The following is a 1122230-nucleotide window of genomic DNA, read 5'->3' on the forward strand; positions in this document are numbered from 1 at the left end:
AACACCAGCCCCTATTTCCTAATGATTATTCTAAATATACTGTGAATACAGGAGAATGCTTTTTAAAGCAGTGTTGTTTTTCTCAAGTCACTTCATTTGGTTGATTCCCACAAGTAAACTGGGTAAATAGTCATTGTGCATTCCTAAGGGTTCATCTCCCTTCACCCTGGACTGGATCCCATGTTTAAGGCAAAATGAAATGACCATATTAATGGCCATACCAGTCATGGCAAAGTTCCCATGAATAACTATTTTCAGAAGAAGAATAATTTTCCATCACTGCTATCTCCTAACTAACCTGATCTTCAACCTAATTTCTAACTGCCTCAATGAGCCCAGTCCTACAGAGGGACAATTCCATGAGTGTCTCTGCAACCTCTCCAAGGGCTTTGAAATAGTTCCCCTAGAGCACAGAGTCCCCCAAGTTGCTGGGTACATATGAAGAGGGAACAAGAAATCAGACATTGCACTCACTGGCTACCAGACAAGTGATTTAAACTCTGGTACTCAACGGTCCCTGCAACAAACTGGTATGAATGTACCGTTGCACTTTTCTTGGCTCGTGAAAAGGACTGGCTAATTAGTTCTCTGTTGCTTTGGAATAGCGCTCAATGGCAAGTCACCAAAGTCATGCAAATTCTGTCTTTCCAAGCCATTTTTTAATGAGTCTATGTGTTTTTTGTTGTTGTTGTTGACTGAGAAAGATAGCAAGTTGTCATGTTCACAAAGATGACCTAACTTGAGCTTCTGTGGTTTGGGATCCTGCCTGCCTGTGTTTCACACCCTCTTTTGCCTCCAAGGCAGGAGCCTCCAGTCTCAGAGCCAGGAGATTGTGGTTAGTTTCCTGGCCTCCAACTGAGGTGGGGACACACCTGCACCCCTGAGGGAAGGAGAGCCTGTGGAGGGTCCATGAGGTTGGGGTTGAGTCATTCACCCAAGAGACATGTCAAATGGCATTAGAACATCAGTTTGGCATTTAAGGAGCAAGAACCCACAGAAAAATTCTTCTGTATGTTAACAATCCAGTCCATTTTTAAACTAAACCAAGAAAAGAAATTGACATTTGGTGTCACCTTACTACAAGTCTGAGGTTTACTCTTCATGTGAAATCACTCCCAAAGGAAACCTCAGCTTCACTCACAAATCTAAGGAAGGTGAAGGGCCTCCACCTGATAATATATCTTCCCACAGGTCCCTCTCTTACAACTTCCCACACTTCACAGTCCTGTTCTAAGCCCATGCAAATTCAGAAAACCCCACTGTAAGCCACTGTCTTGGATTTTTCTACTCAAACCAGTTTCCACTCTCAGAAAATGACTTGAAATGTAATTTGAATAAACCTGAGCCTTCTTCCTCCCTGATGAAGGTCCATCTTCATGTGTATTCAAAAGAAACACAAGTTGGGGCACCTGGGTGGTTCAGTCAGTTAGGTGGCTGACTCTTGATTTTGGCTCAGGTTGTGATCTCATGGTCATGAGATTAAGCCTCAAGTCAGTCTCTGAGCTCAGTGTGGAGCTTGCTTGAGATTCTCTCTCCCTCCCTCTCTACCCCTCCCCCCCACTTGTGTACTTTCTCTCATAAATAAATATTTTAAAAAGAAACACAAGTTGAACTCCAAATGCCTTAAAGCATAAATCTTTGCTAAGCTTCTTGAAGAAGTGGCCATTTTTCTCACTCAAAATCCCACTTGAGAGCTATACCCAGTGCATTCTCTCTCCAGAAAGTAGCTTCATACTTTTTCCTGTATAAATCAATACAGCCTATGGATTCTCATTGTCCATCCATCCTAGCCATCACCTTAATCCAGCCACAAGAATGGGAGGCCAAGCAGCTCTGAATCCTCTCAAAGAAGGCTAGTGGGGGAGAAAGGCTGTAAGTACCTGTGCCTCCCGGGCTCAATCCCAAAAGTAAAAATGGGGAACAGGAGCAAAAAAATGTTGAGAGCACTGTGAGAACCTGAGGAACTTTCTCCATCCTTAAGATGGTAGCCCTTCAAATGGAGTTGCCTTGAAGGGAGCTAGCTGCCTTGATGCTCATCAGCACATGCAAGGCCATCAGTAAAATCCTCAGGACCCACCATGGGGTCCCAGGACAACTTTACCCAAACAGGGATAGGTCAGAACAATCTGCATATGTTTGCCTCTCTGGGAAGAGCTTTTGAAGGACTCAGAAGGTTTTGATATAAAATAGTGTGTGACCAAAAGAGAAAAAACATGGTTTACATCAAGTTTGTTTCTCATTCCAGTAAACCATTTGAAATAAAGGAGGCAAAGTTTTTCCAGAGATGGCTTCTATGATTCAGAATAATTGGGTCCAGTTTAATTTGGTACACAATGGAGTTAAAGAGCTACATGGCTGCAAAACTGTGTTTTGCAGTTCCCAGCATCACCAATTAGCTCTATGACATAAAGGTTAATGAGATAAAACATCTATAAATCAAGTTGATGGCTGATTCAAGAAGAAAGCCCCCAACTCCTGCTACACTGTGATAACGCCATAATTTCACTCTTTCAGGCTATTTATTTGATTAAATTTGATTATGTGTGAAGATATACAAATGTATAATTATAAAATTCATACTTAAATTATAAACTACCTTGCCAAAGCTCCTTTCTAAATTCAGTTACTCAATACCCATTAGAAAATAAATCAACTGTTACCAGCATTAATCATATTGGAATTAACTAATTTGATGAGAAGTTTTGTAGTGACCCCCAAAGAGCTAAAGTCTGTTATATTCAAAAACTATGTTCCTTAAAATATGGAAATAAAATAAGCTCCTAGAAAATAAAGTTGTGGATTTTATTGACTGAAGTTATAGGGGAATTTGGAATTTAGAGAACATTTTGGGGAATCCTTTTATAATTTGAAGGATTCTATCTCACTTAAATCCTTTATTTGCATAGGTAAGTTTTCCAGATGCTTCTGAGAAGAAGAAAAAAACAGCTCAGAGTCAGGGGAACCAGATTAACATCTCAACCGCTTAACAGCTCTGTGTCCTTAAGCAAAGTTACTTAAGTATCTGTGCCTCAATTTCTGTACCTGTAAAAAGGGATGATAATAGACTCCAACTCCTAGGATTTGAGGATAATATGTGAGAATTCATGTATATTGCTCAGCACAATGTCTGGCACATTATAAATGCAAAGTAAATTATGATGATTATGAGTCACATAAGGCCTAAATGTACTTAGACTATACTTCTTGAGCCTAGTGAGCAGAATGTGCAGCCTTGAAGCATGAGTTTAGTAAGACAATGTTCTTTTATTTTCATTTATCATGAAACTATAGTTACTCATTATCAAGCTAGTTTGAGCGTAATATTTAGTAATTTTTCCTTCTGTCAAGGACTTGATAAAGGATTTGATGCACCTTGTTTTTTTTCCCCTTGCAGACTTTGTTTTAATTTTAAAGATTAAAAGATGGGGATCCCTGGGTGGTGCAGCGGTTTAGCGCCTGCCTTTGGCTCAGGGCCGATCCTGGAGACCTGGGATTGAATCCCACGTCGGGCTCCCGGTGCATGGAGCCTGCTTCTCCCTCTGCCTGTGTCTCTGCCTCTCTCTCTCTCTCTCTCTCTCTCTCTGTGGCTATCGTAAATAAATAAAAATTTAAAAAAAATTAAAGATTAAAAGAGTTATATTGTGTCCAAGGCATGCAGATCCCTGGGAGATAGGCAAGTAGCTCAGAGTCTCATTTATTTGATACATAGGGTCTTGAATAGAAATGGCATTGCCTAGGCCTATTTTGATACTTTGGCTACATAGGAATTTTCCAGATCTTCTGACACTCTCTCATCCTTCTGACTGACCCTACTTTCTCAGAAGAGCAATGGGAGCACATACTCAGAACAACTATCTCACTTCCGGATGCCCCCACTAGGCAGGTGCATGTGTGTGTGCGTGTGTGCATGTGTGTGTGTGTGTGTGTGTGTGTGTGTACTAGCAGGCAAGGATGTTCTCTGCAGGTTAGAACACCACAAGTGAATGGATGTGAAGAGACTCTAACCAATAGTATCAACTATTGGCTCTGACACCAGAGAGTAAACTCCATTCCAAGAGAGAGTCAAGGTTGAAGAAGGAGCCTCGGTGTCCATCGAAATATGAATGTATAAAGAAGCTGTGGTCTATGTATACACTGGAATATTACTCAGCCATTAGAAACGACGAATACCCACCATCTGCTTCAATGTGGATGGAACTGGAGGGTATTATGCTGAGTGAAGTAAGTCAGTCGGAGAAGGACAAACATTATATGGTCTCATTCATTTGGGGAATATTAAAATAGTGAAAGGGAATAAAGGGGAAAGGAGAGAAAATGGATGGGAAAAATCAGAGAGGGAGACAGAACATGAGAGACTCCTAACTCTGGGAAACGAACAAGGTGTAGTGGAAAGGGAGGTGGGCAGGGGGATGGGGTGACTGGGTGATGGGCACTGAGAGGGGCACTTGGCGGGATGAGCACTGGGTGTTATGCTAAATGTTGGCAAATCAAACTCCAAAAAAATATATATAGGAAGGAAGGAAGGAAGGAAGGAAGGAAGGAAGGAAGGAAGGAAGGAAGGAAGGAAGGAAGGAAGGGAAGGAAGGGAGAAACTCTGCAGTTGCAGCCTAGGTGGGCCGGCCCAGCTGACCTTTGCTCTGTCTTCGAAGAACCACACAGGCTTGCACCTGTCTTCTATTGCATCAGCTTCTGCCCATCTGCCCTTCCCCTCCCCGCCCTGGGAAGTGGTAAGGAGGGTGAAGTAACAGTCTATGAGGCAAGCACTCAGGCAGGGGGAAATCTGGGGGAGGCTGGCTCATTCCTTCCAGCCAGGTCCCACCCAACAGGCGCTCCTTAAACTTTAGTCCATGAAAGGCAAGTGCTCAACTGGCCCAGAGTCCTCCCCACTGTCCTGACACTGCATGTGCTCCCTTCCAGCTCCACTTGGGCATGGGTGGGGTCATGGGCAGGACCTCAGATCGGAGCCTTCTGTTTTAGGCAGGTTGGGCTCCAGGATTTCAGAATGTTAGAGCAGGAGAACCTGAGAGGGCATCTGAATCAACATTTTCCTTTGACAGATGATAAAAGTGAGGCCCAGGGAAGTAACATAATTTGCAGGGGGAAGGGTGGAGTGGGTGGAAGGGGGCCCACACAGCTAGATTGCACCAGCTTATTCCGACTCTGGCCCACACCTCCTTGCTCTAGCACCACTTCAGGAACAGCTAAAGAACCACGGTGTTCCGACTTGGCCAACCTGCGGATGGAAGACAGCACCAGAAATGAATGTTCAGAAGTCACATAAGCTGGCAAGTAGGATGCTTAGAAGATTCTAAAGAGTGAAGCTGACACACCTTCTGAACATATGCAGAAGAGGAGGAGAGGGAGATCTCACAGGAGAACAGGCCAACATCAGGCTGAGTTGGGGCAGGAACAGATTGTGATAGAGAGGAGGGACCCATTCTGAAGCAGTCCCAGTGAGATGACACTATGCCTGGATCTGCCCAGGCCCTCAAGCCCCCTGGATCCTGGGAGGTGCCAGGACCACTGAGGCAGACTGGCAGTTTCCAGATTGCACTTCAACTATCAGGGCCCCTTTGACAGGGCTCAGAATGGAGTGGAAGGGAGTAGCCATCCACAGAAAGTGTTCACACGGGACTCCAGGGAATTGAGTGGAAATCAGCCACTACTGACGAGGTGTGCTGATTTAAAGGGTACATTAGAACTGCACACAAATTCACACACGTTCTTTAAAAAAAAAAAAACACTTAGGCACAATTAACATATAAAAACCAAAAATACTTCATGTATACTTGGTGAGTTTGGAGAATATACGTATTCTTTACTAACCTGCATGATTCCACTGATGCCCAATCTAGGAGGGATCCAGCTTCACTGAGCTACCTGCAGCCGAGGAGTACAGCCTCAGTAAGCTCCTGTCCTTTCTGGGGCCCTGTTTAATAATCACCTTCTTTGGCTTTTAACCTAAGGACTTGGCAACACCTGACATCCTGCATTTTAAGCTTTTCCTGGACTCTGGAAAACTCACACTGAAAGTCTGAGTGTGATACTGACACTCAGGCCATTTATCTGGCACATGTGATTATGCCAAAGGTGACATACTATTTGGCTGGTTTTTAAAATTGCCCACCTTCTCATAGCCCCCCAGACTTGAGAGTTCAATCATGCACTCTTGCTGACTACCCACCTCTCTGATTCAGGGTTCTACTTTTACAGTACAATTACTTGTCTCAAATTTTCATAATCATCTCAAAGGGGCAAGAAACAATCTTCCTTTTTTCATCCTGATGTATAAAGGTTTTCCAGTTGCCAGTAAATACTGGGCCCCACCAGGTACCATGTGGTACCTATGGGCCCAGCCCATCCACTATGGGGGGGCTCCAGGGAAGGCCCTCAGGTCCATAGGAAACCAGGAAGATAGGGCTTCAGCGTGACCATAGGACTCCACCTTGGGCCATCGAGTCCCTGGCACACCTAGTAAGTCACCCTGACACATCATACCTCACCTTCCTCAAAAAAGTTGGATAAGTGAGAGCCTATGAGTTGGGCAGCCCCATGAAAAGGGGTAGGAAATGTACACAGGCTCACTAGCGGAACAGGGAGATGGTCCTGTGAGCAAGAGGGTATGGGAGAGTCACAGTGGGGAAGCAGGTAACAGGAGAGGGATCAGCGAGGGGGGAAGGCCCATGTGGAGGAGCCTCAGTGGAAGGGCTCCAAACCAATACCATCAGACAGTTTTCTATTTTTTCGCCTAATGAAGTTTCATGAGTCGACTCAAATGTTTGCTCTGAACTTTCTGCCCCTAAGGAGGAGAAGGTAGCTAGTCCAAGCATTTGGAATTTGGGGCTGTTGATTTCCAAGTATGGGAAAAATCCATTAAAAATGAGCACTCATACTCTGTCTTCGTTCCATTCCTAACATAGACAACATATTATTCCAAAGAAGGAGAGCTGAATAACAGAACATAAAGAACATAAATTTGAGATCAGCTAGTCAACATCCTCATTTTACAGATGAGAAAACTGAGACCCAGAGAAGTGCTCAGAATCACTCAACTAATAATTGCAGAGCTGGTGGGATTAGAACTCTGTCTCCTAACTCAGTCCTTGCCTTTTCTTCCCTTCTACCCTGACTGCTACTTGCCCTATCCCAGCTGCCGCGACTGCTTTGAGGTGAAAGTTTGCCTTGGAGCGCCCTCCTCTGGCTCCAGCTCTGGGCTGCTGGCACAGTTGTAGTGTAGGCCAGGGTTCTTGAACTTGAAGAATGTAACAGAATCACCTGCAGGGCTGGTGAAAACAGACTGCTGGGCCCATCGCAGGAGTTTCTGATTCAGTAGGTCTAGGGCAGGGCCCAATAATTTGCATTTGCAACAAGATCCAAGATGATGCTGCTCTGATTCAAAGACCATTTACTGAGAATCTCTGGTATAGGCAGAGGTCTTGTGGATCTTGCAGCCAGAATACCAGGGTTTAAGTCCCAGCTTTGCTCTGTAGGTACTCTAACCTTGAACACAATGTTAATCACCTGACATCTCAGTCTCTTCATCTTATGATGGTAACTATAATAATCACCCAGAGAGTTAATGTATAAAATAAAATCAGATGTAAAATTACCTGAGGATTGCTGTACTGATGCTGTGTGAATATTCAGATTCACAAATATATTACCTTTGTCTGGAGAGATGGCACTATGGGCCAGGGAGACCCATGGTGACAGAAGTGTTCTCTTAATGCCACTCAAAAATACCACAAATCCAGCAGAAACGGTATTGGGTGTTCATTCTTACACAGATATTGCCTGAGGAATTATTGGGGCCCTGCACTGGATTTACAAAGGTGAATGACATAGTCTTTGCCCTGAAGGAGCGACTAGAGTAAGATAAACATGCAAATCCTAATAAGTACTTACTGGGTGATGAGCCAGGAAAGGGAACCCTATGCCTTGGAGCACAGAGCAACCAATTCTGTCTGGGGAGTCAAGCAAGCTTTGAAGAGGCCTCTGACTTTTGAACAGGGTCTTGAGGAATGAGTAGGAGTTCAAAGAGAAGTGGCAGGGGGGGGCACTCCAGACAGAGGAAATAGTATATGCAAAGTAGTCACAGAGATGTGAAAATGCATAACATTTTCAGGGGAATAACTGTAGTTCCATGTAACTAGAGCCCAGCGGGTCTGAGGAGAGATAGCAGAAGTTGGGATTGGCAAGGAAAGCTGGGGCAAGATTCTGCAGAGTCCTGGATGCCATGCTAAGAAGTTTAGACCCAATCAGGGGTCTGGTGGGAAGCCACTAGAAGACACCCACCTTCTCCTTGGAGGATTCTCTGGCGAAAAAAATCCCTAATGTATCCCCAAGATGAAAATTTATGGGCCAAGGTATTTTGCCACCCTCTGCGCCCCCAGTGCCTCTGAGCTTCCCCTGCCAGGAAGCCAAGCCCAGAAATGCCTCCTGAACTGGGTGGGGGCCCTTGAGAACAAACTCCCCTGGAAGGCACGGAGCAGAGGAGCAGCCTCTTACCTTCATCAGATAGGATACACTTTCCTAAGATTTCCTCATACCCTCTCCCCTTGGGTGTGGAGTCACTGGGAGAACAAAAGACTGTTATCTTAAGCTAAGAAGCCTTGGGAGGGGAGGAGGGCGGTGTAGGCACTCTGGGGTGGGAGGGCTGCACTCTGGCAGCACTGAAGCAAACTGGGAAGAGCCCAGTGGAAACCTACAACTGGGGAACAAGTCCCTTGCCTCACTGACCTCACTGAGCTAAGGAGACTTTTGGAGCAGGAAGAGCCAGGAGAGGTCATCTGTTCCAGGTGCCTCCTTTACATTTAGAGGTCACCAGAGATCCCGGAGTTCCTGGCTAGCTGACACCTTGAGCGCTCCCTCCCCACATCTGACTCCAAGATTTAAAGCCCCAGTCTCGGGAACACTGGTGGTTTCTTTGGCCACTGGCCTGCTGCCCCTCTCCTGGGTCTCTGGCATAGTCCATAGTCCCCAGCCAGCCAAATCCCTGCCCTCTTTCAGAGTCAGACTTGTTTCCAAACAGGCAGACAGCGGAGCATACAGAAAGTGGGCGCTGCTGTTTCTGGAAGCAGCAATGGCAAGAAAAGGGGCCAAACAGCTATTGGAAACTGCATGGGCTGGGGTTTATACCAGTTCCTCTGTCTCCTGCGGAGGGGGAAGCAGATTGCTCTGGTGGGAATAATCCCTTTTGTTTTCAGGAAAATATTTTAATAGGTCTTTGGGTTACGCAAGGATAAAATTTCAATCTATTCTAGAAAAGAGACAAAGCAATTCGGTATGATGTGAAGTTAGGGGCCCTGCATCTTAATTGTAGAAGGTATTTTCCTATCTCTTTAGGGTTTAGGGGGAGTTTTGTTAAATGCTGCAGCCTGGCTTTAGCTGTGCCTTGGGGAGTTGTGGGAGGGGCCCCTTTGGGCTGTGGAAAAGAGGACTGAGGTCCTAGCCAGCTGGGAGGGCCTCCTTGTCAGTGTGGGATTCCCAGGAGGACTCACAAACCCTAGAGGAGGAAAGCCAGGGAAGGGTTGAGCCAGGCCCCGGGCTGTTCCTTTTCTGTTAGGGGGTTGTGATCTGTTCCTCTCTCTGGTGGGGCTACTGAGACCATCAAAGCCAGTGACAAGCCCACTGAGCTCTTTCCGAAAAGACCACAAAGTCATGTAAAACTGGCACATCTACCCCTAAACCCCCTGCCACAGCCCACCCAGAGTGGAGTGAGAACCCCTCTGGGAGAGCAGGGTCTCCCCACCTTTCAACTTTGTTCTGTTAGTAGCCTCAAGGTCTGCTGGGATATGGACAAACCAGTAGAACCTTTTAGTTGCTAAATGTTTAGTTGCTAAAATTTAGTTGACAATTTTCTTTTTTCTCAATACTTTAGTTTGATAAGGTAAAATATTCAATTTTGAAAAAGTTGTTCTAGGAAATTCGATCATCATGGGATCAAGCATGCATGTCCTGCCAGCCATAGGGAATTGGGTTTAAGGCAGTAACCAAAGAAAGGAATAAATGGGTATTTGCACTTCTGTCTTACATTAGTGTAAAAATTACATTTATCTATTATTTATATAATAATATACTACAAAGATAGTAAATATATTACTATGTATTTATATTATTTTATAACATAAATATATTATAATTAAAAACAGTAATTTATAACAGAAAAATTCATGTTAATATAAATGTAATATACTACTTTATAGAAAATATAAATAATACGTAAATGGTAAAAGCCATATTAACAATAATTGCGCCTCGGATAAACTTCATTGGTTACGATACTACCATTGCACAAAGCGAATGCTAAAAGCCATAAATATTGGGATGCCTGGGTGGATTAGCTCAGGGTGTGATCCCGGAGTACCAGGATCAAGTCCCACATCAGGCTCCCTGCATGGAGCCTGCTTCTCCCTCTGCCTGTATCTCTGCCTCTCTCTCTCCGTGTCTCTCATTAATAAATAATTAAATTATTTTTAAAAATAAATACATAAATATTACCAGTTATCCCACCACCAAAAATTAATCGATGTTAACATTTTGGAATATTCCTTCAGAGCTTCCTCTATGCATATAGAGGAAAAGCAAACAAACAAATAACTAGATATACTGAACACCCACTGATACTTATTTTACAATCCAAAGAAAAAGAGAACATGCTTCTTTTTCAATATTTCTAGTAATAATCCCAGGGCCAATTCTCATTGGCCCAGCTCGTGTCATGTGTCTATCCCTGAATCTAGACCCCACAAAAGCCAATTTCACATATAAGATAGTTTAAGTGAGTATGCTTCTTTGAGTTGTTATAATTAATGGATAAGTGAGACCATGAATTGGAAGTTTTTTGCACATGCAATTATGAAGTCATTGATTATAAACATTATTAATTTTTTTTTAATTTTTATTTATTTATGATAGTCACACGGAGAGAGGGAGACAGAGGCAGAGACACAGGCAGAGGGAGAAGCAGGCTCCATGCACCGGGAGCCCGATGTGGGATTCGATCCCGGGTCTCCAGGATCGTGCCCTGGGCCAAAGGCAAGCGCCAAACCACTGCGCCACCCGGGGATCCCATAAACATTATTATTAATATTACAATCCTTTCCCCACCATTCTTCTTCCTTTCTTCTCCTTGCTTTATCTGTTCTTCTGCTTTCTCCTCATCCTACTAAGTCCCATCACATCTGGGTTAACTAGGCTGTGGTGGACTGGTGAGGAGACCAAGTACTATTTATAGCAGTGTTTCCTTGGGCAATGTGGTATGTGGTAATATGGGAACACACCATTAAACAGATACTTTCATCTCTCACTGCAGCCAAAGTGGCTTCTGAGAACTTTGTCTAGACAAAGACAAATCTAGACAAGAGAGTCAGTTCAGCATCTGGGGATGATTGAAAGTGACTGAAGGAGAGGTAACTGAATTAATAGAGTAAGTAAAACTAAGACTCAGAAAGGCCTGGAGAGGGAACTGATGGGGATGATGAAGCAGGTTCTACCCGTACAGCCCAGAGAGATGGGGAACTCAGAGGCAGAGGATTTTGCAAAAGTGGGTTTGAAGCATGGGCTAAACACTAGGGAATTGGTTGGAAAAGATATGTGGAGAAAATGACAACTCTAAATCCCCTCTTAATCCCATACAGTCAGACAATTATGTCCCTACAAGAGACTAGAGGGTTTTTTTCTCTAGAGAAATTGAAACAGAGAATCTCCAAGTTCAGTGATTCCAGCAACAGTAGAAATGCAGCTGCCTGGCTGTAAACAGGGAAATCGAGTGTAAGTTCACTGGTTAATATTGGGACCCTCTGCCAGACTTCTTCCGTTACCCCATACCCAGAAAGAGAATGACAGGTATATGTCCCCTGGGTAGAAGACTGGAGGATTCTTCACTGGAAAATATTTACTAGCTCCAGAGAGAAATCCCCTAAGTAATGACTTTTCTCTCAATGAAATGATCTCCCAGTGAAATGGCCTAAGAGTGAAGCCTGCCAGTCAAATAAATCCCTCTTGCATCTCCACATTGATGCCTCTGTGTTTTAAAGAACTGTATAGCCCAGGATCACCACAAATTTGCAGGAAACAACCCACATGAAAGAAAGAGACCAAAGCAAAACAAACATTAAAAACATAAAATGAACTCAGAGGAAACAGATGAAGAGAAGAAAATATTTTTTATATATCCCTTTAATTAATGGCCTCAGATCTAAAAGAAGATGCACTTCCATGCAAAAAGAATTGGGTAGTTTGAAAAAGGAATCATCAGAGGATGAGCAAAAACAATTTGAAATTTAAAATGTGATAGATAAATTAAAAGATTCAATAAAAGGGCAGAAAAATAAAGTTGAAGAAATCTCCCAGAAAGTGGAATAAAAACATCAGTGAAAATTAGTTTTGGAGAAAAGAGTTTTAGAGGATTATTTAAGGTGTTCTGACATCAGTATTCAGTTTCAGAAAACAAAATATAGGAAATTATTATTATTTTTTTATAGTAATAATGTAAGAAAATTTCCTGGAAGTAAAAGACAGAAATCTCCAAATTAAAGGTATCCTCTAAATGTTTAGGAGAACGGAGGAAAAATACCAAGGCAATAATTTTAAATTTCAGAATGCCAGGATAAAAGACATAACCTAATAGCTTCTAGAGAGAAAAATCATGTTGCGTATGAAGGTGTAAGAAGCTGTGGAATCAGACATCTCAACAGCAGTGCAGGATGCTGGAGGACAGTAGTGTTGGGCACCCTAAGTTCTGAGTGAAAATCATTTTTATCCTATACTTCTATACTTATCCAAATAAAGGACAAGTGTGAAATAAAGATATTTTCAGATACGTAAGAACTCAAAATTTGTACCTCCCACACACCTTTTCTTAGGAAGATAGTGAAGGATATGATTCAGTGAAATGAAAGACTAAGCCAAGAACTGGGAACAACGGGATGCCAGAAAACAGAGAAACAATCCAAAGGATAAGACTGATAAAAGGAAGTCCTAAGATGACTCCTGAGTCCCAGGTATAAAGAGCAACCCAACCAAATTGAAGCAAGATGACAGAGGGCATAAAAGGGAGACCTCCAGGGGTGGATGACAGGAAAGATAGTCATAGATTATTTGATATATTTGGACATTTGGAAAGAAACATCACTAGATGCTTAACAGATACCTAGAAAACATTCTTTAAATATTAGCAATAGTTATTAAAAAGAAACTAAGCAAAAGAAAAACTATGGCAACTGTTAACTACAAAAAAACCCAAAAAGTTGGAAGGAATATAATTTGTAATATTGTTCAGCAGTAAATAAAATTTACAGTCATAATAAAATAGACATTGACTACCGATTTAATTTTTAAAAATCATATTGTACTTATACAGGAACATGAAAGAAGGGAAAATGTAAGAAAACTAAAACTTTTATTACCATGGAGGAAATCCACAAACAGTACCTGTCATGTTCATGCATGGGAATCAAGGCAAGGCCAAGACCTGATTGATTCAACCAGTAAAGATATAATGGGCCACTTTTAGATTTAGACAATTTATTATTCACATAGACAATGAAAAGAAGAAGCCAAAGGTGTCAGCTGCCTGTGATCCTGGTCCCAGACACTAAAAGGGATGACACTGAAGGAAAAAGGGACAGATGACTGAAATGTGAGTTGTGGGTACCTGTTGCTGAGGGGCCAATTCTAAACTGTGGATAAACAGTTTCATGTTCCGCAACTCTAGTCTGAAGTAGATTTTAGTGATTTGGAATATGGAAGTGAGGAAGTCTCCTAGATCATAGCCAGAAAGATAAAAGATATGGGATTAAAAAAAATAAAAGGGATTGCCTGGGTGGCTCAGTGGTTGGGCATCTGCCTTTGGCTCAGGGCATAATCCCTGAGATCTGGGATCAAGTCCTGCATCGGGTTCTTTGCATGGAGCCTGCTTCTCCCTCGGCCTTTGTCTCTGCCTTGTTCTCTTTCTGTGTCTTTCATGAATAAATAAATAAAATCTTTAAAAAAAGAAAAGACGAGGCAAGATTCCTATAATGAGAATTCTGGGATAGAAATTTTTTCTTAAATGGCAGGGAAAAAAAGCCAAAATATATCATTAATCTCAATAAATATAGATTTAATATATTAATTACAAATTAATACTTCCAGTTAGATCTCTGAATCAAAATGCAGCTAGATACTGTATAAGAGAAGAATAAGCCTTGAAGCAATGATATAAAACAGATGAAAATAAAGGGATGGCAAAAGATAAACCAAGCAAATATTAACCAATAAAAAGCTGGTTTTAATTCAATATTATTGTCAAATAAAATGGATTTTTAGCTTTCTTTTCTTTAGTTTTTTTCTTCTGTGTGGTACGTTTATTACTCCAGCAAAGCAGATACAGAAATTGCTACATGGAATTGAGATGCTGCCATACCAAAGGAAAAAGGGAAAGGAAAAAGAAAACATTACAATATGTGGTATTGGCTTTGGAGTTGGGTAAAGGGTAGTGAGGAAAATTTTACTGGAAGCCGAAAAAAATGGTGGCCTACGTGTCGCGGTGGTGCAACATTTGAAAAGCTGTCATTTGTGATCATTTGGAAGGTTTAGGTACCTAATGAACTTGTAGATTCAAGTGAAGAGGCTGTGAAACAGGATGTTTAGTAGTGTATCTTGATTATTACTACAGGCATTTGACAATGTTCCACAAGACAGAAAAAGGTTTAGAAGATGATTAGCTGGTTTTCAAGAAGGGATGAAAGATTAACAGGGAATCCAGAATTTGGGAACTTGGAGGGTTGAAAGATCAGCAGAAATAAAGCAGCAAAATCCTGCATGCAACAAAGTCAATTAAGACACAGCTTTTGGGGATCCCTGGGTGGCACAACGGTTTAGCGCCTGCCTTTGGCCCAGGGCGCCATCCTGGAGACCCGGGATTGAATCCCACATTGGGCTCCCGGTGCATGGAGCCTGCTTCTCCCTCTGCCTGTGTCTCTGCCTCTCTCTCTCTCTGTGACTATCATAAATTAAAAAAAAAAAAAAAAAAGACACAGCTTTTGGGCAAAGATTTTTGTTAAAACTGCTAAGTAGAACTAGATGAAGAGCCAATGAGAACAGGCAGTGGACCCAGCTCCCAACCATGCTTCCCCCATGAGAGGCTGCTTCCTTAAGGGAGGCACAGAAGAGCTCCAGTTGTCATAGGGGTCACCTACAGATCTGATGCCACCACTCCAGGAGTGTGTCTTTGGACCCATCCTCCTGCCGCCGCCTCCTCCTCCTCCTCCTCCTTCTTCTTCTTCTTCTTTTCTTCTTCTTCTTCTTCTTCTTCTTCTTCTTCTTTTTAAGATTCTATTTATTTACTCAGGAGAGACACACACACACAGAGAGAGAGAGGCAGAGACACAGGCAGAGGGAGAAGCAGGCTCCATGAAGGGAGCCCGACATGGGATTCGATCCCAGGTCTCCAGGATCAGGCCCTGGGCTGAAGGCAGCGCTAAACCACTGAGCCATCCAGGCTGCCCCATCCTCCTGCCTTCTAAGACTCCCCAGGATTTCAATCTGAGCTCAAGGCCACATCTGGGCTCAAGAGGCCAAGACAAGAGGATGAGGAAGGTGGAGACCCCAGCACACCAGTTAATGGTCTGCTCTGCCTATTTTGCTTCCTGTTCTACAGTGCCAGACTTCATGGCCCTGTATCAGGACTGGAAGCAATACTGGTAATTAATGCAGACCTGTAGAGAGCACATGCGTGAACACAGGCAAGGCAGTGGGAGAAACTTCAGAGACCCAAACCACCTATTCATATAGGAAGTCTGCATAAACCAGCACCCAGAGAGGTGAGTGGGTGATGAAATCCTAATATGGAAGGTAGGCCAGGAGGGATCAAACTTGGAGATAGTCTTTGGGCCAACAGCCATGGGTTTGGACATGACCATTGAGAAGAGCTGCATGTTTTCTCTGTCACCTCCCAGCCATCCCCACCCATCTTGTTCCACCAATATTGCCATGCAAAACAAAGAGTTGGGTTAAGGGGTGCTCCCCCACCTCACTGAGTACTGAAGTAACTACAAGGGCATTTTAATTTTAAAAGTAAATTCACAGTCTAAGGGTAAAACTGGTTACCCGAATAAGTTTTCATTTATCAGTTCAATGGCATGTTTTTCCTTAGACCCTCCCATGGGCCATCATAGCACACTGGAAACATGTGATAAATACCATGACCTCTCCCCTTGAGCCATTTAGAGTTAGAAAAGATAAAGCAACTAACTTTTTTTTTTTTTTAAGATCTATTTATTTATTCATGATAGACATAGAGAGAGAGAGAGAGAGAGAGAGAGAGAGGCAGAGACACAGGAGGAGGGAGAAGCAGGCTCCATGCCAGGAGCCCGATGCGGGACTCGATCCTGGGACTCCAGGATCACGCCCTGGGCCAAAGGCAGGCACTAAACCGCTGAACCACCCAGGGATCCCCCAGCAAATAACTTATTTGAAGGAAAAGGTTAAAAAAACAAACAAACCCACAAGCCAACAATTCTAAAGAGAACAAGGTGGCCCCCAGTAAATCCTTTCAGTTGGACAAAAAAGAGAGTATAAACAGGATTCTATAGAAGCTGATTAATCAAAATACTTGCAGTGAAATCTAGAAAGAGGCAATTCTCCAAAAATTTTATGGGAACAACTATGGACATACAGAGCTCCCTAAAATCAAATAGTTTTTTTTTTTTTTTAAGTTTTTGAGAGAATTGCATTATCAAGAGTCACCAACCTGTACTAAAAGAAATTGACCATTTGAGATGTGAAATGAACTTTGAGCCACCATCCAGCACCTGAGAGTGAGTACCTCCCTAAATTTTGATAATGAGATTTGGAGAATTGTCCACACAGAAAAGCTGACTAACACCTTATAGAAATTTTCTGACACAGCAAGATAGAGAAAATAGTATAATGAGACTCCATTTATCCATTATTCTACTTCAATAATTAGGGAATGTTATTTCAACTATATCCCCACCCACTCCCCTATCTTTTTCTTGGGTTATTTTGAAGCAAATCCAAGATCTCTTATCATATAAACTGTGAATATTTCAGTATGTGTCTCTAACAGCTAAGAGACTCTCTTTAAAAATAACCACAATGTCATTATAACACTTAAATTTTTTTTTGCCTTGAACCTATTTTTTTAAGTTGTGGTAAAAAATACATAACATAAAATTTACCATCTTAACCATTTTTAAGCATACACTTCAGTAGTGTTATGTATATTCACATTGTTATGAAACAGATCTCCAAAACTTTTTCATTTTGCAAAACTGAAACTCTGTACTCATTAAACACCTCCGCTTCCTGCCCCACCCCCATTCCAGTCCCTGGTAACCATGTCTACATTCTGTTTCTATGAATTTGACTACTTTAGATACTTCATACCAGTGGAATCATGCAATATTTGTCGTTTTGAGACTGGCATATTTGACTTAAAGTAATGTCCTCAAGGTTCATCCATGTAGCATGTGACAGGATTTCCTTCCCTTTTAAGGCTGAATAGTTTCATTGTACGTGTATATGATATTTTGTTCATCCATTCATCCATCAATGGACATTTGGGTTGCTTCTGCTTCTTGGTTATAGTATCACATTTAAACATTCTTTACATTAGTTTTTAATATTAAACTGCATTTATTTGATATATCTTTTAAGTCTCATTTAATTTTCAGGGTCCCTCCCTTTTTAGTCTATATGTATATATTAAATATGACATATGAATATATTAAATATTATATATTATTAAATATGTATCTATATCTATCTATCTATCTATCTATCTATCTATATATATATGGAACTGTGTCATTTTTTAATAGAATTTCCCATGGTCTGGATTTTGCTGATTGCCTCTTTGTAGTGTCAAAAGAAAACCACAGGTCCAAGGTGGAGTAACTCGCCCCCAGGACAGCAAACCAAGATTTAATTGCAGTTTCGACCTCTCCAGCAGTGGAATTTTAAACCAATCCATCTGGAATTTTTTGGTCAGCACCAATGAGGTAATCTGTCATATGGTCCCTCTCCTTCCTCCAAAGGAAGGTGAGATAATCCGCAAGATAAGACCCCCAGCCCTTCTCCCTAAAGAAAGGTGACCTTGCCTGAAACAATGCTTTCTTTTCTATTCCTAATAGCTGTTTGCCCCATGCTCCTTTCCTATAAAAACCCTCCATTTTGTATAATTCCTGGAAGCACTCCTCTATTTGCTAAATGGAATGCTGCCTAACTCATGAATCACTTAGTAAAGCTAATTAGATCTTCAAACTTAGGTGAATTTTTGTTTTTTTTTTTTTTTTCAGGTGAATTTTTGTTGATTAACAGTAGCGTTGTTTACATCTTTCTTTATACCCTGTATTTCCAGTGAATTGGTTAATATGTGGCATTTTTATTTGATTCAGGTTCAGCTTTTGGCAAGAATACTTACTAGATTGTGTTGTATACTTCTATCAGGACTCACATTATATCCAGATATCTCTCTCTGTGATTTTTATTGGACATTGATCATGGCCTTTGCTAAATCTATTATTAGTACTTTATGAAATGATATTCTAAATCTCTTACTCCTTTTTTATTTATTAGCAGGAATATTTCATCAGCCTTTTGGTCACCCTGAGATACAGTTCATATAAGAAGGAGGTTAAATGCTTAATTTTTTTCTTTTACCAGTTTTCAGAATTATGAGCTGTTTTCATAGGATCCTCCCAGGGTGACTAATTATTTTTTTGACAATAATATTAACTCAGGCTTTAAGATATTTTCTGTGTTTTAATCCAGTAAAGCTATCATTGCTATTGACACTTAAATTATCCCATCTTTGGCCAACGAGAGCCTCTTCAAGTTGATGCTGTAGTTCTTTTGAGAAGACCCTAATTGTCTTTGACAGTTTCCTTCTATCTGGTTTGGCAAATTTTTCCACACTGTACATTATCCTCCTATAATCAGCCATTTCCTCCAAGGAGCCCTGGTCTTAGTAAAATGTGGTATTTAGAAGTCACAGTCTAGGAATTAGGGTGCTCATTGTTACTGGGTTGGTTATTGTTTCTAGGACTTCTCAGTTGACCTCACTGGGAAATTATTTTAAATTGATTATAAGTCCAGGGATGCCTGGCTGGCTCGGTTGGTAGAACATGTGACTTTTGATCTTGGGGTTGTGAGTTTGAGCCCCATATTGGGTCTTTTAAAAGTAAAATCTTTAAAAAACTAAGTAAATAAGTAAACTGATTATAAGAACATACTTATATTTACAATTCAAATTTTGGATTTTTGCTTAATTTATTAGATTTTTTAAAAAGATTTTTAATTTATTTATTTGAGAGAGAGTGAGAGCCAGAGAGCTCACAGAGGGAGAGGGAGAGGGAGAATCAGACTCACTGCTGAGCAAAGAGCCTGATGCGGGGCCCAATCTCAGGACCCTGAGATCATGACCTGAGTGGAAGGCAAATGCTCAACCAATGGAGCCACCCAGGTACCCCTTGATTTTTATATTTGTGTCTATCTTTTCTCTTACCTGGAAAATCTTGGATGCTAATGATTTTAACATAATTGTTTATTTGCTTCATCTTATGTATATATAGTAGTATCAGAATAATCTTAATAATATTACTAACTATATAGTTAGTATATGATTACCCAAAAAAGTTTAATATTGTTACAAGGCTTTTGGTTATTGTTCCATAGTATGTCTTCTTCTATAGTCATATCCTCAAACTTTGGGGTTTTAAAGTCTCTTGAAACAATTCCCTGAGTTTTGCCCCCAATTTGATACATGGTATCATTTCCTTTTTTTTTTTTTTTCTTTTATTTATTATTCATGATAGTCACAGAGAGAGAGAGAGAGAGAGAGGCAGAGACATAGGCAGAGGGAGAAGCAGGCTCCAAGCACCGGGAGCCTGATGTGGGACTCGATCCCGGGTCTCCAGGATCACGCCCTGGGCCAAAGGCAGGCGCCAAACTGCTGCGCCACCCAGGGATCCCTCATTTCCTTTTTTTAAAATTACTTTTTCTATTTTAATTTAATTGTTTTATAATTATGTAAATATTTATATGGCTCCAAAGTCAGGGCCATAACATCATGTATTCAAAGAAATCTAGCTTTGGGCACTTGGCTGGCTCAGTTGGTAGAACATGCAACTCTTGATCTCAGGGTTTTGAGTTCAAGCCCCACATTGGGTATAGAGGTTACTTAATTTTTTCTTAAAATCTTTAAAATACAAAACAAAAAAACAAAGAAGTCAAGCTTTTATCAGTGATCCCTGTGCTTAGTCTCTCTCCCAGAGAGAACCATTTTAGTTTTTAATTTATTTTTTTAATATTATGGTTTATTCTCCTTTTTAGAATATAGGCAAACACATACAGAGACAAAATTTTTTTTAGATAAACAGTAGCATACTGGAGCAGCCCAGGTGGCTCAGCGGTTTAGCACCGCCTTCAGCCCAGGGCCTGATCCTGGGGACCCGGGATTGAGTCCCATGTTGGGCTCTCTGCATGGAGCCTGCTTCTCCCTCTGCCTGTGTCTCTGCCTCTCTTGTGTCTCTGATGAATAAATAAATAAAATCTTTAAAAACAAAAAACAAAAACCAGTAGCATACAATACATATATCCTCCACTCTACTGTTTCATCTTAACAACATAAGCTACAAATCACTCTAGAGAAGCATATAGAGATGGCACTCATTCTTTTTCATAATTGTATAGTACTCCATCGTGTAGATATAACACAAATGATTCAACTAGTCCTTTACTGATGGGCAAAATAAAATAAAATTTAAGATAAAAAATATTGTAAGGGTCAAAGTGGGACATTTCATACTGATAAAAGGAATGATTCACCGAGAAGACAGAATAACTGGAATTTGAATGTATTTAATGCAGCCTTCAAATAGATAAAGCAAAATCCAAAAGTTACAGAGAGAATTTTACAAATCCATAAAGACATTTTGTTCATTTTTCTCATAAAAAATGGCTAACAATATCTCACCAGGGTCTTAGAATGCTTTGTAGATGCAATTGTTGCATACCTGACCTTCCTACTGCTGTCTTATCTCATCTAATCAATTCTCCATACTGAAGCCAGAATGATTTCTCTAAAACATGCATTGGACCATGCTTAAAATGATTCCATAAGGTGCTAGAAAGCCTTGCTGCTCTGGCCTCATGTTTGTTACCAGCCACCTTTGCCACATTCCCACTCTTACAGGCAGTCACACCAAACTGGTTTGTATCCTTAGTATGGACCATGGTTTCCCTTGCCTTGGGGCTTTTGCACATGTTATTTCCTCTACCTAGAACATGGCTCATCTTTTCCATTCCTCTTCCTTCTCCTCCTCCTCCTCCTCTTTCTTCTTCAATATAATTCTTTCTAATCATTTAGGACTTGGTTCAGGCATCACCTCCTCCAGGGAGCCTTTCTGGCTCTGCCAGACTGGTGCTTCCTTAGATGCCTGACATTGCCTAACATAACGTGTATTCACCTGCTGGCCTTGGGCCTGCCTTTCTCCACTCCGGATTGTGAGTTGAGTTATGCTGATTTCTAACCACTGTACTTGCAGCCTCTAGAACATGCCTAATATATGGAAAGGATCAATGTTTATTAAACAAATGAATAGTAGGGGCTCAGTAGGTGGCTCGTCCAACTCTTGATTTGGGCTCAGGTCATGATCTCATGGTCATGGGATCAATCCCTGTATTGGGCTCCATGTTCAGGGAGAAGTCTGATCCAGGTTCTCTCTCTCTCCTAAACTCTGCCCCTCCTCCATCTTAAAATAAATAAATCTAAAAAATATTAAAAATATAAATATAAATGAATAATGGGCAGAGGTAGGAATTATATTATCTTTGTGTTACTGGGGAAGAACAAAGACTCAAAGATGGGCAAGAAACAAGTCAGAATCAGATGAACGTAAATTCCCTAAAGTTCTGCTCTCTTAGCCAAGGCTCTGGCCTCCAGGTCTCATGGACCCATAATGAGCTGTCTACAATAAACAAAACTAACAATGTCTCTCACATGTAGAAAACAGATGATGTCTGGGAGTTTTACAAGCAAAGCAGTGCAAATGGGAGCTTCTTGGAGTTCCTGATTCTGGAGCATCAGTCATACCTGAGCTGGGTGGCCAAAAACACGTAGGATGGTGAGAGAAGTGCTCCTCACACAAGCCCTTCCCTCCTGGGCTTCTACTCAAAAACTCCACACTTAGTATTTGCTCAGGTGACCCTGGAAAGTTGGAAAGTGTTCTGTGCTCCCCAACCTTTTCTACTATACCCTACAGAGTGAAAGCCAGTTTTCTGGAGCAGAAAGCTCCATCCTGGGGTGGAGGAGGGTGTTGGGAGGAGGGGACAGTGCAGAAGGGCAGGGGGATAACAGATGAGGCTAAATTAATTTTGGAAACCATTAAATCTTTGAAAAGAGAGCATGTTTTCAGCAGGGACAGTGAATCACTGTGATTTGCAGAAACAGGCACAAAGCAATTAGCCATCTGGATGCTGTGGCTTCCAGCCCCCCAACGGAAACTTCAAGTGAGCGGAAGGCTGGTCATTACTCGGCCCAGGCCCAGCTCTCCAGGCCCCATAGATAAGTCTGTGCCTCCAGCCGGCTGGGAGCCCAGAGGCCTGGGACAAAGGGCAAGTTGGCAGGAGTCACAGAAAAATGGGCAGGAAATGCAACACCAGCCACAGGGAGCCAGCACTACTTCCTTCTTCCTGTGAGCTGCTCTTAAAAGGCATCATGACTGAGTGAGCAGTTCATTCACTTGACAAGCATTTGTTAATCACCTACTATCTCGCAGGCCCTGTGCTGCTGGTGCATAAATCATGTCACTTAATCTTCACAACATACACATGAGGAGTTTCATGCTGTGAACAATTGCAAGGGGGCCCATCACATAGTAGCAAGGAGACCTATCTCTTGGTACTTAATGTGAATAGCACTCCCTGGAGTTATAAAGCAGAGTAGCCTTGCCTGGGAGAGATTATTATCTTTTTTAATCAAGGAGGAAATAGGGCACCTGGGTGGCTCAGTTAGTTAAGCATCTGCCTTAGACTTAGGTCATAATCCCAAGGTCCTAGGATCAAGTCCCAAGTTGGGCTCCCTGCTCACAGGGAGCCTGCTTTTCCCTCTGCCTACAGCTCTTCCTGCTTGTGCTCTCTCTCTCTCTCTCTATCTCCCTCCCCCTCCCTGTGTCAAATAAAATCTTTTGATAAAATCAATGAGAAATAAAAGCTAAGAAAGATGAAGTGAATTTGCCCAAGGTAAGTAGCAGAATTGAGAAGGTAACTCAATATTCTGTGCCCTTTCCGTAGATGATCATATTTGCCAGTTCTACCCTGTCTGGCTCATAAAATTATGAGAATGAAATACATATGGATGTGAAATGGTTATATAGAGTGTCATACACAACTGAACTATTCTCATTAGCAGTTACCCTGCCTCCTCTGATGCCCCATGACCCTAAGGTGCTGCCCCTCCATTCATTCCTAGAAACTGCTAGGGTGGACTGGCCAAGCCCATCTAAGAAAAGAGTCAGCCAGCCTTTCCGGGAGGAGAATATACAATGGAAGAGAAAGAGTGCTTTGCTCAAGGAAGCCTCACTGGACTGGACTGTGCTGTGATTTACAGGCTACAGTGGTTCTGGCACTGTTGAGCCATCAGGATGCACCATGTGTGGCCGAAAGGCCAAATGCAGAAAAATGCTGCCAAAGGGAGTCTGTTTCCAGAGAAGAGAGAGAAGCCAGGAAGGGCAACCACCAGACTGACCACAGAGAGGTCAATGCCCCCATGCCAAGGTGCCTGAGGCCTCTCTCCTGTCCATATTTGCTGTGAGACCATTGACCAAGCACTTCCCGCTCCAGGCTCTGGTAAAGCACTGCCTCTCCAGAGGCTCAGCCAAGAGCTGTTTAGCCAAGCTCAGGACTCTGCAGTGGCCTAGGAGGCCCCAGATCTGGGTGGCCAGATTTTCATTTGCCGTCTACATCTGAAGTCCATCCAACTGCTGCTGGGAATACCAGCTCTTTGACCAGGAAGAAAAGGGGTAAGACTCCCAGCTCTGTCTCTCCCTGGCTATGACCTAGGGCCATACGCTATTGACCTCTCTCCTTGCTCTTTTCATGTATAGAATTGGGTTAATGTTCTTCAACGGGAGTTGGGAAGGCCTGAATGAGATCACAGGTGCTCTTGGGGGAACAGGCAGGTGATGGAACTAGTGATGAGAATTCCCACAAAAAGCTTTCCTGACTCAGTCATGGCTGCCATGTGGAACACAGGCTCAGGGCTCCCAGATCTTTTTATTTGTCAGAAAAATCAGAAATCTGTATTTTCATGTGAACTTTTCCAATTTTCTGTGAGGACAGAATAGAGCATGTCTGCAGGATATCTGAGCATCAACTCAGAAAACAATGACGTTCCTACAGGTCTCCTGACACACTGTGTGCTTGAAGTATGGGTTTCCTTCCTCCTCTCCCTGTTTTAGTCCTTTCTTCCTGGCTCCCTAAGGCTCTGCCTTTTCCCTAGTGGTGTCTGTCACCCACATTGTAAACCGAGCTGGGGTTAGTTCAGCCCTGGGGTGGTCTGAACCCAAGGCCGTGGGTGGGGCTGAGGGGGGACAGATGTTCTCAACAGAAGCAGGCCGGTGCAGGCCTGCCACTTGAAAGCCCCACTAAGCCTCTTTCCCAAGAGGGAGAGGGAAGATGAGGAACAGGGATCTTCAACCACAAAATGAATGAATGAATGAACTAAGAACAAATGAAAGAGGGCTGACTCAGGTAGAATTTTGCTTGGCAGCTGTGGGGCAGGACTAAAGATTATGCTCTTCTCAATAATGTTGACAGAACTCTGAGAAGACCTCTTGCAAAGGTTGGTGGGGCCTTTGGCTGGGAGTCCTTGTGGAGCAAGCAGGCTCAGAGCCAAGCGAAGTAAACTGCCTTCCAGCTCCCAATCTCTATCTCGTGCTCTGATTAGAATCAGGCTGCAATCTCCTCCCCCAGGAGCCTTCCAGAGAATCAAGCTGGGGCTGCCGGAAGCAAGAGTGCAGGGCGAGGCTGAGGGGGTGGGGGTGGGTGGGCACTTGCATCAGGGTCCTTCCCAGAAGGGGCAGGTCCTTCCTAGCACTGGGACTGCTGGTCTCCCCCCTCTGCCCTTTCCCGGACGTGCTGGTGTCCCTCACTGCAGTCTTTTTCAGGCTGGGCTCAGACTGGTTAGCCCTCAGGAGCCCTGAGTGCAGCCATGAGGAAGCACATGGTCAGGAGTCATATCCCTCCCTCTCTCAGGTGCTCCTTAGGAAGGCTGAGGGAGAACCCCCCACAAAGCCTCTTTTCTTTCCTGAGGCACTTCCCAGCAGATCCTCCAGGGGAGGAATTTTCCACACAGTTAAGGTCCCTGCGTCCAGGTCTGACTACAAGGGTCAGGTGTGTGCCCAGCCGTGTTTCCTCTCTTCTGCAGCTACACAGCTTGGCCTCAGTGCCTACCAAATGGACAATGGAAACTCATCCACCCAAACCTCAGAAACAACTAAACTGAGGGCTCTTTCCAGAGCAACAGAAAGAGAACAGAGCCAAGGGACTGTTTGGGACTAAAGAAGGCTAAAGAGGATGACCACTAAATGCACTGGGTGACCCTGGACTGCATCCAGATCAGAGGAAAAACTGCCATAAAGGAAGTCATTGGCAAAATTTAAATAGGGACTATATCATAGATGGTAATATTATATTGGTGTTAAATTTCCTAAATTTGATTATTGAAATTTATGATAAAAATGGGGAAAAAAAGTTCTTGGTTTGTTTTCTCCAAAGTATTTGGATAAAAGGACACATCTGCAACCTACTCTCATAAGGTTTAGAAATAATAATTATAGGGGCACCTGGGTCTCACCATTGGTTAAGAGTCAGACTCTCGGTTTCAGCTCCAGTCATGATCTCATGGATCATAGGATGGAATCCTGTGTGGGGTTCTGCACTCAGCACAGAGTCTGCTTGAGTTCCTCTCTCCCTCTCGCTCTGCTCCTCCCCAACCCCTCCCCCTCTGCTCTCTCTCAAATAAATAAATAAATCTTAAAAAACAAAAAGAAATGATAATTATATTATCATTCCTTAAACAGTTAACATATAGTTAGCATATGACCCAGCAATTCCACTCCTAGGTATATGCCCAAGAAAAATGAAAACATGTGTCCATACAAAAACTTGTACACCAATGTTCAGAGCAGTATTATTCCTAATAGTCACAATGTACATGCTGAAATGTCTATCAACTGGCAAATGGATAAATAAAATGTAGTATATATATATATATCTGTATACTGGAATATTATTTGGCTCTAAAAAGGAATGAAGTACTGATACAAACTATAATATAGATGAATCTTGAAGCAATTACACTAGTGAAAGAACCAAGTCACAAAAATGACATATATGATTCTATTTATATGCGATGTCCAGAATAGGCAAATAAATCTATAGAGACAGAGAGTAGATTCATGATTTCTTAGGGCTGGGGTGAGTTGGGGGGAGTTAGCTAAAGGGTACAGAGCTTCTTTTTTGAGGTGATAAAAATGTTCTAAAATTGTGGTGATGGCTGTATATATCTGTGATTACACTAAAAGCCATTGAATCATACAGCTTAAATAGGTGAGTTGTATAGAATGTGAATTATACCTCACTAAAACTGTTATAATAATAATATGTGGGGGCACTTGGCTAGGCTCAACTCTTGATCTCAGTTTTCTCATCTGTAAAATGGTAATTATGCCAATAGTACTTATCAAAGAGAACTGTTGTATTAGAATCAGTACATGTATGGCTCTTAATCTTTGTATATAGCTCTCAGTTTATGTGGTAAATGCTCAATAAATATTAGCTTTATCCATTCAAAAATACTTTACAAATAATTTATTTTTCCTTTTGTATTATTAAGGTAATACATGATCAGTACAGAAATTTTGGAAAATACAGACATGCAAAAAAATAAAAACCACCTGTAACCCCCAAATTCTGTGAAAATCATTGTTAACATTTGGGATTGATCTGGGTGGTGATATATTTAGAGTAAACATAATACAATATTTAGTATACTGTGTATATATTTTTTAAGATTTTATTTATTTATTCATTAGAGATACACACAGAGAGAGACAGGCAGAGACACAGGCAGAGGGAGAAGCAGGCTCCATGCAGGGAGCCCAACATGGGACTCAATCCCGGGACTCCAGGATTATGCCCTGGGCCGAAGGCAGGCGCCAAACCACCGAGCCACCCAGGGATCCCCTGTGCATATTATTTTGTAACATACTTTGTTCACTATACATAACAGACATCTGCTGAGTATTTACCACATATCAATTGCTAGGTTTAGTGCTGAGGATTCTGAAATGAATGGCAGACATCTAGCCCTTTGGAGTGAAGTCTAGGAGCAAAAGAGACTTAGCCAATAATTGGAAGGCAAAATGATAAGAGCCACTTTAAAAAAATAATAATAATAAAAAAATAAGGAGACTACCCACCTCAGTCTACAGATGTTGGAGGGGTTTTTTAGAGGTTCTCAGTAGAAAAAGAGATATTTCAGAAAGAGAAATGAGGAAGTGGTATCCGGGTAGAGGAAACAATATGTATGGACCAGCTGGGGCATGTTCACAGACTGTTTAGGCAGTGGATCATAGTGGTAGAAGGCAGGGAGGGATAGCCAGGTGGCTGAGATCAGATCATAGGAGAACCTAAGACTCCATGTCAGTGCTTCTAGACTACAGCACAGCCTTCCAGGGTTAGATAGACCTTCAACCTTCTAATTCTCCCTCTTATAACACAGTATTTAAAGTCTCAATTCAGGAGGCAGATTGGCTGTGTTTAAATTCTGGTTGTATTGCTCACCAGCTTTGTGACCTTGGGCAAGTTATTTAACCTCTTGGAACTTTGATTTCTCATATGGACAATGGAAAAAAATAATAGAACCAAGCTCATTAGGTTGCTGTGAAGATCCCATGAATTTACAGTTAAGTTGCTTAGAGCAATGTCTGGTGTGTAATAAGCACTAAGTATGTGTTACTATATTTGACCTAACATCACCTCAAGCCTCCCTTCCAGTAGCTGAATTTTCAGTAATTTATCTGCAAGAAAGTGTTCTAAAGAACAAGGTAGATGCCTAGGGTCCTGGGGATCACAGGAGCAGACCATCTGTCAAAGCTAGAGACTAGAGCCCCTTCTAGCCTAGTGGGGTGAGGGAGAAGGCAAGAAAGGAGACTTCTTACTTCTGGGAGCCCTTGCTAATGTATGAATCCCTCCAGCAGGAAGTTGTCCGCTGGGGCTGGGGCTGGGCTTGTCCTTCAAGGGGAAAGCTGTGATGGGAACACTTTTCCCTAGGGAGGAAATGGGCAGGGAATGACATTTGTATCCCTACCAGTATGCAAATCATCTTGTGAGACAAATGATTTTGCAGGAAAACACATCCTGTTCTCTGCAGAACATTTCCCCTGATGTCTGGGAGGAACCAGTCAGGTAGTCAGGGTCAGAGCAACTGTTCAAGGGACTCCTGACCACTGGCCTACATCCCTGAGGGGGCAATAAAGTGGTGGAAAAGGAGGCCTGTAGGCTGGGCAGCCCCAGGTTTGACAGCTGAAAAGGGAACTGGCCCGGGACCCCTCTCCAGCCAGGTTCTCCCAGCCAACAGGGAAGGCAGAAGAAGCCTGGTGGAGCAGTGCTTGGGGAGCCAGTGGTCCGGGCATCAAAGGCTGACTCAGTCCCTAACCCACTGCATGACCCTGGACAAGTAATTTCTCTCTCTAGGTCTGAGTCTCCCCATCTACAGAATGAGAAGTTTAAATCAGATAAACCATTTACAACTTGGGAAACAAAGATGTTTAAATCATAAATGGGGGATGCCTGGGTGGCTCAGCGGTTGACCGTCTGCCTTCGACCCAGGGTGTGATCTTGGGGTCCCGAGATTGAGTCCCACATCGGGCTCCCTGCATGGAGTCTGCTTCTCTCCCTGCCTGTGTCTCTGCCTCTCACTCTCTCTCTCTCTGTCTGTCTGTCTCTCATGAATAAATAAATACAATCTTTAAAAAAAGGTAAATGGGCTTCCAGGGAATTTGCCACCTTCAACAGTAGGCAAATTTCCAAGCATGCTGTGTTTTTCTGGGGAGGTGTATAAAGCTGTCATCAGTTCAGAGAGGGGTCTATTACCCAGCCAAAGTTTTGGTGATCCCTCTCGTTCCTTGAGCTAGCTTCTGTTTAGTTGCAACCCTCTTAAGGACAAGGATATGTCTTGTAACACCAGCATAACATAGTGTCTGGCACACAGTAGATGCTCAATAAATATTTGTTGACAGAATGAATGATACTCATCAAATGCTGGGTAATGACCATAGCAAAGGGTGGAGGTGTTTATTGGTGCAGAATCTCAGCTGTGGGATGATGAGGTGATCAGTGATGACAGGGCTGATGAGGGGACAGAGCACTGGGGAGTGAAGGACAGGCGTCTGAACATGTGTCCTGGGATCTGCTTAGTTAATAGATTGCCTGGCTTGGGTTTCTAGTTTCAACCAGATATGCACACCTCCAGCTCCCATTGGTTTCTTATGGAAGACTCAGCCAAGCCAAATTCAGCCCAAGATTCAAAGGGTCAGCAACTAGATCTGTTTAGTGGCAACACTTTAAATTCTCATGATTCTCCAACCAGAAAATCCACCAAAGCTGAAGAATGTGGACTCACTGCCTGGTCTGTAGGGGGTCCCGAAGCTCAGGAGTGAGAGTGAAAGGTGTCCTGCCTCCTGATCCAGGACACCTCCAGCCCTAACTGCCCTGGTGCCCTCTCTCCCAGCTCAGGCTCCACTTGGGCTCTTGCCTGACCTGTCACCCTGCATCTCTAAGCCTCTTTTTCCACTCACACCTCCTCCTTTGCCTACAAATACACACTGATTTCCATGCTGGTCTTTCCTGGCCTTAATTAAAATGCCTTCACACGTTTTCTATGACCTGGAAAAATGATTCTGATTTGGCATTCTGTGAAAAAAAGGTGGGGGAGGGATACAAAATTGTATCTCTATGGTAAAGTCTCAATCCCCAAATATAAAACATATAGACATGTATATTATACCATTTATAAATTATACATTTATGTAGATGTTTATATAATACTTTGTTTGCTTTGTCTTAAGATCATCCTATTTCTCCACTCAGGAAAAGTGCTCAGATGAGAGGCATTCTGGAAACTCTGTAGCAGAAGAGGCACGGGGCTTGGGGGTACCTACTTGGCAGGGGAAAGACCCAAAAAGAGTAAACACATGGCCCAAGATACAGAGGGGTCCTGGAGCAGACACACTCTGGACCTGGCTAAAGGAAGCTCATCTGCCATTGGGCCCAGGGAGGCCAGGCTGGGAAGAAGGATTCTAGCTGGTCACCCCCTTCCAGGCAGCATCTCAGGCTATTTGGAATAGAGGGGTGGGGTGAGTGCAGGACCCAGCAGGATCCAGTTCTCTTGCAGAGGGGGTGATGAGGGCTGGGTCAGGCCTGAGGCTTGGAGCTGAGTCTTCCATGCCTGCAGACCTGGGGCGACCAGCTCTTTCCTCAGGCAGAGCCAGCACCCAGGAGGAGAATGGAAGAAGGGGAAGGACTACCCAGTCTTGGGAAGTGGGGATAAGAGAACTGGAAGCCATTTCCTTCTTGCCACTTCTGCAGGCTGGCTTCCAGCTTCACTCATTTGTTTTCTGGAAGCATTTTCTTGATAGAGAGGCCTCCTTCTGACAGCACCAGTGATAACACTGCTGGTGCCCCCTTTCTGGAACCCTCTGCATCATTAGCTTCCCTGACCTTAAGCTCCTGGTTATTCTTCCCCTGAGGCCACCTATTCCTCCTTCACTGTGCCCTTTACAAGTCCTTCCTTCCCTGCTGGGGGCACCCCCCAAGGCTCAATCCTTGGGACTCCTTTCACCATGGTGGGCTCTCTCAGGAAAACAAGACCTCTCAGGGTTTCAGCTGATGCCTCTATGTTTACCAATGGATAATGGAGGGACATGTTTACCACTGGTTAAGGGAGAGATTCTTTATGATATCATTCGCACTTTGCAGATAAGGAAAGAATTCAGATAACTTAAGTGGCTCCCCCAAGGGTCACCCACCCTGGGTAACCAAGCCATTTTGCCATCTTCTCTTCTACTGTGGCCCCCATCTTCCACGCCTGGTGAGGCTATAACACAGGCTAAGAGAGCATTTGCAAAGTGAGTAGCCTGGAAAGGAAACACTACTTAACCATGAGAAGGATGAGTGCCTGGGCTGCAGACATTCCCCCTGAACAACCCCCTGCCTCTGTCAGGTCCTTGCCAAACTGTCCCAGGTGTGTGTCCTGGTGACTCCCTGGCCTTGGGAGGAGTCCTGAGCTGGCAATTTGACTTCCTTTTCCTTTTTCCCTCTGTCCCTACTGAGAGCATTTGGGGGAAGTTGTCTCTGTCAGCTGGTCCATTTGTAGATTACTATTAAAATAATCATAGATGATAATAGTGGTATCTCTATTCAACCAATATCTGCTAGGCCAAGCAACTACTATATAACCTGAACTTTCACGAGTTCTGGAAATATAGCAGTGAGAATACAAATCCTTATTCCACACTGTAATAGAAATATATTGAATGAAGCATTTTAGTCTTTGATGGCACATACATGAATCCATATAGATGATGCTGGCCCAAATGCTTTCACTACAGAGATTTACCATTCTGTCTGCCCAGAACAGCACCTCCCTTCTAAAAAAAAAAAAAAAAAAAACAAAGAACAGCATCTCCCTTCTTTGAGGGAATGGGCTCTTCCCCACTACAATATGTAATTATAGAAGGAACTGTCAATCATGAGTATTGTCCCAGTATTCACAGGGGTGAACACCCCAGCTGGGGCGCATCACAGAACCTTAGGAGCTCCTTGGCCACTGATTGGTCTAGGAATAATCACATGATCCAAGTTACACCAATTAGGATGCTTCCATCATTCTTTCCTCTTCAATTTTAATTTTATTTTTTTTTTTTATAAATTTTTTATTTTTATTTTTATTTATTTATCATAGTCACAGAGAGAGAGAGAGGCAGAGACACAGGCAGAGGGAGAAGCAGGCTCCATGCACCGGGAGCCCGACGTGGGATTCGATCCCGGGTCTCCAGGATCGCGCCCTGGGCCAAAGGCAGGCGCCAAACCGCTGCGCCACCCAGGGATCCCTAATTTTAAATAAATTATACACTAATACACTATCATTGAAAAACTTCAAACCTGACAGTTTCCTTCAATTTCCACCCTAATCTTAGTTCCTCATCACTTTTTTGTAAGCGTTTGGATACAGTTTGAAATATATGTGGAAAAAAACATACAAATAACACATATCTATTATTATTTCGAGGTCTTGTTTTCATTTTCATTTATGCTTGAGTGATGCCATGTTATATGCATCATTCTGTAAGTTACTTTTCTTATTTGCTAAGATGTCTTAGGGATTTATGTCAGTACATATTTCAACAAAACAGTCAACTCACAAGCAAGAGAGAACAATCTGTGAGGTATCCATGTGTGCACATCTATTCTATCCTTTAGTATCCCCAGGATCTAGAATGGTGTCTGGCACCATTTTTGGAGTATAAAATATACTACCACAGTCCATCTTTAGATGGACATTTAAGTTATTCCTATTTTTGTTCTACAAATAGCATTTCAAGAAACATCCTTGCATTTATTTCCTTATGCACATGTGTGAGATTTACTAATCTGGATTTTTGGGAAGTGGCACCATCAGATCAATAGTACCCACATTTGAAATAATAATACATAGTGCCACATTTCCCTCCAGAGTGGCTGGGACAACCTACACCGCCCTCCAGCATTAATGTCCCCATTTCCTCATCCTTTCACCAATAGTTGAGATCATCGAAGTTTAACATTTTTGAAATCCAACAACTGAAAAATGATATGTCACTGTTTGCTGGAGCCTCCTACCTGAAGCTGGTGGGTAGATCTCTCTCTTCTCTCTCTGGCACAGCCCTGAGAGCTGTGGATGAACCAACACCCAAGAGGGGAAGGCAAGTCCCAAGGGTGTCCACTCCCGGAACCCAGTTGTTCCTTCTCTGCTCCATAGTCAGCCTCTGTGAGCCAACACCTTATCCCTGGGGGCTCAAGCTAATTAGAATGGTTCCTGTTACTTTCAGCCAATAGACCAAACTTTTTTTTTTTTTTTTTTAGTAACCTCTACACCCAATATGGGGCTCACATTGCTCACCAGAGGCACCACATTCAGGGTCCAGATCACACTGCAGACCTCTGAGGGGACGGCAGGGTAGACAAGTGGCTAAAACCCCCAGCAACAGCAGAAGGAAGGAGAGCATTTGCCGGGCTCCCCAGTTAGAGCCTTTGCAGTGTGAGCACCAGCACTCTTGGAATCCAGTTTATCTACCTTGACCTTGTCAGAGATGGCCAAGGTCAAAAATTTTTTTTTTAAGATTTAATTTATTTATTCACGAGAGACAAAAAGAGAGAGGCAGAGACATCAGCAGAGAGAGAAGCAGGCTCCTGAGCCACCCAGGTGTTCCCCAAGGTCATATTAACAGACAGGTCAACACCTCTGTTTTAAGGAAGAAAGAGAAAAGAAGAAAAGGAAGAGAAAGCAGGATTGAAAAGACACAGTAAAAGAATCTGCTCTCCTTTTTTTTCTTAATTATCATAATCCCCAGCACTGAGGGAAAACTCATTTTGTTAAAAATCTACATTGCAGTTGCTGCTTTAGTGACAGACACAACACAAACACATAAACACAGGCTGTCAATGTTCTTTTGATGGTAGTGTGTGTTTATTGTTTTATTAACAAGAGTGAGAACAAGGTGCTAAACCCCATCTAATCTAAAATAAAGGGAGCCTTTACTCCCATAAGGACAATCATCTCCTGAGTTTAGAAAACACGAGGGCCTGGTCTTCCCCAGGCTGATCTAATACTGAGCAAGATGCCATCAAGTGTGTCTCTGGCTGACCTGACCCACAGTGCTAGAGATCTGAGGAAGTCTTTCCATATATAAGCTCATTTCACTTGGAATAATTCTGAGAAGTGGAATGGAAATGGGATAGAGACAACATCTCTACATCAGAAAGCAGGGGTCCCTGCAGATCGAGGCCATGTCCTTCAAGGCCAAACAGTGAGACAAAAAAGAGACAAAAATCCTTCCCTCCCAAGACTGGGGTCTGTGTGAAACTGCTGGAGAAAGGCTGGCCAGATGGAAAGCTAGGGTTGGGAGGCAGAGGGAGGGAGGTATGGGGCCAGGGAGCTGCAGGGCCAAAGGGGGCCTTGGGAGAAGATTTCACACAATGAAACATCTTTCCTGCCCTGTTGCAGGAAATCTTCAGTAAAACAAGCCCCCCACCCATGTTTGGTAGAAAAGGATTTTTTTCTGGAAGCTGGTAAAGGGGCTCAATTCCTCATTACATTTGCTGAGGTCAAAACAATCAATTCACAAGCAAGAGAGAACAATCTGTGAGGCATCTGTGTGTGCACATCTATTCTATCTTTTAGTATCCCCAGGATCTAGAATGGTGTCTGGCATACAGTGGATGCTCAGAAAATATTTCTCGAATAAATACATACAACTCCTCACATATGCAGTTTCAGCCACACACACCATTGTGTCTTCCTCCTTCAAAGTCTGGCTCAACATTCACTGAGACTCTGCTGTGAATGACCCACATCCTCACTTACAGTACTCAGCACCCATCCTGCTGCCTCAGGGAGGTCTTCTCCGCTGCCCACTGCATGCCCAGGAAGGGGTATAGATATGTCCTAAGGAAGCCCTCCAAGCTCTTCAGTGAGAGCTGCCAGCCTGCCTTTTGTGCTTAGGGCCAGAGTAGGGCTGTGGCCTTGTCCATCTAGTTTTTAGAGCATGGCCTCAGGTCTGCCCCCTACCGTGAAAATGGAAGAACTTCACCAAGAGTGCCAACTCCCATACTTTTTTTTTTTTTTTTTTAAGATTTTATTTATTTATTCATGAGAGACAGAGAGAGAGGCAGAAACATAGGGAGAGGGAGAAGCAGGCTCCCCACAGGAAGCCCAATGCAGGACTCAATCCCAGGACCCTGGGACCATGCTCTGAGCCAAAGGTAGACACTCAACCACTGAGCCACCCAGGTGTCCCCAACTCTCATACTTCTTGAAGCAGCAGCCTGGGTGATCACTTTGCTCTATGCTAAGAGGAGCCTGAGCTCTCTGGGCAGACTTAATCTCTCAGCCCATTTCCTCATCTATAAAGAAGGCAGCTTCACGTACCCTCCTTGCTCACTTGACAAGGACATGGTGAGGATCAAATGAGGTCAGACATGTGACAGCCCCTCAACTCTGTGAAGCCCAGGCCAGGTGTGGTGTTTCCTATCAGGAAGCCTCTGAAACATCTCCCCAACCTTGACCTCCTACCTTCATCCCCTAGACCCAGGGCAGAGCTTACATATTGGGCCACCTCCTGGGCCGGGATGTGACACCCTGGCAAATGCTGCTGACCAAAGGACAGCCCTGGTACCTCATTTGTTAGGTCCCATGATCGGAAGCAGCAGGATGTCCATCCAGGTGGGAAGCCATAGTGGCTAGGCTGAGCCAGAAGCTGGAGGCTACTGGGGACAGAGCTTATCTCCTCAGGTGACCTAAGCCCCAGGCAGGCTTAGGGATGCAGAAGTTGTTCTTAACGTGGTCTCAGGCAGAGGAAAATCCCCAAGGCCCTGGTACGCAGTGGCAGTGAGGCACCCCCAACGGTTGCCAAATTTAGCAAGTAAGAAAATAGGACAGACATCCAGTTAGACTTGAATTTCAGATAAGAATCAAATACTTTAAAAATATAAGTATATCCCATGGAATATTTTTAAAGATTTTATTTATTTATTTTGAGAGAGAGAGAGCAGGGGGAGGGGCAGAGGTAAAGACTATCTTGAGCAGACTCCACGTTGAGCACAGAACCCAATGCAGGGCTCAATCTCCTGACCTGAGCCAAAATCAAGAGTCAGGCACTTAACCAACTGCACCACCCAGGCACCGCCCTCCCCTACCCCCAGGAATGTTTGACAAATACTTACACTAAAAATTATGTGTTATTTATTTGAAATTCAAATTCAACTGGGCATCCCATATTTTATCTGGAAACCTTACCCTTCCCGAAATCTCCAGGGTTAAAAGGGCTCAAGGAATCCAGCCCCTTTTCAGAGCCTGCAGCTACAGCCCACTGGCTGTTCTGGGAACTCTTCTGAGAAGCCACTTCCTGGCTGCCTGCAAAGGCTGTGTTCTTACTTCCTGGGTGGTGACCCATGCAGCCAAGCATTGGGTGGCAGAAGGATCATGACAGAGGGAAGAATGAGAGGTCCGCTCAGGTCATTTCACCTGTGAACCTCTATGAGACAAGAGTAACCTGTCTCTTTCACAGCGTCTTGTCCGTAAGAATGGAGGGCACTGGTGGGCAGGTGCCCTAACATTACACCATGTGCTCCTCCTGTGAAAGTACTGCCACAGGGGCCGTACCTGCCTTTGCTCAGCTCTTAAGTGTTGGGGTCCATAGTATTCCTCCCTCTTCCTTGAGCCTCCTCATCTACTGCCCTGTTCCAGTCACCATCTATTGAGAGCTCTGGCCCTTTACCGTAGAAATCAGCATATACAATTTACTCAGGGGTGACATCATCCCAGAAGCTGCTGTCCACAGGCAGACCACCAGCTCTCACCTCCATAGCAGACAGCCTACTAGCTTGCCCTGCTCCAAGTCCCTGCCACACCACATTCAGGGTCCCTTGCTTAAAAACCCTCAATGCTTTCCCACTGGTCTCAGATAAAGTCAAAACACCTTGTCTGTCTTCTGCCCCCATGCAGCCACATTTCTTGTTGTGTCACAAACCAGCCAGGATCATCCCTCCTCCCCAGCCCACTGTCCACCCAAATGCCTTTCAGTTCCTTTGCAGGCTCTGTCTTTTCCTCAGCATGCCTCTGTTTACCATCTCCATGCCCTTCACTCTTCCTTCTATTATGTCCTTCACTTTGGCTTTCCATGTCCTTCCCTGCACAATGGTGATAATTTGCCACCTTGCCAGGCTTTGTAGGTCTCAGAGAGAATCAGTTGAGAAAAGGGATGCAAAACTATCTTGTAAACTGAAAAGTTTTATGAGAAGTAAAGAATAGAATGGCAGTTAGGTGGTGTGGAAGAGTCTTATAAGCCTCCTTAAGGCTAACTTCAGATGAAATTGTGGCAGTTGAAGCAGGGAGGTGTGGGGATGTGGGTGGGTAATGCCTGGGTAGGGACCTTAGTGGAACAGCCATAATCTATGCATGAGATCTGGGCTGCATGGGAACCCCTGGAGAGGCAGGGGTGGTGATGAGGGTGCAGGATATAGTGGGGCTTTGGCCCCTTCCTTCCAGCTCAGCAGGACTGAGTCATCTGGAGGTGCTGGCCTATATCTCGCCCTCCTCCACTAGAAGCTGGGCTGAAATGGTCCAGAGGATGTGCCCAGAGCATGGAGACGGCAATGCAGAGAGTGAGTCACAGAGCTGAGTCAGAGCCCACTCAGCCCTTTTCGGGGCTCTGACGAAGGCTGTGCCAGCAGAGAGGTATTCCAGCCTTGCCCCTTTCCAAACATACCACACACACACACACACACACACACACACTCTCTCTCTCTCTCTCTCTCAATACTCTAAATCCATGAACTCACCACATGCTTCTTCTGACTGCTAGCCTCACTTATTTCAAAGCCTCACTGAAATCCTCAGCCGCCCATTTGATGGATCTTCTTCACTCTATCTCTCATTCATTCATTCATTCATTTATAGTTCAGATATCAGGGATAAAAACCTAATTCTTACCTAAAAGGAGCCCTCCACCAAGGAGGGGAAACAGTTTCCATTCAGGCCCTGCACTGCAGAGGAGTGGGCCAGTATGGCCTTGGGAGAGCTGCCGCACACACCACTGGCATCCTGGGTCATAGGAGGGGGAATGAGGGACCTCATTCCCTAGACACAGCCCTTCAATGTTGGGATGGGCCAGGAAGTGACTGCTCAACATCTAGTCCCAGGACTGCCAATTCTGGGGCTCCCTACTCCCCATGAAAACACTGAGCCTAAGCATACATCTACATAGATTTAAATAACATTCTTCTTCTTTGAATGAAAATGAAGACTTTGACATATGCAATCATAGCTTAAGCTAATGGTTACAAAACAGGTTCTTGTCTGATCTATCCGTTTTTGGTGTGAAGACTGACTTTTGGCTTCAAATCTGTAACAGAAAAAGCCACCTGCTTCTATCAGAGAATATACAACATCAGAACTGGGATGAGTTAGCAGTCCTTCCTAGTCTAACTCCTTCTTTTACAGAAAATGAAACTCAAATCCAGAGAGGAGAAAGGAAGCAGAGTTCTTTGACAATTTCCATCCATTTTCTGGCCTTTAAATAAATATAATTTTTGCTATAAAAAAAACCACATTACAGAAAGAATGAAAAACAAAAACCACCCTAATCCCAACACTGTAATATAACCATTGACATCATTCTGCTACTATCTCTTTATGGTTTCTTTTTACACAATTATAATCACCTATACATGTAACTGTGTGAACTTTCTTTTCATTAGACTTTACATTCTAAGCATTTCCAGGTTACTAGTCTTCATAACCATCATTTTTAATGACCATATAGTATTCCCACAAAAAAGATGGCTGTCATTTTTTTTCCTAGTTATTATTTAACCATTCTCTTATTGGAAGATATTTAAGTTATGCCCAAAGTTTGGCTCTCATGATGCTAAATATTACTTTTTCATTTATTAATTTGTGTGGGTTAGACTCCTATAGGTGGAATCATTCTGATTCACAAAGTGTGAACATTTTTAAGTCTCCGGACACATGTCAACAAACTGTTTTCTCTAAGATTGTATTCATTAAACTGCCACTAGCAATGCGGGGCCTATTTGCACTGCATCTTCACCTCTCACTGCATACCATGGCTTAAAATAAAACCACAACTTGTATATTTCAATGAGTGACCAAAATATAAGTGTTCATAAATTCTGGCCCACCGATTCCCCACTGGAATTTTGAAAAGATAATCAAGTGTGTACTGCCCACACACAAAGATGTTCACTGAAGAGCATGATAGTGTGATACCAGGCATCTTAAAATGTAGAAGTGTGTCAAAGTCAATGCAGAGGTACATTGTGGGGAAGGATTTCTATATTTTACTTTGTACACTTCTGTGTTGTTTTAATTCTTCACAGTGAGCATATTACTTGTAAAATTAGCATGATGACAAAGATATTTCCGGATATTTTTGGAGGAAAAAAAGCTTGCAAAAACTAGCACCTCCTTTTAATCTGCAGAGTGCTGGTTCAGTGCACTGAGAACCTCAAGCCCTAAGCCTTTCCCCGACCTCGAGTTTTCTGTCAAATGGTGCTGATACTACTAATGCCATAGGGTGATACTACTAACATAGGTTATTGTGTTACAGTGAGATCATTCCTGTAAAATGCTTAGGATAATGCCTTGCATTTAGTAAGTATTAATAAATGTTAACTACATTGTTATTTCATTCTGACATTTTAGTCTCCTTCCCACAACCTTACCCACTATTTCTTACCATTTATTCCAATCATTCCCAGTCTCCCGGGAGCAAAGCCCATGTGAAGCCACGTTGGCCACATACATTTCCCGAGATTTGTGTTTGGCAAATCATGAGCGACTAAGCCCAGAGCAACACAAAGGCATAATGCGGGAGGGAACCAGTGGCGCATGTATGTGTGTGGGCAGTGCACTTGAGCACGAATGAATGCCCATTCCATTCCAGATGGTGATGAAGATGCACAGCATTTGAAAATGGCAAAAATGAGAGCACTTATTTTCAGTAGAGGAACAGCTGGGGGGGAAAAACACCCAGAGAAGTAAAAATAAGAATATCTGATTTTTTTTAAGCACTGAAATCTCCAAACATCCATAATGCTTAGAATCTCAAATACCTTATACTTATTTTCAGGGGAAAAATAATTAACAAAACAAAGATCATTTTTAGAAAGAAAAGCTGAGTAGAAGGGCACTAAGCTAAGAGGCAATAGCATGTGAAATTTGGCTGAAGGGACCCCATAGTCAGGCCCCTGGGGCCCAAATCCTGACTCTTCCATCCAACTATCTCTGTGAACATGGCCAAGTTAGTTCACCTTTTTGTCTCAGTTTCCTCATCTGGAAAATGGGAATAACAAAAGTACCTACTTTTCTAGTGGGAGGTTGTTGCAAGGACTGAGTTAATATATAAGTGCTGGCCAGGTACTATTTTTGCATGTGGCTGTTGGTCTCAGGCAGCATTGTAGCAGCGGGCCCCTTGCTTGGTAAACCTCACAGGCAGTCCAGGAACCTGTATGAGGGTCCCCTCTGAGGATGTGTCCATGGAAGGAGGGCCAGTCTGGGTCTGTAGGCAGAATTTTTGCTACTGCTCAACCCCTCTGGAGGCAGTGGTCCAGGTGAAGCAATGACTTCCCTGCCAGCCTTTCTGCAGGCACCAGGCTCTGACAGTCTCACAGATGTGGGGATGCTGCCTGGGTCAGGGGTGGTGGAGGGGTCATGCAATCACACAGAGGGAGGCTGACCTTGAAGGCTGTTGCTGCTAGAATGACCTCTGACTGGACTGCCTAGGAAGACACCAAGGCCTCCAGGCAGCTTCCTGGGTAAGACAGCAAGGTGCCTGAAACCCAGAGGCCAGGAGCAAAATGGGCAGTGTCTTGGGGGAGAGGGTAGAAATTGAGGGGCTGGTGTGGGAAAAACCAGAAGAGGAGGGAAGGGAGGATTAAGGGAAAGGTAGTGGGTGGGGAGGAGGCTAGAGGCAGTGGGGAAGGTGGAAGACCAAAGTTAGGGAGGGGAGCTTGTCGAGGAGAGGAAGGAGGAGGCAGCTGAGAAGGAACTAGCAGGGAAACTAGTGGGGCTCCAGGCCAGAAAGGGCAGCTCCGCCTTCCCATCCCCAGTGTGACTGTTTACTGAACAGTGAGTCCTCCTTCCTCAGCAGAAACAGCAGCCTCGGCCTTTCTGGCCTATTCTGGCCTCTTCTGGCCTGATTGCATCCACGCACGCCTCCGAAGCACTAGTCAGGCAGCCGCTGGGGAGGACTCGGCAGGAGCCTCAAATGCCACCTACTCCCCGGCCTCTCTCCCAGTTGATGCTTCTATTTTAGGCACCACATTATTTCCTGCTGTGATTTTTTCAGCCTTCTAATTCGGGCTCTGAGGTAAGCCGTGACATCCGCTTCAGCTCCCGCAGCCTCCCCCTCCCGCCCCCTGGAAGCACCAACTCGACCCTTCCCTGGGTGGCCACCCCTGCACCCCAGAGACTTTGAGGGAGTCACTCTGCCACAACTGCCCCCAAGGAGGCTTTAAGAGGAGGGCCTTACACCCCTCCTCCCTGCCCTGTGCCCGATGAAAGGCTAGTTAGAGTATTTCTGGGCAAGGATTTAGAAAAAAATGACGGGGACCAGGTATAAATTATACCACTGTGTCCCCTGTAGCTTTGCAATCAGTGGTTTTCAATTTTCTCTTGGACAAAAGCCCCTTTGAGAATCTGATGAAAGCTATGTACCCTTCTCCCAGAATGTGTCCATATGTAACCTCCCCCCTCCACACACAGACCCTGCAATTGTGATTATAATGTCAGAGTTGGGTATGCAACCCTAGGGGTCCCAGGACCCCAGGTCAAAAGCTTCAGCTCAGAGGCCCCCAGTATCCCATAGATCAGTTCCTCTTGCCAGTTTCCTCCCAAACAAACTCACTGTTCCCTTCTTCCTCTCCTCTCCTGTGATCTGCCTCTTTATATTCAAAGTGTGATCGATTTATTTATTTATTTATTTATTTATTTATTTATTTATTTAAAGGTTTTATTTATTTATTCATGAGAGACACTGTGGGAGTGGGGGGTGGGCAGAGACACAGGCAGAGGGAGAAGTAGGCTCCATGCAGGGAGCCTGATGTGGGACTTGATCCGGAGACTCCAGGATCATGCCCTGGGCTAAAGGCAAGCAGGCGCTCAACTGCTGAGCCACCGAGGGATCCCCTCAATGTGTTTTAAAAAGTCGCTTTGCATGTGCAAGGATTTCACCCCCAAATGGCCATGGGAGGTCAGTGTGTAAAGTGCTTACTTGGGATGGGTGGGCACGCCTCTGATCTCCAGTCTAGTTCATTCCCTGGGTCCTGCCAAACTGGTGGTAGAAAGGACATCACACTTGGACTTGTGGAGACTTGCACTGGAATCCAACACCTAGTAGCTTTGGCGCTTTGGCCTCCCTGAGCCTCCACTTGATTTGCACAATGGGAAGTCTATTAATCAAGCTTCCCTCACAGAACTACATGAGCTAGTGCAAAGGGAGGCAACTCTCAAAGGTATTTCCCTGTCAAGGGAGGAGCCCATTTACTTCTCACTGAATCACTTGGACTTTGTCTGCTGCCCCTCAGAGCAGGCAACACTCGATGAAGTTTCTGTCTTTTTTAATGCCAATAGGAAAAATGAGTCCAAAATAAGGAAGTGATGGGAGATGAGTTATCTCCAGAATGATGAGTGAGAAGTCAAAAGCCCATCGCCAGGCAAACAGAGCAGCTACCGTGGAAATCAGTCTTTGAAATCTGGCTGCTCTTGATTCCCACAAGTGTTAAAAGGGATCCTCAATCTCTTCCTCTCCGATGAAACCTTCCCTACCACTTACAGACATGCCTCCCTCCCCTCTTCCTTGTTCCCTAAGGTACCCTCTGCATCCCCCCTTAGCTCTTTCTCCTAGCCCTGTGCAATGTCTCTAGAGTGCGAGAGTCATGTCTACTGCCTAAATATGCATTCTTAGCCTGATGGCCTCCTCATTGTCCAGTTTGGGGACCTTTTCTCAGTCTCTGCTCTCTTAACTTCTGGATGTGTTTTCTGACACTACAGAGGGCCATTCTCAAGCTCTCTTACAGTAATACCCCAGCTTAGCTCTCTTCCCACCTCTTATTGCTCCTTCTCCATGCTGGCTCCCTTCCTCCTCTATGCCTTTGAAAGAGTCGCTGTGCCTAGGGCTCATCACATCACCATCAGTTCCCCAAGGTGTGCCCTCTGCCCTTTGGTGGCACTGACCCTGGTGGTTTCAGCTATCTCCTCTACCAGCTCTAACCTCTCTTGAGCTCCAGTCTGTTTCATCTGTCCACTGGGACAGTAAATGTAAGCCCTGTTATGATCTAAAAATGATTTCTTCATCTTCCCCCAAGTCAGCTCTCCCTCCTTTTTTCCCTTTTCTGTTTGAGGCATAACATCCCCCTGGTCACCCCAGCACAAAGGTGCCATCAACTTGGTACTCTTCTCTCCTCTCCTCCCACCTCCATGCCAGCACCAAATCCTGTCTTTCTCCCCTTTGGGATCTCCCTGGCATCCAGCCCTTCCTTCTCTTTCCCACCTCCACTCACTTGAACCTAGCTTTCAGCTTTGATGGTTGTAGTAGCTTCCTGGCTAGTTTTTCTACCCATAGTCTCTCTGTTCTGTTAACTTGGGAGTCAAGACCTATCTCCATTATAGCTTTCTCAACCATCTGAAAGGCTTTAGGACATCTTGCCTGTTCTAGTCACTTTGCCAGTACATCTTATCTTGCCAGGTGATCTCTCTCCTATTGTAACTTCATGTTTTACATTTTTCACCTAAACGGAAAAGACCCTAGAGCTCTTTCTCAGCCCCTGACCTAAGCTTGTGCAGGATGAGCCAAGACCTCTGGTGTTGCACCTTGGTATTTAACACAAGTGCTTCTGACTCCCCTATTTGGTCTGTACCACTTCAGCCCTCTTCTTTATTAACCAAGGAATGCCCTCACCATAAAGCAGAGAACCCAAATTCCAATGCCTAGAGGGGCCAGTAGGTCATGAAATGGATGAAATAGGCCAGTTATACAATGACAGGGTGAAAGGAGATGGCATCTACATCCCATATCCCTAGTTAGAGTGGTTGCTTCTACTCAGTCCTCATTCATTGCCATTGGGCCAAGTATAACTAGATTTTCCAGCTTTTCAAAAGAAACAGATTTGGATTTTTATGAGAAATTTCCCAACTTTTAAAACACCGTGCAAGCCAAACAAAACATGACCTCAGGCTAAATTCAGTCTATAGGTAACTCCAGACATAAAGGCTTCCTGCTTTATAATTATTCTTGACACGGGAGAAAGCACTGTGGCTGGGAGTTTCTAAATTACAGTTGTGTCAGTAACAAGCTGTATACCCTTGGGCCTCAGTTTTCTCATCTGTACATGAAGGATCCTACTAAATGATCCCAAAGCCTTTTCAATTTGGTAATTCTGTGGTTCCTCAGCTTATCCTAAATGGTGGCGGAAATGCTGTTTAATTGAATTGTCTAGTTATTGAGATTTACTATACAATTTTTAAAAATGAGATTTACCATAAAAACACTGAACAGGGCTCCCGGGTGGCTCAGTGGTTGAGCATCTGCCTTTGGCTTAAGTTGTGATGCCGGGGTCCAAGGATCGAGTCCCACATCAGGCTCCCTAGAGGGAGCCTGCTTCTCCCTCTGCCTATGTCTCTGCCTCTCTCTCTCCCTGTGTTTCTCACAAATAAACAAAATCTTTAAACACACACACACTGAACATAGATTACCATATTTCAAAGAACTAGACTACAGTAAGATATTGGTTAACAGAAATTCTCCAGGGTTAACTGGAAAATCCCCTTTTCATCAAGCTTATTGTTTAAAGACTTTCTAAAGTACTGGAGTTCAGTTTCCTGCCTTTCTAAGCACAGAAGATATAGCAATGCTGAGTGAGGGGAACTGATGACTCAATGTCTGGGGATGGCTCTGCCACCTGGGCTAATGGGGGATGGCTACAGAGCAGGCCAGGAGGTCCTCTCAGGCCACTCCCAGCCAAGGAACTGTTCACGGTCTGCAATCCCTGGCTGAGGCCAGAAGATAACTACACTGGGGCCTCACCAGCCTCTTTGCAAGACTCGGATCCCCAGGTTTAACATCCACATTGGGAGCCTAACCTCATCCATAAGGTGGGAATTGGGCAGAAAACTGATCTGCCCAGAATGTGTGTCAAGGCTAAATGTCATGACCTCACCGAGCTTCTTCTTCCCAAAAAGAGTAAGAGTTTTGTAGCCCAACACATCTTAGTTGGAATCTAGACTCTTCCACTTTTTAGCTGTGTGACTTTAGGCTAATACCCAGCCTTTCTGAGACTTGGTTTCCTCATCAGTAAATTGGAGGTAACATCATAGACTTGTTACAAAGGGCTAGTGACAGTGTCTGCCAAGTAGCTCCAATGGTGTTTGGAGTTTAATAAGTGCTACATAAGTGGAAATCATTCTTTTATTAGGAAGTAACATCTTTTATCATTTTTAAAAGAGATTATTTATTCATGAGAGACACACAGAGAGAAGCAGGGACATAGGCAGAGTGAGAAGCAGGCTCCCCGTGGGGAGCCCAATGCGGGACTCAATCCCAGGACTCCCAGATCATGCCCTGAGCCAAAGGCAGATGCTCAACCAGCCACCCAGATGACCCCAGACTGTATTTTAAATGATAAAAGATTGGGATGCCTAGGTGGCTGAGCCTTTGGCTCAGGGCATGATCCTGGAGTCAGGGGATCGAGTCCGCATTGGGCTTCCTGAGGGGAGCCTGCTTCTCCCTCTGCCTATGTCTCTGCTTCTGTCTCTCATTAATAATAAATAAAATCTTTTAAAAAATCCAATCTGATTCTTTAGTTTTTTAGTTAGCAGGGTTAGAAAGTAAATACCAGTCATCTTCTATTTTCCACAATAGACATTTGAGAAACTAACTCTTTACAGAATTAGATGTTGTCTCCAGCTCCCTGTCTCCCTTCCAGCCTATCCTATCATCCTGAAATAAAGATACCAGCCTTACAATCAAAACCAACATCTCCGTTTTGCAACTGCCATACTAATCATTGATTCAGTCAAGAATCATCAATGGATGGAAAAGTCTAGTGAGAGCAGAGTATGCACAGACTTAAAATATCTCACCTTAAATTACTTATTAATTATAAAGGGAGATTCACAGAGCTGGAACAAAAATCCTAAGATTTGTATGGAACCATGAAAGACCCCAAATAGCCAAAGGAATGTTGAAAAAACAAAACAAAAACAAAAAAACAAAAAACAAAGCTGGTGGCATCACAATGCCAGATTTCAAGATATAGTACAAAGCTGTAATCATCAAGACAGTATGGTACCGGCACAAAAACAGACACATAGGTCAATGGAACAAAATACAGAACCCAGAAATGGACCCTCAACCCTGTGGTCAACTAATCTTCAACAAAGCAGGAAAGAATATCCAATGGAAAAAAGACAGTCTCTTCAACAAATGATATTGAAAAAATTGGCCAGCCACAAACAGAAGAATGAAACTGGACCACTTTCTTATACCATTCACAAAAATAAACTGAAAATGGATGAAAGACCTAAATGTGAGACAGGAATCCATCAAAATCCTAGAGAAGAACAAAAGCGGCAACCTTTATGACCTCAGCCGTAGCAACTTCTTGCTAGACAAGTCTCCAAAGGCAAGGGAAACAAAGGCAAAAATGAACTATTGGAATTTCATCAAGATAAAAAGCTTTTGCACAACAAAGGAAACAGTCAACAAAACCAAAAGACAACCTACAGAATGGGAGAAGATATTTGCAAATGTCTTATCAGATAAAGGCTTAGTATCCAAAATCTATAAAGAACTTTCCAAACTCAGCACCCAAAGAACAAATAATCCAATCAAGAAATGGGCAGAAGACATGACCAGAGATTTCTCCAAAGACATACAAATGGCTGACACATGAAAAATGCTCAACGTCACTTGGCATCAGGGAAATACAAATCAAAACCACACCACGTCACACTGGTCAGAATGGCTAAAATTAACAAGTCAGGAAATGCCAGATGTTGGCAAGGATGCAAAGAAAGGGGAACCCTCTTAGATGGGAATGCTAAATGGTACAACCACTCTGGCAAACAGTGCGGAGGTTCCTCAAAAAGTTGAAAATAGAGCTACCCAGCAATTGCACTATTAGGTATTTATCCAAAGGATACAAACATAGTGATTTGAAGGGGCACCTGCGCCTCAATGTTTATAGCAGCAATGTCCACAACAGTTAATATATGGAAAGAGTTCAGATGTCCCTTGTCAGATGAATGGATTAAGATATGGTGTATACGTTCAATGGAATACTACTGAGCTATCAAAAAAAAGAAATCTTGACAATTGCAACTACATGAATGGAACTAGAGAGTACTATATGCTAAGCAAAATAAGCCAATCAGAAAAAGAATTATGATTTCATTCATATGTGGAATTTAAGAAACAAAACAGGAGCATAGGGGAAGGGAGGGGAAAAAAAGATGAAATCAGAGAAGGAGACAAACAATAAAAGACTCTTAATCATAGGAAACAAACGGTTGCTGGAGGAGAGATGGGGGGATGGGCATTAAGGAGGGCACGTGATATAATGAGCACTGGGTATTATATAAGACTGACGAATCACTGAACTCTACCTCTGAAACTAATAATATACTATATGTTAATTAATTGGATTTAAATTAAAAAAGAAAAAATTATAAAGGAAGAGAAACAGTAACTTTACAGTGGAGAAACCTGGCAGACACTTCTTTAGCCAAGTGTTTGAAGTTAATGTCACCAACACCGAAACAAGCAAACATCAAGTGGTTCCTGATAGGATGCACTACGAAAGACATAGCATCACATTTGTGAGACTCCTGTCCACAAATGCCTAACCTGAATCTAATCATGAGCAGACATCAGACTAGACCAAGCTGAGGGACATTCTACAAAATGACTGGCCTATACTCTGGAAAAATATGAATGTCATGAAAGAGAAAAGAAAAGCTGAAGAATTGTTCTGAATTAAAAACAAAAGGGATAAGACAGTTAAAAGGAATGTGTGATCCTGGGTTGGATCCTGGACTAAAAAAGTATCATTATAAAGAACATTACTGGAACAACTGGACAAATTTAATATGGGTTATATATTAAGTAGTGGCATCATATTGATGTAAATTCCGATTTTGATTTTGTGTAAAACAAAATTCTTGTTCTTGAGAAATTTACAATGAAGTGTTTAAGGGCAAAGATGTATAATGTTTGCAATTCACTCTAAAATCATTCAAAAAAGGAAAATCAGTATAAACATGGAAAAACACAAGCCAGGAGAGGGAATATTAAAACAAATATAGCAAAATGCTCACATCGGTGGACTTGAGTAAAGAGGACACAGGAGTTCTTTGTACTAGTCTAGATTTTTGGTCAGTTGAAATTATTTCAAAATAAAAAAGTAAAAAAGAAAAAAAAAGTCAGAGCCTCGTGTGAAGTCCAAAGAGACTGACATGAGATGAGGTCCAAACCCAGCCCTGTCAGCTGCAAGATGCTTAACATCCCTAGACTCTGTCCCTTCACTAAAATGTACAGAATAATAATGCTCTTCTCTTAGGGTTGTCAAGAGGACTAAATGAGGTAGTCTATAAAAAAAATCTGGAACATGTCAACATTTTGGTCTCAGATTCTACAAGTATATGCCGCTAAGAGTCCAGAAGTGATAAATACAAACAGAATTCTTGCTCTTCATGCAGCTTATACTGTAGTCAAAACAGTGGCAAATAAATAAATGAACAGGCAGACATAGCACTACAAACTGCCATAAATTCTATGAGTAATGGAGTGGCAGGAGAGCTGGGGAACCCTACCACATATACAGTGGTCAGGGAAAGCCTTATCAAGGAAATGACATCTAAGCCGAGACTGAAAAACAAAGAGGGAGGGGTTGGCAGTCTCGGTGGTGGGAGCAGCAGGAGCACAGGCCCTGAAGTGGGCAAGCACTCAGCACATGCAAGGAACTATGACATTCTCTCCTCTGCTAGAGCATTTAGGACGCTGTGAATGCCCCTGAGGGACTGGGGCAGCAGAATATCCAGCACAGATTGGTCACTCCGTGTTTGCTGAGTAAACAGGGGAAGAGATATCCCTTGGTTTCAGTATCTGCCATGGGGAGATCTTCCCTTTCCCAGCCCTTAGCTATACCATGTAAAAGGAAGGTTTCTTTTGAACTTGCAATTCAGACATTTACCCCTCTGTGGGCAGTTTGCTTAGATCACAGAGCTGGAAGGCACCCTAAAAATCCCATGCTCCCACCTCTCAAGTTGGAAGGAAGAAGCAAAGGCCCAGGCTCAGAACAGACTTGCCAGAAACCATGGATCCAGTTGGGGGCCCATGTCTGGTGCCTTCCCCAGCCCTGCAAGCCTGCCTTGTTTATTTGTTCAACAAGTTTGTTTCAGCCATGGCACAGCCTGTTCTGGCTCTGGAACATTTATGAGATGAGCCAAAAAATCACAGAAAAATGGTCTGCTATTGGAGCAAAGGGGTGGGGCAGCCAGGGTGGGAGACAGGTTTCAGGCCAGCTCTGGGGCAGAGTTTTGGCTTGTTCTCTGCTGTCTTTTTCCCTTCTGCCCTTGAGAACCAAAGAGACTCCAGTGGGATTTCCTGCCTCAGTTTCTCTAGAACCATGATGTGGAAAGACAGAACATTTGACCATAAAATTTTCAATTCTCATCTCCACCCTCATTAGCTCCATTCCCAAACCCACTTCCACTCACTGAGTTCATGCCACAGCCTGATCCACTCCATTGGCCCAAGGGCAGAGAAGGTACACCAGCAGTGTGGGGCTGTTTGGCCCCTCTCCTGGCAGCACCCTCTTTATCTCTGCTGAACTCCTGCTTCTTTCAAAAACCCGTGGTTATGTTGCCACTTCTAAAACGTACTCCTCAGGTAGTTGGCCAGCCACTTTCCAAATTTTAAAAAGCTCAACCAGGATAAACAAGATAGCTAAAATGTTGACTGCTTTTGTCTGACTGGATACTTACTCGGTGTAGTAATGCTAGTTATTATCTTGTGTTGATCAAACGCATTTACTTATTTGCAGTTACATAAATAATCACCAAAAACTTAAAAGTAAATAATTAATAAATGCAGTTTTTGGTGACAACTTAATTTATTTAAACCTTAATTAAGTCTAGGGTGGAGAGCGGATCGGTTAAGGGTGACAAAAGGAATTCTAGTGGTAACAATGTGACCCTAAGGTCCTATGCAGCCCTTTGGTACACATGGCTGCTTCATTTCCCCAAAAAGCCTGGTACATAGTAGGTACTCAGAAAGTGTTCACGGAATGCATGAGTGTGTGAGGATGATGATCCTTCCTGGCCCCTGGGGTCATTCTTCTTCTGCCCTTTTACTCCAGGCAGCTCCCCAACAAGCAGAGTCTGGCCAGCTGTGGGAGGTGCTGTTCTCCTTCATTTCCAAGATTAGCTCAGACCTTAAAAATCACAGCCCAGCGCCTGCTCCTTTTATGCCAAGGAAAACAGTAGATGTCAGAAGCCTCCTTAGGTATCTGGAAGAGAACAGCTCCTTCTGCTCCCTCCCTTCCTTGTATGAGGTCATTGAATCAGGATGACAAAGCAAACAGTGACATGTGTTGGGGCTTGTTTCTGCCCTGATTCCAGGCTTCTCCAGCCTCTCCCTCCTCCTGATCTTTAGAATGGCAGCCTAGGTGTGGACAACTAACTGAACTGAACTCAGTCCTTGGGATCCTGGGAAATGGATGCTAATTAGGAGGCATCCTCTGCAGCAGTAAAGAGAAGGTCCTGGGGCACCAGGGTGGCTCAGTCAGTTCAGCATCTGACTCTTGATTCTGGTTCAGGGATCGTGGGATTGAGCCTGAGTGGTTGGGCTCCGCACTCAGTGGGGAGTCTGCTTGCGATTTTTTCCTTCTGCCCCTCCACCTACTCACACACTCATACACTCTCTCTCAAATAAAAAATAAATATTTTTTTAAAAAGAGTGAGGGGATCCCTGGGTGGCTCAGCGGTTTGGTGCCTGCCTTTGGCCCAGGGCACGATCCTGGAGTCCCGGGATCGAGTCCCATGTCGGGCTCCCGGCATGGAGCCTGTCTCTCTCTCTCTCTCTCTCTCTCTCTCTCTCTATCATAGATAGATAGATAAATAGATAGATCGATCTTAAAAAAAAAAAAGAGAGAGGGGAACCTGGGTGGCTCAGTGGTTGAGCATCTGCCTTTGGCTCAGGTCATGATGCTGGTGTCCTAGGAAGGAGTCCTGCATCAGGCTCCCTGTGGGGAGCCTGTTTCTCCCTCTATGTCTCTGCCTCTCTCAAGAATAAATAAATAAAATCTTAAAAAGAGAGAGAGAGAGAGAGAAAAGATCCTAGATAAACCTCAGTAAAACAGGGAATTGGGATATTAGCACCACTGAACATTTGCACAGGGGTTTCTCAGGCTTCAGTGTGCTCTCATTAGTTCTCATTTGAGTTAAAGAGGGCTAGAATTCTTTTCCACCTTTGCAGATGAGAAAATAGAAGCTCATTCAAGGTCAGCAATTTAATCAGGGTTATGTGGTTTGAGGGTCACAGAGCCAGACTTGAATTGTGTGACTCTAGTTACATCTTCTGACTTCACAACATTTCCTTGAATTTGAGTGATTGATACACCTGCTTCATGCTTTTTGACTACTGTATACCACCATATATTACTTATTTAACACTCTTCTTTAAATAAATTCACTTTAGAAATTGACTTTATTCTAAGCAACAATATATGTGCATCTGTATCTATGCATAAGTAATATGTGTATATATTTATATGTGTAGCTACTAAAATTAAACATTTTCATTCTCATATCTTAAAGTCAATTCTCATAACACCAGGGATGCCAATGCACTCTTTGAGAAACTGTCCAACTGTCCTACATCAACTCTGCATTACTAAGGATAGATCTTCACAGACTGGCAGCCAAGTGGCTGCCCTTGTTGAAATGGCTATGCCTCAAAATCACAAAGTTACTGAATCATGGAGGATAAAACTGAAATCATGGAATCCAACTCCTAAGGGGCAGGACCTTATACAACACACCTAATCACAGTCCTAAAAATTAAAGGGGACACCATTCAAAGACATAAAGATGAATCAGATATAGTCCTTGCTCTTAAAAACTCAGAATTTACAAACATAAACAACTGAAAACTATAAAGACTGAGAAAAGGATCTGGGATCAGAGAAACTCTAGACTTGGTTCCACCATGAACTTGGCATGCCTTTGGGCAAGTCACCTCATGTTTCTGAGTCTCAATTTCCTTAAACAGAGATGATAATATCTCTTCTTGTTACCTTTTAAGACTGACAAGAGATTCAGATTTTTAAAATGGGCATAATATATGAAAACATCAAGTTGTTCACCTCAATTATATACAATTTTTGTCAATTATATCTCAATAAAGATGGAGGGAAATGGAATGAAAAATCCTCTGTAAAAAACCATAAAGCTGTAATACAGTGTGTTAAGAACTAAATAGGCAATGCCCAAACTCCTCCATAGAATATTTTCATTACCACTGGAGAATGACTTTCTCAAGGTGAAATGACGGACCAGCAACAAGTCTGGGAAGAGATTTGAGGAGTACCATTTGGTCTTACCAGCATCCGTGACTAACTTGCTGCTCTCGGGTCTTGGGCCCAGGAAGACACTGGTGACCCAAGCCAGCTTGCTGACTAACTCTTTCAGAATTTTTATTTTTTTCTCTGATTTGTACTCCTTTTTCTGCTTTGAAACATTTTCTTCTTGCTTCCAGCCCAGCACGTAACTTGATGGCATAGTAATGGGTCTCTACTGCCCTCTTGTGGTCATTTTCTGACACTGCGGCATTAACTTTCGAAGGGATGTGCGTGACAGCCTGAGGAAATCAGAGCCAACCCTTAAGATCAAGATTTTCCAGGCCCAGCAGAGGACTTAAAGCCCAAATTAAAGCCAGCTGCCGGAATTCAGAGCTCTTTGACGGGAAGGGGTAGTTCTGCCTGGTTTTGCCCCAAGTGGGACAGGAATCTAGGCCCTCTCCATTAACGGACTACTAAAATGGTCAATTCCTGGATTGTCCAGTTTGTCTGGAGCAAGAGCTTGGAAATGAAGGCAGCTCAGAGGTATCCTTTCTCTGCCTGGAAGACCCAGAGTAGAGTAGAAAGGGCCAGGACCAGAACTTCCAACCCCCACTTATTTAAAACAACCATAAATTGAGTCCATTTTTGTGAACTGATAGGTGCCAAGGGGTGAGAGTGGGGTACAAGATATATCATTCCTGTCCTCAAAAACTCATAAAGCTTACAAATGTAAATAACCCAAGCATATATATAATTAATGGAGATCAGGCCAAAGGAGTAAGGGCCATTATAGAAGTAAAAAACAAAATGCTACAAGGCTGGTGGGAAAGGAGAGATTCATGACGACCATGGGAATCATAGTTTTCTGAAGGTACTGAGACTCAAGCTGGACTTAAAAAAAAAATAACAGGCATGAGCAGTTATGAGCAAGGAAGACCACAGTGATACTAATAATAGCTACATTTGGAAGGAGTTGATTATGCATCAAGACAGCTAAGAGTTTTATAAACATCTGTTATTTAATCTCCATAAACTATGAGGCATTATTTTCTCAATTTGATAGACCAGGAAACTGAAGCTTAAGGCCATATACAGCAGGGCTTGATAGAAAATATAGGAAGAAGTAAAAGCTAAAAGTGTTTGGGGAAATAATCAATTACTAGAGCATCAGGTACACCTGGCCAAGTGGCAGAAAGGAAGGGACAAGGGTAATATGGGGTGTATGATCATCAGAAAGTACAAGACCTTACAATCCAGGATTTTAAAGCCTCAAATGAATTTAGACCTCACCCTTTGGAGACTGAAGAACCTTTGAGATTTTTCTTTTTCTTTCTTTCTTTCAGACTTTATTTGAGAGAGAGAGAGAGAGAGAGAGAGAGAGAGAGCATGAGCAGTGGGGAGTAGAGGGAGAAGCAGATTTCCTGCTGAGCAGGATGTGGGATTCGATCCCAGGACCCCAGGATCATGACCTGAGCCAAAGGCAGACACTTAATCAACTTAGCCAACAGGGGCCCAACCTTTGAGATATCAGAGCACAGGATCCTACTCAGGGATGCATTTTAGGATAACTCGGGTGTGTGGAGAAGAGTGTGATGAGGCAGGGACAAGAAGAAAGGACCTCTGTGAAGCTTGGGTCAGGGCAGTGGGCAAGTGAAAAAATGAATCTTAAAACCTTTACATGCAGAAATAGTTAAAACTGACTTGGAAGATGAAGAGAATGGAGCTACCTTTGGGGGGGAACTACTGTCCCTTCCCATGTTGTCCCCTCCAACCCACCTCCATCAATGCCAGGTCTTACTGTGGGAAGGGAAACTTCTGGTCTCCCATGGAATGGAAGCCTCAGTCTCACCCTGGACTAAGGTTGTGCCAAACCTCTAAGACCAAACAAAACAGAGTAAAGTCTGCTGTGAGACCAGAGAGGAAATCTTAAAAATTGTTCTCAATGCCCACAACAAGCAAGGAATCTCAGGATCAAAGAGCACCCTGTCACAGAAGAGATCAGGCCAGTTTAATGCTGTGACCCACTTCCCAAAGGTCAGGGAGAGTATTTTATGTCATTTCCCAGTAGTCTGTTGAACCTGGTTGGGTCCAAACAGGGTTGGATTAGACCCTGTATAGGAAGGCAGCTGCCCCCCAGGGGCTTGAATTCCTGCTTTTGACTACAGCAGGGCTGGGCTGGCAGGGTTCCCTCTGGTTCCCCACTCTCAGGAAGCTGGCCACAGCTGCTGGCTACTTGTCACACCCTATCTGGAAGGTGGCAGCATTTCAATGGTAAAGCAACAGATGCCCAGGCAGTAGCTAAGAGCCTCAAGTTTGTTGGGAATTGTGTCATATTTCCCAAAAGAGCTAACTCCATCCAGTTTCGACAAAGTGGTAACCGGTAAAGGTTGGGCTACAAGGAGACAGTGAGGCTTCATAATTCCTATCCTAGATTGGGGCAATTCCAGGAAAAATATTTAAGGCAGGCACTCAACAAACATCTGAATGTACCAGGCACTGCAAACTCCTCAGAAATTTCCTAAAGCAAAGAGACTTGCCTTAATGTTAAATATATACTTCTTTTTCTCTCCAGTACGCTGCTTACTGTTGACACTTTACCTTTTACCTCCAATAAATGAGTTTCCATACCAAGAAAAAGTGCTCCCAATACCAAAAAAAAAAAAAAAAAAAAGGGCAATCAGCTATCCAAAACTGAGGTGTGCTGTAAACTCCTTGCCTGCCTACTGGTCTTTAAACCCCTCCTGACTCTTAGGCTCACCTGATAGAAGTTGTTGTCCAGCCTTCTCTCTTGAGATCCAGACTTCTGAATCCACTGCTTTCCTGACATATTTCCTTAGATGTCTCAATGGGACATCAAGCTCAACTTGTCCAAAACTGAACTTTTACTCTCCTCTAACTCCACCCCCTCCTCCCACCAATCCATCACTCAGTCTCAGCTATTCCACTTTTCAAGATATTGCTAGGACCCTTGTACCTCTTTGCATTTGATCTTTACTTAGTGCAAGCTGCTACAATCTCTCACCTGGACTTCTGTAGCAGACTTTTTTTTTTTTTTTTTAATTTTATTGATTCATGAGAGACATAGAGAGAAGCAAAGACATAGGCAGAGGGAGAAGCAGGTTCGCCCCAGGGAGCCTGATGCAGGACTCGATTCCAGGACCCCGACCTGAGCCAAAGGCAGATGCACAACCACTAAGCCCACAACCAAGTGCCCCTGTAGCAGACTTCTAACCTGTCTTCCTGCATCCTCTTGTCCTCTTCCCTCTTTCCTCCACACTGTAACTTTGAATGTTCTCTTAAAAACCCAAATCTGATCATTTCACCATCACTAACACCCAAATGGCTTCCCACTGCTCTTTAAATCTAGAGAAGATGTCCTGGGGAGACCAGGACAGCTGACCAGGGACACCTTGCATTTAGTTAACATATTATGTTCTTGCTGTTACGGTATTTTTTGTAATGACTAAAAAGGAGACGGGATTACCTTGATTTCTGGTGATCATAAAATTGCAACGTCCCAGTTTAGGAGGGGATAATTAGCCTTTTGAACAGAAACTTTTCAAGTGTCTGTGAACGGAGGCATACATTACTTCTTAAAGTCCTTGTAAACACCATGAGCCTGATGGGTCCTTGAAGATGAATTAGCCTAGAGCAGGGGTTAGCCAATGATACCTGCAAGCCAAATCAGGACTCCAACCTGTTTTATAAATATTTATTGGAACACAGCCATACTCATCCATTTGTGTACTGCCTAGGCCATTTGCCCTCCAATAGCAGAGCTGGGTGGTTGTAACAGGGACTGCATGTTTGCAAAGCCTAAAGTTATCTAGTCATTAACAGAAAAGGTTTGCTGACCATGCTGTAGAGTTTAGGCTGCACATTAAAATCATCTGGAGTGCTTTTTATTTTTCTTTTTTTAAGATTTTATTTATTTATTCATGAGAGACACAGAGAGACAGGCAGAGACATAGGCAGAGGGAGGAGGGAGAAGCAGGCTCCACTCAGGGAGCCTGACGCGGGACTCGATCCCGGGTCCCCAGGATCACGCCCTGGGCTGAAGGCAGCACCAAGCTGTTGGGCCACCGGGGCTGCCCGCTGGAGTGCTTTTTAAAAGAGATCACATCAAAGATTCTGATTAAACTGATTTAAGGGGGCACCTGGGTGTCTCAGTCAGTAAAGCATCTGCCTTTAGTTCGGGTCATGATCCCAGAGTCCTGGAATCCAGCCCCACATTGGGCTCCCTGCTCACCAGGGAGCCTGCTTCTCCCTCTCCTCCCTGCTTGTACTATTTCAGGCACTATGTCTGTCTCAAACAAATGAATAAAATCTTAAAAAAAAAAAAAAAAAAAAAAAAAGATTTAAAGTGGGATCCAAGTATTAAAATGAAAGACTTAACAAATTTCCCTAAGTGATTCTAATACGCAGCCACAGTTGAGAATCACTAATTTTATCCAGTCTCTTGCCTCAGATGAGGAGCCAGGCCCACAGGTCAGGATTTGTCTCCTGTTTGTAATGAGTGACAACTACTAGTACCTTCAAAGCCCTGTACTACATTATCTGATTTGACCCTTAGAACAAATCCAAGGTTCAAAGAACAGGAAGCATTACTGTCCCTGCTTCACACATAACAGAATTGAGGCTCAGGGGACTTAAGTGATGTCCCCAAAGTCTCCTATTTAGTAAAGGGAGTAAAGATTCATGAGCACATCTTTTCAACCAAATTCAACTGACCACTGATGTTCACTGTACAAGTAACAGATTTATGTTTTATTTTGGCATATGGATCGCTTCTCGTCCTTTTGGCTAAGATCAAGTGTATTTTGGCATATGGAAACCTATTCACTTTCGGGGTCTCCAGAACACTTAGAAATCTGCCTTCCTAAATAGATGATGCTCTGTGAGCCCCTAGGATTCCTTAGGAACACCGTGAGGGGAGAGGGAGAGGATGCCTGTGGGTGTGTATCTATATAGAATCTATAGATCCCATCTCCAAGGCCACACTTAAACTAGAACAGATGTTTTTATCTGTTCAAGCCTAAGGATCCCACACACGATTTTGTTTGAATGAAGAGTTCCACCTCTGAGGACCAATAACATGGGACCTAAGATGGCATGGTCACTCTGCCCCCAAATTCCTGTCAGTTCTTATATCAAGTTCTTCCCTGTTGGTCTAAATGAAGTCCAAAATTATAATAGTTTCTCATAATACAATATTGGTATTGTTCATTGAGAAATGAAAGGCATCACTTTCAGTAGACCGGACCTCCTATATCTGTCAGGGTAACTGAAGTTTCTTATTACTGCTCCCTGCCTATTTCATGCATGCCATATAATGGAAAAAATATATGCCACATTTTATATATGCCATATAAAAGACAGAAAACATCACCCTCATCCACTTTCTTGCTGGGCCACAGAGTTTCTCCTGCCTGCTCACTGGATCTGCCTCCAGCCTAATCTACAAACTTTCCACCTTGCTGCCACTCTTAGGCTTTCATTCATTCCCTGTGGAAGTGAAGCCTTCATTAACCTTTGAGGGGGAAGAGGGTGGGGGGGCGGGAGGGAGGGATGATATTTTCTCACATTTCTTTGTATTTCAAGAGAGGAAGAACTTTTATTCTCCTCTCCATAGAAGTGAGAAGCCTCACGCTGGGTAGAACACATCCAACTTTTCATTCTATGACCTTATTTGCACCTTCGCACGGGAGAAGGAGTGACTAATCTGATTGGTCAGAGTACAGGACATGCAAAGAACTGAGTTTGTATCAAGACTAGTGCCTGAGTGCACAAGATGGTACTAAGGTCCTAACTGTGTCCTGATAAATCAGGGTCTGTTCTCAAACCTGGCAGGAGGATGATAGTAGGAGGGAGTAGGACGCCCCCACTCTGTATCTACTTTTAGTTCCAGGAATGACTGGGGCACCCAGGGTCACACTATGGCATGACCTCATATTTCAACACTTGTTTGAGGAAACTGTATCAGTGAAGCCTAGGGTCTAACTGACAGAAGCACCCTATTCCTCAAGTGAAGCACAGTCCCTAAAACTTAATGAAAGACACTGTGGCCTTACCCAAACGTGAGACATCTTCTCCTTCTCTTTTAATAGAGTTATGTCTCTCACTTTACCAATTCTCAAATATATGTTTTTTACATACATACACAAACACTTTTAAACATAAATGCCAAATTCAAGGGCATCAGATGAGTAGATAAATTTAGAGAGCCAAGAGTGGAAGAAAAGGCCAGTCACCAGATTTTACAAAAGATCACCTGAACTCCTTCTCTGGATATTCAACTTGATATAGTACCCTAAATATCCTATGTCACATGGTCCACAAGATCTTCCTCTAGGATTCTGAAGCAGTCAATAGCCATACTTGTCATTCAGATGGGTCCTGCCATCTCCACTTTGGCCTAGATCAGAGTATAAAGAAAGAAAGAAACACATTCACTTTCCCAAAGTCAGGAGGGAAAAGATACCCAGACATTAGTGGGCTAAAAAGTAAAAGTTTCTTCTATTCTAGAACTCTACCTTTTTGCATATATGACTTCAAGACATGGTCCTCTTTTCACTTCTATCCTTACATTTATTAGCCAATAAAAAGCAAACATTTCTTGTAACAAAATTTCTATTAACTACTAGTATATTAGAAACCTGATCCATAAAAAAAGCAACCTATGATAACCATATGGAGAGCAAGCATCTCATATACTGCCTTAAAAGTGTGCCTGAACTGTGTTCTGAAAAATCAGGGTCTGTTCTCAAACAGATCTTGAACATAAGCTGTACAGTCTCTATAGAATGAAATTTATAATGTCTTAAATATGTTTATAGCCTCTGATCCAGCATGTTAACTTTTATGGTTTTTCTACACATGAACCTCTACACTTGCAAAAGTATTTCAGAGGTTACTTATTGCAGAATTTTTTTTTTAATTCAATTAACATATAATGTATTGGTTTTCAGAGGTAGAGGTCAGTGATTCATCAGTTTTATATAACATCCAGAGCTCATTACATCATGTGCCCTCCTTAATGTCCATCACCCAGTTACCCCATCCCCCTACCCCGGTCCCTCCATGCAGAGTTGTTTATAATGGCAAAACTGGAAACACAGGAAATATTCATTGAGGGAACTGAATAAATAAGTAATGGTATTATCTATACCATAAAAAAGAACTATGGAAGAAAGGAAGAAAAGATGGAAGGAGGGAAGGAAGGAAGGAAGGAAGGAAGGAAGGAAGGAAGGAAGGAAGGAAGGACGGACTAGGGAAGGAAGGACAGGGAGGGAGAGAGGCAAAGAAGGAATCTATAAATAGCTATGGAAGGATCTCCATATAGTGTTAAGTGCAAGACAGCAAAGTATAGAATATGCTTCTATTTGTGTAAGAACAATGGTGAAATATTATGTATTTTATTGCTCACATAAGCATTTTATGTGACATATATAAGAACTCATAAGAAAGGGATACTTGGCTGGCTTTAGAGGAAAACACTGAGTAGCTGAGGCAAAGCTAGCAGTTGTTTTTTTAACTGTAAAGAAAATGTGAAAGACATGCAGAAGTAAAGAAAAAATTGTAATGAACCTCCATTCATCACCCAGCTAAAACAATTATCAATATGTGGCAAGTCCTACTTTATCTATTACCCCCTCCATGCTCCCTCATCCTCTATCTCTACAGGATTATCTTAAGGCAATACCAAATACCATTCCATCTGTAAACATTTCTGTACTTAGTCCTAGAAGATAAGGACTTTTCCTAAAAAACATAACATCACCTACACTTTAAAACAATTAATAATTTTCTAGTATCATCATATATCTGGCTAGTATTCAAAATTATCTGACTGGTATATAATTTTTTAAATGGCTGTTTGTTCAAATAAGGATGTAAGCAGAATCCACAAATTATATTTAGTAGCTATGTCTTTTTAGATCTTTTACTCTGTTTCCCTAGAAGGAAGAACTTTCCCACTACATACTCTTTTAAGATTTTTTTTAAAGATTATTTATTTATTTGAGAGAGAAAGAGAGCACGACCAGGGGAAGGGGCTGAGGAAGAAGGAAAAGCAGACTCCCCCCTGAGCAGGGAGCCAGATGTGGGGCTCGATCCCAGGACCCTGAGATCATAACCTGAGCCAAAGTTAGATCCTTAACCAACTGAGCAGCCCAGGTGCCCCTACTTATTTGAGAGAGAAAGAGAGAGAGAGAGAGGGAAGGACAGAGACAGAGAGGGAGAGGGGAACAGGGAGAGAGGCAGAGAGGGAAAAAGAGAGAGGGAGAGAGAGAGAGAGAATACGAGAGAGTGAATGGGAGGCAGAGGCATAGGGAGAAAGAATACCAAGCAGACTCTGCACTGAGCAAGGAGCCCTACATGGGGCTTGATTTCACGACGCTGATATCACAACCTGAACTGAAACCAAGAGGTGGACACTTAACGAACTGTGCTACCTAGGCGCTCCATCTTACCATATACTCTTATAAAACTTTATTTTGAACCTTAAACATACATTACCTATTCAGAAATATAAATATGTAAGTCTTAGAAGAGAAGAAAAGTAATAGAAAACAATCTACCTTCAGGTGGGACCCACACACAGTAGTCTGGGTCATCTTCTGGATATTTGGAGGAAAGTGTTGCTGGAAGCTGTGAAGAAAAGATAGGTTATTTTACTCAAAAGAATTTTAACTCTAAGAATTATTGTCCCTATGCCTATCAGCAAATAAAAATTAAGAGAGAAAAGCTTCCATTAATTAACTTGACATAAGTAACCAAAAAATGGCAGCATACTCTCTCTCTGAACCTTAACTTTTTCCTGTAAAGCCTCAACAAGCTGATTCTCAGCCAGTGAGAGTGAAGTGATGTTTTTTACAAGGGACTGTTAACAGAGGTATGAGTTCTAATGGTATAACCCTCATAGAGGGAAATTTGACATTTGTATTTTGATCGAAGTACAGAAAAGACTTAACAGGGCAAGCCTGACTGCTATCCCTTGAAAGGCCTATTTACAATGCTGGCCTTCACTTGGTATCTGAGGATTTGGATTTCAGCAGGGTTCTTACTACCTGATAACCTTAAGTGGCTCACTGCGCCTAAACTGTCTATAAAAACAATATGACTCATGCTGAACATCTACTTTCCTTTTGGGAAAATGGAATTTGAGTACATGTCAGGCAGAAGATGCCTTTGTGATCAGTCCCCAGTAAAAATCCTGGGCACTGAGTCTCTAAAGAGCCTTCCTGGTTAGCAACATTTCATAAGATGTCACAACTCATTGCTAGGGGAATTAAATACATCCTGTGTGACTTCATGAAAGAGAGCTCTTGGAAGCTTATGCCTAGTTTCCTCAAACTTTGCCCCATGGCCTTTTCCCTTTGCTGACTGTGCTTGGTATCCTTTTACTCTAGTAAATCATAGCTGTGAGACAACCACGTACTGAGTCCTGTGAGGCTTTCTGTGAATTGCCTAGCCTGAGGGTCTTAGGGACCTCCTGACACAATCTAGCAATCCCACTTTTGGGAACTTACTGTATCCATACAAAATTATGTATACACAAGATTACTCATTATAGCACTGTTACAATGAAAGACTAAAAACAACCCAAGTATCCACCCACAGGGGATTGGCTAGGTATCCACATAGTAGGAAGCTCTTGGTGTACTGATGACCAGTGATTTCCACAATGGGTTAAAAAAAAAATTCCTGCAAAAAAAAAAATTCCATGCAGTACATTACATTCTATCTTCTATGTAATAAACAGTCAAATTAGAATATATTATGTGAACATCTTTGTATGGCATAAAAGGATATGAACAAAGATTCACAAATTCATCAAAGAGGTATATGTACAGTAGTAGAGAACCATGTGGATGGAGACAAAAATAGAGAATGCAAAACATAAAAATTCAAAAATAAAAGAGAGCCTGGATTTCTAGATTAGGCAATTGGGAACTCCACTAAGACAATCCCTAAAAATTCACTCTTCTGAATGTGGTCCATGACAAGGGGATTCACTTTTATTTCTAGAGAGATGAAGATTATGGCTAAGTACTTACTTTGCCTGGACCAGGAGCTTTTTTTTCCTTCAGTTCATCTCTGTTTTTCTCATATTTATTCTTTGATGCTAATTTGAGAAAAAGAAAAACAAGAGGCAATAGCTATTTCAGAATAAGTCAAACAGAAAAGAAAAAATTCCCCCTAAAAGAGCATTATAAAAATTGAAGCAAACATGTAACAAATTCTCAAAAATTTCTTCTATTGGGGATCCCTGGGTGGCTCAGCAGTTTAGTGCCTACCTTCGGACCAGGGCATGATCCTGGAGTCCCAGGATCAAGTCCTGCATCAGGCTCCCTGCACGGAGTCTGCTTCTTCCTCTGCCTGTGTCTCTACCTCTCTCTCTCTGTCTCTCATGAATAAATAAAATCTTAAAAAAAATTTTTTTCTTCTATTATAAAGACTATCTATCTTTAGAGAATTTTCTCTCTGCTAATAACCCTAGTTTTCAAATCCTAAGGCTGTTCTACAAGCTTGAATACAACTGCACCATTTGAAAAGGGTGTCTTAGCTGGTTAAGTGTTTGCTTTTGGCTCAGGTCATGACCCTAGGGTTCTGAGATCAAGCCTCACGCAGGGCTCTCTGCTCAGTGGGGAGTTTGCTTCTCTCCCCCAGTCCCTCCCCCAATTTGTTCATGCACTCTCTCTCAATCTTGCTCTCAAATAAAAAGAATCTTTTTTAAAAAGGGGGGCAAGGAAAATGGGGCTGATTTTACTATTCTACAGTTCAACCATTACAGTTAAAAGCAGTAGAAAACTAGTCTCTTTTTTTTTTTAAAGATTATTTGAGAGAGAGAGAGCACGCAAGTGAGGGAGAGACAGAGGCAGAGAGTCTCCAACAGACTCTGCGCTGAGTGCAGAGCCTGACTCCAGCTCGATCCCACAACTCGCGAGATCAGGACCGGAGCTGAAACCAGAGTTAGACACTCAACCAACTACACCACTCAGAGGCCTCAAAATTGGTCCTTTTGATAGGACAACCTTTCAACCAACTTCTTTAAATAGTTTTGGAATTACTGCCAAGATAGGCACAGACTCATCTCTGGGAGATGGAAAATTATGGAGGGCCTTGCATGGACAGAGGGAAGCACAAAGGCAGTAGGAATTTTGTAGGTCAGGGAGATGGAACCCCAAGAGGCAGAAAAAGGAATAAAGAAAGGCAACTGGGATGGCACCACACATAACCTCTCATATATTCCAGTATTGTCGAAGGCCCTTGCAAGAGCATCTCCCCAGTGTCTGAAAGGCCATTCTCCTGCTGCTTCAGCTCAGCTGCCAACTTCTCTCTGACACCAGCTGGTTGCTTGTGTGCAGAGCAGCAACAGAGTCGGCTACACTACTTGCCTGAGGGTTCCTCACATGATGCAGCTGTTTCACTAATCTCTTGATAATCTTTAATCTGTTCCAGTTGGGTGAGTTGAGACATGTTTTCTATAAAATGCAGAACCAGAGCATATTGTTATTATTTAATTCATAGTGGGGAACCAAGAAAACAAAAACAAAAGCAGGAAAAGCTAAGTAAATACATAATCATCCAGCTTTACTATCATTAGCTTCAATAACCTTAATTAGATTTGCAAAAAAATGTGCCTCCATATGTTTAACAGAGAAATCAGTTTTCCACTTTAAAAACTGGCCAACTCTGAGGTAAAACTTTTCAGCACTACTCACCAAAAGCCTTAAAAATGTACATATTCCTTGGCCTAGAAATTCTAATTCCAGGAACATATTCAAAGAAAATAATCAAAGACGGATACCAAGATTTATTATACACAATATGTTTATAATAGCAAAATTTAATAAATAACATACAGGCCTAACAATAGAGAGGTGATTACATAAATTATGGCACTTGCATGTGATGGACCACTATGCTCCTTATTGACTCCACATTTTAAAAGAATATTTTAAGACAAAAAAAAGAGAATATTTTAAGACATAGAAAAAAAAAGGTTATAAAATAGCATGTACAATATGATCCTAATATTGAAATAAAAAAGAGGCCTAGAGTAATCCCTAAGCAGTTGCAGATTTATTCATTAATGTATCTTTACCAAACTTAAAAATCTACCATTTTTATACATACACATATTTTCTTTGGTCTCTTAACAAAAAAAATTCAACACTTATTACTCCCCCTCCTGCTAACCTTACATGCCACCCTCACAATGTATGGATCAAAGACTGGACTCTAAAAGAGTATGTGTAAGTACCTTGTTTGAAAAGGCTAAGCATTTTGCCAATAACTAAGCAAAGGAGAACACAAAAACAAAAGATCTCTCACAGATGAAAAAACAGAAACTTTTCTCAACCAACTGAGGATGATTCAGGAGAAGGCCTCCATACCAGGCCTGGCACTTTATGCAGACAAGCCTGGTTTGTTCTGGAAGTAGACATGGCATGCATTCCCATAAATATTTAATGTCAGAAAAAAAAAAAAATTTAATGTCAGTTTCTGTTCTGTTTTTCCTCATGCTCCCTATTTTCTACAAAGTGTTAACAATTCCAAGCAGTTTGGCCACCCTGCAGGGAAATAACTCCTGCAGTTGACAAGGGACAAGAGGATACTAAAAAATGAACAATGATCTCTGGGGATGAGATTGCAGGAGAGTTCTCTTTTCTTCTTTGGACTTTTATGTAGGATCTGAAGTTTCTAAAATGAATACATCTTTCTCTTATAATCAGAAGAAAACATAGTTAAAACCAACCAATTCCCTCTTTTGTCATTTGTCATCAAGCCTTGGCGGAGATGAGTGAAGACTGTGCTGGGTTCTCTGCCAGTACCATGGGCAAAAAGATGAACAATGCATCATACTTCCTAGGAAGTGTGTTCTGTGGGCACAGGTATGCTTAGCCTCCATTTTAGGGATGGGGAAAACAATGACTAAGGGGAGGTCTACACTGAGACTACTGATTAGGCTCCATCAAGCACCCTCTTCTACTGCCCTCTAATCACACAATGGCAGCAGCTCAGGATTGTTCCACAGCAGCTGTGGTTTCAGATTCCACAGCTTTCAGTGCTCCATAATTCTGGAATAGACAGGAAATGCGTGCCCTCCTTATTTGGCAATGATAAATAATGACTGACAGTCAAAGAGCAAAAAAGTATGTTTCCAGAGTCCACTGTATTACATATCATCAAGTGCCACAGAGTCAAAATGCACAAGCAAGAACTGGCTTGGCTTTTCAAAACAATGCACAATTAATGAAAATGCCCTACTGAACACCAAAGGAAGGAGAAGAAAAATATTACCATGGGTTTTTGTTTCTTTAGAACACATGAGGTCAGTAGGAGGCCTTGTGTCCTGCACTGCTTCTTCCAGCTCTGTCTCCTGCTGCAGCCTACTGCTTCCAGTCTCCATGTCCCCCCTTTCATCCCTCTCCTTTTCCTTTTCCTCTTCCTCCTCCTCTTCTTCCTCCTCTTCTACTTCAGGCTCATCCTTCATTCTCATCAGAGCTGCAGGGAGTTCAGGACGCTTGGGGGGTAACTTCTATTAACAAAAAAAAAAACCATGAAAAAATAGTTCCAAATAATGACAAAGAAACAAATCTCTTTAAGGAGGTTAAGCTAAATGTGTATATCTAACCTCTCTAGGTTGATGAACCCTGCAGAAGTCTGCCAGAAGTAGGACTTGCATATGAAATTTTATCCATCTATGGACCCTTAACACACAGGTCTATTAGTTTCTAGGGTCAAAAGAATATTAAGTACAGAACACTTAAAACAGCTTGTAGGGAACAAAAACATTTATTGCAGGTGAATGTCAGCTGCAAGAATTCTGTCCTGTTACCCCTCATGGTGTTAAAGGATCTTAATTCATCACAAAATTTTGCAGAGGAAAATCAGACACACATTTTTAAGAAACAGATTATTTGTGGAGCTTTTTCATTTTAGATTTAGCACAATTTCGGGATCCCTGGGTGGCGCAGCGGTTTGGCGCCTGCCTCTGGCCCAGGGCGTGATCCTGGAGACCCGGGATCGAATCCCACATCGGGCTCCCGGTGCATGGAGCCTGCTTCTCCTTCTGCCTATGTCTCTGCCTCTCTCTCTCTCTCTCTGTGTGACTATCATAAATAAATAAAAATTAAAAAAAAAAAGATTTAGCACAATTTCAAAGAAATAAGACATGTCAATCAGTAAAACAGATTGTGAAGACATTTCTTTTTCTTTTTAAGATTTATTTATTTATTTTAAAGAGAGATAAACAGAGAGAAAGAGACAGGAAGAGAAAGAGCAGTAGGGAGAGGGAGAGACTCTCAGGCAGACTCTGCACTGAGCCCAGAGCCTGACGCTGGGGCTTGATATCACAACCGAGATCATGACTTGAGTTGAAACCAAGAGTTGGATGCTCAACAGATTGCACCACCAAGGCATCCCCTAAAGACATTTCTTTTTTTTTTCCCCTAAAGACATTTCTTGAAGAATAAAAAGCCAAGTATTCTAAAAGACCTTTTAATAAAAATATTAGAAAAATTTGATTGGAGCTTAAGGAATAGAGAAAAAGTACCAAAGTATATACTGAACACATCTTTTTTTTTCATTTTTTAAATATAGGATTTAATTCAGTAAACCTTAAAGAGAGCTTTTATTTATTTATTTTATTTTTTAAAGATTTTTAAAATTTATTTATGACAGACACAGAGATAGAGAAGCAGAGACACAGGCAGAGGGAGAAGCAGGCTCCATGCAGGGAGCCCGATGTGGGACTTGATCCCCGGTCTCCAGGATCACACCCCGGGCTGAAGGCGGCGCTAAACCACTGGGCCACCCGGGCTGCCCAAGAGAGCTTTTTAGTAAAGACTTTTTCCTCTAATTAAAACACAAGTACCTCCCTTCCTCCACCTTCACAGAAAAGCCTGCATCTCAGGTCAACCTGCGACTTCAGGCTTCTGCCACCAGGGGGCAGTTTGCCCTAATTCAAGGTGCTTGGGGCTGAATTCTGGCCCCACAAAATTCATGAAGTTCCAATCCCCAGTACCTCAAAAGGTAACCATATTTAGAGATAAACTCTTTAAAGGTGTACGTTGAAAGAAAGCGTTAGGGTGGGGCCCTAATCCAAGATGACTGGTGTTCTTCTAAGAGGTACAAGTGCACAGAAGATGCAGGAAGAGGGCAACCATCTTCCAGCCAAGGAAAGAGACCTCGGAAAACCAACCCTGCTGGCATGCTGATCTGGGACTTCCAGCCTCTGGAACTGTGAGAAAATAAATTTCTGTCGTTTAGGCCACCCAGTCTGTGGTTTGGTTAGGGCAGCTCTCACACACTAATACATAAGGTTCAGCTCTTTAGGTGATGAAGATCTTTTAAAAGCTGAATCTCTGAAAAGTGATGTACATAAAGCAAAAATATTCACCAGTGAAGTATTAGAGGTTGGTAGAAAGATGATGAAACTCAAGAAACAGTGGACCTGGATCTGACTGCCGGTCTAGTCACTTAATGATGATGTGATCTCATATTTAACCTCTCTGACCCTGTTTCCTCACCTGTGAAAGGTTATAATTCCCACACATCACGAAGTGTTAGAGGGATTAAATGAAGTAGGGAACATCATATGGCAGGGCCAGGTGCAGGGACTATGTGACTCACATATGTTAGCAGAGTCTAAATGCCACAACATCCACTCACTAGGAAAAGAAACACTTCTTAAACGCAACATTTGTCACTAATTAATAAATTGATGGTCAATGTACCTATCAGTTAATGCAAACTGACTTGAGAGCTAAAAGTTTAACACCATGACCCACAACTTACCCCTACTGTTCCCGTTTTTAATTTGAATTTGCTTCCTCCTTTCATGGCACCAAAAAGAGGCAATGTAAGCTTTTTAGCTTTGTTTTCCACATCTGTAGTCTGACTTTCAGTCCTAAGAAGAAAGAACAGTTATACGTATCTATTCTGGCAAGGCCAAGATTTTATCTAAAAACACCCTGGACGATGACAAACTTTTGGCAAAACAAAAATTTCCAAAAAATGAACATCTAAGCATACAAATGGGAAAAGGCCAAGAGAATCTGAATGCTGACTCTCACAGACAGGGCTATTCAGAGCAAGATGAGGGTCTGACTTTAGTAAGTTGTAACATGCCACGACTTCACCTTCACCTTCATAAAATGATACTGACTACAAAGGTCATTGACAAAGGGGCAAGACCCCATTCCTTGCCACCGAATGGCAGGATGAGTCCATGGTGTAAAGCCCTATTTTCCACCAACCTCTCAAGAGGATTCATAGTGTCTTACTTACCTGGAGTTCACACTTATAACCACACACAAAAGCTCTGATCACAGAAGTTTAAAAAAAAAAAAGTGTGTGTAGGAGCTACACTGCATGATAAGTAATGACAAAGACATATGAGAGACCTTACAACTAATGAGCTTGTCACCATTCTCAATGGCCAAAGAGAGGGTTGTTTTGTTTTGTTTTGTTTTGCCAAAGAGTTCTAATAGCTGAGACCACTAGGGTAAAGCTGAAAAAGAGCAAAAACAAGAGATTGTAGAAATTAAGAAAGAGCAGAGGGAAACAAGAAATGAGCAAAAACAAAACAGATAGCAGTTGAGTTGACCAGACACTCAGAGAGTAGGCGAGATAGCATGAGGAGAGAGAGGGAAGGACAGGCCTGCATTCTGGAATATAGGGATCGAGATGGCACTCCAGACACACAGGGACCCATATGAGAAACTGACCTTACCGTTCCATGCTAAAGCCCCATATGCCACTACTGCCTTCTTCTACCTAAGTCCTATCCCCTCAGCAGTGTTCCTGAGCGTAGCCTTAGCCGCATGCTCTCTACCACAGACACACCCATTGCCTTGCTAAGGCCACCAGAAGAATTCTGCCTGGCTGGCTTTAAAGACTCTTTGACAAATACTATCCTTCACAGGCCCTCTTCAAAGGCTTCAGGAAGATTCTGGCATACAAAGACAAAGTCAAGAACAACACAGATATTTTTCAGCTCTATTAAATAGCTTGGCTGGTCTGGAGGATGAGCAAAGACACCCCAAAGATATGAAAAGACAGAAGATGGGATCGCAATCAAGAGCTACTTGGGTCAGGCGGGAAAAATGTTAGATAGAAAGTTTGGAAGTTCAACCCTCAAGTCAGAAGAGGAGAGAGAAGGTATACACATCTAAAGGACAGATCTAATGTAGGAAAGGGAGGAGAAATTAAGCAGACACGCAGACAGCATGAAGGGAGGCTCTGGAGGAAGTTGGCATACCCTCCCTCACAGGGATGACTTACCAAGAGAAACGATTTTGGAGTTAGAATTAAAACTCAATGTTAATGTTCACCTGTTCTATGTCTTGGGAGTTTTTATCCTTTCTCCATAAACACAATGTTATAAATAGCTGCTAGGTATAAGCAAAATAGGACAATGATGACAATAATAATACATACATGCCGGCACTTTGTCAAGTGCTATTCATGTTATCTTCCTTTTTTTAAAAAGATTTTATTTTAGTAGAAAAAAAGAGAGAGAGAGCACCATGAATGCGAGAGGGGCAGAGGGAGAGAGAATCCCAAGCAGACTTGCTGCTAAGCACAGAGCCTGACGTGGGGCTCAATCCCATGACCCTGAGATCCTGACCCAAGGCAAAACCAGGAGTAGGATGCCCAACTGACTGAGCCACCCAGACACCTCTCTTCATGTCATCTTTCAACATCATTAGTACTTCTAATTTACAGCTGAAGGAAGCAAAGGTCAAAGAAATTACATAACTTGCCTCAAAATGCCCAAAGAGCTGAGAATGAAAAGAACTAAGAATGAAAGCCATGGAGTCTAACTTGAGTGCTAACTCCCCTCCTTACTATTAGTAAATGAAATACTACTTGGGTCATAGACTTTTGTGGACTGACCTAGGAATCACTGTATGAAATATCCAAACTATACATACATCTTTTAAAAATCTGCTAATAATTTGGGGATTAATTTTCTGTACAGATGATCAAGGGCTCCAAAAACATCTCTATTAAAAAAAAAGGTGCCTTCTAATATCTAGATACTTATCTATGCAATGTCCCTAGCATCAAATTATAGGCTTTGTATATGGGAAAGGGGCTGCCTAAATGCTTACACAATCTAAAGCAGCACTGTCCACGGGGCACTTGGTGGCTCAGTCATTTAAGTGGCCAGCTTTTGATCCCAACTCTGGTCTGGATCTCAGGATGGTGAGTTGAGACCCAAGTCGGGCTCCACGCCCAGCATGGAGCCTACTTAAAGCAGCACTGTCCAACAGAACTTTCTGCAATAATGGAAATGTTCTACTTCTACAATGTCCAATACAGAAGCTACTAGCTACAATGTGGCTACTGAGAACTTGAAATGTGATTACTTCATTAAAGAACTGAATTTTTAATTTCATTTAATTTTAATGTCACAGGAGACTATTGGGTGCTATATAGGACAGCACAATTTTAAATAAAATAAGAAACTTTCCAGAGTTAATTATCTTCATAAATGAGTCATCCCACCCAGGCAATACCCAGTTTTTGAGATGTCTACCTGGATTGTGCTCATTGGGAATTGCTCGTTTCCAACAACCTACTCAACATTTTCAAAATTTGTTGAGACCACATAGAACAAAATTTGAAAATACTGTCAAGTTGAAAGGTTGGATCTTATTCTCACTCTCTCACACACATACACACACACACACCACGTATACATTCATACACTCACAAATACAAGCCGAGTCTGGGAAAAACTATTCCCAAAATCCTATTTACAAATTACTCAAAAATTTTCTAGATTTCTGCAAATGGACTTAGGTTAATTTCTTCCAATAATTTACACAAAAATCAAAGTTAACCAATAAAATCAACTTTAGGGGATTATGCCTTCCCCCATTTTAAAGGAAGAAAGTCCACTTTAAAGTATTTAAATATAGGGGGGCACCTGGGTGGCTCAGTCCAGTGGGCATCTGGCTCTTGATTACAGCTCAGGTCGTGATATCGGGGTTATGGGATTGAGCCCTGTTATCAGGGCTAGGTCCTCAGTAGAGTCTGCTTGTCCCTCTCCCTCTGCTCCTCCCCTGCCTTGTGTTCTCGCTCTCAAATAAATAAATAAATAATATATTTTTTACACAGTATTTAAATATATTAAAGTTATCAACCGGTTCTTAGGAATGACAAATCAAGTGCTAAAATGACAATCTGTACTTTTATTTCCTCTGGGGTTTTAAAATCATAGATTAGGGCAGGCCGGGTGGCTCAGCAGTTTAGCGCTGCCTTCGGCCGAGGGCGTGATCCTGGAGACCTGGGATCGAGTCCCACATTGGGCTCCCTGCATGGAGCCTGCTTCTCCCTCTGCCTGTGTCTCTGCCTCTCTCTCTCTCTCCCCCTCTCTCTGTGTCTCTTATGAATAAATAAGTAAAATCTTTAAAAAATAAAAAATAAGATAAAATCATAGATTAAAAAATTACATTATTATATTTGTATTTCCCTTATGAGCAAGATTGAGCACTTTTTTTACATTGTTAAGAGCTATGTTTATTTCTTTCTCAGTGGCCTGTCAGTTAATACCCCTTTCCCATTTTTCTCTTTGCTAGATGGTTGTCTACTCATTCAAAGGTCTTTATATATTGGGGATACTAATCTTTTGTGCATGTTGCTCTTTAAAGAAGTTTACTCTGCATTAAAAGATTAAGTAAAAAATTCAGAGTCTTCCAATGAAACAAGAATCAATAGAGTTTTCTCTAAAAATTCCATAGCAGTCTATATTTCATAAATGAAATGGGTTTTGACTCTGAAATCACTGTCTCCTGTGCTTTAAAGGGCCTCTTACATTCTATTTCTATTCTGTAATGATTATGTAAGAAAACAATGATATAATTCAAAATGTTATCTATTCAAACATGCCTTCTTAAAATTTTAATTATAATGAAGACTTACTTTTTCAGCTCTGGAATCTCTGCTGGTTTTACAATTTTTATCAACCCTTTAAGTCTCTGTTGTTCTTTCCTAAGTTCAAAAGTTCTCAGGTGAAGTTTCTTCCGGGACACACCATCCAATGCACTCCCTGATTTCATTTCTGACATGAATGCATCTAAAGAGTCCTGAGATGGTGACTCTGATAGAGCTGTCCAAGAAAGCATAATACATGTTCAGAAAAATGGCCTCAAATATTTTAAAATTCAGCCAAAGTTTCCATAGAAAAGTCACTAACAAGGGCACCTGGGTGGCTCAACAGGTTAAGCATCCAACTCTGGATTTTAGATCAGGTCATGATCTCAGAGTCATGAGATCAAGCCCCATGTCAGGCTCCACACTCAGGAAGGAGTCTGCTTAAGATTCTCTCTCCCTCTGCCCACTCTACTCTCTCTCTCAAATAAATAAATCCTTTTAAAAAAAATCCACTAACATAAAGCTGGATAGAGGACATTATTCATATTAGGAATAAGAAAACAGGTGATAATTTGAAGACCTTGGGATATCACTTTGCCTCAATGGGCTTCATTTTCATCATCTATTACATAAAGGGCTTAAACCAAATAATTTATAATGTTCTTTCTCATTCAAAGATGCTATGTTGCTCCTTAGAAAGGCTCCAGGGACACCTGGGTGGCTCAGCGGTTTAGCGCCTGCCTTCCGCCCAGGCGGCGTGATCCTGGAGAACTGGGATCGAGTCTCACATTGGGCTCCCAGGATGGAGACGGCTTCTCCCTCTGCCTGTGTCTCTGCCTCTCTTTCTCTCTGTGTCTCTCATGAATAAATAAATAAAAATCTTTAAAAAAATTAAAAAAAAGAAAGGCTCCATATTTTGTATATCTTATTAGCCTCAGTGCTGACAAGCATATAGTGTATAGTACCTATGATAGACGCCCAATACATGTTTGTTTAATAGGTCATTAACTTACCTTTGCTTGAGGCTTTCAGTTTCTCAGAAATTTCAGAGAGTTCCTTTTCAGCATCATTTAATTTTGCAACCTGTAATACCCAAATTAACAGGGTGAACAAATGTTTTTCTTCTCTCAAAATATGGTAGCTTTCCTGTCTTCCTCCTATTTTCACTATTGTTACAAGAGGATTTTTTTGTTTGTTTAAGAGGATTAATTCAGAAATCCACTTAAATCTGAATTTTATGGAGCTAACATTTTTCACGTGTTTAATTTGAATTAATTTCTGAATTAATTCATAATTAAACTGAATGTACAGAATATAGACTTGTTACTCAAAAGAAAGAACTCAAGGCATTTGTTTTCATTGGTGAATCAAAAAATAGATGTTAGGTAATGTTTTAAAGCTCTCAATACTACTTAATATAGTGAAAACACATGCCATCTTATGACGAATTCATAACGGATATACTGTTTAAGACTATTAATAAAGTATACTCCTCAAAATTCCTTTCACAATTCTTGACTGCCAAAAGTCTGAAGTTGATTTCACTTCAGAATGTCTAAATTTTCCTTTCTTTTTGGATATGCTGTTAATCATATTCAAAGAAGGTTCATTAATAAATCAGTATCTACCTAGAGGTAGACAGAGGCTAGCAGCAAGCCAAACTTTTTTCCAACCTGGATAAGACTGGTTATTACTAACAAATTGACAGATCAAGAAAGTTATACTTCACTACCAGATTTCAATGCTATTGCTTTTTTTTTTTTTAATGCTATTGCTTTAAAAATTAAAATTTTGAAACAAATTTAAATAATATATTATCTTATATAAAAATTGAACCACCACAGCTATTTCTATAAGTAAAACTTGCCAATGATTCAAAGGTCTCTGGCTTCTCATCAATCTTCCCAGCCTTTTTCATTCGGTTCAGACGCTTCTTTTCAACGAGGCCAGTCCGATCAAGAAATGTGTCATCATCACTATCATAAAAGTCTTCATCCTCCCAGTTCTTGGCTTTCCTTTTTCGAGATACTAGGAGATAAAATAAATGGTAATGAAATGAGTTTTTTTTTTTTTTTTTTTTTTTATGATAGTCACACACAGAGAGAGAGAGAGAGGGGCAGACATAGGCAGAGGGAGAAGCAGGCTCCATGCACCGGGAGCCCGACGTGGGATTCGATCCCGGGTCTCCAGGATCACGCCCTGGGCCAAAGGCAGGCGCTAAACCGCTGTACCACCCAGGGATCCCCTGAAATGAGTTTTAAAAAAAGAAAAAGGCAAGTAGGTAAGCAACTTAAAATATCAATTACTGCAAGACTCAATAAGCTGTCAAACTACATATAAAAACAAAGGGTTGAGACTTTATGCTAAGTGAAATAAACCAGACACACATGATTCCACTTATAGGAGTTAATTAGAGTAGTTCAATTCACAGAGACAGAAGGTAGAATGGTAATTACCAGGGGCTGGGGGAAGGAAGAAAAGAAGTTAGTGTTCAGTGGGTACAAAGTTTTAATAGGGGAAGATGAGAAACTTCTGAGATGGACAGTAGTGATGGTTGCACAAGAATGTGAATGTATTTAATACACTTAATACTTACAATGGTAATTTTATGTGATGTATATTTTACCACAATGAAAGAATTAAAACAAAGGGCTAATTTATTTAGTGAACAAGAAGTTCTCAAAAATCAATGAGTTAAAAAAGGAAAAAGGTAAACAAAGAAAAGGCTAATAATCCAAAAGAAAATTTTAAAAATAATGAAAGCAGTTCACAGAAAAAGAAATCCAAATGGTGAAAAAAAGATGTTAAACATTTTTTAATAATTAAAAAATACAAATTAGGGCAGCCTGGGTGGCTCAGCAGTTTAGCACCGCCTTCAGCCCAGGTCGTGGTCCTAGAGACCCGGGATCGAGTCCCATGTTAGGCTCCCTGCATGGAGCCTGCTTCTCCCTCTGCCTGTGTCTCTGCCTCTCTCTTGTCTCTCTGTGTAGTGTCATGAATAAATAAATAAAATCTTTAAAAAAGAAAAAAAATACAAATTAAAATAATGAGATACCACTTCTCACCTATATATTAGAAAAAAGATTAATAATACCCAATTTGGCAAGGGTATGGGGAAATGGAACTCTCAAACAACTGTTGGGAATATACATTAATACAACCTTTTTGATGGTCAATATCACAACATCTGTCAATAATAAAAACACAACTGACCAGCAATTCCACTAGAGAAATTTATCCTATAGATATCAATGCAACATTGTTTGTAACCATGAAAATGTATAAAGCTTATAATAGGGGACTACGGGACCTATTACTTTCTTGTCTACCCTATGCCATCTTATTCCCCTTGTTCTGGTAAAAGTATCCCTTTTCTTCTAGAAAACTCCTCCCCCATTCCATCTGGATTAGGGGTACTCAAGTGACCAAAGCCAAATCAGTAAGAATCTTTCCCTTATATTTATATTTAGATATAAGGAAAAAAAGACTCTCTTTCCAATGAAGTTAGGAAAGAGGGAAGATATAAATTCAGGCTGTGAGCAGTCAGCTTTTCTGCATAGGATAAGAATCTATCTGTAAAATAAAACCATGGACTCATAAAACTGATCAGATTTACACATACAGCTTTTATAGTATCCTGGTGATACTGACAGTTCTAGTTTGATAGGACCAGAATTTAAAAGTCCTGGTTCACGCAGTTCTTCCTTCAATGCTGTAAGCTACTCTTCCCACCTTCTAGAGCCAATAACTTTTCTCCCTTAAGCTAGTTTGAATTGGGTTTCTATTACTTACAACCAAAACAGTCCTTATTAATATAAACTTCGTAATTTCCAGGTTAAGATGGTACATTAAACACACATCTCTAAGTTTACTCTCTCCTCATATCCCACTAAAGCTGTAGTAAAGAGATCTTTTTAAAAAACACAAATTTAATAAATAAATAAATACACTAATATACTGGGGCTGCTGGCTGGCTTAGTTGGTAGAGCACCTAACTCCTGATCTCAGGGTTGTGAGTTTGAGTCCAATGCTCGGTAAAGAGCTTCCTTAAAAAATAAGTAAACAAAAAGATAAAAATACTAAACCTACAAATCAGACAGAATGAGAGAAGGGATAGTAACATTTCATTTTTGGAAATTATTAAGTAGACAGACAGGTGGAAACTAACTTAGCAGAACTAATAAAGATGAACTCTAAACCAATAGTGAGGAAAGCTGAGAACCAATCTGATGATACTGCAGAATCTACAAAAGGATCTGGAACTGAGGATGGATAGTAGTGCTAAAATAAGCAGAACAGAGTAAAAGCTAGTTGAGAAATAGATTCTCCTCCCTGCCTGCTCACTTCCTTCCCATCCCCAGAAAAAAATCCAGAAGTTAATCTCTAGAAAGGGTAAGATGGAAAGTCTGCATTGTGGACTGACCAGTTGACAAGAGCATGGGTACTATATTCTAAAAATAGTACCGTCCTGAAAATAGCTGGATATTGAGAATCTGCTCAGCTATCTTCCAGCCTCTAGCTCCAGGAATTTCATGCAGGAGATTGGAATAATATTCTCTGAGGAATCCTGCCAGCAGAAGAGGAAAAACCTAAGGACACTACATGAGGAATTCCCCAATAAAGGGCCCACCAACATCATTCTATTATTATTGCTCAAAGTTAGGAAGTCTCACCTATATAATCCAAGCTGTCAAGCACCTTTTTTGTCCCTAAATAAGAATCTACAACCAAGAACTATACAACTGAGAAACACCTCTAAAACTTTAAAAATTTTTTAAAATTATTTATTCATGAGAGACACAGAGAAAGGCAGAGACATAGGCAGAGGGAGAAGCAGGTTCCCTGAGGGGAGCCCGATGTGGGACTCGATCCCAGAACCCCGGGGGGATCACGATCTGAGCCCAAGACAGACACTCAACCACTGAACCACCCAGGTGCCCTGAGAAACACCTCGAATGTGCAGGATAGAGACCACACACAAAAAAGAAAAGCAATCTGAAGGACACAGATTAGCAGTGTGATGAGATATTTACAACCCATGAAACGATAGCATATTATGTTTTTAAAATGAATATTCAGGGACATCTGGATGGCTCAGTTAGTTAAGCATCTGCCTTTTTTTTTTTTTTTAAGATTTTATTTATTTATTCATGAGAGACACAGAGAGAGGGAGGCAGAGACATAGGCAGAGGGAGAAGCAGGCTCCATGCAGGGAGCCCAATGTGGGACTCAATCCCAGGACCCTGGGATCACACCTTGAGCCAAAGGCAGATGCTCAACTGCTGAGCCACCCAGGCATCCTGAACGTCTGACTCTTGATTTTGGCTCGGGTCATGAGATAAAGTCCTGTATCTGGCTCTGTGCTTAGTGCTGACTCTGCTTGAGATTATCTCTTTCTCTCCCTGTCCCCCTGCCCCTCCCCTTGTTCGTACTCCTGCCTGCACACTCTCTCTCAAATAAATAAATAAAATCTTTTCTAAAAAATGAATGTTCAAAGGACAAAAATGAACCTTGGAAATTAAAATCTTGATAGCAAACTAGAGATAGAAAGATAAAGCTGCAGAAATCTCCCAGAAAGAACAAAAAGACATTGAGATAACAAAGCAAAGAAAAAAGAAAACTTATATGGTCAGTCTAAGATGTTCAATATCTAGTAACAAAATTCCAGAGAGAAAGAGAAAACAGAGGGATTAAATGACTAATGGCTAATTTCAGAAATGTTTCTGAACAGTATCAAGAGTAAAGCTAAAATAGTTATATTTTCAGAATGGAGAATTTAATAAAGTTTACTTGCTATACATCCTTTCTGAGGAATCCACTAGAGGATTTCCACCAAAATGAGAGTAGATCAAGAAAAATGAAAGATGTGAAATCCACTGAAGACTATAATCATCCATGCCCTCTACTGTAGTACCAGCTTTTTAATCTGCTAAAACTATAGAAAGAAATACTCCAATAAAACAAGGAATACACCAAGAAACATGAGAATCTGGGAATCAAGAAACAGAAAATTTAACCCTGAAAAAAGACAAAGGAAATCTCAAGGATAACAGCAAAGTAAGGTCCAGTTGACAGTCCTGCAGCAATTCAGAGAGCACTAAGTCCTAAAAAAATAGTGCTCTTTAGGAGAAATGTTTCCAAAAAAGTCAGAACTGATCAATTATTTAATGTGATTGACGATGTGAGAAAATATATTTAAAGGTTATTGAAAGGTGTGGGAAGAATGATCAAGAGCTATAAAATCCAAATACATAAAAAACACACATAATTATTAACTTTAGGAAAAACAAAAGAAAAAACTGCTGAGTTATGACTAATATTTGCATAAACATAATCATGTAAATACTAACTACTAATATAACAGAGTCAGTAGATGTTTAAAATAAATGACTCAAAATAAAGCAGCACATTCTTCCTTTTTAGAAATATGGATATTTTTAAATGCCAAAAGGAATAACTGAAAGAGTTAAAAAGCCTTCTAAAGTTGAAGACTGAGGAGGGGCAGGGCAAGGAACAGGTGTATTCTGTTACGAGTCATTGGTAGTCTTATTTTTTTTTAATGTTTTATTTATTTATTCATGAGAGACACAGAGAGAGAGAGTGAGGCAGAGACACAGTAGTGAGAGAAGCAGGCTCCATGCAGAGAGCCCGATGTGGGACTCGATCCAGGGTCTTCAAGATCCCATCCTGGGCTGAAGGTGGCACCAAACCACTGAGCTGCCCGGGCTATCCAGTGCTTACTTTTATTAAAGGACCTAATTTTTTTTTTTTAAGATTTTATTTATTTATTCACGATAGACATAGGGAGAGAGAGAGGTAGACACACAGGCAGAGGGAGAAGCAGGCTCCATGGCGGGAGCCCAAGGCAGGACTCAATCCCAGGACTCCAGGATCGCGCCCTGGGCCAAAGGCAGGCGCCAAACTGCTGAGCCACCCAGGGATCCCCCTAAAGGACCTAATTCTGAACATATATCTATACCCATAAAAAAATGTCTAGGAGAATATATACAATGGCTTCCTTTGAATACTGAGATATGGAATCTTTTCTTTTCACTACAGAATTCTATACAGTTTACACTTTCCCCTGAAAGATATTTTATTGCCTTGTGTTAAATTTTCCTTCCTTTTCTCTTTCTTTTTCTTTGTCTCTGTCCATCTCTATCTCTTTCCCCCCCTCTTCCTCCTTCTCCCTCCCTCTCTGTCTCCTCTGCTTTCTTTCTTTTAAAGAAAAAAAAGACTTCCACATACCTGCCTCCTGCCGCAGCAATCCCAAAGTATCAAGGATTCGACAAGCTTCCAGTGAACATTGGATCATTGCTTCTTTTTTCTTTCCTGAATGAATGGCCTCAGCTACCAGTTGTTTTCCAGTTGAATCATCCACAGGTAATCTATATTGGTTTGGAGGGAATCACAGCACAACACTAAGCTCTAATTTTCACCAAAAAAACTAATATGCTGTGATAATAGTTATTTTTTGACATGCTTTTATAATCTCTCATTCATCTTGTTCTATCTTGCCAAGGTTGGACTTCAAATCTTTTCCTCATACCTCTGACCCATCCCACTCCATTTGCCAAATTATCAAAGCCCAAATTCAGGTATACCCTAAAAATAAGACTGAAGTTACTCTTTGGGTTTGTTGTCTACAACCTGAAATTGGCCACTTTCAGAAATGGACATTAATGAGAACAGAACATACCTCACCCTGCAGAGCCAAGTGCTATGCCCCTGTTCATCAAATTCATATTCTAATTCTTCTCCTGTGGGAGGAAGAAAGGCAAAACAATTTTAATAACATCTGAAAACTATTAGTTGAGACAAAGGGAAAAGAGAGGAAGAGTTAAATAAGAATATCAAATTCCCATGCCACACCGAATACTAAATTTCAAAGCATTTCACTTCTTATTCCTAGGGATTATCATTGAATAATAAAATTAAGATGAACTTGGGGACCCTGGGTGGCTGGCTCAGTCAGTTAAGGGGCCAACTCTTGATTTCAGCTCAGGTCATGAACTCAGGGTCTGGGATAGAGCCCTGCATTAGGCTCCACACTCAGCAGGGAGTCTGCTTCAGGAATCTCTCTCCCTCTGTCCCTCCCCCTACTTGCTCTCTTTCTCTAAAATAAATAAATATTTTTTAAAAATTAGGATGAGCTTGAGGCAAAGAAAAGCAAACTCAGATCGGGGTGCCTCGGTGGCTCAGTTGGTTAAGCATCTGCCTTCAGCTCAGGTCATGATCCTAGGGTCTTGGGATCTAGCCCCATGTCGGGCTCCCTGCTCAGCAGGAGCTTGCTTCTCCCTCTGTCCTCTGCTCGTTCGTGCTCTCTCTTGCTATTTCTATCTCTCTCAAATAAAAGAATAAAATCTTAAAAAAAAAAAAAAAAAGGCAAACAGATCAAAACTCCCCCAAAATGGCTTTATCCACTATATAGCAGCTTTCACACTTATTTAAGTTGTAGATGTAGTTAATTTCTCATAACTGCCTGGTTTTTAGAAGCATAAATATTAAGTGCAGAATGTATCCAGTTCACATACATATTCATAAACACACAGAGATATTCTCTCAAAGCATCACTACTGAAACAATCCTCTGTGGAAACATCCCTTACATAATATAAAGTGAACATTCATGTTAAGGATTATAAAAGATCAGATGAATTAGAAACAAAAAAAATTTAAGACGTTAGGACAATCTCCCCACCACCCAAGTCTAAGATCTTTTGAGAAGAATGGGACAAGTCAAAAAAAAAAAAAAGTAGTCTCTTTTTCCAAGATGGGAAGAACTAACAAGACTTTTACTATTTTCAAAATAAACCTGAAGCGATCGACCATAGGGCAAGAACTGATTAAGAGGAACAGCAGAACAGCAGATAAAATACAGCATTTCTAAGTACCCTGAAGATCTATAAAACAACACTGCAATGGATACCTTTTACTGGCAGGGTCAGAATCTGTTTACGTACCTTCTCGGTCAAAAAAACCTTGGAGAGCCTTTTTTGGATCCTTTATATAAAAGGCCTCCCTTTCCTGCTGAAACTCTAAGACAATGGGGTTCTCTTCAGCCTCATCCTCTACAGCATCTTCTCCTACAGGACATGGGAAAGAACAGACAGACATAAGAAGAGACTATCTTAATGACACCCACTTTCCATTCAGCCTGCACAAACATACAGTTATCAATGAAAAGAAAGGTGAGGGGTCGGGGAGAAGGGGGCAAACACAAAAGCACTAGTATAAATATCTTTAGTTTTTCTAAATTGTGGGACAAATTAAAACTTGCTTTCATGGCATCTTATTTTTTTTTCTCCATCACTATATTTTATTTTTTTATTTTTTAAAACGAAGTCTTTTTTTTTTTTTTTAAGATTTTATTTATTTATTCATGAGAGACACACAGAGAGAGAGAAAGAGGCAGAGACACAGGCAGAGGGAGAAGCAGGCTCCATGCAGGGAGCCCGATGTGGGACTCGATCCCGGATCTCCAGGATCACGCCCTGGGCTGAAGGCAGTACTAAACCGCTGAGCCACCCGGGCTGCCCTCCATCACTATATTTTAAAAACAAAATTACCTACCACATTGTCCATGGAAAAAAACCTAAGCTTCTTGCTCTAGTATTCCTGCTCTCTAACAGCTGGGTCTAATACTCTGTATCCATTATAATTTATTAATATTTACCATATCTGCCATATAGGCTGGTCTACTCATTACTCGGTTAAAATCATCAATCCCGGGGGCCTGCGTGGCTCAGTTAGTTAAGCTTCTGCCTTCAGCTCAGGTCATGATCCCAGAGTCCTGGGATTGAGTCAGGACCCTGCTCAGCGGGGAGTCGGCTTCTCCCTCTCCCTCTGCCTGCCACTCCCCAGGATTGTGCATCTCTCTCTCATTCTCTCTTTCTCTGTGTCAAATAAAAACACAAATAATCTTAAAAAAAAAAAAAAAATCATCAATCCCTGCCCTGAAAACGATCCTCAATACTAAGCTTCCTGGGGGCTAATTTTCTTTTCCTTCAAATTCCAGGTCAAGACACATCTGTTTGTAAACTTAAAAACTTTCTCAAATTTAAAGTCAGTGTTGCCCAACAGCAATATGAAAGCCACACATGCAACTTTTTATCTTCAGGGTGCCTGAGTAGCTCAGGTGGTTAAGGGTCCAAATCTAGATTTCAGCTCAGGTCATGATCTCAGGGTAGTGGGGAGCCTTTATCCGGTTCCACACTCAGTGCAGAGTCAGCTTGAGATACTGTCTCTCCTTCTCCCTCTCTCTCTGCCCCTCCCCCGGCTCACACCTGTTTTCTCTCTAAATAAACACAATCTTTAAAAAAACTTTTTTTAGGGATCCCTGGGTGGCGCAAGCGGTTTGGCGCCTGCCTTTGGCCCAGGGCACGATCCTGGAGACCCAGGATCGAATCCCACGTCGGGCTCCCGGTGCATGGAGCCTGCTTCTCCCTCTGCCTGTGTCTCTGCCTCCCTCTCTCTCTCTCTGTGTGTGTGTGACTATCATAAATAAATTAAAAAAAAAAAATTTATTTTCTAGTAGCCACATTAAAAAGGGGAATCAGGGCAGCCTGGGTGGCTCAGCAGTTTGCTGCTGCCTTCAGCCCCGGGCGTTGTCCTGGGGACCTGGGGTCGGATCCTGTGTCGGGCTCCCTGCATGGAGCCTGCTTCTCTCTCTGCCTGTGCCCCTGCCTCTTTCTCTGTGTGTGTGTGTGTGTGTGTCTCTAATGAATAAATAAATGAAATCTTAAAAAAAAAAAATGGGTGGGGGAAATCAGGTAAAACTATTACCATGTAATCAATATGAAAATAATACGAATATTTTATATTACTTTTTCACAGTAAGCCTTTAGTGTGTATTTTACGTTACAAGTCAGTTTGGACTAGTCATACTTTAAGTGTCCAATAACCACATATGGGTAATGGCTACTATATTGGACAGTGCACGTCTAAGTCCTCAGTGATTACTCCCTTCTCTAAACCCTTACTTTAGCATATTTAGGGTTTCTAGCTTTGTTTTACACTTACGAAGTAATTTCATCATATTTATCCAATCTTCCCAACACTACATTAAGATGATCTTCTTTTTATATTCCTAGTTCCTGAATACCCATCCTCCAAACTGCCTGGCATTATAGAAAACTCCATTTATTCTTCTGGCCAAGGGACAAGCTTTCTCTGATCAGCTATTTCACATTTCAGGGAATTTACATACATAAAGTACAAAAAAAATGAGGCACTATCCTACACTGAACATTCCATGGTTTTTGATTGAATGTAGTTCCAGGGGATCCCTGCGTGGCGCAGCGGTTTGGCGCCTGCCTTTGGCCCAGGGCGCGATCCTGGAGACCCGGGATCGAATCCCACGTCGGGCTCCCGGTGCATGGAGCCTGCTTCTCCCTCGGCCTATGTCTCTGCCTCTCTCTCTCTCTCTCTCTCTCTCTCTGTGACTATCATAAAAAAAAAAAAAAAAAAAAAATTGAATGTAGTTCCAGCCCCTCCAGTGATGATAATCAGGATCAGAGCTCTATATACATACCACTTGTAGTGAATTTACAATATTAGGTTCCGGCAGCAATTTTAATCTCTTACCCATTCCCCAGGTACAGCCCATTTCATCATCTTGACTACTAGTATTTCTCTTCCTTTCGGTGGTGTCCACTTCTTCCTCATCCGAGTCTTCTCCCAACATCTTCTTCTCCAACATCATTTGCTGCTGCTTGCGCAATTCCTTCAGTTGCGTTACGGTCAGCTCGGATTCTGCCTCTCGGTCCTCCTCTGGTCCCTGATGAACCAAGCGAAAGAATTCTTTCAGAGTTCAGGAGTGTGGGAGTCACTTTCAGAAATATGGCAACGGGGACACGTGTCCGCAGAGGAGCCAGATTCCCCCACTTTGTCCTCGGGGACGGGGAGAACCTCCTTCTTCACAGAAAGCGTAAGCAACTCTGGAACCCAGGCCGGTGCACTCCAGAGATTTCCGCATTACGTTGTTCTACTTACCTGAAGAAGAAAGAGCCGGGTGCTGCCTCCAAAGCGAAGAACGTGCCCGACGTGGACGCGACGATAGGTGCGGGGTGGGATGCGGGTTTTGTTAAGAAAAGTGCCGTGGGTGCTTCCCAGATCGTAAAGGTAGAAGCCCGGCCCTTGGCCGTCGCATTCTCCTTCGAGGCCGGCCGCCCTGTGCTGCAGCACGGCGTGGTACCGGGACACCGAAGGGTGCTCCAGGCACACGTCGCAGCTAGACAGCCTCCCGAAGAGGCAGCAACTCGTCCCTTTCAAGCTGCGGGTGCCAAGGATGGTGCCGCCCTTGAGCGTCTCTAGGCTGTAGGGGGCCGAGGCGGGGCCGCCCCACGGCGGCTCCCGGTAAGGGGGAGCCCGGGCCGGGCCGCCAGCTGAAGGAGCCGCTGAGGGGGGCCGCGGCTGCTCCGTCGGTGGACTCCTGGTGTCCCCGCTGTCGGGCTGGACTGGCGGGACGTCGGGCTCCCCGGGGTCGGGCTCTGGCAGCGCCGTGGGCCTTTCCTTCTTTACCTCCTCAGGGTTCGAAGGACTGGTGGCCGGAGCTTTGCCCCGCACGACCGGGGGCACCGGCAGGGTTGGTTTCTTGAAGTCATCACTGCGCTCTTGCGAAGCCAGCGACTCGGACGGAGAGGGACTATCAGCCATCCTCGGGCGGGTGCACGCTCAAAATCTGTTCCTGGGAAACCTACCCCCGCAGTCTCTAAGTTCCTCTCTCCTCTCCCTCTCCGCCTCTCCGCCTCTCCTCTCTCTCTCTCTCTCTCTCTCTCTCTCTCTCTCTCTCTCTCAGCTCCCAGCGGCTTCTCTGGGCAGCGATGGCGGAGTTGCTCCTTCACCACCCACACACGACGTTACGAAGAGGGCAACATCACGGGAAGGGAAAAACAGTAAAAGGAGACCGAGGGGCTGTGAAAATGGGGACATCTTTAGAGGGTGCAACCTGTCGTAACAGCTTCCTGTGGCATATCCTGCGTGAGGAGAAGCGCTTCCGACAGCCTAGGACCACCCGTCACCTAGCCAGCTTTCGCGGGCCTGGCGACCCTCGCCTCAGGCCTTTCCGAGTCGTGCAGTCTTCCAGCCCAACTCCCGTGACGCGGCAGTGAATAGTCGCGCTTCCGTGCCACGGTCCAGGCCCAGACCTCCTCGTCTCCGAGCCGCCCCGCCCGGCATCAATGACTCCAGGCCCTTGCGCCTCCTCACCCTGACTGGGAGCTGCCGAGGACCGGGGCTTTCTTTGAACTTATTCTTCGTGTTCTTTTCGGTGAAATGAAGGTTTTATTTTGTTCTGTTTGGTCCCTTCGTTGACCCATTTCTTTGTTCATTTTGTTTTTTCGGAAGCCAGTTACTGAGACTGCATAGTGTAGTGGTTAGGGGCGCAGACTCTGGAGCCTGTCTTGATTTTCTCCCTCCGTCATTTGCGACGTTGGGCAAGACGGTGGGCGTCAGCTTCTGCCTCTGAAAAATGGGATAGATGTGGAGATTGAATTAAACAGTAAAGACAAAGCCTGGCACATGGTAATCACGCAACAATGCCAAATATACTGTGCGCCAGACACTGTACAAAGATCATGGGGGTAGATGGAAGGATAAACTCGACTGAGAGAAGTCTTAGTTTCAATCCAGGTATAAATGCTGTGGTGAAGACATGAGAAGTCCTGTGAGAATATAAGGAAGGGAGATTTCCTGGGGCGGTGATGGAGACTGGTGACCTAAACTATACTTAAATACTATACTTATAAACTATACTTAAATCGAATACAAGTCTGCCAGGGATGTAGTGCGTGGAGGGGCATTTCTGGCAGAGATCACCACTTAAAGGGTCAACTGGAAATACATGACATGCTCAAGAAACTGAATAGTCATGATACGGTTAGAACCAGGGTGGAAATTTCCTCCAGGAAGCTCCTTCTTTGTGCTTTCACTGCACCAGGTCTGTGTCTCTAGAACAGCCCTTACCATACACTTCCATATTGAAATGTTCTGTTTATATATTTCTCTCCCTCACCTCAGGTCAGGGATCTTGCAGTGGTGTTTGTCTTCTTCCATAATGCCTGGCATTTGATAAACGTTTGTTGAACTTGAAGAGACATATGGGCAACGAATCCGGAAAGGTGGGTTAAGTCAGATTGCAGATTTTGATGAATGGTAGCTCCAAGACTCCTGGCTGACTTTTTCCAGTAAGCAAAGAGAAGTTGTTAGATGGGAGTCTTAAAAAGATGAAGTCTAGCAGCACTGGAGCATAGATTAGATACAGGGAGATACTGAAGTAAGGGATACCAATTAGGAGGCAGCAGAAATCACTGAGATTCTTCTGTATATATGTCAGAGGTTGAATGCGTAAGGCCATTTAGATTACTGGTCAATAGATTTTTTCATCGGGACCAGGGAAAAGGTTGCCTGTGTTTGACACACATAGTAAGAACCACCTCTTCCTATCTTTAACTCTACCCCCCACCCCACCCCCCTTTCTCCTACTGATTCAGGACGGATGTGTCGAGATACCCTGAGAAATACTCCAGGTCTCATTTGAGGATCTTGCCTTGCAGATTGTTCAGGATTGAGCATGATGGTAGTTCTCGTAATGAGTTAGTGGGGTAATATTGAAAACATGGACACTAGCCCTCCCAATACCATTGCAGCTTTTAGTCTACTAATGACCCAAATTCCACCTGTGGTTCAGTCCAGTAGGAATTGTCATTGTATGTGACTGTGATGAATGGCATCTAACAGTTATATTTCTCTTAATTTCTTCAGGGAGAACATCTTTGGTCCTACAGTGTTGCTGACATTGACATTTTCTGAGTGGTCTTGAACAGCCTACTTTCTATGTAAATAACTGGCTAGACTTCACTTTTTTTTTTTTGTTTTTTTACTATAGAAGCCTATAACCTAGAGATTTAAAAACACTGCTTTTAGGTCACTACTACATTTATCTAGAAGGTTCTTCCTTTCTTATTCCAAAATGTTGAGATACTGGGGAGAGATACCCATCTCATCAAGCCAGACCAACAGAAGTTCTTTTGATTTGCTCCCACGGGAGTTCCGTCTAGTGGAAGTCCATGACCCACCACTGCACCAGCCCTCAGCCAACAAGCCCAAGCCCCCTACAATGTTGGACATCCCCTCAGAGCCATGCAGCCTCACCATCCATACTATTCAGCTGATCCAGCACAACCGACGTCTGCGCAATCTCATTGCCACAGCTCAGGCCCAGAGTCAGCAACAGACAGAAGGTGTAAAGACCGAAGAGAGTGAACCTCTTCCCTCTTGCCCTGGGTCACCTCCTCTTCCTGATGACCTCCTGCCTATAGATTGTAAGAATCCCAATGCACCATTCCAGATCCGGCACAGTGACCCAGAGAGTGACTTTTATCGGTAAGACAAGGCTTTGCTATTTCTTTTTTCCAAAAAGTCTTCGCAACAGCACTGTTAAGCATGCAGTCCTAATTCCATGAGGAAACGGAGTATAAGAGTAATCGACATGGCCAAAGTTACTCAGGTAATTGGAAGGAAGTCTAAGACTTGAATCCTGATCTTCCATATCCGGAGTCTGTGTCTTTTCTTTTGAGGTAACAAATATTTATTGAGTGCCTGTTACATGCCAAACATTTTACTAGGAGCAAGATACTGCACTAGTATGTTAAAGAAGCCATGGCCTCAGTCCTCAGAGTTTAGTCTTTCTGTTTGATTTAAAATGTACATTATGGGTTTAGGTTAGTATCCTCAAGTTGAGATTCATGGATTTACTCTCATATTATTAGGAATCCATAAGTTCTATACAAGAATTTTTAAGTTGTGTACAGTTGACCCTTGAACAACATGAGTTTAAATTGTGTGGGTCCACTTACATGTGGATGTTTTTACAGTACAGTACTAGAAATGGATTTTCCTTACGATTTTCTTTTTTCTAGCTGACTTATTGTAAGAATACAGTATATAATACATATAAACATACAAAAGAAGTGTTAATCAACTTTATATATTATCACTAAGGCTTCCAGTCAGTAGTGGGCTAGTATAAATCATTGGGGTGCGTGGCTGTTTCAGACAGAAGAGCACGTGAAATCTTGATCTCGGGGTCATGAGTTCAAGCTCCATATCAATATAGAGATTACTAAAAAAATAAGGTAAAATACACTTTTAAAAAAAGTTGGCTGTTAATCATTAAGTTTTGGGGAGTCAGAGCTGTTTGTGGATTTTCAACTGCACAGGGAGTTGGTGCCCCTAACCCCTATGTTGTTCAAGGGTCCAGCTATATTTTCATTGTGATAACATCACTTTAGAAGTAATGTAAAAATGTTCTTGATCCTTGCTACTCAAAATCTGGTCTCAGACTAGGAGCATCAACATCACCTGGGAACCTATTACGAATTCAGAGTTTCAGGCCCTACCCAGCCTCCTGAATCAGAATCTTCATTTTAGGGACGTCTGGGTGGCTCAGTGGTTGAGCATCTGCTTTTGCTCAGGTAATGATCCTGGGGTCCTGGGATTGAGTCCCACATTGGGCTCCCCAGAGGGAGCCTGCTTCTCACTCTGCTTGTGTCTCTGCCTCTCTCTTTGTCTCTCATGAATAAATAAATAAAATCTTAAAAAAAAAAAATTCTTCATTTTAACAAGATCTCCAGAAGATTCATATGTGTATTTAAGTTTGAGAAGCCCTGCTCCATATCCTCTAAACGACTGCTTTATGATATAATGCTACTACTGCATTTCAGTGTGTAAGTTTGCATCTGGTGCCAAAAAATTATTTTTCATTTTGAAATTTGTCAGACCAAAGAAAAATTTAAATAATAGTACAAGAAATGGCTAAATACTCTTTACCAGGATTCACCAATTGTTAACATTTTGCCACATCTGTTTTCTCTCACATGTGTATAAGCATGTATACACACACATACACACATAAATAAATGCATAACAATTGTAAATATATACACGTACAGTCTTTGCCAAATATTTTAAAGTTGCACATATCTCAGTATTTCACCCCTTAATTCTTTTTTTTTTTTTTTTTATGTAAGTCACACAGAGAGAGAGAGAAGCAGAGACACAGGCAGAGGGAGAAGCAGGCTCCATGCACCGGGAGCCCGATGTGGGACTCGATCCCGGGTCTACAGGATCGTGCCCTGGGCCAAAGGCAGGCGCCAAACCGCTGCGCCACCCAGGGATCCCTCACCCCTTAATTCTTAAGTATTCTTCCACCCCTAAATTGTTCACTTTAACCTAAGAATAAAGAAAATTTCCTACATAACCCCAATACCAATATCACACCAAAATAAATGAACACTAATTATATAATATCAATTATTAAGTCCATATTCAGATTTCTCCAAAATATCCTTTATAAATAAATTTTCCTCTAATCCAGAACCTAAAAATGATTTTCATTTAGCTGTTTAGTGTCTTGTTTTTGTTTATGTTTTTGTTGGAGAAAGCGTGTGAGCAGGGGAAGGGCAGAGGAAGTGGGAGAGAGAATCCCAGAACAGACTCCCTGCTGAGTGCAGAGCCTGACTTGGAGCTCCTTCCTGAGATCCTGAGATGATGACCTGAGCTGAAATCACGAGTGAAACACTCAACCAACTGGGCCACCCAGGCGCCCCTATTTAATGAATTTTAAACCAGAAGAGCTTCCTGGGCGGCCCGGGTGGCTCAGCGGTTTAGCACCGCCTTCAGCACAGGGCAGGATTCTGGAGACCCTGGATCGAGTCCAATCCGGTGTCAGGCTCCCTGCATGGAGCCTGCTTCTCCCTCTGCCTGTGTCTCTGCCTCTCTCTCTCTGTGTCTCTCATTAATAAACAAAAATCTTAAAAAAAAAAAAAAAAACTAGCTTCCCCTTTTTTAAAACACAGGATACTAATCTTTAAGAGTTCAGGTCATTTAGATGTAGAATGTCCCACTCACTGGGTTTGCTGATTATTTCCTCAAGATTAGATTGAAGGTTAAATATATTTGGAAAAAATATATGTAAGTAATATTGTATACCACTTAATTTCATCTGTTATTGATAATAGTTACTACTATTTTAATTGTCCCAAAGTAGTGAGAAAAGAACAGAAATGGACTTATTACTATGTAAGGGTTGCAGTTCCAGTTGACCAAATGATGTCCTGGTGCACACTGTATAATTGAAGGTTCTGAAGTCCTTGGAATAGTGAAAAAGGTAGGGGTAACTATCATTACATGCATCTCACATGTTCATATAGATACAGCTTCAAAAAACTTGCTCTGTAGTGATCAGTACCATATTTACATTTGGAAGGCAATTTAGTTTTAAGAATATTGCCATCATATTAAATTGATGCTGTTATTTAGAATTTTGTAGTTTTGCATCAAACTTTCTCATTTTTTTCAAGTTTTTACTTAAATCCCAGTTAACATACAGTGTAATGTTAGTTTCAGGTGTAGGATTTAGTGATTCATCACTTAACATTCAGTACCCACTGCTCATCACCAGTGTCCTCCTTAATACCCGTCGTCTGTTTAACTCATCCCTTCGCCTGCTTCCCCTTCAGCAACGGTTTCTTCTCTATAGTTAAGAGTCTGTTTTATGCTTTGCCTCTTTCCTTTTTTTCCCCTATGTTCATCTGTTAGGTTTCTTAAATTCCACATATGAGTGAAATATGGTATTTGTCTTTCTCTGACTTATTTCACTTAGCAAAATACTCTCTAGTTCAATCCATGCCATTGCAAAGGCAAGATTTCATTCATTTTTATGGCTAATATTCCACTGTGTGTATATACGTACATATATAAATATATATCACATCTTCTTTTTTTTTTTAAAGATTTTATTTATTTATTTATGATAGTCACAGAGAGAGAGAGAGAGAGGCAGAGACACAGGCAAGGGAGAAGCAGGCTGCATGCAGGGAGCCCGACGCGGGACTCGATCCCGGGTCTTCAGGATCGCGCCCTGGGCCAAAGGCAGGCGCCAAACCGCTGCGCCCCCCAGGGATCCCTATATTACATCTTCTTTATCCATTTGTCAGTCATTGGACATTTGGCTCTTTCAGTAATTTGGCTATTATTGATAATGTTGCTGTAAACATGGAGGTGCATGTATCCCTTCGAATCAACATTTTTGCATTCTTTGGGTAAATACCTAGTAGCACAATTGTAAGGCAATTCTCTTTCTAGCTTTCTGAGGAATCTCCATACTGTTTCCAGAGTGGCTGCGCCAGTTTATATTCCCACCAACAGTGTAAGACGGTTCCCCTTTCTTCACATGTCTCCACCATGTGTCCTGTGGTGTTAATTTTAGCCACTCTGGCAGGTGTGATCTGTATCTCATTGTAGTTTTGATTTGTATTTCCCTGATGATGAGTGATGTTGAGCATCTTTTCACGTGTTTGTTAGCTATCTGTATGTCTTCTTTGGAAAAATGTCTATTCATGTCTCCTGTCCATTTTTTAACTGAATTATTTGGTTTTTTGGGTGTTGAGTTTTAGAAGTCCTTTAGAGATTTTGGATGGATACTAACCCTTTATCGGATATATCATTTGCAAATATCGTCTCCCATTCCAAAGACTGCCTTTTAGTTTGGTTGTTTCCTCCACAGTGAAGAAGCTTTTTAACTTGATGAAGTCCCAATGGTTTATTTTTTATTTTGTTTCCCTTGCCTCAGGGGATATATCTAATAAGTTGCTATGGCCAATGTCGAAGAAGTTGCTGCCTGTGTTCTCCTCTGGGATTTTGATGGTTTCCTGTCTCACATTTAGGTCTTTCATCCATGTTGAATTTATTTCTGTGTATGGTGTAAGAATGTGGTCCAGTTTCCTTCTTTTGCATATTGTTGTCCAGTTTTCCCAACACCGTTTGTTGAAGAGACTGTCTCTTTTCCAATGGATATTCTTTCCTGCTTTGTGCAAGTTTAGCTGATCATAGTTGTGGGTCCGTTTCTGGGTTTTCTATTCTGTTAATCTATGCATCCATTTTTTTTTTTTGTGCCAGCACAATACTGTCTTGATCACTACAGCTTTGTAATATAACTCAAAGTCTGGAATTGTGATTCCTCCAGCTTTGCTTTTCTTTTTTAAGCTTGCTTTGGCTACCAGAAGTCTTTTGTATTTCCATACAAATTTTAGGAATGTTCTTTTTTTTTTCTTTCAAGATTTTATTTATTTACTTGACAGAGAATGAGAGAGAGAGCATGACCAAGGGGAGCTTGGGGCAGAGGGGGAGGGACAAGCAGGCTCCCAGATGAGTAGAGCCTGATGTAGGAACTTGATCCCAGGACCCCAGGATCATGACCTGAGCCGAAGGCAGATGTTTAACCCACTGGGCCACCCAGGCATCCCTGCTCTAGCTCTGTGAAAAAATGCATGTGATATTTTGATGGGGATTGCATTAAGTGCGTAGATTGCTTTGGGTAGTATAGTTATTTCAACCATGTTTGTTCTTCCAATCACAAACTTCTAATTTTAATTCAGAAGAGCTGTTAACATCAGAAGTTTATACTAGTTTGTTTTATACATATTTAAGAAACGTTTAGCAAAAATAATTTGCATCAGCTATGGGGTGCTGAAAGAATTATTTTCCTTTGAAGTAAGTCCATGTGTTACTCAAATAAAGCAATACTGGTTTAGCTGTTTATTAGGCATTTCTGAGGCCTTTTGCTTTTGGCCCTTTTAGCTTTTGGAGACTGGCTATAGGAAATGATGGTGGAAATAGTAAATGAACAGTTATTTGGGGGGCACCTGGGTGGCTCAGTCAGTTAAGTGTCTGACTCTTGGTTTCAGCTCAGGTCATGATCTCAGGGTTTTGAGATGAGCCCCATGTTGGGCTCCCTTCTCAGTGCAGAACCTGCTTAAGGTTCTTTCTCCCACCCCCTCTGCTCCCCCCCACCCCCCACTTGCTCACACACACTCTCAAATAATCTTTGAAAACTTATTTGGCAGTTGGTTTTCTTGCTTTCCAACTATTATGTGGACTGCAGTAATTGCTTCTGAGCAGATAGTAGTAAAGTGGGTACACAGCTCCTCTAGCCCTCTTGTACAGCACATAGTGACACATGCCAAGTATGGACCAGGGAAAAGATTTTTTTTTAAGGTTTTATTTATTTATTTATTTATTTATTTATTTATTTATTTATTCATGAGTGACATGCACAGAGAGAGACAGACAGAGACAGCGACAGAGAGAGGCAGAGACACAGGCAGAGGGAGAAGCAGGCTCCATGCAGGGAGCCCGACGTGGGACTCGATCCCGGGTCCCCAGGATCAGGCGCTGGGCTGAAGGCGGCACTAAACTGCTGAGTCACCTGGGCTGCCCAAGAAATCTTCTATACCTGATTTTATCCATTTTCTTATTTGTCAGAGGGAGGCAGAAGATAGGAATTTTCAGGAGACAGGTATTGATTAGAAATGTGTTAAAAGTTATTTTTAGGAGGTCAGAGACCTTTTTGAAGTTATTTCTTAGATTAAGATTTCTACAGCAGTGATTAGGAGTAAAATGGTGTATTATGAAGAACATGGTATCTGAAATCAGAAGCTCCACCTTCTGATAATATCGAAACAACTTCCGGCAGGTCCGCACCTCTGAACCTCAACCTCTGAAACCTGCAGCCAAATGGGAATCATAATATGGATCTACTACCCACTGTGCACAGGATAGGATAAAAATGCTTTGTAAACTGTATACATTTTAAATTGCTTTTATGAAATTGAGTTGCTTGTCCAGTTTTACAAATGGTCTGTTGTAGTTGTATAAGAATCTCCTAATTGGGACTGAATTTCTGAAACTCCGTGTATCATCCAGCGTATGAGGAAGCTATGTGGTGAAATAATTAGAGCGCTCTTGAACAGTGCCTGAGCTATAAACTTTTTTTCATCCTGAAAGTAGTCAAAACTGAGCAGTTGATAAAAGAAACTTTATATTCACCTGACACTTTTATATTGTTTATTGTGGACATGTATTGTCTATTAAGACTTTTATGTAATTGGAGGAGCTCAGAGATATGATCGTGGGTTGTTGAGACATGCCCTGTGTAGCAGCAAGATAAACCGGGCTCTGTAACTGCATAGAATTCCCCTAGAAAGCTGGGCCAGTGGTTTGACTAAAATTGTAAAACTCCTAGGGAGACAGGATGGGTCAGCCCTTTGCAAGAGCACTAATAACACTGCCATGTCTCGCCTTTCAGCGGGAAAGGGGAACCGGTGACTGAACTCAGCTGGCACTCCTGCCGGCAGCTTCTCTACCAGGCAGTGGCCACAATCCTGGCCCATGCAGGCTTCGAGTGTGCTAATGAAAGTGTCCTGGAGACCCTTACTGATGTGGCACATGAATATTGCCTTAAATTCACCAAGTTGCTGCGCTTCGCTGTGGATCGGGAAGCCCGGCTGGGGCAGACTCCTTTCCCTGACGTTATGGAGCAAGTATTCCATGAAGTGGGCATTGGCAGTGTGCTCTCCCTCCAGAAGTTCTGGCAGCACCGAATCAAGGACTATCACAGTTACATGCTACAGGTGAGGTCACCCTGTGAGAACTGGGTGTAATCTAGGGGTGTTCAGCAGGATCCCATACTTGCCCTAGGGAACAGAGCACAGGGGCTTGGAATAGAGTGGACTTGACCTGCTCTCCTCATGGCCCTAGCTGTGTTTTCTTGACTTCATCACTGACCTGGCCAGACCCTGGGGCCTCCTTTAGTCAATGAGCGGCCACATTTTTTGATAACACTTCTGCTGGAAAAAAAATTATAGACAGGAATATGGAGTCTGAGAGAATATGGTTACCATGCTTTATTCAATAAATATTTATTGAGTGCCTTTTGTGAGTGAGGCATATGTGAGACAGCAGCAGTTAATAAGGTAAGTCCCTTGAGCGTGCATTCTTAAAGAGAGAAACAAAAACAAGTAAATAAAAAGTGATCAAAACAATTTCAGGTGGCATTAAGTGCTATAAAAAGCAAAACCAAACAGAGTGAAGTGATACTGCCCAAGGGCAGAAGAAGGGATAGAGATACCATTTTTGGTTGCAGCCAGAACTACCTAATCTCTTCAAACCCTGTGGCCTTAAGCAAGTCATTTGTTCATTGTTTTGGTTTCCCCAAATCTAAAATACGATTAGGGATTGTTAACACCTGACAGTCTTTGCTAAGTGATCCAGATTTCCTATACCCTTCATTATCCACCTAGGGGACAGATCTCAACTATTAGTTTTTACAGCCAAAAATGTGATCTTTTGTCCCCACTCTGATTTGTCTTTAACAAAGTCTCTTTTACCTTTATGCAACTATTTATTAATTAATAAGAAACTCTCTGCTAAAACAACTTTTCTTCATTGTGTCTCTCTCATTTACAAATGCAAACTCAGCACCTTCAACAAATTCCTTCCATGTGTCTGCTGTGCTCAAAAAAAAGTAAAAAACAAAACAAAAAATCAGGGGATACCTGGGTGGCTCAACGGTTTAGCACCTGCCTTCAGCCCGGGACGTGATCCTGGGGTCCCGGGATGGAGTCCTGCGTCGGGCTCCCTGCATGGCGCCTGCTTCTCCCTCTGCCTGTGTCTCTGCCTCTCTGTGTGTGTGTCTTTCATGAATAAGTAAATAAAAATCTCTTTTAAAACAATGAAACAAAAAACCAGTTCTTTCCTTTGGCAGTGGTTGCTTTACTCATATTATGTTGGTTTTATGTGCGATGCCACAAGCTAACCATCCACTTTGCTTTTAACATTTCTTTGGAAGATTGACTCTTGCTTGCCAACAGATTAGTAAGCAACTATCTGAGGAGTATGAAAGGATTGTCAACCCTGAGAAGGCCACAGAGGACACTAAACCTGTAAAGATCAAGGAAGAACCTGTGAGCGACATCACATTCCCTGTCAGTGAGGAACTGGAGGCTGACCTTGCTTCTGGAGACCAGTCACTGCCCATGGGAGTCCTCGGGGCTCAGAGTGAGCGCTTCCCATCTAACCTGGAAGTTGAGGCTTCACCACAGGCTTCAAGTAAGAAAACAATTGACTGTGATTCTGGGATATCTGCCAATGTCAGCACTTCTGGCATTTTGGAATCAAACTGTGGAGAGGAGAGGAAAAAGTGGGAGGGGGCAAGAAAATAGAAAGCCTAAAAAAACAAATACAGCCTCACTGATCTAGATATGTCAACATTCTTCTTTGTAATTAGTGAAGGGAGGACTAGCACAACTTTACAGGCATTCTTTAAAATAATTCCGAGTTAGGGTGTAGATGCAATAGGTGTTCTATTGTTGAGTACTGGAGCTAATTTAGCTGACCCAGCTGGGTGGGCAGATGTCCCCTTCATCCCGTACTTAGTGTGCTGTATTTGTCTTTCCTGATGCTTGTACTCAGTAAGACAACTTCCACACAGATGAAGGAAGGCTAATTGCTCAAGGCTGTTTGAATAGTTGGGCTTCCTTGCTAGAGTACCCCCAAAAGATTCGACCAGAAAGGGACTGAAATAGGGCTATCCAATCCGACGCAGCTGGCCTTTTCCAGACAGTCTCTGTGATCACCCTAGGAACCAGGATACTTGATCCTTCTGTCAGATTGCAAATTAGTTTCGATCCTCAGTTCTACTCAAATATAAATTGTCACTTCATCAATGCACAAATGATACAAGTAACAAATCCTAAACAGAATCAGGCCACATTATTTTTTTAAAACATTTTAAGCTTTTATTTGAGAGGGCGCACACATGTACACAAGTGGGAGGAGGGGCAGAGGGAGAAGCTGACTCCCCACTGAGCTGGGAGCCCAATGCTGAGTTTGATCCCAGGGCCCTGAGATCATGACCTAGCAAAGTCAGACACTTAACCAACAGCCACCCAGGCGCCCAAGGCCACATTTTTTAGTGTTGGCCAGAGAGCCTTTCACCATGAAAGAGGTAATAACCACAGAAGAGCTTTGCTAGAACAGAGACAGGAGGGCCAAAGAGAAATTGTTACAGATTTAGGAGCCATGACACTCTTCAGCAGTCTAGGAACTGCTGCCAGCATTTTGTAGTAATCGTTAAGTTCATACTGTGAGAGAGGACCGGGGACCCAAACAAAAGGCAGGAAAACAGGACAGCCTTATAGAAGGAAGGAGGGAAAGAAGCAACTTAACACCTGATTAAGAGCCTGTGGTTGTGCCTGCCTTTGGGCCATGAGACAGGGAATCTTTCCACCTACATAGTTTTACTTCCCTGATTTAAGGGAAATGGCTGGTGGGTGAGGTGGGGTTAAAGTAGGGGAGGAAGTGGAAAGCAAAATACTCAGAATACTTAAAAAAAAAAAAAAGAAAATACTCAGAATTATTAGTTTTAGGAACAGAGGATGACCACCTAACCTTGACTCCAGTCAAGTAGACTCAGACTGAAGACTGAGCTCAAAGGCTAGGAATCTGCCCCGATGAAATATTTGTCTGCTGTGTTCCAGCCTTGGCTTACCACTGGTTGTATTTTCTTCCATTGCCAGGCACAGAGGTAAATGCTTCCCCTCTTTGGAATCTGGCCCATGTGAAAATGGAGCCTCAAGAGAGTGAAGAAGGCAATGTGTCTGGGCATGGCGTGCTGGGCAGTGATGTCTTCGAGGAGCCCATGTCCGGGATGAGTGAAGCCGGGATCCCTCAGAGTCCTGATGACTCAGACAGCAGCTACGGTTCCCACTCCACTGATAGCCTCATGGGGTCCTCCCCTGTTTTCAACCAGCGCTGCAAGAAGAGGATGAGGAAAATATAAAAGGTAAAGGGGAGACTTTCTCTCCAAGCTTCATGTATTACATTTGTTTCCATAAAAGGTGACGTGACTCTTACTCTTAAACACAGTGAACTTTCCCGATTTCATTGGAGCTGACTTTAACCAATTAGGTTTGCGTTTTACTTTTACAGCTAGTTTTTGTAGTTTTCTACAACCAAGCCACCTTTCACAGACACTTCACAATACCGGGATGGTAACCGGGAGACCAATGCACTGTCCCGGACTGTTGTCTTTGCACAACTGAGAAGAATCCTGCTGCTTGGCTCTATATTGCAGGGATATCGTACAGATTGAGATTATCAAACCTCAAAGCTATGCTTGAAGAGATTCACAAGTAAATATATGCTGATGTTAAATGTCAGTGTTTTCACTGAACTTGCTTCACTTTGGGGCCAAATCATTGGGAACCTGGTACTAAAACCTAACAGGAAATAGCTAATCCCCCTTTATCGATCAGTAGTCTTTCTGAAACACGTTTTGCTGTGCATGATGTCTCACAAAACCAGGGGTCTGTGGTGTTTCTTCAGACAGCCCTCATCTCGTCTGCGTCGTTTCTTTTTTGTTCAACTAAGCTTTACCCCTCAAACTCACGACCCCAGGTTCAAGAGTCACATGCTTTCCTAAGCCAGCCAGGCGCCCCTCTTCTTCGTTAGACTTCACTCCATCTACCCTTATTCTGTCATTTTCTTATTTTTCCATTCAGATTTTTAAAAATATTTTACCATGTATGTTTCCTTCATTTTCTGCATTGGGAACAAAGCAAACAGGACCTGTCCAAGGACAGACTGGTGCTAGTTACATTTGTTGCATCTACTTGGCCGTCAGAGGACAATAGTCCATCCCTTTACCAGAATTCAGCATCTGCACTGTGCTCCTGCTGGCTAGGCAGCTAAAAGGCTAGCGGTACACATCTCTCTCCTTTACATCATGTCTTCAACCTTACATTGTTACCCATCACAGGATCAGCCCTGCTTGGCATCTGATGGTCTCAGTCATTTGTTTATTAAGTGAATGATTAGCACTGGAATTGTTAGCGGTAATTAACAAATGTGTGCTTTATGCCTTGATAGCGGGTACCAGCATTTAAGTACTGCTCAAGTTTGCTTTTCGGGTGCAGAATACCAGTCTTTTGAAATCTGCACACTCTTTTAAATGACCAAAATCAATGCACAGCTTTAATTAGTATATTCCTGAATGCCTTAAATGTCTGAGGCACTGAGAACAAAGATGAATGCAGGGTAACCTAGGTAGCTTTCAAGCTGTTAAGCATCTCACTTTGACTCAGGTCATGATCTTGGGGTCCTGAGATCAAGCCCCGAGTCTGTTTTTCTCTGCCCCTCTCCCCACCCAAGCACGCACATTCTCTAATAAAAACTTAAAAAAATCTCAGATAATTTATAAATTTGCTAATTGCACAATCCTGAACACAATTCTCTAAACTCCCATCCACACCTAGCTTCATCTTTCCCTATTTATGAAAGCAGATATCAGGCAGTTTCCATAAAGTAGTCATCTAGCATTTAATTCATTCAGTTGGCAGACACTTATTGAACACCAATTATGTATTGGTTTTTGTACAAGGTATACAAAGATAAGGAAGACTTTCTCTCTGTCCTTATAAAATAGAGCTTAAGGAATAGGGCTTTTTTTTTTTTTTTTTTTTTTTTTTAAGTAAGCTCCACACCCAGTATGGGGCTTGAACTTACGACCCTGAGACCAAGACCTGTGTTGAAATCGAGTCAGATGCTTAACCAACAGAGCGACTCGGGCACCTCCAGACAAATTATTTTTTAAAGAAGTATTCAAAGGCACTAAAAGGGGAAAACCAAGTATGTTCAGAGTCTTGCTTTGCAGATGGTTTCCTTTTGAACCGTTCAAAGTTTTAGCCTAGTGGTTTCTAGATATAGAATATTGAAATTAATATCTCTAAGTATAGATACCTATAGATCGATATAGGCTTATAATCGACAGGTATAGAACACTGAAATTAATACTTAATGGCAAAATAAAATACTTTTTGGAATATTTACATTGGAGAATAGGCACCAGATGGTTAAGGTTAGGTACTCTGATATAGCAGGTCGTTTTGAGATACTGGAGATTCTCAAGGCCTGGAACTGTCACAGGCTATGGTAGTTAGGGCAGTGGTTCTCAAACTTCATGTACATGGGAATCCTCTGAAGGACTTATTAAAACAGATTTCTAGGTTCCACACCCATAGTTTCATTCAGATCTTGAGTGTTGTGTCTCGTAACAATTCCCCAGGTCATGCTGATGCTTCTGATCCAATGACCACACTTGAGAACCACTGAACTGGAGTACAGGTTAGGCAGGGATAAACTTTCCTGAGAGAAACGCAGTTTTACTGTGTCCTGTGAAGAATGTGGAGGCAGGGCAAACCCTACCAAGGCCATTATTTATATATGGAATATGCACCTGACCCAAATCCATGGCCTTTGAGTAAATTACAAAAGATACTTTGCCTTAAGGTTAATGTATAATACAAACAGTGCCTGGCTCTGTACTCAGTTACTTGGTTTATTTACAAGAGAGACTTTAGTAAACATCCCCTCTTTTACTGAGACAGGTTTGGACACGTGGCTTTAAACCTCTGTGTTGAATAGAAGCGAACCTACTTGCAATTACATAATTTTCTTATTTGAAATTATGACAGGCAGACTTAAAGTTAAAATTTAAAACTCTTTATCCAAGTCACCATCCAAAGCAGGATTCTTATTCATTAATCCTATGTTTTGCTCACCTTCTTCAATGAACCTGTTATTCTACAATGAGGTACTTCGTGTGAGGCACCTTTTGTAGCCAACATTGACTGGTTGCCAAGCAGACTGCTGCCACCCCGGGGAAGCTCATGATTCCTCTCGCCCTTTCTGCTAAAAGGAGGGGAATTCATGGTACAGGGTCAAGGGCAAGACGGGAGAGTAGAGTACAGATCCAGCCTAATAGAGATTTGAGGTGAATAGTAAGTTCTCTCTGTTCCATCCATCAGCAGCAAAAGTACTTAAGTTGAAATGATAAAACGTGAAGCCTGTTAGGTCCAATGGTCTTGTATCCCTGGCTGCGTCTGAGTCAAATTTCCCTATAAGAGAAACAGTGCTACTCTGAACAAAATTGTCCTTTATAGTAGCCCCCATCAGAGGTTAGGATAGTTCCTTCAGGGTTCCAAAATTTCAGACTTCTAGAAACTACTTGTTGTTTCTCTTCCAGTACTGTGCCATTGATTCTTGCATAAAATTCTGGAATGCTGGCTCTTCACGGCTTTCCTCTGTAACTGCAAGGAAAAAAGGTCAATTCTTAACTTTCCCATTAGAAAGGTATCAGATAATGGTAGATTAGAGCTGCTGTCACTAATCCATCAGAAACAGTACTCTGCTTCTAATAAACTAAGTGTTTACTTCTCCCAAAGAAGAAATATCTTCTACAAGCATGCTCTATTTATCATGTTGCCCAAAACGTACAATTTCTTTCATCTATGAGTGGGGAGAATACCTCCCTCATAAAGTAACTAAAATGAGGTCCCGCTCCTAGGTATTTTTAACCAAGAGAAATATATACAGCAGCTTTATTCGTAACAGCTAAAATCTGGAAACAACCCTAATGGCAATCAGCTGATGAATGGATAGACCACTCATGGTAAAAGGCATATCATGGCATATTATTATTCATCGGTAAAAAGAACATACTTCTGACACAAGGATGGACTGCAAGAGCATTACACTGACTGAAAAAAGTCAAACGCGAAAAGCTAAAACACTGCGATTCCAATTATACAACATTCTAGAAAAAAGCAAATTACAGTAATAGGAATCAGATTAGTGATTGCCAAAAACTAAGTGTGCAGAAAGGGAACTGAATAAAAACAAGCATGAGGAACTTTTGGGGGTGGTGGAAGTATTCCGTATCTTGACCTATGATGGCTGTTACTAATGCACATATATTTGTTAAAATTCAGCAAACTAAAAACTCTTAAAAAGGGTGGGCTTTACTGTTTGTAAATTATACCTCAATAAGTCTGAGTCAACGAGCCATTTGATGTTAGCATCCAGCATACTGGACGGCAAAGAGAGGTTTGCTCTTGGTCGTAGCTAGAACCGAAAAATGTTTCAAGAAACGGATTCTGATCACAGTCCATAAACTATGCCAGATGGAACCCTGCTGAGGCCACCTTATGCATTCTTGCCCCTCACGCCCTAAGTGTTCTTTTTTTTTTCTTTTTTTTTTTTAAAGATTTTATTTATTTATTCATGAGAGACACACAGAGAGAGAGGCAGAGACACAGGCAGAGGGAGAAGCAGGCTCCATGCAGGGAGCCAATGCGGGACTCGATCCCGGGTCTCCAGGATCACACCCTGGACTGAAGGCGACGCTAAACCGCTGAGCCACCCAGGCTGCCCCTCACCCCCTATGTATTCTTAAGAGAGTATTTACAGAAAACAAAAATTCTAGATTTCTCAAATGGATTTCGAGCTAAAGATGAGAAGACACAAGACTAATTAAAAGCCTGTAATGAGCTCAATGTTGACCGTTCAGTAGAGGCCAGGAACTCTCAATACATGAACTCTTTCCTGCTGCTATATCCAATGCCATCTCTTCTCTCCCCTATCACTGGCTGCATGTGTAAGGTTTCTCTGAATAAGAAGCTCCCGAGCAAACATGATGGGGATGAGCAGCTACTCTCTTCATGAGCCACTTCAGCCACCTCTCACCTCTGTGATCAATATCATCAGTATCACTGTCGGCTTCGTCATCCTCTTCATCCAAAGTTCCCCGAGTCAGGATCAAGTCAGAAGGGTCAAGTGCAGGAGATAAGCTGTCTACAGAGAAAACACCAATCAGTAGCATGTCATGAACCTATATGTCCTCAAAAAGATGATTCTGATTCAGTGACTATGGTTATAAATTGGCAGGATGAAAGTGGTCGTGATAAATATAAATGCAGGATTTTACCTTTTCTAAATGTATTATTGTTAATACCACTTAACTTTTACAGTAGTATAGTTCACAAAATGCTTCCAGGATCCCAGTAACCGCAAGGTGCTCTTTTTAAGCTGAAGAAAATAATTTTCAAGTAGCTTGCCCTCTTTCATTCTTACTAGCTCCTAGAAGAGGCTATAGTTTTTCTTATGAAGACTAAGGACATCTGAGCAGATGCAGTGTGCTGGGGAGTCAGGGTAAAGGAAGATCCAGATGGAAATTTAAGTTCTGAGGGTCTGAAGAGAACAGATGGTAAAATGGCAGGCAGCAAAGGAGCCCAGATATTATTCAAGAAAAAGAGGGAAGGAGGAAAATGGGAAACTGAATCTACTCTTAGAGACTAATTTCCTACTCCGAGAAACTCAACTAGGGCTAAGTCCCAAGTAAAGTCGAATTCAGCCTGCGAGGGTTGGGCTTTACAAGAACCTCCATGATGCCACATATCCTAGAGCCTTCAGGAGGCTCATCAGAGAAAAGTCAGCTGGGGATTGAGGAGGCCAACAGTGACAACAGCAAGAGACACAGATCTCTGGGGGCCTGCGGCCCTGAAGACGGACGGTGGCATGGCGTGTTAACAGTCAGAGCTTCAGTCGGTGCCTAACTATACTTGGGATGCTCCCCCAATAATTTACTGCAAGTCTTCAACCTTTAACAGGTTATCTGAGTGTGAAAGACCTTTTGCAGCAGATTGAACACTTACTGCTTCACATATTTTTTTAAGATTTTTAATTTATTTGTTCATGAGAGACAGAGAGGGAGAGAGAGAGGCAGAGACACAGGCAGAGGGAAAAGCAGGCTCCATGGAGGGAGCCTGACATGGGACGAGATCCCAGGTCTCCAGGATCATGCCCTGGGCTCATCAGCTCAACCGCTGAGCCACCCAGGCTGCCCTGCTTCACATATTCTTGAGTGATTCAAAGGAGCGCAGCACACAGATGCTTATGTCGCTGAGGTGTGCAAGGATGGCCAGGCCAGTTCACTTAACTGGGAAACGAGCCACAGTCCAGCACCTCCCCCTCCAAGCTGCTTTGCATTGACTATCGAAGATACAGCAACAGCTTTCATGAGTAGTACTTCATTCCTTAAAGGTCAGTCCATCCATAAGTGTGGATGGGTGGGGGTGCATACATACGAAATATGAGCGCCAATCTAGAAGCCCCTAAGAATCAATGACAAAATGAATTCAAACAATAAGAAAATACAGGGGCGCCTGGGTGGCTCAGTCAGTGGAGTGCCCGATTGTTGGTTTCAGCTCAGGTTATGATCTCATGGGTCATGGGCTCAAGCTCCACACTGGGCTCCTCACTCTGTGTTGAGTTCATAAACTGAGCTGAAACCAAGAATCGGGCGCTCCACCGACTGAGCCACCCAGGCGCCAGCTTCCAATTCTTTCTTCCTCTCCCTCCCCCTCTGCCACTCCCACCTTATGCGCTTTCTCAAATAAACAATCTTTAAAAAAATTTAAAAACAAAAAAATTCATAAAAGGGGCCAAATAAAAAGACTAATATATGGAAATAAAACACCTTCAGGGGATCCCTGGGTGGCGCAGCGGTTTGGTGCCTGCCTTTGGCCCAGGGCGCGATCCTGGAGACCCGGGATCAAATCCCACATCGGGCTCCCGGTGCATGGAGCCTGCTTCTCCCTCTGCCTGTGTCTCTGGCCTCTCTCTCTCTCTCTCTCTCTCTCTGTAACTATCATAAATGAATAAAAATTAAAAAAAAAAAAAAAAACACCTTCAAATACACAAACACAACCCATTACAAGATACAATGGTTCAGAAAATCCCATTTCAACACTAGAAGAAGATAAAATCCTTGGAAAATTTTAACAAGAACTATGCAAAAATCACATGAGGAAGAAACTCCTGAAAAATACAAAAGTACACTTGAAAATATAAACATAGTCCTTGTTCCTGGATAGGGGGACTCAATAGGACAACTGTCAGTTTTCCCTATATTAATGAACATAATGCAAGACCAATAAAAAATACCAAAAAGTTTTGTTTTTTTTTGTTTGTTTTTTTAGCAAGCTAAATTAGTTGATGCTTAAGTTCACGTGGAAAAATAAACATGCAATAGCCAAGGAAATGCTAAAAAAGAAAAATATGAAAAAGGATTAGCCAAAGCAGACATTAAAACATTCTATAAAGACCCTAGATAATTATAACAGTGTGGTACAGACCCAGACAGTCCAGAAGAATAAGACAGGGAGTCCAAAAATATACCCAGGTACACATGGAACTTTAGTATTCCATCTCAGATCACTGGGGCAAAGGCAGACTTTTTGAGAAATAGGGCAGGTACAACTGTTTATAAAAAAGGTAACACAGACCTATACTTCACACCATCCACAGAAGAAACTCTAAATGGAACGCGGATCTAAAGGCAGAGAACGAGGGCTGCCTGGGTGGCTCAGTCGGTTAAGCCTCTGACTCTTGGTTTCAGCTCAGGTCATGATCTCAGGGTCGTGTGACTCAGCTCCATGTCAGGCTCCATGCTCAATGCAGAGCAAATTCTGTCTCTCCTCCTTTTCCCTCCCTCTTTGCTCCTACCCCCTACTCACACTGGTACGTTTTCTCTCTCTCTCTCTCTCTCTCTCTCAAATAAATAAAAATCTTTAAATGTAGACAATGATTCCATATTAAGTACTACAATAAAACGTGAGTGAATTCCTCTTTAACACAGTATAAGTAAGGGATTCCCAATTATCACTCAAGATCCAGATGCAGTGAAGAGAAGGCAAGTAAATTTGACTACATCAAAACAAAACAAAAATTTTCACCAGGAAAAATAACACCATGGACAAAGTCAAAAAACGAGCGACAAACAGCGAGAAGATATTTCCAACATGCATCACAGAAAACGATACTATCCCTATTAGATTAATGGATATTAAAATTAGTGGGTAAACATGTGAGAATTAAAAGGACATTCGTAGGGTCTCAAAGCATCACCCACAAAATACTTATCAAGGGAAAAATAACTTTTCATAGAAAAACCTGGCAGACACCACTTTGAGTACTTAAAATTAACATCACCAACAATGGGACAAATCAACATCATGTGTCTCCTGATGTGATGCATGGAAAAGTCACAAATTCCACTTCTGTAAAGTTCTGCCAAAAAGGAGCCACCTGAATTGAGTCCTGAGGGAATATCAGTCAAACCCAAGCTGAGGAACATCCTATAAAATATCTGTCCCACATACTTGCAAATTATCACTGCTGTGAAACACAAAGTCTAAAGAAACATTCCAGATTAAAGGAGAGAGAGACAAGACAACTAAATGCAATGCAGATCCAGGATTTTCTCCTGCTGTACAGGGCAAACAGCTACACCTAAATAAGGATTACACACTATACGACAGTAGCAGTGTTCATTTCCTAATTTCTAGTAATGAGCTTATATAAAATATCCTTGTTTTAGGAAATACAGAAGTATCAAGGATGATATTGAAAAATAAGTGTATAACTTACAGGACTCTGAAAAAAGGAACATGTTTTGTTTACAAATGTATACGTATATACAAAGTCATACATCATGAGAAGAAGACAATGAAGCAACGTGGTAAAATGTTGACATTTTGTGAATCTGGTTGAATGCTACATAGTAATAATTCTACTAGCCACACAATTTTTCTGTTAATCTGAGAGTAGGTCAAAATAAATAGGAAACAAGGGAGGAGAGTGGAAGGCAAAAAACGTATTTAAGAAAACTGATGGGATCCCTGGGTGGCGCAGCGGTTTGGCGCCTGCCTTTGGCCCAGGGCGCGATCCTGGAGACCCGGGATCGAATCCCACGTCGGGCTCCCGGTGCATGGAGCCTGCTTCTCCCTCTGCCTGTGTCTCTGCCTCTCTCTCTCTCTCTCTGTGACTATTACAATTAAAAATAAATAAATATTAAAAAAAAAAAAAAAAAAAGAAAACTGAGTGGGGGGATGGGGTAACTGGGGGACAGGCGTTAAGGAGGGCACTTGATGTGATAAGCACTGGGTGCTATTATGCAACTGATGAACCACTAAACTCTACCCTCAACTTCTTAATACACTGTATGTTAACTAATTTAGGTTTTTTGTAAAGTGTTTAAGAAAATAGAGAAGACATCAAGTATCTAGCTGAAGTAAAGCAAAACCTACCTGAAGAGGAAGAACTCAAAGTGGTATAGTTAAATACAACGTCCAGTTTACCTTTGCAAATCACACACAAAACAAAAGCGGTAGAATAGATAGATAAATACATTGATCAATCTCAAACACATTATATTTTTATCCTTTTCTCGCTCTTAAACAGAAGTATCTTCCTGCTCAGTGGAAATACGCACATCATCCTTTCAGTTCCTAACACCAGGAGACCCTCCAGTACCTGTGGCAGTCCCTGTGTCCAAGGCTACAGAGCCCATATCTTTCCGAAGGCGTTCCAGTTGTTCCTTCTGATGCTGGCTCTGTGCATTGGCCTGTACACACAAAGAAAAATATCTTCATATTAAAAAAGGAGTCCTAGGGGGTGCCTGGGTGGCTCAGTCCGTTAAGCATCTAACTCTTAATTTCGGTTCAGGTCATGATCTGTGTAGCTGAGCATGGAGCCTGCTTAAGATTCTCCCTCCCTCCGCACCCTCCCCACCCAGGTAACACCCTCTCTCTCTACAAAATAAATATAAATCAAATAAAATCTTTAGGGAAAAAAAAATAGGAGCCCTGAATTAGACGCCAGACTTGTAACAGGAGATGACTAAGTATACACACAAACACTAGAGGCTATTTAGACATTGAGGCAGGTAAGAGATAGCAGATACAGAAACACCAAGCAGTGTGGATCAAGATAGCACAAGTTCAGACTGGAGGGCTCTGCAGAATGAATTAGGGGTTGCAGAAGTTAGTCACAAGAACCCATCAAAAGAACCGTCAAGCAGACTCAGCAGTGATAAGGGGCCCAATGGAGCTGAAGGGGGCAGGCCAAGCGATTATTTGGAATAAGCACTGTGAACCACTTTTTTCTTAAAATTCTATAACCAGCTCTTAAATGCAGCTTAGAGTAGGAGTGGGGTGGGGCCCAGGAAGTGCTTAGCAAATCTAACAGGAAAAATCAGACTTTAAGAAATTCACATAAAGAGAAGAAAAACAATTAAGGGGCCCTCCTGCATCTAGACAGCACACCTACAGGTTTACTAATTTAAAATAACAAACACGTAGAACATACACTGATAGCCCCCCAAAAAGTATTTATGGCAGGAGGATTAGTGCATGGTTTAAAGTTCTTTTTTAGTGGCCCAAAACATACACATAGCCTCCTCTCTTACCAGTGACTTCTTCAGACGTTCATATTCAGGACGATACTCCCTGGAGAGAGAAAACACTTTCTAAATTCCTGTGTTTAATAATCTGTCCTGCCCGCCTCCACATCATTTCCATGTTCCTAGGGCTCTGACAGTAACAGAAGACCTTACTTTACTGAATGTTACATGGAACAAGTCTTAGTCACTGATATTCTATCCCTATGAAATTAAAAGTCAAAGTGCTTGTCCCCACTCTGAAACCAGCAAAGAGACAAAAAACTGCTGGCCGGGAAAGATGAACTCTGTGGAGTTCATGTCTGATGAGCTCATCATTTGTTTGGATAAACACAGTGATGAATAAAAGAAGGTAGGCCTGTTGGGCTCAGGAAGCTCAATGTGTAATTATGTGGCTTATCTGGGCAACAACAAAAGGGTCTGTCCTGAGGCTTTGGTAACACACAGAAAGACCCCTTCTCTGATGAATCAAAATCAAAATAATGTGTCTAAAAATCACCATGTGGTTGTTAGAATCTTGCTAACAAATGAAGCCAAAGGAAGCCAATTATCATGCCACCCCCCAAGGAAAGTGTTCGGATTACATTTTCCTTTAAGTAAACAGAATTCCAGTATTAACCTGATAACAGTAACAACAATCCTTTATGGTAAAATGTGCTTGCTATGTGTCAGCCATTATACTAGGTGCTTCAGATATATTTTCTCAAATAACGCTCACAACCTTAACAATAAAATGCTACTATCCCTGATGTACAAATGATGAACACCTGCTAAGGCCACCCCTTTATTCAGTGGAGAAAACAGAAATCCAACCCATGTCTGTCTGACTCCACAGGCTATGTTCTTAATCCAGGGTCAGCCAATGTGGCAAACAGGCCAAATCATGCCTATTTTTGTAAATAAATTTTATTAGGACACAGCCATGCCCATTTGTTTGCAAACTGTTTATGGATGCTTTCGCCCTACAATGACAGTTGAGAGTTGCAACAAAGATCGTAAGGCCTACAAAAGCCTGAAATATTTACAATCTGGCTTTTTGCAAAAAAAAATGTATGGGGCGCCCGTATGGTTCTGTCCGTTAAGCATCTGCCTTCAGCTCGGGTCATGATCCCAGGGTCCTGGGATCAAGCCCTGCATTGGGCTCCCTAATCAGCGGGGAGCCTGCTTCTCTCGCTCCCTCTCTGCCTGCAGCCTCCCCTGCTTGTGCTGTCAAATAAGTAAATAAGATCTCTTAAAAATTTTTTAAAAAACAAAAAATGAAAAGTCTGAAGACTCTTGCTCTTAATCAGTAAATACAGTGAAAGTTGTACACTATGTTTAAAGAAGGTTAATGGAGACTTCTTATCCCTAAGTGTACACACACAGATCCAGTACACATCCAAATGACAAATGTAATACCTACACTGTGAAACCCAAATGCTTTGCCTGGCAAAACTGCTATCGTATCAGATTGTGGGTTACTAAAAATATCATCAAGAGGATTTTTCCTTCATCCTCACCTTTCATATTCTTCTGCAGCACTGGTGACTTGCACGAAGAGTTCATCTAAGCCTGTACCCAGAACAGCAGACACACCCACCACCTGCCAAAAGCATCAATGCCACTGAGCAAACAACTGTGTATTTTTAAATGGTGTAGATATTACTTTGTTCAAATAAATCATAAAATCTTCATAAAAGAAGTTTAGATACCTCAAGAAGTCTCTGGCAAAGGGTGAAGCTAAAACAAAACAGCACACATACTCAAAAGCCATGGAAAGAAGTTTATGGAAAAGAGAAGGCTGGATAAAAAGAAAATCAGGAGAAACACACAGCGAGGCTTCTCATCTATTCCCTGTCAAATCTAACCACTGCTTGTTCTCTATAAAAATTATTATCTCGGGTGCCTGGGTGGCTCAGTCGGTTCAGTGTCTGCCTTTGGCTCGGGTCGTGGTCCAAGATCCTGGGATGGAGCCCGGCATTAGGCTCCTTGCACAGGAGGGAGTCTGCTTCTCCCTCTCCTGCCCCTTCCCTTGCTCATGTTCTCCCTCACTCTTTCTCTCAAATAAATAAAATCTTTAAAAAAAAAATTAGTATCTCAATGCCTTTGCTTGAGCAATTACCATCCTCCCTGCCATCCCGACTCACATTTGCTTATGTAAATCATACCCTTCCTTCAAAGCATACCTCTAATGCTATATCCTCCAAAATCCCTCATTTCAAGAGTGATCTGCCCCTCAGCAGCATCAGGCCCAACCTCCAATCTTAGTAAGATCTTTACCACAATATATTATGTTTCAATTCTGTATGTACCCTTCTCTTTGAACTAGATCATAAACTCTGAAGGTAGGGTCACTATCTTATTTATCTTCTTTTTTTTTTTTTTTTTTTTTTAAGTAAATATCCAATGAGGGGCTCGAACTCATGACCCTGAGGTTAAGAGCCAGCCATGGGGTACCTGGTTGGCTCAATAGTTTGGGCATCTGCCTTCGGCTCAGGTCATGATCTCAGGGTCCTGGGATAGAGGCCCATGTCGGGCTCCCTGTTCGGCAGGGAGCTGGCTTCTCCTTCTCCCTCTGCCCTTCTCCCTGCTCATGTGCGCTTATTCTCTCTCAAATAAATAAATAGAATCTTTTAAAAAAAAAAAAATAGCCAGCCACCTCTACTTTATCTTTTAAACTTCCAGTTTTAAAACTGGAAAGCAACATGCAAAAGAGGTGGGAAAACCTCCAATTTTTAATAAGTAATGCTTTAAATGCTTTGTGAAAATACCAAACTTCTTTTCTAAGACAGGTTCAACGCCAGCCCTATGGTTAAGAGGATGTCTGAAGGGACTGTCAGTATAAGCAGTGGTGAAAGTTTACCTTAAGTGAGCTGTAAAACTCATCCAACACCAGGCTCATTGAACGAGTCAGGTTACTGACGTATGTAGTCTCTTGATTCAAGGCATCTTGGAAAGCTTCAAAATCTTGCATCCATTCCACTGCAAAGCTGTGATCAATGATGTCAGTCTGTACCAAACAGAAGACAATTATCAGCAATCAGAGATGTGTTTAGATACCAAACAACGTCAAAATAATTTTAATTAAATGCCAACCACAAAGCAACTATTCATATTTTTTTTCTCTGCTTCCCTCATTTCCTCCTCCACTACAATAAACCATAAAGGACCACGGCTACTGTAAATAAATGAACATATGTGTTCTCTTGGTTGAAGCCGACCCTTCACTATCCACTGCCAAGTGACCATGACCACAGTAGATGCCAGCACATTCTAGGCTCTGAAGTCATGTACTCTCTTGAATCCTTGCTGTCGACTCAAGAAAAGTGAAGTTTTCTGTTTTAATTGCTCTGCCAATTAACAAGCAGTCCCTCCCCCATATACATAGTTGTGATTCTGAGGGATAACCTATACACTATGATTGAGGGGCTACTCTATCCAGTTTTAAATTACTCTGAGGAGAGCCAGTAATAAATATTCATTTAATTCGACTGAATCTTTTTCCTACAAACGCTCATGACTTTGTTTCAGTTAAGTTTGAATCTATTCTCCGACATGTGAAAATCCTCACCTACCCAAACCCCTAAACCTTCCAATAACACAAGGTTCTGATGAAAAAGAAATACTAAACCACAAAAGGAAGGAACCACTTACTTTATTCATAACCACAATGAAAGGCAGCTTGGTTTTGTACAAGATGCTGAAAATCAAACATCAAGACGTTATCAGTGAAAGCACTTAAGCTCTTGCTTACCCAAGTGTCAGTCTGCTAGAACCGAGTAACGAGAACTGGAATGGGTTCAGACGCTACATATAGCTATCCATCCTGACACAGCCCTCACATTCTACTCTCCCAAGAGGAAGAGGTACTTCACCGCTACCATTAGGCAAACAACACACATACGTTCTCTTTCTTTCTTGGAGTAAGAATGCTTTGATATTCATCTGGTTTTCTGTGTATGGTTTTTTGGTGTGGTTGTTTCTACCAAATAATTGTCTCTTTTAAACAATATATATGGAAACAACGCTGTCAGACATCAGATTTCTATTTGGACTACAATTTATTGCATCTACCAAGAAGGTATATCCCTAGTCTTAGGAGAAGGCACAAATGCTGGTGATGGCTTTTATGTATCCACCAAATAAAATTCTCTCAAATTTCATAATAATTTCCCTTGCTCTATGTCGAATGCACTCACATACCCTAGTAAGCCATGTCTCTCTGTCCTTAATGACACCAAGTTGGGGCAAACTTGTGCTTTTTGGAATCATAGATAAATCTCTTTATTCACAATCTCTCATTTTATAATTTAAGTCTACATGTCATAACACAGAAAAGGAACATTTAGATCAGAGGGCTCTATTCTATTTAGACTCGTTTCATTCAACTGCGAGCAACTACCAAAAGGTTCGTGTTCATACACTACCTGTTTCTGTAACAAGCAAAGGGGGAAGATGAGAAGCTGGTCAAAGAGAATGCTAACACATATGCCTCTTTTCTCATCTAATCTCTCCCCAGCTCACAACTACTAAACTGAGGGGCACATCTGAATGAGCACAAATCCAGGTTGGTAAGCACTCAGGACTCAAATATAAAAAAGAAAAGAGGAGGCCTCCTACCTTGATGTAATACCATGGCCCACCAACAATCCATTACCTGCAGGCATAGAGCATATTGGACATGAAGGTCACTGGATTGGTACTTCTTGATGTATCCATGACGTATATGACAACTGTGGGAAATGAGGAGGCCTAAAGCCACAAAATAATCACAGCCTTAGTCAAAGGACTCAAGACCTATCTCCAAACTCTTTTCCCACCTTCCTTAGCAAGGGAAAACCACTTTAGGCAGGGTGCCAAGAGCTTCCACAACTAACTTCCCATATAGCATCCCACTCAATAAAAAGATGCTTAACCAGTTTAGCTCTCCAGTTAGTCTAACAAGTCCTTGAATACTCACCAGGGCTTCAGTGATGATTGTCCCAGAAGCTGACCACGTGAAAACCTCAATCTGTCCAGGTGTGTCAATCAAGACATATCTGTATCAAGAACAACCATTCGAGAAGTATCACACCTGTGAAATACTGAAAGCTATTCCAGCACACGTAACACTGAACATCTGCTTATCCAAGAAGAAATAACCTCTTCACACTGTCAAGTCTAACTTCCTCCCACTGCCCTTAAAACATATACTACCTGTCCAGTATTCATGATACCAGGCAGGAGTAGCAGTCTACAAATTGCTGCAAATTATCACAGAAGAAACTATGATCGTTTTAGAAACACACTGTGTTAAAAATGAGAGATAAACAAAACCAGAAGGCAAATCCCTTGGGGAACCATCTGGTTTCTTGGGGTCGTGGTGGGGGGGTTGAAGGAAGGTTTTGAATTCTCTATAATGAGCATATAGTCTTTTATTTTTTTTAAAGATTTATTTATTTCTTCATGAGAGACACAGAGACATAAACAGAGGGAGAAGCAGGCTCCCTGCAGGGAGCCCGATGCAGGACTCAATCCCAGAACCCTGGGGTCACGACCTGAGTCAAAGACAGACACCCAACCACCGAGCTACCCAGGCGCCCCTGAAGATTTATTTTTAAACAAGGGTTAGAAAGGTACTTCAGAGATTTTAATGCCAACAAATGTGTTTTCCCAAGAGAAGGCAGGGAGACAACTGAATTTGGACAAAGTCTTAAAACACCTCCTGGGAAGCCGTGGGCATATATGACAGTGATTGGGGGTAGGATACTATTGAATTTAGCTCATCACTGTAGAGCATCTTAATGATTTCTTTTGCCCACCTTTTTGTTTCACTTCTAATGGTTTCATCTCTATCTACACCCTTTCAGAGCCCGATGGTATCCTGAAATCCTTGAGACACGTCAACTACAGAGTAATAAACAGGTGTTAAGCCAAAAGCACTTACTTAGACATGTTCTGGGCCTTCTCAATAAATTTCATCACCTGAAAGAAAAAAGATGCCAATTAAAAACAGGATCCATCTTCAATACAAAAATCACCGTTTCCAGGGCGGCCCACCTTATAAGCAACTATCAACTACTGAATCTCTAATCTCTGTTCTCAGTCTTAGGACACCAACTAATAAACTCCATGAACTAAGGAAACACAGTCACATCAGCAGCACTGACACACCCCAACACCCCAGAGTGTACTGCAGGGTCCTGAGAAGCTGAAGACGATCTCTCACTTTCAGGTCATATCTCTTAGTACTTTGGTATAAAATGTTTAACAGCCTGTCTCTTGGAGTGACATGAGGGTAAAAAATTCATGATTACAAAACACCACTCTTGTAGAAGTAGGAGAAAAACCTAAACAGTGACAATTATCTGTCACATGTAAAAAAGCCCCATTATCTTTCCATTCCATGCCTGCTACCCCTCCCACTCCCCAATCCTTCCCTCCATCCTCAAGGTGACACTATAAGCCAAGATCAAGAAAAGAACCTAGATTTTTGTTTTATTGGCCATCACCAATATTAAATGTGAAGTGTCTCACAATACTGATTATCCTGTCATAACTTACTTCTCTATCAAAATGTTTACTTATTTTCCATATGTATATCCAGGTTTATTGCTCTTCTTTCCCAATGTGAGCAAGCTAGGCATTCAAAAGTCAGAGGTTTTTGGGGATCCCTGTGTGGCTCAGCGGTCTGGCGCCTGCCTTTGGCCCAGGGCGTGATCCTGGAGTCCCAGGATGGAGTCCCACATCGGGCTCCCGGCATGGAGCCTGCTTCTCCCTCCTCCTGTATCTCTGCCCCCACCCACCCCCCTCTCTATCAAAAATAAATAAATCTTTAAAAAAAAATAAGTCTGTCATCTGTTTAATAAAAAAAAAAAAAAGTCATAGGTTTCTACACAGTCATGTCTATAAAAGTAAAAACAGACATACCTGATCAAATCTGGTAGCAAAGAGATTGAGTGAGGTCACTATACCGCCGTTTGGCCCAAGCCCGTACCTGGACACCAAGTTGAGGATTTAAATTACTTACAGATCAATTTAGGTGATGAAACTCACACTTAGGATATTATTCACACACATAGCACCGTAACCTTAGTGTTCCACAAATGGAAACTGGCAGCTAATCCTTGACTAGTATATACCACACAAACTTAACCTCACAAGGAATTTTCATTATCAACATCTTCCTCATTCCTTTATCATTCTGGGGATGCCTAGGCAAAATGAAGAGATTAAAGTGACCAAAATCTAACAGACAGATGCACTTGGCACTGACAGCTTAATGGTATTAGACGCTAAGGTCTTAAAATATCACTGAAGATATCACACTCCTTGCTCTGATCCTCACTGGTCAACCTGCTGATTATTATTGGTCTACCCAGCTACATCTACCTGCAAGGAAAGTACACATTTCATACAGCATGTACTAACACTCAATGCTCTTAAATAAACCTACTCATTTGAGTCTCCCAATCAGAGGAGGCAGTGGCCTCCAGGGCAATACTACTTTGTGGAAGCAAGGCATGGCACCAGCTACCCAGCCTCCCACTCTGGGTGCTTTCTAATTACAACAGCCCATAGTCTAGAAAGATGGTAAGAAAATTGAAACCACAAGGTGTAATAGTCTAATCACCTATAATACCTCTCCTCACTCATCTTTCTATCCTCTTAAGTAAATTGCTTTAAAGCAGTTAAATGCTTTTGCTAGTATATTTCACAAAGAAAATGCAGAATACTCTCAAAGCCACAAAATACAGACAGTAACTAGTTAGGGATGACTCAATGAAGTAGATGCAGAAAAGGATACTGTTTCATGACTTCTTTATACTTCACAGTGTCACGAATATCTGGGAGGGGGGGAGAAGAATTCAATGGAATTTAACACATAGAAACAAGGGAATCCCTGGGTGGCTCAGCGGTTTAGCGCCCGCCTTCGGCCCAGACGTGATCCGGAGATCCCGGGATTGAGTCCCACGTCGGGCTCCTTTCTCCTGCTTCTCCCTCTGCATGTGTCTCTGCCTGTCTCGCTCGCTCGCTCTCTCTCTCTCTGTGTCTATCATGAATAAATAAGTAAAAAGCTTAAAAAAATAATCTTACAAAAAAAAAAAAAAAACCCCACATGGACACAATATAGTTTGAGACACTCCACCTATAACATCCTTAGACAATGGGCCTCTCAAGTCATCTCTGCTTCCTCTGAGGAAAACAAAAATAAGTTTTTCTCTCCTGGTATCTCAGTTACTTTTCAAGTCGATTTTCTAAAGTTTTAAGCTAAGGTCACTGAACTGTGATACAGAAAAAAGCAAGATCGTTAAGAGAAGAACGGAAAGGCAGAAAGTGCCCTGCAAGTATCTTCCTACCAACAAGAAGCTGAAACCAGCCTTTCAGGCTTCTCTTGTCTGCATTCTCTTCTACTAATCCCCCCAGCTTCACATTGGTTTCCTTCCTTACTTGGTAACTGGCAAGCAATCCATGAAAAATGTTAGGCTACGGGCTCAGAAGTTATGGTAGAAACAGTCTGAGACGAGGAGAGAAGTTTTGTGTGTGTGTTTAAGATTTTATTTATTCATTAACGAGAGAGAAAGAGAGAGAGAGAGAGAGAGAGAGAGAGAAGCAGGTTTCATGCAGGGAGCCTGACGTGGTACTTGATCCTAGGTCTCCAGGATCAGGCCCTGGGCTAAAGGTGGCGCTAAACCACTGAGCCACCTGGGCTGCCCTGTGTTGTGTGTGTTTTTAAGTAATGTAGCCAAGTTGGTTTTTTTTTTTTTCTTCTCTAAGATTTTCTTTAAGATTTTATTCATTTATTCATGAGAGACACAGAGAGAGCAGCAGAGACATAGGCAGAGGGAGAAGCAGGCTCCCTAAGGGGAGCCAGATGTGGAACTCGGTCCCAGGACTCTGGGATCATGCCCTGAGCATGAAGGCAGACACTAAACCACTGAGCCACCCAGGAGCCCCAGGGGAAAAGTTTTATACAACTTAAGTACCTTAGCAGTGATCACACGCAAAGAAAAAGGGAGCTAAATCAAGAAAAAACGTTTATTTCTTACTAACTGCCTACTGGTAGCAAGGGGTAATGCAGACCTGATTTTTCAAAGGGAATTAATGCATCCAATAATATCTAACTGTCTAAACCTGTCTACCAGCCTACAGACTCTACCAACTATTTGAATTCCATCTTTTCTAAAATTTAGGTGTAACTGACATACAGTATCTTACTAGTTTCAGGTTTACATCATATTGATTCAATATTTTTATAAATTTGAAAATGATCTCCACAAGTCTAGTTACCATGCGTCATCATACAAAGTTATCATACTATTAATTCTATTCCCTAATCTGTAAGTTATATCCCTATGACTTATTGTGTACCTGGACGTTTGTACCTCCTAATCCCCTTCACCTATTTCACTCACTCCCAACTCCTCCCTGCTCTGGTAACCAACAGTTTGTTTCTTATATCTGTGAGTCTGTTTCTGCTTTGTTTTTTAGATTCCACATGTAAGTGAAATCATAAGGTATTTGTCTTTCTCTGTCTTGGCTAATTTCACTTAGCATAACATCCTCTAGGTCCATCCATGTAGTCCCAAATGGTAAGATTTCATTCTTTTTTATGGCTGAGTAATTTTACAAAAAACATATATTTATATACATATATGTATATTATTTACAAATATATATATATCTTCTTACCAGTCAGATATATATACACACACACATATATATCTTATCTAGTCATCTATCATCAGATAGAAGTCCATCCTTTAAGCAAGAAGATACTTTTTCCCCAACTTCCCAAAATGACCTCTGCTCCTGAACAAGATTTTCCTTTATTAGTATGATTAGGGTCCAAGTAGCTTAGCAGAATTAAGAGAGAAAAAATGAGAGGATTAGCACAGTGACAGCCTGAAAATCAGGAAGCTCCTAGATTCTTTTTTTTTTTTTTTCAAGATTTATTTATTCATGAGAGACAGAGAGGCAGAGACACAGGCAGATGGAGAAGCAGGCTCCATGCAGGGAGCCTGATATGGGACTCCATCCCGGGACTCCAGGATCATGCCCTGGGCCGAAGGCAGGCACTAAACCGCTGAGCCACCCGGGGATCCCAGGCTCCTAGATTCAATCAAGAATCATGACAATGCATCATATTCACCCTTAATTTCTGTCAGAGTCACAGATTTCTCTGGAAGTCTGATGATAACCGGAAACCTTTCCCCAAAACAATGCATATATGCATATCTATGTATATGCCTGTGTCTCTGCCTCTCTCTCTCTCACGAATAAAGAAAATCTTTTTTTTCTTCTTTTTAAAGATTTTATTTATGTATTCACGAGTGACACAGACACGACCCCGGGGGTTGCGTGCCTCCAGGGTCACGCCCTAGATTGAAGGCGGCGCTAAACCGCTGAGCCACCAGGGCTGTCCAAGAAATAAGATGTTTAAAAAATACAAATGAAGTAACAATAGCCTGCCACCCTCGGATCAGAACGAGCGGAGACACGAGAGTGAGAGGTAAGGAAACTAATATACTTAGGGAAAGGAGTCAACAAAGAAAATGGTTTAGAAGTCTTAGGAAATTCAAGGAAAATGAAAGATAGTTTAGAGAAAACGAAAAATGAAAGCATTAGAGATTTGCCCGGCTGGAGGCTTTTGGTTTTCTGAAGAACTTCAGAGTTCTGTTCCAGTTTACTCACCAATATTGGCAGGAAAGGGTACTTCATGTACAGCCGGGTCCAGATTAACCACATAAGGTGGAGAGCCTCGGCTATGCAGATGTCCAGTAAGCCTCTGCAGAGACGCGAGAAGAGCGGTGGAGTGAGGCCGAGGGAATGATAAGGGGCCGAGATTCCTTTATGGATCACAGCTGAAGACTTCTGCACTACGTGTCCCTCCCTCTACCTGAAACGCTCGTCCCCAGGATCCGCCTCCAGCATTCGACTCTCAGGTGAAATGCTTTCTTTTCTTGATCATCCCGCCAACAGGGCCTCCCCTACTGTCGGTCGATCACTTAATCACTTGATTCGTGTGAGGTTTCTCCCCATCACTCCCATTAAAACATCAGCTCCGATAAAGCGGGAACCTTGTCAAATTCGATCGCGGTCTCTCCAGCGCTCGAGACGGAAGAGCCGCGCAAGAAGCCACACCGTAGTAATCCCCACCCAGGGCCTGGGCGCCAGCACCGCACTAACTGCCGGCGACGTGGGAGCCCCCGCCTTCCAGGGGGCGGCAGTGTCAGCGGCAAGACGATTCCAGAACAACGTGGCAAGCTGTAGCAAATACGAACTGAGGGTGCGGAGAAGAGAGCCCTAACCGAACCAGGCTAGAGCCCGAAAAGGCTCGGGGCCGGACTGCTGGCGAGGTCCTGAAAGCCCCACGCGGATCCCCTTCAACTCGCGAGCGCGTCCTCCAGGTCCCCCTGGCCTTCCGCCCACCACTGACAACCTCTCGAGCGCACCTCCTACTCCCGCGCCCTGTACGTCACCTGTACAAAGGTGGTCTTCCCAGATCCCGCCATTCCTAACACCAACAGACACACTGGGGGCCGAGGACCCCCCGAAGCCCGCTCCTCAGCGGCCTCCGCGGGCGCCGCCATCTTCCTCGCGCTCCGCCCGCTCCACCATAGAGACGCCGCGCACCTAGAGAGGCTTCCGTGCCGCCGCGGGCCGCGCAAGGGACGCTAGAGCCTCCGCCGCGCGGCCGGGGAAGGCCGAGGGGCGGGCCGCTCGCCAGAGCATCCTCGCCTCCGGGCCAACCAGGGGCAGGGGCGGGGAAATGGAGGGCAGGGGAGGAAGGGGAGGACCCGGGGGACAGGCGCTCACCGCCGCAACGGAACGAAGGGTCTGGGAGAGACGACGCTCTGGTCCCCAGGAGGGCAAGACGAGATGCGGTCCCCAAGGCAGGGCGCCCCCAGGTCGCAAATGAGGAGAGTGCGCTTCTCCTTCCGCCCCCAAGGAGCGGGGGACGGAGCCGCCGGGGAACTGGCTGCTGGGTCTTATTCGGCAGCCGACGAGGTTCAGGAGCTCAGGGCTGGACAGGCTGGGACTGGGGCGGAGTGCGACCCCGGGGCTTGCTGGGCGGCGCCGACCCCCGTGGAGCACAGAACCGAGCAACTGCGGAAACGTTCCGCAAGGGGGCGCCGCGTCCGCGCGTCGGGGGCCCCTGACTCGAGCGCTCCTTCCTTGGCGGTCCCCCTCGGTGAGCCTCACCGTCGCCTTGGAGACGGACGCTCGGATTCCGGGAGCAAGTAGGTACTGAAAGGGGCGCTTTTCCCTCCACGGAAGTGTCCCCGGATACCGGGAAGGGGCTGGAAAAGCCAGGAAATGTATTGCTGCTCTCGCCCACCTCAGCGGGTCCCGTCGCCCTTTGTGGCTACTGCAGTGTTCAGTGAATCTTAAAATCGAGGTTTCACACCCACGCGCTGCCACTGCTGGCGTCGTTTAAATTCTCTGAACTTGTTTTCTCCTCTCTAAACCGGAGGGAATGCCTTACGGGGGTTGTAGTGAATGCGTGCTTGTAAATTGTAAGCCACATTCATTCATCTCTACCCTGGTGCCTCGCAGAGTGCAGAACCATAATAGGTACTCAAAAAATATTTTCTCATGTGAATTAAAGTATACTTGTGCATTTTGTGTTTACTAAACTTTCATTAAGAATTGATGGGGAGGGGCAGCCCGGGTGGCTCAGCGGTGTGGCGTCGGCCTTTGGCTCCAGGCACGATCCCCGAGTCCCGGGATGGAGTCTCAGGTCAGGCTCCCTGCGTGGAGCCTGCTTCTCTCTCTGCCTGTGTGTGTGTGTGTGTGTCTAATGAATAAATAAATAAAATCTTAAGAAAAAAAAAGAATTGATGGGGGAATGTCTTACTTGTTCTTCCTTCAGGTTTGCTAAGGACTCTAGGAGTTCCTCTCCACCGTATCTTAGTTTAATAAATGATTTTTTCAAGCCAGAGAAGCTAAGCAAGTCAGAGATGAGGTTTAAAGAAAAGGCAGTGGTGGAAATGACAAAGCTGAACAACCAAATAAAACAAGCTCAAAGCCAGCAAGAGTCACTAATGGAGGAAACCAAGCAGCTATATGCTGAGAAGTTACTTGTCCAGACTGAAAACAAATTCTTCCTGGAATATCTAACCAACAAAACTGAAGAGTATAGAATGCAGCCTGAAAAGCTGTGGAACAGCTATTTACAAAAAAGTCAGGAGATTGAACAAAGGAGACGAGACTATGCCTCCAAATATGCGAAACAAACTTCAGTGTTTAAAAGGGAGCTTTTGCAGAAGGAAAAGATCCAATGCAACTTAAAGCAGCAGTTGCAGACACTGAGGAAAATTTCACTGTTAAAGGAGAAACAGGAGAGAGAAATCCAGATATTACAGGACGAGAAAAAGAAAACCCCAGCTGAGACAGATGCCAAGAAACAGGAAATCCAGGTCCAGTTACTCCAGGAAAAAGCATTTCTAGAGAAACAACTGAGTGAGCCAGACATGGGGCAGTTGGGAAAGAGGAAAAGAAAGGAGCTTGACGGGAAGACCCAGGCCTTGGAGTTGGAAGCAAAGCAGTATACTTTTGAGTTCTACCGTGGCATCAGGAGAGAGAACCGGGAGTTACGGAAGAAGTTACTGCAGCAAACTCAGCAGTGCCAGGAGTTGCAAGCTACTAAAAGCCAGTTAGAAAATCAGAAGCAGCAGCTGCAGCTGGAACAGTGGTATGTGGAGGGCTTAATCCGGGCGAGGCAACGATTGCAAAGAAGGCGTAATTGGTGCCCAGGACAGGATGCTCCAAGGACCACATTAACACCTCTGAGTACCAAACCAAAGATTAATCCAAACCAATTCCTAAAATAACACTGCGTAAATAAAGACTGGAGCAAGTATTCTTATAAACCGATGGCTGCATAAACTTAGTTAGGAAGGCTTTAGGATCTCAGATTGCTATGGCAAAGTATCCATCATGATGTGTTAGTGTGAAATATTAGGTGCATTTTTCCAGCAGTACTGCTGGATATTTGTGCCACCAGCTTCCTTTAATTAGATTTTTCCTTAATTAGATCTTGTTAATAAATGGGATGTTCCTCAAATCTCTAGATAACACCATTTCCCAAACACCAGTACATTAAACTAGCTCAAGAGACCACCTGGAGGTAGTGAAAGAAAGACAGTGGTGTGATTTATTTCTTGTGGCCAAGTTAGATTTCTAAGAGTAGCATTTCAGATTGACTTTATATAATACCTTCCTCTCTGTAAACAAACTGCTTATCCTCATGCCTCCTGGCCAGCTCCACACAGAAAAGGGAAAGTGATCAAAAAAAAAAACAAACAACAAAAAAAAAAGGCAAAGTGCTTTTAAGGTCTTTTTCAAGTTTGCACCACTGACCAGGCAGCTGCTTCTATAGTTTTGTCAAGAGTGGAAAAGTAATTTAAGCAATATGTTCATTAAGAGCTAGGCAAAAAAAAAAAAAACACTGGGCAGAATGACCTTTTGTCTAAAGCTCAGCCCCTACAATTTTAGCTTTGAGTAAATTAAGGGAAGAGCAGATATTAGGTCAACTCTTAACTTTTGAAAAACCTTTTCTGTCAAGAAATACATCTAGCATTAATGAGGTAACTGAATGCCTCTACTTATTTCAGGAAAATATGTGAAAAACGTTTTAAAATATTGGGACAACTGTAAAGAGTCTTGTGCCGTCTATTTCCCTAACAACATTCTGAATTCTAAGACAACGAGTAAGATTACTTAAATATAAGTACTTCAGGTTTAGGTCACTTCTACATTTTCTTACTATGTGTGTACCTGATAGTACATTTTGAAATGCCTTTTATAATTAAAAGTGCCTTATATTTATGTCTATTGAGAAGAACAAGCTTTGTGCAGTGGCAGTATCAATCATAGCCAAAGAAGTTTATTGCTAATTTAGAAGAACTGGAAATAATATTTTTAATTAGTAAGACTTTTATGGTAGTTTTTAAAAAGTTTTTTGCACTGAGGACATATAGACGGTTAGACTAGTTATTTATTTGCATGCTGAATCCTAGTACAGAAATATAATCCCACATTTTAACATTGCTCCTCTATGGGAAAATAAAGTCAACTTTATGTTTTCCAGAAATTGTCAGTGATTAAAAACTTCAAAATAATTTTCCTGAGTTTTCAGTTTCATGCCTAGGTAAAAATGAATTCCTTTAAAATTGTGGAGTAAAACGTTTTTTCTCCCTCAATGCCTTCACCGTCTACCTTTAACAATGTTTTTAATGTGTAGCTTATTAGAAATAAAAACCTTAGATTATACTGTATCCGTTGACTTTTCCCCAGTAACGGATTTCCTGTTTCATCACTTTTCTCTTACTACTGCTTCTGTATATCTCATTCATACTAGTATGGATATAATAAAACCAATTTCAATACAGAAAGTAGAATTTTAGATAGTATGCAGGTAACTTAACCTTCAGTTCTTGAGCCGAAAATACAGAAAGACTGAATCTGAAAACTATGGTAACCAACACAAATTTGAAGCCTTATTCTCTGTAGATGCAAAAATGTGCCAAAAAGCGTAGGAAAATACATACCAAGGCTCGATAAGGAGTTAGAAAGCAAGAGGGATTTAGAATCTTAGTATTCTGCTGTTAATTTCCCTCCTGCCTTTGCTGTCCCAGTTACCTAAGTGGGGAGTGGATAATTTCCATCTCATACGTTTCTTTTTCATTCCTATTATCCCAGATCATGTATCTGGTGTATTGCTGCTTTACGTCTGTCCCTTTCCAAGTGAGGCTTTGAGAGCCTGAAGACTATTTAGAGAGTGAATCATCTGATAAAGATAATTTGAAATGCATACCTGCAAGTGAGCAGTAGGCTGGCCAACTAATACTTCAATCTACTTTGAATCTGCTTTGCAATGAAGAAAACTAAACACAGTGATGTTACAGAAAGTGCATTTAGGTGGAAAAGGACCTCCGAGGTGAAATGTAGGTTAAGACCTAAATGATACAATGAAGCCTACCTTGCAAAGCCCAAGGAAGAAGCCATTCCAGGCAATGGGAACAGTGTATGCAAAGGTCCTAAGATGGGAATGAGCTTACTAGGTTCCAGGAACAAAAAGGTCAATATGGCTAAAGGGTAGCTGGGGAATGGTCAGAGAACAAAGGAGTAGGGGAAGAAGAGGCTAAATGGGTTGGCAGGAGGAGGAGAAGGCCTTGTGGGACAAGGAGGGAGTGACTTGGATTCTAAGTGGAATGGGAAACCAGCAGGCTTTGAGCTGGTGAACGAGCTCTGATTTACAAGTTTAAAAACTCACTAAGGCTGTTATGTGGAGTGTATCCAAACCAGTAAAAATCAGAAGGAAACAATTAGGAAACTTATAGTCTAGGCAAGAGGTGATGATGGTTTGGAGTAGGGCGGCTGAAATAGACGTAAATAGAAAGAAGAGCAGACTGAAGGGTGAAGGGAAAATGAAAGGTTAAGACAAGTAACATTTCTAAGGTGTTCCCTATTAAAGGAGGTGAGCAGAACAGTTTGTGGGCACTGATTTTTTAAAAGAAGTATTTCAGACACAAAATACAGAAGATCAGAACAAACTCACTATCCACCTTAAGAAATAAGAACTTAAAAATTCACTTGTAGTCCTTCTGAGTCCCAGAAGCACTGTCCTAAATTTGGTGTTTATCATTCCTGTGCATGTTTTCATGCCACGTATACATATACATATGATATTAAACTATAAATGTATACTACATACACATATTTACATATATAGCATATAAATATATTTTTATATATCCATAAACCATATAGAGCATTGTCTTTAAGCCTTTTATAAATGGCCTACTTCATGTATTCTGTAACTTGCTTTTCCCAGGAATTATTTTTGAGATGTATTCATGAAACAAGGAGCCTTAATTTTATCGCTGTATAGTATTTCAGTATATAACTGTATCCCGATTTATCCCTTCTCCTGATGGAAGTTTTAAAGTAGGTTAACAAAGAGACCCAAGAAGGTATAGTTCCTCAAATAACAGATCTTTTTTCTCTTCAGATAGATGTTCCTGGTTGGTGATTAGTTCTTCATGGGGTGATTCGGGGCATCAACCATTTTCCATTTTGTGCTCTGCCACCCTCTAAAGCCATTTTATCATCTGCATCTGGCCCAAGGAAGGGGGAAAAGAAGCATAGAAGTACACTCATTTTCTTAAAAATTCTAGCTTGGATGTGACACCCTCACTTCCATTCACATTCTACTGGAGAGAAGTGAGTTGGCTACCCCTTCGATACAGGGGCAGGGGGTTAGAGAGCTGGGAAACATAATCTAACCATTTGTCCTGTAATCCTATAACTCTGCAAGGTGAGAGCAGATTATGGTGGACAGCTATTCGTCTCTGCTATGTGGTATCAACCGTACTACAGTATCATTCTTTGTTTATGTCTCCTGGTATACCTGGGCAGGAGGATTTCCCTCTGTATATACCCAGGAGTAAAACTGCTGCATCTTAAGGCATATTTTCAGCTTGACTAGATACTAACAAATCGTTTCCAAAGTGATTGTACCATGTTACATTCCAAACCGTGCATGAGAGTTCACATTCGCTACAACCTGGCTATGTTCGATATTGTCAAATTTGTATTCTAATGAACTTTGTTTAAAAACTTAAAAACTCAGTAGAATGATTATGATACTCTCTACTGAGACTTGCTGAGACCTGGCCTCAGGAAGGAAAAATTTTTTTTCACAAATTTTCTTTATTTAAGAGAAGGAGAGAGAGAGATAGAGAGCATGAGCAGGAGGAGGGGCAGAGGGACAAGCAGACTCCCTGCCGAGTGAAGATCCCGACGTGGGGCTTGATCCCAGGACCCCAAGATCATGACCTACACCTAAGTCAGGTGCTTAACCAACTGAGCCACCGAGGCACCCCAGGAAGGAAAATTTTTTTAAAGTGCCTACAATGGCACTAGATGAGACTGGACAAGTTTCCTATACTAATTCACTTTAACCTCAAACAAATTACTCGTTTTAGCCAACACATTTCAGGAACTAAAAAACTACTGAGACACCGCATTTGGTACTTATTTCAAACCCACTCCCATGTCTAGCCATCTTCTTATCCCCATACACTGTGTCGGCAAGGAGTCGGGCAGCAGGTTGGAGTCAATGAACACCTGGAAACATCATTCTAACCGACAGTCATTTATTTCTTTTGTCATTGCCCAACATTCCCCAAGTCTTACTCACCAGAAATTAATATAGCTTCTTCATTTCTCCTCCCTGACAATCCTCACCTACCGAAAGGGTTTCAAGGGTGCAACTGCCAATGAAAATGAAAAGGTAGACTGGACATACCACGTCATTGACCTGTTTCAAAACTATCTATCTGGCAGTATCCAAATCTGGTTTCAGTGCTCCCTTGTTTGAAAGTGGTCTTCACAAAAGCCCACATTTTAAAGCTATGTGGAGCAGCACAGAATACAGAGTTAAAGAGCAGTAACAGCCTTTCAGAATTTGAAAAGGTAGTATTTATCCATATCAGGGTTAAGGGCCCTTGCTTTTTATGTGGCATATGCCACAAAAGTTGGCAAGAATATATAAGACCAATATTTATGCAAGAGGGGAAGAGAATCTAGAAACACAACAGAGCTGTTCTAAACAATGCTCCAGAGAAAGCCAGCCTTGAAGAAGAAAAGTAGCCCACTAGACATTACCAGGTAGGCATGAGGTACAGAAAAGGAATTTTTCTTTCCAACACCAGAGAAATACCTACATCTGGTGTCAAGTCTCAAGATATAAAGAGGATAAACGCCACATACAAAAGAGGACAGAGGACGATATTCTCAGAAAACTCCAAAAGACAAGACGTCGGCTAAGGGGAGGAATAAGGACTTAGCGTGGTGTAGACGAACAAGTGAGGTCAAGCCCAGGGGAGACGGAATGTGCCCCTTGGCTGCCAGTCTATGGCATTACTAGGAACACTAGGATTCTGTGTCAAAACATCAAGTGCGATGCGGTAATTCTTCATCCTTAAAACTGGGGGTTGGGAGTTGGGGGGTTGGGGGTGGGGCACAAGCGCCCAGAGGACACTGATCATAGCAACAGATGAGGACTCAAGCCCTAGGAAAGTCAAGGCAGTATTTATTGCTTCGTCTACTTCCTGCTTTCCAATCATTTTCATGTTTGGGACATTTTGATGTTTGGGCTGCTTTTCATGCTTGTGGGTCTAGCCAGTCACTGCTACTTGGGACAAACGAAACACTTCCCAGTAAAACCAGCATAGAGAGGTTCTAGCTTTTTCATCTTAAGTCCATTTTCTTACTTTCAATCCTAAAACCACACTGAGAGAGAACAAACGGCCTCCATAAAATCTGTTACCCAGGGAGACAGGATAAGCTTATTACATGAGTGACAACAGTTCTAGCTTCTAGGATTGTTATATCACAAATACAAAATGATAAATCAGTATGATTCTTAAAAATTAATTTGGAATTGTTTTATAAGCGAAATGATGGAATGACTAATCAGTGGAGAGTCCGAGAACATTCTATAGCCCGGGAAGGAAAAGGACAACCAAATGGGTTTCTCAGTTTTGTACAGAGCAAGAATGGCCCACAGTTGGCCTGAAGAGGGAGCTCTTTGGGCAAAATGAGAGAACAACAAGAGGACTCCAATGAGGAATAGCAGGAACACCTACCCAAGAGGGGGTGGGGGGGGAGTGGGGTAAAAGTGAATAAATAGAACAGTGAAATTTACACAGGAGGAAGGAGCTGAGAAAGTCACAGCCTTACACAAACAAAAGAGTACATTTCTCCTCGCTCAGCCCCAGTGACTCAGTCCTCCCAGCACAGGTCCCCGTGACAACAGCATCCCATTTGCTCTCCTAGGAGCTTTCACACTGCCTGCCTATTTCCTTCCTCGTTTATGATGAGTCTTTGGGGGCTTTACTTTCTGGAACTGTGCTGGCACTGGCTCCTGCTCCGGTTCCTTATAGGAGGTCGACACTAGCAATTCCTCGTTATTCCTCCTCTGATCCTTCCCTACTCTAAGACTCAGTTCCGCCTCAGGCAGCTGGATGCCTGGCTGCTGCAGCCTTCGCAGAGACCTTCTGCTCCTGTGCTGCTGTCTCCGCTTTTCTTCTTCCTGCTGCCGCTGCTTTATCTTCATTAGCTTTTCAAAGCTTTTGGTGGTGGTTGGGTCTACGACGAACCAGTCCTACAGAGGCAAAATGGAAAAATTATCCAGTCAATACACAGTAGAGAGCACAAGGAATGGGTTTGGGAAGAAATTCTTTCGTTTTTGAAAGATTTACTTATTTATTTGACCGAGAAAGAGAGCACGAGGAGGGGGAGGGGCAGAGGGCAAGAGAGAATCTCCAGCAGATACCCACCCCTCCCACCAAGCATGGAGCCCTAGGCTGGGGCTCGATCCCGCGACCCTAAGATCATGACCTGAGATGACATCAAGAATCCCATGCTCAACCGAGTGAGCCACCCAGGCGCCCTGGGTGCGAGAAGATTTTCTAAAAGGCACGGCTAGGGCAGAACACAGTAAGAAGGAAACGGATAGGGAACCAGAGCTTATAATTCTGTACTTTAAATGGGAGAAATTCAATACAGAATAGTGAGTAGTCATTATAAGCATTTATTGTGTAGCACACGATTTGGGGTACTTCATACTTCAGTAAGTGAACTACAAAGTCTGTTCACTTAGCATCATCCTACTTATTTATCTCCTTTGTAAAAATCTCATGAGCTATAAAGCTTCGGGCCATAGGACATTTTTATTTCATGAAAGTATAGTGGTTAAGGGCATGCATTCTACAGCCAGACCGTCTTAGTGCAAATCTCAGCTGTTTCTGGCTCTGTGACCATGGGGAAATTACTCAACCTCTCTGAGACTCAGTTTAAAAAATTAACAGTTGAGGAACATGCAATCCAATTATGAAACACTCTTGGGGAAGGAAGGAAGGAAGGAAGGAAGGAAGGAAGGAAGGAAGGAAGGAAGGAAGGAAGGAAGGAAGGATTTCAATGGAAATCAAGTGATCTGATCAGTCTTCTAGGTCTAACTACCGATTCACAGGAAATACCCTGAGAGAGGACCACCACCACCACAGGAATGCACTCAGCAAAATCCAAAATGTGTATACATGTGACAAATGACCGTTTCTCCAACATATAAAAAGGGGGAGTAGGGGAAACTTCTAGACCTGCAATTGAGATATGCTTTCAGGGATCCCTGGGTGGCGCAGCGGTTTGGCGCCTGTCTTTGGCCCGGGGCGTGATCCTGGAGACCCGGGATCTAATCCCACGTCGGGCTCCCGGTGCATGGAGCCTGATCTCCCTCTGCCTGTGTCTCTGCGCCTCTCTCTCTCTGTGACTATCATAAATAAATAAAAAATTAAAAAAAAAAAAAAGAGATATGCTTTCAATATAAAAAATACACATTGTATTTCAAAGACTTAGTATGAAAAAATGTAACGTATCTCATTAATTTTTATTAACTACATGTTTAAAAGATAATATTTTAGGTATACTAGGTTAAATAAAATATATTATCAACATTCATTTCACCTATTTTTATTTAAAAAAATTTTTAGAATGTGTGTACTAGGAAATCTGAAATTATATACAGACTCACATTACATTTCTATTGGATAGCACTCTAGATTAAGATATACAGTACATGGACATTTTTTTTTCTTCCTCCTGAACAAGCCAACTCTGAAAAAAAATTATGAGGCAATCAAGGAAATTTAAATAATTTCAATAATGACTAGGTATATGATGATATTCAAGAATCATTCTTTGCTAATTTTTTATGTTGGTTGTGCTTATACATTTTTAGAAGTCCTTATATTTTAGACACACACATCAAAAGAAGCAGTGACAGTTGACATGGTATGTGGAATTTGCTTTAAAATAAGCCTTTAGGGGACAAGAAAAGTGGGTGTGATTATAAAGGAAAAGAAGATTGGCCACACACTGATGTCTGTTAGGCTGTTCATTATACTATTCTGTCCATTTTCATGTATTTGAAAATTTCTGTTGAAGAAAAGTAGCTTCAGAATATGTGAGGCAGAGAGGGAGGAACAGAGTGAAAATCTTTTACCACCACGTATAATTTATAAATATAGGCACAAATCATTGAACTAATAAGACTTGGAGAACAAACTCCAAACCAAGTGAAATTTGTTGTTTCCAACTTTTTAAGAAGAAATTGGAGAAATAGGCTCACTACATAAAGGCTGGATTTTGTTAGGAGATTAATTATCTTTTAAATACTTCCTGAAGTATTTACACTATTACTATGAGAAAGATATGACCGACTGCCTTCCAGAGGAAATCTCAGGTATAGAAAGCGATTCCCAAAGCTTAAACCTGTAAAACAACAGAGACCACATTTCATGACACTAACTATAGCCCATAGCGTTAAGAACTATTAAATGTGAGGGCAGAAAACAGTTGACGGTGTTTGCTCTTTTTCCTTATTAGGCCACAATAGCTTCTGCGGTAAGATATTCCAAGAGAATGCACACTCTACTCCTTAAGCTTTTGAAATACAGGTATTTAATTACACAGGAAACAATTTCTCTATTGACCTGTATAACTAAAAACTTGCCCCAAGAGAAACCTCTTGACTTTCTGTACTTAAAGTATTTTTATGCAGAATTGATTTTTTTATTTTTTATTTTTATTTATTTATTTATTTATTTATTTGCTTATTTATTTATTTATTTTTTGAGAGAGGCAGAGACATAGAGGGAGAAGTAGGCTCCCTGTGAGGAGCCTAATATGGGACTCCATTCCAGGACCCCAGGATCATGACTTGAGTGAAAGGCAGACGCTCAACCACTGAACCACCCAGGCACCCCAGATTGATTCTTTAATTTTGAAAATTTACAGACCTTAAGAAAAGTGACAAGAATTCAGTGAATCCTAGATTTACCACTGCCTACCTCTCTTCCCTTTCTTCCTTCTTCTCTTCCTTTTGCTGAACCATTTGCAAGTTATTTGTAGACATATTTCATCCCTAAAAACTTTAGCATAGATCTGCCTGAGAACAAGGGCCTTCTGCACAGCTACAACACAATGATCACATTTGGGAACATGAACATTGACTCATCACTGTTATTTAATAGAGCCAGTATACCAATTTCTCCAGTTTGTCTCACTGATGTCCCTTATCGTCGTTTCTTTGCAGTATTTGAAACATTAAAAACAGATTGCTCAAAGGCCTTAGAATAGGAGAAAACAGAAGTATAGAGACTGCTATAAAACAAGAATTCTACAGCTATAAACTCAGCCCAGTGCCCAAACTCTTGGTTTAACTGAATTTATTTTTATTTTATTTTTTTTTAATTTTTATTTATTTATGATAGTCACAGAGAGAGAGGCAGAGACACAGGCAGAGGGAGAAGCAGGCTCCATGCACCGGGAGCCTGACGTGGTATTCGATCCCGGGTCTCTAGGATCGCGCCCTGGGCCTAAGGCAGGCGCCAAACCGCTGTGCCACCCAGGGATCCCGGTTTAACTGAATTTAAAAGAATCACAAGAGCTCAGGGGTGCTCACACTTACAGTGATTTCAAATGCTTTCACATAAAAATACAATTACACATCTAATTTCACAAAGTATTTTAACTCTGTCTCTGGTAAGCACTTTCAAATTCCTTTTCTCAACAGTCCCAGCCCATAAAAACGCACAAAATCCACTTTTGGGGGCGCATACGTATGGGTTCCACAGGATCACAAAAACATGGCGGGGAAAGCAGGGACCTCACCTCAGCATGGACAGAGTTGATGTGATACTTGACACCACTCTCTGACACAAATTCTTTTTGACACAGAAGACACTTGTATTTTCCAGCCACAAAGTTTCCCTGTTTTCAAGAGAGAAAGAAAAGGGAATTACTCGTAAATTCAGGAACACATACCTGAGCCATGTGGGAGATTGTTAAGAGACAGAAAGGGCGGGGATTTTACTTCAGCAAAGAAGGAAGAAAATCCAAAACAGCAATACATTTAGGAAAACTCGGTTGGGCAGACTATCACCACTATAAATCTATCCTACTTATAATTCTATACGTAATACCCCCACCCATTCAACACAAACTGAGGTTCTCCTTCTTTTGCTATAAAACATGTCACACTTTTCTAACTTCCTTGTTTCTTTCCCTTCCTGGTTCTCTTGGAATGACTCTTGGACTCCTGAGGTTCACCAGAGGCACCAATGCATATAATTCTTCCCACCATAATCCACTGTTTCAAAGAGTGCCTTGGACATCCAGAATTCGAGAAGTATCATCTGCAACACCTAGGTTAAGGACTCTGAAACTAAGATCATGATGACAAACTCCTAAGCATTCCTGGACAGATGGGGTTTGGATGTCTACACTCCCGTGCTGCCTTGACTCCTGAAGCCCTGAGTGCCCATGGGGCTCCTTTTGTGTGAAGAGATATTTCTGAATGGGAATTAAAAAGTTACAGCAGTTTGTAGGGCACCTGGGTCAACACAAAAAAGATTCAGTGAGGTGAACAGCCATCGGCCTGACAGCAGATAGAGCCTACTTCTCATCCCCAGAGGCCAGTATAATTCAGATGGGAGTAGAGGATCTTCAACAATCCAGATAAACACATGTAAGTTGATTCAAGAAAGTTTAAGGCCCGATAAGATAGGGAAGCCCCAAGGCAGGAGAGGCTCAGGTGGAAGATGTTAAATCCCTGGTAGAGACTAAAATTAATAATATATTTCTCCAAATTCCTTAACTGATAAGACTTCAGGCTATGTTGGCTTTTCCTGTATCTTGAACATATCCGGGCATCCCCTCTAATAACAGACCAAGCATCTTTAGGACATGAAAAAACTAAGCCAGCCTCTGAAGATAATGGCAAACAGGACAACTAGCTCTTCATCTAAACTGAATTCTCTTCCATGTCAGACTATTTTAGACGTCATGTTAAGATAAATAGTTCAGAAAGTTACAAACCAAGGTACAAGAGCCTAGGTGAGCTTTAAGGCCTGATACACTACTGTAGACCGCTTCACAACCCTGAAAAAGAGAAGAAGAAATCCATGAAAACTATAGCAAACCGCATCCTTCTCTTAGCAACCTGGCCATTTATTTACACTGACCAGCCCTACATTTGGAGGAAGAAGCCCAATAAATCACGTTACAAACCAAACAGGAAAAAAATTCACACACAAGCCACAAAAGCAAAAAAGAAAAACCAAAGAAAGGTTTAAAAACAAATGGTGAACAAGTTGTTGAGAAAAGCTTAAGATATTCTCTTCCCTGCTACTTTTTCTCTGACACTCTGAGAAACAGAAAATTGCAGTTAGATATTTTTTTAAAATCTGCCTTCTTGGGATCCCTGGGTGGCGCAGCGGTTTGGCGCCTGCCTTTGGCCCAGGGCGCGATCCTGGAGACCCGGGATTGAATCCCACGTCAGGCTCCCGGTGCATGGAGCCTGCTTCTCCCTCTGCCTGTGTCTCTGCCTCTCTCTCTCTCTCTCTCTGTGACTATCATAAATAAATAAAATTTTTTAAAAAATTAAAAAAAAAATCTGCCTTCTTCAGTACAAAGGTGTCTCCTATTTCTTGTGTATTTGCTTCTTCCCATAGTTCTGCATATATGGTTGTGGTAGAGTAGAAGATGGCTGGAAATTCTCTGCCACTCTTTCCTGCAAGAAGTGGAGGCTACTTACCCTCCCTTTGAATCTGGGTGAACCCTGTAATTCCTCTGACCAATAGAATCCCATAGAAATGATGTTGAACAAATTCTGAAGCTAGGCCTTAAGAGATCTGCGGCTTCGTGTTCCTGGGATACTCTGAAAAGTCAGTTGCCATGTGCCCTGCTGGTAACCCACTACACCCTGATGGAGAGAGGCCATGTGGACAGCCGAGCTCCCAGCTCAATTGGCTGCACAGAAGCCATCTTGGACATCAGGTCCCATCTGCGCTTGCGGCTAAATACAACCCACGAATGATCCCACTTGATGCCACGTATGACAGGAGAATGTTCTTTGAGCCCTGGCAGAATTACTGATTTATAGAATTCTGAACAAATAAAATAACTGAGGTTTTAAGCCACTGAGGTTCATGTACTTCATCATGACGGAATAAATAACTGAAACAGCAGTTTGATAAACATTTACGGAATAAAAAAATGAGAAAGAACCACCTGGTTAGGGCACTGAATGCAATGGTATTTCTTAATATCTGACTTCCATTTGTGTAGCACTTCCTGGCTGAAGGTAGGCAGCCCAGGGCGAGTATATTTTAACTACGAGACAAGAAATATTTTATTGGAGGAACCCAACTTCCAACCAAAATACCCCAAAAGTTTCACACCCAACTCTTCAGGTTATGTAATTCTGGAGTTCGACAAGCATTCTTTCACGTGCAAAAAAACTGTAGTAGGTATGAGCCTTTAAGTACAAATTTACCCAACACTGGTAAGTATAATTTTCTATAATTTAATCTTAGAATAGTTGGATTTTTAACAGAGGGCAGGAGATTTTCAGATATGGCACTTCATCTATAGTTTGAAAAAGCTACTGACAGAGCATTTATACAGCTAAAACACTTGTTACAAAAAAACCCCCCAGGGATACAAATATGTACTACATGTAAATTATACTTATTATTGTATACTTAAACACAGGGTACATACATACACGCACATATATAATACATTTGATAGAAATATATGTAAATTGGGAAAAGGCTAGGTTATAAATCAACACGTTAACAGTAGTCATCTCTGGGTGGTGGAATTTTGAGTGGTTTTAATGTCTGTTCCCTGCTCCTCTGCATTTCTCCTTTTTCTTCAGAAGTGTCACGTTAATTCTGGGTATTTTTAAATTCAAACACAAACACTGAGATTCAACCTAAAAATGTGAAACATTTTAAAACAAAAATGTGAAAATAAAAGATGTGAGAGAACTCAGGGGATGGAATACACTATCTTTCCTGATACTGCCTGAGACGAGAATTAACTATTCCTCGCACTTGCCTTCATGTGCTTTGACACAGGTTAGTCTCTTCGCAGAAGTACCGCGCGCTAACGATTGCGCCAGGTTAGCGCTAACTGGAGCTCCAGGTTAGTCTCTTCTTAAAACAACAACTGTGGTTTCCAGAAAAGAGACAGCTGGCACTTGGAGAGACAGTTCTCACAAAGCCCACCACAAGTAATAGCTATGTTTCCAGTGAGAAAACAATCCTCCTGCTTGAAAAATTTAAGTATCTGAAACAGATACTGAGATAGAAAAACAGAGCCAAAGCCCATAGAGGTCAGGGGAAGTAAGGAAGTCACCTTCAGGAAACGCTGACAAATCTATAAAAGCAATCAGAGCACAGAGCTGGCTTCATTTGTAAGTACCTCCTCTCCTCTGCAGCTAGTGTATATGGGACCATCTAAAATCCTTTTATAGCGGGGCAGCCCGGTGGCTCAGCGGTTTGGCGCCACCTTCAGCCAAGGGCCTGATCCTGGAGACCTGGGATCCACTCCCATGTCAGGCTCCCTGCGTGGAGCCTGCTTCTCCCTCTGCCTGTGTCTCTGGTTCTCTCTCTCTCTCTCTCTCTCTCTGTGTCTCTCAGGAGGAAATAAATAAAATCTTTAAATAATAAAATAAAATCCTTTTATAGTGATAGCAGAATATTTACATAAGCTATTATATTCATAAACTATCATATTTATGCAGAAATGAGAATAATCTATGAGCACATATGGAGTGATTTCTAGGACAGACTTTTAAGTGAAATAAAGCAAAACACAAAAAAGCATCTATGTAAGAAAGAAAAGAATATAAGAAAATATGCATTATCTGGTTATCCATCCCATAAAAATATAAGAAGGATAAACCAGAAACTACTGAGCATGATTATCTTTGCAGGGAGCAGGGTGGGAACGGGATGGAAATAGAAGGGTATTAGGAATGGGACAGCTGGGAAGAGGGCAGTAGCCCTTCTCTAAGAAGACTTTTGGTACAGGTCTGACTTTTAGAACCACGGCAATGTTTCACATACTCCCAAGATAAATTACTCATTTCAATTAAATGGGATGTAGGGGGAACCCAAAATGTAGTAAGAGTAACACATGAAGCTAATGATGATAAATGAGAAACCAAATGAAGTGAGGAAGGAGCCAATCTAAGTAACTGTAAAATAGTACTTTGACTATATACTGTAAGGCTAAAGATTAAAAGAACTATAACAAATATTGTTCTCTAGGTAGTAAATCTGTTTTTACAGGGGTATGGGTTAACAATTGTGAAACTAGGTTATACTAGAACTAAGCAAGTAAGTAAATATATTGTACACTATGAGAGGTCTCTCACTGTTGGAGAAAGAAGTTAGAAATAAGCACAGAGGAAGGCAAGAATGAAACTTGTGTTGGATTGGAATTGAAGGTATCATGGCCTTAAATCTGTACGCTGATACCCAGACAGACATGAACACAGAGGGGAGCGAGTGAGTAGCTCAGTCAGTTACGCATCCGACTCTTGATGTTGGCGCAGGACATGATCTCAGGGTCATGGGATCAAGCCCACGTCAGGCTCTGCACTCAGCATGGAGTCTGCTTATCCTTCTCCCTCTGCTCCTCCCCCTGCTCTCTCTTTCTCTTCTCTCTCTCTCTCTCCCTTAAATAAATGGATAAATAAAATCTTTTTAAAAAAGAACAGAGTGTGTGCATGTATCCATGAATATACATATAGATCCTAGCTCTATCCACTAAGAGGGCCCAGAAACAATGACACCCTAGCAGGAATGAGTACACCTAGCATTCAAATCTTGGTTTTTATTTTTATTTTTTTTAAAGATTTTATTTATTTATTCATGAGAGACAGAGAGAGAGAGAGAGAGAGAGGCAGAGACACAGGCAGAGGGAGAAGCAGGCTCCATGCAGAAAGCCTGACGTGGGACTCGATCCTGGGTCTCCAGGGTCATACCCTGGGCTGAAGGCGGCGCTAAACCGCTGAGCCACCCGGGCTGCCCCAAATCTTGGTTTTTAAATATATTCTCCAATAAAAGAAATCAGGATTCCTTAGAGAAAGGGTTGATTCCAGGGCTGGGACAGGGAATATATGAGATGACCCTATAGCATCTCGAGGTGTCAAAACAAAAAAAAGGGCTCAAAAAATGATAGAAGCATTTCAAAAAGACATAGGAACCCACTTGGAAGAGCTCTTGATGGCCAAATCTGAGACAATTTGAGCTATAAATTGAACAACAATAATAGCACTGGATGATAATGCTACAATAAAATATCCATGAGTCCATATGGATATAAACAGATTAATAGAATAAAAGGACATATCTTTCTCACAGTAGAATTCCAATTAATAACTATGGAAGAAATAATGGAAACACTAACCATCATTAGGCAAACCACCATAATAATAATTATAATTATTGCAGACAAGAATCACTGACGGATGCTATGGTAAGTGGGCAGAAGTATGATAAGACACAGGCTAGTTGCATACTGTCAATCTCCCCCCAAAATATTCACTAATTAAAGAGGGGAAAGTATAATTTTGCCTTGGAGAAAATTGGGCAACACCCTCATCAAGTGATCAAAGTTATCAGTAAAAAGACACATCAATATCACGTACCTCCTGATACGGTGTAACACTGCTTCAGTGGTATTCTTGACAAAAACATATAACCCTCAATCTAATCTCAAGAAAACACTAGACAAATCCATTTGAGGGATAAAGTTTGGCACTTTCAGACCAATTCCCCATTCTCTGGAAAGGCAAAGGGGCTAGAAATGGAGTTAATCAATCATGCCTATGTGATGAAACCTCCCTAAAAATCCCAAAATTATGGGGTTCAAAGAGCTTCTGAGTTGATGAACATATATATGGCCAAGAGGGTGATGCACCCCCAACTCCACAGGGCCGGGAGCTCCTACTGTGCTTGGGACTCTTCCAGACCTCACTCTATATAAATTTCTTCATCTGATTTTTCATCTGTAGGTTTTATTATATTCTTTATAACAAACCAGTAAATGTGTTTCCCTGAGTTCTGTGAGCCATTCTAGCAAATTACCAAAACCAAGGATGGGGTTATAGGAACCCCAATTTATAGCCAATCACTCAGAAGCACAGGTGGCAAACTGAGACTTGCAATTGGCATCTGAAATTGGAGCAGTCCTGTGGGACTGAACCCTTAACTTGTAGGATCTACCACCAAGTCCAGATAGATAATGTCGAACTGAATTATTTGTAGGATGTCCAGGTGGTGATAGAAAATTGGTCTGTATGGGACAAACCCACACATCTGATGTCAGAGCTTAAGTAGCGTGAGAGTAAAGGAAAACACAAGAGCTTCTCCTAGACAATATTGCTTGTGTTTGCATCAAGAAACATTGGCAGGAAAAAAAGAAAAGAAACATTGGCAGGACACAGAAATCAGTGAGAATGGTTAACCATGGAGACAAGACAACAAGGATGGGGTGAGAGTGAGATACCTCAATGTTAATCATCATTTTGACATTAATGACAACAATGTATAATCTATTCAAACAAATTAATATCTTATTTTATTTTATTTTATTTTATTTTATTTGGGAGGGGCAAATGGAAAGGGAGAGAATCTTACGCAGGCTCCATGCCCGGTGCAGACCTGACATGGGGCTCGCTCAATCTCACAACCCTGAGATCATGACCTGAGCCGAAATCAAGAGCTGGACACTTAAGAATGAGCCACCCAGATTCCCCTAAAATTTTCGTTTAAAAAAACAAAATAATTCCCTTAGCCTACACAAAGTCAAAACATAAAACAGATGATTTTAGTAAAGTAGCTGCTAGATAAGACTATCAAAACTTATCAATGAGCTAACAAATATTTATGTCAAATTCCCTACCACAGACCATGCACAGATGAGACTATAATATCACAATGTACTTACCAATGTATAAAATTCACATTTAAACCGAATTTAGATAACCATATACTTTAGTCTGTGGCAGGAAATATCAATAAGTCTGAAACAAGACAGGATGCCTTGATATTCAATTACTCCTTGGACTGATTTTTAGGCCAAATAAGAGGTATCAACTTCTGAGATTTGACAAATTTTCACATAACTTACGACATTCCCATCGCATGAGTGAAAGCCCTAGGCCAAATCTAAACTATTCTTAAAAAAAAATAAATAAATAAACTATTCTTGTCCATACCATGGAGATGGATAGGTCCTTAGCTCTAATCTTAATCCTTACTGTATATCCTCCAAGCTCTCGAATGACTACTCCCATTAAGTCATATACCCCTTGTCTCCTCTTGGCCAAATAATGTTCCTCTGGTCTTTGATCTGTTTTACACCAAAGGCTTCCAGGGGCACCTGGGTGGCTCATTCCTTTGAGCGTCTGCCTTCAGCTCAGGTCAAGAAGATCCCAGAGTCCTGGAATTGAGCCCCATATTGGGCTCCCTGCTCAGTGGAGAGCCTGCAACTCCTTCTCCCTCTGCTGTTCCCCCTGCTTGTGCTCTCTCACTTTCTGTCAAATACATAAATGATTTAAACAAAAAACAAACAAACAAAAAGCCCCAAAGGCTTCCAAGCTGGGTTCTGTACCACTCACAAGTACACTTGGAACCATGGAGGTAATGATAAAAGTATCAAGGAGAAGGCCAAGTAGACAAGGCTTTGGGCTCACTACCTCTAGTTATTTGGAGTGACTCCATTTTCAGTTATTTCACATACTGGTGTTTTAGATAAGCTTTCATTTGGAAAAAAGAGTGCGTGGGGAGAGGAGTTCTGTGGCTAGAAAAACAAATGGAAAGCATTAACTAAATATAGACTCCCACACGTGAACTAACAAAGTGGAAACATGCTGGGCAACAACTAAGCAAAAGACTAATCTGGGAATTCTGGTTCCCTCGGGAAGTAGACCAGAAATAATGGGGTTCCTTAAGAAACTTCTGGAACAGACTGTCTCTCTAGGACCCACATGAATCCAAACACTGAAAGTGGATTAAACATATCCCATCTCTAAAAATAAAGAAGCAAAATATCATTTATCATGTACTCAAGTGCATTTACTTTTCCGTACATAAGCACAGTATTAGACATGGTTCTAAATTAATACAAGTTTCTACTTTACCTTCCGATCATCAGGTACCAAATCCTGAAGCACCTTCCTCTTAGGCCATTCCTTGGCCAGTTCAGCAGAAGCCAGCTCCTGCAGGTGGTACACAGCTATCTTGACAGAACGCCTCTGAACTCGACCCCCACTCTTTGGCTCTAGACTCATCTCTTTTAAGCACTCTGACTGTCCTGACTCTGGAAAGAATGAGATCTGCAAGAATGAGACATAGCAAAACACAGGCCTGAGACCTGTGTAAGGCCTGTGTTAGGTCTATGGTTTAGAACAGTCACTCTGAATGCTATATGGAAGATGAAAAGAAAAAAAAAAAAAGGAAGATGGCCCATGGAGGAAGAGTGAATAAAGGAAGAGGGGTTAACAGTACAGGGAAGAGGTAAAAGGACGACTTGAACGAGGGTTTGGTAGTATAGGTAAGTTGGCAGATTCAAGATAACACGTTAGAGGTAGACCAGATAAGAATCACATAGAGGTTTGTGGTAGGAAGGAGTTGGAAGTAACACGATGACCTTTCTTAAGAAAATCTATACATAAAAAAAAAAAGAAAATCTATACATAAAATGTGATATATGTCTGTTATGGAATAGTATGTAGTTGTTGGAAGCAACAAACTTTCTCTTTTTTTAAGGATTTTATTTATTTATTCATGAGAGACACAGAAAGAGAGAGAGGCAGAAACATAGGTAGAGGGAGAAGCAGACTCCCTTCAAGGAGCTCAATGCGAGACTCGATCCCTGAATCCCAGGATCACACCCTGAGCCATCCACGCGTCCCAGCAACAAATCTTTTCTATACATAAGACATGAACATAACTGAAAAGCATACTGGTGAATGAAAAATAGAAAACAAGGGTGCCTGGGTGGCACAGCTCATTAAGCATCTGACTCAGATTTGGCACAGGCCCTGACCTCAGGGCTGTTAGATCGAGCCCTGAGTCAGACTCACTGCTCAGCGCTGAATCAGCTCGAGACTCTCTCTCCCTCTCCCTGTGCCCTCTACCCTCTACCCCGAGCATGTACACACATGCACGCTCTCTCTCTCCAAAAATAAATAAATCATTAGAAGAAAAAGGAAAAAGTAATAGAACAAGATTTAACTTCAATGTGGTAAATTAAAAACTAGTATACATGTAAACAACACTAGCTACTTTACAAGGATTCATAAATATTTAAGGACAAATATCAAACTCGCTAACTCCGTTGTCTTTGAAAGGGAATAGAAATAAAGAAAACAGAAAATACTAGGGACTGATGATGTCAGTATGCTATGAACAGGGAAGAATGATTTTCAGTTCTTTGCACATGAGATCCAAAATTACAAAAAAGTTTAATACAGTGAAGTTATCATTCTGCCGCAGTGCATAAGGCCACTACGACCCATCCCTCCTGCTGATCACAACTGAAAATCCTCGACTCCGAAAAGTAAACAAAGCACGTGGATTGTGGAGGGGAATCAAAATCAGGAGGAGTGACTCATATTGAGTGTGTTTCCCCATTTTTTGTTTTTCCTCACGTGGCTCTGCAATTAAGGGTGGGCCCCGTTTGCAGAGCAGCATAGGCAGCCTAAATTCTAATAGAAACTCTAGAAACTCTATCTTTCTGGCAAGAGAAACCTGGAAAAGGGATCTCCATGGACAAACCTGTGTAAGAGAACTGTGGAGAAGAGACAGACAAGGAGGATGATCTCATAATTCTCTGTATGAATCTACACAAATCATGGCTTAATTCCAAATCTCATTGTGTGGAGCATACCCAAACCAGCTTAGCAAAGGCTTTGAAAAATGAAATAAGATATGAACAAGCTGCACACCAGATTAACCTGCGAGCTGCTAGTAAAAGACAGACCCAAACCAATGTATCAAAAGCTTGGAGAAATGAAACAAGACTTGAAATACCTGAAAAAGTCTCAGACGAACCCCTAAGCAATTTAAGCAGAGGTAAACCAACATAGCAAAGACTCAAAGAATGAAACTAAGACTGAACCAATACCCTCAGAAAGCAAGACAGAACTATGGTCTGAACAGGTTACTTGCTAAAAGAAAAACAGCAATGATCACCCAGAAGATTCTTTTTTATTTATTTGAATTCAATTAGCCAATCCCCCAGAAAATTATAAAAAGACCCAAAGTCTATACAAATAACATTCACTATCTTAGGAATAAATTCCATAATGATGTAATACACAAAAAATCGGAAAATGTGCATAATTCTGAAAGGATAGGAAATGAACAAATGTCAACCCCAAGATGATCCAGATGCGAGAAGTATAAAAAATTTCGGGCAACAATTATAACTGTGCCCCATGCAATACAGGAATACACACTTGAAATGAAGGACAAGGTAGAAATTCTGAGAAAAATAAAAACCATAAGAAAGAACTACTTGAATTTTTAAATATATTTTATTTATTTATTTGACAGAGAAAGAGAGACCACATGTACAAGCAGGGAGAGCAGCAGGCAGAAGGAGAGGGAGAAACTCTCTCTCAGCAGAGAGCCTGATGTAGAGCTCGATCCAAGGACCTTAGAATCAAGACCTAAGCTGAAAGTAGATACTTAACCACCCAGGCAAACTACTAATTGAAATTTTAGAACTGAAAAATACAATGTTTGAAATAAAACCAGAATGGGCTCAATAATAGAATGGAGATGACAAAGGAAAGAACTTGAAGACAAATTATCCAATCTGAAAAACAAGGAGGAAAAAGGTTGACAAAGAGTAAACAGAGCCCCAACCACCTGTGGGTCAATACCAAAAGGTCTAACTTAAGTGTAGCCACAATCCCAGAAGGAAAGGAAAATGAGACTGTGGCACAAAAATACATTTGAAAAATTTATGGTAGAAAATCACCGAAATTAATGAGACATAAATTTATAGATTCTAGGAGCTCAACAAATACTCAACACGATAAACTCAAAGAAAAACACACCTAGACACATCTTAATGAAAATGTTCAAAACCGGGATGCCCGGGTGGCTCAGTGGTTGAGTGTCTGCCTTTGGCTCAGGGCATGATCCAGGGTCCATGATCGAGTCCTACTACGGGCTCCTTGCAGGGAGCCTGGTTCTCCCTCTGCCTGTGTCTCTGCCTCTCTTTCCTCGTCTCTCATGAATAAATAAATTCAATCTTAAAAAAAAAGAAAGAAAGAAAGAAAGAAAGAAAGAAAGAAAGAAAGAAAGAAAGAAAGAAAGAAAGAAAGAAAGAATAGCTGGGTAAATACATTAACAATGACAACAACAGAAAATCCTCTTTAAAACAAATTTTTAACATTCTCTGGTAAGGTTTTCAACATATGTAAATGTAATACTTATGATAGCTATAACTTATTGGTCAGCAGGCAGGGGTTAAACAATCTATATGGTTATAAAGCTTCTACATTTAAGCAAAGTGGTAGTAGTATATTAACTCAACGCTATGAAACAATAGGTATGTATATTATACTTCCTAGAGCAACCACTACACACAAGAGAAAGAGAGAAAAGAGAAAGAGTCAAAAATCAGTAAACTAAAATCAGACACCAAATATTCAAATAATCCAAAAGAAGGTATAAAGGAACAAAAAAACAGGGTACAAAGACACATAATCAAATGGCAGACCTAAATCCAACCATATCAATAATTAATTCAATTGTTTATGGTCTCAACACTCCAGTTGAAAAGTCAGAGATTGTTTAAGAGTGAATAAAAAGGCAATACTCTAGTACTCTAGTAATACTCTTGAACAACACAGGTCTGAACTGTATGGATCTACTTATACATGGATTTTATTTAATATACAGTACAGTATTGTAAATGTCAATAAATAAATAAACTTTTTTAAAAAGATTTTTTATTCGTGAGACACACAGAGAGAGGCAGAGACATGGGTAGAAGGAGGAGCAAGCTCCCCACAGGGAGCCCGATGCAGGACTTGATCTCAGGACCCTGGGATCACGACCTGAGCCAAAGGCAGACAACCACCGAGACACCTGGGTGCCCCCTTTTCCTTGTCATTTTAATAATATTTTATCTCCTCTAGCTTACTTTATTGTAAGAACACCATAGTATATAATATGTATAACACACAAAATATGTGTTAATTGACTGTTCATGTGATCAGTAAGACTTCCAGCAACAATAGGCTATTAGTAGTTACTTTTGGGGGGAGTGGATTTTCATCTGTGTTGTGGTCAGCATGTGTTGTTCAAGGGTCGACTAAGTGTAAATTGTGCCAAAAGTGGCAGACTTTTTTTCTTTTCTTTTCTTTTTAAATATATTTAAGTAATCTCTATACCCAATGTGGCCCCTGAACTCGTGACCCGGAGATCAAGAGTCAAATGCTCCTCTGACTGAGCCAGCCATGTGTCCCCACACTTTCAGTGTAAAAACATGTAGATACTGGAAATAAATGGATGAAAAAATTAAACTACACAATCAGCAAACAGAAGTCTGAAATGGCTATTTTGATACCAGATACAATGGACTTCAAGACAAGAGTATCACCAGAGATAGAAATAGACACATATCATAACGATAAAAGTAACAAATCATCACAAAGACACAATTCCTCATTTTATGTGGCTAGCAGTAGAGGATCAAAGTACACAAAGCAAAACTGATAGAATTAAAGCAAAAAAATAACAATTCTACAGTCTTAGAAGGAAATTTTAAGACTTCTTCTTTCAGGAAGTGATAGAACTAGACAAAAATTCAGTAAAGACATAGAAGATCTGAACAACAATATTAGCTACCTTATTCTAGATCACTTTATTGAACACCACATTCAACAACTACAGAATATGCATTCTTTTCAAGTAGACATTGTGCATTCAACAAGATAGAGCATAACTCTAAACTTAAAAAGAGGAAAATCGGGCAGCCCCCGTGACTCAGTGGTTTTGCGCCGCCTTCAGTCAAGGGCCTGATCCTGGAGACCCAGGATCGAGTCCCATGCCCGGCTCCCTCCATGGAACCTGCTTCTCCCTCTGCCGGTGTCTCTGCCTCTCTATCTCTCTCTCTGTCTCATGAATAAATAAATAAATAAAATCTTTAACAAAATAAAAAGAGGAAAATCATACATGTATTCTCTGACCACATCAGAATTAAATTAGAAATCAAGATCAGGGGATCCCTGGGTGGCGCAGCGGTTTAGTGCCTGCCTTTGGCCCAGGGCGCGATCCTGGATACCCGGGATCGAGTCCCACGTCGGGCTCCCGGTGCATGGAGCCTGCTTCTCCCTCTGCCTATGTCTCTGCCTCTCTCTCTCTCTCTCTCACTGTGTAGCTATCATAAATAAAATAAAATAAAATAAAATAAAATAAAATAAAATAAAATAAAATAAAATAAAATAAAATAAAAAAGAAATCAAGATCAGTAAGATATTTAAAATAAAAAAATAAATCATAATTAAATAATCTCCTTGTAAATAATTCATAGGTCAAAAAGAAATCACAAGAGAAATTCAAAATATTCTGGAGTAATAACAAAAATACACATATCAAAATTTGTGGATTGCATCCAAAGCGGCACTCAGAAGGAAACTTAAAGCTCTAAACACTCCTATTAGAAAATTAGACCTAAAATCTAATTTCCTGACAAGACTTCATCTTAAGATACCTTACAAAGGGCAAAGTAAACCCAAAATAGAAGGAAAAATATAACAAAGAGGAGGAATTCATAAATTAAGACAACACAGAAAATCTGGTTCTTTGAAAAGATCAACAAAATTGACAATCCTGTGGCTAGATTGACATACTAGCAACAAGCAACTAGAAATGAACTTATTAAAAGTTATTATTTACAGTAATATTAAACACACACACACACACACACACACACACACACACAAAACACCTAAGAACAAATCGAATGAGAGATAACCAAGACTTTGATAATGAAAACTACAACATGTTGGTGAGAGAGAAGTTAGGGATCTAAGAAAAGGAAAAATACGGCATGCTCATAAGTCAGAAAACTCAGTATTGTTAAAATTGCAATTTTCCCCCAACTGATCTACTGATTCAATATAATACTCATCAATACTCCAGCATGCTTCTTTTTATAGAAATTGACAAACTAACTCTAGAATTTATATAAAAAGACAAAGAACCCAGAATAGCTAAACAAATTTTTAAAAAGAACAGTAGGGGGATCCCTGGTGGCGCAGCGGTTTGGCGCCTGCCTTTAGCCCGGGGCACGATCCTGGAGACCAAGGATCGAATCCCACGTCGGGCTCCCGGTGCATGGAGCCTGCTTCTCCCTCTGCCTGTGTCTCTGCCTCTCACTCTCTCTCTGTGACTATCATAAATAAATAAAAATTAAAAAAAAAATTAAAAAAAAAAAAGAACAATAGGGCAGCCCGGGTGGTTGGGCAGCCCGGTGGCTCAGGGTTTAGCTCTGCCTTCAGCCCAGGGTGGGTGTGATCCTGGAGATCCAGGATCGAGTCCCACATCAGGCTCCTTGCCTGGAACCTGCTTCTCCCTCTGCCTGTCTCTCTCTCTCTCTGTGTCTCTTATGAATAAATAAATAAAATCTTTTTAAAAAATAAAAAAAAGAACAATAGAGTTAGATGACTTACCCCATCTGATTTCAAGACTTACTCTAATCTCACAGTATCAAGACAGTTTTAGTATTGGCAAAAAGATAGATATGATATATACACCAGCAGAACAGAATAAGAAGTCCAGAAACAGACCCACACATATATACGTTTACGTAATTTCTGACCAAGGTACCAATGCAATTGAATAAGGAAAAGAAAGTCTTAACAACAGAATTTACAAAATTTAAAGAAATTGACATTCTTAGGACACACCATGCACAAAAAATTAACTCTAAATGAGTCATAGACCTAACGTAAAATCTAGAAAAAGTCTAAGTATTTCTTCACTTTGGTTAATAATTGATTTATATATTTGGCAGCTCCCACATTCGGGGCATATATATTGAGGATTGTTAAGTCCTCTTGTTGAATAGATCCTTTAAGTATGATATAGTGTCCCTCTTCATCTCTCACTACAGTCTTTGGGGTAAATTTTAGTTTATCTGATATAAGGATGGCTACCCCTGCTTTCTTTTGAGGACCATTCGAATGGTAAATGGTTCTCCAACCTTTTATTTTCAGGCTGTAGGTGTCCTTCTGTCTAAAATGAGTCTCTTGTAGACAGCAAATAGATGGGTCCTGCTTTTTTATCCAGTCTGAAACCCTGCGCCTTTTGATGGGGTCATTAAGCCCGTTCACATTCAGAGTTACTATGTTGAGATATGAGTTTAGTGTCATCATGATATCTATTCAGTCTTTGTTTTTGTGAACTGTTCCACTGAATTTCTTCTTAAAGGGGAATTTTAAGAGTCCCCCTTAAAATTTCTTGCAGAGCTGGTTTGGAGGTCACATATTCTTTTAGTTGCTGCCTGTCTTGGAAGCTCTTTATCTCTCCTTCCATTTTGAATGAGAGCCTTGCTGGATAAAGGATTCTTGGTTGCATGTTCTTCTCATTTAGGACCCTGAATATATCCTGCCAGCCCTTTCTGGCCTGCCAGGTCTCTGTGGAGAGGTCTGCTGTTACCCTAATACTCCTCCCCATAAAAGTCAGGGATTTCTTGTCTCTTGCTGCTTTAAGGATCTTCTCCTTATCTTTGGAATTTGCAAGCTTCACAATTAAATGTCGAGGTGTTGAACGGTTTTTATTGATTTTAGGGGGGGATCTCTCTATTTCCTGGATCTGAATGCCTGTTTCCCTTCCCAGATTAGGAAAGTTTTCAGCTAGAATTTGTTCAAATACATATTCTGGCCCTCTGTCCCTTTCGGCGCCCTCGGGAACCCCAATTAAACGTAGGTTTTTCTTTCTCAGGCTGTCGTTTATTTCCCTTAATCTATCTTCATGGTCTTTTAATTGTTTGTCTCTTTTTTCCTCAGTTTCCCTCTTTGCTATCAACTTGTCTTCTAGGTCACTCACTCGTTCTTCCACCTCGTTAACCCTCGTCGTTAGGACTTCTAGTTTGGATTGCATCTCATTCAATTGATTTTTAATTTCTGCCTGATTAGCTCTAAATTCTGCAGTCATGAAGTCTCTTGAGTCCTTTATACTTTTTTCTAGAGCCACCAGTAGCTGTATAATAGTGCTTCTGAATTGGCTTTCTGACATTGAATTGTAATCCAGATTTTGTAACTCTGTGGGAGAGAGGACTGTTTCTGATTCTTTCTTTTGAGGTGAGGTTTTCCTTCTAGTCATTTTGCTCAGTGCAGAGTGGCCAAAAGCAAGTTGTATTGGGAAAAAGAGAAAAAGAGAGGAGAGAAAGAAGGAAAGAAAAGAGAAAGGGAAAAAAAAGGGAAGAGAAAAAAAAAACGAAAGAAAAAGAAAAAGAAGAAAAAGAGAAAAAGAAAGGAGAAAAAAAAGGGGGGGGTGGGGGAAGGAAACAAATCAAAAAGCAAAACAAAACAAAACAAAAAAACAAAAAACAAAACAAAACAAAACAAAACAAAACAAAAAAAAGAACCACAGGGGAGTATCTTCTGATTCTGTGTTCTTTAAGTCCCTTGGCTTCTCCTGGAAGTTGTCAGTCTAGCTGGTGTTCTGGGGGAGGGGCCTGTTGTGCTGATTTTCAGGTGTTAGCAGTTGGGGGAGCTGCTGTGCCCCTGCCTGGTGCAGGGCTCAGTGGGGGTTGTTTACCCCGTGAGGCCGCAGGAGGAACAGCCCCAGTGGCGGGGCAGCTCTGGAAACCTGGATTCAGCTCCGGCAGGAACTCCGTCTGCAGGGCCTGGAGGCTCCGGGGCCGGGCCGCTGATCTGCTCAGCTCGGGGCAGGGGCGTCCTCGCTGTCCTGGGCCCTCCCGGCCTCTGCCTGTCCCGGGGGGAGGCGGGATCCTGGGCTGTGTCCCGGCGCCCTGTGCTCCGGAGCCTGCGCTGTTGGATTCGCGCTCCCGGGCCGCGCAACCCCCTCCGCGAAGCTGCCGCCCGAGCCCCTCCGAGCTGCTCCTGGAACCGCGCAGGCCCCTCTGCACGGAGCCTCTTCCTCTGCCCGAGCCCGGCCGAGCTGCTCCCGGGGCCGCGCAGCCCCCTCCGCGCAGCCCCCTCCGCGGAGCCGCCGCCCGAGCCCCCCGAGCTGCTCCGGGTCCCTCCGTGCGCGCTGCAGCCCTTAGGGAGCTCGGCGCACTCTCCTGGGCGCGGAGTTGCTGTTACTGTCCCGGGGAGCCAGAGGGTATCCCCTCCCTCCTGGGTCCTGCTCCAACTCCCCGCGAGCCCCTTTCCGCCCGGGAAGGTCGGTGCAGCTCCTGCGTCTCCGGGACGGGGCTCTCCTGTCCTGGGGACACTCGCCCCGGCCTCTGCCCGGCTCCTCGCGGGGCCCCTCCCCCTTGGAGGCCTTTGTTTCTTTATTTCCTTTTCCCCGTCTTCCTACCTTGATAGAAGCGCGAACTCTTCTCACTGTTGCATTCCAGCTGGTCTCTCTTTAAATCTCAGGCCGAATTCATAGATTTTCAGGATAATTTGAAGGTTTTCTAGGTAGTTTGGTGGAGACAGGTGATTTGGAGACCCTACTCTTCCGCCATCTTGCTCCCAATTCTAGAAAAAGTCTAGAAAAAAAAGGAGAAAATCTTTGCAAATAGGGATGGCAAAGTTTTCTCAAATAAATCCAAAAAAAAAAAAAAAGCTGACATATATAGAAGGGAAAATAACGTTATAACTATTTTTGATAATAAATTAAAACCATTGGTCTTCAAGGTGCCTCGTGCTCAGTTAATTGAGTGGCTTCAGCTGAGGTCATGATCTCAGAGTCCTGGGATAGAGCCCCAAGTTGGGCTCTACACACAGCTGGGAGTCTGCTTCAGAATTCTCTCCCTCTGCTCCTCCCCTTTCTCAGTAAACTAAATAAATAAATCTTTAACAAATAAATAAAACTATTGATTTTTAATTAATTAAGTTTTTAAATTTAGTGTATATTTTTTATTGGAGTTTGATTTGCCAACATATAGCATAACACTCAGTGCTCATGCTGTCAAGTGTCCCCTCAGTGTCCCCTCAGTGCCCATCACCCAGTCACCCCAACCTCCTGCCCGTTTCCCTATCTACCACCCCTTGTTCATTTCCCAGAGTTAGGGGTCTCTCATGTTCTGTCACCCTCACTGATATTTCCCACTCATTTTCTCACCTTTCCCCTTTAATCCCTTTCACTATTTTTTATATTCCCCAAATAAATGAGACCATATGTTTGTCCTTCTCTGACTGACTTACTTCACTCAGCAAAATACCCTCCAGTTCCATCCACGTGGAAGCAAATGGTAGGTATTTGTCATTTCTAATGGCTGAGTAATATTCCATTGTATATATAGAGCACATCTTCTTTATCCATTCATCTTTCAATGGACACCAAGGCTCCTCCCACAGTTTGGCTATTGTGGACATTGCTGCTACACACATTGGGGTGCAGGTGTCCTGCCGTTTCACTGCAGCTGTATCTTTGGGGTAAATCCCCAGCAGTGCAATTGCTGGGTCATAGGGTAGCTCTATTTTTAACTCTTTGAGGAACCTCCACACAGTTTTCCAGAGTGGCTGTACCGGTTCACATTCTCACCAACAGTGCAAGAGGGTTCCCCTTTCTCCACATCCTCTCCAACATTTGTTGTTTCCTGTCTTGTTAATTTTCACCATTCACCCTGTTGTGGGGTGGTATCTCATTGTGGTTTTGATTTGTATTTCCCTGAGGGCAAGTAATGCGGAGCATTTTCTCATGTGCTTGTTGGCCATGTCTATGTCTTCCTCTGTGAAATTTCTGTTCATGTCTTTTGCCCATTTCATGATTGCATTAACACTATTGATCTTTAAAACACACCATTAAAGGGATGCCTGAGTGGCTCAGTGGTTTAAAAATAAATAATATTTAAATGAATGAATGAATACACCATTAAGAAAAATAAAATGCAAATCAGAGACTGGAAGAAAATACTCAAGACACATCTATCAAAGATACGGCATTCAGAATATAATTTTTAAGAAATACTACAATTCCGGGCAGCCCCGGTGGCGTAGTGGTTTACCGCCACCTGCAGCCCAGGGCGTGATCCTGGAGACCCTGGATCGAGTCCCATGTCAGGCTCTCTGCATGGAGCCTGCTTCTCCCTCTGCCTGTGTCTCTGCCTCTTTCTCTCTCTCTCTCTCTCTCTCTCTGCATTTCTATGAATAAATAAAATCTTTATAAAAATGCTACAATTCCATAGCAAGACAGACAACTCAACATTTAAAAATGGGCCAAAGAGGGGTGCCTGGGTGTCTTAGTTGGTTAAGCTTCTGACTTCAGTTCAGGTCATGATCCAGGGTCCTGGGGTCGAGCCCCCAGTCAGGCTTCCTGCTCGGCAAAGAGTCTGCTTCTCCTTCTACCCCTCTCCCTACTTGTGTCCGTTCTTTCTCTCATACTCTGTCAAGTAAATACATTAAAAAATCTTTATTTTTTAAAGATTTTATTTATGTATTCATGAGAGACACAGAGAGAGGCAGAGACACAGGCAGAGGGAGAAGCAGGCTCCAAACAGGAAGCCCAATGCAGGACTTGATCCCAGGATCCTGGGACTCAGGGATTACACCCTGAGCCAAAGGTAGACGCTCAACTGCTGAGCCACCCAGGAACCCCAAAAACAAAATCTTTAATTGGGCAAAAGATATGAACAGGTGCTTCCCAGAAGATATATGAATGGCTAATAAGCACATGACAGATGTTCTATATCATTATTCATCAGGAAAATGTTAAAATGACAGTGAAACACCACTATACACCCTTAAAATTGGCTAAAATTAAAGACTTATTCCTATACACTGCTGATAGGAATATAAAATTATACCACCAATTTGGAAAACAGGCAAATTTTTAAAAAAAGTTTAACACACTCCAGACATATGACCAATCAACCTAAGATGGCATATCTTGGTAAAACAATACCATCTCAGGTATTTATCAAGAGAAAAAGAAAAAAAGGGCCAGCCCGGGTGGCTCAGCAGTTTAGCGCCGCCTTCAGCCCAGGGCGTGATCTGGAGACCCGGGATCAAGACCCACATCGGGCTCCCTGCCTGGAGCCTGCTTCTCCCTCTGCTTGTGTCTCTGCCTCTCTCTCTGCATCTCTCTGTGTCTCTCGTGATAAATAAATAAAATCTTAAACAAAAAAATTCCCACAAAGAAGTGCACATGGATGTTCGGAACAGCTTTATTTTAATACTCCCAGAAGGCAAAGAACCCAAATGTCTCAAGGAAGATGGCTAAACAAATTATGGTATTTGTATAATGAAATTCTATTCAGCAATAAAAATTAGTTCTCATTCAAAACCACTATTTTGAATGAAAAAAATCATGCAAAAATAGAACATACTACCTGATTTCATTATATAAAATCCTAGAACATGCAAACCACTGTATGGTGACAGAAAGAAAGGGCAGTGCTGTCTGGGAACAGGAGTAGGGAAAAGAATGGATGACAAAGGAACCCAAAAAAACTTGGGGGAGGGATAGTGACTGTAGTGACACTGTTATGGTTATTTACACATGTCAAAGCTAATCAGTATGGTTTCACTCATACATGGAATATAAGAAATAGTGAAAAGGATTATAAGGGAAAGGGGAGGGGAATTGAGTGAGAAAAATTAGGAAGACAAACCATGAGACTCCTAACTGGGAAATAAACCAAGGATTTGGGAAGGGGAGGTTGGTGGGAGCGGGATAGGGTAACTGGGGGACGGGCAATGAGGAGGGCACTTGATAGGATGAGCACTGGATGTTATAATCTATATTGAAAATTTGATTTAAATTTTAAAAATGTAAAAAAAAAGAGCTGATCATACTGTATGCTTTAAGTATGTATACTGTAAAGATGCATTCTATTGTACTTCAATGATACCTCAATAAAAGTATAAAAAAATTTTAACAGGAATTAGCAGTACTCTAGGACCAAAACCCACCATCCAAAACAATGGGAGAAATCTCTACTTGGAAGACTTGCTAGTATCAGGAGGCCAATAAGAGTCAAGTCCCCTCTGACTCCTCTTAGTAAACTGTCACCATAGGAATTTCATCACTGTCAGTGTAAGACTCAAATATACCCATATCCCTTCTCATGAATAAGCATAAGCACATTAAAAACAATAATAACAACAACCAAAAAAAAACAATACTTCATATGATCAGCATGATTAACATCTTGGGAATTAATCAACATGGTTAAGAAATCACTCCCCCTAGGTCTCTTTTATTTTTCAAAGTTTCAACAAAAACGATTGTTTTACAATACTTGTCAAATGAGGGTACTTGATTGCTCACAAAATCTCAGATTAATCCTAAACTTCGATGGCTCCTCTCAGAGGGACTGCGACATCTCCTCTCAGAGGGACTGCGACATTTCCTCTCAGAGGGACTGCGACATCTCCTCTCAGAAGGGCTCCGATGGCTCTTTACAGAGAGACTGTGATAGCTCCTCTCAGAGGGACTGTGATGGCTCTTCTGAGAAGGACTGCGATGGCTCCACTGAGAGGGACGGTGATGGCTCTTCTGAGAAGGACTGCGATGGCTCCACTGAGAGGGACGGTGATGGCTCTTCTGAGAAGGACTGCGATGGCTCCTCTCAGAGGGACTGTGATGGCTCTTCTGAGAAGGACTGCGATGGCTCCACTGAGAGGGACGGTGATGGCTCTTCTGAGAAGGACTTCGAAGGCTCCTCTCAGAGGGACTGTGATGACTCTTTTGAGGACTTCGATGGCTCCTCTCAGGGGGACTGTGATGACTCTTTTGAGAAGGACCGTGATGCCTCCTCTCAGAGGCACTGTGATGGCTCTTTTGCGAAGGACCACGATGGCTCCTCTCAGAGGCACCGTGATAGCTCCTTCCAGAGAGACTACGAGGGCTCCTGTCAGAGGGACTGTGATGGCTTTTTTCAGAAAGACTGTGATGGCTCCTCTCACAGGGACTGTGATGGCTCTTTTGAGGAAGACTGCGATGACTCCTCTCAGAGGCACTTTGATGGCTCCTCTCAGAGAGACTGTGATGGCTTTTTTCAGACAGACTGTGATGGCTCCTCTCAGAGGGAATGTGATGGCTCTTCTGAGAAGTACTTCGATGGCTCCTCTCAGAGGGACTGCGACATCTCCTCTCAGAGGGACCGCGATGGCTCCTTACAGAGGAATTATATGGGGTTCTCTCCCTTAAGAAGCCGTGGTTTTGCTTCTTGGGTGCGAGTTTCTCTTTAAGGTGGCTGTGTGAGGTTCTGTGAGGTGAACCATGTAGATTTCTCCCTCCGACTTGAACTCCGGTTCCTGTTTTGGAGTTCTTGGACTCCTGGCTAGAGATTTCACTTCTGTAGAGCTTTTTCTTACCTTTGCTGCTAGAGTCATTTTGAACAATACCCATAGGCTGTCCAAGTGAACTGGTTTTGAAAGCGGCACTTCCTTGGGAAACTATGGGCTTAGGCAGTTGGGTACGTCTGAGTTGGAAAGAGCTATCTCTTTCTGGTGGTTGAGCTGATCTGAATTGCTCTCTTTCTTCCCATAACATGTTCTGCTTAGTGGTTATGTCTACTGGCTTTACCTTAACAACTGACATCCTGTCTCTTTTGATATCTCTTGATAGGTAATCATTTCTGGCTCTTTGTTTTAGATGCTGGTTTTTGCTTGACCACGAATGGTCTGGCCGTGGCCTGTCCACGGGCTTCTGCCCAGCAGAAGTCATAATTCTGTGTGCTGTCTGCAATGCTTGCTTTAGGCCTTGAAAAAGCAGTTGAATGAATTTGGGTTGGGAGGATTTCTTAGATTGTCTTCTTAAAGACGCAGAGGTAGTTTGAGATGTTCCAGTCCTCTTGCTTCTTACCTGGGCTGGTAATTCCCTAGAAGGACTCTGTATTATGCTTCTACCGTTTGTGTAGAGTTTTGTGTTTTGTGTTCTGCTTCCCTTGGTGATTCTTTTCATTGGGTATGGGTATTTTGGATTATGGGTCTTTTTGGTTTTCCTTTTAGCCCATTTTACATTCTGATTGCTTTCAGAGACACTCTCTGGTAGAGAGTGAACCTGACTAAATTCATAGAGCCCCGGCTTTCTAATTTCTGTCTTTCCTACTAGGTCAGGGCCTCTATACTGCCTTCGCCTGATGTGGACTCGTACAGGAGAAGGAGACTGGGAAGATCCAGACTGGAAATATATCGTAGAAGTAGGACTCTTGGAAGCTCGAGTATAGACTTTCGCTGACCTTAGCGATGGTGATATAGGACTTCGTGGTGTGATGGGTCTGTCTCTTCTGTGGTACTTTGGGACTTGGGGTCTTTTCCCAGTTTGCAACCTAAAGCCGAGTTGCAACCTAATCTCTCCGTGGCCCTCAGGAGTGCGTACAAGGTGGAGCTGTGGATAGATAAGAAGGTAAGGTCCGAAAGTGCCCTGTAATTTATGACAGCAATTAAATCCTGCACATCGGCCACACTGTAAGCAGATAGGGTATTTTAAAACCAGACCTGAAGTTAGAGGCGGAGGTACATTTGGGGGTATTTGACTCCTTAACAGTTTTGCTGCTATTTTTAGCTGCAGATCTTGTAGCAACTGGAACTGTTCTGAGAAGTCAGTCTTGGCCTGGTGGGGAAGATAACTTGGCTTGAGACTGTGTTGGGACTCAAAACTCAAAGAGTTCTCACTCTCTTCCACTGGAACAGAATCTTTCCTGGTGAAAACTATATTGAAGGAAGACTCTAGCTGTACTGGGGCAGGAGGCTGGCCCTCTGATGTGCTGAATGGTATGTGCTGAAAGATGTCCTGGGATATATCAGTGAGCTTTGAACTTTTCTTTAATCTCACTCTAGTCCCAGAATATTGCTGTATTATGGAGGACATGGAGCTACGTGTCCATATTCTTAAGGCTGTTCTTTGCTCGTGACCACGACATGAAGTGTGCCTCTGAATGTAGTTTCTGGCCACTGAAGGCTGAGGAATAACACCTCGACCTTTCTCTAGCAGACTCTGGGAAGGCTTCATCAGTTCAGCTGGAACCCCAAATAAATTCTGGATAGATTGACGGATATCTCTAGTGGCTCTTTCCATTAAAGATGTTGGAGAACAAAGCTTCCTTTCCATCGTGGTTCCCAAGACATCCCCCAACATTAGCATATTGGAGAGATATTTTCGAGGTAGTCGCTGTCTCCAGGAGTGATTCTCCCAGACGTTCTGTTGTCTGCCCAGGACAGAGCTGGTAAGGCCTCTTTGAATTCTTGAGCCTGAGTGGAATGTCCTAGGTGGTGATCTCCAGCTTTGTGGTGGATGTTGGGATAGGCCCTGGAGTGAGTTCCCTAGCTCTTCCACCTGCTTCTTGTCAGTCGTCTTAGATATGACACCCACTCCTGAGATCTCAAAATGTGGAGTTTCTACAATGTTAGCTATCTTATCAGAGAGTTGATTGTGAAGGGAAAAGGGAAGAGTTGAAGATTGTATCATAGTAGGGTCTATAAAGGACTCTTCAGGCTGAAAAATATCTGTCCCAATGTTTCTTATATCCAAGGCCCTTGATACTTCTGGCACCTCAAAATCACAAAGGCTTCCGAATTCTGTTTCACCAGAACTTGTGATGAGGGAGTTGGAAGAGTTATGGAGAAATCTAGAGAAATAGTTCCCTATTTGTAACTCCTCTCTTGATGTAAAATCCTCACATTCCCTATTCTGATATACCTGTCGTAGATTCAAATCCTCAGATTCCATCATTTGAGGAGGCCTTATTTTTATCCCTATTGCTTTCACAGCCTGAAGCCCTTGTTCATGAGTGAACACTGCAGGCTCCTCAAAGGGACATGCTGGCTGTGAGAGTAATTCTGCAGATTTCACATGGGTATTTGGCCTTGGAGTTAATTCCACGGGTTCTACCATTTCTTGAAGATTGAAGCAATCTATTACTTCTATCGCTGATCCTAATGCTACTCCTATTGGTTCTACAACCTGAGGAATTGGCCCTGGTGCTAACTCCTCAGATTTTACAATTTGAAGTGGTGGCCATGGGATTAACACAGTCTTTACAATCTGAAAGCCTGTCAACTTCATTATGTCCAAAATTTGGTGTGTTGGCTCTGTGGTTAATTCTTTAGATTTTACACTTTGCAACCACAGCTCTGAGGTAAACTCAGAGGGTCTCACATCTTGCAGTTTTGGGGTCAGCTGAACATAGTCTATCATTTGAAAGGCTGGCCCTGGGGTTAATGCTACAGACTTCACAACCTGAAGTGGTGGCCCAGGAGTCACTTTCACATACTCAGTAACTTTTTGGGGGGCTCCCGGGGTTATTCCTATTGAGAGCGCAGCTTGAAGCTGTGTCTTTGTGGATCCTGGGACTTGATCTAGTGGCTTTGGACTAATCCTCATAACTTCTGTAATTTGAGCCCGTACTCCTGGAGCTCTCTGTGAATATTTTATACTTTGATTCTGTGACTGTGGTAGCCCTACTGATCCATTCCCTGGCTGCCATGTCTCAGATGTGAGCTCTACAGACTCTGTGTGTCCTACAGCTTGACCTGTTTGCTTTTGGAGCAACGCTAAAGATTGTCTCCTTTGAAGCCACTGCCTAGAGGTTAAACCCACAGATTCAGGAACTTGATATCCTAGCCCTGATGTCATTTCTGGAGATTCTGGAACATGATGCAACGACTTTGTAATCAGTGCGTCAGATTCTCCTCTTTGCAGTCTTTTCTCAGAGATCACCTCCACAAATTCTAGTGCTTGAGGATAGGGCCTAGGACATCTCTCTGAATATCCAGTGGTTTCACTTACTGGCTTTGGGGTCACTCCGAGGAATTCCTTCCCTTTTTGCCTTGCCTTGGAGGTCAATCCCACAGTTTCTGTAGTGTGATGCCTGGGCTCTAGTGTAATCTCTTCAGATCCTACAGCTTGCTGCAGTGGCCTTGTATGTAACTCTCTCAAATCTCTAAGTTGAGGCCGTGACTCAGAGAGCAACTCTAGAGTTTCTGGGATTTGGTAGCTTTTCTTTAGGGTTAATTTCGGGGATTTAGAACCTTGATTCCTTAGCACTGGAGTCAGATCAACAGATTCTGGTACTTGAAGATCTAGCCTTAGAGGCACTCTAGAAGAATCCATGGCTTTACTTGTTGGCTTTGGGGTCAACTCCACAGATTTTTCTGTGGTTTCATTGCCTTGATGTGCCAACCGTTCTGTGATGTGATAAACTGGTATTGAAATCAAATTCATAGATTTAGGGACTTGATGCTTTGGTGTCGGGATCATCTCTGCACATTCTACAAACTGATGCCCTGGCCTAGGGATTATCTCAGAGTCTGTGATTTGATAGCTTCTTTTCCGATTTAGCATCTCAGCTTTTGTTCCTTGAAGCAGTGCCCCCGGTGCTAACTCTACAGATTTTGTATCTTGCTGTAGAGAGGCTGAGGACAATTTCACATGTTTTATACTTTGCAACTTTGGATCTGGAGTAAACTCCAAAGATTTCTCACCTCGTTGCTGTGATTCCGGAGACCAATCCGAAAATTTAACGCTAGTCAACAATGGTCCTGGTGCAAACTTTTTAGTTGCCTCTGGTGCCAACACCACCGATTTCATACCTTGCCATCCTGAAGTCAGCTCTCGACAATTCGTACCTTGCTGTTGGAACCCTGGTGTCAATTCTACCGAGTTCATATCTTGAAAACATGGCTCTGGTGCAAAGGCCTCAGAGTTAGCATGTGGTGACTTGAGGCACGTTGACAACCCTAAAGAATTAGCACTTTGACAATGTGGCAATAGGTTTGATTTCAAAGATTTCACATCTTGAGAACGTGGCTCTGATTCAAACATCACAGATTTCTGCCAGAGGCAAGAACTCAAATCCTTAGAATTCACATTTTGAGTTTGCGGTCCTGGTTTCAACTCCAGAGATTTCACATCTTGAAAACACAGCTTTGGTGCAAACACCACAGATCTCACACTATGTTGTCTAAGGTGTGAGGGCAACTCCTCAGAATTCATACCTTGAGGATGTGGCCCTGGATTTAACTCCACATATTTCATTTTTTTAAAACATGGCTCTAGTGCAAACATCTCACATTTCAAGTCTTGCAACTCGGAGCCTGAAATCAGTTTCACAGAATTTGCACCACAAAGCAGTGGCTCTTTGTTCATCTCCACCGACTTTACATCGTTCAGCAGTGGCTCTGGTAAAAATAACACAGATTTCATACCATTTAACGGAGAGCCTAAAGTGAACACCGACTGTACAACTTGTGGCTGTGACCCACAGTGATTCTCCAAAAACTGGATTTCTGGAAACTTTGTCCCTGGAATTAACTCAGAAGATTTTACACCTTGCCAATATGCTCCAGCATTGAACAGAACAGATTTTGTACCTTGATATTCTGATGTAGGGTTAGTTTCAGAGGGCTTTGTGCCGTGCATCTGTGGCCCTGGATTAAACTTTATGGAATTTATGCATTGAAGTTCTAACCCTGGTTTCAAATCAGAAGAATTCATGCTTTGCAGCTGTGGGCCCCAGTTGAACTCCCGTGATGTTATACCTTGAAACTGTGTCCCTGGAGTCAATTCACATTTCACATTTTGTAAATGTTGCATAGGGTTGAACATAACAGATTTTACACCTAGAACTTCTGTTCCCAGATTCAAATCAAAAGGTCCCATACCTTGACATTTAATCCCTGAAGTCAACTCAAAAGATTGTATACCTTGCAAAGGCGGCCCAAGTTTGCACCCCGTAGAATTTACACATGGTAATTTTGACTCTGGATTCAACTCAGAAGAATTTACACACTTCACCTGTGGCCCAGGGTTGCATTCCATAGGTGCTACACCTAGAAACTTTGACCCTGGAATCAATTCAGATTTCAAACATTGCAAATGTGATTCCAAGTTGAACACCACAGATGTCTCACTTTGCTTCTTAGTCCCTGGATTCACCTCAGATCCCATACCTTGACATTTTGTCCCTGAAGTCAACCCAAAAGACTGTACGCCTTCCAAAAGTGGCCCACGTTTGCACCCCATAGAATTTACACATTGTAATTTTGGCTCTGCATTCAACTCAGAAGAATTTACACACTTCATCTGTGGCCCAGGGTTGCATTCCATAGGTGCAACACCTAGAAACTTCGACCCTGGAATCAATTCAGATTTCATATCTTGCAAATGCCGGTCAGGGTTGAACACCATAGATGTCTCACTTGCAATCTCTGTCCCTGAACTCACTTCAGAAGACTTCATACCTTGAAGTTTTGAAACTAAAGTTAATTCAGAAGGGTTTATACCTTGCAAAGGTGGCTCAGGGTTGCATCCAAAAGAATTTACGCACTGCAGTTTTGGGTTTGAAATAAATGCAGAAGAATTCACACCTTGCACATGTGGCCCAAGGCAGAACACCTGAGATTTTATACCTTGAAGCCCCGGCTGAGGATTCAACTCAGATTTTACACCTTTCAATTGTGGCCCAGTGCTGAATGCCACAAGATTTGTACACTGAAGCTGTGGCCCTGGATTCAATTCAGAGGATTTCCCACCTTGTAATTTAGGCTCCTGCTTGAATTCCAGAAATTGCTCATATGGAAGCTTCACATCTGTGCACAACTCAGATTTTATCTCTTGTAGCTGTGGCCCAGGATTGAGCTCAAAAGACTGCATACCTTGAAGCATACCTGTTCCCTTGCCTAACTCGGGAGATTTCACATCTTGCAACTGCTGCTCGGGATTGAATTCCATAGCTTTCACATCGTGAAGCTTTGTCTCTTTGCATAATTCTGAAGATTTTATATGTTGCAGATGTGGTCCAGGATTGTATACCATAAATTTCATACTTTGAAGCTCTGGCCATGGTTTCAACTTACAAGATTTCTCTTCTTGCCACTGTTTCCCAGCTTTGAACTCGGAAGATATCACACTGCAAGTCTTTGATTTCAAGGCTAACTCAGAGGGGTTTGCAACCTGAAATTCTGGGTCATGTTTGACTTCTGTCGTTTTCATTATTCGAAGGTTTATGGACTCAGGAGATTTTGCACCTTGCAACTTTGCCCCGGGGTTGAATTTCATAGATTTCACACCTTGAAGGTGTGCCCCTGGTGTCAACATATGCAGTTTCCTGTTTTGTAACTGTGGGGCTGACCCAAACCCCAAAGATTTCACATCTTTGACCTTTGCACCTAGAGTCAATTCAAGAGATTTCATATCTTGCTGCATGGGTCTGGCAAGGAACTCCACAGATTCTCCACTTTGAAGCTTTGTTTCTGGTGCCAACTCAGAAGAGGTTACACCTTGTAACTGTGGAACAGGTTTTAACTCAACAGATTTCAAATCTCGAAGCCTGCACTCAGGTATCCAATCAGATTTCTCACCTTGTCTCTGTGGTCCAGGGTTGAACTCCACCGGTTTCATACCTTGAAACTTCCTCTTCTGGGTTAAATTAGATTTCCCACCTTGTAGCTTTGGACCATGGTTGAACTCAGAGGATTTCACTTCTTGAAGCTTTGACCCTGGGATCACTTTAGAAGACTTCATACCTTGAAAGTGTGATCTAGAACTGAACCCCGTAGATTTTGTATCTTGAAGCTTTATACCCATGATCAACTCAGAGCATTTCACATCTTGTAACTGTGGGCCTGATTTCACAGCTGGAAACTTCCTCCCCAGGGTCAAATCAGAAGATTTCTCACCTTGTAACTTTGGATTAGGTTTCAGTTCTACAGATTTCATACCTTGAAGCTTTCCCCTTGGGATCACTTGAGAAGACTTCACATCCTGCAAGTGTGGTCCAGACTTGAAATTCGTAGATTTAATGTCTTGAAGCTTTATGCCCATGATCAACCTAGAAGGTTTCATATCTTGTAACTGTGGGGCTGACTTGAAATCCACTGATTGCACCTTTTGAAGCTTTGTCCCTGATATCAGTTCGGAAGATTTCATACCCCTCAACTGTGGCCCAGGTTTGAACTTCACAGATTCCACATCTTGACACTCTGTTTCTGAGATTAACTTAGAACATTTCTCTCCTTGAAACTGTGGCTCAGGGCTGGACGCCAGTTTCATATTTTGAAGCTCTGATCCAAGGTTCAGGTCCGAGGATTTCACAACTTGCGTCTGGGGACTGGGGTCGCTTTCTTTATGTTTTACACTTTGAAGCTTTGACTGTGAGGTCCCCTCAGCAGCATTCACACCTTGTAACGATGACCCAAACAAATCTGTAAATTTGGCACCTTGAATCTTTGTCCCTGCAGTCGGTTTAGAAAAGGTTATGCCTTCCATCTGGGAACTTGGATTTAACTCAATAAATGTCATATCTTGGGACTTTATCTCAGGTGATAACTTAGAAGATTTTAGATCTTGCCACTGTGACCCGGAGTTGAAATTCTCAGATTTCACACCTTGAAGCTTTGTCCGAAGAGTCAACTCAGATGACTTCATCCTTTTCAAGTGTCGTGGGGAGTTCAGCTCTATAGTTGTACCACTTTGTAATTGTGACACTTGGCTTAATACCCCAGATTTTGTGTCAGGAAGCTGTGGCTCTTGCGCAAGCACTAGAGACCTCACACCTTGAAGCTGTGCTCTTGGGGATGACTGTAAGGATTTCACTTCTTGAAGCTTTGGTCCTGCAGTCAATTTAGTAGATTTCCTATCATGCAAGCAAAGCCTAGATTTGAATGTCATAGATTTTATATCACAAAACTTTGACTTTGAAGTCAGGTCACATGATTTCACACTTCTAACCTGTAGACAAGGTTTCAAATCGAAACCTTGAGGCTGATGTTCCTGGAGTGATGACGAAGATTGTATATCTTGGAGCTTTGGCCTTGGAGTCAATGCAGATGACCTTCTATCTCTTAACTGTTTCAAAGCTTTCAACTCTACAGACTTGACACCTTGAGATTGTAACCCAAGATTTAACTCTACAGATTTCACAGCTTGGAAATCAGGTCCTGGTATCCACTGAATACGTCTCACAGTTTCAAGCTGTGGCTCTCTTTTGAACCCAATAGTTTTTACATCTTGAAGCTGTGGCTCCGAGGTGGATGCCAAAGCCTTCCCTTTTTGCAGCTGTGGTCCTGGTAGCACCTCAGGGGATTTCACATTCTGCAGCTGTGGCCCAAAGTTGAACTCTGTATATGTTGCACTTTGAGGTTTTGGCCCTGGAGTCAATTCAGATGACTTCACATCTCTTAACTGTATCGAGGATTTCAACCCTGCAGATTTAACACCTGGAGATTGTGACCCAAGATTTAACTCTACAGATTTCACGGCTTGGAAATCAGGTCCTGGTATCCACTGAATACGCCTCACAGTTTCAAGCTGTGGCTCTTTTTTGAACTCAGTAGTTTTTACATCTTGAAGCTGTGGCTCCGAGGTGGATGCCAAAGCCTTCCCTTTTTGCAGCTGTGGTCCTGGTAGCACCTCAGGGGTTTTCACATTCTGCAGCTGTGGCCCAAGGTTGAACTCTGTATATGTTGCACTTTGAGGTTTTGGCCCTGGAGTCAATTCAGATGACTTTACATCTCTTAACTGTGTCGAAGATTTCAACCCTGCAGATTTAACACCTGGAGAATGTGACCCAAGATTTAAGTCTACAGATTTCACGGCTTGGAACTTAGGTCCCGGTATCCACTGACTACATCTCATACTTTCAAGCAGCGGCTCTTGTTGTAACTCAAGAGTTTTTACACAAAGCTGTGGCTCTGAAGCTGACTCTGAGGGTTTTACTTGGTGCAACTGGGGCCCTGGGGTCAACTTAGGAGATTTTAGGCTTTGCAACTGTGGTTCAAGTTTGAATTCCTTAGGTTTTAAACCTTGAATATTTGATTCAGGAGTCCAATCAAGTGATTTTATATCTTCAAATCCTAACTCAAAATTGAGGTCTTCTAATTTTCTGCCTTTAAATTTTAGTTCTGGAATTAACTCCAAAGACATCCCATCTTCTGCCTTAAGCCTTCTCTTCAATTGCTCTGAATTCTTCCATTGCTGCTTTGATGAGATTACAGATATCTTGCCATCCTGTTCTGGCCCAGAAGTGAAATTCATGAGTGCCATCCCTTGAAACTGTTGGCTTGGGGCTAAGTCTACAGAGTTTACTCCTTGAAACTTTGCTCTTCTGGTCACATTCCCAGATTTTACTTCCTGCTTCTTTACCCGTGGGGTCAATTTCACAGATTTCACATGTTGCAGCTCTGAATCTGGAGTTTCCTCTACAGATTTTAAGCTTTGATGCTTTCCACATGGGGTACTGTCGACAACCTTCCTATCTTGCGTTTGTGGCTCTAAAGTCAATTCCTCAGGTTTCACATCTTGCGGTTCAGACTTTTGGAGCAATGGTCCTGGTGCAAAAGGCACAGGTTTCTCACCTTGCATCTTTAGCCCAAAGTTCAGTTCCACGGTTTTCACATCTTGCGGTTGTGTTCTCGGGACCATCTCCACTCCTTTGAATTCTTGAATTCTTGCATGCAGAGCCAAGTCAGGTGTTGCAACTTGAAGCTTAGTATCTTTGGTGTCTTTCACAGATTTGACATGTTCTATCCCTTGCACTGTGGTTGTCTCCATAGATTTCTCACCTTCCAGCTGTGGACTGGGGGTTAACAACATAGATTTCATACCTTTTAGACACTGTCCTGTAGCTAAGGCCACAGATTTCACATCTTTCAGCTCTGAGATCAACAACTCAGATTTTAAACCTTGACGTTTTGAGCCTGGTGTCAGCTCCATTGGTTTCACACCTCCCACGTGTGGCCCTTGGATCATTTCAGAAGATTTTATAGCTTGTAAATGTGGTCTTCTAGTCGACTCAGAATAGTTTACTCTTGGCAACTGTGACTCAGGAGTCAACTCCATAGATTTTGCATCTGGTTTCTGTGGTTGTGAGATGAATTTATAAGGACCGTTACCTTCCAAGTTAGACATTTGGCCCACCACGAAATGTTTTATGCCTTGAAACAATGTCTCTGGTACTAATACCTCAGGCTTGACCACTTGCTTTTGAAGTCCTGGGGACAACCCCATAGATCTGATTCCTTTCATCTTTGGCTTTGGGGTCAACTCAAAAAATTTCACATGCTGTAGCTGTGGCCCTGAGTTTAACTCTGAAGATTTCACACTGGAAGGTTGACTTCTTGATGTCAGATCACAAAATTTGATATCTTGTAGCCATGGCCCTGAGCTAAGCCCCACCTGTTTTAGATCTTGAAGCCCCGAAGACGTCTTTGCTAATTTAGAATATTGAAGCCCTAATTCTGGGTTCATCTCCACAGAATTCACACCTTCAAACACTGATCCTGGGGTTTGCTCCCCAAATTTGACACCTTGAAGCTTTGGCCCATACGTCAATTCAGAAAATTTCACCTCTTGCTGCCTTGGTCCTAGATTCCGTTCCTGAGACTTCACACCTTGATACTGTAGTTCTTTGGTCAATTTCATAGATTCCATGCTGTGAAACTGTAATCCTTCAATAGGCAGAAGAGATTTCATATTCTCATTCAAGAGCCCTTGGTTTGATTGCAAAGATGATTCTGTTTCAAATCCTACGGACTGTATATCTTGAAGCTGTGTTCCTGGTACACACTGCACACGTTTGAAACCTTGATGCTTTGGTTCTGAGGTCAAATCTGAAAATCTGACATCTTGCAAGCGTGGTCTTGAGTTTTGTTTCACAAATTTCATACTCTGAGTTTGTGATTCTGGAGTCAATTGTACAGACATAACGCTTTGATGGTTTGGCCCTGGGGTTAAATCTAAGGATTTCATCTCTTGCATTGGTGAACCTGGGGTCAGTTCATCAGATTTCACACTGTGATGTGGGGATCCTGAGATTAAATCTACAGGTTTTTCTCCTTGAAGAAGTGGCCCTGGGGATAACTTTGAAAATCTGACACTTTGTAAATGCGGCCCTGGGGTCAATTTCACACCTTGAAGCTGTGCCCCCTTAGTCAAGTCTTCTGATAGTATACTTTGTAGTACTGGTTCTTGTACCAGCTTCTCAGATCCTACCACTCCAGTAGTAGCTAGCTGTTGAATTACATTAACATATTCCACATCTTGTAATTGTGGCTCTGGCTTCAGCTGCATAGACTTTACTCCCTGGAGCTGTGGCTCTGCGGTCAACTCCATAACATGTCGTTTTGCTCCTGTGATAAATTGTTTAGATCCTTCCATTAATGGGGATGTTCCAGGGGTTGACATCACAGATTTCAAATTTTGCAGTAGTGGCTCTGATTTCTCATATTGCATGCCTGGTCCTAAAGTCAATTCCGGAGATCCTTGTACTAAATATGGTGGTACTGGCATTGTCTCCTGGATATTTTCAACTTGAAGCAATGCCAACCCAAAATTTTCTGTATTTTCATGTTCTGACCTTACGGGCATCTCTGAAGGCTCGGTAACTTGACAATGTGGCTTTAGAGTCATTCCTGTAGATTCCATAACTTGACCTGTTGGTTTTTGTGTTAATGCCATTTGGAGCAAAGCCTCAGAAGTCAGCTGCGCAGTTTCTGTGCCTTGATGGCCTGGTCCCAAGGTCATCTCTGAAAACTTTTGAAAATGTGGCCTTGGCATCATCCCAGCAGTTTCCGTGACTTGCTGTGGGATTAACTTCACAGATTCCTCCTCTTGTGGCCAGATCTCAGAAGCTAAAGCTGCAGAGGCTGTGTCCTGATGCCTTGATCTAGAAGTCGAACCCAGAGATTTCATTGCTTCTAAGTGTGGTTCCATGGTAACTTTCCTTGATTCAACATGTAAGTGTGTTTCAGGAATTAACCTCCCAGATGCTTCCAGTGGTACAGTTAAATCCACAAATTTATTATCATGCATTAGTGGCCCTAGAGTCAACGTCTCAGGTTTTGTACGTTGGGGCCCTGGTCCTGGGGTCAATGGCACAGATTTCACACTTTGAAATTGTGGTTCTGAGGCCAACTCCTTAGAGTTCATAAATTCTGAATATGGTCCTAGATTCAGATGAACAGACTTCATACCTTGAGACTCTGGGTTCATCACTTCTGGGGTCAGATCTTGAATCTCTGATCCTGGTACCAACTCTGGAGATTCTTGTATTGTGTGTTGAGACATCCGAGTCTCCAAGGCTTTTACGCTTTGGAGCATTGTCTCAAGAGCACCTTGGAATGGCATTGAGTTCATCTGCATAGATTCTAAAGTCTGGCTCAATGGCCTTGGAGTACTTCCTAAAGATGATTGTTTCAACTCCATAGATTCTTTCCTCTGGTGACAAGTGTCAGAGGTCAACTCTGCTTCTGCTCCTTCGTATCCTGGCTCTGTGATCATTCCTGAAGATTCTAAAGCTTGATGCCATGGAGTCAATCCTTCGGGATCTATGGCTTCATGATTTGGCTTGAGGTTGAGCTCTGCAGATTTCACTGCTCGAATGCGTGCCCCTGAAATCGGCTCCTCGTATTTCATACCTTCCACCTGTGTTGTAGGAATCAACCTTCTGCATTCTACCATTCGAGGAATTTTCACATCTTTAAGTAAGAGTGCTGGAGCTATCTCCTCTGGTCTTTCATCAGGTAACCGTGGCTCTGGGGCCAACTCCATGGATTTCATGTCTTCCTGTAGTGGTCTTAGGGTCAACTCCGCAGCTTTTATATCTGGAAACTCTGGTGGCACAGCCAAATGAACATATTCCAGACCTTGCAACTGTGGACTGGAGGTCAACTCCATTGATTTGCTATTCTGTAACTGTGGTGCTGGGGCTAACTCAGCAGATTTTCCACTTTGTTCTTGTGTTCCTAGAGTTAAACGAATAGATTGCAGACCTTGAAGCTGAGACGTTGGGGCTAACTGCACAGAATTCCCACTTTCCAGCAGTGGAATGGGTGCCAACCCATCAGAGTTTACAACCTGCAGTTGAAGTTCTGGGGCCGATTCTATGGAGTTCACAGTTGGGATCAACTGTCCATATTTTGCCATTTGTGGGATTGAACCTGAGGTTCCGTCTATAGGTTTTACATTTTGTAATCCTGGGGATAACTTCATGGAATCCACAACCTTAAGCTGTGGCATTGGCTTCACCCCCAAATATTCTACATCTGGCAGTAGTGATGTAGTGGTCAATACTGCAGAATCTGTGACTTGATGCAGTGGCTCTTGATTCATTCCCTCAGATGCTGTACTTTGACCCAGTGACCTCGGGACTGTACCTAAAGATTCCATTATTTGATGAGGTGACTGTGTCAACTCAGTTAGATTTGTGACTGTGGGATCAGAGGCCAACCCTCTAGTCTCTATAGTTTGGTGGCTTTGCCTTGGACTCATCTCTGAAGGTTCTAAGATTTGATCCCACGGGGTCATCCTTGAAGACTCTATGACTTGATGAGATAGGCCTGGGGTTAATGCCATAGTTTCTGTGCGTTGATGATATGGTTGTGGAGTCATCCCCACAGAGTCCAGCACCTGAATCCATGACCCAGGGGTCAACTCCAGAGGTTCTTTGACTTGAGATACTGGCCTTGAGGTCAAATCCGGAGTTTCCACAATTTGTGATTGTGATGCTATGATCATTCCCATGGGTGACCCCAGGGCTACTGGAGTTACCTTTAGAGAATGTACGGATTGATGTGATGGCATTGGAATCACCCCTACTGATTCTGTGACTTTAGGTGGTGGCTTTGGAGGTAAACCCACAGTTTCTACAACTCCAGGTGAACCAATAGTAGTAGGAGAGCCGGAAGTCAAACCATCTGGTTGAGTCACTCCTGGGGTCAATTTTGCAATTTTAGACTGTGAATCTCCATATTCTATAACATGTGACTGTGCTGATGGAATTATCCCCATGAAATCCACAGCTTGTAATAGTGCCACTGGAGTTACTTTTGTGTAATCTGTAACTTGATGCAATGGAGTGGAGATCATTTCCAGGGATCTTGTGTTTTGACACACTGGTCCTGGAGGAATGTTCAATGGTTCTATGGCTTGATTTTGTGGCCTTGAGGTTATGTCCACGGATTCAGCAACTTTAAACTGTGGCCCTACAGTCATTTCCACAGTTTCCACAACTTCATGTCCTACCTGTGGACCTATCTCTCCTGGTGGCATGACTTCATGATCCAACGATGTGTTTATATCCCCAGACTCCATGGCTGGATACTGTGTTCTTGGGGTTATTCCCTCTGATTCTATGATATGTGAATGTGATTTTTTAATCATCCCGATAGAATCCATGACTTGAAGCAATGCTACAGGAGTTACCTTCACATTATCTGTGACGTGCTTTGGTGATCTGGAGGTCATCTTTGATTTCATAACTTGATGCTGAGTACTTGATGTTACCTCCACTGATTCAGTGATTTGATATGATGGTTTTGTGCTTACACTCACTCTTTTCATCGTTTCGTCTGGTTTCCCAACTTCATCTGGTGGCTGCGGGAACAAACCCACAGATTCTGTCACTTGTGAATGTGATTCTGGGATGATCCCCATTGAATCCATGACTTGAAGTAATGCCAATGGAGTTACCTTTATGCTATCTGTAACTTGATATGATAGCCTTGGGGCCAACTCCACTTTAGTCACTTGGGTCTCATGCTGCTGCATCCTTTTTTCCGGAAGACCTATGACCCTCTGCTCTATACTAAGCTCTAGGATGTGTTTTGGCTTCTTCTGCAGGAAATTGGTTTCCCCTTGAACTATGTCAACTCCTAAACTTTTGGGAGGTGGAGTGCCCAGTGATGTAACTAAGGGCCTGGATTCAACGATTTGGGGGCCATCCCCCAGTTGTGACAGCTTACCTGGGATAAGTGACTGTGAAATTTTTGTTTCTGTTCTATTCAATCCAGATTCCACTCCAATATTCACATGGAGCTGGAATGATGGACAGTTTGGGGATTTATTGTTGATACTTTGTTCAGTGCTTTGATGGGTAGGCATAGATACCTGCATTTGAGGTTTCTCTGGTTCAGGGACTACTCCTCCTCGTGCCTCAGTTAAATAATGCAGCATTTCCCATGATTCCTTCACAAGCAGAGGAACTGTTTGTTCCTTCAAAGTACAAACCTTCCAAGCCATATGTCCTTCTAACTTCCACCTAGCCAAAGGAGAGAGCTGGAGTGGAGCCCGCCCTGAGAATCGTGGTCTTGCCTTGCAGATAGAACTTGACCCATGATCCAATGTCAAATGACTCTTGCTCCCTCTCCCATTCTTTGTTTGTTCTTGTTGACAGAGATCTGGGGATTCAAAAACAGAGCTGATAAAAGAGCTTTGAGACCTTAATGGTGAAAGAGCTGCCAAATCCTCCAAAAGATTTGATTTCCCAAGCTGTGAGAGTTGAAAAGGGGGCAGGGATGTGCCTTGGTTCCTGAGCACAGAAGACTGGTTTTTGGGTAAAGTAGGTAAACTAAGGCTCTGGAGTTGACAGGTTGTTCCTTCAGAAATGACAGAAGGGTGTGACAGGCTGGAGCTGTTGCATAATGATCCAGAGGAGATGCTGTGATCAGTAGAATGTTTTGCCTTCTTACAGCCACAACAGGGTAGAACAGGCTCCTGAGACACAAACACAGAGGAGGTGGAGGAAGAAATCATATCCGAAGATTCTTGCAAACACGAGTGCATAAGACTTGATCTAAGAAATAAAGAAAAATTCCATTTGCTTTGAAGCAGGAGAAGGTAGGAAAAGTAGGAAAAGGGAAAGATAATGGCCATTTCAAATGTAAAATATTTTGACCTGAGGGAGTACAACAACAAAAGAGGTTGCTTTCCCCAACTTCAATTACTTATAGAAAGAATTCCTCTACCAGGAGGAAAGGGAGGCCATTGTCTCCACTGCAATCAGAAATGATTCATAAACCAGTTGTTCTTAAACCTTTGAACTCAGAATTTATCCCCACTATCAAAACTAACCAACCAACCAACTAACAATCTCGCTTTTCCCTCTCTCTTTCCCTCCCCTCCTTCCCTCTCTATAACCCTTCTTCCCTTCAGTCCCTTCCTTCCTCTCTCTTAAAAGTTCTACCAGCTTGGGGGTACCTGGCTGCCTCAGTCAGTATAGCATGGAATTTTTGATCTCGGGACTGTGAGTTTGAGCCCCACATTGGGGGTAGAGTTTACCTAAAAAAAAAAAATACCAAAAACTTCCATCACTTTCAACCCCCACCCAGAAACTACCTTCCCTGACCTTGTGCATTCCAGATGTTTGAAGATCTGTTGAAGACTTCTGTTCATTGACCAGAGTATATATTCCTGGGCCCATCCCACAGGGAGTCTTGAAAAGCTGGATACAACAGAGTGTGTCAGTGTAATTGAAGTGATATTAAAAGTACTAATAAGGAAACCAATAAGAAGAGTGGCTTAAGTTAGAAAGGAAACTACTATCACAGTCAGAAAAGTAAAACAGTACTAGGTATCTTTCTCCTAACTTTACAGGGTTTATCAGTAGGGTAGGCTGAAGAAAGAAAGAATAAATAGTGACGATCAATTTTACTCACTTTGTCAGGTTAGCTTCAGAGCAACCCATTCTGAGATTTTCTTCCCACTGGGAAGCTGGGAGCAGAGGTAAAGAATCTGTTAGAATCATAATTATTGATACCACCTAGTTCAAGCCACTTGTTTTACAAAGAAGAGATCGAGGGTGAAATCATGTCCAGAATCATAAAGTTAAGTAGTGATAGAGCTCAGACGTAATGTAGGTCTAAGTTTTTATATTTTAAAATATACTATGCCACCTTTACCATGTAGTGGATGTAAGTCATTGGAAACAGCTGGAACAATCACGGTAGTAGGGAGTTGGAGTAAGGGAAATAAATCTGTAATACATATTTTTTCCTTCAAAGGAGTCTATTCAGCGTCTATGGCAGGGGAAAAATGTATCGAAACTTCCCCCACTAAAGATCTCATCAAATTTCTTTCCTGATACTTTGAGTTTTGCATAAAAGGAAATTAGGAAAGAAAGCATGAGGAACAGAAGCATAGAAAGAACTATAAATCAGTTTACATCTCTTTGGAAGTTACCAGAAAGAATTCAGCATCTTTGCAGATGTTAGGAAGAATAGGCACATTTCTTTCACTTATACAATCTTTTTCAACCTCCCTCCCTCTACCTGTTATTAAAGTCTACAGTCTAAAAGCAGACCCACTGTTGATTTGTCATTAGCCTTGAGCTAAAGAATAAAGTATAAGATCTCTCTGACCTGTGAATTTCTGGATCTTTTTCAATTTATGCTGCCTTGAAGTCTAGAGGGGCACAAAAAGGAAAAAAATAAAACCAGAAAATGTTCTAGGTTAGAGAATTTATCAACAGCACATTTCGTCTTACAGATACAATTATTGATCCAGTTGGTAACCATAACCACAGCAACAATTACCACCCCATTCACTTATTCATAAATCATCTAATGAGCGCTTACTAACTTCTAGGCATTACGTTAGGTGCCAGGACTACAAAAGTAAATGAGATCCCTGTATTCTGGGAACTCCCATTACTGGGGAAAACAGAGGTCTAAACGCCTAAGTTACAATATCATGTGGTAACAGAAATATAAAGGTTAGGGAATAAAGAGGACAGTGGTTAACTGCCTGGGAAAAAAGGAAAAAATTACTCAAGAAATTGCCAATTGAACTGGAGTTTAAATTATCACCAGAAGATTTTTAGGTAAAGAGAGAGCATTCCAGCCAATGGGAACATCACCAAGAAGATTATAAAGTCATGATTTGTTGGGTGTACTTTTGCTAAGTAGTGAGAGATGAAACTAAAATATAGGTGGAAGCCAAGTTGTTCCAGGTCATTTTATTTATTTATTTATTTATTTATTTATTTATTTATTTATTTATTTGACAGAGAAGAGAGCACAAGCAGGGGGAGTGGCAAACAGAGGGATAGGGAGAAGCAGGTTCCCACTTGAGTGGAGAACCTATTCCATCCTAGAATCCTAAGATTATGACCTGAGCCAAAGGCAGACACTTAATCAACTGAGCCACCCAGGCACACCCCAGATCATTTTAAAGACAGAAGTGATATGTGTTGCCACTTCAAATAAAATAATTTTTATTTCTTCCTTTTGATTCAGGACATCAGTCTCTGAGAGTATATTAAAACAGTCTATACAATTTCATTCATAATATTAGCAAATGTTTTAGCTAAGCAATCCGATGTTGGACAGAAGTGTTGAAAGTAAGATCTCCCAAGAACACTAAGGTGGTTTAACCTAAGAAAGTAAACCAATGTGATACACCACATTAATAACACAAAGAGAGCAGCACCTGGGTGGCTCAGTGGTTGAGTGTCTGCCTTTGGCTCAGGTTGTAGTCCCAGGGTCCTGGAATCGAGTCCCCCATCAGGCTCCCCATGAGGAGGCTGCTTCTCCCTCTACCTATGTCTCTGCCTCTCTGTGTGTGTCTCGAATGAATGAATGAATGAATGAATGAATGAATAAAACCTTTAAGAAATAACATGAAGAGGAAAAACCTGAACAATTATGTCAACTGATGGAGAAAAGGCATTGGCAAAATCCAACACTCACTCATGATTTATAAAAAATAGAAACACTCAACAAACTAGGGTTCGAAGGGATGTCCTCAATATAGTAAATAGTATTTATGAAAAACCCTCTGCTAATATCATTCTTCACAGTGAAAGACTGAAAGCTTTGCCTTTAAGGGGGGGAACAGACAAGGATACTCACTTTCACTACTTTTCTTTAATATTGGACTAGAAACTTCAGAGCAATTAGGTAAGAAAAATAAAAGCCATCTCAATTGGAAAGGAAAAAGTTAAACTATCTCCATGTCTATTCACAGATGACATAATCTTGTTGTCAGAAAATCCTAAGAATACACACACAAAAACCCAATTAGAGCTAATAAACGAATTTAGAGAAGTTGCAAAATACAGTAAATCAGTTGCATTTTTAAAAAGATTTTATTGATTTATTTGTGAGAGACCCAGAAAGAGAGAGAAAGAGAGACAGGGGCAGAGACATAGGCAGAGGGAGAAGCAGACCCCCACAAGGAGACTGAGGTGGGACTTTACCCTGGACCCCGGATCACCCCCTGAGCTGAAGGCAGACGCTCAACCGCTGAGTCACAAAGGCGTCCCTGACATGTTGTTTTTAACTTGCTTTAACTTCAGAGAACAAACTGATAGTTACCAGAGGGGAGGTGGGTGGGGTATGGGTAAAAACAGGGGATTAAGAGTACACTTATCTTGACAAGCACTGAGTAATGTACAGAATTGCTGAATTACTATATTGTAAACCTGAAACTTATATAACACTGTATGTTAACTATACTGGAATTAAAATTTTTAAGTAATAAAATAAAATTTTCTGTTCTGAAGAAAGAAAGTGGTCTGTAGCCTAACAGCAGTAACAGAACCTGGGAACTTGTTAGAAAGGCAGACTCTCCGGCAGCCCCGGGGGTGCTCAGGGGTCTAGTGCCGCCTTCAGCCCAGGGCGTGATCCTAGAGTCCGGGGATCCAGTGCAGGGATGGAGTGCTGGGATCAAGTCCCACATTGGACTCCCTGCATGGAGCCTGCTTCTCCCTCTGCCTGTGTCTCTGCCTATTCTGTCTGTCTGTCTGTCTGTCTCTCATGAATAAATAAATAAAACCTTCAATAAAAATAAAAGAATCACAGGGTTAACCAACTGAGCCACCCAGGCACCCTCTGCCATTTTCCTTTTTTTTATATATATTTATTTTTTATTGGTGTTCAATTTGCCAACATATAGAATAACACCCAGTGCTCATCCCATCAAGTGCCCCCCTCAGTGCCCGTCACCCCCACCCCCCGCCCACCTCCCCTTCCACCACCCCTAGTTCGTTTCCAAGAGTTAGGAGTCTCTCATGTTCTGTCTCCCTTTCTGATATTTCCCACTCGTTTTTTCTCCTTTCCCCTTTATTCCCTTTCACTATTTTTTATAGTCCCCAAATGAATGAGACCATATAATGTTTGTCCTTCTCCGATTGACTCATTTCACTCAGCATAATACTCTCCAGTTCCATCCACGTCGAAGCAAATCGTGGGTGTTTGTCGTTCCTAATGGCTGAGGAATATTCCATTGTATACATAAACCACATCTTTATCCATTCATCTTTCGATGGACACCGAGGCTCCTTCCACAGTTTGGCTATTGTGGACATTGCTGCTAGAAACATCGGGGTGCAGGTGTCCCGGCGTTTCATTGCATCTGTATCTTTGGGGAAAATCCCCAGCAGTGCAATTGCTGGGTCGTAGGGCAGATCTATTTTTAACTCTTTGAGGAACCTCCACACAGTTTTCCAGAGTGGCTGTAGCAGTTCACATTCCCACCAACAGTGCAGGAGGGTTCCCCTCTCTCCACATCCTCTCCAACATTTGTGGTTTCCTGCCTTGTTAATTTTCCCCATTCTCACCCCTCTGTCATCTTTCAATTGCATATGGGAATAATATTTATCAGAAGCATTCAGCCTGGCATTCAAAGCCCTCTACAATGTCATCTCTACCAATTTTCTAAAATTTTCTCTCATTGGGCTCCCTATTCTACGCTCCATCCTCATAGGTGTCCTCTCTACACACATCCAACACTCTTCAACTTCCCATGCTTTTTCTCAATCCATTCCCTACAACAGGAAAGTCTTCACTACTCTCTTCCATCCACACTATCCACCTTCAAAGCCCTACCCTTCCTCTGAAGCATAATTCAAACCCGAGCGTTCCAGAGGCATTTTATAGATCTCCCTGCTTCAAAACACTCCACCTCCAACGTCTGCAGCAATATTTATACTTCTGTTAACTCATCACGTTCTCTTTCCTTGGATTATATATACAGACCCATTTGATCATCTCCCCCAGTTCACCTCGAGCTCCTAAAAGGTGGGAGATGGTGTTTTATTTTTCTTCAATGTCTAGTATGCTACCACATATAATAGGTGCTCGAGGTTTTTGAAACAAACTGAAAGGAACAGGATCGAGCATGACTTGTACTTATCGAAAAGACATGCATAGGAACGATCTCAACTCCCCTCTTTCCCCAGCCAGTTCCTCTCATGGCCCAAGATGTGGGAGTTGCCATGGCTTCGGGGGCAGAGACAGGGAGCAGTGAATTTCAAGGGAGGGTTGCATTACATACCTTGGAGTCTGTCTTGGTTGCCACCTGCTTCCTGCTCTGTTTCCCAGAAAAGAATATCCAAAGTCCCCATGCAAGGAAACCAAATAATAGTAGAAGGCTGACATACGGTGGAGGCGGCATGGCCAGCCCCCAAATCAGTGCCATTATTCAACCCAATGCTCCTCTCAACCCAATGCTCCTCTCAGCTCCTCTCCCTCAAGGCTGTGTGTGACCCCATATGACGTCACAATGGAAATTTCAAGGTAAACCTGACAGGGCCCAGCCAATGTCCGAGCTGCTGGCCTCTCTCCTCTGAGCCATACCCATCTGCTGCCCTTTTCTGCACCTGCTCACGGGTTCTGTCCTGACAATCAATGCTCAAGGAAGCCTCCTTTACAATTCTACTAGGATTTGGCTGGACAACTTGTCATAAAGTAGAGAATGTGGAGTCAAATTTCAAAGGCTCCAAGTCACCTCTCTTGCACTATAGCATCTTCTCTGGAACCAGTCATTCCTTAGAGGTTCAGGTATGGTGTCATATGTTCCCAAATCACAAATTAGAATACAGAGTCAAATACATTTAAGAAAGCTTGGATATCTTAAGTAAACACTCTCAGAAAAATGTGATACATATAATTTCCTACTCCAAGGCTTAACCCATTTCTTAGTTGCTATAGCACTGAAACAGAGAAGAGATGTCACGTAGGGAAATTAAATAATCTCAGAGGATCACTCTACTCCAGAATCCAGGGTCTCATTTTCTAGAACATTTATTATATCATTACACCCAGAGCTACCTGGATTTTCTATGCTAATTCACTGTAAACAAAATTTACAAGGAATCGGCCTATGCTATAATAAAGATAAATAAAACTGGCCCGGGTATTTTTTCTTATGCCAATGTTAATCTGGAAAATCAATTCAATTAAATAACTGTTGAATAGCAGGCACTGTTTTTGAAAAAGGCAATTATGGTTCTCACTTTATACAATTTTCAGTCTATTGGTGCAGTCAAAGTAATATTCTCAGAAAGCCCATCAACAAGGAAATGGCTAAATAACATATGGTATGTCCAAATTATGAAATACTTTACAGTCACTATAAAGATAATTATAAAGAGCCATACTTGTCAGGCTGAGCACACATTATGTGGCAATACTACTATATGCCAGCCTGGAGAGCTAAGGTTAGGGCCGGAGGTACAGTTTTGGTTCTTAGAATACATTTGCACGGTTTGACAAGGACTTTTTAAAAAAAGATTTTATTTTTTTAAAGATTTTATTCATTTATTCATAGAGACACACACAGAGAGAGAGAGAGAGAGAGAGGCAGAGACACAGGCAGACGGAGAAGCAGGCTCCATGCAGGAAGCTCGACGCGGGACTCGATTCCGCGTCTCCAGGACCACGCCCTGGACCGAAGGCGGCGCTAAACCGCTGAGCCACCCGGGCTCCCCAAAGATTTTATTTATTAATTTATTTATTTGAGAAAGAGAGAGATCAAAAGCGGTGGAGGGGGGAGTGGCAGAGGGAGAGGGAAAAGCAGGCTCCTCACTAAGCAGGGAGCCCAATGCAGGGCTCTATCCCAGAACCCCAGGATCATGACCTGAGCCAAAGGTAGACACTGAAGCCACCCAGGCACCCCACTTTTTTCTATGCGTATATAAAAATATATATTCTTAGTGTCTTGAATATTTACTCACCATTATGTTTGAGCCATCTATGCTCTTTGGTACACCTAGGATTCATTTTTATTATTTCATTACACTGCATAACTACTGCATAACTTATTTTCCAATTACGATATTGACGGACATTTGGCTTGTTTTCCATGTCTGGCTATTATAAACAGTGCTGTTAAACACATCCTTGCCCATGTATCTTGCTGGATATATATTCCTAGTTCTTTCCGGTAGCGGTTCTCAAGCTTTAATATACACCAAAATCACCAGGAGGGTTTGTTAAAACACAGACTGCTGGGCTCTCCCCCTAGTATTGCTGATTGAGTAAGTTTGGAGTGGATCTTAGGAATTTGGCATTTTTAAGGAGTTTCCAGGTGCTGCTGATGCTGCTGTTGGACCAAGGACCGCACATTAAGAATCCCTGATCTAGGGCAGCCCCTGTGGCTCAGCGGTTTAGCGCCGCCTACAGCCCAGGGCGTGATCCTTGGAGACCCGGGATCGGTGAATGGCATTTCTTCCTGCCTCTTTTTCACACCAACGTGTGGTATTGTCAGGCTGTTTCATTTTAGCCAATCGGGTATATGTGGTAACGGTATTCCATTGCTTCACTTAAATTTCTCTGGTTACTAATAATTACTAACTTGTGAACACACTTTCATGAGTTAATTGGGCATTTTGTTTTTAAACATAATACTGTATTCTAGCTGCTAATATTTTGTTTAGGATTTTTGTTACCTATTTTCATGAGTGAGGCCATCCTATAATTTTTCTCTCTTGTTCTGTCTTTGTCAGGCTTTTGGTATGAGGGTTGTGCTAGACTCCTGAGTTGGGGAATGTTGTTTTGTCTTTTTCTGTAATGCCCTGAAAAAGTTTGCATCAGACTGGAACTACTTGATCCTTCAACATTTGCTATAATTTGTCGGCAAAGCCATACAGGCCTGGAGGTTTCTTTGAGTGAAGTTGTTTTTTTTTTTTTTAAGATTTATTTATTTATTCATTCAGAGAGAGCAAGAGAGAGGCAGAGACACAGGCAGAGGGAGAAGCAGGCTCCACGCAGGGAGCCCGACGTGGGACTCGATCCCGGTCTCCAGGATCACATCCCGGGCTGCAGGCGGCGCCAAACCGCTGCGCCACCGGGGCTGCCCTTTGAGTGAAGATTTTTGACTAAAGATTTCATTTCCTTGCAGGTTACAATGCTATTGAGAATGTGTAAATTTTTTGAATCATCTTTGGTGTGTTATATTTTTTAGTGATTTTTCTTTTTTTTAAGATTTGTTTATTTATAAAGACACACACAGAGAGAGAGAGGCAGAGCGACATAGGCAGAGGGAGAAGCAGGCTCCCTGCAAGAAGCCTGATGCAGAACTCCATCCCAGATCCCAGGATCAGGACCTGAGCACAAGGCAGAAGCTCAACCACTCACTGATCCACCCAGGCGTCCCTCTAGTAAGCTTTCTATTTAATCGACACTTTCAAATGTATTGACATAAAGTTATTCAAGCACAGTTCTGTCTCCTTGGTTTTATGATATTGGTTATTTGTGTCTTCTTGCTGAAGATATGTCAGTCTTAATTCTTTCAAAGGACCAATTTTCTGTATGTTTTCTTTCTACTTCAAGAATTTCTCTCTTTGTCTTTATTATTGCCTTACTTCTACTTTCGTTTTTGCCCCAGTTTTATTGGGACAGTTCTACTTCCTTTGGATTTATCTTGCTGTTTCGTTCCCCTAATTTCTTGAGATAAATGCCTAGATCATTCACTTTTAATCCCTTTTCCCTAACATATGCATTTGAGAGTATAAATTTTCTCCTAAGTACTACTTTAGCTTCATTCCACAAGTTATGATATGTAAAAATTTTATCATTCTCTTTCAACTGTTTTCTAATTTCCGTGATGATTTCTCCTTTAATCCATGGGTTATTTGGTAGTTCATTTTAAGTTTCTAAGCACAGGGGGATTTTCTAGTTATCTAACAAAGTTGCACTGTGGCCAGAATGTAGACTTTAATTTCACTCCCTTGAAATATTCTAAGACTTTATTCCCACACCATGGTCAGTTAAAAAAATTATTTGCTTAAAAATACAATGTATTCGGCAGGTGTTAAAAATAGTCTCTTCAAGGACACCTCAGTCGGTTAAGCACTGGAATCTTGATTTCTGCTCAGGTCAAGATCTCAGGGTCCTGGGATGGAGGGCCACATCGTGCTCCACCCTCAGCAGGGAGTCTACTTGGGATTCTCTCTCTCTCTCTCTCTCCCTCTGCCCTCCCCTTGCACTCTCTCTCTCTCAAATAAACAAATCTTTAAAAGAAGTTTCTCCAGAGTTTTCCTTTGGTGGCGGGGGTGGGGGGAGCGTCTCTATGACCATTTGGTCAATTCTGTTCATCTCAGTGTTTTCAAGTCTATATTATTCCTTAACTTTTGTCTGCTTTTTTCCCACTAGTTACTAAGACAAGTATGTAAAATCTTTCATAATGATCGTGGGTGTATTTCCCCTTTGAACACGGAGGTGTTTTGCTTTATGTATTTTTAAGTGTTATTTAAAAACATTATTTATTCCTGGTGAATTAAATCTTGTATCACTATGAAGACCCTCTTTAACAATACTTTTAGCCTTTACTTCTTTTGTCTGATACTAATATTGCTATAGCAATATTCTCTTGACTGATACTTGCATAGTGTATCTTTTCCCTTTCTTTTACTTACAACTTTTCTATATCTTTTTGTTTTAATGTTGGATAAACAAAATCTAAATATATGCAATGTGCAAGAGACACATCTAAAACAAACAGATTTTATTGGAGCACTGATAGAGTAGGCAGTTAGGTAGACAGAAGCTGGAGGCAAGGATGGTGATAAATGGTTACACATTAGAAGCCTGAAGGGGGCACAGCATCTTGAAGTTGTGGCTTCCAGGACCCCTTGGCTAATAGGCCAAGAGCCCCAGATGCAGGACGGGCCACTCTCCTCTCCCACCTCTGCTCCAGGGTAACCCCCAGACTCATTATAATGCATTCACGTTGTGTTTTAGCCCTACCCCCAATCCCAAGAGGGAAGGTTGCCCTGACGGTTCTGGGACAAACTTTGTAAAGTCAGAAACTAACCTCTCCCAACCTGTGGAAGGAGTCCCACAAAGGATTGGAAGCCTCCATTAGAGACCACCCCATACACACACACACATAAAAAGAAATGACTCCTGTAACCTCGGGGCAGTTGCCACCACTGAGCCGGCCCACTCTCCCACCTTGAGGGTTTACTTCCTTAACAAACTGCTTTGTTCTTCCTACTTTCTTCTGTCTTCGTTTTTTAATTTTTTTTAAGTTTTTATTTTTTTAAAATTAAAAAAAAATTTTTTTTAATTTAAATTCAAGTTAGTTAATATATAGTGTATTATTCATTTCAGGGTGGAGTTTAGTGATTCATCAGTTGCATACAACACCGAGCACTCATTACATCACAGGCCCATCACCCAGTTACCCACCTCCTTCCCAACTGTCTTTATTAGAGTATGGATCCTCGTGGAAATTGTTCATAGGAAACCCAACAACTGAGACCTCCATTCATACAACACAGACTCTCCCACCCTGAACATCATGTATTCCATTTGCAGTTCCATTACATGTTCCATTATATTTAATGTCATCACTAAAGCATGAGATTCAAAATTACCCTTTTACTTGGCACTTTCTGTTTCACCCTGTTTTATATTTCGTTTTTTTTTCTCATTTCTTGCCTTTTTGTTAGATAACTAGGTATTTTTAATGAATTACTCAATTTTTTCCCTTTATTCATTGGAAGATAAACTCTGGTCTTGTTCTTTTAGTGCAAGGATTGACAAATTATGGCCTGTGGGTCAAACCTAACCTGATGCCTGTTTTTTGGTAAATAACAATGTATTCCAGCACAGCCACACTCATTTTGCACATTGTCTATGTCTACTTTGATGCTATGACAGTAGGTAGTTAGAGCAAACACCACAGGGGGTCTGCAATGACTAAAATATTTACTATCTAGCCCTTTACAGATAATTTGCAACCCCATTTTTAGTGGGTATCCTTTGAAATGCAATGTATATATATACATTTTTTCTTAACATACCAAATTCTTAAAACCTCCTCTTTATGGATGATAAATCAAGTCCCTCAAAATCTTTTTTTGTTTTTAAGATTTATAATTCATGAGAGACCCAGAGAAAGAGAGGCAGAGACATAGAGGGAGAAGCAGGCTCCCAACAGGGAGCCTGATGCAGGACTCGATCCCAGAACCCAAGGATCATGACCTGAGCCCAAGGCAGATGCTCAACCACTGAGTCACCCAGGTGTCCCCCTCGGAATATTTTAATTATATTTTCCCCTTCCCGCATAGACATTATTGTACTCAGGAATTTTATTTTCTTAATAAACTCTGTTTTGGAATCATTTTAGATTCACAGAAAAGTTGCAAAGATAGCGGTGAGTCCATGTATGCCCTTCACTCAGCTTCACCTAACGTTACTGTAGAACGTTGGTACATTTGTTAAATCTATGTGATAACATTGGTACATTTACTTTTAACTAAATGCCAAACTTCATTCAGATTTCACCAATTTTCCCACTTACATCCTTTTTTTTGCCTAGGATCCAATCGAGGGTCCATGTTGGATTTAGTTGTCATGCCTCCTTAATCCCCTTGGTCTATGACAGTTTCTCAGTCTTTCCTTGTTTTCTCTGACCGTGACAGTTTTGAGGAGTACTGGCAGGTTCTTAAATTTAGGTTTCTGTTTTCTGTATGCTTAGACTGAGGTTCTGTGTTTTGGGGGAAAAAAACCACAGAGGCGACATGCCCCTCTCATTACATCACATCAGGCAGTACATGAGATCAGCTGGGTGTTGCTAATCTTCATGACCTGGCTAAGGTTGTGCTGGCCAAGTTTCTCCTGCATGGAGCTCTCTTTTTTCTCTTTCTATTCTAAGTGCTTTGGCAGCAAGCCCCTAAGTGGAGCCTACATTGTGGCTGGAAGGAGTGAGAGGTGGAGTGGGGTATATCTACACAATGTTGTTGTTGTTTTTTTAAAGATTTTCTTTATTTATTCATGAGAAACAGAGAGAGAGAGAGACAGAGAGAGAGGGGCAGAGACACAGGCAGAGGGAGAAGCAGGCTCCATGCTAGAAGCCCCATGTGGGACTCGATCCTGGGTCTCCAGGACCACTCCCGGAGCTGAAGGCGGCGCTAAACCGCTGAGCCACCTGGGCTGCCCTATCTACACAATGTTATTTGGAATTCTTGTATAGAGAAAATTTGTCTCCTCTTATTTGTTCAATTCTTTTGTTATAGCAGTACAAACTCATGCATACTTATTTTGTACTTTGTGTTTTAGTCCAATACAACATTATTTCTTTTGTTGCTCAAATTGTTCCAACTTTGGCCTTTGGGAGCTCTCTCGGGTTGGCTCCTTTTTCCTTTCAATATGACCCAATCCTTTTGTTTTTATGGATGCTTTTTACTTTCTGGCCTTACAAGATGCTCCTGGCTCCCCTGCCTGTCTCTTTCTCCCATGACAGAGCAATGTAGTCACTAGTTTACAGGTAAGCCCCAATCTTCTCTCTTCCAGGAAAGAAATATTTTACACTGCCTAGATTCAGTGCCTGAGATTGACCCACCTGTCCAAATTATAGCTGAATTGGGATCAGATATTAGACATTTGCTGTGTTCCATCCCTGGAGCCACATTGGGGCCCCTTAATCACCGGCCTTACTGTTCCACGTGCCTGGCCCCAGCCTATCTACTATTCAAGACCAACTACGTTACGAAAAGAACAGTTATTTGGAGGAGAGATCGTGGGCTCCAGTTTTTAATATAGTAAGTTTGAAATATATGCAATATCCAAATATCTTCCACCCTTACCTCTTACTTGTCTTCAAGCAATTGAGTATAGCAGGAAATTGTTGACTTCGTCTTCCACAATCCAATCTTCTGGGACAATCCCAGTCTTCTGGGACAAATCCTTCCATCATTTCAGCAGAATTACTGCCTTGTGTTGTTGATAACAGATTACACCTTTCTTATCTCAGAAGTTTACTTTCTCCAAAATAATGGTAAATGTTGTCATCCTACCATTTGTCTCTGCATAATTCTAAAAAATCTTTGAATCTCTTTAGCTCTGCCTAGAGGTCAGATTCTATTGACAATGACCTGACTCTCTGATATTGGAACCACAACAGTGTCCGAACATTTCCAAGTTTTCTTTGGATGTTCCATCACCCTACCTCAACCTCCTTTCTTCCAAAATTTTCCTTGACTCTTGGCCTACCTTATAATATCCCCCCAAATAATTCTGGCAGCTCTCCGTACCTAGCTTGCTGTTCGAATCCACTTCAACTCTCTCTGTCTTGTGTTGGAATTGTTCCTATGTTCTCATGAATTCCTGGGGGTGGGCATCAGACCATAGCCATCTTATCTCCTCCATATGCTTGACTGTCTCCAGCACCTACTCCACCTAGTTCGTTACACCTGAACATCTTACACAACTGTCCAGCAGTTGAATCAACTTGATAGCATTGCACCATTCAAGTACATGGCAAAAAACCAAACCAAACCTAACCAAACCAAAACAACCTCTGGACTTCTACAGTCCTCCTGCATCCATCCTTGGGGAAATATGACCCTGAACCATATCCATTCCACATGTGGAAGTGGGGCTACTGCACATGCTGGCATCATTGACAGGATCAAGGGGGTACTTTTCCCTCTCCAGTACTAGAAAGCTGGGTATCTCTTCTACCCTGACCCAGCTGTGATGCCAAGAAGAGAGAGGAATTTACCCAAAGAAAACACAAGCAGGAGAGTTCAGGGTAAAAAGAAGCAGAGAGCTTTTGCAGGAAGACCCTTTCTTCACTGTACACATTTTGAGCCATAGAGTTAGGAAGAGGCGTTTTGGAGGATGAAAAACAAAGGGATGACACTGAGAAGTCAGGGGAGTAGTGGCTGAGGAAAGTGGCACTGCTTAAGGATCTAAGGTCCAATGTAAATGTACAGCAGGAAAAGAGAGCTCAGATAGAGGCTGGAGGCACACAGACATTTAGAGAGCACTTACAGCTGCCTTTGAGAAGTGGGTTACTCGGGATCCCTGGGTGGCTCAGTGATTTAGCCGCTGCCTTCCGCCTACGACAAGATCCTGGAGTCCTGGGATCAAATCCCACATCAGACTCCCTGCATGGAGTCCGCTTCTGCCTCTCTCTCTGTGTCTCTAACTAATGAAGAAAATTAAAAAAAAAAAAAGTTGGCTACTCTATGCTTATAAAACTAAAATCTGTTTGGCTTCTTGGAAGCCACTCTAGTGCCTCAAGTTTCCAGAGAGCTTCAGAGGTTTTACATGTGTGTACTTCTCGGGCACAAGGGGGAGCCAACTCTCTATTCTCAGAATCGTATATCCTAGGCACCAAACAGCTGGCATGGGTCTGGGATGAGCAAGGTTTGCCTTTGATATATCAAAACAGGTGACAGCTGATGTCTAAAATGGACAGAATACGGCTTTATTTCTTTTAGATTTTATTTATTTCTTCAAGAGAGAGGAGAGAGAGAGCATGAGCAAGAGTGGGGGAGAGCAGAGGAAGAGGGAGAAGCCGACTCCTCACTGAGCAGGGAGCCTGACCCAGGGCTCGATCCAGGACCCCAGGATCATGACCTGAGCTGAAGGCAGACACTTAAAACTGACTCAGCCACCCAGGCACCCCCAGACAGGACACATAAAACTGACTCAGCCACCCAGGCACCCCCAGACAGGGGCTTCTGAGTGTTTGTCATGTCTCACCACCAAAGGCTCTTCAGCACCCCAGAGTTCCTTATGTTCCCCTTACACACTTGGGCAGGGTCTAACCTGTGGATGTAGTTTTCATTCTAGTGATAAGGAACCTGTCCTGCCTAATTGGGATTCTTTTTCTGGGTGTCCTATGTGGGGGACACAAGTTTTTCCCTCTTCCTCTGGAATTATCTATGTTCCCCGCTCTCCTTCTTTGTGTGATTCTGTGCAGGTGCGCACACACATGAACCTAGGTATTGGAGATGAGGATACAGAGAGGTTGGAATAAGGTCTGGATCAGTGGCCAGTGAAATGGGCTTGGTGGGGACAGAGGGAGGAGTAAAGAAACAAACCGGTTGTTGGGACCAACCATGCCACTCATCTTCTCCCACCTCTAATTTATTGATTCTGATCTACTGAGTGAGGAAGGTTAACTTTCCAAAACAAGGCATTTCACTTTATTTCTGAAGTCAGAACATGCCAGTAACAGTGGAGACCGCTAAGAACTTCCCCAAGATAGAGAGGCTCTTTCTCCCCATCCTGGGCTGCAGGTAGCACGGGGACTGGGCCTCTCCTCCCACCACACGTGCTGCTAGTCCAATGGGCCTCCGAGGGCTTCACCGCCCAGAAACACCAGTTCACACCAGTTCACAGCAGGGCAGGCTCTAGTGCTTCCAAGGGGTCCGTGCTGCGCTTGCGCCCTGGCCCGGTGAGGGCGCTCCTGACAGCCTCACAGACTGACGGAGCTGCAGCCAGGTGCGCCTGCGCCTCAAGGATGGAACACTGGAACAGGAGGCTCAGCAGGGCTATGGGGATATCACCTGTGGGGAAGAGGTCGGGACACCTGAAGCCCGAGAGAGTGAGGCCATGGGGAAGGAACCCTGGAAGACCCAGAGTGTAGCGTGTGGGAGGGAGTCAGAAGCCACTAGGTTGGACGCTAGGATAGAAGAGAGTTACCAACACCAGAAATTGTAGTGAGGTGGGTTAAGAACAGAGAGAAGCCTTCACCCGGACCCGAAAACTCCTATTCATCTTTAAGACCCAGTTCGAAGGCCCCCTTCCCCCTTTCCTGACTCCCCTCCTAAGCAGAACTGAAGGCCCCATTTCTGCACCCCTCTGACGCCATTCGCACGTCTGTGCCTCCTGTCACAATCACGTCTCCCTCAGGAACAGGGAGCTTCTTGGCAGAATGTCACTGAGCCTTGTAAACCCAGTACCAAGCAGAATTTCTCCTACATACAAAGGACTCGCTAAATGTTTGCTGAATGACAAGCTGCCGGCAGGATACCTGTTCCTTCTCGTGTGCGGTCTGGATGTGGACGGAGATCGGAGAAGCCCGAATATCATCCGACAGTGGCTGGGGGAAGTGGATCACCTGGAGGAGGGTCTCGATGCACCGAGCCTTGGGCTGTCCAGAGAACCGCTGTGGAAGAAGTGGGAAGGTCAGTGCTGGGCTAGGAAGCCAGGGGGAGTGGAGAATGGAGTCGAGGAGGAGAAAGAAGTGGGAGATGGGACAGGTGCATGGGATCCTGAAGACTGGCCATGGAGGCTGTAGAGAATTGGTCCCTATAGGTGATCCCAAACTCACAGTCCCCAGGTGTGAAGAAAAAGGGTTAGTGGTGGGCTTTGATTGGCTAGGTTAAACTGAAGGACTTTTTAAAGATTTTATGTATTTATTCATGAGAGATACAGAGAGAAAAGCAGAGACATAGGCAGAGGGAGAAGCAGGCTCCGTGCAGGAAGCCTGATGTGGGACTCGATCCTGGGACCCTGGGATCACGCCCTGAGCCAAAGGCAGATGCTCAACCACTGAGCCACCCAAGCGTCCCAAACTGGAGGATTAAGAGCAAATTGGTCATACTTTCAGCCAAATCGCCAGCAGCCCCTCCTGGTTTCTTCCTTAACCCCATCCATCTTTTACACCTCTGCCAAGACTGCTCACCTGCCAAAGCTGATCCTGTTTTGTCACCACCCTTTCCCTCTGCTAGCTCAGCACTGCCCAACAGAAATATAATGTGAGCCACATATGTAATTTAAGATTTTCTAAGTGCTGCATTAAAAAAGAAACAGGTGAGGGCTGCCTAGGTGGCTCAGTTGGTTGGGCATCTGCATCCAGCTCATGTCCTGGGATCCAGTCCTGCATCAGGCTCACCACTCAGTGGGGTCTGCCTCTCCCTCTCCATCTGCCTCTGCCTCTTCTGCCAGCTCATGCTCTCTCTCTCTCTCTCTCTCTCAAATAAATAACAAAATCTTTAAAAAGAGAGAGAGAGAGAAAGAGGGGGAATTAAAAAGAAACAGAGGGCAGCCCTGGTGGCTTCTGTTTTGCTCTAGTACATTTGAACTGGACGTTCCTTGAAATTCTACTGGACTTCGGCAAGGATCATACAGTTAGACACTTCATTGTTCTTTTTTCAATGTAGGTTTTGTCTCTCCTCCACTAGATGAGCCACTCTGGAATGGCAAAGACTGGATCATACTCTGGATCTATCTCTGATTTCCCCTAAACATACCAACCCCAGGAACTAAAAAAGCATAAAGCACTTTTCTTTTCCTGGTTGGTTGGTTCTACTCATTTGAGAAGGTTGTTTTAGGGATGCGGCGGGTGTTCACTAAATGCTCATTGATTGACTGATTCCCTTTATGTAGAGTTCTGAGACTTAGCAAATAAAAATACAGCAAAATAGGAATTTCAAATGAATAATGAAAAATATAGGATTAGTATGCCTCAACTCTTGCACCGGACATACTTATACTTAAAAAAAAAAAAAAAAAAATCCTTTCATGACCATCTGTTGTGCTCTCTGCTCAGCAGCCATTCCTCATCCTCCTAGTACCAGCACCTTGATCTTCCTCTGGGGAACTATGGCTCTGCCGTTCTGAGGCCATGCTGTTTGTCTGAGGCTCCCTTCCCACCCTATTCCTCCAGTGCCATCCCATGGCGAGAGCACATGAGCCAGGCCTGGGTAGAGAGCTGCTTTCCCCTGGAGAATAGTGACTGGCTCAGGAATGGCATGTGACCCAAGACAAGCCAGCAAGAGCCCTTCCTGCCAGGCATTCGTGGGAATCACAGGGACAGATAAACTCTCCTTCCACTTGGGTTGCTACCTTGGTGGGATGCTAGGCTGGCACTGCTGGCGGCCAGTTATGCCACCTACTGGAGAAAACCTGCCTGAGAATGAGAGGGACACAGAGGAAAGTAAAGGGCTGACATTCTGGAGCACATTGCTTTGAGTATCTGGATCCAGCTCCCCTGAGACTTCAGTTACATGGGCCGGTCATTTGCCTTGTTTAGCTTAAACCACCATGAATTAGACTTCTGTCACATACTTGTAACTGAAATAATCTTGTCTGATAGTTATAATCTCAGACATTTACCCATGCATGCACATACACTCCCTAGAGTGGAGGATGACTCTGATAGGAGGAAGTGGAGGTGCAGGAGAAAAGTCAGCCCTTAGCCCCACGTGTCCCCTTATCTCTGTGGCAGTCTAGGCATGAGACCAGGCCCAACACAGCCCCACACAGCCCCGACCCATCATGGCCTACCTGCAGCATGGCCAGCGCCCGCCAGAAGAGCTTAGATTGCAGATGCGGAGGTCCAACATGTGGTTTTGGAGGATCTTCCCAAGAAGCACATGGGCCCCTGTGCTCACAGTATTCAGTATCCACTTGGTGCTTAGCTCATGCTGGAACTTCTAAATAGGGCACACATACGGGGGTAACGTAAATTAGAGGAGGGTAGAGCAACAGGGTGAATAGGGCCCTATTGTCTGTCACGTGGGAATCCAGGGATCAAAAAAGAGAGACCCAAATACAGACGTAATTTGTTTCAGCAACCCAGAGTTTAGATATTAGGATAGTCCCAGTCAAACCTGGTGGTGTCCCACATTTATGGTTTTGATCCCTAGGTACACAGATATCTTCTCTGAGTTCTTCCACAGAAGGGTTTTGCGCGTATCAGAACTTTCCTTCTGCTCTCCAGGTACCTGATACGAGCAGTCAAAGTCCTGGGCATCGTTCCATGAAACCAAAGGCCTCTCGGGAGCAGATAGTGTCTTATTCTGCTCCAGAGCCCCAATCTTTTTGATAATGGCTGATACATGGTTACTGATCAATACATGTTTGTTGAGAATTAATTCAATTTAACAATTATAACAACCTAATGAAATAGGATTTTCTATCCTCATTTTTACATATGTGGAAATTAGAGGTTAGAAATAAAGTAACTTGAGGGCCTGGGTGGCTCATCAGTTAAGCATCTGACTCTTGATTTTGGCTCAGGTCATGATCTCAATGTCGTGGGATCTAGCCCTGTGCTGGGCTCCACATTCAGCAGGGAGTCTGCTGGACATTTCTTCTCCTTCTGCCCCTCCTCCCACTGCTGATTCTCCCTCTTTTCTCTCGCTCCCTCTCTCAAATAAATAAACAAATCTTTAAAAAAAGAAAAAAAAGTAAAGTAACTTGAATAAGTTTATATGATAGTGAGATGCAGAATCAGGACCTAAATTCAGGTCTTCTAATTGGTGATGAGGGCGTTTCCTACTTGGCCACAGTCATCTCCTGGGTGAATAAGATAATGTATGTGAAAGCACACTGAAAACTAAAACGCTGCACAAACACATAGTACTGTGAGTATAAACGCCACCTGTCCTTAGCCCTCATCTCTTGCTCTTATAACATCTATTACTGCGCTTTGCATCTATTACTGTAACAGGAGTCCAGACAAGGAATTGAGAGGATTAATTACTGGGTCCTGGCCAGGCAAGGGAACAGGCTACCACTACTTCTGCCTCCTTCTGGCATTCTACAAATAGCAGGTCACACACACCCCTTGCAGAGGGTATACTGAAAATACTTAACAAGGGATTGACAAGGACATGAGTACTGTATAAGTACATTTGCAATGATGGGGATGGAGCTAGAGACTATTATTCTAAGTGAAGTAAATCAATCAGAGAAAGATAAATACCATATGATTTCACTCATGTGGAATTTAAGAAACAAAACAAACAAGCAAAGGGAAAAAAAGAGAGAGAAGAGAGACAAATCAGGAAACAGACTCTTAACTATAGAGAACAAACTGATGGTCACCAGAGGGGAGGTAGGTGGGGGATGGGTTAAACTGGTGATGGGGATGAAGGAGTGCACTTGCTGTGATGAACACAGGGTGTTGTCTGGAAGTGCTGAATCACTATACTGTACACCTGAGATGTATATGACACTAGATTAACTGACAGGAATGAATGAATGAATGAATGAATGAGTTTATTTTTTTAATTTTCTTTTTCATGAGAGACATAAAGAGAGAGGCAGAGATGTAGGCAGAGGGAGAAGCAGGCTCCATGCAGGAAGCCTGATGTGGTCCTTGATTCCGGGACTCCAGGATCATGCCTTGAGCCAAAGGCCAACGCTCAACTGCTGAGCCACCCAGGTGTCCCTACTGACAGGAATTTAAATAAAAACTGAAAAAAAGAAAAAGATATTGTGGCTCATTTGGCTAAAAGAGAAAGACAAAGAGCACGGAAAATCGACCAACCAGAATGAAGCTAGCTAGAATGCAGTACACAGATTGTCCAGTGGGAGAGAGAGCAATCAAATCTGAGTTATATCATTTATGTCACTAACCATTAGATAACCATTCACACCACTATCATTAACACAAAATATTTTAAAAACGGACGCCTGTGTGGCTCAGCACTTGAGCGGCTGCCTTTGCCTCAGGGCATGATCCCTGGGTCCAGGATCAAGTCCTGCATTGGGCTCCCTGTGTGGAGTCTGCTTTTCCCTCTGCCTGTGTCTCTGCCTCTCTCTCTGTTCTCTCATAAATAAATAAGTAGGGAATCCCTGGGTGGCGCAGCGGTTTGGCGCCTGCCTTTGGCCCAGGGCATGATCCTGGAGACCCGGGATTGAATCCCACATCGGGCTCCCGGTGCATGGAGCCTGCTTCTCCCTCTGCCTGTGTCTCTGCGCCTCTCTCTCTCTCTCTGTGACTATCATAAATAAATAAAAATTAATAAATAAATAAATAAGTAAAATCTTAAAAAAAAAACAAAAAACAAAACAATTTTTAAATCATCAATCTCTGCCCTGAAAACCATTCTCAATACTAAGCTTCCTAGGGGCTAATTTTCCTTTCCTTCAAGTTCCAGCTCAAGACACATCTGTTTGTAAACTTAAAAACGTTCTCAAATTTTAAGTCAGTGTTGCCCAACAGCAATATGAAAGCCATACATGCAATTTTTTATCTTCAGGGTGCCTGAGTAGCTCAGGTGGTTAAGGCTCCAACTCTTCTTGATTTCAGCTCAGATCATGATCTTAGGGGTGTGAACCACAGGGTTGAGCCCTTTGTCCGGTTCCACACTCAGTGCAGAGTCTGCTTGAGATACTGTTTCTTCTTCTCCCTCTCTCTCTGCCCCTCCCCTGGCTCACACCTGTTCTCTCTCTAAATAAATACAATCTTTAAAAAACTTTTTTATTTTCTAGTAGCCACATTAAAAAGGGGAATCAGGGCAGCCTGAGTGGCTCAGCGGTTTGGTGCCGCCTTCAGCCCCAGGCGAGGTCCTGGGGACCCCGGGTCGGATCCTGTGTCGGGCTCCCTGCATGGAGCCTGCTTCTCTCTCTACCTGTGCCGCTCCCTCTCTCTCTCAATCTCTCTCTCTCTCTGTGTGTGTCTCTAGTGAATAAATAAATAAAATCTTTAAAAAAGGAGGGGGAGGGGATCAGGTAAAATTATTACATGTAATCAATATGAAAATATTGGGGGATCCCTGGGTGGCTCAGCTGTTTGGCCCCTGCCTTCAGCCCAGGGCGTGATCCTGGAGTCCCGGGATCGAGTCCCACATCGGGCTCCCTGCGTGGAGCCTGCTTCTCCCTCTGCCTGTGTCTCTGCCTCTCTCCCTGTGTCTCTCATGAATGAATAAATAAAATCTTTAAAAAAATAAAAAAATATGAAAATATTACGAATATTTTACATTATTTTTTCACAGTAAGCCTTTCAATCTAGTGTGTATTTTAGGTTTATAGTACAAGTCAGTTTGGACTAGTCATACTTTAAGTGTCCAATAACCACATATGGGTAATGGCTACTATATTGGACAGTGCACGTCTAAGTCCTCAGTGATTACTCCCTTCTCTAAACCCTTACTTTAGCATATTTAGGGTTTCTAGCTTTGTTTTACACTTACGAAGTAATTTCATCATATTTATCCAATCTTCCCAACACTACATTAAGATGATCTTCTTTTTATATTCCTGGTTCCTGAATACCCATCCTCCAAACCGCCTGGCATTATAGAAAACTCCATTTATTCTTCTGGCCAAGGGACAAGCTTTCTCTGATCAGCTATTTCACATTTCAGGGAATTTACATACATAAAGTACAAAAAAAATGAGGCACTATCCTACACTGAACATTCCATGGTTTTTGATTGAATGTAGTTCCAGGGGATCCCTGCGTGGCGCAGCGGTTTGGCGCCTGCCTTTGGCCCAGGGCGCGATCCTGGAGACCCGGGATCGAATCCCACATCGGGCTCCCGGTGCATGGAGCCTGCTTCTCCCTCGGCCTATGTCTCTGCCCCTCTCTCTCTCTCTCTCTCTCTCTCTCTCTGTGACTATCATAAAAAAAAAAAAAAAAAAAAAATTGAATGTAGTTCCAGCCCCTCCAGTGATGATAATCAGGATCAGAGCTCTATATACATACCACTTGTAGTGAATTTACAATATTAGGTTCCGGCAGCAATTTTAATCTCTTACCCATTCCCCAGGTACAGCCCATTTCATCATCTTGACTACTAGTATTTCTCTTCCTTTCGGTGGTGTCCACTTCTTCCTCATCCGAGTCTTCTCCCAACATCTTCTTCTCCAACATCATTTGCTGCTGCTTGCGCAATTCCTTCAGTTGCGTTACGGTCAGCTCGGATTCTGCCTCTCGGTCCTCCTCTGGTCCCTGATGAACCAAGCGAAAGAATTCTTTCAGAGTTCAGGAGTGTGGGAGTCACTTTCAGAAATATGGCAACGGGGACACGTGTCCGCAGAGGAGCCAGATTCCCCCACTTTGTCCTCGGGGACGGGGAGAACCTCCTTCTTCACAGAAAGCGTAAGCAACTCTGGAACCCAGGCCGGTGCACTCCAGAGATTTCCGCATTACGTTGTTCTACTTACCTGAAGAAGAAAGAGCCGGGTGCTGCCTCCAAAGCGAAGAACGTGCCCGACGTGGACGCGACGATAGGTGCGGGGTGGGATGCGGGTTTTGTTAAGAAAAGTGCCGTGGGTGCTTCCCAGATCGTAAAGGTAGAAGCCCGGCCCTTGGCCGTCGCATTCTCCTTCGAGGCCGGCCGCCCTGTGCTGCAGCACGGCGTGGTACCGGGACACCGAAGGGTGCTCCAGGCACACGTCGCAGCTAGACAGCCTCCCGAAGAGGCAGCAACTCGTCCCTTTCAAGCTGCGGGTGCCAAGGATGGTGCCGCCCTTGAGCGTCTCTAGGCTGTAGGGGGCCGAGGCGGGGCCGCCCCACGGCGGCTCCCGGTAAGGGGGAGCCCGGGCCGGGCCGCCAGCTGAAGGAGCCGCTGAGGGGGGCCGCGGCTGCTCCGTCGGTGGACTCCTGGTGTCCCCGCTGTCGGGCTGGACTGGCGGGACGTCGGGCTCCCCGGGGTCGGGCTCTGGCAGCGCCGTGGGCCTTTCCTTCTTTACCTCCTCAGGGTTCGAAGGACTGGTGGCCGGAGCTTTGCCCCGCACGACCGGGGGCACCGGCAGGGTTGGTTTCTTGAAGTCATCACTGCGCTCTTGCGAAGCCAGCGACTCGGACGGAGAGGGACTATCAGCCATCCTCGGGCGGGTGCACGCTCAAAATCTGTTCCTGGGAAACCTACCCCCGCAGTCTCTAAGTTCCTCTCTCCTCTCCCTCTCCGCCTCTCCGCCTCTCCTCTCTCTCTCTCTCTCTCTCTCTCTCTCTCTCTCTCTCTCAGCTCCCAGCGGCTTCTCTGGGCAGCGATGGCGGAGTTGCTCCTTCACCACCCACACACGACGTTACGAAGAGGGCAACATCACGGGAAGGGAAAAACAGTAAAAGGAGACCGAGGGGCTGTGAAAATGGGGACATCTTTAGAGGGTGCAACCTGTCGTAACAGCTTCCTGTGGCATATCCTGCGTGAGGAGAAGCGCTTCCGACAGCCTAGGACCACCCGTCACCTAGCCAGCTTTCGCGGGCCTGGCGACCCTCGCCTCAGGCCTTTCCGAGTCGTGCAGTCTTCCAGCCCAACTCCCGTGACGCGGCAGTGAATAGTCGCGCTTCCGTGCCACGGTCCAGGCCCAGACCTCCTCGTCTCCGAGCCGCCCCGCCCGGCATCAATGACTCCAGGCCCTTGCGCCTCCTCACCCTGACTGGGAGCTGCCGAGGACCGGGGCTTTCTTTGAACTTATTCTTCGTGTTCTTTTCGGTGAAATGAAGGTTTTATTTTGTTCTGTTTGGTCCCTTCGTTGACCCATTTCTTTGTTCATTTTGTTTTTTCGGAAGCCAGTTACTGAGACTGCATAGTGTAGTGGTTAGGGGCGCAGACTCTGGAGCCTGTCTTGATTTTCTCCCTCCGTCATTTGCGACGTTGGGCAAGACGGTGGGCCTCAGCTTCTGCCTCTGAAAAATGGGATAGATGTGGAGATTGAATTAAACAGTAAAGACAAAGCCTGGCACATGGTAATCACGCAACAATGCCAAATATACTGTGCGCCAGACACTGTACAAAGATCATGGGGGTAGATGGAAGGATAAACTCGACTGAGAGAAGTCTTAGTTTCAATCCAGGTATAAATGCTGTGGTGAAGACATGAGAAGTCCTGTGAGAATATAAGGAAGGGAGATTTCCTGGGGCGGTGATGGAGACTGGTGACCTAAACTATACTTAAATACTATACTTATAAACTATACTTAAATCGAATACAAGTCTGCCAGGGATGTAGTGCGTGGAGGGGCATTTCTGGCAGAGATCACCACTTAAAGGGTCAACTGGAAATACATGACATGCTCAAGAAACTGAATAGTCATGATACGGTTAGAACCAGGGTGGAAATTTCCTCCAGGAAGCTCCTTCTTTGTGCTTTCACTGCACCAGGTCTGTGTCTCTAGAACAGCCCTTACCATACACTTCCATATTGAAATGTTCTGTTTATATATTTCTCTCCCTCACCTCAGGTCAGGGATCTTGCAGTGGTGTTTGTCTTCTTCCATAATGCCTGGCATTTGATAAACGTTTGTTGAACTTGAAGAGACATATGGGCAACGAATCCGGAAAGGTGGGTTAAGTCAGATTGCAGATTTTGATGAATGGTAGCTCCAAGACTCCTGGCTGACTTTTTCCAGTAAGCAAAGAGAAGTTGTTAGATGGGAGTCTTAAAAAGATGAAGTCTAGCAGCACTGGAGCATAGATTAGATACAGGGAGATACTGAAGTAAGGGATACCAATTAGGAGGCAGCAGAAATCACTGAGATTCTTCTGTATATATGTCAGAGGTTGAATGCGTAAGGCCATTTAGATTACTGGTCAATAGATTTTTTCATCGGGACCAGGGAAAAGGTTGCCTGTGTTTGACACACATAGTAAGAACCACCTCTTCCTATCTTTAACTCTACCCCCCACCCCACCCCCCTTTCTCCTACTGATTCAGGACGGATGTGTCGAGATACCCTGAGAAATACTCCAGGTCTCATTTGAGGATCTTGCCTTGCAGATTGTTCAGGATTGAGCATGATGGTAGTTCTCGTAATGAGTTAGTGGGGTAATATTGAAAACATGGACACTAGCCCTCCCAATACCATTGCAGCTTTTAGTCTACTAATGACCCAAATTCCACCTGTGGTTCAGTCCAGTAGGAATTGTCATTGTATGTGACTGTGATGAATGGCATCTAACAGTTATATTTCTCTTAATTTCTTCAGGGAGAACATCTTTGGTCCTACAGTGTTGCTGACATTGACATTTTCTGAGTGGTCTTGAACAGCCTACTTTCTATGTAAATAACTGGCTAGACCTCACTTTTTTTTTTTTTTTTTTTTTTTACTATAGAAGTCTGTAACCTAGAGATTTAAAAACACTGCTTTTAGGTCACTACTACATTTATCTAGAAGGTTCTTCCTTTCTTATTCCAAAATGTTGAGATACTGGGGAGAGATACCCATCTCATCAAGCCAGACCAACAGAAGTTCTTTTGATTTGCTCCCACGGGAGTTCCGTCTAGTGGAAGTCCATGACCCACCACTGCACCAGCCCTCAGCCAACAAGCCCAAGCCCCCTACAATGTTGGACATCCCCTCAGAGCCATGCAGCCTCACCATCCATACTATTCAGCTGATCCAGCACAACCGACGTCTGCGCAATCTCATTGCCACAGCTCAGGCCCAGAGTCAGCAACAGACAGAAGGTGTAAAGACCGAAGAGAGTGAACCTCTTCCCTCTTGCCCTGGGTCACCTCCTCTTCCTGATGACCTCCTGCCTATAGATTGTAAGAATCCCAATGCACCATTCCAGATCCGGCACAGTGACCCAGAGAGTGACTTTTATCGGTAAGACAAGGCTTTGCTATTTCTTTTTTCCAAAAAGTCTTCGCAACAGCACTGTTAAGCATGCAGTCCTAATTCCATGAGGAAACGGAGTATAAGAGTAATCGACATGGCCAAAGTTACTCAGGTAATTGGAAGGAAGTCTAAGACTTGAATCCTGATCTTCCATATCCGGAGTCTGTGTCTTTTACTTTTGAGGTAACAAATATTTATTGAGTGCCTGTTACATGCCAAACATTTTACTAGGAGCAAGATACTGCACTAGTATGTTAAAGAAGCCATGGCCTCAGTCCTCAGAGTTTAGTCTTTCTGTTTGATTTAAAATGTACATTATGGGTTTAGGTTAGTATCCTCAAGTTGAGATTCATGGATTTACTCTCATATTATTAGGAATCCATAAGTTCTATACAAGAATTTTTAAGTTGTGTACAGTTGACCCTTGAACAACATGAGTTTAAATTGTGTGGGTCCACTTACATGTGGATGTTTTTACAGTACAGTACTAGAAATGGATTTTCCTTACGATTTTCTTTTTTCTAGCTGACTTATTGTAAGAATACAGTATATAATACATATAAACATACAAAAGAAGTGTTAATCAACTTTATATATTATCACTAAGGCTTCCAGTCAGTAGTAGGCTAGTATAAATCATTGGGGTGCGTGGCTGTTTCAGACAGAAGAGCACGTGAAATCTTGATCTCGGGGTCATGAGTTCAAGCTCCATATCAATATAGAGATTACTAAAAAAATACGGTAAAATACACTTTTAAAAAAAGTTGGGTGTTAATCATTAAGTTTTGGGGAGTCAGAGCTCTTTTTTGGATTTTCAACTGTACAGGGAGTTGGTGCCCCTAACCCCTATGTTGTTCAAGGGTCCAGCTATATTTTCATTGTGATAACATCACTTTAGAAGTAATGTAAAAATATTCTTGATCCTTGCTACTCAAAATCTGGTCTCAGACTAGGAGCATCAACATCACCTGGGAACCTATTACGAATTCAGAGTCTCAGGCCCTACCCAGCCTCCTGAATCAGAATCTTCATTTTAGGGACGTCTGGGTGGCTCAGTGGTTGAGCATCTGCTTTTGCTCAGGTAATGATCCCGGGGTCCTGGGATCGAGTCCCACATTGGGCTCCCCAGAGGGAGCCTGCTTCTCCCTCTGCTTGTGTCTCTGCCTCTCTCTTTGTCTCTCATGAGTAAATAAATAAAATCTTAAAAAAAAAAAATTCTTCATTTTAACAAGATCTCCAGAAGATTCATATGTGTATTTAAGTTTGAGAAGCCCTGCTCCATATCCTCTAAACGACTGCTTTATGATATAATGCTACTACTGCATTTCAGTGTGTAAGTTTGCATCTGGTACCAAAAAATTATTTTTCATTTTGAAATTTGTCAGACCAAAGAAAAATTTAAATAATAGTACAAGAAATGGCTAAATACTCTTTACCAGGATTCACCAATTGTTAACATTTTGCCACATCTGTTTTCTCTCACATGTGTATAAGCATGTATGTATACACACACATACACACATAAATAAATGCATAACAATTGTAAATATATACACGTACAGTCTTTGCCAAATATTTTAAAGTTGCACATATCTCAGTATTTCACCCCTTAATTCTTTTTTTTTTTTTTTTAATGTAAGTCACACAGAGAGAGAGAGAAGCAGAGACACAGGCAGAGGGAGAAGCAGGCTCCATGCACCGGGAGCCCGATGTGGGACTCGATCCCGGGTCTACAGGATCGTGCCCTGGGCCAAAGGCAGGCGCCAAACCGCTGCACCACCCAGGGATCCCTCACCCCTTAATTCTTAAGTATTCTTCCACCCCTAAATTGTTCACTTTAACCTAAGAATAAAGAAAATTTCCTACATAACCCCAATACCAATATCACACCAAAATAAATGAACACTAATTATATAATATCAATTATTAAGTCCGTATTCAGATTTCTCCAAAATATCCTTTATAAATAAATTTTCCTCTAATCCAGAACCTAAAAATGAATTTCATTTAGCTGTTTAGTGTCTTGTTTTTGTTTATGTTTTTGTTGGAGAAAGCGTGTGAGCAGGGGAAGGGCAGAGGAAGTGGGAGAGAGAATCCCAGAACAGACTCCCTGCTGAGTGCAGAGCCTGACTTGGAGCTCCTTCCTGAGATCCTGAGATGATGACCTGAGCTGAAATCACGAGTGAAACACTCAACCAACTGGGCCACCCAGGCGCCCCTATTTAATGAATTTTAAACCAGAAGAGCTTCCTGGGCGGCCCGGGTGGCTCAGCGGTTTAGCACCGCCTTCAGCACAGGGCAGGATTCTGGAGACCCTGGATCGAGTCCAATCCGGTGTCAGGCTCCCTGCATGGAGCCTGCTTCTCCCTCTGCCTGTGTCTCTGCCTCTCTCTCTCTGTGTCTCTCATTAATAAACAAAAATCTTAAAAAAAAAAAAAAAAAAAAAAAAAAACTAGCTTCCCCTTTTTTAAAACACAGGATACTAATCTTTAAGAGTTCAGGTCATTTAGATGTAGAATGTCCCACTCACTGGGTTTGCTGATTATTTCCTCAAGATTAGATTGAAGGTTAAATATATTTGGAAAAAATATATGTAAGTAATATTGTATACCACTTAATTTCATCTGTTATTGATAATAGTTACTACTATTTTAATTGTCCCAAAGTAGTGAGAAAAGAACAGAAATGGACTTATTACTATGTAAGGGTTGCAGTTCCAGTTGACCAAATGATGTCCTGGTGCACACTGTATAATTGAAGGTTCTGAAGTCCTTGGAATAGTGAAAAAGGTAGGGGTAACTATCATTACATGCATCTCACATGTTCATATAGATACAGCTTCAAAAAACTTGCTCTGTAGTGATCAGTACCATATTTACATTTGGAAGGCAATTTAGTTTTAAGAATATTGCCATCATATTAAATTGATGCTGTTATTTAGAATTTTGTAGTTTTGCATCAAACTTTCTCATTTTTTTCAAGTTTTTACTTAAATCCCAGTTAACATACAGTGTAATGTTAGTTTTAGGTGTAGGATTTAGTGATTCATCACTTAACATTCAATACCCACTGCTCATCACCAGTGTCCTCCTTAATACCCGTCGTCTGTTTAACTCATCCCTTCGCCTGCTTCCCCTTCAGCAACGGTTTCTTCTCTATAGTTAAGAGTCTGTTTTATGCTTTGCCTCTTTCCTTTTTTTCCCCTATGTTCATCTGTTAGGTTTCTTAAATTCCACATATGAGTGAAATATGGTATTTGTCTTTCTCTGACTTATTTCACTTAGCAAAATACTCTCTAGTTCAATCCATGCCATTGCAAAGGCAAGATTTCATTCATTTTTATGGCTAATATTCCACTGTGTGTATATACGTACATATATAAATATATATCACATCTTCTTTTTTTTTTAAAGATTTTATTTATTTATTTATGATAGTCACAGAGAGAGAGAGAGAGAGAGAGAGGCAGAGACACAGGCAAGGGAGAAGCAGGCTGCATGCAGGGAGCCCAACGCGGGACTCGATCCCGGGTCTTCAGGATCGCACCCTGGGCCAAAGGCAGGCGCCAAACCGCTGCGCCCCCCAGGGATCCCTATATTACATCTTCTTTATCCATTTGTCAGTCATTGGACATTTGGCTCTTTCAGTAATTTGGCTATTATTGATAATGTTGCTGTAAACATGGAGGTGCATGTATCCCTTCGAATCAACATTTTTGCATTCTTTGGGTAAATACCTAGTAGCACAATTGTAAGGCAATTCTCTTTCTAGCTTTCTGAGGAATCTCCATACTGTTTCCAGAGTGGCTGCGCCAGTTTATATTCCCACCAACAGTGTAAGAGGGTTCCCCTTTCTTCACATGTCTCCACCATGTGTCCTGTGGTTTAATTTTAGCCACTCTGGCAGGTGTGATCTGTATCTCATTGTAGTTTTGATTTGTATTTCCCTGATGATGAGTGATGTTGAGCATCTTTTCACGTGTTTGTTAGCTATCTGTATGTCTTCTTTGGAAAAATGTCTATTCATGTCTCCTGTCCATTTTTTAACTGAATTATTTGGTTTTTTGGGTGTTGAGTTTTAGAAGTCCTTTAGAGATTTTGGATGGATACTAACCCTTTATCGGATATATCATTTGCAAATATCGTCTCCCATTCCAAAGACTGCCTTTTAGTTTGGTTGTTTCCTCCACAGTGAAGAAGCTTTTTAACTTGATGAAGTCCCAATGGTTTATTTTTTATTTTGTTTCCCTTGCCTCAGGGGATATATCTAATAAGTTGCTATGGCCAATGTCGAAGAAGTTGCTGCCTGTGTTCTCCTCTGGGATTTTGATGGTTTCCTGTCTCACATTTAGGTCTTTCATCCATGTTGAATTTATTTCTGTGTATGGTGTAAGAATGTGGTCCAGTTTCCTTCTTTTGCATATTGTTGTCCAGTTTTCCCAACACCGTTTGTTGAAGAGACTGTCTCTTTTCCAATGGATATTCTTTCCTGCTTTGTGCAAGTTTAGCTGATCATAGTTGTGGGTCCGTTTCTGGGTTTTCTATTCTGTTAATCTATGCATCCATTTTTTTTTTTTTTGTGCCAGCACAATACTGTCTTGATCACTACAGCTTTGTAATATAACTCAAAGTCTGGAATTGTGATTCCTCCAGCTTTGCTTTTCTTTTTTAAGCTTGCTTTGGCTACCAGAAGTCTTTTGTATTTCCATACAAATTTTAGGAATGTTCTTTTTTTTTTCTTTCAAGATTTTATTTATTTACTTGACAGAGAATGAGAGAGAGAGCATGACCAAGGGGAGCTTGGGGCAGAGGGGGAGGGACAAGCAGGCTCCCAGATGAGTAGAGCCTGATGTAGGAACTTGATCCCAGGACCCCAGGATCATGACCTGAGCCGAAGGCAGATGTTTAACCCACTGGGCCACCCAGGCATCCCTGCTCTAGCTCTGTGAAAAAATGCATGTGATATTTTGATGGGGATTGCATTAAGTGCGTAGATTGCTTTGGGTAGTATAGTTATTTCAACCATGTTTGTTCTTCCAATCACAAACTTCTAATTTTAATTCAGAAGAGCTGTTAACATCAGAAGTTTATACTAGTTTGTTTTATACATATTTAAGAAACGTTTAGCAAACATAATTTTCATCAGCTATGGGGTGCTGAAAGAATTATTTTCCTTTGAAGTCCATGTGTTACTCAAATAAAGCAATACTGGTTTAGCTGTTTATTAGGCATTTCTGAGGCCTTTTGCTTTTGGCCCTTTTAGCTTTTGGAGACTGGCTATAGGAAATGATGGTGGAAATAGTAAATGAACAGTTATTTGGGGGGCACCTGGGTGGCTCAGTCAGTTAAGTGTCTGACTCTTGGTTTCAGCTCAGGTCATGATCTCAGGGTTTTGAGATGAGCCCCATGTTGGGCTCCCTTCTCAGTGCAGAACCTGCTTAAGGTTCTTTCTCCCACCCCCTCTGCTCCCCCCCACCCCCCACTTGCTCACACACACTCTCAAATAATCTTTGAAAACTTATTTGGCAGTTGGTTTTCTTGCTTTCCAACTATTATGTGGACTGCAGTAATTGCTTCTGAGCAGATAGTAGTAAAGTGGGTACACAGCTCCTCTAGCCCTCTTGTACAGCACATAGTGACACATGCCAAGTATGGACCAGGGAAAAGATTTTTTTTTAAGGTTTTATTTATTTATTTATTTATTTATTTATTTATTTATTCATGAGTGACATGCACAGAGAGAGACAGACAGAGACAGCGACAGAGAGAGGCAGAGACACAGGCAGAGGGAGAAGCAGGCTCCATGCAGGGAGCCCGACGTGGGACTCAATCCCGGGTCCCCAGGATCAGGCGCTGGGCTGAAGGCGGCACTAAACTGCTGAGCCACCTGGGCTGCCCAAGAAATCTTCTATACCTGATTTTATCCATTTTCTTATTTGTCAGAGGGAGGCAGAAGATAGGAATTTTCAGGAGACAGGTATTGATTAGAAATGTGTTAAAAGTTATTTTTAGGAGGTCAGAGACCTTTTTGAAGTTATTTCTTAGATTAAGATTTCTACAGCAGTGATTAGGAGTAAAATGGTGTATTATGAAGAACATGGGATCTGAAATCAGAAGCTCCACCTTCTGATAATATCGAAACAACTTCCGGCAGGTCCGCACCTCTGAACCTCAACCTCTGAAACCTGCAGCCAAATGGGAATCATAATATGGATCTACTACCCACTGTGCACAGGATAGGATAAAAATGCTTTGTAAACTGTATACATTTTAAATTGCTTTTATGAAATTGAGTTGCTTGTCCAGTTTTACAAATGGTCTGTTGTAGTTGTATAAGAATCTCCTAATTGGGACTGAATTTCTGAAACTCCGTGTATCATCCAGCGTATGAGGAAGCTATGTGGTGAAATAATTAGAGCACTCTTGAACAGTGCCTGAGCTATAAACTTTTTTTCATCCTGAAAGTAGTCAAAACTGAGCAGTTGATAAAAGAAACTTTATATTCACCTGACACTTTTATATTGTTTATTGTGGACATGTATTGTCTATTAAGACTTTTATGTAATTGGAGGAGCTCAGAGATATGATCGTGGGTTGTTGAGACATGCCCTGTGTAGCAGCAAGATAAACCGGGCTCTGTAACTGCATAGAATTCCCCTAGAAAGCTGGGCCAGTGGTTTGACTAAAATTGTAAAACTCCTAGGGAGACAGGATGGGTCAGCCCTTTGCAAGAGCACTAATAACACTGCCATGTCTCGCCTTTCAGCGGGAAAGGGGAACCGGTGACTGAACTCAGCTGGCACTCCTGCCGGCAGCTTCTCTACCAGGCAGTGGCCACAATCCTGGCCCATGCAGGCTTCGAGTGTGCTAATGAAAGTGTCCTGGAGACCCTTACTGATGTGGCACATGAATATTGCCTTAAATTCACCAAGTTGCTGCGCTTCGCTGTGGATCGGGAAGCCCGGCTGGGGCAGACTCCTTTCCCTGACGTTATGGAGCAAGTATTCCATGAAGTGGGCATTGGCAGTGTGCTCTCCCTCCAGAAGTTCTGGCAGCACCGAATCAAGGACTATCACAGTTACATGCTACAGGTGAGGTCACCCTGTGAGAACTGGGTGTAATCTAGGGGTGTTCAGCAGGATCCCATACTTGCCCTAGGGAACAGAGCACAGGGGCTTGGAATAGAGTGGACTTGACCTGCTCTCCTCATGGCCCTAGCTGTGTTTTCTTGACTTCATCACTGACCTGGCCAGACCCTGGGGCCTCCTTTAGTCAATGAGCGGCCACATTTTTTGATAACACTTCTGCTGGAAAAAAAATTATAGACAGGAATATGGAGTCTGAGAGAATATGGTTACCATGCTTTATTCAATAAATATTTATTGAGTGCCTTTTGTGAGTGAGGCATATGTGAGACAGCAGCAGTTAATAAGGTAAGTCCCTTGAGCGTGCATTCTTAAAGAGAGAAACAAAAACAAGTAAATAAAAAGTGATCAAAACAATTTCAGGTGGCATTAAGTGCTATAAAAAGCAAAACCAAACAGAGTGAAGTGATACTGCCCAAGGGCAGAAGAAGGGATAGAGATACCATTTTTGGTTGCAGCCAGAACTACCTAATCTCTTCAAACCCTGTGGCCTTAAGCAAGTCATTTGTTCATTGTTTTGGTTTCCCCAAATCTAAAATACGATTAGGGATTTTTAACACCTGACAGTCTTTGCTAAGTGATCCAGATTTCCTATACCCTTCATTATCCACCTAGGGGACAGATCTCAACTATTAGTTTTTACAGCCAAAAATGTGATCTTTTGTCCCCACTCTGATTTGTCTTTAACAAAGTCTCTTTTACCTTTATGCAACTATTAATTAATAAGAAACTCTCTGCTAAAACAACTTTTCTTCATTGTGTCTCTCTCATTTACAAATGCAAACTCAGCACCTTCAACAAATTCCTTCCATGTGTCTGCTGTGCTCAAAAAAAAGTAAAAAACAAAACAAAAAATCAGGGGATCCCTGGGTGGCTCAGCGGTTTAGCACCTGCCTTCAGCCCGGGACGTGATCCTGGGGTCCCGGGATGGAGTCCTGCGTCGGGCTCCCTGCATGGCGCCTGCTTCTCCCTCTGCCTGTGTCTCTGCCTCTCTGTGTGTGTGTCTTTCATGAATAAGTAAATAAAAATCTCTTTTAAAACAATGAAACAAAAAACCAGTTCTTTCCTTTGGCAGTGGTTGCTTTATTCATATTATGTTGGTTTTATGTGCGATGCCACAAGCTAACCATCCACTTTGCTTTTAACATTTCTTTGGAAGATTGACTCTTGCTTGCCAACAGATTAGTAAGCAACTATCTGAGGAGTATGAAAGGATTGTCAACCCTGAGAAGGCCACAGAGGACACTAAACCTGTAAAGATCAAGGAAGAACCTGTGAGCGACATCACATTCCCTGTCAGTGAGGAACTGGAGGCTGACCTTGCTTCTGGAGACCAGTCACTGCCCATGGGAGTCCTCGGGGCTCAGAGTGAGCGCTTCCCATCTAACCTGGAAGTTGAGGCTTCACCACAGGCTTCAAGTAAGAAAACAATTGACTGTGATTCTGGGATATCTGCCAATCTCAGCACTTCTGGCATTTTGGAATCAAACTGTGGAGAGGAGAGGAAAAAGTGGGAGTGGGCAAGAAAATAGAAAGCCTAAAAAAACAAATACAGCCTCACTGATCTAGATATGTCAACATTCTTCTTTGTAATTAGTGAAGGGAGGACTAGCACAACTTTACAGGCATTCTTTAAAATAATTCCGAGTTAGGGTGTAGATGCAATAGGTGTTCTATTGTTGAGTCCTGGAGCTAATTTAGCTGACCCAGCTGGGTGGGCAGATGTCCCCTTCATCCCGTACTTAGTGTGCTGTATTTGTCTTTCCTGATGCTTGTACTCAGTAAGACAACTTCCACACAGATGAAGGAAGGCTAATTGCTCAAGGCTGTTTGAATAGTTGGGCTTCCTTGCTAGAGTACCCCCAAAAGATTCGACCAGAAAGGGACTGAAATAGGGCTATCCAATCAGACGCAGCTGGCCTTTTCCAGACAGACTCTGTGATCACCCTAGGAACCAGGATACTTGATCCTTCTGTCAGATTGCAAATTAGTTTCGATCCTCAGTTCTACTCAAATATAAATTGTCACTTCATCAATGCACAAATGATACAAGTAACAAATCCTAAACAGAATCAGGCCACATTATTTTTTTAAAACATTTTAAGCTTTTCTTTGAGAGAGGGCGCACACATGTACACAAGTGGGAGGAGGGGCAGAGGGAGAAGCTGACTCCCCACTGAGCTGGGAGCCCGATGCTGAGTTTGATCCCAGGGCCCTGAGATCATGACCTAGCAAAGTCAGACACTTAACCAACAGCCACCCAGCAGCCACCCAGGCGCCCAAGGCCACATTTTTTAGTGTTGGCCAGAGAGCCTTTCACCATGAAAGAGGTAATAACCACAGAACAGCTTTGCTAGAACAGAGACAGGAGGGCCAAAGAGAAACTGTTACAGATTTAGGAGCCATGACACTCTTCAGCAGTCTAGGAACTGCTGCCAGCATTTTGTAGTAATCGCTAAGTTCATACTGTGAGAGAGGACCGGGGACCCAAACAAAAGGCAGGAAAACAGGACAGCCTTATAGAAGGAAGGAAGGAAAGAAGCAACTTAACACCTGATTAAGAGCCTGTGGTTGTGCCTGCCTTTGGGCCATGAGACAGGGAATCTTTCCACCTACATAGTTTTACTTCCCTGATTTAAGGGAAATGGCTGGTGGGTGAGGTGGGGTTAAAGTAGGGGAGGAAGTGGAAAGCAAAATACTCAGAATACTTAAAAAAAAAAAAAGAAAATACTCAGAATTATTAGTTTTAGGAACAGGGGATGACCACCATAATCTCCAGTCAAGTAGACTCAGACTGAAGACTGAGCTCAAAGGCTAGGAATCTGCCCCGATGAAATATTTGTCTGCTGTGTTCCAGCCTTGGCTTACCACTGGTTGTATTTTCTTCCATTGCCAGGCACAGAGGTAAATGCTTCCCCTCTTTGGAATCTGGCCCATGTGAAAATGGAGCCTCAAGAGAGTGAAGAAGGCAATGTGTCTGGGCATGGCGTGCTGGGCAGTGATGTCTTCGAGGAGCCCATGTCCGGGATGAGTGAAGCCGGGATCCCTCAGAGTCCTGATGACTCAGACAGCAGCTACGGTTCCCACTCCACTGATAGCCTCATGGGGTCCTCCCCTGTTTTCAACCAGCGCTGCAAGAAGAGGATGAGGAAAATATAAAAGGTAAAGGGGAGACTTTCTCTCCAAGCTTCATGTATTACATTTGTTTCCATAAAAGGTGACGTGACTCTTACTCTTAAACACAGTGAACTTTCCCGATTTCATTGGAGCTGACTTTAACCAATTAGGTTTGCGTTTTACTTTTACAGCTAGTTTTTGTAGTTTTCTACAACCAAGCCACCTTTCACAGACACTTCACAATACCGGGATGGTAACCGGGAGACCAATGCACTGTCCCGGACTGTTGTCTTTGCACAACTGAGAAGAATCCTGCTGCTTGGCTCTATATTGCAGGGATATCGTACAGATTGAGATTATCAAACCTCAAAGCTATGCTTGAAGAGATTCACAAGTAAATATATGCTGATGTTAAATGTCAGTGTTTTCACTGAACTTGCTTCACTTTGGGGCCAAATCATTGGGAACCTGGTACTAAAACCTAACAGGAAATAGCTAATCCCCCTTTATCGATCAGTAGTCTTTCTGAAACACGTTTTGCTGTGCATGATGTCTCACAAAACCAGGGGTCTGTGGTGTTTCTTCAGACAGCCCTCATCTCGTCTGCGTCGTTTCTTTTTTGTTCAACTAAGCTTTACCCCTCAAACTCACGACCCCAGGTTCAAGAGTCACATGCTTTCCTAAGCCAGCCAGGCGCCCCTCTTCTTCGTTAGACTTCACTCCATCTACCCTTATTCTGTCATTTTCTTATTTTTCCATTCAGATTTTTAAAAATATTTTACCATGTATGTTTCCTTCATTTTCTGCATTGGGAACAAAGCAAACAGGACCTGTCCAAGGACAGACTGGTGCTAGTTACATTTGTTGCATCTACTTGGCCGTCAGAGGACAATAGTCCATCCCTTTACCAGAATTCAGCATCTGCACTGTGCTCCTGCTGGCTAGGCAGCTAAAAGGCTAGCGGTACACATCTCTCTCCTTTACATCATGTCTTCAACCTTACATTGTTACCCATCACAGGATCAGCCCTGCTTGGCATCTGATGGTCTCAGTCATTTGTTTATTAAGTGAATGATTAGCACTGGAATTGTTAGCGGTAATTAACAAATGTGTGCTTTATGCCTTGATAGCGGGTACCAGCATTTAAGTACTGCTCAAGTTTGCTTTCCGGGTGCAGAATACCAGTCTTTTGAAATCTGCACACTCTTTTAAATGACCAAAATCAATGCACAGCTTTAATTAGTATATTCCTGAATGCCTTAAATGTCTGAGGCACTGAGAACAAAGATGAATGCAGGGTAACCTAGGTAGCTTTCAGGCTGTTAAGCATCTCACTTTGACTCAGGTCATGATCTTGCGGTCCTGAGATCAAGCCCCGAGTCTGTTTTTCTCTGCCCCTCTCCCCACCCAAGCGCGCACATTCTCTAATAAAAACTAAAAAAAATCTCAGATAATTTATAAATTTGCTAATTGCACAATCCTGAACACAATTCTCTAAACTCCCATCCACACCTAGCTTCATCTTTCCCTATTTATGAAAGCAGATATCAGGCAGTTTCCATTAAGTAGTCATCTAGCATTTAATTCATTCAGTTGGCAGACACTTATTGAACACCAATTATGTATTGGTTTTTGTACAAGGTATACAAAGATAAGGAAGACTTTCTCTCTGTCCTTATAAAATAGAGCTTAAGGAATAGGGCTTTTTTTTTTTTTTTTTAAGTAAGCTCCACACCCAGTATGGGGCTTGAACTTACGACCCTGAGACCAAGACCTGTGTTGAAATCGAGTCAGATGCTTAACCAACAGAGCGACTCGGGCACCTCCAGACAAATTATTTTTTAAAGAAGTATTCAAAGGCACTAAAACGGAAAAACCAAATATGTTCAGAGTCTTGCTTTGCAGATGGTTTCCTTTTGAACCGTTCAAAGTTTTAGCCTAGTGGTTTCTAGATATAGAATATTGAAATTAATATCTCTAAGTATAGATACCTATAGATCGATATAGGCTTATAATCGACAGGTATAGAACACTGAAATTAATACTTAATGGCAAAATAAAATACTTTTTGGAATATTTACATTGGAGAATAGGCACCAGATGGTTAAGGTTAGGTACTCTGATATAGCAGGTCGTTTTGAGATACTGGAGATTCTCAAGGCCTGGAACTGTCACAGGCTATGGTAGTTAGGGCAGTGGTTCTCAAACTTCATGTACATGGGAATCCTCTGAAGGACTTATTAAAACAGATTTCTAGGTCCCACACCCATAGTTTCATTCAGATCTTGAGTGTTGTGTCTCGTAACAATTCCCCAGGTCATGCCGATGCTTCTGATCCAATGACCACACTTGAGAACCACTGAACTGGAGTACAGGTTAGGCAGGGATAAACTTTCCTGAGAGAAACGCAGTTTTACTGTGTCCTGTGAAGAATGTGGAGGCAGGGCAAACCCTACCAAGGCCATTATTTATATATGGAATATGCACCTGACCCAAATCCATGGCCTTTGAGTAAATTACAAAAGATACTTTGCCTTAAGGTTAATGTATAATACAAACAGTGCCTGGCTCTGTACTCAGTTACTTGGTTTATTTACAAGAGAGACTTTAGTAAACATCCCCTCTTTTACTGAGACAGGTTTGGACACGTGGCTTTAAACCTCTGTGTTGAATAGAAGCGAACCTACTTGCAATTACATAATTTTCTTATTTGAAATTATGACAGGCAGACTTAAAGTTAAAATTTAAAACTCTTTATCCAAGTCACCATCCAAAGCAGGATTCTTATTCATTAATCCTATGTTTTGCTCACCTTCTTCAATGAACCTGTTATTCTACAATGAGGTACTTCGTGTGAGGCACCTTTTGTAGCCAACATTGACTGGTTGCCAAGCAGACTGCTGCCACCCCGGGGAAGCTCATGATTCCTCTCGCCCTTTCTGCTAAAAGGAGGGGAATTCATGGTACAGGGTCAAGGGCAAGACGGGAGAGTAGAGTACAGATCCAGCCTAATAGAGATCTGAGGTGAATAGTAAGTTCTCTCTGTTCCATCCATCAGCAGCAAAAGTACTTAAGTTGAAATGATAAAACGTGAAGCCTGTTAGGTCCAATGGTCTTGTATCCCTGGCTGCGTCTGAGTCAAATTTCCCTATAAGAGAAACACTGCTACTCTGAACAAAATTGTCCTTTATAGTAGCCCCCATCAGAGGTTAGGATAGTTCCTTCAGGGTTCCAAAATTTCAGACTTCTAGAAACTACTTGTTGTTTCTCTTCCAGTACTGTGCCATTGATTCTTGCATAAAATTCTGGAATGCTGGCTCTTCACGGCTTTCCTCTGTAACTGCAAGGAAAAAAGGTCAATTCTTAACTTTCCCATTAGAAAGGTATCAGATAATGGTAGATTAGAGCTGCTGTCACTAATCCATCAGAAACAGTACTCTGCTTCTAATAAACTAAGTGTTTACTTCTCCCAAAGAAGAAATATCTTCTACAAGCATGCTCTATTTATGTTGCCCAAAACGTACAATTTCTTTCATCTATGAGTGGGGAGAATACCTCCCTCATAAAGTAACTAAAATGAGGTCCCGCTCCTAGGTATTTTTAACCAAGAGAAATATATACAGCAGCCTTATTCGTAACAGCTAAAATCTGGAAACAACCCTAATGGCAATCTGCTGATGAATGGATAGACCACTCATGGTAAAAGGCATATCATGGCATATTATTATTCATCGGTAAAAAGAACATACTTCTGACACAAGGATGGACTGCAAGAGCATTACACTGACTGAAAAAAGTCAAACGCGAAAAGCTAAAACACTGCGATTCCAATTATACAACATTCTAGAAAAAAGCAAATTACAGGAATAGGAATCAGATTAGTGATTGCCAAAAACTAAGTGTGCAGAAAGGGAACTGAATAAAAACAAGCATGAGGAACTTTTGGGGGTGGTGGAAGTATTCCGTATCTTGACCTATGATGGCTGTTACTAATGCACATATATTTGTTAAAATTCAGCAAACTAAAAACTCTTAAAAAGGGTGGGCTTTACTGTTTGTAAATTATACCTCAATAAGTCTGAGTCAATGAGCCATTTGATGTTAGCATCCAGCATACTGGACGGCAAAGAGAGGTTTGCTCTTGGTCGTAGCTAGAACCGAAAAATGTTTCAAGAAACGGATTCTGATCACAGTCCATAAACTATGCCAGATGGAACCCTGCTGAGGCCACCTTATGCATTCTTGCCCCTCACGCCCTAAGTGTTCTTTTTTTTTTCTTTTTTTTTTTTAAAGATTTTATTTATTTATTCATGAGAGACACACAGAGAGAGAGGCAGAGACACAGGCAGAGGGAGAAGCAGGCTCCATGCAGGGAGCCAATGCGGGACTCGATCCCGGGTCTCCAGGATCACACCCTGGACTGAAGGCGACGCTAAACCGCTGAGCCACCCAGGCTGCCCCTCACCCCCTATGTATTCTTAAGAGAGTATTTACAGAAAACAAAAATTCTAGATTTCTCAAATGGATTTCGAGCTAAAGATGAGAAGACACAAGACTAATTAAAAGCCTGTAATGAGCTCAATGTTGACCGTTCAGTAGAGGCCAGGAACTCTCAATACATGAACTCTTTCCTGCTGCTATATCCAATGCCATCTCTTCTCTCCCCTATCACTGGCTGCATGTGTAAGGTTTCTCTGAATAAGAAGCTCCCGAGCAAACATGATGGGGATGAGCAGCTACTGTCTTCATGAGCCACTTCAGCCACCTCTCACCTCTGTGATCAATATCATCAGTATCACTGTCGGCTTCGTCATCCTCTTCATCCAAAGTTCCCCGAGTCAGGATCAAGTCAGAAGGGTCAAGTGCAGGAGATAAGCTGTCTACAGAGAAAACACCAATCAGTAGCATGTCATGAACCTATATGTCCTCAAAAAGATGATTCTGATTCAGTGACTATGGTTATAAATTGGCAGGATGAAAGTGGTCGTGATAAATATAAATGCAGGATTTTACCTTTTCTAAATGTATTATTGTTAATACCACTTAACTTTTACAGTAGTATAGTTCACAAAATGCTTCCAGGATCCCAGTAACCGCAAGGTGCTCTTTTTAAGCTGAAGAAAATAATTTTCAAGTAGCTTGCCCTCTTTCATTCTTACTAGCTCCTAGAAGAGGCTATAGTTTTTCTTATGAAGACTAAGGACATCTGAGCAGATGCAGTGTGCTGGGGAGTCAGGGTAAAGGAAGATCCAGATGGAAATTTAAGTTCTGAGGGTCTGAAGAGAACAGATGGTAAAATGGCAGGCAGCAAAGGAGCCCAGATATTATTCAAGAAAAAGAGGGAAGGAGGAAAATGGGAAACTGAATCTACTCTTAGAGACTAATTTCCTACTCCGAGAAACTCAACTAGGGCTAAGTCCCAAGTAAAGTCGAATTCAGCCTGCGAGGGTTGGGCTTTACAAGAACCTCCATGATGCCACATATCCTAGAGCCTTCAGGAGGCTCGTCAGAGAAAAGTCAGCTGGGGATTGAGGAGGCCAACAGTGACAACAGCAAGAGACACAGATCTCTGGGGGCCTGCGGCCCTGAAGACGGACGGTGGCATGGCGTGTTAACAGTCAGAGCTTCAGTCGGTGCCTAACTATACTTGGGATGCTCCCCCAATAATTTACTGCAAGTCTTCAACCTTTAACAGGTTATCTGAGTGTGAAAGACCTTTTGCAGCAGATTGAACACTTACTGCTTCACATATTTTTTTAAGATTTTTAATTTATTTGTTCATGAGAGACAGAGAGGGAGAGAGAGAGGCAGAGACACAGGCAGAGGGAAAAGCAGGCTCCATGGAGGGAGCCTGACATGGGACGAGATCCCAGGTCTCCAGGATCATGCCCTGGGCTCATCAGCTCAACCGCTGAGCCACCCAGGCTGCCCTGCTTCACATATTCTTGAGTGATTCAAAGGAGCGCAGCACACAGATGCTTATGTCGCTGAGGTGTGCGAGGATGGCCAGGCCAGTTCACTTAACTGGGAAACGAGCCACAGTCCAGCACCTCCCCCTCCAAGCTGCTTTGCATTGACTATCGAAGATACAGCAACAGCTTTCATGAGTAGTACTTCATTCCTTAAAGGTCAGTCCATCCATAAGTGTGGATGGGTGGGGGTGCATACATACGAAATATGAGCGCCAATCTAGAAGCCCCTAAGAATCGATGACAAAATGAATTCAAACAATAAGAAAATACAGGGGCGCCTGGGTGGCTCAGTCAGTGGAGTGCCCAATTGTTGGTTTCAGCTCAGGTTATGATCTCATGGGTCATGGGCTCAAGCTCCACACTGGGCTCCTCACTCTGTGTTGAGTTCATAAACTGAGCTGAAACCAAGAATCGGGCGCTCCACCGACTGAGCCACCCAGGCGCCAGCTTCCAATTCTTTCTTCCTCTCCCTCCCCCTCTGCCACTCCCACCTTATGCGCTTTCTCAAATAAACAATCTTTAAAAAAATTTAAAAACAAAAAAATTCACAAAAGGGGCAAAATAAAAAGACTAATATGGAAATAAAACACCTTCAAATACACAAACACAACCCATTACAAGATACAATGGTTCAGAAAATCCCATTTCAACACTAGAAGAAGATAAAATCCTTGGAAAATTTTAACAAGAACTATGCAAAAATCACATGAGGAAGAAACTCCTGAAAAATACAAAAGTACACTTGAAAATATAAACATAGTCCTTGTTCCTGGATAGGGGGACTCAATAGGACAACTGTCAGTTTTCCCTATATTAATGAACATAATGCAAGACCAATAAAAAATACCAAAAAGTTTTGTTTTTTTTGTTTGTTTGTTTGTTTTTTTAGCAAGCTAAATTAGTTGATGCTTAAGTTCACGTGGAAAAATAAACATGCAATAGCCAAGGAAATGCTAAAAAAGAAAAATATGAAAAAGGACTAGCCAAAGCAGACATTAAAACATTCTATAAAGACCCTAGATAATTATAACAGTGTGGTACAGACCCAGACAGTCCAGAAGAATAAGACAGGGAGTCCAAAAATATACCCAGGTACACATGGAACTTTAGTATTCCATCTCAGATCACTGGGGCAAAGGCAGACTTTTTGAGAAATAGGGCAGGTACAACTGTTTATAAAAAAGGTAACACAGACCTATACTTCACACCATCCACAGAAGAAACTCTAAATGGAACGCGGATCTAAAGGCAGAGAACGAGGGCTGCCTGGGTGGCTCAGTCGGTTAAGCCTCTGACTCTTGGTTTCAGCTCAGGTCATGATCTCAGGGTCGTGTGACTCAGCTCCATGTCAGGCTCCATGCTCAATGCAGAGCAAATTCTGTCTCTCCTCCTTTTCCCTCCCTCTTTGCTCCTACCCCCTACTCACACTGGTATGTTTTCTCTCTCTCTCTCTCTCTCTCAAATAAATAAAAATCTTTAAATGTAGACAATGATTCCATATTAAGTACTACAATAAAACGTGAGTGAATTCCTCTTTAACACAGTATAAGTAAGGGATTCCCAATTATCACTCAAGATCCAGATGCAGTGAAGAGAAGGCAAGTAAATTTGACTACATCAAAACAAAACAAAAATTTTCACCAGGAAAAATAACACCATGGACAAAGTCAAAAAACGAGCGACAAACAGCGAGAAGATATTTCCAACATGCATCACAGAAAACGATACTATCCCTATTAGATTAATGGATATTAAAATTAGTGGGTAAACATGTGAGAATTAAAAGGACATTCGTAGGGTCTCAAAGCATCACCCACAAAATACTTATCAAGGGAAAAATAACTTTTCATAGAAAAACCTGGCAGACACCACTTTGAGTACTTAAAATTAACATCACCAACAATGGGACAAATCAACATCATGCGTCTCCTGATGTGATGCATGGAAAAGTCACAAATTCCACTTCTGTAAAGTTCTGCCAAAAAGGAGCCACCTGAATTGAGTCCTGAGGGAATATCAGTCAAACCCAAGCTGAGGAACATCCTATAAAATATCTGTCCCACATACTTGCAAATTATCACTGCTGTGAAACACAAAGTCTAAAGAAACATTCCAGATTAAAGGAGAGAGAGACAAGACAACTAAATGCAATGCAGATCCAGGATTTTCTCCTGCTGTACAGGGCAAACAGCTACACCTAAATAAGGATTACACACTATACGACAGTAGCAGTGTTCATTTCCTAATTTCTAGTAATGAGCTTATATAAAATATCCTTGTTTTAGGAAATACAGACAGAAGTATCAAGGATGATATTGAAAAATAAGTGTATAACTTACAGGACTCTGAAAAAAGGAACATGTTTTGTTTACAAATGTATACGTATATACAAAGTCATACAGCATGAGAAGAAGACAATGAAGCAACGTGGTAAAATGTTGACATTTTGTGAATCTGGTTGAATGCTACATAGTAATAATTCTACTAGCCACACAATTTTTCTGTTAATCTGAAAGTAGGTCAAAATAAACAGGAAACAAGGGAGGAGAGTGGAAGGCAAAAAACGTATTTAAGAAAACTGAGTGGGGGGATGGGGTAACTGGGGGACAGGCGTTAAGGAGGGCACTTGATGTGATAAGCACTGGGTGCTATTATGCAACTGATGAACCACTAAACTCTACCCTCAACTTCTTAATACACTGTATGTTAACTAATTTAGGTTTTTTGTAAAGTGTTTAAGAAAATAGAGAAGACATCAAGTATCTAGCTGAAGTAAAGCAAAACCTACCTGAAGAGGAAGAACTCAAAGTGGTATAGTTAAATACAACGTCCAGTTTACCTTTGCAAATCACACACAAAACAAAAGCGGTAGAATAGATAGATAAATACATTGATCAATCTCAAACACATTATATTTTTATCCTTTTCTCGCTCTTAAACAGAAGTATCTTCCTGCTCAGTGGAAATACGCATATCATCCTTTCAGTTCCTAACACCAGGAGACCCTCCAGTACCTGTGGCAGTCCCTGTGTCCAAGGCTACAGAGCCCATATCTTTCCGAAGGCGTTCCAGTTGTTCCTTCTGATGCTGGCTCTGTGCATTGGCCTGTACACACAAAGAAAAATATCTTCATATTAAAAAAGGAGTCCTAGGGGGTGCCTGGGTGGCTCAGTCCGTTAAGCATCTAACTCTTAATTTCGGTTCAGGTCATGATCTGTGTAGCTGAGCATGGAGCCTGCTTAAGATTCTCCCTCCCTCCGCACCCTCCCCACCCAGGTAACACCCTCTCTCTCTACAAAATAAATATAAATCAAATAAAATCTTTAGGGAAAAAAAAATAGGAGCCCTGAATTAGACGCCAGACTTGTAACAGGAGATGACTAAGTATACACACAAACACTAGAGGCTATTTAGACATTGAGGCAGGTAAGAGATAGCAGATACAGAAACACCAAGCAGTGTGGATCAAGATAGCACAAGTTCAGACTGGAGGGCTCTGCAGAATGAATTAGGGGTTGCAGAAGTTAGTCACAAGAACCCATCAAAAGAACCGTCAAGCAGACTCAGCAGTGATAAGGGGCCCAATGGAGCTGAAGGGGGCAGGCCAAGCGATTATTTGGAATAAGCACTGTGAACCACTTTTTTCTTAAAATTCTATAACCAGCTCTTAAATGCAGCTTAGAGTAGGAGTGGGGTGGGGCCCAGGAAGTGCTTAGCAAATCTAACAGGAAAAATCAGACTTTAAGAAATTCACATAAAGAGAAGAAAAACAATTAAGGGGCCCTCCTGCATCTAGACAGCACACATACAGGTTTACTAATTTAAAATAACAAACACGTAGAACATACACTGATAGCCCCCCAAAAAGTATTTATGGCAGGAGGATTAGTGCATGGTTTAAAGTTCTTTTTTAGTGGCCCAAAACATACACATAGCCTCCTCTCTTACCAGTGACTTCTTCAGACGTTCATATTCAGGACGATACTCCCTGGAGAGAGAAAACACTTTCTAAATTCCTGTGTTTAATAATCTGTCCTGCCCGCCTCCACATCATTTCCATGTTCCTAGGGCTCTGACAGTAACAGAAGACCTTACTTTACTGAATGTTAGATGGAACAAGTCTTAGTCACTGATATTCTATCCCTATGAAATTAAAAGTCAAAGTGCTTGTCCCCACTCTGAAACCAGCAAAGAGACAAAAAACTGCTGGCCGGGAAAGATGAACTCTGTGGAGTTCATGTCTGATGAGCTCATCATTTGTTTGGATAAACACAGTGATGAATAAAAGAAGGTAGGCCTGTTGGGCTCGGGAAGCTCAATGTGTAATTATGTGGCTTATCTGGGCAACAACAAAAGGGTCTGTCCTGAGGCTTTGGTAACACACAGAAAGACCCCTTCTCTGATGAATCAAAATCAAAATAATGTGTCTAAAAATCACCATGTGGTTGTTAGAATCTTGCTAACAAATGAAGCCAAAGGAAGCCAATTATCATGCCACCCCCCAAGGAAAGCGTTCGGATTACATTTTCCTTTAAGTAAACAGAATTCCAGTATCAACCTGATAACAGTAACAACAATCCTTTATCGTAAAATGTGCTTGCTATGTGTCAGCCATTATACTAGGTGCTTCAGATATATTTTCTCAAATAACGCTCACAACCTTAACAATAAAATGCTACTATCCCTGATGTACAAATGATGAACACCTGCTAAGGCCACCCATTTATTCGGTGGAGAAAACAGAAATCCAACCCATGTCTGTCTGACTCCACAGGCTATGTTCTTAATCCAGGGTCAGCCAATGTGGCAAACAGGCCAAATCATGCCTATTTTTGTAAATAAATTTTATTAGGACACAGCCATGCCCATTCGTTTGCAAACTGTTTACGGATGCTTTCGCCCTACAATGACAGTTGAGAGTTGCAACAAAGATCGTATGGCCTACAAAAGCCTGAAATATTTACAATCTGGCTTTTTACAAAAAAAAAATGTCTGGGGTGCCCGTATGGCTCTGTCCGTTAAGCATCTGCATTCAGCTCGGGTCATGATCCCAGGGTCCTGGGACCAAGCCCTGCATTGGGCTCCCTAATCAGCAGGGAGCCTGCTTCTCTCGCTCCCTCTCTGCCTGCAGCCTCCCCTGCTTGTGCTGTCAAATAAGTAAATAAGATCTCTTAAAAATTTTTTAAAAAATAAAACAAAAAATGAAGTCTGAAGACTCTTGCTCTTAATCAGTAAATACAGTGAAAGTTGTACACTATGTTTAAAGAAGGTTAATGGAGACTTATCCCTAAGGGTACACACACAGATCCAGTACACATCCAAATGACAAATGTAATACCTACACTGTGAAACCCAAATGCTTTGCCTGGCAAAACTGCTATCGTATCAGATTGTGGGTTACTAAAAATGTCATCAAGAGGATTTTTCCTTCATCCTCACCTTTCATATTCTTCTGCAGCACTGGTGACTTGCACGAAGAGTTCATCTAAGCCTGTACCCAGAACAGCAGACACACCCACCACCTGCCAAAAGCATCAATGCCACTGAACAAACAACTGTGTATTTTAATTTTTTTTTTTTTTCTTTTTTTTTAATTTATTTTTTATTGGTGTTCAATTTACTAACATACAGAATAACACCCAGTGCCCATCACCCATTCACTCCCACCCCCCGCCCTCCTCCCCTTCTACCACCCCTAGTTCGTTTCCCAGAGTTAGCAGTCTTTACGTTCTATCTCCCTTTCTGATATTTCCCACACATTTCTTCTCCCTTCCCTTATATTCCCTTTCACTATTATTTATATTCCCCAAATGAATGAGAACATATAATGTTTGTCCTTCTCCAATTGACTTACTTCACTCAGCATAATACCCTCCAGTTCCATCCACGTTGAAGCAAATGGTGGGTATTTGTCATTTCTAATAGCTGAGTAATATTCCATTGTATACATAAACCACATCTTCTTTATCCATTCATCTTTCGTTGGACACCGAGGCTCCTTCCACAGTTTGGCTATCGTGGCCATTGCTGCTAGAAACATCGGGGTGCAGGTGTCCCGGCGTTTCATTGCATTTGTATCTTTGGGGTAAATCCCCAGCAGTGCAATTGCTGGGTCGTAGGGCAGGTATATTTTTAACTGTTTGAGGAACATCCACACAGTTTTCCAGAGTGGCTGCACCAGTTCACATTCCCACCAACAGTGTAAGAGGGTTCCCTTTTCTCCGCATCCTCTCCAACATTTGTTGTTTCCTGCCTTGTTAATTTTCCCCATTCTCACTGGTGTGAGGTGGTATCTCATTGTAGTTTTGATTTGTATTTCCCTGATGGCAAGTGATGCAGAACATTTTCTCATATGCATGTTGGCCATGTCTATGTCTTCCTCTGTGAGATTTCTGTTCATGTCTTTTGCCCATTTCATGATTGGATTGTTTGTTTCTTTGGTGTTGAGTTTAATAAGTTCTTTATAGATCTTGGAAACTAGCCCTTTATCTGATATGTCATTTGCAAATATCTTCTCCCATTCTGTAGGTTGTCTTTGAGTTTTGTTGACTGTATCCTTTGCTGTGCAAAAGCTTCTTATCTTGATGAAGTCCCAATAGTTCATTTTTGCTTTTGTTTCTTTTGCCTTCATGGATGTATCTTGCAAGAAGTTACTATGGCCGAGTTCAAAAAGGGTGTTGCCTGTGTTCTTCTCTAGAAATAAGATCTCTTAAAAATTTTTTAAAAAATAAAACAAAAAATGAAGTCTGAAGACTCTTGCTCTTAATCAGTAAATACAGTGAAAGTTGTACACTATGTTTAAAGAAGGTTAATGGAGACTTCTTATCCCTAAGGGTACACACACAGATCCAGTACACATCCAAATGACAAATGTAATACCTACACTGTGAAACCCAAATGCTTTGCCTGGCAAAACTGCTATCGTATCAGATTGTGGGTTACTAAAAATGTCATCAAGAGGATTTTTCCTTCATCCTCACCTTTCATATTCTTCTGCAGCACTGGTGACTTGCACGAAGAGTTCATCTAAGCCTGTACCCAGAACAGCAGACACACCCACCACCTGCCAAAAGCATCAATGCCACTGAACAAACAACTGTGTATTTTTAAATGGTGTATATATTACTTTGTTCAAATGTCATAAAATCTTCATAAAAGAAGTTTAGATACCTCAAGAAGTCTCTGGCAAAGGGTGAAGCTAAAACAAAACAGCACACATACTCAAAAGCCATGGAAAGAAGTTTATGGAAAAGAGAAGGCTGGATAAAAAGAAAATCAGGAGAAACACACAGCGAGGCTTCTCATCTATTCCCTGTCAAATCTAACCACTGCTTGTTCTCTATAAAAATTATTATCTCGGGTGCCTGGGTGGCTCAGTCGGTTCAGTGTCTGCCTTTGGCTCGGGTCGTGGTCCAAGATCCTGGGATGGAGCCCGGCATTAGGCTCCTTGCACAGGAGGGAGTCTGCTTCTCCCTCTCCTGCCCCTTCCCTTGCTCATGTTCTCCCTCACTCTTTCTCTCAAATAAATAAAATCTTTAAAAAAAAAATTAGTATCTCAATGCCTTTGCTTGAGCAATTACCATCCTCCCTGCCATCCCGACTCACATTTGCTTATGTAAATCATACCCTTCCTTCAAAGCATACCTCTAATGCTATATCCTCCAAAATCCCTCATTTCAAGAGTGATCTGCCCCTCAGCAGCATCAGGCCCAACCTCCAATCTTAGTAAGATCTTTACCACAATATATTATGTTTCAATTCTGTATGTACCCTTCTCTTTGAACTAGATCATAAACTCTGAAGGTAGGGTCTTTATCTTATTTATCTTCTTTTTTTTTTTAAGTAAATATCCAATGAGGGGCTCGAACTCATGACCCTGAGGTTAAGAGCCAGCCATGGGGTACCTGGTTGGCTCAATAGTTTGGGCATCTGCCTTCGGCTCAGGTCATGATCTCAGGGTCCTGGGATAGAGGCCCATGTCGGGCTCCCTGTTCGGCAGGGAGCTGGCTTCTCCTTCTCCCTCTGCCCTTCTCCCTGCTCATGTGCGCTTATTCTCTCTCAAATAAATAAATAGAATCTTTAAAAAAAAAAAAAAAAGCCAGCCACCTCTACTTTATCTTTTAAACTTCCAGTTTTAAAACTGGAAAGCAACATGCAAAAGAGGTGGGAAAACCTCCAATTTTTAATAAGTAATGCTTTAAATGCTTTGTGAAAATACCAAACTTCTTTTCTAAGACAGGTTCAACGCCAGCCCTATGGTTAAGAGGATGTCTGAAGGGACTGTCAGTATAAGCAGTGGTGAAAGTTTACCTTAAGTGAGCTGTAAAACTCATCCAACACCAGGCTCATTGAACGAGTCAGGTTACTGACGTATGTAGTCTCTTGATTCAAGGCATCTTGGAAAGCTTCAAAATCTTGCATCCATTCCACTGCAAAGCTGTGATCAATGATGTCAGTCTGTACCAAACAGAAGACAATTATCAGCAATCAGAGATGTGTTTAGATACCAAACAACGTCAAAATAATTTTAATTAAATGCCAACCACAAAGCAACTATTCATATTTTTTTTCTCTGCTTCCCTCATTTCCTCCTCCACTACAATAAACCATAAAGGACCACGGCTACTGTAAATAAATGAACATATGTGTTCTCTTGGTTGAAGCCGACCCTTCACTATCCACTGCCAAGTGACCATGACCACAGTAGATGCCAGCACATTCTAGGCTCTGAAGTCATGTACTCTCTTGAATCCTTGCTGTCGACTCAAGAAAAGTGAAGTTTTCTGTTTTAATTGCTCTGCCAATTAACAAGCAGTCCCTCCCCCATATACATAGTTGTGATTCTGAGGGATAACCTATACACTATGATTGAGGGGCTACTCTATCCAGTTTTAAATTACTCTGAGGAGAGCCAGTAATAAATATTCATTTAATTCGACTGAATCTTTTTCCTACAAACGCTCATGACTTTGTTTCAGTTAAGTTTGAATCTATTCTCCGACATGTGAAAATCCTCACCTACCCAAACCCCTAAACCTTCCAATAACACAAGGTTCTGATGAAAAAGAAATACTAAACCACAAAAGGAAGGAACCACTTACTTTATTCATAACCACAATGAAAGGCAGCTTGGTTTTGTACAAGATGCTGAAAATCAAACATCAAGACGTTATCAGTGAAAGCACTTAAGCTCTTGCTTACCCAAGTGTCAGTCTGCTAGAACCGAGTAACGAGAACTGGAATGGGTTCAGACGCTACATATAGCTATCCATCCTGACACAGCCCTCACATTCTACTCTCCCAAGAGGAAGAGGTACTTCACCGCTACCATTAGGCAAACAACACACATACGTTCTCTTTCTTTCTTGGAGTAAGAATGCTTTGATATTCATCTGGTTTTCTGTGTATGGTTTTTTGGTCCGGTTGTTTCTACCAAATAATTGTCTCTTTTAAACAATATATATGGAAACAACGCTGTCAGACATCAGATTTCAATTTGGATTACAATTTATTGCATCTACCAAGAAGGTATATCCCTAGTCATAGGAGAAGGCACAAATGCTGGTGATGGCTTTTATGTATCCACCAAATAAAATTCTCTCAAATTTCATAATAATTTCCCTTGCTCTATGTCGAATGCACTCACATACCCTAGTAAGCCATGTCTCTCTGTCCTTAATGACACCAAGTTGGGGCAAACTTGTGCTTTTTGGAATCATAGATAAATCTCTTTATTCACAATCTCTCATTTTATAATTTAAGTCTACATGTCATAACACAGAAAAGGAACATTTAGATCAGAGGGCTCTATTCTATTTAGACTCGTTTCATTCAACTGCGAGCAACTACCAAAAGGTTCGTGTTCATACACTACCTGTTTCTGTAACAAGCAAAGGGGGAAGATGAGAAGCTGGTCAAAGAGAATGCTAACACATATGCCTCTTTTCTCATCTAATCTCTCCCCAGCTCACAACTACTAAACTGAGGGGCACATCTGAATGAGCACAAATCCAGGTTGGTAAGCACTCAGGACTCAAATATAAAAAAGAAAAGAGGAGGCCTCCTACCTTGATGTAATACCATGGCCCACCAACAATCCATTACCTGCAGGCATAGAGCATATTGGACATGAAGGTCACTGGATTGGTACTTCTTGATGTATCCATGACGTATATGACAACTGTGGGAAATGAGGAGGCCTAAAGCCACAAAATAATCACAGCCTTAGTCAAAGGACTCATGACCTATCTCCAAACTCTTTTCCCACCTTCCTTAGCAAGGGAAAACCACTTTAGGCAGGGTGCCAAGAGCTTCCACAACTAACTTCCCATATAGCATCCCACTCAATAAAAACTGCTTAACCAGTTTAGCTCTCCAGTTAGTCTAACAAGTCCTTGAATACTCACCAGGGCTTCAGTGATGATTGTCCCAGAAGCTGACCACGTGAAAACCTCAATCTGTCCAGGTGTGTCAATCAAGACATATCTGTATCAAGAACAACCATTCGAGAAGTATCCCACCTGTGAAATACTGAAAGCTATTCCAGCACACGTAACACTGAACATCTGCTTATCCAAGAAGAAATAACCTCTTCACACTGTCAAGTCTAACTTCCTCCCACTGCCCTTAAAACATATACTACCTGTCCAGTATTCATGATACCAGGCAGGAGTAGCAGTCTACAAATTGCTGCAAATTATCACAGAAGAAACTATGATCGTTTTAGAAACACACAGTGTTAAAAATGAGAGATAAACAAAACCAGAAGGCAAATCCCTTGGGGAACCATCTGGTTTCTTGGGGTCGTGGTGGGGGGGTTGAAGGAAGGTTTTGAATTCTCTATAATGAGCATATAGTCTTTTATTTTTTTTAAAGATTTATTTATTTCTTCATGAGAGACACAGAGACATAAACAGAGGGAGAAGCAGGCTCCCTGCAGGGAGCCCGATGCAGGACTCAATCCCAGAACCCTGGGGTCACGACCTGAGTCAAAGACAGACACCCAACCACCGAGCTACCCAGGCGCCCCTGAAGATTTATTTTTAAACAAGGGTTAGAAAGGTACTTCAGAGATTTTAATGCCAACAAATGTGTTTTCCCAAGAGAAGGCAGGGAGACAACTGAATTTGGACAAAGTCTTAAAACACCTCCTGGGAAGCCGTGGGCATATATGACAGTGATTGGGGGTAGGATACTATTGAATTTAGCTCATCACTGTAGAGCATCTTAATGATTTCTTTTGCCCACCTTTTTGTTTCACTTCTAATGGTTTCATCTCTATCTACACCCTTTCAGAGCCCGATGGTATCCTGAAATCCTTGAGACACGTCAACTACAGAGTAATAAACAGGTGTTAAGCCAAAAGCACTTACTTAGACATGTTCTGGGCCTTCTCAATAAATTTCATCACCTGAAAGAAAAAAGATGCCAATTAAAAACAGGATCCATCTTCAATACAAAAATCACCGTTTCCAGGGCGGCCCACCTTATAAGCAACTATCAACTACTGAATCTCTAATCTCTGTTCTCAGTCTTAGGACACCAACTAATAAACTCCATGAACTAAGGAAACACAGTCACATCAGCAGCACTGACACACCCCAACACCCCAGAGTGTACTGCAGGGTCCTGAGAAGCTGAAGACGATCTCTCACTTTCGGGTCATATCTCTTAGTACTTTGGTATAAAATGTTTAACAGCCTGTCTCTTGGAGTGACATGAGGGTAAAAAATTCATGATTACAAAACACCACTCTTGTAGAAGTAGGAGAAAAACCTAAACAGTGACAATTATCTGTCACATGTAAAAAAGCCCCATTATCTTTCCATTCCATGCCTGCTACCCCTCCCACTCCCCAATCCTTCCCTCCATCCTCAAGGTGACACTATAAGCCAAGATCAAGAAAAGAACCTAGATTTTTGTTTTATTGGCCATCACCAATATTAAATGTGAAGTGTCTCACAATACTGATTATCCTGTCATAACTTACTTCTCTATCAAAATGTTTACTTATTTTCCATATGTATATCCAGGTTTATTGCTCTTCTTTCCCAATGTGAGCAAGCTAGGCATTCAAAAGTCAGAGGTTTTTGGGGATCCCTGGGTGGCTCAGCGGTCTGGCGCCTGCCTTTGGCCCAGGGCGTGATCCTGGAGTCCCAGGATGGAGTCCCACATCGGGCTCCCGGCATGGAGCCTGCTTCTCCCTCCTCCTGTATCTCTGCCCCCACCCACCCCCCTCTCTATCAAAAATAAATATTTCTTTAAAAAAAAATAAGTCTGTCATCTGTTTAATAAAAAAAAAAAAAAGTCATAGGTTTCTACACAGTCATGTCTATAAAAGTAAAAACAGACATACCTGATCAAATCTGGTAGCAAAGAGATTGAGTGAGGTCACTATACCGCCGTTTGGCCCAAGCCCGTACCTGGACACCAAGTTGAGGATTTAAATTACTTACAGATCAATTTAGGTGATGAAACTCACACTTAGGATATTATTCACACACATAGCACCGTAACCTTAGTGTTCCACAAATGGAAACTGGCAGCTAATCCTTGACTAGTATATACCACACAAACTTAACCTCACAAGGAATTTTCATTATCAACATCTTCCTCATTCCTTTATCATTCTGGGGATGCCTAGGCAAAATGAAGAGATTAAAGTGACCAAAATCTAACAGACAGATGCACTTGGCACTGACAGCTTAATGGTATTAGACGCTAAGGTCTTAAAATATCACTGAAGATATCACACTCCTTGCTCTGATCCTCACTGGTCAACCTGCTGATTATTATTGGTCTACCCAGCTACATCTACCTGCAAGGAAAGTACACATTTCATACAGCATGTATAACACTCAATGCTCTTAAATAAACCTACTCATTTGAGTCTCCCAATCAGAGGAGGCAGTGGCCTCCAGGGCAATACTACTTTGTGGAAGCAAGGCATGGCACCAGCTACCCAGCCTCCCACTCTGGGTGCTTTCTAATTACAACAGCCCATAGTCTAGAAAGATGGTAAGAAAATTGAAACCACAAGGTGTAATAGTCTAATCACCTATAATACCTCTCCTCACTCATCTTTCTATCCTCTTAAGTAAATTGCTTTAAAGCAGTTAAATGCTTTTGCTAGTATATTTCACAAAGAAAATGCAGAATACTCTCAAAGCCACAAAATACAGACAGTAACTAGTTAGGGATGACTCAATGAAGTAGATGCAGAAAAGGATACTGTTTCATGACTTCTTTATACTTCACAGTGTCACGAATATCTGGGAGGGGGGGAGAAGAATTCAATGGAATTTAACACATAGAAACAAGGGAATCCCTGGGTGGCTCAGCGGTTTAGCGCCCGCCTTCGGCCCAGACGTGATCCGGAGATCCCGGGATCGAGTCCCACGTCGGGCTCCTTTCTCCTGCTTCTCCCTCTGCATGTGTCTCTGCCTGTCTCGCTCGCTCGCTCTCTCTCTCTCTGTGTCTATCATGAATAAATAAGTAAAAAGCTTAAAAAAATAATCTTACAAAAAAAAAAAAAACCCACATGGACACAATATAGTTTGAGACACTCCACCTATAACATCCTTAGACAATGGGCCTCTCAAGTCATCTCTGCTTCCTCTGAGGAAAACAAAAATAAGTTTCTCTCCTGGTATCTCAGTTACTTTTCAAGTCAATTTTCTAAAGTTTTAAGCTAAGGTCACTGAACTGTGATACAGAAAAAAGCAAGATCGTGAAGAGAAGAACAGAAAGGCAGAAAGTGCCCTGCAAGTATCTTCCTACCAACAAGAAGCTGAAACCAGCCTTTCAGGCTTCTCTTGTCTGCATTCTCTTCTACTAATCCCCCCAGCTTCACATTGGTTTCCTTCCTTACTTGGTAACTGGCAAGCAATCCATGAAAAATGTTAGGCTACGGGCTCAGAAGTTATGGTAGAAACAGTCTGAGACGAGGAGAGAAGTTTTGTGTGTGTGTTTAAGATTTTATTTATTCATTAACGAGAGAGAAAGAGAGAGAGAGAGAGAGAGAGAGAGAAGCAGGTTTCATGCAGGGAGCCTGACGTGGTACTTGATCCTAGGTCTCCAGGATCAGGCCCTGGGCTAAAGGTGGCGCTAAACCACTGAGCCACCTGGGCTGCCCTGTGTTGTGTGTGTTTTTAAGTAATGTAGCCAAGTTGGTTTTTTTTTTTTCCTTCTCTAAGATTTTCTTTAAGATTTTATTCATTTATTCATGAGAGACACAGAGAGAGCAGCAGAGACATAGGCAGAGGGAGAAGCAGGCTCCCTAAGGGGAGCCAGATGTGGAACTCGGTCCCAGGACTCTGGGATCATGCCCTGAGCATGAAGGCAGACACTAAACCACTGAGCCACCCAGGAGCCCCAGGGGAAAAGTTTTATACAACTTAAGTACCTTAGCAGTGATCACACGCAAAGAAAAAGGGAGCTAAATCAAGAAAAAAACGTTTATTTCTTACTAACTGCCTACTGGTAGCAAGGGGTAATGCAGACCTGATTTTTCAAAGGGAATTAATGCATCCAGTAATATCTAACTGTCTAAACCTGTCTACCAGCCTACAGACTCTACCAACTATTTGAATTCCATCTTTTCTAAAATTTAGGTGTAACTGACATACAGTATCTTACTAGTTTCAGGTTTACATCATATTGATTCAATATTTTTATAAATTTGAAAATGATCTCCACAAGTCTAGTTACCATGCGTCATCATACAAAGTTATCATACTATTAATTCTATTCCCTAATCTGTAAGTTATATCCCTGACTTATTGTGTACCTGGACGTTTGTACCTCTTAATCCCCTTCACCTATTTCACTCACTCCCAACTCCTCCCTGCTCTGGTAACCAACAGTTTGTTTCTTATATCTGTGAGTCTGTTTCTGCTTTGTTTTTTAGATTCCACATGTAAGTGAAATCATAAGGTATTTGTCTTTCTCTGTCTTGGCTAATTTCACTTAGCATAACATCCTCTAGGTCCATCCATGTAGTCCCAAATGGTAAGATTTCATTCTTTTTTATGGCTGAGTAATTTTACAAAAAACATATATTTATATACATATATATATATTATTTGCAAATATATATATATCTTCTTACCAGTCAGATATATATACACACACACATATATATCTTCTTATCTAGTCATCTATCATCAGATAGAAGTCCATCCTTTAAGCAAGAAGATACTAACTTTTTCCCCAACTTCCCAAAATGACCTCTGCTCCTGAACAAGATTTTCCTTTATTAGTATGATTAGGGTCCAAGTAGCTTAGCAGAATTAAGAGACAAAAAATGAGAGGATTAGCACAGTGACAGCCTGAAAATCAGGAAGCTCCTAGATTCTTTTTTTTTTTTTTTTCAAGATTTCAAGATTTATTTATTCATGAGAGACACAGAGACAGAGACAGAGAGGCAGAGACACAGGCAGATGGAGAAGCAGGCTCCATGCTCCCATGGATATGGGACTCCATCCCGGGACTCCAGGATCATGCCCTGGGCCGAAGGCAGGCACTAAACCGCTGAGCCACCCGGGGATCCCAGGCTCCTAGATTCAATCAAGAATCATGACAATGCATCATATTCACCCTTAAATTATGTCAGAGTCACAGATTTCTCTGGAAGTCTGATGATAACCGGAAACCTTTCCCCAAAACAATGCATATATGCATATCTATGTATATGCCTGTGTCTCTGCCTCTCTCTCTCTCACGAATAAAGAAAATCTTTTTTTTCTTCTTTTTAAAGATTTTATTTATGTATTCACGAGTGACACAGACACGACCCTGGGGTTGCGTGTCTCCAGGGTCACGCCCTAGATTGAAGGCGGCGCTAAACCGCTGAGCCACCCGGGCTGTCCAAGAAATAAGATGTTTAAAAAATACAAATGAAGTAACAATAGCCTGCCACCCTCGGATCAGAACGAGCGGAGACACGAGAGTGAGAGGTAAGGAAACTAATATACTTAGGGAAAGGAGTCAACAAAGAAAATGGTTTAGAAGTCTTAGGAAATTCAAGGAAAATGAAAGATAGTTTAGAGAAAACGAAAAATGAAAGCATTAGAGATTTGCCCGGCTGGAGGCTTTTGGTTTTCTGAAGAACTTCAGAGTTCTGTTCCAGTTTACTCACCAATATTGGCAGGAAAGGGTACTTCATGTACAGCCGGGTCCAGATTAACCACATAAGGTGGAGAGCCTCGGCTATGCAGATGTCCAGTAAGCCTCTGCAGAGACGCGAGAAGAGCGGTGGAGTGAGGCCGAGGGAATGATAAGGGGCCGAGATTCCTTTATGGATCACAGCTGAAGACTTCTGCACTACGTGTCCCTCCCTCTACCTGAAACGCTCGTCCCCAGGATCCGCCTCCAGCATTCGACTCTCAGGTGAAATGCTTTCTTTTCTTGATCATCCCGCCAACAGGGCCTCCCCTACTGTCGGTCGATCACTTAATCACTTGATTCGTGTGAGGTTTCTCCCCATCACTCCCATTAAAACATCAGCTCCGATAAAGCGGGAACCTTGTCAAATTCGATCGCGGTCTCTCCAGCGCTCGAGACGGAAGAGCCGCGCAAGAAGCCACACCGTAGTAATCCCCACCCAGGGCCTGGGCGCCAGCACCGCACTAACTGCCGGCGACGTGGGAGCCCCCGCCTTCCAGGGGGCGGCAGTGTCAGCGGCAAGACGATTCCAGAACAACGTGGCAAGCTGTAGCAAATACGAACTGAGGGTGCGGAGAAGAGAGCCCTAACCGAACCAGGCTAGAGCCCGAAAAGGCTCGGGGCCGGACTGCTGGCGAGGTCCTGAAAGCCCCACGCGGATCCCCTTCAACTCGCGAGCGCGTCCTCCAGGTCCCCCTGGCCTTCCGCCCACCACTGACAACCTCTCGAGCGCACCTCCTACTCCCGCGCCCTGTACGTCACCTGTACAAAGGTGGTCTTCCCAGATCCCGCCATTCCTAACACCAACAGACACACTGGGGGCCGAGGACCCCCCGAAGCCCGCTCCTCAGCGGCCTCCGCGGGCGCCGCCATCTTCCTCGCGCTCCGCCCGCTCCACCATAGAGACGCCGCGCACCTAGAGAGGCTTCCGTGCCGCCGCGGGCCGCGCAAGGGACGCTAGAGCCTCCGCCGCGCGGCCGGGGAAGGCCGAGGGGCGGGCCGCTCGCCAGAGCATCCTCGCCTCCGGGCCAACCAGGGGCAGGGGCGGGGAAATGGAGGGCAGGGGAGGAAGGGGAGGACCCGGGGGACAGGCGCTCACCGCCGCAACGGAACGAAGGGTCTGGGAGAGACGACGCTCTGGTCCCCAGGAGGGCAAGACGAGATGCGGTCCCCAAGGCAGGGCGCCCCCAGGTCGCAAATGAGGAGAGTGCGCTTCTCCTTCCGCCCCCAAGGAGCGGGGGACGGAGCCGCCGGGGAACTGGCTGCTGGGCCTTATTCGGCAGCCGACGAGGTTCAGGAGCTCAGGGCTGGACAGGCTGGGACTGGGGCGGAGTGCGACCCCGGGGCTTGCTGGGCGGCGCCGACCCCCGTGGAGCACCGAACCGAGAAACTGCGGAAACGTTCCGCAAGGGGGCGCCGCGTCCGCGCGTCGGGGGCCCCTGACTCGAGCGCTCCTTCCTTGGCGGTCCCCCTCGGTGAGCCTCACCGTCGCCTTGGAGACGGACGCTCGGATTCCGGGAGCAAGTAGGTACTGAAAGGGGCGCTTTTCCCTCCACGGAAGTGTCCCCGGATACCGGGAAGGGGCTGGAAAAGCCAGGAAATGTATTGCTGCTCTCGCCCACCTCAGCGGGTCCCGTCGCCCTTTGTGGCTACTGCAGTGTTCAGTGAATCTTAAAATCGAGGTTTCACACCCACGCGCTGCCACTGCTGGCGTCGTTTAAATTCTCTGAACTTGTTTTCTCCTCTCTAAACCGGAGGGAATGCCTTACGGGGGTTGTAGTGAATGCGTGCTTGTAAATTGTAAGCCACATTCATTCATCTCTACCCTGGTGCCTCGCAGAGTGCAGAACCATAATAGGTACTCAAAAAATATTTTCTCATGTGAATTAAAGTATACTTGTGCATTTTGTGTTTACTAAACTTTCATTAAGAATTGATGGGGAGGGGCAGCCCGGGTGGCTCAGCGGTGTGGCGTCGGCCTTTGGCTCCAGGCACGATCCCCGAGTCCCGGGATGGAGTCTCAGGTCAGGCTCTCTGCCTGTGTGTGTGTGTGTGTGTGTGTGTGTGTGTGTGTGTGTCTAATGAATAAATAAATAAAATCTTAAGAAAAAAAAAGAATTGATGGGGGAATGTCTTACTTGTTCTTCCTTCAGGTTTGCTAAGGACTCTAGGAGTTCCTCTCCACCGTATCTTAGTTTAATAAATGATTTTTTCAAGCCAGAGAAGCTAGGCAAGTCAGAGATGAGGTTTAAAGAAAAGGCAGTGGTGGAAATGACAAAGCTGAACAACCAAATAAAACAAGCTCAAAGCCAGCAAGAGTCACTAATGGAGGAAACCAAGCAGCTATATGCTGAGAAGTTACTTGTCCAGACTGAAAACAAATTCTTCCTGGAATATCTAACCAACAAAACTGAAGAGTATAGAATGCAGCCTGAAAAGCTGTGGAACAGCTATTTACAAAAAAGTCAGGAGATTGAACAAAGGAGACGAGACTATGCCTCCAAATATGCGAAACAAACTTCAGTGTTTAAAAGGGAGCTTTTGCAGAAGGAAAAGATCCAATGCAACTTAAAGCAGCAGTTGCAGACACTGAGGAAAATTTCACTGTTAAAGGAGAAACAGGAGAGAGAAATCCAGATATTACAGGACGAGAAAAAGAAAACCCCAGCTGAGACAGATGCCAAGAAACAGGAAATCCAGGTCCAGTTACTCCAGGAAAAAGCACTTCTAGAGAAACAACTGAGTGAGCCAGACATGGGGCAGTTGGGAAAGAGGAAAAGAAAGGAGCTTGACGGGAAGGCCCAGGCCTTGGAGTTGGAAGCAAAGCAGTATACTTTTGAGTTCTACCGTGGCATCAGGAGAGAGAACCGGGAGTTACGGAAGAAGTTACTGCAGCAAACTCAGCAGTGCCAGGAGTTGCAAGCTACTAAAAGCCAGTTAGAAAATCAGAAGCAGCAGCTGCAGCTGGAACAGTGGTATGTGGAGGGCTTAATCCGGGCGAGGCAACGATTGCAAAGAAGGCGTAATTGGTGCCCAGGACAGGATGCTCCAAGGACCACATTAACACCTCTGAGTACCAAACCAAAGATTAATCCAAACCAATTCCTAAAATAACACTGCGTAAATAAAGACTGGAGCAAGTATTCTTATAAACCGATGGCTGCATAAACTTAGTTAGGAAGGCTTTAGGATCTCAGATTGCTATGGCAAAGTATCCATCATGATGTGTTAGTGTGAAATATTAGGTGCATTTTTCCAGCAGTACTGCTGGATATTTGTGCCACCAGCTTCCTTTAATTAGATTTTTCCTTAATTAGATCTTGTTAATAAATGGGATGTTCCTCAAATCTCTAGATAACACCATTTCCCAAACACCAGTACATTAAACTAGCTCAAGAGACCACCTGGAGGTAGTGAAAGAAAGACAGTGGTGTGATTTATTTCGTGTGGCCAAGTTAGATTTCTAAGAGTAGCATTTCAGATTGACTTTATATAATACCTTCCTCTCTGTAAACAAACTGCTTATCCTCATGCCTCCTGGCCAGCTCCACACAGAAAAGGGAAAGTGATCAAAAAAAAAAACAAACAACAAAAAAAAAAGGCAAAGTGCTTTTAAGGTCTTTTTCAAGTTTGCACCACTGACCAGGCAGCTGCTTCTATAGTTTTGTCAAGAGTGGAAAAGTAATTTAAGCAATATGTTCATTAAGAGCTAGGCAAAAAAAAAAAAAAAAAAAAAAAAAAAAACACTGGGCAGAATGACCTTTTGTCTAAAGCTCAGCCCCTACAATTTTAGCTTTGAGTAAATTAAGGGAAGAGCAGATATTAGGTCAACTCTTAACTTTTGAAAAACCTTTTCTGTCAAGAAATACATCTAGCATTAATGAGGTAACTGAATGCCTCTACTTATTTCAGGAAAATATGTGAAAAACGTTTTAAAATATTGGGACAACTGTAAAGAGTCTTGTGCCGTCTATTTCCCTAACAACATTCTGAATTCTAAGACAACGAGTAAGATTACTTAAATATAAGTACTTCAGGTTTAGGTCACTTCTACATTTTCTTACTATGTGTGTACCTGATAGTACATTTTGAAATGCCTTTTATAATTAAAAGTGCCTTATATTTATGTCTATTGAGAAGAACAAGCTTTGTGCAGTGGCAGTATCAATCATAGCCAAAGAAGTTTATTGCTAATTTAGAAGAACTGGAAATAATATTTTTAATTAGTAAGACTTTTATGGTAGTTTTTAAAAAGTTTTTTGCACTGAGGACATATAGACGGTTAGACTAGTTATTTATTTGCATGCTGAATCCTAGTACAGAAATATAATCCCACATTTTAACATTGCTCCTCTATGGGAAAATAAAGTCAACTTTATGTTTTCCAGAAATTGTCAGTGATTAAAAACTTCAAAATAATTTTCCTGAGTTTTCAGTTTCATGCCTAGGTAAAAATGAATTCCTTTAAAATTGTGGAGTAAAACGTTTTTTCTCCCTCAATGCCTTCACCGTCTACCTTTAACAATGTTTTTAATGTGTAGCTTATTAGAAATAAAAACCTTAGATTATACTGTATCCGTTGACTTTTCCCCAGTAACGGATTTCCTGTTTCATCACTTTTCTCTTACTACTGCTTCTGTATATCTCATTCATACTAGTATGGATATAATAAAACCAATTTCAATACAGAAAGTAGAATTTTAGATAGTATGCAGGTAACTTAACCTTCAGTTCTTGAGCCGAAAATACAGAAAGACTGAATCTGAAAACTATGGTAACCAACACAAATTTGAAGCCTTATTCTCTGTAGATGCAAAAATGTGCCAAAAAGCGTAGGAAAATACATACCAAGGCTCGATAAGGAGTTAGAAAGCAAGAGGGATTTAGAATCTTAGTATTCTGCTGTTAATTTCCCTCCTGCCTTTGCTGTCCCAGTTACCTAAGTGGGGAGTGGATAATTTCCATCTCATACGTTTCTTTTTCATTCCTATTATCCCAGATCATGTATCTGGTGTATTGCTGCTTTACGTCTGTCCCTTTCCAAGTGAGGCTTTGAGAGCCTGAAGACTATTTAGAGAGTGAATCATCTGATAAAGATAATTTGAAATGCATACCTGCAAGTGAGCAGTAGGCTGGCCAACTAATACTTCAATCTACTTTGAATCTGCTTTGCAATGAAGAAAACTAAACACAGTGATGTTACAGAAAGTGCATTTAGGTGGAAAAGGACCTCCGAGGTGAAATGTAGGTTAAGACCTAAATGATACAATGAAGCCTACCTTGCAAAGCCCAAGGAAGAAGCCATTCCAGGCAATGGGAACAGTGTATGCAAAGGTCCTAAGATGGGAATGAGCTTACTAGGTTCCAGGAACAAAAAGGTCAATATGGCTAAAGGGTAGCTGGGGAATGGTCAGAGAACAAAGGAGTAGGGGAAGAAGAGGCTAAATGGGTTGGCAGGAGGAGGAGAAGGCCTTGTGGGACAAGGAGGGAGTGACTTGGATTCTAAGTGGAATGGGAAACCAGCAGGCTTTGAGCTGGTGAACGAGCTCTGATTTACAAGTTTAAAAACTCACTAAGGCTGTTATGTGGAGTGTATCCAAACCAGTAAAAATCAGAAGGAAACAATTAGGAAACTTATAGTCTAGGCAAGAGGTGATGATGGTTTGGAGTAGGGCGGCTGAAATAGACGTAAATAGAAAGAAGAGCAGACTGAAGGGTGAAGGGAAAATGAAAGGTTAAGACAAGTAACATTTCTAAGGTGTTCCCTATTAAAGGAGGTGAGCAGAACAGTTTGTGGGCACTGATTTTTTAAAAGAAGTATTTCAGACACAAAATACAGAAGATCAGAACAAACTCACTATCCACCTTAAGAAATAAGAACTTAAAAATTCACTTGTAGTCCTTCTGAGTCCCAGAAGCACTGTCCTAAATTTGGTGTTTATCATTCCTGTGCATGTTTTCATGCCACGTATACATATACATATGATATTAAACTATAAATGTATACTACATACACATATTTACATATATAGCATATAAATATATTTTTATATATCCATAAACCATATAGAGCATTGTCTTTAAGCCTTTTAAAAATGGCCTACTTCATGTATTCTGTAACTTGCTTTTCCCAGGAATTATTTTTGAGATGTATTCATGAAACAAGGAGCCTTAATTTTATCGCTGTATAGTATTTCAGTATATAACTGTATCTCGATTTATCCCTTCTCCTGATGGAAGATTAGATTAGTTTTAAAGTAGGTTAACAAAGAGACCCAAGAAGGTATAGTTCCTCAAATAACAGATCTTTTTTCTCTTCAGATAGATGTTCCTGGTTGGTGATTAGTTCTTCATGGGGTGATTCGGGGCATCAACCATTTTCCATTTTGTGCTCTGCCACCCTCTAAAGCCATTTTATCATCTGCATCTGGCCCAAGGAAGGGGGAAAAGAAGCATAGAAGTACACTCATTTTCTTAAAAATTCTAGCTTGGATGTGACACCCTCACTTCCATTCACATTCTACTGGAGAGAAGTGAGTTGGCTACCCCTTTGATACAGGGGCAGGGGGTTAGAGAGCTGGGAAACATAATCTAACCATTTGTCCTGTAATCCTATAACTCTGCAAGGTGAGAGCAGATTATGGTGGACAGCTATTCGTCTCTGCTATGTGGTATCAACCGTACTACAGTATCATTCTTTGTTTATGTCTCCTGGTATACCTGGGCAGGAGGATTTCCCTCTGTATATACCCAGGAGTAAAACTGCTGCATCTTAAGGCATATTTTCAGCTTGACTAGATACTAACAAATCGTTTCCAAAGTGATTGTACCATGTTACATTCCAAACCGTGCATGAGAGTTCACATTCGCTACAACCTGGCTATGTTCGATATTGTCAAATTTGTATTCTAATGAACTTTGTTTAAAAACTTAAAAACTCAGTAGAATGATTATGATACTCTCTACTGAGACTTGCTGAGACCTGGCCTCAGGAAGGAAAAATTTTTTTTCACAAATTTTCTTTATTTAAGAGAAGGAGAGAGAGAGATAGAGAGCATGAGCAGGAGGAGGGGCAGAGGGACAAGCAGACTCCCTGCCGAGTGAAGATCCCGACGTGGGGCTTGATCCCAGGACCCCAAGATCATGACCTACACCTAAGTCAGGTGCTTAACCAACTGAGCCACCGAGGCACCCCAGGAAGGAAAATTTTTTTAAAGTGCCTACAATGGCACTAGATGAGACTGGACAAGTTTCCTATACTAATTCACTTTAACCTCAAACAAATTACTCGTTTTAGCCAACACATTTCAGGAACTAAAAAACTACTGAGACACCGCATTTGGTACTTATTTCAAACCCACTCCCATGTCTAGCCATCTTCTTATCCCCATACACTGTGTCGGCAAGGAGTCGGGCAGCAGGTTGGAGTCAATGAACACCTGGAAACATCATTCTAACCGACAGTCATTTATTTCTTTTGTCATTGCCCAACATTCCCCAAGTCTTACTCACCAGAAATTAATATAGCTTCTTCATTTCTCCTCCCTGACAATCCTCACCTACCGAAAGGGTTTCAAGGGTGCAACTGCCAATGAAAATGAAAAGGTAGACTGGACATACCACGTCATTGACCTGTTTCAAAACTATCTATCTGGCAGTATCCAAATCTGGTTTCAGTGCTCCCTTGTTTGAAAGTGGTCTTCACAAAAGCCCACATTTTAAAGCTATGTGGAGCAGCACAGAATACAGAGTTAAAGAGCAGTAACAGCCTTTCAGAATTTGAAAAGGTAGTATTTATCCATATCAGGGTTAAGGGCCCTTGCTTTTTATGTGGCATATGCCACAAAAGTTGGCAAGAATATATAAGACCAATATTTATGCAAGAGGGGAAGAGAATCTAGAAACACAACAGAGCTGTTCTAAACAATGCTCCAGAGAAAGCCAGCCTTGAAGAAGAAAAGTAGCCCACTAGACATTACCAGGTAGGCATGAGGTACAGAAAAGGAATTTTTCTTTCCAACACCAGAGAAATACCTACATCTGGTGTCAAGTCTCAAGATATAAAGAGGATAAACGCCACATACAAAAGAGGACAGAGGACGATATTCTCAGAAAACTCCAAAAGACAAGACGTCGGCTAAGGGGAGGAATAAGGACTTAGCGTGGTGTAGACGAACAAGTGAGGTCAAGCCCAGGGGAGACGGAATGTGCCCCTTGGCTGCCAGTCTATGGCATTACTAGGAACACTAGGATTCTGTGTCAAAACATCAAGCGCAATGCGGTAATTCTTCATCCTTAAAACTGGGGGTTGGGAGTTGGGGGGTTGGGGGTGGGGCACAAGCGCCCAGAGGACACTGATCATAGCAACAGATGAGGACTCAAGCCCTAGGAAAGTCAAGGCAGTATTTATTGCTTCGTCTACTTCCTGCTTTCCAATCATTTTCATGTTTGGGACATTTTGATGTTTGGGCTGCTTTTCATGCTTGTGGGTCTAGCCAGTCACTGCTACTTGGGACAAACGAAACACTTCCCAGTAAAACCAGCATAGAGAGGTTCTAGCTTTTTCATCTTAAGTCCATTTTCTTACTTTCAATCCTAAAACCACACTGAGAGAGAACAAACGGCCTCCATAAAATCTGTTACCCAGGGAGACAGGGTAAGCTTATTACATGAGTGACAACAGTTCTAGCTTCTAGGATTGTTATATCACAAATACAAAATGATAAATCAGTATGATTCTTAAAAATTAATTTGGAATTGTTTTATAAGCGAAATGATGGAATGACTAATCAGTGGAGAGTCCGAGAACATTCTATAGCCCGGGAAGGAAAAGGACAACCAAATGGGTTTCTCAGTTTTGTACAGAGCAAGAATGGCCCACAGTTGGCCTGAAGAGGGAGCTCTTTGGGCAAAATGAGAGAACAACAAGAGGACTCCAATGAGGAATAGCAGGAACACCTACCCAAGAGGGGGTGGGGGGGGAGTGGGGTAAAAGTGAATAAATAGAACAGTGAAATTTACACAGGAGGAAGGAGCTGAGAAAGTCACAGCCTTACACAAACAAAAGAGTACATTTCTCCTCGCTCAGCCCCAGTGACTCAGTCCTCCCAGCACAGGTCCCCGTGACAACAGCATCCCATTTGCTCTCCTAGGAGCTTTCACACTGCCTGCCTATTTCCTTCCTCGTTTATGATGAGTCTTTGGGGGCTTTACTTTCTGGAACTGTGCTGGCACTGGCTCCTGCTCCGGTTCCTTATAGGAGGTCGACACTAGCAATTCCTCGTTATTCCTCCTCTGATCCTTCCCTACTCTAAGACTCAGCTCCGCCTCAGGCAGCTGGATGCCTGGCTGCTGCAGCCTTCGCAGAGACCTTCTGCTCCTGTGCTGTTGTCTCCGCTTTTCTTCTTCCTGCTGCCGCTGCTTTATCTTCATTAGCTTTTCAAAGCTTTTGGTGGTGGTTGGGTCTACGACGAACCAGTCCTACAGAGGCAAAATGGAAAAATTATCCAGTCAATACACAGTAGAGAGCACAAGGAATGGGTTTGGGAAGAAATTCTTTCGTTTTTGAAAGATTTACTTATTTATTTGACAGAGAAAGAGAGCACGAGGAGGGGGAGGGGCAGAGGGCAAGAGAGAATCTCCAGCAGATACCCACCCCTCCCACCAAGCATGGAGCCCTAGGCTGGGGCTCGATCCCGCGACCCTAAGATCATGACCTGAGATGACATCAAGAATCCCATGCTCAACCGAGTGAGCCACCCAGGCGCCCTGGGTGCGAGAAGATTTTCTAAAAGGCACGGCTAGGGCAGAACACAGTAAGAAGGAAACGGATAGGGAACCAGAGCTTATAATTCTGTACTTTAAATGGGAGAAATTCAATACAGAATAGTGAGTAGTCATTATAAGCATTTATTGTGTAGCACACGATTTGGGGTACTTCATACTTCAGTAAGTGAACTACAAAGTCTGTTCACTTAGCATCATCCTACTTATTTATCTCCTTTGTAAAAATCTCATGAGCTATAAAGCTTCGGGCCATAGGACATTTTTATTTCATGAAAGTATAGTGGTTAAGGGCATGCATTCTACAGCCAGACCGTCTTAGTGCAAATCTCAGCTGTTTCTGGCTCTGTGACCATGGGGAAATTACTCAACCTCTCTGAGACTCAGTTTAAAAAATTAACAGTTGAGGAACATGCAATCCAATTATGAAACACTCTTGGGGAAGGAAGGAAGGAAGGAAGGAAGGAAGGAAGGAAGGAAGGAAGGAAGGAAGGATGGATTTCAATGGAAATCAAGTGATCTGATCAGTCTTCTAGGTCTAACTACCGATTCACAGGAAATACCCTGAGAGAGGACCACCACCACCACAGGAATGCACTCAGCAAAATCCAAAATGTGTATACATGTGACAAATGACCGTTTCTCCAACATATAAAAAGGGGGAGTAGGGGAAACTTCTAGACCTGCAATTGAGATATGCTTTCAGGGATCCCTGGGTGGCGCAGCGGTTTGGCGCCTGTCTTTGGCCCGGGGCGTGATCCTGGAGACCCAGGATCTAATCCCACGTCGGGCTCCCGGTGCATGGAGCCTGCTTCTCCCTCTGCCTGTGTCTCTGCGCCTCTCTCTCTCTCTGTGACTATCATAAATAAATAAAAAATTAAAAAAAAAAAAAAGAGATATGCTTTCAATATAAAAAATACACATTGTATTTCAAAGACTTAGTATGAAAAAATGTAACGTATCTCATTAATTTTTATTAACTACATGTTTAAAAGATAATATTTTAGGTATACTAGGTTAAATAAAATATATTATCAACATTCATTTCACCTATTTTTATTTAAAAAAATTTTTAGAATGTGTGTACTAGGAAATCTGAAATTATATACAGACTCACATTACATTTCTATTGGATAGCACTCTAGATTAAGATATACAGTACATGGACATTTTTTTTTCTTCCTCCTGAACAAGCCAACTCTGAAAAAAAATTATGAGGCAATCAAGGAAATTTAAATAATTTCAATAATGACTAGGTATATGATGATATTCAAGAATCATTCTTTGCTAATTTTTTATGTTGGTTGTGCTTATACATTTTTAGAAGTCCTTATATTTTAGACACACACATCAAAAGAAGCAGTGACAGTTGACATGGTATGTGGAATTTGCTTTAAAATAAGCCTTTAGGGGACAAGAAAAGTGGGTGTGATTATAAAGGAAAAGAAGATTGGCCACACACTGATGTCTGTTAGGCTGTTCATTATACTATTCTGTCCATTTTCATGTATTTGAAAATTTCTGTTGAAGAAAAGTAGCTTCAGAATATGTGAGGCAGAGAGGGAGGAACAGAGTGAAAATCTTTTACCACCACGTATAATTTATAAATATAGGCACAAATCATTGAACTAATAAGACTTGGAGAACAAACTCCAAACCAAGTGAAATTTGTTGTTTCCAACTTTTTAAGAAGAAATTGGAGAAATAGGCTCACTACATAAAGGCTGGATTTTGTTAGGAGATTAATTATCTTTTAAATACTTCCTGAAGTATTTACACTATTACTATGAGAAAGATATGACCGATTGCCTTCCAGAGGAAATCTCAGGTATAGAAAGCGATTCCCAAAGCTTAAACCTGTAAAACAACAGAGACCACATTTCATGACACTAACTATAGCCCATAGCGTTAAGAACTATTAAATGTGAGGGCAGAAAACAGTTGACGGTGTTTGCTCTTTTTCCTTATTAGGCCACAATAGCTTCTGCGGTAAGATATTCCAAGAGAATGCACACTCTACTCCTTAAGCTTTTGAAATACAGGTATTTAATTACACAGGAAACAATTTCTCTATTGACCTGTATAACTAAAAACTTGCCCCAAGAGAAACCTCTTGACTTTCTGTACTTAAAGTATTTTTATGCAGAATTGATTTTTTTATTTTTTATTTTTATTTATTTATTTATTTATTTATTTACTTATTTATTTATTTATTTTTTGAGAGAGGCAGAGACATAGAGGGAGAAGTAGGCTCCCTGTGAGGAGCCTAATATGGGACTCCATTCCAGGACCCCAGGATCATGACTTGAGTGAAAGGCAGACGCTCAACCACTGAACCACCCAGGCACCCCAGATTGATTCTTTAATTTTGAAAATTTACAGACCTTAAGAAAAGTGACAAGAATTCAGTGAATCCTAGATTTACCACTGCCTACCTCTCTTCCCTTTCTTCCTTCTTCTCTTCCTTTTGCTGAACCATTTGCAAGTTATTTGTAGACATATTTCATCCCTAAAAACTTTAGCATAGATCTGCCTGAGAACAAGGGCCTTCTGCACAGCTACAACACAATGATCACATTTGGGAACATGAACATTGACTCATCACTGTTATTTAATAGAGCCAGTATACCAATTTCTCCAGTTTGTCTCACTGATGTCCCTTATCGTCGTTTCTTTGCAGTATTTGAAACATTAAAAACAGATTGCTCAAAGGCCTTAGAATAGGAGAAAACAGAAGTATAGAGACTGCTATAAAACAAGAATTCTACAGCTATAAACTCAGCCCAGTGCCCAAACTCTTGGTTTAACTGAATTTATTTTTATTTTATTTTTTTTAAATTTTTATTTATTTATGATAGTCACAGAGAGAGAGGCAGAGACACAGGCAGAGGGAGAAGCAGGCTCCATGCACCGGGAGCCTGACGTGGGATTCGATCCCGGGTCTCTAGGATCGCGCCCTGGGCCAAAGGCAGGTGCCAAACTGCTGCGCCACCCAGGGATCCCGGTTTAACTGAATTTAAAAGAATCACAAGAGCTCAGGGGTGCTCACACTTACAGTGATTTCAAATGCTTTCACATAAAAATACAATTACACATCTAATTTCACAAAGTATTTTAACTCTGTCTCTGGTAAGCACTTTCAAATTCCTTTTCTCAACAGTCCCAGCCCATAAAAACGCACAAAATCCACTTTTGGGGGCGCATACGTATGGGTTCCACAGGATCACAAAAACATGGCGGGGAAAGCAGGGACCTCACCTCAGCATGGACAGAGTTGATGTGATACTTGACACCACTCTCTGACACAAATTCTTTTTGACACAGAAGACACTTGTATTTTCCAGCCACAAAGTTTCCCTGTTTTCAAGAGAGAAAGAAAAGGGAATTACTCGTAAATTCAGGAACACATACCTGAGCCATGTGGGAGATTGTTAAGAGACAGAAAGGGCAGGGATTTTACTTCAGCAAAGAAGGAAGAAAATCCAAAACAGCAATACATTTAGGAAAACTCGGTTGGGCAGACTATCACCACTATAAATCTATCCTACTTATAATTCTATACGTAATACCCCCACCCATTCAACACAAACTGAGGTTCTCCTTCTTTTGCTATAAAACATGTCACACTTTTCTAACTTCCTTGTTTCTTTCCCTTCCTGGTTCTCTTGGAATGACTCTTGGACTCCTGAGGTTCACCAGAGGCACCAATGCATATAATTCTTCCCACCATAATCCACTGTTTCAAAGAGTGCCTTGGACATCCAGAATTCGAGAAGTATCATCTGCAACACCTAGGTTAAGGACTCTGAAACTAAGATCATGATGACAAACTCCTAAGCATTCCTGGACAGATGGGGTTTGGATGTCTACACTCCCGTGCTGCCTTGACTCCTGAAGCCCTGAGTGCCCATGGGGCTCCTTTTGTGTGAAGAGATATTTCTGAATGGGAATTAAAAAGTTACAGCAGTTTGTAGGGCACCTGGGTCAACACAAAAAAGATTCAGTGAGGTGAACAGCCATCTGCCTGACAGCAGATAGAGCCTACTTCTCATCCCCAGAGGCCAGTATAATTCAGATGGGAGTAGAGGATCTTCAACAATCCAGATAAACACATGTAAGTTGATTCAAGAAAGTTTAAGGCCCGATAAGATAGGGAAGCCCCAAGGCAGGAGAGGCTCAGGTGGAAGATGTTAAATCCCTGGTAGAGACTAAAATTAATAATATATTTCTCCAAATTCCTTAACTGATAAGACTTCAGGCTATGTTGGCTTTTCCTGTATCTTGAACATATCCGGGCATCCCCTCTAATAACAGACCAAGCATCTTTAGGACATGAAAAAACTAAGCCAGCCTCTGAAGATAATGGCAAACAGGACAACTAGCTCTTCATCTAAACTGAATTCTCTTCCATGTCAGACTATTTTAGACGTCATGTTAAGATAAATAGTTCAGAAAGTTACAAACCAAGGTACAAGAGCCTAGGTGAGCTTTAAGGCCTGATACACTACTGTAGACCGCTTCACAACCCTGAAAAAGAGAAGAAGAAATCCATGAAAACTATAGCAAACCGCATCCTTCTCTTAGCAACCTGGCCATTTATTTACACTGACCAGCCCTACATTTGGAGGAAGAAGCCCAATAAATCACGTTACAAACCAAACAGGAAAAAAATTCACACACAAGCCACAAAAGCAAAAAAGAAAAACCAAAGAAAGGTTTAAAAACAAATGGTGAACAAGTTGTTGAGAAAAGCTTAAGATATTCTCTTCCCTGCTACTTTTTCTCTGACACTCTGAGAAACAGAAAATTGCAGTTAGATATTTTTTTAAAATCTGCCTTCTTGGGATCCCTGGGTGGCGCAGCGGTTTGGCGCCTGCCTTTGGCCCAGGGCGCGATCCTGGAGACCCGGGATTGAATCCCACGTCAGGCTCCCGGTGCATGGAGCCTGCTTCTCCCTCTGCCTGTGTCTCTGCCTCTCTCTCTCTCTCTCTCTGTGACTATCATAAATAAATAAAATTTTTTAAAAAATTAAAAAAAAAATCTGCCTTCTTCAGTACAAAGGTGTCTCCTATTTCTTGTGTATTTGCTTCTTCCCATAGTTCTGCATATATGGTTGTGGTAGAGTAGAAGATGGCTGGAAATTCTCTGCCACTCTTTCCTGCAAGAAGTGGAGGCTACTTACCCTCCCTTTGAATCTGGGTGAACCCTGTAATTCCTCTGACCAATAGAATCCCATAGAAATGATGTTGAACAAATTCTGAAGCTAGGCCTTAAGAGATCTGAGGCTTCGTGTTCCTGGGATACTCTGAAAAGTCAGTTGCCATGTGCCCTGCTGGTAACCCACTACACCCTGATGGAGAGAGGCCATGTGGACAGCCGAGCTCCCAGCTCAATTGGCTGCACAGAAGCCATCTTGGACATCAGGTCCCATCTGCGCTTGCGGCTAAATACAACCCACGAATGATCCCACTTGATGCCACGTATGACAGGAGAATGTTCTTTGAGCCCTGGCAGAATTACTGATTTATAGAATTCTGAACAAATAAAATAACTGAGGTTTTAAGCCACTGAGGTTCATGTACTTCATCATGACGGAATAAATAACTGAAACAGCAGTTTGATAAACATTTACGGAATAAAAAAATGAGAAAGAACCACCTGGTTAGGGCACTGAATGCAATGGTATTTCTTGATATCTGACTTCCATTTGTGTAGCACTTCCTGGCTGAAGGTAGGCAGCCCAGGGCGAGTATATTTTAACTACGAGACAAGAAATATTTTATTGGAGGAACCCAACTTCCAACCAAAATACCCCAAAAGTTTCACACCCAACTCTTCAGGTTATGTAATTCTGGAGTTCGACAAGCATTCTTTCACGTGCAAAAAAACTGTAGTAGGTATGAGCCTTTAAGTACAAATTTACCCAACACTGGTAAGTATAATTTTCTATAATTTAATCTTAGAATAGTTGGATTTTTAACAGAGGGCAGGAGATTTTCAGATATGGCACTTCATCTATAGTTTGAAAAAGCTACTGACAGAACATTTATACAGCTAAAACACTTGTTACAAAAAAAACCCCCAGGGATACAAATATGTACTACATGTAAATTATACTTATTATTGTATACTTAAACACAGGGTACATACATACACGCACATATATAATACATTTGATAGAAATATATGTAAATTGGGAAAAGGCTAGGTTATAAATCAACACGTTAACAGTAGTCATCTCTGGGTGGTGGAATTTTGAGTGGTTTTAATGTCTGTTCCCTGCTCCTCTGCATTTCTCCTTTTTCTTCAGAAGTGTCACGTTAATTCTGGGTATTTTTAAATTCAAACACAAACACTGAGATTCAACCTAAAAATGTGAAACATTTTAAAACAAAAATGTGAAAATAAAAGATGTGAGAGAACTCAGGGGATGGAATACACTATCTTTCCTGATACTGCCTGAGACGAGAATTAACTATTCCTCGCACTTGCCTTCATGTGCTTTGACACAGGTTAGTCTCTTAGCAGAAGTACCGCGCGCTAACGATTGCGCCAGGTTAGCGCTAACTGGAGCTCCAGGTTAGTCTCTTCTTAAAACAACAACTGTAGTTTCCAGAAAAGAGACAGCTGGCACTTGGAGAGACAGTTCTCACAAAGCCCACCACAAGTAATAGCTATGTTTCCAGTGAGAAAACAATCCTCCTGCTTGAAAAATTTAAGTATCTGAAACAGATACTGAGATAGAAAAACAGAGCCAAAGCCCATAGAGGTCAGGGGAAGTAAGGAAGTCACCTTCAGGAAACGCTGACAAATCTATAAAAGCAATCAGAGCACAGAGCTGGCTTCATTTGTAAGTACCTCCTCTCCTCTGCAGCTAGTGTATATGGGACCATCTAAAATCCTTTTATAGCGGGGCAGCCCGGTGGCTCAGCGGTTTGGCGCCACCTTCAGCCAAGGGCCTGATCCTGGAGACCTGGGATCCACTCCCATGTCAGGCTCCCTGCGTGGAGCCTGCTTCTCCCTCTGCCTGTGTCTCTGGTTCTCTCTCTCTCTCTCTCTCTCTCTGTGTCTCTCAGGAGGAAATAAATAAAATCTTTAAATAATAAAATAAAATCCTTTTATAGTGATAGCAGAATATTTACATAAGCTATTATATTCATAAACTATCATATTTATGCAGAAATGAGAATAATCTATGAGCACATATGGAGTGATATCTAGGACAGACTTTTAAGTGAAATAAAGCAAAACACAAAAAAGCATCTATGTAAGAAAGAAAAGAATATAAGAAAATATGCATTATCTGGTTATCCATCCCATAAAAATATAAGAAGGATAAACCAGAAACTACTGAGCATGATTATCTTTGCAGGGAGCAGGGTGGGAACGGGATGGAAATAGAAGGGTATTAGGAATGGGACAGCTGGGAAGAGGGCAGTAGCCCTTCTCTAAGAAGACTTTTGGTACAGGTCTGACTTTTAGAACCACGGCAATGTTTCACATACTCCCAAGATAAATTACTCATTTCAATTAAATGGGATGTAGGGGGAACCCAAAATGTAGTAAGAGTAACACATGAAGCTAATGATGATAAATGAGAAACCAAATGAAGTGAGGAAGGAGCCAATCTAAGTAACTGTAAAATAGTACTTTGACTATATACTGTAAGGCTAAAGATTAAAAGAACTATAACAAATATTGTTCTCTAGGTAGTAAATCTGTTTTTACAGGGGTATGGGTTAACAATTGTGAAACTAGGTTATACTAGAACTAAGCAAGTAAGTAAATATATTGTACACTATGAGAGGTCTCTCACTGTTGGAGAAAGAAGTTAGAAATAAGCACAGAGGAAGGCAAGAATGAAACTTGTGTTGGATTGGAATTGAAGGTATCATGGCCTTAAATCTGTACGCTGATACCCAGACAGACATGAACACAGAGGGGAGCGAGTGAGTAGCTCAGTCAGTTACGCATCCGACTCTTGATGTTGGCGCAGGACATGATCTCAGGGTCATGGGATCAAGCCCACGTCAGGCTCTGCACTCAGCATGGAGTCTGCTTATCCTTCTCCCTCTGCTCCTCCCCCTGCTCTCTCTTTCTCTTCTCTCTCTCTCTCTCCCTTAAATAAATGGATAAATAAAATCTTTTTAAAAAAGAACAGAGTGTGTGCATGTATCCATGAATATACATATAGATCCTAGCTCTATCCACTAAGAGGGCCCAGAAACAATGACACCCTAGCAGGAATGAGTACACCTAGCATTCAAATCTTGGTTTTTATTTTTATTTTTTTTAAAGATTTTATTTATTTATTCATGAGAGACAGAGAGAGAGAGAGAGAGAGAGGCAGAGACACAGGCAGAGGGAGAAGCAGGCTCCATGCAGAAAGCCTGACGTGGGACTCGATCCTGGGTCTCCAGGGTCATACCCTGGGCTGAAGGCGGCGCTAAACCGCTGAGCCACCCGGGCTGCCCCAAATCTTGGTTTTTAAATATATTCTCCAATAAAAGAAATCAGGATTCCTTAGAGAAAGGGTTGATTCCAGGGCTGGGACAGGGAATATATGAGATGACCCTATAGCATCTCGAGGTGTCAAAACAAAAAAAAGGGCTCAAAAAATGATAGAAGCATTTCAAAAAGACATAGGAACCCACTTGGAAGAGCTCTTGATGGCCAAATCTGAGACAATTTGAGCTATAAATTGAACAACAATAATAGCACTGGATGATAATGCTACAATAAAATATCCATGAGTCCATATGGATATAAACAGATTAATAGAATAAAAGGACATATCTTTCTCACAGTAGAATTCCAATTAATAACTATGGAAGAAATAATGGAAACACTAACCATCATTAGGCAAACCACCATAATAATAATTATAATTATTGCAGACAAGAATCACTGACGGATGCTATGGTAAGTGGGCAGAAGTATGATAAGACACAGGCTAGTTGCATACTGTCAATCTCCCCCCAAAATATTCACTAATTAAAGAGGGGAAAGTATAATTTTGCCTTGGAGAAAATTGGGCAACACCCTCATCAAGTGATCAAAGTTATCAGTAAAAAGACACATCAATATCACGTACCTCCTGATACGGTGTAACACTGCTTCAGTGGTATTCTTGACAAAAACATATAACCCTCAATCTAATCTCAAGAAAACACTAGACAAATCCATTTGAGGGATAAAGTTTGGCACTTTCAGACCAATTCCCCATTCTCTGGAAAGGCAAAGGGGCTAGAAATGGAGTTAATCAATCATGCCTATGTGATGAAACCTCCCTAAAAATCCCAAAATTATGGGGTTCAAGAGCTTCTGAGTTGATGAACATATATATGGCCAAGAGGGTGATGCACCCCCAACTCCACAGGGCCGGGAGCTCCTACTGTGCTTGGGACTCTTCCAGACCTCACTCTATATAAATTTCTTCATCTGATTTTTCATCTGTAGGTTTTATTATATTCTTTATAACAAACCAGTAAATGTGTTTCCCTGAGTTCTGTGAGCCATTCTAGCAAATTACCAAAACCAAGGATGGGGTTATAGGAACCCCAATTTATAGCCAATCACTCAGAAGCACAGGTGGCAAACTGAGACTTGCAATTGGCATCTGAAATTGGAGCAGTCCTGTGGGACTGAACCCTTAACTTGTAGGATCTACCACCAAGTCCAGATAGATAATGTCGAACTGAATTATTTGTAGGATGTCCAGGTGGTGATAGAAAATTGGTCTGTATGGGACAAACCCACACATCTGATGTCAGAGCTTAAGTAGCGTGAGAGTAAAGGAAAACACAAGAGCTTCTCCTAGACAATATTGCTTGTGTTTGCATCAAGAAACATTGGCAGGAAAAAAAGAAAAGAAACATTGGCAGGACACAGAAATCAGTGAGAATGGTTAACCATGGAGACAAGACAACAAGGATGGGGTGAGAGTGAGATACCTCAATGTTAATCATCATTTTGACATTAATGACAACAATGTATAATCTATTCAAACAAATTAATATCTTATTTTATTTTATTTTATTTTATTTTATTTGGGAGGGGCAAATGGAAAGGGAGAGAATCTTACGCAGGCTCCATGCCCGGTGCAGACCTGACATGGGGCTCGCTCAATCTCACAACCCTGAGATCATGACCTGAGCCGAAATCAAGAGCTGGACACTTAAGAATGAGCCACCCAGATTCCCCTAAAATTTTCGTTTAAAAAAACAAAATAATTCCCTTAGCCTACACAAAGTCAAAACATAAAACAGATGATTTTAGTAAAGTAGCTGTTAGATAAGACTATCAAAACTTATCAATGAGCTAACAAATATTTATGTCAAATTCCCTACCACAGACCATGCACAGATGAGACTATAATATCACAATGTACTTACCAATGTATAAAATTCACATTTAAACCGAATTTAGATAACCATATACTTTAGTCTGTGGCAGGAAATATCAATAAGTCTGAAACAAGACAGGATGCCTTGATATTCAATTACTCCTTGGACTGATTTTTAGGCCAAATAAGAGGTATCAACTTCTGAGATTTGACAAATTTTCACATAACTTACGACATTCCCATCGCATGAGTGAAAGCCCTAGGCCAAATCTAAACTATTCTTAAAAAAAAATAAATAAATAAACTATTCTTGTCCATACCATGGAGATGGATAGGTCCTTAGCTCTAATCTTAATCCTTACTGTATATCCTCCAAGCTCTCGAATGACTACTCCCATTAAGTCATATACCCCTTGTCTCCTCTTGGCCAAATAATGTTCCTCTGGTCTTTGATCTGTTTTACACCAAAGGCTTCCAGGGGCACCTGGGTGGCTCATTCCTTTGAGCGTCTGCCTTCAGCTCAGGTCAAGAAGATCCCAGAGTCCTGGAATTGAGCCCCATATTGGGCTCCCTGCTCAGTGGAGAGCCTGCAACTCCTTCTCCCTCTGCTGTTCCCCCTGCTTGTGCTCTCTCACTTTCTGTCAAATACATAAATGATTTAAACAAAAAACAAACAAACAAAAAGCCCCAAAGGCTTCCAAGCTGGGTTCTGTACCACTCACAAGTACACTTGGAACCATGGAGGTAATGATAAAAGTATCAAGGAGAAGGCCAAGTAGACAAGGCTTTGGGCTCACTACCTCTAGTTATTTGGAGTGACTCCATTTTCAGTTATTTCACATACTGGTGTTTTAGATAAGCTTTCATTTGGAAAAAAGAGTGCGTGGGGAGAGGAGTTCTGTGGCTAGAAAAACAAATGGAAAGCATTAACTAAATATAGACTCCCACACGTGAACTAACAAAGTGGAAACATGCTGGGCAACAACTAAGCAAAAGACTAATCTGGGAATTCTGGTTCCCTCGGGAAGTAGACCAGAAATAATGGGGTTCCTTAAGAAACTTCTGGAACAGACTGTCTCTCTAGGACCCACATGAATCCAAACACTGAAAGTGGATTAAACATATCCCATCTCTAAAAATAAAGAAGCAAAATATCATTTATCATGTACTCAAGTGCATTTACTTTTCCGTACATAAGCACAGTATTAGACATGGTTCTAAATTAATACAAGTTTCTACTTTACCTTCCGATCATCAGGTACCAAATCCTGAAGCACCTTCCTCTTAGGCCATTCCTTGGCCAGTTCAGCAGAAGCCAGCTCCTGCAGGTGGTACACAGCTATCTTGACAGAACGCCTCTGAACTCGACCCCCACTCTTTGGCTCTAGACTCATCTCTTTTAAGCACTCTGACTGTCCTGACTCTGGAAAGAATGAGATCTGCAAGAATGAGAAATAGCAAAACACAGGCCTGAGACCTGTGTAAGGCCTGTGTTAGGTCTATGGTTTAGAACAGTCACTCTGAATGCTATATGGAAGATGAAAAGAAAAAAAAAAAAAAAAAAAAAAGGAAGATGGCCCATGGAGGAAGAGTGAATAAAGGAAGAGGGGTTAACAGTACAGGGAAGAGGTAAAAGGACGACTTGAACGAGGGTTTGGTAGTATAGGTAAGTTGGCAGATTCAAGATAACACGTTAGAGGTAGACCAGATAAGAATCACATAGAGGTTTGTGGTAGGAAGGAGTTGGAAGTAACACAGATGACCTTTCTTAAGAAAATCTATACATAAAAAAAAAAAAAAAGAAAATCTATACATAAAATGTGATATATGTCTGTTATGGAATAGTATGTAGTTGTTGGAAGCAACAAACTTTCTCTTTTTTTAAGGATTTTATTTATTTATTCATGAGAGACACAGAAAGAGAGAGAGGCAGAAACATACGTAGAGGGAGAAGCAGACTCCCTTCAAGGAGCCCAATGCGAGACTCGATCCCTGAATCCCAGGATCACACCCTGAGCCATCCACGCGTCCCAGCAACAAATCTTTTCTATACATAAGACATGAACATAACTGAAAAGCATACTGGTGAATGAAAAATAGAAAACAAGGGTGCCTGGGTGGCACAGCTCATTAAGCATCTGACTCAGATTTGGCACAGGCCCTGACCTCAGGGCTGTTAGATCGAGCCCTGAGTCAGACTCACTGCTCAGCGCTGAATCAGCTCGAGACTCTCTCTCCCTCTCCCTGTGCCCTCTACCCTCTACCCCGAGCATGTACACACATGCACGCTCTCTCTCTCCAAAAATAAATAAATCATTAGAAGAAAAAGGAAAAAGTAATAGAACAAGATTTAACTTCAATGTGGTAAATTAAAAACTAGTATACATGTAAACAACACTAGCTACTTTACAAGGATTCATAAATATTTAAGGACAAATATCAAACTCGCTAACTCCGTTGTCTTTGAAAGGGAATAGAAATAAAGAAAACAGAAAATACTAGGGACTGATGATGTCAGTATGCTATGAACAGGGAAGAATGATTTTCAGTTCTTTGCACATGAGATCCAAAATTACAAAAAAGTTTAATACAGTGAAGTTATCATTCTGCCGCAGTGCATAAGGCCACTACGACCCATCCCTCCTGCTGATCACAACTGAAAATCCTCGACTCCGAAAAGTAAACAAAGCACGTGGATTGTGGAGGGGAATCAAAATCAGGAGGAGTGACTCATATTGAGTGTGTTTCCCCATTTTTTGTTTTTCCTCACGTGGCTCTGCAATTAAGGGTGGGCCCCGTTTGCAGAGCAGCATAGGCAGCCTAAATTCTAATAGAAACTCTAGAAACTCTATCTTTCTGGCAAGAGAAACCTGGAAAAGGGATCTCCATGGACAAACCTGTGTAAGAGAACTGTGGAGAAGAGACAGACAAGGAGGATGATCTCATAATTCTCTTTATGAATCTACACAAATCATGGCTTAATTCCAAATCTCATTGTGTGGAGCATACCCAAACCAGCTTAGCAAAGGCTTTGAAAAATGAAATAAGATATGAACAAGCTGCACACCAGATTAACCTGCGAGCTGCTAGTAAAAGACAGACCCAAACCAATGTATCAAAAGCTTGGAGAAATGAAACAAGACTTGAAATACCTGAAAAAGTCTCAGACGAACCCCTAAGCAATTTAAGCAGAGGTAAACCAACATAGCAAAGACTCAAAGAATGAAACTAAGACTGAACCAATACCCTCAGAAAGCAAGACAGAACTATGGTCTGAACAGGTTACTTGCTAAAAGAAAAACAGCAATGATCACCCAGAAGATTCTTTTTTATTTATTTGAATTCAATTAGCCAATCCCCCAGAAAATTATAAAAAGACCCAAAGTCTATACAAATAACATTCACTATCTTAGGAATAAATTCCATAATGATGTAATACACAAAAAATCGGAAAATGTGCATAATTCTGAAAGGATAGGAAATGAACAAATGTCAACCCCAAGATGATCCAGATGCGAGAAGTATAAAAAATTTCGGGCAACAATTATAACTGTGCCCCATGCAATACAGGAATACACACTTGAAATGAAGGACAAGGTAGAAATTCTGAGAAAAATAAAAACCATAAGAAAGAACTACTTGAATTTTTAAATATATTTTATTTATTTATTTGACAGAGAAAGAGAGACCACATGTACAAGCAGGGAGAGCAGCAGGCAGAAGGAGAGGGAGAAACTCTCTCTCAGCAGAGAGCCTGATGTAGAGCTCGATCCAAGGACCTTAGAATCAAGACCTAAGCTGAAAGTAGATACTTAACCACCCAGGCAAACTACTAATTGAAATTTTAGAACTGAAAAATACAATGTTTGAAATAAAACCAGAATGGGCTCAATAATAGAATGGAGATGACAAAGGAAAGAACTTGAAGACAAATTATCCAATCTGAAAAACAAGGAGGAAAAAGGTTGAAAAAGAGTAAACAGAGCCCCAACCACCTGTGGGTCAATACCAAAAGGTCTAACTTAAGTGTAGCCACAATCCCAGAAGGAAAGGAAAAAGAGACTGTGGCACAAAAATACATTTGAAAAATTTATGGTAGAAAATCACCGAAATTAATGAGACATAAATTTATAGATTCTAGGAGCTCAACAAATACTCAACACGATAAACTCAAAGAAAAACACACCTAGACACATCTTAATGAAAATGTTCAAAACCGGGATGCCCGGGTGGCTCAGTGGTTGAGTGTCTGCCTTTGGCTCAGGGCATGATCCAGGGTCCAGGATCGAGTCCCACTACGGGCTCCTTGCAGGGAGCCTGGTTCTCCCTCTGCCTGTGTCTCTGCCTCTCTTTCCTCGTCTCTCATGAATAAATAAATTCAATCTTAAAAAAAAAAAAAAAAAAGAAAGAAAGAAAGAAAGAAAGAAAGAAAGAAAGAAAGAAAGAAAGAAAGAAAATAGCTGGGTAAATACATTAACAATGACAACAACAGAAAACCCTCTTTAAAACAAATTTTTAACATTCTCTGGTAAGGTTTTCAACATATGTAAATGTAATACTTATGATAGCTATAACTTATTGGTCAGCAGGCAGGGGTTAAACAATCTATATGGTTATAAAGCTTCTACATTTAAGCAAAGTGGTAGTAGTATATTAACTCAACGCTATGAAACAATAGGTATGTATATTATACTTCCTAGAGCAACCACTACACACAAGAGAAAGAGAGAAAAGAGAAAGAGTCAAAAATCAGTAAACTAAAATCAGACACCAAATATTCAAATAATCCAAAAGAAGGTATAAAGGAACAAAAAAACAGGGTACAAAGACACATAATCAAATGGCAGACCTAAATCCAACCATATCAATAATTAATTCAATTGTTTATGGTCTCAACACTCCAGTTGAAAAGTCAGAGATTGTTTAAGAGTGAATAAAAAGGCAATACTCTAGTACTCTAGTAATACTCTTGAACAACACAGGTCTGAACTGTATGGATCTACTTACACATGGATTTTATTTAATATACAGTACAGTATTGTAAATGTCAATAAATAAATAAACTTTTTTAAAAAGATTTTTTATTCGTGAGACACACAGAGAGAGGCAGAGACATGGGTAGAAGGAGGAGCAAGCTCCCCACAGGGAGCCCGATGCAGGACTTGATCTCAGGACCCTGGGATCACGACCTGAGCCAAAGGCAGACAACCACCGAGACACCTGGGTGCCCCCTTTTCCTTGTCATTTTAATAATATTTTATCTCCTCTAGCTTACTTTATTGTAAGAACACCATAGTATATAATATGTATAACACACAAAATATGTGTTAATTGACTGTTCATGTGATCAGTAAGACTTCCAGCAACAATAGGCTATTAGTAGTTACTTTTGGGGGGAGTGGATTTTCAACTGTGTTGTGGTCAGCATGTGTTGTTCAAGGGTCGACTAAGTGTAAATTGTGCCAAAAGTGGCAGACTTTTTTTCTTTTCTTTTTTTTTTAAATATATTTAAGTAATCTCTATACCCAATGTGGCCCCTGAACTCGTGACCCGGAGATCAAGAGTCAAATGCTCCTCTGACTGAGCCAGCCATGTGTCCCCACACTTTCAGTGTAAAAACATGTAGATACTGGAAATAAATGGATGAAAAAATTAAACTACACAATCAGCAAACAGAAGTCTGAAATGGCTATTTTGATACCAGATACAATGGACTTCAAGACAAGAGTATCACCAGAGATAGAAATAGACACATATCATAACGATAAAAGTAACAAATCATCACAAAGACACAATTCCTCATTTTATGTGGCTAGCAGTAGAGGATCAAAGTACACAAAGCAAAACTGATAGAATTAAAGCAAAAAAATAACAATTCTACAGTCTTAGAAGGAAATTTTAAGACTTCTTCTTTCAGGAAGTGATAGAACTAGACAAAAATTCAGTAAAGACATAGAAGATCTGAACAACAATATTAGCTACCTTATTCTAGATCACTTTATTGAACACCACATTCAACAACTACAGAATATGCATTCTTTTCAAGTAGACATTGTGCATTCAACAAGATAGAGCATAACTCTAAACTTAAAAAGAGGAAAATCGGGCAGCCCCCGTGACTCAGTGGTTTTGCGCCGCCTTCAGTCAAGGGCCTGATCCTGGAGACCCAGGATCGAGTCCCATGCCCGGCTCCCTCCATGGAACCTGCTTCTCCCTCTGCCGGTGTCTCTGCCTCTCTATCTCTCTCTCTGTCTCATGAATAAATAAATAAATAAAATCTTTAACAAAATAAAAAGAGGAAAATCATACATGTATTCTCTGACCACATCAGAATTAAATTAGAAATCAAGATCAGGGGATTCCTGGGTGGCGCAGCGGTTTAGTGCCTGCCTTTGGCCCAGGGCGCGATCCTGGATACCCGGGATCGAGTCCCACGTCGGGCTCCCGGTGCATGGAGCCTGCTTCTCCCTCTGCCTATGTCTCTGCCTCTCTCTCTCTCTCTCTCACTGTGTAGCTATCATAAATAAAATAAAATAAAATAAAATAAAATAAAATAAAATAAAATAAAATAAAATAAAATAGAAATCAAGATCAGTAAGATATTTAAAATAAAAAAATAAATCATAATTAAATAATCTCCTTGTAAATAATTCATAGGTCAAAAAGAAATCACAAGAGAAATTCAAAATATTCTGGAGTAATAACAAAAATACACATATCAAAATTTGTGGATTGCATCCAAAGCGGCACTCAGAAGGAAACTTAAAGCTCTAAACACTCCTATTAGAAAATTAGACCTAAAATCTAATTTCCTGACAAGACTTCATCTTAAGATACCTTACAAAGGGCAAAGTAAACCCAAAATAGAAGGAAAAATATAACAAAGAGGAGGAATTCATAAATTAAGACAACACAGAAAATCTGGTTCTTTGAAAAGATCAACAAAATTGACAATCCTGTGGCTAGATTGACATACTAGCAACAAGCAACTAGAAATGAACTTATTAAAAGTTATTATTTACAGTAATATTAAACACACACACACACACACACACACACACACACACACACAAAACACCTAAGAACAAATCGAATGAGAGATAACCAAGACTTTGATAATGAAAACTACAACATGTTGGTGAGAGAGAAGTTAGGGATCTAAGAAAAGGAAAAATACGGCATGCTCATAAGTCAGAAAACTCAGTATTGTTAAAATTGCAATTTTCCCCCAACTGATCTACTGATTCAATATAATACTCATCAATACTCCAGCATGCTTCTTTTTATAGAAATTGACAAACTAACTCTAGAATTTATATAAAAAGACAAAGAACCCAGAATAGCTAAACAAATTTTTAAAAAGAACAGTAGGGGGATCCCTGGTGGCGCAGCGGTTTGGCGCCTGCCTTTAGCCCGGGGCACGATCCTGGAGACCCAGGATCGAATCCCACGTCGGGCTCCCGGTGCATGGAGCCTGCTTCTCCCTCTGCCTGTGTCTCTGCCTCTCACTCTCTCTCTGTGACTATCATAAATAAATAAAAATTAAAAAAAAATTAAAAAAAAAAAAGAACAATAGGGCAGCCCGGGTGGTTGGGCAGCCCGGTGGCTCAGGGTTTAGCTCTGCCTTCAGCCCAGGGTGGGTGTGATCCTGGAGATCCAGGATCGAGTCCCACATCAGGCTCCTTGCCTGGAACCTGCTTCTCCCTCTGCCTGTCTCTCTCTCTCTCTCTCTCTCTCTCTCTGTGTCTCTTATGAATAAATAAATAAAATCTTTTTAAAAAATAAAAAAAAGAACAATAGAGTTAGATGACTTACCCCATCTGATTTCAAGACTTACTCTAATCTCACAGTATCAAGACAGTTTTAGTATTGGCAAAAAGATAGATATGATATATACACCAGCAGAACAGAATAAGAAGTCCAGAAACAGACCCACACATATATACGTTTACGTAATTTCTGACCAAGGTACCAATGCAATTGAATAAGGAAAAGAAAGTCTTAACAACAGAATTTACAAAATTTAAAGAAATTGACATTCTTAGGACACACCATGCACAAAAAATTAACTCTAAATGAGTCATAGACCTAACGTAAAATCTAGAAAAAGTCTAAGTATTTCTTCACTTTGGTTAATAATTGATTTATATATTTGGCAGCTCCCACATTCGGAGCATATATATTGAGGATTGTTAAGTCCTCTTGTTGAATAGATCCTTTAAGTATGATATAGTGTCCCTCTTCATCTCTCACTACAGTCTTTGGGGTAAATTTTAGTTTATCTGATATAAGGATGGCTACCCCTGCTTTCTTTTGAGGACCATTCGAATGGTAAATGGTTCTCCAACCTTTTATTTTCAGGCTGTAGGTGTCCTTCTGTCTAAAATGAGTCTCTTGTAGACAGCAAATAGATGGGTCCTGCTTTTTTATCCAGTCTGAAACCCTGCGCCTTTTGATGGGGTCATTAAGCCCGTTCACATTCAGAGTTACTATGTTGAGATATGAGTTTAGTGTCATCATGATATCTATTCAGTCTTTGTTTTTGTGAACTGTTCCACTGAATTTCTTCTTAAAGGGGAATTTTAAGAGTCCCCCTTAAAATTTCTTGCAGAGCTGGTTTGGAGGTCACATATTCTTTTAGTTGCTGCCTGTCTTGGAAGCTCTTTATCTCTCCTTCCATTTTGAATGAGAGCCTTGCTGGATAAAGTATTCTTGGTTGCATGTTCTTCTCATTTAGGACCCTGAATATATCCTGCCAGCCCTTTCTGGCCTGCCAGGTCTCTGTGGAGAGGTCTGCTGTTACCCTAATACTCCACCCCATAAAAGTCAGGGATTTCTTGTCTCTTGCTGCTTTAAGGATCTTCTCCTTATCTTTGGAATTTGCAAGCTTCACAATTAAATGTCGAGGTGTTGAACGGTTTTTATTGATTTTAGGGGGGGATCTCTCTATTTCCTGGATCTGAATGCCTGTTTCCCTTCCCAGATTAGGAAAGTTTTCAGCTAGAATTTGTTCAAATACATATTCTGGCCCTCTGTCCCTTTCGGCACCCTCGGGAACCCCAATTAAACGTAGGTTTTTCTTTCTCAGGCTGTCGTTTATTTCCCTTAATCTATCTTCATGGTCTTTTAATTGTTTGTCTCTTTTTTCCTCAGTTTCCCTCTTTGCTATCAACTTGTCTTCTATGTCACTCACTCGTTCTTCCACCTCGTTAACCCTCGTCGTTAGGACTTCTAGTTTGGATTGCATCTCATTCAATTGATTTTTAATTTCTGCCTGATTAGCTCTAAATTCTGCAGTCATGAAGTCTCTTGAGTCCTTTATACTTTTTTCTAGAGCCACCAGTAGCTGTATAATAGTGCTTCTGAATTGGCTTTCTGACATTGAATTGTAATCCAGATTTTGTAACTCTGTGGGAGAGAGGACTGTTTCTGATTCTCTTTTGAGGTGAGGTTTTCCTTCTAGTCATTTTGCTCAGTGCAGAGTGGCCAAAAGCCAGTTGTATTGGGAAAAAGAGAAAAAGAGAGGAGAGAAAGAAGGAAAGAAAAGAGAAAGAGAAAAAAAAGGGAAGAGAAAAAAAAAACGAAAGAAAAAGAAAAAGAAGAAAAAGAGAAAAAGAAAGGAGAAAAAAAAGGGGGGGTGGGGGAAGGAAACAAATCAAAAAGCAAAACAAAACAAAACAAAAAAACAAAAAACAAAACAAAACAAAACAAAACAAAACAAAAAAAAGAACCACGGGGGAGTATCTTCTGATTCTGTGTTCTTTAAGTCCCTTGGCTTCTCCTGGAAGTTGTCCGTCTAGCTGGTGTTCTGGGGGAGGGGCCTGTTGTGCTGATTTTCAGGTGTTAGCAGTTGGGGGAGCTGCTGTGCCCCTGCCTGGTGCAGGGCTCAGTGGGGGTTGTTTACCCCGTGAGGCCGCAGGAGGAACAGCCCCAGTGGCGGGGCAGCTCTGGAAACCTGGATTCAGCTCCGGCAGGAACTCCGTCTGCAGGGCCTGGAGGCTCCGGGGCGGGGCCGCTGATCTGCTCAGCTGGGGCAGGAGCGTCCTCGCTGTCCTGGGCCCTCCCGGCCTCTGCCTGTCCCGGGGGGGAGGCCGGATCCTGGGCTGTGTCCCGGCGCCCTGTGCTCCGGTGCCTGCGCTGTTGGATTCGCGCTCCCGGGCCGTGCAACCCCCTCCGCGGAGCCGCCGCCCGAGCCCCTCCGAGCTGCTCCTGGAACCGCGCAGGCCCCTCTGCACGGAGCCTCTTCCTCTGCCCGAGCCCGGCCGAGCTGCTCCCGGGGCCGCGCAGCCCCCTCCGCGCAGCCCCCTCCGCGGAGCCGCCGCCCGAGCCCCCCGAGCTGCTCCGGGTCCCGCCGTGCGCGCTGCAGCCCTTAGGGAGCTCGGCGCACTCTCCTGGGCGCGGAGTTGCTGTTACTGTCCCGGGGAGCCCGAGGGTATCCCCTCCCTCCTGGGTCCTGCTCCAACTCCCCGCGAGCCCCTTTCCGCCCGGGAAGGTCGGTGCAGCTCCTGCGTCTCCCGGACGGGGCTCTCCTGTCCTGGGGACACTCGCCCCGGCCTCAGCCCGGCTCCTCGCGGGGCCCCTCCCCCTTGGAGGCCTTTGTTTCTTTATTTCTTTTTCCCCGTCTTCCTACCTTGATAGAAGCGCGAACTCTTCTCACTGTTGCATTCCAGCTGGTCTCTCTTTAAATCTCAGGCCGAATTCATAGATTTTCAGGATAATTTGAAGGTTTTCTAGGTAGTTTGGTGGAGACAGGTGATTTGGAGACCCTACTCTTCCGCCTTCTTGCTCCCAATTCTAGAAAAAGTCTAGAAAAAAAAGGAGAAAATCTTTGCAAATAGGGATGGCAAAGTTTTCTCAAATAAATCCAAAAAAAAAAAGCTGACATATATAGAAGGGAAAATAACGTTAAAACTATTTTTGATAATAAATTAAAACCATTGGTCTTCAAGGTGCCTCGTGCTCAGTTAATTGAGTGGCTTCAGCTGAGGTCATGATCTCAGAGTCCTGGGATAGAGCCCCAAGTTGGGCTCTACACACAGCTGGGAGTCTGCTTCAGAATTCTCTCCCTCTGCTCCTCCCCTTTCTCAGTAAACTAAATAAATAAATCTTTAACAAATAAATAAAACTATTGATTTTTAATTAATTAAGTTTTTAAATTTAGTGTATATTTTTTATTGGAGTTTGATTTGCCAACATATAGCATAACACTCAGTGCTCATGCTGTCAAGTGTCCCCTCAGTGTCCCCTCAGTGCCCATCACCCAGTCACCCCAACCTCCTGCCCGTTTCCCTATCTACCACCCCTTGTTCATTTCCCAGAGTTAGGGGTCTCTCATGTTCTGTCACCCTCACTGATATTTCCCACTCATTTTCTCACCTTTCCCCTTTAATCCCTTTCACTATTTTTTATATTCCCCAAATAAATGAGACCATATGTTTGTCCTTCTCTGACTGACTTACTTCACTCAGCAAAATACCCTCCAGTTCCATCCACGTGGAAGCAAATGGTAGGTATTTGTCATTTCTAATGGCTGAGTAATATTCCATTGTATATATAGAGCACATCTTCTTTATCCATTCATCTTTCAATGGACACCAAGGCTCCTCCCACAGTTTGGCTATTGTGGACATTGCTGCTACACACATTGGGGTGCAGGTGTCCTGCCGTTTCACTGCAGCTGTATCTTTGGGGTAAATCCCCAGCAGTGCAATTGCTGGGTCATAGGGTAGCTCTATTTTTAACTCTTTGAGGAACCTCCACACAGTTTTCCAGAGTGGCTGTACCGGTTCACATTCTCACCAACAGTGCAAGAGGGTTCCCCTTTCTCCACATCCTCTCCAACATTTGTTGTTTCCTGTCTTGTTAATTTTCACCATTCACCCTGTTGTGGGGTGGTATCTCATTGTGGTTTTGATTTGTATTTCCCTGAGGGCAAGTAATGCGGAGCATTTTCTCATGTGCTTGTTGGCCATGTCTATGTCTTCCTCTGTGAAATTTCTGTTCATGTCTTTTGCCCATTTCATGATTGCATTAACACTATTGATCTTTAAAACACACCATTAAAGGGATGCCTGAGTGGCTCAGTGGTTTAAAAATAAATAATATTTAAATGAATGAATGAATACACCATTAAGAAAAATAAAATGCAAATCAGAGACTGGAAGAAAATACTCAAGACACATCTATCAAAGATACGGCATTCAGAATATAATTTTTAAGAAATACTACAATTCCGGGCAGCCCCGGTGGCGTAGTGGTTTACCGCCACCTGCAGCCCAGGGCGTGATCCTGGAGACCCTGGATCGAGTCCCATGTCAGGCTCTCTGCATGGAGCCTGCTTCTCCCTCTGCCTGTGTCTCTGCCTCTTTCTCTCTCTCTCTCTCCCTCTCTCTCTCTCTCTCTCTGCATTTCTATGAATAAATAAAATCTTTATAAAAATGCTACAATTCCATAGCAAGACAGACAACTCAACATTTAAAAATGGGCCAAAGAGGGGTGCCTGGGTGTCTTAGTTGGTTAAGCTTCTGACTTCAGTTCAGGTCATGATCCAGGGTCCTGGGGTCGAGCCCCCAGTCAGGCTTCCTGCTCGGCAAAGAGTCTGCTTCTCCTTCTACCCCTCTCCCTACTTGTGTCCGTTCTTTCTCTCATACTCTGTCAAGTAAATACATTAAAAAATCTTTATTTTTTAAAGATTTTATTTATGTATTCATGAGAGACACAGAGAGAGGCAGAGACACAGGCAGAGGGAGAAGCAGGCTCCAAACAGGAAGCCCAATGCAGGACTTGATCCCAGGATCCTGGGACTCAGGGATTACACCCTGAGCCAAAGGTAGACGCTCAACTGCTGAGCCACCCAGGAACCCCAAAAACAAAATCTTTAATTGGGCAAAAGATATGAACAGGTGCTTCCCAGAAGATATATGAATGGCTAATAAGCACATGACAGATGTTCTATATCATTATTCATCAGGAAAATGTTAAAATGACAGTGAAACACCACTATACACCCTTAAAATTGGCTAAAATTAAAGACTTATTCCTATACACTGCTGATAGGAATATAAAATTATACCACCAATTTGGAAAACAGGCAAATTTTTAAAAAAAGTTTAACACACTCCAGACATATGACCAATCAACCTAAGATGGCATATCTTGGTAAAACAATACCATCTCAGGTATTTATCAAGAGAAAAAGAAAAAAAGGGCCAGCCCGGGTGGCTCAGCAGTTTAGCGCCGCCTTCAGCCCAGGGCGTGATCTGGAGACCCGGGATCAAGACCCACATCGGGCTCCCTGCCTGGAGCCTGCTTCTCCCTCTGCTTGTGTCTCTGCCTCTCTCTCTGCATCTCTCTGTGTCTCTCGTGATAAATAAATAAAATCTTAAACAAAAAAATTCCCACAAAGAAGTGCACATGGATGTTCGGAACAGCTTTATTTTAATACTCCCAGAAGGCAAAGAACCCAAATGTCTCAAGGAAGATGGCTAAACAAATTATGGTATTTGTATAATGAAATTCTATTCAGCAATAAAAATTAGTTCTCATTCAAAACCACTATTTTGAATGAAAAAAATCATGCAAAAATAGAACATACTACCTGATTTCATTATATAAAATCCTAGAACATGCAAACCACTGTATGGTGACAGAAAGAAAGGGCAGTGCTGTCTGGGAACAGGAGTAGGGAAAAGAATGGATGACAAAGGAACCCAAAAAAACTTGGGGGAGGGATAGTGACTGTAGTGACACTGTTATGGTTATTTACACATGTCAAAGCTAATCAGTATGGTTTCACTCATACATGGAATATAAGAAATAGTGAAAAGGATTATAAGGGAAAGGGGAGGGGAATTGAGTGAGAAAAATTAGGAAGACAAACCATGAGACTCCTAACTGGGAAATAAACCAAGGATTTGGGAAGGGGAGGTTGGTGGGAGCGGGATAGGGTAACTGGGGGACGGGCAATGAGGAGGGCACTTGATAGGATGAGCACTGGATGTTATAATCTATATTGAAAATTTGATTTAAATTTTAAAAATGTAAAAAAAAAGAGCTGATCATACTGTATGCTTTAAGTATGTATACTGTAAAGATGCATTCTATTGTACTTCAATGATACCTCAATAAAAGTATAAAAAAATTTTAACAGGAATTAGCAGTACTCTAGGACCAAAACCCACCATCCAAAACAATGGGAGAAATCTCTACTTGGAAGACTTGCTAGTATCAGGAGGCCAATAAGAGTCAAGTCCCCTCTGACTCCTCTTAGTAAACTGTCACCATAGGAATTTCATCACTGTCAGTGTAAGACTCAAATATACCCATATCCCTTCTCATGAATAAGCATAAGCACATTAAAAACAATAATAACAACAACCAAAAAAAAACAATACTTCATATGATCAGCATGATTAACATCTTGGGAATTAATCAACATGGTTAAGAAATCACTCCCCCTAGGTCTCTTTTATTTTTCAAAGTTTCAACAAAAACGATTGTTTTACAATACTTGTCAAATGAGGGTACTTGATTGCTCACAAAATCTCAGATTAATCCTAAACTTCGATGGCTCCTCTCAGAGGGACTGCGACATCTCCTCTCAGAGGGACTGCGACATTTCCTCTCAGAGGGACTGCGACATCTCCTCTCAGAAGGGCTCCGATGGCTCTTTACAGAGAGACTGTGATAGCTCCTCTCAGAGGGACTGTGATGGCTCTTCTGAGAAGGACTGCGATGGCTCCACTGAGAGGGACGGTGATGGCTCTTCTGAGAAGGACTGCGATGGCTCCACTGAGAGGGACGGTGATGGCTCTTCTGAGAAGGACTGCGATGGCTCCTCTCAGAGGGACTGTGATGGCTCTTCTGAGAAGGACTGCGATGGCTCCACTGAGAGGGACGGTGATGGCTCTTCTGAGAAGGACTTCGAAGGCTCCTCTCAGAGGGACTGTGATGACTCTTTTGAGGACTTCGATGGCTCCTCTCAGGGGGACTGTGATGACTCTTTTGAGAAGGACCGTGATGCCTCCTCTCAGAGGCACTGTGATGGCTCTTTTGCGAAGGACCACGATGGCTCCTCTCAGAGGCACCGTGATAGCTCCTTCCAGAGAGACTACGAGGGCTCCTGTCAGAGGGACTGTGATGGCTTTTTTCAGAAAGACTGTGATGGCTCCTCTCACAGGGACTGTGATGGCTCTTTTGAGGAAGACTGCGATGACTCCTCTCAGAGGCACTTTGATGGCTCCTCTCAGAGAGACTGTGATGGCTTTTTTCAGACAGACTGTGATGGCTCCTCTCAGAGGGAATGTGATGGCTCTTCTGAGAAGTACTTCGATGGCTCCTCTCAGAGGGACTGCGACATCTCCTCTCAGAGGGACCGCGATGGCTCCTTACAGAGGAATTATATGGGGTTCTCTCCCTTAAGAAGCCGTGGTTTTGCTTCTTGGGTGCGAGTTTCTCTTTAAGGTGGCTGTGTGAGGTTCTGTGAGGTGAACCATGTAGATTTCTCCCTCCGACTTGAACTCCGGTTCCTGTTTTGGAGTTCTTGGACTCCTGGCTAGAGATTTCACTTCTGTAGAGCTTTTTCTTACCTTTGCTGCTAGAGTCATTTTGAACAATACCCATAGGCTGTCCAAGTGAACTGGTTTTGAAAGCGGCACTTCCTTGGGAAACTATGGGCTTAGGCAGTTGGGTACGTCTGAGTTGGAAAGAGCTATCTCTTTCTGGTGGTTGAGCTGATCTGAATTGCTCTCTTTCTTCCCATAACATGTTCTGCTTAGTGGTTATGTCTACTGGCTTTACCTTAACAACTGACATCCTGTCTCTTTTGATATCTCTTGATAGGTAATCATTTCTGGCTCTTTGTTTTAGATGCTGGTTTTTGCTTGACCACGAATGGTCTGGCCGTGGCCTGTCCACGGGCTTCTGCCCAGCAGAAGTCATAATTCTGTGTGCTGTCTGCAATGCTTGCTTTAGGCCTTGAAAAAGCAGTTGAATGAATTTGGGTTGGGAGGATTTCTTAGATTGTCTTCTTAAAGACGCAGAGGTAGTTTGAGATGTTCCAGTCCTCTTGCTTCTTACCTGGGCTGGTAATTCCCTAGAAGGACTCTGTATTATGCTTCTACCGTTTGTGTAGAGTTTTGTGTTTTGTGTTCTGCTTCCCTTGGTGATTCTTTTCATTGGGTATGGGTATTTTGGATTATGGGTCTTTTTGGTTTTCCTTTTAGCCCATTTTACATTCTGATTGCTTTCAGAGACACTCTCTGGTAGAGAGTGAACCTGACTAAATTCATAGAGCCCCGGCTTTCTAATTTCTGTCTTTCCTACTAGGTCAGGGCCTCTATACTGCCTTCGCCTGATGTGGACTCGTACAGGAGAAGGAGACTGGGAAGATCCAGACTGGAAATATATCGTAGAAGTAGGACTCTTGGAAGCTCGAGTATAGACTTTCGCTGACCTTAGCGATGGTGATATAGGACTTCGTGGTGTGATGGGTCTGTCTCTTCTGTGGTACTTTGGGACTTGGGGTCTTTTCCCAGTTTGCAACCTAAAGCCGAGTTGCAACCTAATCTCTCCGTGGCCCTCAGGAGTGCGTACAAGGTGGAGCTGTGGATAGATAAGAAGGTAAGGTCCGAAAGTGCCCTGTAATTTATGACAGCAATTAAATCCTGCACATCGGCCACACTGTAAGCAGATAGGGTATTTTAAAACCAGACCTGAAGTTAGAGGCGGAGGTACATTTGGGGGTATTTGACTCCTTAACAGTTTTGCTGCTATTTTTAGCTGCAGATCTTGTAGCAACTGGAACTGTTCTGAGAAGTCAGTCTTGGCCTGGTGGGGAAGATAACTTGGCTTGAGACTGTGTTGGGACTCAAAACTCAAAGAGTTCTCACTCTCTTCCACTGGAACAGAATCTTTCCTGGTGAAAACTATATTGAAGGAAGACTCTAGCTGTACTGGGGCAGGAGGCTGGCCCTCTGATGTGCTGAATGGTATGTGCTGAAAGATGTCCTGGGATATATCAGTGAGCTTTGAACTTTTCTTTAATCTCACTCTAGTCCCAGAATATTGCTGTATTATGGAGGACATGGAGCTACGTGTCCATATTCTTAAGGCTGTTCTTTGCTCGTGACCACGACATGAAGTGTGCCTCTGAATGTAGTTTCTGGCCACCGAAGGCTGAGGAATAACACCTCGACCTTTCTCTAGCAGACTCTGGGAAGGCTTCATCAGTTCAGCTGGAACCCCAAATAAATTCTGGATAGATTGACGGATATCTCTAGTGGCTCTTTCCATTAAAGATGTTGGAGAACAAAGCTTCCTTTCCATCGTGGTTCCCAAGACATCCCCCAACATTAGCATATTGGAGAGATATTTTCGAGGTAGTCGCTGTCTCCAGGAGTGATTCTCCCAGACGTTCTGTTGTCTGCCCAGGACAGAGCTGGTAAGGCCTCTTTGAATTCTCGAGCCTGAGTGGAATGTCCTAGGTGGTGATCTCCAGCTTTGTGGTGGATGTTGGGATAGGCCCTGGAGTGAGTTCCCTAGCTCTTCCACCTGCTTCTTGTCAGTCGTCTTAGATATGACACCCACTCCTGAGATCTCAAAATGTGGAGTTTCTACAATGTTAGCTATCTTATCAGAGAGTTGGTTGTGAAGGGAAAAGGGAAGAGTTGAAGATTGTATCATAGTAGGGTCTATAAAGGACTCTTCAGGCTGAAAAATATCTGTCCCAATGTTTCTTATATCCAAGGCCCTTGATACTTCTGGCACCTCAAAATCACAAAGGCTTCCGAATTCTGTTTCACCAGAACTTGTGATGAGGGAGTTGGAAGAGTTATGGAGAAATCTAGAGAAATAGTTCCCTATTTGTAACTCCTCTCTTGATGTAAAATCCTCACATTCCCTATTCTGATATACCTGTCGTAGATTCAAATCCTCAGATTCCATCATTTGAGGAGGCCTTATTTTTATCCCTATTGCTTTCACAGCCTGAAGCCCTTGTTCATGAGTGAACACTGCAGGCTCCTCAAAGGGACATGCTGGCTGTGAGAGTAATTCTGCAGATTTCACATGGGTATTTGGCCTTGGAGTTAATTCCACGGGTTCTACCATTTCTTGAAGATTGAAGCAATCTATTACTTCTATCGCTGATCCTAATGCTACTCCTATTGGTTCTACAACCTGAGGAATTGGCCCTGGTGCTAACTCCTCAGATTTTACAATTTGAAGTGGTGGCCATGGGATTAACACAGTCTTTACAATCTGAAAGCCTGTCAACTTCATTATGTCCAAAATTTGGTGTGTTGGCTCTGTGGTTAATTCTTTAGATTTTACACTTTGCAACCACAGCTCTGAGGTAAACTCAGAGGGTCTCACATCTTGCAGTTTTGGGGTCAGCTGAACATAGTCTATCATTTGAAAGGCTGGCCCTGGGGTTAATGCTACAGACTTCACAACCTGAAGTGGTGGCCCAGGAGTCACTTTCACATACTCAGTAACTTTTTGGGGGGCTCCCGGGGTTATTCCTATTGAGAGCGCAGCTTGAAGCTGTGTCTTTGTGGATCCTGGGACTTGATCTAGTGGCTTTGGACTAATCCTCATAACTTCTGTAATTTGAGCCCGTACTCCTGGAGCTCTCTGTGAATATTTTATACTTTGATTCTGTGACTGTGGTAGCCCCACTGATCCATCCCCTGGCTGCCATGTCTCAGATGTGAGCTCTACAGACTCTGTGTGTCCTACAGCTTGACCTGTTTGCTTTTGGAGCAACGCTAAAGATTGTCTCCTTTGAAGCCACTGCCTAGAGGTTAAACCCACAGATTCAGGAACTTGATATCCTAGCCCTGATGTCATTTCTGGAGATTCTGGAACATGATGCAATGACTTTGTAATCAGTGCCTCAGATTCTCCTCTTTGCAGTCTTTTCTCAGAGATCACCTCCACAAATTCTAGTGCTTGAGGATAGGGCCTAGGACATCTCTCTGAATATCCAGTGGTTTCGCTTACTGGCTTTGGGGTCACTCTGAGGAATTCCTTCCCTTTTTGCCTTGCCTTGGAGGTCAATCCCACAGTTTCTGTAGTGTGATGCCTGGGCTCTAGTGTAATCTCTTCAGATCCTACAGCTTGCTGCAGTGGCCTTGTATGTAACTCTCTCAAATCTCTAAGTTGAGGCCGTGACTCAGAGAGCAACTCTAGAGTTTCTGGGATTTGGTAGCTTTTCTTTAGGGTTAATTTCGAGGATTTAGAACCTTGATTCCTTAGCACTGGAGTCAGATCAACAGATTCTGGTACTTGAAGATCTAGCCTTAGAGGCACTCTTGAAGAATCCATGGCTTTACTTGTTGGCTTTGGGGTCAACTCCACAGATTTTTCTGTGGTTTCATTGCCTTGATGTGCCAACCTTTCTGTGATGTGATAAACTGGTATTGAAATCAAATTCATAGATTTAGGGACTTGATGCTTTGGTGTCGGGATCATCTCTGCACATTCTACAAACTGATGCCCTGGCCTAGGGATTATCTCAGAGTCTGTGATTTGATAGCTTCTTTTCCGATTTAGCATCTCAGCTTTTGTTCCTTGAAGCAGTGCCCCCGGTGCTAACTCTACAGATTTTGTATCTTGCTGTAGAGAGGCTGAGGACAATTTCACATGTTTTATACTTTGCAACTTTGGATCTGGAGTAAACTCCAAAGATTTCTCACCTCGTTGCTGTGATTCCGGAGACCAATCCGAAAATTTAACGCTAGTCAACAATGGTCCTGGTGCAAACTTTTTAGTTGCCTCTGGTGCCAACACCACCGATTTCATACCTTGCCATCCTGAAGTCAGCTCTCGACAATTCGTACCTTGCTGTTGGAACCCTGGTGTCAATTCTACCGAGTTCATATCTTGAAAACATGGCTCTGGTGCAAAGGCCTCAGAGTTAGCATGTGGTGACTTGAGGCACGTTGACAACCCTAAAGAATTAGCACTTTGACAATGTGGCAATAGGTTTGATTTCAAAGATTTCACATCTTGAGAACGTGGCTCTGATTCAAACATCACAGATTTCTGCCAGAGGCAAGAACTCAAATCCTTAGAATTCACATTTTGAGTTTGCGGTCCTGGTTTCAACTCCAGAGATTTCACATCTTGAAAACACAGCTTTGGTGCAAACACCACAGATCTCACACTATGTTGTCTAAGGTGTGAGGGCAACTCCTCAGAATTCATACCTTGAGGATGTGGCCCTGGATGTAACTCCACATATTTCATTTTTTTAAAACATGGCTCTAGTGCAAACATCTCACATTTCAAGTCTTGCAGCTCGGAGCCTGAAATCAGTTTCACAGAATTTGCACCACAAAGCAGTGGCTCTTTGTTCATCTCCACCGACTTTACATCGTTCAGCAGTGGCTCTGGTAAAAATAACACAGATTTCATACCATTTAACGGAGAGCCTAAAGTGAACACCGACTGTACAACTTGTGGCTGTGACCCACAGTGATTCTCCAAAAACTGGATTTCTGGAAACTTTGTCCCTGGAATTAACTCAGAAGATTTTACACCTTGCCAATATGCTCCAGCATTGAACAGAACAGATTTTGTACCTTGATATTCTGATGTAGGGTTAGTTTCAGAGGGCTTTGTGCCGTGCATCTGTGGCCCTGGATTAAACTTTATGGAATTTATGCATTGAAGTTCTAACCCTGGTTTCAAATCAGAAGAATTCATGCTTTGCAGCTGTGGGCCCCAGTTGAACTCCCGTGATGTTATACCTTGAAACTGTGTCCCTGGAGTCAATTCACATTTCACATTTTGTAAATGTTGCATAGGGTTGAACATAACAGATTTTACACCTAGAACTTCTGTTCCCAGATTCAAATCAAAAGGTCCCATACCTTGACATTTAATCCCTGAAGTCAACTCAAAAGATTGTATACCTTGCAAAGGCGGCCCAAGTTTGCACCCCGTAGAATTTACACATGGTAATTTTGACTCTGGATTCAACTCAGAAGAATTTACACACTTCACCTGTGGCCCAGGGTTGCATTCCATAGGTGCTACACCTAGAAACTTTGACCCTGGAATCAATTCAGATTTCAAACATTGCAAATGTGATTCCAAGTTGAACACCACAGATGTCTCACTTTGCTTCTTAGTCCCTGGATTCACCTCAGATCCCATACCTTGACATTTTGTCCCTGAAGTCAACCCAAAAGACTGTACGCCTTCCAAAAGTGGCCCACGTTTGCACCCCATAGAATTTACACATTGTAATTTTGGCTCTGCATTCAACTCAGAAGAATTTACACACTTCATCTGTGGCCCAGGGTTGCATTCCATAGGTGCAACACCTAGAAACTTCGACCCTGGAATCAATTCAGATTTCATATCTTGCAAATGCCGGTCAGGGTTGAACACCATAGATGTCTCACTTGCAATCTCTGTCCCTGAACTCACTTCAGAAGACTTCATACCTTGAAGTTTTGAAACTAAAGTTAATTCAGAAGGGTTTATACCTTGCAAAGGTGGCTCAGGGTTGCATCCAAAAGAATTTACGCACTGCAGTTTTGGGTTTGAAATAAATGCAGAAGAATTCACACCTTGCACATGTGGCCCAAGGCAGAACACCTGAGATTTTATACCTTGAAGCCCCGGCTGAGGATTCAACTCAGATTTTACACCTTTCAATTGTGGCCCAGTGCTGAATGCCACAAGATTTGTACACTGAAGCTGTGGCCCTGGATTCAATTCAGAGGATTTCCCACCTTGTAATTTAGGCTCCTGCTTGAATTCCAGAAATTGCTCATATGGAAGCTTCACATCTGTGCACAACTCAGATTTTATCTCTTGTAGCTGTGGCCCAGGATTGAGCTCAAAAGACTGCATACCTTGAAGCATACCTGTTCCCTTGCCTAACTCGGGAGATTTCACATCTTGCAACTGCTGCTCGGGATTGAATTCCATAGCTTTCACATCGTGAAGCTTTGTCTCTTTGCATAATTCTGAAGATTTTATATGTTGCAGATGTGGTCCAGGATTGTATACCATAAATTTCATACTTTGAAGCTCTGGCCATGGTTTCAACTTACAAGATTTCTCTTCTTGCCACTGTTTCCCAGCTTTGAACTCGGAAGATATCACACTGCAAGTCTTTGATTTCAAGGCTAACTCAGAGGGGTTTGCAACCTGAAATTCTGGGTCATGTTTGACTTCTGTCGTTTTCATTATTCGAAGGTTTATGGACTCAGGAGATTTTGCACCTTGCAACTTTGCCCCGGGGTTGAATTTCATAGATTTCACACCTTGAAGGTGTGCCCCTGGTGTCAACATATGCAGTTTCCTGTTTTGTAACTGTGGGGCTGACCCAAACCCCAAAGATTTCACATCTTTGACCTTTGCACCTAGAGTCAATTCAAGAGATTTCATATCTTGCTGCATGGGTCTGGCAAGGAACTCCACAGATTCTCCACTTTGAAGCTTTGTTTCTGGTGCCAACTCAGAAGAGGTTACACCTTGTAACTGTGGAACAGGTTTTAACTCAACAGATTTCAAATCTCGAAGCCTGCACTCAGGTATCCAATCAGATTTCTCACCTTGTCTCTGTGGTCCAGGGTTGAACTCCACCGGTTTCATACCTTGAAACTTCCTCTTCTGGGTTAAATTAGATTTCCCACCTTGTAGCTTTGGACCATGGTTGAACTCAGAGGATTTCACTTCTTGAAGCTTTGACCCTGGGATCACTTTAGAAGACTTCATACCTTGAAAGTGTGATCTAGAACTGAACCCCGTAGATTTTGTATCTTGAAGCTTTATACCCATGATCAACTCAGAGCATTTCACATCTTGTAACTGTGGGCCTGATTTCACAGCTGGAAACTTCCTCCCCAGGGTCAAATCAGAAGATTTCTCACCTTGTAACTTTGGATTAGGTTTCAGTTCTACAGATTTCATACCTTGAAGCTTTCCCCTTGGGATCACTTGAGAAGACTTCACATCCTGCAAGTGTGGTCCAGACTTGAAATTCGTAGATTTAATGTCTTGAAGCTTTATGCCCATGATCAACCTAGAAGGTTTCATATCTTGTAACTGTGGGGCTGACTTGAAATCCACTGATTGCACCTTTTGAAGCTTTGTCCCTGATATCAGTTCGGAAGATTTCATACCCCTCAACTGTGGCCCAGGTTTGAACTTCACAGATTCCACATCTTGACACTCTGTTTCTGAGATTAACTTAGAACATTTCTCTCCTTGAAACTGTGGCTCAGGGCTGGACGCCAGTTTCATATTTTGAAGCTCTGATCCAAGGTTCAGGTCCGAGGATTTCACAACTTGCGTCTGGGGACTGGGGTCGCTTTCTTTATGTTTTACACTTTGAAGCTTTGACTGTGAGGTCCCCTCAGCAGCATTCACACCTTGTAACGATGACCCAAACAAATCTGTAAATTTGGCACCTTGAATCTTTGTCCCTGCAGTCGGTTTAGAAAAGGTTATGCCTTCCATCTGGGAACTTGGATTTAACTCAATAAATGTCATATCTTGGGACTTTATCTCAGGTGATAACTTAGAAGATTTTAGATCTTGCCACTGTGACCCGGAGTTGAAATTCTCAGATTTCACACCTTGAAGCTTTGTCCGAAGAGTCAACTCAGATGACTTCATCCTTTTCAAGTGTCGTGGGGAGTTCAGCTCTATAGTTGTACCACTTTGTAATTGTGACACTTGGCTTAATACCCCAGATTTTGTGTCAGGAAGCTGTGGCTCTTGCGCAAGCACTAGAGACCTCACACCTTGAAGCTGTGCTCTTGGGGATGACTGTAAGGATTTCACTTCTTGAAGCTTTGGTCCTGCAGTCAATTTAGTAGATTTCCTATCATGCAAGCAAAGCCTAGATTTGAATGTCATAGATTTTATATCACAAAACTTTGACTTTGAAGTCAGGTCACATGATTTCACACTTCTAACCTGTAGACAAGGTTTCAAATCGAAACCTTGAGGCTGATGTTCCTGGAGTGATGACGAAGATTGTATATCTTGGAGCTTTGGCCTTGGAGTCAATGCAGATGACCTTCTATCTCTTAACTGTTTCAAAGCTTTCAACTCTACAGACTTGACACCTTGAGATTGTAACCCAAGATTTAACTCTACAGATTTCACAGCTTGGAAATCAGGTCCTGGTATCCACTGAATACGTCTCACAGTTTCAAGCTGTGGCTCTCTTTTGAACCCAATAGTTTTTACATCTTGAAGCTGTGGCTCCGAGGTGGATGCCAAAGCCTTCCCTTTTTGCAGCTGTGGTCCTGGTAGCACCTCAGGGGATTTCACATTCTGCAGCTGTGGCCCAAAGTTGAACTCTGTATATGTTGCACTTTGAGGTTTTGGCCCTGGAGTCAATTCAGATGACTTCACATCTCTTAACTGTATCGAGGATTTCAACCCTGCAGATTTAACACCTGGAGATTGTGACCCAAGATTTAACTCTACAGATTTCACGGCTTGGAAATCAGGTCCTGGTATCCACTGAATACGCCTCACAGTTTCAAGCTGTGGCTCTTTTTTGAACTCAGTAGTTTTTACATCTTGAAGCTGTGGCTCCGAGGTGGATGCCAAAGCCTTCCCTTTTTGCAGCTGTGGTCCTGGTAGCACCTCAGGGGTTTTCACATTCTGCAGCTGTGGCCCAAGGTTGAACTCTGTATATGTTGCACTTTGAGGTTTTGGCCCTGGAGTCAATTCAGATGACTTTACATCTCTTAACTGTGTCGAAGATTTCAACCCTGCAGATTTAACACCTGGAGAATGTGACCCAAGATTTAAGTCTACAGATTTCACGGCTTGGAACTTAGGTCCCGGTATCCACTGACTACATCTCATACTTTCAAGCAGCGGCTCTTGTTGTAACTCAAGAGTTTTTACACAAAGCTGTGGCTCTGAAGCTGACTCTGAGGGTTTTACTTGGTGCAACTGGGGCCCTGGGGTCAACTTAGGAGATTTTAGGCTTTGCAACTGTGGTTCAAGGTTGAATTCCTTAGGTTTTAAACCTTGAATATTTGATTCAGGAGTCCAATCAAGTGATTTTATATCTTCAAATCCTAACTCAAAATTGAGGTCTTCTAATTTTCTGCCTTTAAATTTTAGTTCTGGAATTAACTCCAAAGACATCCCATCTTCTGCCTTAAGCCTTCTCTTCAATTGCTCTGAATTCTTCCATTGCTGCTTTGATGAGATTACAGATATCTTGCCATCCTGTTCTGGCCCAGAAGTGAAATTCATGAGTGCCATCCCTTGAAACTGTTGGCTTGGGGCTAAGTCTACAGAGTTTACTCCTTGAAACTTTGCTCTTCTGGTCACATTCCCAGATTTTACTTCCTGCTTCTTTACCCGTGGGGTCAATTTCACAGATTTCACATGTTGCAGCTCTGAATCTGGAGTTTCCTCTACAGATTTTAAGCTTTGATGCTTTCCACATGGGGTACTGTCGACAACCTTCCTATCTTGCGTTTGTGGCTCTAAAGTCAATTCCTCAGGTTTCACATCTTGCGGTTCAGACTTTTGGAGCAATGGTCCTGGTGCAAAAGGCACAGGTTTCTCACCTTGCATCTTTAGCCCAAAGTTCAGTTCCACGGTTTTCACATCTTGCGGTTGTGTTCTCGGGACCATCTCCACTCCTTTGAATTCTTGAATTCTTGCATGCAGAGCCAAGTCAGGTGTTGCAACTTGAAGCTTAGTATCTTTGGTGTCTTTCACAGATTTGACATGTTCTATCCCTTGCACTGTGGTTGTCTCCATAGATTTCTCACCTTCCAGCTGTGGACTGGGGGTTAACAACATAGATTTCATACCTTTTAGACACTGTCCTGTAGCTAAGGCCACAGATTTCACATCTTTCAGCTCTGAGATCAACAACTCAGATTTTAAACCTTGACGTTTTGAGCCTGGTGTCAGCTCCATTGGTTTCACACCTCCCACGTGTGGCCCTTGGATCATTTCAGAAGATTTTATAGCTTGTAAATGTGGTCTTCTAGTCGACTCAGAATAGTTTACTCTTGGCAACTGTGACTCAGGAGTCAACTCCATAGATTTTGCATCTGGTTTCTGTGGTTGTGAGATGAATTTATAAGGACCGTTACCTTCCAAGTTAGACATTTGGCCCACCACGAAATGTTTTATGCCTTGAAACAATGTCTCTGGTACTAATACCTCAGGCTTGACCACTTGCTTTTGAAGTCCTGGGGACAACCCCATAGATCTGATTCCTTTCATCTTTGGCTTTGGGGTCAACTCAAAAAATTTCACATGCTGTAGCTGTGGCCCTGAGTTTAACTCTGAAGATTTCACACTGGAAGGTTGACTTCTTGATGTCAGATCACAAAATTTGATATCTTGTAGCCATGGCCCTGAGCTAAGCCCCACCTGTTTTAGATCTTGAAGCCCCGAAGACGTCTTTGCTAATTTAGAATATTGAAGCCCTAATTCTGGGTTCATCTCCACAGAATTCACACCTTCAAACACTGATCCTGGGGTTTGCTCCCCAAATTTGACACCTTGAAGCTTTGGCCCATACGTCAATTCAGAAAATTTCACCTCTTGCTGCCTTGGTCCTAGATTCCGTTCCTGAGACTTCACACCTTGATACTGTAGTTCTTTGGTCAATTTCATAGATTCCATGCTGTGAAACTGTAATCCTTCAATAGGCAGAAGAGATTTCATATTCTCATTCAAGAGCCCTTGGTTTGATTGCAAAGATGATTCTGTTTCAAATCCTACGGACTGTATATCTTGAAGCTGTGTTCCTGGTACACACTGCACACGTTTGAAACCTTGATGCTTTGGTTCTGAGGTCAAATCTGAAAATCTGACATCTTGCAAGCGTGGTCTTGAGTTTTGTTTCACAAATTTCATACTCTGAGTTTGTGATTCTGGAGTCAATTGTACAGACATAACGCTTTGATGGTTTGGCCCTGGGGTTAAATCTAAGGATTTCATCTCTTGCATTGGTGAACCTGGGGTCAGTTCATCAGATTTCACACTGTGATGTGGGGATCCTGAGATTAAATCTACAGGTTTTTCTCCTTGAAGAAGTGGCCCTGGGGATAACTTTGAAAATCTGACACTTTGTAAATGCGGCCCTGGGGTCAATTTCACACCTTGAAGCTGTGCCCCCTTAGTCAAGTCTTCTGATAGTATACTTTGTAGTACTGGTTCTTGTACCAGCTTCTCAGATCCTACCACTCCAGTAGTAGCTAGCTGTTGAATTACATTAACATATTCCACATCTTGTAATTGTGGCTCTGGCTTCAGCTGCATAGACTTTACTCCCTGGAGCTGTGGCTCTGCGGTCAACTCCATAACATGTCGTTTTGCTCCTGTGATAAATTGTTTAGATCCTTCCATTAATGGGGATGTTCCAGGGGTTGACATCACAGATTTCAAATTTTGCAGTAGTGGCTCTGATTTCTCATATTGCATGCCTGGTCCTAAAGTCAATTCCGGAGATCCTTGTACTAAATATGGTGGTACTGGCATTGTCTCCTGGATATTTTCAACTTGAAGCAATGCCAACCCAAAATTTTCTGTATTTTCATGTTCTGACCTTACGGGCATCTCTGAAGGCTCGGTAACTTGACAATGTGGCTTTAGAGTCATTCCTGTAGATTCCATAACTTGACCTGTTGGTTTTTGTGTTAATGCCATTTGGAGCAAAGCCTCAGAAGTCAGCTGCGCAGTTTCTGTGCCTTGATGGCCTGGTCCCAAGGTCATCTCTGAAAACTTTTGAAAATGTGGCCTTGGCATCATCCCAGCAGTTTCCGTGACTTGCTGTGGGATTAACTTCACAGATTCCTCCTCTTGTGGCCAGATCTCAGAAGCTAAAGCTGCAGAGGCTGTGTCCTGATGCCTTGATCTAGAAGTCGAACCCAGAGATTTCATTGCTTCTAAGTGTGGTTCCATGGTAACTTTCCTTGATTCAACATGTAAGTGTGTTTCAGGAATTAACCTCCCAGATGCTTCCAGTGGTACAGTTAAATCCACAAATTTATTATCATGCATTAGTGGCCCTAGAGTCAACGTCTCAGGTTTTGTACGTTGGGGCCCTGGTCCTGGGGTCAATGGCACAGATTTCACACTTTGAAATTGTGGTTCTGAGGCCAACTCCTTAGAGTTCATAAATTCTGAATATGGTCCTAGATTCAGATGAACAGACTTCATACCTTGAGACTCTGGGTTCATCACTTCTGGGGTCAGATCTTGAATCTCTGATCCTGGTACCAACTCTGGAGATTCTTGTATTGTGTGTTGAGACATCCGAGTCTCCAAGGCTTTTACGCTTTGGAGCATTGTCTCAAGAGCACCTTGGAATGGCATTGAGTTCATCTGCATAGATTCTAAAGTCTGGCTCAATGGCCTTGGAGTACTTCCTAAAGATGATTGTTTCAACTCCATAGATTCTTTCCTCTGGTGACAAGTGTCAGAGGTCAACTCTGCTTCTGCTCCTTCGTATCCTGGCTCTGTGATCATTCCTGAAGATTCTAAAGCTTGATGCCATGGAGTCAATCCTTCGGGATCTATGGCTTCATGATTTGGCTTGAGGTTGAGCTCTGCAGATTTCACTGCTCGAATGCGTGCCCCTGAAATCGGCTCCTCGTATTTCATACCTTCCACCTGTGTTGTAGGAATCAACCTTCTGCATTCTACCATTCGAGGAATTTTCACATCTTTAAGTAAGAGTGCTGGAGCTATCTCCTCTGGTCTTTCATCAGGTAACCGTGGCTCTGGGGCCAACTCCATGGATTTCATGTCTTCCTGTAGTGGTCTTAGGGTCAACTCCGCAGCTTTTATATCTGGAAACTCTGGTGGCACGGCCAAATGAACATATTCCAGACCTTGCAACTGTGGACTGGAGGTCAACTCCATTGATTTGCTATTCTGTAACTGTGGTGCTGGGGCTAACTCAGCAGATTTTCCACTTTGTTCTTGTGTTCCTAGAGTTAAACGAATAGATTGCAGACCTTGAAGCTGAGACGTTGGGGCTAACTGCACAGAATTCCCACTTTCCAGCAGTGGAATGGGTGCCAACCCATCAGAGTTTACAACCTGCAGTTGAAGTTCTGGGGCCGATTCTATGGAGTTCACAGTTGGGATCAACTGTCCATATTTTGCCATTTGTGGGATTGAACCTGAGGTTCCGTCTATAGGTTTTACATTTTGTAATCCTGGGGATAACTTCATGGAATCCACAACCTTAAGCTGTGGCATTGGCTTCACCCCCAAATATTCTACATCTGGCAGTAGTGATGTAGTGGTCAATACTGCAGAATCTGTGACTTGATGCAGTGGCTCTTGATTCATTCCCTCAGATGCTGTACTTTGACCCAGTGACCTCGGGACTGTACCTAAAGATTCCATTATTTGATGAGGTGACTGTGTCAACTCAGTTAGATTTGTGACTGTGGGATCAGAGGCCAACCCTCTAGTCTCTATAGTTTGGTGGCTTTGCCTTGGACTCATCTCTGAAGGTTCTAAGATTTGATCCCACGGGGTCATCCTTGAAGACTCTATGACTTGATGAGATAGGCCTGGGGTTAATGCCATAGTTTCTGTGCGTTGATGATATGGTTGTGGAGTCATCCCCACAGAGTCCAGCACCTGAATCCATGACCCAGGGGTCAACTCCAGAGGTTCTTTGACTTGAGATACTGGCCTTGAGGTCAAATCCGGAGTTTCCACAATTTGTGATTGTGATGCTATGATCATTCCCATGGGTGACCCCAGGGCTACTGGAGTTACCTTTAGAGAATGTACGGATTGATGTGATGGCATTGGAATCACCCCTACTGATTCTGTGACTTTAGGTGGTGGCTTTGGAGGTAAACCCACAGTTTCTACAACTCCAGGTGAACCAATAGTAGTAGGAGAGCCGGAAGTCAAACCATCTGGTTGAGTCACTCCTGGGGTCAATTTTGCAATTTTAGACTGTGAATCTCCATATTCTATAACATGTGACTGTGCTGATGGAATTATCCCCATGAAATCCACAGCTTGTAATAGTGCCACTGGAGTTACTTTTGTGTAATCTGTAACTTGATGCAATGGAGTGGAGATCATTTCCAGGGATCTTGTGTTTTGACACACTGGTCCTGGAGGAATATTCAATGGTTCTATGGCTTGATTTTGTGGCCTTGAGGTTATGTCCACGGATTCAGCAACTTTAAACTGTGGCCCTACAGTCATTTCCACAGTTTCCACAACTTCATGTCCTACCTGTGGACCTATCTCTCCTGGTGGCATGACTTCATGATCCAACGATGTGTTTATATCCCCAGACTCCATGGCTGGATACTGTGTTCTTGGGGTTATTCCCTCTGATTCTATGATATGTGAATGTGATTTTTTAATCATCCCGATAGAATCCATGACTTGAAGCAATGCTACAGGAGTTACCTTCACATTATCTGTGACGTGATTTGGTGATCTGGAGGTCATCTTTGATTTCATAACTTGATGCTGAGTACTTGATGTTACCTCCACTGATTCAGTGATTTGATATGATGGTTTTGTGCTTACACTCACTCTTTTCATCGTTTCGTCTGGTTTCCCAACTTCATCTGGTGGCTGCGGGAACAAACCCACAGATTCTGTCACTTGTGAATGTGATTCTGGGATGATCCCCATTGAATCCATGACTTGAAGTAATGCCAATGGAGTTACCTTTATGCTATCTGTAACTTGATATGATAGCCTTGGGGCCAACTCCACTTTAGTCACTTGGGTCTCATGCTGCTGCATCCTTTTTTCCGGAAGACCTATGACCCTCTGCTCTATACTAAGCTCTAGGATGTGTTTTGGCTTCTTCTGCAGGAAATTGGTTTCCCCTTGAACTATGTCAACTCCTAAACTTTTGGGAGGTGGAGTGCCCAGTGATGTAACTAAGGGCCTGGATTCAACGATTTGGGGGCCATCCCCCAGTTGTGACAGCTTACCTGGGATAAGTGACTGTGAAATTTTTGTTTCTGTTCTATTCAATCCAGATTCCACTCCAATATTCACATGGAGCTGGAATGATGGACAGTTTGGGGATTTATTGTTGATACTTTGTTCAGTGCTTTGATGGGTAGGCATAGATACCTGCATTTGAGGTTTCTCTGGTTCAGGGACTACTCCTCCTCGTGCCTCAGTTAAATAATGCAGCATTTCCCATGATTCCTTCACAAGCAGAGGAACTGTTTGTTCCTTCAAAGTACAAACCTTCCAAGCCATATGTCCTTCTAACTTCCACCTAGCCAAAGGAGAGAGCTGGAGTGGAGCCCGCCCTGAGAATCGTGGTCTTGCCTTGCAGATAGAACTTGACCCATGATCCAATGTCAAATGACTCTTGCTCCCTCTCCCATTCTTTGTTTGTTCTTGTTGACAGAGATCTGGGGATTCAAAAACAGAGCTGATAAAAGAGCTTTGAGACCTTAATGGTGAAAGAGCTGCCAAATCCTCCAAAAGATTTGATTTCCCAAGCCGTGAGAGTTGAAAAGGGGGCAGGGATGTGCCTTGGTTCCTGAGCACAGAAGACTGGTTTTTGGGTAAAGTAGGTAAACTAAGGCTCTGGAGTTGACAGGTTGTTCCTTCAGAAATGACAGAAGGGTGTGACAGGCTGGAGCTGTTGCATAATGATCCAGAGGAGATGCTGTGATCAGTAGAATGTTTTGCCTTCTTACAGCCACAACAGGGTAGAACAGGCTCCTGAGACACAAACACAGAGGAGGTGGAGGAAGAAATCATATCCGAAGATTCTTGCAAACACGAGTGCATAAGACTTGATCTAAGAAATAAAGAAAAATTCCATTTGCTTTGAAGCAGGAGAAGGTAGGAAAAGTAGGAAAAGGGAAAGATAATGGCCATTTCAAATGTAAAATATTTTGACCTGAGGGAGTACAACAACAAAAGAGGTTGCTTTCCCCAACTTCAATTACTTATAGAAAGAATTCCTCTACCAGGAGGAAAGGGAGGCCATTGTCTCCACTGCAATCAGAAATGATTCATAAACCAGTTGTTCTTAAACCTTTGAACTCAGAATTTATCCCCACTATCAAAACTAACCAACCAACCAACTAACAATCTCGCTTTTCCCTCTCTCTTTCCCTCCCCTCCTTCCCTCTCTATAACCCTTCTTCCCTTCAGTCCCTTCCTTCCTCTCTCTTAAAAGTTCTACCAGCTTGGGGGTACCTGGCTGCCTCAGTCAGTATAGCATGGAATTTTTGATCTCGGGACTGTGAGTTTGAGCCCCACATTGGGGGTAGAGTTTACCTAAAAAAAAAAAATACCAAAAACTTCCATCACTTTCAACCCCCACCCAGAAACTACCTTCCCTGACCTTGTGCATTCCAGATGTTTGAAGATCTGTTGAAGACTTCTGTTCATTGACCAGAGTATATATTCCTGGGCCCATCCCACAGGGAGTCTTGAAAAGCTGGATACAACAGAGTGTGTCAGTGTAATTGAAGTGATATTAAAAGTACTAATAAGGAAACCAATAAGAAGAGTGGCTTAAGTTAGAAAGGAAACTACTATCACAGTCAGAAAAGTAAAACAGTACTAGGTATCTTTCTCCTAACTTTACAGGGTTTATCAGTAGGGTAGGCTGAAGAAAGAAAGAATAAATAGTGACGATCAATTTTACTCACTTTGTCAGGTTAGCTTCAGAGCAACCCATTCTGAGATTTTCTTCCCACTGGGAAGCTGGGAGCAGAGGTAAAGAATCTGTTAGAATCATAATTATTGATACCACCTAGTTCAAGCCACTTGTTTTACAAAGAAGAGATCGAGGGTGAAATCATGTCCAGAATCATAAAGTTAAGTAGTGATAGAGCTCAGACGTAATGTAGGTCTAAGTTTTTATATTTTAAAATATACTATGCCACCTTTACCATGTAGTGGATGTAAGTCATTGGAAACAGCTGGAACAATCACGGTAGTAGGGAGTTGGAGTAAGGGAAATAAATCTGTAATACATATTTTTTCCTTCAAAGGAGTCTATTCAGCGTCTATGGCAGGGGAAAAATGTATCGAAACTTCCCCCACTAAAGATCTCATCAAATTTCTTTCCTGATACTTTGAGTTTTGCATAAAAGGAAATTAGGAAAGAAAGCATGAGGAACAGAAGCATAGAAAGAACTATAAATCAGTTTACATCTCTTTGGAAGTTACCAGAAAGAATTCAGCATCTTTGCAGATGTTAGGAAGAATAGGCACATTTCTTTCACTTATACAATCTTTTTCAACCTCCCTCCCTCTACCTGTTATTAAAGTCTACAGTCTAAAAGCAGACCCACTGTTGATTTGTCATTAGCCTTGAGCTAAAGAATAAAGTATAAGATCTCTCTGACCTGTGAATTTCTGGATCTTTTTCAATTTATGCTGCCTTGAAGTCTAGAGGGGCACAAAAAGGAAAAAAATAAAACCAGAAAATGTTCTAGGTTAGAGAATTTATCAACAGCACATTTCGTCTTACAGATACAATTATTGATCCAGTTGGTAACCATAACCACAGCAACAATTACCACCCCATTCACTTATTCATAAATCATCTAATGAGCGCTTACTAACTTCTAGGCATTACGTTAGGTGCCAGGACTACAAAAGTAAATGAGATCCCTGTATTCTGGGAACTCCCATTACTGGGGAAAACAGAGGTCTAAACGCCTAAGTTACAATATCATGTGGTAACAGAAATATAAAGGTTAGGGAATAAAGAGGACAGTGGTTAACTGCCTGGGAAAAAAGGAAAAAATTACTCAAGAAATTGCCAATTGAACTGGAGTTTAAATTATCACCAGAAGATTTTTAGGTAAAGAGAGAGCATTCCAGCCAATGGGAACATCACCAAGAAGATTATAAAGTCATGATTTGTTGGGTGTACTTTTGCTAAGTAGTGAGAGATGAAACTAAAATATAGGTGGAAGCCAAGTTGTTCCAGGTCATTTTATTTATTTATTTATTTATTTATTTATTTATTTATTTATTTATTTGACAGAGAAGAGAGCACAAGCAGGGGGAGTGGCAAACAGAGGGATAGGGAGAAGCAGGTTCCCACTTGAGTGGAGAACCTATTCCATCCTAGAATCCTAAGATTATGACCTGAGCCAAAGGCAGACACTTAATCAACTGAGCCACCCAGGCACACCCCAGATCATTTTAAAGACAGAAGTGATATGTGTTGCCACTTCAAATAAAATAATTTTTATTTCTTCCTTTTGATTCAGGACATCAGTCTCTGAGAGTATATTAAAACAGTCTATACAATTTCATTCATAATATTAGCAAATGTTTTAGCTAAGCAATCCGATGTTGGACAGAAGTGTTGAAAGTAAGATCTCCCAAGAACACTAAGGTGGTTTAACCTAAGAAAGTAAACCAATGTGATACACCACATTAATAACACAAAGAGAGCAGCACCTGGGTGGCTCAGTGGTTGAGTGTCTGCCTTTGGCTCAGGTTGTAGTCCCAGGGTCCTGGAATCGAGTCCCCCATCAGGCTCCCCATGAGGAGGCTGCTTCTCCCTCTACCTATGTCTCTGCCTCTCTGTGTGTGTCTCGAATGAATGAATGAATGAATGAATGAATGAATAAAACCTTTAAGAAATAACATGAAGAGGAAAAACCTGAACAATTATGTCAACTGATGGAGAAAAGGCATTGGCAAAATCCAACACTCACTCATGATTTATAAAAAATAGAAACACTCAACAAACTAGGGTTCGAAGGGATGTCCTCAATATAGTAAATAGTATTTATGAAAAACCCTCTGCTAATATCATTCTTCACAGTGAAAGACTGAAAGCTTTGCCTTTAAGGGGGGGAACAGACAAGGATACTCACTTTCACTACTTTTCTTTAATATTGGACTAGAAACTTCAGAGCAATTAGGTAAGAAAAATAAAAGCCATCTCAATTGGAAAGGAAAAAGTTAAACTATCTCCATGTCTATTCACAGATGACATAATCTTGTTGTCAGAAAATCCTAAGAATACACACACAAAAACCCAATTAGAGCTAATAAACGAATTTAGAGAAGTTGCAAAATACAGTAAATCAGTTGCATTTTTAAAAAGATTTTATTGATTTATTTGTGAGAGACCCAGAAAGAGAGAGAAAGAGAGACAGGGGCAGAGACATAGGCAGAGGGAGAAGCAGACCCCCACAAGGAGACTGAGGTGGGACTTTACCCTGGACCCCGGATCACCCCCTGAGCTGAAGGCAGACGCTCAACCGCTGAGTCACAAAGGCGTCCCTGACATGTTGTTTTTAACTTGCTTTAACTTCAGAGAACAAACTGATAGTTACCAGAGGGGAGGTGGGTGGGGTATGGGTAAAAACAGGGGATTAAGAGTACACTTATCTTGACAAGCACTGAGTAATGTACAGAATTGCTGAATTACTATATTGTAAACCTGAAACTTATATAACACTGTATGTTAACTATACTGGAATTAAAATTTTTAAGTAATAAAATAAAATTTTCTGTTCTGAAGAAAGAAAGTGGTCTGTAGCCTAACAGCAGTAACAGAACCTGGGAACTTGTTAGAAAGGCAGACTCTCCGGCAGCCCCGGGGGTGCTCAGGGGTCTAGTGCCGCCTTCAGCCCAGGGCGTGATCCTAGAGTCCGGGGATCCAGTGCAGGGATGGAGTGCTGGGATCAAGTCCCACATTGGACTCCCTGCATGGAGCCTGCTTCTCCCTCTGCCTGTGTCTCTGCCTATTCTGTCTGTCTGTCTGTCTGTCTCTCATGAATAAATAAATAAAACCTTCAATAAAAATAAAAGAATCACAGGGTTAACCAACTGAGCCACCCAGGCACCCTCTGCCATTTTCCTTTTTTTTATATAAATTTATTTTTTATTGGTGTTCAATTTGCCAACATATAGAATAACACCCAGTGCTCATCCCATCAAGTGCCCCCCTCAATGCCCGTCACCCCCACCCCCCGCCCACCTCCCCTTCCACCACCCCTAGTTCGTTTCCAAGAGTTAGGAGTCTCTCATGTTCTGTCTCCCTTTCTGATATTTCCCACTCGTTTTTTCTCCTTTCCCCTTTATTCCCTTTCACTATTTTTTATAGTCCCCAAATGAATGAGACCATATAATGTTTGTCCTTCTCCGATTGACTCATTTCACTCAGCATAATACTCTCCAGTTCCATCCACGTCGAAGCAAATCGTGGGTGTTTGTCGTTCCTAATGGCTGAGGAATATTCCATTGTATACATAAACCACATCTTTATCCATTCATCTTTCGATGGACACCGAGGCTCCTTCCACAGTTTGGCTATTGTGGACATTGATGCTAGAAACATCGGGGTGCAGGTGTCCCGGCGTTTCATTGCATCTGTATCTTTGGGGAAAATCCCCAGCAGTGCAATTGCTGGGTCGTAGGGCAGATCTATTTTTAACTCTTTGAGGAACCTCCACACAGTTTTCCAGAGTGGCTGTAGCAGTTCACATTCCCACCAACAGTGCAGGAGGGTTCCCCTCTCTCCACATCCTCTCCAACATTTGTGGTTTCCTGCCTTGTTAATTTTCCCCATTCTCACCCCTCTGTCATCTTTCAATTGCATATGGGAATAATATTTATCAGAAGCATTCAGCCTGGCATTCAAAGCCCTCTACAATGTCATCTCTACCAATTTTCTAAAATTTTCTCTCATTGGGCTCCCTATTCTACGCTCCATCCTCATAGGTGTCCTCTCTACACACATCCAACACTCTTCAACTTCCCATGCTTTTTCTCAATCCATTCCCTACAACAGGAAAGTCTTCACTACTCTCTTCCATCCACACTATCCACCTTCAAAGCCCTACCCTTCCTCTGAAGCATAATTCAAACCCGAGCGTTCCAGAGGCATTTTATAGATCTCCCTGCTTCAAAACACTCCACCTCCAACGTCTGCAGCAATATTTATACTTCTGTTAACTCATCACGTTCTCTTTCCTTGGATTATATATACAGACCCATTTGATCATCTCCCCCAGTTCACCTCGAGCTCCTAAAAGGTGGGAGATGGTGTTTTATTTTTCTTCAATGTCTAGTATGCTACCACATATAATAGGTGCTCGAGGTTTGTTGAAACAAACTGAAAGGAACAGGATCGAGCATGACTTGTACTTATCGAAAAGACATGCATAGGAACGATCTCAACTCCCCTCTTTCCCCAGCCAGTTCCTCTCATGGCCCAAGATGTGGGAGTTGCCATGGCTTCGGGGGCAGAGACAGGGAGCAGTGAATTTCAAGGGAGGGTTGCATTACATACCTTGGAGTCTGTCTTGGTTGCCACCTGCTTCCTGCTCTGTTTCCCAGAAAAGAGTATCCAAAGTCCCCATGCAAGGAAACCAAATAATAGTAGAAGGCTGACATACGGTGGAGGCGGCATGGCCAGCCCCCAAATCAGTGCCATTATTCAACCCAATGCTCCTCTCAACCCAATGCTCCTCTCAGCTCCTCTCCCTCAAGGCTGTGTGTGACCCCATATGACGTCACAATGGAAATTTCAAGGTAAACCTGACAGGGCCCAGCCAATGTCCGAGCTGCTGGCCTCTCTCCTCTGAGCCATACCCATCTGCTGCCCTTTTCTGCACCTGCTCACGGGTTCTGTCCTGACAATCAATGCTCAAGGAAGCCTCCTTTACAATTCTACTAGGATTTGGCTGGACAACTTGTCATAAAGTAGAGAATGTGGAGTCAAATTTCAAAGGCTCCAAGTCACCTCTCTTGCACTAAAGCATCTTCTCTGGAACCAGTCATTCCTTAGAGGTTCAGGTATGGTGTCATATGTTCCCAAATCACAAATTAGAATACAGAGTCAAATACATTTAAGAAAGCTTGGATATCTTAAGTAAACACTCTCAGAAAAATGTGATACATATAATTTCCTACTCCAAGGCTTAACCCATTTCTTAGTTGCTATAGCACTGAAACAGAGAAGAGATGTCACGTAGGGAAATTAAATAATCTCAGAGGATCACTCTACTCCAGAATCCAGGGTCTCATTTTCTAGAACATTTATTATATCATTACACCCAGAGCTACCTGGATTTTCTATGCTAATTCACTGTAAACAAAATTTACAAGGAATCGGCCTATGCTATAATAAAGATAAATAAAACTGGCCCGGGTATTTTTTCTTATGCCAATGTTAATCTGGAAAATCAATTCAATTAAATAACTGTTGAATAGCAGGCACTGTTTTTGAAAAAGGCAATTATGGTTCTCACTTTATACAATTTTCAGTCTATTGGTGCAGCCAAAGTAATATTCTCAGAAAGCCCATCAACAAGGAAATGGCTAAATAACATATGGTATGTCCAAATTATGAAATACTTTACAGTCACTATAAAGATAATTATAAAGAGCCATACTTGTCAGGCTGAGCACACATTATGTGGCAATACTACTATATGCCAGCCTGGAGAGCTAAGGTTAGGGCCGGAGGTACAGTTTTGGTTCTTAGAATACATTTGCACGGTTTGACAAGGACTTTTTAAAAAAAGATTTTATTTTTTTAAAGATTTTATTCATTTATTCATAGAGACACACACAGAGAGAGAGAGAGAGAGAGAGAGGCAGAGACACAGGCAGACGGAGAAGCAGGCTCCATGCAGGAAGCTCGACGCGGGACTCGATTCCGCGTCTCCAGGACCACGCCCTGGACCGAAGGCGGCGCTAAACCGCTGAGCCACCCGGGCTCCCCAAAGATTTTATTTATTAATTTATTTATTTGAGAAAGAGAGAGATCAAAAGCGGTGGAGGGGGGAGTGGCAGAGGGAGAGGGAAAAGCAGGCTCCTCACTAAGCAGGGAGCCCAATGCAGGGCTCTATCCCAGAACCCCAGGATCATGACCTGAGCCAAAGGTAGACACTGAAGCCACCCAGGCACCCCACTTTTTTCTATGCGTATATAAAAATATATATTCTTAGTGTCTTGAATATTTACTCACCATTATGTTTGAGCCATCTATGCTCTTTGGTACACCTAGGATTCATTTTTATTATTTCATTACACTGCATAACTACTGCATAACTTATTTTCCAATTACGATATTGACGGACATTTGGCTTGTTTTCCATGTCTGGCTATTATAAACAGTGCTGTTAAACACATCCTTGTCCATGTATCTTGCTGGATATATATTCCTAGTTCTTTCCGGTAGCGGTTCTCAAGCTTTAATATACACCAAAATCACCAGGAGGGTTTGTTAAAACACAGACTGCTGGGCTCTCCCCCTAGTATTGCTGATTGAGTAAGTTTGGAGTGGATCTTAGGAATTTGGCATTTTTAAGGAGTTTCCAGGTGCTGCTGATGCTGCTGTTGGACCAAGGACCGCACATTAAGAATCCCTGATCTAGGGCAGCCCCTGTGGCTCAGCGGTTTAGCGCCGCCTACAGCCCAGGGCGTGATCCTTGGAGACCCGGGATCGGTGAATGGCATTTCTTCCTGCCTCTTTTTCACACCAACGTGTGGTATTGTCAGGCTGTTTCATTTTAGCCAATCGGGTATATGTGGTAACGGTATTCCATTGCTTCACTTAAATTTCTCTGGTTACTAATAATTACTAACTTGTGAACACACTTTCATGAGTTAATTGGGCATTTTGTTTTTAAACATAATACTGTATTCTAGCTGCTAATATTTTGTTTAGGATTTTTGTTACCTATTTTCATGAGTGAGGCCATCCTATAATTTTTCTCTCTTGTTCTGTCTTTGTCAGGCTTTTGGTATGAGGGTTGTGCTAGACTCCTGAGTTGGGGAATGTTGTTTTGTCTTTTTCTGTAATGCCCTGAAAAAGTTTGCATCAGACTGGAACTACTTGATCCTTCAACATTTGCTATAATTTGTCGGCAAAGCCATACAGGCCTGGAGGTTTCTTTGAGTGAAGTTTTTTTTTTTTTTTTTAAGATTTATTTATTTATTCATTCAGAGAGAGCAAGAGAGAGGCAGAGACACAGGCAGAGGGAGAAGCAGGCTCCACGCAGGGAGCCCGACGTGGGACTCGATCCCGGTCTCCAGGATCACATCCCGGGCTGCAGGCGGCGCCAAACCGCTGCGCCACCGGGGCTGCCCTTTGAGTGAAGATTTTTGACTAAAGATTTCATTTCCTTGCAGGTTACAATGCTATTGAGAATGTGTAAATTTTTTGAATCATCTTTGGTGTGTTATATTTTTTAGTGATTTTTCTTTTTTTTAAGATTTGTTTATTTATAAAGACACACACAGAGAGAGAGAGGCAGAGCGACATAGGCAGAGGGAGAAGCAGGCTCCCTGCAAGAAGCCTGATGCAGAACTCCATCCCAGATCCCAGGATCAGGACCTGAGCACAAGGCAGAAGCTCAACCACTCACTGATCCACCCAGGCGTCCCTCTAGTAAGCTTTCTATTTAATCGACACTTTCAAATGTATTGACATAAAGTTATTCAAGCACAGTTCTGTCTCCTTGGTTTTATGATATTGGTTATTTGTGTCTTCTTGCTGAAGATATGTCAGTCTTAATTCTTTCAAAGGACCAATTTTCTGTATGTTTTCTTTCTACTTCAAGAATTTCTCTCTTTGTCTTTATTATTGCCTTACTTCTACTTTCGTTTTTGCCCCAGTTTTATTGGGACAGTTCTACTTCCTTTGGATTTATCTTGCTGTTTCGTTCCCCTAATTTCTTGAGATAAATGCCTAGATCATTCACTTTTAATCCCTTTTCCCTAACATATGCATTTGAGAGTATAAATTTTCTCCTAAGTACTACTTTAGCTTCATTCCACAAGTTATGATATGTAAAAATTTTATCATTCTCTTTCAACTGTTTTCTAATTTCCGTGATGATTTCTCCTTTAATCCATGGGTTATTTGGTAGTTCATTTTAAGTTTCTAAGCACAGGGGGATTTTCTAGTTATCTAACAAAGTTGCACTGTGGCCAGAATGTAGACTTTAATTTCACTCCCTTGAAATATTCTAAGACTTTATTCCCACACCATGGTCAGTTAAAAAAATTATTTGCTTAAAAATACAATGTATTCGGCAGGTGTTAAAAATAGTCTCTTCAAGGACACCTCAGTCGGTTAAGCACTGGAATCTTGATTTCTGCTCAGGTCAAGATCTCAGGGTCCTGGGATGGAGGGCCACATCGTGCTCCACCCTCAGCAGGGAGTCTACTTGGAATTCTCTCTCTCTCTCTCTCTCCCTCTGCCCTCCCCTTGCACTCTCTCTCTCTCAAATAAACAAATCTTTAAAAGAAGTTTCTCCAGAGTTTTCCTTTGGTGGCGGGGGTGGGGGGAGCGTCTCTATGACCATTTGGTCAATTCTGTTCATCTCAGTGTTTTCAAGTCTATATTATTCCTTAACTTTTGTCTGCTTTTTTCCCACTAGTTACTAAGACAAGTATGTAAAATCTTTCATAATGATCGTGGGTGTATTTCCCCTTTGAACACGGAGGTGTTTTGCTTTATGTATTTTTAAGTGTTATTTAAAAACATTATTTATTCCTGGTGAATTAAATCTTGTATCACTATGAAGACCCTCTTTAACAATACTTTTAGCCTTTACTTCTTTTGTCTGATACTAATATTGCTATAGCAATATTCTCTTGACTGATACTTGCATAGTGTATCTTTTCCCTTTCTTTTACTTACAACTTTTCTATATCTTTTTGTTTTAATGTTGGATAAACAAAATCTAAATATATGCAATGTGCAAGAGACACATCTAAAACAAACAGATTTTATTGGAGCACTGATAGAGTAGGCAGTTAGGTAGACAGAAGCTGGAGGCAAGGATGGTGATAAATGGTTACACATTAGAAGCCTGAAGGGGGCACAGCATCTTGAAGTTGTGGCTTCCAGGACCCCTTGGCTAATAGGCCAAGAGCCCCAGATGCAGGACGGGCCACTCTCCTCTCCCACCTCTGCTCCAGGGTAACCCCCAGACTCATTATAATGCATTCACGTTGTGTTTTAGCCCTACCCCCAATCCCAAGAGGGAAGGTTGCCCTGACGGTTCTGGGACAAACTTTGTAAAGTCAGAAACTAACCTCTCCCAACCTGTGGAAGGAGTCCCACAAAGGATTGGAAGCCTCCATTAGAGACCACCCCATACACACACACACATAAAAAGAAATGACTCCTGTAACCTCGGGGCAGTTGCCACCACTGAGCCGGCCCACTCTCCCACCTTGAGGGTTTACTTCCTTAACAAACTGCTTTGTTCTTCCTACTTTCTTCTGTCTTCGTTTTTTAATTTTTTTTAAGTTTTTATTTTTTTAAAATTAAAAAAAAATTTTTTTTAATTTAAATTCAAGTTAGTTAATATATAGTGTATTATTCATTTCAGGGTGGAGTTTAGTGATTCATCAGTTGCATACAACACCGAGCACTCATTACATCACAGGCCCATCACCCAGTTACCCACCTCCTTCCCAACTGTCTTTATTAGAGTATGGATCCTCGTGGAAATTGTTCATAGGAAACCCAACAACTGAGACCTCCATTCATACAACACAGACTCTCCCACCCTGAACATCATGTATTCCATTTGCAGTTCCATTACATGTTCCATTATATTTAATGTCATCACTAAAGCATGAGATTCAAAATTACCCTTTTACTTGGCACTTTCTGTTTCACCCTGTTTTATATTTCGTTTTTTTTTCTCATTTCTTGCCTTTTTGTTAGATAACTAGGTATTTTTAATGAATTACTCAATTTTTTCCCTTTATTCATTGGAAGATAAACTCTGGTCTTGTTCTTTTAGTGCAAGGATTGACAAATTATGGCCTGTGGGTCAAACCTAACCTGATGCCTGTTTTTTGGTAAATAACAATGTATTCCAGCACAGCCACACTCATTTTGCACATTGTCTATGTCTACTTTGATGCTATGACAGTAGGTAGTTAGAGCAAACACCACAGGGGGTCTGCAATGACTAAAATATTTACTATCTAGCCCTTTACAGATAATTTGCAACCCCATTTTTAGTGGGTATCCTTTGAAATGCAATGTATATATATACATTTTTTCTTAACATACCAAATTCTTAAAACCTCCTCTTTATGGATGATAAATCAAGTCCCTCAAAATCTTTTTTTGTTTTTAAGATTTATAATTCATGAGAGACCCAGAGAAAGAGAGGCAGAGACATAGAGGGAGAAGCAGGCTCCCAACAGGGAGCCTGATGCAGGACTCGATCCCAGAACCCAAGGATCATGACCTGAGCCCAAGGCAGATGCTCAACCACTGAGTCACCCAGGTGTCCCCCTCGGAATATTTTAATTATATTTTCCCCTTCCCGCATAGACATTATTGTACTCAGGAATTTTATTTTCTTAATAAACTCTGTTTTGGAATCATTTTAGATTCACAGAAAAGTTGCAAAGATAGCGGTGAGTCCATGTATGCCCTTCACTCAGCTTCACCTAACGTTACTGTAGAACGTTGGTACATTTGTTAAATCTATGTGATAACATTGGTACATTTACTTTTAACTAAATGCCAAACTTCATTCAGATTTCACCAATTTTCCCACTTACATCCTTTTTTTTGCCTAGGATCCAATCGAGGGTCCATGTTGGATTTAGTTGTCATGCCTCCTTAATCCCCTTGGTCTATGACAGTTTCTCAGTCTTTCCTTGTTTTCTCTGACCGTGACAGTTTTGAGGAGTACTGGCAGGTTCTTAAATTTAGGTTTCTGTTTTCTGTATGCTTAGACTGAGGTTCTGTGTTTTGGGGGAAAAAAACCACAGAGGCGACATGCCCCTCTCATTACATCACATCAGGCAGTACATGAGATCAGCTGGGTGTTGCTAATCTTCATGACCTGGCTAAGGTTGTGCTGGCCAAGTTTCTCCTGCATGGAGCTCTCTTTTTTCTCTTTCTATTCTAAGTGCTTTGGCAGCAAGCCCCTAAGTGGAGCCTACATTGTGGCTGGAAGGAGTGAGAGGTGGAGTGGGGTATATCTACACAATGTTGTTGTTGTTTTTTTAAAGATTTTCTTTATTTATTCATGAGAAACAGAGAGAGAGAGAGACAGAGAGAGAGGGGCAGAGACACAGGCAGAGGGAGAAGCAGGCTCCATGCTAGAAGCCCCATGTGGGACTCGATCCTGGGTCTCCAGGACCACTCCCGGAGCTGAAGGCGGCGCTAAACCGCTGAGCCACCTGGGCTGCCCTATCTACACAATGTTATTTGGAATTCTTGTATAGAGAAAATTTGTCTCCTCTTATTTGTTCAATTCTTTTGTTATAGCAGTACAAACTCATGCATACTTATTTTGTACTTTGTGTTTTAGTCCAATACAACATTATTTCTTTTGTTGCTCAAATTGTTCCAACTTTGGCCTTTGGGAGCTCTCTCGGGTTGGCTCCTTTTTCCTTTCAATATGACCCAATCCTTTTGTTTTTATGGATGCTTTTTACTTTCTGGCCTTACAAGATGCTCCTGGCTCCCCTGCCTGTCTCTTTCTCCCATGACAGAGCAATGTAGTCACTAGTTTACAGGTAAGCCCCAATCTTCTCTCTTCCAGGAAAGAAATATTTTACACTGCCTAGATTCAGTGCCTGAGATTGACCCACCTGTCCAAATTATAGCTGAATTGGGATCAGATATTAGACATTTGCTGTGTTCCATCCCTGGAGCCACATTGGGGCCCCTTAATCACCGGCCTTACTGTTCCACGTGCCTGGCCCCAGCCTATCTACTATTCAAGACCAACTACGTTACGAAAAGAACAGTTATTTGGAGGAGAGATCGTGGGCTCCAGTTTTTAATATAGTAAGTTTGAAATATATGCAATATCCAAATATCTTCCACCCTTACCTCTTACTTGTCTTCAAGCAATTGAGTATAGCAGGAAATTGTTGACTTCGTCTTCCACAATCCAATCTTCTGGGACAATCCCAGTCTTCTGGGACAAATCCTTCCATCATTTCAGCAGAATTACTGCCTTGTGTTGTTGATAACAGATTACACCTTTCTTATCTCAGAAGTTTACTTTCTCCAAAATAATGGTAAATGTTGTCATCCTACCATTTGTCTCTGCATAATTCTAAAAAATCTTTGAATCTCTTTAGCTCTGCCTAGAGGTCAGATTCTATTGACAATGACCTGACTCTCTGATATTGGAACCACAACAGTGTCCGAACATTTCCAAGTTTTCTTTGGATGTTCCATCACCCTACCTCAACCTCCTTTCTTCCAAAATTTTCCTTGACTCTTGGCCTACCTTATAATATCCCCCCAAATAATTCTGGCAGCTCTCCGTACCTAGCTTGCTGTTCGAATCCACTTCAACTCTCTCTGTCTTGTGTTGGAATTGTTCCTATGTTCTCATGAATTCCTGGGGGTGGGCATCAGACCATAGCCATCTTATCTCCTCCATATGCTTGACTGTCTCCAGCACCTACTCCACCTAGTTCGTTACACCTGAACATCTTACACAACTGTCCAGCAGTTGAATCAACTTGATAGCATTGCACCATTCAAGTACATGGCAAAAAACCAAACCAAACCTAACCAAACCAAAACAACCTCTGGACTTCTACAGTCCTCCTGCATCCATCCTTGGGGAAATATGACCCTGAACCATATCCATTCCACATGTGGAAGTGGGGCTACTGCACATGCTGGCATCATTGACAGGATCAAGGGGGTACTTTTCCCTCTCCAGTACTAGAAAGCTGGGTATCTCTTCTACCCTGACCCAGCTGTGATGCCAAGAAGAGAGAGGAATTTACCCAAAGAAAACACAAGCAGGAGAGTTCAGGGTAAAAAGAAGCAGAGAGCTTTTGCAGGAAGACCCTTTCTTCACTGTACACATTTTGAGCCATAGAGTTAGGAAGAGGCGTTTTGGAGGATGAAAAACAAAGGGATGACACTGAGAAGTCAGGGGAGTAGTGGCTGAGGAAAGTGGCACTGCTTAAGGATCTAAGGTCCAATGTAAATGTACAGCAGGAAAAGAGAGCTCAGATAGAGGCTGGAGGCACACAGACATTTAGAGAGCACTTACAGCTGCCTTTGAGAAGTGGGTTACTCGGGATCCCTGGGTGGCTCAGTGATTTAGCCGCTGCCTTCCGCCTACGACAAGATCCTGGAGTCCTGGGATCAAATCCCACATCAGACTCCCTGCATGGAGTCCGCTTCTGCCTCTCTCTCTGTGTCTCTAACTAATGAAGAAAATTAAAAAAAAAAAAAGTTGGCTACTCTATGCTTATAAAACTAAAATCTGTTTGGCTTCTTGGAAGCCACTCTAGTGCCTCAAGTTTCCAGAGAGCTTCAGAGGTTTTACATGTGTGTACTTCTCGGGCACAAGGGGGAGCCAACTCTCTATTCTCAGAATCGTATATCCTAGGCACCAAACAGCTGGCATGGGTCTGGGATGAGCAAGGTTTGCCTTTGATATATCAAAACAGGTGACAGCTGATGTCTAAAATGGACAGAATACGGCTTTATTTCTTTTAGATTTTATTTATTTCTTCAAGAGAGAGGAGAGAGAGAGCATGAGCAGGAGTGGGGGAGAGCAGAGGAAGAGGGAGAAGCCGACTCCTCACTGAGCAGGGAGCCTGACCCAGGGCTCGATCCAGGACCCCAGGATCATGACCTGAGCTGAAGGCAGACACTTAAAACTGACTCAGCCACCCAGGCACCCCCAGACAGGACACATAAAACTGACTCAGCCACCCAGGCACCCCCAGACAGGGGCTTCTGAGTGTTTGTCATGTCTCACCACCAAAGGCTCTTCAGCACCCCAGAGTTCCTTATGTTCCCCTTACACACTTGGGCAGGGTCTAACCTGTGGATGTAGTTTTCATTCTAGTGATAAGGAACCTGTCCTGCCTAATTGGGATTCTTTTTCTGGGTGTCCTATGTGGGGGACACAAGTTTTTCCCTCTTCCTCTGGAATTATCTATGTTCCCCGCTCTCCTTCTTTGTGTGATTCTGTGCAGGTGCGCACACACATGAACCTAGGTATTGGAGATGAGGATACAGAGAGGTTGGAATAAGGTCTGGATCAGTGGCCAGTGAAATGGGCTTGGTGGGGACAGAGGGAGGAGTAAAGAAACAAACCGGTTGTTGGGACCAACCATGCCACTCATCTTCTCCCACCTCTAATTTATTGATTCTGATCTACTGAGTGAGGAAGGTTAACTTTCCAAAACAAGGCATTTCACTTTATTTCTGAAGTCAGAACATGCCAGTAACAGTGGAGACCGCTAAGAACTTCCCCAAGATAGAGAGGCTCTTTCTCCCCATCCTGGGCTGCAGGTAGCACGGGGACTGGGCCTCTCCTCCCACCACACGTGCTGCTAGTCCAATGGGCCTCCGAGGGCTTCACCGCCCAGAAACACCAGTTCACACCAGTTCACAGCAGGGCAGGCTCTAGTGCTTCCAAGGGGTCCGTGCTGCGCTTGCGCCCTGGCCCGGTGAGGGCGCTCCTGACAGCCTCACAGACTGACGGAGCTGCAGCCAGGTGCGCCTGCGCCTCAAGGATGGAACACTGGAACAGGAGGCTCAGCAGGGCTATGGGGATATCACCTGTGGGGAAGAGGTCGGGACACCTGAAGCCCGAGAGAGTGAGGCCATGGGGAAGGAACCCTGGAAGACCCAGAGTGTAGCGTGTGGGAGGGAGTCAGAAGCCACTAGGTTGGACGCTAGGATAGAAGAGAGTTACCAACACCAGAAATTGTAGTGAGGTGGGTTAAGAACAGAGAGAAGCCTTCACCCGGACCCGAAAACTCCTATTCATCTTTAAGACCCAGTTCGAAGGCCCCCTTCCCCCTTTCCTGACTCCCCTCCTAAGCAGAACTGAAGGCCCCATTTCTGCACCCCTCTGACGCCATTCGCACGTCTGTGCCTCCTGTCACAATCACGTCTCCCTCAGGAACAGGGAGCTTCTTGGCAGAATGTCACTGAGCCTTGTAAACCCAGTACCAAGCAGAATTTCTCCTACATACAAAGGACTCGCTAAATGTTTGCTGAATGACAAGCTGCCGGCAGGATACCTGTTCCTTCTCGTGTGCGGTCTGGATGTGGACGGAGATCGGAGAAGCCCGAATATCATCCGACAGTGGCTGGGGGAAGTGGATCACCTGGAGGAGGGTCTCGATGCACCGAGCCTTGGGCTGTCCAGAGAACCGCTGTGGAAGAAGTGGGAAGGTCAGTGCTGGGCTAGGAAGCCAGGGGGAGTGGAGAATGGAGTCGAGGAGGAGAAAGAAGTGGGAGATGGGACAGGTGCATGGGATCCTGAAGACTGGCCATGGAGGCTGTAGAGAATTGGTCCCTATAGGTGATCCCAAACTCACAGTCCCCAGGTGTGAAGAAAAAGGGTTAGTGGTGGGCTTTGATTGGCTAGGTTAAACTGAAGGACTTTTTAAAGATTTTATGTATTTATTCATGAGAGATACAGAGAGAAAAGCAGAGACATAGGCAGAGGGAGAAGCAGGCTCCGTGCAGGAAGCCTGATGTGGGACTCGATCCTGGGACCCTGGGATCACGCCCTGAGCCTAAGGCAGATGCTCAACCACTGAGCCACCCAAGCGTCCCAAACTGGAGGATTAAGAGCAAATTGGTCATACTTTCAGCCAAATCACCAGCAGCCCCTCCTGGTTTCTTCCTTAACCCCATCCATCTTTTACACCTCTGCCAAGACTGCTCACCTGCCAAAGCTGATCCTGTTTTGTCACCACCCTTTCCCTCTGCTAGCTCAGCACTGCCCAACAGAAATATAATGTGAGCCACATATGTAATTTAAGATTTTCTAAGTGCTGCATTAAAAAAGAAACAGGTGAGGGCTGCCTAGGTGGCTCAGTTGGTTGGGCATCTGCATCCAGCTCATGTCCTGGGATCCAGTCCTGCATCAGGCTCACCACTCAGTGGGGTCTGCCTCTCCCTCTCCATCTGCCTCTGCCTCTTCTGCCAGCTCATGCTCTCTCTCTCTCTCTCTCTCTCAAATAAATAACAAAATCTTTAAAAAGAGAGAGAGAGAGAAAGAGGGGGAATTAAAAAGAAACAGAGGGCAGCCCTGGTGGCTTCTGTTTTGCTCTAGTACATTTGAACTGGACGTTCCTTGAAATTCTACTGGACTTCGGCAAGGATCATACAGTTAGACACTTCATTGTTCTTTTTTCAATGTAGGTTTTGTCTCTCCTCCACTAGATGAGCCACTCTGGAATGGCAAAGACTGGATCATACTCTGGATCTATCTCTGATTTCCCCTAAACATACCAACCCCAGGAACTAAAAAAGCATAAAGCACTTTTCTTTTCCTGGTTGGTTGGTTCTACTCATTTGAGAAGGTTGTTTTAGGGATGCGGCGGGTGTTCACTAAATGCTCATTGATTGACTGATTCCCTTTATGTAGAGTTCTGAGACTTAGCAAATAAAAATACAGCAAAATAGGAATTTCAAATGAATAATGAAAAATATAGGATTAGTATGCCTCAACTCTTGCACCGGACATACTTATACTTAAAAAAAAAAAAAAAAAAAATCCTTTCATGACCATCTGTTGTGCTCTCTGCTCAGCAGCCATTCCTCATCCTCCTAGTACCAGCACCTTGATCTTCCTCTGGGGAACTATGGCTCTGCCGTTCTGAGGCCATGCTGTTTGTCTGAGGCTCCCTTCCCACCCTATTCCTCCAGTGCCATCCCATGGCGAGAGCACATGAGCCAGGCCTGGGTAGAGAGCTGCTTTCCCCTGGAGAATAGTGACTGGCTCAGGAATGGCATGTGACCCAAGACAAGCCAGCAAGAGCCCTTCCTGCCAGGCATTCGTGGGAATCACAGGGACAGATAAACTCTCCTTCCACTTGGGTTGCTACCTTGGTGGGATGCTAGGCTGGCACTGCTGGCGGCCAGTTATGCCACCTACTGGAGAAAACCTGCCTGAGAATGAGAGGGACACAGAGGAAAGTAAAGGGCTGACATTCTGGAGCACATTGCTTTGAGTATCTGGATCCAGCTCCCCTGAGACTTCAGTTACATGGGCCGGTCATTTGCCTTGTTTAGCTTAAACCACCATGAATTAGACTTCTGTCACATACTTGTAACTGAAATAATCTTGTCTGATAGTTATAATCTCAGACATTTACCCATGCATGCACATACACTCCCTAGAGTGGAGGATGACTCTGATAGGAGGAAGTGGAGGTGCAGGAGAAAAGTCAGCCCTTAGCCCCACGTGTCCCCTTATCTCTGTGGCAGTCTAGGCATGAGACCAGGCCCAACACAGCCCCACACAGCCCCGACCCATCATGGCCTACCTGCAGCATGGCCAGCGCCCGCCAGAAGAGCTTAGATTGCAGATGCGGAGGTCCAACATGTGGTTTTGGAGGATCTTCCCAAGAAGCACATGGGCCCCTGTGCTCACAGTATTCAGTATCCACTTGGTGCTTAGCTCATGCTGGAACTTCTAAATAGGGCACACATACGGGGGTAACGGAAATTAGAGGAGGGTAGAGCAACAGGGTGAATAGGGCCCTATTGTCTGTCACGTGGGAATCCAGGACCCAAATACAGACGTAATTTGTTTCAGCAACCCAGAGTTTAGATATTAGGATAGTCCCAGTCAAACCTGGTGGTGTCCCACATTTATGGTTTTGATCCCTAGGTACACAGATATCTTCTCTGAGTTCTTCCACAGAAGGGTTTTGCGCGTATCAGAACTTTCCTTCTGCTCTCCAGGTACCTGATACGAGGAGTCAAAGTCCTGGGCATCGTTCCATGAAACCAAAGGCCTCTCGGGAGCAGATAGTGTCTTATTCTGCTCCAGAGCCCCAATCTTTTTGATAATGGCTGATACATGGTTACTGATCAATACATGTTTGTTGAGAATTAATTCAATTTAACAATTATAACAACCTAATGAAATAGGATTTTCTATCCTCATTTTTACATATGTGGAAATTAGAGGTTAGAAATAAAGTAACTTGAGGGCCTGGGTGGCTCATCAGTTAAGCATCTGACTCTTGATTTTGGCTCAGGTCATGATCTCAATGTCGTGGGATCTAGCCCTGTGCTGGGCTCCACATTCAGCAGGGAGTCTGCTGGACATTTCTTCTCCTTCTGCCCCTCCTCCCACTGCTGATTCTCCCTCTTTTCTCTCGCTCCCTCTCTCAAATAAATAAACAAATCTTTAAAAAAAGAAAAAAAAGTAAAGTAACTTGAATAAGTTTATATGATAGTGAGATGCAGAATCAGGACCTAAATTCAGGTCTTCTAATTGGTGATGAGGGCGTTTCCTACTTGGCCACAGTCATCTCCTGGGTGAATAAGATAATGTATGTGAAAGCACACTGAAAACTAAAACGCTGCACAAACACATAGTACTGTGAGTATAAACGCCACCTGTCCTTAGCCCTCATCTCTTGCTCTTATAACATCTATTACTGCGCTTTGCATCTATTACTGTAACAGGAGTCCAGACAAGGAATTGAGAGGATTAATTACTGGGTCCTGGCCAGGCAAGGGAACAGGCTACCACTACTTCTGCCTCCTTCTGGCATTCTACAAATAGCAGGTCACACACACCCCTTGCAGAGGGTATACTGAAAATACTTAACAAGGGATTGACAAGGACATGAGTACTGTATAAGTACATTTGCAATGATGGGGATGGAGCTAGAGACTATTATTCTAAGTGAAGTAAATCAATCAGAGAAAGATAAATACCATATGATTTCACTCATGTGGAATTTAAGAAACAAAACAAACAAGCAAAGGGAAAAAAAGAGAGAGAAGAGAGACAAATCAGGAAACAGACTCTTAACTATAGAGAACAAACTGATGGTCACCAGAGGGGAGGTAGGTGGGGGATGGGTTAAACTGGTGATGGGGATGAAGGAGTGCACTTGCTGTGATGAACACAGGGTGTTGTCTGGAAGTGCTGAATCACTATACTGTACACCTGAGATGTATATGACACTAGATTAACTGACAGGAATGAATGAATGAATGAATGAATGAGTTTATTTTTTTAATTTTCTTTTTCATGAGAGACATAAAGAGAGAGGCAGAGATGTAGGCAGAGGGAGAAGCAGGCTCCATGCAGGAAGCCTGATGTGGTCCTTGATTCCGGGACTCCAGGATCATGCCTTGAGCCAAAGGCCAACGCTCAACCGCTGAGCCACCCAGGTGTCCCTACTGACAGGAATTTAAATAAAAACTGAAAAAAAGAAAAAGATATTGTGGCTCATTTGGCTAAAAGAGAAAGACAAAGAGCACGGAAAATCGACCAACCAGAATGAAGCTAGCTAGAATGCAGTACACAGATTGTCCAGTGGGAGAGAGAGCAATCAAATCTGAGTTATATCATTTATGTCACTAACCATTAGATAACCATTCACACCACTATCATTAACACAAAATATTTTAAAAACGGACGCCTGTGTGGCTCAGCACTTGAGCGGCTGCCTTTGCCTCAGGGCATGATCCCTGGGTCCAGGATCAAGTCCTGCATTGGGCTCCCTGTGTGGAGTCTGCTTTTCCCTCTGCCTGTGTCTCTGCCTCTCTCTCTGTTCTCTCATAAATAAATAAGTAGGGAATCCCTGGGTGGCGCAGCGGTTTGGCGCCTGCCTTTGGCCCAGGGCATGATCCTGGAGACCCGGGATTGAATCCCACATCGGGCTCCCGGTGCATGGAGCCTGCTTCTCCCTCTGCCTGTGTCTCTGCGCCTCTCTCTCTCTCTCTGTGACTATCATAAATAAATAAAAATTAATAAATAAATAAATAAGTAAAATCTTAAAAAAAAAAAACAAAAAACAAAACAATTTTTAAATCATCAATCTCTGCCCTGAAAACCATTCTCAATACTAAGCTTCCTAGGGGCTAATTTTCCTTTCCTTCAAGTTCCAGCTCAAGACACATCTGTTTGTAAACTTAAAACGTTCTCAAATTTTAAGTCAGTGTTGCCCAACAGCAATATGAAAGCCATACATGCAATTTTTTATCTTCAGGGTGCCTGAGTAGCTCAGGTGGTTAAGGCTCCAACTCTTCTTGATTTCAGCTCAGATCATGATCTTAGGGGTGTGAACCACAGGGTTGAGCCCTTTGTCCGGTTCCACACTCAGTGCAGAGTCTGCTTGAGATACTGTTTCTTCTTCTCCCTCTCTCTCTGCCCCTCCCCTGGCTCACACCTGTTCTCTCTCTAAATAAATACAATCTTTAAAAAACTTTTTTATTTTCTAGTAGCCACATTAAAAAGGGGAATCAGGGCAGCCTGAGTGGCTCAGCGGTTTGGTGCCGCCTTCAGCCCCAGGCGAGGTCCTGGGGACCCCGGGTCGGATCCTGTGTCGGGCTCCCTGCATGGAGCCTGCTTCTCTCTCTACCTGTGCCGCTCCCTCTCTCTCTCAATCTCTCTCTCTCTCTGTGTGTGTCTCTAGTGAATAAATAAATAAAATCTTTAAAAAAGGAGGGGGAGGGGATCAGGTAAAATTATTACATGTAATCAATATGAAAATATTGGGGGATCCCTGGGTGGCTCAGCTGTTTGGTCCCTGCCTTCAGCCCAGGGCGTGATCCTGGAGTCCCGGGATCGAGTCCCACATCGGGCTCCCTGCGTGGAGCCTGCTTCTCCCTCTGCCTGTGTCTCTGCCTCTCTCCCTGTGTCTCTCATGAATGAATAAATAAAATCTTTAAAAAAATAAAAAAATATGAAAATATTACGAATATTTTACATTATTTTTTCACAGTAAGCCTTTCAATCTAGTGTGTATTTTAGGTTTATAGTACAAGTCAGTTTGGACTAGTCATACTTTAAGTGTCCAATAACCACATATGGGTAATGGCTACTATATTGGACAGTGCACGTCTAAGTCCTCAGTGATTACTCCCTTCTCTAAACCCTTACTTTAGCATATTTAGGGTTTCTAGCTTTGTTTTACACTTACGAAGTAATTTCATCATATTTATCCAATCTTCCCAACACTACATTAAGATGATCTTCTTTTTATATTCCTGGTTCCTGAATACCCATCCTCCAAACCGCCTGGCATTATAGAAAACTCCATTTATTCTTCTGGCCAAGGGACAAGCTTTCTCTGATCAGCTATTTCACATTTCAGGGAATTTACATACATAAAGTACAAAAAAAATGAGGCACTATCCTACACTGAACATTCCATGGTTTTTGATTGAATGTAGTTCCAGGGGATCCCTGCGTGGCGCAGCGGTTTGGCGCCTGCCTTTGGCCCAGGGCGCGATCCTGGAGACCCGGGATCGAATCCCACATCGGGCTCCCGGTGCATGGAGCCTGCTTCTCCCTCGGCCTATGTCTCTGCCCCTCTCTCTCTCTCTCTCTCTCTCTCTGTGACTATCATAAAAAAAAAAAAAAAAAAAAAAAAAATTGAATGTAGTTCCAGCCCCTCCAGTGATGATAATCAGGATCAGAGCTCTATATACATACCACTTGTAGTGAATTTACAATATTAGGTTCCGGCAGCAATTTTAATCTCTTACCCATTCCCCAGGTACAGCCCATTTCATCATCTTGACTACTAGTATTTCTCTTCCTTTCGGTGGTGTCCACTTCTTCCTCATCCGAGTCTTCTCCCAACATCTTCTTCTCCAACATCATTTGCTGCTGCTTGCGCAATTCCTTCAGTTGCGTTACGGTCAGCTCGGATTCTGCCTCTCGGTCCTCCTCTGGTCCCTGATGAACCAAGCGAAAGAATTCTTTCAGAGTTCAGGAGTGTGGGAGTCACTTTCAGAAATATGGCAACGGGGACACGTGTCCGCAGAGGAGCCAGATTCCCCCACTTTGTCCTCGGGGACGGAGAGAACCTCCTTCTTCACAGAAAGCGTAAGCAACTCTGGAACCCAGGCCGGTGCACTCCAGAGATTTCCGCATTACGTTGTTCTACTTACCTGAAGAAGAAAGAGCCGGGTGCTGCCTCCAAAGCGAAGAACGTGCCCGACGTGGACGCGACGATAGGTGCGGGGTGGGATGCGGGTTTTGTTAAGAAAAGTGCCGTGGGTGCTTCCCAGATCGTAAAGGTAGAAGCCCGGCCCTTGGCCGTCGCATTCTCCTTCGAGGCCGGCCGCCCTGTGCTGCAGCACGGCGTGGTACCGGGACACCGAAGGGTGCTCCAGGCACACGTCGCAGCTAGACAGCCTCCCGAAGAGGCAGCAACTCGTCCCTTTCAAGCTGCGGGTGCCAAGGATGGTGCCGCCCTTGAGCGTCTCTAGGCTGTAGGGGGCCGAGGCGGGGCCGCCCCACGGCGGCTCCCGGTAAGGGGGAGCCCGGGCCGGGCCGCCAGCTGAAGGAGCCGCTGAGGGGGGCCGCGGCTGCTCCGTCGGTGGACTCCTGGTGTCCCCGCTGTCGGGCTGGACTGGCGGGACGTCGGGCTCCCCGGGGTCGGGCTCTGGCAGCGCCGTGGGCCTTTCCTTCTTTACCTCCTCAGGGTTCGAAGGACTGGTGGCCGGAGCTTTGCCCCGCACGACCGGGGGCACCGGCAGGGTTGGTTTCTTGAAGTCATCACTGCGCTCTTGCGAAGCCAGCGACTCGGACGGAGAGGGACTATCAGCCATCCTCGGGCGGGTGCACGCTCAAAATCTGTTCCTGGGAAACCTACCCCCGCAGTCTCTAAGTTCCTCTCTCCTCTCCCTCTCCGCCTCTCCGCCTCTCCTCTCTCTCTCTCTCTCTCTCTCTGTCTCTCTCTCTCTCTCTCTCTCTCTCAGCTCCCAGCGGCTTCTCTGGGCAGCGATGGCGGAGTTGCTCCTTCACCACCCACACACGACGTTACGAAGAGGGCAACATCACGGGAAGGGAAAAACAGTAAAAGGAGACCGAGGTGCTGTGAAAATGGGGACATCTTTAGAGGGTGCAACCTGTCGTAACAGCTTCCTGTGGCATATCCTGCGTGAGGAGAAGCGCTTCCGACAGCCTAGGACCACCCGTCACCTAGCCAGCTTTCGCGGGCCTGGCGACCCTCGCCTCAGGCCTTTCCGAGTCGTGCAGTCTTCCAGCCCAACTCCCGTGACGCGGCAGTGAATAGTCGCGCTTCCGTGCCACGGTCCAGGCCCAGACCTCCTCGTCTCCGAGCCGCCCCGCCCGGCATCAATGACTCCAGGCCCTTGCGCCTCCTCACCCTGACTGGGAGCTGCCGAGGACCGGGGCTTTCTTTGAACTTATTCTTCGTGTTCTTTTCGGTGAAATGAAGGTTTTATTTTGTTCTGTTTGGTCCCTTCGTTGACCCATTTCTTTGTTCATTTTGTTTTTTCGGAAGCCAGTTACTGAGACTGCATAGTGTAGTGGTTAGGGGCGCAGACTCTGGAGCCTGTCTTGATTTTCTCCCTCCGTCATTTGCGACGTTGGGCAAGACGGTGGGCCTCAGCTTCTGCCTCTGAAAAATGGGATAGATGTGGAGATTGAATTAAACAGTAAAGACAAAGCCTGGCACATGGTAAGCACGCAACAAATGCCAAATATACTGTGCGCCAGACACTGTACAAAGATCATGGGGGTAGATGGAAGGATAAACTCGACTGAGAGAAGTCTTAGTTTCAATCCAGGTATAAATGCTGTGGTGAAGACATGAGAAGTGCTGTGAGAATATAAGGAAGGGAGATTTCCTGGGGCGGTGATGGAGACTGGTGACCTAAACTATACTTAAATACTATACTTATAAACTATACTTAAATCGAATACAAGTCTGCCAGGGATGTAGTGCGTGGAGGGGCATTTCTGGCAGAGATCACCACTTAAAGGGTCAACTGGAAATACATGACATGCTCAAGAAACTGAATAGTCATGATACGGTTAGAACCAGGGTGGAAATTTCCTCCAGGAAGCTCCTTCTTTGTGCTTTCACTGCACCAGGTCTGTGTCTCTAGAACAGCCCTTACCATACACTTCCATATTGAAATGTTCTGTTTATATATTTCTCTCCCTCACCTCAGGTCAGGGATCTTGCAGTGGTGTTTGTCTTCTTCCATAATGCCTGGCATTTGATAAACGTTTGTTGAACTTGAAGAGACATATGGGCAACGAATCCGGAAAGGTGGGTTAAGTCAGATTGCAGATTTTGATGAATGGTAGCTCCAAGACTCCTGGCTGACTTTTTCCAGTAAGCAAAGAGAAGTTGTTAGATGGGAGTCTTAAAAAGATGAAGTCTAGCAGCACTGGAGCATAGATTAGATACAGGGAGATACTGAAGTAAGGGATACCAATTAGGAGGCAGCAGAAATCACTGAGATTCTTCTGTATATATGTCAGAGGTTGAATGCGTAAGGCCATTTAGATTACTGGTCAATAGATTTTTTCATCGGGACCAGGGAAAAGGTTGCCTGTGTTTGACACACATAGTAAGAACCACCTCTTCCTATCTTTAACTCTACCCCCCACCCCACCCCCCTTTCTCCTACTGATTCAGGACGGATGTGTCGAGATACCCTGAGAAATACTCCAGGTCTCATTTGAGGATCTTGCCTTGCAGATTGTTCAGGATTGAGCATGATGGTAGTTCTCGTAATGAGTTAGTGGGGTAATATTGAAAACATGGACACTAGCCCTCCCAATACCATTGCAGCTTTTAGTCTACTAATGACCCAAATTCCACCTGTGGTTCAGTCCAGTAGGAATTGTCATTGTATGTGACTGTGATGAATGGCATCTAACAGTTATATTTCTCTTAATTTCTTCAGGGAGAACATCTTTGGTCCTACAGTGTTGCTGACATTGACATTTTCTGAGTGGTCTTGAACAGCCTACTTTCTATGTAAATAACTGGCTAGACCTCACTTTTTTTTTTTTTTTTTTTTTTTTACTATAGAAGTCTATAACCTAGAGATTTAAAAACACTGCTTTTAGGTCACTACTACATTTATCTAGAAGGTTCTTCCTTTCTTATTCCAAAATGTTGAGATACTGGGGAGAGATACCCATCTCATCAAGCCAGACCAACAGAAGTTCTTTTGATTTGCTCCCACGGGAGTTCCGTCTAGTGGAAGTCCATGACCCACCACTGCACCAGCCCTCAGCCAACAAGCCCAAGCCCCCTACAATGTTGGACATCCCCTCAGAGCCATGCAGCCTCACCATCCATACTATTCAGCTGATCCAGCACAACCGACGTCTGCGCAATCTCATTGCCACAGCTCAGGCCCAGAGTCAGCAACAGACAGAAGGTGTAAAGACCGAAGAGAGTGAACCTCTTCCCTCTTGCCCTGGGTCACCTCCTCTTCCTGATGACCTCCTGCCTATAGATTGTAAGAATCCCAATGCACCATTCCAGATCCGGCACAGTGACCCAGAGAGTGACTTTTATCGGTAAGACAAGGCTTTGCTATTTCTTTTTTCCAAAAAGTCTTCGCAACAGCACTGTTAAGCATGCAGTCCTAATTCCATGAGGAAACGGAGTATAAGAGTAATCGACATGGCCAAAGTTGCTCAGGTAATTGGAAGGAAGTCTAAGACTTGAATCCTGATCTTCCATATCCGGAGTCTGTGTCTTTTACTTTTGAGGTAACAAATATTTATTGAGTGCCTGTTACATGCCAAACATTTTACTAGGAGCAAGATACTGCACTAGTATGTTAAAGAAGCCATGGCCTCAGTCCTCAGAGTTTAGTCTTTCTGTTTGATTTAAAATGTACATTATGGGTTTAGGTTAGTATCCTCAAGTTGAGATTCATGGATTTACTCTCATATTATTAGGAATCCATAAGTTCTATACAAGAATTTTTAAGTTGTGTACAGTTGACCCTTGAACAACATGAGTTTAAATTGTGTGGGTCCACTTACATGTGGATGTTTTTACAGTACAGTACTAGAAATGGATTTTCCTTACGATTTTCTTTTTTCTAGCTGACTTATTGTAAGAATACAGTATATAATACATATAAACATACAAAAGAAGTGTTAATCAACTTTATATATTATCACTAAGGCTTCCAGTCAGTAGTAGGCTAGTATAAATCATTGGGGTGCGTGGCTGTTTCAGACAGAAGAGCACGTGAAATCTTGATCTCGGGGTCATGAGTTCAAGCTCCATATCAATATAGAGATTACTAAAAAAATACGGTAAAATACACTTTTAAAAAAAGTTGGGTGTTAATCATTAAGTTTTGGGGAGTCAGAGCTCTTTTTTGGATTTTCAACTGTACAGGGAGTTGGTGCCCCTAACCCCTATGTTGTTCAAGGGTCCAGCTATATTTTCATTGTGATAACATCACTTTAGAAGTAATGTAAAAATATTCTTGATCCTTGCTACTCAAAATCTGGTCTCAGACTAGGAGCATCAACATCACCTGGGAACCTATTACGAATTCAGAGTCTCAGGCCCTACCCAGCCTCCTGAATCAGAATCTTCATTTTAGGGACGTCTGGGTGGCTCAGTGGTTGAGCATCTGCTTTTGCTCAGGTAATGATCCCGGGGTCCTGGGATCGAGTCCCACATTGGGCTCCCCAGAGGGAGCCTGCTTCTCCCTCTGCTTGTGTCCCTGCCTCTCTCTTTGTCTCTCATGAGTAAATAAATAAAATCTTAAAAAAAAAAAATTCTTCATTTTAACAAGATCTCCAGAAGATTCATATGTGTATTTAAGTTTGAGAAGCCCTGCTCCATATCCTCTAAACGACTGCTTTATGATCTAATGCTACTACTGCATTTCAGTGTGTAAGTTTGCATCTGGTGCCAAAAAATTATTTTTCATTTTGAAATTTGTCAGACCAAAGAAAAATTTAAATAATAGTACAAGAAATGGCTAAATACTCTTTACCAGGATTCACCAATTGTTAACATTTTGCCACATCTGTTTTCTCTCACATGTGTATAAGCATGTATGTATACACACACATACACACATAAATAAATGCATAACAATTGTAAATATATACACGTACAGTCTTTGCCAAATATTTTAAAGTTGCACATATCTCAGTATTTCACCCCTTAATTCTTTTTTTTTTTTTTTTTAATGTAAGTCACACAGAGAGAGAGAGAAGCAGAGACACAGGCAGAGGGAGAAGCAGGCTCCATGCACCGGGAGCCCGATGTGGGACTCGATCCCGGGTCTACAGGATCGTGCCCTGGGCCAAAGGCAGGCGCCAAACCGCTGCGCCACCCAGGGATCCCTCACCCCTTAATTCTTAAGTATTCTTCCACCCCTAAATTGTTCACTTTAACCTAAGAATAAAGAAAATTTCCTACATAACCCCAATACCAATATCACACCAAAATAAATGAACACTAATTATATAATATCAATTATTAAGTCCATATTCAGATTTCTCCAAAATATCCTTTATAAATAAATTTTCCTCTAATCCAGAACCTAAAAATGATTTTCATTTAGCTGTTTAGTGTCTTGTTTTTGTTTGTTTTTGTTGGAGAAAGCGTGTGAGCAGGGGAAGGGCAGAGGAAGTGGGAGAGAGAATCCCAGAACAGACTCCCTGCTGAGTGCAGAGCCTGACTTGGAGCTCCTTCCTGAGATCCTGAAATGATGACCTGAGCTGAAATCACGAGTGAAACACTCAACCAACTGGGCCACCCAGGCGCCCCTATTTAATGAATTTTAAACCAGAAGAGCTTCCTGGGCGGCCCGGGTGGCTCAGCGGTTTAGCACCGCCTTCAGCACAGGGCAGGATTCTGGAGACCCTGGATCGAGTCCAATCCGGTGTCAGGCTCCCTGCATGGAGCCTGCTTCTCCCTCTGCCTGTGTCTCTGCCTCTCTCTCTCTGTGTCTCTCATTAATAAACAAAAATCTTAAAAAAAAAAAAACTAGCTTCCCCTTTTTTAAAACACAGGATACTAATCTTTAAGAGTTCAGGTCATTTAGATGTAGAATGTCCCACTCACTGGGTTTGCTGATTATTTTCTCAAGATTAGATTGAAGGTTAAATATATTTGGAAAAAATATATGTAAGTAATATTGTATACCACTTAATTTCATCTGTTATTGATAATAGTTACTACTATTTTAATTGTCCCAAAGTAGTGAGAAAAGAACAGAAATGGACTTATTACTATGTAAGGGTTGCAGTTCCAGTTGACCAAATGATGTCCTGGTGCACACTGTATAATTGAAGGTTCTGAAGTCCTTGGAATAGTGAAAAAGGTAGGGGTAACTATCATTACATGCATCTCACATGTTCATATAGATACAGCTTCAAAAAACTTGCTCTGTAGTGATCAGTACCATATTTACATTTGGAAGGCAATTTAGTTTTAAGAATATTGCCATCATATTAAATTGATGCTGTTATTTAGAATTTTGTAGTTTTGCATCAAACTTTCTCATTTTTTTCAAGTTTTTACTTAAATCCCAGTTAACATACAGTGTAATGTTAGTTTTAGGTGTAGGATTTAGTGATTCATCACTTAACATTCAATACCCACCGCTCATCACCAGTGTCCTCCTTAATACCCATCGTCTGTTTAACTCATCCCTTCGCCTGCTTCCCCTTCAGCAACGGTTTCTTCTCTATAGTTAAGAGTCTGTTTTATGCTTTGCCTCTTTCCTTTTTTTCCCCTATATTCATCTGTTAGGTTTCTTAAATTCCACATATGAGTGAAATATGGTATTTGTCTTTCTCTGACTTATTTCACTTAGCAAAATACTCTCTAGTTCAATCCATGCCATTGCAAAGGCAAGATTTCATCATTTTTATGGCTAATATTCCACTGTGTGTATATACATACATATATAAATATATATCACATCTTCTTTTTTTTTTAAAGATTTTATTTATTTATTCATGATAGTCACAGAGAGAGAGAGAGAGAGGCAGAGACACAGGCAAGGGAGAAGCAGGCTGCATGCAGGGAGCCCGACGCGGGACTCGATCCCAGGTCTTCAGGATCGCGCCCTGGGCCAAAGGCAGGGGCCAAACCGCTGCGCCCCCCAGGGATCCCTATATTACATCTTCTTTATCCATTTGTCAGTCATTGGACATTTGGCTCTTTCAGTAATTTGGCTATTATTGATAATGTTGCTGTAAACATGGAGGTGCATGTATCCCTTCGAATCAACATTTTTGCATTCTTTGGGTAAATACCTAGTAGCACAATTGTAAGGCAATTCTCTTTCTAGCTTTCTGAGGAATCTCCATACTGTTTCCAGAGTGGCTGCGCCAGTTTATATTCCCACCAACAGTGTAAGAGGGTTCCCCTTTCTTCACATGTCTCCACCATGTGTCCTGTGGTGTTAATTTTAGCCACTCTGGCAGGTGTGATCTGTATCTCATTGTAGTTTTGATTTGTATTTCCCTGATGATGAGTGATGTTGAGCATCTTTTCACGTGTTTGTTAGCTATCTGTATGTCTTCTTTGGAAAAATGTCTATTCATGTCTCCTGTCCATTTTTTAACTGAATTATTTGGTTTTTTGGGTGTTGAGTTTTAGAAGTCCTTTAGAGATTTTGGATGGATACTAACCCTTTATCGGATATATCATTTGCAAATATCGTCTCCCATTCCAAAGACTGCCTTTTAGTTTGGTTGTTTCCTCCACAGTGAAGAAGCTTTTTAACTTGATGAAGTCCCAATGGTTTATTTTTTATTTTGTTTCCCTTGCCTCAGGGGATATATCTAATAAGTTGCTATGGCCAATGTCGAAGAAGTTGCTGCCTGTGTTCTCCTCTGGGATTTTGATGGTTTCCTGTCTCACATTTAGGTCTTTCATCCATGTTGAATTTATTTCTGTGTATGGTGTAAGAATGTGGTCCAGTTTCCTTCTTTTGCATATTGTTGTCCAGTTTTCCCAACACCGTTTGTTGAAGAGACTGTCTCTTTTCCAATGGATATTCTTTCCTGCTTTTAGCTGGTCATAGTTGTGGGTCCGTTTCTGGGTTTTCTATTCTGTTAATCTATGCATCCATTTTTTTTTGTGTGCCAGCACAATACCGTCTTGATCACTACAGCTTTGTAATATAACTCAAAGTCTGGAATTGTGATTCCTCCAGCTTTGCTTTTCTTTTTTAAGCTTGCTTTGGCTACCAGAAGTCTTTTGTATTTCCATACAAATTTTAGGAATGTTCTTTTTTTTTTCTTTCAAGATTTTATTTATTTACTTGACAGAGAATGAGAGAGAGAGCATGACCAAGGGGAGCTTGGGGCAGAGGGGGAGGGACAAGCAGGCTCCCAGATGAGTAGAGTCTGATGTAGGAACTTGATCCCAGGACCCCAGGATCATGACCTGAGCCGAAGGCAGATGTTTAACCCACTGGGCCACCCAGGCATCCCTGCTCTAGCTCTGTGAAAAAATGCATGTGATATTTTGATGGGGATTGCATTAAGTGCGTAGATTGCTTTGGGTAGTATAGTTATTTCAACCATGTTTGTTCTTCCAATCACAAACTTCTAATTTTAATTCAGAAGAGCTGTTAACATCAGAAGTTTATACTAGTTTGTTTTATACATATTTTTTTTTTAAAGATTTTATTTATTTATTCATGATAGTCACAGAGAGAGAGAGAGAGGCAGAGACACAGGCAGAGGGAGAAGCAGGCTCCATGCACCGGGAGCCCGATGTGGGATTAGATCCCGGGTCTCCAGGATCGCGCCCTGGACCAAAGGCAGGCGCCAAACCGCAGCGCCACCCAGGGATCCCTGTTTTATACATATTTAAGAAACGTTTAGCAAAAATAATTTGCATCAGCTATGGGGTGCTGAAAGAATTATTTTCCTTTGAAGTAAGTCCATGTGTTACTCAAATAAAGCAATACTGGTTTAGCTGTTTATTAGGCATTTCTGAGGCCTTTTGCTTTTGGCCCTTTTAGCTTTTGGAGACTGGCTATAGGAAATGATGGTGGAAATAGTAAATGAACAGTTATTTGGGGGGCACCTGGGTGGCTCAGTCAGTTAAGTGTCTGACTCTTGGTTTCAGCTCAGGTCATGATCTCAGGGTTTTGAGATGAGCCCCATGTTGGGCTCCCTTCTCAGTGCAGAACCTGCTTAAGGTTCTTTCTCCCACCCCCTCTGCTCCCCCCCACCCCCCACTTGCTCACACACACTCTCAAATAATCTTTGAAAACTTATTTGGCAGTTGGTTTTCTTGCTTTCCAACTATTATGTGGACTGCAGTAATTGCTTCTGAGCAGATAGTAGTAAAGTGGGTACACAGCTCCTCTAGCCCTCTTGTACAGCACATAGTGACACATGCCAAGTATGGACCAGGGAAAAGATTTTTTTTTAAGGTTTTATTTATTTATTTATTTATTTATTCATGAGTGACATGCACAGAGAGAGACAGACAGAGACAGCGACAGAGAGAGGCAGAGACACAGGCAGAGGGAGAAGCAGGCTCCATGCAGGGAGCCCGACGTGGGACTCGATCCCGGGTCCCCAGGATCAGGCGCTGGGCTGAAGGCGGCACTAAACTGCTGAGCCACCTGGGCTGCCCAAGAAATCTTCTATACCTGATTTTATCCATTTTCTTATTTGTCAGAGGGAGGCAGAAGATAGGAATTTTCAGGAGACAGGTATTGATTAGAAATGTGTTAAAAGTTATTTTTAGGAGGTCAGAGACCTTTTTGAAGTTATTTCTTAGATTAAGATTTCTACAGCAGTGATTAGGAGTAAAATGGTGTATTATGAAGAACATGGGATCTGAAATCAGAAGCTCCACCTTCTGATAATATCGAAACAACTTCCGGCAGGTCCGCACCTCTGAACCTCAACCTCTGAAACCTGCAGCCAAATGGGAATCATAATATGGATCTACTACCCACTGTGCACAGGATAGGATAAAAATGCTTTGTAAACTGTATACATTTTAAATTGCTTTTATGAAATTGAGTTGCTTGTCCAGTTTTACAAATGGTCTGTTGTAGTTGTATAAGAATCTCCTAATTGGGACTGAATTTCTGAAACTCCGTGTATCATCCAGCGTATGAGGAAGCTATGTGGTGAAATAATTAGAGCACTCTTGAACAGTGCCTGAGCTATAAACTTTTTTTCATCCTGAAAGTAGTCAAAACTGAGCAGTTGATAAAAGAAACTTTATATTCACCTGACACTTTTATATTGTTTATTGTGGACATGTATTGTCTATTAAGACTTTTATGTAATTGGAGGAGCTCAGAGATATGATCGTGGGTTGTTGAGACATGCCCTGTGTAGCAGCAAGATAAACCGGGCTCTGTAACTGCATAGAATTCCCCTAGAAAGCTGGGCCAGTGGTTTGACTAAAATTGTAAAACTCCTAGGGAGACAGGATGGGTCAGCCCTTTGCAAGAGCACTAATAACACTGCCATGTCTCGCCTTTCAGCGGGAAAGGGGAACCGGTGACTGAACTCAGCTGGCACTCCTGCCGGCAGCTTCTCTACCAGGCAGTGGCCACAATCCTGGCCCATGCAGGCTTCGAGTGTGCTAATGAAAGTGTCCTGGAGACCCTTACTGATGTGGCACATGAATATTGCCTTAAATTCACCAAGTTGCTGCGCTTCGCTGTGGATCGGGAAGCCCGGCTGGGGCAGACTCCTTTCCCTGACGTTATGGAGCAAGTATTCCATGAAGTGGGCATTGGCAGTGTGCTCTCCCTCCAGAAGTTCTGGCAGCACCGAATCAAGGACTATCACAGTTACATGCTACAGGTGAGGTCACCCTGTGAGAACTGGGTGTAATCTAGGGGTGTTCAGCAGGATCCCATACTTGCCCTAGGGAACAGAGCACAGGGGCTTGGAATAGAGTGGACTTGACCTGCTCTCCTCATGGCCCTAGCTGTGTTTTCTTGACTTCATCACTGACCTGGCCAGACCCTGGGGCCTCCTTTAGTCAATGAGCGGCCACATTTTTTGATAACACTTCTGCTGGAAAAAAAATTATAGACAGGAATATGGAGTCTGAGAGAATATGGTTACCATGCTTTATTCAATAAATATTTATTGAGTGCCTTTTGTGAGTGAGGCATATGTGAGACAGCAGCAGTTAATAAGGTAAGTCCCTTGAGCGTGCATTCTTAAAGAGAGAAACAAAAACAAGTAAATAAAAAGTGATCAAAACAATTTCAGGTGGCATTAAGTGCTATAAAAAGCAAAACCAAACAGAGTGAAGTGATACTGCCCAAGGGCAGAAGAAGGGATAGAGATACCATTTTTGGTTGCAGCCAGAACTACCTAATCTCTTCAAACCCTGTGGCCTTAAGCAAGTCATTTGTTCATTGTTTTGGTTTCCCCAAATCTAAAATACGATTAGGGATTTTTAACACCTGACAGTCTTTGCTAAGTGATCCAGATTTCCTATACCCTTCATTATCCACCTAGGGGACAGATCTCAACTATTAGTTTTTACAGCCAAAAATGTGATCTTTTGTCCCCACTCTGATTTGTCTTTAACAAAGTCTCTTTTACCTTTATGCAACTATTAATTAATAAGAAACTCTCTGCTAAAACAACTTTTCTTCATTGTGTCTCTCTCATTTACAAATGCAAACTCAGCACCTTCAACAAATTCCTTCCATGTGTCTGCTGTGCTCAAAAAAAAAGTGAAAAACAAAACAAAAAATCAGGGGATCCCTGGGTGGCTCAGCGGTTTAGCACCTGCCTTCAGCCCGGGACGTGATCCTGGGGTCCCGGGATGGAGTCCTGCGTCGGGCTCCCTGCATGGCGCCTGCTTCTCCCTCTGCCTGTGTCTCTGCCTCTCTGTGTGTGTGTCTTTCATGAATAAGTAAATAAAAATCTCTTTTAAAACAATGAAACAAAAAACCAGTTCTTTCCTTTGGCAGTGGTTGCTTTATTCATATTATGTTGGTTTTATGTGCGATGCCACAAGCTAACCATCCACTTTGCTTTTAACATTTCTTTGGAAGATTGACTCTTGCTTGCCAACAGATTAGTAAGCAACTATCTGAGGAGTATGAAAGGATTGTCAACCCTGAGAAGGCCACAGAGGACACTAAACCTGTAAAGATCAAGGAAGAACCTGTGAGCGACATCACATTCCCTGTCAGTGAGGAACTGGAGGCTGACCTTGCTTCTGGAGACCAGTCACTGCCCATGGGAGTCCTCGGGGCTCAGAGTGAGCGCTTCCCATCTAACCTGGAAGTTGAGGCTTCACCACAGGCTTCAAGTAAGAAAACAATTGACTGTGATTCTGGGATATCTGCCAATCTCAGCACTTCTGGCATTTTGGAATCAAACTGTGGAGAGGAGAGGAAAAAGTGGGAGTGGGCAAGAAAATAGAAAGCCTAAAAAAACAAATACAGCCTCACTGATCTAGATATGTCAACATTCTTCTTTGTAATTAGTGAAGGGAGGACTAGCACAACTTTACAGGCATTCTTTAAAATAATTCCGAGTTAGGGTGTAGATGCAATAGGTGTTCTATTGTTGAGTCCTGGAGCTAATTTAGCTGACCCAGCTGGGTGGGCAGATGTCCCCTTCATCCCGTACTTAGTGTGCTGTATTTGTCTTTCCTGATGCTTGTACTCAGTAAGACAACTTCCACACAGATGAAGGAAGGCTAATTGCTCAAGGCTGTTTGAATAGTTGGGCTTCCTTGCTAGAGTACCCCCAAAAGATTCGACCAGAAAGGGACTGAAATAGGGCTATCCAATCAGACGCAGCTGGCCTTTTCCAGACAGACTCTGTGATCACCCTAGGAACCAGGATACTTGATCCTTCTGTCAGATTGCAAATTAGTTTCGATCCTCAGTTCTACTCAAATATAAATTGTCACTTCATCAATGCACAAATGATACAAGTAACAAATCCTAAACAGAATCAGGCCACATTGTTTTTTTAAAACATTTTAAGCTTTTCTTTGAGAGAGGGCGCACACATGTACACAAGTGGGAGGAGGGGCAGAGGGAGAAGCTGACTCCCCACTGAGCTGGGAGCCCGATGCTGAGTTTGATCCCAGGGCCCTGAGATCATGACCTAGCAAAGTCAGACACTTAACCAACAGCCACCCAGGCGCCCAAGGCCACATTTTTTAGTGTTGGCCAGAGAGCCTTTCACCATGAAAGAGGTAATAACCACAGAACAGCTTTGCTAGAACAGAGACAGGAGGGCCAAAGAGAAACTGTTACAGATTTAGGAGCCATGACACTCTTCAGCAGTCTAGGAACTGCTGCCAGCATTTTGTAGTAATCGCTAAGTTCATACTGTGAGAGAGGACCGGGGACCCAAACAAAAGGCAGGAAAACAGGACAGCCTTATAGAAGGAAGGAAGGAAAGAAGCAACTTAACACCTGATTAAGAGCCTGTGGTTGTGCCTGCCTTTGGGCCATGAGACAGGGAATCTTTCCACCTACATAGTTTTACTTCCCTGATTTAAGGGAAATGGCTGGTGGGTGAGGTGGGGTTAAAGTAGGGGAGGAAGTGGAAAGCAAAATACTCAGAATACTTAAAAAAAAAAAAAGAAAATACTCAGAATTATTAGTTTTAGGAACAGAGGATGACCACCATAATCTCCAGTCAAGTAGACTCAGACTGAAGACTGAGCTCAAAGGCTAGGAATCTGCCCCGATGAAATATTTGTCTGCTGTGTTCCAGCCTTGGCTTACCACTGGTTGTATTTTCTTCCATTGCCAGGCACAGAGGTAAATGCTTCCCCTCTTTGGAATCTGGCCCATGTGAAAATGGAGCCTCAAGAGAGTGAAGAAGGCAATGTGTCTGGGCATGGCGTGCTGGGCAGTGATGTCTTCGAGGAGCCCATGTCCGGGATGAGTGAAGCCGGGATCCCTCAGAGTCCTGATGACTCAGACAGCAGCTACGGTTCCCACTCCACTGATAGCCTCATGGGGTCCTCCCCTGTTTTCAACCAGCGCTGCAAGAAGAGGATGAGGAAAATATAAAAGGTAAAGGGGAGACTTTCTCTCCAAGCTTCATGTATTACATTTGTTTCCATAAAAGGTGACGTGACTCTTACTCTTAAACACAGTGAACTTTCCCGATTTCATTGGAGCTGACTTTAACCAATTAGGTTTGCGTTTTACTTTTACAGCTAGTTTTTGTAGTTTTCTACAACCAAGCCACCTTTCACAGACACTTCACAATACCGGGATGGTAACCGGGAGACCAATGCACTGTCCCGGACTGTTGTCTTTGCACAACTGAGAAGAATCCTGCTGCTTGGCTCTATATTGCAGGGATATCGTACAGATTGAGATTCTTATCAAACCTCAAAGCTATGCTTGAAGAGATTCACAAGTAAATATATGCTGATGTTAAATGTCAGTGTTTTCACTGAACTTGCTTCACTTTGGGGCCAAATCATTGGGAACCTGGTACTAAAACCTAACAGGAAATAGCTAATCCCCCTTTATCGATCAGTAGTCTTTCTGAAACACGTTTTGCTGTGCATGATGTCTCACAAAACCAGGGGTCTGTGGTGTTTCTTCAGACAGCCCTCATCTCGTCTGCGTCGTTTCTTTTTTGTTCAACTAAGCTTTACCCCTCAAACTCACGACCCCAGGTTCAAGAGTCACATGCTTTCCTAAGCCAGCCAGGCGCCCCTCTTCTTCGTTAGACTTCACTCCATCTACCCTTATTCTGTCATTTTCTTATTTTTCCATTCAGATTTTTAAAAATATTTTACCATGTATGTTTCCTTCATTTTCTGCATTGGGAACAAAACAAACAGGACCTGTCCAAGGACAGACTGGTGCTAGTTACATTTGTTGCATCTACTTGGCCGTCAGAGGACAATAGTCCATCCCTTTACCAGAATTCAGCATCTGCACTGTGCTCCTGCTGGCTAGGCAGCTAAAAGGCTAGCGGTACACATCTCTCTCCTTTACATCATGTCTTCAACCTTACATTGTTACCCATCACAGGATCAGCCCTGCTTGGCATCTGATGGTCTCAGTCATTTGTTTATTAAGTGAATGATTAGCACTGGAATTGTTAGCGGTAATTAACAAATGTGTGCTTTATGCCTTGATAGCGGGTACCAGCATTTAAGTACTGCTCAAGTTTGCTTTCCGGGTGCAGAATACCAGTCTTTTGAAATCTGCACACTCTTTTAAATGACCAAAATCAATGCACAGCTTTAATTAGTATATTCCTGAATGCCTTAAATGTCTGAGGCACTGAGAACAAAGATGAATGCAGGGTAACCTAGGTAGCTTTCAGGCTGTTAAGCATCTCACTTTGACTCAGGTCATGATCTTGCGGTCCTGAGATCAAGCCCCGAGTCTGTTTTTCTCTGCCCCTCTCCCCACCCAAGCGCGCACATTCTCTAATAAAAACTAAAAAAAATCTCAGATAATTTATAAATTTGCTAATTGCACAATCCTGAACACAATTCTCTAAACTCCCATCCACACCTAGCTTCATCTTTCCCTATTTATGAAAGCAGATATCAGGCAGTTTCCATTAAGTAGTCATCTAGCATTTAATTCATTCAGTTGGCAGACACTTATTGAACACCAATTATGTATTGGTTTTTGTACAAGGTATACAAAGATAAGGAAGACTTTCTCTCTGTCCTTATAAAATAGAGCTTAAGGAATAGGGCTTTTTTTTTTTTTTTTTAAGTAAGCTCCACACCCAGTATGGGGCTTGAACTTACGACCCTGAGACCAAGACCTGTGTTGAAATCGAGTCAGATGCTTAACCAACAGAGCGACTCGGGCACCTCCAGACAAATTATTTTTTAAAGAAGTATTCAAAGGCACTAAAACGGAAAAACCAAATATGTTCAGAGTCTTGCTTTGCAGATGGTTTCCTTTTGAACCGTTCAAAGTTTTAGCCTAGTGGTTTCTAGATATAGAATATTGAAATTAATATCTCTAAGTATAGATACCTATAGATCGATATAGGCTTATAATCGACAGGTATAGAACACTGAAATTAATACTTAATGGCAAAATAAAATACTTTTTGGAATATTTACATTGGAGAATAGGCACCAGATGGTTAAGGTTAGGTACTCTGATATAGCAGGTCGTTTTGAGATACTGGAGATTCTCAAGGCCTGGAACTGTCACAGGCTATGGTAGTTAGGGCAGTGGTTCTCAAACTTCATGTACATGGGAATCCTCTGAAGGACTTATTAAAACAGATTTCTAGGTCCCACACCCATAGTTTCATTCAGATCTTGAGTGTTGTGTCTCGTAACAATTCCCCAGGTCATGCCGATGCTTCTGATCCAATGACCACACTTGAGAACCACTGAACTGGAGTACAGGTTAGGCAGGGATAAACTTTCCTGAGAGAAACGCAGTTTTACTGTGTCCTGTGAAGAATGTGGAGGCAGGGCAAACCCTACCAAGGCCATTATTTATATATGGAATATGCACCTGACCCAAATCCATGGCCTTTGAGTAAATTACAAAAGATACTTTGCCTTAAGGTTAATGTATAATACAAACAGTGCCTGGCTCTGTACTCAGTTACTTGGTTTATTTACAAGAGAGACTTTAGTAAACATCCCCTCTTTTACTGAGACAGGTTTGGACACGTGGCTTTAAACCTCTGTGTTGAATAGAAGCGAACCTACTTGCAATTACATAATTTTCTTATTTGAAATTATGACAGGCAGACTTAAAGTTAAAATTTAAAACTCTTTATCCAAGTCACCATCCAAAGCAGGATTCTTATTCATTAATCCTATGTTTTGCTCACCTTCTTCAATGAACCTGTTATTCTACAATGAGGTACTTCGTGTGAGGCACCTTTTGTAGCCAACATTGACTGGTTGCCAAGCAGACTGCTGCCACCCCGGGGAAGCTCATGATTCCTCTCGCCCTTTCTGCTAAAAGGAGGGGAATTCATGGTACAGGGTCAAGGGCAAGACGGGAGAGTAGAGTACAGATCCAGCCTAATAGAGATCTGAGGTGAATAGTAAGTTCTCTCTGTTCCATCCATCAGCAGCAAAAGTACTTAAGTTGAAATGATAAAACGTGAAGCCTGTTAGGTCCAATGGTCTTGTATCCCTGGCTGCGTCTGAGTCAAATTTCCCTATAAGAGAAACACTGCTACTCTGAACAAAATTGTCCTTTATAGTAGCCCCCATCAGAGGTTAGGATAGTTCCTTCAGGGTTCCAAAATTTCAGACTTCTAGAAACTACTTGTTGTTTCTCTTCCAGTACTGTGCCATTGATTCTTGCATAAAATTCTGGAATGCTGGCTCTTCACGGCTTTCCTCTGTAACTGCAAGGAAAAAAGGTCAATTCTTAACTTTCCCATTAGAAAGGTATCAGATAATGGTAGATTAGAGCTGCTGTCACTAATCCATCAGAAACAGTACTCTGCTTCTAATAAACTAAGTGTTTACTTCTCCCAAAGAAGAAATATCTTCTACAAGCATGCTCTATTTATGTTGCCCAAAACGTACAATTTCTTTCATCTATGAGTGGGGAGAATACCTCCCTCATAAAGTAACTAAAATGAGGTCCCGCTCCTAGGTATTTTTAACCAAGAGAAATATATACAGCAGCCTTATTCGTAACAGCTAAAATCTGGAAACAACCCTAATGGCAATCTGCTGATGAATGGATAGACCACTCATGGTAAAAGGCATATCATGGCATATTATTATTCATCGGTAAAAAGAACATACTTCTGACACAAGGATGGACTGCAAGAGCATTACACTGACTGAAAAAAGTCAAACGCGAAAAGCTAAAACACTGCGATTCCAATTATACAACATTCTAGAAAAAAGCAAATTACAGGAATAGGAATCAGATTAGTGATTGCCAAAAACTAAGTGTGCAGAAAGGGAACTGAATAAAAACAAGCATGAGGAACTTTTGGGGGTGGTGGAAGTATTCCGTATCTTGACCTATGATGGCTGTTACTAATGCACATATATTTGTTAAAATTCAGCAAACTAAAAACTCTTAAAAAGGGTGGGCTTTACTGTTTGTAAATTATACCTCAATAAGTCTGAGTCAATGAGCCATTTGATGTTAGCATCCAGCATACTGGACGGCAAAGAGAGGTTTGCTCTTGGTCGTAGCTAGAACCGAAAAATGTTTCAAGAAACGGATTCTGATCACAGTCCATAAACTATGCCAGATGGAACCCTGCTGAGGCCACCTTATGCATTCTTGCCCCTCACGCCCTAAGTGTTCTTTTTTTTTTCTTTTTTTTTTTTAAAGATTTTATTTATTTATTCATGAGAGACACACAGAGAGAGAGGCAGAGACACAGGCAGAGGGAGAAGCAGGCTCCATGCAGGGAGCCAATGCGGGACTCGATCCCGGGTCTCCAGGATCACACCCTGGACTGAAGGCGACGCTAAACCGCTGAGCCACCCAGGCTGCCCCTCACCCCCTATGTATTCTTAAGAGAGTATTTACAGAAAACAAAAATTCTAGATTTCTCAAATGGATTTCGAGCTAAAGATGAGAAGACACAAGACTAATTAAAAGCCTGTAATGAGCTCAATGTTGACCGTTCAGTAGAGGCCAGGAACTCTCAATACATGAACTCTTTCCTGCTGCTATATCCAATGCCATCTCTTCTCTCCCCTATCACTGGCTGCATGTGTAAGGTTTCTCTGAATAAGAAGCTCCCGAGCAAACATGATGGGGATGAGCAGCTACTCTCTTCATGAGCCACTTCAGCCACCTCTCACCTCTGTGATCAATATCATCAGTATCACTGTCGGCTTCGTCATCCTCTTCATCCAAAGTTCCCCGAGTCAGGATCAAGTCAGAAGGGTCAAGTGCAGGAGATAAGCTGTCTACAGAGAAAACACCAATCAGTAGCATGTCATGAACCTATATGTCCTCAAAAAGATGATTCTGATTCAGTGACTATGGTTATAAATTGGCAGGATGAAAGTGGTCGTGATAAATATAAATGCAGGATTTTACCTTTTCTAAATGTATTATTGTTAATACCACTTAACTTTTACAGTAGTATAGTTCACAAAATGCTTCCAGGATCCCAGTAACCCCAAGGTGCTCTTTTTAAGCTGAAGAAAATAATTTTCAAGTAGCTTGCCCTCTTTCATTCTTACTAGCTCCTAGAAGAGGCTATAGTTTTTCTTATGAAGACTAAGGACATCTGAGCAGATGCAGTGTGCTGGGGAGTCAGGGTAAAGGAAGATCCAGATGGAAATTTAAGTTCTGAGGGTCTGAAGAGAACAGATGGTAAAATGGCAGGCAGCAAAGGAGCCCAGATATTATTCAGAAAAAGAGGGAAGGAGGAAAATGGGAAACTGAATCTACTCTTAGAGACTAATTTCCTACTCCGAGAAACTCAACTAGGGCTAAGTCCCAAGTAAAGTCGAATTCAGCCTGCGAGGGTTGGGCTTTACAAGAACCTCCATGATGCCACATATCCTAGAGCCTTCAGGAGGCTCGTCAGAGAAAAGTCAGCTGGGGATTGAGGAGGCCAACAGTGACAACAGCAAGAGACACAGATCTCTGGGGGCCTGCGGCCCTGAAGACGGACGGTGGCATGGCGTGTTAACAGTCAGAGCTTCAGTCGGTGCCTAACTATACTTGGGATGCTCCCCCAATAATTTACTGCAAGTCTTCAACCTTTTTTTTTTTTTTTAATTTTTTTTATTTATGATAGTCACACAGAGAGAGAGAGAGAGGCAGAGACATAGGCAGAGGGAGACGCAGGCTCCATTCCCTGGGAGCCCGACATGGGATTCGATCCTGGGTCTCCAGGATCGCGCCCTGGGCCAAAGGCAGGCACTAAACCACTGCGCCACCCAGGGTTCCCCAAGTCTTCAACCTTTAACAGGTTATCTGAGTGTGAAAGACCTTTTGCAGCAGATTGAACACTTACTGCTTCACATATTTTTTTAAGATTTTTAATTTATTTGTTCATGAGAGACAGAGAGGGAGAGAGAGAGGCAGAGACACAGGCAGAGGGAAAAGCAGGCTCCATGGAGGGAGCCTGACATGGGACGAGATCCCAGGTCTCCAGGATCATGCCCTGGGCTCATCAGCTCAACCGCTGAGCCACCCAGGCTGCCCTGCTTCACATATTCTTGAGTGATTCAAAGGAGCGCAGCACACAGATGCTTATGTCGCTGAGGTGTGCGAGGATGGCCAGGCCAGTTCACTTAACTGGGAAACGAGCCACAGTCCAGCACCTCCCCCTCCAAGCTGCTTTGCATTGACTATCGAAGATACAGCAACAGCTTTCATGAGTAGTACTTCATTCCTTAAAGGTCAGTCCATCCATAAGTGTGGATGGGTGGGGGTGCATACATACGAAATATGAGCGCCAATCTAGAAGCCCCTAAGAATCGATGACAAAATGAATTCAAACAATAAGAAAATACAGGGGCGCCTGGGTGGCTCAGTCAGTGGAGTGCCCGATTGTTGGTTTCAGCTCAGGTTATGATCTCATGGGTCATGGGCTCAAGCTCCACACTGGGCTCCTCACTCTGTGTTGAGTTCATAAACTGAGCTGAAACCAAGAATCGGGCGCTCCACCGACTGAGCCACCCAGGCGCCAGCTTCCAATTCTTTCTTCCTCTCCCTCCCCCTCTGCCACTCCCACCTTATGCGCTTTCTCAAATAAACAATCTTTAAAAAAATTTAAAAACAAAAAAATTCACAAAAGGGGCAAAATAAAAAGACTAATATATGGAAATAAAACACCTTCAAATACACAAACACAACCCATTACAAGATACAATGGTTCAGAAAATCCCATTTCAACACTAGAAGAAGATAAAATCCTTGGAAAATTTTAACAAGAACTATGCAAAAATCACATGAGGAAGAAACTCCTGAAAAATACAAAAGTACACTTGAAAATATAAACATAGTCCTTGTTCCTGGATAGGGGGACTCAATAGGACAACTGTCAGTTTTCCCTATATTAATGAACATAATGCAAGACCAATAAAAAATACCAAAAAGTTTTGTTTTTTTTGTTTGTTTGTTTGTTTTTTTAGCAAGCTAAATTAGTTGATGCTTAAGTTCACGTGGAAAAATAAACATGCAATAGCCAAGGAAATGCTAAAAAAGAAAAATATGAAAAAGGACTAGCCAAAGCAGACATTAAAACATTCTATAAAGACCCTAGATAATTATAACAGTGTGGTACAGACCCAGACAGTCCAGAAGAATAAGACAGGGAGTCCAAAAATATACCCAGGTACACATGGAACTTTAGTATTCCATCTCAGATCACTGGGGCAAAGGCAGACTTTTTGAGAAATAGGGCAGGTACAACTGTTTATAAAAAAGGTAACACAGACCTATACTTCACACCATCCACAGAAGAAACTCTAAATGGAACGCGGATCTAAAGGCAGAGAACGAGGGCTGCCTGGGTGGCTCAGTCGGTTAAGCCTCTGACTCTTGGTTTCAGCTCAGGTCATGATCTCAGGGTCGTGTGACTCAGCTCCATGTCAGGCTCCATGCTCAATGCAGAGCAAATTCTGTCTCTCCTCCTTTTCCCTCCCTCTTTGCTCCTACCCCCTACTCACACTGGTATGTTTTCTCTCTCTCTCTCTCTCTCTCAAATAAATAAAAATCTTTAAATGTAGACAATGATTCCATATTAAGTACTACAATAAAACGTGAGTGAATTCCTCTTTAACACAGTATAAGTAAGGGATTCCCAATTATCACTCAAGATCCAGATGCAGTGAAGAGAAGGCAAGTAAATTTGACTACATCAAAACAAAACAAAAATTTTCACCAGGAAAAATAACACCATGGACAAAGTCAAAAAACGAGCGACAAACAGCGAGAAGATATTTCCAACATGCATCACAGAAAACGATACTATCCCTATTAGATTAATGGATATTAAAATTAGTGGGTAAACATGTGAGAATTAAAAGGACATTCGTAGGGTCTCAAAGCATCACCCACAAAATACTTATCAAGGGAAAAATAACTTTTCATAGAAAAACCTGGCAGACACCACTTTGAGTACTTAAAATTAACATCACCAACAATGGGACAAATCAACATCATGCGTCTCCTGATGTGATGCATGGAAAAGTCACAAATTCCACTTCTGTAAAGTTCTGCCAAAAAGGAGCCACCTGAATTGAGTCCTGAGGGAATATCAGTCAAACCCAAGCTGAGGAACATCCTATAAAATATCTGTCCCACATACTTGCAAATTATCACTGCTGTGAAACACAAAGTCTAAAGAAACATTCCAGATTAAAGGAGAGAGAGACAAGACAACTAAATGCAATGCAGATCCAGGATTTTCTCCTGCTGTACAGGGCAAACAGCTACACCTAAATAAGGATTACACACTATACGACAGTAGCAGTGTTCATTTCCTAATTTCTAGTAATGAGCTTATATAAAATATCCTTGTTTTAGGAAATACAGACAGAAGTATCAAGGATGATATTGAAAAATAAGTGTATAACTTACAGGACTCTGAAAAAAGGAACATGTTTTGTTTACAAATGTATACGTATATACAAAGTCATACAGCATGAGAAGAAGACAATGAAGCAACGTGGTAAAATGTTGACATTTTGTGAATCTGGTTGAATGCTACATAGTAATAATTCTACTAGCCACACAATTTTTCTGTTAATCTGAAAGTAGGTCAAAATAAACAGGAAACAAGGGAGGAGAGTGGAAGGCAAAAAACGTATTTAAGAAAACTGAGTGGGGGGATCCCTGGGTGGCGCAGCGGTTTGGCGCCTGCCTTTGGCCCAGGGCGCGATCCTGGAGATCCGGGATCGAATCCCATGTCGGGCTCCCGGTGCATGGAGCCTGCTTCTCCCTCTGCCTGTGTCTCTGCCTCTCTCTCTCTCTCTCTCTGTGACTGTCATAAAATAAAAATTTAAAAAAAAAAAAAAAAAAAAAAAAAGAAAACTGAGTGGGGGGATGGGGTAACTGGGGGACAGGCGTTAAGGAGGGCACTTGATGTGATAAGCACTGGGTGCTATTATGCAACTGATGAACCACTAAACTCTACCCTCAACTTCTTAATACACTGTATGTTAACTAATTTAGGTTTTTTGTAAAGTGTTTAAGAAAATAGAGAAGACATCAAGTATCTAGCTGAAGTAAAGCAAAACCTACCTGAAGAGGAAGAACTCAAAGTGGTATAGTTAAATACAACGTCCAGTTTACCTTTGCAAATCACACACAAAACAAAAGCGGTAGAATAGATAGATAAATACATTGATCAATCTCAAACACATTATATTTTTATCCTTTTCTCGCTCTTAAACAGAAGTATCTTCCTGCTCAGTGGAAATACGCATATCATCCTTTCAGTTCCTAACACCAGGAGACCCTCCAGTACCTGTGGCAGTCCCTGTGTCCAAGGCTACAGAGCCCATATCTTTCCGAAGGCGTTCCAGTTGTTCCTTCTGATGCTGGCTCTGTGCATTGGCCTGTACACACAAAGAAAAATATCTTCATATTAAAAAAGGAGTCCTAGGGGGTGCCTGGGTGGCTCAGTCCGTTAAGCATCTAACTCTTAATTTCGGTTCAGGTCATGATCTGTGTAGCTGAGCATGGAGCCTGCTTAAGATTCTCCCTCCCTCCGCACCCTCCCCACCCAGGTAACACCCTCTCTCTCTACAAAATAAATATAAATCAAATAAAATCTTTAGGGAAAAAAAAATAGGAGCCCTGAATTAGACGCCAGACTTGTAACAGGAGATGACTAAGTATACACACAAACACTAGAGGCTATTTAGACATTGAGGCAGGTAAGAGATAGCAGATACAGAAACACCAAGCAGTGTGGATCAAGATAGCACAAGTTCAGACTGGAGGGCTCTGCAGAATGAATTAGGGGTTGCAGAAGTTAGTCACAAGAACCCATCAAAAGAACCGTCAAGCAGACTCAGCAGTGATAAGGGGCCCAATGGAGCTGAAGGGGGCAGGCCAAGCGATTATTTGGAATAAGCACTGTGAACCACTTTTTTTCTTAAAATTCTATAACCAGCTCTTAAATGCAGCTTAGAGTAGGAGTGGGGTGGGGCCCAGGAAGTGCTTAGCAAATCTAACAGGAAAAATCAGACTTTAAGAAATTCACATAAAGAGAAGAAAAACAATTAAGGGGCCCTCCTGCATCTAGACAGCACACATACGGGTTTACTAATTTAAAATAACAAACACGTAGAACATACACTGATAGCCCCCCAAAAAGTATTTATGGCAGGAGGATTAGTGCATGGTTTAAAGTTCTTTTTTAGTGGCCCAAAACATACACATAGCCTCCTCTCTTACCAGTGACTTCTTCAGACGTTCATATTCAGGACGATACTCCCTGGAGAGAGAAAACACTTTCTAAATTCCTGTGTTTAATAATCTGTCCTGCCCGCCTCCACATCATTTCCATGTTCCTAGGACTCTGACAGTAACAAAAGACCTTACTTTACTGAATGTTAGATGGAACAAGTCTTAGTCACTGATATTCTATCCCTATGAAATTAAAAGTCAAAGTGCTTGTCCCCACTCTGAAACCAGCAAAGAGACAAAAAACTGCTGGCCGGGAAGGATGAACTCTGTGGAGTTCATGTCTGATGAGCTCATCATTTGTTTGGATAAACACAGTGATGAATAAAAGAAGGTAGGCCTGTTGGGCTCAGGAAGCTCAATGTGTAATTATGTGGCTTATCTGGGCAACAACAAAAGGGTCTGTCCTGAGGCTTTGGTAACACACAGAAAGACCCCTTCTCTGATGAATCAAAATCAAAATAATGTGTCTAAAAATCACCATGTGGTTGTTAGAATCTTGCTAACAAATGAAGCCAAAGGAAGCCAATTATCATGCCACCCCCCAAGGAAAGTGTTCGGATTACATTTTCCTTTAAGTAAACAGAATTCCAGTATTAACCTGATAACAGTAACAACAATCCTTTATCGTAAAATGTGCTTGCTATGTGTCAGCCATTATACTAGGTGCTTCAGATATATTTTCTCAAATAACGCTCACAACCTTAACAATAAAATGCTACTATCCCTGATGTACAAATGATGAACACCTGCTAAGGCCACCCATTTATTCAGTGGAGAAAACAGAAATCCAACCCATGTCTGTCTGACTCCACAGGCTATGTTCTTAATCCAGGGTCAGCCAACGTGGCAAACAGGCCAAATCATGCCTATTTTTGTAAATAAATTTTATTAGGACACAGCCATGCCCATTCGTTTGCAAACTGTTTACGGATGCTTTCGCCCTACAATGACAGTTGAGAGTTGCAACAAAGATGGTAAGGCCTACAAAAGCCTGAAATATTTACAATCTGGCTTTTTGCAAAAAAAAATGTCTGGGGCGCCCGTATGGTTCTGTCCGTTAAGCATCTGCCTTCAGCTCGGGTCATGATCCCAGGGTCCTGGGATCAAGCCCTGCATTGGGCTCCCTAATCAGCGGGGAGCCTGCTTCTCTCGCTCCCTCTCTGCCTGCAGCCTCCCCTGCTTGTGCTGTCAAATAAGTAAATAAGATCTCTTAAAAATTTTTTAAAAAACAAAAAATGAAAAGTCTGAAGACTCTTGCTCTTAATCAGTAAATACAGTGAAAGTTGTACACTATGTTTAAAGAAGGTTAATGGAGACTTCTTATCCCTAAGGGTACACACACAGATCCAGTACACATCCAAATGACAAATGTAATACCTACACTGTGAAACCCAAATGCTTTGCCTGGCAAAACTGCTATCGTATCAGATTGTGGGTTACTAAAAATATCATCAAGAGGATTTTTCCTTCATCCTCACCTTTCATATTCTTCTGCAGCACTGGTGACTTGCACGAAGAGTTCATCTAAGCCTGTACCCAGAACAGCAGACACACCCACCACCTGCCAAAAGCATCAATGCCACTGAGCAAACAACTGTGTATTTTTAAATGGTGTATATATTACTTTGTTCAAATGTCATAAAATCTTCATAAAAGAAGTTTAGATACCTCAAGAAGTCTCTGGCAAAGGGTGAAGCTAAAACAAAACAGCACACATACTCAAAAACCATGGAAAGAAGTTTATGGAAAAGAGAAGGCTGGATAAAAAGAAAATCAGGAGAAACACACAGCGAGGCTTCTCATATTCCCTGTCAAATCTAACCACTGCTTGTTCTCTATAAAAATTATTATCTCGGGTGCCTGGGTGGCTCAGTCGGTTCAGTGTCTGCCTTTGGCTCGGGTCGTGGTCCAAGATCCTGGGATGGAGCCCGGCATTAGGCTCCTTGCACAGGAGGGAGTCTGCTTCTCCCTCTCCTGCCCCTTCCCTTGCTCATGTTCTCCCTCACTCTTTCTCTCAAATAAATAAAATCTTTAAAAAAAAAATTAGTATCTCAATGCCTTTGCTTGAGCAATTACCATCCTCCCTGCCATCCCGACTCACATTTGCTTATGTAAATCATACCCTTCCTTCAAAGCATACCTCTAATGCTATATCCTCCAAAATCCCTCATTTCAAGAGTGATCTGCCCCTCAGCAGCATCAGGCCCAACCTCCAATCTTAGTAAGATCTTTACCACAATATATTATGTTTCAATTCTGTATGTACCCTTCTCTTTGAACTAGATCATAAACTCTGAAGGTAGGGTCTTTATCTTATTTATCTTCTTTTTTTTTTTTTTTTTTTTTTAAGTAAATATCCAATGAGGGGCTCGAACTCATGACCCTGAGGTTAAGAGCCAGCCATGGGGTACCTGGTTGGCTCAACAGTTTGGGCATCTGCCTTCGGCTCAGGTCATGATCTCAGGGTCCTGGGATAGAGGCCCATGTCGGGCTCCCTATTCGGCAGGGAGCTGGCTTCTCCTTCTCCCTCTGACCTTCCCCCTGCTCATGTGCGCTTATTCTCTCTCAAATAAATAAACAGAATCTTTAAAAAAAAAAAAAATAGCCAGCCACCTCTACTTTATCTTTTAAACTTCCAGTTTTAAAACTGGAAAGCAACATGCAAAAGAGGTGGGAAAACCTCCAATTTTTAATAAGTAATGCTTTAAATGCTTTGTGAAAATACCAAACTTCTTTTCTAAGACAGGTTCAACGCCAGCCCTACGGTTAAGAGGATGTCTGAAGGGACTGTCAGTATAAGCAGTGGTGAAAGTTTACCTTAAGTGAGCTGTAAAACTCATCCAACACCAGGCTCATTGAACGAGTCAGGTTACTGACGTATGTAGTCTCTTGATTCAAGGCATCTTGGAAAGCTTCAAAATCTTGCATCCATTCCACTGCAAAGCTGTGATCAATGATGTCAGTCTGTACCAAACAGAAGACAATTATCAGCAATCAGAGATGTGTTTAGATACCAAACAACGTCAAAATAATTTTAATTAAATGCCAACCACAAAGCAATTATTCATATTTTTTTTTCTCTGCTTCCCTCATTTCCTCCTCCACTACAATAAACCATAAAGGACCACGGCTACTGTAAATAAATGAACATATGTGTTCTCTTGGTTGAAGCCGACCCTTCACTATCCACTGCCAAGTGACCATGACCACAGTAGATGCCAGCACATTCTAGGCTCTGAAGTCATGTACTCTCTTGAATCCTTGCTGTCGACTCAAGAAAAGTGAAGTTTTCTGTTTTAATTGCTCTGCCAATTAACAAGCAGTCCCTCCCCCATATACATAGTTGTGATTCTGAGGGATAACCTATACACTATGATTGAGGGGCTACTCTATCCAGTTTTAAATTACTCTGAGGAGAGCCAGTAATAAATATTCATTTAATTCGACTGAATCTTTTTCCTACAAACGCTCATGACTTTGTTTCAGTTAAGTTTGAATCTATTCTCCGACATGTGAAAATCCTCACCTACCCAAACCCCTAAACCTTCCAATAACACAAGGTTCTGATGAAAAAGAAATACTAAACCACAAAAGGAAGGAACCACTTACTTTATTCATAACCACAATGAAAGGCAGCTTGGTTTTGTACAAGATGCTGAAAATCAAACATCAAGACGTTATCAGTGAAAGCACTTAAGCTCTTGCTTACCCAAGTGTCAGTCTGCTAGAACCGAGTAACGAGAACTGGAATGGGTTCAGACGCTACATATAGCTATCCATCCTGACACAGCCCTCACATTCTACTCTCCCAAGAGGAAGAGGTACTTCACCGCTACCATTAGGCAAACAACACACATACGTTCTCTTTCTTTCTTGGAGTAAGAATGCTTTGATATTCATCTGGTTTTCTGTGTATGGTTTTTTGGTCTGGTTGTTTCTACCAAATAATTGTCTCTTTTAAACAATATATATGGAAACAACGCTGTCAGACATCAGATTTCTATTTGGATTACAATTTATTGCATCTACCAAGAAGGTATATCCCTAGTCATAGGAGAAGGCACAAATGCTGGTGATGGCTTTTATGTATCCACCAAATAAAATTCTCTCAAATTTCATAATAATTTCCCTTGCTCTATGTCGAATGCACTCACATACCCTAGTAAGCCATGTCTCTCTGTCCTTAATGACACCAAGTTGGGGCAAACTTGTGCTTTTTGGAATCATAGATAAATCTCTTTATTCACAATCTCTCATTTTATAATTTAAGTCTACATGTCATAACACAGAAAAGGAACATTTAGATCAGAGGGCTCTATTCTATTTAGACTCGTTTCATTCAACTGCGAGCAACTACCAAAAGGTTCGTGTTCATACACTACCTGTTTCTGTAACAAGCAAAGGGGGAAGATGAGAAGCTGGTCAAAGAGAATGCTAACACATATGCCTCTTTTCTCATCTAATCTCTCCCCAGCTCACAACTACTAAACTGAGGGGCACATCTGAATGAGCACAAATCCAGGTTGGTAAGCACTCAGGACTCAAATATAAAAAAGAAAAGAGGAGGCCTCCTACCTTGATGTAATACCATGGCCCACCAACAATCCATTACCTGCAGGCATAGAGCATATTGGACATGAAGGTCACTGGATTGGTACTTCTTGATGTATCCATGACGTATATGACAACTGTGGGAAATGAGGATGCCTAAAGCCACAAAATAATCACAGCCTTAGTCAAAGGACTCATGACCTATCTCCAAACTCTTTTCCCACCTTCCTTAGCAAGGGAAAACCACTTTAGGCAGGGTGCCAAGAGCTTCCACAACTAACTTCCCATATAGCATCCCACTCAATAAAAACTGCTTAACCAGTTTAGCTCTCCAGTTAGTCTAACAAGTCCTTGAATACTCACCAGGGCTTCAGTGATGATTGTCCCAGAAGCTGACCACGTGAAAACCTCAATCTGTCCAGGTGTGTCAATCAAGACATATCTGTATCAAGAACAACCATTCGAGAAGTATCCCACCTGTGAAATACTGAAAGATATTCCAGCACACGTAACACTGAACATCTGCTTATCCAAGAAGAAATAACCTCTTCACACTGTCAAGTCTAACTTCCTCCCACTGCCCTTAAAACATATACTACCTGTCCAGTATTCATGATACCAGGCAGGAGTAGCAGTCTACAAATTGCTGCAAATTATCACAGAAGAAACTATGATCGTTTTAGAAACACACTGTGTTAAAAATGAGAGATAAACAAAACCAGAAGGCAAATCCCTTGGGGAACCATCTGGTTTCTTGGGGTCGTGGTGGGGGGGTTGAAGGAAGGTTTTGAATTCTCTATAATGAGCATATAGTCTTTTATTTTTTTTAAAGATTTATTTATTTCTTCATGAGAGACACAGAGACATAAACAGAGGGAGAAGCAGGCTCCCTGCAGGGAGCCCGATGCAGGACTCAATCCCAGAACCCTGGGGTCACGACCTGAGTCAAAGACAGACACCCAACCACCGAGCTACCCAGGCGCCCCTGAAGATTTATTTTTAAACAAGGGTTAGAAAGGTACTTCAGAGATTTTAATGCCAACAAATGTGTTTTCCCAAGAGAAGGCAGGGAGACAACTGAATTTGGACAAAGTCTTAAAACACCTCCTGGGAAGCCGTGGGCATATATGACAGTGATTGGGGGTAGGATACTATTGAATTTAGCTCATCACTGTAGAGCATCTTAATGATTTCTTTTGCCCACCTTTTTGTTTCACTTCTAATGGTTTCATCTCTATCTACACCCTTTCAGAGCCCGATGGTATCCTGAAATCCTTGAGACACGTCAACTACAGAGTAATAAACAGGTGTTAAGCCAAAAGCACTTACTTAGACATGTTCTGGGCCTTCTCAATAAATTTCATCACCTGAAAGAAAAAAGATGCCAATTAAAAACAGGATCCATCTTCAATACAAAAATCACCGTTTCCAGGGCGGCCCACCTTATAAGCAACTATCAACTACTGAATCTCTAATCTCTGTTCTCAGTCTTAGGACACCAACTAATAAACTCCATGAACTAAGGAAACACAGTCACATCAGCAGCACTGACACACCCCAACACCCCAGAGTGTACTGCAGGGTCCTGAGAAGCTGAAGACGATCTCTCACTTTCAGGTCATATCTCTTAGTACTTTGGTATAAAATGTTTAACAGCCTGTCTCTTGGAGTGACATGAGGGTAAAAAATTCATGATTACAAAACACCACTCTTGTAGAAGTAGGAGAAAAACCTAAACAGTGACAATTATCTGTCACATGTAAAAAAGCCCCATTATCTTTCCATTCCATGCCTGCTACCCCTCCCACTCCCCAATCCTTCCCTCCATCCTCAAGGTGACACTATAAGCCAAGATCAAGAAAAGAACCTAGATTTTTGTTTTATTGGCCATCACCAATATTAAATGTGAAGTGTCTCACAATACTGATTATCCTGTCATAACTTACTTCTCTATCAAAATGTTTACTTATTTTCCATATGTATATCCAGGTTTATTGCTCTTCTTTCCCAATGTGAGCAAGCTAGGCATTCAAAAGTCAGAGGTTTTTGGGGATCCCTGGGTGGCTCAGCGGTCTGGCGCCTGCCTTTGGCCCAGGGCGTGATCCTGGAGTCCCAGGATGGAGTCCCACATCGGGCTCCCGGCATGGAGCCTGCTTCTCCCTCCTCCTGTATCTCTGCCCCCACCCACCACCCTCTCTATCAAAAATAAATAAATCTTTAAAAAAAAATAAGTCTGTCATCTGTTTAATAAAAAAAAAAAAGTCATAGGTTTCTACACAGTCATGTCTATAAAAGTAAAAACAGACATACCTGATCAAATCTGGTAGCAAAGAGATTGAGTGAGGTCACTATACCGCCGTTTGGCCCAAGCCCGTACCTGGACACCAAGTTGAGGATTTAAATTACTTACAGATCAATTTAGGTGATGAAACTCACACTTAGGATATTATTCACACACATAGCACCGTAACCTTAGTGTTCCACAAATGGAAACTGGCAGCTAATCCTTGACTAGTATATACCACACAAACTTAACCTCACAAGGAATTTTCATTATCAACATCTTCCTCATTCCTTTATCATTCTGGGGATGCCTAGGCAAAATGAAGAGATTAAAGTGACCAAAATCTAACAGACAGATGCACTTGGCACTGACAGCTTAATGGTATTAGACGCTAAGGTCTTAAAATATCACTGAAGATATCACACTCCTTGCTCTGATCCTCACTGGTCAACCTGCTGATTATTATTGGTCTACCCAGCTACATCTACCTGCAAGGAAAGTACACATTTCATACAGCATGTACTAACACTCAATGCTCTTAAATAAACCTACTCATTTGAGTCTCCCAATCAGAGGAGGCAGTGGCCTCCAGGGCAATACTACTTTGTGGAAGCAAGGCATGGCACCAGCTACCCAGCCTCCCACTCTGGGTGCTTTCTAATTACAACAGCCCATAGTCTAGAAAGATGGTAAGAAAATTGAAACCACAAGGTGTAATAGTCTAATCACCTATAATACCTCTCCTCACTTATCTTTCTATCCTCTTAAGTAAATTGCTTTAAAGCAGTTAAATACTTTTGCTAGTATATTTCACAAAGAAAATGCAGAATACTCTCAAAGCCACAAAATACAGACAGTAACTAGTTAGGGATGACTCAATGAAGTAGATGCAGAAAAGGATACTGTTTCATGACTTCTTTATACTTCACAGTGTCACGAATATCTGGGAGGGGGGGAGAAGAATTCAATGGAATTTAACACATAGAAACAAGGGAATCCTGGGTGGCTCAGCGGTTTAGCGCCCGCCTTCGGCCCAGACGTGATCCGGAGATCCCGGGATCGAGTCCCACGTCGGGCTCCTTTCTCCTGCTTCTCCCTCTGCATGTGTCTCTGCCTGTCTCGCTCGCTCGCTCTCTCTCTCTCTGTGTCTATCATGAATAAATAAGTAAAAAGCTTAAAAAAATAATCTTACAAAAAAAAAAAAAACCCCACATGGACACAATATAGTTTGAGACACTCCACCTATAACATCCTTAGACAATGGGCCTCTCAAGTCATCTCTGCTTCCTCTGAGGAAAACAAAAATAAGTTTCTCTCCTGGTATCTCAGTTACTTTTCAAGTCAATTTTCTAAAGTTTTAAGCTAAGGTCACTGAACTGTGATACAGAAAAAAGCAAGATCGTGAAGAGAAAAACAGAAAGGCAGAAAGTGCCCTGCAAGTATCTTCCTACCAACAAGAAGCTGAAACCAGCCTTTCAGGCTTCTCTTGTCTGCATTCTCTTCTACTAATCCCCCCAGCTTCACATTGGTTTCCTTCCTTACTTGGTAACTGGCAAGCAATCCATGAAAAATGTTAGGCTACGGGCTCAGAAGTTATGGTAGAAACAGTCTGAGACGAGGAGAGAAGTTTTGTGTGTGTGTTTAAGATTTTATTTATTCATTAACGAGAGAGAAAGAGAGAGAGAGAGAGAGAGAGAGAGAGAGAAGCAGGTTTCATGCAGGGAGCCTGACGTGGTACTTGATCCTAGGTCTCCAGGATCAGGCCCTGGGCTAAAGGTGGCGCTAAACCACTGAGCCACCTGGGCTGCCCTGTGTTGTGTGTGTTTTTAAGTAATGTAGCCAAGTTGGTTTTTTTTTTTTTCTTCTCTAAGATTTTCTTTAAGATTTTATTCATTTATTCATGAGAGACACAGAGAGAGCAGCAGAGACATAGGCAGAGGGAGAAGCAGGCTCCCTAAGGGGAGCCAGATGTGGAACTCGGTCCCAGGACTCTGGGATCATGCCCTGAGCATGAAGGCAGACACTAAACCACTGAGCCACCCAGGAGCCCCAGGGGAAAAGTTTTATACAACTTAAGTACCTTAGCAGTGATCACACGCAAAGAAAAAGGGAGCTAAATCAAGAAAAAACGTTTATTTCTTACTAACTGCCTACTGGTAGCAAGGGGTAATGCAGACCTGATTTTTCAAAGGGAATTAATGCATCGAGTAATATCTAACTGTCTAAACCTGTCTACCAGCCTACAGACTCTACCAACTATTTGAATTCCATCTTTTCTAAAATTTAGGTGTAACTGACATACAGTATCTTACTAGTTTCAGGTTTACATCATATTGATTCAATATTTTTATAAATTTGAAAATGATCTCCACAAGTCTAGTTACCATGCGTCATCATACAAAGTTATCATACTATTAATTCTATTCCCTAATCTGTAAGTTATATCCCTGACTTATTGTGTACCTGGACGTTTGTACCTCTTAATCCCCTTCACCTATTTCACTCACTCCCAACTCCTCCCTGCTCTGGTAACCAACAGTTTGTTTCTTATATCTGTGAGTCTGTTTCTGCTTTGTTTTTTAGATTCCACATGTAAGTGAAATCATAAGGTATTTGTCTTTCTCTGTCTTGGCTAATTTCACTTAGCATAACATCCTCTAGGTCCATCCATGTAGTCCCAAATGGTAAGATTTCATTCTTTTTTATGGCTGAGTAATTTTATAAAAAACATATATATATATATATATATATATATATATATATATATATATATATATATATAATTACAAATATATATATATCTTCTTACCAGTCAGATATATATACACACACACATATATCTTCTTATCTAGTCATCTATCATCAGATAGAAGTCCATCCTTTAAGCAAGAAGATACTAACTTTTTCCCCAACTTCCCAAAATGACCTCTGCTCCTGAACAAGATTTTCCTTTATTAGTATGATTAGGGTCCAAGTAGCTTAGCAGAATTAAGAGACAAAAAAATGAGAGGATTAGCACAGTGACAGCCTGAAAATCAGGAAGCTCCTAGATTCTTTTTTTTTTTTTTTTTCAAGATTTCAAGATTTATTTATTCATGAGAGACACAGAGACAGAGACAGAGAGGCAGAGACACAGGCAGATGGAGAAGCAGGCTCCATGCAGGTAGCCTGGTATGGGACTCCATCCCGAGACTCCAGGATCATGCCCTGGGCCGAAGGCAGGCACTAAACCGCTGAGCCACCCGGGGATCCCAGGCTCCTAGATTCAATCAAGAATCATGACAATGCATCATATTCACCCTTAAATTATGTCAGAGTCACAGATTTCTCTGGAAGTCTGATGATAACCGGAAACCTTTCCCCAAAACAATGCATATATGCATATCTATGTATATGCCTGTGTCTCTGCCTCTCTCTCTCTCACGAATAAAGAAAATCTTTTTTTTCTTCTTTTTAAAGATTTTATTTATGTATTCACGAGTGACACAGACACGACCCTGGGGTTGCGTGTCTCCAGGGTCACGCCCTAGATTGAAGGCGGCGCTAAACCGCTGAGCCACCCGGGCTGTCCAAGAAATAAGATGTTTAAAAAATACAAATGAAGTAACAATAGCCTGCCACCCTCGGATCAGAACGAGCGGAGACACGAGAGTGAGAGGTAAGGAAACTAATATACTTAGGGAAAGGAGTCAACAAAGAAAATGGTTTAGAAGTCTTAGGAAATTCAAGGAAAATGAAAGATAGTTTAGAGAAAACGAAAAATGAAAGCATTAGAGATTTGCCCGGCTGGAGGCTTTTGGTTTTCTGAAGAACTTCAGAGTTCTGTTCCAGTTTACTCACCAATATTGGCAGGAAAGGGTACTTCATGTACAGCCGGGTCCAGATTAACCACATAAGGTGGAGAGCCTCGGCTATGCAGATGTCCAGTAAGCCTCTGCAGAGACGCGAGAAGAGCGGTGGAGTGAGGCCGAGGGAATGATAAGGGGCCGAGATTCCTTTATGGATCACAGCTGAAGACTTCTGCACTACGTGTCCCTCCCTCTACCTGAAACGCTCGTCCCCAGGATCCGCCTCCAGCATTCGACTCTCAGGTGAAATGCTTTCTTTTCTTGATCATCCCGCCAACAGGGCCTCCCCTACTGTCGGTCGATCACTTAATCACTTGATTCGTGTGAGGTTTCTCCCCATCACTCCCATTAAAACATCAGCTCCGATAAAGCGGGAACCTTGTCAAATTCGATCGCGGTCTCTCCAGCGCTCGAGACGGAAGAGCCGCGCAAGAAGCCACACCGTAGTAATCCCCACCCAGGGCCTGGGCGCCAGCACCGCACTAACTGCCGGCGACGTGGGAGCCCCCGCCTTCCAGGGGGCGGCAGTGTCAGCGGCAAGACGATTCCAGAACAACGTGGCAAGCTGTAGCAAATACGAACTGAGGGTGCGGAGAAGAGAGCCCTAACCGAACCAGGCTAGAGCCCGAAAAGGCTCGGGGCCGGACTGCTGGCGAGGTCCTGAAAGCCCCACGCGGATCCCCTTCAACTCGCGAGCGCGTCCTCCAGGTCCCCCTGGCCTTCCGCCCACCACTGACAACCTCTCGAGCGCACCTCCTACTCCCGCGCCCTGTACGTCACCTGTACAAAGGTGGTCTTCCCAGATCCCGCCATTCCTAACACCAACAGACACACTGGGGGCCGAGGACCCCCCGAAGCCCGCTCCTCAGCGGCCTCCGCGGGCGCCGCCATCTTCCTCGCGCTCCGCCCGCTCCACCATAGAGACGCCGCGCACCTAGAGAGGCTTCCGCGCCGCCGCGGGCCGCGCAAGGGACGCTAGAGCCTCCGCCGCGCGGCCGGGGAAGGCCGAGGGGCGGGCCGCTCGCCAGAGCATCCTCGCCTCCGGGCCAACCAGGGGCAGGGGCGGGGAAATGGAGGGCAGGGGAGGAAGGGGAGGACCCGGGGGACAGGCGCTCACCGCCGCAACGGAACGAAGGGTCTGGGAGAGACGACGCTCTGGTCCCCAGGAGGGCAAGACGAGATGCGGTCCCCAAGGCAGGGCGCCCCCAGGTCGCAAATGAGGAGAGTGCGCTTCTCCTTCCGCCCCCAAGGAGCGGGGGACGGAGCCGCCGGGGAACTGGCTGCTGGGTCTTATTCGGCAGCCGACGAGGTTCAGGAGCTCAGGGCTGGACAGGCTGGGACTGGGGCGGAGTGCGACCCCGGGGCTTGCTGGGCGGCGCCGACCCCCGTGGAGCACCGAACCGAGAAACTGCGGAAACGTTCCGCAAGGGGGCGCCGCGTCCGCGCGTCGGGGGCCCCTGACTCGAGCGCTCCTTCCTTGGCGGTCCCCCTCGGTGAGCCTCACCGTCGCCTTGGAGACGGACGCTCGGATTCCGGGAGCAAGTAGGTACTGAAAGGGGCGCTTTTCCCTCCACGGAAGTGTCCCCGGATACCGGGAAGGGGCTGGAAAAGCCAGGAAATGTATTGCTGCTCTCGCCCACCTCAGCGGGTCCCGTCGCCCTTTGTGGCTACTGCAGTGTTCAGTGAATCTTAAAATCGAGGTTTCACACCCACGCGCTGCCACTGCTGGCGTCGTTTAAATTCTCTGAACTTGTTTTCTCCTCTCTAAACCGGAGGGAATGCCTTACGGGGGTTGTAGTGAATGCGTGCTTGTAAATTGTAAGCCACATTCATTCATCTCTACCCTGGTGCCTCGCAGAGTGCAGAACCATAATAGGTACTCAAAAAATATTTTCTCATGTGAATTAAAGTATACTTGTGCATTTTGTGTTTACTAAACTTTCATTAAGAATTGATGGGGAGGGGCAGCCCGGGTGGCTCAGCGGTGTGGCGTCGGCCTTTGGCTCCAGGCACGATCCCCGAGTCCCGGGATGGAGTCTCAGGTCAGGCTCTCTGCCTGTGTGTGTGTGTGTGTGTGTGTGTGTGTGTGTGTGTGTCTAATGAATAAATAAATAAAATCTTAAGAAAAAAAAAGAATTGATGGGGGAATGTCTTACTTGTTCTTCCTTCAGGTTTGCTAAGGACTCTAGGAGTTCCTCTCCACCGTATCTTAGTTTAATAAATGATTTTTTCAAGCCAGAGAAGCTAGGCAAGTCAGAGATGAGGTTTAAAGAAAAGGCAGTGGTGGAAATGACAAAGCTGAACAACCAAATAAAACAAGCTCAAAGCCAGCAAGAGTCACTAATGGAGGAAACCAAGCAGCTATATGCTGAGAAGTTACTTGTCCAGACTGAAAACAAATTCTTCCTGGAATATCTAACCAACAAAACTGAAGAGTATAGAATGCAGCCTGAAAAGCTGTGGAACAGCTATTTACAAAAAAGTCAGGAGATTGAACAAAGGAGACGAGACTATGCCTCCAAATATGCGAAACAAACTTCAGTGTTTAAAAGGGAGCTTTTGCAGAAGGAAAAGATCCAATGCAACTTAAAGCAGCAGTTGCAGACACTGAGGAAAATTTCACTGTTAAAGGAGAAACAGGAGAGAGAAATCCAGATATTACAGGACGAGAAAAAGAAAACCCCAGCTGAGACAGATGCCAAGAAACAGGAAATCCAGGTCCAGTTACTCCAGGAAAAAGCACTTCTAGAGAAACAACTGAGTGAGCCAGACATGGGGCAGTTGGGAAAGAGGAAAAGAAAGGAGCTTGACGGGAAGGCCCAGGCCTTGGAGTTGGAAGCAAAGCAGTATACTTTTGAGTTCTACCGTGGCATCAGGAGAGAGAACCGGGAGTTACGGAAGAAGTTACTGCAGCAAACTCAGCAGTGCCAGGAGTTGCAAGCTACTAAAAGCCAGTTAGAAAATCAGAAGCAGCAGCTGCAGCTGGAACAGTGGTATGTGGAGGGCTTAATCCGGGCGAGGCAACGATTGCAAAGAAGGCGTAATTGGTGCCCAGGACAGGATGCTCCAAGGACCACATTAACACCTCTGAGTACCAAACCAAAGATTAATCCAAACCAATTCCTAAAATAACACTGCGTAAATAAAGACTGGAGCAAGTATTCTTATAAACCGATGGCTGCATAAACTTAGTTAGGAAGGCTTTAGGATCTCAGATTGCTATGGCAAAGTATCCATCATGATGTGTTAGTGTGAAATATTAGGTGCATTTTTCCAGCAGTACTGCTGGATATTTGTGCCACCAGCTTCCTTTAATTAGATTTTTCCTTAATTAGATCTTGTTAATAAATGGGATGTTCCTCAAATCTCTAGATAACACCATTTCCCAAACACCAGTACATTAAACTAGCTCAAGAGACCACCTGGAGGTAGTGAAAGGAAGACAGTGGTGTGATTTATTTCGTGTGGCCAAGTTAGATTTCTAAGAGTAGCATTTCAGATTGACTTTATATAATACCTTCCTCTCTGTAAACAAACTGCTTATCCTCATGCCTCCTGGCCAGCTCCACACAGAAAAGGGAAAGTGATCAAAAAAAACAAAAAAAAACAAAAAAAAAAAGGCAAAGTGCTTTTAAGGTCTTTTTCAAGTTTGCACCACTGACCAGGCAGCTGCTTCTATAGTTTTGTCAAGAGTGGAAAAGTAATTTAAGCAATATGTTCATTAAGAGCTAGGCAAAAAAAAAAAAAAAAAAAACACTGGGCAGAATGACCTTTTGTCTAATGCTCAGCCCCTACAATTTTAGCTTTGAGTAAATTAAGGGAAGAGCAGATATTAGGTCAACTCTTAACTTTTGAAAAACCTTTTCTGTCAAGAAATACATCTAGCATTAATGAGGTAACTGAAACTGAATGCCTCTACTTATTTCAGAAAAATATGTGAAAAACGTTTTAAAATATTGGGACAACTGTAAAGAGTCTTGTGCTGTCTATTTCCCTAACAACATTCTGAATTCTAAGACAACGAGTAAGATTACTTAAATATAAGTACTTCAGGTTTAGGTCACTTCTACATTTTCTTACTATGTGTGTACCTGATAGTACATTTTGAAATGCCTTTTATAATTAAAAGTGCCTTATATTTATGTCTATTGAGAAGAACAAGCTTTGTGCAGTGGCAGTATCCATCATAGCCAAAGAAGTTTATTGCTAATTTAGAAGAACTGGAAATAATATTTTTAATTAGTAAGACTTTTATGGTAGTTTTTAAAACTTTTTTTGCACTGAGGACATATAGACGGTTAGACTAGTTATTTATTTGCATGCTGAATCCTAGTACAGAAATATAATCCCACATTTTAACATTGCTCCTCTATGGGAAAATAAAGTCAACTTTATGTAATCCAGAAATTGTCAGTGATTAAAAACTTCAAAATAATTTTCCTGAGTTTTCAGTTTCATGCCTAGGTAAAAATGAATTCCTTTAAAATTGTGGAGTAAAACGTTTTTTCTCCCTCAATGCCTTCACCGTCTACCTTTAACAATGTTTTTAATGTGTAGCTTATTAGAAATAAAAACCTTAGATTATACTGTATCCGTTGACTTTTCCCCAGTAACGGATTTCCTGTTTCATCACTTTTCTCTTACTACTGCTTCTGTATATCTCATTCATACTAGTATGGATATAATAAAACCAATTTCAATACAGAAAGTAGAATTTTAGATAGTATGCAGGTAACTTAACCTTCAGTTCTTGAGCCGAAAATACAGAAAGACTGAATCTGAAAACTATGGTAACCAACACAAATTTGAAGCCTTATTCTCTGTAGATGCAAAAATGTGCCAAAAAGCGTAGGAAAATACATACCAAGGCTCGATAAGGAGTTAGAAAGCAAGAGGGATTTAGAATCTTAGTATTCTGCTGTTAATTTTCCTCCTGCCTTTGCTGTCCCAGTTACCTAAGTGGGGAGTGGATAATTTCCATCTCATACGTTTCTTTTTCATTCCTATTATCCCAGATCATGTATCTGGTGTATTGCTGCTTTACGTCTGTCCCTTTCCAAGTGAGGCTTTGAGAGCCTGAAGACTATTTAGAGAGTGAATCATCTGATAAAGATAATTTGAAATGCATACCTGCAAGTGAGCAGTAGGCTGGCCAACTAATACTTCAATCTACTTTGAATCTGCTTTGCAATGAAGAAAACTAAACACAGTGATGTTACAGAAAGTGCATTTAGGTGGAAAAGGACCTCCGAGGTGAAATGTAGGTTAAGACCTAAATGATACAATGAAGCCTACCTTGCAAAGCCCAAGGAAGAAGCCATTCCAGGCAATGGGAACAGTGTATGCAAAGGTCCTGAGATGGGAATGAGCTTACTAGGTTCCAGGAACAAAAAGGTCAATATGGCTAAAGGGTAGCTGGGGAATGGTCAGAGAACAAAGGAGTAGGGGAAGAAGAGGCTAAATGGGTTGGCAGGAGGAGGAGAAGGCCTTGTGGGACAAGGAGGGAGTGACTTGGATTCTAAGTGGAATGGGAAACCAGCAGGCTTTGAGCTGGTGAACGAGCTCTGATTTACAAGTTTAAAAACTCACTAAGGCTGTTATGTGGAGTGTATCCAAACCAGTAAAAATCAGAAGGAAACAATTAGGAAACTTATAGTCTAGGCAAGAGGTGATGATGGTTTGGAGTAGGGCGGCTGAAATAGACGTAAATAGAAAGAAGAGCAGACTGAAGGGTGAAGGGAAAATGAAAGGTTAAGACAAGTAACATTTCTAAGGTGTTCCCTATTAAAGGAGGTGAGCAGAACAGTTTGTGGGCACTGATTTTTTAAAAGAAGTATTTCAGACACAAAATACAGAAGATCAGAACAAACTCACTATCCACCTTAAGAAATAAGAACTTAAAAATTCACTTGTAGTCCTTCTGAGTCCCAGAAGCACTGTCCTAAATTTGGTGTTTATCATTCCTGTGCATGTTTTCATGCCACGTATACATATACATATGATATTAAACTATAAATGTATACTACATACACATATTTACATATATAGCATATAAATATATTTTTATATATCCATAAACCATATAGAGCATTGTCTTTAAGCCTTTTAAAAATGGCCTACTTCATGTATTCTGTAACTTGCTTTTCCCAGGAATTATTTTTGAGATGTATTCATGAAACAAGGAGCCTTAATTTTATCGCTGTATAGTATTTCAGTATATAACTGTATCTCGATTTATCCCTTCTCCTGATGGAAGATTAGATTAGTTTTAAAGTAGGTTAACAAAGAGACCCAAGAAGGTATAGTTCCTCAAATAACAGATCTTTTTTCTCTTCAGATAGATGTTCCTGGTTGGTGATTAGTTCTTCATGGGGTGATTCGGGGCATCAACCATTTTCCATTTTGTGCTCTGCCACCCTCTAAAGCCATTTTATCATCTGCATCTGGCCCAAGGAAGGGGGAAAAGAAGCATAGAAGTACACTCATTTTCTTAAAAATTCTAGCTTGCATGTGACACCCTCACTTCCATTCACATTCTACAGGAGAGAAGTGAGTTGGCTACCCCTTCGATACAGGGGCAGGGGGTTAGAGAGCTGGGAAACATAATCTAACCATTTGTCCTGTAATCCTATAACTCTGCAAGGTGAGAGCAGATTATGGTGGACAGCTATTCGTCTCTGCTATGTGGTATCAACCGTACTACAGTATCATTCTTTGTTTATGTCTCCTGGTATACCTGGGCAGGAGGATTTCCCTCTGTATATACCCAGGAGTAAAACTGCTGCATCTTAAGGCATATTTTCAGCTTGACTAGATACTAACAAATCGTTTCCAAAGTGATTGTACCATGTTACATTCCAAACCGTGCATGAGAGTTCACATTCGCTACAACCTGGCTATGTTCGATATTGTCAAATTTGTATTCTAATGAACTTTGTTTAAAAACTTAAAAACTCAGTAGAATGATTATGATACTCTCTACTGAGACTTGCTGAGACCTGGCCTCAGGAAGGAAAAGTTTTTTTTCACAAATTTTCTTTCTTTCTTTCTTTTTTTTTTTTTAAGATTTTATTTATTTATTCATGAGGGACACGAGAGAGAGAGAGAGAGAGAGAGAGAGAGAGAGAGGCAGAGACACAGGCAGAGGGAGAGGCAGGCTCCATGCAAGAAGCCTGATATGGGACTCGATCCCCAGTCTCCAGGATCACAACCTGGCTGCAGGCGGCGCTAAACCGCTGCGCCACTGGGGCTGCCCTCTTTCTTTATTTAAGAGAAGGAGAGAGAGAGATAGAGAGCATGAGCAGGAGGAGGGGCAGAGGGACAAGCAGACTCCCTGCCGAGTGAAGATCCCGACGTGGGGCTTGATCCCAGGACCCCAAGATCATGACCTACACCTAAGTCAGGTGCTTAACCAACTGAGCCACCGAGGCACCCCAGGAAGGAAAATTTCTTTAAAGTGCCTACAATGGCACTAGATGAGACTGGACAAGTTTCCTATACTAATTCACTTTAACCTCAAACAAATTACTCGTTTTAGCCAACACATTTCAGGAACTAAAAAACTACTGAGACACCGCATTTGGTACTTATTTCAAACCCACTCCCATGTCTAGCCATCTTCTTATCCCCATACACTGTGTCGGCAAGGAGTCGGGCAGCAGGTTGGAGTCAATGAACACCTGGAAACATCATTCTAACCGACAGTCATTTATTTCTTTTGTCATTGCCCAACATTCCCCAAGTCTTACTCACCAGAAATTAATATAGCTTCTTCATTTCTCCTCCCTGACAATCCTCACCTACCGAAAGGGTTTCAAGGGTGCAACTGCCAATGAAAATGAAAAGGTAGACTGGACATACCACGTCATTGACCTGTTTCAAAACTATCTATCTGGCAGTATCCAAATCTGGTTTCAGTGCTCCCTTGTTTGAAAGTGGTCTTCACAAAAGCCCACATTTTAAAGCTATGTGGAGCAGCACAGAATACAGAGTTAAAGAGCAGTAACAGCCTTTCAGAATTTGAAAAGGTAGTATTTATCCATATCAGGGTTAAGGGCCCTTGCTTTTTATGTGGCATATGCCACAAAAGTTGGCAAGAATATATAAGACCAATATTTATGCAAGAGGGGAAGAGAATCTAGAAACACAACAGAGCTGTTCTAAACAATGCTCCAGAGAAAGCCAGCCTTGAAGAAGAAAAGTAGCCCACTAGACATTACCAGGTAGGCATGAGGTACAGAAAAGGAATTTTTCTTTCCAACACCAGAGAAATACCTACATCTGGTGTCAAGTCTCAAGATATAAAGAGGATAAACGCCACATACAAAAGAGGACAGAGGACGATATTCTCAGAAAACTCCAAAAGACAAGACGTCGGCTAAGGGGAGGAATAAGGACTTAGCGTGGTGTAGACGAACAAGTGAGGTCAAGCCCAGGGGAGACGGAATGTGCCCCTTGGCTGCCAGTCTATGGCATTACTAGGAACACTAGGATTCTGTGTCAAAACATCAAGCGCAATGCGGTAATTCTTCATCCTTAAAACTGGGGGTTGGGAGTTGGGGGGTTGGGGGTGGGGCACAAGCGCCCAGAGGACACTGATCATAGCAACAGATGAGGACTCAAGCCCTAGGAAAGTCAAGGCAGTATTTATTGCTTCGTCTACTTCCTGCTTTCCAATCATTTTCATGTTTGGGACATTTTGATGTTTGGGCTGCTTTTCATGCTTGTGGGTCTAGCCAGTCACTGCTACTTGGGACAAACGAAACACTTCCCAGTAAAACCAGCATAGAGAGGTTCTAGCTTTTTCATCTTAAGTCCATTTTCTTACTTTCAATCCTAAAACCACACTGAGAGAGAACAAACGGCCTCCATAAAATCTGTTACCCAGGGAGACAGGATAAGCTTATTACATGAGTGACAACAGTTCTAGCTTCTAGGATTGTTATATCACAAATACAAAATGATAAATCAGTATGATTCTTAAAAATTAATTTGGAATTGTTTTATAAGCGAAATGATGGAATGACTAATCAGTGGAGAGTCCGAGAACATTCTATAGCCCGGGAAGGAAAAGGACAACCAAATGGGTTTCTCAGTTTTGTACAGAGCAAGAATGGCCCACAGTTGGCCTGAAGAGGGAGCTCTTTGGGCAAAATGAGAGAACAACAAGAGGACTCCAATGAGGAATAGCAGGAACACCTACCCAAGAGGGGGTGGGGGGGGAGTGGGGTAAAAGTGAATAAATAGAACAGTGAAATTTACACAGGAGGAAGGAGCTGAGAAAGTCACAGCCTTACACAAACAAAAGAGTACATTTCTCCTCGCTCAGCCCCAGTGACTCAGTCCTCCCAGCACAGGTCCCCGTGACAACAGCATCCCATTTGCTCTCCTAGGAGCTTTCACACTGCCTGCCTATTTCCTTCCTCGTTTATGATGAGTCTTTGGGGGCTTTACTTTCTGGAACTGTGCTGGCACTGGCTCCTGCTCCGGTTCCTTATAGGAGGTCGACACTAGCAATTCCTCGTTATTCCTCCTCTGATCCTTCCCTACTCTAAGACTCAGCTCCGCCTCAGGCAGCTGGATGCCTGGCTGCTGCAGCCTTCGCAGAGACCTTCTGCTCCTGTGCTGCTGTCTCCGCTTTTCTTCTTCCTGCTGCCGCTGCTTTATCTTCATTAGCTTTTCAAAGCTTTTGGTGGTGGTTGGGTTTACGACGAACCAGTCCTACAGAGGCAAAATGGAAAAATTATCCAGTCAATACACAGTAGAGAGCACAAGGAATGGGTTTGGGAAGAAATTCTTTCGTTTTTGAAAGATTTACTTATTTATTTGACAGAGAAAGAGAGCACGAGGAGGGGGAGGGGCAGAGGGCAAGAGAGAATCTCCAGCAGATACCCACCCCTCCCACCAAGCATGGAGCCCTAGGCTGGGGCTCGATCCCGCGACCCTAAGATCTTGACCTGAGATGACATCAAGAATCCCATGCTCAACCGAGTGAGCCACCCAGGCGCCCTGGGTGCGAGAAGATTTTCTAAAAGGCACGGCTAGGGCAGAACACAGTAAGAAGGAAACGGATAGGGAACCAGAGCTTATAATTCTGTACTTTAAATGGGAGAAATTCAATACAGAATAGTGAGTAGTCATTATAAGCATTTATTGTGTAGCACACGATTTGGGGTACTTCATACTGCAGTAAGTGAACTACAAAGTGTTCACTTAGCATCATCCTACTTATTTATCTCCTTTGTAAAAATCTCATGAGCTATAAAGCTTTGGGCCATAGGACATTTTTATTTCATGAAAGTATAGTGGTTAAGGGCATGAATTCTACAGCCAGACCCTTAGTGCAAATCTCAGCTGTTTCTGGCTCTGTGACCATGGGGAAATTACTCAACCTCTCTGAGACTCAGTTTAAAAAATTAACAGTTGAGGAACATGCAATCCAATTATGAAACACTCTTGGGGAAGAAGGAAGGAAGGAAGGAAGGAAGGAAGGAAGGAAGGAAGGAAGGAAGGAAGGGAAGAAAGGGAGGGAGGGCGGGAGGATTTCAATTGAAATCAAGTGATCTGATCAGTCTTCTAGGTCTAACTACTGATTCACAGGAAATACCCTGAGAGAGGACCACCACCACCACAGGAATGCACTCAGCAAAATCCAAAATGTGTATACACATGTGACAAATGACCGTTTCTCCAACATATAAAAAGGGGGAGTAGGGGAAACTTCTAGACCTGCAATTGAGATATGCTTTCAATATAAAAAATACACATTGTATTTCAAAGACTTAGTATGAAAAAATGTAAAGTATCTCATTAATTTTTATTAACTACATGTTTAAAAGATAATATTTTAGGTACACTAGGTTTTATAAAATATATTATCAACATTAATTTCACCTATTTTTATTTAAAAAAATTTTTAGAATGTGTGTACTAGGAAATCTGAAATTATATACAGACTCACATTACATTTCTATTGGATAGCACTCTAGATTAAAATATACAGTACACGGACATTTTTTTTTCTTCCTCCTGAACAAGCCATCTCTGAAAAAAAATTATGAGGCAATCAAGGAAATTTAAATAATTTCAATAATGACTAGGTATATGATGATGATATTCAAGAACCATTCTTTGCTAATTTTTTATGTGTAATGATGGTTGTGCTTATACATTTTTAGAAGTCCTTATATTTTAGACACACACATCAAAAGAATCAGTGACAGTTGACATGGTATGTGGAATTTGCTTTAAAATAAGCCTTTAGGGGACAAGAAAAGTGGGTGTGATTATAAAGGAAAAGAAGATTGGCCACACACTGATGTCTGTTAGGCTGTTCATTATACTATTCTGTCCATTTTCATGTATTTGAAAATTTCTGTTGAAAAAAAGTAGCTTCAGAATATGTGAGGCAGAGAGGGAGGAACAGAGTGAAAATCTTTTACCACCACGTATAATTTATAAATATAGGCACAAATCATTGAACTAATAAGACTTGGAGAACAAACTCCAAACCAAGTGAAATTTGTTGTTTCCAACTTTTTAAGAAGAAATTGGAGAAATAGGCTCACTACATAAAGGCTGGATTTTCTTAGGAGATTAATTATCTTTTAAATACTTCCTGAAGTATTTACACTATTACTATGAGAAAGATATGACCGACTGCCTTCCAGAGGAAATCTCAGGTATAGAAAGCGATTCCCAAAGCTTAAACCTGTAAAACAACAGAGACCACATTTCATGACACTAACTATAGCCCATAGCGTTAAGAACTATTAAATGTGAGGGCAGAAAACAGTTGACGGTGTTTGCTCTTTTTCCTTATTAGGCCACAATAGCTTCTGCGGTAAGATATTCCAAGAGAATGCACACTCTACTCCTTAAGCTTTTGAAATACAGGTATTTAATTACACAGGAAACAATTTCTCTATTGACCTGTATAACTAAAAACTTGCCCCAAGAGAAACCTCTTGACTTTCTGTACTTAAAGTATTTTTATGCAGAATTGATTTTTTTATTTTATTTTATTTATTTATTTATTTATTGATTGATTGATTGATTGATTGAGAGAGGCAGAGACATAGAGGGAGAAGTAGGCTCCCTGTGAGGAGCCTAATATGGGACTCCATCCCAGGACCCCAGGATCATGACTTGAGTGAAAGGCAGACGCTCAACCACTAAACCACCCAGGCACCCCAGAATTGATTCTTTAATTTTGAAAATTTACAGACCTTAAGAAAAGTGACAAGAATTCAATGAATCCTAGATTTACCACTGCCTACCTCTCTTCCTTTCTTCCTTCTTCTCTTCCTTTTGCTGAACCATTTGCAAGTTATTTGTAGACATATTTCATCCCTAAAAACTTTAGCATAGATCTGCCTGAGAACAAGGGCCTTCTGCACAGCTACAACACAATGATCACATTTGGGAACATGAACATTGACTCATCACTGTTATTTAATAGAGCCAGTATACCAATTTCTCCAGTTTGTCTCACTGATGTCCCTTATCGTCGTTTCTTTGCAGTATTTGAAACATTAAAAACAGATTGCTCAAAGGCCTTAGAATAGGAGAAAACAGAAGTACAGAGACTGCTATAAAACAAGAATTCTACAGCTATAAACTCAGCCCAGTGCCCAAACTCTTGGTTTAACTGAATTTATTTTTATTTTATTTTTTTAAAATTTTTATTTATTTATGATAGTCACAGAGAGAGAGGCAGAGACACAGGCAGAGGGAGAAGCAGGCTCCATGCACCGGGAGCCTGACGTGGGATTCGATCCCGGGTCTCTAGGATCGCGCCCTGGGCCAAAGGCAGGTGCCAAACTGCTGCGCCACCCAGGGATCCCGGTTTAACTGAATTTAAAAGAATCACAAGAGCTCAGGGGTGCTCACACTTACAGTGATTTCAAATGCTTTCACATAAAAATACAATTACACATCTAATTTCACAAAGTATTTTAACTCTGTCTCTGGTAAGCACTTTCAAATTCCTTTTCTCAACAGTCCCAGCCCATAAAAACGCACAAAATCCACTTTTGGGGGCACATACATATGGGTTCCACAGGATCACAAAAACATGGCGGGGAAAGCAGGGACCTCACCTCAGCATGGACAGAGTTGATGTGATACTTGACACCACTCTCTGACACAAATTCTTTTTGACACAGAAGACACTTGTATTTTCCAGCCACAAAGTTTCCCTGTTTTCAAGAGAGAAAGAAAAGGGAATTACTCGTAAATTCAGGAACACATACCTGAGCCATGTGGGAGATTGTTAAGAGACAGAAAGGGCGGGGATTTTACTTCAGCAAAGAAGGAAGAAAATCCAAAACAGCAATACATTTAGGAAAACTCGGTTGGGCAGACTATCACCACTATAATTCTATCCTACTTATAATTCTATACGTAATACCCCCACCCATTCAACACAAACTGAGGTTCTCCTTCTTTTGCTATAAAACCTGTCACACTTTTCTAACTTCCTTGTTTCTTTCCCTTCCTGGTTCTCTTGGAATGACTCTTGGACTCCTGAGGTTCACCAGAGGCACCAATGCATATAATTCTTCCCACCATAATCCACTGTTTCAAAGAGTGCCTTGGACATCCAGAATTCGAGAAGTATCATCTGCAACACCTAGGTTAAGGACTCTGAAACTAAGATCATGATGACAAACTCCTAAGTATTCCTGGACAGATGGGGTTTGGATGTCTACACTCCCGTGCTGCCTTGACTCCTGAAGCCCTGAGTGCCCATGGGGCTCCTTTTGTGTGAAGAGATATTTCTGAATGGGAATTAAAAAGTTACAGCAGTTTGTAGGGCACCTGGGTCAACACAAAAAAGATTCAGTGAGGTGAACAGCCATCGGCCTGACAGCAGATAGAGCCTACTTCTCATCCCCAGAGGCCAGTATAATTCAGATGGGAGTAGAGGATCTTCAACAATCCAGATAAACACATGTAAGTTGATTCAAGAAAGTTTAAGGCCCGATAAGATAGGGAAGCCCCAAGGCAGGAGAGGCTCAGGTGGAAGATGTTAAATCCCTGGTAGAGACTAAAATTAATAATATATTTCTCCAAATTCCTTAACTGATAAGACTTCAGGCTATGTTGGCTTTTCCTGTATCTTGAACATATCCGGGCATCCCCTCTAATAACAGACCAAGCATCTTTAGGACATGAAAAAACTAAGCCAGCCTCTGAAGATAATGGCAAACAGGACAACTAGCTCTTCATCTAAACTGAATTCTCTTCCATGTCAGACTATTTTAGACGTCATGTTAAGATAAATAGTTCAGAAAGTTACAAACCAAGGTACAAGAGCCTAGGTGAGCTTTAAGGCCTGATACACTACTGTAGACCGCTTCACAACCCTGAAAAAGAGAAGAAGAAATCCATGAAAACTATAGCAAACCGCATCCTTCTCTTAGCAACCTGGCCATTTATTTACACTGACCAGCCCTACATTTGGAGGAAGAAGCCCAATAAATCACGTTACAAACCAAACAGGAAAAAAATTCACACACAAGCCACAAAAGCAAAAAAGAAAAACCAAAGAAAGGTTTAAAAACAAATGGTGAACAAGTTGTTGAGAAAAGCTTAAGATATTCTCTTCCCTGCTACTTTTTCTCTGACACTCTGAGAAACAGAAAATTGCAGTTAGATATTTTTTTAAAATCTGCCTTTTTGGGATCCCTGGGTGGCGCAGCGGTTTGGCTCCTGCCTTTGGCCCAGGGCGCGATCCTGGAGACCCGGGATTGAATCCCACGTCAGGCTCCCGGTGCATGGAGCCTGCTTCTCCCTCTGCCTGTGTCTCTGCCTCTCTCTCTCTCTCTGTGACTATCATAAATAAATAAAATTTTTTAAAAAATTAAAAAAAAAATCTGCCTTCTTCAGTACAAAGTTGTCTCCTATTTCTTGTGTATTTGCTTCTTCCCATAGTTCTGCATATATGGTTGTGGTAGAGTAGAAGATGGCTGGAAATTCTCTGCCACTCTTTCCTGCAAGAAGTGGAGGCTACTTACCCTCCCTTTGAATCTGGGTGAACCCTGTAATTCCTCTGACCAATAGAATCCCATTGAAATGATGTTGAACAAATTCTGAAGCTAGGCCTTAAGAGATCTGCGGCTTCGTGTTCCTGGGATACTCTGAAAAGTCAGTTGCCATGTGCCCTGCTGGTAACCCACTACACCCTGATGGAGAGAGGCCATGTGGACAGCCGAGCTCCCAGCTCAATTGGCTGCACAGAAGCCATCTTGGACATCAGGTCCCATCTGAGCTTGCAGCTAAATACAACCCACGAATGATCCCACTTGATGCCACGTACGACAGGAGAATGTTCTTTGAGCCCTGGCAGAATTACTGATTTATAGAATTCTGAACAAATAAAATAACTGAGGTTTTAAGCCACTGAGGTTCATGTACTTCATCATGACGGAATAAATAACTGAAACAGCAGTTTGATAAACATTTATGGAATAAAAAAATGAGAAAGAACCACCTGGTTAGGGCACTGAATGCGATGGTATTTCTTGATATCTGACTTCCATTTGTGTAGCACTTCCTGGCTGAAGGTAGGCAGCCCAGGGCGAGTATATTTTAACTACGAGACAAGAAATATTTTATTGGAGGAACCCAACTTCCAACCAAAATACCCCAAAAGTTTCACACCCAACTCTTCAGGTTATGTAATTCTGGAGTTCGACAAGCATCCTTTCACGTGCAAAAAAACTGTAGTAGGTATGAGCCTTTAAGTACAAATTTACCCAACACTGGTAAGTATAATTTTCTATAATTTAATCTTAGAATAGTTTGATTTTTAACAGAGGGCAGGAGATTTTCAGATATGGCACTTCATCTATAGTTTGAAAAAGCTACTGACAGAGCATTTATACAGCTAAAACACTTGTTACAAAAAAAACCCCCAGGGATACAAATATGTACTACATGTAAATTATACTTATTATTGTATACTTAAACACAAGGTACATACATACACGCACATATATAATACATTTGATAGAAATATATGTAAATTGGGAAAAGGCTAGAAGGTTATAAATGAACACGTTAACAGTAGTCATCTCTGGGTGGTGGAATTTTGAGTGGTTTTAATGTCTGTTCCCTGCTCCTCTGCATTTCTCCTTTTTCTTCAGAAGTGTCACGTTAATTCTGGGTATTTTTAAATTCAAACACAAACACTGAGATTCAATCTAAAAATGTGAAACATTTTAAAACAAAAATGTGAAAATAAAAGATGTGAGAGAACTCAGGGGATGGAATACACTATCTTTCCTGATACTGCCTGAGACGAGAATTAACTATTCCTCGCACTTGCCTTCATGTGCTTTGACACAGGTTAGTCTCTTCGCAGAAGTACTGCGCGCTAACGATTGCGCGACTGGAGCTCCAGGTTAGTCTCTTCTTAAAACAACAACTGTAGTTTCCAGAAAAGAGACAGCTGGCACTTGGAGAGACAGTTCTCACAAAGCCCACCACAAGTAATAGCTATGTTTCCAGTGAGAAAACAATCCTCCTGCTTGAAAAATTTAAGTATCTGAAACAGATACTGAGATAGAAAAACAGAGCCAAAGCCCATAGAGGTCAGGGGAAGTAAGGAAGTCACCTTCAGGAAACGCTGACAAATCTATAAAAGCAATCAGAGCACAGAGCTGGCTTCATTTGTAAGTACCTCCTCTCCTCTGCAGCTAGTGTATATGGGACCATCTAAAATCCTTTTATAGCGGGGCAGCCCGGTGGCTCAGCGGTTTGGCGCCACCTTCAGCCAAGGGCCTGATCCTGGAGACCTGGGATCCACTCCCATGTCAGGCTCCCTGCGTGGAGCCTGCTTCTCCCTCTGCCTGTGTCTCTGGTTCTCTCTCTCTCTCTCTCTCTCTCTCTCTGTGTGTGTCTCTCATGAGGAAATAAATAAAATCTTTAAATAATAAAATAAAATCCTTTTATAGTGATAGCAGAATATTTACATAAGCTATTATATTCATAAACTATCATATTTATGCAGAAATGAGAATAATCTATGAGCACATATGGAGTGATTTCTAGGACAGACTTTTAAGTGAAATAAAGCAAAACACAAAAAAGCATCTATGTAAGAAAGAAAAGAATATAAGAAAATATGCATTATCTGGTTATCCATCCCATAAAAATATAAGAAGGATAAACCAGAAACTACTGAGCATGATTATCTTTGCAGGGAGCAGGGTGGGAACGGGATGGAAATAGAAGGGTATTAGGAATGGGACAGCTGGGAAGAGGGCAGTAGCCCTTCTCTAAGAAGACTTTTGGTACAGGTCTGACTTTTAGAACCACGGCAATGTTTCACATACTCCCAAGATAAATTACTCATTTCAATTAAATGGGATGTAGGGGGAACCCAAAATGTAGTAAGAGTAACACATGAAGCTAATGATGATAAATGAGAAACCAAATGAAGTGAGGAAGGAGCCAATCTAAGTAACTGTAAAATAGTACTTTGACTATATACTGTAAGGCTAAAGATTAAAAGAACTATAACAAATATTGTTCTCTAGGTAGTAAATCTGTTTTTACAGGGGTATGGGTTAACAATTGTGAAACTAGGTTATACTAGAACTAAGCAAGTAAGTAAATATATTGTACACTATGAGAGGTCTCTCACTGTTGGAGAAAGAAGTTAGAAATAAGCACAGAGGAAGGCAAGAATGAAACTTGTGTTGGATTGGAATTGAAGGTATCATGGCCTTAAATCTGTACGCTGATACCCAGACAGACATGAACACAGAGGGGAGCGAGTGAGTAGCTCAGTCAGTTACGCATCCGACTCTTGATGTTGGCGCAGGACATGATCTCAGGGTCATGGGATCAAGCCCACGTCAGGCTCTGCACTCAGCATGGAGTCTGCTTATCCTTCTCCCTCTGCTCCTCCCCCTGCTCTCTCTTTCTCTTCTCTCTCTCTCTCTCCCTTAAATAAATGGATAAATAAAATCTTTTTAAAAAAGAACAGAGTGTGTGCATGTATCCATGAATATACATATAGATCCTAGCTCTATCCACTAAGAAGGCCCAGAAACAATGACACCCTAGCAGGAATGAGTACACCTAGCATTCAAATCTTGGTTTTTAAATATATTCTCCAATAAAAGAAATCAGGATTCCTTAGAGAAATGGTTGATTCTAGCTCTGGGACAGGGAATATATGAGATGACCCTATAGCATCTCGAGGTGTCAAAACGAAAAAAAAGGGCTCAAAAAATGATAGAAGCATTTCAAAAAGACATAGGAACCCACTTGGAAGAGCTCTTGATGACCAAATCTGAGACAATTTGAGCTATAAATTGAACAACAATAATAGCACTGGATGATAATGCTACAATAAAATATCCATGAGTCCATATGGATATAAACAGATTAATAGAATAAAAGGACATATCAAAAAAAAAAAGGACATATCTTTCTCACAGTAGAATTCCAATTAATAACTATGGAAGAAATAATGGAAACACTAACCATCATTAGGCAAACCACCATAATAATAATTATAATTATTGCAGACAAGAATCACTGATGGATGCTATGGTAAGTGGGCAGAAGTATGATAAGACACAAACTAGTTGCATACTGTCAATCTCCCCCCAAAATATTCACTAATTACAGGGGGGGAAATATAATTTTGCCTTGGAGAAAATTGGGCAACACCCTCATCAAGTGATCAAAGTTATCAGTAAAAAGACACACCAATATCATATACCTCCTGATACGGTGTAACACTGTGGTATTCTTGACAAAAACATGTAACCCTCAATCCAATCTCAAGAAAACACTAGACAAATCCATATGAGGGATATTCTACAAAATAACCAGCCCGTCCTCTTCAAAAGTGTAAAAAACACAGAAAAACAAACAACAACAAAAAGCCAGAAGAATTATAACAGATGAGAGGAGACGAAGAAGCCACGGTAAAGAGAATTAAATGTGGGATCCTGGTGGGATCATGTGATGGGATCCTATGCTATCGGTTACGGAAGATGTTGACATTACAGGAAGTCTGGTGAAAAGCATATGGAAATTCTGTACTAATTCTGCAATGGCTGTAAATCTAAAATTATTTCCAAATAAAATGGTTTCTTCTAAAAGAAATATTTATTTGTGAGATAAAAAATATTTATTGGCCTCTGCCCTCAGCTCCTGTTAGTAATTAGTCTTTGAACCTGGTTCCCAACAGGGAGCTCTTAAAACACCTAAATTCCTAACTAATACCAGTATTTGACACAAAGCTCACAAATCCCTTGGAAAAGGAGTAACTTTTATTCTACTGAGGCAATTCTTGGTGGGCCCCTTGGGAGGGGCTAGCCACCAGAAAGACCAAGCCATGATTTGAAGTTTGGCACTTTCAGACCAATTCCCCATTCTCTGGAAAGGCAAAGGGACTAGAAATGGAGTTAATCAATCGTGCCTATGTGATGAAACCTCCCTAAAAATCCCAAAATTATGGGGTTCAAATAGCTTCCTCAGAACATATATATGGCCAAGAGGGTGATGCACCCCCAACTCCACAGGGCCAGGAGCTCCTACTGTGCTTGGGACTCTTCCAGACCTCACTCTATATAAATTTCTTCATCTGATTTTTCATCTGTAGGTTTTATTATATTCTTTATAACAAACCAGTAAATGTGTTTCCCTGAGTTCTGTGAGCCATTCTAGCAAATTACCAAAACCAAGGATGGGGTTATAGGAACCCCAATTTATAGCTAATCGCTCAGAAGCACAGGTGGCAAACTGAGACTTGCGATTGGCATCTGAAATTGGAGCAGTCCTGTGGGACTGAGCCCTTAACTTGTAGGATCTGCCACCAACTCCAGATAGATAATGTCGAACTGAATTATTTGTAGGATGCCCAGGTGGTGATAGAAAATTGGTCTGTATGGGACAAACCCACACATCTGATGTCAAAGCTTAAGTGTGTAGTAGCGTGAGAGGAAAGGAAAACACAAGAGCTTTTCCTAGACAATATTGCTTGTGTTTGCATCAAGAAACACTGGCAGGGAAAAAAAATAGATAAAGAAAAGAAACATTGGCAGGACACAGAAATCTTGAGAATGGTTAACCTTGGAGACAAGACAACAAGGATGGGGTGAGAGTGAGATACCTCAATGTTAATCATCATTTTGACTTTAATGACAACAATGTATAATCTATTCAAACAAATTAATATCTTATCTTTTATTTTATTTTATTTTATTTTATTTTATTTTATTTTATTTTATTTTACTTTATTTTATTTTATTTTATTTTATTGGGGAGGGGCACATGGAAAGGAAGAGAATCTTACGCAGGCTCCATGCCCGGTGCAAACCTGACATGGGGCTCACTCAATCTCACAACCCTGAGATCATGACCTGAGCCGAAATCAAGAGCTGGACACTTAAGAATGAACCACCAGATTCCCCTGAATTTTTAGTTTAAAAAATCAAAATAATTCCCTTTGCCTACACAATGTCGAAACAAAACAGATGATTTTAGTAAAGTAGCTGCTAGATAAGACTATCAAAACTTATCAATGAGCTAACAAATATTTATGTTAAATTCCCTATGACAGACCATGCACAGATGTGACTATAATATCACAATGTACTTACCAATGTATAAAATTCACATTTAAACTGAATTTAGATAACCATATACTTTAGCCTGTGGCAGGAAATAGCAGTAAGTCTGAAACAAGACAGGATGCCTTGATATTCAATTACTCCTTGGACTGATTTTTAGGCCAAATAAGAGGTATCAACTTCTGAAATTTGACAAATTTTCATATAAATTATGACATTCCCCTCATATGAGTGAAAGCCCTAGGCCAAATCTAAACTATTCTTCTCCATACCATGGAGATGGATAGGTCCTTAGCTCTAATCTTAATCCTTACTGTATATCCTCCAAGCTCTCGAATGACTACTCCCATTAAGTCATATACCCCTTGTCTCCTCTTGGCCAAATAATGTTCCTCTGGTCTTTGATCTGTTTTACACCAAAGGCTTCCAGGGGCACCTGGGTGGCTCAGCCCTTTGAGCGTCCGCCTTCAGCTCAGGTCAAGATCCCAGAGTCCTGGAATTGAGCCCCACATTGGGCTCCCTGCTCAGTGGAGAGCCTGCTTCTCCTTCTCCCTCTGCTGTTCCCCCTGCTTGTGCTCTCTCACTCTCTGTCAAATACATAAATGATTTAAACAAAAAACAAACGAACAAAAAACCCCAAAGGCTTCCAAGCTGGGTTCTGTACCACTCACAAGTACACTTGGAACCATGGAGGTAATGATAAAAGTATCAAGGAGAAGGCCAAGTAGACAAGGCTTTGGGCTCACTACCTCTAGTTATTTGGAGTGACTCCATTTTCAGTTATTTCACATACTGGTGTTTTAGATAAGCTTTCATTTGGAAAAAAGAGTGCGTGGGGAGAGGAGTTCTGTGGCTAGAAAAACAAATGGAAAGCATTAACTAAATATAGACTCCCACATGTGAACTAACAAAGTGGAAACATGCTGGGCAACAACTAAGCAAAAGACTAATCTGGGAATTCTGGTTCCCTCAGGAAGTAGACCAGAAATAATGGGGTTCCTTAAGAAACTTCTGGAACAGACTGTCTCTCTAGGACCCACATGAATCCAAACACTGAAAGTGGATTAAACATATCCCATCTCTAAAAATAAAGAAGCAAAATATCATTTATCATGTACTCAAGTGCATTTACTTTTCCGTACATAAGCACAGTATTAGACATGGTTCTAAATTAATACAAGTTTCTACTTTACCTTCCGATCATCAGGTACCAAATCCTGAAGCACCTTCCTCTTAGGCCATTCCTTGGCCAGTTCAGCAGAAGCCAGCTCCTGCAGGTGGTACACAGCTATCTTGGCAGAACGCCTCTGAACTCGACCCCCACTCTTTGGCTCCAGGCTCATCTCTTTTAAGCACTCTGACTGTCCTGACTCTGGAAAGAATGAGATCTGCAAGAATGAGACATAGCAAAACACAGGCCTGAGAAGTGGGGTTCATTAAGAGCCAATGATTAAAAGCTATCCCTCCTGCTCTAAGTACCAAAGCTATTTACTTGCTTGCTTTCCATTAGCATAAAGCTCCACCACCTTAATGCATATTTTATTGGAAAAAAGAAAAAACTTCTTAGGATAAAATCTGTTCCTTCAATAAGTGAAGTAGTTAAGGGTCAAGACATAGCCATGTGCAAAGACATGAACCTCAATCCATATCTCATAGTACATATAAGAAGTAACTGAAAATGAATCAAATATAAACCATATTACTCTAAAATTTCTAGAAGAAACCAAAGAAGGAAATTTATGTCATGCTGAGTGTGATGGTTTTTTGATGTGTTACCCTGACTAGGCCACAGTCACCAGTTATTCAATCAAACGCTAATCTACACGCTGATGTGAAGGTACTTTGTAGATCTAATTTTTAAAAGCATATCTATAGGGACAGAAAATAGATCAGTGGTCAAATCCTTCTATATCTTGACTGTGGTGGGGACTATACAACTGTATGGATTTGTCAAAACTCTTATAAACTGTACACTAAAAAATGGGACCATTGATTTACCTTGAAAAAAAAAAAAAAAAACAGGAGTGGGGCAAGCCTAGAAATCAAGAAAAAAAAAGTCAAAACAAAACAATGGGGATAGAAGACGAGCTGGACAGAGAATTCCACAAAATTTCTAGCTAAAGGGGAATGCCTTACGCTTTAAAAATATAATAATGAGTTTACTTCTGCACAGATTATACAGTGAACTTTGATTTCTCTAACCTAATTATGTTCAAAAGGCAGAAATTAGAGAACCAAGGAAAAACACGAAAGAGAAAACAAAAGCATTCAAAGATTAAAAAGGGATACAAATGAGGAACCAAAGATGTATGGGAGGATGTAAGGTAAGTAGTCACCACAAAATAGATCCCCAAACAGGGTCTGGAAAGTAATCAGTACTCACAGGCCCATGCTCTGACCTCAGGTGATACGCAAGTCCAGCCTTCGATTTATATGGCTTTCCACAGTGGTGACATTTCAGGGTCATCTCCTCCAGCTCTGCAGCCCCTTTGCCACATTTTCTGACATGGTACAGATATCCCATGATGCTGGTGAAGCTACTAGAACAGCTCTGAATACAGGAGAGAGGCCTGAACTATAATCTTACATCTTTTGACGTGATTTCTCAATTTCTAAACAGCCACAAAGGACTCAACCACCACACAGATCCTCTGATATCGCTAGACCCTCTCCAACATCTCCCATTTGCACAACCCTTCCTTGTCCCTTGTCCCTGCCCTAACAGCTGTCCTGTCTACCACCAAGAGTCATGTTCAATCAGTTGAGTCGGCATTCAGTAAACTAGCACTGTCCGTCTCCTCCGTGGCAAAGCGTCCTCTCTGGTCTGTGACTCAACTGCACCCCAGTAGCAAACACCCAGCAATGCCAAAGCTCCTCACAAGGAGACTGCTAGGAGCCTTTTCATCACACTGAAGAAAGATGGTCAAGAAACACCTCCAAACAAAGGGAAAGGGGAGAAAAATAAGTTTGTGGAGATGAGAAAGAAAATAAAGAACTATTAATGAATTCAAAACACCTGGAAAAGCAGGAGCCACTCTTATGCTGTAAGGTGACACAGACAAGGTCTACAAGAGAGAAGGAGGAGAAATGGAAGAAAGTAACAGAAAGACATTGACTCAAGACTCCAGGCCGAAGGAGGTGCTGTCCCTGGGCTCTTACCTCACGCATGCACCTGAGCTTTCCCAGTCTCTTTAGAACCGTTCGGAGCCGTTCCCTCTCACTTGGCTCGTCTATTTCATCTCCAGCCGCCTTCAAAATGGGCTAGAAAGCAAGAGAAGCAGACAAGAAGATGATTCACAGGAAAGACAGATACAGAAAAAAATTATATCATAGGAGAATCAAGGACTGGACTAGCACCTAAGCCGATGCCCATGAAGCTTAGTTATCTGACTCCCGGCTTTCTCCATCTTCTCCTAGACAGACAAGGAAGCAAATGCAATGCAAATAAGAGTTCAGAGGCTCTATCTTCCAGGAGATGAACCCTTGAGGCTAACCAAAACACACAAATACCCACCAAGGATTTCATTTTGTGTAACTCTTCTATCGAAAGGGTGTTTTTAGACCCCTATAAAGCCCCAGAACCTAGGCACCTCCGCTGGGTTATCCACACTTATCTGTGTAAAGACATCCAAACACCAACCACACAGGCTCATACGGTACCGAAGATACTCTTACCAAGCTATTATGATTTGCCATGACGTGATACTTCATCCCTGCCAGTGAACGAAGCTGTTTCCCACAATGATGACAAGTAAACATTTCCTACGAGGAAGAAAGACTGCTCAGTGCCAGGCTGTTCAACGGAGACACAGAATGTTACAAAATCCTACTCAGAAGCTCTTGTCTGTATCTCCCTCATTTCCCAAACTCAACAGTCAATGAATCTCAAAATCCCACAACCTCAGTGTCATGTCCTCAAGGGTAAAGAAGTAAACTGCAACGCATTTTTAAAGTAGCAAGAATTACCATTTACTAAGTGTCAATTATTTGTGGAGTGATGGGATGGGCACTTAGCACATATTCTTTCTTTCTTAACCTCTCTGGGACTACACAAAATAATTTTTTCTCTATTGTTTTTTAAGATTTTATTTATTTGCTCATGAGAGAGAGAGGCAGAGACGCAGGCAGAGGGAGAAGCAGGCTCCATGCAGGGAGCCCCCCACATGGGACTCGATCCAGGTCTCCAGGATCACGCCCTAGGCAAGGCAATGCTAAACTGCTGAGCCACCCGGGGTACCCTTTCTCTCTCTTTTTTTAAATGAGAAAACCAAGGCCCACATTTGAAAAGCTAAACGACAGTGAGTAGCTGAGTGAAGATTCAAACCCAAGTCTGTCAGACTCAAAAGCTTAGGTTTTCCTTATAACACAATGCTGCTTTTTCTCCTGTGTAATCAGTATACCTGACGGCGAAAGATGTCTAAGGTATGGGAAAAGATCACAACCATCACAAAATGCCACAAAATCTCTAACCTGTTTGCACGTCTCCATGTGTTTCTTTAAGCCCTCTATTGTCTTCCTCCCTACCGCCTGGCAGGTAGGACAGGAGACACTGCCTTTATCCACGATTTCTAAGTACCATTGTTCCTCCAAACTGCCTACAAAGGAGAAAAAGGAACACCCCATAATCTTCACAATTCTCTGGACAGGAAAAGCAAATCCTGAAGCTTAGTAAAAGTATCATAAAATGGTTTCCCCCCCTTCCTGGGGAAAAGAACCTTGCTGCAGATGATTTCTACAGATAATCTGTTTTCAGACAATCAGGAGTTTCTGAAACTCCTACTTCGTTCCCCATGATAAAAACCATCTAAGAACCACTCAAAAGCTCTAAGCGCCATGTTTTTTCTAGCTTTATTGAGGTACGACTGACAATGGGCAACATTTTCCTAGCAGCATCTAACAGCGGGATCCGAGATATATAGCAAGCCACAGGTGTGCTTGAGACTTTGTGAAGTGTTTTTATCCCATTTAGTCTCCTCGAAAATTCTGACTGCCTTCATTACCCCTATGGAGAGCAAGGAAACTGAAGCTTGCAGAAGTTAACTAGAGGGCAGCAGGCCAGAAAGCTAATTAAGAGCCAAACTTCAACAAGTGTCTGACTGGTTTCCAAACTCATGCCCTTAAGAACTGCCTCCTTAAAGAAACCCTGCTACATCATTCCTTTAATACCACCACCACCGCCGCCACCACCAAGAGTGTGAGCACTAGGTACCCAATGCGTCCAGCAGAAAACATACCTGCTGCATAAACTGGTGGTTCCTTCCGAATACGACGAGCCTGGGATTTGGGATTAGGTTGAGTTTTAGGCCGTTGCTTCCTCCCTGACGCAAGACAGAAACTTGAAGCCTAACATATCACCTTGCTACCCCTTCTCTACTACCAAAATCTCTTCCCTCCTCTTCCCAATACCCTGTGCCCCACTCCCTCAACCAACTGACCCTCTTAAGTTGTAACAGAAAAAAACAACAGGTAAGGTCAGGACGGAAGCCATTCCTTGCCAAAAAATCAAAAGGCTCACTAGGGTTCCAAGGGTCAAAACCTAAGGGCTTTCTCTCTTTCACCTCTAAGGAATAAAGCCCAGGCACCGAAGGAAAGAGAATGAGCCACACTACTCCCTTACCATAAAGCTTATGCTTCTTCTGAGGAAATTCTCGATAATCTTCATCTTCTTCCTGCCTGGGTTTCCTTTTTCCTTTGGTTGATATTCCACCAGACCCTGAAATACCAGAGGAAAACAAACAAAACCCTCAGTATGGCTTCCAAGTGAACATCTTGGCCTGCCTTCAAAACATCACTCACAAGACCACCACAGAGAAAGCTCACGAGCGAGCACAGGCCTCACAGAGGTGCTGTGACATTTTTAGGGAAGTTGGTAAAACTTCACCAACTTACACAACCTCCCCTTTTCCCTTTTCACTATTCTCCATCCCAAGTGATCAATTGTTCCCTATGAATAATAAGTGCCTGAAGGCAGTGTCCTTTCTTTGGTCTTGAATCGAGGCTCACACTGAAGAAGAATTGTTCCAGGAAAAGGGCTGCTCAGGACCCTTGACACCATGCCCACCAAGACAACTGTACCTAGAATCACCCTAAGCATCGACAGAGGATCAAACTGGAACAGTGGGAAAGAGATCCAAATCATTTTTAGGGGACAGGCTGACACTGGTCTAACCTACAGGACTAAGATTAGCAGAATTTCACTCTAAGATAGAAGGACAGTTCACAAAGCTGATAGTATGTGGCAGCCTAACACAAATGTGAGAAACACATATGTGATACTTAATACTTTAAGAGCCATTTACAACAGCTCCCTGGGGAGTACTCTGCCTTTGAAACATGACAGAGATACTGATACCTTCGACACGGGAAGCAACAGCTGGCTTGACCCTTCTCATCTTCATCCAGTAGGTAGATTTTCGGAAGGATGGTGGAAAATCACTCACTGGCTCACATGAAGAGGCAGATGATGAGCCGCTTAAGGAGTCATCGTGAGGGATAGTGTACTGGAAACTATTATCCTTTATGGAGCACTGCGGCCTGCTATTAATATGACATAGATATATATAGATATATAGATATATATACCACAAAGGAGGATCTAGAGTTAAGTTCCTTTAATTATTTATATCCTCAGAAGACAAGTTGGTTATCTATGCAAAAACTAAGAAACTTCATAATAAAAACAGAATTGAGATTGTAATCTAACAACTACAATCGTTGATCAAATGCAGTATATAAAATTATTATACTTCATTATAATGAGAAAGCAGTCCATTCATGATCATTCTGCAGCCCATATAGGCATTCTGTCCTAGGTTGATCAAAGAAAAGAAAGAAGTCAAGGTAATATGTGTTCTATGTGTTCTATGACCCTTCAGAAGAGCTCCTGGATCTGGAACCAGGTATGTTCAGGCCTCCCTATTTCTCTGACAGAAGCACAGTAACTAAATAGTATCCCTGAGAGTACAGGAGGAAAAGAACAGTTTGTGGGGCCCTCGTTTGACCCATCTTCCCTCTACCTTAGCCTTCTCCCTAAACCTGGTGTCACAGTTATCCTGTCTCACTTAGGCAACATGATTCTTAGCTCCCATAGTTCAAGGAACACTGCTACCTTGTCTGAGGTAAGCCAGATCCAAATTTTCAAATCTAAGACCAGTAACTATGTAGTTAACAGACATTATTAACTACAAAGTGTCTTCTAGGTGGTTCAGAATGCACAGAAGAGCAGCAGTTCTCAAAGTATTGTCCAAGGACCTCGAGACATTCCCTTTTCCAGCTAAAGATCTGTGTAAGGCCTGTGTTAGGTCTATGGTTTAGAACGGTCACTCTGAATGCTATATGGAAGATGAAAAGAAAAAAAAAAAAAAGGAAGATGGCCCATGGGGGAAGAGTGAATAAAGGAAGAGGGGTTAACAGTACAGGGAAGAGGTAAAAGGACTTGAACGAGAGTTTGGTAGTATAGGTAAGTTGGCAGATTCAAGATAACACGTTAGAGGTAGACCAGATAAGAATCACATAGAGGTTTGTGGTAGGAAGGAGTTGGAAGTAACACAGATGACCTTTCTTAAGAAAATCTATACATAAAATGTGATATATGCCTGTTATGGAATAGTATGTAGTTGTTGGAAGCAACAAACTTTCTCTTTTTTTAAAGATTTTATTTATTTATTCATGAGAGACACAGAAAGAGAGAGAGAGTCAGAAACATAGGTAGAGGGAGAAGCAGACTCCCTTCAAGGAGCCCAATGCGAGACTCGATCCCTGAATCCCAGGATCACACCCTGAGCCATCCACGCGTCCCAGCAACAAACCTTTTCTATACATAAGACATGAACATAACTGAAAAGCATACTGGTGAATGAAAATTAGAAAACAAGGGTGCCTGGATGGCACAGCTCATTAAGCATCTGACTCAGATTTGGCACAGGCCCTGACCTCAGGGCTGTTAGATCGAGCCCTGAGTCAGACTCACTGCTCAGTGCTGAATCAGCTCGAGACTCTCTCTCCCTCTCCCTGTGCCCTCTACCCTCTACCCCGAGCATGTACACACATGCACGCTCTCTCTCTCCAAAAATAAATAAATCATTAGAAGAAAAAGGAAAAAGTAATAGAACAAGATTTAACTTCAATGTGGTAAATTAAAAACTAGTATACATGTAAACAACACTAGCTACTTTACAAGGATTCATAAATATTTAAGGACAAATATCAAACTCGCTAACACCATTGTCTTTGAAAGGGAATGGAAATAAAGAAAACAAAATACTAGGGACTGCTGATGTCAGTATGCTATGAACAGGGAAGAATGATTTTCAGTTCTTTGCACATGAGATCCAAAATTACAAAAAAGTTTAATACAGTGAAGTTATCATTCTGCCACAGTGCATAAGGCCACTACGACCCATCCCTCCTGCTGATCACAACTGAAAATCCTCGACTCCGAAAAGTAAACAAAGCAGGTGGATTGTGGAGGGGAATCAAAATCAGGAGAAGTGACTCATATTGAATGTGTTTCCCCATTTTTTGTTTTTCCTCACGTGGCTCTGCAATTAAGGGTGGGCCCCATTTGCAGAGCAGCATAGGCAGCCTCAATTCTAATAGAAACTCTAGAAACTCTATCTTTCTGGCAAGAGAAACCTGGAAAAGGGATCTCCATGGACAAAACTGTGTAAGAAAACTGTGGAGAAGAGACAGACAAGGAGGATGATCTCATAATTCTCTGTATGAATCTACACAAATCATGGCTTAATTCCAAATCTCATATGTGTGGAGCATACCCAAACCAGCTTAGCAAAGGCTTTGAAAAATGAAATAAGATATGAACAAGCTGCACACCAGATTAACCTGCGAGCTGCTAGTAAAAGACCCAAACCAATGTATCAAAAGCTTGGAGAAATGAAACAAGACTTGAAATACCTGAAAAAGTCTCAGACGAACCCCTAAGCAATTTAAGCAGAGGTAAACCAACATAGCAAAGACTCAAAGAATGAAACTAAGACTGAACCAATACCCTCAGAAAGCAAGACAGAACTATGGTCTGAACAGGTTACTTGCTAAAAGAAAAACAGCAATGATCACCCAGAAGATTCTTTTTTATTTATTTGAATTCAATTAGCCAATCCCCCAGAAAATTATAAAAAGACCCAAAGTCTATACAAATAACATTCACTATCTTAGGAATAAATTCCATAATGATGTAATACACAAAAAATCGGAAAATGTGCATAATTCTGAAAGGAATAGGAAATGAACAAATGTCAACCCCAAGATGATCCAGATGTGAGAAGTATAAAAAATTTAGGGCAACAATTATAACTATGCCCCATGCAATACAGGAATACACATTTGAAATGAAGGACAAGGTAGAAATTCTGAGAAAAATAAAAACCATAAGAAAGAACTACTTGAATTTTTAAATATATTTTATTTATTTATTTGACAGAGAAAGAGAGACCACATGTACAAGCAGGGAGAGCAGGAGGCAGAAGGAGAGGGAGAAACTCTCCCTCAGCAGAGAGCCTGATGTGGAGCTCGATCCAAGGACCTTAGAATCAAGACCTAAGCTGAAAGTAGATACTTAACCACCCAGGCAAACTACTAATTGAAATTTTAGAACTGAAAAATACAATGTTTGAAATAAAACCAGAATGGGCTCAATAATAGAATGGAGATGACAAAGGAAAGAACTTGAAGACAAATTATCCAATCTGAAAAACAAGGAGGAAAAAGGTTGAAAAAGAGTAAACAGAGCCCCAACCACCTGTGGGTCAATACCAAAAGGTCTAACTTAAGTGTAGCCACAATCCCAGAAGGAAAGGAAAAAGAGACTGTGGCACAAAAATACATTTGAAAAATTTATGGTAGAAAATCACCGAAATTAATGAGACATAAATTTACAGATTCTAGGAACTCAACAAATACTCAACAAGATAAACTCAAAGAAAAACACACCTAGACACATCTTAATGAAAATGTTCAAAACCAGGATGCCCGGGTGGCTCAGTGGTTGAGTGTCTGCCTTTGGCTCAGGGCATGATCCAGGGTCCAGGATCGAGTCCCACTACGGGCTCCTTGCAGGGAGCCTGGTTCTCCCTCTGCCTGTGTCTCTGCCTCTTTCCTCGTCTCTCATGAATAAATAAATACAATCTTTAAAAAAAAAAAAGAAAGAAGAAAGAAAAGAAAGAAAAGAAAGAAAGAAAGAAAGAAAGAAAGAAAGAAAGAAAGAAAGAAAGAAAGAAACTGTTCAGACCCAAAGATTTTTTAAAATTCTAGAAAGCAGCTTTAAAAATGACATATTACAGGGGCACCTGGGTGGTTCACTTGGTTAAGAGTCTGCCTTAGACTCAGACACTGGGATCGAGCCCCACATTGAGCATATAGCCTGCTTATCCTTCTTCTCCCTTCTTATGTTCTCTCTTGCTATCTCTGTCTCTCTCTCTCAAATAATGAAGAAAATATTTTTTTTAAATGACGTATCATATATAGGAAACAATGGTTTGACTGATCACAGAATTCTCAACAGAAACCAAGGAGAACAGAAGATAGTATAACATCTTTAAAATCCTAAGAAAAGGGATCCCTGGGTGGCGCAGCGGTTTAGCGCCTGCCTTTGGCCCAGGGCGCAATCCTGGAGACCTGGGATCGAATCCCACGTCGGGCTCCCGGTGCATGGAGCCTGCTTCTCCCTCTGCCTGTGTCTCTGCCTCTCTCTCTCTCTCTCTGTGACTATCATAAATAAATAAAATTTAAAAAAAATAAAATAAAATCCTAAGAAAAATGATTTGGCAAACCAAAATTCTATACTCAGTGAAAATAATGCTTAGATATACTTCTTCACAAGAAAAAGAGAAAACGAAAATTTGTTGTTAGCAGACCTGCTCTATGAGAAATGTTAATGGAAATTATTCCAGATATGATGAAGGAAAAAGATGCCAGAGAGAAATCTGGATTTTTAAGCACGAAGAGCAAAAGAAATGGTAAATAGCTGGGTAAATACGTTAACAATGACAACAACAGAAAACACTCTTTAAAACAAATTTTTAACATTCTCTGGTAGAGTTTTCAACATATGTAAATGTAATACTTATGATAGCTATAACTTATTGGTCAGCAGGCAGGGGTTAAACAATCTATATGGTTGTAAAGCTTCTACATTTAAGCAAAGTGGTAGCATATTAACTCAACGCTATGAAACAATAGGTATGTATATTATACTTCCTAGAGCAACCACTACACACAAGAGAAAGAGAAAAGAGAAAGAGTCAAAAATCAGTAAACTAAAATCAGGCACCAAATATTCAAATAATCCAAAAGAAGGTATAAAGGAAAAAACAGGGTACAAAGACACGTAATAAAATGGCAGACCTAAATCCAACCATATCAATAATTAATTTAAATGTTTATGGTCTCCAGATTTGGGCAAGATTCCTCAATAAATGTTAAAAATGTTACATGTTAAAAAAAATAAAAATAAAAAAAATAAATGTTTATGGTCTCAACACTCCAGTTAAAAAGTCAGAGACTGTTTAAGAGTGAATAAAAAGGCAATACTCTAGTACTCTAGTAATACTCTTGAACAACACGGGTCTGAACTGTATGGATCCACTTATACATGGATTTTATTTAATATACAGTACAGTATTGTAAATGTCAATAAATAAATAAACTTTTTAAAAAAGATTTTTTATTCATGAGACACAGAAAGAGAGAGAGGCAGACACATAGGTAGAGGGAGATGCAGGCTCCCCACAGGGAGCCCGATGCAGGACTTAATCTCAGGACCCTGGGATCACAACCTGAGCAAAAGGCATACACTCAACCACCGAGCCACCCGGGTGCCCCCTTTTCCTTGTCATTTTAATAATATTTTATTTCCTCTAGCTTACTTTATTGTAAGAACACCATAGTATATAATATGTATAACACACAAAATATGTGTTAATTGTTCATGTGATCAGTAAGACTTCCAGCAACAATAGGCTATTAGTAGTTACTTTTGGGGGGAGTGGATTTTCAACTGTGTTGTGGTCAGCATCCCTAACCCCTGTGTTGTTCAAGGGTCAACTAAGTGTAAATTGTGCCAAAAGTGGCAGACTTTCTTTTCTTTTTTTAAAATACATTTAAGTAATCTCTATACCCAATGTGGCCCCTGAACTCGTGACCCGGAGATCAAGAGTCAAATGCTCCTCCGACTGAGCCAGCCATGTGTCCCCACACTTTCAGTGTAAAAACATATAGAGACTGGAAATAAATGGATGAAAAAATTAAACTACACAATCAGCAAACAGAAGAAGTCTGAAATGGCTATTTTGATACCAGATAAAACAGACTTCAAGACAAGAGTATCACCAGAGATAGAAATAGACACATATCATAATGATAAAAGTAACAAATCATCACAAAGACACAATTCCTCATTTTATGTGGCTAGCAGTAGAGGATCAAAGTACACAAAGCAAAACTGATAGAATTAAAGCAAAAAAATAACAATTCTACAGTCTTAGAAGGAAATTTTAAGACCTTCTTTCAGGAAGTGATAGAACTAGACAAAAAGTCAGTAAAGACATAGAAGATCTGAACAATATTAGCTACCTTATTCCAGATCACTTTATTGAACACCACATTCAACAACTACAGAATATACATGCTTTTCAAGTAGACATTGTGCATTCAACAAGATAGAGCATAACTCTAAACTTAGAAAGAGGAAAATCGGGCAGCCCCGGTGGCTCAGTGGTTTTGCGCTGCCTTCAGTCAAGGGCCTGATCCTGGAGACCCAGGATCGAGTCCCATGTCCAGCTCCCTCCATGGAACCTGCTTCTCCCTCTGCCTGTGTCTCTGCCTCTCTCTCTATCTCTCTCTCTGTCTCATGAATAAATAAATAAAATCTTTAACAAAATAAAAAGAGGAAAATCATACGTGTATTCTCTGACCACATCAGAATTAAATTAGAAATCAAGATCAGTAAGATATTTAAAATAAAAAATACTCAAAAAAATAAAAAATAAAATAAAATAAAATAAAAATAAAAAATAAATCCTGAAATTAAATAATCTCCTTGTAAATAATTCATAGGTCAAAAAGAAATCACAAGAGAAATACAAAGTAACAACAAAAATACACATATCAAAATTTGTGGATTGCAACCAAAGCGGCACTCAGAAGGAAACTTAAAAGCTCTAAATACTCCTATTACAAAATTAGACCTAAAATCTAATTTCCTGACAAGACTTCATCTTAAGATACCTTACAAAGGGCAAAGTAAACCCAAAATAGAAGGAAAAACATAACAAAGAGGAGGAATTCATGAATTAGGACAGCACAGAAAATCTGGTTCTTAAAAAGATCAACAAAATTGACAATCCTGTGGCTAGACTGACATATTAGCAGCAAGCAACTAGAAATGGACTTATTAAGTTATTATTTACAGTAATATTAAAAACACACACACAAAAAAAAACACCTAAGAACAAATCGAACAAAAGATAACCAAGACTCTTATAATGAAAACTACAGCATGTTGGTGAGAGAAGTTAGGGATCTAAATAAAGGAAAAATACAGCATGCTCATAAGTCAGAAAACTCAGTATTGTTAAAATTGCAATTCTCCCCAAACTGATATACTGATTCAATATATAATACTCATCAATACTCCAGCATGCTTCTTTTTATAGAAATTGACAAACTAACTCTAGAATTTATGTAAAAAGACAAAGAAACTAGAATAAATAAACTTTTAAAAAGAACAATAGAGTTAGATGACTTACCCTATCTGATTTCAAGACTTACTCTAATCTCACAGTATCAAGACAGTTTTAGTATTGGCAAAAAGATAGATATATACACCAGTGGAACAGAATAAGAAGTCTGGAAACAGACCCACACATATATACGTTTACATAATTACTGACCAAGGTGCCAATGCAATTGAATAAGGAAAAGAAAGTCTTAACAACAGAATATACAAAATTTAAAGAAATTGGCATTGATTCTTAGGACACACCATGCACAAAAAATTAACTCTAAACGAGTTATATATCTAATGTAAAACCTAAAAAGTCTAGAAAAGGAGAAAATCTTTGCAAATGGGGATGGCAAGGTTTTCTCAAATACATACAAAAAAAGCATGACATATAGAAGGAAAAAATAACATTTTAATTATTTTTGATGATAAATTAAAACTGTTGGTCTTCAAGTCGCCTCGGTGCTAAGTTAATTGAGTGGCTTCAGCTGAGGTCATGTCATGATCTCAGAGTCCTGGGATAGAGCCTCAAGTTGGGCCCCACACACAGCTGGGAGTCTGCTCAGAATTCTCTCCCTCTGCTCATCCCTTTTCTTGGTAAACTAAACACTAAATCTTTAAAAAATAAATAAAACTATTGATTTTTAAAATTAATTAATTTCTTTTAATTTATTGTATTTTTTTTTATTGGAGTTCGATTTGCCAACATATAGCATAACCCAGTGCTCACCCTGTCAGATGTCCCCCTCAGTGCCCATCACCCAGTCACCCCAACCCCTGGCCCACCTCCCTTTCCACCACCCCTTGTTTCCCAGTTAGGTGTCTCTCATATTCTGTCATCCTCACTGATATTTCCCACTCATTTTCTCACCTTTCCCCTTTAATTCCTTTCACTATTTTTTATATTCCCCAAATAAATGAGACCATATAATGTCTGTCCTCTGACTTACTTCACTCAGCATAATACCCTCCAGTTCCATCCACGTCGAAGCAAACGGTGGGTATTTGTCATTTCTAATGGCTGAGTAATATTCCATTGTATATATAGACCACATCTTCTTTATCCATTCATCTTTCAATGGACACCAAGGCTCCTCCCACAGTTTGGCTATTGTGGACATTGCTGCTATATACATTGGGGTGCAGGAGTCCTGCCATTTCACTGCATCTGTATCTTTGGGGTGAAACCCCAGCAGTGCAATTGCTGGGTCCTAGGGCAAATCTATTTTTAACTCTGAGGAACCTCCACGCAGTTTTCCAGAGTGCACCAGTTCACATCCCCACCAACAGTGTAGGGGGGTTCCCCTTTCTCCACATCCTCTGCAACATTTGTGGTTTCCTGCCTTGTTAATTTTCCCCATTCTCATGGGTGTGAGGTGGTATCTCATTGTGGTTTTGATTTATATTTCCCTGATGGCAAGTGATGCGGAGCATTTTCTCATGTGCTTGTTGGCCATGTCTATGTCTTCCTCTGTGAAATTTCTGTCATGTCTTTTGCCCATTTCATGATTGGATTAACACTACTGATCTTTAAAACACACCATTAAAGGGATGCCTGGGTGGCTCAGTGTTTTAAAAGTAAATAATACATACATACATACATACATACATACATACATACAAATACCATTAAGAAAAATAAAATGCAAACCAGAGACTGGAAGAAAATATTCAAGACACATCTATCAAAGATACTGTATTCAGAATATAATTTTTAAAAATACTACAATTCCATAGCAAGACAGACAACTCAACTTTTTTAAATGGGCCAAAGAGGGGTGCTTGGGTGTCTCGGTTAAGCTTCTGTCTTCAGCTCAGGTCATGATCCAGTCCTGGGATCAAGCCCCAAGTCAGGCTTCCTGCTTGGCAAAGAGTCGGCTTCTCCCTCTACCCCTCTCCCTACTTGTGTTCATTCCTTCTCTCATATTCTATCAAGTAAATAAATAACAAAATCTTTATTTCTTTTTTAAGATTTTATTTATGTATTCATGAGAGACACAGAGAGAGGCAGAGACACAGGCAGAGGGAGAAGCAGGCTCCATACAGGAAGCCCGATGCAGGACTCAATCCCAGGATCCCCGGACTCGGGGATTACACCCTGAGCCAAAGGTAGACGCTCAACTGCTGAGCCACCCAGGAACCCCAAAAACAAAATCTTTAAATGGGCAAAAGATATGAACAGGTACTTCCCAGAAGATATATGAAAGGCTAATTAAGCACATGAACAGATGTTCTATATCATTATTCATCAGGAAAATGTTAACTAAAATCACAATGAAACACCACTATACACCCTTAAAATTGGCTAAAAGTAAAGACTTATTCCTATACACTGCTGGTAGTAATATAAAATTATACCACCAATTTGGAAAACAGGCAATTTTTTTTAAAAGTTTAACATACTCCAGACTTGACCAATCAACCTAAGATGGCATATCTTGGTAAAACAGTATCATCTCAGGTATTTATCAAGAGAAAAAGAAAAAAAATATTTCCCACACAGAGATGTGCTCATGGATGTTCAGAACAGCTTTACTTTAATACTCCCAGAATGAAAATAACCCAAATGTCCATCAAGGAAGATGGCTAAACAAATCATGGTATATCTATAATGAAATTCTATTCAGCAATAAAAATTAGGTCTCATTCAAAACCATTATTTTGAATGAAAAAAAATCATGCAAAAATAGAACATACTACCTGATTTCATTTATATAAAATACTAGAACATGCAAACCACTGTATGGTGACAGAAAGAAAGGTCAGTGTTGTCTGGGAACAGGAGTAGAGAAAGGAATGGATGACAAAGGAACCAAAAAAAAACTTGGGGGAGGGATAGAAATGTTATCTGGACTGTGGTGACACTGTTACGGTTATTTACATATGTCAAAGCTAATCAGTATGGTTTCACTCATACATGGAATATAAGAAATAGTGAAAAGGATTATAAGGGAAAGGGGGGAATTGAGTGGGAAAAATTAGAAAGGAAGACAAACCATGAGACTCCTAATTGAGAAACAAACAAAGGATTGAAAAAGGGGAGGTTGGTGGGGGGGATGGGGTAACTGGGAGATGGGCAATGAGGAGGGTACTTGATGGGATGAGCACTGGGTGTTATACTCTATGTTGACAAATTGAATTTAAATTTTTAAAATGTAAAAAAAGGGCAGCTGGGGTGGCTCAGCCGTTTAGCGCCGCCTTCAGCCCAGGGCCTGATCCTGGAGACCCGGGATCAAGTCCCACGTCAGGCTCCCTGCATGGAGCCTGCTTCTCCCTCTGCCTGTGTCTCTGACTCTCTCTCTCTCTCTCTTTCTCTTTCTCAGTGTGTCTCATGAATAAATAACACAATCTTTAAAAAAAATGTAAAAAAAAAAAAGAGGTGATCATACTGTATGCTTTAAATATGTATACTGTAAAGATGCATTCTATTGTAATTCAATGATACCTCAGTAAAAGTATAAAAAATTTTAACAGGAATTAGCAGTACTCTAGGACCAAAACCCACCATCCAAAACAATGGGAAAAATCTCTACTTGGAAGACTTGCTAGTATCAAGAGGCCAATAAGAGTCAAGTCCCCTCTGACTCCTCTTAGTAAACTGTCACCATAGGAATTTCTTCACTGTCAGTGTAGGACTCAAATATACCCATATCCCTTCTCATGAATAGGCACAAGCACATTAAAAGCAACAACTAAAAAAACAATACTTCATATGATCAGCATGATTAACATCTTAGGAATTAATCAACGTGGTTAAGAAATCACTCCCCCTAGGTCTCTCTTATTTTCAAAGGACTCAACAAAAACGATTGTTTTACAATACTTGTCAAATGAGGGTACTTGATTGCTTACAAAATCTCATATTAATCCTAAACTTCCCTTTCCATAAATATGGCAAGAAAATGATTTTGTTTTAAATAATAGGATCTTAATTGTAGTGACTTTATAATTTGTTGACTATGGCACTCTCCCCCAGTCTCAGCTTCTAATCACAAGAGTGAAAAGTTTAACCAATTTTCAAACTCCTTTCTGCCCTATCAAGAATTTTTCAGAGACTCTAGTTCATTCTCCAGGTGGAACTACTTAAGACTTCATTATAAAATTATTTTTGTTCTTCTCAATTTCCTTTGCAGCCTCTGTTCATTTTTTTTTAAGATTTTATTTATTCCTGAGAGACAGAGAGAGAGAGAGAGAGAGAGAGATGCAGAGACACAGACACAGGCAGAGTGAGAAGCTGGCCCCATACAGGGAGCCCGACGTGGGCCTGGATCCCGGGGATCAGGCCCTGGGCCTAAGGCAGCGCTAACCCGCTGAGCCACCTGGGTTGCCCACCTCTGTTCATCCTACCCAATCCTTAAATGCTGATGTTCTCTAGGGTTTCATTCTCTAGTTCCTTCTGGTCTCACCTCTCACCAATGGTTCTCAAACTCCACAATCTCCTAGAAAGTCAGTTAGAAAGGATTCCTGGGACGCCTGGATGGCTCAATAGTTGAGCATTTGCCTTCGGCTCAGGACATGATCCCGGGATCCTGGGATCAAGTCCTGCATCAGGTTCCTTGCAGGGAACCTGCTTCTCGCCTTGCCTATGTCTCTGCATCTCTCTGTCTCGAATGAATGAATGAATGAATGAATGAATGAATCTTTAAAAAAAAAAAAAAGGATTCCTATGCCCTAATTCCAATGATTTTGATTCAGATTAAAGATAAGGACCTATTAATCTTTTTATTTTTTTAACCATTACCCACTTGCTATTCCATTTAATGCTTTTAGCTGTTCACACATTCTATTTCTCTATGAAGAAATACCTTTTCTTTCTGGCTAACTGCAGTATTAAGGAATAATAACTTTCAAGTCTGTTTAGGAGTAACTTGCTCTGGCAACTCTTCCATTCTGAACTATCACTCCCCATCCCCAAATGCTATATTAAATTCCTATTTAAAAATATTTACTTACACCGAATCATGTTGATGTATTTGCCTATCTCCCCTTTTAGAGTATTCTGTGTTTTATCTGTATATCTAACCTACTACACAGCTGGCACATAACAGATATTCAGCAAATGTTATCTGAATTAATTCCTTCCAAAGAGTATCTAGTTAATAAGAACCCCTTTTGTACTAACAAAAACGGAAAAGGTTAGCACGGTCTACGAAATAATAAACCAGTCTTAAAGCCAAACAGTCTGAAAATAAAAGGATTTCTTACAACCATTTTTATCCATCCTTCCCTTGTTCATCAATGTATTCATGAGTATATATTTGATGTCTGAGGACATGCAAGGTACACTAAGTCATACATTCCATTTTTAATATAATTTGTGCTTTTCTTTGCAAGCTAGGTTCTTCTCCCCTACATTAGGTTTAGATCTCCACTGTCCTATCAGGTAGGCACTAACTACAGGTGGCTATTTAAAGTTAAGATTAAATACAATGAAAAATTCAGTTCCTCAACCACACTGGCCACACTTCAAGTGCTCAAAAGTCAATGAACCCCAGAAAATCTCACTTACTTCTTAGCTCCCACGATCTTCGTGCTCCTCTGCTGCTTAAAGGATGTGGGTTCCGGCGTCTAGCAAATCGCAAGCACATGAGTGAATTGCTAGAAACCTCTGAACCCTTACCACAAAAGAAAGAGAAAAAAAAAGAAATACCCCTGTGCCCAGAAGAAATGAAGCTCTCCCCTGGCAGCTACCTCAAACGGAAAAAGGTAAGACCTCTTAAGGAAAGTGTGCCGTCTTGTCTTCCAACTGAGTTAAGGCAGGTGACAACACCGTAGTCTATCATCTCCCCCATTCCCAAAGCCCTGTCCCAGGTAAAGATTCTAAAGGGAGGCGAAAAGTGAGGACAACGGATATGGAATGTACTGGGTATACAAAAGGAATAGAAATTAATAGCAATCTGGCGAGAAACTGAGTCCAGAGAGGTGGGGAACAAGTCAGCGATAAGTGGGTGGGAAAAGAGGGAGACAGGTAGATCTGACCTAGAAGGGTGGGGCCTATGATGGGCTCTGAGAAAACCAATTCTGAGCATGGGACAAAAGCAAGGGACCGCGTGCTGCGGGCTCCACAGCGCTCCCCGTAAAGCATAACGGTCAAACTGAGAAACTCACGGCGGGTACTGCACCGAGTCTGGAAGACATCACTCCCTCTCCACGCCTAACAAATCCATCCAAGGCCTCCGGCCAGACCAACGCCACTTCCGCTCTCCTCTCCTCTCCCGGATGTGCAGTCGGCGCCGCCAATCCCAAGTCTGAACGTCTACTTCCGCCTGGCAGCTTCCGAGGGGGCTGCGGCCGGAGTGAGTGACGCGCCTTCCTCCTCTGAGACCCCGCCCCGGGAAACTGTAGGTGGGGTTTGGAGCCCCAACCTGGCCTCGGAACCCCTAACTGCCGCTCTATCGCTTTGCCCGACACCGAAAGCCCCTCCACCCTTCATTCCCCACCCAGTACGACGAGTGATCTTTCTAGATGGATATCAATTATTGATTGCCCCTTTATTTATCTTAGAGAAATTACAAACCCATTCCCGCCCTCCCTCCCCCCACGGATACACAAGCATTGATGCTCTTTGCTGAGGGTGCAGGTATTGGAGACAGTGGCTGAGCAGGAAAGCCAGGAAAAGGTTAGCTCGCCGAAGACTTGAGCCAGTCAATGGATAATGGGGGCGGATCTCTTCTCATCTGTTAGATTTATGCCTCTAAATTTGCCCTGCTTTGGGGTATTTTGTGTGTGGTCTCTAACAGACATGTTTGAATAACCCTTGAAATCTTTAGATGAACTATGCCTGAGCCTCTCCTTACGGGAGCTGTGCTTGAGTCTCTCCTTAGCAGAACCCTGACAGGTTCTCTTACAGGGACTGAAATGGGTCTTCTCAGGCTAACTCTGTTGGCCCCTCTCAGAGGGGCTGTGCTGCTTCTGCTCAGAATGATTGTGTCTTGCCTCTAAGAGTGACTGGATCCACTCCTCTCAGAGGTACTGCAAGGAGTTCTCTCTGAGGAACTGCAACTGCTCCTTTCAGAGGACCCCTGCAGTCTTCTCTCAAAAAAGCCATGTTCGGAAACCCTGGGTGGCTCAGTAGTTCAGCGCCTGCCTTTGGCCCAGGGCGCGATCCTGGAGACCCGGGATGGAATCCCACGTCGTGCTCCCGGTGCATGGAGCCTGCTTCTCCCTCTGCCTGTGTCTCTGCCTCTGTGTGTGTGTGTGTGTGTGTGACTATCATAAATAAATAAAAATTTTAAAAAATTGTTTTAAAAAGCCATGTCCTCTCTCCTCTAAGGGACTGTGATAAGTTTTCTGAAGGAGACCGCGATTGCTCCTCTCAGAGGGACTGCGACATCTTCTATCAGAAGAACTGCGAAATTTCCTCTTGGAGGGACCCTGATGGCTCCTTTTGGAGAGACTGTGATGGCTCCTCTGAGAAGGACTTTGATGGCTCCTCTCAGAGGGACTGCTGATGCTACTCTCAGAGGGACTGCAACATCTTCTCGCAGAAGGGCTCTGATGGCTCCTTACATAGAGACTGCGATGGCTCCTCTCAGAGGCACTGTGATGGCTCTTCTGAAAAGGACTGCAATGGCTGTTTCAGAGGCACTGTGAATGCTCCTTCCAGAGAGACTGCAAGGGCTCCTCTCAGAAGGACTGAGGACTCCTCTCAGAGAGACTGCGATGGCTTTTTTCAGAGACAGTGATGTCTCGTCTCGGAGGGACTGTGATGGCTCCTTTGAGGAGGACTGCATGACTCCTTTCAGAGGCACTTCGATGGCTCCTCTCAGAGAGACTGCGATGGCTTTTTTCAGAGACTGTGATGGCTCCTCTCAGAGGGACTGTGATGACTCTCCTGAGAAGAACTTCGAGGGCTTCTCTCAGAGGGACTGCGAAATCTTCTCTCAGAAGGACTGCAAAATTTCCTCTTGGAGGGACCCTGATGGCTCCTTTTGGAGAGACTCTGATGGCTCCTCTGAGAAGGACTTTGATGGCTCCTCTCAGAGGGACTGCGATGGCCACTCTCAGAGGGACTGCGACGTCTACTCTCAGAAGGACTGCAACATCTCCTCGCAGAAGGGCTCTGATGGCTCCTTACATAGAGATTGTGATGGCTCCTCTCAGAGGGACTGTGATGGCTGTTCTGAGAAAGACTGCAATGGCTGTTTCAGAGGCACTGTGATGGCTCCTTCCAGAGAAACTGCAAGGGCTCCTCTCAGAAAGACTGAGGACTCCTCTCAGAGACACAGCAATGGCTTTTTTCAGAGACTGTGATGTCTCCTCTCAGAGGGACTGTGATGGCTCTTTTGAGGAGGACTGCAATGATTCCTTTCAGAGGCACTTCGATGGCTCCTCTCAGAGAGACTGCGATGGCTTTTTACAGAGACTGTGGTGGCTCCTCTCAGAAGGACTGTGATGGCTCTCCTGAGAAGAACTTCGATGGCTTCTCTCAGAGGGACTGCGATATCTTCTCTCAGAAGGACTGCAAAATTTCCTCTTGGAGGGACCCTGATGGCTTATTTTGGAGAGACTGTGATGGCTCCTCTGAGAAGGACTTTGATGGCTCCTCTCAGAGGGACTGTGATGGCCACTCTCAGAGGGACTGCGAAGTTTCCTCTCAGAGGGACTGCAACATCTTCTCGCAGAAGGGCTCTGATGGCTCCTTACATAGAGACTGTGATGGCTCCTCCCAGAGGGACTGTGATGGCTATTCTGAGAAGGACTGCAATGGCTGTTTCAGAGGAACTGTGACGCCTCCTTCAAGAGAGACTGCAGGGCTCCTCTCAGAAGGACTGATGACCCCTCTCAGAGAGACTGTGATGGCTTTTTTCAGAGACTGTGATGTCTCGTCTCGGAGGGGACTGTGATGGCTCTTTTGAGGAGGACTGCAATGACTCCTTTCAGAGGCACTTTGATGACTCCTCTCAGAGAGACTGCGATGGCTTTTTTCAGAGACTGAGATGGCTCCTCTCAGAGGGACTGTGATGGCTCCCCTGAGGAGAACTTCGATGGCTTCTCTAAGAGGGACTGCGACATCTTCTCTCAGAAGGACGGCAAAATTTCCTCTTGGAGGGACCCTTATGGCTCCTTTTGGAGAGACTGTGATGGCTCCTCTGAGAAGGACTTTGATGGCTCCTGTCAGAGGGACTGCAACGGCTACTCTCAGAAGGACTGCTGATGCTAGTCTCAGTGGAAGAGTTATGGAGAAATCTAGAGAAATAGTTCCCTATTTTAACTCCTCTCTTGATGTAAAATCCTCACATTCCCTATTCTGATATACCTGTCATAGATTCAAATCCTCAGATTCCATCATTTGAGGAGGCCTTATTTTTATCCCTATTGCTTTCACAGCCTGAAGCCCTTGTTCATGAGTGAACACTGCAGGCTCCTCAAAGGGACATGCTGGCTGTGAGAGTAATTCTGCAGATTTCACATGGGTATTTGGCCTTGGAGTTAATTCCACGGGTTCTACAATTTCTTGAAGATCCAAACAATCTATTACTTCTATCGCTGATCCTAATGCTACTCCTATTGGTTCTACAACCTGAGGAATTGGCCCTGGTGCTAACTCCTCAGATTTTAAAATTTGAAGTGGTGGCCATGGGATTAACACAGTCTTTACAATCTGAAAGCCTGTCAACTTCATTATGTCCAAAATTTGGTGTGTTGGCTCTGTGATTAATTCCTTAGATTTTACACATTGCAACCACAGCTCTGAGGTAAACTCAGAGGGTCTCACATCTTGCAGTTTTGGGGTCAGCTGAACATAGTCTATCATTTGAAAGGCTGGCCCTGGGGTTAATGCTACAGACTTCACAACCTGAAGTGGTGGCCCAGGAGTCACTTTCACATACTCAGTAACTTTTTGGGGGGCTCCCGGGGTTATTCCTATTGAGAGCGCAGCTTGAAGCTGTGTCTTTGTGGATCCTGGGACTTGATCTAGTGGCTTTGGACTAATCCTCATAACTTCTGTAATTTGAGCCCGTACTCCTGGAGCTCTCTGTGAATATTTTATACTTTGATTCTGTGACTGTGGTAGCCCCACTGATCCATCACCTGGCTGCCATGTCTCAGATGTGAGCTCTACAGACTCTGCGTGTCCTAAAGCTTGACCTGTTTGCTTTTGGAGCAACTCTAAAGATTTCCTCCTTTGAAGCCATTGCCTAGAGGTTAAACCCACAGATTCAGGAACTTGATATCCTAGCCCTGATGTCATTTCTGGAGATTCTGGAACATGATGCAATGACTTTGTAATCAGTGCCTCAGATTCTCCTCTTCGCAGTCTTTTCTCAGAGATCACCTCCACAAATTCTAGTGCTTGAGGATAGGGCCTAGGACATCTCTCTGAATATCCAGTGGTTTTACTTACTGGCTTTGGGGTCATTCCGAGGAATTCCTTCCCTTTTTGCCTTGCCTTGGAGGTCAATCCCACAGTTTCTGTAGTGTGACGCCTGGGCTCTAGTGCAATCTCTTCAGATCCTACAGCTTGCTGCAGTGGCCTTGTATGTAACTCTCTCAAATCCTTGAGGCCGTGACTCAGAGAGCAACTCTAGAGTTTCTGGGATTTGGTAGCTTTTCTTTAGGGTTAATTTCGAGGATTTAGAGCCTTGATTCCTTAGCACTGGAGTCAGATCAACAGATTCTGGTACTTGAAGATCTAGCCTTAGATGCACTCTTTAAGAATCCATGGCTTTACTTGTTGGCTTTGGGGTCAACTCCACATATTTTTCTGTGGTTTCGTTGCCTTGATGTGCCAACCTTTCTGTGAAGTGATAAACTGGTATTGAAATTAAATTCATAGATTTAGGGACTTGATGCTTTGGTGTCGGGATCATCTCTGCACATTCTACAAACTGATGCCCTGGCCTAGGGATTATCTCAGAGTCTGTGATTTGATAGCTTCTTTTCCGATTTAGCATCTCAGCTTTTGTTCCTTGAAGCAGTGCCCCCGGTGCTAACTCTACAGATTTTGTATCTTGCTGTAGAGAGGCTGAGGACAATTTCACATGTTTTATACTTTGCAACTTTGGATCTGGAGTAAACTCCAAAGATTTCTCATCTTGTTGCTGTGATTCCGGAGACCAATCTGAAAATTTAACGCTAGTCAACAATGGTCCTGGTGCAAACTTTTTAGTTGCCTCTGGTGCCAACACCACCGATTTCATACTTTGCCATCCTGAAGTCAGCTCTTGCTGTTGGAACCCTGGTGTCAATTCTACCGAGTTCATATCTTGAAAACATGGCTCTGGTGCAAAGGCCTCAGAGTTAGCATGTGGTGACTTGAGGCATGTTGACAACCCTAAAGAATTAGCACTTTGACAATGTGGCAATAGGTTTGATTTCAAAGATTTCACATCTTGAGAACGTGGCTCTGATTCAAACACCACAGATTTCTGCCGGAGGCAAGAATTCAAATCCTTAGAATTCACATTTTGAGGTTGCGGTCCTGGTTTCAACTCCAGAGATTTCACATCTTGAAAACACAGCTTTGGTGCAAACACCACAGATCTCACACTATGTTGTCTAAGGTGTGAGGGCAACTCCTCAGAATTCATACCTTGAGGATGTGGCCCTGGATGTAACTCCACATATTTCATTTTTTTAAAACATGGCTCTAGTGCAAACATCTCACATTTCAAGTCTTGCAGCTCGGAGCCTGAAATCAGTTTCACAGAATTTGCACCACAAAGCAGTGGCTCTTTGTTCATCTCCACCGACTTTACATCGTTAAGCAGTGGCTCTGGTAAAAATAACACAGACTTCATACCATTTAACGGAGAGCCTAAAGTGAACACCGACTGTACAACTTGTGGCTGTGACCCACAGTGATTCTCCAAAAACTGGATTTCTGGAAACTTTGTCCCTGGAATTAACTCAGAAGATTTTACACCTTGCCAATATGCTCCAGCGTTGAACAGAATAGATTTTGTACCTTGATATTCTGATGTAGGGTTAGTTTCAGAGGGCTTTGTGCCGTGCATCTGTGGCCCTGGATTAAACTTTATGGAATTTATGCATTGAAGTTCTAACCCTGGTTTCAAATCAGAAGAATTCATGCTTTGCAGCTGTGGGCCCCAGTTGAACTCCCGTGATGTTATACCTTGAAACTGTGTCCCTGGAGTCAATTCACATTTCACATTTTGTAAATGTTGCATAGGGTTGAACATAACAGATTTTACACCTAGAACTTCTGTTCCCAGATTCAAATCAAAAGGTCCCATACCTTGACATTTAATCCCTGAAGTCAACTCAAAAGATTGTATACCTTGCAAAGGCGGCCCAAGTATGCACCCCGTAGAATTTACACATGGTAATTTTGACTCTGGATTCAACTCAGAAGAATTTACACACTTCACCTGTGGCCCAGGGTTGCATTCCATAGGTGCTACACCTAGAAACTTCGACCCTGGAATCAATTCAGATTTCATATCTTGCAAATGCCGGTCAGGGTTGAACACCATAGATGTCTCACTTGCAATCTCTGTCCCTGAACTCACTTCAGAAGACTTCATACCTTGAAGTTTTGAAACTAAAGTTAATTCAGAAGGGTTTATACCTTGCAAAGGTGGCTCAGGGTTGCATCCAAAAGAATTTACGCAAAAAAAAAAAAAAAAAAAAAAAAGAATTTACGCACTGCAGTTTTGGTTTTGAAATAAATGTAGAAGAATTCACACCTTGCACATGTGGCCCAAGGCAGAACACCTGAGATTTTATACCTTGAAGCCCCGGCTGAGGATTCAACTCAGATTTTACACCTTTCAATTGTGGCCCAGTGCTGAATGCCACAAGATTTGTACACTGAATTTGTACACTGAATTGTGGCCCTGGATTCAATTCAGAGGATTTCCCACCTTGTAATTTAGGCTCATGCTTGAATTCCAGAAATTGCTCATATGGAAGCTTCACATCTATGCACAACTCAGATTTTATCTCTTGTAGCTGTGGCCCAGGATTGAGCTCAAAAGACTGCATACCTTGAAGCATACCTGTTCCCTTGCATAACTCGGGAGATTTCACATCTTGCAACTGCTGCTCGGGATTGAATTCCATAGCTTTCACATCGTGAAGCTTTGTCTCTTTGCATAATTCTGAAGATTTTATATGTTGCAGATGTGGTCCAGGATTGTATACCATAAATTTCATACTTTGAAGCTCTGGCCATGGTTTCAACTTACAAGATTTCTCTTCTTGCCACTGTTTCCCAGCTTTGAACTCAGAAGATATCACACTGCAAGTCTTTGATTTCAAGGCTAACTCAGAGGGGTTTGCAACCTGAAATTCTGGGTCATGTTTGACTTCTGTCGTTTTCATTATTCGAAGGTTTATGGACTCAGGAGATTTTGCACCTTGCAACTTTGCCCCGGGGTTGAATTTCATAGATTTCACACCTTGAAGGTGTGCCCCTGGTGTCAACATATGCAGTTTCCTGTTTTGTAACTCTGGGGCTGACCCAAACCCCAAAGATTTCACATCTTTGACCTTTGCACCTAGAGTCAATTCAAGAGATTTCATATCTTGCTGCATGGGTCTGGCAAGGAACTCCACAGATTCTCCACTTTGAAGCTTTGTTTCTGGTGCCAACTCAGAAGAGGTTACACCTTGTAACTGTGGAACAGGTTTTAACTCAACAGATTTCAAATCTCGAAGCCTGCACTCAGGTATCCAATCAGATTTCTCACCTTGTCTCTGTGGTCCAGGGTTGAACTCCACCGGTTTCATACCTTGAAACTTCCTCTTCTGGGTTAAATTAGATTTCCCACCTTGTAGCTTTGGACCATGGTTGAACTCAGAGGATTTCACTTCTTGAAGCTTTGACCCTGGGATCACTTTAGAAGACTCCATACCTTGGAGTGTGATCTAGAACTGAACCCCGTAGATTTTGTATCTTGAAGCTTTATACCCATGATCAACTCAGAGCATTTCACATCTTGTAACTGTGGGCCTGATTTCACAGCTGGAAACTTCCTCCCCAGGGTCAAATCAGAAGATTTCTCACCTTGTAACTTTGGATTAGGTTTCAGTTCTACAGATTTCATACCTTGAAGCTTTTCCCTTGGGATCACTTGAGAAGACTTCACATCCTGCAAGTGTGGTCCAGACTTGAAATTCGTAGATTTAATGTCTTGAAGCTTTATGCCCATGATCAACCTAGAAGGTTTCATATCTTGGAACTGTGGGGCTGACTTGAAATCCACTGATTGCACCTTTTGAAGCTTTGTCCCTGATATCAGTTCAGAAGATTTCATACCCCTCAACTGTGGCCCAGGTTTGAACTTCACAGATTCCACATCTTGACACTCTGTTTCTGAGATTAACTTAGAACATTTCTCTCCTTGAAACTGTGGCTCAGGGCTGGACGCCAGTTTCATATTTTGAAGCTCTGATCCAAGGTTCAGGTCCGAGGATTTCACAACTTGCATCAGGGGACTGGGGTTGCTTTCTTTAAGTTTTACACTTTGAAGCTTTGACTGTGAGGTCCCCTCAGCAGCATTCACACCTTGTAACGATGACCCAAACAAATCTGTAAATTTGGCACCTTGAATCTTTGTCCCTGCAGTCGGTTTAGAAAAGGTTATGTCTTCCATCTGGGAACTTGGATTTAACTCAATAAATGTCATATCTTGGGACTTTATCTCAGGTGATAACTTAGAAGATTTTAGATCTTGCCACTGTGACCCAGAGTTGAAATTCTCAGATTTCACACCTTGAAGCTTTGTCCGAAGAGTCAACTCAAATGACTTCATCCTTTTCAAGTGTCGTGGGGAGTTCAGCTCTATAGTTGTACCACTTTGTAATTGTGACACTTGGCTTAATACCCCAGATTTTGTGTCAGGAAGCTGTGGCTCTTGTGCAAGCACTAGAGACCTCACACCTTGAAGCTGTGCTCTTGGGGATGACTGTAAGGATTTCACTTCTTGAAGCTTTGGTCCTGCAGTCAACTTAGTAGATTTCCTATCATGCAAGCAAAGCCTAGATTTGAATGTCATAGATTTTATATCACAAAACTTTGACTTTGAAGTAGGTCACATGATTTCACACTTCTAACCTGTAGACAAGGTTTCAAATCGAAACCTTGAGGCTGATATTCCTGGAGTGATGACGAAGATTGTATTTCTTGGAGCTTTGGCCTTGGAGTCAACGCAGATGACCTTCTATCTCTTAACTGTTTCAAAGGTTTCAACTCTACAGACTTGACACCTTGAGATTGTAACCCAAGATTTAACTCTACAGATTTCACAGCTTGGAAATCAGGTCCTGGTATCCACTGAATACGCCTCACAGTTTCAAGCTGTGGCTCTTTTTTGAACTCAGTAGTTTTTACATCTTGAAGCTGTGGCTCCGAGGTGGATGCCAAAGCCTTCCCTTTTTGCAGCTGTGGTCCTGGTAGCACCTCAGGGGTTTTCACATTCTGCAGCTGTGGCCCAAGGTTGAACTCTGTATATGTTGCACTTTGAGGTTTTGGCCCTAGAGTCAATTCAGATGACTTTACATCTCTTAACTGTGTCGAAGATTTCAACCCTGCAGATTTAACACCTGGAGAATGTGACCCAAGATTTAAGTCTACAGATTTCACGGCTTGGAACTTAGGTCCCGGTATCCACTGAATACATCTCATACTTTCAAGCAGCGGCTCTTGTTGTAACTCAAGAGTTTTTACACAAAGCTGTGGCTCTGAAGCTGACTCTGAGGGTTTTACTTGGTGCAACTGGGGCCCTGGGGTCAACTTAGGAGATTTTAGGCTTTGCAACTGTGGTTCAAGGTTGAATTCCTTAGGTTTTAAACCTTGAATATTTGATTCAGGAGTCCAATCAAGTGATTTTATATCTTCAAATCCTAACTCAAAATTGAGGTCTTCTAATTTTCTGCCTTTAAATTTTAGTTCTGGAATTAACTCCAAAGACATCCCATCTTCTGCCTTAAGCCTTCTCTTCAATTGCTCTGAATTCTTCCATTGCTGCTTTGATGAGATTACAGATATCTTGCCATCCTGTTCTGGCCCAGAAGTGAAATTCATGAGTGCCATCCCTTGAAACTGTTGGCTTGGGGCTAAGTCTACAGAGTTTACTCCTTGAAACTTTGCTCTTCTGGTCACATTCCCAGATTTTACTTCCTGCTTCTTTACCCGTGGGGTCAATTTCACAGATTTCACATGTTGCAGCTCTGAATCTGGAGTTTCCTCTACAGATTTTAAGCTTTGATGCTTTCCACATGGGGTACTGTTGACAACCTTCCTATCTTGCGTTTGTGGCTCTAAAGTCAATTCCTCAGGTTTCACATCTTGCGGTTCAGACTTTTGGAGCAGTGGTCCTGGTGCAAAAGGCACAGGTTTCTCACCTTGCATCTTTAGCCCAAAGTTCAGTTCCACGGTTTTCACATCTTGCGGTTGTGTTCTCGGGACCATCTCCACTCCTTTGAATTCTTGAATTCTTGCATGCAGAGCCAAGTCAGGTGTTGCAACTTGAAGCTTAGTATCTTTGGTGTCTTTCACAGATTTGACATGTTCTATCCCTTGCACTGTGGTTGTCTCCATAGATTTCTCACCTTCCAGCTGTGGACTGGGGGTTAACAACATAGATTTCATACCTTTTAGACACTGTCCTGTAGCTAAGGCCACAGATTTCACATCTTTCAGCTCTGAGATCAACAACTCAGATTTTAAACCTTGACGTTTTGAGCCTGGTGTCAGCTCCATTGGTTTCACACCTCCCACGTGTGGCCCTTGGATCATTTCAGAAGATTTTATAGCTTGTAAATGTGGTCTTCTAGTCGACTCAGAATAGTTTACTCTTGGCAACTGTGACTCAGGAGTCAACTCCATAGATTTTGCATCTGGTTTCTGTGGTTGTGAGATGAATTTATAAGTACCGTTACCTTCCAAGTTAGACATTTGGCCCACCACGAAATGTTTTATGCCTTGAAACAATGTCTCTGGTACTAATACCTCAGGCTTGACCACTTGCTTTTGAGGTCCTGGGGACAACCCCATAGATCTGATTCCTTTCATCTTTGGCTTTGGGGTCAACTCAAAAAGTTTCACATGCTGTAGCTGTGGCCCTGAGTTTAACTCTGAAGATTTCACACTGGAAGGTTGACTTCTTGATGTCAGATCACAAAATTTGATATCTTGTAGCCATGGCCCTGAGCTAAGCCCCACCTGTTTTAGATCTTGAAGCCCCGAAGACGTCTTTGCTAATTTAGAATATTGAAGCCCTAATTCTGGGGTCATCTCCACAGAATTCACACCTTCAAACACTGATCCTGGGGTTTGCTCCCCAAATTTCACACCTTGAAGCTTTGGCCCATACGTCAATTCAGAAAATTTCACCTCTTGCTGCCTTGGTCCTAGATTCCGTTCCTGAGATTTCACACCTTGATACTGTAGTTCTTTGGTCAATTTCATAGATTCCATGCTGTGAAACTGTAATCCTTCAATAGACAGAAGAGATTTCATATTCTCATTCAAGAGCCCTTGGTTTGATTGCAAAGATGATTCTGTTTCAAATCCTACGGACTGTATATCTTGAAGCTGTGTTCCTGGTACACACTGCACACGTTTGAAACCTTGATGCTTTGGTTCTGAGGTCAAATCTGAAAATCTGACATCTTGCAAGCGTGGTCTTGAGTTTTGTTTCACAAATTTCATACTCTGAGTTTGTGATTCTGGAGTCAATTGTACAGACATAACGCTTTGATGGTTTGGCCCTGGGGTTAAATCTAAGGATTTCATCTCTTGCATTGGTGAACCTGGGGTCAGTTCATCAGATTTCACACTGTGATGTGGGGATCCTGAGATTAAATCTACAGGTTTTTCTCCTTGAAGAAGTGGCCCTGGGGATAACTTTGAAAATCTGACACTTTGTAAATGCGGCCCTGGGGTCAATTTCACACCTTGAAGCTGTGCCCCCTTAGTCAAGTCTTCTGATAGTATACTTTGTAGTACTGGTTCTTGTACCAGCTTCTCAGATCCTACCACTCCAGTAGTAGCTAGCTGTTGAATTACATTAACATATTCCACATCTTGTAATTGTGGCTCTGGCTTCAGCTGCATAGACTTTACTCCCTGGAGCTGTGGCTCTGCGGTCAACTCCATAACATGTCGTTTTGCTCCTGTGATAAATTGTTTAGATCCTTCCATTGATGGGGATGTTCCAGGGGTTGACATCACAGATTTCAAATTTTGCAGTAGTGGCTCTGATTTCTCATATTGCATGCCTGGTCCTAAAGTCAATTCCGGAGATCCTTGTACTAAATATGGTGGTACTGGCATTGTCTCCTGGATATTTTCAACTTGAAGCAATGCCAACCCAAAATTTTCTGTATTTTCATGTTCTGACCTTACGGGCATCTCTGAAGGCTCGGTAACTTGACAATGTGGCTTTAGAGTCATTCCTGTAGATTCCATAACTTGACCTGTTGGTTTTTGTGTTAATGCCATTTGGAGCAAAGCCTCAGAAGTCAGCCGCGCAGTTTCTGTGCCTTGATGGCCTGGTCCCAAGGTCATCTCTGAAAACTTTTGAAAATGTGGCCTTGGCATCATCCCAGCAGTTTCCGTGACTTGCTGTGGGATTAACTTCACAGATTCCTCCTCTTGTGGCCAGATCTCAGAAGCTAAAGCTGCAGAGGCTGTGTCCTGATGCCTTGATCTAGAAGTCGAACCCAGAGATTTCATTGCTTCTAAGTGTGGTTCCATGGTAACTTTCCTTGATTCAACATGTAAGTGTGTTTCAGGAATTAACCTCCCAGATGCTTCCAGTGGTACAGTTAAATCCACAAATTTATTATCATGCATTAGTGGCCCTAGAGTCAACGTCTCAGGTTTTGTACGTTGGGGCCGTGGTCCTGGGGTCAATGGCACAGATTTCACACTTTGAAATTGTGGTTCTGAGGCCAACTCCTTAGAGTTCATAAATTCGGAATATGGTCCTAGATTCAGATGAACAGACTTCATACCTTGAGACTCTGGGTTCATCACTTCTGGGGTCAGATCTTGAATCTCTGATCCTGGTACCAACTCTGGAGATTCTTGTATTGTGTGTTGAGACATCCGAGTCTCCAAGGCTTTTACGCCTTGGAGCATTGTCTCAAGAGCACCTTGGAATGGCATTGAGTTCATCTGCATAGATTCTAAAGTTTGGCTCAATGGCCTTGGAGTACTTCCTAAAGATGATTGTTTCAACTCCATAGATTCTTTCCTCTGGTGACAAGTGTCAGAGGTCAACTCTGCTTCTGCTCCTTGGTATCCTGGCTCTGTGATCATTCCTGAAGATTCTAAAGCTTGATGCCATGGAGTCAATCCTTCGGGATCTATGGCTTCATGATTTGGCTTGAGGTTGAGCTCTGCAGATTTCACTGCTCGAATGCATGCCCCTGAAATCGGCTCCTTGTATTTCATTCCTTCCACCTGTATTTTAGGAATCAACCTTCTGCATTCTACCATTCGAGGAATTTTCACATCTTTAAGTAAGAGTGCTGGAGCTATCTCCTCTAGTCTTTCATCAGGTAACCGTGGCTCTGGGGCCAACTCCATGGATTTCATGTCTTACTGTACTGGTCTTAGGGTCAACTCCACAGCTTTTATATCTGGAAACTCTGGTGGCACGGCCAAATGAACATATTCCAGACCTTGCAACTGTGGACTGGAAGTCAACTCCATTGATTTCCTATTCTGTAACTGTGGTGCTGGGGCTAACTCAGCAGATTTTCCACTTTGTTCTTGTGTTCCTAGAGTTAAATGAATAGATTCCAGACCTTGAAGCTGAGACGTTGGGGCTAACTGCACAGAATTCCCACTTTCCAGCAGTGGAATGGGTGCCAACCCATCAGAGTTTACAACCTGCAGTTGAAGTTCTGGGGCCGATTCTATGGAGTTCACAGTTGGGATCAATTGTCCATATTTTGCCATTTGTGGGATTGTGTAGTCTTTTTTTTTTAATTTTTTATTTATTTATGATAGTCTCACAGAGAGAGAGAGAGAGAGAGGCAGAGACACAGGCAGACGGAGAAGCAGGCTCCATGCAGGAAGCTCGACGCGGGACTCGATTCCGGGTCTCCAGGACCACGCCCTGGACCAAAGGCGGGGCTAAACCGCTGAGCCACCCGGGCTCCCCAAAGATTTTATTTATTAATTTATTTATTTGAGAAAGAGAGAAAGAGAGAGATCAAAAGCGGTGGAGGGGGGAGTGGCAGAGGGAGAGGGAAAAGCAGGCTCCTCACTAAGCAGGGAGCCCAATGCAGGGCTCTATCCCAGGACCCCAGGATCATGACCTGAGCCAAAGGTAGACACTGAAGCACCTGAGCCACCCAGGCACCCCACTTTTTTCTATGCGTATATAAAAATATATATTCTTAGTGTCTTGAATATTTACTCACCATTATGTTTGAGCCATCTATGCTCTTTGATACACCTAGGATTCATTTTCATTATTTCATTACACTGCATAACTACTGCATAACTTATTTTCCAATTACGATATTGACGGACATTTGGCTTGTTTTCCATGTCTGGCTATTATAAACAGTGCTGTTAAACACATCCTTGTCCATGTATCTTGCTGGATATATATTCCTAGTTCTTTCCGGTAGCGGTTCTCAAGCTTTAATATACACCAAAATCACCAGGAGGGTTTGTTAAAACACAGACTGCTGGGCTCTCCCCCTAGTATTGCTGATTAAGTTTGGAGTGGATCTTAGGAATTTGGCATTTCTAAGGAGTTTCCAGGTGCTGCTGATGCTGCTGTTGGACCAAGGACGGCACATTAAGAATCCCTGCTCTAGGGCAGCCCCTGTGGCTCAGCGGTTTAGCACCGCCTACAGCCCAGGGCGTGATCCTTGGAGACCCGGGATCTGTGAATGGCAATTCTTCCTGCCTCTTTTTCACACCAACGTGTGGTATTGTCAGGCTGTTTCATTTTAGCCAATCGGGTATATGTGGTAACGGTATTCCATTGCTTCACTTAAATTTCTCTGGTTACTAATAATTACTAACTTGTGAACACACTTTCATGAGTTAATTGGGCATTTCGTTTTTTTTTTTTTTGTTTTTTTTTTGTTTTTTGTTTTTTTTTGGCATTTCGTTTTTAAACATAATACTGTATTCTAGCTGCTAATATTTTGTTTAGGATTTTTGTTACCTATTTTCATGAGTGAGGCCATCCTATAATTTTTCTCTCTTGTTCTGTCTTTGTCAGGCTTTTGGTATGAGGGTTGTGCTAGACTCCTGAGTTGGGGAATGTTGTTTTGTCTTTTTCTGTAATGCCCTGAAAAAGTTTGCATCAGACTGGAACTACTTGATCCTTCAACATTTGCTATAATTTGTCGGCAAAGCCATACAGGCCTGGAGGTTTCTTTGAGTGAAGTTTTTTTTTTTTTTTTTAAGATTTATTTATTTATTCATTCAGAGAGAGCAAGAGAGAGGCAGAGACACAGGCAGAGGGAGAAGCAGGCTCCACGCAGGGAGCCCGACGTGGGACTCGATCCCGGTCTCCAGGATCACATCCCGGGCTGCAGGCGGCGCCAAACCGCTGCGCCACCGGGGCTGCCCTTTGAGTGAAGATTTTTGACTAAAGATTTCATTTCCTTGCAGGTTACAATGCTATTGAGAATGTGTAAATTTTTTGAATCATCTTTGGTGTGTTATATTTTTTAGTGATTTTTCTTTTTTTTAAGATTTGTTTATTTATTAAAGACACACACACACACAGAGAGAGAGAGAGGCAGAGAGACATAGGCAGAGGGAGAAGCAGGCTCCCTGCAAGAAGCCTGATGCAGAACTCCATCCCAGATCCCAGGATCAGGACCTGAGCACAAGGCAGAAGCTCAACCACTCACTGATCCACCCAGGCGTCCCTCTAGTAAGCTTTCTATTTAATCTACACTTTCAAATGTATTGACATAAAGTTATTCAAGCACAGTTCTGTCTCCTTGGTTTTATGATATTGGTTATTTGTGTCTTCTTGCTAAAGATATGTCAGTCTTAATTCTTTCAAAGGACCAATTTTCTGTATGTTTGCTTTCTACTTCAAGAATTTCTCTCTTTGTCTTTATTATTGCCTTACTTCTACTTTCGTTTTCGCCCCAGTTTTATTGGGACAGTTCTACTTCCTTTGGATTTATCTTGCTGTTTCGTTCCCCTAATTTCTTGAGATAAATGCCTAGATCATTCACTTTTAATCCCTTTTCCCTAACATATGCATTTGAGAGTATAAATTTTCTCCTAAGTACTACTTTAGCTTCATTCCACAAGTTATGATATGTAAAAATTTTATCATTCTCTTTCAACTGTTTTCTAATTTCCGTGATGATTTCTCCTTTAATCCATGGGTTATTTGGTAGTTCATTTTAAGTTTCTAAGCACAGGGGGATTTTCTAGTTATCTAACAAAGTTGCACTGTGGCCAGAATGTAGACTTTAATTTCACTCCCTTGAAATATTCTAAGACTTTATTCCCACTTCATGGTCAGTTAAAAAAATTATTTGCTTAAAAATACAATGTATTCGGCAGGTGTTAAAAATAGTCTCTTCAAGGACACCTCAGTCGGTTAAGCACTGGAATCTTGATTTCTGCTCAGGTCAAGATCTCAGGGTCCTGGGATGGAGGGCCACATCGTGCTCCACCCTCAGCAGGGAGTCTACTTGGGATTCTCTCTCTCTCTCTCTCTCCCTCTGCCCTCCCCTTGCACTCTCTCTCTCTCAAATAAACAAATCTTTAAAAGAAGTTTCTCCAGAGTTTTCCTTTGGTGGCGGGGGTGGGGGGAGCGTCTCTATGACCATTTGGTCAATTCTGTTCATGTCAGTGTTTTCAAGTCTATATTATTCCTTAACTTTTGTCTGCTTTTTTCCCACTAGTTACTAAGACAAGTATGTAAAATCTTTCATAATGATCGTGGGTGTATTTCCCCTTTGAACACGGAGGAGTTTTGCTTTATGTATTTTTAAGTGTTATTTAAAAACATTATTTATTCCTGGTGAATTAAATCTTGTATCACTATGAAGACCCTCTTTAACAATACTTTTAGCCTTTACTTCTTTTGTCTGATACTAATATTGCTATAGCAATATTCTCTTGACTGATACTTGCATAGTGTATCTTTTCCCTTTCTTTTACTTACAACTTTTCTATATCTTTTTGTTTTAATGTTGGATAAACAAAATCTAAATATATGCAATGTGCAAGAGACACATCTAAAACAAACAGATTTTATTGGAGCACTGATAGAGTAGGCAGTTAGGTAGACAGAAGCTGGAGGCAAGGATGGTGATAAATGGTTACACATTAGAAGCCTGAAGGGGGCACAGCATCTTGAAGTTGTGGCTTCCAGGACCCCTTGGCTAATAGGCCAAGAGCCCCAGATGCAGGACGGGCCACTCTCCTCTCCCACCTCTGCTCCAGGGTAACCCCCAGACTCATTATAATGCATTCACGTTGTGTTTTAGCCCTACCCCCAATCCCAAGAGGGAAGGTTGCCCTGACGGTTCTGGGACAAACTTTGTAAAGTCAGAAACTAACCTCTCCCAACCTGTGGAAGGAGTCCCACAAAGGATTGGAAGCCTCCATTAGAGACCACCCCATACACACACACACATAAAAAGAAAAGACTCCTGTAACCTCGGGGCAGTTGCCACCACTGAGCCAGCCCACTCTCCCACCTTGAGGGTTTACCTCCTTAACAAACTGCTTTGTGCTTCCTACTTTCTTCTGTCTTCGTTTTTTAATTTTTTTTAAGTTTTTATTTTTTTAAAATTAAAAAAAATTTTTTTTTAATTTAAATTCAAGTTAGTTAATATATAGTGTATTATTCATTTCAGGGTGGAGTTTAGTGATTCATCAGTTGCATACAACACCGAGCACTCATTACATCACAGGCCCATCACCCAGTTACCCACCTCCTTCCCAACTGTCTTTATTAGAGTATGGATCCTCGTGGAAATTGTTCATAGGAAACCCAACAACTGAGACCTCCATTCATACAACACAGACTCTCCCACCCTGAACATCATGTATTCCATTTGCAGTTCCATTACATGTTCCATTATATTTAATGTCATCACTAAAGCATGAGATTCAAAATTACCCTTTTACTTGGCACTTTCTGTTTCACCCTGTTTTATATTTCGTTTTTTTTCTCATTTCTTGCCTTTTTGTTAGATAACTAGGTATTTTTAATGAATTACTCAATTTTTTCCCTTTATTCATTGGAAGATAAACTCTGGTCTTGTTCTTTTAGTGCAAGGATTGACAAATTATGGCCTGTGGGTCAAACCTAACCTGATGCCTGTTTTTTGGTAAATAACAATGTATTCCAGCACAGCCACACTCATTTTGCACATTGTCTATGTCTACTTTGATGCTATGACAGTAGGTAGTTAGAGCAAACACCACAGGGGGTCTGCAATGACTAAAATATTTACTATCTAGCCCTTTACAGATAATTTGCAACCCCATTTTTAGTGGGTATCCTTTGAAATGCAATGTATATATATACATTTTTTCTTAACATACCAAATTCTTAAAACCTCCTCTTTATGGATGATAAATCAAGTCCCTCAAAATCTTTTTTTGTTTTTAAGATTTATAATTCATGAGAGACCCAGAGAAAGAGAGGCAGAGACATAGAGGGAGAAGCAGGCTCCCAACAGGGAGCCTGATGCAGGACTCGATCCCAGAACCCAAGGATCATGACCTGAGCCCAAGGCAGATGCTCAACCACTGAGTCACCCAGGTGTCCCCCTCGGAATATTTTAATTATATTTTCCCCTTCCCGCATAGACATTATTGTACTCAGGAATTTTATTTTCTTAATAAACTCTGTTTTGGAATCATTTTAGATTCACAGAAAAGTTGCAAAGATAGCGGTGAGTCCATGTATGCCCTTCACTCAGCTTCACCTAACGTTACTGTAGAACGTTGGTACATTTGTTAAATCTATGTGATAACATTGTTACATTTACTTTTAACTAAATGCCAAACTTCATTCAGATTTCACCAATTTTCCCACTTACATCCTTTTTTTTGCCTAGGATCCAATCGAGGGTCCATGTTGGATTTAGTTGTCATGCCTCCTTAATCCCCTTGGTCTATGACAGTTTCTCAGTCTTTCCTTGTTTTCTCTGACCGTGACAGTTTTGAGGAGTACTGGCAGGTTCTTAAATTTAGGTTTCTGTTTTCTGTATGCTTAGACTGAGGTTCTGTGTTTTGGGGGAAAAAAACCACAGAGGCGACATGCCCCTCTCATTACATCACATCAGGCAGTACATGAGATCAGCTGGGTGTTGCTAATCTTCATGACCTGGCTAAGGTTGTGCTGGCCAAGTTTCTCCTGCATGGAGCTCTCTTTTTTCTCTTTCTATTCTAAGTGCTTTGGCAGCAAGCCCCTAAGTGGAGCCTACATTGTGGCTGGAAGGAGTGAGAGGTGGAGTGGGGTATATCTACACAATGTTGTTGTTGTTTTTTAAAGATTTTCTTTATTTATTCATGAGAAACAGAGAGAGAGAGAGACAGAGAGAGAGGGGCAGAGACACAGGCAGAGGGAGAAGCAGGCTCCATGCAAGAAGCCCCATGTGGGACTCGATCCTGGGTCTCCAGGACCACTCCCGGAGCTGAAGGCGGCGCTAAACCGCTGAGCCACCTGGGCTGCCCTATCTACACAATGTTATTTGGAATTCTTGTATAGAGAAAATTTGTCTCCTCTTATTTGTTCAATTCTTTTGTTATAGCAGTACAAACTCATGCATACTTATTTTGTACTTTGTGTTTTAGTCCAATACAACATTATTTCTTTTGTTGCTCAAATTGTTCGAACGTTGGCCTTTGGGAGCTCTCTCGGGTTGGCTCCTTTTTCCTTTCAATATGACCCAATCCTTTTGTTTTTATGGATGCTTCTTTACTTTCTGGCCTTACAAGATGCTCCTGGCTCCCCTGCCTGTCTCTTTCTCCCATGACAGAGCAATGTAGTCACTAGTTTACAGGTAAGCCCCAATCTTCTCTCTTCCAGGAAAGAAATATTTTACACTGCCTAGATTCAGTGCCTGAGATTGACCCACCTGTCCAAATTATAGCTGAATTGGGATCAGATATTAGACATTTGCTGTGTTCCATCCCTGGAGCCACATTGGGGCCCCTTAATCACCGGCCTTACTGTCCCACGTGCCTGGCCCCAGCCTATCTACTATTCAAGACCAACTACGTTATGAAAAGAACAGTTATTTGGAGGAGAGATCCTGGGCTCCAGTTTTTAATATAGTAAGTTTGAAATATATGCAATATCCAAATATCTTCCACCCTTACCTCTTACTTGTCTTCAAGCAATTGAGTATAGCAGGAAATTGTTGACTTCGTCTTCCACAATCCAATCTTCTGGGACAATCCCAGTCTTCTGGGACAAATCCTTCCATCATTTCAGCAGAATTACTGCCTTGTGTTGTTGTTTTTTTTTTTTTTTTTTTTCTGCCTTGTGTTGTTGATAACAGATTACACCTTTCTTATCTCAGAAGTTTACTTTCTCCAAAATAATGGTAAATGTTGTCATCCTACCATTTGTCTCTGCATAATTCTAAAAAATCTTTGAATCTCTTTAGCTCTGCCTAGAGGTCAGATTCTATTGACAATGACCTGACTCTCTGATATTGGAACCACAACAGTGTCCGAACATTTCCAAGTTTTCTTTGGATGTTCCATCACCCTACCTCAACCTCCTTTCTTCCAAAATTTTCCTTGACTCTTGGCCTACCTTATAATATCCCCCCAAATAATTCTGGCAGCTCTCCGTACCTAGCTTGCTGTTCGAATCCACTTCAACTCTCTCTGTCTTGTGTTGGAATTGTTCCTATGTTCTCATGAATTCCTGGGGGTGGGCATCAGACCATAGCCATCTTATCTCCTCCATATGCTTGACTGTCTCCAGCACCTACTCCACCTAGTTCGTTACACCTGAACATCTTACACAACTGTCCAGCAGTTGAATCAACTTGATAGCATTGTACCATTCAAGTACATGGCAAAAAACCAAACCAAACCTAACCAAACCAAAACAACCTCTGGACTTCTACAGTCCTCCTGCATCCATCCTTGGGGAAATATGACCCTGAACCATATCCATTCCACATGTGGAAGTGGGGCTACTGCACATGCTGGCATCATTGACAGGATCAAGGGGGTACTTTTCCCTCTCCAGTACTAGAAAGCTGGGTATCTCTTCTACCCTGACCCAGCTGTGATGCCAAGAAGAGAGAGGAATTTACCCAAAGAAAACACAAGCAGGAGAGTTCAGGGTAAAAAGAAGCAGAGAGCTTTTGCAGGAAGACCCTTTCTTCACTGTACACATTTTGAGCCATAGAGTTAGGAAGAGGCGTTTTGGAGGATGAAAAACAAAGGGATGACACTGAGAAGTCAGGGGAGTAGTGGCTGAGGAAAGTGGCACTGCTTAAGGATCTAAGGTCCAATGTAAATGTACAGCAGGAAAAGAGAGCTCAGATAGAGGCTGGAGGCACACAGACATTTAGAGAGCACTTACAGCTGCCTTTGAGAAGTGGGTTACTCGGGATCCCTGGGTGGCTCAGTGATTTAGCTGCTGCCTTCCGCCTACGACAAGATCCTGGAGTCCTGGGATCAAATCCCACATCAGACTCCCTGCATGGAGTCCGCTTCTGCCTCTCTCTGTGTGTCTCTAACTAATGAAGAAAATTAAAAAAAAAAAAAAAGTTGGCTACTCTATGCTTATAAAACTAAAATCTGTTTGGCTTCTTGGAGGCCACTCTAGTGCCTCAAGTTTCCAGAGAGCTTCAGAGGTTTTACATGTGTGTACTTCTCGGGCACAAGGGGGAGCCAACTCTCTATTCTCAGAATCGTATATCCTAGGCACCAAACAGCTGGCATGGGTCTGGGATGAGCAAGGTTTGCCTTTGATATATCAAAACAGGTGACAGCTGATGTCTAAAATGGACAGAATACGGCTTTATTTCTTTTAGATTTTATTTATTTCTTCAAGAGAGAGGAGAGAGAGAGCATGAGCAGGAGTGGGGGAGAGCAGAGGAAGAGGGAGAAGCCGACTCCTCACTGAGCAGGGAGCCTGACCCAGGGCTCGATCCAGGACCCCAGGATCATGACCTGAGCTGAAGGCAGACACTTAAAACTGACTCAGCCACCCAGGCACCCCCAGACAGGACACATAAAACTGACTCAGCCACCCAGGCACCCCCAGACAGGGGCTTCTGAGTGTTTGTCATGTCTCACCACCAAAGGCTCTTCAGCACCCCAGAGTTCCTTATGTTCCCCTTACACACTTGGGCAGGGTCTAACCTGTGGATGTAGTTTTCATTCTAGTGATAAGGAACCTGTCCTGCCTAATTGGGATTCTTTTTCTGGGTGTCCTATGTGGGGGACACAAGTTTTTCCCTCTTCCTCTGGAATTATCTATGTTCCCCGCTCTCCTTCTTTGTGTGATTCTGTGCAGGTGCGCACACACATGAACCTAGGTATTGGAGATGAGGATACAGAGAGGTTGGAATAAGGTCTGGATCAGTGGCCAGTGAAATGGGCTTGGTGGGGACAGAGGGAGGGGTAAAGAAACAAACCGGTTGTTGGGACCAACCATGCCACTCATCTTCTCCCACCTCTAATTTATTGATTCTGATCTACTGAGTGAGGAAGGTTAACTTTCCAAAACAAGGCATTTCACTTTATTTCTGAAGTCAGAACATGCCAGTAACAGTGGAGACCGCTAAGAACTTCCCCAAGATAGAGAGGCTCTTTCTCCCCATCCTGGGCTGCGGGTGGCACGGGGACTGGGCCTCTCCTCCCACCACACGTGCTGCTAGTCCAATGGGCCTCCGAGGGCTTCACCGCCCAGAAACACCAGTTCACACCAGTTCACAGCAGGGCAGGCTCTAGTGCTTCCAAGGGGTCCGTGCTGCGCTTGCGCCCTGGCCCGGTGAGGGCGCTCCTGACAGCCTCACAGACTGACGGAGCTGCAGCCAGGTGCGCCTGTGCCTCAGGGATGGAACATCGGAACAGGAGGCTCAGCAGGGCTATGGGGATCACCTGTGGGGAAGAGGTCGGGACACCTGAAGCCCGAGAGAGTGAGGCCATGGGGAAGGAACCCTGGAAGACCCAGAGTGTAGCGTGTGGGAGGGAGTCAGAAGCCACTAGGTTGGACGCTAGGATAGAAGAGAGTTACCAACACCAGAAATTGTAGTGAGGTGGGTTAAGAACAGAGAGAAGCCTTCACCCGGACCCGAAAACTCCTATTCATCTTTAAGACCCAGTTCGAAGGCCCCCTTCCCCCTTTCCTGACTCCCCTCCTAAGCAGAACTGAAGGCCCCATTTCTGCACCCCTCTGACGCCATTCGCACGTCTGTGCCTCCTGTCACAATCACGTCTCCCTCAGGAACAGGGAGCTTCTTGGCAGAATGTCACTGAGCCTTGTAAACCCAGTACCAAGCAGAATTTCTCCTACATACAAAGGACTCGCTAAATGTTTGCTGAATGACAAGCTGCCGGCAGGATACCTGTTCCTTCTCGTGTGCGGTCTGGATGTGGACGGAGATCGGAGAAGCCCGAATATCATCTGACAGTGGCTGGGGGAAGTGGATCACCTGGAGGAGGGTCTCGATGCACCGAGCCTTGGGCTGTCCAGAGAACCGCTGTGGAAGAAGTGGGAAGGTCAGTGCTGGGCTAGGAAGCCAGGGGGAGTGGAGAATGGAGTCGAGGAGGAGAAAGAAGTGGGAGATGGGACAGGTGCATGGGATCCTGAAGACTGGCCATGGAGGCTGTAGAGAATTGGTCCCTATAGGTGATCCCAAACTCACAGTCCCCAGGTGTGAAGAAAAAGGGTTAGTGGTGGGCTTTGATTGGCTAGGTTAAACTGAAGGACTTTTTAAAGATTTTATGTATTTATTCATGAGAGATACAGAGAGAAAAGCAGAGACATAGGCAGAGGGAGAAGCAGGCTCCGTGCAGGAAGCCTGATGTGGGACTCGATCCTGGGACCCTGGGATCACGCCCTGAGCCAAAGGCAGATGCTCAACCACTGAGCCACCCAAGCGTCCCAAACTGGAGGATTAAGAGCAAATTGGTCATACTTTCAGCCAAATCGCCAGCAGCCCCTCCTGGTTTCTTCCTTAACCCCATCCATCTTTTACACCTCTGCCAAGACTGCTCACCTGCCAAAGCTGATCCTGTTTTGTCACCACCCTTTCCCTCTGCTAGGTCAGCACTGCCCAACAGAAATATAATGTGAGCCACATATGTAATTTAAGATTTTCTAAGTGCTGCATTAAAAAAGAAACAGGTGAGGGCTGCCTAGGTGGCTCAGTTGGTTGGGCATCTGCATCCACCTCATGTCCTGGGATCCAGTCCTGCATCAGGCTCACCACTCAGTGGGGAGTCTGCCTCTCCCTCTCCATCTGCCTCTGCCTCTTCTGCCAGCTCATGCTCTCTCTCTCTCTCTCTCTCTCTCTCAAATAAATAACAAAATCTTTAAAAAGAGAGAGAGAGAGAGAAAGAGGGGGAATTAAAAAGAAACAGAGGGCAGCCCTGGTGGCTTCTGTTTTGCTCTAGTACATTTGAACTGGACGTTCCTTGAAATTCTACTGGACTTCGGCAAGGATCATACAGTTAGACACTTCATTGTTCTTTTTTCAATGTAGGTTTTGTCTCTCCTCCACTAGATGAGCCACTCTGGAATGGCAAAGACTGGATCATACCTATCTCTGATTTCCCCTAAACATACCAACCCCAGGAACTAAAAAAGCATAAAGCACTTTTCTTTTCCTGGTTGGTTGGTTCTACTCATTTGAGAAGGTTGTTTTAGGGATGCGGCGGGTGTTCACTAAATGCTCACTGATTGACTGATTCCCTTTATGTAGAGTTCTGAGACTTAGCAAATAAAAATACAGCAAAATAGGAATTTCAAATGAATAATGAAAAATATAGGATTAGTATGCCTCAACTCTTGCACCGGACATACTTATACTTAAAAAAAAAAAAAATCCTTTCATGACCATCTGTTGTGCTCTCTGCTCAGCAGCCATTCCTCATCCTCCTAGTACCAGCACCTTGATCTTCCTCTGGGGAACTATGGCTCTGCCGTTCTGAGGCCATGCTGTTTGTCTGAGGCTCCCTTCCCACCCTATTCCTCCAGTGCCATCCCATGGCGAGAGCACATGAGCCAGGCCTGGGTAGAGAGCTGCTTTCCCCTGGAGAATAGTGACTGGCTCAGGAATGGCATGTGACCCAAGACAAGCCAGCAAGAGCCCTTCCTGCCAGGCATTCGTGGGAATCACAGGGACAGATAAACTCTCCTTCCACTTGGGTTGCTACCTTGGTGGGATGCTAGGCTGGCACTGCTGGCGGCCAGTTATGCCACCTACTGGAGAAAACCTGCCTGAGAATGAGAGGGACACAGAGGAGAGTAAAGGGCTGACATTCTGGAGCACATTGCTTTGAGTATCTGGATCCAGCTCCCCTGAGACTTCAGTTACATGGGCCGGTCATTTCCTTGTTTAGCTTAAACCACTATGAATTAGACTTCTGTCACATACTTGTAACTGAAATAATCTTGTCTGATAGTTATAATCTCAGACATTTACCCATGCATGCACATACACTCCCTAGAGTGGAGGATGACTCTGATAGGAGGAAGTGGAGGTGCAGGAGAAAAGTCAGCCCTTAGCCCCACGTGTCCCCTTATCTCTGTGGCAGTCTAGGCATGAGACCAGGCCCAACACAGCCCCACACAGCCCCGGCCCATCATGGCCTACCTGCAGCATGGCCAGCGCCCGCCAGAAGAGCTTAGAGTTGCGGATGCGGAGGTCCAACATGTGGTTTTGGAGGATCTTCCCAAGAAGCACATGGGCTCCTGTGCTCACAGTATTCAGTATCCACTTGGTGCTTAGCTCATGCTGGAACTTCTAAATAGGGCACACATACGGAGGTAACGGAAATTAGAGGAGGATAGAGCAACAGGGTGAATAGGGCCCTATTGTCTGTCACGTGGGAATCCAGGGATCAAAAAAGAGAGACCCAAATACAGACGTAATTTGTTTCAGCAGCCCAGAGTTTAGATGTTAGGATAGTAGCTGTAAGCCAAAACAGTCCCAGGCAAGCCTGGTGGTGTCACATATTTTTGGTTTTGATCCCTAGGTACACAGATATCTTTTCTGAGATCTTCCACAGAATGGTTTTGGGCATATCAGAACTTTCCTTCTGCTCTCCAGGTACCTGATACAAGGAGTGAAAGTCCTGGGATTCATTCCATGCAACCAAAGGCCCCTCGGGAGCAAAGATAGTGTCTTATTCTGCTCCAGAGCCCCAATCTTTTTGATAATGGCTGATACATGGTTACTGATCAATACATGTTTGTTGAGAATTAATTCAATTTAACAATTATAACAACCTAATGAAATAGGATTTTCTATCCTCATTTTTACATATGTGGAAATTAGAGGTTAGAAATAAAGTAACTTGAGGGCCTGGGTGGCTCATCAGTTAAGCATCTGACTCTTGATTTTGGCTCAGGTCATGATCTCAAGGTCGTGGGATCAAGCCCTGTGCTGGGCTCCACATTCAGTGGGGAGTCTGCTGAACATTCCTTTTTCCTCTGCCCCTCCAACTGCTGGTTCTCACTCTTTCTCTCTCCCTCTCTCAAATAAATAAACAAATCTTAAAAAAAAAAAAAAAGTAAAGTGGGATCCCTGGGTGGCGCAGCGGTTTGGCGCCTGCCTTTGGCCCAGGGCGCGAATCTGGAGACCCAGGATCGAATCCCACGTCGGGCTCCCGGTGCATGGAGCCTGCTTCTCCCTCTGCCTGTGTCTCTGCCTCTCTCTCTCTCTCTCTGTGACTATCATAAATAAATAAAAATTAAAAAAAAAAAGTAAAGTAACTTGAATACGTTTATAGGAAAGTGAGATGCAGAATCAGGACCTAAATTCAGGTCTTCTGATTGGTGATGAGGGCGTTTCCTACTTGGCCACATTCATCTCCTGGGTGAATAAGATAATGTACGTGATAGCACACTGAAAACTAAAACGCTGCACAAACACATAGTACTGTGAGTATAAACGCCACCTGTCCTTAGCCTTCATCTCTTGCTCTTATAACATCTATTGCTGCACTTTGCATCTATTACTGTAACAGGAGTCCAGACAAGGAATTGAGAGGATTAATTACTTGGTCCTGGCCAGGCAAGGGAACAGGCTACCACTACTTCTACCTCCTTCTACAAATAGCAGGTCACACACACCCCTTGCAGAGGGTATACTGAAAATACTTAACAAGGGATTGACAAGGACATGAGTACTGTATAAGTACATTTGCAATGATGGGGATGGAGCTAGAGACTATTATTCTAAGTGAAGTAAATCAATCAGAGAAAGATAAATACCATATGATTTCACTCATGTGGAATTTAAGAAACAAAACAAACAAGCAAAGGGAAAAAAAGAAGAGAGACAAATCAAGAAACAGACTCTTAACTATAGAGAACAAACTGATGGTCACCAGAGGGGAGGTAGGTGGGGGATGGGTTAAACAGGTGATGGGGATGAAGGAGTGCACTTGCTGTGATGAACACAGGGTGTTGTCTGGAAGTGCTGAATCACTATACTGTACACCTGAAACTAATATGACACTATGTTAACTGACAGGAATTTATTTTTTTTATTTTATTTCATTTTATTTTTAGATTTTATTTATTTTTTCATGAAAGACCTAGAGAGAGAGGCAGAGACACAGGCAGAGGGAGAAGCAGGCTCCATGCAGGAAGCCTGATGCGGGCCTCGATGCCGGGAGTCTAGGATCATGCCCTGAGCCAAAGGCCAACGCTCAACCGCTGAGCCACCCAGGTGTCCCTATTAACAGGATTTAAATAAAAACAGGAAGAAAAAAAAAAAGATATTGTGGTTCATTTGGCCAAAAGAGAGAAAGAGAAAGAGCACAGAAATCTGACCAATCTAAATGAAGCTAGCTAGTAGGCAGTACACAGACTGCCCAGTGGGAAAGAGAGCAATCAATTCTGGGTTATATCATTTATGTCACTAACCATTACATAACCATTTAGGCCACTAACTATCATTAACCAAAATATTTTAAAAAGGGACACCTGGGTGGCTCAGCACTTGAGCATCTGCCTTTGCCTCAGGGCATGATCCCTGGGTCCAGAATCAAGTCCTGCATTGGGCTCCCTGTGTGGAGCCTGCTTCTCCCTCTGCCTGTGTCTCTGCTTCTTTCTCTATGTCTCTCATGAATAAATAAATAAAATCTTTAAAAAATATATTTTAAAGTGTACATAATCTGAATCCAGACACATTCATTTTAAAGTTCATATGGAAAAAAGACAGCAACTTTACCTAGAAAAATCCTCTAAAAAAAAAAAAAGTAATGAGAAAAGCACTAACCTTTCAGATATTAAGCCTACAATTAAGCCTCTATATTTAAACTGTATGGCACCATCACATCAATAGACAGACTGGTAGAACAGAACAGAAAATCCAGAAATAAACCAGTGCACATGGGAACTAAGTATCTGATAAAGGATATGTCTCAAATCACTCAGAAAAAGATGAACTTAAAAAATATATTGAGACAATCAGATAGTCACTTAGAAAAAATATATGATTGGGTTCATACCTTAATCCATACACAATGAACTAATGAACTGCAGGTCTACGTGTTTAAAAAAAAAAAAAGAAACCATTTTTACTAAAAGAAACATGCACTAGAAGAAAACACAGGTAGGATTATTTTATAAACTGGGGATAGTAGAGAGCTTTCAGTGCCTCAAGGTCCAGATTCAACAAAAAATGGATTAATAAGTTCTACCCCAGAATTTTTTTTTTTTTTTATTCATGAGAGACAGAGAGAGAGAGAAAGGCAGAGACATAGGCAGAGGGAGAAGCAGGCTCCATGTAGGGAGCCTGACATGGGACTCGAACCCGGGTCTCCAGGATCACACCCTGGGCTGAGGGCAGCACCAAACCACTGAGCCTCTCCGGCTGCCCTACCCCAGAAATATTTTTAAAAAGACTTTTGCATGGTTAAAACCCAAATGAAATATTTACAATATATATCTGAAAGAAAGGACTAATGCCTCTCATTTATAAAGTACTAAAAATCAAGAGATCATACAGACCCCAATACCATTAGAAAATTAATATATTTTATGTATTTATATGAACACCCACAGTTCACAAAGAAAAAGATTTACTAAAGAGCCTTAAGCATGTGAAAAGATGCTCAACTAAACACATAATAAGTAAAATATACATGAAAACCACACAGAAGGGATGACTGGGTGGCTCAGTAGGTGAACATCTGCCCTAGGTTGGGGGCATGATCCAGGGATCTGGGATGGAATCCCACATCCGGCTCCCTGCATGGAGCCTGCTTCTCCCTCTGCCTGTGCTTCTCCATCTGCCTGTGTCTCTGCCTCTTTCTCTCTGTGTATCTCTCATGAATAAATAAATAAAATCTTAAAAAAAAAGAAAACCCCAAAATCCCCATCAAAAAACTGCTAAAACTGATAAATTCTGTAAGATCATAGGATACAAAGTGAACTTGCAGAAATCTGTTGCATTTCTATGCAACAATGAGACAGCAGAAAGAGAAATTGAGGACTCAATCCCATTTATACTAGCACCAAAAACAATAAGATACATAGGATTAAGTCTAACCAAGGAGGTGAATGCCCTGTACTGTAAATATTGCAAAACACTGAGGAAGAAATTGAAGGTGACACAAACAAAATAGAAAGGCATTTCATGCTCATGGATTGGAAGCACAAATATTGTTAATAAGGCTATACTACTCAAAGCAATCTACACATTTAATGTAATCCCTATCAACATAGCAATAGCATTTTTCACAGAGCTGGAACAAATGATCCTAAAATTTGTATAGAACCACAAAAGATTGGAAATAGCCAAAGCAGTGTTGAAAAATATAACCAAATCTGAGGCATCACAATTTCAGACTTCTAGCTATGTTACAGAGCTCTAGTGATCAAAAGAGTATAGTGCGGACACAAGTGGACGACACGTAGATCAATAGAACAGAATGAAAAACTGAAATGAGATACAAACCTGTAACTCTCTGCTCAGTCTTCAACAAAGCAGGAAAAACTATCCAATGGCAAAAAGACAGTCTCTTCAGCAAACGCTGTTGGGAAAACCAGACAGCCACATGCAGAAGAATGAAAGTGAACCACTTTCTTATATCTTATATGAAAAGCAAATTCAAAATGGATTAAAGACCTAAATGTGAGACCTGAAACCATAAAAAGAAGAAAAGAAAGGCAGAATGTCTTTGACTTGGCTATTGGATCTTCTTTCTAGATATGCCTCTGAGGCAAGGGAAACAAAAGCAAAAATAAACTATTGGGACCTCATCAAGTTGAAAAGGTTCTGCACAGTGAAGGAAACAACCAAAGCTAAAAGGCAACATAAAAACGAGAGAAGATATTTGTAAATGACAAATCCAATAAATAGTATCCAAAATATATAAAACAGATATAAATCTCAGCATCCTAAACACGAATTATCCAACTGAAAATGAGCAGAAGACATGAACGGACATTTTCTCTAAGAAGACAGCCAGATGGCCACCAGACATACGGAAAGACACTCAGCATCACCCATCATCAGGGAAATGCAAACCAAAACCACAATGAGTTATCACCTGACACCTATCAGAATGGCTAAAATTAACACCACAAGAAACAACAGGTATTGGTGGGGATGAGGAGAGCCCTCTTACACTGCTGGTGGGAATGAAAACAGGTGCAGCCACTGTGGAAAACAGTATGGAGTTTCCTCAAGAAGTTAAAAATAGAGCTACTCTCTTTCAGAAATTGCACAACTAGGTATTTACCCAGAGGATACCAAAGTACAGATTCGAAGGGGGACGTGCAGCCCAATGTTTGTAGCAGCATTATCAACAATAGCCAAACTACGAACACAGCCCAGATGCCCATCGACAGATGAATGGGCAGCGAAGATGTGGTAAATATACACACTGCGATATCACTCGGTCATCAGAAGGGATGAAATGAAGCCATTTACAACGAGGTGGAAGAAGCGAAAGGAATTATGCTAAATGAAGTAAGTCAGAGAAAGACAAATACCATACGATTGCATTCACATGTGGATTTTAAGAAACAAACTGGCAAAGAGGGGGGAGGGTGAGAGAACCAAACCAAGAAACACACTCTAAATCATAGAGAATAAACTAATAAATACCAGAGGAAGGTGGGGAGATGGGAAAATGGGGGATGGGGATGACGGAGGGCACCTTAATGAGTACCAGGCGTTGTATCCAAGGGTTGAATCACTTTGTTGTACACCTGAAACTGTATTATACTGTGTTAACAAACGGGAATTCAAGTAAAACTTTAAAATAACAACAAAAACAAAAAGAAATAGAACTTCCTATCAGATTGGCAAAAATTCAAAAGCTTGACAATGCTCTTAAAGAGGCTATAGACAAGGTGCACCTGGGTGGTACAGTTGGTTAAAACCAATCCTTGGTTTCAGCTCAGGTCCTGATCTCAGGGTCCTGATCTCAGGATCTTGGGATTGAGCCCCGTGTTGAGCTCCACACTCAGTGAAGAATCTGCTTGAGACTCTCTCTTCCTCTAACCCCCTCTCTCAAATAAATAAAGAAATCAATCAATCAATTAATCTTTAAAAAAAAGTGGGGGAGGCTATAGGGAAGCAGGCATTCTCATATATTGCTGATACAAGAAGCAAAATGGCACAACACTTACGAAGAGAGGTTCTGCAGTATCTAACAAAATTACATATGTATTTATCCCTTCACCCAGCTCTCCTAGAAATTCACCCCAAAGATACACTTCTACCGTTACAAAATATATTCATATTCATTGCATGATTATTGGAAATATTCCAATACCAATATTGGAAACAATCAAATGTCCTATATAAGAGATTGCCCAGATAACTCTTGCATATATACAATAACACAAATCTAAAAAATAATAAGGAAGGTTTTTATTAACCCCAGTGGAGTTATTTTCAGGATAGCTCATCAAAGCACAAAAGTATATGCATAGCACACTGCCTCTTGTATAAGAAAAATGTTCTTAAAAAAAAAAAAGAAAAATGTGCAAAGTACATACAAATAAATACTTTTTTGGGGGGGGGGGGCAAAAAGAAACGGAAGAAGGTAAGTCAGTAACTAATGAAACTGTTTACCTGCAGGGAAACAGGAAGAGGGAAGAGTGAAGGGGATGGAACATCTCCTTTTTATAGTTTGATTCTTAACCACGTTATGTTTTACATATTCAAAGGATAAAATGACATAAAAAAACTAAAATTGAAAATAAATAAAGCAAATGAAACTATATATCATATTGATAAGATAGCCACAGAGAGAGGGGAAAAATTTTAATCCAAGTGACTTTTGAACACTCTATGTATCTTTAGTGGGATATGGTCAAAAGACAAAAAGATCGGGAAAGAAATCTTGACCATTTCTTGGTAAGTTTGTTGATGATAGTGGTATTAAGGTAGCAATTTCAAAACTGGTATTTATTGCAGGACTTAGCAAATGAATAAACATATTGATGTTGGAAGTCAACATTCTCACTAAAAGAAAACAGGAAGAGGAACACATACATTCATATATGTGTATATATATATATGTATTTCTGTGAAAAATACGGTTGATCCTTGAACAAGGGTCTGCACAGGTCCACTTATATGCAGGGTTTTTTTTTCTTTTTTTAAAGTTTTTTTTTACTCATGAGAGACACAGAGAGAGGCAGAGACACAGGCAGAGGGAGAAGCAGGCTCCCTGCAAGAAGCCCAATGTAGGACTCGATCCCAGACCCCAGGATCCCACCGTGAGCCAAAGGCAGATGCTCAACCGCCAAACCACCCAGCCATCCCTGCAGATTTTTTTTTTCAATAAATACAGTGTGGCACTATAAATGAATTTTCTATATGATTTTCATAACATTTTTTTTCCTCTAGCTTATTTTATTGTAAGAATACAGAATTAGTGTTAATTGACTATTTATGTCATCAGTAAGGCTGTGATCAACAGTAGGCTATTATGTTTGGAGGAGTTAAAGTTATATGGCGATCTTCAACTATGTAGGATGTCAGTGTCTCTAATTCCTGTGTTGTTCAAGGGTCAACTGTATTTCTTTTCTTTCTTTCTTTTCTTTCTTTCTTTCTTCCTTTCTTTCTTTCTTTCTTTCAGACAGTGCACACAAGCAGGAAGAGAGAGCAGAGGAAGAGAAAGAATCTCAAGTAGACTCCATGCTAAGCACAGAGCCAGATGTGGGGCTCTGTCTCATGACCCTGAGGTCATGACCTGAGCCAAAATCAAGAGTCTGACACTTAACCGACTGAGCAAAACAGGCACCCCTATATTTCCTTGTTCTTTCTACCAAATGGGCTTAGAGGCAAAAATCACCAGTAGCAGTGAACAGACCTAAGCACCTAGGGTTCTAAATATAGCAGTCCCCACTTCCCACAGGGATAAGTTCCAGACCCCCAATGGATGCCTGGCACTGCAGATAGTACAGAGCCATACATATACTGTCTTTTCCTACATATACATACCTATGATAAAGATTAGTTTATGCATTAGGCCCAGTAAAAGATGAACAACCATAATAAAATAGAACAATTATAACAATGTACAGACATAACAAAGTTATATGAATGTGGTCTCTCTCTTTCAAAAATTTTTTTAAGATTTTTTTTTAGATTTCATTTATTTATTCTTGAGAGACACAGAGAAAGAGAGAGAGAGAGGCAGAGACACAGGCAGAGGGAGAAGCAGCCTCCATGCAGGGAGCCCGACGTGCGACCCAATCCCGGTCTCCAGGATCACGCCCTGGGCTGAAGGCGGCGCTAAACCACTGAGCCACCCGGGCTGCCCTCAAAATATTTTATTATACTGTATTCACCCTTCCCCTTTTTTGTGACACCTCTGGTGATCTGTCAGAGGGATCATCTGTTTCTGGACTACAGTTGATTGGGGTAAATGGAACTGTGGAAAACAAAACCGTGAAGAAGGCAGGACTGCTGTATCTCCATTGACAACCACCTGGGCTCCTTGAAAATTACTGATTCCAGCCAGGACTGGAACCAAGGAAAGTACAAGGTGAACCTGGGACAACATTTCTGTACTCCTACATAGATGTCTGGGGACACTATTGTACATGCACACATCCACATCCACATCCACGTAAATAATCGTTAAGAGATTTAGAAACTGAAGTGGAGTGATTTTCAAGACATCTTGTTAAGAAAAAACGCAAGGCACAAAAGACTATAATATGCTACCCTTTTGCATAGGAGAAAAGGTGATTTTTTTTTTCCATAAAGAAACACAGCAAAGAGTGTTCAAACACTAATGTGGATATGTCTCAAGGACAAAGGGGCCAGCTTGAATAACTTCTTATTTTGAGTACTAAAATCAATAATGACAGGAATGGATCAAAACACATTTAATAACAAAAAATTCATGAGTCCATAGTGAGTCTAAACAAATGTAGATGGGGTAGGGAAAGAAGGAAGAGATTTTCTTTATAGAAGAATACAAACTAATAAATGTGGACAGAAGGATAAAAATAGAAAATCACCATTTAAAAACCACTGTAGTAATAAATTGATTCAACCAAGAATCATCCATGGATGCTAAAACCATTGGGTGAAAGATCGCTAAGGAATAGGATGCAAAGAAATCTGATACTACTGGGACACCAGAGTGGCTCAGTTAAGCATCTTGGGCTCCTGGGATCAAGCCCCAAGTCTGGCTCTGTGCTCAACTGGGATTCTACTTCTCCCTCTTCCTCTGCCCCTCCCCACCACTCATGTTCTCTCTCTCTCTCTCTCTCTCTCTCTCTCTCTCACACACACACACAAATAAAATCTTTTAAAAAAGAAAGAAATCGGGATCCCTGGGTGGCACAGCGGTTTGGCGCCTGCCTTTGGCCCAGGGCGCGATCCTGGAGACCCGGGATCGAATCCCATGTCAGGCTCCCGGTGCATGGAGCCTGCATCTCCCTCTGCCTGTGTCTCTGCCTCTCTCTCTCTCTGTGTGTGACTATCATAAATAAATAAAAAATTAAAAAAAAAAAAAGAAAGAAATCTGACTACCTTGAGTAAGTGATCAAACAGAACGTCACCAATAAAGGGATGAACTTTATCCATCTCCTAATGTGATGTACTGACAAAGGTACAGCCTCATCTATGCAGTACTCCTGCCAAAAAACTTCACCTGAATATAATGAAGAAACAAGAAAATCCAAGGTGAAGCACATTCTGGAAAACGATTGGTCAAGACTCCTCCACTATCAATGTCAATGTCATAAAAGACACAAATAACAGCTAAAGAATTCATTTAAATTAAAGGAAACTAAAGAAACCTGATAACTAAGTACAACACATTATCTCTGATTGGATCCCGGACCTGGAAATGGAAACAAAAATAATACAGGGACAATTGGGGAAATTTGAATATGGTTTGCATATTAGGTAATCATATTCACTATCATTTTCCTGAGTGTGTTAATTATATTGTGGTTATGTAGGCAAATGTCCTTGCTCTCAGGGGACACAGTAATTTGTGACAAGTGTCATTGTATCTCCAAGCATCTTTCAAATAATTCAGAGGAAAAGAGGGATGAAGCAGATGTGACAATATGTTAAAGATTAATGAATCTAGGGAAAAATGTATGGGTGTTCATTGTTCTATTCTTGCAATTTTTCTGTAGGGTGGAAAAAAAATTTTTTATAATAAATTTATTTTTTATTGGTGTTCAATTTTTTAAAATAAAAGTGTCAGGGGGATCCCTGGGTGGCTCAGCAATTTGGTGCCTGCGTTCGGCCCAGGGCCTGATCTTGGAGACCCAGGATCGAGTCCCACATCGGGCTCCGTGCATGGAGCCTGCTTCTCCCTCTGCCTGTGTCTCTGCCTCTCTGTGTCTCTCATGAATAAATAAAATCTTAAAAAAAAAAAATGTGGGAATACATCAACAATATTTCTGCAACTAAAGATCATAAATAAATAAAAATTAAAAATTAAAAATTAAAAAATAAATAATAATTAGGGATACCTGAGTGGCTCCATCAGTTAAGTGGCTGACTCTGGCCCAGATCATGATCTCAGGGTCCTGGGATCAAGTGCCTGTGTTGGGTTCTGTGCTCTCCGGGGAGTCTGCTTCTACCTCTCCCTTTGCCCCTCCTACCACTCACGCCTGCACATATGCACACACTCTCTCTAATAAATAAAATTTTTTTTTAAAAGAAGAATATGGGCGCCTGGGTGAACAGTGGTTGAGCATCTGCCTTTGGCTCGGGTCATGGTTCCAGGGTCTTGGGATCGAGTCCCACATCAGGCTCCCTACATGGAGCTTCTTCTCTCTCTGCCTGTGTCTCTGCCTCTCTCTCTGTGTCTCTCATGAATAAATAAATAAAATCTTTTTTAAAAAGAATATGAATTAAAACAACAGTGAAGTGCTTTTTGTTTAGTTTCGCTTCTCTTGCTTTGTTGATTAGTAAGATGAAAAAGAACAGTGTTACCCAGTGTTTGAAGGATGTGGGGGTACAAGCAATTTTACACTTTGTTTATAAACCTTTCAAGGTCATTTTGACAATCTGCATCAAAATGCCTTAAAATTTTGCACCCCCTTTGACCCAGTGATTCCACTTTCGGAGGTTTATCCCAGGGTTTCTCCTCACAGAAGAGTCAAGTAGAAGGACGTTCAGTGCAGTATTTTGATAAAAGCCACAATATTAAAACTATCTACAATATCTAACAATTGAGGTGAGAGTAAACAAATTATGGTATATCCATACAGGGAGATACTACATCACCATTAAAAATGATAATGAGGGGGATCCCTGGGTGGCGCAGCGGTTTGGCGCCTGCCTTTGGCCCAGGGCGCGATCCTGGAGACCCGGGATCGAATCCCACATCGGGCTCCCGGTGCATGGAGCCTGCTTCTCCCTCTGCCTGTGTCTCTGCCTCTCTCTCTCTCTGTAACTATCATAAATAAATAAAAAAAATTTTAAAAAAAAATGATAATGAGGGGGTGCCTGGGTGGCTCAGTAGGTTAAGTGTCTAACTTTGGTTCAGGTCATGATTTGCGGGGGGCTGGGGGTGGGGTCCTGGGAGGGAGCCCGCATCAGGTGCCCTGTTCAGCAGGGAATCTGCCCCTCCCTCTCCTTCTGTCCCTTCCTCTCCCCCTACTTGTGCTCTCTCTCAAATACATAAATAAATCTTAAAAAAAAAAAGATGACGTGGATATATTTGTACAGAAAGGTGTTCATAATTTTCAATGAAGAGAAGCAAGTTAAAAACAACATGTCAGGGATGCCTGGGTGGCTCAGCAGTTGAGCATTTGCCTTTGGCTCAGGGTGTGATCCCAGGATTGGGTCCCACTGGGGCCTCCTGCATGGAGTCTGCTTCTCCCTCTGCCTATGTCTCTGCCTCTCTCTCTCTCTGTGTCTTTCATGAATAAATATATAAAAATCTTAAAAAAAACACATGTCAAATATGGTCCTATTTTTTTATAAATATATTTACATATGCATAAAAAACTCTAGAGGGACGTTCTCCAAAATTTGTGTAAATGGTTTTTTGGAAGAAAGTTGTTATGGATGCTTTTCTCCTTCTTTTGATTTCTGTATTTTCTAGAGTGTTTACAATAAAAATATTGCTATTATAATTTTCTTTAAAAACACAGATCTTTTTTCAAAAGATCACAGGTTAACATCCCCTATTATATTCCCTATCCCTGGAATAGTACCTGGCATGGGATAGGTGCATAAAAAAAATATTTGTTCAATGACCGAATAAAAGAATCTGGCTCAACTCATGGATATGGTTGAAATTAATATTGTGCGGTGAAAAAACCACAGATGTAGAGTCACAAGGGCAGGGTTCAAGCCCTGACTCCTGCTTTATTTAGCCTTGTGGCTGTGATTACAATCCCTTAATCTCTTAGTGTCAGCATTCTTATCTAGGACATGGGGATAAAACCTACATCCCTTAGGAGATCCATTTATGAGAAATGATATTATAAGTGAAATATTTGTAAAGTGCAGAGTAAGGAGGACTAAATATCGACAATGAACCTGTAATATAAAGAACAAATGAGTATCTGTCAGGTGACTAGCGGCCTGGCCTGTCTTTTTTGCATATTCCTGGAGAGAACTGAGCCATTGCCTTGGTTAACACAAGAACTTGCCCAGCTGGCTTTGTGGAAGTCCAACAAAGCTTTCTACCTTCCAGCCTTGAGTTTTCTAATTTCTGGAATCCCTCCTCCTCTGAGTCCCTCACACAGATAATACCTAATCATTCTCCATACCTGGATGAAATTCCCTTCGTATTCAAAGAAAAGCAGTGGCCACATGATGCTGATGATAGAAGGGAAGAGCTTCTTCAGAGGGGTCTGGAGAGAGAGAGAAAATCAAGAGCAGCATCTCCAGGAAGGCCTTGCTGCAATCACCACCCCAGGTTCCCTTCTCATGGCTGGACTCACCGGCAGGGACTGCCCCACAGTGCTATGTGCCAAGGCCTGGATGTTGGCGGTCTTCTCTTTCACCTGCTCCACCAGTGTCTGCACCTCCGTGAGGTTGTCTGGGGGGAAGGGGGGAAGGGCACCAGAATTGGAAGGCTGGCTGTTCAGCTCTTCTTCCCGTCCCTCAGGGATTCAGTCAGGACCCATGCCCCTGTCCCTCCCTCTGAGCAGGTGCCCTAAGACCCAGAAAAATGACAGTTCCCCTGAGTCATTGCATTGCCTCCAGCTGCTCATCCCCCTGCTCCCGTCTTCCCTCTCACCATCCAGGGTAAAAACGAAGACCACGGTGTCAATTTCCGTGAGGGATGGCAAGATGGAAGTCAGGAAGTCCTCCTGGGAGAAGCAGAACTGGGGACCCTGTGCAGACGAAGATGGGAGTCCCCCCTCTATGAAGAACTCTAGTACATAGACCTGGAGACTGCAGAGGGCCTCACAGGACCTCTCATACAGTGTTTTGTATATAGATCAAAGAAGTGAGGCTCAAGGAAGTAAAGTGTTTTGGCCAAGATGATGCAGCAAGTTGAGGGAAGAGCACTGGACTAGAGCCAGCTTTAGAGGGTGAACCCAGAGCCTTCTGCCCTCCCTGTGCTGCCCCAAAGCCTCCTGACCTCTAACCCATATTCCTTTTTCTGCACCATCTGCCCTGTTGTACTCCCCAACCTGTCTCCATCTCCCCTTACCTCCCACTCTCTGCATACCAGTCACCTTCACAACCTGCCCTATGTCCCATCATCCTCCTACCTGGTTGATGAGCTCAGCCTTCTGGTTAAACATATCACTGTGATCACCAATGAGAAAGCCACGGACATCTTGGAAATCTGGAAAGTTTAAGGACAGGGAGAGAGGAATGATGGGCTTTATAGAAAAGAAAGGTTCTAGGCTTGGGGGGATATTAATGGGGCTTGGAGGAAAGTGGCAAGGGGGTGTTGGGTGAGGTAACATGGGAGGCCACGTCTAAGCAGGGCTGGGAGTCCAGGGACCAAGGCCTGAGTACGGTTTCAAAGGAAGGAGCAATTAACTGAAATGCCTATTCAGATACAAGAGGACGGAAAGCGAATGAGGAACCCCCATGGGTTGGGAGTAGAAAAGTGTTTGGATGGCAGAACAATTGGTTTGCATCAGGAGGAACCAGGAAGAAAGTATGGACTGGGGCCCCACCAGCACCAAACGTGTGGATGCACTCCACTCCATCCATGATGGCAATGATGCCAAGGGTCTGCCAGCCAACCAGGTATACTCGGCCTTTCTTCTCCAGGCTGAGAATGGGGCAGCGATCAGGACATGGGAGGAGACATCACAGTGAGAAAAGACCAGGAATCAGGGAAAGATGCACATGGCAGAGCACAGGAGTCAACCAACAGAAGGCCTGCTACGACCCTCCACCATGCAGATCTGTTCCCGTCAACATGCTAACATATCTGGTAGAATCTCCACTGCTCTCGGGATATTCCCCATCCACACCACCTCCCCCCTTCCAAAACATTTTCACCCACCTGCTGCTGGCTTGTTTCATCAGGGCAGCAATTTTAGTGCTTTGACTATAGGTCACCTGATGAGCCCGCTCAAATGTCCGCAGGATTTCCAGAAGGCACCTGGGAGAAAGGTCACCAGCTCCCAGGGTGGTCCCATTGCCCCCTCAGAAAACTTAGGTACCCATCCCTGCCCAGGAGAAGGCACCATTTCCTTAAAATTAAGTTCTGCTGGTCCCTAACGGAGGTGCAGTGAGTACTGTCAAAATGCATTACAAAGAACAGAAAGGGCTTCGGTGAGCAGAACGCAAAGAACAGACAGAGGGATAAGGACATTAAAAGAGCAGTAGGAGGAGTATGGGATCAGACTTGATGAGGAGGTAAGTGGGGATCTGGGAGCCAGCCAAAGACCCCAGTAAGGGAAAAAGCCCCCCAGTGGAATGGGCTCTTTCAATATGACCTGGACCATCCCCAAGTCAAAGACTCTTTGAAACTAAGTTAGCTTTGGATGTCCCAGGTGGGCTCAGGGATTAGTGGGACCTGAGGAAACCAGAGTCCACTGGAACCAATTGAGACTCAGTGACTGTGTGGTAAGAGTCCCCAGCCAGCTCTTTTCCCACGGGAAGAGTGGTGAGGGCATCAGCCTTGCTGCCATTAACTCATCTCTGCATCTGGACTTGCCATCCCTCAACCTGTACCATCCCCGTACCATCTCTTGTCCAGCTCCTCCCTACCTCTGAGATGCTGCAATGCCCCGGTCCACTGTCTTATGGGCTGCCAGTAGCAGGGTTTCCAGCAAGATCTTGGTAGCGCTTCCACCTTTCATCCGGGATGAGCCACTGAGACCCTCGGGCTGAGGAGGTGATGACACCCAGAAGGAATTGGGAGAGGAAGGAGGGTCCTGGAGTTCACCAGTTAGTAGCGGCTGGGCATGCTCTCTGGTTAGTGACTCCTGGCATGGAGTCTGGTTAGTGATTTCTGGGCATGCAGCCTGGTTAGTGACTCCTGGGCATGCAGTCTGGTTAGAGGCCACTGTGCCTGCATTCGGCAGTATGAACGGTGCCCAGTGTGCTATGAGGAGTGCTGGGTTGAAGGCTTAGCTGAAAGAAAAGAGGGTAAAGGCCACCTCTGGTCATTTCTACAGTATATTCAGGACTCTGAGAAGGAAGCCACAGTTAGCAGGAAAGAAGTGTTTTCGGAGAGGATTTTGTTTTGCTTTGTTTTCAAGAACCTTCTCCCCACCCAACCCCCCATTTTTTTCATAGTGGTTTGTCAATCCAAACACCACATTTCATGTTCTTTGGACAGACCAATGAAGCAGCCATTGTAACAGACAGGGATGTAACACGACACATCAAGCATAAAGAGATTATTGCAAAAAGAATGATAAAAACGGTGTTCCCGGTGTCTGAGAAAAGGAGATTAAAAGTAAACAACTGCAGACAGGAGGAAAACTGAGTGCCTGAGAGGTGAAAGATACAACCGCGTGCATAACCCGGGGCTACTGCCTTCCCATCTCACAAAGGGAAGAGCAAGAACCTCACACATGTGCCCATCACTGGCAGAGAGGGGCAGGGGCAGGGATTTGGCTCAGGCCCTTGTAAAGTCAAAGTGAGGGGAGATGGTGCTGGATCCCTAGTGCTGTGCCTCCTTACTCCTGAGAAAAAGGTGCAGGAGCATTGGAGGCTTGGAAGGCCCACCCAATTTTGGAGAGGATTAGAAAGGTAGAGTGGGCACCTGGGTGGCACAGTGATGGAGCATCTACCTTTGGCTCAGGTTGTGATCCCGGGGTCCTAGGATCAAGTCCTACATCAGGCTCCCTATAGGGAGCCTGCTTTTCCCTCTGCCTATGTCTCTGCCTGTGTGTCTCTCTTGAATAAAGAAATAAAATCTAAATTAAAAAAAAGGCAGAAGAAGGAAGCCGCCTCTCATAGTTTTAAGCCCATATTTGAAACTAAAACATAAAAAGACACAGAAAGCAATTCACCATTCTATTCAATACTCTCTACTCACAGATGCAAAAGAGGTTCTCCACACAGGAAATGCCTTAGACAGGTTAGGAGGTTAATGATTACTGACTTAGGAAACAGGGTTAGGATGGAAATGCAACATCTTAAGGTGAATGATGAAATGAGAAAATCGGATTTGCTTTATGACATTTTAGTTGACACACAATGCCTGGAATTCAGACAAGATGTCACAAAATCAGAGGCATTTGGGTGGCAAGCATTCCCCCAGTGGGGGTGGGGAGGATCCTACCCCAATTGCAGGATTGAGCACAAAAGCTTCCTGCTTCTCTTGCAGTTTCTGCATCCGCTCTGCTATTTGTCGGAATGTGGAACTCCAGTCTTCAATGGGGTCATTTCTGGGGCCCACAGAGAAAGAAGTGGGGAGATTGTGAGGATCTAAAGGAAGGACCTCAGATGGGAGTCGGGATCAAAGACCACATTGGGATTGGGGTCTAACATCAACAACCTCCTAGAGGTGTGTTTTGAAGCTTCATAGGGCACTGTGTCCCTGAGCCCCAAAGATCAGGATTAGTAAAACATTCAGCAATTTAATCCCAGAACAAAGCCAACACTCAAGTTTAAAGCTCCAGCCTGAGGGACGCCTGGGTGGCTCAGTGGTTGAGCGTCTACCTTCAGCTCAGGGTGTGATCCTGGGATCCTGGGATTAAGTCCCTCATCTGGCTCCCCGTAGGGAGCCTGCTTCTCCCTCTGCCTATGTCTCTGCCTCTCTCTGTGTGTCTCTCATGAGTAAATAAACAAAATCATTAAAAAAAAAAAAAATAAAGCTCCAACCTGAGACCAGAACTTTCTTGTATCCTGGTCCTTGTGCATGTCCCATTGTTATGGCCATACTACCTACAGCTCTCTGTAGGTCCCTGGAGGAGTACCCACCATCAGAATGTCAAAATTGCCACTTTATTTAGTCTTAAGGTCCACCAGAAGCCTTTCCCATTCCTAGAAATATATTCTGGCAATCTCCCCAAATAGTGAACCCTTCATTACCTGAGGGAGGAACAGCAGCTCCTACTGAAGGAAGAAACTGCAAGGTATGAGGCACCGCACCTAACGGTCGGCAAACATTTCTTGAATAAACCAATTACAAACAAAACAATATGCTACTGGGACAGGAGAGTAACAGTCTTGATTTCTGCGTAGGTGTGAGCCTGAAATCTCAGAGAATGGGGATCTTCTGTAGTTGACCTCTGCTGATCAACTTGTCTGGGAGATATTCAGCGCATCTTCCACTGTGGCAGGAGCTCCAAGAGTGACCTCTGTATAAGGCCTCCCTAACCTCCCCTTATCATCCCATCCTTTCAAAATCTCTACACCTTCTTGAACTATCTTTGTATTTTTTTTATCTGTATTTCCTCGACGGCAAACAAGTTTCATATATTACATGCCTGTTGTGTAAAGTGTTTCCTATAATTGGGCCTCAAACTGCTGCTGGAAGTCCCTGGAGACCTAAGCAGAGTGAGGAGCCAGTGTTCACCGTGTGGTTTAAAATGGAGATTCCCAAACTTGGCTAGTCAAAATCACCTGGGGAGTTTTGTTTTTTAAAAACTACCCATTTCTGGATACCATGCCCACCCTGAGAGTCAGCCTCAGGAGTTCTGGAGTGGAGCCCAAAAATCTGTATTTTTAAAATGCTTCCCAGACGACTCTGAAGATCAGCCAAGTTTGGGAGCCACCGATTTAAGGAACAACTGGAAGATCTCCACGCCTACATTGTTTGAAATCCTTCATTTCACTTAGTCACAGTGCCTGAAATTAGCATCCACTGCAGCAGATACATTTTTGGTGAAGGAGAGTCCTCCATTAAAAGGAGCAGGGTTAAAAGTATCTCAGACTCATTTATATCTTCACACAAATTACACTACAAGCCTGGAATCTGGGAGTTGAGGAAAGGACCTCAGAAAGCACACAGCTGTCCCTCCCCCCAAGACCACCACTGAATATGCAAGGCTGCTCTTGAGGAATCAACAAACCTTCACTGGCATATTCCAGTGACAGGAAGCCTTCAGCTCCACCAGGAGGCCCACTCCAGTGGTTAAGTTAGCAGAGTTCCCCAAACCCGGCTGTGCACCAGAATCTCCAGGGATGTTTTCAAAAAATAGGTATTTCAGGGCCTTACCCCAAAGTGACAACATCAGAGCTTTCCCTCAAGGGGCTAAGAATCTCCTTTCTTATTGCTTCAACACCCTCAAGGCTGCACAACCACAGAACCACACCAGAGCACTGTTGGTTTCATAAGCTGACCTCCTCTGAGCTCAAAGTGATCATCTACATAGAGAATAAGGTGGAGGGGATTTGGGGGGCACAGAGTTCTCAGGAAAGGGGAACAGGGTTGGGGATTTGAGTAGCCAGAGGGGACCCACGGGATGCATGGAGTGACAAAGGAGAACGGGTGCTAAAATAAGGAAGCTGGGCAAAGGGGAGTCAGAGGCCACTCAGCCGCTGAGCCACACAGTCAGTGGCTCAAAGGAGCCACTGGTCCTTTGAAAAGATGCTTATCTCTATGGTATGCATTTTCCTGAGCCCATTCTATCTTGCTGCCCTGTTTTCCTTGCCCCTCCACTGCCTGTTTTGAATGTATGCTTTCCGGTATTTTATGTGGCCTTTGAAAGCTGCCTTCAATCCTTTCTGAAACAGGGGAATAAATCAACCAACCAAAACCACCACAACAACAAACCCCCCAAGCAAAAGCCTCATAACTTAGGGATAATACTTATTTACTTTACTATTCTGAGATGTGCTGAATAAGACTGCATCCACCATGCCTCTCCTTTATGATTGTACTGTAGATGTTGACAGGTTTCCTCTCCACCTCCCCCAGGGGTCTGAGCAGTCCCTGCCTTTCATTACAGCAGGCTCACCTGGCCATGTTCACAGGGTTGAAACCAACCAGGACAGGCAAGAAGATGGCTGGGTTGTCCATGCAGTAATCCATCTGGCCTGCCACAAAGGGAGCCTGACAGAGGGTGGGGTAGAAAGGACGCATGATGAGAGGGGTTACTCTAGTGTTGCCCACAAGGCCCATGAGCATCAGAATCCCCCAGAATCCTTGCTAGAAATGCCTATTCCTAGGCCCAGGTAAGATCTACTGGGTCCACAGTGGAAGGGGAAAGCTCCAGGCCTGTATTTTTAACAAGTTCCTCCAAGGAAATCCTCTGTGTGGTAAAGTTTAAAAGCTACTGAACTAAATTGTACGCTCCTGAAAGTCAGTGTCCTGCCCTCCTGTGTGCCTCCTTCCACATCTAGCATGGCTGGACTCATTTCTACTTAGTGAATTGTTCAAATCCATATGCTGCAGCGGTGAGAGAAGATTGTGGGTCACCTCACCAAGTTGGTGCTTCTCAAACAGACTACCTGGAATCTTGTTAAAATGCAGATTCAGACTCGGTAGTTCTGGGGCAGAGCCTGAGATTCTGCATTTCTAGCAAATCTTAGGAGATACGCATGTTGCTATGCAAGGACCATGCTTAAGTAGCAAGAGACTGGTCCAGGGGTCAGCTTTTTCTGTAAAGAACAAGAGTAAATATTTTAGGCTTTGGGGGCCCTACGATCTCTGTGAAATACTTAACCCTACCGTTGTAGCAGGAAGTGGCCACAGATACAAAGTAAACACCCACAAATGGCTATATCTCAATAAAACTTTATTTACAAAAAGAGTCAGTGGCAGGACTGACCTGGCAGTGTAGTTTGCTGACCCTAGGAATGTCCATCTACCTTGGTCGTTGAATGGATTGATACACAGGTATTCTGAAATAGGATCCTTTCCCTGTCATCCCACATTCATGCAACTGGATCTTAATTGGTGAGAGTAAAATCAAAATTCCATGTGCAAACCCTTTCTGTTTTCTAGCCCCCACTTCATCAACCTATTTACCATGCTATGGAACAGTCCCACCCCTTCCTCCCTTTAAAATGGTTCCACTAAGCCTGTCTTCACACTCACAGAGAGTCCCACGGAAATGCCAATGACAATCACCCTCTTCTTCCCAGCAGCCACCTAGGAGAGGAAGATGAGTGAGACAGCGCCACAAGGAACTAGAATACAAACCTATTGCGTGGGGATGTTGGGGTCAGCACTGGAGGAGGGAATGGGCTGTGGCTGGAGTGGGGGCTTTTATATCATCATGACAAGGGACAGACAGAGGTGTCTGGTTGACTGGCGACTAGTTAAACACATACCTTTTTCAGTTCTTCAATCCCGTGCAGGGCACTGTCTTCTGTCCCCTCCCTAGATGCCACCACAGACCTAAGAGGACAGACTCCAGGTCAGTGGCACTGGTTTGAAAGCAGAAGTCTATGGTATACTAAGACAGAGAACGGACTGCTTTGAAAGAAGGGACTGAGGGAAAAGCTATCATAGACTGAATACTCTCTATTTGCTAGACGCCATGATCAACACTCTATAGGGCTGAAAAACTCACATACCTACCTGCACTGCTCTGGTCAGGTAACACATGTACGTGAAGTGGGCCAAGTGTAAGGCAACAAGAATGACAGGGACCAAGCAAGCTGGACACAATCTTCACCTAAAAGTCTTCAAATGAAACTTCCAAAAAACACTATCCAGGCCACACAAAATATTCATAGGCCAACTTGGCTTACCTGTCACCTCCTGCAATGAGGTAGGTGTAAAGAGGTTTCTGTCCTAGACCTTTCATCAGCTGGTTAAAGGAGACCTGTCACGGGCGAGAGGACATGAAGTAGTGATGACAGGGAAGGAAGCGATTATCTTGGATTTTTGACACCTAGAGGGTAGGGGCTGTATAGGGATTCCCTTAGACCAGTGCTTAAGCCAGTACTGCTGGGAATCTGGCACTTAAAATGATTGATTGGGGGTGCATGGGCTGTAGAGACATGAGTAATAGTGGGGCTCAAGTGAGTTCAGAAGGTATGGGGCTCCGTGGTAAGATCTAGCTGTTGGAAGAGAGGGCTAGAGGGGACCACCTAGGAGATTAGCTATGATGAGCTTTATGGTCCTGAGAGTCACCCAGATAAGGCAGAGGGAGGATGGGGATCAGGGTACTCACCGACATGAGAAATGCCATCCTGCCAGAGGTACCCCCTCCACTCAGCACCACCAGTCCCCCCTCAGGCTCCTGAGAAAGGAAAAGAACACCTATGTCACCAGGGCCTAGCTCAGGTTGGGGGGAAGCATATTCTTTCTTTGTCAGCAGCAGAAGAGCAATCGTGGAGACTGCTTAACCCTCCTCTTACGACAAAAGGAAATAGAACATGGGCAATATGGTGTCACAGAAAGAACACTGTTTTTGAGAACGAAACTTCAGTCTGACTCCCAACTCTGGCTTAGCTACTTATTCCAACCCTGACTTGTTCCAGGAAGGACTGAGAGCAGCTTTGTCATCAACCAACCAATTAATTAAAACAATGTTCCCCAGCAATCACTAGCTGGATATATTTGGGCAAGCTACTGTGATTGTTCTTTGTTTTCCTATCTGAAAAAAAAAAAAAAAAATGGAGACCATAACACCAATTTCACAGAGTTTTGCAAAGGTAATGAGTGGGAAAGTACAATGTCAATTATAAAGTATTACGCAGGTAACAGTTATTATAATTACTGTTGATTAATAAGATGACAATAAAGATCCCAAAGGGAGGACTGGGAGAAAGGAGAACTGCGATGGAGCAAAATGAGAAAGGGAGGTCAAGAAAAGAGAAAGGTGGAGGGAGCAGAAGTTCAGGAGGAGGGCAGATGGAGAGTCTGTACCTTCAGCACTTCCTGAACTTTTCCAGCCACTTGTACCATGGTAGTCAGAACTGATTCACTATACAGTCGCTGTAGGGAACAGGCAGAAATCAGGAGCCAGGTAAAGGACAGAGGATTTGGCACGGGGGTGGGAGTGTGGGTGTAACTGGTGAAATGGAGGGGCCCTTGGGTCTCAAACATCAAGGACCGTGGTCTGAGAGAGCAGACGTTAAGATGTGGTTGGAGTTGGTATCTTTATTTTCAGTGGCCAGGGCATGGGTCTGGGTCACCTGGTATGTGGGCATGATTTGCCCCTCCTCCTGGAAGATCTCAGCATCACATTGCCCCAGCAATCGAACAATTTGCTCGGCGTCTGCTTTGTCCAAGTCCTGGGTCAGTGGATTTGACTTCTCTGTGATTGGCAGGGCTGCCTCATACCCAGACAACTGGAGGGAAAGGGGCACAAGAATACAGTCAGGAAGCCAAAGCCTCATTCATGCCTGCTGATCTGGAGGTAAGAGTGGCAGCAGACACAATGTTTGGACACACACACACACATCCACCCCACCCGAGGATTTAGCCTGCGCTCGGTACTGAGGATTTAGCCTGCGCTCGGTACTCTGGGCCTAATAGGGGCAGAAGATCAGGAAGGAAGATGAGAAGGAAGAGAGGGAGAGTAGAAACCCAGCATGGAGGGAAGTCCAGACGAGACATGATTCTAGGAATCAATGCAGAAAACCGACATGTAGAAGGGGGTCTCACCTCCCACTTGCCAGGCTCTGGGGTCTCAATCACATGTTGAAATCGTTTTGTGCTGGGCATGGTCACACGCTGTGGACACGCTGTCGTGCCTGCCTCTTCAGCCACACAAACCCTTCTGTCACGCTAACTGCTTCCAGCTGGCAGGGCCTTATCTGAGCTACAGTGATGATTAACCCAAGTATCCTGGCCTCTCTGAGCACCACCCCCTCCAAGCACCACTTCCTGCACCCTTTCCTGGTCAGTAGACGCCCCCCCCCCTCAGCCCTCTGATCACCCCAGGGAAGCTCCTGGGGTTCCTCTGGGCATGTATGCAGACCCTCTAGCCTCAGCTTTGCCCCTGAGGGGGAAAACCTGAGGTTCATTACTCTTAACCTTTGGATACAATGACCTCTTCTCTGGATGGCCTAAAACCTGGAAGTGCAGGATAAAACCCAGGCCCAGGCCCAGGCCCAGGGCAGTGAGAATCCCTGAGCAAGAGTGCCCTGGGACCAGGATGCATCAGGAGGCCAGAGATCAGGGTCCTCAGGGACAGCAGAGGTCAGAGGACCTGGGCCATGGTTTGATCACATGCTCAGAACACACAGTCCTCCCTGCTCCTCTTGCTCCATTTCACTCTTTCATCTCAGAAGGAAGGCAACAGAAGCTTTGGAGCCCCAGGGGGGCACACGATGAACTGAATATTAGAGGCAAAAGTACCACAGAAATAGAAATGCTGCAATGAGAATTAGAAACCAAAGCATCTGTCCTAAATATAACATTAGCCAACATTTATTTACACTGAACCATGCACTTTTCACATAAGGTATCTCATTGGATACATCAACACTAAGAAGATGATATTGACACCCTCATTTTTCAGATGTTGAAACTAAGGCTCAGACAAGTTAGGTCATTGCTGAAGATCACACAGTTGACAGAATTGGGACTCACACCCAGGCTGTCACTCCAGATCTCATGAAATACCTGAAAGATTTACATGTTTGTTGAATGAATGAAGTAGCTAACAGATTGGTACAAATTAATGATAATCCTTGACTCACACAGTGTCATAAATAAGATTTTTTAAAGACATTCCCCACCATTGTCTCATTCGATCCTGCCAACGGCCCTATGAGGTTCTGGACGCTCTGATTTTAGGAAACCTGACACTCGGATGACCAATTTCTCGGCGCCAGGCAGTAAGTGGCAGAGCTAAGACAAGACCGTAGGTCGCTGCTCTTTAGATTCCTCCCTATAAACCCAGCAATCTCAATCGCTGTATCTCCGGCTCTTCACACGCCAGGACACATAGGTGATGCTCAATAAATATTTGCTTAATAAATTCAAGAATGAATGAGAGAGCGAAGAGAATCAATATCACATTATGAATGGGGAAGAGATTTAAAAGCTGACGCAGTCTACAAGTAGGAGATTGTTAGAACAATTCTCTCCGCCACGCTATCCCCTCCCGCAGGGGAGGTGGAATTCTCCTCCCAACTTGGCTAATTCCACCCGGGGAAGGAGGGGCCCTCCAGGTGTCGGAGACCCTCGCACCCGCGGCTCTCCCCACGCCCCCGCAGGCTCCTGGGACCCAGCCGCGAGCAGAGGCAGGGGGACCCGAGAGGCCGCCAATGGGAGGGTCGTGGGAGGAGCCCCGGGAGAACGGGGTCGAAGGCGGGGGGGATGAGGGGGATGACGGCGGCGAGAACCCCAGCGGGGCGGGGCGGGCCGGCACGTCCCGCTCGGGCTGCGGCGGAGCGAGCCGGGCCAGCTCTGCAGAAGGCGGCGGCTGGCTGGCCGGGACGGTCACATCCCGCTGCAGGGGCCGGCGGGGCAGCCGCACTGCCTCCCGCACCGGGACTCAGGCCAGCGGCCAGGGCGCGCCGGCGCCGCCCCCTGCCCGGAGACAGACTACGCGGCCCGTCCGAGCCCCGGGGGCCCCCGCAGCCCCGCGGCCCGCTCCCGCTACGCCTCCGCCTGCCCCCTGCCCGCAGCTCGGTCCGCGCTGCCCGCCGCGCCGGGCCCGCGCCGGGATGGGGTAGGGCCAGCGCCACCGCGTCGGGCGATGGGCCGCCCTCTGGGCACCGAGCAGCCCCCCGAGGCCTGACAGACCACGAGGACCGGCGGAGGTGGGTGTGGGCAGGGCAGAGCCGCCCACTGGGGACGCCCGGGTGATGCGGGGGCGGGGAAGGCGTGGGGAGAAGGGGGGCTCCCGGGCCGCTGTGGGCGGTGGGGAGCCCGGGACAGCGGCTGCCACCGAGCCGTTCTGGGCAGTCCTTGACCCCCGCCCCCACAACTCCTGCCACCTCCAGGAGCCCCGCCTGGATGTCAAGCGGATGCCCCGGTGCCTCCCAGCGGACTCGGTGGGGACCATGGCTTCGCTGATGCCTCTCTCCCCATATTTAAGCCCCACGGTCCTCCTGCTGGTCAGTTGTGACCTGGGCTTTGTGCGAGCAGGTGAGTAAAGGGGTAGTAGCATCAACCAGAGCTAGTCCGCCGGTGGAACCTGTTAATCTGTTAACTCTGGCACCCACAGACCGACCTCCCTCTCCTGTGAATGTGACAGTCACTCACCTCAGAGCCAACTCGGCCACTGTATCCTGGGACGTCCCAGAAGGCAACATCGTCATTGGCTACTCCATTTCCCAGCAAGTATGAATCACCCTTCTGCTCCCTCAACCTGTGTCCTTGGATCTGTGAACATTCCTTCAGTTGCCCCCACCCCAGACCTCAGCTCACCACCTGGTGGTGGGGGAATCTGGGAGCGGGTGTTCCCTGGCTCCGGCTGCCCTTCTCACCCTTACTCTGTGGACTGCTTGCATGTTCAAGAGTCCTGGGACTGGTGTGAGACTGCCCTCCTGTCCCATCATCTCCCTGCAGCGACAGAATGGCCCTGGGCAGCGTGTGATCCGGGAGGTGAACACTACCACTCGGGCCTGTGCCCTCTGGGGCTTGGCTGAAGACAGTGACTACACAGTGCAGGTCAGGAGCATCGGCCTCCGAGGAGAGAGCCCCCCAGGGCCTCGGGTGCACTTCCGAACTCTCAAGGGTTCTGACCGGCTACCCTCAAACAGCTCAAGCCCAGGTGAGGGTCTCAGCTATTCTCCACCCCCGAAAGCATTGGATTCCCTGGCTTTTTTACCGGCCTTCAGCCTGTTATGTTCCCCCAATCAAGCAGCAGTCTAGCTTAGATGAATAAAAGGATGATTTAACTCATCATACTGCCAAGAAACGCAGGGAAAAGGTTGGCAGGGGACTGGGTATAAACAGGCTGATAATGAATCGTTTGGGAGAAGGGCTTAACCAACCTCAGTTCACAGCCACCACAGCCTGCGTGAGTACTCACCCACAGCCTTCCTGCTTTTTGGTCTCTAACTACCTGTCCACCAACAGCTTCCTAGAGAGGCTAAGAGAGGCAACCCTGTGATGGGTCGGTCTGCCCCGACACTAGTCCCCAGACTCTCCATCCTTACCTGTCTGCAGAGAAGAGCTCTCTAGCAGCTCCCCATAACCTGGAGGCTATCTCCTCCTCCTCAGGTGACATCACAGTGGAGGGTCTGGATGGAGAGCGACCCCTACAGACGGGGGAAGTGGTCATCATTGTGGTGGTGTTGCTCATGTGGGCTGGTGAGTGAGCAGCTGGACCGGGGACCAAGGACCGGGGAGTGGGGCTCAGTGCAGGAGGGAGGTGGTGAAGGAGAGAAGAGATAGGGAGAGATTTTGAGTGGGGAGATGCTTAGTCGAGGGGGGTGAGCAGAAGTTTGAGGAGAAAGGGTGCGTGGGTGGCTTCATGGCTGAGCATCTTCCTTTAGCTCAGGTTGTGGTCCCAGGGTCCTGGGATCAAGTCCCGCATCCGGGTCCCCACAGGGAGCCTGCTTTTCCCTCTGCCTATGTCTCTGCCTTTCTCTCTCTCTCTGTGTCTCTCATGAATACCTAAAAATTAAAAGTCATAAAAAAAAAAGTTTGAGAAGAGGAAGATTAAGAGGGTGATGCTCACACGAGTACTAGAAATTCAAGGGTTCTCCTCTCAGGTTTTCTAGAAACTCTGTGGGTATCTCACTGCCCTTCACGGCTGTGAGTAGGGAGGTCAAGATCAAGGTGCAGATTGTATTGTTGTGTTTCAGCTGTAATTGGGCTATTCTGCCGTCAGTATGATATCATCAAGGACAACGACTCCAACAACAACCCCAAGGAGAAGGGGAAGGGGCCGGAACAGAGTCCTCAGGGAAGGCCAGTGGGGACAAGACAGGTGATGTGCGGTGAATGAGGGAGGGAACGGTGATCTTGCTTCTAGGAGCAGCCAGGGAAAGGGAGAAGGCCAAAGAGGGGTAGGAAAAGAGGGAAGATGGATATTTGGGATGCAGGCGGCTATTTCCTTCCTGAAATCAGAGACTCAAGCCTTTTTCTTTTACAGAAAAAGTCACCGTCCATCAACACCATTGATGTATGAGTGAAGAAACAGAACCAGAAAATGGATGCACTAACAACCTGGGGATGGGATAGGGTCAGGGAGAGCTTCAGGCAGTGATGTGCCCAAGAGTGAAGGATCCCACAGTTTCCCAGAGGGTAATGACACTCCCACAATCTCAGGCCTGGTATCCATCCTCTTTCCACTGTGAGCAGGGCCAGAAGGTAGGTCTCTTAGGATCTGTGCCCCTGGACCTGAGGAATGGCTATCAGATGGGATATGTCCTTCCATCCCCCAGATCCAGGGGAGAGTCACTTGTTCAACCATATCCCACTAGGTCCCAAATGGGGCCCCCATTTCACCTGCATCAGGACTCTTGGCATCCCCAGCTGCCCCCACATCTTGCCTCTGGGTCTCAGAGAGGGGTGTTTCTTTGGCTACTTCCCCTCCCCCAGCAATGAAAAGGAATTGCCTGGGTCTGGAGGCAGATGCTGCACTGCACTACTCCAATGTCTTCCATGGAGCCTCAGGTGCTCCCCTCTCACCTGGTAGCCCATTCAGCTGCTGGTGATCTCAGCCCTTGGACATTTTTCCAATAAAGGTTCTTGGACAAACTGGAGCTGACTGTATGGTATACCGTATAGTATGTTGAAGACATTTCCCCACTGTCTCTCCCTTGACTACAAGGGCCTCTCACACCACCACCAACTCGACAGGAGCACTCTGATTTTAAGGTGTTATTTTGATTCTCTAGCCTGGGAGGGGGTGAGGAGGAGGCCAGAAATGGGTATAGAAAACTAGAGCCCTACTTCCTTTTGTTTTGTTCAGTGAGAAGGGGGGAGAAGCAAAAGAAAGGAAGATACCAGTTCTCCTGCACCAGGGGAAGTGAAAAGTTAAACCACATGAGAGGGGTCAGTAACCTTTTAGGTTCACTGCCCACATTGATAACCAAGCTCTTCACCATTTATTCCTCCGATTCCTCCATCAAGCCTGAGTCAATTTCCAGAAAAGGACTGAATAGTATCTTGGGACAAAGGACAGAGCAGCTATACTAATGGATCCATGTGCTCCTATCCTGTGCATTCCCATACCTATTCTTCCCTGCCCTCTGGCTTTCCCTTTTGTCTGTCTCTGTTCATCCGGTCAAAGTCAATAATAATTGTAAAGTGTAAATGAGTTTATATTCACTCTCTGCCACTACATCCAGAGGAGGATTATGGAAATAAAACTGAGGGATTGGAATTCCCCTGTCAAAAGACTTATACTTTGGGTTCTGGGGCTACTTGTTTCCTGTATAAATAGGGGCTTTCCTCTACTCTTCCCTAAATACCAAGGGGCTGGGGGGGATGGTGCCAGTGAGAGAAATATCTATTGACATTTGCAACCACGGTGGGGGAAAGGCTTCAGAACCCAGAATCTGCTTGGACAGCATATGCTACCCTTTCTGGAGAAGTATAGGTCTTCTCAGCTTCAGATTTTTCCAGAGGAGGTATAAGAATAATTCTCCTAACTCGCCTTTTCTGCATCTCAGGCTCTGGTATGTTACAAGAATTTAGAACAATAATTCTGAAAGGGACCCCAGATCCCTTTCAGAATTATTGATCTATACAGATCAAGAAGTCAATATCCTTTTTACTTAACCAAGCTCCAACCCCAGTTATCACAGGACTTAATCTTAGGCAATCGGGCGAGCCAAGCTCCGGTTTGCCCTCTGCCTTGAACCACAAAAGCATCCCGATCTGGGCAGCAGTCTTTAATCCACTGCTACCTAATTGTATAGTAGCACCTCTCATTGGCCACTGGTTTCAAAACACTCATCTCTCAGACTCTGGACACATCGTTTCTTGGGATGGAAGTAGCACAGAGTATAAGAAGCATGGCATGGAGACAGGGAGCTAGGAGTTCAGAACGAATACACAGGGTGTTTAAAAGCACCAGCTCAGGCTTGAATCCCAGTTATAGCCTTTACTATTAGTTTGGGTAAGTGGCCCCTCTAATCCTGAGACTCCTGGTATGTAAAATGGGACTAATAATGCCAACCCCTTCAAAAGGCGGCTTTGAGATTGAATGAGATGATGCACAGTACCTGGCAGGCGCATACTGAGTATTCAGTTAGCAATCATTATTAGCCAGCCTTGCGATCCCCTGCGAGTCATATAACCTATTTGGGTTCAATTCCATCCGCTGCAAAACGTATGGAAGCAACTACCCTGATTTCCTCCGAGGTAGTGAAGATCAAAATAATGCATTCAGCCACACTTACTCGCAACACAGCGCGAGAAACACCGCGATTACGTAGGACCTCGAGGTGGCCTAGGACTCGTGGGCGTGGCTTGAGCTTGGGTTTGCAGGCAACGCCGGGATTGGCTCGTTAAGGAGAGGATTCCATCCCTCTCGTTGTCCCGCCCTAGGCCTCACTGCGCCTGCGCACGTTCTGTTTGCATCGCCGCGAACCTACGTGGTGACCTTGCGAAGTGTGTTGCGCCCCGCTCGCATCTGCGTCAGCGGCAGTCGCTGCGGCTGCGTGGCGGGTTGTCCAGGTAACCACGGGAGTTGTCGCTGACTGGTGGCAGCTGAGAGGCAGGTGTTCGTCATGCAGTTGAAGCACCTGAGGACCCTGCTGAGCCCTCAGGTGAGGAGTTGCGTGCCTCTTCCCTTCCCCGCCCGCCTTAACGTTGCAAAGAAAAGGGGGAACTGAAATGTCACGATGTTGAGCGCCTACTGTATGCGGAAGACTGAAGGCTCTAAGGATGATTCGACTCTGCTCGATAGTGTGCAGTAGGCGAGACGGGCCTCTTAGCCTCGGTAGCTTTCATGCCCGTTCATTTAACGTCAGTTGTGGACGAGGAGGCCCCGTGGTGGGCGCGCTTGTAAACTACGAGCCTAAGTCTGCACCCAAAGAAACGAGGGCTCTAGGTGCAAGCCCCAGAGGAGGGGTGCAGAAGACCTCACGTTCATTCTGATGATGAAGATTTCAGATTCAGAAGAGGCGGGGCCCTGGGGGAGGAACCATGCTAAAGAAAGGCTGCGTTTTGGAGCTGGGAGACCAGAATCCAAGTCCCAGGGCCAGCTCTACTTTAAATAAATGACCCAATACCGCTGACTTTGGCCCTCGTCACACAAAGTCTCTGAGTGGAAAACGGGAGTAACAATAATTAGCAACCTGAGGGGGATTTGGAGGAAGAGTTAAAGGAAGTAATGTACACAAAGGCCATTGCAAACTTAAAAGCAGTATTAAAACTGATAGACAAGAGAGGAGAGCAAAATTCAAAGGACAAAATCATACAAAGCTAGTGAAAATATCTGTCACAAGTGAATGTTTAATAGGTAGCAGGGCAGCATTAGTTGTTAAGATTGTGGTTTGTGGAATCAGACATACGTGGACTTAAATCTTGGTTCTGCCACTTCTAAACTGTGTATGTAAACCTGAGCAGATTACTTAACCTTTCTGAACCTCAAGTTTCTGGTTGTAAGATGTACCCAAAAATGGCATCTGTCTCAGCGTTATGAGGTAAAAGGAGAGTGCATATTAAGCACTTATCAAAGTGCCTAGCCTGTGGTAAGATCTTGTTAAAGATTAGCTTTCATTATTCTGTTCCCTACCTCATGTAATCCTTACGACTGCTGTGAGGAATCAGGAAGGCTTCACAGAAGATGTGGCATTAGAACAGAGGGAAATGGGGATCCCTGGGTGGCACAACGGTTTGGCGCCTGCCGTTGGCCCAGGGCGCGATCCTGGGGACCCGGGATCGAATCCCACGTCGGGCTCCCGGTGCATGGAGCCTGCTTCTCCCTCTGCCTATGTCTCTGCCTCTCTCTCTCTCTCTCTCTCTGTGTGCGACTATCATAAATAAACTGAAACTTAAAAAAAAAAAAAAAAAAGAACAGAGGGAAATGAGAAGAAAAGAGAAGTGTACTCATTGGCTCAGTAAACTGCCCCTGAAAATGTAATTTAAAGATTTCTTTACCCTAATGGAATTATTGAAAATGAAAACCTCCTTCAGTCTTTGAAAATAGGATGTCATGATGCAGGGAAGGGCGAATGCCCAGAGTTGGCAAAATGATGAAGGAAGATGAACAATGGTTATTGAGGAGCCCTTCAAACCTAATTTAATCAAGAGTTGGAGGGTGGTGAAGGTGGTGGTGTGGCTATATTCTGACTCTGAGAATTTTGATAAAGAAAGCATTTTTTTTTTAAATCTCTGACTTCACAGGTAAGTGGATTAGGAGTGAAAATTAACAAAGTTTGAAACCAGAGCTCTAGAGCCCAAGTAATTAATCATGCAATTGGAGCAGAAGCTAAATGTTTAATTTCAAGGAGGGAAATCCTTAGTGCAGAACCATTAAGTGAGGACCAGGGCTGGTGGCAGACAGATGTGGCAAAAATAATTCACTGGGAGATGGTCACTTCTAAATTGGGCTTCTGTGCAGTGCATAGTCCTTGGGCGGGGGAGGGGGGATCCAAAAAAACTAACCGGGCGGCATATTCATCCTAAGTCTCAACTCTAATTGTCTTACTCCCTATTCTGGAACTTTCACTGTCTCTCCCTTTCCCACGAAATAAGCCCAAACTCCTTGGCCAAATTTCAAAGATCTTTCTTGAGCTGGACTCACTGTCTTTCCTGCCTTACCTCCTCTGTTCTATTTGCAAGGTAGTTGCAGCTAAATTAAATTATTATTTCTTGACCAGACTTGCCTTTGCTCATATCATTCCTTCTACCTCAGATAATTCCTCTCACTTAACTGCATCCATTCTTCAAAGCTTAAAGTTGATCATTTATTTTTTTCAAGATTTTATTTATTCATGAGAGAGACAGAAAGAGAGGCAGAGACACTGGCAGAGGAAGGAGAAGCAGGCTCCATGCAAGGAGCCCAATGTGGGACTTGATCTCGGGAATCTGGGATCATGCCCTGAGCTGAAGGCAGATGCTTAACCACTGAGCCACCCAGGTGTCCCAAAGTTGATCATTTATTTTATTTTTTTTTAATTTTTATTTACTTATGATAGGCACACAGAGAGAGAGGCAGAGACACAGGCAGAGGGAGAAGCAGGCTCCATGCACCGGGAGCCCAATGTGGGATTCGATCCCGAATCTCCAGGATCGCGCCCTGGGCCAAAGGCAGGCGCTAAACCGCTGCGCCACCCAGGGATCCCCCAAAGTTGATCATTTAAACATAAAATTACCTTAGGCTTCTCCAAACTATTACCATGCTTTGTATATGCCTCTCTTACGGGAGTTTTCCTGTTTTTGTACCCATCTTTTTTTTTTTTTTTTTTTAAGATTTCATCCATTTATTCTTGAGAGACACACAGAGAGAGGCAGAGACATAGGCAGGGGGAGAAGCAGGCTCCCTGTGGGGGAGCCCAATGCGGGACTTGATCCCAGGACCCCAGGGTTCATGTGCTGAGCCAAAGGCAGACGTTCAACTGTTGTTGAGCCGCCCAGGTGCCCCTGGTTTTGCTCCATCTTATTAGCCTGGGACAAGGACCATATTTTGTTCTTTGTCCCCCTCTCAGTTCCTGGCCACATGCCTTTCTCAATAAGGTATTCAAAAAATATTGAATGAATGACTAAAGACCAAAACTTATTTTTTTAAAAAGACCTATCAGACCAATTGAATTTATTTCAGTAGCAGTCCTAGGATATGAGAGAGTGAGGCCATTGCAGGGGCACATTGGTACAGTTGATTTAGCATGCCACCTCTTAGTGCATTTGCCTAATAGTTTGCTAAAGCCCCTTGTTCTCCTGGTCCAGGGTTTTATCTTCTTGGAGACCAGGATGCATCACAAACATCTGTTTATTTTAAGGACTATGATGAGGAAAATTGACCAAATCACACTAGAACTAAAGGAACTAGAAAACTTTTGTTGTTCTAGAAGAGCATCTAGGTTTATTTTTTCCCCCCGCTGTCTCTGTAGGATGGAGCTGCGAAGGTGACCTGCATGGCTTGGTCCCACAACAATGCCAAATTTGCTGTCTGCACAGTGGACCGAGTGGTGTTGCTATATGATGAGCATGGGGAGCGGAGAGACAAATTTTCCACCAAACCAGCTGACATGAAGGTGAAGAGAGTACTCTGTGTGTACTTAACCTGTTGATGGGGCCTTAGAAATCTGGAAAACTTCATAATTGACTCCCCAGCCTTCGGCATTGGAAATGGCCTGCCTCTTCTTTTCTCAGGACAAATCCCTCAAGCTCATTATAATCACACATACACCTCTTCTTCTCTTTTCTCTTTCATATGTACTCATTACTTTTTTTTTCTTTTTTTAACCCTTAGTATGGCAGGAAGAGCTATATGGTGAAAGGCATGGCTTTTTCTCCTGATTCCACTAAAATTGCCATAGGACAGACTGACAACATCATCTATGTGTACAAGATTGGAGAAGATTGGTGAGAATAGAGACTGGGAGATGGGGTGACCTAGAAAAGAAGGAGAGGGCAGGAAGAAATGCCTCATTGGGGAAGGGGGAGTGGAGAAGATGATAATCCAAGCTGGGACATGGACAAAGGCCCTCTAGAGCCTGTCGTTGCTTCCCTACCTTTGCTTGCTCCATGTGTTCTGAGATCCCATCCCTGGTGGAATCAGCCTAAGGTCAACATGAGGGCCTGTGAGGTTCTGGAGAGACCACGGTGGTAGAGCATCTTTGTTATTGTTCCAAAGCTGCTCAGGCTACATCTTATGCCTCCTTTCAGGGCTCCTGTGGAATGGTAGGAAACACTAGGGGAGCAGGGAAGGTGTCTGTGCTCTCTTCCCTTCCCCCAGCATCATATGTGGCAATTTATTTATGAAAGTGTTTTTAATATGCTTTCCCTCCTTTTATTTGGCAGGGGTGACAAGAAAGTCATCTGTAACAAATTCATCCAGACGGTAAAGTCCAGACCTGTTTCTGGGAGATTAGGATGAACGAACATGTATCAATATATCTACTTACAAATTAACCAGGAGTTGCATTTTTTTAACATATGAATCTGACTTTTCCAACTACAAGGATGGTGCTGCCTGGCTGCTCATCCTCATTTGCTTTCCTCCTTGAGCCCAGTTGTGTCTTCTCCCCTATAGGCAACTGGGGTGGTGGCATGTGGCAGGGGGTTCAGTTTGTTAGAAATGTGATAAACTACATAGACAGGATTATCCTTTTCATGATTTTCTTCTTACAGAGTGCTGTCACTTGTCTGCAGTGGCCAGCGGAGCACATCATTGTCTTTGGACTGGCTGAAGGGAAGGTAACAGAGGAAGAGAAACACAGGAGAGGTGGTGGGTGGAGATAATGGTTCTGGAAAGAGAAATATGGTTAAATTTCTCCCTTAGGGTCAAGTTGTGTATTGGGGGAGAATACAGAAGGACCAGTTTTTTTGTTATTTATTTTTCTTTCTTTAGGATCTTGGTGGGATTGAAAGTAGCCCAATCAGACTTATATCCATTTTCCCGTTTCCAGGTTCGTTTAGCAAACACTAAAACTAATAAATCATCTACCATCTATGGGACAGATTCTTACGTGGTATCACTGACAACAAAGTAAGTAAGGAAGATCAGTATCCTAAGAGCTTGGAATTGTAGGAAGAGGTGATGCGGATGTTGGGACTGGGACACTGTAATATGGAAGGTGAAGAGGACTGGTAGGACTGGTAGCAGGAAGGCCAGATAGGGTGATGTTTGACAGAGAAAGGGGATTCCTTGGTGAGACAGAATAATCTCTTTCCTTGACTCCTCTTCCCCTTTTTAGTTGCTCTGGGAAAGGAATTCTCTCTGGTCATGCAGATGGCACCATTGTTAGATATTTCTTTGATGATGAAGGCTCTGGAGAGTCACAGGTATGATTAAAGCATGCTGTGTCATGGGGTAAGGAAGCCCAAGACCCCTTCTAGAGGAGGGCAGACATTAAGATTGATGTGCTAGGGGAGGTAGCTAGAGGAGAGAGGTGGGAGGGGGGCCATTTGGATACAGCCACAGAGAGAATTTGTGTTCAGGAGGCTAGAGCTTAATACTTGTGGGAAAGAGGGAGTCAAGTGGAAGGGATTCTGAGAGTAAGGGAAAGTAAAAATTATTCTCATCTATGTAAAAAGTATATTTATGTATACAAATTCATAAGGGAAAAAAGTCATTTACTCTCGAGAGGGAAAAGATGGGGGATAAATGAAATGTTCATAATTTACTCTCTATAATTCTCTGTTGTTTGAATACCTTATATTAAGAATTATTTGCATAGGGCGCCTTTCTGGCTCAGTTGGTGGAGCATGTGAATCTTGATCTCAAGGTTGTGAGTTCGAGCCCCATGTTGGGTGTAGAGATTACTTAAATAGCTAAAGCTCAAAAAAAAAAAATTACTCATGTAATAATTAAATTTATTTCCCCTAAAAATAAGAGTCATATGCTCCCTGTGGGCCTACCCAACGTTGGTCAATGTCTAGGATATCTTCCTTGGAGGCTTTATAGATTTTTTTTTAAAGGACTCCAACATGTATTTTGAGGCTTCCTCTTGAGCACAATGTCAATAAGCATGTATGTATGTCATACATATGTGTGTGACAATATAAAACAGAAAGACAATTTGTGAAGTCCTCCAGATTAGGATGTGTTGGTGTGGGAAAATGTTGAAAGATTTACACAGAGTAGGATGATCAGAGTGAGCGTGTTAGGTGCTAGAAAGGAGAAATGCCCAACTGGAGCTGTCAGAATTAGTGATTGAAATGCTCCCCTTCTGTCTTAGGGGAAGTTGGTTAACCACCCATGCCCACCCTATGCCTTGGCTTGGGCAACCAACAGCATCGTGGCTGCAGGCTGTGATCGGAGGATTGTGGCCTATGGGAAGGAAGGCCATGTACTACAAACTTTCGATTACAGCCGTGACCCTAATGAGCGGGAGTTCACCACAGCCGCCGCAAGTCCTGGAGGCCAGTCTGTTGTGTTGGGAAGTTATGACAGGTGGGTCCCTTTCCATGTGCATCTTTTGTCTGCTTTCCCTATGTACACTCTGCTTTAGCCAGTTATTCTCAACCAGAGTGGGAAACTGGATGAGAATCAAGTGGATATTGAAAGAGATCCTCAACTTTTAATTCACACACTTCCTTTTTCCTGCTCCCACCATCCGTTGGCACTCTGGCAGTTCCAGAATGCACCAGGATTTTGTCTCTGTGCCTCTCTCTGGGACTCCACAGTCGAATTCATCTCTATTCTCTTTGTATGACTATTGCCTCTTTTCAGACCACTGGCTTAGTGTTTGTCACATTATTACTTTTTTAAGATTTTATTTATTTATTCATGAGAGACACCGAGATAGAGAGGCAGAGACACAGAGGGAGAAGCAGGCTTCATGCAGGGAGCCACATGTGGTACTTGATCCCGGGACTCCAGAATCACACCCTGAGCTGAAGGCAGATGCTCAACCACTGAGCCACTCAGGCGTCCCATGTTTCTCACATTATATTACACTTTGTGTTTATAGCTATCTGGCAAAATTGAGATTCCCTTGAGAAGAGGACCTATTCTTTTTTTTTTTTTTAATCTCCAGTGCCCAAATTAACATCTAATATATAACCTATACTTAAATGTTTGGCGAATGAATGGAGGGATGGATGGAACAGTAAATAAACAGCTAGGTCTGGGTCTTCTCTCATCAGCTTTGTCAACCCTTTGTCAATCTCATGTGTGTTTCCTCCTTCCTTTTTCTGTTTCTTACTGTTTCTCTTTTCTTTTTCCTTATTTTTCTATTGCTGACAGCTTATTTTTCTCACCAGCTAAGATCTCCTTTTTGTTTTCTCCGCTCCCATCATTCTTACTCCATTTTACTTTTGACTTGGATTTTCCCAGCTTCCTTCCTTTGAACCTTTTTGTCCTCTCCAGTGAAATTACTTAGCTTGTGTGTTCTCTTTTACTTCCTTCTCTAATACAGCAAGACTCATCTCCTTCAGTTACCCACCTATTTCAACTCTTTTGCTCAGCCTCCATTTCTTCTAAAAACCACCTACTTAATTTCAGACTTCGGGTGCTCAACTGGAGCCCTCGAAGAAGCGTCTGGGAAGAGGCAAAGCCCAAGGAGATTGCCAACTTATACACCGTCACTGCCTTGGCCTGGAAACGGGATGGCTCACGACTCTGTGCGGTGTGTTTCACTAGTAGTCCCTTTCTGCATGGGTGACTTTCTCCAAACTAGGAAAAATCCTGCCTTCTCCTAAAGCACTCTGTCCTGAAACTAGAGAATCTCCTCTTCCCTTTTGACTCCAACCTAAAAATATGACATTAAAGGCAGGAAAGAGAAATTCACACTTTATTGGAAGCCAAAAGAGACAAAGAATTCTGTAGGCAGGGCTGATTTCTCCCTTTCATCCCATCACTATCCTTGAGTCCTATGGTTGCCACCTCTTCCCATCTGGTACTTCCAAAAACTGCCAGCCCTTTTACTGCCAACTCTTCTCTAGATTCTAGAACCTAGGTTTTGAGAATGTCTCTAGATATCCTCCCCATGCCTGTTACCTTTTATGTTCTCAACCTCCCTTCTAGGGCACACTCTGTGGTGGAGTGGAACAGTTTGACTGCTGCCTCCGGAGGAGCATTTATAAGAATAAGTTTGAGTTGACGTATGTGGGACCTAGCCAGGTAAGCAGCTGATAGCCTGCTATGCCAAGATCTTACCAGCGTTCATTCATCCTTGTGATGCTTTCTTGCCTTCTGGACACAGACAGTGTCAAATTTAACCCCTGGCAGAGACGTTCTAGAGAACAGAATGTGTTGGGCAACTTTCGAAGTTATTGTACTTCCGGCTTATTATAAGAAAAGATTTAAACACCAGACCTAAGGGGTACAGAGATTGCCACTTACATCTTCCTAGTTTAAAATTTTACTACTGGGATCCCTGGGTGGCGCAGCGGTTTGGCGCCTGCCTTTGGCCCAGGGCACGATCCTGGAGACCCGGGATCGAGTCCCACATCGGGCTCCCAGTGCATGGAGCCTGCTTCTCCCTCTGCTTGTGTCTCTGCCTGTGTCTCTGCCTCTCTCTCTCTCTCTCTCTCTCTCTCTCTGACTATCATAAATAAATAAATTTTAAAAAATAAAATAAAATAAAATTTTACTACCTGGAGTGTCTGGGTGACTCAGTGAGTTAAGTGTCAGACTCTTGGTTTTGGCTCAAGTCATGATCTCAGGTTTGTGAGCTCAAGCCCCGCATCAGGCTCTGGGCTGGGTATGGAGCCTGCTTAGATTTTCTGTCTCCCTCTCCCTCAACCTATTAACTGTCCCTCTAAACAAAAAAAAAAAAGAAAGAAAAAAAATTTTTACTACCTATATGCAGTCAATTGAGGAGCTTAGAATTATGCACGTGAATAGCATTGCTTTAGGGCCTCTGAACTCACTGTGTATGACGTTGTAAGGTAATTCTTAGTTTCTGAGACCACTTTTCTCTTTTCTCTACCTCTATCCTTTTTTCATTCCATTTATTATTTGTTGGTCTCTTCTTTTTTTCTTTTTTTAAGATTTTATGTACTTTAATTATAGAGAGAGCATGAATGTGGGTAGGGGGAGAGGGAGCAGCAGGCTCCCCAGTGAGCAGGGAGCCTGATGTGGGGCTCAATGCAGGGCTCGATCCCAAGACCCTAAGACCATGACCTGAACCAAATGCAGATGCTTAACCAACTGAGCCACTCAGGCGCTCCCTCTTGTTTTTCTTTAAGATTTTACCTTTAAGTAATTTCTACACCCAACATGGGGCTTGAACCCACAACCCTGAAATCAAGAGTTACATGCTCCTGGACTGAGCCAACCAGATGCCCCCATTCTTTCATTTTCTATCCATTCTCTATGTGTGAGCACTGTTAGGTATTGAGAATACAAAGATAATTATCTGTAGTATAGTGTTCCTTAATCAAGATCATTCTAGCAAAGGAAACAGGTTTATGAAACGACAGTATTGTACATGTGATTAAAGTAATCACAAACACTTTCACAAGAGGTATAGAGATGTAGAGAGAATGATTGGTTTTGCCCCATATGTATTATATATTATGTGTTATAAGTATCGAGAGAATCTTTGAAAGCATTCATAAATAGTAAAGCACCATGTGAATGTGAGGTGTTATTTTTACCAACAATAACCTAGGCTAGGTAATATTAAAGATATTAGCTTTATTAGTTTGATACTGGAGTGGAGAAGGGGCACAGCATGTTCACCCCTCTTTGGGATTGGGAGATCAGACTTGTACCTTCCAAGGTGATTGTGAAGAACCTGTCATCGGGGACCCGAGTGGTACTCAAGTCACACTATGGTTATGAAGTGGAAGAGGTGAAAATCCTGGGAAAGGAACGTTATCTGGTGGCCCACACATCAGACACACTGCTGCTGGGGGACCTGAACACTAATCGCCTCAGTGAGGTAGGAACCATGAATGGAGGGGTGGGAATCAGTATCTTGAGTTGCTACTTCAAGGGAGCCAGGGTCCTGAGGGGGAAAGATGTAACATGCTGGGGTTGGGGAATTCTGGAATGTGAATCCCCACCATTGGGCTATTGTTACCTCATCTCTCAGAGACCGAGAAACGTAGGGTAAAATCTGACCCAGCATCTCTTTTGTGCAATATCAAGACTGTCCTGAACTCAGTCTCTCTGCCTCCTCCCCTGTCATTCTTTCAGCATTGTCTTGGATAGTTATCCACATTGTTCCTTATGTCTTCTCCCTCCCTTACAGGTTGCTTGGCAGGGATCTGGGGGCAATGAGAAGTATTTCTTTGAAAATGAAAATGTGAGTAGAGCTTGATTAACCATCACCATCTCAATAAACCTCCTTCTAGCTCCTATGTCAGAAGGATAGCAAATGGCCAGGGGTTGAGAAGAGAGCAGATAAAGAAGGGAGAGTGAAGTAGGCAGAGGAACAGAATAAAGAGAAAAGTGGGAGTCACTTTGAACTAGCAGGATACCTCCCTCTACTACTTTGGTCTCTCTCTTCATGTAAACTTCCCACCACATGACTCTTCCATTCATCCCCAGGTGTGTATGATCTTCAATGCTGGAGAGCTAACTCTAGTGGAGTATGGGAGTAATGATACCCTGGGTTCTGTACGTACTGAGTTCATGAACCCCCACCTCATCAGGTAACCCCAAAAGGTTCTCTAAATTTTTGAAACCTAAAAGAATTCCTTTTTTAACTTTTAACTCGTGGTCCTGAAGATGAATCTAAAAACTGCATCCCATGTGTTACTTCGGGGCCCTTGATAAACATCTTGATGGCCCAAGCTCATTCCACCTTACCTCACCCTTCATGTTTCAGCGTCCGCATTAATGAGAGGCGTCAGCGAGGAATGGAAGACAATAAGAAATTGGCTTATCTTGTTGATATTAAAACTATTGCTATAGGTGAGTAAGACTCTCTCATAATTCTGATAACAAAATAGATATTTACAATACACTTCCATATCACAAGATTGTGTACAGTGGAGAATCCAGGTTTCTGAGAGGCACCAGGTAAATATGTGACCCCGCTCTTACAGAGGATATGTGAAATGTACAAATCCATGTCTGTGAGTGAGTTTGTATCTAGATATATAGATACAGATACACTGTTACATATATTGGCCTGTCCATACAATTATTCCTGTTCTTTAGGCATGTATCTTAGGGTTGGAAATTATAAATTTAGAGAGGAAACATTCGTGAATTTATGAATTTTCCTGTTTAGATTTCCTAGGATAATAGACAATTACAACTTGAAGGGGACTTATTTTCTGTAGACTTTGTCATTAGTAGCCAGTGATGACAAACTTTATTTGAATTTCACAAATGTTCACATAAATAAATCTTATTTTGTATATTAATAGTTAACTCTGTATCATGAAATGTTTTAAGCACAGAAAAATGCATATAGAATAGCATAGTATTTCCTAAGAAATATAGAGAATAACATATCCATATAGCATAGTTGGTAAGAACAAGGGTCTGGAGTCAAACCTCTCCACTTCTGTGTGATCTTAGGTAAGTTCCTTACCCTTTCTATATCTCAATTTCTTCAACCACAAAATGGGGATAAAAATAGTAACTACCTTTAAAAAAATAGTACCTATCTTATATGAAAAGCACTCAGATTAATGTCTGGCACATAATAAGCAACAAATGTTAGCTATTAATAATATTATTATTACTTGCGTACCCACACCCAGTTCTATCATGTCCTGACCTTTCATTATATTTACTTTGGATCTTTTAGCTCTTCTCTTATTGAGGGACATGTAAGTTGGTTTTTCACTGTTTCTACTATTTTGGTTCTCTAAGATTTACACCTAGGTGGAACTGCTGAATCATAGAAGAGGTACATCTGCAATTTCACTAAATATTTCCAAATTGCTCTCCAAAGAGATTGTACCAATTTACATTCCCACCAACAGTTAGAGGTCCCAGTGTTCTGCATTCTCTTCAATACTCAGAATTGCCTGATTTCATAATTTGGCTCAATCTGACATACATGAAATAATATCTCATTGTATTAATTTCTGTTGTTCATTTGTTCATTGGCCATTTGGATTTCTTCTTCTGCGTATTGCCAGTTCTTATCCCTTTCCTATTTTTTTAATACTTTATTTATTTGAAGGTTTTATTTATTCATGATAGACATAGAGAAAGAGAGAGGCAGAGACACAGGCAGAGGGAGAAGCAGGCTCCGTGCAAGGAGCCTGATGCGGTACTCTATCCCGGGACTGCAGGATCGTGCCCTGAGCCAAAGGCAGGCGCCAAACCGCTGAGCCACCCAGGGATCCCCTCCCTTGCCTATTTTTAAGATCAGGTTATCTCTTCCTTATTGACTTGAAGGATTTCTGTGTATGTGCGTATCTAGCCTTTGATGGTCATTTATATTGTGGATATTTTGTCTTAGCCTCTTTTAGTGTTCAGACATTTTTAATTTTAATGTGGTTCATTTAATCACTTTTTTAAAAAAAGATTTTATTTATTTATTCATAGAGACACACAAAGAAAGAGAGGCAGAGACACAGGCAGAGGGAGAAGCAGGCTCCATGCAGGGAGCCTGACATGGGACTCTATCCCGGGTCTCCAGGACCACGCCCTGGACTGAAGGTGGCGCTAAACCCCTGAGCCACCCAGGCTGCCCATTTAATCACTTTTTAAGAAATAGTTTGTGATTTTTGAGGTCTTGTTTAAGAAGTTTCCTTGAGGCACCTGGCTGGCTCAAAGGAGCATGTGACTTTTGATCTCGGGGTCATGAGTTCAAGCCCCATGTTGAGTGTAGAGATTACTTAAACAAAACTTTAAAAGAGAAAAAGTTGGGCAGCCCCGGTGGTGCAGCGGTTTAGCACCGCCTGCAGCCCAGGGCATGATCCTGGAGACCCTGGATCCAGTCCCACATCGGGCTCTCTGCATGGAGCCTGCTTCTCCCTCTGCCTGTGTCTCTGCCTCTCATTCTCTATCTGTGTCTCTATGAATAAATAAATAAAATCTTTAAAAAAAATAAAAAAGAAAAAGTTTTCTACTCCCTCCTTTAATTTTTTAAAATTTACTTTCACCTGGAATTAATTTTTGTGCATAATGTGGGTATAGATCATGTTTTACTTTTTCCATGTTTAACCATTTATTGGAAGTCCATTCTGTACTCACAAATTTGTAATGTCACCTCTTATAAATCAAGTTTCCAAATATATGAGTCTGTTCTTAAGATACTTTTATATTTCATGAATTTTATATATCACATCAGATGATTGAGCTCAGAAATGTAAGTATCTATAATAGAAATAATATAGTCTGGTGGCCCTATGTTCCAGTGGCAATAATGTTCTGTGAGACTTTGGACAAGTCACCCCACTCCACAGGGCTCATCTTCAGTAGTGTATAAAATGACAGAGTTCTTCTCTTAACCTTTTTTGTTACCAGCCTCTTTGAATATCTAATTAAAATCATAGATCCTTTCCCAGAAGAACATACATAAACATACGATTTTGTGTGTGATTTCAGGGTGTTCACAGAAATAGGGTCCCCATAGCTCTAGTATTTTATGCTTCTACTTAGAAATTGGGACTTTAAAACATACGGCTTTATCATGTTGCATTTTAATTAAAGGAAATTTCATTTTTAAGTTGGTCTTCCCAGTTGTAGACATTAGCTGGCATTTGGCCTTTAGCTTCAGCATGTATAACAAAGGCAGGACATTGCACGCTGGTAATGTATACAAATAAGAGTAGTTAATGGGCTGTGTTCAGGAGACCCCCTGAAAGCATCCTAGCCAATGCTGAGTGGTCTAAGTGTGATCATTTCCTATATTGTCTACAAAATTCACACCAAACTAAAATACTCATCCTCAGCATGATCAACCTAACTTGAGTCAGAGGTTCCTCCTGTTTTGTCTGTGGGCCTTCACCACTGTTGACCTCTCAGTACTCTTACATCATAGGCACTCAAAGTGCAGGCAACTCCTTGTAGCAAAAATGTTCATGAAGGTCATCTCATCCATCAGCTTTCTCTCATTGGCGTGCTGGAATAGGAATAGGGCTCTTTCTTAATGTGCTCAATGCTGCCTTCCAGAGGATTTTGTGAGTAACAGAAGCCAGTTGCTCTGATCTGTTCTGATGGGTTATGAGACAACCCCAAGAATCCCAGAGAGGAATCACATTTCTTGACACATCTAGACCTTTGGAGTTAACTACAGAGTTAAATTTTAGTAGAAATCTAGTATTGTAAGCACCTTAGCAAAATTATGTTTTATTGACTGTTTGCATTCCTCATAACCGTAGACTGATGCATCATTCTTAAAGCCCAGCATACAATTGAAGGCAAGACTTTTGCAGGCTGCCTCGTGTCCTATATATGATTTTGTGGAATCTGTCTTCTTAACGCCCGTCTCCTTTACTTCGTAGTGGATCTGATTGGTGGCTACAACATTGGCACCATCAGCCACGACAGCCGTGTGGATTGGCTGGAACTTAATGAAACTGGGCACAAGCTTCTCTTCAGGGACCGGAAACTTCGTGTAAGGAGGGTTACTAAGGCCTTAGCCATTGAGTAGTCAGTCCATAGAGGATGTGGTAGTACCTGCTATCAGGGATTGTAGGGGGCAGGATGGACATAATTTTTTGGTGCTGTGCCATTAACATAGCAAAAGGCACAGAAGAATCAACATTGGGCTGACATCATAGCCCAACCTATATTACCCTTAAGGAGATGGCACCAAAGTCCAGAGGGGAATTTGGGAGCTGGTTTCTCTCTTACTTCACAAATCTTTGCCCTCGTGAAACTGCATCACCTCCACATGCCTAGCTGACCTTTACCCACACTCGTTCCAGTGTCCTTCAGCTACACTTATCTGACAGAATTAAAGCTGGCTTGAGGAAAGTCCCTCATGAGCCCTTTATTGACTCTGATCTCAATGAAGTACACCAAAGAGCTCAGCCTCAAGGGCAGAGAGTCTGTCTGGTGATTATTCATTTCATTTTCATTGTGCTGTGAAAGCCACATCACAAGTTTCCAGACCATTTAATTTGCCTGGTGACCTTACGTTTGTAATCCAATCTGGCAACCCTGGCCCAGAGTTACTCTAAGAATGAAAGTCTGTCCTTCCCCTAACTTAAATTTCTGGGTGTAGATCTTTGCTTACTCGGTTATCTCTTATTGGCCAGTGTCAGCATATACCAAGTCAACATAAACTTCAAGTGTTGCAGGTTATTAAACTTTGAAATTCAGCATCTACTTGACTGGTGGGTCAGTTCACCACATTTCACCATTAAAGAAATGGTCAAGATCAGAAAACATTCTATATCCCCTTCTAATTGTATTACCTCTTCCTTCTTTAGTTACATCTATACGATATTGAAAGCTGCACTAAGACAATGATCCTCAACTTCTGCTCCTACGTGCAATGGGTCCCAGGAAGTGATGTGCTGGTAGCTCAGAACCGAAACAGCTTGTGTGTGTGGTACAACATTGAGGCACCTGAGAGGGTCACCATGTCCTCTATTAGGGTATGTTGACACCAGAGCACCTTAGACATAGTGTCAAACTGATTGATTAGGACCCTGAGGAAGCTCCCAAGGTTATTTGGTTTTCTCTGGACCACCACCCATAATCTCTGTAAGAGAGTTGGCAAGTAAAGCTTATACTCCTTCCCCACAGTGGCCTGGGTTCCAGAACCATCCTTCTTCAGATTCCTGACATTAAGTCCTTGTAATATCCCTATTACAGTGGCCCTAGGAATTCACCAGGTTCATAATGAGTTTTCTTAAGCTGGAAGAGCCTCCATGGGAAGGGCAGTTCTGTGTCTGTTCCTGTGTGCTGCTTCTCTGTTGTACGCCATTCAGAGTTCGTTCTTAATCAGCCTGAAGGTCAGACACTCTGTCTGTCCCGCCAGCATCACTTACATTCCAGTGGTCTTCCAAAATCTGGGAAGAACTGTGAAAACAAGAGAAGCCCTTGTGCTAGGCTGGGATGACTGATATGGGTATATGTAGAGCACTTGAGAGTTTTTTTTTTGTCCTTTTTCTATATCTCTTTTTTTCCTCCTTTCTTGCCTCGTTTTAGACTAAGTTTGGGGCTTGGGGGTTGTTTTGTCCTTTTTTAAACACCATTTTTCATCTTTTTGCTTTGGTAGTTTTACATTTTATTCCTACAGTGGTTACCCTCAGAAGTTTACCATATACTTAAATTAATAGTCTCAAGTTATTTAGCATCTAACTTCCCGGCAAATGATACGAGGACCTTAACTTTGATCACCTCCCCTTTGCCATTTTGTTTAAAGATTTCATTTATTCATGAGAAAGAGAGAGAGAGGCAGAGACATAAGTAGAGGGAGAAGGCTGCTGGCAGGGAGCCCGATGTGGGACTCGATCCCCAGACTAAAGGCAGACACTCAACGCCTGAGCCATCCAGAGGTCCCTGTTCAGTATTTTGTTATCCACAAAGTTAGATATTATTCTCTTACGCAGCCAGAACTTGTTTACTTTTACCATCATAGTACCAGTTTCTCTGTTCACTTTTTCTTTTACATTGATCTTCCCTCTGGAGTTATTTTTCTTCTCCTTGAGAGAAAGTGTTTTAAAGACAAATGCGGGGATCCGTGGGTGGCGCAGCGGTTTGGCGCCTGCCTTTGGCCCAGGGCGCAATCCCTGGAGACCCGGGATCGAATCCCACATCGGGCTCCCGGTGCATGGAACCTGCTTCTCCCTCTGCCTATGTCTCTGCCTCTCTCTCTCTCTCTGTGACTATCATTAATAAAAAATAAATTAATTAATTAAAAAAAAATAAAGACAAATGCTCAGTTTCTGAAAATTCCTGAAATGGAATTATCTGAAAATGTTTTTATTTGGCCTGTTCTTGAAAGATACTTGGACTCCCTACTCAATTCCAGATTGGCAGTTTTTCTTAGCCTTTCACAAATACTGTCCCACTGACTGACTTCCTTTGTTCTGAGAAGCTTATTAATAGCCCTTTCTGTCCTTTCTTTCTTGCGGCTTTTAAAGTCTTTTTTTTCAGCACTCTGAAACTTCACTATAATACATCTGCATGTAAATGTCCTTTTACTCATCATGCTCCATGTATATGCGTGTAAGAGAGCATATTTACGAGGAACCCAGTTGTTCCTCAGCCATGAGCTCTTCAAATGTTGCTTCTTCTCTTGCATTCTCCAGTCTCCCCCTCAGAACTCTAATTAGGCATGTGTTCCATTTCTTGTTCTGTCTTTGTGCTTCTATAACCTCTCTTATTCTTCCTTTCTCTTTTTCACTCCATGCTACATTCTGGGTAATTTCTTGCAGGTCAAGGATTTGCTTTCACCATCATCTCATCTGCTATTGAAACCATTTACTGAGTTTTTTTTTACTTCAAATATTGAATTTTTCATATAGTTTTATTTGGTTCTTTGTCCAGTCTGCCTGGTCATTTTTCCTAGTATGTGCTGCTGAAGCAAGTACAGCCTGGCCACTTTTGATAGTCTCTTGTCTCTTGCTTAATTTTTCATTCCATCTTTTAGGTTTTTAAACATTTTACATTTATACTCCATAATTTTTAATACTGGAATTTTTAATACTCATTTTTAATACTGGAAATCCTTGCAGGCCCAAAAGTGCTGTAGTTATTGTTTACTCTTATATGGTGGTTCACTTATATTTTATTTTGGTACTATTTTTTTTATTGGGAGCTCATGTTACATTGAATATAATCTGTTAGAATCTCAAGGGCCTAACACGGACATATTTTCCTCCAGAGATGATCAGTGTTTGCTTCTGTAGGAATCAGGCATATTAATGACTTTTCTTCCCTTTCCTGAAGAAAGGATCCCAGATTTCATGACTGATGGATTCTCAGATTCATCCTGCTGGAGGATCCCTGGTTTATTCTTCCGCTACTGTGTTTGCCATCAGGGCAATTGTACCCTTTCCACTTGTTCTCCTTCTGTTTTTCCCTGCTCAGGTTTTAGCTAGCTTGCTTGCTTACCTGCTTGCCTGCCTGCCTTCCTTCCTTCCTTCCTTCTCTCTCCTTTCTTCTTTTTCTTCACTTCCTTTCCTTCCCCTCCCTCCCTCCTCCTCTCCCTCTTTCCCTCCCTTCCTTCCAGTAGGAGACAGGGTAAGAAACATGCCTAGTGATTTTTTTATTTTATTTAAATTCAATTAATTAACATATAATGTATTATTGGTTTCAGAGGTAGAGGTCAGTGATTTGCCAGTCTTATATAACACCCAGTGCTCATTACATCACACACTTAATGTCCATCACTCAGTTACCCTGTCCCCCCCAACCCCCTCCCCTCCAACCACCCTCAGTTTGTTTCCTATGATTAAGAGTCTCATGGTTTATCTCCCTCAATGATTTCATCTTGTTTTATTTTTTCCTTTCTTCCCCTCTGATCATCTGTTTTGTTTCTTAAATTCCACATATGAATGAGATCATATGATAATTATCTTTCTGTGATTGACTTATTTCACTCAGCATAATATCCTCTAGATCCATCCACGTCATTGCAAATGACTAGATTTCTTTTTTTTTTTTTTTTTTTGATGGCTGAGTAGTGCTAGTCCATTGTGTGTATATATATATACCACATCTTTATCCATTCACCTGTTGATGGACATCTGGACTCTTTCCATAGTTCAGCTATTGTGGACATTTTTGCTCTAAACATTGGGGTGCAGGTGCCCCTTTGGATCACTATATTTGTATCTTTGGGTAAATACCTAGTGGTGCAATCACTGGGTCACAGGGTAGCTCTATTTTTAACTTTTTGAGGAACATCCATACTGTTTTCCAGAGTGGCTGCACCAGCTTGCATTCCCACCAGCAGTGTAAGAGGGTTCCCCTTTATCCACATGCCTAGTGATTTCTTCAGATGAATTCAGCAATAAATGCATTAAATAGTATGTCCCAGGTTGAAGTTGTATTTCAACCGAGGACTCAAGCTGGAAGCAGAAGTGGATGCACACTTTGTCAGTTTACCTCCAGGCATTAGTGTGGGCACAGCTGAGTGTAGTTTAACCTGAAGGTATTAGCATAGACAAGGAATTCTTACCTGCTTGAGAGAAACTAAATGTTAGGCAAAGGCCACTGTAATTCCCCGCAGTCTGTGAGCACTAGGGTTTAGATAAGGGTGGGTCCATTCTGTGATGGCATCTGTGGAAACACTAACCTGGAATTTGGGGTGGGGGAATTGAAATTTTACAGGGCGATGTCATAGGTCTGGAACGGGGTGGGGGGAAGACCGAGGTGATGGTGACCGAAGGTGTGACTACAGTTGCCTACACGCTGGATGAAGGCCTTATCGAATTTGGAACAGCCATCGATGATGGCAACTACACCCGGTGAGAGGCTGGGCTAATAACCCACGGGGTGTGGGAGAGTCTGGTTCTGAGGAGGGAGGACCTGGGATGGGCCAGAAAACTGGCCATGTTGCCCCTTGCCCCATCACCAGTTTTCCTCCTTGTCTTGCTGACGCTGGACTATTGCTTTCTTTTCTTCTCTCTTCAGGGCAACAGCCTTCTTGGAGACTCTGGAAATGACCCCTGAAACAGAGGCAATGTGGAAAACTTTGAGCAAACTGGCGCTAGAGGCAAGGCAGCTCCACATTGCCGAGAGGTGCGGTAGACCAGAACCGAGGTTCTGGGCAGCTAGGAAGGATAGCCAGGAGGTATTGTGCCAGTAGGCCACTCCTCCCAGTGCCTAGGCACAGCTTCCTTTCCATGCCAACAACAATCTTAGAACCCTTTCATGTAGTTATTCCAAACATTCTTCCATCCTAGGTTATAGGAGCATGTCTTTTCTTGTTTTTGCTTCCCTTTCTTATAAGTAGGTGCCCTTTCAGAGTTTTAACATCCATACCCTCCACTCCACAGTTGATGTGTATTTCCGAATGTGGTATAGGAGTGTAGTTAGTAGGACAAACTTGGGACTCTAGACTCTGAGTTATCTTGGCTCTATCAGCTTATATAACCTTAGGCTAAGTGAACCAACCTTTCCAAGCCTTGGTTTCTCAATTTTCTCTCTGTAAAATGAGGGTATTAATACAATTTACCTCCTAGGGCAGTAAAGAAAGTGTGGTGGCAGCGAAGAAAGTGAGAGAATCTGTGCAAAGAGTGCAGATTCTAAGTGCTCAGTAAACGTCAATTGCTGCTGTTTTTGTCCAGGAGTCCTCTTGGACCCCTTCTTTCCCATACCCCCACAGCTAGACTACCAGCTTCTCCTTGGCCCTGACCTAGCATCTTTAGAACATTTCCTGAAGCTTTTGCTGTCCAACTCTACTATCTCCACCCTAGAATAGACCACACCTCAACTACCTGCAGTGTCACAAAAGTCTCTTAGTCTCACATACCATCTATTCATCGCATAATAGCTGAGATAATTTTTTAAACCATAAATTAGATATTGTCTTTTTTTATTTTCTCAGAACTTGCCAGTAGCTTACTGTTCTACTTAGTATAAGACCCATACATACTCTTTGCCGTATCCTAAGGCCCTACAGTACTGGGCCTCTGCCTCCTCCTTATACCAGGTACCTCCTTGCCCATTAGTCTCCAGCCACCCTGGCATCCTTTGGGCCCTTTGAGCATATCACACTCACTCCTTCCATGGCACCTATACATGTACTACCCCCTCTGCCTGGAATAATTTTTCCCCATCTTGCCATGACTGACGTTTTCTTGTGTTTAGATCTCAGCCCCTCAGATAGGCCTTCTCTGACTACCAGCTCGACTGTTTATATGTAATTTCACACTATTTTATTTCACTCCTCATTCTCTGAAATATCTTTATTTGCTTACTAATTATTTGTTTCCACTAGAAAGTAAGTTCTGTGAGAGCAAGGCCCTCATCTGTCTCATCCCCTTATGTTGCCAGTGGCAAAAACAGTGCCTGGCACGTAATCAATGCTCAGTGTGTATCTGCTGAGCCAGTGAATTCATGATGATCCTATAGTAATACTGCTGTTACTATGGTTGCCTCCATACTATAGGTGCTTTTCTGCTTTGGGCCATGTAGCAAAAGCTCGATTCCTGCACGAGACCAATGAGATTGCAGATCAAGTGTCTCGGGAATATGCAAGTATTATCCTCCTGAATTATTCAGTCTCTCAAGCTAAGATTTCTCTTCATGATCAGCCCCATGATCTCTGGCTTTCCAGCCATGGCTTCTTTGCTCTATTCTTCCTACCCCACCTCCACCCTCAAGTCAAACCACTCTGGAATTACTTGCCAGATCTCATCCTCTAAGCCCATGAAGTTTTTCAGCTTTCCAATCTCTTAGCTTCCTCGTCTTTTGTGGCCTTCCTGTTTAAGCTCACACAGACAGAATGGCTCTGGCAGCACCAACAGAATAACAGAACCTTCTTCCTCCCCACAGGGTGGAGAAGGAACAGACTTTTACCAGGTCCGAGCACGCCTAGCCATGCTAGAGAAGAACTACAAGCTGGCTGAAATGATCTTCTTGGAACAGGTAATGGGAGCAGAGGAACCAGATTGAAGAGGGGAGTGGGGTTGGTGGGGAAGGGAAGCAAGGCAAACAGAGAAGAAGAAAGAGGACTGGGGAGAGCTTTTAGAAAGGTTTGTGCAGCTAATTTCACTCCTCACTTCCCCTCTGCATTAGTCCTTACAGTTATGTCTCTTTCATAAACTGTCTGCTGTCTCCCCCTGTACTCCAGAGCCTGTCCTGGCAGTTCTTGTGCACACAGGCAGATCCAGGTTTGTGGGGCCTGAAATGAAAGCTTACACAATTTGAGGAGCCCTCTTTAAGAAAAACCTGCCTTGGAAGGGGCCTATGCAAATAAGATGCCCTGAGGCTTAAGCTGCTTTTACCTTCATAATAAATGGACCAATGCTTGTACAGAAGTAAAGGATGAAGTTTTCAGTCCACACAGGCTGGCATCGTAGCCAGACTGAGAACAGCCTGCTGATTTCTGGTCCTCATATGTCTTCCTGGTGTCCCTCTTTCCTCTGCCCGGATCCTCCCCAGAATGCTGTCGAGGAGGCCATGGACATGTACCAGGAGCTACACCGTTGGGATGAGTGTATCGCAGTGGCTCAGGCCAAGGTATGACCAATTCTGTCTTCTCCACAGTGCTCACAACTCAGTTCCACCAATATCATAGACCTTCTCTAATCAAGGATGCTATAGGAACTAGAACAGAGTTGGGGGGCTGGGAGTTAGGATGGTGGTGACCGGGAGGATTTCCATTGTTACAGTGGGATTGGAGAAGCTTAGGAAGCAGCAGGGCAGGAAGGAGGGATGTGACTCCTCTTGCCTCTCTTGCACATCTAGGGGCACCCGGCCCTGGAGAAGCTGCGCCGGGGTTACTATCAGTGGCTGATGGACACCCAGCAAGAGGAGCGAGCAGGTGAACTACAGGAGAGCCAAGGGGATGGACTAGCAGCCATCAGCCTCTACCTCAAAGCAGGGCTCCCTGCCAAAGCTGCTCGACTGGTGCTGGCCCGGGAGGAACTGCTAGCCAACACAGAGCTGGTGGAACACATCACTGCAGCCCTTGTCAAGGGGGAGCTGTATGAAAGGGTGTGACTGGCTTCCCATTCCTGTCCTCATCTCCAGAGCTCAGGGCCCCTCCTATCCAGAGGAGGCCTGGAATGCAGCACGTCCCCATGACTGGTGGCTCAGTCTCCTCCCTTAGGGGCTGATACTTGATTCTTTGTGTAGTAGGGCTATCGTTGTAGTCATGTGGTGTGTGTTAACAGGCCGGTGATCTCTTCGAGAAGATTCGAAATCCACAGCGGGCCCTGGAGTGCTACTGTAAAGGCAACGCATTCATGAAAGGTACTACCACGCACAGCCCAGCCTTCACTGTTAGAGTCTTATCCAGATAGTCCCCAGCACCTGTTTTGTGCATCTGTTCAGTTCGATCGGCTGTTCTCCATTCCTTCCCTTCTCCCTTATTTTCCACACCCCATTTCCTTGTCTTACTTTTCCTGAGTCCCATCCCTGGAAGTCTTATCTGAGTGCTCTCTCTGTCTCTGGCAGCGGTGGAGCTGGCTCGGTTGGCATTCCCAGTGGAAGTAGTGAGACTGGAAGAGGCATGGGGGGATCATTTGGTGCAGCAGAAGCAGCTGGATGCAGCCATTAATCACTACATTGAAGCCAGGTAGAGGGGCGCAAAGGAGCTTGGGCATGAGGTCTAAGGTGATGGGACAAGTGAGGGCGCCAGCGCTGGAAGAGAGATGGCAAAATATAGGTTGGAGTATGCTTGCGGTTTCTCCCTACCTCCTCTTTCCTTATACGTATGGATGCCTTTCCCAACTCTGCCAGGTGCTCCATTAAGGCAATTGAGGCTGCCCTGGGTGCCCGCCAGTGGAAGAAGGCAATTTATATATTAGATCTCCAGGACCAGAACACTGCGTCCAAATACTATCCCCGTGTGGCCCAACACTATGCGTCTCTGCAGGAGTATGAGGTGAGGAGAATCCCTTTCTGGAGCTGGGGGCAATACAGTACAGGGTAACAAGGAGAGAACCCAGAACAGGAAGTGGGGGCCACCTCACCAAATCCTTCTTTCTGGGTCCCAAAAGCACCAGCCACCCAGAATGCAAGGTCCTTTTAAACTGCCGTTGTGTTGTCCTCATTCTGTTTTTGGCTGGTCTTTTTTTCAAAACAGTAGAAGGTATGAGACACCCATTGCTCTCTTTTCTTCTCTCTCATTGTGGAATAATGGTATCCACGGCTCTCCTCCATCCCAGCTGAGATTTCTTCTTTCCTCCTGCAGCTGCTTTGACTCTTGCTCTTGGCCTTTTTTGTTTTGTTTTTTAATTTTAATTTAATTTAATTTTATTTTATTTTTTATTGGAGTTCAATTTGCCAACATTTAGCATAACACCCAGTGCTCATCCCGCCAAGTGTCCCCCTCAGTGCCCATCACCCAGTCACCCCAGCCCCCTGCCCACCTCCCCTTCCACTACCCCTTGTTCATTTCCCAGAGTTAGGTGTCTCTCTCATGTTTTGTCACCCTCACTGATATTTTCACTCATTTTCTCTCCTTTCCCTTTATTCTCTTTCACTAATTTTTATATTCCCCAAATGAATGAGACCATATAATGTTTATCCTTTTCTGATTGACTTATTTCACTCAGCATAATATCCTCTAGGTCCATCCACCTCGAAGCAAATGGTGGGTATTTGTCGTTTCTAATGGCTGAGTAATATTCCAGTGTATACGTAGACCACATCTTCTTTATTCATTCATCTTTTGATGGACACCGAGGCTCCTTCCACAGTTTGGCTATTGTGGACATTGCTGCTAAAAACATCGGGGTGCAGGTGTCCTGGTGTTTCACTCCATCTGTATCTTTGGGGTAAATCCCCAGCAGTGCAATTGCTGGGTCATAGGGCAGATCTATCTTTAACTCTTTGAGGAACCTCCACACAGTTTTCCAGAGTGGCTGCACCAGTTCACATTCCCACCAACAGTGCAAGAGGGTTCCCCTTTCTCCACATCCTCTCCAACATTTGTGGTTTCCTGTCTTGTTCATTTTCCCCATTCTCACTGGTGCAAGGTGGTATCTCATTGTGGTTTTGATTTGTATTTCCCTGATGGCAGGTGATGTGGAGTATTTTCTCATGTGCTTGTTGGCCGTGTCTGTGTCTTCCTCTGTGAAATTTATGTTCGTGTCTTTTGCCCGTTTCATGATTGGATTGTTTGTTTCTTTGCTGTTGAGTTTCATAAGTTCTTTATAGATCTTGGATACTAGCCCTTTATCTGATAGGTCATTTGCAAATATCTTCTCGCATTCTGTAGGTTGTCTTTTAGTTTTGTTGACGGTTTCTTTTGCTGTGCAGAAGCTTTTTATCTTGATGAAGTCCCAGTAATTCCTTTTTGCTTTTGTTTCTCTTGCCTTCGTGGATGTATCTTGCAAGAAGTTGCTGTGGCCAAGTTCTTTTTTTTATATATATATAACTATTTTTTCTATTTATTTGAAGCACAGTAAAAAAAAAAATTGGTACACTTTGGAAATTCAGTGGCACAAGGTACACTGCCGTAACTTGAGGGACATTATACAGTTAAAAAAAAGGTGGGGGGATCCCTGGGTGGCTCAGCAGTTTAGCGCCTGCCTTTGGTCCAGGGTGCGATCCTTGAGTCCCAGGATCGAGTCTGGCGTCAGGCTCCCAGCATGGAGCCTGCTTCTCCCTCCTCCTGTGTCTCTGCCTCTCTCTCTCTCTCTCTCTCTCTCTCTCTCTCTCTCTGTCTATCATAAATAAATAAATAAATCTTTAAAAAAAAAGAAATAAAAAGGAAAAAAATTCCCCTGTTTGAAACACTGCATTACATAATTTTACCTGCCCAAACAGACCATTTACAAATATTAGGTCAATAAACTGCTAACATCCATAAAAAAGTAGCTTTCTTACTAAAATGCAAGAATTTAAAAGATTGGTATCTAAACAAGAAAAGACAAAAACAAACTGGAATAAAAACCTAGATATCACATCTAAAATCGGGGCTTTTTGTTTGGGCCTTCATACTCTTCTCTCCCTCTACCATATCCTGCTGGAGTTCCAGGCCCCATTCCTCTAGGACCCTGTCTACCCACAGGTCCCGCACTTCCCTGCCCAAAGTGCTCAGCACGCATGTTGCTTCCCCTCATGGAACCACTCATGGTTGCTGGTGGGACTCCAGGATTAGCTTCATAACCTATGGCTGTGGCCAAGTTCAAAAAGGGTGTTGCCCGTGTTCTCCTCTAGGACTTTGATGGATTCTTGTCTCACATTTAGATCTTTCATCCATTTTGAGTTTATCTTTGTGTATGGTGCAAGAGAGTGGTCTAGTTTCATTCTTCTGCATGTGGATGTCCAATCTTCCCAGCACCATTTATTGAAGAGACTGTCTTTTTTCCAGTGGATAGTCTTTCCTGCTTTGTCGAATATTAGTTGACCATAAAGTTCAAGGTCCACTTCTGGATTCTCTTTTCTGTTCCATTGATCTGTGTGTCTGTTTTTGTGCCAGTACCACACTGTCTTAATGACCACAGCTTTGTAGTACAACCTGAAATCTGGCATTGTGATGCCCCCAGCTATGGTTTTCTTTTTTAATATTCCCCTGGCTGTTCGGGGTCTTTTCTGATTCCACACAAATCTTAAGATGATTTGTTCCAACTCTCTGAAGAAAGTCCATGGTATTTTGATAGGGATTGCATTAAATGTGTAAATTTCCCTGGGTAACGTTGGCATTTTCACAATATTAATTCTTCCAATCCATGAGCATGGAATATTTTTCCATCTCTTTGTGTCTTCCTCAATTTCTTTCAGAAGTATTCTGTAGTTTTTAGGGTATAGATGCTTTATCTCTTTGGTTAAGTTTATTCCTAGGTATCTTATGCTTTTGGGTGTAATTGTAAATGGGACTGACTTCTTAATTTCTCTTTCTTCAGTCTCATTGTTAGTGTATAGAAATGCCACTGATTTCTGGGCATTGATTTTGTATCCTGCCACACTTCCGCATTGCTATATGAGTTCTAGCAATCTTGGGGTGGAGTCTTTTGTGTTTTCTATGTACAGTATCATGTCATCTGTGAAGAGGGAGAGTTTGACTTCTTTGACTCTTGGCCTTTTGTATCTACCTCTCTCAACCACAGATTGCTGAGGAACTCTATATTAAGGGAGACCAGACAAAAGATGCAATAGACATGTATACTCAGGCTGGCCGCTGGGAGCAAGCCCACAAGGTAGAGTTTATCAGAGAATTCCACCTCTTTGGGTGTGTTGCCACTCTCCTTGGTTCTCTGATCTCCCCCCTTTTCAGGTTTCCCTGAAAGCCGAGGAGTCCCAAAATAAAGTCTAGAGAGCTTTGATCCCTAGCCACAGGGAAAGGCAAGGATAAAGAGGCCCTCATTCCCAAACCTATAATTCTGAAGAAAGCAGAAGGGCCTGAGAGCTGGAAGTCTGAAATATCCCTCCCCAAGCTCTAGTCACAGTGGCAACTTTGTTCCACTCCTGTTCCCAGAGCTCGGTGGGTAATGGGAGCATGGGAGTAGGAATGGATGGATGCCCCAGCACAAGGCATCTCTGGCCCTTCTGCTTGAGCAGAAGACAGTTCTCACTTTACACCTGATGGACTTGGAATTCCCTGGACTGACTAGGAAAGCAGCAGTAAGCAAACTCCTGTGGTTGTTGGGAAAGTTCAGAGTTGCTGAGAAAACAGGTGGCCCCTGAGTCCCGCCTCCCTGGCTGTAACGCATATCCCTCTGCCTCCCTTGCAAACTGGCAAGGCTACTCTGGCTTTGTGTGTCTGCACAGCTGGCAGTGAAGTGCATGAGACCCGAGGATGTGTCAGTGCTATACATCACCCAGGCTCAGGAGATGGAGAAGCAGGGCAAGTACCGTGAGGCTGAAAGGTGAGCTGCAGCCCCAGGGGAGGCATGGAGGGAGATGAGGCTTTGGGCTGCAGGGTGGGACAGGTCTGAGAGTATGTGCCGATGTGCCCTCTGCCTAGAAGGCAGTGACAGAATCTCTTAGGGATGACTCTTGTGGCAGGCATCTGGGTCTAGGAGGCCCTGGGTGTGTCTCCCATCCCCAGGCTATATGTGACAGTGGAAGAACCTGATCTTGCCATCACCATGTTCAAAAAGCACAAGTTGTATGAAGATATGATCCGCCTGGTAGGGAAGCACCATCCAGATCTCCTCAGTGACACACACCTACACCTGGGCAAGGTGAGCCCTCTCCTGTCTCTGCCATCCCTTCCCCAAGCAGTCTTCATGCCCCCTTTCTCCATCCTGACCCACCTTTCTCCAGGAGCTGGAGGCTGAAGGCCGACTTCAGGAGGCTGAGTATCACTACCTGGAGGCTCAGGAATGGAAAGCAACAGTGAACATGTACCGGTCCAGTGGGCTTTGGGAGGAGGCCTACCGGGTAAGTAGTCCAGGTTGCACTGGGGGCACGTCCATCCCTCTTTCCCACCCTCAGGTGACTAATTCTGAACTGGTCTTGGGTATCTTTGAAAAATGTCCACACCAGTAGGCAAAATTTCACATACAGTATGAAGCTTCTGTGGACTACTGAAGTCCATCCTTGGACCCTATGCAGGTTAATAGACCCTGGAACGTAACCCTCTCCCTGTTCTAGTAGAAGTACTTCATCCTTGTCAAAGCTGAAATCGGGTCAGAGGTGAGGTAGCAGCCATGTGCCCCTGCGTGGGAGGATTGCCAAATGCCTTTGCTTCACAGGTGGCCAAGGCTCATGGAGAAGCTAATGCCCACAAACATGTGGCCTATCTGTGGGCAAAAAGCCTGGGAGGAGAGTCTGCAGTTAGATTGCTTAATAAGCTGGGACTCCTGGAAGCTGCCATTGACCACGCTGCGGACAACTGGTGAGGCCCTAAGGCTTCTCCCCACTGGCCCTTTGCCAAACAGAGCCTCTCTATAGAGACAAAGAAAATTGCTGTATAACTGAGAAGCATTTCTAAAAACTGAGGCTAGAGTGAAGGAATCCTTGGAAGAACTTGATAGAGGCAAGAATGAATCTGTAGCTCTTCTCCTCTTCCCTGGGGGCTCAGAACAGTGTTTACTGTTTAACTGTTCTAAAGAGAAGCTGGAGAGAGAACAGGGCTTTTTGTTTTGTTTTGTTTTGCTTTTTAAAGATCTTTTTAAGTCATCTCTACACCCAATGTGGAGCTTGAACTCACAACCCTGAGATCAGGAGTCACTCACTTTATCAACTGAGCCAGCCAGGCACCCCAGAGAGAACAGCTTCTCAGGCCAAGGCATATTAAGCGAGTGTCTTACCTCTGAGTGATGGAAGCATGATTATTAAATGTGTTAAATGCAGGAAGAGCTTTTCTTAAGCAAGCGTTTTTCTGCTAGTGTAGATGTGCTAGAGAACCAGGAGCCCTGGCTTCCGAGGGCAGTGGGCAGCATAGTGCTGGGAGGCTCGCTGCAGGCCCCTTCCTCATGCCCATCCGGCCCCTTCACATCTGCCTATGGGGGGAGGCACAGGCTTTTTCAAGTGTTTCCTGATCCACATCTTCCTTTATGTGTCATATGTGCTTCCCTGTCACTTCACAGGCATTGTCTTTCTTAATCTGTCCTTTTTCCTCCCACTGTCTTTGCCCTGTTTCTGCTCTTGTCTAATAAAATGAAGTATTGAGTAGGGAGACCTTATTTCCACCTTCCATTTCAGCTCATTTGAATTTGCTTTTGAACTCTCTCGGCTGGCCCTCAAGCACAAAACCCCTGAGATTCATCTCCGATACGCTATGTACCTGGAGGATGAGGTATAGATGTGATTCTTCTCCAGTTGCTTTTGACCCTGACCTCCTCCTGTCTCCTGGCTGCCGGTGATGGTAATCTGCTGCTTATCATGTGTGGCTGCCTTTCTGTCCCTGTAGGGTAAATTTGAAGAGGCCGAAGCTGAATTCATCAGGGCTGGTAAACCCAAGGAAGCAGTCCTCATGTGAGTTACCCCTAAATTCCTTTCTCCCATCCTCCCAAGCGCAGCCACAGGACCTGGCATCTGACCTAGTACCAATAAATCTTCTACCCCCTCCATGACATGGCTGTTTGCCTCCCACTGTCGAGGCTTCGGTCCTGTACTTAGTCTTTCCTGTTCCTCACCTGGGAGCAGGTTTTTCCACAATCAGGATTGGGAGGCAGCTCAGCGTGTGGCCGAGGCCCACGATCCTGACAGCGTCGCCGAGGTGCTCTTGGGGCAGGCCCGGGAGGCTTTGGAGGAGAAGGACTTTCAGAAAGCAGAAGGGCTGCTGCTTCGGGCCCAGAGGCCAGGCCTGGCCCTCAATTATTATAAGGTAGGGCACTGGATTTGGGGCCATGAGAGGAGGGTGAGAGGGTAGGAGAACCCACAGAGCACTACACTGAGCCCTGCCACCAGGAAAGATCCATGGAGTTAGCACTGGGGAGGGGGAAGGAGACAAGGAGGAGAAAGGTCCAAGGGCCCACGGATCAGGGGCCCATAGCACATAGCACCTGCATGGCAGTGGGAAGCTCTTCTCCTTGCCTCTGCCTCCCTGATACCTGTAAACCTGAGCAGGAGGCTGGATTATGGAGTGATGCTCTGCGGATCTGCAAGGACTATGTACCAGGCCAGCTGGAGGCTCTGCAGGAAGAGTATGAGCGGGAAGCTACCAAGAAGGGGGCCAGGTATGAAGCCAGGAGGCAGCAGGTATCGGCAGGGCCTGGAGGGTGGGTCACAAGGTAGGCACAGGATAGGCCATGCTGCCCACCCTGTCCCTGCTCACGCATCCTCTCATCCTCTCAGGGGCCTGGAGGGGCTGGTGGAGCAAGCTCGGCAGTGGGAGCAGGCAGGGGAGTATGGCCGTGCGGTGGACTGCTATCTTAAAGTGCGGGACTCCAGCAGCGTCAGCCTGATGGAAAAGTGCTGGATGAAGGTGAGGCCTGCCACACGCTTCCTGGCCCCCGGCTTCCCAGACCACCCTCACACCCAGCACTCCTCCTCGGATGTTCCTTTTCCCTCCTGTGCCTCTCTGTTCACTCAGGCAGTGGGTATCTCCGGAGTGTTCACTGGATGCTAGAGCCAGAGCCTAGGAAGGCTAGAAGAGGGGATCTAAGGCAGAGCCAGAAATTGGGGGAAATTAGACCAATGGGGCTCAATTAATTGTGTATCTCAGTGAAAACTAAAGGATGTGATTCAAGATGGAGTTCAGAGAAGGGTGAGATCTCTGTGGGCTGTAGGGGTCAGGGAGGCTTTGTGAGGGAGGAGGTAGGTCCAGAACCAGAGCTGGAAGGGCAAATCCAGAGACCAGGGCTGGGGCCATGTGGAGGCCATGAAGAAAGCAGAGGTTCTTCCCCTACCAGAAGCTCCTGAAAAGAACCATCTAGCAGATTAAGCCAAGCCAGCATGTTTCATATAAACATGCTGTTTATAAAACATATAATCACATTTCTAAATGTGATTCTAAAACAAACATATAATCACATTTTAGTATCTTAGAAATTGGGATGCATGTGAAGTTTTAAGTGATGTGTCTAGGGTGCCTATGTGGCTCAGTCAGTTAAGTGTCTGATTCTTGATTTTGGCTCTGGTCATGATCTCAGGGTTGTGAGATCTAGTTCCACATCGGGCTGTGCACTGGGCATGGAATCTGCTTGAGATCCTCTCTCCTCCCTCGACTCCTCCCCACTCGCATTCTCTGTCTCTCTCTGAAACAAAACATAAATAAATGATGGATTTTTGATTCAGAGAAATATGGTATTAGGAGTTGTGGGGAGGGGGTTGAGATTGATCATTTCCCTAAATAAATGTTGATGTGGTGATGCCCCTGCAGAATTTCCCTCAGATTTAGGAGGCCTTGTAATTGAATAGCCCCTAGAATAGTTTGGAGAGAAGGAAGTAGAAAGAAGGACTGTTATGCAAATTTAGCAGATTTAAGCAGCAGATGTTGATGAAGCATCCACTGTGTTTTACTCTGGAGCATTGTTTATTAGCATCTGTGCATGACTATACCCTCTTCAGATTAGCTTCCTGGATGGGGCACTTTAAACTTTATCTTGGCAGACAAAGAAGGTGAGCCAAGATAGGGGAGAGACCAGGAGGATTGGCATAGACTGTCACTAAAATGGACCACGTATGTGGAAATTAAAATCTGGTAAAGTTGTCAACATCACAGTGGACATAGAGTAAACTTATAGAATGCTCGGGTTTGTAGAATTACTGAGTTTTAGGGTTGGAAGGTGTCTCCAAAGTCATCGAGACCAGCACTGTCCCAATAGAGGTAGAATGCAAGTCACAAAGGTAAGTCACACATGTTAGTTTAAAAATTTCCTTGTAGCCGCATTCAAATAAGTAAAAAGGAACACAAAAAAATAATTATATTTTACCTAATCAAATATTTTATTTTATTTTATTTATTTATTTATTCATGAGAGACAGAGAGAGAGAGGCAGAGACATGCAGAGGGAGAAGCAGGCTCCACGCAGGGAGCCGATGCGAGACTTGATCCCAGGACCCCAGGATCATGACCTGAGCCGAAGGCAGATGCTCAACCACTGAGCCACCCAGGTGCCCCTCAAATATCTTTTTTTTTTAAACATTTTATTTATTCATGAGAGAGAGAAGGCGGTGGGGGGCAGAGACATAGGCAGAGGGAGAAGCAGGCTCCATGCAGGGAGCCCGATGTAGGACTTGATCCCGGGACTCCAGGATCACGACCTGAGCCGAAGTCAGACGCTCAACCGCTGAGCCACCCAGGTGTCCCCAAATATTTCTAAACTCATTTCAGCATGAAATCAGTATTTTATTGATGGATATATTATTGATATTATTTATTTCTCAATTTATTGAGATATTTTACATTCCTTCCTTCATATTAAGTCTGTGAAACCCAGTGTGTATTTAAGCTGATAGCACATCTCAGTTGGAACTAGCCACATGTGACTAGTGGCTTCTGTTCCAGATGGTACAAATTTAGACCAGTCATCATTCTTACAGGTGAAGAAACTGAGGCTCAGGAAACGCCAGCACAGGGACGCCTGGGTAGCTAAGCAGTTGAACATCTGCCTTTGACTCAAGGTGTGATCCCAGAGTCCTGGGATTGAGTCCCACATCAGGCTTCCTGCATGGAGCCTGCTTCTCCCTCTGCCTGTGTCTCTGTTTCTCTCTCTGTGTGTCTCTCATGAATAAATAAATAAAATCTTTAAAAAAAAAAAAAAAGGAAAGCCCAGCACAAATAGCTGCAGAATGCCTTCTTTCTTGATACCACGCTACCCAAACTCTGTGACAAAGAACTTGAGAAACCAGTTTGAGGTGGTAGGACCAAATGCAGTGACCTCAGACAGCATAGCGAGTGTCTGACAGAGGAGCTGAGAGGAACAGGTAGGTCCACTGTGGTCTTTTCAAGGCTCTGAGGAACTGTGAGGGACCATGAGACAGGCCTTGCCCAGGAGGGTAGAAGGTAAAGGAGAGTGCAGGAGAGAAGGTTGGTAACTGGAAGGAAAAAACAGAGACTGAGGACATGTCTGTCATGTATCTGTCTCTCCTCCCCATTCAACCACTCAGGCGGCTGAACTCGCCATCAAGTTTCTGCCTCCCCAACGCAGTCTGGAAGTAGTTCAAGCTGTGGGACCCCAGCTGATTGGAATTGGAAAGCATAGTGCAGTAAGTAGAGTGCTGGAACGGAAAAGAAATAGATTCCATGGGGAGGGCTGGAATGATGCCATCTACACCCAGGAGGGTATGTGAGGTAGGCCTCCTGGGAGGTGTGACCTGCACTTAGTTCTGTGGAATCACAGATTTCTCCAGGCTCTGATTTCCCACCATGCAGGCAGCAGAGCTCTATCTGAACCTGGACCTAGTCAAAGAGGCGATCGATGCTTTCATTGAGGGTGAGGAGTGGAACAAGGCTAAGCGTGTGGCCAAGGAGTTAGATCCCCGGTAAGCTCCTGACCCCTTCTCTCCAAGAAATTCTTCCCTTGCTTCTTTTTGTAAAGAGGAAGAGGAGGTTCTCATGGGAAGGGTGTGCATTTCGGGACCATGCAGTGCTAGATCTCTGCACATCTTCGCAGGTATGAAGACTATGTGGACCAGCATTATAAAGAGTTCCTCAAGAACCAGGGCAAAGTGGACTCGGTGAGACTTGCAGAGAGTTAATAAGAGGCAGAATGCATGAAGGCTCAAGGGATTCTCTCCCTCCTCTCCCCACTCATGTCATCTCTGTCCTCTTAACTCTCTTTTCCACTGATCCATAGCTGGTGGGTGTGGATGTGGTGGCTGCTTTGGACCTGTATGTGGAGCAGGGCCAGTGGGACAAGTGCATTGAAACAGCTACCAAGCAGGTACTGCTGTCCTCCTCCCATCCGTAGTTCTTCTGGATGTTTGCCCTTGGCTCCCCTTGACCCAGAGGTCTCTCTCTCACTTCCTCCAAAGCCCAACCCCAAAGATCCATACCCAGCATCATCAGAGAATCAGTCTTCGATCCTCTTGAAACTGGGGTTAGAGGCCTAGCTGGGCCTGACTTGCATAGGCCTTTGCCTCCTAAACAAATCCATGGCCTCAAGTTAACCACTCCACCCTCACTGCCTGGTCCTACTGATCCCAACCTTCCCATGCTTCTCCTCCATCCCCGGGACAGAACTACAAGATTCTGCACAAGTACGTGGCTTTGTATGCGACTCACCTGATCCGAGAAGGTGGCTATGGCCAGGCGCTGGCCCTGTATGTGCAGCATGGAGCCCCTGCTAACCCACAGGTACCAACCTGCTCCTTGGAGTGAATGTTTCTTCAAGGAAATTCTTACATTCTTCTGAAGAACCACCCATCCCCTCAGAAACTGTCTTCTCAAAGCATTCTTTTAGAGAGCATCAGGCCCAGAGACCCCCACTGGCCTCTTCTGAAATGTACAGCCTCTACAGATTTATCATTTGAGGAAACCTTTAGCAACCTTAGCTGAAGCTGCTCATGCTCTTAGCTCACACAAGGAACAGAAATGAATCCTACACTCACCTCTAAGGTCTCATTAGCTTCCTTCAGAGACTAAACACTGCTCTCCTATCTGAGCATCTCAGCTCCCTGGAACATCGGCCCGTTAACACTGTGACTGCATTCGCATTCACACATTTGTCCACACGCAGAGCACTAATTGTAAGAAAGTTATTTTCTTACTCTTCTTTCTCTTCCCTAAAAATGATCAATGCTTTCTCCATCATTGCCCCCTAGCCCCTCCACACACATACTGCTTGTTTCCTCTTTGGCCCCACATGTACTTTCTCTTCTAGTTATTCATTCTCACTCAGCTCTCCTTTCCCAACTACCCCTAGAACTTCAATATCTACAAAAGGATCTTCACCGACATGGTGAGCTCACCTGGGACCAACAGTGCTGAAGCCTATCACAACTGGGCTGATCTTCGGGATGTGCTCTTTAACTTGGTGAGAAAGTCAGGTCCACAACAGGGTGACAAGTCTACCCCACCTCTCCCTGTCCCTAGCTCTTCTCTCATGCACACAGACAGACTACACCTTTGTCTGTCCAGGTGGCCGGTAGCCGACCACCCTGTGGCTCTGGCTCTCCTCCAACTCTGACCCAGGCTGTGCTCTCTTCCTGCTCTAGTGTGAGAACCTGGTGAAGTCTAGTGAGGTCAACACCCCAGCCCATGAGGAGTTTGAGACGATGCTTCTGATTGCTCATTACTATGCCACTCGCTCAGCGGCCCAGAGTGTCAAACAGCTGGTGAGATGGGAGAGGAGGAGCACTCCGTCTTATGGACACATCTTCAGATGTATCAGGCTGAATGAATTCAAGTCCCAGATGCTCCAGCTTGGTCTACTCCTCTCCTAGTTTCTCCTATGTTTAAAGAAATCTTTAGCCCTTTAGCCTCACTAAGGATGGTCTTCTTCCTGGGCTCCTCCACTGGCCTCCTTCGGGCTCTCTGCCCACATAGCTCCAGCATCATTATAAAACATTCAATCCCCACAATTTCTGTATTGATCTCTTAGAATATATCCTTTTGGCTTATTCGGGATAGCATATTGTATATTTATTGTGTGTACTTGCATGATAGAAATAATCTAGGCCTAGTTCTTTGGGGAGATGAAAAAGACTAAGACCCAGAACCACTCAAGATCCAGAGCAACTGATTTTATTGGTTTTCTGGTTCTGGGGCTGCCTTATAAGATCACTGGTTTGGTAGCTCAGTTGCTCCAGTGCCAGGATCATAATGCTTTGACTTTAATCTGTAGGAAACTGTGGCTGCCAGGCTTTCTGTTTCGCTCTTACGCCACACCCAGCTACTACCTGCAGACAAGGCCTTCTATGAAGCAGGCATTGCTGCCAAGGTGAGCTGGGACAAGGAAGGGTGTGGCCAAGGAGAGAGGGAAATCAAAAGTTGGAAGGTAGAGTATCTTGTCCTAAGCTGAGTGTGAGGCTGATATTATGGAGGACATCGTTTTCCTGTGTCTTCCTGTGTTCCTCCCCCTGCATCCCGGAAAAGCAGCATCCAAGCCCAGCTGTTCACTCCCACTTGCACCTTCTCTCGCTGCAGGCAGTTGGCTGGGAGAACATGGCATTCATCTTCCTCAACCGCTTTTTGGATCTGACTGATGTGAGTAGAGAAGTTGTGCCTGGAGGGTAGTTTTGCCTGTCACCAGCTGTGTCTATCTCATGGCTGCCCACTCTGCTACAGGCAATTGAAGAAGGAACTCTGGATGCCCTTGACCACTCTGACTTTCAGGATACAGACATTCCCTTTGAGGTGCCACTTCCAGCCAAGCAGCATGTGCCGGTAAGGTGACGAGATTGAAGAATGGAAGGCCTCACCAGTGTGAGGCATTGTGAAAGGGGGACACTTCATGTTGGTCCTCCTAACCTTTGTTATGGGCATCAGCTGATAACATCTTTGGAAGGGCCTCAGCCCTCAGTTTTCTGTCAGTGAAAGTAGAAGCAGAGAAAAAAAAAAGTGGTGACCATGAACCCCATCCAAGGAGGATCATGTATGGGTAAAAAAAATAGATGATGCACAGGATGACAGTTTAGTAAGACTCCTAACTCAACGCCTTCTGCATAACCTGCCCTGTGTGAAGCTACTGCTCTTCTATCTTTCCCAGGAGGCTCAGAGGGAAGAGGTTCGAGACTGGGTACTCACGGTCTCAATGGACCAGCGGCTGGAGCAGGTTCTACCTCGGGATGAGCGTGGTGCCTACGAAGCTTCCCTGGTGGCAGTGAGCACTGGAGTTCGGGCACTACCCTGCCTCATTACAGGTACAGAATCCTGTAGCCCCCCACGTTCTGTGGTGGGTGGAAAGGGAAAATAGCAGGACCAAGAAAGTATTTGACTCTGAAATCGCTCTTGGTTTTCCCCCTCAAATGCCAGTTCATCTTTTTTTCTCCTCCCACAGGGTACCCCATTCTGAGGAACAAAATTGAATTTAAGCGGCCAGGGAAGGCAGCCAACAAGGACAACTGGAATAAGTTCCTTATGGCTATCAAGGTTAGAGAGGGAGATGGGGATCCATGGGTGGCTCAGCGGTTTGGCGCCTGCCTTCGGCCCAGGGCGTGATCCTGGAGTCCCGGGATCGAGTCCCATGTCGGGCTCCCGGCATGGAGCCTGCTTCTCCCTCCTCCTGTGTCTCTGCCCCTCTCTCTCTCTCTCTATCATAAATAAGTAAATAAATAAATCTTAAAAAAAAAAAAAAAAGGTTAGAGAGGGAGAGCAGCACTGAAGGAAACCACAAAACCAAGAGAGGATGGGTGGGAGTGTCAAGAAGGCAGGTGCAGGCCCTGAACTTTGCTCTACCTTCTAAGATGGGGCTGATTTTCTTTAGAGAAGGAATGCTTTTCCTTAGCATTAATGAGTTCCTCTCTTGTTCTCCTGTTTGTCCACAGACTTCCCACAGCCCCGTGTGCCAAGATGTGCTGAAATTCATTAGTCAGTGGTGTGGAGGGCTACCCAGCACCAGTTTTTCCTTTCAGTAACTGGGAGGGCTCAGGGAGGAGTTACTGGATTCTCTCCCTCATTAAAGTCTTGTAGGTAATGGAGACCACTGTGTTCTTTGATCAAAGTCATCCCCAATATCAGTCTGGTGCCCTTTTCCCAAAAGGAATCATAACCAAGTAGAAGGAAAGAGTTCTTTTATTACAGCTGTTTACGTCATCCTGGGGTTTATGTCACCGTTGTGAACTGAGCCTCTGGATCGGCACCTGCTCCGTTGAAGGGAGAACGGGGGTCATAAGGCAAGCAGGACAGCAGAGGACCTGACCCAGTTCTAAGAGTGATTCCCTGCCTCCACCCTCTCCCAGGCCCCACTCCTCATGGATTACCTGTCTTAAGCCCAGCTTTTCTGCAATGCCTGGATTTCCTGATTTTGATCCAGTAGCTGCTCATTTTCCTGCCTTGTACACTTAGGAAGGTCAAGGTCTGTCAGTTCCTCCAGCTGTCGAGATGGATGGAGTTACTACTCCTGCTCTGAATTCCAGTTCAGCACCTTTCCCACACAGCCAGTCATTGCTGAATGGACTTTCTTGTCCGTCCTCCTTACCTGCTCCTGAAGCCCTTCCTTCCTGTAGGGCCCCACCCCACGGAGAGTGAGTGCAGCCACGCAGCAGTAACCAGACAGGGCAGCCTCCGCTGCAGACATGAACACAGAAGGGATCCAGAGAGCCAAGGCTGTATCCTGGGGCGAAGCAGGAAGGTGGGGAACTGAGAGGGAGCAGGGCAGGCATGTAGGGGAGGCTGACAGGGCAAGACCAAGACCTGCAGGCTGCAGAAAGGCTGAGAAGAGCATGCACTCACATAGATTCTCGTGGGGTCAAACGGGCAGTCAGCCCGCCCAGGCCCCTGGTCTAGCGGTAGCAAAGGGTCCAGCAGTCCTGGATGGCAGTCAGCAATAAGACGACGGCCACCGTTGGCCACAGTGAGCGACACGGCAAGGAGGAGGCCCAGGGAGCAGGCGGCGGACAGGAGCAGGTTCATCAGCGCAACGGCCAGCAGGGCCCAGTGCTGGCAGGGGCAGAAGATCAGGGTGAGCGGCTGCGCGTCGCTGACTCTCCCACTGATAAAGATACTTTGGTTTCTCTAGTTGAGGCTCCTCCTCCCACTTGAAGATGAAGCTGAGTCAGGTCCTCATTTCCCTGACTCAAGGCCCCATTAAAGCTCCAGAAATCCCCTCTCACCAGTCGTGGGAGCAGAAGGTTCCTGGATGCCAAGAGGGCCACAAGTCCCACGGAAACACTCTGGAAGACACAAAGCCTGAAGGCTGCGCCGCTCTACGGCCCGCCGCCCCACGGCCCGCCGCCCCGCCCCCACGCCCGCGGCCCCGCCCCGCTCACCAGCAGCCCGGATCCCACGGAGATGACATTGGCCGTGGTGTACTCCGGGGTGACGGCGCCGCGGGGATTGGCTACGTGTCGCAGGACTGTGCCGTGCAGCACGGCCCCCAGGAGCAGGTTCACGTGGCCCACCAGGATGAGCGCGAGGCCCACGCGCATAAGCCGCCGGGGGCCGCTGGCCGCGTCTGCAAAGCACCGGGGAGAGGCAGGCCTGAGCCGGGAAAGGAACCGGAGGGCCCCCCTGGTGGCCGCCCGAGTGAGCGGAGGGCTGTGGGACGGGTCCCCGGCGGACGCAGGGCAGCGAACCAGGGCCGGAAGTTACCGAAGGTGTAGAGGCGGCAGCACCTCATCGCGGCCCTCCGCGCCCAGCCGCAGGGCAGCTCTACCTGGCCTCGCGGCCCCGCCCTCGCTCTCCCAGCCAGTTCCGCCCGCTCCGCACCTGGAGGCCCAACCCCGCGCCCCGGGCGGGGCTGCCAGCCCGCTCCCTCTAGCGGGGAAGGCGCGCAAACACACACACGGGACGCTTTAGCAAAAAGTAGACTTTTATTACAGCAGCAACTGAGGCGAATCGAATGGCCCCCCAGGGCCACCACTGCAGCACCACCCTTCTCTCCCGCCCCGTCCGCCCCAGCGGGATTGTAGAATTCAGCTCCCCCAGTGCCCGTGGGCCTCCTTTCCACACAGGCTGGGCGGGAGCCGGCAGATCAGCTACTAGCCCCCAACTAGAAGGCGGCTGCTGAGAAGGCCCAGGCCCACGTCTGTGCAAAACAAGTAAACAAAGTGCAGAGGGGAGGAAGAGAAGGGGAAGGGGAGGGTGATGCCCAGAACCAGGGAGCCCCAAAGCCCTCCTGAATAATAAAGGAGAGAAGGGGCTTCACAGGGTAATACTGACTGGGGGGGAGAGGCAGGAAGGCTGCGGGCGCGTCTAGTGACGGCTGCAGCTCTGATTAGGGGCCTGGCCCGGGTGAGCTCTAAGAGGAGACGGTGACAGCGGCTGAGTTGAGGGTGCTGTTCCTGGCAAAATTGAACTTGTTCAGGGTCTCCTCTAGCAGAGAAGTCAGTCGGCTCTGGTCAGCCTGGAGGAGAAGAGCTGGGTGAGACAGGGCAAGAGGAGAATGCAGCAGCCAGAGCAGCTGAAGGCAGAAAGCTCACCTCGCTAATGAAGCCCAGCTGCACCAGCTCAGCTGCCAACTCGGGGATGTTCTCATCTGACAGAGAAAAGGGAGACGGTGAGCAAAGTGTGGGAGTCAGGGGCCCAGAGCCCTTCCAACAGCCCTGGTTGGGTCAGCCTCACTGCGAAAGAACGAAACAAGCAAAACTGCCCTCCAGTTTTAGGAGCTAAGATATTCGTTCTTTGTGCGTCGATGTGTTGCTGCCTTGTAGCCTTCTTCCCCACCCCTAAGAATGTTCCTCACAGATAAGGCTCACGGGCTCTCATCCTCTGAGGGAAAGGAGAGACTCACTTGGCATCAGGTCACAGCTCAGGTGCCGGTTGAGTTTGTCTTCCAGCTTCAGAAGAAGTGTCAGCTGGAGAATAGGATGGTCAGAAAATGAGGCTCCTCTTCTCCCCCCACCCCCAGCCACCTAGCCCCATGCAGCCCTAGCCCTGAGCCTTACATGGTGTTTGACACCCTCCTCCACGGACTCAATGTTGCACTGCATCAGCACCACCTAGGGAGAGGGCACACAGAGGGTCATGACAAGAGACACTAGGCCATAAAAAGCCAACAGCTGGAATACTTTCCAGTCCACAGGAACATTCTTTTCTCTGAAGGACAAAGCCTTATTTGACGTGTCCTCTTCTTCCCAACACCATGACCAGAGACCTCCACCCCCGCAGAGCCCCACCTTGCGGGTCTCCACCTCAGCTGGTTCGGGTGTTGGAGTCTTGACAGAGGGGGGCACAACAGGTGATGTCACCTCCTCCTGCTGTGGCTGCTGGGGCCGAGGTAGCCCAAAGGCTGTCAAGGGGTAGATCCCATTCCTAGAGGGAGGTCAGACAGGTCACACAGGCTCTTTGAATGCCTTAGAACACCCACCCTGCTTCCTCCAGCAAGCCTTTCCTCTCGACCTTCTCTCACCTGACATCTTCAAGGAATTTATCCAATTCCAGAGCTGGTGACTGAGAGTACCTGCAGAAGAAAAGAGAGAAAGCATATAAAAAGAAAGGAAATAAACAAAACAGATTCAACAATTCCCAAAGAGGGATCCCTGGGTGGCGCAGCGGTTTAGCGCCTGCCTTTGGCCCAGGGCGCGATCCTGGAGACCCGGGATCGAATCCCACATCGGGCTCCCGGTGCATGGAGCCTGCTTCTCCCTCTGCCTGTGTCTCTGCCTCTCTCTCTCTCTGTAACTATCATAAATAAATAAAAATTTAAAAAAAAAAAAAAAAAAAAACAATTCCCAAAGAATGGACAGTTGACAGAACCTTCGATGGTAGTGACAAATCTGTCCCTTTCAGACCCTCTCAGTTAGTTACTCACAAAGTCTGAACTGGTTCTCTTCCTGGTCCTGCAGGGATTTCAGCCAGTACAGCACTGGTATCCATGTTTTTGGTGATCTCCTCCAGAGCATTCTCAGGGATCATGTCTAGAGGGCATGATAAGATGGGAAGTTATGGAGAGATAGATTAATGTCATGGAAAGCCCAGGGGTCCTGGGGGGTAAAGAACTCCTTTGGAAATGGAAGAGGGAAGAGAGCATGCCAGTGATAGTTATTAAGGCTCCAGATGGGAAGAAAATTCCTAGTAGGGCCAAGAAGACTCACGTTGGTGTCCCACAATGCAGTGGGCAGCAAGGAGTTTGAGCGAGGGCACTTCAAACAGTGCTGGGTGGAAAAGAAGTTCTCTGGCTGTTGGTCTGCGAGCAGGCTCAGAATGCAGGCACTTTTGAATGAACTCCTAGAAAAGGGAACAAGGAAGGAGAGTAGGCATCTGGCAACCAGGCCACTGCACTCATCGTGCTACTTCATCACTCATCATACTTAGCACAGGCCTACATACTAGGTGATCAGCACCAGTTGAGGGAACAAACTGCTACATGTATTTGAAAGGGCTCTGAAGATGCTGAGGTATAACATGGAAGGTGCTGTTCACTGGTTTTCTGGTTTTAATGGTTTTTCTACTATCCAACCATAAACTTTTTTTTTTTCTATTCAAACTTACGAATTCTTTTTCCTGATTTTCTACTTCTCTGCTTTATAAGCCCACTCACTGCCTACCTTACCTTCCTCTCTCTCACCAAAGTTCACCTCTCTGTTTCCAAACCTATCTGTTGTGCTCAATAGTACTCACCATCTTTTTATTTCTCAAGCCTACTACCACAATTTCCTTTGTCTCCTACAATCATTTATTAAATTCACTGGCTTTCCCCAAGCTTCCTCTACACACACGGCCTACCCTTCCCACTTCCTGTAGGCCATGACGATTAACGGGCTTTTCTTTTCCTCCTTACAAACTCAAAGGCCAAGGTCATATGCCTAATCTGTCACTTGAATGCTCCAACCTAACACACAGAACCAGAAATTTACTCCGCACTAACTGAGCTGTAACACTATCTAATGAGTTACAAACTATTCTTGTTCAGACCTTCCTGTCCAGCCTTTACTTAACTATAATCTACCTACTGATTCATAAAGCTACATCCTTTAAATCTTAGTTTGTTATTTCAAGGCACTTTCCCCTCCTAAAACATACATACATACAACATACATACACACACACACACACAAACACACGCATACGAAACCCTAAGTGATGGATTTAATTCAAACTCATCAGTTTGTTTAAAAATATCAAGATGGGGGCAGCCCGGGTGGCTCAGCGGTTTAGCACCGCCTTCAGCCCAGGGTGTGATCCTGGAAACCTGGGATCGAGTCCCACGTCAGGCTCCCTGCATGGAGCCTGCTTCTCCCTCTGCCTGTGTCTCTGACTCTCTGTGTGTGTCTCTCATGAGTAAATTAATAAAATATTAAAAATAAATAAATAAATAAATAAATAAATAAATAAATAAATAAAATAAAATAAAATAAAATAAAATAAAATAAAATAAAAATATCAAGATGGTTGTCTGATAGCATATACCAATTACCTTGAGGTAACCATTAAATTATTTACCTTGACACAGATACACCTATATTAATATACAACCTTTACCCTCAATACTACCCATCTTAAACCCTTAACCTGTGTGTGTATACAAAAAACAAGGTAGGCACCACCTAGGAAAATATTTAAATATTCACTGCTTTTGCCTGTCCTTTCTGCTTTCTGTTCTCTGACTCTTAGAAGACAGCATATTCCAAGTAAAAAGGAAGAAAAACCTCAAGACATTTCAAACTGCTGATAGAGTGACCCAAAAGATTATTACCCTCTGTAATGGGTCTTCTAGAAGCTGGATGGCACTGCTGATAGCTTCCTGTGGCACATATGAGGACTCTCCATTGCCCTGAATCTCCAGCACTGCCATCTGCAGTGAGGGGGAACAGAAAAGACTTCAGAATTTCAGTGCTCCAGAATCACTCCCTCAAGACCTTAGTTGGCCTCCCCTCCCATCTTATAATCTGATCCCTTTCTATCACCACTGCTTGTGGTTTCCTCACCTCCAGTGCACACATGCCAAAGGAGTAGATGTCTACTGCTGTTGTCACATTAGTGACCTCTAGGGAAAACAGAGAAGCCTTTGGTGAATCAGAGGATAGGGGCAGAGGGTGGCAGAAATGCCTTTTAAAAACTTTTTGTATGCCAGCAGAAACTAGAAGTTTCAGTTCTATTACCTCTGGGCCTCAGGTTATAAGGTGGAAACCTGGGGAACAGAGAGGGCAGAGAAACTGAGGTGCCTCACCTCCATACTCCGGTGCAAAGAAGTGTAGGTTCTTCTGCTCTTCCCGACAAGTCTTCACATGATTGTTGATAGTGTCAGGAGCCACTGGGAGTAGGGGAGATACCCACAATCTGACCACCATCAACAAAGCATAGTCTCACTCCAGAGAGAGGTTCCCCAAAAGCCAAATTCTCTCCTGAAGACTCTTAACACTGAAAGTGCAAACCTGTCCTCTTCTTATCTTGAACCACAAACTAAACATGAACCCCACCTACTTCCCCTTTCTTGGGTCTAGCGCTTCTCACTTAAGGTCCCTAACTCAGTAACAACAAACATACCACACTAAACTAATAGGTATATGGGAGCCTTGGGCTGGCCAAGCAGCAATGGAGGCTAAGGAAAACCTTCCCCCAAACTCAAGAATATCTAATCCCTGTCACATGAAAATGTTTGGTCTAGTTCTTTCAGACACCTGCAAATTAGCATAAAAACATAGGCAGCCCTTCCTAACCTGGGACAATTTAAAGATCTCAGAAACTTGGATAAAAAAGAGTAAGAAGGATTAACAATACAACCAACTAGACAGCCTCCTTCTCACCCAACTTTGCTGACTGAAACTCAAAACAGCTCAAAGCTGAACCAACACCCTTGAATCATTCTCATGTTTAATCCACCAAAATGTGAAACTCCTCCTCTACTCTCTTATTCCTCAACATTCCTGCCACAGGCCTGAACGAGGAACCAGGGCCGGGCCCAATTTGGACTCACTCAGATCATAAACAATGACTACGAATCACAGAGTGTCTGGGAGCACAGTATGATTTAGGGAACCAGCCTGATGATGAAGGGAAATAAGAATCCAGGACATAAATGGCCGGCCAGGCACAATCCACAGGAAACAAGCAAATTATGGAAGGGCAAGCAGGTGGAGGGCTGGTAGGGAGAAGCCAAGCAGGCATAAGTAGGCAGGGAAGGTAGGGGAACGGGGCTTGCTCCCACGACTGCATGCACTGGGCAGCCGCAAAGAGGAGCAGAGGGAGCACAAACAGAGCCCCAAGTGGGGCAACAGGGAGCTCTCACCATTAGCAAAAATCCTATGAAAGACTGTTGGGAACAGAGCAGCCCGTAAGCGGGAGGGAGGAAAACAGAGAAAAGTTGTGAGCGATGGAGCAGCCAAGCCCCAGACAAATGGACACACAAACCACACACAAACACAGCACACAGAAACGTTATACACTGCACACAGATACACGGCAAATGAAAGCACTCACAGCAGACACAGCCTGGAACCTCCTTGCGTAGGGTCTGGCCACAGGGGCTCAAGTCAGACCTTAGACCCATCTCTTGCCCTTTCCCAACGTCCTACCAAGATCTCTGGATTAACCCACTTCCCTCCAAAAAAAAATGTTTAAGATTAGACCCTACCCCCTAATTGACTGGCCTCTCCCTATGAATGACCCCTAGCAGAGTCCTATCTCTTACCACCAGCCCACACCTCAGAATTTTGCTCTACTCTCCCACTCCTTTCATCTTACCCCCATGGTTCCCAAATTCCCGAGGCTCCCCTGCCCAGAACCTCTCCCTCCCCTCACCAGAGCCAATCTTGATGAGTCCGTTGTGCTGGATGAAGATGGTGTCACAGGTCAGGTTCCCATGGATGATGGGGGGGTCACAGGAGTGCAGGTAGCTGTGGGGGCACTGGGCTGTTAGAGGGGCCACTGGGAAATTAAGGGCAGGGGGAACCCAAGGGTTAAGAGGAGCAAGGGCCTGGTCTCCTGCTGGTCACCACAAAGATAATCCCCACACTCTGAATCTCCATTATGCCTGATGAGTTAAATAGCTGGATAAGCACTAGGAGAAAGAGGTGGGAGATAGTATTGTGGTTAGGGCATTACAATGGACCCTTTAAAAGACCATAGGGGCCTAATCTTGACAGTAGAGGACTCAAAAAAAAGTGGGCTGAGGCAGAAAAAAACAGCAGAGTAGTGCCTTAAAATCTCTTTGGAGGAACTAAACCAGAAACTAAATCAGGGGAAAAACACTAACCAGATCCTACTTACCTAAGGGCAGAGAGGATTTGCGTGCACCAGCGCTTCCAAGCCTGGAAACAGTGTAGTCAAAGGGTCAGCAGTAATCCCTTCTCTTAACCCTCCAACTAGTTTTCCTCCATCCCTTCCTGCTTAGCTTCATGATTAATATAATCTTTTTAAAACACCCAAACTAGCCTAAAGCTTTGTCTGCTCTCCCTTCATACCTTTTCATTCATAGTCTTGTGATTCTTTTTGGTCTTCTTCAGAAATTGCTTAAGACTCCCAGATGACATGTATTCTGTGATAAAAATAACCTGGAGAGGCAAAACACTCAAATAAAACCTTAGAGTAGGAATGATTCCCTATCTGTTGACACATATACCAGATATATATTAGATCTGAAACCTGGTGGTGGTGATTATTTTAAGTTTCCCTCCTTTTGTTGTTAGCAACACTTCCTTAGATTTAACAGGACAAAACCAAACAAACAAACAGAAAAAAAAAAAAAAAAGAAAGAAAAAACCCTACTGAACAATAAGAGCTATGGAAAGGAAACAAAAGTTTGCTCATTTCTGCCCCGTCCATAACCAAACAAAAGGCATCATAGATCATAGTAGGCAAAGCCCTACTCTCACCTCCACAATAGCTGATTCCAGTTTTGTTTCAAAACTATCTATTTTCATCTCTGAATGTAAAAAGAACAATAAATGTAGCTAGTCTCTTTGCAGTAAGCTCAAGAAAAAGTTCTTACCCTGGCCTTGTTCTCTTTAATGTCAGCCCAATACTTATGAAACTTAACAATGTTGAGATGTTCCAACTGAATCAGATTATCAAACACAGCACGGACTTTTTCCTGAGGGCAGGAGAGAGAGTGGGATAACAAGGTTCAGAAATTACTGTAATCCTGAAAAGCCATTCCCTATCCCTCCCCAGAAATAATCTAACCCCAACATCCTCTCCTCCTAATCAGCTTCTCAACACCAATTTCTCTTTAACGCCTGCATTCTAATACCCTACGGGCTACATTCTTTCACCATTACCTACCTCCTGCAGCTTGTAGTTCTTGCGCTCAGAGAACTGGACCTCATTCCACACAACCTCTACACCCTCCTCTGTATCCATGGCCAGGTATGCACTGTCAATACCTGGTACATTCCGTTGATTCACCTGAGAAGAAATCCAAATGGAAAGGAATTACTAAAGTTATCGTATAAACCATTTTAATACTCCAAATGATCATCCTCTCCTAGGCTCTGATCTGTTAAAGTTTGGTGTGACCCTTTGAGACTTTCCCTTTCCACTCCCCCCAGAGTGACACTACCATCACTTTACCTCCTCCCGCCTCTTCTGCCAGCGTCCACATGGTGACTCTTCCAAGATCTCAGACTCATCTTCACTTTCTTCTTCTTCCTCTGGGGAAGCAGCTGAGGTGGTGGAGGTCACAGGAGGTGACACTGATGTCAGGCCAGGAGCTGAGGATGAGGATTCTACCTTTGGGTCTGAGCCACTGCTGACTACTGTCTGGGACTCCCCCTCCGACATGCTGGAACGAACACTCAGGCCTGTATTGGTTGGGGCAAGGATGAAGGAAGAAGGCAGAAAGGGTCAGGATAGATCTATAAAGATTTAATCCTGGGGCACTTGGGTGGCTCAGTTAAGCATCCAACTCTTGATCTCAGCTCAGGTCTTGATCTCAGGGTCATGAGTTCAAGCCCCATGTTGGGCTCCATGCTTAATCCTAATAACCTCATCTGGGGTTAAAAAACAAAACAAAACATCGGTCTCCCTTGTTTCCTTTAAATCCAAAATCAAATTAATTCTGTCTGAACATTGAAACATTAACTACTTCTTAGTCTAGAGAAGTGAAGCTATCGTGGTTGAAGATGACCCATGAGGAGTGGCAAACCTAAGATTTATGACAATATAACTCCCATTTTTCAGGTTCAAATGAACAGCCAAATCAGGGACAGACACCATTCCTTCTCAGCAATACTCACCCAACAATCTTCCTTTAAAACTTCACCTGCCTTTATGTGTTCAAGAACTAAGCTACACGGCCCTATTCAGATGACTCTAGACCCCAAAATCTTTCACTGATTCAGCCCTAAGTCTGGACCTGTAGCACTCTCAGCCAATTTATCCAGATGAAACCCTCAAGCTAATTTATTCCACTAGAATTCTGGCATTTGCTATCCATCCCTCCTACACATAGATCAAGTCTACTAGTCCATGCTGAGGATACCCTTGGGCCAGGTAACTGGCAGTGGTTAGTGACTTCATCCCTGATACCCTCACCTCCCCTGTGATGTGAGTGTGCAAATGGGTATTGGTTAGCAACATTTTTTTTTCATTCACTCATTCAACAAATATTTATTAAGCACTTACTGTAGGCCAAGCACTGGGCTAGGTACCAGAGATAAAATAGTGAATAAAATAAATGAGATGCCCACATTTATGGAACCACAAATTTAAACAAATCTAGAACTTTCAGCTTCCAGCTTTCATTTCATCCAAACAGCTCAAAGGCTCCACCCTCGGGGATACCAGATCTGACAGAGATATTCCCTCATAAACAAATAACTCAAGGAGTGCCGGGTTGGCTCAGTCTGTTAAGCATCTTCCTTCAGCTCAGGACATGATCTTGGGATTGAGCCCCGAGTCTGGCTCCCACTTCCCCTGCTCAAGCTCACTCTCTCTCAAATAAATGAGTAAAATCTTTAAAACAAAAAAATTTTTAAAAAGAACAAATAACTCAAAATACAGCAGTTACAAGAAAAAATACTATATAGTACAATATTTTTTTAAGGCACATGGCTATTTGGAAGAAAAAGAATTCTCACAAGCTAAATGTCGCTAACTTATCCAGACAGTCGCAGGACAACCACTGAATGTTATTCCATCTCTCTAAGAACAAAGGCTATGACGGAGCTGAAACCTGTGTGTGCTGGGCTCAAAGGAGTGCTCCATATGAAAGTGACATTCTGGAAAGTAGACTTCCTCCTCTAAATTCAGAATACAGAAGCCTCTGATCAACAACAATCTTTCAAAAAGCTCTTATTTTAGAACTCCTGGATACTCCCTTCTGCCAATCTCCACCCCCAATTTACACTATGTTTAACCCAAATCAGATTCTTATTAAGATGACATTCTAGTAAATACCAGATAACCATAAAGCACTACAGAGAAAATCTGGCAAGATATTCTTTGCCTGTTATTATCTAGGTCCTGCCTATCATAGACTTTATTCAACCAGACAAGAAAGCTGTCTTAGTAATGTACCAGAACACCAGTTAGAGATCACTTTCCTTTTTCTTCCCCCCTGAAAAGCAACTAAGAAAATGGTAAGAAAGTTCATAGGGATTACTTTCTAGAGCAGCTATATTTATAGAATGCATCTTGAATCTGAACAGCTAAGTAAAAATTCCAGCTAGATGACAATAGGAAATACCACTGGAGCTCCAATACAGGAAGCCTGTAGCCAATGGATTCTAAGGAAACCTCTTGACCCAGGTCACAGACAATCCACAGTGAAGCACCACAAAAGAAGCCAAACCTTTACCAGTCACAGCCGTGTCCTTGTTTTCTCCCTCCCCAATCTTTCCCCAGCAGGCAAAACCAAGGCACTGCCCAAGATGCCCTAGCACTTCCCCTCCCGATGAAGAAACCTTTGCAACGCTGGGGTTTTCTTCTCAGGGTCGTTCAGAGGTTTAAGAGATCACATACGGAAAAGGCCATTCACGCCCCTACAAGGGAATCTCCTCGCCGCTTCCAGCCACCCCGAGAATACTGTGTTCACTTCTGAGCAGTGTAGGTAGATCGTCGCGCAAAGTTTTTCTCGGAGACTTTCATTTACTGGACTGCAGCCCCTCTGCATTTCAACTCCTCAGCAACAGCTCGCAGGCCACAGGCCTCTGGGCTGCCCTCACCCCGAGCCGACCACAGGGCCTCCGGGACCCACAGGGTTGTGTGGTCAGACGTCAAAGCAAGCGCAGGGAACGGCCTCACGCTCCAACAGGTCCCCTGCCCGCCGTCTGCTTGCGAGCGCCGCGGGTCCCGCAGGCCCGGGAGCCAGCCGCCGCCACCTCATCAAAGGCCAGCCCCGCGGCGCCGTCAGGGGCGCAGGCCACGCCCCCGCGCTGTCGGCGCGCCGGCCTCCGCCAGCAGGCGCGGCCCCGACGCTGCGCTTCCGCAGGCCGCGGGGCCCGCCACCGCCGCCCCCGCCCCCGCCCCCGCGGCCGGCCCCGCCTCTCGTCAGCCCCAGTTCGACACGAACGCCAGGGCCTCGCGCCCCGCGCCCCGCGCCCCGCGCCGGCAGAATTCCGGGTGGCCGCCACTCAGGGCAGGCCGGGAGGGCCCGGCCGAGACTGTGGGGCCGGGGCGGCCCCTGGGCTCCGGCGGGCCGGGCCTCGGGCCGCCGAGCGAGCAGAGCAGCCTCCAGACACCCGCCTGCCGGGGTCCCGGCGCGTCGGGCCGCGGAAGCCGACCCTTCTGTCCGGTCGCCGAACCCGTCCCTCCCGCTCCCTCCCCTCGGCGCTCACCTCCCGACTCCGCTCCCCGCAGCCTGCGCTTCAGCTCCAGCTCGGGTTCGGGGCCGCGGACCAGAGAGACTCCCTCACAGCTGCGCTCCGCAGCGCAACCGAACTGCGGGCCCCGCCCTCGCGGCGTCCCGACCAACAGATGGGCGGTCCCGCACTGCCGTTGGGTTGCCATTGGATGGGGCGGCCAAGGTGGGCGGTGCCCCGGGAAGACGGCCGCTCGCTGCCATAGTCTCCAAGCCGGTCTCCTCCCCTTGAGCCTGTCCGGTTGAGACCTCTCGGAGGCATCGGTGTGTTGGGTCTCGGCTGGGGTTGGTCTCACTGTCCACCCCTCCGTCCAGTCCAGGTGCCCCCGATGAGTCCGCCGGGCGAAAGGAAGGCCTTCCGTCTCCTCTTGAAGGCGCCATGACAGTTCTGTTCCGACTAAAAGACAAAAGGAGCGAAAGACGTAGCCTCACACCGGGAGGAGCGCCCACCCACTTTCATTATTTGTAAGGGGCGAGACTGCGCAGGACACCAGTTCTTCAGCTTAAAATTTTTCCTGAACGTATCCTGAAAATTGCATAGCACCGACCTTTGCCAAAACTTTGCAGGAGGTTTTCACAGATGACTCGTTTGATCCGTATAAGAAATTGAAAGGCTAACTGACACATGCAAAAAACGAAATCAGAGGCATTAAGGCTATTCACCAAAAGTTGATAGGAGCCAAATCTAGCATCCAAACAGTAAGATTTATCAAAGGCTTCCTTGAAAAGATGTTTGGAAAGAATTTGGATTGACTTCAAGGAAGTGAAAGGGAAAGATCCGGGGTGAGCCCATTGGTCTGCGAAAACTAAACGCTGAGCCTGAGCGGTAGAAATTCGCTCTGCCATTAGACGTGTATTTTGAAGGGAGGAGGATGAATCGGTTTTCAGAACTTGGCAATGCGATAATCACTAAATTTCACTGTCCTTAAAGGGTATCTCTTAATCCTCTTAACTAATGTAAAGAAGAATATATGGCAAAAGCCCTCTCGTTTTCTTATCTCTTCATCTCAAAATACTTTTGCAACCAATCTTTCATCCTTGATTCTTTTACGTTTCAGAGGGCTCACACATTCTTTTAGAAATCTGATGAAAGTTATGGATCTTGTTTTGGATATTTAGGAAATGAATTTGTCCCCTAAATTTAGCATATAATTTCAAAAGACTGAAGTTAAAAATCTTTTTGTTCTAATCTTCAAAGGAAGGTTGTTTCTCCCTTTCTCCAGGTTAACCCTTTCTCCTTGTGGGCTCCAAGGCAATTGGGGCACCTGCTCCCCTATAAACATTCATTAAATATCAGTTAATATTATTATAGTTTCCCATTCTCTTCTGTTTGGACCTTATCATTATTAACCTTTCCTTTTTAACTAACTCCTTCTTTCAAATATGCATAGAGGACCCATTGGCGTCCTCCAGCTCTCATTTTATTTCTAACTTTTCATGTTTAAACAGCTCAAACACTGCATTTTCGCCACCTCATTTTATTCTGCTTTAATAAAATTTATTGTAAACAATATTTCAAAAATATTTATGTAATATCTTCTATGTGCTATGGTCCACTGTTTCAATTGCCTTATGACATATTAACTCATTTAATCCTTACAGGAATCCTATGGAATATTGTGAATTAACAATTGCTATAGAATGTGAAAATCTCTTGTAATCCTATTTCAACAGAAGAATTAAGATTTTGATGTATGTATCCATTTTTCTGTGCATGTATTAATATATGTGTATATAATTTAAAATGAAAGCAAGCTGATAATACATAATCTTTTTCAAATTACTCCTTGTTTTTCTTTTTTTTTTAAGATTTTATTTATTCATGAGAGACACAGGCAGAGGGAGAAGCAGGTGCCATGCAGGAAGCAGGAAGCCCGATGCGGGACTCCAGGATCACGCCCTGGGCTGAGGGCAGGCGCTAAACCACTGAGCCACCCACGGATCCCCTCATATAGCACTATTTTAATCTTTTAGCCACTGTGAAGTATTCCATTGTCCAGCGTTTACTTACTAACTACCAGGGGGCATCAGGGTTATTTCCAACATTTATTATTATAAGTAAAGCTGAAGTAAAGTCTTGCACATATCTTTGCCTGCTTGTGAAAATTATTTTTATACGGTTATATAAGTAGAATTGCTAAGTCAGGAGCTAAGAACATTTTAACTTGAATGGATATTGCCAAGTTACTCTTCAAAAAGATATCAGGGATCCCTGGGTGGCACAGTGGTTTTGCGCCTGCCTTTGGCCCAGGGCGCGATCCTGGAGACCCGGGATCGAATCCCACATCAGGCTCCCGGTGCATGGAGCCTGCTTCTCCCTCTGCCTGTGTCTCTGCCTCTCTCTCTCTCTGTGACTATCATAAATAAATAAAAATTAAAAAAAAAAGATATCAAATAACAATATCAAGAGTATGTAAAGGGGACACCTGGCCGGCTCAGTGGTTGAGCATCTGCCTTGGACTCAGGGCATGGTCTGGGGGCCCCTGGACCAAGTCCCACATCGGGCTCCCCTCAGGGAGTCTGCTTCTCCCTCTGCCTATGTTTCTGCTTCTCTCTGTTCTCTCAAGAGTAAATAAAACTTAAAAAAAAAAAAAGTATGTTAGGGTTTAGAGGCACTTGAGTGGCTTAATCAGTTAAGCATCCAACTCTTGGGATCCCTGGGTGGTACAGCGGTTTAGCGCCTGCCTTTGGCCCCGGGCGCCATCCTGGAGGCCGGTGATCGAGTCCCACGTCGGGCTCCCTGCATGGAGCTTGCTTCTCCCTCTGCCTGTGTCTCTGCCTCTCTCTCTCTCTCTCTCTGTGACTATCATAAAAAATTAAAAAGAAAATAAAAAGCATCCAACTCTTGATTTCAACTCAGGACATGATCTCAGGGTCGTGGGATTGAGCTCCGTATCAGGATCCTTGCTGAGCACAGTATGTGCTTGAGATTCTCTTTCCTTCTCCCTTCTGCCCTCACCATGCACCCACATATGCTCTCTCTCTCTCTAATAAACCTTTCTTTTAAGAAAGCAATTTTAGGTTTACATCAAAATTGAGAAGGTTCAGAGATTTCCCATTTATTACTTCACCCCATGTGAAGTGTAATTGAAGGTGCTGTTTGTAGACACATAACACCCAATGAAAGCCCAGCCATCATGACAAACCCTTGAGTGTTGTCTTGAGAAAATGATGCTGGTCATCACAGCTTCAGCATCTCCTGGTTTTTGATGTTAGGCTCCCCCAGCTGATCTCAGAGTTTCCTGGCTTTTCCTCCTCCCCCTCTCACCCCTTTGCTGTCCTGTGTAGTGATTTGGTGAGAGAAATTATTGCTGCCTACCACCCCCACCCCAACCTGCCCACACTACGTATGAGTTTCAAGTTTTATTATTGCAATAAAAGTGCTTTATGCTGGCTTTTCAAAAAAAAAAAAAGTATCAACATCACTCACCAGAAAGATATACATTTTATTGAGGACAAACTTACATTGACCTATCCTAATCACCCAAAATCCATAGTGTACCTTATGGTTCACTCTTGGTATTGTACATTCTATAGGTTTGGAAAAACATCTAATGATATATATCTATCATTATACAAAGCATTGTTACTGCTCTAAAAATCCTTTGTACTCTGCCTTCACAACCCTAGCAACGACTAATATTAATCTCCATAGTTTTGCCTTTTCCGGAGGTCATATACTTGGAATCCTATAGTATGCAACCTTTTCAGGTTGGCTTCTTTCACTTAATGATATGCATTTAAGGGTCCTTCATGTGTTTTCATGGCTTGATAGCTCATTTCTTTTTAGCACTGAATAATATGCGATGGTCTAGATGTACCAGTTAATTTTATCCATTCACCTACTAAAGGACATCTTATTTGCTTCTAACTTTTGCCAATTATGATAAAGCTCCCATAAATATCTGTGTGGTTTTTGTGTGGACATAAGTTTTCAACTCCTTGGGTAAACACCAAGGAGTGAGATTTCTTTTTTTTAATAGGTAATTTATGAAGTTTATTTCTTTTTATTTACTTAAAATCAATTAATTACCATATAATGTATTATTAGTGTCAGAGGTATAGTTTAGTGAATTCATCAGTTGTATAGAACACCCAATGCTCATAACATCACATGCCCTCCTTAATGCACATCACCTAGTTAGCCCATCCCCCCCACCCCCTCTCCCAGCAACCCCTCAGTTTGTTTCCTATGATTACGTCTCTTTGGTTTGTCTCCCTCTCTGATTCTGTCTTGTTTTATTTTCCCCTCCCTTCTCCTATGCTCCTCTGTTTTGTTTCTTAAATCCCACATGTGAGTGAAATTATATAATTGTCTTTCTCTGACTGACTTATTCTGCTTTACATAATACCCTCTAGTTCCATCCACATCGTTGCAAATGGCAAGATCTCTTTTTTGATGGCTGAGTAATATTCCATTGTGTGTGTGTGTGTGTGTGTGTGTGTGTATACCATATCTCCTTTATTCATTTGTTGGTGGACATCTAGACTCTTTCCATAGTTTGGCTATTGTGAGCATTGCTACTATAAACTTTGGGATGCAGGTGCCCCTTCACATCACTACATTTGTATCTTTGAGGTAAATACCCAATAGTGCAATTGCTGGATCATATGTTAGCTCTATTTTTTTTTAAAAGATTTTATTTATTTATCAGAGACACACAGAGAGAGGTAGAGACATAGGCAGAGGGAGCCTAATGCAAGACTCAATCCCAGGACCCCAGGATCACAACCTGAGCCAAAGGCACACGCTCAACCACTGAGCTGCCCTGGTGCCCCCAGGGTAGCTCTATTTTGAACTTTTGGAGAAGCCTTCATACCCTTGTCCAGAGTGGCTGTACCAGCTTGCAGTCCTACCAATAGTATAAGAGGGTTCCTCTGGCCAAGGAGTGCGATTTTTGGATTGTTAAGATTATGTTTAGTTTTGGGGCACCTGGCTGGCTCAGTTGGTAGATCATGCAACTCTTGATCTTGGGGTCATGAGTTGGAGCCCCACCTTGGGTATAGAGGTTATTTAAAATCTTTTAAAGAAAGATGTTTAGCTTTATAAGAAACTATTAGGCTGGGGTGCCTACATGGATCATTCAGTTGAGTCTCTGCCTTGGGCTTAGGTCATGATCTTACGGTCTTGGGATGGAGCTGGATTTCAGGCTCCCTGCTCAATGGGGAATCTGTTTCTCCCTCTCCTCTGCCCCTCCCCGCAAATCATGTGTGAGCTCTCTCTTTCAAATAGATAAATAAAATCTTTGAAATTGGTTGTACAATTTGCATTCCTACCAGCAATGTATGAGAGTTTGTGTTGTTCCACACGCTCACCAGTATTTGGTGTTAGTGTTCTGGATTTTGGCCATTCTAATAGATGTCTTATGGGATCTCATTTTTTAGGTTTTCATTTCTATGATGACAAATGATGTGGAGCACCTTTTCATATGCTTTTTTACCACCTGTATATGTTCTTGGTGAAGTATCTGTGAGGGTTTTTGACCAATATTTTAATAAGGTTGTTTTTTTCTTGCTGAGTTTTATGTGTTCTTAGTATACTTTGGATAAATCTTTTATCATGAGTCTTTTGCAAATATTTTCTCCCAGTTTATGGCTTGTCTTCTAATTCTCTTGACATTGTCTTCAATAGAGCAGAAGTTTTTAATTTTATTGAAGTCCAGCTTATCAATTATTTCCTACATGGATCATATATTTGGTGTTCTATCTAAAAAGGCTTCAGCATACCCAAGGTAATCTAGATTTTCTCCTATATTCTCTTCTAGGAGTTGTAGAGGTTTGCATTTTATATTTAGGCCTATAATCGATATTGGGTTAATTTTTTTTAGATTTTATTTATTTATTCATGAAAGACACAGAGACAGAGGCAGACACATAGGCAGAAGGAGAAGGAGCCCAATGCAGGACTTAATCCCAGGACCTTGGGATCATGACCTGAGCCAAAGGCAGACTGCTCAACCACTGAGCCACCCAGGCACCCCCATATTGGGTTACTTTTTGTGAAGTGTATAAGGTCTGTGTCTAGATTCTTTTTTTTGCATGTAGATGTCCAGTTGTTGCAGCACCATTGTTTTCCTATGTTTATTGCCCAGTTGCATTTTCTCCTCATTTTTTTCCCTGCTCCTGTTCCTTTTTGAATTTTTTTACTGGGGTTGGTCATCTTTTTCTCACTGGCTTACAAGAGCTCTTTGTATATGAGAAAAATCCCATTGTCTTCCTAATCTCTTACAATATGAATCTCATCCTTATCTCTTTCTCTGCTGAAGCTTTTCTCTCAGTAAATTATAAACTTCCACTCCTAAAGCCATTTTTCATTCTTCATTTTGCATGACCTCTTTAGCATTTGGGACTACTGAACAGCTCATTCTTAAAACTCCTCCCTTCTCATTAATACTGATTCATTTCTCTTTCAGCTTCTTATCCTAATTTTTCTTCTTTTTCTATCCTTCCCTCCTAGCTATTAAAGTGCTTACTAATATGCTCAAAGTCATATTCTTTGTTCTCTCTATACCATGCTTTAGAAAATATATTCCATTCAGCGTATCACCTGAATAATATTTTTATTTATCTCTAGTACTCTTTCTTCCCAAGCTCCAAGACAGTATTCGGTACTCCAGTGTCACTTCAAACCTAATTTACCTAAATATTCCCATCGGATGTCAGTAATCCACCTCAAGAATCAATTTAGAGACACCTGGGTGGCTCAGCGGTTTAGCACCTGCCTTCAGCCCAGGGCGTTATCCTGGAGTCTCAGGAGTTGCTTATCGCATGGTGTTCCCTGCATGGAGCCTGCTTCTCCCTCTGCCTGTGTCTCTGCCTCTCTCTCTTTCTCTGTGTCTTTCATGAATGAATAAATAAATAAAAATCTTTAAAAAAAATCAATTTATTGGGAATAGAAACCAGATGACTGGGTGACAGGGTTGGAGGGAAACTTCTTAAATATCCATTCATGCCTTTTGAACTTTGTGCCTTACATAGGTAGCACATTATTTTTCTTCAAAAAAGAAACAATATTGGGCAGCCCGGCTGGCTCAGCGGTTTAGCGCCGCCTTCAGCCGGAGGCAGGATCCTGGGGACTTGGGATCAAGTCCCGTGTAGGGCTCCCTGCATGGAGCCTGCTTCTCTCTCTGCCTGTGTCTCTGCCTCTCTCTCTCCCTGTCTCTCATGAATAAATAAATAACATCTTTAAAAAAAAAAAAAGGCAACAATATTTAACAAAGAAACAATGCATTAGATAATCATAGAATAAAGAAAGGCAGGGGCCCCTGGGTGAGCATCTGACTCTTAATTTCAGCTGAGTCATGATCTCAGGGTGGTGGGATTTAGTCTTGAGATGGGACTTGGTGCTGGGCGTGGCACCTGCTTGGGATTCTCCCTTTCCCTCTCCCTCAGCCTTTCCCCACCTTTAATGTGTGATCTCTCTCTAAAAATAAAAGTAAAAACAAAAAATAGGGGATCCCTGGGTGGCTCAGCGGTTTGGCGCCTGCCTTTGGCCCAGGGTGCGATCCTGGAGTCCTGGGATCTAGTCCCGCATCGGGCTCCTGGCATGGAGCTTGCTTGTGTCTGCCTCTCTCTGTCTCTGGAGCTTGCTTGTGTCTGCCTCTCTCTGTCTCTGTCTCTGTCTCTCTCTCTCTCTGTGTCTATCATGAATAAATAAATCTTTTTAAAAAATGTAAAAACAAAAAACAAACGAATTAAAAAAAGGCAATGCTTTGAGACTACCCATATCTATTTGTCTAATTTTAAACATGCCAAGTGACCTGCTGACCTCATCTTCCAAGTGGACTACAGGTTGCATTTTGACATGCTGGTTGCACAACTCTATAAATGTACTAAAAATCTTTGAATTCACAGTGGGTGAATCTTAGGGTGGGAAAAAGCATACCTCAATAAAACTATGTAGACTCTTTCAAGATCTTGGTTTCCATAGATCAGGGCAGTTGGAAAATCTCTTGGCTTTCTGCTCCAAGCTTCTCTTCTTCAGTGTAAGACTCACTCATGCCTTCAATCTGATCATTCCTCTAGGCCCATGACATAGACCCTTTTATTCAAAAGAGCCTCTTTCAAATTGAAGACATAATCAAAAGAACAAAAATGCTTCTTTGCTGGGACCCCTGGGTGGTTCAATGGTTGAGCGTCTGCCCTGTGATCCCAAGATCTCCAGCTCCTTGCAGGGAGCCTGTTTCTCCCTCTGCCTATGTCTCTGCCTCTCTGTGTGTCTCTCATGTATCAATTAATTAATCAATCAATCAATCTGTAAAAAACAAACCAACAAAAAAAAAAACAGAAAAGCTCCTTTGCCCCAAGCTTGGCATTTACATTTCTTTTGGACCTCAAATTAAGAGAAACCTAAATTTCTTGATAATTGTGTTATCTGACGCACTTTAAAACATACACATTTCCAGGATTTTCCTGGAATCAACTGGATCTAAATCTGGGGGAGGGGGAGGACTCAGGTATCTGTATGTCTAATAATCTTCCCAGGTGATTCTGCTGCAAGTTGCCTGGCCTGATAGTTTTTAAACTGTCATTAGGCTGAAGGGTAAAGACTATCACCCAAGTATACCTTATCCCTGTCTAGCTATGATTCCTTGGATCATTGCCTCACTACTTAGGCCTCTGAGCTTCCCTGTTTAATTAAATAGGAACATTATTTAACTCTATACCTCTATGTCATGTCATAAGAAGTTGAGTCAACTTCTAAGATAAACAATGTATAAATAAATAGGGGCGCTGGGGGATAAAAAAGCAGACATCCCATGTAAATTAATAATTCACCTGAGATTATTTGATTTCCACAATTATATTCAATTATGCTTAAGTCAAATTCATCTATAATTTTTTAAAGATTTATTTTTATTTATTTATGATAGACATAGAGAGAGAGAGAGAGGCAGAGACACAGGCAGAGGGAGAAGCTGGCCCCATGCCAGGAGCCCGACGCGGAACTCGATCCCGGGACTCCAGGATCGCGCCCTGGGCCAAAGGCAGGCGCGAAACCACTGAGCCACCCAGAGATCCCCAAATTCATCTATAATTTATTTTGCTCTATGTTTTGCTGGCATAAAGGTAATATCTGTCTTATCTCCCTGGAATGTAGAAGTTTAAAAGAATTATCAGGTCATTCCAGGTTTTTCTGGGCCAAAACCCTAATGTGAACCTTTTCTGTTTTTACTTTTTTTTTTTTTTTTAATTTTTTTTTTTAATTTTTATTTATTTATGATAGGCACACAGTGAGAGAGAGAGAGGCAGAGACACAGGCAGAGGGAGAAGCAGGCTCCATGCACCGGGAGCCTGACGTGGGATTTGATCCCGGGTCTCCAGGATCACGCCCTGGGCCAAAGGCAGGCGCTAAACCACTGCGCCACCCAGGGATCCCTGTTTTTACTTTTGTTGTAATAAAGACAACCTTCCTAAATCTAAAATTATATCCTGATAAAACATAGATTCAGACTATAAGGAAAGCCCTTTGGTGATCCCTTTAACACTGGTAGTCTAAGACTCCGTTATTTTACAGCTTACAGTTGTACTTCCAGGCTTTAATCAGAGAGCAAAATTCAATTTAATTAAACAAATATTTGTTTAGTGCTGACTATGTGCCAGGCACCACACTAGGCAGTAGGGTAACAAATGAATAAGACAAAGTTCGTGTCTTCAAAGAGCTCCTATTTATTTGAGATGATAGCTGTATGACACTTGGGGAGCCTGGGTGACTTGGTTGGTTAGGGGTCTGAATCTATTTCAGCTTGGGTCATGGTCTTGGGGTCCTGGGATCAAGACACTCAGCAGGGAGTATGCTTGAGGATTCTCTCATTTTCTCTCCCTTTGCCCCTTCCCCCACTTGTATTTGTGCATACACGCATGCACTCTCTAATAAATCTTTAAAAACTTAAAGAGTAAATTTGTTACAACACTTAACAAGAGCAAAAACAGAAATATGTATAAATTCCATAGGCTGAATAGGGAAGGACATGATTGACTTCGTGGAAGAAAAATAACTGGGAAGATGTAATAGGCTGAATAATGGCCCCCAAAGGTATCCACATTCTAATCCTTGGACCTTGAGAATATTATCTCAAATAGAAAAGGGATTTTGAAGATAATATTATGGATTTTGAGATGGTCAGATTATCCTGGATTATCAGGATAGACACTAAACGTAATCACAAAGTGCTCATAAAAGAGGGAGGCAGAGGGAGATTTGACTACAGAACTGAAAGAAATGTAACCACGGAAGCAAGAGGTTGGAGTGATACCAAGGAATGCAGGCAGCCTCCCAAAGCCAGAAAAGACAAAGAAATGAATTCTTCCCTAGAGTCCTTAGAAGGAACCAGAATTGGTGATACCTTAACTTTAAACCAGTGGGGAGATCCCTGGGTGGCTCAGCGGTTTAGCGCCTGCCTTTAGCCCAGGGTGTGATCCTGGAGGCCCAGGATCGAGTCAGGCTCCCTGCATGGAGCTTGCTTCTCCCTCTGCCTGTGTCTCTGCCTCTCTCTCTCTCTGTGTCTCTCATGAATAAATAAATATAATCTTTAAAAAAAAAAAAATATATATATATATATATATATATATACTTTAAAGAAAAAAAAACTTTAAACCAGTGAAATTGATTTCTGATATTTGGTCTCCAGAACTGTAAGAAAATTAATTAGAAAATTAATTTGTGGTGTTTTAAGTCACCAAATTTGTGGTGATTTATTACAACAGATTTAGGAAACTAATACAGAAGGTTTCCCAGGGAACATGTCTGGCCTGGGTTTTATTTATTTATTTATTTATTTATTATTTTATTTTATTTTATTTTTTCCCTCCCCCTCCACCTTCCCCTGGCCTGGCTTTTAAAGAATGAATGGGGGGATCCCTGGGTGGCTCAGCGGTTTAGTGCCTGCCTTTGGCCCAGGGTGCGATCCTGGAGTCCCGGGACCGAGTCCCTCGTTGGGCTCCTGGCATGGAGCCTCCTTCTCCCTCCTCCTGTGTCTCTGCCTCTCTCTCTATCATAAGTAAATAAATAAATCTTTTTAAAAAAAATAAAGAATAGGAGTTCAGCTAGCAGTTAAAGGAGGGAAGAAGAGTCCAGAAAAGACTAAACACTACTTTTTTCTGACCCTCCAGACTCAGAAGATAAATTAGACCATAAAACTTACGATTTTTCCACTCCAACTTTTGTGACAGATGCCTCACTTTTTAGCAGTAAGAGTTTAAGATTTCCAATGTAGGTGTTATTTTTTACCCTTTACCTCAACTCTGGCTTCTCACTTTGAAATTTAACCTTTGTTTTTACAAAGTTTCTTATATCTGGGAAAGAAGAAAAAACTCTCCAGGGAGTACATTCTTAAGAAAGTAAATGAGAAAACTAGAGAGAGAATCTGATAAAGACACTTGTTATTGTTGGAGCAAGCTTGGAACAGAGGGTGACAAAGTCCTCTCCAAAAGCAAGTAAAGGAACTCCTTGTTTTCTGGGACTAAGAGAAATAAAATAGTGAAAATAAAAAGTAAGAGCTCTAAACCAGGTATAATTGAAGAGAGAAAAGTTAATTCATTCAGAATGCCATACAGAGACACATATACAGTTGAGAGAGGGATGCTGTATTAAAAGCCCAACATGTATAATGATAGTTCTAGAAAACTATAAAGAGAATGATGGCGAGGGTTCCTGGGTGGCTCAGTTGCTTAAGCGTCTGATTTGGCTCAGGCCATGATCCTGCGGTCCTGGGGTGGAATCCCACATCAGACTCCCTGCTCAGCGGGGAGTCTGCTTCTCCCTCTCCCTCTACCCCTCCTCTCTGCTTGTGATCTATCTCTCCTTCAAATAAATATTTTTTATTTTTTATTTTTTTACGATTTATTTATTTATTAAAGATTTTATTTATTTATTTATTCATGAGAGAGAGAGAGAGAGAGAGAGGCAGAGACATAGGCAGAGAGAGAAGCAGGCTCCATGCAAGTAGCCCGACGTGGGACTCGATCTCAGGTCTCCAGGATCACGCCTTGGACTGAAGGCGGCACTAAATCACTGAGTCACCCTGGCTGCCCAAGATTTATTTATTTACTCATGAAAGACAGACAGAGAGAGAGAGAGAGAGATAGGCAGAGGGAGAAACGGAGAAGCAGGCTCCCCTCAGGGAGCCTGATGTGGGACTTGATCCCTGAGCGGGACCACGACCTTAGCGGAAGCAGGCGCCCAACCGCTGAGCTACCCAGGCTTCCCTATTTTTTTTTTTTTTTTTAAGAGAATGATGGTGAAACAGTGTCTGAAAACACAAAACTTTTTAAGTGTTGCTAAAGACATTAGACCCCAAATTTTTAAAATAAGATCTTAGTGCTAATAAAATAAACACCTGCTGAGGCATATCATAGGGATATTTACAAAATATCAAGGATATGGGATCCCTGGGTGGCGCAGCGGTTTAGCGCCGCCTTCAGCCCACGGTGTGATCCTGGAGACCCAGGATGGAGTCCCACGTCAGGCTCCCTGCATGGAGCCTGCTTCTCCCTGTGTCTGTGTCTCTCATGAATAAATAAATAAAACCTTTTTTAAAAGGGGGGGTGGGCAGCCCGGGGGGCTCAGCGGTTTAGTGCCACCTTCCTCCCGGGGCGTGATCCTGGAGATCCGAGTCCCACGTTAGGCTCCTTGCATGGAGCCTGCTTCTCTCTTTCTCTCTCTCTCTCTCTCTCTCTCTCTCTCTCTCATAAACAAACAAACAAACAAACAAATAAAATCTTTAAAAAAAAAAGCTACCAGAGACATGAGAAAAAATGGATTATCTATGGAATGCCAGTAAGACTGATAAAACCCTTCCTTGTAAACCTAGAATTTTATCTCCAGCCAAATTGTATTTAAAGAGTGAAGGCAAAAATATATTTTGATATGCCAGAAATGATGAAGGGGTTTAAAAAAAAACCCACCTACTCAATGTCACTAAAAGATCTATTTTAAACAAGAATTGATAAAACCAGTTCAGAAAGGGGCACCTGGGTGGCTCAGTTGGTTAAGCATCTGCCTTTGGCTCCGGTCATGATCCCAGGGTTCTGGGATGGAGCCCTACCTCAGGCTCTCTCCTCCCTTGTGTGTTCTCTCTCTCTTTCTCTTTCTCACTCTCTCTCTCTCTCTCTCTCTCTCAAATAAATAGAATTAAAAAACAAAAAATGCTTGGGACAACTTTCCACTTCTGGCCATGATGGTATAACAGGACCCAAATATACCCTCCTGCCTTTGCCCTACAGAACACTGGTTAAAAAACATAAAGCAACAGTTTTCAGATATTAGATAACAGCATGCACAGGATAGTTATCCCTGAGGGAAGGAAAACAAATGAAGTAAAATTCTATGAGTACCCCAGCTTGCTGCCTAGAAAGAGTTTTCAGGCCACTTTGTGGAGAGAGGAAACCCAAAGAGAGCCTGACAGTATCACTGCATTGAGAAGACAGAGTTAAGAGTTCAGAGAGACCAAAGTGGCCAACATTTCTAGGGCAGAGAGCCAGAAAGAATGGAGTTACAAACAGAAATAACTAGGAGCTTTGTAGAAGGATCCTCTCAAGATTTTGTCTGTGAACTGAGCTAAACATACACATGAGGAAACTACCAAGGTTGAAGAAAGAACCATTTGGAAGGAATAAACGGAACAGTGGAAAGAAAGCCATTTTGGTGGACAGCGGGATTCCAGCTGGCAGGTTGCCTATTACTGCTGTTTGTCCCCAACAAACTGTAGAGCCAACGGATTACATGTGTGAGGTCATTCATTACTTTGAATGTGAACCTCAGTTAAGAACGTTTGTCCTCATGATGACTACAAGAAGCAGCAGGGTTTTTCTAAGTAACCCAGTGGTTTTCATGGGCCGATCTGTCAGACTCAACTAGTGTGTCTTCAATTCTCAACAGCCTATATAGCAAAGGAGTTTTCTTACTAAAGGATTTTAGGAATCCCTAAGAAATGGGTAAGTATGCCCTGGAAATTACTATTGCTTTTGCCAGCTGACTGTGCTCCCAAACACCACTGCCCTTGAACTTTGCCATCACCTCCTTTGGGCTCTCCACATGGTCCCACCCACGAGACCTAGATCTCTTTATGCCCCAACGCTTAGCTCAGTCCAAACTATCTAACAAGGCACAGGGGCACAGACATTAAAAATAAAGGGGAGCCCATAGCTGCTACTAGAAGTGGCTGTTCTTCAGGTTCCTGATAAGGCAGAGCCAGCTCAGCTGGCCCACTCCTCCCTGCAGGATCTCCAGGCTATGACACTTCTTGGAATCCTAATGCCAGGAATAGGCATGGATCTGGAAAGAATCTTTATTTTCCAGTTCAAGGCCTGCTTATTCCCATTCTAGAATATCTGACTGAGGAACTATCCTTTTCTTTAGGGGAAAAACTCACCCCGACATTGGCCCGCTTATTAATGCGGCCTGCTTATTAACACAATCCCAGGAGTCACTGACACTTTCTGGTCTCCAGTTTCCAGACATAGTGACTTTGGATAATTTGGGTATACATAACACCATTTTGTGATATGCCAGTTGTTCATGACAGTCTGTTCTTATATGCAGAAGTAAGATTCATATACTCCTCGGGGTGGCTCCAGCTTTGTGATCACCGGTGAGCAAACACTTGAATAAAAACATGCACAGGTCTCCTGAGAACAGGTAAGGATTTTTTTTTTTTGTAAGGATTTTTTTAAAGAGATTCTAGTCTAAGGCACCTGGGTGGCTCAGTGGTTGAGCATCTGCCTTTGGGTCAGGTTGTGATCCCGGAGTCCTGGGATTGAGTCCTGCATCCCGCACCTCGCAGGGAGCCTGCTTTGCCCTTTGAGTATGTCTCTGCCTCTCTCTGTGTCTCTCCTGAATAAATAAATAAAATTAAAAAAATAGAGACATTCTAATCTATATTCTTATTTAGGGGGAGAGTAATCTCTTTTTTTCTGCAAGGGCACAGTCCTGCAAAACATTTTATATTACTAACAAAAAATGAACTCCAGCAAAACTTTTTTTTCAGCAAAACATTTTTTAAAGATTTTATTTATTTGACAGACAGAGTGCATGAGTGGGGAGAGGGGCAGAGAAAAGCAGACTTCCCATTGGGCAGGGAGCCTGATGTGGAGCTCCATTCCAGGACCCCAGGACCAGGACCTGAGCCCAAGACAGATGTTTAACAGACTAAGCCACCCAGGAAACATTTTATATTACTAATAAATAAATTAATTCCAGCATCTCAGTCTGAAACATCTGAATTTTGGTTAATGTCATTTTAAGATTTTCTTTAGGATAAAGGTGAGTATTTCTTTTATATATGTGTAGAGGGCTCATTCTGGTGATTTCCAGGAGTAACAGTGAACAGCTGCAAGATGAATTTATGTCTAGGCTTCTAGAAATAAAAGACTGCAACTTGGGCAGCCCTGGTGGCTCAGTGGTCTAGCGCTGCCTTTGGCCCAGGGCGTGATCCTGGAGACCCCAGATCAAGTCCCACGTCAGGCTCCCTGCATGGAGCCTGCTTCTCCCTCTGCCTAGGTCTCTGCCTCTCTCTCTCTCTCTCTCTCTCTTTGTGTCTCTCATGAATAAATAAAATCTTTATAAAAAAAAAGACTGCAACTTTATTTTTGTCATAAGATATATACGTCTTTTTTTGGTATATTTTTTTATTGGAAGACTGCAACTTTAATTTTTTCCCCAAAGATTTATTTGAAAGAAAGAGTAGGGAGAGGGGCATTGGGAGAGAATCCTCAAGCCAACCCCCTGCTGAGTATGGAGACTGACCCTCGGGTGGGATTGGGTTTCTCTGTCCCACCACCCTGAGATCATCACCTGATCTGAAACCAAGAGCCAGACACTCACCCAGCTGAAACACTCAGGTGCCCTAGAAGACTGCAACTTTAAAATATAACACTTCTTTGACATAAAAAAAAAGTTGCATTTATTGAGCACCTTTTAAAACTAAGAGTACGGGGATCCCTGGATGGCTCAGTGGTTTAGCACCTGCCTTTGGCCCAGGGCGTAATCCTGGAGTCCCAGGATCGAGTCCCACATCAGGCTCCCTACATGGAGCCTACTTCTCCCTCTGCCTGTGTCTCTGCCTCTCTCTCCCTCTCTGTGTGTATCTCATGAATAAATAAATAAAATCTTAAAAAAAAAAAATAAAACTAAGAGTACAAAGAGGTGTATGGGTTGGTCCAGAACCTCTGAAATGGACTCTTTCCCCTCTTTTTCCTGGTAACTTCAAAATATCTGCATTCCTTCTTTCCTGGCTCCAAATCTTGCCCCACACTTGTTTTTTTTTTTTTTTTCCTTTCTTGGATCAACCTTTCACCTTTAATCACACACAGGAAAGAACATAGTAGTATCAAAACTACTGAGCTGCTCTGGTGCCTGGTTGGTTCAGTTGGTACCCTGTGCAACTCCTGATCTCCAGTTTGCGAGCCTCATGTTGGGTGTAGAGATTGCTTAAAAATAAAATCTTAAAAACACACACACACACACGCACACACACACTGCTGAGCTTCTAAAGACAATATCTTATGAATAGTGTAATTTCATCAGAAACAGGACATGAAGTAAGTACATAGCGAGTCAAAAGCCCGAGGAGGGCAGGGAAGCCTGGGAGGACCAACTTCCCAACTTCTCACCTTCCTCTCATTCTCTCTTCACTTAATATCTTGCATATGCAGATTGAATTTCTTAATCTGTGGTCGGCCACCCTCTGGGGTTCTTGTATTTCCAAGGCACTATGAATTTTCTATGAGCATTTTAAAACTTTCTGCTTTAAGTCTTACAATATGTATGTTAGCCTATTTTGGATCATCTGGATTAACACTTTATATTTTGAGTGATCTTGAGTTTATGTTTAACAATTAAACTAGTGTCACATTATACTCTGGAGTTAACTTTTTAATTTTAAGGCAATGTTGCCTGGCCTGGGGAGTGGGGGTGTGGTGGCCCAGGAATCCCTTGGGACCTGTAGAAGTATGTCTCAATGGTTCACGATTTCTCATATATGAAAAACACTGACTTGAACTACCTTCTCCTGGGACACCTGGGTGGCTCAGCAGTTGAGCATCTGCCTTTGTCTCAGGGCTTGATCCTGGAGTCCTGGGATCGAGTCCCTCTTCAGGCTCCCTATATGGAGCCTGCTTCTCCCTCTACCTGTGTCTCTGACTCTCTCTGTGTGTCTTTCATGAATAAATAAAATATTTTTAAAAACCCTACCTTCTCCTGTTTTCTTCTTTCTCCCATGAGAAGTAACTGGAAAGAGACTCATGAGAGGCTAAAAGAAACAAAACTGTTTTAAAAATGACTAGTATTTGTTAGTTTATCTTCAGTGCTTGATCAATTTGGGAGCTAAGAAAATGTAAGCAGTCTAGTGGTATTTTAAATAAAGCAAAGGTGATATTGGGATACATAACTGTGAATATGTGTAGGAATTGCCAAATGCTTATTTTCTATGTACAACAAACCAATACCATGCCTTTATCTCTTGTTGTTGGATAACTCTGGCATGTATTTTAAAGGCTTTATTTACTTAGAGAGTGTAGGTGTACCTGTGTGAGCAGGGGAGGGGGCAGAGGGAGAAGCAGAGAAAATCTCAAGCAAACTCCCTGCTGAGCAAGGAGCCCCACTCCAGGCTTGATCTCACAATCCTGAGATCATCACCAGAGCCAAAATCAAGAGTCAGATGCTTAAATGGCTGAGCCACGCAGGTACCCTAGCTTGCCATTTATTTTAGATAACTTTTTAATCATTGGGCCAGCCCCTAAAGTAAATGTTCAAGATCTTCGTCTGTGATGATGTTTGATTAGTTACATTTTTGAAGCTAATAACTTAAATACTCAGGAAAGTCAATCTACTAAGATAATATTTTGGAATTTAGTTTAAAAAATTTTTTTTGCTCGCTATCAAAGTATGACATCTTTGTGTCCTTGGAAGTATATCTTAGTGATTTTGGGGGACATGGGAATGGAGTAGGGAGAGGATAATCTTCATATTCTTTGTCTCTTTTCCCATGTCTATGAGCCCCCTTACCATCTCCTTTACCCCTGAGACACCACCACCTTCCCAGTACCTTGTTGTTTCCTTGAGTCATATTTTTTCCACTTTTTTTGGTCTATTACTCATTTTGTTTCAGATCATCTACTTTTTAAATAATTTCAAATAATTTAATGTCATTTCCATCCCATATTTATATTTTTTAAGGACTTCTTTGACAGAGAAAGAGAGAACAAGCAGTGGGGAGGGGCAGAAGGAGGGAGAGAGAGAGAGAGAGAAGCAGACTCCCCACTGAGCAGGAAGCCTGACTCAGGGCTCAATCCCAGGACCCGAAGATCATGACCTGAGCTGAAGGCAGATTCTTAACCAACTGAGCCACCCAGGCACCCCTCCATCCCATATTTAGCATGCATGTAGATATTTAATAAACGGTAGTCTGTGGTTGAATAATACAGCATTTATGAAAACTCAGTACTTTGTATTCAGCAACTTTTAACCTTAAAACAATTGGAAAAAGTAGATATTGTATGTTTGTTTTCCAAGAGGAATTGAGCCAGAGAGAGAATTAACAACTTGTGAAAGACCACATACGTTAATACATGTCAAAAATCATGTTTTTTTCACAATGCCACATTCCATCATGGGGGGGGGGAGACTAATTTCATGTTCCTGTTACTCTGCTGTGTACAGAGATCTCATCTGGGTTTATTACGATCTACAGACCTAATTAGCACCTTCTACCCTCATGGCCTTCAATGTTTTCAATGTTTAGATATCTAGTCACCTTAAACTAAACCCATCATTTTCTTCCAAAACTAGTACATACACACCCACCCATGCCACACCATTTCCTTTTAATGGCTCCACCAATTTTTGTCATTCAGGGTCAAAACCTTGGTATTATTTATTCATCCAACAAAGACATTGAGCACATACAAGGATTTTGCTGGAGATGCTGGGGTATACAATAATAGTTAAATCTGATAGGTTTTTTTTTGCCTTCATAAAGGCTTTAGGAAAGATAAACACATGGAGAACCCAAATTAGTATATGGTTATGAGAGAAAACTTCTTGGAGGATGACAAAGGGTGGATGTGGTGGTGTGTTTCACAGGTAAAGGCATAGGAGAAAGCATTACTTTGGAGGAATCCAAAGATGTACTGCTGAAGCATTGAGTTGTAGTGGAAATGGAGAGAAGGTGGGATGTTAGAATTAGTTCAAGCATGAAGAGTCCGGTAAACTATGTTAAGGAATTTGGACTATCTGAAGAGCCAGAGGAAGTATAATTAGTTTTTAATTTTAAAGGAATCGAGTTGGGCAGCCCAGGTGGCTCAGCGGTTGAGCATCTACCTTCTGCCCAGGGTGTGATCCTGGAGTCCCAGGATCGAGTCCCACATTGGGCTCCCTGCATGGAGCCTGCTTCTCCCTCTGCCTGTGTCTCTGCCTCTCTTTCTGTGTCTTTCACGAATAAATAAAATCTTAAAAAAAAAAAAAAAAAAAAAGGAATCGACTTGCTCATAGTTTGGAGGGTTTCTCCTTTTTCTTCCATTCCTTGACTCCAATCTGTTACTAAATCCTGATGATTTCTTGTCTCATTTGTTCATCTCTGTTCCCACCTTCCACCTTAGTCCCAGTCCTCATCTCACGCTTCGATTAAGAGCCCTTTAAACCAGTTAGTGTTCAGACTTTCTTCCTTCAGTCTACACTGGACACAAAGACTGGACTAAGAGTCCTAAAATGCTACGTCAGGATAACTGTGAAGTCCAAGTCACCCATCTTGGCGCTTAAGACCATCTCTACCTTATCTAATAATACTACTCAAAATCAGTTCCCAACGATGTCAGCCAGCTTCCTCAAAAATCGTCCCAAATGGGAGTTTACATGCTTCTCTCACCCCTGCAACCTGGTAACATTATTCTCTTCTCCCAGGCATAATGCGTTCTGGGGCATCCTGAGGACGTCAAGCAATAATAGCTCGTCCTCTGCTCCTTTGATTTCTTCTCACCCAGCCGAGACTGTTCTGCATTGTGTTAACCCCAATGATGTTACAGATTGAGGATTTCATTTTCTTTTGTCAGAATAGACTCTCTAAAGCCAGGTACTTCGTGCACTCAGAACAAATACTAGTTAACTTTAATCGAGGCGAATGGGGCAGGTTTGCGGAGCCCATTAGGCGCGCGGTGGGGAGAGGGGGCTGAGACACTGGAGGATGGATCGGAAGCGCCGGGCCCCACACGAAAGAGCTTCGACAAACACGCGAGGGGCCGGGGTAGGGGAGCAGGAGCAGGGGCAGGGCGGGGTCGCGGGGGACAGCAGGCACCGGCCACTGGTTGCGGGTCGCTGGCGGGGCCGCCCGAGGCAAGCCGCGGCGGTTGGTAGGCGTGGCCGCACCAGTCTCGCGGGAGCGGCGGTTGGGCGGGCCGTTGTCCCCGCGGGCGGGGCGCGTTGCTAAGGAAATGACTGCCCGCAGCGCCGTGCCGTGCCGTGCCGCGCCGCGCCGGCCGGGCGGGGTCTGGAGTGGCGCCGTTTCCGCTTCCGCTCCCTCTCTGCTCCCGTCCCGTTACCGCCTCCTGGCCGGCCTCGCGCCTTTCACCGGCACCTTGCGTCGGCCGTGCAGCCGGGCCCGCTCCTGCCACGCGCGCCCCCGGGGCTCCGGCTCCGGCACGGGTCGCGCCCCGCTCGCCTGCCCCTGAGGCCGCCGGCCAGCCGCCGCCATGGGTGCCTACCTCTCCCAGCCCAACACGGTGAAGTGCTCCGGGGACGGGGTCGGCGCCTCTCGCCTGCCGCTGCCCTACGGCTTCTCCGCCATGCAAGGCTGGCGCGTCTCCATGGAGGTGAGGCGGGAGAGGCCCAGAGGCGGGCCGCTGCAGGGCGGGAACCTGACGGAGAAAGGGAGCGGGGGGATGGGGTCATCCCCGGGGAAGGGTCGGTATCGGGAGCCTGCAGCTGCGGCTGCGGCAGCAGTTTGACGGGCGGCAGCGACTGGGCCCGGGGCCGAGAGGGAACTGCCGGTGCTTGAGGACCGTGTGCTGGTGGCCAGTTTAGCGGCGAGAGCTCGGCCATGTGGGGAGAGGCACCTTCCGCCCACTGACCGCCCTCTCCCTGTGCCTTCGCGCCATCGTCTCCTGCCAACCCAGCCCTCCAGGCTCGTAAACGGTGTGAGGTGTAGTGTGGGAGTGAAGATGAAAAGAGGCGCTATTTATTCACTTACTTTTGCGAGGACGAGGAGAATAGATGGGCATGACTACTTTTTCGTTTTGTTTTCTTAAATATGTGCTGTGAGAGGCCTCTTTGGACGAGCAGTATGACAGTGAAAGGAAGCCTGGGCAAGTAGTCTGTTTCAAATTCATTCTTCAACACCCAGTTGCTTGGCTCTTGGCACTGATTGTTAATTTCAGAGGCTCGATCTGACCTCCAGGAATTGTCAGTCGTTTGTATTCTCTTCAGGGCCTTTTACGACCTTTGGCAAACTTGAGTTGTGCCAATCGGTATCATTCCTTTTTTTTTTTTATTATGCTTGATATTTTTTTCCTCGGGATTTTTCTAAAACTTACTCCCTAATTGTCATTTGTCTGTGCTTGTTGTAGTTTATAGTTTCCTTGGTGTACAGTCATTCCATCATAGCCTGTAAAGAACTAATCTATAAAGAAGGGATTTTTCTTTTCTAGATTTCTTCTGGATAAAAGAGGTGGAAAATTTCTGGATAAAGAGTAGTAGTATTGGGCAAAATGGATGTAAAACTACAAGGAAGAACAGGGAAGACCGTGCATGAAGGAAAGGGAGAAAGACGTATGTAAGACATGTCTTTGTGAAGAGTGTTGTGAGATCTAAGCAGAAGGGCCAGAGAAATGCTCTAATTATTTCTGGGATTAAGGGTTTATCTACTTACTAGGTGGGCTTCAGGTAACAACCTAATACTGTCTCCCTTGGGAATTTCTTCAAATCCCTCGCTCCTCCCTGTGGTTAGCTCTGGAATGACAGTATAAACTTAAATGGTTGGTTCTCAGACTCCCAATTTTATATCCACAGCCGACTTTAAACAGTTCTGTCATTAGGTATAACATTTCAGGAATGAGGGGAATCTTATAGTTCATCTCCTGTAGTTTGGCTCCCAAGTTTTATAGCTGGGAAGATGAGGCCCAGAAAGATTAGGACACTTGTGCCTTGGTGGAAAGAATCTGTGGGATGAAATTGTTTGAGGCACTTACTGGACACTATTATCATCTGTGTCAACATGAAGTATAGCATTTCATATTTTAGTGGGGTGCTCCTGGGTGTTTAGTAAATATAATTGTATGAATATTAGAAGTATCTGGATTTTGCTTCAAAAGAAAAACCTTAATGTAAGGCTGGGTCTGGGTTAGTTGCTAGTTCATAGATTCCATTTCTATGGCATTTTCTGTTAATATTGTAAGATTGGAGGTGACGCTTTCATCTTAGAGTAAGGCTTTTCCTTCAGGTTTCTTATTCCTTATTTTCTACTTCTGCACCTTGGTTTTTCTGTTTTTTTTTTTTTTTTTCTCTTTTTCCTAGTTTTCTTTATTAACTGAGTTGCTTGGATATTTAGTTTTCCAAGTTATTTGCCCAGTGAGTCTGTTCTGTTTGCTTCTCTGCAGGGTATTTCCCTTTATTTTGGTTTCTCCTTTGGTAATTAGAAAATGACTTTTTTTTCATCAGCAGCTGTTTGGTTTGTAGAGAACTTGTTAGACTATTCCTTATATCCTAATCTTTCTCCTGAGAGGTAACCTGTTTGGGTTTTAAAATCTTCCTATTATGCTGTTTCTGAATTTACCTTTGTTTGAATGGTTACCTTTAATCATATCCTCTTGAAGTCCTATTTGGGATCCTTTGCTGCTGCATGAATACTTTTCCTTTTGGCTTTGTTTCCTTTCTCTCCAAAGCATAACATAGTTTCTTTACTATGACAAGAAAATAACTATGATTTGTAGCCTCTTAAGTGAATCTGCTCTTTTCAGAAAGTGTACACACCTGTTCCTCTTAACCTTTAGGGCTCAATTCCACCTATTTATTAAGTCTATTGACCTTATTTTCTTGGTCCTAATGTTTCCTTTGAGGTAAGTTTATGTCAATACACATTACAGAGGTTGCTAAAATCCTAATTGATGCACCTAGATTCAGTCTTAGAGAGTACTGTATTACCCCTTCTCTTGAGGCAAGGATGGCAACTGTCAATAGCTGGCATTTTATACTTTCTGCCTCTCTCCAGCCCCTCTTGCTGTGGAACCAGGGTGTTTTGAGGAGGGGTAAACAAAATACCACAGTTGATGTTCCCTTCCCTTCTTCCTTCTTCATGGTTTGGAGGGACCCTCAAGCTGGTTGAGGTATGTATTTTGTGGGTTAACAGGTAGGTTGTGGAAGGGTGCCTGAGAAATACATACGGAAAGGCTTTGAGTTTTTGATGGCTAATAAATCCAATCTGAAAATGCTTTTAGTTGATACAGTCTTAAAGGGACATGGGTACTTTAAGTTTTGGGTTGTAAGATTCTCTTGGAAGTGACAAAACTACTTTTTTGGGGGGAGTTAGGATTTTTTTTTATATGGCTTTTTAAAAAATTTTTATTTATTCACTGAAAGACACAGAGAGAGAGGCAGAGACACAGGCAGAGGGAGAAGCAGGCTCCATGCAGGGAGCCTGACGTGGGACTCGATCCCGGGACTCCAGGATCACACCCTGGGCGGAAGGCAGGAGCTAAACTGCTGAGCCACCCAGGGATTCCCAGGGGAATTAGGATTTAAAAAAAAATTCTATGAATTATATTTGCCTTCTTTTAAACAGTAGTATCAATATTAAGAGTATACTTTTGAGAAGGTGGCTGTTTCCTACCCTATAGAAGCTGGTTTATTAGTGGTCATATAGGGTCATCTAGAATTGAAGGTAGAATAATGCTAAGCAGAAAATTCTTAAGATACCTACATGACAGTTTCAATTATTATATAACGGAGCAAAAATATAAAATGGGATACCATAAGCATTCTGTGGGGTTCTACTTAAGAGATGGTATCTGATGCTGAAGAGCATTAACTGATCCTCAGATTAATGCCTCATCTCTATATCTTAAAGCACTTTTTATTTACTGAACCAGATCAGAATTCTTTTGTCTGGGATGCAGTTAAGCAACTTCTATAAGAGGACATTCTTTTCATTTGATTAGCATGTGGTACCTTTTCTTCAAAATTCAGTGACCATATCAAATGATATCAAATGTATGTCCATGAATATGGAGAAATTGTTTCCTATTATACTATTCCTTTATAAGTTCTTAAGCAACTGGAAGTTACAATCAGAATTTATTCCTTAAGATTTCAAGAATATTTTACATAAATTATTTCAGTTGCCCAATCCTGTAGCAGATGTTACTACTGCTTCTCCACCCCAACCCTCTATTGGGTTATCATCTTGGAATTGTACTTTGAGAGGTCAGGTAAGGAACTGTACTTTTTTTTTTTTTTGTAAATTTTTATTTATTTATGATAGAGAGAGAGAGAGAGAGAGGCAGAGACACAGACACAGGCAGAGGGAGAAGCAGGCTCCATGCACCGGGAGCCTGATGTGGGACTCGATCCCGGGTCTCCAGGATCGCGCCCTGGGCCAAAGGCAGGCGCTAAACCACTGCGCCACCCAGGGATCCCCAAGGAACTGTACTTTGAATTTGAGTGTAGAAGTTTAACAGATCTGATCAGTAGTTCTTGCCATTGTAAGCTGATTTTAAAATTATGCTGTCTGGAAGCATAAATCTTTAGAACTCAACTTAAGGCATTGCTGATGTATAGTGGCATCCTTTAAGCTGAATACTGATTTATTATTATTTTTTTTAAATATATGACCTTTATTATGTTGAGGTATGTTCCCTCTAGGAGGGGACTTTTTTTTTTTTTTAATTTATGATAGTCACACAGAGAGAGAGAGAGAGAGAGAGGCAGAGACACAGGCAGAGGGAGAAGCAGGCTCCATGCACCGGGAGCCTGATGTGGGACTCGATCCCGGGTCTCCAGGATCGTGCCCTGGGCCAAAGGCAGGCGCTAATCCGCTGCGCCACCCAGGGATCCCTGAATACTGATTTAAAGTGGAGTTGTTTTCTATTTCCCTTTAGAGCCTGTTCAAAGATGGAGTCTATTAACTTTAAATCATATACAGTATTTTAAAAATTATATACAGATTTCGTTTTAAACAATTTTATTGAGAGATAATTCATATACTGTATCCATTTAAAGCATACATTTCAGTGGTTAATATATTCACAGAGTTGTTCATCCATCACCACTATCCATTTTAGAACAGTTTTATCACTCAAGAAGAAAACTTGTAGCCATTACCAGTCAGTCTCTGTCCCCCCCCCGCCCTTTAACCCCTGGCAACCACCAATTTATATTATATCTCTATGGATTTACCTATTTTTAACATTTCATAAAAATGGAATTATAAATGTTATCTTTTATGCCTGCCTTCTTTTACTAAACAATGTTTTTTTTTTTTTTTTTTTTTTTTTTTTTTTAATTTTTATTTATTTATGATAGTCACAGAGAGAGGCAGAGACTCAGGCAGAGGGAGAAGCAGGCTCCATGCACCGGGAGCCCGACGTGGGATTCGATCCCGGGTCTCCAGGATCGCGCCCTGGGCCAAAGGCAGGCGCCAAACCGCTGCGCCACCCAGGGATCCCTTTTTTTTTTTTTAAAGATTTTATTTATTTATTCATAGACACAGAGAGAGAGAGGCAGAGACACAGGCAGAGGGAGAAGCAGGCTCCATGCAGGGAGCCCGATGTGGGACTCGATCCCGAGTCTCCAGGATCACACCCCAGGCTGCAGGCGGTGCCAAACCGCTGCGCCACCAGGGCTGCCCTAAACAATGTTTCTTATTTTTAAAAAATATTTTATTTGAGAGAGAGGGTAAGCAGGATGGAGGGTGGGGGTGCCAGAGGGAGAAGCAGATTCCCCAGTGAGCAGAGAGCTGGACCCTGGGCTGGATCCCAGGACCCCAAATCATGATCTGAGCTAAAGGCAGGTGCTTGACTGAACCACTTAGGCACCCCTCTAAATAGGTTTTTTTTTTTTTTTTAAGATTTTTTTTTCTTTTTTTTTTATTCATGAGAGACACAGAGAGGGAGAGGCAGAGACATAAGCAGAGGAAGAAGCAGGCCCCATACAGGGAGCCTGATGTGTGGGACTCGATCCCGGGACTCCAGGATTGCGCCCTGAGACAAAGGCAGGTGCTTAACTTCTGAGCCACCCAGGTGTCCCAAGATTTTATTTATTTATTCATGAGAGGCAGAGAGAGAGGCAGAGACGGAGGCAGAGGGAGCAGCAGGCTCCATGCAGGGAGCCTGATGTGTGACTCGATCCCACAACTCTGGAATCACTCCCTGAGCCAAAGGCAGATAGATGTTCAATGGCTGAGCCACCCAGGGGTCCCTAAGTTGTAGTTCTAAGAGTCATTCGTGTTGTATCATTTATCAGTACTTCCTCCTTTATTATGGCTGAATAATATTCCATTGTATGGATATTTTGTTTATCCATTCATAAGTTAATGGATATTTGGGTTTCCACATTTTGGCTATGATGAATAATGATGCTGGGAACATACATTTACAAATTTTTTAAAAAGATTTTATTTATTCATGAGAGATACACAGAGAAAGAGAAAGAGGCAGAGACCTAGGCATAGAGAGAAGCAGGCTCCATGCAGGGAGCCTGATATGGGACTCTATCCTGGGACTCCCGGATCACGCCCTGGGCTGAAGGCAGGTGCTCAACTGCTGAGCCACCCAGACATCCCCACATTTACAAATTTTTCTGTGGAAATAAATTTTTATTTCTCTTGAATATATTATAGGAGAGGAATTGCTGGGTCATATAGTAACTCCATGTTTAACATTTTGAGGAGCTGCGTAACTATTTTCCAAAGTGGTCGCATTGTTTTGCATTCTTACCAGCAATATATGAGAGTGTTAGCTTCTCTAGAGCCTTCCTACACTTACCTTTTTTATTATAGCCATTATAGTGGGGTGTGAAATCATATCTCATTGTGATTTTGATTATATTTCCCTGGTAGCTTACGATGTTTGAGCATCTTTTCTTGTGTTAAACGCCACTTATAGATCATTGGACAAATGTTTGTTTAGGTCCTTTGTCTCTTTTTATTGGGTCATCATTTTTTGTCTTTTTATTGTGATGTAAAAATTTTTTATATATTTTGGATACAAGTTCTTTATCAGATATGATTTTCAAATATTTTCTCCTATTCTGTGGGCTACCCTTTTGCTTTTTTTGGTTTGTGTCCTTTGAAGTACAAAAATGTTTAATTTTGATGAAGTCTGTTTCTCTATTAAGAATTTTATAGTATTAGCTCTTACATCCATTTTGGGTTAATTTTTGTGGATGGTTTAAGGAAGAGATCCAATTTCATGCTTGTGCATGTGGATATCCATTCCCAGCTTTTTGGTAAAAAGCCTGTTCTTTCCCTCACTGAATTATCTTGGAATCATTGTTAAGATCATTTGACTATAAATAATGAGGGGTTATTTCTGGACTCTTAATTCCATTCCATTGATCTATGTACTTATTGTTATGTCAGTACCACACTGTCTTGGTTATATAGCTTTGTGGTAAGTTTTGAAATTAGGAAGTGTGAATTTTCCAACTTTGTTCTTTTTCTCATTTCTTCTTTTCTGGGTCCCTTGCATTTCCATACGAATTTAGGATCAACTTGTCAATATCTATGCAAAAGGCATTTGGAATTTTGAAAGGGATTGTGCTGAATCTATAGATGCAGTTGAGGAGTATTGCTACCTTTAACAATATTGTGTAGTTTTCTTGTGATGTCTGTGGTTTTGGTATCAGGATAATATTGGCCTTAGAATGAGTTGGGAAGTGTTGCTTCCTCTTCTATACATTGGCAAAGTTTGTGAAGAATTGGCATTATTAATTTCTAAAAAATATTTGGTAAAATTTACCAATAAAGCTGTCTGAGACTGGGCTTTTCTTCGTGGGAGGTTTGTGTGTGTGTGTGTGTGTGTGTGTGTGTGTGTGTTGTGTGCGTGCGCGCATGTGCATGTTTTAATTATTTTATGTTAAGTTGTGGTAAAGTATACATAACATAAAATCTACCATCTTCACCATTTTAAAATGTACAGTTACTATTAATAAGTACATTCACACAGTTGGGCAGCCAATCACCAGAACTATTTTCATCTTGTAAAACTGAAACTCTATACCAGTTAAATAGCTCTCCATTCCCCCTGCCCCCGGCAACCATTCTACTTCCTATTTCTATGAATTTGAATACCCTAGGTACCTCATAGAAAGACACATTTGTCATTTTGTGACTGGCTTCTTTCACTTAGCATAATATCCTCCAGGTTCATCCACGTTATAGCATGTGTCAGAATTTCTTTTTTTTTTTTTTTTGTCAGAATTTCTTTTTAAGGCTGAACAGTATCCATTGTGTGAATATACCACATTTTGTTTATCCATTCATAGTTGTTTCTACATTTTGGGTATTGTGGATAAAGTTGCTGTGAACATGGGTATACAGATATATCTTCAAGACCCTATTAAGTCCAAGACTGAGGTGTTTGCTGAGGGCCTACTTTCTGGTTCATAGATGTCTGTCTTCTAAGCTGTATCTTCAAGGCAAGGGAATTCTTTGGGGTCTCTTTTATAAGGACACTAATCTCATTCATGAGGGCTCCTCCTTCATGACCTAATTACCTCTGAAACACCCACCTCCAAGTAGCATCATGTTGGGGATTACATTTTAACATATGAATTTTAAGGAGACACAAAATACTCATTCTTTGGCATTGAAGTGATATATGGCATATAATTTTATTTTATTTTATTTTATTTATTTATTTTTTTAAAGATTTCATTATTTATTAAGATTTTATTTATTTATTCATGATAGTCACAGAGAGAGAGAGAGGCAGAGACACAGGCAGAGGGAGAAGCAGGCTCCATGCACCGGGAGCCCGATGTGGGATTCGATCCCGGGTCTCCAGGATCGCGCCCTGGGCCAAAGGCAGGCGCCAAACCGCTGCGCCACCCAGGGATCCCTATGGCATATAATTTTAAAAGTCATATAATTTTAAAGACTAAAATGTAGTTTGCTTCCCAGCCACCTTCAAACTTTTTATGTTGGCTTGTAAAGATTGAGGTAAATTTATGTATCATAAATATAAATGGTTGATCATCTAGTTACATAGGAACATTTGTGGATGTGTTTATGACCTTAGGAGATTAACATGAGGCAGGATAACCAGGATTTTATTAATACAGATCCATTGGTTGTTTAGAAGGTCAGAATGTTCTGTATGACATGTGATTTTAAGTAAGGCAAGGCCCAAGGGCCCTGACTCAGGTGACCTGTGTATACTGAGTCATCTCCTTCAGACTATCAGCAGTCATTGTGTTATGATACATCTCTAGGTTTAGGATAGAAAATGAAGGAGGAGACATCCATAAGGTATTTGTCCTGAAGCAGCCAGGAACTCAGCATCATAAACAACATGGAAGTCCTACTATGTTGCAGAACATAGTTTTAGGCCCCAAAGCTGTAAAGAAATTGAGTCTTTGTTTTCAAAACTTACAATATAGTTTCGGGTCTAAGACTCTTCTTTTCTTCCATAGAATACGAAATAACAATGCAAGATGGTATATGCTGAATAACCATATTATTGGTAGAGACAGTAAATATTAAATGAGCTTAGAGAGAGGAATGATCATAAGAGTATTGGTGTGATTAAGAAAGATTTCTTGGAGTTGGTGAGACTAACTGGACCTTAAGGAGAGCGTGTAAGTGGGAACAAAAGGAGAGGAAAGTAGGAGAAGAACGAGAAGGATTATTAGAAGGAGGGGTAGGAGGAAAGATTCTGAGGCATGCTTAAGTACTTTGTTGGGGTGGAGTGGTCAGTGTCAAGAGTGGAGTAGTTTCTTCTTTTGGGGAGTTGTATAAAAATTAAGAGATTAGGTTATAGAGATGGGTAGGAATGATGATTGAGTACCTTAAATTGCCTGTAAGTTGTGTAGAATCAGTCTTAACATCCAGTAAAATCCATTGAAGCTTTTAGCAATAAAGTGTTACATTGGAAAGGATAATCTGTCATCTGGATATGTGTAATATGTAGGCTGGATTACAGGGGCAGAGAGTAGAAGCAGGAAGGAGATAAAATGCTAATAAAAGTGAAGTAATCCAGGAACAAAGTAATGAAGGAAAACTTAGTAGGACTTGGTGATTGGATGGTGGAAGAGAGCCAGGAAGTCAAGGTGGACTGGTATTAAGTGTTGCCTAGGAAAGTTAAGATTCCATGAATAGAAATAAAACCTACAGGGGAAGTTCTGATTTTTTGAAGACTGCTGAGTTTCTGTTTATATGTTAAGTTTGAAGTGAAGGGACATCTTGTAGAAACAGGCAACTTCACAGAACCCAAGAGAATTTTAAAGAAAGCCGACATGGTTTTCACTGTTTTAATTACATACACTATTTGGAAAAAAATAAAGCCTGCAAAATGACTGTTTGGATTGCTGTTATGGTTACTGCCTGCTTTGTGAAGTAAAGATCTTGAAAGAAAAGGTTTTGAGATTAGAGGTTTAAGAGGAAGTATAAATCTAAAAAGAGGAGATAATTTTAAGCAGTTTCCAATAAATGGTTTAATACAGGCTTTGTTGAATTAAAAAAGGGGGAGAAACAATGCTTTGGGAGGCAGAAGTGAAAGAGAGGTTAGGTAAAGCTGTAGAGAGATTTTGAGGTAGAATAGAGATGATGAGGTAGTTCTTGAAATACGACCTTGATCAAAGTAAAGCAAGAGGTTAGCTCATCTGTTAAGAGTGAAAGAAGAGCATTGAGAACTTGAACAGTGTGGGAAAGGTTTGTGACTGACTCTGGTTAATATATTTAAGCGTCAATACAGAACACGTGAAAAAAAATAGTGCATGGAACTAGGGTGCACAATCAACATGATTTCCTGACATTTTATGACTAGCAATACTTACTGGCTCTGATTCAGGGGTAAAGAAAGCAGTTGGTCGGGTTATACAAGGTTGGATGAGTTTTTCTCGATTGCTAAGAGACAGTGTTGAAATACTTGGCTCTGTCTCAGAAAGGTCAGAACGAAAGAAAAGCAAGGGTAAAGGTAGGGAGGCTCTGAATAGAGATGCAAAGGGGGAAACTAAAGTGCTTTAGAGAAGGTAGAACAGTTCCAAGTGATAAAATAGATCCAGAGCCTTACCAGGAAGTAGAAGAGAAGGTAATGTGGAATAGTCCTAGGAAATGAGACCTCAAGATATAAGATGAATCATTATGGTGGGCATTCCTCTTTGAGACTAAGAATAAAGAAGAAATATTTGAGCTAGGTGCTGAATTTTAGAGCAGAATATATATATTTTTATGTTAAATTCCAGCTTAAGAGGAGTTCTACATATCTTGTAACTACACCACAATAAGGCAATAAGGGTAAGGTAACTATTCTTATTCCATATTATAGGAGAAAAAATGGAGGCACATGTAGAGAGATACCTGGCCAGAAATTATGCAGTATATCATAGTGTGGTCACTTGAGGACAGTTCATAGGTTCATTTTGTCTTCATTATCATTCAAACTGGAACAGTATGGCATATTGTAAAAAATTTTAAATGTTAAAATACAGAAAATAGTTATTACCCAACTCTTACTCTCCATTACAGTTTGATCTGTGTTGTGGTCTTCCAGACCTAGCATATACATACAAATGCTTTTTATTTTTTTCTCCTTTTACCACTTTCAAATGAACACATATTCATTTCTAATAGCTACATTCTGTTGGAGGGATGTACCACTTATAATCTAATCTCTCCATGGAAATTTGGATGTTTCATAATTGTTTTTTATTATAAATAATGCTATAGTGAACATTCTTATACATACCCTTGTACCCTCCTTATTACTTCCATAAAATAAACTTTTAGAAGTCCAATGACTAGATCAAAGGGCATGAACAGTTGAAATTTTCGTATGTATTATGAAATTGTGCTCCAGGAAGGCTATACTAATTTATATTCCTGTTGATCAGGATATGAGAATGTGTTTTTACTTCCTTCCTGTCACCACTGGTTATCTTTTTCATTATTCTAATTTGCACACGAGGGTATTTCCTTGTCTTTAATATTCATTTCTTTGCTGTTTTTATCATATATTCATATATCAAATGCATCACATGGTTTTGTGAGGAGCAGATGAAGTAAAAAAAAAATGATTTGAATAGAGGTGTGGGTTCAGATGGATTTGCATCTCATGGTACAGCTGTGATTTAGAGTGGCATTGCAGGACAGAGTCGGACTGTCCTGTTCCACTGGGAAGGAGTGGACAAGAAGATTGCTCTTCCCTCCCCTCTCAAAAAGTGGAATTAGTTGGAGCAGTTTCTCACATTTTAGTGATACATTGAGTCTTTTTAAAACATTTAACTTACTTTTGAAAAAGCTAAACATTCCGGTGGCTCATCTCACTCCCATCCGTCTACACAACCCCCCCCCCACCACCACCACCAGTTAACTGCTTTTCTCTAGTTTTCTGTGTATCCATGTAGTATTACAGTATGAAAAGACAAGTGTCTATTTCTATGGTCTTCTTACACAAAAGCCGCTTGCTAAATATATCATTCTGTACTTTGCTTTCCTTCTGCACTTTACTTTCCTTATTTAACAAAATATCTTGGAGCTCTTCCATGGATCTTTTTTTTTTAAAGGAAAGCATTACTTGTGGAACTCCAGAGTTCACTAAAACAATTTTAATTTAATGTTACTTAAATGAGTACAAACAGAACTGGGCATAAATTCCATGCCAACAAACCACACCACACAATCAACAGAATTAAAGTCAACATTAATATGACACAGCTGTTTTGCTGATAGTAATTAGATCTGGCATGACTTAGGTAGTGACTGCTGAAGTACAGTTTCTTATGGCTTCAGTAAGCCTGTACCACACTGTGTCCCATGCCAATTCACTTCTTCCACCACTTTTCACTAATCCAACTCAGTCCTCTATTCTACCTTTTCTTTATTCCATAGCACTATCATCTTTCCATAGGAGTTATAATATCATGCTATATATATGATTTAACTATTTTTTATTTAACTATTTATTGTATTTATTGTGTATATTCCTTATGAGATTTTAAGTTTTTGTTGTTTTTTATGAAGTGCAGGTTTCATTTTATTCACTGATACACCCCAAACACCCAGAACTGATCATGGCATTTAATGGATACTCAGATATTTGATGAAGGAATAACAAATTCTTAGAGAACCACAAGATGTCCTTTGGTCTATGGTGCTCTCCAGGTCTTGGGGATAAAACTTAGAAATGGTTGTTGATAATTTAGATAGGCTTTTGAGGGTCCTCCATAGCAGCCCCTTAGATTCTGGGACACTTTCTCCTGGAATCCATCAGAGGGATATACAAAGTAGTTATTTTTCCATTCTCTCATTTGCTACCTTAAAATAGTTTTTATTTTTTAGATTTGTATAATGAAGGCATAGTCTTATTTCAGGGACAACAGAAGAATCACCATACTGATTTCCTAACTATTGATACTAGAAAATTTTAAATGCCCGAAAGAGGAAGGAGAACCATTACCTTACACAAGAATAATCAATCAAAGTAAATAGTTGATTATATTCATTTTGTTTGTAGAAAGTACCTGAAAGGGAGGTGAGGTTGTATTCCAAGATGGGGCAGAGTAAGCTGCAGCACACTCTCACCTAGGTTCACCAGTCTTGGCTTGAACTGTGGCATGGTCTGGAATATTTGTTTGGGATGTTAGAATGTTATTAGAAGAATTTGATCAAGCCCAGCCTTCCAACCGCAGTGTTGCTACAGCAGGACCATTGCAGACTTCTCTTTAGGTGTGCTGTGCCATCAGTGTTGAATGATTTCTTATTTCCATCTCTGGGTAGGAGGTGGGAAGGCTGATTATTTGGGGCATTGTAAATTCCAGTTAACAAATACTAAACACAGTGTAGCTTAATAGCATTATTTGTTGGGAAGATTCTTTTGTAAATGTATCCTCAGCATAGCCTGAGAGTAACTACTGAGTGAGTTAAACTTTGAGAGAAGAGGGGAATAATTTGTTTAGATAGGGCTTTGGGGAGTGGTGGTATAAGTGTATATATAATTTTACAAATTTTAGTGCTTTCACTTAGGTTGTTTTAGGATTCTCCTAGAAACTTTTTAGGTTGGTAATGCCCTCAGGTCTCTTTATGCTGTCTTCCCTAACATTTTCTTCCTTGAAATTCACTGATCCAAGTGAATGGGTCTGGAAGTGACTTTAAAGATCCTTTATTCTGGTTCTTCCCATAGTTGCCACAAATCCAAAAGGGTCAGGTCTAGAGTTCCAACAACCAAACATTCTGCCATCTGGACTGAGATCTCCTAGGCTGAGGCTGCTAGACTGCAGAGGTAGTGACCTGATTCATCTCTCTCCCTTCCTCCCTCCCCCCTTCCTTTCCTCCCCTACTTCCCTCCCTTGCCCCCCCCCACCCCCTTCCTTTCTCCCTCCGCTGATTTATTTTATTTTATCATCCCATTTTCCTTTCTTATTTCTAGGCCATGTAGGTCAGCCAGGGAAGGGTTAGTGAGATTAAGGCATGAAGGCGATCCTCACGACCTGAGGTGCCCAAGGAAGGACATCTTTTGACCTTGAGAAATGCTAATTATGCTCTCTTTTTTCTAGGATGCTCACAACTGTATTCCTGAGCTGGACAGTGAGACAGCCATGTTTTCTGTCTATGATGGACATGGAGGTAACTTTCGTAGATCATATGGGTGACATTTTGAACCCCATTTCCAGACTTTAGGGGGCAAGAATAGGTCTTTTGTTCTTTTCTAAAGTTCTGGTCCTAAGATACCATTTCCTTCCCAGTGCTGTTTTTCTCCGTTCTGCCAGTATATCTTCCTAAAGGATGTTATATTGGTTTATAATCTCAGCAGGCCTTATTTTAATCCAAAAAGCCTCTTTCTACATTAGAATTTACTTTTTTTTACTGAGAACTAAGTATACAGGTGAGAAAAGACAAAAGGTATATTAATATAGCCCTGAGAGGGTTGATGGTAAAATCCATTTTCTGGATCAGAATTTACTAAGCAGTTGTCTTTCAGATAGGTTTCAGTTATATAAGATGTCATTTCCTTGACCCTTGGGGTCCTCTCCAGTATGGCATGTAAATACTATATCACTTCATATGTGAGAAGCAGTGCTCTGGGTGACCTTACCTTTCTTCTAGGGGAGGAAGTTGCCTTGTACTGTGCCAAATATCTTCCTGATATCATCAAAGATCAGAAGGCCTACAAAGAAGGCAAGCTACAAAAGGTCTGTTTTTTTGTAGTGCTCCTTCTCCGCTTTATATAGGCTTTCCCTTGTTTTACAGTCCTTGGCTTTTCCTTTCTTGTTGCCAGTAAGCTGCTGCTTATTGTATTTCTTAAAGAATTCTATACCCCAAACAAACTTATTCCCACTTGGACCTTTTTAGAGCTGCTTCATTACTCCCAGGTCTCTGAGCTGAGCTGTTATTTATATGTGAGTGACTCCTCTTTGGTGGTCCACACTGAATTTGCATGCCATCTTTGTACCCAGATTGTATATAGGCGATTCATTTTGTACCCATTGTACTTTTTCCTACTTTTGCCTCATACTTTTTGGCTTATGTCCAGGCATTAGAAGATGCCTTCTTGGCTATTGATGCCAAACTGACCACTGAGGAAGTCATTAAGGAGCTGGCACAGATTGCAGGGCGACCCACTGAGGATGAGGATGAAAAAGAAAAAGTAGCTGATGAAGATGATGGTGAGTGTGGCATCCCTTGAGAGGAAATTAGCATTTTAAAGAACTCTTCTTTATTTTATGTATATATATATTTTTAAGGTTTTATTTATTTATTCATGAGAGACACAGAGAGAGAGGCAGAGACATAGGCAGAGGGAGAAGCAGGCTCCCTATAGGGAGCCCCATGTGGGACTTGATCCCAGGACCCTGAGATCATGGTGTGAGCCTAAGGCAGATGCTCAACCACTGAGCCACCCAGGTGTCCCAAGAACTCTTCTTTAATATGTATTTTTTATGTGTCAATTCTAAGAAAGGATGACTTCTTACGGACTTGGGGAGTCCTCACTTTAAAGAACTCTTATGTTCTCCTATTTTACATGAGGTTATGAAAGGAGAAAAAAACCTTTGTACCTTGTGTCCATAGTTAGAAGCATTTTTCCATACATTATTTTTTGTCATTGTGATGAGGTCTCTCTGGTTCCTGTTTACATTTATGTGACTTTTTTTTTTTTTTTTTTAAGATTTTGTTTATTAACACAGAGTGTGCGTGCGAGCGCATACCACAGAGCACAAGCAGGGGAAACAGCAGAGGGAGAGGGCAGGCTGAGCAGGGAGCCCAGTGTAGAGCTCGATCTCAGGAGTCTGGGATCATGACCTGAGTTGAAGCAGACATTTAACAGACTGAGGTACCCAGGTGTTCCTTTATGTGACCTTTTTTCAGCAGCCAGTCAGTAAGCCTGGGCTGTAGGCCTCACACTAGCATTGTGGGCTTCCTGGGTCCTCAGCCATAAGGATGTTTCCAACTTAATCAAGAATGTGAGGTGATAAAAGAACTACATTAACTAGTGTTCCTTTGACAAAGAAGAGGGTGAAAGACAAAGACCAAAGGAAGTCTCTGCAGGCAGATATTACTTGAGGAGGAAGCAAAAGGGTGTTCTGAGACTTGATAGGTGAGGAGAGCCTTAGGAGTGAGTGGTGGTGGGGGAGTTGGAACTCACGCTGGAAGGGCTATGGAGCTAGGAAGGGGGGCTCATTCCATGAAGAGTATGGCATGGGGATGCTGATTCAGCCTCTTCCCCGCAGTGGACAATGAGGAGGCTGCACTGCTTCACGAAGAGGCCACCATGACTATTGAAGAGCTGCTGACACGCTACGGGCAGAACTGTCACAAGGGTGCTCCCCACAGCAAATCTGGAACTGGGACAGGGGAGGAACCAGGGTCCCAGGGCCTCAACGGGGAGGCAGGACCTGAGGACCCATCTAGGGAAACTTCTTCAGAGGAAAATGGCCCCACAGTCAAGGCTCACGCAGGCCTTTCCTCCAACTCTGAACGTGGGACTGAGGCAGGCCAAGGTGGTGAGCCTGGCACTCCCACTGGTGAGGCTGGGCCTTCCTGCTCTTCAGCGTCTGATAAGCTGCCTCGAGTTGCTAAGTCCAAGTTCTTTGAGGACAGTGAGGATGAGTCAGATGAGGCAGAAGAGGAAGAGGAAGACAGTGAGGTAAGGGCCTGTGGGAGCAGACAGCTGCTGAATCCGCAGAGAGGGCCTTTTTGGTCACCATGCATAGCTGTTGGTTCTTTTTTCTTTTCTTCTCTTTCTTTTCTCCTTCCTCCCTCCCTCCCCTCCCTCTCTTCCTTCCCTTTCTTTTCTTCTGTCTTTTCTTTTCTTTCTTTTTCTTTCTTTCCTTTCTTTAGTAATCTGTACACCCAAACATGGGGCTTGAACTCATGACCCCAAGATCAAGAGTCACATGCTCTCCTGACTAAGCCAGCCAGATACCCCAACTTCAATTTTTAGATCAGGCCCCAAGACCTACTATATACCAAGCTTTTCTTGAATTCGTTATTTCCACCAACATAGGAACCCTTAGCCTTTGAAACTTCTTTTGTTGGAACTAAAACAAATAGATCTAGTTCTAGTCTTTCAGAATCTGTCTCCTAGTGAGAGAACAAGGAGGTTGTTACTTTGGATATTTGGGTATTTCCTTCTCTGGGCCACTTATTTTCTGGCCATGATGCTGGAAGGTGCTTTTGGCTGAGATTCCTGGCCTTCGTAGGATTTCCTCCCCGTGAGTGCTGAACCCAGTGAGTGCTGAACTCAGCTCAGGAGGATATCAGTTATACCCATCTAGCCGTCTTCCCTCCTCGAGATTTTTCTATCACAATCATACAGTTGGATCTTTCAATGCTCTCAGAATCAGTGTTCAGTCAGGGCCTCTTGGTTCTGAGTATGAGTTGGGGGGAGGGGGGCAGGGGTTCATCCCAGTCTCAGCAGCCTGGGATTATCCCTCTGGCAGGAATGCAGTGAGGAAGAGGATGGCTACAGCAGTGAAGAGGCAGAGAATGAGGAAGATGAGGATGACACTGAGGAGGCTGAAGAGGACGAAGAAGAAGAAGAGATGATGGTGCCGGGCATGGAAGGCAAGGAGGAGGTGTGTAGGGAAGGGGAGCAGCAAGTTTAGAAAAACCAAGAGGCAGATATGATTCCCTTGATTGTGATTTGGGGACAGGGAATCCCCTTGCTGGCTTACTACTGAAGTCCTGGTTATGGGGGGATTTTTGCTACCAGAGGAACTAGGTCTTTAGGGTACGGTTAGCTCAGAATAGAGAGCATGTTCTAGTCTTTGGAAAGATTAAATCTATGCCCCTCCTCTTTGTTAAAGTTCTCTTTGTGGTCCCAGTGAGAGGAGAAAGCATAAAGTGAATGGTCAGGGGAGTACCAATGAGGAGTTTGGGTCCAGAAGCTCCCATGATGCTCTCTTTCTTCCTCTCAAGCCTGGCTCTGACAGCGGTACAACAGCGGTGGTGGCTCTGATACGAGGGAAGCAATTGATTGTAGCCAATGCAGGAGACTCTCGTTGTGTGGTATCTGAGGCTGGCAAAGCTTTAGACATGTCCTATGACCACAAACCAGAGGATGAAGTGGAGCTAGCACGCATCAAGAATGCTGGTGGCAAGGTCACCATGGATGGGCGAGTCAACGGGGGCCTCAACCTCTCCAGAGCCATTGGTAAGGGACACAAAAGTGTGGGAAAGATTTTTGGGGTCTTATTCTCTCTTCAGACTACCTAGTGGCAAACTTTAATCTTAATAGGCCCTTGTACCTTTCCACGTCCTTTCATTATCTGTGACTTTTGTCTGTAAAATATTTCCATGAGATAGGTAAGATAGCTGTCATTTTTGGATGATTAAAAAGACAGGTTAGTGACCTACCTAAGGTTTAGCAACCTGAAGATAGGGCTGAAACTAGAAAAACTAGAACTCAGTTTTCCATTCACTTAGATTATGGAACTTTGTAAAGAAGGGAAGTGAATGGCAAGGGTTGACCAGCTTCGAGCACAAGTCTTTGGGGATTGCTTAAACTATTCATCAACCAACCGTTCTTTTATTTCAGGAGACCACTTCTACAAGAGAAATAAGAACTTGCCACCTGAGGAACAGATGATTTCAGCCCTGCCTGACATCAAGGTGCTGACTCTCACTGACGACCACGAATTCATGGTCATTGCCTGTGATGGCATATGGTGAGCACCAGTGGAATGCCCTAAAATTCCCTTTTTTATGCAGCATTACTTCTCTTGAAGGGCTCTGAGCTGGTTGACTTTATCATCCTCTAACGCCTTGCGTTCACCACTTTTCTCAAGCTGCTTTAGGTTTAGAGCCTAGGCAGACATCTTGATGTAAAAACCCCCAGGCCTAAGGCACTCTGTAGGGGTTTTTATTGGCCCTGGGGGCCATCACTTCTCTCTACATTCCTCTATTCTGCTTTGGTGAGACTAAAGAAGAGTGTATTGTTTTTGACCCCAGGAATGTGATGAGCAGCCAGGAAGTTATAGACTTTATTCAATCAAAGATCAGTCAGCGTGATGAAAATGGGGAGCTTCGGTTATTGTCATCCATTGTGGAAGAGGTGAGTGCCTGGGTGGAGGAGTGAGGGCGCCTGGTTTGCATAGCCAAGGTTTTATCTTTTGAGCCAAGACCAGAGCTGGGAAGTATCACTAATTACTGACAGATGCCAAACCTGACTAGAACATTCGACCTTCCTTCATTTCCCTGACTTATCCTTGTGCATTATGCACTAGCAAGTGGCCTGTTTTGTGACATCTGTTGCCTCTTCCCCTCCTTCTGCCACCCTGTCTTCAGCAGGGTCAGTCCTCTTGTGGGAGTTTAGGTTCCTAGGAAGGTTATTCAAATCCTGAAGCTGAGCCACCTACCTTGTCCCTTTTGTAGCTGCTGGATCAGTGCCTGGCACCAGACACTTCTGGGGATGGTACAGGGTGTGACAACATGACCTGCATCATCATTTGCTTCAAGCCCCGAAACACAGCAGAGCTTCAGCCAGAGAGTGGCAAGCGGAAACTGGAGGAGGTGCTTTCTTCTGAGGGGGCTGAAGAAAATGGCAACAGTGACATTAAGAAGAAGGCCAAGCGGGACTAATGGGTGTCTGAATCCCTGCCCACCTAGACTGTTTTCTGAGCCCTCTGGACCTGAGACTGAGTTTTGTCTTTTTCCTTTAGCCTTAGCAGTGGTTATGAGGTGTGCAGGGGGAGCTGGGTGGCTTTATTCAGCCCATTCCAAAGAGGGCTCTCCCTCCACACAGCAGCCTGGGAGCCTCTGCTGTCTTCCCCAGCCTCCTCCTTGCTCCTAGGGGCTCATCACCGGTTCTGTGCCTGTGCTCTGTTGTGTTGGAGGGAAGACTGGCGGTTCTTCTGGTTTTTACTCTGTGAACTTTATTTAAGGACATTCTTTTTTATTGGCGGCTCCATGGCCCCCAGCCGCTCGCACCCGCTCTCTGTTGTACACTTTCAATCAACACTTTTTCAGACTAAAGGCCAAAACCTAATTGTGCCCATGGTGTCCTTTATTCAATACTGCTGCCCTGTCCAGCCTACCTAGAATTCCTCAGCCCCAGACAACCTCCTTGGTGGCGTGTGTGTGTGTGTGTGTGTGTGTGTGTGTGTGTGTGCGCGCGCGCGCACGCGCGCGCGAGGGGGTGGGGGTGAGGGTGGGGGGTGGGCAGAGAGGGCCCAAGTTATTGCAGCTCCCCACGCTGCTGGCAGACTGGCCTAGCGTCGCGGCTCATCCTCACTCCCTTTCGGAGTCAGGAATAGTTTCCTAGTTCCTCCAGAAAGGGGTTAGGACCAGCCGGGCAACTCTTAAGACTGAAAGCAAGGCCAAGGGCTTCTCTGGCCCTCCTCACCCGCCTGGTTTCTATCTCATTTCTGATTGGCTCGCCTGCTTCTTTTCGTCACAATCACTTCCTGGTCACGCAGTGGACGTCTTCGCCGCTTCTGCTTTCCACGGACTACATGTCCCGTGTGGCTTTGCGGAAGCGGAAGCGGAAGCGAGGACGGAGGTACCAGCTGGTCTCCGTAGGGGGGGTAGGGGGCTCCATGAATGGACGCGGCGGCGGCGGCGGGAGCGGCCTGAGCTGGGCGCCGGGGCCAGGGCAGGGGGCTGCCCGGGGCCCGCGCCGCTGCATGGGGGCGGCCCGCGGGCCCTGAGAAGAAGGGCGGGCGGGCAGGCCGGATTGGGAGGGGCGGGGCCGGGCGGCCACAGGCCGGAGGCGCGTCGGGCTGGAGCCGGTCACGATGCCCCGAAGGAAGCAGAGCCACCCGCAGCCCGTGAAATGCGAGGGGGTCAAAGGTCAGGGGTCAGGGGCCGCGAGGGGGGAGGAGCGGGGGTGGGGTCAGTGGAGTGGGTTCAGGTCGGGGTGGAGGGGGACTCCTGAGGTATGGGGTGGGCGATCTGGACTCCTAGCTTCCTACCGAGCTACTAAGGGAACCCGAGAGGGTCTGCGAGTTCGGGAAGTACGGGCTGCGAGGGCTGGCTCCCGGGGTGTGGATGATGGGCACGGTTCCTGAGGGAGAATCTTCAAGCCCCCTCCCCTCTTCAGTGGATACCGAAGACTCCCTCGATGAAGGACCCGGGGCCCTGGTATTGGAGAGTGATTTGCTACTAGGCCAGGATCTGGAGTTTGAGGAGGAAGAGGAAGAGGAAGAGGAGGAAGGTGACGGCAACAGCGACCAGCTCATGGGCTTCGAGAGAGACTCTGAAGGTGGGTTTGAGGGACTTGATCAAGGATTAGCGACCACCAGAACCTCAGTCCTTCAAGAGGTCGATTAGGATTTAGTGCCAGTGAGCAAAACACGGAACAGTGCCAAACTAGGGGTGATTTGGTTTAGATTTGAGCTAGACTTTTTCACTTGCCTAAGGGTCCAGTGAGCTCCATCACTTTGTTGAGGGGAAGTTCTGGGGCCTGGTCCAAAGGTGGTATGAATAGGACAGGGGATGAATCACATGGAGCAACTGGTTAAAAGTTAATGCCCTTTTAATAACCTTGTTTTCCTGCCTAGCACATTCCTTATGTGAAGTTTACTTTAAGAGGTTCAGGGAAATAATATCTTATTCAAATTAAGTTATGGCTAATCTAATTCCCCTTCACCTGCAGTATTATAAGCTTTGTTATTGAGGTTTTGGTCCCTACCCTCAAGTATTCTTGCACATTCCTTTTCCCAGTGATCCTAACATCACCCCATCCTAATTTGCTGCACCACCTACCCACTTATGCCACCTATATGAAGGATGTTTTTGAAAGTCATTGAGGGAATCCATGTAAAAGAAAATCCATCTTTTAGGTACATTACTTTGTTACCACGGCATTCCAGATTTTGCCTCACCCTTGACATCGTTTTTATTTTATAATCAGTTCTGTTACTGAAAAGGATCTTACTAAGATAGAGCTTAAAATAAGGTCTCAGGCCTCTGCCTTGTGTATTTTTACTTTCTTATTCCAAGAATCAGCTAATTACATTATTGATTCATTTCAGTCTGTGGTCCACTGTGAGCCTTTGACCTTTTTCTGTGCAGTGGAGTTAGGTACAGCTGTCATCACTAGGTTAGTATGAACTCAGAAGCAGATAATTCAGTTTTCAGGATCACTGAAGTAAAGGGTGGGACCACGCAAGGGGGAGACCACTGAGAACGCAAGTTTGGAGTCTGGTCCTACCCCGTGTTGATGTCTCTTCTTATGTCTTACCAGGAGACTCTCTGGGGGCCAGGCCTGGGCTTCCCTACGGGCTGAGTGATGACGAGTCTGGGGGCGGCCGGCCGCTAAGTGCCGAGAGTGAAGTTGAGGAACCAGCCAGGGGTCCAGGGGAGGCCAGGGGTGAGAGGCCAGGCCCAGCCTGCCAGCTGTGTGGGGGGCCGACAGGTGAGGGGCCGTGTTGTGGGGCAGGAGGGCCGGGTGGGGGGCCCCCGCTGCCCCCACGGCTACTATACTCATGCCGCCTCTGCGCCTTCGTGTCCCACTACTCGAGCCACCTGAAGCGGCACATGCAGACACACAGCGGGGAGAAGCCGTTCCGCTGTGGCCGCTGCCCCTACGCCTCAGCCCAGCTCGTCAACCTGACGCGACATACCCGCACCCACACTGGCGAGAAGCCCTACCGCTGTCCCCACTGCCCCTTTGCCTGCAGCAGCCTGGGCAACCTGAGGCGGCATCAGCGCACCCACGCGGGGCCCCCCACTCCTCCCTGCCCGACCTGTGGCTTCCGCTGCTGTGCTCCACGTCCCACCCGGCCTCCCAGTCCCACAGAGCAGGAGGGGGCAGTGCCCCGGCGACCTGAAGGTAAAGAGCTGGGAACCAAAAGAACCTGGGACATGGGTGGGTGGCCCTAGGGATATTCGGATTCATGGCTCAGGCCTCATTGTCTCCACAGATGCTCTGCTGCTTCCAGATTTGAGCCTCCATGTGCCACCAGGTGGTGCCAGTTTCCTGCCGGACTGTGGGCAGCTGCGGGGTGAAGGGGAGGGCCTCTGTGGGACTGGATCAGAACCACTGCCAGAGCTGCTGTTCCCTTGGACCTGCCGGAACTGTGGACAAGAGCTGGAGGAGGGGGAGGGTAGTCGGCTGGGAGCTGCCATGTGTGGGCGCTGCATGCGAGGAGAGGCTGGAGGGGGTGCCAGCGGGGGACCCCAGGGCCCCAGTGACAAAGGCTTCGCCTGTAGCCTCTGCCCCTTTGCCACCCACTATCCCAACCACCTGGCTCGGCATATGAAGACGCACAGTGGCGAGAAGCCTTTCCGCTGTGCTCGCTGTCCCTATGCCTCTGCTCATCTGGATAACCTGAAACGGCACCAGCGTGTCCACACAGGAGAGAAGCCCTACAAGTGCCCCCTCTGCCCCTATGCCTGTGGCAACCTGGCCAACCTCAAGCGTCATGGTCGTATCCACTCTGGGGACAAACCTTTTCGGTGTAGCCTTTGCAACTACAGCTGCAATCAGAGCATGAACCTCAAACGCCACATGCTGCGGCACACAGGCGAGAAGCCCTTCCGCTGTGCCACCTGCGCCTACACCACAGGCCACTGGGACAACTACAAACGCCACCAGAAGGTGCATGGCCATGGTGGGGCAGGAGGGCCTGGCCTCTCTGCCTCTGAGGGTTGGGCCCCGCCTCATAGCCCCTCCTCTGTGTTGAGCTCTCGGGGTCCCACACCCCTGAGCACTGCAGGTAGCCGGGCTCTCCATACAGACTCACCCTGAACTAGGTTGTTCTCCCTCAGGGCCCTGTGGATTAGCCCTGACTCTCCTGTACGTTTTATACAGATGGACCAGAAGCCACCTTCTACTTCCTCCCCCGCTGGCCAGGGGCTCCACAGACTACCCTAGGCACTATATGGACCAGCCCAAACCCCATGGGCAAGGGGCCCATATGGACCAGGGGCCTTACTTGACTGATGCACTTAATGAGCTCAGTGAGAAGGGCCCTGTATTCACCTCCACTGCTCCCAGGGGCAGCAGAGGAACTGGCTGGGGGACTGCCCAGCCTCCCACCTGTTTATTTAACTTATTTCAGTGCTTTATAATAAAGGAAACACTAACAAAGCCATGTCTATGCTGAATTGGCAGTGGCAAGCACAGCTCCACCTCACCTTAGCACAGCAGTCTGTGCCATGATGGGGAAGGGGGAGGGCAGTGAAAGGGAACCAGAGGTAGGCAGCAATCAGGCTGAGTTTAATGATGGGGAGTTGGGCCAGACCATACATAGACCTCTGCCCATCCCCTTGGCCTATGGCCCCAAGAAGCCAGAAGCAGCCCCAGGGGAAGCTGTGGTTCCTCCCCAAGGCAGGTAGCCATGGTCCCTTGGAGTTTGTGCAAAATACTAAATGCTAATTTGGCATTGAGGGCTAGCTCTGGAAAGAGAAGAATCCTTTGTGCAGCCAGCCCAGAGGGTGGAAGGGAAGGTGGGTTAGGAAGCCCCTGGCCAAGAGAAGAAAGGGGAAGGAAGGAAAGAAAAGACCCCTCCCGCCCCTGGCTTGGGGGATACAGGCACAGGGCAAGTTTCTGAACATTCCTCCAGGGTACAGGGCAGACATCTGAGCACTGGAGATCACAGATCCTCATCTCCAATGCCCTCGAAGGCAAAATTGCCGTGGACATCACTGGCACTGGCATCTGTGCTGGGACTGCCAATCCCCCGCAAGCTCACGGCACTCAGCTTGCTCTGTAACAAAGGTAGGGTTGGGGTCAGAGGACTCAAGCCTCGTGAAATCCCCCTACCAACACCAACCACCAACCTCACCAACCCTCATGGGAAACTCACTGAGAGTTTAACCATGGACTCCCGGCTGGCATCAGGTGACTCCTGGGGAAGGAAAAGGCAGAGGTGTCAGAGACCTCAGTGGGGAAAATAAGGCCAGGCTGGGAGATGGGGTACTGATCTGAAAGTGACACTTACAAGCAGGGGCGGGGACTTCACTGCTTGCTGGCTGTCTGAGCGTCTCAGGGTGCCCCCCACTCGCCGGCGCAGCATCTAGGGATGGAGACATGAAGTGCTGATAAGGACAGAATCCCTTTGGAATCCCTATCACTTCTTCCTCTTGGGAGAAGCCCTAAGACAAGAGGTGGGGAGAGCACAACCACTCAGCTGCCTGGTCCACACCTGTTGCTTACCTTCCTGATGCTGCCACCAGATTTCTTCACCATCAGTTCATCTACCATGGACTGCAAGCAGATACTCATCATGATAGCCTGAGGGCAAGAAGAGAGCTCAGCCTGACTAGAGTTGTCATTCTGAGCCCAGCACCCCTAAGACAAGGGCTCCCACTCACATGGAGTCCTGGAAGCCCTAGACTTGGGTATCTAAGAGACGGTGCAATGGGCTCCAGAGGAGGCCTGAGGGTGAGCTCACACCTGGGGGCTGGTGATGGTGACCCACTGTAGCCGGTCCTTGCTCATGAGGTATTCAAAAGCCAGTTCCAGGCGCACCTCACCCCGGCCCCGGCCTGGGCTACTTGTGCTTCCACTGGGCAGTGGCACCTGGGAGACAAAGGAGAGTTAGGCTGAGATCATCCTGACCAATCCCAAAGCTCAAGGCTTGCCAGGCCACCATCCCAAAGGCCTACCCCAACTCACAGAGGAGGTGACCCGCCAGCACCGCATGCGGGTGACCCGGAAGGAGCCTTCACGGAGTTGCTGGCCAGGCAAGCGGAGCTGGAGGCTGAGCTCACTGTTGCCTGCGCTCACCACCACGGGACAGTCCTTCTCTGGGAAGTCAGCCACACAGGCATCAAAGCGCAAGTAGCCATAGTGCCGCAGGGTCTGAGCCAGTCGTAGGAACTGAAACCCAGTCACCACGCGGGGTGGGTCAGCGGCGGGGGAGTGGGGTATGTGTGTCAGAAAACAGCCCTTGGAAGGAGATAGGAAAACGGGCCCACCTCCTTCTTGGAGACCTTCTCTTGCAGAGATTTGAGCTGCCGGTGTTGCTCCTTGGTGACCAGAATCCACCCACGCTCAATGTCTGATACTGTCTACAACAGAGAGAAAGGATGAGGGGGTTGGGGACTTCCAGTCAGAGGTCCAGTTACCTCTGTCCAGCCTGATCCTTAGCCCCATGCTTGAGTGACCTCCTTGCAGTAAGACCTTGACTATGGCAGCTTACAAAGTAGGGGGAGCAGGTTGCTGTCAGGTGCCCTGACAGTATTCTAGGAACTCTCCCCAGAACTGGAAGTAAAGACATGAAAAGTTTTCTTTGCAGAGTGGGGACACCAGTATCTATTTCAGGGGAAGGGTTCTGAGGCAGCTCCAAGCTCACCTGAGCATATAGCAGGTTCAGGCCAACCCGGTTCTCCATGACATCGTCATCATAGGCAGAGTCCCAATAACTGTGAGGCCAAGCGGGTGGAAAGGGGTAACGGGGCTAAGCTGGGGTAAGGCAAGAGACGTGGATAGAAGACAGGAACAAAAAAAAAAAAGAAGACAGGAACAATCTAAAACTATTGGGCAAATGGTAGTATAGTGGGAAGAAGCCTGGAAGGCCTAGTAGAAACACCCAGCACTATCCCCTTGTCCAGGTTCTTCTTAGTACATGGCCCAGTAATCCAATCCAGTACCTCCCCCTCCTCCAAGCCCAGCCCTGACCTCTTCCTTAGCACAATCTTATACTCTTGACTCCGAAGGCTGGTAACAGACACATAAGGCAGCTCAAACTCTTGCAACTTCCGTACAACTATGAGTTAAAAAGAAAAAAAGGAAAATGTCATGAGATTCAAGGAGAGAAAAGTCAAGAGAGGAGCCCTGAGGAAATGTCATATTTTGGGAGGAATTGGCAGGGCAAATTTACCCCTAGAAGCACAAGGAAGCAGTCAAGTCCACAGAAACTCACAAGAAAAGGTTCCATCCTCTTTCTCTCGAACTAGAAAGAGACTAAAGTATCCAATCAAGTCATCTGGAAGATCCAGTTTTGCAGCCACAGCCTAGGAATCAGGAAGCAAGTACAGCTCATCATACTAGCTGTTACAATTACCCCTAAACCTGGAACCCTGGGGTGCAGGGGAGGTGGGGCACTGCAATACAAGTACCTCACCTCTAGGACATCTTCAGTCTGATCTGAAGTTAGCACATTGACCAGAACTTTCTGCCCGTTGCTGAGCAGCACTTCCAAGGAAACCTCCTCTGTGGGGACCTGCTGTGTCTCCTGGTGTGAACATACATAAGAACAGAGACACCACCTTGTTAACACCTGTCCCATGTCTAGCTCTGACCCATCCCCAACTCATGTCTAGGTCCTTCCTAGTGTCTTTATTCTCAGCTGCTTAATTACAGGCTGGGTTTTCTTGATCTCATTGGTACAGCAAAAGTCCCATCCCATAAAAAAATAGGTGCCAAGATGATTTCTCTGTAGCCACTGCCTTAAAACGACATGGCCCTATAGGAAAATGCTTCCCTTAAATCTCGGTCCCACCCAGAACCTTACCTGTTGTGCCCGACGCAGGAAGCTATTAAAGGTCTCACTGCTCCCAAGCAGTGGGTCCTGCCGAACTGAGGGGACAAGAGAACAATGTTCCAGTAATTTAGAACTCCCTCTTGACTCCCCCCAGCTCTTTTCTTGGTAGTTTCCTCCCCTACCCCATTTCCTGGGCTGATGATGGCCTGTCACATCCCCCAGCTGGCCTCACCTCACTCACTGTTTGCATAAATTCTTCACCTGCCCCACCCTTGGCTGCCATCTAGTTGAGTCCAGTCTATAGAACTAGGGAAATAACAATGATGTTAATCTAAAGCATGTCAGATACAAATTCAGTTCTCCCCACCAATCTAAACTGCTTTAAGGCTACATAGTGTTACAGTGGTATTTCCAAACTATATTAGTATATTGACCAAATAGCTTTACAAATACCTAGAGCATTCCTACATGCTACTTACTTTTCCTAATTAACAAATCAAGAGAATCCCCAGATGTAGAAATTAATTTAGGCCAAGTCTACAGAACCAGCTGTTTTGAGTCTCTTTCCATAGCTCTCAACACAGCCTAAAGTTCCCTCCAGCCACTCACCAGCTTGCATGTACTTTTCTAACTGCTCTCTCCGCTGTTCCACCTCAGCAGGTGTCAGAGAGAAAAGCTTCTTTGGGGGAAATGCAGGAAGGACATTGGCCCCATACTCCTTCCGAAGCTATTTGGAGAAAGAGATACAACCCTTCACATAAACATAGCAAAAGAGAAGACGCAATCCACAGTCAGTCACAATGTTCTTTTAGGCTCCCTTTCCCTTCCCTCCCTCCCTCCCCCATGTACCCTAGTCATCCAGGAAATTATTCCTTTCTCGGAGTGTCCTAAACATAAGTTCTTTCTTATCTTACTATGTACACGTCAGCCCCTTCACGGTGTGGGTAGGGTTTGTGTAGGGCCAGGGCCTAGGGAAAACCTTTGATTATCTAGCAAGACTGTGTTCATTGAACCCTCACTGGAACCAAAGAGCTTTTTAAGGAAAATTTATGTTCCCAGTTAAATATAGCAAAATAGGTTCACAAAAGGTTTTAAGACTTAAAGGGACTTTGCAGATCGACAAATACATTTTTTGGTCTTAGAAACTAGGCCCAAAGAAATTGCTCAAGGCTGCACAGCTAGTCATCAGTAGAACCAGGACTCTGCACTGAGTTGAAGAGAGCTCGAAATCTGGTGAGGAGAACATAGAAACATTGCGTCAGAGATACATAAGGATAACTGAACAGCTAGGCCACTGAAATGAGCTAAAGAACACAGAAGGATCCTGTGAATGATCTGTATGAGAAGGGAAAAGAATTTCAAGTTGCAGCTCAGATGACAGAAGGAATGTGCTTTGGCAGCAAAGAAGGGAGGGGGGAGGTCGGTTTTTCCATGCACAGGCAAAGGCTGAAGTAAGACTGCCGACAGGGAAGCAGAAAGGCGGATGTGAATATAAGGAAGAGCAGTTACAGCAGCAGACACTAAGCTTCTTAGGGAGTTCCCCGGAAATGTCAATCCTAAGATAAAGCACCAGATCCTCCCCAGCGGCAGTGATTAAAGGGGAACATCTACAAGGAAGCCAAGTGGGGAGAAATGGAGACACCGATGCCCAGGTGTAGGAAAGGGCTTGAAGGCTGCCTCAAGGCAGGGGTGCTGGTCCCACCTGCTCGTGCAGCCCCAGGAGCTGGCTGTAGCGCACCCGGCAATGCAGGACTCCATTCACGTGAATGTTGTAGGCCTGAAGACACAAAAGCAGGCAAGCGTTTTAGGGTCTCGGTCTGGGCGACCCCCTTGAAAACGCTGGCCAGAAGTCGTCTGGCACAAGCTACGCCTGAGTAACGCACCGAGATTGTCCGAGGGTTTATTAGTCTGTTTCCCCAGGGTCAAGTTCTAAAGCAGAAGGACCAGCCCGGGGGCAACTCGGGCCCTAGTGTCGCGCAGTCTCCCTCCCCAAGAGGCCAATGACGCCCACCAGAGCGGCCGCAGCCCATCCAGGGGGAGACGACGCGGGAGAACAAAGGACCTGGAGGAGATGGGGCGACCTCTGGGCGCATCTGAGACGGGATATAAGCTCCTAGCGAAGCCGTCGGCAGTCGGCGGCTTGGGACCAGGCCCCAAGGGTGGCGGCCAGGCCTCGGAGGCCGCTGGGAGAGGGCTCCGGCCCGTTATCCCCGCCCCTGCCCGGCCCGGCTCCGGCCGCTCCTCACCACATAGGCGGAGCCGCCGCTGTCCCCGCTGCGGGACTCGGTTTCAGGAATGGAAAAGTGCATGTTCCCTGCGGCAGGGCCCAGCCGGGCTCCGGACTGACAGGGCCGCAGCGGCTTTACACGCTCGCCTCCGCCGCTCAGCGCGTCCCCGCTGCCTCACTCGCCATTTTGGGGGGGGGGTTGCTGAGATCGGAGGTGGGAAGGGTGGTGGGACGTCCGCTCCGGGGCGCAGCGCCCCGGGCATGCTGGGAACTGTAGTCTAAAGAGCAAGAGCCGACTGCCACGCCCGGGAGCCCAAAGCTGAGAGGGCCCTAATCGGCGCCCGTAGCCCGGGGCGGGGCCCCAGTGCACGTCGGAGATTGTAGTCCGCGGAGGGCTGTGCCCCGCGGGGGTCGGCCCAGGTGGCGCTGTAGGCCCTGGGACCGCGGCGGGCGGAGCCTAGGACCGAGGGTGATGGCTGCCGTGGCTGTGGCTGTTCGTGAGGGTGAGTGAAGGGCGGGGGCACACGAACTGGTACGCGAGCCGCCGCGCAGCGGGCGGCTGCGGCCCAGCCCTGAGTCCCTCTGGGTCCTGTCGCTCCGTTCCGGTGCCTCTCCGGACTCTGGGGTGTACTGCCTGGGGCGCAGCCCCGCGCCGCGTCCCGCCTGGCTCTGGAGAGAAGGGCGGGGGCCCAGGCCGGCTGCCTCCCCCGCCTTCCTTTGATCTTGCCGCACCTTGCGTCTCCACGCGGATCCCTGGCTTGCCTCCCGCCTGGTGGCGGAGCCGTGGTCATGCAGACCCAGCAGCCAGCCGCGGCGAGTACGAGCTCCTACAAACCCTCCCGGAGCCTCTCAGGCTCACTTTGTGATCTGTTTTCTGATGCAGATTCGGGGTCTGGGATGAAGGCGGAGCTTTCTCCTCGGCCTGGGGTAAGTGAGAGTGCCCTCGGAAAACGCCTGTCAGGCTCTACGCAGGAGGCTGTGTGGCAGCTTCATTGGGCCCCAGCCTCCATCCTCGTTTCACTTTATTTCTCCGGAACGCCAGATTTTTACAGTTTTTTTTTCATCCCTAACAGTATGTGACTCTGAACCTGGAGGAGAAGCTTCCATCTCTATGGGATGTAATCTTGTTAACAGCTGGTTGGAGTCAGGATTGGGGGCTTTACCTTATGGGAATCTTGGAAGGCACCAGTAGTATTTTGTTTTTGTTTTTTATCTTTGGACTTGGGGAAGAGCTGTATTCTATGTTTGTGTCTCAGGCAGTGGGGAGGGAGATGACCCAAGAAGAGAAGTTGCAGCTTCGGAAGGAAAAAAAACAGCAGAAGAAGAAGCGGAAGGAGGAAAAGGGAGCAGAACCAGAAAAAACTGCCCCTGTTGTACCTGCAGCCCAGCAGCAAGGTGCGAAGGCTTTTTTAAATGACTGGGGTGTGGAACTCGTAGAGGGATGTGTGGGAGAGAAGAGGAGGAGACGGGACAAAGTTGGTTTGAACAAGTAGGCAGTAAGGAAATTTAGATGAGCAGAGAAGCTTTGGCTGGGGCATAGATATTACCTGCCTGGGGCTTGGGCACGTCTTCTTTCTGTCTTTAGTAGGCCCAGCCAAAGAACTGCCAGGACCAGGCAGTCAGTTGGCCACTGCTGGGGAGAAAGTTCCAACTGGTCGAAGTAAAGCTGAACTTCGTGCTGAACGGCGGGCTAAGCAGGAGGCTGAGCGGGCCCTGAAACAGGCAAGGAAAGGAGAACAAGGAGGGCCACCACCTCGGGCCTGCCCCAGCACTGCTGGAGAAACCCCTTCAGGTACCTTCCCTTTGTTTCAAGACCTCTGTTTTGATTTTATTATTTTTTTTAAGATTTTATTTATTTACTTATGAGAGACGCAGAGAAAGAGGTGGAGACATTGGCAGAGAGAGAAGCATGTTCCTTGCAGGGAGCCCGATACGTGACTCAGTCTCCCGACCCTGGGATCATGCCCTGAACTGAAAGCAGATGCTCAACTGCTGAGCCACCCAGGCATCCCTCTGTTTTGATTTTATTATTCTTTTTAAAGATTAGTTACTTATTAATGAGAGACAGAGAGAGAGAGAGAGAGGCAGAGACACAAACAGAAGGAGAAGCAGGCTCCGTGCAGGGAGCCCGATGTGGGACTTGATCCCGAGACTCCAGGATCACACCCTGGGCTGAAGGCAGGTGCTAAACCGCTGAGCCACCCAGGTGTCCCTCTGTTTTTATTTTAATTCTTGTGTTAGCTCAGGCTTTCCCACAGTAAAACAGTTCTCCCTTCCCATTCTTAGCCTTGGGACCAAGAGTTCAGAATTCTCCACTCAACCTCATCCTATCTCTATTTCTTCTACTCTTTTTTTCCCCGTTTTTCATCTCCCCCATCCATCTTTCTTGATGTCCCTTATTCCTTAAAAGCAGATTTCTCATTATCACCTACAGTGTCTTGAAAACATGGTCATTATCTTTTAGGAGTGAAGCGTCTCCCTGAGCACACTCAGGTTGATGACCTTACACTTCTGAGAAGGCTTGCTAAAAAACCAGAGCAGCAACAGGTAGGAAGTGGTTTCAATGCCTGGCCAGAAATTGCCTAAGGGAGATGGGTTAGAGGAAGGGGGGAAAGGTGCTCGAGACAAATGATACCCTGAAGAAGACAGGGTATTTGGGGCCAAGTAGCCTCACTGTTTATTTATTTTCCATTGGTCCTGTCTCTTATTTTGTCAAGGTTCCTACACGAAACGATTATGGATCCAAAGTCAGTCTTTTCTCCCACCTACCCCAGTACAGCAGACAAAACTCTCTGACTCAATATATGAGGTAGGATTCTATGAAATTGTTGTAACTTTTAAGTTCTAGGAGTTGTGGTAACTTAGTATTGAAAGTGACTGGAAATTTGAGATGGGGTCTATGGGAAGAAGCCTGCACTCAAGGCAAAGCTCTCGAGGAAATGGGGGTGTCTGTGCTAGTGAAGGAAGTTCCTTTTCATCAGGGGCAGGTGGGCAGTAGGTACTCAAGCTCCCTTGCAAAGTGTGTGACACCGCCATCCCATCAGCATCCCATCCTCTGTGATCCACCCAGCCATGGTGCGACTCGGGCTGCAGTACTCCCAGGGCCTGGTCAGTGGCTCCAATGCCCGGTGTATTGCCCTGCTTCGTGCCTTGCAGCAGGTAAGCCCTGTCTTGTTCCCTCTGTGACCCAGTCCCACCTTCCCCAGCACTACCCCAGATTCCTCTTACCCAAAGTAATCTCTGAGGGACAGAGGGAATGACTCCACCCTCAGAACGCTTTGTTCAGTGAAACTTGCCTTAGCCCCCTTTCAGAGCCCTTTATTAGGAGATGTTTTGCTGATAACTTTGTGTACCTTATAGGTAATTCAAGATTACACAACACCTCCCAATGAAGAACTCTCAAGGGATCTAGTGAATAAACTAAAGCCCTACTTCAGGTAAGGACAACCACCGCAAGTCTGCTGCCCCCTCACCTAGTCCTCTTTTTGTACCCTCTCTCTTGCTCTTTTACCTCTTATTTTATTTTTCTGTTCTTTGTCTTCTTTATTAAAGAAAACATATTTAAGCACGAATGTAAGTTGTAGAGTCGCACATTATAGAGTCACACAAACACGAGGTATTGTCTTTGTAGCTTCCTGACTCAGTGCCGTCCCCTGTCAGCAAGCATGTACAACGCCATCAAGTTCCTTAACAAGGAGATCACGGGTGTGAGCAGCTCCAAGCGGGAAGAGGAGGTGATGAATATGAGGAATGAGCAAAGCATACCTCTGAGGGTACAGCTGAGAAACACAATCAGGACTCCCAGAAGTGACAGTGAGGCCATTCTGCCCTGGTCAAGGGTTAAGGAAGTGGTTGGGCTGGCTGACTTATGCCACCTTTGGGCCCCCTTTTGGCCCACTTTCAACCATCATTGTACACATACTCAAGCATCTGGCATGATCATCAAAGGAAGAAATGTGTCCATTTCTTGTTCCCTAAGCATCTTAATCCATTTAGGCCAAGTCAGAACTTCGAGCAGCCATTGATCGGTATGTGCAAGAGAAGATTGTGCTTGCAGCTCAGGCAATTTCCCGCTTTGCTTATAAGAAGATCAATAATGGAGATGTGATCCTGGTATATGGATGGTATGGTCCGGACCCTATGACAGAAAATTGGGGGGTATAACAATCTGAAGAAAAGATTGCCCCTTTGCCCTTTAGCAGTGAGCTGGCTGCCTGTCCGTTAGTGACATCTATAACTGAATCCTCCTCTCCATTCACTCCAGCTCGTCTCTGGTATCACGAATCCTTCAGGAGGCTTGGGCTAAGGGCCGGCGGTTTCGGGTGGTAGTGGTGGACAGCCGGCCACGGCTGGAGGGAAGGCACACACTACGTTCTCTGGTCCGTGCTGGGGTCCCTGCCTCCTACCTGCTGATTCCTGCAGCCTCCTATGTGCTCCCAGAGGTGAGGGCAGAGGAAAGGGACTCCAAAGTTGGAGGTAAAAGGGTGTAGTGGTATAGATAAAATCCTGTCTTCCCAAGGTTACAATTATTTAAAAATACTAAACTTTTATAGCCCTGTTTGTATTTAATAGGAAAAACATCTACAACATGTTATAGCACAGTGTCATATGAACAGTAAATTAGCAGCCATGAAGAGGAGACAGGACAAAAGTAACTTCAGAGTTTTATTTTCTTGTGGGAGGTGCAGTGGGGTCAATGGTCAGGTGTTTTTTAAGAAGAACTATCATTAAGTTCTGTTATTGCCCTTAATATTGCTATCCTGGGCAGGAAGTGGGGAACCTGATTGTGCATTAATCACATATCACATTTTCTCTCCCTCTCCACTGTTCAAAATAAATAGGTTTCTAAGGTGCTATTGGGAGCTCACGCACTCCTGGCCAACGGGTCCGTGATGTCACGGGTAGGGACAGCACAGCTGGCCCTGGTGGCACGAGCCCATAATGTGCCAGTGCTGGTCTGCTGTGAAACATACAAGTTCTGTGAGCGTGTGCAGACTGATGCTTTTGTCTCTAATGAGCTAGGTAAGGAGCCCAGGAGGCAGAGAGAAGGTTTCAAAGATCTGAATTTTGGAAGGGAGGGAAGGTCGAACTACATCTTGTTTTCCACAAGGACATAAATGGGTACGTCTCCCATTGCAGATGACCCCGATGATCTGCTTTGTGAGCGAGGAGAACATGTGGCCCTGGCTAACTGGCAGAACCACCTGTCCCTGCGGTTGTTAAATCTAGTCTATGACGTGACCCCCCCGGAACTGGTGGATCTGGTGATCACGGAGCTGGGGATGATTCCTTGCAGTTCTGTACCGGTTGTTCTACGAGTCAAGAGTAGCGACCAGTGAGTGGGGGAACACAGGGTCAATAAATGACATACTCCCTGCATTCAGAAACTCGGGTGCCTTTGTATGTCTTTTAGTATCGCCATCACTTAGGTTACAGACACTGAGCTAGGTATGAGGAGGAATATAGGGAAAAATCAGAGAGATATTTTTATTTTATTTTCTATTTTTTAATTTTATTTTTATTTTTTTTCAGAGAGATATTTTTAGTATTTTAGAATCATTAATAGAATATATTGATATATTAAGTCATTACATATTATTTAGTATTTTTAACATTGAGTACCTACGTGTTGGAAAGTGCTTTAACCCCTTTCTGATCTGTTTGGGAAGGTTAAGGTAGCTCCATGAAAAGAAATTTTACAGATAAGAAAACAGACATGGAGGTTGCTACTTGGCAAGGCAACACAGCTAAGGCATGGAGAGGCTCTTGTCCAGGATAAGAGTAACAAGCAGCTTGTAATCTCAGGCAATTATAAATTAAGACTGTGCCCTAATTTCTATGCTATCTGCCATTGACAAATATTCATTCATCATGGTGGAAGTGGATAGTATCTGCAGTATGAGAGAAGTTCCACTATTCATATGAACAGTGTTCCTAGGAGGCAACCATAGATGATACCAGGAAATCTATTAAGGTTGGAGAGGACTTCACAGGGAGCATGTGACCTACGAGGGTAGGGAGTTTCCCAGTTGGAAAAGAATGGGAAGGCACATCAGCAGCTGGAATAGCTTGAATTCAGAAACCGAGTGGCCAATCCAAAGTGTCCAGTACAGTATAGTGAAGCTAGACCCGAGGCTTATGTGGAGAGTGAAAGATAAAGCTGCAAAGGTAGGTTGGGTTGGGGCCAGACTGTGAGTCTTTACCATTGTGATTAGTCTAAAAAAATGGGAGAGTCCTCCATTTTGTGTGTACATGTGTGTAGAGTGAACTGTGCTAAGAATCCCTGTCCCAGAAACAATAATTATCAAGATTGGCCACGTGTGCTCGCTTTTTATTTCTTTTTTTTTTTTTTTTTTTGTGCTCGCTTTTTATTTCCTTTTTTTTTTTTTCCCTTGCTGAAGTTACTTTAGAGGAAATCCAAGATATTGTATCATTTCGGGGATCCCTGGGTGGCGCAGCGGTTTGGCGCCTGCCTTTGGCCCAGGGCGCGATCCTGGAGACCCGGGATCGGATCCCACATCGGGCTCCCGGTGCATGGAGCCTGCTTCTCCCTCTGCCTATGTCTCTGCCTCTCTCTCTCTCTGTGTGACTATCATAAATAATAAATAAAATTTAAAAAAAAAAAAAAAAAAAAAAAAAAAAAAGATATTGTATCATTTCACTCCTACAAACCTCAGTATGTGCCTGTAAGAAATACAGACATTTACTGTGTTGTTATACCTATTAAATTCTTAGTATTGCTCAATCCATAATCAAATTTTCTTGATTGTCTCAAAAACTGGCTTTTTTACAGTTGGTTTGTTTGAATTAGGATCCAAACAAATCTGTACATTACATTTGGTTAGCAGGTGTTCAATTTATTGTAATCAGAAGTAGTCTCCTCAACCTCCCTTCTGTTCTCAGACAAGATTTGTTCCGGAAATAAGGTTGTCTTATAAAATGTTCTCCACTGGATTTGACTTTGGTTTCCAAAAGTGTCATTAACTCATTCCTCTAACTCCATTCAACTTTTTGGGCAAGAATACTTTGTAAGTGGTGTTGCATTTCATATAGCGTCACATCAGGAGGCAAATAATAGCTGTTTAGTTTTGAGTGGATCCAGTTTTAAAGTTTGACATTTTAAATTTTCTCAAGTTTTCATTTAGTGGTTTCATTCACTGGTGGTTACTGCTTCGATTATTTCATTAGGAGATGCAAAATTATTTTTTCCCCTAATTCTAGGATTCTTTCCATATTTGCTAGCTGATAATCTTCTAAAAAGAATTCCTTCTACTTATTTTGAATTATAGTTCATACTGCAAAGATGAGATAAGTGTTTCTTTCCTTTTATTTGCTAGTTTACAGGAATTGATCACTACTTCCAGTGTCATACAATGTGTAGTTATAGAATAGTTGGCTTTCTCTTAAAAAAAAAAAAAAAGATTTATCAGCTCATGGGTTAAGTTATTGAGCATATTAATCATTAAAATTAAGCAGAGGATCCACAGGGTCAGCTCTATACTTTAGAAAGATAACTGGTAGAGATTAGAGGCAGAGAAACAGATCAATAGAAAGATTGCTTGTCAATCAAAATTATAAATGCATCAAAACTTTGGTCCAGCAACTCTGCCTCCAGAAATTTATAATGCTTCCTACCCATAGATTATACATTTGAAGTAACAGGTTATTTGTAGCAGAATTGTTTACAATTGCAAAAGATTAGAAACCACCTAAATACCCATTAATAAGAACAAGGGACTAACTCAAATTATAGTTGACCCTTAAACAACATGGGTTTGAACTGTGTGGGTCCACCGATTTTTTGTTGTTGTTATGCTACGGTACTGTAAATGTATTTTCTCCTTATGATTTTAACATTTTCCTTTCTCTAGCTTACTGTATTTTTTTAGCTTACTGTAAGAAATACCGTATATAATACATATTGACATACAAAATATGTATTGACAGTTTATAGGCTTCCAGCCAACAGCAGGCTATTCAGTAAAGTTTTTGGGGAGAGATTTTCCACTGCACAGGGGTTAGCACCCCTGACCCCTGTGTTCAAGGGTCAACTATTTCCTACATTTATATCATTACTAAGCAGCCATAATAAAGAATGAGGAAGGTTTTTTTTTTTTTAAGATTTTACTTATTTATTCATGAGAGACACAGAAAGAGAGGCAGAGACACAGGCAGAGGGCGAAGCAGGCTCCATGCATGGAGCCGGGCGTGGGACTCGATCATGGGTCTCCAGGATCAGGCCCTGGGCGGAAGATGGTGCTAAACCACTGAGCCACAGGGACTACCCTGAGGAAGGTTTTAATACCAAAAAAAAGGACAATCTCCAAGGTACACTCAGTTAAAAGAAGGCAGATGCAGGACAGTGTGTGTATTCATTGTTTGAATTAAAAGGGTAAAGATATATATGCATTTCATATGTGTATAAATAAAATATCTTGGATCTGTAACTAGGAACTGATTGTGTGCATGTGGAGACAGGTAGAAGGGAGTCTCCACTTTATACTCTATGTATCCTTTGAATTTTGAGCCACGTGAATATCTTATTCCAAAAGTGAATACAAGTAATATAAAAGATTTTGCAGTTAAGTCAAAGATGGCCTGATCTGAGGCAACAGGAGTGGAGAGACATTTCCTAGAGCTGTCCCATCAGACAAGTATTTAAGATAGTACGGATTAGGGGAACTGCTGCCTGAGCCTCACCCAATTTTGTGTTCTCACAAAGCTGGTCCTAAGCCCCGGCACAACCTAAGTTAGGCACAGCCTAAGTTCGCTAAGGCAGTTGGGGTGAGTCCCTTAACTCAGGCTTTTTTTTTTTTTTTTTTTTAAGTCTTAGCTAGCTCCTCCCACGTTTTTCTCAAATGTTTTGTGTAACTAAAGGAATTTAATAGGGGGGGGGGGAATTCTTCGGGAAGACAAAGACTGGTTTACTCCAGTCTTTCCTGTCCCTATTTATACATCTTGAACTCTTCTAGTTAGTATGCTGAGACCTGTAAAACTTATATGACTTTAAATGTCTCCGGAAAGGGCAGAGATTTGTTACGTTCTTTCTTTGTTCACTGGCATCCCATCTCTCAGGGAGGGAGCGGGGAAGGCCTGTGCCGAAACAAGGCCACGGGCCAAGCCTGGCTTGTACTCAGAAGAGTGCAGCGAGCGTGCCCACGCCAGGCTTTCCTAGTGGTTTCCCTCTGTCCTTTCCCCAGGCCCCTTTTGGTCTTTGGAGCACCCATCCAGGACTTCATGAATGGCTGCCCTCGGTGGAGGCCCAAGCTATCCTCCCTCCGCCTCTCGGTCTGAGTTCTCCACTCTGACCGTGCCGAGGTAGTTACTCAGTCCAGCCCGGCCCTGCCTGCTACACGGCTGGTAATCTTGACCATTAGGTAGGCTTCAGCGCTCGGGAACGGCGGCAAGGCCTGGGCGCGCCGCAAACTCGAGGCTCGCGTACAGGCCCCGTGGGAACCCGCGGGGCGCAGCGACCGTCACCGCGCAGGCGTCAATCTTGCTTTCTTGACACTGCAATTCCCAGAAGGCCACGCAGCGTCCCCGGCGCGGCTAAAGGCTGGGAGCCTCGCTCGCTCGAAAGGGCGCGGGACTCTCGCCGCACTGCATTATGGAATACATAGTCTGAGAAAACGTCTTCGGGCACAAAGTCTCCACCACGCTCACGTGTTTACCTTGTGCACTGGAGGCACGGGTAGAGGAGTGGGGGGGAGGGGTCAATAAAGAGTAGCTACCAGATTTCGTCATAAAACCGCGACTAGATAGACGGCGCCATCTTCGAACTTGGACTTCCGGAAGGACTTTGGTGAGGGTGAGTGTACCGCAGCGGGGTGTGCGGGGGCCCCACGATTACTCCTCCTCCTCCTTTTCCCATAGCACTAAGATATTGGGAACTAGCTCTTGGCTCCGCTGTTCCCTCTCTGCACAGCATCGCGACCTCCAGTCCCCGCACTGCTACAGAAACCATCACACTCCCCACCTCCTTCCCTGTAGTGCAACCGGACATCCCTCATCCCTCCTAACCACGGCTCTTGCCTTCTTCCTCGATGCTGTGCGGGTAGCACGGCATCCTGTGTCCGGGCCGCGGCGCTGCTTCCATTGCATCTCTCGGACTCCGCGAACCTCCGTAGTCCTGAGCCTCAGAAAACTCAGGGCTCGCTCCCAGCTCAGCACAGACTAGTGGTGGAAGCTGCCCCCACGCCCATTACGGAGGAAGGGCAGGCGGTCCCTGCTGGAGGGGTAGCGGGTTAGTCTCCTCATCCTGCTGTGTCCCAGCCACTTCCTCCGTGAGGCTCCTCTAACCCCGGGGTTGTGCCCCGCGCGCTGCAACCCCATTGGCGCAGCCAAGGGCCAGTTATGTTTCCCTTCTAGTACTTTTATCCCGCGGCAAGTTGGCTGTCTACTGGGGCAGGCAGAGGTGGCGACTTCAGCCCCACCCGTACTAACTCACTTTGTTAGAGAAGTGTAGTGTACGGCGAAGCCTCTTCGCCCTAGCGGCGTATTGTTAAACTTCGGCCTTTCCTGTTGTTTGAATACTTTTTGCCATCCCTTCTTATCTAATGTGCTATTATTTTCTTAGTAGTTTTCTTTAAACTGGTTTGTTTTTCAAGTTTAAGTGCCTTAATCTCAATCTAAGCAAGATAGATGGAACCATGGGTTTCACGGGCTAGAGTTTTTTTGGCTTTTGTTTTGTTTTGAGAGAGCGCGCGCGCGGAGGGGGTGGGGGATGGGCCGGGGAGGAGGGAATCTTAAACTGGCTCCAAGCCCAGCGGGGAGCCGGATTCCTGAGCTCGGTCTCACGACCCTGAGATCCCAACCTGAGAAGAAATCGAGACTCAGGCTGAGCCACCCAGGCGCCCCAAGGGCTAGAGTTAAAATAAAAGTTAAAGTTAAAATATAAAAGGTCTAATAAAATCGTTCATTTTTGTATCACTAAAATCGTCGTACGTACCACCAGCTGTACCATAGGAACACTTTGGGAAACAGTGTATTAGACCAGTGTGTTTAAAGTAATTCCATACTTGAGGAACTGTGTTAACTATTTTCCTTAACTAGGGAGATCCTGGCAGCCTTGAAGCAGTATTCCAAACAAGTTGAGGTGCAAACGTAAACTTTTATAAATTCTAGCACAGATTTATTAAACATCCTTTCTTTACTTGAGTCTAGAGTTTGCATTGTGAAATCATAAAAGGAAATTAACCACCATACTCGCTACTGCCTTCTGGAGAAGTGAATCCTTCAACGGATTTTTTGCAGCTTGAGAAGTTAGTCATTAAATCAACAAAGTTTAATTATTGCACTTAATATGTACCAGATTCTGGATTCAGTAGTGAATCAGGCAAGTCATATGAAATTTTCAAGTGAGGTAAAGATGAAGTAAGTAAATACTCATATCTCTTAGAATTCCACATGGACTGGGCAGCCCTGGTGGCTCAGCGGTTTAGTGACCCCTTCAGCCCAGGGCGTGATCTTGGGAGACCCAGGTCGAGTCCCACGTCTCCCTGCATGGAACCTGCTTCTCACTCTGCCTGTGTCTCTGCCTCTCCCTCTCTGTTTTTCTCATGAATAAATAAATAAAATCTTAAAAAAAAAAAAAAAAAAAAGAATTCCACATGGACTAAAGAGCTACATTTAAGATTCAAAACTAGAAAAAGTATTAGAAGAAAATAAAATAGGGTATGTATATATCAGCAGGGTAGGAAATGTCTTTTTAAGACCCCCCCCCCAAAAAAAGAACCAAAACAATTTATAAGGGAAAAGATTGAGGAATTTAACTTGGAAAGTAAAATTTCAGTTTAGCAAGAAATGTTATAAACAAAGTTTTTAAAAAAGAAACAGGGAGGGATCCCACGTCCGCCTCCCAGTGCATGGAGCCTGCTTCTCCCTCTGCCTGTGTCTCTGCCCCCCTCTCTCTCTCTCTGTGACTATCATAAATAACTAAAAAAAAAAAGAAAAAAAAAAGAAACAGGGGCACTTGGGAAGCTCAGTGGTTAAGCTTCTGCCTTTGGCTCAGGTTGTGATCCCTGGGGATCCTGGGATGGAGCTCCACATCGGGCTCCACACAAGGAGCCTGTTTCTCCCTCTGCCTGTGTCTCTGCCTCTCTCTGTCTCTCATGAATAAATAAATAAAAAGTCTTCAAAAAAAAAAAAGTAGAAACAAAGTCATCTGGGTGGCTCAGTTGGTTAAATGTTGAACTCTTTTTTCTTTTTTTTTTAAGATTTTATTTATTCATGAGAGACAGAGGGAGAAGCAGGTTTCATGCAGGGAGCCCCATGCGGAACTTGACACTCGATCCCGGGACTGCAGGATCACGCCCTGAGTGAAAGGCAGATGCTCAACCACTGAGCCCCCCAGGCATCCCCCCTGGTTTTTTTTTTTTTTTTTTTTTTTAGGATTTTATTTATTCATGAGAGAGAGAAGCAGGCTCCATGCAGGGAACCCAACGTGGGACTCGCTCCCGGGTCTCCAGGACCACACCCCAGGCTGAAGGTGGCGCTAAACCGCTGAGCCACCAGGGCTGCCCTCTTTAAAAAAAAAAAAAAAAAAAAAGGTAGAAACAAAGTTTTTGCGACATAAATAACAACTCCACAGATCAATAGAGAAAACATTGATTTGTCCTATAGATGTGAGGGCAAATCATTTGTATGGGCAATTATAAAAAGATACAGATGTCCAGGGCACCTGAGTGGCACAGTTGGTTAAGTGACAGACTCTTGGTTTCAGCTCAGGTGCTGATCTGAATGTAGTGAGATCAAGCCCTGTGTGGGGCTCCACATTGAGCAAGGAGTTGGCTTGAGATTCTCTCTCCCTCTCCCCCTCCTGATTGCGGTCTCTCTTTCTCAAATCTTAAAAAAAAAAAAAAAAAAATACATACTTGAGTGTGTGTACACACACAAAAGATAAAAAGAAGTTGCTAACCTCAATCATCAGGATAATCCAAAAAAATAAAATAAGAAAGCATTCCTTCATCAGACTGGCAAAAATTAAAGATTGGCAAGGGTGTGGTAAAATGAGTACTGATAAATGGTTATAGTGGGATTATAAATTGTTTTTTGTTTTGGTGAGCTGTTTGCAGTATCTATTAAATTTTGAAATGTGTATATCCTTCTACCACTAATGATAATTCCATGTCAGATCATTAGTCCAGAAAATAATTTCTCATTAATGGAGAGTTCTCTACTAAAATATTTATAGCAGTATTGTTTGTAATAGTGTTGTGATTCAGTTGTCCATCAAATGGAGAATATCCAAATGAACTATAATGCTATGGAACACTGGATAGTAACCAAGAAGAATGAGATATATGTAAGTGTACTGATGTGGAAAATCTTTAAGATATACGTAGAAGTTCTCTTAATTGATACCTATTTAACTGGCTTCCTGTGTTAACCGTTCTCTGTTTCCTCTGTGAAGCATACAGACAGATGCCCATGCACACTGAATGCTTGAAGCCTATAGACTTTTCTCCAATAGGCCTGCTCATTCTATTCCCACTGGTTGAGTTTAATGCCTGCTAAGAGTCATTTGTGATGGTTCTCAACATTTTTTATGTCAGATAATATATATATATATATTTAAATCCTAAAGAAATTGAGTATGAAAGAGTTGTTGCTATTAAAGCTAAGTTGAAATGTGGCAGATAAACAGGTGCTTTATTGCTATTTGCTATATTCTATGTGTGTTTACAAGTATTTTGTGTCAACTAAAATTTTTATAAAAACAATCCTCAAAGGGATGCCTGGGTGGCTCGGTGTTTGGGCATCTGTCTGCCTTCGGCTCAGGCTCAGGGTATGATCCCTGGGTCCCCGGATCAAGTCCTGCATCAGGCTTCCTGCATGGAGCCTACTTCCCCTCTGCCTGTGTCTCTGCTCTCTCTCTGTGTCTCTCATGAATAAATAAATAAATTCTTTAAAAAAATTGTTTTTAAATAAAAAAAAAAAAAAACAATCCTCAAAAAGAAAAGAAAGCAAAGTAAGTTGAAAGCTTGGAAAGAAAAAAGAAGTACATTTGCAAAGAAACAAAGAAGCTGCCAAATAGGTGTAAGACAGCTGTAAAAGACTGAGGAAATTTTGCCAAAATCTGAAACTTTATTGCACTTGAATTTCTTCTCAAGAAAAAATATTTCAAGAAAGGTGTGGTCTGTAGTGTGGGTGCTGCTGAGAGATCAAGTTAAACGAGACTCAGAAGCATCCATTGCATTAGTTGACACAGCAATTATTGATGACTTTAGTTTCTTTGATGAGTTGGAGGGCAATATCCTAGTCTAAATGAAGTAGGGAAATTAAAACATCAAGGGCAGACAACTCATTAAAAGTTTGACTGAGAGGCAGGAAGAATATGGGTTGAAGGATTGTTGTATGTCCGTTAAGATGAGAATTAGAGACATTTAAATGCAGTTAGGAAATAGCCAATGTAAAGGAAAAGGTTAAATAATTTCAGTGCCCTTAGAAGGTGGGGGAATAGAGCTAGAACACAATTGGAAGTAGCTGAGGGGTTCAGATGCAGGGAATGTTAGGCTACTTGACCAGACATTGAAGTATGTCCCACCTAATGGCTTTGGGTTTTGTTTTAGAAATCAGAGGCAAAATCATCTGCTGAGAACCAGGGGATCAGATGTTGGAGGAAAGGGAGCATAGGGACTGATTAGAGAGAATGTGTAATTGCTAGTGCTCTGGCAACTTATATGCACACGGTGGAGAGGAATTGACAAGACATTGATCCCACTTTCTACCATGGGGTAGTGGGATGTGAGTGAAGGACAAAGCTCCATTTGAGAGCCTAGAAAGCTAGAAATTTCAATTCCTGGAATTTTTTTTCCATCCAAGATTCTAAATATAATTTAGGTCTTGCCAATCAAATATGCTTTTGGAGAACTCAAATTTGGACCAAGTTTAGATAGGAGGCAGGCCAGGAGACCATACATTTTGCTGGTACAGATTGTGACAGAGGTATGATTCTGGATCTGGGAACCAGAGAAGGGTCTTCCCTGTTTAGTCAGGTCACTTTCTGATCAATGCAGAGGCAGTTCCTGGAACCATCAGCTGTCGCAGGGGCCTCCACATCGTAGTGTAGGAGGAGAAGCCCTGTTCTTGAACCAGCAGCTGCCAGACAATTTCCCATTTTGACAAGCACTTGTTCCTAAACTGTCCCCCACCCCCACCCCCGTCGCAGTGATCCTGCATGTGCATGTGTAGTTCTCAAGCTTGCATGTGCATCCATCCAAATAATCTAAAGGGTTTTGAGAACACAAAGTGCTGGCCTCACCCTAGAGTTCAGATTCAGTAGATCTGTGATAGGACTGAAAATTTGCATTTTAACAAATTTCCAAGTGATGCTGATGCTGCCAGGACCACACTTTAGGAACCACTTATGTGAACCATGTGTAATACCCTATATAATAAGTCCCTTTTAGCTGGTCTAGAGAGGATTCTATTCTATGCAACTGAACCTCGATAATCATTTATTATGATTATAAAATAATCATTCGGGATCCCTGGGTGGCGCAGCGGTTTAGCGCCTGCCTTCAGCCCAGGGCGCAATCCTGGAGACCCGGGATCGAATCCCATGTCGGGCTCCTGGGGCATGGAGCCTGCTTCTCCCTCTGCCTGTGTCTCTGCCTCTCTCTCTCTCTCTCTCTCTCTCTCTCTGTGTGTGACTATCATAAATAAATAAAAATTTGAAAAAAAAAGATTTAAAATAATCATTCATGTCTTCTTGGTCCTTATCTATGTGATGTTAGTGGTTAAAAGAAGTGGTTCTTGGGGGACACTTGGGTGGTTCAGTGGTTTAGCATCTGCCTTCAGTTCAGATCATGATGTGGGACTCAATCCCAGGGTCCGAGGATTGAATCCCACATTGAGGTCCCTGTGGAAAGCCTGCTTCTCCCTCTGCCTGTGTCTCTGCCTCTATCTCGGTGTCTCTCATGAATAAATAAAAATAAAATCTTAGGGCAGCCCGGGTGGCCCAGCGATTTAGTGCCGCCTTCAGCCCAGGGCCTGATCCTAGAGACCCAGGATCAAGTTCCACGTCGGGCTCCCTGCATAGAGCCTGCTTCTCTGCCTCTCTCTCTCTCTGTGTCTCTCATAAATTAATTAATTAATTAATATTAATTAATAAAATAAAATAAAATCTTAAAAAAACAGTTCTTGGATTTCCTGAAGATTTTGCCTTATTTTGATGCTATGTCATTTGCTATCTAACAGTTCATGACATTTATCTTTTATATAATTTGAAATTTTATTTATTATAAAGTATTCCCTTTTTGTCCCTTTTTGTACTTTATCCCCTGAATTCAACTTTGCTATTACCAACAAAACTCTTTTCTTTGTCTACATTTGCCCTGTATATTTTTTATGTGTCTTTTGACTTTCAGCTCTTTGAGTTCCTTTGTTTTAGGCATCTCTTTCAAAGCCTATAGTTTTAGTGGATGAGTTGATCTTTGGTTGTTGTTCTATATCTTTATCTTTTGTCATCTTTGTAGGTTTTTTTCTTTTCTTTGTGTTTCTTTTATTTTCAGTCTCTTACTTTGTAGCCTTTAAAGCAATTCCTTCTGGTTCCTATGGCTGCTAGGTATTTTGGAAGCAATATAGTAGACTGCTTTTAATGTTTAATTAAATGGTATTAATAAACCTTTATTTTTCCATTTATCAACCTTACAAGCAAAATCAGGATACTTCTTTGTCTTCATCTACTACAGTCAGAATAATAGCACTTTTTACATTGCAAAATGTAAAAATTTTGACTTTCAAAATTTTAAATTACAATCTATTTTATAGTGGTAGTTACCACAGGTGTGTAAACTCAGGTCATGTATCACTGGACTAAATGTATACTGCCAGTCTTTATACTACAGCTTCTCCATTAGGAAGTTTTTCATATTGATTTATCTTTACTTGGCTAAAGTAGGTCTTCAAGGGGATTTTTTAAACTAAGGGTGTGTAAGTTTTTTAATTCCTAGAAACTTGCATATTGAGAATATTATCCTGTTGCCTTTATGTGAATGATGTCTCAGTTAAATGAAGAATTTTCTTGGGGTCCCTGGGTGGCTCAGTTGGTTAAGTGGCTAATTTTGCCTCAGGTCATGATCTCGGGTCCTGGGAGCCCCACATCAGGCTATGCATTCAGCGGGAAGTCTACTTATCCCTCTGCCTCTCCCCCACTGGTTCTCTCTCTCTCTCTCTCTCTCTCTCAAATCAATAAATAAAATCTTAAAAAAAAAAATTCTCTTGACCCTCTTAGTGTTTTTAGCTTCTGGCATCATATGTTTCTGAAAACTCTGAGGATGACTTGATTTTTATTTTTCTTTTTGTTGGAGAAATTTAGTGTCTTCACTTGGGTATTTCTTGGTCTTGGTGATTCTTTATTGATTTTTGCTTCCCTTTTAGACTGGGGTCTTCCTTTATTTCAGGAAAGTATTTTTTTATTTCAGGAAATTTTCTCCTTTTGTTTTTTAACACTTTAACACTTCTGTTCTCATTTTTCATCTCTCTTCATTGGGATCATCAATTATTCATATGTTGGCTCCCTCCTTCTTTTCCATCCACATCATCTCACTAACCACTTTTACCTCTTTTCAGCAGCAGAGTTTCAACATTTGCCTCTCCTCTAGTTTTCATTTCATTTCATGATGATTTTGTTTATTCAGTTTCTTTCCTTATGACTGCTCCCTTTTCACTTTGTTTTCTTTGATCTCTTATTTCCTAGATTCCACGGTATCTTTGGATTTGAGGGTTTTTTTTTTTTTTTTTTTTTTGAAAGTATAGAAGTTTTTGTTGCAGATTTTCTTCTGTTTTCTGGAGGCTTTGACAGAATACGTTTCATCTTTTTTTGTTGTTTGTTTCATTTTTTTTCTTTTTGTAGTGTCTATGCATAGATTTCAGGTGGATCCGTTTTGTTTGTTACTGATTCTGAATGGAGTAGTTCTCTCAGGGCTTGCTATTTACCAAAGAACAAGGTAGGTAGATTCTCATTGACCTCTAGTTACTTTGGCATTCTAACAGTGTGTCTTTAGCACAATGTTCCTTTGTACCTGAGTTAGAGGATTGAGCTGTTGTTACAGTTTATAATATATTTAGATTATAGCTTCTTTAGGAGAGATAGTTGGGAAGTTTAATTTGTATGATCTCTCTCTCTCTCTTAAAAGATTTTATTTATTTATTTGTTTGTTTGTTTGTTTGTTTATTTATTTGACACAGAGAGAGAACACAAGCAGGGGAAGTGTCAGGCAGAAGGAGAAGGAAAAGCAGACTCCTTGCTGAGCAGGGAGTTTGATGTGCGGCTTGATCCCAGGACTCTGGGATCATGACCTGAGCCAAAGGCAGATGTTTACTGACTGAGCCACCCAGGCACCCTTATATGATATTTCTTATGGTATCTGTATTAACACACTTTACCACCAAGGCTAATGAGTTATTTATCCTTAAGACATATACAGACCTATAGGGGATTCTCTCCTGGGATTTGAGTATTTTCTCCTTCTTTGTCATAGACAGGCAGGTTATTCTGGCCAAAAACTGGGCCTTTGCAGGGTTGCGTGTTGCTCAGCTTTTTGGTTTGGTGATCAGCGTTTCTGTTTATCTCTGTCAGTTTACTTTGGCTCATGGTTGTACAATGATTTTCTGGGTTTGAAAAAAAATGAAGGGGGGCTCCTGGGTGACTCAGTTGGTTAAACGACTGACTCATGGTTTTGGCTTAGGTAATGATCTCAGGGTGGTGGAATTGGCCCCGATTTGGGCTCTGCTTTGGGGTTTGCACTCAGCGAGAGTATGCTTGAGACTTTCCCTCTGCCCCTCCCCACTTGTGTGCATGTACTCGTGTCCTGTCTCTGTCTCTCTCAAGTAAATTAAAAAATAAAAATGAAGGTTCGTGACAGTTTTTTAGTTCATTCTTCAATGTGGGAAAGGTCTCTTAATGTAGTAGGATGTTCTTTAATTATCTCATAGCCATCTACCTCCCCTATTCAGGTGAAAGATTAACGGCAGGGCACTAGAGAACTCTTATTAAATAAATATTTTCCTTGACTAGTATTCACAAAGATGGGTGTTAGCTCTAGGTATCCTCCTTCATTTCGGTCTAAATTTTATATATCTGGCATCTATTCTTTGTAGTCTACTCCTAGGAAGTTTAAGAATTCGGGGAAGATTTTTTTCTCTCTTTTTTTATTTTTTGAGGGGAAGAGGGTGATTCATATCATTGGGTTTTTAGGGAAAGAGGTTGCATAATGGCTCATTCACTGCATTAGTCTTACAAGAAAACTTAAGAGCTTTAAATTAAATTGGCTGAAGAATATAATGCTTAGTACTTAGTAAGCATTTAATAAATAAATGGTAGCTTTCTTATTATCTGTTTATTGCTAGCTCTTCTAGTGTGCAAACTCCATGAGGGCAGGGACTTTGTCTGTTTTGTTTATTGTCAAATTACCAGTTCTTAGAATAGTGCCTAACATAGAAGATGTTTAGTAATTATTGTTAAATGAATGAATGATCAAGGAGCTTGGGTTTCTGGTTGGGAGCTGGGCAGCGGGTGAGATGAGAGGAGAAAAGATAGGAAAGTAGAAAATCTGAGCCAGTGCAAATAGCTTTTGCTTCTACTTATGTGTATATCTCTCTGCAGGGGCAGCCATTTTAGGGGGTGCTGATGGATACCTACGGGGTCGGCTGTGTTGCCCTGGGGGAGGCCGGCCCCGTGGGGAACATGACTGTGGTAGACTCTCCTGGACAAGAGGTGCTAAACCAGCTTGATGTCAAGGCCTCTTCAGAAACAACTAGTGCTGAAGCTTCCATAGAGATGTCTTTACCTACACCTTTGACTGGATTTGAGGATTCCCTTGATGAGAGAAGGCTCCCTCAAGAACAAGAAAGCCTCTCCAGACTTGAACAGCAAGGTATATGTACCTTGTCCCTTCCTCTTTTTATCTCCCCATTTTTACATTACGATGAAAGAAAACAGGGTGAAACCATAGGATCTTATCAAGCTGGGTATGGTATAATCTATTCCAAAGAGGTTTGAGATCTGGTCCCATCTCATAGACCCATATTCTTCTTCTCTACAGATCTTTCTTCAGAGATGTCAAAGGTCTCAAAGCCGAGGGCCTCAAAGCCTGGCCGGAAGAGAGGTGGTAGCACACGGAAAGGCCCCAAAAGGCCCCAACAACCTAATCCTCCATCAGCCCCTCTGGTTCCTGGTCTCTTAGATCAATCCAACCCTCTGTCTACCCCCATGCCTAAGAAACGAGGTCGAAGGTCCAAGGCAGAGCTGCTACTACTGAAGTTGTCCAAAGACCTAGAACATCCAGAATCTCCACCTCCAAAGAGGCCCCCTGAGGACTTTGAGACCCCTCCTGGAGAACGACCCCGTCGAAGGGCTGCCCAAGTGTAAGGATTGTGGGGTGCAGCTCAGTGGAGGGGGTTGAGGGGGGCAGATGTTGGAGAGTTCAAAGGCTGTGACGAGGTGTCAGGTAAGTGGGAGGGTTCTGGGGACTTGAGCCATCTTCTAGCTCTTACCACAGCAACTTAGTTATCTGTTGCTGAGTTTGTCTTTCTAGGAGATTGTCCTCTGTGCCTTATATCCTCTCACATTTTCAGTTTCCTCCAGGTCTTTGTTGCAATTTTCCTGTCCAGTATATATCGGTCTCTGTGTGCCCTTCTATTCTTCCCTGGGCTCTTACTGATCTCTGACTGGTAGCGTGAAAGTGCCTTGGACTTGGAGTTGGCCAACCTGGGTTTAGATTCCACATACATAATCTGAGTCCTGTCTTGGCCAACTCCGTTAACTTCCCTAGATTTCTGGTTCTTTATCAAAAGGGAAAGGGAAATTAATAGCTGCTTCGCTGGGTCACTGGGAGGACCCAGGGAGATTAGAATCAGCCAAGTGTCTGGAAAGGTGGGCTCTCAGTTAAGTGTTTGTGAATGTGGCTCTGACTCTGCCCTGTCCTGCAGGGCGCTTCTGTACCTTCAGGAACTGGCTGAAGAGCTCTCAACAGCACTACCTGCTCCAGTGTCCTGTCCTGAGAGCCCCAAGGTGAGCAGCCCTGCCAAACCGAAGAAAACCCGGCAGCAGGCAGCCTGTCAAGGTGGCGAAGAGGAGGATGATACTGCACGGGATGAAGACTTTGTTCTCCAGGTCGAGGCTGAAGATGGAGATGAAAGTGAGGCCCCAAGCGAGAGCTCGTCTGACCCCGAGCCTGTAGTGCCGCAAAGCACCCCACGAGGATCTACTTCAGCGGTAATCTGAGTGAACAAGAAAGTGAATGGGAAATAGGGGGCTTGTTAGGGGGGGTCTGCAAGGTTCCCCAGTGGAAAGCTTTGGTCTTGTAACTGATGGCTAAAATAGGTAAAAGAAGAAAGGGACACCCTCAAAAAACAGTTGAACGAGTTGGGACTGGGGATGTAAGTACATGAGGTTACTCATTCAGATATTGAGCATCTACTCTGCACTAGGAAATACATGTGACTAAGAGAGCCTTCTGCCTCACAGAGTCCACCATGTAATAAGGGCTTCACTGGGAAGGAACAAAATGGTTTTGGCATGTAAAGGAGGGCAGTGAACTACTTGGGCTTCACCGGAGAAGTGATGGTAGGGCTAGGTGTTGAAAGGAGAATAGAAGTTTGCCAGAGATTTGTTTTCCCAGGAATTCCCAGGGGAGGGCTATTGAGAGCTCTCAGCAAATTTCCAAAGGTATAGAAGTGCCCTGTGGGACCAGCAGAAGAAGGGGTGGCGGTGGGGGAGCAGTGGGGGGATTAAAATCGAGAGGATAGAAGGACAAAGACTGGTAGGACCAACATAGGTATTTGTTGAATTATGGTAAAATATACATAACATAAATTTTGCCATTTAAAAATGTACAGTTGATGGGGCACCTAGGTGGCGCAGTCCAGTTAAGCATCATCTGACTATTGATTTTGGCTCAGGTCATGATCTCAGAGTTGTGAGATCGAGGTCCACCTCAGGCTCCATGCTGGGCATGGAGCCTGCTTGAGGTTCTCTCTCCTCCTTCCCTCTGCCTCTCCTCCCTGCAAAGGTTTTTAAGTAGAAAAGTCAGATAGGACACAATAAGTTGGTCTGCAGTGGATAGTCAGAAGACAGCTTCAGTTATCCAGATAGTGGTAGGGAAGGCCTGAGTCAGGCTGTGAAGCAAAGTGAAAGTGGGGAGTTAGGTGCAAGAGACATTTAAGATAATTAACAGCACTTGGCAGTTGCTGGAAAGGCAGGAGTAGGAGTTTCTAGCTTAGATGGTACTCTCAAGTACTGGACTTCAGAACAGAGGAATGGGGGGGTAGTTAAAGTGAGCATGGGAGGTGATGGGCTTACTTTCTGACATGCTAAGTTGGAGGTGCCTGTGTGCCATGAGCCATCCTACTGGAGATGTCTGGTGGCCAGTCATGTGCATGAGACCAGTGCTTTCCTTGTCTCAAGCGCAACATTTAAGGGAGCACCAAATTCTTTGGGAATCAAGATAAAGATTTTGATGCAGCATTTAAAAAAAAAATAAAAATAATGCAGAGCACCTGGATGGCTCAGTTGGTTAAGTGTCTGCCTTCAGCTCAGGTCATGATCTCAGGGCCCTGGGATTGAACCCTGCATTGAGCTCCCTGTTCAGTGAGGAGTCTGCTTCTCCTCCTTCTGCCCCTCCCCTGGCTCGTGTTCTCTGTCTCTCTCTGTCTCTCTCTCAAAGTCTTAAAAAATAATACAACAAATTTATGCTGAACAAAATATCAAAGTTTTAAATAAATACAGGAACTGTATTACTGATTTTTCTTTTGCTTTAGGCTCTATAATATGGGTTGGCACCACACTGTAAAAGTCTAGAATTTGGGATCCCTGGGTGGCGCAGCGGTTTGGCACCTGCCTTTGGCGCAGGGCGCGATCCTGGAGACCTGGGATCGAATCCCACATCGGGCTCCCGGTGCATGGAGCCTGCTTCTCCCTCTGCCTGTGTCTCTGCCTCTCTCTCTCTCTCTCTCTCTGTGACTATCATAAAAAAAAAAAAAAAAAAAAAAGTCTAGAATTTATAGAAAAGCTGAAACTGGGTAAAGTTTACATTTACTAAGATGTCAACTTGATAATCAGGCATAATGATGGTAATCAAAGCCATGGACATGGGATGAGAGTACCCAGAGTACATGTATCTCAGAGGGTTGAAGAGAAGACAGAGAGACTCTGGGTAATTCCATCATCACCCCAACCTGTTGGAGGAGGGAGTGCCTATGGGGGAATATCACAGAAGCAGGAAGAATAAGGAGATGTTATCCCATGAGGCAGGAGTTTCAGGAAGCAAATGCAAGTCCTTTGAACTGAATGCCAAGGAAGGTGAATAGAAAATACTTAACAGGCTTTGCAGTTAAGTATTTGGCAGTTTTATGGAGGAGTGGGAAAGGTAGAAACATCAATCTTTTAAGGTGCTGATAAGTCAGAGGCTAGAGAGGAAGCAGTGCCAAGAAAAGTAAAAGCTGGGAAAGCTGCCTTCTGGGGACTTTCTCTAATCTATAAAATTGCCTCCCTTACACTTTTTTTCATTTGCTCCTCAGAAGCAGAAGCCACACTGCCGGGGAATGTCTCCCAATGGCTTACCAAATCACATCATGGCTCCTGTTTGGAAGTGCCTCCATCTCACCAAGGACCTGTGAGACTTGAGGAAGGGGGCTGGGGATGAGAGGGTGGTGGCAGCGTGTAAAGGACCATTTAGAAGGAGGGCCATGGGAAAGAGGGGAAGTACTCCCAGGGCAGGACACTGAAGATATTCATAACTAAAAGGCACTGCTGTGAAGGTAAGAGCTCCAGAGCTGTGCTGTCCAACGTGTTAGCTACTAGCTGTGTATGGCCATTTAAATGTAATGTAAAATTAATTAAAATTAAAAGTCCAGTTTCTCAGTTCCACTAGCCACATTTCAAGTGCCCAGTAGCTACTTGCAGCATGCAGCTAGTGTATCTATCAGACAACACAGATCATAAATCACTTCCATCACTGCAGAAAGGTTTACTGAACAGCGTTGCTCTAGAACCTCTCTTCTCCTTCATTAATGCTTCTTCTGTTCCTCTAGCCGAGAACAGAAGCATTCATACTGGGAGTTTGCAGAATGGATTCCCCTGGCCTGGAAGTGGCACTTGCTATCTGAACTGTAAGTTAAAGAGACATTCTAAAGCTTAGGGGGTGACACCACTGCAGACGGGGAGGGAATCCTAGGATGAGTGAAACTTCCAAAATTCACACTGTTCCCACCTCCATCCCCAGTGAGGCGGCTCCCTACCTGCCCCAGGAGGAGAAGTCTCCACTATTCTCTGTCCAACGTGAAGGAATTCCTGAAGATGGCACACTCTACCGAATAAACAGGTGAAGATTGCATATCTGTTTCTGATTCTGGGAGATAGAAATAGGAAAAATGAGTATTGAAAGGGATGACCGCAATGCCTGGGTGGCTCAGTGGTTGAGTGTCTGCCTTTGGCTCAGAGCATGACCTGGGGTTCTAGGATTGAGTCCCACATTGGGCTCCCCGAGGGCAGCTTGCTTCTCCCTCTGCCTATGTCTCTGCCTCTCTCTCTCTCTGTGTCTCTCATGAATAGATAAAAATCTGAAAGGGATGACAAATTGGCTCCATTCTTCCCCTGATGCTGTTCCAGTTGGACTAACACAGGAGTCCTGGCTAGATCTGGTCACCCCCTTTCTAATTTGCAGTGCTTATCACTGCTCAGACTGAGGGAAGCGAGGGAGATGGAGTGCCAGACCATTTTACCAGTTCACATGTACTCAGATAGATCCAGACAGGCTGGCCCTGGAGAGAACACTGTAGTAAACCAGAACACACAGCCTATCAGCTTTGAAGGTAAACTAGAGCTGGACAGGCTTTGGAAGGAAAGGAGGAAGATACAAATTCTCACCTGTAGACCATTCTTGCTTTTCTGGCCCTGGCTTAAGCCAGTTCATACCAGCTCCAGGTGGAACTACCATTCTGTCTTCATTACTGTTTTTTTATTTTTTTAAAGATATTATTTATTCATGAGAGACACAGAGAGAGAGGCAGAGACACAGGCAGAGGGAGAAGCGGGCTCCATGCAGGGAGCCCGATGTAGGACTCAATCCTGGCACTCCAGGATCAAGCTCTGGACTGAAGGCAGGTGCTCAATCACTGAGCCACCAGGCATCCCTGTTTCTCTTTTTTAAAGACTTCATTTTTTTGGAGCAGTTTTAGGTTCATAGCAAAACTGAGAGGAAGATACAGAGATCTCCCATATACCCCTGTCCCCCACTCCACATACACAGCTCCCTGGTTATCAGTATCCCCCACCAGATGGTACATCTGTTACAGTTGATGAACCTATACTGACATGTCCTCACTCGTCCATAATTTACACTAGGGTTCACTCTTGATGTTGTACATTCTGTGGGTTTGGACAAATGTATAATGAGCTATCTTTGTCATTATGGTGTCATACAGAGTAGTTTTACTGCCCTAAAAATCCTCTGTGTTCTAACCACTCATCCTGCCCTCTGCTCTTATTGTCGCTGTCACAGATCTTTTGATTGTCTTTAGAGTTTTGCCTTTTCCAAAATGTTACATTGCTGGGATCATACAGTGTATAGTCTTTTTGGGTGGGCTTCTTTCACTTGGTAATATGCATTTAGGGTTCTTCCATGCCTTTTTACGGCTTGAGAACTCATTTCTGATTAGTGTCAAATAATATTCCATTGTTTGGATGTTAATTTATCCTTTCACCTACTTAAGTCCTTATTATGTTTTATTAATCCCTTTCTTCATCCCATCTTTGACTTTTCTCTAGATTTAGCTCGATCACAGCACACCCAGAACGCTGGGATGTGTCCTTCTTCACAGGGGGACCCCTCTGGGCTCTGGACTGGTGTCCAGTGCCAGAGGGGGCAGCAGCTTCGCAGTATGTGGCTCTTTTCTCCAGCCCTGACATGAATGAGACACACCCACTGAGCCAGCTTCACTCGGGTCCTGGGCTGCTCCAAGTCTGGGGCCTTGGGACCTTGCAGCAAGAAAGCTGGTGAGGTGGGGCTGGGATGCTGCCATAGGAGGGTGGTTGAGGAGAAGAGAAGGATGGGGCTGGGCAGGGGCGCTGGGGGGACTTGGCTTGGATTGAGATGGGGTGGAGCACAGGCTGGCGGCCCCAGGCCCATTCTCCCCTTGTGCTTTCTCTCCTCAGTCCTGGCAACAGGGCTCACTTTGTCTATGGGATCGCTTGTGACCACGGCTGCATCTGGGACCTCAAATTCTGCCCCAGTGGAGCATGGGAACTTCCAGGCACCCCCCGGAAGGTACCTCCCTATTGTTTGTGGGATGCCCTAGGACTCAATCAGAACAGAGAGACCAGACCCTATGAGTTCCCAGAGTTGACACGGAGGATGGAGTTTTCCCAGCAACTCTATGGCATTTCCAGGGACTAAAACCTTAAAAGTTTTCTGAGAGGCCCTAAAGGCAGCAAGCCTCAGCACAGATCTGGTCTCCCCTCTAGGCTCCTCTCCTGCCCAGGTTGGGCCTCTTGGCTCTTGCCTGCTCAGACGGGAAGGTGCTGCTGTTCAGTCTGCCCCATCCAGAGGCCCTGCTGGCTCAGCAGCCCCCAGGTAAGTAGCACAGTGGGCAGGGGGACGTGGTGCTGCTGTAGCAGGGCCTGTCTCCCCTAAAGTCCCCCCACCTCTAGGACAGAGCCTCACTCAGCACCCCATCTACTCTGACTTCACACCTATTGTCCTTGACCTTTTTCTTTAGCAGCCTGCAAGGTGTGCTCTATGCTACAGTTTTGTCACTGGGCTCTTTCAGCCACTCTCCTTTCCCTGCCTTTCCCTGCTGGGTGCTTGCAGGCCCTCTCCTCCTGCTACCACGGCTGGTTGGCTGTGTAAAGAGCTGCTAAGGCTGATCTTCCCTGCCACTCTCTTCTCCTGCTCTTCTCCTGCCTCCAGTCCTTTACTTGACCTCTCCTGCCCTCATTGCTATGTATACATAAACACAGTGCACATAAACAATCTTTTAATTGGGAGTAGAGGGAAAGACTGGAGAGCTGAAGTTGAGCAAGAAGAGGAAGGGTTAGTGAAAGGCAGCTCCTATTTGTTTTTCAACTGTACTGAGTATTTAAAGAAAAGGGTACCCAGGTTTGAGCCCTGAGAAATCCCATATTTGGTGGTCTGGTGGAGGAGTGGGCTGAGGAGGGAATAGGCAGTAAGGAAGTGAAGACAGATGCATAGACACTTCTTTCAAGTAGTTTGGCTGTGAAGGGGAAAACATAGATGAGGGTGGTGCTGGAGGTGAACAAGGTTTAAAGGAAGGGTTTTGTTTGTGTGTTTCATTTAGTTAGAAGGCTGTAGTGCATGTTTATGTCTGAATATGAGAATGACCCAGTAGGGAGAGAGAAAGTGGATCATTCAGGGAAAAGGAAAGATAACCAAATGAGCAAGATTCTAGAAAAGGTGAGAGAACGTGGAAAGAGAGTGGAGTAGAGCAGTTAGCCATTCTGATAGGGGGAGGGATATGCTCATGTATAACAGTGGGGGAGAAAAGAAGATGGGGGCTGATAGAGGTAGATTCATCAATGTGTTGGAGGAGAGATGGGTGTCAGGGAAGGTCATTCTCAGATCTGGGGTGTGATCTAAGAGCAAGGCAGGATTTCAGTCCTCTGTTCCCAGAGCATCAGTTAATGCTTTCCTTCTCTCACAGAAGCAATGAAGCCTGCCATCTATAAGGTGAGTGAGCAACCTGCTACCTTAGCCAAGGCTCCATCTTCTTGAGCCTTCTTTACCGATTCCACAGTGAGTGTCTTTCTGCCTCTCCTCCCTGCTGGATTAAACACTGATTTGAGCCTTTGTTGCAAATGGTAGGTATCCATAACCCTAGTCCTGACTATTCTATTCCTGCAGGTACAATGTGTGGCAACCCTTCAGGTGGGGTCTATGCAAGCTTCGGACCCCTCTGAGTGCGGTCAGTGCCTTAGCCTGGCCTGGATGCCCACCCGGCCCCACCACCACCTGGCTGCTGGCTACTATAATGGTAAAAAAAAAGAACAAAGAGAGCATAAGGGTCTATTGCTCTTTAAACTTTATGTATGCTTGTTTTTTGGTTGTTTCCTTTTTGGTTCAGTGTTGGGCATTATGTTTAAGCAATGTAAAAAAAAAAAAACAAAGAAAAAGTCTGGGGCATCTGGATGGCTCATTCGGTTGGATGTCTGCCTTTGGCTTGGGTCATGATACTGGGGTCCTGGAATCTAGTCCCACATCAGTCTCCCTGCTCAATGGGGAGACTGCTTCTCCCTCTGCCCCTCACTCCACTCCTGGTCTCTCTCTTGCTCACTCTCTCCCTGTTTCTCAAATAAATAAATAAAATCTTTTTTTAAAATTTAGAAAGAAGAGTCACTAGAAGTTTTCTACTCAGAAAAACATAATTGAGAATAGATGAACAAGGGCACCTGGGTAGGCTCAGTAGGTTAAGTAAGCATCTGCCTGTGGCTCAGATCATGATCTTGGGGCCATGGGATTGAGCCCCGTGTTGGGCTCCCTACTCAGTGGGAGTCTGCTTCTCCCTCTGCCTCTCCCCTCCCCCCAGATCATGCTCTCACTTGCTCTCTCACAAATAAATAAATACGGACAGCCCGGGTGGCTCAGCATTTTAGTGCCCAGGGCCTGATCCTGGAGACCCATGATCGAGTCCCACGTTGGGCTCCCCTGCATGGAGCCTGCTTCTCCTGCCTGTGTCTCTGCCTCTCTCTCTCTCTCTCTCTGTTTCTGTCTCTCATGAATAAATAAATAAAATCTTTAAAAAGTAAATAAATAAAGTTAAAAATATAAATACAATCTTTAAAGAAAAAAAGCATAAAAGAACATCCTTTTTATGGAGTTTTCTATGCATATAAAAGATTAAAAGATCAGATGTTAAGAGAGAATTCTAGCGATGGGATCATACCATATAAGCTATTTTAAAGATTTCTTTTTCTTTTTTTTTTTTTTTTAAGATTTCATTTTTAATCTCCACACCCAACATGGGGCTCAAACTCACAACCACAAAGTCAGGAGTCACGTGCTTCATCAACTGAGCCAGCCAGGTGCCCCTGTATAAGCCATTTTAAATGAAAATGTATGAAATTTAATTACACTTTAATTTTATAAAAGAAAAAGATTGAAACCGAGAGATGGGCTAAGCTCCACATAAATGTTCCTTCACCACAGACGTTAGTTCCTTAAAGATACTCTTAAGGTTTAAAAGGGGAGAGAGAAAAGGATCATAAATAAGAATATTCGGTAGTTGGAGTCCTCAGGGAACAATTTCATGGTTAGACCTCATCAGTCTCATCCCAGAAGGTCAGGAAATTAGCATGCTCATGCTTCCTGTCCCTCTCTGTCTTTTAAGTGTGTTTCTTTTGGTGTGATGATCCTATGTCATCAGAGTTCATCAGTCTTGATGCTGTTTTGCTGTCTTAAATCCCCGAGTTAGATTTCTGTATTGAAATTATCACCCATGTCCATCAGTCTGCCCCTCTGAGTCCATCCTTGTTGCTACATGACTGATCTGGCTCAGCTGGAGGTCGCTGCCAATAAGTTTTTCCAAGAAAGTTTCAGAGGTGCTACATTTCCTGTGTTTTTAGCTACAGTTTCCTCAGCTATTGTTTATTAAATTCTTATTTTTCTTTAATTTGTCTTTTACTTTTATCAAAGTTATGTTTTTGATTCCCTCCTCTGCTAGCCTGGCCAGGAGCAGCCTGTTTTAGAGTCAGCAGAGTTTGTTTCTCTTTGTTCTTTTGATTTCTGTTTCTCTACATCTTGTTGCTTTTGGCTCCTTGCCTGTTCTCTTTGTCTTAGAGCAGAGTTGGCAGATGTTTCTCTAAAAGGTCCAGATAGTGAATATTTTATGTGTTGTGGGCTGTTTGACCATTGTTGGAACTACTCAACTCTGCCATTGAGAAATGAAGGCAGCCATACATTAGGTAAACGAACGAGTGACTGTTCCAGTCAGACTTTATTTACCAAAGCAGGCAGCAGGCTGTATTTGGCCTAAGGGCTGTAGTTTGCCAACCCTTGTCCTAGAGGGTTTTTGCTTTTTAAAAATCCCTTTGTTGGGGATCCGTAGGTGGCTCAGTGGTTTAGCGCCTGCCTTCTGCCCAGGGCGTGATCCTGGAATCCCGGGATTGAGTCCCACGTCGGGCTCCCTGCATGGAGCCTGCTTCTCCCTCTGCCTGCGTTCTGTCTCTCTGTCTCTGTGTCTCATGAATAAATAAATAAAAATCTTTTAAAAAAACAAAAATAAAAATCCCTTTGTTTCTGTTTAGTAGGGAATAGAGGCTACTGGGTGTATTCATTCTGTCTTTCAACTGCAAGTCCCAGACTAAGCTATTTTTTGTTGATAAGAGTTGGAGCTGAAATATCACAGAGGGAATGTTGGCTAGCTAATTATGATCCCTACATCCTTTCATAAGGGGGTCACCTCTGAGGGGAAAAGACAAAGGTCCTAGGAGCCCAAGAAAGACATTACAGCAAAGAAGAGAGAACTGGCCTTTAATACCTACACATTCTGTCCCTACCTCAGGCATGGTGGTTTTTTGGAACCTTCCCACTAATTCACCCCTGCAGCGGATCCGGCTCTCTGACGGCTCCTTGAAACTCTACCCCTTTCAGTGTTTCCTAGCCCATGACCAGGCTGTGCGTACACTTCAGTGGTGCAAAGCTAACAGGTACAGGACAGCAGAGCTGTGGGGTGGGAGGTGAAGCCTGAAAAGGCTGGTGCTCCCAGACTTGATCAGATTTGATCTTCTCCCTCCTCTCCCCTCTTTGCACAGTCATTTCCTTGTCTCTGCGGGGAGCGACCGCAAAATCAAATTCTGGGATCTTCGACGACCTTATGAACCCATAAACTCTATCAAGCGCTTCTTGAGTACAGAGCTGGCCTGGCTCCTACCCTACAATGGTGTTACTGTGGCCCAGGACAACTGCTATGCCTCGTACGGCAGGATGCGCACAAGAGGAGCTCTGGGGACAGACCCTAAGGGTTGGGGGGGCAAAATGTGCTAGACTGTTGTGGGGAGAGAGGGTTGAAAGCTGTTTCATTGAGGTAGTTGGAGTTCTGGAGGGAATGGGGGAAGGGAAATGAATCCAATCTTGGAAAAAGGAAAGTTTTATTTTGTCTTTCTCTTATAGTTACGGACTCTGTGGAATTCATTATATTGATGCTGGTTACCTTGGTTTTAAGGCCTATTTCACTGCTCCTCGAAAAGGCACTGTCTGGGTGAGCCCCTGTCTTCATTACACAGGAAAACGATTCCCTTACTCAGCTACTGGGGGTCAGGAAGAGGCAGCAATAGGGGATAGAAGGGATAGATGTATGGTAACTGTATCATCAGGGATAAAGGTTATGGTAAACTCATTTTTAAAAATTTAAATTCAATTAATTAACATATAATGTATTGTTGGTTTCAGTGATTCATCAGTTATATATAACACCCAGTGCTCATCCTATCCCGTGCCCTCCTCAATGCCCATCACCCACCTACCCCATCCCACCACCCAATAAACTCATTTTGTTTCTGTATGTATTTCCCACTTCAGACTGTGGAGTTGTTACCAGTTCACAGAACTGAAACAATATGAGTGAATGAAAGAAATCTGTCTCTTCTTATTAGAGTCTTTCAGGATCCGACTGGCTTGGGACAATAGCCGCAGGAGATATATCTGGGGAGCTCATTGCAGCTATATTGCCTGATATGGCACTGAACCCAATAAATGTCAAGCGACCTGTAGAGCGAAGATTCGTACGTATATGAATATTTAATGGTATAGCACCATCTGTTGGGTCCTAATCCACATGACCTCCTAAATTAGAACTATGAAGTAGTAGGTACAAATTTGGATGAGTTCTCCCAGACCTGATATTATCCCTTGAAGTCTTAGCACAGAATTGTACATAATCTTCCCTATCATAGTGCATCTGTACATTTGTTTAAACATATTACCTTCTTCCATCTTTTAAGTCTTTCCTGCCCAAAACCAATTTCTCTCTTTTTTTTAAACCATGTCCAGTGTGGAGCCCAACACAGGGCTTGAACTCACAACCCTGAGATCAAGACCTGAGCTGAGATCAAGAGTCAGATGCTTAACCAACTAAGTCACCCATGCGCCCCATCAATTTTCTCTTTTATTCTGTCTCCAGTATTATAGGACCTAATCTCATGGTCTCCTTTCTAGCCTATATATAAAGCAGATCTGATGCCATATCAGGACAGCCCTGAAGGTCGAGATCATTCTGCTTCATCTGAGGCCCCCAACCCTCCTAAGGCTCGAACTTATGCTGAAACTGTCAACCATCACTACTTGCTCTTTCAAGACACAGATTTGGTAAATTGAGGCCAGGAGAATGGGTGTGGCATTTTAAAAAGCAGAAGACTTTAGTCCTGGTATAGTAGGGCATTGTAAGGAGTTGGCAGCACAAAGATGCAAGACTAAGAAGCTGCTGGCTTTCTCTCTTCTATTATCCTTCCCTCCCTAGAGTTCCTTCCATGATCTGCTCCACAGGGAGCCAATGCTGCGCATGCAGGAAGGAGAGGGGCATTCACAGCTCTGCTTGGACAGGCTGCAGCTCGAGGCAATTCACAAGGTAAAAACCTTGTCTCTCATCTTCACCCTTCACTCGCACTTCCTCCCAACTCTAGACCTACAATCAATGAAATGAGGGATGAAAAGGCAGCAGAGACCGCTAAGTAAGAAAGACAGCTCTGGCTCTGCATCCTGCAGAACATGACAGACCTACCTGATTTCTACCTCTCTCACCCCATCATGGTCCTGTCCTTTTAGACTGTCGCCCTTTTTATCCCCCCTTACAGGTAGGACTACCCAAAAGCATCAACGGTGAATATCTCTTGTTTTCTGTTCTCTTTGCAGGTCCGATTCAGTCCCAACCTGGATTCTTATGGATGGCTGGTATCTGGGGGACAGTCAGGGCTGGTTCGGATCCATTTTGTCCGTGGACTCACCTCACCACTGGGCCACCGTATGCAGCTTGAAAGTCGAGCCCACTTTAGTGCTATGTTCCAGCCGTCCTCCCCTATTAAAGGGCCTGGCTTCCCTCCAACTAGCCATCGCCTTCTGCCCGGTCCCTAGTCGTGGTCCACACAGGACCTCTGGAATGAAGTCTGCCAGGAACAAATGGCCCCCCCATGTACAGAGCCATAGGAACTGGGGTCCTCATGGATAGTGATGCTGCCAGACCTGGATCTTTAGACCAGCCTTGCCAGGACTCCTTAGATACCTCTCCTACAGACTTCTGTCATCACAGCCCCCTGCGGGCAGGGGGGCTATCCCTCCACAAACTCTCAAGGCTCCTCAGCCTAAAACTATGGCTCATGAGTAACACTCAGGCCTGACCTAGGCTTGGGAGTCAAATTGCTCATATTGAGCATATTGTGAAGTGCGTAAAGCTAAGTAAAGGTACTGGGTGTTTTTGAGACCACACGTGAGTGGGTGTTTGGAGAACACAAAAGGGTATCCGCATGAAGGGTCCTGTGTGACTATATTCCAGGATCCAGTATTACTGCCTTCTCAAGTAACCAACACACAGGCCCAGGAGGGGTGATAGTCATTTATTGGACTGAAGCTGCTTGTAGTACTTTAACTGAGGAACACCACAAACACCCTACCAGTAGAACAGTGGCTCAGATCCTACTCACTCCTGCTTATGAAATATTCCCAATCACTGGTCATCTGACCCTACTTGAACACTCCTAGGCAGTCATATTTTAAAAAAAATCTTCCTTTATATCAAGTCAGAGTATACTTCTATAAATTTCACCATGGGTAATAGGAAATCTAGTCATTTTTCCCTGTGATTGCCCTTTTAAGTATATTTAAAAATAGCTATCATGTGTTTCCCAAGTCTTTTCTTCTCTAGATTAAATATCTTCAGTTACTATAACCATTATTTACACGTCATGATTTTTGATCCTTCATGATATTGTCACATTATTGACTTATTAAACATGTCTAGCTGCTTTATTTGAAATCTCTGTATAGGAGGTGTTTAAAACTCAAGTACTGTATGTATTGTTATATCTCTTCTTGTTAGAGTCCTTGTGGAAAGCTGCAGACTCCTAGGGACTGTAATATTGCCTTATAAGCAAAGTCAGACTCCAGCAATGAGAAGTAGGCAAACCATAGTCTTAGAATATATGGGAGTACAATCAAGTTTGGGGGCAGTAGTCAGATGACCTCAGGAAATAAAAATATGCAGCCAGCTGCAACTGAAGGGAGTGGACACTAGTGCCTACCTGGAACAAAACCCACTGGCTCTGTCTGTAGATGGGTTGGCCAAATAATCTGCGAACCGCGTTTCTGCCTCTTCTGTGTATCCAGAGAATGCTTTCAGCCCTTGCTCTCTGTCTACTATAAACCCTTTTCTCTAAAGGCCATTCTACTTAAGCCTTCCCTCCCAATGTATCCATTTTATACTATATGGATTCATGTTCTTCTCATCCTTTGTGCCTTTGCTCATACTGTCGTTCCTCCCCTCCCCCCAGTCATATCCATATAAGTCCCATTCATCCTTCAAGGTCCCAGCTCAAATTTCACCTTTTACTATGGAGCTTCCCAGATTTCTCTAGTAAAAATTCTCCCTCATGTATTCTCAAGAGGGAAGGAAGAAAAAGGACAAATGAGTGTTTATTAAACACTGGATCGATTTCAGGTATTTTGCACGTGTTAGTTAATTATGAAGTAGATATTGCCGCATTTTACTTGTAAAGATAAGATTCTGAGTTTGAGTAGTCTGAATAAGGTCCCTTTACTAAGCAGTGGTTGCTGGGATTTGAACGTAGACTGACTGCAGAGAACAGCTTTCCAACCTACCACATTTGGTCTCCTATTACATTTACTAGTGTAAATTCACTCCTGGCACAGTGTTTTGCATATAGGAGCCTTTGGTTAAATGTCTGTGACATCGTATTACTTTGCTTCCTCATTGTGTTTCTCCAGTACCTGTAACAGGATTCTCCCTGTGGTAATCACATAGGAATTGAGTAAATGGGCGCTAGCACTAGCCAGGTAGAGAACCTGAAAGACAGGTGTAGCTGCTTCCTGAAGTGTGGGTTCCCAGGGTAAGTTAAGCAAAGGCTGCCAGCCTGACAACTCTGCCAGGGATCTTGTCGTTTCCACCACCCTCAAAAGGATGTTGCACTATATTCACAAGATTTTAGAATGTTAAGGCTGGAAAGGGGTTAGGAAATCACCTAATCTAGTGATTTCTAGATACTGAGTTGTGGACCCCTTTTTTTAAAAGTAGCTCTTTCTAGAAACATTTTAAAAGCTGAGGTAAAGAAGAACCTGTAGTGAGTGATATGCCCAAAACATCTCCTTATAAACGTCTAATATTGAGGAGGAGCCCGGTTTGAAAAACAGTCCAACAGAAGAAGAACTGTAAGTTCAGGTCTAGTGGTGACCAAGGCTGCGGAGACCGCTACTTCACAAAACCAGTACCAGGACCTTCTGAGGTTCTGGAATCGCATGCTTTCCACGGAGGAGTTCGCTTTACGTGGCACTTTTAAAGGCTACTGTGGACAAAGACTGAACCAGGCACTAGGAGGACGACAGGTACGAAGAAGACCCAGTTTCACCCATTCAGGAGTTCGCAATCAAGACTAGTGAAGAACCCAGCGTCACTGGGAAGATAACCCGCAGTTAACTAGGCTTATAGTTTCCAGAGGGATTCCCGAGACCATGAAGGGCGTCAGCACCTTGGCCAGTTCCGGGGGAGGGAGCAGGGAGCGTCTACCAGGTTGAGAAGCCCGGGCTTCGGGGAGAGGAGGGGCAGGAGGAGGCAGCGGGCGGCCCCAGGTGGGCAGAACGGCAGGCGGGGCCCCACCGAGACCCGCGCTCGCTGACCGACGGCTGAGCGGCTCTCCACGCCTGTTACGCTCAGTCCACTCCCACTCCAGCCCCGGCGGCGGGCGGAGAAAGCTCGGCGCTCAGCCGGCCGGAAGGGGCGAGTCTTGCGGCGGAAGTCCTGCCCCGGCCTGGTCACGTGGGAGGGGCTGGACGCCAGCGCAGGTGAGTGCCGCGCGAGTCTCCTTCCCGGGCGCGAACCGTCCCGGGCCTGGAGCACCCAAGGCGCGTGTGACTGGTCCAGGCCCAGGGAATGAGAGGCCCTGTTTCCGGTGTGGAGTTGGGCTCAGGAAGCATACGAGCTGGTTCCAACTAAGTGAATTTGGGGACCTACCAGGCTCTGGGTGAAAGCCGGAGCAAACCTCTCCTCAGGAGGGTCTCGGTAGGGAAGGAGGCCCCTAGGTGGCTCTGCGTTAAGGCTGAGGGATTGGGGGGTGGGGGGGACTGCCACCGAGATTCCGCAGCCTCCTACAGCCCGCTTCTGTTACCTGACTGTCTGAGGCGACCCCTGTCACAGGAAGCATCCCTCCTGAGCCCACTGCCCCTCTAGGACATGGAAGTGGGACGGGGAGAGGGAGTGGGCCCAAGGGAAAGCCAAGCGCTCTTTAATTGTGGGGATGGGCAGTGGGGGTGACCCCCCTCTCCTCTTGGCTTGACAGGAATCATGGCACTCTGGCGGGCATACCAGCGAGCCCTGACTGTTCACCCGTGGAAAGTACAGGTCCTGACAGCTGGTGAGTGAATAGATCTGAGTGGGAGCAGGCAGGCTGATTTGGGAGGCAGAAGCTCACCTCACCACACCTCCCTCATTTTTTGCTTCTCTTGAGCCCCCTTGAAGTGTTGGCTGTATCTCATCTAAGGCTGTCCCCAGTCTTTTGAAGGGTGGGTCCCCAAGGCTGTCCTCAAGGAAAGGATATACCTAGCTGTAAAGTAGGATCTGAAAGCCCCCAAAAAGTGAAGGACTTTTCTCCCTTCAGGTGAAAGGCATTGCCCTAGGAGAACTTAACTTAGAAAACTAACAATAGAGGGGTGTCTGGATGGCTGAGTCAGTTAAGCCTCTGCCTTCTGCTGGGGTCATGGTCCTGGAGTCCCAGGATAGAGCCCTGAGTCAGGCTCCCTGCTCAGCGGGGAGTCTGCTGCTCCCTCTCCACCCTGCTTGTGCTATCGCAGTCATGATCTCTGTCTCTCTCTCCCAAATAAATAAATAAAGTCGTTTTTTAAAAAAGAAAACTAACAATAGCAGATGCTTCTCTAACATCTTACAGTGTGCAAAACGCTTTCAACATATTATCTCATAGAGTCCCCACCAAGATCTGTGAGCTAGGATTACTTGAGTCCACATTAGATTACACATCTTAAGTGCTGGGATTAGGATTTTTACCCCATTTTATTTTTCTTCATTTTTTTAATCATGAAATATATCTTAAGATACAAAAGAATAGTTGGGACATGTATGTACAGTTTAAACAGTATTAAAACTGATTACTCTTATATCAGTACCCAGCTTGAGACCCCTTGAGCACCTGTTTCTAACAAGCCAAGAAATAACTCCTTTCCTGGATTTTTGTTTATATTCCTCTTTTGCTTTCTTCATAGTTTTACTACCTATGTATGCATCCCCAAACAATATACTAATCAGTGATTTATGTTTACTCCAAATCCAGTGATTGGATAGCAGTCTCACAAAGGTAGCCCAGTGACTTACCGGCATTCGTTACCATCTTTATTTTGCACATTAGCTGAGAAGCGAGGGGATGGCATAGAGATAAGTATGTTTAATAGGGGGGGAGAACTAGAAGGTGTGTGACTGGGGGCAGTGCAAGAATGATCAGGTTAAGATGGGATCTGGCCTATGTTTAGAGGAAGAGGTGAGGATTCTAGGGAGGACTCTGGGCTTCTGAGAGGAAGACCATTGAGAGGAGTGGCAGGCTATGGAATCCAGGGAAGAACAGCAGGCCTTTTACTGGAACAGCCCCACATCAACACTAGAAACTTCACTGGGTGACTGGCCAAGGGGCAGACGATTTTGCCCCTCCCCGGGCTCCTCTCCAACCTCCGTGCCTAACCACCCCGTCCTGTCCTCAGAGTGTCCGTCAGCCTGCATGACTCACCTGGTTGCGTGGGTAGTGACTCATACTGGACTGTGTGGCTGTGATGGGGACTGACACGCTGGGCCCTTTGCCAGCCTGACTCCCTCAGGGCCCTTAACTGCTGGAAGGAAGGTTCCCCCCTCGTGGCCATCAAGAATAGAGGGGGAGGGAGAGTCTTTGTGTTTCCCTACCTCAGAAAGGTACAAGAGGAGGAGCTGGATTTCAGAGAGGTCCCCATGCAGACGTGGCCAAACTGGGGTGCTGGTCTGTCCATGCTGGAGCCTGCATTACCTCATCATCTCCGTGTCGCCCTGAAGCACTTTCTAGGTAGCACTTTTCCCAGACTTCTTCCCTGCTGTTAGTATATTGGATCAAACTACAAATAAAAGAAGGAGGTAGGTTTGGCTCATCAAGCTGTTTTCAGCACAGTGCTTCCTAAGGCCCCCTGGGATAGCTCCTTATACTGGAAGACATAAGAGAGATTTCAGACTTGGAGTTGGAAGAGCAGGGTTTTAATTTTAGAGCTGTAGTCCTCGGAAGCTGCATGAACTGAGGCAAGTCAGTCAGTAAACCCCTTGGAGCCTCAGTTTCCTCGTTCAGGAGTTGAGTCTACTTAGCTGACCTCACAGAGCCACCGTAAGGGTTCTCTCTGTGAAAAGGCTTTAGAAATAAAAAAAATAAAAAATGCTTAATAGACATAAAGACTCCTGAGCTTGGCATTTTCTTGAGTGTTGGCAATCCACACACGACAAGCTGTTCTTTTTTTTTTTTTTTTTTTTTTAGATTTATTTATTTATTTTTTAGAGCGAGAGAAAGAGAGCAGAAGCAGGAGGGGTCGAGGGAGAAGAGAGACTCTCAAACAGACTCCACACTCCTCACAGAGTCCGAAGCAGGGCTTGATCTCACGACCCTGAGATCATGACCTGAGCTGAAACCAAGAGTTGGGTGCTTAACCAACTGAGCCACCCAGGCGCCCCTGCACCATTCTTTGTCTAGTGGTATTTCGTCTGAGTTTGTTCCATTTGCCTTAAATTCAAATATGGGTGACTATCTCAGCCTTGGCTCTCCAAGCAGCAGAGCCTGAGGCTGGCACAGGTACTTTGTAAGGGGGCAGGAAGTAATCCTGTGGGGGGGGGGGGAGAGCAGGGAGAAGGAAGATCAAATAGCATATTGCTTAGGGCACATGGCTGCTCCATCCCCTGAAACTAAGAAGCTCTTTGAAACGCTTCTTCAGACCAAAGGGAAAAACAGTGTTTTCTGGAGAAAAGAAACAGTTACGTACCAGCTCTCATTTCACATTGGTGAAAGGTTTGCCACATGGGCTGTCAACATCTGTGTGCTGCTGGGTTGCCTGGGCGCCATCCCTGGGGTTAAGCATGGATGGTGCATCCCCAGCTATGACCCAGGCCTGAGGCAGGATCAGTCAGGTTGAGCAGCAGGAGTGGCTGGAGTAAGGGATAAGTTAATCGAGATCTGAAATGGTTCAGAAGAAGTATCTGATACACCTAGTGTTGGCCAAGTTAAATTCAGGAGCAGAGCAGCCTGGGAAAAGGACCACGATATGTTGTACAGAGCCTGAGTCAGCCTTTCCCTCTCTCTGGAGACCCCTTCCAGTCTCCAGTGGTTCCTGGGCCCAGCTCCACCCATTTTTGGCCACTCTAGTCCTGCTATGGGGCAGCTGAGCTTCTGCAGACACTGGTTTCCCTGGAGTCTGAATTCCGCCAGGATGTGAAAGCTCAGCAGGCAGTGGAGCATCCAGTCCAGCCCCCCGATCCTGATCCTGATCCCGATCCCGTAGAGCAGGAGTGGCAGAGGGTGCGGTGACCCACACTGATCCCCTCAGTCAGTGGTAGAAATGGCCTTAGAATATAGTGCGCTTTCAATGCCCTGCCCTGTACTTGAGACTACTGGGGCCTTAGAAGGTAGAGCGTAGCCCCCGTTGGTCTGGGCTTACATATCTGACAAGCTGCAGACCCTCCATTTTGTCTCATCTTCTAGCAGTAGGACAGCTTCGGGCTAGGAATGGGGAGAGCATTCAGACCCATCCCAGAGGATGCACTCCCCCCTTTCCCTGCTAGGCTTCAGTTGTCCTGGGGTCTATCAGAGATGGCCCCCAGGCCAGGCAGCTATTTAATGTGGAGGCTTCTGGTGAAGAGTGAGTCAGCAGCACCGCTGGCCCCCTGCCAATAGCTCTACCTGCCACCCCAGGCCTACTGTACTCAAGGACACATCTCCTGCCCCCCAGCCTTCTCTTCCATGAGCATTTTATTTTCTTGTATCAAAGACCCCATATTGCAAAAGCCAGGAGAGGAACAAAATAGAGGAAGTAGGGAACTAGGAAGATGGTGTGGAAGTTGGGGCTTTCCCACTGGTGGGCAGAGGGTGGTCCCAGATAGATGGGTGCTCAGAGGTAGACTCCCCCAACCCCCTCACTCCACTGAATCCGGTGGCAAGTGATGGCATGAGAACTGGCACCTACCCAAGAGCATGATGTCACACCTGCGCCAGCGTCTGCCTACTGGGCTGCACGCCCAGCCTGGCATTGGGCATCACTGCGCGGCAGCCCCTTGTCCTGCCCCATCAGGGCTCAAGCATTACGTCTCTGCAAGCCTCTCATTCCAACCCCCTGGAAACAAGTCTGAGGAATGGGGAGCCAGAGCACTGAAAGATCTGGACCAACCGATTATGTCCAGGAGGACTCCCAGAATCTGACTGAGGCCTGTTTGGGCTCTGGCACTGGGGAAGGTAGAATGAGGAATCTCAGTGTCAGCTCTTCTTGCTCAGACTCACTTGGGCCAGAGAGACAGGCCTTGCTCTGAGTTCAGACCAAAGCCTTAGGCCACCCTGGAGTTGCTGCAGGCCCAGGGTCCTGATGATCTGCGAGCAGAGGAGGAGCCACTGAGCACCGTTGTGTCTGAAATGGACAGGGCTGGCAGGGGCTACAGAGCTGTGCGCCTACTCCCTCACTGCTGCCCTTCCACTCAGTAGTCCCTTGGGCTCAATGAGCACGGTCTGGGCTCCTGGAATCCATCTTTCTCAGAGGCTGCTGGCTTCCCGGACTATGCTTTTCATTCCTGCTCTGCTTTTGCTTGTTGGGTGACTGTTGGCCAGCCACAAAGAATGAAAACCCACACCTCCCTCTCTGCGACTGCTGTGACTCAGGAATATTGATGCCTGCCCTCCCCACACGGTGACAAGGAACAGAGAGTGTCACCTCCTGGGGAGTAAAAGACAGGAAGTGCATTAGTCCAAGAAGTGTCTCTGACATGCGGCTTTCAGGGCCTTGTTCCGGCAGGAAGCTCTTGCAAGTAGAAGCCGCAGAGGCTGCCTAACTGCCACTGACCCCTGAGCTCAAGCCTTGGCCCCTCTGTGATTCCCTAGCCTCCTGTTCCTCGAGAGAAGGCCTGGGTTCAGCCCCCACTCTGATCCTTACCAAATAACCTCATCTCTTAAAGACATTAGATGGAGGTGTGGCCCTACCTCCCAGAACTTTCAATGTGTGAGGGCCATTTGTAAACTGTAAACATCTTGCCAAAGCAGAACGTCAAACCATTAAGTCTCTTCATTTAAGAAGTGACTGCCTTCTGTTCCGCCCTCCCCGGGCCTTCTCTGGGCACCCTTCCCTCCATGCATGGCCACAGCAACGAGCCCTCCCTGGGGGAGGTAAGGCAAGGGGTAGGGAGTAAGTGCTAATTGCAGGGAGCAGGGAGCAAGCCTTCAATTCCACGGGTCCTTCCACCTTGAGCCTGACATGTGGCCCGGTGGGCTGCTCAAGGAAGCACTGCTGCCTTTCCCAGATTGGGCCTGTTGGGGGCAGTACCTTTGACAGTTTTCCTTGGTTGGTTTTCTGAGGACCTGCCAAGCACTTGGTTAGACGTGGTGGGGAATAAGAGACCAAAGATGTCTAGGATTCTCTCCTGCCCTCGGGGAGGTCGTGGTTAGCATGTTCTAGGAAAAGCCTACAGCACTTTGAGAGTTTCAAGATGAGGAGAGGCAGGCCTGCCATGATGGGTGCGCCGGGGGTCCCAGAGCTGCTGTGTGGCCAGGAGTGCCAGCAGCTGAAGCCAGCAGCCTAGCTCACCTGGGGGGTGGGGCGGGGGTCACAGCCCCAGCCCTTGGCCTTCCTTCGCTGCCTCTGATGAGACTGCTCAGGGGCAGGGCTTTGTGGAGGGTGCAGGGGAAGCGCAGTGAGTATGCAGCCAGCATGGACGTCAGAGCCAGCTCTGTACTAAGAACTAGGGTTAAAGGATGTGTTTGCTTGGTGCTAATTGAGGGCACAGGGACAGTGGTGGGTATGGGGCTGGAGGGGGCCTCTCATTACTCAGAGAGATGGACAGGCGAGCTGGAGATCATATGGTCATTCCCAAGTGGCCCTGTGTGTGTGTGCGTGTGTCTGTTTGCTGGAAACCATCACATCACTATGACTGATGGGGGGCTCTGTAAACAATGACAGTTTCTATCTCGGTTTCTGGATGTGGGTGTCTGACTAGGATTGCTTGGAGCAGGGTGTCTGTGTGAGTGAGGGAAGGGGAAGCAGGTACACAGGCCTGGGGGAGAAATGGCTATAAATCTATTGTCCACTCAGTCTGAGGTTGTGAATTGGGGAGGGGGGGAATGGCTTTACCTGATATCTGCTAGGAGGTGCCCAGGACTTCTCCATGTGGGGACTCTTACCAGTTCAGTGATATTCCTGCCTGGGACCATGTAAGCACTCAGGTTTTAGAAAGAGAATTATTCTTGCTGTCCTCCACAAAGAGAGACCCCAAGACTGAGGTGAAGGACACTTGCCAGTGTCTAGTTGTGGAGCGGGGGAAAAGCCCCAGGGTTCCTTACCATTCTACACATGATCTATTCACAGTACGGGTCTTGGACAAATCACTGTGTAGGAAATCAGGCCACCTCGTTCTTGCCTTGGTTCTGCCACTTACTGGTTATGTGAGGTCCCAGACCTTTATTTCATACCTCGAAAATGAGTTTGGATGGAATTATCTGGAAGGCCTTTCCAATTTTGATAGTCCGTGGTTCTCAGCCCCAAGCACCTTAGATTCTCCTTCATCTGGAGTCTCTGACTGTGACTTCCCTTTATTACTCCGTACAGAGTCTGTGGGCCCTGGTCTGATCAAGGCTGTTCATCCCGGTTTCTGGCAGGACACAGGGGAGGTGTCACCATCCTTGGGAGAGGAGAACTTTGAAGCAGCAGTAAAGGACCAGTCATTTGCCCCACCATCTCTTAGGCTCAGAGTGTCAGAGCCTCGTTCAGGGACTTATTCCCTACCTGGAATGGCAGCCCATCTCCAGGAGGTGTCCTGACGACACCCGTGTACCCTGCACAGGGTCCCTGATGGGCCTGGGTGACATTATCTCACAGCAGCTGGTGGAGAAGCGAGGTCTCCGGGGACACCAGACTGGCCGGACCCTGACCATGGCCTTCCTGGGCTGTGGCTTTGTGGTAAGTTCCACCCACAGCCGGGCTGCTGGAGGACTGGACGGTGGTCTTAGTTCCATGTCATTCTTTAGTTTCCCTTGGCCTCTTTCACATCTAAACCAGCCTTGAGTGTCTGGTTCCACTTGGATTTGGCTTCTAACCTTGAGAGAGGAGCTTTGTGATGTGCTCTCTGAGCTTACCACATGCTGTCTGTCCTCCCTGGGGTTTCCTCTAGGGCCCTGTAGTAGGAGGCTGGTACCGGGTTTTGGACCGGCTCATCCCTGGCACCGCCAAGGCTGATGCACTAAAGAAGATGCTGTTGGACCAGGTGAGCAGAAGGGAGAGGGACTCGGGAAGCGGGAGCTGTGCTAGGGGAGGGCGGGGGTTTGGGTGCTCACAGAGCTTTAATTTCTCTCCCTAGGGGGGCTTTGCCCCATGTTTTCTAGGCTGTTTCCTCCCACTAGTAGGAGCGCTCAATGGCCTGTCAGCCCAGGACAACTGGGCCAAGCTCCGGCAGGTGAGCTGGGCTGGGGGGAGGGGAGAGGGGAGCGGTCTCTGGCAGCCTGGGAGGCCCACGGGAACAAGGCAGGCTTGGTGGGGGTGAGCAGGGGGACGTGCAGGCAGAGTCCCAGGCTCTGGAGAAGAGGAGCTAAGGGGCTATGGTGGGAGTGTGGTCTTTGAACTGGTCTGTGCTGGGCGCGCTCTGCAGGCGGGAGGTGGGGGCTGCGTGGCAGTAAGTGCACATGTCAGCTTTTCCTCTCTGTCTCCTCAGGACTATCCTGATGCCCTCCTCACCAACTACTATGTAAGCGCTGACACCGCAGCTGCCCGTTCTCCTGCTTTCTTGGGTCCAGAAGTGCTCGGGGACGGGGCCATCCTGATGTAGAAATCCCTCAGACAGGATAACTCTCTCATCCTATGTGTGCATCACACCAGGGAAGCACTTACCCAGTGGTCCACTTTGTTCTTGTCTGCAGAAGGTGGAGTAGGACCAGGCAGTGAGTCTGGGGGTCGGGTGGTGGAGGCAGCCCCCCAACCTTTACCCTCCTTCTCTTGTAGCTCTGGCCTGCTGTGCAGTTAGCCAACTTCTACCTGGTTCCCCTTCATTACAGGTAAGACAGATCCTTACCTGACCCTCTGAGCGATGCACATCACAACAGCTGGACACAGCATGATTCTTCTGTCAACCTTGAATCACTTTAGACCCTCCCAGAACACTGCTCCGGTCAGAGCTCCTCAGACTCTCAAGCATTTTATTCAGAACTTCTTCTCCTTTACGGAACCTATCCCAGGACCTGCCCACTGACCTTTCATCTCCCTGTCATCCTGCCCAGCCCTCACCTTTGGTGGCATACCTGCAGGGACAGTGCCGGGCAGGGGGGGTGGGGGTGGGGCTAGCTTAGACAGGAAGGTATATCCAAGAGCCAAGTAGGAACCTGGGCTGGTGGGTCCACTGCAGACTACTATTTGACCTTAATAATAAAGGCAGTTGCTGAAGCCACAGTAAAAATACAGTGCAACTCAAGAGGAGTAGTTAAAATTGTTGGGAGTGAGGGGACATTGGGAGCAGGGACACTCTTCAGAGGGAACAAAGTCAATATTATGTGAATAGCATAGCTTAAAGGAAGACTTGTAGACCAGATCCTCGACACCAGAGTCCTTGCAACACTCTGAATGTAGAGAGAGGAAAATTTACAATCAAGAGAGGGATATGGCGGGCAGCACATTTTTGGAAGATTAAAAATCTCAGCCAGTTCAAAGGTGGACAGAGATGTGTATGCAGCAGGAGCCTGGTCAGGACCAAATAAGAGCCATGCTCAGCGACATGAGGGTGTTCCACTTGTAGGCTCTTGTCCAGGACACAGAGCTCTGGGATGATACCTGACCCCGACCTGCTTGTCCTCTGGCCCGAGCCACACGTCCCTCTGTCCCTCGGGGCTGAAGGAAGGAGACCTCAGTGTGGACGTGCTCAGAAACCAGCCCTCCTTTCCCAGCTCTGCCCCTTTGCTTGCTCTTCCTCCTCTTTCATCCTGACAATGCCACCTCTGTTCCGCAGGCTGGCTGTCGTCCAGTGTGTTGCTGTCATCTGGAACTCCTACCTGTCATGGAAGGCACACCGGCTCTAGGCCGGCCTCACTCCGGTGTCGGCGCCTGCCGTGCTGCAGCATGACCCCCAGTGTGGCCAGATGGCCTCCTCCAAGTGCTCATGGAGGATGGAAGGCCCTCCATCGGCTTTCCTGGGGTCCCGTTGCCACTCAGAACTTAACAGGCTTAGCACCTGACTCCTTTTGAAATAATTTCAACCTTTATAATGGTCTTATGCCCACCACACAGTAGGCACTCTGTAATTGTGTACAGTCTTGTTAGCTGTAGTTTGTACCTGTATCCCAGCAATGCCACTTGTCCCCACACTTCACAGACACATCTGCTCTCTATAACCTTCCCAGCCCACCTGGAGCTCTGGCTCTTCTGGGGCCCTAAACACTTTATATGGTGCCTCCGGAAATCTGTTATTAAATACATAGTTTGAAACTTGCAGAAATCTATGGGGGCAGTTAGAACTTCTAGAGCTAGAAAGAAGTCTAGAGACAACCAATCCCAATGTTCTCCCACGGATGAGCATGCTGAGGTCCACAGAAGTGAGATGGCAAGTCCACACCACTAACCAGTGGCAGAGTGGAAACTTGAACACACATGTTATAGATGAATGTTTGTATGCCCTCCAGAATTCATCTGTTGCAAACCTAATGCCCAGGGTGATGGCATTAGGCAGTGGGGCCTCTGGGAGGTGGTTAGGTCATGAGGGATTCGTGCCCTTTTAAAACAGCCCCAGACAGATCCCTCACCCCTCCCACCATGTGAGGACACACCAAGAAGGAAAAGTTAGTGAATACCACATCTACCAGTGCCATGGGCTTGGACCTCCCAGCTTCTAGAACTGTGAGAAATAAATGATGTTTATAAAATACAGAGTTGATTGTATTTTTGGTATAGCAGCATGAAGAGACTAAGGTTCCCTTACTTCCTACCAAGTGATCCTAACTGGAGGTCAAAGGTACAGTAATACTACTGCTGTGATTCCCAGAAGAAAACTAACTTGTTAAAAACACTACTTTGCAGCAAACTCAGAAGCAGATGGACCTGCCTTTTGTGGTCTGAAAGCCCCCAGAGGCCAGAGGCTCTTTTTAAAATAAATGGTGCCTCAGCCAGACCACCCTAGAATTTAGACCATGGGGCTGGAATAAGCTCAAGAATCCTGGCAGGTGGGCTGCCTCACTGCCTTGCTGCCTCTGGGATGGTAGCAGAGTGGGAGCTGGGAGCCAGCTGTGCTCCGGATTGCCTTAGTTTGCAGAACTGATACTAAGGACTAGGGACTAGGCCTGAGCAGCACAACCTTCTCCCAATGCCTCTGGCCCCTTCTAGAGGCCAAGAGCAGAGTAATCACCACCGACAGCCCTGAGGTCCAGCCTCTCTTCTGTGTGCCATAGAACATCGGCCACCTGACTGGTCTGATAAGGGGGCTGGCCCTAGTCCCTACTGGCTGTCATACGCAGGTAAAGGACTCTCATGGCTCCCAGAGCAATGGTAATGCCCCAGCAGCTTCTCCCGCCCTGAAGGCAGGGGCGCTTGCAGCACTGGCAGCAGGACCCAGAGTGGAGGGTTGTGAGGTGCGCCCCTCTGGGTCTTGCAAGCAAGCGGCCGGACTCCAAGCTGCGGCCGTCACTGCTTCTACAATCAGTACATGTCCCTCGCTGACGTCAGTCCGAGCTGTCCTGGGGCTATATAAGGCTGGCGGCGGTCCCAGGACAGACCCCGTGTTCCCCAAGGCGCCCTCAGCCCACCCGACGGCCGGAGACTGGAGCCCCGTCCTGCAGCGTGAGGACACTCTCCGGCAACCTGTGAGTAGCTGGGAGCATCCAGCCTGACTCCTGAAGCACCAGGACGGCGCTCAGCTCTCCCACCACGACTCGCCCGCCTCAAGGGAGAGAGGGAGGACAGGGTGGCACCGGGCTGGGGCAGCAGCTGGGACTGGAGGGAAGGCTGTGGGCACCAGGCGGCAGCCGCAGGGGCCCGGCCGCGGGGCTGGATGCGCGTGGGAAGGGGAGTGGCGCCACTTGCGACTGCCCGGGACGCACCTCACCCCGCGCTCCCCCTGTCTGTCCAGGGCCGGCGGCACCATGAAGCAGAGGGGACGCGCGGCGCTGCTGATGGCGCTGCTGCTCCTGGCACAGCTGCGCCCCGGGAGCAGCCAATGGAGCCGGGAGGCGGCGGCGGCCGGGGTCCAGGACCCAAGTCTGCGCTGGAGCCCCGGGGCGCGGAACCAGGACGGCGGCGCCCGCGCGCTGCTCCTGCTGCTGGCCGAACGCTTCCCGCGCCGCGCGGGGCCGGGCCGGTGGGGATCCCGGACCGCGGGCGAGCGGCCCAGGCGGGACGACCCTCCGCTGTCCATTGATCTCACTTTCCACCTGCTGCGGACCCTGCTGGAGCTGGCGCGGACGCAGAGCCAGCGGGAGCGCGCCGAGCAGAACCGCATCATATTCGAGTCGGTGGGCAAGTGATCGGCGGCGTCTGCAGCCGCGATAACCTCGACCCCCGTCCCCTCTCCCCGGGCCCGGACGTGCGCGACTGGAAGTGACCCAGTCCCGCCAGATTAGAGCGGCCCAGGGATGCCCTGAGCACTCTGTGCGTCACCAGTTTTTAATAAAAGTGCTGAAAAGCCTTTGGCCTCGGTTGTGGGGCGCAGGGAACCACAGCAGGGTGGGAGCCCGTGGGAAAGTGCGACCTCCCAGGCCGGCGGGGGGGAACTAGATGCTGGCGCGAGGGCTCGGGCAGAAGGGCCTTCAGCCGGGGTCCGCATCTCCATCGTTCCCCCAAGAACTCAGGTGCTGGTGCCGCCGCACCACCCCGACCCTTTTCCCTTGGCACTGAGCTCGCCAAACCGTGCTTGATACCAAGGAGATGCCCCGCAGGGGTCATTCCACTTCCGTCCCTCAAATGGGCCCGGATCCGGAGAAGGGCAGGATGGTGATGGGGTCACTCGGAAGCCGAGACTGAGAGTGAGCAGTGAAAGGAGCTGCGGGTCTGAACACATTAGCCCTTTATTGAGCCCCTCCCCCGCGGCTGGGCGCCGAGCTGGGTGGCGCAGCGGTCTCTGAGCAGGTCCTCCGCGACCCCAGCGCCAGGCCCCGGTGCGCGGGCTCCCCAACAGGGAGCAGCTCAGTGCCCGCCAGTGCCTGGGAAAGAAAGCTCGGTGGGCGGGCGTTCCAGAGGAACAAGGCAGCTCCGAACCCCAGCTCGCCCCTTCTCCCCCAGCCACGTGGCTTTCTCCTCTACCTCCCGACCCAACCTGGTCTCCCAAAGCCCCAGAGGAAAGGCTGGTGGGAAAGAGAGTGTACTTCTGCACGCGCGCTAGGGGGCGCCCCTCCCGCTGGGGGTGGGGAGGCCACCAAAGATCGCTGGTGCCGCAGGGCGGCCTCACTGCAGAGGGGCCCGGGGCGTCGAGCCAGCCCCGCCAGGCCCCTCGGGCCACACTCACCTTCCGGCCCATCCGGCCGCTCTTCCTCCGGCCCTGCGCTGCCCTCTTCCCCGTCCAATGCCACCTCCTCATCCTCTTCCTCCCCGGAAGCGCCTGTCCCCCAGGAAGACCCCGTGAGGTGGAGTCCCTGCTTCTCTGGCCGCGACCCCCCCCCCGCCCCCGTCCCCGTCCCCCGTCCCCCGTCCCCCTTCCCCGCGTCGCCTCGGGACGCCCAGTCCCAGCGCCCGCCGCCCCCTCCCATCCTCACTCCCTCACCGGGCTGGAAGTCGATGGTCCTCAGCATTTCGGCCACGTGCTCCACGCTCACGGTGAACTGCTCCATGCTTTCATAGCCCGGTTCTGGCCGTCCTGCCAGCTCCACTTTCGACATTGTCCCGACCCTGCGGCGCGGCAGCCGCTCAGCTGGAGTCGCCGCAGCACCCTCAACCCGCTCTGCGGGGCAGCCGAGCCCAGGCAGCCCCTCTTTGCCTCTCCCGCTCCGCCTACTCACTTATTGATCAGCTCCTTGGCCTGCTGCAGGGAAGAAGGGAGGGTGAGCGTAAGCACCGCGCCAAGCGCTGGCAAAGTCCCATTGCTGGCGCCCACAGTCCTGCGCGGTAGGCGCGGATGCATATCCCGGGTCGTTGAGGAGAAAACAGACTCAGACTGGGTGACTTGCCCGAGGCCGTGGGGCAGTTGGCTGCCAGAGGTAAGACTGGAGCCCAGCCCTCCTGGTGCCAAGGCCCCCACTGCCGCCACTCTGCGGCCTCCCTCCCTCCCCCAGCGCCCACCTGGAGGTACAGCGCCATCTGTGGCTCCTCCATGGACTGGATGGCGGACTCCACGAGCTTAGAGGAGGCTTCTAGGTGGTCTCCATACTGGCGGATGAGGCCCCGGACGCGCTGCAGCTTCTCCTCCTGCTCGCGGGCCAGCGCCTGCAGCAGCTCGGCCTTGCGCTCCTCCAGCACGGAGCACAGGGCCTCGAACCTCTGGTTAAGCAGCTGCTTCTGCCTCCGGCTGTTGTCCTGAAAGAGCGGAGCAAGGATAAGATTTCTAGCTGGGAGAGCACGCACCTACTTGTCCCACTCCCCAGTAAACAGGCGGCACAGACAGGAAGGAAAGTACCCCACCCATAGCCACGGGCTGCTGATAACCCAGGTCTTTTCAGTAATACCAATTACAAGATTTTTAAAAATTGGGATATAATTGACTTTTAGCATTATATTAGTTTCAGATGTACAATGTAGTGAAATGTACATATTGTGAAATGATCATATTTGTACATATTGTGAAATGATCACAAGTCTAGTTATCTATCATTACATATAGTTACAATTTTTTTCTTGTGAAAACTTGAGATTTTCTCTCTTTAGCAAATACAATATTTTAAAGGAGTTCAGAAGTATCTCTGGTCCTAGTTTTTACTTATATTATCTCATTTAATTCTCAAAAATATCCAGTGAGGTAGCCATCATATTATTCTCATTATCATTATTTTATATGTTTAAAACAAAGCATAGAGAAGTGAAGTAACTGGACCAAAGTCACGGAGCTACCCTGGGAACTCAAACCTAGTAGCTTGGCTAAGCATATCCCACTAATTGTGATTCCCTCCTCCACGAGGAACCCAGAAATTTCCCCTCTCTCCCAACCCAGACTCACCTCGATGGTCTGGCACACTTCCTCCATCTGTGTGATCACTGCTTGCACACGGTCGTTGCCTGCCACCAGCATTGCGATGCCATCACTGAGCTCGCTCTGCCACACACACAGGCCAGCACTTAGAGCTGGAGGACCCTGTCTAGAGCTGTACCCTTCCCACCCCAGCCAGGGCTGCCTAGGAGAGGACTGTCCCTCCACTCCACCAGCAGTGTAGCTATTCCAGAGATCTAGTGGCTTGGTACTGTCCAAGAAGTGTGAAAGCACATTTGTGGATTCTGGAAGGAGATGGAAAGAGGAGGGCCTCCATCAACAAATGAGAAAGGGACAGACATTTGCCAAATATCCACCAATTGCCAGGCCCTGGACTAAATGCTTCGTCTGTAGATTCACGCCTTCCATCAATTCAGAAAAATTCTTCGTAATTATTCCTTAGGATACTATTACCTCATCTCCATTCTCTTTATTTGCTCATTCTGTGACTCTGAGGAGACATATGTGCTCATCCTTCTTATCTCCCAGTGCTGCATCCTAGGCTACTTTTTCAGGCCTGCCTTCCTGTTTGCTAATTCTTTCTTCAGAGGAATCTGTCATTTAATTTACCCTTTGGATGTCTTATTTCAACAATCACATTTTCATTTTTAAAAGCTCTATTTGGCTCTTTGTTAAATCTGCATGTTTGGCAATCTATTATTGCTAAGGTTTTATTCCATCCTTTTAAGAAATCATTTTATGCACAGTAATTCCCAATTCTTTAATATTTCCAATATCTGAATTCCTCAGAGGTCTAATCTCTAATTTTGGTTTCTACCGACTTCACTCAGGTACACTTCTTTCTGTATCTTCACTTTTGAATTAATATTTTGTTGTTCTTAATCTAAGGAAACCCTAAGAGCCTAAATTGGGTGGGTTTCCTCCACGCAGATTCTGCATTTGCTTTTGTCAAAAGCCGGTGGCACATCTGACTACCTTAGTTCCTGAGATTCCAGTTTAACCCAAGATTTGTGGAGGTCTTCAGTTCAGGTGTCCACCTTTCAGGAGTCTGGAGGCATAGTCTCAGCTGTCTAGCTCAGGAGTACTGCCAACATTTGTCCTCTGATATAATTTTTATTTCCCTTTTTTAAAAGATTCATTTTGTTCATGAGAGAGAGAGACTAGGGGGAGGGGCAGAGGGAGAGGATCTCAAAGTAGAGCATGGAGCCCAACATGCAGCTTGATCTCACAACACTGAAATCATGACCTGATTTGAAATCAAGAGTCAGATGCTCAACCGACTGAGCCACACGGGTGCCCCACTGATATAGTTTTAAAATTATGTTTTATGTCAAATGTAGTTGTGTGGTAGTGAGAGGGCCTGGAGAGTATCTAGGCTGCCAAACTGAAGTTGCTTGTATCCATCTAATTGTATCCTTAAAATAACTTTACAAGTTGGCATTTTCACCCTCATTTTATAAGTGAGGAAAGTCAGGGTCAGAGAGGTCGAGTGACTTACCTAAGGTCACACTGAGTCATGCATAGAGCTGGGACTGTAGCCCTGATCTGCCAGCCTTTAAAACCAAGTGGAATGAGAGGCTGAAGTTGGAGACCCTGTTCACTGTCCCCAGCCCCACCATGCCTGCTCCCTCCACTGCTTGATACCTTCTGACGTTTGTAAATGGTGGGCAGTGGGGCCACCTCACAGTCCTTGTGGGCACCGAAGACCTTACAGAGAGAGCAGGTGGGCACTTCACAGCTCAGGCAGTAGATATTGATCTTCTCCTCTTCGTGCTCCTCACACATGAGGTGCTGCTCGGCCTTGGAGTGCAGTGGCCTGGAGGGGAGCGGGCAGGGTGGCAGAAGGGTCAAGGGTCAGGGGCCAGGCTGGAGAGAGGTGGGTCCTACGATTGTGGGGCCCCAGGAATACCTTCTCTTCAGCCTTTGCCAGCTACCAGTCACAGCTGGGGCTGGGGCTGGGGCTGAGCAGGTGAGTGACTTCCATAGTGCTCTTCATTAGAGGAATACAAAGAGCTAGATTCGAGAACAGCCTCTATTCCAGGGGGCAAGGAAGTCTCACAGGGCAGGACGTCACAGAGGGCTGGCAAGGACTTTGCTGGTGGACCACCAGCCACTCCCCAGCTGGAGAGGGTGCAAGGGAAGCATGACCAGGATCAGAGACCCCTGAGCTGGGTGACCTGGGGCAAGTCCTTCCCCCTCCTAGGGTCCGGCACTCTTATCTCTAAACTAAAGAAACAGGCTGGTCATTTCAGCCCTTCCCCTTTGGCTGATGAGTTCCCCCTCTGTGTCCCAGGCCCTGCTCCTTAGAGAGACAAGAGGTCCCAACAGCTCACCGGGAAGACTCCTGCTTGTAAATGTCAATAATGTTCTCTACTAGCAGGTTTCGCTGCAGGCCATACACACCATGTCTGTCCAGGACAACCTCATGCCTGCAAGATGGGCAGCGGAAACGGCCTCCTGAAGACACAGTGGTGGAGCCCCGGGATTGCCACAGAGGGTTCGAGGCCTATAGAGACAAGTAGCATGAGAGAACAGGCAGTGAGGCAGGCATGAGGGAACAGGGAGGAGGCAGGAGGAAAGGTCAGGAAAGGGCTGAGGTGCAGGAGAATGGTGGAAGAGGAGACATCAGCTCTTTCCAATGGCGGGGCCTTCCTCCTCTGAGAGCAGCTCAGATGGGTAGCCATGGAGATCTTATTTCCCACTGTTGCCTCATTACTTCTTAAGTATCCCTGCACCCAGAGCCTAACTTTGGTAAAGGCCCAGTCAGGATGGAATCTCTTCAAAGAGGCCCAGCTTGCACATGTGGGGAGACACTGATGTTGACAGGAAGGCCAAGATTGGAAATGGATTCTGTGGTGCAGGCGATGTCCTCCTGAGGCTCTCTTGGACCACATCTGGGGGAGATTCTCTGGAGCCGTTGGCAGGGAAGTTGAAACAAATGCTGAACTATGGGGCACACAAGCCATGTCATGCTGGGTAATTCTAGGAAACTATTTTAGAGACTGAGTCAGGACTGCTGCCCCTAACACTGTTCTACTGTGTAAATTTGAGCAAGCATTCAATCTCTGTAAAATTAAGGACTAGATTGAATTATTTATTCTACAACAAATATTAAGCATGCCAGGTAATTGTGAAGCCCTGGGGATAAGATATAAACAAACACATCCCTGCCCTAAAGGCAAGCAAACCCAGCAAACTGACAACTACATCCAGCAAGCTGGGTATTATGTATGATAAGAGTGAGCTCAGGGACCCCTGGGTGGCGCAGCGGTTTGGCGCCTGCCTTCAGCCCAGGGCGCAATCCTGGAGACCCAGGATGGAATCCCACGTCGGGCTCCCGGTGCATGGAGCCTGCTTCTCCCTCTGCCTATGTCTCTGCCTCTCTCTCTCTCTCTCTCTCTCTGTGACTATCATAAATAAATAAAAATTAAAAAAAAAAAAAAAAGAGTGAGCTCAGAAGGAAGATTTACAAGAGATGGTCATCACTTACACCTCTAAGAGAACTTGCTCCATCCCATCCTAAAAGCAAGAACCCTGCCACGGTCCAGGCCACAGATGATTGGCTCAGAGTTGAGAAAGTGATCACCTGATCCAAGCAGAACCAATCAAATTTGCTCTCCAGAATTTGGAATTGAAACTGGGAAGTGGCCGTGGCTAGACCACTTGCAGCTTTGAAACTGAAAAGACCTGTGGAGTTAGGCAAAAAGTTGACTGTGGCCACCTGTAGTCTTGTGCAAGTGGAAGTGGAAAGTGGGAGAGGTCAGAAAGTGTGAACAGAAAAGCTGGTCTTCAGAGAAGACAAAAGAGTCCACTATGGACAGCAGCAGAGATAAGAGACTGGCAGAGACTTCTTGTTCTTCCATATTCACCTTGTCCTCAATAATAGAGCCTCTGAATTTTTTAACCAAGACACATGGAATAAAGGCTGTGTGTGCAAGCCTCCCTTCCAGCTGAGTGTGACCAGGCGACTGCATTCTGGGATGTAGATAGCAATGTTTTGTGCCATTTCTAGGAAGTGTCTATAATGGGAGGGGCACCGCCTACTCTTTTCTCCTTCCTGCTGGCTGGAATGAAGATGGAATGGCTCAAGTTGAAGCAGCCATGTTGAGCCAGGAGGTAGTCACATGATGACAATGGCAACAAGATAAAAGAAGTGAGTCTCTGATGAAGCAGTCCTGGAGTGCCTACCTATATTTCTGCTTGAGAGAAGAAACACATTTTTAGCTTCCTTAAGCCAGTGCTATTTTGGGTTTTCTGTCATTTACTGGAGGACCTAGTCTTGACTGGCTGGAAGACCATGGACTCAGAGAGAGTAATGAAGAAAATAGTCACCTATGACTTTGAAAATTTAGATGTATTTCCTGTGGGTGAGTTTGATGAAATTCTCCAAATCCTTATACTGGTTATCAGCCAGAGGGCCCCTTATGTGTGTGTGACAGCACCCAGAATACATAGAGGGCATCCAAGTCCATGGTCTTGTTTGAACCTTTAAAAGCAAGAGATGTAGACAAGGCAGGAAATGTGGCTCCTGTGAAGTGCGCAAACCTGTCTTGGCAAGAGTGACTGGCATGCCACAAATGTCACATTTTGGGGGGATTTCTTGTAAATTATAAGAAGTTAACACTTCAGGCCATCATAAAGCCAAATGGTTTAATTTGAGATTATCCAAGGTTGTGTCTGTGCCTTTGTCCTTCTCCATAGCTAGAATTGTATCAATACTGCTGAGTTTAGTTTAGGGAATGGGTTAAAGTGTAAGAACACCTGGCTTTTGCTTAATACAATTAGCTTTCATTATTTATAATACAAGTGAGTAAGGATGTGTTGGGAGAACCCTAACCCTGGAGGGATCTTACTTCTCTTTGATTAGCTGGTGGCTAGCATCTGAAGGTGCTCAGTGAATGTTTGAATGGCTGGAACTGGTGGCTAGCATCTGAAGGTGCTCAGTGAATGTTTGAATGGCTGGAAAGGGGGCAATATTCTAAAGTCTTAGGGCAGAGCACAAACTTCTGAGTAGTGTCTTTCACCTATTTTCCTCCCACACTGTCTCCCCCCTTTCTCCATACTCATTATTTAACATTTGACACATGTTTTGAGGGCCTATTATGTATTGAGCACCACGCTATGGGCTTCCCAGGCATCACTGAATTTAACCCTCAAGAATTTCTTGTAAATATGGTGGAGAAAATGAACATTTACTCCCTCACTTGGACTATAGGAGCTATAGTAACAGTGGCTAATTGGGCACATACTTTATGCCAGGTTTTGCTCTAAGTCCTTTCATTTGTATTAACTCATTTAAGCCTCTTATCAACCTTATGAAATAGGTACTACTATTAGCTGCATTTCAAAGATAGGAAATTGTAGCCGAGAGATGTTAAATCAATTGCTCACGGTCATCAGATAATGGGTGGCAGAACCAATATTTGAACTCAAGCACTCTGACCCCAGAGTCCACCCTAAAAATCAATATACCACATTGTCAGATGCAATAAAATTGAGGCCACCTGAAGAATGATGCCCAGAGCTAACATTTGCCTCTCTGAATCTCAGGCTAAACAGATTTTAGTGAATCTGTTTAACCAACCCTTCATAAAGGAAAGGAAAAACAATGTAAGTCAGCTGTGCAACTGTGGACTGATGTTATTTGAGCAGAGATAAACAAAATATGAGCCATCAAACCCAAACCCAACAAAGCAAGATAAGGGCCCAGCTTGCAACCAGAATGACCTATTTGTCTGTGAAAAGGAAAGGAAATAGCTCAAATCTCAGGGAGACTTCCTCCCATGGATTTCCACATGCCCCCCCGAGAGACAGTTCCTCAGATTATGTGTGAAAAGTGTTCTGAGGCAACAGAACCAAACTGAGACACTCAATTGCCTACTAATCCAGGTCATACCCCTCTAATTCACCAAAGAAGCCAAAGGACTAAACAGAGATTGCAAATCAATGATAATATCTAGCTAGCCAGTTTAGATTTAAGTGAACAGTGGAAGAAAGCCAAGGTAAACAGAGGGTTGAGTAAAGGATTCACCCTCAGCCTCAAATAGAACTACCCCTATTCAAAGAGGAATGGCAAGCAGAAAGGATCCAATAGGAGATATAAGCCAAGATAATAAATTAAAAAAAAAAAAGAAAGGAAAAAGAGGCATGACAAGCAAAGGACAGAGGAAGAATATTTCGGAAGAATTGCTCTAAGAAACTCTTTCAAAAAAAAAAAAAAGAAAAAAGAAACTCAGTCTAACCTTTTTAAAGAAATAAAGAAAACATAGTCTCTTTGATTAAAGAAGAGATGTAAGTAAAGGGGCACTGGGTGGCTCAGTTGGCTAAAGTGGCTGACTCTTAATTTCAGTTCAGATCATAATCTCAGGGTTGTGTGGTTGAGCCCCGCATCTGGCTCTGGGCTTTATGCTGAGTTTTCTTGTCTCTTTCCCTCTGCTCCTTGCCACCACCCACACCCTGTGTGTGTGCACTCTCTCTCATGCTCTATAAATAAATAAATAAATAAATAAATAAATAAATAAATAAATAAATAAATAAATACTTTTTTTTTTTTTTTAAAGAAGAGCTATAAGTGATCAGAGCTAGAGAAGAGAATTGAACTGGCAGAATTAAGAAATCATGTAAAATATCTTATCAGCATAGAAACAAAATCCACATTTGACACTATAGTGGGAAGTAGAATGCATGACGCTGATAGAAGTCACATAGATGGTAGTGGAAAATAGCAGGATAAAAGTAATCAGGACTACATGGTACGGTATGGGTCACCCTTGAGGACATTGTGCTAGGTGAAATCAGCCTATCACGAAAGGACAAATATTGCATGATCCCTCTTATATGAGGTACCTGAAATAGTCAAATTCACAGAGATAAAAAGTAGGATGGGGGTTGCCAGGGCCTAGGGAGTGTGGCAGTGGGTTGTTATTTTAGTGGGTACAGAGTTTCAGTTTGGAATGGTTATACAACAATGTGAATATAGTTAATGACATTGAACTACAAACTAAAGAATAGTTAAGATGATAAACATATATTATGCATTGTGCCACAATCTTTAAAAAGTAGGTTGGTTTTTTTATTGTTGTTTTTTAAAAGATTTACTCATTGGAGAGAAGGGGAGAGAGAGAGTGAGGGGAGGAGCAGAGAGAGAATCCCCAAGTAGATCCCCTGCTGAGTGCTCAATCTTGAGACCCCATGAGATCACAATTCCATGAGATCACTGATGAGCCCAAACAAGAATTCAGGTGCTTAACCACTGAGCCACCTAAGTGCCCCTAAAAATTTTTTTTAAAAAACCCTTCAGACTCAGGTGGACCAGAAAGCACACTACCTCTTCCCCACTTGCCCTGCCTGTAAAGACATTTTAGCAGCTCATCCCATTGGCTAATCACTGCCATTCTCTTGGGACCCAGGGGTCTGAAAGACAATCGGTTTCAGCAAGTCCAATCTAAATCCTTTGTTTGAAGAGCACCTTTCTGGAGAGCTGGAGAGCTCAATAGCAGGTAGTAGGGAGGGGGTCACACCTCTGCCTTCTTTGCAGTTTGGCTGGTGCTGCTCCCTGGAGTAGGTACCACAGCCCACCACAGGTTTCCCAGCCATCCACGGGTCCCATAGTCTCCTGCCAAAGCTCAGGTCCTCCTGTCATATCCTACCTGGGTGAGCTGGCTGGCTTTCCTCTTAAGCTCCAGGGCATCCCCTCCTTTCTGTGATTGCTTCAGCACTGTTTCCTCTACCCACCTCCATGCCCCATATCCTTTGCTAGTCAGTCCCTGGCATGCATATGTGTGTGTGTCTGCGTTTGTGTGTGAGCGCACACGTGCACCCTTTCACATTACGGCTAAATGTGACTAATAATGAAATAGCTGAGTTTATCTTTTTTTTAAATATTTTTATTTTTTTATTCCTGAGAGACACACACACACACACAGAGGTAGAGACACAGGCAGAGGGAGAAGCAGGCTCCATGCAGGAAGCCTGATGTGGGACTCGATCTTGGGACTCGATCTTGGGACTCGATCTTGGGACTCGATCTTGGGACTCCAGGGTCATGCCCTGGGCCAAAGACAGGCATTAAACCACTGAGCCACCCAGGGATCCCCCAGTTAAGTTTATCTTTTGGGTTTTCCATGCTCTTTAATTCTTGGCACATTCATGTTGCTTGGAGTCCCACTCTGTGTTATCTGTGAGCTAGCTCAGTGTTTCCCCAAGTATGGTATACATACTGATGAAAAGCATGAAGATTTTAGGTGGTATAAGGATGGACACTGAAAATTTTCATGTATTTATTTTGTGCATATTAGAAAAAATAACCAGTCCATATAGCTAGTGATTTTTCGAGGATTTTGTCATTTAGAATGAAGATCAAGTAAATATTTAATACGCTTCAAAAGTGAGTCCTTTTAAGAGAAATAATCAATCATAGCACAGGTGGTACACAGCTATGGCAAAAATTAGGAAGGCAAAACGAGAATGAAATCTGGGGAGTCACTCTAACCCTTTCCTGACTCCCTCCTCAATCGAAACTTGTCTCATGTCCCCCTTTTTTTTTTTTTTTTTCAAATGCTGGGTGATTATTTTGAGAAAGTCATCTATACTGGATATATGGATAAAATTGTTACCCTTTCTTGGTAATATTTCTATATTTTATTATTATTTTTAAAGATTTTATTTATTTGGGAGAGCAAGAGAGCACAAGCAGAGGGAGAGAGAGAAACAAGCTCCCTGCTGAGCAGGGAGCCAGGACCCTGGGATCATGACCTGAGCCAAAGGCAGATGCTTAACTCACTGAGCCACCCAGACACCCCATCATTTCTATATTTTAACAGAAGGCATTTAAAGCAGCACAATAAATGAAAAGTAGCAATGATCTGAAGATCTGGATTTGGATTTGCCATTTATGACCTTAGGAAAACAATTTCTCTCAGGGTCTCAATCTCCTCATATCTAAAAAGAAGGATCTGCACTTAGCACCTCCTCCAAAGGCTGAGGTTCCCTGAGCAATGGGCCTTGATGGATATAATATGGTTAAGAATTTCAGATGCCAGGGCACCTGGGTGGCTCAGTGGTTGAGCACCTGCTTTCCACTCAGGTCATGATCCCAGGGTCCTCGGATGGAGTTCCCCATCAGGCTCCCTGCAGGGAGCCTGCTTCTCCCTCTGCCTGTGTCTCTGCCTCTCTCTCTGTATTTCTCATGAATAAATAAATAAAATCTTAAAAAAAAAAAAAAAGAATTTCAGATACCCTGACCTGTGAGGGTATCTGTCTGTGAGACGGGGAAGGGAGCTGGTGGTTTTTATAACAACCTTGCCCTCTCACACCACTGAGGCCACTATCTCTAACTTTGACTCCTGTGATCCAAGGTCTCTCTTGTTTGTGCCTCCCCATAGCTATCCATGGAGGACCCTCTTGCTGTCAGATATAAGTAGTTCCTGAAATCCCATCTCTGAAATAGTCCTAGTGTGTTTAGATGGATTTACATGTTCTATCACTTGTATTATCTATGAGGTTTGAATTTTATATAATACACCTGTACTATTTTTGTAATCATAATAAATAATAATTTATTTTCATATTGGAAATATACTGGTTATTTGACAGTAGAAGAACAATTAAACAAGTTATGGAATTATTATGCAATTATCTTTAGCACAGTTCTTCATAGCCCGGGGAGATACTCATGTTAGGATTTTATTTTTATTTTTTTTTCATGTTATGATTTTAAATGAAAAAAGTAGGATATAAATTTATAAATAGGATCCCAATTTTGAAATGGGTGATTTAAAAATTTTCTTCTGGGCAGCCCTGGTGGTGCAGTGGTTTAGCGCCGCCTGCAGCCCAGGGTGTGATCCTGGAGACCCTGGATCCAGTCCCACATCAGGCTCTCCCTATGATGCCTGCTTCTCCTCTGCCTCTCTCTCTCTCTGTCTCTATGAATAAATAAATAAAATCTTTAAAAAATAAATAAATAAAAATTTTCTTCTTTGTATTCATCTACATTTCTCAAATGTCACTCAATAGGGAATCACTTTTAAAATGCATAAAAATAAAAGTTAAATATTTTTTCAATAATTATTACTGAGTGATAGAATTGTGGGTTATTCCTTCCTTTTTTTTATAATTTCCAAATTTTGTACAAAGACTTTGAGGCTGGGCAGCCCAGGTGGCTCAGCGGTTTGGCGCCTGCCTTCAGCCCAGGGCCTGATCCTGGAGACCCGGGATCGAGTCCCATGTCGGGCTCCCTGCATGAAGCCTGCTTCTCCCTCTGCCTGTGTCTCTGCCTCTCTCTCTGTGTGTCTCTATGAATAAATAAATAAAATCTTTAAAAAAAAAAAAAAAGACTTTGAGGTTTGAAAAAGAACTTTTACTTTTTAAAAATTCGGGGTGCCTACTGGCTCAGTTGGTGGAGCATACGACTCTTGATCTTGGGGTTGAGTTCCAGCACCACGTCGGATGTGGTACTTAAGAAAAAATAAAATAAAATATTAAAAAATGCAATGCTCAGTCCTGACATGACTGGAAAGGGGGCGCCAGAGTGCCATAAAAACCACGAAGATAAACCACTAGAACTGTAAAGAACCATGGTGGTTCAAGGGAGGGGATGTTCAAGAACTACCATTTGAAGACAGTACACAGGTAGCAGACAGCTAGGTAGTAAAGAGTTTTAGGAGACCAGAGAGACTATAGGATTTTAAACTACAAACTGTGGAGACATGGGGGGGGGGGGGCAGCTAGAAAGGTAAGTTTTTAAATGAAGGGCTTTCAAATGTTATTTATTAATTTTTTTAGATATTTTATTTATTTTATTATTTATTATTATTTTTAAAGGACTTTATTCATGAGAGATACAGAGACATAGGCAGAGGGAGATGCAGGCTCCCTGTGAAAAGCCTGATGTGGGACTCGATCCTGGAATTCTGGGATGACACCCAGAGCCAATGGCAGACACTCAACCGCTGAGCCACCCAGGCATCCCAATTTTATTTATTTTAGAGAGAGAGAAAGAGAGAGATTGGGGAGAGGGCAGAGGGAGAGACTCCTCAAGCAGACTCCCATTGAGCACAGAGCCCGATGCAGGGCTCAATCTCATGACCCATGAGATTATGATCTGAGCTGAAAGCAAGGGTTAGATGCTTAATGGACTGAACCACCCAAGCATCCCTTTTAAATTTTATTTTTTAAAAATTATGGTAAAATCAGAGGGCTTTGAATTCAAGGGTAAAGATCTGAACTTAATTTTGTAGGCAAGGTTTCTGAACTAGGAGAGAAAATGAGAGTGAATATTAATCTAGGCGAGGTAATTTAGATAGGTGTGAAGAGAGAGAGAGGTTAAAGGCACAGATCAATTGGGAAGCAAGTGCCATAGTCAAAGCAAGTCATGGGCCTACCCCCTCCCTGAGTTATCTTGGAAAGATGAGGGATGCCAGAGGTAGATCAGTAGGGCTGACCATTCACATAGACATGGTTAGGTCAGGGGCAGAAGAGAAAGTCAAAGACTATTCAGGCATTTCAAGCCTGATACTTGGGAAGATGCTGGTGCCTGAAATGCAAGAGTATTTAACTTGGGGAATGCAGCCCCCAAAGATCCTTGACTAGATTTCTGTAAACACGGATGACAAAAAAAAAAAAAAAAAAAAAAAAAAAAAATCACACCTTGATTTTCACTAGCCTTTAGCAGAAACTGGGCATTTCCTAGGTTATAGAGGTAAGCAACAAACCACAGTAGTTTTAGTGGTATTTTGTTGCCCACAGAAATCACAGGCATTTTCATATCACATTATTGTTGTTGCTCAAATATCCAAAAATAATTTACGCTTATCACTACTTCTAAACTACTTGAAGCCCACTGCTTGATCTAGTGATTTAATATGTTAATCCAGAAGCACATACATTACTCTATCAAACATGTTCTAATTACTCTGGTAATTTATTCCAGTGCTTCTCAAGCTTGTATTCATTACTGCTCCTTCTAGGAATCTTTTAAGATATTCCCTGCCCCCGATATCAATTCCTTCCCCCATTAAATTTTAGTGCCAAAAATCTACAAAAGCGAAACTCATAGAAGCATAGAGTAGAAAGGTGGTTCCCAGTATTGGGGGAAATGAGAAGATTCTGGTCAAAGGGTGCACACTTTCCATTATAAGATGAATCAGTTCTGGAGATCTGATGTATAGCATGGTGACTGGAATTAGTCATGGTATATTGTATACTTGGCAACTGCTAAGAGAGCAGTACACCATACACACAGTGGTAACTATGTGAGGGAATGGATATGTTAAGTCACTTGGTTATGGTGATTATTTCGCAATATCAAATCCTTAAATTTGCACATGTCAAATATGTATAATTTTGTCAATTATATCTCAATGAAGTTGGGGAGAACTTTTACATGAAAGTAAAAACTAAATAAAAATTTTAAAATAAAATCATAACAAGAAATTCTAATGCTGTGGATATACTTGGGGCAATATCAGCCCTGTTGAGAATGTATGAGAATGCATGCTGTGTTCTAATATGATCCAGTGTCTTTAAAATCATAGGAGTTATATTTTATGCATTTAAAAATATTTTTCTTACATAAGCCACAGACATTGCCTTTAGGGCCCACAGGCTTTACAAACTGACAAAGGGGTCCATGGCCCAAAAATAGATTACTTCCTGCTCTGATTGTAAGTTCTACATGGTCTCACCACACACAGGAATCTCACATACTAAGGTGTGGACGGCAACATGCTTACGATAACTTCATAGCTGATCGTCTCTACATTGGACTAACGATCTCTCAACTGACTAATAGCAAGTTAGCAAAATCCCATCTTCTGCTTCTGTTTATCTATTTCAAGACTAAGAAATAACACTGTATGTTAACTGGAATTAAAATAAAAACAGTAAAAAAAAAAGATACAAGTTTTTGTAGATGACTGTGTAGAAGTACAGGGAATAGACCTGCTCTGAACTCAATAAACTACACTGGATATAATGCATCTTTGAATTAACATCTTCTTTAAGATATAAACTTTTGTAAACAATTGTGTAGAGGCATATGGCAATAGACCTGTACTTAACTCAAAAAAGGACTGAAAAAATAACTGATGGGCTCTATTGCACACAGAAATGTCTTTGTTCTTTCCTGAGATCTTACATTTTCACAAGAAAGTCAGTCCCATAGAGAAAAATTTCCTGTGCCAATGAGATGATGTGTAGAGACTCTAGGAAATAGAAGACCTAGATTTATGTCCCTGCTCTGTCCCTCTGTTTGTATGTCTATAAGCTGTGTCCAGCTCTCCCTATAAAATGGAAATCACATCCATTCTATCTAACTCAAATGGAATCACTCATGTGAACGTACTCTGTAAGTGATAAAGCATTGCACAAAGACTTGTTAACAATCCTAAGAGTATATGACCACATAGAACTACAGGACATGAAATAACTATTCTTTCTCTACTGTGGAGGATGAAATGGAATGGAGTAAATAAATAGAATTTAATTCTAGGCTATGTTCAAGGCTTTCGTGTGGCATACATGCCGAGAGATGTCTTTTAGGCTATATGGTACTTCCCTTTTTTTTTTTTTTTTTTTGGTAATGTTTCATAGCATCTAATAGAAATGTTCCATCTAGCGGTGCCTGGGTGGCTTGAATGGTTTGGCACCTGCCTTCGGCTCAAGTCATGATCCCAGGGGCCTGGGATAGAGCCCTACATTGAGCCACACACCAGGCTCCTTGCTCAGCAGGGAACCTGCCTTTTCCCTCTCCCTCTGCCCTTCCCCCTGCTGATCTGGAGGCTATCTCCCCAAAATGGTGATCTGGCCAATGATGAATAGTGGACCATGCAGGTCTTCTTTTTTTTTTTTTTTTTAATTTTTATTTATTTATGATAGTCACAGAGAGAGAGAGGCAGAGACACAGGCAGAGGGAGAAGCAGGCTCCATGCACTGGGAGCCCGATGTGGGATTCGATCCTGGGCTCCAGGATCGCGCCCTGGGCCAAAGGCAGGCGCCAAACCGCTGCGCCACCCAGAGATCCCCCATGCAGGTCTTCTGAGCCAGATCTTCAGAGTATACTGGAGAAACCACAGGAAAATGGTAGACAGAAGACCAGACATTTGGAAAAATATTGAAGAGTCTTGGAATAATTCAGATGTCGGCAAAAGCTGAGCTGTGGGTAGGAGAGGGATTCTTAGTGGAGGGCTGGCTCTGCCTGACCTAGCAAAGAGCCTGGCACCAAGGCTCTGTGACAGGAGACTGGCTGGAAGGAAGATTGAAAAGCAGAAGAGTGAGTCAAAGTTAGGACACTGGTAACAGAATAAAAAATGCTTTAAAAAGGAAAATCCAGGGGTGGCTGGCTGGCTTAGTCAGAAGAGCATGCTACTCTTGATCTCAGTAATGTGAGTTCGAGCCCCATGATGGGTATAGAGATTACTAAAAAAATTAGCGAATAAACTTAAAAAAAAAAGAAATCCATAATAAGGTTTCTTGAATTTGTGAAATCAGATTGTTAGAATTACAAGGATGTTAAAGCATCCTTTGAATCTATATGTCAACAGGCTTGAGAGGTAAAATAGCCCAATTGACATCACATGACAAGAAAGGAAGAAGCTGGTGGGATCAGAACCCAGGAGCTAGTCTCAGTCTAGGTTTTTGTTCTCCATTAAGTAAGTTTCTTCCATCAAGTAAGCAAGATCCTTAACTCTGCTACAAGGTAAATGGCATTCACAAACTCTCAGTGAACTGATTTCTCATAAAGGAGACCTGCCATGGTTGGGCTCCGGAGGTCCTGGTGCCCTCAGGAGATGGGCCTCTCCTTGATGACAGCAGGTCTTTACAATGAACCGATAAGGAATTAGATTTCAGGGTGGAGTGAAACAGAAGTCATAGCTTTCCCAGGCTGCCCCTTATTAGGGCAGGTGGCCCTTTTCTTCGTATGCTCATATCTGCAAATCTCTCCCTAAATGGACACCTTCCAGAAAAGCTGTTCCTCAACAACCTTCTTCTAAGGCCTTCTGGTTGTCTGTTAAATTACAACAGGTTGCAGCTCATAAACAAGTGCCCACAGTGAAGTGGGGGCAGGTATAAAAATAAACTGAAGGCTTGCTTAAAGGAGTTTAGGAGTGAATAGAGTTTACAAATACAGAAACGCATGGGAAGATGTTTGTGTCAAATTCCCACACCAACAGCTTTCCTCTAGTCAAAGTGCTTGGTAGCTGAGTGGGTGCAAGTGTGGAGAAAGAGGGAGGGAGAAATTAGAGGGGGTTAATGTGATATTTCGGTGTCTTTTCCCTTTAAATTCAGAGTGAGGGAGAGAAGTATTACAGTTCTAAATAAAACTAGTTAAATTGTGATGGCAGCTATATAAAGATATGCATGGCCACAGGAGCTTGAAAGTAATACACAAATGTGAAAATCACTGTGTTGGGGGAGGTAGGATTCTGGATGATTTTCTCCCAAACCCTTAATACTGTTCAACATTTTCAATTAAAAGTTTTAACTTTCCAGATTTTTTTCCTGGCTCTCTAATTAACCCGATGTTATAAAATCACAATTCTCTAAACTTCTTTTATTTAAAAAAAATTTAATGTTTAAGTAACCTCTGTACCCAACGTGGGCTTGAACTCACAACCCCGAGATCAAGATCAAGATCTCATGCTCTACCAACTGAGTCAGCAAGGTGCCCCACAATACCCTAAAATTCTTGTTTGTTGTCCATCACAGCAGTTTTTAGGACAGCAAAACACTGGACACCATCTAAATGTTTCAGAGGACTGATTTAAATAGACTGCAGTCCAATCATAACAATGGAACACTATGCAACCATTTATTTATTTATTTATAGAGCGAGAGTGGGGGAAGGGCAGGGAGAGGCAGAGGGAGAGGAAGAAAGAGAATTTCAAGCAGGACCCAGGCTCAACCTCACACAGGGTTTTGATCTCATGATCCTGAGATCATGACCTGAGCCACAATCAAGAGTCAGAAGCTTAACAGACTGAGCCACCCAGGCACACTTCTGCAGCCATTTTAAAATGAAAATGCGGATCTGAATGTGTGCAGATGGAACAACTACAGAAAGAGTAAGTGAACAAAAGCAGATGTAGGACAATGAGTGTAATTTAAACACACAAACATAGGTGGACCTATCCATGGAAAATCTCTGGGAGGGTACCCAAGAAAATTGGAAATGGCTACCTCTATTTGGAGAAGGGAAGTGAGAGCCTGAGGTAGTCATTTTTCATGCTATAAACTCCTATACTATTTTTTAAAGTGTGTGTGTGTGTGTGTGACACTGTAACTTTTATAAGTTCTATTAACTTTCTAGGCAATGTTCTCGGTATTCTTCCTAAGTGGTTTTAAGATAGAGTTACCAAAAGTCTTATTCTTGTTCCCATACTTAGAAAACAGACAATCTGATTATGCCTACAGTTGTCAAAATGTGGAGGCAATGTGTGAAAAAACTAAATATGCTCATCTTTCAGAGGGAGAACTACTGAGATGTATATACATAAGTGCAGCCAAAGAACTGGGTCAGCCTCCCACCAGGCTGCCCCAAATAAAGCAGAGCAAGGAAATGAGCTGTTCACTCTTCTCCTTGGTGGGGGATGCCCAGGGGTGCTCTGCACTTTAAAAGAGACATATCAGTCCAGATCCACAGAACCATCTCAAAGTTCTGGGAACCATGTTGTTTCCCAAACATTCTGCATAGGGTTCAGCCCAGTCTCAGTTCTCTCTGGGTCCAATCAGTATTTCAGAGCTTTAAGGCACCAAAATGGTGCACCTGGATATAGAGCACTGACTAGAACAAGGGAGGCCACTTAAACATTCTGTAGCCTCCATACAGAGAGCTTTTCCCTGGGACCCTCTGCCCGATGATACTATATGCTTCGTACTTTGATACTCTGGTGGCTTTTTTTTTTTTTTTTAATAGGACAGATTACCTTCACTTTCAAAACTTCTCTTTGCTTTCATGTATTTCCAGATCTAATGGAAAGATGTTTCACTACAAATTCATGAAAAGTGATGGCAAAACCTTGTTGCCATTCCCTCCTAGGCATCTGACTGAAGGATGTTCAGAAATGTACTTAGCCTGAGGAAAACTAAAATAGTGGGCAAGGCGAAGCCTCTAGTACATGACTTGATGTCCAGGATAAGCAGACAGAGCAGTCAGCCCTTCCCAGAGAGGGAAAATCCTTGGCTCTGAGATATTCTGGAGCCAAACAATGTAACGGCAGGCTAAGACACAGAAGAATAGGAGATGGGAATGGGCTTCAACAGGAAGATGGCAGACTGCCAAGGATAGGTCACAGGGCACAGCTATGGAACAGCCTGACTTAGCCAGCCCATTATTTTTTCCCAAACATGCTGCCCCAAAGAACAAAAAAAAAAAAAAGAAGCATTTTCTTGGTTAACTTTAAAATCATTTGCGTTCAACACATTTCTCCCTGAATTCTGATACAGGTGAAGAATATGTGTTAGTGATGTTCCTTAACACTGCCCTGCCTACTAAGCTAGCTAGCTCTGGTTTATTCAGATATTTTACTTCATTTGCAAGGGGTGTGTGTGTGTGTGTGTGTGTGTATGCAACTTTTCCCCTTACTTTCTCTGATCTTTCTTCCAGTGGCAGAGGTCAAAATAGAAAATCCATTTATAAACCATTCTGGTATATGCTGCATTTCTTTTTGAAACCAGTAGCTAAAATGACATCTGTGAATTTGATTAGCTATGCTTTGCCCCATGACCGCACATAAACCAAAGCTGGTTGCATTTCTCTACATTCTCTCTACTTAAGTGACCACAATGCTTTTTAACCAGCAGGCCCCTTTATTGACCAATCTGGAGTGGGGCACAAGTGTGAACTTTAGTTGGGGAGAATTCCCAATCTCCTACCCACTCCCACTCTGCCCCAAAAGATGGATGTGCTAAGCTTGGCCTCAAATACAAATACTTTCATCATGGACTGTGCTCATAGGGCTTATTTTTTAATGTTTCATTATCTCATTGATATTTTCTCCAAATCTTCCATATCATTCTCAAAATCTGAAACTCTAGACTGGAATAGAGAGTCCAGTACAGATTGTTAAGCAGCTTAGGGTAGGACCACCTCCCTCCCAGTTTCTAGTTTCTATGGGGGTCTTCTCTCTTCTGCAGATACCAGCTTTCCAGCTGCTGTCCAGGCATGCATAGGCTGTCCTTGCCAGCCTGCAGAGCAGTTGCTGACTCATGCTTACTTTGGGATCTACTAGGACCCCGAATCTTCTGCTCTTCCGCCAGGACAGACACCACCCACTTCATAGAGTACTCTGCCCCATCACCTTCTGGTCTCAGCTCTGACCTGATGAGAAGTCTCCCACAAATCTGCACTGCTTTACCTGGCCCTGCCCTCCCCCGATCCCTGGCCCACCTGGAAGACATCGTTGGCACACTTTCGGCACAGGTTGTGCTGGCAGGGCAGGATCACCACCGGTTTGGAGAACATCTCCAGGCAGATGGGGCAAATGAGCTGCTTCTCCAGGTTGTCCATGCTATGTGCATCCCCTAGCAGCGGCTTGAAACCCACTGTGAAGTTCATCCCCTCAGCGATTATGCCTGCCCTGGCCTTGGCCCTAGTCCTGGCCTTCCCTCACTGCCCCTGGACCCTTCCTCGTTTACTTTAGACAGCCCGTAGATTCTTATGGTCCCTTCTACTGCTCACTCTTGAAATAGGTCTGCTATCTCTCCTGTCCCTTCCTCCAACAATTCACCTCGTCTTCAGATAGCTGTTTTCAGATACTTCTCTTTATTCCTTGCTCTGTACCCCAGCCAGGCACATGTAGCTTTATCTGTCCCTCCCTTCCTGAATGATTCTGTCCCTGAAAATTTCTCCTTTTGTTTCCCAAATGATTCTTGTTCACTCTATGGGCAGTACTGTTTGTCCCTCACTTCCCAGAGAGGAGATTAATTTTAACATGGGGGTGGGGAACAAGGGGCATCTGCATGACATTCCAACTCCCAATTTAGCTCATGTAAGGCGAGCCACAGCTGTCACCAAGTGAGTGACCCTGACTCACTCAGGAATGGGTGACTCTCATAAGAGCAGGAGTGAGCTCCACTCTTATGGTGAAAGGTGGGTCTGCAAAGATGTCAAGCTCTCACGCTCAGTAGGCTCTGGTGAGCCCCTGACCCCCATGCTCTGGTGTGGGCTCTTCTTCTAGGGCAACAATGCAGAATCTAAAATGGCCTGGATGAGAACCATACATGGCTCAGGGTGGAAGGAGAGATCTCAAAACCTAGTCAGGACCTCCAAGGCTCAACCTGTGATCCTCACCCTGTTCCGCTGAACCCTGTGATTCAAAACAGGGGCATCAGACACTAGAGGGAAAGACTCTGGTCCAAAACTTCCGGTTCATTCTTGTTCTTGCCTAGAACTTTCTTGTATCACCCTAGGAAAAGAAGCTAAGGGCGCTAGAGCTGGCAGCTGCCCCAGGGCCTGGAACGACCTCATGAGCATGCCTCTGAGAAAGTGTGGGAATCTGGTCCATGAACACATCACTGGAGCAACTCCAAGGACTTTAAATTTGTTGGGAAATCAAGAGAAGTTGAGCTGAGCAGAAAGGACCCGAGTGCCAGGAACCTATTTTGGGCACCAGGGGAATTGGTCTCCAGGGAAATTTTAGAGCACTGACAAAGTCATAATCACAAGGCTCCAGGAAGCCTCTGCCCCAACTCTATAGTTGTTCTGGACTCCTCCTTTCCAAAGCAGGCTGGTCTCAGATAGGGGCACCCACCCTCTGTCTTTTTCTCCCATGGGCCTTTTGCTCTATCCCAGGCATGATTCGTCTTTTTGAGGTCCAACAAATGCATTGGGTTGGACAAAAAAGATCGTTTATTTACTGACATTTCTTAGTCCCTCTCCCAGTCAGGAGAGAGAAGTTTGAGGAGTTACTCAGTTCTGACCTTGGGTGGATGGGAAATAAATGGTGTGGAGAGGTTACCAAACAGGCAATATGAAGAGGCACGAGTGGGGACAGGGTCTGTAAAAGTAGTATCTTTTCCCTATAAAATGTTTCATGCCCATTTTAAGAACAACATATATGGTGATAAGCCTGCATAAGATGTGGTAAAAAGGATGGAGGCAAGCAACCACTGATGTATGAACTTTGGTCAGCCCACAGGACCCATGGTGAGGAGTGTTGTGCTGTGGTGGAGTCCAGACAGAATCCAAAGGTGAGATAACTACCTCTACACCTCAAATGCATTCATAATTTGCCTGAGCTGAGTCATGGTGGCATAGAATGAGGCTGAAACATCAAGTGCATGGGCACCAGGAGAAGTGAGACCAGCCCCAGAAAGGTGTGCTGGTTATAGGAATGAGGCTGATGCTAAAAGTTCTTGGTGCAGTGTTGCAACAAAGGAGGGTTAGCTGATGAGTAGCTCTGGGATAGGAACCACCCTGCTCAGTTATCAGGATCTTGGTGGAGATACTACAAGTGACTCAGGGCCCCTACCAGCTGAAATTGGCTCAAATCCCAAGGCACAGGAAAAAAGAGTGCACAGGAAAAAGAATGCTCACCACTGTCTGAGAAGTCATAAGGGTAGGGATGGGAGGGCTGTTATCTAAACAGATTAAAATTGGGACTGGAGCTAAAAAGAATAGCTGGGTGGCCTTGTATTGCCCGGGTCAGTGGTATCATCAAGGACAGAGGTGGTATCCACACTGGGATAGATGCCATCAATGCTTCCAAAGTTGGGATGCTTATAAAAAAAAAAAAGAGGGGGAAATCAGGGTCAATGTCAGGACAGGGCTATTTGCTCCTCTCTTCAACGTGTCCAGTGGGATGGGCAGGCACCCTTTGCTGGGTCAGCACCTGTGGGCAAAAGAGGTTGGCATCTTATTAACCAGAAGGAACGATGACCCAGAATTCAAAGCAAGCCCCCTGTGGGTAAGGATATAAACACCTGAAGTCTATAGTATAAGATACAAACTTTCTACTAATGACTCATTACAAGTTAGTGTATGTTTTTTTCTTATCCTTTGATTATTGCTGCATTTTAGCTTCCATATATACCTCACTCCTCTTCATATTTTAGAAATCATCTTCGCTATCATCTTCCCCTCTTCTAAAATTTCTCTTGTTTCCTATGATGGAATTTGAAAAACATATACAATTACTTAGTAACAATTTTGAATATAGTGGTGAGAAAACCATTACCCTGCAGTTACACATCAGCATCACTAGGTGGCACTAGAGTGAACTTCAGTCAAGCCTCACTTTAACTCCTTGGGATGGAGATGATCTCCTCAGACACCTCATCTCCCCTCCCAGTAAAGGCAATAAACATCATCCACTAGCTTGTCTTCAACTACTGCCTTTTCTAGATACTCTCCCACCATTCCTTACCTTAATTGCCACCCCATTCCTTAGCCTAACAGTCATGAGAGGCCAATACTACATTCAAACCATCAGTTTTGGCATAAGCCCCTCAGAGTATATCCCCTTCTCTTTCTTCACTTTACCTCAAAACTGACTTGAGACTCCCACACTAGGTGTTCAGAGTTTCACCCCCAACAATTTCTTTCATTCCTAATCCAGCTCTTACCTCAGAATCTGTCTATGGCTCTCACCTGACCTCGGAGGCTGATTCTGGACATTCTGCTGATATCTTTTGGCAACCTCCTCAGATGGTGGCTTAAGTGTTCCACAGCAAAAGCAGCAGCAGCAGCAGCAACAGCAACAGGTGAGCAGAGCGCACAGGAGGACAAGTGTCTGAAAGGTAGGAAAGGATGGCCTCAACCCAGCAGTTCTTTTTTTTTTTTCAACCCAGCAGTTCTTAGTTCCATTTCACTCCCCTCCCTCAATCCCCTTAGCACCAAGAAAATGAGAAAACAGAAGGATCTGTCCTGGGAGAGAAGGGTCAGCTATTGGACAAGAGGAGGGCCACTCCTCCTTCCTTATACTTAAGGGACTAGGAACAATTGTATACCTTGAACCAACAACTATTCATCGTAAAATAGTACGTGACGCCTTCTTCGCCAAAGTGATCATATATATATATTCCCAATGAGCCATGCCGGTCGTAGATTTTCCGCTTCTTAGGGTCACTCAGTATGGAGTGGGCTGTGTTGATCTCTTTGAATATTTCTGCTGCTTGAGCATCCCCTGGATTCTTGTCTGGATGATACTTCAAGGCCAGTTTCCTACCCAGGCAATACCCAAAAGGAGGGTGGGGAGAGGATGGTGGGGGAATGGCTGGGGAAGGAGGTAGGATGAATGACAGGGATAGGTCTCTAGATGAAAAGAAGAATGCATGAGATGTGGCGCAAAGGATGGAGGCAAGCAGCCCACATCTAAATTCCTGGCCATGCCACATTGAAAAGGATGATGGCCCCATGTGACCCAAAGTGAAGGCGTGAGGATTTAACAATGGGTCAGAAAGCAAGGTAGAAAGAGAAGGGCTTAAGGCGGCGGGGAATTCTGGGGTTTAATAAGAGGCTGATGTTTGAACCTGTAAGCCTTTTTGATGTCTTCAGGTGAGGCACCTTTCTTCAGCTCCAGCACGGCATAGAGAGTTGTCCCACTTTTGGACAGCTGGCGGGCTGCTTCATCCAAATGAGACATGATCTGGGTCAGAGGGGAAGAAGCATTTGTGAGAACTTCCACAGGCGAGGCCACAGAGGAGTGAACTTCCAGTGACAGGAAACTCATTGCCTTCTGGGTCTAGGTAGGTAAAATGACTACAAAGAGACAAGTATAAGACAACAATGAGTGGGCTCTGTGACTGGCAGGAAGGTGCAGGTGACCAGAAAAGACATCTAAATTCAAATGTTAAAGAGCAAACATCTCCTTGCATTTCCCAGCGTCCTTCAGCTACACAGCCCTCCAGACAAGGGGAGGTCTAAACCATGGGAAGAGAGCGATTTTGTCTGGAACTACTAGTACCTTAGGCAAACAGCCCTGGCCCTGTCCAAGCTCACTGCTGGGTTGGAAAGACCAGGGCAGCGCTGTCCTTGAACAGGTTGGGTCAGGAAGCCGGGAGAGGCACAATTTTCAAGGGAGAAACAATTCAGACCAAACCCTGAGCCACCAAAGAGAAATCAGGCGTCTTAAAGTGGCAGTGCTGCCACAAGGCCAGAGACGTTCTTCTTTTCCCTGGCCTCTGCTCTCAAACCTCAGAGATGGGGCAGCGGGGAGAACACGGTGATGATTCAAGGGATGAGGACCAAAGCGAAAGGGGTAACTGTGGGGGCCCAGACCCGCCTGAGACCGGGGAGCAGGACCCCGGGCAGTGGGAGACAGCTTGGGAGGCTGTGGCCCATGAGGGCCAAGGCAACATGCTCAGAAGGGAATACTCTGGTTCCCAGGTGACCTCTGGCTCCGTGTGGACTCCCTGCTCGGCCTGGTGCTCTACCTCTACCTCAGGGTCGCTCTCTTCAGCTGGTGAGGCCTCACCCAACCTCCATCCGGGTGTGAAACTTCACACCGCCGAGGGCCAGCGGCCAACTGCGCCTGCGCGCTGCGCCAACACTCCAGGTCGCTTTTTGGCGCCGCTGGAAAATCTAGGGGTGAGGCTACGTGAGCCCTGGGACTTATTTCGCTCCTGAGCACAGGGATTAGCCCTGTGCCAGCGGCCTTACGACATTTCCAGCGCTTCCGGTGGGCGTGGCCGCGGGCCAACCTTTCCGCCTTGGGAGAGGTTCACCAGTCAGTCACCTGCAGGGCTGGGCTCGTGCACTCACTTGACGAAACATTATCGGTTTGCACTCCGGGGTTGTATGAAAGGTATGGCTCCTGCAAGCCTTTCTCAAGCGGTCTGTTACCTTCCCAGTCTTCTTTTGCAGAATATAGGCGTCTCCACTTCGTCCTTTCTTTCCCTTCTGCCTTCAAACTCCTACACATGCTTTAAGATCCACCTCGAATATCCTGGGACTCCTTCCCTCTTTCCTCCAGTTGTTCCCATCTTGCTCTGTCACAGCAGTTATCCTGTTATATTGTAATTATTAGTTTGCACGTTCCCTTAAGTGGTAAACGGTATCTTGAGTTCTCAAAAAGTCACTACCACTTTTCAGAAAATATTATATCTAAGGATGTATCATGTATTCTTATTATCCAGGTTGGACTCTTAAGTTGTTTCTAGCCATTTGATAGAGAATAATCTCATAACGAAAATTCTTTTTTTTTTTTAAAGGTTTTATTTATTTATGAGAGACAGAGAGAGGTGCAGAGACACAGGCAGAGGGAGAAGCAGGCTCCATGCAGGGAGCCCGACATGGGACTCGATCCGGGGTCTCCAGGATCAGGCCCTGGGCCGAAGGCGGCGCTAAACCGCTGAGCCATCCGGACTGCCCTCATAACGAAAATTCTTTAAAAAAAAAAATAATAAATAAATAAAATAAAATAATAAAATAAAATAAAATAAAATTCTTGTCTATAAATCTTCAAATAAATCTCTTCCCTGCCCCCTTGAGGTGGATTCCTGGAAGTGGAATTACTGGATCAAAGCGAATTTTTTAGAGGCTCTTAACTTTCTTCCCAGAAAGACAGCCAAAGTACCAATTTACATCCCACCTGCAGGGCTTGAGAGCACCTAACTCCACCTGGCTTTGCTTCCTGTGATCTACTATGGGAGGCAGTGGTTGCACCACTTATAATTTACTACCACTTGATAATGTTGATTTTCTTTACAGATGAGCATGCAATAGCTCCTGTAGCTTGTATTTGAAAGAGCTTTATTACTTAAATAATACTACTCTGTTCCACCTCGTGTGACTTTTATCACTCTCTTCCCTTTATTACAGTTATTTGTGCACATTTACACCCTCTTCTAGGTTTTAGGGGGTAAATCAACACTCCATCCCAAGAGATACAAGCCATCTGAGTAACCTAAGGAGTGTGATAGGCACAATGACCAGTGAATTAACTAACTTATTTCTGTAGATCTGTGATCAGTATAGGGGTGGGGATGAAAAGCTTTGGCATAGCAGGATGAGCACTGGGTGTTATGCTATATGTTGGCAAATTGAACTCCAATAAAAAAATTAAAAAAAAAACCTTTGGCATCAATTGTCCAGTTCATAGGTTCTGAGTTTATAGGTCAGTTACCTAAAACAAAGGAGCTGAAAATGACATTTGTGTGTGTGTGTGTGTGTGTGTGTGTGTGTGTGGTGTTGGTGGTCGTGATTTGTACTCTGGTAAATTACCCTAGCTAACTCCCAGCTTTTCATCACCATCATAGGATGGCAGAGCTAGCAGAGCAACCCGGGTTGTTTCTTTTTATTTTTTAAAAAATATTTTATTTGTTTATTTGGCAGAGAGAGAGGACAAAAGCAGGTGGAGCAGCAGGCAGAGGAAAGGGAGAAGCAGGCTCCCTATCAAGCAGAGAGCCCAGGACCCCAAGATCATGACCTGAGCTGGAGGCAGATGCTTAACCAACTGAGCTACCCAGGTACCCCCACCTGGGTTGTCTTTTTTTTTGTTTGTTTCTTAAGATTTTATTTATTTAATCATGAGAGACATACACACTCACAGAGGCAGAGACAGAAGCAGGCTTCCTGCAAGGAGCCAAAGTGAGACTCGATCCCAGATCCCAGGATCATGCCCTGAGCCAAAGGCAGATGCTCAACCGCTGAGCCACCCAGGCATCCCTGGGTTGTCTCTTTACTAACACTAGCAGAAGGCCCTAGAAGTGCAGAGCACTTACAGTGAATTCCTTACCTCAGTCTGTAGGCCCAGCATGTTCTGGCCTCTGCCTCTCACTCTAGCTCTGTCAGGCACCACTGTTTTGCTTGCTCTGGTCTCCGCTGCACTGCTTTTCTGTCAGTTCTTTGAAGACACCATGTTCCCTCCCAAGTCAAGGGCCTTAGGCCATTCTACTCACTCTGCCTGGAAGACTCCTCCTTAGGCTGTCTGCTAGCTGACTTATCTTTCTAGAATCTCAGCTTCATGTCTCCCCACATAGGCTTTCTAAATTGGGTTCTGCTTCTCTCTCCCCACCTCATAACACACTCACCACAATTTGTGAATATATGTTTATTTGTGTGTTAATTTATTTAAGATCTGCCTTCCCCAGTACAAAATGAACTCTCTGAGGGCAGGGACCTTGTAGCTTTGTTCACTATGATTCACCCGGCACCTAGAACCGTGCCTGGTTCACAGCAAGTGAATTAATGATTTGTTGGACAAGCTACAGCAGAGGGAGCCCTCTGCTGGTCCAATGTAGGCCTAGAGGATGGGACCTAGCAGGAATTCCCTAGGGCTGCACTTAACTGGGGACTTGGAAGGCAAAAGAGACCATTTTCCCTCATACGGCCCTGGGTGAGAAGAGACAAAAGGAATTAAGAAGAGGCGGTAGGGGAGATAGTAATGGTGACCCAGAGCTCCTTGGTTCCTGTCTGAGTTTTCCTCCAGTTCCTAACACCGTTCCTGGGATATTGTAGGTGCTCAACGAATGTCAGTAGGTTGAATGAATAAGCAAACGTTGTGTGCCTTTTCAGAGGCACTGTAACCTAACAATCTCCTTGGCAACCATGAGAGATGGTGTGATCACATCCCTGCTTCATAGAAGTGACCCCAGAGAAAGAGGCAAATCAGGTTCTTCTCTGAAAAGAGTTAGTAAACATCTCCCACGTCTTGCCAGAGGCCCCAGAATGTTATTACTTCTTATCATTGCCCCCTGACATTCTAATTAATTCTTTTTTTAAAAGATTTTATTTATTTATTTATTTATTTTTTAAATTTTTTATTTATTTATGATAGTCACAGAGAGAGTGAGGCAGAGACACAGGCAGAGGGAGAAGCAGGCTCCATACACCGGGAGCCCGATGTGGGATTCGATCCCGGGTCTCCAGGATCGCGCCCTAGGCCAAAGGCAGGCGCTAAACCGCTGCGCCACCCAGGGATACCCTGATTTTATTTATTTATTCATGAGAGACACACACACACATTCCTGAGTTACCCAGGAATCCCCAAATTAATTCTAATCATAGTTCATGGCTCTTGAAATAGCCATTATCTTTAAGTCCCCTGAGCTTCTACTCTGAATGAAAGGGCAATGCAGCCAGTAGGCTGCCAACATGGGAAGAGGACAGACAAGTCAGCCTGGCATCTTTAGCTAGAGGCTCTCTACTTTGTCTTGACCTAGAAACAGACCCCACCTGCTCTGTGTCTATGCACAGGGTCTCTTTTGACCCCCCTGCACAGTACTAGCCAGAACACACAAGCCCAGAGTCAGAAGCCCTAGATCTTGGTTTTTTGATCTGGCTGTAATGAGCTGTGTGATCCTGAACAAATCACTTAATCGTGGAGCCTCTTTTTCCTCTTCTGTAAAAAACTGTGCTATTCCACAGGGTTGATGTCAAAACTAGATTAGATTTGGTTGTAAAAAGAACAGAAAAAATAACTATGCTAAAGAATGATTTCAGACCAAAACCTTTTTAGAGTCATTTGCCCTTAAGTCACTGATCTTATAGTTTACTATCTCACAGAGCTGTTTGGTCTCTCCTGGAGGAAACCATGAAGCATCCCTTGTTTACCCACAAACAGCTAAAGTTTTAGTCATATAGCTGGAATACACATATACAGACAGCAGACATTGACATATTTATACCCAAAATATGCTCTCGAGCATATGCGGTGGGAGAGAGAGATCATAATTTGTCATACCCAACCACTAGGTTCTAGAATTATATAGTTTTTGAGTTGGAAAGGTCCTCAGAGGCTTAACTCTCATCTAATGCCTTCATTGTGTAATTGAAGAAAGTGTGGCCCTGCTCAAAGTCAATCAGTGAGGTCCAGATCCAAGTCTTTTGAATTAAGAGTCTATGCTGTGTCTGCTCTTTATACATACCAGCTCCCTTCTCACTTTAAAGTTGAGGTCTAGGGACACCTGGTGGCTTAGTCGATTGGGCATCTGACTCTTGGTTTCAGCTCAGGTCATGATCTCAGGGTCCTGGGATTGAGCCCCACATCAGGCTCTGTGCTAAGTGGGGAGTCTGCTTGAAGATTCTCTCCCTCGGCCCCTTCCCACTCTCTCTCTCATTCAAATAAGTAAAATATTTTTTTTTAATTTTTATTTATTATTTATGATAGTCACACACACAGAGAGAGAGGCAGAGACACAGGCAGAGGGAGAAGCAGGCTCCATGCACCGGGAGCCCGACATGGGATTCGATCCCGGGTCTCCAGGATCGTGCCCTGGGCCAAAGGCAGGCGCCAAACTGCTCTGCCACCCAGGGATCCCTAAAATATTTTTTTTAAAGATTTTATTTATTTATTCATGAGAAACACACAAAGAGAGGCAGAGACATAGGCAGAGAGAGAAGCAGGCTCCCTGTGGGGAGCCCAATGCAGGACTTGATCCTACAACCTCAGGATCATGACCTGAGCCAAAGGCATACACTCAACCACTGAGCCACCCAGGTGCCTCAAATAAATAATCTTTATTTTTTATTTTTTTAAAAGATTTTACTTATTTATTCATGAGAGACACACAGAGAGAGAGGCAGAGGGAGAAGCAGGCTCCATGCAGGGAACCTGACGTGGGACTCGATCCCTGGTCTCCAGGATCATGCCCTGGGCTGAAGGCAGGTGCTAAACCGCTGGGCCACCGGGGCTGCCCCCTAAATAAATCTTAAAAAAAAAATAAAATTGAGATCTATAGACAGACCAAAACTGTAGTTGATATCTATCTTTTCCATGGTGTCTGGTAATGTCCCTCTTTCACTCCTTCCAGCCGAAGGCATGCTCTCTCCACATGTGAGAAAAATATCACTGGCCCAGTTTGTTTGCCCGTCCTTCCCCGGGGCAGACATCTGGGTGGGAGGTGGAGGGCTTCCAGGCCAAAGAGGCTGCTGCATACTCCTGTCCTCTCTGACCTGCAACCCCAGACTACAGAGCTAAGGGCAGGCTGACAGGGCACAGCTATCTTACCTGTAAAATGGAAATAATAGTGTGTACCCCTTAGGGTTGTTAGGAGGACTAAATATTTAATCTGAACAGTGCTTGGGACATGGTAAGTGTTATGTTATTTTCGTCATCATCATCATATCATCATCCTTTCTATCTGGTCACTTCCCAATTTTGTAAAGAGAGAAGTTGCTTTTCATTTTGTCTCTGGGAAGAAGGGAAAACTTAGGATCCTTCCTCTAGGAAGATTTGCAAATTGTCATGAGAATTGTTTCATCCTCTTTGTGCATCCTTCTCCCAGCCTCTTAGAATCTAAGAGAACCACATTTCCTTGTTCCCCTACCCAGCACCCTCATGTTGCCCTCTTCCTATCCAAAATATTCCCACCAGTCCTCCCTAAGCTGTTAGAACTCCAAAATTACCTCTCTCACTTTTTCTTTCAATACTTTTTTTTTGGGGGGGGGGCAGGGAGAGCACACTTGAGTGCTTATGAGTGAGGGGGAGAGTGGAGGACAAGGCAGGAGCAGAGGAAGTTGGAGAGAATCTCAAGCAGGCTTCATATTCAGTCCCAAGCAGAAGCAGGGCTCCATCCCACAACCCTGAGATCATGACCTGAGCCAAAATCAAGAGTCAGATGCCTAACTGACTGAGCCACCTAGGTGCCCATTCTTTCAATATTTCTTTCTTTCTTTCTTTCTTTTTATAAACTAACTTTTAAAAAAGATTTTATTTATTTATTCATGACAGACACACACACACACAGAGGAAAAGGCAGAGACACAGACAGAGGGAGAAGCAGGCTCCATGCAGGAGCCTGACATGGGACTCGATCCCAGATCTCCAGGATCATGCCCTGGGCTGCAGGCAGTGCTAAACCACTGCGCCACCAAGGCTGCCCCTCTTTCAATATTTCTAGTGAAAACTGTTACCTCCATAAAATGAGCTCATCCCTAAAGGTTAGGTGGAAAGCAATCAGATTAAAATACAATGATTCAAGGGCACCTGGCTGGCTCAGTAGTGGGGCATGTGACTCTTGATTTCCAGGTTGGACATTCGAGCCCCATGTTGGGTGTAGAGATTACTTAAAAATAAAATCTTTACTTAAAAAAAAATATTTATGAGAGACACACACAGAGAGGCAGAAATATAGGTGAAAGGATAAGGAGGCTACCTGTAGGGAGCCTGATGTAGGACTTTGTCCCAGGACCCGGGGATCACGACCTGGAGCCCCCAAAATAAAATCTTTAAAAAACAAAACTAAAACCCTACTATAATTTAGCTTGTAGTGAGAATGAGTGTTAATACCCTACTGTCTCCATTCCTACTAACATAAAAGAAATAACTAGTAGAATTCGGGCAGTGTGATTGAATGAAGTGAAAAATACCAAGCTCTCTTTCAGGGAAGGCTTTGGGCCTTAAATCACTTTTTTCATTTTCTATTACATTTCACGTCTTTTCATTTCTGTGGTTCTGCATTATTCTTGTTCTCCTCCTATATCTCCAATAAGTTTCCTGCCCTGCCCCCCCTTCTGGCCCCTCCTCAATCTCTCATTTCCTGACTGTGGATATTCTGTATGGTTTGGTCTTTAAGCTTCTACTTGTGCTTTCTCCTCTCCGGAGATCCAATCTATGCCTATGGCTTCAGATGTCATAAGTAGGCTTTAGAGTTAGTTTAGGATTATCCACATGCCAGTCTCCTGCTGCCTCTAAATTATATTCCCCATACTGATTGTTCCTCTTGGTTTCTCTGTTAAGAACCAGTATGGGGAATATAGTTTGGAGGTAGTGGGAGACTGGCATATGTTCTGGCTATTTCCAAGGTAATGATTCTCAAGAAACCCAAACATCACTTGTCTGTGGATTCATTCTTTTCCCCAATTCAGGCCAAAAGTTTTACTAATTTTTTTTTCAAAATTGTTCTTTCATGTGTCCCTTCTTTTCAGCTCCTACAGTCTTGAAGAATCGCAGTTAAAGGATTTCCATATCACACTGTCTGTTGTTCTAGCCTTCTAACTGTTCTCCTTACCACCAGTCTCATCCTTGGATATGGCCATATCAGCGTTTGTAAAGCAATGCTTCTATCGTCAGCACTTCTTTGCTCATGGCCTACAGGATGCAAAACAACCTTTTAAATCTGGCAATAGGGGATCCCTGGGTGGCGCAGTGGTTTAGCGCCTGCCTTTGGCCCAGGGCGCAATCCCGGATCGGGTCCCAGACGGGCTCCCGGTGCATGGAGCCTGCTTCTCCCTCTGCCTATGGCTCTGCCTCTCTCTCTCTCTGTGTGCCTATCATAAATAAATAAAATTAAAAAAAAATAAAAAAAAATCTGGCAATAAACTCTACAACTTGATACCAACTTAGCCCTCCAAGTGCATTGTTTACTGTTGTTCTAAGGTGACCCTTCCATGCCATTGCCCTTGCACCATTTTCCCTTGTGAATTGTCCTTTTTCATTAATCAGTTCACTTACTCAACAAATATCTGTTAAACATTGCTACATGCCTAATATTTTGGATACAATGATAACCAGTCAAACTCTTCTTTGTACTCATAGATTATAGCCTAGTGTGGAGGACAGACATTCATTAATGTCTTCAACAAATGTTTATTAGATTTTATCATGTGCCAGAGACTATTCTGGATACTGGGGATATGGCAGCTTATAAAACAGACAAAAATGTCTGCCATCATGGAGCTTGCATTCTGGTGAAAGCAGATAGATAGTAAACAAAATAAGTAAAATATAGTATTTTAGTTGGTAATAGTGTCTATGGAGCAACATAAAGCAGGGGATGCAGATAGAGAATCTTTGAGGTGGGATTGCAGTTTTTAAAATGATAAGCAAGGAAGGCTGGTGAAGGTGACATTTGAGTCAAGACCTAGAGTGGGTCCTCAGGTGAAACATGTAGACATCTGACAGAGTACATTGCATGTAAAGGAGTAAATGCAAAGGTCCTAGGGTGGAAGCATGCCTGGTGTGTTTTAGGACCTGTACAAAGGCCAGAGTGGCTGGGGATGGAGGTGAGAGTGGTATCAAAATGAGATCAGAGGGGCCTGTAGGACTTTGCAGGCCATTGGAAAACCTTTGGCTGGTACTGACTGACATGGGGAGGTGCTGGGATCTGGCCTAGTGGTCTAGTCACTGGATTGAGGATAGATTGTAGGACAATAAAAGTAGAAAAATGAATATAACCACAGAAGCTACTGCAGTAATCAAGAAGACAGATGATGGTAGTTGGGACCAGGGTGGGAGCAGGATTTGCTGCCAGATTGGATGTGGGGTGAGTATAAAGGTATCAGGGGTAACTCTAAGGTTTCTGGCTTGAACAAGTGAAAGGATAGAGTCCCCATGTTCAGGCATAGGAGGAAAGCTGAAAGGAAAGGTTTGGGATGGGGTGATAATCAGGTGCTCCGTTTTAGACCAATGAAGCTTGAGGTGCCTAGTAGATGCTAAGGAAGTGAGGTCAAGCTGACATCTGGGTATTTGAGTCTGGAGTTCAAGTGAGAGATCTGGGGATCATTGTATAGATGCTGTTTATTTTGTTAAGCTTTTTTTAAACAGAAAATTTCAAACAAATATAGAATAGCACAATGATTCCCTCATCTACCTATCATAGAGCTTCAACAACCACTGCTTTCTGCAGTTTCTAGATAGTATTTTAAGCCTTGAGACTGGATAATATCTCCATGGGCAAGAGTGTTAGAAAGGTAAGAGAAGAGGGTGACCAAGTCCTGGACCATTCCAGCATTAAAGGGTTGAGAAGAGGGATGCCTGAGTGGCTCAGCGGTTGAGTGTCTGCCTTTGGCTCAGGACATGATCCCGGAGTCCCAGGATTGAGTCCCACGCCGGGCTCCCTGCATGGAGCCTGCTTCTCCCTCTGCCTGTGTCTCTGCCTCTCTCTCTGTATCTCTCATGAATAAATAAATAAAATCTTAAAAAAAAAATTCTTAAAAAAAAAAAAAAAGGGTTGAGAAGATGAGGAGGAACCAGCAAAGGAGCCTGAGAATAAGCAGTCAGTAAAGTAGGAGGAAAACCAGATTATGGTATCCTGGAAGCCAAGTGAAGAAACAAGTAATTTGGGATCCCTGGGTGGCGCAGCGGTTTGGCGCCTGCCTTTGGCCCAGGGTGCGATCCTGGAGACCTGGGATCAAATCCCATGTCGGGCTCCTGGTGCATGGAGCCTGCTTCTCCCTCTGCCTGTGTCTCTGCCTCTCTCTCTCTCTCTCTCTCTCTGTGACTATCATAAATAAATAAAAATTTAAAAAAAATTTTTAAAAGAAACAAGTAATTCCCAAATAATGATGTAATTACAGTTTGATAAATGCTGAGGAAGAGAGATCCCTGGGTGGCGCAGCGGTTTAGCACCTGCCTTTGGCCCAGGGCATGATCCTGGAGACCCGGGATCGAATCCCATGTCGGGCTCCTGGTGCATGGAGCCTGCTTCTCCCTCTGCCTGTGTCTCTGCCTCTCTCTCTCTCTCTCTCTCTCTCTCTGTGTGTGACTATCATAAATAAATAAAAATTTAAAAAAATTTTTTAAAAGAAACAAGTAATTCCCAAATAATGATGTAATTACAGTTTGATAAATGCTGAGGAAGAGGGATCCCTGGGTGGCGCAGCGGTTTAGCACCTGCCTTTGGCCCAGGGCATGATCCTGGAGACCCGGGATCGAATCCCATGTCGGGCTCCCGGTGCATGGAGCCTGCTTCTCCCTCTGCCTGTGTCTCTGCCTCTCTCTCTCTCTGTGACTATCATAAATAAATAAAAATTTTAAAAAAATGCTGAGGAAGAAAAGAAGTGTGCAATGAGAATATGTAACGTGAGATCCAACCTAGTCGGGGAATCAGGGAAAGCCTCTAGGAGGAGGTAATAATTCAGCTCTAGCCCTCCCTCATCCTTTCTATCTCCAGCTAAAATCCTGCTTTCTCCATCTTGATTCCACTCTGACAACCAGCCCCTTTTTTTCTGGGGTGGCTGTATGGAGGACTATGTGTCAGCCATTGGGGGGCCCCAGGAATACCGTGATGAGAAAGATAATTCTTGCCTTCAGAAAGCTTGTATTCTAGTGAAGAGACAAACATACCATTTTGTTTCAGTGTGCTGAGTGCCACCATCACATAAGCACAGCGGGCCTTGAGAGCACTGGAAAAGCACTGGAAAACTTCAGCCTGGTTGGGGAAGGGGTTTAGAAAAGCTTCCTGGAGGAACACTTGAGCAGAGAATGGAATGGAAATTGGACTCTCTTGTTACCTCTGCCTATACCCTTCAACCTGGCTTGGACCTTTCCAGTGTTAACCCATTGCCCAAATGCTTGGATTCCCAATCTTGTCTGAGATTCCTAGCCCAGCCAAATACTGACTTCAGGACCTTGCTCTCTTTCTCTCCCAATATGAACTGCTCCAGCCTGGATTCCCAGGAGGCCCCTTCTGACCTGCTCTGCCACCCTCTGTTCTGGCACTGACCTATCCTGAGAACTTCCAGGGCTTCCTGCTTCCTTCACCCCTTTGGGACTTGATCAAAGTGGCCTAAGGAATCTCCTTAGGGAGAATTGATACCTAAGGCGACAGGACAGACATTAAGAGGATGTGGGTAAACCAGTAACCAAAGACAGCAGAATAGAAATCTCTTAGAATCAAGTTAAAACCAGGAGGGGGAGGAAATGCATCTATCTTGTTCACTGGGAATTCCCAGTTACCCTAGCAAAGTGCATGGCAGGAAATAAGTGTTCAGTAAATGTTGAATGAATAGTTCTTACAAGATTCCAGTTCCTTAAAGCCAGCTCTAAGCTGCCCTTCTAACTCCTGCATAATTTTCCTAGCTCCTAGCAGATGCAGAATACCTTCCTCAGATCTGGCATTCAAGAGGACCCTTTGCAAAGATTTTCATAGGGCCACTTGATGGCTCTTTGAGAAACAGGTGCAAGCACTCTGTTTCGCTGCCAGGCTTTTCTTGCATAAATTTCCAAGCACAGGCAACTGTTGGTATTCTCCCCGCTGGTGCCCTCGGCTTCTGGAGGCAGCACGTTCCAAGGCCCGACACCGAGGGAGCTGCGGCCGAGGACAGCCCTGTCATCCACCTGCTCCCAGACTTCTTTCCCCTCCCGCCCGCTCGCTCCCCGCCCTGTAGCGGGCGGGCATGTGCCGGCGTCTGCGCCCCCTCCCGGGAACCCGGGGCTGCTGTCTGCGCTCTGTGGACTGACTGCCCGGGAAGGGAAATCCCGGAGGAGGCCATTGTTGTTAAGTCCCCTGTTGTCGTCATTGGCTAAGGCGTGCCTAGAAGCCCCTTCCCCGCACAGGGCTCCGCGATTTCTCCCCAGTCTCGAGCTCTCCTGCCCTGGCCGCTTCAGGCGAGGCTACAGCATCCCAGCCCTTGAGTGCGCGGTGGCCCCTCCGCATCCCAGCTCCAGGGCTCTCAGAATTGGGGAAACCCCAGGCCCCGTGCGGAGCTTCGAAAACCGACGGCGCCAAGCGGCACCTGCCGGGGGTCCTGACCTAGACGAACAAGAGTTCCAACCGTGCTCTAACAAGGACCTACAAGGTGACCTTGGCCGGTGGTTTCCCCTCTCGCTACCTCAGCTTGCACCCCCTGGCCCGAGGAAGGAGCTGAGGCCCCACTCCTCTAAGGGAGGTTGGAGGGAGAAAGGACCCCCACCCTCACTCCCTCGCCCCTCTCCTTGCGTGGGCTTTGGGCTGAGTCTTCCGCTGGGAGTAGCGGGGAGTGTGCCGAATAAAGGCTGGCGCTGGCCCCGGGCGCAGCGTGGGTGTAGATGCGGCGCGGGGGGCTCGCGCAGACCCTTCGGTTCTGTTCCGCACCGTTTCCCAGCGCAGTACGCTCCCTTCGTGCACGCCGCCCGCAAACCTTGGCAAGGGCCTCACTCTCCCCCGCCTGAGCAGCCAGCCCGCAGCCCAGCTTGCCTAATCCGTTCAAGCCTCACCTCCTCCGCGAAGCTCTCCCAGGTTAACCCCATCTCTTCCAACCACTCTATCTGGCACGTGTTCCTGGTGTTTGTTCGGGTTTTTTTTTTGGGGGGGGGGGGCGGAGTGTACACTCAGTCGCAACGTTTGGGATAATAACCTTGGGACGAGAACCCTAAATGAGCGACGCCCAGTGTGTTCTTCAGGAAGGGTGCCGGTTGATGGGTTTCTCTGCTGGACTCACTAGCCACTCCCACCCTCCACGCTTCCCCATCCAAGATCAGTTTTCTCCCTCCTCCTCCTCCAGACCCTCCTCTTCACAGAGTGTCACAGCTTGGAGGGCACAATGTGATGCCCACTCCCATTTCATCCTACAGTGGCGGCAGGTGTGAGGGGCAGAGAGCATTGAGCAGTTGAAGGTTTAACCCGGGGCTCAGCCACCCACTTTGCTGTAAGTCACTCCATCCATCCCCTGGGCTTTAGTTAAAACGGGGCAAAACGAGGCAAAACGAGAGAATGCCCATCCAGGTGCTAGAGGGTCGGAGGCAAAGAATCACTTGCTGACAAGCTTCCACCTCCCTCTAAGAACAAAGGTTTGTGTGACCAGAGAGGTGGCATCACTCCCTCCTCCTCCGGTTGCCCCAGACTGTGAGTGACAAGACTGCCGTGCGCGCCCTCTCCAGTGGCCAGCGCGGCGCCCTGAACTGGAGAGGGAAAGAGGATGGGGTTCCAGTCCCAGCATTTTATTACCCGGCTGCACGACCCTAGAGGCTTCTAACTCTGGAACTCAGTTTACTCATCTGAAAAATAGGGATAGTAATGGATTGGAGGAGAACAGGAAGCTTTTGTCACCCAGTGTCTCTATAAAAATAAATGATAATGAGCGGTACAGTGCTTGGCAGCAGATTTTGCATGCAAATTCCGACCCCACATCCTCCACACAGGGGTTTCTGGCCAGAGTCCCTGGAGTTCTCCCGGATATGTCTCTGCGCACCCCACGCTCTTTCTGGTTCTCTCGAGCTAGGTGATGGACCCACACCTGTTTGTGCCTCTGTCGGGAGGGGTTGGAGGACCCCCCCCCCCCCGTGCAGGCTTGCGAAGGGAGGTGTTTCTTGGGGGAAGGTTGGTCGAGAGGTGCCTAGGTTTTGGGAGCTTGGCTTAGAACCGGCGGGCGGGACTTGGGTGGGGGCGGGGCTATGGAGATTAGGTGTTTTCTAGAACCCTGAGGGGGCGCAGAGGACTTGCGTCGCCCCCACCTGGCTCTGGCACTGGGAAATGGGGCTTTGGTTATGGGGGCCGGGCTCCGGGGGCGGGGCTTAGGCATGGGGGAGAGGCCCGGGAGCCTGGAGGCGGGGCTTGGGGAGCTCGCCCCACGCGGGGCGGGGCTCCAAAGGCAGCGGGATCTGCAGTTCGGACTCCCCGCGCCACAGTCGCTGCAGTTCCCTCCACTCTGGTGGCCCCGCGGCCCTGCGGGGAGTCCGAGGGTCGGCTGGCCGCTCGGACTTGGTGCAGGGCCGGCCCCGCCTCTCTCTTCCTCGGTGGGGCCTAGACGGTCGGGGCCGCGGAGACATGGAGCCCTCTCCTGCCACGGGGGGCTCGGAGACCACTCGCCTGGTGAGCCCCCGGGACCGCGGCGGCGCCGGTGGCGGCCTGCGCTTGAAGAGGTAGGACAGACCTGGGCCAGCCCTCAGCCTGGGGGCGCCACCCTCGTGCCATCCGCCCCTTTCGTTGTCTCCCTCGGCGCGGCCCCGGCTGGCCGCCCCAGCGCACCGCAACTCCCTCGGCTTCGCGGCGCCGGGTCTGTCCTCCCCGGCCACACGGCCAGAAGCCCCCGCCCCTCCCAGCAGCCTGCTATGCTCCTCCCGGCCACGCTTTTTCTCGGTCCCGCAAATCGGCTCCCCGGCGCGTCCCCCAAGCCTCCGGACCCCTCAGCCGCCCTCGCCGCATCTGACTTTCCCGCGAGCAGCTGCCCCTCCGTCGGGCCGGAGTCCGCGCCCGGTGCCCCGATGTCTGCATTGCTCGGGCGCCCTGCTGGTGGGGGCATCTGGCCGCCCCGCCTTCGGAGCCCCCGCTGCAGGCCCCTGGCCCTTTCCTCCGTGCGCCGGGCTCGCGGCGCCCCCTCCAGCCACGGCCAGCTGTGCGCACCCGGACCGAAGATGGGCCCGGGCTCCACGGCGGTTCTTCCCGGCCCCTGGGGGGCGGCGGCCGCTGGGAGGCGAGGGGGTGGCAGCGAAGGAGCAGGTGCGGTCTGGGCGGCAGGGGGTATTCCCGGCTCCGCACAGACGGGGCCGGGGGCGGCGAGGTGTGAAATGAGGCGCGCGGAGCGGCCGGGACAGCGGGCCGGGGGCGGCCGGAGAACCTCCTCCGCGTCCCGCCGGCCTCCCGCGCCCGGCGCCCGCCGGCTCTGTGCGCCTTGGCCCTCGGAGCGCCGCGCCAGGCCCATCCTGGCCACCTCCGCTGGCCATTTTGTCTGTTGGCTGACCGTCCGTTTGTCTCGGAAATTTGACAGGCTCTCTAGCTCTTTCTCGTCGGCTTCCCCCCCCCCCCCTTCTTCATTTCTCCCAACCGTTCTTTTTCCCTCCGAGCACCTTTCCCTTTGTCTCTGGTTCCTCTGTGTGTTTCTCGCTCTTTCCCTGGGCGAGGGCCGTAAACCTGAGTGGGTGGGGGAGTGGATGAACAGAAGGGAGGACAGACTTCCCGTCTGACTCCTTCCTGCAGGGGACTGCAGACGTGGGCAGCTGTGGAGGCTCCAGCCAAGACACTGGCTGGCTCTTCACATATCCTTTTGACTCTGCTTCAGGCCCTGTCCCCTCCCCAAACTTCCCCTCTACCTCACTCAATATTACTTGTTTGTTGGGGGTTTCAGAGTGTCAAGGAGAGAAAACTGCCTTTCTTTCTCTCTAAACAGCATGTAGCCCCCCACCCACATACACACTCACGCACACACCCACTCACACCAACAATGAGGCTTCTTTTTTTTCTAATGTATTTTTTTTAAAGTAGGCTCCATGCCCAAGGTGGAGCTTGAGCTCATGACCCTGAGATTAAGAGTCGCATGCTCTACCAACTGAGCCAGCCAGGCACCCCAACAATGAGGCTTCTTTAGTGCCCAATTCATGCAGAACAAAAGGGAGTAGCCTGTTGATGGGTGGCTACCTTGATGACTGGCTACTCTGTGCCTTACAAAAAAGGCATCTTGCCCACTGCCCCAAAGCCACGCAGCCTGTGCTTGCTATCCAGACCCGCATCTCTGACTCCCGGCTCATTTTCATCCTCATATGACCATTAGTCACCAAATCCTGCAGTATTTTCTGAAAGAGACTCTTCCCTAACCTACCTGCCCCTCCTCTAAAATTCTGTGCAGGGAATCTGTGGCCTGGTCTAGTCTGAACCCTTCCATCTTCTCTCCTCTCTCCCTCTCAGACTAATATACATCAGCAAGGTCATCTCAGGGCTTGGGAAAGATATGTGAAATCAATCAGTGTATATCCCTCCATGTTCCTTTGAGCCCTTGCTTCCCTCCTCAGCCCTTGGCCTGGCTCCTGATACTTAAAACTCCTAGCCACTTATCTTGTCATTGACATCCCATGTGTATGGAGCCCTCTTTTTCACCTAGGTCTCATGTTGAACATCTCTCCCTCTGTGAAGTTGTCCTCACCCCCATCACAGGTGGTCACTCCCTCCCTGGTGCTCCAAAGTCCTTCATTCATAATCCTCCTGGCCCCAGCCTCTCCTTGCCTAGTAAGTCATCGGTGAAACATCTGTCTCTCCCACTAGACCAGGCTTCACCATGTGTATACCACCTGCCACCTGATTCCCAGGCACCCAACTATATGTATACCTCATTGAAGAATGAGGATGGGTTTCAGAGCCACCCTCATTTCCCTGTCTCCTCTGGAAACACACCAGATGTGGAATCATACACATTGAGATACTAAGTCTTGGAAGAAAATTCCAAGAAATTAATCTACCTGCCAGCACTTGAATCTTCCCTAGAAGCACCAAATGTCCCCCCACCTCCCTCACACCTCAATTCACCCACTTGGCAGAGCTTTTCTGAGCCGGAAGACCCCAGGCTTCCCTCCTCACTTTACTGCTGTGACCACTTTTCAACCTAGAGCCTTCGATTTCACTCATGGGTATTCTTTTTTTTTTTTTTTTTTTTTTTTTTACTCATGGGTATTCTAGTCACACCTCCATGAGTATTTCTAGGACTGTATTTTCTATTACGTCCTTTGTTCCGTGGGAAGGTTCTGGCCTTGCTGGGGTTCAGACTTGGTAGTCATGGGGTTAAGAATTGGGCCAGTATGAACCTAAAACAGCCTGAGCTCAATGTCTGGCATACCAGGTGAGGCCCCAGCCCCATTCATTCACCAAGGGGGGCTTGGCACTGTACAGTTAAGGTGGCCTCTGCTAGGTGCTTATGATCAGACCAAGGTCCAGCTAACATGGGGCAGCCTCCATATCCAGCATCCTCCCACTGCCTCCCCAGCCACAGCAGTCTGTGCTTCATACTCCCTATAACAACCCCAACTCTGGGATCTGAAATATCAGATTTTTCTGGATCCCAACATTCCACTCTTTTAAATGGCCACATTTCAGCTGCATGTCTACATAGGGAAGGGGAAGGATCTAGATGGAGACACTGGGACCTGGATCTGGGAGGGAAGCACCAAGGCCAGGATTGTATGCTCACCCTTTGACACCACCTTCCCTTCCTGTTGCCTCTGCCTGGCATGTTCACCCAGTCTTTACCAAAACCCTCCCCATCCTTCAGTTTCTCTGATTTCACTCTAATTCGTCTACTCCTCTATCCTCCCAGCCCTGACAGCATTTGGCTTTATGGCAATAGCTACTCTCTTGCTACTGTCATAGCACTAGATACACCTTCATCTTGTTCACCAAAAGCTCCTGGAGGTCAGCAAGTTCCTGCTCACTTGTGTTCCTTATGGTGTCTATCAATTCGTTATGGTAGAGTCTACTCTATACCACGAACTCGCCGTGTGGCCTCCATATGTCTTCCCCCTCTCTGAGTCTCATACTTGTCATTTCTGTAACAAGTGTTAGACGAGACCATCTCTACAGTGCTTTCCAGCTGTGAAATTCCATGGCTCTGTGTATGACAGAAAAGGGAGGCTGGGCTCTGAGCGGTTTCTTAGCCCCACTCTCTCACGTGGCCCTCTGTCTCTGAGGCTCCCAGGTTTGAGCAGGCCTTGGGACAGACAGAGCGAGTGTTGGGCCACGGCTAATGAAGCCTGTCTAGCGGGACTGAGGAACAGGTCAGACCATGGCCATGCACCAGTTTGAATCACGCTACCCATCTCAGTCTCTTCACAGAGCCCTCGGAGGCCGTCCCTGAGGAACCCAAATCTGTGGAGATGCCCTTCCACCACTGCCACAGGGACCCCCTACCACAGCCGGGCCTCACCCCTGAGAGGCTGCAGGCACAGAGGCAGCTGTGTGCCGCCTGTGCCGTGTGCTGCGTCTTCATGGCCGGGGAGGTGGTTGGTAAGTCAGAGGGCTGCTCCTCGAACCCCGTCCTCTTGACCCCGGCCTGAGCCACTCTCCGCCCAGAGTCCCAGCAACGTTCCTGGTGGACATGCAGAGAAGGAGATGGCTGCAGTGGAGACCTGGGTGCTCAGGACTCAGGGAGCGGGAGAGGATGGGAGACAGCACCAAGGGGAATTCAGGGCAAGGTCCGCAGCGGAGGGGGGGGGGGCCAGGGCAGCTTCTCAGCATTAGCTGAGTCTTTTATTTTTTAAGATTTTATTTATTTATTCATGAGAGACACACAGAGAGAAGCAGAGACATAGGCAGAGGGAAAAGCAGGCTTCCTGCAGGGAGCCCAATGCAGGAGTCGATTCCAGGACCCTAGGATCACGCCCTGAGCCAAAGGCAGACACTCCACCACTGAGCCACCCAGGCATCCCTAGCTGAGTCTTTTAAAAGTCCTATTTTCTTGATATGAAAATGTGTCATTATAGGAAAACTAGAAAATGTGGATGAGTGAAAAGAAGCAAATAAGAACTTCCTGTAGTCCCATCACCAGAGAAAAACACAGTTCACATTTTGGTGCAGGGCCCCCCAGTTTTTCTCCCTGCTTATCCACATGCTGCCACAGCTCATGCTACTTTCTAACTGGACCCAGAGTACACTGCTTTATCCTTGCAGGTGGGTATTTGGCGCACAGCCTGGCCATTATGACCGATGCAGCCCACCTGCTGGCAGATGTGGGCAGCATGATAGGCAGCCTCTTCTCCCTGTGGCTCTCTACCCGTCCAGCCACCCGCACCATGACCTTTGGGTGGCACCGCTCAGGTAAGGCCCTGCATAGCCCAGTGAGCCTCTGATCTTACCAGAAGGTACCTCCTAGGGTCCCGGGCAGGTCTCTGATAGCTTGTCTCCCCCTGCAGAGACTCTGGGGGCTTTGGCCTCTGTGGTCTCCCTCTGGATGGTCACTGGCATCCTCCTGTACCTGGCCTTCATCCGCCTGCTGCACAGCGACTACCACATCGAGGGGGGTGCCATGCTGCTGACCGCCAGCATCGCAGTCTGTGCCAATCTGCTGTACGTGCCAGTATGGAGCAGGCACCATGTGGGGCTCAGGGCGAGGGGTCCTCCTCCCAGGTGGGAGAGCTGGCTCTCTCCCCTCCCCAACAGGCATGCAACACACACACATACACATACACAGTTCTCACCTGTCGCCTGCCCTAGGGCTGCCTTAAAACAGTTGGGAGAAAGACCTAGAACCCAGTAAGCAGGCATTTTTTTTTTTAATTTTTATTTATTTATGATAGTCACAGAGAGAGAAAGAGAGAGAGGCAGAGACACAGGCAGAGGGAGGCAGAGGGAGAAGCAGGCTCCATGCACCGGAAGCCCGATGTGGGATTCGATCCCGGGTCTCCAGGATCGCGCCCTGGGCCAAAGGCAGGCGCCAAACCGCTGCGCCACCCAGGGATCCCAGTAAGCAGGCATTTATTAAGGGCCTGCTGTGTACCAGCCACTCTGCTGGGGGCTTTCGGCAGCACTGTCTCATCTGAGCCCCACAACCACCCCATGATGTAGACAGTATCAGTCCTAGTGTACAGTTAATGAAACAGAAACAGAATGGAAGAGGTAGCTAGGTGATTTGCACAGGTGTAAATAGCAGGGTCAGGATGTGAATCCATGTCTCCAGCACCAAGTACAGTGTTATGTCCCCCAGGCTACATGATTTGTCTCCCTTGGCCGATGTTGTCTTTGTCTGGGGCTGGGAAAGTAGGGAGAAAATAGGTGGGGAAAGAGCTCCGGGGGGGGGTAGGGGGAGGTGGAGAGAATGTGGAAATAGGGCAGAGGAGGCCAGGAATGGGCCGCGTGGGCTGAGCTGCTCTGCTTCCCCCTCAGAATGGCCTTTGTGCTGCACCAGGCTGGGCCCCCCCACAGCCACGGGTCTAGGGGGGCGGAGTATGCACCGCTGGAGGAGGGGCCTGGGGAGCCCCTGCCCCTGGGGAACACCAGCGTCCGGGCAGCCTTTGTGCATGTGCTGGGGGACCTCCTGCAGAGCCTTGGGGTACTGGCCGCCTCTGTCCTCATCTACTTCAAGGTACTGTGCACACAAGCCTGCCCGGGCCTTCCTCCCCCAGCTCCACACCCTAACCCCCTCCTTGGACCCTTGGCCTCTCCCCCACCCCCACCACCCCCGCCAAGCTCCTAGCTCCCCCGAAATCCCTGCTCGGGGCATGGTCCCTTTCCCCCAGCAGGGCTCTCAGGGGCCTCTTGGGTCCTGTTTGTCTAAGACACCCCTAGGTCTTCCTCTGGAAGGTTCCTGTTTCCTGGGCTCAGAGGTCTCTTTCCCTACAGCCTCAGTACAAGGCAGCTGACCCCATCAGCACCTTCCTCTTCTCCATCTGTGCCCTGGGATCTACAGCTCCCACCCTCCGAGATGTTCTTCGTGTCCTCATGGAAGGTAAGTCAGATGTCACAGTTCCTCACCTGGATCCTCTCTGACCTTGCTCCAGCTCTGAGCCACCTCTCTTCTTTCAAGAGAGTGTCAGGTGAAGGCCTGGATCCTGGGGTCTATTGCTAGAAGGAGGATTCGGGCACAGAGTGAATTGTGGGGATTAATGGTGAGCAGACACAGAATGGGGGAGGTAGAGTCTGGTAAGGGGCTGTCCTTGGGCAGGAGGGGCCTTGGTAATAAGGCGTGGTGGGTGCTTTTTGCAGGTTCCCCCCGAAGCGTGGGGTTTGAGCCCGTGCGGGACACACTGATGTCCGTGCCAGGAGTCCGGGCAACTCATGAGTTGCACCTCTGGTCCCTTACGCTTACTTACCATGTTGCCTCCGCACACCTGGCCATTGGTGAGTACACACTGGGCCTAGCCAGTTACCTCCTAGAGATATTTCCCACCCCCTCAACCCGCCTCTCCCCGCCCCAGCCTGGCTCCCTTTCTAAACCTAGGAAGATAATCTGAATTGCTGGAATTGCAGGTCCATCTCTCTTTCTTGATCTCTTTTTCATATGTATGTGCATGTTGGAGACAAGGAACCCTGGACAGGGTATTTTGGGGGGAGGTGACACCCTCTCTGAAGTAGTGCAGAGAACCAGCAACCCTTTAAAAGATCACTAATAGTAATAAGTCTAGTAACAGGGCACATTAGGTAAGTTGTGACCGTGGGGTATCACGGGACTATTCAAACTGATGATTATGAACACTGTGTGGCAACTAGGAAAAATGTTTATGGTATAATGCTAAGAGGAAAAAGCTGAATGTAAAATTATATCTACATTATGATTCAACTATTAAAAATATATATGGTGACTCACAAGCTGACAAAGGCTTTTTGAGTTTCTTCCAGATGCAAGAAGCAATCAGAGACATGCAATTTGGATGCCAAAAATATTATACTTTGTGGGATAGTTGATGGTAACTTTAGAGTGACAATGAGAAAATATTTAACATCTGGATTGTCTTGGAGAATCGGGTGCTGTGGCTGCTGAAACATACAGCTGTTTATTGATAGTCAAAGAGCAGAAGAGAATAGAAAAATAAGAATAGTTTGGTGGTTAGCATGGTGGCATGGCTGATTAGGGGGTGAATCTCTCCAACCTTTTCTTTGGCATTTTTATGCTGTTGGTACAATACAGAAAGAAAATAAAGCTCCTAATTCAAGCCTGGCTTTAATGCTGTGCAAACCATTGGGTCCCCCTTCACCCGTCCTTATCTTGGCCCCTGCCTGGTTCCCAAGTCCCCTGGGAACCTGCTGCCTCTTATCACTCTCCCACAGACTCCACGGCTGACCCTGAAGCTGTCCTGGCTGAAGCCACATCCCAGCTCCACTCCCGGTTTGGATTCTCCAGCTGTACCCTGCAGGTTGAGCAGTACCAGCCCGAGATGGCCCAGTGCCTGCGCTGCCGGGAGCCCCCCCAAGCCTGAGCCAAGGCCCCGCCCTCACCCTACTGCCAGGCCCTGGCTCAGGCCCGGACTCTCAGTACCTGCCTCCCTGCTCTCGGAGAAGGGACAGCAGGTCCCGTACCCCTTCCTCTCTCCCTCCTTCCATCTGCCCATTCCCTAGCCCCCAGCTCCAGTGGACAAGACCAAAGTGTGTGTGGGGGGGGTGGGGAGGCAGGAGTCAGGCTGAATGGGAGTTAATCAGTGGGGGTGTGTAGAAATCCCTTGGTCCCCACTCCCTGTGGTTTAGGGAGCACAAGCGTCCTTTCCATGCAGTTCATTTGTCTGTGTGGCAGGCTGGCTGGCTGGCTGGGGGCATCTGCCTGTCTGTGTGCTGTTGGTGTGCCTATGCCTGGGGGAGGTCAGCAGGGGCCCCCTCCCCATGTGGCCCTCGCTCTGTCTATGCAGGAGCCCCAAAACCCGCACTTTGTTTGTTCTAGCCTTGTGGTTTTGTCTCCATGTGTATGTGTTTCTTGGTGCTGTGGCCTGTGTGTCTCTGTGCCTCTGTGGCTGTGCTATGGTCTCTCTGAGTCTGCACCATCCATGTGTCCTTTTGGGGATCTGTCTGTCCATCCCTCTGTTGGTGCTGTGCCCTCGGCTATCCCAGAGAGAGGGAGGACTCCACCACAGCTCCACCAATAAACTTGTGTCTAACTGCATCTTCCAGTCCGTGTACTGACTCCTCAGAAGAGGGAAAGAGAGCCTCATAGCCAGAGTGACCTCCCACAGCCCTCCTCCCTCCCACCCAGCTCCTCCACCTTCTCCACCCTCAAATATCCAATCCCTTGTAGGCTAAAACCCACCAGTCCCTTTGTTACCTTCCCCTACTGCATGCCTGGGTCTCCGGCTCAGGGAGAGTCCTTGCATGCCCTGGGCTTGGTTGCAGGAGAAAGTTGGAAGGCAAGGAGCCAAGGGATCCTGGAGAGTCATTCCTAAATACTCCTATAGGCCATCCGGGCCTCGGGCTGGTCAGAGGAAGCTTAGTCCCTTTGGGGAAGAGTGGTTGCACCACACTCTTTGGGCTGCGGACACCAAGGACCTCTGTTACTATCCCCCTTTGTCTTAAAGAATCATATATTTGGACAGATTTAGTCTTTATAAACCAAACTTTTTTTTTATATACTTTTTTTTTAATTAATTAATTTATTTATTTATGATAGTCACACAGAGAGAGAGAGAGAGGCAGAGACATAGGCAGAGGGAGAAGCAGGCTCCATGCACCGGGAGCCTGATGTGGGATTCGATCCCAGGTCTCCAGGATCGCGCCCTGGGCCAAAGGCGCTAAACCGTTGCGTCACCCAGGGATCCCAAACTTTTTTTTTTTTTTAAGATTTTTATTTATTTATTCATGAGAGACAGAGAGAGACAGAGACAGAGACACAGGCAGAGGGAGAAGAGGGACGAGATCCCAGGCTTCCAGGATCATATCCTGGGGTGAAGGTGGCGCTAAACCGTGGGGCCACCGGGGCTGCCCTTTATAAAGCAAACTTAAGGGATTATTGTTACTATTAAGGGATCCCTTAAACTTAAGGGACTGTGGATTTTCTTTTCTAAGAAATTAAACTCTGTGCTTTGATTTTAGATCTAGTGCTTTGGATCAGCAGGAGTTTGCAGGCCCTGCCACCCTAGGTTGATACAATTCCAGCCTGAAGCAAAGACACTGAGTATTTTCATTAGCCCGTGCATACTTCTGCAAGGCTTTCCTTTGCATAGTGGAAATATCTTTAATATAAAATGATCTTTTAAAAATTATTATAAAAACAATATATGCTTGCCTTAAGAATCCAGCAAAGGGGGCAGCTCGGGTGGCGTGGCGGTTTGGCGCCGCCTGCAGCCCAGGGCGTGATCCTGGAGACCTGGGATTGAGTCCCACGTCAGGCTCCTGCATGGAGCCTACTTCTCCCTCCTCCTGTGTCTCTGCCTCCCTTTCTCTCTCTCTATGTCTATCATAAATAAATAAATCCTAAAAAAAAAAAAATCCAACAAAGGATGGGGATCCCTGGGGGCCTCAGCAGTTCAGTGCCTGCCTTTGGCCCAGGGCGTAATACTGGAGTCTCAGGATCGAGTCCTGCATCAGGGTCCTGGCAAGGAGCCTGCTTCTCCCTCTGCCTGTGTCTCTGCCTCTCTCTCTCTCTCTCATGAATAAATAAATAAAATATTTTTTAAAAAATCCAACAAAGGAAAAGTGTATAAAGTAGAAAGTGAGTGTTTCCCCTATTCTATTACTCCCAGAAGTAACTGCTATTTACAGTTTGGAGTCTCTCTGCCTATATTTTTACGTTCGTACAAACAGTTCTACATAATAACATAGGTGGGATCACTTTATAGGTGAGATCATGAAACCTGCTTTTATGATTCAACCATACATCCTGGATGTGTCTTTCCATGTCAATACACTTAGATTTCATCGCTCTGTGTAAGGTGAGGCTTTTGGACTCATTGAACATAGGCCTGCCTCCCCACTCTGGTCTCAGCTGCACCCCCGTGCCCCCAAGGCTGAGTGAGTCTTGGCTGGCTGGCTGGCCTGAGTCAAGTCAGGCGTGGGAGGCTGGGCTGAGGTGAAGGGCTGGCAGTCCATCACGCTCGGGGCTGCTGAGGCTGCCCCAGCTGCTCTCCATGCTTTGCTAGTTCCTGATACTTTCTCATTTTACGACTCATTGATTATAGGCCCCAAGCGACATGATGGGGGTTGGGAAAAGGAAGGAAATGGAGGGTGGGGAAAATGAAGGACGAGATTTCCACCCTATGACCAGCCTTAAGCTGCAGCCCCCACTCTTTATCACATTGTTGGGTCCCTTTGCAGGGTGGGGAACAGTGTTCTGGGTGAAATGAGACCTCACAAAGGATGCAGTCCATTTTTGCCCTACACCCTGGCAAGATGAGAAAATGGAAGCTAAGGCTCAGAGAGGGAAAAGGACTTCCCCGAGGTCACCCAGCAAGTGACCAGTAGCAGAGTTGGGGTTCTCACCCCCCACTCAGGCCTCTTGGAAGCTCTGCCCGGTCCAATTTCTCAGCAAACCTTTGCTCAGCTTTTCCAGCAACCTGCTGCCAGCTGGCATGGCAGATACAGGGGCTCTGGACTCAGGCTTCTTGGTTCTGCCTTGGTCTTCTATTAATACACTGGTCACTTTAACCTCTCTGAGTTCCTGCTTTCCTAATTATAAAAGGAAGGATTACATAGCACTGTGGCATGAATGTGCCTGGTACATAGAGGGCATGTAGGAATAGGTTTTCTTGGGTGGAATCCAGGATGCAGGTGCGAGCTTTCAGGGGAACAGGGTGACCCAGCACCCTAATAGCAGGGATAGGAGCCCAAATCTACTGAGCTTACACTGGGTGCAAGACACCCTAGATGGTTTGACCTACACTTTTCAGATGGAGAAACTGAAGCATACGTGCCCAAGTATAACTGTCAGGGTTGAGATGCAAACTTAGTTCTGGCTGCTCTAAGGCTGCAGGCCTTTTACACACTGCCCTCCCTGCCCACCCACCTCCCAGCTTCAGTCTTTGCTCAGTCAGGATAGAAGGATCAGGAGCTTTCTCCCTCATTCATGTAGCCCTCTCTGGGGAGCTGAGGAAATCCTTATCTGCAGGAGCTGCCCGCATCCCCCCATTATCTCCCCCACCCACCTCCACTTGCTTATCCAGAAGGTCCTTTCCTCCTGCTGCCCTTCCCTGATGATAAAATATGTAGTAGAAGGTGAGGTGAGGAGACAGGGCTGGCAGGGAGGGGATGGAAGGGAAGCTGGGGAAGGGCCCATCCATCAGCCCAGCCCTGGCAGCTCTTTACACAGCTGGTTAACCAGGGGATGAGGGGAGAGGGCGGCCTGCGAGGCAGGCAGGGACCAGAGAAAGATGGGGTGGACAAGGGGTGGGTGGAGCGAGGGACAGGCCGGTCGTGCTTAATGCAGTTGTCAGGAGTGAGTGAGTGAGTGAGTGAGTGTGTGTGTGTGTGTGTGTGTGTGAGAGAGAGAGAGAGAGAGAGAGAGAGAGAGATGCGAGACCAAGGAGCAGACGGGAAAGCCAGAAGCAGGTGCGCGCCCGGAGACGGGGCGTGGGAACATCCGGGCAGAAGGGCCGGCCCCGCCCCCCTCGCTCGGGGCTCACCTGGGCCTGCTGGCCGGGCGGGGGCGGAGCGGACCCTCACCGACCGGCGGCGAGACCTGCAGGCCCGGCGGCCCAGGGGCACAGCCTGCCTGAGGCCAGGAGGAAGCCCAGGGTGATAAGTTGGGGTGCTCCTCATTCTGGTGACCCTGCTTCCCTTCCAGGGACTTCAGTGAGCTGGGAGCCCAGTCCCGCCGCCTTTAGCCAGGCCATCAGAGGGGGAGCAGCGCCCCCCTGAGGCCCACGCCAGGATAGCAGCAGAGGCGGCCGGAGGCTCTGGAGGTTATTTAGGGACCGAGGCTGGGTGGGAAGAGCCCTCCCCGGTTCCTGGCAGATTGCCCCAGCCCCGTGGAGAACTGCGTTCAGGGAGTTCCCTTTGTACTTGAAGGAGTCTTTGTCCCCAACTCTGGGAGTTCCCAGGGCTTCTCTGTCTCTGCTTTGATCACCAGGCCCATCCCATCACCACCAGGTCGACACCTTCTAAGGGGTGCTAAGCAGTGGGGCAGAGGCGGAGGCGATCACAGATGGGCCTACAAAGTGGGTCCTGTTGCTAGGATAGCGGGAGAAAGTGGGCAGCGAAAAGGTGCAGGTAGGAGGGGCCTCCTGTGGTCAGAGCCAGTGCCTGTCTCCTTCAGCCCCCACTCCCTGCCCTCTCTCTACCCCAGCCTTTCCCCCCCCACCCACCTGGCTGCAGCATCTTGAAGCCCCAGGAAGCAGCCCCAACTGGACCTGAAGGAGCTAATGCAGAGAACAGGTTTCCTCCCTTTCAGGGCTGACTCTCAGGGCCACTCATAAGCTATTCCCCTCCTCCCCTGCAGCACCAGAGCTCCTACTCCCTGTGGGAGACTTTCTGGTCAGTTCCCAAGTGGGTGCCTCAGGATGGGAGAGAAGGAAAGTGCAGCAGCCATCAATATACCCTCTCCCACCCTAGCTTAGTACTATGTTCCTAGGAGAAGGCTATAGGTTCCTTGTACAGAACAGCTTCCATTCTTAGAGGGAAACAAGAGCTTCCCAGAATAGAACAGGAAAGCACTGTAGGGGGCCTCCAGGTACACCCCTTCTAAGATTTTCTCTCCAATTTGGTGCTATGCCTGTGGCACCTGGTCCCAGGGATCACTGCCTGACTTTCTCTCTGACCCAAACAGTCTGAACATTCAATTCCACTCTCTTGTTCTCTTTGGCTCAACCAAGACAGACTATAAATTTTAAAAGAGCTGGAGCCAAAAGCCTAAGGAGAGAGAAGATGGAACCAAACCCAGGAACTAAAAGACAGTTAAAGCTTACCAAAATAAGCAGGTTTCAGGCCTTACACTAGCAAACATGCTTTTTCTTGGCCCAGAGATTGCCTCTCTGTTCCCTTCCATCCTGCCCACCTGCTGCACCAGAGCAGGGTTCGGTTCAGAACTCGGTCACACAGGACTTCTGGGAAGCACAGTGATGGGGTGAGATTGCTCTGTAAATCATACAGATTTACAGAGCCCGGAGGGGGTGGTGGGGGTGGAAGGAGGCACTGCTTTCCTCATGTTTGCCTGGCACTTAGACATTCAGTAATGGCTGTAAGTGAAGGAATGAATGGAGAAAAAGAGTAAACAAATGGGTGTGAGAGTCATACAAAGTCTAAAAGGTACCATCTTTTTTTAAAAAATTATTTTTAAATAATCTCCCCAACATGTGGCTTGAACTTGCAACCTCGAGATCAAGTCACCTACTCTACTGACTGAGCCAGCCAGGTGTCCCTATTAAGTGCCATCTTAGTCCCCAGGCTCCCACCCATAGGCAAATGAGCCGGTGCCTTACAAGCTGACCCTCCAGGACAAATCTGCAGCAGCATTTGGTGGTAACTAATCAAGTGCTTCTCAGGGAAGAAGTCATTGACATTGCCAGAGTCCTCCAAGGTGAGTGACTCGCCTGTCCCTGGTCCTGCCCTGGACATTGCTTCCCCCCACCTCACCACAAGCTCACAGTTTGTCTTCCTACTAAGCCCCGCTTGGTGACCCTTTTATTACTCTCCTAAGGATTCATCACAGCTTTCCCAGCTTCTTCAGGTCTCTTTCTGGTCCTAAGGCCACACACATTTTTTCCTTGCCTCTTGGTGAATGACAGCTTCTAGACCAGTCCATCACTAACCCCATGAAATGTGGTGTCCCCCTTATAGCCAGAAAGCATCAGAGTAACTATGATACCAAGTCCCTGCCTCAGACTTCATTCTCTTGGATCTCCTTCAGAATCTCACCTGCTGACACCTCATTCCAGACCTCACACACCTGCAACTCTGGGACTCTTTGATGGCTTTCTTCTGAGTTCTCCTCCACCCTTTCTGAGATTCTGCTCATTTCTCCTTGCTCTCATTCTCTCGGTGAACTAATCCAGAGGTACATATTTAGAGAGTTTTGATTGGGATCCCTGGTTTGGCGCCTGCCTTTGGCCCAGGGCGCGATCCTGGAGACCTGGGATTGAATCCCACGTCGGGCTCCCGGTGCATGGAGCCTGCTTCTGTCTCTGCCTCTCTCTCTCTCTCTCTGTGTGACTATCATAAATAAATAAAAATTTAAAAAAAATTAAAGAGCTTCGATTACCTTTATGCTGATGATTCAGTCAACAAATGTTTACTGAGCCCCCGGTATGGGCTCAGTACTTTTCTTAGTGCTTGGGTTATATTAGTGAGTAATGTCCCTTATGTAATCACATTATTTATCTGTCGCATGTTGCCCCAACTCCCCAGTTTCATTATCTCCACTGTATCTCCACATATGTCCCACAGCAGCTGAAAAGCATCACACCCAAACAGAATACATCCTTCTGTATCCCAAACTGGCTCTCTGATCTGCATCAGCCCTCATTCTCCCCATCTCAATGTCCCATGCCTGGAAGACTTTTAGTCCTTCCTATCCTTAGGATTTTCATATTTCATAACATCCCTTTCTGCCTTAGTCCAGACCATTGTCATCCATCATCTGCCTTTTGTGCAACAACATTCTAGTTGGCTTCCCTGATGGAATGGCTCCTATCCCCCATCTCTTCCAGATGCCGCTGCAAGGTTAGTCCTCCCCGTGCACTCACTTATCCTGGCACTCGCTGTCTGCTCCTCATCTCCACCGGCCCATGTCCCCTCACTGTCTAAGGAGTATTGTCACAGAATTATAGACACCTACCAGTGTTACACTGGGAACTCCCAACGCTACCCTTTCAGCTAAAGCCCAAAGCTGCACCAACTTGCCATGGTTGCAGCTCATTAATGGTAACAGGTAGGAATAGGACAAAAGTGGCAAAGCTCCAAGGGGAATGCCTATTTTGAGATTTTCTTCTTCACAAGTGTAGACAGTAAAGAGTTGGGGAAAATGACTTTGCAATGATAATACGGGAACACATTGAGTCAGACCCTTTTTCACAGAGGGATATAGCTAAAGGGTTCATCCAAAAGTAAAAGTAAAAACGACTTAATATTTGTAAAATGCTAGAACAGTGCTTGGCACAGAATTAGAGCAATGTTAACTTAAAAAAAAAAAAAGAAATAGATCAAATTGCTGAAGATTCTCAGGAGGAAAGGAGACCAGAAAACTTTTTTTTTTTTAACTTTTTATAGTTAATGACAACCACATGGAGTGTATGAGATTGTTTCTCAATGGACATGAAACAGCCTTAAGTATGGATATTTTGTTTAAAGCGCTGTTTTTATTTCTTGCTGATAGCTTCATTTATTTCCCAAGGTACTAAGATCTCATTTCTGGTTATAGGGGAAAGAAGTTTATTCAACTTAGAGCTGTGTTATGATTAGGAGAGCCAAAGAAAGGAACAGAGCAGAACACCTCCCACCACTTAGCAACTGAGTAGAATGTGTGTGCTGTTTGGCACAAACCCTTCTACTTGAGGACTAGGCTCTCCGAGTTCTGTGGGAATCTGTGTGTGACACGTTCCCAGGTACTTGGGAAAATAATCTCTTGATTTGTTTGAATAACCTCAGAAGGGTAACTGAAGCTCTAGAAAGGATAAGTGTTCTCTAAATGATACTCTTTCTAACCCACAAAGTCCTCCAGGCCCCCTGTGAGAGAACTTGTCAGGGTCAGGGCCAGGGCCAGGAAGCCAGGTCCCAGCTCTGCAGGAGCTGATGGAGTTATACCTAGTCCCACCCTCCCTCCAACAGGGCCTGTGGTTATGAATTCTGTTTCTGTTGGAATGCACACCCAAACCTCTTTGTCTGGTCTGTGGCTTCCCCCAACCCTAACAGTCAAAGCCAGAGTGCTCTGCTGGGTCCAGGTGTAGAGCCCCTCCTCAGTGCTCCAGACCCAGGGTTACTCCTGTGTTCAAGCTGTGCTGGCAAAAATATTCTCTTCTCATCCCACCTGCCTGGGCCTGCCCTTTTCTCGGGTAATGGCTCAAACCCTACTCAATGGACAGGAGCCCGGGTTTGTGTTGATCTCTCTTCTGAAAACTGGCTCCCCAGATACCTTAGCCTCATTCTCTGCTTTAGATTTGGCAGCTTTTCTCTCACTCTGGTTTTGGATGCCCTTAAAGCCTGAAGTGACTCTTTCCTTTTTGTTTTACTAGAAAGATGGGTTTGAACTCAAGTGGTCCCACATATGAATCTTAGCTATGTAACTCTGGGTAAGCCACCTGGTAACTTTTTGTTTATGAGCCAGTTTCAGCATCTGTAAAATGGTTAGAAAGTGGATACTAAGATTACATGAGAATATGTGGAAGTTTGTGCTCACATCGTTTTCAAAAAATGAGTCCCTTCTTTCCCATCTCTGTAACATGCTAATAGCTCTTTGCAGGAAGTGGGTTCTTCCTGAATGATGCTGGTGCACTTTGGACCACCACGTGCCAGCCAGCATGTGGCAGTCCAGTCTGTAGAGATCATCGGATGCCTTATTAGCTGAGGCCTCAAGTGATCTTGTTCATCCTTAGGGGTGGGAGGTAGGGTGGTAAGTCAAGTCTGCTGAATTAAGAAATTTCTTTAATGCTACTAAAGTTCATGGAATGGAACAGAATAGCTCATACACTTTTATGATCCACAGAAGCCCTGACCTGCAAAGACACATGAGCTACTTTACCCCAGTCCCTAAGCCCAAGGTTTCTAAGCCAAGTGCTCTTCAGCCCTCCATGGCATCTGCCCCTGTGCCCCTGGTCCAGTCTGGGAAGTCCAGTGTCAGCCAGAGGCTCCCAGGGATAGTAGGTAGGAGGGGCTCCTAACAGTGACGGCACGTGAATTCCAAGGCCAGGTTTTGAGGACACAAGGGCCACCTCAACCACTGAAGAAAAGGACTGACCACAGAGGGAAGAAGAGGAAAGGCCTTGCCAGATAGTACCCTGTAACTTGCATCAGAATTTTGAGTGCAAATTTATTGAGGAAAGACAGTGGGCTATGGCTCAGTGCAGCACAGGACTCCGCACCAACAGAACAGCACATTCCTGCCCAGACCCCAGAGAGCCACGGCTCTGAAAATGCTGAGCCTGGCTGCTTGGCCCTGGCCAAAGCAAGAGCCTGCCCAGTAAGGCTGCTCTTGGATTTGGGAAACCGTTCTCAAGTTCCAGAAGAAAGTCCTGCCCATTAAACTAGCATCCTCTGCTGAAGCCAGGATACATGTGAGGAAGCAGGCACTTACAAGCAGCTTAGCTGTTTATTTAGTCAGTAGAAAAATGACTTTACAGGTTTGCGGTACATTAAGGGAGACGGGGCCCCACCCCCATGCTAGAACACTCCAGTCCAGTCCAGTGCCTGACACGTGGTCTGCAGATGTGCATATGGGCACATGAGCTATCTGGACGCCCCAGAGCATCTCCTAAGTGTGCTGCCCCCGTGGGGGGCACCGATTTCATGCCCAGCAGCTGGGCCTGACAAGAAGAATCTGAGGAGTCAAGCCCTAGAAGCGGCCCAGCACAGTGGCTAACAGAGCCATGCGTATGTACATGCCATTCTCGGCCTGGCGGAAGTAGGCTGCTCGGGGGTCTGAGTCCACCTCCACACTGCAAGAGAAGGACAATGGTTAGCACACAGCCCACAAGATGGACTGTCTTAGACCAGGTGCCCACCCCCAGTGTAGCCTCAATTCTAAAGTCATGTCACCTGATCTCATTGACTCGAGGCATTGGGTGCATCACCACCATCTTCTTCTTGGCCCGTGTCATGATGTGGGGAGTGAGGATGAACTGGCCAAAGCACTGTGAGGCAGACAGGGGCCCTGTCAGTGTCTCAGGGCTGGGGTGGCTGTGTGGCCATAAGCCTGGATTCCTCCAGGATCCCTTCCACAGCCACACATGGTTATCACAACCAAGAGGCCTGATCAAGCTTCCAGCCGTCCCATCCACTAATTTGGATGCCTCGAAGCTCCAGCCCCGGCCTCCCCTCAACCGCGGCACTCACAGCTTCATACTCCTGGCTAGACTCAAAGCGTTCCTTCTGGATTCGAGTCATGTAGAGCACATCAGTGTCGGGCAGGGCTTCCTCAATGCTCTCAAATTCCTCCTGGAGGGTGAGGCAGAACCAGAGTGAATGCAGTGCCAGGCTCTCACTGCCCAAACCATGTCCCTCATGGCCTCCTGGGCTCACCTGCTTGGTGCCACGGGCCGCCACAAAGGCCCGCACATTGGATGGCATGCGCAGGCTGGGAGGGGCCACATAACGCAGGCTGACACGGTACTGGGTGAGCAGGCAGGCCAGAGAATGCACTGTGCGTCCATGCTTCAGGTCCCCCACCATTGTGATCTAGGGGAGGAAGCCAATCACCAAGAGGGCCCTCAGATCAAGCACCTGCCCTCCCGCTTCAAAGCTTTCAGACTCAGGACCAGGATATAGGCCCCCTTGCTGCATGCAGCATGCTTTGGAGCAGAGAAGGTACTTCCCAGCTGCCTCACTCTCCAGACCTACCCCTGGCAGGCCTCTAACCCTGACCCACTACCCTCACCGTCATGCCATTGACAGTCCCAAGCTCCTCCCGGATGGTGAAGATGTCCAGCAGGGCCTGGGTGGGATGCTCTCCAACCCCATCCCCAGCATTGATCACTGGCCTCCGGCAGTGCTTGGCTGCCAGCTGTGAACATGAGAACAAGAAAGGAGAACCTTGTCTTCTGCATCTCAGTGGCCCCCGCTCCTTGCCCAAGCCCCACTCTTCCTGGGTCCCCTTCCCTGTCTGGCCCAGACAGAGACTTGCAGTCATGTCCCTAGATCCATCCTCATGAACCCTGTTCCAGTGTGTAGCTGGCCTCACCTCCACTGCTCCAGGCTGGGGATGCCGAAGCACGACGACGTCGGCATAGCAGCTCATGGTCTGCACTGAGTCAGCCAGGGATTCACCCTTCTGGACCGAAGATGTGGCTTCTGAGAAGCTGAGCACAGCGCCCCCCAGCCGGGCCATGGCTGCAGCAAAGGAGCTGCTGGTGCGCGTGCTCACCTCGTAGAACATGGAGGCCATTACCTTCCCCTGGCGGGAGGGCAAGACTCAAAGTGAACATGGGTGTGTTCATCCTGGGGAAAGCACAGGCTGCTGCTTGCTTCCCCGACTTACACAGGAGGGAACCTCTCCCTGCAAACCTCCTCGTGACCTGTCCTAACCTTGACATTTCCATCAGTGTCACGCTGAGTTAAAGGCTCCACTTCCAAAGAAACCACTACTAGGTATTTGAATGAGATACTCTCATTCTCTGGGGATGAAGGAAACACCCCAGTTCTATCCCGTGAATACATATGCATAGACCAAATGACCAGATCAGGCTGATACACTGGCTCTCAGGGCCTTGTAAGTCAGTTAAATACTCAGAGACCAGACATGGGGGCTGAGGGGTGCCTAGGGTAACAGAACCTTCCAGAGTAGAGAAAGCTAAGTAACACATTGTAGAGCATTTAGATTTACATGAAGGGACCTCCTGTGGAAGAGGGAGATCCCTGCTGACAGGATCCTGGACCCATAACCCACAGCCCTGACCCTGACCTTGAGTATGTCGAGGCTTCGCTCCTTCTGTACCATCATACGCAGCGTGTGTGCCACATTGAACAGGTGAGACATCTAAGAAAGACCCTCAAAGTCAGCTGGAAAGGCAGTGGCCCTCAGAGGTCCTACCCCAACTTTTCAGATTCTCAAAGCTCTGGGTGGCCCCATCCTCCCTCCCCCAGGCACCTGATCCTTGGTGAATTGCTGGACAGACAGGATATGTTGACCCACTAATGAGTGCAGCAGGGGTGAGGTCTGGGGGTGCAGCAGGCCAGGGGTCCCCAGGTTCTGGGGTGACGCCTGTCTAGGTACTGGTGGTGGAGGGTAGCAGGTGCCATCAAGAGTTCCCATCAGCTCTGCAGTGAGGGACGGGGCAGAAGAGGTGGGTCAGAGGGTTCCTCCTACACAGGCCAGATGAGACAGGTCCCCAAGGTGAGCGTATGTTTCAGGGGAGTCTCACCTGGCTCAGCTGCCTTCCGAGACGACTTTTCCTTTGGCTCCTCAGCTACCAAAACAGGGAAACAGGAAAGATGTAAGTCTGTAACTAAGGTCTGTGAAGAGCTCCCATTTCCCCACACTCTGGATCACAGCGTCTGTGTTAAACCAACTCACACGACAGTAGCTATAGCAGGTTAGGGGAAAACAAGAAGGACCAGCAGCCCCGGGGGCACACAAGTGATTTCCCATGGGGGCTGCTCTGTGTGGGCAATGGTGCCCTCCCAGGGCCCCCCCAGGTGGCCAGGGGATCCTAGGCAAGGGGAACGGCCAGGCTCACACCAACCAACAACCTGGATTTACCCCACGTTCTGCTGCCCCGTGGGATCCCAGCTCCCGGGCGGAGGAACACAGCTGCCCACAACAAGAAAGGGCCGTAAGAAGCTGTGGGGTGCCTACCTCACTCTGGGCAGACTGCTTTAGGCAAAGGAGGGTACAGAGGATCAGACTAGGATGAGGGGATGGCAGGAAGAACACAGTAAGTGAACAAAAGTGACCCCAGTCTATCAGGGACACTGTGGGGGAAGAGGAGCCTGTCTCTACACATCTCTAAGTCCAAGTGGCCCCATCCTCTACATCATAGGATCTCTGTCTTACCTGGCAGACCTGGATCAGAGGCTCGGTGAATTCGGGGTGGCAGGTGGAAGCGGCCATCAGGAAGCCCTGGGACTGCCCGACGGGGTCTCTCAGGCGTCTGGAGACAGAGGCCTAGTGTTTTGAAATGTACTGACCCAACTCTCAAGTTCAATCCCTTAAGAAATGCCAAACTGCTCACTGTCCGTGGTGAGGATGGACTGGATCCCATTCTCCATCACATCCCCTCAGGCCCATCCTTCTGCTACGCTGTCCTTGATGGAGGGAGATCACCTAACCTTTCAGAGGTGTGTGCTAGCCCCATGACAGGCCTCTAGATGAATCCATCCCTGGTTGGGTACCTGTGTTTCGATCCCTGGTTGGGTTAATGGGTTACCTGTTTCCCCTGGGTAGGTAACCTCCTAAATTGAGAGCTTATTCTATGTTTTACAGCAAAGAGGTAGATGGTGGAAATTTTAAGTGTCAAGGGCAGAGCCTTCCACCCCCTAAATCACCAATGAAAACATATGTGCTGCTAGCCAGGTCCCTGGCTGCATCCCCCAACACACCCACCCTGATCCCGGAGCACTGTGGATACCGTGGTGATCTCACTGGCGGCAGGGGCTGGGGGTGCCAGCTGGGGAACAGTTCCCTGAGGCCACTTGCGGACATCCTGTCCATAGCCCGGGGGCACCAAGACCTGCAGGCAGAGGGCAGGGGCAGGAGAATGAGCAGGGGGCAAAGAGCTAGACTGAGGCCTCACAGGAGTGCAAACCACCAAAGAGGAAAAGCACCTCAAGGGACCCTACCCTTGCCTACCCACAGAGAAGTGCTGGGGCAGCAGGACAATGGCACACAGGAAACTGTGACTGGGATGGGGCTTGGGCCACACACATACCTGCCCGTCGATATAGGCCACCTCTCCTCGGAGGACCACACGGCGGACGGTGCCCTTCACCTTCTGCCCTTCAAAGGGTGTCCAGTGCGCCTTGGAGAAGGGCATGTGGCTGGGGATGGTCCATTCGTGCTCCAGATCCACCTGCCCAGAGTCACGGGATACACGAGGGTAGGGCCACACCACAGGATAGCTACAGGCTGCAGAGCTGCCCACCCCACCCCAGGCCCACTTGCCCACACCTCCACATAGGTGTCCTCCTGCGGAGGCAGGTGGAAGATCCGGCGGGGATTGTGGTGCAGCCGCTGCAGCAGGTCATCCAGACTCAGCCGGCCCTCACTGACTGCTGTCAGCAGCAGTGGCAGCATGGTTTCCAGCCCTGGGAAGCCAGGGGGAGGCCGGGGCCCACACTTCTCCTCCAAGGTGTGAGGGGCTGGGAGCGAAGAGAACAGTACCCTCAGGCCCAATCATCTCCACGTCTGGGAAGTCACACAGGCCACTGGGACTGGGACTGCACTGACTTACTGGCCCCGATGCTAACCTCTTCTGCTTATAAGGAAAACAGGTAAACCAGGACAGCTGCCATCTTTTTGGGGACCATACCTTTTACCTGCCTTCTCTCATTTATAATTTTACTCATTTGCTTGTCCGTTCCTTCAGGGAGTACTTACCGCACACCCATCACAGCCCAAGTGCTATGCTACACAGATCAAGTCCCAGCCCCCAGAGCCCAGAGGCCCTGAGCTGGGGGATGAGCCCTGCTGGGCAGAGAGGTACACTACGGGCCCTCTCACCATGGTCTGAGGCGAAGCAGTCGATGACAGCCATGTTCTCCCATAGGGCCTCCACGTCCTGGCGGGACCCAAGCTCCGGCCGGACCTCCCCCTTCCCTGGCCCCAAGCGTTCCAGGTCATCGCAGCTCAGAAATAGATGGTGGGGTGCCACCTCACAAGTCACTGGCAGCCCCCGTGCCTTTGCAGCTTTAATCAGCAGGATCTGGGGGGAAAGTGGGGAGATCTGAGGAGGCCTCCCTCATGCCCTACCCTACAGAGTCCCTGCATCTGACACCCCCTCTAGGAAAGTTATGGGGCAGACATGTTTGAGGGGGCTGGTTCCATGCTCCCCAACCGCTGGTCCCCACAAGGAGTAGCCTGACCTCTTGGTATTACTGGGAAAGCAGAAGGGGCACTGGACCTCTGAAGTACTCTCACCTCCTCCTTCCGAGCCACGTGACATATGTGTACTGATCTCTGGGTCAGTTGGGCCACCATGAGGATGGCAGCAACATTCTGCCTCTCTGCGTGGGCCACGATGGGGAGGTGGGATGGCCATGTCTCAAAGTGCTGGGGACAGAAAGAATTTATCAGGGAGCATGTAGAACCTTTAATTATCTAAGGTCATTAGAGCCCAGCCCAGAGCCCTCACAGAGCTCTTGACACTTCACTGATGTTAGCCTCTGATGTGCGCTCCTCAAGCTAAGAGGCAAAGTTTGGTTGCCTCCTCCCACCAGCCCACTCCCTACCTCCATCCACTGGGCCACATTGTCCAACCGAAGCTCAGAGAAGGTCTCGTTGAGGTAGAGCTTTAACCCAGCAGCAGACCCAGCCACAGCACCCAGGGTCCCTGCATTTTCTGACGAGGCTCCGAGAAATAAGGTAAAGTCACAGCGGGCACCAGCTTCTGCCAGCTGAAGGGGATACATATGAGATAAGGCCCATTGACATCCATGCCAGGGACCCCAGACTTCTGGGAGGGGCAGAGGGAGGAAGGGTCTGAGAGGCAGGTAGGGACACATCTGGGTCACCATGAAGCTGGAGTGCCAGCGCTCACCTTCTGGGCCAGGGCCAGGGCTGGTGCATCAATGATGGGGGGCCGGGTGTTTGGCATGGCGCATACCATAGTAATGCCCCCAGCCAGGGCAGCAGCCGTGCCTGAGGCAAAGTCCTCCTTGTGTGTGCCCCCTGGTTCCCGAAGGTGCACATGGATGTCAATTAATCCTGGAAGAACATGGATGTGGCAAGATTAGAGGACAGTTCAGAGACACAAAGGACATCAAAGACTTGAACTGGGGTGGCAGGAAAATGAGCAGCTGAAATGAGCGGAGAGGTGGTGAGCTTTCTCAGTCAAGGGTATGGCAGATGGTGGGAGAAAAGAGCTCAAAAAGAAAGATTCTGGCCCTCAAACTCTATGCCGTCCAGGCAGGGTGTGGACCCCACAGCCAGGATCTGTGCCAACTGCTACCAGAGTGCAAAAGCCAGGTTCTCCCAAAATATACACTTACCAGGTAGTCGCACGAGCTTTTGGGAGGTCATACAGTCAACGTGCACCTTCAAAGGAGGGGCTGGCCCAATCTGGCCTAGTGCCTGCAAATGAAAACCACAGCTCTGATTTAAGGGCATCCTGGGAGTCGTAGGTAGTGACTGGGTTTTCCCATAAACCAGGCTCTACTTCTCTCCATCCACCTTCCCTCTCTCTGCAGTCAAAATGCCTGCTTATTACCATAACTACTTCATCCTGAGATTTCCTAGCCCCATGACACACTCACTTCCCCCTGCCCCACTAAAACTGGCTGTTGCCCTCCCAAGCACCCAGGCCCCAGTCACCTCCACAAACAGTTTGGTGCACTTGATATCAATGATGAGGGGCACGGAGAAGTCAGCAGCCAGGCGCCGGGTGCGGTAGCCCTTGGTGACGAAGGAAGAAAGACGCCGGCCCCCAGCCCCACGCATCGATAGGTTTATCACTAGTTCAAAGTGATTCTCAGCCAGCTGCTCCAAGATGCTTCGCTGTGGTGGGCATTCACCATCCACTGCCTCCTCAAAGTGCCAGTCCACAGCTGTTACCTATGCCCCAGAGACATGGTCAAGGGCTAACCTGAGCCTGGCAGGAATCAGAAAGGACAGCCTAAAGGGATTACAGGTGGCCCAGGAACCCATGAGGAGGAGACTGAGGATCCACGGGGTGGGGACCAGGGCTGGCTCTCTCTGCTCCCAGCAAATTATATTTCCTGACAGGAAAGACATCTACTCAATGGTTACCAAGGGCTCTGTGCAGTATGAGCCTGCACGTGTATGTATAGAAATACTCCCCTGGAAAGAAACACATCAGGATGTTAACAGTGGTAAAGAAACCATAAGACACTTTTTCCCTTGTTTCTCTATACGTTCCATTTGCCCTACATGGAACACACAGGACTTGTACAACAATAAAAGCTGGGGAACACAGAGATAATTCTCTGGTACAACGCGGGGTAGGCTGCAGGAACCCCTGTACCTTGACGCCGTGCTCCGTATAGAAGTCAGCAGTGCCCAGACTGGCGTAAAGGCTGTAGCCAAGGCTCTCCAGCAGCCGCACGGTTGGGAGCAGCTCACTTTTGTTCTGAACCAAGCAGAAGGAGGATGAGGTTGTGTCTCTCCTGACTTCCCCTGCAAGGACAGCCGAGGCTCAGAGAGCCAAGGCCACCTGCCCCCACCTCTCTGGGCAGCACCCATTCCCCCCCTTCCCAGAGTCGGTACCTTATAGCTGCCAATGGTCAGCAAGATGTTCTTCTTGGGGATCTTAAAGCCAGTGCTTAGCATGGCCTTGAGGTATGCCTCGCAGCGGCTCTCCCCAAAGCCAGCCACTTCCCCGGTACTGGTCATCTCCACACCCAACACCACATCAGCACCCGCCAGACGGGAAAACGAGAACTGAGGGACCTGAGGGAGCAGGACGAGAGAGGCCATGGCAGGAGGGGACCACCTCTCCTTGCCCCTTCCCTTTGGTCTCATCCAAATGGCAAGATTAGCCTTCTCTGCAGCTGCTGTGCCTGTGCACTACATCGGTCAGTCTCCTGCTTATTACCACTCGGTTTCCACTCACTTATTCCTTTCCACAAGGCCTATTTGTAGGCCTTGGAACACTTCCTCAACAAGCTCTGTAAATCAAATGTCCTGACTGTCCTTCAGGACTCAATTCAGGTACCACCTCTCCTCCTAGGCCTTCCCAGGTCACCCTTTTGGAAGGGGCATCTCTTGTTTGTAAACTCCTTCAGCATTTTATTCTCGTCTCTACCATGTAGATTTATCACAGACTGATACAGAAGCAGTTTTTGGACCCAATTTCCCTTGCCTCCCATTACTAGAGCGTGAGCTCCTCAGGGACAAATACCATCTCATCGCCTTTACGGATGGCCCAGTGATGCACTGCCCACAAGAGTTGCTTGGTTTGTGCTTGTGCTATGTATGAGTGAACCCTCACCTACTGTCTCCCTTGGCTTCTGATAGCTAACCTCCAGGTTTCAGTTCTCCATACCTTCACCCCCACGACTCCGGAGCCAGTCATGAGCCCCACAGGTTCCACTTCTTCCCCCATGATGACCCGGGTGGCCAGTGCTACTAGGTCCACACCAAGTGTCTTGGAGACGAAAGGGAAGGAGCGAGAGACACGCACGTTGCATTCGATGACTTTCAGTTGGTCATCCTGGGGCAGAGAGGGAGTGGTCAGTCCTTGCACAGGCTGGGCTTGCTGACATTACTCCCCTGACCTACCACTCTGGGCGTCAGCAATCGGGAACAGGGGTCAGGGTGATGGACTGTCACAAACCCCGACAACACTGTGGGCTCTAGCAAGGCCCCCTTTCCTGCCACTTTCAGATCTACTCCAATGAAGGCAGGACATGGGCTGCTTACTGGCAGCGTGGCTCCACAGAATAAGGAGGTGCTAAGATCCTTTAGTCCCCTCCTTTAGCCCCCTCTTTCTACCTTGGCAATGAGCTGCAGATTGAAGGGTCCTGTGACCTGCAGCTCCTGGCCCACAGCGTGCACGATGGCTTTAATCCGCTCCAGGGTTTTGGCAGTGATGTCTTGAGGTGGGGTCACCAGCGTGGCATCACCTGAATGTACACCTGCATTCTCCACATGCTCAGAGATGGCAATGGCTGCCACCACACCATCACGGGCCACAGCATCCACGTCAATCTCCTAGTGGGGATGTGAGGGCAATGTGCTCCAGAGCAGGGGCCAATTTCTTCTCCCACTTGCCCCAGGGAGCTCCCTTCCTTTAAGAGCCTTGGTACAAGCCATCCTTCCCAGTCCACTGTGCCCATAAAGTGCTGTAGGGCTAGAGGGGGGAGTCTCCACCCAGGCTGGAGAGCCTGCCCTCAGAGACTTCTTTTGTTTGCAGCCCTACCTTGGCCTCCTGGATGAACTTAGAGATGACCACAGGGTGCTCCTTAGAGACGGCTGCCGCACTGCTCAGGAAACGCTCCAGGTCCCCATCGGTGTAGGCCACATTCATAGCAGCGCCGCTTAGCACATAGGAGGGGCGCACAACGCAGGGGTACCCCACCGTCTGGCAGAACTGGCGAGCAGACTAAGGGTGCAGCTGGGTTGGTTACACTCAACCATGACTTAATCCAGCTTCCAGCCTCCCACCTGGCCCCAGCCCACCTCTAGGTCACTGAGCTCCCTCCACTGAGGCTGGCTGATACCAATGGTATCTAGGAGCCGGGAGAATTTGAAACGGTTCTCAGCTGAGTCGATGGCTTCCGGAGAAGTGCCCAGCACCCGGCACTGCTGCCGATGCAAAGCCATGGCCATGTTGTTGGGCAGCTGCCCACCCATGGACAGGATCACGCCTTCAGGGTTCTCTAGCTCATAGATGTCCATCACCACCTTAGTTCAAGAGGAGAATAGAGTGAAGGACTAAGTGGTCAGGGATCCAAGCATTCCTGCTCACTGTTCCTCACCCTCTACTTCCCCTCAAACCCAAGCTGCAAAGAATCTTAGGTCAGCCAGCCACTCCCACTTGACCCTGGCCACCCAGGCTAATGAGCAGTCTTCATCCCTCTCACCTCAAAAGAGATCTCATCAAAGTAGAGTCGGTCACACATGTCATAATCAGTGCTGACTGTCTCTGGGTTGTAGTTCACCATGATGGTCTTATATCCCATCTGTGATAGAGAGGGAAATGAGATTTAGCGAGGAGGTGGGAGGAAGAACATGGAGAAACAGGCAAAACCCGTACTTCAAAGAGCACCTCAGCTTTTTCTGAAATGGCTGTAAGGGACACCCTCCTTGGGAGGGAAGTAGGATCAGCACTGTAGGTATTAGAGAAGTAGGTACAAAGTGCTGGAGAAAAGATACATGCCCTGTGAGGGACACAAGACGGCCTAAGGGGAGGACTCCCTCACTCCTACCTCACCACCACACTCCTCCCAAAGCCCTAAGATAGATGTAAGTGTAGGAATTAATAGAAAGCACCAGGATTAAATGGGAGTGGAAGGCAATTGCTGGAACTGAATGGAACAGTAAAGAAAACAGTATGAAAGACTAGCTCTTGGACCTTTCGGAGCTGCCGGATGCAGCCCACAGCACACCAGTCAAACTCAACGCTGGAGCCTATACGGTAGACGCCAGAGCCAAGGACCAGGACGTGTGGCGTTCGAAAGGTGAGGTCGTGCGTGGTTCCCCAGTATGTCAGGTACAAATAATTTGTCTGGGCTGGCCACTCAGCTGCAACTGTGTCAATCTGTTTCACCGCCGGGCAGATCCCCAGTTCCTGACGCAGCTTGCGAACAGCCAGCTCTGTGCTAAAGAAGAAGAAGGGTCAAAACTATACGCCCTGGGAGTAGGCTACAGACTGAGATCCCAGGACAGGGATCTGAGAGGAAAATATTTCAGGGATGAAGGTCAGAAGCCTCCGAAGCTTCTACGGGCCCCTTACTAGTATAAAGATTCTCTGTCCCACATCCTCAGCCCAAGGCCCGACCTCACCACCACCTCTGACCTCAGAACAGCAAGGGCAATCTGCTTGTCTGAGAAGCCAAGGCGCTTGGCCTGGTGCAGCAGGTCTGGGGGCAAAGGCTGTCCACGATGCTGTTCCAGCAGCTGGGCATGTGCTATAATCCTCTTCATCCGGTGCAGGAACCAGCGGTCGATGCGCGTGAGTTGGTACAGCCGCTCCACCGAATAGCCAGCCCACAGAGCAGCTGCCACCACAAAGATCCGCTTATCAGTTGGTGTCTCCAACTCCTAATGGGGAGGGCAGACAGATGGATATGGAAGGATTGTGGAGAGGGAGATGGCCAAATGTTAAGCAAAATATTCCCAATCTACTTTTAGTACCTCAAAAAGCCTGAGAGCAGGAGTACCACTGTTTTAGGAAAGGAAGCTGTAGAAAAGGAGCCAGACCAAAAACTCTGTAATTGCAAAAGCCTATAGGCAAATCCTGGCTCTGCCTCTTTCTGGCTGTGTAGCTACTGTATTAGCAAGTTCCACAAATTCTCTAGGCCTGTTTCATTGTCTGTAGAAACAAGTTTAAGAATACGTCCTCTTGGGATGCCTGGGTGGCTCAGCGGTTAAGCGTATGCCTTTGGCTCAGAGCGTGATCCTGGAGTCCCCGGATTGAGTCCCACCCACATGGGGCTTCCTGCATGGAGCCTGCTCCTCTCTATGCCTGTGTCTCTGCCTCTCTCTCATGAATAAATAAAATCTTAAAAAAAAAAAAAGAATACATCCTCTTATAATGACAGAGGAGATAAACCACAAAATTCTCAACAAAGTGGAAATATAGCAAATGTCCAGTAATGACTACTGCTCTTAGAGGTACTAAGTCCATGGCCTGGGGAAAGAAGCACCCACTTCAGGGCTGCTGCCAGGGGAAAGGAGCCACTCACCATATCACTGACCGGCTTTACTGTGTGATCAAAGCCCACACAGTTCTCATCCACCATGCGAAGAGCCTTCTGGAAGGCCTCCTCAAAAGAACGCCCAATGCCCATGACTTCACCTAAAGAACAGGATATAAGGACTGAGGGCCTGGAGGCAGGAGGAGCTGCCCAGAAATTTCTATGATTTAGTCAGGTCTCTGGGAGGTTCTTGGGACAGGTCCCATAGTGGTGGTATGTATGGTGTTTCATTATTAAGGAATCTTAAATTGAAGTTCCTCTCCTTACCATTTTCGTAGTTTGCGTTTATTAGTAGCCACAGAATTAAAATGCCTTAAACGGACATAGAGATACTAGAACATGCTATAGTTTATCAGAGTGGCCTGACCCCTGATGGTTACCCAGTTACTTGCTTTATTCCTGTTGTGATGTGTGACCATCTGGGATCTGTCTCATCCTTTCAAATTTCTCAACAGGCCTGATAATAGAAGATGATCCTACTATTCTTTGAATCCATCCAGAGATAGTCATGTTTACAATTCTCATTTTAGAGTATCTCTTCCTGGACTTTTTCCAAATGTATGTTTTTATACATGATCATAGTGTACGTATAGTTTCTATACTGCCTTTTCCCTCATCATAAGCTTGTTCCCACATTGCTCTGTGGGAGCAGTTTAATTCCTCTATGATTTACCATAACATAACTGCTTACTTATGGAAGAACACCTAACTTTGAAGTGTTTATCCTTCTAAGCGAGGCTGTGATGTCTTCAGTCTTTGGACTACTTCCTTAGGATGAATTTTCACAAGTCCAGGGATAATGCATAGGGAGAATTTTCTGGCCCTTGATAAATATTACTTACTCCACCGAAGTTTGTGTTTTATAATACACAGAAGTTTAACCACCTTCCAAGAAGTATAACTGTTTTAAATAATTTTTGTTCATAAGAATGTTACCTCATTTTACATAGATTTCTATTAACAAGAAGGAACTCCTCTGTCTCTACAACCTTCTGGGTCTGCCTACTGATTTTATCTTCTATAAAGTTTTGTGATATCCTCTGACAATTTAAATTTACCCTAGGGTCTTCAAGTATTTCTTACCAATTATATTTTTCTATTTACGATCCTAATTCTTTAAAAGAACTTTTTTTTTTTTTTTTAAGATTTTATTTACTTGACAGAGAGAGAGAAAGAACACACACAAGGAGGGGAAGCAATAAATGGCGGGAGAGGGAAAAGCAGGCCCTTCACTGAGCAGGGAGTCCAATGTAGGGCTCAACCCCAGGACCCGGGGGATCATAACCTGAGCCGAAGGCAGATGATTTACCAATTGAGCCACCCAGGCACCCCTTTAAAAGAACCTTAAAACATTAAAATGCTAATAGTGTTAGGGAAGTGGATAATTGATTTTCTTCAATTCCTTTGTAACATGGTTATATTATAAAAGTGTATATTATAAAAGGGCAAAAGAGAAACCCAACATATTCATATATGCACACCTGGGAAGATTCTGAAATCATATATATACCCAAATTAATCTCTGTGTGACAATGATTATAAATAACTACTCTTTTTTGGTTTGGTTCAACTACTTTGCTAATTTCCCAATGGTTCACGTATCTCACTTATTTAATAAAGGTTACAAAAATGGGGATCCCTGGGTGGCGCAGCGGTTTGGCGCCTGCCTTTGGCCCAGGGCGCGATCCTGGAGACCCGGGATCGAATCCCACATCGGGCTCCCGGTGCATGGAGCCTGCTTCTCCCTCTGCCTGTGTCTCTGCGCCTCTCTCTCTCTCTGTGACTATCATAAATAAATAAAAATTAAAAAAAAAAAAAATTAAAAAAAAATAAATAAAAGTTACAAAAAGTTATCAAAGATCACATTTAAAGAACAACTGAAAAGATATAAAACATTTAAATGTCTCATCTGGGAATCACTCTTTGTCACATTTTCAGTCTACTTCTTTTTACCAACAATTTAATTATGGCTTCATTCCCATGTTTATTATAATTTTCATGTAACAGAAATTCATCTCCAGAAGGAACAACTTGGCAGTCTTGTAAGATTTCTAAAAATTCCAAAATAATATCTGAGCTTACTTAGACTTGCTTGTTTAAAGGCTACTATTGCTCTTGGGTCACTTGAGTGGCTTAGCTGGTTATGTGTCTGGCTTTAGCTCAGGTCATGAACCCAGGGTCCTGGGAAGGAGCCCTACTTCAAGCTCCCTGCTCAGCAGGGAGTATGCTTCTCCCTCTTCCTCTGTGCCTCCTTCCTGCTTGTGTTCTCTTTCTAATAAATAAAATCTTAAAAAAAAAAAAAAAGTCACTATTTCTTTTAATGGAAATTCAGAACACAATGAAATGCTCTTTCTTATCCCTAGCTGGAGGCACTGTGGTATGTGAAATGCTTTGGCTGAAATGTTTTAGAACAGTCTGGGGTGTCTTAAAGGGACACTGTAGGGAAGCACGTTAACTTAATTCCAGCACAATTCAACCACTACTTGGATGTTGACCGTTACACTCATTCATGGTTCACTACAAAATTTCCTTGTTTTTATGAACAAGGTCTCAGATGTCCTGTTCTGCTCTTAAACGTTGTATTGAAAAAAAAATATTGGTGACCGTGGCAGAAAGTGCCTGGTGGAAATGGGCTGATACTGGCTACCACTACGCTGACTTGGATGGCGAAGCGTTCATAGAACAGTAGGCCTCACTTCCCCGAAGCATCAGTATTTAAATTCGCACAGAGAACAAACTGTCACTGGCATTAACAGTCTAGTGATGAAGCTGTGGGTAGAGCTTCACGAACCCGGTCTCGCCAACAACAGGCAACAAAGTGTGACACAGGTGTGCTTAGCTAGCGACTAGATCTAGTTTTCTGTTTTTGGCTGTACCCTCTACTCAGCCATGTCACTTCCCTTCTGTGGGGACTTCAGCCTACTCATTTGTAAGGTGGGAGAGCTGAGCTAGTCTGATGGCTATCACCCCATCCCAGAGATTCTGACACACCCACCATCTGGGAGTGGAGGTGGTATGTGTATTCTGGCACAGATTTCTAGATGCCTTTGATTCTCATTCTTGATGAGGACTATAGAGTCTGAAATGTCCCTGTGAGTTCTGAGAAACCATGTTCCCAAGCTGCTGGTAATGTAGGACCTGAAAAGCTATGCCAGGAAGCTAACTCTGTGGACATTCTAAATTCTTAGGACTGCTGGAATCCCAGAGGGTGATCTGGGGAAGGGTCTCTTGGGGCGTGTCTCTCTCACCAACGCTCTTCATGCAGCTCCCGATCTTTGTGCTGACACGAAGGAACTTGCTGAGGTCCCAGCGAGGGATCTTCACCACACAGTAATCCAGGCTGGGTTCAAAGGCTGCTGTTCCCCCTGTCACGGAGTTCCTGGGAGTCATCATGTGGAGGTGCCAGGACAGAGTGGGGGATGTAAAGAGTGAGCTTCCAGATAGCTTCCTCCATCTCCACACATCCAGACCAATGTCCTTTTCATAATCCCTGTCCCAAGAATGTTTTTTTCAGCTCCCCTCACCCCTCTGATCTTTCCCCCACTTTCGTACCTGAGCTCAGGCAGAGGGATGCCCAGAGCTAGTTTGGCTGCCACATAGGCCAGTGGATAACCTGTGGCCTTACTGGCCAGGGCGGAGCTGCGGGAGAGCCTGGCATTCACTTCAATAATGTAATACTGCGAAGAGAGAGAGAGAATCACCCGATAACTGGCCCAGAGGGCCCAACTAAGAGAGGCATCAGAAGGGCCACAAATCAAAGCCCTTTCCAAAAGGAAGGATAGCAAGTACACCACCCCTATCCCAGTCCAACCCCTAGCACAGACAATCCTGACTTCTACTCCAAGGTCTCTAGGATCAAAAGGCCCCAAAATTACGGATAGGGGTCCAAAAGCTAGAATATCAGCTCCAGGACCTAGAGTCTCACCTGCTCGGATTCGGGGTTCAATGCATACTGCACGTTGCACTCGCCAACAATTCCAAGGTGCTGCGTCACCTTGATGGCTGTCTGCCGCAGGAGCTGGTATTCCCTGTCATTCAGCGTCTGGCTTGGAGCCACCACTATGGACTCACCAGTATGGATGCCCAATGGGTCCAAATTCTCCATGTTACACACCTGTGAAAAGGAAGGTCCCATGGAGATCATTGCCAAAGGGAGTCAAGAGAGGCAGGAGGCTGTATCCCAGGATCCTGTTGCTTCTGGGGCTACACCCACCCTGGATCTAAGGGACATGTAGCCCCCAAAGATCTCAGCCTTGGGCTCTACTCTTACTAGAGCTCATAAGCCTGACATTACTCCCACCTGACCTCCATCACTCACCGTGACACAGTTGCCATAGGCATCTCTCACCACCTCATATTCAATCTCCTTCCATCCCTTCAGGGACTTGTCTACCAGCACCTGGCTGGTATGGGCAAAAGCGGGAGCCACAAGAGCAGAGAGCTCGTCCCTGTTAGAGGCAAAGCCAGAGCCCAGGCCACCCAGGGCAAAGGCTGCACGCACCAGCACTGGATACCCCAGCCGCTCAGCAGCTGCTTGGGCCTGTAAAGGGCAGAAGAGACAAACAGATCAGGCCTCGACTGCTTGCTGCACAGAGGCTTTTTTTGCCCCGGAGAAAATAAGATACAAAGCAAATGACATCATTCTACCTTCCCCCAACCACCCTCAAACCTGTTCAAGAGAACTAGCCGCCTCACTGGGGGCCACATGTTCTCCAATCTCTGCCATCCTGGAGGCAAAGGCACGCCGATCTTCAGTCAGTTCAATGGTTTCCACAGGTGTGCCCAGGACCCGGACCCCATACCGCGCTAATACTCCGGCCTTGGTCAGCTCCACACCACAGTTCAGAGCTGTTTGGCCCCCAAAAGTCAGTAATATGCCATCTGGGCGCTCATTGCGGATCACCTTAGGGAGGAGAAACAATAAGCATTAGGACCATGGGGGGCCCCAGAGGTGGATCAGGATCCCCCCTGCCCACATGAGTCCCCTCCTCATACCTGCGTTACATAGTGAGGTGTTATGGGAAGGAAATAGACTTTGTCAGCCAGCCCCTGGGAAGTCTGCACTGTGGCAATGTTGGGGTTGATCAGCAATGTCTGGATGTTTTCCTCCTTTAGGGCCTTAATTGCCTAGGGAAACAAAAATGGTGTTATCAGCCTCGCCTGCAGAAGCATGACTATCAACAGTCTTGGACCACCAGCGTGTCTCTTCTCTCCCTCCCTGTGCTCTCAGACCCTAATAACCAACTCCTATTCCTCAGCACCTCACTTTTCCACACATTTCCCAGATTTCCTGGTTCGTTCCCTTCCCACAACGAATGTCATGCCTATCTATTCCTATCTATTTCTGAGAGTCAAGAGCCAGAGGGGCAGAGACGGACATGCTTTACCTGAGAGCCTGAGTAGTCAAACTCTCCAGCTTGGCCAATGGAGAGGCCCCCAGAGCCTAAAATCAGAACCTTTCGTGGTGGTGGAAGCCCAGAGCCGGGGGTAGGAATTCCAGGCGGACAGAGACGCTCAATGAGCCGCTCACGAACTGTGGAGCCAAAGAAAGTCATAGAACATTAGAACTGAATGAAACCTGTGAGATTATCTACATTAACTCTTTCACTTTACAGAAGGATCCAAAACAAGTCATGCCTCTAATGAGTGGCAGGGGCAGGTCGAGAAACCAGAACTCCTGACACTGGAGCTCCTTTCAACAGAAACAGCATAAATTAATAATCTTGGCTCAGTTGTTTTCCCAGTCCATTCCCTTAACTTCCCAGACGCATCTCAGTTTCCTGAGGTATGTCCATCTTATGCCCATCCCAGAGCCAACCCTGTTCTTAGTTCTATACAACCTAGTCCTGCTCAGGTGCTTACCTGTCCAGCCCCCAGGGTTCCCAGCTGTGGCTTCTTTCACAGTTTCCAGAAAGATATCAAAAAGAAGCTCCATATCTGAAGGACCAGCTTGGTGCTCTGGGTGAAACTGGACACTATTGAAGAGATGGGATCACAAAAAGGCCATCATCTCTGGCTTGGCATTGGCAGTCTTGAGAGTAGGTAGCAGGATAGAAGGCTGGGGCCCACTGCTCAGCTTTATTTTTTGATTTTCAAGACCCCGGGACTTCCAAGTCCTACAGATTCAGTCACCCTGTCAGAATCACCCAGACTCACCTGAAGAATGGCAGGGTATCATGTACAATGCCTTCATTGGAACGATCATTGGCGTTGGTAAAGAGTGGAAGCCATCCTGCTGGCAATGAGTCTGTTTCCACAGCAAACCCATGGTTCTGGGATGTCAGAAAGCAGCGCCCAGAGCCTACCAGCAAGCATGGCTGATTATGTCCTCGGTTTCCGTATCTGGAGATGGAAGCACACTGAGTCACAGGCCCCTTTCACACCCCCCGTCCCACCCTTCACCACTGTACCAAACCCAGCTTCTGTTGACCTCAGGACCCTCAACCAGCCCCTGCTCCTGTTCCAACGCTAATGCATACCAAGTCTATTCCCATCCCCGAGACTCCCCACCGCTCAGGTCAGTAGTGAGGGCCCTTTCTCTCCCAAGTCCCACCTCATCTTGTATGTCTTGGCCCCAATGGCTAAGGCCAACAGCTGGTGTCCCAGACAGATCCCGAAGACAGGTCGGGGATTAGGCTCAGATATGACACGGCTCAGTGTGGATACCACACTGGGATAGGAGGCAGGGTCACCAGGGCCATTACTCAGGAAGACACCCTCATACTCTGGAGTGGGCAGAAAAGATGTCGTCAAAACCAGTAGTTTAACCAGAGAAGAGACACACTTGCAGCCCTTACCAACAGAGCAAAAGCCCTGATCTCTGTCTCCTTCCCTGTAACTCATGTTGACTTATAGCAACTAGACCAAGGGACAGATCTTCTACCCACACTGCCTGTCCATAGCCCTGTACACACTCCAGCTACTCACCCTGGCTGTCTAATGTGTGGTCCCAAGGTACCACAGTGACCTCAGCTCCACGCTGGCACAGGCATCGGATCTGATTATACTTAAGGCCACAATCCAAAGCAAGGATCCGAGGAGTGCCCCCTGCATTGAATACCCTTGGAGCCTGAGGAATAAATGGCACAACAGTTGGCAGCTGTGATCAACGAGGACAGATAAACATACACCAACCCCTGCCTTTGAGGCCTCTTCTGATTTGCCCAAGTGTCCATCCCAGTTATGGGCAGAATAACACTACCGTGCTACAGCTTGCAACACTCTCCCACTCTACCTCTGTACCTTAATTGAGACCTCTGGCACCAGGGGACGGGCATTGGGGTCCAAGAATGGCAGGGCTGAAGGCTCTGTCCCATCCTGGACCAGCTTTCCCAGCAGAGACCCTTGCTCTCGCAACTTCTTAGTCAGCTCTCGAGTATCCACTCCTGTCAAAATAGCACACTCTGAGATCACACTCCCCCAACTCAGTCATGCATGAGGTTAGACTTTCAGAAGCACTGCATTCCAGAACCCTGAGTCACACACAGCTGTTCTAGGGGCATCAAAATCCTGGGCCATCCTGATGGAAGTACACTACCATGAAGTATTCTTGCTAAAAATATCACATCTGAATTGAACCATGACTTCTAGATTTGTTTACAGAAAATAATACCAGGAGACAAAAGAACATGCTAAACGACGCTACGGGAACATAATCAACAAAATGTAGGTTGTGGGACTCTCTAAAGGAAAACTGACTTGTTTTTGTCAAACAGGTTACAAGGCTGATTGATCAAAAAGTCATCAACCAAATGCAACATACAGAACTTACTTAGATCCAGACTCAAATAAGCGGTAAAAGACGTTTAGATAATGGAGAAAACTTTGCCTGGATATTTGATATTAAGAAATTGTTATTTTTTTTAAAGGTATGATAAGGTTATTATGGTTATGTTTTAAAAAGGATCCCTTTTTCACAGTGAACTATCTGTGGACAAAATGGTACAATGTCTGAGACCTGCTTTGAAAAAATTAGGGGGTTCTAGGTATAGTGGTAAAATAAGTTTAGTCCTGAGTTAATGATTACAGAAGCTGGGGGCTCATTATATATTATTCCTTCCTTTTGTATGTATGAAATTTTCTATCTGATCAAAAGCTGTTTCTTCTCCAATCCCCAGACCCCAATGTAAACTTTCCAAATCCAATACATTCTATCATAGCCTTGGTCTCAAGTTCCAATAACGCACAAGAGACCTGGGCTTGGTAGGATACCTGGGCTCTGCCCAGATACCATTATGCTCACACCATACCTTGCAGGCCAGGTATGCCATGCTGTTGCAGCCACTGGTGCAGGGTGCGGGTGGCACTCCAGTGGCTGGGCGTGGGACAGCACTCTCCCACCACCAGTCCTGCCACATGGATCCCCGAGGATTCAAACCACTGCCGATGGAAGATGGAAGGAAGAAATCGTGAGGAGCCCAGGACCATGTCTTCCTAACTTCTTTACCCATTGTATGGCAGGGACCATATACTTCAGCTACATTGAACGACCTGGTCATTCCTTTAACACACCAAGCACCTTGTGCTTTTGTTTTTTACCAACAATGTCTTCCCCATATGAAACACTGAACACCAGGCCCTCTTTAACAACTGGAAATGATATTTTCCTTTCCTTTCTTTACTCACTTTATTTCCACTGTTCTTGCGTTTTACATTGTATACAACTGTGTGTGTGTGTGTATCTCCACCACAGAACTATGAACTATGAACTCCTCAGGAACAAGGTGCCTGACACATAGTAGCAGTCGACATTTACTGAGTGCCCACTTAGTGCCAGGCATTGTTAAGAGATGTTGGGGGAGGAGCAGTGAGTATGCAAAAAGACAAGGTCTCCGTCTTCACTGTTAATTTGCTACTTAAGGAGCCTGAAAATTAACAAAGCAACATACAAATAAACAAGATCATAATTACAGGCTATGATAAAAGCAGAATGTAAAATAGACGTACAATACCTTACCAAGCAAAAATAAAAGTTCAGGGTATAACACTAGGCATGATTATGCACTTCCCCCAACCCTTAGTAGGGGATTATCAGTTTAACAAAACACAAATTTTGCAACCCAGTAGATAAGCATTTAATAACTAAACAGAGAAATGGGTCACTTATGTGGGAAGGGATGGCATACTTAAGTCACATATGGTTTAGTGGTAGGAGGTTTAAAAAATGATGGATACTGAGACCGTTTTTTAGGGATCTAAAGGAGTTTGGCAGATTCCTCCATGGCCAGGTAGACTAGTCTGCATATAGACTGGTGCGTTCACAGTACATGTACCACAAAGGCATCCAGGGTTGGCTAGAGGCTCTAGAAGGCCTTACTCATCCTAGTTCTGTTAAATGCCTTGATTTTGCAGGTTTGTAAATTCTTATTTTGTCAGTGTGTCTACAGCTAACAAAGCTGAAGATTGCCATATGTTAACCAACATATCACATTATAAACCAGAATGCAGTGTTATTTATAGATCTGTGAGGAGGAATGGTCCTTTCCAGGCATAACAAAGTATGTCCCTTACCTAGGGTTCCCTATCCTAAGTGTTGGGTGAATTAAAGAACTAAAGGCTCACAAAGTCTGGGAAACCAGGACAAAATGCACTTTGAGGAATACTGTACCTAAGCTAGGGGGATTTCCACTATTAATTTGATTTTTTTTCATTAGTTGAACTTTCAGAGTGCAACTTAGTTTCCAGATTCCAAAGGAGGAGGAATAGGTGGAACCTCACTGTGGGAGGAGATTCAGTTTTCTTATCTAGAGATAAAAACTCTACTAAAAAGTGGCACAAAATGAGTCAAAGTAAGGAAAGGACGTTTAGAAGATGATTATCAACTTGACTGGTAGGTGAACTGGGACTCACTGGGATGGATGTAACCCCAGTTTCCAGTCTCTTTCCCATTATGTAATCTTAAAGCATTGCCCTCATCACTCTACTGCTAAAAAATCTTCGCGGCGGGTTCCTTACTCTTTGGCTTGGCATCCAGTGCTCCGGCTTCTCTAAGTACTTCAAGTCCTGGGTAGGATTTGTCTTAACACTTCAGTGTGTATCTTTGTTCTCTCCAGGATGCCTAACTCAATGTCAATGTCTTCATTTGACTAACAGTTAATAACCATTGATTTGAAAAGGAAAGTAGAGAAAGCATTGGGTGTGGCTACCTTACTGAGACCGAACTCATCCACTTCATCTGTGGGGATGCCATAGTTGCCGATCAGAGGATATGTCAGCACTAAGATTTGTGCTTTGTAGGAAGGGTCAGTGAGAGCCTCGGGGTAGCCGACCATGCCGGTTTGAAACACTGCAAGAAAAAGGCAGGGCTGGGGCTCGGGCTCGGGCAGGACACCCTTCACAACACTGCTCAGGGTGATGACAATGCCTCAGCAGAAGCTGCCTTGACCTTGAGGGATAAAAGGGGCTGGGGTGGGGACAGGGGCACCAAAGGGGGGTGGGAGGGAGGGTGTGCAGGCGGGAAAATGGCGGGTTTGGGCAGGGCAAGCTGGGCAAAGAGGGGCAGCAGAAAGTGGGATGAGGTCGGCAGCCGGCCCGAGCTTGCTTACCCACTTCCCCGGCAGTCGACACAGCGGCCCCAAAGGGCTGGCCCCGCAGGACCGACCCATCTTCCAACATCAGGGCCGCCATGGGAACGGAGCTGAGGCGGGGGCGAGCACAGAGAAGCGGGAAGCGCAGCAAGCCCCAGCCGATGCTGGAACCACGTGAGGTCGGCGCGCCAGGAGTCGGTCCACGTGGCTAACCGCGCCGGTGGCTAGAGCGCGGACCGCGGAAGGCGCAGGAGCTCCAAGCGCGCTGGGCGGCGGCAGACTGCGGCGGCGCGAGCAGCCGGCAGCGTGAGGGGCGGGGCCGAGCACGTAAGGGGCGGGGCCAAGCCTGCAACAGCGTGGCCAGCGTCTCCTCTCCACCCAACTCCGCCCCACTGCAAAGCCCGGGGAAACCTGGAGAAGAAAACCGACTACCTCAAAACTCTCTCCCGCTCTAACCAAGAAATACACAAAGCCAGGACGCCTCTCTCTAAAAAATAGAAAAAAGAACGACAAAAAAGATGTTTATTATAGTCCAGCACAAATGGGGCACCGATTCTAGTCCATTCTTGGACTGCAGTGTCCACAATACCCCAAGGCTATGCAACCGTCCATCTTTCTGTCAAAGGTGGCTTCAGTCTTGAGGAAGATCTGCAGGCCAACCATGGTTGTCTAGGGGTAAAATCTCCCGGGTTGGGCTAAGATCAAGAAGATCTTTATGTCAGTATGAAGACTTATGTGGTTCACGAAGCCTTGGCTTTTCGGCGTTGGGTCCCCCAAAGCAGAATGGAGATAGATAATGTGGTGGATCCCAGGATACCGAAGAACATAAGCAGTGAGAAGTAACCCTGTGAATGACAGACCAAAAAAACCCCTCATACATCATTACACCAAGGACTACATCCTAACACCTAGTTCTTTCCTAGTGTATCTATCCCCTTTCCCAGGGCAATTCTCTTATAGTTTTCTTCTCAAGATGATTTGCGGCAGCTCTCCTCTTATGGCTCTTTCCAAGAGGTTCTTCCTTATGCATGTCTCTTACCTTTATTTAGAAGGCCTAATTCCTCACCTGGCGCATACACTTGTAGCCATGGAAGCCATCAGCACAGACACATTGCAAGAGACCGGGTCCATCAGGTACACAGGATCCATTCTCAGGACAAATTTCTGTGAGCCAGAGAAAAACAGAAACATTACTGGATCTCATTATGTAGGTTTCCCAAATATCTGCTTCAACTTAGATTCCTCAATTATTTCTAGGTCAGACGTAAAAGAAAATTTCAGATAATCAGAATATAACAAAAATAATACAACATATCTTACGACATCTTTCGTAAGGGGTTAGAGGTTCAGAAACCTGTACAAGCAGCACTTAAGCAACTTTACTGTCAGATCTAAAATGGTGAATACGAAAGGAGGAAAGGCAGTTCCTGGAAGGGTGGAGGTGAAACAGCATACCTTGGTCCCCAGTGGTGTTGCAAAAGTTCCTTTGCCCTTGGCAGATTTGGTTGTTTATATAAAAGGTGACAGTATTCCAGGCATTAATACCTCCAGGACAGCTGACATCCTGTGGCAGTATCCTGAACACAACATAGGTAGTCATAATGCACAGTTCAAAATTACTGAGCTCACAGTGCTGTCCCTCTTTGGTTCTCTCCCCAACCCTATACCCTTACTTACAGAGTCTGGAGCTGGGTAAAGCCACGGAAGGTGTTGGCCAAGTCATCCTTGAGGGGGTTTGCTTGCAGGTCTCTGCAAAGTACACACTGTTAGCACTGTGCTCTAGGAAAACACTACTTCCACTCAGATATCTTCTTGGGCTGGTAATCCAGTTCCTATTCTGAGTTGTCCAAGTTTGGACATTAATATTCAGACTTGTTTTTAGGAGTCCATTCTCAAAGACTTTACTATCAACCCTTCACCACAGTTGCCTTTAGGTAGGGAAGATAACTAACCACTTACATGATGACAGCAGTATGTGCCTGAGGAAATTTTGGACCAAGGTCCTTCAGAGAACAGTTCTGGAGATCCAGCCTGGGGAAAAAAGTAATCAGTGTAATTTTATGTCTCTCCTCATCCGTGGTAAACTAATATAACCCTCTTTTCAGCTAAAACTAACTGAATACAGCTGTGTTCAGGGCCACAAACTAAATCCTGTGGTAGATGTTTGAATTCTGCACTATCCAATTCAGTCACCACTAGTTACATGTAGCTATTTGAATTAGGTAAAAAAATAATAATAATAAATTCAGTTTCTCAGTTCCACTGGCCACATTTCAAGTATTCAGTAACCACTCATCATGTGATCAGTGGCTACTCTATTGGAGAGTGCAGATACAGAACATTTCCATCATGGCAGGAAGTTCTATTGGAAAGTACTGTTCTAATCAGTGTATCTATGCATCTGTGCATATATTGGAAGAAATTTGTTCCTTGTCTAAGTGAATCTCACATTGTAGTACTATGAGTCTCAGATCTGCAAAAAGCCTTCAAATAGGAGAAAAAATTGAAGTCACATAAATGAAAGTTTTTTCCAAGTGCATTTTCTACCATGGATGGGAGGTAAATTATTGGATATTAAGGACCATGCCACCTTATTTTTTCTTCACTATATATTGCTGTCTGTTCCTTTATTCTTTAAATACAGTGCCTAATAACTGCAAAAATTGGGAGAAAAAGAAAAGCCTTAGTATCTTAGCTTTCAAGTGGCCTACAGCGTGATAGAGGAAGACCCTCACCAAATGTATAAACAATATGAACAGTAAAATATAATCTGAGGGGCCTGTGTGGCTCAGTGGTTGAGTGCCTTTTGCTCAGAATCATGATCTCTGGGTCCTAGGATCGAGTTCTGAATCAGGCCCCCCACAGGGAGCCTGCTTCTCCCTCTGCCTATGTCTCTGCCTTTCTGTGTCTCTCATCAATAAATAAAAATAAAATCTTAAAAAAAAAAAAAACAATCTGAAAGAAATCACAGGACAGTATATGAATAATTTTGAGTGGTACTACCCTAAGGATTAAAGAAAGTAAAAAAGATGAGCTACTACTCTAGCACTGAGTAATATCATTCACAGAAGATGCTAGAATTGAAGGACAGATATGTTTTAATTTGGTAGAGGAAGGAAATTTCAGGTAAGGAGAGGGGACTGAACAAAGAAACAAAAACGGAATGCTTTTGGAAGCAGGAGAGTCTGGCTGAAGCCAGATTCTCATGAAGGGTTTTAGTGGACAAATATTTGGAAAAAAATGTTTGAAAGGTGGATTGAGACCAATCTGTGGTAGTTTATGCTTTGAACTTTATCTTGAAGGCAACAGACAATTCTAATTTTAAAACCAGAGAGGAAAGATAGAAAAAAATTGATTTTCAGATAGTTTGCTATAGAGAAGAATTTAGGTAATTAGGCAAAGAGAATGAAAGCAGAATAGATGACATTTAGGATTCTCAAGTGAGGGTACACTCAAGAGGAAATATTTAATAGGACGCTAGAAGAATCTTGTGTACCCTCAGCTTGGAGAGAGGGCCAAGGATACTAAGAGATCTAGTTTGGGGAAATACCTGCATGGTGGTTAGAGCTGAAGCCATAAGAAGAGGTGGATCCTCAGAGTGTAAAGGGAGAAAATGCAGGGACTAACCATCAGGGCACAGAATTTGCAGAAGAGGAATTAGCCTCAAAGGCTGAATTAATTGAAAGGGAAGGATACCCTATTAGCATAGTGCCTTGGAGGCTAAGGGAGTCATTTCATGGAGACACACATTAAGTAATCCAGAATTGAAAATAAAACAAGGCTTCTCTTAAGAGAAATCCATAAAAGGCTTTTTTTTTTTTTTTTAATGGGTAAAAATTATGATTTCTCTGGAATTTCAATCAGGAAGAATCACAGGGTTGTTTACCTAGCTAAAAATGCGATAACACATTTAAATGTGTGAGAATCATGGTTTGGATGTCCCTAAAACGGGCATCAATATTCATCCCAAAAGCCAATCAGACAAGCCTTTAAGAATCCAGTGTGGGGGGCAGGTATCACCTAGATGGCTCAGATGTTTGAGTGTCTGCCTTCTGCTCTGGTCAGGATTTCTGTGACAGGAGATCCAGCCCTGAGGCTGCTTCTCCCTCTTGCCTCTGCCTCTCCCCCTGCTCATGCTCTCTCTCTCTCTCTGTTTCAAATGAATAACATCTTAAAAAAAAAAAAATCCAGTTTAGGGGGTGTGTGTGCCTGGGTGGCTCATTTGGTTAAGTGTTGGACCTTGATCTCATGTCAAGTCTTTTTTTTTTTTTTTTTTTTTTAGATTTTATTTATTTATTCATGAGAGACAGAGAGAGAGAGAGGTCGAGGGAGAAGCAGGCTCCCTGCAGGGGACCTGACATGGGACTCAGGACACCCTGGGCTGAAGGCCGCGCTAAACCGCTGAGCTACCCAGGCTGCCCTCATGTCAGTTCTTGATCTCAGGGTCTAAGTTCAAGCCCTGCGTTAGGTTGAAGACTACTTTAAAAAAAAAAGAAGAAGAATCCGGTTCGGGAACTCTTCCAGTATCCAAAGTTGTCTTTTCCTCCCTCACCCCACGATGGTGCCCTCTTGATTCAGGCAGCAGCGGTTGTGCAGCATTAGCCCTGGTGTCTGCTTACAATAAAGGGTCACTTCTGACAAATTTCGCACACTCTCTGGACACAGGATGCATATCTGCAGAAGAGAAAAAAACTATTAAGATTCCAGAAAGAAAAGCTAAGAAAAGAACAAACAGGTATCAAAAGTTAACTGCCAGTACACTCTTCGGAATCCTTATTTAACATTGGGCAGATAAGCGTCCTATCTTTATCATCAAGTTTGACTAAGGTATTCGTTTCTTCTCCTAGAGCCAGGAGCCAAATCAACACACTAGACTTTCTGCACCACACCTTGCCCAGGAAAGGCCCTCATCTTCGAGGATCACTGCTTGGGCATACTTATTATGCCCTCTCCATTGACTTCTCAATCTGACAGACCCGGTTTGGCCAGGTATAAAAAGAACTCATCGAGCTTTACACAAAGTACAGTACTGCCCGGGCACGATATACGGCATTCGCGCGTGACGAGCTTGAAGAGGAGCCAGAGGACTCGGTCAGTAGTCGAAACATTTAAAGTTATTCAAAGATTAAGGAAGAAGGAGATCACATTTTAAAGGTCTACGTCAGCAGGTCGAGGGCACTGGGAGACCTGCGCAGCGTGCGGACTCGGGAGCCGCAGCCGGCTGGGCTACAGCTGGGGAAGCCTCAAGGACCAAATCCGACCCACTGGCGGGCTGGGGAGAGCGGAGAGGCGAGGGCGGGCGATCGCGAAGCGAGGCTGCCCAGCAACTCTCCTTCGGCCCGACCTCTAGCTTGCTTCTGTACCTCGGGTAGCGCCAGGGCCCTTTCCGCGCCCAGAGCGAGGAGCACGGCCGCTGCCCAAGGCACCAGGAACGAAGAACCGCGCGACCCGTGAAGAGCCATTTTTTTTGCTCCCTTCGTCCTTCTCAGCGCCTCGCGAGATTTGCGCGTGTGGTCCAGCCCTCCCCGGGCGTGGCCTAGTGCCCCGCACGGGCTGGGGCTTACTGCTGCTTGAGGTCAGAGCTCTTCTCTGTGCGCCCCAGTCCCCGTTGGGGAGGACTGGTCAACTCCTTCTCCTTTTTCCCTGATAGCGAAGGCTACCCCGGTGCCGCTCTCTCAGCTCCGCATTCCTCGCTTCCGGACGCCGAGGTCGCGTCACCGCTGTGGCTCGGGGCCCACTCCGTCCGCCCTCAGTAAACATGGCGGCGCCACGTGAGGCGGCCAGGGGGCGGGCCTCCGCTGTCACTCAGCCGGCACGTGGCGTGCCCGGCTCTGCCGTGCCGCTGCGCCCAAAGGTGGAGGAGACCCGGCAGATGGGCCGGACCGGGGCGGGCCGCCGCATGGGGGCCAGGGCCCAGGGGCTTCCTGAGAGTGGCGCGAGGCGGGGAGGGCAGGGGCGGGGCGAACCGGCTCCCCGCGTGGAGGCGCGGGAAGATCTGAGTTGAGAACGCGTGGTGTAGTGGTTCAGCTACCTCACGTGTGGAGGGAAGGCGGGAAGCCAGCAAATAAAGAGGGTAAGGGTGATAGAGGAGCGACGAGTGAAGGGCAAACTCTGGCGGGAGGAGACAAGCCTGGGAAGGTCCCGGGCACCCTGGCCCTTTCACCTCAGTCGGGAGTCCGCGTGGCCGCCGGAGTCTTGGTGAGGAGGGAGGGGCGGGATAAGCGCTTGCCTGCCTTCTCATCTCCCACTTCGTTCCCAGAAAAACGAAGCGATGCTGATCTCAGGAAGAACGGCCGGACCTTCTTAGCCCTGGCTGAGCCACGAGGTAAGGGAAAGCCGAGCGCTACCAGGGTAGCCCTGGGGAGCCGCGCACCTCGCGCCCGCAGGGACTGCGTGTTCCCTTTGGTTAGGGCCAGGCAGAAGCTCGTCAGGGCTGACCCATCTTGAATGGCCAGCCCGGGCTTCCCTTCCACATGTGGAATCTCCTAAAAGGATTTGCTTTCAGCGAGCCACCACGTTCTCTAAAGCATTCGTTTTCTAAGGTATTTTCATAAGGGTACCAAAGCCTTTCAGACCTTGAGGAATTCAAGGCACAAGGACAGATTTTGAAGGAATCTTTTCTGGGACAGTTGTTCCTGCAGGTGTCCCCTTTTGCCTTTTGTAGGAGTCCAGGCATTCAGTGCAGATGGGTGTGAGGGAGGTAGGGTGGTGTAGAATGATTCCCTTCCCTTTCTGTGTGTATTACACTTTTTAAAAGGGGTCTCCCAGCCCACTACTGTGTGTTACAGTTTTAGTGAAACCAGTCCACCCTTTGGGCACCCCCTGTCTCAAAGAGATGTAAATCCATGAGGTTTAGAACAGTGTAGTTTTTAGAAAACCACTAACTATCCTGTTCTTAGAATCAAAATCCTGTCGGAGGAACACTTTGTTACTGGATCAGGTTTTTCTTGTCTTGCCTGGTTCTCTTCAGCTTATCCAGGAAGGTTCTTTACACTTCATGAAAATAGAATTCTATCAAGAAGCTCCACCAGTGTACCCCAGCAGGAGAGTCTCTAGTTCCTGTATGTCTGTGTTCAAGTCTACGCTGAGACCTTTTTTCCTCTCCGTAATTGCCATCGCCTTATCACTAACCCTTTATGGCTATGTGTTTTTTTTTATTTGCACACAGCAGATACCTTCTGTTTTTCTCCAGTATTTTCCATTCCCTCTATCATAGTAAAATTTGCCAAGGAGTAGGGAGAACTAAGTATGTTGCAATGTACAAAGGCCCAGGGCATCTTTAGGTTAAACCAGAGTGGCCTCTTGGGAACATTGTTCTGGATACTAACATTTGTGACTTGTAGAACATGTGATCCAAGAGTTGCGGCTCTGATTTCCTCTCTTTGTTGGCCCCATGAGGTTCAGAGTTCAGGTTTGGTCTGTGTAAGGCCGTATCTTGCCAGCCAGGCAACATCTGCCCAAGAACACAGTGTAGAAGAACTAAAGACAGGCAGGCTGATCTTTCTGCTAGTGGGCAAGAACAGAAGACATAGGTTAACAGGTGTCTAGACTAGTTGGAATCTAAACTTTGTTCCATGAATGACTGACTACAATTAACATTCTGCTTCTGCCCTGGTTCTAGGAATAGTGAGAATGAGCCCTGTGGTAAATCACCTGCCCTAAGGCCCCTGGAAAGCCACCTGTCTTCCGTGCAGATAGCACCTTTCTATGTTTCTTGTTTTGTATCATGCTTTGTAACCTTAATCAAGTTCTTTAATTTTTCTGTTTCCTTAAGAACTAGAGAGTTCGTGCAAAGTTCATAAACCGAAAGGTGATACCAAGGGGTACTTTTTCATTGTTTATCACTAGTAAAGCTTGTAACATACATGGCACACCGCTGGGTTGCAAAAAGAGCTGAGTTGCCTCACTAAAAAAAAAAGAAAGAAAAAGAAAGGGGGGTGTTCAGAAAGCATTAACTATCATCATTTAGGCTATCTGAAAACCTGACATGCTTTTGAATTTTTTTTTCTCTATGTCAACGAGTAGTATCTCTCATGGATATCCTCTAAAGACATTGTGGTGTACATGGAGAGTGGATGGACAGGGAATCAGTAGACCTGAGCTCTAATCGATGATGATGATAATCAGCTCTGTGGTTCTGGAAAGATCACTTGAGTCATCTGGGCCACAGTGTCTTTGTTGGTAACTAAGGGGGTTGTGATAGTGATCTCTTAACGTTCTCTCAAGTTTTGAAGTAATATAATCCTGTCCTTGTTTTGAGGATAATGCTATATTCTTTGAGGATTAGTATTTTTTGTGCAGGAGTCAGGAAAGCAACTTTCCCATTTCTCTGGGCTCCTTTCTAATTCTCTCTAGCTCCTAGTGCCAAGTGTGACTTACAGTGAAAGCTTAATCCAGCTAGGAATGCTGTTGAATGTGAGCTCCCTATTCCCCACTCTGGAGCCTCTAGGACTGCGCTGGAGTTTGGGGGCCACAGGGTAATAGGGCCATTTGGATCGCATTGATTGGTTCCCTGAAGGGGCCAGAGCAAATAGCTGCCGAGCTTCACTCCGCCCCTAATTCCTGATTTCACCTCAGCTACTTATAGAGCCAGACCCTCAGCTTCTGCCCAGCTCCAGACACACACAGCTTCAGACAGCACTGCCTCAGAACAGAGAGTCTTCTCCAGGTAGGTGCCTGCCCCAAGAGGAAATGAACACTTTACCTGGCTGGTTTGCTTTTCTGTAATTGTAACTCTGAACCTCTGGTTCCAGCATGTTGCCCTCTCACTTTTGAATCCCAGCACTCTTCCCAGATCTCCTGTCGATTATAGTGTTATACAGAGAGGGTCTGAGTGGTAGGTGGCAGGGCTTATCTAGTAGTGTTGGGGAGAATGAAGAGATTGGCCTGGGGATGCGTGGAATGGAGTTTGGGGCTGCCATGTAGATAATCTTACTTGGGATCAGTACTGAGAAGGGACCCTGTTAGGAAGGTGACACTGGGAATATGAGAGTTGGGGGCTTAGGCTAGGGGAAAGAGAGGAAGCCATGCTGTTATTAGTCTCCATTTTTTTCCTTTTTTCTTTCTTTTTTTTTTTTTAAGACTTTATTTACTTATGAGAGACACAGAGAGGCAGAGGGAGAAGCAGGCTCCCTGTGAGGAGCCTGATATGGGGCTCGATCCCAGGACCCTGGAATCCGGCCCCAAGCCAAAGGCAGGCTCTCAACCACTGAGTTACCCAGTGCCCCCAGTCTCCATTCTTTCTTCCCTGCTGGGCTGTGGCGCCAGGCTGGGGTCTGCTGGCTTGGTATATTGTAGAGACTGGGTCTGTGCCTGTAAGTGGGCAGGGAAATCTTTGAAAAGAAGTGCGGGCCAGGGTTGATTTGTGTGTGTGTGTGTGTGTGTGTGTGTGTGTGAGAGAGAGAGAGAGAGAGAGAGAGAGATTGAGGTCGAGACCTATGAAGGTTCTCTTTCATTTTTTTAAGATTTAATTTATTTTAGAGAGGAGGCTGAGGGGCATAGGGAGAGAGAATCTTAAGCAGACTCCACACTGTGTGCAGAGCGTGATGCACAGGGTTTGATCTCACAATCTGAGCCAAAACTGAGTGGGACACTTAACTGATTACACCTCCCCCCAGGCACCCCAAGAAGGTTCTTATATTTCACAGCTGTGTATGCCAAAAATGGTCTTGGACAAGCAAGCAGTTGTCTCCTGGCTGTCTCACTCTGCTGCATCCTTCCTCCCTCCCCTACCAAAGCTATACTAGGACCTCCAGACCGACAAGGGCTGTACAGAGCTGGCTGGTCCAAGTTTGATGGGTGTGGGATACACAGGCCTGAGGATGGGTGCCCATGAAGACAGCGTATTCTGACTAGGAGATGATTCCTTTGCAGCTCACCTTGGACAATGTCACTTGGTGGAGAAGGACTGTGAGATCGTGGCTGGAGTCCAGGCTGTAGCCACCTGCCTGCTACTGCCCAGCTGAGTGGCAGCCCAGAGCCCAGGAGCAGCAAGTGGCTGTAGGTCACAGACAGAGTGAAGATATGAGTGTAGGGGTGGACAACTGCCCCTGGCTCCCAGGCACAGACACAGATACGGTCACGTCTACCTTCTCCCTTGTGGACTATGTGGTGTTTGTCCTGCTGCTGGTTTTCTCACTTGCTATTGGCCTCTACCATGCCTTTCGGGGCTGGGGCCAGCACACCGTTGGCCAACTGCTCATGGCGGACCGCAAAATGAGCTGTCTTCCTGTGGCTCTGTCCCTGCTGGCCACTTTCCAATCAGCCGTGGCCATCTTGGGTGTGCCATCTGAGATCTACCGCTTTGGGACCCAGTATTGGTTCCTGGGCTGCTCCTATTTCCTGGGCCTGCTGATCCCTGCACATGTCTTCATCCCTGTCTTCTACCGCCTGCATCTCACCAGTGCCTATGAGGTAAGCAGGGAGGAAGAGGAGTACATAGGACCATTAGGATCAGGGATGGGAAGAAGGAAGAGGGCAGAAGGAAGATGAGGAGTCTGGGCCCCTGGACTTCTTCTGCCTAATGAGAGTGATGGGACACATCATGTTTCCAAGTTCTTTCTGGGTGAAGTCAGATGAGGGGAAGGAGGGTGCTGTGCTGAGAGGCCCAGAACGGTCAGGAGTTGGATATTTCTTTGTGTTCCTGGGCTTCTTGAGGGAAGTTTTGGATGAATTGTGGGGATAGAGTGGGGAAGAATACTTTATTTATTTATATATATGCGTATACATTCTAGTACTTGGAGCTCCGATTCAATAAAGCTGTGCGGGTTTGTGGGACCGTGACTTTCATCTTCCAGATGGTAAGTAGAAATGAGGGTATAATTTGAGCCTGAGATATGGTAGCGGGACTCAGACTCCAGTATATTGAAATATTCTGAGCTTTCCCTGCTCTCAGACTGGCAAGATTGAAGGTCCCACTAGGGGTCAGTGTCCCTGAAGTCACCAGAGGCATCCTGCTTCCTATTCTTTCCAGTTCCAGCATAGTCACTTTGGAGGCAGCAAGCCAAGATTTAGAAGGGAGACGGAAGTGAGCCTAGATGAAGGAAGGCCATTAGGATATTGGAGCTGAAGTCCATCTTTTTTCTCTACCCACCCTCATTTCCCTTCCCCCTCACATTCTCTTTTCCACACCCAATAGGTGATCTACATGGGAGTTGTGCTCTACGCACCATCATTGGCCCTCAATGCAGGTGAGGAGTAATAGCCCTTGGCTCTCAGCCACAGCAAGCTGGGAAAACACCTCTGGGAGGGGCAGCTAGAGGAGAGTGCAGAAAAGAATCCAACCTTGGCTAGGAGTTACTTCACTGTATGAGCCCTTGGCTAGTCTCCTAGAGTTACTTCTACCTCTTGGTTTATCTCACTCTGAAAGCTAATCAAAGATTACCATGTCTCATCTGAATTGGTTAATCATCACCTTTTGGTGGGGTTCAAACATTCTTTTTCATTGTGGTGAATGATTTATTTCATCCTTAATTACCAAATGTTTCATGTCTTACTGAGGTTTTTTGGTTTCTCTGTTGGGAAACCCTCTTCCAAAGATAGGAATATGGTTTTTATCTGTTTGCAGTAACTGGCTTTGACCTGTGGCTCTCAGTGCTGACCATAGGCATTGTCTGTACTGTCTATACTGCTCTGGTAAGTGTACCAAGTCTTAGGAGAGATGGGGGAGAAGGGAGGAAATAAAAAGGGGTGAGGTAAAAGTGTAGATGAAATGGAATAAAGTTCTTGAGTGGGATAAAATGCTATGTAGGAGTTGGAATGGGACTTTGGTGGGGGGTAGGATGTAGGAGAGGGGATGGTGTACAAAAGTAGGGGTTGGGGTGGGAATGATGTCAGCAGAGTCTCAGCAATTATAGCCCTCCCTGGTGACAGTATGGTTCCTTGCTGGTGGTATGGTGTCTTCACTTGTGGGTGGTTTTAAAGACATGTGTGGCAGACATGCTTTCTTTGCCCTGCAGGGTGGGCTGAAGGCAGTCATCTGGACAGACGTGTTCCAGACGCTGGTTATGTTCCTAGGACAGCTGGTGGTTATTATAGTGGGGTCACGCAAGGTGGGCGGCATGGTGCATGTGTGGGAAGTGGCTTCCAAGCATGGCCGCATCTCTGGGATCGAGTAAGTATACCCTTATCCCGGTGATCTGTAGTGTCTGGGAACCAGCCCATCCTAGGGCCTGAACTCAGGGCTGCAGCAGGCAGAGGACAAACTGTGGAAGCCTTAGGGGCAGCACTGAGACAAGCTGCCACTGCATAGATGGAGAGTGATCACAGGGATCTCGCTAGTGGGGAAGGAGGGTCAAAGTGTTTTTAGTACCTGGCATGAGTCTGTGGGGTGGAGGAATGGGACCTATCCTCCATCTTGCTGCAGTGTTTGTTGTGTCTACCTGGTTCTTAACTTCAGTAGCTCCAGTAGCTCCTTAGCCCTGCAGCAGCATCTCCACTCTGTTCAGTCCCCCCATTGGAGGAGTTCAAGGAAGACTATGTCTGTCTGGGCCTATGCCACAGTGAGCAATTGGTGTCTGTTGCAGGCTGGATCCAGATCCTTTTGTTCGGCACACTTTCTGGACATTGGCTTTCGGGGGTGTCTTCATGATGCTCTCCTTGTATGGAGTGAACCAGGCTCAGGTGCAGCGCTACCTCAGTTCCCGCACAGAGAAGGCCGCTGTGCTGTGAGTGCAGGGACATGATGTCCAGGGAAGAGGGGAGAAGAGGGGTCCCAGTTCCATGGGGCATTTGGAGTTAGGGCAGGTTGCCAGAGCACATACATACCCATTGGGGTCAGGATATGGGTCTGTTTTCTGGGGCTCAGAGGCATGCCTAAGGGTGTCGATTAACAGCCTCGGTTTCGTTGGCACTGGTCTCTTTGCAGCTCCTGCTATGCAGTCTTCCCTTGCCAGCAGGTGGTCCTCTGCATGAGCTGCCTCATTGGCCTGGTCATGTTTGTCTACTACCAGAAGTGTCCCATGAGTACCCAGCAGGCTCAAGCAGCCCCTGACCAGGTGAGAAGTCCTCGGCACCCTTCTGTGCCCATGAGGCCCGAATGGACTCTCACCCTGGGTAGGAAATGGATGTAAGTCGTTTTTCACTGTGGGATACTACAGTCTAGCACATGAGGGTCCCAGCCCCTGGCCGGCATCACCTAATCATAGTGCTCACCCTGCTGGGGTGGGGCCCTTTCTTAATTGGCTCACCACTGTGTACTGTGCAATGCGCTTTGCTGGGAGCTGTCACGTATCTGGTCTTCTCTAATCCTTACACGGCCTCACTTTACGGGAAAGAAAAAGCCTCATCCAGGTGGTCAGAATGCTCATCACACTGCTAGTCAGGGGCAGGGCTAGGGTATGAACTGCATTATACTCTATCTAGAGCCCATTTTCTCTCCACTAACTGTGGGTCACTTTCAGTGCTTAACCCTCTTATTTAATCACCCACTCTCCATAGACTGGTAGGGGCACACCTGGGGACTTCCCTTAGGGAAGGGCTCCTTTCTCAATAGAGCTGTGCACTTCTGCTCTGCCTGCAGTTTGTCCTGTATTTTGTGATGGATCTCCTGAAAGGCCTGCCGGGCCTGCCTGGGCTCTTTGTTGCCTGCCTCTTCAGTGGCTCCCTCAGGTATCTCCTTTGACCACTTCCCTCAGGCTTGGTGCACCTGATCCCTACTTGGCACAAAGTGATGGGCGGAGGAGGGGACCTCTCTGAGTTTCTCAATGTGCCCATCCATCTGTGGATGACAAGGGACAGCTCATCTGTGTAGAATAGAGTATATCCTCTCCAGGAGATGCCTCCTTGTTGGTGAAGGATTCTTGTTTTACAACACCAGGATTGATTCTACTTGATTAAAACCTGTACCTCATTCAGAAAAGGACAAGATGTCCTTGCCTTCTGGCTTCTTCTTCCACTGCCAACTGTGAGGACAGCTTCTGGCTGCATATGTCCTCTCCTGCCTTTAGGGTGCTACTCCCTCAGTAGGGCCCCTGTTGCTTTTGCCTCTCAACTCCCAGACTCAGTATGGTTCGTCTTTGTCTTCCTCCTTTCAGCACCATATCATCTGCTTTTAATTCATTGGCAACTGTTACGATGGAAGATCTGATCCGACCCTGGTTCCCTCAGTTCTCTGAAGTCCAGGCCATCATGCTTTCCAGAATCCTTGGTGGGATTGTGCTTCCTCATCTTTTCAGTTGTATTTTTTCTAAGACACACCCTTAGAAGGGGTGCTTTTTAAGTCATCAGCCTGCTTTACAGCACCAGCTTTAGCTTAGGCTCAGCGCTTGCCCAACGAAGCACACAACCTTGTTGATATCAGGGCATTTCCTGGGAAGGTCTCTGAGTCACATAGGAGGGAAGACCAAGTGGGAGGGACCTGGAGCTGGGGCAGGAGGTAATATGCCCTTTTTCCAGGAACACAGAGATAGTGGTTTGGCTGGGGAAGGAGGTGTGCTATACTTTTCCCCTTTTGTAATGTGTAAACTTACCTTTGCCTATTTTCTTCCTTCTTTTTCCCCAGCCTTTGGCTATGGGCTGCTTTGTCTGGGAATGGCCTATATTTCTTCCCAGATGGGACCCGTGCTACAGGTAAGGACTATGCAGAGAAGAAATTAGTTTTTAAGGGAGAGAAGAAGCTGATTGAAACAGGAAGTTGAGGAAGACAGCTGATGTGAAGGAAATAGTACAGAGATGAGTATTACAAATTCACCTTTGATGGACACCTTTAGCTGTAAATAGCCTTCCCCAGAGTCATTCCCAGGATATTGTTGGCTCAGAGACATCTTAGGGATCAGTCTCAGAGGAGATCCCGAAGCACATTCCATTAACATTCCCAGGATTCACCCTCTGGAATCCTGCATTCTGTTGTTTCCAGGTAGAAGATATAGACAGATCTGATGAATGGGGCACTGAGGTGTTGATGGGTGGCCGTGCTCTACACTGCTGAGGCTGGAGGTCTCTGAGCCTGAATGTTCCTTTATCTTCCCCCCCGCCCCCCCATCCTGTTCTCCACAGGCAGCACTCAGCATCTTTGGCATGGTTGGGGGGCCGCTGCTGGGACTCTTCTGCCTTGGGATGTTCTTTCCTTGTGCCAACCCTCCTGTGAGTGATCCGTCTGGTTCCACAGTTGTGTACAGGGGTGGATGTGAGGAATGGCTTGGCAGGGCTCTCCTCGTGAGTTCTGGGAACTGGTGTGAAGATTTATTAAGACTGGCATCATGACAGGAGAATGTACTGTGTCTCTGGGCAGGGTGCCATTGTGGGCCTGTTGGCTGGACTCATCATGGCCTTCTGGATCGGCATCGGGAGCATAGTGACCAACATGGCCTCCGGCATGGCTCCTCCTCCCTCTAATACATCCAGCTTTTTCCTGCCTAGCAACCTGACCACTGTCACCATGACCACATTGATGCCCTCAACCACCCTCTCCAAGTGAGTTGGGTCTTGCTCACTCCTTGGAGAGAATAGCTCATTTTTGAGGGGTTTTCCAGAGTTCTTGGTAAGGAATGGGCCACCAGAGTCTTCTGGGATGTGTTGGGTGTTGCATCCCAAGATCCTGGGACTGTGTCCCTGAGGAATAACTCTGTCAGCAAATTGCTGACTATCCTTATTCCTGTTCTCCCCAGACCTACAGGGCTGAAACGGCTCTATTCCTTGTCATATTTATGGTACAGCGCACACAACTCCACCACTGTCATTGTGGTGGGCCTGATTGTCAGTCTGCTTACTGGTAAGGGCATGTTGAATGGGGACCCAGAAAAGTGAGACTGAGGTAGGCCACTCAAGGAATCTGGACTCAGGGAGAACCGACCCTGCCCTTTGGGCTCCTTGGGCTTCTTGGCTGAGCTCTGGGAGGTGGGCAGGGGCTGGGGACTCATACCCCTGAGAACAGATGGCTTGTTGGGTGTACACTGGTTACACGGTGGGAAACTCAGGAGTACCTTTGCCTTCAGGGGGAATGCGGGGCCGGACCCTGAATCCTCGGACCATTTACCCAGTGTTGCCAAGACTCCTTGCTCTCCTGCCCTTGTCCTGTCAGAAGCGATTTCACTGCATAAGCTACAGCCAGGTAGCAGCTGTGTTGTCTAGATTATACCCTTTCTTCTCCAGATCACTACCAGACCTTCCAGATTCCCTTTCATCCCTTTCCTTTTTCCTCCCCAGCAACTCTATTCGTCTGAACCTGGACTGTCCCCCAGCAACTGTCCCAGCGTCTCCCCTCAGTGGAGTGCTGGCTTAGTGGGCAGAAGGGTCCCAGCCCAGAGAGGTGCCCAACTCTGTTCTGCTGCCTGCCCCCCACCACTCACCTTGTGCTTTGCTACTCCCTTTCTTCCCCACCGCCCTTTGTTGATCTCCCTTCCAGTAGGGATCAAAGCAAGGTCTTTCACCTTTTCAGCCTGAGTTCCTTCACCCCTATGTCTTCATGTTCACCCCACCCCTTCCACTCCTTTTGCTCTGTGTGTTCTCTAGGACCTCTCGGCAGACACTGCTGAATTTCCAGAGAAGATGAGTAATGGGATGTTGAAGAACAGCAGAGATGAGGCCGTGGCAGTGCCTGAAGAAGGCTCAGCTCACCAGGGGAACAGCCCCACCTTCATCCTCCAAGAGACCTCACTGTGATCTGGGCTCAGATCCCAATGCTAGAGGCCATTCTGTAGTATAGAGATGAGTCACATGATGTACCATGTAGGGACAATCAAGGACTGGATTATCTAGCCCACCAAAGTACCTTGTTTTTAGGTGTTTGGGCTGCAGTAGAAGCTGTCGTGTCACGGGAAGTCTGAGGGCAGGACAGGGTTTTTACTTGTCCCTTGACAGTCTCTTCTCTAGAGGACCAGGCTTGTGGGGGACAGGATTTTGTTAGAAAAGGGGATCGAAGCAGATCCTCTAGGAAATGGATAATGGCTTCTGATTAACCATCATCAGGCTCCTTTGAAGTAAATAGAAACAGTAGTGCTAGTTATCACTGCTCTGGAGCCTGATTTGACAAGGTTGGCCATGTTTACCATGAAACACAAAGCTGCCTTGGCCAGCTGTTGCTTCTCTTGTGGTACTATTTAAGCATAGATTCTGTTACCCACAAAGGGTCTGTGACTACTTTCCAGTTGTCTATGATGCCCAGACCCCTCTCATTCTTACCTGTCTACCTCCATTCTTGAGGGGGAAGGTTTGGTGTTCCTGAGAGACCTCAGAATAGACTGGTACATTCATCTCCCTTGCATAGAGTAGGGAAGCTTTCCACCTCATTGCCCCCACCCTCCACCTATGTTATGGGCACTTGGAGATGGGGCACATGTCAATCTAGGAAACCAGGGCATGACCATGTCCACTGTGGAGTGTGCCATCCATCTGGCACACTATCCTAGTGTCATTTTTTTGTTCACGTTTTCTGTTGGAGTTTCTTTCCCACATATCTCTGTTCTGAGGGAATAAAAACTTAACGGACCTGGAATCTGGACTCCTGTACTGTTCACAGCTATTCTGGTCCACCCCTGTCCTATCCATGGCAGGAGTAAAGTGCTCCTTCTTCTGCACAGGTTTTCCTCTGCTGGGGAGAGGTGAAAGGGGATTGGCACTGGCTCTTTAAGATCTGGTGACTGGTTGGCATGTCCTCAGGGTACAGCATTGTGTTCATCTGATGCACACTCTCCCTCTGCTGTTTTTCATCCCCTGTGGCTGTCTTCTGTGCCCCTACACCTTTTTCTTGATCAGAACAATCACTGCTGCTTGGATTTTCACTTTTGGGCTGGAGGAAGAATTCTGTTACTTGGCTTTAAAAATAGAACACTAGCTGGACTCTTGTGAAGAACACTGCTCAGGCCCACTCACCCCTGGTCCCTGCCCTGCCCTAGCCTCATCCAGCTCCTCAGAAGTAGCTCTACATAGGCTCTCCAGGCCTCTCAGCAGAGACTTAATCCCAGGCAGGCCTGTGGATTCTGCCCCAAGATCTGCCCTCTAGACAGCCCTTCATCCTAGGGGCTGAGGGGACATTGGTCTTGGCTAACTACCCCACCCCACTGAGCTGCCAGAGTTCCAAACCTAACCAGGCTCCCATGTGTTCATTCTCCAATACATGTTCCCATCACCTACATGCAAGGGCCTTAAACTTGGCCACCATTTTGCATCTAAGGAAATGACTGCCACCCCAGGACCTTGCACCAGATACCACCGTCATTTCACGGTTGCCTCATTTGGTTTGAATCTTGTTGGCTATGTTTGCATGGAAAGGGTGAAAATCCAGAGGATTCAAAGCTTTCAAGAATCAGGATGTTTAAGAGAAAATGGTAAATACATTTGGTTCTCCATATTCATATAAATAATTCAGACTCCATAACAGAACAAAGATGCTCCACTTTTAACAAAGTTAAACATTCACACATTTTGAAAGTACCACTTACATAGCACCTGGTTGGCCCAGTCAGAAGAGCAGGCAGGCAGCTTGATCTTGAGGTTGTAAGTTTGGGCCCCACATTGGGTGTAGAGATTACTTAAAATCTTTAAAAGTACCACTTAATGAATATGAGGATGAAGCTGAATGTATAGACCTAGATTGAAATATTTTTTGATCCATTCAACATTAAGCTTTAATCTCATCTATTTTAAGTGTGAATTTCAGAGTTGTTTAAAGATTCACTTAGGTTGTATGTAGTGAACTTACACATTCCTTGGATGTCCGTTGTGATTGTATTTGCAGGTTTGGGTTTTGTGTGTGGGTTTTTTTGTTTTTGTTTTTGTTTCTTTGTTTTTAGATTTTATTTATTCATGAGAGACACAGAGGGACATAGACCTAGGTAGAGGGAGAAGAAGGCTCCCTACAGGGAGCCTGATGTGAAAGTTGATACCAGTACCCCGGGATCACGACCTGAGCCAAAGTCAGATGCTCAGCCACAGCCACCCAGGTGCCCTTACAGTAGTTTTCAAAGCACTTTTCGTGTACTACCTGATTTTTTGTCTTGGGAGGGAAGTATGTTGCATATCATCTGCATTTTTAGTGTGTAAGGTAACCAGATTGCTTGGCTAGCGAGAAGTTGAGCGGCAGAACTAGAGCCCAGGTCTGACTCCCAGTAGCCCAGCAAAGTGGATCTGTAGCCAGGGAAGAGTGTGGATGGGGTTTTCACACAGGTGGCAAGGAATCTTGAGATGGGAGTCCAAAAAACACACTAAATGGGACGCTACTGTATCATCATTCTAAAACTTCCTAGGTCAGTGGCTTTCAAATCTTTGACCCACAGTAAGAATATGTTCATGTTATGAGCCAGTACACTCATACATTGCATTATGTGACTAGAACATTTAATGAAAAATATTTCTGGGTATAGTTAATATTTTCTGAGTTCTTTCTCTCTCCCCTTCTCTTCCTGGATGATTCAGTCCTAAAATCATTGGGTGGAGCAGTGCAAGGTAGTATTGGTGCTGTTGGCTGTATGGTGTGCATATGAGAGCTCAAGTGAAATGAGGGAGACCATACATGGGAGTAGCCCAGCTTGGACATCATAGTCTGAGGAGGGCAATCACATGGAAGGTGGCTTGATGTGGGTTGTCAGAGCCAGTGTGTGTGTGTGTCCCACCTGGAGAATTAGAACTCAAACGGCATTTGCATGTGGGATCAGCCTAGCCTAGGCTGTGAACCTGAGTGGAGTAAGGGCATGTGTATGGGAGGAAGCCCTGTGGTCAGATGGGAGCCCAAGTAGGGTGAGGCAGTCTAGGGTGTGGTGTCAACCTACCAGGGTGATGAAGACATCCACATAGGGGCCAGCCCTATGCAAAGAGAGTTTGGATTACAGCAAAGCAGAGCAGTGAAAAAAAAAAATCTGGAAAATCGCTAAAAAGCTCTCCTGTGGATTTGCAGTCTAATTTCACATTGCTCAACAAGTCAAAATTTGGGACTTTGAGAGAATAATAAAACCATCTGGCAAAAATTCTCAAGAGAGGGATGCCTGGGTGGCTTAGTGGTTGACCGTCTGCCTTTGGCTCAGGGCTTGATCCTGGAGACCCAGGATCGAGTCCCACATCGAGCTCCCTGCATGGAGCCTGCTTCTTCCTCTGCCTGTCTCTGCCTCTCTCTCTCTCTCTCATGAATAAATAAATAAAATGTTAAAAACTTTAAAAAAGGGATCCCTGGGTGGCGCAGTGGTTTAGCGCCTGCCTTTGGCCCAGGGCGCAATCCTGGAGACCCGGGATCGAATCCCACATCGGGCTCCCTGCATGGAGCCTGCTTCTCCCTCTGCCTGTGTCTCTCTCTCTCTCTCTCTCTCTCTCTCTGAGACTATCATAAATAAATAAAATTAAAAAAAAAACTTTAAAAAATTATCAAAAGAGAAGACACAATTCCAGAAATGACAAAGGTACATCATTACAGATACCTAGATACTAATATAAATTATGAACTACTTTAGGCCAAGAAAATTGAAATTTTAGATTAAAATGGACAAATTACTAGCAAAATATCACTAAAACAGACTCCAAAAACAATAAGATATCTGAGTAGTCCTAGTCCCATTAAAGAAATAGAAAAAGGGCAGCCCGGGTGGCTCAGTGGTTTAGTGCCACCTTCAGCCCAGGGCGTGATCCTGGAGACCCGGGATCAAGTTCCATGTCAGGCTCTCTGCATGGAGCCTGCTTCTCCCTCTGCCTGTGTCTCTGCCTCTCTCTCTCTCTGTGACTATCATAAATAAATAAAAAAATAAAAATAAAAAAAATAGAAAAAATATTAAATAAAACCATCTAATGGGAAAAACCCCAGGCTCACCTGACTTCACTGTTAAGTTTTAATCTATTATCTAGCAACATTTAAGGCATGAAACTTTAGATGTCTTTTACCATAGCATCAATCCGATACCCAAACCAGACAGCATAAGAAGGAATAGGTCAATGTTACTCATGAATATAGCTGTAAAATCATAAAATATTAGTGAACTGAATTCAGCAATGTGTATAAAAAATAAATATCATTGAGTTTATCTTACATGAGAGGTTGCTTTAACAATAGAAACTCAATAGGAGGGGATCCCTGGGTGGCTCAGTGGTTTAGCGCCTGCCTTTGGCCTGGGTCGTGATCCTAGAGTTCCGGGATCGAGTCCCGCATCAGGCTCCCCACATGGAGGCTGTTTCTGCCCCCCCCACCATCTATCATGAATAAATAAAATATTAAAAAAAAAAAAAGAAAAAAGAAACTCAATAGGATTCTTAACAGGACAAAAATATCGCTATCATCTCAGATGCAGAAACTTCCATGAAGTTCAACATTCATTTAGAAAAACTAGCACTAGAAGGACTTCCTTAATCTGATTTAGTGTATCTATGAAAACAACCTACAACAAAGCTTTTAAAACTATAACGAAAATTAAAGGTAAAATAATTCTTTTAACTAATCAAAGTTCTTTTTAAAGAGGAAAAATTCAATGTGAGGTGTTAAGAGTTCTCTCTGAGAGATCAGGTACAGATGAAGATGCTATTATAATTTCATTTCACCTTTGTACTTGATATTCTAGTGGGCAGTCACAAAAACTCCAAGGAAAAGTGATGAATTTGACATGTTAAAAATGTCTCAGTAAAAGACATTAAAGTGAAAAAGAACATTGAAAAGGTGGGGAAAATAGAGTTGTAACATTTTAAAGACCTTAAGATCACTTAAAGAGCATGTGACAACTAAGAATCTAAAGACAACTCAAAAATGGGGAAAAGAATTGGATTGACATTTTACAAATGAGGAAATCCAAATGATCTACAAATATGACAAAAGGAATTCAGTCTTATTAGGAACCAGGGATATGCCAATTAAAACCAAGATAACATGCAATTACATACTTAACCCAAAATGGCAAAAAATGACTCCAGGTATAGGTTGGAGCTGTCAACTTGATTTTGTGCTAAGCTGACTATAATTTTACCATCATAGCTTTTGTACCATTAGTGCAAATGCTCACAGCGTGAAAAGGGCAAATTACATCTTAGTATGAACATGAAAGAAAAATCAACTTCAGTGACTCCTGGATAAGGCCCCAGAGGTCCCTAGGGGTTCATGGACCACACTTTAGGAATTCTTGCCCTAACCAAGGAGATGTGCAAGAACTTTCTTAGCAACATAATATAAAGACAACCCCAAACTTCATAACGACTCGTGTTAATTCTTACAGGAATGCTAAAAAATTAACCGCAACCAAACACACCAACAAGTGTTGATCAAAAGAAAGCAAGTTATGGAAGAAAACACTGTGATTCCATTTGTTAAAGTTCAAAACAAAAATTATGCTTTATTGTTTTGGACCCATCCAAAGGTGGTAAAACCATTAAAAGAACAAAAACAATAAAACCAAGAGAATGCTTAACCCTAAGGCTGGGAGAGAGCTGACCTCAAGTGAAGAGGGTGGATAATGTGATCAGGGAGGGACTTTGCAGTCACCTGCGATATTCTAGTTCTTCACTGAATGAGAATATCATAAAGGTTCATTTTAAGCATTACAAGTATGTGTTACAGGCTCTGTGTACATTTTTCAGCAAAAAATTGTAATCGAATATTCATTAACACAGCTGTTTCCTAACATTAAGAAGAAAAGCAAGATAGAGAATAATATGTCATTGTAGTAAAAATGATGTGGAAAAGAATACATTAATATTTGTTTGTGGGCAACCCAGGTGGCTCAGCGGATTAGCGCCACCTTCGGCACAGAGCCTGATCCTGGAGTCCCGGGATTGAGTCCCACATCCGGCTCCCTGCATGGAGACTGCTTCTCCCTCTGCCTGTGTCTCTGCCTCTCTCTCTCTCTCTCTCATATGAATAAATAAAATCTTAAAAAAAGGGCAGCCCGGGTGGCTCAGTGGATTAGCGCCGCCTTCAACCCAGGGTGTGATCCTGGAGTCCTGGGATCGAGTCCCACATCGGGCTCCCTGCGGAGCCTGCTTCTCCCTCTGCCTGTGTCTCTGCCATTCTCTCTCTCTCTGTGTGTGTGTCTCTCATGAATAAATAAAATATTTTTTTGAAAAACTTGTTTATACATGCACAAAGTGTCTCTGGAAAGGTACAGAAGGAACCATGATGAAGAGGGGAGTCTCCCTGCATGTGAAAGAGGATGGGATGACAAGAAGACAGAGGTGGAGGGGGGTACCTTGTCTCTTCATCTCTCTACACTTTCTTACACATTTTGGTGTCGAACAATTCCGTATTACCAATACTAAAATATTTCCTAAAGCCCTATACACTTGGAAGTTTAAAAAATACTTTTTTAAAAAAGATTTTATTTATTAGAGAGAGGGCGAGAGGGCAAGCAAGCAAAAGCAGAGAAGAGCACAGGAAGAGAGGGGGAAGCAGATTCTCCACTGAGCAGAGAGCCCAATGTGGAGCTCCATCCCAGGACCCTGGGATCATGACTTGAGCCAAAGACAGATACTGAGCCACCCAGGTGCCCTAAAAAATACTTCTGAATAAACTTGTATCAAAGATAAAATCAGACTGGAAATTATAAACCATTTTAGAATGATATTGCAACTAGAACATTACAGAGCAATTAGACAAGCGATCTTTTAAATGTTGAACAATCTGATGGGCAAAAGAAAAAAAGTCTCATTTAATTTACTTTTCTCGATTACTATTGAGTTTGAGCACCTTTTTTTATCTCTCTTTTTTTCTCCTCCTCCTCCCCCTGCTCCTCCTTTTCTCCTTCTCATTGTTTTCCTCTACTTCTTTCTTTTTTGCTTTGGATTTTTCTCTGAGTTTCCTGATCATATCCTCTGTTGATTTAAATAATTGTCAGAATTCTATATATGTTCTGAGTATTAATTCTGAGCAATGATTTACCCCTGCACTTTCTGTTTTCTTATAACCTCTACTATAGTATTCCTTTTAACAGAAGTTTAAAATTTCGAGAACAAATTTCTCGTTTTTATGGCTTCTGGGTTTTGTATTTTATTTAGGCAGGCATTTTCCATCCCAATATTGTTTAAAAGATAATTTAAAAACCTTTAAAATATTTTTCCCGGGATCCCTGGGTGGCGCAGCGGTTTAGCGCCTGCCTTTGGCCCGGGGCGTGATCCTGGAGACGCGGGATCGAATCCCACGTCGGGCTCCCGGTGCATGGAGCCTGCTTCTCCCTCTGCCTATGTCTCTGCTTCTCTCTCTCTCTGTGTGACTATAATAAATAAATAAAAATTTAAAAAAAAATAAAATAAAATATTTTTCCCTTTAAATGTTTATTTGTACCATCTGTGTTTGATGTGATGGGGCAGGAGGTTCAATCTAATGTTATTTTTTCTTCAGTGGATAGCCAATTATCTCACATGATTTGTTGAAAAAGCTACTCTTCCTTCATATAGTTTAAATGTTGCTGCTAAAGAAATTAACTAAAAAAATGTTGCCTCTATTGTAAGCTTCATTTGCAGAGATATATGGATCTGTTATGCACTTTATCCTACTGACCTATTTTCATCCCTTATGTTGCTAAATCTGTTTGTGTTAATGTTTACATAGCTTTATATATTTTTATATTTCTTTTTTCATATATTACAGGGCAAATTCCCACTCAATATTCTTTTTCAGATTTGGGGGGCTACTATTGAACATTCTCTCTTCCAGAAAAGAATCAGAATTCTTGAATTCCAGTCTAAAAATTCTCTTAAGCTTTGCGCAGTGGCAGTATCATAGCCAATGAGGTTTATCTGAGGTGCAATTATTGCTAATTAAAAATTCTCTTAAGATTTAGTTGGGACTGCATTAAATGTATAAATTAATTTGATTGTCCTGGATGGCAATAGCATAGAAACAGTTTTTCCATGCTAGAGTGATATTAATGCTGGATCTGAGTGGCTTTCATGCAGTCTACTTTGTGAATATTTATTATTGATTCTGACAGGCAATCCCAGGAAGCCATGTTCTGTATGAATTTTTATTTTTTTTATTTATTATTTTAAATTTTTATTTATTTATGATAGTCACACAGAGAGAGGGAGAGGCAGAGAGACACAGGCAGAGGGAGAAGCAGGCTCCATGCACCGGGAGCCCGATGTGGGATTCGATTCCGGGTCTCCAGGATCACGCCCTGGGCCAAAGGCAGACGCTAAACCGCTGCGCCACCCAGGGATCCCCTGTATGAATTTTTAATAAGGGATCCTCAAAATCCAAAGCATTGATGGTGCTTATAGTGAGCTCCTCTTTCAGTCTTTGGATAGTTTTTATGGGGATATATGTTTCCATATGGGTCATATGGTAACTCTGTGTTTAACCTTTTAAGGAATTACCAGATTGTTTTTCTTTTTTTTTTCTTTTTGTTTTTCAAACTGTCTGCAAATTTTACATTCCCACCAACAATGTATGAGAGTTCCATATCCTAGCCAAGTCTTATTGTCCATCTTTTTTATTCTAGTGGGTATGAAAAAGTTCTCATTATACGGTGTTGTTTTGTATTTTATTCTATTTTTCAAGAGCAGTTTTAGATTTACAAAAAAATTGATTGGAAAGCACAGAAATTTCCCACCTATCCCCTTCCCTTAACATGCAATTTCCCCAATTATTTGCATCTTGTATTAGTGTGGTACTATAATTGAAGAACAATATTGATACATTATTATTAACCAAAGTCCATAGTTTACATTAGGGTTTACTTTTTGTGTTATACATTCTATGGGTTTTGACAAATGTATAATGACATGTGTCTACCATTACTGTATTATACAGAATAGTTTTACTGTCCTAAAGATCTGCTGTGCTCCACCTATTCATCCTTCTCTCCCCTAGAATCACTGGCAACAACTGATCTTTCTACTGTTTTCCATAGTTCTGTCATTCCTAGAATGTCATACAGTTGTAATCATACAGTAGATTGCCCTTTCAGATTGGCCTCTTTTGCTTAACAATATGTTTTCTAAAGTTCCTCATGTTGGGGCGCCTGGGTGGCTTCATCAGTGGAATGTGTGACTCTTGCTCTTGGGGTTATAGGGTTTTGTTTTGTTTTTTTTTAAGATTAATTAATTAATTAATTTGTTTATTTAAGACCGAGAGAGAGCGAGTGAGCAAGGGAGTGCTAGCGGGGTGAGAGGCAGAGGGAAAAGCAGACTCTGCTGAGCGGGAGCCCAATGCAGGGCTCAATTCTGCATCTCTGGAATCATGACTGGAGGCAAAGACAGAGGCTTAACCGACTAAATCACCCAGGTGTCCCAAGCCATAGTTTTTTTTAATATATTCTCCTACTGAAGGATGTCTTGGCACTTCCGACTTTTGGCAATTATGAATAGAGCTACTATAAACATCTATGTGCAGGTTTTTCTGTGGACATAAGTTTTCAACTCATTTGGTTAAATACCAAGGAGTATGATTGCTGGATCTTATGATGAGTATGTTTAATTTTGTAAGAAACTGCTGAACTATCTTCCAAAGTGGTGGTATAATTTTGCGACCCTGCCGGCAAGGAATGAGAGTTACTGTTGCTGTACATCCTCTTCAGCTTTTAGTGTTGTCAGTTTTTTTGGATTTTGGATATTCTAACAAGTGTGCAGTGGTATCTCATTATTGTTTTATTAAAAAAAAAAGTTTTTCTCACTGTTGTTTTAATTTGCATTTCTTTGATGATATATATTGTAGAGCATCTTTCCATATGCTTATTTGCCACCTGCATATCTTCTTTGGTGAGGTGTCTACTAAGGTCTTTGGCCCATTTTTTTTATTTGGACTGTTGTCTTGTTTAGTTTTTTTTTTTTTTTTTTAATTTATGATAGTCACATACAGAGAGAGAGAGAGAGGCAGAGACACAGGCAGAGGGAGAAGCAGGCTCCATGCACCGGGAGCCCAACGTGGGACTCAATCCCGGGTCTCCAGGATCGCACCCTGGGCCAAAGGCAAGCGCTAAACTGCTGCGCCACCCAGGGATCCCCTCTTGTTTAGTTTTAAGAGTGCTTTTTCAGATGTGTTTGCAAATATTTTCTTTCAGAGCATTTCCATTTTTAGGACTTTATGCCACAGATTTACTTTCACGCAGGTACAAAGACATATGGAAGGATAATATAAATAATAGATGATAAAATAACAAATTAGAAGGAAACAAAATATTTGTCTCAGACCCTCCTAGGGTCCACTTCTGATTTGGAGATTGATATAGGTGCCAGCTGGTTGGTGGAATTTCAAAGGAGACTAGAGAGTATTTCCATGAACGTGAAAAATGTTCCAAAGGAGTTGGCCAACTAGAAAACATGACAAGTGTCCATTGAAGTGTCTATTAATTGGAGATAGCTAATACATTGTGGCACATCCTTGCATTAGAATACAATGCAGCTCTTAAACAGGGTAAGGTAGTTTAAAAAATAATGATGTGGGATAATCTCCAAGATATAATTAATGTGTATTATGTTCTATCATCTGTATCTTAGGAAGAGCTATTTATGTATTTGTTCACGTATACAAAAGTCTGGAAGGATACACAAGAAACTGATAATAATGGTTGCCTCTAGAGAAGGGAGAAAGGAGACTAGGATGGCTGGGGGACATATTGGTTTGAATTCTATACATGCCATATGCATATATAATCTATTCGAAGTTTTAAAAAGTAAAAGTGTTTGCCACATATTGTGGCCATTAAACAGTTGATAAATTTTATTCATTTCAGAATAAAATAGGAAATATTTGGAAATAGGGATGCCTGGGTGGTTCAGTGGTTTAGCGCTGCCTTCAGCCTAGGCCGTGATCCTGGAGTCCCGGGATTGAGTCCCGCGTCAAGCTCCCTGCGTAGAGCCTGCTTCTCCCTCTGCCTGTGTCTCTGGCTGTCTCTCTCTGTGTCTCTCATGAATAAATAAATAAATAAATAAAATATTTTTTTAAAAAAAAGTGACAGCACAGATGCTACTGATGCTAATGATATGTCAGAGTCAATAACCTCAACTTCTCTGGGCTAAAGATTGCCTATCTCAAACCCACAATTGGGAAATAGTATCCATCTGTCCCATATTATTCTAGATAGATAGAATAATTATTCTATTCTAAGAAGCAAGAAATAGTCTCCTGCCCACCCCAAACTCTGTGGGAGGGTTTCTGTGATTCTTTTGTGAGAAGTTGAGAAAGTCCATGCGAAATTTCAAGGCCAGAAGATGTTATAACAAAATAGTTTTGTTTATCTGGATAGGAGATTAGGTCTATTAACCACAGCCATTTAACACCCACTGAGTGAGACTCAAAATACTTTCAGCTGAATCATTTAAGATGTTTCCAGCAGCATAAACAGAGTACCCAACTAAAAGAAGCTCAAACAGTGAGGACATTCATCATTTCACATAACAAGAAGTCTGGCGAAGAAAATTCCAGAGCTGCCTCATTCAAAAGTTCAACAATGGCAGAGTTCTGGCTCAATGTCTCTGACTTCCTCATGACTTTTCCTTCATGGTGACAAAATGACTGTTGCTGTTCCCAGCACTGTATTTTCACATGAGATTAATAAAGGCACGAAGAATGAAGAACTTCCACATTGCTTGCTTTTTTTTTCTTAAGATTTGATTTATTTATTTGACAGAGAGAGAGAGAGAGAGAGAGAATGCACACAAGGAGGGGGAGTGGCAGGCAGAGGGAGAGGGAGAAGCAGGCTCCCTGCAGAGCAGAGGGCTCCATGTGGGGCTCCATCCCTGGGCTCTGGGATCATGACCTGAGCCAAAGGCAGCCGCTTAACCAACTGAGCTACCCTGGTACCCACATTGCTTGATCTTGTGCTTTCTCTCACTTGCTCATGTGCTGGCTCTCCTGTTTTTAATCAGGGAACAAAATCTTTCCCAGAAGTCCCCTAGAAGCTTTTACCATGTGCAGTTGGTCAGAGTGTATGATATGCCCATCTCCGAACCAATCTTTAGCAAGGGGGAATGATATTACCACACTTGTCTTAACCAATCACAGTTCATCCCCAGAGGAGGTTGAGGGGGTGGTATAGGTGAATAGGGTTGCCTATTATTTGTTTGTCTGAAATTCAATTTTAACTGGATGTCCTATATTTTTATTTGAGACTCTGGCAATGCTGCTGGGTGACACCCTTATCTTTCCTGAGTCTGTTGCCAGACCATACTTAACAAAATCAGTGTTCCATTAGCAAGAATAAGACAATAGTGCCTAAAAGTAGCAATTAACAATCTGCATCTTTGATTTACAAGATTTCTTTCAACTTCTGTTCAAGAAAATCCTGGCTCCCTTTGGCTCTCTGGCCCTCCCTGTTTGACATCAGCTGTGTCCCTGAGACATGATGGTGAAGGCCCAACTAAATGGCTTTGGCTATGTTAGGTGCCTGGTCACCAGGGCTGCTTTTAACTCTGGCAAAGTGAATATTGTCTCCATCAATAACACCTTCATTGACCTCAATACATGGTCTACATGGCCTGGTATGATTCTACCCATGGCAAGTTGAACGGCACAGTCCAGGCTGAGAATGGGAAGTTTGTCATTAAATGGAAAGCCCATCTCTATCTTTCTGGAGTGAGATAGGTGCTGAATTTATTGTAGAATCCACTGGTATCTTCACTAACCTGAAGAAGGCTGGGGCTCACTTGAAGGATAGAGCCAAAAGGGTCATCATGTTTGCCTCTTCTGCTTGTGAAGGGCATGAACCATGAGAAAGAAGTATGACAACTTTCTCAAGATTGTCCACAATGCCTTTTGCACCACTAACTGCTTGGCTCCCTGGCTAAGGTTGTCCATAATGACTTTGGCATCAGAGAGGCTCTCACGATCACAATACATTCCATCACTGCCACCCAGAAAACTGTAGATGGCCCTACTGAGAAGCTACGTGGTGATAGCTGAGGAGCTGTCCAGAACATCATCCCTGCTTCTACCAGTATTGCAAAGACTGTGGGCAAGGTCATTCCTGAGCTGAATGGGAAGCTCACTGGTACAGCCTTCCATATCCTCACCCACAATGTGTTGGTGGTGGACTTGACCTGCCATTTGGAAAAAGCCGTCAAATATGACAACGTCAAGAAGATGATGAAGTGGACATCAGAGGGCCCCCTCAAAGACATCCTGGGCTATGCTGAGGACCAGGTTATCGCCTGCAGCTTTAATGGTGACATCTACTCTTCCACCTTTGATGCTGGCCTGACATGCCCTCAATGACCACTTTGTCAAGCTCATTTCCCGTGATGAAAATGAATCTGTCTATGGCAACAGGGTGAGGGACCTATGGTCCACATGGCCTCTAAGGAATAAGAGCTCCTGGAACACAGCAGCCCCAGGCGATCAACAGAGGCCCCAGCTGCTGAGGAGTCCTTGCCCCAAACAAACCCTCTGATACACTGAAAATCTTTTGTCCTCGACGCCGTTTCCATCCTAGATGCCTTGAATAAGGGGAGGCATTTTGGCAGCCCTACCTTGTCATGTATCATCAATAAAGTGCGCTGTACACCCTTATACACAAAATAGAAAGTCCTGGTTTACATGGCCCAGGGTTTTCACATAGCACAAAGGTGCCCAGTTCTATCTTTGTGTGTATGTTGTGTGTGTGTGTATGTGTGCGTGAGTGAGCTGACAAAGATGAACAGTAACAGAACTGTTAAAAGTAAGATGTGTAAAGCATACTACAACCTGCAGTTTACATTTGTGTGATCCAAAGTCTTAAAAGCCACTACCTAGTATTCTTTAGCTTTGCTATGTGGCCTCTAAAGAAGAGGAAAACAACAGCCCAGCTGCTTCCTGAGACCTTGGATTCTTCCTGAGGTGAAAGATTTGAGTATTACTGCCTTTTCAAAGACCACTTGGGAGTGATGATCACGATGCCATAGAAATGATGAGAGAGAATAAAAATGTTTCCTATGGGAGTCAGTGTTATTTCAACACTATTTTTATGCATTTATGTAAGGGGATGATTATGACGTAAGTAATAAGAAGGCATTTCTGGGTCCTGATTACAAGTGTGACTGCTGGGATGTTACTCATTGACACACGCAGATCTACAACTCCTTTGCTGAGTCACCAGCTTACCACTGTTAGGGGCCTGCCCCAGCTCCCATGGCCCCATGTAAAACTGTTGGTTTGCCAGACTCTCATGAACTCTGGCCCACAACCTAGGCAGCAGTTGGAAATTCTCACTATCAGACGAGAAACCGTGAGACAACTCTTTTAAGAGTGTCCCCTCTGGTAGACAAAAATCAGATGGCTTGCATGGATATACTTACAGAGATCATATCTGGTAAATGCCTATATTTTCTGAGGTTGGCCAGTGATAAACTTTATATATATTTATGAGAAAATAGTATCCATTTCCTAAACTATATTTATGTTGTAGACTTTTTAAAAGATTTTTTATTTATGTATTTATTCATGAAAGACACAGAGAAAGAGGCAAAGGGAGAAGCAGGCTCCACGCAGGGAGCGATGTAAGACTTGATCCCGGGACTCCAGGATCACGCCCTGGGCCGAAGACAGGCACCAAACCACTGAGCCACCCAGGCATCCCATATGTTGTAGACTTGATTAAAGGAGAGCTGTGTCAGTTAACATGAGAGATTGAATATGTATTTATCTGTTACCTCCCAAATCCCCACTGTAATAACAATAAAGAAATAAAAAGACCATAAACCCATAGGGTTAAAGAGAAGAGAGAAAATGACAAGAGTTAAAAAATGTCAACACAATTCTGGAAAATGAAATCAGATGGAGGAGTAATATAACTGATTTAGTGGAATGGAGAAGTTTAAGCCTAAGTGCACTGGTGGGAGGGGTGCTGCAGGTGGAGGTGGGGAGTAGCGGGCCTTTCAATAAAAAGAAAGTGGATTGGGCCAGCAAAACACAGCAAAGGGTTGGGAGTGGAAGGCACAGTGTATCTCTGGCAACCACTGATTGGCTCTTTGTCTCTACACTTCTGCCTTTCCAGGATATTACATAAATGGAATCATGCCAAAGTATGTAAGTTTTTGAATCTGGCTTCTTTCATTTAGTATAATGCATTGGAGAGTCCCCTGTGCTGTTGTAGTATCAATACTTTTTTCCCTTTAATGGCTAACTAGCAATCTATTTTTTAGGTGTGCCACTTTTTTTTAGATTGTTTCCAGGTGTTGGTGATCACAGACAATGCTACTACAAACATTTGTGTAGTGGTTTTTCAGTTATTTTGTAAACACAGATTTTTGTTTCACTTGGGTAAATAACATGAGGTGAAGTTCCTGGGTCATGTGGTATGTGTATGTTTAAGTTTGTAAGGAACTTCCAAACTGTTTTCAGAGTGGCTGTACCATTTTGCACTCTTATCAGCAATATATGAGTTTTGGTTCCTCCACATTCTTGGTAGCACTTCATATTGTCATTTGTGTTTTGTTTTATTTTTTAATATTAGCCATTCTAGCAGATGTGTCATGGTATCTTACTTACTATGTGTGTGTGTGTGTGTGTGTGTGTTTTAAGTATACAATTCAGTGGGTTTTAGTATATTCACAAAGTTGTGCAACCACCACCATTATCTCATTCCAGAACACTTCCATCAGTCTCTGCCTGGACTGAATTGCATCCAAATTCATGTTGAAGTCCTACTCTCCAATTTGAAGGTATTTGGAGATGGGGTCTCTGGGAGGTAATTAGAGATAGATGACATTATGAGGGTGATGGGATTAGTGCACTTATAAGAAGAGGAGAGATCTCTCTTTCCATGTGCACACACCAAGAAAAGGCCATGCAAGCACATAACAAGGCTGTCTACAAGCCAAGAGAAGAGCCTCAGAATAAAACCTACTTTGCCAGTATCTTGATCTTAGACTTCCCAGTCCTCAAAAATGTGAAAAATAAATTTCTGTTGTTTAAGCCACTCACTCTATTGACACCTTTGTGGCTCAGCGGTTGAGCATCTGCCTTCAGCTCAGGGCGTGATCCCAGGTCCGGGGATCGAATCCCACATCAGGCTCCCTGGTGGGAGCCTGCTTCTCCCTCTGCCTATGTCTTTACCTCTTTCTGTATGTCTCTCATGAACAAATAAATAAAATATTTTTAAAAAGCTACCCGGTCTATAGTATTTTGTTATGGCAGCTGCAGTTGATTAAGATAACCTGCAAAAGAAACCCTGTACCTGCTGAATCCCTCTACCTCCATCTTCTGACAATAACTAATCTACTTTTTATCTCTGGATTTGTTGATGCTGGATGATCGTATAAATGGGATCATGTCATGTAACATGTGGCCTTTTGTAACTGTCTTCATTCACCTAGCATAATGTTTTCAAGGTTTATCCATATTGTAGTATGTGTCAATAGTTCATTCCTTTTTATGGCTGTATGATACTCCATTGTATGGATATACAATATTTTGCTCATCCATTCATCACTCAAATATTTAGGTTATTTCTACATTTTGGCTGGTATAAATAATGCTGCTATGAATATTTCTGGACAAGTTTTTGTGTGAACATGTTTTCAGTTCTCTTGGGTATATACCCAGGAAGAGAATTGCTGGATCATATGGTAATTCTATGTTTAAGTTTTTGAGGAATTGCCAAACTTTTTCACAGCAGTTGTGCCATTTTACATTCCCATCAATGGTATACTGGAGTTCCAATGTCTCCACATCCTCATCAACACTTATTGTCGTCTGTATATTTTATTATAGCCATCTCAATGGGTATGAAGTGGTATACCATTATGATTTTGATTTACAGTTTCCTAATGAGTAATGATTTTGAGCATTTTTTCAAAATGTACTTATTTGTGATCCACATAGCTTCTTTGGTGAAATGTCAGTTCAAATCTTTGCCCCCCACTTTTTAAAAATTTAATTCCAGTATAGTTAACATACAGTGTTATAGTAGTTTCAGGTGTACAATATAATGATTCAACAATTTTTTACATTGCTCAGTGCTCATCATAAGTGTAATATTAATTCTTTTTACCTGTTTCACCATTTCACCCATCTCCTCATGAATCTCCCCTCTTGGAACCATTAATTTTTTCTCCATAATTAAGAGTCTATTTTTTGGTTTGTCTTTTTTTTTCTTTGTTCATTTGTTTCCTTTCTTAAATTCCACGTATGAGTGAAATCATTTAGTATTCATCTTTCTTGATGGAATGATTTATCATTACACTCTCTAGAACCAACCATGTTGTTGCAAATGGCAAGATTTCACTATTTTTATGGCTGAGAAATATTCCATTGTATATGTACCACATCTTCTTAATCCATTCATCTATGGATTGACATTTGGGTTGCTTCCATAATATGGCTATTGTAAATAGTGCAATAAACATAGGGGTGCATATATTTTTTCGAATTGATGTTTTCATATTCTTTGGGTTAATACTCAGTAGTGGATACTAGATCATATGTAATTCTATTTTTATTTTTTTTTAAGATTATTTATTTGAGAGAGAGAGAGCAAGCGCATGAGTGGGGGGCAGGGGGAGAGGGAGAAGCAGCTCTCTCCTGAGCCTGACACAGGGCTTGATCCTGGGACTCTGGGATCATGACCTGAGCTGAAGGCAGATGCTTAACTGACTGAGCCATCCAGGCATCCCTGTAATTCTATTTTTAATTTTTGAGAAAACTGCATACTGTTTTCCACAGTGGCTACACTGGTTCTCATTCCCACCGACACTGCATGAGGGTTCATTTTTCTCCACATCCTCCTCAACACTTGTTTCTTGTGTTTTTTTAGTTTACTCATTCTTCCTGGGATGAAGTGGTATCTTATTGTGGTTTTGATTTGCATTTCTCTGATGATGAGTGTTGTTGAGCATCTTTTCATTTGTCTGTTGGTCATCGATATGTCTTCTTTGAGAAATGTCTATCCATGACTTCTGCCCCCCTCCTTTTTTTTAAATAAATTTATTTATTTATTTATGATAGTCACACACAGAGAGAGAGAGAGAGGCAGAGACACAGGCAGAGGGAGAAGCAGGCTCCATGCACCAGGAGCCCGACGTGGGATTCGATCCCGGGTCTCCAGGATCGCGCCCTGGGCCAAAGGCAGGCGCCAAACCGCTGCGCCACCCAGGGATCCCTCCCCTCCTTTTTTTTAAAGTAGGCTCCAGGCTCAGTTTAAGTAGGCTACAGACCCAGTGTGGAGTCCAATGTAGGACTTGATCTCATGACCCTGAGGTCAGGTCCTAAGCTGAGATCAAGAGTCAGATACTTAACTGACATGAGTCATCCCTTCTGCCCATTTTTAATTAGATTATTTGGGTTTTGTTTTGTTTTGTTTTGTTTTGTTTTTCATGTTGAGCTGTGTAAGTTCTTTATGTATTTTGGGTACTAACCCTTTATTGGATATATCATTTGCAAGTATCTTTTCCTATTCAGTAGGTTGTCTTTTAGTTTTGTTGATTATTTCCTTTGCTGTGCAGAAGCTTTTTATTTTGATATAGTCTCAGTAGTTTATTTTTACTTTTCTTTCCGTTGTCTCAGGAGACATATCTAGAATAATGTTGCTATAGCCAATGCCAGAGAAATTACTGCCTGTGCTCTCTTCTAGTGTTTTTATTGTTTCAAATCTTTGTGTATTTTTAAAAATTTGGTTTCCTTTCACTGCATTCTGAGAGTTCTTTATGTATCTTATATATGTCCTTTGTCTGATATGTGATTTTTTTTAAATTATTTTTTTAATTTTTTATTTATTTATGATAGTCACAGAGAGAGAGAGGCAGAGACATAGGCAGAAGGAGAAGCAAGCTCCATGCACCGGGAACAACCCGACGTGGGATTCGATCCCGGGTCTCCAGGATCGCGCCCTGGGCCAAAGGCAGGCGCCAAACCGCTGCGCCACCCAGGGTTCCCCTGATATGTGATTTTTTAAATATTTTCTTCCCATCTATGAATTGTCTTTTCATTCTCTCTTTTTAAAAATATTTTATTTATTTATTCATGAGAGACACAGAGAGAGGCAGAGACATAGGCAGAGGGAGGAGAAGCAGGCTCCATGCAGGAGCCCAATGCGTGACTCAATCTCGAAACTCTGGGATTACGTCCTGAGCCGAAGGCAGACGCTCAACTGCTGAGCCACCCAGGCATCCCTGTCTTTTCATTCTCTTAAGAGTATTCTTCACAGAGTCAGTTTTAAGTCCTGATGAAATCCCATTTGTCAAGTTTTTCTTTTATAGATTGTGCTTTTTGTGTCATTTCTTAGAATCTTTCCCTATGTTCAAGTTACAAAGATTTCCTATTGTGTTTTCTTTTAAAGGGTTTATACTTTTAGGGGCGCTTGGATGGCTCAGTTAAGCATCTGCCTTCAGCTCAGGTCATGATCCCAGGGTCCTGGGATCAAGTCTTACATTGGGGTCCCTGTTCAGTGGGGAGTCTGCTTCTCCCTCTCCCACCACCCCTCCCCCATGCTCGTGCTTTCTCATTCTCTCTCTTTAATATATAAATAAAATCTTTAAAAAAACAGTTTTTATACTTTTAGATGTTATATTTAAATTTATGATCCATTTTGAGTTAAATTCTTATACAATTCTTATATAATTCTTATAAATTCTTGGGTTAAATGTGAAATATGGGTGGTAGATCATTTTGCTTTGCAAATAGATATCCAGTTTTTCCACCACTATTTGTTCAAAAGACAATTATTTCTCCATTGAATTGCCATTGCACTTTTGTGAAAAATCAATTGTGTAGGGGTGTCTGGGTGGCTCGGTCAGCTAAGCATCTGACTCTTGATCTCAGCTCAGGTCCTGATCTTAGGGTTGTGAGTTCAAGCCCCGTGTTGGCCTCCAAACTGGGCCTGGAGCCTACTTTAAAAAAATCAATTGTGTTGGTCTATTTTTGGACTCTGTGCTCTGTTCCTTCTACCTATGTGCCAATCCTTTAACCTAATACCACACTGGTTCTGGTTTTGATATTAAGGTAATTACATTTGGACTGAAAGTTTGTTTCCCCCGAAATTCATATGTTGAAATACTATTCCCCAATGTGGTGGTATTAGGATGTAGGGCTTTTGGGAGCAAATTAGGTCATGAAGGCAAAGACTTCTTAAATGATATTAGGGTCCTTATGAAAGGGATCCCAAAGAGCTCTCTTGCAGTGTTTCTACTATATAAAGATACAATGAGAAGACAGCAATCTGTAGCCCAGGGGAGGGCCTTCACCAGAATTCTAACTATTCTGGCACCCTAATCTTGGACTCAGCCTCAGTAACTGAGAAATAAATTTCTGTTGTTTATAAGCCACCCAGTTTATGCTACTTCATTATAGCAGCCTGGACTAAGACAGAAATGTTGGTTTCATAAATGGCTTGGGATGTGTTTCCTTCTCTTCTATTTTCTAGTAGAGATTATGTCAAGTCGGTATTATTTCTTACTTAAATATTTGTTAGAATTTACCAGTTAAACCATCTGAGCCTATTTGTTGGAAGGCTCTTCACAATGAATTCAATTTCTTTGATAGATATAGGACTATTTAGCTTATATATTTCTTCTTGAATGGATTTTGGTAATTTGTATCTTTTAACAAATAAGTCCATTTTATCGAAGTCATCAAATTTATGGGCATAGAGGGCTTTGTTTGGTTGGTTGGTTGGTTTTGGTTTTTTTGAAATATTCCTTGTTACATCTAATGTCTTTAGGATCTGTAGGGTCTGTAGTGATATTTCCCTTTTTATCCTATATGGATAATTTTCTTCTTTTTTCAGTCTGGCTGGAGGTTTATCAATTTTATTATCCTTCCCAAAGAACTAGCTTAGAGTTTTATTGATTTTTCTCTGTTGTTTTCTTCTTTTCAATTATATTGATTTCTGCTCTTATCTTTATTTTCTTTTGCATGCTTTCAGTTGAATTTGTTCTTATTTAAAAATTTTTTAAAACATTTCTTAAGGTGGGAGCTTAGATGATTGATTTCAGATCATTTTATCTAATAAAAGCTTTTTATGCTATAAGTTTCCCTCTGAGCAGTGCTTCATCTGCATTTCACAAGTTTTAATATACTGTATTTTCATTTTAGTTTAGCTCAAATATTTTCTCTAATTTCACTGAAGACTCCTTCCTTGATCCATGGGTTACTTAGAAGTGTGTTGTCTAATATCCAATTATTTGGGAATTATTCAGATATCTTCCTGTTACTGTTTTTAATCTAATTCTTTTGAGGTTATAGAATATACTTTGTGTGATTTACTTCTTAATAATTTGTTAGGATTTATTTTATGGCCCAGAATATGGTCCACCTTATTGGATGTGGATATTTCATGTGCATTTGAAAAGAAAGACTTCCTGTTGTTGTTGTTGTTGTTGTTGTATAAATGTTAATTCCATCAAGTTAATTCCATCCAGAGCTTCTTTGTCTTATTGATTTTCTGTCTACTTGTTCTATCAGTTACACAGAGAGAAGTGTGGAAATCTCCAGGTATAATTGTATTTGTCAGTTTCTCCTTTTGTTTCTATCAGTTTTTAGTTCATGTGTTTTAAAACTTTGTTATTATATGAATATCCACTTAGGATTATTATTTCTTCCTTGTCAACTGGCCCTTTTATTATAAAATGTTCTTCTTTATCTCCGGTAGTTTTATCATTCTGAAATCTACTTTGTCTGATATATTTTCTAAAGATTTTATTTATTTATTTGACAGAGAGAGAGAGAATACAAGCAGGGGAAGTGGCAGGCAGAGGGAGAAGGAGAAGCAGACTCCTTGCCCAGCAGGGAGCTCAAAGTGGGGCTTGATCCCAGGACTTGATCCCAGGCATTCAACCAACTGAGCCATCCAGGTGCCCCTACTTTGTCTGATATTAACAAAGCCACTGTAGCTTGCATTTTTTCCATTTGTTTTTCTTGTGGTAAAACATACATAACATAAAATTTACCATCTTAACCATTTTTAAGTGTATGGCTTAATGGTATTAAATACATTCATATTGTTGTGCAACCATTACCACCATCCACCTCCAGAATTCTTTTCATTTTGTAAAACTGAAACTCTTAATCAATAACTCTCCATTCACCCCTCCATCTAGCCCCTGGAAACCACCATTCTCTTTTCTGTCTCTATGATTTTGACTACTCTAAGTACCTCATGTAAGTGGAATCACACAGTATTTGTCTTTTTGTGTCTAGCTTATTTCACTATGTTTAATGTCTTCAAGTTTTTCATCCATGTTGTAACATATTGCAGAATTTCCTTCTTTTAAGGCAGAATAATGTTCCACTGTACATATATAAGCCATATTTTGCTTATTAATTCATTTGTCAATGGACACTCAGGTGGCTTCCATATTTTGTCCTTATAAAAATGTTTTATTCCATTTATTTAAACTAAAAAAAAAAATCTACCTATTGCTCCCACCCCCTACTCCCTGCCTCTTGAAATCACCAATCTATTCTCTGTATCTATACAGGTTTTTTTTGTTTGTTTGTTTAGATTTCACATATAAGGGAAATGATATGATATTTGTCTTTTTAAATCAATTGATTGTGTGGCTTCCCTTGCTTGGTCAGAACATATTTTGAATGATGGAAAGGACAGCAAATTCTGATGCTGTAAATGTTCAGTAAGAGTATTTCACTTGACTGTCCATTTCCTGCTCTGCCTCTCAGATTATTCATAGCCACCATATTGATACATTTCATATGAAATAAGCTCATTGTCATTCTGTGTTACCAGGAGGATTCCTATTAACAGAATGTTTGGGAAATGTGTTGTAACATCCTGTTCAAGGGCTGCCAAGAAACCATTGCACCACATTATTTTTTCTGGCACTTTATATACCCTTTAATCACCCTTTTGATGTAAAAAAGAAAAAAAAAGTTCTCTGTCAATTAACTTTCTCTGAAATAAGCAGTCATGCCAGGATCCAGATACACATACAAAATATTTTGTGCAATTGTACATATAGGAGTCATAGCCATAGGGTACATTTCAAAACTTCTGGATACCTTTTTTAAAAAACAGTATTTTATTTTTATCACATCTAATGGTGTGCCTTTTAGGACATTCTTTGGACCATAGTTCTTTGTTTCTTTTGTTAAAAGCTGTACACTTGAAAGACTCACTTTCATCTTATCCCCCATCCACTCCAGTTCCCACTGCAACAAATAACAGCTTTTCATTGTTTTGTGTTTGTGTATATCCTTATGAAAATAAAAATGGAAATCATATACGTTCTGGGAGCATAGTAGATAGGCTGGTTTATCCTTTTCTTTTTATCCATTTAAAGATCTAGCTCAGAAATCTTTTCATATTAATTTCACAGCAGTATGTGAGGCCTGTTTTCCCATAGAACATGCTGTCAAACTTTGGGGCTTTTATCAGTATGATAGTTGAAAATGATATTTTGGTGTGACTTTCATCTTTATTTCTCTTTATTTTTAATCAATTTGTCTATATCTTTGTATCTTAAAGAGTATTTGTATCCCTTTCCTGAGGTCCATCTGTTCATATTTTTTCTCCATTTTTCTATTGGGTGGTTGGTCTTTTTCTTTTCTTTTCTTTTCTTTTGAGATTTTATTTATTCATGAGAGATACAGAGAGAGGCAGAAACACAGGCAGAGGGAGAAGCAGGCTCCCTGCAGGGAGCCCAATGTGGAACTCGATCCCAGGACCCGGGGATCATGACCTGAGTCGAAGGCAGATGCTCAACCACTGAGCCACCCAGGCATCCCGATTGGTCTTTTTCTTACTGATTTCTAGGATAAGGAGAATTCTCTTGAAATATTAGGGATATTATCACTATGTCCATGACCTGATCTGTAGATACTGTTATTATTTTTTTAAAGATTTTAAAGATTTTTTTTTAAAGATTTGTTTATTCATAAGAGACACAGGGAGAGAGAGAAGCAGAGGGAGAAGCAGGCTCCATGCAGGAGCCCGACGTGGGATTTGATCCCGGGACTCCAGAATCATGCCCCGGGCCGAAGGCAGGCACTTAACCGCTGAGCCACCCAGGGATCCCCTGTAGATACTGTTATGAGAAAAAAAAGAAAATATATATGTTGGCCTCTGCCCCCAGCTCCTAAAACCCTTGTAATTTTGTAAATGATAAGAGCACCAGGAACTCTCAAAACCCTCACAGGTTTCTAAGGGATGAGAGAACCAGGTGTATCTTTTGTTCTTTTTTTTTTTTTTTTTTTTGAATTTTATTTATTTATTCATGAGAGAGAGAGAGAGAGAGAGAGGCAGAGGGAGAAGCAGGCTCCATGCAGGGAGCCTGATGTGGGACTCCATCAGGGACTCCAGAATCATGCCCTGGGCCTAAAGCAGGCACTAAACTGCTGAGCCACCCAGGGATCCCTGTACCTTTTGTTCTAACGAGGTGATTCTGGGTGGGCTCCTAGATGGAGGCTGGTCTCCAGAAAGACCACATTACGATGAGAAGCTTGGAATTGTCAGCCCTACACCTCATCTTCCAGAGGGCTGGAAATGGAGTTAATAATTGATCATGCCTACATGAGGAAGCCTCCATAAAATCCCAATAGTATGGGGTTCAGGGAACTTCCAGACTGGCAAACACATCCAGTAGGGTGATGTACCCTACATTCACCAGGACAGAAACTCTTGCTCTTGGGATCCTCCCAGACCTCACCCTGTGTGTCTCCTCATCTGGCTGCTCATTTCTTTCCTTTATCATATACTTTAATAAACTAGAAAACGTGTTTCCCTGTAAACCAAGGAGGAGTCTCTAGCCAGTAGATCAGAAGCACAGATGATGGGTGCCTGGGTGGCTCAGCATTTGAGTGTCAGCCTTTGGCTCAGGGCGTGATCCTGGAGTCCTGGGATGAGTTCTGCATTGGGCTCCCTGCAGGGAGTCTACTTCTGCCTGTGCCTATGTCTCTGCCTCTCTCTCTCTCTCTCTCATGAATAAATAAATAAATCTTAAAAAAATAAAATAAAAGAAGACGCACAGATGATAACCTGAGCTTGAGACTGGTATCTGAAGTGAGGGTGGGAGTGAGGAGCAGTCTTGTGGGACTGAGCCCTTACCTATCAGATCTGACTCTATCTCAGGTAGATAATGTAGATAATTGACTTAAATTGTAGGACATCCAGCTGGTGTCAGGAGAGTTGCTTACTGTTGTGGGGGGGAAACCCTCATACATTTGTGACCAGAAGTGTCAGAAGTACAGTATTCTCTGCAAAGGTAAAGAAGACACACAAGAGAAAAACACAGAGCAGGGGGAAACTCGGTTTTCCCCTACTTAGGAAGGGAAAAACTGAGTTTTTTCCATTACAATTGTCCGTTTTATCATTTGTCTTTTGACTTTGCTTATAGTGGTTTTTGTCTTGCTAATTTTCTCCATACTACTTTGACATTTAGAAATAGAACAGAGAAAGAAAGGCCAGGAAGAAAAGGAACAGATGGTCAGGGAACCTAAAGAAAAGTGTTTCAAGAAGGAATAGAGTTGGGGGTGCCTGAGCATCTCAGTTGGTTGAGAGTGCGGCTCTTGATTTCGGCTCAGGTCATGATTTCAGGGTCCTGGGATCCAGCCCCACATCAGGCTCACTCTCAGTAAGGTGTCTGCTTGAGGATTTCTCTCTCTCCTGCTGCCCCTCCCCCCACTCACACGTGCACTCTCTTGCTCTCTAATAAATATATTGATCTTTAAAAAAAAAAAAAGGATGGAGTTGGGCCCCTTGCTGGGTCAGCTGGTAGAGCATGTGACTCTGGATTTCAGGTCATGGGTTCAGGCCCCACGTTGAATGTGGAGCTGCTTAAAAAAAAGTAAGGGGCACCTGGCTGGCTCAGTTGGTTAAGTGGCTGCCTTTGGCTCAGCTCAGGTCTGGGTGGCTCAGTTGGTTAAGTGGCTGCCTTTGGCTCAGGTCATGATCCTGAGGTCCTGAGACTGAGCCCCAGCTCAGGGTTCCTGCTCAGTGGGGAGTCTGCTTCTCCCCCTTTCCTGTCCCTCTGCTCACCACCCCACCCCATGCCTCCACTCGTGATCTCTCTGTCTTAAATAAATAAAATCTTAAAAAACAAACACACACACAAAAAACTAAGATGAGGCCATAGAAATGAATACTGGATTTGGTAAAAGAGAGGCCATTAACGACCAGTGCAGTTTTAGAGGTAAGATGGAGATAGACACCTGGTTGGAGTGAATGAATAAAGAAAGATAACAGAGTATTTTTTTTTAAAGTTTTGCTATGTAGGGGTGCTTGGGTAACACAGTCAGTTAAGTGTCTAACTCTTGATTTTGGCTCAGGTCATGATCCCAGGATTGTGGGATTGAGCCTCACATAGGGCTCTGCGTTGAGGACAGAATCTGCTTGGGTTTCTTTTCTTTTCTTTTTTTTTTTTTTATTCTTTTAAAGATTTTATTTATTCATGAGAGACAGAGAGAGAGGCAGAGACACAGGCAGAGGGAGAAGCAGGCCTCCCTGTGGGGAGCCAATACGGGGTTCAATCCCAGGATCCCAGGATCCCAGGATCTCAATCTGAGCTGAAGGCAGATACTCAACCAACAAGCCACTTAGGTGCCCCTCTGCTTGAGTTTCTCTCTTCTTCTCCCTCTACTCCCCCCACCCCTTCTCTCTCTCTCTCTCTCTCTGTCAAATAAATAAATCTTACAATTTTTTTTTTTTTTTTTTTTTTGCTATGCAGTGGGACAGAGAAGTGTGGTGGTAGTGAGATGGGGCTATGGGGTCAAGGAAGTTTAACACATTTTTTAAAAATATTTTATTTATTTGAGAGAGAGAGAGAGTATAAGTCCGGGACAGGGAGAAGTAGGCTCCTCACTAAGCAAAGAGCCCGACGTGGGGCTCAATGAGGGACTTGATCCCAGGACCCTGGGATCATGACTTTAGCTGAAAGTAGCCGCTTAACTGGCTGAGCCACCCAGCTGCCCCTCAAGGAAGTTTTTTAAATGGGAGATATTATACTAGAGAGTGTCTGTATGCTGATACAAACGACCTAGGGTAGAAAAAGCTAAGGATGCAGGAGGCAGAGGGAATATTTTTAGAAGTGAGGCCCTTTTAAAGGGCAAGAGGGGGTGGGATCTTGCTCCAGGCAGAAGGCAGGCTTTGTTCATTTGGAGCGTGGGCACACAGCTGGGAAATTGGTAGGTGTGGTTGTTGGTATGATGACTGAGGGGTTTCCACCATGGAGCATGTGATGAAGGCAAGCTGGGAGGTCTGAGGAGAAAAAAGGAGTGGGAAATAAATGTGTTAGCCTGTAGAAAGTAAACACACCAGGGAAAGTTGCCACAGAGTGTTGAGTGCCCATTTGAGATTCATGGTGAGAATTTCAAGGGAGGCTATTGAGCAAGTTGTGTGCTCATCTCCAGCCATGTTCAGGCAAGGCCTGGAGTGGAAAATACTACAGAGTCAGGATGTTACCCATCAAAAACAGCGGAGGGGAGGCAAGGGACAGTGGTATTTGCAAGAGAGCAATTATAATGATGAACATGGAATCTGACATGAATAGAGAGGAAATGAGGACATGAGGCAAGATGGTTAGTACATGAGTCACAGGTTTCAGTAAGATTGAAGAAAAGCTGGAATGCTTGCTCTAGCCTACAGGAGATGGAGGACAGGAGATAAGGAACAATCAGAATTCCTGAAATAGAGATTTTGGAGATAGTGCAGTTATTGGTGATGACAAGGTAAAGGTCATCAACGTAAGAGTGGGTGGCTGAGTGAAGCCATAGGAAATTGCATTTGAGGAGGTGAGGAGCTGAGATTCTAAGGATAATGCCTCTGGACAGGACCAAAACATTGGCACTATCTAGAATGTATACATGAGGAAAATTTTATGAGAATATTCTGGTCTAAAGTGTGGATAAAAATAGGTTTTTAAGAAATGGCTTGTAATCCTGCCTTATTTAGACACATGTTTAAATGGTGGGAACTATGGAGGTATGTACCTGAGTCAGGAAAATCACATACCATGAGGGATTTCTGCAAGGAGGAAGGGTAGTCTGGGTTTATAGTGATTCATAATGGTTGGTACAGACTTCTGGGGGAAGAACACTGAAAAATCATGGCCCATCAAGGTCTTAGCTCACGTTGTTTTGCTTACAAATTGCATAACCTTCTCGTTCCTTTGCTGGGCAACCTCTGCACACATGTTTACAATCTGGTTAAAGAATCAGCCCTCACAATGACGTTATTAAACATACGTACACAATGGTGGCCATAGCAACAGCAGGGCACCTTCGGAGTTAGATGTTCTCAAATTCAGCTCCCTCAACAGCCTATCTGAGGAGGGACATGAAGACTTTAGAAAAGATGCCAGTTTCCCGTGAACATTCACAGAAGGAAAAGAAAGTCAGCCAGAGAGTATTCATAAGGAGCAGTGTGACCCTAATTGTCCTCCTGGCAGGGAGTCACAGAATAGACATCCAGGATGCTCTGCTCTTTTTGGCAGTGGTTGATTTCTGCAACCACATTAAGACGCTATCCACAATCAACCCAGTGAGGCTGTTAGGATCTGTGAACTTGTTGCAGCCCTCAGGTTCTCTGTTTAAAAGGGAAGTGAGGGGCAGCCCAGCTGGCTCAGCGATTTAGCGCCGCCTTCAGCCCAGGGCCTGATCCTGGAGTCCCCGGATCCAGTCCCACGTCAGGCTCCCTGCATGGAGCCTGCTTCTCCCTCTGCCTGTGTCTCTGCCTCTCTGTGTGTCTCTCATGAATAAATTTTTTAAAAAAGGGGGGGTGGAGGGAGTGAGTGATGTCCAATGCATTCCTGGTCAGGAGGCAGGACAGATGCCAAAAGAATCAAACCTTGGCTGTCATATCAGGCAGTGTCCACTCAGGTACATAGAAGCCAGGTGATTTAACAGAGGAAATTTATTATAAGGACAGGAAAAGCCAAAGGGAAATGCCAAGGAAACACGTGGCAACTGAAGGAAGCCCCTGGAGGGATAGCGGTTAACAAAGGGAAGAGGTAGTTTACTGGAGCCCAGAAGCACAGAGGAGGAGCCTGGGGGAGGCGGACCTCAGAGGAAGGAATACGGGAGAGTGGGTGCAGGTATCGTTAAGGGGCACCATTAAGGCTGGTTCTAGGAAGGGGAAAAGCTGCAAACTCGAACCTAGTGCGGCCCCTGAGGCAGCGGGGCGTTGGCGGGGAGGTGTGGAGGTTGCAGGGAGAACTGCCGGGAGCTTTGGCCACCACCAAGCTCGGGGGCGGGAAGCAAGTTCCCTCTTTCTCCTCCCCCTTTTGCAGGCTTCCTCTAGCACCTCCTGTTGGCGGAGCTAAACAAGGTGCCAGCTGGTAAAGAAAACGGTCTTTGCAACCGCCCTAGGCAACAAATACAAGTTTCTAGTTTGGGGATACTACAAATAATGCTATTATGGGCATTCCTGTACACATCTTTCGATGCACTTGTGCACACATATTTTGAGTGTATATACCTAGGAGTGTGCTTGCTAGATTTAATAGATACAGATAATAACCGTCCCAGCGAATGTGAATTGTGATTTTAATTTGCATATTTCTTTCTTTTTTATTTGCATATTTCTAATCACTTTTGAAGCTGGCCATCTTGACCCCTGGGATATCCTCCTTGGAAAGGTTCCTCATTCGGAGGCCTGTCTGGCTCAGTCCGTGGAGCATGTAACTGTAGATTTTGGGATTGTATGTAGAGATTACTTAAAAAAAAAAAAAAAAGGCACTTCATTAAGTCTCTAGGGCATTTACAGTTGGACATTCAGCCTTTTTCTTATTGCTCCGTGGGGATTTTTAATATTTTCTTGATATAAGCCCTTTTGATGATATGCACCCCAATATCTTCTCCCAGCCTATGAATTTGTCTTTTTCGCTCACTCTCTCAGTTGCTGTCTTGTGATGAACAGATGTTCTTAATTTTATGTAGTACAGTTTATCAGATTTTTTCCTTTAAGCAGTATTTCCTTATTCCAGATTCATGAACATATTCTCCTATATTCTTTTTCTACTTTCCATCTCTTTTCTTTATCCATAGGTACTGAATTCTGAGTCGTTTCTTCAGATCTATTTTCCAATTTATTTGTTCTGTGTTCAGCAGCTTCTAACCATCCACTAGGTTGGTTATAATATAATATATATTATATATAAAATATGATGTTAAATATTATATTTTTATTTTCTAGAAATTGTTTTCCCCCAATTTTGCCTGGTCATTTTTAGCCTCTTGTTCATGAATTGTCTTTTCAAAATACTCATTATTTCCTTAGACATATAAAACATGTTCAATGTGTATCATGTACCTAAACATTACTGCATCTATAGTCATTGCAAGTGTGATTCTACAGTTCAGTGTTTCTGCTATCATTTGTTTATGGTGGCATATGTTTCCTTCAGATTTTTATAACTGTTTGCTCTGAGCTCAAGTTTGTTAGAATTTTATTCATGGGAACCCTTCAAAGCCTAGATTTAAAAAAAATTTTTTTTTATTTATTCATGAGAGACACAGAAAGAAAGGCAAGAGACATAGGCAGAGGGAGAAGCAGGGAGCCCAATGTAGGACTCGATCCTGGAGCCCTAGCATCATGCCCTGAGCTGAAGGCAGACACTCAACTACTGAGCCACACAGGTCTCTCCAAAGCCTATATATTTTTTAATGATTTTATTTATTTATTCATGAGAGACACAGAGAAAGGTAGAGACATAGGCAAAGAGAGAAGCAGGCTCCCTGCAGGGAGCCTGATGAAAGACTTGATACCAGGACTCCGGCATCATGCCCTGAGCTGAAGGCAGACACTCAACCACTGAGTCACCCAAGTGCCCCCAAAGCCTAGATTTAAAATATATTATTCTGGAGAGAAATTGTACTTGCTTGTGCCTACAAACACTTCTAAACTGAGACCATTTGAAATTTTTGGCTTTTTGTTTTTGAGGACTTAGAAATCTCTGGGAAACTTCCCCCCATCTCCCACCCTAGCCAAGGTCTATTTAGGCAAAGTGTGGACAACTCTCTTTTACATACTGAGGGTATTGCCTTTTGGTGACTCCAGCTTTAGGACAGGATCTCTGACTCAACTTCCCATTTTGTATGGGCCCCAGGCTTTGTCTCTTGTATCCAAATTTGGTGTATTAAAACCCTGGCCTGGGCCACCAACAATCTGTAGATACTGCTAAGGCAATACTAGCTTCAGTGCTGGCTTACCATTTTTTATTTTATGATTTCTTATCCTTTCTTCTATTCCTTTCCCCTACTTTTCTGCTGGCTCAAAAATGCATTTAAAAATATGTGGGTTTTTATTTAAAGATTTTATTTATTTATTTGAGGGATGAGGAGGAGCAGAGGGAGAGGGAGAGAATCTCAAGCAGACTTCACACTGAACATGGAGTTTGATTCCATGGACCTTGAGATCATGACCTGAGCCAAAACCAAGAGTTGGATGCTTAGCTGACTAAGCCACCCAGGCATCCCTAAAAGTATGTTTTTAATATTTTATCCATCATTTGGAGTGTTCTGTACCAGGAGGATTTCCCTGCATATCTAGTCCACCATACTGTCAGAAATGGAAATCCAACAATTTTTCTTAGAAAACATGTCACTCATGCAGGAGTCCTCTAAGGCAGGTAATTTCTAATTCAGAGTCAAGTATGCTTTACAACCCCAAGTTTTCTCTTTCCTGCTCTGTTTCTTCATATTTGTGTAGAGCGTCTCTGGAAAAACAGTGTTGCATAGTTGCCATAACTGAGCATGAGTTGAATGAAAGCCCGGAGAGAATAGTAATTATTGTACTAGATGAGATAATCATCCAGGACCACATCAAGTTGGGATAAAACAAAGACTATGGGAGAACTGATCAATCCCTTTAGATACCCTTCTATGAAGATCAGAGTCACTTTCTTCCACAATTTTGCAATTTGGGAAGAGGTAGGAGTTATTTCAAAATAAGTGATTTCTCTGGCTCAGGATGCAAATTTAAGAGAAGATTCTGGTAAAGCCAGAGGAGTTATTTCAACATAGATGCTTTGTCAATTTAGGTCTTTGTAAGAGACTTCTTGACAGTCCCACTTCTGACTTTGTACAAAGTTATCCTTGTAATACAGGAATGAAAAAAAATCCTCCAGTAAAGAGAGTGGGCAGAAAGCCCCACAAATCTCTGTGTCATCTTTAGCTGGAACGAACACTTTTCCTCTTAAAAGGGCTTTAGGAGGACAGACATATAATGATTGACTTAGGATTTGTACTGTTTTCGGGAGGCTGTGGAAAGCTCTGGCTTCTTTTAATATGCATGAGACCAGCCCCTTTCCGTTCCAAGTCTTAAATAAGCATGGCATTAATAACACACCCACCGCTTCACTGGTGGTGTTTCTAAACAGCTGGTTTCTTGGAGCAATTTGCAATATCAAGATCTCTTCTACAAAGTGACATTGCCTTTTAAAAAGAGCTATTCAGTTGTTCTCTCTCCACTCCCCCATAGCTCACACATAACAAGAGCCCCATGAAAATCTGTTTTCTACAGATTTTCTACCCTCCTTGGTCCTGTACTCAGCCTGGAATTTCAAATGCAGCCAAGGATTTCATAATTTTTTTTTTTTGGATTTCATAATTTTTTAGTAACACCATCTTTCCCCATGTAGAGTTCCACTCTTCTTTAAAAAAAAAAAAATTTAAAGATTTTATTTACTTATTTAGAGAGAGCCCAGGCAAGAGGCATAGGAGCTTAGGTGAGTAAGGAGAGGGACAAAAGGAGGGGGAGAGAGCTGACTCCATGCTGAGTGCAAAGCCTAAGGAGCTCGAGGATCATCATCACATGATCCTGAGATCTTGATCTGATCTGAAACCAAGAGCACAAATAGAGTGCATGGTGGAGGAACAGTGGCTTGTCATGCCAGAACCACATTTAGCCTCACAATGGAAATGGTGGCTCTAAGCCTACCTGTTGGGATTCTAGTCAGCCTGGCCCATCCTCTCCCTCTCTGAGGTACTGAATTTTATTTTATTTTATTATTTTTTTCTCATTTTATTTTATTTTGTTTTTGTTTTTGTATATTTTTTATCGGAGTTCAATTTGCCAACATATAGCATAACACCCAGTGTTCATCCCATAAAGTTCCCCCCTTAGTGCCCATCACCCAGTCACCCCATCCCCCCACCCACCTCCCTTTCTACACCACTTGCTCGTTTCCCAGAGTTAGGTGTCTCTCATGTTCTGCCATCCTCACTGATATTTCCCACTCATTTTCTCTCCTTTCCCCTTTATTCCCTTTCACTATTTTTTATATTCCCCAAATGAATGAGACCATATAATGTTTGTCCTTCTCCGATTGACTAACTTCACTCAGCATAACACCCTCCAGTTCCATCCACGTTGAAGCAAATGATGGGTATTCATCGTTTCTAATGGCTGAGTAATAATATTCCATTGTATACATAGATCACATCTTCTTTATCCATTCATCTCTCGATGGACACCTAGGCTCCTTCCACAGTTTGGCTATTGTGGACATTGCTGCTATAAACATTGGGGTGCAGGTGTCCTGCCGTTTCACTGCATCTGTATCTTTAGGGTAAACCCCCAGCAGAGGCAACTGAATTTTAACAAACAGCTGGTTCCTTCTTTTTTTTTTTTTTTAAGATTTTATTTATTTATTCATGATAGTCACAGAGAGAGAGAGAGAGGCAGAGACACAGGCAGAGGGAGAAGCAGGCTCCATGCAGGGAGCCTGATGTGGGATTCGATCCCGGGTCTCCAGGATCGCGCCCTGGGCCAAAGGCAGGCGCTAAACCGCTGTGCCACCCAGGGATCCCAGCTAGTTCCTTCTTTGTCTGGACTTCAGGTGCCTTTGGGTTTGAAGCTCTGAGTTGGCAGCTTATGCAACTCAGTGGCCTAGGTGCCCCTAGAGTTCCACCTTTCAAAGACACAAGTAGATATTCATTTTATAGTAAGGTATGAAAAGCCTGCCTATCTGGGTCAATGGCATATTTTTATGATGAAACTTCCAAAAGAAAAAAAATCTATCCTGGTCTGCCTTTATGCCCAGGAAAATAATGGTGGGGGCATGTTGTTGCCAATATAGGTGAGACTGGTCCAAAGGGAGCCTCACTTCCTTGGCCAGTTGGTGGAGTACTATAACTGTTAGTGAACTGTTATTCACCAGCCTGGCCTGTAAAGGAGGACTTCTGCTGATTGGCACATCCCACATCTGGCAGTCCTCTCAGCATCAGGGCCAATCCCTTCTTGCAATGAGATGTAGCCCTTCCTAGCAGGCTTGGCACATGCCCACACTTCAGCAGTTACAGCTGAGCTTTGCTTCAACTTCTGGTTTATGCTACTGCACTTCTTCTCAGAGCATATCAGACCTTGATAGTTTTCTATTCACTGGGCATGGGTGCATCGATTATGGGTGGCTCCCTCCCAGTGCCCTATTTAAAATTTGCACTTTTACAGAGAATGTACTTATATTTGCACCAGGAGCTCCAGGGGCTCTTCCACCCAGCGTGCAGTTAGCTGTGGTTTCTGGGATGTGGGACATAGGATCTATTTTCATCCAACTTGGCCCCAACCCAGAGGTTCCAGCCCACTGAAGCCTGATGTAACTGATGTTATTTAGGCCTGATTTACTGAGCCTGTTTATCTCCTTTCAGCATCCTTAACATGGCGGATTGTTCTTATTCTGATTTCTGGATCATAACTTTTTGTAAGTTTTTTCAACTTACATCGTAAGTTGTAAAAAAAACATCGCAATCATCTTTGCCCTTCATTACCTCTCAGTTTATTCAGTGCACAATCAGCTTCTTCAGCTATCTTCTGTAGGTTACACATAATTCTGCAGCTCCTGCCGTAGACCACTGAGATGGTCCCTTGTCTTGTTTTGCTCCTCAACAGCTGATATCTTGTTGTTATTTAAAAATTACATTAATTAGGGGCACCAGAGTGGCTCAATCAGTTGTGTGACTGGTTCTAGTTTCAACTTGGGTCATGATCTCAGGGTCATACAGATCCAGATCAGATCAGCATGGAGGACATGGAGTCAAGCCCTGTGCTCAGTGGGGGGATCTGCTTCTCTCCTTCCCCCTCTGCCCTTCCCCAACCTGCATGCACTAGCGTGCTCTCTCTCTCACTCTAAAATAAATAAAATCTTCAAATAATTGCATTAATTAATCCACTCTATGTGAATATATATAACATTTTTATGAAAAATAATTATTTTCCATATCAGAAAATATTTAGTGAGGACAGTGGCATTGTTTTACATTTTTGCAAATATCTTTAATGTCTGTTGTAAGAGACAGCTGGATTCTCCTATCTGCTTCTACATTCCATCTGTTGCAATATCACATGTTGTACGGCTTCTGGAAAATTGCATGATGTGCGACAGAAGTGTGAGAAAAGGCAAATAGCATCTTATATTATGAAAATGGTTTGGGCCACTTAGAAAGGGCTTCAGGGAATCCCCTGAGTTCCCAGACCACACTTTGAATACCTATGATCTAGAGTGAGGGTCAGTATACTTGTTCTTAAAGGGCCATATTGTGAATATTTTAGGGTTAATCTGTCTCAGCTATTCAACTCTGCTGTGGTATAAGGAAAGCAGCTCTAGGTAATGAATGTGACTGTCTTCCCACAAAACTGATTTGCAAAAACATACAGGGCAAGGGAGGAGGTGGCTGGATAGGGTACATTGTGGCCAGTGAGCCAACTCCTAATCTACAACACCCAGCTTGCAGGGGCCCTGAGTTTAGGGCTTGTGCCACCAAAGAGGAGGACAGTGCCATCTGATTCATCCTAGCCAGGCCCCTTCAAGAGGAAGAGAAAAGGAATTTCTCAGAAAGATTAGATCTTGTGTTTTAATTACTCTAGTTCTCAACTGGTAAAATCCAGTCTCTACCTTCTACTTAGGCATTCCTGGGCCAGGTCTGCTCCTCCCAGGGCCCAAGCCTCTGCCCCGCAGCTAGGCCACTCCTCAGGAAGCACATGCGCATCTAGCTCTGGGGAAGCTGTCCTGGCTACCACTGCCTCTCCCGCTGTCATGGGCACCTGGGGAGGCAGTACCAGCTAATCAAGTGGACCAGCCATACTCCTGACTCCTGAGCTAGGTCACCTTAGTGACACTTTGTCACCTGTGCTTCTCTCTCCTTTTGGAGCTCCTTGAACCAAAGCTGACTTTGGACCTAAGTCTTAACTGCCTCTTACAACTCTTGCTGACCCCATGCCTCCAGACCTGGTGAGAATAAAAAGTCTCCCAGAGAGCAGGTGTTTTTCTTCTGCTGCTGCAGGGGCAAAGAATTCCTGGTTCTGGTTGTAGATCCACGTCTCTGACCTGACATTTCCTCTGTTCATTCCCACTCATCCCCTGGTCCTTCCCTTGACTCTGCCTGCCTCCTCACAGCACTTTGGCAATCTGGCCTGTGTCGGGTGCTCTCTGGATGGAGGATATGACCTCTGAACCCCAGACCGGCCTGGGGATGAAGGAAAACAGCTTTGCCCAGACAGAGCTTGGGGCAGCCTAAGCAACTTGTATCGATGGCATTTGCCCTTCCTCAGCCTTCCACCAGCTTCAACTTCCTTTGCTGACCTTGTCTCCTCTACCAGGGTAATGCAATCACCCCAGGGGGGCCTGCTACTACCGTGCAAAGGTTGGAGCCCGAGCAGTAGGGTGGGGCAGGCTCCAAGCTAGTCCCCTTAGTCATCATGAGGGGGCCTCCCCCCAATTCATGCCCCAAACCAACTTCCCCAGTTTCATTCCCAGAAAAAGATTGTGTGCCACCAGCTTGGGAGGAAATTCATCTGTTCCTCTGCCCACCACTTTCAAACTCAACCAGGAAGTTATTGCTGTTTGGCTTTAAAAATAGAACATTCAAGCTGGACTTTTATGGTCTTGTGAAGAACAGTGTGCTCATGCCCACCCACACCTGGTCTCTGCCCCTGCTTGGCCTCATCCAGCCACTCAGGAGCAGTTCTGCACAAGGTCTGCAGGCCCCTCAGTGGAACGTTGGTAGATTTATGAGTTCAGCCTTGGCGGAGACCTTCCCATGGCTCCCAGCCACAGTTCAGCTGCTCTCCCCCGCCCGCCCCATGCGCCCGTGGCTGGGCTGGGACGTTCTGTGTCTTTTAATGCCTCCACTCCAACTTGCTGAGTCACCCTTCAGCTCCTTTCCCCTGCTGCCCTGTCCAGCCCAGGGGAGGAACAGTAGCTCATCATGCCAGAACCTCATTTAGACTCATGATGGCAATGGTGGCTCTAAGGCTACCCGTTGGGACTCTAGTCAGCCTGGTCCATCCCCTTCCCCTCTGAGACACTGAATTTTAACCAACAGCTGGTTCCTTCTTTGGACTTCAGGTGCCTTTGGGTTTGAATCTAATCCGGAAAGTTACTTTCAGGGTGTGTAGACTCTGTGATTCGTTCTCAAATTATTTCTTCAGAGCCAGAGAGAAATTGCACTAAAGCTCTCAGAGATCTCTGACACCGCACAGCAAGACTTAAGGAGTGCCTGGGAGGCCAGTGCCTGTGGGGGAGGAGCTGGGGCTGGGCAGCTCATTTGTAGACAGATTGTAGAAATAACTCCACAGCCAGTGAGGCCTTAGGCCAAAATCGTACAAAGAACCCACTGAACTCAGGCCTATCTTGTTTTTCCTGGAGGTTAGGTTTCTAACACAATGGAAAGAGAAGACTGTAATTATCATCCCCTGGAAAAGATAAGTGTTCTCCTTCTAAGGTCCTTCAAAGATGTAATCTGGTCCATCAGTAGTCTTCAGATAGAAGGCCTTTGGGTGCTGTCTGCTTCACTTCCGGTAGACCTGCCTCTAGGATAAGATCATATCAAACTGGGCGGCTGGGACCATCAAAAAATTCCTCTGGAAACAGGAAAGTGAGCAATGCAAGCTTTCTGGCTTAACCCGTACATTAGAAGTCATATCGCGAAGAGAGCGGTAGGGTACAGAGCCCAGAGAGGGAGGAAATGTAGTGATGAGGGTCAGCTGGAGAGATCACAGTGTAGACTAGATTCCTAAATTTGCCGCTGCTTTTTGGATATCAGGTAAGGTCTTGTGGAACAATAACAAACAGGTTCCTTTCTTGAGTTTCCATCTGGCTACGTGACCCTGGCCCAGTTCTGTTCACAATCACAGCTACCCAGAGCCTGCCCTGCCCTTGGCTTTCCCATCAGCACCTGCAGCTGCGGCCGCCCTAAGCCACTACCTCTGCACCAGCTCAGCCATGTCTCTGTTCTTGCATTTTCTGGAGGCTTTGTGGGAAGCTAAGGGGAGAAAGGCAGGAGGTGGTGCCCTAACTCAGCTTCCAACCCAGCCAAACCCCTTCTTCTCCCACTTCCCTTGCAGCTGCCACAGCAGAGCCCTCAGTGCCAAGATAAGTTTTTGCCCCCCACCCTTGCCCCACCGGTGCTCCTGGGGTACTCTCCCATCGCTGAAGGGCCCATTGCTTCGCCTGGTCTGTGTGCTGGAACCTTGGAGCTGAACCTGAGTCCATCTCATCCCAGGGTTGAGAGTCAGAGTAAAGACAAGCAGGGCCAATAGAGAATCCAGGTCCCTAACTTGAGAAAAAGGCAAGTGTGATGCTCATTTGTCACCAAGAGCCGGTGAGAGTGGCCTCGTGGGAAAGAGACCGTTTGCCTCTTCAGAGACTTAGGGCCTGGCCTCTTCCTCCTTTGTTCTGTGGCTTGAGGTGGTGGCTGTGGTGGAGTCAAGGCCGGAGCTCCCCAGGCCTCCAGCATAGAGACGAGACCGCATGGGCCACTTCTGCAAGAGACGATGATAGGAAGTGAGTCATGCTCACTATTACAGCCTCTCGTAGTCCTTGGCATCCCAAATTTGGCCTTCTCTAGCCCCCCATCCCTGAGACCCTCCACCACCAGCACTGCTCTGATGACAGTGGTCTTGGGCTCACCACCACTTATGACTCCCTGCATTCTCCTGACTACTGGAGCCCGGCAGAGAAACACATGAAGAGCTGTCTGATGAGAGCAAGGGCCCTGAAAGGAGCTTCCCCCTGCCCCCGATAGTGGGATGGAGCAGAAGCTGGCAACAGCCAGGGAGCTGGGCAGTGAGGAGGGCAACAGAGCTGGGGCAAGGAGAGGTTCCTCCTAATAGTGAACAGTCCCGACCTCTTCTTTGCCCAGCCTCTGGCCCCAGAACCTCTGGCCACGCTTATCAGTGCTGCCCTGTCCATCTGAGCTGGGGACCTCCTTGCCCATCCTTACAGCAGGAGCGAGGACAACCCAGAAAACCCCCAGTTGACTGCTCTGAGGTCTGCCCTCCTCTTGGCAGGCCCTCTATGGGGGTGGGCAGCACCAAAGGGGCACTGCTCCCAGCTAACTGTCCCATCCCACCAACACTGCCAGAGTTCTAGATCGAACCTGGCTCTCATCTGTTCATTCTTCAAAATGTTTATCCATCACCTCCTACATGCAAGGGCCTTAGTTGGGTCACCACTTTACAGCTAAGGAAATGACTGTGCCACTGTTAGCATTTCTGAGTTGCCCCCATGTAGTCTCAAGCGCTTGCATTTTAGCTATATTTGCATGAAAGAAAAAAAAATCTTAAGTTTCAAGACATTTCAGAACTGTGAGGTTCAGAGGAGAGAGATGATGAAAATATCCTCTGTAAAAAACAAGACTGGCCCCATTCCAGTGCTGTCTAGCCTCAGAGGGCAGAGATGACACGTCCTTTCTAACGGTTAAACCACTCAGCAACCAGCAGCTTACAATTCTGTACCCTTGGCCTGCTTGGTGGCTGTGAACGTGGGCTCTGAGGTCAGACACGCTCGGGGCTGGACTGCATTAAGCCACTTAATCTCCCTGAGATTCAATTCCTCATCTGCCAAGTAATCCTCATTTGGTTCTTGTGTGGACGAGAGGATGGAAAAGAAGGACTGGAATGCTAAGCCCAGCTCCTGGCATATGGTTAGCACCCAAATAATGTTATTGCTGTTATTGTGATGGTGAATAATGTTGATTATACCCTTCGTTCATGATCTCATTTCATCTGAAGCGGAAGTAAGGCTCGTGTTATCTTTTCTTATACATATGAAAAAGCTGAGGCTCAGGAAAGGTAGGTCCTGGTCTAGGAAGTGGTGCATGCAGGAAGCACCCCACACATGCATGATCCAGCGCCCCCACTGCTGGCCCCTCCCCCACCCCAGCTTGATTCCTTCTCAAGTGAGGCCTTCTGAGACCTTGTTCTCCCAGGGCAGGGATCCCTCCTATGGCAGAAGTCCAGAGAACACTGAGGCACTGTACAATGATGGGGTGATGTGCCCTGGGATCTAGGACTCTCCCAGTGTGGTTTCCTTTCCCAGGCCCCAGCCTAAGAAACTGCTCCTTTTCCTTCTCTGCCACCAGGCACCCCAGAGTCTTGGGGCCTCTGTGAATTTCCCTCCCTTGGAGGAACCGCATTTTCATGAAGTCATTTTGAGTCACCACCCCCACTGCACCCAGGGTCAGCCCCGTCCCAAGAGCCAGCCTCTCCATCTGAGAGAGCAGGAAGCAGCCAGTCCTCATGTCAGCTCTGCTCAGGGCAGGGAAGCCTACGTCCATTCCAGCCCAAACCCCACTCCCCAAGGCCCTGGGCTCGTGGCCTACCTTGAGAGGGTGCAGGTAGCAGAGTCCACGCAGGAAGGGTGGCCAGGCGGGGCCAGGCAACTCATGGCCAAGTGTGCGGGTGAGGTAGGCTATGTAGCTGGTGGCAAGCACCAGCACGTCCAACTTGGAGAGCTTGGTGTTGGGCGGCACAGCGGGCAGAGCAGCCTGTAGGGCCAGGAAGGCCTGGCGCAGTGTCCTCACCCGGCTCCGCTCCCGTGCAGCATTCTCAGGACTGGCCTCACTCTGCACAGAGGACCTCAGGTGAGTGGGTCTGACTGGACCCCCATCTGCCCCTTGTTTCTTTTTTTAAGGTTTTATTTATTTATTCATGAGGGATACAGAGAGAGAGGCAGAGACATAGGCAGAAGGAGAAGCGGGCTTCCTGCATGTAGCCTGATGCAAGACTGATCCCAGGACCTGGGATCACTCCCTGAGCCGAAGGCAGATGCTCAGGTACTAAGCCACCCAGGCGTCCCTGCCCCTTGTGTCTAAGAGCATTCTAGTGTGACATCTCCTTTCGGAGCAGTAGTGCGCCGCATGGCAGAGACCTCAGGGCCTCTTTGTCTGCTCTCAGTCCAGCCCCGCTTTACGGCCGAGGGAACAGAGAAGTGTCACCTGGGGTCAAATGGCAGCAGGGTGGCAAGGCTGGGCTCAGAAGCCGAGAGTCCTTTTCTCTCTCTAATACTCTAGGCCTTGCTCCATCTGCACCTTGAAACGTCTGAATCCTGTTTATTGGGGTTCCCCGGAACCGCAGGAAATGCAGAGCCACCCCTGCTCTGCAGGACTGACCCCCTGCTCCACCAGGTCCTGGGAGAAGACCCAACTGCGGTAAAGAAGAAAGGGCTCCCAGCCACTCTGGTCCCGTCGAATTCTCCCAGCCACCCAAGCGTGGCGCCTTGAAGTGGGAGGTGCCAGTGTCTTCCTCTTGGACTGGGACATAATGCCGAGTGAGGCTTTGGCATCAGAGGTGACACCTCAGCCCCTCCAGCGCCTGCCTCCCCCTGCTCCCTCCACAAATCCACTGTTTCCTTACCCGGCTTCGAGCCAGGCTCCTGGCCCTGACCCCTCGGGGGCTCGGGGCAGCTCTGCTCCACCTTTGGTTGCTCCAGCTGGTCTCTTCCCACCGGTCCTGCCTTGTTCTGCTCAGGCGGCTCTTCTTCCTGCCAGTGCCCGCTACCAACTGCAGCGTGGCCTTAGCCGGGCTCCGCCCCACACCTGGCATGGCCGGTGCCCCTCCGACCTCCCGCTGTGACATGCCACGCCCCTTCGGGGGTCCTGTGGCAGCCCCTAGGACCAGAACTTGGGCTCCAGCTAACTGGGCAGGCTGGTCACCCGGCCAGTAATGTCTATATCTGAGCGAGCTGGCGCCAAGTCAGTCCCGCTTCACTCCTCACTCTGGGAAAACCGCCCACCCGGCACAGCCCCCGCGAGAAGCCTCCTGCCTGCCTTCCAACCGGCTCAGGGGTGGGGGTACTGGATGCTGGGAGTGGCCAGGCCCTGGGAGGAGGCCCCTGCTGAAGAAGGCAGCAGGGTGGTGGGAAGGGAGCTCCCTCCCAGAGCCTCGCCTGACCCTGACAGTTGTCCTGTGAGGCACATGCAACTCTAGCTTTGAGGCTCAAGTCCAAGGAAGGGCCCTGAACCTCCTCCTCCACCAGAAGGCTGCCCATACATGCCCCTCAAAGGACCCTTCCTCCCCTTGCCAATGAACGTGACCTTCCAGCCACAGGCACTACTTCCCATCCCCCAAGCAGGCCTCCTATTTCCACCCTAGTGCTTCTCCATCCCCCAGAATACCTTCCTCCAGGTGGAAAGGCTGCCTTCCTTGGTTGGGTTATGCCCTTCATTTGTGAGGATTTCTTCAAACCCCACAGAGCCCAGAGCCCATGTCTCCCTGTTCGATCGGTACCCTGATTTTTTTTTTTAATTTTTTAAATCTTTATTTATTTATAATAGTCACAGAGAGAGAGAGAGGCAGAGACACAGGCAGAGGGAGAAGCAGGCTCCATGCACCAGGAGCCCGACGTGGGACTCGATCCCGGGTCTCCAGGATCACGCCCTGGGCCAAAGGCAGGCGCCAAACCGCTGCGCCACCCAGGGATCCCGGTACCCTGATTTATACATGGCCTCACTCTGGCTAGTTTCCTCACAGTTCAGTGTTCTGAGATCACTATGTGCCAGGCACTGTGCTAGGCACCTTCTACATATTCTTTTATTTATTTCTCAGAACAACCTTATAAGAAAAAAGAGATTCTTATATCCTCATTTTACAGATGGAAAAATGGGTCCCGGATGGTGACACAATTCGCCCAACATCACACAGCTAGTGAGTGATGGGGGTGGGCAGAGAGCCCAGGCAGCCAGTTAGGCTTGGAAGGCTGCCCCTTCAGCCTTTGTTATTCTGCCTTGGGTGGGTCACTCACATGTCTGTCCCCATGCTAGACCTGAGGTCTTTGAAGGCAAGGACCAGGTACACCATATGCTCCATACAGCTGGTCAGGAGTAGTAAGGCTGAAGGAACAGCAAATCTACCACAGAATCCCCTGCCTGTCCTCAAGTTCCAACCTTTTCTTGCTGCACAATCCATCTCACATGTCCCTTGTCCGCCCATCTTGAACTCCAGGGGAGACAAAATAGATAAAGTATAGAGAGGACAGAGAAGTAAAGGTGGAGGTATGTAGTAGAGTGAGAGAGAACCCCAGCCAACCAGGGAAAGGAAAAAGGAAGACAAGGAAAATCAACCTGAATGTCCATCAGTCAGGAAGTGATTAAATCAATTTTGGCATATCTGGGCAGCCCGGGTGGCTCAGTGGTTTAGCGCCACCTTCGGCCTAGGGCGTGATCCTGGAGACCCGGGATGGAGTCCCATGTCGGGGCTTCCTGCATGGAGCCTGCTTCTCCCTCTGCCTGTGTCTCTGCCTCTCTCTCTCTGTGTCTCTCATGAATAAATAAATAAAATCTAAAACAAAAAATTTTGGCATATCCATGCTATGGAATGATATGCAGTAGCAGAAAGAAGACCTCTGTAGAGTGACATGAAAAAAACTCTCCAAGGTGCATGGTTAAGTGAGAAAAACCTAGTTGTAGATCAATATGTCTGATAAAATCCCAGCCAGGATTAAGAACACCAAAACCCAAAAGCTGTTAAACATGACGTTTTATGTGTTTATATGAAATATACAAACTAGACCAAAAAGATACACATTCTTTTTTGTTTTACTCTATAGAAAATAGACCAAAAAAGATGCACACCATGTTTTGTTTTGTTTGTTTTACTGTCACTGCAGAGAGTTAAACACAATCCTGGGTCTGTGGCACACTGTGGCCTTTGGTACCACAGGGCTTCCTGTTGGCCTGTCTCCCTCCTGTCCTTCCTTCCATCTATCCCCTTTGGTCCCATTCCCATTCTTCTTCCCTATCACCATTCCAAAGTATTTAATGTATACCTTTTGCTAGTTTGTTTAAATGTATACCTTTTGCTAGTTTGGTTTTAAAATATGTACACAAATTCTTTGATACTTCTCTCTTCAAAAGATGGAGCCCAATATCCGTCCCCGTGAGAGTGGGTCAGACTTAGCAACTTGCTCCTAACAAATAAAATGTGGCAGGGCTGCCTGGGTGGCTCAGTCAGGTAAACATCTGTGCTCAGCAGGGAGCCTACTTTTCCCTCTCCCTCTGCTACTCCGCTGCTCATGCGTGCTCTCTCTCTCTCTCTAACAAATAAAATCTTAAAACAAAACAAATAAAACACAGCAGCAGTGTCAGCATCTAGCTTCTGGAAGTAGGTTATAAAAGACCCTGTACGACAGCCCAGTTGGCTCAGCTGTTTAGCACTGCCTTTGGCCCAGGGTGTGATCTGGAGACCCGGGATCGAGTCCGAGTCCCACGTTGGGCTCCCTGCATGGAGCCTGCTTCTCCTTCTGCCTGTGTCTCTGCCTCTCTCTCTCTCTCTCTCTCTCTCTCATGAATAAATAAATAAAATCTGTAGCTTCCTCCTGGGATCACTTGGTCCTCTGGCTCTAGGGCAAGCCAGCTGCTATGTCATAAAGGTACTCCAGTAGTCCTGAGAGGCATAGGTGGTAAGGAAGGGAGCTTCTCACCAACCGCCAGCACTAACCTGCAACCATGTGAAAGCACCACCTCTGAAAGGGACCCTCCAGTGCCCATTCAGCCCTAGGGTGACTGCAGCCCTGGTCAACAGTTTGAATGTGAGTGTCCCTGAGCCAGAGTCACCCAGAGTTTATAACCTACTTCCAGAAGCTGCTCTAACACACAGACTTTCTGACCCACAGAAGTCATGGGAGGTAATAAATGTTTACTGCTGTTTAAGTTTGGGGGTAATTTGGTAAGTAGCAGTAGATAACACATACAATAAGTGTTAGTCAACCCTGTGTGTTGTTGTACAGATAAATTTTAAATCTATTAAAATGATAATATATTTTATATTATCAGTATATAATACACTATCAGCTCGTGGTTGGTATTATATGCTTCACTGTTACTGCTTTCATTCAATCCTACAGGGGTTTTTGTTTGTTTCACAATATTCTTTTTAAAAAAAAATATTTTATTTGTTTATTTGACGGAGAGAGAGAGCACAAGTAGGCAGAGCAGCAGGCAGAGGGAAGGGGAGAAGCAGGCTCCCCACTGAGCAGGGAGCCCAACACCATCCCAGGACCCTGGGATCATGACCTGAGCTGAAGGCAGACACTTAACCGACTGAGCCACTCAGGAGCCCCTGTTTCACAATATTCTTAAAATAGTTTATTATAAACTAGTTTCATAGGCCACAAGAAAGTAAAGGGACTATGTATAGCCTTTCAGGGAAGCAGGTAAGGAATTGATAAGGGCCAAGGTGAGTCAAGGGCCTTGGTGAGTGCATTCCCAGGGGAGGGGCCCTCCCTTCCCAGGAGGAGAGCCCTGCATTCCTGGAGGGGACATGCCCATTAGAGTTGCTCACCCAGGGGGATCCCCACTGGGCGACCCATGGAGGCTTCAGGCCAAGTGGCTGGCCCATCATGCCTGGAAGGGCCCTTGCCCTTAGGTGGGGGAGGACCCCCATGGCTAGGTGGATACTGGGTTGGGACCCTTGCAGTACTGACTGTAGCAGCAGATGAAGAAGCTGCAATAATGCCTCTTCTTTGTGGGGTCATCACCTGTTGGGATAGCCCACCAACCTCTCAGCCTGGTCTAGCAAGCCCTGCAGGATCCTGGGCACTAGAACACTAGCTAGGACTTCTGTGCAGCAGCTCTGCTGATCCCTGAGTCCCTGGCAGCTCAGCAAGTGCCACTCAGGCAATGCCAGTATCTTTGGGAGGAGATCCCTCTACTGTCATTAAGACCAGGTTCCCCCTCAGTTAATTGACTGAGTATTGCCAGAATGCCACCCAGAATGGCAGCAGTCTGCATATCCAAGAGTGTCACGTGGGGCCCTCCAGTCCTACGTGCTCAACGCCACCTGGTGTTGGTATTAACCAGATTCCCAGGTGTATGGCAGGATAGCTATAAAGGGCTGTTTTAATTTGCCTTTATCTGATAACTGACAAGTTCAAACATCCTTTGCATGTGGTGCTTGGTAGAGGGTGCATTTCATTTTTCTCCATCAAGGGAGATGGTTTTCCCAACATTATCAGTTGAACAGTTTATTCTTTGCCTGCATAGTTGCAGCTCCCACTTTATCATATAACAAGTTCCCGTATTTATAGATAGGTCAATTTCCGAGTTCTCTCTCTCTTTTCTGTCCTGATTATCTTTTTTGTCTATGTTTGTGCTACCAGCACTCTGCTTTTATTGTTATGACTTTGCAACATGTCTTATTATTTGGTAGATGAAACTCCCCTTTACTTTTCTTTTTCAAGGTTGACTGAGTTATTGCTGGACCCTTATTATTCCATATAGATCTTAGAGAAAGTTCATTGGGTTCTTAAATATTCAACTGAAGTTTTGATTGGGATTTTATTGAATACATAGGTTAATTTGGGGGAGTTTATACATCTTTATACTTCTGAGTCAAACATTCAAAGAGCATGAAATGTCTCTTATTTTATTCTAAATATTTTTATATCCTTTATTAATTGTATAGTTTACTCCAGGAATGTCTGGGTATTCTTGCCCCAGTGAAATAGTTCACTGTTTTGTCGAACTAAGTAGTTCATAGTTTGTATTGCTCTTGAAAATGCTCTTGTTCTATTCAATTTTCTAGTTGAGGGCTGCTATACAGAAATGCTAGCAAATTTTTAAAGTTTGTCTTGAATCCAGCAACCTTACTGAACTTTCTTATTAGTCTTGAAACTCTGTTGCTTCCATTGGTTTTTCTTTTCTTTTCTTTTCTTTTCTTTTCTCTTCTCTTCTCTTCTCTTCTCTTCTCCTCTTCTCTTCTCTTCTTTTCTTTTCTTTTTTCTTTTCTTTTTTTGTATTAAGTATTTTATTTATTCCTGAGAGAGAGAGAGAGAGAGAGAGAGAGGCAGAGACACAGGCAGAGAGAGAAGCAGGCTCTATGCAGTGAGGCTGACGTGGGACTTGGTCCCCGGTCTCCAGGATCAGGCGCTAAACCACTGAGCCACCAGGGCTGCCCTCCATTAGTTTTTCTAAGTAGATTTTAAAAATGAAAATTTTATTTCTTCCTTTCCAATCTTTATACTTGGTCTTTTTTTTTTAAATTTTATTTATTCATTCATGAGAAAGAGAGACAGAGAGAGACAAAGATACAGGCAGAGAGGGAAGCAGGCTTCATGCAGGAAGCCCAACATGGGACTCGATCCCAGGTCTCCAGGATCATGCCCCTGGCTCAAGGCGGCGCTAAACTGCCGAGACACCCGGGCTGCCCTGTTTTTTTTTTTTTTTTTTTTTGCTTTTTTTGTTTTTTTTTCTTTAGAGTACTTGTGCTTTCAATACTACGTTAACTGGAAGTAGTGATAGCAGGCACCCTTTCCTCTCCTAGCCTTATCTAAAATTTCTCCATTAAGCATGATATTTGCTGTGGGCCTTTGATATATAACTTTTACCAATTTAAGGAAGTATCCCTCTAGTCCTTGTTTGCTAAGGGCTTTTAGTGCTTTTTTTAAAAAAATCATAAGTAGGTGTAGAACTTTATCAAATGCTTTTTTTGCATCAACTGAGATACGATCATGATTTTTCTCCCTCAGTCTATTAATATGTTAAGTTATTTTGTTATGTTTTCTGATGCTAAATGTTGCTTGAGTTCCTGTGATAAGTCCCATCTGCTTTAATTTTTTTTAAGTACACTCTCTGGTTCATATCGTTAATACATTGTTTAGGATTTTTATAGCCATTTCATAAGTGAAATGAGGTTCTAATTTTCTTCTCTGTCATTGGTTTTGATATCAAGGTTACACTAGCTTCATAAAATGAGCTGGGGAACTCTCACTCTTCTACTTTCTGAAACAACTTTTTACATAAGATAGAAACTCTTCTTTGAAGTCAGTAAAACTTACTTGTAAAATCACTGGGCCTCGTTTTCCTTTGGTAAAGAGGGGAAAAAATGTTAACTTTCACCTTGGTTTCTTTGGTTTCTTGTTGATGGTTTGAAGTACCTTGTTTCTTCTTTTTTTTTTTTTTTTAAAGATTTTATTTATTTATTCATGGGAGACACAGAGAGAGAGGCAGAGACACAGGCAGAGGGAGAAGCAGGCTCCTCGCAGGGAGCCTGATGTGGGACTTGATCCCAGGACCCCAGGATCATGATCTGAGCTGAAGGCAGTTGCTCAACCACTGAGCCACCCAGGCGCCCCTACCTTGTTTCTTCTTATCAATACTTTGTATTTTATATTTTTCTATGAATTTGGCCATTTCATTTAGGAATTCCAATACTTTAATGTACAAAATGCCCTTAGAAATATGTCTCCAAAGAAATGAGGAAAACAAAAGTCCTATCCAGCAGAAATTTTCTTTGAAGAGCCTAGGCATTTCTCAGACTTGAGGAAAACAGTGTAGAACTCTGAGAATGGCCAGGAAGTTTGCCCAGGAACAATGCTTGTCCAACAAAATGGGCATGGCCTTGGATTTCTGCTAAAACCCAAAGTTTCAGTGACTCTTTACAGGCCAACAATTCTGTGGTCAGACTGGCAAGATTAAGACTGATGTGGGGCGCCAGGGTGGCTCAGTTGGCTAAGTGTCCAACTATTGATTTTGGCTCAGATCATGATATCAGGGTCTTGAGATCAAGCCCCATGTCAGTCTTCTCACTGAGCCTACGTAAGATTCTCTTCCTCCCTCTCTGCCCTGCCTCCCATGCTTGCATGATCCCCCCCTCTGTTAAAAAAAGGGGGAGGGAAAAAAAAGGGGGGAAGGTGATGTGAAAAAGCTCTGCACAAAAGACCCACACCTTCTAAGGGGTGTAAGAACCATTCCTAGTACATGAACTTTTTTTTAATATAATTTTTTTAATTTTTATTTATTTATGATAGTCACAGAGAGAGAGAGAGAGAGAGAGAGAGAGAGAGAGGCAGAGACATAGGCAGAGGGAGAAGCAGGCTCCATGCACCGGGAGCCCGATGTGGGATTCGATCCCAGGTCTCCAGGATCGCGCCCTGGGCCAAAGGCAGGCGCTAAACCGCTGCGCCACCCTGGGATCCCCCTCCCCTTTTTAAAAGATTTTATTTATTCATTCATAGACACACAGAGAGAGGCGGAGACAGAGGCAGAGGGAGGAGCAGGCTCCATGCAGGGAGCCCGACGTGGGACTCGATCCCCGGTCTCCAGGATCAGGCCCTGGGCTGCAGGCGGCGCCAAACTGCTGCACCACCGGGGCTGCCCAGTACATAAACCTTTTTGCCATTGAAACTCAAGGTCATAAGAAACTCTTCTGGCACTCCTAAAGAACAAAGGTGTCTATGGGAAGTATAGCCCCTTTGGGGTCAGACATCATTCTAATCTTGAGAGAACTGCCCATCAGGATCTCAGGACAGAGGGATGGCATTTTGAAAGATAGAGCAAGAACATGTTTACCAGACATAACAGAACTGTCTTTTGCCCTCCCATATATATATGTAGCTACTCTGAAGGTATAAATGCCAACCTTCCAGGGGCTCTCCTCCCAAGATCCTCAGACCAGGTTCAAATAGCCACCTCCAGAAAACTATCACTACTAAGGAACTCATGGGGTAGTCCAGAATTTCTTGCATTCTAACCATCTGTAAGATGAAAAGTAGCCCATGAAATGAATGGTAGGTATTCCTAGGCTTCCAGTTCAATATTCTTTCTTAGAAAGCATTAAGTTGTTGCTAAAGCAGACCTCTCCCAGAAGCTTCCATCTGAGATTTAAGCAGGTCAGGGCCAAAGTCAGACTTATAGGGGAATCCATGGAAACCCTTGCCAGATGGTAAATGGATATATGATCTCTTCCCTTCTGTAGGAACTTACCTATCAGGGAAGGAGGGAGATCTGACTCTGACTTTTCTGAGCCTTGAAGGACATAGGGAAGGAAGGAAGAAAGTATTAAAGCCACACTTGCAGCCATGTGGAAAGAGATCTTGTGTCAAGTGTCTTCAGAGTTAGGTGACCTAGACACCCTTAAGGAGCTCCTCCATCTGAAGCTCAGTCCTCAGAAGGAATGCAAAGTCATGGTCATATGAACCTGAGACTCTTAGGCTATCAGTGTTGTGTCTACAGCAGAGATGTTGGTGTATAAAGGAAAACTTACATAATGAAAAAAAAATGTTCACAAAGCCCCAAGTGGTGAACCAGAAGAAAGTGAGACTGGATGTACAAGGAAGAGCACTTCCCACGCCAGAAGGTGCGGAGGCCATTTCTAGCACTCCATTATCTCCAAGCTGATCTCAAGGCAGTGGGTTCTGCATGGTGAAACTCGTCTCCAGGGCACAGCTCAGGTCCATGCGCTGCCTGGCTAATTCTGTGGCATGCTACTACCGGGAAGCATGTGTGGGCAGCTCTGTAAAGGGGAACCTTGTCGCCGCCTTATGCTTCATCTCCAGCAGTCAGGTTGTGGCTATAGCAGGGCACATTCTGCTGGTCTGACTGGGCTTCGTGGAGCACACAGGCAGCAGATGGGTGAAGGCCCAGCTTCTCCAACAAGTATTGTCTTTTGAAGTTGTTCTGGGATATCTACTTCTTGGGCACAGGCACAATCCCAGGAACTAGTGTACCTCATGAAAGTTGGGCCTCATGGCTTCTTCCTTGGCCTCTACTGTTGACAGGTTTTCCTCTTCCTGAGTTTTGTTTCTACAGAGCACCATCAGCCCCTGTTATCACGGGCTGTGGCCGAAGCCCAGGCACAATCCTATTTGGGTGGAATTGGCTCTCACTGAGGTATAGAGAGGAAGTAGATGTAGGGTAGGACTATCTTCGCCTCAGAACTTGAGCCCCACCTCTCAAAAGCTGTTATTTACATTTGGAACAATGACTTCTTGGATAGCAATTGAAGTCCCTTTGAAAAAGAAGTGCTTGGCAAGCTCAGGATCCTTCTGCCAGGCAGTGGGGCCAGTGAGAAGGGACAAGAAGAGCAGCCTTCTCCTTCCCCTTCTAGAACAGTCACTCATACTTCTCTGAGTACTTCAAGTATTATAGAAATGCCCTAGAAGTTTCACTACTATTATAAGAGCCCTATTTTCTTATTTTCAAATCCCTATTATGTCTCTAGATACTTTCTCTTTTTTTCTTGTTCTTTATTTCATTTGTGCCCAACTCTCTTTTTGTTCTTAATAAGTGCTACCAGAAGTATGCTTAGCTTATCTATCCTCCAAGGACCAGGCTTTCTTTTTCTAAATACTCTATAAAGAAAATTTATTTATAAAAAATTGTGACAGAACATAAAATGTACCATTTTAAGTATACAGTTCAATGGCATTAGTACATTTACATTGTTGTACAAACATGACTATCATCCCTTCACAGAACATTTGTCATCTTGTAAAATTGAAATGATTTTTTAGATTTATTTATTTGACAGAGAGAGTGAGAGAGAAGGAGAGAGAGCTTGGGGGGGAGGAAGGGGCAGCAGAAGGAGAAGCAGACTCCCTGAGGCGCAGGGAGACCGACACAGGGCTCAATCCCAGGACCCTGAGATCATGACCTGACCCAAAGGCAGATGCTTAACCAACTGAGCCACCCAGGCGCCCCTATACTCATTAATCAATAACTTCCCGTTCTCCCCCCCCACACACACTCCTGCCCGCATCTGGCAACCACCATTGAACCTTCTGTCTCTATGAATTTGACTATTCTAAGTACCTCATATGAGTAGAATCTTACAGTATTTGTCCTTTTGTGACTGGCTTATTTCACTTAGTGTATCCATAAGGTTCATCCATGTTGCAGCATGTGTCAGAATTTCCTTCCTTTTTAAGACAATAAAATTCTGTTGTATGTATATACACATTTTGTTTATCCATTCATCTGTTAATGGACATTTTGGGTTGTTCCTACCTTTTAGCTGCTGTGAATTTTAGCCCCCACTTTCAGTTCTTCTGGGTACATACCCAGAAGTGGAACTGCTGTGTCAGTTCTATTCTATTTTTTCTATTTTTAATTTTTCAAGGAGCGGCTGTACTGTCTTCCATAGTAGCTGTACCAGTTTACATTCTCACCAGCAGTGCACGAGGGTTCCAATTTCTCCACATCCTTGCCAACACTTGTTATTTTCTAGTCTCTGTTTTGCAATTGTCATCCTGATGAATGTGACTCTATAGTATTTTTTAAAGTGTGTAGTTCACTAATTTTTAGCCTTCTCATTTTTATTTTCTTCTCATTCCTTCACTTTCCCCTAGTGTTCATTTTTCCAGCTTCTGAGAAGAAGGCTTCGTTGGTTTATCTTAAAGTTTATTGTATTTTGCTAAAATGATAAGGGGAACAATGGAACAAGAAGACAATCATCATAAACATATGTTTGCACTTAATACACAGCCTCAAAAATACATCAAGTGACAATTGACAGAAATGCAGAAACAGATAAATCAATTAGAGTTGGTCTTTACATACCCCTCTCAGTACCTGATAGATTACATAGAGACACCTAAGCAGAGATATTGAATGGTAGTTAACACACTCAAGAGACTAGATATAACCCAAAATAGAGTCCAAACAGTGAACATCCCCAGAGAGAGTAAAAATAGGAAGACTGTTAAGGCTAACTTTTAAATTTTACCTTTATAATTCTGTATTGTTTAGATTTTTAAAAAAGATTTTATTTATTTGAGAGAAAGAGAATGCTCAAGAGAGACAGGGGGAAGGGCAGACAGAGGGAGACGGAGAAAAAGAATCTCCAGCAGATTCCATGCTGAGCACAGAGCAGATCCCACCACCCAGTGATCAGGCCACCAGCCAAAATCAAGAGTCAACCAACTGAGCCACCCAGGCACCTGAAATGAAGAAACTTTTTTTTTAAAAAGGATTGTATTTATTTATTCATGATAGACACACGGAGAGAGGTAGAGACATAGGCAGAGGGAGAAGCAGGCTCCCTGGAGGAGCCCAATGTGGGACTTGATTCTGGGATCCTGGGATCTTGCCCTGAGCCAAAGGCAGATGCTCAACCATTGAGACACCCAGGCCTCCCGAAGAAACTTAAAAAAAAAAAAAAAAAGAGATTATTGCAATTCCCAAGTTATAAAATTCATTTACAAAGTAGGAAATAAAAGTAATGTGAGAAAATACATGAGGTGAGTACTTAAGGACTATATTTAGGTACCTACATGCCCTTGGGGATAAGGTACATTGCATTGCTGAACTGCAAAAGCACCTCACAGTGGGTCAGAGCACAAGTGTGTGGACTTTTTTTTAAAGATTTTATTCATTTATTCATGAGAGACAGAGAGAGAGAGAGAGAGAGAGGCAGAGACACAGGCAGAGGGAGAAGCAGGCTCCATGCAGGGAGCCCGACGTGGGACTTGATCCCGGGTCTCCAGGATCACACCCTGGGCTGAAGGCGGCGGCGCTCAACTGCTGAGCCACCCGGGGCTACCCGTGGATTTCAATTCCCATCTAGCAAGTCTCCTCAGTAGCTAGTTTGAGAGAATGAATGTGTTAATCAACTTTGGAAGAGTAAGAAAGGAAGCATCAGAGAGGCAAATCTGCTCATACTCACTCCAACACTGTTCAGAAAAGATAGAACTTTGCCTAACATTATTTGAGTATTTCTATTGATGTGAATGAAACTGAATCTCTTAGCTTGGTGCCATTAGGCAACTAATTCATTAATTTGCTCAACTTCCCTTATTCTGAGTCCAAGATCAAACATCTTTCTGATTCCCAGGCAGGTATGCCTACATGATTTGAGAATACTGGTGATGTTGAAAACAGGAAGTCAGTCCCTGCAACTATGATTTCTCATAGTAATTCAATGATGTGGATTCTGATCACATTTTGTTTTCCCAAATACCTAGACTATAGAGGGAATACGTGAATTGTTTCTCATTTGTGAGAGATACTTTTTTTTTTTTTTTTTTTTAAATCAGCTTCTGGCACTTACTTGAGGCTGTTGTATTTTAGTTGGCATGGTCAAGAGCACATTTCTCATCCTGGAAAGTAAAAGGCCAGATATAATTGTTTTCCCTAATGACATAGCATATATGGCATTTCCAGATGGTTGTATGTCCTCTAGAAGTTCCTTTACTTGAACTAACTCTGGCCATTGTGATTGTCAGTTTCCTTTCAAGAGCTCACATATATTTCTGTTTAATAATTCCATTAAAAATTTTCCTTGTGGGGGATCTGAGTGGCTCAGTGGCTGAGCTTCTGCCTTTAGTTCAAGTCGTGATCCCAGGTTCCTGGGATCTAGTCCTGCATCGGGCTCCCTGCGGGGATCCTGTTTCTCCCTCTGCCTGTGTCTCTTCCTCTCTCTCTCTGTGTCTCTCGTGAATAAATAAATAAAATCTTTAAAAAAAATAAAAAAAAATAATAATTTCCTAGCAAGCAACTAGAAACTGATATGAGATCCTGGAATTTGTCTTTTCCCCTTTTCAAATACTTACCGATCTGTGGTTATCTGACACTTCTCTTATAACTATGACTTCTCCATGAATACTCAAGGTAGTTCTGCAAACAGTTCTTTCCTACTGCATCATATATCCAACTCAAACAGAAAAGAAAAAAGTGCCAAGGTCAAATTTTCTCAGATAATTTTCAATTTACCCATTCATTCATCTATCCTTTTAAGGCACATTTGCATATTTCTAGAAAGAGCATGCTATATAGCATTTGAAAGAAATCAAACACAGTGCTCTGGCCTAGGATTGGAAAAGTGAAGGGTGAAAAGAGTGCGTGGTAGATGATATCTATAACAGGAAACAGCTAACAGACTAAAACAAGGTCATTAAAAAAATAATAATAAAAAATAATAATAATAATAATAAAAAAATAAAACAAGGTCATTACAATATCACATTTCCAGCTTGGACACTGAGTACTTAGAGAAGAACCTCTATCCACTTGGTCAATACAGTTTTACTAAGCATAGAGTAATTAACACAAACTAAGGGAGAGCTTGATTAGTTTAAATGGAAGTCCTTTTTTTTTGTTGTTGTTGTTTTTTTTATGATAGTCACAGAGAGAGAGAGAGAGAGAGAAGCTGAGACACAGGCAGAGGGAGAAGCAGGCTCCATGCACCGGGAGCCCGACATGGGATTCGATCCCGGGTCTCTAGGATCGCGCCCTGGGCCAAAGGCAGGCGCCAAACTGCTGCACCACCCAGGGATCCCTTAAATGGAAGTTCTTATAGAAATTTTTTGTTTGAACAGCAATCTTCAAATTGGGGTCCTCAGACCCCTAGGGGACCATGAATATTTTCCAAGAGGACCCAAGTTCTAGGGTGACCAATTATCCCAGTTTATCCAGAACTGTCTTGGTTTTAGCACTAAAAGAGCATGTTCCAGGAAGCTCCTTAGTCCCTAAGGCTGGATCTCAACTTACCTGTTTCCTCCTCCCTAAAACTGATGCGCCTGAGATTTTGCTGATTTTCCTTTCCCACCACTCACCTTTTCATAAGGGTCCTCCTCTCACTTGATACAAGCCACGACTCTTACTCATTCCTAAATTTATTATGACTTACCCTGGACTGAAAAAACCTCCAGGGCACCTGAAAGAAAAAAAAGACAGAAATATTGATATGGGCAAAGCCTCCTTCAATATAGGCATTGTAGCCCCTTGGTAGGGGCTCGTCTTTCAGTTACATGATGTGATGGTTAATTTTTTAAAAATTTATTCATGAGAGACACAGAGAGAAAACAGAGACAGGCAGAGGGAGAAGCAGGCTCCTCGCAGGGAGCCCGATGTGGGACTCGATCCCAGAACTCCAGGACCATGCCCTGAGCCAAAGGCAGACACTCAACCACTGAGCCACCCAAGCGTCCCGTGATGGTTAATTTTATGTATTAACTTGACTGGGCCATGAGATGCCCATGTATTTAGTTAAACATTATTTTGGGTGTGTCTGTGAGGGTGTTTCTGGATGAGATTAATGTTTGAATTGGTAAACTGAGTGAAGCAACTCATCTCCCTAATGTGGGTGAGCCTCATCCAATCATTGAAGGCCTGAGTAGAACAACAACAACAACAAAAAAGGCTGAATAAGAGAGAATTCACTCTCTCTGCCTGATTATCTTCAAGCTGAGGCATCAGCTTTCTTTTGCCTTTGGACTCAGATCCTGGAACTGACACCATCAGCTCTCCTGGTTCTCAGGCCTTTGGACTGGGGCTGTAACTATACCATCAGCTCTCCTGGTATCTAGCTTGCTGACTACAGACCTTTGGACTTCTCAGCCTTCATAGATATAGGAGCCAATTTCTTTTTATTTATTTATTTATTTATTTATTTATTTATTTATTTATTTATGATAGTCACACACACACACAGAGAGAGAGAGAGAGAGAGAGAGAGAGGCAGAGACATAGGCAGAGGGAGAGCAGGCTCCATGCACCGGGAGCCCGATGTGGGATTCGATCCCGGGTCTCCAGGATCGTGCCCTGGGCCAAAGGCAGGCGCTAAACTGCTGCGCCACCCAGGGATCCCCAATTTCTTATAATAAATCTCTATCTGCCTATCTATCTATCACTGTACATAAATATACACAACTGTAAATGAAACATTTTTTTGGAAAGACACCAATAGGATATATCTATAACTATCATTTATCTATTCAGGTATAGACTACATCAAATAGAAGAGCATGCTTAGATTTAAGTGATAGTTGCACAATCTGTGAGTAAACTAGAAAAACAGTGAATTGCACACTTTAAATGGATGGATTGTATGGTATGTAAATTATATCTCACTAAGGCCATTAAGAAATTACTTATTAAAACATATATCCCAAGGGGGGAAACACTATAGAGCACAAGCCATTGCCCAGAAAGCAAAAGAAAACAGGACTTTGGGCAGCCCCGGTGGTTCAGCGGTTTAGCATTGACTTCAGCCCAGGGCGTGATCCTGGAGACCTGGGATCGAATCCCACGTCGGGCTCCCTGCGTGGAGCCTGCTTCTTCCTCTGCCCGTGTCTCTGCCTCTCTCTCTCTCTCTCTCTCTCTCTCTCATGAATAAATAAATAAATAAAATCTTAAAAAAAAAAGAAAAAAGAAAACAGGACTTTGAAGGGAGAGCCCAGCCGAGAGAGGCTCTATGGTATGAGGTGGTAGGAACTGTAAAGTATATGCGCAGAGAGGAAGGGGAAGGTTAGGGCCTGACAGGGAGACTGAGGATTCCAAAGAATTTTGTCTACTTTAATTTTTTTTAAGATTTTATTTATTTGTTCATGAGAGACACACACAGAGAGAGAGGCAGAGACATAGATAGAGGGAGAAGCAGGATCCTCACAGGGAGTCAGATGTGGGGCTCGATTTCCGGACCTAGGATCACACCCTGAGCCAAAGGCAGACGCTCAACCACTGAGCCACTCAGGGGTCCCTGTCTGCTTTAGTTTTGTTAAAGGCCATCCTTTGAACAATCTCTGAAAGAAGGTCCTAGAGCCTAAAGGAGCAGTGTATTATGTCAGCACCTGACCTTTGTGACATAGGCACCAGGTGCCAGGGAGAGCTAACCCCAAAGAATGGAGTTCCTAGCTCCCCAGGGGGGCGGCAACGCCACCCCTTAGACAAAGTCCAGTCTTCTGGAAACTTTCACCAGCTGGCCCCACTGCTGCTGCTGGGTGTGCTGAGGGCCAGCCTGAGCCAGAGGACGTCGGCAGCATTAGGGGTGACGAGGAGTCAGGGAAACCAGAGTGGCAGGAAATCAGGATACTTGCAGAATCCCTGATTTAGGTTTAAGAGAGCAAAAGTCTGTAACAGAAGACCTCCTCCTGGCTGAAGGAGCACCAAGGGCAAGGCTCAGACAGAAATCTAGGTCAGCATGAGTTTAGGGTGACAGATACTGGGGACAGAGGGGGTGTATCCACCTTTTGGTGACTGTTCCTCTCTCTCCCAGGTTCCTCATTGCTGAAGTGCCTTGTGAAACTCAGCCCAGAAGAACCCTCACTGGTAAGAGCTCACAGCCCCAGAACAGCCCCAATTTCTGGTCCCATCTCAGCGGCCATCCTCAAGCCCCTCCTCCAACTCTGTTCTACCTCCCCACCTCCACCCTTCTCCCCCTCAGGTCTGACTTTCTCTGGAGCATTTTACCAGCTCTTCTGACCCCAAAGGTGACACAGATTGAGGGTCTTGGTAAACTAGTCTTCAGAGCCAGAAGTGGACCAATTCTCCCAATATCTTAGATTCTGTTTCTTTCTCTCCAGGTCTACGGGCTGCGTCTTCCTCCCTTAGCCCACCCAAATAGTTGCCGCTGTCCCTCAGCACCCAAGAGGCAGCTCTGATTCTCCATCCCTATACATCCCTCATCAATGGCTGACTGCAAAGTGAGAGGCCAAGTTTAGACCCAAGCTGCTGCCCAAACCCTCAGAAAGCCTAGTGCTGCGGGATTGGGGGGTCTCCTTGTCCTGCCACCAACAGCCGCACCAACACTAGGCTGCAGCCACACTTGTGCACCGAAGGCCCTGATTTCTCAACCAGGTCTGGCCTCAGAGATACTGGTCCTATTTCTGCCAGGTCACTCGTCTCTGGTCTTGAGGCCCCAATCCCTTCTGAATTCAAGGCAATGTTGCCTCAAAACAAGGACCAGGTGCTGCTACAGAACACAGTACCCCCTGGGCACCCTCCTCTGCGCCCCTCGCCTCTTGTGGACTCACCACCCAGCAACCTACAGCCTCTGTCTCCCCAGCCACCACCCTCTCCCTCCCACCCCCCTTACTCCCCTCCCCCACAGTCCCACTCTCCTGGCTCCCATTTCTACTCTTCTGACTCCAATTCTGACTTTATCCTACACCCTTACTCTTCCTCTCTCCCAAGCTCCCCCAGTTTCTTTCATCAGAATTACCTCTCTCTCTCCTTCCCACCCTCTTCCTCTGCCTCCCACCGGCTATATCCCTCCCCTGCTCTCACTCATTCCTCCTCCCCCTCTCAGCTGCGGAACACCTCTCTTCCCCAGTCTCATAGCCAGTCGGCTTCCCACCCAGGAGACTGCCCTAGCTCCTCTGTCACTTCCCGGACCCCCAGCCTACCTTCTGGTGGGGTCCACTTGAACAGGCAGACATGGCCCTGGCATCAGTACGGGGACACCGGGCCCCCTGGGGCAGTGGGGGAATGCGTGGCAAGCGAGAGGGACCCTGCAGAGTTCAGGGACCCGGGGGCCCTGGCCCAGGCCCTCGTGGTCCATCTGGGGCACCGCCGCATTGCACACGACCTGCGGCTACTGCTTCTGCAGCGCCTGTGGCTAGGCAAAACTGGCCAGGCCCCAGTTGTAGAATATCCTATATGCCTGGTGTGTCTCAAGCCCCGCAGCCCTTCTTGCCCCATCCCCAGGTACAGGACTGGACCCCGGCTGCTTGCCTTTCCCCAGCTACTGCCCTGTGCACAGGGCCAGGAATCCGGACCACTCCGCATAGGCATTGGTTTTGGCCTCCGCCTGCCTCGGGGCCAGGCCAGGGCCTTGCATCTGTTGCCAGAAAGAAGGCCAGAGGAAGCAAGGCCTCAGGGCGAGGCCACTCAGGCCCATGGATATCAAACTTGGGCATCCCAGGCTCCAGCAGCTCAAGCACCAGTGGCTCGGCCTCGGGTACGGGCAGATCCAGCCCCTGGCACACAGTCCCAGACCGAGAGCCTCAGATCTACAGGCCCTCGATTTCCAAACTCTACATGCTTTTCAGGGCCTCTACCTCAGGCACCCAAACAGGCCACTGTCTCCCTGAAGCGCAGGCCTTCCTCTGCCCCCAAGTGGCCTGCCTCTCCAGAACCCATTCTCCAAAAGTCACCACCCTAGTTCCAGAGCCTAGGAGGCTACTTGGAGCACCTCCTCTGAACCCTGCTGCCCCTACCCGGCCCCAGATCTCGGGGAGCCCTCGAGACACCCTGAAGGGCTGGCTGGCAGGAGGTCAGGTGTGTTCTCCAGCCTTGAACCCTGGGAGCCCCTTATGGAGTCTGCTCTCTCCTGGCTGAAGAGGATGAAGGATCCCTGAAACCCCATTCAGCCTTCATTGTATCAATAAAGCCTGACCCTGTAAAACTAGAGTTAGTGCCTGATGTGGAAATTTGGGGTTTGGAGTGAACAGTCAAGAAAGAATTCTTGAGACATCTTTGGCGCAAAAAGGTGGTTTTATTAAAGCACGGAGGCAGGACCCATGGGCCTTAAGTGCTGTGCTGGGGTTGTAAGGGGTGACTGATTATATAAGTTGGGATGGAGTTAGGGATAGTATAAGTTTCTAAGGAATTTTGGAAGCAAAGTTTCCAGGACCTTGAGGGGGCCAGCTATTGTTAGGAAAAGTTCGTTTATTATTGTCTAATAAAACGTTAGTCATGAGACCCTTCAGATATCTCTTAGTAGGGATCCCTGGGTGGCTCAGTGGTTTGGCGCCTGCCTTTGGCCCAGGGTGTGATCCTGGAGACTCGGGATCGAATCCCACGTCAGGGTCCCGGCATGGAGCCTGCTTCTCCCTCTGCCTGTGTCTCTGACTCTTTCTCTCTCTTTCATGAATAAATAAATAAAATCTTAAAAAAAAAAAAAGATATCTCTTAGTGGGCCATATGCTTGGAGGATGATTGCTAACATATATCTTGCGGGGTAGAGATAAAGGACTTTTCCAAAGGAATTTTTATATGTTAAAGACTTCCAGGATCCTAGAAGTTGGGATTATGTTAAACTAAGGTTGCCTTTTGCCTCTAGCAAAGTATTAACATTGAGGCAGTTGAGTTCCCTGAAGAAGGTTACCCAGCCTGTCTCAAGGACTTGTCAATAGGCTGTAAGTTATAATGAAATTTAATTTTTCTCTTTTGCCTTTGTTTCCCACATTGATGGAGGATAGTCAGAAGGAAGGTAGGCAGAGGCAAGGGAGCCCCTGTCCTAAGAGGTTTTTAAGGGTTGAAAAGGAAAAAGACCCCATCCTGTTATTCTAGGCTTTACTCAGGGCCCCAGCTTTAAGTCTTTCTACTGGCGACTTACAGTTTGTATGTGACAGGAAAGAAGCTGATGGCTGTGGGTGTCCTAACTCAGGCCTGTAGCCAGCTCAACAGCCAGTGGATTATTTAAGCAAAAAGCTTGATCTAGTGGCCTGTGGCTGGCCAGCATGCCTTAGGGCAGTGGTGGCCCTGCCCTCTTGATCCCTGAGGCTACTACAAAACACTACCCTGGAAGGAGCCCTCCATCCTTTCACATGTGAACAATGACCTGATAGGTTGAGGACAGTGTAGACAAAAAAACTTATTGGGTGACAGGCACTTGAAAGGTTAATCAGATTAAAACAGCCCACAGCGGGATCCCTGGGTGGTGCAGCGGTTTAGCACCTGCCTTTGGCCCAGGGCGCGATCCTGGAGACCCAGGATCGAATCCTACGCCGGGCTCCCGGTGCATGGAGCCTGCTTCTCCCTCTGCCTGTGTCTCTGCCTCTCTCTCTCTCTCTCTCTGTGTGTGTGACTATCATAAATAAATAAAAATTAAAAAAAAAATATTTAAAAAAACAGCCCACACCAAAGAGCCTTTAAAAACCCCTAGATTTAAACACCAAAATGGCAACCCTCTCGGGTCCCCTCCTTCTTTGGGAGCTCTGTACTATTGCTCAATAAACTTTGCTGCCCACCACTCTTCATTCTTCTAAGCGGTGTGATCAAGAACAGGAAGAAATCCTACAACAACATAGTGTCCTGCTGAGCAGACACTGGTTCTGTGGGTAGCTGAACCCACAAGAGGCCACAACTAAGCAAGGGGAGGGGGAGAGTCAAAGGGAACAGAGTGGCCAGGACAGTAGGTGCCACATACCTGAGGAGGGTGTGGGATCCATAAGGCCTGAGCACCTGAGCTGTGCCGAGGGCTCTGTGAGGCCCTTCACACAGTTGATTCAGTTTGGTAGGACAGATGATGGCATCCCCAAAGACGAAGCCACTGGGCCCCTTCCTCCCAGCGCACTTTAGGTTAATAAGCATGCTGACTCAGGCAGCCGGGGATGCAGCAGGAGGGGTCTCCTTGAAGGAATGGACATTCCTAGAGTACACTTGCAGAGAAACTTTAAGAGTCTTCATGTTGAAGATCAGAAACCCAAGGGTTTCCCTCAGGAAAGTGGGAATGCCAGGCAGAAAAGACACTTGCCCTGCCTGGGAGCCAAGCTGCCTCCCTCTGAGGGTGTCGGCAGGGAGCAGCCTCCACTCCCAAACCCCTGAGTGCAAGGGCAGTGTGCAGAGCTGCAAGACTGGCCCAGTCTCACATCTGCCAACCACAGACCATAGATGTTTTGCTATGTAAATAGAGGCCTCCTCAAACTAGCAATCAGTGGATTGAGGATTTGAAGCCAGTTTTGAAGTCCACACTGCCTCCATTAAAAGGGAAAAGACACAGTTCATGTTCCTAAATGTTGGATTTCCAAGGTGTGTCGCAGCCCTTAACCAAGGATTTTTTTTTTTTTAAGATTTTTATTTTTAAGTCATCCAACCTGAGGCTCAAATCTCTAATCCTGAGCTCAAGAGTGACATGCTCTACCAAATGAGCCAGCCAAGAGCCCCCACGGATTTCTTCATTAAAGGTTCATCAGCCTCCCTTCGTTGTCATTAGCTCCCTTCCTTCGCCTCCCGCGGAAGGCCCGAGCCCCGCCCCTTGGAGGCGGGGTATGCCGCTCCTCCCCGCGCAAACATGGCGGGGGCTGACGTCACAAGGGGGACGGAATCCTGGGGCGGGCGCTCCAACAGCGGCCCGCTAGTGCTGACGCGTATCGGCGGCCCTGCGCCTGCGCACGGAGAGCGCGGGCTAGGCGCGCGTGCGCACTGCGCGACAGCCCGAACTGGCTGGTTGGGGGGGCGGAGAGACTGATCCCCGAGTGTCGTTTTGGCAAGTCTCTGGGTTGGAGTTTTGGCAACTCCGAGGGGTGTGGGAGAGGAGCTGGGGATCCTCCTGGCGGCCACCGGACCAGGTTAAATAGCGGCCGGGACAGTGGTCGAAAGCCGGGCGCGGCATGTCCCTGGTGCCGCGGTGCTTAGAGTGAAGCGCGTGGCGATCAGGATGGGCCGGCGCCGGGCGCCAGAGCTGTACCGGGCCCCGTTCCCGTTGTACGCGCTTCAGGTCGACCCCAGCACGGGGCTGCTCATTGCTGCAGGAGGAGGAGGCGCTGCCAAGACGGGCATAAAGAATGGCGTGGTGAGAGCTCAGGGTCACGGGGGCCGGGTCACGCCATGGGCGATGGTGGTAGGTGGTCTCGGGGATGGCCGCGCCTCGAGCTTCAGACCTTGCCCCTCCCGGGTGGGAAGCCCGGGATTTTCCGGCGCCTAGCGCGAATTTCAGCTGAGAACTTACCAGGAACTCCAAAGTTAGACTAAAAACAGTACACAGCGCCGCTTAAGCAGGAACTTAGGGTTCACCTGAACCTCAGGAGCAGCTCCAGGGGCCATCTCCTGCTCTTTTCTGGGGAGGCCGCAAAGACTTGTCCCGCTGCTCTCCAGCAGCGGCAAGAGTGCTGCCTTTTGCCTTTAGGCTAGGTTTCCTCACTCCTCTGAGGGTCACTCTGTTATTTTGTAAACTGGAGGTATTAATCCCCACCCTGCCTGCTGTACAAATTTGTGCGGTTTGAAAGAAAAAAAGGGAAAGAAGCAAGCAGGCTGGAAAAAAAAACTTTTTAAAGTAGAAAGTGCGGTAACCAAAGGGGTAGGGCGTTAGACTATAGGATGTAAGCTCACCCTTGGCAAACTTGAGGTGCTCTCCGGGCAGCCCTGAACTTTGTTCATCCTGGTTCCCTCTTCCACAGCACTTTCTACAGCTAGAGCAGATTAATGGGCGCCTTAGTGCCTCCTTGCTACACTCCCATGACACAGAGACACGGGCTACCATGAACTTGGCTCTGGCTGGTAACATCCTTGCTGCAGGGCAGGATGCCCACTGTCAGCTCCTGCGCTTCCAGACCCACCAGCAGAAGGGCAAAACCAAGGTAGAGAAGGCAGGTGAGAAGCTCCCTCATTAGCTTTGGGGAAAGGATTGAATGCATAAGGTCATTTACTTTGGTTTCTAAAAAAGTGGGGCTGGAAGTGGGTTATGGTAGCAGGCAAGAAGCTGGATGTTCACTACTAGGGAAGGGGTTGGTACTACTTACTATAGGAGCCTGGAACCTGGCAGGCTCTTTTTATTGCAGGTTCCAAGGAGCAGGGGCCTCGACAGAGGAAGGGGGCAGCCCCAGTAGAGAAGAAGCCTGGAGCTGAAACCCACCAGGAGGGGATAGAGCTGAGCGTAGAGAATTTGAAAGCCGTGCAGACAGACTTCAGTCCTGATCCGTTTCAGAAAGTTGTATGCTTCAACCACGATAACACACTGCTTGCCACTGGAGGGACAGATGGCTACGTTCGTATCTGGAAGGTGTGGTTTCGGGGATTAGGGAATCAGTGGTTGGTACCAGCAAGGCCAGAATTGTGAGAAACTAAACATGGGTTCTGGGAAACAATGTGAGCAAAGCCTGCACTGAGTGGCAGAAAAAAGGAGGGGTAGGGGATGCTTGCACTCTTACCAGATACCTGGGGTAACCATGGTGATGGTTTGGCTGCAGGTACCCAGCCTAGAGAAAGTTCTGGAGTTCAGAGCCCACGAAGGAGAGATTGAGGACCTGGCTTTGGGGCCTGATGGCAAGGTGAGGAAGTGAGAAGGTGGAGAAAGTAGGGGATTATGCTGCTTGTCCCATAAGTGGATCCCCTAACTGTCCATCCTTGGAATCTTGATTCCTGACTAGTTGGTAACTGTGGGCTGGGACCTTAAGGCCTCCGTGTGGCAGAAGGATCAGCTGGTGACACAGCTGCACTGGCAAGAGAATGGACCCACCTTTTCTAACACGCCTTACCGCTACCAGGCCTGCAGGTGTGAGACCCCAGAGGGTAGCTAAAAGAGGCACAGCCTAGATGTGGTGGGGGAGTGGAAAAAGACTGGGGGGAAGCTGGGAAGGATTGTAGCCTTGGTGGCTTGGCAGGGGATAGGAGGGCACAAACCTCTGGGAAGGGCTGGGCTGGCCCTGGGAACTGAACAGCTTCTCCCCCGGCCCCCAGGTTTGGGCACGTTCCAGACCAACCTACCAGGCTGCGACTCTTCACGGTACAGATTCCCCACAAGCGTCTGCGCCAGCCCCCACCCTGCTACCTCACAGCCTGGGACGGCTCCACCTTCTTGCCCCTTCGCACCAAGTCCTGTGGTCATGAAGTCATCTCCTGCCTTAGTGTCAGGTGTGAGACAGTGGTGGCTTGACCGGTTGCGGGGTGCCTGGGGGAGCTCGGGAAGGTGTCTGGTCTGAGGCTCTGAAGACCACTCTTCGTGAATGTTGCCGCACAGGCCTCCAGAACAGTGAACACTTTATTGTTTGTTGCAGTGAATCAGGCACCTTCCTAGGCCTGGGCACAGTCACCGGCTCTGTTGCCATCTACATAGCTTTCTCTCTCCAGGTAATGGGTAGAGGTGGTCATGGCCCTGAGGGCTCTTTGGGGTGGGGACTGTAGGCCTGCTTCAATCTAAGCAGGAAGGAGACCCAACTCATAGAGGGAAAGCCATCTGAGGATAGGGAGCATGTTTTCCAGAAGGAATGTTTCCAGCTGGGCCTTCCCTCATTAGTTCTTCTGTCTCCAGTGCCTCTACTATGTGAGGGAAGCTCATGGCATTGTCGTGACGGATGTGGCCTTTCTACCTGAGAAGGGTCGTGGTCCCGAACTCCTTGGGTTCCATGAAACTGCCCTGTTCTCTGTAGCTGTGGATAGTCGTTGCCAGTTGCATCTGCTGCCCTCACGGAGTGAGTCTTTGGAGTGGGGGGGTACCACCCTACCTCTAGCTGCAGCAAAACTTGCTCCTGGAGAATGGGCTGCTTGTTTGCAGCCATCTGCCCCCTTCTTGAGTAGTCCTGTTCTTAGGGTTGTGAAGCCCCTTTACTTACTGACTTCTTTCCTTACCCTCCTGCAGGGAGTGTTCCTGTGTGGTTGCTGCTCCTGCTCTGTGTCGGGCTTATTGTTATGACCATCCTGCTGCTTCAGAGTGTCTTTCCAGGTTTTCTTTAGCCTTTCTGCTCCTAGGGAATGAGGAGCCTGGACACTGCCACCTTCTAGACCAGAGTGGAGGTCTGGACCCCATTGCTTACTCCACCTGGGTCCCCAGTTGGGGTTGCTTCTGATGATACCGATGGGCACTGCCTGCCCTGCCCACTGAAAACTTGGCTATGGCCCTGTGTGACTCTGAATCCTGGGAACCATTCATTCTTCATCCATGGATTGACCCAGGACAGTGGTGTCTGAAGCCCAGACCACACTCCCTGCATCCTTCCCTCTAACAGAGGCTCCAGAGCTTGTCCTTTCTCCAGAAACATATGAAGATGCCCAAGAACCCAGAGGTACTGCTGTCCATCACTTGTACTTTACATGAGCCCCTGGTGTTTGCTGGGGCAAGCTCTGGCCTAGGACTTGCAATCTGGGAAGGAAGGAGCAAAAGGAAGACTCAAGCAATAATCTCTGGGTCCAGCTGGTAACTCTGAACCAGCTAGGCTACATATACGAGAAGTTCCTGGATGGTCTACTCTAGCTTTGAGGAAAGGGAAAATGAACCTCAGCCCATTCTTCAGGAAAAGTTGATATTTAATAAATAAGTGAAGACGGAATTAAGACCCCATTGGTACTCCTGTTAGCTCTTGCCTCCCTCAGAGCATGAGAGATCCCTGAGTTTGAGCAGCTCCACTGGATGCTGGAAGATGGCTTTGGCATACTGATGCAAGAGACGGTTCATGTAGCAGTGTTGCCAGGGGAACAGCCCTTCCAGGAAGCCAATGTGGCCACCCCGGGCTGTGATAAGCAGTGCGACATGGGGAGAGTGTTGGGCAGCCTGTAGCGGAAGGGCTTGGGGAGAGGTTGGAGAGGAGGTCAGGAACCCTGACCTTTCCTGAGAGCCCAGGCTCTCTCCACTTGTACCTCATGGCGCGTTTTCCCCAGGGCCTATAAAGCATCCAGATTCAGGGTGCTCACCATGGACTGGGGAGAAGGGGTCATCAGCTGCATTGAGACAGAGCACAGGTGTCTGGATGGCATCTACCTTGGTTCTTGGGCTTGCTGTTTGGTAGTAGGTAACACAGTCTTGGTATCCAAAGGCCACAGTTGTGTAGCGCTCATCGAACTGGCGGATTGTGCGGGCCTGCCCGTGGTAGAGAGTGGGGTAGGCTAGGATGAGGATAGGCAGTAAGAAGATCTTGAACATTTTTGGGCATGGGGTAGTGGTTAAAAGACTATACCTGTAGCACGAAGTCTACGTTCACCACCTTTTCCATCACCTTTCTATTTCTGCAAAAGAGTTCATAGAGGTTTGACTCTCCTGGACCTGACCCTGTCTTATCTCATGAGTGAGCAAACCCAGATAGAGAACTGACCTGAGCATTGGGAGAACCTGGTATGTCTGCCATCCCACCCTGTCTGCTGCCTCTTCCCACTTGCCAAACCCTACCGGTTCACAATGTGGCAGAGCTCAGTAGTGAGGCGCTGATTGAAGAGCAGTGAGTTGAGTGGGGTCTCCAGGGAGCGAGTGGTCTCAGAGGAATCCCAGCATGCAGATAGAGTCAGTGCCGCCACTAGCCCAGAAGCCTGCCCTGTTCGTGCCAGGTGATTCAGCACTAGTATCCTGAAGGATGGACCAGGGGCCATGAAAGAGGGGTTTGCATTAGTGAGTGGGGACAGAGGAGAGGGGAGAAGACATGGAGGAGAAAACAAGACTGGGCCTTCAGGTCAAGCCCAGGCAAACTTTACCCTCCAAGAGAGATGCCCACGGCCAACAGTGGAGCTCGGGGGTAGTGGTGCTTTATGTGTTTCACAACTATCTCCAGATCTTCAGTATTGCCAGCAGAAAAGGCCCTGTGGGTCTGAGGCAAACCAGATCATTGGGTAGGGAGGAGGGCCCTGGCCAGAAGGCAGAAAGATGGAAGGGTTCAAGTGATGGAAGGGACATGGAAGAAAGATAGGTAGGTAGAGCCCCAGGACCAAGGATCTGCTAAGGGAGTGGGGTGAAGGGCTATGATGAGGAAGGAGGGTACTCACCAGCAGTTCTTCCCCACGGCAGCCCCGGTTATTAAATACAACAGCTCTGTGGCACACACAGGTACATCTCAGCGAAACCCTCCCTAGAAATCCCGCTCCCTTTCTGGTAGCCTTCAGAAAGACCCCAGTCAGAAGGTGCCCTTCATAGAGTGCCTTCTCCCCACAGGTATCAGGGTCTTCATTGACCTTCCCCTTACAAGTTCTCAGACACCACCCACTTCCTCTGGACTTGGCCCCTTCTTACCTATAGCCATCCCTCAGAGCTTGGTTAACTAGTTGCAAGATATAGGAGTCCTGGCTACTGCCTGTGATACCAGGAAGCAGTAATACAATGGGCTGGGTAGTAGGGTCAGGGCCCTGACTCCTGTCGTGCTGGCAAGCCCAGTCTAGCAGGAACTGGCCTCCGTCTGGGGTTTGGAGGACTTCACTGTGGTTTTGGAGAAAAGGGCACACAAAGATACTATTAGGGACACTATGTACTTCAAAAAGTTTACCTCTCTTCCCCCACAACTCCCAGACCTTCCCACTGGCATCGTTTGAGGTTATACATTATGCAAGACATTAAGACCATAATGAAATGTGGGGCACCTGGGTGACTCAAATCGGTTAAATGTCTGCCTTTGGGTCAAGTCATGATCCCAGGGTCCTGGGATTGAGCCCCAAGCCCCAGGTCGAGCCCCAAGCCTGCTGAGCAGGGAGCCTGCTTCTCCCTCTGCCCCTTCCCGTGCTTGTGCTTTCTCTAAAGTAAGTAAATAAAAAATTAAAAGATCATAACAAAGTATAAGGGACATAAAAGATTAAATATTACCTCATGGTTGAGCAATTAAATAGCCCTTTCATACAGCCACTCTCATTGTTATTCCCAAAACACCAGGATAGATGGGGCAAAGATTACCTTCAATTTAAAAGAGATACACAGGATTCCCCTGTAGTTGCAACCTCATGTTTATCCCCCAGTCCCTTCTTACCTCCAGTAAGCGACTGGAGGCTGAGGCTGCACTAAGACTCGGAAGATGGTTTGTAGCCGCCCCTCAAAACACCACAGCGTAGGGTAGAACATCTCCAGAGTGACTGGACAGTGTTGTTCCAGGAAGGCCAGAAACCAGGACCCAGTCACCAGCTGAGGCTTCTGCAACCACAACACAGTCAGCCTCACTCCCCTGGTGTTTGCACGGCCAGTGAGGCACCCGATGCCAGAGTGACCCCTCTCTGGAGGCCAGCCTCTGGTGGTAAGAAATCTAGCAAACCTTGGTCGGAATGGCCAGGTCACTTCTGTGAATGTAGTCCAGCTAGAGCCCTGAGGAACAACAGTTCGGAGTGCTACCTCCCCAGCCTGACTCTGAACAGACTCAGTAGCAGCTGACCAGTGCCAACTCCTGCTCAGCCTATCCATGCCCTAAACCCATTTTGGAAAGAGGAGATAATTGGAAAGAGCAGCTACCAGCTGACTCCCAAGTAGAAAGGGTTGGCATCCTGGTCAAAGGTTGAAGTATAGCTCCCCCATTCATTCTGTGACTTTTGCCCTGCAGTTGAATGATCCACACTGGCATTTTCCTAAGACTAGCTGTGGCCATGCTGGCTCCTGGTTTTAGCACCACGTATTGCCACATATTCTCATTCCCTATCACGCGCTCACTGCTGAAAGTCCTCTACCACAGGTCCTCATTTTCTTATTCATGGGACCCCTGTTGTTAGAGCATATTCCAAAGGAGGAATAGTCCCAATGGGAACGGATTTTTCTTTCATGCCAGCCAAAGGGAAGGTGGCAGAGATAGAATGGCAGGGACAGACACGTCAGTGGGGGGTTGGCCCTGACTTTCAGCCCCTCTGCTTGGTTCTTCTGGATGCACAAGTGAATGAGAGGGCCCAGCCACATAGGTTTATGAAAGAGGGGTATGCTGTAGAAAGCTAAAAGGCCTCAGGCTCAAGAAATAGAAATTGCATTTCTGTTGCAGGTCCTAAGGAATCTGGCTACAAGATTCCTATGTCTTCTGCAGTCTCAGTACTCAAAAAAGACTAGGTAAATTATGAACTAGAGAGGCTAAGTTGATAGTGCAACTGTTGTAAGATGTGACTCATACCCTGCTCCTTAAACCCTGGAATGATGAGGCTTGTGATTCATTGTGTGCTGTGTGCAGGTACGAGGCTTAGCCCAGCCTTATGAAATAGGATATTTTATAAATGAAGAAACTATGGCTCAGATTAAGTTGTTTGTCCAAAGTCACACAGCAAGCAAGAGGCAGAGCAGAATTCCCAATTATGCTGTTACCACCAATATTAGTAGGTAAAATTTGTTGAGGGCTCATGTTTCAAGCATTGTGCTAAGCACTTTACATGATTATATCCTGTGATTTTCTTTCTTTCTTTTCTTTTTTTTTTAAAATATTTTATTTATTTATTCATAGAGACAGAGAGAGAGAGAGAGAGGCAGAGACACAGGCAGAGGGAGAAGCAGGCTCCATGCACAGAGCCTGACATGGGACTGGATCCAGGGTCTCCAGGATCACGCCCTGGGCTGCAGGCGGCGCTAAACCGCTGCGCCACCGGGGCTACCCCTGTGATTTTCTTTCACAACAGCTTTTTGACATAGATCATGAGATCCCCTGTGGGAACAGGTTTGAATATTGAATAAGTTATCAAGGTCATGAAGCTTGCCAAAGACAGCAAGAGGTGTCAAGTGGCAGAGGTGGGATTCAAACCCAGGTCTGACTGTAGCTTGTACTCTGTCACTGTACTATATTGCCAGGATTTTGAGTTGTTACCAGTTTATGGAATCCTTGATCAAACAGCTTAGCGGTGTAGAACAAATTAGGTCACAGATTAATTTCATTTTAGCTCTAGTAAGGAGTTTCTTGACTCATTCTTGAGAATTAGTAATATGCCACTGGTCTCTCTAGATGAATCCATACTAGTCTATTACCATTTTAGGCAATCCAAACTCCTCAGGACTTTCAGAATGCACTTTTCCTGCATTTTAACCATAATTTTGGAAGTCAACGAAGGGTTTGGAGTATAAAGAAGGGGCATACTTGACTTCTTTGTGGCTGGTTGCAAGCAAATGAAAATGTTTAGTTAAGGACAGCTCTGGTCTGAAATGACCAACTTTCAAAATCAGGCATAGAAGGTAAGATTTATAGGGTACTATGAGGTTTGGATCATTTGTTTCAGTAAGGCCAACTTAATGTGAATGTAGAAAGCTCTGAAAATAGAGAAAAGTCTAGGTAACATTTAAATTCCCCATAGATCTTTTTTTTAAGGGTTTGGATCAATAGGTTTTCTATTGGACTCAGTTATCTAGAACAGTCTAATGAAGGTTAAGAGATGTAGATTTTTCTGGATATGTAAATTATGTATTTTATCTAAATTTCAGAGAAAATTTCCCAAGGTCATCAAAATCAACCTCTTCAGACTTTCCCATTGTGCCGTATTTACATGGAGAGCCTAGAAATTAAAACAGTGTAGAATGACCAACAGGGTTTTCCATTAGTCCTGAGCTGGGCAGAGAACCTCCACCAGGCTTTAAGAGAAGCAAGACCCTACTAAGCCGATGGGGTGGTGGGAATTACCCAGAACCACACAGGTCCCTGGTTCCTTTATTCAGTGAAGCTAGTGAGAAACTGGGCTAGACTGCCTTCTTAGAAGAGGAAAGCCTCTCCCTGACATCTCAGGATGCCTTCCACCCAGCGCTTCCCCAAATGTTTGGTCCCACATCATAGGGACCAACAGCCCTCCGGTGCCTGAAAGGCCCAACTGGCTCCCCAACTGGGGAGCATATGGGATGCAGAGAATCTAGGCAGGCAAGAACCGACTCTCCGTTAGATGATCATAGCAAAGCAGAACCCTGCTGGAGCACGCGGCAGGGCTGGTGGTGGAATAGGGGCATCAAATTAAACCTGCTGCAGGACGCCCAATCGTGCTGCCTCCCACAAAGGGCTCGAGCAAGGACCAGTCACCAGCTGAAGTCACCAGCCCGGAGCATCCTAAACCCGCCGGCCAGAGCTCTGAACCCGCACCCACCTGGGGCACACATCTCCAGTAATAGCCCAAGTAGAGGGTGGCGCCAAGGACTAAAAGCAGAGAGAAGGGCTCTGTCCAGGTGACATTCGGAGGGCTCTGGGAGGAGCTCGGCATCCTGGGCGGCTGGGTCCCGACTCCCAAGTTCGTGACTGGCCCCAGCGCCTGGCCCCGCGGGTCACACGCCATTGGACCGTCTGTGCGGGCCTGGTCCGGGCCCCGCCCACCGCCGCGGCGGGCGTGGCGAGGGCCGCTGCCCGGACCCCGCCGGACGCAGAGCCGAGCCGAGTCACCTGCAAATGGCCACCGCGCCCGTCGCCGCCCGGGTCGCGCGCCCGCGCGCCTCCTGCTTCCGCCTCGCGGTCACCGGCGGTGCCGCCCCCTGCAAGGGCTGGCGGCCTCCCCCGCAGCCGCCATCTTGGTGGGAGGTGCCTCCGCGCCCCTCTCGAGCCCTGCCGGGCCGCGCGGCCTCGGCGGCGGCCTGCGCCGGCCCCAGCTACCCAGCCACTGGCTCACGGGACGCAGCCACACAGGGCAGCAGTCCACACAGAGTCACACACGCCGGGGCACCTGGGTGGTTCAGTGGTTGAGCGACTGCCTTCACCTTAGGTCGTGATCCCGGGGTCCTGGGATCAAGTCCTGCATCAGGCTGCCCGAAGGGAGCCTGCTTCTCCATGTCCCTGCCTCTCTGTCTCTCATTAGTAAATAAATAAAATCTTCTTAAAAATCAACACAGGTTAGAGTCACTCACAGTGTCATCCTGCCCTGTTCCATATCATCCCTGTCAAGTACAACATGTGTACTCATCACCCACTTTGTACCAGGCACTTGGGATACCCGGGGGATGCTGTTCCCTGTCATCACTGGAATGTGGAAACAAATATGTAATCGAATAGAGAGCAGTGGTTCTCAAACTCGGTTGAAGATTAGAATCATCTGGAGTTTTAAAAACTCCCAGGGCCCAGGCCTCACACACACACCCCCACCATAGTTGGTCTGGCAGAGAAGCCTAGGTGTCAATAAAACAGTTCTCTGGAAGATCCCAACATATAGTCAGGGTCGAATCCCTGCCATAGGGCATGGGGCTAGGTAAGGGAAGTACAGCTGCAGTGGGAGCACTGAGGAGGGTGCCCAAATTCCCTGGGTCAGAGAAAGTGTACCCAGATGTTAGATGATGATACATTTAAGGTGAAATAAAAAAAGGAGTAGAAGTTTCCCAGGCCATGGAGAGGTAGGGAGAGAATAGTTCCAGGAGCAGAAACGGCATAAGCAAAAGCCTGGATATAAGAGGCTTTTTTTTTTTTTTTTTTTAAGATTTTACTTATGTATTCATGAGAGACACATACACAGAGGCAGAGACACAGGCAGAGGGAGAAGCAGGCTCCATGCAGGAGCCCGATGTGGGACTCGATCCCAGGATCCCAGGATCACAACCTGAGCCGAAGGCAGACGCTCAACTGCTGAGCCACCCAGGCATCCCTATAAGAGGCTTCTTAAAGGAACCAAAAGAAATCTGTTGTGTCTGGAGCATATGAGATGGTCAAGAATCAGGCTGTGAGCAGCTACATAAAGGAAGTTAGAATTTAAACTAGGAGTGGAGGAAAGCCACCAAAGCGTTTTAAGAAAGAGTGGGCAACGTGGCCAGAATTGTATTTCAGAAGAATCATTCAGGCAGTATGGAGAATGGATTGGAGGAGGATGAGAATGGAAACAGGCCAGTTAGGCCTTTAAGAGAACTTTGGTATGGCAGACGCTGCCTAGACTAGAGGAAGTTCTAAAGAGGAGTGAAGATCTTTAAGATCGGAGGCAAGATTGATAGGACTTGGTGGTAGGTTGGATGTCAGAGGAGAAGGAGAAGTCGTGAAGGCCTCCCAGGTTTCTGACTATATGACTCAGGGATGCATGGCAGTGCCAGTTCCTGGGATAAGGGAACTGGGGAAGAGGAAGGTTTGAGGAGGAGGAGGATATGTTCTGACTTAGCTGCATAGAGGTTAGCGTGCTAGTAGGTGTCCTAATTTGTCTTCTTAGATTATGTATTTGTCTATTTGACATCCATTAATCACGGGGCCAAACTAACGGCCAAAGTTGACATCTCATTTGCAGTCCAGAGGCCATACTCTGAGCCGCTCCTTTATCTAATTCTCACTCAACAAACCAGTATTTCCCCTGTCCTAAATCAACCCAGGTCAGGTATCAGATAACTAGGAACAGTCCCTATGTCCCAAAGTCTGCCTGAATGACTCAAACTAGCCAATCCTAAACTGTCTACCTTGCCTTGACTTAGCTTTTGCACTTAATAAAGGTTGTGGCCTATGCCTTTCCTCCTTGTTCCTTTCTTTTTTTGCAATGATTTTATGTATTTATTCATGAGAGACACAGTGGGAGAGGCAGAGACATAGGCAGAGGGAGAAGCAGGCTCCCTTTGGGGACCCCAAAGTGAGACATGATCCCAGGATCCAGGATCATGCCTTGAGCCAAAGGCAGACACTCAACCACTAAGCCACCAAGGTGCTGCCCACCCCTACCCCCTTGTTCCTTTCTGCCCACTACCTTGGGCTTCCCCCTGTCATCCTATGTAGTGAGCTGTGTCTCTTATTTCTAGGGGAACTGTAACATTAAAATTTTCTTTCAATGGTATTGGCCTCTCCATGTCGTCACTCAGTCACCTTTATAAATATAAATCTAGGCACAAATTAGAGGATGTCAATTCCTTAAGTGGTCTGGAGCTTGGAGATTGGAATTTGAGATTTCGTAGTCATCAGCATTTAAATGATATATTAGTTTGCAGTACTGCCATAACCAAGTACTACGTGCTGGCTGTCTTAAACAACAGAAGTTTTATTGTCTTACATTTCTGGAGGCTGGAAGTCCAGAGTTGAGAAAGATCGGTTCCTTTTGACAGCTGTGAGGAAGCATCTGTTCCATGCCTCTTCTCTAGCTTCCGTAGCTTATGGGCAATCTTTGGCATTCCTTGGCATGTAGAAGCTTCATTCCAATCTCTGCCTGCATCTTCGCATGCTGTGTGTGTGTACGGACACCAGTCATACCGGAGTGGAGTGGACCAACATGGCCTCATTTTCACTAATTATACCTGCAACAACCCTATTTCCACATCAAGTCACATTCTGAGGTATTGGGGATTAGGATGGCAACATATAATTTTTGAGGGGTTCAATCCCAACCATAACAGATAGTGATGGAAGGAACTCTGACACATAACAAAAATGAAGAAGAAATGCCAAGAGAAAGAATGGTGTTGCCGAAACCAGTAGAAACCATAATTCCAAAAGACAGAATCCAGCAGTGTCTACCATAGGAAGGAAGACAGGGTGACCTTGATGAAAGTCTGTTTGTTGTGATAGATGCTGATGGGAAGGAGCTGATGGAGAGGGAGAAGTTGAAGATTCTGGAGAGATAAGTTATTCCTTTAAAGAGCTAAGACCTTGGGCCAGTGGGTGAGGATGTAGTCTGAAGCATCCATAACAAAAAACATTACATTGTAACAAAAGTAGATGAGCTCCATTTTGACAGCAAAGCTACCCTCTGTGCTAGCAAAGGATCCCCACCATCTCCCTTAAGATGATCCTTTCCCCAGCCCCCTTCCCAACCGTGCCTCATAGGGAGCCACTTCTCAGTGACGCCCGCGGTCAGAGCCACACACAAGGACACCTTCCCTGGAAGCCGGCAGTCACCACTGTGCCTTGAGCATCACAGACGACTCAGGAAGAGGTCCACCAGATACCCTGACACGTGTGCCACTCGTTATCCTCTCCTGTCACACACCCGGACAGTCATTCACACACTGGCCATACCCTCTCAAGGCCATCTTGTCGCTCTGGATACAGGGTCCCATACGCCTACTGTCACAAGTGCCTCACAGGACAGCCACAGCCACCCCAGTCACCATCACAGTGAGTTAGCCTTGTCTTGTCCTGCACATCTGGGGGCCCGCAGGCAGCGGCACCGGCAGCGTCACCACCGCTGGACATGCTTCTCATACACACCAGCGTCACCATCTGCCCGCCGGTCTCTGTGCCTATGTCTGTGTCTGTCTCTCCCCGAGACACACACACACACACACACACACACACACACACACACGCACGCACGCTCACCCCCGCGCCAGGACCGGGACCGCGGGGAGGACGGCCGCCGGGGCTGCGGAAGGCGGCGGCCCTGCCCGCGCCCGCTGGCGCTGCGGACTCTGCCCGGGCCAGGGCGGCGGCCGGCCGGAGGGCGACGTGGAGCGGCCACGTGGAGCGGCCCGCGGGGGGGAGGACCCGGCGGCGGCGGCGGGCCGAGGCGCGGCCAGCGCACAGCCTCAGCCGCCGCGAAGCCAGACCCCAGCCCTCGCCGCGCCGCCGCAGGTGGGTCCGCGCTCCGCCCCGGGGCGGCCGGGCACCGGGCTGGGCGGGCGGCGGGCCGGGGACGCGCGGGTCTCGGGGCGGGACGGCGGGGCGGGGGCGCCCTCCCGGCCCCCGGGCCCCCGGGCTGCGGAGGCAGGCCCTCTGCGTGCCCCCCTGCGGCGGGAGGAGGTTCCCCTGGAGACCAGGTAGAGGGAGGGGCCGGAGAGAATCCTGAGCTCCCAGGTGTGGTGAGGGGGGCTCACAATTGCCCACCCGCCTTTCCCTCCAGTGGCTCCTTTGTCGCTCTGACATCCTGGGAGGGAGGTTGGGGGCCGGCAGGAGTTTCATCCTCATTTGGCAGATGAAGAAAAGGGGGGCTGGGAGGGGCCCCAGGTTATCGCCCAGCTGGAAGTGGCAGGGTGGAGACCAGCTCTCAGGGGTGGGAACTTTTTGGCTGTAGAAGCTCTCTTTTCCTTTTTTTTTTTTTGGGGGGGGGTGGGGAGATGGTGTCTTGGGAGCCAGAGGGGGCCACCAGAGGGATAGGATTTGGTTCAAAATAATTTTTGGACAGTTAGACTCAGCCAGAAATGGAGTGGATGCCCTATGAGGTGCTAGACTTCTGGCCTGGAGAGTTAAGCAAGCCGGAATGGCCATTGATGCTGTGGAAGAAAGTTTTGCACTGGACAGGAAACTACCCAAGATCAAAGGCCTCTGCTGCATCCTAGATTCTCTGGAAATACTCAAATGCCCGTCATTCAACCTGCATGATCCCATTGCATCTTCCCCAGGCCCTTACAAGACAGATACTGTTACCCCAGGCCCAGAGAGAGTGAGACACCCACCCGGATCACACTTTCAGGACTGGGAGGCAGGATTTAATCAGAGGTCTCATGCCAGGAGGGCCCTCTTCCCATGTGCTGGTGCACTGGCTTGAAGCAATCCAAGGCCTGAGAGTCACTGCAAATGTGAGTGTATGAATGTGAGTGTGTTGTGAAGGATGTGAATAACTATGAATTACATCATAACTGTTAACTATGACTTGTGGCTTTCAGGTGGTCTGAGGATAAATTACATTTGTGGGCATTACAGTTATAGGAGATGATTAGGAAGTGGTTCATAATGGCTTTATTTCTGCTGCTTACAAAAACTTTTGTAAATGCTGAGAAATGTCTTAAGGGTGAACAAATCACATTACACCAACCTCATTACACATTACTCGAGGTGCCTTTAAGCTTGACTTTTTTTAAACAGTAGAGGTGGATCGCCTGTACCAAAAAGGACAGTTAGAAGCATAACTTAAGAGAATATTATTTAGATGGCATTAATAGTCCACATACAGTTATTTAAGCTTGTGACATGAACTGTAACCAGAGTGCTCAGGTTGTCAGGAGGGCCCAGGGTATTCCAGGTAGAGGGTAAATCAGCTTGGGCAAGAGCCCTGAAAAGTGAAAGTCAGAAGTATGTTGGGAGACTCCAGTAACCCTTCTGTTTGAAGCCAAGTGTTAATGTAATGGAGCCCCGGAAGATGAATATAAAATGGTAACTTCATAGCTGATTATACAAGGCCTTGAATGCCCAGCTGAGGACTCTGGATTGTAATAGAAATTGGGAGCCATTGAAGATTTTGTGGCAGTGGCATTCTAGCTAAGGAAGATTAATGTGGGGACGGAGAGTTTTTTTTTTTTTAAGATTTATTTATTTATTTGAGAAAGAGAGAGAGAGAGCAAAGGGAGGAGCAGAGGGAAAAGGAGAGAGAGAATCTCAAACAGTCTTCATGCTCAGGACACGGGGCTCAATCTCACCACCCCAAGATCATGACCTGATCCAAAACCAAGAGCCAGATGCTTAACCAACTGAGCTACCCAGGCACCCCTGAAGGGTTCCTTAAATGGAGAAGCTACCAGAGGCAAGGACAAGAAAGATGCTACTACATTAATTTGTGCAAGAGGGAATTCATTATGTATTTACTATCCATTGTAATTGTGTGAGGTGAGTTCTGTTATTATCTCATTGTGTGGATAAAGTAACTGAAGTTCAATGAGGATAATTAACTTACCCAATTAACAGCCTGTGGTGGGGCTGGTCCCAAAGCTCTGTTCTCTGTCCACTATACATACTTTATAGTTGTATACATGTGATGGATGCGTAGGACCAAGAGGAGAATAATGGTAATTCATGTAGGCAGGGTTCAGGATCAGATACATGCTTTCAGGGCCTTGGGCAAGAACAATATTAAGAATTTCAAGATGGTGGAGTCCTTGGGTGGCTCAGCGGTTCAGCGCTGCCTTCGGCCCAGGGTATGATTCTGGAGTCCCGGGATCAAGTCCCACGTTGGGCTCCCTGCATGGAGCCTGCTTTTCTCTCTGCATGTGTCTCTGCCTCTCTCTCTCTCTCTCTCCCTCTGTGTCTCTCATGAATAAATAAATAAAATCTTTTAAAAAAAAAAGAATTTCGGGATGCCTGGGTGGCTCAGTGGTTGAGCATCTGCCTTTGACCCAGGGCGTGATCCTGGGGTCCTAGGATCGAGTCCCACATCGGGCTCCCTGCAGGGAGCCTGCTTCTCCTCTCTCTGCCTGTGTCTCTGCCTGTCTCTCATGAATAAATAAATAAAATATTAAAAAAAAAAGAATTTCAAGATGATGGGGTGCTTGGCTGGCTCAGTCAGTAGAACATGAGACTCTCAATGTCAGGGTCATGAGTTCAAGCCCCACACTGTGCGTGGAGCCTACTTAATTAAGAAAAAAAGGAGAAAGAATTTCAAGATGGTGACAGCAGAGCATTACACTAAGCCAAGAACCCCTCTGAGAGGTGGGCTCCATGTAACTACTGCCCAGTCACACACAGTTCTGATTACTAAGACAACAACCATCTTAAAACTTAGTGGCTGGAAACAATAACATGGATTTGTTCATGAGCGTGCAGTCTTGAAATTCTTTCTCCTTCCAGACTTCTTCCATGGTGGCTCAGGGCTCCAGAGGTGCATATCGGCCTGTGGGGAGATAAGAGAGAAGCAGAGCCAGGTATAAGCTATGTCACCTTTTATGACATACGCCTGGAAGTCGTGTAGCTGTATTTCAGCTATTCATTAGAAGTGAGTGGCTAAGTCCAGATCGCATACATGGAAAGGCAAATTGGACTTGGTCCTTTGTGGAAAGAAGTGTCAACCAATTTGTAGACCTGTTTTGCAAACCAGCACATTTGGCCTAATGAGTGGATTAGTGGGATCTGAGGGGTGCTTCCCCTTTATGCCTGAATTGCTACTACCAGAGAGTCCTCTTTTAAAAGGCACCTGCTACTGCATGATCACACATGAAGCCCAGATAATAGGTTTTGGCAGCTCTGAGGGATTTAAATTACTCCAGTCCCTCCAGCAGGCGCAGGTCCTGGCAGTGAACAGATGGGGTGGCAGTGCAGAAAACAATCTGAGGGTATCCAGTGGGGAGACCAGGAGGGTGGGTATGTGTGAAGCCACTGCAGAGGAATCCAGGAAAATTTCCAGAGGGAAAAAAGGCATTATTGGATGACCAGGCACTGTGCAGAATGTGTAGGATGTGTAAAATCGAACCCCACACCCCATGAGAGATGCTCTCGTCTGCCTTAGGTTGCAGATGGAGAACCTGAAGCACAGAAGTCCCACAGCTACTGCGTTTCAGAGCTGGAGTTTGGATTCAGGTGGCCTGGGGCTTCGGGCCTGGACCTACCCTTCACCTTTGGGCTGTGCCACCTCATCCTTAGGAAGTCTGTGTTTCTCTTTCTCCCAATCATTATCTAACATTTGTATCTTTCCTTTGTTTTATGTTTGCAAGCTTTAAGGAACTACAAGGATAAGTAATTCTACTTTGTTTTATCATCTCACTTATAAGATAGTTCCTCACACATAGTAGGTGCTTGATAGTATTATATTCATTCTACAAACTTACATCTATACTTGCCTTCCCTATGGATGCTCACCTTCTGGTCTTTGTCAACATAGGTCTTTGACATCTGGTGCTGCCATGCTACCCCCTGTGGCATCAGTCCCAGGGTCTGTTCTTTCTGGCGTTCTCCGTCTGGCCTCTTCTGGCCAGCTGGCCCTCTCAGCAATTATATGCCTCTTCTTCCACCTTAGAGTCTAAAACCCTCAGCTGAACCCTGCCACCACCACCCCCGAAAACCCCAGCAGCACCCTGGACGTAAAGAACCAGCGCCCTCTGACCCATGGACCCATACCCTCCTTCAGCCATTACTTCCTTTTTTTTTTTTTTTTTTTTTAAATTTATTTATGATAGTCAGAGAGAGAGAGAGAAAGAGACAGAGACACAGGCAGAGGGAGAAGCAGGCTCCATGCACCGGGAGCCCGATGCGGGACTCGATCCCAGGCCTCCAGGATCGCGCCCTGGGCCAAAGGCAGGCGCCAAACCGCTGCGCCACCCAGGGATCCCCCAGCCATTACTTCCTGAACACTCAAGCCCCCTGTGGGCAAGACCTTCTTCCTAATCCTCCTGGCTTAGGCACAGATGTCTGCAGCCTTGCAGCCTTGCAGCCTTTCCACTCAGTCAGTCCCCCGTAGGAAATCTCTCTCGAGATTTCTGTCTTTGACCCCTTGTTGGGGTAGGCTGCAGTGAGCTCCCCGCTGTGGAGAGAACCCGAGTAGTTTTGAAACCTACTTGCATTCCTCCAGTCCTTTATCCCACCTGTCCTGTTATACTTATGGTGTCTTTCATAATACAGAAGTTTAAAGCTTTTTTAAAATTACTTTTAAAGATTTTATTTATTTGACAGAGAGAGAAAGAGAGAGCACAAGCAGGGGGAGAGACAGAGGGAGAAAGAGAAGCAGCCTCCCTGCTGAGCAGGAAGCCTGACATGGGGCTCAATCCCAGGCCCCTGAGATCATGACTTGAGCCGAAGGCTGACACCTAACTGAGCTATCCAGGCACCTCTAAAACCTATCTAACCTTTGAATAGATATATTCAAATCTATTTTTTGCAATATTTATCATTTTTTTAAAAGTATTGATTTGAAAAAGAGAGAGCAGGGAGGGGCAGAGGGAAAGAAAAAGAAGCAGACTCCCTGATGAATGCAGAGCCTGACATAGGGGGTGGGATTGGTGTGGGAGACCGATTCCAGACCCCGAGACTGTGACCTGGTAGAAACCAAGAGCCCAACTGACTGAGCCACCCAGGTGTTCTGCAAGACTTATTTCTAATTGCTCCCTCATACAATGTGATTTGCTTAGCCATTGCCTAAATGTTAGACATTCAGGTTATGTTTCTTTGACTAATACGTATAACATGGTTATAAGTATCTTTATAATTTTTTTCCCATTTGAGCTCCTCCCTATGTAATCCTCAGGTTGGTATTGTTGGGTCAGAGTTTCATGGCAATCGGTGCACAGGCTGCTTTCTAGAAACGTTTCGAGTTTGTAGTCCCTCAAACAATATAGGTTAATCCTCACTGATTCAATTTCTTTAATGGTTATAGGACTATTAAGATTTGCTATTTCTTTCTCCATCAGTCTTGCTATTAGGTTTTTCTAGGAAATTAGCTCTAACCTCTAAGTTCTAATTTCTGCTATTTCTGTAGTTATATCCCCATGCTCATTGTTAATGTTGTTTACTTGTGCCTTTTCTCTCTGTTCTTAATGCAAGTTGTCAGAGGCTTGTCTATTTATCAGTATTTTTTTGTTGTTGTTTTATTTATTTATTTGAGAGAGCACAATCAGCAGGGAAGGGTAGAGGGAAAAGCAGACTCCCTGTCGAGCAGGAAGCCTGATGTGGGACTCGATCCCAGGACCCTGGGATCGTTACCTGAACCAAAGGCAGACGCTTAACTGACTGAGCCACCCAGGCACCCCTATTTTATTAGTCCTTTTTATTTTTTATTTTTTAAAGATTTATTTATTTATTTATTTATTTATTTATTTACTTATTTATTATATATAGAAAGAGGCAGAGACACAGGCAGAGACACAGGCAGAGGCAGAGGGAGAGGCAGACTCCATGCCAGGAGCCCGACGCAGGACTAGATCCTGGGACTCCAGGATCGCACCCTGGGCCAAAGGCAGGCGCTAAACCACTGAGCCACCCAGGGATCCCCTATTAGTCCTTTTTAAAGCAACACCAGTCTCTAGCTTTATTGTTCTTCTCTATCACATTCTTAATTTCTGCCATCTTTTATTTTTCATTTCTTTAAGCTTATTCTATTTTACTAGCTTATTGAATTGGAAACTTGTGAACTTTTACCTAATATATGCTTTTAACAACCCACTTTCCCTCTGATACTGCTCTGGCTACCTATCTTGTTTCTTTTCTTTCTATTTTTATTTTTTACTTGTTTATTTGAGAGAGAGAGAAGGAGAGAGAGAGAGAGAGAGAACATGAGTAGGAGAGACAGGCAGAGGGAGAAACAGGCTCCCCACTGAGCAGAGAGGCTGATGCGGGGCTCAATCCCAGGACCCTGAGATCATGACCTGAGCCAAAGACAGATGTTTAACCAACTGAGCCACCCAGGGGCACCTACCTGTCTTATTTTCATGTATATTTTCCCAGTATTTTTCCCAGTATATTTTCTCAGTATCCAATTCTAAGTATTTAACAGTTTCCATTATGATTTTCTTCTGTAATCCACATGTAAGTGTGCCTTTTAAATTTCCATATATGTGAGATTTTTTGAGATCATTTTTGTTATTGGCTTCTAATGTAATTATATGTTAGTCATATAATATGGTGTGAGACAGATTCTCTGATATGCACTGAGCCATATGCTCTGGCCTACTACTTGCCAGTTTTTATAAATATTCCACATGCATTAAGAAGAACATGTATTTGCTAAGAGATTGAAGCAGTAGTCTCCCATTTGCTCATTAGCTCAGGCATATTAAATATTTTATTCAACCCTCTACATTCTTACTAATTTTTAGTCTGCTTATCTTTCAAATACTGAATGAGGTATGATAAATTCTCCTCCCATGATGGCAGATTCGACTTTTCTCCTTGTAGTTCTGCTGTTTTTTTTTTTTTTAAGATTCTATTTTTTAGAGCAGCTTTAGGTTCACAACAAAATTAAGAAGGAGGTACAGATATTTCCTATATCTCTTTTGCACACTCTACCCCCATACACACCTCCCCCATTATCAACATCCCAGATCAGCGTACATTCATTATGACTGGATGACTGGATGAACCCACACTGACACATCATCACTCAAAGTCCATAGTTTATGACATGGTTCATTCTTATACATTCTGTGGGTTTAGACAAATGTATAATCCATCATTATAGTATCATAGAGAGTAGTTTCACTGCCCTAAAATCTTCTATGCTCCACCTCTTCATCTTTTTCACCTCAACCCTTAGCAACCACCAACATTTTGACTGTCTCCATAGTTTTGCCTTTTTAAGAATGTCATATAGTTAGGATCATACAGTGTATTGCCTTTTCAGATTGGCTTCTTTCACTTAGTAATAGTCACTTAAATTCTTCCAGGTCTTTTTGTGGCTTGAAAGCTCATTTCTTTTTAGCACTAATATTCCATTGTCTGGATATACCACAGTTTATTTCTCCATCCACCTATTGAAGTACATCTTGGTTGCTTTCAAATTTTAGCAATTATGAAGACAGCTGCTATAAACATCTATGTGAAGGTTTTTGTGTGGACATAATTCTTCAGCCCCTTTCAGTATATATGAAGGGGTACAATTGGTGGATTTGCTAGACTGTATGGTAAGAATATGTTTAGTTTTATACGAAACTGCCTAAAAGTCTTCCAAAGTGGTTGTGCCATTTTGCATTCCCATCAGCAATGAATGAGAGTTCCTGCTGCTTCACATCCTCGCCAGCATTTGGTATTGTCAGTGTCCTGGATTTTGGACATGCTAATAGGTGTGTAGTGTTATGTCAGTTTTTATTTTAGATGTTTCGAGGCTATGTTATTAGACATATACAAGTTCAGAACTATGATATCCTCCCAGGGGATTAAATTTTTATGAATTTTAACTGACATTCTTTTATCTATAATAATGCCTTTCACATTAAAATCTAGTCTAAAAAAATCTAGTCTAATGTCAATAAAACCCTACTAGCTTTCTTTTGTCTATTATTGCTTTTTTTTTTAATTGCTTTATATATACTTCTACCATCCATTTGCTTTCAACCTGTGTCTATACTTTGTAGGTTCATTTCCTAAAAATTGCATATAACTACTTTTTTTTAAAAGATTTTATTTATGTATTCATAGAGAAGAGACACACACAGAGAGAGAGAGGCAGAGACACAGGCAGAGGGAGAAGCAGGCTCCATGCAGGGAGCCCGACGTGGGACTTGATCCCAGGTCTCCAGGATCACGCCCTGGGCTGAAGGCAGCGCTAAACTGCTGAGCCACCCGGGCTGCCCTCTCCACCCAGCTTTGAAGTCAAAATAGGCAAGGTTTATGCTGCCCTTCTTTGTGGCACATTTACTTTTTTGTTCACCCTTATGATTGAGTCGGGCTGTTTGAATTCCAACTTTATGTAGGGAATCTCCTATTAGTCTCCTCACCCTGGGTGGGTCCAGGGCTTATCTCGGGGCTCCTCTATTGCACTAGGCATTCAGATTGATAATGCAGATTCACCTGGGGTTTGGTTTGACAGACACTCTTAAGGCAAAAGCTGACCTCAATCTCATTGCCTCCTCAGAATTACCGTACTCATAATTTCTTACTTTCTTACCAACTCAATGCATTTGAAAAGGTACTTTCTATTTTTATCCAGCTTCGCAATTACTTTCATTGGGATGTTTACCATCATACTCCATGTCTGGAGGTTTGGATATTTTTCTAAACGACCCTTTCACTGAGATGTGTCCACTGCAGTGGGACCTTGGAGGGCTCCCAGTTGGTGATACAGAGATCTCAGTTCCAATTCCTTCCCTTAGACAGGACTAATACTTGTCTTTTCTCTTGGATGCGACAACCGAAGCTCAAGGATCTATATTGTCAACCAGGGTTTGTGAACACCTTTAGAGGAACTGTGGCTTCAGCACCCATTTGGCCATTGGGGATTATGGACACCAATAAACTGTGTAGACTCATGATATCTGTAGAGGCCATGTATGCAGAGAAAACTAAAGGCTGTTTCTATGCCTCTTGGTAGCTTCACCTTCTTGTGGACTTCCATGTTTCATTGCTTCTTCCTCAAGGTGATTCCACTTGCACAGCTACAGCTAGGCTCCCACATGTATCTTCCATGGGCCAGGTGCTCCCCAGCTCCACCTCACCTCTCTGAGGCAGTTGATTGCCATCCTTGCGGTCCTTCTGCAACTTGTTACAGTCATGGAGCTCTTTGAGAATCTGGTAAAAGCTACAGACATGTCCCCAGGAGAATTCCGTGCCAGCCAGAATGTCGAGGACCATGACAGGGGTTCCTGATCCTCTGCCTAGACCATCAAGCACCTGGTGATTTGTCTTCCTAGAGATGGGGGTGGGGTCTCAGGCTTCAGCTGTGGTGGGTGTGTGCTTCCTTAGGAGATCATATGATGTGCACATCCACCTGGACCTCATCAGTGAGCTTCATGCTCTGTGCTTCTGATAGATCCTTTCTCTGTTTGTTTTCATATAACCAAGTGCTTGTGTTGCCAATGGGCCTACACAGTGTAGGTCTAAAGGGAAGCTTTTGTTTTTTCCTTTCTACTGGGATTTCCTAACTGCATTCAGTGAACAGGTCCTAGGGCCACCATTGGTTTGACTCTGATTTGTTTCAATCCTTACCTGAGTTTAGACCTGTGCAAGGAGTCCAAACCTCCGGACTCCTGAGAGGCTCAGAGGTTGAGTGTCTGCCTTTGGCTCAGGGTGTGATCCTGGAGTTCTGGGATTGAGTCCCACATCAGGCTCCCTGTGAGGAGGCTGCTTCTCCCTCTCCCTCTCCCTATGTCTCTGCCTCTCTCTATGTGTCTCTCATGAATAAATAAATAAAATCTTTAAAAAAAAAAGGAGTCTGAACCTTTATGGATTTTTTCTTAGGTGAGTTTTGATAAATACAAGCTAACAATCTGCCTCTGTGTCCGTCTTGGTCTTTTGGCAACTCTGCATTTCTGATTTGGCCTTTTTCTTAACGTCTTTGAGCTAGCTTCCATCTACAAAATGAGGGACTAGACTGGAGTAGATGTACTTAAACCGCACTTCTAGGAGCACCTCAGGGGCTGGTGGGGGTGATGGTAGGGGGATGGGTGTGGGGAATGGGTGGGGCACCTCAGTGGGGGAGCGAAGGGGGGAGAGACCTCTGCCTGCGGAGCCATTTCCACCACAGCAGGTCTGCTTGATCAGCTTTACTCCAGTGGGTGTGGAGTAAGATTTGTTTTGGACAAATTCCACAGGAGATCTCTGAGGTCTGTGTGTGCCTCCTCCCTGAGCAGGAGTCCTGACACCTGGGCTGTAGGTGGAGGCAGGGAGAGAAGGCACCTCTGACCCACTGATTCCCCCACTCTGTGGCAGATATTCCTTCCCCTTGACTCCCTAACTCTGTTCCTAGTTCCAGTTCCAGCAAGGATGCTGTTACCTTTGCCAGTGAGAATGTTAGTGCTGCTGCTGCCCCTGAGCCAGGCCGCTCCCAAGGATGGAACCGTGAGGTAACGGGCTTCAGAGGGAAGGGCCACAGGCTGGGATGCGGGGAGTCCCTGGAGAATCTGGGCCCCTCTGGGAGGCAGGAGGCTGAGTGTATGCTCCCTGAGCTCTGTATCTGCCCCCCTGCCCCCAGCTGCTGCCACCCCTGCCTGTGCCTGTAAGAGCACTCATTGCAGAGTGGGCACCCACCCAGCGTGTGTTTGCTGGGATTGATTCATCTGGGATTCGGCACTCAGTTCCAATGGGGTGTGAAGCCTGGGAAGAAGCTGCACTCCTCTTCTCAACACCTCATGTGGGAATGCCAGAGCCTTCGAGATCATTGGCATATCAATCCTATTTTGTGTGAACATCCCTCTCAAGGTGTTGGGTGTAAAGACCACATAGTAGGTTGGCTGGGTGGAGTGGAGGGACAGATAAAGGAACAGCAGCAAGGCTGGTGGCTGTGACAAAGGCTGATGCTATGGCTCCTGCCAGCAAACTGGCCTCACGGGTCTGGACTGGCCTCACGGGTCTGGACGGATTTGGGCAAAGAGGCAGCCCATCCAGAACTGAGAGCAAATCTCGGGCTTCAAGGACTGAGAAAGAGAGCCCAAGCAGATCGAAACTCCAAAACCAACATCTATGTCCTCACCTTGTGTCATGGGGCAAATCTGGTCTGTGGAAAACCGGGCGGTATCTTTGGGCTGAGCCAGAGACCTACCTGCCCTGGGGCCCCGGCCCTGACATAGAAGGGTGACCACAATCCACATTGTCTGGCCACCCACTCACTGTTTTCTCGGGTTTCCAACTTGTTTCTACTAAGTGTGGCCTCATTTGGCCTCTCTCTAACCAGATGCTTTATTTGGGTTTTCCCTTAACATCTAAGTTAGGAATCTATAAAAACAGTCTGAGGGAGTAGGTTCTGCTTCTGAGACCAGAAGGGCCTCCTCCCCACAAGGTTTTTGGAAATGTGAGAGAACAACACCCTTTGGGTCTGGGGAACGCTGCCAGGAGCCTGAGGGTGGAAGGCTGGTAGGCTGGATCCTCCGGGAGGCTCTTTGCCAGGCTGGCGCTTCTCTCCCTCCTCCAGGCTGGACCCCGGAGTGCAGCAGCAGCCGCTGCCCAACCCCTTCCAGCCAGGCCAGGAGCAGCTTCGGTGAGTGGGCTGGCCTGGGGGGTAGGCCAGGGTCTTCAGACCAGCCTCTCTGGGGCTTACTTTCCACGTTTCCGCTAGGCTTCTGCGGAACTACCTCCAGGGACTGGAAAAGATGGAGAAGGAGCCAGAACACATGACCCGGGAGCAGGGTGAGGGGCTGGGCCCTGGGGCCAGAGGGCAGGGGGTGGGGGTGCCTGGGGCAGCAGAGCCAGGACTGACCCCAGGCTCTCATGTGCCCTTGCCTCTTCCACCTGTTCCCGAGGCCTCTTCTGATCTGGCTTCTCCTCCTTAGTTCTCCTCTACCTCTTTGCCCTCCACGACTATGACCAGAGTGGACAGTTGGATGGCCTGGAGCTGTTGTCCATGCTGACCGAAGCTCTGGCACCTGGAGCTGCTGATTTTCCGATCGCAAACCCGGTAAGCCCTGGGGGCTGGGGTGCCCCTTCTCCCATGAAGGAGACTCCACTTCTTGGGGCTTCAGTCTTTTTCATTGTGACTCTTTCGGTGAATGCACTATAAAAGAAGTGCTCTAAGCCTGCTTGGCAGGGCTGTGGAGACATGTGGGGAGGGTCAGGGCTCCTGGGAACATCTCTGTTCACTGCAGACTCCACAGCAACCATGTGCTTCCACAGGTGATCCTGGTAGTGGACGAGGTGCTTGAGATGCAGGACCTGAATGGGGACGGACTAATGACCCCTGCAGAGCTCATCAACTTCCCAGGAGAGGCCCCTCGGCACATGGAGCCCAGAGAGCCCCTGGAGCCACAAGATGTTGGGAGGCAGTCCCTGTTAGCTAAAAGCCCATCAAGGCAAGAGCTGCAGGAAGCCCTGGATCCCAGAGAAGATGGGGGAGGGGTGGAGGACAAAAGAGAGTCCTCGGAGCCTGTACAGGAGGCTGGAGGACAGGCGGAGGCTGAAAGAGAAGCCCCAGGCCCCGGAGCAGAGGCTGGAGGACAGGTAGAGGCCAGGGACCTTGGAAAGGAAGCAGAGGAGCTTCCAGGGGAAACACTGGAGTCTAGGAACACCCCAAATGAGGTTGAAGGTCACGTTATTCAGCTGGAGAATGATGAGATATGAACCTTGACAACAGAGATTCGCACCCCTAGAAGTCTCAGTACCAGAACACAAGCCCCAAAGAGTGGGGTGGGAATGTTGGGACGAGGACCACCTCTTTGTCCGCTTCCTGGCCCCAATAGTAGGGGCAGGTCTTTCTGTGCAGCTCAGGTAGACCCTAAGTTGAGGGGGCAGCTTTAGGGCCCAGACAACCAATAAAGAACCGAATGAACTCATCTGCTTGGGCCATCTACTCACTGGTCTGGCCTGCCTGGCCTCAGGGATACAGGGGTTTGGAGGCTGGATAGGCCTCATAGAGGGGCTTCTGCTTTCCCAGTGTTCCCAAATGGTGCTGAGACCCAGCAGAGCACAGCAGGGCACAGCCAGCTGCAGACGAGCCAGGGGAGAGAGAGCAGCCTCTCCCTGGGGCCCAAATGCTCCCCCATGGTATTCAGACACCCAGTACCCTCCTGCAGCTCCAAGCCGGTCCTCCCCACCACCCAGTACATGCCCTCCCTCCCCATAACATTAACAAGAACTACCATTTATTGAGAGCCCAGTACACACCAGGCCTCATGCTGGGCATTTTCTATGTTCTATGTTGCCTGATTGTGCCTTTACAATAATTCTAAGACCAGGCCGAATTAGCTCCATTTGACAGATGAGGAAATTGAGGAAGACCGAGTCAGTAACGTACCCAAGATGACATCACTAATGTGGCAGATTTGAATTCAGGTGTGTGGGACTGCAGAGACCATGGTTTTAACATACTCTGTGGCCTCTGTGGCCAACTCCCATATGAAAATTAGCTAATTCCAATATGACCTCAGGGAGAGCAACACTGTGTCCTGGGGCACATCTGTGGCTGAAGCACAGCCTTAACTACAAGGCGGCTCCAAGGGTGGGGCTTCAGGCTCTGGGCCGGTCACAGGGGAGATATTTTTGGACTGTGAAGGCACCACCAAACCACAGAGTAGGCTCCCTGCCCATTGGTCTGTCAGGTTGGCTCAGCCATGTGGATGGTCCTGGAACTATGACTGGAGTCTTGTGACAGCCCAGGGGTCCAGAGGAGATTTTTCTCGTAGCTTATTATTTGGAAGGTTCCCTGAGGTACAAGGAGATAAGTGTCCTCCCCAGCCAGGAAGGCTCATGGTCTCTACCCATCCCCTGTGGCTCCTCTTCACCAGAACCAGCTGGGCCTCCCCCAAAGGCACAGCTGGTGGCAAGTCTGGGGTACCTCCTACTGCTCTGGTGTAGGCCACCCCTCCTCTGGGCCTACTCAGAGAGGTTAATTTGAAGAATAGAGAAAGAGGATGAAAGGCTGTAGTATCAAAGCCTCTGTAATAATCCCCAGCCAGAGCAGTTCAGACATCAAGAACAAACAGACTGGCAGAAGGAAGCCGGGTCTGGGGCAGGAGATTTATTTGCTCTGCAGCTCAGTAGCATGAGACACCAGGACACAGGCGGAGCCTCCTCACAGCCCACATCTGCCCAGAGAGCAGGGCGGTCCAGATGCCTGGCTGGATGGAAGGGAGAAGGTAATGATGGCCGGTGGTGCCAGCCTCCGGGGAGGGGGTGGTGTGAGCCAGCGCCCCCTGCCACAGGGCGTTCACACGATGCCTTCAAAGCCCTGTAGGCCACACTTCTTGCCGGCCACCTGGCACCCAAACCTCAAAGCCTCCTGCATAGTCTTCCCTGTAGGGACAAATAGCTGGATCAGCGTGGTCTCTGGGTAGGGGCAGGCCTCAGGCCCATGCTTCCTGCCGGGGTACTCACCCTGGGACAGGCTGAATATGACTGAGGCGTTGAAGGTGTCTCCGGCTCCCAGAGTATCCACCACCCGGGGTGGAGGGAAAGCGTCTGAGTGCAGCAGCCGCCCGTCAGGACCCAGGGCATCAGCACCTTCCTCAGCCCAGGCGCAGATAAGTGTAGCCCTGCAAGGCCCTCCATTCAGCTGGGCTGTCAGCTCCCACCTGGCCCCCAGTCTCACCCCCTCCCCAGGGCGGCCCCCCCTGGCCCCAGTCTCACCCCCTCCCCAGGGCAGCCCCCCCACCTGGCCTCCAGTCTCACCCCCTCCCCAGGGCAGCCCCCCCCACCTGGCCCCAGTCTCACCCCCTCCCCAGGGCAGCCCCCCGACCTGGCCCCAGTCTCACCCCCTCCCCAGGGCAGCCCCCCGACCTGGCCCCAGTCTCACCCCCTCCCCAGGGCAGCCCCCCGACCTGGCCCCAGTCTCACCCCCTCCCCAGGGCAGCCCCCCCACCTGGCCTCCAGTCTCACCCCCTCCCCAGGGCAGCACCCCCCCACCTGGCCCCAGTCTCACCCCTTCCCCAGGGCAGCACCCCCACCTGGCCCCCAGTCTCACCCCTTCCCCAGGGCAGCCCCCCCACCTGGCCCCAGTCTCACCCCCTCCCCAGGGCAGCCCCCCCACCTGGCCCCCAGTCTCACCCCTTCCCCAGGGCAGCCCCCCCACCTGGCCCCAGTCTCACCCCCTCCCCAGGGCAGCCCCCCCACCTGGCCCCCAGTCTCACCCCTTCCCCAGGGCAGCACCCCCACCTGGCCTCCAGTCTCACCCCCTCCCCAGGGCAGCCCCCCCACCTGGCCCCAGTCTCACCCCCTCCCCAGGGCAGCCCCCCCACCTGGCCCCAGTCTCACCCCCTCCCCAGGGCAGCCCCCCCACCTGGCCCCAGTCTCACCCCCTCCCCAGGGCAGCCCCCCCACCTGGCCCCAGTCTCACCCCCTCCCCAGGGCAGCACCTCCACCTGGCTCCCAGTCTCACCCCCTCCCCAGGGCAGCACCCCCCGACCTGGCCCCAGTCTCACCCCTTCCCCAGGGTAGCACCCCCACCTGGCCCCCAGTCTCACCCCCTCCCCAGGGCAGCCCCCCCACCTGGCCCCAGTCTCACCCCCTCCCCAGGGCAGCCCCCCCACCTGGCCCCAGTCTCACCCCCTCCCCAGGGCAGCCCCCCCACCTGGCCCCAGTCTCACCCCCTCCCCAGGGCAGCACCTCCACCTGGCTCCCAGTCTCACCCCCTCCCAGGGCAGCACCCCCCGACCTGGCCCCAGTCTCACCCCTTCCCCAGGGTAGCACCCCCACCTGGCCCCCAGTCTCACCCCTTCCCCAGGGCAGCCCCCCCACCTGGCCCCAGTCTCACCCCTCCCCAGGGCAGCCCCCCCACCTGGCCCCAGTCTCACCCCCTCCCCAGAGCAGCCCCCCCCACCCCTACCCCCACCCCCAGGGCTCACTCATTCTCCAGACCCAAAGCCTCCTCCTGGCTTCCCTTGCTCACCCTTTCCTCACACGACCGTACAAACCCCTCAGGGCCTCCACTGCTGACCGGTACCCTAAGTGCCTGGCCACATCTTTGCTGACAAACACCTGTGGGCAGTGGAAAGGAGGCTGTGGGTCACCCTGACCTAGTCCCAGCTCAGTCACCACCAGTGGCCTAGCGCTGCCACCCCGCCAACATGGCGCCTAAATCCCCAACGTAGCATCTCACTGTCCCACAGGAATGCGTTTTCATACTTGCTCAAGATGTGCGGGGCTACAGCCCTTTGTAAATTGTGACACAAAGTCCCTGGTTTATTTGGTCTAAGATCAACGAATTTCCTGCAATTGAAAACCCAAAGCGAGCCTTGGGCGCCATCTTGCGGTGAAAGCAACCACTGCCAAGTTACACCTCCGGCTCTCAGGAGCCTCTTGCTTTGTTTTACTTTCCTAATACAACTGCCCTCGGGGTCTAGTTTCTTCACCTTTAAAGCAAAGAGGGCGGGGGCTGTAGAGCTTACTCAACACCAGTTACACGTTAAGAGCTGCCAGAGAGAGTTTTGTTAAAAAATACTTCAGCCAAGCTCCACCGCCAACCATCAAATAAAAACCCAGGGTGTGGCTCAGGCATCCACACCTTCCCGCAGCCACCGGAGGCCCAGCCAGCTTGGGCTATGATGCTAGGATTGTCATTCAGATTTCATTTCTATCCCAGCACTACCCAAATTTACCTTATGCGAGTCCCCTTCCTATCCTCCGTCACCCCTCGGTGGCTCCCCGAGCCTGCCGCCCACCCCAGAGCTGGAGGACACCTGGGAGAACTGCCCCATTCCCTCACTTGATGGGGCGTTCGGGGGTGGGAGGTGCGGGGGAGGCGGTGAGGAGGCCCAGGGAGGAGGTACTCCCATGCAGGGTGCTCTGTCGCTGGCTCTAGTAGCCCTCTGGCCATTCTCATACTTATGCACCCACTGGGATGGAGAAATTTTGCTTCATGGCCACCAAAGCTGGGGTCCTGCCTCTTTGCCCCCTACCTGCCAATGCCATCAAGCCATTCCAGGTATGGTAGGCATTCCAGGTAACCAAGGGAATGCTTGGTTCCCTTTAAGACCCAAATGAGCTGGGACGCCTGGGTGGCTTAATGGCTGAGCATCTGCCTTCAGTTCAGGCTCGGGTCATGATTCCGGAGTCCCAGGATGGAGTCCCACATTGGGTTCCCTGCAGGGAGCCTGCTTCTCCTCTGCCTACGTCTCTGCCTCTCTCTGTATTTCTCATGAATAAATAAATAAAATCTTAAAAAAAAAAAAAAAAGACCCAAATGAGCTGGATGTGGCAAGGGGAAGCTGCAGGGCCACTCACCACATCTCCATAGCCAAACAGCTGGAACAGCTCCTCTCGGGGCTTCTCCACCTCCACAGATACTTGGATCTTCTGACCTGGAGGCTGCGTGGCATTGTGCCGTTCTATCCGCTGCAGCATCTTTACCTGCTCAGATGCGTTCCGGCCCTGGGGTGGGGTGGGGGGGGCAGGGCAACTCAGGACCTACAGGGCAGTGCCCAGCTGCTTCTGGCTCCTTCTTCCCTCCCCACTGGAACTCTGGGTGAGGGGGGACAGGAGCAGAGGTAGGCTGGGCTGGAACTCCATTCTAAGTTTCATAATTCTAGGGCAGTCATGGACCTTGGAGACCTTATTGACCGTCTCCCCCCATTTCACCGATGAGGAGACAAAGGAGTAAAAAAGAGACTCTCCTAAGGACCTATGCTGAATTAAATGACAAGGCTAGGATTAGAACTCAGGACTTCTCCGAGTGTGGAGGAGGTGGGCAGCCTGTAACACGGAAAGCATGGGTCTTTGCCTGGAGCCAGCATACTGCCCTGGTGCCTACATCCTGCTGTGTGAACCGGAGTAAGGTGCTTTCTGGGCCTTGATTTCCTACCTGAAAACACAGAAAGATGCAGAGGGAATGGATGGGGGGGCGGGGGCTGTTGCAGGAGTCATTTATCTGGAAAGTACTTCCTGGCTCAAAAAAGTTAAGAAGCCAGAATACATGGAGGGGCTGGCAGGTTGAACCCCTCAAAGCATAGGTAGGGTGGCAACTTGCCTCAATGTGGATCCACTTGAACCGGGTCAGATCAACCTTATCAAAGTCTGTAGCAGACACATCTGGCAGGTTCCTAAGTCACGGACAGAAAGCACAGAAAAGAGGCATGGTGAGGCAAGCCAGGGCCAGCATCTCTAACTGGCTGCTGGGGCCCCTATCCCTAGTGCTGCCTGCAGCATGGCCAGGAGCTGGATCTGCAACACAGCCTTCCAAGGCTCAGCTCCAGGAGAGGCCGTTTCAGGCTAAACTCTTGACCATTCCTTGCCCTACCCAGTTCCATCCAGAGAGGGGACTGGAGGCAGTCTGCTAGGGTGCCCTTCGGGTATTGTCCAAGGGTAAACTCAACTGCAGCTTGTGTCAAGAGGCCAGTTGAGTGTGCCTTGGAGACCACATCTCCCAGGAATGCTCTAAGAGCACCAGGGACTACAATTCCCAGAATTCCCCCCTTGCCAGCAGCACACGCAGCTCCCAGCATGCAGTGGCCCAGTGAACTACAAAGGCCATGGCTACTCTGGGTCTGGTCCTGTTCACTTCTGGCATCTCAGCAGTGATGGCACCGCTGTTCTAGGGTTGGCAGCTCCATGTTGCAACCCTGAGGTCAAGGTTGGTGCTTGAGGTTGAGTTTATGTTTGGCTGACTTAGGTGGCGCCCCAGGAAGCATCTGCCTTGACCAGAGACCTACACCTAACCTATGCCCTCCCCTCCACATTCTGTAGCTGAATCTATCTAATTAACTAGCTGTGTACCTGGGCCTTTCTGAGGCTGCTTCTCCATTGGTAAGTGGATCCAAATCCACCAGACTGCTGCAGTTAGAGGTAATGTGTGTGGATATGTCTGCACTGAGGCCAGTGGGCAACAAATGTTTCTCCTCTGAGCTCTTCTCCTCTTCCTGTGAATACCATGTGGTGTCCTTGATCAAAGTTGCTACAGATTGATTGTTGCTTAATGGGCTAGAATCGCCCAAGGTGAAGGTCACTGCCAGCACATATGCCCACTGACTTATTCACTGGGACACGGGGAGCTCAGAGACACTGGCCATAAGGCTTGTCCTAGGACAGCTGCCCCCTCTCCCCAGGTCCTGGAGTCATGCTGGGCGATTGGGACACCCTAAACCCCAGGGCCGCTGGGTGTGGACCACCACAGCCCTAACACAGTACCTGGAACACACTAGGTTCTTAGTAAACTACATGTCTGAGATTCTTCAGGAGGGAATCTGGGAGAGATGAGAAAAGTGGGGGTCCACAGGGCCTCTCCCTAGTAGCTTGGGACTTTAAACAGATTCCTTCCCACCAGTTAGCATGGCATCTGATGGCCCAATGTTCCCTCTGCCTTGGCAATGGCTGTGAGTTGTATGTGGCATTTGGCCTGGCTTCATTGTGCAGGGACCTTCATGGTGGGCTCATCTCTTCTGACCACCCAAACCCAGCTCTTTGGTGCCATGCTGCAGGCTGGCAACTCTGGGGCTGACCCTGGAAATCCAATGAATGGATCCCCTTTAGGGCTTAAGATGGTTTGAATCACAAAATCACATCTCCCATCCATCCCTCTCTCCTCAAAACAATTTACCCACACCCACACCCAGGCTTCTGATTGACCAATTATGGAGGAATCACACGATGAATTATGTTTTGGACAGGCTTGCCTGCCCATGGTGTTGACCAAGGCCAAGTCACCAGGCAGAGCAAAGCACATCCCTTCCCACCTCACTTCTCCCTAATTGAAAACAATTGAGAAGTCACAGTTTGGCATGGGGACAATTTCTGGCACAAAGAGAGAGGCGCAGAGAGCGGGCAGTTGGGATGCCCACATGGCGAGGGAGGGAACTGATTGGTGGGCTGTGCCAGGGTGAGGCCAGGGGGCCTTACGTGTCGTAGAGCACAATGGTGCGGGAGCCATTGGAGTTGTTGACGATGCAGCAAGAACAAGGGGTTTCCCCTTTGCCCTGCCAGGCCACCTGAGACACATCCACGCCCCGCTGCCTGAAGTCAGCCACCAGGAAGCTTGGGGTGGAGTCCGAGCCAAGGGGAGGGCAAGGAGACACAGATTAGAGCCTACAAGGGGCCTGGACCTCTTGCAGGGAGTGGCAGGGGTGGTGGAGCATGTGGCCTCCGAGAGAAGAAGGGTCCTGTTCTGGGAGTTAGTGATGGCGGCGGTGGCTGGCAAGGCACAGACAGAGGTACAAACCTGTAGGCATGTAGGATGGTGCGGCTACCACTGGCCTCGTTGATGATGACCGTGGAGATGGGGACAGAGCCCGTGGTCTGAAAGACTGTGTAGTGGAGGTCCACGGAATAGCGGTGGAAGTCATCCAGGACAAAACTGCCAGGACGGAGTATCCCCGGGGGGAGGTACGGTTCGACAAAGGTTTGGGGATCTGAGGGCAGGTGGCAGGGGCCACTAGGGACCCTGGATGAAGTGGAGGGGGGTAGGAAGGAACTGGAAACCACCACACTGTCCCAGGCTGTGCAAAGGGGCAGGAGAGGCAGGAGAGGGAGGGGTGCAGAGCCTGGAACCCAGTGAGAAAACCACTAAGGGACATTTCTTTTAGATCCTGATTGAAGTAACCTCCAACCCCAAACCTGTCTTTCAGTCTGACTCAAGCCAGAAAAGATGTGTTTAAGTTCATAAAACTTAAGTTCTTGGGACTCCTGGGTGGCTCAGCGGTTGAGCATCTGCCTTTGGCTCAGGGTGTGATCCCGGAGTCCCGGGATCGAGCCCTGCATCGGGCTCCCTGCATGGAGCCTGCTTCTCCCTCTGCCTACGTCTCTGCCTCTCTCTCTATCTCTCTCTCTCTCTGTCTCTCATGAATAAATAAAATCTTAAAAAAAAAAAAACTTAAGTTCATAAAACTATTTGGGCTAGATCTGAGGCCTAGAGCATGAACCCTGTTTGAACAGAGCAGGTGAGGGCACTGTGGCCTGTCTCATGCAAAGCCCAGGCATAATTAATAATTACCAAGTGGTACTTTGCCCCCCCGCTGCCCTCTACACACTCATCCTCACTCTTCTTTCTGAATTCCCTTGCCTTGCTAATGTGGTTCGACACCCACCTACACCATGCCCAACCAGGAAGTGGTCCTGCCTTGGTGGGCCACTCATTGCCCTCTTCTCTCACGGCAAGGTGAACCCTCCAGCCAGTGAGCTGGCTCACAGCGTCTGATGCTCCTCAGAGTGGGCCTGATTCCCTTCTGATCAGAGTGAGCAGGAGATAGCCCCTCGGGGATACTGCACACAAAGAACACCCCACATTTTCTGGCCCTCTCTGAAAACAGTGTCCTGTGACCACTAGTCCAGCCACTATCCTGACCTTTCTCACTATGGCTGGGCCCCACTTTTGGCAACACCAAAGCTGGACAGTACAAGTTGGGTCATCTCTCCTCATCTTACACCTCGAGGATCCTTTAACCACTAACGTGACCAAAACATGCAAACTGTGGCCTGGTTTTCCAAATGACTTTTTGTACCCACAGTGCCCGGCACATGGTAGGTATTCATTAAATGTTTGTTGAACACAGGGGGAGAATGTGGAATGGTGCACTTCCCAGCATTATTGTTCCATGAAGATGAGCCCCCTACCCAAAGCAAGAGCAGCAGTCTTGCCTCTTATGGCCACTGATGAAAGTTAGCAAGTGACCAGCTGTTGGCTCCGGGTCCCTCTGTCCCACCTCACAGGGCAGGCCCTTGCCCCCTGATCTGTTCTGTGCCAGTTCACTGAGAAAGGGAATCTGGCTGCAGCTCAGGGGGCTGGGCTTTGGCGGCAGCCCCCCTGAAACCAGGGTTCAAAGGGCAAATGCTTCACAGACCAGCAACCTGGCAGCCTGCCCTACTGCCCACAGTGGGCAAAGTGTGGGCCTCACCTCCCGATAAGTGTTTGCTTAATTGGCAGTGCCAGGGGTCAAAGGGCTTTTGGGTCCCTACAGCAGCTAACACAGAGAAAGTGTGTGGGTCACCATGGGCTGCAGCCTCACAGCTGGTGAGCTGAGGCCTAGGTCTGGGCCCAGCTTTAGCATGTGACTTCGGAGCGGGAGAGTCCTCAGGCAGGGTGTTCTTGTTACTTCAGTTAACAAGAGGGATGCAAGCACAGGCTCTGTTCCCTCAACTGGGAAAGAAATTATGGGCCTGAACCCTAGGACCATGGATGCTCGACATCCTTGAGGGAGGGTGGGTACAGCATGTCCCTGACTGCCTTCTGCTGCCAGCATAGCCAGGACCACAGGGAATCGAGAAGGGCAAGGTCATATCCACCGCAGAGTCTGTCGGAAGCAAGGAAGGTGGGAAGCTGAGCGGGCTCCGGGGAGTGGCCAAGGAGAGGCTGTGGAAAGGAAGGCTTTAACAGGACAGCATTAACACCTGAGCTGCAGATAAGCCACACTCGGGAGGGTCCAGGATGCTGGTGCTCCGTCCCGCTGCCTCCCACCTAGTTCTGGTGGCCACAAACCATTTCTGATAGCCTGCCCCCGACCCAGGGTTAAGACTTCCTTCTTTTCCACCCACCCTCTGGGCAGGCCTTCCGGCTCCCTCCTCCACTCACTCGGCAACGTGGCCCGGGGCCATCGAGCCCATGAAGGCACAGGGGGCTCCCAGCAGGGATAGAACAGTGCAGGAGTTGGATGCGTTGCCTCCACGCTGCCATCTCTGGGACAAGCACCTGCAAAACACGTGGAGGGTTCCTGCAGCTCCGGCAGGCTGGCGCCGGGGGCAGCAAGGCCCGCCACGGAGCCCAGGATGGGGAAAAGCTGGCAGATCTTCCTCAGAAAGCGTCTAACCAGCCTTCCCACTTTCACTCATTCAGATCCATCCCAAAGGAGGGCTCCAGGGTGGGTGACCTCATTCTCAGTCACAGTGACCCACCCCTCCCAGGAGCCGCTGCGCCCTGATTGCTGGAGAACTTCCAGCACCTCTTCCCAAATGTGTCAAATCTGCTAACTGCTCTGCCCTTGGGGGAATCCACTTCAATAATAACTCAGGGTAAAATGAGTAAGTCGGGGTGCCAACCTGGACATTGAGGTCATTTAATTGGGGGCGGGGGGAGTAACTTATACGATATGAAAGGTTAAAAAGATTATTGGATGAAGACCAGTTTCTCTCCATTTTTGTTTCCCCTTTCTTTCAGCTTTATTGAAATATAACTGGCATATAACATTCTGTAACATGATTTGAAATGAGCACATATCACATAATGATTACCACAGTAAGGTTAGTTAACACGGCATCTCATTACATAATTACCTTTTTTAAAATAAATATTTTATTTATATATTTGACTGAGTGAAAGAACACAAGCAGGGGGAGCGGTAGGCAGAGGGAGAGAGAGAAGCAGGCTCCCCACTGAGCAGGGAGCTGGGGATGTGGGGCTTGATCCCAGGACCCTGGGATCACGACCTGAGCCAAAGGTAGACACTTAACCAACTGAGCAATCCAGGCGCCCCACCTTTTCTCTTTCTTTAGTTTTTCTCCATCTTCACTGAAAATCTAACTAAGGTGTATGCTGAGGAGACTAACTGAAGATGCACTTGCAGGACCTCATTGCCATCAACAATGAAGTATCAATGACTTATGCACATCAAAGCACTTTAATGATTTCTCCCTGTGCCCCAACAGTGCAGGCTGCTACTTCCATGCTTCCAGTTCCAAAAAGAGTAACAGTAGCCGCTTACAATAAGAACCACCAATTAGGGGGATCCCTGGGTGGCTCAACGGTTTGGTGCCTGCCTTTGGCCCAGGACGCGATCCTGGAGTCCCCGGATCGAGTCCCCGGATCGAGTCCCCGGATCGAGTCCCCGGATCGAGTCCCGGGATCGAGTCCCACATCGGGCTCCCGGCATGGAGCCTGCTTCTCTCTCTGCCTCTCTCTCTCTCTCTCTCTCTCTCTCTCTCTGTGTTTATCATAAATAAATAAATAAATCTTTAAAAAAAACACTAATTAAGAGAAATGAATGACGCAGAATGTTTAGGCTAAGGTATATTGGCACACAAAACTTAACCCTGAAGTTCCCTTCAGTCTTGGGAAAAGGGGTCCGTGATCTCATTAGGAAGGATACTACTTTGTAAAGGGTCAAACAGTTCTCAAGCTATGAGCTTTAGAGAAATTTTTGGGCAGATTAGAATGGGGGAGTCTTGTGGGATTTGACTGACTCAGGATCACACCAATAGTTAGTGACAAAGCTGCTATCAGAAACCGGGTGGCCTGACTCCCAAATCACTGCAATGTACTCTGTAGTTTTGAATGGAAGTAATTAGGTGCCAGCTTGGATGAGGTTTTGAAGAAAGGGTATAAACTTTTACTTTGTGGAAATCCTTCAAAGTCACACTGATACCCAACTTCCTGTGCAGAAATGCTCTGCTGAGGGACGCCTGGGTGGCTCAGCAGCTGAGCATCTGCCTTTGGCTCAAGGCGTGATCCGGGAATCCTGGGATCAAGTCCCGCATCAGGCTCCCTGCAGGGAGCTTACTTCTCCATCTGCCTATGTCCCTGCCTCTCTCTCTCTCTGTCTCTGTCTCTCAGGAATAAATAAATAAAATCTTTAAAAAAAAAAAAGAAAGGAAGGAAGGAAGGAAGGAAGGAAGGAAGGAAGGAAGGAAGGAAGGAAGGAAAGAAAAGAAAAAAGAAAAGAAGAGAAGAGAAGAGAAGAAAAGAAAAGAAAGAAAAGAAAAGAAAAAAAGAAAAGAAAGAAAAGAAAAGAAAAAAAGAAAAGAAAAGAAAAGAAAAGAAAAGAAAAGAAAAGAAAAGAAAAGAAAAGAAAAGAAAAGAAAAGAAATCTGAGGGTCCCCAGATGCCTGTGGAGCACAGAGAGCCTGGGACAGGTGGGACTGAAATGCCTGGGAAGGACTGGGACCCCACTTGGGCTTGCTCATCTGGGAGACACAAGCGTCCAGGAGGTGGGTCAGGGGTGGGCCCACAAGAGAGAGAGAAGAGGAGGGAGGGAGACAGAGACAGAGACAGAGACAAGAGAGACCCTATGGACAACCCACACTGCTCTGCAGAGGAGCAAAACCATGGGTCTGGGTAGGAGGGGGTGCACCCTGAGAGCAGGGGGCATGGAGAACATGAGAAGGATCTTTTGAGAGAGGTGCCTAAGTGCCCACCTTCAAAATGAGCCCATCCTAGTGGGAGCTAGCAGGATCTCCGAGCCTCTCTTAACTGAGCTTTGTATGCAAGCTCAAAGAGAATGGGACTGCACCTCTCGTTGGAAGCAGCACTCCAGGTCTTCCCCGGGACCCCAGTCCTTGGAAGACCTGTGGCCCTGGAACCCACCCTGTTCTCTTGAGAGGAGGTCTAACTTCTAACCCTGCAGCACAAGGTGGGGTGGTTGACCTGGCTAGGCCTACAAAGTGGCATCCCCTTGTGCCCCTCCCCCACTGCCCTCCCGCAACCCCCCCCCCCCAAGGGCTCTAAGCTCTAGCAAACAAAGCAGCCCAAAGCAAAGGGCCAACTCCATGAGACCAGTGGCAAAGGGAGAAGAAGCACAGGAGATGATAGAGGGCTGGAGCACTAGATTCCTAGGAATTATAATTACTGCTCTGCCACTCATTAACTATGTGGCCTTACAATAATTATTTAATTCCTCCACCTAGGGAGCTGCTTCCTTATCTATAAAGAGAGGATTTGATTTCCCATGGCCTGCTATAAAGAAAGTATGTAATGATGCATGTGACAGTGCTGGGGGGTACCCAGAGCCTGGAGAATACCAGTTCTCTCCCTTCAATTAGAAGAGGGAAACTGGGTATTCATGGCTATGAGCACTATAGTGTCTTCTTGGAATTAAACCTTGAACTAGACAGAACCTTTTAGCCAGACAGTCCTTGGCTGAGACAACTGACAGCCAAAGACCAATTCTTGTTATTCAAAGCACCAGACCAGACCAAGAGAAAGCTACAGGTTCCGTGCCACAGAAATGCCCTCCTGGGATTGCAGTGCAGCAGTGAGGTTCTTACCAAAAGCAAATAGAAGACCCAATGAGCGACTCTTCAACTTCTACCAGACAACCAAGAAGTATGTTGTTCGTTGATTTTTGTAAAAGACTTCTGGTAAACTCCTTTTGGAATTGAGCACCAGGGCAAAGTTGGTCATGGCACAGGCACCAGCTCTATCCATAACCCACAGCATTTCCAAACTTGCCTCTAGTGCCAGCAAGCCCTGAAGCTCAAATACCACTGTTTTAAGTGTTTGTTTGTTTTTTTTTAAGATTTTTATTTATTTATTCATGAGAGACAGAGACAGAGAGAGAGAGAGAGGCAGAGACACAGGCAGAGGGAGAAGCAGGCTCCATGCAGGGAGCCTGACATGGGACTTGATCCCAGGACTCCAGGATCACACCCTGAGCTGAAGGCTGCACTAAACTGCTGAGCCACCGGGGCTGCCCTGTTTTAAGTGTTCTTTTTGTTTGTTTGTTTTTTGTTTGTTTTTAAGTATTCTTACACTCTAACTGCACATACTTATTATTGTAAGCTACCTCAAAATTTATTTTAAAAACAGATGAGATATACGTGGTAGATAAATTAGAAGTAAATGCTGGTGAAAGGCAAGAGCATGGGTCTTTTTGTTAAAAAGAAAGAAGCTGGGATCCCTGGGTGGCGCAGCGGTTTGGCGCCTGCCTTTGGCCCAGGGCGCGATCCTGGAGACCCGGGATCGAATCCCACGTCAGGCTGCCGGTGCATGGAGCCTGCTTCTCCCTCTGCCTGTGTCTCTGCCTCTCTCTCTCTCTCTGTGACTATCATGCATAAATAAATAAAATCTTTAAAAAAAAAAAAAAAAAAAAGAAAGAAGCTGGAGGCGCCTGGGTGGCCCAGTGGGTTGAACGTCTGCCTTTGCCTGGGGTCCTGGGATCCAGCCCCACGTGGGGAATCCCTGCTCAGCGGGGAGCCTGCTTCTCCCTCTCCCCTCTGGTCTGCTCTCTTTCTCGCTCTTCCTCTCTCAAATACATCAAATCTTAAAAGAGAGAAGAAAAAAGCTGGCCCTGCACCTTACTAGTTGCATGCCCTTGGATAAATCACTTGATCTCGAAGAGTCTCTAAAGGCGACAATGATTCCTGAAACGGGAATTGGCGAACACAGTGCTATCCAAAGCCGGGTCTTATAATTAACGGCCTCAGTTCTTCCCCGGGTCCCCCGGGGCGGAGGGCACGGGACACCAGCTCCCGAGGCTGCATTCTCACTGCGGGCCCCTGACCCCGCGGACCTGGGGTCTTGGCTGCCGGGCTCAAACGCGGGGCCGCAGCGGCCCCTGGGATCTCCGAGGGGCCCGGGCGCCCCTACCTGCTGTCCGTGTCCTCCTCCGGGTACTTGTCCACCACACTGATGATGTCCAGCACCACCAGCCCCACGCAGAGGATCTGCTTGTCTTCCATGGGGCTGCTCCCGGAGCCTTCTGCCCGCCTGGCTGACTGGGCTCCTCCTGGGCTCTGCCTCTTATCCCGGAGGATCGGGTCCCCTCTCCAGAGGCTGATTTGGCTCCTCCTCTGCGTCCCGAGCTCCTCCCCCAGGGAGACTCCTGCAGCCAGGCGGGAATGGAGCAGGTCCCTTGCTCCCCACGCCCACCGATTCAATTGGGAGCCTGGGAGCGCAGACCCCGAGGCCTTGGTCCCCGACTTCCCCTTAGCAGGTGGCGTGGCCTTGCAGATGGCAACGCCTCCCACTTCCCGGCCTCAGTTTCCTCACTTGTCAGATAGACTCGGAGCTAATGCAAATCTCTCTAAAGCGTACCTAGGCAATCTTCTGAATGCAAAAGACGTGCAGCACAAAGGCGCCCCGTGCCCCTCCCTCTCCGGCACGGGGGGCTCGCGCTGCAGACCCGCCGCGAGGTTGAGCCGGGCCTCGCCGCGGCGGCCTGAACCCTCAGTCCCTGCAGCGCTCGCGCTGTCGCGGCGGCTGCGCCCGCCCCCGAGGCCCCGCCAATCCCAGCTCGAGGGAGCTGCGGGGCCGCTAGGTGAGCGGCGGCGGTCACGTGACGGGAGTCGGGGGGGCAGCGCCCCCTGGCGGACGGCGGCGGAACCGGGGTTCGGGGGAGGAGCGCGGGGCCGCTGCGCCTCTCTCCGCGGGCGCGTGCGGAGGAAGCGCGCGCGGAGCCCCAGGGCCGGAGGTGGGGGCGACCAGGGTGGGAAACCCAGGGCTCCCCCCTCACCCCGTCCCATCTGTACTTCTGTGTACCCTTGAACACATACTGGAGCAGACGGTTTGTTTTGTTTTGTTTTGTTTTTTAGAAAAACCAAGTGTCTTTATTCCTGAATAGTTTGGTACGGCGGTGGGGGCCAGAGCCCCTCGGGAGAGCCCTGCCTCGGGCTAGAGACCGGCTGGAGGAGCTGCGAAGGTGCGAGGATCGGCTCCCCAGCCGTCTGGGCCCTGCAGGGCGAGCAGGCCAAAAGTCTGGACGTGGGGATCCCAGAGTCTCCGCCCGGGGCGCTCAGGCCGTGGCGAGGAGAGTGCTCTGGGCGCCTGCGCGGCACAGGTACTGGACGGCTCGCCTGGGGCTGGGGGGCCAGGACGGAGCCCCGCCGTCCCCGCTGGCTCTTTGGCCGGCGGCGTAGACACTTCGGGCCGGTCATGCCCAGCCGTCTGTCTACACCTGTTCTAGCTCCAAGTCCCCGTAGAGCAGGGCTCCGCTGAAGATGGTGAGCGGCTCCTCCGAGTGCGCCAGCTGCCCCATGACCAGGTCGATGCAGACCGTGTCTCCAGCCTGCAGCGGCAGGATGAGGCTGAAGACGCCCAGGGCTCCGGGGCTCGGCTGGCTCTCTGCGATGGGCTTATTCTCCAGGCCCTCAGGTTCATAGCCACCAGAGTCTATGCGGGCCACGCCCAGGTTGGAGCGGGACAGCACGGCCTCCACTTTCTCGTGCCGGTGCCCAGTTAGCACCGCGCTCAGCAAGTAGCGGCCGGCCAGTGGTGCTGTGAACACGCCTGGGGACGGAGAATGGCAGTCAGGAGGGGCCTGGGAGGTGTTAGGGAGCCCATCCAGAACTCCTGGACTAAGCAGAGACCTCCAGGGTCTTTTCACCTGTCTTCCACTAGAATGTAAGTTCCACCAAGAGAATTTGGCGCCTTGTTCATTACAACATCCCCAGGCCCCCAACAAAGAGCTGTTGAACAGAAGCGCTCCTCCCCCAAAACCCCTTTCCCTTAGCCCAAGCTGTGGTGAGAATGAATAAATGAAGATAAAAGGGGTCTCCCCAAACCAGAGCATGAAAAGATACCCCTTGCCCGAGGGGGCAAGAATGAGAACACGTCACCACATAGCTTTGTGCTGGCTTGCCCCACGGCCCAGCCAGCCTGCTTCCAGGCTTACCAGTCTCTGGATCATAGTAGCCCCCATCGTTGAGCAGGACTCTGTCGAAGGGCACTGTGCCTGGTTCAGACCGTGGCAAACTCAAGGCAGCTGAAAAGGCCACCCGGGGCACAAAGGGTGCTGGTGCCCCCTCCACTCCTGGGTAGGGATAAGGTGGGGGTCAGAGTAGATACTCAGTGCAGAGCTGCCTGGTCCCCATCCCCTCCTGGGTCTCTCCCTCCAGGGCTGCCTGAGGCCTTCTGCCCTCCATCCAACCCCTCATTCAGTTTTCCTCCCTCTGACACCCCAGATGGGAGGAACTTACCCTGCTCTCCTTGGGGACCTGTGGGAAGAGGAAAGGGAGCGGTGAGATGTGGGGCAGCTCTCACTAAGTCACTCAGCAAATATCAGCTGAGTCTTTCGCTGTCCTACAGACATACAGACTCCAAAGCAGGAATGGGGGTATCAAGAAAAGGAGGAATAAGGTCCTTTCAGTTCAACTCGTCCCCAGCCTTTCACACCCTACATATCCCTGTGAGCTCAGCCTTAGTCTTCAATACAGCAGGAAGGTTACCACATTGAACCGGCCCATATAGTGACTGTGCCGGTCCCTCATCACTGTCAGCCACGTAGGACCCCTCACTCCTTGCCCCTTTCCTCCTTTCTCTTTCAAATCCAGAATGGAACGAATGTCAAGCCTAGGGCTGCTAGAGATGTGGGGGAGCCCTGACTGCAGTATGGATCTCAGCCCACATACCTGGTGGCCCGATGGGTCCTCTTTGTCCATCCTTGCCTGGAGGTCCTGAAGGTCCAGCAGGGCCTGGGGGTCCCTGTATCCCAGGAGGCCCTGGGGGCCCGGCCTCACCCGGGGGCCCTACGGTGATAAAAATTAAGTTGAAGGGAAGCCATAAAAACAGTTTCCAAAGGACAAAGAAGGTTGTGGCTCCATGGGCAGGTGCATGGGGCCCATGGGGCTGCCCATGCTGGATACCTGGCTGGCAGGGCAGCACCCCACCCCCAACCACTGTCCTGTCTGAGCTGCCAGGGGAGAGTGGGGAGCTAGGAGCTTGGATCATCTCTTATGGACACACCAACCCCCGGGACATTGGTGGGCCTGCAATTCATGCTGGGTAGAATAAGGAGAAAGTATATAAGGTTATGGCTGGCTGTTGTGGAGGGGGAGAGGAAAAAGAAAGGACCAGAAAGGGGTCCCCCCACCTCCCACTGCACCAGTGCCCCCTCACCAGTGAGGTCCTTCAGACTGAGCTGGTGAAGCTGGTCCTCCAGGAGCAGCACGGAGCTGTTAAGGGCACTGAGCCGCCTGCCCAGGCCCGCCTGCCCCCCCAGCAGCTTCTCTAGCAAGGCTGCCTGTGTCTGGCTGGTGCTGTTGGTTTCCCGTAGCCCAGCCCAGAGCCCAGCTACATGTCTGGAAAGGCCCTCTCGTAGGCCCTGCAGTCCCCCAGCCACCGTGTCCAACCGCTCACAGACTCCTTCAAGGCGGCCCAATCGCCCCTCTAGGCTGGGGCACTGGCCAGCCTGTGCCTGTCCCTCTTCCAGGCCTCGGAAGCGCTCCTCACTCTCCGTAGCATGCTCTGTGGCCTCTTGCTGCAGCCTGTTAATCTCCGAGATGATACGGTCCTTGGTGGCTCCAAGGTCAGCCAGATCAGCCCCCTGGCCCTCCACAGTGGTCTGGAGCTCATGCAGTGAGTCATTGAGAGAGCTGAAGGTGAGAATAACCTCAGAGAGCTCTCCTTGCAGGGCCTGTAGGGCTGAGCCAGAGCTCCCCCCAAACACACTGAAGCCATCCAGAGGCCCTCTGCTTGGTCCCCCAACACCTGGGCCAGCCCCGGGGCCCCGTGGGGGGAGCAGGGGGCAGGAGCAGCGCTCCACACCATCTCGAAGGCGGCCCAGCTCCTCCTGGACACCACCACAGGCCCCACAGCCCTCATCCCCACGGGCCTGCAGTAGTCCCTCCAGTTGGCCCAGCCGTGCTGCTGTGAGATTCAGCTGCAGTGCAAACTCTGCAAGTGTCTCGTCCTGCGCGTCGACACGACCCTGAAGCTGGCCCACAACCCCTTGCAGTCTCTCCAGTGCAGCCTGCTGGGCTTCCCCGGCTGCTCCCACCTTGTGCAGGCCTGAGCCCACTAGACGCAGCTGCCCCTCGCTGTCTAGCACCCTGCGCTCCAAGGCACTGAGGATCTCACTGACCTGGGAGTCCTGCTCCCCGGGGGCCCCAGAGCAGAGCTGCCCACATGCCTGCACAGCCCCTGCCACCTGCTCTTCCAGCAGATCCAGCCGCCCACCCAGCTCCCTGCTCACATTGGTCAATAGTCCCTCCAGCCTTTCTAGTCGGCCCCGGGCAGCAGGCAGCCAGTGGCCCAGGCCCCCAGGACGCCCAGGCCAGCCCTCCTCCTGTTCCTCTGAGGGGCCCAGAGTGGAGTTGAATTGGTCCTCCAGGCGAGAAAGGCGGGACGCTAAGCTGGTGTAGCCTGGGGGGTGGCCCCCCTGCCCAGCCGCTCCCCCCAGCTCGGTGCCTCGCCGCCCGCTCAGCACTGTCACGGAGCCGGCCACGACATCCAGCCTCCGCTCCAGCTCGGCTAGCCGCCGGCCCAGCTCGGGAGGGCAGCACTCCTGAAGGGGCCTGCGGCCCACAGCCTGCCCGGGGAGCTGCCGCTGCCGCTCTTCCACGGAGGCCAGGAGCTTCTCCAGTGCCCGCAGCCGCTCGCGATCCTCCTGTTGCTGCCGGCGGAAGCCATCGAGCCCCGCCAGGCACACGGAGCAGGACTCCTGCAGCCGCCGCTCCAGTTCCCGCAGCAGCTCCTCACTGTGGCCCGGAGGGGCCGGGGCGGGGTCCAGGGCCCGGCTACCGCCACTGCCACTGCCACCGCCACCTCCGGTGTGATGGTTGTTGAGATGGCCCAGCTCCTGGTCATGGGTGGAGACACGGTTGTCCAGGAGCTGCAGCTGCTGCTGGATCTCACTGAGGGTTTCGTGCACGCCAGGACGGGCAGCTGCATCTGCCGGCTGCTGCCTCCCGTTGAAGGCCGTCTCCACGGCCCTCTGGACGTCTTCCGCCAGGCGCCCACTCAGTCCCTGCAGGACACCTCGGAGACCCTGCAGCTCCTTTGTCAGGCTCTGCACCTGCTCCTCCAGCTGTTGTACCTTCTCTGAGTCCCCAGGACCTGGCAGAGAGGGGAAGGCATCAGACAGAGTGGCTGGACCTCAGAACTCAGTGAGCCCTCCTTGCAGGGCCTATAGGCCTCCTAGGCCCTGCTCTCCCCAGCTCCGACACGAGGTCCTAGCTGATTTGGCCACTGTTAGCTGGGTAATTTGGGCAAAGACAAGACAGGGGGAACCTCCATTTACTAAATGCCTCTAGGCCAAAATTGTACCATGGCTTTCCCTCCCTTATAAGACTCCACTGGATAGATATCACAGCGTTTCCCATTTTGTTGACTGTGAGAAAGAGAACCAGAGGAGATTAGGGAACTTGGCCATAGATTACAAGTTTCATAAGTGGCAGAGACAAGTTTCAAACCCAGCTCATCAATCTGACCAGCAAGTCTACTGTCCAGAGTAGGTCTCAGAAGTTGTTTGCTTATCTGTGAAATGGGAGTATGGGGAGGCACAGTGGACCCCACAACAGTGGCTATTCCTGAGCAACATCTCTCCATAACACCACAGGGACAGACAAGGTTCCACGGGAAGGCTGCAGGGGCTCGAGCTGGATAGTGGGAGAGTCAGCCAGAAGTTCCTGTTTCCATCATTACAGCATGACTATCTCCCTGGCAGACAAACACAGCACATCCGCAGTGCCCAGGGCGCGTGCAAGCAGGAAGGCCATGGGGACCGCTGCATTCTGGGACCTGCAGTCTCCAGAGGCCCCTGAGGGGCCTGGGACCTGTAGTTGAGTGCAGTGCATTCTAGGACTTGTAGTCTGAACTGTCTAATCCCTTGGTGACCAAACTTCTCGAAGGAATTCCCCCTTCCTCCTGCAGCCGTTCTCAAGTAGGAAGTATCTCAGCCACATGTGGGCGTGTGTGAGCACATTCTCTTGCTCTGCCTTCTTTTTCTCTTGATCTCTCGCAATCTCGGTTTCTATCTGACTCACACATTCGCACACACACACACACACACACATTCACACACATGCGCAGGCAGAGAATCTCAGGGATCTCACTCCCTTCTGTCCCCTTCTTCTGACTGGGAGCATGGAGTTTTTCCCTCAGCAGCCTGGCCCCTCATTTTCCAGCCAGCACCAGCTCCCACTTCTCCCCCCAGAGGCTCCCCTACTCACCTTCCCCGCCTAGTCCACTCAGGTGGCTTCCTGCGCTGGAGCCAGAGAGGTTGGGGCGGGCGGGCCGGGGCCGGGGGCGTGGGGTGGTAGGTGCAGGACCCAGCGCTGGGGCGGGACCCTCAGCACAGTCATCGCCCCCATACCCCTGACAGCACCTCCACTCCATATCCGACACAGTCTTGTAGGCCACTCGGTAGCGAGGGCGGAGGAAGCTGCGGTACCTGGGAGAGGCAGAGGAGGCTTCTTTACTCTTCCCTGTTCTGTCAGTGGCCCTGCATCCTGTCTTTGGAGATGGGCAGCTGCTGGTGGTGGACCCTCAGGTTGGATCCCCCTTAGCATCCAGCATGTGGCTGTGCTCAGTTGACAGCTGTCAGCTTGCTGGCCAAGGGCCAAAACCCTATTCTTCCTCCCCCGTCCTATGCTGGAGACTTGAACTCCTCATCCTGAGCCTGACTCTGCCCAGAGAAGGCATCTGGGGGCTGACAGGGTGGTCTGGTAACTTTGCTCTCAGTAACCAACCCCAACTGTTGCCTCAGTGTCTTCCCAAAATGGGTCTGACCGAAGCCCCCAGTCCTGCCCCTTGGTACCTGCTTTGTACAAATTCCCCAAATTGGCTGCCCTCCTTCTGGCCTAGCCCAGCCCCCACCAAGTACCCATTCCCTAGCGCCAGGGCTCACATGATGCTGCGGGGACACTGGGGCTGGCCCCAGCCACAGGGCTGGTAGTCAGGCTTGACGAAGGTCTCCACTCCATCCTCAAGGACACAGCTCACTGTCCGGGTCACCACATAGGCACACCAGTTCCTGTAGGCACAACCCAGCTGGGCCCAAAGGCCAGAGACACAAGCCCCAGAGGAGGGCCAGGGGCTACCAGAGAGGCTGAGGGAAGGTCAAAGGATGAAGGGCCCCTGGGGACCAGTAGGAGCCAGGGCTTTGGCAAGGGCAGCTCCCCCCACGCTTTCCTGTGCAGTAGGAGTCAGTAAAGACTTTTCAAGACAGTGAGACAAGGCATAAAATGGAAAACCACAACTGTAAGAAGTTGATCCTCACGGCTGCAGGGTCCTGGGGAGCCTCTGAATTCACACATTCATTCATGTCCTTTTCTGTGTCAATCCCCAGCTTGGCGTGGCCTGTATGAGCCAGCTGGCTGGGTCCCTCTGGTGATCCCCTGGATGCTGGCTTCCACCCACCCCTCAGGGGAGAGGCCAGGGCAGGCAGGGGTCCAGCTCAGGGTTAAGTAGAGAATAAGCCATTGATGAGCCCTGCCCCCCTTGGGGTTTGCGTTCTACACTCTTGGCCCCATTCATGCTGGCCTTTGATCTGTGTCCGGCTGGAGAGCCCAAAGGAACAGAGCAGGAACGGTGTTAGAAAGAATCACAAATTACTGGATGGGGCCAGGAAGCCCTAGGAAGGGATAAAGGTCTGCCGGAGAATACCAGGCTGGTACGTAGCTGGCAGCTTGCAGGAAGGCCTGGCCCATGCCCCTCAGGGTCATTTCCCTGGGCACCTAGCTACAGGTCCCACTGAGGTTAGAGGGGGACCGATCTATTTAGGGGGCCCTAGAAATGCTCTGCAGGAAGGTGAGCTTGTGCGGAGCCACCTGATGGATGGGCTTCCTCTCCCCCTCTTCCCTGCATTAGGGCATACAGCCCCGGGGGAGGGTAGCCAAGGCGGGGGCTGGGACACCCACCTTCTGACCCACCCTTCCCACCCACGTCCAGCCCTGGGCTGGGACCCAGGCTCTTACCTGTGGCGGCTGGCAGGCCGGGGAGCGCTCTGGGCCTGGGGTTCCCCAGGACTGAGAGCCCCACCGCCCCCCGTGTAGAGGCTATAACCACGAGGAGGGTAGCTAGCTGCCCCCACGGCTGTGGTCAGCAGGCAGCAGAGGTAGCAGCTCCAGAGCGTGCTGGGGGCCATGGTAGGGGTGCTCGGCCGTGGCCCTCAGAGGCACATCCCGGCCCGGCCGCTGGCGCCTCTGTGTGGAGCAGGGGATGCCGCTGCTCCAAGGGACGGCGCTGGCCGGGGGTCCTGTCCCCAGCTTCCTGCGGCAGCCCCCAGCCACACGCCTCCTTCTCGGCAGCCTGGCCTGACCCCTCTCCCCCTCCTCTTTCCTCCTCAGGCTCCTGTCCCTCCCTCAGTTCCTTCCGCTCTCCTATTCTCTGCTTCTGAGGGGGTTTGTTCTCTGTGCCCCCTGGCCTTCTGTGCCTGGTCCCTGCCCCTCTCAGATGCTGCTTCCTGGGCCTCCGCCCCCCCTCACCCCAGCAGGCCCTCCTCTGGCTTCCCTATCTGTTTTCCCCAATGACCGGATCCTGGAGGTGACAGGGCTTTGCCCCTGTGGCTGTTGAGAGGCGCAAGAGTGGCTGTGGGGCGGGCCCTGGCCTCCCGCCTCCCTCTCTCGCTCACTCCCTTCCCCCCTGTCTGGCTGGCGGTCCAGCCTCCCCCCTTCCTCCCCCCACCTCTCCAACCATCGTGCGCCACATCTGCTTCTTGTTAACTCCGGGAAAGAGAGGAAAAAAAAGGAAAAACAGAGAAATGCGGAGTTGCCGCCAGGCTTGGGGCCAGCCTCTCAGACGGGCCACATGGAGTGGAGCCGGGGCCAGAGCTGGGGAGGAGGCCCAGGGCTGGTCGCTGAGACAGGGAACGGGAGCTGGAGCCACAGCTCCCCTGGGGCTAGGGCAAGCCTCTCCTGAGAGAGAAGACCCGAGAATGGAGCCAGGAGGGGAGAGGAGGAGGGGAGGACTGTAAAAGGGAGAATGAACTCTGGAGGGCTCAGCAGGACGTCACTCATCATTTAGTCCAGTTGCCTCCTTTTACAGATGTGAGTAACGAGGCCCAAAGCTGGAAGGTAACTTGTAGGGGCAAGGCAAGAGTGGGGCTCTGATTAGAATCTACATACCTGGGTTGGTGACTTGGGACAAAGAAGGAGAGGGGAGAGGGCTACTGGGCCAGAGAGGAAGAGGAAAGACTCCACTGAGGCAGGCAGGAAATTGAGGGACACCAGAAGAAGAAACGAATCTGGAAATGAGAGTGCAGCCTTCTGTCACGCTTGGAGAGAACACAGGAAAAGAGGATAAAGACTCATTCTCAAAAAACCAAACAAATATGGATCTCAGGCTTGCTTGTCGTGGTGAAGGCCAGGCCATAAAGAAGGGGAGGGGAAGGGGAGAGGCAAACCGGGTGGTATCTAGATGTATGGAGCCCAGAGGAAGTCCCTCCCCAGCCTGGAGGCAAGCCTGAGAGCCTGTGGAGCAGGTGAGGAGCTCAGTCACACTCAGCCACCAGCCTGAGCAGAAAGCTCCTGTTGAGAGGAGTCCGAAAGTGTCAGCTGGCCCCCCTTCACCATCTGGCCTCTGCACTGTCCTAGGGTCCAGGTGTCCCTGTGTGGTGGGGCTGTTGCTTGCAAGAGCAAAGCAGAAGTAGCAGACAGAAGGGAGGTGAGCAAGCCATGGGTAGGCATTGTGGAGGCGCCCAGGTGGCAAAGGCACATGTAGGACTCTGTTAGGAGCACCTGGGGCTGCTGGACACAGGCACTGAAACACAGAACCAACACAAAGCAGGACAGACAGCGTGCCAAGGGGGCCAGACAAATGGATGATGTGTTCTGGGGAAGGGGAGGGGAAAGGCAGCTGGATGCTCCGGGGAGTCAGAGTTGAGCCGTTGGAAGAGAGAGAGAGAGAGAGAGAGAGAGAGAGGCAGAACAGTGTTGGGGAAAGAAAGTGAAAAACAGAGATGGGGGAGGGGAGAGACTACAGGCTGGAGAAAGAGGCCTGCCTCAGTTTCCTCATTGCTCAACATGGGAATCATAACAGCACCCTCCTTCTTAGGTTTGGGAGGATTAAGTGAATACATGTAAAGCATTTAGAATAGCACCTGGCACATGGTAAATGCTCAGTAAAAGTTAGCTGTTGTGTCAGGAAGTCAGAGAAGCTGATTGTGGAAAAATTGGGACAGGCCCAAATGACTGGTTAAGAGCTTGGATTACAAGCTTTTCAGTAGGAGCTCGATATGCCTGCAGAAAGAAGACCTGGCAGGCAAGAGCAATGTGCAGGGTTTTAGGCCCATGGACACTGGTTCCACCTCCTCCTCTCAGTACTGTTATCACTTGGAACAAATGCCATGACTCTTCTGGAGGTCTGTCAGCTATTGTTTCAGGTGCCTTGGAAATGACAAAGTGATGTAGCCTGGAAAGAGAAGGCCATGGTTGCCTGGGGACTACCTGGGTAAGGAGGGGCCAGAGAAAGGGAGACAATACAGAAGATCCCGGGGTTTGAGCCAGGGTGGGGAAATCAAGGCGAGCAACAGCTTTGGAAGAAAGATGACCTTAGTTTGGACTTATTGAGTTCAAGATCAGAAAAACGTAGCTCGATGGCAATAAATGTGCAGGAGATGGTCAGAGATGTAGGTCTTGGTTCTGGGAACCATGTGCAGGGCAATAGTTGGAAGCCATGAGCACAGATGCCACCAAATCTTCATTGTGACTCTGAGTGATGTACTTCTGAGGTTCTCTGGCCCAGTATGGGATCTCGGTGGCTGGGAGAAATGTTGGCAAAAGAAAGGATGAGTGAAAGTGAATGTTCCAACCCACAGAAATGGACATTTGTGGGATATTTGAAGGAAACAGTCCCAAGAGATCCTGATTTGAGAGCTGCTGAGAGTGGGCAGTTGTTGCACTGTTCCTGGTCTCTGTATCAGTTCTAGGCCCTGGCCCTGGCTAGAAGCCAAGCCACTTCAGGTGGCCCTGGCTGCTGCTGTTGAGTTTTCTCTCTTGGTTCTTGTGTACCCCCATCCCTTCAGGCAGCCTCTGACAACCTGCATCTGCCATCTTGTCACTGCCTGGTTGTCACTCTTTCCTTAGGTTTAAGGGGGCGCCTCCCTTAAGTTTAAAAATCTGTTATATTTTAAGTGTGTCAAGCCAAAAATGTTGGCTTTGAAATACAATTGCAGTAGGTTGCATTTCATTTAGTCCTGTAATTAGGAGCCAAGACCTAGGGGCTGACATGAATATTTGTGATACCTCAAATAAATCAGTGGCTCTGGGTTCACTGGGGAGGCTTGAGGTGTTGGGCAAGCAGGCCGCAATGGAGACAAAGTTTAGACAAAATGCACTGGTGGTGGTGGTGGTATTGACAAGTAGCCACAAATTTCCAAAGCAACTGACCAGAGAATTCCCAAGATAAAAAATGGCTAAGTCCTTGGGGGCACTAGGACAAGATCTATTTTATAACCTTTCCAAAATAGGGGATTTTCAAGGGCCTAGTGCCAATGGGAAATATTGGCTATGTTGGGCAACTAACTCATTCAGTCAGCCATCAGTGGCTGAGCAACATGCTCCTGAGGCTGGGATAGCCCAGGGCGCCTGCAGTAAGGAACATTTCTTGTCTAATGCCCTCTGTCAGAGAACTGAACACTGGGAGGAAAAAATGGAGAATAATATGAACTGGGCCTTGGGTTGTGCAAACCCAGATCGGAATTCAAGCTTGTGTGTACTCTTGAGCAAAAGTCCACTCCTGCTCAAATGCATACATGTTCTTTTTCCTTCCAACTCTTCCCACAGGTACAATACTTTAAGAACCAATCCCCTTTCCCAGGTCTTGTTGCTTTCTGATTTCTCAGCCTAATCCTAAACTCGTATCTTCTTGAAAATGTCACACAGGGACGCCTGGGTAGCTCAGTGACTGAGCATCTGCCTTCGGCTCAGGTCGTGATGGGCTTCCTGGGATCGTATCCCACATTGCGCTTCCTCTGGGGAGCCTGCTTCTCCTTTTGCCTATGTCTCTCCCTCTCTCTCTCTCTCATGAATAAATAAATAAAATCTTTAGAAAAAAGAAAAGAAAATGTCACACTAACTGCAGAGATTAAGTCCACATATGCCCCTTACCCCAATTCTCTCCTTCCTCCAATTCCCCCAAGGGTGAGGCTTTGCCCGTCTTACTTCCCACGTATTTTTCCATCCAAGCTTTCTTCAAGCTTTGTTAGTTCTTAGAGGAGTCTAGTTTAGTCCCAGGGACCATTTTTAATTTCGGTTCCTCCAGGCAGCAGGCCAAATGACCTATTCAAGGCTGATAAAGAGTCGCTGACCTAGGCACAGCAAATTCTGGGAGGTGAAGGACATTTCTAGATGGTTCCAAAACAAATCCTTTTCCTCTTGTCCTTGACCCTAGGATAACCCATCGAGTCCAAAGTTGGACACAGATTGTGGAATAGAGGAAAGTGGATCAGGTGACAGTTTTGAACCATTTGTAAAATCCTGGTCAAATCAATTACCTTCTGGGCCTCAGTTTCCTTCTTTGTAAAACGATCTTGAAGGCTCCCTTCAGCTCGGAAAGTCTAAGGTCAGTTGGTTTCAGGACAGCCTTGGAAATCTGAAGCACTTCCAAGGCCTCCCCTGTCATTTGCAGTCTAGAAAGCCTACTTTCCAGGGGTCTAGTCCTGTCTTAACAGTAGATCTAAGTGTCTGGTTGGAATTGGATCTGCTTCAAATTTCCAGGAGCCACAAAGCATAAAGTGTGTAATCCTTTAAGACCTAGACCCTCATTCTCCCAGAGCAGAGCTGGGAACAGACATACCACTCTGTGAGGGACATGAGGAAGTACACGACTGGGGTTTCACTATTGTGTGGAGGGGACATGGGCTTGGGATTCTAAATAGGAAACTTCTGGGAAATACTGGGTGGAGGCTAGGGGGTGAAATGGGGGAGGCCGGGGGATTACAGACTGCTGAGACTGAGCTTAGAAGTCTCTGGGCTGGAGCATGGACAAACTGTTGATGGTGTCAGGCCAGGGAAGCCAGCTCTGGGCTAGTGCACCCCTAGCTCATGGTGCACACAGGCAGCAAGACAGTCCCCTGCCCCAGCTGTTCCAGTCCCATAGCAGCTCCTGTAGTTGTCCTTGGCTCAGAGAAGCAGAGGCGTCCCCTGAGCCCTGGCCCCCCTCTACCGCAAAGCAACTGGCTTCCATTACCCCTGACAGCTCCAGAGCAACAGCCCAGCCCCCGGCCCCAGCCTGGCTCCGTGCCGTTCCCTTTTATGGTGAAGCTGAGGGAAAGTAAGCAGTGAGGGGGGGCGGGGGGGGGAGTAGGATCTCCCTGGGGCAGAGGGCTGTAGAGCTCCAATACTTCTCCCCTCACCAGAGACCCTCAGACATCTACCCAGAGTTTTCTTTCTCCCCAGCGATCCACTCTGCTCAGAACCCACAACCCCTCTGGCTCGTCCCAGCCCTTCCCCCCTTGCCCCTCCCTCCCTGCCATCCGGGGGGTGATTTCCCACTTGGCTCAAGTCCCACGGTTTGGGTTTTGATTCCCGGAGGGTCCGCCCTATTTCCGACGCCCACCTCCGGGGGTGGGGTGGAGGGAGCGAGCCCGAGTTAGGGAGGCACCGGTCAGATCACAGGCGGGATCGTTCCACTTGGCGGATGTGGGGGCAAAAAGGGGCGCACCGAGGAGAGGAGCACCCAGCCGCCCCAGCTCTCTCCCGTCTGCACCTCCTCTCACCCCCCTCTCCGCTGCGGGAGTCAGGGAGGGGACCCTGAGGGCAGGGCCCAAAGGAAGCACCTGGCTGGGCCGAGCCGGGAAGCGGAGGGTGGGCAGCGGCGCGGGGGGCCAGGGCAGGAAGGGGGTCGGGCCGAGCGTCTCACGCGGCCACGCCGCCGCACCCTCGCCCTAGCCGGCCGCTGGGCTCCGGGGAGGCCGCCACTGGCCGGCTGCGTCCCCTGCCGCGCCAGCTGCAGCCAGCTGTGGCCAGCTGCGCTCCGCGGGCCCTAGACGCGCGTCCACGGCTCGCCCGCCCCCTACGGCGGGCCGTCCCTCCGCGGCCCCGCCCCTGGCCCCGCCCCTTGCGATGCGCCGCGGGGAGCAGGCGAGACGGCGGGGCTAGAGAGCCCGTTCCGGCCGAGCGGCACAGCCGGAAGTGCCTGGTTTGGGCTTGCGCTCGCGCTACCAACTTCCGGGCCGGGACTCTTACCTCGAGCTACTGCGCAGACCGCGTCGCCGGGAGCCCAGCCGGTCAGGTGAGAGGCACGCAAGCGCGCTCCACGGCGCCTTGGCGGTGGCTGGTCCTGGGGGCGAGGACGGGCCCCGGCCTGGGCGAGGAGTGCGCCGGCTTCAGGCTCAGCCCCTCCTCTTCTTCGCAGGATGATCACAGACGTGCAGCTCGCCATCTTCGCCAACATGCTGGGCGTGTCGCTCTTCCTGCTTGTCGTTCTCTATCACTACGTGGCCGTCAACAATCCCAAGAAGCAGGAATGAAAGTGGCGCTTTCTCCGCCCCAGGTAACGGTCCGGGGCAGTAGCGCCCAGCCCCCGGAGAGTGGAGTGGCGAGGCCGCGCCAGGGCCTGCAGGGTTCGAAACTTCAAATCAGAAAGTGTCGGGCCAAGCATGATACAGTCCAGAACTGAGCCCCCTTATCCGCACACGGTAGGGAGTGCCTTTCAGTGCCCTGCCCTCTACCCGTTAAACTGCTCCCTGCTAGAACGGGGGCGAGTTTCCTAATCCTTCTCAGCCCCCGTCTTCATGGTACCCTGATGCCCAAGTTGGGGTTTGGATACAAGGAGGCACTGACACCAGTAGAAATAAAGGTGCTGAGGATGCTGTCTATCCAAGTATGAGGATTAGGGCTCTTCCCTTAAGTAGCCCTCACTTCTCTAAGGTTGTTTAGGCTTTTATTTAGGCAGAATGTGCGTGTGTGTGTGTGTGTGTGGTTGTAAAGATGGAGATTCTGGGGCAAGAGGCACTGAGTGACGGGTTGGCTACTGTAGACCCAAGTCCTAGAGAGAGGCGGGGGTGTGGGGGAGCCTTAAGTGTGGGTCTGAAATGTAAAGGGGGAACAGGCTGGATGGGAGTTGATGCCTGAAGGATTTCTCCAGAGGAAAGTTGCAGTATTTTCCTTACCTTGGGTCTTTCCCCCTCTTTTCTAGGGTTCCAGGACATAGTCTGAGGCAAGATGGAGGGTATGAGGGGCCTTCCCACTTCACTTCATCCCTCTACCCATCACAACATACAAAGCAACTACACCTGGATTTTTCCAAACAACTTTTATTTCCTCAAAGTCTTCCTTAACCCTATGGAACAAGAAGCTGCCACTGAGTAGGGCCCAGTATAGGAGCTTTCTTTTCTACTCCCTACCCCCAATATAAAAATATAGATATATATTTTTTGTGGTCCCAAAATCTTGTGCTGTGGGGGGGATGGGGTAGCAGGTTCCTGCTTTGTCCTGTCTCAAGGTGATGCTCTGCGATGCCTCAGAACAGCGTGGCTGGCATCCAAGAAGTTATGGTTGTCACATGGAATCAACAGCTGAGGGAGGGGACTAGCACATTCCTCACTGCGTTCCCCATCTTGGGGCTATATCCTGGACATCAAGGTTGAGGCATCAGACCCGGGGGGAGACAGTGAGTGGAGGAGATTTAGGGACAAAACAAACCTCAGGTTGGGCCAAGGGCCCCCCGCTGTAACAAATCCGGGACTGGGAGTCAGATAGACTACAGGAAATAGAAAAGGCAGGGGCAGAGCGGGGCCGTGGGGGCCCAGTCTGAGGCAGCCTGCAACAGAGAAGAGAGAGGAATCAGGGTTGTGAAAACTCTGCCCCTCTTTTGGTCTGTTTGCCAGGGGATGGGAGAGATGAGATGGGTAAGGATAGAGAGATTGAGTACTGCACAGTGGGCTGATGCTGGAATGAGCCAGCTCCTAGGCCTTAGGCCCTAACAAGAAGTTGTTTTCTTGTCCGCTGGAGTGAAGACAGGCCATGATGGGAAAAAAAAAAATCAGGGACGAGATTCTTAACGAAAGTACCTTTAGTCTTTGGGGGGTTAGAGGGTGTAGGGAAGGAAGAAAATTAACCTGAATGGCAGAAATGGGAGTAAAGGGACAGAAGTGAGGTGGGGTGAGGGACTGGACCCGGGTGCTCACCCTGGTGCAGAGTGGGGTCCCGGCTCCGGCTCACTGCTCTCCCTGGTCCGGGGTATAGGGGATGTGGGGCCCGCAGAGCCGCTCATCCCTCTGCAAGTCGGCGGTGAGCCCCGGCCCAACCTGGGCCTAGCCTGTATGGATAGGGGGTGGGCTAAGAGGCTGTATTCTTCCTTTAACTGTTTTGCTTCTGAGTTTCCTTCTAGAATTTCCATGGGTAAGAGTGTAGTATAAGTGTCGACAGTCTGACTATTCACTCCAAGTCTTACTTAAGTAGGGGAGGCAGAAGATCCATCATTTAATCTCCACAGCTGTATCATGGCTAACATTTGGCTAGACAGAGAAGCAGTGTATGGAAAGAGGTTGGAGAATCGGTAGATGCTCCCTCAGAGCCTTGTGTCCCTCAGCCCCTGCCAGAGCAGCTTAGGCTTCACCCATCCGGCCTCTGCCTCTACCCAGCTTAAGCCAATTTAGCTTGGGGATCTGGACTGAATTGGAGTTGGTGGCACAGCTGTTCTTAGGAGCAGCAACCAGATGTGTTACCTGGGGAATCCGGGACCCCTCCTGGCGGGAACTCGCCTCGGGCAGGTCTGGGCAGAAAGAGAGGAGAAGCTAAGGGCAGGGGCAGGCAGAGCCAAAGCTAGCAGGCTGAGGTTGGGTTATATCTGGCAGGGACATGGGTGGAAGCAAGAGACCTGGCTGAAGGGACTGGGGACACTGGACAGACAGAGGCACTCAGGCAGCAAGGTAGCTTTCTGATATGGTTGAGGGGAGAGGTTGTAAAGCAGTGCTGAGCATTTTCCCTCCCACTACCCAGATGAACAGTGCCTTGCTAGGCTCTGCCAGAGTTGTTTTGCTGGGGGCTGGGGAAGACCCAAAGATGTTACCTGCAATCGTGTCCTGATACAGGGGATCCGAGGTCCCAGCAGCCCTTTCCCAATCACCATGACAGCCTCTGGCTTGTCCCCTGAGGACATGAATGAGCAGCTGCTCCCTAGGAAACAAAGGAAACTGCTATCATGGGTAGTGGACTGTGGAAAAGGAGAGGTAACTTCCTCTAGATCAGGGTCTCTCAGTCCTGGCAATATTGACATTTGGGCTGGATAATTCTTTATTGTGGGCGGCTGTCTTGTGCATTGTTGAATGTTTAGCAGCCTTCCTGGCCTCAACCCGCTAGATAGCATATCTTCTCCTGCCCTGTCCCCATCAAAACAACCAGACATGTCTTTCAGACCTTGCCACATGTTCCCTAGTGGGTAAAAGGGCCCCTGGTTGAGAGCATGGCATGCTCTAGTCTGGTCCAAGGGCTGTAGTAGCAACTTGGAGCTTGAATCAGAGCCCACAGGGCTGAACTTCTCTGTGAATTTATAGACCTTAGAGCCTATCCCATCCAAATGAGTGTTTAAGGATCATATTAGTACCCAAGACTGGTGGATTGAGGGCTACCCATTGAAGACAGTTGACAGGTTGGGAGTAGCAGGCTCTGAGGGAATTAGAGGATGTTGGACTGGAGTCTTATGTCTCATTCCTATCCAGTCCTTTACACAGCTAGGGGTATAACTTAAAAGGAGACCAGGCAGCCTAGGTTTTATGTGGATGATATGGTTACACAGCATTTGCCGTGACGACAGGTGAAAGGCCTATGCCTTTTTTCGTTCTTCTGTTTTGTCTAATGTTGCCCAACTCCTGGAGTCAGGAAGCTCAAAGTAGCAGGTAGTCAGGTTGTTCAACTTTGAAAATGAGGATTAAGTGAGGTAATGTGCTTAGAGCAGTGCCTGCCACATAGTAGACACTCAAGAAATGGTAACTATTATTTTATTATTCAAAGACAGTTCCAGCTTCCTGTACAAGGACATAGGTGCTTTAGGGGTTTAGGATAATCCAGGAGGCTAACTGATGCTCCTGGTGTGCAGAGGGCCACCTTACATCAAGTCAAGAAAGATGTCCAGGTCAGGTAGCAAAGGAGCTGAAGGGACTGATTTAAGCCTCGTAGAGAGACTGGTCTATACCCTTGGTGCTAGGGAAGGAAGGAGGCTGGTCAACCTAGATTTTGGTGGCAGTGGGTACAGACCTGATATGCTGAGTGAGCTGGGCAGCAGACAGGAGCCCATGCTGTGTGAGGAGACCGGGCTAAAGCTAGCAGGATTTGGGGATGGGGCCAGGCTGCTTGAAGTAGGGCGATGGGTCAGTGGCTGCTGCCGCCGTCTCCTGTCCTGGCTTCGGGGCTCTGAGCAGAAGGGACACAGGAGATAAAAGGGCAAATAGATGAGGCCCTGGCACTCCACTGCCCTGCTGGGGCCCCTGCTCAGAGGATATCGGCTCTCAAGCTTGTCCTCATACCAGCACCCCACTTCAGAAGTAAATCTAAGATGGGTAGAAAGACCTCTGACATTTATCCCAGTTATCCAGGCCACAGCCAGCTCTTACCCACCTCCTTGTGGCTAACCAGCCTACTCACTTGCCAGTTCATTCTTCTGGCAGAGAACTCCCTGAGCTTGGCTTCTGAAACATAGCTCCTCTAGGTTCTCCTGCCTCTTAATTGCCCCTCTTCATCTCTTCCTGTCCCCAAATGCCAGTGTGCCCCCGCCCCCACCCCTCTGCCTCAGCCCAGTCTACCCTTGGTCCCCTCCTGCTCTGGTATACTCTAAACTCCCAAACTGCTTTCTGGCCCTTTCCCTGGAAAGGTCAGAGGTCTACTGGCATTTCTACTAGGTAATCTCTCATGACTCCAGCAAAACTCATTTTCTCCCATCCTTTCTTCTGTTCTTATCTTGGTGAAAAATGAACTAGAAACCTTGTTCATCTTTTGACTCCTTGCTTACATTTAGATTTGTGTTTAACCAAATCTGGACAACACCACCTCTGCCTTTGCTTGGATTTCTTCTTCATTCTCCCTTGCCATGGCCAGTGTCCAGAAAGAGGTCTTTATCTCTCATTCAGGCTTTTAGGGAAAAAAAAATTCCTGCTGGTTGCCCTACCTCTTTCCTTTTACAATCCATCTTTCTCACAGGTGCCTGAATGAAAAATCATTTGGTTTCAGGGAAAGGGGAGATACCGAAGGTCTTTTTTTTTTTTTTTTTTTTTTTTTTTTTTTTTTTTAAATTTATTTATGATAGTCACAGAGAGAGAGAGAGAGGCGCAGAGACACAGGCAGAGGGAGAAGCAGGCTCCATGCACCGGGAGCCCGATGTGGGATTCGATCCCAGGTCTCCAGGATCGCGCCCTGGGCCAAAGGCAGGCGCCAAACCGCTGCGCCACCCAGGGATCCCCCCGAAGGTCTTTTAAAGGATAAATTCTCAACCTTTTCATTTTAACATGGCCTTTGGCCTTTAACATGGCTCCATCCATTGTGGATTCAGTGAACCCATCATTGGTAGGATGCTGACTTGATCCTTCATACCTTCCACTGTAGCTCCATGGCTGCTAGTTGTGTGGCTCATCTGCAATGTCTGTCCCCTCTTCTAGTCAAACTTTACACGTCCCATCTCAGATGTCACCTCTGTGAAACCTCCTTTACCATCACAGGTAGAATGAACTGTTCTCCCCCCTTCATTGTCCTTGGTTCACTTGGGTAGTAATTGTTTTATGGTTTTTGTTTCCTTAATGAAATAAGTTAGTACATGTAAAGTAGTTATGATAGTGCCTAGAAGTAGTACTCAATAAATCTTAAGTAGTATTCTACTTGGAGCTTGAACCTCTTGAGGATAGAGACTTTGTCTTTTCCAGTCTATATGTCCTGGTGCCTACAAAATTCTGCCTAGAGAACTAGAGACTTTAGTAAAGTCCTGAATAGCAAATACCCACTGTAGGCCACAGGCTGACTCAAGAATCTCTCTGAGTTTAAGGACATATGCTTATAACCTGTGTGGCAGCTCTCTCTGGTTCATATCTTGTGGCTAAAGTCTCACTGCCACAAGCTCTGAGAGCAGATGGTGGCTGGATGGGGTAGGGAGGCTTTCAGGTTTGGCAGGCCCTTCCTCATCACAGAGGGACAACAGATGCCAATTGCTCTCAGACCAGATGAGCTGTTAACCTTCATGGAGCTGAATTCAGTGGAGGTCCCAGGATGCCAGGTGGCCCCCAACAAAGCAACATGTATTGGACAGAAAATACCTCTAATTCAGAAAGTAGGTGACAATAACCATCTTGTCCAGCTATACTGTGCAGTAGCTAGCAGTGACAAGGCTACTTTTTGGAAATCCCCAACCGGATTTTTAAAGATTGATACTGAAATGAATAAGGAACAGAAGAAAGAAAGAGATTTTAGGAGAGAAGCTATTTTGGCTCTGAAAAGTTTGTTGAGATGCTGAGTCAAGAGTCAAAAGTAGAGCCAAGAGTCAAAATAACCAGACCTGTCAACTTTACATCAATAATAAACAAACCACAACAATAAACAGACTGTACGGTGCTAATAAGAGGTGACATAGCAGTGAAGGACAAGAGAAGTCAGAGATTCATGGCTTCAGGCAACCTGAAGTCTCTAATCACCACCAATGACTGAGAAATAATGTAGAACCCAGACCTGGGTAATTCTTTAGTAAAACAGTGATAATTAGGATAATGTCCAAATGACAGCGCATAATAGGCAGAAATGAACGTGAACTGGATGGAAATGTGGGTTTCTAGAGGGTCTGAGGAATACCTATACACAGAAGTATGCTGAAATTATGTTAAAGGATGAAGCCTCACCCACCCAGGAAAGGTAAGAAAGAGGGCAAGTAAGAAAGCAAGTGGAAGTTTTTGGAACATTTGTAGGTTGTAGCAAGAACTGAGTAGCGCTCTAGAAGTTAATGAAGCAAAACAGGCGTGATGTAAAAAATGTCCGCCTGAATGTAGGTATTCTGGGAAAGATACTATGGATACAACTCAAGAATCCTGCCCCTAATGAGAGTTTAAGGAAGGGAGACCAGTCTGGTTTAGGAGAGAGGCCTAATTTTGAAAGAATAAGGTATTTAAAGATAGCATTTTAACCCACACTTAGACTGTCTTAAAACCTGGCCGGGCCTGCCTGTAAATTTGGCAATGTGAGCACACAGCCTAATTTCTCATGTTTTGACTTTTGTCCCTGGTATAATCCAGGCCTACTCAGTCCTCGAGACTGTTTAAGGGAGGAGCCCTAGCTCTGTTTTATTTCTTGGTTCTAAGGTAAAGAGTCAGTAGCTTAAGGCTGAGTGCAGTGATATGTGAATCAGCTTTGCTTCCAGAGGTTGTGAGACTGTACTTTATTGTAATCAGCTAGAGATTCCATTTTGGAATAGTTCTAGGGTGAAGGTCTGAGGTAGAGGCAGACTGCCCTCACTGGTGCAGGAGTCAGAATCAATATTCTAAAAGTCTCATGACTTAGAAGAGTGGTTTTTCTGGCTTGGGCCTGGGTCTTGCATCATCATCCTGAGACATCTTTGGAACTGTCCCTACGTGTAGCACCTTAGATCTTCCCGAATTGCTGGGATGATCACAGACCTGATTTATGCTCTCTGAAGGGTGGAAAGGTGAGATAAGTATTTATTTGGCCCCCTGCTTCTTGCCTTTTATTCATTCAACATATATTTATTGATCATTTAATAAGTGCTAGGTGCTAAGGGAATAAACATGTTAGGAGACATTACCTGCCCTCAAATAAGCTTTAATCTGCTCTCTCCCATGAAACTAGTGATGGTGCTCAAGGCATTCTTCCTATGTCCTCTGAGTCACTTTTCAAAGGAACTTCCACTCCACGGTGGGACTTGAGCTGCTCTGCCAAGAGTGGCCTGGCAGCTGAGCCACGGCATGGAGGCGGCCAGGGAAGAGTTCTAGTAACTACAGTGGATGTGCCAGAGCTGAGAGGGAGGACAGTGGCGGTGGTAGGATGCCAACTGATGGCCTCCACTTTGACGTCATCCCTTGTCGTTTATACCAGGATCTCGCCAGGTAGGCCAGTTTCAGTTATTGAGTGAGACTTGGCCTGAATCCAGGGCCAGGACGAGAATAAAGTACCTGGGGTGCACGATCTGAGAAGGCCTTGGCCTGACCCTGATCCTTGGGCGACCCACTGGCCTCACCTTCATCCTATGCCCTGCATAACTGCTAGGAGAAGCTGGCTGACTTAGCTACTCTCTCTCCAGCATGCCTGCCTTCGAGCTCTGTTTGTGTCTCCTTTTGTACCAGTATCTTAGGGGCTTTTGGCTTCCCTGACTCAGTCATTGGACTAGCTATTCCTTTGCCCTTGCCCTCTTCTGCAGCAAGAGCTGCTGCTAGCTCCTGCTGGATGGAAGCCTGACTGCAGAGCCAGGAAGGTTGCTGCTCAGGACCTGTTGTGCAGCTGGGGGAACTAGGTAAAGAAGCTCCTGTCTCTGCGGTCAGAGGGTGGTGGGGGTCAAGGCTTCATCGGAGTCTCTTGCAGCCTACTGTCCCAGGAATATTCCCGTTCACCTGGAGTTCCCTTATACGTTGGCCTTCTAAAATGCCACTCTCCAGCTTTGAGGATAGGGCCTGAGATGATGAGACTAGTCTCCTGAACCTCTACCTTAAGCTTCTGGCTGCTTAGATCTTTTCGGAAATTTTCTGGATAGCCCAGTCTCACCCTCTGTTTTAGCCAATAAAGGACAGTCATGAATTAAATGTATAGTTAAGTGTGATATTATTTTTATACATTAGTGGAAAAAAATATACTAGTTTACAAGTCAGAAAAAAATTTTTGTTAAGTCACAATCTCAATTTTGGGTTTGGAAAGTATAGCTGCTTTATAGTTAGGTCTCAGAGATAACGGGAGTTGTGTTCTTCCTATCTTAGAAGACACAGTGCCTGGGTGTGGCAGGGGCTAAAGAGCCGGATATGTTGAACCAGGAAATAGTGTAAAGCTACAAGACTGATCAACTGGACAAAGTTGTTTTTCTGAGGGTTGGTTGAAGATGCCAAGTCCAAATACAGTCTGCATCGCAGGTCCCTATCCTAAGCCAGGGCTAGTCTTTTTTGGAGTCCTATTAGGGATTGTAGGAATTGAAGCAGCAAAAATTGTAGCACCTGAAGTCAAGATTCCAGCACTCTGACCTTTCACCTTCTTACAGTATTCCTGTTTGGTATCATTAGTAACCCCCTTTCCAACCCTCTATGACTTTAGACACATAGTTTGTCAGGTCTTACAAATATTTACCCAAGTCCCCACGTGTCTCTTATTCAAGCCAGCTCTTTTTTTCTGCTTCTTGGCTCACTGACCTGGGGGGACATTGCTTATCACTAGCTTTACTTGAGTTTGTTGATGATGCCTAGATCCAACCTTTTCTGCAGGCTGATTTTTCTGCCTGCAGGATATCTCCATATAGAAAGCCCACGACATCCAAGCATGTCTAAAATAGATAAACCTAGGGGCACCTGGGTGGCTCAGTGGCTGAGTGTCTGCCTTTGGCTCAGGTTGTGATCCTGGGGTCCTGGGACTAAGTCCCACATCAGGCTCCCCACAGGGAGCCTGCTTCTCCCTTTGCCTATGTCTCTGCCTCTCTCTGTGTCTCTCAGGAATAAATAAAATCCTTAAAAAATAGATAAGCCTCAGCACTTTATTTCCAATGTCCTAACATCACCATGATTCTTTCCTTTGGCCTGTAGCCTTGAAGCTTTTAGTTGGCCCTTCTTCCACCATCATTGAACCTTGCCGCCTCTATTTCTGATACATATATTCACCTCCTTGCCCGTCCCTGGTACAGCCATTAGTCATCTCATATATGAACTATGGTGAGGATTCCCCTCCCCCTGCCTACCTGATACATAGAGTTCACAGGCTGCTCTTCCATAAATCTTTTGTTCCCATCATCCTCTGAAGCACACAATCATTGCAGTATGTCTTAACTCATCATCTTTGTTTTCAAGACATTTCAACTTCTTCCTCCTACCTCTCTTCACCTACTTTCTGTGCTTGAAGGGCTTGGCCCTTTGAGCCAGCTAGGTATATTTGCTTCTTGTCCTATGTAGCAGTGCTGGTCCTGGCTACCATTCTCATCTCTGGAATGTTTTTATCAGGCTGTATACTACCACACATTCTTCAAAACCATTTCTCAACTGAATGCTCTTTGCCTGATTACTTTTGAGTTTATCTAGGATGGTGGCTCCTCAAGTCCCATGTTATAATGAGTGTGTGCTTCTCTGTTCTGTATACTGTCTTGGGTCTGTTTCCTGTAAGGAAATACTTAGTCCCAAATATGCCACTTTCTCTTAGCTATTTGGGGGAAGTAAAAAAGACACGAATACATGTCCCTCACTGAAGGAGCTTCATACAGCACTCTGCATTGGGGTGGGGGTGGAGCTGATAATAAAATACTGATTAAAAACTGCCTAGAGTCCTCCGGTGAGGACCTGGACTTGGAGAGGACTCTTTCCTATTTCTCTTTTGTAGTCAGGGAAGGGGAATTTAGGATGCTGACATTCCTTACCAGGAACTATGAGTAGAGAGATATGAGAGATTGACAAAAAAGAAAAAAAAGAAAAAAGGACAAGAAATTAGAGGAAGTTTGAATAGTAAAAAGTATGAATAACTCAGCTACTGATAGCTGTGAAATCCTGGACAAGTGACCCTTCCACAGCCTCTGTTTTCTCACCAGAAAAATGGAAACACCATCCATACCACAGGTCCTTGTGAGGATCAAATGAAATATATACGTAATACTGTTTTGTTCACTGTTTAATGCTATTTAAATACAGGGCATTATTCTTTCATACTGTCCTTCAAACACAGTGGACAAAAGCATCCTCTCCCCATGGTGGGGAGAATCTCAAGGAATGGGGCTTGGAACATACGTGGGGGTAACTGCGTTGCTTATCAGGGCTAAAACGTCTTCCTGGTCAACGATGCTCAGGACCACTGCTCTCTCCCCTGTGGCTGCTCTAACCAGTGCAGTCAGATTGCCACGCCCACTGGCCCAATGTGTGCTTCTGGTCTGTACCAGGGGAAGTGCTAATGAGGACAAGTGCAGCCTGAAGACCCTGCAGGACTCTTAGCTCCAGCTTACAAAAACCTCCATGTTCTTGCAGGATTTCTCCAGCCTAGAGGCCATGTACAATACTGACTTGGGAGTTAGTGTTCTAGAAGTGGCACTACAATGATCTCGCTGCACCAAAGTCAGAGTCACTCCCAAGGAATGGTTCCATAGTCCTTCCTCTTCTTTTCCCCTAAGGCCCACCTGTTTCTGTTACACATTTGAACCCAGAATCTCTTATCAGGCAGGGTGTCCTCAAGCCAGGCCTAGGGGTACTGATACCCAGTTGAGTGGCTGTGGCCACTGCTGGATGAGGCCAGACTGTTGCTTTGTAAGCCTCAAACAGAAGCTGTCTGTAGTTGTTCCATTTTTCTGTGGAAGAGCTGGAATCCTCATACCGCTGAGTAGGCTCTGAAGCCAGGAACAGTTTCATCCCAGAGAGACCTTGAATCGGGGTCTCCGGCTCTATATCGCTGCAGTCTGCAGTGTGAGGACATTTCCTTATACTGCTCCCTACAAGACAGCCTTGGCACCATCCCTGATGTGGAGGCTCTGCACTGGAATGTGGCCCTACTTCAGCTTGTGTTTTGTCCCTGGGGATCCCCCTGCTCCCCAGCATGTGCCAAAGCCCGGGTGCCCAGGACTCCCGCCTGGGCTATGCACAGTACTGCTCTGGAGCTGGAGCTCATGGCGCAGGGAACACCAAGGTCGCAGGAGAGGCTGCAGGTTCTGCTATAAACTAATTTTATTGATTCACCCCTTGGTCCCAGCCAAGCGTATATCTTCAAGCTCTCACTTCCCCCAGCAGTGCCCCAAACAACTGAACACCTGTTGCAGGGGCTCCCAGACTGGCTTACCTCTGACGGGGCCCAGCACCCGGTGGCTGACCTTTTGAGTGCTAGAGCCCAGACCTGGCAGCCCTGTAGGCCGACTGCCATGAAAAGGAAAGCTGGGGGAGTTCTTCATCTGTGGAGAGTTCTGTTGGCTGCTGCTGCTGCCACCAGCACTTGTGCCAGTGCTAAAACTGCGTGCTCGGCTCAAGGGATTTTCAGAGCAGGAAACAGGCAAGCCGCTGCAAAGAAGCAGATGCCAGTTAACCCTGGGCCAGGGAGGTTGTGTCCCAAGGCTTTCCCCATGGTCTGATGCTCAGTAAAGCTTCACCCCTGGGGTAATAAGCATAGGGACTCACTGCAAGGGAGAAGGGAGAAATTTGTGTCCATGATAGTGTCTAACCTGGGGCATACCAGCTGATCTCAGAATGCCTCAGAGCCCTTGTTCACACATACCTGTTCTGCAGAAAGCGTTCTAAGAGCTATGGGGCTCTCTGGGCAGCTTTAACTCTCGGTGAGCTCCCCACCTTATTCCTTCAGTGTCAGCCCTTGGACCTGTCGTCACTCCCAACCGCTGGAAGCCAAGACCCGCCCCCACCTCCATCGCAATTAGATTTAATTCTGTGCAGGGCTCTGGAGCAGGAATCCCCTGACCTGGTTTTCAGATGCCTAGGAAGTATGTCGCTTGAGGTAAAAGGGAAGAGGATCCCAGTTTCAAAAAAAAAATGCATTAATCTTACCAATTATAATTTACTCTGAAAATATTCCTTGGAACTCCTTGCTCTAGAGCCCTGTTCCACTTTCCTACCCTTTCCTCCTCCCGCCCTGCGGGTCTTACTTGGTACTTTTGGGTGGCGTGCGAGAGCCTCTCCTCTTGCTGACACTCACGTTCACAGTGCTGCTCAGGCCACGGCTGCTGCGCACGTGTTTCAGCATCCAGGCACGGAGGTTCGTGAGGCTGCTATGCTCTGACAGTATGATTCGGGGCCACGGATTGCATTCGGCCATGTCCAGAGCTGCAATGGCCATAGCTCGTCCCACCTGTGGGGAGTCCCACATGGCTCAGTGTCCGGGCTCCCGCCCCAGGCCGCGGTGCTGGGGTGGGTCGCAGCGGAAGAGAAGGCCAGGCCAGGCCTCCATTGTTCTCAGTGGGTAACCTACATTTTTGTGCCAGTGCTGTTTATCTCAGCAGAGCGAAAGCTGCTTCCTGGACTACTGCTCGTTTTGGGCAAGAGCAGGTAGGTTTTCTGGCTGGTACCAGGAAGGGGTACTCCCAGCAGGAGAAGCCGTTTCCATCTCTTCTATAACCTGCAGCTCTTTCTACCTTTCTTGTGTGCCCCAGGACCCCAGAGGTCAAGGCCAGTGTAGAGGTGATGCTTGTAAGCCCAGGAAGCAGGAAGATAAGCTCAGAGGCAAAGAATCTGACTCAGATGTGCTGGGGGTTCTCTGTGGTATAGGGTGAGAAATAGTGCCTGCTTGTCCTCTCAGTACCGTACGGTCCAGGCCTGCCCCTTAGATTAGCTGAAGAACGTTACTCAGTGGTGAGATGGTGACAGGTGGGGAGCCTCTCTTCAGAGGACTGGAGTCAGGCCACAGGAGTAAATGCCCTTCTGGCCTTGGAGGTTCCCCCTTTCACCACGCACCCCACGTATCCATACCTGCTCGAACAGCTCCACAGTGTATCTGGAGGGGAAGGCCGGCGGGGGAGGGGGGCTGGCACGCCCGTTGTCATGGCAGGCGGCAGGGATGCTGTTCACGGAGCGCCCCGTGTTGTAGTTGCATTCAAGTGTGTAGCTAAGACACAGAGACTTTATTAGTGTCCTGCCTGGACAGAGTCAGAACAGAACCATCCATGGGGGACAGCCTAGGTGGTCTAAGAAGTAATCGCTTGGAAAAAAAAAATGCATACAAACAAAATGCTAAGCCCTAGCCTCAGCACTGTTATCACATACCCAGGAAGTCCCCAAAAGACCAGAGTCCCAGACTAAGGACAGTGATGCTAATGGCAAGCCTGGCTTTTGAGAAGGCTTGGGCTACACCCCTGCTCTTCAGACAGTCCAGACTGGGTGTTGTTTTCCTTAGGGAAGGGGCTTCATCAGCTGCATCCCAGCTTCCAGCCAACCTGTGGATTATCCCTGAGGCTTTGTAGATTGCAACTCGGCCACTTCCCTCCTTAGACTGGCCATCTCTGCGGTCTCGGGCATACATGTTCTTCTCTGAGAAATTGCAGCCCTGGAAGTCGAAGTGTGCTGAGTTCAAGGAGATGAGCTTTGGATACAGCATATTTTCCACCTGTTTGGGGGAGGAAAAAGGCAACTCAGGAGAGATGGACAGAAGGAAGAAATGGGCAAGGAAGAGATGGCAAGCTGGGGACCATGTGACTAAACCCACGGTGGATACCATTACAGCCACTGGCAGTCGGCAGTGTTCTTGGAATTCTCACTGTATGCCTGATGTTATTTCCAGGTGTTGGAAAGGTACAAGTCCACCTCCTTTTAAGCCCTTAGCTTCTTCTCTCCAATAGTGCAAATTTTTTCCTTTTCCCCTGGTTTCCTAAACTCTAGAATAAAGACTACAGCACTGATAGCTTGACCTTCGTTCAGAGGTCATGATGTAATACCTGAGACACAAAGCCCCACTGCCATCCCTTCTTTGCCCTTTGAAGCTTGTTCAGAGGCAAGAATACCTCTTGCAGCCGCAGGCCTTCCTGCCAAAAGGCCACCTTCCCTCTGTCCGTGGCCTAACCTTTATCTCTTGACGTGCAACAATCCCCACACTCACATGATACTCTGTGGACCCCCTACCTGGGTGCTCTCATCACTAAAGTTGTTTCCATACATGAAGCAGCCCCTTTTGGATGCATGTCCGTGCAGGTCCACATAGTAAGCGACACCACTCTCTTTAGGGGGGATGGTGTCGGGGGCTGGCTGCTCAAGCTCAGCAGACTGTTGTGGCATAATCCACACACCGCTGGGCTTCTGCTCTGCTGGCTTGGTCTGTGTCCAGGCTTCAGGGTTGTCCCCATCAGATGCATGGCCAAGGTGACCTTCGTTTTGGAGATTGTTGGCCTTCTCGAGGTCGGAAAGGTGAGCATCAGGAGGGAGCTGAGGACTGTGCTGGTGCTCAGAGGGACTCGGGGGGTTCAGACGGGAGTGCACGTGGTGGTAGAGAAGCACAGCTTTGGCCCCATAAATGGCTGGGTGCAGGACCGCATCAGGCTTCAGGTACTGACGGTTCAGATTCACTCCACGTGAGTCTGTGCTGTAGGAAGACAGGGACTAGAGCAGGGTCGAGCCAGATGGGCCAGGGGGGAGACGTGAGAGTGGATGAAACGGGGGCCATGGTAGACCAACTTACAGAATGAGGCTCAGGTTGCATTAGGAAGGAAAGAATTGAGGACAGGCCCTCTCCTTGATCTGCTGTCACCCCTCCCCTAGAGACCTAAGCACAGCTCCCTCTATGCAGGTGAACCTGCAGTTATTCTAATTCTACTCCTTCCAGAGAGTTCCTCATGTGCCACATTCCTTCTCTGGTCCCTGGACAACGAGATGGGCTTGTCCTTGTTTGGATGCAAGAAGATTGGGAATACAAAAGAAGTTAAAGAAGAGGCTGACAGTATTTCACTGAGATAGAGGACACGAGGAGGGCTGGGAACAATCCTGACGGGCTGGGGAGGCTTCTTACCGGTAGTGGCCCCGGACCACACCATCAGGGTTCAACATGGGAATCAGCTTAAAGACAAAGAGGCGACGCAGGGTTTGAGCCCGGGGGTCATCAGGTCGAAGGATGAAGTCCAGAAAGCCATTGAAGACAAAGCTAGATGGAGTCTCCCCAGGGTGTACCCTACTGCTTAAGAAGAATATCTGAGGTGGAGAGGAGAGCGGTCATTAGGCCAGTTACTCTATAGGTCCACTCTAACAGGATACTCTGGGCTGAGGGGAGGCAGGGGCGGGCAGGAATAGCCACTGGATTTCCAGCTGGCTGAGTCTGCAAGTGGAGTAGAAGCGGCCATGCTTGCCTCCCAAAGCAGACTAAGGATACCCAGAGATAACATGGCCTTAAGCTATCAGCAGGGTCTGAAGCTAAGGAAAGGCCAAGGTACTATCTTTAGGCTATTCACACTCACCCTCTTGCCTGTGAAACAGAATGGTCGGGGGGTGCCGGTATCAGGAAATAGCTGCTCTAGGCGGGGCTCTCGATCTTCTTGAAGCCCATGGCAGGAAGTGATCGTTAGCAGATCTACACGAAGTCCATCCAGAGAATAGCAAAGGATCTCCCGATGGTAATAGATGGTATCCAGGGGGCTGTGGGGACAAAAATCATTAAGCCAGGAGAAGTCCCTAAAGTCCTAATGAGGTGAGCTTTATCACCAGCCTAGGCTTTGTAGGATCTGGTCTTTTACCCTACCCTTTGGGACCTTATAGTCCCTTGTGATGTTAAATGAAGCTGAGGATTCTGCGTTGCTAGAATGCAGAATACAGGACAGGATGAACTTATTGTTTTTTCCCCAGTTTATGGCTCCCTATGATAGATCACTTTGTGTAACAAGGGCTTGTCCTCTGTTGGGACAGAAAGAAAGGTGTGCTGAGCAATGGCAGTGCTGAGTTCTGGATAGCTGATGGGAGCTGGGATATTAAGAGGCTTGAACTGGGCAGGTGGATGAGTAGAATGTAGATAGTGATATGGTGAGATCAAGGTCATATACATATTTGTCAAAGGTACCCAAAGTCCCACATTCTGTACAGAAAATAGAACTGGTGATGTTTTGTTTTAGGGCTCCTGGGGAAAGTTCCAGAAGTAGTAGAGGTGCTGTCTGGTCTAGGACTGTATGGCATGAGTAAGGATGGGGTCGGCACCTGCTATGGGTAGGGTGGTTCTCCAGAAAGCGCTGGTCTAGCTGGTTTAGCAAATCCTGGCAGTCACTATAGGAGAAGGGGTAGCAGAAGGCGAAGAAGGTGGTGGCCCCACGGCCCTCCACGAAACGGTGTACAAAGGATAACACAAACTGCGTCTCTGTCATCTGAGAAGCAGAGAAGGAAGAGGGAGAGGCCATTGGTGTGAGAACGAAGATCCCACTGGGATCACCAGGAACTGATCTTACACCCTCAGCACAGTGACCAATTTCCCTCCCTCTGGGACTTTCCATATGACAGTTGGCTCCTTCTAGGCTTCCTGAGGCAGGGGCTTATCTTGGACTCCAGCAGATACCAAAACCTGGTGTGCCGTCTGGCTGGTACTCCGTATCGAGGCTCACTCCTCTTTCCTTTCCCTCCTCTACTTTTAGCACCCCAGTCTGCCTGTCCTCCTCATGGAGAACTTACCTCGAAGGTGGGCCGATCTCGAATGCGTTCCCAGCGCGGCCGGGTGGGCAGTGTGCGCACGAAGGGAGCCATGCCCTGGGAATACAGCTTGCTTTGCTTATTCATGTTCATAATGTTGATCTTGATGAGTTTCCCTGGAGTTCCTCCCCGGACACTGAAGTAGAACCAAGACCTGAGGGCCAGAGGAGGAGAAACGGGTTACTGTAGACTGAGGTTTGGAGTGAGGATATGTGGGACAGCTAGAGCAAACGAAATTGGGGAAGGCCTGTTCAGTTAAGGAGGAGGCAAGGAGAGAAGGAGTGTAGGGAGAGGGAGGGTAGCGATGGTGTAAGCTGTAAGAGAGCTAACTGAGCATGGAGTTGGGGGGACATGACATCCCCTCTTTTTTCCTCCTTCCACCCTTTACTGCTTTCTTCTTACCTGTTCCCATTCTCAAATTCTGTTTCAGCACAGTCTGGTCGGGTCCACACGTTGAACTCATAGTCAGGGGAAGAGGCAATGCTGCTGATGGGAGCTGATGCCCCCCCACCTGCTCCTCCTTCCCCATCGCTAGACACAGATTCCACCTTCTCCACGTGGGCTAGGTTCCCTGAATCAAAGCGAGAACTGAACAGCAATCCCCCACAGCGCAGCTCCATGGTGAGGCTGGGAAAGCATCCTCCTGCCCACTCTGGCCCTGAGAGCTGGGGGAAAATGGGGGGTGGCGTAGGAAGGAGAAGGAAGAAAAATGAAAACAAGTGTTTTGGGTCTCCCAATAAAGCTGTTCTTAGGGAGTGCCCTGAAAAGCAAGAGGCTCTTTCCACCTCAGAAAAGGGAGACGTGGCCTTCCAGCAAAGGCTAAGAGAAACCACTTTTCTGTCCTCACGCTAAGGGTTATAACTGACCTAAAAGGACCCCATTTTACTACAGCTTGGCTGTTCCAAAATGAACTACTCAGTGGCTTAACTATGTTGAGAAATGCTAGATTCGAAGCTTTTTGCAGCCCGAAGGTTAGAGAATAGTATTAGAGAGGTCAGATTTTCCAAACCTAGCCCAGATACACCCACCATAACCAATGGCCATCTTGAAAGTTGGGCCTTTCTGGATCTCTGGTTCCTAGAATGGCTCCTTGCTCTCCAGCAGCGTGGAGCGGAGAGAACCAAGTTCCAAGTCTCTCCACTCCATCCTCACAAGTACTGACCAGGCATTTGGTCTGTTGCTCCCCTGAGCCCTGGAAGGGCTGGTTCTTTCTTTTCTTTTGTTACTACCTTATGCCTATTATGGAAGAAAACTAGAGAACGGCGGCCTCTGCCAAGACAAAAGAAACCGGGCGGAAGGCACCTGCTCACCTGGAGACCGTAGCTCAATTCCAGTTAGGGCATGGGTCTGTTTCTAGCCCCCTCCCGCCCTGCAGAGCCCCGGAGTCCCTGAAAAAGCTACGAGGGCAGTAGCTGTGGGTGAATGATGGGTGTTGAGCACCCCTAGAAAAGCGGCTGGCCGAGACCCACTTGGGGGCAACGGGTGAGTTCTCGCCCCGCGACCCCGACACACCCTCGCTTCACACTGACCGAGCTCGCCCAGGGCAGGGTGGGGCTCGGGGGCACGGAGGGGCGAGACAGACTCACACTCGAGGCGGGGAGCACCGGGGGCCAGGGCCGCGGCCGCGGGCGTGGGGGCGGGGTGGGGGTGGGGGTGGGGCCGGGGAGGCTGGGGCGCGGGGCGCGGGGCGGGGCGGGGCGGGGTGGCATTCCAGAGGGGCTCCGGGCTGAAAGGGGCTGACAAGGGGGCGGGGCCGCGGCCGGCGGGGCCCGCGCTCCACGCAGCGCCCCTCACCTCTCTCGGGGCCGGCGATCCCGCTCCCTCTCCCGCTAGCGAGGCGCCACCTCGGGCCCCGGCACCCGGGTCCTCCACCCAGGACCCAAACAAAACCCGAGCGCCGCGGTGCCGGGACCCCGCTCTGCCAGGAAACAAGAAGTCCCTCGCCTATTGGCCGTGGGTGCAGCTGGCTACCCGCCCAGTAAGGCTCGCTGCCATTGGTCAGCGCGCGGGGGTTCCCTCGCACGTTAGCGGGTACCTGAGCCAGTGGCGCTTGGGGGCTCGGCCGGCAGATTGGGCCGGAGGGTTCCATCGCATCTTCTCGGAAGACGGTTAACCGCCTGCCCGCCGGGAGGAGAAAAACACAAAGTGACCGGGAAATAAGTTGTAAAAGACTCACCTGCAAAATTAAGGGACAGCGTGCGAAGCTAATCATCGAGCACCGTGTTCCTCTGTGTATCACAAAACACCTTCCTGGGTCCGCTGATCTCCCGCCGTTCAGCGATCCTCTGATGCACGGGGCAAAAACCTGAGTGGAGGATGCGGGCATCGATCCCGCTACCTCTCGCATGCTAAGCGAGCGCTCTACCATTTGAGCTAATCCCCCGCCTGCTGCCGCTCCTCTTCCCTTTGCCTTACAGGCTTCTCTGGGCTGGCCGCTGACCCGAGGATCGACCGGAATTCAAGACGTTCATGCAGCAGAGTATAGTAGGATCATGGGCAAGATTTTTGCAACGCAGACATGTAATAATCACACGTAAGCAATAGTTATACACATCGTCGCATCTAACCCGCAGGAGCGCTGGATTGGATCCTGCCCACGTTACAACTGCACTTGGGCTTTACCGAACATCTGCAGTGCTTCTGCAAATGCACAGCGGGCCTTGGAGTGAAACTTTCTTCCTACGGGTAACTGAATTAAGCGGAAACTAAAAATATTGTACGAAGTCCTTCGAGCCGGAATCGAACCAGCGACCTAAGGATTGCCGCAACTCACACCACTACAGTCCTCCGCTCTACCAACTGAGCTATCGAAGGCTCCGCTGCTCTCGGCACCTGCCAGTTCCTCTCTAATGCTCACCAAGGCCGCACTATGACAAGCTCGGAACGTCTCTCGGCATAGCTGCCCCCCCGCCCCCCTTTATAAAGGAGCTCGCTCCGCGGAGCCCCTCCGCGCTGCACAGAACAAAGGAAGCCGGGAACTGAAGAGCGAGCGGAGGACCCGCTTCCCAACTCTGGACGAAGGAAATGGGCAATACACTTCCTTTCCATTTCCCTGCTTTTTACCAAACAAAAAAGCGAGCGCAGCGCCCTCCTGCACCTCCTCGGCCCCCCCCCCCCCCCCCCGCCCGTGGCTTTTATAGGGTTGAGGACGTTTTGAGATCCCGCCCGCGCCCCCTGGCTGCTGGGCAGCCTTCGCCCTGCGCGGCGCGGGCGCAGTGTGCTCCCCGGTTGCAAGGCGCAAGCCCAGCTTCCAAAACCGAGGGCTTACTTTCGTTATTTGCTCTAATTTTCCCTTCGGGCGCCAATAAAATCCTGCTGCTCTCCTGCTGTGAAGGACATTCATTCGGTCAGTTAACCGCGTGTCGTCAGAATCTATTCGTTCTGGCTGGAGCCTGAGCCGTGTGAGCCGCCGAGCTGCGGGCGGCGCGCAGGCCCCGGGCGGCGGGGTCGGACTTGGCGGCCGGCGCCGAGCAGCCCCGAGCGAGAGGCACCGGCGCCGCCGCCCCCCCACCCCCCGGCGCCCCTTCGCGCCTCTTTCCAGGGGCCTGGAAGGCCGGCCGACCCTCCTTTGCCCACCAAGTACCTAGGGGCTCTGAAACCTAACACCCCCACTCCCCCGTGGAGCCTTGCTTAGGGGTGCGGCGGAGTGGGCGTGCGGGGACCCGGGGCGTCTCCAGCCCTGCGGCCCGTGCCACCTGGAGCCACAGTCGCCCAGCGCAAATGCAGGTGGGCGGGGGATGGTTTCTGGCCCATTCGCAGCTCTGAGCCTTATCTCTCAGGCTCATCTTTAAATCCGAGGTCTCTGAGGTCACTGGGCACAGCTCGGCTTTCACCCTTGCGCCCACCCACAAAGCAGGAGGTTAACTTCTTCCCACCAATTTCCCCGTTTAACTTCGCTCTGTTGCTGCAAATGCCATCATTGTGTCCCAGAGCGTTAACTTGGGCAGTTTTCTTGGCTCGGTGTTTAGCGTGCTGGCTGGCTGGGTTTCTTGAGGGGAGGGGATGCTGGGAAAAGGAACATACTCAATTATGTTGCCTTTTTTTTTTTTTTAAGGCGAGATTCACAACGTACAATTTGCCATTTTAAAGTATGAACAAGTCAGTGGCACTTAGTGCATTCACAGTACTGTGCAAATTATCATTTCTCTCTAGTTTCCAAACTTTTTTTAAAAAGTTACCCCAGAAGAACACCCTGTACCCTTTACGCAATCATTCCCTGCCATCACTTCCCCCGTACCCAGGCAACCACTAATCTGCTTTCTCTCTATGGATTTGCCTATTCTGGAGATCTCATATAAAAGAAAAAATAAAATACGTGACCTTTTGTGTCTGATTTTTGTCGCTTGTCATAGTATTGTTGCAACTCATCCATGTGACTCGGGATCAAGTCCCACATCAGGCTCCCTGCATGGAGCCTGCTTCTCCCTCTGCCTGTGTCTCTGCCCCTCTCTCTCTCTCTTTCTGTGTGTGTTTCATGAATAAATACAATTAAAAAAAAAAAAACATGTTGTATCATGTGTCAGCACCTGCTCCCTTTTAATGGCTGAGTAATATTCCATGTACTAATACACCATTTTGTTTGTCCATTCATATGTTGATGGGCATTTGGGCTGTTTCCACCTTTTGGCTTTCATGAACTGAAGTGCTATTCTGTTCTATTCGTGTACAAATTTCTGTGTGGAATTGCTGGGGTTTCTGGTAACTGTTTTAACTCCTTGAGGAACCACCAAACTGTTTTCCACAATGGCTGAACCATTCTACATTCCCATTAGCAATGCAGGAGGGTTCCAATTTCTCCACATCCTTGCCAACACTCTTCTGTATTTTTTTATTATAGTCAATATTTCAACAAATTGAGCTCAGTTATAAGAATTTTTTTATGTCATTAAAAATTCTTTGAAAAAAAATAAAAAAATAAAAAAAATAAAAATTCTTTGAAACCGTCATTCAAATAGCCATTTTCCCATTTTGGTTGTAAAAGTGTTACAACAATTTTATTGTAATGTTCATCTTATTATTAGACACAGTTTACATCCAAATTTTAATTTATTCATACTACTATAATAAATGCTCTTGTACATAAATCTTTGTCCATATTTCTCTTCTCTAGTCTCTAGAACATATTTTCAGGAGTGGAATTCTTTGGTAAAATACTACAGAACTTTTAAACCTTTTGATGAATATTACCAAATTACTTCCCAGAAACATTACACTGATTTCTAGCACAACATTCACTGAGTATATTATCACTTAAAAGAAAAATCTTTGTTAATAGGCAAAAGTAAGTGGTAACTTATTTGAAATTTGTACTTTACCAATGAAATGGACTTTATCGTTTATTTGCAGTTTTCAATGAATTGTCTTTTTTTTTTTTTTTTTTTAAGTAATCTCTGTGCCCATGTAGGGCCTGAATTCACAACTATGAGATCAAGAGTCACATGCTCTACTCACTGAGCCAGCCAGGAGCCCCTTCAATGAATTGTCTTTTATCCATTTTTTTATTGTTATGTTGAGGCTTTTCTTGATTTGTAGGAGTTCTTTAACATTAAGGATGTTTATGTGATAAGCTCAGTAAGGAAATGGAGGCCTTGATCAATGCACCGAGACCGAACAGACAGGCACAGAACCTTCCACCCAACAATAGCAGAATACATATTCTTTTCCTGCACTCATGGAACATTCTCCTGGATGGGCCACATGCCAGGCTACAGAACAAGTCTCAATAAACTTAAAAAGACTAAAATCATACAAAGTATGTTTAACGTAAACTACAGACTTTGGGTGATAACAATGTGTCAGTGCCAGTTCACTGATGTTGACGGTGGAGGGCTGTGTGGGTGCACGGGACAAGGCATATGTACTTTTTGCTCAATTCTGATGTGAACCTAAAATTCTAAAGTCCATCAAAAAAGTAATAACTGATGTGCTAACATAATAAAAATACATATATCAAGGCACATCCAACAATGTGTCTGAATTCAGAGTTTTTATTAATAAGCAGATTATTCAATATTCAACAAGTATTCACTCATAGCCCGAATGGTGGAAGCTCCCCATATCTTGTCTCCAAATTCCTTCTTATATTTCAAGCTTGGGGTGATGGAATTGCCCAGTAAAATGGAATACCACATGGGGAAAAGCAAGCCTTCATCCCCTCCAACCCATTAGGGAGCAGACCCATGAAGAATATGTAGAAAAGGATGGATCACCTTACATGTTCACTTAAACCCAAAGTCCTTTAGGAGAGAGAAGATTAAGATGCTCAGAGGTCAGATAACCACTGACATTTCCATGTAATTGTCAACTGGGTCCTTCTGGAATGGGGCAGGGCAGGCCTGTTTGTCTCTGTGGGAAACCCTCCACCCCAAGGGTGATGGCATTTGAGAGTGTACTGGTAATGCGGCAGGTGAGTCTAGCAATGCTCTCAGTTCCTGGTAAGCAGATCACCCATCAAGCTGCCCGGCTGTAAAGCTGGAGCTGTAGACTGGGCTCAAATCCAGAAACGTGCTTTGACTTTTGGAAACAAGTGGTTCAAATGAGTCATGTGCTATGACTTGCAGGCCCATACAAGAGTCGGTCACAACTCAAGTTGGTAAGCGATAACCAGACTCAAACATGCCAGTTTTCTGTGGAACTCCAGCTGTGTGAAAAGTAAAGTTACAATGTCCAGATGTGACCCTCTGAGGTGTCAGGTTACTTCTGTTCCTCCAATCAAGAGTCCTACTGTGAGAGCACACCTGTCAGTAGGAGTCTACTCTACTGGTCCACATTGGCTCAACTCACTGGCTCAGCTTGGATTCCTGGGCTTTGACAGGTCTGCAAAACGTGAAACATCTGCTTTAAAGGGCAGCGGGTGCAATGTTGGGACTACTTCTCTGACCCAGGAAAAATTTTGGACAGTTCCAGTATTGAGTCAAACAACTGTTTATCAAATAAAGCCAATTAAGGTATTGGTGTCCCCGAAAGAGGCTGTAGAGACCCCAGCTGACCAAAGTTGATCAAATGTTGTACCCCAGGATTCTAGGTCAGAAGGTTGAAGGAACCCAAGGTAAACTTGCTACACACACTGGAAACCAGTGCACACGTTAGGCAACATTCTTGGAGTCACTGGATTGTAGCAGTCCAGCAGCCCTGGTGATTCAGTGTCATCAGGACAGGGTCCTCATTTTCCTTGTCCTGTGCTGTTGCCAACCAGACTCACTATTCCTAAGCACTGAACCTGTTTGTTCCTGATTGGGAAGAAGTGAGTTCTTGGGACCCTTGCAGTCCCACCCAGCAGCTCCAGACCTTAGTTGCCAGGTGGGATTTTTCATTTTTTTCTGGGACAATTGTCATGGTTACCTGCCACTACCTTGGACTGAGCCGGGGTTCAGTCCAATGTGCGCCGCTTAACTCTCAAGCGGTAACACGGTTCTAGCCTAACAAGGAAAGGGAACACAAATGTGAGACGCTATTGTACTCATGACCTCACTTTGGGTCAAGATTTTTCTACACTTGCTACTTTATAGTCTTCCCACTGAGAAGTCAAGGCAGTCTCAGGGTGACAAGCGAATGGGAAAGTGGTAGCTGGCCATCATCCTGCTGTCCCCTCAGGCATCTGCTAGAAGCAGGAAGTAACCTGTGGGAGCTGGAGTGGGCAGTGCACTGCCAGTACTGCTTAGATTTGAAACATTCAAGGAAAGAAACCTGAGGTGAGAGCTGAGTCTGTTCAGTTCTTAGAGTTTCAAGTCAAACACAAAAAGGGACTTTGGCCATAGACCTTAGACTCATGGGTCTCTTGGAGTCCTAAATTTTTCACTCATTGCCTTGTAAAACCAACTAACACATTAAGGTCCTGGCAAGGAAGAGGACACTATGGGTCACAGAACAAGTATTCCCTTGGTTGACTCCCTCCTCTTTCCAGCTTCAAATACTTAAGCTAGGGGAACCTGGGTGGCTCAGTGGTTGAGCATCTACCTTTAGCTCAGGGCGTGATCCCAGGGTCCTGGGATCAAGTCCCATGTCAGGCTCCCTACAGGGAATCTGCTTCTCCCTCTGCCCCGTGTCTCTGTCTCTTACGAATAAATAAAATCTTTAACAAGAAAATACTTCAGCTATCAAGGCAAACCTTGGGACATGAAGCACAGTGACAAGTGAAATAATAGGATTAGGGGAGCAAAAGGAGTGTCTGGAATCCTCAACAGGCCAGCATTTAGAATGATGGGTGTGAGCTTTCCCTGCCAGAAGCTCACCTGCAGCCAGTGGCTACAACCCCCAGAGGGCAGGGGGCCAAAGGAGAACATGTGTGTGCCCGATATTCTGTTGTCCTGTTTACAACTATGGGAATTCCTGCATGGGGATGCAGAGAGGAAAGCTAGCAATCAAATCTGTGTCCTTTATTCCACCCAGTAGGTGTACCAAGGAGCCATATGCTGAATCCTGTGTCAACAGGCTGCTGGAAGGTCCACTGGGCCCAAGGCACACAACTACTTGGGCTTTGCTCCCCAGACAGGTGGTAGGGGCAGGCGGCGGGGAGAAGCTGAACCCGGAGGGAAGGTCCCCAGGCACCGAAGGGGGAGAGGGGAGAGTAAAGAAGTAGGATGATGACGCAGAGGGCAGTGAAGGGCCTCAAAGGACAGATATTGGGCATCCAGAGGTGAGAGGTCCTTTGGCCCAGCCCTCTGACAGGCCCATGCAGGCTGAGGGCCGAGGTGAAGTTGCCGTTGCCCACTATGATGCTATGTTCTTCTGGAGGCCTCTTCCCTTGTTCCACTGTGGCTAAAGTCTGGGAGCAGGAATCATTCATCAGAATGTAGCTGTCACTCAGTAGAACCCCACCTTCTGGGAGATGAGCTGTCTGGGGCTTTGGGAATGAGATGGAGAGAAGTGGAGAGCAGGAGATGAGAGGGGCCTACAGAAGGTTAGCAGCCTGAGGACAGAGGCTGGGAGCTACATGCAACAGGGCCCAAAAAGTGTTCAGTGGGATCAGGGGTAGGAGGAGGCTGATGTATCTCTGGGCTCAGTCCCCATTGGAGATGGAGGAACTGGGGCAGAGGTAACCGGTTACTCCCTAGGAGGCAGAACTTAGGCACCAGGTACAAGAAGACTTCTGCAGAATGGCTGCCCTCTGCCTGCCAGCAGTCTCAGATGGCCTGCCCCAAGACAGGCCTGGTGGCCAGGGAGGCAGGGCCTATTGCTGGGATATCATGGCAAGTGCCCAGTCCAAGAAAGCCACGGTGATGTCCTGTAGGCAGAGCCAGACCCAGCGGGCAGCCTCACTGAGCTGTGTCTTCACGCAGTCCCAGGTCACTTCACCCCTGGGAGGAAAGCAGAACATTTGTGGGAGTTGGGAAGCAGTGCTGGGTCAGGTCACAGGATTGCAGCTCAGACCCCTATCCCGCATCCCAGAGTGGCCGAGGGCTGGAGTAGGGCTTGGTGAGAGACTGGACAGAGCCTTGTCTCTGGGGAAGGGGCATGGGGCTCTCGGGCTCCTGCTGGAGCTTTGGAGGAGGGTCTCACCTGCATGCCTCATGGCAGTGCTCCTGGGCCCGGGCCAGGGCTTCCAGCAGTATGTGCCACAATGGCAGCAGCACATTCTGGTAAAGAAGCAGGAGCAGCTCCTGCAGAGACTGGAGCAGCTGGATCAGCGTATCAGGTACCTGTAGCTGGAGCACAGAGAGTGGAGAATGCATCCTGGCCCTGAGGACCTGTTCCATGTGAGGATGACATTCCAGCCCCTGGGGAGGCCAGCCCTTCTCTGACCTCCCTATCTCCAACTTACCCTCTGGGAGAGGCTAGCAAGGCTGTCACCAAACCAGGCAAGGTGGGAGGCACAGTGGGAAGAAAGAAAGCTGATTGTGGCATTGGTGTGGGCCCAGGCCAGCTGCAAACTGGGCCTCAGCATGGTCAGTAGGTGGGAGCCCCAGGCCGGCAAAGTCTCCTCTAGCCAGCTGTAAGAGGCAATCGGGCGGAGAGAGGGAGGCTGAGTTTCCTCAGATGGCTCAGCTCCCCAAGAACAGCTGTGGGGAAGGGAGGCCTTGAGAAGGGGAAAGTGTTATCATTTCCCACTGATGCCGTCACCACTCTGAAAACCTGGCCCTCTCCCTCCTGCCTCGCCCCGCCGCACCCCCTACGAAGGCTCACCTGTAGCCCTGCAGGCTGTAGGAGTAGATCTTGGCACACACTTGCTGGCCAGCAGGCAAGAACCCAGATGATCGAAGCAACCGGCCAGAAAGGGAGGCTGAGTAAAGGGGGCCTCTGGTGAGCTGGGGGGTGAGGGGGGGCAGGGAGAGACACTCCAGGCCCCAGAGCAGGTCCAGGGGAGCAGAACTCATGTGCTCGCAGGGCTGCAGAGCTGGCTCCGATCCGCTCCAGAGCGCGCTTGCTCAGAGGGAGGGATGCAGGCCCGTGGAGCTGAGCTCATTTCTCCTGCTGGGCCAGGTGTGAACTGGAGTGAGGTAGCCAGGTAAGTGTCAGGGAGCCTTGGGTCTGAGGGTCCACCCATCTACTTACCAGCTGTGATCTTAAGCTAACTACTAAATCTGACTCTCAATTTCCTCAGGAGTTAAAAAGGAGGTAACACTTACTCAAGCAAGACTATGACTATGCAAACATCTCTACGGCAAAGCAGCAGTCCAATCTGAAGTGGTAACGTCATAGTTGTGGACAGAAAAGCCTGTCTGAAAGAGTCTCTTCTGTAGTATCAGGGCAAAGCTATGTGTGAGGGCCAGGGGGTGCTACACCTAGCTCTGTGCCTCACCCTCACGTTATCTCCCTTGCCTGCCAATTCTCGCTTACCCTGGAAGGAGCTGTGTGACTGGAAGTCATGGCACAGGAAACCTATGGCAAAGATCAGCACCAATAGGAGTAGCCGTGTCCAGGGCAGCCGGTAGCCCTGTGCCTGCTGCAAAAGGCCCTGTGAGGAGAAGGGGCGGTGGAGGGGAGCAGTGGTCAGAAGGAGGGGGTGGTCCTTCATCCGGAAGGAAGGCCTCAAGCCAGGCCTTCCATTCCAGGAAGAGGATCAAGCCCTCACACGACCCCAGAGACAGGGCGGCTCCACGGACAGGGGGGCCAGGGGTGCTGGTCAGAGGTGTAGGCTGGTGTGTGGGTCAGGGAGGGCTGGGGGCTGGCACCTTGCAGGCTGTGTCGCAGGTGGCAGCATCCTGACTGTTGCAGCTGCCCTTCCTCAGCAGCTCCTGGTTGGTAAGCTTGAAGGATTGGATGGTTTCCTGCAAAGACTTCTGTGTCTGCAGGATAAGAAAGTCTGGGTTGAGAGGTTAACATTTAGTCTGTGAGGGAACTCTGAGCCTCCACCCTGCTTCACTGTCCACGCCAAATGCATGAGTACAGCGCCTTCTCAGCAAAGGGAGGGCAGTGGTTGAGGGGTACGAACCCAGAACCCGGACGAGGCTCAGCCTGCCATGTCCTCCCAGCTCCTCACCTTCTTGGGAATCTGCTCCCAGGACCTGAGCAGGTGTTCCAGCAGCAGGCTATGGGGAAAGCACAACCCCTTCCAATCAGGGGGCTCACTAGGCCCCTCCAATCCTCCTGGCCCCCATTAGGCCCTGGCTCCTTCACTTCCCTCCCACAATGAGCAGCCTCCTAGAGGCCAACCCAGAAATGTTCCCACTCAATTTGAGAGGCACAAACTCGAAGGACAGTGACAAATGTTCCCCTTCTGCTTCTAGGCCAGGGACAGGCTGGGAAGCATGGAATAAGGCATTTCCCTATGCATCAGAGGTGGGCAGCCCCCCACCCCCACCTGCCTGGACTGTGACAAGTGCTTGGGGTACAACTGCCTCCAGACACTGGCGCTGAGGGGGTCCACCGTCAGACACTCGGTCAGGCTGCTCAGGAGCTGCACAGGGGAGAGGGGACAGGAGAGGCTGCTGGGGCGGGGGGATGCTGGAGGGAGACAGTGCCTCCCAGGCAACACTCCCACCCCAGAAGACAGAGAAATTGTGCCAAGACCCCAGAAATCTGAGAGCCCACAAGGGGGAGGCTGCGGCTCTCAAGCTAGAGCTTGAGCTTGAAGATCATCTGTCAACAAGAGGCAGAACATCAGAGACCAGCCAGACGTGAACGTGCGTCCTTTTAGCTCTGTCCCTGTGAGGGTGGCCCATGAGTGGTCAGGTGGCTGTCAGGAATGTGCTAAGGAGAGGCCCAGGAAACGGGTTCTGTGAAGGCAGGGCCCCTGTCAGCAGGTAAGGACCTCTGCAGTGGCCTCCCATCATTTCCTCACCTCTTTCTTCATCTCAGGAGGGCAGCTAGGGGTGGCTCTGGACAGGAAGGAGGGGAAATACGTATGCAGGGTGGATTCCGGCTTCGCCCCAAATGCCAGCACCTTCAGTCGAGGGTAGAGCTGACACAGCTGCTCCTGCAGGCTGGGGTGGGGGTGGGAGGAGAGCCAGGCACCAGGTCTAAAAGGAGCTACGTGATATGTCCCTTTTGCTTGGCTGACTTTCTGCCCTGCCTGTGGGAGCAGAGTCACTAAGGGACTTATAATGGCTCAGAGTCTTTTTAGACTCAACGACTCCTTGGAAAATCTGTTGGAAGTCATGGATCTTCTCCCCAGGAAAATGCCCATATGCCAATCACACCTGAGGGTCCATATAACTTCAGGGGGTTCACCGATCCCTTGAACGGTCAGGTTCAATGGGCAGGTTGAAAATCTCAGATTTTGGGTGGTTGGAGAAGAACGGACAGGAAATATACAGCCTGCTCCAGCCTCTGCTGGGATCCTTCACAGCAGGTGTGCCCCAGGGTAGTCCTACCTGGGTGTCAGGGAGTTGTTGGGCATGTAGGCAAAGTCCAGAAGCGGGAAGAAGTCCTTGGGGCCAATCATGCCAAAGCCCTTGGTGAGGTTGGGGTGCATCCTACGGGGGAAAGCAGGAAACAGACTTGCGGAAGACTACCAGGCAGGCTGTGATCCCAGCTGAGACCAACATCTAAGAAAATGGGCATACACTCAGCCTCATCCCTACCCCTTAATGGTTTCCTCTCTTTCCTTCCTCACCATTGAGTTCTGACTGGGAGGAGCTGGTCCTGGTTTCCCCACAGCTATGGAGACCAGGACCACAGCATCTTGTTTTGCTCAAACAGCTACTGTGGACACCATGGGCCCTCCTGGCTGATCCCCTACCCCCACCCCACCCCCCACCAATTACTCACAGGAGCAGCCGATCCAGGTACGCGATGGCAAAGGGAGAAAGAGACTTGATGCCCAGCACAGGCAGCATGATCCCCAGCCACACTAAGGAAACAAAGGTCAGGGAGGGAGCCTCAGGCTTGGACCCACGGGGGATGTTAAAGAGGAGCTCCCTGCCCCCAAGGCCATCCCTTTTTCTCCCCTACATCTTTCTTACCTTTCAGTCCTTCAGCGAGGTTGGTAAAACCTGCTTGACCCAGGGCCCACATGATTGTCAGACACTTTGCCGGTCGGCTCTGGTGAGACCTTAGCAGTTCCAGGAACTGAGGAGACCAGTGGGAAAGGCAGGTTGTGACAAGGCAAAGCACCAGGAGCACCCCCAAAGCCAGGTAGGAAGAGATGCCAAAAGGGAGAGAAGGGACAGGCCACGGGGCGGTGCAGCACTGGGGTAGTACAGGGTAGTGATGCAGACCATGCGGTCCGGCACTGGGCTGTGGCCTGCACCCGTACTTGCCACTTAAACTAGTTCACTAATTAGGAAAGTTACTGAATCCCCCTGTAGCTCCATCTTCTCATCTATAAAGTAAGCATAACAGTAGCATCTACCTCATGCCTATATAAAGCAGACGCGGAGCAAGTGTCAGCAGTGTTACTGGTCTCACAGAGCTTCCACTGTCCCCTAATTAGGTTCAACGGTATAGAATCTGCCCAGCCTCCCCAGTCCCAGTGGCCCCCCTTCCGGCGTTCCCACCACCACCCTGAGCTCACCTTGCCCAGGTTCATGGTGGCAATCTTGGGCTTGTCTTGCAGAACGGCCTGGATACAGATGCGGTATCCATGTAGTGACTCCCCTGGAGAGACAGGTGTTCTCAGACCTACATATGTTACTTGGCATCCCAAAACCGAAATCTCCCTTCTAGCAGCGGTGAGCCCAGAATCCAGGGCCAATGACTCCTAACATCTTCCTCTCTTTCCTTTTTTTTTTTTGAAGATTTTATTTATTTATTCATGAGAGACACACACACACAGAGAGAGAGAGAGAGAGGGAGGCAGAGACACAGGCAGAGGGAGAAGCAGGCTCCATGCAGGAAGCCCAATGTGGGACTCGATCCCGGGACTCCAGGATCACACCCTGGGCTGAAGGCAGTGCTAAACTGCTGAGCCACCCGGGCTGCCCTCTTCCTCTCTTTCCAAAAGAATATTGAGATTAGCACATTTCTTTGCTGGAATCAGAACTACCCTGGCAATCTGGAAGTAGGAAAAGGGAGTAGTAGGTTCCCAAGATGGGGTGGGGCTATCCCTCACAGTGGGGCACCCCCTCTCACCTGGTGTCTTATCCAGCTCTTGCAGCATAGTGAACAGACAGTGGTCAAAAAAGAGCTCCAGAGACCCCGCTGCCTTGGCCAGCAGCCCTCGGATGATCCCACGAAGCTCCCGGCTTACCAGGCTGTAGGGATAATCTGGGGCCGAAAGGTTCCACATGTGTCCTAGCATCAGAAGCCCCTGCCAGCTTTGAGAGCTCGGCTGCACTCCCTGAGATGGCGAATGCACGCAGAGGTCCCTGCGCTAGGCTGGCATCCTCCCTGTCCCAGTGAGGCCCACTTCCCCAGCTGTGACGATTTGAGAACAGCTTGCATGACGCACATAAATCAGGACAGTGGGGACACTGGGCTCTGTTGCTAACTAATGTGTTTACATATGGCCCTTTCAGTATTTTCTCAAACTTGTCTGATTTTGAGGGAGGTCGAAGAACTAACCATGTGTATGCTGGCTCAGCGTGGGCTCACTTAGAGGCGCCTGCAGCTTGTAGTTGAGATAGCTGGCCAGGTCCTTCAGCCACACGGAGGGGTTCCCAGAGAACACGCTCTGGCTCTTGTCCAGTTCCTTCTGCAGAGCTGCCACATCCAGCTGCCGGGACACAGGCCCCCACCGAGGTCAGTTACGAGTGAGTTTAGGGAAACAGGGTGGAGCTGGGAAAATGGGTGAAGGGTTGAAGGTAAAAGAGGATTTCTGCTTTTAAATGTGAAGTATGTGGAATGCCACAGTATCGCTGCATCCAGATATTTAGAAAACACAGCACAGCTGAGATTGCTGGTCTCAAGACCCAATACTCTCAAGCCCTTTACATGTGCAAGGGGACCAGATGGAAGATGAAAGATCGCAGCTTCCATGGGGCAAGGAACCACAGGTGTTTCTTTACCCCCACCCTGGTATCCCCGATCTTCGAGGCTCTCCTCGTACTAATCCAGGTTTCCCTACAGACTTATTTCCTGTCTGTCTCAAATGCAAACGTTCTATCCCTTGGGGTTTCTGCCCTTTCCCGAATGCCTCCTCCCAGTCAGTGGCATCCCAAATTCCACAGGCCCCCAGTGGCCATCCCCCACCTACGCCTTTCATCTTCTCTATACCTCATGCTACTCTTGTCTCCCCACCTCAGGTCTAGGGACACTCACAGCTTTCAGCGCCTCTTCCAGGCTGCGGAAGCGACCCTGCTTCTGGTTTTGGTTGGTGAGGGTCGCCACCTTCTTAGTCTGCTTCTTGTTTGCTGGTTTCTTGGGCTCTGCAGCAGGAGGTGGAACTTGCTCCTTATTCTGTCGCTTGAGGATTCTTTCAAAGCCCCGCTCATAGAGGGTGCTTGTCGTCTGGATTGGAGCTGGGGTAATGACAGGCAGACAATGGGCGGGGAGGGGGGGGTATCCTTGAGTCATGAGGGCCTCACAGGGACAGCGGTCCCTTCCCCCACATTGTCACCTCGTTCATCTTCAGTGAAGAACCTGCCTCAACACCCCTTCTAGCTGTCCTGCTCAAGGAGCAGGGCAGGGGAGCCCTCCTGCTTCTTTCAGTCATGGCAGCTCCGGAGTTCACGGGCTCTTTCACAGAACCGGGCAGAGATTTCTTTAGATAAACCAGAGTATGTGGGAACTAGTGGAGATGCATACAGAGGGCTGGCTTCCTTGGTGAGTGGCTACCAGTTCTGGAGGGCAGGACTTTCCCATCTTGGCTCCAATGGGACAACTCTCTAATCAACAAGTGGCAAGCTTTCTGCAGTCCCCCAGGCGACTTTGGGGAAACAGGCCCCGCTTACAAGGCTTGGTGGGAGTCGGGAATGGAGAGTCAGCCTTCCCTCTGCCGGGCCTCTGGACGGCCTACCCGCACCCCACAACACTGCGGGTCACGCAAGGAGGCAGACGGTGTACCATGAAGGCGGTCTCTCCCCAGCTCGCAGACACCCGCCCTGACAGCCAGGCTAGGGCCGGGGACAGCCGGTTGGAGCGTGTGTGCAGACCGCAGTCCGGTCCCCTCTGACATGGGATCCTGCGAAAGGCATCTGACACCCCTGGGCCTCAGTTTACTCCTCTGCTAGGCGAGGGCAGCCCCCCTCCCAGCGCTGTCCACCTCCTGTGAGGCTCAAGAGGCAGGGCGCGGTAGCCGGGCGGCAGGAGAGCCCGGGGCTCCGGGGGCTGCCCGCTACCTCTCCGGAGGGGCAGGCCCGGGGCCGGTGGCGGTGGCGGCGCGGGCGGCCGGCCGGGTGGGTACTCACGGGTCAGGTCGTACTTCCACACACCGTTCGCCTCCCCGAGAGCCCGGCGGTCCCCTCCGCCGCTTCTACCGCTGCCGCCGGCCCCGGGCCGCCGCCCCTTCTTCACCACCTCCCAGCGCCCCCCACCAGCCCCCTTGGCTGCCATGGCTCCGGCCCTCCCGCCACTGCCACCTCCCTGGGCTTTCCGGTCCGGCGCGGAGGCGCCGCGCTCTGCCACGTCTCCTCCCAGGACCTCGCGGCGCGTGTCGCCCACCGCAAGGCAGCCTGGGACTTGTAGTCTTTCGTTTTCGCCGGGTTATCCCTAGCGACGTCGCGTAGGGGCTCCTAGTGAAAAACATCCAGGCAGAGGTGCTGCGATGTGAGGCTATTACGTTGGGAAAATTTTACCTGAGCACCTACTGGGTGAATCACTGCATTAGGTGACTCGGAAATTAAACTGTTCTGGGGTTTCTTTTCTTTCCAGTGGTGCTGGAAAGATAGAATGGAAAGTTCTCCTTCCCTCCGGGGAGAGTTTGAAGATGAAATGCTTTTGTCCTGCCAGGAAAGTGCTAGCTTAGTTGTTGCTCACTAGTGGTTAAACTTTGAGTTATTGGGCTATAAAAAAATCTATTGTGGAAGAACAAGGAAGAGGACAGAGCTTGAGGGAAGGGGCAGTGTCCCAGGGCAGGAAATGGAGAGTGGGGACCCCCTTCTGATAGGAGACAGAGAAGTATGGGGTTCTGGGACAGCCAGGGCTGTTTCCCCTCCCAGGAAATGGGAAAGAATGGCTCTGACTTCCATTGCAAGAGGCAGTCAGTCCCAAGTCCCAGATGTGACCGGGAGAAATCAAGAGCTCCAGACCTGAGGAACCAAACAGGTTAGTGCTGACATTCACTATCCCTGGAGGGCCTTCCTTGTAGTACTCTGTGAAACCTCAAAATTTAGAGCATTCCAGCAGGGGAGGATGAGGGGAGGAGAAATGAAAGTACTTTATTACAATTAAGGAAATGTGTTATTTCATGTACGCTCCTACATTTGAGGATGAGATTCATACCTGCCACACTTAGAGGTGCAAGACAGACAAGCCCTTGTAGTAAGAACTAATAGAGGCCAAATTCCTGCAGGATGAACAGCTTGAGGAGTGAGGAGTTCCTTAGAAAGGAGATTAGAGAAAGCGTCCTGAAAGAGGTGGCATTTGAGATGGGGAATGGGAGAATTTTCACTGGTTAGGGATCAGGACAGCTGGAGAGAACAGGCCAGTTGTGTGAATTTATTGATTTAAACGAAGACCTAGAGGTGAGACATGACAGGGTAAAGCTGGGAAACTGGATAGCAGTTCAGTGGGGGTGGTGCTTAATGGGATTTGGGAGGTGAAGAAGGTTAGAAAGGGATCAGAGCCCTTGTGCTGTGGTATGAGCCACTATTTTGGAAAGGTAAGGGGGACTATGTGAAGGAGGAGGTGGGGTGGGGGAAGGGCAGGAGATGGGAGGTGACCAGCTCTTGCTGCCTCCTGCCTGTCCTCATACCCCTTCTGGTCTGATTGTGTCTGGCTTTGCCTCAGGTCACTCTGAGATGGAAGTGCTTTGCCACGGACCATAACTGAACTGGTTGTGATTCAATTCATTTTTCAGATCACGGGTTTACCTACTCAGAGTCACAACAATATCCCTTTGCTCAACCTTTCGGTGTCATGTGTATGGTCACAGAAGAGATGCTGTTTTCTGAAGAGAAACAGAACAAGCTTTCCATAGAGGCAAAGAAGGGGTCTGCTCCAGGAAGATATATAAAGGGTGGGAGGGACTTCCCTTGCTGGCTTTTCTTGCATTGGTCTGACAAGTCATTGGCTGTACCTTGGCATCTAGGGGATAGAACTAGCTCACTTGTTTCTCCTGCAGCATTTCCTAAACACCTTCTCTACCTAAGCACCTGGCTCTGGGCTAGGTAGAGCTGGAGTATTCGCCTCACTTGCTTGTGAGCAACTCTAAGCCTGTGTGAGAGACAAGTGTGTAAAGAGAAAATTACAGTTCACCATCCTAAGTGTTCTGTGAGAAAGACACACTTAGTATGAGGGTCCTGGGAAGAGGTGGAGGCGGCTGCAGTGGCTTTATGTCTCTGAACTTTGGGTGTTCCAAGAGCAGCCTTAGACACTAGCCATGGATGCGGGCTGGGGCAGGTACCCACCCAAGTGGGGTCTGAGGGAAGAATCAAAAGATGTGGGGTCAAGGAGGACAGGTGGGTGTCTAGTGTGGGAGAAAGAAGGGCTTCAGTGAGCTCACTGAAGCACAGTTTGATCTACTGCATTAGCTGCTGTTAACAAATCACCATAAACTGAGTGGATTAAAACAATACAAATTTATTGTCTTACAGTTCTAGAAGGCGAGGGTGTGTCAGGGTCTCATTGTGCTAAAATGCCATGTCTGTAGGGCAGTGGCCCTTTCTCGAGCCTCCACGGGAGGCTGTTTTCTTGCCCTTTTCAGTATCTAGGGGCCACCTGTGTTTCTTTGCTCAGGCCCCTTCTATCCTTGAAGCCAGCAACACCTTATTGAGTACCTTTTCACATGGCATCACTCCAATCTCCTCTTCTGCACCCCCTCCTTCCACTTTTATGGACTCTGTGATTACATTGGGCTCATCTGGATAACCTACCATACTCTCCTAATTTTAAGGTCAACTGGTTAGAGACTTAATTCCATTTGGAATCTTAATTCCCCTTTGCCATGTAACCTAATATATTCCAAGTTGGGGGAATTACAATGTGGATACCTTTGGGGGGTGGCATTAGTCTGTCTACCATACCCACTTTGCTGGCAGGGTAAGGTCTTGGGCTGAAGATGAACTTTGGATAGCACAGAGTAACTACTTTATCCTCTTATAGTGTCTATGTGGACTAATGGAGGAAAGCCCTTTAAACGTAGGCAAGGGGGGCGGCCCGTGGCTCAGTGGGTGAAGCGTCTGACTCAGGTCATGATCTCAGGATTCTGGAATGGAGCCCCCACATCGAGTGGAATCGGGCTCTGAGCTCAGTGGGGAGTCTGCCTGGGATTCTCTGCCCCTTTCTCTCTCTCTTAAATAAATGTATAAGTCTTAAAAAAATTAGGCAAGGGAATTAAAAATCATTAAGATCAATAAAAGCAGGCAAGGAACCGGTTGGGGGAGAAAAACAGAACAGGGGCAGAACTATCTATGTTAGGGTGGGAGTCAAAAGGAGGAGGTGAAGTGAATGAGAAATGAACAGACATGAATTACTTCTTTAAGGCTTCTGTCTGGGGTCACCAGAGAAATGGTGGTAGTCTGGAGGCGGCGCCCACATGGAGCAGGGTCACGGAAGAAACACAGCCCCAATTCAGTCATATTCAGAATGGTGAGGAAACACCTACCAGGACTACCAGCCTGCAGCTAGAGAACATTCTGGAGGTCACACCTTTGTGGTCTTTGGGGATGAGCACTGAACCAGGAGGTCTGGATTCTAAACCAGATTTTTACCACCATGAGCAAGTCATGTCACATGCAGGCCTCGGTCCCTTCATCAGTAAATGAGGGGGCTGATCTAGATGATGGCTCTGTTTGAATGGGCCTGGTTCCCACATTCATTTCAGGGTCCTCGGTCCCTGCTGGGCTTCCTGTGGCCCTTTGCTGGGGCACGCACCATGAACATAGGGCTGTGTGGGTCATGTGAAAGGCTCGCTGACTCCTGGCTCCCCTTAGAGCTTGTTGCCCAGAAGGAACCCCTCAGGCATTACTGTCCTGGGCTCCAGCACTCAGAGCTGCTTGCTCTTTGTAACCCACAGTTCTCCTTGTTCCCAGCTGGATCACGATTGTGAGGTATGTGAAATTTGACAACGGGTGGGGGGCAACACGTGGCCTCACTGGCCCAAAGGAGACTGAAAGAAAGCACCTCAGACGTCTGGGTGGCTCAGCGGTTAAGCGTCTGGCTTCAGTCCAGGGTGTAATCCTGGAGTCTCAGGGATTGAGTCCCACATCGGGCTCCCTGCAGGGAGCCTGCTTCTCCCTCTACCTATGTCTCTGCCTCTCTCTCTCTCTCTTTCTCTGTATCTCTCATGAATAAATAAATACAATCTTAAAAAAAAAAAAATGAAAGCACCTCTTGGCCAGGCCACCCTGATACTTCCCCCACCCCCAGTCACTTTACTGGGCAGCCCATCGTCACAGCCATGGCTCCAAACTTTGTTCCTCCACAGGGACTGGGGGGCCTCCACAGCTTCCTTCCCTTAAAGCCTTCGTACCAGTGTGGAGAGATGGGGACGAGATCAGAGCTGGGCTCTGAGGCCAGGCGCCAATGGCAGTTTCTAGGCCTGATAGAGGGTGGTAGTGGTGCTGTGTGCTCTACGCCATCTCCTCTAGAGAGGGGAGTGCTCAGGAGGAGAAAAGCATGGAGACCCAGGCTGTGGCTCAGTTGAGGGAGACCGGGCATGGACTTTTACCACACAAGTTTATTTAAATAAAAGTGAACACATATGCAGGCTAGGTGGCCCGAGGGGATAGAGGTCGGGTAGGAGGGCAGATGGGAGGCAGACGTACAGGAGGGTCCAAGCAGAGTCTGTGTGGTACGAACCAAGCTGCAGGAGGAGTGGAGGGGGCCTCGGGGCAGTGCTGGGCTTCAGTGCTGGGGGCAGGGGGCCAAGGGTGGGTGAACCTGGTGCCAGGAGGTCACTTTCATCCCTCACATGCTCCCCTCCTCCCTGACCACCAGGGCCTAAGGCACCACCCCCCTCGGTCCCCTTATCCCTCTCCTGACATCAGCCTTCCCCTCAACTACTGGAAAGTCAAAAGACAAAATAAATAAGAATGGGCGAGTCCTGCCACGGCTCCCGGCAGCGGGGAAGGGAAGTCAAGCCAGGCACACTGCCCCGGAGCCCCGTGCTGTCGGCCCTGGGAAAAGAACAGGTAAAGTGCAAGGAAAATCCAGTAAGTAAAAATATACCAATGACTTTGTCAAATATACAGCTGCTGGCTGTCAGGGGAGCAGGCGGCTGGCTGGGGCGGGTGGCAGCAGCGCCCTCCGGGGAAGTGTTGGCCGACACAGCGTAGAGACAACGGAAATAAATAGGGGTACGGAGGAGTGGACAGAGGCCTCACCTGCTGGGCCGGTGCCCACAGGACGGGGCCTCTGCCTGTGCACCTGCCCCATCCCCACGAGCCCCGCTCCTTGCCTGACTCCCCAGTGCTGTGGGCACTGACACAAAGCACCCGGCCGGCCGACAGGCTGTAAGGAAAGGATTATAATGTGGGATGGGAGCAGGGTGGGGGGCACGGGCAGCCGTGCAGTCAGCCAGGGCCCGAGCCGCCCTCAGTACTCGTCCTGGTCTTCCTGTTGGTGTTCCTCGATCTCATCGTCCTCAGGGGGTGCAAATCCTTCCTGGAGAGTGGGAAGGAGAGGGAAGCGGTGAGTCCGGCAGGCCAGGCAGAGGGGGAGACGACTGTCAGGAGCTCGGGGGTGGGGGTGGGGTGGGGAGGTGAGGTCTAGTCCCACTTCCCCTGCTAATCTCTCTGTGGCCTTGGGCTCTGACTGCAGCTGGCTCTCCTCACCGTGTTCCTCCGGCCCCTCGGGTGCTACCCCTCGTGGTCTTCACGGGGCAGGATGGGGTGGGGCCCAGGCGGCCTGGGACGTGAGCGGGTGAAGGCAGGGCTCACCTCAGTGGCATAGAGAATGCCAATGATGCCCGAGATAACAGGGCTGTTCTCACTTTCGTGTTCCTGGCAGATGAGCTCAATGTCTCGAAGTTTGCTGAAGTAGAAGTCACGCTCCTTCTCCAGCCCATCCACGGTCAGCTTCAAATCCAATAGCTGCTTGGGGACACGGTGTTCAGGCCAGAGTCCTGACCTCAGACACCCCTTACTGCCCTGATGGCTCAAGGGCCTGGCTGTTTGTCAAGTGCTCTCTCAGCCACCATCACCCACCCTGCTCACCTGCTGGTTGAGTTCAAGAATCTGGGCATCAGTCTCATGACCGCCATTCCGGGCTGACGGGGGATTCTTCCGGAGGATGCAGGGTGGGGCCACATTGCTCAGCCGACCAGAGGTCTGCATATTTTTGGGGCCTGTGGGGGACGTCCTCTGTGGAACTGCCCAGGGGAGAAAAGCGGGATGGGACCATGTGAGCCCACAGCTCACCCGGCATGAGACGGCCTGGTGTGACGGCTGCGGGGGCAGGCCCATGCGAAAGGCAGGCACTCTTGCCCTCCCCTCTTCTCCCACTCAAGAGGCAGCTACATCTAGGCCTCAAGCCATGGCCACACTGACACCACAGCAGCTGGACAGCTCTTTGGCAAGCCTGGGAGAGCAGGGACTTCGGGGAAGTAAAGAAGGTATGAGGTATGGGGAGGGAGGAGAGCTGGCCTGAGGGAGAGGTGAGGGGAACTGGGAAGGCGAATTTGGGAAATGGGGCTGGAAGGGTTGGGCCTCTTGTACTGTCAGCCAGAGTCTGAAGAAAAGCAGCTGTTGCAGGGTCGCAGATCTGGCACTTGCTGGGTCTTTCCTACCAGAGGCCCCACCCTCCCCGTGGGTGACCTCAGAGTCTCAGGGCCCCTGCCTCTCCAGGCTCCCTGCCTCAGGATGGGCTCTGTGTTCTCCGCTGGGCCTGACTCAGGGACCAGGGCTCCTCCCCCGCAGGCCGGGCATGCTGTGGCCACTTGTCTTCTAGCTATGGCCGCTCCCTAGTCAGAGCCGGCTGCTTCTAACGCAAAGCAAGCAGGTGAATGGGGGGCAGGCCCAGGCGGGGCAGCAGCGCAAACGGAGGAGTGGCTCTGCTATGACGGGTTCAGATGCTGGGCTGCTCCTCTCTCTGCCTCTCCCCAACCCTTTCGCCCCCCAAAGGCCCTACTGCTTCTCTCCCTTCTCCTCTAGAACCTAGACAAAGCCTCCTTTCATAAGACTCATCTCTTGAGGACTTGGGGCTATGGGCCTTTGGAGTAGGGGAAGATGTGATCCCAATGGGGGAAGCTGGGCAAACTCCTGTCCCCAGGTGTCCAGTGGGCAGGGGATAAGGAGGGTGTGTGGTGCTGGCACCAGGCCCTTGGCCTGGATGGACCTGGACAGATGAACCGTGCCACATGCCTCCCCGTCGTCTCGAGGCACACAAGTTAGCTCATGCTACCAAAGCAAGTGTTCTGGGCCTCCCACCGCCACTGCCCCCATGGCTGGTGCCGGTGTCTCTCCGTCTGTAGCCATGTCGGCAGCCCTGTCCTCCCTACTGTGACTCCCCCTGGTCTAGGCGGGCAGCAGGCGGCGTCATCTGAACTCCGTGATAACAGTCTCCTCTAGGCTGGCAGGGCCGGGCCGGTGGCCCAGGGGGCGCTCCTGGCTGTGGAGCCCTGCCGGCCCGGCCCCCCATACTCCCTCCCCCGGCTCGGGCACGTTACCTGCTGTGCCAATGAGTTTCTTGGATTTGTTGAAGATCTGATCACCTGGGTTAGGAGGTGGTGCTACGTCCTGGCCCTGCCGCGCCAGCAGAGGGTTGTAATCCTTTCCATCATAGTTTGCGTCAAAGAATTTCTTAAACCACTGAATAAACTCAAAATTATCTTGGAACTTTCCTTTCACTAATTTCTCTACGGGAATTATCTGAAATAGACCACACAAGCAGAGAACTTTAGCCACCTGCTGCTGTAGGGCTGCCTTCCTCTGTGAGAGGGCCACTGCTCTCAGGAAAGCCAGCCCCTGGGCTGCCACATCTTCCGCCTTCTCCACGGGAGGGGGCCCCCTCCCGGGGCACCGGAGCGAGTGGACAGCTGGTTGGGGCCTGGGCCCGGGATCCAGAGACAGCCATCTCCTCCAGGTACAGGAGGCACCGAGGGAGAAGGTGTCCCTTGGTGCTGCTGTGTGCATGGGGGGCGGGAGCTGCTGGCACCAGGGCCTACAGGCCGCTGAGGCAGTATAGTGAGCCAGGAGACTTTTCTCAGGCCCTACAGAGAAGGAACTTAATAGAAGTGGTGGACTGAGCCTCAGGTTCTGAGACGGATAGGGTCTAGAGAGAAGGAAGGGGCAGGAAGGTAGTCAGGAGGGGATGTCAAGTGTGGGGGTTTGTACCATGCTTTGAGCTGGGGGGACATTCCCTCTGGAAGGAAGGTGGGTGGAGAGAGGCATGAGAGCTGGAATGACCCCAGCAGCCCCCAGCCCCGGCTGGCGGGCCATCTTCTTCCCCAGGGTCACAGAGCTCCTCAGGGCCCCCCGGAGCGCAGGCACCTACTTTATCAACACCCATCTTCTTGAAAGCTGCTTGCAGCACTTTGAAGTTGTGGATGTATTCATGTTCTAGTTTGGCCTGGAACTTCACCTTCCTCAGGTGCACACAGCCGGGGAAGAGCATGTCCATGAACTGGCAGTAGGCTGCCCCTGTGGAGAAGCACAGCTGCCTGAGGGTGCCCGGTGGCGCCTCTGCCCGGGCACCTGCTTTCCCTTCCCAGGCCCTCTGCTGGCCCACTCCCCTAAACCAGCCAGTCTCTCCTCTCTCCTTGTCCTACGTGTAGGACAGACACAGCCAGGATGCCCCCAGCTCAGCTCTCCAGGAATAAGAGCAGTCACTCCCCATGGATGCGGTCATGTACCAGCACCATACCACACACTGCATATACAGCGTTCCATCCTACCAACAACCCTAGTTTGAGAGGCCACAGGATCTCCATTTTATGGATGGGAAAACTGAGGCCTAGTGACATGCCCAGGGTGGCACTGCCAGGAGAGCCGAGGTTTGGGCTCAGTGGCTACACTGGACCTTGTGCTGTTGCCCTCTAGCTTCACTGCCTCTCCCAGCTCTGGATACCCCACTGCCCCTCCTGTCCCACAGCCCTTCCCTGAGCCTCTCTTCCTCTTTGCCTCTGAGTCTTTCTATGCCATGAGACCCTCATTTCCTTTACCTCCAAATGCTCTGACTGGTTAAGGGCTCCGCAGCTCTCCTCAATACTAATTACAAACTACATTTTCTGCTGTGGCCGTTTGGCCTCCCCCCTGCCATCCTCTTCCCTCCCCTCCCCTTCAGCAGGGTCCACTCTCCCCACTCCCAGGCTCCTACCTGAACAGAGCTGTTCTATCTTGGTATAGTTGAGGTGCAGGGAGTCATTGACCCATGCAAGCATATCATGGCGACTCAGATTTTCACTGGTCACGGATGTGGAGTACACATTGACGGCCATTCCCCAGCTGCAGAGAAGGAAGACAGGCATGGTCAACACCTGGGGGCCTTGTGCTGTTCTTTAACTGTAGGGAGAGAAGGAGCCAGAGAAACCCTGGGGAGGTGGAAAGCATCTTCCTCTAGACCCCCTTTGCAGTCTTGCCTCCTGGAAAACTTCAGGTATTTCCCGAGTGGCCACTCTATGCCAGCCGTGTGCTGAGGAACTGGTGGCGCGGTAAGATGTGGTCTCTGCCTTCGAGGAGTTTACAGACAGGCAAACCCTTACCGGGCGGGTGAGAGGGCAGTAAAAGTACATGCCCTTATAGACAGCACAAAGGTGGGAGTGATCTCTTCAGCTTGACAAGGTCAGCGAAGACTTTGGGGCAGAGACGGCTGGAGTCTGGGAGAACTCAGAGTTTTCCAAATGTACAAGGGACAGGGTAGAAGGGTACCGCGGGCCCAGGGACTAGTGAAGACAAAGGCATGGCTGATTCTGGGACTCTGAGTTGTTCAGCAGGCCCAGGGAGCAAGTTTTTGTGTTGGGGTGTGGTACAGTGAGGCTGGCAGGGACAGCCTGCAAAGGGCTTTGTTTTCCAAGAGGAGTCCAGACTTTCTGTTCAGACAACAGGAAGAAGCCATGAGAAGATTTTAAGCAGGCGGTAACCTGACCAGATTTGTGTTTTAGAAAGATGATTAACCTTTGTCTCTCCTTTGACTTCCAACCCCGTATTTCTGTGGCAGGTGGCCTGCTGGTTGACCCCTAGGCACCTACATTCTGCTTATCTAGAACCTCCCCTCAATCCAGGCTTCTGCTCTTGTCTTCATTATCCCAGTGGACATGAGCACCAGTCACTTAGTCACACACTTAGGAACCTGGGGGCTGCTTCCCACCACCCTCCGATCCAATCAGTCATTGCTCCTGTAGCTCTGCCTTCTTAGTAAGCCTGCTCTTCCTACCTCTCCTGCTGCCTGGGGGGTTTGCATGCAGGCTCTCTGGCCAAGGCCAAGGCCAGCAGTAACCTCCTATAGGCCTCCCAGCCTCCAGCCTCTCTCCTAGCGCCCCCCCCTCCCCACTGCTGCCAGCAGAAGCTACAGAAAAGCAGCCTGAGCCACACCACTATACAGAGCAGTCATGAACGAGACACCCACTGGCTGAATTTGCCTTGCAGATGCGAACTGCTCAGCCCTCACAGTGTTGGAAACATTTTTGAATTAGTGCCCAATATTTTAATGTGAGGACATTTCACACAAATGACTTGAGGTTTCTGGCTTCTTTTGGCAACCCTGGGCCTTTGTTTCCTCGCAGCAACCATGGTGGGATCTGGGTAGAGGCGCCCCCTTCTGGCCAGCAGGTGTGAGTGCCTCCTTACCCTGCCCCCAGAGGCACAGGGAGGCCAAGTGTCAGCTGCTGTTTATCACTGACTTGCACTGTTAGGAGGGAAATGTATCTTGTAACTAGGTCTTTATCAGAAGTGGAGAGATAGAAAATAGACAAAAGGACAGTGTATTTTGAGAATTCTGAGAGTGCTTATTTCCGGAGTGAATAATATTTCCCTAGGTTTAATACACAAAGTGTCTCTGTGAAGGAAAAATATGCCCAGACCATCCCCTGTGCCTGTAGGCATCTGCCCTTATCATGTGACCCTCCTCACCACTTATCAAACTCCTAAATGGGCCCCACCTCTCCAGCTCTCTCACTTTGCTCCCCAAGTTAGGAGCCGCCAGCAGCTGTCTGGATTGCTGCCCCCTCTCCGAAATCCACTCATTCTCTGCTCCCATGGTTTTTAAACTCTGGTCCCTGGAGCAGCAGCAGTGGTGCTGTATGTGCTTTAGCTTGCTAGAAATTCCAATTCTTCAGTCCCACCCCAGACCTACTGAGTCAGAATCTGCACCTACCCAAGATGCCCAAAGAGTCTATAGGTGCAAATTGGTGAAGCCGCTTTAGAGAGGAGGCTTGGCTGGCATTCACCAGGCTGTGCTCCCCTGCACCCTCGACCCCAAGGATACATAGTAGAACCTCATTAGATGTGCATGTAACTTCAGTTTTTGGGAAAAATTGAGAGAGAAACAAAAATTATTGTCTTGGGACCTTCTGAGAAACATAGCCTGGCCCTTGAGGAGCTTACATTAGGTGGAAGGGACAGACCTATAAGTGATTTCAAGAGAATTGACAGGCTGTGACTGAGCATGCTCAGGGTGCTATAGGAACAGAGAGGGGCAGGGCATGTTTCCATGCACGGGGTTGAGAGACAGTGTCTGGAGGAAATGATGCCCAAGATGAAAGTTTGAGGGGGAGGAGGAGGCCAGGCCAGAGGTGATGAGAGATGATCAGAAAGAGGAGAGGCACATGAAGAAGCATCATTCATAAAATTGGCTGAGTACCTTGCCTGTGACAGGCCTGGAAACCCCATTCCTGGCGTCAAAGCTCCTACTGCCAGGGGGACAGGCATCTAAACAAATCCTGTGGTGAGAACAAGGGTCACAATACAGGGCACTGGGCTCAAAACCATTGTGTAAGAGGACACTCAGTGCAAGGAGACTCCCTCAAAATTACCCTCGGAAATCTCTGGAATTCCTAGCTTCTGAGTCCTCAGAAGCTCCCAAGATGGTAATTTTTGTTTCTGTTGGCTTTTTGGCCTGCCTGGCCTCCCTTCCCCTGGGCAATGAAGGACAAAACAAGAGCGTTTCTCTCTCAATTTTTCATAATTGCAGAGACAGGGTTTAGGAGTTTCTAGGAAACTCACCTCAAGTAACATTGGTAAGCCAGTGGGAATAGATGGACACCAAACTTGACAAAGAGACAGAATGGATGGGGTGGAGAAAAGTACAATTTATTTTGATGAGTATTTAGTTAGTGAGAAATAGGAAAGATTTGCCCCTGTCCTTAGGGTGTTTGTAGTCTTACTGGGAAGACAAACACAAAGGAGAATCGTATAACCAAATACCCTCAAAGTGTGTGGTGAAAACAGTAGGTGTGACAGGAAGTCAGAAAGGAGAGCATGTAGAGTTAGAAATGTGCTTGATTGGCCCCTATAGGAGTGATCAGACCCTGCCAGACCCTAGGGGGCTTGCACAGTCCTGCTGGAGCTGAGTGCAGAGGGGACAAGCTATTATGGATACTGTTGGGGTGTATCCAACAGTATCCTTCCATGAGCTAGGAGGAGGATTATTTCTCCCTGAGGCCTCTGGGAGCAGGGTGATTTGGGGTTAGCAGGGGAGGGCTATGGCTTTGCATTCTGCTAGGTTTCAGAGGGTCTGAGTCAGTCAGGACTGGTTCTGGAAGGTAAAGGGGGAGGGGGTCTTAGGTTGGCCCTGGGAGTTCTGAGTCACTTTAGGGATTTTTTTTTTCTGTTTAGCGTAGATGAGTTTCAAGGATTGATTATTGATAAAAGCAGAGGCATTGGTCCAGGTCAACATTAGTCCTTCAGGTTTTCACTGAAATCATTTTAGCTTCAAGGGTCTTCCATCCTGAAGACATCTTCTTGGGATTCCACAGGACTGAACAGGTGATGGTTCACATTCTTTACTAGAAAAGCACATCAGACTTTTGGGCAGAGACTTTCTAGTAGGCCAGAGTAAAGCCCAAGTGCATGTGTGTGTGTGTGTGTGTGTGTATAACTATATACATATTATACAGAACTATATTATATGTGTATAACAATATATAAGGTACTACGTATAAAATTTATTAGTATGTGTTTATATGTAACATATAACATATGTAGTGTATTATATACAGTTGACCCTTGAACAATACAGGGTTAGGGGAACTGATCCCCTGCATAGTTGAAAATCTGTGTATAATTTTTGACTCCCTCCAAAACTTAATAGTCTACTGTTGACCAAAAGCCTTACTGATGACATAAACAGTTGATCAACATATATTTTGTATGTCATATGTATTATATATGTATTCTTACAGTAAAGTAAGCTAGAGAAAAGAAAATGTTATTAAGAAAATCACAAGGAAGAGAAAATACAATTTCAGTACCGTATTGTATTTCTCAAAAAAAAAATCTACATATAAGGGGACCTATGTAGTTCAAACCTGTAGTGCTCAAGGCTCAACTGTATATGGTTACACACACACACATACACCCACACCCACACATACACTCCAGGTGATTCTGGTGCCTAGTACTAGAACACCGTCCTCACCTGACATAGGTGGGTGCCTGGGACTGACTGGCCTACACTGCAGTGGCATAGGCTGGGATGTTGACATATTTTGCTACCTCCCTGGGGGGAAGTGTTAGCCATCTTCTTCCTTGATGCATAGGAAAAATTTCCAGTTTTCCTTCCAGAATACAACTAAAGACCTTGCCATCACGGTTCTAAGAGTCACCAGGAGCTACACAGGTATTTTAAAAATGCCAAAGTCTTCTCAGATGGGCTGGAAATTCCCAGTTCTGTCTGTGCCTCACGATGGGGGGCATTTTCCACACCTTTGATCACTCTGAATCTAGGGTTCCCCAAAGTGGCAATAGGGCATATAAGAAGGAAGTTGGGGAAAGAATGTCTCCTTTCAGGACAACAATCATGTTGTTACCTCTTATTGGGCTTTTTGGAAAATGGGTGGGGATGGGGTGGAGTGAGGTGGGAGGGTAGGGTGATTATGGGTGGCAGGCTGATATTAGGAACAAAGCCATTATCTCCACTCAGGACTGGCTACTCTCTGCCTTGGTTGGGTCCATTTTAGCTCAGGAGGACTCCTCTAAGGCACCCAGGGGTCGCTGCAAAGATTTTCTGTCACACTTGCTAGTGAGACACAAAGAAACAATCTCCTGGCTCCCTTATCTCATCTTTTTTTTTTTTTTTTTTTAAAGTAAGATTTATCTATTTGACAGAGAAAGAGTGAGAGTACACAAGCAGGGGGAGTGGGAGAAGCAGGCTCCTCACTGAGGAGCCCAATGAGGGGTTCCATTCCAGGACCCTGGGATTAAGACCTGAGTTGAGGGCAGGCAGACACTTAACCTACTGAGCAATATTTCATTATCCTTTCCTAGATTTGGCTCTGTAAATACAACTAAATTATGGCCAGCAGGTGGCACCCAGGTCCTGAACAAAGCCTTCTCTTAAACATTTCCCGGTCCCCAAATCTCTCCCTAAATCAATTTAGAAAAAGAGCCCCTGCCTTTGATGTGGCCCTCCAAAGAGGAAGCCTGTTTTTGTCAAAAGTTCATGGTATCAGGGCACAGGGGGTGCTTAGTCCTGACCTGGACATCCTATAAGAGCTGGACCAGATGGAATGGCCTGGAACGTTAGGTCTAAGAATCTGGACTGAACTATACTACCCTCCCTATTCCTCAAAACCACACATTAAACTCATCAACTGATCCAACTTCTGATGACTTTTTGTACTGGGTGTTAACTCAGACCTAGACGCAAAGTGGACCAGCTTCTGGGGACAAAGATATATAAAGCATTTACCCAAGCATCCGGCTCTACATGGCCCAACTGCCTTCAATTATAGCAGAGAAACAGTCTGAGAAAACTCTTTAAGTTAACACACCCATTACCAAGGGTTGCTTTCCCTCTTCCGAGACAATGGTAGGCAACCACACAAGGGGTCAGCCTCTGTTCCAGAAGCTACCATAGCGGGGTCTTTCCTATCCCTTTGTTCCTACCATCATCTTTGGCATATAGTAACCCTCAAGAGAAACAGTCCCTGACTGGATTTGTGGCATGTCACTTGGAGTGACACCTGAGTCAGCTGAAGATCCTGTTCCAGGATCAGACTGAGAATGTGGCCTTGGGAAAAGCTTGCTCTTCAGAACCTTGACTCGGGCTACCAGGTTTGGAGTCATGGGATAGACAAGTTGAGGAGGTGTAATCTGGTGATTTTGCTAAATCACTTCCTGTGCTAGGACCATAAGGTTTAGGGTGCATTTACTGGCTATGGGAAAGGTGGTTACAGTTCTCATCAGGAGAGGCAGAGTTGCTGTCATTCTGTTGCCTAAGGCCTTGAAAGTGGTCAAGACTAAATCTTAATATCTCATGGTCAGAAGAGTTTCTAGAAACCATCCACTTCCTTCCCAGATACCTAGGACTACATTAAGTCTAGGGATTTATATTCTTAAATCATAAATAAGTCTGTATAACTCTGAAAGCTCGCACACATTCCAGTATTTAATAATGGTATCACGAGCCTAAATCTGATTTTGGCTTTTTGTTTTCAGGTCTTCAGTGGGAATCTATCTTCCACAAATATATCTTAAAGATAATTAAGGGGTCTCCAGTTCTTTGGTCCCTAGGAGAACTCCCTGCAGTTCCCAGGACTCTGCCCTCTGTCCAGCACAGCTATGAAAGACTACCAGGTCTTCCAGTTCTGCAGGGTACTGGGCATGTCTTCAGCAGCCTTTAAAAAGGTGCTATGTTAAGAATACTGATCTCCAGTCAGCACAATTGGATTCAAATCCTGGCCCTAACATCTCCTAGCAGCTTGGCTTCAGGCCTCAGTTTCCTCATCTATAAAATGGGGACAGTTCCCACTTCATAGAGCCTTTATGAGGATTAAGTGAACCACAGATACCAAGTGCTGTGCAGAGCCTAGCATATCATACATTTTCAGTGTCACTGGGGCAGACAGTGAGAATCCAAGGGGGTTTGAGAAGGCAGGTACCCAACACATATCCAGCTTCAGATCTCTGAGCCCAAGAAAGGCAAGTCCAGGATGGGGAAAGACCACAGAATGCTCCCCTTTCTGTCTGGGGACAGCCATCTGGGCTTCCCGCAGCTGGGCCTCTGACCACAATCCCTCCCCAGCTCTGGATTTCCCATCTATTGGGCTTTGTAGATGCCATCCTACCGGCCAGGAGAACTGGAACAGATGCTGTGAGATCAGAGGACAACTCTGAGGAGTCTGCCAAAACGTTTCCCGCTCCTGATGTGGGGCTATGCCCATTGTCACTGGGCTAACCCTTCCTGCCCAGGCCCAGGGGGGCTGAAGTCATCTGTCTGGGGCTGAAATCTGCAAAATCGCTACCCCTTGTCCCCCTGGGTCACACATCCAGGTTATTCTGGGGTTGCATGGAGGCAATACATGCAGGCAAGCATGGAGGGTTCTGAGGGGGTGGAGGGGCTCTGCAGGCAGGTCACAAAGCCCTGGCAGACCCAGCCAATCACCTTCTCTCATGGGGAGGGGGGGGCGGGGGACAAGGACCTGACTCATAGTGAGGCTCAGCCTCTCAAAGCTGAATTAGTCAAAGGTAAAGAGGGTGTAGGTGGCATAGTCCCAGGGCTGGTGGGGACGAGCTCATGCCCACTCCAGCACACTGGGCCAGGGATCTGGATGGTGTTGGTTCTGGTAGGGACTGGAGCTTTTCCAGGGTTCTGTTCTTATAATACTTTTAGGTCATGTGGCTATTCTCTAAGGTCCTGAACCCTGCTGAGGTACCAGCTACTAGGACACATTGTACTGAACAATGATCTCAACTCTTAAAGAGGCTTCTCCAGGCTGGTCTGGGTAATGCTGTCATATGCCTCATAGCTACTGTTCAGCCTCCCTCTCCCTGGCCTACTCTGGAGGGGTGGACTGCTGGCCCCTCAGTGGCTAGCCTGAGGACAGAACAGGGAGCAGGGCTGCAGAGGCTGCTGTAATGTGTTAAGGGGAGAACATTTGTTTCTGCAGCCCTCGTGTGCCTGATGTTTCCTTAATGATCCTTCATGCTTCAAAAGCAGGTCTGTGTCTCAGAGGACACATATAAGCCATGTCATTTTATCTTCCTTCTTTAGGCTGTGTGGCTTGCCCTTGTCATTGGCCAAGTGGCATGTTCTCCCTACCTCTGGAACGAGTGGATCTGACCAGTTGTTTAGCTACTTTGCCTCAATCCCAAGCTCAGCCCTCCTCTGCTCTCATACCTCCTCCTGCCCCGCAGCCAATCCCTCTCAGAATCTTCCAGCTTCACTTCCTTGCCTTTTTGACAGACTGCTCATTTCATCCTCTGGCCTTGCCACCAGAAAGTCTACAACAAACTTGACATGCGTCGGTGTTGGGTTTTCTGTTTTCTCATGCAGACCATCACTCTTCAGGTCCCCTAGACTCTAGCTGCCTGCCCTATAGGAGACAATGGGCCTCTCAGTGGGATATGCACTAGAGAGTTACGATAAAGCCTGCCTTCTTTCAAACAGCTTTCAAACCCTGGTCTACCAAGGTTCCTGAAATTCCCACCACAAAGGACACTCTTATGGATTATAGCCTTCATCTCCAAAAAGCCTTAGTAATTCTCTCAATTTTGAATATGAGGAAATAAAGGCTCTGGGTTCAAGTGACTTGCTCAAGCTCAAGCTCAAGCACTGGCAAGACCAGAGCATGAGCCCACCTAAAGCCTATGCTCTGACTATGCCACCACACTGGCAGGAAAAGCTATTTGATCTTGCAGAGCCTCAGTGTGCAACACCTTGCTCTGATTTGGGCCCCTGAGCATTGAAAGAAGGGAAAATAAATTTCTTCTTTGTGTTTCTTTTTCCAAGCTACTGCAACACTGTCTTTTTAAAGATTTTATTTATTTATTCATGAGAGACATAGAAAGAGAGGCAGAGACAAAGGCGGAGAGAGAAGCAGGCTCCCTGTGGGGAACCCAATGTGGGACTCGATCCCAGGACTCCAGGACCATGGCCTGATCCAAAGGCAGACACTCAACCACTGAGCCTTCCACATGCCCCAGCAATACTGTCTTAGTTTCAGTCACCAAGGATTTACAGCCTGCTGACATATGGTGCTAAACACTGTGAGGCACCATAAGGGCACAGGATCATTTAAAGACAAGGATCTTGTCCTTAAGGAGCCTTTGTTTGACTGAAAAAGTAAGAGTAATTCATAAAACAATAAGAGATCCCACAAGCCAAAACATATGAAATGCTCAACTGTGAAAGTACATTTGGCTGTTAAATGCTCCAAGAGAGTGCAAAGGATGAGTGTGGGCTCAGTCAGATGATTTCTGGGGGAGGGTGGCACCTAACTTGGGCCTTTAAAGATGACACGATATCAAAAAGAAGTGAAGAGAAAATGGGAAATTAGAGCCGTGAGAAGTAAGTTTGTTGTTACTTTTATTTTTTAAAATGGGCCGAAGACCAGTGATTGAATCTTAGAGGAATCTTAGGGGATGTGATCAAGAGAGGAGATAGGAGACATAGGTGATGTGTCAGGAGCCAAGGGTGGGACTGGTTTCAAGGAAGGGTTATCTGCCCTGTTTAATGAAGTTTCCAGACCTCTGATGGAGAAATGGTCATTAGATTGTGCAAGAAGACATGACGAAAGTCTGAGTCATCTTGCTGGAAGCTGGAAACAGAAGTTACACCTGAAGACAGTTACGGAGTCCCAGGTTATTTGCCCATGAGGATGCTGAGTGGGAAAATCAGGAGTCTGTCATCCAGGGCATTGGTGTCTGCTGCCACGGCAAGTGGGGTGGAGTAGCAAGTGACTTGCCTGCAAGGCGGGGACACTGTGCTGCTCTTAGTGAAAGCTGGAAATGGTATATATAAGATTTAACATAGACTTATGCTCTTCATCTTTGCCAACCTGCCCATCCTCCTTCAGAAACCATATCCTGTTCTTAAGTCCTAGATGGTAGCTGTCCAAGGAGGCTCACAAGCACAACCTCGCGGTCTTTCTTTTTTTGTTCCTCACGGTCTTTTTCTTTTCTTTTTTTTTTTCAATATTTATTTATTCATAGAGATGCAGAAAGAGAGAAAGAGGCAGAGACACAGGCAGAGGGAGAAGCAGGCCCCATGCAGAGAGCCCAACATGAGACTCGATCCAGGGTCTCCAGGATCATGCCCTGGGCTGCAGGCGGCGCTAAACCGCTGCACCACCGGGGCTGCCCCCCTCACGGTCTTTCTAAAGCTTCTTACAACACTGTGTCATGAATGAAAAGAAAGAATGGTAAAATTTTTAAATATAATAATAAAATCTTAACCGAATTGAATGTTTGGAAAATATTTTAAGTATTCATTTGCCATTCCGTTTAACTGTAGCTAATTCAGAACCCTCTTTGATCTTTAGTTTCGTTGAAAATCTTGTTGAAAAGCACTCTATTGAGGCAGGATGGAATGCACAAAATTTATTACTAAGGACTTTCCAGAGCCTCTGATTCACTCACTTGCTTATCGCCATTTATGGAGTGTATGTTCTAGCACTAAACCCAGGTGCAGGGCCTATAGGAAGGAATGGGACCAGCTCTGGGTGTTCACGGACCGGGGTCCGAGCTAGGCCAGTGAACAAATAACCAAAGGGCTTTACATTATGCTACAACCCACACGAAGGAAGGCATGCTGTTGGAGCAATCCTGCTTCCTGGGCCAGGGAAGGCTTTGTAGAGGAAGCATAGTTTGATGTGGGTCTTGAAGGAGAAGGTAATCAAACAGAGAGTTAAGAGGAGAGAAGAATGGACTGGGAAGAGAGAGAAAATTACAAATAGCTCACCCCAGAATGCATGCTGGGAGCAGGAGATAAGGTTAAAAAGGTAGACAGAAGTTACACACCAGGAGCTCTGTAAAGAGGTTTAGAGGGGTATTTAATCCTGGGGGAAATCCAGCAAGGGATTTTTTCCCCCTCCTGGATATAATATATTTGTAACAATAAAAAATATTTATAACAATACTATAGTTAAAAACTGAGTGTAATTTCCCAATCAAAATTACAGTAAATGAAATTACAGTGATTAGAAACTGCATTAAATTTATAATTTTTTGAGGCTTTATTTTATATAATTTTCTCAGTAAAAACTGAAGAGATCCCCAAGTGCTGTTTGCAGAAATCAGTGCCCTGTAAATTTTTGGAAACTATTTTGAAATAATTTTAGACTCACAATTGCAAAATAGGACAAAGAATTCCCATGTATCCATATCCAGCTTCCCCAATAACATCTTACATAATAATTGTGAAGGCTGGGAAGTTGACATTGGTACATTATTAACTAAGCTACAGATGTTATTTGGATTTTTAAAAAAGATTTTATTTATTTATTCATGAGAGACACAGAGAGAGAGGCAGAGACACAGGCAGAGGGAGAAGCAGGCTCCATGCAGGGAGCCTGATGTGGGACTTGATCCCGGGACTCCAAGATCATGTCCTGGGCCAAAGGCAGGCACTAAACCGCTGAGCCACCCAGGGATTCCCCCATCATTTAATCAGTTTTTATGTGCGCTTTTTTTTTTTTTTTTTTGGTGTACAGTCTGTGAAATTTCACCACATGTGTAGATTCATGTAATTACAACCCTACTAGGATGCAAAATTGTTCTATAACTTCAGGGAAACTCCCCTGTGTGGCCTCTCTGTTGCCACACTTTGTCCCCAACTCCAAACCCTGGCAAGCACAGATCTGTTTTCTATTGCTATAATTTTAAGAATGCTGTATAAATAGAATTATATAGTAATCTTTTGAGATGAGTTTTTCTCCCCCTCAGCATGATGCCTTTGGGTTCTATCCAAGTTGCTGCATGGATTAAGAGTCCTTTTTTGCTGCTGAGTAGTATTTTCCAAGCAATGGTACAAATATGGATTACCACAGTTTATCCATTCACCCATTGAAGGATATCTGGGTGTTTCCAGTTTTTGGTGATTACAAAAAACCCTATGAGAACTTTCATCAGTCTTTTCTTGCTTTGTCTATGAAGGTCTGGCTCTGGGAGAGCTCTCTCTCTGTTTTTCTGTCCTCTGGAACCACAAAGCTGGTTGGGATTTGTAGCTGGGAGGCTCGGGCATTAGGTTCGAGGGAGAGTCTGAGACACAGGTGTACAAGCAAACTCTTTGGACTGATTGTTTCCCAAACTATGGGTTTGCTCGATCTAAAGCCAAGTCTGCCCCTGTAGGCCAATTTCTTGCTTCTTACATGCATTCTGTAACCCAAATTTGTGAACTTATTTCATTATAGCACAATTTTATCAAGGATAATTTAGCATTATAGTGGTCAATTTGGGGAACCTTCGATATGAACAAAGTTGAGAGTGCTTTAGAACAAAAAGGGGACAAAGTTTCAAACATTCAATTGTTTGCAGGATTATTGGGGCTGAATCCATTAAGGTCCAGAATGGCCTGTCTGAAGTTCTACCCAAACTTGCACAATACCTTCTTAAAGTTAAAGAAGGACTAAAATAGTTAAAAGCATAATACAGAAAGGACTCATCAGGCCTTGAGCAGTTCTTGTAACACTCCTATGCTTCAGTCAAAAAACTCAGTGGGTGAGGATATGGATTTACTGGGCCAGAAACAGAATAGTTATTCCCTGACCAGAACCAAATACTCTCTTTTTAAAGATTTTATTTATTTGTGAGAGAGACACAGAGAGAGAGAGACAGAGAGAGTGTGTGTGTGGAGGGAGGAGCAGAGGGAGAGGGACAAGAAGACTCTACGCTGAGTGCAGAGCCTGATGTAGGCTCAATCCCAGGACCCTGAGATCATGACCTGAGCTGAAATCAAGAGTGGGATGCTTAACCGACTGAGCTCCCAGGTGCCCCCAGAACCAAATACTCTTTTATCTTTAGTGCCTCACAAAGCTGTATATATTACAGTTGCAGATATATGTTCTGCTTTCTTTAGTGTTCCTTTAGACCAAAAGAGTCAACATTTGCTTGCCTTCTTCTGGAAAAATCAACAATATACCTGGACTGTTATGCTCTAAAGATTTTCTGAGGTAGCACCTACTTTTCACAGATCCTCAACCACAAACTCAAGGACCTTAAAGTTCCACATGATTGTTTATGTGGATGACCTTGTGTTGTGCTCTAAAGACACCTAAACTCTAAGACTGATTCCAGGGATCTACTGATTCCTGTCTTCTTTCAGAAAGGGCACAATGTTTTCAAAGAGAAGTTACAATTTGGCTAAAGTAAAGTTCATTGCCCAGGACATGATTTATCCCAAGGAGGTAAATTCTATACTTTCGACAGACTACAGGCCAGTCACAACTTTCCAACATTTCTAAATCATCACATTTATAACCAAGTTCTCAGTATGCAGTTCTCTTCCTTAGGAATCTAAACATGAAGAGGCCTTTTTGTGGATTAAATTAGCCCTTCAACATCTTCCCACTCTGGGCTTACCTAATTATCATAACCTTCTCTACCTATTTGTACATGTGAGGTCTCGACAAACCTTTGGTGTTATGACTCAACCTCATGGGAATCATCAGACATCAACAGTCTACTGCCGTGTCTCTTCTCCTGTGGCAAAGCCTACTCACCTGTCCTAAGGGCAACAGCCCAGCATCTAGGCTAGTGGAGGTTTCTGCACACTTGGTTCTAGGGCTTCCTTTATATCTGATGGCCCTTCACGGTGTACAGATTTGTAGTTCACTAAAAATACACCACATTTCTCAGTAAGTAGGCTTACCACTAGTGAAATCTTATTATTTTCTCCCTTACAGATTTTTCTATTCATTGTGGTAATACTTTGAATCCTGCTACCCTATTTCTAGATGTCATGTTTTCAATGAGGTGAATGGTTTCTGTGGTAGGAAAAAGAGATCGTTAGATAATTCAAGAAGGAGAAAAACTGAGCCTCGATTTAAGAACTAAAACCCTAGCCACTCAAGGGAAATCAGGATTGCTTTCTTTTCTCCTCAAACCTTTTCAGTTCATGCTTTACAAGAGGCCTGGAAAGTAGGGCAAATCTTACTGAAGGTGGAACTGACAAACTGCTGCAGGCCAGCTGTGGGATGTGAAAGAGAGAGGTCAAGGAGAACCCCACAGTTTCTTGCTGCAGCACTGGAAGGATGAAGAGAAGTACAGAGGAGCAGGTTTGAGGATGAAGTGAGACCATACACGGATACTGTGAAGAATACCGAAGGGTATTACAAAACGTCATCATTAATGGGGCATAATATTCCATGCTTTATTAAATCAATCTTCAGTAGGTGAACATTTCTGATATTGAGATAGGGCTAGAATTCATATCTGTGAACAATCTAGTTTTGTCTAAAGGTAATACTATCCTGTGGGGAGGGAATTACTATGTCAAGGGGAGTGACATCTTTTAAAGCCTAACAGCTTTCCAAAAAGATGGTTACCTTTGATTTTTCTTCCAGAAGCTTGAGAGCTCATTTCAATACACTGTCACCAACATGGAATATTATTATTTTTTAAAATGTGTTGATCTAAAAAAATGTGTTGATCTAATAAAAAACTTTTTTTTTGTTCTTTTAAAAAGCATTGCTTTACTATTGAAGGAGAATATTATTTCTACATTTATTACCCACATAAAAGTATTTGTCTGTGAACTGTTTGGGCTGTAAAGTTTGAGGAACCCATAAGTCATCCATGTGGTTTAACAAACATCTGGAGATTTTTGATAGTAAATTCTCACTATTCACACCTTTACTGAAGATCTAGGGTCCTGGAATGCATTTTTCCTGGCCCCAGACATAGTTACTTTTTTAGTAAATGCCTGATATTCCATGTAATTTATTCTGAGCATGAGATATTAGATTATGTCCTTATATGAAGGTTTTGAAGATTCACTTAAGGAAATTATAAAATGAAAGAAAATTTTGTTGCTATACTGCACTTATGCTAAAATGTATTTTGATTTGGAAAAAGTGGAAGTTTGGTAACAATGAGAGAAAATGCATATCACCAGGGAACCAAGAGAAAGCTAGATATTACCTAATATATGTGCCCCTCATATTTTTGCTTCATACTTTGGGGAAAGAGGTTAAGAAAGGGAAAATGACTTAGGGTTTCCTAAGATTCTGCAAAAGTGGGAGAAATAGAGAATTAAGAAAGCACACTTTAACTCCACCACCAAACTAGGTAGCCTTATGGTGTATTTCCTAAGAAATATATTGGCATGTTTAGCCACATGTAGTCAGGCAGCATGTATACGTCAAAAGACTCCAAAGAACCTAGCTGCAGCCCTGCCTTTCATAATCTTCTGGGCTCTGGGCAAAGGTTGGCGTCGCTAGGCCTCGGTTTCTTCTTATGAAATAGAAATGCCTTTTGGACATCACTATGTGTATGGCTTATGGGCACCCAAAACACAATGCTCCGAACAGACAATTCATGGAATAAGTGTAAATGGCTGGCATGAAATAGGAATAATGTTTAAGTTTACCAATGATTTTTACGTAGTTATGTTGCTGCCTTATCATGAAGATTGAGGCTAACCTACGTGGGGCACTCACACAGAACCTTTATAGTTAGAGCTATTGGTGAGAGGTTGGTAATGCAATTCTGACAGAATTTTTAAGTCTTTGACATAGAGCCAGTAACAATGGAATTTGGTAGGGAGAGGAGATTAGAGACTTTTCTACTATTAGATAGAGTAAGTTGTGAGTGGGATCTATATAGTAGTAGGTATCTTATGAGGCAGCATTCTGTAATCAGGAAAAGGGAGGGGCCTTTAGCAGTGACTGGGCCGGGTATCATGATCCTGGCTTTAGCTGGATTTGTAATAATGGGTGCTTCATAAATTTTAGTTTCTTTTCCTTTCTTTTCTCTTGTGGTGGTAATAACTGACAGTAGCTCCGAACTATGCCCTATATGGAAGGCTCTCAGATAACTCTGTTTCCTTCAGATAGTGCTTCTCACATTTTAGCTGTCACCTCTCCAAAGGTCAGGGTAAGGTCCTAGGACCACCAAAACAGAATCCTTATCATTTCCTTTCTGGAACCAGAATTCTGGCATTTTCTTTTTTTTTATTTTAGAGGAGTCATAGTGTGGTAATGAGATGTTCCTGCACTGAGCATGAGGGTTGCCTGGATTCATCATTTGGTCATTTATCCACATGTGAACATATGTCTATACACATGAATATTGAAGCATCTACTCTGTACAGAGATGATCAAGCCAGACGATTCTTCTCTCATACATGGATAGCTCCTTGTTTAATGAGTAGGACTGTTCATAGTAGCCAACTGCTGACTAGTCAAAAACTGTTTCAAAGGGTAATGATGTCTCAGATAATTTACTCTTTTGACCACCTCCCTAGAAAGTTGCGGCTTGTCACAAAAGCAGCTTAATATGATGAAAATGCATCCTGAACCTACTGATACTGTATTCTCAACCTTCTCTCAGTTCCAGATTATGAAGTAGGCCTGTGAGGCTACCCTACTTGAGGTACATCAGGTAAGAGTGACGTGTGAGGATATAGGAGGGCTGTTTAAAAAGAGGCCAGATACCAGGTGTACCTCAATTCCAAGTAAGCCAGGATGGTGTTGACTTAGGACTAAGATGGGACCAGATGATGACTTCATAGTAGCAGAAAGGACTTTCAAAAAAGAGAGAGATGAGTGAGGTATATGCTCACCAGAGACATCACGAGTCCCTGGCAATGCCTATCAAGATGAGGGCCTGCAATGGAAGCGTGGGAGCACAGGACACCTTGCAAACCCACATGTCCAGGCAGCAATGGAGGATGGGGAGCTGGCTAAAGCTCTCAGGGTCCCTGCTCTGGGCCCCCATAGGCTGCTGGGCACTTCAGAATCTGGTCAGGGCTAGCTCAAAGTTAAATCCACACAATGGTCATAGGATAATAGCTTGATGATGAACAAACAAACAGAAACTCATTGTTGAGAGTCCAGGGAAATGTACTCTTTTTGACACGGGTGGTAAGAGTGTAATTTAGTAGTCTTTCTGGAGGGCAATTTCATTTAAAAAAAAAGATATATATATATATATTTTATGATAGTCACACAGAGAGAGAGAGAGGCAGAGACATAGGCAGAGGGAGAAGCAGGCTCCATGCACCGGCAGAGGGAGAAGCAGGCTCCATGCACCGGGAGCCCGATGTGGGATTCGATCCCGGGTCTCCAGGATCGCGCCCTGGGCCAAAGGCAGGCACTAAACCGCTGCGCCACCCAGGGATCCCCCCCCCAAAAAAAAAAGATATTAAAAGCCTTTACATTTTGTATATTCTTTGACCTTATTTCAACTTCTAGGACTTTTGTACTAAAGCAGTAATTATGGGTACATGTAAAACTTTAGATATAAGCATATTTATAATGAAAAACTGGGAACATCCGAAATGATCAACAATAATGAACAGTTAAATAAATCATCGTACATCTAAACTACGTAGCTGCTTAAGAGAGCATGCTGCAGGAGAATATGTAATGACGCTGGCACCGCTGGCTGGCTAACTCAGCAACTATTCCCTGCACTCTTGTCCAACAGAGGGATGAGAAACATGAAATATTTGCTTCTCAGCTTCTCTTACAGCTCAGCCACGTTGAAACATGAGGTAACACTCGACAGGCTAAGGAGGTGGAGTGTCCTTGATGATGTCCTTGAGCCATTCTACCAGCCTGTACCTCCACTTTCAGACTCCTGTCATGTGAGAAAAATGCCCCTATTATTTGTTTAAGCCACTGTTAGTTTGGATTGGGGTTTGTGCTGTTAATCAACAGTGCTAGTTGTCCTCTGAGTTTACTTGTATCAAAACACATCCCAACTGATAAAAACATGGAAAGATGTTTACAATATATTAAGTGGGCAGTTTTATGGAGCAGAAATATACCAATAGGCTTAGAAGAATAATGTGAGGATGTTTTAAAACAACCATTGTGCAGCGCCTGGGTGGCTCAGTCCGTTAAGCATCTGCCTTTGGCTCAGGTCATGATCCCAGGGTCCTGGGATTGAGTCTCGTCTGGCTCCCTGGTAGGCAGGGAGCCTGCTTCTCTCTCTCTCTCCCCTCCCCCCCCCATAAATATATAAAATCTTAAAAGAAAATAACCATTGTGGTTTTTACCTGACAGTAAGGTCATAGGGGATTTTTATTTTCTTCTTCAGGTTTATCTGGACTTCCTAAATTATTTTACAATGAACGTATATGGCTTTTGTGACAAGGAAAAACTCAATTAAAAATATTTTTAAAAAACAGGGGAGAAAAGTATGGAGGAAAGCTGTGATCAGGCAGTCAAAAGTTCTTGACAAAAGTTGCCAAAATAACCACTTAAAGGTTTCTGTTGCTTTTCGTCTGGGCGGTTCAGACTTCTTTGAAGTGGTGGTTCAATACCTTCATGCTAGTTTGTCTGGTTTTAAAAGGTCTGCGCTAGCTTCTCACCAGGCAGGGCACATCCTCTGGGATGCCCAGGAGGCCATGAGGGGCTCTGAGCTCTTCTCAGCTCATCTCTCCTCTCCACTGTGGGCCTTGCTTCCCATCTCCCCTCTGTCTCTCATTTTTTGCTTTCTCATAAGCTTCTTTGCAGAATCAATTAAGATAACCTATCTGAAAGCACTTCATACATTACAAAGTACAACAAAGGGTAAGGTATTTTTCTTTGTACTTCATCTTTATACTTTGTCCTTCCTCTCTTCCCTCACTGCTTTAAAATCTTTCACTCTTCTCCCTCCTCTTTCTTCTTCCCTCGTTCCTTTTTCCATTCCTCCTCCTGCCTCCTCTGGCCATGGCATAACAGGAACACGATAGGCCTCCACAGCCCTGTACCTGTGCTTTGGTCACAGTATACTTCTGGTGAACATTTGTCTGATACTGTGAAGTACATGTTTTATTATTTGGATATGATGCAGACACACACACTTATGTGTAAAATCAGCCATCCATATAAATGAGTGGAAATGTGTTACTTGCATCTCAAAAATTAAGGTCTTGTGAAACCTTTATTTTTATGAATCAAAAACTGAGGATTGGTAGAAAGATTAGTAGGTTGGAAAAATGGCTGGCTGATGGAGTCAGGATCCCAAACTGCTGTGATAGGTTGTGGCAAGAGGCTAAACCATTCAAAAGAAATACACATGAGGTTCTGCACTTGGATCTTAAAAACCAAATGGAAGGAAGACATGTGGCAGAAGACATAAGGATTTGCAATGGAGTATGCAAAGTACAGAAGGCTTTTAGATGGATAGGAGCTTCACATGAGTTATCTTTGTGGAGCTGACAGAGGCTGGGGAAGGGGCCACCACTGACTGAGCCCCTGGCATGCACCTGCCCCTCCTGTGCATTTTATTGATCTCATCTGCTCTTCACAACTTGGGGAGGTCTCACTGGCACCATTTTACAGGCTTTATGTCTACTTCTTTACAGACTACTGATAAACCAACCCCGTTTCAGTGTCTTCCACTGCCCCTCATTAAACTTCCTGTGACTGGCACCCGCCTGCCTTTCCAGCCTCACTTCCCATTGCCTCACCCCCTTCCAACCTCATGTTCCAGCTATAAGACACCATACCAGCAGACTCAAACTTGAGAGATTTTTTTTTTGAAGATTTTATTTATCCATTCATGAGAGACACACAGAGAAGCAGAGACATAGGCAGAGGGAGAAGCAGGTTCCCTGCAGGAAGCCTGACGAAGGACTCGATCCCAGAGCTGAGCCAAATGCAGATGCTCAATCAGTGAGCCACCCAGGCACCAAAACTTGGGAGATTTTTATTCATACTTTTCTTCTTTGGAAACGCCTGCACTTCCTTGACACTAATCTTTATCTGAAAAATGCCACCTAATCTCAAGATTCATCTCGAGTGTCAACTCACCTGGAAAGTTTTCCTTAATTCCTACCTCTTTCTACTGGGCTGGGTTAGGTTGGCCTTCTAAGTATTTTGTAATACTGTGTGGGCATATAGCTTATGCAGACAGTACTTACTACATTTATTTCTTCTACTTTTCTATGAGCTTTTTGAGGGCTGGCATTAAATCTTTGCATCCTCAATGTTTAGTATGGTGCCCAGCCATTGATATGCTTTCAAATGTTAGCAGAACAGAACTGGGGCTCAGAGAGATTAAGTAACCTGCCCAAAGTAACACAGTTGGTTAGAACTGGTTTGAAGCCTGATAATGGATTATAAAGTCCTTCTAGGATGAGGAGGGTGATAATATTCCCCCTTGGAATACTGAATTCAGTTTATGGGCAGCATACTTCTAGAATAACGAAGTGATCATGATGGTGAATGTAATGAATATACTCCTACTAGGTCCTGAGAGGATCTGCTGGAGAAACTGGGGGTTTAGCTTAGAGATGGAAGAAAAATTCAATGTGACCCGAGAACTATCCTTAATTACTTAAAGGGCTAACAGTGGAAAAGTAAGAATTAGACTTCTCTGTGGCACAAGGGGTAAAACTATGATCAAAATGTTGAAGGTACAGAAAGACATATTTTGATCCACTGAAGAAAAACTTCCTAGCATGCCTAGTTAAAGGCAGCAAGCCTATTCTAGGAAGGGGTGAGGTCCCATCATGGCAAGTTTTTAAGCTGAGCAACACCCAATGGGGATGTTCTAGTAATGTCAAGAACCAGCCTGAACACTGAACTAGGTGAGCTTCTGTTTTTCGGTGACCTCTTCAGGTCTCTTCCATTAGATGCTGATTCTATTACTGTTTTGTATGCCCTCTCTGGCCCTTGGCAATCTCTTACTCCTCTATATTAATTGAATTTTAGGAGTGTACATAGTTCATTTGGTGATTAAGTATATATGTAGCCTGCTGCACAATATTTAAGTTACCAATTCTTTAAATTGTCATTTAATTTTTTTCCCCAACATATTCCCAAGCAGATACATGCCTCGAAGCCAGGGATCACATATTACATATTATAGATCTTTGGTCCTACATATTTACACTTGTTCAAAATAGAGTAAGACTGTTTTAAATGCTCACTTTGTAACTTGACTTTAATTTGTCTGTTAACAGGCTTGTCTTTTATCTCCTGAAAATTCCCTGGAAAGTAAGAATTAATTCTTCATTAGATACTTTTCCTCCAGGTATTTTGCTATTCCTTTCAAGAGCTTAAAAAGGAAACACTGCAGGGGGCAGTCTCTGCTAGTTAAGGAAACTCCTGTCCTTTAATGTCTTGTCTGTTTCTTATGGCTGCCCAAAGACCCTAGAGGCAGGAGCTCCTCCTTTTAGATCCACTGAGTTCCAAGAGGACCAAACACAGATAAGGAAAATAGAAGGAATAGAGGTGAAAAGCAGGAATGATTGGGCCAAGCAGGCTCAAGATACAACACTCCCATCTGCTGTCTTTTCATTATCTTCAGTGGCCCACATATCAGTGGTCCCCAAACAGGGAAGGCCTAGCAGTGTCTCCAGGGGAGCTTTTCTAACATACACAGATACATGTACACACACACACACACACACACACACACACACACACACACCTCTTAAAAAAGATGCAGATATGTGGAAAAGCTCACCAAATTTTTTTTTTAAGATTTTATTTATTATTTATTTGGCAGAGAGAGAGAGAGAGAGAACACAAGCAGGGGGAGCTGCAGGCAAAGGGAGAGGGAGAAGCAGGTTTCCCAGTGAGCAGGAGGCCTGATGTGGGGCTCAATCCCAGGACCCTGGGATCATGACCTGAGTCAAAGGCAGACACTTAACTGCTTAGCCAACTGAGCCACCACCCGGCACCCCTGCCCAAGTGGCTCTGATTACTCTCTAACCTGTTTGAGAAACACTTTTTTCTCCTAATCCTATCATTAAGGAAGAGCTTTCCCTTCCTACCCCATTAATTTTTTCATTTATTTCTTTCAATCAGTAAAAACTCAGATTATTTTATTCAATGGGTTATAATACATTACTCTCATTTGTTTTGAAGCTCAAATTGTCCTGGTATTGATCATTGGGAGCCGTTTCCCATGTATTTTTCACACATTCTCATCATTCTTGAAGTTCTTTACTTTCTGGAGGTATAAGATGTTCCAGGCTCAACTTGTACTTTCTCTGCCTCAGACTTGAAAGAAGCCATTTCTTTCTTTCTTTCTTCTTTCTTTCTTTCTTTCTTTCTTTCTTTCTTTCTTTCTTTCTTTCTTTCTTTCTTTCTCTTTCTTTCTTTCTTCTTTCTTTCTTTCTTTCTTTCTTTCTTTCTTTCTTTCTTTCTTTCTTTCTTTCTTTCTTTCTTTCTTTCTGATAGTCACAGAGAGAGAGAGAGAGAGGCAGAGACACAGGCAGAGGGAGAAGCAGGCTCCATGCACCGGGAGCCCGACGTGGGACTCGATCCTGGGTCTCCAGGATCGCGCCCTGGGCCAAAGGCAGGCGCCAAACCGCTGCGCCACCCAGGGATCCCAAGAAGCCATTTCTCTAAAGATTCCTGGTCCTCTTAGGGAGAGTGAAACAAACAACTTTTGAAGACTTAAGCATCATATTAATGACAAAAGAGGACCAAAGCAAGTCAAGAAAGGACAAGAAACAGCCTGCTCTGTGATTGTGACTAATAAGCAGGGATCAGCAATCACGAGTTAGAGCCCCCTCATTCTTTTTAAGTAAAGTTTCACTGGAATGCAGCCATGTTCATTCACTGATTATTATCTATGGCTGCTTTCATATTACAACAGCAGAGTTGAGTAATTTTGACTGAGATTGTATGGTTTGCAAAGTGTAAAATATTTACTATTTGGCCCTTGCACAAAAAATGTCTGCTGATCCTTGCTAGCAAGTATTTACATGCTATAGATAGGATACTTATCAAGAGGAATAGTGTGACTTGGAGATATTGTAAAAAGATTAATATCTTTCCTTATGTCTCTCTTAAGATGTCACCAGGCAGTACCTTTATCAATGCAAAGATAAAATACAAAGTTGGAAAAACTGTCATATGGCATGCTGTAGAATCTGGTTGTAAAGGCAATTATAAACATCAGGGTTGGTTATTATGGAATCTAGAAAAAATGATGGCTAGAAAGTAAAACTAGGGGTGCCTGGGTGGCTCAGTTGGTTAAGTGGCTGCCTTTGGCTCGGGTCATGATCTTGGGGTCCTGGGGTTGAGCCCCATGTCAGGCTCCCTGCTCAGTGGGGAGCCTGCTTCTCCCTCTTCCCCTCCCCCTACTTGCTTTCTCCCTCTCTCACAAATAAATAAATAAATAAAAATCTTTTTATTTTTATTTTTATTTTTTTATTTAAGAGGGATGCCTGGTGGCTCAGCGGTTGAGCGTCTGCCTTCAGCTCAGGGAGTGATCCCAGGGTCCAGGGATTGAGTCCTGCATCGGGCTTCTGGCAGGGAGTCTGCTAGTCCCTCTGCCTGGGTCTCTGGCTCTCTCTCTCTCTCTCTCTGCGTCAACGCAGGAAGACTGATGTGAGACTTGATACCAGGTCTCCAGGATCACGGCCTGGACTGAAGGTGGCGCTAAACTGCTGAACCACCCGGGCTGCCCTAAATAAAATCTTAAAAAGTGAATGGGTGACGGGCACTGGGTGTTATTCTGTATGTTAGTAAATTGAACACCAATAAAAAAAAAAAATTAGCTAAACACTGAAAAGAAAAAAAAATAAAGAAAAAAAATAAAAGAAAATCTTAAAAAAAAAAAGAAAAAAGAAAGTAAAACTATTTTAGTGCAATTTTAACATTGTCCAATAAAGTGGCACTCTGTTTAGTTAACATTGGTATTCTGATCACTAGGACAGCGTGTCTTCTAGTGGAGAGAGGAGAATTAATCAAGCTTGACCATAGTGTGGATGATACATCATTTCTTAACATTTTCCAATTCTACTTGTTCTGATTTCATGTTCACAAAGCAAGCTTTGATTACCTTTCTGATTGTCAAGTCACCATGACAGGAAAGAAGTATATTCCTTCCTATATTAAATTCACTTTCTGGTAGAAATATGCCTGAGCAAAATGCGCGTTTTTTTTTTTTTTTTTTTTTTCAGGGATCAGTGATCTTAAGGAGAACTGATCATTAAAGTATCACATCTAGGGGCACGTGGGTGGCTCAGTCTGCTAAGCATCTGCCTTCAGCTCAGGTCATGATCCCAGGGTCCTGGGTTTAAGCCCTACATCAGGCTCAGTGGAGAGCTGCCTTTCCCTCTACCGCTCCCCCTGCTTGTGCTCTCTTGTTCTCTGTCAAATAAATAAATAAAATATTTTTATTTTATTCTTTTTAAAAAATAATTAAAAAATATATCTAAAGACCTGAGAGGGTCTGGCTGGCTCAGTTGGTGGAGCGTGGTGGAGCGTGGTGGAGCGTGAGACTCTTGATCTTGGGATTGTAAGTTTGAGCCCCACGTTGAGTGTAGAGATAACTTAAAAATAAAATCTTAAAAAAATATCTGAAAGGCTAGATCCTGAACCGTGTCAGTTCCTTTAGAACAGGTACACAATAAAACAGCCAAACAGCCAGATCATTATTATATTTCTTTCAAAGTGGGCAGATGCCAAAGTATGCTGAAATGTTGGACAGCTCCCACCCACAAAGATTAGGGCTCTGGCCAAATCCTGGGGGTATCCTGGGAGGGTTCCTTAAAGTCAATGCTCCCAATAAGTCTCTGTCTTTTGGGGGAAGCCCATCTCCTAGTCATAAGAGCATGGTTCTCAAGATGTCCATTATAGTCCTGGCTTTCCTGCTAGACATGAACTTATGAACCTGACTAGTGGCCAGGACCAAGCTGGGCCTAGAGAAGTAGGATAAAGGACAGGAACTGCCTTATCTTCTAAATTCAGCAAATAGAGTTAGTAAGGCTGAGAAGGGAGCAGAGGGCTCACCAGCTGGTCCTCAACTTGGCCATCTCACTAGCCAGGGACTCACACCCACATGCACTGAGTAATTACAGCAGAATGTATTAACATAAATTCAGTGGCAGAGGCAGCGTCTCATATTTGTATTTTCAGTTCCAAAGCATGGTTCAAAATAGGTGCTTAATGTCTGTGAGATGACCTGTCCTCTTTTTCCCTCAAACAACCCATCCCCAACTCATAGAAAAGGTTCACATTAAAAAAAAAGAATCTGAAAATATTACTTTGTGAAAATAGTGTCCCGTTTCCCCTACATGACCTTAAAATCATATTTTTTGATAAAAAAAGTGAATTACTGTGCAGCCCGGGTGGCTCAGTGGTTTAGCACTGCCTTCAGCCCAGGGCCTGATCCTAGAGACCCAGGATCAAGTTCTGAGTCGGGCTCCCTGCATGGAGCCTGCTTCTCCCTCTGCCTGTGTCTCTGCCTCTCTCTCTCTCTGCGTGTGTCTCTCATGAATAAATAAATAAAATCTTTTTAAAAAAGTAAATTTCTATAACTTTAGATACAAATGTAATAAATACAAATATATCTCATTTATTCTCCCTTAATTATAGGAGGAATAGGTTTTTGATTTCTCAAAATATTGAGATTAAACAATTACTCATATCCACTTTCTCATAGGAAGTTGGCAGAAAGGAAGGATGTGTGTGGGATGGTGGTGGTAGTGAAGGACGAGGAACCAATTCTCACAAGTATAGCCTAAGAAGGTCAAGGTTAAAGACCAGCATGGCTTATGATAGTGAGTTGTTTCAATGAGGGAGGGAAGGGAAGAATGCCCACTAATTCTGGTGGAATGGAGAAAATATGGACACAGTTGTTACCTGTCTACATTTGGCCTAATTTAAAGTTTAAGAATCTGATCTAGAAGTATAAGACAGGGAGTGGACGCCTAGAAGTTGCCAAGGCCTCCCAGGGAGATTGTTTAGGCAATCTCATTATTGCAGGATTCTGAAGGGACAGAGGTAGAAAGGAGATACTGAGGACAATGTGTAAAAATTAACCCATTTCTTTTACTTCTGTAAGTTCTACAGGGTGAATGGGGAGTTTTATTGTTTTAAAAAACAGTAGAGGTTGCTTTGGAACTAGCGGACATGGATCATAACTATGGAGTAGTGACTTTTAATGAAGTGAATAGCAGTGACCCACAGACCTTTTGTAGCCAATTACCATGTCCAAAGTCCTCTTCTCCCTACCACCACTGTCAAGCTCTTTATATTTATAGTGATCAAGGCTGTAGGCAGTATTGGTTCAACCACCATTATCACTTCCATTTTGCTATTGTCCTTCTACTAGGACTAGACATGCCAACTGATAGGCGGAGCCTCAGCTGCAGACTTGACCATCTCTGAGGTTGATCAACTAAGCTTCCCTAGATTCTGTTTTTAGATCTCTTAAATTCAGTAAGTATGCACCATGCCTGCATTGAGTAGCAGGGACAGTGCTGGGCACTGGTGATAGGCAGATGAGTCCCCTACTATCAAGGACCTCACAGCTAACCTATGGAGAAAGACACACACAATGATCATGTCATATACAAGAGCTATAACATCAATCAATTCTTCCCTAGTAATTATTTGAGCAATTATTCTCTTGGTAATTACTTCAATTGTTATTGAATTTGAAACATTAAAGAAGTGATATTCAAACTCAAATAACATGGATGGGTACAAAATTTAAAAGTAGAGCTTCCTGATACCAAGTATATGTATTCTTCAGACTTTTGTCTTTTTTTTTTAAGATTTTGTTTATTTATTCATGACAGACGCACAGAGAGAGAGAGGCAGAGACACAGGCAGAGGAAAAAGCAGGCCTCATGCAGGGAGCCTGATGTGGGACTCGATCCGGGACTCAAGGATCACACCCTGGGCTGAAGGCAGGCGCTAAACCACTGAGCCACCCAGGGATCCCTCTTCAGATCTTTTAATATACATATCCAAACCATAAACATACATATTTATTCTATTGTTTAAATAAAATATTATTAAAATATTGTGATTTTTTTTCCTCTAAAAATACCATGGTTACCTTTTTTTTTTTTTCTTTTTTTTTTTTTCCATGGTTACTTTTCTATGCAGTGTACAGAGATTCACCTCATTCTCCTTGATGGTTGCCTACTCTTTTGTATTCAGGAATAGTTAATTTCTTTGAAAAGGTTAGGGAAAGTTTTGGACAAAAGGTGATTTATAATTGGGGCCTTGAAGGAGGAGTTGGAGTTCATTTAGTAGTAAGCAAAGCCAAGAAAAAAATGCTTGTGATAGATAAAAAGTGGTTCAGGGTGTCTGGACAGCCTGAACATATAAGAGAAGTTGGAAATACACAGTTTCTTTGGAGACCGCCAGTGGTCTGGTGAGGACATGTTGTCTCTCAGACTTTGGTGTGGATCAGGATTGCCTCGGGAATTTCTTAAAACTGTAGCTGCTCCATCCCCTACCTTGAGATTGTGATTCAGTAGGTTGATATCCCCAAAGTCTTTGTTCTTACCCACTACACTAGACTGCCTTTCCCTCTATGAGTGTGTATTCACCTCATCCCTCATAAGGCAAGGAAGACAACTGGAGGCCCAGAAAGTCCCCACAGTAGCAGAGCAGAAGATCCTTATATCCTTATATTGTTCTTTCACTTAGCCATCTCATTCTTAGTCTTGTAGCATCTTCTCCTACACCAACTCTTCACTTTGTAGTTTTATATCCTCTTTCATTTGAGAGTTCAAAGTATTCCCAATGCTAACTCCATGATTGGACAATGGGAACTGGTAATAACCTCATTTTATAGTAGGATAAGCAGAGGCACTGGGGGTACTCCTACCATGTTGAGTCAAAACTGAAGCTGAGAACAGAATTCAAACCTGTCTCCTCTCATTTTGTTCATGATATTACTGCCTTTTCCATTGAATTATGCAGACCCTGGATCACTTTTCTCATTAATCTAGGTGATGTATGAAAAGCATCCTACACAGTGCCCAGCTCATAGCCCAGCTCCTTGACCACAACCAAGCAGGGGCTGCCCAGGGGCTCTTGAGCTTAGTGGATGTTTCTTGATGTGCTGCAAAACAGCCACCAGAAATTCCACATAGGTTTTTCTTCTAAGGGTGTTAAGAAAAGCTTTCAAATGCCATCAAACAATGAAAAAGACAAAGATAGTTGCATTTCAAGGCTTCACTTCTGTGTCAGTTTGGGAGACAAGGATGCTGTAATTACAGAATTGTTTATAAAAAAAAAAGTTAAAGAGGTGAAGCTGTCTGCCTGGCACACAGCAAGAATGAATAATAAACCTGAGACTTCACCGTATGTGGTGGTGCTGAGCTAGAGCACAACTCTTCCCTAGGTCCAACGAGATGGAAAAAAAAGAGTAGGGTTATTCTGCTAAGGAGTGCCAGGGTCACATTTGGCTTTGTAGCCCTGAAAACCAAGATTGACCCCCCATGCCTCAAGAAGGAAAACTCTCTAAAGCAGAGGTTCTCTGCTTTACAGTGCTCTTTACAGTGCTCTAAAGCAGAGGTTCTCTGCTTTACAATTTTACAGTGCAGAGGAATCATCTGACTGGTCTATTACTGATGCAAATTCTTGAGTCCATCCCCTGAGAGAGACAGGTGTGGGCTATGGCTCAGAAGCCTGCATTTTTCATAGGCTTTCCTTATGGGTCAGTGGCAGGACAACACTAGAGACCACTCTGCTCTAGACAACACATGCAAGATTTTTCCATTTACCAGTTCTGAGGCAGCACTGCTTTGTCACTGTGAACTATCAGTGGCCTGACCAGCATTAAGCTGAGTCATGGGAAAGCATAAATTTTTACACTGCAGTTTACCCTCATCTCCAAAAGCTTCAGTCTTTTTTCTCGTTGGATTCTAGAATGGTGTGATGGAATGAAGCAACTTTGGAAACAAATGTAAATATGCTGACTTCTATATGGATGCTGAAAAAAATTTCAGTGAAGGGTCACAGCTATTAATGCCCACTTAGCTAATTGGTTTCTTTTGCCAACATTTAAAAAGAAGCTTAATGTACACAATGTCCTTTCTTGAAGATCACATATACAAAGTTTTAGAAAGAGCTAGAGACTGGGACATATATTACCTCACAGCATCCCAGAATGCTGAGACACTGGAAGTCCTTGTATTAAAGAATCATCCAGGAGAAGCCTCCCTTTCCATCAAGTCAGGATGCTTGAAAGGTCCTATGAAAGACACTGCTGCCCCATCACTGTAGCTGCTCAGACCAGTGGGCCAAAAGACACACCACATAACAATGGCCTCAGTCATTAGAATCCAGCCTCCAGCTGGCCCACCTGCCCACAAGGTGGGAGTAGGGTTGATTACAGAGAGATGCTCCGGGATGATGGGCTCTTTTTGTCCCCTGCCTTGAGCTTTATGTTCTAAACTAGAGCAAGTAATCAACAGGCTACTGTTTTCTAAAGTGAAATTCATTAATTGGAGTCTCAGACCTCTGAGTTATAAAAAGAGGAGCTGAAGCAGACTTAAGCTACTAATTATTTGGCAAGGTTCCAAGGCATTCACCATAACTTCTCATCATGTTTTGCAAGTATGCAGGGCACCTCTGTCTAATGCCTTGTCCTAGAAATGAGTTTGAGTGGTTAGGAACACAAACATTTCTGTCTTAAGAGATTCTCCCTTGGTCTCTTAATTGGTTGTCAATTTTTTAAAAAAAATTCTCTAACTTGGGATGCCTGGGTGGCTCAGTGGTTGAGTGTCTGCCTTCAGCTCAGGGCATGATCCCGGGGTCCTGGGATCAAGTCCCACATCGGGCTCCCTGTAGAGAGCCTGCTTCTCCCTCTGCCTGTGTCTCTGCCTCTCTCTCTGAGTCTCTCATGAATAAATAAATAAAATCTTTTAAAAAATTCTCCAACTTTATGTTCAATCATGAAAAACTTTCAAAATAGTCACAAGTGTTTTCTAGTAGATAATTTTAATGCTGAGAATTAATTCTCTTCCTCAGTCCCAACTCTACTTCTTTGAAGTTGGCATGCCTTTCATCTGTAAATATGAAAATGAACATTAATAATTAATGCCTTCTCATCCTTTCCAAGTAGGAAGTTTTATTTACTTAGGAAGAAAGTATTCTTTCTCAGAGCTAGAGAGAGGCAGAAGCAGAATGCAGCTCTGCTCGTGATGGTCTTGATGTAGATTCAAACTGCCTCAAGTCACTCCATCAGCCTTCAAGAATAACTGCTGAACTGTTCTCTCCTGAATTCTTGCCTGTGGATGGAGACATGTTCCAAACAGTGGCTCTTCATCTCACTCTCCCTTCTGACCAACACCCTGCATGAAATGCTTCCATCTTTTATGACAGACCCATATATTTCTCACATGCCCTGTAACTCTCCCACTACAATGACCTCGCCCCATTACTTCTAATCCAAGTACCATGTACACTTCTTGTGACTCACTCTTTGGCTCATTTTCAGGGTGCTGTGTCTCCACAAGCTGATGGCTACATGAAATACCCTATAAACCCATTCAGCTTAGTCTGCCTGCTAAGCACCAAAGGTGGGTGCTATAGAAGACCACTCCCCAACACACACATCATCACCTTGAGAGCTTAAAGGGAGAAATTCATATTGCCTAGCTCACATCCATACCCCCTTCTTTTTTTTTTTTTTTAAAGATTTTATTTATTCGGGTAGCCCCGGTGGCGCAGCAGTTTAGCGCCGCCTGCAGCCCGGGGTGTGATCTTAGAGACCCAGGATCGAGTCCCACATCCAGCTTCCTGCATGGAGCCTGCTTCTCTCTCTGCCTGTGTCTCTGCCTCTCTCTTCGCTCTCTCTGAATGAATAAATAAATAAATAAATAAATAAATAAATAAATCTTTAAAAAAGAAAAAAAAATTTTATTTATTCATTCATGAGAGACACACAGAGAGGCAGAGACACAGGCAGAGGGAGAAGCAGGCTCCATGCAGGGAGCCTGATGTGGGAATCGATCCTGGGACTCCAGGATCACGCCTTGGGCCAAAGGCAGGCACCAAACTGCTGAGCCACCCAGGGATCCCCCATACCCCCTTCTTTTTCCTACAGTTGACCTCAGCCCTTCTACGATTTCTGCCTAGAAGAACCTATGGAGGGGTGATGCATTCCATATTTCTTACCTCTGCTCAAAGAAGCTTTCCTTGGATACTTTCTCACTTGAATGAGTTCATCCAATTTGAACACATGGGGATGTGGTGAATAGATCCACCATTCCTATTCACACCCTTTAGGATTATGTAGACTGTGGTAGGCCCTCAAAGATGTCCATGTCCTAAACTCTAGAACCTGGGAAGAGGTTACCTTAAGTGGCAAAAGCGCTTTGCAGATGTAATTAAGTTAAGGGTTTTGTGATGGGGAGATTATTTTGGATTATAGGTGGGCCTAATAAAATAAAAAAGGGTCTTTATAACAGGGGAGTGGGAAGGGTAGAGAGAAGATGTGATGATGGCAGTGGAGGTCAGAGGGATGCAGGGCCACAAGCCAAGATGTGCAGGCAGCTTCTAGAAGCTGGAAAAGGCGAGGAAATAAATTTTCTCCTAGAGCCTCCAGACAGAACACACCTTGATTTTAATTATTTTTTAAAAGATTTTACTTATTCATGAGAGACAGAGAGAGAGAGAGAGAGACAGAGAGAGAGAGGCAGAGACAGGCAGAGGGAGAAGCAGGCTCCATGCAGGGAGCCTGACGTGGGACTTCATCCAGGATCACGCCCTGGGCTGAAGGTGGCGCTAAACCGCTGAGCCACCTGGACTGCCCCACACCTTGATTTTAGCCTACCATAGTAGTTTCCTATAGCTTCTGTAAAAATTACCACAAACTGAGTGGCTGAAAGCAACAGAAATGGATTTTCTCACTGTTCTGGAGGCCAGGAGTCCAAAATCAAGGTGTCAGTAATGCTGCAGTCCCTCCAAAGGCTCTTGGGGGAAATTTGTTTTTGCCTCTTCTAATTTCTGGTGGCTCCAGGCATTCCTTGGCTTGTGACCACATCATTCCAATCTCTGCCTCTAGTCACACCATCTTCTCCTCTTCTCTCTCAAAACTTCTTCTGCCTTCCTCTTATAAGGATACATGTGATTGCATTTAGGGCCCACCCAGATAATCCAGGATAAAGTACTCCTTTCAAGATCTTTAATCACACCTTCTGTCATAGAAGGTGATATTCATTCTTTTATCATATAAGGTAACATTCACAGGTTCTGGAGAGTAGGACTTTTTGGGAGCCACCATGCAGCCCACTACGCCACTGACACTGATTTTGGACTTCTGACCTCCAGAACTATACAACACATTTGAGCTGTTCTAAGCCACTAAGTTCATGGAAATTTGTTGCAGCAGCCTTAAGAACTTGTTCCACAGGCTGATCCTATCTGCCCTCACCTGCATTCTAAGCTGTGAGTCCCTCTTTTCTCTCACTGGTGGAGGTTTCTCTGGGTTATGTTGATTGCTCAGTGGTCTTTGCACTGGTCCTGGCCAAACCTGAGGTGGTGGAGTGGGCCTCCAGAGTCTACTTCTGCCAACTTCCTTCTATGAGAATGGCTTCACCACTCAGACCCACAGTCAGAACTCTCCTTGCCTGTGTTTGTATATGGAGAAATGAGATGTACAGAAGAGAATCGAGAACGAGAATATTGTAGAACATGTCATGAACTGGAAGGATGGCACAGGTGGGATTCTGATTCACTGAGGGAAGGCCAAGATCTTTCCCCAAGGGAGGAAAAGAGTTTCAATGGCACATGTCTAAACAACCTGTCTCAGGGCTGAAGTACATCAATCTAAATGGTACTAAGCAGCTGATATCCTGTCTGGGAAAGGAAGAATTCAGGACCTCGATGTGTCCCTTCTACTTCTTTCCAGATGTTTCAGCAAATGCAGGCAGTTCAGCCAGTGATATAGGGGCATTTAGACACCTGTAAGTAAGTTGAGCTAAGCCAGAGATTTATCTTGATAAAAAACTAGTCATTGCCCCTATGTTTCCACTTCCCTACTAGCACGTGAGGGTGTCTTCCAGGGGAGAGTTCAAAACAAAGTTCCCCAACATGTTATGTCAGTGTCTTAGAAACAGTGTTACAGGGTCAAAAGCAAATGTAATGCTATCTGAAGCAATGGGAAGTGCTTTACATGTGTGTCCTGCACTGGGATTTAAAAATTACTGCTAGAAAAACTGCAAATGGACAGGATTCTAATTTAGTTAAAAACTGGGAGAAAAGGCAATGATACGGTCACTTTAGTGACAGCACCAGGTTTTCTGTAGCGGGTGGCTTAGGGCTGGTGGTCTGGTGGGAAGGGAGAGCTAGAAGAGGGTCTTAAAGCTGCCTTTGCAGAATCAGTACATCTTTACATTGGGGTTGTAGGTTTCCCCAGGGTGGCTTTGGGAGAACAGCAGTGCCTAAGCCACCCTGTGATGCCACTGGCATCTGAGTGGAAGAATTATTATTTTAAAAAATATTTTATTTATTTACTCATGAGACACAGAGAGATAGAGAGAGGCAGAGATACAGGCAGAGGGAGAAGCAGGCTCCATGCAGGGAGCCCGACATGGGACTCGATCCTGGGTCTCCAGGATCACACCCTGGGCTGAAGGTAGGCGCCAAACTGCTGAGCCACCCAGGGATCCCTGAGTAGAAGAATTATAAATGGCTTTCAGTTTCAATTGCTCTTTCCTATTTTTTCCAATTTTCTGGTATATGAAAAATAGCAAGATCCCATGTTTTTAAGAAGAAATAATATGTGTGTAGAAAAAAAGTTGGAATATTCAACAAGACAGCGGTAGTGATTATCTTTGGGGACAAGGTCATGGAAGATGTCTACTTTCTCTTAATGTGTTTCTGTAATGCTTTAATTAAAAAAAAAAAAAGTAGGCTCCACACCCAGCATGAGCCCAACATGGGGCTTGAAACACGACCCTGAGATCAAGACCTGAGCTAAGATTAAGAGTTGGATGCTCAGCCAACTGAGCTACTCAGGTGCCCCCATAATGCTTTAATTTTAAAATACTTTTTTAAAAATTTTTTTTATTTATGATAGAGAGAGAGAGAGGCAGAGACACAGGCAGAGGGAGAAGCAGGCTCCATGCACCGGGAACCCGATGTGGGATTCGATCCCGGGTCTCCGGGATCGCACCCTGGGCCAAAGGCAGGCGCCAAACCGCTGCGCCACCCAGGGATCCCAATTTTAAAATACTTTTAAAGGCAATTTTGACTTATACTTGCTATTCAAAAAAGGCATTTTTGATGACTACTGTACACTAAAATTATGAATTAAATACACATTACTCTTAGAAGTTTCTCTGAATATAAGGGCAAGTTAATAGTGATTTTCAATAATTATTTTCATTAATGGAAAAGCTAATGCATAAATACAAAGGAGAATGTATGGATTATGAGAGTGAGAGTAGGACAAGCAATCTAAAATTCCTGAAAGCGGGGATCCCTGGGTGGCGCAGCAGTTTAGCGCCTGCCTTTGGCCCAGGGCGTGATCCTGGAGGCCCGGGATCGAATCCCACGTCGGGCTCCCGGTGCATGAAGCCTGCTTCTCCCTCTGCCTGTGTCTCTGCCTCTCTCTCTCTCTCTGTGACTATCATAAATAAATAAAAATTAAAAAAAAAATTCCTGAAAGCGTCCTCCAGAGAAATAGCTGGTGAGCCAGCAGTCATAGAGAGATGCCTGTCCAAGCCCCTGCATCCCTATGGGGAAGGGACAGGGGGAGAGAGGCTTCTCAGTTGTTTCTCTTAGCTGGCTTCCTGCCTTCAGCAACCCAACTGCAGCTCAGATACCTGGGAAAGCTTCGGAGAGAAGCTGACAGGCAGCCTCTTTGGAGAGGCAGTTAGAAGGGGCTGCCACTTCCAGAAAATCAAGCTGAATGCAATGTCTACATTAAGATGTTTCAGCTAACAGTTCTGGGAGTTCTAAAACAACTAGTTATTCCCTTGCCCCCACCCCCTATCCCCAGTCCTCAACCAAAAGAGATCATCTGTTCTAGGCAGCAAGTAATATAATTTTCACAAAACAGCTAGAGGATGGCAGGACCATCTGAGTTCCAATGATAAGCTTTAAAGATAAAGGGGCAAATTGGAGCCTCTTAAATACTCCTCACAGGGACTGTGTTATCACTGGGTTCCTAGCACCCTCAAGAATCACAAGTCCTCTTGAGTTATGACCTTTAGCATGTCTCAGAACAGCTCTGAGCAGAGCGGTGCCTGGCTGGGTCTTGCTAATGGAGGCTTCCTGGCCATTGGAAGCTCTTTGGGATACAATCAGAGGCTGTTGCATCAGGAAAAGCACAGTCTACCTGCTGTTAGACTGGCTAGCTTCAGAAAGATGCCCTGGGAAGTAGATCAGTTCTCTGGAAGCGTTGGTGGGCAGGGTAGAGGAGCTGCAGGGAGAAAAGGATTTCTGAAGCCTACCCTTGGAACCTACTGGACTCCTAGGTCAGGGTCCGGTCACCCCACACCCAGGAGAGCCAGAAATGCACCCTTGGGAGAGGAAGTGCTAGACCAGTCAATTTTCTTTTTATGTAAGCACAAATTATGTGGTGGGTTTTGCTCCCTAAATGTCTCTGTCTTTACCTTACTGGAAAGTTAACTCTGCCCAAGTGAGGTCATATTGAAGAGAGTGGTGGTAGTGATATCTGCTACTTATTTCCCGCTGAGAGGAGCTGGTTTGAGCCTTCTTGGTTTCCAGTTCACTCCCAACCTAGAGAGGAGCACTCGGAGACCTGCTCTTTCCGATCCTCTTGTCCATTAGGGATGAACGCGAGGGTTTGTTAGTTTATCATTCTGGTCACTGTCTACTCGCTCCTAGGAATGACTATGTAAAACTAAGAACTGCTGGCCACAAAACACACCTCAGAAAGCCACTCATTCAGTGATTACTTGTTGAGTCTCACTATTTCTGGGTCTGATGGGAATGAGTAAGTCAGTCTTGGTCCTTGACTCACAGAGCTTGTTGTCGAGTGAAATGAACAAACAGTAATATAATAATCATACAAATAACTCTATAATTATAATCACATTTAGTGCTGTAGAGGAAAAATACAAGACTAGAGAGCTTTGAAAGCAATGGCTTTCAACGTTTTAGTAAAAAAAGACATTTTATATTATAATCCAAGAAATATATATATGCATATAGACATGGTTAATAACAATTCTTGCTCTTACTATGAACAATGCAGTCTGACATTTTCTGGCTTATTCATTTACAAAATTCTGGTTACAACCCAATAAACTGATGTCACAACCAATTAGTTTGGGATCCACAATTTGAAAAAGCCTGCATGGGGGCCCCAGCTTGTAGTGGAGCTGGGGTGGAGGTCAGGAAAACACTTCCCTTAGGGAGTGACACTTAGGCCCAGACATGTGAGATTAAGGAGAGTTAGCCCAAAAAGGCCAGGAAAGAATGTTCCAGGGGAGATGGAACAGCATATGCAAAGACCTCTCATTTTACAGAAAAGGAAATGAGATCAGGAGAAATGTGATTTGCTCGAGGTCACATAACTCTAAACCCAGGTGTCCTAACTCTAGGTTCAAGGCTTTCTCATGTACTGCAGCTGATCAGTTGTCCTCTTCCTTTTCATTTAATAATTATAGGCCAAGGACTAATTATTCTCAACTAGGCTGCCTAGGAGAAAAGAGAAAAGAGGGTCGGCAGGAGGCTGTGTTTACAAAGAGCCCATTAAATTCTACATGCACACTCATTCCTACCCCACCTGGCTTGAGGCCTACACGGCAAGCTGTTGGTCCCTTTCTGGTGGGGACTGGCAGGGAGCCATACTCCTGCTCCGTCCTGGCTTTAACAAAACAGCATTTACAAAATGGCCAGGCAAAGTTGAGTCTTAGCTGAAGGCCCTGGAAAGAGTACAGAGCACTGCCCCTCCCCCCACATCCCCCTGCTTTTCCACCTCCCTGGGTTGCTGCCAGCACCTGACTTTCCACGTGTGTTCCCTCCTTGCTCAGTTCCCTGCCATCAGCCCCTGTGACTGCTGTGTGCGGTGAGCTGTGTAAATGGCTAGGTTGTGCAGCCTGAAGGTAATGTGAATCTGGCAAGTAAAATACAGGCTGCAGTTATGGGTGTCAGTCAGGGTCAGGGTCAAAGTGGACAATCCAGGAGAATATGAGAAAAAGAGGGGTCAGGAGAGAAGGGTCTTTTTCAAAACAGGCAAGAAGAGAAACAGGGCTGCTGTATACAGATGTACGGTTTGTATACTGCAGAAAGCAACCGGGGTGGGGGGGGGGTCTGTGAAGATGACATGGAAGCCACACACCATTCACAAAACTGTGTTCCTGGCAAGGGGCTGGATCTGCCTAAAGGAAGGGCCCTCACTGACAGAGGCCAGACAGGAAGGGCTCTGTAGGGCACCTGGTCAGAGGGTTGGAAACAGCCAGAACTACACACACAACATCACACTGAAAATGCTGCCAGGCCTAGGGAAGGTTGATGTCCTCAGGTCTGAAACACTACTGACATGTTGGTGTTTACATGCTGGTGGCTGAGTGCCATTCAGTAGTGACGAGCTGTGACCACAGGAGCTCCTGACTGACAAGCAGAGACACCTCACAGTTTTAACACTTATCAAGTCAGACCCTGGAATCCTCCTCCATCTTCATTTCTCCTTCATCAATCTCAGAGTAGTCCAACCATACCCTGAAAGCACAGCTCTACTCCTGAGATTTTAAATTAGTTAAAAAAAAAAAAGTTACTGAAGCAGTCATTGAGTGGCTCAGTCAGCAAAGTGTCCAACTTTTGGTTTTGGCTCAGGTCATGATTAAAGGGTCATGGGACTGATACCTGCATCAGGCTCCCTGCTCAGTGCAGAGTCTGCTGGACAGTCTCTCTCTCTCTCTCTCTCTGACCCATCCCCGCTCACTCTTGCTCTCTCTCTTTCAAATAAATAAATATTTTCAGAAATGTTACTAGTAATACATGCCCACACAAAAACACTGCAAACATTACACAAAGGTAAATAATTAAAAGTAAAAGCAGTCTCTTCCAAATTTTAAAACTTAAATCTTCTGTCAATAACCTCCTTACTACTTATCTCTCATACTCTAAACCTGCTTTCTGTTCTCACTTGAACCTGTAATTACTCTGCCCCTCCTTCTGCTGACAACCAGCATTTCTCTTAGATTTGTAGCACTTCCCTCCGCCTCTGACCTTAGGGCCAGCTGCTTCAATGCCATCTTAAATCCTGCCTCCTCAGAAACCTTCCCGAACATGCCCCCGGCCCTTGCTGCTTGCCACTCTGCTGCTTCCCCAGGCTAGAGACTCAGAGACTTCTTCCGCCCGTTAGGAATCCCTGGGTCCAAGTCAGCCCTTGGCCCTGAACAAGACATTTATTCATCTCTCATATGCTCAGGCTCATTTTTTACAGCAGTTAATTCAGACCTTCAAGACCTTATCCCCTACCTCAGCATGTGGGCTTGGCTCCATTTCACTGAGAAAAAAGTCTTTTCTTAGAAGGAACTCCAGTCACCTCCCCTGGGCTTCCCCCTGCAAGTCATGAGTAGAAAGAGCCATACTCTCTCCTCCTACCAGTCTCAAAGGCAGCCCTTGCCTCCTCTGTAAAGTGATCCCTACTGTGGTGTCCACAAGATCTTCCCCCGTTTTCTCCCTTTCTCTCTTGCATCCTAATTATTTTCCTCAAATAATTCCTTCTCCCTTTTACCATTACACATGTTCAGATCTCCTTATTATCAGGAATCATTCTAAGTCAATGGCAAACTCTTATTCTAATTGTAAGTTAGCTGGATCACCATGAAGAACAATGCATAATAAGACTAGTATAAACGCAACAACAACACAGAAGCAACCTAAATATTCACTGATGGATGAATGCATAAAGAAAATGGGATAATATATAGAATCAAATATTACTCATTCATAAAAAAGGAGATCCTGCCATTTGCAACAACATGGATGGAACTTGAGGGCATTATGCCAAATGAAATATGTCAGACAGAGAAAGACAAAGACTTCTGTGTGGAATCTAAAAACACCAAATTCATGGATACAGAGAACAGACTGATGGGTGCCAGAGATGGGGAATGGAGAGTGGGAGAAATGAGTGAAGGTCAGAAAGTACAAAAGAAGTCAGTCCTGGTGATATAATGTACAGTGTGGTAACTCTGTCATCTACTGCATTGTATATTTGAAAGTTGCTAAGAGAACAAATCTTAAAAGTTCTCATCACAACAAAAAACAATTTGTAACTATATGTGTGGTGATGGATGTTAACTGGACTTATTGTGGCGATCATTTCACAATACATACAAATATCAAATCACTATGTTGTACACTGGAAACCAATAGAATGTTATGAGTCAATTATATCTCAATTTAAAAACCCTGCAAGAAAAGACCTACAAATACAGAGAACAAACTGGTGGTTGCCAGAGGGAGAGGGGAGGGGGAGAGGGCCAAATGGGAAAAACAAAACAAAACAAAACAAAACAAAATCCAGCATTGTTTGTACTCTTCGCCTCTGTAATTCCACTTTATGGGATATACTCTGAAGAAATACCCACAAAAGAATAATAGTGACTTGTACGGTGATGTTCAGAGCAGAAATATTTATACTTACAATTTGTAAAATGTTGGAAATACCCCAATTGCCCAATAATAGATTGGTGGTTTAGCATATTTTGCTATCAATATAATGGAACACCACAGAAGGAATGGGATATTTGTTTTTTTAATTTTAATTATTTATTTTTTAACTTTAATTCCAGTGTAGTTAACATAAAGTGTTATATTAGTTTCAGGTGTACAATATAGTGATTCAACAATTCCATGTGATTACTCAGTGCTCATCAAGATAAGTGTGTACTGAAATGGTATATTTGAAGTGACAAATACATGGATTATGCTGAAACAGAGAAATCTGCAAATGAAGCACATTTTATTTTTTTATTTTTTATTTTTTTAATTTTTATTTATTTATGATAGTCAGAGAGAGAGAGAGAGGGGCAGAGACACAGGCAGAGGGAGAAGCAGGCTCCATGCACCGGGAGCCCGATGTGGGATTCGATCCTGGGTCTCCAGGATCACGCCCTGGGCCAAAGGCAGGCGCCAAACCACTGTGCCACCCAGGGATCCGGAAGCACATTTTAATACATAAAAATTATATAAACAAAAAGCACAAAAAAAAATTAAAAAAAAAAAAGCACACACTCATTAAATTTTTACATACAATTGCTGATAAAGAAGAGAATTACAATAATAAAAAAATTGATCTTGCTGCTTCTTCTGGTAATGACTTTTCTCCATTTTCCTGTTGCTGCTTTCTGGTGACCATCCATTGCCTCAGTTTTTTCTTTACTCAATTCCCTCTTTCACACTACCCAACCTGGCTTCCATCTCTAGTGTTTTACTAGACACCCTCAGCAATCATCATGATTTTTTTTCTGGATAGATCCTTGAGTCTAGATAAGCCAGCAGCACTGAAGCTCTCTTCTTGACATCTTCTCTTTTCTCTTCCCTTGCTGCTGAACCATCATAACTTCCCCACATCTCTTTGCCTTTCTCCTAATTGTGGACAATTCTTGAAGCCTATTATCTGGAGCACTGGTCTTCGTGCTCTGTACCCCAGACCTCTGGAGAGAGCCCCTTTCAGGGAAGCCATCCCTCCTGTGTCACTGACTCTCACATCTATAGTTCCATCCCAGCCTCACCCTTGGCTTCTGGTTCTAGGCTCCACTTGGGAGGCCTCCAGTTGTCACCTCTAGTTCTCCACGTCTGAAATAAAGCTTCTCTCCAAACTGTCTCTTCAACTTCCTAACTTCTGGCTAACGTCACCAACATTGTCCCAAACTGCCACACCATAAATATGGTAAGGGTGACCTGCTTATGGTCCCCATCACACTCACTCCTGGTCATTCTTTGGCAGACGCCTTGCCTCTTGGAAAGTCCTCTCTGCTGTCCTGATTCCTGAAAGCCTGCTTACCTTCAGGGCAGGCTCAGACTCTGCTTCCTTTACAGAGTCTTTTATAACTACTCCAGTTCAAAATGATTATTTTCCTCTCAGAATCCTTGTTGAATTTAGTTAGCCTCTATAGCACTAATGACACACAATGCACTGTTCTTTCATTTCTTTTACCTGAACTGTCTTACTCATCTGTCCTCTGGTGAACAGGTCCTGCATCTGCCTACTCAGCCAGCCCCAGTGCATCTCCCTCTCTGAAGCCCTCCCAGTTCTCACAGGCTCAGGGTCACTCTTCCTTCTGGGTTGCCAAAGCAGCCCTTCCCATCACTGAGGGAGTTCCCATCTCCTTGTATTGTAGTGACTTGTATCATTTTTGTCCACCTCTCAGCAGAATATTAGCCAAGTTCCTTAAGGACAAAGACCACATTGTACAACAACAAGGCACCACAGATATGTTGCTGACATCTGATGTTGTCAAATATACCAGTCATTCCACACATGCATCTTATCTTCCAAACCAGACTACGATCTCCTCGTGGAGACAGGGGTTAAATCTCATTTCTTTTAAATCCCATAGTGACTAAGAATACAAAACAGAGAGGACCTGGGGGAGTATTTGTTCAGAGAATACTTAGAATAAAGCCTTGAGAAGACAACATATGAATTTATATGAATAACCTATAAACCTGGAAACTGTACTTTCTGGGGAATACAAGTCTTATCAAGTCTCAAAACACTGCACCTTGCTATTTTGGGGCCAGCATAACACATCTCTGTACTTAGCAGTGGTCCTGTCACTTAAAGGTGTTAATAGGATGCCCAAACTGAGAGCTTTCAGCTGTGAACTCTACCCATCTAAAATCAGAACAAATCAGAGACTAAATCAGAGTCCCTGATAAGTGGCAATAATCCGCAGGGAAGGGGGTGGGGGTGGCGGCTGTCTGCCAAGAGTCTGGTGCTGCAGAAAAGTCTGGCTACACAGCGCATATTACACCAGGGGAGATAAGCCTTCAGTGAAACACTCCTCACATGGGAGGAGATATTTAATTTCATCCAGTGGTCCAAGGCCTGCCCCTTTCACATGGCACACCACACGTTAGTTCAACTATGATCTTGCTGACTCAGAGCAGCTAAGATTTCATTTCCTACCAATCAGGAAATCCCATTTAAATGACAAGGTGACCAGGACAACCACACCCTCAAGGCGTGATGAATGCCTCTCTGACAATCACTCTCACCAAGTGGGGAGCGTCTTCAGCTAGCCATACCCAAAGACTTGCTCACTAATAATCCCAGGTGGCTAGGAAGGCTTCCACTTGTCTCCATCTGGGACAAGTGTTTGGGTAGTCGGAATCATCTGGAAGAAGAGGCAGATTCTGCTCAGCAAACATTTCTGGAAGCCCAGGCTGAGTGGTGTGACAGGCCACGTGGCCCCCAACTCTAAAACCTGGATCCCCAGTGCTCTGACATGAGCAGACACCACCACTGGTGGAGGGCAGGAATCGGTCCTCTGGGCTGGGCCATGGAGGCAGTGTACAATACGATGGGTGTGTGGATGGGAAAGATGAAGCGAGAGGACAGCTGCTGGGCCACCTCTCCCTTCACAGCCAGTTCTGTGAACCTGGTGTAGCAAAGAGGGCCCTGCCAGCTTGTCCCTGCAGAGGGCTTCTGCCCATCAGGTGGCTACCAGCAGGCACCCAACCTTCTCTGTCCTTGGAAGAAAAAGGACCTCTGAGCTGACGGCTAAACAGAATACGGCCAAGGCAAAGAGAGCAAGGAGCCTGTAGCAGGCTTGAGCACAGTCTTCATATAGGTATACAACCACCAAAACATGAGAGCAAGCCTCACATAAGATCCCCAAGACACGGGGGAACTGGGAATCCAGAAAGTCTGAATAGACACAGGGGAAGAAAGCCCACTCAAAACAGTAAACCCTCCTATACAGGGTTTTACTGAAACCTTCTGATAAATTTAAACAGCAAAATGTAAGAGGCAAAGAAGACTATCTTAAGATACTTTCTTTTCATAATTTTTTTTACATCTCATTCGAGTCAAGAGAGATTACTTCTCTAGATGATGGATTTGGGCATTTCTAGGCCATGTTTTAAAGTTACACACCCACACAATAATACTCCAAGCATGTTCTCTGCCAAAGAAGAGATAAAGTAGTATCTAAAGAAACAGCTTCAAGAAGTGTTTTTCGCTAATCATGACAACAGTGAAAAATAATAATAAATAAATTAAATATTCTGTGATTTTCCTTAGAGATAACTCTACTACCTGGAATCCATAAACCACTGGTTTAAAAGTTTTATAATAGGGGCTCCTGGGTGGTTCAGTCAGTTAAGCATCTGCCTTTGGCTCATCAAGCCCCCTCAGGTTTCCTTTTTCTCCCTCATCCTCTGTCCCTCCCCCTACATCTGCCCCCTTGTGTGCGCGCGCTCTCTCTCTCAAACAAATAAATAAAAATCTTTTTAAAAAGTTTTATAATAAAAGTTATAATTGCTTAACACAGAAAAATTGGGAAAATAGTGAAGAGCACTACCAAAAAACCCCATTCATTTATAATCCCATTACTTCAAGATGATCACTTATGGTTTGGCATATGCTCTTCTGGTACTTTTCCCACATTTTTCTTTATAAAAAATGGTATAATTCTTGACATACTATTTTGCATCGGTTTTTCGCTCATTATATGAAAAGTTTCTAGTATCAACAAATAGTCTTTTAGCAGATTTTTAATGTACATATAGTCTGTGTGTGTGCACACACAGGTGCAGTATTTTATCTGGGTAAACCTGACCAAACCCTAATTGTTGATCCTTTGGTTGTTTTAACTGTTTGATATTATTAATAATCTTATATCAATAAAAATCCCTGTACAGTATTTTTATATATACTCTTGATTTTCTAAATATTCTTAGAATGACAATTTCTGATCTAAGGATATGTGTCCTTTTAAGGCTTCTGACATACATTGTCAAAATTACTGGTTAGCTTTGAAGCAATGCTTCTTGCTCAGTTATTTTAAACATAACACATAGTGGTATGTATCTCCCATATATAGGAAATAGTTTCAGGAAAAGAAAATAATTTTACTTGGAATTGAAACATCTTAGATAGGTCAAGGTCAAGTGCTATTTACTTCAGGCAAATGAAGCATCCAGAGCTCAAATGCTAGTGTTCGATCATGACTGTTTAACAAAGCTGGGAGGCCACAATGCTAGTGAGAAGGATATAGGGCTTAGGCCAGTGTTGGCTGGTCAACTCAACACAGAGGAAAAACCATCCTTGGCAACAGGATTCCTCGCCAACCTTGGCCAACTGTCACAAATTTGTACTCTTGGCCAAAGGGAAGTTTAGGTGATGGAATGTGGATTACTCAACATAACCCTCACTCCTGGTTAAACAAGCCGAAGCACGTGTCCAAATGCTAGGTGTGTCTTCTTTCTATAATAAATAGGACATCAGGCTAGGAAACACAACTGACCAACTCATGAGATTAAAGCTCAATAATATGTAATTATTTTGTCAGAGTTTATCAGAAACTTCTAGGAGAAGCAGTTAATAAATCGCTGTGTGAAAGATGTACTCTATCGGCCAGGTTGATCTAGAACACAGCTGGTGCTACAGAGTGTGTCAGCACTTAAGGTGGGGGTCCTTTAAACGTTAAGCCTTCTTGCTGTAAAGTAAGGGGTGTGGGTTTTTCATAAAGGTCATCTATTCAGATGGCATTTTATCCACAGTTGAAAATGCAATTAGCATATTGGAATAGTAATGATGACTTCAATCAGGCAAGAGGAGGGGACTGTTCTTAAGAAGGGAAGGAAGGGATCCCTGGGTGGCGCAGCGGTTTGGAGCCTGCCTTTGGCCCAGGGCGTGATCCTGGAGACCCGGGATCGAATCCCACGTCAGGCTCCCGGTGCATGGAGCCTGCTTCTCCCTCTGCCTGTGTCTCTGCCTCTCTCTCTCTCTGTGTGTGTGACTATCATAAATAAATAAAATTAAAAAAAAAAAAAAAAAGAAGGGAAGGAAAACAGGAGGAAGAAGTGGGGAGGTAGCAGGTCAATGAGGCAATCCTGGGCTACCAGGGAAGCAGTCACTTTGGAGTTTTGTGCCCTTGCTTATGAGGCTGGCTTGGTGCGAATGGGGTTAGCCTGCTGGAGCAAAGGCGTCTAACCCTATTTGCCTCGTGCTCTGAAGGCTCTAAGTAAAAGCAATGGCCTCTTTTATCAAAACGTACTCGCTGAAAAACAGCCACCACTAACTCTGCTGGTCTATGTAAAATGACAAAAACACACATGCTTCTTATAACAATTCACATTCAGAAGCATATAAAGTAAAATTTCCCCTTTGGGTCTCCCTTTCCCTCCTCCACACCTAGATTCTACTCCCAAAAAGTAAAACCTACTGTGTTTATCTTTTCAGGTTTTAGATGCCTGTATCTGGGTATTTTATTCCCAAATGAAATTTACAGGAATTTAAGTTCATTTGTGTTCTATCTGAACAGCTTGCCCTGGCTCCTGGATTACTTGGTAGTCTCTGCCTTGACCCCACCTGGAAATGCTGCCATCCAAAATGATCTCCCTTTACCTCTCCTCACTAGAAAGGAGGTTTCTTTTTTTAATTTTTTAATTTCCTTTTTTTTTTTTTTTTTTTTTTTTTTTTTTTTTTTTTTAGGGAGATAGGGAGATTTCTTTCCTAGGATGGATAGCTCCTTTCCCTGGTCCTCCAGATCTCCTGGACAAAGGCAGAAACTGATGCAAGCAAGGTCACAGATAAGAGCTACACCTCTAACAGTAAAGAAAGTGAGTAAAGGCCATAGGAGCTTTAGTCACAAGGAACAGCTCAGAAGCTTTTTCATTTCAAATTAAACTCGCTTTCCAGACTGGCCTCCCCAAATGGAGGACTGACTGCCCCCATGACACATACAAACACACCAAGTCTGTGCTTTCCTAGGCAAGTGCTCCTGGCCTGCTAGTCTTTCAGATAACCAGGTCAGCTGAATACATGGATACAAAGGGGCATTTCATATAGTCCTATTTAGGCAGTTGGAATAACACTGCAAGTACCAGGTCTTCATGGGACAACTCTTCTCTCTGTGCATGTCAAACACGATATAAGTGCTGCTGGGAGATGAGGGCTACTTGAATTGAGGGTTGAAGATGGACTTCAGTCATGAAAAAAAAGTGTGCCATTTTTTTAATGTTATACCCTAGCAATAAAAATAGTGATTGCTATGTCTTATTAAGCAGGCACACTATATACTTTCTTTCATTTAACCCTCATGATCACCCTGCAAAACAGACGGTTATCATCCCAGGCTTGTGGGGAAGCAACTGACATGCAGAGGTTCCACAGCCCCACCCCTCATCCCACCCCCACTGAGGCCACATGGCCAGGAGGTGATAGGACCAGCATTTGAACTCAGGTCTGTCTGCTTCCAGAGGCCAGACTGTCTCACTTTCTCCAGGAGAGGGATCAGAAATCTCCCTGGGGCTTCTGGGAACTATAGAAGGTTCCAGTCTGGGAGCTGGAAGATAATCCAGTTTATTGCTCCTCTTGGCCCCTCTCAGTTCTCTGTCCCCTGCCTCCCAGGAGGCAGCAGCCTCACAGATGCCAAATGGAGAGGACGATAGGCACCCACCTTCACATTTGCTTTGTATCAGATGATGCAAAGTTTTGAAAGGAAAACCTTCCTCAATTCAGAGAGTGTGCGAGGCAAAATTATTATTTTTAAGGTAGCAAGAATAAATATTTAATTAGACAGTGTGACATTGGATTTGACCTAGCTCTGCAAAATCTCCAACATAAAACAAATCCTTGTCTACAGGACTAATTACAGACTACTAAATTATTTTTATTAAAACCCTCTGGAATATGAAACATGAGGGATGGGACAATGTAGTATCGTAGACTAGCTCTAGTCTAAAAATCTGGGTTCTAATCCTGACTCAGCCACTAATAACCACCAACATTCATTTGTATGGTGTACATAGTTTACGTAGTTTTCACATACTTTCTACATTAGTTGAGTGACTTTAGGCAAATCACTTAACTCTTGGTGTCTCATGCTAAAATCTGAAAATGAGAACATTGAGCTATATCATCTGAAGCTCCCTCAACTAATATCATAGAAGTTGGGGTGGGCATGTGCTTTAGGATCTTTACAAATATGTCTGTAAACAAATCAGGGAAGATTCATTCTGCTTGAAAAAATAGTATTTTTCTGTTTAGCTCCTGAAAGATGTTACTCAGCCAAATTCACGTATAGCTCATAAGTCATTTGCTGCCAGCTAGTTGGCTCAGCTTCTGGAAGGTACTATAATAAGGTCTTGGGTTGGATTCCCACATAGGAACTTTCCTCTGTTCAATAGCCAACTACTGTGGCTAATGGCAGTTGATCATCTTATACACATAACCCCATAAAGTGGGCTGGCTTGCGGGGAGGACTTGGAAGAAATCTGTCCTCACTATGCATGCACTCTCAGGAAGGTAAGTCAGTGATGACATTATCACACACCCAGAAATATCATATATATCACCCTTTCTCAGTTTTTTTTCCCTTTCTCAGTTCTAAAACACACAAATCCCTCCTTCAAGTCTTGCCACTTCCTGGCTATTTTACTGTTCCTGAGATTAGGATGTGCCTTAGAATCAACGTATATATTTTGATTTGGTATTAAATTGTTTTACTAAAAACTGTTGCTAAATTGCTGGTGTGTCTTAGAATAAATGGAATATAATGCTACAAAACCACAACATAGATTACATAGATTTAGGTCTAACTTCATTCAAATCGTCCCTCTCTCTGTTCTTAACAATTATATTCAGCAACAACTGTATAGGCAATGTGCAAGACACAGGTATTAGTGTGTTTCCCAACAGTAGCCATTTAAAAAGCATTCCATCATTACCTCATAAAACACTGGTATGGATTTCAAAGGCAAATTAACCCATATAAAAACCACTGTGATGCTCTGAAAATGTTCCGTCCCAGAGCAAACTGGAAAGGGAACATTTTACTCACACCCTCTTCATCTATCTAGCCTTGACACATTTTCTTGCTTCTTAATTCACAACCCTCCACCCCAGTAATATTGCTGATTCCCAAAATACACTCAACCCAGGAGGAGCAGCTCTCCGGCACAGCTGTCTGCTCCTGCCCTGCCCGGGTATTTCGGTGAGCTATGCAACACAGAGGACCACACAGAAGGAATGTAACTGTAACGCCCCACAGCTCCCATCGTCCCACAGGCAGGTGCATCCCGCCAAACCCCAGACTGGCATTTGAAACAGAAGAAACTGCACTGCTGCATGGGGGCTGTAGTTCTCCTGTACTTCATCTCTATGTTTAAAACTAGGGCGACAGCCGTCTTTGCTACTGTAAACTAATCTGATGGGCATGGGGGTGGGGAGTGGCTCTGAGAAGGCTGCCAATAGGCCATGATTGAGCAAAGTCAAGGAGCAAAATCATTATTCCTCACTGTTTGCAATCCCCCAAACTGCAAATTTAGTGGATCCTTCATCATGATTTTTAGGAACAAACTGTCTACTCCTTTGGCAGCCTGGAGTAAAAAAAATACAAAGCCTTTTGTAGGGTTTAACTGGCTGATATTTACACATATTTGCTAACAGTACACTGGAATCTGGAAGCCAAGAGAAAAAAAAAAGGATCAAAGGAAGTTGGCAGTGAGGTACATGCATAGTAGTTAGGAGTCCTCGAGTTGAGGCACGTTTATTAAGAGAGCTTCTGGCTGCGGGCACCAACTCTGACTTCAGCTTAATTTCTGCTGGAAAATGAAAACAATCTGGGATCCTCCAAGATAAGAGAATGCAGGGTGGGCAGGTGGATTGGTAGTAAACATAACCCAGGGACTTGTCCAAATATGCTAGAACCCCTATCAGTTGACAGCCACCACAAAGACTCACAGCTGCAGGAGGCTGAGGGTATAGGCCGCAGACCTATACCAGGGAAAAACCTGGGTTCTTTTTCTCTACTCTGCACATGTTCTGTTAAATCTCACTGTCACCAGTTGGTTACTACATGGAATTTACAGGTACCAGAGATTAAGTCCTGGCCACAACCCCTCAACACAGAAACAGTGTAAGCACTTGCTATGAATGATATCAGGTCTCACATTATACCGGGGTTGTACTGCAAAAAAATAAAAATAAAAGGCACACTTGCAGAGTTCTGCAAGATGCTTATTCACAACAACACACCGGAAGCACAGGAACTTCAGCTCCCCACTGCAACCTTCCCCCTCCCCGCCCGCCCTCCACTACCTCTAGTCCCTCTCCTGGCACCAGCCAAGGCAATAGCCCAGCCCACTGGAAGGCCACCGTGCACTAGCGGGTGTTCACTAAACAGTAGCTGATCATCATGCGGCTGAGTCCTTCTCAGCAAAATCTATTCTGAAAGCCCCACAAGCTCTTAGCAGCCAGTCAGAACTGTCCAGACCTGCTTCCTCACACCAGCCAGGGCAGAAGCATGTGGGTAAGGAACCCGAGGCCCCGAGGTTTGGGCAGGCCGATGCCCCCCTCCCCCAAGTCTGCCCTCGCCCTCTCCCTTGTCACTCCTTTTCTGGCATATCACTGGGGAAAACCAGAGCCGCCGGAGGTGTCAGGCCCGGGAGGAGTACGGAGAAGCGACGAGGGCGGCCCGGAGGCAGCTTGGGGCGATGCGGGGGGATCGGCCCGGGGTGGAGGTGCGGCGGCGCCACATCTAGTGGGGAAGGGCCCCGAGGTGGGTCCGGAGGGAGGGCAGGGAGGGGGAGTGGCTCCAAGGCCTGCCGGCCGCCGCGGGGACCCCAGCAGACAGCGACGGAGCGGGGGAGGCGGCGGGGGTGAGGCGAGGTTGGGGGGCGGCGGCGCGGGTGGGGAGGCGAGGGGGGCAGCCCGGTTCCCCTCCCCCAGCCCGGGCCCGGGCCTCCCGCTGACTCAGCCCCACGGCGTCGGTCGCCTCGGCCTGGACTCACAGTGCGCGAGGCTGCTCCGGTGGAGGCGGCGGGGCGGGCGACAGGCGGCGGGGGCGCTGCGGCTGCGGCTGCGGCTGCGGCTGCGGCCGGCGGCTCCGGGGCGAAGGGTCCTAGCCGAGGCCGCCGCGGTCTCCGGCTTCAACGCACAGGGACTGCGGGGGAAGAGAGCACTGCGCAGGCGCGATGCGGCCAGCGCTGTCAGTCCGAGTGGGGCGGGGCCAGGCACCCGCCGTCTCCAAGGCAACCGGGCGGCGAGGGAAGGACAGCCCCAACCTCCACCTTGTCTTAGCGACGGCGGCGGGGGAGGGGGGCGCGGGGGGCGACGGGAACAGTCCCTCTGCGTTGCCGTAGCAACAAGGAGACGAGACCGCCTCATAAATTTATGGTGGTACCGAGGGAACGCTCTCACCTTGTCACCATGGCAACCGGGAACAGCCCCTTCCTCTCCCCTTAGCAACAGGGTAACAATTCCTCCACCGCGTCTAACTAAGCTCAGAAGGAACAACCATTTACACCTGATTCCGTAGTAGCCAGATGACGGATTCCCATCTGCCTCACCGCTACCGCAAAGGAGAAACCGGAGCTTATTTCTTCTTTTTCGGCAACCCGAGAGAACGAAGGCTGAACATCTCCTCGCGGTTTATGGTTTTTAATCACAGCCGGTTCTTCCTATTTCCAGCTTCAATTTTTTCCCTACCTGTGTTAAACATACCTTTTCGTCTCCTACCAGAAGGTCCATACCTTTACCCCTAAATCGAGCTGACAAAATCCTCTATATACATATCACTTGAGTTTTTTTTAATCAACCCTTTTGTCTCTCTGCCAGTGTATTTGTAAGCAATTCTTGTTTCTTCATCTTGCCCATTAGTCGGTTGAGATTCTACTTCCTCATAACTAGTCCTTCTTCGATATTGTTCACTGGTGTTTCCAAATTCCCTACGGCAAGACTGCTTTTATGGCTCTCCCCAGTTCTTCTAGATTCCTCTTCTCCCTGTCCAGTGGATCTCCCCAGTTCTTCTAGATCCCTCTTCTCCCTGTCCACACCTGCTGTCTTTGTCCTTTGGTGCTCTACCCAGGGCTCCACTACCGTCACCCTCTGTGATTTCATCAGCTTGGTTCCCTTCCCGCAGATGATTTATGGCTCTCCCTCCCTCAGCCCTCACTCCTACAGATGTCTGAGGTCACCTCTGTACCCACCTTGAACATACCGCTTTTATTACACACATCCTAAAGTATTGTCTTTGACTTACATGTGGGTCTCTCCAATCAGGCTGTGTGTGCCCCTTATGGACGGGAATTCTCTTATTCATCAGCTCCCCTCAGTATCTAGTACAGAATGTGACACATAGTAGGGTTCCAGTAAGTGTTGCTGTGATCAAATCAAGTAAGGCAAGGATTTTCTTCAAAGATTCTTCAAGACTTTCTTTGACTCCAAAGAAATGGGTGAAGGGGGCCAAAAGGTAAAAAGGTAAATAGAAAAAAAATGATTTTATTCTTTCTCACTTTCTCTGATCTAGCTGCCTCAGAGTCCCAATCAGCATTTTCTCTATGATCTTTGCACATATTTAATCTTTAATACTACTGCTATGATTATAACTTTATCACTCCCTTAGCTCTCCATCCTAATGCCAAAATTCTAGTCATTTATTATCTGAGACTCTGGCATTCTGTATTTCCTGAATCCTCGACTATATCTAGTCTCTCTTCTACACTATCCCAGATGTACCTACTAGAGTAAATTTCCTCACTGCGTACTGACCTACTGTCACTCTCTATAATCAGTGCAAGCTCTTCACACCTTACCATTCTATCATCTGCTGACCCAGCTTGGACTGAGCCTTCTAGGTGAACATCACTGGATTCTGCTGGGCTTGTTGACATACTAGAGATGCTGCATTCTCTTTGAATGACTCAGAAGTAAGAATTCATTCTTTTCCTAGTCTCCCTGTTTAGCTCCAAGAGATTCCATCCCAAGACTATTAGTGTCAGAGGACTCCAACTGAGCCCATTTTCTTGGGGGAGAAGGAGAAGGCAGCCCATCACAAATAGAATAAGAAAAGAGAGGGACACAGCAGGTGCTGAGTCAACACCTTCTCCTCCTATCCAAGGTAACTCTCAGAAAGGAGAGGGCTCCTTGTAGAGAATAATTCCCAGGATAAATCAAGGAGTTAGGAGAGTGAAAACCCAGGCTATACTTTTTCTAGCCACAGAGTTGGAGAATGGAAGTGGTTCCTAACTGTATCTGCCGGGTGTCTGCATGCTATAAAGATAAGGGGAAAATTTCAGGTTCAGTTTATTTTGCTTCCTCACTCTGAAGTTCCAGCTCAGCTGCATGGTTGTAGGTGTAGACCTGGGTGATGTAGACTGCTCTGAGTAATCCTGAGAAGAGATTATGTCCTTGAAGCCCCACCTGCTTGCCACACATGGGGTAGAGGATCACTGTACAAAGAGTTCCTGCATGCCCTTCACCCAGATTCTCCATGTTAACACTTTACTATATGCCAGTCATCTATTGCTACAGAACAAATCACTCCAACTTAGTGGTTTAAAATGATAACCATTTCATCATCTCCGTTTCTGTAGGATGGAGATTCTAAAAGAGCTCAGCTGAGTGGTTCTGGCTGAGGGTTTCTCCTGCAAGTGCAGTCAGATGGTGACAGGAGCTTAAACAGCAGGAGGCCAGCTAGACAACCCTCTTTGTTCCTGTTGTCTCAGAGCTAGCCTTCTCAATACGTGGTGGCTTCAGGGCAGTTGGACTCCTTATACGGTAAAGTTTTCAAGGATGAATATGATAGTGAATAAGAGAAACAATGCATCCCTTTTTATAACCTAGTCTCAGATATCACTTTTGACATATCCCTTTGTTTGGAAAAAATCAAGAAGTCTATTTAAGATCAAGGGGAGGGAGCATAGACCTCATCTCTCAATGGGAAGAATGTCCAAGTCATATAATAAGAGAACGTGGATGGGAGACACTGTTGAAGTCATCTTTGGAAAATATAATCTGCCACACCCTACCCTCTGATGACAACAATCCACATCCCACTCGATGTGGAATACATTCATCCCTTCCCCCTCGGCCCCAAATCCCATTCCATGATAGTACCATCTTGAAGTCCAGGATCCCATCAGCTAAATCAGTCCCTGTGTGAGTATGGCTCCTCAGGTTCAGTTCCTTGAATATAGCTCCTTAAGTATCAATTGTCTTGATCTGAAGACCTTGCAAAGTAAGGAAACCCACTGTGTGCCTCATGTACACTCAGCATACACTAGTGGCACAAGCCTGGGATTATTGCTATGAACATTATCATCTCAAAAATGTTGGAGAGGGACGCTTGGGTGGCTCAGCGGTTGAGCGTCTGCCTTCAGCCCAGGGCGTGATCCTGGAGTCCGGAATCAAGTCCTGCGTCGGGCTCCCTACATGGAGCCTGCTTCTCTCTCCCTCTGCCTATGTCTCTGCCTCTCTCTCTCTCTCTCTGTCTCTCTCTCTCTCTCTCTGTGTCTCAGGGATAAATAAATAGAATCTTTTTTAAAAATTTGGAGAAAAACAGATGGCAAACATCAGTTACTAGTTCATAGCAATTCTGAAATTCAGCTGGGCACATGTTGCCAGTTCCTGATTTAGGGCTCAGACCCACTTACTTACATTAGCTTTGACGTGGATCTTTCCCCCCAGTAGGTTATAATCTTTTCCTATGATTATTTGTTTTGATACCCAATTTGTCACAGACTTGGCCAGTGGAAGAAATTCCAAGTTGGCTCTTGTGCCCTTTGGATTTGTTTTCATCATTCTTTGAACATTTGCTTGCTTTCTGACACAAGATGTTCCAGGCTCATCTTGTACCTTTCCTGCCCCACCACTGGAATTGGCCATTCACCAGGGAAGCATGGGTCCTCCTGACTTTTTGATGTTCCTTTTTCCATTCTCCCTTGCTTCCTAAATCTGCCCTTAGACATTGATGATTCCCTGGGTTCCCATCTCATTTTTTCCCTCTCCTTCTTCTATACATACTCCCCAAGTGGTCTCATCTATTCTTGTGACTTCTGAGGCTGTATTTTCAGCCCAAGCAGCTCGCCTACTTATTAGACCTGTATATGTAATTGCCTTCTAGATATCTCCAACTCTCTATTCCATAGGCACCTCAAATTCAGTGGGCTTAAATTAAACTTATTTACCCTTCCCCCACCAAACCCACCCTTCCTATATTCCCTATCATTGTTGATGGCATCACTAAGAGAAACCTGAGGATGATCTTATCCTACATTTCTCCCCAACTCCTTATACCAGAACAATTTTCCAATCCTATCAACTCCACTTCTAAATGTCTTTCAGATATGACCCTTCTTTATCTCCATCAATTTTACTGTCTCTTTCCTGGGTTATTGCAAAGCCTCCCACCTGGTGTCTCTGCTTCCAACCTCTCCCATCTCTGACCCATCCTTAACACCACTGTTAAACGGCTCTTTCTAGAAGATAAATTTTATCACATACCTTCTCTGCTTAAATCCCTATGGCTGCCCTTCTCAAACTGGCTGAAGCAACCTCTGGCCATGGAGGATTCATGTAGGGAGTACAGAGGGGAGCAGCTATAGAATGGTCACATCTTCCTTGAGCGTAATTTTTATTTGGAGGTTCAGGAAAACATTTTAAAATATGAAGACAAACAGACATATGATGAAGGACAATGCAAGAATCACATGATTTTAAAAGATAAGACTTTTAAAGAGAGTTTGAACTCAAGATACTTTCATGCCTGTACTTTAGTAGAAAGTTTAAGAAACACTGGTGAGGATAAAAGGATGAAGTTCAGGGTCTTTCACATGGTGGACAAGCTGCATTATAATCTGGCCTTTACCAGCCACTTTCACTTCACCTGCCTCTTCTCTTATGCCCCCCAGCCTCATCACCTCTTGCCATATATGTCAGCCACAAAAAGCAACAACTTGCAGTTAACTGGGCAAGCAGTTCTGCTTTGTGGCCAAGCCCATGTTATGAGGTTCATCCTGTTTGGAGTCCCTCCTTTCTCTTCATTAGGCAAAGTCCTACTCATTCTCCCAGACCAGCTTTCGTGTCATGTCCTCTGGGACCGGCTTTAGTGTCATGTCCTCTGGAACACTATCATGGACCTCCCCTGGGAGAGCTGACATGTTCTCCTTGGTACCAGGCACATTCTTCATCACGGTCCCCTATCACCTTGTATTACCATGCTTGTTCACTTCTTTCACCACCTAAGATCCTCACACTCAAAGACCACATTTTATTTAGCTTTGTATTCTTAGCACCTAACACAAAATGAAAAACAGCCAAACAATCTGACCTTTCGGCACTCTTTCCAAGGTGACTGGGAAGGCAAGTAGTGGCAGGAATCTAGGTGAATGGATTAACTCTAACTGATGGGGGGCTAGATGTTGGGTAGGAACATGCAGGGCTGCTCTGCCTAGTGGTGAGGTGCAGGCAGGGAGCTATGGTGCTGGTAAGTGTTACCAACAGTGTTCATTATTTATTTGAAACTCGCTAAAAGTGGAACAGGCTCTCAAATGGGATTGATCCTCACATGTAGGAAATCCTTGACTTGGTTTTAAAATTTACAACTGTAAAAAAAATAAAAAAATAAAAAAATAAAATAAAATTTACAACTGTAAATATCAAAGTTTGCTGAGGGATGAGTTCTAATCACATGACAATAAACAAATGAGTCCTTATCTAGAGAGTGACTCTAGCCCTCTACCCTAGGAGAGTTGCATAAGCATTAGGGCTGATACTTTCTGGCTATGTGACCCTGAGCCTTGGTTTTTCTCATCTATTGTTGTGATCGTTAAATGAGATAGTATATGAAAAATACCTAGCAATGACGCACACACAGTAAAATATTTACCCAAATAAATGGTAACTATGAGTAATAACTAAACTTTCACTAGGGTCAAGAGGTCACTTGATTCCTCCCTCAGTTATAACCTATTAAACTATATAGAAGCCTAAATAAATAAATAAATAGAGCCAATATGCAAATGTAGAATTTGCAAAGGTCTTAAGACAAACCTCCTGTGAACATTAATGATATATTATACCCAGAATGAACAACAACTCTACACCAGTGGCTTAGATTGCAAGATGTTACCCTGCTTTTTGTGGAAAATGCCCACCATGACAATCAGATGGGTGATCAAGGCTGGGATTCATTGGATTAATTTTCTAGAACCTCCCTGATCACCTCCTGAGGTTGGTATCATTCCCATTTTCACGATAAACAACTGAGGCCCAGAGATTAATGAACTTGCCTAAGATTACACAGCTAGTGAACATCAGAAGCATGGTTTTAACCTAAAGCCAACTCCAAAATCTGAACTTCTTCCATTCCTTTCGCTTCCTACACTTTCTGTACTATAATTATTTGTCAATATGTCTTTTACCTAAGCTAATCTATAAATGCAAGAGCCACACTTGCTTCCTTTTTGTAGTATCTAGCACATACATGCCTGGCACATATTCCATAAGCATTCATGATGTGAAAGGTAGGATATGGTAAGCAAACCTAAACTAGAGTTGCCAGATAAATGCAAGATGCCTGGTTAAATTTGAATTTCAGCTAAACAACAATTACTTTTTTAGTATAAATAAGCCACACACACTACCTGAGACACATCTACATGAATGAAAACCTACAAATTGTCTGTTATCTGAAATTCAAATTTAATTGAACATCCTATATTTTTATTTGCTAAATCTGGTGACCTTAATGTAAACCTGGGATTGGCCCTGGGGATTCTCCTGGTAGAAGGGCTACTATGGCCCCTCACTCACACTCAAGACTGACCTGATCCCCAGCTGCTCTGGGGCCTGGGATGGAGGCCATGGTAACCTGGATCTGTCTGCCCTTTTAGGGTCTTACCTATTCTCCTAGGTTAGATCAGCTTGGCTCCTTTAAGAGGAAAAAGCAGCCACTGATGAGCTTAAAGCGCCACCTGGAGGCTTTTATGGGTACTACTGCGGCGATCAAGGGCCATCCCGAGGACCCAGGATTTTAGGGAGCCAGAAAAGGCCAAACAAGGCAGAGACAGGGTCGAAAGTAGCCAGTCTAGCAGTGGAGAGGGGCAGATGGAGATATACTTTCTTGGCATTTTCAGTTTACAGCTGTCGCTTTGGCTGTCTAGGAACTGAAGCACTTGTCCTCCAAAGGAGGTCATTGCTTAGAGATTCACTTGCCCACCACCCTTTGCCTTTCAGTTATTCCTTGCTCCTTTCCTCCCCAGGCTGGAAATCATTGGCTTATGAGAAGCATCATAACCTCCATTGTGGAGGCTTTGTGCTACACTTTTAAGATGATGGTAAGCGGCTTGGAAAAACTGTCATGGGATAACAGCTGAGGGAATGGGAGCTGTTTGTCTAGCAGTGGTTCTCAGCACACCTAAAAACTTGTTAGAAACGCACTCTCAGGCCCCACAGCAGACATACTGAGTCAGAAACTCTGGGGATGAAGCCTGGTAAACTGTGTTTGAATAAAGCCTCCAGGTGATTCTGGCACATGCTGACGTTTGAGAACACTTACATGCGTAGGGTGGCAGGGAGAAGCCCACAAAAATGTGCAAATATTGGAAGAGATCTTCCATGAATGAAATGGCTATTGTTCTGTGAACTTCCAGAAGGAAGAGCTAGGGGAAAGGGGCACATGTTCCAGAGAGACAAAACTTTGTTTTTTAATTTAATTTTTTTTGAGAGAGAGAGTATGGGGGAGAGGGAGGAGCAGACTCCCCATTGATCAGGGAGTCCAACATATGGGGCTCAATCCCAGGACCCCGAGATCATGACCTGAGCCAAAGGCAGACGCTTAATTGACTGAGCTATCCAGGCGCCCCAGAACTTGGTTTTAATTAAGGAGGTACTATTGAACAAATAGAACTTTCGAGGAGTGTCATGCACACCTGGTGAAGGCACTTCTCTATCACTGGGCTGGATGATCAGTCAGGGATGGTGGTAGAAATCTCCAAACTGAGAATCCATGATGAATTCTTCTTGCAAATCCTCTCTTCTTCAGTTCTCTTTTATCAAGAGTGAGAGCAATGCCCTCTGGTCATTTCCAAGAACCACTTCCAGCTAAGTATTTAGAGCACATGGTAACCAAAGAGCAAATATGGGAGCAAATGGCTTTTCTTCTATCAGGATTTTCTCTGGACTGTTCCAACTGGACCAGTTGTTCTCTCGGCTGCTGCACATCTGCCTTCGAGAGGTTCTTCTTTTTTTTTAATTTTTATTTATTTATGATAGAGAGAGAGAGAGAGAGAGGCAGAGACATAGGCAGAGGGAGAAGCAGGCTCCATGCACCGGGAGCCCGACGTGGGATTCAATCCCGGGTCTCCAGGATCGCGCCCTGGGCCAAAGGCAGGCACCAAACCGCTGCGCCACCCAGGGATCCCTCGAGAGGTTCTTCTACGACCATTCTTTATCCCATTACCTATGCAGAATCTGCTATTTCCTTCATCCCATATTTTTCCATTTTTTTATTATTAGTTTCTTATGTTGGGACACACCATCACAGACATTCCCAAGAAAGATTACAAGGAAAGTCAGTCTTTTCAAACTTGCATGTCTGAAAATGACTTTTCATTAACACTTGGTTGACAGATTGTTTGGCTATAGAACCCTAGGATGGAAATTATTTTCCCTCAGAATGTAGAAAACATGCTCCATGATCTTCCATCTCCTAATAGTTTGGCTGATAAATTAGGTGATATCCAATTTCTAATACTTCATATGCAGCTAGTGTTTCCTTCTCTTGCTAGCTCTCAAAGCATTACTCTCATTGTTTAGAAATGTCATGATGATGTCTCTTCAATCTGGAAACTCATCTTTCAGAAAATCTGGAAAATTTCTTCTATTATTTCTTCAATAAACTCCTTTCTTCCATTTTTCTGTACTCTTAGTTCTGGAACTAGTGTTAGATTGATCATCTAATCTTGTCTTTCCAATTTTTTTTTCTGGTCTTTTTTTTTTTTTTTTTAAGTCTGTACTCTCTGGGAGGGTTGTTTGTCTTGGACATTTTCATTTACTCCTTGATTCATCTCATTTTCCTCTGAGACAATTTGTTCTTATTTTGTATACTGTTTCTCTTTTGAGGGGTTTTCCTCATCTTCAAGACTAAGACATAAACAGGCTGACTGGAAGGTTTGAGCTCATAGATGGGGCATGTTGGCTGGGGTGTTTCACCACAGAATTGTATACAAATTGGTCAAATCATTGCAGGCCCCTCCAGATATCAGAATTTCGTTATTTTCTCCTTGGCCAACCAGCTTGCCCAGAATAATCGTCAGATTCCTTGCCTGGGGGTATACAATCTTCTACACTGGCTATAGGAGGCCACCTGGAAAGGAGAGGCTGGGGGAAGCTGATCTCACTAGGCAGAACTTTCCCCTGCACTAAATCCACCTAACTTTGTGCTCTCCCTTGGGCAGCCTGGAAGGGAGTGGGACAGTTTCTCATTGAGGCTGGAGAATCTATGGGTCTAATTGCTCCTCGTAGATGACTTTAGCCAATCTTCTTGCTTCCAGTCCTTGGCCTTTGGAGATCCTTAGAGCCTTTACTCTGGATTCTTTCCTGGGTTCTGGAATGTGAATTGGTGGTCCCCACCTAGGCAGAAATTTCAGCTTCCCTTACCTTGCAGTGTTAGCTACCATTTCTCCACACTTCTGTTGATAGCTTTCATTTGCTGTCATGTTATTTTCTGTCTCATTTTCTCTATAGCTTAACACCTCTTCTGAATGCCATTTTAGTGAGGATTTGAGAGGGGTAGATTTTGTTAATCTGCCATGTTTAACCATTTATCTACTCATTGCCTTTAAATTTCTTGTTTTGTTTTAAAAGTATATAAGATCATGAATTTAATTCTATATACCACTTTAGCTGAATACCACAATTTTAATATTTCATACTAAAACACTTATATTTTGCATAAACATAACTTACTTGTACTTTTCTCTTTAATGGATAAATTATTCAGCACCTTACAGCGGTTCCTAAACATCTGGGTTTATTGATATTGTAGTTTATTTCTAATTTAATTGCAATGTGGACAGAGAACAAGATTCGTGCAATATTGATGCTTTGGAATTTTTTGAATCTGCTTTGTGGCCTAGCAAATGGTCAATTCTTATAATGAATTTTCTTGTTTTTATTGTAGTAAAAGACATACCATAAAATTTACCATCTTAACTATGTTTAAGTGCACAGTTCAGTAGGGTTAAGTATATTTACATTGTTGTTAAATAGTTCTCTAGAACTTTGTCATCTCACCGAGCTGAAACTTTATTCCCATTAAACCTTTCTCCTTTTACTCATTCTTCAGCCCCTGGTACCTACCATTCTACTTCTCTTTCTATGAGTTTAACTATTTAGATACCTCATATAATATGTGGGATCATACTTGTCATTTTGTGACTGGCTTATTCCACTTGACATAACATTCTCAAGGCTCATCCAGGTTATAGCATTTGATAGAATTTCTTTCCTTCCATTAATTAATTAATAATTATTAATTAATAATTATTAATATTATTAATTAATTGTTTTTCTTCATTTTTAAAGCTGCATAGTATTCCACTATATACACATATTCACATTTTGTTAATCCCTTCATCTGTCAATGGACAGTTGGGTTGCTTTTACCTTTTGGCGACTGTGAATAATGCTTGATGAACATGAGTGTGTAATATATCCTCAAGATCTTTCTTTTACTTCTTTTGGAAATATACACAGAAGCAGGATTATTGGATCATATGCCTTAATTCATTTTTGCACACTTCCTTACTTTCTGGCATTACAAAATGTTTCATCATGTTCATCACAGGAGTGGAATTGCTGGATCATATGGTAACTGTTTAACTTTTTTTTTAAGATTTTTTATTTATTTATTCAGAGAGACACAGAGAGAGAGAGAGAGGCAGAGACACAGGCAGAGGGAGAAGCAGACACCATGCAAAGAGCCTGACGTGGGACTTGATCCAGGGTCTCCAGGATCACGCCCTAGGCTGCAGGCGGCGCTAAACCTCTGTGCCACGGGGGCTGCCCTCTGTTTAACTTTTTGAGGAACTGCCACAGTTTTCCAAAGTGGCTGCACCGTTTTATATTCCCACCAGCAGTGTGTGAGGATTCCAGTGTTTTATACATCCGTGTCAGCACTTATCTGACTCTGATTCTAGCCATCCTAGTGGGAGTGACGTGAAGTCTCATTGTGGTTTTGATTCGCATCTTCCTAATGATTAATGATGTTGAGTTTCTTTTCATGTGCTTATTTGCCATTTGTAGATCTTCTTTGGAAAAACATCTATTCTGATCTTTTGCCCATTTTTAAATTGAGTTACTTCGCTTTTTATTGTTGAGTTACAAAGGGTTCTTTATGTATTCCAGATATGTTTTTTTTTTATCAGATATATGATTTGTAAGTATTTTCCCTGTGTTGTTATTTCACTTTCTTGATAGTGTCCTTTTGAAACACAGTTTTAATTTTGATGAACTCAAATATATCTATTTTTTTGTTACTCTTGCCTTTTAGTGTCATAGCTATGAATTCATTGGCAAATCCAAGTTCATGCAGATTTATTCCTTTATTTTTTTTTCCCAAGAGTTTTATCATTCTAGCTCTCACATTGAAGTCTTTGATCCATTTTGTAAATTTTTACATTTGGTCTGAGGTAAATCCAATTACATTCTTTTACATGTGGATTTCCAGTTGTCCAAGCACCATTTGTTGAAAACACACTTTTCCTCCATTAAATCATCTTGGCATCCTCGTCAAAAATCAAGTGACCATTAGCACTGGTTTTCTTTTTCTTAATGGACTCTCAATATTCTACTCATTTGGTTTGTATGTTTATTCTTATGCCAGTACTGCTTAGTACTATCTTTTTTTTTTTTTTAATTTTATTTTGAGTAATCTCTACATCCAGTGTGTGGCCTGAAGTCACAACCCCAGGAACAAGAGCTGCATGGTCCACCAACCAAGCTAGCCAGGTGTCCCCTGCATAGTACTGTCTTGATTTCTGTTGCTTCATAGTAGTTTTTCCTTGAAAAAAATTGTTTTTAAATTCTGGTATAATTAGTGTACAGTATCATATTAGTTTCAGGTGAACAATATAGTGATTTAACACGTGTATGCATTACTCAGTGCTCATCACGGTAAAGTGTGCTCTTTAATCCCCTTTACCTATTTCATACATACTCCCACCTACCTCCCCTCTGGTAATCAGCAGTTAGCTTAGTAGTAGCTTTTAAAATCAGGAAGTGGGGGATCCCTGGGTGGTTCAGCGGTTTAGCGCCTGCCTTTGGCCCAGGGGGAGATCCTGGAGTCCCAGGATAGAGTCCCACGTCAGGCTCCCAGCATGGAGCCTGCTTCTCCCTCTCCCTGTGTCTCTGCCTCTCTCTCTCTCTCTCTCTCTCTCTCTCTCTACGTCTATCATAAATAAATGAATCTTTAAAAAAATAAAATAAAATAAGAAAGTGGAAAAAATTATGTATCAATTATATTCAAATTTTTAAAAATTAAAAATAACATTACAATTCCAGTATAAAAAAATAAAATCATGAAGTGGGATTCTTCCAACTTTATCCATCTCTCTCTCCAATCTTGGGGGCAGCAGTTTGCCCTCTGTCCTCCAAGAAGTGTTGTTGCCTTTTTAGTCTGTTCAGCTTTTTACCTGGTTAAGTTAGGATGGAGTGGCAACTTCTAGGCTCTTTACATGCAGCACGGGACACTGCCATGCTCTTTATTGTAAACCTGTTACACTCAAAGTAAAGCATTTTATTTAAGAAAAAAAAGTACACTCTTAAAGGTATGAGCACTGTGACCCTTTACAGATGTATATTTTGTCACTCCTTCAAATAGGCTTTTCCAATCTTGACTGTAACCATAATATCTACCTTCCCTTCTACAATTGAGTATCATGAGATCTTCTTTCCCCTTCCTGGGTTTTAAGAAGTCTCCTTCCTTTACTGGTCATAAGGCAATTCCTGGAGAGGGTCTTAGTTTATACCCATGGATCAAAGAAAGCCTATACCTTTGATTGTTAAGGAATTGAGGTATGATAGTCATTGCACTGTTACTTGGTAAGTGCTTAACTATCTTCCTTCTTGGGTGCAGAGTCTCAGTAAATGACAAAACCTAATTTTCAAATTTGTACCTGTCTCTTATTTCCTGCAACATTTTAATGTAGTCATGGCAGGATCTGGCACAACATGGACAGAGGGTGGCAGGCAGTTGCTAGATGAGGCCCGGGCATACACATGGTAAGACCCATTGAGGTCTTACTGTCTAGGCATCTTTCTTACCTCTCCTCTGCTGCCTCGGGATGCTGTATAGTTAAGCTCCACTCCTGGGGTGTTTTTAGTTAAAAAGCTTACCATGGGGTGCCTGGGTGGCTCAGTCTGTTAAGCATCTGCCTTTGGCTCAGATCATGATCTCAGGGTTTTGAGATTGAGCCCCGCATCAGGCTCCTTGCTCAGCAAGGAGTCTGCTTCTCCCTCTGCCTCTCCCTGCTTGTGTTCTCTCATGCTACCCCTTGCTTGTGTTCTGTCTCTCATGCTCTCTCTTTTGAATAAGTAAATAAAATCTTTAAAAAAAGATCTGCCATATAAGGTAAATATCATAAATGAAGCTACACTCCCCTTTTCTTAAAAATTTCCCACATGATTTTTAAAAATGACTGAATGCCTGTTATCACCTTTAGGCTAGAACAGGGTTTTTTTTTTTTTTAATTTTTTTATTTATTTATGATAGTCACAGAGAGAGAGAGAGAGGCAGAGACATAGGCAGAGGGAGAAGCAGGCTCCATGCATCGGGAGCCTGATGTGGGATTCGATCCCGGGTCTCCAGGATCGTGCCCTGGGCCAAAGGCAGGCGCCAAACCGCTGCGCCACCCAGGGATCCCAGAACAGGGTTTTTTAAGCTTGGTGCTATTGATATTCTGGGTTAGACAATTCTTTTTTTTTTTTTTTTTTTAAGATTTTATGTATGTATTTAACAGAAAGAGAGTGAGAGAGAGAGAGAAAGAGCCCAAGCAGAGGGAGCAGCAGGCAGAGGGAGCCCCAGACATGGGGCTCAATCCCAGGACCCCAGGATCAGGATCTGAACCAAAGGCAGGCCCTTAATTGACTGAGCCACCCAAAGACCCCAGGGTTGGACAATTCTTAATCGTGTGCTGTCCTGGGGGACAAAATTGCCCCTGGTTGAGAACCAACCACTGAGCTAGACTGCCTTAATGGGTTACTTCAGCTCAACGGTTTGGAAGGGAGCCCTAGCCCTGATCAGATCATGTTAAACCATTATAAACCCCAACCTGTCCAATTTGTTTAAAAACTCTGCTGAACGGGTACGGCAGAATTATACAAAACTACAATTTCATTTCATTCTTGTGACTGTGATGTCAGATGAAACAGTGAGTTAAAATTAAGAAAGGCCAAATCCTTTCATAGCTTCCCACCCAGATACCTGGGAGAAATTACAAAACCATGTTATGGACATCAAGTAAAAACTATAAAGTGCTTCCAAGGCACATGCTTATGCCCTCACCACTTAGATAAGAGACAGGCCTTGATTGTCCATCAGCCCACAGTGGGAAAAGTTTAACTCTAAAAGCCTGGCCATTGGAAAAGTGAGTGAATAACTCTCAGCAACCCCCACAAGTGGTGCTTTGTCCTCAAACACCCTTGGTGGAGCTTCCAGATCTCTCCTTCTGTGAACATCAGGATTCTCTCATATAACTGAGGCTTTAGATGTCCTGCCACTGATGTCTCCTTTTCCTTGGGTCCTCCTCAAAGACATTGTTCCCCAGAGACTTCTGCTCCCACAGCAGTAAAGGGATCAGAGACTAACTAGAGTCTAGTTTACTGAAAAGGATTGCCCCAGTGCCTTGAAACTTGGTGACTTTTGGAATTGATCAAAAGGGACCAATTCCCCTCAAGATAAGGGGACTGCAAAGCTTCAGAGGATAGTTTAAACCAAAGAATTCTAATAAAATGAGATGCACTGAGTAGCCAGTGAAATTTAAATATGCATCAATATAAGCAAGTGTTTTCCATTTTGAGGCAATCTTTAATTTACAGGTAAAGAATCTGTTTCCTCCCAAAGGGCCTTTGAGGGCTGTAATTCATATAACATGTTGTCGGTCTATGGAAAGAAAAATAATGTTCAGAAATCTCAGGGTCTCAAAAATGATCATTAACTTCTAATAGTAAAAATGTGAAGAATTTGCATTTCCAGGAAAATATTCAATGCATTTGTGTGATTCGAGCCAGAAAGGCAGTATGACAATGAGTGTGCAATTGCATAAAGCTAAAAATTATGAAAATCAAGATTTAAAAAATTTAAATTCAATCAGTCAACATATAATACTTCATTAGTTTCAGATGTAGTTTTTTTTTTAAAGATTTTATTATTTGTTTGAGAGAGAGAAAGCAAGAGAGTCAGAACTTAGAGTAGAGGAGAAGGGGCAGAGGGAGAGGGAGAAGCAGACTCCTTGCTGAGCAGAGAGCCTGATGTGGTGCTCAATCCCAGGACCCCAGGATCATGACCTGAGCCAAAGGCAGATGCTTAACAGCTGAGCCACCCAGGCGCCCCCGGATGTAGTTTCCAACAATTCATTAGTTGAGTATAACACTCAGTGCTCATCACATCATATGCCCTCCTTAATGCCCATCACCCAGTTACCCATCCCCCCCACCCAATTAAGATATTTTTAAGCCAAATTTTCAGCATAGTCTTAAACTCAAAAAGACAAGTTCCTGATAAGAACAGGTCATGGGGCAAAGAATAATTAAAAGGCAAAGACTTGTACAAAGTTGGTAGTTGACCCAGTGATCTCCAGTCCCTTTGTTGGTAAGAGAATCATTTGTAATTCTTATTGCTGTTTTAAAATGCTGTTTCAAATTTGGGAATTTAGGATTAACTGCCTCTCAAATTCAAAAGATAAAATATACTATATAATGGTTTCAGCTGGGAAATTCAATGAGTTCGGTTTTTTAAATGTAATTTTGCCTCTCCCACCCCATCTCCCATGCCCAGATGAGAATCTAGGATGTGAAATCAGGAATTTTGAATATGGCATAACTGATTTCAACATGAATTTGAATTTCTGTAGTAAAATGAAATAGCTAAAGCATTTTTTATAAATATGATGAAAGGCACAGAGTTTTGATAGTAGTGAAAGATATTGAGACTGAAATGTGCTACAACTGGAAAAATGTGTCTTTTATCAATTCATTCACTAAAATTCAGATAATCCAAAATTATGTAAATCCACAGAAAAGCTTCAACTTAACTTCCTGCATAGCATTAAAAGAATAATATATATTGGGGAGTCTGGGTGGCTCAGTTGGTTAAGCATCTGACTCTTCATTTTGGCCCAGGTCATGATCTCAGGGTCATGAGTTCAAACCCCAAGTCAGGCTCCATGCTCAGGGAGGAATCTGCTTGATTTTTTTCTCTCCTCTTTGTCTGCCCCTCACCCTCACCCCACCTTTAAAAATATGTATGTTTCCCCAAAATTAGCTTAACTTTATCTGCTTAGTGTCCCAGAATTTCTAACTGGATTTTGGAAGTTTGAATTCACATAGCATTGAGGTAACGGATACTTGTATTTATCCAAAGGCCTGATGAAGTTGGGATTATATAGTGAAAATAAAAATAGTGTGCTGTGCGCATGTGCATGAGCATACACGCATGCGTTTGTATGGGTGTAAATGTCTACATTTTGACACAGGAGTCAGGAGTTCATATAAACCCTGAAGAGCCTGTGTTTAATGTGAATGTTAATGTGTACCATTCTAAGACACCAATATCTTCTTGATCTCCCATAATCAAATAAGATTTTACAACTGACACCGAATAAAAAAGAAGTCATAGCTAGGAGAATCATTTAGCAAATGCCTACAAAATTTAGTACAATACATAGTATGCTATATGTATTTTGTTGCTTAAGAAATTTGCATTTTGTAAAAAGAGAAGCTTGGAAGTCTTAAAAGGGAACAGTGTGAATTTAAAAGGTGATGCCAGACTTTACTCTGGTGGTCAAGGTCAACATCAATAGCGATAAATCATGCCAACAGTATTGCCATCGATATGATGTGATAAAAAACACACGTTTATTTCTGTAGTCCTCCCCAAAAAAACCCATAACACCAGCCTGACCACTTATTTGAGAAAAACAGCAGACCAATTTTAATGGAGGAGCCTTCTACAAAACACCTGACCAATATTCCTCAAAACTGTTGAGATCATCAAAAAGAAAGTCTGAGAAATCGTCACAGCCAAAAGGAGACAGGGTTGTGTCCTAGATGGGATTCTGAAACAGAATAAGGACATCAGATAGAAACTAAGGAAATCTGAATAAAGTACGGGTTTTAGTTAATGAGAATGTATCAATATTGGCTCATTTATTGTGACAAAAGTGCCACATTGGGGTGTCTGGGTGGCTTAGTCAGTTAAGTGTCTGCCTTGGGCTCAGGTCATGATTCCAGGTCCTGGGATGGAGCCCGCACTGGGCTCCCCACTGAGCAGGGAGCCTACTTCTCCCTTTCCCTCTGCCTACTGCTCCCCCTGCTTGTGATCTCTCTCTGTCAAATAAATAAATAAAATCTTTTTTAAAAAGTGCCACACTAATATAAGATGTTAATAATAGGGAAAGCTGCATGTTAGGGTATGCAGGAACTCAGTGTGTTATCTTTTCCATTTTTCTGTAAATCAAAAACTGTTCTAAAAAATAAAGTCTATTTTTAAAAGAAAGCTATAGAAGGACAGAATTTGTTAAGTTAAAATTTAAGGAAGCCTTAAAATACAAAGGCTCTAATGTATTCAAAAAAATTTAAAAGGAGGCAGGAAATTCATTTGGCTGGAATCTACGTATAAATCTTGCACTAATAACTATGTGGTTGGTGTAGATGGACCAGATAGAGGCAAAGTGAAAATCTGGTACATAATTTTGGAACTCTGAGCCACTTGAGTGGAGCGAGGAAGCAGGCCTCCTCACATCCTGTAGATGCCAAGACTCCCATCCAAAAAGTTCAGTGGGAACTTAGACTTGCCACAAGGATGGAATTGAGAAAATAAAGATTTTAATGAATCCAAACCATAGTATCAACAATTTTGTGTTGAGAGAATCTGTATGTATTCGGTGTTTTGTGTACTCATAAAAAATAATGTGGGCCTGTTGAAGTGAGCACCTCATAACTAATTTAAAATATGTACCTTAAGACTTAGGCTTTGAGATGAAATCTATGTTTAGCAGCAAAACCTCTAAGTTCACTGTATTTATGGGTCTAATTGGTTAGATTGACAATAAGTATTTAGCACTCAGGAAAGTTTCTTTTTTTTTTTCTTAAGATTTTATTTATTTATTCATGAGAGACACACACAGAGAGAGGCAGAGACACAGGCAGAGGGAGAAGCAGTTTCCACGCAGGGAGCCGGATGTGGGACCCGTGTCTCCAGGATCATACCCTGGGCTGAAGGTGGCGCTAAACTGCTGAGCCACCCGGGGTGCCCTCAGGAAAGTTTCTTAAAAAGGAAATAGAGGGACGCCTGGTTGCCTTTGGCTCAGGGCGTGGTCCTGGGGTTCCGGGATCAAGTCCCACATCAGGCTCCCTGCAGGGAGCCTGATTCTCCCTCTGCCTGTGTCTCTGTGTCTCTCTCATGATTAAATAAATAAAATCTTAAAAAAAAAAAGGAAATAGAATTTCAAATGTAGTTAGAAATGTTATAAAGTGTTCAATTAAGTGGATCAATAGGACCAAAGTCCTCTTAAAATGATAAAGTCCCCTCACATGATAAGAGTTGGTAGACTTACAATTTTTAATGAATAATGTCTATAAGCTAAACTGAAACACTTAGGAAAGTGCCCTAGACCTTCACCACTCTGCTGTATCCATAGCCCCACTGAGACTTCATGAAACTTCCCACACTGTGAAGGCTCAGGGATTGTCACAGGAAACCGTTATCCCTACCCCCTGCAGAAGGACCCTTTTTCCCCACCTCCCATGACGCCCTGCCCCTCAACTTTTATTGGTAGAAAACTTTTAAACTCCTGGACAGGCATATGAATGGCCTAAGGAATATATAAGCATGCATGAGGTGGCCATATAATTTACTGCCCCAATCATGACATATATGAAAGGGGGCACTATGCATAATTATTCTGGACCACGAGACTTAACCCAGAACGGTTCTGGGACAGCCAGGACAAGATCCCTGCAGGTATAAATGTGTGTCTTGTGAATATACCAGGGGAAGAAATGAAGAATTTGGCTTCCATTGTAAGACACTATCAAGTCTCAACAGCATCGAGTCTCAACAGAATGTTAGATCCTGGGGGACGGGAGTCGTGAGGTGGCCGCCATGGCGGTGTCAGAGAGCCAGCTCAAGATGGCATCCAAGTACAAATACAGAGACCTAATTGTATGTGAAACTGTCAATGTTATTACTTTATACAAAGATCTCAAACCTGTATTGGATTCATGTTTCTAATGATGGCAGTTCCAGGGAACTCATGAACCTCGCTGGAACAATGCCTTATAAAGGTAATATATATATTCCAATATGCCTCTGGCTGCTGGACACATACCCATATGATCCCCTTATCTGTTTCATTAAGCCTATTAGTTCAATGACTATTAAAACGGGAAAACAGGGGATCCCTGGGTGGCTCAGCGGTTTGGCGCCTGCCTTTGGCCTAGGGCATGGTTCTGGAGTCCCATGATCGAGTCCAGAATCAGGCTCCCTACATGGAGCCTGCTTCTCCCTCTGCTTGTGTCTCTGCCTCTCTGCCTTTCTCTCTCTCTCTCTCTGTCTCATGAATAAATAAATAAAATCTTAAAAAAATAAAATGGGAAAGCATGTTGATGCAAATGGGAAGATATATCTTCCTTATCTACATGAATGGAAACATCCTCAGTCAGACTTGTTGGGGCTTATTCAGGTCATGATTGTGGTGTTTGGAGATGAACCCCCAGTCTTCTCTCATCCCACTATTTTGGCATCTTATCCACTGTACCAGGCAACAGGGCCACCAAATACTTCCTATATGCCAAGCATGCCAAGTGGAATCTCTGCATATCCATCTGGATATCCTCCCAACCCCAGTGGTTATCCAGGCTGTCCTTACCCACCTGGTGGTCAGTATCCTGCCACAACAAGTTCTCAGTACCCTTCCCAGCCTCCTGTGGCCACTGTCGGCCCCAGTAGAGACCGCACCATCAGCGAGGACACCATCTGAGCCTCTGTCATCTCAGCGGTCAGTGACAAGCTGAGATGGTGGATGAAAGAGGAAATGGATCATGCCCAGGCAGAGCTCAATGCCTTGAAATGAACAGAGGAAGACCTGAAAAAAAGGTCATCAGAAACTGGAAGAGATGGTTACCCGTTTATTTTTATTTATTTATGATAGTCACACAGAGAGAGAGAGAGAGAGAGAGAGAGAGGGAGGCAGAGACATAGGGAGAAGCAGGCTCCATGCACCGGGAGCCCGACGTGGGACTCGATCCCAGGTCTCCAGGATCGTGCCCTGGGCCAAAGGCAGGCGCCAAACCGCTGCGCCACCCAGGGATCCCTGGTTACCCGTTTAGATCAAGAAGTGGCTGAGGTCGATAAAAACATAGAACTTTTGAGAAAGAAGGATGAACTCAGTTCTGCTCTGGAGAAAATGGAAAATCAGTCTGAAAACAATGTTATTGATGAAGTTATCATTCCCACAGCCCCACTATACAAACATCCTAAATCTGTATGCAGAGGAAAATGCTATTGAAGACACTATCTTTTACCTGGGAGAAGCCTTGAGGCGGGGAGTAATAGATCTGGATGTCTTCCTGAAGCATGTGCGTTGTCTGTCCCGTAAACAGTTCCAGCTGAAGGCACTAATGCAAAAAGCAAGAAAGACTGCCGGTCTCAGTGACCTCTACTGAATTCTCTGATATCAGCCTGAGATTGGGCTCTTCTTAAAGCATTCTTTTCTTCTCTTTCTTTCTCTTATCAGTAGGTGCCCAGAATAAGTTATTGCAGTTTATCATTCAAGTGTAAAATATTTTGAATCAATACTATATTTTCTGTTTTCTTTTGGTCAAGACTGGCTTTTGTTAATGAACTTTCTATCCTCTGTAAACTTTTTGTGCTGAATATTGGGACTGACTATGCTAAATAAAATTTGTTGCATTAAAAAAAAAAAAGGATGTTAGATCCTTTAAGGTTTTAGTGGGAAAGCTCTAAAACCCTTTCAAATGTGTTATCAGAGACATATCAAATAGTCTTTTATTAACCTAGCACTATAAGGTCTACCCTGTCTGTGTATCATGAAGTTTCTTCTTCATACCTGGGGTGTCATGAGACTCTTTCGTCACCACTGACTACAAGGCAATTATTAGTGTTAGGTTATACCCTTGTAAAAAAGTCCTCCTGTAATTCGGATAGAGAGATGGAGGGTGAAGTTTGCCCTGTCACTGGCTGGAGAGGTTTTCCAGAATGCGGGTAATCTTATAAACGATCTTCATAGATTACCTTATGTTCAAGTCTGTGGTCATTTATTTTCCAGTTACATACACACAAAGGCGTGCTGTGTGTTTCTGGGTATTTTATTTTTTTCTCTCCAAACCACCCAATACCATGCACATGGCCCGCCAAACATATAGCCATATTTTTCATCCAAACATTTAAAACAATGGATTTTTGGCAGTTAGTCAAATTCTGGTATGCTCTCCCGTTATGGGAAATCAGGGTAACACAGACACTTTGGCCCAATCCCATCCTAAGGAGTTGGCATCCTTCACAGGCCAGGTAATAGTGTTTCCACGTGGTTCAGAAACCCCATCAGAGGGATGCCTGGGTGGCTCAGTGGCTGAGCGTCTGCCTTCGGCTCAGGGCGTGATCCTGGGGTCCAGGATTGAGTCCTGCAAAGGGCTTCCTGCATGAGTCTTCTTCTCCCTCTGCCTATGTGTCTCTCATGAATAAATAAAATCTTAAAAAATAACAGCAAACCCACCAGAGTTGGTCCAGGCAACTCACTGCATTACAGCCAAGTGCTTTGCCCCAGCAGCAACACCCCAAGTGTTTCTCTCATTTGTGGCCTTATTTGCTGAGTTGTTTATTTGGTGAAAGGTGGGCAAATTCCTTTGCTGTCAACTATTTCATTCACTGCCTTAAATTCCCTTACTAGGGTTTTGTCTTCGGGGGGCTAATAAATACAAGTGGCCCTATTGTATGGAAGCAACGATTTCACTCTTCGATGTGGAAGACTTCGATACAGTAATCCCTTCCAACATCTGGCTGAGATCTAGAGAGAAGGTAGGAGTCTTGGTGCAGGTGGAATGGGTTGGAAGGTACAGTAGACCAATCCAAAAGGTGGGGTTCTGGAGAACCAGAGAACAGCCTGAAGGTCCTTCAGAGACACGCTGGCCTTGGTACAGCCTTCTGTCCTGTGATCTTATGAGGCTGTAGCTCCATCGGCCAAGAGTGCCACCATGTAAAGAGGGGGCTATGGGTTTCCAAAGTGGTAGCCAAGAAAAGGCAACAAAGGGTAAATGGGTTAAGCCTAGTTTCCCCACCTTTTGTATGTAATACTTCCCCCAATTATCCCTGTTTTACTTCACTCAGCAACCTTGCCCTGGGAATCTAGCACCATAAGTCTTGGTTTTGTTCCCACTAGGAGGAGGACTGAGCACCAAGTGTTGGGTACTGAGGCTCCCACCTCCCAGCTGCTCTTCTCTGCAGACTCCGCTCAGGCCTCCCAGTGAGAGGCTACCTGCCCCACAACATGAGTGAAGAACCGAAGCTGAGTTTTCTTAGCACGAGAAGCTTTGCCCCTGCCACCGTGGAGGACATCCCCTGCCAAACTCCCCTTTCTCTGAAGAAATACCACTGAGACCAAGTGAGAAGTAGCTACAGTTTAATACAAACCTGCACCAGAACACAATGTGCCGGGCTGTTTTGTCTTTGCCTCAAACAGGTGGCCAGAGCACAGGACCATGTGTCGTCTTGGGTTGACACAATCTTAGCACCATGACGTTTACAGAGGAGTGAGAAGTCACTTGGGTGCCGGAGGCTCCATCCCGACCCCAGGCTGTGCCTGCCGCCTGGGCAGCTGGAGGGGGTTTGGGTTTTCGCGTGGTTCTGTGATTTCTGGGTCAGTACTGGAAAAGCCCTCATCACGGCATTGGCTTGACAGACCTGCTGTGGACTCCTAGCACTACACACGCGCACACACACACACACACACACACACGGTAGCACAATTTTCTGGTAACTTAGTCCCACAAACCTAGAGAGCAGCTAAGGCAAGAACAACAGTATTTATTCAGCAAGTACAAGACCAATTTGAGAGCTGCATTCAGTGCAACCAGAGACCCTTTTTGTTCCAGCCAGGAGCAGTGGGGCTGCTGATGGAGCTGGCTGGAGTTCTGCACAGGGGCAAGGAGTGGGGAGTGGGGGCTGACCGTTCATTGGGTCCCTTGAACCTCCTTCTGATTTTCATCTAGAAGCTCCTGGGCAAGGGTGGGGACTATGTAAGGATCGGGGGTGAGGGTAGGGGTGGGGGAAGGTGAGATGGAGGGGAAGGCCTAGGGTGGACCACTCCAAGATGTGGTCTCCCAGAGCCATCCCATGGACCATGCATCTCTCGGGCGGAGGCACTCAGAGAAGGTAAAGCTTTCCTAGCCCAAGCAGGGATGCTCTGCCCACTGGCTACCACCACTGCTCAGCTCTTTGGCATCTGCCCAAGGCCCATGACCCAGCAGAGGGCTGGGATGAAGAGGATGATGTGCGTTGTATCATGTCACGGTTTCCCAGGCCCAGAGCCCTACCTACTGTCCCTGTGGCTGCCCCCCTCCATGAGTGTCTTTCTTCCCTTGCTCCCTGGGGTACTATCTCTGTCCTTTCAGCTCCTAAGTGAGGAGGATGAGCATGGAGGGGGAAGTGAGGATGTGGAGGCAGCTGAAATCACATGGCAAGGCCCCCACTATTTAACTAGTTCTGGCTCAGACAGTGAATATGCATTAGCTTGTTTATAAGAAAAATCTATCTACCTGTGCGAAACAAAGCAGAACACCTACCAAGGGTGTAAGTCTTCTGGAGGGTTAAATTCTCAGGTGGGATCTGCAAGAGACGTCACCCCACTCTTCCTTTCCACAGCTAGGGTAGACAGCCACGCTCTTTAAGGGTCATCACGGGCACTTCTGGGGTCAGAAGGCCTACTCTTTCTGGGCCTCGTCTGTGAAATGGGGAGAACAACGAATGCTCTGTCATGTGGAGCAGTTGAGGGCTCATGTATGGAAGCGCTTTGAAAATATGTAAAGCACTGAAGAAATGTGCAGGGTGTGACCACTAGCCCAAGAGCCCTGGCACAAGCCCCGGGTGCGCAAAGCAAATGTGCAACATGAAATCACTCCTGTGATGGGGAGGTCGGGGGGGTGGGGGCAAGGCTTAAGAAGAGCAGGCGGTCGAGTTGCTTCCCAGTTCACTCAGGGTGGACGGAGATCACCCAGCCTCTAGTGTTTCCATGGAAACCTCCTGGAGCTTCTGAGGCAGGGAGAGCCCAACTGGACGTGGGAGAAGCAGGTACAGGTGAGGTGCTGACCACAGGGGCCACAGTACCTGTGCAGCAATGTGGGCTCTCCAGCTGGGTCTGCCCAGGCCTGGCCTCCCTCCCCCGCCTCTAGCCCACTCACTCCCTAGTTCCGCTCCCCCTCTCTTAGCAGGCATGAGGCCTCTTGCCAATCACACAGGAGGAGCAGCAGGGCCTCTGTCCAGTGGGGGGAGTTTCCAGAAAGCTGGGTGTTTGGGGGTGTTAGTGCTGGAAGTGGTCAGAGCCAGATATGGGAAAGGCTCCCCAGAGGCCCCCAGGGTTGGCGTACTGGGCATCCCCTAGGAATGCAGGAAACTAACCAGGAGGGGCAGGGACAGGAGGAGGGCCTGGGATGGGGCTGCGGCGGCCTGGAAGCCTCCAGGTGGGGAGGAGAGGGGCCCGTGAGGCCAGCACCTCGCCCTGCTCCTGGTCTGTGCCCTCGGCTGTCTGGTCGGTGTCGAGTGCAGCGTCTCTTAAGATCCACATCTACTCCTGTTTCTATGCTATGCTAGTGACACGAAGCACCGTTATTCTTCACAGGATGCACAAACAAGTCAAACCAAACCACTGCGCAAACCAAACGTGCAAAACAAAATCATGTACACGCGCCTGGCACCAGCCCCGTGCCCCGCCCGGCTAGCCCCTCGGGGCCTGTGACTCCCAGGGGGTGGGGTGGGAGGAGGAAGAAGCTGGCGAAGGGTGCAGAGTGTCCCAACCGCACCCACACAGGGGCCAGGGCCACGTTGGGAAACACGGGACACGCTGGGCGCGGCTGGGAAGCCGACACCTGTCTGACTGGGGAAAAGTGACCACAGAGCCTCCTTAGAGGGAGGGGGCCTTTCCCTCCAACGCGCATCTGCTAAAGTGCTCCGGACAGCTGGCGGTCAGCCAGGGGGCAGGGCACTAAAGTCTGGGCTTTCCCAAAGCCAGCACATGGAGGCGGCTGTAGGAGGAGGGGCTGGGCCGGGCTCTATGCATTGGGCTCTGTGCATAGTGTGGGTTTCCTGGGCTCCCCCAGAGCCTGCCGAGGTCAAGGCAGGAAAGGACTGCGGCGGCAGGAACACATCTCAAAGTGCCTGTTAGGGTTGGCTCGAAGCACAGTGAATCACGTGGCAGACATGGGGAGCTGCTCCCCGGTCCCGTGGCCCCCTCAGGTGGTGCGCTGCCCGGCCCAGCCTCTCCCGCCCCCTGCAGCAGTGGCCGGAGGGTGTGCGGGCTGGTGGCGGCGGTGCGTCCTCACTTGCGGGGGCTGGTCAGTGCCTTTACCAAATGCCGCTTGACCTGCCTCCGGGGGGAGCGAGGATCCGAGCCGAAGCTCGCTTTGGAACATGGTCATCAATTTGAGAACCTGCAGGGAAGGAAGCAGAGGGTGAGCCCGGCCGCTCACTGGGTGATAACCGCGCCGTCACCATCTCCTGGTGGAAGCTGGTAAGCCCTGTGTGGGTGTGATCTAGCCGAATCCTCCTAACTCCATCCCAGTTTTACAGATGAGGAAACTGAGGCTCAGGGAAGTTAAGTGACTTGCCCAGGGTTACAGAGTGTGTAAGTGGTAGAACTGGATTTGAACCCAGGTCTTTCTGATTCAGGGCCTCTGCCATTCACTGCCCTACGCTGCCACCTCTGCTGCTCCCAAGCCTGGACATGTGGTCTCCTGTGGTGCAGAGACCATGAATCAGCCCATTAGCATGTGGGCCTTTGTATGCATGCCTCAGTGAGCAAGAGACGGAGAAGGCTGGGCATTGTTCCTCCATTGTTCTGAAAAACCAAAGAACCACACCTCATAGGCCCAGCATCTTGAAATCTCAAGACTTAGGAGGCTTGGTGTCCCAGAGAGTTAATGGAACATTCTTCAGTCCAGCCCATCCAGAACAGACAAGGTGGGGTGGAAGAAAGGTGGGAGGATGCCTGATTTTGCTGAATTTGAGAGAAGTCCTGCGCTGAGATGTGGCAAGAACAGAAGCCACCAGCCAGAGAGCCCACAGCTCTGAGGGCCTTGTGGCTTCCCATGGGATTGGCTGCGGCAGGAGGGACCATGCCCAGGCAGGCATGGGAACCGACCCCTCCTGGAGTGGCAAGGCCTGAGTGCCCACTGACACTCCAACCACGGATTCCTTTCTGACTCCCAACACATGGGTCTTGTCGCTAGTAGGAGTGGCAGTGGTCTTCAGGGTGGGGGAAGAGTAATCTTGGCAATGAGATTGGCTCTGAGGATGGAGAGAGTGGTGGAGAGGACTCCTCCCCACAGACTACAAGGTCCTCAAAACAGGAAGCATGTGTCTTTTGACCCAGGCTGCCCCCAGCACATTGGGGGGGCACAGAGGGAGCTCAGTGGACAGACCTGCTCCCTTGGTACCCCTCGGCCTCTTGTGTTAGGACAGCTTGTGTAAGCCAGTAGTCAATATGCGCTGTGTGGAAGGATTTGGATCTTGCTTCTTTTACTGTTCAGGTCCCAGTGTGGCTCTTGTAGAGGGATGACAGGCCTCCGTCTGGTCTCGTTCTGAAGGCCGCTCAACGTGTTCACAGAGACCCAACCTTGCCCCTTTCGAGTGGATCCATCAAAGCTGCCTGCAGGACCAGGCCACCTTACAGCTTCTGCTTGTGCTCCAGGAGGGCTACCGTGTTTGTGGCCATGACCACCGCCTTTCACTACTGCAGGGCACCTGGGATAAATAAAGTCCCAGAGCACAGACACACCCCATACATTATTATATATGGTATTACCCATATTAAAATTGCTGGCAAAAAGAGAAGGTGCTGGAGGGTCAAACATGGGGTTGAGATGAGGGAGGAAAGGGAGTAAGGGAATCCCCTCTCTCAGAGGCTGGTGAGGAGCAGGGATGGGGACACAGAGACTACAACGGGGCGCAGTCCCATGTAGCACAGAGTGTTAACCCTTCTGAGCTCTGATCACCCCTGGGGCCACCCACTGTGTACAGAGCCCTCAACATGTTTCAAGGGAAAAAAATATCAGGACTTAGAAACAGGGGGAGAATACCAGACAAGCCATGGCCTCTTGGAGTGGCTGGTGCCCAGGGACCGGGAGAGTCCTCTTGCCCCTCCTAATATTTGTGTGTCTCTAACGTGGGACCCAGCACTCATCTCCAAATGTGGGATAGGAGAGAGAGGGAGAAGATGCAGAGGAAGAGCTGCGGAAGTCCCTCTGCCTGGGCGGGCCTCTGCTCTGGCTACCCCTCTGGGGCAGAGACGCAGGTGGCAATCAGAGCGGCCCCTGATCTTACCAGAGAGGCTGAAGCTGGATTCATGAAGATCCCTCATGCCCCCGTGTCGGGTGACAGGCCGGGTAGGGGTGTCGGCGAGCGGTGTTCCCATCTCTTTCTTCCCAGGATGCACGACGATAGCTACATCCCCCAGGTAGGGAGTGCGGTCCACTCCCTTAACCTTTAAGGTCTAGTGAAGGATGAAGGAGAAAATGGGAAAAGATGACGCCATCAGAGCCCGGGCACCAGAGCCTCCTGGATGGATGACAGGAGGTTGGCTGCTGCCACTCTTCTCAGGACCCAGATGACTATATGTGACAAAAGTTTCTTACATCTGGAGCTCAGGGAGTGGAGGATTCTTTTTTTTTTTTTTTTTAAAGATTTTATTTATTTATTCATGAGAGACACACAGAGAGAGGCAGGGACATAGGCAGAGGGAGAAGCAGGCTCCCTGTGGGGAGCTCGATGCTGGATTTGATCCTAGAGTCCCGGGATCACGACCTGAGCTGAAGGCAGGCGCTCAACCACTCAACCACTGAGCCACCCAGGTGCCCTGCAGAGGATTCTTTTAACTCCTAATCCAGGTGTGTGTGCATGCATATGGAGGCCCCTGCTGGCTCCCCCTCAATATTAGTGGAATCCTTTCCAAGGCAGCAGGCAGATTTCTGAGCAATGCTATCCCCTCACTGGCCAGGCTCCCAAGAGGCCATGCTTTTTGCTGTGATCTGACAACTTTGTGGGGATACAAGGAAAATATAGCTGATTTGAAGATGAGAATCCCCCAATGGCAATACTAGTTAATTCTGTACTCACAAAGGCAATAAAGTTGAGCCTATGTTCTGCATCCAGATAGTTTGGGTTCCAATCCCAGCTCTGCTTATACTTGGAAGCTCTGTGACCTTATGCAAGTTATCTAATTTCTCTGTGCCTGTTTCCTTAGGATAATAATAGTACCTATTAATATTACATCTAGAACTGTTATGAGATCAAATGAATTAATAAACATAAAGCTCTTAGAACTGTTCTGGCGCATGGCAAGTGACATAAAGGATCAGCAGCTCTAATTATGGCAGAGGTCACTGACATGTGCTTTCTCGTGTTAAAAGGTGCTACTTCCGGGGATCCCTGGGTGGCACAGCGGTTTGGCGCCTGCCTTTGGCCCAGGGCGCGATCCTGGAGACCCGGGATCGAATCCCACATCGGGCTCCCTGCATGGAGCCTGCTTCTCCCTCTGCTTCTCCCTCTGCCTGTGTCTCTGCCTCTCTTTCTTTCTCTCTGTGACTATCATGAATAAATAAATAAAATCTTTAAAAAAAAAAAAAAAAAAAGGTGCTACTTCCAGGAGGACTCAAAGTGAGTTTGAGCATGCACATAAGATCTGAAGGAGCAGTGTAGATGATCTACACCCCAGGCACTTGTCAGGGACATCACCTCAACCTCCTTGCTGCTTGCTGTTTACTGAAAATCTTGCTGAAACAATACACATGGGGAATTTCTTGAAGGATCTTCAGCCTACAAATTCCTTTATCTTCTCCAACAACAGATCTATCTTTTAGCTCAACCCTTTTGGTCTGAACTATTTTGGCCTTTACCGGGCTGCACTTTGGCATCCTTGCTTTGGCGGCTGGGGTCCTGGGGGGTGATAGGTTGGCACAGGCTGGCTGGTGACCCTGGCAGGCCACAGTTTCTGGCAGCCCCCTCACTACTAGGTGCACACCCAACACTCTACCAGAGATACTTTCTTCCCCGAGGCCCATGCTCTCTAGGGGTTGATCATACACAGTTTCTGGAAAATGAGTTTTGTTAGCTTTCTTTTTCTGCTTATATACATTCTTTTACATAAAGACTGTGACAGAACAACAACTCAACAGGTTTTTTTCCTGGGAACCTTATATTGTCATTGTAATAAGTGCTTGAGATAAAGACCCTCTGGGTTGGATTTACATCAGTCCTGGAGCTACTGCTCTTCCACGGTGGCTGGCCCTGAGGAGCGGTGCTGTGAATTGGTATCCACCTCACACTTTTATGAGGCTGGCTTTTAGAAGGGCTTAAAATAAAAAATAAATAAAATAAATAAATAAAAATTAAAAAAAGAAGAAGGGCTTAAAATACCTCCTCTGCTCTCTGTTGACCTTATTTCTTGACTAAAATGTCTGTTTTGGAAGGACCACAAAACTGTCATCAGATATTCTTTTTTTTTTTTTTTTTAATTGCAATAGAATTCACGTACCATGAAACTTGCTATTTTAAAGTATACAATTCAGGGGCGCCTGGGTGGCTCAGTCAGTTAAACATTGGACTCTTGATTTAGGCTCAGGTCATGATCTTGGGGTCATGAGATCGACTCCACAGAGAGCTCCGTGCTCAGCACTGAGTCTGCTTAAGATTGCCCTCCCCCCACTTGCACTCTCTCACTCTTCCTGAAAAAAAAAATTAATAAAGTATACAATTTAGTGGTGTTTCAGTGGTGTATATTCACAACACTGAGCCACCACCTCTACCATCTCATTCACAAACATTTTCATCACCCAGAAGCAACCTCACACCCATTCCCCCACCCTCTAGTCCTGAGTAACCACTGATGGATTTTCTGTCTATGGGCTTTCTTGCTTCCGGACATTTCATATAAATGGAGTCATAAAATTGGTGATCTTTTGTGACTTGATTCTTTCACTTAGCATCTTTTTCTCAGGCTCAGGTATGCAGCATGTAGTATCTGTAAGAATTCCATTTCCTTCTCTGCCTGAATAATCTTCTACCATATGAATATGCCTCATTCTGCTTATCCATTCAACAGCAGAGAGACATTTGAGTTGTATCTACTTCTTGGCCTCTATGAATAATGCTGCTATGAACATTATGTACAGGCTTTTGTGTAGACATATATTTGTATTTCCCTTGAGGACATACCCAAGAGTAGAACTGCTGGCTCATTTGGTAACCCTAATATATAGCTTTTGGGGAACTGCCCAACTGTTTTCCAAAGTGGCTGCACCATTTTACATTCCCGCTGGCAATGATTCAGGGTTCCAGTTTCTCCACATCCTAACCAACAAATGTTATTTTCCAGTTTGGTTTTTAAAATGACAGCCACACTTTGCCAGATGTTCAGGTGTATGAATGCCTCACTCTTACTGCTCCTGCCAGTACCCCCTCCAGAAGCTGGCTGAGGCCACCCGCCATTGTCCACATCCAGGGAGTAGACTGGAGATGGCCCCATTCATCTTGCAACAGACCCCGAGTTTTGAATTAAACACTGATAACTGAAGTCATGTGTGTTTTTTTTTTTTTTTTTCAGGTAACCCAAGTCTGCTCCCCCACAGCAGATTTGGTCTTCGGGAGAGAAGGGTCTTTACGTCATTCTGAGCACTCTGGGCTGTCACACAGGGAAAGCCAGCAGAATTGATCTTTTGGTGTTAACATGCCCTGCTTACTCTTACACTTTAGAGCATTACATCTCAAATATCAGGCTTACATGCCCTCACTTCATCAAGACTGGGAATGAACCAGGCAATGGTAGGACCTCAAGGGCTCCTAAGCCAACGAATCAGGAGTGACTCAGTGGTCACAGACTGGTTCACGCTTCCCTCTTGTGCCTTCAGGAACCCAGAACTCTTGTTTGTCTGGCTACTTAAAATTGGATCTGAAAATTAGGAGTCCTGGCTGGCTTGGTCAGAGGAGCATGTGACTCTTAATCTTGGGGTTGTGAGTTTGACTCCCATGTGGAGTGTAAAGATTACTGAAGTAAATAAAACTTAAAAAAATTATATTTGATAGTCAAAGATGGGGAATTAAAACTGGTAGTACCCGGCTCTAGCATTCCCCTTGTCCCAACACACATCCCCCTTCCAGCCCAGGAAAGCTGGACTGTATTTGTGAAAGCTGTGGTTTTTGTCAGTGAACTTGTACAGTGGGGCTCTATGGAGGACCACACTCAGGGTGAAACAAGGTCTTGGTTAGAGGTCTGAGGAGAGCAGGAAGGCCTGTGCTAGCCTCCCATCCCACCTGGTGGAATCTTCCTTCCAGGACTGGGGCCTTACAGGCCAGCCAGAGTAGTGGGTGTTCAGAGAACAGCTGGTAAGGCACAGGCTGAAGCAGCTGCTCCTGAAAGCCTTTGGGTGGTTCCAGGAAGGAACAAGAATGGGAACAAGGAGGGGAGGCCTGAGGGACTGAGTCAGGAAGTCTGGCCTTTGCATAAAGACTAGAGAACCAAGAGTTTGGCTGAAGACAAGAGGTCATGTAATCATTTCATGGTAAGTGTGCCAAGCCACAGGCAGCTCTTAAAAGGCCTATTCTTGGGATACTATTGAGCAGATTTCTAGAGCTCAGCAACATGGCAACTGAGTCTTTTTCGGTCAGGGTCCTTTATATTTCTGGTCCCTGCCGGAAGTCAGAGCTGATGGTGAGTAGAGAACACAGCACCTAAGAGTAGGAAGCTGATGCTGGTCTGGGACAGTGACTATGATATGGGGGGTGAGGTGGGGGTGGGGAGGTGACCTGGAAGAATCTAGAAAGGGTGCCCCCACCAGCTGCTACTTCGGGCCTCTGGCCAAAAAACACACACCCCATTTTACTGAGTCTCATCCCTGCACAGACAAGTGGCTGACTGATGAGGCTGAGCTGGGCAGCTTACCAGAAACTTTGCTGAACTACTTTCAGAACACATAGTGAGTAGGTGCTGTGTACAGAGGATTGGGAGGGACTGGACAAAAGGAACAGAAGAATAGAACACAGGAGAAGATGAATGAGGAAATTAAAAAAAAAAAAAAAAAAAAAAGGATTGACATCTCTTAAGTGTGCCATGATTCCAACCACAGCATCCCAGAGCCTAGGCAAGAGAGCTGCTGGACCAGTGAGGCACGGGTTGCGGGGCTCTCGGTGATAGAAGAACACTTCTAGAATATTGCCTTTTGCCACAAAGAAGGGGAAGGGAAACAGCATGATGCTGTCCCTGTATCAGATTTGCTCTTTGTTGATGATCTGGGACATCCACCCAGAGGCCAGGGCTGCAGTTCCCAGCACCTGGAGTTGTCAGCAAGAACTCAGGCCTGATTCTCTGGGACAGCTCTCAGTGATAAGGCTGGACCATCAATTCCCAAGCAATGAGGGAACAGCCAGTCTTCTTTTGGGTGACTTGTCTACTCAGAGGACAGAAGCCCTGGGGATGAGATGAAGCCCAAAGATTTAGTGAACAGGTGTTTATGGAATCCAAGGACTGGGTGGGACCCCTAAAATATGCACTATTACAGACGTGGTAAATCCCACCCACCTTACTACAGTCACAGGGAAAAGGGAGGTTTCAGGGAAAGAGAAACTCCAGGGCAAATATGATAACCCAGGCCAAGCCAGGAATCCTATCAGAGGGCTGCCAAGAGTCCTCCTAGAGAGTAGACTTTGGGGACATCTCTGAGCATCTCGTGGTATTTCCCTAGCTGCAGGGGAATTAGCAACGGTTCTCACGACATTTTACTGTTATAGGTACCCCTTTCTGTTCTTCCGATTATTCCCAAGGTAGCCATTCCAGGCAATAGGATGCAGTGGGAAAAACAAAGAACATCTTTGAGATTTAAAATAGCCATTCTAGAATTCCCCAACAGGAACTTCTTTCCATATACCTTCTTCCCCTTTCCTCCTCTTACCTTTTCTCTCTGGACTAGCTTCTTGTAGACAGTATCTGGGAAGGACCTCAGGGGGTAGAACTTGCCAGTGCCCTCCGCACACATGAAGACACCATTCTCGTACACGACTCGCCCCCGGCTGATGGTGACCAGTGGTACGCCATGGCAGCGCATGTTCTCATACAGGTTGAAGTCTCCTCCCTGCACCTGGGTGCTGGCTGAGATGGTCCTGGCGGAAAGGGAGTGGTGGGAGAGAAAGCTCTGAGAAGAGGTAAAGATAATTCATCTCAGTGGGAAGAGGAGATGCTCAGTGGGATGGGATGATGCTCAGTGACAAGGGGTGATGTTTAGTGGGAAGGGAGGATGCTCTGTGGGAAGGAATAATCCCTAAAAACTGGTTGTTGCCGACTGAATTGTTATCATCTCCCAAATTTATACACCCCCAGTCTCTGAATGTGCCTGCATTTAGAGATAGGATTTTTAAAGAGCTAATTTAAGTAAAATGAGGTCATAGGGTGGACCCTAATCCAATCTGACTGATGTCTTTATAAGAAGAGGAAACTGAGACACCAGACATGGACACTCATAGAGGAAAGACCATGTGAAGATGGAGGGGAAAGACAGCCATTGACAACCCAAGGAGAGAGGCCTCAGATGAAACCAGCCCTGGTGAGCCCTGCTGATGCCTTGATCTTGGACTTCTAGCCTCCAGAACTGTGAGAAAATCCATTTCTGCTGTATAAGCCCCCCAGTCTGTGGTAGGGCTAGGGCAGCCCCAGGAAATTAATCAACTGGGCTAAACTCTAGTGTTTATTTGCCTGTTTATTTAGATTTATTTATTTTTGAGAGAGAAGGAGAAAACTCGGGCAGGAGGGACAAAAGGAGAGAGACTTTCAAGTAGACTCTGCGCTGCCCAGACCATGCAGGCCTTCAAATATTTGTTGAACTGAACCACACCTCAGGGTCATACTTCTCTATGCTAGATGCAATGCAAAGATGATAAGCTTGTGGAGTTTTGTAAGATAAGTTCCTTAAATACCCCATATCCCTCTAGCCCTGGAAACAAGCAGCAGGTTTTACTTTGTGGCTTCTGGATCCCACACCACCACGTCAGCATCAGCTCCAGGGATGATGCGGCCTTTGCGGGGATACAGGTTGAGAATCTTCGCTGCATTGGAACTGGTAACAGCCACAAAACGGTTCTCATCCATCTTTCCTCCAACCTGAAGCATTGCAAAAGTGTCAAGTCAACCAAACCCTATGTGTGCCTCAAACCCTTGGTCACCCTTGACTCTGGCCTGTGGCCTTTCAGTTGATCAGAACAATGGTGCCGAGAAGGACAATGATGTGGGGACCATCTCAGATAAGCCAACCTGGTTGGCTTGGTTCCCAGGCTTGCTCACTCCTTACTCCTTCATCAAGCAACAGTGGTGAGTGGGCACTTTGCATAAGGCTGTCTACCTGGTGGAAATTTACCTCCTGTTTGTACAAAAAGCTCTACTTATGTGCCCCCTATGGATGGGTCAGGAGCCTCCCTCCATCCACAAAGGAACATATATTTTGTTCTCTTGAAAAACATCTTACTGCCTCACCTACCAGTGAGAGCACCATGGACATCCCTCAAGGGGGACTCCTCAGCTACTCATGGGCCCCCGTGAGCTGGTGGCTTAGTCTTCAGGACTTCAAATTCTCCTTAGGTTCATACTTTGCTGTGTCTAATCTGTGATAGGTCAAGACCAAAAATACTTATTCTTCATGGGGAGAACAGGTGGTATTCAAATGAAGTCCTAGTCCTTATCTTTTTTGAAAAGCAATTAGACAAAATATATAAAGAACCTTAAAAATGTTCATATCCTTTGGCTCAGAAATCTGCTTCTAGGAATCTGTCCTAAAGAAATAATTAGAATGCTGACATATATATATTTACTCATGAACAAAGAAATTCTCTGCAGCAGTATTTGTAAGTGCAAAAATTTAAAACAGCTAAAAGTTCCAAACATCAGGGAAGGATGAACAAATGTGGTACTACCATTGGAGGAAATGTTATTAGGCTGGTAAAAAAGATGTTTTAAAAGAATTTTTACTGATACAGGCAAACACTCAGGATACACTGCTATATGAAAAAAAAAAAAAGATGAGCCCAGTTATTATAATAACATATAGTATACACATAGAACCTGAAGGAAATATATCAAAATATTAATAATTTAATTTCTCAATATGGAATTATGGGGATTTTCTTTCCTAATATTTTTCCATACTTTCCAAATTTCTATAGTAGGCCATACTACCTTTCTGACTGGGGGGAAAAATGACCTTTTTGGTTTTGTTTTTAAGTGAAACAAGGAGCCATTGATGCAGGCTTCCAAAGAGTGAAAACTCTTGCTAGGACTTGAGCAGAGAGGGGTCCCTAGAACGTACCACTCCTCTCTCCCAGATGACGCTCATGCGGTCCTGCACGCCACTCACTCCATGCGGAATCTTGGTGAAGTCCTCCTTGCCCATAGCTTTCTGCTTCGTAGTGAAAGGCCGGTGATCTGATGCCACAATGTTCAGAGTATCACTGGATAGAGAGAAGGATGTGACTAGTAAGGGAGGGAGGCCAGGGTTCCAAAGAGTGGGGACAGATGCAGCAGAAAAGCCTTCTCTTGGGATCCAGGCAAAGCTGATCTCTAAAGTATGACCCCTGACAAGTTATTTCATCTGTGTGAACCTCAGTTGGCTCATCTGCAGAATGGGCATATGGGCTGAGTGTGACACCAACTGCCAGCGTCAGCCTTTGGGATGTCAACTTTTAAGGGTTAAGACGGAGGGCAGAGAAAAATTGAACTTAGAATTTTGATCATTGAGGGGGGGTTTATAGCCATAAGCCCTCATACCAACTTCCCCTCATCTTCCTCAACCCCTACCAGTCCCTGTTGGTGATAAGCATGTGCTGGGCAAAACATTTACAGGTTCAATGTTTTCGAAATGTTATTTAGCTGTTAAAAAAGATGTTTTAAAAGAATTTTTACTGATACAGGCAAACAGGATACACTGCTATATGAAAAAAAGAGATGAACCCAGTTATTATAATAACATATAGTACACACATAGAACCAGAAGGAAATATATCAAAATATTAATAATTTAATTTCTCAATATGGAATTATGGGGATTTTCTTTCCTAATATTTTTCAATGCTTTGCTAAATAACTTGCAGTCATAGCCTTTCTTGGATGTGGAGTTCTACTGGCAGAAGGGGAAAGCAGGGCCAAGACAGAAGTCTGTCTTCATAAACCAGTCATGACATTCAAGTCAACTAGTTCATCACCCCTGCCCACCATGACCATCAGGCGGTCACTGAGGCTGGTGTCTGTGCAAGGTTGCGGGTGGCTTCAGCTCTCCGGGTGTTCTAGGCTAGCTAGGAACTTAGGGCAGAGACTCAGGAGGGTGAGACCATGCATGAGACGGCAGAGAACTTGGCCTTGTTCAGAGATCTCTGTAGACTGAGGACTCAGAGGTGGGGAGGGGCAGAGGGGGAAGGATGTCCACGTTGCCCAGGCTGGGGCAACGTCAGGAGAGAACACTGTTGGAGGGCACAGAGGGTCCAGGCTGCAGCATGGGGTCATGTGGGAGAGGGGGACGATTGCTGGGACTACACAGCAGGAGCCCTAAGAGTCTAATCTATTTGTAGGAGGTGCTAAAGCCTTGGGAATGCCTGCGGGCCATCCAAGCTGCCCACATCAGAAGGGGAATTTGGGAGCAGAAGGCATTCACTGAGTTGGTGACCAGGCATATTTGTCAAGCCCTCAGACGATTCAGGGTCAGGCTGCACATTGGGCTGATTACTGGGGGCCTGGCAGGGCTCGTCAGTCACAAATGGTGCCAAATGACTGATGTCCTTGGCCAAATCCACAGTGAGATGACTTAGCTCTCCCTGTAGCATGGGCTGATGTCCTCATTAGCCAAAGATGCTGCTCTGGGCCTTCTCAAAGATTGCAGGAGGGACTCTCCACAGAGTAGAGGGTTTGCTCTAGGGTGCCCCAGGGATGCCCACATACCCTGGGCCTGCAGAACCCAACAGAGTTTCACCTTCTTCTCAGAGGTCCTCCAGAAGCCCGAGGAAGGTTTTAGATTGGAAGATGTGCCTTTAAGAGTCATGGGCTGAGTATTAGGGACCTCAACTCCAATTCTTTAACCAAGTCTTACTGAGCAGCCACCTTCAAAAAAGACTCCTAGGTGCCCTTGGGTTAGGTGTGAATGAATGTGGTCACATTCCAAAAGGAATTTTTTTTTTAAGATTTTTTATTTGTTTGTTTGAGAGTGAGAGTGCAAGCATGAGTGGGGGGAGGAGGCGCAGAAGGAGAAGGAGAAGCATACTCCCCGCTAGCTGGGAACCTGATGTGGGGTTCAATCCCAGGAGCATGAGATCACCACCTGAGCTGAAGGCAGACACCTAATGGCTGAGCCACCCAGGCGCCCTTTCCAGAAGGGCTTTAGAGGTCACCTAATGCTGCCCTGAATCTAGGAGATAGGACACACCAAACCATACTCTTTAAAGTTTAAAACATGACCGGCTTTCTTAAGTACTTTAACATTTTACATATTCAGATGAAAAAACTTCTGGCCCCTCTAATAAATTAGATTTTTTACACAGAGAACAAACTGATGGTTGCCAAGAGGGAGGGGGTGGAGGGATAGGCAAAATGGGTGAAGGGGAGGGGTCAGTACCGGTTTCCAGTCACTGCCTGAGTAAGTCACTGGGATGAAAGGCACAGATAGGGAATACTGTCAATGGCACCGCAGTAGTGTTGTATGGTGACAGATAGGAGCTACACTGGTGAGCCTAGCATAACCCATAGAGCTGTCAAATCATTGTTGCACGCCTAAAACTAATGTCACATCGTGGGTCAACTAGACTTCAATTAAAAAAGAAAACAAGAAAGGAAAAAGAAACTAGATTTTAAGTAAAGGATAAACTCTTACATCTGTAGATTGTGCTTTTTACCCTGATCTGATATATAAGAAATCATATCTGAAGGTAGATCATGATGAAGCAGCACACATTTTCTTACAAGAATATGGTAATTGGTGTCTGGGTTTTCTATCAAGTATTTTGTGTAATATCAATTATCACCAACAATGCGTCCTAAAGACAAAATGATAGTGACCATAAATTCCTGTAAATAATGTAAATGTTAAACAATGCTCCAAATTCTATAAAATTGCACACTTTCACAATATGCACTGATTTTAAAAAGGAATTCAAACTCTTCTCATAATAGCTCACATGAAATTACAATTCAACTTGAGTGAATTTATTTACATAATTTAAACTAAAAATAGGCTAGATATAAAAACTTAAATCATTCAATTAATAATACTCCCCCCACCCCCAGCCTATTTGAATTTGGGTAGGTGGAGGCCTTTACCACCCTTCTGTTCTTTCCATGGAATTGCCTGTGGCAAGCAGAGTGGTTTCAAAAAATTCTTTGACCTTGGAACTGAGCCCAAAGTATTACAGTGGGCTCTTGACACTTGTTTGTTTTTGTTATGTTGATAATGATGATAAGGAGGCTGGTTTTTCCCAATGAGAAGCTTTTTTTTTTTTTTTTTAAAGTAGACCCCGCACCCAGCAAGGAGTCCAACGTGGGGCTTGAACTCACAACTCTGAGATCAAGACCTGAGCTGCGATCAAGAGACGGATGCTTCAGCGACTGGACCGCCCAGATGCCCCTGAGAAACATTTTTATAAGTAAGAGCTGACCTGACATTTTTCCTCTCTCATACTCCCTAATTCATTTCAGTCTGTAAGGGCCGCTGCTGCTCAGTGTCACAGCAATACTGTGGGAGGGGAAATAATCACAGCACTGTGCTGCACATACACTGCCCCTCCAGGGGCCTCCTCCCTCTGAGACCTGATTGACTGCGCCCCACACCCCACTTTAAGGTGTTAACACAGCAGGATGTCTGGTGGGGATTCTCCAGTTGGTGGCAACCAGGATGGAAACGTAAGGACATGCATGGATAGAGTAAGTGCCTGGTTATCTAAAGACAGTCCCCTTTAGTTGGGGCTGGCCACTTCTCTCAATCATTCTCCTCATCATCCTAGGAGAGAGAGGTCAATCACCATCCCCAGGGGTATGGAAGCAGAAGACAGGCAGGGAGACTGAAATGTTGCAGAATGGATAGCCCTGTAATCTTTCCTTCCTTCTTCTTTTTTGTGGTTTGCGTGGGCTTCCCTACTCTTTCCTAGCAGTTAAGGAGGGCACATCTCAATAGGTTCACCCATGGAGAACAGAGGTGATGGCAGTGGGCATCTGTCTGAGAGGTGGACTGGTGGACTGGCCCTGGGGCTCTGGGCAAGGAGAGCCAGTGGGGTGGGGACAACCTGCCCTCCCACCATAGACAATGGCAAAGCTGTGAGAGCTTTCACTGGGGCCCAGACACTCCAGAAGGCAGTCAGGCTTGAGCTGCCTTCCAGGATCTTTGTTTATGGGGATGCTGCTGGTTCTGGAAGCTAGAAGGTAAGGAAGGAAGAGGTCAAGCTGAAATCTATCTCCTGGAGCTGGGGATGGTGTAAGGAAGGCACAAGAGAGCCCACACTGGGCCTGTGCCCTGCATGATGCTTGGGTGTGGAGAAGAATCCCCCGGCCCTGAATTGGGCATGGGGAAGGGAGGACGCTGATGTTTAAACTAGACTGGACTTTAATGACCAGAAGGGAGAGAAAGCAATGGATTCCACCCAAAATGTCATTAAAGGAAATAAAGAAACTGCAAGCAGTTTGGGAACAGAACAAAAGCTATTCATTGAGACTGTTTGTTAAATCTGTGCCTTTTCTATTTGGATCAGATGGGGAAAAGTAGTGTTAAAAAGAGAGGGGGCTGGAGAAAAGGAGATCTGGAAGGAAGGATGAAGGGAAAGCGGGAGAGAGGGCAGAAGGAAAAGAGTAAAGAGGAAAGAAAGAAGGGAGGAACACACAGGAGAGAAACCGCACGCGAAGCAACGAGAGGAGGCAGAGGTGAACCCAGAGATAGAAAGGTCCACCTATATTCCAGGACACGTCAGAGGCCACAACCTATAGCCCTGCAAGGGTCTTCAGGGTAAGGAAGCAATGTCCTTTGAAATTCCGAATCGGCACTGTTCACACTGATAAGCTCTTGACTCTTACACTTCAGAAGCTCTCACTCCAACTCAAGTGGTCAGAGAAGCCCCATGGGATGGCAATTAGCTGACAGGCTCTGGAGAAGGGAACCGGAGCTAAGTCTTTCACGGGCACAAGGGAATCAACCCCAGGTCAGATCTGGGGCCTCTACGACATCACCTTGAAGATCTATAAATCCCCGGGGAGGCACATATTACAAGTCAGCGATGTGCTCCGGGGGCCCCAGCATTCTGCCGGGGTGCCTTACTTGGCCAGCAGGCTCATGAGGTAGGTTGAGGTGTTGGTGTCCAGTCTCAGGGGAGGCACCGTGACATAGGCCGCCGCGTGGGACCAGTCCTGGTGGTAGTAGTGTAAGCCCGTCAGTGTGGCATGCGCAGTGGTGGTCTCAGCCAGCACAACCTTCCCTGGAAGAAGGAAGGTCAGACCATAACTGGGAAGCCACTGAACTGAGAGCTCACTGGTCTGACTGGCCATAGGTGGAGGAGCCGAAGTCAGGGGGAGGGAGGGACTTGCCCACGCTCACGCAGACGTTTGAGAACACAGAGGGGTTCGAGGCCAGGGCACTCCACATGGCTACTGCTGGCTCCAGACAAGGAGGACAGAAGGGCAGGGGTGCCGAGGAGGGGCGCTTGGAGGAGCTCCCTTTGGCTGGAGCACTGGGGCTGTAGGGCACGGACAGGAGGAGGGAGAGGCACCGGTGCAGGTGAGACACACAAGGGGCTGCCCCTAGGGGAGAGGTGAGGGGCCAGATCTCGAGGCCATACTGCCAGAAGGCTGGAAGCCCTTGCTCTGATTTATATCCCCAGGTCTGTGACCATGACTTTGTTTCTCCTGTTACCAGGACCTCACTGGCACCCTGAGCCAGGCCATGACCCACAGGTGCCCTGGGGCTCGGACATGGAGCCAGGTGGCTGTGAGGGAGGTTGGGCTCCTACCTGTTATTTCTCCAGGGCCTTCTCAGGCACCCCTTGAAAGGCCCATTGGAACTGGTCCAGTATTTTATGTTGGTTACCAAGGCAACCACTAGTAAAACCCAAGAGGCCAAAAAGATAGCAATGAACAAGTTGCCTGAAAACTTGGAAAATTTTACCAGACCCAGGAGAGGTGACAGACACGCCTGTAAAGCTGTTAGGCAGACAAGCGTGCAGAGGAAACACTGGTTCTGAACACGGAGGCCGGGTTAGGGCAGAAGGCTTCTGAGGGTGACAGTGGAGAACAGGGCGGACACCGGGCTGGTGGGCCCCATAGGGCTGCGACCCCACCATGCACGCGCACTGTCCATTCCAGCCCCAGGACTCACCTTGCATCTTAGCAGCTGCGATAACATCACCGGCCGAGATGCTGGACACGTTGACCAGGTAGATCGGGCAGTGAGTCTAAAGGAAAACCCAGTGGGAAGAGAGTGCATCAACCCCAGGAACCGGCTAGGCACTAGCCCAGCCCTGGGCAAACCAATCCTGGCCCCAGTGCCAACCCCTGCGTCTCTCAGCCCCTACTCTCAGGAATGCGGGGCAGCCCGAGCCCAGACCGCGTGAAGCGAGGAGGAGGCAGGCAGCACCCAGCACCAGAGCCCAGGGGCAATGTCAGGGCAAGATGTTGAGGGCTGAACCTCCCATCCTCTACCAGCCCAAATCAAGATGATTGATAACTTAATACAAGGGCCTATTTTCGTTCATGAGTGTGATGACCTAGAGACAGTCGAGGATTATACTGTATGAGGGCTGCTTTATGAGTAGATAGAATGCACCCTGGAGAAGAAACGAAATACAGGAGGTTCAGGGTTCGGAGTCTGAGTCAGACAGGATTGGTCTTGCAAGTAGACACCTGGATTGTAGTATCGATGAGCTTCTCCTCTCTTCACTTCTCTGGGCATATGTTTGAACTAAAAAACAGGAAGCTGGGAGTGCCTGGGGGGCTCAGTGGGTGAGCATCTGCCTTTGGTTTAGGACGTGATCCCGGGGTCCTGGGATCGAGTCCTGTATCAGGCTCCCCACAGGGAGCCTTTTTCTCCCTCTGCCTAGGTCTCTGCCTCTCTCTCTCTGTCTCTCATGAAAGAATAAATAAAATCTTAAAAAAAAAAAAAAAACCCAAAACCCAGGAATCTGGCCTTCTGTTGTTCAGATCTTTCTTTATTCTGGGGCAAGTTTCCATCAGGAAGTAACTGATATCATAACTACTATCATGCCAGTAAAACAACGTCCTTGTCCAGTGCCCAGACTTGTAGATTGCTAATCGGAAAATTTTCCCAAATGTTATTGTGATGCCTTCTCTACTTATCAAAATGAGAGGACAGAGAGCCTAGGAAAAGGCCCAACATGTCATGTGCTTGGCACAACTTTACTAATTCTGATATCCGCTGGACCTCCAACCTCTTGTGTTTTCTCTGGTGTTCCTAACACCACCCCTGAGGCTTACATCCTTCAGGGGCAGTCCATGTCTTTTCAGAAGAGAGGTTCTCTGAGCAGGAGTGCCCACTAGAATCGGGGGTGGGCTATTTAAAACTGATGGCTGGGCATCATTCCCACATTCCTGATTCAATAGGTCTGCGAGGGCCTGAGAATTTGCATTCTTAAACTTCTAACAAATGTCGATGCTCCCAGTCCAGGCACCACACTGAGAAAACCCGTGTTCTAGAGGCGACAGTTCAGATTATCTGAGCAAATTGAACTCTTTAATGATCATTTAGAAGGAGAAATAACCTTGGTCTAGTGCTCTGCTGTTTATAAAGTGCCTTTCCTTCTCTGCCTCCTTTGATCCTCACAACCATCCGTGAGAAGTGTTATTACTATACCAATTTCAGACAACAAAAGAGTCTATCAGAGTGGTTGAGTGACCTGCATACGTGGAGAGCTTATATTTGGTAAAGCCCTCACATCTCTTGCTCATTTCCCACCACCACACTGCATCTGCACCCCCTGACCCTGAGCGATACCAAGGAAAACTTCTAAGTGGTCCAGAGGCAGAGGCTTAAATCTCAGTTCTCAAAGCAAACATCTACCAAATTCCTCTACAGAAGACAGAGTTTGGTTGCAGGGAGGCTCTGTGGCCTCCAAACCCATCCTCCTCCCGTGGGAACCACTTCCACTTGAGCAGTGAAGCCAGACTCAGCAAGCTCAAGGGGGTGGAAGAGAGAGCAGACAGCAAGGACCTCCGCCAGGTCTATGGGAACAGCAGCATTCACCCAGCAAGCAGTTTTGGGGTCCTGTGAGTCAGGGATGATGTTGGCAGCCAGGACAGAATGGGACTCCACTGTGTAGACAGAAGATTCTGGTTTCTGAACCCAGAGTCGAGAACAGGTTCAGGGGCAGGTGGGGTCTACTTACCCTGTTTGCAATGGTGATGACTCGGTGAGTGGCTTCAGCTTCCAGCTGTTAGAAACAAAGGACAGGAAGAAAACAAGCCTCACCATTTCTTCCAAGCAAGCCCACATCTGCTCGGGAGCCCACTTTGTCGAAAGTGTTGGTACATCGAACACAGAGTTGGAAGGGTCAACAGCACCCATAGAGGCTGCATCACAGGAGCACCAAGCTCCAAGCACTCTGCTCGCCCTGAGGGAATCCGAGAACTTAGTATCCCCAGCATATCCTTTTGGGATGCTACTCGGGCCTTAAATAAAAGGCAAGGAAACAAAAGCAAAGGGAAATCTAGAGTCCCATCTCTCCATGCTTTCTGGTGTATTGTCTCCACAGCCACACAGCGCGGTAGCAAAGAACAATCCTAATATCAGGCTGGAAATTAGCCTAGACCAGGGTTTCTGAACCTCAGCACTATAAACATTCTGAGTCCAGTAATTCTTGGAGGTAGGGGCTCTCTGGGCATCCTGGGATCCTCAAGCAGCAACCCTCACCTCTACCCACTAGATGCCAGCAGTACCATCCCCAGGTGGGACAACCAAAAACGTCACTAGGCATTGCCGAGTGTCCTCTGGAGAGCAAAATCTCCCCCGGCGTGGAGACTTTAACCAGCAGATGATGTCAGTGATGGCTCATGCTATTAATACCCTACAGTCAAAGCCTTGCTCTTGCCCTCCTATAAGTGAACAAAGCCCAGTCCTGTGACCACCGCCCACTCCTGTTCTCACAGGCACACTCAGGGCCTTGCCCGACTGATGGCAGTGTCATCACGTCCTGTCTCTGGATCCTTGTGCCTCGTGAACATCCAGCCAGCATTCTGCACGGAAGGCTTTGAAGAAATGGGAAATAGCTTTCTCCTCACGAATGGCAGAGGATATCTGAATAGGGTCACAGGACAAGAAGGCACTATTTGTCCAATGTGATCCCGCCAGAGCAGAATTCTTTAGCGGGGGGGCTATGGGGGATGTGGGTGGATGCCCTGCAAAACAGCACAAGGACAAAACCACAGGGCAGAAGGATGGTGGGGCTTTTCATTACCATTGCCGTGGGTCATGGGGTAATAAGGGGCAGGGAGCATGGACACCTGTGTGCCTCTGGTTGTTGGTGGGAAGCATCTGAAGTTTTCCTCAGATGCTCAAAAGGATCTCATTCCAAAAACGTTGACTCACTCACTGGCTTATAGCCTGGAATTTCTTTTAAAACATGAAGGTCCGGGCAGCCCGGGTGGCTCAGTGGTTTAGCACCGCTTTTAACGCAGGGCGTGATCCTGGGGACTCGGGATTGAGTCCCACATCAGGCTCCCTGCATGGAGCCTGCTTCTCCCTCTGCCTATGTCTCTGCCTCTCTCTCTCTCTCTCTCTCATGAATAAATAAATAAAATCTTTAAAAAAAAAAAAACTCATGAAGGTCCTTTCACTCTGTCTCCCCACTGCCCATTCAATTTTGGGGAAAGCAGCCCCTGCTGTGCTCACATTGTCTCCCTCAGATCCCTGAAATCAGAATCAAATCAGATGGGTCTGGTTTCCCCCCAAATGTCATTCCCAAGGAAGCCCAAGGCCTTTGGCTCAGGGCATGATCCCAGGGTCCTGGGATCGAGTCCTACATCGGGCTCCCCACAGGGAGCCTGCTTCTCTGTCTGCCTATGTCTCTGCTTCTCTCTGTGTGCTCTCATGAGTAAATAAATAAAATCTTAGAAAAAAAAGATTCTATGAATCCAGGGATGTCTGGGTGGCTCAGTGGTTGAGCATCTGCCTTTGGCTCAGGGCATGATCCTGGAGTCCGGATTGAGTCCCACATCAGGTTCCCTGCAGGGAGCCTGCTTCTCTCTCTGTCTATATCTCTGCCTCTCTCTCTGTGTGTCTCTCATGAATAAATAAATAAATTTAAAAAAAAGAAAGATTCTATGAACCCATAGGAAAGAAGCTGACAAAAGGCACAGAAAGTTTTCCTCACCTCCTCTGGGCGGCTGATTTCGATTCCTTCTGGGCCCGTGATACCCAAATCTAGCGCTTCCTTGGCACCCTGAATAAAAGACAGAAAATTGAATGATACAAGAAAATCACAAACCCCAGGGACTCTCAAATATGTTGGACAGAGCCCATTGCAATAGACTTGCTACTTTTCTCACCTCTGTAGTATTCATCTCCCAAAGAGGGCAGAATCAGTACAGGGCTCCCTTGCAGTAAGGGGGCAGTAAGACTCTCCTAGGTCTCACCTCCATAAGGATGGAATATATTTTTTCCTCTTAAAATTACAGTTCTGTATCTAACCAGCAAGTTTGGGACATGAAAGACGATCGGACTGAAAGTCAGAACTGCCCCACTGAAGTCTAGTCAAGTCTCTAGCTTCCAGCCACATCTAGATGATGTGGCTTTCCTTTCCAAGTATCCTTTTCCAAGTATCCTATTTAAGATCCAGGAGCACAAAGGGACTCATCTATCAGTGAGTAGACCGCTAATAATATCCCAGCTCTTCTGGAGGGCGGATGGTAACAGGAAAGCAGAGAGCTGACTCTCATTTATTCTGATGTCAAATCTCCTTAAAATATTTCTTAGAGGTGCTTCAAATTCTTTTGCTATAATGGAATTTAAATATCATATTAGAACTAAGACATTATCTAAGACTTAAAAAACATTTTGTACTGTGAAGAGTTTTTTTTGTTGTTGTTTTTTTACAGATAGTAGACAAGTTTGGATTTTCTGATTAAGATTTGTCATCTGTGGGGTTGTCAACATCTTGCACTTTCTTTTATAACTTATTTTGTCTGAACAAAATTGTGAGATGGGTGATGGGTGGTCAGGAATCTCCCCCCCACCCAGACCCAGTTATCTGTATTGGCACCCCAGCACCCCCTCCCCCATATTCTCTATTCTCTATTGCCTTGCCTCGGCCACGAGCTCCCCATTCTCAGCATGGACTCGGGGGATCGCTCCAATGTCCTTGCAAGCATGCAACACTTGATACAGCTCGCTGTCCCGAAGCATATACAAGTCTTTGTAGGTCATGAACATCTGGAAGGAGTTGACACCCTTCTCCCTTACCAGTGTCTCCATTTCTGCTTTCACCTGGAGAGCAAAATGCAAAGGCAATGCCACGTGAGTACAGATGTTCAAGAGGCTGGCTGGCAGATGCTGGCTCAGGATGGAGATGTGGGCCATATGACCACCAGCAACCTCACAGTATCATCTCACTTTTCACCCACCCCACAGGCTGCTGTGAGGTCATGTGAGCAAGCAGATGCAGAAGTACTTTGAAAATTGTCAAGTATGACACACATACAGGAACTTTATTGTTACTGTCCAGGAATGTTTCTGCTATTCCGTAGGCTTGTCCTATGTTTCTGACTCCAAGTTAGCCTTATTCATAAATGCACTAACACCTTTTTACTCTCAAAGTGCCCTCTGCCCCCTTAATAAATATGCATAATTCAGTAGAATAATGCTAAAAATCCTGAGACCCAAGGCACCTGGCTGGCTCAGTCAGTGGAGCGTGCAACTCTTCTTGATCTTGGGGTTGTGGGTTCGAGCCCCAGGTCGGGCTTGGAGATTGCCTAAAAGTAAAATTAAAACAAACAAAGAAACCCAATCCTGAGACTCTGGGGAAAATCTAATTTAGGAATATGATCAAAGCTACATGAATAAGGAGTTTCATCCCAACGTTACCTACATTAGGAAAAAACTGGAAGCAACATTGGTCTGACAATAGGAATATAAATTGAGGTTTATTTCGTTGATAGGACATTAGGTAGCCACCACACTGATGGTCATGAAGACCATGCAGCCAAACCAAAAATGCTCACATTGAGTAAAAGAGTTACTATGTAAAAAAGCACATATGAAGAAAAGACTGGAAGGAAATAAGCTAAAACAATAGTGGTTGTGTTGGAGTGACCAGATGATGGGCTTCTTTTCTATTTTTAAAATCTTCAGTTAGAAAGAAATTATTTGATAATAACAAAAAAAAGAATTTGAAATTCTAGATGCGTGGAAGTCCCCATAACCTCTGGGGACCTAAGGATGGCTGGCCTGGCTTCAGTGTGGCTGAGAACTGGAATGGATGCTCTATTCCAGGCCAACTCCAGGTGGAGGGAATAGAGAGGCTCCAGGTAGGGTCATCCACCCAGGAGGGTGTCCAAAATAAACAAAACCCTCACCTGAGATAAGGGCTGACTGACATTTAGGGTGGTCTGTGCCTTTACCCAATACCAGGAGGGAGGTCTTCATGGTGTGAGGCTTGGAGGGGTCCGAGCTTTTCAGAAGGACCAGGTGAGAAATAACAGAGGAGACTGGGTGAGCCCCACACTCACAGCTAAAACCCAAGGGCAGTAGTACCTGAGGCTTTTAATTACCATCTGAGAAGGGAGTCAGGCCCTGTAGACCAGTCTCTAGAGCTGAAGAACTTTGTAAAATGTCTTAATGCTTGTTGTTTTTGTTTTTTGTTTTTTTAAAAGTAGACGATGTTATGCGCAAAGTGGGGTATGAACTCAGGATCCTGAGATCAAGAGCCACACGCTCTATTGACTGGGCCAGCCAGGTGCCCCAGTGCTTATTTATTTTTCTGATTCTAGGGCACCCACGGAGTACCGGCACATGGTGATTAACACGGAATTGATAAAAGAATGAGCATCCAGGCTGCTTCCCTGGGATAACAAGCAGTAAAAGTCCAGAAGTGAAACAAAATCTAAACGCTCGTCTATCTGTTTTGGGGAAGAGCAAAGAAGTGGGAATCGGGGAGAGGGGACTGGACTCTGGCCCTGAGGCCTGGAGCAGTGGAAGGACAGGAAAGCCAGAGGGCCACAGAGGCTGAAGCGAGAAACGGCTCAGTGGGAGCCAGCCTCAGCATGTGCCAGGAGCAGCCTCACGGCTCTCAGAGCAAGAGCTGGGCCCCCCAGGAAAGAAGTAGCCCAGTCCATTTGTACCAGGCAGCAATAACCAGTCAGTATGGGACCTTCTGTTCTGTTCTGAGCCCTCAGGACCAAGCTGTCACTTCCAGCATGACAATGAGCCTGACTCTTGCCAAGCCCACTATTCAGCAGCAGCCACTTTAGGAGTCAGCAGCGCTCACCGTAAAGTATTCTGTCAAATGCTTAAAAGAGTTGCTGCTGTGGTCTGAGCAAGGACTCAGCGCTCTCCACACCTCTGGTCTTAGGCCCTCTGTGTCTGCTGGAAAACTGGCCCTTTAAATTAAGCAGAATGAGCCTTCTGGTCCTCTTGCGGAACCATGTGTTTTTTTCTCTTGGCATTTGGGGGAGTTGGGATGGTGGTGGTGCGGGTCCCACACCTGTGGGAGAGCACCCCACCCTAGCTGACTCTGACCAAATGGCCCCTCTGCCTGTTCTAAAAAGAACATTCATTCTTCTTTTGGGATTCCACCCAGCACCATTACCTTGGGTGCCCACCAGGTGATCCCCACGTGCAGGGCATAGTCACAGCAGACCTTGGGGTCCGCCAGACCCCGGCACTTCTCATAGGCATCCACGAGGGAGGTTTCCTTATCAGGCAGGACGTGGCCGATGACCATGGTGGTGCCTCCAACTAGTGCTGCCTGCAGGAGACGGGAAAAGCAGTCTCATTACATCCCTTCCCACAGCCAAGTCACCAATGCAAAGACACACAGAGTCCTTGGATGGACATTCAGGACAACCACAGACCCTATCAAGCAAGAGGCTGTGAGTCTCCAGTGCAGCAATGCTTGGGAAATTGTAAGGAGCTGGACATACAGGAGCCAGTAACCTTTATCACCACTGTGGATCCAGCACAAACCCACTTCTTCCTTGTCATGGGTTCTAGCTCGGTGCTTTGGAAAAAACACTTAGTGTGTTACCCCAGCCTGAGGCCAGCCTTTCTTTTCCAGACTCCCCTCCTCCCACACCCAATGATTTTAGCCAATGTGAATATAGAGACAACACAACCAAATGTTTGAGGTAACAAAATGTCTATTTATAATTATTTAGTTATCCAGATGTATTTAAATCCTAATATAAAATGTTAATTTGGATATATCATTTTGTTTTATTCACTCATATTTCATGAAACGATTTTATTCCAAGTTTTCATGTGCACCTTCCGCATGGGAGTTCTTTGTCTTCAGTTTTTCCAAGCACGTTGAGTTCATTTCCATTTATCTTGTTTGAGATCGAGTACTTTTTAGGTCCCTGTATGATTTATCAATGAAAAATTACCCTATTCACAATCTCCACAAGATACCACTTAAAAAGAAATCATTAAGAAGCCTCATTTGTGATAAAAAAAAAAAAAAGCATAGCTCCAGGAATAATTACTAAATCTGTATTAAAGATTCACCTCGCCCATGCATACTTTTCTAACAACCAATTTGGTCGGCTGACCTGCACAAACTTCCAGAATGAGCATTGACCAAAGACTATTCCTGGCTAATGTTGTTCCCAAACAAAACTTCATCAAAACAGAATAATCAAGAGAGGGCTCTGCTACTTTCTGTATGCTCTGATAGAGGGTGACTCTTTTTTTTCCAATGAGTAGAAGTTTAGACAAAACCCATCCTTCTATTTGGGTCCTGACAGTAATTTGGATCAGCCTAAGTTTGAGTCCTCGTTCACCACCTCCCAGCTGGATAGCCTCAGCCACATTACTTAACGTCTCTGAGATGCTTTACCTATAATAGCTATTATAATAGTTACTTAACCTCTCTAAGCTTTACCTAAATTAGTTCCCTGGCTGGTTAGTTGGGAAAATCAAGTGAAATGTCTTTAATAAAGTGGACTGAGTGAAGTCTGTCCTTATGTGTGCATTTAATTATCCAGACTTTGGCTGTTTATCTCTGTTTTCTGTAGAGGAAGAAAACGGGACAGTGAAATTTTCTTAATGATTTCATGCTTCTCCAGTCACAGTCAAATCCTAAATCACAAATCAGAAACACTGCTGGGGGTTGGGGAACTGAAAAACGTTAATTTAGTGGTCAAAGAATTAAAATGAAAACTCTTGCAGCATGGATTTCCCACGCTGATGTTGGCTGGGCCATGTCGGGAGTGCAGGAGTCCGACTTCTTGCATGGCTTAAAGCCACCAACAGAGGGCGGTGGTTCTGCGGTACACAGCGAGGGAAATGGGATAGGGGGTGCAGGGAAATGAGAAGGGGAAGAGCAGCAGATTGTAGCTTTACTCGCTGGTTTCTATTTGTGATCTGGCTGGATGTGCCGGGCTGATTCATCCTTACAGCAGGTGGTTGTACTCTATTCTTCCCTGAAATGCATTTCTTGCCTTTACATGTAGACACAGGGGGTATCAGATATTGATATTTCATACACTAAATTGTTTATATTTTATACACTTGTTTTACTGGTTCTAGATTGTCTTCCTCTACATCCCACTCAGTAGGTCTCTAGCCTTGGATAGAAAAAGAGGGACCTGGAAACAGCTGGAAACAGGATAATCAGAGAGCTAATACTGTTCTTAAGATCTGTGGGTCCCAGAGCAAGAGGAGAAAAGGAGGTCCCTATGCTGAATCTCTAAGTGGTTAAAAGTTACAGATCAAGCTAACTGTCAAACAGAATACATTCTATCCTCCTACTACTCTAACAAATATATGGCCGAGAAGGCCAGGCCTGAATTTAGAGCTCTTGGAGTCTGCAGCTCTGAGCTACATTATATGGGATGTTAACCTTCAGCCTTTGCAGCTGCCCCCTGCCCACATCCCTGATCTTGGGTTCATCCTGCAGCCTGCAGGTCTAAGATCTGCTCACTCCCTGCAAAATGCTACCCTTGGACCCAGGCATGCACACACAGGTAGTCTGGTTCCCAGCAGAAGAGATTCAAGCTTGCATAGGACCTGGAAGTGCTCAGGACCATTTACTAAGAAAGTCCAGGGACCCTGAGTCTAGAAGAGGACAGTGGGCTCTGGGTAGACACGACCCCTCTTGCCTGAGCCTAAGGACAGTAACTGAAGAGTTCTGGTAGGTGTCACTGGATGGTGGTGCTGACTTTCTCACTTATTGGCTGGAATCCAGGGCCAACTGTGTGCTCACTCTACACCTCACCTCCTGGGGGCCCAGAGAAGATCTGGTAGCAATGGATGTGAGAGCACCTGTAAGCTGGGAAGAGCCACATAAATATCTGGACTAATTATATCTGCTATTACCTCAGGCCTCAAAGCACAAGTTTAACAGGATCAGCAAAGATTCAGGAGCCCAGACCAAATGCTGGATGTACAAGTATGTACGAGCACTTGTTGCCTCTCAGGCAAGATATAAACAGAGCTGGCTTTTTTTTTTTTTTTTTTTAAGATTTTATTTATTTATTCATGAGAAACACAAAGAGAGGCAGAGATAGAGGCAGAGTGAGAAGCAGGTTCCATGCTGGGAGCCCGGTGCGGGACTTGATCCCAGGATCTCGGGATCACTCCCCGAGCCAAAGGCAGATGCTCAACCGCTGAGCCATCCAGGCGTCCCCAGAGCTGGCTTTTAAAATATATACAGTTCCAACCCACGGGATGAATGCCGACAAGCTCTGTCTTCCTTGGAGTGTGATATCACAGATGTGACAGACCTTTTTACTGTCATCCCACACAGAAACAGCCTTGTAGAAATCAACAGAGAGCATGACCCAATCCTGTTCCTGAGGCTTTCAAAAGGATTATGTTTACAAGTATGGGACTGCGTGACTGCTGAACGTTCCTGGTTTTATGCAAAAATGGTGTTGGTTAAGCAAGCTGTGGACAATGTTTAATGGAAGTCAACAGAAATGATGTTCATGGAGTCTAAGTCATAACATGGAAAAAGGGTGATACTATAATGAGCGAAAAAGGCAGGATTCAATATGTGTGCCCAAGATGCTGAGAAGTATGTTTAAACACACAGGCACCCACACAAGGAAAAACATGGGAGGAAATATACCAAAACATTAACAAGGACTGTTTTGAGTGATGAGAATCTGAGTTATTTAGTTTCTCTAGTTTTCCAAAATCTATTTAATAGACATTATTTATAATATCTATTTTAAACAGAAATTGAGAAAAAGCTAAAAATTATTTAAAATTTAGTTAACCACGTGGGGCGCCTGGGTGGCTTAGTTGGTTATGTGTCTGACTCTTGGTTTCAGCTCGGATCATGATCTCAGGGTCCTGGGGTCAAGCCCCATTGGGCTCCCCACTCAGTGGGGAGTCTGCTTGAGAGTGTCTCTCTCTCTCTCTCTCTCTGTCCTTCTGCCCCTCCTTGCAGCCCCCCACATGTTCTCTCTCTCAAAACAAATAATAAATCCTTAAAAAAATTTAGTTAACCATGCTTATGTGTTCAAAATACTTTCTTCTGAAAATTATGAAATATTTCAACCATACAGTAAAATTATAGAAAATACTACAACACATAGCATGGACTCACTAGTCAAACATAACAGATTTAACATTTTTCGCTGTTTTTTAAAAAAAAAACATTAAAAAAAAGGGGGGGGCACCTGGGTGGCTCAGTTGGTTGAGTGTCTGCTTTTGGCGTCCTGGGATGGAGCCCCACATCTGGCTCTCTGCTCAGTGGAGAGCCTGCTTCTCCCTCTCCCTCTGCCTGCTGCTCTGCCTACTTATGTGCACTCTCTCTCAAATAAATAAAAATCTTAAAAAAAAAAAAAAAGAAATACAAGCAATCCAACCAAAGCCCTCCGTCATGTTCTCTATCCCCCTCCCCAGAGGTTGACATATAAATTGCCCTAAAAATATATAAATCTATATTTTTATGCTTTTACTATGGTTTGTCTTGTTAATTTAAAAAATCTACACAAACGGTATCCTACTGTCCATACTTTTTTGCAACTTGCTTTTTTTTTTTAATTTTTATTTATTTATGATAGTCACACAGAGAGAGAGAGGCAGAGACACAGGCAAAGAGAGAAGCAGGCTCCATGCACCGGGAGCCTGACGTGGGATTTGATCCCGGGTCTCCAGGATCGCGCCCTGGGCCAAAGGCAGGCGCTAAACCGCTGCACCACCCAGGGATCCCTGCAACTTGCTTTTTTAAAAAACTCAATATCTTTAAGATCTATTTCATTCATTTAATTAATTAATTAATTAATTAATTATATGAATGCTCTTCCACGTAGGTGTTTAGCTCTGAGTTCATGGACATTTATTTACCACCACACATGGTGCTTGAGTATTCCTGCTCATACGTGTACAGTCCCCATATGGAGGTAGAAGTTGCCAGGAAGTGGATGTGTAGCTTAGTGGTGCATGCACACCTCCAACTCTTACTACATGAGCCCAGGAGTTAACTACAGAGTTAATAGTGGATAACTTAATAGTGGATAAATGGACATTGGGACCATCTGTTTAATCAATAGAGACAGCATTATTATACACATTTGGCAGGAGATGAAACATAACTTGAGTATTTCAAAGGGTTACCATGATTTGTTTTTGACATTTGTGATCTTCTGCTGGGTGAATCTGGATTTATTTGATGCCCAGTAACGTCACCTCCACTTGCTTCCTAATACAACCCAATATACTTATTGGTAATCCACTTTCCAGGCATAAACTTGGGCAGAACTTGTATTGAAACTCAACCTACACCTGATAGAAATGTCACCTTCATGCTTTAGAAGTTCAGACCACTGCGGGGCACACAGGGTCTCCATAGGGACCAGGGCCATGCTCAGAAAGTTGGAAAGAAATTTCAGAAAAATATGATTTATTTGCTGACATCACAGTGTTGGAGAGAACAGTGTATTGGCCCTTCCTGCCTCTGTCAAGACAAGGCTCTCTGGAGAATCACTTACCATCTTCTGCCTTGCTGCAGCTTGAATCACATTTTGCTGGGTTCCCAGTAGCAATGGTTTTTAAAAATCTTCCAATTCCACACTCTCCATCCCTTGCCCCTGCCCTGCAACCCTTCCCCCAAAGCAGCAGCTTGTTCCAAGGTGGAACAACAGGTCAAGGCACAAACTTCGTGCTCTGCTATTGAGAAGGCACTTGAGCCAGAGGGAATCTGTGGGGTTTCTCACTGGGGAAGAGGGAGGGACTTCCTGGAGCATATTTTCCTACAGGGCATAAACAAGGGGGTTTATGTTGGGGGAGGTGATGGGAATAAAAAAGCAGGATCTGCTACTACCTAGGCCTATCAACCAGGGGCAACTCAATCTTTAAGAATGGAATGCTCTAGCACTGAGAATCAAATAACAAGTATTTGGATGTGTTTTGTAGACTAGTGAGCGCGATGCAAACATTTCCACATTTTCTAATGCAGCTGGGAAAGGCAACACTGGTTCAGCTAGATCTGCTTCTCTTGGAATTGCTGAACTAGTTCTTTTGCTTTGCACATTAAAATTATCTTCTATCTTTTATTCACAATCTCCCAAAGTACAAGAGAAAAAAAAATCACTAGCTCGGTGGTTTCTCTCTTGCTCCGAGTAACTTCCTTCACCATCAAGGATCTGTTGGCTTCTTAAAGGCCCTCTGGAGAGCCAGCTCTGAAGCACCACGGTGTCTTGGGACTTGAGAAACTTACCAAAACAAGGACCTGAGCATTTCATCAAATAGGATGACACATGTATGGTGCTTAGAGCCATGCCTGGCACTCGGTCAGTATCTTTCTCATCCTGAAACACAAGTTCACCAGCCATAGGCAGCTTTTTGGGCACCTGGTCTGTGGGGTCCCCCAGTTCCCTGCATGTAGAGAGGCTCTCCTGCTTGGGATTTAATGTTTTTCTGTCATCATGTTAAAATTCTTCATAATTTTTTAACAAGGAGTCCCACATTTTTATTGACTGGCTACACTTGCCTAATCGAGGGTGATCTGGCTCTTAACAGGCTTACACTGAACTTCACCACCAATTCAGAAAGCTCACACTGGGGGCTCAGGACACTGACTCTCTGACAATTCCCTTCCAGGCAAGTTGAGTGCAGACCACTGCTCCAGCCTCCTTTGGAGTCACTCCCATTCCTGTCTATCAATTGCCTCCTTTCTCTGAGGAAAACAAAAACAAAAACAAAACAAACAAAAAATTTAAAAATCACCCCTAATATTTCTGCAGGGTATCCCACTGCTGTGTGATCAGCTCCCTGGGGCCACCCTTTCTGTCCCTGTGGCTATACAGACAGCTCTCAAGTCTTTTCTTGACCCAAAATTTACAGCCTATTGAGCTCATCATGCAGCTGACTGGCTTTCTCTAAATTGTATATTTGCAATTAATTGCACTCCCAAACTTCCTTTTACTTTCCACTCTTACCTTCTGAGTCCATGGCCTCTCCCATATCATCTGGAGGCCTGGTCGCCTGTCTGACCTCACCATGCTCTTACTCTTAGCATTACCAACATAGCTAAAACACACTGCATTCTTTGAATTTTCTTTCTTTCTCTCCCTTTCTTTTTTAAACTATTTTATTTATTTATTCATGAGAGGCACAGAGAGAGAGAGAGAGACAGAGACACAGGCAGAGGGAGAAGCAGGCTCCATGCAGGGAGCCCGACATGGGACTCGATCCTGGGTCTCCAGGATCAGGCCCTGGGCTGAAGGCGGCGCTAAACCGCTGAGCCACCCGGGCTGCCCTCTCTTTTTCTTTTTAAAGATTTTATCCATCTATTTGACAGAGAGAGAAAAAGAGGGAGAGAGCACAAGCAGGGGGAGGGGCAGGAAGAGGGAGAGGGAGCAGCAGACTCCCTGTCGAGCAGGCAGCCCAACTCAGAACTCATCCCAAGATCTCGGAACCATGACCTGAGCTGAAGGCAGACGCTCAACCTACTGAGCCACCCAGGCACCCCGATTTTTTAAATTTTCTGCAGAGGAAAACAGGCAACCTTCAGTCCACAATATATTTTGGGAAAAGGACATTTTCCTCAACTTACCCTGCCCGCCATTTGCAAGCATAGTAATGTTATATTTAGAGGCAAAATAGTATAGTGACAAGAATCAGACCTTAGGGCAGGCAGATCCAGATTTAAATTCTAACTCCATCACTTACTTGTAAGAACGTGGGCAAGTTGTTTAATCTTTGAGCTCCATTTCCTCATTTGTAAGATGAGGATAATAATATATACCCATGGCGTTACTCTAACTACATGAGATAATAATGCATGTAAAGCACTTAGCACAGTGCCTGCACATAGTAGGAGCCCAATAAATAGTAGTGTTTATTGGCAATACGTATAGTCTGTAGGTAGCATTAATGTACACACCATGTGCCCTCTACTACATGTACCAGATGCTCTCCAGAAGAAGCAAGAAATACAAACATCTTAGGTACTGAGAGTAATTGGCAAACAGGACAAGAAAAAGGTTCATTTGTAATAGAAATGACTTCAACGTACTATGAGAGTATAAGGCATCAAAAGTGACGTTCCTCTTGGGGTGCCTGGGTGGCTTGATCGGTTAAGTATCTGCCTTTGGCTCAGGCTATGATCTCAGGAGTCCTGGGTGGGCTCCCGCTCAGCAGGGAGCCTGCTTCTCTCTCTCCCTCTACCCCTCCCCCTGCTCGTGAGCTCATGCCCTCTCAGATAAATAGATAAAATCTTTAAAAAAAAAAAAAAAAAAAGGTAACATTCCTCTTGGTGGCAGCATCAAGTGCAAAAGGCCAAAGGAAGAGAAGGACATACTGGATAGGCAGCTTAAGAGCTGGCAGGTGGGCAGGACAGTGTGGGCAAAGTCAGGAGCACAGCAGATCTGTTTAGTTTGGGCTGAGGCAGGTCTAATTAGGACCAAACTCTGAGGACCTTGCTGAACACGGATTGCATCTGGTTGGCAAAGGTTTGCAACTTGTGTGCTACGGAGATGGTGGTCCTGAGGGAGGGGCACAGTTCCAGAGGGGACGTGGGGCCTCACCCCCCTCCCTGGACTAGTCGGTAGTCACAGCAGGCTCCGGAGCAGAGGAAGAATGTGAAGGCTGACTTCCGATACCCTGGCTCTGGAGTGCCAGCTGCACTGTGACGGCCCTGCATTTGGGGCCAGGGATGGGAGGGACAAGTGTGAAAGCTGTTTCTCAGAAGAAGCAGCAGCAGCCAGGTTTGATGCTGGAAGGGAAGGTGGTGTAAATAATGAGGGAGGTTTCATGCTTGCGTGGCTGAGAAGGGAGGAGAGGGAAAGGAGTTTTTGTTCGTGCTAAGAGAGCTGATCGGGGGCCATCCAAGTGGAGACAAGTGTGATTAATGATAACCAATATCCAATGAGCCTGTGCTCTGTGCCCCTTGAACTGCTACAACGACCCTGTGAAATAGGTACATTACTGTCCCCGTTGTTCCCATGAGGCAACTGAGGGTTGATCTTCATATCTCTCAGGCTGGGAGGGACCCCTCTTCCCATCCATTCAAGAGGGGTGAAGAATCAAGAAAGGAGGAGATGATCAGAGGGTGCCCGGACCCTTGGTTCCAGACCTCTTAGCAAAACAGGAAATGGAGTCAAATTCCCAGGGGCAAGGTTTGGAAAAATTAGAAGTGTGGCACTAAGCCCACACTCCTACGGGAGTTGCATGCAGAATCAGCTAGAGAGGGCTGGGCTCAGGAAGCTGGCAGAGGGCGTGCAGAGGAAGCAGCCCGGGAGAGCTGAGGGAGTGGGGAGTCCAGAGGGCAGGGACGGATGATGAAGGGTCCAGGCAGAGATCCAGCATGCCAATAAAGGGGGAGGCATCTCAGGGCTGGCCCAGAGTTTGGCTGGAGCTTAGAGTGACATTTGCATTTTTCTGTTTGTTAGCAGTGTGGGGGGACAATATCTCCCAGTGGGAGAAGCTGGGACTCTGCAGCCTGGCAGACCCAGATCCGAGTTCTTCCTGTATCGCCCGTGGCCTTGGGCGAGCCAGCTCTGGCCTGAGAGGATGGGGGTGCCGTTCCTGGGGGGAGGGATCGCTGAGCGGGAAGAAGGGTTGTGGTGGACGTGCTGAGTTTGGGGGAGGCACACTGAGGTGTCTGAGCTGTAGCTCTAACGGAGGGAATCATGGGTAACAGGTCACCTGGGGAGGCAAGGTGAGTAGGAGGTGACCTGGGATAGGGCTCTGAGCTGCACACAGAGGATTGAGACAAGATAAGATGAGGAAGAACTCTGGGAAGGATAGCCAAGAGGTGGGAGGAAGACCAGGCTGGCCGGAGGTTATGGGAGAAGCAAGCCCTCCTACCAGGGCAAGAAACTCCCCGGCTCACTGGCTTCTAGAGGATGGGAGCTGCCCTAAAGGCTAAATGCACCCCCCATCCCAACCCTGGGAGGCCTGAATGCCCCCTCCCCAGAAGCGAACAAACCAGGGCAGTTTGGGGGGTCTCAGGGACAGTGAGCAAACATCTGCTCAGGAAGCCCTGACGTAAGCCTGTCTGGCGCTGGCTCAACAGGTAGACTCGGGGCGCGCATAGCACCACCACCAGCGGGAGCGCTAGGCGAAGGGCCAGAGGGTCTGAGGTTCCGTGTGAAGTCCTCATCTCCCTGCCTCCCTTCAGCCTCAGCAATAAAGAGCAGGCCTCCCCCCCCCCTCCCCCCCCCTCCCCCCCCCCTCCCCCCCCCTCCCCCCCCTCCCCCCCCCCCCCCCCCCCCCCCCTCCCCGGTTGCAAGGAGCAGGTGGGTTATGCACAGGTCAGGAGGCTGGCAACAGCTTTTCTCCTCCTTCCCCTTCTGTCTCAAATTCCTAAGTATAAAGGGGGTGCTGATTCTCTCGGTGGGGAGGGGGTGCTGCTCATGCAGCAGTGCTGGCAGCAGCACCCAGCACCAGAACCATGTGCAGGGAAGGACGGTTCCTGAGCTCTGGGATTCTCACCCCTGGAGGTACCCAAGGCAGCAGAGAGTCACCCCTATTAGAGGGCCTTTGGATGAAACTAGACCCAGAGAGAATCTCCCAGAGAGCTGCACCCCAGCCCAAGGACTTGGTCCCTTCCTCCCTCAATGCAGGATGTGCTCCAGGAGAGGGTCAGCTGCACAGCAAAGTACTTCCCTCAACAAGTCTTCACAACAGGGGCACCTGGGTGGCTCAGGTTGTGATTCCAGGATCCTGGGATTGAGTCCCGCATTGGGATCCCCACAGGGAGCCTGCTTCTCCCTCTGCCTATGTCTCTGCCTCTGTGTGTGTGTCTCTCATGAATAAATTAATAAAATCTTAGAAAAAAAAAAAAGTCTTCACAACCACCTCTTGCCACAGAGGTTTTTATACCTTAGTTTCTTAGAGCTGGGCCAAGACTGGGAACTAGGTATTTTTACTCCAAATCCCATACTCTTCTGTAAATGCTAAGAACACATCTGATACCTATAAAACAGTAACTAAGCCCAAAACCTCATAGCCTGGGGTGATCTCACCATGCCTCAGGGTTTCCTAGAGGGAATACTTAAAATAGACAACAACTGATAAGGAAGTATATACATCAGCCCTAACATTTTCTGGCTTCCGGAACTAGGAATACGTGGATACCAACTGGAGGGAGAATGTAAAAGCATGCATGAGATGATGCACATTTTCATGGTTAAGACATTTCCTTTAAACCATGAAATGAATTGTGTTAATTCCCAGACATGGCAGATGGGCGTGTTGCAGGGATACAGAAGCAGCTTGCTCAGTACAAAGTGACATCACTCTTGCCGAAGCCAGCAGGCTCCTGTGGCAGTTACCTCCTGGGCTGAGCTCACTTTCAGGAGAGAGAATAATATTTACTGATCACCTACTATGTGCTGTGCTCTTGACATTATTATCTTATTTGATCCTTAAGATGAGCCTGCAATTGAAAGCAAGGACTCAGACAGATATATGTGCCCATAGCAGCATTATTCCTAAAAGCCAAAAAGTAGAAGCAACCCAAGGGTCGAGGGATGCGTAGACAGAGAAATAAATTGTGATATATATGAATGTCACCTAGTCTTAAAAAATAGGAAATTCGTACCCATGTTACAATGCAATTGAAAGTGGAGAATGTTATGCTAAATGAAATAAGCCAGTCACAAATGAACAAATACTGTATGAATCCACATAGATGAAGTACCTAGGGTAGTCAAGGTCACAGTGCCAGAAAGTGGAATGGTGGTTGCCAGGGGTTAGGGGGTAGAGGGAAATGAGGTCATATTAATGGGTACAGAGTTTCAGCTAGTGAAGATGAAAAAATTCTGGGGATGGATTTTTTTTTTTAAAGGGCAGCCCGGATGGCTCAGTGGTTTGGTGCCTGCCTTCGGCCCAGGGCGTGATCCTGGAGTCCCAGGATCGAGTCCCACGTTGGGATCCCTGCGTGGAGCCTGCTCCTCCCTCTGCCTGTGTCTCTGCCTCTCTCTCTCTCTCTGTCTCTCAAAATAAATAAATAAAATCTTTAAAAGGATTTTTTTTAAAGATTGTATTTATTTGAGAGAGAGAATGAGCATGGGGAGGGGCAGAAGCAAAGTGAGAAAGCAGAGTCCCGGCTGAGTGCAGAGCCCGACTCAAGGCTCGATCCCAGAACTCTCGGATCATGATCTGAGCAGAAGGCAGATGTTTAATCGACTGAGCCCCACAGGTGCCCCTGGAGATGGATTATTACAGCGATAACATTGTGTATGTACTTAATGTCACCGACTTACACACTTAAAAATGGTTAAAACGGCAAATTTTATGTTATATTTTAGCACAATAAAGACTTTAAAAAATATGATTCTATAGGGTAGAGGTTACTCAACTCCTTTTATAGATAAGAAAGCAGACTCAGAGGAAATCGCACAGCCAGACTGAATGAGAGTCCATCTGATTCTAGAGCCCCCACGTTTCCTTTACATTATGCTGTCCCTCCTAGAGCTCAGGATAGCCCTAGCCTGACTGAGGGGGCTCCCTGGCCCCAAGATTCCTCTGTGAAAAGATGGAGAAAAGCCCAAGTGAAATTGGACCTAACTGCAGTTTAGGAACAGAGGGGTAGGTGTGGCTTGAGCTTGAATTACAGGGCTAACTCTGAGAATTGTGCCAACATCCAAAATTATGAAATGAGGAGCTCCGGGCTTCTCTCTAATCCAGAATGATTATCTTCACTGCCGAGCATCCAATTTAAATTCATTGTGTCTAATACAAAGCCACAGTACAGAGCAGGCTGTCTCCCGACATGCAGTTACCATGGAGACTGGAGATGATCCTCAAAGGGAGTTATGTGGTGGAGAGAACGTGGCTGCCAGCTTCTAAGAAGCCAAGGGGCCTGGGGAAACCATTCTAAAATAGAGCTGCACAGAGAGGCCCTTTGTCATCCTCCTGCTTAGCAAAGCCCCTTCTAATCCCAAAGCAGGAAAGTTTACAGGCAAGCAGGGTGCGACCATATTTATTAAAAGTCCAGGCTGCCCACGGATGCCAGAGAGGAGGGCTTTATCCACCATCCACAAATCAACCACACGTAACCCAACTTGCTCTCCTGCCCCACGTCTACCCTGATGTGGGCGAGTCCTCAATCTGGTCCCAAAGCTAAGGATAATAATACCATCAAACTGCTGAGGGAGGCTGCCCTGGGGCCTCCCTGGATACATGGTGCTCAGGAATGGGGCTGGAGTCAAGACTGGGAGGCAGGCACACCTGTCCCTGCACTGATAAGCATGGCAAATATTTCACTTTCTGAGACTCCGCTTCCTCACCTGGGAAGAAAGGATACTGAGATAATAACAAGACCTGTCTGAGGTGGGGGAGAGGGGGCTTTAAAGATCAAAATAAGTGAATATTGGATATAACAGGTACTCTGACAAATGGGCCTGGACAGCTCGACACGTCCCTCTTGTAGGAGGGCAGGGGACGGAAGCTCATCAGTGGAGAGCCATGCGCCGCCAGGAGCCACCCCGGGGCCTGGGATCCCACAGTCCATCAGAGGCCCACCATGCTTCATTCTGAACCCTGTATTTTCCACACAGCAGGGAAAGTATACTCTTTGATGGGCCATTAAGCCTAGGGCATAGAGATTTGGAGCTAGTATGCTTTCTCAAATGTGAGTTCTAGAGTATCTTAAACCAAGCAAGTGACTCAGGCCATCAACCCAGAAAAGAGAAGCTACAGCCCAAGCCTGGCAGTAACAAGGGATACCAAAAAGAATGGAAACAGGGCAGAGGGACAAGGAAAGGGTGGCAATGGCTCAGTGGTTAGAATTTCAGTCCACAAAACTTTTGTTTTTTATAGATTTTTTTATTTGCTCATGAGAGAGAGAGGCAGAGACATAGGCAGAGGGAGAAGCAGGCTCCCTGTGGGAAACCTGATGCGGGACTCAATCCTGGGACCCCAGGATCATGACCTGAGCCAAAAGCAAACGCTCAAACATTGAGTCATGCAGGTGCCCCAGTCCACAAAACTTTTATCTTCCTCTAGTTCCCTCAGTCCTCCCCAGCCTCCCCGTATTTGCCACTGACTATGGCAGAGAGGGAGCAAAATGGGCTCTTCCCCATGATGTCATTACAGCTTACTGTAGGGTAAGATCCGAGTCACTTGAAGATACTAGATCTCCATCGGTATGTAGCCCAGTGTCATGAGGACAACATCCTCAAGGCCCTCACCTGGACCCCCAATACCCAGTAACATTTCTTTTAACACACACTATACACACACACACACACACACACACACACACACAGTCATAGCTTTTCCCCCCCTCCAAATAACTTGAGAAAAACGTAAAGAAAAGTCTTAGCTTTTAGCTAACAGAAAGGGACCATGCTAAGGGCAGAGGATGTTTATCAAGTATTTGGTTAATGCACTCAGTTTACTGTTCTCTTAGGTTTTTGGTTTATAGCCTGCACTAAAAAAGTTTGCTCCCAAAGATGAAACAGCCAAGACAACTTTGAAAAAGAAGAACAGGGGCACCTGGGTGACTCACTTGGTTGAACGTCTGACTTTTGATTTTGGCTCGGGTCATGACCTCAGGGTTGTGAGATCTAGCCACACTTTGGGCTCTGTCCTTAGCACGGAGTCGGCTTAAGATGCTCTTTCTCCTTCCCCTCTGCCCCTTCCCACCGCTTGTGCCTTTACCCCAAGGAAATAAATAAATAAAATCTTTAAAAGAAAAAAAAAAGCAGAACAAAGTTGGAGGACTTACACTATCTGCATTCAAGTCTTATCGTAAAGATATAAAAATCAAGACAGGGTTGTATTGGTGTAAAGACAGACAAATAGATCAAAAGACTAGAAAAGTAAGTCCAGAAATAGATCCATACATAGTCAACTGCTTTATGACAAGGGATAATCTTGTCAACAAATGGTGTTGGAACAACTGGACAGTCAACACAAAAAACTGAACCTCAACCTCTACCATACACCATATACAAAAACTAACTTAAAATGGATCATAGAGGGGCGCCTGGGTGGCTTAGTTGGTTAAGCCTTTGGCTCAGGTCATGATCCCAGGGATCTGGGATGGAGTACCAAGTCTCAAGCTCCCTGCTCAGCTGGGAGTATGCTTTTCCCTCTGCCTCTGCAATCTCTCTTGCTCTCACTCTCTCTCAAATAAATAAATAAATAAATAAATAAATAAATAAATAAATAAATATCTTTAAAGAAACACCTCACAATGGAGAACTTCCATGTTGGTGAACACATGGACATGTGGGGACAGTGGTGCATCTGGAGAGGGCATGGAGGCTCCAGGTCTCATGCCCCACCTCACCCTATGCATCTCTTCCATCTGGTTGTTCCTGAGTTATATCCTTTTATAATAAACCAGTAATCTAGTGGGAAAAAAAACACAAGGTACCACTACACACCTGTTAGAATGGCTAAAATTAAAAAGACTGGGGGCACCTGGGTGGCTCAGTGGTTGAGAGTCTGCCTTCAGCTCAGGTTGTGATGCTGGAGTCTTGGGATCGAGTCCTGCAACAGGCTCCCAGCATTATTTTAAATAATAATCTTTAATAAGATTTTAAATCTTAAAAAATAATAAAAAATAAAAAGACTGATCATAACAAGTAACGGCAAAGATGTGGAAACCGAAAGGATACAAAACATTGCAACCACTTTGGAAACCAGTTTGACAATTTCTTAAAAAGTTAAATATACATCTACTGTATGACCTAGACACTCTATTGCTAGGTGATTAAGTAAGGGAAATAAGCACACGTCTGCACAAACACTTGTACCCAAATGTTCATAGTAGTTTTATCTATAAGAACCGAAAACTTAATAATGCTGAGTGGAAGAAACCAGGCCAAAAAAGGAATACATACTGGATTATCCCATTTATATAAAAATGTGAGAAAATGCAAATTAATCTATGTGATAGAAAATAGATCAGTGGTCATTAAGGGCAGAGAAAGGATTACAGGGACACAAATAAACCTTTGGGGTGATGAATATGTTTATGATATTAATGGTGATGGCTTTACAGTGTATACAAACTATGCATTTTAAAATTTTATTTAAGGAAAATTTTTTAAGCTTTTATTTATTTATTCATGAGAGACACACACACACACAGAAGCAGAGACACAGGCAGAGGGAGAAGCAGGCTTTATGCAGGGAGCCCGATGCGGGACTTGATCCCAGGACTCCAGGATCACGCTCTGAGCTGAAGGCAGACGCCAAACCACTGAGCCATCCAGGGATCCCTATTTTATTTTTTAAAGATTTTATTTTATCACAGGACCCTGGGATCACAACCTGAGCCAAAGGCAGACGTTCAACCACTGAGCCATCCAGGTGCCCCAAGATTTTATTTAAGTAATCTCTATACCCAACATGGGCCTAGAACTTACAACCCTGAGATCACTGACTGAGCCAGCCAGGCATCCCTCAAACTATACACTTTTTAAAATGTCTTATTTTATGTCAATTTGTTGAAAAAAAAAAAAAACCCACATGGATTAAAACAAAAAAAGGTGGTTTCCTAGGTTATCTAATCATGATCTTCTTCATTCTATTCAGATTCCTCTCCAAAATAGAGTTCACAATATATATTATCTATTCTTTAAAAGATTTATTTATTTGAGACAGAAAAAGAGCATGCATGCACGAACACGGAGGGGAGAGGTAGAGGGAGAGAGAGAAGCAGGCACCCCGCTGAGCAGGGAAGCCAATGCAGGGCTCAATCCCGAGACCCCGGGATCATGACCTGAGCCAAAGGCAGATGCTTAACCGACTGAGCCACCCAGGCGCCCCTAATTTTATTTCTAAATATTAATTGAAAATACTGTGGAGAGTTTAAATCTAAACATGAAAGTTATTATTTATGCATTAGGGGTTGGATTCATTAATCTTTAACGGTATTTCCAGCTCTAAAATTGTGTGTGAGGGGCAGCCCGGGTGGCTCAGCGGTTTAGCGCTGCCTTCGGCCCAGGGCCTTATCCTGGAGACCCAGGATCGAGTCCCACGTTGGGTTCCCTGCATGGAGCCTGCTTCTCCCTCTGCCTGTGTCTGTTCCTCTATGTGTATGTCTTTCATGAATAAGCAAATAAAATCTTAAAAAAAAAAAATGTGTGTGTGACTGAGCATGTGTGAGTGTGAGAATGTGAAAGTGTATGAAGGGGAGTATGAGAGAGAAAAAGTGATCAGTGAGAAAGTTCTTACTATAGTTGGTCCATAGTTTTATCTTCATATAGTCACTAATTAAGGATCATTACAGCTCCTAATTTTTAATTAACAAGAAATAAATAAGGATCAGAAGGAGAAATAAATGTGCTTGGCTGCACTGATCACTTGAGGGAATGATGAGGCTGAAATCATCAGGGGAAAAGATCTACACACATTTCTACCTGCCAGTCAGTGCATCATTCTAAGACCTGCACCTTACATGCAATGCAATCCGATGACCACCTCACATCAGAGGCAACTACAGCAAGGTTTGGGAAAAGAGATACTTCAGTTAAGATTTTTGAGGCTTTCCATAAAGCTATGTTCAAATATTTCAAACTATTAAAAAATATGCAAGCTTTAAGACAAGAAAAAGAAGAAAGAAAAGGAAGAAAAATACATCCTTCACGTACTATATGTATCACTGAAATATACAGACAGCACATGATGTATTTTTCTTCTCTATTTTCTTTTTTTAAATCCCAAAGGATGAGAATATAAAAGCAGAACTTCTTGTATGAGGTATGAAAGGTTTCCAGCATGTTTGGGATCACAGAGGGAGCATTTATTTCTATTCTGGAACCAAAGGTTTTGAAATGCAATAATCTCTGTATAGATAAATTCTTTGGAAACCCTATTCTAGAAATTGAGGAACTGCTTGGTCACTACAGGAGATTTTTTTCCAATACCAGATGTAAAATTTATAAGAAACAATAGACCTCCTCTTACACTTGTTCTAAGTAGGGTCAACCTGGCCTACATTTTGCCTGGCCAATTAATGTAGATATAGAATGAAATTTGCTGGCAAGGTTTTGTTAAGCAAGGTAACTGATTTGAAGGAGGGCATCTTTTATAGCTCCTGATGCCTGCAGAGTTTATGACAGGTTATTTCTGCTTTTAAGAGAAAGAAGAGAGAAAATCATCTAGAATTCATCACTGTTACTATTAGACTCCATTTGAAATCTAAAACACACATAGTTAAACTAACAGTAGAAACAGAATCCAACTTTTTAGTTCCTATTGGATGCCTAACAGTTTAATATGTAGCTCATGAGAAAGCTGTACAGATTTTCCAGGTGTTGGTCCTCGATTAGAACAACTGGGTGATTGAGTGATTGATTTAATGGAGCCCCATATAATGCTTGGTAAGCACCAAGTATTATTTTAAGTTCTTTACAAAGAGCAACTCGACTAACACACATAAAATAATATTATATTCTCCATTTCCCAGAGAAGGAAATTGAGAAACAGAGAGAGATTAATTTGTCCAAATCATACAGCCAGTAAATATGGAGCTGAAAATCAGATTCCAATGGCCTACTCCAATTTGTGCTTATTAGTACCACACTGTGCTGACATCCATACAAAAGATGTTTCTTGAACATCTATTCTATGTTTCAAGCTATGTAGCTCTATGGTGGGTCATGGGTTAAATATAAATTGTGGTCTCTGCCCCTCAAATACTCTTCGATTTAACTGGAGGACAAAACTATGCAGGAAACAATTTGAAAACCCCAAGAAGACAAATTATGTCAGCCAGGGAGGAGAAAGTGGGATCCTGGATCTGAATTAGGTGGAGGAAAAATGTGACATGGGCTTGGTAGGCCTCGAAGGGTTCCCTGGACAGTGGGAAGGGACGGCAGTGGGGAGCATAGGATGTTCACAGGAAGAGAAAAAAACCCTGGCCGACATGGGAATGTGCTGCTAATGAAGACTGGAGGGAGAGGCAAGATCAGATGGAGAGCTGCCCAGGGTGAAGGCCCAGAAATCTAAACTTGACATCTTAGACAATAGGGAGCCGTGGCAGGTTCTTCAGCAGAAACATGACATGAGGCACAGAGGACTGTGAAGTGAAGGGGGGGCCAGGTGATTTTCTGATTTAAAAAATGTAAATGTGGGGGGATCCCTGGGTGGTGCAGCGGTTTAGCGCCTGCCTTTGGCCCAGCGTGTGATCCTGGAGACCTGGGATCGAGTCCCACGTCGGGCTCCCTGTATGGAACATGCTTCTCCCTCTGCTTGTGTCTCTGCCTCTATCTACATATATATCTATCATGAATAAATAAATAAAATCTTTAAAAAAATGTAAATGTGGAACCTTAAAAAGATTTAAGTAGTGGGACACCTGGGTGGCTCAGTGGTTGAGTGTCTGCCTTCAGCTCAGGTCATGATACTGGGGTCCTGGGATCAAGTCCTTCATCGGGCTCCCCAGAGGGAGCCTGCTTCTCCCTCTGCCTATGTCTCTGCCTCTCTGTGTCTTTCATGAATACATTAAAAAAAAATCTTAAAAAAAAAAAAAAGATTTAAGTAGTTGAAGCAAAATCAGTGGAGTGGAGATGGGCCAGGGCAAAATGCCTATAGGATGGCCATGGTTTTGCATGTGATTCCCCCACCACCACGGTAGGCAAATGACTCCCAGTGAAACATGCCCTGTACAGGCCCCTCCCATGAGTATGGAAGGGGCCGGGTGAATAAGATGAGACACCATTACCCATGTGTTATATGGTACAGCTGACTTTTTCTTTTTAAGATTTTATTTATTTATTCACGAGAGACAGAGAGAGAAGCAGGCTCCTCACAGGGAGCCCAATGCAGGACTCGATCCCGGAATACCGGGATCACGTCCTGGGCCAAAGACAGATGCTCAACAGCTGAGCCATCCAGGCGTCCCATGGTACAGCTGACTTTAAGAAAGGGAGATGCTGGTGGGGGGGGGGGGGACCTGAGGCTAATCAGGTGAGTTCTTAAAGGGGCAGGGTTCTTTCTGGCAAAAGAGATTCTAAGTCAGAGGGATTTGATAGAAAAGGGATTCAAAGTGATAGAGTCTCTGTTGCTGGCTTTGAAGACGAAGGGGTGCACAGGGCAAGGAACGGTGCCAGGCTTGAGTTGCTGAGATGGGCCCTCAGCTGATAGCCAGTAGGGAATTGGGGACCTCAGCCCCCAAGCTGCAAGCAACTGAATTCTGCTACAAGCACATGAGCTGGGCAGAGGACTCTGAATGCCCGGAGAAAGCAGCAGGCCAGCCGACAACTTGATTGTATCCTTTTGAGACCCTGAGCAGAGAACCCAGTTACATTGTGCTTGGACTTCCGACCTACAGAACTGTGAGCTAGTAAGTGGGCATTGTTTTAATTTGTTATGAAGCAATAGAAAACTAATGCAACCCTGCATGGGTGCCAGGTCCCGCTGGGAGAGGCAGGAGAAGGGATGACCTCCAGGTGGCTTAGAGGGGGAAGCCACTTCATGAGGCACTCATGGAGATCTTCTTTGAGACTGTGGGGATTCAGAAAAGGAAGACGAGCCCTGCTGTGCTGATCCCAACCAGCACAGCCGCACCAGAGGGCCACAGGACTGCAGGAAGATCAGGCATGGTGTGGTGGCAGCTGGCCCAGGAAAACCAGCTGGGAGGAGAGTGGATTCTGAGAGAAGACTCGTCAGTGTGGCCTGCTGGCAAATCCAAGGACACAGGCAGCACGGGCTCTAGATGGACAGTAGGACAATTTCTTTTTTTTTTTTTTTTAAAGATTTTATTTATTTATCCACGACACACACACACACACACACACACACACACACACACAGAGGCAGAGACACAGGCAGAGGGAAAAGCAGGCTCCACGCAAAGAGCCCGATGTGGGACTCGATCCCGGGTCTCCAGGATCATGCCCTTGAAACCGCTGTGCCACCGGGGCTGCCCAGTAGGGCACTTTCTTTGCAAAGCTGGATCTGAGAGACTGGAGACAGAGTCTACGCCAGGCCTAGGGTGGATGCAGGTAGTCACCACCTGGGAACTGACATTTATCATATGTAACTCTGTGCCGGGCACAGTGGGAAGTGTTTCTCATGCGTCCTCATTTAATCCTCACAACACCCATTTGTAAATGGCAAAAAACTGTCAGCATCTAAGAAGGATGTTATTCCTCCAGGGACAAGTGGTGATTTCAAAAGCCACCATTTCAGGCAGGCAAGAGCTCACTCTGCTGTCTGCCCAATGCACGTCAGTTCTGGGATGACTTCATCTGGTCCAGGCAAAATTAGAGCCATCATGTCAAGGAAACCCCGTGTGCAGCTCGCCAAAAGCGAGGTGAAAAGGGGTGACTACCTTGCTCTGGGGTTTCAGAAGAGCCCCCGAGTGACATGGGAAAAAGACCCTCAGACTGAGAAACCTGCATTGTGGTCTAGTTACCTCTGGCACTTGGGGGCAACTCATTGATTTTTCCATCAATGGGAGGGTGGAACTAGATTTCTAAGGTCCCTTACAGCTTTTGGCAGCAATGAGGATCCAAGTGAACTTGGGAACATCAATTAAATAAGCAAGACCATAGGGGCATCTGGGTGGCTCAGTCAGTTAAGCATTGGACTCTTGGTCTCGGCTCAGGCTATAATCTCAGGACCTGATGACCTGATCTTCAGGGAGCCTACTTAAAAAAAAAAGCAAGACCATAGGAGTCTGGGTCCTGATAAGCAAGAAGTGCTACTGCAGAGCTAAAAGACTGGAAAGACATTTTGGCCAGAATTAAACAGAAATGGAGAGTACCAGAGTTAAAAAAAAGAAAAAAGAAAAAAAGGAAGTGAGCAGCATTTAAAGGTTTAATTCCAAAACAGCAAAGTAGAAGGCAAAGTAGAAAAACAGTCTGCTGGATGGATAAATGGGCTCCTTGGTAAGGAAGTTGGACGCATCCTAGCCAGATGACATCCTAGCCTGTCATATCTCAGGACTCTGCCAGATAGGGCCCAGTCCTCTGTAGTGAGAGAAGGGGAGGGAGGGTCAGGACCCTCCACTGGGGGTAGGATGAGGCAGGCTATCCAAACCTATGCCATTGAACAGCCCCTTGGCTGATCTCATGTTGGCCAAGCACTCTTCTTGGATTTGGCTTCCTTGAAGGGAAGAATAGATGTCCTGCTGATGCTGATTTTGAGTTAATGGGAGGTTGTCTCTGTGACCAGATGGCCCTGGCACAGATGAGAGAGAATCTCTGAGCCCTCAAAGAAGAGGGAGAGACCCAGCTGGACTTCCATTTGATGACATCTCTACCATGGCCAGCTTCTCACTCTCTGGTGATGTCAATGGGATATAGAAAGGAGGGGAGAACATGGGGCCAGGGAAATCTAGGAAGTTCAAAGGCACTTGGACCCAGGCTGGGATTTGGGAGCCCATTGATCTGACCCTGGAATGTGAATAGGAAAGAAGCAAATAAATAAGACTGGCAAGGGCAAGGCAAAGCAGGCCCAAGCTTTCAAAGGGGATTCCAGTGTCAGCCTGACACACAAGGTGAGGGTCAGACCGGTAGGACTAACAGCCAGGACAATGTGCTATTCAAGAATGGAGAAAGTTCCTTATTAATCCACCTGCCGATGTTAGACATCACGGATGCTTTAGATAAAATACTGATGGAGGGGCACCTGGGTGGCTCAGTCGGTTGAGCATCCAGTTCTTGGTTTCAGCTCAGGTCATGATCTCAGGATCGTGGGATCAAGCCCTGTGTCTGGCTCCGTGCTCAGCCGGAAGTCTGGTTGGGATTCTCTCTCTCTCCTCCCTCTGCCTCTGCCCCCGCTTGCTCCCTCTCTCTCTAAAATAAATAAATAAATCTTAAAAAAAAGTACTGATGGGAAAGAGGCAGACCTAGAGACACAGATTTCAGTGATCTGGCCTGGGGCCTGCATACTGGTGTCATAAAAAAAATTCCCCAAGTCGCTCTGATGTAACTTGTTTCCAAGGGTTGAAAACCACTTGCCTAGCCAGTCGTTCTTAATGTTTTTGGAGGAGCGGGAAGCAGAAAAGGCACCTGGGAGGTTTTTCCCCATTGCCCATGCCTGCCCCCTCTATCAACATCTTAGTGAAGGGGCTGTGCCTTTAGGTTAAAAAGCCTGATTCTGTTATTCTCACCCCGCAGTGGAGAGCCATTGGTGGGGTGGAGCTCAAGAGCCTGCATTAACGTTCTTTATTATGTAACATTAGCTTTACACAAGAGAATAAATATAATTTATGAGTAAGTTAAGCAGAATAATAATAAAAGACCTCATGACCCATCTGAAATCCTGGACCTTGAGAAACACAGTTGGTATCACTTGTTCTCTCTCCTCCCTCTGCCCCCTGCCTCCCCACGGGAGATAACCTCCTTCTTCAATGGGGTCTGCATGATTAACTAGCATGTGGTCTTGGCACTTTGCTTCCAGGAAACCCAGATTCTGGGCCTGGGGAGGGCAGGGCCTGCAGGTTGGGAGAGTGGGAGGAGGTGGGGAGGAGGATCATAAGCACTGGAGGCAGAGCCAGGGGAGCCAGGCAGAGCCTGCCACGGCCTCTGAAAGCAGGCAAAGCATTTGTTAAAGTACTAGAGAAATCCCTTTAGACCCAGTACAATGGAGACCCAGATGCTCTCGGAAAAGCCAGGCTTTCAACTGTTTTGTTTTCCCAGCCCTGGCTGCCACCGCCAAACTGACAGGCACGACATAGCTTAGGGGGTGCAGAGTTCAAGGCCCCGCAGATCCTTTGGGCAAGAACAAAAAGATGCAACTTGATCTCTCTTTCTCTCTAGGCTAATCACTCGTGAGCCTTTCCTTAGGATTATTATTCTATTATAAACCCAGATGCTTAGAGCGAATCAACTGCTATCTTCCTTAGAATGTACAAAGTAGGTCAGTGTCGGTGTACCAGGGAGCACCGCCTCTGAACGAGTGCCACAGACCGTGTGAATAATTAAATCGACATGTCCCCCAGAGCAACGCTGCAATAGGAGAGCATTTTCTCTCTCCGGGGATCGTCAACCCCCTGAGGAAAGAGGAAGCCCAAGTACCCAGCTGTAGGATCACCAAGGGGAAGGGGAAGGCGGGAGAGCAGGGGTGGGAGTACCAGGACAGGAAATCAGCTCTTGGGAGGCTGAGACAGAACGTGGGGCAGGGTCTATGGATGGGATCCAGGGGAAATTGAGTCAGGGGCTGTGTTAGGAGACAGATGCTCAACATGAGGGCTGGTGCAGAAGGATGTCAATATTCAATATTGCTTAGGGGATGGAGAGAGAACAAAAGGTTGATTTAGGTGACATGGGTAGCCAGGGTGGCTTTAGGATCTGTGGGCCTTTAAACACTCCACAACTAGGGCCTGACATGGACTGGGGGGCCTTAAATCACATAAGGGCTTTTATGTGTTTTCTAGAGGCAGCTGCTCCCGTGGATGAGAAGCCCGGAAAAGATCAAGAGTTACCCACCACCTTGCACAAAGATGCGTGTGCTGAGTTTTTCACTGGCTATAAAGAGCTAAAGACTCTCAGGGGAAAAGCTGTCACTCCTGGATAATGAGGTCCTGGCAGATGACAATGTGAAAAATAAGACAAAGAAGGCCAGCCTGCCCTCTGAGAGGCTGGTAGACAGCGTGGTGACAGTGTGGTATCCAACCTTGGACTAAAGATCTCCTTGGTGGGGGTAGGAGCCAGAAAGCTACAATTTTGGGTGCAAGGCCTGAGCATACTACAGAATAGACCCCAGCAGGGATCTGAGGGGGTAATCACAGTTATGTTGATGGTAAATACTATGGCCTCTTTTACATTGCTGCTGGGAGTAGACATTGTTACAACCAGTGTGGAAAACAATTTTTGGCATCTCCTAAATCTGAGCACATGTGCACCCTACAACCCAGCAATTCCACTCCCAGGAATGTGCCCAGCAGAACTGTGTGCATACATTTGCTCAAAGATGTATAAGAACATCCATAGCAACAGTATAACTGGCAACCACCTAAATACCCATTGATAAGTACCGTGTGGTACGTCAAACTACAAAGCAGTAAAAGTGAATAAAGTACAACATGAACGAATTTCACAAAAATAATGTTGATATAAGGAAGATAATGTGAAGGTACAAACTACTTAATTTCATTTATATAAAATAGCACCAATCTATGAGGAGTACACCAAAAACTAAAAACCATTAACTTCTACACTTTAAATGGGTCAATTGTACGGTGTGTGAATTTCAATTAAGCTTTTTTTTTTTTTTAAACTATGATATTAGAAGTCAGGGTAGTAGTTACCCTCGGTAATGAATAATGACTGGGAGGGGGTTCAGGAGGGACTTTGATGCTGGCAATGTCTGGTTTCTTGATTTGGGTACTGATTACAAGGGTGTGTTCAGTTGTGACAGTTCTATATACTTACAATTTGTGCACTTCTTAGTATTTATGCTATGCTTCAACAAAAATAGCAACAACAATGACCACAAACCAAACAGGCCTGGCCTGGCCTGGCTCCAGTACATGGGGATTGGGAATGAGATATGCTCAGCTCACTCGCTCCAGAAAGGTCCTGCCACTAGTGTACACTGCAAGAGGACCCAGCAAGGTTATGGAGTGGGGCTCCCTATTTCATCAGTGAAGCATTACCCACAAGTCCTGGAGGAATTTTCAGAAGAGAAAGTAGGGAGGCTCTGCCTATGGCCTCTCTTCTCTGAGCTCGCCAGAGTAGGAAGATTCGGTCCCAGATGCTAAAGTATTAGTCTTGGGAGCATTCTTGCCTCAGAACAGGCTAGACCATGGCTACTGTGACTCCTCACAGCCCAGTTTTGTGGGGGTCCACTCTGTTGCTCCTGGACTGGAAAGGGAGCATATTTTCAGGGAGACCTACAGGGCCAACTGCCTGAGGTGGGCAGAACTGCCTCGAATTGTGGCCCCAAGGTGAGCCTCTGTCTGGCCCAGCCAGGCTCCTCAGGGGTGGGTTTGGAGAGCCATGTCAGTCACTGCCTAGTGGGGGCATCTGAACCTCTAGGAAAGTGGATACTAGGGGGAGACACTGGAGCATGGGAAAAGGCTCCCTGAGAACCCCTTGTAGAACAGAGGTAGGATTTTAGGGTGCAGGGCCATTGGGGATCTGAGGCTGCGGGCCAAAATAGGAGAGAGGACTGATTGTAGCCCTTGGGCCAGTAGCTAGTGGGGACCCCTTCCAAGTCCTTTGCAAGTCACACAGTGTAAGGGGCTGCCTCCAGGGTCAGGGACTGGAAATCCTGAAATTCTGACTCAATTCTGCATTTAAGAAAACCTTCCGGGATGCCTGGGTGGCTCAGTCAGTTGAATGTCTGATTTTGGCTCGGGTCATGATCTTGGGATCCTGGAATCGAGCTCCACATTGGGCTTCCTGCTTGGTAGGGAGTCTGCTTGTCCCTTTCCCTCTTGCATCTCCCCCAGCTTGTTCTCTCTCTCTCTCTCAAATAAATAAATAAAATCTTTTTTTTTCAAGGATTTTGTTTATTTATTCATGAGAGACACAGATAGAGAGAGAGAGGCAGAGACAAAGACAGAGGAGAAGCAGGCTCCACACAGGGAGCCCGACGCAGGACCCGATCCAGGGTCACACCCTGGGCCTAAGGCAGGTGCCAAACCTCTGAGCCACCCAGAGATCCCCTCAAATAAATAAATAAAATCTTAAAAAAAAAATCCTCATAGGTGACTGAAGCATAGCTGGGTCCAGAGACCCACATAGATAAGCACCATTCACTTCTTCATTCAACAAACATTTACTGGGTCGCTACTCTGGTTCCTCTGGTCAGTGCCAGGCTGTCAAACCTTAAGGAGCCCAGGGTCTGGTGTTCATGGAGAGGCTGACATGTGACAGATAATTATAATGGGAGGGATGACAGTGATGACAGAGGTTCTGGAACACAAAAAAAGGCTAAAAGAACCCACATGCAATTCTTTTTGCAAATTGTAATATCTTCCTAATTCATTCATTTCACAGGCCTGAATTTTTGTATTTTGCATTCAGGAAGGTCCAGCAGCTCAGGCCCAGCTCAACAATTATAAATATTGTCCATTGCAACTCCCTCTGGAAGGAGAGCGTTTATTCACCTGTTTTTAAAAATAATGAAGAAGCTAGAAGAGATAATACAAGATAGCTAGCTATGTCTGTTTCATAATTACTGCCACTAAAATAATCTAGAAGAGGCATATCTATTTGTCACAATCTTTAGGGAATGGGTTTAGTTTATCATACACAAAGGAGTCCATCGGATCAATACCTCACTCCCCATCATGTACATGCACAATAACAAACACCAGCTAATTCTCTTCTTCTAGGTAGGTCTGCATTATATGACACAGAAATGTAAACATAAATCAGTGTCTGGCCTCAGTACATAGGTAAGTGATATGATCTATAAGACTGGCCTACTATGTACCTCCTTTTCAGTAGTCATGGGGATCTATGACATCCAGCCTGGAATTTCCTATGTCAGTTGCCACCATGGCCCCATGAGAGTACCCTTCTTTCAGCAAACAGTGAGGGCATCCTGTTCACATGGGCCTACTCTGGAGCAGCCCCACAAACAGAAGAAGCCAAAGGGAAGGCATTTTCAGCAAACAGGAGCCTTACCTTGGTCCCATGGTAGAAGTCATCCACACACGTAGCATTCATGAAGGTCTGATGGAAGTGGGTGCTGGTGTCAATGCCTCCAGGGATCACCAGCTTCCCAGTGGCATCAATCACCTTGGCCCCTCCGGGGATCATCAGCTCACGGCCCACCTGCTGGATGATGCCATTCTCAATGTAGACATCAGCCTCGTGGGTGCAATCATCGTTCACCACCTTGCCTCCCTTGATGAGAATCCTCACGCTGCCTGAATTGGCAAGCATGTTCCTATGGAAGGTGAGAAGAAGGGCACCAGTTAACATCAAAGTCCTTTTCCACTGTAACCAAGGTCCCATTTGTTCCTATCAGAGTGCAAACTCCATGGGCAGAGTAAGTGAGCAGGGAAGAAAAGGAAGTTTCTCCACAGCCTGAGAACACTGGTCCTACAACCAGCTGGAGTCACAAACCTTCCACTGACCTCATAGTGGGACTTACTGGGAATCATGACACAGTGGCAGTAAGGATGATTCTGGGGCTCAAAGAAACATCAATGTCTACCTTTCTGAAATGTTGGGTAGGCCTGAAAGCATTTTAATATCTACTGTGTGGTTTCATTCCCAAAACATTCTGAGGAGTGGCATTTTACCAAGAAACTGAAATTGCAAGTAAGGAACTCACGGCTTCTAAACAGCCAAGTTAAACCCAGATGCCTTATATGACCAATGTCCCCATTAAACCATATGCTCCCAAAGATATCACAGGCTCCTGGGGCATGTCTCGGAGAGCCAAATTCCCTAAGCCACCCTGTTGCTTAATTTATGTCATTCTTCAGATAGATTCTGCTTCAGCTAGCCCTCCCATGCTTGCCTCAAGGCCAATACCACACCAAAGCTCCACAGCTGGCTGTACAGTAAATAAGCTCATCTGCAGAGCTTTGGATAAGCACCTTCACTCAAGCTCCATCCCCAGAGATTCAGCTTTATTTGCTCCAGATTGGGTCCCCCAGAACCACTATTTTTAAAAGCTAGAGAATTTTACCATATGCTTAAAGAATTAATGCCAATCTCTTGCAGAAAGGAAAGGAGAAGGAAACGTTCCCAACTCATTTTATGAAACTCATTTTATTACTCTGATACCAAAGCCAAAGACAGTAACAAAAAAAGAAAACTATAGAATAATATCCCTCATGAGTATAGATACAGAAATTCTTAACAAAATATTAGCAAGTAGAATTCAGCAATACATAAAAAGAATTCTACAGCATGCAAAGGGGATTTATTTCAGGGATGCAATGTTGGTTCAATAATCAATGTAATCCACCATGTTAAAAGGCTAAAGAAGACACATCACATAATCATATCATTTGATGCAGAAAAAGCATTTGACAAAATTCAACATCTATTCATGACAAAAGCTCTTGGAAAAGTAGGAATAAAAGTTAACTTTCTCAACTTAATAAAGAACATCTACGAAAAACATATAGCTAACATCAGACTTAAGCTTAAAAGACTCAGTGCTTTCCCCCCTACAACTGGGAATAAGGCAAGGATGTCCACTATTTTCATTGCTGTTCAACAAAGGGAGTTCTAGCCAGCTATTAAAAAATGAAATGAAGGGCAGCCCAGGTGGCTCAGTGGTTTAACACTGCCTTTGGCCCAGGGTGTGACCCTGGAGACCCGGGATCGAGTCCCATGTCGGGCTCCCTGCATAGAGCCTGCTACTCCCTCTGCCTGTGTCTCTGCCTCTCTCTCTCTCTGTGTATCTCTCATGAATAAATAAATAATAAAGTCTAAAAAAATGAAATAAAAGGCATATAGATCAAAAAGGAAAAAATAAAACCACCTCTATTTGTAGATGACATGATGGTCTGTGGAGAAAATCCCAAAGAATCTTTTTTTTTTTAAATTCCAAACAAATCTTCAAAAAAAAAAAAAAAATCTCCTAAACAAATAAGTGAATTCAGCAAGAATGCAAGATACAAGACCAACATACAGAAAGTTAGTTCTCTATATCTAGCAATGAACACATGTACATGCAAAAAAATCGAAATGCTTAGGCATAAATCTAAGAAAACATATACAGGATTTATATGCTAAAACCCACAAAATGTTGATGAAAGAAATCAAAGATCTAAGTGAGTGGAGAAACATACTATATTCATGGATAGAAACACCCAGCATAGTAAAGATGTCAATTGAAAAATTGATATATACGTTTAACGCAGTTTCTGTCTCAGCAAAAATCTTTTGTAGATAGAGGCTAGCTTATTGTCAAAGTTTATGTGAAATGACAAAGCTAAAATAATTTTGACAAAGAAGATAAAGAAGGAGGAATTAGTCTACCTGATTTCAAGACTTATTAAATATTATTAAATAGCTACAGTAATCAAAACTGGGTGGTATGGATAGAGGGATAACACAAAATCAGTGGAACAGAAATAGCCCACGTAAGTATGGTCAACTGATTTTTGGTAAAGGTGCAATAAAAGAATTCAATGAAGATAGTGTTTTTAGCAAATGATGTTGGGTATCCATAGGCAAAAAATAAACTTGATTTAAATCTCAGATCTTATACAAAAAATCAACTCAAAATGGATTATACACTGAGTGGCCACATTTGACCACTAACCATTCTTTTCCTCTTGGAGCTCCCTTCCCTTAGCATTAAATATGCCCATGCCATGGAGGGCGATAAGGACTACAGAGAGATCTTGACCACTGCTTTGGAGGGGAGCAAGTCTTTGATAAATGGTGGTTGAAGGCAAGTTTGTGGAAACTTGTTAAGATCTTTGTGAGTAAAGGAAGCCATAAAATGGGCTGAGGACAGCATGCCTGAAGGAAGATATCAATTTAGGACAGATCTAAGATTTTTCAAACAGCTAGGAGAGTCAAAGGAGAGATTAAAGATATACGAAGACAAGGGATTACTTGTGATATAAGTTCTTGCAGAGTGGAAAAATGATGGCCATCATTAATGGAAGCCAGATCCCTGTCAACTTACATGGTTTATTTTATTTGATCCTTCTAGCAAACCTGTGAGGAAGATATTATTATGCCCATCCACAGAAGAGGAAACAGACCCAAGAGAGGTTAAGGTCAAGGCTTGTAGGAAGGAGATCTGTGAAGATGCAGAAGAGGTGGGAATACCCAGGAATCTGTTGTCTCTCTGCTCTGAACAGCTGGGGGAGGGGAGCTCCTGGGAGCAGTGAAGAACAAGAGGATGTGAGCAGAATGGGGAGATGTGGTGGAGCCACTGTGGGGCCCAAGATGTGAAGCAGAGTGGACACAGGGAAAGGGGTCGGTGCTCAGATAGTTACCATGATGGTGAGCTGGTAATCAGATTCCCATCCAGGAAGCACACTCCGATTGGATCAGCAACCCTTCTGACCCTTAAGTATCTGAACAGAAATGATTTTCATTTAGACTTAGAAAAGATGGGACACAGTCTGACCAGGGGGAAGGAGACTTCACCATTGTAGGGTCTCCCTAGGCATGGACGAAGCCCACTTTTCTCCTTGGTAAACTTCTCATTCTTCAGGACCTAATTTGATTGTCCCCCTTTCTGAGAAGCCTTCCCTGGCTCTCTGGCCCTTCCCAGACTTCATGACCCTGGAATCTATCTGCACCTCTGAACTAAGGTTCTCAAAGTCAAGAGCATTATCAGTGATCATTGTTTCTGCTCCCTCTTCAGCCCCAGCCTCCTGTATAGGATATTCAAAACCAGTAAACGAATGAATGGGCTCATCCACTTGTTGAATCCCAACACAATCGAATGGGTTAAAGCAATGAGTGGTAGTTCATTCCATATTTATTTTCTGGGATATCTGGCAACTCTATGTCCAGGACAATGCTCAGCTTTTATCCCTATTCCAATACAGCAATTACTGTGGACAGAACAAAGAAAGCAATGGATTTCCTCTTATTCTTGTCATTTTGTTGCCTGCCACTTGCTAAGTTGGGAGGAGGCTGTGTCCCAGGATGAAAAGGCCTTAGACCCCGTTGAAAGAATACCCTCTGTAAGGAGATAGGTCAGCTCTCTGGAGATCTTAGCCCGCTCTCCTGGACACACTTGGTTAAGCAGTTTGTTTTTGTCAACCTGACCATACTGGAGTGCATGGAATCTCCACACCCTGAAAGTTTGCTGTGCCTATTTAGGTTCAACCACAAGGCTCTCCTACTATTAGGAGAGGCCGGCCCTTTGTGGGGCTGCTGCTGGGGAACAAGTTCTGTTCCCTTGCACAGCAACAGCTATTACCCAAGAACATCTGCTCCCCACCAGGTATGGGTCCAACCTCTGGGGAGAAGTGGCCCTTCCCCTAGTGAGAAAGGTACTAGGCAAAGAAGTGGCGGGGAGTAGTCAGGCTGGAGAGATGGGAAGATGGGACAGTCCTAGCCACAAGCTTATTGTCTAAAGCTGGGATAGGGCAGCCCAGGTGGCTCAGTGGTTTAGCGCCGCCTTCAGCCCAGGGCGTGATCCTGGAGACCCGGGATCGAGTCCCACGTTGGGTTCCCAGCGTGGAGCCTGCTTCTCCCTCTGCCTGTGCCTCTGCCTCTCTCTGTGTGTGTCTCTCATGAATAAATAAATAAAATAAAATAAAAATAATAAAGCCGAGATAAAGATGAGTAGATTTGATCTTTTTGTCCTAAAATCTGAAAACTGGAGTTTTCATTTAAGATGTAATTAGGAAATGAGTTTGCACTCAGGTGAGGGACACAACCACCCTGGTCAAAGGAAGCCCGGAACATCTGACAGATGCAATCTCCCTCTCTCTCATTACGAAGCCGAGGCCAAGTGTGACCATGAAAGGAGAGATGCGACTTCTCAGTTTGCACTAGGAGAGGGAAGTGGTGGTGGTAGTAGGAGTGGCCCAAAAGACACTCCCCTAAGCCCCTGTGCAAATCTATAATTCTCATCTTTTTTTAAAAAAAGATTTTATTTATTTATTCATTCATGAGAGACACAGAGAGGCAGAGACATAGGCAGAGGGAGAAGTAGGCTCCCTGTGGGGAGCCTGATGTGGGATTTGATCCCAGGATCCTGGGATCACGCCCTGAGCCAAAAGCAGATGCTTAACCACTGAGCAACCCAGGCGTCCTTAATCCTTACTTTTAAAGCTGCTTTAGGGCAAGAGGGAAAATAGGAATACTTATGCTGGGAAACTGCTTATTGTTTGTTACTGTTGTAACACTGTTACAGAGAATATTGATTTGCTTATTAATCTAGAATACATGCTCCAGAGTCCACACCTGGAGGGTGGGGGACCTGGGAGGGTGATGTGATAATGAATTACTGGGGATTCCTGTCTGAGCTTTGTGGCTGGTATCAAAAGGCAAGGGTGTCTTCTTCAATTAGAAATGAGAGCAATCGCTCTTAGTAAGCCATCACCCCGTGCCTGGCACTTCACATGTGTTCAACTACACAGCAACTCTGACAAGTAGGAACAAGGCCAGAACCTTAGTTCCCTTTTTAAGAGGAGGAAACAGAAGTATTGCAAAGTAAAGGTCACACAATTCTGGAAGAAGGATCGGGTTCATATTCAGGTCTGTCTGAGTTAAAGGAAAGGTTGAGACTTAGTTCTAGGTAGAAGGGTTACAGGTGATTTTTACATTCTTCACAGGCCCCCAGGATTATGACCTGAGCTGAAGGCAGATGCTCAATCACTGAGCCACCCAGGCGTCCCCTCTAAAGAAGGTTTTAAGGTTAAATGAGGTCATAGGGTGGGGCCCTGATCTAAGGATTAGTACAGAGGGCTCCCTCCCCCACCTACCATTGCTATGGTCTTTGCCAAAGCACTGAGAAAAAGGCCTTGTAAGAAAGGAGCTATCTATCAGCCAGGAGAGTTCTCACCGGAAACCTACCGCATTGACACTCTTGTGTCAGACTTCCAGGCTCAGGATGTGAGAAAATAAATTTTGTTGTATAAGCCACCCTACCAGTCTATGGTATTTTGAACACCCCACCCCCCAGTCTGTGGTATTTTGTTATGGTAGCCTGAGCAGACTAATACAAGAGCCTACAGTACTGGCCTGGAGCCATAATGCCAACATGTTGGGGGTGTGACCCAGAACCTGGATGGATCTCAAGCCGCCTGGTGGAGCCACGTAAGTGAATGCTGTGAGCTCCACTCCCACCCTCTGGCAGATGTCCAGCTTCAGACTAGGGGCTGCTGTCATCAAAACTGCCTGTAGGCCTTCAGCCTTTTGAGGTGACTAAGTCCTCAGAACATGCAAGACTATGCTGGTGTGTTTGGATAATATCATAGTAAGGGTGCTTAATATACTCCCTCCTTGCTCGTGATGGTTTTGGAGAATATCTGTTTAAAATAAACATTTGTGGGGCATCTAGGTAACTCAGTGGTTGAGCATCTGCCTTTGACTCAGGTCATGATCCTGGCGTCCTGGGATTGAGTCCTGTATCAGGCTCACTGCAGGGAGCCTGCTTCTCCTTCTGCCTATGTCTCTGCCTCTCTCTGGCTCTATGAATAAATAAAATTTTTAAAAAACAAATAGAATGAACATTTGTGTGCACTAAATACTCTGTAACCTCACTCTCTTCAGCATTAAGCATTGAGACAACCCTGAAGATGACACACAGCCCTTGCTCTCTAGAGTTTTGGTCTAGTGGGCGACAAAGCCCCAGACTATGTTACGAAGTGACTAAATGGGTAAGGGGGACATTTCTTGCCTGAAAGCCTGAAAACTAAATTACCAGGTATTGGCTTAAACTGGGTGTCTCTCATGGAGTACCAGAGACCAGACCTGTGAATGAGTGAGAAGAGCTGTTTGGTGATGGTGAGAGGGTCTTGGGACCCAGTATCTCTTTTCTAGATTTCCAAATTGTCTGGGTGGCCAAGATGTCTCATCCCACCTAGTCCCCCCTCACCACCGAGGGTTGACATTCATTATGCTTCTCACCTCCCCCAGTAACCTCATTAGTACCACATTCCTCCAGCTTTTCCTGCTAGTCTTTGCTAAACTAAATGAAGAAAAGATATTCCTGGCATCTTTTTCTGCAGGAAGCCTTCTGTCTGTGTACATACGAGTTTGTGAACATAATGGGGTGAGGGGGTGGGTGAGTGGGGAAGATACCTGGCCCTCTTAGGAGAGTCCCTTTGAAGGGAAAAGATTTGAGCACAATTGTTGAAATACATGCTCTTAAGCTCCGCAAATGCCACTGGCTATGACTGTCTTTCCCTCTATATTTAGAAACCATTCTTCTCAGTGGTCACGATTGGTATCACTTTTACTAATTCATGATACTTCAAATTACTCATTTATTTCAAACAGTTACCGTGTAGACAGAGCCAATATCTGGCCTACTGGTTTACTGTACAGCCTGTGGACTAACATTTGTATCACTGCCAAAATTCATATGTTGAAGCCCCAATCCTAGTGTGATAGTATTTGGAACTGGAATTAGGTCATGCGGGGGGCGGGGGGGAGGAATCTTCCTAAGTGGGATTAGTGCCCTTACAGGAAGAAACAGGAGATCTGTTTCACACTCCCCCATTCCTCCCCCCCCTCTATCTCTCCACCCTCCCCTTGGTGCCCCCATCTCATGTGAGGATACAGAGAAAAGGTAGTCATCTGCAAGCCAGGAGGAGAGTCCTCACCAGGAAATGAATTGGCGGACACCTTGATCTTGGGACTTCTCAGACTCCGGAGCTGCGAGGAGTCATTTTCCATTGTTTAAGTCCCCCGGTCTATAGTTTTATTTATTTATTTATTTATTTATTTATTTATTTATTCAGAAGAGACACAGAGATAGGCAGAGACACAGAAAGAGGGAGAAGCAGGCTCCTCACAGGGAGCCCGATGTGGAACTTGATCCCAAGACCCTGGGAACACGCTCTGAGCCGAAGGCAGATGCTCGACTGTTGAACCAACCAGGTATCCCTATGGTATTTTTATTATAGCAGCGAGAGCTAAGATATTATATTAGACAGAAATAAACATTACAATCAAATCATCATTAAGTGACAATTGTGCCTTAAAATAAATGTCACCTCCTTTAAGGACTTCCGGCTGTATCCCACATTCCCACTTGTCTAACCAAAAACTTTGATCACCCAGCTATTTCGTCTCTGCACATGAAAGAATTCAAATCACATGGCTGTCCTCCCAGTCAGAAATGGAAACATGCCAGATAGTTTAATGGTATTAGAAGGAATAAATCAGAACTGTGGAATTCTAGGGCTGCAGGGATTCACCGAGTCTACCCTGACTTTCCCTTCAGTCCCTGGACTTTACCAACAGTGACCTTGAACAGAAGGGAAGCAGTCCACGACAGCAGGGTACTGGCCGGTGCACTGCAAATGTGCAGATCTTAAGAATTCTACAATTTATTTGGGGAAGCAATGATGCCTTCCACAGCAAGATGGTGGATATCTTTCACATGCCAAGATTTATCCAACTGTACGCAGCTTGTATTCCCTAATTTTCTAATTCTGTGGCATGAATTCCTTATGTTCCTGAACCCATGCTGGGTGAGAGCCAAGGTGATTTGCAAGCTGGGGAAACAGCACTGTATATAGTGCAGTCTTCCTACGAAAGGCTCTTTATGTTTAAAACAGTGACAATTACTGCTATTTGCTGTCTAATAACTGTCTTGCCAGATAAAGGAAATGTCCCGACCGCCCACCCTCCTGCTTCTTACTGCTGTGAGCCGTTCCAATGCAGAACCACACAGGGGGCATCTTGCCGAGTGGGCAGCCAAGGTTATAGCAGCTGCTGCTTCCCGTTCATGAAATGCACACAGCCCCATGCTCCTCGAAGGCACGCAGTGCGGTCCTGCCAAGGAAATGCCAACCCCAACACTGTGTCTTGCAATCGCCTGCTTCTGTCATCACCTTCCCCAGCTCCCCTGTGCCTGCAGACGGAGGTGTGAGACACGGAGAGCCTGCACAGTCTGTCCTGCACAGCTGCCTCCTGCCAGCAGCTCAGCTGGAGGATGCCCGGGGGACTCTGGAGCTCAACAAAGCCTCGTGGGGCCAGAATGATGCAGAGGGGACCCTTCCTGCATAAAGACCTTAAACTAACTTGATAGGAACTGGTGTCTATGGTGTATATGGTGTGTATTTCCTTTTTAATAGGCATTGGTTTAAGACTTACATTTCCTCTTTTGGTCCAACCCACAGAAGAACGTGTGATTTTACAATCAGTCACTGTGATATATCAAGGCACGTGCAAAGCAAGAGCTACACAACTGCCCTGTGACTTGAAGGACCTACAGCATGTAAGCCAACCCTAACAGCAAATGGGGTGCTAACGGGAAGGGTAAGGGAAGCCAGTTCTGGTTGCTGGGGACACACTGAATGATGTGGCTTTTCCTTTGCTCCAAGCAGATAAAATGTGCCAAAGGATCAAAAGGCAATATATATGGCGGTGGTTAGGAAAAGAAAACAAAAATATGCAGCTGTTTTTCTCCTTCTGATCAGCACATAGAAAAGAGAAACAGAAGAACGGGAAAGCCGACCCTAGCAAAGATTGGGGGGCGGGGAGATGGGGGTGCGTGTGAGTATAGTGTCCTGGGATGATCCTAAAAGGGATTCTCTTTGAGATGAAAAATGAGAAAAAATAAAAGTTTGGCTAGAACACAACAACCAAAAAGGAAAGTTTGAGATGAGTGGGAAACAGCTAAGGCTTTAAGTTAATACATTTAATTTTTTGATAAAGTGAACCGCCTTTCTAAACAAACAGTAAAGCACCAAACAATTCTTAACTAATATTACAGGAAGTATAATTTTATAATTCTTAATTGGCTTTACCAACTCTTGAGTTAATTTAAAATGGTATTTATAACATCCATGGGAGCAGGTATAAGGAAAAATGACAAAATACCTGTGAACTCACACCATTGACATTACCCTTGACATCCCTGCACCTCTTTTGTTCCACCCCACTCCCAGCCTCAGACATAACCACTTCCCTAGTCAATTTGTATGAACTAAAGAAAATAGCAATTAGGCAACAAGTAAAAATAAAAAAGACAAGCTCATAGCTGTTTCCGCCGCACCACCTCCTCTCCATGATCCATGATCCACATCCATGATCACACCTTACCTGCCTTATGGCTGACTTCTTCAACACCTAGTACCCTGCCACTTTCCAGGGTAAACAGGAATCTGGAACCTATTCTATGTGAATAATGAGAGTGTGAGGCATTTAACATCCAAATGCCATGGACCATTCCACTGGAATGTTCCACAGGCACATACACTCAACCTGTCCAAAACCAGCTGCACCATCCCCAATCACCCACCCAGAAACTTGAGCCTCTCCAGCCAGGGGAGTCTCAGTATTGGGGGCTGGTCTGCGCGGTCGGCCTGTTTTGGGTCACGTAGGAGTTTCATGCAAAATGTTTTGAGAGATTCTGGAGGTAGAATCATGTGGGGCTCAGGTGTCCCCTAGGGGACCTGGAGGCAGAAAGGAGGGCCGATCACGCCAAAGTGTAGCACATGGACAGCAGAGGCTCCACAGGCTGTGGCCGATGTTATGTTCCCCTCTGAGACACACTGGACCTTTCATCCGGTAGTCATAAGCCATAAGAGCCCAGCACCAGTCATGCTAAGAGGACAGGCAGGCAAAGATGACCCGATATGTCCATGGGATGGACATGAATGTGGAGAACAAGAGCTTCTTCTTGGAGAAGCTTAAACAAGGACAAGTGGGCTGAGTCCTCAGGCTAAGATCGAGTAAGAAGTCTTCATTCCACGGCTTCATCTGGCCTGGCCTGGCCCAGCACAGGTCAGACTTCACACACCAGCACCACCAGGGCGCATAGGGCGAAAGTGAAATTCCAAGGGATTAGCCCAAGAGGGTGGTAAGAAATGGAGCTGCAGAACACTTGTTTGAGATTAGCCATGAGAGAAACCGGACAGTTGTGGGAAGGTGAAGCTGACAGCACATACAAGCGTGTGTGGCACTGGGACAGAAGAGGCTGGCCTGCATGGTGACACCCACATGTGCCTCGGTGGGCATCACTGCCCATGCGTGCAGTCTTTGCATCTCCTTTCAAGTGTTTGCTCAATGAGGTCAGGGGGCTTAACGTCTGAGGTTGAGGGAGACCGAGTACCAGCAAAAAACAGAAAATCTCCTTCCCTGAACCCAGCTGCTCTAGGGCCCTGGAAGATGGGCAGCGAGGTGTACAGACACTGGGGACAAGAATCTCTGCCTCCTGACCGAGGCCTTGGCCAGAAAATACCAGGCTTTTGTGGCCAGTCGTCACCGCCACCATTGTAGCCCTTCCCCAGGCAGACCTTCTGGCAGATTCCTCAGCCCTGCTGTGCTTTCCAGGCTCTCGCCAGCTGTCTCCAGACCCCAGAAATAATTCCATCAGCTCTCTTGGAAGGCTAGCAGCTGCGGTGCAAGGGCCTCCAGCGGCCCACACCGGCTTCTTCCTAGAACCCCAGCCAGAGGGCGGAGGGGCTGGCGCCCACTGCCAGAAAGAGGGAGGAGGACAACAACTCTTCCTGGTCTGAGACCCCCCACTCTCGGGCATGGGGTGGGAAAAAGTCATAAACAAGGGGAAGGAACGCATTTTCCTAACTACTGAAGTGTCCCAGGAGCGCCTGGCAGGCTCAGTCATAGAGCACGAGACTCTTGATCTCAGGGTTGTTAAGTCCGAGTCCCATATTAGGTACAGATTACTTAAAAATAAAACCAAGGGGGGCAGCCTGGGTGGCTTAGCGGTTTAGCGCCGCCTGCAGCCCAGGGCGTGATCCTGGAGCCCTGGGATCTGGATCGAGTCCCACGTCGGGCTCCCTGCATGGAGCCTGCTTCTCCCTCTGCCTGTGTCTCTGCCTCTCTCTCTGGTCTCTCATGAACAAATAAATAAAATCTTTAGGGATCCCTGGGTGGTGCAGTGGTTTAGCGCCTGCCTTTGGCTCAGGGCGGGATCCTGGAGATCCAGGATCGAATCCCACGTCGGGCTCCCGGTGCATGGAGCCTGCTTCTCCCTCTGCCTATGTCTCTGCCTCTCTCTCTCTCTCTCTCTCTCTGTGTGACTATCATAAATAAATAAAAATTAAAAAAAAATAATAATAAAATAAAATCTTAAAAAAAAATAAATCAAAATAAAATAAAAGTGTCTCAAACCCTGGGCTACCTGATAAAGTCCAGATTTGGGATAAATACTGAGTGGAAATACATAAAAATTCTACTTTTTCTCTTTTAAACTAAAAATTAGTATGAACTAACTACAGCCATATATATCAACTCACAAACAGTAATTGAAGGAAAGAGTAAGGCACAAAATAGTAAATATAGCCCAGGTCCCCATAACATTCAAAACCAGGCAAAAACTGAACTACAGTGTGTAGGCATATATAGTCATAGAAGGAAAAAACCCAAGAAACAATGATCAGAATATTCAGGGTGGTTGGCTAGCTCTGGGGGGTCAGGGAGGGGCTGTGTTTGGGAAGAGGCACACGGTGAGAAGCTTCTTGAGAGCTGAAAATATTCAAGTTTCTTACTTGGAAAGGGTGGGAATTACACAGGTGTTTGCTTTAAATTACTCTTTAAATTAGACATATTTTCTGCACTCTTCTGTATGTATCTCATAAAACATTTGAAAATTTTTTAAAAAGCTGCATGTCAATATATGAAAATGACACGCCACATGTTACTACAATTATGTAAAAATGTTGCACACAAAAACAGACCAGGTGAGAATAACAAGATCTGTGTTGATGGGATTATAGGAGATTTTACTTCTCTAATTTTAAATTTTTCTATATAATATTATATTGATTTTATAATGAAAAAAATAACTACAGTAATTTAAAACCACATAAATAGCTTTATCCTATTTGGAAAAAAATGAAATAAGATGGAAAGATCCATCTCTTCCTTTCAGGAAATCTTGCCATCATCCTGCCACCTCCTGGAAAGTTTCCTAAAAGGACTGTGCTTTAGGATAAACCAATCTCCTTCCTTATTTTGACACAAATAGATTTCAGAAGGACACAGGCTTTTTCCCCCCAGTGATGTAAGACTCCTTCAAAGAGGTACTGGATACTTCATCTTGTGCTGAAAATGTGTTTTCCATCTCTCCCTCCCAAATGCAGTGCTTTTACCTGCCATTGACTTCCCATGCAGAACACTTCCGCCAGGTCAATGACATCCCCCTTCCTGTGCTTCTGCCAGCTGACTTCTTATGAACCTGGCTCACGCCCATCACTAAGGCAAATAGGTATTTTTACCTTAACCCGGAATTCTGGAGCCTGAAGAACAAAACCTCACCAGTGCATGTAGCAATACCTGCCTAATGGAACCCAACTTTGGGGAGATGGACAGCAAGGTGCAGGGCGGGGGGAGGGGACACTATGCACTCCATCACCTCCTGTGGGGGACAAGTTCTCATGGGTGACCCTTCCAGAGACATGTGGAAAGCACTCTGCCTGCTGGGACTGGCAGCCAAGCGGGCACTCTCAAGAGACTTGAAGGTTGGCCTGGGGTGAAAATGATCAGCTTCCCTCAACTGGGGAGTGAGGCCACTAGCCTGCCTGTGTCTATATTCCGGTGGCTTATTTTAGAGCAGCAAAAAGGAGTACACAAGGCAGCAAAGAGTGCAAGGGGGTAAGAGGAGGAAATGGAGTGGGCGATGGGTAGAACGGGGGCAGGTGCACTGAACTTGGCTTTGCCCTCTAGCCACATGACTAACTGTTCCACGCCCATCTTCTCAGCTGTAAAGTGGGTGTCAACACAGCCAGCACCATGTTATCACCACAGAGCTCTTTATGTGTCAGGCTCACTCACAATTTCAAAAAATCTTACAACACCCCTATGAGGCAGTTAGACGTGATTATCCCCATTTTATGGATGAAGAAACTGGGTTGGAATTCCTCCATTCTAGACTGGAGCTCCTTGACAGCATATCTCAGGCTTCATTTTATCCTTCTAAGGGCTTGGCACGTAGACAAGCTCATTAAATGCTCGTTGAAGGAAGCGAGGACTGGCCAAAAGCGATAGTGGGGTAAAAGCACTCTGTGTGTATAAAATATTAGCCACAGCAATGGGCTGTTAGCAATGGGAAGAAAGGCTTCTCCACAGAGAGTTCCATGCTGGTTGTGAGTGTGTCTGGTACAAAGGAACAAAGCTGGCGTTGTCTGGGTTGAAAAAAAAAAAGAGGCAAAATAAGCAGGTATAGGTCAAGAGTGGTCAGCAGATGAACTGCCTCAGGACCAAGAGGCTACACTGGGCTGGGCAAGCAGCTTGGGGAGCCAGGGTATGAGGTCTAGGAGTACAGAGCAAGAGGCCCAGACTTCTGAATGAGATCCACTGGGTACAGGATGACCTGGAGCACCAGAGAGGGATCCTGAGTCTGGCCAGGGGATGGACACATGATTTGGGGTGCTCGTCCCCTTTTCTGATCTTCCTGCTTCTTTACCTGGCACAGGTGGAGTGGAGGCTGGGAGAACGGTGACTATGGTAATCCAGGCAGGGATCCCTGGGTGGCCCAGCGGTTTAGCGCCTGCCTTCGGCCCGGGGCGTGATCCTGGAGACCCGGAATCGAGTCCCATGTCAGGCTCCCTGCGTGGAGCCTGCTTCTCCCTCTGGCTGTGTCTCTGCCTCTCTCTCTCTCTCTCTGTGTCTCATGAATAAATAAATAAAATCTTAAAAAAAAAAAATCCAGGCATGAGGATGGAGTGGGTTACACTGGTGGTGCCGATGGAATAGAAAAGGAAGGGGCAGGGCTGAGAAAGGACTGAATGTTGGTGGATTCTCTAGAGGAAAGGGAAAACAGACTGAGGAAGACAATAAGAATAGAAGCATGGGCAAGCAGAGCAGAGCAGAGAGCTGGAGTGGACAGATGGAGCCCAGCTGTCAGGGCATGCCTGCAGTTTATGGAAACCCAGTGATGAAAGCCAATTTCAGCTTCTCTCTCTAGGAACCCTTCAGATCAGTCAGAAGATGACAACTGACCCAGTCACCCAAGGTAAGGAGATGGCAGGACCAGTGAGCTACACCTACTAAATGCCAGTAAGTGCCAGGGGTTGTGAAGGCTCTTAACACATGACATTTAATTGAAACAACCTCACAATTGCCCTTGGAGATGATGGGCCATCTCTACTTGACAGACGATGACTGGAGGTAATGACTAGCCAAGGTCACACAGCTTCATGGAAAGGAACAGGAGTAGAGGTTAATTCTAAATGCCAAATAATACAAGGATCAAAAGGTCTGGACTGTGCTAATGGGCTAACATTCTGATTTCCTCATGTGTTGAACATTCAGGAGATGTTTCAGACAAAACACTGTACTCAAGCATGATCTGTTCTACCTACTAAATTGGTTTATCTCTGTTCTCTTTTCTCTGAACCGACTGCCTCAGCTCTGGCCCTATCATCTACCTGCATTAAGATATCACTATTACCTGGATACTTCTAATGGGTCCCCCTGAGCTTCCACAGTGTTAGCATATTGAGCTTGCTAAGATGCCCATTGGATCACAGAAGCAGGCTTGGCACCTACACAATACTATACTAAGTGCCAGATACAATGGAACCAACCCCAAAGTAGTCACAAGTTTGGAGTGGAAAGAAATGCATAAACAAAAATCTCAATATGAGTTAAGAGAAGGGTTATGTCACTACAAGGAAGGGGGTAGAGGGAAGCACTTAGCATTGGCTGGGATAGAGGACTTCTTCTCAGAGGAAGTGCCCTAAGAGGAGTCTGACCCTTGAAAGGAGTCTGAGGGTTGTTTATGAGTTCACCATGCAATGGGTGAAGGTGGGGAGCCAAACCTGAACATTCCAGACAGAATGCAGAGCAGCATGGTCTAGCTGGGTGCCTTCAGGATGGCTGGTGTATGTGATGAGCTGAAGGGAGCCACACCATTCAAGGGCTGGTGGGATGTGCTCAGAGTATGGACTATAAGGCTTGCTGAGAGGGCAAGTAAAGACGGAACATCATCAGATATGCATTTTACATAAAAATTCAAAGTGTAAACTACTAGAAGAAAACACAGAAATATATGTTTGTAAATTTGGATGGGTTATGGCTTTTTAAGTGTAATCCAAAGCAGAAACCAGAAAAAAAAAAAAGATCGATGCAGGTATGACTATGTAACAATGAAAAATTGTAATATATCAAAGGCGCTGCAAAATACTTTTAATAAAGACAAAAACCAGTTATGACATGTTTGCAACATAAAACTTAGGATGAATATCTGTAATATGTAAGAGTGTTTATAAATCTTAAGAGAAAGACAAGTACTCCAGTAGAAAAAATAGGCAACGGATATAAACAGGCAACCCGCAGGGATGAAGAACACATAAATAGCTAATAAACAATGAAAAGATGTTTGTCTTTCTTAATAATCAAAGAAATGCAAATGAAAACAATGAGATTACATTTTTCACCTACCCTAATGACACAGAAAAAGAGAACAATGCCCAGCAGGAGAAAAGCAAGCACTCAAATACACTGTTCATAGGAGTTCAAACTGATAAAGCCTTACCAGAAGGAAATCTAAAAATTTCCATAAAAACTTAAAATGTAGGTTTTACATCTAGGAATTTCTTCTAGGAAATAATTGGACCATTGCACAAAAATGTATTATGAGGGTATTTTGTCGCATTATTGTTTATAATAGCAAATACTTTGAGAAAAAGCTTAAGGTGTGCCAATGTGAGGACTATTTAAATAAATAATGGCATATTAACACAACAGAAGGCTATGCAGCTATTGAAAAGGATCATGTAGATCTTCAAGTATTGACAGGACGTTATCCACGATATAGTCCTAAATAAAGAAAACAGATTACAGAATAGTACCCCATGGTATGTGTATCTACTTCTGTATATATGAGATATCATATATGTTTGAATGTATATGAATATGAAAGCTCACTTATACAAAAACCTTTCATTTATATATGAAAACTCCCTTACATATAAATGAACTTTTTTCATAAAACACTGGGAAGATGATTCACTAAACTATTTTTATTGTATTTTTATTTTTTTAAATATTTTTATTTATTTATTCATGAGAGACACAGACAGAGAGAGGCAGAGACATAGGCAGAGGGAGAAGCAGGCTCCATGCCGGGAGCCTGATGTGGGACTTGATCCCAGGACTCCAGGATCACACCCTGAGCCAAAGGTAGACATTCAACCACTGAGCCACTCAGGTGCCCCGATTCACTAAACTATTAACTGCAGTTGTTTCAGAGAAAGGAATTGCAAATTACAGCAGGACTCAATCTCTCTGCACTATTTGATTGTAAAAATATCTGTATAATAAACCAGCTGTAGAGTCGACAATTACCCAAGTCAAGGAGGCAGGAGCACCAGAGTACACTAGAGAATACTCTGTGGAAGTCTATGCTGGGGCAGGCAACTCACTAGCAAGTCAAAATCTCTTGCACATTTATCTAACCACTATCAATGTGTACGTATAATGGCCTATTAGATCCTTCTGCTTTATTTTTTTAAGATTTTATTTATTTATTTGAGACAGAGAGAGCACAAACGGGGCAGGGGGGAGTATGGGAGGGGCAGAGGGAGAAGCAGACTCCCTACTGAGCAGAGAGCCCAACATGGGGCTCGATCCCAGAATCCTGGGATCATGACCTGAGCCATAGGCAGATGCTTAACCAACTGAGCCACCCAGGTGCCCCACAAGGGCATCATTTTCAATGGGGAGAGCAAGTGATAGCTCCACAGATGAGAGCCCATAGCCCCAGTTAAGGTAGTGTCTTCTCAAATGGCTGCATAAAGGAGAACATCCCCTTTAACACTGCCCATCTGGCTGCTGCTTTCCTGGAATGAATGGTTGGAGAGATGGAACAATTGACTGATTAGGTTCAAGAGGCTTTACCGGGCAGTTGGGTCTGAAAATGTGGAGATACTTTCATTCACTTAAACAAAAAGAGGTAATGAGCCCTTCCCTGGAGCCCTTGCTAGGCAGGGAGCACCTGCCAGAGTAACTGCCAACAAAAGGGATGAAGTTTACATCTCTTGAAACAAGTAGACAGGAGTAAATGGTTGTCTGCCCACCTAATTCATCCTGAATGCCAGAATTTCCTTTTTTTTCTTGTTCACCTGCTTTTGCTAGAAGCGAGGCATTGGAACTGATGACAGACACCAATTACTTTTATAAATACCGTTTTTTCCCTTTCTGCATTTCAGAAAAGCTGGCCCGATTCCCTTGGTCCCCAGTCCCTGGCAGCCTCCTCCCCACCCCCAGCCCAGGCCAAGGACATAACCCTGAAGGCCAACAAATCTCAAGACTAGAGTCCACCATGCTGAAGCTTCAGGTTGGGATACCTGGCGCCAAACAAGCCCTGACTGTGCTCCAAACCTTCTGTGGCTGAGGGTCAGACCCCAGACTCCATATCAGGTTCCCGACTCCCTGCACCCACACCCTGTTTGGTAAAGGGCCTACTATCCCATTGCCAGTAGGCTGGCACACCCTTCCTGGTTGTTGCCTATTACCTTCTCCAGAGAGTGGAGGCCTGCCCATCCACGTCTGAGGCCTCTCCACCTGCTGGCACACTCTCCTGACACCAGTTGCCCCCCTCTGATCACCTGTGCCCACACTCCTATCACCGAATTACTCAGGTATATAAGCATGTCCAAGCCCTTTGAAATGTACATTGAAAAGGGTGGTGTTTATTGTTTGTAAATGGCACCCCAACAAAGCTGACTTAAAAACAAACAAAAAACAAATAAAAGGGGTACCTGGCTGGCTCAGTCCATAGGGCATGCGACTTGATCTTGTGGTTGTGAGTTCAAGCCCACATAGTGCATAGAGGCTACTTATCAACGCCCCCCCCCCCCCAAAAAAAAACTAAAACACATTTAAAAGAGAATTGCTAGGGCAGCCCCAGTGGCCCAGCAGTTTAGCGTCACCTTCAGCCTAGGGCGTGATAGAGACCCCAGATCAAGTCCCACGTTGGGGTCCCTGCGTGGAGCCTGCTTCTCCCCCTGCTTATGTCTCTGCCTCTCTCTCTCTCTCTCTCTGTCTCTCATGAATAAATAAGTAAAATCTTTAACCAAAAAAAAAAAAAAAAGAGAGAGAGAGAGAGAGAATTGCTAAAAGGAGATCAGAAAAAATAAAAAGAGATAGAACTTAATAGGAATTACATTTAGTGCTAAGCTTCCTGGCAGTCCAAACAGAAGAGAAGATGATTTGGGAAGGAAAAACTTTCTATTGCTGGATAAAAGGGAGGCTCTGATTTACCCAGTAGGAAAAGCTTTCTGAATCCCAAATAATTCACTGCTCTCCTCCCTCCAACTGCACATTTAAGAGAAAGTATTGGTCAGAATGTTTTAGAGAAAGTAGGTCTGCTCTCTAGATAATTCTAGAAGGAATTCCTTGGACTACTTTCTAAGGAGTAAGAAACATGATGGATATATTTGACTGCAGTTTTGCAGAAGGTGCAGAAATGCTTTCCAGGGCAGCCCCGGTGGCGCAGCGGTTTAGCGCCGCCTGCAGCCCAGGGTGTGATCCTGGGGACCGGGGATAGAGTCCCACATCGGGCTTCCTGCATGGAGCCTGCATCTCTCTCTGCCTGTGTCTCTGCCTCTCTCTCTCTCTCTGTGTCTCTCACGAATAAATAAATAAAGTCTTAAAAAAAAAAAAGGAATAACAAACTTTTAAAAAAAATGCTTTCCAATGGCCATGTTTCATATAGAGCAAGTATCAATAAAAGGTTAAGGAAATACCACTAAATTTTTACTTAGTGATGACATTTCTATGGGGTGTTAAAATAATATAGTCCAATGATCAGTTTATATACAGTGTTCTAATCTATACTATAAAGAGAATGCAGGGATCCCTGGGTGGCGCAGCGGTTTGGCGCCTGCCTTTGGCCCAGGGCGCGATCCTGGAGACCCGGGATCGAATCCCGCGTCGGGCTCCCGGTGCATGGAGCCTGCTTCTCCCTCTGCCTGTGTCTCTGCCTCTCTCTCTCTCTCTCTGTGACTATCATAAATAAATAAAAAATTAAAAAAAAAATAAAGAGAATGCAAATATGTCTTGTCTGTCCTTTAAGTGGTAATGGTAAAAAAAAAAAAAAAAGGTGTCTAAACATTACTCCTCTAGAGGCACCTGGATAGCTCAGTTGGAAGAATGTGCACCTCTTGATCTCGGGGTTGGGAGTTTGAATTCCATGATAAGTATAGAGGTTACTTAAAAATAAAACCTTAAAAAATATATTGCTCCTCTAGTGGGGCCATTGCAACTCTAGCCATCACCTAAGCCAAATTCATGCTCCTTGATTTCCTCTTCCCTCAGTTTAGTGTTCCAAAATTGAGGAAAATGTGACAGGTGACTTTAGGACATAAACAGCACTGATTCATGAGCTCTCTTTTTATACTTCTGATTACATCAAGGAAAACATCTCAGTGGGTGGGTGTGCATCAGCTAATACCTAGCACTTGTGAATTTCCTTTCCTTTTTTTTTTTTTTTTTTTTTAACAAAGGGAAGAGCAAAGTCTAGTTTGCTACCGGAATTTAATAACATCGGCTTTCATTGTATTTCTTTTTCTAGCTATTTACGGCAAATGTTCCCATTTATGGTGTTAATACAGTGTTTCACTTAAACATTTAAGCAAAAATGTGAGCTATTTAAAGAAAAATATTAAGCATCAGCTCACAAATGGCATCATGAAAAATGGAAGGAAGGTATATGCACATGACTCAGGGGAGGAGACAACCAGTGTTCACCAAACTTTTCCTGTGAAAGGCCAGAAATTAAATGTTTTAGGCTTTGTGGGCTACGTTCAGGGTATGCCCACCATGTGTTAGAGCTGAGCTGTCAGATGAGGTGGCCACTAGCCCTGTGTGGCTACTGAGCACTTGAAACATAGCTAGTGGGGGATCCCTGGTGGCTCAGCAGTTTGGTGCCTGACTTCGGCCCAGGGTGTGATTCTGGAGACCCGGGATCAAGTCCCACATCAGGCTCCCTGCATGGAGCCTGCTTCTCCCTCTGCCTGTGTCTCTGCCTCTTGCACTCTCTGTGTCTCTCATGAATAAATAAATAAAATCTTAGAAAGAAAGACTGAAAGAAAGAAAGAAAGAAAGAAAGAAAGAAAGAAAGAAAGAAAGCTAGTATGACTAAGGAACTAAAATTTTAATTTATTTTTATTTATTTTTAAGTGGGTAAGGCACTACACAGTGCAGCTCCAGCCCATCATTAAGGAAGTGTATATTCCATTCTAGGCTTAAAAGATAAATATCAATGGAAAGATAACTTCCCCTTCAACCTTCTTTTGACTTTCTCTGCCTCTACCAGTTCATCAAGAGTGCCAATAAATTACATTTTGATGGCAAGTCATTGTCATTATAATCAGAAATAAAGCAGGGATGACTTTTCTGACCATGATTATTAAACAGTATTTTCAATTTCCTTAAAAAATGGAATAACAAAATTAAATCCTAGGATAAAAACATGGAGGAAAAAGAGACAAATTGTGTTATGGTGGTATACCTAGAAAACCTAAAAAAAATTGGAAAGGTAACAAATAATAAGATAAATGTAATAAAATTTGTAATTTTTTTTCTACACACTAGCAACCAGTTAGAAATAGCAACAGAAAAAAATGTTGTGTTCACAATAGTAAAAAACACTGTGAAACACTTAAGCATAAAAAGTAAAACACTGGGCAGCCAGGGTGGCTCAGCAGTTTAGCGCCACCATCGGCTCAAGGTGTGATCCTGGAGTCCCGGGATCGAGTCCCACGTAGGGCTCCTTGCAGGGAGCTGGCTTCTCCCTCTGCCTATGTCTCTGCCTCTCTGTGTGTCTCTCGTGAATAAATAAATAAGATCTTAAAAAAAAAAGAGTTAAACACTAAGAAGGGTTCAGAAAAGGCAAACCTAAATATAAAGTATTTTCTCTATTTTGATAGATTCTGCTTAGCAGCTGCTCAGAACTGGGGATGGGAATGCAAGTGACTGCAAATGGGCTTGAGTTTTCTTTTTGGGGTGATGGAAATTTTCTAAAATTAAATTGCATGATTAAATTGCACAACTCTAAATAAACCATTGATCAGTGAATTGTATAAAGTGGGTGAATTTTACTGTATGTAAATTACTCCTCAATACAGCCACACACACACACACACACACACACACACACACACACAGAGTTAAGGAAGGCACAGATTCTTCTAGAGCTACTCAAAGTACATAAAATGGGATCTAAACAAATGAAACAAATATATTCCTAGATGGGAAAAGCTAATATAAAATTCTTCCAAAATTAATATATAAATGTAATACAATTCTTATTAGAGTTCTTTTTTTTTTTTTAATTTTTTATTTATTTATGATAGTCACAGAGAGAGAGAGAGAGGCAGAGGGAGAAGCAGGCTCCATGCACCGGGAGCCCGACGTGGGATTCGATCCCGGGTCTCCAGGATCACCCCCTGGGCCAAAGGCAGGCGCCAAACCGCTGGGCCACCCAGGGATCCCCTTATTAGAGTTCTTAATGCATTTATTTTGAAATAGATGATAATGGAATTGAGAAGAGTCAAGAAAATTATGAAAAGGAATACTATAGGTTATGGAAAGGACTGTCCTAGGAATATTAAAAGATGCTATATGCAATTACTATAATTAAATCTATGGTGCCAGCATATGACTAGACAAATAGATGAAAGGAACAGAATAAGGTGCTTGGTAGCAGATTTCAATTAAATCTAACAAAAGTGATACTTCAATTCAGTGGAGATGAAATGATTCACTTAATAGATGGGGCTGACATCACTGGCGATTTGTCTGGAGGAAAATTAAGTCAGCTCCCTACCTTACAACATATATTCAAATCCATAATCCATCTGGAATTTTTTTAAATGTAAAACATAAAGCAATAAAAATATTAGAAGCAAGCCCAGGAAACAGTGTGTACAATTTAGGAATGGGGGAGCCCTTTTAACTCAATCTGGAAATGCAGAAGCTATAAAAGAAGAGTCACTTTTCTGTCTTTATACACATCAAAAATTTTGGTAAAGTAAATGGTATCATAGAAATAGAAAAAGTCAATAGACAATAAATATCCTGAGAAAACATATGCAGTGCATAAGACAGCTATGAACTCCTATAAATTGATGGGAAAAATACAGCCAAGAAAAAGATGGGCTCAGGATATCACTAAGTGTTATACAGAAGAGCAAGTCGAAAGGACCAACAACATATGAAAAGATGTCCAACCTCTCCAGTGATCAAGAAGATGCAAATGAAAGTCATAATGAGGTGTCATTCCACATCCATCAAACTGGCAACAATTCCAGGGTGACATGTGACCTTTGGCAGGACTGGGGGTGTGGGAATAGTTGTGAGGGTGTTGCTAACGAATACATGAATTATCCAATGCTAAAAAAAAAAAAAAAATTAGCCAATGCTTTTAGAGAACAGTCTGAGAATTTCTCTATTAAAATTTTAAAAAGCTCTCTGACTTGGCAATTCCACTCCCAGGACTCTATGCATAGGAATAGAAGCAAGAGAAAGAAGGAGATGGGTATAGAGACCCACAGCAGCAACGTGGGTAGGACAAAACGCCACCAAAATCCTGCAAACAAACCGAATGCCCATCAATAGGGAATGGTACTATCTAAAGGAAAACTGTTCCTCTACCCACAACACTTCCAATGCTGACCACCAGGAGTTAGTGCAGACCCCCTCGGCTGGGGCTCAGTCCCACAAGACTGCTCCCACTGCAGATGCCAGTCACAAGGACCACGTTGTCACCTGTAATTCTGACGACCTGACTATAAATCAGGGGTTCCTGTGAACCCCTCCTCAAGTCTGATAATTTGTTAGAACAGTTCACAAAGCTCAGGGAAACTATTTATTACTACTGGAGACAAGTCAGGAACATCCAAATGGAAGAGATGCATGGGGGCCAGTAAGGACAGGGGACAAGAAGCTTCCATACCCTCCCCAGGCGCACCACCCTCCCAGCACTTTGCTGTGTTCACCAACCTGCAAGCTCTTCTAACACCTCTCTTTGGGGTTTTTATGGAGGTTCCATTACGGAGACATGATTGATTCAATAACTGCCCATTGGTGATTAACTCAAATCTCCAGCCCTTTTCTATCCCAGGAGGGATCGGGGATGGGGGCCCTCTTATCACCTGGCTGGTTCCCAAGGCAATCAGCATCTCATTAGCATAACTCAGGTTTCGGGAAGGGGGCTTTTTTTTTTTTTTTTTTTTTTTTATTTATGATAGTCACACAGAGAGAGAGAGAGAGAGGCAGAGACACAGGCAGAGGGAGAAGCAGGCTCCATGCACCGGGAGCCCGACGTGGGATTCGATCCCGGGTCTCCAGGATCACGCCCTGGGCCAAAGGCAGGCGCCAAACCGCTGCGCCACCCAGGGATCCCGGGAAGGGGGCTTATAATGAAACAAGATGCCCCTCTTACCCCTGTCACTCGGGAAATTACAAGGGTTTTAGGAGCTCTATGCCAGGAACTGGGGATGAAGACTGAATACAGATTTCTTATTATATCACAATATTGCATTATCCATGCCATAGAATATCATGCAATTCTTTAAAAGTCAGATCTATCTGCCTTAAAGCTTCTCCCAGGGGTGAGGTGCCTGGGTGGCTCAGTTGATTAAGCATTCGACTCCTGGTTTTGGCTCTTGGTTTCTGCTCAGGTCATGATCTCAGGGCTGTAGGATTGAAACCCTGAACCCTGAGTGGGCACAGTGGGGCTCTGTGCCCAGTGCAGAGTCTGCTTTTCCCTCTCCCTCCCCTTCTGTCCTTCCCCCTGCTGGAGCTCACCCTTGCCCAGCGAGCTCTCAAATAAATAAATAAATAAATAAATAAATAAATAAATAAATAAATTTTAAAAGCTTCTTCCAGGGGTGCCTGGTGGGCTCCGTCAGTAAAGCATGTGACTCTTGATCTTGGAGTTGTAAATTCAAGCTCCATGTTGGGTGGAGAGATTACTTAAAAATATAATCCTTACCAAAAAAACCAATAAAACTTCTTCTAAGTTGCAGTGATAAGAAAGACAGGTTGTAGAGAATATGTTTTACCAAAATGGTACTCCAATATACTTTTCCATGTCATCCACACACAGACATAATAGGATCTTATTCTGATAAAACGTATAAGGACAGAAAATATCCTTCTATCTTATTTATACACAATAATGTGTAGGAAGCAAAATATGGGTGAAAACATGCCTGTTTGTTTACACCGATTACCAGAGCGTGAGGAGGTGGCATTTAGTTGAAGAGCAGTGGGAAAGAGAGGGGAAAGTCTCTGTAACAAGAATTAGAAAGAGAAAAATGCAAAACAGGATGGATGAAGGGATGTGTGTGTGATGAAGATGGTCACCAAAATGTGAACGGTGGCTGTCTCCAGGTAGGGAGATTTCAGGTGACTTTTACTTTATTTCATTTACACTTAAATATTGTTTAAAATTTTCACAGTGAATATGCATTATTTATAAAGCCAGGGGAGGGGAAAGCAATAACATCATTTTCACTGGAGCAAAACCTATCTGAGCTTTAAGGCCAAGTCAAAGTCACTGATCCTTTGTCCTGTTGCCCTGCATTCTACAAAATGTGCTTTGTTTCTAAATCCTAGAAGCCACACTGCAAGGCTTCAGGACAAGAGGGCTCAGATAGGCTAGGCAGCTTGCCTGGCATCACACAGAGGATCAGCCAGTCTGGAAGGCAAGATCAGCACTCAGACTTAACTCCCATTCTCTTTCCTGCCTCTGCACTGTACTCTCACGATATGGGCTGTACTGGTCACAGGGTATTTACCTTCAGTCTGGCCAACCCTATGTGTCTGCCCCCCATGTCTGCCCCCCACCCCTGCCCCAGCTGTCCCTCACTGTCCTTGACTGCTGGAGGGGAGAGAACAGGGCATCACAGATGTATCTCCATGTGAACTACTGGACCCCTACCGGACACAGCCTTGTCAATGTTCACTACTGCTTAAGAGTTGAAAAACACAAACAGGGGAGCCCTGAGCTATGTTTTCTAGGCTCTTGAGGTTCTCTTCCCCCATAGAGTCTTTTACATGGGTCATATTACTCATTACTTTAAATTCTTTTTTTCTAGGGTGCCTGGGTGCCTCAGTGGTTTAGTGTCTGCCTTTGGCTCAGGTCGTGATCCCCAGTCCTGTATCCCGCATCGGGCTCCCCACAAGGAGCCTGCTTCTCCGTCTGCTTCTTTCTCTGTGTCTCTCATGAATAAATAAATAAAATCTTTAAATAAATTCTTTTTCTCTTTTTTAAGTAGGCTTCACGCTTGACATGGGGCTTGAACTGAGATCAAGAGTCGCATTCTCTGCCAACTGAGCCAGCCAGGCACCCCTACCTTAAATTCTTTTCTTTTTTAAAAAGATTTTATTTATTTATTCATGAGAGACAGAGAGAGAGAGGCAGAGACATAGGCCGAGAGAGAAGCAGGCTCCATGCAGGAGGCCTGATGTGGGACTCGATCCTGGGACTCTGGGATTATGCCCTGAGCCAAAGGCAGATGCTCAACTGCTAAGCCACCCAGGCGTCCCCTTACCTTAAATTCTTATACAAGAAAATACATGGATTACTCCAAGCTCACCATAAACTTAAAAGGAAAAACACAAACCTATTTACACAACTTAGCTGAGAACAAAGGATTCTACAACTGGGAGGAAAGAGGGCATTTTCTGTGCTATTTATTGGCTATTTGGAGCATGAAGGAAGGATGTGCACAAAAGGTCCATCGAAGAAAGGAGAAACGAGACATTTTTAACACAACTTTAAGAGAAGAAAAAGCATGCATTTCTACACACGGTTTTCTTAAACACAAGCACACTAAGCATAATATATTTTCAAACTTGTCATTGCATTGTCATTGGTTTTCATTAGGAAAGAAGAATCGCCGAGGGTGGTCTGGAAGCCCAGGGAACGGTCAGTCTGTGTAAACTCAGGCAGATAAAGACAGGGCCTCATTTTCCATCTCTGGGTCCCCTCTTTGTCACTCCCCTGAGCACACAGACCCCCCAGAGGGGAAGAGCCCGGAAGGGACAGAAGTGTGGGGGTAGGGATGGGCTCAGTTGCTCCTGACAACCTTCAGTCTGCCCCTCCCCCTGCTGCCCAAACCTCCTCCCTCTGACACCAGCCAGGCACATCCCCTCTACCTCCTAGGCCCCATCCTGTAGCTTCACACCCAACCTTGTGCCTGAAAGTTCTCTTCCTGCCCTAACACCTTATAAGAAAAGGCCTTTGATGTATCCTATGGCCTGATCATTCTCTCAGCCTCAGGGCGACATTAGCTATATTCTGACTGTCACTCAGGCAGATCCACAATTTGCAAGGCCTGGCCTCCCTCCACCCTCTTCTTCCCACAGTACTTAGCATGCCCCTGGCTAGGGGCAGAGGCACAGGCAATGTTAATCATCTTCCCCTTTAAGCATCTACTCAAATAATTCAACTTTTGGATTTTTATCTGCTCTAGACAGAAAGAGCTAGATGCTGCCAGAATTACCTATGCCTGCTCTTTCAAATCAGGGCCCAAAGAGTGTGGCATGAATGAGCCTGGGAACTCTCTGGAGCACTTTCTGGAGCACGTTGGTGGGGGTAAACATTTTAACAGCATGTAATTTCCAAAATTCTTTTTTTTGTTGTTTTTTGTTAAAGATTTTATTTATTTATTCATGAGAGACAGAGAGAGAAGCAGAGACATAGGCAGAGGGAGAGGCAGGCTCCATGCAGGGAGCCCGATGTGGGACTTGATCTCGGATCTCCAGGATCACACCCTGGAACGAAGGCAGGTGCCAAACTGCTGAGCCACCCAGGATGCCCCAATTTCCAAAATTCTTGATAGCTTCATGTCAACACACACAAAAAGGGTATATTGTGAATTAGAGTGTAGACACCACATTCATTCTTTTAAGATTTAAAAATGAGAACAGTCACTAAAGACTATACATGATTTTTTTTTTTTTTCTATACATGATTCCATTCATATGAAACATCTGGAACAGACAAGCCTGTAGAAAGTGGGTTAGTGGTTGTCAGGAGCTGGGGGTGGAGTGGTGGGGGGAGGCAGTAGGGGAGTGACTGCTGATGGGCAAGGGGTTTCTTCCTGGGGTGATGAAAATGTTCTAAGATTAGAGCATAGTGATAGGTATATAACTCTGTGAATACACAAAAACCACCACGTATCCTTTCCAGGGGTGAACTTTATGGTATGTAAATAACACCTCAATAAAGCTGTCAATTAGGCTTCAAAGATTTCCTACAAGCATCAGGGTGCTTCAGGCTAAGACCACAGGACAAGCTTCAAGAAGCAGTAATAGGGAAAAATGGAAATCCCAGGCTGGTCTGCAAGTCAAGAATCAGGTTCCCAGGAGGGCATTTAGAATACAGGGATCAAGACATGTTCCTCCTGTTCTGATCAGCAGCTGAAACTGAACTAGTGTAAACCAAGGAAGGTACCAAAGGCACAGAAGCCAGTTTCTGGAGGCCGATCTGTAGCCTGTGTCAGAGCTGTACCACACGGCATAAAGGGGGATGTGGCTTTCCAGAGCTGAGCACCAAAGGCATGGGATAGGCCAAGGGCAATGCAGGTGGCTGGCTTGGTGTGAGCATAAAAGGACACTCAGGTGACATGCCTCAAGCTCCCTCAGATTGTTAACAGAGTTCATTTCCTTCTGGTCATAGGCTTTCAGCTGAAGGCCACTCTCTGCTCTGAGAGGGCACCCAATTTCTTGCCAAGTGGGTTTCCCCAACACAGCCCCTTACTTCGTCAGGTGAACAAGGAGAGTCTCCACAGCAAGTATGCTAGCAAGACAGCATATTGTATCACATAGTTGTGGGAATGACATCATCACCTTTGCCATCTTCTATTGGTTAAACGCAAGTCACAGGAAAGGATTACACAAAGGTATGAGCCCCAGGAGTTGGGGATCCTGGCAAGGGACACAGGAAGAGTCTGTCTTCATGGTCCTTACAGAGAGAACATGCCCATGAGTAAGCAGAATATTAAGCAGAATTCTACAAGATGACTTGGGGGTTCCTTAACCTGTCATCTGAAACCAAAGAGGGCAAAAATCACCAGACACTTTCTCTGTACTAGTAACAGCTCACTGGAAGCTAAACTGTCCTGGAGGTTGCTCCCTTTATGAAATGATAAAATGCTTGTAGAAAGTTCTTTGCTCTCATGTCCTATGATGCCACCTGGCCCAGTGCAGTTCAACAGCACCTGTCCCATAAAGGAAGGGATGGAAGAATGAGCCCTTGCACACATTATGGTGGGGGGTTCGTGAGGCCGAGTTAGTGCTTCTCATCTTCTGTATCCTAAGATTTACACCAAATTTTCCTGAATAAAAATATTAGAAATTCTACTTGTTGATTACAGGAATGGGTCATCTTTACTTCTGGTCCCAGCACCTTTCTTTTTTTGAATGGGTTACACATTCCTGTCTCTTCAGTGGCTCAAAACCCCTATTCTGCATGCTTGTGTCTTATTTTGGAGGGGTCCTCCAAGTGGGGGCCCATTTGAGAACAGAAGTCATGGGCATGGTGCCAAGAATTAAACCCTTCTCAAGTTTTCTTGAGTCCCTAACAGGGTGAGCCAGAGCCAGTGAGGGCTGCCAAATTAGTGTTATTATTGTTGGTGAGTGGGTAAAATGTATACATGACAAACATTTAAGTCATATAAATAGTCTTCTCTAGAGATCAGCACCTCATAGGTTTTGCTGTATTTCTTTGCATGGACAGTCTTATGTATATTTAAGCATATGTTTATCTATTTTGTATTGCACAAAAAAGCACGCTTTAAAGATTGCTCTGCCTTTCTTTCTTTCCATTGCGATATAAATTGGAAGTTGTTATATATCAGAACAGAAACATCCGCCTTATTTTTTAATGGCTGCATAATATTTCTTGGTCAAGATGTATCAGAATGGATGCCTGGGTGGGCTCAGCAGTTGAGCGTCTGCCTTTGGCTAAGGGCATGATCCCAGGGTCCTAGGATCGAGTCCCACATCAGGCTCCCTGCGAGGAGTCTGCTTCTCCCTCTGTCTGTGTCTCTGCCTCTCTCTCTGTGTGTCTCTCATGAATAGATAAAATCTTTAGAAAAAAAAAAAGATGTATCAGAATGTACTGAACTAGCTCTCGAATGACAGGAATTTAGGTTTGGTCTAATTTTTTGCTAGTTTAAATAATGCTGCAATAATGGCCATTTGTATTTTTCATTGTGCACATATGCTTGCAGATCTTTAGGATAAATTCGTAGAGGTGGTATTGCTGTGTGAAAGGATGTGTGCAGTTTTAATTTTGATAGGTAGTGGCCAACTGCAGTCTGCAGGTTTCTACTGGTAAAACATCGTGACACTCCCAGCAGAGACACAGCATGACTGTCACAGAACATCAAAGTGGTGGGATAACATCTAGTCTACATTTCCTCATCATACAGAGGGAACGAAACCATTTTGACCGAATCTCTTATGTGATCTCTATTACCTCTGCACCAGCGATCATATTGTCCAGCCCATTCATTTGACAATCATATACCTTTGAGCATATTTTTACATATCTTTACAGATCTCAAAGCACCTAACTTAGCACCTAGAGAACACCATTAGCTCTGCTTACTGAGTGCTTACCATGCACCCACCAGGCTCCATGCATGTATGCCACTAGTCCTCCTCACAAACATTCTTTTGAATCACAAGAAAATCAAGGCTTGGAGAGATTGACTTTGCCCGAGGTCTCTTACCCCTAGAAAGTAGCAGAGTCAGAATTCAAATCCACCTCTCTCCCATGAGCAAGCTCTCTAGGAAATTGCTCTGTGCCTTACAGGCACTCAGGAAATATGGGATGTTCAAGCTTATTTCTAATAACACCTCGGTGCAAGTCGAGTCCAGTTATTGCATGGTTATTAAACCTCTCACTTGCCAGGCTGCTCCAACATCCATCCTGGCGACTTGCATTCTATTCCCAAATATTTAGAACTTAACTAACTACTGAGTGTTCCTGATAACTTTGTGATCCCTCCACAATTTGGAGACCATTTCATGTCTTTTAAATGGCCAACTTTGGGTGCTACTTGCTATTAAGAAATAGTACAGTTTTACAGAATTGATAAAAATTGACTTTACTTGGGGTACTCTGCCTTCCAACTATTACTGCAGTCCTGTTTTTGATGACCAATCATCTCAGACCATTTTATACCTACATTTACACAAATTCTTTGATGACCACCTTGCAAGACTCATTAGAAAACCACAGGGAACTTTGTGAAGTTGGTCCGTAAGTCAAGGAATTAACATACATTTATGCATTTGTCTTTATGTGCAAACTATCAGCTATTATGATTAAAATTGTATTATGATAAAATTGTACACCAAAAACTCATTTTAAGGGAATCTCAATTCTCAAAAACATATTACCAGCTGGGTGGTAAAATCAAGTATGTGATTTCACAAAGATGTGAATAGTATTTAAAATAATTGAAAAGAGGGGCACCTGGGTAGCTCAGTTGGTTGGGTGTCTGCTTTCAGCTCAGGTCATGATCCCAGGGTCCTGGGATGGAGCCTCGTGTAGGACTCCTGGCTCAGTGGGGAGCTTAGTTCTCTCTCTCCCCAACCCTCTACTTGTGCTCTCTCTTGCTATCTCTCTCAAATAAATACAATCTTAAAAAAAAAAAAAAAAAGAATTGGATGCATTCTAAGTATTCATCTATAAGTAAATGTTTAAATATAACAGTGTAGGGCAACCCTGGTGGCACAGTGGTTTAGCGCCGCCTGCAGCCCGGGGTGTGATCCTGGAGACCCGGGATCGAGTCCCACATCTGGCTTCCTGCCTGGAGCCTGGTTCTTCCTCTGCCTGTGTCTCTGCCTCTCTCTCTCTCTGAATAAATAAATCTTTAAAATAAATAAATAAACAGTGTACCTTCTAATGGAATGGTAGGTAGCCATTTAAAAGTTTACGTTTCTAAAATAAAATAAAATAAAAGTTTATGTTTCTAAATTAGGTAGGGACATAAAAATCTTTTTTTAATGTCAAATGAGAAAACAGAATATGAAATAATATGCATGTTGTAGTTACAGCTCTGTAAAAATTATGTGAGCATTATGGACAAAGGCTTGATGGAACAAGCAATCATTACATTAGCTGTATCAGTGAAACAGTCTATAGGTGCTTTGTAATTGATTAAATATTGGAATATTATACATTTTATTAAATATTTTACTTATTTATTTACTTGACACACAGAAAGAGAGAGCACAAGCAGAGGGAGTGGCAGGTAGAGGGAGAGGGAAAAGCAGGCTCCCCACTGGGCAGAAAGTCCAATGTGGGGACTCCATCCCAGGACCCTGGGATCATGACCTGAGCCAAAGACAGACACCTAACTGACTGAGCCACCCAGGCGCCCCGGAATATTATACATTTTAGTTGTACAAATTAAGTCCTACATTATATCTAAGTGCTTTAAGGGATACAGAGTCCAAGCAGTAAACCCAGGTTTTAAAGAAATGATAAATCTTATCTCGATCACTTGCTTGTATGAGGACTTTGACAAACATGGCAGGCAACGTGACAGAAAGAAGTCTTTCTTAGGAAGAACTGGGGCTCTGAATGAGTCCCCTCTATGGAAAAACCTGCAGAGTTAGGAATTCATGTTCTGTGGGTGGCCCAGGTTTCATTGCCATCGTCCTGTCATCATCACATCTACACTGCTGCCCTTGATCTACAAGGGCCATGTTTTCTGCTGCCATCTCTCTGCCAACAATGAAGACCAGCAGTGAGATGGGTTTGCCTTATATCCACAATCTGAAGGCTACCGCTCTATCTTTGTGCCTCGTCTATCCTGGTTTTCAGTAGTTGCAGAGGCTTTTTTCCATTATAATCCAGTTGTAAAAATCATGTCCATTTTAAATCTTTTTAGAAACCTGCAAAAAAAAAAAAAAAAAAAAAAAAGGATCTATGCTATAATTCTAATTCCCAAATAACAAGTCTGAACTCTGTGATTCCAAGCCGCCACATTTTAAGGGATTTCTTAAACCACCGAAATTACACAATTTAAAATTGCTATTTGACTTGATATAAGAAATGCAAAATAGTTATCAGAAGAAAAAATACTTGTTAATCTTGTTCAAGGCTGATAAGACATCTCCGGAATGATCTTTGGACCCATTTTGCAATTATAATCTGATTCTCATCTTTTCCTTAAGGAACAGGAGTAAGGAAATTGCTGTGGCAAGACTAAGGCTGAACCACAACCATTAGCTTAAAAAGGTGCACTTGAGCTACTGTGGAATGAGACACAGCTTCAAGTTCTATTTTTTGCTGAAGAATAAGAATTGGAAACCAAACTCTGATCAAGCCACATTATGCCAGCCTCTCGGGTTTCTAAAAATAGTTTAATCACAGCAGTGCATCCCTCAAAGTGTTTTTAAAAAAAATCTTTAAAAAAATGTTTTAAAATCACCATTAATCTTGCTATTTGGCACAGTCTCCTAAAAAATAACATATGCAAACCCTTGACCCAGCAATTCTACTCCTAAGGATATACCCAACAGAAACACACATGTTTACGAACAAAATATGTACTAGAATATTCACAATAGCACTATTCATGATAACCCCAAACTGGAAACCACCCAAATACCCATTAACAATATAATGGGAAGGGGTGCCTGGGTGGCTTAGCCAGTTAAGCGGCTGCCTTTGGCTCAGGTAATTTTCTCGGGGTCCTGGGATTAAGACCCACATTGGGCTTCCTGCTCAGGGGGGAGCCGGCTTCTCCCTCTCCCTTCATCCTTCCCCACTGCTTGTTCTCTCTTTCTGTCTCTAATAAATAAACAAAATCTTCAAAAAAAAAAAAAGCAACATAATGGATAAATAAACATGGTACATTTATAGGATAGACTGATACATAGCAATGAAAATTAGCAAATGAAATCCAAGAGCAAGCAATGAAAATTAGCAAATGAAATCCAAGAGCAAGCAATGAAAATTAGCAAATGAAATCCAAGAGCAATGAGCAAAAGAAGCCACTCATTAAAGAGTATCCACCATAATGATTCCACCTGTGAAAAGCTGAAAAACAGGCATGGCTTATCTATACTCTTAAGAAGTCATGATGGTGGTTAGTGACGCAGGAGGAAGAGTGACTAGAAGGGGACTTATGGGGGGTGGGGGGCTGTGAGGGGGCACCTGGGTGGGTGGTGTGTGCGACTCTTGATCTCAGGGTTGTAAATTCGAGGTTCATGGTGAGTGTAGAGATTATTTTAAAAAGTGTGTGTGTGTGGGAGGTGCCTGGGTGGCTCATTTGGCAAAGCATCTGCCTTTGGCTCAGGTCATGATCTCAGGATCCTGGGATGGAGCCCCACGTCAGGCTCGCTGCTCAATAGTGAGCCTGCTTCTCCCTCTCCTCCCCACTCATGCTCTCCTATCTCTGTCTCTCTCTCTCTTAAATAAATAAAATCTGAAACAAAAAACAAAAAAACTCTTTAAAAAAAGGGGGTAAGGGGAAGACTTGGGGGTACTGCTAATATATTTCTTCATCTGGTGTTGATTACATGGACATGTTTAGTTTGCAAAAATTCATTAAACCATACACGTATAATTTGTATATTTTCTGTATTTCTGTTATATTTCACTGAAGAATTTAAAAATAAAAAATTTTAAAAATACACTCTCACCTACCCCACCCTCCAAAAATCACCATCTTATGCATATGTATTGCCCACACACTTGGCAATAGGGCAAGCTTAGAACAATCCAAGTAACTTCAATAAAGTCGAGCTTCACATGCATTGGAAACAGACCTTAAAAAACATTTAATGAAAAAATTGGGAGGCTGTGTTTGAATTTTATAACAGAATGAACCTATCAATCCACAAAGACAGAAATCTGAATGAAACCATAAAAATGAGAAAGGAGAGAGCTTCTCTGTCAATAGTGGGTCATGCATGCTCTGCAGAGAGACAAAGGCAAGAACAGGACCAGACAAAAGCTGGAAGAATAAAGACCCAAAGCCTGAGAAACTAGAGTGAGCCCATGGTGGATTTGAAATCAACAAAGGGGCTGCCTGTCAATGGACACGGAAATGACACGAAGATGGTGTGGCCGAGTACTGGGCACTGCTGATGTGTGGGAGACACAAGGAGCTGCGGCAGTAACAGACCCAAAAATTTTTGCTGAGCCAATGAAAATGGATAGGTGTTGGGGTTGGGGAGTGACAGCACTCAATGCAGAACGCAGATACTCTTCTTTTTCCCAGAGAATCTAGTCATTCATAAAACCTCAACTGCACTTGAGCCAAATGATTTTAAAATTTAAATGGGGAGCCAGAGGTCTCAATGGTTGGAAGATCCTGAAAAATATCATCGAAATCATTCAGTCATTCTTTCAATATTATTTTTTTAAGATTTTTTAATTATTCATTTGAGAGAGAGGAAGAACAGCAGAGGGAGAGGAAGAAGCAGACTCCCCACAGAGCGGGAGCCCCATGCGGGGCTTGATCCCAGAACTCGGAAATCATGACCTGAGCTGAAGACAGATGCTTGCTTAACCAACTGAGCCACCCAGTCTGTATTCTTTCAATATTATTGACTGCTTACTTAACTCTGAGCAGTATTTCATCCTGGAAGTTACATGGATGAAAAAAGAGGTCTAAAATTTGAAACAAGGTGAGGAGAACCATTTTGTAATGGACTAGCCCATTGATAAATTCTTTAGTTTACTGTCAACTTTACATCCACCAGGGAAGGTTCTTACTTTGGTGTAGTGTTCCAAAGCATGGACTCTGTGATAGTACCTTTTTTTATGTCAACTTGGCTAGGCTATCATACCTAGTTATTCAAACACTCACCTATAGATGTTGCTGAGAAGGTATTTTGTAGATGAGGTTAACATCTACAATCAGTTGGCTTTAATTAAAGGAGCTTTTCCTTCCTAATATGCGTGGGCCTCATACAATCAGTTGAAAGGCCTTAAGAGAAAAACTGAGGTTTCCCCAAGGAAGAAAAAATTCTGCTTTAAGACCTCAATAATCAGGAGTGCCTGGGTGGCTCAGTTGGTTAACTGTCTGACTCTTGATTTCAGCTCAGGTCATGATCTCAGGGTCAGGAGATCAAGCCCCATGGTGGGCTTTGTACTGACCATGGAGCACACTTAAGATTCTCTTTTTCCATCTGACCCGCCCCCCTTCTCTCTCTCTTTAAAAAAAAAAAAAGACACCTCAACATCAGCTCCTGGCTGAGAGTTCCAGCCTGTTGGCTTACCCTATACATATTAGATTTGCTAGACTCCACAATCACATAAGCCAATCCTAATCGGTTGTTTCCCTGGAGAATCCCAACTTATACAGACTACACAGACTCCTTGGGTTTGAAACTTGGCTCTGCCATGTATCTAACTGGGTCATTTCTATACCTCTGTTATTTCAACTGTAAACTTGGGATAATAACAGTACTTAACTCATAGGAACTAGAACAACCCCTAGCACCGAGTAAATGCTTTGAAAGTGTTTGTTAAATACATAATTCTGTGGTGCCAAGTTCATTTCTTAGCTGAAAAACCTGAGATATTTTTATTTCCAACAAGCTGCCATCAACCAAACATGATCGCTCTTCCTCATACCAAGATCAGAACAACCTCGGAGCAGCAGCACCTCACCAGTTACAGGTGTTTAGTTGTTCTTTTAGATGGTATAGGAGCAGGTGAGATGCCAGGCCAGTTCCACACATGGTGATGATTTGGCAAAGCTGGTATCAGAGCTCTTCTGGAACATTCTTAACTACAAGTTCTCAGCTGCTGACTACAGCTGTGCTTCAAGAGACTCAGACTCAGCACAGAGCTATTCCTACTATTTGCAAGGGTGGGAGTTCATAAAGGGGGTCCTAATCGTTTTTTCTGTTCCCACGGTTGATACTGCACAGCAGCCTGCCCTGGCCCCTGGCAATTAAATATTAAATGAAGAAAAGAAATTCACAAAAAAAGGGGGCACCTGGCTGGCTCAGTCAGTAGAGCATGCAACTCTTGATCTCAGGGTTGTGAGCTAAGCCTGACATTGGGCACAGAGATGACTTAAAAAAGAAAATCAGAAAAAAAGAGAAAGATTAAATGGGGAATCAAAATGTTTTTGTGGGCCTATTCTGGGGGAGATTGTGACAACAGTGATAACCAACATTTGTTGAGCACTTACTAGGTGCCAGGCACTACTCTCAATACTATTTAAACATTGTATAGATGAAAAAACTGAGTCCTCAAGAGAAAAGTAATTCAACTAAGGATAGGCAGAGTAGCAGAGTGGGGATCTGACACCTGGCTTTCTGGCTTAGGTGCAGGCTCTCCCTCCTGGGAACACTGCCTTTGAGTCTGGATTGGGAAGAGGGGGTCCAGGCAGGCGCACGAGAACAAGCATCAAACTAGGCTATGACTGATAGGAGGGCACAAGGGGAGCGCCTCGGTGGCTCAGGCCCTTAACCGCCTGACTTCAGGTCAGGCCATGATCTCAGGGTCCTGGGGTCGAGCCCTGCTTAGGGGCTCTGCACTCAGTAGGAAGTCTGCTCCTCCCTCTCCCTTTGCCCTTCCCCTCGCCCACTCTGGCTCACACTTTCTCTCTCTCAAATAAATAAATAAAATATTTTTTTAAAAAATGGAGGGTCCGAGGGCTCAGAGGATTCTACAGTGAAGTGTATTTAAGTTAAACAAGTTTCAAAGGCTGAAATAGAAGCCATCATAAACAATATTCCTTTTTTTATAAACAATATTCCTTCATGAATTTCTTTTGTTAGAGTATATAATGTGTCCACTTTATACAATAATACCAAATTTCATTGAAGATTTCTACCTTAGTGTTTGAACCTTTCTTTCATCTTCATATAAAAAATTTAAGGCAAGGGCACCTGGGTGGCTCAGTCAGTTGAGTGTCTGACTCTTGGTTTCTGCTCAGGTCATGACCTCAGGGTCCTGAGAGTCAGCCACTTACTGGCACTCCACTCTCAGTGGGGAGCTGACTTGAAGATTCCTTCCCTCTGCCCCTCCCCCCACTCATGCTCAAGCTGGCTCTCCCTCTCTCTCCCTGAAATAAATCAATCCTTAAAAAAAAATTTTTAAGGCAAAGTGATCCTGAAATTATTTCTCATTTATTCACTAGCAGTGCAATGAAATCAAATATGTTACTTATTATTCTCATTTGATTTCATATTACATCAACTTCTTCCTACAGGTTTTCACAAGGACAAAGATTTTCTGTATTGTTCTCCTACAGGATCCAGTGAACTAAGTCTTAGAGGACTTTTCTGAAATTTTTTTCTTATAGCTCAGGAAATAAGAAAGGACAGGATCAGATTCTATCAGAATTTGGTTAATTTTTATACCAGCAAGATAGAGAAGATCTTAGATTTTTTAAGTAATCTCTATACCCCAAGCAGGGCTTGAATTTACCACCCTGAGATCAAGAGTCACATGTGCTACTGACTGAGCCAGCCAGACACCCTGGGGTCTTAGATATTGTTTTCTAGTAATACCAACTTCTCTGGCTCTGTGTAATTATCTAAATCCTAATTGACTTCAGTGATGTGTTCAGTTATGATGGCCACTGGCCTACAATTCCCTAGAGCTAATGCAGGATCATGCTGAATCCTGGATGAGAGGAGCTGTTACCAACGAGGGAAATTTTCCAGAGAGGCATGGCTGGAGGACAGAGGTGTGTACACTAAGTCTCCAAACTTAACTTTGATCAATTGTGTACTCTTGTCTTGCTGTGTAACTGTTCCCACAGGTGGAAATACACAGTGCATTGAGCATATTGAAACTATGGTGGCTTACATCTCCATCTGGGAGAGGCTATGCCGAAAATAGCTAGGTCTTCATGGCCTATGAGCACCTTGTATATACCTAGCTGAGGTCCTCAAGGTCAAGGAGACGAGAATTAAGAATGGCACCCCAGAATTCTGGGACTCAGCTGCCTCTCCCTTCTGGGCCCCGTCTCTCAGACATTTTCTTTTCTTTTCTTTTCTTTTTTTAAAAAACATTTATTTATTCATGAGAAACACAGGAAGAGAGAGAGAGGCAGAGACACAGGCAGAGGGAGAAGCAGGTTCCATGCAGGGAGCTTGATGTGGGACTTGATCCCAGGACTCCAGGATCATACCTTGGGCCGAAGGCAGGCGCTAAACCGCTGAGCTACCCAGGGATCCCCCTCTCAGACATTTTCATAGGAGATAGGAGGGGGATGCTGCTTTCTCTCCATCTTCCCTTTAGAAATGGGCTGATCATACTGGTATTCCTCATCTCTGGACTCCCCAGGAGGAAAATACTAGTATGGATGTTCACACAGCGCTTGGTAGCATTATACCCTTAAACAAATCCATAAAATTCTTTCAAAAAGAATAAACCAATAAAACATTCCCTCCTGAAACTTTTCCCTTGGGATAATGATGTGAAAACACATTTCCTACTGAAGCTTTTTCATAAGAAAAAAACCTTCATGTCAGATTTTAGGTTTTCTAATATTGAGATTCCTGGTTTTCATCTACTCCAGAGATAGATAGGTCTATTCGCTTAGCTTAAAACATCCAGTGAACAACATTCCAGCTAATCCTTTCAGACCAGTTTTGTAAATTCTGAGAGGCACCACCTCAAAACACCATCCTTGAAAAGCAGTAAGATACAGTCTACTGCTGTTTTCCTGTGGCCGCTCAGTATACTCCAGATAGGAGGCCTTCAGGTTGGCAACTATCAAATGTTCTGGACAAGAGCCAACAGTGACATCACAGCCTTATGCATCAACCTGGTTAAGAAAGAAAATCCTGGGGTTTCACGACAGAGCCAAAGGCTCGTCAGTTAACTTAATGGCAAATATAAGTCTCAATGATTAGTCCTATGATGCTCTCTTTTATCCTTGCTTCCTTCACTCTTGGAATAAAAATGCTTCTGCCTTGCCCTCCCTTCCCACCTTTTTATTAAATGAATGACAATTTAAAAGTATAAACCCTATGCTTAAGAGTCACCTTTAATATAAGCTAAACAATGATCAAGGGAAATCTCTAAAACAGAATTTTAGGATTGGGCAGTCCTTTCACATGTCAAGATGCTGCAGCCTGACATGAAAGATGCTTACACCGCCAGCAAGACTATGAGTGCATGGAAAGCTGTGTTGAATCCTTGTTTTGTGTTTCCATTTCTGTTCATCTGCTTTCCCATGGGCAAGCAGCCACCTCCTATCACAGAGCCATCCCCATCTTAGGTCAGCAGGCAATATGGGCAAAATATGCAAAAGGATGGACACACTGGTTTGGGTGTGGTCACTGGCAATGGGAAGCTTTGGTCCCCTGGCTGCAGGCTCTAAAAGCCAGGAGCCGCACCCTTGGCGGGTAATCAATCTCCAAAACCACTTCTCCCGATTTCACCGCAATCCCCACCAACCCTGACTGCTCCCTCTGTGAATAAACAGCAGACCTTAGACGTGGCCGGCCTCAGCAGACAAAGCCAACCGCCCGAGGGAACTCGCCCTGCACGGAGGCAATCACCAGGTCGCCGCGGGGCCACCACGCCGTCTGGGCTGCTGGTCAACAGCAGGAGGCAGGAGGCGACGCGGAGGCCAGCAGGCATCAAAGCCGGTGGCGGCGGCTTCCTGCCCGACCCACAGTCTGGGGGGACGCGCGACTCACACCAGGGAATTAATGCAGGGGTTGGTGCTCCAAGATAAACCCCCAAAGACGAGGGCTTGCCCAGAGATTTCTACGGGAGCATTTTCTGCACCAGAAAACTGCACACTTGAGTTCGGGGGAGGGGGGGCCTAGTGCGGGATCCGGAGGATACCAGGGGCGGCTATTGTTCTCCAGGTCTCTCGGGCGGGAGACGTCCCCCATCCCGCCTCCCAGCCAGCATCTGCCACTGGACCAAGCCTTTCAGCCCCGAGAAGAAAAGGGTGTGCCTGCGGCGCTGCGGATTATCGCAAAACCTGAAGCGAGTCCCCACGGGCTGTGTCAGGCCGGGAGACAAAGCTCCTGGTGGGGACAGCTCAGCCCCGTCTCGGATCCGCCATCCTGGGTCTGTCGCCTGTCCAAGGGCCACGCCCAGCTGGCCACCTGGACCGCCAGGCTGCACGCCTGGAGCTTAGGGTCTTCAGGCCCGGGACTCGCCTCCCAGCCGCCCGCGCCTCCTCCCTCCCCCGGGAGACCTCCCTCCCCAGAGGGACCCTCCCCCTGCCCGCGCGGATCTCCTCCCCCCAGGCGTCTACCCTCCGCAAACCCCGGCGGTCTCCACCCTCCAGCATCTCTCCTCCCATCCCATCCTCATTCTTCATCAGCCCCAGACTCGCCCCGCCTCGCGCCACCTGCACCGCACTCCTTCCCTCCCTCTTCAGGCCCGCCCCCCGCCCCCTCTCTTTGCTCCTCAAACCCTGGTCTCCACTTGCCTCTCTCCCCGGACCCGGTCCACCTGTCCCCACCCAGCTTTCCCATCTCCCCATCTTTGCTCAGACTGAGGCCTGGCGTCCGCCTCTCCCCGTCCCAGCTTCTGTCTGGCTCCGGCTCTTGCCCCTCCCCGGCCTGGGGCGTCGATGTCGGTCGCCCGCCAAGACCGCTGCTGCGGGGAGAGCTCCCGCACTGGGCTCCAGCGAAGGCACCCGGCGAAGGCACCCGGCGAAGGCACCCAGCTCGGCGCTCGCTCTGGGCCGGGCAGCCACAGGCGGCCTTTGTGGTTCGGGCAGGTGCCTCGGAGGCAGCAGGCGAATTGTCCTTAGGCACCGCCGCGTTGGCCAGACGGGTGGAACGGGCCGTCGGGTCCGGTCCAGGCTGGGCAAATCCCAACCCGGAGGCGAAATGGACGCAGGGTGTGTGCACCGGTGGTAGCGGGGGGCCACGGGCAGCGACCATCCAGGGATTCGGGCAGGACGGGCCCGTAGCCAGAGAAGCCCCCGCCCAGGCTTCCAGCCATTCAGTGCACCTCGACGAGCGAGGCTGGGCGCCTACTGTGTGCTAAGAGTGAAAGCCCTTCAACCAAGCCGTCTTCTCACCCCAGTTCTTTGCAATCCCACGAGCACGCTCGAAACGCCTACTATGAGCAAGGCACTGCACGGAGCTCTGTGGGCGTACAAAGAGGGCCCGATCTCGACCCCAGGTTAGCCCCGATGGCCGCCCCAATCCCAAACCACACCTCCCGCCGCGTCCCCTGAGGCCGGGTCCCTGGGTGCACCCCTATCCCTGCCCTTTTGTGCGCCTCCCAGAGAAACGGAGGCCGTGAGAAGGATGTCCCAGCCCGGGGAAAATGAGCCCACCGCCCGCCCCGCCATCACGCACTCCTCCGGGATGCTGCGGCTGCGAGGGTCCGTCGGTCGGTCCGTCTCTCCTCGGTCTCGCCGCGGCGCGGGAGCTGCGGGTGCTCAGGGCGGCGGCGGCTGCACGCGCGCTCGCTCGATCGCCGCCTTGGAGCGCGCGGCGCTGGAGTCGGAAGCCGGGAGCTGGGGAGGGGACGTGGGTGGGGGCTGGAGGCGGCCTCGGCCAATCACCGACCCGACGCCTCCTCTCCAGCGCTCCCCACCTCGCGCTAGCAGGTTAGGGGGAGGCGGGCACAGGCGGCGCCCCGCATCTTCGCCGCCGCGCGCGGCCGCCGCCTTGGGACTACAACTCCCGACAGGCCCTGCTGCAGGGCCGGGGTCCGAGAGGGGAAGGAGAGTGAGGCCCGAGAACCCGCCGACCCCCCTCGCGCCCTGCTCCGCGTGCCTTTGGGTTTCCATGGTGACCCACGGCCCTTCACAAAGCCCCGGCGCTGAGACGCGCTGATGCACGAGTCCCCTGGGAGGGCTCTGGGGCGGGTCCCGAAGACACAGCACCTCCCCTCCCCCTGCACGACCCCACCCGAGGGGCTGAAACAATGCCCCGGCCGCCTCACCCGGTGGCTGCCGGGCCTGCCCTTTGCCGCCGGCTTCCCTCCCGGACCCAGTACGACGCCTTCGAAGCGGGCGCTCGGCGAGGTCGCACGCTGGAGCGGGCGGGGTGGGCGTTAGAGAAAAATATCCTCACGTAGGTACAGTACACAGTGGACGGCCACTCAGGGCCAACCAAGTTCGCATCTGCCCCCGCCGGGGACTCGAACCCCGGGTTCATTCTCTGGGCTGCTCTGAGCTAGAGCTGCTCCATCCAGAGCTCTCAGGTCCAGCCACCTGTCCTGTTTCTGACACCTTCTTTCAGGACATAGTGAAGTGTTTGGAAATGTTTTATGACTCAATTTACACTCACCTTTTTTTCTTCACGTTTTAAACATAAATTAACTAAATCAACAAATCTAGAAAAGGAGAGGGAGGATTATCAGGCCTTAGTACCACCTCCCTAAACCCCTCTTAAGCCTTTACTGTAATCTTTTATGTAGTTGTAATAATAGCTTAGCTGTGATTTAGTAATTTGCTTCTTTTCACTTAATGTCACTTCAAAGCCGTTTCTATTGATTAAAATGCACCAATGAGTTCTCACCTCCAACCCCATCCAGAGTCCCTCCCGGGAACCCCAATGGGTTACTGCAGAAACCGTCTCCTCCCAGCTTGAGAGACGAGGTGAAGTTGAGGGAGTTCCCAGCCACCTTGCGTGCGCAGCCACAGCCAGAGAGGTAGTTCACACCTCTCTACAAGTTATTTTCAACCAAAATGGTGCTTTACTTCTCCGGAGGATGCCCCACTCCTCTTCTCCACAAAACCCACAGGGGCGGCATGGTGGCAGAGCCTGCAAAGTGAGGTGTCTACGGACCACTTTCACTGCCATCCTTTGCCAAGGGCTCAGGGCCTGGAGCAGGCCAGGCTGGCATTTGGGGAGTGCCCTGCTGGGTTATTCACACTGAGTCTGCTTCTCCAAGGAGGAAGGTTTACTATTCAGCCCCCTGCCCCACACATCCTGAGTTTATGAAAGGAGCCCCCAGATGAACCTAGGGCCTACACCAAAGCATCCCTAATCCAGGGAGCCCAGGATGTGGCTGTGAAAACTTGGAGAGAGGGGCTTGTCCTCCCACTGCTTCAGTTTAGGGCACTGCCCTAGGGATTCACAGGCTGGCCAGGCTCTGCAGGGACCTAGGGATTTAGGCAAAATGGATTGAGCCTCAGGGAGGTGGAGTGAAGCCGCCCTCCTTACAGGCTGTCAATAGCTGGATCCCTTGGAAGCTGCACTTTTTGCCTCGGGGGAGGGAGTCCTCTAGTGGAGGAAACGTTTTTTGCAACATTTAATGGACCTCAAATTTGGACTCCCTCCTTTGCTCTTCCTGGACCTAACTTCCCTTGTAAGAGAAAGAGCAGCCTTGAGGTCATCTGTCTGCTAGGAACATTGTTGAACGTCTCATCTAAACCTGAGGCGGTAAATGTCCCCAGTATTTGATTTTAGCTTTATTTGCTTACTTTCAATCTAGGTTATCTCTCCTGGAAAATAGAAAGGGCATAGGTCTTGGAGTCATACATCCCTAGGTTGAAATTGTTGCTATACTTTCTGGATAATTGACCTTGGGAAAGTTACTTATGTCATCTGAACTTTAGCTCCCTACATAACTAGAGGATCATAGCACGTTTTTTATTTTTTTTATTTTTATTTTTTTTAAAGATTTTATTTATTTATTCATGAGAGACACACACACATAGAGAGAGAGAGAGACAGGCAGAGACATAGGCAGAGGGAGAAGCAGGCCCCATTCAGGGAGCCTGACGTGGGACTCGATCCCAGGTCTCCAGGATCACGTCCTGGGCTGAAGGCGGTGCTAAACCGCTGAGCCACCCGGGCTGCCCCATAGCACATTTTTTTAAAACTGCCATGATGATTGCATAAGGAAATACATATAAAGGGCATAGCACACACACACACACACACACACACAGACACACACACACACAAAGGGCATAGCACACTGCCTGGCATATAGCACACACTCAACAAATGTAGCTATAATCATTCATTTATTCAATAACAAATGGTTATGGAATAGTGTGAGGAATATAAAAATATGACATTGCTGGGACACCTGGGTGGCTCAGTCAGTTAAGCATCCAACTCTTGATTTTGGCTCAGGTCATGATCTCAGGGTCATGAGATCGAGCTCAACCTCTTACTCTGCACTAGGCACCAAGCCTGCTTAAGATTTTTCCTCTCCCTCTTCCTGCCCCCACCACCCCCACACTCCTGTACATGCTCTCTCTCTTTAAAAAAAATGATAATCCCATTATAACAGCTACAAAAAGCAGTATGTTGTGACTTTTACTATGAGGCTCATATGACCAGCTTGGATGAAGTAAAATAGGAATTCAGATGAGAGATAAATCAGTTCTGAACAAATCATCAGGAAATGGAGGAGCTTGATTTGGATTTCACCTGGATATTGATGTGCTGGATGATTCTAAGCAGAGGTCTGAGATTCCAGGATGAAGAAGTAAAAATTTGTGGTTGGGGGAGCTGGGAAGTGTTTGGAAGACAGCAGAGGAACCCATCATGACTTGAAAATCAAGTCTTTGAAGACAAAGAGGATAGTAGATAGACTGGTGTTGGGGCCAGACTTCTCAAAGCTGAGGGCTATTGGCTCTTATGAGTAAATGTGTTTAGGGTTCCAAATCACCTTAAAAACAAGCTTCTGAATAATGGGTAAATGAAGAGTTATCATAAGAGGGGAATGAGTGTAGGAATAGTGGGTGTTTTGGAAACACATTGGATCCTTACAACTTCACAGGGCAGATAGCACTGGTCATTTCTTACAGATGAGGAGGTCCAAACTTAATAGAAGTCAAGTGACTTGCCCCAAAAGTCACCCCAAATAAGCATTATCAGGGCTCCAAAACACATCTGCCTGATACAGAGCAGAGCCCTCTTGCCCCAGCAGAGAAAGCTGACTCTCCAGTGCAGAGACTATGGTGACCATGAATGACTCTCAAGGAGTCATGTTCCTTTCTCTGCAGTTCCAACCTGTTACTTCTCGAAGTGTCCTCTGAGAAAGGGTATTCTCCAACATTCCCAAGGAGGTTTGTATTAGATTTCTTCCTTGGCCTTCTCTTTTCACCTTTTCCCCCCTCATAGGTCAATGACAACCCTAGCATGGAGAACACATTGTGAAGTCTACTTAGCCACTAAAACAATTGTGAGCCAGCAGTCAAACTTCTATATTCCGGTCAGTGCCACAGGGCAGGAACCAAAAACGAGACGGGAGATAGATAAATGGACATTGAGAGAGAAAGACAAGAGAGGATGCTTGTAGAAGATCTAAAGGCATAGAGCTAGGGGGGCCAGGTTGGCTCAGTTGGTAGAGTGTACTACTCTTGATCTCAGGGTTTTGGGTTCAAGCCTCATGTTGGGTGTAGAGATCACTTAAAAATAAAAGCTTTAAAAAAACAAAAAAAAATTTTTTTAAAGAAATGCATAGGGCTAAACAGATACACAAACAAGAGCAGTGGGAAATGAGACTAAAAGACTTTCAGGTCCCAGAGCTCTGGCCACCCAGCACAACACTGAGACACAGGAGGGGACAGGGGTGGGGGTGGGGGTGGCTGTGCTTGAGCTGAAAACATCAAAGTAAATGCCAGTGGCTTATCATTGCTCTTGAAATGCTGATGAGCTCTCCAAAAATTTAAATCATTCCTTTTGGCCTAGGAAACTTGTCCCCCCACTTTTATTTTTAAGTTTCAAAGTTTAATTTTAAAATAAAGCGTGTCTTGTCTTGGAACTAGAATAGCCACAAGCCAACATAAAGCAAGAATCGCTGGATGACTCTAGCTATCCTAGCCCCATAGCGGAAATCTATAATTTGAAATTTGCATTTATTTCACACCCACATGGAACCTATGAACTGCATGGTCTCACAATGCCAACATTATTCAGATAAGGATAAAGAGGTTTTGTTTTAAGCTGTTTTCTCCCTTAACAAGTCAACTTCATCTGGGCATTAGCAAGAATAATAGTGACAACAAGGAACAACTTAAATATATACAACCACCTTCAGAGAACAAAACCATTACTCTAAGAGTCAGATCTTTTTTTTTTTTTAAGATTTTATTTATTTATTCATAAGAGACACACACACACAGAGAGGCAGAGACATAGGCAGAAGCAGGTTCCATGCAGGGAACCCAATGTGGGACTCAAGATCTTTTTTTTTTTTTTTTTAAGATTTTTTATTTATTCAGAAGACACACACACACACACTCAGAGAGAGAGAGAGAGAGAGAGACAATGAGAGAGGCAGAGACATAGGCAGTGAAAGAAGCAGGCTCCATGCAGGGAGCCTGACATGGGATTCGATCCTGGGTCTACAGGATCAGGCCCTGGGCTGAAAGCAGGCTCTAAACCACTGAGCCACCCAGGGATACCCAGAGCCAGATCTTTGATCATCTTCTTGTTCCCTACCAGTCACACTCCACAGCACAATGCTTTATTAAACCCCTGATGAGTGCTGATGAGCTGAAATTGGAAAGAATTCCCTCATCCTGCCACCAAGTTGGATTTTCATTTATAAGATGAGGCCAGGGGCACCTGGGTGGCTCAGTTGGTTAAGTGTCTGTCTTCAGCTGGGGTCATGATCCTGGGGTCCTGGGATGGAGCCCCCCGCATTGGGCTCCCTACTCAGAGGAGAGCCTGTTTTTTTTTTTTGTTTTTTTTTTTTGAGAGCCTGTTTTTCTCTCTTCCTCTCCATTTGTGCTATCTCGGTTTCTCTCTCTCAAATAAATAAATCATAATCATAAGTAAATAAATAAAATGGGTCCAAAGAAATACAACACTAAAAAATACCCATCACTGCCTCTACCTGATTTTTTTCTGATATTATTTTATGAAGCCAACAGAAGAGTTGGCTATTTTTTTCTCTTTAGTTGCATTACTCAAAACTTAATAAGAATTAAAGTGAATATTTATTGAACATTTCCTGTATGCTTTATGTACATGATTCATTTAATCCCTGCAGCAAACCAGTGAGAAAAGTATCACGATACTCACTTTATGAAAGAAGGAAACATGGGGTGCCGGGTGGCTCAGTTAGTTGAGTGTCTGACTTAAGCTCGGGTCATGATCCCAGGGTCCTGGGATCCAGCCCTACCTCAGGCTCCCTGCTCAGTGAGAAGCCTGCTTCTCCCTCTCCTCTCCTGCTTGTGCCCTCTCGCTATCTCTGTCTCTCAAATAAATAAAATATTTTTTAAAAAAAGAGGGAAACAGAATCTCAAAGGCAAGTGACTTGCCTAAGGTCCAACAGCTCAAAGGAGTAGAGCCCAGACCAAAACCTAAGTCTAACTCAGGGTCTGTATTTGTTCCATTAGACCACACTGCCTATTATCAAACATTTTATTTACATTTGCCCTTTTCTCAAATCTATAGTGGTTTTTGGGGATTCGTAGTGTAATTTTCAGAGTGGCACCATCCCGTCTAGCTTGGTGATTATGTTGACCTTGACTAGTTTGCCTCCTTACCTTCACAATGAAAAGCCCCCAGGTGGGTGTTCTGTGAGGTCCCCAGAGAGCCATGCGTCCTGCTCTTCAAAGTTACAGTGTCTCCAGTGTCTGGGCATGACTGGGTGGCTCAGCAGTTGAGCATTTGCCTCAGGGCATGATCCCCAAGTCCCTGGATTGAGTCCCACAGGGAGCCTGCTTCTCCCTCTGCCTCTCTCTCTGGGTCTCTCATGAATGGATAAATAAAAATATTAAAAAAAAAAAAAGTTAGTGTCTCAGAGCACTTGGAATTGTCCCACATGCTTGCATATTCTCTGTTGTTTTTTCATTTTTTTCTCCCTGCATTTAGTTTGAGAAGTTGCTATTGGCATCTTTTCAAGCACACTGATTTTTCCTCAGCTGTGTTAGTTAGGTCTACTGATGAGCCCATCAAAGATATTCTTCACTTCTGTTACGCTGTTTCTTCCTAGTACTTCTTTTTGATTCTTTCTTAGAGTTTCTATCTCTCTGCTTGCAGTCCCCATCTGTTCTTGTTTGTTGTCTATTTATCCATTAGAGCCTTAACATAACAATCATTATTATTTTAAATTCCCTATCTCATCATTCTATATCATAGCTGAGTGTGGTTCTGATGCTTCCTTTGTCTCTTCAGATGATATTCTTTCATGCTTTTTAAAAAAGTTTTATTTATTTAAGTAATCTCTACACACCCACCCAACACAGGGCTTGAATTCACAACCCCGAGATCAGGAGTCACGTGCTCCACCCACTGAGCCAGCCAGGTATCCTTCTTTCATGCTTTTTAAAACATGGCTTGTAAATTTTTGTTGAAAGCCAGACATGATGAATCAGGTAAGAGAAACTGAGGTAAGTAGGTTTTTAGTCTAAGGCTTTGTGTTAATCTGGGCAGGAGATGGGCTATATTTAGTAATTGCTATGGCTGTGAGTGCCACAGGCTTGTTTCCTCTAGTTTCCTTGTTTTTTCTTCCCCTTTTATCTTTGGGTTTCCCTGAGAATTGCTTCTTGAACAGACTCTGTGATTTGCAACTTTCCCAATTATAATCTACTGTTACTATCCTGAAGTCTGTTGATGTGGCGGAAAGGTGTTGGGAAGGGAAGCGTTCCATAATATTAGGATTAAATCTCATTTTTTTAGTATCCCTGAGTCCCTGGGCTGTGGCCTTCAGAAGCATTTCTCAGCCTTTTTTCCTCCCCTCTCTTACATGAGACAGGGAGGATAGACAGGGTCAGAGCTGGCTAATTGCTCTTCCTTCAGGTAAGAGAAGAACTCTGGGAAGGTTTCCCTTGTATGGCTCTTATTATGAAGAACTCTCTGGGCTTATTTCCACATGATTACCATGCCAGAAACATAAAGGGGATCTTCTCCAGTCTTTACCATGAGAACCTGGTGGGGTTCCTGGAAGTAAAATCCATGAAAGGATCTTTCTAAGCCTGGGTTCTGCTATAGGCTGAATGTTTGCATCCCCAACCCCTCAATTTCATATTTTGAAATCCTAATGCCGGGATCCCTGGGTGGCGCAGTGGTTTGGCGCCTGCCTTTGGCCCAGGGCGCAATCCTGGAGACCCGGGATCGAATCCCACGTCGGGCTCCCGGTGCATGGAGCCTGCTTCTCCCTCTGCCTGTGTCTCTGCCTCTCTCTCTCTCTCTCTCTCTGTGTGACTATCATAAATAAGTAAAAATTTATATTAAAAAAAAAAGAAATCCTAATGCCTCATAAGGGAGAAATTTAGACACAGATACATAGGGAGAATGCCATGTGATGATGGAGGCTGAGTGATGCCTATAAACCAATGACCACCAAGGATTGCCAGGAACCACAAGAGGCAAGGAAAAAGTCTTCCCTAGTTTCTTTCTTTTCTTTTCTTTTCTTTTTTCTTTTCTTTTCTTTTCTTTTCTTTTCTTTTCTTTTCTTTTCCTTTCCTTTCCTTTCTTTTCTTTTTTTCTTTCCTTTTCTTTTCTTTTCTTTCTTTCTTTCTTTCTTTCTTTCTTTCTTTCTTCTTTCTTTCTTTCTTTCTTTCTTTCTTTCTTTCTTTCTTTCTTTCTTTCTTTCTCTTTCTTTCTTTTTCTTTTGACAGAGAGAGAGATAGAGAGAGTGCCAGACAGCACAAGCAGGGGGAACAGTGGAGGGAGAGAGAGAAGCAGGCTCCTTGCTTAGCCTGCTTCTTTCTTTCTTTCTTTCTTTCTTTCTTTCTTTCTTTCTTTCTTTCTTTCTTTCTTTTTGACAGAGAGAGAGATAGAGAGAGTGCCAGACAGCACAAGCAGGGGGAACAGTGGAGGGAGAGAGAGAAGCAGGCTCCTTGCTTAGCCTGCGTAGGATCCCAGGATCCTAGGATCATGACCTGAGCTGAAGGCAGACCTTAACCAACTGAGCCACCCAGGTGCTCCTAAAGTGACCTTAAAAGACCCAACTGCTATACTTCATAAAAGACAATACCCCCCAAGACCTGAGGCAAAGATTGGATTACAACCACTCCCTGTTAAGTTTTTCAAACATGGTATTTTAAAACCATGTCAATCTCTTTTACCAGTAAAAAACCCAAGTGGAGAATATGGAATTGTGTAAGATCTAAGGGCCATAAATGAAGCAGTTGTACCTATTCATCCCATAGTACCAAGTCCATATACTATTCTCACCCAGGTCCCTGGGGATGCTAACTGGTTTATGACCCTTGATTTAAAAAACACCTTCTTTTGCATCCCTTTAGTGGGGGAAGGGCAGCCATGATTTGCCTTTGAATGGGCCTGACCTTCAAGCCCTCACAATTAATGTGGACAGTCTTGCCACAGAGATTTAGAGACAGTCCTCACTTATTGAGGGTGGGGGGTGGGGAGGGGGGCTGCACTTAGCAAAGACCTCTGCGATATCACTTCACCTCAAGGGACTATAATTCAATATGTGGATGACATTTTAATCTGTAGTCCTACAAAGGAAACGTCTAATAAAAATTCTGTAACCTTACTTAATTGCTTGGCAGACAGAGGGTATCATGTCTCCCCTAAAAAGGCACAAATATCTAAGCAGAAAGTAAAATATTTGGGATGTGAACTAACACCAGGCCGCTGTATTCTATCTACTAATATTAAAAAAAAAAAAACTATCTTATTATTCTTTTTATGATTTTATTTTATTTATTTATTCATGAGAGACACACACACAGAGAGGCAGAGACACAGGCAGAGGAAGAAGCAGGCTCCATTCAGGGAGCCCAACGTGGGACTCGATCCCGGGTCTCCAGCATCACACCCCTGGCTACAGAGAGTGCTCAACCGCTACGCCACCAGGGCTGCCCTATTCTTTTTATTTTTAAAGATTTTACTTATTTATTCATGAGAGACACACAGAGAGGCAGAGACATAGGCAGAGGGAGAAGCAGGCTCCCCGCGGAAACCTGATCCCAGGACCCCAGGATCATGACCTAAGCCAGAAGCAGATGCTCAACTACTGAGCCACTCAGGTGCCCTGAAGAAAGTCTATATTAGATCTTGAGCCCTCAAATACTAAGAAACAACTCCGAACTTTCCAAGCCATGGCAGGCTTTTGCCACCTCTGGATTCCTGGATTTGGGCTCATAGTCAAGCCATTGTATGATTCAGCTAAAGGTCCTGATGAAGAACCTTTACTCTGTACTAAATCCCAGCGGATGGCTTTCAGAACCTTAAAAACTAAGCTCCTATCAGTCCCAGCCTTGGATCTACCAAATTTAGAAAAACCTTTCACTTTATATAGGGCAGAGAAACAGGGCCAAGTTTTGGGAGTTCTTACCCAAATATTAGGAAATGAAACAAGACCAGCGGGCTATTTTTCTAAGCCACCTGACAATATAGCCCAAGTGTGGCCGGCTCACCTCTGAGCAGTGGCTGCAACTGCCTTCCTGACAGAGGAAGCTTCAGAATTTACTATGGGACAGTCCCTAACTGTGATGACCTCACACCAGGTCCAAAATGTTTTAGAGTCTAAAGACCATCAATGGATAACAGGGGTGGGGGTGGAGTGTGTGGAGGGCAAATTACTAAATACGAGGCTATGCTTTTAAACACACCTAAAGTGGTTCTTAATATCTGCCAGATTTAGGGGCACCTGGGTGGCTCAGTCGGTTAAGCACCTGCCTTTGGCTCAGGTCATGATCCCAGAGTCCTGGGATGGAGCCCTGAATCCAGCTCTCTGCTCAGCAGGGAGCAGAGCTCTCCTTCTGCTCCTCCCCGCTGCTCATGCACTCTCTCAAATAAATAAATAAAATCTTAAAAAATAAAAATAAAAAAATATCAGACCCAGCTACCCTTATGCTTGGAACTGGCCATCATACTTCTTTTAATTACTTCATTTTTTAAAAATGATTTATTTATCTATTCATGATAGACATAGAGAGAGAGAGGCAGAGACACAGGCAGAGGAAGAAGCAGGCTCCACGCAGGGAGCCCAACACGGGACTTGATCCCGGGACTCCAGGATCGCGCCCCGGGCCAAAGGCAGGCGCTAAACCATTGAGCCACCCAGGGATCCCCCTGGCCATCATACTTCTATAGAACATAACTGTTCAGAGATTATTGATCTTGTTTATTCTAGCCCATCAGACTTAAAAAGATTCTCCTATTGATATCACAGATGACAGCTGGTTTACTGATGGCAGTAGTTTCATGGAAAAGGGGATAAGAAAAGCTTGGTATACAATAGTCAGTCTAACTCAGACTATTGAAGCTAAAGCTCTTCCAGCAAATGCATCTTCCCTGAAAGCAGAGTTAACAGCTCTCACTTGTGCTTTACAATTGGCAAAGGGCCTCAGAATCAATATCTATCCTGACTCTAAATATGCCTTCCTAGTCCTACATGTGCATGGGTCAATCTGGAAAGAGAGGGGGCTATTATAAAGTCATAACTCTCCCCTTAAATATGGGCCTAAAATAGTAGAATTCTTATGGGCTGTACATGAACCCAACAAGGTGGCTGTAATTCATCTCAGGAGACATCAAAAGGACAGGGCCATAGAATCTAAAGAGAATAACCTCACAGACTATGCAGTGAGGCAGGCTGCTCAAAGCCTGCATATACTGAGTCTCATACCAGTCTTGACACCAATAAAAGATACATCCCCAGTCTATTCAGATCAAGAGACCTGAGTAGCCCTGGAATGGGGATTTTCAAAAAAAAAAAAAAAAAATGCACAGGACTGGTTTATAAATGATAGAGGAAAAATCTTTATACCTGAAGGTACCCAATGGAAACATAGGCAGCGCATGCACCAGACTACTCATTTGGATAAAAAGGCCCTGGAATAAAGCATTAAAAACCCCCTCAATGGGAGTGACTAGGTGGCTTAGTAGTTGTGTGTCTGCCTGGCCCTGGGATCAAGTCCTTGGTCAGACTCCCCACAGGGAGACTGCTTCTCCGTCTGCCTATGTCTCTGCCTCCCTCTCTGTGTCTCTCATGAACAAATAAATAAAATCTTTAAAAAAACAAACAAACAAACAACCCTTCATTGAATTAACTTAATCACTACCAGAGGGTGCTATTCACATACCTCCCCCACTTTTAAGGCTAATCCAAAGGTGGGGGACATATCCTGGGGAGTACTGGAAATTAGATTTTATGCAAATGTCATCATGTAACAGATATAAATACTTACTGGTTTATGTAGACACTTTTTACTGGATGGATGGAGACTTTCCCTTGTAGAACAGAAAAGGCCACTGAGGTAACAAAGACTTTGCTAAGGGAAATTGTCCCTAGATTGGGACTCCCTTGGTCCCTACAAAGTGACAACAGACCATCTTTTATTGCACAAATAACTCAGCAAATAGCTCGGGCCTTAAAAATTAATTACTATTGGGAGACAAACCAAGGAAACACACTGAAGATTGCTGGAGGGGAGGAGGGTGGAGGGAGTAACTGGGTGATGGGCATTAAGGAGGGCACTTCAGGTAATGAGCACTGGGTGTTACATGCAACTGATGATTTGCTAAACTCTACCTCTGAAACTAATATACACTGTATGTTAATTGATTTTAAATAAAAATTTTTTTTAATTTTTATTTATTTATGATAGTCACACAGAGAGAGAGAGAGAGGCAGAGACACAGGCAGAGGGAGAAGCAGGCTCCATGCACCGGGAGCCCGAAGTGGGATTCGATCCCGGTTCTCCAGGATCGCGCCCTGGGCCAAAGGCAGGCGCCAAACTGCTGCGCCACCCAGGGATCCCTAAATAAAAAAAATTAATTACTATTGACATTCGGCCTGGCACCTACAATCCTCTGTAAAGGTGGAAAAGGCTAACCACATCTTAAAGCAGCATCTTACCAACTAAGCATTTAGACTTAAGAAAACTGGATTACTCTTTTACTGGCTTCTCCAAATGAGGATTGCCTCCAAACAACCAACAGGGTTAAGTCCCTTTAAGTTATCATGTGGAAAACCTTTTTTCATTGCAGACCTGTCAATAGATGGAGAGACTATAATGCTCTATTAAATTATTCACTTGAGGCCGAGTTAATTCATAAATCTCTAAATGAATAGGCAAACCATATCCTCCTTCAACCTGATCTGACAGTCACTAGCAACCCACCCCGTGTAAACCCTGGAGACATGGTTTATTTAAAGGATTGAAAGTCTGATACAGCAGGGGATTTAATTCCAAGACAGAAGGGTCCCACCAGGTCATATTATGTACTCCCTCTAAGTAAAATTAGAGGGATGCTCTTTATAGGCTCCTATATCTAGAATAAAAACCTGTATCCCCTTCACAGGAAACCAATGAGCAGACTAATGTGTCTTCTTATTCCTGTGAACCATGGAAGATCTCAAATTTCTCTCCAAACCACAATAAAGAACTGGAGAAAAATTTTAGTTCACTATCAAAGGTCTTTTTTATTCAGAGGTCTCTATCTTATTATAATACTAACCTTTTTCTGTTATCTTTTCTGGTGTCTCCCTGGCTGGTGCCAAGATTCTTTCATTACCCTAACTTCCAGATGAACATCAAGGGGGTTCATATATGTTGTCTACCTTAGATTGGCTGCCTCTGCCTTTGGTAACTCCTAGATATAAATTCCCCAGCTGACCAATTTTGACCCAAAGGTATGGACATCTCTATGCCTTTGTCCAGCAGGAAGAAGTTAGAGAAGATGAGGCCTCCCACACTCAACGATCTTAAAGATTTAAGGGTCAAAATTGTTGAAGGTGGGGGGGGATAATGTGGGAAACAAAGGAGAAGGAAATGTAGATAAAATTAAATGTCCTTAAAACCTGCAGCCCATTGACAAATAGTTGAGATAGGCAGATCATAACATTTCCTCCAGGAACCCAAGTCTTCTCTAACATATGAAAGTCCTTTTGGAACTTCCTTTATCTTTAAAGGAAGTATACCCCACCCCACCCCAAGGTATATAATCAGTTGCTCCTCACAATCTCAGGGCAGCAGGAGGCAGCAACGGCAGCAGCTCTTTCTGTCCACGGGTCCTGTTCCTGTGCTTTAATAAAACCACCTCTATGCACCAAAGACATCTCAAGAATTTTTTCTTGGCCGGTGGCTCTTGACCCCACCAACACACCAGCATTCAAAACACTACATCAAAAATCACATCAAGGGGCATCTGGGTGGCTCAGTGGTTGAGTGTCTGTCTTTGGCTCAGGGCATGATCTGAGGGTCCTGGGATCGAGTCCCGTATTGGGCTCCCCTCTGCCTATGCCTCTGCCTCTCTCTGTGTGACTCTCATGAATAAATAAAATCTTAAAAAAAAAATCACATCAAGCTGAAGCCTGGGAGAGTGTAGGAATGAGTGCAGAGGGACAAAGGAGGGCACCTTGGGACACTTGGGGCAGGGGAGCTGGGGAGGGGAGGCTGCCAAGGGTAGGGAGAGGCCCAACCTGAGGGGCTGTGGCAGAAAGGGGAGCTCCAGCTTCAGGGTCTTCAGAGTCTCGCTGTTAGGAGCTCCAACCCCGACGCTGAGTGAGTCTTGGCTGCCTTGCCTGTAACGGGGTGCTGACGGTACCCTTCTCTCAAGGTGAGTTCAAGGATGGCCGGCACAGCACCTGCAGTGGGAGACACCCCAGAATGAGACTGGTGTGCGGGGAGCAGTTGCAGGAAAGGGAGAAGGTGGAGGTCCGCTTGCCGGCTCAGGAGTAGCGCTGGGTGGAGGCCAGGGGAAGCCTGGCAGGGAGAGGAGGGGGCCCAGGCAGGTGGACAGGGGCTAAGAGGAGGACTGGCAGGATCCGAGAAGGTTTCTTCCAGCTTCAGGACATAGCCCCGGCCAAGTTTGTAGATGAGGAGAAATGTCCCATGAAGGGCAAGCAGCTGAAAGCAGAGGGGTGATGGGGGTGTAGGATTGGAAAAGGTGGGTCCTGGGGGAAGGGAGAGGGAAGGGAGAGGGCATTGAGAACACAGAGGAATCTGGGGGCCACCCTGCCAAGGAGAAAATACCTGACATGGCAATGTATGGAGGACAGCCTCAGTCTGGGGAGGGCTGGGGTCCCAGAGCCCCTAGGCCAGGACAGCCCTGGCCCTCCATCCCCACCCACACTGCAGGGGGCCGCTTCCATTGTGGTCAGCACTGGCTCCTTGGGATTCGGAGAGAAAGTGCTTGTGGAATCCTCAGAGCTGCTTGATACAAAGGCCTTGGGGACTGGGCCCTGCCGGGGGTCTGTGCAGAACTAACACCGCATGCAGCGATGCCCTCACTTTGGAGAGGCACTCAAGCTCCCTGGGCTCCCATTTACCCATCCGTAACATGGGGTCAATCTCACCTGTCCACTTCCTGGCATGCCCCTGGGGAGATATGCAAAAGCCTTTTGTAAATCGTAAAGAATTATATAATTCCAGAGATTATGACTGATGTCATCATGGCTCCTAGGGGAAATGGGTTCTTTCTCCACTGGCTTCTTTCTCAGAAAGGTTTGTAGAAATTGTTTTGATGTGCTGTGATCTCCTTGGCAGAAAAGCCCCGAATAAATTCAAGATGTCACGGCAGATTCGTCTCTCTGCTGTGGAACTGAGGGTGACCAATTTTACTCAATAGCTTGTGACAACCTTTCGGAATTGCTTAAACCCCTGAGCCCCACCGCGTCCTGGCCCCCGAGACTGCTGTCCCCCGAGCCATCCTCACGTAGCCCAGGGCTAGCTGGGAAGACCTTTCCAAGGCCAACACTCTGTTTCGTGGCTGTGCTCCTTGCTTGGTGATGTGGAGAACAGAGGCAAAAGGAAATGTAGACAAAATGAAATTTCTTTACAACTTACAGCCCATTGACAAATACTTGAGACAGGCAGAGTATGGCATTCCTCCAGGAACCCCCGACACTCTTAATGCTAATGCTTTGCTAGAGGCAGAAAAACCTTAGTTTGACCATAGCTAGGCCTCTGGGATCCTGTAAGTCTTCTTTGATGTATGGAAATCTTTTTGGAAACTTCCTTTGTCTGTCACTCCACAACTTAAAAGTATACAACCAATGGCTCCTCACAATCCCAGTGCAGCTCTTTCTGCCCATGGGTCCTGTCCCTGTGCTTTAATAAAACCACCTTTTTTGGGGCACCTGGGTGGCTCAGTCAGTTAAGCGTCTGCCTTTTGCTCAGGTCATGATCATGGAGTCCTACATCGGGCTTCCTGCTCATCGGGGAGTTTGCTTTTCCCTCTGATCCTCCCCCCTCATTCTCTCTCTCTCTCAAATAAATAAATAAAATCCAAAAAAAAAAAAATTAAAAATAAAATTTAAAAAACCCAACCTTTTTTGCACCAAAAACATCTCAAGAATTCTTTTTTGACCATTCACGCCTGGACCCCACATCACATCAGTTGGAAGCAGAGTGTCCACTCCTGGTGCTGGTCGTTCCAGTGATTTGGGTCTGTCTACTGCTCAAGCTCCCTTTCTGCTGCGGCTCCTCAGCCTCCCTGAACGCATGGCTGTGGAACCATAAGGATAATAGCAGCTGCCACTTTGGGGTGGCAGGTGTGTCCCCCACACCAGTGTGTTCGGCCCTCACAATATCCAGTGAGAAGTTTCTCCTACCCCTAGATGCTGACTATGTGGCTTAGAGGAAATGAGCAACTTGCCTGCATCACTGAGCTACAGTCAGAGTTGGGGTTCAGACCTGAGGCTGTCCCACACCAGGCTTACTTTCCTTCCTACTGGTAACGGACTACCTGGTATGGAAGATGGAGATCCTGACACCTCTCAGACCTGTCAGGAGGAATAGGTGCATATCTGCTCACATGAAAGCCCTTGGAACATAGAAGATTCCTTATCAATATGGTCTTTCTTTTTTATGTTTTATTTATTTGTTTTTGTATATTTTTTATTGGAGTTCGATTTGCCAACATATAGCATAACACTCAGTGCTCATCCCGTCAAGTTCTCCCCTCAGTGCCCGTCACCCAGTCACCTCAACCCCCACCCCCCGCCCACCTCCCTTTCCACCACCCCTTGTTCGTTTCCCAGAGTTAGGAGTCTCTCATGTTCTGTCTCCCTCCCTGATATTTCCCACTCATTTTCTCTCCTTTCCCCTTTATTCCCTTTCACTATTTTTTATACTCCCCAAATGAATGAGCATATAATGTTTGTCCTTTTACGATTGACTTATTTCAATCAGCATAATACCCTCCAGTTCCATCCACATTGAAGCAGATGGTGGGTATTTGTCATTTCTAATGGCTGAGGAATATTCCATTGTATACATAGACCACAGCTTCTTTATCCATTCATCTTTTGACGGACACGGAGGCCCCTTCCACAGTTTGGCTATTGTGGACATTGCTGCTAGAAACATCGGGGTGCAGGTGTCTTAGTCTTTCACTGCATCTGTATCTTTGGGGTAAATCCCCAGCAACACAATTGCTGGGTCATAGAGTAGCTCTATTTTTAACTCTTTGAGGAATCTCCACAGTTTTCCAGAGTGGCTGTAGCAGTTCACATTCCCACCAACAGTGCAAGAGGGTTCCCCTTTCTCCATATCCTCTCCAACATTTGTGGTTTCCTGTCTTGTTAATTTTCACCATTCTTACTGGTGTGAGGTGGTATCTCATTGTGGTTTTGATGTTCTTTCTTTTTATAATCATTTTTTTTAATTTATTTTTTTAAAGATTTATTTATTTTCAAGAATAAAGATTTATTTATTTATTTTCAAGAAAAAGTGCTCTGTGTGCACAAGCAGGGGGAGGGGCAGAGAGAGAGAGAGAGAGAGAGAGAGAGAATCGCAATCTGATTTCTTGCTGAGTGCAGAGCCCTACATGGGGCTTGATCCCACAGTCCTGGGATCATGAACTGAGCTGAAACCAAGAGTCGGACGCTCGACAGACTGAGCCACGCAGGCGCCCTTTTACAATCATTTTCTATTTTTTTAAAAGATTTTATTTATTCATGAGAGACAGAGAGAGAGAGAGAGAGGCAGAGACACAGGCAGAGGGAGAAGCAGGCTCCACACAGGGAGCCTGATGTGGGACTCGATCCTGGGACTCTAGAATCACGCCCTGGGCTGAAGGCAGGTGCTAAACCACTGAGACACCCAGGGATTCCCTACAATCATTTTCTAATTTAAATGCCTGTACAGATGTTGCCTGTGTGGTGGTCTAATCTGGTTTATTTTCCTTCAGATTTCTTGCTGGGCCCATGGCCTGCTGTTCTTGCCACCTGAGAAGGTGGGCATGAGCTGTGAGGTTGCAGGCCTCTCTTCCTACCATGAATCCTACAGTTCCTCCTACTCAAGATTCTCTGCCTGGGGGTTCCAGTGGAAAAGGCCCCAGATGAGCCTGGGACTCCCTCCCAACACATAGGGATCCATTCCTTCTACTTAGGACACACTGCTTCTACTGCTGCTCTGAATAGCTCATGCCACATGTCTGCCGAGATGACAATTTGCCTTCTCACACCACACCTTCTCCAGAGTGGGCCCAAGACCTCTTTCCTTTTTTTTTTTTAATTAATTTTTTATTCATGAGAGACACAGAGACATAAGCAGAGGGAGAAGCAGGCTCCCTGTAGATAGCCTGACATGGGACTTGATTCCAGGACCCCTGGATCATGACCTGAGCCAAAAGCACTCAACCACTGAGCCACCCAGACATCCTCTACGGCCCTTTCCATTGTCACAGCTGGCTTGTCTTTTTGTGGAAACCCTTGTAACAGCAAGATCTGGGTGGTACCCGAGGGCTGGATTCGGGTGCCAGGGCTGACATAAAAATTCCACAGATTGGGGGCACCTGGCTGGCTCAGTAGATAGAGCATGTGACTTGATCTTGAGGTTGTGAGTTCAAGTCCCACACTGGTGTAGCAATTACTTAAAAAAATTTATTTAAAAAAACCAACAAAGACGAAGTACCATAGATTGGGGTATAACAAATTTATTCTCTCACAGTCTGGAGGTTGGAAGTTCAAGATCAAGGCGCTGGCAGGGCTGTTTCTTCTGCAGTCTCTGTGGCTTGCAGATGGCCATCTTCTCCCTGCATCTCCACATGATCTGTCCTCTAGACCCATCTGTGTCCAAATGCTTTCTTCTTATGAGGAGACCAGGCATATTGCATTGGGGCCCACCCTCATGACTTCATTTTACTTTGATCACCTCTCTAAAGACCCTTTCTCCCATTATGGGCATATTCCAAGGTACTGGGGTTAGGACCTGAACAAAGCCCGTGACAAGGGCCAAAGGCATATTTTAGCGGAGATCTCCGAAGTCAGAATCCTGCAGAGTGAGGGCAGGACTGCAGGGAGGGAGGGGGCAAAGATCCCTTGACTCCTGCCTTGTTCTGAAGTGCCTGGCTCTGGTGATCACTAGGGCTTCAGCCCTTTTTTTGCCTCGCAGAAAGGAAGGAGCTGGGGTCCCAGGAGAGTTGGCTCTGCTTTTCGTGGGAACAGGTTTGGGGAGCACAAGAACAAGGGGACCTAGGGCCCCCTAGGATCTTGGGGGTGACTTGGTGCTTACTCATGTCATAGTCCAATGCTGTGTCTTTTCTCTGTCACTTCTCTCCCCTCCTTGTCTTCCGGGTTGGTCATCCCCATCCCCATTGCTGAGGTGGGACTAAGGAATCCCCAGCCCCCCCCCCCCACCCCATCCCTCTGCCCCACCTCAGGCCTGCAAAATCTCCTTTACCTCAGGAGGGGAGTCTCTTTGCCCAAGAATTCACTTACCCTTCCTGGGCTTCTGTTTCCTTGGCTGTGGAATGGCGCTGGGAGAGACCCCAGGGGGAGAGCCTAGTGAGCCCCAGGCCAATGGGAGCCCCTAGAAATCTCTTGGGGGTTCTTTTTTTTTCTTTTTGGGGGATTCTTGCTGGACAGTCCTCTCCTTGTTGATGTAGGTTCTGGGAGAGATTGAGAGACACTGGTTATCGCTAACCACCCCCGGGGCTGGGTGTACAGACCCATCTAGCTGCTCCCCCTTCTCCAGTACACCCTGTGGGGCTGGTGACCTTGGCTTTGGTGTGCCATAATCCTGGTCCATCAGCTAGCATGGGAGTCACCCACGTAGGGCCTGCTCATCACCGCGCCGAATTACCAGGCTGTCTCTTAACTGTCACACATACTTCTAATGTGCCTGGTACACCTTCCTGTAAGTTTTATTTTTAAAATTTTTTACAAGATTTTATTTATTTATTCACGAGAAACACACAGAGAGAGGCAGAGACAGGCAGGAGGAAAGCAGGCTCTTTGTGGGGAGCCTGATGTGGGACTCCAACCCAGGACTCTGGGGTCACGACCTGAGCCAAAGGGAGATGCTCAACCACTGAGCCCCCCAGGTGCCCCTGTAAGTTTCAGCTGAATTGTTTTTCTATACTCAGTCTTTCAAGTCCGTAGTTTACATAGTAAATTCAACTGCTCACAGCTTTACACATTTAGTGAAAAAACCCAGTGGTTCAGTCTCAGAGAAGAAAAGAGGACATGGGGGTGGGGAAAGAGCTGAAGTGGTTGCCAAAGCATCTTGGTGCTGGGTGTGGGAGAGCCCAGAGAGAAGCTGAAGAAACAGCAGGGCGGGAAATGAAGGTATGGCTGCCTTGGCTGGGGCGTGCCTCTTCCTTGAGATTTTACACAGCCTGGCTTTAGGAGTTGATTGTGAACAGCTCTGCTCACATAGAATTCCTCAGAGAACTGGAAAGCCTGGGGTGGTCCTGGGAAGCCGGCTCCCTCCACCCTCACCGTGGTCCTTATCCTACCCCTCCCTCAAGACCCATGAGGCCTGGGGACAAGAAGCTCCCTTGGGGGAGAGAAGTGCCTTTGAGAGAGGGGCTTTGTGTCTACATGAAACCTTCTTTTTCTTTCCTGATTTGAATGGCATAATCATAAATACTTCCAAACCAAGGAGATGGAATCTCTGATATTATAGTCAAGATGGATAACCCAGTGGTGACATTGGAACTGGTCTCATGACTGTCTTTTTACAAGAAAGCCTGTCATGTTAGGGAGGGTTGGGGTCTGACCTGTACAGCCCCAATAGGGGGAATTTAGAAATAGTTGGTGGAAATGACAGTTTTTTCTGGAGTGAGAGGTGACAGGGATGGCATAGGCTGCCTTGGGAGGTAACAAGCTCCTGGCCACTAGAGGAATCTAAGGAGAAGCCAGAGGGCTTTGCAGGGGGCTAGCAGGGAAGAGGTTGTTGGAGAGAAGATTCAGGAACAGGAGTATGGATAGATTGGCTGGATACTACATATATTCCAGAAGCTGAGTCTTTGATTCTCAGAAAAGGCTTTAAAAAAACAAATTTTATTTTGAGGCACTAACCACTATGCCTCTTGTGTCTTGTGGTAGGATCTTGTGGTAGGATCTGGGTCCCTCTGAGGCTGGCTGCTCCTGTTCCATGCTGCTTTTCCTGAGGGGACGTTCCAGGTGAGTGTCATGCTATCATCATTTTAAGTAAGCTTTATGCCCAACGTGGGGCTTGAACTCACAACACTGAGATCAAGAGTCACATGCTCTACTGACTAAACCAGCCAGGCATCCCAAGTGTCATGCTTTTTTTTTTTTTTTTTTAAAGATTTTATTTATTTATTCATGACAGACACAGAGAGAGAGGCAGAGACAGGCAGAGACAGGCAAAGGGAGAAGCAGGCTCCATGGAGGGAGCCTGATGTGGGACTCGATCCCTGGTCTCCAGGTTCACGCCCCGGGCCCAAGGTGGCACCAAACCGCTAGGCCATCAGGGCTGCCCAAGTGTCATGCTTTTAATTAACAGCATAGTTGGGTTTTCAGTTCTCTGGGTGTCTAAACATTATCTGATAAAATGGAGTGTGTACCATGTGCATGTACTTGTACATTGGGGAAACTGAGGAAGCTTGAAAGGCTGAAGAGACTTGGAGAGACACTTGTTATGTGCAGGGATGGTTTCGTATGACAGAGGACTGAATTACATTCTCTCACCACAGCCTTGGCTGGCATTTCAGGATATGGCCCTCTGCCTTGTACTCTGATAAGCCCTGCCTCCATGCAGGCTGACAGACACCTGGGGCTGGAGTGGCGTAGGGACTGTCCGGAACATAATGAATGTACAGTGAGAGCCACCTTGTGAATGCTCTTCAGCTCAGATGGAGACTCTGAAATGAAAGTCTCTCGTCTCTCTACTGGATCGAGCTGCATTTGGTTCTGTCTAAATGCCTCTACAGGCTGGGGATTTGGAATCGGTTGTACATTCTCATCAGTTTAGCCAGTGAGAACAATAGCTGTTATCAGCAGGGATTCAAATATATAAACATTGAGGCCCACATCTGTTTTCTTTTTTCCCCAATTGGAAAGATGTGAAATTACATAATTTGAAAAACAATTTTATTGAATGTTTAAAATGACAAAACTAGCATTCTCTTTGCAAAATATTTAACGATACAGAGGTGCACGACGGAAAGTTAATGATCTCTCCTTCCTTTCCCAATCCCATGCCCATATAGACAGCTTGGGTTGGATCTTTCTACCCTTCTCTCTATATGCTTGCAGACATACACAAACACAAACTTAAAGTTACTTTGAAAGATAACAGCTATTTATTTATTTGAGAGAGAGACAGAGAATGAGCAGTGGGGAGAGGCAGAGGGGGAGAGAGAGAGAGAGAGAGAGAGAGAAGCAGACTCCCTACTGAGCAGGGAGTCCAATGTGGGGATCGATCCCAGGATGCCAGGATCATGACCTGAGCCAAAAGCAGGTGCTTAACCAACTGAGCCACCCAGGTGCCCCTATAATTTTCCTTTTTAATTATTTTTTTTAAATGTATACATAGAGAGGGGAGGGGAGGGGCAGAGAAAGGGAGGGAGAAACCCAAGTAGAGTCCACACTGAGCATGAAGCTCAATGCAGGGCTTGATCCCACAAAGATGAGATCAGACCTGAGCCAAAACTAAGTCAGACACGTAACTGACTATACCGCCCAGGCGCCCCCCCCCAGTTTTCCTTTTTTACTTATTATATCATGAAAGTCCCTCCAGACCAAAGATATAGATTTTATTTTTATTTGTTATTATTTTTTTGTAGCGGGAAGAACGGGCAGAAGTAAAGGGAGAGAGAGAATCTTAAGTAGGCTCCACGGCTAGCATGACGGAGCCTAAGGCGGGGCTCAATCTCAGGACGCTGAGATCACAACCTGAGCCAAAATCAGGAGTCCAACACTTAACCAACTGAGCCACCCAGGTGCCCAGATATAGCTTTTATTTGTTAGTTTTATTTTATTTTATTATTTTAAAAAGATTTTATTTATTTATTCATGAGAGGTACAGAGAGAGAGGTAGAGAGAGAAGCAGGCTCCGTGCAGAGAGCTTGATGTTGGACTTGATCCCGGGACTCCAGGATCACACCCTGGGCCGAAGGCAGGCGCTAAACCACTGATCCACCCAGGGATCCCCTATATGTTAGTTTTAATAGCTATGTAATGTAATATGGGTATGCCATATTTCATTGTATGGATATACTATAGTCGGCTTAACCATTCAGGTAACTTCCCATTTTTTGTAATAACAGAAGAATAAGGAGTGAGCAAAAATAGATACAAGTGTCTATGAGAACTTAATGTATAGTATAAAGGAGGCCTTTTCATTCTATAGAGGAAAATTCAATAGGCACTTTACTTAATAAATAATGCAGGCATATTTTGCTGGTCATCTGGAAGAAATTAGACTCCTATATCATACCATATATATGAATACATTTCTCCCAGAAGTAAAAAAATATTTGCAATATATTTGACTTAATAAGGTTAATATCTAATATATAAAACTTTCTAGGGGTGCCTGGGTGGCTCAGTTGGTTAAACTAACTCTTGATTTCAGCTCAGGTCATGATCTCAGAGTTGTGTGATTGAGCCCCACATCAAGCCCTATGTTGGGCTCAGCACTCATCTGGGAGTCTGTTTCTCCCTCTCCTTTTTGCCTCTCCATCCGCTTGAGCTCTCTCTTTCTCAAATAAATAAATATTAAAAAAAGTTTCTACAAATTGATAAAGAAAAGTAGGTAAAGGATATGTAGGATTGGGGCAGCCCCGGTGGCTCAGTGGTTTAGCGCCGCCTTCAGCCCAGGGCCTGATCCTGGAGACCCGGGATCGAGTCCCACGTTGGACTCCCTGCATGGAGCCTGCTTCTCCCTCTGCCTGTGTCTCTGCCTCTCTGTGTCTCTCATGAATAAATAAATAAAATCTTAAAAAAAAAAAGATATGTAGGATTTACAAGAATGGAAGGTAAATGACCAATAAACACACATGTAGCCTCTCTGGTGGTTAGGGAAAATATGAATTAAAAAAAGACACTATTTTTTTTTTCTTATTCACATCTATGGCTCAGGTGTCTTCCTGTTCCAGTTGGGAGCCTCAGGGTCCACCACCCAGGGCCACAGAGCCACAGTCTACAGGGGACTCTCCAGAAGCTGGTTTATGGACCAGCCAGACAGTAACAGGAGCTAACTGAATTCTTGGGGGCAGGTCATAAGTGAGATGGTACAAAAGTGAGGGGAGGGTACTAATCCAATGAAGATGATGAGAGATATCTCTCAAACTCATCAAAGAACAGTAGATCTATAAGTATGAGCAAACTCACAGAGCTGCATGGGGATGTACCTGGGGTGATGTGGAGATGGGTGAGGATAAAGGAACTTCATGGAGGCAGTGAGTGGGAAGTGAGTGGGGAGAGGAAGAACTGGCTGTGGGCTTCCCTTTGGTTATCCAGTCTACTTTCACTGTTGATTGTTGATATTCCCAACAAGGAATACTCAACAGTATTTCTTTCTTCCAAGCTATGATCTGGGTCCCTCTGCTTATGGTTTTTCTGTTATGGGTGACTTGCTTGACCATAGCAGCAGGAAGTAAGGATGGTTGTCTACACCCATCTCTTCAGTGCCCTCTTGGTTACTTTGGTTTCTAGATATTATAATTATAATTTAGAAGCAAAGCTGCCTAGTTTACTTAAAAAAAATTATTTTTTAATGTAATTTCTACACCCAACATGGGGGTCAAACTCAGAATCCTGAGAACAAGAGTTGTATGCTCCAACAACTGAGCCAGCCGGGCACCCAAGAATCTGCCTAGTTTAAACCTCTTGGACTTTGAAGAAGTTTCCAGAGGCTGACAGATGACTGAACATGTAGTACCTCAAAATTTCTAGCATGGGTAGTATACTATGGAGTCCAGTTACAATTCATTCCTTCACCCACTCATTCATTTGTTCACCCGGTAAGTAGTTCTTCTGAGCTGAGAACTGGGCTCAGAAATGGGGACATGGGGCAGCCTGGATGGCTCAGCGTTTAGCACCGCCTTCAGCCCAGGGCATGATCCTGGAGACCCTGGATCAAGTCCTACATTGGGCTCCCTGCGTGGAGCCTGCTTCTCCCTCTGCCTGTGTCTCTGCCTGTGTGTGTGTGTCTCATGAATAAATAAAAAATCTTAAAAAAAAAAAAAAAGAATGGGGACATGGAGACAAGGATGACACAGTTTCTGCTCTCCTGGAGCTCAGGGCAGCGTTGCTTACCAGCCAGCTCTGTGAGTGAAGAAAAGCCTTTCTTCTCTCTGTGGTTCAGTTTCTGATTTTTAAGAGAAAGGCTGTGCGGGGTGGCTTCTAGGGTCCAATTATGAAGATTCTAAAATTCTGCATTTACTGAAGTTAGAGCTTCCAGGGCACAGTTATTATCTAGCTCTTTTGGTGAAGAGTGGCAAACGTGGTCTCTTTGTCACCTGTGACTGCCTCCAGCTTAGCACCATGCCAGTGGGGTGGCATTCTGCTGGCATCCCTGAAGCATGATCCCACCGCTGCAGACAGCTCACAGTTGGCGTTAGCCCAGGCAAGCCACACAGCCTCATCCGTCAGCAGCGGGTCTCCTCCGGTGCCTGGCGCCCTCTGCTGGATGGAGACTCTGGGTTCATGTTTACAATATAAACTGGTTCATGGATATTAAAAAAACTTTTTTTTTTAATTGTGGTAAGATACACATAGCATAAAATTTACTATTTTAATAATTTTAAAGTGTACTGCTCAGTGTTAAGTATATTCAGATTGTTGTGCATCCATCACCACTATCCATCTCCAGATCTCTTTTCCTCTTGTAAACTTGTACCCATTAAATTTTAACTCCCCTTCCATTCTCCCCCAAGCCTTAAGCCCCTGCCAATCACCATTCTACCTTTGACTTTATGTTTTTGAGTGTTCTAAGTACTTCATATAAGTGGAATCGTAGGGTATTTGTCTCATCGTGACTGGCTTATTTTGTTGAGCGTGGTATCCTCAAGTTCCATCCATGAGCATGTGGGAATTTCCTTCCCTTTTAAGGCTGGATAATATTACATTGTATCTATATGCCACATTTTACTTATCCATTCATCTGTTAATGGACACAAGTTGCTTCACATTTTAGTTACCGTGAATAGTGCTGCAATGAATGTGGGTGTACAAATCTCTATGGGATCTCGGTTTCAATTCTTTTGGGTATTGCTGGATCATATGGTAAATCTATTTTTAATCTTTCTAGGAGCCACTATACTGTTTTTCACCATTTTGCCTTCCCACCAGTAGTGAACAAGTGTTCTGATTTCTCCACATCTAACGCTTGTTATTTTCTGCCTTTTTTTTTTTTTTTTTTCTAAGATTTATTCATGAGAGACAGGGAGAGAGAGAGAGAGGCAGAAACATAAGGAGATAGAGAAGCAGGCTCCATGAAGGGAGCCGGATGTGGGACTTGATCCCGGGACTTCAGGGTCTTGCCCTAGGCCAAAGGCAGGCGCTTAACCACTGAGCTACCCAGGCGTCCCTATTTTCTGCTTTTGTTTTGTTTTACTAATAGCCATGCTAACAGACGTGAGGTAGTATCTCATTGTGGTTTTCGCTGGCACATTCCTAATAATTAGTGACATAGAGCATCTTTTCATGGGCTTATTGGCCATTTGTAGTATCTCCTTTGGAGAAATGTCTATTCAAGTCTTTTACCCTTTTTTGAATAAGTTATTTTATTGTTTTTGAGTTTTAGTTCCCTATATGTTCTGCTATTAATCCATTATCAATTATGATTTGCAAATATTTTCTCTTTCTGGAAGTTGCCTTTTGCTCTGTTGATAGGGCCCTTTGATGCACAAAAGTTGTGAATTTTCATGAAGTCTAATTTGTCTATTTTTTTCTTTTGTTGCCTGTGCCTTTGATGTCATATTCAAGAAATCACTGCAAAATCCAATGTTGTGAAGGTTTTATCCTATGTTTTCTTTTTTTTTTTAAATCTTTTTTTTTATCCTATATTTTCTTCTAAGAGTTTTATAATTGTTGCTCTTACATTTAGGTGTTTGGTCCATTTTGAGTTGACTTTTCTATATAGTGTGAGGTAAAGGTCCAACTTAATTTCTTTGCATGGGAATATTCAGTTTTTCCAGTAATATTTGTCAAAGTGACTGTCTTTCCCCTACTGTCAGCCATTTGGCCATATATGCAAGGGTTTATTTCTGGGCTTTTTATTCTATTCCATTGGCCTGCCCGTCTTTATGTCAGTGGTCATTTGGACCGCTGTCCTACTGAAGACAACTGAAAAAGCTGGACAAATATATATTTTTTTCCCCAAAAAGTATTAAAATGCTAAAAAGATAGTGATTGCTTATTAGTAATTACTGATCCAAGAGCAAAGAAAGGATGGATATCTAGAGATGAGCTCTTTAAAATTATTTTTTAAAAAATATTTTACTTATTTATTCATGAAAGACACAGAGAGGCAGAGACATAGGCAGAGGGAGAAGCAGGCTCTACGCAGGGAGCCCAATGTGGGACTCGATCCCAGGACTCCAGGATCATGTCCTGGGCCAAAGGCAGATGCTTAACCGCTGAGCCACACAACCATCCGAGCTTTATTTTATTTTATTTTAATATTTTATTTATTTATTCATGAGAGACACAGAGAGAGAGGCAGAGACACAGGTAGAGGAAGAAGCAGGCTCCATTCAGGGAGCCCAACATGGGACCTGATCCCAGGTCTCCAGGATCATGCCCTGGGCTGAAAGCGGCGCTAAACCGCTGAGCCACCAGAGCTGCCCCCTAGAGATGAGCTTAACAGCAGATTCAACCTAACATTTTCTCTTGGGAGTTTGCCAGTCCTGAAGAAGTAGTCAAGAAATGAGCCATGTTTTTGGCAGCCTTGTAGGATTAGAGAGAAAAAGGTTGAAGTACAAGGCCTCCAAGGTAAGCAGGATAAGCGTATTGGCTGTACCTTAGGAATAAGGTGAATGAGAGGAAATTCAGACCTGAGGCAGACCTTGGCTTTGAAATCATCTGGGTGGCTCAGAAAATCTCAAGCTCTGAAGTTGAATTAAGTTGGTTCTAAATTTTAGTGCCTCCAGGCACCTGGTAGAAACAACAACAACAACAACAATGCTCTCTAGAGAAAGAAATCATTCTATTCAAGCTATTTCGCATGGATGTGTCAGGCATACTATCAAACGTAATCAAGCACCAAAGAGAAAAGAAAACCGAGGAGTGTGAATCAACAGAAAACATGAATAGAAACAGATCCACAGGGACTCTAAATATAAGACTCATCAGACACAGCCTGCAAAGTACTGTGCTTACTATGCTAAAAGATTTAACAACCAAGCTCAACATTTTCAGCAGGAAACTGGGAACTATAAAAAGTGACATGAGAGGGGTGCCTGGCTAGCTCTGTCGGTAGAGCCGGCAACTCTTAATCTTGGGATTGTAAGTTTGAGCCCCACACTAAGTGCAGAGCTTTTTTAAAAAAAAAAAAAAAAAAAGTGACATGACAATTTTGGCAACAGTCAAATAGAAATTCTAAAACAACAACAAAATGCAGTAACTGAAATTAAGATTCAGACAGGTTTTTTTTTTTTTAAAGATTTGAGAGAGTAAGAGCATGTGTTGTATGTGGGGGAAGGGCAGAGGGAGAGAGAGAATCTCAAGCAGACTCCATGCTCAGCATGGAGCCCGATGTGGGGCTCCATCTCACAGCCCTGAGGTCATGACCAGAGCCAAAATCAAGAGTTGGACACTCAACTGACTGAACCAGCCAGGTGCCCCTTGGTCAGGTTTAAAAGTGGATCATACATAGCTGAAAGAAAATCAAATAATTCCAAGGCAGGGCAGAAGAAACAATTGGGTGTGCAGCAAGGGATAGACAAAAGGATGGAATACAGAAGAGGGAAAGAAGCATTATCAAGGATTTGGTAGTAAGACGGAAAATCAGCAACCCAGAAAGAGGAGAGAGAATAGCGGGAGGCATTATTTGAAGAGATGATGGTTGAGGACTTTCCAAAATTGATGAAAAGACATCGTTCCCTATTCAGAAAGCCCAATAAATACCATTAAGATAAGTAAAAAGCAAGATAAACAAAAATAAATCCACACATGAGAGGTCATAATGACATTGTATGACACCAAAAATGAAGACAAATCTTTTAAGGAGAGATAACCAGAAAAATAATGTTAGCTTCAAGGGGGCAACTGTTGGCCTGACGGCTGACTTCTCATCAGCAATCACAGAACCCAGAAAATAGTGGAATCCGCTTTCTCTCGTGAAGAAAGAAAACAGCTGCCAATCTGCAATTCTCTACAGTTAGAGCCTGGACATGGATTTGCAGGGATGGGGAGATGAGGAGACGGGCCAAGAGTAATGAGGTCCTGAAAGCCAAGGCTGATGGACAACAGGTGCTGATCCCACAGACCCACGAGAGCAGGATCCTCAGCTTGCAGTGGGGAAAGGGAGGAGCACCATGACCCACGCAGCCAGATCTTCACAAGCCAAGGCAACTAGGAGCCTCGAGTCCCTCTGCCACCAGCTGTGCCCAGGGCAGGCTGACGGAGGACCAGTTGCACTGTTGAGGTGGCAGCTCCCTCAGTGCTCCTTCCGTAGCACTCGAGTCTCTTCCCCATCCCAGTACAAGTCTGGACACTTGGGTCTCTGCACTCTGGGGTTGTGGGGTGAGGTGGGGGAGCAAAGCCAGGGAGAGTAAGGAAGTTTATGCTTCCTAATAAGTGGATCTTATTTTTTTAATTTTTAAAAAGGTCTTAAGAGAGAGAGTACAAATAGGGGGAGCGGTAGGCAGAGGGAGAGGGAGAAGCAGGCTCCTTGTTAAGCAGGGAGCCTGATGTGGGGCTCGATCCCAGGATCCTGGGATAATGACCTGAGCTGAAGGCAGATACTTAACCGACTGAGCCACCCAGGTGGCCCTGCAGAGTGGATTTTAAATATGGATTTCCTCAGCTCTCTCCAGCAACTAGACCCAGCCAGGCCTGTCTCCTCCCAGCAGGCTGGAGGACTCTCTGCAGGGGAGCTGGCTAGACTGAGAATGGGCCTCTCCAGCAAAGGTCTCAGCCGACCATTCCCCAGCAGGCTCCTGGGCAAGTCCCATCAGTGCAGACTCCCCAGGACCTTCCCTGTCTGCCACTTTTCATTGTAAGAGTTGTTAAACATTAAAGGAAAACCTCGTGAGAAAATCAGCTTGGAAAACAGAGACTGTGGTAAAAACAAAAACCATAACAAAAAAATATTATAAACATCCTTAAAAAGGCATTACATCCATGAGACTGGGACTTGTGTCTTTAGGCTCCAAGCTCCTTTCTCGCCCTATGAGATCTCTGTAACATGAGGGGTTAGAAGGCGGCCAATTGTTTTCCCAGACTCTCCTGCAGCTGCTTCTGGTTAGGTCCTGCCAGTGGAAAATGCTGGTGGGGCCTGGAAAATGGGAGGAAAAAGGAGACATTTGTCTTTTGTGGTCTGGCGGGGCCTGTGGCAGCAGAAGCAGCAGAGGACGAGGGCATCCTTGGGTCACTGGTGGCCTCGGGAACACTGGTTGGAACAGTGGCTCCAAGTTCCTGCTCAGAAGCAACTGTGTGGCTCTAAGGCGGTGCTGGTGGAGGCCACACTTGCAGCAGAGCAGCTGTGGTGAGGGCCGCGGGCACTGGAGGCTTCCCAATCTCTGGGTAGCACCTTCTCTTCCCATTTGCTCTTCTAGCCCTAATATTATTTAGTCAATATTTTCCATTAAATTCTTCTTTGATTGAAATATCTAGGCTGGTTTCTGTTTTTTTCAATAAACACTGACTGATTGGGATACTATCATAAATATTCCAAAACTAAGAGTTCCTAGCTATTAAAAATGTGAAAGCAGAAATAAAAGAACAACAACAACAAAAAGAAATAAAAGAACAAATGGAAAAATAATGTTGATGGAATCATCCAGAAAAACAAACACAAAATTCCCAACAAGGTAAGTACTCAAAGTTTACAGTAAACTGTAACAGAACATAATTATGATGTGAGTTACTTATTCTCATGCTTCCCCGTAAATACCAGCTGGTGGATCCTGCCAGACATGTGACATCTGTTACATGTGTCCTGGGTAGTACAATTTAATTTACTTATTTAAAAAAAAAAATTTTTTTTTTTAAAGTAGGCTCCATGCCCAACCTGGGGCTTGAACTCACAACCCTAAGGTTGAGTTGCATACTGTAGAGACTGAGCCAGCCAGGCACCACTGGTTAGTACAATTTTAAGAGAGCAGAGATGTCAATTAAAAAAAAAAAAACAAAAAACAAACAGGGGATCCCTGGGTGGCCCAGCGGTTTGACACCTGCCTTTGGCCCAGGGTGTGATCCTGGGGTCCCAGGATCGAGTCCCGTGTTGGGCTCCCGGCATGGAGCCTGCTTCTCCCTCCTCCTGTATCTCTGCCTCTCTATGTCTATCAAAAATAAATAAATAAATCTACAAACAAACAAAAAAACAAAACTAAAGACAGGGTAGCCCGGGTGGCTCAATGGTTTAGCGCCGCCTGCAGCCCAGGGTGTGATCCTAGAAACGGGGGATCGAGTCCCATGTCGGGCTCCCTGCATGGAGCCCGCTTCTCCCTCTGCCTGTGTCTCTGCCTCTCTCTCTGTGTCTCTCATGAATAAATAAAATCTTAAAAAAAAAAAAACCCAAACGACTAAAGACAGACTATAACCTTCTAATTAAAGTACTCTGAGGGATCCCTGGGTGGCGCAGCGGTTTAGCGCCTGCCTTTGGCCCAGGGCGCGATCCTGGAGACCCGGGATCGAATCCCGCGTCGGGCTCCCGGTGCATGGAGCCTGCTTCTCCCTCTGCCTGTGTCTCTGCCTCTCTCTCTCTCTGTGTGACTATCATAAATAAATAAAAATAAAATAAAAAAAAAGTACTCTGACAAGAACTTTAAATATATTCATAAAGTAAATATAGTTTATTTGATGCCTGTATAAATAGGACTTGTTATGGAACAGGAAGAGGTTTTTCCAAAGGGTTAAAATTTATTCAACAACAGAACTTGGTCCTTCCTTTCAGTTTGTCTCAGAATGTGGTTGCCTGAGGTATCACTGTCAGAAGTGATTTCCATCACATGCAAAGTCTGAAAGTCTTTTAGTGGCACTTTCCGTTTCTCTAGAAAACACTTTAACTGCTTTTGGATGGAACAGGAGGCAAGGTTTTTATCTGCTCACACTCTACTCTATGGGAGCCCAAACACACCCCGCCATTCTCTTGTTTGAATGGTGGCCGCTTGGAAAACAGCGTACAGATGGAGAACTCAACATTAACACACACAAAAAAATGTAGTATCTCTATACGCGCTAACTGTAATTTTGCTTTACAGTTTTTTCATTAAAGAATTCTTATTTTTATTATCGCTCCACAAAGAAGTTCTAAAAAACACCTGTAAAAACTTTGAAAAGGCACTCTAAAACTCCAGAATGAAAAATTCTAAAGTATAAATCATGATACGTCTTCTATGATTTATAAATAAGAATAAGTTCTACAAGCTAGAATTTCTGAATGACTTTGACAGGAATTTACTCAAAGGAACCAGAACACCAGTACTTAAAAGATTTTCTATTTTAACCCCAACTGAGTTTTTAAAAAGCTACACGTGTGTTGACAAGCAGGGCCCACACATCACTTGCTGCCACCACTCATGATGAGGTTAACAGAGGGACAGGGATTTGTGCCTGGAATGTGCCAGGCTCCTCCATGCAGCTGACAGAAGGGGTCGCGTTTTGTTTTGTTCCCTGGTATTTTACAGAAAATATACATATGGTAAAAAAATTTAAACGGTACAGGAAGATCTCGAATAATAAAACAATATCCTTTTTTCCCACAGCCCAGAAAATCTGATAACTTCAAAATGATTCCGCAGTCATGTGACCAATTTGCATTATGAAGTGAACCTTGGAGACTCAGTTCTCTGGAATGACGCTGATTTTCTCATGTATTACCTCTGTTACAGAGGAAAGCCATGCAGTCTTCTCCTTCTTAAATAAACCAATTACACAAGCAACATGCACACTGCTCAGAGATGGCCAGTCCGGGCACCTCCTTGGGTTCCACGGGTCTGTTCCTGGCTCTGGACAGTGTCCCTGGCGTCATCCCTGCAAGTCAGGTATCACATTTACTATCAAGGCAATTTCAAAAGTAAGAAAACTTCTCTTAATCAAAATGAGTCATCTGGTCCTTGTAAAACAGAGGCTGAACTCTGCCAGGTTCGTGTTGTCTGGTCGTTAGTAAATAGATAAATATTTTTATTTAACATTGTACAAAAGGACAGGAACCATAGACTCCTAAGCATTCAAGCTAAAACCAAGTCAAACCTTTCCTAGATAACAAAGGGAAGGTGAGACAGCAGGGACCACGGATGGAAATTCCTCCACATAAATGCCCATCCCAGTGATGGGCAGCTGGGTGCTTCTTCCCCCAGGGGTGCTCTCTCTCTGGCGAGCAGGAAAGGCTTACAGAGATGGGGCCAGGGCTCAGCCAAGCCCTTCCTGAATGCCTCGGATCCTCCTGGCCAGCTGTACATCCTTCGGGAAGAGAGTAACACGGCCAGCATGTAAGGAGAGAAGATAGGCGTCCTCAAAGAGATGAACTAGAAATGCTTCTGCAGCCTGGGGGCAGATAGAAGAGTCCAAGGATTGACACCCGAGGGGGCATGAGCTACTTTCTTCTCTCAGAGCCCGCGGTGCTTAGTCCCTGAGGGTTTCTGGGACTGTCTGCAAGACTGCCCACAGAGTGAAGGGGAGCCTGGGAATTCTGCTACCACCCAACAGGGATCCGGCCTCCACACCCTGGGTGTTCCTTGATGCTCTAAGGAGGCAAGAATCCCGTGTGGCATGCCTGTCAGCCCTGTGCAATTCCGGAATGCCTTTCCCCCGTTCTCACCCAACTGTACCTGGGCCCCCTTCTTACCTCTTGCAGGGCCAACAGGGCCTGGGCTTGCCAAGAGAAGTCCACACCGCGTGTGAATTTAACACATATCTCTCTCACCTGTGAAGGAGTGGGGATGGGGAGCCAAGGGGAGTGGAGTGGGGAGGAGTGGACAGTAAAAGAAGAGAGATTCAAGGGGGGGATCCCTGGGTGGCACAGTGGTTTAGTGCCTGCCTTTGGCCCAGGGTGCGATCCTGGAGACCCGGGATCGAATCCCACATCGGGCTCCCGGTGCATGGAGACTGCTTCTCCCTCTGCCTGTGTCTCTGCCTCTCTCTCTCTCTGTGACTATCATAAATAAATTAATTAATTAAAAAAATTAAAAAAAAAAAAAAGAGAGATTCAAGGGAAGGTCGACTCTTTCTATGAGTCTCCAAGAATCTTCATTTCTGTGATACCTCCGTGGTTCTTAATCTTAGGACCTAACTAGTAGCTGATGTCCATTCCCTGGAGCTTAGGAATTGGCATGTCTTCCCTATTGGTGGTGGGGAGAGAAGGAGGCAATCTCCTAGGGTAGGAAGACGGATGATAGCATGGATGGATGAGATGGTTCCTATTTATATAATCAAAGAGTACAGTTTCAGAGGTGGTAGGGTTTAGAAATTAATTCCATAAAGAACCAGAAGGTGTCCTTGGTGGGCTCATGGTTTCCAAAGATGGAGAGTCCTCTGCCAGGTTAGAGAAGAGGTCCCTTAGCATTTTGGGCAAGAGATGACAGGGTCCCCACCACCTGGGAGATTTAAAGAAAGGAGGTAGTAAAAAAAAAAAAAAGAAGAAGAAAAAAAAAGAAAGGAAAGGAGGTAGCATGGGGGCGGGTGGAACTCACCAGGCGGCTGAAGGGGTTCTTCCTTAACAACAGGTTTGTACTCATCTGAAGCTTTCGGATCTCCTTCATAACCAGATGTTTTCGGGAACCAGGGTGACGGGAAGAAGTGCCTGAGCAGAAGAGTTGGGTCATCAAGTACAGTGGTCAATGGGAGATGCCTCACAGCTTGGCTGAGATAGGCAAACTGTCAAATCACTAGTCTCTGTTAAGTTGCACAAAAGCAGATTTCAGTCTATCGTTTACTATCATTATCTTCAGCAACTGTTGAACAGCAGAGAGTTGCTAAATATTGGTTGAATGAATGAGTCATCCTTTGAGGATCTTACCCTCAATAATGATCCTTTAAGGGTATTATCTTAAATGCCAATTCTTCATGAAGGCTTTCCTGATTCCCAATTGCTTCTAAATTGATTCATGAAGGCTTTCCTGATTCTCAATTGCGTCCAAACTGATAGGTCACCTCCCTGCTCTGAGCCCCACAGTACTTTGGGCATCTCTCCTATCTTTCCCATCTGGATTGGAAACTCAGTTATTTTGTGTTTAAGTCTTTCTTTTCTTTTTTTTAAAGAGCTGGAACGAATCTGTAAGGTTTTCAAGCACAGTTCCCTGTCTCAGTTATCCTGAGGCCCAAAGAGGTGAAGACAATTGGCCAGAGCTTATTTGTGGCCAAGGAGATGTGCATAACTTGGTGCCCGTGTTGGGTCACCAGGCTATGGAGCCAGAGCCTTTGGCTCAAAGCCTGGTTCCAAAAACAACAAAAAAGAAAAAAAAATCTTAAAAATACCTCCCAAAGTATAGGTCAAAGAAGCCAAACTCTGATCTGAGATTAAAAACACAAGAATACAAAACAAAGTCGAAGAGGAAACTTAATGGATATTGACTATTAGAAATGAATCAAAAGTCTACATCTCAAAATTTATAGCTAAATGGTACTAGAAGAAAACATACAGGCTAGAGATTGATTCTCCATTAGAAAAGGAAAGCATTAAAAGACACCTAAATATTCAACTCAAGTGTTAGGAAGAGAATTATTAAATTAAACCAAAAGCAGATAACCAAATATTCAAGATAATAAGCCAAACTAATGAAAAAGAGAGTAAAACAAAGAATAGTTCTCTTGCTGGATAATTAAAACCAAGGACCCCAAAAAATGAACCTCTCATAAGCTGAGCAAAGAATAAAAAAAGAACTATATGAAAACTTACATTTTTTTTTAAAAGATTTTATTTATTTATTCATGAGAGAGAGAGAGAGAGAGAGAGGGGCAGAGGGAGAAGCAGGCTCCATGCAGGGAGCCTGATGTGAGACTCGATCCCAGGACTCCGGGATCACGCACTGGACCGAAGGGAGAGGCTCAACCGCTGAGCTGCCCAGGCATCCCGAAAACTTACATTTTGAAGAAGAAAATTAATTTCAGAAATGTTACTCAAGGTCCAGCCAAGGAAAAAGGAGCCACACCAAGTAGTAAATCCACGTTGGGGGTGGGGGATTTATTAGTGAACTAATTACAGACTCTTAGAAGAGCTGCACGAGTAAACAGGTGACAGGGAGGCAACCCAGAGATGCCTGTGCTCTGCAGCTGGCACTGAAGACATTATCTCTGGGTAGGGAATGTGGGCCAGAGAAACAGGCCAGTGTCCAGGGGACTGGTGACATTGAGGAGAAAGGAGGTGGCCCCACACTCAGGAGCCATGCTCCCCCCACCACTGGTCGGCAATCCACCGTCACTAGGAGGCAGCCTTTAATAGACAGACATGGCAGTCACAGAAAATGGAAGGATGACCACAACCCAATCTCCCCAATGTGAGAAGGACAATGCCATGAAAGGAAGGAACCAAACTCAATAAACAAAATGACCAACACTGGAGGAATCGGAGTTAACAGGGAAAAAAGAGACTCTGAGAAAACATGTGTAATAAATAACCTCAGAGGAGTAGGAGATGTGAAACCCAGGCCACAGAATAAGCAGTAATGAATGTAACCAACCAGAGATCATGGGGAAGAACTGGGGTTAGATGTTCAAGAGTTGGGTCTTGCAGTGTCAACATAAGGAATTGGTATTTTTAATCCCAAATGTCATGGGAAACTGTGGGAGAGTTTTAAGCAAGACAGAGAGGAGATCTGCTCACCTTTTATTTACTTATTTTTTAAAGATTTATTTATTGGGGCTCCTAGGTGTCTCAGTTGGTTAAGCATCTGACTTCGGCTCAGGTCATGATCTCAGATGGAGCCCCCTATGGGGCTCCCTGCTCAGGAGGGAGTCTGCTTCTCCCTCTCCCTCTCCTCTGTCCCTCCTCCTGCTCGTTCTCTCTCTCTCTCTCAAATAAATAGGGAGAGAGCAGAGGGAGAGGGAGAATCTTAGGCAGACACCATGTTGAGCAGAGCCCACCCATTGTGGGGCTCCATCTCACAAGCTTAGGATCAGGATCCGAGCCGAAACCAAGAGTCAGATAGTCAACCGGCTGCGCCACCCAGGCACCCCAATCTACTTACATTTTAACAAGGAGTCCAGCTGCAGAGTGAGGAAAGAACTGAAAGGGACAAGAGTAGAAGTGAAGCAGCAGCCAGGCCAGGATACTGGTGGTGGGGACTGGTGGGTGGGAGTAGAGCTGACAAGTGGGCTGATTCAGGTTTTGACTTGGAGGCAGAACTGCCTGGACCTACTTGTGTATGGGGATATGAGAAAAGAATGTCTCACAGGTTTCTGGCTTGCACAACTAGACAGTGCTGTGCCAGTCACTAAAGTGGGGGAAACTGGGCACGAAGAGGTTGGAGGGAGTAACCCAAAGTTTGGTTTTATTTATTTTTTAAAAATTTTAAAAGATTTTATTTATTCATTTATGAGAGACACACAGAGAGAGGCAGAGACACAGGCAGAGGGAGGAGGCTCCCTACCGGGAGCCCAATGTGGGACTCCATCCCAGGACCCTGGGATCACAGTCTGAGCTGAAGGCCGACCCTCAACCACTGAGTCACCCAGGTGCCCCCAAAGTGTGGTTTTAGACGTGCTCCACTGACATACCCCAGAGCCCACAGGTAGAAAGGCAGCTAGGTATGGGGGGATCTGGAGTCAGAGGAGAAATCTGGGCTAGAGATACAAATGTGAGCACTGTTTATGCAGGAGTGGTATGCAGAGTCCTGGGAAGGGACGAGACCAACCAGGGAATGAAAGGAGGAGGAGGACAGCAAGAAGTCCAACGTCAAGTTGTTGCGGGGAGGTGGCACAGGCAGTAAAGGACACTAGACTGGAACCGCAGTGTGTGACAAGGGGATAGAATGTTTCTAGCAGGAAGTGGCCCCCTGTGTCAAATGCTTCTCAGAGCAAGAAGAGGACATGGACAGGTCTATTGGATTTAGCAACATTAAAGTAGCTAGTGACCTTGACAAGAGTACTTCGAGTGCACTAGAAGGAGGGGAAGTAGTTGTGGGGAGCCAGACTAGATTCACCCAGGCTCCAGGGAAGCCTGGGAAGAGGGGAAACACACACGTGTGGTCTTAAGTCTGGCTGTTTAAAAAAAGGTAGCTATGAAGGGCACTAGAGAAATGGGGAGTATGAGAGACAGAGATGTGGGGACAAGAAGCACCCCTGCTCTTTGTCTCTGGATCAGAAAGAGCGGAGCACATTTGTGGAATGACAATGTAAAGAGCACGAACTGAATTCCAAGCGCAAGTGGAGAGGACAACAGAAAGCCCAGTGAAGGTGAGAGAAAAATAGGACCAAGAGCCCATGTAGGAGGAGTGAGTGGCTTTTGATAGGAAGGGAAGACCAGGGGTCTCTGCTGTGAGAAAATAAGGAGAATCCAGTCTGGGGGCTTCCTTAAGTGAAACAAGCACATGACAAGGTCATTATCAACTGAGAGTGAGTTGGGAAGCTGGAGTTGTAGGAATTTGAAGAAAAAGGTATGAATAGTCAATGGGGAGAATGGAAAAGCAAGACTGCCAGACAAGCACAGGAGGACTGCCAGGAAGTGCTGAGTGTCCATCTGAGATAAAACCTTTAATTTAACCAGGAATAGAAGGATGCTTCTACATTGAAGAGTAACAGCAATGGCGTACTTAACAATATTCATGTTAAAATTAGAAACAGGGGGGCAGCCACGGTGGCGCAGCGGTTTGGCACTGCCTGCAGCACAGGGTGTGATCCTGGAGACCTGGGATCGAGTCCCGCATTGGGCTCCTTGCATGGAGCCTGCTTCTCCCTCTGCCTGTGTCTCTGCCTCTGTGTGTGTGTCTCTCATGAGTAAATAAAAAAAAATCTAAAAAAAAAAAAAAAAAAAATTAGAAACGGGTGGAGGGCAGCCCCTGTGGCGCAGCGGTTTAGCGCCGCCTGCAGCCTGGAGTGTGATCCTGGAGACCTAGATCGAGTCCCACGTCGGGCTCCCTGCATGGAGCCTGCTTCTCCCTCTGCCTGTGTCTCTGCTTCTCTCTCTCTCTCTCTCTCTGTGTGTCTCTATGAATAAATAAATAAAATCTTTAAAAAAAATTAAAAAAAAAAAAAAAAGAAAGAAACAGGGGTTGAGGTCGCCTGGGTGGCTCAGTTGGTTAAGTGTGGGACTCCTGATCTCAGTTCAGGTCTTGATCTCAGGACTGAGAGTTCAAGCTTGACGTTGGGCTCCACACTAGGCATGGAGTTCACAATTAAAAAAGAAAGAAAAGAAATGGGCCAAGGGTGGCCAAACCACTTCTCTTATTTCAATACTAATCTCAGAGCTTCACTAATCCAACACACTAAGAAATAAAATATAGAAAAGTGAAAAAGATTCGAAAGTCCTTATTTGCAGACAATAGCCTATTTAACCATTTCAGTTGAAGCAATTGAACAATAAGTTAACAAGAGAATTCAGCAAGCTAGCTGGCTGGATGCAAAGGTTCTTAATCTTTAGGGAAGAAAATAACCCATAATACGCTTTTTTCCCACCCTGCTCATAACTACATTGCAGGAGACAAGTAAAGCAGTTGTTGCCAGAACAATTCTTGCTTGAGTGGGCCTCCCATCCACCAGACCACAGAGCGCAGAAACCGAAGACCACAAACTAGTCTTCTTTCCGGATCCATAAATAACCTCAGGAAGGGAACAAGGTGAGAGCGCTCTACTTGAGGCCCAACACCACCACTCACTGAAGAAACATACACACACCCCAACACCTGGAAAGGCAACTTCTGAAAGTAGAACCGTTTGAAATTGTCACAAAAAGCTGCCAATAATTCTGCAGTTAAAAAAAAAAAAAAAAAAAGAAAGCACAAACACTTAAAAAAAAAAAAATCCTGTCTGCTGGAGCAAGCTGTGTGACCTTAAGTTACTTGGTCTGCCTGCGCATCAGTTTTCTCATCTGAAAAATGGGCACAATGTAAAGTTGAGCTAAATCACCCAAGCAGCGGAACGCAATGCCTGGTAGGGGTTAGTACTCGATAAACGCTCCTAGTAGTAAGACTTAGTATTAGGTGCCAGGCCGCCTGGGCCGTCCTTTCTGCTCCTCTAACTGCTTTCCCGGGTCCCTTGCGGGGCCTGGAACTTGGGCCGGGCCGAGCAGGTGCTGTAGGCGGCCCGGCTTTGCCCGCCAGCAGGGGAGCGCCGGCCGGAAGTCGGCAGATTCGGACCCGGGGTCCGCGCGCGAGCTCGGTCTTCTGGTCCGTGGAATGGGCACCTGGATGCGGCCGTGCCCACCTCACGGCCAGGGAGGCCAGGGAGGCCAGGGAGGCCAGGGAGGCCAGGGAGCGGGGAGGCCGGCTGCGGCCGGTTACCTAAGGAGGGGCCCCGCCGGGGGGCGCTGGGGGCCGGGCTCGCGGGGCGCCTCTTCGGGACTTCGGGCTTGCGGCGCGGGCCCATGGCGGGCGCCGGGCGTGGTGGCCCTGCGGCTCCTTCTCGGCCTTTGGGGTCCGGGGACCGAGGCTGGCGTCCTGCGGGAGCCCAGGACCAGGAGACTGCTCGGCCGGCCCCGGCGCCGCCTCGGTTCCAAGGACCCGCTCTGTCGATTACACTCGCGGCGTTTTTTAAAACCCGAATTCGGCAACTCTCAGTGGCTGCTTCTGGAACGACCCTGGCGCAGAGCGACTGCGCGGGGGACCAATGAGAGCACAGGCCGGAGGCCCGGCGCGCGCGGCGATTGGAGGAGAGAACGGGGACGTCGCGGACGGCGGTATGAACCAGCCAATGGGAACTTGGAGAAGTGAAAGGAGGCGGGAGCTTGCGGCCGTGCTGTTTCGAGGGATCGGACGGTCGCCCTCGGTGCCTCGTGGCTGACAAAAGGAAGCACTGTCCTGAAGACGTCGGTGCGCTTGCAGAGCGCGTTCCTCAAGACAAATCACTGTTCGGACATTTTATGTTTTGTCCTATCAGCCCTGACGTGGCTTTTAAAGACGAGGAGACAGACTTACAGAGAATGTGGCCCTTCCAGGGACACCCCACGAATACGGCTCAGAAGCCAGTCTGACTGCATGAACGTTATCCATGACTAGGGTCGTGGCACGGCCAGGATCTGACGCTGTCGTCTGGGATCACACTCCCCAGCAGTGCAGTAGGAGCCCTGTAGGGAAACCACCCCTTCCCTTCCTGTTGGAGGTCACACACATTCCGGTCAAATGTACATCTGTGTAGTTAGAATAAAGATTTATTTTCTGCACTTGGTTCTCTTGCGTTTTCTAAATGTTCTCCAGTTAACGTGTATTGTAGTCAAGGAAGATGTCATTACAAAATCAGTGATTTCATGGAACCCTTCCTCACTGGTGCAACCAGAGTGGAAAACAGTATGTTGATCAGCCAAATACATTAAATGTAGAATTACCACACGACCCAGCAATTCTGCTTCTGGGTATACAAAGAACTAGAAGCAGGGACTTGAACCTATTTGTATTTGTACGCTAATGCTCACAGTGATGTTATTCACAACTGAGCCCCAAATGAATAAATAAAATGTGGTGCATACCAGGAATGAAATATTATTCAGCCTATTATTCAGAAAGTTAATTCTGACATGTTACAACAAGGAAAAACCTTGAAGGCATTGAGGTAGGCAACATACAAGACACAAAAGGAGAACTACTGTAGGATCCCACTTACATTAGGTGCATAGCCAAATTCACAGAAAGTACGACGGTGGTTGTCAGGGGCTCAGGGGAAAGGGTTAGTGTTGCATGTTGAATGGCTATAGAGTTTGGGAAGATAAAAAAGTTCTGGGAATGGATGGTGGGACAACAATGTGAATGTATTTAATGCCACCGGACACTTAATAATGGTCAAGATGGTTTTCTGTTGTATTTTACAACTTTTAAAAAGAGGGAAAAAAGAATGAAGGAAGAAGGAAAGAAAAGGGAAGCAGCTGTATGGGGGGATACTCCGTGGGTCCACTGTGATGAGGGGTGGGGTGAGAAGTCCGGTACTCTACTGTCTACAAATAGAGTTCTCACGCCTTAACAGTCTAAAAGGCACAGCACCATATGGGTGCCTGCCCACCTCTCTGACCTTGTCTCTGGCCACCTTTAGCACAGCATGCTTATTGCCAGGCATACCGGTCTAGTTACCTGCAGTTCTCGAATACATCACTTACATGTTTCTGTGCTTCTTACAAGCTGTTCCTTTTTCCTGGAATACCCCTACTATCCCATCCTGCCAGCCTGGGAGACTCCTGCCCATTCTCTACCAACCAGCTCCAGTGGCGCTCTCAGAGTTCTAGTTCTAGAGTTCCCTGTAAGGCCTCCTTTGTATCTCATACAAAGGGCCTCTTATGCACATCACGCTGTGCTGGAATTTTCTTTACACATTTGTCTCCTGTTTTTCTTTCATGGATTCACAGCCCTTGGAGCACATCCGTTCTCAATACAGTTGGCTAAATTCTGGGATTGTAATCCTTTACCAAAGATTTTTTGACAAGTGTTCTTGATGAAGATGGGTGATTTATAAACTTTTACAACTAGGGGAAATCCCCAGCTGACCTTAAGGTCGGAAAGCACGTAGTCAACAAAAAGGCCAAAGGGGCTCTTGGCCAAGGTGAATATGAAAGAATGAGGTTAACCTGTAAGCCGGTCAGGGAGGTGTACATATTTAGTAATGCTCAGAACTTCTCCTTTTTATAGGTAGCTTAGGCCTTGAGAGATAAAATGACTTGTCCAAGGTCACCCAAAGTAGAAGTGGGGCTGAGAACACAGCTCTGACTTCCGATTCTACCTTTTCTATACCAGGTGGCCCTTTGCTCCACTTCTGACCTCATCAGGAGTCAGAGCTCTGACCTCTTCGAGTGCGGTTTGTTAAACCAGCAGAGACCTTTGGACAAAGTGAAGGCAGATGGAATTACCTGGTAAGGTCCTAAATTTCTGCCTTGTGGGCAGATTTCTGGTGGAGGAGTCCCAGGGCTACCCCGGGTTCTGGATGGCAGTCCTACAGGAAGCCCCTGCCCCAAGACCACTCTGCAAGGGACAGGGACTGAGCAATCCACTCTGATGCACGTGCTTTAAATTATAGTCTTTGAACTGATGTTTACAGAAGCTCGCAATCAGTTGGTTCTGATTTTACAGAGGTTCAGAACCTCCCCACCAAACTTCCACAATTCAGAACCCTCTTACTCCACTGAAAACATCCTCCACAACCTTCCAGCCTCAGCGAGAGTGGGGGTGCTTACTTTCTCATCCACATGACCAGCAAGGCCTCTCGGACCCACCCTCCAAAGCATCCCTCAAATGACAGGAGAGCGAACACACCTCTAGGGGCTGGGAAGGCACCTCCTGTCAGCACAAAGTATTTTTGAGGCATCTAGTTTTGTCTTAAAATAGATGTGAATTTTACATTCTCCTCAATGATGGTATAGTTTTTCTTTCCATGATGGTGTATTTTAATAAAACATTTCCTTCCCTCTGAGTAAAACTGATGCTCTGTGCTGTGCCTCTGCTGGGACTTCCACGCCCTTGGCAGACCGCCCTGGTGGCCAGTGCAGTCTTCCACAACGCTCCTGTGTGTTGGCATTTACAGGCACCTTCAATTTATTATCTTATGTAATTTTCAAGCTCACCCTGCAAGATGGAGGCTGGCTTTCCCATTTTAGAGATGTGAAGACCCAAAGCTCCAGAGGTAAAATGATTTGCCTGATTTGGTGGCAGGCCTGATATATTTAACCCTTGTGCAACTTCCCTCTCATTTAAGGGGGGGGGGGAGGAAAGGCCACGCTCCCAATTTCCCTTTTGTCTTAATGACATTTTAAGGCCCCAGTTTTTTTGGACAAGGCAGCTATAGTCCCCACCACGCTTACCCTCCATTTCCCTCTTCTGTGGCACACACTGTGGCCCACAGAAGCTCAGGGGCCCCTGAGACGCAGAGCTGGAGGCATGGAGAGGCCCTCTTCTCCCAACAAACTGTAATAACCTGCTGATTCCCACACAGCCTAAGGGCTTTGCGTGTCAAAGATCCCTTCCCCCAGAATCTATTTTAAGGAAGGCATTTGGTGTTTTGTTTTATGATTGAGCTGCCCAGAAAAATGGACTGAGGCTCCAGAAACTGCCACGGAGTGAGGAACTCCGTAAGGAAGGACTGCTTCACTCCCTGGGGCCCCCCAATGCCAGTCCCCTCTCTTCAGGGTGGGGAGGACAACAGCACATGAAGCTTTTATTCCGGCCTTGGGAAATGTACCCCAAAGACCCCAGGGAGACCTGTACGGTGGGTGGGGCTGGAGGTCTGGAATCAGGCAAACCTAGCTTGAAATCCTGGTTCTGTGAGGAAGTCAGTTAACACCTCTGGGCCATGGCTTCCTCATCTACACCCACCTGTGCAGGTTGTTACACCAGAGGATTAGTGTTAAGCATTTAGCTCATGTCTAGGAGACCAGAATTCCTCTAAATGGTGGAGTCCTGGCAAATTCATTACCCCGGAGGGATATCTATGGAGTCAGGTTGCTGGGAGTACGGCTGAAGTCCAGATATGCTCTGGATCCCAGCCTGCAGCAGATCACGAGGCTGCTCGGCCAGAGTCCACTGCAGAGGTGCACTCTTGTAAAACCACTTATATCTCTGGGCCTCAGTCTTTTCATCTTTAAAATGGAAGGTGAAGAGTTCATCAAAGCTGCTCTGAAGAGCTGCTTGGAATTCCCCGTCATCTGTCCCAGGCAGGGAGGCCTTCAGAGTGTGGCAGCCAGGACACCAATGGGGAGGAGGCACAGAGGGTAGAGGAGCCTTTGCAAAGAATGGGCTCCTCCTTTCCCACAGGATGGGCCCAGCAGAGGCTGGGAGGCACCGAAGCCACAACATCTGCATCTTCTGCTTTCTAGACAAGGACTCCAAGGCCCAGGGCCACTAGGTAAGGGGCTGGGGGACATCTGCTGAGTTTGTGCACAATCCAGCTAAGACTTAGGTCTCCAAGACAGGGTTGGCGAATAACTTGTAGTTTTAGAAAACATGGCACTTAGGTCTGGTTTGAATTTGCTCACTGACCTCTCTTCTCTGGAGAACCAAAGTTAGCTTATGTTTTAGGAGGAAACCTTACAGTTGTTAGTTCCTGCAATTCCACTTCATGATTTAGTGCTAGTGCTGCAGGAGGGGCTTTGGGGGTTGAGGGGAGCCTGGCAAGGGTCGGTCACTGTGCTCAGGCCTGTGGGGGTTGCAGGGGGTGGTAACAAAGGAGGACCCGGGTGTCTGGTCCTGTGGCAGCAGCTGCCCTGGGAGGGGAAAGGGGTGTTGGGGAGGGGTGGGGTGAGGCCTTTGGGAACAGGACACGGGAGGCTCACCAGCCTATGTGGCCTCGGCCTCAGGGTGGACAAGGTGCATCCAGGTAGCAGCGGAGAACCCACGAGAGGCTCAACTAGCATCATTGATGGGAGTCCGGGAGCCACCGAGCAGTCTCTCGTGCTCACCCTCTTCTGCCGGGGGCCGGCCCCTGGCCAGGCGGGTGAGCAGTGGGCGGTGCAGCCCATTGTAGAGGGCGGTGCCTGTCAGCAGGATGAGGAAGCCCAGGATCTGCAGAGGGTGGAAGGCCTCCCAGCCCAGCGCCAGGCTCAGCGCCCAAATGACAATGGTACGCAGGCTGTCCAGCACCATGCGGGTCGTGGCGCTCAGTTCCTTGGTGACGCTGATGCCCGCGAAGTTGAAGAAGGCGATGCTGCTGATGTTGCCCAGCAGCGCCAGGGCGATGAGCGGTTGTCGGCCCACCTGGCAGAAGGCGTCCAGCGCGTCCTCCAGCGTCCCTCGGGGGCTTCCACTGAAGGAGCCGGCAGGGATATAGTACATGGGCACCAGCAGCAGGGAGAGGATCACGAAGCCAAAGAGGCCTGTGGGAGTGGAAGAAGCATGCTGCACCTTCTGTTCGGCCCCCAAGCCCCCACCCCCCCACTGGCAGCTCAGCCTGCCCAGCAGGGGCTCCACTGATCTCCCTCCCAGCCAGCGCCTCCGTCCTGGGGCACCTCACGCCAGCTCCTCCCTGTTGGGCCCTGGAGCTACCTGTTCATCTGGAACTCACGGTGGCCTACTGAGGGGGCTCCAGCTGCCCTGCTCCACTATAATCATATTTTATAATCGGAGCAAGGATAAAAACTACATTTTATATAATGACCTGTATACGTATGCACAGGCACATACACACATGCACACCTTCATAATACAGTGGCTATCTTTACAATGTTCTCTGGCACTTTTAAATTCCATTGTATTCATTTACAAAAGAATGGCAGCTGTGATGGCGACGCTGCTCTCACAAGCGTGGAGAAACATGGTTTTCTAATCCAGGGTCGCTGGTCTGTGACCAGGAGTGGACTAGAATGTAAATCAATGCACTGCTTCATTAAGAAAGTCTTGCTAGGGAAAAAAAGAGTGGATGCAAACAATGTGCTTGATGACATAGTGGATCGAGATGATTAACGCTGTGCCAGAAGCCCGTGGCGCGCACACGGCTCCCTGATTGATCCACAGGCCATGCTTGGCTAGTGCTGCTCTAATCTGCCTGCTGGTTTCATATTTTTAAATGGGTAGTTAAAGGTTTGGTAGTTACCTTAAAGGCTTGGGTAGTTACCTTCCTGCTCACAAACTTGTGGTGGTTCCTCCCTGTCTGTCATTGACAATCTAAATCCGTTTGACATTCAAGGTTCTCCATAAGACCCTGACCTATTCAATTCCTGATCATTGTCCCAACGTCAAATCTGTAAGTCACCCAACTACTCCTTACTGGTTTCGATACTCATGGCCAGCTCCCTACATCCGTTCCTTCCTTCCCACTCTTGTTGCAGCTCGAACATACCTTCCCTCTCCTGAAGACCCTCAGACGTGCTTGGCAAGTGAAGCAACCCTTGAGCATAAGTGGTCTGAGCTCAAACGCACCATCTGGTCCTTCCTTGCTGGCCAACTCCTCTAGAGTGGGGTGCTCATTCCCTTCATCCTCTACCTCATCCCCCCCAGCTCCTGGGTCAGAGTCTCTGTCAGCACACAGGTGAAGGGATGAGCCCCTCCCCCTCTCCCTATGGGTGAGGGCACCTTGCCCTGCATTCCTACTTGTGCATCTCCTCCACATGCTAGCATTGTGTGGGTGCCCTCGCAGCAGTACCTTGCTCCCCAGCCCCTGTGCTCACATACCCTCAGTGCCAACTGCCCGCAGTGGGTGAACATTATGCCTGTAGACGAACTTCTCCTCGAGCACCATCTGGATGGAGACAATGATCTGGGCCATGATGATCAGCAGGTCCCCTGGGGGGAAATGAGAACCATGGTGAGATTGGGCCGCATGGGGTGGGGGTGGGGGGAAGGGATGGAGCACGGCCACAGAGCTGTTGGCAGGGTGGTGGGCTCCATGCTGGAGTAGATGGCTCCTACAGGGACATGGTCACCCCGAGCCCCTGACTTTTGTAGGGCACCACATGGTTCACGAGACAGTCATGACAGCCCCATGCCTGGTCTCCTGGCTCCTGGGGGGTGGGGCAGGCCAGCAGAGCAAGCACTATTACCACCCTGGGCCAAGCCTCCAGAAGATCCAGGGGCCCACCTGGGCCTGTGACTGGAACAACAGGGTTATAAGCATGTCTTCTGAGGTGCACAAGACTTTGCGATAGACATTTCTGGTTTAGTCCATCCTCAGGACCAGAGAGATCCTGTCATTATAGAACAGGCTGCCAGGCTTCCTTTCTGGGACAGTGGGGATGATGCCAAGCTGGGTACATAGTAGACACTCAACAGATACTCATTCCCTCCCTCTCCCAGATCCAGGAGTATGTGTACCCAGCAGTATGTGTGTGTTTCTTATGGCACAAACGTCCCTCCTCTGACCTCCCGCTCCTTAACTATCCCTTTCTCATGGTGTGTGTGCCTTTCTGTGCTCTATTTGGCACCTCGAGAGCAGATGTATGCCCAAGTCCACTGGTCTCCCATACTCCCTCACCCAGGGCCTGGCATAGAGAAGAGCTTGCAGAAGTCTGCTGACTGTGCTGGGTTCCCTGACTGACTGAGGACAGGAGAGGACGGGCAGCCCCTGCGTCCCCAGCCCTCATTGCACCTGTGATCACTTCGCTGAGTTTGTGCTGATCATCATGCTTGCTCAGAAGGTCGGCCAGGCCCACAACCACCAGCCCTGCGATGGTGGCAAGGATGCCCAGCCACTGGCTCAGTGCCAGCCTCCGCCCCAGGAAGGCCACTGAGAACAGGCCTGTGAATATGATCACTGCTCCCCGCAGCATCTGGAAGCTGGAGGCACTCGTCATGTTCAGGGCTAGGAGAGAAGAGACACACGATGTTAGCTGCTGAGGGCCAAGGCTATCTATTCACTGAGGTGCCCTCATGGCTGAAGACCAGCCTTGCACATAGTATGTGCTCAGTAAATCTTGTGTGTGTGTGTACACGTGTACGTCTGGGAGGGGGGCAGGGGTGAGGTGAGCCAGGGGAGGGGTGAGGTGCGCCGGGGCAGGGGTGGCTGTTTCACTAGTGCCCCTGTGGGGCCCTTCTCAGCGTGGCCTGGCTACTTACCCACATACATGATGCTGGTCCCCGTCATGTCGCACAGGGCAGGGGGCAGGAAAAGAAGGGGATTGAAGGGCTGCTGGGGATCCATGCTGGCGTCTGGGTGCCTTGCCGCTCGGCACCGAAGCAGGTAGAAGGCAGCCAGGCAGGAGAACTCTCCCACGAACATGCCCACTGCCTGCAGGGACAGAACCCTAGAAGTTTACAGCTGGTAGGAGAATCACCTTTGATGAAATCTTAACACAGCCTTTCTTCAGAGGGAAGCTTACCTGTAACTTGACACATAAACCAGACAAAAGCAGAGCTGCTGTGTGTGGAAGACCAGAGACTACCTCCTAGGTAAGGCCTAAACACCAGAAACATGTGGACAGAAACACTATAAAACCGCATAAAGCCTGGTCTGAAAACCAACGATCTAGGCCAATCTGTGGTCAAGTTCCAGATGGAGAAACGGAGGTCCAGAGAGGCTCAAGAACTGACTTCAGGTCACAGAGCAAGTGGCTGGGAGGGCAGGGGCTGAAATATAGGCCTCTGCTTCCCAGTCTGGCAAGAAATTGCCTTCCATTTACCTTGTCTGCCCTATCCCAGTGGAGTCTGGGCTTCCCATGGATGCAGAGCAGGTTTTGTTACTGGGGTTGATGTTTTCATCATCCCCAGGGCTGGCCTTACAGCGTCAGGGCGTGGCTGCCCACCGGGACTGCCATAGCCCTCCCAGAGAGGGCTGTGCCCTCTGCCCTCTTCCGTGGGCTCTCACACCCTGGTCTCTGTTCTGGTGAGGGAGGGAGGGAAGTGGACAGTTCTTCCCGGTTCTTCCTGAGAGCTGGGAAAGGCTCTGCCCCAGGTCAGGAAGCAGCAGGGTCTGGAGGGGGACACCTGACCCTGGGGGCAGCAGGAGGTGGGGGTGGGATAGGGCAGATACCTGGAGGAAGGGATGCTGGAAGCTGTGCTCCTTGCTTCCTCCACAGCCCTGCGCCACGAAGTTGTCTGCCCACCTGCAGTGGAGAGAGAAGTCAAACCTTTGGCAGTGTGCAAGCTCTGCAGCCCCGGACCCTGTGTCTGAGGACATTGCTCCTCTCAATGCCAAGAGGCCACACTTAAGGGACTTGGACAAGTGTGAGACTCCCTTGCCAAGGGGCCCATTTCTGCAGCACAAAGCCTTCATCTGGGATTGAGGACAGAAAGTGGGGACCTAGATGCCTTTAGCAGAAACGTAGCATTTCTTCACATTGTGAATGTGGCCCCATAGGACCTGTGACTTTGCCACACACACAAGTCACTGCTACTGTTATCAGCGCAGACACCAGGAAGTGGCATTTACACTCGTCGCCTCTACAAAATTACAGTAATTAGACCTGCTGCTAATAATTTTTTTGTTAAGAAGCATATACACATGCGTTACGGCATCACAAATTGGCTTTTTCAGTGTTTTGATAACTTTATTTTGACATAAGTGGCTTTTTCTGTAATCTGATCCCTTAATCACACATTTAAAAACAATATTCTAGGTTTTTACCAGACCGTCAAATGGACCCATAGCACAAAAAATATCAGAAGTCTGTGGTTTACAAGGGCCTTTGGGCCCTTGGGAAATGACTGGCTGACAAAGATCACCCGGTCACCTTCATAGAACCTGAAAGGTTTGGAGGGTCTTTCTAGCACTGACTGTAAAGCAGGTGGCAAGTCCATGGCACTAGTGGAGTGGCCTCCCCGCCAGCACCCTGGCAGATGGCATAACAGTATGGGATGCTTCCCCAGCAACCTGACACAAGCCCAGAATTCTTCATGGCATAGTGCCCTGGGCAGCTACCACCAATCCTCCTGCACTGTCTGCCACCCATGAACTAAAAGCTCCTGCTCCCCAAATTTCATGTTTGCTGGGCTTTGTTGGGTTCCTGGGGTCTGGTCTAATCTCTTTTATTTAAAAGTCCTTTATTTATTTTTTTAAAAATATTTTATTTATTTATTCAAGAGAGACACAGGCAGAGGGAGAAGTAGGCTCCATGCAGGGAGCCCAACGTCCTGGGTCCCCAGGATCATACCCTGGGCCGAAGGTGGTGCCAAACCACTGAGCCACCTGGGCCACCCCTAAAAGTCCTTTAGAGGGGCACCTGGGTGGCTCAGTGGTTGAGTATCTGCCTTTGGCTCAGGTCCTGATCCTGGGGTCCCGGGATCGAGTCCTGCATCGGGCTCCTCAGAGGGAGCCTGCTTGTTCTGCCTTTCTCTGTGTCTCTCATGAATAAATATGTAAGATCTTAAAGAAAAAAAAAAGTCCTTTAGATATTTGGAGATTCCCCCCCCCCCTTTTTTTTTAAAGATTTTATTTATTCATGTTGTGTTGAGTCAAGGCAGACCCAGGGCAGTATCTTGTGGGCCTTGGGGCCCTTCCTTCTGCAGCACCCCATGCATAGGTGGTAGCTGTGTCTAAAATACAAGACTCAGGACTTCTTTTTATTTTTTAACTTATTCATGGAGAGAGAGAGAGAGAGAGAGAGAGAGAGAGTGAGTCAGGGGCAGAGACACAGGCAGAGGGAGAAGCAGGCTCCATGCAGGGAGCCTGACATGGGACTCGATCCTGGGTCTCCAGGATCACACCCTGGGCTGCAGGCGGCGCTAAACTGCTGCGCCACCAGGGCTGCCCAGGACTTCTTTTTCTTAAATGACTTTCCTTGCAAAGTCTGTCAAGAGCAGCCACATGGTAGTACCCAGCCCTACTCTGTTGGCTCATTTCTGCAATAAGCCTGAGGTTTCAAAAGGCAAGTGGAAGCCTTTTATTTCCTGTGCCCCGCACAGTGATGCAAGCCTGGGACACTGGTTGGGGCCTACGTTTGACAAAGATCCTGGCCAGCCCTGGCTTCTCCGTGGCCTGAGTTTGGGGAGGGGAACAGGGAGCTCTCTGCCACAGCCCGGGCATGGGCATAACGCCTGGACACTGGCAGCAGGAAGGGCAGGCTGAATGGCGAGAGAATTCCTCATCAGCCATGGGGAGGGGGTGGGGGGAGACCACTTCTACTCACTGATCTGAACATACCCCGGGGCCAGTGAACAAAACAGGTCTATGGCAAATTTAGTTCACAGTGAGTGAGCTCACAGCCGGAGACCTCACCCACTCCAAAGATGCCAAGAAGGGCAGTTAGGAGGGCTTGTGGTTCTAGAGAATGGTGAGAATCAAAGGAGAGTTGAAGGGTGGGGAGGTCTCATGGGTCAGGGGACCAGGCTGTAACCAGTCCCAGTACCAATGGGGCAAAGAAAGCCCGCCCTACAGAAACCACCTGCTCTCTGGGGTCTCATTTCTGTCCAATCTGCTGCAAGTTCTGGCTCTTGGATCCCCAGGCTGGACAGGGATGCAGGTGAGGGCCACAGACCAGTGGTATCTGCTCTCCAACTCAGGCTTGCTTTTGCAGAAAGAACACTTTGGGAGGGCCTGGGTGAGGCAACTGAGTGTAACAGAGGAGCATCAAGGAAGAGTAAAGAGGTCATGCCTTACCAGAGTGCAGAGCCAACTGCCCCAGAGCAAGTCAGAGATGGAAATTCCGGGAGCTGGAGCCAGGGCTCTTCCAGGAGGAAAGAGGGAGGGCCTGCCAAGCCCATTAAGGTCAACTAGAAGCTTAGGGCGAGGGCATGTGTGGAAGCCCCTTCCTCATCATGGCACTATAGCCAGAGTACATGGCAGGCTCCAGTAGACGCCCAGATCTAATGGTTGAGCCGTCTCCTGGAACTTCCCCTGGGCTACTCCCCACACAGCTTACAGTAACGATAACTCACATCGGATCACCGTGTGTGTTCTAGAGTCATTATCACTTGAGAGGGTGGAAGCCCAGCATCCAGCAATTTCTCTATCTCTGGATCGCCAGCTCCTGGCATACCGAAGCTCAAACATTTTTTTGTTGAATAAGTGGGATTTCCAGACTCCACCTTGCATATAGGCAAGTACTAGAGTTCAGACAATGTCTGCATGAAGCAAGGTGCCACCTGCTGGTGGGACCAGCTGGGCTTGTCCCCAGGAGTGGGCCCCACGTGCAGAGCTGGCCCTAAGGCTGATTGATGCTGCACTCCCTCTCCTGCCGCTAGGGCCTTCTCTGCTTTCACCAAGGTGTGGGTATGCCTCAACAAGTTGGGGCTGGCTGTGTTCCCAGCCTGGGAAATGGAGTCTTTTTGTATCTGGATACCTGGGGCAGGCTTGCAGTCCAAAGGATTGGGTGTCAGCAGGCCCAGCCTTCCTTTAGGCAGGGAGGAGTTCAGGCCTGCAGAGATTTGGGGCTGGAGTCAGGCTAAGAATACTGGTCTTGAAATAGGCTTCAGCTCATTGCATAGGCACAAATAGACCCCAGATAGCATGGAACAAGAGCCAAAATCCAGCCTCAGTTGACTGGTTGATGACAGGCTCCTAAGGTGGGACAGCTGTTTGCAAAAATACTTCACTACATGTTTTTATAAACGCACACTTCACTGCATACTGACTTCATGCCAGGCCTGTGCTGGGCACTTCATGTTCTTCATTTTACATATGGGGACTTGATGGCTTGGGGCAGAGGAGGGGAGAGGATGGGGTTCAGATTCCTATAGTTAACAACGGGCATGTCTAGGGCCCAATCCATCTGCTCAAATTTACATTCAGAAAAGGCAGCAGGATACAAGGAAAGCTCATGACTTTTACGTCTCACAGGTTGGACAAGTTAATAGTTTTATCTATAAAATGAGGATAATAATGCCAACACTGATGAACCATCAAAAGTAATAAATAATATAAGATACAGAAGAGCTGGTGCATGGCAGGTAGTCAGTGAAAGTCTTTTCCTCCCCCTTCTCCCTCCTTCCCCTCTATGAAGCAGGAGTCTCTCCCCTTGTTTTGGGTCAATATGGCCTAGCTCTGCTCCAGCCTGAAAGCTTCTGGGAGTGCATCCATGCTATGGGCTGAAGCAGAGGTGGCTGGAGGGCCACAGAGCCACAGAATGCTGACACAGAAGAAACTCAACCATCATCTCAGAAAGCTCCTTATTTGACAGACAAAAAGCCAAAGGACACAGGGCTCATCTGGTGCCGAGAAGGGCTAGTCCCCAGGGGTCTCTACGTCCAGTTCCATGCCCCTTCTTCAACACCTGAATTTCTCCCATCACTTTCTTATTCCAAATTCTTCCCATTCCCTTGGCTGCGTTGGAGAGGGGCCAGGTCTGCAGATGGGCCTTCCCTTCTTTCTAGATACTGTTTTCTAAAGAAAAGCCATGGTCTTATGGGCAGAAGGAGGCCTGTGGGGACCCATGAGGGTCAGGCCGATGCTACATCAAGAGATGCTTTCTGCTGGCAGAGACCAGTTTATGACTTTTTTATTAAATTAAAAAAATTTTTTTAAGTAATCTCTGCACCTAATGCAAGGCTTGAACTCACAATCCTGAGATCAAGAGTTGCACGCTCTACTGACTGAGCCAGGAGACCAGCTTCTTCGAGAAGGGGCTTTGGCAGGCTGGGGGTGAGCTCCCCTCGCTGGGGGTAAGTCACTCTGGCCCCGCCAAACTCAAAGCTCAGCATTCGGAGTGGCACGTGCGGCCACGTGAGAGGGGAAAGGGTGTGGATGGACAGAGGAAGTGGCTGATGTGGCTGCCTCAGAGTGACAGCTGCATGTCCAGTTCCCTGCAGAATCTCTGCTACTTCCTCTGGCGCCCCAGGCTTATCAAGCCCAGTGAATCAGCTTCTTTCGCCTGCCTGGGATCTTCAGGAAGGCTGCAGGGTGGCTCCACTCTTTGGGTGTCACAGCAGTTGGTGATAAAGGATCACGAGGCCTGTCCTCAAAGTCTTACCAAGTCTTCCTCAGTAGATCCTACCTTGTGTCTGGGTAGAAGGAAGGGAAGTCACGGCCATTTTACAGATGAACCTGAGGCTTCGAGAGGCCCAGTGACTCATCTACTCCCATAGCTTCCAAGCCTTGTACTCTTTTCACTCTACATACTACCTCCTGGTTTAAGGCTTTCTGTGGCTGGTGCAGGAACCCCTGTGAAGCAATCACCCCCTGCCAGCTCATGGAACCTAAGGGTGGGGGCAGCCACCAAGGCAAAAGTTAGAGCTGACACAGGAAGGAGAGGGACAGTCCTCCTCTACTAGAGGCCCAGAGGTCCCAGGCCTCCTGCTACTTTCCTGGCAGTGTCCCCACATCAGGGGCCAGACCGTTGGAGAAGTCACCCCCTGGCCCTGCTCTGGTGGCATGGGCTTCACAGCCTGCAGCGTTTAGAAGGGCATCAGAGCCACACTTGGTGAGCATCTGCTTGACCCTGGCTCTTTATGTGCAGAACCCCAGGAGAATGGGGCTCTCAAATGGGCAGGACCCCAAACAGGCACTAGTTCAGGCAGACTGCCTGCCCTAAGCAGTGCCAGGGGGCGGGGGGGCGGGGAGAGGAAGATGTTTGATATGCAGGAGATGTATTAGAATCATAAGTAGGTCCTGGCAAGGGGTGAGAAAGCAGCCACTGAAAGGAGAAACAGCCCCTTCACTGTGAAGGGCCCTTTGCCAACTCCTAGAGCCAGGACCAAAGGGCCAGCCTGCCAGGTGGCTTTCTCCTCTGAGTATGTGATGGACCCTTGCCCCCATCCCAGCAAGGACAGGTCTGTCTCCTGCAGCCTACCTGAACCTGCTGAGCAGGCACAGTGGCCGCCTCCAGGGGAGAGCTGCCCTGTGGTCCCAGCACAGCAGGTAGCACGTGCTCACCCACTTCCTCCTCCACCAAGTTTCTTCCCTCGACCTGGGGATGGAAACACATTCCTTTTACAGGCTGGGGAACTGAAAGAGGCTACTGGAGAGGCTAAATGAGAACCTGAACGGCACCCTGACTCCAGTGGGAAAATAAGTAGGATGACAGCGGGATCTTTTGGGCCAGGACAGAGCTTTGCTGCCCAGCCCCAGAGGGAGGGCACTCTGGTGAGATCCCCAGGGAAGCGGGATTTTGGGTACTGCCAATGTAAAAGGATCGGACTAAAATGCTGAGACCTAGGTTCTGGTCCTCACTTTGACACCAGCCAGCTGGTCACAAGAAGAAACTTCTAATGGATCCTTAAGTATAAATTGTGGGGATTAGGATGGGTGACTTCTATATTTCTAACAGCTTTAAATGCCCCCCAAAATGACTAGAGGAGCCCTAGCTCATATCATATTGATGGTTAAGAGCCTGGATTCTCGAGCCAGATTACTTTGGCTCACATATAGACTCTGCCACTTAATGGCTGAGTTGAAATCAGGCAGGCAATTCCATCTCTCCATACCTCGGTTTCCTGATCGAGGACAAGGAGTTTATCTCCCTCATAGGCTGGTTATGAGAGTTCATTAAACTAACACACAAAAGGTGGCCGCAGCAGGGGCAGGCACTGGTTATGGCAGCTGCTTAGCATATGCTGTGGTCATGTCTTAGTTTGTTGGTCCCTGCCAGAAACTGCAGGTCAGGGTGTGACTTCAAATCGATAATTCCTACCAGAATGTACACAGCCGCTGTCTCATGTTTTCTCTCCGAGGGCATCCTTCTCATAGTCTGGCTGAGAGGATCCTGCTGTTGAGGATCCAATTCTGGGGCCCACCTGAGATAGGGAGGCTCCCAAGAGGCCCCACATCAGACAACCTGGCAGTGGACGGGGCCCACATGGGGATCTCCTTCCTGCTTCTCAGGTGGCCTCTGAGGACAAGGCCTCCTGGGGCCCTGGATTCCCCTGGCCTCCTCCCTGACAAAGGAGGAGATGAGTCAGCACAGCTGACCCCAGTGACAACTGACAATCTTGACTCTCCGTGGGGACAGAAGCCCTGGCCGACCTACAGCCACTTTCTAAGCACTTGACTGAGGCCTTGGCTGGTATGACAGATGGACAGACAGATGACTTGTTCTGTTGCATTCAGATCCTGAGATGGGAGCTCTTGTGTTGAATCTCCTTTATAGTTAACGGCTCAGCAAAAGCAGTGACCTTTAGGAGGCCACAGGGCTCAGGAGACCAGCTCAAGATAGCTCAAGGCAGAACCCAACTAGAGACAGGGGGCGGGGGGGGGGGGGGTGGTGTCCACCCAGAGCTCCACTTCCTGTGAAGGAGAACACTGTGGTTGTCAAGTGTGTATGTTCTGTCCCCTTCACCTTTGATTTTAAGCATCTTAAATCTTCTCTTGGTTACTTCAAACCTGAGTCCAGTCAGTGCTTCAAACCCTGCAGGTACCTTACACATGTTTGATGAATTGAACAGGATACCTCTCTCCCAGACCTCTCCTCTGGAGCATGTGATCAAACACCTTAAGGAAGAATAAGACATGACTAGTCCCCCGCTCCCCAGGGGGCCTGGAGCACAGCCCAGAGGGTGACTGTGACTCCCCCTTGCTGTGGAGCCTGGCAGGGCCCAGCGAGAAGTTAGGTCTGGCTGGGAGAGGGCCATTATCAACTCTTCTCCATATGCATCTTGGAATCGGTTCAGAGAAAGGTCAGGATCTGGGTACTGGGGGTTCTGAGATGGTAAACAGAGAGGGCAGAGCAAAAGACAAAGCACTGCCAAGCCAAGGGGCTGCCTCCTGGTCTCCTGTACATTACACAGAGGAGACGATGCTCAACCCCTCAGCCTCATGACAGCCCGGGGTCCTCAATCCCCAAGCTCCTGGGGCCTGTCTTCATAGTCCCACAAAACACCTCACTGTCATGCATCAGAGTTGAGCTGCTCACCTGCCCTCCCTGTCTGGATTAATGAGGCTTCTGTTCTCCCAGGCAGAAATCCTGGAGGGGTCACTGTCTCTTGATCCTGTGGGTCAGGCCTTATAGCTTTATTCTGCACCTGGTCTCTCCCACCTGTCTGGTCCTTTCCTGCCTCACTGCCCCACCTGCTATGCAGTAGCAGCTTTGCAATAGTCTTCCCTGCACTAAACTACTCTTCAACCTGACCACCAGGTTCATCATAACCATTCTCAAAACCATGCTCAAAAGCTCTTCTTTGATTGTGGGATAAAATCTGGCCTGGGCATTTGGTGCTGGTTACAATACACTTCGATGTGGACTTGCTGTCCCCTGTCTCCACCAAAGTCCACATGTAGAAATCCCACCAAAACGTCAAGGCCCAGCTGTGACCTCTCCTCCACGAGGAGCCCATGGGGGTGGGGGTAGCCCCTTCTCTATCCACAGCCTTCCCCGCTCACCGGTTCCTCGGCCTGCATGGCTTCTATTGTAGCAAGCGTGTGCACAAGTGCGGGACTGCCCCTTCACCCCACCCCTGCCCACAGCCCCTGGAGGGCCCGGGCTCCAACGCCAGCGTTGGAAGGGGCCGGAGAGGAACTGCTCCAACCCTCCCGTCTAAAGATGAGGAAACTGAGGCGTGGAGACGTGAGGTGACTCGCTGGGATCAAGCACATGGCCATTAAAGCCCGGGCTCGGGTCCTCCGGCCAGGGACGCGGCCATGGTCCGTATTTCCTCGGGCCTCGCGCCCCTTGGGGGCCCCAAGACCGCGTGAACCGACCAGAGAAACCGGGCGAGCCGGTGAAGCCGGGACAGGAGAGCCGAGGAGGGGTAGGGCGAGGAAGGTGCGCGGGGTCACCGACGCCCTCGCGGGCCGCGGCAGGTCCGGCTGAGCCCCCTCCCCTCCCGGCCGGGCCCGGACTCACTTGGCCGAGAGCGTGTTGATGGAGCCGGTGACGAGCATGAGCCCGGCCAGGAACAGCTGGTACTTGGTCCAGGCCATGGCGGCGGATGAGGGGAGCGGGAAACTGCAGGGATCCCCGCGACCTCGACCTCCGCGCTGGCTCCGGGCGGCAGCTCCAGACCCCGTCACCTGGGGGGTCTCGGGAGCGAGCGCTTCCGGGCCGGGCGTCACGTGACGCGCGCCGGCCCCGCCCCGCGCCGTGGCCCCGCCCCCCGGGAGCGCGCCGGGCACCCGAGCGGCGTCTGGGCACGGGCCGATCCCGCGCGCTGGCCCCCGCCCGGGTCTTCCCGTCTGTGAAAGCGGCTGATGGGGAGGTGCCGCGAGCGTGCATCGTGGATGTCGGAGCGTTCTGTAGACTGTCTAAAGAGATCCAGCCGGATGATGTCAGAGAGAACCACAAAGTGGAAACGTCCCCACGGGAAATCTCTTTTGCCCAGGGAACCCCCGGGGAGGCCTGGAACGTGTCCCTGGATGAGCTGCTCACGTCTTCCGGAAAAGTGCAGGAATCTAGTTCCAGCTCCCCGGGAGATCATTTTATAGCTGAAGAAACTAAACTGAGGGAAGCCAACTGATTTGCTTGTGATTATGCTAGTGAGTGATACAGTGGGGTTTTGCATGGAGGCTCTCCATTCTCCCCCAGATCGGTACCTATGGCACAGGCCCCTCACCGGTGCTCCTTCGTGGATTCCCGGCATGCTGCCCTGAGGCATCCATGGTAGAAAGACCTACTCTTCTTCGCTGAAGATTTATGGCTTCTAAAACCCTCGTTCTCAGCTTCCCAGCTGTCCTCTATCCTCCTCCCCGGGCCTGTAGTCTGCATCCCAGGCCCTGTCACACCACGACGTGCTGGAGTGCAAAGCCTTGGAGCAACTACTTCAGACCCAGTGGACACATTTTCCCCATTACTGCAGATCTTGTTACTACTTGAGGTGCAGATATAGGACCTGCTTGCCAACTCCTCCTTCTCACCCTAAGACTGCTTTGAACTTGTGAAAATTACCAGCGTTGAATCAGAAAAACTGAAGGGATCTGACCTGACAGAGGTCCCTTGCAGGAAGACCTGACAGAGAAGGTGCACATGTGGGATCCTGGACAAAATGTAGAAGGTTACTAGGGGAAAGGCTTGTCTTGAGGAGGGAGCGCCAGTGGGATGGCACAGAGGCATCAGCAAGCGTAGGGTGTGTCTGGAACCCACATACCTTCCAGGAACTTTTTCTTCCTTCACTGGAGCCTGCTCTCTTCAATCAGTGGGAGAGATGAGGATACAGACAAAGTTTCTTCTAAGCTTCTTGTCCTCGATAGTGTAACTAGTTTCATATGATTTAAAAGGAACCCCTGCGGTTATTAAAAAAATATTTACTGAGGAACGCCTGGGTGGCCCAGTAGTTGAGCATCTGCCTTCGGCTCAGGGTGTGGTCCTGGGGTCCCAGGATGGAGTCCCACAGCAGGCCCTCCGCAGGGAGCCTCCTTCTCCCTTTGCCTATGTCTCTGCCTCTCTCTCTGTGTCCCTCATGAATAAATAAATAAAAACTTAAAAAAAATATTTACTGAGCCACTGGGGCTGTAGAGATGCATGAGAGCAGACAGGGCAGACCACACTGGCTGGATAGCGCCGTCCCTATCAGAGACGCTTCCTACAGACCACAGTGACACACTTGGTGGGGCCCAGGACCATCTTCCCCACAAGCCAAGGGTTCTGTCTTGAACTAAACATTCCTAATGACTAGTGTTGTCACCAGCCCGACATGATGTCACTAGCAACACAATCTTTGTCTGTGTCCACATCGCACAATGAATTTTAATTTATCACAGGGTTCTGACCATTTGTCAAATTGCCATCCCTGGAGTCCAGGAGACAGGAGGATTTATTGGCAAATATACATGGAACCCCTAAGTGCCAGGTGCAGAGCCAGATATGGGGCCCCCAAAACGAAGCAAGATAAGATCCTTGCCCTCCAGGAGTTTAGGATTTTAGGGAGAAGAGGGATGAGCACATCTGTAGTAAGCACACAGCAGCATGAATAGGAGGCAGAGGGGATTGGGAAGGGGTTGGATTTCTCAAGAGAGGCAGGAGCAAAGGCATGACAGTGACAGTGGTGTCCTGGCTCAGGGTTCCTGTCTATGTCCACCTGTACTTTACCTCAGTTCTCAGAGTAGCCTCATGAAGCTGGAATTCTGGGGAGATTTGAGCAAGGACTTGAAGGAGAAGCAGGATTGCTCCAGGTGGAAAAGGAGACATTGCAGGCAGAGACAACCATGTAGATGCCACGTGGGTGGCCAGTCAGCTTCACGCTGAGGAGTGACCTGGAGTGAGGCTCTCTACCAGCCTGGCCAGGCTTTACAGGTGAAAACTAGGGTTGAAGTTAGTGTTCATAGGTGGCAGTGAGCCTGCGGTTACAGCACTGGAAACTCAGGAGATGGAAATTCTGAGAAAAGTAGAGAGGAATCTGGGAGGCAATGTTTGCAAAATCCTCCAGATTCTTATTTGATGAAATTCAGGGATAGAGCTTAATGCGTATGCTGGATACTAATTTGCCTCATAATTTTGAATCCTTGGTTTCCTGGGTTAAGTAACATGTCCACAAACTCAACCTCAAAACTTTCTGAGCCTGTGGAAAGTCAAAGGTGGGCCAGTCTTCTCTGTGTGGTGCTCCTGGCCATCAGAGGAGCGGTTGTCTTATAATTAGTCAGATTTGGTTATCCTGATTAAAGACATCATTTTCCATGAATATTGGAGTTGTATGAAAGGTAGCAAATTTAGTGAATTTTTAGCAAAGGAAAGATATTTACTATGTGTTAGGGGTGCCCCTCCCACAAAATCCTGCAAGTGGATAGGCCAGTGGAGGGAGACAGGGTTATTCTTCATGTTTCTCTACAAGTGTAGAATCATCAGGAATGCAGTGACATCTGTGCAAGTTGTCCTAGACTAGGAAGAGAGAGAGTGGTTTCCAGCTGGCTCTGCCCCTTAGAATAAAGTGACCATGATTTAGTTGCTTAATCACTCAGAGCCCTACTTTCCTGTCTGCAAAATGGGAACACTGACATTTGGCGCTTATGTGCAAAGGGAAGAGGACAGATATGGAAGAGCAGTGGGAGGCCCCATGGAGAGAATCAGTATAGCTGCTCTGAGGGTGGGGCTGTCCCAGCAGAGAGGTACACACAAGGACATAAGGCTGTGCATTGAAAAGCATTTCTCATGATTTGCATAAGTGCATGATCCAGTTTTTTTTCTGGCTAGGGACATTTTGAACAAATTTGCATGCTACCTTCAAAGAGCCTCTAATTTCCAGAGTCAAATATAAAATGCGTCACTGCAGACTCCTGCATTTGTATTCAAAGCTTACTGCCTGCCTGTATCTTGTCTGAAAGATTGAACATTTCCCCAATCAATTTAATCACATTTTGGATTAGGAGAGTTACTTTACCCAGGGAGGGTCAGACCTGTTTTGTTCTGAACAAGCTTTTCCTGTATGTCCTTGGGCCATTTCCCTCCTGTGTACTGTTCCCCTGCTAGAATGTGACCTCCTCGTGGACAGGTGACAAAGGTTTTTTGGCTTGGCCAAATGTGAGTCGAGCTCCCGAATCTTCTCCTACGGGCACTTCTAGATAAAATCCAGTTTTGGCAAGAACCTTGCTAAGTTAGTTTAACCAGAAACCCCTAGCCTCCATATCTTATCTCCCTCCATATCTTACTAGGTTCTTCATCTTCCACCATCTCCCAGGTGATGTCTGACCTCTTGGGCCTGTCTTTAGAAAGAATCCTGTTAGGTCGGTTTAGCCAGAATCCCCATTATCCCTCTTAGTTATTTTCCACCCACTGACACTCCCACCCCCACCCCACTCCTTGGTTATACATTCCCACTTGCCCATGCTATATTTGGAATGGAGCCCTATTCTACACCAAGATCTCTCTTGCAATTGTCTGGAATAAGGGCAATTTATATTGATTTGACTACTATTTGGCTCTGATTTTTCTGTGACACGGGGCTAGGTATCCAGTTGCTATCTCTCCCAATAGGATAGGTGTTGCAGGGCAGCGACCTGAGGCTGCAGCTGGCAGGAGGAGGAAGGGCTTGGGAGGTAGAGGGAAGGATCAGGTCCTTGGGAGAGAAGCTGGGACAGTAGGACCAGGCACGACCAAACCTATCCTGGGAGGGGAATGTCAATGATCTATACTGGTGGAGAGGCAGTGGATGTTGGAGTTCACCAGTTTTTCCCATCGGACTTTGGTGGTTTCTATGGTGACGGGAGATGATTAGATTAGGAGTCACAAGCTCCTTCCAGCTTCAGACTCTCACAAGGTCACTCTCAAACCTTCTCTTTGCCTTTCTTTCTTAACATCTTTTGGATGTTAAGACCAGCTTCTTTTGGAGCAGGTCACTAGATCCTGGAAGCTGGTGTTTGGCCTTGGTCCTCTGGGAACACAATCAAGTCAGATCCAGATGAAGTACTGACTTCCAGTTACATTTGATTTCAGATAAGCAATGAGTCATTTTTTAAAATAAGCATATCACCAGTATTGTTTGAGGGGGTACACTTACACTAAAAAAATGATTCATTATTTATTTGAAATTCAAATGTAACCGGGCATCCCATATTTCATTTGCTCAGACTGGCAATCCTGCTGGTCTGGCACCCAGCTCAGCTCCTTTGCTCAGAGAGAATGAACCATGATAATGGCTGAATTGAATTGGTGTGTCATTAGGCAAATATCTTCCTTTGAGTATGCTGTTGAGTAAGCCAACAATGTTTTCCTTCTCTGACTCTGTTGAGTCTCTAAATTTACCCCAGCCTCTGGGATGTGGCGCTCGCAAAGGAAAACCCCAGGCTCCTGTATTTAATGCCCTTCTGACTAGAAGTGAGGGCATCTGTAGGGGATTTTAAGGCACAGCTCTAGAAAAAGGAAAAAAGAAACAAACCAAAAAACAAGACAGGAAACACGAATGGCAGAAAGTTGATGGTTGTTGAAGCTAAGCTCTGGAGACACGGGGCTCTTGTACTATTTAAAAATTTTTCTGCATGTTTGAAGTTTTCCACAATAAAAACTGAAATACATAATGTTTTCTAGAAGTTTTAGAAAAGTTTTAATTGAGTTATAATTGACATTTAATATTATATTAGTTTCAGAGGTATGACATAGTCATTCAATAATTATATGTATTACACAATGCTCACCTCAATAAGTGTAGTTACCATCTCTCACCAAAGAAAGTTATTATAATATTATTGATGACATTCCCTATGCTGTACTTTCTATCTCTGTGACTTATTTATTTTATAACTGGATTAATTCCCTCTTAATCCACTTCGCCTATTTTGGCTATTCCCTCCTTCTCCTCCCTTCTGGCAGCCACCAGTTTGTTCTCTGTATTTATGAGTCTTGAACATGCAATCTCTAAGGCACTGACACATGAATAGATATATAAGTAAAGGGAAAATAATAAGATGTCTAAAAATACACCCAAATATATGTAGGAATCTAGTAAATAAAAATGTGGCATTTCAAATCAGTAGGGATTATTTAAATGGTATTGGGACACTTGGTTGGATATCTGGAAAAAATTTGGATTCCTCCCTCTCACCTTACACCAAGATTAATTCCTATTTGATAAACGATTTGATTAGCTAGAGAAAATTTAAACCACAGAATTGCCAGAAGCAAACATGGAAAGCCATTTAAAAAATTGTGATAGTTCTGGAGGCAGAAAGGCCTTTCTGAGTGTGATATAAGACCTTGCATGGAGGAAAAAAAGCATAAGTAAAATCAAAGATATTGACTGAGAAAAAATATTTGCAACCCATACCACAAAGGGCTAATTTCCTTGGCATTTAAAGAGGTCTTAAAAATCAATGTGATAGGCGTTTCTCCAAGGAGGGTACACGGATGGCTAACAGGCACAGGAAAAGGTGCTCAGCTCTGCTTAGCTATTAAGGGAATGCAGATCAAATGCACAGTGAGATACCATTGCACACTTACTAGAATGGCTATAAAAAAGTGGGGCAGAGAGAGGGAGATAACAAGTATTAGAGAGGATATGGAGTAACTGGCACCCTCATACACTGTTGATAGGAATGTAAAATGGTGTAGCTATTTTGCAAAACAGTTTGGCTATTCCTCAGAAGGTTAAGCATAGAATTACCATAAGACCAAGCAATCCACTCTGAGGTATTTGTCAAAGATAAATGAAAACATATATTCACCCAAGAACTGACACATGAATGCTTTATAGCAGCATTATTTTTATTTTATTTATGTATTTTTAGATTTTTATTTATTCATTCATGTGAGACACACAGAAAGAGGCAGAGACATAGGCAGAGGGAGAAACATGTTCCCTGCAGGAAGCCCGATGTGGGACTCGATCCCAGGACCTCAGGATCACGACCTGAGCCAAAGGCAGATGCTCGACCACTGAGCCACCCAGGTGCTCTATAAGCAGCATTATTTATGATAGTTAAGAAGTGAGAACAACCCCATGGTGCCTGAGTGGCTCTGTTGGCTGAGCATCCAACTCCTGGTTTCGACTCAGGTTGTGATCTCATGGTCCTGGAATCAAGCCCTCTGTTGGGCTCCCTGCTCAGCAGGGAGTCTGCTTTCCCCCTCTGCCCCTCTTCTGGTCATGCTCTCTCTCTCTTTCAAATAAATAAATAAAATCTAAAAATAGTACAAAATGAGGTACCTTCACACAATGGAATATTATTCAACAATAAAAGGAAGGAAATACTGCTGCACATTGTACATGGATGAACCTTGAAAATAATGTGTTGAGTGCAAGAAGTCAGCCATATGATTTTATTTATGTGTAATGTGCAGAATAGGCAAAACTATGGAGAAAATACATTAGTGGTTGCTTTAGTTTGGCAGGGGATAGTGAGGACTGGGTTTGGGGAGCAGTGGCAATCTGGGTACACTGTGTTATTTTAAAGGTATTTTTTTTAAGTAATTTCTACACCCAACATGAGGCTCGAACTCACAACCCTGAAATCAAGAGTCACATGCTCTAGTGGCTAAGCAAGCCAGGTACTTGGGAAATTTTATTTATTTATTTATTTAGAGAGGGAGGAAGTGAGAGAGAGAGATAGAGAGGGGGAGAGAGAGAGAAAGGGGAGCAGAGAGAGAATCTTTTTTTTTTAACTGTATTTTCTTTTTAAATTTTATTTATTTATTTATTCATGAGAGACACACACAGAGAGAGAGAGAGAGAGAGAGAGAGGCAGAGACACAGGCAGAGGGAGAAGCAGGCTCCAGGCAGGGAGCTCGATGACGTGGGACTCAATCCTGGGTCTCCAGGATCAGGCCCTGGGCTGCAGGCAGCGCTAAACCACTGAGCCACCCGGGGTGCCTGAGAGAGAGAGAGAGAGAGAGAGAGAGAGAGAGAATCTTAAGCAGGCTCCAGGCTCAGTGCAGAGCCCCATGCAGGGCTCGATCTCACCACCCTGAGATCATGACCTGAGCTGAAATCAAGAGTAGGATTCTTGACCTACTGAGACACCCAGGATCCCCTTGATTGAGAAATTTTAAACAAAGTATGACAATGTGATGTGGGACTGCAGGGAAACAGTTCCACACTGATGGTGGAAATAAAGACATAGAGTTTCTGAGGAAGGCAGTTTGGTGATGTCTATCAAATTTATGCAGGCACACCTTTTGCCCCTGCATAGGGCTGCCTGTGCCTCTGGACCATCTACCTCTAAATAGATGTTTTTTGTTTTAAAGATTTTATTTGTTTATTCATGACACACACACACACACACACACACACACACAGGCAGAGACACAGGCAGAGGGAGAAGCAGGCTCCATGCAGGAACCCAATGTGGGACTCGATCTTGGGTCTCCAGGATCAGGGCCTGGGCTGATGGCGGTGCTAAAGTGCTGAGCCACCTGGGCTGCCCTAAATAGATGTTTTACGGAAGAGGCCTTCAGTATTTAAGCTCTTGTGAGGTTGGGTTTTCCAGTGTATGAGATCAAATGAGTCATAACTGATAATCCTGGCCAAACTACCTCAAGGAATTTATTCTAAAGGTTGTCTGATATGTGTGCTTTAGCAGTAAGATGCAACCACTTAAATGTCCATGAAAAGGAAAGTGGTTAAATACATGATGATCCCCTCATCCACTCCCCATAGGGAGCGCAGTGTGGCTTCCCACAGGAACCAGGGTGCTCTCTATGTGCCAATGTTCAATGATCTCTGAGACACTTTGTTAAGTTCCCTGTGTAGGAAATTTTACCATTTGTGTAAAAAGTCTTAAAAAATACACCCTTGTAAAGAGACAGACAATTTCTGGACAGATGTGTAGAAATCGCTAATGCTGTGGTGGGAACTGTGTGGGGGGCGGCTGGGGTAAAAGACTCACTTTTCACCACATACCCTTTATATATCTTTACCTATTCAAAAGTGATAAACAGAATAAAGGATGCAGTACGAGGAAGATGCTTCTGGGAATAAGACCCTTTCCTTCACATTAACAACTACCAGGATTGTGAGCTGCCTCCAGATGCACAGCTTCCCCAGAACACCAGGGAAGCTGGGATGTACAGTCTTGCCGCCCAAGAGCTGGGTTACAGTCCTGGAGACACTGGATTCTAACTTGCTGTGTGTCTTTAGGCTGGTCACTTCCCCACTCTGAACCTCAGCTGTACCACCTGACAACCTAAGGACCTTCCAGATCCCAGGCTCTGCTCTAGCAGGTGGGCCATTCCGAGGTTCACCACACAGCCACTAGATGGCGTGCTGCCCCTGCTGCTGAGAGATGCCATGGCTGAGGCCCACCCCAGTTTTTAAGAACAATCAAGTCACCTGAGAGAATTCTCACGTCAAAAGCAAACCCCCATGTTGAGGATCATAGGGTGAGTGATTCAGAGAGATGCAGAATGACAAAACAGAAGGCCTGAGGGCTCAGGTGGGGGAGATAGTCAACTGTCCTCAACCAGGATGTTGGGGGCCAGGGCCAGGGAGAGTGGGGATGGTGGTACTGGCTAAAGGAGGTGATGGGACCCCAGTCCTGGCTTGAGGTTTCAGACTTCCTGTCTGTTCAGGAACATCTTGGCGGAGGCAGGGAGCCTTGAAGTGAAATCAATGATGGGCAGGTCTGTTGACTCTGAGCCTCTGTTTCCCATCTGTAAAATGGGAATAATAGTAATAATCATAGCTACCCCTATAGAGCTGGTGTGGCAAATAAAATAATATGTGTAGTTCTCTTAGTAGTCTCTGCCCTTGACACGTCGGAAGGGTAAGTGTAGCTGTCGTGTGGAGAAGCTGCTTCTACAAGGGATACCCTCTCCTAGGATTGATGTCTGTCTCCTGGAGCCCATATGAGAGGTGGGAGGGCTTCTCTGAGGAAGGAGGTCCCCCGTTTGAGGCAGCAGTCTTCCAGAATGATTTTACAGAAGGAGCTAATCATTGCTGGGCTCCGAAGGCATTCCCTAGCTATCCAATGTAGACGTTTCCCAGATTTTACTTTTTATGGGGCCATGAGAGGAAAGTATTGCATATCTTTGCTTAAAAGTGGTTCTGTTTAAATGTTATAAAATGTAAACGCTATGGAATAAGAAGGGAGGATGGCCTTTTTAAGAAGTTTTTGGCCAAAGCCAGCATTTGAAACTGCTGGAAATCAGTAGGGCCGTTAATGTGCAATTTTGAGCGACTCTGGGGAAAGTGACCTTTTTCCCCTCCCCCGCAGCAGAGCTAGGCTTTAGTGGGGAGTGGGTGGGCAAGAAAACGTGTCAGGGGGTGACAGTCTTCTCCTGGCTGCAAAGTCACCGTACAAGAGGGGCCTCCTGACTCCTCGCCCCAGAGGAGCATCTCCCCACCCTCTGTGCCTGAGGAGGGGGCATCCTTTCTGCCACACAAAAGGGGCTCTTTGCTCACCGCATGAGGTTGTCCTTCCTGGAAGAGGCTTGTTTTCCTTTCCCCCAGGAAGGCATCCCTGCTTGCTTTAGGCCTCAGTGGGTAGAGTAGAAACTGGTGTTCCCTGTTCCAACAGAGAGAGACCCAAGGAGTGGCAGATCCCAGGCTTTTTTCGCTTTCTTTCTTCAAAAGGGTGTTCCAGAACAGCCCTGTTAGGATGTAGATTCCTAGGTGGTTTACCTAGAGGTTCTCAAAGGGCAGGTCTGGTGAGTTGCTCTTGGCAGGCCTTGGGTTGCCCCAGCACTGTCTGATGAGAGGAGTCTTATGTGAGGGGTCCTGGAGCAGGGCCTGGAGGGTGGTACAGAGTGATCCAGAAGCATGCGCTGGGGAGAGCCAGTTGAAGGACCAGAGAGGCCCAATCTCAGGGATGCTGCCTGAGTAGGCTATTCTATCCCAAAGCAAAGAGTGGCCCAGTAGCCCAGGCTGAGGGCAATGAAGTAGAGGGGGATGAACACTGTATTTTCACTCTGGGCTCTGCTCCTTCGCACCTGTGTGAACTTGGGCAAGTCATTCAACCTCCCTGAGCCTTGACCTCATCTGTAAAATGGGGAGAGTGAGTTCTGTCTTGCATGGTGCTGGCATCTGGTAGGTACTCAACAGTGGCATTTGATCTCTTTGCTGTAATAGATCATTTTGACTTGGTTCATGGGTCCCTGGGGCAGGCTTCAGAGTGTCTGCTTGTGCTATGGGAATAGGGGACATGGTTGGCTAAGCCTGTGCCCCTCAGAACTCTGCCCATACACATCCTTCCCCTTCCAAGGACCCCCTACCCCAGGCCAACCTGGCCCGGCTTCTCCCCAACTCAGTCTCTCAGCAGAGCAGCTGGAAGTGTAGATTCCCATGACTACTTCCTTCTTATTGCCTCAGTTTTCTGATGAGTGAAATGAGGCAGGTTAAGATGCCTTTGGGGTTCCTTCCAGCTGTGGCCAAACCTGTGCAATGATTAGTCCTGCGCTATGCTAGCTGAGACAGGTGAAGGCAAGACACTTCGCAGCCCTGCTGTCCATGCACGCTGGGGCCCTCGCTGCCTCCACGCAACCCTCAGTGCAGCCTCAGTGATATGGGGCAGTGTCTGGGTGCCAGGGTTACATTTTTGACCCTGAACTGACAGGAAGAAAGGGGACAAGCACTCTCCATGACTGTTAAAATCCAGGAGGCCTTTCAGCTAGAGTCTGGCTCTGCTACTTCCCTTGTATGACTTTGGACATGTTATTTCAGCTTTCTACATTGAAAGCTGGGGGGCAGAATCAGGTGGCCCCTGGGGAGCCTTTCAGTATTGGCAGACCCACACGGCTGGGACAGCTTGCTCTGAACCTGAGCTGTAACGTTTCCCCATGAAGATCCATTTGGGCCTCATTGTTTCTGTGTGTGGAAGTGAAAGCTCCTGCTTCCCAGGTGTTTTAGCCGTGGGACTTTGGATAAGTCCACCGACCTAGCTGAAGCATGGGGCCTTTACCTGGAGGGTGGGCACGATTTTAGCTGCTTCATAGGTTCAGGAAGCAGAAGAAAGGGTTAACTGTAAAGTGGAGGGCTGAGTTTGGTGGATTACAAGGCCCATTTTAACACCTCAGAGCAGAGTGGAATGAAGGCAACTGATTTTTTTTTTTTTAAGATTTATTTATTTATTTGAGAGAGAGAAAGAGAGCAAGAACACATGAGTGCAGGGGGAGGGACAGAAGGAGAGGGAGAAGTGGGCTCCCCACTGACCAGGGAGCCTGACTCAGGGCTTGATCTCAGGACCCTGGGACCATGACCTGAGCCAAAGGTGGATGCTTAACCAACTGAGCCATCCAATTGCCCTTGATATTCCCTTTTGGAGCTCGAAGAGGGAATAATATGACAGCAGTATGGTTCAGGGAGAACACTGGCCCCAATATTTGGAGAACCTATTCAATTGCCTATCCCTACTCCCAGCCCAAAGCTGGCTCTGAGAGCATGGTGCCCATTGAGGAGGGACCTGGCTTTCCTGAGTTTCCTCAACGTTGGTGGCAGAGGAGCCAGGTGGACTTGTGGCGCTCACCCCTCCTGTCCTCAGCAGACTACTGCAGGCCTCTGCTCCTCCTCCCTGTCCTCGAGGCGGGGCTCTGGGGCTGCTGCTGCCAGGGGTTGATCTGTGGGCTGGAAGCTCCTGTGAAACGTGAGGCCAAGGAGAGCCAGGGAGATTCTATCACAGGGTTTTAAAAATCTTCTCCCTTCTGGGCTGTGCTAAAGGCCCTCCTTGGCCTCCCTGGCAGGCATTGGAGGGGCGGTGAGTAGCTTGTTTTTGGCTCTGGAAGCAGCAGCTGAGCATCTCAGGCCCCCCCAGCTCTTGGAGCAGGGACTGCTGTGTGCTCCCTGGCACTCCTCTGTCTAGGCTGTATGGAGAGGGAGCCTGTCCCCCTCCCCCTTCTAGGGAGCAGGTGCATCCATCAGCCTGCACTTTGCCACCAGGTTTATTTTCTGGAAACTCTGAATCACATGCTTTGTTCTCCTGTTCTGAAACTTCCCCTGGCTCCCTGTTGCCTATCTGTTAATATAGCCATTCCTCCTGGCCTGGTGGATGCCTCCAATGTCTTCTATTCTCCTCCTCCCTTTCCTCCTTCCCTCTGTCCCACACTCGCACACCATCTTTTGATGCCCGTGATGATCTAGAGAGGTAACCATGAAGGAGACAGAAACAGAGCTACTCTTGTCAGCCCCATTCCTTTCCCAAGGCAGCCCTGGGCTCTTCCCATTGTTCTGGATCCTTCTGAGAGCATTCCTTGTCTGAGCCCAGATTAAGCTCCTGTCTCTGAAGTGTTCTTGCCTCTAGCGACATCCCAGCATTCCTCCAAGGCTTGGTCAGGACCAGCTCTTCCCCTCACCCACCTTCTTTCCAGCCTTGGAGTTCCCTCCATTTCAGCCGGCACTCAGCCTGCATGCCTTCACCCTGACTTTCAGCTCTTTCTGCAAAGCTTGGTCAGGCATGAGACCACACTTGTAGTGGGTGGGTGGGAATGGACCTTGTCCAGGTCTCTCCTGGGGACCTAGGTCCTAGCATTGGAGCAGAACGTGGGGGTCCACGTGGGGCCAGAGTTGGACTCATCCAGGAGTGTAGTTCGCTGTCCTGAGGAGCCTGAGGGGTCACTTTGCATCAGGATTTGAAGTGCTTCTTGGTCATCTTCATCTATAGGAAAGCAGTTAGCCTATAAGGGAAATACTGAGGGAGTGTGGCATTAAAGTTCTCTTGTATTCAGCCCGGCGGCCTCATAAACTCAGGAGAGGGGGTCAAGTCATAGGAAGGGGCTGGGAGTAAAAAACCTGAAGGGATGGTCACTAGGCCCATCATGTCAGAGCATCAGACAGCATGCTCTAAAGTTGCTTCTAGAACACAGTGTGGCACCAGGTGGAGTGTGTGGGGACTCTCCTTATTGGGGTGGAGCCTGTGGTCTGAGCAACAGGATGGATTGCCTCTGAGGCCACTGCTGTAGAAAAAAAAAGCCACCCCTGGTCCCCATCTTGAGCGGCTCCAGTTCCAAATGGCAAGTGGCAGGAGGACTGGGCTTCATGATGCTTTGTCTGTCATCCTGGTTTGGGGACTGGCCCAGGAGCTGAGGAGGTAAAAGGTGACCATTCCACAGTGGCTTAGGTGGCATGAGACCCCTCAGGACTCCTAGAAGGAGCCAAGAGGGTGATTAAAAAGCTAAGAAAAGCCAAAGAAATGCTGTTTCATGGATTCAGGGAGCTTTTCATTTACCCCCAGGCTTCTGGGGCCTGGGAGACCCTATTTCATTAGTCAGAGGTGCAAAGTTTCAGGTTACTCTCCTACCCTGTGGAACTTTCTGGATATTGCTTGTGTAGCGACACTGCCTCGGGGCTCGTGGTTGTTTGTTACATCCATATATCATGGGGGGATCTGGCTTGGCGTGACACTCGTGATAGTGTGCTTATAGCTGTTTTGATTTGGGGTGGGCAGAAGTTGACCAGAAGCATCAGTGGCTTCCCTCCCGATCCTCTGGTGAGAAGACTTATGCCCCTAGCCCAGCCACCAGAACACAAAGTAGGATAGGTAGGAGTGCTTAAGTCGCCGGGTCGGCCTGTTCAATGCCCTAGCAGCTTGTCTTTTTATAAACATCTTTCCTGAGAGAACATGGATATATAATAGACTGCATATATTTAAAATACAATATTGAATAAATTTCAACATGTGTATATACCTGTGAAACCACTGGCAGAGTGAAAATAGTGAATGTACCCATCACCCCCAACCTTCTCTTGGGCCCCTTTTTAATGCCCCTCCTGGTGCTACCCTCTCTCTGGTCATCATTGATCTGCTCTCCATCCTACTGGATTAGTTTGCACTTTCCAGAGCTTTATACAAATGGACTCGCACAGTGCGGCCTCTTTTTTGTCTGATGACTTGTGTGTGACCCGCCCATGCCGCACGTAGCGCTGGTTGTCCCTCTGTGTTTCTCAGTAGCAAGTCCATGGATAGACTCAGTTGGTTTATCCAGTTACCTGCTGGTGCGTGTTTGGGTTGTTTCTGGTGTTTGGCTGTTGCAAATACAGCTCTGCAGCATGTGTTGATGTGGAAGGAGCACTCAGCAGGGAGCCTACAGGCTGGCTCTGTCGCCTGTTCACTGCATACATGTTCCCTCTCCTATCTGAGCCTCAGTGTTGGTTTCTGCTTCATCAGGAGGACACATATTTCCTAAGGTCCCTTCAGCTCTGATGGCTGGCTGTCTTCCTGTTTCCGCATGGTTGGAGCACCCCATGGCCCAGCCTGCCCTGCTGCGCTCATGGCCCGTGAGGGCCTGGTCAGGACCTGGATGTTCCGGGCACCTCACTGCCCGAGCCTCCCCCTGGAGCCAGAGGGGAAGGTCTCGTTGCTCAGCAGCTGCAGGGGCTTAGGCTAAGGACTGTGGAATTTGGAGGGACCCCGGACTCGGACTCGTGCATGAACCCCCTGCAATGCTTGCCCAGGCTCTGCCTGAGTACTCCCAGGGACAGGACCCTGCTTCCTCGTGTGGCGGCCTCACCCACCACTGCGGACAGCCGGCCCTCTGATTCTATCGGCTCCTGGGGAGGAGGTGGACAGGGTGGGGTGAAGCCGGGTCTGTCCCGCTCCTTCCCCGGCTGCCTGGCCTCCCTCCCTGCTCCCAGCAGCCTCAGCAGTGCCCTACTTAGACCCCAGGGAGGGGTCTGCCCATCTGTTCACCGTCATGGGCCGGAGGGGGCGGGGCAGCAGCAGATTCATGTCGCGTGCGTGGTGCCAAATCTGGAAGATTAAACCCAAATCGCTCAGGTCTTGGGAACAATGGAGTGGTTTCCCTGCAGCCTGATGTCACCCCTGCCACCTGCTACTCCGTCCTGGTGGGTCAGGAAGCGCTGTGCCCAGGCTTGCCCTGCCTTCCAGAGGCTGCTGAAGTAGTAACAGTCACTGGGAGGCGAAGTGGGAAGGCGAATTAACAAAGAGGCACAACTAGCTGGGTGTGGAAGGTGGAGCCACACAGTGTTGGGGTCAAACCCCAGTTCTGCAAATTACTGGTTGGTTGGGTGACATTAGGCAAGGGATTTGACTGCCCTCGCCTCCTCTCCTCACCCAGGTGATGGAGACAGTTGTGCCTACTTCCCCCAGGTTGTGATGAGGCTCTGGTCTCACACGTAGCCTAGCTCCTGACACATGCTTAATAAATAGTCTTTTCTCCACCCATCTCAGCCCCAAATGACCTAAGGGCTCTGGAAATCTGGCAGTTTCCTGTGGCAGATCTCAACTCTTGGGGCCACCTGATGGCTCTAGTGACTGGCCTCCCCTCAGGATCAGACCGATTGCCTGAGGGAGGGGTTGAGTCTGAGCTGGAAAGTGAGTGGGAAGGGCAGTGCTCAGCTCAGGAGCTGGGAGTGGGAGTGGACTTGGCAGAAAGCACAGCAGAATGAAGAAGCCGAAAGGGGTGGTGGTGAGGATGAGGTGAAGTCTGAGCCAGGCGAAGAAGCACCTGCTATTTTCAGCAAGTTCAAATCCCCTGCCCAGATCAATGACATCCCGGGACTCAAGAACTGTGCTAATGTGACTGGAGCCCAGCCACCTGTGAGCTTTTATTCAACAATTATAGAGCACAGATAAAAGGAAAGGGTAAGTAGCCAGAGCCAGTAACAGTTCACCAAGAACATGCTGTAATAAATGTCACCCTGAATTAAGGGTCCTCTATTTTGTGCTGTCCTCTTTGATATTTTCATCAAAGGCTTGAATAATGGCACCAAAAGCAGGATTATCAAATCTGCGGGTGACATGGAGCTGGGAGAGGCTGGGTATAGATTTAATAGTGGAACCTGGCTTCAGCACCTGGAACACCATCAAAAGCCTGGAACAAACCAGATATGATCTAGTAGCACTAAGTCAGTGAGTTCGTGCCCTGACATTGAAAAGAACAACTGCTCAGCTTCTGACAGGAGAGGTCTGGCTCTCAATGTACATAACAGGCACTGACTTTTTTCTCTTACCTGGATTTTGCTACCAGAATACCCAGGCAAGGACAAAGAGATGTTCTCAATCCTCCCTGGGTTGGATCAATAAGCAGGAGAGCAGAGAGAGGAGGAAGGATCACTTTAGCTGTGAGTTGTCAGCTTGAGGGAAGAATGCTGTGGTTCTCTCCAAAAAGCTGGCCAAGTGGGGGCAGTGGGCTCCTGGGAATCACTCCCACAGATTACACGACAGGGGAAGATGGCATCTGCTTCCCAACTTGGGTGTCTACGTCAGATATGAACTTGCTGCTCCACCCTCTGCCTGTTTGAACAAGGGTAAAGAATACTGGGGAGAGTGGCCGGGCTCACTGGAGGCTGTCTGCACTCTTGCCACCTGGCATGGTCAGGATGTGTGAGTGTCCTGTGAGTCAAGTAGACACTGGAAAGTTGGGGGGGCACCTTTGCATTTTTCATATCATTCCACATAAGAGCATTAGCTGTGGGGCCAGAGGAAGCTGTGAGGGGACCCCCCCAAAAGGGCTGGAGCTGTGGGGACACTGGGTTGCCCTCTGTGGAACAGGCCAGTGAAGAGGCTCCTGTATGGTTTCCAAAAACCCCACACAGGGCCCTGGAGAGCCAGTACTTGGAGCCGGGGCACAGGGAGGGCTTTGCTTGTCTTTTTAGCCCTCATAGGCAGCCCAAATGCAGAGTAGCCAGAAATAGAGGGTGATGGAGAGGGATAAGAACAGGACTCCTTCCCTCTCTAGGTCCCTCTGGAGCAGGGAGGATATTAGTAGTAAAATGGATTTGAGATTAAAGTTTTTGACTGAACTGAGAGACTGGATTTCTTTATACCAAGAATGACCACAAAGCTTTGGGATTGACCCCAGCTGTTACTTAAGAGCCAGGAATGGGGGACTCAACCTAGTGTTGCTAAGGGCCACAAAGGGAGGGAGAAAAAAGCCATTTCTTCCTTGTGGCCTACCAGGTTCATACAGTACAATAATCCTGTTGTTGGAGCCTGAGAGCCATAGGGCTTTTAGCTATCAATAAGGGGGAAACCTTGCTCCAGTAGCACCACTTCCCACATTCTGTGACAGGAGGTCAGGGGTTCCAGGGATCACTCAATGTCACAGTAACAAGCAAGCTCTTCATCTCTTCCTTCTGCCATCTTCAATGTGTCCACGATGTCTTCTCTCGTGGTCACAAGATGTCTGCCACTGTTCTGGGCATCACACATAGACCTGGCAAGGTCCAGTCAAAGTAGACTGGCATTTCTTCCACAGTGGTTTCTTTCAGGAGGAGGGAAGCCCTTCTACCCCAGCAGACTTCCCTGAAGAGCCCATTATCCAGAATTGAACCCATTCAGACTTACTCCAATCTTTGGAAAGATACCGGAGGTCACCATGATTGGCTTAGTCTCTGGAAATGACGATGGGAAAGGGTGAGCACCTGAGGAATGTCAGTCCTCTGCTATCAAGGTGGAAAGGCGCAGGATGATTTTTGATTAGGTAACCAATAATGTCTGCCACAGTGGTTCACATGACAAACTCCAGGGCAGGTGTGGTGGGCCGCAAGCTCTGCGTGAGCCTGTAAGTCAGATGCACACTTAGGCTGTATTAATAAGAGAGTAGCATCCAGAGCGAGGGAGGGAGTGGTCATAGTGTCTCTGTGCTGGCTGGACCACATATGGTGTGCCAAGGCCCAAGGGGAGGAGTAAGCTGAAGCTCTTACAGAGCAGGGAGTTGGATGGGTAGGGTGGGGGATCTAATTGCACTGTCATGGGAAGTATGGATGAAAGAATAGGGTTTTTAACCTGGAGAAGACTGGGAGGTACCTTTCCATGTGGGGAGCCATCCTGAATCCTTTAGTGAAATGCCCACAACAGAGAAAACTACATCATGTGGTTCTAGAGAGCACAGCCAGACCTGGAAGCAGTTCTTATCTCCGTAGAAGGAAGGCATTCATGGTCATTAGAGCTGTTGCTCAAGGAATGACAGAGCTGCCTCATAGGGTGAGGGTCCTGTAAATGGAGGCTGTATGACCATGCTGGGAAGGTGATTCTTGCTTTGGGAAGGAGGCTTGATTACATGTCTCCCAGGCATGGAGGTGCAGGCGAAAGGGCTTGAGCTTAAGAGTCAGAGGGTCCTGGATGGGCTTTGCCACTTACTAGCTCTGTGACCTTGGGTGAATCACTTACCCTCTCTGAGTCTCATCTTTCTCATCTACCATACTACCCTGCCTCACACGGTGGTTGTAGGATCTGTAAAGTCTATGGTACATAGTAGATGCTCAAGAATGAACGGACTGTTAATTCTCTGGTGTCTCCTTTACCTTTGAAAGAAGCTGGCAAGGACACCAGCTGTACAGTACCCTCAGTAGCCAAAAGTGTCCTTTGAGCCTTTTCTACCCTGGATGAGGTAGAAAGAGAGTTTTTACTACAGAGATGAGGACAGAGCCCAACAAAGCCCAGGCCAGGCTTCCTATCCCAGCAGCACCTGTGGTCTCCCCAGTGGGACCTGGGCACTCTGGAAGGATAGCGCCTCTCCAACCCTGATGATGGCTCCCAAGTAGGCCAGGGATGTGGGCCTTCATCCTGCCACTCTGATCCAGTGGTCAGACCAGAATATTCTGTGGCTGGGGATGACCTGGTCACATGCTCCCTCTTTAGGAAACAAGAACAGTTGGAAGAGTGTTGTTTTGGGAATTTGGCCTGGGTCAAAGCACGACCTTTCCCCCAGGAATCTTTGGCCCTTTCATCTGAAGGACAGGGGTTGTGGGCTGGACATTCTGCTTCTCTTGGTCCCAAGTCTAGGGCTCTGGGCAGAGGTTGCCCAGGACACATGGTGAAGTGGATAAAGTGTTCATGACAGCCCCGCGTCCTGTTAATGGGTTCTGTGAACCACGTCCACCTGGGGGAGGGGCGGCCCTACCCATGGGCACAGCATGGTAAGTTATGCGGGACACTCTGTTGGGACTGAGCAGCAGCCCTGGTCCAGCACATCCATGGCCAAGGACGTGTCCCAGTGGTGGGCGTGGCTCTCAGATATACATTGGTGACCTCACTGTCAAACTGTCCTGGCTTTCAGGACCTTGGGTCTTTCTGAGCTTTAGTTCTGACATCTGTAAAATGGGGATGTTAATCCTTACCTAAATCACAGAGTTTTCCAATGAGCAGATGAGATAAAGTGAGAGAGCTTTGTAAATGGAAAATACCATAATGTGGGGAGTTCATGGCCAGAGATCACTGACGCCAATTCCATCATAGCCACTGGCCTAAGGGGGTGGCACCACACACAAAACCCTCCCCTGATGCCGGAAGCCTGAGGAGCAAGGGTCTCCTGGTATTTGTCCAGATGTGCATGTGGGAAATTTCCAGCATCAGAATGACTCAACCTCAGAGATTAGCAGCTTTCATCTGGGCCCCTACTCTGTGTGTGTGTGTGTGTGTGTGTGTGTGTGTGTGTGTGTGTAGGAGTGGAAAGTGAGCCTATTTGGATACTAATCCTGGCTACGTCATTATCTTGCTTTACGACCTTGAGCATCTCACTTCCTCTCTGTGAGCCAAAATTTCTTCCTCTGAAAAAGGAGCTGGGCCAAGGATCCAGGAGAGAGAGAGAGAGAGAGAGAGAGAGAGAGAGAGTGTGTGTGTGTACTTCTTTGCAATCTTCCAAAGGTGGTGGCAGTCCCCAAGGCTGTTGTTCCAACATTATTGCCACCTGGACAAGAGGAAGGGACTGTGTCCACTGTAGACCTCTTCTTTGGGGGGGTCCCTTGGGAAATGGAGTCTCTCAACCTTCAAACCTGAACCCAGCTCTGGGAGTCCAAAGGGGCTCCCACTGTATGCTTCTTAGTGGAGATGGCCAGATGTGCTCTGGCTGGAAAGGCTGGTGTAGCCAACATGAGCAGTTGCTCTTTCCTCCGGCAATATGCCTGTCCTACAGAAGTCTTCCCTTGACCCTGGCTTTCTGAGATGAGTTGTGGGGTTACTGGTGGGCTTGGTGGAGGGCAATACTGAGCCTGTAAAAAGAGCTAAATGGTCTTGAGTGGGAGTTGGGAGGATCTCAGGTAGACAGGATTTCTTAGCTCCATCAGAGTCCGCCATCTTTGGAGGGTGACATTTTTTAGGTTTATAGTATTCCCTCTCACCAAGATTCTGAATTAGAAACGACACGTTCTGAACAGCTCTGTGACTTCTGCCGAACCTTCCCTGAAGCCATGGACCACGCTGGTGAAAGAACACAGCCGGGTGGGTGAGAGCACATGCTGGCGGGCCATTGGGCCTGGGCTCAGATCCCAGCTCTGCCACCGATCCACAGCTTGATCTTGGCAAGTGAGCTGCTCCAGGCCTTGGTTTGAGTGGACCCATGATTGAGAATAACATACGTATCTTGCAAAGGTCATGGTCCTCAGTTATAGAAAGACTTATAAGCTAAACTCCTTTTAGAATTTCTTGAGGGGGCAGGACCAGCCGCTCTATGAGGCAGAGATTTTACTAGATCGGCATGTCCCAAAGCGTGCTCCGTGGAACACCGGGTGTGCGGAGATGACATGCAGAGGGTCTGGGGCTGCGAGCGAGTTTGGGCAGAGCTGGGTTATGTACAGGTAAACAGCTGTGTTGGCTGCAGGGCTTTCCCCAACCTTTACTAAGCCCAGATAGCTCAGGAAGCTCCAAGAGCGAGTGTTTCCTTAGCACTCAGTGTTTCCTTAGAATCATTTGCCTGTGGAACTCTTTTCCCACAAGGCATACCACAGGACACATTTTGGGAAGAGTTGTCATTGCACGCCTCTTTCTCTCTGGGCTCCCAGGAAGATTCTGCCTCTATCTGAAGCTTACACAGAGTAACCACATCAGCGGGGATCTTGGTATATTTATACCCCACATCCACTCTGCGGTGCTGGTTTTCTATTTTTGTTTTGCTGTACATATATTTTTTAGTGCAGGATGCCTCAGATGCTGTGTGGAAGCAAGGAGGGTGGAGACGGCATCCTGTGGAGATAAAGAGCCCGCAGTAGTTCTCCAGATAGTTCTGAGTCCTTAGGAGCTGGAGGCAGGGGCTGGGGTGCAGTTCATCACTGCCATCATTCTGATCACCCCTCGGGACACTGGGGTGAATGTAGCCCCTTGGGGATTCCTTCCAGTTCTGATCATTTTGCCCCCAGTGAGGAATAAAGGAGGGCAGATGTCAGATGTGTATGTCATACAAGAGCTGCTTAAGAAAGTAAAAGCAACCTTGCACTGGTCACTGCTGACCTCAGAAATGACGTCATTTCTATTGCTGCATTTAGCTTTGCTAAGAAGACAGAGAGAGCCGGGCCATGGGCAGGAAGCCCTGGCTTGTGACGAGGTGGTCTTAGGTATGGGTGAGCCAATTGGGAATGAACGTCCCGGCCTGCCATGGCCACCCTCAGAGCTGTGGGCCAGCAAGGAGCATGTCCCAGGAGCCTGCCTGCAGGGGCAGGGAGCAGCCAGGAGCACTGTCACATGGAGACGGCTGGGTCCTGTCTCCTGGGAGAGGGGTCTTTCTTTGAACTCTGAACTCTGAACCCCCAATAAATAGATCTCTCCCTGTATATTTCAAATAATCCAAGTGTGTAGATGGGGGGCCTTGGAGAAGTTGCCCCTACCAACCCCCCAGCTCCCTATTTCCCTGGAGCATTTCAATCTGCAGGGAGCAAATCAGAGAAATCAATTTAGTGGGTTGTGATCAGCATTTTATAACATGAACTAGGATAGAAAGTATTAGAATGCTTTGGTGGTGATAGTGGGGGTTAAGTGTTATTTCATGAAAGATAGATAGGCAGAAAGGCATGCAGATAGATCGAAATGGGGTTGTGGTGGATAAGGTGTTACTATAGGTTGTACTCAGTGACATCTGGGAGCCTCTGGCACCAGCTGAGAGGGTGCATCTGCTCCCTGGGTCTGTCCTGGGGACTGGGGCCCCAGTTCCAACGGAGTTGTCCCTCCACACCCAGAGAGAAATATACCCTGAAGACAGAGGCTTGTGATGTGTCTTCCTTTGAAAAAGACATTTTTGTGTCAATCAGACCACTGATGCCTGGGAGTCCCCACTGGTAGAGAAGGGAATCCCCATTCTGGCAGACAAGGAGGTGTCATTGTCAGCTGGGGTGTGTCCAGTCAGACTCTGCAGGCTGCACGAGGAGGCGGAATGCTAGATTTGGAATTTTCAGTTCTGGTTCTAATCCTGGGTCTGCCACTCACTGCTGTGTGACTTACGGAATGTGACTTGCCCGCTCTGGGTTTCTGTGTACTCACATACGAGGTGAGGACTGGACCAGGTGATTTCTCTTCTAAGGTCTTATCTTGTTCCTATAGTTGTTCCAGGATGGCACTGAGAAAATCTGGGTCTTGGAGGAAATTACAAAAGGGATGCCAGTGTTGCTCCCAGATTGCTTCCTATCACTCCTGAAGCAAAGGGTTTGGTCAGCCTGAGGCCGATCAGCTAGGTGTGTCCATAGACCTTGGTGGTGGCAGGGGGATGGCCGCTCCCTGGCAGTGCCAAGGGTATACGATACAGAGGCAGCTGAGCCTGAGCCTGGTCTCCATGGACAGCATTTATTAGACGCCATTCTCAGTGTGAAGACAGATAGGCAGGAGGGGAGGAAGGGAGGCCGTGGCAGCCATAGCCTTTGGGGTCCAGGGGCTGCCCGGGGTGGGGCGTGGGCGTGGGGGCGTGTCACCCACATGTATTGCATATTCTGTGGCAGTGTGCCCAGGCATAAGGCATTGGGGAAGCAGAAAGGCTGCCTGCAGTGGGAGGGCGTGAGGGGGGAAGCAACATCGGCCTTCCAGCTCCCTGGGAAAGACCCAGCTGGAGACCGAGCAGTCTGCCATGCTCTGCTGAGGACTGTTTGGCCTCCTTCCTCACCATCTCCCTGCAACTTTGGTTGTGGCTCCCTCGGGACTGACGGGACAGGACCCCTCGAGGGCAGGGTCACACACAGGACAGAGGCAGCCAGCACTGCCCCCCAGCCCCACACATAAACACAGAGGGCACCCCTGGGTCCCGGGCCCTCTTCTCCTTGGCACCTGGGCAGCCAGCTCCTCCACACCGAGACAGGACTGACACACAGGCCAGACGTCTTGTCTTTCAGGGGTTCCCAGAGGCTGGAGCATGCGGCTGGGGTGCAGCCGAGGCTGAGCACCCTCTGGGTCCCCCACCCCAGCTTCTCTGAATACCAGGACTGGCCTTGCTCAGCAGTGGTAGGGCGCTGACATGGGCACAACACAGGAGGGCAGTCTTGAGTGGGGGAAGGCCCTTCACCCGCCCCTCGATGCTGCCCTGAGACAGTTCCAGCTCCAGCTGTGGATCCCAACAGTGGAGTCTAGGGTCTCACCTCCATCTGCTGCTCTGTGTCAGGGTTTCTGGTTGCAGGTGGGGTCGGCAGCGGGCACATCAGGTCCAAACTCCCTACCTGGGAGGGGCATCCCTTGCTGCAGCCTTAATTTATCTCCAGCTACCTGGGACCCGGGCACCATCACTGGCTGTAGAGCCAGGGATAATGTCCCAGTAGGATATGCTTGACAGTTCTCTAGCTCATTCTACCCAATTCCCAACCCCCTAGAGCCCCAGCCAGGAGCTTGGCTTTCTTCCATGAGCCTCAGCCCTGCTTCCTTGTTTGTGAGCAGGCAGTCCAGAGACTGAGGGGTCCTGCCTACCTCAGGGTCCCAGCCAGAGCCCCTGGCTCCCTGCCAAGTGGCGTAGATGCTGAGCCCCAACAATGGCTCAGTCCTGGGGTCTGCCTCCGGTTTAAGCCCCCGTGGCTCACACCATGCCTGGGTGTGTAGGGCAGGAGCTCTGCTTTCAACAGTGGGCAGAGGAGTCAGAAGGAAAGGGCGCTGAGGCTTAGAACAAGCAGCCTGGGTTCTTGTTCCCCTGTGCCTTTTGCTATCTGTGTCACCTCGGGCAACTCACTTCCCCTGTCTGGGAGTCAGTGTCACCTGTAAAACGGGGATGAGAACTCCTGCCCTGGTGACCTAACCGGGGCATTGTGAGAATCAAGCGAATGAATAGTCAGGACAGGGTTTTCAGAGGCTAAACTCATTCCACAGATTTAAGAGTTGGTTGTTGTCAGCAGTGGCCGGGGATGGCAAGTATGAAGTTTTCTGTTCAATTCTAAGGGCAGTGTCTGAGGCTGGACTTCTCTCACCCCTATGTGGGCTGGAGGCCAGTAAAGTCTCACCTACCACTAGACCACCCTGCAGCCTGGAGGGCCACTACCTCCCCCTCGATTCCCTGTCCCTCCTGCAGCCTGCCCGTCCTTGTTTCAGTCGGCCTGCCTTCTGGGGACTAGCTCTAGGGACTGCTGGCTTTCCACTTTCTCCATAACTGCGAAGCCATGCAAAACAACACAAAAGGTAGTGGGAGGTTGGGAGACACAGCTGGGGATGGGGAAGGGGAGTGGGGCTGAGTGGGGGTGACCTGAACAAAGACACCCTGGCTTTTGGAGCCTCGGGAAGGTGGGAGACCTGGCAGGACAGAGGTATAAATAGAGATGCAAACTTACACGGAACACGAAGTTCCCTCCGCACGGAGGAGGAGGGTGGGGGTGGTCTGGGTACCAGCAGGGCCTCTGAGAACTGGGGAGCTCCTTCGATTTCCAGAGGGACGGGAGGCTCCCAGCTTCTGCCTTCCTTCCCCCACCCCCACCCCCCGAATTTCACATTTCTCGGAATTTGCAGGGCACGGATGTCCTGAGACATCCTCAGAGCCCGGGCTCCTGCCGGCTGGTGCACGAGCAGGCACAGTTGGAGATGGGGGGGTCAGGGGAGGGGTGAGGAGGGGCGTGGGGGGAGCCCCGAGGGGCCTCCTCCAGGACCCCTGGGGCTCCTCTGGCAGGAGCGCCCCCTCCCCCGCCCCGCCTGCACCCCCAGGCGCTCCGGGCCCCGCAGGGGCGTTCACACGGAGCTCCTGCGCTTCATGAGGCCGCGGAAGGTGGACAGGCTGTGCAGGCCCGTGGACACGGAGCTGATGGCCGAGCGCTGCGCCCCGCTGCACAGGCAGCGGTGCGAGGGCGTGTCGCTGTAGCGGCCGCCCCCGCCCGGCGACGAGTGGCTCTGCTCGACGCACGTGTCGGACGTGGAGAGGTCCCGCGGGATGATCATGGGGATGGAGTACTGCAGCTTCTCGCGGCTCTTGTACCAGAGGCACGAGCACATGGACTGGAAGTGCAGCACCTCGGCGTACACGTTGCGGAAGCCGCCGCCGCCCGCCGCCGCCGTGGACGAGGCGGTGTCCGTGGTGTGCGCGCTGCCACCCGCGCCCCCGCCGCCGCCCCCGCCCGCGCCCGCGCCCGCGCCCGCGCCGCCCCCGCCCGCCTGCCCGTTGCGCGTGAGCAGCGCGCGGTGCTCGGCGTCGCGCTTCTCGTCCTCGGCGTTCATGGTCATGAAGCGCAGCACCACGAGGTTGAGGAAGGCGCCGATGACCGTGAGGCCCGTGAGGATGTACACGAAGCTGAAGGCCACGTACTGCGGCTGCGTCTGCAGCGCCTGGTCCTTCTGCAGCGCCACGTAGTCGCCGAAGCCGATGGTGGTGAGCGTGATGAAGCAGTAGTAGTAGGCCTGGAAGAAGGTCCAGTGCTCGTAGTAGGAGAAGGCGGCGGCGCCGATGCACAGCGTGCTGATGCACGAGAAGAAGCCGATGAGCACCATGTTGGCCATGGACACGTCGGCGCGCCGCATGCCCAGCCCCCTCTTGGCGCGGTGCAGCAAGTACTTCACGAAGGTGTTGATGCGCTCGCCCAGGCTCTGGAACATGACGAGCGTGAGCGGGATGCCCAGAAGCGCGTAGAACATGCAGAACACCTTGCCGCCGTCGGTGCTGGGCGCTGCGTGGCCATAGCCTGGGGGAAGGCGGGGGAAGAGGAGAGAAAGCACGCACTGTGGGGCCGCTCTTCCAGAAACCCTGCCCCTTCCCCCGAGATCTCTGCCCTCCACCTCCCCCGGCTTGGCAGATTCGGGCCTCTCCTTCCAGCCGACACTAACGGGTGCATCCTTGACCCCCCACACCGTGCCAGTTCCTCGTTGATGCTCTTGGTCGACTCCTTAGGGTAGGTGGGAAGGAAAGGAGGAAACTGGGAGGGTTAAGCGATTTTTCCAAGGTCCCACCGTTTGGAAGTAGACCAACCTCACCTGCGTGTGAACGGGAGTCTGTTTGGCTACAAAGACCTAACTTTGCTAAATCTAGAGAAGAAGCTGACTCATAATGCAGTGGGAACTTCGTCCAGAGGTAGCAGAGATAGTGTGAAGGGTACTGGCAGGTCATCTGGGAGACCTGGGTTCTAGTTCAGTGTCTGGGGGCTTTGGACCTGTTCCTTGTCCTCGCTGGACCTCAGTTGCCTTGCTGTAAGGGGTGGGAGTGGACATCCCATGATTCACTGTGGAGGGAAGGACACTGAAGCATGCATGGATGGCTCCTTGATGACTCCCCTGCTGCCAGCCAAAGCTTATGAGGGTAGTTGGCAACTGGGGCCCTCCAGTCTCCCTGAGGCAGCTGGCCTACTAGTGTCAGGGGAGAAAGGAGACATTGCCTCTCTGCCAGCTGGATGAATGATGCTCCAGGGTCTTCACTGGCCCAGTCTGGAGCCCTGGGGTCATCTTCTGTGCCTGGTCCTGAAGTAGAGTCTGTCCTCATGGAGAGGTGGCTTTGCCCCTGGTAAAGCAGAGACTTTGCCTGTCCTTCCAGGTGTTTCTATCACCAGCCAGACAAAACCGACCCCTGTCTCCTCCACACTGCCCCCAGCCTTCACTAAGCAGGGAGCTGGGCAGAGGCAAAGCTTCCCTCTGAACCAGCCACGAAATGGCCTTAGGTCAGGAGTTGTGCCTGGAGACCTGGAGGGGAAAAGACCCTGGATAGGAACTCAGAAGCCCTAAGCACACATTCTGGCCCTGTCACTAGGGGCTGTGTGACCTTGGGCAAATTACTCCCCCCCTCTCAGAGCATGTTTCCTTATTTGTAAAATGAGGTCTGCTGGTCCTGGTCCTGCTTTTTTCACTGGGCTGTTAAGATACTTATTACTTTTATTAGTAGGATTATTATAATAAAATAATGCTGGTTGGCAGGATTTCCAATTTCCTCCTAAGTCTTATCAAAATGTAACCAAAAGCTTCTTTTTCCATGCAGCTGTCCAGGATTCCTCACTGGAAAAGATCTTCTCTGCTTTGAGTGGCACTGAGAATGTTCAGCTTTTGAACTCTAGGGCCAGTATTACCACCATCCCTGCTCTGTTCCCTAGGTCCCCCAACCACATATGTACAGTTAACCACTGGCTTGGGGTGAAAGGGTGGGCACTGCAGCACCTTGTCATGTTTCTGTCAAGCTTCCCCTCCCCGTTGCCAGCCACACCTGTGGAGCATGCCCAAAACATGTGGATGGCAAGGTAGGGCACCATGTACTTTGGTGTCTATTCTGAATTAGAATTCTGACTCTGCCATTGGCTGCTTTATTTTTGTTTTTAAAAACAAAACATGTGAGCCTCAGTTTCCACATGTGTAAAATGGGGCTAGTAAGTAGAAAGTCTGTCTCACAGGGCTTTTGGGAGAAATAAATGAGATAATGTGTATAATGCACTTAGCCCACTTAGCCTAGAGTCTGGTACATATCAAATGCTCAATAATGGCTCACTATGATTAGTAATGAATGAAGTGCCAGATCTCCCTCACATTTCCAGGCGGGGGGGGGGGGGTCAGTTCAGTTCCAGTCAAGCTGGCATCTCTATTAGCCCAAGGCCATTTGAATCTTAAAGCTCAGGAAGATCCGGGGACAGCTGCTTGGAGTGTGTGAGGCTGTGGGATGCCCTTAGAATGGACTCCCCTGCCCTCCACCAGGGCACCTAGCTGGTTGACTGTGTCACTCTGTGCCAGGGGCCTGGATAGCTGAGCTGTTGAGCTGCCATTCCTGCCTGGCCTGTCTGTGTCCCAGCAGGGCGAGAACAGATTGTGCCCGCCAGCTCGGCCAAGGCAGCCAGACCACAACTCACCTCGACAGCTGGGCAGGCCTGAGCCAGAGCTACATCTTATCCTGTCCTTCCCTGTCCCCCAGGCCAGCACTGCCCTGGGTGTGGGGGAGGGCATGGCACTGGGGATGGGGCTGGACATTGATTGGGTAGCATGGGCCCAGCCCCAGCTTGACCACATGCTGGCTGTGTGACCTTGGGTGAATCCATTCCCTTTCTGGACCTCTTTTGCCTTGTCTTCACTCTGGGGGATTGAGCTGCAGCTGTTAATACCCAGCCTATTGGGTGGGGGGATGGGGTAAATGGGTGACAGGCATTAAGGAGGGCACATGATGAGATGAACACTGGGCATTATACTTATGTTGGCCGATTGAATTTAAATTAAAAAAAAATTTAAAAAATACCCAGCCTGGTTGCCCAACACAGCTGCCGTCAGGAGTAAAGTAGAGACTGGCTGTGCAAATACTTCAGAACCTGTGGGGCTTGTGATGAAGCAGTGGTGATGGGATCTCACAGGGAAAAGGCTGCCTGGAGTGTGGTCAGGGCAACCTCTGTGGGGTCAGTGGTAAGGACCTCCCCTCTCACCACCACCACCACTACCACCTTGCCCTGTGCTCATTCAGAGGCTCTGACTTCTCTGGGACCCATCGTTATTTAGGAAAACCCAGTGTCTGCTGGCCTGGCAGCACTGTGGCTGCCCACAAAGCCCCCAGCTGCAGAGAGGTCATCCCTGGTCTAAATACAGCCCATGTCCCAGCAGACGTGAAGCCACCTTCTTCCCCTGGGCCTGTCTGCACCCTCCTGGCCTCTGCTGGCTCAGGTCCTGAGGGCCTTTGTGTTTTCCCCAGCTCCCAGCCAGAGGCAACAACTCCTTCCTCTGCCTGCCTTCTATTGGTGTTCAAAGCAGTGGCACAGCCAGGCTTACCCAAAGGCTTTTATCAAGCCAGAGCCTCATGCCCCGCTCTATGCACTGTCCTGTTCAGGGTGGCCCCAGCCTGGATGAACCTCACCCTTGGGGTCAGATGCCTCCTGCTGCCCACCCTTCCTCCCTCCCTCCCATGGGCTGAAGCTTAAGGTCTTATCCTTCAGATACATTTTAGACTTTAATCCCGAAAAACTTCCACAAGGCCATGATTATGACTATCTCTGTTTTATAGCTGAAAAAGGCTGGAGAGGCCTTGTGAGTTGGCCAAGGCCTCTAGGACTTTCTGACTCATCGCTCATTCCGATGCCTCAGAGCCGATTCATCACCCAGGAAGGGTGAGCAGGATGGGAAACTGAGACCCTGAGAGGAGTGCCATCCACTTGGAGCCTCATCCTTGGGCACTGCCCGGAGCCAGATGTGGCTCAAGTGGCAGCAAGAGCGCCATGCCCGGGAACCAGATGCTTCTCCGAGTACCTGGCCCAGAGTAGGCGTGCCCTCGTCCCCTCATCTGTTCCCTTGTCACTGGGTGAAAGGGCAAGGGAGCTGTGAGGACCTGCTGACGTGGGCTCCCAGCTGGGAGGAGTGCCAGCTAGGGTGGAGCCACTCCCGGGGGGCCCTGGAACTTCTGGGAAGTAACTGGGAGTTTGGCAAGGCCTGTCTGCCTGCCAGCAGGCCCGCCGCCTACCGGGTCCTTGCCCACGTCAGGCGTGGGTTTACGAGAGAAGGGGCAGAAGGTTGTCCCCACCTCCTTGCCGTCCAGCTCTGCAAGTCTTTGGGCGAGGGGCTCCCTCAGTCCTTGTGTATCGCTGACACACACAGAAGCTGTGCTCTGGGGCTGATTCCCCGAGGACCTTCCCTCACAGGCCTGATGGACTGACCAGCCACAACTCACACCTCGACCATGAGACTCTAGCCACTCCCTCTCAGAGTACTGGCCCGGGCTGTCACTGCCCCTCATTCTCCCAGCCACCCTTCCTGAATCCACCAGACTCATGGGTTCTCAGAGCCAGAGAAATGCTTAGTGATCCTCTGACCCAATCCTTACGTGGTACAGATGAGGAAATAGAGGCCCAGAGAAGGAGAGGGAGCTGCTCAAGGTCATACAGCCAGTGAATGGCAGCGCAAGGACTATATCCCAGGGTCCTCAGTTCTAAACTCAATGCTCTGCCCTCTGGTGTCTGGCTCAGTGTGACCAAGGTTGACTTGTTCATTCAACAAGGCCCCAGCAGCCCCCGCTTGTGAGCAGCTCAGCTAAGAGATGGTCCTGGAACCTGTCTGGAGGCATAGAATTCACCTGAGGAAGCCAGGTGGCTGGACATGTAAATTAATTATGTGGTCTGACATAAATATTAATTATGGATATTTGGGGCAGCAGGAAAAATGAGAGTGGGGCATGAAGCCTCCAGGCCTCAGTTTCTCTGTTTTCTTCCTGATAATCACCAAGGAACTCGGAAACTGGCCAAAGCTGTCTTCTTGGGAGATGCAGAGGGTGAGGGGTTGGAACCCCCACTCCCTTATTGGATTTTCTTTCCCTGTGGCCTACTTCCTTCTAGTTAAAGCACACATTATCAGTCTGAACCCTTGGTGATGGCCTTGGCTGGACTGGGCTCAGTTGCCCGTTCTCCACTGACTTCATGTGCCCAACAGTCTGACTGCCTGACCTCTTACCCCTGGCCTAGCTGGCTACAAAGCTGGAACTCTGACTACAGCCTTGGGTGGAGATGAAAGCATGGGGCTACAGAGGTGGGAGATCTGGAGGTCTGACCTGGCCCTGGCCATAACTGGTTTTGTGTCTTGAGCAAATCCTTTCCCTCCCTAGGCCTGGATCTTCCTCCTCTGTGACATGCAGGTTAGGGCAAGATAAAAGGTTCCCATCATTTTCCCTGCTAGGGGATACCTTTTATTATTTTTTTCTATTAGTCCACCCATTTGTAGAGTCTAAATTTTGAAAGATTTTATTTATGAAGTACAATGTGTCGATCAGTGCGGTGTAGCTACTATATAGAACGGGCGTTGGATAGATAATTGTGAAAGCAAGAATTAATTCTTTCCCCATCTAAGTGAATTAGGAGCAGCCCTGTCAATCAGACTTCTGATTAGCATGGGCTGATTCTAGAGACTGAATTAAGTTATTGTTATGCTTTTCAAATACTGAAAATAGATTCTTTCTATTTTCTACAGGGGATCTTGGTGGTTTGGTGGTGTGGATGACCACACAGTGCCTGCAGCCAAACAGAGACCACATTTGGCCGAGCAACTCATCTTCTAGTGTCTAGTGAATATTAATTGAGTATGAATAGTTTGGGGGAAACATCAAGATTAGATGGTCTTTAAAGTTCCTTTTGGCACCAGCAGTCTGATGCGTGTTTCCCAAAGTTAATTTTCTGGAACACCAATTCCAACAGACTGCTATAACTGATGGATGAGCAAAGGGTTGCTTGGTTTGATTAAATTGGAGGAATGCTGGATGCTGAATTTAAGAGGATTGTTATCGCTGGATGTAATTGTAGGCTTCATCAGTGCCATACCTGGGCTAAGGTGTGAGGCGGGTCAAAGTCAGGGGAATGTGCTAAGTTTTCTCACTTATTTGACCTTAGAGACCTTTCCTTCCAGTGCGCATTGGTGGAGAGGTGTTCCTGGAGCACAGTTTGGGAAATGCCTGTCTTTCACCATGAAGCACTCTAAAGTCTTCCCTCTAGGTCTTTGACTTTGAGATTCTCAGATGTCCAGTCCCTGGTTGGCCCGGCCCTTCTGTAGGTTAGAAACACCAGCCCTTGGCAATGCCTGGCTGCATTCTGTTTCCTGGTTCCCTGTAGACCTAGTTATCTAATGTAAATACAGGCACCAGCCCGGCTAATGTTTGCCCTGAGGGAAGATGGATCAGACCTATGGCCTGAGGCACCTGAAGGCTTGAACTCCTAGCCGAGCTGGGCTGGTGCTCAGAGGTGGACACGGGGCGGAGGATTGACCTTGGAGATGCCTGGGCCTGGTGGGGCAGCCAGAGAGAAGTGGGGGCTTGTGGGAGACTCAGGCCTCTACAGGGAAGTAGCTACAAGACCCAGATGCCCCCTAGAGGGTGGCTGGGCTCTCCCGCAGTGTCTGCAGAGAGCAATCAGGCCTGAACCCGCGGGTGCCCTCAAAAGGCCCACTGAACATCCTGCCTCCTCAGGGCCCAGAGGTGCAGACAGGGAGCCGCCCCCTTGGACTGAAGATGGCAGCAGAGTGGAGCCAGGAAGTGGGACAGGAGGCTCCATAGGAGTCTAATTGGTGTGTTAAAGGAGATGAGGCGGAAGGAAGCTGGCAGGAGTGCCCAGGCACTTGGAAGGAGGGAGGAGGCTGCCGGGCCTAGGGGAGACGCGGAAGGGAATACAGGCCTTCTACTCCAGTTTTACGGTCCAGCTCTCACAACACCTTTCCCAGAACCCTCTGGGATCTTCCCTCGTGCTGGAGGTCTGCTCCCCGCTGCCTGGTGGCAGTGCCGGCCTTTCTGCTCTCAGGTCTGCAGAGGAGCTCTGCGGGGCTCTGACCTCCCAAGGGGCTGGCAAGTCCCCTCAGTGTCCAGCACTAGGCCTGGTGGGAGCCACCGCTCAGAAAATGCTGTTCCACCTGGAAGGTTGGGGTGGGTGCAGATGAGAGGAATCTCCCCTTAGACATCCAGCAGGGGGAGGGGAAGTGGCTTTCCGGCAGGAAGGCCTTCAGTGACTCACACCTCCGTCCTTCCTGTGGCCCCAGGCCCCTGCAAAGTGAGGTCAGCTTCAGGGCTCCAGAAGGAATCCCCCTGCCCTAGGCCTGGGAAAGTACCAGGGCCTCATGGACCTGGGGTGGGGGAAGGGACCAGGGTACAGAACTGGGTCTGGAGTTTGTCCCTTCCAGGCTAGAGCTCCCAGGAAGGATAGCTCTGTAGCACAGCACCCTCCCTCCCTCCCTCCTGCCCCTTCCCAAGGCCTCTTTCCCATCTTCCTAGCTCATCCTCCAGCTCTTCTCTCCATTCCTCACTGGCAGGTGTTCTGCCTGCCCCTGCTTTCCCACCAGACTTGCTACCTGGGGGCCCACTGCTCTGCACCCACTGCTCTGTCCTCTCTCTGTTTTAGCTCTGCCCCGTCCACGGGAGCCCCCCTGCAGTAGTTCAGGGTCCTCTGGTGTAGGACAGCCCCTGCCACTCCCATCCCCCACCCTCCCCTGGCCCACGTGGGATTAGGGGGAGTTAAGGGGGAGGGTGCTGGTGTCATGGAAAATCCCTGCGGCAGCCAAGGTCAGTGTTTGCAGACACAGCCTGGCCTGGAGCCAGGCCTGCCTCCCTGGCCAGCTCCCTCTGGCCTATCCCAGAGGCTGGCTTTGCACAGGGGCCCTCCGAGGCACCCCAGGGCTGCTCTGGGTGCCTGCGGCTGCGAGACCAGTCAGTCCTGGAGGGTGAGACACTATGGAGTTCAACTCGCTCATTTTATAGATGAGTAGACTGAAGCCCAGAGAGGGACAGGGACTGGCCCTGGGAGGCATCAAGTCACTAGCAGAGCCAGGAATGGCTTCCAGGGCCCTCTGTCCTCGTGAGTCTTTTTATTTTTTTATTTTTTTATTTATGATAGTCACAGAGAGAGAAAGAGAGAGAGGCAGAGACATAGGCAGAGGGAGAAGCAGGCTCCATGCACCAGGAGCCCGATGTGGGATTCGATCCCGGGTCTCCAGGATCGCGTCCTGGGCCAAAGGCAGGCGCTAAACCGCTGCGCCACCCAGGGATCCCCTGTCCTCGTGAGTCTTAACTTCAGAGGGGAACATCCTAAAATCTCTTCTAGTAGGCCAGGAATAGTGAAGGCTATCGTGAAACTCCACTAAATCAGGGGCTAGCTTGAGACTGGGTTAGACTTGAGGTTGGCGATGGGGCCAGGGTAAGTAGACCCAGATGAGGTCAAACCATGGTCCTTGACCTCAAAACACTTTCTATCTGAAGTGAAACAGAGGAAACGCCTCAGTAGAAGCACTTTGGAAAACTTCAGTGTCCTGTACAAAGAAGAGACTGTTATTACACACATTATTCAAATGCCTGGCCTTGGGGGGAATTATCTTAGGAAGAATTGAAAACAGGGGCTGAAGGAGGGCTGGAGGTGGAGACTTCAGTTGGGCCATCAGGAGGGGCTTCCTGGAGGAGGTGGCCTTTGCCCTGAGCTCTGAAGGATGGATGGCGAATGCAGAGTTCTGACAGAGGGGAGCTGCTGAAGCAAAGACACAATGCAAGATGTGTGGCACAGTAGCGGCAGAGAAAATATACCTGTCTGAGGCTAGTGAGCATTCTCACAAAGTGGGGGAAGGGAGACCAACAGACTCTCAGGAAGGCAGCTTTATGATACGCATCAACAGCCTTAGAAATGTGTCTGCCCAGTGACCCTGCAATGCCACTTCTAGGAATCTCTGCTGGGAAAATAACCAGAGATTGGAACAAAGATTTATGAACAAGGATGTTTATAGCAGCATTTTCATTGTGAAAAATTGTAAACAGTCCAAATGTTCACCAATAGGGTTTGGTTAAACATATTAAGGTATATTTATGTGGTGGAATATTGGGCAGCCATTAAATATACTCTTCAGGAGTCTCTTAATTACGTAGAAAACCACCACAGTGTTAAATAAAAATGGCAGGATGCAACACTTTATGTAGAAGGGGATGCTATACTAGATATATAAATATAAAAAATGTATCTACACACATGTAGAAAGAGAAGCTGGAAAGAAATATACTAAAAAGCTTATAGAGTTTATCTCTGAATCGTGGGCTCATGATTAACTTTAATTTGCTCTTATGTATTATACAATATATATTTTGTATAAAAATCTATTATTTTTATAAGTAGATAGCAACGCATATTATAAATCTAACTGATGAAAACTCTAAATTTTTTGGAGAAGAAAGGTACACTTGAGCAGCGTAGGTTGGTAGGGAGAGCAGGGGCTAAAATGTGAAGTGCTTTAAAGGGCAGGTGTAGGAGTTCAGATCTTAGCTTGAAGGCAGTGAGGAGCCACTCATAGCTCCTGAGTAGGGAGGGGATGTGGCAAAGAAGTGTCAAGATGGATTTTCCTTGCATTCCTATTCAGGGGGTGGCAGTGGGAGATGGGGGGACCAGGAGGTTTCAATGCGCAGGGCCCTGTTGTCAAGTGCTCCGGCCCAAACTGGAGTCAGGAGGGGAGAGGGAAGAGGAGGGAAGAAAGAGTAGATACACAATGTGTGAGATGCTCTTGCATTTGTGGGCTGCAGCCATAAGCTCTGTGAGGGCAGGGATTTTTGTCTCTTGCTACTGTTATTTTCTCCACGCCTGGAAGCATGCTTGGCACATAACTGGCATTTACTTAATCTCTGTTGAGTGAGGCAGTTAAGGGAGGGAGGCATCAACAGGGAGCCTGAGGCCTGCAGCGGGCAGCATCACACGACAGGGTAGCAACCCTGGTTGTCGTTGGAAGGGCACTGACCTGGGGCTTAGGGGACCTATTACAGGCCAGCTGCTGTGCCCAGTGGTCACAGCCCAGGCCTGTGGCCTGTCTGCATCCTTATGACCAATTGGACAGGATATGTGTGAACTCAGAACTTCTAACAGATTGGATCTGGTGGGGTTTTAATTAAACGAATCCACCAGGGACAGTCTGGCACGGAGAAAGTAATTCTACAGCACAATTTAAAGTGGGCTTGGCTGTCTCGGCAGATGGCCGGAGATACCAGTCCTCCTCTGTGTGCTTCTTGAAAGGCTGTGTCTGTAACTCTGGCATCTGGCTGGCCTGAGTCCTACACTTAACACTTTCTGGCTTTTTCTGTTTTGCCCATGGAGGAGAAGCAGGCATATGTTGGCATCTCCTTGTCAGACTCCCCCAAAAGGGGCTGAACTGCTTCCAACAAGAAGCCCTGTTGTGTCGTGGGGGTAGCAGTGGCCAGCCCAGGTGTTCCCTGTTGGCTGCACCATGTGTCCTGGAGCTGAGCCTGTCCAGAGCCCGGCAGCCTGAAATCTCACCCTTTAGGCAGTGCTCCAGGGGGGGCAGCATGGGCCCAAAGGGGCAAGGGTGCACAGAATTAAAGCACCCAACCAGGAGTCAGAGCCTTGGCTCGCATCCCGGCTCTTGCTACTACCTTGCTGTAAGACAGGAGTTGGCAAACTTTCTTCTATAAAGGGCCAGATAGTAAATATTTTAGATTTCATAGTCCATATGGCCTCTTGCAACTACTCGGCTCTGCCATTATATCAAGACGGCAGCCATAGACAATATGGAAATGAATGGGTGTGGCTGTGTTCCAATAAAACTTTATTTATAAAAATCAGTGGATGGGCCAAATTTGGTTTCTGGGCCCTCGTTTGCTGAGTCTGCTGTAGGGCCTTTGTTAAGGCATGCCAGCATCCTAAGCCTCAATTTTCTTACCTATCAGATGGAATGTTAGATTAGAAGGTTATTTCTTCTCCAAGTTGTATTTTAGGATTTAATAAATTGCTAGCTCCCCTTGTCCCATGTACCATGCATAGGCCCAGAAGAGAGGAGTGAGTTTTGAGCAGGATCTCGAGCCCAGATCAGCATGTGAAATTGGTGTCCTTGGCTCTTGGAGGCCACAGCTACATTTCCACATTGGTGAACAGCACTCCTGCTTTTCTTCTTCCTGATGAGCTTCTATTCCTCCATCAAAGCCCATTTCAAAAATCACTCCCTCCATGAAGCCTTCCCTGATCCTAGTTATCTAAATGAATCAGTTCTCCTGGAACCCTTTATTCATCACTCACCATGCCTCAAACATTCATCCATTCAACTAGCAGCCTTTTTGAGTCCTTAATACGTACAGTGCTCTAAGTTCTATAATAATAATATTTTCTGTTTACAGGCAATTCTCTTTCCACTGCCCCAGGCTGTCCCTGGTCTTCCACAGGAATGAGAGTCAGAAGACCTGGGCTCTGTTCTAGCTGTGCCACTGGGTGATCATGGGCAAGATCCTACCCTTTTCTTGGCCTGGGATCCTATCGGAAATGAAGAGACTGGAGATGTTCTTGAGGCTCTGTGACATTCTAGGATTCTGGACCTCTAGAGGGGCCTTGTGCCCTGCCCCACAAACAGTGGAGAAAGCACAGTTGGGTCCCCATAACAATGGCATTGAGCCATTGGGTGCACATCAGACACACAGCTGCTGGGGCCTGCATGTCTGTGGAGCTGTGCCAGCCAGCCAGCCCTGAGCAGATGTTGAGGGTCGCATGAGAACCCTTGTATTGTCTTGGGATGGGGCTAGAACTTGCAGTGCTCTGAGTAATGTCCCCTAGCAGAGGCAGATGGCAGCCAAAGTGGACTCTTCAGGCACCAAATCATGCCCCTCACCACACCCGCATCCAGCCTCTTGGCACAGGAGGCCACGTGGAGTCAGGGAGGAGATGGCCACATGTCCTGCCTGGGTCTCCCAGGGCCAAGGTGGGCCAGGGCGCTCAGGGAGTCTTGTTGGTCTACAGGTTCCCCCTACTGACTGCTGAGCCCTGAGGGACCCCTAGCCACACCCCCAGTTAGCCCTGGAGCCTCGAGTCTTTGTTTCTTTTTGTTTTTTTGGATGCTTCTTTGTTTTTTCTTCCATCTCTTTTCTCTTTTCCTTTTTCTCTCCTCCCCCTCCTCTTTTTTTTTTAATTAAATTATCTCAATTTTCTTTTCCTTTTTTTTTTTATTGGAGTTCAATTTGCCAACATATAGCATATTCTTTCTCTTCTTATTTTGTCCTCTCAGACTCCCACTGGACTCTGAGGACAGTGGTGGCGGCTAGTACTTCTTGGTAGCTCAGTGCCTGGCACACAGCTGCTGAGAGTCCTGGGGGTGGTGCTGGTAGTAATGCAGTAGTGATGGTAGTAATAGTAGAAAGTAATGAAGCTTGCATTTTTGAGCATTTGTGTGCCAGGCACTGTAAATAGCATTATTTTAATCTTCACAAAAGCCTATGAAAAGAGGTATTACCTCCATTTTACAGGTGAGAAAATGGAGGTACAGAAAGTTTGTGAAACTCATTTAAGACCACACAGCTGGTGGGTAGCTGAGTCAGGGTACAAACACAGGCCTATTGCCTTGCACAGACTAGTTTTCTAGCTGGAGGGACTGAGTCTAGTGGCTGGGTGACTTGGACAAGGCCACACAGGTATGTCGTAGAACCAGGCCTTCCTGCTCTTTCTTCTGCATCTTGGTGGCCTCCAGGCCTTCTGGACTGGGGTCAAAGCTGGTGCCCTCTCCAATTACCATTCCTCCTCCTTCCCATCCGGGCCCCTTCTCCCAAGAAGCTGGACCTTGGCGTCCACAGAAGATGACCTCCCTGGCCTGAGCGAGAGGTCAGGGGGCAGTGGGGCACTCAAGAGCCAGCCCTGGGAGAGGGGACACAGCACTTTTGGAGACTGAGTGGAAGCAGGGGACCCAGGAAGGCTGTGATACCTGGCTGGTCTCAAGAACATCAGCTGAAAAATCAGAGAGGCAAAGATGGTTTCATTCCCTCTCAGCTTGTCTTAATTATTAGAACAAACGTTTCTTAAGCACCTCCTCTTTTGCGCCAGGCCCTCTCCTATGTGCCGGGAAAGGACATGGGACAAGGATGGCTTGGATTGTGCCCTCAAGGACCAGAAACAAGCTATTGGGTAGCTGAGAGAAGACCATCCCTTAGGTAAAGACTTTCCCCAGGATGTGCTGAGTCTATGCCAGAGGAACCATTCTGTGACAGGGGGACCGTGGGCACCCAGAAGCCAGAAGGGAGTTGGAAGGCAGAGCAATCTTGCCAACGCTCCTGTGACTGGGAACGTGGCAAGTTCTGTTCCGTAACACCTCCCTTGATACCTGGGAGCATTGTTCAGGGCGGGTGTGAACACTTGGCTGGTGCACAGCATTGCCCAGCCCTCGTTGTCACTGGAAACTGGGCCAAGTTTCCTGTCTGGGGCCATACGCTCTCCTTTGCCTCCTTCCTCCTCCATGCCCTTCTCCTCCCCCACTTCTGTCTTCTCCTCCTCCTCCTCCTCCTTCTACCATTTACTATTTTATTTAAGTAAACTTTTAATTTTAGAACAATTCTAGATTTACAGAATTATCGTGAAGACCTTCCTTCCTTATTCATCACTCCCCGCCTCCCTGGTGCTGATGCAAAGCTGGCTGCTGGGTTCCCGCCCCCCTCCCCCTGCCTCCTTCTTCCCCAGAGCCTTTTGAGGAGGCTTCCTCTGGCTCTGGCCCCAGAGCATCCCCTTCTCTCAGCTCTCTGCACAGCATCCGTCTCTGCCACTCACTTGCCTCTCTTGGCAGACGCTGCCTGGCATATTTACCCACCTCCTAATGCACAGCGATGCCTCTGTGAGCGAAGCTTCTTTTATTCAAGTCTCCTTGTGCAGCAAGCAGGGAGGGGGCCTGCTGGCCAGGGGGGTGCTGGACACTGGACCAGGTTTCTAAGAGGCAGTCAGGGCTCAGGCTTGGCCCCCACTGGGTGGAGACTTGCCTCCTGGCCCCCGCTCCATGTGGCTGGCTGTGGGTTGGCAGGTGGGAGGAGGGAGAGGATGATGTATGAGAGGAAGGTGGGTTGGGGGGAGAGCAAGGGAGGGCAATCCCAGGACAGAATAGGGCCTGTGCTTCTTCTGCCCTTGGTGCCCCTACTGCTGAGGACAACAGTATCTGGTACCCCAATGCCCTGGGGTTAATGACCTCTAATCCTCACCATGACCTTCAAGGTAGGAGTATTAGCTCCATTTGGATGAGGAAACCAAGCCTCATGGAGGCTAAAGGAGACCTGCCCAAAGTCATACTGATAAAAATTGGCAAAGCCAAGATTCAACATAGATTTTTGGCCTTCAGAGTCTAGGCACTGTCAGGTGTCCCTGGGACTGTGCACGTTGTTTATTGAGCATGGAAAGTGTGTCCAATGGGCTGTCATCCTAAGATCGCTGTAAGCTCTTCAGGGCAGGACAGTGGTTGTTCAAAGTGTGAGGAGGGAAGTGGTGTCCCTCCAAAGGCTAGTCCTTTCCATCCCAGGGAGCAGCCCTTTGGAGGTCTCTTTGTAGACTACTAGGATGCTTCAGTATAGCCCTGAGCTAGACATAGCAGGAAGTGAGGAGGGGGCAGCTAGAGGGCAAAGGGCCAGGGCCCTGAGGGAGGCTGTCTTTGGTGGACATGGCTGGAGTGCCTGTCCCCTTCCTGTAACACCCTTAGACCTTGGCCAAGGCCAGTTGACCTCGAGGTGGCCTCTGATCCAAGAGGACCCAAGCTATCAACTGGGCTGAGCCAATCAGGTTACCTTTCCCAGGAACTGTGATTATGGGCTGACAAGCTGGTCAGCTTTGCAGGACTGAGCTGCAGAGTTATAACGAGTTGGGTCCTGGTGGGCCCATAGTGAGCCAAAGTCACACGTGAGTCAGAGTTTCAGAGGAAGAGAAACAGAGTGACTGTGACTGGCCACAGCAGAAACAGGGGTGTTGTAGAGAGAGGGAGGGATGGGCCTGGGTTTCTGATTACTGGCCTTCACACTGGCTAAGCATTGCAGGTCTGTTTACGTGCACTGGCCCAAAGGGGCACTGCGCCTTTGCTAAACTCAGCTGCGACACATGGAGGGGCTGGGCTCCCAAGCACTGAACAAGGTGTGCCCTTCGAGGTAAGCAGCACAGCAGAAAGGCCTTGGCTGGGTTTCAGGAGACCCACATGAGCACAACACTCCACATTATTTAGGAACATTTCAGTTGGTTCTGTGTGGCCTGCTGGGCAGGGGTGGTCTGCATTCAATAGCTGGGGAGAGTGAAACCTGGGAAAGTGGGTGTCTCACACAGGGTTAGAGCCCCAGAGCTGGTCCTGAGACCCAGGTCTCCTGATTCCAGGCCAGCTGCCTCTCCCACAGCTCACACTGCCTCTCCGATCCCCTCTCTTGCTGGCCTGGGGTTTAGAAATACAGTGTGTAAAGTACCTAGTACAAGGTCTGGCGCATGTAGAGTCTCAGAAAGTAGGAGCTGTTATTATTGTTATTACTTTTTTTTGAGCACAGCTCTGAGCCGTCACTCACCATTCAGAAGCCTTCCTTAGTTCCCCAGATGTACAGACATAGTCTAGGGGGTCCTAGTCCAGCACATGGACTGTATGGCCACAACTTTACCCCCTACCAGGCCTGCTCTCTTCTGACTCCCCTCTCTTGTGAGGGTTCCCTGCATCCTTTCCACACTTCATCTCTGAGCCCTTCCTCATATTGCAGCTACCTGGGATGCCCTCCTTCATCTCTCTTGCCCTCCAGGGACAGCTCCAGGGCCACCTCCTTGGGCACACCTTCCCTTGCCCCCACCATGCTCTGCGAGATGTTAGGCTTTTGCCGGGAGGTGGGTCTCTCTCCGCTGGCCCACCTTGCCCGCTGTCCATAGTGGAATCCCAGCAGATGTGGGAAGCTGGTCTTGATGGATGGGTTGGGTTTGTTGTGGGGGTCTTGGAGTGAGTGTGGCTCCCGTAGGCCCTGTCTCTACCACCTGCTTCCATACTCTCCTTTCTGGTCATGGCTAGTGGCCCAGACAACTCTGGGCTGGCAGGGAATTTGGGAACAGATGCCAGGAGATGTGAAGGAGGCTTTTCTTAGGCTCAGCACTCTCCCCAGGGCTCAGGAGCTCAGATGGTGCAGACTGGCATAGTGCCCAGGAGCAGAGGGACTCCAGGCAACAGGGACTTCAGCCTGGAGCCAGCTGCTGGGACCTTCTCTTCCTCTGAGCCAGCCTGCAGATGTGGTGTCCCCACCCCCACTAGTCTCACAAGCACGTGTGCACTCACAACCACATGCTCACACACACGCTCACTCCAACACCCCACAGGTCCCCACAGTAGCCTCTTGGCATGGTTCCGTCCACCATCCAGAGCAGAGCATGTGAGAAGCAGATGGGCTCTGGGGCGGACAGGGAGGCAGGAGAGTCTGTACCTCAATAAAGGAAGAGGGAGCCCTTCCCAGGACCTGGCCTCTGGGCCCTGCTGTTCCTTCAAGTCATTAAGGATTTAAAGTCCCCAAATCTGTTCTGTATGTTGGCAAATTGAACACCAATAAAAAATAAATTTATTATTAAAAAAAAAAAAAGTCCCCAAATCCAGCCCCTCCCCCACAAAGATTCTTCCCAGAGGCTAAGATTCCATCACTCTCCATGGAAACACGTTTCACTGAACCCTACGCCCTGTCGGAAATGCTCCTTAGGCGGAATGAAATGACCAAGGCTCAGGCCCTGTCCTTTCAGCCTGTTGTCCTCAGTGGAGACAGTGAGCAGCTGTCCCCATCCTTGGGGACACTGCCCTTCACACCGAGACAGAGGCAGACGCTCAGCCCCCAGCCTGCCTCCCGCTGCCTGGCTCACCCTGGCCTTGCCACCTCTCTTCTGACCTCTGATTTCCCAGCCTTTCCAATGGTCTCTCACTCCGCCACCCTCCAAGCCCTGCATCCTCACGGCTGGGCTGTTCACGGCACAGGCACACAGTCGGGGATAATAGGAGAATGACTTCATGGCTCCCATGGCCCATAGAGGCTGTCTATTTAAGCGTCGGTGCCCTGAGCGTGCTTTTTATGGGGCCAAGAGTTCCAAGCTGGGCAGCGTCCCCAGGACCCAGGCCGACTCCCCAGCTGCTGCTTTGCACTCCTGCCGTGCTCCCCACTCCACCCCACCCCAGTGTGGAGTCTGGGCGAGCTAGCCTTCCCTGCACTTGCCTTTATTCAAATGATTAAATGCCTGTCACTGCTCCCTCCTCCCCAGTTCAAAACAATACTAGCTGACTTTTATATAGTGCTTACTACGTGCCACATTGTTCTAAGCGAGCTCGTACATGTTCCTCTTTTCATCCTCAAACAACCCTATTTGGTAGGTACTATCATTATCCCCATGTAAAGATGCAGGAACTGAGCCTCAGCTGGGTTAAGTGACTTGCTCAAGGTCATACAGCTAGAACATGGCCAAGGGAGGCTCTGCTCATTTCTCACTTCTCCCATTCAGAGGAGGAGAGACTCCATTCTCAAGCTGACCCCCTAACTGCACTCTGGCCCAGCCCTGGCCTCTTCCTCCTGGCTTCGCTTCTGGAGGCACACCCTCCCTGTCCCCATGCCCCCCCACCCCCATTTGGAGGTATTTTCAAACTAAGCTCTGCTAGTGTCTCACTATTGGCCTCAAGTTTTTTCAAAAAGAGAAGGGAGGGAGACAGGCCCAGCATGCTCTTTCCTCGGTCTTAGTACACTGGCCCCCACGCCCCCTGGAGAATGGCTTCCCCTCTCACCCCTCGGTCTCCCCCCACTTCACCAAGACTACTCTTGCTGAAAACCTCAGGAATTTCCTGAGTCCCAGACCTAGTGAGGTGGAGCTGTGCTAGCTACACAGCTCTCTAGGACAAATTAGAAAAAAAAAAAAAAAAAGGGTCCCTCTGGGTGGATGCAGCCTCTGGGAGTGCGTAGCCTGGTGAGCAAGCTGAACTTCAGCTTCCCAACCCATCAGCCAGATTCTACTGGACAGTGCACAACCTGGACAACCACACATGGTGGTCTTGAATGTTGGCATCCTTATTACTCTTCATAGTCTGGCCACACTCAGCCCTCATGTCCAGTCTTCCTCTGATTTCTTTCTGGACACCTCCCACTCCTGCTTCTGCTAGCCCTTTGCAGTTTCATCTGATGCACCCTGATTGTAAGAGTGGGCCAGGACTTTGCCTGAGCTGCTCTGATCCTGGCCCCCAGGGAAGACCACCAAGATATTGCCTCCAGCTCCACCCCAGGCTCCACGTGGCTGAACTAAGATACCCAAGTCTGGTGTGACAACCTAAAAGACGACGTTCTCCCTGATGTTGGCTCTCTCTGTACTGCCCAATTCTTGTCAGTGTCCTCATTCCTCAGTCAACCAGACTGAACACCTTGTCTTCCTTTCTTCTTTTTCTCCCACACCTGGCCCCAGCCATTCCTTCTTCCTTTTTTTTTTTTTTTAAGATTTATTTATTCATTCATTCATGAGAGACACAGAGAGAGGAAGAGACAGAGGCAGAGGGAGAAGCAGGTCCCTTGCAGAAAGCCTGATGCGGAACTTGATCCCAAGACCTGGGATCACACCCTGAGCCAAAGGCAGATGCTCAACCACTGAGCCACCCAGGTGCCCTGCCATTCCTCCTTCTTATCCTGTCCTTTCCTTCTGTTCCTTTAGCCACTGCTGTGGTCCTGGCACTCTCCCTTTTCAGCAGCTGGGCTTGGGCAGTGGTTCCTGACCTGCACTCCCCCCCCCCCCCCCCCCCCCCCCCCCCCCGGCCCCGGCAGCTTCCAATTCCTTCCCCAACCTTCCCCACACCAACTTCCAGACTATGCTCCACTTTGCTCCCTGCTCAAAATGTCACTCCTATGCTCAAAAACCTTCCGTGACTCCCCATTGCCTTCAGGGAAAGAAGCCCAAACTTTCAACCTGCCTTTCAGTGTCCTCTACCATATGTCATATCTCTCTGGGCTTAACTATTGCTCTGTAGCTGAGGAAAGCGTTTTGGAGCTAACCCTTGGCAGTGCTTTTCCATAGCTGAGCTCTCTGGAAGGCTGCCAGGGAGGAGGTGGGCAGGGGGAGGTGCTGGGGCAGGGGTGGCTCTGCCCTCGCCGCCCCCATGCCAAGCAGAAGCCTTTTAATGGGCACCAGCAGCCTGACAGCTGCCCTGCACCCCGGGCAGCCTGGATTAGTGCTCGGCCAAGCTGAAAATGTGGAAGGCGGGTCTCAGGGCAGGTGGGTAAGAGACGGAGGGCACTGAGGAGCCTCTGGCAGACTGGAGTTCCCCGCCCAGGGAGAAGGCAGGGCTTCCAGGGAGTTTAGTGGAACAGAGGAGGGGGCATGTTTGAATGGGGAGCTTAGCCAGGATTCCCTCCTGCTTGTGTAGCGCTGCAGTTTCTTGCTCTTTCTAGTATTGGACAGTTAGGGAGGCAGATATGGCCATCACTCTCCTTCTCAGGAAGCTGAGGTTTGGGCAGGTGAGGTGACTTGGTCAAGGTCACGCAGCATGTGCATCAGAGTAAAGATGGGGATGTGGGAGTTTCTGGGGTGGGGGTTTCCCGCTGCCAGCCCACCTGCTCGCCCCAGGCCGGACCCAGCCTCTCAGAGCAGCAGGAACTTCCTCACCATCCAGTGAGGGGCTGGTTAACTCTGGCACCCCGTGGCGGGGGGGCCCAGAGGAGGGGCACATCTTGCCCTGCTCCATTCCTGGCCCAAATTGGCACCAGCACCTGGGAGGGGCAGCTGGCCAGCCACGTGCCAGTGTTACTTTAAAAATAAACCAGGGAAGAACGAGGCTTAAAAATAACCCCGGGGATGTGTGAGGAGCTAATTACTACTGCAGCCCCCTGTCAGGACTTCAGGGAGCGTGGGCCCCCTGGTGCCTGAGTGTTGGGTCCCCTCTGCTGAGCTCTTCCAGTTGGGAGCCAGGTCACAGCACAGCCAGGGCCAGGCGGGGCCTCAGAATCTGAGGGTAGGAGCTGGAGATGGCTCTGGGCATCCTGGACGGCCTCCTTCATCTCGGTCAGGACACGGAGGCAGGGGCAGGAGGAGATCACCCAGGCTGGCCAGAGAGAGCCACGTGCCCTACATCCCATCTCGCAGATCCAGGCTCCCCCAACCCCCCCAGAAAGTCTTGCAGATCCCCCACCCTTGGCAGAGGGTATGAGGGGATCCTGCAGTGACAGTGGGATGGGGGAGGGGGACATGGGGCCCAGCTGAGGATGCAGCTGAGGACAGACTTGCAGGATCAAAGAGAAAAAGCAGAGCTTACCCCAAGGAGGGAGGCAGAGGCCAGGACTGCTGGAAGCTGACAGAAATGATCAAAGGACAGAGATGGATGGGAAGGTGGAAGCAGATGTGGGGAGCAGCAGCAAGGGGAGACAGGCAGCTGGGAGCTGGCTGGGAGGCTACTGTACCATGAGCAGGGGCTTTGGGGTCAGCCGGGCCTGGAGCTCCTGAGCCGATAACTGTGCTGGAACTTGGACCTCATTTGCATAATGGACATAATGATAACTTCTCATGGGCCTCCGCAGGGGGCTAGCGAAGCATTTATGAAGAGGCCTGGGGACAGGGAGCTGCGATGTTCTCTCCCAGCCTCTCTTGGAATCCGGTCCGCCCCATCCACCTCCCGCTCCCCAGATAGAAAAGTAGCCCCTTCCACCTTCCAGAACGGGCTGTGGAAGGCGGCACTGTGTTTTCACAGTCAGTGTCTCCCACGGCCACCAGGCTGCCAAACGCACCGGTTGTTTCCCTGTGGTCATCTGACTTGATTTCCCAGCAGCAGCTGGCAGCTGACAGCTCCCTCTCTCCCGAAACAATGCTCTTGCCCTCCAGATTCCTCTCCAGGGTCTGGTAGACCCCCCTTTCCTGCTCCCTCTCCCCCGCAGTATTGGGGATGGGGTGGGGGTGGTGTGCTGCCCTCCCCAGGGACTTTTCTCCCCCGCTCTCCCCTCTTTCCAGCTCATCCCATCTCACTGGGTGACTTTAAATATTATTTCCATCTGATAACTCCCAAATGTGTTCCCTGGAGCTCCAGACTTGTCTATCTCACAGCCCACAGGGACTTAGCATCTCAAAATTAACCTGTGTGTCTAAAAGAGAAGTCTCATCTCTTTACCAAACCTGTTACGTTCCCTGTTTTCTGTCTCAGACAATGCTTACCCTCCATCCAGTTGCTCAGGTCAAAGCCCATCCTTGACTATCCTCTTTCCCTGATGCCCACAGCCGTCTTCCACCCTCCTCTCCCCCATCTCAGGCATCCTATCCTGCATCAGGTCCAGCCACTAGGCCCTGATGCACACCCCCAATCCACACCTGCTCACCACGTCCACAGTCTCCCCGCATCCAACCCACCCTCATTCTCTCAGGACACTGGAAGCTTCATAGGTCTGCCAGCTTCCCTCTTGAACTACAGCCACCTGACTTCCAGAGAACAGCTACGGCGATCTGGTAAAAACTTCAGTCGTATCACATAACAGCCCTGCTTAAAGCCTTCCAGGGAATTCCATTACACATTGAGTAAAATCCAAGCTCTTGACCATGTGCTCCATGGTCCTGAAAGCCCCAGCTCTTCTATGCTTGCGCCTCTAGGCTCAGTACGCCTAGTCCACTGCCCTTTCTGCTCCTGTTTCTCAAATATGCCAAACTCTGGCCCACCTGGGAGCTTTGCATTTACTTCCCTGCCCCACACCCTCATCACAGGCTCTTCTTGATTTTTGCATCATAGAGACTCCTCCTGGGAAGGATTGTCCATCCTTCTCTCTGCCATATCCTCTTGTTTTTAAAATATTTATTTATTTATTTTTAGAGACAGAGAGAGGGAGGGAGAGAAAGAGAGAGAATGAGCAGGGGAGGAGGCAGAGGCAGTGGGAGAGAGGGAGAGAATCCCATGCAGACTCCCCACTGAGCACTGAGTAGGGCTTGTTCCCACCACCCTGAGATCATGACCTGAGCTGAAATCAAAAGTCAGATGCTTCATTGATTGGGCGACCCAAGGACCCTACCACATCCTTTTGTTTTACTGTCTCCTGGCACTTGGTACTAGTGAGATGATATTTATTTGTGATCATATAACTCAGTTTATTCACTACCTACTTCCTCTGAAATGTAGATACTGCGAGGACAAAGCTGGGACTTTGGGACCTAGTATGGTGCCTGACTCATGGAAGGTGCTCAGGAAAATGAAGGGAATGGAGGGATGATTGTGTGGTTATTGAGCCAGTGGAATGGGCCAGGAGGCTGGGTCTGAGAGAGCCAGTTCTATGATTGAACTGCTGGTGGCTGGGGAGGGTCACGTTCTATCTCCCTCTGGCCCCAGCCCTGGGTCTCAGTCTCCTCATCTGGAAGAGGGAAGTTACACCAAATCTACAATTCTCAAAGAATCCAAAGGACCCCAGGAATTGCTGCGATGCCATCCAGTGCCAAGGTGAGTCCTTGTTCTGCATGACTATGCTGGTGTCAGCACTCTGAACTCCACCCCCTTTCTAGCCAAGGCTGAGGAAGATGCTTGCCATGGCCTTCGGTTGGCCTGTGTATGTTCTGCAACAGGGAATCATGTGATGTGCCATAAACATTCTGAGATATTAAACTCTTGTGAGGACCCAGGAGCTAATCCTGGCCCCTCAGAGATCTAGCAGGTCACTGGTCTAGGTAGGATGTTGAAAGTTGGTCCATGAGCAGGACTTTAGCTCCCAGGGCCCTGAGAGTCTCTGAGCTAGCCTAGAGCCAGGATTGCAGGACTGGCCACCTGCAATACTGAATATTTGGAAACTTGGATGTTTCCTAAGTGCTCATCCAGGACCGGCTCAGGTCTAGAGGCATCCTGGGAAAAAGAGTGTCTGCAGCCTCTCTCCTGGCCACCCCCTGTCAGACAGCGCTAGCTCTCCGCACCACGGCTGCCTCCCACACCCCACCCACGACTACTATGGGAGCTGTTGGCTGTGGGTGCCGCCCTTTCCGGTGGGAGGCCCCTGCATTCCAGCTGTCCCAGGGGCTGGGGCAGTGGACTTGCTCTGCTGATAAGCGGGACCTCCGCCACAGTCAGAAATGCTCTCTTTCCAAAAGGGGTGACTTGGAGGTCCTGTACAGAGCTCTGTTCTTGGGGCTGGACACAGAGGAAGTCCCTCCAGGGCTCAGCCAGCATGCATGGGGTGAAGTGGGGACATGAGTATAATGCTGGGTAGTGCGCTTCTTAGGAGGGCTGGAAGTGGAAATAGAGGCCAGGAGTAGGTTCAACAGAGAACAGAGATGGTCAGAGCTATAAGGGGCTCAGACACAGCAGCCCAGTCCCTCACAGAGAAGGCCGGGGGCAGGGGGCATGGGACTTGCTGTGGGTCTCTCAGGCAGGTAGGAGCTGAGAGACAGTGGAGGGGATTGTGTGTCCCACTTTCCTTAGCTCAGCTACAGAAGGAGACATCATTAGTCATGGCTCAGAGAAAGGACACGTAGCCCACCTCTGTGAATCCGGTAGCTGACCCTGAGGGACAGGCAGGGGACCCGAGGGCCTCTTTAGTGCCCAGGGAAGATGAGTGCTTCCAATTCTGGGGTGCTGAGCTGGGCATGACACCCAAGGGGAGGGCTGCCAATGAACTTGGGTCTAGGTTTCTCTCTCTCTGGCCCTACCTGGAAGTGGACCCAAGACCAAGAGCCGCCCCAGAGGGTCTTACCCTGTCTAACTCTCACTGTGGAAAATCCATGATACATACTGAAAATCCGTACTCATACTGCAGAGTGAGCCACCTGGCTCTGCCAGACCAAAGGCCCCCATTTGTTCCCAGGTGAGTGATACTCACATGACTAAGGGGCCTCCCTGGGGCTGATATCTCTTCCCTGGGGTCGAGGGCAGCCTGAGAGCTAAAGCTGTGAAGATGGAACCTGTCTCCAGGGCCCGACTGAGCCTCTCAGTCCTCTTTACCTGGGGGTGGTGGGCACTGGGCCTTCTCCTGGGGCCACCCGCTGATTCTTGCTGTCTCTGCCACCTGGCTTACCCTAGGAGCTTTGGCCTGTGAACTCTAAAGAATCTTCCTTAGCCACCCCTCGAATGTTTCTTAAGTCCCAAGGAAACCCAGAAAGAAAATGCTAGCCGCGGGCTGGCAAGTGGTCCAGCCTCCGAAGTACAGAATGCTGATTCTTTTTTTTTTTTTTTTTTTAATTTTTACTTATTTATGATAGTCACACACACAGAGAGAGGGAGAGAGAGAGGCAGAGAGAGAAGCAGGCTCCATGCACCGGGAGCCCGACGTGGGATTCGATCCCGGGTCTCCAGGATTGCGCCCTGGGCCAAAGGCAGGCGCCAAACCGCTGCGCCACCTAGGGATCCCCCAGAATGCTGATTCTAATGATCTTTTTCTCTCCTGTGCTTCCCAAACCTGGCTGCAGGTCCCTTCATAGGGGACTATTTAAAACTTGCAGGGCCCCGGGCTTAGTTCAGGCCTAATGAATTGAGTCCTAGGCCCAGGCCCTGACACCCATCACTCTGGTTCCAAACAACGGCTGGTACTGGGACAAGCTTTCTCCACTGGGGTGCAGGGCCATCTTACCTGTCCCTCCACACACCGGGGAGCAGGCAGGTGGCTTGCCCAAGTTAGCCTTGACACAGCCCCCTCTCTCACTCACTGGCCACTCCTAAGAATCATCACTCTGTTCTCATTTCTAGTCTTAGGTTTCCATCCTGCTCAGAACTATGGTGTTGACAAATGTGTGAGACTAAGACCACCCCCCCAATACTCCCTCCAAGGGCTGACATGCACTTCTACAAGGCCCCCACATCCCTGCCATGGGAATAACCCATGTTCAGCCACTGTCTAGGAGGTGAGGGCACCCATGTTCCAAGGGGAGAGGGTGGTTTAGGTCTGGGGGGTCCTGACTTGACTCCTGCTCCTGTATCACTGCCTTAGGATTGTAGGAAGTGGCTTTAGGCTCCCCAGTTTGGTTTCTTTATTGGCAAGGTAGGAATAATGATACCTGGGTTGTCAGGAGCCTCAGAGGAGAGTCTGTATGACCAAGGGCTTTCTAAGCCAAGAGCAGGGCGTGCTTTACCCATCCCCATTCTGCTGCTTGCCAGCAGTGTGCCTTTGCGTGCATTCTCTAACCTCTCTGAGCCTCAGAGTCCTTGTCTGTGAGATGGGGATTGTAACAGTGGCCCCGTCGCCCTGAGGATCGAATGCGGTGATACACATAATGGGCTCAATCCAGAGAAACCTCCCAGCAAATGGCAGCTTTGGCTTCTAACCGTGGAAACTGAGGCAGGCTCTGCGGGGAGTGGCTGCTCCACATCAGGTCTAAGACCTGGAAGAACAGCCCAAGGCAAACCCCTCTGGGTGCCTCCATCTGAGGTTTGCTCCTGCCTGTAACCGCCTGCCCCCAAGGTCCCGGGGAGCTCCTCTGCACCAGCAGGAGGCCTGGAGCCATCATGGAGGAGAGGACCACTTCCTGTCTGAGAGCCTGGTGTCCTTCTCTCTGGGCGGTTCTACTGGGGCCTGACACAGTTTGGGTCTCTGGAGAGAGCCCCCAGACAGTCCTGTGGCTGGAGGGCTGGAATGTGCCTCTCCGGAAGTTTCTGAGATGGTTATTTCTGCATTGGAGCTGTGGTCAGGAGGCCCTACACATTCTTGAGGAGGGACAGTGAGTCTGTGCCAAGCTGGGAAGCCTTGAGCAGAGATGAAGGGGTCTGAGAGCCAGTGTCTGGGGTTGTCCATGAAGGAAATATCCACACAGTATTGTGTGACAGTATCTTCTCCAGCTGAGCGCTGCCCCCAGGGCTCCTGCATTCTATCCATAAAACTGGTTTCAGTCTGGGCTCCAGAGTGGCTTTGTGGCCCAGAAAAGGAAGTGTGGTGACAGGAGTGCGGGAAGCACTCCCAGGGGACTGAGGTCTGCTGGGTGACCAGGGCGAAGGTGAAGGGAGATGGTCAGGATTCAGGTTCATCACCCCCTGGTCCAGCTGGAATCCTGGGGGCGCCTACTAGTTCAGCTGGGGTTATGAGGGAACCCATGGGTTCAACCAATGTCAGGAAGGCACTTGCTATCCAACTAAGGTGATCCACTGCTTCAGCCAGGGTCACAAGGGCACCCAGTGGTTTGACTAGGAATATGGGGGCACCCACTGTCAGGATCCAGGCAGGAGAACACAGGCTGGGGACTGCACTTCCCTCTTTCAGTGCCTGTGCAACCAGGTCCACCCACCAGGGTCCAGAAGTCAGCCCCTGGAGGGGCTGCCCCTGCCACTTTCCTTGGGTACACTCATGTCCCATTGCTGTTTCCTCATCTAGAAAGTTCTCACAACCCATCATCAGTCACTTACCAGAGTCCTCACTCCTCATTCAAACTCCCTCAAGTGCTACCTGCTACAGGAAGCCTTCTCAGCTCCCTATTCTGTGTCACTCTACTAGGACTTAGCATATATTACATTCAACTTGTGGTTTCAGGATTCCACTAGACCAGAGGCTCCGTGGGGAAGGAGCTGGCTCTTGGTCATCTATTCTTTCTGTGCCAACTATAGCGCCTAGTACTCAGGAGATCTCAACAGTATTTGAAGGTTTAGGAGTCCCTCTTCTAGTATTTGGACTCTCCAGGCTGCCCCCTGGAAGGTCAAGAAATCAAAGAATCTCAGGGTTGGGAAGAATCTTAAAAGCCATTTATTGTAACCCCCAGTCTGATATATGGATAGTGTGACGATCTTTTTTGACACATCAATCTGCTTAGGTTAAAGCCCTTAGTTATAAATCAAATGTTAATTTAGAGGTTGCTGTGAGGCATTTTGTAGTTGTAATTAAAGTCCATAATCAGTTGACTTTAAGGAAGGGATATTATCTTAGATAATCTGAGTGGGCCTGATTCAATCATTTGAAAGGGCTTAAGAGCCAAGCTGAAGTTTCCCTGAAGAAGAAATTCTACCTATGGATGGCAGCTTCAGCCCATGCTGGAAAGACTTCCAGCTTCCTAACGGTCTACTCTACGGATTTCAGACTTGCCTAGCAGCCACTACCACCATATAGGCCAATTCCTTGTAATATGTCTCTTAATATGTATCTCCTACAGGTTCTGCTTCTCTGATGGAACCCCAACTGATACAGATATCCTCTGCAGCTTGCCCACCCAGTGTTTTCTTATATGCTTCCTGTGATGGGAGAGGTCACCAGCTCACAAGGCAGCATAGTTCATTTTTGGTCAGCTTCAACTCTAACAAGTTACATTTATATTGGACTTGATTAAGTCTTTATATGAACTTGACCCACTGGTGCTGGTTCAACCCCTTGGGCCCAATAAGCCCAAGGTTGGTTCTTTTATCTTGTAGCAGCCCAGCAGATATTTGAAGGCAGCATGCATGCTCTCCACACTTGTCCGTGCCAAGTCTCCCTCATTTGGCATGCTGCTCCCCTCCTCTGACTGTTCCCCAGGTTGTTGATGTCCATCTTAAAGTCTGGCTGTATTCCACGCCATTGCTGACAACAGGATGAGTGTATCTAGTAGCCATAGGATCACGGGCCTGGAGACCTCCATTGTCCTTTGCTGTATGGATCCCAGCCCACAGGAAGCTGGGGGCTCTTCTTGAAAGAAGAAATGAGGGGCACCTGAGTGGCTCAGTGATTGAGTGTCTGCCTTTGGCTCAGGTTGAGTGTCTGCCTTTGCCTGGGGTCCTGGGATTGAATCCTACATCAGGCTCCCCACAGGAAGCCTGCTTCTCCCTCTGCCTATGTCTCTGCCTCTCTCTGTGTGTCTCTCATGAATAAATAAACAAAATCTTCTTTGAAAAAAAAGAAGAAATGACACCAAACCTCTCTTAATGGTGATTGGAGGCTGCACTGCCCCTTGGGATTTGGTGTAGTCACCATGAGGTCGGAGCCAGTAACCCACTTGGACATTTAATCTCGGGCACACATCTTCCATGGATCTGAGGAGCTTCCCTGGCAGATGGGGGAGGAATAGAGGCCAGTTGAGGACAGCAGATGCCCGTTTGCCTGCTTCTCCATGGGGCAAGCCCTTCTCACTCCTCTCCCCCCTTCTCCCCACCCACATGACCACACAGTCTGTGGGTTCAATGCCTCGTGAACCCCACAGTCTGTGGGTTCAATGCCTCGTTAGCCTCCATGGCTGGTTCTTGTGGGGCAAGCCACAGCCTCTCTCCAGACTCAGAGTAGGGATCCACCAGCTCTTATGCCACTGGCTCTCATATTCCACAGCCAGATTCCTAGGGATTTTTCGAGCTCTACACATTCTTGTTCTTAAAACCATAGTCCACACTTCAAGTCTATTCCCCAAAGTCATGTCTCCAGGTTGTTTAGATCCTCACTACTCAAAGTGAGGACTATGAATCTACAGCATCATTGTCCCAGGGGTGGGGGTGGGGGCTTGCTAGAAATGCAAAAATCTCAGACCCCACCCCAAACCTACTGATCAGAATCTGCATTCAAACAAGATCAACCAGGTCTTTCCCTGCACAGTAGTGTTTGCAAAGCATTAATGTATCCACACTGCTGAGCAGGACTTCTTTGGTTCCCCTGTGGAGCATCTCCTCTGTACAGATGGGAAGACTGACACATTCCAGGGAAGGGTCTGCTCCTCCCACGAGTTCAGGGGCAGCAGAAGAGAGAGAAAGCTGGAGGATTTGTCTAAGGGGGGAGAAAGAACCCTGTTTCTAGCTCCCAGGCAAGTCTCCTGCTTTGAATTCCCAGCAGCCACGTGCCCCCTCACAAAGGGGTCCTGTGTGTCACTGGAGGAAGAAGGGGGACGCAGGAGCAGTGAGAGGCCAGCTTTTGTGAAGGCAGAAGGTGGGAGCTTGGCCGAAGCCTGGCAGGGGCCCCGGGAGGCCACCGGACCAGGAAGACTGGAGCTGATGGCTCTAGGTGGCAGCTGCGGCTGGCTCTGGGAAACGGGAAGGTGAAGGTGTGACATGCGCAGTAGCTGGGGTGGGCTGGCTCCAGGTGTCTCCAGGAGCTGCCTGGGAACCGTCTTAGCAGGGCAGTTTCTGGACAACGAGGAAGTGTGGACCAGCCAGGAGGCAGCGGCATCACTGGGACCCTTGACTGCTCTCTCTGCAGCAGACAAAGGTCTCAAAAGGCATTTGTCATGTGGCTCTCTGAGGACTGGAG

At 45.6% G+C, this 1122230-nt stretch overlaps 51 protein-coding genes, 10 long non-coding RNA genes, 2 other non-coding genes and 4 pseudogenes across 196 annotated transcripts in view; 32 read left to right on the forward strand and 35 right to left on the reverse strand.

Annotated features, from left to right (window-relative positions):
* Positions 1–3618: 3618 nt before the first annotated feature.
* Positions 3619–85116, reverse strand: LOC144324494 (kanadaptin-like). 3 transcript variants are annotated; one of them, XM_077915878.1, is made up of 14 exons: positions 84360–85116; positions 83952–84144; positions 81329–81451; positions 80066–80126; positions 79615–79754; positions 74234–74394; positions 73380–73449; positions 72415–72601; positions 68278–68389; positions 65779–66016; positions 63870–63956; positions 62529–62596; positions 61050–61119; positions 3619–5233 (listed from the first exon to the last, which is right to left on the reverse strand). In XM_077915878.1, exons 1-14 carry the CDS (start codon positions 85020–85022, stop codon positions 5202–5204), a joined length of 2205 nt encoding a protein of 734 aa, XP_077772004.1. In that variant the 5' UTR covers positions 85023–85116; the 3' UTR covers positions 3619–5201. The 3 variants fall into 3 exon arrangements, with proteins under 3 accessions (XP_077772004.1, XP_077772002.1, XP_077772003.1); XM_077915876.1 differs by lacking the exon at positions 3619–5233 and adding an exon at positions 56169–58885 and having other exon boundaries at positions 84360–85113; XM_077915877.1 differs by lacking the exon at positions 3619–5233 and adding an exon at positions 60828–60880.
* A 207-nt stretch (positions 85117–85323) lies between these two features.
* Positions 85324–115149, forward strand: LOC144324506 (STAGA complex 65 subunit gamma). Of its 9 annotated transcripts, none has more exons than XR_013389983.1 (8): positions 85324–85635; positions 86385–86485; positions 87129–87749; positions 94513–94837; positions 96077–96314; positions 97784–98049; positions 107610–107679; positions 114171–115149. XR_013389983.1 is itself a non-coding variant. In XM_077915928.1 (7 exons), exons 3-6 carry the CDS (start codon positions 87337–87339, stop codon positions 98044–98046), a joined length of 1239 nt encoding a protein of 412 aa, XP_077772054.1. In that variant the 5' UTR covers positions 85325–85635; positions 86385–86485; positions 87129–87336; the 3' UTR covers positions 98047–98049; positions 114171–115149. The 9 variants fall into 9 exon arrangements, 6 of the variants coding, with proteins under 6 accessions (XP_077772054.1, XP_077772053.1, XP_077772055.1 ...); XR_013389984.1 differs by lacking the exon at positions 114171–115149 and adding an exon at positions 109861–110969; XR_013389982.1 differs by lacking the exon at positions 107610–107679 and adding an exon at positions 112841–112888 and having other exon boundaries at positions 85325–85635.
* On the reverse strand, positions 95079–120254 carry LOC144324513 (GPN-loop GTPase 1). 5 transcript variants are annotated; one of them, XR_013389992.1, is made up of 16 exons: positions 119784–119931; positions 118996–119089; positions 116108–116147; positions 115231–115297; positions 114248–114285; positions 113282–113360; positions 112979–113073; positions 111976–112021; positions 111185–111331; positions 109842–109924; positions 108352–108391; positions 107418–107508; positions 102789–102896; positions 100826–101353; positions 97756–98018; positions 95079–96384 (listed from the first exon to the last, which is right to left on the reverse strand). XR_013389992.1 is itself a non-coding variant. In XM_077915952.1 (14 exons), the coding sequence occupies exons 1-14, from the start codon at positions 119892–119894 to the stop codon at positions 101268–101270; spliced, it is 1125 nt and encodes a 374-aa protein (XP_077772078.1). In that variant the 5' UTR covers positions 119895–119931; the 3' UTR covers positions 100751–101267. The 5 variants fall into 5 exon arrangements, 1 of the variants encoding a protein (XP_077772078.1); XR_013389991.1 differs by lacking the exon at positions 95079–96384 and having other exon boundaries at positions 96649–98018; XR_013389993.1 differs by lacking the exons at positions 95079–96384; positions 115231–115297; positions 116108–116147; positions 119784–119931 and adding exons at positions 119201–119291; positions 119382–119759 and having other exon boundaries at positions 96649–98018.
* Positions 120084–123584, forward strand: LOC144324503 (coiled-coil domain-containing protein 121-like). 4 transcript variants are annotated; one of them, XM_077915913.1, is made up of 2 exons: positions 120084–120545; positions 121178–123584. In XM_077915913.1, exons 1-2 carry the CDS (start codon positions 120184–120186, stop codon positions 122136–122138), a joined length of 1323 nt encoding a protein of 440 aa, XP_077772039.1. In that variant the 5' UTR covers positions 120084–120183; the 3' UTR covers positions 122139–123584. The 4 variants fall into 4 exon arrangements, with proteins under 4 accessions (XP_077772039.1, XP_077772042.1, XP_077772040.1 ...); XM_077915916.1 differs by having other exon boundaries at positions 120259–120549; XM_077915914.1 differs by lacking the exon at positions 120084–120545 and adding an exon at positions 120556–120879.
* Positions 123585–126450: 2866 nt separating this feature from the next.
* LOC144324522 (zinc finger protein 512-like) lies at positions 126451–149912 on the reverse strand. Of its 3 annotated transcripts, none has more exons than XM_077915977.1 (6): positions 149751–149912; positions 140378–140572; positions 134446–134547; positions 133252–133314; positions 132046–132144; positions 126451–128479 (listed from the first exon to the last, which is right to left on the reverse strand). In XM_077915977.1, exons 2-6 carry the CDS (start codon positions 140525–140527, stop codon positions 128171–128173), a joined length of 723 nt encoding a protein of 240 aa, XP_077772103.1. In that variant the 5' UTR covers positions 140528–140572; positions 149751–149912; the 3' UTR covers positions 126451–128170. The 3 variants fall into 3 exon arrangements, with proteins under 3 accessions (XP_077772103.1, XP_077772102.1, XP_077772104.1); XM_077915976.1 differs by lacking the exon at positions 149751–149912 and adding an exon at positions 147466–147800; XM_077915978.1 differs by lacking the exons at positions 134446–134547; positions 149751–149912 and having other exon boundaries at positions 140378–140871.
* A 2616-nt stretch (positions 149913–152528) lies between these two features.
* LOC144324489 (uncharacterized) lies at positions 152529–176835 on the reverse strand. Of its 2 annotated transcripts, none has more exons than XM_077915865.1 (5): positions 176376–176835; positions 172424–172502; positions 171758–171812; positions 171448–171543; positions 152529–170895 (listed from the first exon to the last, which is right to left on the reverse strand). In XM_077915865.1, the coding sequence occupies exons 1-5, from the start codon at positions 176517–176519 to the stop codon at positions 153657–153659; spliced, it is 17613 nt and encodes a 5870-aa protein (XP_077771991.1). In that variant the 5' UTR covers positions 176520–176835; the 3' UTR covers positions 152529–153656. The 2 variants fall into 2 exon arrangements, with proteins under 2 accessions (XP_077771991.1, XP_077771990.1); XM_077915864.1 differs by having other exon boundaries at positions 172460–172502; positions 176376–176832.
* LOC144324531 (uncharacterized) lies at positions 176437–188502 on the forward strand. Of its 2 annotated transcripts, XR_013390002.1 has the most exons (4): positions 176437–176881; positions 177651–179481; positions 187054–187251; positions 188230–188502. It is a non-coding gene; the product is annotated as an uncharacterized LOC144324531 (long non-coding RNA). The 2 variants fall into 2 exon arrangements; XR_013390003.1 differs by lacking the exons at positions 187054–187251; positions 188230–188502 and adding an exon at positions 180199–180344.
* LOC144324516 (kanadaptin-like) lies at positions 186188–194854 on the reverse strand. The gene is made up of 4 exons (XM_077915967.1): positions 193970–194854; positions 193562–193754; positions 189356–189504; positions 186188–187232 (listed from the first exon to the last, which is right to left on the reverse strand). Exons 1-3 carry the CDS (start codon positions 194630–194632, stop codon positions 189491–189493), a joined length of 870 nt encoding a protein of 289 aa, XP_077772093.1. The 5' UTR covers positions 194633–194854; the 3' UTR covers positions 186188–187232; positions 189356–189490.
* Positions 194855–194931: 77 nt separating this feature from the next.
* On the forward strand, positions 194932–225567 carry LOC144324509 (STAGA complex 65 subunit gamma). 9 transcript variants are annotated; one of them, XR_013389989.1, is made up of 8 exons: positions 194932–195497; positions 195993–196093; positions 196737–197360; positions 204138–204462; positions 205698–205935; positions 207413–207678; positions 216812–216881; positions 224901–225567. XR_013389989.1 is itself a non-coding variant. In XM_077915943.1 (7 exons), the coding sequence occupies exons 3-6, from the start codon at positions 196948–196950 to the stop codon at positions 207673–207675; spliced, it is 1239 nt and encodes a 412-aa protein (XP_077772069.1). In that variant the 5' UTR covers positions 194932–195497; positions 195993–196093; positions 196737–196947; the 3' UTR covers positions 207676–207678; positions 223572–225567. The 9 variants fall into 9 exon arrangements, 7 of the variants coding, with proteins under 7 accessions (XP_077772069.1, XP_077772071.1, XP_077772068.1 ...); XR_013389988.1 differs by lacking the exon at positions 216812–216881 and adding an exon at positions 223572–223619; XM_077915943.1 differs by lacking the exon at positions 216812–216881 and having other exon boundaries at positions 223572–225567.
* LOC144324528 (GPN-loop GTPase 1) lies at positions 210371–230657 on the reverse strand. The gene is made up of 14 exons (XM_077915997.1): positions 230532–230657; positions 229744–229837; positions 226837–226876; positions 225961–226027; positions 224978–225015; positions 224012–224090; positions 223710–223804; positions 222707–222752; positions 221916–222062; positions 220586–220668; positions 217554–217593; positions 216620–216710; positions 212406–212513; positions 210371–210973 (listed from the first exon to the last, which is right to left on the reverse strand). The coding sequence occupies exons 1-14, from the start codon at positions 230640–230642 to the stop codon at positions 210888–210890; spliced, it is 1125 nt and encodes a 374-aa protein (XP_077772123.1). The 5' UTR covers positions 230643–230657; the 3' UTR covers positions 210371–210887.
* On the forward strand, positions 229477–236761 carry LOC144324535 (uncharacterized). Its single transcript, XR_013390009.1, has 3 exons — positions 229477–229561; positions 236091–236302; positions 236397–236761. It is a non-coding gene; the product is annotated as an uncharacterized LOC144324535 (long non-coding RNA).
* Positions 230827–234588, forward strand: LOC144324504 (coiled-coil domain-containing protein 121-like). 3 transcript variants are annotated; one of them, XM_077915917.1, is made up of 2 exons: positions 230827–231293; positions 231923–234588. In XM_077915917.1, the coding sequence occupies exons 1-2, from the start codon at positions 230932–230934 to the stop codon at positions 232881–232883; spliced, it is 1323 nt and encodes a 440-aa protein (XP_077772043.1). In that variant the 5' UTR covers positions 230827–230931; the 3' UTR covers positions 232884–234588. The 3 variants fall into 3 exon arrangements, with proteins under 3 accessions (XP_077772043.1, XP_077772046.1, XP_077772044.1); XM_077915920.1 differs by having other exon boundaries at positions 230974–231297; XM_077915918.1 differs by lacking the exon at positions 230827–231293 and adding an exon at positions 231294–231627.
* Positions 236762–237220: 459 nt separating the features above from the next.
* LOC144324521 (zinc finger protein 512-like) lies at positions 237221–260670 on the reverse strand. 3 transcript variants are annotated; one of them, XM_077915973.1, is made up of 6 exons: positions 260528–260670; positions 251142–251336; positions 245211–245312; positions 244017–244079; positions 242811–242909; positions 237221–239249 (listed from the first exon to the last, which is right to left on the reverse strand). In XM_077915973.1, the coding sequence occupies exons 2-6, from the start codon at positions 251289–251291 to the stop codon at positions 238941–238943; spliced, it is 723 nt and encodes a 240-aa protein (XP_077772099.1). In that variant the 5' UTR covers positions 251292–251336; positions 260528–260670; the 3' UTR covers positions 237221–238940. The 3 variants fall into 3 exon arrangements, with proteins under 3 accessions (XP_077772099.1, XP_077772098.1, XP_077772100.1); XM_077915972.1 differs by lacking the exon at positions 260528–260670 and adding an exon at positions 258246–258647; XM_077915974.1 differs by lacking the exons at positions 245211–245312; positions 260528–260670 and having other exon boundaries at positions 251142–252823.
* Positions 260671–263313: 2643 nt separating this feature from the next.
* Positions 263314–287998, reverse strand: LOC144324488 (uncharacterized). 2 transcript variants are annotated; one of them, XM_077915862.1, is made up of 5 exons: positions 287162–287998; positions 283245–283287; positions 282543–282597; positions 282233–282328; positions 263314–281680 (listed from the first exon to the last, which is right to left on the reverse strand). In XM_077915862.1, the coding sequence occupies exons 1-5, from the start codon at positions 287303–287305 to the stop codon at positions 264442–264444; spliced, it is 17577 nt and encodes a 5858-aa protein (XP_077771988.1). In that variant the 5' UTR covers positions 287306–287998; the 3' UTR covers positions 263314–264441. The 2 variants fall into 2 exon arrangements, with proteins under 2 accessions (XP_077771988.1, XP_077771989.1); XM_077915863.1 differs by having other exon boundaries at positions 283209–283287.
* Positions 286238–300838, forward strand: LOC144324530 (uncharacterized). 4 transcript variants are annotated; one of them, XR_013389999.1, is made up of 5 exons: positions 286238–287667; positions 288439–290010; positions 290094–290269; positions 297842–298039; positions 300492–300838. It is a non-coding gene; the product is annotated as an uncharacterized LOC144324530 (long non-coding RNA). The 4 variants fall into 4 exon arrangements; XR_013390000.1 differs by having other exon boundaries at positions 300566–300838; XR_013389998.1 differs by lacking the exon at positions 300492–300838 and adding an exon at positions 299018–299280 and having other exon boundaries at positions 286239–287667.
* Positions 294643–305825, reverse strand: LOC144324517 (kanadaptin-like). Its single transcript, XM_077915969.1, has 4 exons — positions 304745–305825; positions 304337–304529; positions 300145–300293; positions 294643–298020 (listed from the first exon to the last, which is right to left on the reverse strand). The coding sequence occupies exons 1-3, from the start codon at positions 305405–305407 to the stop codon at positions 300280–300282; spliced, it is 870 nt and encodes a 289-aa protein (XP_077772095.1). The 5' UTR covers positions 305408–305825; the 3' UTR covers positions 294643–298020; positions 300145–300279.
* Positions 305542–335706, forward strand: LOC144324508 (STAGA complex 65 subunit gamma). Of its 10 annotated transcripts, none has more exons than XR_013389986.1 (8): positions 305716–306282; positions 306779–306879; positions 307523–308147; positions 315086–315410; positions 316647–316884; positions 318351–318616; positions 328170–328239; positions 334728–335706. XR_013389986.1 is itself a non-coding variant. In XM_077915936.1 (7 exons), exons 3-6 carry the CDS (start codon positions 307735–307737, stop codon positions 318611–318613), a joined length of 1239 nt encoding a protein of 412 aa, XP_077772062.1. In that variant the 5' UTR covers positions 305716–306282; positions 306779–306879; positions 307523–307734; the 3' UTR covers positions 318614–318616; positions 334728–335706. The 10 variants fall into 10 exon arrangements, 7 of the variants coding, with proteins under 7 accessions (XP_077772060.1, XP_077772062.1, XP_077772061.1 ...); XR_013389985.1 differs by lacking the exon at positions 328170–328239 and adding an exon at positions 333399–333446; XR_013389987.1 differs by lacking the exon at positions 334728–335706 and adding an exon at positions 330422–333173.
* Positions 317219–340858, reverse strand: LOC144324512 (GPN-loop GTPase 1). 4 transcript variants are annotated; one of them, XR_013389990.1, is made up of 15 exons: positions 340388–340566; positions 339600–339693; positions 336663–336702; positions 335786–335852; positions 334805–334842; positions 333839–333917; positions 333537–333631; positions 332534–332579; positions 331742–331888; positions 330403–330485; positions 328913–328952; positions 327978–328068; positions 323347–323454; positions 321387–321914; positions 317219–318585 (listed from the first exon to the last, which is right to left on the reverse strand). XR_013389990.1 is itself a non-coding variant. In XM_077915948.1 (14 exons), exons 1-14 carry the CDS (start codon positions 340496–340498, stop codon positions 321829–321831), a joined length of 1125 nt encoding a protein of 374 aa, XP_077772074.1. In that variant the 5' UTR covers positions 340499–340566; the 3' UTR covers positions 321312–321828. The 4 variants fall into 4 exon arrangements, 3 of the variants coding, with proteins under 3 accessions (XP_077772074.1, XP_077772075.1, XP_077772077.1); XM_077915948.1 differs by lacking the exon at positions 317219–318585 and having other exon boundaries at positions 321312–321914; XM_077915949.1 differs by lacking the exons at positions 317219–318585; positions 335786–335852; positions 336663–336702; positions 340388–340566 and adding exons at positions 339805–339895; positions 339986–340038 and having other exon boundaries at positions 321312–321914.
* LOC144324505 (coiled-coil domain-containing protein 121-like) lies at positions 340691–344042 on the forward strand. Of its 3 annotated transcripts, none has more exons than XM_077915921.1 (2): positions 340691–341149; positions 341779–344042. In XM_077915921.1, exons 1-2 carry the CDS (start codon positions 340788–340790, stop codon positions 342737–342739), a joined length of 1323 nt encoding a protein of 440 aa, XP_077772047.1. In that variant the 5' UTR covers positions 340691–340787; the 3' UTR covers positions 342740–344042. The 3 variants fall into 3 exon arrangements, with proteins under 3 accessions (XP_077772047.1, XP_077772049.1, XP_077772048.1); XM_077915923.1 differs by having other exon boundaries at positions 340905–341153; XM_077915922.1 differs by having other exon boundaries at positions 341025–341483.
* A 3256-nt stretch (positions 344043–347298) lies between these two features.
* ZNF512 (zinc finger protein 512) lies at positions 347299–380210 on the reverse strand. 7 transcript variants are annotated; one of them, XM_077915882.1, is made up of 14 exons: positions 380054–380210; positions 379455–379513; positions 366560–366741; positions 365825–365920; positions 365442–365525; positions 364678–364802; positions 363883–363969; positions 363367–363468; positions 362591–362758; positions 361401–361595; positions 355104–355205; positions 353914–353976; positions 352708–352806; positions 347299–349327 (listed from the first exon to the last, which is right to left on the reverse strand). In XM_077915882.1, exons 1-14 carry the CDS (start codon positions 380081–380083, stop codon positions 349019–349021), a joined length of 1701 nt encoding a protein of 566 aa, XP_077772008.1. In that variant the 5' UTR covers positions 380084–380210; the 3' UTR covers positions 347299–349018. The 7 variants fall into 7 exon arrangements, with proteins under 7 accessions (XP_077772008.1, XP_077772007.1, XP_077772009.1 ...); XM_077915881.1 differs by having other exon boundaries at positions 366560–366744; XM_077915883.1 differs by lacking the exon at positions 365442–365525 and having other exon boundaries at positions 366560–366744.
* LOC144324532 (uncharacterized) lies at positions 380006–406410 on the forward strand. 3 transcript variants are annotated; one of them, XR_013390005.1, is made up of 3 exons: positions 380006–380241; positions 403383–403580; positions 406062–406410. It is a non-coding gene; the product is annotated as an uncharacterized LOC144324532 (long non-coding RNA). The 3 variants fall into 3 exon arrangements; XR_013390006.1 differs by lacking the exon at positions 380006–380241 and adding an exon at positions 395622–395775; XR_013390004.1 differs by lacking the exon at positions 380006–380241 and having other exon boundaries at positions 402513–403580.
* Positions 380483–393644, reverse strand: LOC144281376 (uncharacterized). The gene is given in 11 exon segments (XM_077844330.1): positions 380483–381623; positions 381625–381679; positions 381682–381740; positions 381742–382077; positions 382949–383160; positions 383163–384450; positions 384452–386516; positions 386641–387774; positions 387777–388214; positions 388461–388949; positions 388952–393644. Coding segments are annotated over 11 exon segments (10755 nt in total). The 5' UTR covers positions 393579–393644; the 3' UTR covers positions 380483–381571.
* On the reverse strand, positions 402576–431722 carry GCKR (glucokinase regulator). Of its 3 annotated transcripts, none has more exons than XM_077915880.1 (19): positions 430986–431722; positions 427961–428116; positions 427692–427760; positions 426994–427062; positions 426569–426642; positions 426146–426212; positions 425910–425963; positions 424828–424922; positions 422205–422310; positions 420680–420798; positions 419970–420068; positions 419635–419732; positions 419218–419294; positions 418737–418833; positions 418438–418535; positions 418264–418347; positions 405680–405829; positions 403427–403561; positions 402576–402959 (listed from the first exon to the last, which is right to left on the reverse strand). In XM_077915880.1, exons 2-19 carry the CDS (start codon positions 427973–427975, stop codon positions 402789–402791), a joined length of 1677 nt encoding a protein of 558 aa, XP_077772006.1. In that variant the 5' UTR covers positions 427976–428116; positions 430986–431722; the 3' UTR covers positions 402576–402788. The 3 variants fall into 3 exon arrangements, 2 of the variants coding, with proteins under 2 accessions (XP_077772006.1, XP_077772005.1); XM_077915879.1 differs by lacking the exon at positions 430986–431722 and adding an exon at positions 428433–428598; XR_013389980.1 differs by lacking the exons at positions 402576–402959; positions 403427–403561; positions 430986–431722 and adding exons at positions 415049–415169; positions 428433–428608 and having other exon boundaries at positions 405691–405829.
* FNDC4 (fibronectin type III domain containing 4) lies at positions 430163–433438 on the forward strand. Its single transcript, XM_077915979.1, has 7 exons — positions 430163–430540; positions 430724–430868; positions 430948–431063; positions 431292–431496; positions 431949–432038; positions 432536–432660; positions 432826–433438. Exons 2-7 carry the CDS (start codon positions 430748–430750, stop codon positions 432859–432861), a joined length of 693 nt encoding a protein of 230 aa, XP_077772105.1. The 5' UTR covers positions 430163–430540; positions 430724–430747; the 3' UTR covers positions 432862–433438.
* Positions 433439–435249: 1811 nt separating this feature from the next.
* IFT172 (intraflagellar transport 172) lies at positions 435250–472716 on the forward strand. The gene is made up of 48 exons (XM_077915866.1): positions 435250–435451; positions 438740–438883; positions 439102–439214; positions 439653–439692; positions 439983–440048; positions 440261–440340; positions 440549–440636; positions 441533–441747; positions 442801–442924; positions 443323–443418; positions 445025–445186; positions 445499–445552; positions 445798–445901; positions 446078–446163; positions 449664–449776; positions 450597–450764; positions 454453–454589; positions 454756–454863; positions 456236–456320; positions 456622–456714; positions 457231–457308; positions 457537–457785; positions 457965–458043; positions 458248–458368; positions 458533–458677; positions 461850–461939; positions 462511–462608; positions 462791–462926; positions 463009–463125; positions 463440–463582; positions 464392–464485; positions 464600–464664; positions 464836–465016; positions 465259–465368; positions 465487–465616; positions 468244–468342; positions 468509–468618; positions 468750–468813; positions 468933–469019; positions 469316–469432; positions 470001–470111; positions 470293–470412; positions 470922–471017; positions 471224–471283; positions 471365–471463; positions 471786–471939; positions 472077–472168; positions 472564–472716. Exons 1-48 carry the CDS (start codon positions 435413–435415, stop codon positions 472651–472653), a joined length of 5250 nt encoding a protein of 1749 aa, XP_077771992.1. The 5' UTR covers positions 435250–435412; the 3' UTR covers positions 472654–472716.
* Positions 472717–472792: 76 nt separating this feature from the next.
* On the reverse strand, positions 472793–474489 carry KRTCAP3 (keratinocyte associated protein 3). The gene is made up of 7 exons (XM_077915971.1): positions 474329–474489; positions 474007–474191; positions 473851–473910; positions 473471–473677; positions 473217–473351; positions 472999–473111; positions 472793–472878 (listed from the first exon to the last, which is right to left on the reverse strand). The coding sequence occupies exons 1-6, from the start codon at positions 474354–474356 to the stop codon at positions 473004–473006; spliced, it is 723 nt and encodes a 240-aa protein (XP_077772097.1). The 5' UTR covers positions 474357–474489; the 3' UTR covers positions 472793–472878; positions 472999–473003.
* A 41-nt stretch (positions 474490–474530) lies between these two features.
* On the reverse strand, positions 474531–485795 carry NRBP1 (nuclear receptor binding protein 1). Of its 5 annotated transcripts, none has more exons than XM_077915874.1 (19): positions 485395–485795; positions 482189–482418; positions 481901–482023; positions 481608–481709; positions 481081–481170; positions 480887–480927; positions 480419–480513; positions 479907–479930; positions 478848–478931; positions 478606–478664; positions 478374–478472; positions 476773–476905; positions 476490–476595; positions 476088–476138; positions 475855–475990; positions 475624–475677; positions 475470–475533; positions 475159–475214; positions 474531–475082 (listed from the first exon to the last, which is right to left on the reverse strand). In XM_077915874.1, exons 1-19 carry the CDS (start codon positions 485564–485566, stop codon positions 474978–474980), a joined length of 1824 nt encoding a protein of 607 aa, XP_077772000.1. In that variant the 5' UTR covers positions 485567–485795; the 3' UTR covers positions 474531–474977. The 5 variants fall into 5 exon arrangements, with proteins under 5 accessions (XP_077772000.1, XP_077771999.1, XP_077771997.1 ...); XM_077915873.1 differs by lacking the exon at positions 485395–485795 and adding an exon at positions 484783–484924; XM_077915871.1 differs by lacking the exon at positions 485395–485795 and adding an exon at positions 484580–484758.
* On the forward strand, positions 485023–488046 carry LOC144324529 (uncharacterized). 2 transcript variants are annotated; one of them, XR_013389997.1, is made up of 3 exons: positions 485099–486200; positions 487020–487109; positions 487227–488046. It is a non-coding gene; the product is annotated as an uncharacterized LOC144324529 (long non-coding RNA). The 2 variants fall into 2 exon arrangements; XR_013389996.1 differs by having other exon boundaries at positions 485023–487109.
* A 17905-nt stretch (positions 488047–505951) lies between these two features.
* PPM1G (protein phosphatase, Mg2+/Mn2+ dependent 1G) lies at positions 505952–526040 on the forward strand. 3 transcript variants are annotated; one of them, XM_077915896.1, is made up of 11 exons: positions 506079–506219; positions 519738–519836; positions 520111–520180; positions 520661–520746; positions 521088–521220; positions 522283–522698; positions 523495–523629; positions 523973–524207; positions 524592–524721; positions 525005–525107; positions 525428–526040. In XM_077915896.1, the coding sequence occupies exons 3-11, from the start codon at positions 520153–520155 to the stop codon at positions 525632–525634; spliced, it is 1473 nt and encodes a 490-aa protein (XP_077772022.1). In that variant the 5' UTR covers positions 506079–506219; positions 519738–519836; positions 520111–520152; the 3' UTR covers positions 525635–526040. The 3 variants fall into 3 exon arrangements, with proteins under 3 accessions (XP_077772020.1, XP_077772022.1, XP_077772021.1); XM_077915894.1 differs by lacking the exon at positions 519738–519836 and having other exon boundaries at positions 505952–506219; XM_077915895.1 differs by lacking the exons at positions 506079–506219; positions 519738–519836 and adding an exon at positions 508656–508727.
* Positions 526041–526408: 368 nt separating this feature from the next.
* ZNF513 (zinc finger protein 513) lies at positions 526409–530087 on the forward strand. Of its 3 annotated transcripts, XM_077915898.1 has the most exons (5): positions 526683–526843; positions 527094–527255; positions 528240–528827; positions 528919–529595; positions 529809–530087. In XM_077915898.1, exons 1-5 carry the CDS (start codon positions 526789–526791, stop codon positions 529869–529871), a joined length of 1545 nt encoding a protein of 514 aa, XP_077772024.1. In that variant the 5' UTR covers positions 526683–526788; the 3' UTR covers positions 529872–530087. The 3 variants fall into 3 exon arrangements, with proteins under 3 accessions (XP_077772026.1, XP_077772024.1, XP_077772023.1); XM_077915900.1 differs by lacking the exon at positions 526683–526843 and adding an exon at positions 526409–526553 and having other exon boundaries at positions 528919–530087; XM_077915897.1 differs by having other exon boundaries at positions 528919–530087.
* Positions 530088–530195: 108 nt separating this feature from the next.
* On the reverse strand, positions 530196–535885 carry SNX17 (sorting nexin 17). Its single transcript, XM_077915901.1, has 15 exons — positions 535674–535885; positions 535130–535204; positions 534037–534154; positions 533458–533522; positions 533068–533178; positions 532867–532957; positions 532623–532710; positions 532297–532366; positions 531920–532012; positions 531618–531821; positions 531396–531521; positions 531156–531233; positions 530941–531015; positions 530806–530847; positions 530196–530706 (listed from the first exon to the last, which is right to left on the reverse strand). Exons 1-15 carry the CDS (start codon positions 535734–535736, stop codon positions 530593–530595), a joined length of 1413 nt encoding a protein of 470 aa, XP_077772027.1. The 5' UTR covers positions 535737–535885; the 3' UTR covers positions 530196–530592.
* A 135-nt stretch (positions 535886–536020) lies between these two features.
* On the forward strand, positions 536021–541041 carry EIF2B4 (eukaryotic translation initiation factor 2B subunit delta). Of its 5 annotated transcripts, none has more exons than XM_077915891.1 (13): positions 536021–536157; positions 536538–536581; positions 536911–537049; positions 537240–537446; positions 538119–538201; positions 538372–538463; positions 538699–538813; positions 539015–539091; positions 539286–539388; positions 539651–539778; positions 539919–540096; positions 540496–540676; positions 540794–541041. In XM_077915891.1, the coding sequence occupies exons 1-13, from the start codon at positions 536127–536129 to the stop codon at positions 540991–540993; spliced, it is 1578 nt and encodes a 525-aa protein (XP_077772017.1). In that variant the 5' UTR covers positions 536021–536126; the 3' UTR covers positions 540994–541041. The 5 variants fall into 5 exon arrangements, with proteins under 5 accessions (XP_077772017.1, XP_077772018.1, XP_077772015.1 ...); XM_077915892.1 differs by having other exon boundaries at positions 536024–536157; positions 537243–537446; XM_077915889.1 differs by lacking the exon at positions 536021–536157 and having other exon boundaries at positions 536429–536581.
* A 3907-nt stretch (positions 541042–544948) lies between these two features.
* On the forward strand, positions 544949–569635 carry GTF3C2 (general transcription factor IIIC subunit 2). 3 transcript variants are annotated; one of them, XM_077915868.1, is made up of 19 exons: positions 544949–544972; positions 555264–555534; positions 555703–556024; positions 556589–556874; positions 559178–559272; positions 559691–559768; positions 559882–559980; positions 561426–561653; positions 561813–561924; positions 562122–562230; positions 563318–563343; positions 563518–563647; positions 566174–566318; positions 566424–566585; positions 566782–566869; positions 567264–567392; positions 567826–567975; positions 568127–568234; positions 568519–569635. In XM_077915868.1, the coding sequence occupies exons 2-19, from the start codon at positions 555288–555290 to the stop codon at positions 568735–568737; spliced, it is 2733 nt and encodes a 910-aa protein (XP_077771994.1). In that variant the 5' UTR covers positions 544949–544972; positions 555264–555287; the 3' UTR covers positions 568738–569635. The 3 variants fall into 3 exon arrangements, with proteins under 3 accessions (XP_077771994.1, XP_077771995.1, XP_077771993.1); XM_077915869.1 differs by lacking the exon at positions 544949–544972 and adding an exon at positions 545179–545462 and having other exon boundaries at positions 563321–563343; XM_077915867.1 differs by lacking the exon at positions 544949–544972 and adding an exon at positions 545180–545462.
* Positions 569636–571516: 1881 nt separating this feature from the next.
* Positions 571517–581992, forward strand: MPV17 (mitochondrial inner membrane protein MPV17). 4 transcript variants are annotated; one of them, XM_077915980.1, is made up of 8 exons: positions 571520–571674; positions 572169–572243; positions 578933–579048; positions 579260–579352; positions 579446–579541; positions 579797–579829; positions 580084–580136; positions 581081–581992. In XM_077915980.1, the coding sequence occupies exons 2-8, from the start codon at positions 572174–572176 to the stop codon at positions 581148–581150; spliced, it is 531 nt and encodes a 176-aa protein (XP_077772106.1). In that variant the 5' UTR covers positions 571520–571674; positions 572169–572173; the 3' UTR covers positions 581151–581992. The 4 variants fall into 4 exon arrangements, with proteins under 4 accessions (XP_077772108.1, XP_077772109.1, XP_077772106.1 ...); XM_077915981.1 differs by lacking the exon at positions 571520–571674 and adding an exon at positions 571681–571891; XM_077915982.1 differs by lacking the exon at positions 580084–580136 and having other exon boundaries at positions 571517–571674.
* A 140-nt stretch (positions 581993–582132) lies between these two features.
* UCN (urocortin) lies at positions 582133–583744 on the forward strand. The gene is made up of 2 exons (XM_077915996.1): positions 582133–582923; positions 583190–583744. The coding sequence occupies exon 2, from the start codon at positions 583203–583205 to the stop codon at positions 583581–583583; it is 381 nt and encodes a 126-aa protein (XP_077772122.1). The 5' UTR covers positions 582133–582923; positions 583190–583202; the 3' UTR covers positions 583584–583744.
* A 361-nt stretch (positions 583745–584105) lies between these two features.
* On the reverse strand, positions 584106–605107 carry TRIM54 (tripartite motif containing 54). Of its 2 annotated transcripts, none has more exons than XM_077915966.1 (9): positions 604578–605107; positions 588526–588698; positions 587837–588008; positions 586202–586297; positions 585331–585564; positions 585051–585070; positions 584816–584940; positions 584561–584653; positions 584106–584258 (listed from the first exon to the last, which is right to left on the reverse strand). In XM_077915966.1, the coding sequence occupies exons 1-9, from the start codon at positions 604743–604745 to the stop codon at positions 584242–584244; spliced, it is 1098 nt and encodes a 365-aa protein (XP_077772092.1). In that variant the 5' UTR covers positions 604746–605107; the 3' UTR covers positions 584106–584241. The 2 variants fall into 2 exon arrangements, with proteins under 2 accessions (XP_077772092.1, XP_077772091.1); XM_077915965.1 differs by having other exon boundaries at positions 585051–585073.
* Positions 605108–606020: 913 nt separating this feature from the next.
* Positions 606021–609712, reverse strand: DNAJC5G (DnaJ heat shock protein family (Hsp40) member C5 gamma). 5 transcript variants are annotated; one of them, XM_077915985.1, is made up of 6 exons: positions 609563–609712; positions 608660–608775; positions 608138–608351; positions 607779–607920; positions 607222–607292; positions 606021–607020 (listed from the first exon to the last, which is right to left on the reverse strand). In XM_077915985.1, the coding sequence occupies exons 2-5, from the start codon at positions 608770–608772 to the stop codon at positions 607240–607242; spliced, it is 522 nt and encodes a 173-aa protein (XP_077772111.1). In that variant the 5' UTR covers positions 608773–608775; positions 609563–609712; the 3' UTR covers positions 606021–607020; positions 607222–607239. The 5 variants fall into 5 exon arrangements, with proteins under 5 accessions (XP_077772111.1, XP_077772113.1, XP_077772112.1 ...); XM_077915987.1 differs by having other exon boundaries at positions 609569–609707; XM_077915986.1 differs by having other exon boundaries at positions 609521–609662.
* A 71-nt stretch (positions 609713–609783) lies between these two features.
* SLC30A3 (solute carrier family 30 member 3) lies at positions 609784–632054 on the forward strand. 2 transcript variants are annotated; one of them, XM_077915947.1, is made up of 9 exons: positions 609784–609933; positions 611463–611596; positions 627294–627475; positions 628139–628285; positions 628381–628534; positions 629351–629549; positions 629807–629912; positions 630170–630304; positions 631232–632054. In XM_077915947.1, the coding sequence occupies exons 3-9, from the start codon at positions 627346–627348 to the stop codon at positions 631378–631380; spliced, it is 1020 nt and encodes a 339-aa protein (XP_077772073.1). In that variant the 5' UTR covers positions 609784–609933; positions 611463–611596; positions 627294–627345; the 3' UTR covers positions 631381–632054. The 2 variants fall into 2 exon arrangements, with proteins under 2 accessions (XP_077772073.1, XP_077772072.1); XM_077915946.1 differs by lacking the exons at positions 609784–609933; positions 611463–611596 and adding an exon at positions 623346–623631.
* A 9044-nt stretch (positions 632055–641098) lies between these two features.
* On the reverse strand, positions 641099–663878 carry CAD (carbamoyl-phosphate synthetase 2, aspartate transcarbamylase, and dihydroorotase). 5 transcript variants are annotated; one of them, XM_077843756.1, is made up of 45 exons: positions 663601–663875; positions 663202–663341; positions 661306–661435; positions 660299–660441; positions 659984–660125; positions 659610–659781; positions 659213–659398; positions 658919–659031; positions 658444–658589; positions 658052–658183; positions 657726–657959; positions 657375–657596; positions 656982–657170; positions 656609–656733; positions 656305–656435; positions 653045–653157; positions 652156–652400; positions 651712–651958; positions 651221–651319; positions 650817–651041; positions 650557–650739; positions 650130–650348; positions 649681–649848; positions 648903–649085; positions 648661–648765; positions 647991–648230; positions 647669–647750; positions 647218–647384; positions 646910–647074; positions 646599–646730; positions 646182–646383; positions 645630–645820; positions 645391–645531; positions 645091–645192; positions 644517–644613; positions 644223–644273; positions 643885–643929; positions 643611–643780; positions 643425–643499; positions 642705–642917; positions 642402–642527; positions 642047–642202; positions 641861–641962; positions 641564–641658; positions 641099–641463 (listed from the first exon to the last, which is right to left on the reverse strand). In XM_077843756.1, exons 1-45 carry the CDS (start codon positions 663680–663682, stop codon positions 641361–641363), a joined length of 6729 nt encoding a protein of 2242 aa, XP_077699882.1. In that variant the 5' UTR covers positions 663683–663875; the 3' UTR covers positions 641099–641360. The 5 variants fall into 5 exon arrangements, 2 of the variants coding, with proteins under 2 accessions (XP_077699882.1, XP_077699883.1); XM_077843757.1 differs by lacking the exon at positions 644223–644273; XR_013349515.1 differs by lacking the exons at positions 641099–641463; positions 641564–641658; positions 641861–641962; positions 642047–642202; positions 643611–643780 and having other exon boundaries at positions 663601–663877.
* Positions 663879–664087: 209 nt separating this feature from the next.
* Positions 664088–669328, reverse strand: ATRAID (all-trans retinoic acid induced differentiation factor). The gene is made up of 7 exons (XM_077843763.1): positions 668946–669328; positions 668135–668256; positions 665542–665613; positions 665260–665331; positions 665038–665159; positions 664649–664746; positions 664088–664427 (listed from the first exon to the last, which is right to left on the reverse strand). The coding sequence occupies exons 1-7, from the start codon at positions 669042–669044 to the stop codon at positions 664323–664325; spliced, it is 690 nt and encodes a 229-aa protein (XP_077699889.1). The 5' UTR covers positions 669045–669328; the 3' UTR covers positions 664088–664322.
* Positions 668717–681013, forward strand: SLC5A6 (solute carrier family 5 member 6). 4 transcript variants are annotated; one of them, XM_077843762.1, is made up of 17 exons: positions 668717–669436; positions 669842–669907; positions 673456–673995; positions 674316–674381; positions 674720–674771; positions 675149–675216; positions 675540–675694; positions 676107–676247; positions 676448–676577; positions 677102–677190; positions 677616–677728; positions 678083–678150; positions 678577–678663; positions 678812–678993; positions 679188–679291; positions 679515–679630; positions 680032–681013. In XM_077843762.1, exons 3-17 carry the CDS (start codon positions 673606–673608, stop codon positions 680179–680181), a joined length of 1911 nt encoding a protein of 636 aa, XP_077699888.1. In that variant the 5' UTR covers positions 668717–669436; positions 669842–669907; positions 673456–673605; the 3' UTR covers positions 680182–681013. The 4 variants fall into 4 exon arrangements, with proteins under 4 accessions (XP_077699888.1, XP_077699887.1, XP_077699884.1 ...); XM_077843761.1 differs by having other exon boundaries at positions 668717–669157; XM_077843758.1 differs by lacking the exon at positions 668717–669436 and adding an exon at positions 669484–669655.
* Positions 681014–688172: 7159 nt separating this feature from the next.
* On the forward strand, positions 688173–688303 carry LOC144281457 (U4 spliceosomal RNA; annotated as a pseudogene).
* A 1990-nt stretch (positions 688304–690293) lies between these two features.
* On the forward strand, positions 690294–695226 carry LOC144281059 (glyceraldehyde-3-phosphate dehydrogenase pseudogene; annotated as a pseudogene).
* Positions 695227–717887: 22661 nt separating this feature from the next.
* TCF23 (transcription factor 23) lies at positions 717888–722290 on the reverse strand. The gene is made up of 3 exons (XM_077843764.1): positions 721908–722290; positions 720875–721117; positions 717888–719033 (listed from the first exon to the last, which is right to left on the reverse strand). Exons 1-3 carry the CDS (start codon positions 722127–722129, stop codon positions 718920–718922), a joined length of 579 nt encoding a protein of 192 aa, XP_077699890.1. The 5' UTR covers positions 722130–722290; the 3' UTR covers positions 717888–718919.
* A 1000-nt stretch (positions 722291–723290) lies between these two features.
* On the reverse strand, positions 723291–728128 carry LOC144324556 (small nuclear ribonucleoprotein-associated protein B' pseudogene; annotated as a pseudogene).
* PRR30 (proline rich 30) lies at positions 724963–740395 on the forward strand. Of its 4 annotated transcripts, none has more exons than XR_013349520.1 (4): positions 737855–738179; positions 738261–738313; positions 738568–738687; positions 739691–739831. XR_013349520.1 is itself a non-coding variant. In XM_077843773.1 (3 exons), exon 3 carries the CDS (start codon positions 738927–738929, stop codon positions 740145–740147), a length of 1221 nt encoding a protein of 406 aa, XP_077699899.1. In that variant the 5' UTR covers positions 724963–725175; positions 738261–738313; positions 738568–738926; the 3' UTR covers positions 740148–740395. The 4 variants fall into 4 exon arrangements, 2 of the variants coding, with proteins under 2 accessions (XP_077699899.1, XP_077699898.1); XR_013349521.1 differs by having other exon boundaries at positions 739728–739752; XM_077843773.1 differs by lacking the exon at positions 737855–738179 and adding an exon at positions 724963–725175 and having other exon boundaries at positions 738568–740395.
* Positions 733222–737918, reverse strand: LOC144281068 (uncharacterized). Of its 2 annotated transcripts, none has more exons than XR_013349524.1 (4): positions 737655–737918; positions 735894–735920; positions 734316–734364; positions 733222–733410 (listed from the first exon to the last, which is right to left on the reverse strand). It is a non-coding gene; the product is annotated as an uncharacterized LOC144281068 (long non-coding RNA). The 2 variants fall into 2 exon arrangements; XR_013349523.1 differs by having other exon boundaries at positions 735820–735920.
* A 2711-nt stretch (positions 740396–743106) lies between the features above and the next one.
* PREB (prolactin regulatory element binding) lies at positions 743107–746970 on the forward strand. 2 transcript variants are annotated; one of them, XM_077843770.1, is made up of 9 exons: positions 743109–743501; positions 744106–744298; positions 744487–744707; positions 744895–744975; positions 745075–745199; positions 745385–745558; positions 745702–745774; positions 745956–746115; positions 746283–746970. In XM_077843770.1, exons 1-9 carry the CDS (start codon positions 743367–743369, stop codon positions 746375–746377), a joined length of 1257 nt encoding a protein of 418 aa, XP_077699896.1. In that variant the 5' UTR covers positions 743109–743366; the 3' UTR covers positions 746378–746970. The 2 variants fall into 2 exon arrangements, with proteins under 2 accessions (XP_077699897.1, XP_077699896.1); XM_077843771.1 differs by lacking the exon at positions 745956–746115 and having other exon boundaries at positions 743107–743501.
* ABHD1 (abhydrolase domain containing 1) lies at positions 743896–757718 on the reverse strand. 5 transcript variants are annotated; one of them, XM_077843766.1, is made up of 10 exons: positions 757593–757718; positions 755255–755422; positions 749359–749519; positions 748635–748817; positions 748391–748436; positions 748103–748215; positions 747804–747977; positions 747595–747643; positions 747332–747497; positions 743896–747205 (listed from the first exon to the last, which is right to left on the reverse strand). In XM_077843766.1, the coding sequence occupies exons 2-10, from the start codon at positions 755327–755329 to the stop codon at positions 746994–746996; spliced, it is 1179 nt and encodes a 392-aa protein (XP_077699892.1). In that variant the 5' UTR covers positions 755330–755422; positions 757593–757718; the 3' UTR covers positions 743896–746993. The 5 variants fall into 5 exon arrangements, with proteins under 5 accessions (XP_077699892.1, XP_077699895.1, XP_077699893.1 ...); XM_077843769.1 differs by lacking the exon at positions 757593–757718 and adding an exon at positions 756520–756636; XM_077843767.1 differs by lacking the exon at positions 757593–757718 and adding an exon at positions 756217–756412.
* On the forward strand, positions 756613–769748 carry CGREF1 (cell growth regulator with EF-hand domain 1). Of its 3 annotated transcripts, none has more exons than XM_077843781.1 (7): positions 756638–756771; positions 757539–757715; positions 767234–767330; positions 768395–768460; positions 768539–768609; positions 768753–768877; positions 769093–769748. In XM_077843781.1, the coding sequence occupies exons 3-7, from the start codon at positions 767251–767253 to the stop codon at positions 769534–769536; spliced, it is 786 nt and encodes a 261-aa protein (XP_077699907.1). In that variant the 5' UTR covers positions 756638–756771; positions 757539–757715; positions 767234–767250; the 3' UTR covers positions 769537–769748. The 3 variants fall into 3 exon arrangements, with proteins under 3 accessions (XP_077699906.1, XP_077699907.1, XP_077699908.1); XM_077843782.1 differs by lacking the exon at positions 756638–756771 and adding an exon at positions 757072–757189; XM_077843780.1 differs by lacking the exon at positions 757539–757715 and having other exon boundaries at positions 756613–756771.
* A 1169-nt stretch (positions 769749–770917) lies between these two features.
* Positions 770918–784747, reverse strand: KHK (ketohexokinase). 6 transcript variants are annotated; one of them, XM_077843774.1, is made up of 10 exons: positions 784577–784747; positions 784130–784364; positions 779405–779521; positions 777059–777280; positions 776740–776874; positions 774875–774947; positions 774133–774279; positions 772799–772887; positions 771289–771446; positions 770918–771207 (listed from the first exon to the last, which is right to left on the reverse strand). In XM_077843774.1, the coding sequence occupies exons 2-10, from the start codon at positions 784219–784221 to the stop codon at positions 771122–771124; spliced, it is 1119 nt and encodes a 372-aa protein (XP_077699900.1). In that variant the 5' UTR covers positions 784222–784364; positions 784577–784747; the 3' UTR covers positions 770918–771121. The 6 variants fall into 6 exon arrangements, with proteins under 6 accessions (XP_077699900.1, XP_077699901.1, XP_077699902.1 ...); XM_077843775.1 differs by having other exon boundaries at positions 777059–777193; positions 784130–784745; XM_077843776.1 differs by lacking the exon at positions 776740–776874 and having other exon boundaries at positions 784130–784746.
* A 299-nt stretch (positions 784748–785046) lies between these two features.
* EMILIN1 (elastin microfibril interfacer 1) lies at positions 785047–792808 on the reverse strand. Its single transcript, XM_077843784.1, has 8 exons — positions 792175–792808; positions 791106–791231; positions 790429–790649; positions 787376–789313; positions 786889–787005; positions 786457–786474; positions 786153–786290; positions 785047–785767 (listed from the first exon to the last, which is right to left on the reverse strand). The coding sequence occupies exons 1-8, from the start codon at positions 792342–792344 to the stop codon at positions 785430–785432; spliced, it is 3066 nt and encodes a 1021-aa protein (XP_077699910.1). The 5' UTR covers positions 792345–792808; the 3' UTR covers positions 785047–785429.
* Positions 792809–798273: 5465 nt separating this feature from the next.
* Positions 798274–799588, forward strand: OST4 (oligosaccharyltransferase complex subunit 4, non-catalytic). The gene is made up of 3 exons (XM_077843808.1): positions 798274–798430; positions 798554–798691; positions 799337–799588. Exon 2 carries the CDS (start codon positions 798555–798557, stop codon positions 798666–798668), a length of 114 nt encoding a protein of 37 aa, XP_077699934.1. The 5' UTR covers positions 798274–798430; position 798554; the 3' UTR covers positions 798669–798691; positions 799337–799588.
* AGBL5 (AGBL carboxypeptidase 5) lies at positions 799437–817757 on the reverse strand. Of its 11 annotated transcripts, XM_077843788.1 has the most exons (16): positions 817612–817753; positions 815838–816100; positions 815418–815589; positions 814953–815116; positions 814223–814400; positions 813781–813959; positions 812901–813357; positions 812219–812388; positions 811755–811890; positions 810935–811137; positions 810124–810338; positions 802396–802551; positions 801212–801318; positions 800868–800914; positions 800328–800458; positions 799821–799960 (listed from the first exon to the last, which is right to left on the reverse strand). In XM_077843788.1, the coding sequence occupies exons 1-15, from the start codon at positions 817645–817647 to the stop codon at positions 800410–800412; spliced, it is 2532 nt and encodes an 843-aa protein (XP_077699914.1). In that variant the 5' UTR covers positions 817648–817753; the 3' UTR covers positions 799821–799960; positions 800328–800409. The 11 variants fall into 11 exon arrangements, with proteins under 11 accessions (XP_077699912.1, XP_077699911.1, XP_077699915.1 ...); XM_077843786.1 differs by lacking the exon at positions 800868–800914 and having other exon boundaries at positions 799437–799960; positions 813781–813827; positions 817612–817757; XM_077843785.1 differs by lacking the exon at positions 800868–800914 and having other exon boundaries at positions 799437–799960; positions 817612–817754.
* Positions 817746–817818, reverse strand: TRNAA-AGC (transfer RNA alanine (anticodon AGC)). The gene has a single exon. It is a non-coding gene; the product is annotated as a tRNA-Ala (tRNA).
* A 341-nt stretch (positions 817819–818159) lies between these two features.
* Positions 818160–818249, reverse strand: TRNAY-GUA (transfer RNA tyrosine (anticodon GUA)). Its single transcript is given in 2 exon segments — positions 818160–818195; positions 818213–818249. It is a non-coding gene; the product is annotated as a tRNA-Tyr (tRNA).
* A 5546-nt stretch (positions 818250–823795) lies between these two features.
* On the reverse strand, positions 823796–832293 carry TMEM214 (transmembrane protein 214). The gene is made up of 17 exons (XM_077843796.1): positions 832103–832293; positions 831015–831214; positions 830319–830469; positions 829887–830021; positions 829330–829412; positions 828779–828884; positions 828585–828666; positions 828188–828289; positions 827656–827797; positions 827180–827271; positions 826855–826903; positions 826547–826660; positions 826212–826329; positions 825558–825654; positions 825196–825364; positions 824934–825079; positions 823796–824731 (listed from the first exon to the last, which is right to left on the reverse strand). Exons 1-17 carry the CDS (start codon positions 832245–832247, stop codon positions 824605–824607), a joined length of 2058 nt encoding a protein of 685 aa, XP_077699922.1. The 5' UTR covers positions 832248–832293; the 3' UTR covers positions 823796–824604.
* A 49-nt stretch (positions 832294–832342) lies between these two features.
* LOC144281084 (uncharacterized) lies at positions 832343–837395 on the forward strand. The gene is made up of 2 exons (XR_013349538.1): positions 832343–832958; positions 833713–837395. It is a non-coding gene; the product is annotated as an uncharacterized LOC144281084 (long non-coding RNA).
* On the reverse strand, positions 836515–890654 carry MAPRE3 (microtubule associated protein RP/EB family member 3). Of its 3 annotated transcripts, none has more exons than XM_077843803.1 (7): positions 890491–890654; positions 841110–841237; positions 840288–840433; positions 839461–839662; positions 838010–838164; positions 837734–837886; positions 836515–837458 (listed from the first exon to the last, which is right to left on the reverse strand). In XM_077843803.1, exons 2-7 carry the CDS (start codon positions 841228–841230, stop codon positions 837390–837392), a joined length of 846 nt encoding a protein of 281 aa, XP_077699929.1. In that variant the 5' UTR covers positions 841231–841237; positions 890491–890654; the 3' UTR covers positions 836515–837389. The 3 variants fall into 3 exon arrangements, with proteins under 3 accessions (XP_077699929.1, XP_077699928.1, XP_077699930.1); XM_077843802.1 differs by lacking the exon at positions 890491–890654 and adding an exon at positions 848017–848273; XM_077843804.1 differs by lacking the exon at positions 890491–890654 and adding an exon at positions 848017–848272 and having other exon boundaries at positions 839506–839662.
* On the forward strand, positions 889841–913429 carry LOC144281082 (uncharacterized). 5 transcript variants are annotated; one of them, XR_013349534.1, is made up of 6 exons: positions 891158–891958; positions 892273–892407; positions 893074–893257; positions 897742–897816; positions 912670–912797; positions 913159–913429. It is a non-coding gene; the product is annotated as an uncharacterized LOC144281082 (long non-coding RNA). The 5 variants fall into 5 exon arrangements; XR_013349535.1 differs by lacking the exons at positions 892273–892407; positions 897742–897816 and adding an exon at positions 892431–892598; XR_013349533.1 differs by lacking the exon at positions 897742–897816 and having other exon boundaries at positions 891160–891958.
* LOC144281079 (tumor susceptibility gene 101 protein-like) lies at positions 909849–911615 on the forward strand (annotated as a pseudogene).
* DPYSL5 (dihydropyrimidinase like 5) lies at positions 913382–1009698 on the reverse strand. 2 transcript variants are annotated; one of them, XM_077843799.1, is made up of 13 exons: positions 1009357–1009698; positions 967156–967420; positions 939795–939953; positions 937295–937474; positions 936363–936431; positions 934380–934424; positions 932357–932432; positions 931304–931460; positions 926330–926471; positions 924989–925131; positions 923930–924137; positions 918312–918480; positions 913382–916420 (listed from the first exon to the last, which is right to left on the reverse strand). In XM_077843799.1, the coding sequence occupies exons 2-13, from the start codon at positions 967414–967416 to the stop codon at positions 916335–916337; spliced, it is 1695 nt and encodes a 564-aa protein (XP_077699925.1). In that variant the 5' UTR covers positions 967417–967420; positions 1009357–1009698; the 3' UTR covers positions 913382–916334. The 2 variants fall into 2 exon arrangements, with proteins under 2 accessions (XP_077699925.1, XP_077699924.1); XM_077843798.1 differs by lacking the exon at positions 1009357–1009698 and having other exon boundaries at positions 967156–967549.
* A 95-nt stretch (positions 1009699–1009793) lies between these two features.
* LOC144281081 (uncharacterized) lies at positions 1009794–1042645 on the forward strand. Its single transcript, XR_013349532.1, has 3 exons — positions 1009794–1010079; positions 1030181–1030258; positions 1041979–1042645. It is a non-coding gene; the product is annotated as an uncharacterized LOC144281081 (long non-coding RNA).
* CENPA (centromere protein A) lies at positions 1027770–1049879 on the reverse strand. 7 transcript variants are annotated; one of them, XR_013349527.1, is made up of 9 exons: positions 1049647–1049879; positions 1043905–1044014; positions 1043061–1043138; positions 1042608–1042759; positions 1042094–1042246; positions 1034513–1034728; positions 1030154–1030232; positions 1028570–1028739; positions 1027770–1027918 (listed from the first exon to the last, which is right to left on the reverse strand). XR_013349527.1 is itself a non-coding variant. In XM_077843805.1 (5 exons), exons 1-4 carry the CDS (start codon positions 1049729–1049731, stop codon positions 1042625–1042627), a joined length of 408 nt encoding a protein of 135 aa, XP_077699931.1. In that variant the 5' UTR covers positions 1049732–1049879; the 3' UTR covers positions 1041038–1042246; positions 1042608–1042624. The 7 variants fall into 7 exon arrangements, 2 of the variants coding, with proteins under 2 accessions (XP_077699931.1, XP_077699933.1); XR_013349525.1 differs by lacking the exon at positions 1034513–1034728 and having other exon boundaries at positions 1030154–1030241; XR_013349529.1 differs by lacking the exons at positions 1034513–1034728; positions 1042094–1042246 and having other exon boundaries at positions 1030154–1030241.
* A 615-nt stretch (positions 1049880–1050494) lies between these two features.
* SLC35F6 (solute carrier family 35 member F6) lies at positions 1050495–1067634 on the reverse strand. 2 transcript variants are annotated; one of them, XM_077843800.1, is made up of 7 exons: positions 1067415–1067634; positions 1064427–1064543; positions 1058735–1058807; positions 1057822–1057993; positions 1057355–1057567; positions 1056442–1056552; positions 1050495–1055147 (listed from the first exon to the last, which is right to left on the reverse strand). In XM_077843800.1, exons 1-7 carry the CDS (start codon positions 1067489–1067491, stop codon positions 1054678–1054680), a joined length of 1233 nt encoding a protein of 410 aa, XP_077699926.1. In that variant the 5' UTR covers positions 1067492–1067634; the 3' UTR covers positions 1050495–1054677. The 2 variants fall into 2 exon arrangements, with proteins under 2 accessions (XP_077699926.1, XP_077699927.1); XM_077843801.1 differs by lacking the exon at positions 1064427–1064543 and having other exon boundaries at positions 1067415–1067631.
* LOC144281080 (uncharacterized) lies at positions 1051430–1056069 on the forward strand. Of its 2 annotated transcripts, none has more exons than XR_013349531.1 (5): positions 1051430–1051888; positions 1052080–1052195; positions 1052413–1052962; positions 1054090–1054180; positions 1054632–1056069. It is a non-coding gene; the product is annotated as an uncharacterized LOC144281080 (long non-coding RNA). The 2 variants fall into 2 exon arrangements; XR_013349530.1 differs by having other exon boundaries at positions 1051531–1051888; positions 1052899–1052962; positions 1054632–1056064.
* Positions 1067635–1090339: 22705 nt separating the features above from the next.
* KCNK3 (potassium two pore domain channel subfamily K member 3) overlaps positions 1090340–1122230 on the reverse strand; it is a 38532-nt gene continuing 6641 nt past the window's right edge. Inside the window, exon 2 of the mRNA XM_077843821.1 lies at positions 1090340–1093647. Within this exon, the coding sequence (XP_077699947.1) occupies positions 1092704–1093647 (944 nt within the window). The 3' untranslated portion in view covers positions 1090340–1092703. The remainder of the gene's footprint in view (positions 1093648–1122230) is intronic.

This window comes from Canis aureus, chromosome 12, assembly GCF_053574225.1.
Source record: "Canis aureus isolate CA01 chromosome 12, VMU_Caureus_v.1.0, whole genome shotgun sequence".
NCBI classification, from domain to species: Eukaryota; Metazoa; Chordata; class Mammalia; order Carnivora; family Canidae; genus Canis; species Canis aureus.

Coding starts and splice junctions, on each gene's coding strand:
- LOC144324512 (XM_077915948.1), bottom strand. CDS start 340,498: ATGGCGGCGCCCGCGGAGGCCGCTGAGGAGCGGGCTTCGGGGGGTCCT. Junction 331,889..332,533: donor TCATTGTGGTTATGAATAAA/GTAAGTGGTTCC, acceptor TGTTTGGTACAG/ACTGACATCATTGATCACAG. Junction 323,455..327,977: donor GGACACAGGGACTGCCACAG/GTACTGGAGGGT, acceptor TTTTCTCTGTAG/ACAGCTTATCTCCTGCACTT.
- TCF23 (XM_077843764.1), bottom strand. CDS start 722,129: ATGTCACAGCGGGAGGTCGGAGGGGCACCGGCCATGCCAGGTGTGGGG. Junction 721,118..721,907: donor GGAGCCTGGCTCGAAGCCGG/GTAAGGAAACAG, acceptor TCCTCTGTGCAG/AGTGAGGCCAGTCCTGAGAA. Junction 719,034..720,874: donor GCTACCTGCACCCTCTCAAG/GTAGGCCACGAG, acceptor CGTCTCTTGCAG/AAGTGGCCCATGCGGTCTCG.
- LOC144324513 (XM_077915952.1), bottom strand. CDS start 119,894: ATGGCGGCGCCCGCGGAGGCCGCTGAGGAGCGGGCTTCGGGGGGTCCT. Junction 119,090..119,783: donor GGAAGACCACCTTTGTACAG/GTGACGTACAGG, acceptor GCGTCTCTGCAG/AGGCTTACTGGACATCTGCA. Junction 107,509..108,351: donor AACGTCTGAAGAAGTCACTG/GTAAGAGAGGAG, acceptor TTGTGTGTACAG/GCCAATGCACAGAGCCAGCA.
- AGBL5 (XM_077843785.1), bottom strand. CDS start 817,647: ATGATTAGCTTCGCACGCTGTCCCTTAATTTTGCAG. Junction 813,358..813,780: donor GTGGTCCGGGGCCACTACCG/GTAAGAAGCCTC, acceptor GTCTTCCTACAG/CACAGACTCACGTGGAGTGA. Junction 812,389..812,900: donor TTAGTGATGAGAGCACCCAG/GTAGGGGGTCCA, acceptor TCCCCCAAACAG/GTGGAAAATATGCTGTATCC.
- KHK (XM_077843774.1), bottom strand. CDS start 784,221: ATGGAAGACAAGCAGATCCTCTGCGTGGGGCTGGTGGTGCTGGACATC. Junction 779,522..784,129: donor GAGGAGGACACGGACAGCAG/GTAGGGGCGCCC, acceptor CGTGTTTTGCAG/GTGCTTGTCCCAGAGATGGC. Junction 776,875..777,058: donor ACCATCCTACATGCCTACAG/GTTTGTACCTCT, acceptor CTCCACCCCAAG/CTTCCTGGTGGCTGACTTCA.
- ZNF512 (XM_077915881.1), bottom strand. CDS start 380,083: ATGTCTTCCAGACTCGGTGCAGTACCCGCC. Junction 364,803..365,441: donor ACCACCAGTTTATGCAGCAG/GTATGTTTTCTG, acceptor TCTCCTTTGTAG/GCAGTTTGGAGGAACAATGG. Junction 361,596..362,590: donor TGAGGTCAGAGCATGGGCCT/GTGAGTACTGAT, acceptor TCATTCTTGCAG/ATCTCATTCTTTCCAGAGTC.
- KRTCAP3 (XM_077915971.1), bottom strand. CDS start 474,356: ATGAGGTGCTGCCGCCTCTACACCTTCG. Junction 474,192..474,328: donor CTGCCGCCTCTACACCTTCG/GTAACTTCCGGC, acceptor GGTGCTTTGCAG/ACGCGGCCAGCGGCCCCCGG. Junction 473,352..473,470: donor TTGACCCCACGAGAATCTAT/GTGAGTGCATGC, acceptor GCTTCGCCCCAG/GATACAGCCTTGGCTCTCTG.
- LOC144324528 (XM_077915997.1), bottom strand. CDS start 230,642: ATGGCGGCGCCCGCGGAGGCCGCTGAGGAGCGGGCTTCGGGGGGTCCT. Junction 225,016..225,960: donor TTGCTACCAGATTTGATCAG/GTATGTCTGTTT, acceptor TTTTTCTTTCAG/GTGATGAAATTTATTGAGAA. Junction 222,753..223,709: donor AATATGCTCTATGCCTGCAG/GTAATGGATTGT, acceptor TTTGATTTTCAG/CATCTTGTACAAAACCAAGC.
- SNX17 (XM_077915901.1), bottom strand. CDS start 535,736: ATGCACTTTTCCATTCCTGAAACCGAGTCCCGCAGCGGGGACAGCGGC. Junction 531,522..531,617: donor GCTGGCGGGTCACCTCCTCT/GTGAGTTGGGGT, acceptor TTTGTCTCCCAG/GTGCCACTGCCCAGTGGAAG. Junction 530,848..530,940: donor TGAAGTCCCCGCCCCTGCTT/GTAAGTGTCACT, acceptor TTCCTTCCCCAG/GAGTCACCTGATGCCAGCCG.
- LOC144324489 (XM_077915865.1), bottom strand. CDS start 176,519: ATGGCACTGATTTGGGGGCTGGCCATGCCGCCTCCACCGTATGTCAGC. Junction 171,544..171,757: donor TCTGAAGCTAACCTGACAAA/GTGAGTAAAATT, acceptor TGTTGTATCCAG/CTTTTCAAGACTCCCTGTGG. Junction 170,896..171,447: donor AAACATCTGGAATGCACAAG/GTCAGGGAAGGT, acceptor TTTATTTCTTAG/ATCAAGTCTTATGCACTCGT.
- GTF3C2 (XM_077915868.1), top strand. CDS start 555,288: ATGGATACCTACGGGGTCGGCTGTGTTGCCCTGGGGGAGGCCGGCCCC. Junction 561,654..561,812: donor ACCTTGCAGCAAGAAAGCTG/GTGAGGTGGGGC, acceptor TTCTCTCCTCAG/TCCTGGCAACAGGGCTCACT. Junction 568,235..568,518: donor AGCTCGAGGCAATTCACAAG/GTAAAAACCTTG, acceptor TTCTCTTTGCAG/GTCCGATTCAGTCCCAACCT.
- MPV17 (XM_077915980.1), top strand. CDS start 572,174: ATGGCACTCTGGCGGGCATACCAGCGAGCCCTGACTGTTCACCCGTGG. Junction 579,353..579,445: donor AGAAGATGCTGTTGGACCAG/GTGAGCAGAAGG, acceptor TTCTCTCCCTAG/GGGGGCTTTGCCCCATGTTT. Junction 579,542..579,796: donor ACTGGGCCAAGCTCCGGCAG/GTGAGCTGGGCT, acceptor CTGTCTCCTCAG/GACTATCCTGATGCCCTCCT.
- ZNF513 (XM_077915897.1), top strand. CDS start 526,789: ATGCCCCGAAGGAAGCAGAGCCACCCGCAGCCCGTGAAATGCGAGGGG. Junction 526,844..527,093: donor GAAATGCGAGGGGGTCAAAG/GTCAGGGGTCAG, acceptor TCCCCTCTTCAG/TGGATACCGAAGACTCCCTC. Junction 528,828..528,918: donor AGTGCCCCGGCGACCTGAAG/GTAAAGAGCTGG, acceptor TTGTCTCCACAG/ATGCTCTGCTGCTTCCAGAT.
- LOC144324521 (XM_077915973.1), bottom strand. CDS start 251,291: ATGAGTCTAGAGCCAAAGAGTGGGGGTCGAGTTCAGAGGCGTTCTGTC. Junction 245,313..251,141: donor TGGTACCTGATGATCGGAAG/GTAAAGTAGAAA, acceptor CTTGTCTCGTAG/TTAAAATATACTCGCCCTGG. Junction 239,250..242,810: donor TCAACTCTGTCCATGCTGAG/GTGAGGTCCCTG, acceptor TTGCCTCTGTAG/GACTGGTTCGTCGTAGACCC.
- PPM1G (XM_077915894.1), top strand. CDS start 506,100: ATGGGTGCCTACCTCTCCCAGCCCAACACGGTGAAGTGCTCCGGGGAC. Junction 520,181..520,660: donor TGTCTATGATGGACATGGAG/GTAACTTTCGTA, acceptor CCTTTCTTCTAG/GGGAGGAAGTTGCCTTGTAC. Junction 520,747..521,087: donor AAGAAGGCAAGCTACAAAAG/GTCTGTTTTTTT, acceptor GCTTATGTCCAG/GCATTAGAAGATGCCTTCTT.
- CGREF1 (XM_077843780.1), top strand. CDS start 767,251: ATGCTGTTACCTTTGCCAGTGAGAATGTTAGTGCTGCTGCTGCCCCTG. Junction 768,461..768,538: donor CCAGGCCAGGAGCAGCTTCG/GTGAGTGGGCTG, acceptor CGTTTCCGCTAG/GCTTCTGCGGAACTACCTCC. Junction 768,610..768,752: donor ACACATGACCCGGGAGCAGG/GTGAGGGGCTGG, acceptor TCTCCTCCTTAG/TTCTCCTCTACCTCTTTGCC.
- PREB (XM_077843770.1), top strand. CDS start 743,367: ATGGGCCGGCGCCGGGCGCCAGAGCTGTACCGGGCCCCGTTCCCGTTG. Junction 744,708..744,894: donor GCTACGTTCGTATCTGGAAG/GTGTGGTTTCGG, acceptor GTTTGGCTGCAG/GTACCCAGCCTAGAGAAAGT. Junction 745,559..745,701: donor ATCTCCTGCCTTAGTGTCAG/GTGTGAGACAGT, acceptor TGTTTGTTGCAG/TGAATCAGGCACCTTCCTAG.
- LOC144324488 (XM_077915863.1), bottom strand. CDS start 287,305: ATGGCACTGATTTGGGGGCTGGCCATGCCGCCTCCACCGTATGTCAGC. Junction 282,329..282,542: donor TCTGAAGCTAACCTGACAAA/GTGAGTAAAATT, acceptor TGTTGTATCCAG/CTTTTCAAGACTCCCTGTGG. Junction 281,681..282,232: donor AAACATCTGGAATGCACAAG/GTCAGGGAAGGT, acceptor TTTATTTCTTAG/ATCAAGTCTTATGCACTCGT.
- ABHD1 (XM_077843765.1), bottom strand. CDS start 752,593: ATGGCGTGTGACCCGCGGGGCCAGGCGCTGGGGCCAGTCACGAACTTG. Junction 747,978..748,102: donor GTGGGCATCTCTCTTGGAGG/GTAAAGTTTGCC, acceptor TCCATCCTTCAG/GATACTAGTGCTGAATCACC. Junction 747,644..747,803: donor CTCTGCCACATTGTGAACCG/GTAGGGTTTGGC, acceptor ACTCTTTTGCAG/AAATAGAAAGGTGATGGAAA.
- NRBP1 (XM_077915874.1), bottom strand. CDS start 485,566: ATGGCAACCCAACGGCAGTGCGGGACCGCCCATCTGTTGGTCGGGACG. Junction 478,932..479,906: donor TCATAGGATTTTTGCTAATG/GTGAGAGCTCCC, acceptor CCCTACTCCCAG/TGGCTCCTGACACTATCAAC. Junction 478,665..478,847: donor CTTTGCACCGGAGTATGGAG/GTGAGGCACCTC, acceptor TGTTTTCCCTAG/AGGTCACTAATGTGACAACA.
- LOC144324517 (XM_077915969.1), bottom strand. CDS start 305,407: ATGGCTGATAGTCCCTCTCCGTCCGAGTCGCTGGCTTCGCAAGAGCGC. Junction 304,530..304,744: donor CCCGGCTCTTTCTTCTTCAG/GTAAGTAGAACA, acceptor TTGGTTCATCAG/GGACCAGAGGAGGACCGAGA.
- LOC144324509 (XM_077915943.1), top strand. CDS start 196,948: ATGTTGAGATACTGGGGAGAGATACCCATCTCATCAAGCCAGACCAAC. Junction 204,463..205,697: donor ATCACAGTTACATGCTACAG/GTGAGGTCACCC, acceptor GCTTGCCAACAG/ATTAGTAAGCAACTATCTGA. Junction 205,936..207,412: donor GGCTTCACCACAGGCTTCAA/GTAAGAAAACAA, acceptor TTCCATTGCCAG/GCACAGAGGTAAATGCTTCC.
- LOC144324508 (XM_077915934.1), top strand. CDS start 307,735: ATGTTGAGATACTGGGGAGAGATACCCATCTCATCAAGCCAGACCAAC. Junction 308,148..315,085: donor CCAGAGAGTGACTTTTATCG/GTAAGACAAGGC, acceptor CTCGCCTTTCAG/CGGGAAAGGGGAACCGGTGA. Junction 316,885..318,350: donor GGCTTCACCACAGGCTTCAA/GTAAGAAAACAA, acceptor TTCCATTGCCAG/GCACAGAGGTAAATGCTTCC.
- MAPRE3 (XM_077843803.1), bottom strand. CDS start 841,230: ATGGCCGTCAATGTGTACTCCACATCCGTGACCAGTGAAAATCTGAGT. Junction 840,434..841,109: donor GATAGAACAGCTCTGTTCAG/GTAGGAGCCTGG, acceptor GCTTCTCCACAG/GGGCAGCCTACTGCCAGTTC. Junction 839,663..840,287: donor AGAAGATGGGTGTTGATAAA/GTAGGTGCCTGC, acceptor GGTCTATTTCAG/ATAATTCCCGTAGAGAAATT.
- SLC30A3 (XM_077915946.1), top strand. CDS start 623,537: ATGGAGCCCTCTCCTGCCACGGGGGGCTCGGAGACCACTCGCCTGGTG. Junction 628,286..628,380: donor CTTTGGGTGGCACCGCTCAG/GTAAGGCCCTGC, acceptor CTCCCCCTGCAG/AGACTCTGGGGGCTTTGGCC. Junction 629,913..630,169: donor TCTTCGTGTCCTCATGGAAG/GTAAGTCAGATG, acceptor TGCTTTTTGCAG/GTTCCCCCCGAAGCGTGGGG.
- DPYSL5 (XM_077843798.1), bottom strand. CDS start 967,488: ATGGGACCTTGGTTACAGTGGAAAAGGACTTTGATGTTAACTGGTGCC. Junction 936,432..937,294: donor ATGGGGAGCTCGTGGCCGAG/GCAAGGCAATAG, acceptor TCTTTTATTCAG/GGTGCCAAGGAAGCGCTAGA. Junction 924,138..924,988: donor TGGGATCCAGAAGCCACAAA/GTAAAACCTGCT, acceptor CCTTTCCGCCAG/GACCATCTCAGCCAGCACCC.
- IFT172 (XM_077915866.1), top strand. CDS start 435,413: ATGCAGTTGAAGCACCTGAGGACCCTGCTGAGCCCTCAG. Junction 438,884..439,101: donor CCAAACCAGCTGACATGAAG/GTGAAGAGAGTA, acceptor TTTAACCCTTAG/TATGGCAGGAAGAGCTATAT. Junction 468,619..468,749: donor GCCAAGGAGTTAGATCCCCG/GTAAGCTCCTGA, acceptor ACATCTTCGCAG/GTATGAAGACTATGTGGACC.
- TRIM54 (XM_077915965.1), bottom strand. CDS start 604,745: ATGAACTTCACAGTGGGTTTCAAGCCGCTGCTAGGGGATGCACATAGC. Junction 585,074..585,330: donor AGATGGCGCTGTACCTCCAG/GTGGGCGCTGGG, acceptor TCTTCCCTGCAG/CAGGCCAAGGAGCTGATCAA. Junction 584,654..584,815: donor GACCATCGACTTCCAGCCCG/GTGAGGGAGTGA, acceptor CCTGGGGGACAG/GCGCTTCCGGGGAGGAAGAG.
- EIF2B4 (XM_077915889.1), top strand. CDS start 536,444: ATGCAGACCCAGCAGCCAGCCGCGGCGAGTACGAGCTCCTACAAACCC. Junction 537,447..538,118: donor TGCTGGAGAAACCCCTTCAG/GTACCTTCCCTT, acceptor ATTATCTTTTAG/GAGTGAAGCGTCTCCCTGAG. Junction 539,779..539,918: donor GTGATCCTGGTATATGGATG/GTATGGTCCGGA, acceptor CATTCACTCCAG/CTCGTCTCTGGTATCACGAA.
- UCN (XM_077915996.1), top strand. CDS start 583,203: ATGAAGCAGAGGGGACGCGCGGCGCTGCTGATGGCGCTGCTGCTCCTG.
- FNDC4 (XM_077915979.1), top strand. CDS start 430,748: ATGCCCCGGTGCCTCCCAGCGGACTCGGTGGGGACCATGGCTTCGCTG. Junction 431,064..431,291: donor GCTACTCCATTTCCCAGCAA/GTATGAATCACC, acceptor ATCTCCCTGCAG/CGACAGAATGGCCCTGGGCA. Junction 431,497..431,948: donor CTCAAACAGCTCAAGCCCAG/GTGAGGGTCTCA, acceptor CCTCCTCCTCAG/GTGACATCACAGTGGAGGGT.
- LOC144324505 (XM_077915921.1), top strand. CDS start 340,788: ATGCGGTCCCCAAGGCAGGGCGCCCCCAGGTCGCAAATGAGGAGAGTG. Junction 341,150..341,778: donor CGCTCGGATTCCGGGAGCAA/GTAGGTACTGAA, acceptor TTCTTCCTTCAG/GTTTGCTAAGGACTCTAGGA.
- GCKR (XM_077915879.1), bottom strand. CDS start 428,492: ATGCCCAGCACAAAACGATTTCAACATGTGATTGAGACCCCAGAGCCT. Junction 426,643..426,993: donor GGATGGCATTTCTCATGTCG/GTGAGTACCCTG, acceptor CGCCCGTGACAG/GTCTCCTTTAACCAGCTGAT. Junction 420,069..420,679: donor GGCATTGCAGCATCTCAGAG/GTAGGGAGGAGC, acceptor CCTTTCTCCCAG/GTGCCTTCTGGAAATCCTGC.
- LOC144324494 (XM_077915876.1), bottom strand. CDS start 85,022: ATGGCTGATAGTCCCTCTCCGTCCGAGTCGCTGGCTTCGCAAGAGCGC. Junction 81,452..83,951: donor GGGCTGTACCTGGGGAATGG/GTAAGAGATTAA, acceptor CATGTCCTGTAG/GAGAAGATGCTGTAGAGGAT. Junction 80,127..81,328: donor AGGTTTTTTTGACCGAGAAG/GTACGTAAACAG, acceptor TTCCTCCCACAG/GAGAAGAATTAGAATATGAA.
- CENPA (XM_077843805.1), bottom strand. CDS start 1,049,731: ATGGGCCCGCGCCGCAAGCCCGAAGTCCCGAAGAGGCGCCCCGCGAGC. Junction 1,044,015..1,049,646: donor CCGGCGGGGCCCCTCCTTAG/GTAACCGGCCGC, acceptor TCTTCTGCTCAG/GCACTTCTTCCCGTCACCCT. Junction 1,043,139..1,043,904: donor AGAACCCCTTCAGCCGCCTG/GTGAGTTCCACC, acceptor ACTCCTTCACAG/GTGAGAGAGATATGTGTTAA.
- LOC144324503 (XM_077915913.1), top strand. CDS start 120,184: ATGCGGTCCCCAAGGCAGGGCGCCCCCAGGTCGCAAATGAGGAGAGTG. Junction 120,546..121,177: donor CGCTCGGATTCCGGGAGCAA/GTAGGTACTGAA, acceptor TTCTTCCTTCAG/GTTTGCTAAGGACTCTAGGA.
- SLC35F6 (XM_077843800.1), bottom strand. CDS start 1,067,491: ATGGCCTGGACCAAGTACCAGCTGTTCCTGGCCGGGCTCATGCTCGTC. Junction 1,057,994..1,058,734: donor TCCAGCATCCCTTCCTCCAG/GTATCTGCCCTA, acceptor CTGTCCCTGCAG/GCAGTGGGCATGTTCGTGGG. Junction 1,055,148..1,056,441: donor GCGGGCAGTTGGCACTGAGG/GTATGTGAGCAC, acceptor CCACTCCCACAG/GCCTCTTTGGCTTCGTGATC.
- PRR30 (XM_077843773.1), top strand. CDS start 738,927: ATGTTGCCTCAAAACAAGGACCAGGTGCTGCTACAGAACACAGTACCC.
- LOC144324504 (XM_077915917.1), top strand. CDS start 230,932: ATGCGGTCCCCAAGGCAGGGCGCCCCCAGGTCGCAAATGAGGAGAGTG. Junction 231,294..231,922: donor CGCTCGGATTCCGGGAGCAA/GTAGGTACTGAA, acceptor TTCTTCCTTCAG/GTTTGCTAAGGACTCTAGGA.
- ATRAID (XM_077843763.1), bottom strand. CDS start 669,044: ATGGCTCTTCACGGGTCGCGCGGTTCTTCGTTCCTGGTGCCTTGGGCA. Junction 668,257..668,945: donor GGGCCCTGGCGCTACCCGAG/GTACAGAAGCAA, acceptor TCTCTTCTGCAG/ATATGCATCCTGTGTCCAGA. Junction 665,614..668,134: donor CAAGAGGGCACCATCGTGGG/GTGAGGGAGGAA, acceptor TTTTTTCCCCAG/GCTGGATCTCCAGAACTGTT.
- LOC144324506 (XM_077915928.1), top strand. CDS start 87,337: ATGTTGAGATACTGGGGAGAGATACCCATCTCATCAAGCCAGACCAAC. Junction 87,750..94,512: donor CCAGAGAGTGACTTTTATCG/GTAAGACAAGGC, acceptor CTCGCCTTTCAG/CGGGAAAGGGGAACCGGTGA. Junction 94,838..96,076: donor ATCACAGTTACATGCTACAG/GTGAGGTCACCC, acceptor GCTTGCCAACAG/ATTAGTAAGCAACTATCTGA.
- CAD (XM_077843756.1), bottom strand. CDS start 663,682: ATGGCGGCCCTGATGTTGGAAGATGGGTCGGTCCTGCGGGGCCAGCCC. Junction 657,960..658,051: donor CACCTCACTATGTAACGCAG/GTATGAGGAGGG, acceptor CTCCTCCCTAAG/GTGATCCGCAATGAGCGCCC. Junction 645,532..645,629: donor AGGAGGACACCTATGTGGAG/GTGTGGGCAAGT, acceptor GACTCTGGGCAG/GTGGATCTGGAGCACGAATG.
- SLC5A6 (XM_077843762.1), top strand. CDS start 673,606: ATGAGTGTAGGGGTGGACAACTGCCCCTGGCTCCCAGGCACAGACACA. Junction 674,382..674,719: donor TGACTTTCATCTTCCAGATG/GTAAGTAGAAAT, acceptor CACACCCAATAG/GTGATCTACATGGGAGTTGT. Junction 674,772..675,148: donor ATCATTGGCCCTCAATGCAG/GTGAGGAGTAAT, acceptor ATCTGTTTGCAG/TAACTGGCTTTGACCTGTGG.
- TMEM214 (XM_077843796.1), bottom strand. CDS start 832,247: ATGGCAGCCAAGGGGGCTGGTGGGGGGCGCTGGGAGGTGGTGAAGAAG. Junction 827,272..827,655: donor CTCCTGAGATGAAGAAAGAG/GTGAGGAAATGA, acceptor TCCCCTGTGCAG/CTCCTGAGCAGCCTGACCGA. Junction 824,732..824,933: donor CACTGCCATGAGGCATGCAG/GTGAGACCCTCC, acceptor CTTTCCTCCCAG/GGGTGAAGTGACCTGGGACT.
- LOC144324522 (XM_077915977.1), bottom strand. CDS start 140,527: ATGAGTCTAGAGCCAAAGAGTGGGGGTCGAGTTCAGAGGCGTTCTGTC. Junction 134,548..140,377: donor TGGTACCTGATGATCGGAAG/GTAAAGTAGAAA, acceptor CTTGTCTCGTAG/TTAAAATATACTCGCCCTGG. Junction 132,145..133,251: donor ACCTAGGCTCTTGTACCTTG/GTTTGTAACTTT, acceptor TCTTGAAAACAG/GGAAACTTTGTGGCTGGAAA.
- EMILIN1 (XM_077843784.1), bottom strand. CDS start 792,344: ATGGCCCCCAGCACGCTCTGGAGCTGCTACCTCTGCTGCCTGCTGACC. Junction 790,650..791,105: donor CAGTGTCCCCGCAGCATCAT/GTGAGCCCTGGC, acceptor TGCCTCTCCCAG/GTACCGCAGCTTCCTCCGCC. Junction 789,314..790,428: donor GAGTGGACTAGGCGGGGAAG/GTGAGTAGGGGA, acceptor CCTCTCTGCCAG/GTCCTGGGGACTCAGAGAAG.
- DNAJC5G (XM_077915985.1), bottom strand. CDS start 608,772: ATGTCTCATTTGGATGAAGCAGCCCGCCAGCTGTCCAAAAGTGGGACA. Junction 608,352..608,659: donor GACATCAAAAAGGCTTACAG/GTTCAAACATCA, acceptor TTGCCTGGGTAG/GAAACTGGCCTTGAAGTATC. Junction 607,921..608,137: donor TGAATAGTTGTTGGTTCAAG/GTATACAATTGT, acceptor CCTACCTTTCAG/ACACTTGTCCTCCTGTGCGC.
- OST4 (XM_077843808.1), top strand. CDS start 798,555: ATGATCACAGACGTGCAGCTCGCCATCTTCGCCAACATGCTGGGCGTG.
- LOC144324516 (XM_077915967.1), bottom strand. CDS start 194,632: ATGGCTGATAGTCCCTCTCCGTCCGAGTCGCTGGCTTCGCAAGAGCGC. Junction 193,755..193,969: donor CCCGGCTCTTTCTTCTTCAG/GTAAGTAGAACA, acceptor TTGGTTCATCAG/GGACCAGAGGAGGACCGAGA.